General features: G+C 48.2%; 3 protein-coding genes, 1 long non-coding RNA gene and 1 pseudogene across 7 annotated transcripts; 3 read left to right on the forward strand and 2 right to left on the reverse strand.

The window, feature by feature from the left end:
- Positions 1-290: 290 nt before the first annotated feature.
- afap1 (actin filament associated protein 1) lies at positions 291-342874 on the reverse strand. 3 transcript variants are annotated; one of them, XM_072495955.1, is made up of 18 exons: positions 342630-342874; positions 210712-210840; positions 204407-204504; positions 176108-176219; positions 148955-149166; positions 137519-137698; positions 102485-102577; positions 90573-90660; positions 86815-86964; positions 86027-86238; positions 56506-56651; positions 53927-54044; positions 45462-45731; positions 22712-22826; positions 20611-20775; positions 16768-16961; positions 14380-14544; positions 291-5974 (listed from the first exon to the last, which is right to left on the reverse strand). In XM_072495955.1, exons 1-18 carry the CDS (start codon positions 342670-342672, stop codon positions 5948-5950), a joined length of 2517 nt encoding a protein of 838 aa, XP_072352056.1. In that variant the 5' UTR covers positions 342673-342874; the 3' UTR covers positions 291-5947. The 3 variants fall into 3 exon arrangements, with proteins under 3 accessions (XP_072352056.1, XP_072352057.1, XP_072352058.1); XM_072495956.1 differs by lacking the exon at positions 342630-342874 and adding an exon at positions 269665-269777; XM_072495957.1 differs by lacking the exon at positions 45462-45731 and having other exon boundaries at positions 342630-342873.
- LOC140408572 (uncharacterized) lies at positions 321100-346116 on the forward strand. Its single transcript, XR_011940144.1, has 3 exons — positions 321100-321175; positions 328685-328773; positions 342222-346116. It is a non-coding gene; the product is annotated as an uncharacterized lncRNA (long non-coding RNA).
- Positions 346117-402306: 56190 nt separating this feature from the next.
- On the reverse strand, positions 402307-915186 carry LOC140408573 (actin-binding LIM protein 2-like). The gene is made up of 20 exons (XM_072495958.1): positions 915034-915186; positions 874856-874999; positions 789545-789728; positions 751849-751964; positions 747507-747633; positions 738489-738582; positions 720531-720618; positions 713083-713141; positions 712355-712432; positions 709840-709986; positions 698232-698264; positions 661471-661588; positions 589416-589472; positions 544809-544891; positions 537842-537986; positions 536915-536973; positions 530457-530502; positions 530317-530324; positions 518592-518672; positions 402307-417116 (listed from the first exon to the last, which is right to left on the reverse strand). The coding sequence occupies exons 1-20, from the start codon at positions 915047-915049 to the stop codon at positions 417003-417005; spliced, it is 1797 nt and encodes a 598-aa protein (XP_072352059.1). The 5' UTR covers positions 915050-915186; the 3' UTR covers positions 402307-417002.
- On the forward strand, positions 778648-780665 carry LOC140409512 (importin subunit alpha-3 pseudogene; annotated as a pseudogene).
- A 57665-nt stretch (positions 915187-972851) lies between the features above and the next one.
- Positions 972852-1123137, forward strand: LOC140408574 (uncharacterized). 2 transcript variants are annotated; one of them, XM_072495961.1, is made up of 3 exons: positions 972852-972976; positions 1065813-1065960; positions 1117617-1123137. In XM_072495961.1, exon 3 carries the CDS (start codon positions 1118891-1118893, stop codon positions 1119845-1119847), a length of 957 nt encoding a protein of 318 aa, XP_072352062.1. In that variant the 5' UTR covers positions 972852-972976; positions 1065813-1065960; positions 1117617-1118890; the 3' UTR covers positions 1119848-1123137. The 2 variants fall into 2 exon arrangements, with proteins under 2 accessions (XP_072352062.1, XP_072352063.1); XM_072495962.1 differs by lacking the exon at positions 1065813-1065960 and having other exon boundaries at positions 972864-972976.
- Positions 1123138-1153433: the final 30296 nt, after the last annotated feature.

The raw sequence follows: 1153433 nt of genomic DNA on the forward strand, positions 1-1153433 counted from the left end.
ATTTAGTTGCACACATCACATCCTAGAGTATTCATTAACTATGGGCTCCAGGCGACACGGTGGTGCAGTGGTTAGCACTGCTGCCTCACACGCCGAGGACCTGGGTTAGATCCCAGTCCCCACTCCCCGTGTGGAGTTTGCACATTCTCCCTGTGTCTGCCTGGGACTCATCCCCACAACCCAAAGATGCACAGGATAGATGGATTGGCCATGCTAAATTGCCCCTTAATTGGAAAAAAAAAGATGGGTTCCATTCTGTGTCGGAAAAGCTATCACAAAAAGAATCCAAATTCTTTTATTCATTTTATTTTAATATACAATGTATTTTTGAATTGCATTAAAAAACTGGTATGATTTGGAATACACAAAAACATTAATTAACAGCTTACAGATACAGATAAAAGTAACAAAACACTAAGGTGCAGAAATAATAGGATATCATTTACAAGCTTGGTTTATACAAGATGTGTATTATTGTCACTTAATTTAGTTAAAAACAAAAAATCAGTAAGGTTACAGTCCAGCACTTGGCTATTCCTACATAGAAAACAGATGTTCTATTTACATCACAGTGAGGCTGTGATTCAAAACCTCTTGCATGTGTCATCAGCATAGTTTCATAAACGGTCTTATATACAGCATATTTAGTCACAGCAAAAAAGAAATTAGATTTGCCAAACATAAAATTCAATTCCACTCCTAAATATCAGCTAAATAAGAGCTAGAGTACAAGGAATGAATTGAGTCCAGATGTGGCATGCAATATTTCAGCTTAAATTCACACATTCTCTCCTTCATTCCTTAGTTTCTCATATAGTTTGATTTGGTTTTTTTCCCTTTAATTAGCTGCAGGCCTGCTGCCTGGTGACATGTGATGTAGTAAAGTGTCTTGTAGCATGATAAAATAGCAATCCATACAAAGAAGCCGAGACATCAAATATTGGCAAGCAATCTCACTGTGGGGCAAAAGGGGTGACTATGCTCACCCGGCGTTTCCAGTAAGATGCAGGATTCTCACTGCTTAACGCATGTGTGCAAAGAACAATGGAGTCCGGAAAACAACATCCTCAAGGATTTTGACAGATTCCCCCTGGTCTATGTAGCTCAATTGCACCAGGGGAAATAAACTTCAATCAAAAAGCTCTCACTTAAATATAATAGTTGCATTATCCTTGAAATGCAAGCACTGTTGTAAAAAATAATATATACAGGGGATAAGAGAATTCTGCACAAATTTACATTTGTGTTTTAAATAAACAATACAACGGCTGGATGTCCTTGGGAGGTTTCCTTTTTGGGGGTGGGGAGGTGGGAGGCCAAAACATTTGCTCTTCATTAGTTGTAATTCCTGAACCCATTTCACTTTCTGGAGTCAAGGACTTTGCACACATTGAATAAGCACCCACACATTAATGACCCAACTGGGAGGCCAACCTCGAGAAACGTGTCGAGGGCAGGGATATATCGGTCTGGCTGCAATGTAATGATTCCAGCGCAAAGAAGTTTATAAGAGGTAAATTAACTTTTTCCGGCCAGTTTTCGGACTGTAGACTGAGTGCTGAATTTGCACTCCAGACACACACAGCTTTGCCTGCTAAGTTCATGTAAGGAATTTGCATTATGAGGTTCTGCAGGCCATCAATTTGCCTGAATTCTGTTTGTTCCATACTGTGTGCCAGGTTTGCAAATTCATAAAATTATTCCTTTAAAATATATTCAAACTCTATGAGAGCCCAGTTCATGAAGAATAGAAGTGTGTAGCTTCGTCAGTCATCTTAGACAGCTTAGCAGAAACACAAAAATAACACTGCATCAAAATGAAAATAATTTACAAAAGCAGAACACATCTGGGTGTAGAATTAATAAAAGTTTATTGCATACATTTGCTGGGTATTTTTCTGGATAAAATAAAGTCAGAATTGCCCATTTACCTTTCTAAATTCTGATCTCAAGTCAGAGTAAGGTTTTCACTGATGGCTAGTTAATTTCAGAGGCAAAGACAAATAAATAGTAGCTGATGTTGACATAAATCCAGCACTGATTGTTCTGCTCATCAGGCAGCTAGCTAACAAGTTAATTAAACTAACTGATTGTGTGCGAACTTTGAAGAAAAATGACTTAGTGAGTTTGAAAATAAACTTTACCAACCAGCAACTATTTATGTAGAGGAGGAAGGCCCTCACAGATGCAACAAAGGCAGCAACAAGACAATGTGTCATCTGCAAAGTCTTTTTTAAAATTTAGAGTACCCAATCATTTTTTCTAATTAAGGGGCAATTTAGCATGGCCCATCCACCTACCCTGCACACCTTTGGGTTGTGGGGGCGAAACCCACACAAATACGGGGAGAATGTGCAAACTCCACATGGACAGTGACCCAGGGCCGGGATCGAACCTGGGTCTTCAGCTCCGTGAAAGTCAATGTCGTGTCCACTACTTGGAGTAACTGATTATAAAAGCTGCATGATTTAAAGAATGCAAATATGAGGCATGGATATTACTGTAAAGTAGTAGCACAAACATATTATGGGCATGAAGCCAAATAGTGGATTATTTTAGATGCAAATTTTCAGAGTACAGCAAGTAGAAATCAAGTCAAGTATATATTAATATTCCTTAATAGAAATACATCTCCTGGGTAAGAGACTTTTTTTAATGATTGGGGTGGAAAATAATTATGGCCCATTTTTAGGGTCATAACTGACCGCATGTAGTCATGGTTCAATAGAATGGGACTGGATATAATGTAATAATTACCGTGAGCTGCTAACTCTTCCGTGGGCCACTTGCTGCTTTTCTGGGCTCCAGTTTGGGCAGGCTACCTGACCAACAATGGCCTGTGAGTGATTATTGGTTTCTACAGTGGCCTCTCGTAATCCCTTTAAATTGGGCCACTACAGATCTGGAAAACCTAGACGCAGCTTGTGCAGTCTTTGGCTTTAAAGAATTTAACAAATAGGTCCTGAAACAGTTAAGAGAGCTTCATTTCAAGATTGAAATAAATGCCTGTGTGAATGGCCACCTGAAAAAGAGGGTCCTGACAAATGTAGCAGTGGTCCAGTTCACTAGCAGTATTTGAATGAGGTCACAAAGCCATAGGTGGTCCAGGCCTTTCAATGTTCCACCAGCCTTTACACCCCTTTCAAGCATAAACTGAGATCTGCCCTAACTGCCTCCTTGCTGCGAATGTAATGCATGTTTGCTTCATATGTTTAAAAAAAAACAAATGAGGAAATTAGCTCCAGTCTAGGAGGCATATTTTCAGAGCACTTTACATAAACAGCTAGGAACTGAAGCACCGATGGTGGCACATTCTTTCATTATTCACCTGTGGCACTTCTGGCAATTTGGAACAGAGCCATTCAGATTATAGAAATTTACTTGTTCATGTCTTTATACACAAGGTCTAGTTCTATTGCAATGCATCACAGCTTCGGTACAGATTTGTCTCTGATTTTCTACTAACAGACATGGCCCAAAATTAATGCTTATTGTTAACAGACTCGCAGATGAAAGTAAAAATGATAACATATGACAATGTTTTTGTTTCCCTGGAAGATGTTAATTGGCACTATTATTAAATAAACATTACATTACCAAATACATTTCTGCACCACATTTGTAGTCCACAACTACATAAATTGACGTTTTGTGGTTTGGCACTAAAGATCAAAAGTGAAATTTGTGTTGTATTTGACCATGGTCAGGAATATTTCAGAAATCTGGATATTAAATGGGGATTGAAGAGGAGCCAAGAAATGTTCTGCATAACCTTTGTCACATTAATGCCTCGCAGAGTCTCCATAATATTTTTGTGATGGAAATCAAGTCACTGAATCATGTTTGCATAAAAAGAGAACCCTAATCTTCAGCAATGCTATTTGGCAATTAGCAATTCAGCAGTGAAAAGATTGATGTTTAAAGCATTTTGAAAGAACATGTTCTTTCGTGTTACTTTAACCTTCTCGTCTGGTGCTATGCAATTGGTCTCTCCATCAACAAGACTGGTTACAATCAAAGCTTTCAGGAATGCCATACAAAATTGAAACCTCTAGTTAAACCTTTAAGTGGTTGAATGCATGTCGGGGAAAGGAATAGGACACATTGCTAGGGTTAGATTCAGTAATACTGTGTGGATCATAAACACCAGCGACCTGTTGGGCCGAATAGCCTGGTAAAATGCTGTAAAATATTACTTATTAGAAGATGAGGACAATGAATTGGCACAAATAACAGACAATATAAGGCATGGTAATTGGATGGAATTTCTTTTGACAAAATATATGTTCATTTTCTGGAACACATTTCCCATTGATCAATTATTTTGCCATATTTTGGGAATGTTGTTTCAGAGCTGCGATATATAATGTATTTTTACCATTATGATAATAACCATGGCAAGTGATTTGGTGGGACATCGCATCCCACTATAAATTCCACAAATTTTCTGTATTGCAACTTGTGTACAAGCTTTTTGGAGCCAGTGAAAATGTGCACTTCTGTCTCGATAAGACCAATAACAAATCACTTGCCCAAAAAAAACTTATATGATTCTGCTCTAAAGGAAAAATGCTGCAAATGGTGGACATCGGGAATAAAAATGGCAAATGTTGGAAACACTCAGCAGCTCGCTGACCCAAAATGTTAACTGTTTCTCTCGGGGAGAATGTTTCCTTTATTTTTAGTTCTTAATATGATGACAACTGAATAATTTTTGTAATAAATTGCTGATAAAAGTTTCTGAAATAAAAATAGTACCGCCAAGTAGCTCTCATTCCCATTGTTGAAATGCAGGATTAATCACCAATGCTGTACAGAAACACAAAACCTATCCGAAAACTATTTGTAGTTCACATTTTTTTGTTGTTTTCATATTTTACATTTAATTCTTCACCATTGCATTCATGGGAATCTTGGCAAATAATTTTTAAATATGGACTTACTTCAAATAAAATTACACAATTACATGTTCCTTGAAGTACAAAAGCACATTAACTATCTTACATCAACTATATATCAACTATATATCAAAAGTTGCCTGTGTATCAAAACCCTCTTCATCGTAGGCGAGATGAAGTTACTACTTTAGAAAATTGGTGGAATGAGACAAACTACAGTAAATGACAAGTACAATATCTTGAATCTGTGACCGAACACACATTTTTAAGAACCAAAATCAGCCTTGCATGGTAAATGCAAGCAGTGATTTTTATCCTTTAATGAACCAATACAAGATGGGCTCAATTTTAACTGTCTACATGAATGGGTTTTGACTTGAATTAGAATAAGGCCAAAATGTGTTGTAGGAAATCATACATTGTTCCTGGAAAACACTTCAATGTCTCATCTACCCGGGGTAACAATGAAATCGGGTGATAATTTTCAAAATTGGGCGGCTACTGCAGAAATGAATGGGGCCACGGTTGTATTGTGCAGCTTTTTCTTTGAGGGAGCACCATTCACAAACCACTTTTCTTTTAATATAATCATAACTTAAAAAGGCAATTTCTAATGCCTTTGTTGTAATAAATATATATGTTTCTCTTTGTACTAGGGGGGTGCTTAAATTGTCATTTGTTGTTTGATTTTTAAAAAGAATTGTGACATTTATCCACTAAAATGACATAACATTCTTGAATAAGCATCCAGTTTATAGTATCCACTCTGCAACACACTTAGCCAATCAACTATGGTTGGGGTGGGGGAGGGTGGTTTGGGAGTGGTGGGATGGGAGAAGGGTACAATTAAAATTGCTTTAGTTTTGATCCAGGACCATAAAGAGACACTTCAACATGGAATGGCTGCTAGCTTTCTGCAAGTTATTTGAGGACCATGCAGGCAGGCCTTGTAGTTTCTTGAACTGAAGGACTCAATAGCAGTGCTTCCAGTCTTGTACATATTGTTTAAGGAAATAAATATTGAATAAGGGAACTGTTCCTTTTTTTTTTTATGTTCCATTCTTTAGCTCCCATTCCTATAAAACAAAAGTGAAAAATGAGCACAACTATTAGATGTTTTCTATTCAAATAGAATCTAATAACTTTTTCAAATTGCCTATATTTTTTCCAAATCTCCTGATTTTTATTTCAATAAGAAAAATACCATATGAATGCTATTTGGCCATTGAGCTTACAACCGTGAATACTAGCTACGACCAATGTCCTCACTTATGTGGTTTTGGATTTTTCCAGCTCAAGGTTAAGGCTGGGTTAACTGAATATATGATGCAGCACCTCTAGCATGCTTGAAAGAAACAGGTGGCTATAAGGTATGGTTCTCAAAGGTCTCCATCATTGTGGGTGTCACAACATATATGGATCTGTTGTGGCTAATTGACAGGGATTTATTGCTATTAGTCAATAACTCCAATATTGTCTCTTGAGATCACAATGGTAGCAACTGAACTAGAAGGACCGTGATCTTTTCTCACTTTGTCATATCCATGTTCGTATGGTTAACAACAGGCAACGGTTTGAAGGAGTACACCATCCACATGATAAACATTTACAGTGCAAAGAGCCAAATGGCCCAAACCACCCACTCTTGGTTTGGAGTAGGAATTGCACATTGTAGATGTGGAAACTAATGAATGAGTTGAAGACAAAGAATAGGGGGATAAAAGGTACTGCCCCGAATTTTGTGGTAGTAATGACAGCAAAACTGCATTCACCATCATTATGTCTCTGAAACTTCCAGCAATTTCTGGAATTCACACAACTGCAGTAAAACACAGAGATCCACATGTTGCTGTCAGTAATGTTCTGCTCCATGTACAGGCTGTACTGTTGAAGTATCCACAGAATGTAATCAATTGGAAAATCACTGAACTGATATGAACATGCCCCTGAATGTTATTACCCTCACTGTGAAAAAACCTTGAATAAGTTACACCTTGCTGAATGAAGTGTAACAGGGCTTTAAATGGTGTACTATGTTTGTAATTACTGAAATTGTCGCTGCCTCCTAGAAAACTAATTTTATATTTGTAGAATGTCAAATCTTTCCATTATAACAGAAAATATACTATTTTGTAGGTTCCTCATATTTCAACTTTCAGCTCCAATCATTTAATTTTCCCTTTGGAAATTATATTAAAAAGTGAAAGATAATCAGTGCATTTAACTTACTAGTTAGCGGTCTGTGAGAATTCTTCAATTTGATTGGCTACTTAGCCTGTTTACTGACATCACCGTTGTTGAACATCTAGACTTGATGCAAGATACAAACAAACTGGGTGCTACTGGGCCGCTAGCTATCTGATGGCTGGCAGCTCTTGGAGGTGATGGAGCCAAAAGCCACAAATTCATACAACTAGCTGCCTGCTGACCATAACATCCAGCCGTGCCTTCTCCTGCCAGTGGAGGGGACTTCGTTCCTGATCTTTCGGCATCTGGGCAGGGCCGCTCCCTCCACTTATTTTAACCTAACCTGCCAGTGGGAAACTGACAGTAGAAAGTAAAATTGGATAGGTTGTAAAATGACTGGTCATGCTGATCCCATCAATTTGCCTCCTGCTGTGTTGAGGTTAAATTTACCCCCCCCCCCCCCCCCCCCTCCAACACAGCCCAATTTTACTTCCTTATGACCTTTGACTGTCGAACAGAAGGGAAACCATACTTTCTCACACAAATTAAAGGGGCTGATGGAACATTTTACTCAATAAAAGACACTGGTTACATAAGAAAGTATGGCACTCTGATGGCTATGCTGCCAAAGTAGCAACCCAATAGTCAGGAATTCAAATCCCAGCACAGGAAGTTGAGCACCAACTTCAATAAGACATAAGAGTGGAAGTAAGGCCATTCGGCCCATCGAGTCCACTCCACCATTCAATCATGGCTGATTTCAACTCCATTTACCCGCTCTCTCTCCATAGCCTTTAATTCCTCGAGAAATCAAGAATTTATCAACTTCTGTCTTAAAGACACTCAACGTCCTGGCCTCCACCACCCTCTGTGGCAATGAATTCCACAGACCCACCACTCTCTGGCTGAAGAAATTTCTCCTCATCTCTGTTCTAAAGTGACTCCCTTTTATTCTAAGGCTGTGCCCCCGGGTCCTAGTCGCCCCTGCTAATGGAAACAACTTCCCTACATCCACCCTATCTAAGCCATTCATTATCTTGCAAGTTTCTATTAGATCTCCCCTCAACCACCTAAACTCCAATGAATATAATCCCAGGATCCTCAGACGTTCATTGTATTCCTGGGATCATCCGTGTGAATCTCCGCTGGACCCGCTCCAGTGCCAGTATATCCTTCCCGAGGTGTGGGGCCCAAAATTGCTCACAGTATTCTAAATGGGGCCTAACTAATGCTTTATAAAGCTTCAGAAGTACATCCCTGCTTTTATATTCCAAGCCTCTTGAGATAAATGACAACATTGCATTTGCTTTCTTAATTACGGACTCAACCTGCAAGTTTACCTTTGAGAATCCTGGACTAGGACTCCCAAGTCCCTTTGCACTTCAACATTATGAATTTTGTCACCGTTTAGAAAATAGTCCATGCCTCTATTCTTTTTTCCAAAGTGCAAGACCTCGCACTTGCCCACGTTGAATTTCATCAGCTATTTCTTGGACCACTCTCCTAAACTGTCTAAATCTTTCTGCAGCCTCCCCACCTCCTCAATACTACCTGCCCCTCCACCTATCTTTGTATCATCGGCAAACTTAGCCAGAATGCCCCCAGTCCCGTCATCTAGATCGTTAATATATAAAGAGAACAGCTGTGGCCCCCAACACTGAACCCTGCGGGACACCACTCGTCACCGGTTGCCATTCCGAAAAAGAATCTTTTATCCCAACTCTCTGCCTTCTGCCTGACAGCCAATCGTCAATCCATGTTAGTACCTTGCCTCGAATACCATGGGCCCTTATTTTACTCAGCAGTCTCCCGTGAGGCACCTTATCAAAGGCCATTTGGAAGTCAAGATAGATAACATCCATTGTCTCTCCTTGGTCTAACCTATTTGTTATCTCTTCAAAGAACTCTAACAGGTTTGTCAGGCACGACCTCCCCTTACTAAATCCATGCTGACTTGTCCAAATCCGACCCTGCACTTCCAAGAATTTAGAAATCTCATCCTTAACAATGGATTCTAGAATCTTGCCAACAACCGAGGTTAGGCTAATTGGCCTATAATTTTCCATCTTTTTCCTCGTTCCCTTCTTGAACAGGGGGGTTACAACAGCGATTTTCCAATCCTCTGGGACTTTCCCTGACTCCAGTGACTTTTGAAAGATCATAACTAACGCCTCCACTATTTCTTCAGCTATCTCCTTTAGAACTCTAGGATGTAGCCCACCTGGGCCCGGAGATTTATCAATTTTTAGACCTCTTAGTTTCTCTAGCACTTTCTCCATGGTGATGGCTACCATATTCAACTTTGCCCCCTAACTCTCCTGAATTGTTGGGATATTACTCATGTCTTCTACTGTGAAGACTGACGCAAAGTACTTATTTAGTTCCTCAGCTATTTCCTCGTCTCCCATCACTAGATTACCAGCGTCATTTTGGAGCGGCCCAATGTCTACTTTTGCCTCCCGTTTTTAATGTATTTAAAGAAACTTTTACTATCATTCCTAATGTTACTGGCTAGCCTACCTTCATATTTGATCCTCTCTTTCCTTATTTCTCTCTTAGTTATCCTCGGTTTGTTTTGATGCATTCCCTAACTTCCTTTGTCAGCCATGGCTGCCTAATCCTCCCTCTGATAACCTTTCTTTTCTTTGGGATGTATCTCTGTACTGTGTCTTCAATTACTCCCAGAAACTCCTGCCATTGCTGTTCTACTGTCTTTCCCACTAGGCTCTGCTCCCAGTCGATTTTCGTCAGTTCCTCCCTCATGCCCCTGTAGTTACCTTTATTTAACTGTAACACCTTTACATCTGATTCTACCTTCTTTCTTTCAAATTGCAGATTGAATTATACCACATTATGATCACTGCCTCCTAAGTGTTCCCTTACTTTAAGATCTTTAATCAAGTCTGGCTCATTACATAACACTAAGTCCAGAATGGCCTGTTCCCTCGTGGACTCCATCACAAGCTGTTCCAAAAAGCCCTCCTGTAAACATTCAATGAATTCCCTTTCCTTGGGTCCACTGGCAGCATTATTTACCCAGTCCACCTGCATATTGAAGTCCCCCATGATCACTGTGACCTTGCCTTTCTGACATGCACTTTCTATTCCGTGGTGCATTTTGTGCCCCTGGTTCTGACCACTGTTAGGAGGCCTGTACATAACTCCCATTATGTTTTTTTTGCCTTTGTGGTACCTCAACTCTACCCACACAGACTCCACATCATCTGACCCTATGTCGTTTAGTGCTATTGATTTAATGTCATTCCTAATTAACAAGGCAACCCCACCCCCTCTGCCCACCTCTCTGTCTTTTCTATAGGTTGTGAATCCCTGGATGTTTAAATGCCAGTCCTGAACCCCCTGCAACCACGTCTCTGTGATGCCTACCACATCATACCTGCCAGTCACAATCTGGGCCACAAGCTCATCTACCTTGTTCCGTACACTGCGCGCATTTAAATATAGCACCTTTAATTCTCTATTGACCGTCTCTTTTTGTTTTCTTAGTGTGGTGAACCTTGGTTTACTGAGCCTTTCCATACACTGTGTCATATTTTGTGGGATGGGGACTATCGTAACCTCTCCTGAGTTCTGTCTTTTCGTGCTTTTTTGTATTCCTAAGCAGCTACGCTTCCCACTGATTACTTCACCTTCCCTCCCCAATCTCTAGTTTAAAGTCCTATTGACCACCCTATTTACTCTTTTCGCCAGAACACTGGTCCCAGCTCGGTTCAGGTGGAGACCATCCCAACAGTATAGGTCCCCCCTGTCCCAAAACTGATGCCAGTGTCCCATGAAAAGGAACCCCTCTTTCCCACACCACTCTTTCAGCCACGTGTTAACTTCCCTTATTCTTGCCTCCCTATGCCAATTTGCACGTGGCTCAGGCAGTAATCCGGAGATTATGACCCTTGAGGACCTGTTTTTTAAATTTGAATCCTAGCTCTTTAAAATCTCTAAACAGGTCCTCGTTCCTAGACATGTCTATGTTGTTGGTACCGACATGGACCACAACAACTGGATCCTCCCCCTCCCTCTCCCTCTCCAGTATCCTTTCAAGCCGGTCAGGGATGTCCCGCACCCTAGCACCGGGCAGGCAACATACCATGCGGGACTCTTTATCCTGATCACAAAGGATACTATCTATCCCCCTGATAATAGAATCCCCTACAACTTGCCCATTTACTCCCTCCCCTTGAATGGCCTGCTGAACCATGGTGCCTTGGTCAGCTGACTCATCCTTCCTGCAGCCATGTTCGCCATCCACACAGGGAGCAAGTGCCTCATACCTGTTGGACAGGGTCAAGGGCTGAGGCTCCCGTGTTCCTGACTGCAGGTTCCCTTTACCTGCCTGACTTGCAGTCACACCCTGCTGTCCCTGGCCACTGGCAGGATTTAAACTACTTACTCTGACAGGTGTGACTGCCTCCTGAAACACAGTGTCCAGGTCAGTGGGTAATAAGGTGGGTAATTTGTCAGCAGTAGCAAACAACCACAAAAGCTGTTGCGTTAGAAACACAGGAACAAGGGGAGGCCACTCAGCACCTCAAACCTCTTCTCCTGCTGTTCAATGTGATCTGTATCTGAACTCCATTCTGCTGCCTTGGCTCCATGTCCCTTAACACCCATGGCTCACAAAAATCCAATGATCTCAGAATTACATTTTTTAACTGAGCTTTTCGTGTAAGGGTTTATATACCTTTACTATCCCGTATGTGTAAAACTCCAACTTGTACATTAGAGTCTGATGGACAAAGGATTGGGCCTTCCCTGATTAGCCTAATATCTCACCGCGCCTAAATATAACTCTGGACAACTCATTGGCCTTGACTCTAACTTTCCATAACAGGCGGAGAGGATTAGTTAAAAACGAAACACCAGAGAATGCACCCCTGACCGAGGTGCCCGCCACCATTATTACAGCAACAGACTTCATAGCGTATGGTCATCCCATCTCGGAGAGGCAAGAAACTTTATACTATTTAAATTAGGCCCCCACTAGGCAGCTAGGAGCCTGCTTTAAATGTAATTTACCAGCTGGGTTTCCCTGGGCTCAGAAAACCCGTCAGAGAAAGATGGTGGGAAATGCTAGATAAAGCAGATTACTAACTTGTAAACCGCCTTTATGGGCTTGGAAGATCAATAAGTCCCGCCCCCCACTCCAGCCCTGTGAGGAAACACTCAGCATCTCTTCTGTCAATCGCCGCCTCGCATCACTGCTACCAAGCCTCCTGCCAGCCTCCAACACCGTTTCATCTGGAGGTCTAATCTAGAGCCTCGATCTCTACCATTTTTCGTCCCGATTGTCGGACTCCCACCCTCTGCCCCATATCCGACTGATAGAAATTGGCTTTTTTAGTGAGCTACAGGTAAAAGGTTTAATTGAGAACTCATTAAGAACAATTAACTGAAATCATATTAAGCATTAATTCAGTGCAACTATCGCTGGGAATTAATCAGATAAGACTCTGTATTTTCACATTTCACAAGGTGCTTGAGGTCTGCAAGGTCAGTGACTCAACTAGCTAAAGGACCCTATTGTTTGGTAAAAACTGGGCGGCTGCCCAGTACGGGCAGTTCCGTTTCTATAGAAACAGCCAGTCTATGTTGAGATGCAGATGTCGATAATTTGGGAAATTGGCAAGCGATGGTATGGGAAATTCACACCGATATATTTAAATACATATCTCTCTTAAATTGATGGACAGACACTTTGGCTGAATTGAGTGAATTATGAATTAGTTAAAGCCAATCACAGATGTAAAGAAGGCGAAACCTTAAGATAATAATCTTCTTAAGAATCACTTGGCTGGGGCTGAGTTTACCACAGGGGCTAAATAGCTGGCTTGTAATGCAGAACAATGTGGATTCAATTCCCGTACCGGCCTTCCCGAACAGGTGCCAGAATGTGGCGACTAGGGGCTTTTCACAATAACATCATCAAAGCCTACTTGTGACAATAAGCGATTATTATTATATTATTATAAAATCCATTCCGGAATCAATCTATCTCTTTCTGTAACCTATTTTCTTTGCTTGCTTTTGCTAAATCGCCATCTTTCTTTTGTTTAAATCACTCAGTCTTTTTATACTGTGTATTATGATTTGAAGAATTACCACGATTTATATTTTAAACTCAACCACTGTATTCGCTAAAGACAATCAATCTGACTAGCCTGCTAAAGGGCTAGTCGGAATTCTCTTAATGTTGTATTGAAAATAAAGTTACCAGTGGGCACCACAAGCTGACAAATAAAGTTCAACTGAGCTTTGCCAATAAGCACAGACTTGATCTCTTGATATTTGGGAACTAAGAAGGTATAACAGATATCCAGGGTTCCGAATAGACACAGAGATCCATCAACTGGCGCTGCGAGCAGCTGACTACACCAACTGGCGCTGCGAGCAGCCGACCATGCCAAAATATCTCCCATTGTCAGGGAAGGCTGGCTTTCCCACCAGGTCAGCCAGTCAATCTGGCCGATAGCTGTATGGGGAAATAGAGATGCTGTTAAAACAGTCAGGGCCTCTGTGCCACCCTGGCTTTCCATGTTTCTCTCCCACTATTACACTCCCACACCCTCCCCAGAGGCCATAATCCATTCAAGGCTATGAGCAATGACCATTAACTACTGCTTGTGCCCACAGCCCAAGAACAAATTTCCCTTTGCTAATAAAGTGTTGATCCTTCATTTCTGTGGGAAACATCTGTTGTAACTTTCGTGGTCACAATGGCTGAATATAATATAATATAAATCGCTTATTGTCACAAGTAGGCTTTAAATGAAGTTACTGTGAAAAGCCCCTAGTTGCCACATTCCGGCGCCTGTTCGAGGAGGCTGGCACGGGAATTGAACCGTGCTGCTGGCCTGCCTTGGTCTGCTTTAAAAGCCAGCTCAGACAAGCCTTTAGCAATTTCAGGGCTATTGTATTCTCCTTTATTCATCCCACACAGGATATATATATATGATGTGGACATTCACCCAAGGAAGGAGCAGTGCTCCGAAAGCTATTGATTCGAATCAAACCTGTTGGACTTTAACCTGGTGTTGTTAGACTTCTTACCAGGATATATATGCACATCAGGTCGCAGGCACTGAGTTGTTTTTTATGATGTGAGAGTAGTGTTTTCCCTTTAAACTAATACCAGTGATATAAGCAAAAGGCATGAGGCATCCCAGGCCCAGGCGAAAGCTTTCCTAATTGCTTGGGCAGCTGCTTACATTGCAGATATCTGCAACAATGAGCTTCTCTGAAATGAGGGGATGAGCAATGTTGAGTTAGTCTGGCGTACCTTGGCCTTCCTGCGCACGTGGCCACGACTTGGGGAAGAAACCATAGAAGGTGGTCTTCTCCCGAGAGCAGCTGCATTCACAGGCAATGATGATGGCTCAGTGTCACTTGTATCACAGCTGGAAGCTGGAGAATTGTCCAGGGTTCGATGCATAAACACGGGGGACTGAAAAGAACCATAAATAATGCAATGAATATTTCAAATTCAGGGGCCACCTCCACTCACTCTTCTGTGATACACACAAAATATTCTGCAAATCTCTGTGTTGAGGCACTTCAACAGAAATGTTAATATTTCCATTTGCCTTCTGTTAAATAGAAATAGAGTGCTGTGTTCTCTGATTTTGAGGCGATGTCCCCACGCCGGCGTGGGAACGGTGGCGTTTTATGACAGAACAAATGGGATAAAACGGCCACCGATCCTCCATTTGGCTGGGGACTAGCATCAAGGCAGCGTAGCTCTAGCTGCCGATAGGCCAGGAGAATTGCCGGATCCGTGGCCACGCATGTACACGGCAGCGGCCTGCAGCTATTGCGCTGTGCAACATGGCGGTGGCCGCTCGCGGACCCGGCCCCCATTTGGCCGACTTGTGTGCCCCGTACCACCCCCCAACAGTGCCCCCAGCCCCTGGCAAAGTCCCCCCTGCCTGAGGATCGGCCCTTCCCCGACTTTTCCGGCGCTGGACTGAGTCCGCAGCCGCCACACCGAGTTCCCGACGGATGAGACCACACGCGACCGACGCCTTCGGGAACTCGGCCGGTCGGGGGCGGAGCATGGGAGGGTTGGGCCTCAGGCAATGTCCTGAGGCCATCGATACGGCGCGCGGCGTACTCTCAGAGTGCACCCCTTTGGATGGGGGGGTGGGGGAAGCATCGCGAAAGCGGCACCACCCCCGATTCGGTCGTGAACGGGAATTCTCCGGCCGATTGTGAGTTCGGCATCGCCAACCGGAGAATCCTGCCCAGAATCTCTACAGTGCAGAAGGAGACCATTCGTTCCATCGAGTGCACGGACCCTCTGAAAGAAAGAGGCCCACTCCCCCATTCTATCCCCATAACCCCAACTAACCTGTACATCCTGGACACTGAGGGGCAATTTCCTCATGGCCAATCCATCTAGGGCAGCACGGTAGCATGGTGGTTAGCACAATTGCTTCACAGCTCCAGGGTCCCAGGTTCGATCCCGGCTTGGGTCACTATCTGTGCGGAGTCTGCACATCCTCCCCGTGTGTGCGTGGGTTTCCTCTGGGTGCTCCAGTTTCCTCCCACAGTCCAAAGATGTGCAGGTTAGGTGGATTGGCCATGCTAAATTTCCCTTAGTGTCCAAAATTGCCTTTAGTGTTGGGTGGGGTTACTGGGTTATGGGGATAGGGTGGAGGTGTGGGGTTGGGTAGGGTGCTCTTTCCAAGAGCCGGTGCAGACTCGATGGGCCGAATGGCCTCCTTCTGCACTGTAAATTCTATGATAAATTCTATGATCTAACCGGCACATCTTTGGACTGCGTGAGGAAACCGGAGCACTCGGAGGAAATCCACGTAGAAACAGGGAGAAAGCGCAAATTCCACACAGTCACCCAAGGGCGGAATTGAACCCGGGTCCAGAGTGCTGTGAGGCAACAATGCTAACCACTGTGCCACCATATCACCCCAAATCTATAAAAACATTTTGTTTAGATATTACGTGTACCGACAGTAGGGACCCATTCATTGTTTTACCACACATAACCCATGACCTCTACCGCCCAGAAGGACAAGGTCAGCAGATGCATGGGAACACCGCCACCTGCCAGTTTCCCTCAAAGTCATGTAGCATCCTGACATGGAACCAAGTCGCCATCCCTTCACGGTCGCTGGGACAAAATCCAGGAATTCCCTTCCTAACAGCACTATGGGTGTACCTACAACACATGGACTGCAACGGTTCAAGAAGGAACCTCACCATCACCTTCTCAAAGGCAATTAGGGATGAGTAATGAATGCTGGCCTTGCCAGTGATCCCCACATTCTGGGAATAAATACACACACACACATATAAATATACAAGTTGGAACTGTGAAAATTAAATACTTTCATTTCAGTTCTCTAGATTAATGTCTATTTCATGTATAAGTTCCTATTAAAGCTAACATAACAAGAAAGGATATAGTCCTGAACGTGCAATCCAAATACTACCATAGTAAATTTTGAAATTCAACATATTAAAATGTCACAGAGTGATTGGGATGTTTCCAAGAAAACCACTGACATTATGGCCAGTCGGGAATCCACTGCCAGATTTTATATACACTTAAAAAAACATGTGAGCCTTTTATGAACACCAGACAGGAAAAGATCCTTTTCTTCATCCAGCCTATCGCAAACCATTTTTGGTACATTGTGCATATGTTTACCTGTGGGCTGGAGGTTCTTGATGACTTTGGTTCTATTGTCAAGCCCAGTGTGGGTCCTCCAGCAAGTGCTTTCTTCAAGCTTTCATTCACTTCTGTCAGCTCCAATTCCAAGTTCACACGTTCAGTCTCTTTCACCTTGCACTCCTCCTCCAATTTCTTTAGCTTCGTCTCTAATGCGGCCTGAGACTTCTTGCCTATTATTTCATTTGAAAATAAAATGTAGAACGACATTGGGCCATTAATATGGGCAGGGCAGAAGCTGAACGACTGACTCACCTCATAACACTATCTAAATAATTCAGATCACTCCACATGACATTGAGACGTGAATGAGAGCATAGTTTGAGTGAAGGCCCAGTACAGCTATGACTCTAGCATCTACCCAACAATATGGAAAATTTCCATGGAAAACTTGCTCCGCAAACAAGAGGATAAACCTCAATCAGCCAATTACCACTCTAGCAGCCTCCCGCTAATCAACTGTCTTCAAGCAATTTGTGATTAGCTGTTAATAACAGGAAGCAGTCAACAGGTAACACCTACAGTCCAAAGATATACAGGTTAGGTGGAAAGGCCATGCTAAATTGCCCCTTAGTGTCCAAAAAGGTTAGCTGGGGTTACTGGGTTACAGGGTTTGGGTGGAGGCGTGAGATTATTAGAGTGCTCTTTCTAAGGGCCGGTGCAGACACGATGGGCTGAATGGCTTCATTCTGCACTGTAAATTCTATGATTCTACACACCAGAGATCTGATCAATGCTTGGTCTGGGTTCCACAAAAAACTTTCGGCTTTTGACCTTATCAAATATTTAATCCAAGAATGGTTTCAACATCCAAATGCCAGGGAAGAATCTGGCACCAAGTAGCTCTGGCAAAAATGAGGTCAATGAAAGTCAAAAAGAAAATCTGTCCTATGGCTTGAATCGTATCTAACTCGAAGGAAGATGGTTGATGTTTTAGTAAGGCAATCAATATTACTGTCTTCCCTTCATTATAAGGTCAGAAGTTGGAGCTGTTGTTGAGCCAGTGTTCAGCTCTATTTGCAACATTGCCGATAACCGAGACAATGTTAGCTTTCTTAAGAGCTCGATTAACATCCAGGCTCGATTTGTCAAGTAGCGGGTAATGGCTGTGCCACATAAATATCAGGCAATGATCATCTCAAACAAGAGAAAGACATGACTACTAAGGTATGTTCAGCTGCAAGTGCACTTCGATGACTCATGTTCAAGGGTCCTCCCTGAAGATAACTGTTCCAGATGTTTTCCTGCCTCACCATCCTCAATCTTGTCAGTTATCTCAATCGTTATTCTGAAGGTCTCCAGCCAACAGTGTTCCTGTTACTAACGAGTTATGAAGCATTCAGCAAAACCACACATACAGGGCATTCTTTAGGGCAGGATGTATGACAGGATATTACTAAACCATTTGGTAGTGAAATTGTAATCAAGAGAACTCCAATGGTCTGTCAATGAGGATGGCAGCTGAGTCATGAAGTTGATTGCAGCATAGTTCAATCACTGAACATGGGTTTCTTGGCTCAAGTGCGCAAGGTATCACCCTTGTCCTCACCCCACCTATATTTCATTAGATGTTTCTGGCAATAGTTATGATTGGGTGTTTGTTGCAATATAAATGGGTCATGGTAATTGCCAGGCAATTGAGTACAGATCCGTGTGATGATCAAACAACAGTTGTTCATTAATGGATGGAAAGCCCTTGCAATTCATGAAAGCATTAAAGTCAGGTGAAAAAGACAAAAGACCAATGGTGACTTGGATTCAGGGAAAATCCTGCTACTCAAGGGGCAGATTGGCCATGTGAGAAATTGGGAAGTTTCCCGAGGGCCTTTGTGAATGGTGCCATAATAAGGTATTATATCACATCTCTCCTTTATCCATTCAAATCTTTAATAAACCTGCATCCTTTTGAGGAACCAGTCTACTGCTGCTGATGCTTCAGGGAAAATAATGAAAGCATTTATTGTATCAAACATGATATCAGTTACTTGCTCAATGCAAACATGAACTTCAGACTGACTGATATTACTGAATTCTCATGGCAATCTGGAAATAAGGGAGATAAAGGCCTCACAGTTGCACTGATCTTGAGTAGAACAGATAGTGCAATATTAGTTGCGGCAGTCAGCTCCAAGTCCCCTTTCCACAAGCAATAAAAATCTAGCGGCTTCTCAGAGAGCTGCCGTCATATATTTTCTGTTGGAACGGTATGTATTCCTGTTTTATTTTCTCCCTCTCCAACTTCATCTCTGTTTGTTCCTTCCTCCTAATGTTGCTACTCGTCATCATCCTGCCAAAATGGAATTCTCAGAAAGACACATATGAAGAAATGATGGAAGATTTCCCTTGGCGGTTTAAAATGTTCTATAGCCACCAGAAGCACTTTGATGACACTGAAGTTCTATCTAATACATGCAAAACATTTCCCCAAACTTTCAACAGTCTTATTTGAGAGCAGTTGAGGATGGCTTTCAACGTTGTTGGGAACAGACACTGCCTAATTTTTGTGCCCTTAATTTGTGGGTGTGGGCAGCAATTGGCAGGAACACTGTAGGCAGTCTGAAATTGAATTGTGACTTGTAAATGTGCCATTTTAGTTTGATTGCTCTATATTAATGAAGCTGCTGCTCATTTACAGCAGGGGCTAGAGCTATCTAGCTTGAAAAATTGGAATGGCTGATAATGGAGTAATGCACTCTCTCACCCAGTGCCATTATTTTGTGACACTATGCACATATTGATACTTATTTATATTCTGTACTTGAATAGATACGCTTGGTGAAAGGCGGAATGCAAATACATTGAGGTTAGTGGTGGGAAGGGAAATTGTTGATGCTATGGTTGAGTTAATTTGGGGATGGGGTTGAAATTCAGTATGAGCTTCCACTTGTCTGCTCTAAGTGGATTTGTTGAAAGGCTTTTTGACAGGGTCAATTAACTGCAGGCGTGTCATGTGAGAGTACCTTTATAAATGTTTATAAATGGGTGTGTATTACTGCAGTGATGTCAGAGTGGGTGGAGCTGGGCTGTCTGTCAGCTTTTTACTTTTGTTTTAGGCTTTTTGCTGCAGGGTGTGTTTTAGTTTTGTTTTCAGTGTTGGAGCTGAAGCCAGACAGAGCAGGTGTACTGCTGTTCTCTCTGCCATCAAAAGACTATCTCTGGATCATTCGGTGAATCCAGAATTATAAATGTTCTCAGTAGTGAATGTAAACCTAATGTGCTTCTGTTAAAAGGTGTTTCTTTTGTCTTCTGGATGTTGTTTTGGAAGTTATTAAGGATTACTTAGTGTTGTATTCTTTGGGGGTTGTATTTGAATTGATGGTTGCTAAGATGTTCACTGTATGTTTTAAAAAGGTTAACTTGAGTGAATAAACATTGTTTTGCTTTAAAAAATACTTTTCCGTTTCTGCTGTACCACACCTGTAGAGTGGGCAGTGTGCTTCCCATACCACAATCTATTAAAGGTTGTGGGTCAGGTGAACTTCATGATACACTTTGGGGTTCTCTAAACCCTGGCCCATAACAGGCGGCACAGTGGCGCAGTGGTTAGCACTGCTGCCTCGCGGTGCTGAGGACGCGGGTTCGATCCTGGCCCCGGGTCACTGTCTGTGTGGAGTTTGCACATTCTCCCCGTGTCTGCGTGGGCCTCACCCCCACAACCCAAAAACGTGTGCAGGATAGGTGGATTGGCCACGCTAAATTGCCCCTTAATTGGAAAAATGCTTTTTTTAAACAATCAATTATTTGCACTTCAGAGTCTTAGAACGCAGAGCTTTGTAGCTGAGGTATATTATTTCTTAGAATTAAAAGATTTAAAATGCCTACCTGTACACGTTTCAATCGCTGCTTTCAGCTCCCTCCTGTCTTTTCTCAGCTGTGTCAGTCGGGTGCGTAGAATTTCTTTCTGCTTTTTCATCTCTTCCTCCTTGGACTGTAATCTTTTTGCATCAGCTTCCACACGGTTCTTGCCATACTTATATTGATCAGCATCTGTGAATTCATCCCAAAGCATTTTAATATCTCTTTCTTGAAGATGCAAAGCAGTGGTGCCAGAAACATCTCACCAAATGATACCGACTCCAATAACCTGCAAGCACTTAGAATACAAACGAGTCACTGGTCAAAGTCACTATCAAACACAAGTCACCTAGACACGAACATGTGTTTCATCTATATCATATGATTTTACAATAAAAAGAAATATGAAATGGTTATTGTGAGAGTAGAACATGGAAAAGTGAGTTTGGTCGGCCAAAACAGCAACAAAACTTTGACTTAAGCAATATCCCATGTCTCAAAAAATGCCCAACTATTGACACGGTGAATGAGAGGATAAATAAAGATCTGGACATTTGTAAGAAGCAATGTGCAAAATCATATGTATGTTATTTGATTTTGACCACACCTTAAAGATGTGGTACACACCATCAGACAAGCTGGCCCAGAACATGCTGGAAAAATAACAAATGAGTTTACGGCACACACCATTATTTATGTATGAAAAAAATACAGCAATTTATGGCAATGAAGAGATACACTGAGTTATTCTGAATTGTCAGCAACTTCCGGACAATTTACACTCCTCCGCTGTTTGCCTTGCAAAAACTGGAGATCACCATCAATTTCCCTGTCAGTGTCAAGAAGATTCTGTATCTCCCCTGTTAAAATCTCAGCAGAATGTTTGCGTTGCTATTTCATGATGTAAGGACCACGTTCAGTTTGTATTTTGCCAGGGGCACTCAGCTCCAGATCTCAATACAGCCTAAGTCCAAATATGGACAGAAGAGCTGCAGCGGGATTCTCCGACACCCTGCCGGGTCGGAGAATCCCCGGGCAGCGGCGCGAATCACACTCCGGCGCCAGGTTTTGTGGCGGGGGCGGGGTTTATGCAACCGCCGGTTGCCCCCCCCCCACCACACCCACCCCCCCCCAAACCCCCACCCACCCCCCCCCCCAAACCCCCCCCACCCCCACCCCCCCCCCCACCCCCCCCCCCCAGGCAATTCTCCAGGTCCCGATGGGCCGGGCGGCCATCCGTTTTTGGCCAGTCCCGCCGGCGTGGGTTAGACATGGTCCCACATGGCGGGACCTGGCAGGTAAGTCGGCTGGGGCGGCCCTCAAGGAGGCACGGGGGGGGGGGGGGGGGGGGGAGCGCGGTGGCCTGGCCCGGGATCGGGGCCCACCAATCTGCGGGCAGGCCTGTGCCGTGGGGGCACTCCTTCCACGATGTTCCGGACATGTTTCGCACTTGCGTATTTTTCCCATTGGCACCATAGAGAATTGGTAGTGGAAGATTTTGGTCAGGCCTTCATCTGCATCCCATTAGTTGGATGGAAATAAGTTTCACACTGGCCTCCAGCATGGCGGGCACCAGCAGATGATACTGCAGGAAATTAATGCTGGTGTGAAACCCATTTATGCACTCTTGCCAAACTCCACTGGGTCAGCTTATACATGAAGAATAAAAAGTTAAGCATGGTGCTAGATGGTTCCCCGTTGGCGATGGAAAGGTGGCCAGCAAGTGGTTGAGGTGGAGGATGTTGGGGAAAATATTTACTGCCAATATTATGGAAGAATTCAAAAGAAAGCTGCTAGTCATCAGGGGCGGGATTCTCCGGCCTCCCATTCGCGTGTTTCTTGGCGGCGGGAAGCGATGTGCCGTTCACTGGCAGCAGGATTCCATGCTCTCGCTGCTGTCAATGGGAATCCCCATTGATGCCATCCCACCCCGCCGGGAAACCAGCGGAGAATTCCAGCCCAGGCTCCAAGCAATGTGGAAATAAGCACAGTGATTAGCTCAAGTCTCCAGAACATTTGTAAACCATTGTCCTGCAGCACTTCTTTTAAAACAGGTAGCAACACTAACTTGCATGATTTCTATTTGGTTAGGCACAATAAGATCTTGTATAAAATCTGAAGGACTTACTTGAGGCAGTGCGTTTAACATTGGTGCTCGGATTTGCTTTTTTCACTTGACTGTTTCCAACCTTCTGCTTTGTGGTCATACCATTTACTATTGTTGGCATCTTCTTTCCTTTTGCCTAGTTTAGCAAGGAAATAAACATTTATTAATAAATATCCAACGATGTTCCCTCAGGTTTCCTTGTCTTTGATTTTGTTAAATTTAGCATTGCCAAAAATATACCCCAACTATCCATCAAAGTACAACACCCCTCTAACTGACTGAACTCATTATAAAGCAAGTGCAGCACTTTCAAAAACTAATAAGTGACGCCATGTTAATAGTCGAGTACAAGTTCCATCACTGAGATTCCATATTGGTCACCTTGCTGTGGGAGCGCGCTGACTGCACACCAGGAGATTCCCGATATGAAGTGCTGGGAAGGAGAGTGGAGGCAAAAATCTCATTCACTTCCCAGCTAGTGACTGGAGGAGCCCCATCAATGTTTGAGGCCTCAGAGCACATTTTTTTTTTTCATACTCGGACAGGGCAGCAGAGATTTTGGAAAACAGGAGAGAAGATGGAAAGATGCCCCCCACAAAAAAAAATATAAAATAAATCTGGAATAAAACATAAAACCCTAACTTCAGCAATGATGAACATGAAAGCATGTCCTAAAAATCCAACCGATTCAAGGATGTCCTTCAAGGAAGAAAAATCTGCCGTCCTTACATTCTTTGAATCTGGCCTTTGTGAAACTGGTTTCCCAATTAGGAAACTGAACATTCGAACATGGTTCACAAATTTGAGGTTCAAAATAATGACCATTTTCTTCCAGTACAGGTCTGTAGCAGGAACATTCTCTAACACCAGTGTGCAATCAGAAAATTAAACTGATGTGCAAACAGGGTACACAGGATCACTAAAACGTGATTGGTGGCCAAGTCGATATGTTGTCAAAAACTTGCGAAGGGTGCACACTCTCTGCCCTTAACCTCTAATATAAGTTCAACTGCTAATGGAGGGCTATCAACATGATGAAAGATGCTCTTTGGTCTGCCCAAAACTTGTTGTTCCTCCAGTTCAAAGAGCTGATGATGACCAAGTGTTGCAGACTGGCAGATTCCAGAGCCCAGTACTCTGTATAGATGGATGCACTAAAGCTTGGGGCAATTGCTGCAAAGGACGCACTGGGGAAAAGCCACAGTCCAAAGCCCTCCTGCCATAGTATAAGGGGGGACTGAAAACTTGCAAAACCCCTTAGGCTAGATGTCTGACATGGAATAAATACTGTAAATATGAGCTAACATTGTAAGTGCAGTGAGGCACCTCAGAGTGCGACACGTGTTGCAAAAAACTTATTTTGTTTCCACTTTACATAAAGTCAACTTTGAACTGCTATGGAATCTACTTCCATAAATTCTTCAAATAAAGAATATTTTTGGTTAAAAAACCTACTGCCACAATATTCAATCACACTTTTGCGTCAACATTTACTGCTATAAATAGTTTTGTAAACATTTCTCAAAGAATTGTTTATGTAAATTCACAATGTAGTTCAGTCTCTGACCACCAGGAGACTCTGGAACAAATTTCTGCAATCTTCCTGGAGACAACTACTTGCATTTACATAGCACTTTGAATGCAATAAATGTCTTGGAAAGCTTTACAAAACCGCAAATCCTGTATTTACATAGAACCTTTTTATCAGAAATGCTAGTTTCACGGAATGGAGAAAAGTGATAGGGTTGTGTTACATTCTGGTGCTTGGCCAGTCAGAATAAGTGCACAAGAGAACGTCTAGTTCGTGACTAGCTAAATATATATTGTTAAACAATAAAGTGGGTTAGATAGCCATGAGAAAATTATCAAAAACTATTATAAATTATCTGAAAGCGACTACATGGTAGCACAATGGTTAGCACTGTTGCGTCACAGCGCCAGAGTCCCAGGCTTGATTCCCGGCTTGGGTCACTGTCTGCGCGGAGTCTGCACGTTTTCTCTGTGTATGCATGGGTTTCCTCCAGGTGCTCCGGTTTCCTCCCACAAGTCCCGAAAGACGTGCTGTTAGGTGAATTGGACATTCTGAATTCTCCCTCTGTACCTGAATAAGCGCCTGAATGTGGTGACTAGGGGCTTTTCGCAGTAACTTCACTGCAGTGTTAATGTAAGCCTACTTGTGACAATAAAGATTATTACAAATGTGACTGTCCGCTATGAGGACCATCCCCAGACTCCCTGAGGTAACAGTGTCACATGGTTGTTCTCTACGGCCATCTGCTGGTTGGAGGTCGTATACTATTTACATGATAGCTTAAGCGCATCATCACAGGTTACAAACTGTCAGTTGGCACTGGCTACTCCCCTCGACCACATGAAATCACTTGAACACACACTACCCTGTTCAATAAGTTGCGGAGGAAAGCCGAGAGTGCGGACTTTTAAGGAGCACCTTCACGGTAACCAGGAGTGAATCCCTGGAAGCGGTTTTCTCCCAAGTATGGGCTGATCTCTGAGGTGAGAGTGATTAAAGACAAAGACGGGGACAAATTGCCCAATTATAATCTATGATGTGGAGATGCTGGCGTTGGACTGGGGTGAGCACAGTAAGAAGTCTTACAACACCAGGTTAAAGTCCAACAGATTTGTTTCAAATCACTAGCTTTCGGAGCACTGCTCCTTCCTCAGGTGAATGAAGAGGTAGATTCCAGAAACATATATATATATATATATATATAGACAAAGTCAAAGATGCAAGACAATGCTTTGAATGCGAGCATTTGCAGGTAATTAAGTCTTACAGATCCAGAGAGAGGGGTAATCCCAGGTTAAAGAGTTGTGAATTGTCTCATGCCAGGACAGTTGGTAGGATTTTGCAAGCCCAGCCAGATGGTGGGGGGGTGAATGTCAATTATAATCTAGGTATGCAAACAGATCTCCAACTCTCCCCTAAACAATAAAAAAAGCAACTGTAACTGAAATGGGAGGTTACATCTCAGAATAAGACTGTCACTGGTTATAGCAGCGGCGTCCTCCATAGCTGCTGCCTCCCGGCCCAGGGACTAGCCGTCTCCCGAGAATTCTATTGCCGAGAGCCTTAGGCGTTGCATCCCACGGATTTGGCTTCATTACTTTCAAAAACCCGGAGCACGCCAGGGATACACTGGAGGCGATGAACGGAAAATCCATTGCCAAGAAAAGGTCTGGAGGCGATGTAAATTTCACTTCAACACTTCAATTTAAACTTAAGTGTTGTTAACCAGTTTCTTCCTAACGACGCTGGTTTTTCACCCTTCACCACAACGATGGGCATTGTTGCACATTGCTCCTTGCATGTGATCAGTTCCAATTGAGGGAATTTTCTCTCCTCCATAAGTGCGTAACTCTATTCGCAGCGGGTGGTGACAACTTTTCATGATAAGAGTGGGTGGGATTCTCCGGTCTTGTCCGTGGCGGGGCCCGTTGCGAGCAGGAATGGAGAATTTGGCGTTGCAGCAAAAATTGGGAACCAGAAAATCCCAGCCGCGAATGAGGACAGAAGATTTCAGACAGTGGTTCAGGAAGTGCACTAAGAGATGCACCCATGTCGACCTCCATTTTACCAGAGCACTATCCAATGCTACTTGGACTACGAAGTTCTGCGTGTTTCTAATGAACATGCTTACGCTTCAGATCGTATGTATCGCAATGACCCATCACTAACCTGTTGCTGTAATGAGCGACTGCCTTTTCCTCCCCCCGGCCTTTTCTCCATTTACCTTCTTCCAACATGCCTTGGCAAGATTACACTTCTTGTTACAGCTGTAGCACCCTGCCTTCACAAACGGACAATTCTGTGCCCCACGGTGGCCAAAATACTGGTAGCAACATTACTGCTACTACCAACTGTTGTCGTTTGGAACTTCTGCTTCGTCAACTGCAGTAGATGACTGGCGATTGCTAATTCTGTCATCTCTCATGTCACGTTGCGCCAGGTCCATGGACAGTGCTGTTTGGCAAGCTATGTCGAAAGTAAACTTTGGCAATATCAAGTCCCTGCGAATGCACTCACTTTTTAAACCATGGACAAATCTGGGCCACAAAGACCTCTCCTGAAATTATCCAAATTTGCAATAAATGGACAGCTTTTTCAAAGCAAGGATAAACTCTCCAATGTCCTCACTGGGCAGCTGATTCCTTGTTCTAACCTGATAGCTTTCAGCAAAGTCCAATGGCCTGGTCAAACTTACACAAAATGTCCGTCAGCTGCATGTCTTTTGCCTTAGCAGGGGTGAGCCTGCTGCTGTCAAAAATATCACCCTTTCCTTTCCCCCGCAGCCTGATTAACATATCAGGATCTTTAGGATATTATTAGCAGTGAAAAACATATCTAGCTGCTTCACAGATGCACCAAAATTCTCTCGATCACAGCTGTCCTCCCCTGTTTCGGTCAATAATACCTGTTGATGCAGCCACCTTTGAAGGACAATTCACTAACCTGTTCAAACAGCCTTTTCTTGATGACAATATTTTTTAAGCCTACTTCTCGACAAAAAAAAAATCTCACATGTTCCTCTAATGGTTTGCTGGAAGCTTCTCCAACACAAATTTGTTCAGCTGGGGAAACCACAATTCAATTGTGCTGTCAGACTGTGATATCTTTGCAAAACCAAAACAGAGTGTGCAGCACGGTGTCCAGTGCCTAATCGAAAACCTATTTAATCTGGGCCGGAATTCCCCGGAGGTTTGCTGGCGTTGGGTTTCTCTGGTCCCGCCGGCAGCATGCCCCTGCCTGTGGGTTTCCCGGCGACATGGGATGACTTCAATGAGAATTCCCATTGGCGGCAACAGGAGCAGAGAATCCCACCTCCAGCAAACAGCGACGGCCTGCCGAGAAACACCCGGCTGGGAGGCCGGAGAATCCCTGGTTTGTTATATACTAATGTATCCAAATGGCCACAAGAGGGTGCCATTACACAACCCAATCGCAGCCAGCACCCCAGTAATTGCTGGAAACGGTTTCCAGTTGAGTTCTTGTGCTGCAAAGTCCTGTCTCTGCCCACTGACCCTGGTGGCTGTCCATCTGTCTGCTGCTGGTCCAGGACTCTTCATTCTTCTAACTAAATGAGGCCTTGCCGTTAAAATCAGCAGGGTCTCTAACCTTGCTGTGTTCATCATCTTCTCTGCTCATCTTTCCATTAAAGATTGGGCCGTAGGTTGATGACTAAATCGCAGACCTATAATTTTAGAGGCGATCATCTTGACACTGCACAAGAAGAGTAACGGCCAAATAGAATTTTAAGTCTAGCAAATTGGAGACTGGAGATGAATGGACCCAATGGCTGGAACAGGGAGCAGAGGATAAAGATGGGCATGACAATAAGTTTAATGGGGGTGGGAATGGAGATGGGGAGGGGGGAGGTGAAAGAGATTGGGGGGTGGAGAAGGGGTGAGGCTGACAGTGAGGGGCAATCCAAGAGGGAGAGGGAAGACAATAGCAGGAAAGTTGTTAGGAGAGAGGGGAGAGGGGAGGAAGAGCAAGAGGAAAAGGAGTGCTGAGATGGGGAAACTAGGATCAGCAAAGGTAGCACTGTTCAGGCATAGGACAACCAGCAACCATGGAAGACATGCACAGCTAATGTAGGGAGGGGCCGGTGGGCCGGATGGATGGGATGTACATTTAGGCAGTTACTGTGAAAGGGGAAATTAAGTGCAGTCGGAGTGGTCAGTGGGCTAAACAGCAGCCATTAGGGAGATGGGATTGGCAGGATGTGGGTGGTTTGGAATGGGAATGCAGTGTATTGAGGGAGTGTATTGTGGTGTGAGGTGGGCAGGGATGGTGGTGGTCAAAACCTTGGCTGAGTGGGAGAGGAAGGGCTTGTATTTATACTTACTTTGACTGGGGAGGGCCGTGTCCATCACTTAATGCACGGACTGTTTCTTAACTGCTCATATCCACCATCAGAAATCCAGTGCTTTCTGCATTGGCGTCAGTTTATTTTCTCGGTGTTGAGATGGAGGGGAGGGTTGTGGTCAGGAGTTTAATTTCCTTTAACACTAATGCCAAACCTTTCATCTGAAGGGCTGTCACTTGGACTTTCTGTACATTGTTCTGGTATCATTATGATTGCCTGGTAGTATTGGTAAAGCTAGCCTTGTTCTTGTATACTCTTGCACTGTGTGAGCAGAAAGCGACAAGACAAAATGTTTGGGACTGTCCTCAACACGTCAATGCAGATAATCAGCGGTTCAATGAAACCAACAGCTGTACATTGGCTCCCAGTCCTGTTTGACACCCCCCCCCCCCCCCCGGCGAGGTCTGCCATGAGGTCTAGACGTTGAAACAGTTTGATCATATTGAAGCCAACCCAGAAATGCCAAAAATGAAGACCGTTGGAATCTACTGAATACACGATTTGAATTACGCTAATCGTCCTGCAACGCTGCAAATGCTTTGATCAATGCAGGTTTTCACTAATATTGTTAACAAAGATCTGCTCTGACAAGAGCAGTGCCTCCAGGGTTTGATCTCACTCAAACAAAAATGGTCTACACTCAACAAGATCTGCACTCTTCATGCAAGGTCATCCCACCTCACCCTTAAATGGAATTTCAAGGAGAGCCCAGTATGCGACTGTCCAGGGCAGACTGTTGACCCCATTGTGAATGAATGCGGCCCACAAAAACATTGCCGGACAATTCAAAGCAATCCACCCAACAACATGGCTGCCCAACTTGGAGTTAGACGGGTGCGGCATGTGGTGCAGTGAATAGCACTGGGACTGTGGCGCTGAGGACCCGGGTTCGAATCCAGACTTGGGTCACTGTCCGTGTGGAGTTTGCACATTCTCCCCATGTCTGCGTGGGTTTCACCCCCACAATCCAAAGATGTGCAGGTTAGGTGGATTGACCACGCTAAATTGCCCCTTAATTGGAATATATATATATATATATATATAAAATATATAATTGGGTACTCTAAATTTATATTTAAAAAAACTTGGGGTTAGACTTGTAAAGCTGCAAGATGTCATACGCAAGATGAGGAAGAGGAGACTGGTAATGTATCAGGTCTGACTTTAACTCTGCACACCCAGCAGGGACAGGGCAGTTCTGGAATTAAAAGACCTTGCCACCGCATTCTTGCTGTGTCATATTTCTTGGGACTTCCAACTAGGCAGCCCAGATTCTTGCCAGAATCAGGTGGGAACCTCATTACCATCTACAAATCAGGCTCTATGACATAAATAGGATACCAATGCAAGTTTGCGTGAGAACTTGAGAGATGCAGCATGGGGTAATGGAAGGAAATTAACACAGGGGATTTATAAGACCATAAGACATAGTTGCAGAAGTAGGCTATTCAATCCATCAAATCTGCTTTGCTTTCAATAAGATCATGACTGGTCTGTTGTGATAATCCTCAACTCCACTTTCCCTCCTTATCCCCACAACCCTCGATTCTGTTGCTGATTAAAAATGTCTATCTCAACCTTGAACACACTTAATGACGCACCTCTACAGCCCTCTGCAGTAAAGAATTCCACCGGTTCACAACCCGCCGAGAGAAGAAGTTCCTCCTCATCTCTGGCTTAAATGGGCGACCCCTTACTTTGAGATTATGCCCTCTGGTCTCTCCCATAGGAGGAAACAACCTCTCAACATCTACCCTGTCAAGCTCCCTGAGAACCCTCTAAGTCTCAATAAGGTTGCCTCTCATGCTTCTAAACTGCAATGAGTACAGGTCCAACATATTCAACCCCTCCTCAAAAGAAAATCTCTCCATAGCCGGGATCAACCCAGTGAACCTTTTCTGGACTGCTTCCACTGCCAGTATATCTTTCCCTAGATAAAGGGACCAAAAGTGTTCACAGTATTTCAACATGAAGTTGTCCTCTTGCCAAACCTTTTTACATTTTTAATTTAAATAATAGATTTAACAGCCAGGGTGGGGTGTGATGTTGGGGAAAGTGGATGTGGGGCATTGTACAAGGTGGCTGTTTTTTGCCCCCAGGCAGCATGGAGGGCCTCAATGCCGACTCTGGCTTACAAGCGAGTGCTTGCCGGGTCCGGGCACCTAAAACGGCCCCAAGAGTGCTGGAACCTGGAGGCCCATTGGCAAATCCCAGTCAGCCCCTTTCCCACCTCCACAAAAACGGCCCGGAGACTGGAGGCAGAATGGAACTGGGAGACTGGCACACCAACTGACGAGGCTAATTTTCATCTCTACCCAACGTCGATCCTAGCCCTAAGCTGGGTGTGAAAGGTGAGCCCACCATTTCCCATTTCCGCAGGGTACTGCTCATTTTCACAAGGGAGTACATAGAACATACAGTACAGAAGGAGGCCATTCGGCCCATCAAGTCTGCACCGACCCATTTAAGCCCTCATTTCCACCCTATCCCCGTAACCCAATAACCCCTCCTAACCTTTTTGGACACGAAGGGCAATTTATCATGGCCAATCCACCTAACCTGCACGTCTCTGGACTGTGGGAGGAAACTGGAGCACCCGGAGGAAACCCATGCAGACACAAGGAGAACATGCAGACTCCACACAGACAGCGACCCAGCGGGGAATCGAACCTGTGACCCTGGCGCCGCGGTGAAGCCACAGTGCTATCCACTTGTGCTACCGTGTAGGCCGCACAACCTCCCTCATTACTGCAGACTTGCCCCATCTGTTTTATGGAGATTGCTTTCTAACCATGATACATGTCTGAGGTCTTTATTCTGGAATGTCTATTGCCTTTCCCAACAGGTTTGTTGCAGGTGGGATGATGATGAGGTTTCACAGAATATGAACAGAGACTCCTCTACCCATATTAGCATTGCTGAAATAAACTTCCCCAATGACTGAATTCAACTTGTAACCACAGAAGCCAAAGAATGTTTTGATTGGTAAGAGAAGACTGCTCACAGGTATTGAAGGTCAAATGTGTTTTTTTGGAAAGATCCAGTTTGACCACAGGACGCTTTGCCAGAAGTCGACAAGCATTCCCACAACTTTCCTCACAAGGGCATTTCTTCTTATAGTTTCTGCTGCTGATGTATGGCTTCCTCCCAGCTGCCCAACCGCACAAATACTGCTTGTGTGGCTTTGCTTTTTTTTGTCTGGACACTGTTATCAGGTCTGCCCGGCGCCTTGAGAAGCTGAAAGAAATGTATTCTCCCTCATCACCAGTGGTTTAACTCTCTGCTCACTGCAGTCTTTTTGATCAGCCAGACCGATGTAAAACTGGAAACACCAAGGTTCCACTTCCAGATGATGCAATTTACAGTGAACGCTTTCACATAAAGGCTGGAGGCTGTCGCGCATCACAATGAGATGATTGCCACAGTATATTTTGCAGCTCTGAATGGGTTTCTTTTGACTCTGTATCGAGGTAACACTGATATAATCCTGAGTCAGATACCACGCTCTCTGTCTGGCAGGAGAGTTCAGTAGCTGTACCTGAATTACTAATCATGTCAAAACAAATTGAGTACATCACCTGAAGTTACAGGGGCATGTTCAGCATTTTCTAATATGTGTGAAGGTCCACACCAGAGATGCTGGCCTCCTGGTGACCAGATTACATTGCCAAAATGTTTTTTTTTGCCAATGTTATTACACTGCTCGTATTAGCACTGGAAAAATGTATTTAGCATTGCTATATGGAGCAACACAATGCAGAGAAAATGGGCGGAGTTCTCCCATGTCCCCACCGGTGAGGAGGCTCACAAATCGGTTTAACTGCTGGCGTGAAATTCCAGCAGTATCTTCCACTGGTGTCTACCATGGCAAATCTGGAAAACTGCCAGTGGCCAACATGAATCAGATTAACATCCCGCTAATAAGATAAAAAATAGGAACAGAATTAGGTCACTTGGCCCATCGAGTCTGCTCCGCCGTTCGATCATGGCCGATCTCCTCTTGGCCTTAACTCCACCGTCCTGCCTGGTTTAGCACAGGGCTAAATAGCTGGCTTTTAAAGCAGACCAAAGCAGGCCAGTAGCACGGTTCAATTCCCATACCAGCCTCCCCGAACAGGTGCCGGAATGTGGCGACTCGGGGCTTTTCACAGTAACTTCATTTGAAGCCTACTTGTGACAATAAGCGATTTTCATTTCATTAATGAGATGCAGATGAAGGTCAGACCGGAATTTTTACCCATGCCCGATTCTCCGCGACACCAGAGGGAAAACACGGTGGTCTGGAACAACGTGGCGTGCAGAAGTCGGAACTTAGCTGAAGAATACCCGGGGCTGCCTCCGGAGTTGGGATGGAGGCCACCAATGACCCTGGACTTTGGAACACCACAGCAGTGGGTAGTGGCAGCAGCTATAGGCGAATCCTCCAGATTCAGTATCATCGAGGAAGTCCATCTTCCAGCTTCTGAGTGTTCCTGGAGATCCATCTTTTTCAGGAGGTTCATTGGCTTCCTTCAACAGTAGATCAATGATATTGGGCTGCTTTTCAATACAGCCCCCAGATATGATGGTGGAACGTGTGCAATCAAGCCCACGTCACCACGGTATACGGCATTAAACCCCGAGGTCAGGGCTGGAAGATGAGATGTGGTTTCCCGTTGGCGTCAGCAGCGAGAAAGATTCCAAGTCCACGCTCCCACCATGGGACCTAATCCCAGATGGGAGAATACCACCCAATGCCCTGTTGCAATACGATAGGGAGAGGCTGGGACAAATCACTAGAAAAATCTGTGATGCTAAACTAATATTAGAAAAAATATAATGCAGGGATATTGTTGAAGACTTATAGGTTACATTTTTTGTAATCATCTCTAATCTATGATCTTATCATGAATAATGCGCTCCCATTAGGGAGGGGAAAAGCACCACACTGGAACACTCTGCTGTATCTCCTGGTGGGTGACTCGGATTGGAGTCGGTCGAGTCCAAAAGCACGTCAGCTCCCAACCGTAATTGGCAAAGCCCAGAGAAACCTTTCAAAGTGAGGGACGTGAAGTGGAGAGAATTTAACTACAAGCAAAATCTTTTAAAATATTATAAAGGTTAATTTAGTTCAGCCATATTTAATTTGACTTTGAATTTTTTTTCGGGAATGATACCATTATTTAAATAATGTTATGCTTCTGGTAAAATGAAAGAGAAAGCAAAACAAAATTTCTTAAGGAACGTTACTGGATTTAATTAACCTAAATTATGTCATTATGTTGAAAAGAATGACCACATGAAAACATGCAATCATCTAGAGCTACAGATTTAAGAAATGTCACTGTTAAATATTGTCACAACATCTAGTCATGGAGGAATGCTACATTTGCAGCGTAAGATGGTGTTTTTCCTCTCCCTGGGATGTTGTCCTTTGACAGCATTGTGCTAGATGTAGCCACCATGATCTGACAAACTTACCCACTCTGCCAGCTAATTTAGACTCTTAACCGTCAAACGCCACTGGCCAGCAGCACATGTATCATGCAGATTCAGAATAGAATATTCTTTTCATGTTTCATGGATGCTAATGTCCGTGAATAAAACATGTGTGTGGGGCTTGGCCTTTGCCATGCATGACATTTCCACCAGTAAAGGGGCCGTTTTAACTCAAGGTGGGAATCGGCGGGGCGGGGCCTGACTAGGCGAACAGGCTGGTCTCCTAGAACATGCAGTCTGGACGGTTTCAACTTCCAGGTCTTATTTCCATGCTCCAGCTCTGGATCAGTGGGAGTGACGTCACCACTGGCAGGCGGCCTTCTAGGCTAGAGTTGATGAGCTGGAGTCTGAGCTTCAAACACTGAGGCACATCCGGGAGGGGGAGACTTACCTGGACACTGTGTTTCAGAAGGCAGTCACACCTGTCAGAGTAAGTAGTTCAAATCCAGCCAGTGGCCAGGGACAGCAGGGTGTGACTGCAAGTCAGGCAGGTAAAGGGAACCAGCAGTCAGGAACTCAGGAGCCTCAGCCCTTGACCCTGTTCAACAGGTATGAGGCACATGCTCCCTGTGTGGATGGCGAACAGGGCTGTAGGAAGGATGAGTCAGCTGACCAAGGCACCATGGTTCAGCAGGTCATTCAAGGGGAGGGAGTAAATAAGCAAGTTGTAGTTGTAGGGGATTCTATTATCAGAGGGATAGATAGTATCCTTTGTGAGCAGGATAAAGAGTCCCGCATGGTATGTTGCCTGCCCGGTGCTAGGGTGCGGGACATCTCTGACCGGCTTGAAAGGATACTGGAGAGGGAGGGGGAGGATCCAGTTGTTGTGGTCCATGTCGGTACCAACAACATAGGCAAGTCTAGAAAAGAGGACCTGTTTAGAGATTATAAAGAGCTAGGATTCAAATTAAAAAACAGGTCCTCAAGGGTCATAATCTCCGGATTACTGCCCGAGCCATGTGCAAATTGGCATAGGGAGGCAAGAATAAGGGAAGTTAACACGTGGCTGAAAGAGTGGTGTGGGAAAGAGGGGTTCCTTTTCATGGGACACTGGCATCAGTTTTGGGACAGGGGGGACCTATACCGTTGGGATGGTCTCCACCTGAACCGAGCTGGGACCAGTATTCTGGCGAAAAGAGTAAATAGGGTGGTCAATCGGACTTTAAACTAGAGATTGGGGGGGAAGGGAAAGTCAGGGAACAAAGAGGTGAAGTAATCAGTGGGAAGCGTAGCTGCTTAGGAACACAAAAAAGCCAGGACTCAGGAGAGGTTACGATAGTCCCCATCCCACAAAATATGACACTGTATGGAAAGGCTCAGTAAACCAAGGTCCACCACACTAAGAAAACAAAAAGGGACGGTCAATAGAGAATTAAAGGTGCTATATTTAAATGCGCGCAGTGTACGGAACAAGGTAGATGAGCTTGTGGACCAGATTATGACTGGCAGGTATGATGTGGTAGGCATCACAGAGACGTGGTTGCAGGGGGTTCAGGACTGGCATTTAAACATCCAGGGATTCACAACCTATCGAAAAGACAGAGAGGTGGGCAGAGGGGGCGGGGTTGCCTTGTTAATTAGGAATGAAATTAAATCAATAGCACTAAATGACATAGGGTCAGATGATGTGGCGTCTGTGTGGAGTTGAGGAACCGACGTCCGGGTGCGGCGATGACCAGCTGAGTCGCACGTTTCGGCAGCACCCGGTGAAACGGACTTTTGGGCTCTTGATAGGAGCCCCAACGGCAATTTGGACGGCTAAAAACACTGTGCGGTAAACCAGAAGGGAATCCCCCCTGGATACGGATGAAAAAAGGAGGAGAAAGTGGCCGGATTGCAGTGGATCCTTGAGAACAGCGGCAAGGAAGGCAAGCAAAAACCAAGGTGGCGTCGGAAGGTGGCAGTTTAACATGGGGCCCTGAACAACAAGAGTTCTTGAAATGCTGTGTGGGAGAGCTCAAAAAGGAAATGAAGAAAGAGCTGTTGGCCCCGATACTACAGGCGATCGAAGGGCTAAAGGAGGAACAAAAGACCCAGGAGCGGGAGCTTCGGGTCTTGAAGGCAAAGGCAGCCGAGAATGAGGACGACATACAGGGCCTGGTGGTGAAGACGGAGACGCATGAGGCACATCAGAAACGATGTGTGGAAAGGTTGGAGGCACTGGAGAACAACGCAAGGAGGAACAACCTGAGGATTCTTGGTCTTCCTGAAGGTGTGGAGGGAGCGGACGGCGGGGCATATGTGAGCACGATGCTGCACTCGTTAATGGGAGCGGAGGCCCCGGCGGGTCCGTTGGAGGTGGAGGGAGCATACCGAGGGATGGCGCGAGGACCGAGAGCAGGAGAAATTCCCAGAGCCATAGTGGTGAGATTCCTCCGTTTTAAGGATAGAGAAATGGTCCTTAGATGGGCAAAGAAAACTCGGAGCAGTAAATGGGAGAACGCGGTGATCCGCGTTTATCAAGACTGGAGTGCGGAGGTGGCGAGAAGGAGGGCGAGCTTTAATCGGGCCAAGGCGGTGCTTCATAAAAAGAAGATAAAATTTGGAATGCTGCAACCGGCAAGACTGTGGGTCACATATCGAGGGAGGCACCACTACTTTGAGACGGCGGATGAAGCGTGGACTTTTATTGTGGAAGAAAAACTGGAATGAGCGGGTTATTAAAAAGAACGTTTGAACAAAGTGGTGGGGCGCAAAGAGGGGGGTTTAAAAGGGGGGAAAGAGGAGTTTTATGTACTAATCCTGCGATGTGGTAACTTTTCTCTCTCCCACAGGTGGTGATGGGGGGAGGAGGGGAGGTGGAGGAGATGGGGCGTTGGCCATTGGGGGCGGGGCCAAGGGAGAAGCGCGGGCTTGGTTCCCGCGCTATGATAATCATGGCGGGAATAGAGAAGCAGGAAGGAGGGGGCGTCACACGGTGCGAGCCGAGGTCACGGGGGGAAGCCGAGGTCGGCCAGAGTTTGCTGACTTCTGGGAGCAACATGGGGGGAGTAATTACGCTAGCGGGGGATCTAGCGGGGGGGGTGGGAGGGGGGAATTACTGGGTTGCTGCTGCTGGGGAGAGGGGGGAGCTGGTATGGGAGAGGATGGGCGGGGGGGCACCGCCTGGGGGAGATACAGCTGCGTGGGAACCGGGTGAGGAGCTGGAAAAAGGTGATGGCTAATCGACAAGGCTGGGGGGTAGGAAGCCCCCCAACCCGGCGGATCACGTGGAACGTGAGAGGGCTGAACGGGCCGATAAAGAGGGCACGGGTACTCGCACACCTTAAGAAACTTAAGGCAGGTGTGGTTATGTTACAGGAACCCACCTGAAACTGATAGACCAGGTTAGGCTACGCAAAGGATGGGTGGGGCAGGTGTTCCATTCGGGGCTAGATGCAAAAAACAGGGGGGTGGCTATATTAGTGGGGAAGCGGGTAATGTTCGAGGCAAAGACTATAGTGGCGGATAACGGGGGCAGATACGTGATGGTGAGTGGCAAACTACAGGGGGAGACGGTGGTTTTGGTAAACGTATATGCCCCGAACTGGGATGATGCCAATTTTATGAGGCGGATGCTAGGACGCATTCCGGACCTAGAGATGGGAAAACTGATAATGGGGGGAGATTTTAATACGGTGTTGGAACCAGGGCTGGATAGGTCGAAGTCCAGGACTGGAAGGAGGCCGGCAGCAGCCAAGGTACTTAAAGATTTTATGGAGCAGATGGGAGGTGTAGACCCGTGGAGATTTAGCAGACCTAGGAGTAAGGAGTTCTCGTTTTTCTCCTATGTCCATAAAGTCTACACGCGAATAGACTTTTTTGTGCTGGGAAGGGCATTGATCCCGAAGGTGAGCGAAACGGAGTATACGGCTATAGCCATTTCGGACCACGCTCCACACTAGGTAGACTTGGAGATAGGGGAGGAAACAGGAGGGCGCCCACCCTGGAGAATGGACATGGGACTAATGGCAGATGAGGGGGTGTGTCTAAGGGTGAGGGGGTGCATTGAAAAGTACTTGGAACTCAATGATAATGGGGAGGGCCAGGTGGGAGTGGTCTGGGAGGCGTTGAAGGCGGTGGTTAGAGGGGAGCTGATATCAATAAGGGCACATAAAGGGAAGCAGGAGAGTAAGGAACGGGAGCGGTTGCTGCAAGAACTTTTGAGGGTGGACAGACAATATGCGGAAGCACCGGAGGAGGGACTGTACAGGGAAAGGCAAAGGCTACATGTAGAATTTGACTTGCTGACTACGGGCACTGCAGAGGCACAATGGAGGAAGGCACAGGGTGTACAGTACGAATATGGGGAGAAGGCGAGCAGGTTGCTGGCACACCAATTGAGGAAAAGGGGAGCAGTGAGGGAAATAGGGGGAGTGAGGGATGAGGAAGGAGAGATGGAGCGGGGAGCGGAGAGAGTGAATGGAGTGTTCAAGACATTTTATAAAAAATTATATGAAGCTCAACCCCCGGATGGGAGGGAGAGAATGATGGGCTTCTTGGATCGGCTGGAATTTCCCAAGGTGGAAGAGCAGGAAAGGGTGGGACTGGGAGCACAGATCGAGGTAGAAGAAGTGGTGAAAGGAATTAGGAGCATGCAGGCGGGAAAGGCCCCGGGACCGGATGGAATCCCAGTCGAATTCTATAGAAAATATGTGGACTTGCTCGCCCCGGTACTGACGAGGACCTTTAATGAGGCAAAGGAAAGGGGACAACTGCCCCCGACTATGTCTGAAGCAACGATATCGCTTCTCTTAAAGAAGGAAAAGGACCCGCTACAATGCGGGTCCTATAGACCTATTTCCCTCCTAAATGTAGATGCCAAGATCCTGGCCAAGGTAATGGCAATGAGAATAGAGGAATGTGTCCCGGGGGTGGTCCACGAGGACCAAACTGGGTTTGTGAAGGGGAGACAGCTGAACACGAATATACAGAGGTTGTTAGGGGTAATGATGATGGCCCCACCAGAGGGGGAAACGGAGATAGTAGTGGCGATGGATGCCGAGAAAGCATTTGATAGAGTGGAGTGGGATTATTTGTGGGAGGTGTTGAGGAGATTTAGTTTTGGAGAGGGGTATGTTAGATGGGTGCAGCTGTTGTATAGGGCCCCGATGGCGAGCGTGGTCACGAATGGACGGGGATCTGCATATTTTCGGCTCCATAGAGGGACAAGGCAGGGATGCCCTCTGTCCCCATTATTGTTTGCACTGGCGATTGAGCCCCTGGCGATAGCGTTGAGGGGTTCCAAAAAGTGGAGGGGAGTACTTAGAGGAGGGAAAGAACACCGGGTATCTTTGTATGCGGACGATTTGCTACTATACGTGGCAGACCCGGCGGAGGGGATGCCAGAAATAATGCGGATACTTGGGGAGTTTGGGGATTTTTCAGGGTATAAATTGAACATGGGGAAAAGTGAGTTGTTTGTGGTGCATCCAGGGGAGCAGAGTAGAGAAATAGAGGACCTACCGTTGAGGAAGGTAACAAGGGACTTTCGTTACCTGGGGATCCAGATAGCCAAGAATTGGGGCACATTGCATAGGTTAAATTTAACGCGGTTGGTGGAACAAATGGAGGAGGATTTCAAGAGATGGGATATGGTATCCCTGTCACTGGCAGGGAGGGTGCAGGCGGTTAAGATGGTGGTCCTCCCGAGATTCCTCTTTGTGTTTCAGTGCCTCCCGGTGGTGATCACGAAGGCTTTTTTTAAAAGGATTGAAAAGAGCATCATGGGTTTTGTGTGGGCCGGGAAGACCCTGAGAGTGAGGAAGGGATTCTTACAGCGTAGCAGGGATAGCGGGGGGCTGGCACTACCGAGCCTAAGTGAGTATTATTGGGCCGCTAATATTTCAATGGTGAGTAAGTGGATGGGAGAGGAGGAGGGAGCGGCGTGGAAGAGATTAGAGAGGGCGTCCTGTAGGGGGACTAGCCTACAGGCTATGGTGACAGCCCCATTGCCGTTCTCACCGAGGAACTACACCACAAGCCCGGTGGTGGTGGCTACACTGAAGATTTGGGGTCAGTGGAGACGGCATAGGGGAAAGACTGGAGCCTTGGGGGTCCCCGATAAGAAACAACCATAGGTTTGCCCCGGGGGGAATGGATGGGGGATATGGAATGTGGCAAAGAATAGGAATAACGCAACTGAAAGATCTGTTTGTGGATGGGAAGTTCGCGAGTCTGGGAGCGCTGACCGAGAAATATGGGTTGCCCCAAGGGAATGCATTCAGGTATATGCAACTGAGGGCTTTTGCGAGGCAACAGGTGAGGGAATTCCCGCAGCTCCCGACACAAGAGGTGCAGGACAGAGTGATCTCAAAGACATGGGTGGGGGATGGTAAGGTGTCAGATATATATAGGGAAATGAGGGACGAAGGGGAGACTATGGTAGATGAACTAAAAGGGAAATGGGAAGAAGAGCTGGGGGAGGAGATCGAGGAGGGGCTGTGGGCAGATGCCCTAAGCAGGGTAAACTGGTCGTCCTCGTGTGCCAGGCTAAGCCTGATTCAGTTAAAGGTATTACACAGGGCGCATATGACTGGAGCACGGCTCAGTAAATTTTTTGGGGTGGAGGATAGGTGTGCGAGGTGCTCGAGAAGCCCAGCGAATCATACCCATATGTTTTGGTCATGCCCGGCACTACAGGGGTTTTGGATGGGGGTGACAAAGGTGCTTTCAAAAGTTGTAGGGGTCCGGGTCGAACCAAGCTGGGGGTTGGCTATATTTGGGGTTGCACAAGAGCCGGGAGTGCAGGAGGCGAGAGAGGCCGATGTTTTGGCCTTTCCGTCCCTAGTAGCCCAGCGCAGGATATTGCTAATGTGGAAAGAAGCCAAGCCCCCGGGGGTGGAGACCTGGATAAATGACATGGCGGGGTTTATAAAGCTAGAGCGGATTAAGTTCGTCCTAAGGGGGTCGGCTCAAGGGTTCACCAGGCGGTGGCAACCGTTCGTCGAATACCTCGCAGAAAGATAGACGGAATGGAAAAAAGAAGGCAGCAGCAGCAGCCCAGGATGGGGGGGGGGGGGGGGGGGGGGGGGAGAGAGAGAGGAGGAGGAGGAACCAGAAGGACTCTCAGGGTTGTTAATATATACTGTATAATATATATAGGCCGTTGCTACAGATAATTATATATTGGACTGTTAAATTATATTTTTGGAGAGTGTTACTTGTGACCAGGCAGTTGCCAATTAGGGCTAGTTTTCATTTTTGTTATTTATTATTTATTCATTTTTTGTTTATAAAATAGGTCATTGTTATTTGTGTTGTTATAATATTGTGTAAAGGATGCACAATGTACTGTGTTGGTTGACCAAACATTTTCAATAAAATATTTATAAAAAAAAAGAGTTGAGGAACCACAAAGGCAAAAAAACCATAATGAGAGTTATGTACAGGCCTCCTAACAGTGGTCAGGACCACGAAATGCACCACGAAATAGAAAGTGCATGTCAGAAGGGCAAGGTCACAGTGATCATGGGGGACTTCAATATGCAGGTGGACTGGGTAAATAATGCTGCCAGTGGACCCAAGGAAAGTGAATTCATTGAATGTTTACAGGAGGGTTTTTTGGAACAGCTTGTGATGGAGCCCACGAGGGAACAGGCCATTCTGGACTTAGTGTTATGTAATGAGCCAGACTTGATTAAGATCTTAAAGTAAGGGAACACTTAGGAGGCAGTGATCATAATATGGTAGAATTCAATCTCCAATTTGAAAGAAAGAAGGTAGAATCAGATGTAAAGGTGTTGCAGTTAAATAAAGGTAACTACAGGGGCATGAGGGAGGAACTGACGAAAATCGACTGGGAGCAGAGCCTAGTGGGAAAGACAGTAGAACAGCAATGGCAGGAGTTTCTGGGAGTAATTGAGGTCACAGCACAGAGGTTCATCCCAAAGAAAAGAAAGGCTATCAGAGGGGGGATTAGGCAGCCATGGCTGACAAAGGAAGTTAGGGAATGCATCAAAGCAAAAGAGAAAGCCTATAATGTGGCAAAGAGTAGTGGGAAGTCAGAAGATTGGGAAGGCTACAAAAACAAACAGAGGATAACAAAGAGGGAAATAAGGAAAGAGAGGATCAATTATGAAGGTAGGCTAGTCAGTAACATTAGGAATGATAGTAAAAGTTTCTTTAAATACATTAAAAACAAACGGGAGGCAAAAGTAGACATTGGGCCGCTCCAAAATGACGTTGGTAATCTAGTGATGGGAGACAAGGAAATAGCTGAGGAACTAAATAAGTACTTAGCGTCAGTCTTCACAGTAGAAGACATGAGTAATAAACCAACAATTCAGGAGAGTCAGGGGGCAGAGTTGAATATGGTAGCCATCACAAAGGAGAAAGTGCTAGAGAAACTAAGAGGTCTAAAAATTGATAAATCTCCGGGCCCAGACGGGCTACTTCCTAGAGTTCTAAAGGAGATAGCTGAAGAAATAGTGGAGGCGTTAGTTATGATCTTTCAAAAGTCACTGGAGTCAGGGAAAGTCCCAGAGGATTGGAAAATCGCTGTTGTAACCCCCCTGTTCAAGAAGGGAACAAGGAAAAAGATGGAAAATTATAGGCCAATTAGCCTAACCTCGGTTGTTGGCAAGATTGTTAAGGATGAGATTTCTAAATTCTTGGAAGTGCAGGGTCGGATTAGGACAAGTCAGCATGGATTTAGTAAGGGGAGGTCGTGCCTGACAAACCTGTTAGAGTTCTTTGAAGAGATAACAAATAGGTTAGACCAAGGAGAGACAATGGATGTTATCTATCTTGACTTCCAAAAGGCCTTTGATAAGGTGCCTCACGGGAGACTGCTGAGTAAAATAAGGCCCATGGTATTCGAGGCAAGGTACTAACATGGATTGACGATTGGCTGTCAGGCAGAAGGCAGAGAGTTGGGATAAAAGGTTCTTTTTGGGAATGGCAACCGGTGACGAGTGGTGTCCCGCAGGGTTCAGTGTTGGGGCCACAGCTGTTCTCTTTATATATTAATGATCTAGATGACGGGTCTGGGGGCATTCTGGCTAAGTTTGCCGATGATACAAAGATAGGTGGAGGGGCAGGTAGTATGGAGGAGGTGGGGAGGCTGCAGAGAGATTTAGACAGTTTAGGAGAGTGGTCCAAGAAATGGCTGATGAAATTCAACGTGGGCAAGTGCGAGGTCTTGCACTTTGGAAAAAAGAATAGAGGCATGGACTATTTTCTAAACGGTGACAAAATTCATAATGCTGAAGTGCAAAGGGACTTGGGAGTCATAGTCCAGGATTCTCTAAAGGTAAACTTGCAGGTTGAGTCCGTAATTAAGAAAGCAAATGCAATGTTGTCATTTATCTCAAGAGGCTTGGAATATAAAAGCAGGGATGTACTTCTGAAGCTTTATAAAGCATTAGTTAGGCCCCATTTAGAATACTGTGAGCAATTTTGGGCCCCACACCTCAGGAAGGACATACTGGCACTGGAGCGGGTCTAGCGGAGATTCATACGGATGATCCCAGGAATGGTAGGCCTAACATACGATGAACGTCTGAGGATCCTGGGATTATATTCATTGGAGTTTAGGAGGTTGAGGGGAGATCTAATAGAAACTTACAAGATAATGAATGGCTTACATAGGGTGGACATAGGGAAGTTGTTTCCATTAGCAGGGGAGACTAGGACCCGGGGGCACAGCATTAGAATAAAAGGGAGTCACTTTAGAACAGAGATGAGGAGAAATTTCTTCAGCCAGAGAGTGGTGGGTCTGTGGAATTCATTGCCACAGAGGGTGGTGGAGGCCGGGACGTTGAGTGTCTTTAAGGCAGAAGTTGATAAATTCTTGATTTACCGAGAAATTAAGGGCTATGGAGAGAGAGCGGGTAAATGGAGTTGAAATCAGCCATGATTGAATGTTGGAGTGGACTCGATGGGCCGAACGGCCTTACTTCCACTCCTATGTCTTATGGTCTTATGGTTAGGATACTCCACATCTATACAAATGGGTACAGCATGCGTTGCAATGCTCCATCCATTGGCAGCTCCAAACTGCCTTAGGCACCTATGTCCACTAACGGGCCAAAGCTTGTGTATTATAAATAGGCTACAGCCTAAAATAAATGGGTGCCCACTCAGTCCAGAAGACGACTCCGGAAAAAATATTAGCAGGTGACTAGGAGTGGAAACAGGACATTCAATTTAGTCCCATGATTTTCACAGGCTTACCACCATGCTCCTGCCCAATGGAGGCCATAAAATTCAACTCGCGTGGGGGGCATGGTAGCACAGTGGTTAGAACAGCTGCTTCGCAGCTCCAGGGTCCCAGGTTCGATTCCCGGCTTGGGTCACTGTCTGTTCGGAGTTTGCACTTTCTCCCTGGGTCTGCGTGGGTTTCCTCCGGATGCTCCGGTTTCCTCCTACTGTCCAAAGATGTGCAGGTTAGGTGGATTGGCCATGATAAATTGCCCTTGGTGTCCAAAAAGGTTGGGTGGGGTTACTGGGTTACAGGGATGGGATGGAGGTGTGGGCTTAGGTAGGGTGCTCTTTCCAAGGGCCGGTGCAGACTCGATGGGCCGAATGGCCTCCTTCTGCACTGTAAATTCTATGGTTCTTTCAATGGGGGAGTCAGAGAAAACTGCTGCGGAAAATGAAAGAAGAGAAAACGGAGACAGTGACCCACAGTAAGACCTCAAATAAAGCAAAGTGGGCGGGGAGAGTTTATATAATAAGAATGATATGCATTGCATGACAATCTTAAAAAGGACAACGTCCCTGGGATTTATGACTTCCCATAAGGGTTGACAGAAAATCTTTATTGTCGAATGATGCCAGGCATTGTTGCAGTGTCGGTAAAAGTCCAGCAGGTGGCTATCTTTGCTTTACTTCTGCTTCAGACTAAAGTTCTGCAACAAATTGAATCAGTTTCCAATTCACAAGAAGACATATGGCAACATGCCGTGTAACTAGAGATTATTCATAGTTGCCTCATGTTGGAAACAGTACCATAAAATCCCAAGGGCAATGACGTTGAAATGATTTGAGCTGCCAATTCCTGAAAGAGCTACTAAAGTTCTGGAAAACTTTAAAATTAGGGTACACGATATACCGAGCTAATTTCTTAACATCTATAATACTAATAGATTGGGGAGATCTCCACTTGTCTTCTGTAAATTCAGTAGAAGAGCCAGCCCTGTAACTGCCAGATAACCAGCGTAATTGCCTTTTATGCTGCTTTCCAGGGATTCCTCAGCTCCTTAGTCCAAGTTGCAATAAACAATCAAAAGAACCTTCTCTGAAATTAACCTCCAAAGCTTTTAGTACAGGTAACAGAGCAATCAGGCAGAAAGTGCCTATTTAAAAAGTAGGGCGGTTAATACTTACTCTGCCTGGAAAAAGGGCACCGATTTGTTTTTGAAAATGTAAAAACATAAGAATGCCACATGTATCATATAATTGGTGGATTACAGAAGTACCTGTGGGGTTGTTTTGACTGCTCCCTTTTCTGCAGCAGGGATGTTAGTTTTATTAGTCAGAGACCGCGTGGAAGACAGAGGTGAAGAAGCGTGAGTTTTGTTATTCTTAGAGGACAGTTTCTCAGTGGAAAGCCTACTCTGGACCCCAAGTGGTTGCGATTTGCGAGCAATTGGTTTTGGTGGCGGAACGTTGTCATACAGGTCAGTGCTGTCAGCGTGAACTTCCTCATACCAGTGCGTATTAGCGTTAGTAGTGAAAACCTCTTGTTCCTGTGATATACAATATAGAACAAGCTTCAGCTGTTAGAAGCAATAACATGCAGATTAAATGCAATGTCTAACAAAGATATAGCAGTACTGTGAATATAGCCAAAGTACAGAGTACTAAAAGAACCAGACTCATGCATCTTATACCCTATTAGCATAATTCGTGAAACTACTTCTTGTTATTCATGAGGTGAAATTTAACTTTTTTTAATCAAAATAAGGTTTGAGCACACTTCCAGCTGTGCAATCAGTGTTGGAACTAATTTGCAACAACAGAATGGTAAAAACCTATCTGATTCAGTGCTGAGAAAACACCTGGGTAGTATTCAAATTTAGATCCATCAAACTCAGAGAATGTTTTTTTAGATGGTTTTAAATATATAGAGACCAGTGCACTGGGGAAGAATGTTTGTTCATTGCACAAATGTTAAAATAATATTTTCTCCTCCCGCCAGTAACAGCGCAAACTAGCAAATATATTTCAGAACCGCTGCACTAACAACACCCAATTTTCATAGGCAGTCAAAAATTGATTCTGAATGCTGATGTGCCATCTCCACGAATAACTGAAGCATAAAATGCTCGCGAGCTAATGGTGACATTGTCATCCACTGAGCTGCTTAAAATATCCCACAACTGTCAGTTCAATTCAGGTGGTTCACAGGGAGCCACTATACTATAAGGTTAAGGGATTTAAATTGCTCATAATGATTTCAGTATACAACTCCAAAGCCTTTCATGCTCTCGATTGTTGTACCAACTATTTTGTTCATCTTTATAATCACAAAATGGTTGTAGATTTTCCAGCGCATTCCCTTATTCACTTACCTACCCATATTAATGGAGTGTTGTCAATAACTAATTAGCGACTTCCGGTTGCGGCTATGCGGAGCTAAGCCGCACGATTCGGCAGCTCCCGCGATTACGGACTTTCGGGCTCGCTAGAGGAGCCCCAACGGAATTTTTTTTACAGACAACCCGTGGGGAAGAGAAGAGCGAGGTCCCCTACCGACTTTTATGGACCGGACCCGAATTGCAACGGCCAAAAAAGCGGCATTGGAGCAGCGGGAGAAGCGAGGGAAACAAAGCAAAATGGCGGCGGCCGGGGACAAAGAGGAGATGCAGGAATTCATCAAGCGCTGCTTTGAGGAGCTGCGTAAGGAGATGCTGGCGCCTATGCTGGCGGTAATTGAAGGACTAGGGATAACCCAGAAGGCCCATGAGGTGAAGATCCAGGAGGTCCAGAAAGAGTGAGTGAGAATGAGGACGAGCTCTTGGGCCTGGCGGTGAGAGTGGAGCGGCACAAGGCGCTACACAAGAAGTGGGCGGGAAGACTCAAAGACCTGGAGAACAAGTCGAGGAGAAATAATCTGAGGATCCTGGGTCTCCCAGAAGGAGTGGAGGGGGCCGATGCTGCGGCATACGCGGGCACGATGATCGGGGCGCTGATGGGCGCGGAGGCCCCTTCGAGGGCGCTGGAGCTGGATGGGGCGCACCGAGTGCTAGCGAGGAAGCCCAAGGCAACTGAGCCGCCAAGGGCGATGGTGGTGAGATTTCACCAGTTTACGGACAGAGAGAGGGTCCTGAAATTGGCCAAGAAGGAGAGGAGTAGCAAGTGGGGCAATGCGGAGATCCGAATATAGCCGGACTGGAGCACGGAGGTTGCCAAGTGGAGAGCGGGTTTCAACCGGGCCAAAGCGGTGCTGCATCGGAAAGGAGTGAAATTTGGAATGCTGCAGCCAGCGCGACTGTGGGTTACATACAAGGACCAACATTACGACTTTGAAACGCCTGAAGAGGCGTGGACCTTTATACAAGCTGAAAAGTTGGACTCTAACTGAGGGTCTGTGAGGGTGGGGGGTGGTTAAGGGGTGAAGTCTGATGGTTGTTGTATATAGGGGGAATCACGTGCAGGAAATGTTATATGGGCTGGGGGAGAGAGACTAGGCCGCGACAGGAGCTGCGCCAGAGGGGGCGGGGCAGGCTTTGGAAAGCGCGGGTTTTTTTTCCCCGCGCGCGAGAAGAAAGGCGGGAAGGGGAACAAAGGATTGATTGGGAGACTCCCACACGGGGGGGCGGGGTCAAAGGGTCGGCGGGGGAAGCCGGGGTCAGCAGGTGTCAGCTGACTTACGGGAGTGATATGGGGGGAGCAAAAAAGCTAGAGGGGGGGGGGGGAAAAAGGGTTGCTGCTGCACTGGCTGAAAGGGAATGGGACACAGAAGAGGTGGTCGGGACGGAGGTCCCCCGGTTGGGGGACTGGAGGGCGCGGGAGACGCGGACACGGGACTGGCCCAGAAAAGGAGATGGCTAGTCGGCGGTCTTGGTAAATGTATACGCCCCGAACTGGGATGATGCTGGATTCATGAAGCGCATGTTGGGGCGCATTCCGGACCTGGAGGTAGGAGGCCTGATAATGGGAGGGGACTTCAATACAGTGCTGGACCCAGCACTGGACCGCTCCAGATCAAGGACGGGAAAGAGGCCGGCGGTGGCCAAGGTGCTCAGGGGGTTTATGGATCAGATGGGGGGCGTGGACCCATGGAGGTTTGCAAGACCGCAGGCCAGGGAATTTTCTTTCTTCTCCCACATGCACAAAGCCTACTCCCGGATAGATTTCTTTGTTCTGGGCAGGGCGCTCATCCCGAGGGTGGAGGGGACGGAGTATTCAGCCATAGCCGTTTCGGACCACGCCCCGCACTGGGTGGAAATGGGGCTGGGAGAGGAGAGGGACCAACGACCGCTGTGGCGGCTGGATGTGGGACTGCTGGCAGATGAGGTGGTGAGTGGGAAGGTGAGGGGGTGTATCGAAAGGTACTTGGAGGCCAACGACAACGGGGAGGTGCGAGTGGGGTGGTATGGGAGGCGTTGAAGGCGGTGATCAGGGGACAGCTAATCTCCATCAGGGCTCATTCGGAGAAGACAGAGGGTATGGAAAGGGAGAGGTTAGTGGGGAAGATTTTGAGAGTGGACAGGAGATACGCAGAGGCCCCGAAGGAAAGATTACTTGGGGAAAGACGACGACTCCAGACGGAGTTTGACCTGTTGACCACGGAGAAGGCAGAGGCACAGTGGAGGAAGGCGCAGGGGGCGACCTACGAGTACGGGGAAAAGGCTAGTCGGATGCTGGCACACCAGCTCCATAAGAGGACGGCAGCGAGGGAAATAGGGGGAATAAAAGATGGAAGGGGAGCCACGGTTCGGAGTGTAACGAAAATAAACAAGGTATTCAAAGCCTTCTATGAAGAGCTGTACAGATCCCAGCCCCCAGGGGGTGGGGGGTGGGGGGGGTGGGGGGGTGGGGGGGGGAAAGAGGGGATGAGACAACTCCTAGACCAACTGAGGTTCCCGAGGGTGGAGGAGCAAGAAGTGGCTGGTTTGGGGGCACCAATCGGGTTGGAGGAGCTGAGCAAGGGTTTGGGGAGTATGCAGGCGGGGAAGGCCCCGGGGCCGGACGGGTTCCCGGTGGAGTTCTACAGAAAGTACGTAGATCTGTTGGCCCCGCTACTAGTGAGGACCTTTAACGAGGCAAGAGAGGAGGGGACCCTGCCCCCGACAATGTCGGAGGCGACAATTTCCTTGATTCTAAAGCGAGACAAGGACCCACTGCAATGTGGATCGTGCAGGCCGACCTTGCTCCTCAATGTGGACGCTAAGTTATTGGCAAAGGTGCTGGCCACGAGGATTGAGGATTGTGTCCCGGGGGTGATTCATGAGGACCAGACGGGATTCGTAAAGGGCAGGCAATTAAACACTAATGTGCGGCGGCTCTTAAACGTGATAATGATGCCATCGGAGGAGGGAGAGGCGGAGATAGTGGCAGCTATGGACGCGGAAAAGGCCTTTGACCGAGTAGAGTGGGAGTACCTCTGGGAGGCGCTGCGTAGGTTTGGGTTCGGGGGAGGGTTTATCAGCTGGGTTAAGCTCCTTTACAGAGCCCCGGTGGCGAGTGTAGTGACGAACCGGCGGAGGTCGGAGTACTTTCGGCTGTACCGAGGAACGAGGCAGGGGTGCCCCCTGTCCCCCTGTTGTTTGCATTGGCGATCGAACCCGTGGCCATATCACTGAGGGAGTCTAATAAATGGAGGGGGGTGGTCCGAGGGGGAGAAGAGCATCGGGTGTCGCTATACGCGGATGACCTGTTGCTGTATGTGGCGGACCCAATGGAGGGGATGGTGGAGGTCATGCAGACTCTTAGGGAGTTTGGGGAGTTCTCGGGCTATAAGCTCAATGTAGGGAAGAGTGAACTTTTTGTATTACAGGCAGGGGACCAAGAAAGAGGGATAGGGGACCTACCGCTGAGGAGGGCGGTGGGGAGTTTTTGGTATCTGGTGATCCAGATAGCCAGGAGCTGGGGGGCCCTACATAAACTGAATCTGACGAGGTTGGTGGACCAAATGGAGGAGGACTTCAAAAGATGGGACATGTTACCGTTCTCGCTGGCGGGTAGAGTGCAGTCGGTCAAAATGGTGGTCCTTCCGAGGTTTTTGTTTGTGTTTCAGTGCCTTCCCATCGTGATCACCAAGGGCTTTTTCAAGAGAGTAGGTAGGAGTATTATGGGGTTTGTGTGGGCGAATAAGACCCCGAGGGTAAGGAGAGGGTTCCTGGAACGCAGCATGGACAGAGGAGGGTTGGCACTGCCAAACCTAGGGAGCTACTACTGGGCAGCAAATGTGGCAATGATCCGCAAGTGGGTTATGGAGGGAGAGGGGGCGGCATGGAAGAGGATGGAGATGGCGTCCTGTAAAGGAACGAGCTTCGGGGCGTTGGTGACGGCGCCACTGCCGTTCTCGCCAGCAAAGTATACCACGAGCCCGGTGGTGGCGGCAACGTTAAGGATCTGGGGCCAGTGGAGACGGCACAGGGGTGCAGTGGGAGCCTCGGTGTGGTCCCCGATCAGGGTTAACCACCGGTTTGTCCCGGGGAAGATGGACGGGAGGTTCCAGGGCTGGCATCGGGTGGGGATTAGAAGAATGGGGGACCTGTTCATTGACGGGACATTTGCGAGCCTCGGGGCACTGGAGGAGAGGTTTGAGCTACCCCCGGGAAATGCATTTAGATATATGCAGGTGAGGGCTTTTGTGAGGCGGCAGGTCAGGGAATTCCCGTTGCTCCCGGCACAAGAAATTCAAGACAGGGTGATCTCGGGTGTATGGGTCGGGGAGGGCAAGGTTTCGGCAATACACCAAGAGATGAAAGAAGAGGGTGAAGCGTAAGCAGAAGAGTTGAAGGGTAAATGGGAGGAGGGGCTGGGGGAGGAGACTGAGGAAGGTTTGTGGGCTGATGCCCTGGGTAGGGTTAATTCCTCCTCCTCATGTGCCAGGCTCAGCCTGATGCAATTTAAGGTGGTTCACAGAGCGCACTTGACGGGGGCGAGGTCGAGTAGGTTCTTTGGGGTAGAGGACAGATACGGAAGGTGTTCAGGGAGTCCGGCGAACCATGTCCATATGTTTTGGTCATGCCCGGCACTGGAGGGGTTCTGGAGAGGGGTGGCGGGAGCAATATCTCAGGTGGTGAAAGTCCGGGTCAAGCCAAGCTGGGGGCTAGCGATATTTGGAGTAGTGGACGAGCCGGGAGTGCAGGAGGCGAAAGAGGCCGGCATTCTGGCCTTTGCGTCCCTAGTAGCCCGGCAAAGGATCTTGCTAATGTGGAAGGAGGCGAAGCCCCCCAGTGTGGAGGCCTGGATAAACGACATGGCTGGGTTCATAAAGCTGGAGAGGATCAAGTTTGCCTTGAGAGGGTCTGCGCAGGGGTTCTACAGGCAGTGGCAACCGTTCCTAGACTATCTCGCGGAGCGTTAGAGGAAGGTCGGTCAGCAGCAGCAGCAACCCTGGGGGGGGGGGGGGGGGGGAATGGGGGATTGCTTGGGGGGGATGGAGGAGCAGGAGATAACATGAAGGGTGGGGGAAACTGGCACGTGCGGGAGAGAGCCAGTGCATACAGCTATGTAAATATACCATTTTGCCATGTATATATCTTGCTCAGTGCGATTTTGTGTTATTTTGTTACGGGGGGGGGGGTTATTGTTTGTAAGGGGGGAAAAATTGTGTTGGTAAAAAACTTTAATATTAAAAAAAAACTAATTATCCTGTATTCATAATTAACCGATGTTGCTCTCTTAGATTATGGTGCAATTGAACTCTTTGTTGAGGTTAATAGCAAACTAGCTTTCACACACACAGGGAGGCTGTCTGCCATTGCAAAAATGGCCGCAGAGGTCCGAACCCAGAAGCCACACCTTAGCACCGACCCACCATACAGGGGATGAAAGGAGGCTGGTTTATTTTGCGCATCAGGGGTTCATTTGCACAGCAGGTTCATTTGTTGAATTGGAGCTGCCTTCAGTCAGATCCAATTTTGGCTAGTGGGCTGTCCAAAACATAACTCGTGCCTTTAGGCCTGTTAGCGGAGTTCTTTGAAAGGTACAATAGCCTTTGGGAGATGCACGGTACCCTCTGGATAGGTCCACGGTCACATTTTGGAAAGGTAGGTGCCCTTTAGGATTGTTTAAATAGATATAATGTGGATAAACCCAGTGGAACTATTAAACTCATTGGAGCTGTCACGAGAGTAGTGAAGGGCGCAATCAAGGAAGCTGTCAAGGCTCATTGGAATTGTCAACCTGTCAAGGCATTTAAATCTCCTGGCCTTTAAATTTAAAAAAACAGTCTGCTGGCTAAAAGGAAAAAATCAGTGCTTGCTATTTTATTCTATTTGTTGACATAAGCCGGAGGGTTACCATGATAGGATTTGTGTTGCATGACTGATTTAATTACATAGGATTATCAGAGGGGGAAGCCTTTCAGTCCACCATTTTATTGACTGCTCCAAGTGCTTAAAGTCCTTGATGGGCAGCTATGAAATACAAATGCTTGTTTTGATTAGTGATTAAGTAGTTGAAGGAATACTTTTTTAAAATAAATTTTTAGAGTACCCAATTATTTTTTCCAATTAAGGGCAATTTAGCGTGGCCAATCCACCTACTGCACATCTTTGGTGTGTGGGGGTGAGACCCATGCAGAGATGGGGAAATGGGCAAACTGCACACAGGCAGTGACCCGGGATCAAACCCAGGTCCTCGGTGTTGAGAGGCAGCAGTGCTAGCCACTGTGCCGCCAAGCAGTTGAATGTAGTGAATGTTTTTTTTTTTAAATCATTGAGAGTTGTTTTTAAAATAGTGAATTAAGCAATATATACTGAGAACTTTAAAAAATGTCCTTTCAGCATGGGTCCTGAAGCCTGCCCACGGTCGATACTGGATGAGGTGGCATGAACAGTGCAAGGGAAAAGGGTGGGGGGCATAGGTTGGCAAGAGTTAGCACTAAGTTGGCAAAGGGGCTATACATGGCCAGTGGGGTTCGTGGCTTCCAAATTGGGAGCAAAATTTAAGTTTATATTTTCTATTTGATTAAAAACGAAGATTAAAGTCAAACCTTCACTAAATTACCAACATTTCAGGGTTTTTAAAATTCTTTCACAAGATGTGGGTATCACTGGTTAAGCCAGCATTTATTGCCCATCTCGAACAGCTCTGAGAAGGTGGTAATGATCCCCCTTCTTAAACCGGTGCAGTCGATGTGATGTAGGGACACCCATGTGAAAGGAGTTCCAGGAAGACCCAGCGACAGTGACGGAATGGCACCACAGTTCCAAGTCAAGGTGGTGTGTGACTTGGAAGGAAACTTGCAGGTAGTTGTGTTCCCATGCATCTGCTGCCTTGGTTCTTCTAGGTAGTAGAGATCACAGGTTAGGAAGTTACCTTGGTGAGTTGCTGCAGTTTATCTTGTAGATGGTACACACTGCTCCCACTGTACGTCGTTGGTTGAGGGAGTGAATGTTGAAGGTGGTGGATGGGGTGTGGCAATCAAGCGGACTGTTTTGTCCTGGATGATATCGAGCTTCTGGAGTGTTGATGGAGCTGCACTCATCTAGGCAAGTGGAGAGTATTCCCTCACACTCCTGACTTGGTCTTGTAGATGGTGGAAGGACTTTGGTGAGTTACATAAATTGTTACATGAATCCTTGTATAAAGCCAATTACAAGATTTCTCCCACCACATTATTATAAACTCTGCTAGGTTAATGACAATCCCTTGAATCTAAGAAGAGAAAGGCTCAGCCACTAGGAACTGCTGTTTTCCAGTATCATTGTAATATTTTCTGATATTACTTTACAAAAGACTGCTAATTCAAATGACTTACTGTTCCATTTAGGCAAGGTACATCATCATAATGAAGTGAGACTCCACGAGGACATGCATATCCATTAGGCATGATGCCACCATATCTATTTGGAGATATTGACCGCCTGTGTAATAAACTGAAAAATAAAAATAAAGATTAACCAATGATGAATATTTATGCAAAGCATTTCTCTCAGAAAGAGCAGGAAAGTCTTTCTTATACCATCTGATAGTGAGACATCTAGTGTTGAATTGACTGAACTACTTTTACATACATTGATCATGTATATTGATATACAGAGATCACTACAGTAACTTCCACTTTAAATCCACTGGGAGCATAGCATGGAAGGTGGAACGTGGATATGTTGGATCTCAGCCTGTTTCCATATAGCCTTGGTCCAGGCACAAGCCAGAAGGCACAGGACATAGGGGGAACATAGTCAGGGAAGTGGGTTTCCTTGGACTGGAAACCTACCAGGTGCAGCACGGTAGCACAGTGGGTGGCACTGTTGTTTCACAGCGCTAAGGTCCTAGGTATGATTCCCGGCTTGGTTCACTGTCTGTGCGGAGTCTGCACGTTCTCCCTGTCTGTGCGTGGGTTTCCTCCGCGTGCTCCGGTTTCCTCCCACAAGTCCTGAAAGATGTGCTGTTAGGTAATTTGGACGTTCTAAATTCTCCCTCCGTGTGCCCGAACAGGTCCCTGAATATGGCAGCTATGGGCTTTTCACGGTAACTTCATTGCAGTGTTAATGTAAGCCTACCTGTGACAATAAAGATTATTATATTATAGTAACATATCTGGTAAAATAAGGTGTGTTTGTCTCTTAGCTGATGCAAGTGCGGTCTACCAAAGATTTGGGGTGGAAATTTCTGGCACCTCCCATTGGCGAGACCTTCCGTTCCCACCAAAAAGACCCCCCAGCGACGGGCGAGCCTAACAAAATGCCATAGATATTGGCAGGACGGGAAGATCCCACCGGCGGCCAATGGCAAGCTGCCCCGCTGCCAGATAACATGCCGGGGAATCTTTTCTAGTTTACAGCCTCTATAAACGAAGTGAATGGGTCAGACTCAAACATGTATCTGGGAAATGCCCTAGTACCACCTGTGCCAGAAATATTGGCTTTTTCTGACCCGTGGGCATTCAAGATGTATCCCCGTTGAGACGGGCACCGGCCATCAGTCAGGAAGTCAAAGATTCTCCTCCGATTGCTGGCCGGTGCAACTCAGCACTTAACACTGCAGGATCACTCTTACCCTGAGTAATGCAAAGTAATGTTTTGTCTGTTGGTGGTGAACATCTATTTGTCCCCCTGGTCTGTACTAAGTATGGCACTGAAGGGAGACAAGTGGCTTTCCTTCACTCTTCTACCAATGTTTCTGCGAACTGAGCTAGAAAGTAGGTGAAAGTAGCGTGGGATAATTCCCAATCCATATTTCCCTACTGCAGTGAGTCTTGGCTGCACTCCCAATGGCATTGTTAAACTGAGAACTCATTATGTGAGGAATCACAGATGGAAGCCAGCATCTGACTACACAGTGGATAGTATATTTTTGCTCCAGTGTGCAATATTGTACTGTTAAGATTAGTACATTTACACAGCTGATCCATCACTTGCTGCATGCAGTAATTCATTGTTATACATGTGCTGTACACTGTAAAGTCCAAAATCAGTAAAAATTCTAAATAAAATTCTGCTTTTGTTTGATCAGTTCAGTCTTAAATTCAAACAGTTGTTTGCTTTGCTGGTGGTTATTCTGTATTTTGTACTTGCGTATTAACAATAATTTATAACTAATGGATTGGAACGCTTACAAGATAGCTATAGAATCACAGCAGTGAAGAAGGCCAGTTGTCCAATGGCGTTTGTGCCAGCACTTTGTAATGGCAGTGTAGAGGGAGGCCATTCGACCCATTGCCTCTGCACCGACTCTCCGAATGAGCACGTACCAAGGCCCACTTCCCCGCCCTGTCCCTGTAATCTCACCTAACCTGAACATTTTTGGACTACGGTAGGAGCACCCAGAGGGAACACACCAGATACGGGGAGAACGTGCAAACTCCACACAGTCACCCAAGGCCAGAATCGAACCTGGGTTGCTGGTGCTGTGAGGCAGCTGTGCTAACCACTGTGCCACGTGCCGCCCATACCAGATTCTCCTTACTTATTGTTTCAATGCCCCTAAATTTCAAACACCTGTTACAGCACCCCTTAACCTGCTCTAGGGGGAAACAATCCCAGTTTCTCTAGTCTCTTCACAGAACTGAAGCCTTTCCACCCCTGGTATAATTCTAGTAAATTTCTGCCATACCCTCTCCAAGGGGGTCTCTTGAACTTGATGTTGAGCAGTACAAGGCTACTCTTTGGTTCAAGTACCTCATCCGCTCACCACCATTCTGTGCCATTAAATGCAATATTGACACAAATATTTCAAATAGATCCATCTATAACAGTGTCACAAAAAATCGGGAACCCATTGATTTGCATCAAAAAAATGTCCAAATTTACAAAATAAGGAATGATTAATTTCTGTTCCAATTCTTTTATATATTTTATCACAGGTCAATTTTCTATGGCTCAGATAAATTCTTACTTGAAGCACTGCTTTGCAGTCTGTATTACACTTGAAGTTGTTTCTACATCGATGTAATCATAGTGTAAGGCTGCTGGGTCTGTGGAAGAACCAGTTTCAGACAGTAAAACACCCAGCCATCTTCCCAGTTCCTCACCTGAAGAGGTCTGCAGAAACAAAATGTTGAACGCTTAGGGATAGCTTTTCAATACAAGCATGATCAATGTAAACCATTAGACTGTGCAAAAAAAAAATACATTTATAATTCTTATTTCTAGATCAATCTGAGAAGGCATTTAAATAATACCTCAAGAGTATTGTTTAGCATTTGCAGATTTTTAAATATACAGACATTTTGTAGTAGATTATCTATAGAAATGATTTTAAGTAAGTTTACAACTTCCAAATTTTAAACAAAGGACAAAAAAACACTTTGCCTTAATTATGTGATATTTAGGTTGACTGCATGGATCTAATTCTGTGGCAATAACTTGTAGACATTGCTATAAAATGGAAATAGCAATGGCAACATTTTTATATTGTGCCCTTAATGTACTGAAAAGTCCCAAGGCACTTCACAGGAGCACGATAAAACAAAGTGCGACAGCGAGCGACAGAAGGAGCTATTAGTTCAGTTGACCAAAAGGTTGATCAAAAGATAGGTTTTTTAAAATGTCTTAAAGGAGGAAAGTGAGAGAGAGAGGCAGAGAGGTACAGGGAGGGAGTTCCAGAGCTCGGGGCCTAGACAAAGTAGAGCAATTATGATTGGCAGCACGGTGACACCATAGTTAGCACGGCTGCCTCTCAGCAGCAGTGACCCAGGTTCGATTCTGGCCTCGGGTGACTATGTGGTGTTTGCATATTCTCCTTGTGTCTGCGAGGGTTTCCTCTGGGTACTCCTGTGTTCTCCCATTGTCCAAAGATGTGCAGGTTAGATGGATTGGCCATGTCAGATTGTCCCTTAGTGTCCAATGATATGCAGGTTAAGTGGGATTACGGGGATAGGACAGGGGATTCTGATAGAATCAGTGCAAAAGCAGGCCATTCGGCCCATCAGGCCTGCACCAACCCTCTGAAAGGGCATCCTACTTAGGCCCACGCCCCCACTCTATCCTCATAACCCCACCTAACCTGCACATCTTTGGACTGTGCAGGAAACGCACGCAGAGACGGGGAGAACATGTAGACTCCACACAGTCAGTCACCCGAGATCAGAATTGAACCTGGGCCCCTGGTGCTGTGAGGCAGCAATGATAACCACTGCGCCACCATGCTGCCCTATGGTTCTATGGAATGCACAAGGGGCCAGAATTGGAGGAGGACAGATATCTCGGAGGATTGAGGTTGGAGAGGATTACGGAGATAGGGACAGGCCATGGAGGGTTTTGAGAACATGGATGAAAATGCAAAATCAAGATGCTGTTTGATAAGGATCCAATGTAAGTCAGTGAACACAGGCGTGATAGGGGAACAGAATTTGACACAAGTTAAGACACAGACAGCAGGGTTTTTGATTACTTCAAATTTAGAGGGTAGAATGTGGGAAACCAGCCAGCAGTCCACTGGAATAATTGAGTCTAAACATAACAAAGGCATGGATGAGGATTTCAGCAACAGAAACTGAGACGGGGGCAAACTCAAGCGATGTTATGGCGGTCTAATAGGCAGTCTTAGAGATGGTGCGATTATGAGATGGATGCTTATCTTGGGTTTAAGATTGTGAACAGACATGGCTTAATCACAGACTGTTGGCAGGTTGGGGGATGGAGTCAGTATTTAACAAATGAGGCTTGGAGCATGGACCGAAAACAAATGCTTCAGTCCGAACATTTCTGCAGTACAATCAATGTTTTAAAAAAAGCACATCATATTGTGGGTTGGCTGGTTGGTTGGTTGGTTGGGGTGGGGGAATATGGTTTCAAGTTAAGAAAAATAACAGAGCAGAAACCAAATCATGGTATCAGAATTGAGAAGAGTTGACCGAAGAATTAATCGAAAAGATGGGCATGGAGAACTTTTTAAAAATTGGGGAGAGAATTAATGAGGTGGATGGATTAAGGGCGGGGGAAATTTAAGAATACTGTGCTTAAATCCAGAGCATCTGTGATCAATGGCAGGGGAAATTGTAGAGTGGATGCACAATTCAAGAATTCATAGAATTTACAGTGCAGAAGGAGGCAATTCGGGTCTGCACCAGCCCTTGGAAAGAGCACCCCACTTAAGCCCACGCCTCCACCCTATCCCTGCAACCCAGTAACCCCACCTAATCTTTTTGGACACTATGGGGCAATTTATCATGGCCAATCCATCTAATCTGCACATCTTTGGACTGTGGGAGGAAACCGGAGCACCCGGAGGAAACACACACAGACACAAGGAGAACGTGCAGACTCCGCACAGACAGTGACCCAAGCCGGGAATCGAAAATGGGACCCTGGCGCTGTGAAGCAACCGTGCTAACCACTGTGCTACCGTGCTGAAGAACCAAAGGGTAGGTCAGGAGGTGTCAGCATGGTAAAAGCTGCAGAGATAGGGAAGGGGAAAGGCCACAAATGGATTTAAAGACAGGAAGAAATACCGGGGGCAAATGTAGGTCAAAGAGGATGTGTAAGCAAGACACAGGCAGGTGTCAGGATATGGACAGCTGTGCTTTGAACAGCATTAGAGGCCCAGCGATGAGGACACTGAGGATGTTTTGTCCTGATGTGTCAATGGTTTGAGTAAGGATTTCAACAACAGTGGAAATGAGGTAGGGGCAAACATGGCAGGAAGTGAGCTTGTCGATGGTTTGCTTTGAGTTGAACAGGGTAATGGCTAAATCAACAACAGCAATGTCCTGAGAATTCAATCAGCGGAATGGAGTTTAGTAAGGGAATTAAAAGTGAGCGCTTTGGTCTTCCAGGTATCCAGTTGGAAAACAATGTTGACTCACATGTGACTTGATGCCAGATGGACAGTTTGAGAACATTTGAGTAAACAAGAGGCATGGCAGGGAGGCACAACTTGGCTATCTGGAAACTGACAGGAAGGTGAAGAGGAGAAGGTGGAGAAGTTAGGGAGGGCAAAAGGAGGTTGAGGAGACAGTTTATTATGGGGGAAAAAATGAATAATTGTTCTGGCATCCAGGAGAACCTTGAAGTTGCATGTGGATTTGGAGGGAAAAAGGGAGACGCAGCTTGATCAAGTTCTGACAGTGAATGCATATCAGTTGCACTTGCATTTGTAGTTCTTGGGTTTAAAGCATCATACTTGGAAACTGTCAGGAATGAAATTGTTTTTCTTTAAAAACATTTACAACATTATCCATGTTTTAATTTTATTGTTTGGTTCTGATACGATGCTGCATTCTTTGGCTGACAGGTTAAGGAGGTAAACTAACCTTTAACTGAACAGAAGAAGGGCAATCAATGATGAATCACTGGCTGATGTTTACTACCTGCTTTCTGATCAGCTTTCCAATCTCCCCTGTTACAGGAAACTATAGGGGTTAGTAAATTAACTCACTTCACTGTCCTTGAGGTGAGCTCGATAGAACCTGCTATGACCAGTCCCTTTTATTTGGGTATTTTGTAGATATATAGTCACAGATCCGCTTTCTGTTCCTTGACACAGATTGAAGAACTATGAATTATTGCAACACAACAGACTTTCCCAATTATGTATCCAAGATTTTAGCCCACGCAATCGCCACTGCTAGATTTGAGCACACAATCTAGGCTGACATTTCACTGCACCTCCTTCAAATGGAAGCACCTCCTGAATTTCAGTCTTCTGTTAGGGATATTTCTTACTTCTCTTTACAATGCTTCGAAATAATTTCATCCCAACTGTTCTTGTGCTTGAAGGCAACCACTTGGATTGGGGGGACTTTGTTCCAGTCTCCCACCACAAGATACCGGAAAAACTGGAGGTACTTCAGATTCGACTGCTGGGATTTTCCAGTTCCACCTCAGCGGGGCCTGCGAGACCAGATGGCCCTGGCGGCAGGCGGGGCTGGAAAACCCAGCCCTATGTCTTTACTGCTTGCCTTTAATTCACTTTACAAGCTTTAAGGTCATTACCGGTTAGGTTAGGTGTTTGCATTCTTTGATAACTTTTAGAGCATGTTTGTTAATTGTCCAACTTTGTTTTTAGCATAGGGACTTTTGCAAGAATTACCTACAGAAAACCTAGAAAACAGCAGCCATTTATTATAACTTCTACAATATCCTCACATTCTTGAATCCTTGCGAAAGCACCACCGAGGTCCGTTCCAGAAATTTTGTTTAGCTCTGTAACCATATGCCAAAGAAAGCATGGCACATGATATATTGCTTAATTCACCTCGGTCTCCAACTACAATCCTGCACGCACACGTTGTAAAGTAAATATATTTCAGTTGTTGTGAATAAAGAAGGGCCTATTCACTTGTGTTTGATCTCTGTGGTGCAGTTTGACATGTTGGTATTCACATGAACCATTACAGAGGAAACTAAACAAATTATGTGCAATGTGTTAAAATTTTAAGTTAAACTTGAACCAAAGGTCCATGGTTATAATTATATTTGGGAGTTACTGATCCAGTATCAGTAAACACTGAAAGCAGAGTTCTCCCTCAGGATGACGCGCACTCAGCTACCATCATCCTGAGAGTCGATGGGGCATACAACCCTGCCGATTCCGACAGGCCCGCTTGCCAAGTCACGCTCCATTGGGCTTTGCTTGGTAGGAGCAGGATGGAAGTCCCGCCGTGGAGAGCTGTCGGCTGATCCGATTGGCTGCAAGCTCGCCAGCCCATCCAGGCACAGCACTGCAGTGGCTGGAAGAGTTCCTGCAGCACAGTGCCTGAAATTAAAGTCTCATTAATCATGCAACTGGGTATTTTACGCTGTATTCTGTGGCGAGACAGACATTAGGACAGTAAGGTGGCACAGTGATTAGCACTGTTGCCTCACACCACGAGGGATCCGGGTTCAATTCTGTCCTTGGATGATTGTGTGGAGTTTAAATGTTCTCTTAGTGTGCTTCCTCCAGCTGTTTTGGTTTCCTTCCAGTCCAAAGATGTGCAGGTTAGGTAGGGCTATGGGGATAGGGCGGGGAAGTGAGCCTAGGTAGGGTGCTCTTTTAGTAGGTCGATGCGCTGAATGGCCTCCGTCTGCAGTGTGGGTATTCTATGGTCCTATGGTGGCATGTAGTCCGCCATATCCATATTGAAAAGGCGCCAACATCCTGAAAACTCCAGGGCAATCCTGAATCCATACAGTGCAGAAAGAGGTCTTTTGGTCCATCGACTGTGCACCGATTCTCCGAAAGAGCACCCTATGTCGGCCCACTCCCCCGTAACCCCACCTAACCTCCACATCTTTGGACACTAAGGGGCAATTTAGCACGGCCAATCCACCTAACCTTCAAACCGTTGGACTGTGGGAGGAAACCGGAGCACCTGGAGGAAACCCATGCAGGCACGGGGGAATGTGCAAACTCCACACAGACAGACACCCAAGACCGGAATCGAAGCCGGATCCCTGGCACTGTGATGCAGCAGTGTTAACCACTATACCGCAGTTGGAAGTGCTGGCAACCCTACTCACTGCTGAATGGTGCGGCAATAGACCTGGTCCATTATTTTCAAAGGATACACATTTGCAATCGTGACTTTTAACCAAGGGATGATACAGGTCAATAACAAGTCAGTGTGTCGCAGTTCAACGGCATACCAAACCAGTTATTAAACAAAACACACATACATACAAAAGAAGTTTATTGCAGTCCTACCAGATAATAACTAGCATATTCATGAGGACTTTGAGCTCTGGTAATGTGAATGTAAAGAACCATTGGGCTGGTTGTATAATGGGCAGCCAATCGGATATTGCCCATTTTACGTGTCCATCAGAATTGAAAATTTCAAGTTCGGGGGTACGGATAGGGATAGTGCAGTGGGGGATAGAGCATAGGGTGTCCTTATATGCCGATGACTTGTTATTATAAGTGTTGGAACCAAGTGCGTCAGTAGGGGAAATACCGGAGCTGCTTCGGGTGTTTGAGCCTTTCTCAGAGTACAAATGAAATCTAGACAAGAGTGAGTATATTGTGGTGCGTCGGCCAGGGGTGGGGGCTGCCAGTCCGGAAGGCAGGGACTCACTTTAGATACCTGGGGGTGCAGGTTGCTCGAGATTGGGGGGGGCTCCGTAGGTACAACATTTCCGATTTGGTGGGGATGGTGACAGCTGATCTGGCAAGGTGGGATGGTCTCCCTCTGTCACTGGCGGGTCGGGTACAGGTGGTTAAAATGAATGTGCTGCCGCGATTCCTGTTTATTTTTCAATGCCTGCTGATTTTCTTCCCAAAGGCAATTTTTAGAGAGATTGAAGGGATGATTACCTCGTTCATATGGGGAGGAAAGGTGGCCTGAATTGCTACCACAGAGAGGAAGGCAGGCAGGGAGTTTGGCTCTTCCAAACCTGATGTATTATTACTGGGCGGTGAGTGTGGAGAAGGTATGGAGCTGGGTCAGAGGTGTTGACTCCCAATGGGTCAGAATGGAGGAGAGTTTGGGTAAGGAGTCGGGATTGAAGGCACTAGCGACAGTGTCGCTCACGACGGCCCCGGGGAGATACTCAGGGAGTCCGGTAGTAATAGCTTTGTTGAGAAATTGGAGGCAATTTTGACAGCACTTCAGGTTGGGAGCAGGATCAAGGGAAATGCCAATTCGGGAGAACCATAGATTTAAACCAGCGAACTGGGATGGAAATGTTTGGAGATGGGAGGAGAAAAATTTGGACACTAAAAGATTGGTTTCTTGGGGGTCGTTTTGCGGGATTGAAGCAGCTGGGAGCAAAATATGGGCTGGAGCAGGGGGAAATATTTAGATACATGCAGGTTTGAGACTTTGCCAGAAAGGAGATACAGAGCTTCCCAGTAGAGCCGACTTCCACATTGCTGGAGGAGGTGCTGACGACAGGGGGACTGGAGAAGGGTGTAGTGTCGGCGGTTTACAGGGCAATTTTGGAGGAGGAGAAGGTGCCGCTAAAAGGGATCAAAGCAAAGTGGGAGGAAGAGTTGGGAGAAGGTATGGGGGAGGGGTTCTGGTGTGAGGTGCTCCGGAGGGTGAACGCCTCCACCTCGTGTGGGAGGTTGGGGCTGATACAGCTGAAGGTGGTACATAGAGTGCACCTTACAAGGGCGAGGATGAGCCGGCTCTTTGAGGGGGTAGAAGCTGTGTGTGAACTTTGCGGGAGGGGGCCCCGCAAACCACGTTCATATGTTTTGGTCCTGTCCAAAGATGTCCACCTCCTAGAAGGAGGTGTTCAGGGTAATCTCTAAAGTGGTGCACGTGAAACTGGACCCGGGCCCTCGGGAGACCATATTCGGGGTGTCGGATCAGCTGGGGTTGGAAACGGGTGCGGAGGCAGATGTTGTAGCCTTCGCCTCGTTGATTACCCGAAGGCGGATTCTGTTAGGATGGAGATTAACCTCTCCACCCCTCTTCCTGATTCCTTTTTGCCATTTGTTTATGTTAACATTCGGGCTAATGTCTGTGTTTTGGTGAGAGGATGGAATTGTTGTTATTGATATGGAGATTGACATTACATTCATTACTGTAGCTATCTGGGATGGCCACTTACAAAGGGAAACATGGCCACTTACAAGGGAAGTATGGCCACTTACAAAGAATCATGGGAAATATGGCCAATACAGGATCCAGACGAACTCAGAGCTTAAGTGTATATTTGCCACTAGATAACCAGACACTATCGAAACCCCAGTCAATTTGCATTCTAATGGCCCATTTCCCCAGAACAAGACTTGTACTCAGGTATCAGATACAGATACAGACTCATCGGCGCCACTCCCTTCACCCAGGAAGCCCAAACAGCCAAGGTGAATGACCGCTCAGGACACGCCCAGCTATCAAGGCACCCGCCCCTTTATTGGCTAAAATCGAAGGCAGTAATGGAAACCTGCCGAATTATTGGGTCCAAAGCTAAGGACCGCCCAAAAGAGTGCAAAACTCCCAAAGGATAAAAAGGGACACTGCCATGTGTTCAGTCTCTTTTAGCACCGGCGCACCGGCACTCTCTTGGCCCAGCCTACGCCTGATACCAACTGCAGCACCACGACCAAAAGCAAGTTCAAGATCAACGATCGCTACCAGATGGATGAGCCCAGCAGAAACAAAGTCACATCTCCAGACCAAGCCACGAAAGATCCAAACAAAGGCCTAATTCCTCTGCATAAAGCCAGGTGCCTGAAGTTAAGTACAGGTTGTTGTCGTGTTAGGTGTATTTTAGCTCATAGTGTTTTATGTTGCATGTCGAAGTAATTCTTGGTGCGTAAATAAACTAGTATTGAACTTGAACTAACTAACTGGTTGTTGGGTTTTTGATCGATATCCAGTTAAACCTTGTGGTGGTATCATCTGATACCTGGCGACTCTGAAAGCAATATCCTCATTAATAACTGTCAGATTAATATCTGAATAAAGTAGATACCCCAAACTTGGCAACATTATTGGCGACATTTGATGGGATTCGACCTAGAAGTGATTTTGTCACTCCGAGAGAACACACAAAACTTTGCATTAGAAACCCAATTGAGAAAAGTGAAAGAAACTGATGTGTTGGGTAAGCTGGGTCTGCGAGGACTGCGTTTACTGTAGCAGAAAGAGACAGGCTTGCAACACTTGAAGAAATGCAACTCTATTTTATTAAACTCTTAACTATTAAACATACTTTAACTGAGGGTTGACACAATGCTGAGTTGACTGGAGACCTGAGGCTAACCTGACCAGACTATCTTACTACCACATGGTGGATGTTCTAGTTGTTGCTCACAGGCTCTGACTGTCTCAGAGGCTGCATCCCCCGAGTGCGGGAAAACTAGTGCCCTCTGGTTTTATAGTGGCCGTGTCCTGTCTGGTGATTGGCTGCTGTGCTCTGTATGTTCATTGGTCATCCTTTGTGTCAATCAATGTCTGTCTGTGCACCATCATATACTTGTGTGTATATTATGACAGAAACCACAAGTGTAAGGCCCGTATCGATCAAATTTCCAAGCTTCGGAAGTGTGTTTTAACTTGCATCCGTACTAACAGGGATATAAGGTAACCTCGTTAGATTTTGTTGCGTAAAACTATCGGGAGTATTGTGAACCGGAAAATAGCTTAGGCCATACCCGCTGTTCGAATCGCCGCCCAATTCCCCCTGTCCCAAACTTACGGTAGAGAAACAGAGATTACGGTAGTAAAAGAGATACGAGTAGCAATGGCAGCAAAGGCAATGGAACGCCTAATTAATCTGCAGGAACCCGAGGTCGCAGCGACCAGTAGAGCAGAGCAGTGCCCCATTTGGGAAGAGGAATTGAGAAAGTACTTGAAGGGGAAAAGATGGCCCCTCTGGTTTTAGTTTTGTTCGAATGAAGAGTCAGGTCCAAGTAGTATAGGACAAACCTGGTATAACCTAACCGAGATACATAAAAAGAATGTAGGAAAAGTTCGTAAACCGATGGCAACCATGTCCTGTCCGGCACAATTGCGAGGCACAGAGGAGGTCGTGAGGATGCTCCTCAGACAGCTTGTAGAGAAAGAGAAGAGTGAGAGAAATTTTAGTGAATGTGAGAAAGTTAATGAGCAATTCCGAGAGCAGCTAGCAGCTAAAGACAAGGAGATGGCTGATGTCAAACGGGCACACCAATCTTGCATAGTTCACCGAAGCAGCTTTCAGACTCAATACGATAAGGCCTACCAAGATACACAACGCGCAGCTTTGGTAAGAGAAGAGACGGAACAGGTAGAACAGTTAAAGAAACAATGCGCAGATTTGAAGGCAGCTTTACGAGCACTCCATAGTTCCACAATGGAACAAAGGCAGAGTTCAGTAGACCACGCCAAATGTAGGCAACAAATATCAAGGTTACTGTCACTGCTCTCAGTGCACAATGGATTCAGAGACACCTTTGGACCGAATTTAGATCAGGAAAATGGCCCCGATTGGCAGGAACTCAATGAAACTGCCCATAGATATGTAGAAGACACTGAGAATCAGAATAGAGCCCCCCAGGCCCCGAAAAGAAAAGCACCCGCACCACCGACTGTACAGGCAGCACACAACCCCATGAATCCAGTCACCACGCAGCGCAAGTCACCGATTGACGATGAACCCGATTTCGTGTACACCACCCCACTAACCATCACACAATTGAGAGATGCGTGCGACAAAATAGAACCATTCCAACCCACCGCAGACCCACACCATTTCTTTGAGCGAGTAAGACAACAGACAGTTATGTACGGTCTGGACGAGGAAGTGGAGCTTATAGTAATGAGCCTTTACCCATTACCATTACCAGACCCACAGAATGTAGGAGGAGGAAGCCTTCAGGACATGAAAACAGCCATTTTAGACACAATTGGTTACAACAGAGGAGACCCCATAGAAGGTCTAAACCGTTGTAGACAAAAGAAGGGAGAGCACCCGACAGCATATGCAGGACGCCTTTGGATACACTTTAAAGCGGTCTTTGGGGATTTAGTCCGCGCGCACACATAGATAACAACACAACCAAATGGGCCCGCACTTTAGTCTCCCACGCCACAGAAGCAGGTCAAAAGGCTTGTGTAAATTACAACCCCGCAGACGCCACGCATAATGAAGTTTGGGTTTTAAAGCGACTCTCCAGAACTTGGGAACAATCCCTACATAGGAAGGCAGATCAGGAAAAGGCAGAGGTGAATATGCACCCAGTCAGGACTAATCAGGACCCAGCATGGGTAAATGAGGGCAGATATAAAGGACAGCGCCCCAGAGTACAGGCACCACGAGGTTGCTATAATTGTGGACACATGGGACATTATGCCCGCGAATGCAACACCCCCCCAAACCAGCACCGGAATCAGCAATCAAACGCCCCACCAAGGAACAATGTTAGGCCCATACATAGCATTAGCGCCCAATCAGATAATGCAGTGACCAATAGCACAGATTGACAGAGTTCGGACTCCCCACCTTGCGTCTGTGACACACTCTGGGACAAATCAGGAAGACCAGTAGTCACAGGCACAGTCCAGTAGAGTTCCTTTGGGACACAGGAGGATCCCGCACCACTTTAAACTCCTCCACAATGTTTCAGCATGACAAATGGCTCACCACAGACACCATCACTCTTAGTGGATTTACAGGACATCTACATTACAGGGATACATTAAGGCAAAAGTAAGAGGGTAGTTGTTATGGGGGACTTTCACTTTCCAAATATTGACTGGAAACGCTATAGTTCGAGTACTTTAGCTGAGTTTTTGTCCAATGTGTGCAGGAGGTTCCTGTCACAGTATGTAGATAGGCCAACGAGAGGCGAGGCCATATTGGATTTGGTACTGGATAATGAACCAGGCCAGGTGTTAAGATTTGGAGGCAGGTGAGCACTTTGGTGAAAGTGACCACAATTCGGTTACGTTTACTTTAGCGATGGAAAGGGGTAGGTATATACCGCAGGGCAAGAGTTATAGCTGGGGGAAAGGCAATTATGATGCGATTAGGCAAGACTTAGGGTGCATAGGATGGGGAAGGAAACTGCAGGGAATGGGCACAATTGAAGTGTGGAGCTTGTTCAAGGAACAGCTACTGCGTGTCCTTGATAAGTATGTACCTGTCAGGCAGGGAGGAAGTGGTCGAGCGAGGGAACTGTGGTTTACTAAAGTAGTTGAGTCACTTGTCAAGAGGAAGAAGGAGGCTTATGTAAAGATGAGACGCGAAGGTTCAGTTAGGGCACTTGAGAGTTACAAGTTAGCCAGGAAGGACCTAAAGAGAGAGCTAAGAAGAGCCAGGAGGGGGCATGAGAAGTCCTTGGTAGGATCAAGGAAAACCCTAAAGCTTTCCATAGGTATGTCAGGAATAAAAGAATGACTAGGGTAAGAGTAAGGCCAGTCAAGGACAGTAGTGGGAGGTTGTGCGTGGAGTCCGAGGAGATAGGAGAGGCGCTAAATGACTATTCTTCGTCAGTATTCACACAGGAAAAAGACAATGTTGTCGAGGAGAACACAGAGATACAGGCTACTAGACTAGACGGGATTGAGGTTCATAAGGAGGTGGTGTTAGCAATTCTGGAAAGTGTGAAAATAGATAAGTCCCCTGGGCCGGATGGGATTTATCCTAGGATTCTCTGGGAAGCTAGGGAGGAGATTGCAGAGCCTTTGGCTTTGACCTTTTATATCGTCATTGTCTACAGGAATAGTGCCAGAAGACTGGAGGAAAGCAAATGTTGTCCACTTGTTCAAGAAGGGGAGCAGAGACAACCCCGGTAACGATAGACCAGTGAGCCTTACTTCTGTTGTGGGAAAAGTCTTGGAAAGGATTATAAGAGATAGGATTTATAATCATCTAGAAAGGAATAATTTGATTAGGGATAGTCAGCATGGCTTTGTGAAGGGTAGGTCGTGCCTCACAAACCTTATTGAGTTCTTTGAGAAGGTGACCAAACAGGTGGACGAGGGTAAAGCAATTCTTGTGGTGTATATGGATTTCAGTAAAGTGTTTGATAAGGTTCCCCACGGTAGGCTATTGCAGAAAATACGGAGGCTTGGGATTGAGGGTGATTTAGCGGTTTGGATCAGAAATTAGCTAGCCGTAAGAAGACAGAGGGTGGTGCTTGATGGGAAATGTTCAGCCTGGAGTTCAGTTACTAGTGGTGCACCACAAGGATCTCTTTTGGGGCCACTGCTGTTTGTTATTTTTATAAATGACCTGGAGGAGGGCGTAGAAGGATAGGTGAGTAAATCTGCGGATGACACTAAAGCCGGTGGAGTTGTAGACAGTGCGGAAGGATGTTGCAGGTTACAGAGGGACATAGATAAGCTGCAGAGTTGGGCTGAGAAGTGGCAAATGGAGTTTAATGCAGAAAAATGTGAGGTGATTCATTTTGGAAGGAGTAACAGGAATACAGAGTACTGGGCTAATGGTAAGATTCTTGGTAGTGTGGCTGAGCAGAGAGATCTCGGTGTCCATGTACATAGATCCCTGAAAGTTGACACCCAGGTTGATAGAGTTGTTAAGAGGCGTATGGTGTGTTAGCTTTTATTGGTAGAGGGATTGAGTTTCGGAGCCATGAGGTCATGTTGCAGCTGTACAAAACTCTGGTGTGGCCGCATTTGGAGTATTGCGTGCAGTTCTGGTCGCCGCATTATAGGAAGGATGTGGAAGCATTGGAAAGGGCGCAGAGGAGATTTACCAGGCTGTTGCCTGGTATGGAGGTAAGATCTTATGAGGAAAGGCTGAGGGACTTGAGGCTGTGTTCATTAGAGAGAAGAAGGTTAAAGGTGACTTAATAGAGGCATACAAGATGATCAGAGGATTAGATATGGTGATCAGTGAGAGCCTTTTTCCTCGGATGGTGATGGCTAGCACGAGTGGACATAGCTGTATATTGAGGGGAGATAGATATAGGATAGATGTCAGAGGTAGGTTCTTTACTCAGAGGGTAGTAGGGGCGTGGAATGCCCTGCCTACAACAGTAGTGGACTCGCCAACATTAAGGGCATTTAAATGGTCATTGGATAAACATATGGATGATAATGGAATAGTGAAGAAATGAAGAAAGAGCTGTTGGCCCCAATACTACAGGCGATCGAAGGGCTAAAGGAGGAACAAAAGACCCAGGAGCGGGAGCTTCGGGTCGTGAAGGCAAAGGCAGCCGAGAATGAGGACGACATACAGGGCCTGGTGGTGAAGACGGAGATGCATGAGTCACATCAGAAACGATGTGTGGAAAGGTTGGAGGCACTGGAGAACAATGCAAGGAGGAACAACCTGAGGATTCTTGGTCTTCCTGAAGGTGCGGAGGGAGCGGACGTCGGGGCATATGTGAGCACGATGCTGCACTCGTTAATGGGAGCGGAGGTCCCGGCGGGTCCGTTGGAGGTGGAGGGAGCATACCGAGTGATGGCGTGAGGACCGAGAGCAGGAGAAATTCCCAGAGCCATAGTGGTGAGATTCCTCCGTTTTAAGGATAGAGAAATGGTCCTTAGATGGGCAAAGAAAACTCGGAGCAGTAAATGGGAGAACGCGGTGATCCGCGTTTATCAAGACTGGAGTGCGGAGGTGGCGAGAAGGAGGACGAGCTTTAATCGGGCCAAGGCGGTGCTTCATAAAAAGATGATAAAATTTGGAATGCTGCAACCGGCAAGACTGTGGGTCACATATCGAGGAAGGCACCACTACTTTGAGACGGCAGATGAAGCGTGGACTTTTATTGTGGAAGAAAAACTGGAATGAGCGGGTTATTAAAAAGAACGTTTGAACAAAGTGGTGGGGCGAATGTGGGGGGCGAAGAGGGGGGTTAAAAAGGGGGGAAAGAGGAGTTTTATGTACTAATCCTGCGATGTGGTAACTTTTCTCTCTTCCACAGGTGGTGATGGGGGGAGGAGGGGAGGTGGAGGAGATGGGGCGTTGGCCATTGGGGGCGGGGCCAAGGGAGAAGCACGGGCTTGGTTCCCGCGCTATGATAATCATGGCGGGAATAGAGAAGCAGGAAGGAGGGGGCGTCGCACGGTGCGAGCCGAGGTCACGGGGGGGAAGCCGAGGTCGGCCAGAGTTTGCTGACTTTTGGGAGCAACATGGGGGGAGTAATTACGCTAGCGGGGGATCTAGCGGGGGTGGGTGGGAGGGGGGAATTACTGGGTTGCTGCTGCTTGGGAGAGGGGGGAGCTGGTATGGGAGGGGATGGGCGGGGGGGCACCGCCTGGGGGAGATACAGCTGCGTGGGAACCGGGTGAGGAGCTGGAAAAAGGGGATGGCTAATCGACAAGGGGGGGGGGTAGGAAGCCCCCAAACCCGGCTGATCACGTGGAACGTGAGAGGGCTGAACGGGCCGATAAAGAGGGCATGGGTACTCGCACACCTTAAGAAACTTAAGGCAGATGTGGTTATGTTACAGGAAACGCACCTGAAACTGATAGACCAGGTTAGGCTACGCAAAGGATGGGTGGGGCAGGTGTTCCATTCAGGGCTAGATGCGAAAAACAGGGGGGTGGCTATGTTAGTGGGGAAGCGGGTAATGTTCGAGGCAAAGACGATAGTGGCGGATAACGGGGGCAGATACGTGATGGTGAGTGGCAAACTACAGGGGGAGACGGTGGTTTTGGTAAACGTATACGCCCCGAACTGGGATGATGCCAATTTTATGAGGCGGATGCTAGGACGCATTCCGGACCTAGAGATGGGAAAGCTGATAATGGGGGGAGATTTTAATACGGTGTTGGAACCAGGGTTGGATAGGTCGAAGTCCAGGACTGGAAGGAGGCCGGCAGCAGCCAAGGTACTTAAAGATTTTATGGAGCAGATGGGAGGCGTAGACCCGTGGAGATTTAGCAGACCTAGGAGTAAGGAGTTCTCGTTTTTCTCCTATGTCCATAAAGTCTACTCGCGAATAGACGTTTTTGTGCTGGGAAGGGCGTTGATCCCGAAGGTGAGGGGAACGGAGTATACGGCTATAGCCATTTCGGATCACGCTCCACACTGGGTGGACTTGGAGATAGGGGAGGAAACAGGAGGGCGCCCACCCTGGAGAATGGACATGGGACTAATGGCAGATGAGGGTGTGTGTCTAAGGGTGAGGGGGTGCATTGAAAAGTACTTGGAACTCAATGATAATGGGGAGGTCCAGGTGGGAGTGGTCTGGGAGGCGCTGAAGGCGGTGGTTAGAGGGGAGCTGATATCAATAAGGGCACATAAAGGGAAGCAGGAGAGTAAGGAACGGGAGCGGTTGCTGCAAGAACTTTTGAGGGTGGACAGACAATATGCGGAAGCACCGGAGGAGGGACTGTTACAGGGAAAGGCAAAGGCTACATGTAGAATTTGACTTGCTGACTACGGCACTGCAGAGGCACAATGGAGGAAGGCACAGGGTGTACAGTACGAATATGGGGAGAAGGCGAGCAGGTTGCTGGCACACCAATTGAGGAAAAGGGGAGCAGCGAGGGAAATAGGGGGAGTGAGGGATGAGGAAGGAGAGATGGAGCGGGGAGCGGAGAGAGTGAATGGAGTGTTCAAGACATTTTATAAAAAATTATATGAAGCTCAACCCCCGGATGGGAGGGAGAGAATGATGGGCTTTTTGGATCGGCTGGAATTTCCCAAGGTGGAAGAGCAGGAAAGGGTGGGACTGGGAGCACAGATCGAGGTAGAAGAAGTGGTGAAAGGAATTAGGAGTATGCAGGCGGGAAAGGCCCCGGGACCGGATGGATTCCCAGTCGAATTCTATAGAAAATATGTGGACTTGCTCGCCCCGGTATTGACGAGGACCTTTAATGAGGCAAAGGAAAGGGGACAACTGCCCCCGACTATGTCTGAAGCAACGATATCGCTTCTCTTAAAGAAGGAAAAGGACCCGCTACAATGCGGGTCCTATAGACCTTTTTCCCTCCTAAATGTAGATGCCAAGATCCTGGCCAAGGTAATGGCAATGAGAATAGAGGAATGTGTCCCGGGGGTGGTCCACGAGGACCAAACTGGGTTTGTGAAGGGGAGACAGCTGAACACGAATATACGGAGGCTGTTAGGGGTAATGATGATGCCCCCACCAGAGGGGGAAACGGAGATAGTAGTGGCGATGGATGCCGAGAAAGCATTTGATAGAGTGGAGTGGGATTATTTGTGGGAGGTGTTGAGGAGATTTGGTTTTGGAGAGGGGTATGTTAGATGGGTGCAGCTGTTGTATAGGGCCCCGATGGCGAGCGTGGTCACGAATGGACGGGGATCTGCATATTTTCGGCTCCATAGAGGGACAAGGCAGGGATGCCCTCTGTCCCCATTATTGTTTGCACTGGCGATTGAGCCCCTGGCGATAGCGTTGAGGGGTTCCAAGAAGTGGAGGGGAGTGCTTAGAGGAGGAGAAGAACACCGGGTATCTTTGTATGCGGACGATTTGTTACTATATGTGGCAGACCCGGCGGAGGGGATGCCAGAAATAATGTGGATACTTGGGGAGTTTGGGGATTTTTCAGGGTATAAATTGAACATGGGGAAAAGTGAGTTGTTTGTGGTGCATCCAGGGGAGCAGAGTAGAGAAATAGAGGACCTACCATTGAGGAAGGTAACAAGGGACTTTCGTTACCTGGGGATCCAGATAGCCAAGAATTGGGGCACATTGCATAGGTTAAATTTAACGCGGTTGGTGGAACAAATGGAGGAGGATTTTAAGAGATGGGATATGATATCCCTGTCATTGGCAGGGAGGGTGCAGGCGGTTAAGATGGTGGTCCTCCCGAGATTCCTCTTTGTGTTTCAGTGCCTCTCGGTGGTGATCACAAAGGCTTTTTTAAAAAGGATCGAAAAGAGCATCATGGGTTTTGTGTGGGCCGGGAAGACCCCGAGAGTGAGGAAGGGATTCTTACAGCGTAGCAGGGATGGGGGGGGGCTGGCACTACCGAGCCTAAGTGAGTACTATTGGGCCGCTAATATTTCAATGGTGAGTAAGTGGATGGGAGAGGAGGAGGGAGCGGCGTGGAAGAGGTTAGAGAGGGCGTCCTTTAGGGGGACTAGCCTACAGGCTATGGTGACAGCCCCATTGCCGTTCTCACCGAGGAACTACACCACAAGCCCGGTGGTGGTGGCTACACTGAAGATTTGGGGACAGTGGAGACGGCATAGGGGAAAGACTGGAGCCTTGGGGGGGGTCCCCGATAAGAAACAACCATAGGTTTGCCCCGGGGGGAATGGATGGGGGATATGGAATGTGGCAAAGAGCAGGAATAACGCAACTGAAAGATCTGTTTGTGGATGGGAAGTTCGCGAGTCTGGGAGCGCTGACCGAGAAATATGGGTTGCCCCAAGGGAATGCATTCAGGTATATGCAACTGAGGGCTTTTGCGAGGCAACAGGTGAGGGAATTCCCGCAGCTCCCGACACAAGAGGTGCAGGACAGAGTGATCTCAAAGACATGGGTGGGGGATGGTAAGGTGTCAGATATATATAGGGAAATGAGGGACGAAGGGGAGACTATGGTAGATGAACTAAAAGGGAAATGGGAAGAGGAGCTGGGGGAGGAGATCGAGGAGGGGCTGTGGGCAGATGCCCTAAGCAGGGTAAACTCGTCGTCCTCGTGTGCCAGGCTAAGCCTGATTCAGTTTAAGGTATTACACAGGGTGCATATGACTGGAGCACGGCTCAGTAAATTTTTTGGGGTGGAGGATAGGTGTGCGAGGTGCTCGAGAAGCCCAGCGAATCATACCCATATGTTTTGGTCATGCCCGGCACTACAGGGGTTTTGGATGGGGGTGACAAAGGTGCTTTCAAAAGTAGTGGGGGTCCGGGTCGAACCAAGCTGGGGGTTGGCTATATTTGGGGTTGCACAAGAGGCAAGCCCCCGGGGGTGGAGACCTGGATAAATGACATGGCAGGGTTTATAAAGCTAGAGCGGATGAAGTTCGTCCTAAGGGGGTCAGCTCAAGGGTTCACCAGGCGGTGGCAACCGTTCGTCGAATACCTCGCAGAAAGATAGACGGAATGGAAAAAAGAAGGCAGCAGCAGCAGCCCAGGATCGGGGGGGGGGGGGGGGGGGGGGGGGAGGAACCAGAAGGACTCTCAGGGTTGTTAATATATACAGTATAATATGTATAGGTCGTTGCTACAGATAATTATATATTGGACTGTTAAATTATATTTTTGGAGAGTGTTACTTGTGATAAGGCAGTTGCCAATTAGGGTTAGTTTTCATTTTTGTTATTTATTATTTATTCATTTTCTGTTTATAAAATAGGTCATTGTTATTTGTGTTGTTATAATATTGTGTAAAGGATGCACAATGTACTGTGTTGGTTGACCAAAAATTTTCAATAAAATATATTTTAAAAAAAGATAATTGAATAGTGTAGATGGGCTTTAGATTGGTTTCACAGGTCAGCGCAACAGCGAGGGCTGAAGGGCCTGTACTGCACTGTAATGTTCTATTCAAATCGGAAACATAAATACCAAGCACCCCGTTGTTTTAGCGGATTTGCCCCAAACAGCAGAGCACATTTTAGGGATCGACTTAATGAGCTCACACAACCTTTCCTTTGACCCTGTGAATAAGTGTGTTTGGAAAATGGCCAGAACAGCAAGAGCCCGCGCCACGCGCACAGTAGGAGACTACGAACACAGAATATGCTCAGTGGGAGATTATTGGTTTGATCCACAATCAATTACCACAAATAGGACAATTAGAGAGGTCCTAAGAAGTCATAAAACATCCTTCGCCCAGCACAAGCACAATGCGGAAAATTTCCAGGAACAGTCACCATTACAGGTCCCGAACCCAAGCCCCAGAAACAATATGGTTTCCCACAGCAAGCCGAGGGCGAGATTGCAAAAGTAATTCAAAGTTTGCTAGACCACGGCGTAATTCGGCCACGGCCCGTAGCCTCAACAAACAATGCCCCAATTTGGCCCGTAAGAAAACCAGACAGTTCATGGAGGCTAACCATAGATTAGAGAGAGCCCGATAAAGTAACTCCATTAGCTGGCTCCACCATTGCCACGAGTCCCGAAACAATGCTAAAGCAGGGAGTGCATGCTAAGTACTTTACTGTGCTGGACATTAGCAATGGCTTTTGGTCCATTCTTTCAGATAAGAATTGCCAATACAAATTCGCCTTCACGTTTCAAGGACAGCAATATACATGGACATGCCTTCCACAAGGTTTCCACAACTCCCCCTCCATTTTTCACCGACAATTGGGAAACGGATTAACCAAATCTTCCCAACCTGAATGCCTCATTCAGTATGTGGATGACTTGCTCCTACAAACGGACACAAAGGAAGAGCACGTTAAGCTTCTTTTCGAATTATTAGGTCTCCCACACTCAATTGGATGTAAAGTTAACCCGAAAAAAGTCCAGATCCTAAAAGAAAAGGTCCTTTACTTTGGCACCATTATCACACACGGAAAAAGAGAGATAGAACGGAAATGGATTGAATCGATAGTTAAATTGCCCTTGCCCCACAATGTCACTGCACTCCGGTCATTTTTAGGATTAGTTGGGTATTGTAGGAACCATTTAGATGGTTTTGCCACAAAGGCAGCCCCACTTTCCAAGCTCCTTAAAAAGAACGCCCCATGGGAATGGTTTCCTCAGCACACGGACGCCATTGATGCATTAAAACACGGCCTAGGTATAGCCCCCGCTTTGCAGATACCAGACCCACACTCTCCATACACCATAGAAGTAGGGACCACCGACCGAACCCTATCGGCCGTACTACTCCAAGAAAGACATGATCATTTAGGACCCGTAACCTATGCCTCACGAGTTTTGGATCTAGTGGAGCAAGGATTTTCAGCCTGCGAACGGCACTTGCTCGCAGTTTTTTGGGCAGTTCAATACTTCGCATATATCACAGGCTTCAACCCCGTAATGATTTTAACCGAGCATACCCCAACGCAACTACTGTTTGATGGTAGGTTAAAGGATGGTTCAGTCAGCCAGATCAGAGCAGCTCGCTGAACCCTGCTCCTACAAGGAAGGGACATCACAGTTAAATGGACAATGACCCACACATTTTTAGCAGATAATTTACAGTATGAAGGAACCTTACACGAGTGCCAGATCATTGCAGCCAAACACCACACAGGACCCTTTATTCCAAAATCGCTACACCCACGTGTAGGTAGTAAAGCACAGAATCCCCCGACCACGATAACTCTTTAAATATTTATGTAGATGGTTCCTCCACCATGGACAATGGAAAAAGAATAACAGGATGCGGTATTTATGTGGAAGATGCGCAGGCATTAGAGGAGATATTGCTAAAATTGCCAGGTCACTTAGGATCGCAGGCAGCCGAATTGGCAGCAATTGCATATATAGTGCAGCACCCAGATTCTTTCCCGACCCCCGCAGATATATATTCGGACAGCTTATATTCTGTAACAGTTTGACGGAATTCCTGCCCCTGTGGTAATCTAGAGGATTTATATCCGCTGACGGTAAACCCCTACCCTCAGCCCCATTATTGAAGGACATTCTTGAAACAGCTAAAGACCGCACATATGGCATAATAAAAGTCAGAAGCCATCGTCATTCGTCCCCACCCGGTAACGTAAAGGCAGGCGTGCCCTAGCAAAGGCAGGATCATGACACAGTCACTTTTCGCAAACCCCCCCCCCCCCCCCCGAGAGTGAGCCGATACACATAGTCCAGGTCTCACAGACAAATATCGAAGATTTAGCCCAGGCCCAAAAGGCAGACAACACTCTTGAGCAAGTTTTAAAAGGTAATTTCCCAACCCCTATGACCAATTCAAGGACACACTGACGGTACAGGACGGAATAATTTTAAAGAATGGAATTTATGTGGTTCCCACCCAGGACAGGAACCAGATAATTTGCCAAGTTCATGATGGACACGGACATCAGGGGATAGAAACCACCATTGTCCATAACACCTTTGTGCTGGTGGCCCGATTTAAAAGCAGACGCCACACCTTATATTGAAAATTGTTTAATTTGCGCATAAAATAATCCAGAAAGATACTCCAGGAAAGGTCAGTTAAGGCACACCCGACCTGTTAATGAACCATGGATGAATTTACAGCTTGATTATATTGGTCCCCTCCCCCCCTGCAGAAATGGTTTTAAATATGTGTTGGTGGTGATCGACATCTTCACAAAATGGGTGGAAGCATTTCCCTCCAGGACAAGCATGGCTAAGGCAATAGTCAAGATTTTAACCCAGCAGATATTTACACGATGGGGACTCCCCCGCAGTATTGAATCGGACCAACGTTCTCATTTTACAGGCAGAGTTATGCAGAATGTCCTGACAATTTTTGGCATAAAACAGAAGTTCCATATTATCATCCACAATCCAGCAGCATTGTGGAACGTATGAATCGGACCCTGAAAGCTACAATCAGGAAAATGGTGCAAAAGCACACCACCGCATGGAGCACGGTTCTCCCATTCACCCTTATGTTTATTAGGAACACGGTATCAAGTTCCACAGGATTCATCCCCCACACCCTCACAGTCACCGCCCTCACCCACGAAAAAGCAGTCCAACAGGTCACGGAAAATATTAAAGCAGCCCAGCTCGCTGCAGCTGTCCGACTAGGCGCTAGGAAAAAGCAGAGTAAGGCCTGCTTTGATAAAACAGTCCACCCAGTAGAGTATACAGTCGGTCAGCAAGTGATGCCTTCCCTATACAACCCAAGTTTATTCCTCTCCCCTAAATTTGCAGGACCCTACTCCATTTCAGATAAAGTGCGCTTCTCTGTATACAAAATAACGTACCCTAATGGAAAATCAGGTTGGTTCCATATCAACCAGCTTAAATGATGTGGAGATGCCGGCGTTGGACTGGGGTGAGCACAGTAAGAAGTCTTACAACACCAGGTTAAAGTCCAACTGGTTTGTTTCAAACACTAGCTCCTTCCTCAGGTAAATGAAGAGGTATGTTCCAGAAACATATATATAGACAAATTCAAAGATGCAAGACAATGCTTAGAATGCGAGCATTTGCAGTTAATTAAGTGTCTACAGATCCAGAGATAGAGGTAACCCCAGGTTAAAGAGGTGTGAATTGTCTCAAGCCAGGACAGTTGGTAGGCCGAGGGCAAAGAGTTTTCGTACTTCTCCCATGTGCATAGGGTCTACTCGCAGATTGATTTTTTTTTGTGGTGGGTAAGTCGTTGCTGGCGGAGGTGGTGGACTCGGGATATTTGGCAATCGTGGTCTCGGGCCACGCGCCGCATTGGGTGGACTTCCGAGTGCACCGGTGGGGGGGCTCGGCACCCGTAGTGGAGGTCGGATGTGGGACTGCTAGCAGAGGAGGAGGTGCGTGAGCAGGTGAGGGCCGCCATCCGGGAGTACGTGGAAGTAAATGACACAGGTAATGTCTCGGCCGCCATGTTATCGGAGGCTCTCAAGGCAGTGGTCCGGGGGACGTTTATTTCAATTCGGGCTCACAGGGAGAAGGAGGGGCAAGCAGAGATGACACGGTTGACGGACGAGATAATGCGGGTGGACAGAAGGCACGCGGAGGCCCCGGAGGTTGGATTGTTGAAGGAGAGGTCTGATAGCGGGGCTGGAAGCTCCCATTGGACTGGTGGAGGTGATGGAGGCAATGCAGGCAGGCAAGGCCCTGGGCCCAGACGGCTTCCCAGTTGAATTTTATACAAAGTTTGAACGAGTACTGGGTCCCCTGCTGGTGAGGGCATTTAATGAGGTGAGGGAGAAGGGTGAGCTCCCCCCCCCCGACGTTGTCACAGGCCTCAACATCTCCAATCCTGCAGAAAGATAAGGACCCAGAGTTGTGTGGGTCCTGTCATGATATGCAGACATGCAGATAATGATATACAGTCAGGCAGCTAATGAACACAGAGAATAGGACATGACCAATGCGCAGGCAGGACACTCAGGGGTGGTATCTCACTATAAAAGGCACGAGGCGCTCACACTCCGCCTCTTTCCACTGTTGAACATCTACAGAGTGAGTCAGGGTGTATTTACAGTATCACACCTCCTGCACGTGGCTAAGAGCTAGTCTGGTTCAGTCAGACAGAGTAACCACACTTAGGCTAGCAGAGAGTCGAACTCATAGAAAACTGTGCTAACTGTGCTATTGGTTCAATAAATCAGATTGAACTAACTTCAAGGTCTGGAGTATCTTTTGGTTAAAGCTGCATCCAGTTGCAGCCTGTGTTATCCCAGAATACATAACACGTCAGGTCCTACTGCCCAATATTACTATTGAATGTGGATGCCAAGTTGTTGGCTAGGATTCTGGCCTCACGGATTGAGAATTGTGTGCCGGAGATGATGGGGAGATCAGACAGAATTCGTAAAAGGGAGGAACATGTCGGCCAACATCAGGCGTCAGCTAAATATCATAATGATTCCCACGGAGGGACAGAATGTGGAGGTGGCGGTCACGATGGACGCAGAGAAGGCCTTTGATCGGGTAGAGTGGGAATATTTGTGGGAGGTATTGGGGCAGTTGGGGTTTGGGCAGGAGTTTGTGGATCAGATCCGATTGCTATACCAGGCGCCAGTGGAGAGTGTAAAAACGAAGCGAGTGAGCTCGGGGTACTTTAGGTTGCACCGGGGGACGAGGCAGGGATGCCCACTCTCCCCATTGCTTTCGCCTTGGTGATAGAGTCATTGATGATGGCACTTAGAGCGTCTATGGGTTGGAATGGGTTTGTGCGGGGTGGGGGGGGGGGGCAGTGGAGCATAGGGTGTCCCTATAAACACATGACCCATTATTGCGTATATCAGACCCACTGGAAAGCATAGGGGGTATTATGGACATTTTGGTGGAATATGGCCAGTTTCCAGGGTATAAATTAAACATGGCAAAGAGTGAGGTCTTCCCGACCAAGCGAGGGGACAGGAGAGAAGGTTGGGCGAGCTGCCATTTAAGGTAGTGGGGGCGTGTTTTAGGTATCTTGGCAACCAGGTGGCGCAGGGGTGGGAGCAATTGCACAAGTTGAATCTGGCTCGGTTGGTGGAGCAAATGAAGGGTGAATTTAGTAAGTGGATGTGCTCTGTTGTCATTGACGGGCGGTTGCAGTCTGTAAAGATGATTATGCTCCCGAGGGTTTGTCTGTATTCCAGAACTTCCCAGTTTTTCCAAGGCCTTTTTCAAGACAATTAACTTGTTGATATAGAGATTTTTGTGGGCGGGGAAGGCCCCTCGGATATAGTAGATGCTGTTGGAGCAGGGGTGAGGGGGCAGGTTGGCCTCGTCAAATCTCATGAATTATTATTGGATGGCGAATATAGCCATGGTAGGGAAGTGGGCAGTGGGGGAGGGGTCGGTATGGGAGTGGATGGAGGCAGGCTCGTGTAAGGGTACTAATTTGGGAGAGCTGTTGACGGCGCCTCTGCCATCCTCGCCGGTCAGGTACTCCACAAGTCCGGTAGCAGTGGCTGCCCTGAGGGAGTGGGGACAGTGGCGACAGCACTTGAGGCTTGAAGGGGCCCTGGTTTGGGCTCCGATCTGCGGGAATCATAGGTTTGCTCAGGGGGGACTGGACAGGGGGGGTTTCGGGGTTGACAGCGGGCAGGGATCGAGCGGTTTAGGGATTTATTTGTGGGGGGCAGCTTCCTGAGCTTGGAAGGACTGGTGGAGGAGTATGAGTTGCCCAGCGGCAACAGGTTCCGGTACTTACAGGTGCGCAACTACGTGAGTAAACAGGTCTTTTCCTGATCTGCCGCCCCCAGGGTTGCAGGACAACGTGCTGTTGAGAACAGAGGTTGGAGAGGGCAGGGTATCAGAGGTATATAAGAAATTGATGGACTGGGAAGCCGCCCCAATAGGAGTAGTTAAGCGAAAGTGGGAGGATCACCTGGGGGGTGAGCTGGAGGCTGGGTTATGGGAGGAGGCTCGGAGGAGGGTGAATGGGTCCTCTTCGTGTGCCAGGCTGAGTCTCATTCAATTTAAGGTAGCCCATAGGGCGCATATGACGGTGGCTAGAATGAGTAGGTTCTTTAAGGGGATGGGGGATAGGTGTGGACGGTGTGCTGTGGAGTCCGCGAATCATGTTCATAAGTTTTGGGCCTGCCCGAACTGGCAAGGATTTTGGCGGGGGTTCACTGATGTGATGTCAGAGGTACCTAGGGTGAAGGTGGCTCCGAGTCCAGAACTGGCAATGTTTGGGATGTCGGGAGATCCAGGAGTCCAGGGGGTGAGAGAGGCCGATGTTCTGGCCTTTGCTTCTCTGGCAGCCCGGAGACGGATCCTGTTGGGATGGAGGGAGTCGGATCTTCTGAAACCGGGGTATGCGAGCAACCTCGCGGATTTCCTCAGGTTGGAGAAAATTAAATTTGCCTTCAGGGGGTAGATGGAAGGGTTCGCCGGAGATGGAAACTGTTCATTGACTTCTTCCAGGACAGTTAAGTCAGCAGGGAGTGGGGGAGGGTAGTTTAAGGTTAACAAGTAAAAGGAGGGAGAAGAGGGTGGGGGTTATGGTAGGGAGGGCGGACTGCGGATGTTGGTTATGATATGATCTCATGTTTGTTATCTTTTGGTTATCTTTTTGATCTTGGTTGTGGCTGTGTTTGTTTATTTATAAATGCCTTAATAAAAATATTTTTTTTTATAACTGGATACAGCTGGCAAAATTCTTTGTGGGTAGCTTTTATGAAATAAACCTTTATTAATGAAAATAATATGTGATAGTAATATAACAAAAATAGAATTATTTCTATCTAGGTGTTGGCTACCAATAGTTAACTTTAAAACATATGGGGCTAAAGAATCCAGTCCATGTATTTTTACCATGATTGGACTGTGGTTAAATGAATTAACTTCTTTTTGTTTGATGCTTGCACCAAGCATCACTTTCTGATGTCCATGTGTACTATATAAACATTTCTTGGGATAAAACCACAAACCCAGTGACCAGAAGCTGAGACACGGTTAAAATAGTTACAGAGTTCATTTGTATTTATATTCACACTTGGAAGTCGGGAGATCCGAAACAGACAAAGCAGCAGCTCTGAGCACAAGCAGAAAGAGTTGCATTCCCTTAAATATGAAATTTTCTTCCAGCTTCAATGGCAAAATGGGAACTGTTGAGGCAGGTTTGCCTTTTGCCATTAGAAACAGAAGAGTAAACAGCACTTTTTTGTAAAGCTGCGTTGAATTGAATGAAACACCTTGGGCGGGATTCTCCACTCCCGCGCCGAAGTGGCCGCGCGTCGTGAACGCCGTCGAGGTTCACGACCGATTCAGGCCCTGACAATGGGCTAGGATCGGAGCCGCGTCATCTACACGCGCCAGGCCTTCCCGCCCGCGTAAAAGCGGCGCCGCATAGATGACGCGGCCGGCACCGCATAACGGGCGTCATCCGCGCATGCGTGGTTGCCGTCCTCTCTAAGTCCGCCCCGCAAGAAGATGTCTGACGGATCTTGCGGGGCCGCAGAAGGAAGGAGGTCCTCCTTCAAAGAGGACGGCCCGACGATCGGTGGGCACTGATCACTGGCCACCCCACATCTGAGGTACCCCCCGGTGCAGAATCCCCCCCCCCCCCCCCCCCCCAAGCGTTCACGCGCCGCTCACGACTGCAGTGACCAGGTGTGGACGGTGCCGGGGGGAACCCGCCGTTTTGGCCTGGCCACTCGGCCCATCCAGGCCTGAGAATAGCGGATGTGCCGGAGAATCGCCATTTTGGGTGTCTCCAGCGATTCTCCGGCCTGCGAAACTCGACCGGGCCGTTCCCGCCACTTGGGAGAATCGCAGGAGGGCGTCGGACCGGCGTCCCGGGAAATTTTGGCAGCCCAGGCGATTCTCCCAACCGGCGTGGGAGTGGAGAATCGCGCCCCATTTGTTTTCCCTGCACCCCGTCCTGACATTATCTTACCCTTATCAGTGTTACAATGCTCTTGGCTCATAGTCCTTTGATTAAAAATATCAATTCAAAAAGTTAAGTGTGTCACAGATCCACTAAAGCAATGATCTTATACCATTAACTTACATTATAATTCATCTGTGGATGCAACAGGATGCAGAAGAGGTTCATGCCCTCCTCTGTGAAGCCAACACTTCTAATGCTAAACACTGCAGTTGATACTGAACTCGCAATCTGACTGTTTTCCTTTTGCTATTTGTTTTTTTTGTTTAAAAATTGCTTCAGTCCTTTAATGCTCTTCCCTGCCCTAGCCCTGAACTCGCATCTTTCTCTAATTACTTACCTATTCTCTATCCTTTCAGGTTCTGCCCCTCTCTCCTCAGAATCTGCCGTCAGCACACACCTCCCAAAGTCAAATCTGTCCTTGCCAACTATTGTACCATCACCAAACTCCCTTTCCTCTCCAAAATCCTTGAACGTGTTGTTGTCTCCCAGATCTACTCCGATCTTTCCCAGAACTCTGTGTTTGAATCACTCCAATCAGGTTTAATCCCTTGCCACAGCTCTTACAAAGTTACAAACAGCATCCAACGTGACTGTGATAAAGGTCAACTTTCCCCCTTTGTCCTTCTCAGCCTGTCCGCAGCCTTTGAGACATCTGACCACAACATCCTCCTCCAAACCCTTCCCACTATCTGCTTTCACAAGGGTTCCATTCTTATCCATCTAACTGTAGCCAGAGAATCACTTGCAATGACCTCTCTTCCTGCACTCACATCATTAGCCCTGGTATCCCCCAAGGATCTTTCTTTGGCCCCTCCTATGTCTTTTCCACAAGCTACCCCTCAGTGACATAATCCGAAAGTACTGTGTCAGTTTGCACAGTTATGTAGATGAGACGGAGCTCTACCTCAATGCCACCTCTCCTGACTCCTCCACTAATGCTAAATTATCAGTCCGCTTATCCAACATCCAGCATTGGATGAGCAGAAATTTCTTCCAATTAAATACTGGAAAGACTAAAGCCATTGTTTTTGGTCCTCACTCCAAATTCCATTCCGTAACTACCGACTCCAACCCTCTCCCTGGCAACAGTCTGAGATTAGCTGGTCTGTTTGGAACCTTGTTGTCACATTTGATCCCAAGATGAGCATCCAAACTCATATGCCACCACAAAGACCGCCTATTTCTACCACCATAGCATCGCTCAACATTACCCCTTTCTCAGCTTAACTGCTGCTGAAACCCTCATCCATGCCTTCTTTACCTCTAAATTTGACTATTCTAACACACTCAGAGCTGCTCTCCCACATTCTACCCTCTGTAAACTCCAAAATGTTGCTGCCTTAACTTTCACCAAGTCCTGTTCAGTTATCGCCCATGCCTGCTGACTTATTTTGGCTCCTGTTCATTTTTAACAATCCTATCCTTGTTTTTCAAATCCTTCCTTGGCCTCACCTGCCCCTATCTCTGTAATCTCCTCAAACCCCACAACCCTTTGAGATATCTGGGCTCCTCTAATTCTGGCATTTTGTGCATTTCCAATTGTAATTGCTCCAGCATTGATTGCCATGTCTTCGGTGGCACAGTGCCAGGGACCCCAAGCTGAGGTAATAATAATATAATCGCTATTAGTGTTACACGTAGGCTTACATTAAGACTGCAATGACATTACTGTGAAAATCCCCTAGTCACCACACTCCGGCGCCTGTTCAGGTACACGAGAGAATTCAGAATGTCCAATTCACCTAACAAGCACGTCTTTCGGGACTATGTGGGAGGAAACCGGAGTGCCTGGAGGAAACCCAGAGAGACACGGGGAGAACGTGCAGACTCCGCACAGACAATGACTCAAGCCAGGAATCAAACCCGTGTCCCTGGCACTGTGAAGCAACGGTGCTAACCACTGTGCAATTGTGTCACCCATATTCCCTCCTTCAAATCCTCCGCCTCACTATCTCACTTTCCCGTTTCAGGACACTCCTTAAAATAACTTGACCCAATTTCTTCTTACTTAGCTCGGTGCCGTATTCTGTTTATAAAGCTCCTGAGAACCACCTTGGACTGTTTCATGATGTTTAAAAGTGCCTTGTAAATATAAGTTGTTGTAAAAACTTTATCTGCCAAGGACTTTCCTTAGCGTGTTTGACTATTATTGAAGTACAGATTTTGAAAAATGTGACACCAACATTTCCAATTCAATAATTGTAGTTCTTCGAATGTAGAAATACTGCACCTCTAAAACTGCCACTTCCTGTCCATTCCTAATCAAACGGAATGCCAGCGGGTGTTTGGAATCCAGTCCTGGAATGATTTCACATCCGCGCAGTGGAATAGAAGCCATGTGAATTTTCAGGTCAGTCCTTTCTTTGTGGAGGATCAGCTTGTTATCTTTCACTCTGCACCAGCGTTCCCTCCATCGATTGCTTGACAGCACATTCAGATAGCCTAGAAAGATGAGGGCAGGAGAGAGAATGCTTACCCCCGAGACACTTGCATCACAATCTCTGGTTCTCTCAGATAGAACTCTTATTTCCAAAGCTGTAACACCACAGATGAAAAGGAGCCTTATCAGCAAACTTTAAGTGTGGGCTTTCACTTTTACATTGCATAAATTGTTCATCGGTAACACTTATCCTAAAAGCATATAATTGGCACATGGCCAAGTCTACACCCTTGTTCTTTGTAAATCTGAAGTCTATTATGAATTATAGTGCAGTCACTATTGAGGCACAACTTTCCTCTGCCAATGTGGACAATTTATATTAATTGTTTTGATGAACATTCAGGGGTTGAATTTCTGTAGGGGTTTTCCCGATCATTTGCTGTAACTTTCATGCATGATCGGGGCAACCCAATGAGGATGGTTGATTGTTGCCAACAATTAGCTTTGAAATGTAAACAAAGTATACGTTTAATTTGTAAAAGTTAACTGAAATATTTAAAATAAAAAATGTGTTCGATATCTTTTTTGGAGCCCTGCAGCTAATAAGTGTTCTCTGCCAAAGACGTTACGAAACATACCACAGGTTGGGATGTCTTCTTCAGCAGAGGAGGTCTGTTCATCTGTTGATGGCTTCTTTTTCCCCAGACCAATGATCCTTGTGATTTTCTTTCCAGTGACCTTGCCCACTGCCCCTTTTGGCTCTGCCTTTGCATTTTTCTTCCCTTTTCCTGTTTGGTGAAGCAAATGCAGATGTCTCGATCAGGATATTATTGTCATGATAGTACATGTGGTTCACATTGCATGCTACAGGCTGTGCCAAACTATCTAATGTCTCTGTCACCACAACTTATAGGGTTGGTATTCTTCAGTTTGGACAGCTGTGTGTTCCACTCCATCTCACTTGCAGCAGTGCAGCGGGGTCATTAAAATGTTGGGTCCAAAGTCTTCATACTGTAATTAAATGGGTTAATTCATACGTTTGCAGATGGAGTGAGGTGGACGTTATCAATTCAGCTGCCGTGATCGAGAGAGACGTACAACAGTGGCTGATCCAATATTACCTGCACAACTCTGTGGCCAAGAGCCAAAATTATCCACAATAACTGCTTGATTTGAGCAAAGAAGTGCATATTCATAGAATCCCTACGGCAAGCACCAACCCTCCGAAAGAGCTCCCTACTTAGACCCACATCCCCGCCCTATCTCCATAACCCCACCGAACCTTTTGGACACTGAAGGGCAATTTAACATGGCCAATCCGCCTAACCTGCATATCTTTGAACTATGGGAGGAACCTGGAGCACCCGGAGGAAACCCAGACATGAGGAGAACATGCAAAACTCCATACACACAGTCACCCAAGGCTGGAATTGAACAAGAGTCCCTGGCACTGTGAGGCTGCAATGCTAACCACTGTGCTGCCCCAAGATTTCAAATGCAGGGTAATAGGGCTTATTCCAGATGTTTTACATTTTCTGTTGATTAAAGATTGAATTATCATATAATGCAGAACTGCTAGCACAATATCGTTGAAAATCTCTGATAATTATATCATGCAAATATTAACGATTTGCTGCTATTTCTGATCATGCAAATTGTTACAATTGTAATGAAATTCGAGAAATTAAATATAAATTAAATGCTGTCCTGAATGACCGGTATGAGGTTTCCCAGCCTCCTATCACCCCCAACTCTCAAAAGTTAATTTGTTTTCCAGTTAACAAGTTTCGTGGCCCAATTTTTAGGTAGTAGAAAAGGTCAAAAGAGACTTGTAATTAAAAGGCCTGTTTTCAGCCCCAAGGTGTCTAAGAGTCTTAATGGGTTGTCCTACTACCTTACACATCACCATGGAAAAAGGCCATTTCTAAGAATCTGGCCTCGCACTCTGCCTGATGATCTACACAACAAACTGTTCAGAAGGTGAATACAATTGAAGAATTATTTAAAGGCTTTTAATGGAGAATTTCTCAATCAACACTTGAACAGATAGTGATCATTTATTTCATTGCTATTTGGGGGATCTTGCTATATGCAATTTGGTTGCCCGGTTTCCTATACGCTAAAGATGATTTCAGGTCAAACATATGCAATTAACTATAAAGTGGTGAAATTGTGAAAGCTGCTACATAAATGTAAGCTTTTCCTTTATTTTACAATGTGCCGCTGATTTTCTACGATGTAAATCTTGTGCTGACATTTCATTGCAAACCGAAAACTACTAGGCTCGCAAAGACAAAAAGTAGTCTTTCCAACAGTTGGTCTTAGTGAGTCCTGGTAGTTTTACAATAGAATTGAAGCTGGTTGTCCCTATACATTGAGAATCCAGCAGCACCACAGTGGGTTTGTGCCTGTAATTTAATTCTGAGAAATGTTGCTGGGAAATGAGAATTGTAATCCAGAGTTCTTGAACAGTTTTCGTAGAACAGCAGTTGTTTGATTCAAATAATTTTACTCAATTGTCTTCAGTGGGAGCCTGATTGATGAGTACTGACAAAATAGTCTCCAGCATTATCGACCAGACTGATCAGCACAATGACATGTCACCTAAGCAACAAATTGCTTTCTGTGCATTGATGTACTGTACAATGCTTTCTTTCAGAAGTTGCTTTGTTTTACTTAAAAATCTGTTTGTAATTTAGTTGAAAACATTGGGTGGAATTTAATGGCCCAGTTAGAGCGGAATCCAGAGCCAGAGATGGGTGGGCAGGGTGGAGTAGGGTCGCCATCCTCCCTCCCTCCAATTAATTCCGGCGTAGAAAGGCTTGCTGGTGGCTTTCCCACCAGGAGATAAATTGAGGCGCTTAGGGGGCACCATCTCACTGCTACTGGTATTACTAGCAGCAGGCCAGGGCCTTGCCATCCAGGTAGCCCACAAAGCAGCCTGCAGCCTTCTGGGTGAGGTACCTATAGAACTCTATGCGTGCTTGGTTGAGAGCCTCTTGTGAGGCTTGGCTGAGAGCTTGGCTCAGAAAAGGGTTATGTGAGTGGAGTTTCTTTGGACAGCTAGAGACAACCATTAACTTCACTTGATTGACGGACGTCCGGTGGCGGCAATGGAGCGAGTTGTCGCACATTTGGTGGCTCCCACTCAAGGTTGATTTTGTTGGTCCTTCCCCACAGTTATGGGGTTTTTTTTGAGTACAAAAGGTGTGTGAATGCCCAGGGAAGGTAATAATCCTCTGGTGAGATCGGTGCATGGATCAGAGGACAAGAAGTGCCACAAAAAGACAGCAGCTAAAATATCTGGAACATCATGCTTATACCTGTAAAACAAGGCAAATGATACAAGATTTATAGTCCTCCCCACCCTGGCCAGCACTATTAATGGCAGCTACCTTTCATAATTGTGAAAACACCTGCCTCAAGAGAGCCACTCATTCACCTTTGACAAGAGCAGGCAAATAGGATTCTAGCCAATCCAAAAACAGGGGTAGAACTTCCTATATTCAAAGGAGATTTTTAAATCTTGTTACAATGTTGCTGATGAAATACAAAAAAAATTTTGTGATTTGAAATAATGCAAATCTATTTGGTCACAGCATGAATATTTGTGATATGCAATATGGGGATCAATTTTACAGCCCTCTTCTGGAGTTTATGAAGGTGGCGGGAGGGGGCATGTAATATTAAGCAATGGTCGGTCCGCCACCTTGGTGTCTAACCCCTCACCTGTTCCTCCCATATTACAGAGGCACAGGTAAGGCATCAACCAGTCGCTACTGCTATAATACGTGTGGTTGGTGAGGGTGAAAGGAAGACAACCAGCCCAGCAGGTTTCACTGCATGGGCTAAAGGTAAACAGGAAGGGGGGAGGGGGGGTACCTCTTTTGGTGGTCCCCTATGCCTATCGGGGGAAAGATGGTAATCCCCCTGCTCTTTGTGCCTCCCCACCAGGCCTCTGAATTTCAACCCCCTCTGATGTCATGAAAATGTGCCTGCCCATAATGCCCAAACTTACCTTAAGTCTTGGAGACATCTTCAGTGCTTCGCAATTAAGACCCCTTGTTGTCCCAGCAATTCCGGTACAAAGCTGGCAACCAATCAGAATTGGTGGTAGCTCTTGACGGCAGGACTTCTTATGCCTGATGGATGTAAGTCCCACTCTTAATTAATTAAAGCCACCCCCAAGATATTATCCCTGCGGAACAGCTGAATTTAAAGTTGTCGAGGTGCTGGCCAACCTATCAACTGGGAGGGGGAGAGGAATACCACCCACCCCAGTAACAACACAAAGATGTAAAGATAAAATTATACATGGTAAAGAGATGAGAAAGTGAATGGTAGCTTGACAGTGATTTTGACAGTGCTTGAAATACCATTATGTTCGTGGACTTACCATGGTCTTTACCATCTGTTGTACTAACATGAGTACCATTCTCCAAGTGTCCTTCACCATCTGAATTTGGCCTCTCTGAAGATAATTTCTGCAAGAGCAAGTCAGACATGACCAATCTTCCACTGCTGTTAATTCAACACATTCTCTACTGATTTCCTAGAATTAAATCTGTGGGAATGATTTCCTCTGGTGTTCACAGGACATTCAAAAGAGCTCATTAAAAAGATGGCAAAGGTCCAATTATATTTGGAACACAGAACTTCCATGAGTTGTCAGTTGACCTTGTAAGGGACAGCACCTCCATCAATCCCTTTCAGGGCTACTGAGGAGAGGTGGTGGTTCTCAGGGACAGAGTTGAGGATGGAAGCTCCCTGCTCCAGGAGTTCCCATTTCTCCGCTCAGTTATATGGTGCAGTACAGCAGGACTAAAGGCCGGCGGTTGAGTGCAATGCAAAATGTACAGTCAGACAATTGTGTGCTTTACAGAGGGAGGAGAGGTGGAAGAGGATGGGTGGAGGGGCCCGGGACAATGGAGACCTTCAAAGAAAAGTGTGGATTTTTAATATTTTTATTTATTGCAACCCACCTTGCTTGGAGCCCAAAAGAGTAAATTTGAAAGAGGAGCAATGAAAAAAGGGCAATTACTAAGGGCAATTTAGCATGGTCAATCCACTCAATCTGCACAATGTCCTCTCTCCCCATTGGCAAATAGAAGTTGAATTTACTAATGCCTGGTGCTTGAAAAGCATGGAAGTGTGCCCTGGTTACTTATGAACCTTGTGCAAATTAGATGGCATCCAAGAAAGAAATAGCGCCATCACAGCTCCTTTTTCAAAAATTGTTTATTATCTTCCCATGCTATGAACCGGGCCTGGATTCCCAAATGGGTCCACACCCAACAGTGACACAGCAGTTATGCATACTTCAGCTCAGCTTTCTGGCTGACACTGGTCCGCTGACTGGAATTCCATGTCCCTGGCCATATCCAATTCAATATCACTGACGCTGTCTGGAGCAGGAGAAAGCTCGACCCCTCACAAAGAAATGCCCAAGGGAAGGTCAAGATCTGGCATCCATTCTAATCCAGCCTTCTGCGCCACTCCAGCTGGAGTTAAAACGGGAGTGTACTGGAATGACTATTGTTCATCAGTCTCCCAGTACCCAAGTCACAGTTTTCTGTCTACTTATATGCAAAAACAATTCACAGTTATGTGCACAGGGCAGAGAATGAATGAAAATAGTTTATTTGAGCCCTGTTATCAGATATTTTGATTTGATACTTGTTATTCAAGGGTCAACACATACTTCAGTAATCTGTTCAACAGGATGTAATCCAATGAACGGAAATTCTGGCAGGATTTGAATCTAGTTTGATATCCTCCCCACCAGACATTCCTCTCTGGGTTCCAGGTGATAAAGACAAAAATTTACTCAGATGGACAAAAACAGTCCCAACATAATGTTCTGCGGATCCAACATACGAGTATCCCTGTATTAATCTACTCCCAGTGATAACTCTCTATTTATCAGATTGCAACCAGTTATCATCTATCCACTACGCCTTTTCTACTGCTATACATGCAGCATTGTATTGAATAATTCTGGAAAGCAAGGGATATAACATCTGCCGGATTAGCATCCAATATTTATTGTGTAGAAACTATGGTACAGAAAGAGGCCATTAGGCCCAATAGGTCACTGCTGGTAATTATTCTGCCGCCTCTCACCTTTTTTTATCTAACCCCATCAATATCTATTCATTTTTCTTGCCTCCATTTAAATGCTTCAAAGCTATTCACTTCACATTTCATTTAAAAAATAAATAAATATAGAGTACCCAATTATTTTTTTCACATTTAAGGGGCAATTTAGCATGGTCAATCCACCTACCCTCCATAGCTTTGAAGTTGTGGGGTGAGACCCACGCAGACATGGGGAGAATATGCAAACTCCACATGGATAGGCATTTCATTTTCTAACCACTCTCAGAGCAAAAAAATTTCTCCCGGATTCCCGATTGGACATAATTATGACTATCGGATATTTATGGTTGAAATATGAAAACTTTTCAAGATCTGACCAGGCCTGTTTCCAGTACTCCAGCTGTTGTCTATCCAAGGTTCTATGCAAGTTTATCATAACTTATCTCTGCTTTTCAATAACATTTTTCTTAAAAAACTGTGACATTGCTTCATTTAATATTTTTTAAATGGCCTTATTAACTTGTAATCCTTCTTTTAGTGATTTTTAGACACCCCGATGCCAGAAAAATAAGAGACGACACCTCCCCCCCACCAAGGAACTTCCCCAACACACGCCCCCCCCCCCCCCCCCCCCCCCCCCCCCAGCACTGCTCCCTGGCACTGCCCAAGTACTGGGTACTGCATGGGCACGATCCTCTCCTCCTGCCAGTTCCCCCTTTTTAAAAACCTATTGCAAATCCTGCTGGCGTGATATCACATGCCAGGGGGTGGGGAACCTTCCTACATCCGGGGGGGATGTTAGAGCGGGAGGCCCGCTAATTATATTAAATTGTATTCAAAGGGATTTCCGTCATTCCCGCATGGCAGGAATCCCGTTACGTCACTGGCAGGGACAATTGAGCGGGGAAATACCACCAACGTAAAAGCCACTTTGGAACTCGGCCTTGAATCTCTGTCTCCTCCACCATTCCCACCTGCCGAAAATCCTGAAGTCGTTCATTATACCATTTGCTTTGTCGGGCTACATCTGCCAGAATCGGAACGGGACGCGGCCAGTAGATGCCGGGAGAGGCCTCCCCTGGGCTTCATGACAGCCATTACACTTCACGCAATCAAACAAAATCTCGCGTGACGTCGCAATCAGGATCCCGCCCAAAATAGCAGGACCCAGTCTCGCATAGTCAAGTGGGTTTAAGAATCCACTTAACCGTGCTGATGCCGGATCTAACCAGCTCCCAGCATTTAGCAGCCTCCCCAGGAAGACTGTTCAGTACTGGTTGACACAAACGTGGACCAGGCGGAACAGCATTTGAGGGGGGGGGTCTCCCAGGCCATCGGAAGCACATGGGTGGTCGGGAACAGGGAAGGGGAGCCCCCTCGCGCACCCCGTGGCACCTGAGAACCTTGGCACTGCCAGGCTGCCACCTTGGCAATACCACCCTGGCACCAGTCATGGTGCCTGGTTGCCACTGCCAGGATGGCAGGAGCACTCTTCAGGGTGACAGGGTGGCACTGCTAAGGCTCAGGGCTTGAGGGGGTCATGCCCATGAAAGGAAGGATGGAGGGGAGAATGAAGAGTGGGGGAGGGGTGGGGGGGGCAGTGAAGGGTTGGTGTGGAGGGGCATCCAGAAGGGGGGGGGGGGATGATGGGTAGGGTACTGAAAGAGGGGCCCGAAAAAGAGGGGGACCTCAGAAACCCCCTGGCGGGATGTCCTCACTTGGGGGGGGGGGGGGGGGGGGGGGGGGAGTGGAGTAATGCCCATGTGTCTGGGGATGACTTGCCCATGGGTGGGGGTGTGGGGGATTCTCAAGCTCACTTAGAGATCTGCGCACCCTTACAAAATGGTGTCCCCAATGTCCGAGGAGCCAGTCTGGCCAGCCGGTTCAGCCCCACAGTGCTGAAATTTTTTAATTTTTAAATTATTTAGTGTGCCCAATTCATTTATTCCAATTAAGGGGCAATTTAGCGTGGCCAATCCACCTAACCTGCCTATTTTTGGGTTGTGGGGCGAACACATGCAAACACGGGGAGAATGTGCAAACTCCACACGGACAGTGACCCAGAGCCGGGATCAAACCTGGGACCTCGACGCTGTGAGACAGCAGTGCTAACCACTGCGCCACGTGCTGCCCTATGAAAAACATTTTTAAGGGCAGGATTTACCGGCTAACACCCCATGTTTTTCACCGGGATTGACAGACCTCGCCATTGTCAACAGAATTTTCTGGTGACTAACCCCTCGTCGCCGGGAAACCCGTGGGACTGGAATATCCCGCCGGCGTGAAAAGCCGGTAGACCATGGCCTAAGTGTGGGCTAGCCCAGAGAGAAACTCCCCAGGGCCTGAAAAAAGTGACTAAGTGTGTTCAGATAGTGGTGGTGAACTCCCAGCCAAACCTGCCTGAAATGAAACTTCGGGCTGGATTTTTCAGCCGCGCCCGTCGCAAGATGGCCACGAACTGGACGTAAAGGTCTGTTGACCTCGGGCGGGATTTTCTGGTCGCCGGGCAGGCGCAGCCGAGGATTCCCGCCCTTAGAAACTTTTCCGTTAAATCACGGCCACAGTGTGTGCATGCACTTTTTAGGTTCATTTCCCTACAGATCTGTGGGATATAAGGGACGGGATTCTCCGCCCCCCCCTGCCGGGTCACAGAATCGCCCGGGGCTGGGAGGGGTGGGAAAGAGAGCGTGAATCCCGCCCCGCCGCTGGCTGCTGAATTCTCCAACGCCGTTTTTTTGGCGGGGGCGGGATCGCGCCGCGCCGGTCGGGGGCCGTTGCCAGTGCCCCCCCCCGGTGATTCTCCGGTCCTCGGTGGGCCGAGCGGCTGCCCGTCTTCTGCCAGTTCCGCCGGCGTGGATTAGACCAGGTCCGTACCGGTGGGACCTGGCTCTGAGGGCAGCCTGCGGACTCCTCGGGGGGTGGGGGGGGGGCAAGGTGGCCTGGCCTGCAATCGGGGCCCACCAATCTGCGGGCGGGCCTGTGCCGCGGGGGCACTCTTTCCCTCTGTGCCGGCCTGTGTAAAGCTCCACCATGGCCAGCGCAGAGAAGAAACCCCCAGCGCATGCGCTGGAAACAGGCCAGCGGTTCTGCACATATGCTAGAACACGCTGGAGTCCCTGATGGTGACATCAGTCATTTGTGGTTGATTTGTTTGCTCTTCTTTGCTTCCTTGGTGCTCCTCTGCTGGAGCCATTTCCGGTACATTTGAATCATCTGTGATCTCTTTATGCTCCTCTTCAGGAGTTATTTCTGGTTCATTTGAATCACCTTTGGTTTCTTGGTGCTCCTCTTCTGGAGTCAAAATCTTCAAGATTTCAATTGACGTGGTCTCACTGGACCCAAGAGTAGTCCCACTCTGTGCTTCTGGACAGTCGAGCTGAGATCTGTCAGTCTTGCTGTGATCCTGCACACTCTGTCGAGTGTGATCACTTTGTCACTGTTTTTACATACAGTGGGTAGATATTCAATGTCTTCTTGTTGGTTACATGAGCTGGGTAGACTTTCATAATCTGCTGCTGGTTGCTCATATAAGGCAGATAGATCTTCACAGTCTTCCTCATGCACGGCTGTCGCTCCAGAGTCTTTAATTGCGTCCATTCTGGAGTCTGTTAACGAGCTCGCTGTGGAGGCTTGGATTACTCCCTCTGTGGAGTCGATTTGTGCTCTCTGCGTGGCGTCGCCTTCTTCTTGGGTATTGCTGTCATCCAATGTATCGACGATCTGCCATGGCATCATGGTATTGGATTCATCTACCATGAGTAGAGCCGTGTTGAGCTTTTCAACCATGTTGCTGATGCAATGATCATTAACTCCGAATAACTCATCCACATCTGAGCAGTAGTCTTCAATGGACAAATTATCTCTGTTTGTTTCGGATTTGTCATAGTGCTCTCTATGTCCAATGAAGAACTCATCTTCTGAGTAGTAATCGTCAATAAACAAATCTTTTGCTCTGGAATTGTCATTGTGCTCTCTCTCCCCTTTGGGTGTTGCAAACTGCTTGTTCCAGGATTCTGCTGAGGTAATCTTTAACTGTGGGTGGAGGCTCTGGCTTCATTCTGTCGTTCGAGGAAAAAAATTTGTGTTTTGTAGCTTTAAAATTCCTTTTTAAGTGGGCGTGGTCAGGGTTTCTGACATCATGATGCTCGTGACGTAAAGCATAGGAATCGAGTGCACATGCGCAATTCGACTTTCCTTTACTGTGCGCTCTTTTCGCATCTGCGCATGCGTGACTTCTCGAGCATGCGCGCAAGTGTATTTTGCCGTTTCTTTTCTTTTTGAGAAGTGCACATGTGTGTGTGCCACTTCCAGGTTCGCGTGTGCGGGACTGCCGGTGGAGGAGCGCCTTCTAGATGCCTAGGCCACCATTTTGAGGGATCCAACCTCGCGGTGGAGGCCTTGTTCCCGGTGAGTAAATTGTTCATACTGTGCTTCAGTAATTTCATGAGCAGAGCATTTTTGAATGGCCATTTCGAGGGTCAGGTTTCGTGTTTCAGGAGAGATGTTCTGAGTCCCTCATCAGAGATGCCACTGACAATTTGGTCTCTGATGAGGGAGTCACGGAGGTTTTCATAATTGCAGAATTGGGCCATCAGCTTTAAGTCAGTGACAAAACTGCTGAATGATTCTCCTGGTTTTTGCAGCCGCCTGGTGAATTTAAAGCGTTCAAATGTCTCATTAACCTCAGATTTGCAGTGGTTGTCAACTTTTTTTATAATTATGGCCAGTTTGTCCTTGTCCTCCCCTTCCGCATAAGTGAATGAATTATATATATCAATGGCCTGTTTCCCTGCCACAGATAAGTGGTTGGCAATTTTTTTAGAACCTGGCGCAGAGGTCATGTCCTTCATTTCCATAAATAGATTAAATTGTTGAAGGAATATTTTCCAATTATACTGGAAATTACCAGAGGTTCTGAGTTGCTGTGGTGCTGGAAGTGAGTCCATCTTACCGGTTTTTTCTTGCCCGAGAGGTCAGAGTGCTGCGAAGACTTCCGTGGTCGAATATCTATCCAAATGTTTTCTTCTCTTGTTGTCTCACCTTATCTAACTAGTTCTTTTAAAGCAAACACGCCTGGTACCATGTCTTGTTACTTGTGTGGTAGGTAACTCGTGCTACTCAATCCTTGGTTGACGGTGAGGTCTTCTGAATCTCGATGAAGAAGACTCGAACTCGTCCAGTAACAACAAAGGTTTATTGAGTAACTATAAGAACAAGTGCATGAGTTCTTTACTTTAACTTTGATACTAGTGATAAGGTTAACAAGAGCTAACTACAATAACTATACGTAACTCCACTAGCCATCTGAACTATTCTGATATTGTCCTGGTCACAGTGCACCCGAGAGAGAGACTGAGGGAGACACAATGTGGTTGCTTTTTATACCCCTGTTGGTCTGGCTCTCTAGTGATCATGTGGTGCTGCTGATTACACATTAACCCCTTGTGTACATGCAGGTACAGAGATCACTACCCCCGAAGGTGCGGAGGATTGTGCACCTTCCGGGCGGCCAGACGCCAGAGTGGTTCACACCACTCCTTGGCGCCGGTACGGCCCGCCCCGCCGGATACCGGAGAATCCCGGCCAAGAAGTCAGAAATGAGCTTTATTATTTCAGACTGCTCAGTCAAGTAGTCTAACACTTCCTTAGCTTTTGTACAACTATAACTAGACTCTATTTGTCTGGAATGTGCACAATTTGTTTTCTTTTCCATTCTTCTCAAGACACACCCGAAGTCGAGCCAACACTAACCTATGACTGGGATGAAGGAGATAATAAACATAGCACAAGAGAAAGAAATGCAGAAAGGGAAAGAACTATGTAAATAGGCAGAAACAAAAAAAAAAACACAAATCAAGGACTAAAATAATGGACAAAAACAAATATACATATACAGGACCAACTGAAAGAAAGAAAAATAGAGGATGTAGATTTTGTTCTCAAAAGTGGCAATTGATTGAAACTGCGGCCACTTTCACAGGCTTCGAGACTGCTGCTCAGAGAGAAGCAGAATAAAGGGGTATTAGAAGCTTAGGCCGACTAAAAAATACTCTAGTAATAATTCAGCAAGGTTTCTTGCATAAGATGGTACATTGTTAGGTGGGGACCAGATCTGACAATCTAGCTTCAGTGTTGTAGCCCCATCTTGATTCTTGCATTCCCATTTTGCCAAGCTGTGCCTATGGAGGGTGAAGCTCTGCTGAATTTACCCTCATACTTTTCATACCTAGCTCTGAATGGACGTGGACAGCATTTTTTGTTGCTAATTAGGACCTATTCTTTAGAATCTAAAATAAATAGATTACCCATCATTTGAATTTTGAATATGAAACCAATAAAAAATTAACAGCTGATTAATGGAAATCGGGAATTTATTAAGTACTTTCTGGTATCACACCCAAGACTACATATAAATTGTAGCCAGACTTGGAAAGTGGCATTAGAAAATATGCAGGTCAGCGTTGGGAGAGGGTATGGAGGAGGGGTTCTGGTGTGAGGGTGAACGCCTCCATCTTGTGTGTGAGGTTGGGATTGGTGCAGCTGAAGGTGGTATATAGGGCGCACCTTACAAGGGCAAGGATGAGCCAGCTCTTTGAGGGGGTAGAAAATGTGTGTGAACATTGCGGGGGGGAGGGGGGGCACTGCAAACCACTTTAATATGTTTTGGTCCTGTCCAAAGCTGGAGGATTACTGGAAGGAGGTTCTTAGGGTAATCTCTAAAGTGGTGCATGTGAAACTGGACCCGGGCCCTCGCAAGACCATATTCGGGGTGTCGGACCAGCCGGGATTGGAAACGTGCTGAGGCAGATGTTGTAGCCTTCGCCTCGTTGATCGCCCGAAGGCGGATCCTGTTGGAGAGGAGATCAACCAGTCCACCCTGTGCCCTGGCATTGCGGGGGGACCTGCGGGAATTCTTGCCGCTTGAGAGGGTAAAATTTGAACTAAAGGGAAGGATGGAGGGATTGTACAATTCATGGGAGTTATTCATTATACACGTTCAAAAATTTGATTACATCGAACATTGGGGGGGGGGGGTGGAGACGAGACGGACGACTGTATGTGTTAATGGTGATAATGGGTGATTCCCGATTCCTTTTTGTCATTTGTTTATGTTAACATGTGGGCTAATGTTTTTGATTTGATTTATTATTGTCACATGTATCAGTATACAGTGAAAAGTATTGTTTCTTGCATGCTATACAGACAATGCATACCATACATAGGGAAGGAAGGAGAGATTACAGAATGTAAAGTTACAGTCACAACTAGGATGTAGAGAAAAGATCAACTTAATACGAGGTAGGTCCATTCAAAAGTCTGATGGCAGCAGTGAAGAAGCTGTTCTTGAGTCGGTTGGTACGTGACCTCAAAATTTGGTATCTTTTTCCTGATGGAAGAAGGTGGAAGAGAGTATGTCCGGGGTGTGTGGGGTCCTTAATTATGCTGGTTGCCTTTCCGAGGCAGCGGGAATTATAGATAGAGTCAATGGATGGGAGGCTGGTTTGCGTGATGGACTGGGCTACATTCACGACCTTTTGTAGTTTCCTGCGGTCTTGGGCAGAGCAGGAACCATACCAAGTTATGATACAACCAGAAAGAATGCTTTCCATGGTGCATCTGTAAAAGTTGGTGAGAGTTGGAGCTGACATACCAAATTTGTTTAGTCTTCTGAGAAAGTAGAGTCATCGGTGGGCTTTCTTAACTAGAGTGTTGGCATGGGGGGACCTGGACAGGTTGTTGGCAATCTGGACATCTAAAAACTTGAAGCTCTCGACCCCTTCTACTTTGTTCCCACTGATGTAGATAGGGGCATGTTCTCCTCTACACTTCCTGAAGTGGAGGACAATCTCCTTTGTTTTGTTGACATTGAGGGAAAGATTATTATCGTCGCACTAGTTCACCAGATTCTCGATCTCATTCCTGTACTCTTGTCTCGTCATTGTTTGAAATCCGACCCACTACGGCGGTGTCGTCAGTAAATTTGAAAATTGAGTTGGAGGGGAATTTAGCCACACAGTCATAGGTGTATAAGGAGTATAGTAGGGGGCTGAGGACACAGCCTTGTGGGGCACCGGTGTTGAGGATGATTGTGGAGGACGTGTTGTTGCCTATCTTTACTGATTGTGGTCTGTGGGTTAGGAAGTTCAGGATCCAGTCGCAGATGGAGAAGCCGAGGCCCAAGCACAGTTTGGAGATGGGTTTCGTAGGAATAATAGTGTTAAAGACTGAACTGCGGTCAATAAATTGGAGTCTGACATAGGTGTCTTTGTTATCTAGGTATTCCAGTGTTGAGTGCAGGGCCAGGGAGATGGCATGTGCTGTGGACCTGTTGCAGCGATAGGGAACTGTCGTGGATCAAGGCAATCCGGGAGGCTGGAGTTGATTCGTGCCATGACTAACCTTTCGAAGCACTTCATAATGATGGATGTCAGAGTCACTGGACGATAATCATTAAGGCACGCTGCTTGGCTTTTCTTTGGTACAGGGATGGTCGGCTTCTTGAAGCAGATAGGGACCTCAGATTGTTGTAAAGATTTTGATTTGATTTGATTTATTGTCACATGTACCAAAGTACAGTGAAAAGTATTTTTCTGCGGCAGAGGAACATACACAGTACGTACAGAGTAGACACAATAATAATCAACAGAGAACATTGACAAATGGTACATTGACAGAACAATGATTGGTTACAGTGCGGAACAAGGGGGCAAACAAAGTAAATACATGAGCAAGAGCAGCATACAGGGAACAGATCAGTCCGAGGGGGAGTCGTTGAGGAGTCTTGCAGCTGTGGGGAAGAAGCTGTTCCTATGTCTGGATGTGCGAGTCTTCAGACTTCTGTACCTTCGGCCTGATGGAAGGGTCTGGAAGAAGGCAATGCCTGGGTGGGCGGGGTCTCTGATAATGCTGTCTGCCTCCCTGAGGCAGCGGGAGGTGTATGCAGAATCAATGTGGGGGTGGCAAGTTTGTGTGATGTGTTGGGCTGAGTTCACTACAGTCTGCAGTTTCATGCGATCTTGGACCGAGCAGTTGCCATATCAGGCTGTGATTCAGCCAGATAGGATACTTCTCTATCACACATCTGTCGAAGTTTGAGAGAGTCGATGCAGACATGCCAAATTTCATTAGCTTCCGTAGGAAGTAGAGACGTTGTTGAGCTTTCTTGACTTGCATCAACGCGAGTAGATCAGGACAGACTGTTGGTGATGGTGACCCCCAGGAACTTAAAGCTATCGACCATCTTCACTTCGGGCCATTGTTGCAGACGGGTGTGTGTGTGGTGCTGCGCTTCCTGAAGTCGATGATCAGTTCCTTGGTCTTTCCAACATTTAGAGAGAGGTTGTTTTCGGTACACCATGCAACCAAGTTATTTAACTCCCACCTCCAAGAGAGGTTGAAGATGTCTGCAAATACCCCTGCCAGCTGATCCACGCAAGACCTGAGTGCTTGTCCGGGTACCCCATCCGGGCCAGTGGCTTTCTGTGGGTTGACCTTCGAGAAGGCTGCTCTGACATCTGCAATGGTGACCTCAGATTCAAGTTCATCCGAGGCTTCCAGGGTGGAGGGCGTGCTCGCGCTGACCTCTTGCTCAAAGTGGGCATAGAATGCGTTGAGCTCATCAGGGAGGGGTGCGTTGGAACTGGTGATTTTACATGCCTTCATCTTGTAGCCTGTTATGTTTTGCAGACCTTGCCATAGTTGGCGGGGGTCTGTGTGGCTAGCTAGGGACTCGAGCTTGGTCCGGTACTGTCTTTTGGCATCTTTGATGAATTTCCTTAGACCTTATCTGGCTTTCTTATATAGATCAGGGTCGCCTGACTTAAACGCCTCAGACCTAGACTTCAGCAAGCAGTGGATATCCCTGTTCATCCAGGGTTTCCAGTTGGGAAACACGCGGATTTGCTTCTTTGACACACATCTTCTACACACTTACTAATCAAGTCAGTTACTGTAGTGGCGTACTCGTTCAGGCTGGTCGCAGAGTTTTGAAATACTGACCAGTCTACTGACTCTAATCAGTCCTGTAGGTGATCATCTGATTCCTCAGACCAACAGTTTGGGGTTTTGGTGGGAGGATAGGATCGTTGTTATTGATATGGGGATTGACATTGCATTCATTATTGATTATTGTTGGGTGTAATTGTGGGAGAAAATATGAAAAAGGAGAATAAAAATATTTTTAAAAAAAGAAAATATGCAGGTCATTACCTTTTCCAGTTCTGCCTTGTTCACAGGAAAAATTGTCATGGATCCATCTGCTTCGGTCGTTACATTGCAAAGTACAACAACATCTTTTATCACCTAAAAATGACGACAAGAAAAAATAAAATACATGATTGCATTGCAGTCGTAAATTCATAGTGCTCAATGTTCTGATATGAAATTAAGTGATGAAATACCACAATTGACTGGGCTGGTTTAGTTCAGTTAGCTGGACAGCTGGTTGTGGGCAGCACGGTAGCACAGTGATTAGCACAATTGCTTCACAGCTCCAGGGTCCCAGGTTCAATTCCCGGCTTGGGTCACTGCCTGTGCGGAGTCTGCACGTTCTCCCCGTGTGTGCGTGGGTTTCCTCCGGGTGCTCCGGTTTCCTCCCACAGTCCAAAGATATGCAGGTTAGGTGGATTGGCCATGATAAATTGCCCTCAAGTGTCCAAAATTGCCCTTAGTGTTGGGTGGGGTTACTGGGTTATGGTGATAGGGTGGAGGTGTGCGGTTGGGTAGGGTGCTCTTTCCAAGAGCCGGTGCAGACTTGATGGGCCGAATGGCCTCCTTCTGCACTGTGAATTCTCTGATCTATGATGCAGAGCACGCCGAGCAGCATGAGTTCAATTCCCGTACCGGCTGAGGTTATTCATGAAGGCCCTGCCTTCTCAACCTTGCACCTTGCCTGAGGCGTGGTGATCCTCAGGTTAAATCACCACCAGTCAACTCTCCCCCTCAAAGGGAAAAGCAGCCTATGGTCATCTGGGACTATGGCGACTTTACCTTACCTTTATCAACAATTGACTATTTGAGCTAAATCATGAGAGATTTTTGCGATACGATCCATATGAAAAAATAAAGGCTATACTCCTTAATAAATTTCCTGATCATGGTTTGTTTTAAAACAAGGCTGCTGAAAGTGTTCTATTTTTACCAGCATCTTCTGAAGCTACCCACTCTTCAATCAACTTTGGACCATTTAAACAAACACATCCTAAAGCTCTAGTGACTTACAGGTCAATTATAAATAGCTTTGTTATTTATATAATTTTTCAGTTTGGCAGACAGAAGGGGCGTTCTCCCTCAACTTGCCAATCAATGTTTTCTATAAAAACATCACTGAGTAGGTGCTTTATCATTAACATTTTAAATCACAATTCAGCAAGAGATTTTTTGGCACATATTACCTCAATGAAAGTTGCAAGTTCATTTGCGGAAAATAATTTGGCTGCTAACTTTTCAAATACATGCTCACCATGTGACTGCAGTACTCAGAGAGCCCCATGATATTCATTTCAAGCAATATTAAACCATTGTGGAGTACGTTTTAGAAATGCGTTTTTCTGGTACTAGATTTAGACATCAAAAAATCTAAGTGAGTATTTTTCTGCTATTGAACTTGAGAAATATGAATTTGATAGGAATGGCAAAAAATCTGCCAATCATTTCACACTTGTAGTAACGGTGGTTTCATGCTTCACTATCACCTAAATTGCCTGTTAATTGATAGGAATGTAACAGTTTTGTTCAGCCAGCGGCAGAATGTACAGAAAAGAACTTCAGTACTGGCTGCCAAATTTGAAGAGCCCAATTAATAGGCTGGAACACTGCTGCAATGCTTGATGCTAGTCTGGTGAAGGAGCAAAACAGACACACTGGGCAGAATTCTCCGTTTTTGAGACTAAGTGTTGATGCAGGGACTGAATCGGTTATGTTCTATGACCCCGAAAGTGACGCCGGTCCAGGAGCAATGAAAGATCTGTTACAGTGCTCGCACCAGCGCCACATGGAACTAGTGCAATTCCAATGCAAAATGGCATCCAAATCGCCGGGGTTGGGTTTGCAGTAGAGTGGCTGACAAGCTGCAGCCGCATATAAACACTCCACTCCCCCTACACACTCAGTCCAGCCAAGATGATTAAAAAATTTTATTTTATTTATTTATTTTTTTTAAAAAGAGTACCCAATTATTTTTTTCCAATTAAGGGGCAATTTACATGTCCAATCCACCTATCCTGCACATCCTCTTTTTGGGTTGTGGGGGTGAATCCCACGCAGCCACAGGGAGAATTCGCAAACTCCACATAGATAGTGACCCAGGGCCAGGATCAAACCTGCGTCCTCAGTGCTTTGAGGCAGCAGTGCTAACCACTGCGCCATCGTGCCACCCCTCAAGAAGATGGCAGCACAAAGAGCGGCCCCAAGATTCGCAGATGCGGGAGCTCGAAACCCTGCTGGATGCTATGGGGAAGTGGCAGGGCACCCTGTTTTCCAGGGTGGGAGGGAAGTTGCCACCCGCCGCCACAGACCGGGCCTGGGCGAAGGTGGCAGAGGCCGTGAGCGCCATGGGCCCTGCCACCAGGACCAGCTAGCAGTGCCGTAAAAAGCTGCACAACCTCCTCAGGATGGCCAGAGTGAGTAACCAGCACCATATCCCATCATCCCACACACCCGTATGCACCAGCAAACCCCCCCCCCACAGAGGGCGATCGAACCCCCCCCCCCCCCGGCAACCTGCTCGCACCCAACCCTGCACCACATGCCAACACCCATACTGTCTGCCATGGATAGGTGCCCTGCATACACAGGCCACTAGCTGCCTAACTCCTGTACTGCCCGCATCCAACTGCTTCACATTGTGCATTTTCTGTCTCCCACGACCCCCAGGAGAAGGCGGTGCACACCTGCAGAGGGAAAGGGGGCAGACAGGAGGGGACCCGCCAGACCTGAGGCCCCTTACCTTTGTGGAGCAGCGGACATTGGATCACCCAAACACCACCACTCCACCCACTCCAGCACCCCCACACCACCTCCCCAGCACGCCTCGCTCCATCTCCACCTACCCACCCCACCGCCCCTCCACCTTCCCACCCTAGCACCCCACCACCTCCACCATCCTCCCTCCACGTCCCCACCCCAGCACCTCACCAGCTCCACACCACCCCTTCACCAGCCCCAACCTAGCACCCCAACACCTCCACCTCTCCCACTCCAGGCCTGGGACACTCTGTGCGGGCGGTGGCCGGGGCACTTGACAGGGCGGCCCAGTCACAGGCAGTTATGTACTAGGGCCTCCTGGACATTGCTGCAGCATTCCAGAGCTTGGCCCAATCAGAACGGATCATGGCTGTGGGTGTCGACAGCATTTCCTGGGCGCTGGCTGACCTGGCACAGTCACAGAGGGACATGGCACGGTCCCAGAGGGAGGTGGCCCACTCTCTGTGTTCCATGGTCGCGAGTATTGAGATCCTGGTTGGGACGAGAGCTGGCCACCAAGACTGGCAGAGCCAGGTGGCACGAGAGCCCCCTGAGCTCGGTCCAGCTAGGGCACAAACCTGTAGAACCATGTTCACCTGTGCACAATAAACACCTTTTCACAAACATTTCAGCCGGCCTCTGTCAGACATGAAGGATGGGCTGGCTGCAGAAGGGGCCCCCAGGTCAGCCATTGCACATCACCCCAGTACCTGGCCCCACCCCCCTTCCTTCCAACCTCCCAAACCCAGACCCCATTCCCACCTCCACCACTCCAAGGGTTCGATGGGAGTGTGAGATGGAATGGTCAGCTCGCATGCAGGAATCACGTTGGAAAGTGCTACCATGGGCAGGAGTCATTATCTTCCTCCACCCCATGGACCAGGGCTCATATCCCAGTAGTGAGGCAGGTAGGAATCATGGAGCAGGTTGCAGGAAGGAGGAAATGAGATGGGGTGGTGGGCCGGGGGAGGAGTTGATGGTCTGGGGATATGGGGGTAGATATGGGATGTTCGTGCCGCTGTCGGCCAGGCCCCCTAATCGGTGAAACTGGAGGCAATTAGAGCAGAGGCCCTGGCGCACCTGTTATGCAACCTCCTCCTTGACGGACAAGGCCTGCCATTCATCCCCCCTTCTCAAACATGTCACCCTTCTGCTGCGCGGTGTTGTGGAGTACGCAGCAGGCCACCGCGATGTGGGAGATGCTCCTAGCGCTGTACTGGAGGGCCCCTCCAGAGTGGTCCAAGTACCTGAATCAAATCTTTAGGACGCTGATGCACCGCTCAATCATGACCCTGGGTGCGGCATGGGTGTCATTGTAGCGGGTTGCCACGCTGGTCTGTGGCTTCCAAATAGGCGTCATCAGTCACGATCTCAGTGGATAACCTCTGCCATCCAAGAGCCAACCCCTCACCTGGAGGATGCTCCTCAAATGCATCGGGAATTGTTGAGGGCGTCAGGATGAAGGCATAGTGCAGGCTGCCTGGGTATCAGATGCAGATGTGCATCTCGTGGTCATATACCAGCTGCACGTTCATGAGAGGAACCCCTTTCGGTTTGTGAAGGCCACCCCCTCATGCGTTGGTGCTCATAGGGAGTCATGCCTCCCGTCGATCGCACCCTGGACATGGGGCATCCCAGCAATGGCGGTGAACCCCGCTGCCCGGGCAACCTGGTGGGCCCAGTCCACATTGAAGTTAGATATATTGTGCTGACCGTGCATATCGGGCCTCGGTGATGGTGTGGATGTACCTGTGCACCAATGTCTGCGAGGTCCCAGACAGGTCCCCACTCGGCACCTGGAAGGACCCCATGGTGAAAACGTTCAAGACGATTGACACATTGCAGGCCGCAGCACCGGTGGTCTGTGTCTGGACACCCCATCCTGTGGGTTATCCCAACCGCACAGCCTATCATCCAGTCACCTCCCAGGACTCCCACCCAGCCCCCCCCCCTCCCAGCCCCCCCGCCCCCCCCCCTTGCCAGCCCCCCCGCCCGCCCCCCCCCGCCCCTGCCAGCACCCCCTGCCAGCCCCCCCCCGCCCCTGCCAGCACCCCCCCGCCCCTGCCAGCACCCCCTGCCAGCCCCCCCCCACCCCTGCCAGCACCCCCTGCCAGCACCCCCTGCCAGCCCCCCCCCCCCCCCAGCCAGTGGGGAGGTCTGGCAGCCCAAGGCTGCACTTTTGGAAGCATTCCTATTTCCTCTCTCTCACTCAGCAGACATAGAATCAGTTTCCTGATTTTAAATACCACAAGTGAATCTTGCCGTTGGTAATTCCTCCTGGCGAGGTAGAGCATCGCGGGAGGCCCGTAGAATACCAGGGTGGGCCAATGGCATTTACTGTACATATGGAGTAGAACGCATTCGCGCCACTGTCGAGGCACATGGCATTCCGTTGGGTGCCTGGCACCGGCCTAGATTTTCAGCTGACCGGTGATTCTCTGCCTAATTGTGCTTTGCGCTTCTGGTGTTGCTGGATGGAGAATTCCATCCACCATTTTTGGGTGCCCAAATGCAACAAAGGAAATAAGTGAAAAATGTCAAAGTTCCATACAAGGCTAATCTGGCAGGAAGTATGAAAAAAGTTACAAGATATTTTAAAGACCTCAGATGTAGGATTACAATGTTAGTACATGTCCTCACCAAAAGACAAAATTTATATGTAGGGCTGATACCCATTGGTTGTTACTGATTGCAAAGATTCCAAACTGTCAAAGGATTGGATTTGATTTACTGTCACGTGTACCGAGGTACAGTGAAAAGTATTGTGCTCCGTACAGTCCAGACAGATCGTTCCATACATGAAAAAAAACATAGGACATATGATAAATACACAATGTAAATACATCGACATTGGGTGAAACATGCGGAGTATATTACTACTCAGTAGAGAAGAAGTGTGAAGAAATCAGTTCAGTCCATAAGCGGGATTTTCAGAAGTGTGGTAACAGCGGGGAAGAAGCTGATTTTGAATTTGTTAGTGCGTGTTCTCAGAATTTTGTATTTCCTGCTCGATGGAAGGAGTTGGAAGAGACAATAGCCCTGGTGGGAGGGGTCTTTGATTCTGCTGTCCACTTTCCCAAGGCAGTGGGAGGTGTATACAATCAATGGTTGGGAAGTAGGTTCACGTGAAGGACTGGGCTGCGTTCACGACTCTGTAGTTCCTAACGGTCTTTCTCAACCAGATATATACGTAAGCTAAATTATCCATACTGACACAGGAAATTCATTCTTTAATCCCGACAGTAGTACATCCTTACTTTTTATGGCAAGTTGCACATCATAAGAAAGCAAGCACGGCACTGTGGTGAAATCTCCCAAGGGGAAAAAAATCTCTTCCTGAGAATCATAGAATAGAATCCTTACAGTGCAGAAGGCAGCCATTTGGCCAATTGTTTCTGCACCTAACCTGCACATCATTGGACTGTGGGAGGAAACCGGAGCACCCGGAGGAAGCCCACACAGACACGGGGAGAACATACAAATGCCACACAAAGTCACCTGAGTTTGGAATCGAACCCGGGTCCCTGGCACTGTGAGGCAGCACTGCTAATTACTGTGCCACGGTACCGTTCTAAAGAGGCAGCATGAATCAGCAGAGGTGCATTTGTAGACCATGAGCCTCATGGGATGAGTGAGAAACTCAGACAACTGAGTGCGATTTGCTATCTCAGGTCTTGATAGGCAGTCTAGCCCACCAGGCCGGCATATTCGAAATTGAAATATAGTAGCCATCTGGGATGGCCACTTCCCGATTGCAAAATGGACACTTTGCAAAGATTACAGAGAAAATGGGCAATACTGAGAAAACAAGCAGGTTCAGGGTTTGTCTGCATATTGGAGCCGCAGCTCCCAGACAAGACCAAAACTGCAAACCCATGAGCATACTAATGGCCCATCTCTGGGAACAAAAGCATAACATTTGAGTAATCGATACGAAGGCAGACACACCGGCGCCAGAGGAGACCAGAACAAAGCAGGCCACCTAGGACACGCCCAGCCATCAGGGCACCCACCCCTTTATTGGATGAAATCGATAGGAATGATCGAGAAACGGCCCAACTGATTGGGGCCAAGTTCAAGGCCCGCCCAAAAGCGCGCGAAGCCCCTTTTGGGTGTAAAAAGCATCCCCCAAGAGAGAATCGCTCTCTTGGCTCCGGATCTCACCAAGGAGAGACCTGCCCAACAGCTGAACCAGAACAAGGAAGTCCACGCTACCAGACAGACGACCTTAGTTGTTCCCCTTCACCACTTCGATCCCAGCAGCCTCAGAACCGAACAACGGCCATTGTTCCTCTGACTGAGGACTGACGAAGCGAAGTATAGGCTTTAGCATTAGTGATTGTTTAGTCTGTCGTATTTGTGCATGAGTATATTTAACTGTGTGTGTTAATAAATAAGCATTTGACTTTGAACTAACTAACTGGTGTATCGAGTCTTTGATCAGTATTCGGTTTGAACCTTGTGGTGGTATCGAAAGATACCTGGCGACTCTCGAGCGAAACGTAATTAGAATTAAGGAAGGCGACCATATTGACTGCCATAATCAGAGCCAAATAAAGAGAACACAATTAGCAACATTTACTGGCGACTCCACCGGGACTCGACCTAGAAGTGGCCTTGTCACTCAGAGAGAACCCAAATTTGAATTAGAATCCAATTGGAAACAGAAAAACCACAAGTGTAAGAACAATACTGATCAAACCTCCGAGATTTGGAAGTGTGTTAATGTGTACTAAAAGGGATATAAGGTAAAACTGAGAGATTTTGTTGCATACAACTGTCGAGAGTTTTGTAGGCCGGAAAATAGCATAAGCCGCACCCGTGTTTACATCACCACGTTATCACCCCCTGTTCCAAATTCAGTAGAGAACCCAGAGAAAGAGAGAAAATGGCAATGAAGGCAATGGAACACCTTATGAACCACCAGGAATTCGAGGTCGCAGCAACCAGTAGAGTAGGGCAGTGCCCCGTATGGGAAGAGGAAATCAGAAAGTACCTCAAAGGGAAAGGATGGCCCCTTTGGAGCGAATTCTGCACGAATGATGAAACAGGACCCGGGAGTATAGGACATACTTGGTAGGAGAACCTGTCAGAGATCCACAAGAAGAGCTTAGGGAAAGCTCGCAAGCCGATGGCAATCGTGTCCTGCTTGGCACAATTGCGAGGCACAGAGGAGGTCGTTAGGACGCTCCGTAGAGAGACAGAAATAGTGAGGGAGATGTGCGGGTTTGAGAAGGAGAATAAGGAGTGAAGAGAACAGTTAACAGCAAGGGACTGAAAGGTGGATGATGCCAAGTGGGCACACCAGTCTTGTCTCACCCATTTGAGTAGTTTTCAGACCCAGTACGATAAGGCCTACCAGGACATGCAACGTGCGGTCTTGGTAAGCCAAGAAACCGAGCAACAGGTAGAGAAATTGCAGAAACAGTGCAATGATTTAAAAGCAGCCCTACGAGCCCTCCACACTTCCACGACGGAACAAAGGCAGAGCTCAGTCGATCACACAAAGTGCCGGAAGCAAATTGCAATCTCTACTTTCTATCCAGAATGGGTTTCAAGTACGTTTGGACCCCAGTTAGACCAGGAAATCGGCCCTGATTGGCAGGAGTTAAATGAAACTGCCCAGAGATACGTACATGGAACGTGTACGCAAGAAAAACCCCAAAAGAGGAAAGCACCCCAACCCCCGACTGAACAGGCAGAACACCCCACCCATGAACCCTGTAACCACACACCGCAGGGCCGTAGCAGAAGGAAACGCAGATTTCCTATACACAACTCCATTAACCGTGACCCAATTACAGGACGCGTCTGGAAAGAGACCCAATTATGGGACGTGTGGAAAGATTACAACGTTCCTTCCAACATCAGACCCCCACCAGTTTTTCACTAGAGTTAAACAGCAGGCTACCATGTACGGCCTGGACGAAAAGGAGCAAGTGAAGCTCCCAGTCTTAAGCCTCGACGCTTCAGTCGTGGCAACCCTCCCCGACCCACAGAATGTAGGAGGAGGTATAGTCCAAGAAATGCACACAGCGATCCTGGATGCTATCGGCTATAACAGAGGAGACCCCGTAGAAGGCCTAAACAAGCGTAGGCAAAAGAAAACAGAGCACCCCACAGTGTTTGCTGGACATTTGTGGATACATTTCACAGCGGTTTTCGGAGAATTAGCATGCACCCATTTGTCCGCGGATAATATGGCCAAATGGACTCGAATCCTAGTCTCTCATGCGACAGAGGCAGGACATGCGACAGAGGCAGGACAGAGAGCTTGCGCAAATTACGACCCCTCAGACGAGGCCCACAATGAGAAATGGGTTTTGAAGAGATTGTCCCGCGCTTGGGAACAATCAGTTCAAGGCAAAACCGCATTTGCAAAACCTGAGGAAGAGCAGGCAGACATGAATCCAGTTAAGGTGCACCAGAACCCCGCATGGGTAAATGAGGGCAGGAACAGCCCACCACAACCAAAATTCTAGGAATGCTACAACTGTGGACAATTAGGACACTTTGCACGAGAGTGCAACACGCCCCAAAAGCAGCAGACAAACCAACAGACAGGCACCCTAAATAAGAACAGGGCAAAGCCAATCCACAGCGTTAGCGCCCGTTCAGAGAACATAGGCAAGAACGGCACCGACTGATGGTGTTTGGGCTCCCCAACTTGGGTCTGCGACACCCTTTGGGACAAGTCCGATAGACCGGTCATAGCAGGCAAAGTCCAGGGACACCCCGTAGAATTTCTTTGGGACACAGGAGGGTCCCGCACCACAGCCAATTCCTCCACGATGGTTCAGCGAGACAAGTGGCCCACAACGGACACCATCACACTCAGCGGTTTTACCGGTCATTTACAACAAGGACACATCACAGCCCCTGTAGCGATACAAATAGGGAGCATTCCGACTAAACAACCCATAGTTTTGGTCGTTCTACCCCAGACCACTGAACACATCCTAGGAATCGATTTTATGAGCTCCCACACCTCTCTTTTGATCCAGTTAATAAATGTGTATGGAGAATGGCAAAGGCAGCACGAGCCCCCGCCACGCTCACAGTTGGAGACTATGAAAACAGAATTAGCTCAGTACGAGTCTTCTGGTTCGACCCTCGAGCCATTAGTCAGGACAAACAGGTTAGGGAAGTCCTGCAGCAACACAAAGCAGCATTTGCACAGCACAAGCACGACTGTGGCAAGATAGCTGGCTTGGTGAACATTACAGGTCCCGACCCCAGACCCCAAAAGCAGTACGGTTTTCCCCAAGAGGCAGAGGGAGAAATCTCCAAAGTAATAGAGAGTCTGCTTGATCAAGGCGTACTCTGGTCAGTAGCCTCCACGAATAACGCACCAATTTGGCCCGTCAGGAAACCCGATGGATCATGGCGACTGACCATTGATTACCGGGAACTGAACAAAGTAACCCCAGTAGCAGCCCCCACCGTAGCCATGAGTCCCGAGACCATGCTCAAACAGGGACTCCAGTCAAAAAAAATTCCGGCTTTGGACATTAGCAACGGCTTTTGGTCCATTCCATTGGAAAAAGCGTGCCAGTACAAATTCGCCTTTACATTCCAGGGACAACAGGATACGTGGACGTGCCTTACACAAGGCTTCCACAACTCCTCCTCCATTTTCCACCGACAGCTGGCAAATGGACTAGCAAACTTTTCCCAACCCGACTGTCTGGTCCAGCATGTAGATGACTTGCTACTACAGACAGACACAAAGGGAGAGCACATTTCACTTCTCGCCGAACTCCTAGGACTCCTAAAACAGATTGGATGTAAAGTCAACCCCAAGAAGGCCCAGATTTTGCAGGAAAAAGTGATTTACTTGGGTACAGTAATCACTCATGGTAAATGCGAGATCGAGCAAAAGAGAATTGACTCGATCGTCAAATTGCCCCTTCCCCATAATATCGGAGCCCTCCGGTCATTTCTAGGACTGGTTGGCTACTGCCAAAACCATATTGACGGTTTTGCCACAAAAGCAGCACCCCTATCTGAACTTCTCAAGAAGCAGGCACCTTGGAAATGGCTTCCACAGCACACGGATGCCGTGGATGCTTTAAAGAAAGCACTCAACACATTACAGGTCCCAGATCCACTTTCCCCGAATGCAATCGAGGTTGCAAACACCGACCGAACCTTTTTGGCCGTGCTCCTCCAGGAACGCCATGACCAATTACGCCCCGTGGCCTCACGCGTGTTAGATCCTGTCGAGCAAGGATTTTCTGCCTGCGAAAGGCACCTGCTCGCAGTTTTTTGGGCAGTTGAGTACTTCGCCTACATTACAGGACTCAACCCCATCACCATCCTCACTGAACACACCCCAACACAGCTATTGTTAGACGGTCGACTTAAAGATGGCACAGTCAGCCAAATCCGCGCAGCCCGTTGGATCCTTCTTTTACAGGGACGGGACGTGACAGTTAAAAGAACCAAGACCCAAACTTTCCTAGCTGATAATTTGCAGTATGCAGGCACCCCAAATGAGCGTGAGATCATCGCCACAAAACACAACACAGGCCCATTTATACCCAAGTCTGCTCCCAGGAAAGCAGAAAATACACCCCAGAGACCCCAGCCCACAGACACGTGCGCACCCCTTAAGATTTGTGTGGAGGTTCCTCCACAGTTTTGAATGGAAAGAGAATCACCGGTTGCGGCATTTATGTAGAGGACGCGCAGGGACGCGCCCTAGATGAGATTTCATTAAAGTTGCCAGGACACTTGGGCTCGCAGGCAGCAGAACTGGCAGCCATAGCTTACATTGTTTATCACCCCGACTCGTTTCCGACCCCAGCAGACATATATTCGGACAGCTTGTATGTCTGCAATAGCTTAACGGAATTCCTACCCCTGTGGGAAACTAGAGGATTTGTTTCCGCAGACAGAAAGCCCCGACCCTCAGCCCCATTTCGACATATCCTAGAGACAGCTAAAAATAGGAAATATGGTATAATTAAGGTTCGCAGTCACCACCGTTCTTCCCCCCTGGTAACGTTAAAGCAGATGCCCTAGCGAAGGCAGGTTCCCGACATGGTTACTTTTGGAACCCCACCCCCCGCCCCCCCGAGAGCACCCCAGTACATGCGGTTCAGGTCTCACAGACCAACATTCAGGATCTAGCAAAGGCCCAAAAGGAAGATGAAAAACTCAGGGAAGTTTTAAAAGGAACCTTCCCAGCCCCGTACGACAAGTTTAAGAACGCAATCACCACACATGACGGTGTGATTTTGAAAGATGGTATTTATGTAGTTCCCAGCCAGGACAGGAACCAGATTATTTGTCAGTTCTATGACAATCATGGACACCAAGGCATTGAACCCACCCTGACCCACCTCAGACCTCTCTGCTGGTGGCCTGATTTAAAAGCCGATGTAACTCACTACATTGAAAATTGCTTGACCTGTGCCCAGAACAATCCGGACAGATATGCAAGAACGACTCAGCTTAGTCACACCCGCCCCGTTAATGGCCCCTGGATGAATTTGCAGATAGGTTACATAGGACCCCTACCCCCCTGCAGAAATGGTTTTAAGTATGTGTTGGTGGTCATCGACACCTTCACAAAATGGGTGGAAGCTTTTCCATCCAGAACGAATACGGCCAAGACAACAGCTAAAATCCAAACACAGCACATCTTCACAAGATGGGGCCTCCCACGCAGTATAGAGTCCGATCAAGGCTCCCATTTTACAGGACGAGTAATGAAAAACGTCCTCACAATTTTCAGAATTAGGCAGAAGTTTCACATAGCCTACCACCCCCAGTCAAGCGGCATTGTAGAGAGGATGAACAGAACTCTAAAAGCCACTCTCAGGGAAATGGTACAACAGAACAACAGCACCTGGGATTCAGTTCTCCCATTTGCTTTGATGTTCTTACAAAACACGGTATCCACGTCCACAGGCTACACCCCCCACACCCTCATGACCGGACGCCCTATGAAAGGGACAGAGTTTTTATTAGGACTGGATTTGGCCAGCCCCGCAGTCACCGTCCTCATGCATGAAAACGCTGTACAGCAGCTTATTGAGAATATAAAGGCAGCCTAACTCGCAGCAGCTGTAAGACCTGGGACCTGGAGGAAACAAAGCAAGGCTGGTTTCGATAAGAAGGTATACGCCACCGAGTTTGTAGTAGGGCAGCAAGTGACGCTTTCCCTATCCAATCCCAGTTCATTCCTTTCCCCCAAATTTTCCGGAACGTACTCCATTTCGGACAAAGTAAGCCCCTCGGTATACAAGATCACATATCCCAATGGCAAGTCTGCGTGGTTTCACATGAACCAGCTTAAGGCTTATGGCTCGCAGAACAACCATGCACACCACATCTCGCTTGCAGCAGCAGATGAGCACGCCCCACCCACAGATGATGCATTCCTACCCTCCCCCAGCCAGTCCAGCCCGTCCTCAAGACACATCTTCAACTCCACCCCCAGAGACATGACTCCGCCTCTCCCTTCCTTCAACCAGCAGTGACAGCGACAGTGATAGTGACAGCAATGACGACAGCCACAGCACACCACGTTATGATTACACCCCTGCACCAGGCCCCACTCCCAGTGAATCCGAGCAAGATTCCAGTGACCCCTTCGAGATCACGTACATCAAAGCCCCTGACCCAGACCCACCGTCCGACGATTGCGGAGTAAAACCTAGTGGCTCCAACCTCGACACACTATTCTGGTACCGAGATAAGTCGTTCAGGCTCAGCCGGAATGATGAGATGGACCCCAATTCGCCCCAAGCAGCTTTAGCCAAACTACTCCAGCCAAGAGTATGGCAGCCGGGAGAAGATGATGACCTAGAGTCTGACTCCCACCAAACGAATCCCTTTGCGACCCTGTTCGCTACTGAACAATGAGGTGTCCACATGATGGGGAAAAAATGGAACTGCTGGAGAGATACGGTGTCCTTTCTGATGGAACCTGCACCATGTTTGTTGTATGTTTGTTCATTTAATGTACATGTTAAATGTAGTTTGTGAATTTGAAAGTTTTCATGCCCCCCGCCACCACCCTTTTGACACCCAATGGCTGTTAGAGGAACTAGTTTGTCAACAGACAATCGTTGAGAGGAACTAGTTTGTCGGCAGACACCACCTATAGCTACTCTGCTGTTTCGATCACGAGAGGCAGCCCCCACGACGACCACATTCTTACCTGTTCTTGCCGGTCGCTCAGGCAGTGGAGAAACGGCACTGGTCCTGCCCTGCCTGAGGACCCCCCTCTGGTCAGCTACACTCGGGTAGAGCAGAAACGGCACTGGTCACCGTCCTACCCGGTGATTCCACCCATTTCTTACCCGCTGCGGCCCATACGCACCCTATTTTTGATCGTTAATTTCGAAATTCTGTTGTTTGTTTCTGGCGACCCTTAGGTTGCTTCCGTATGCTATTTACATCCTCAAACACTAGGATGGTAGATCGCACAGGCTGCGAGACAGCTCGCACTGTGTCAGTATTTTTCACGGATGTCTTGTCCAAAGATTTGGTTTAAAAAAAAAAAATGAGGGAGTCACAGATGGTGACCAATTATAATGGGTAATTGGCAACAAAGGACAGACAGACATACGAGATCTTAAGCAAGATAATAACAGTTATTATGCTTGTGTCCATAGAACTTCGGAACCTCAGGAGCCCCAGAGGAAGAAAGAGAAGACAGAAAAAAGGAAAGATGAAGCCAACCTTCACGCTTTACACCTGGATCTAGCGGGATCCCTTCAGTTGCGCGTGGGGGCTATCCCCCTGACCCGTACCACACAGGCCACAAATGATTTCCACCCCTGCCATACACTGAACCCCGAGATAGTTAACCCAGAGATAGTTACCCCAGAGACAGTTACTGACACCTCGACCTGGTATGACAAGTTTATAACCTGGTATTCACTATCTTTTTTAAAAAAATATATTTTATTGAAAATTTTTGGTCAACCAACACAGTACATTGTGCATCCTTTACACAATATCATAACAACACAAATAACAATGACCTATTTTATAAACAGAAAATGAATAAATAATAAATGACAAAAATGAAAACTAACCCTAATTGGCAACTGCCTATCACAAGTAACACTCTCCAAAAATATAATTTAACAGTCCAATATATAATTATCTGTCGCAACGACCTATACATATTATACAGTATATATCAACGACCCTGAGAGTCCTCTTCCGGTTCCTCCTCCCCGCCCCCCCTCCCCCCCCCCCCGATCCTGGGCTGCTGCTGCTGCCTTCTTTTTTCCATTCCATCTATCTTTCTGCGAGGTATTCGACGAACGGTTGCCACCGCCTGGTGAACCCTTGAGCCGACCCCCTTAGGACGAACTTAATCCGCTCTAGCTTTATAAACCCTGCCATGTCATTTTTCCAGGTCTCCACCCCCGGGGGCTTGGCTTCTTTCCACATTAGCAATATCCTACGCCGGGCTACTAGGGACGCAAAGGCCAAAACATCGGCCTCTCTCGCCTCCTGCACTCCCGGCTCTTGTGCAACCCCAAATATAGCCAACCCCCAGCTTGGTTCGACCCGGACCCCCACTACTTTTGAAAGCACCTTTGTCACCCCCATCCAAAACCCCTGTAGTGCCGGGCATGACCAAAACATATGGGTATGATTCGCTGGGCTTCTCGAGCACCTCGCACACCTATCCTCCATCCCCAAAAATTTACTGAGCCGTGCTCCAGTCATATGCGCCCTGTGTAATACCTTAAACTGAATCGGGCTTAGCCTGGCACACGAGGATGACGAGTTTACCCTGCTTAGGGCATCTGCCCACAGCCCCTCCTCGATCTCCTCCCCCAGCTCTTCTTCCCATTTCCCTTTTAGTTCATCTACCATAGTCTCCCCTTCGTCCCTCATTTCCCTATATATATCTGACACCTTACCATCCCCCACCCATGTCTTTCAGATCACTATGTCCTGCACCTCTTGTGTCGGGAGCTGCGGGAATTCCCTCACCGGTTGCCTCGCAAAAGCCCTCAGTTGCATATACCTGAATGCATTCCCTTGGGGCAACCCATATTACTCGGTCAGCGCTCCCAGACTCGCGAACTTCCCATCCACAAACAGATCTTTCAGTTGCGCTATTCCTGCTCTTTGCCACATTCCATATCCCCCATCCATTCCCCCCAGGGCAAACCTATGGTTGTTTCTTATCGGGGACCCCCCTCAAGGCTCCAGTCTTTCCCCTATGCCGTCTCCACTGACCCCAAATCTTCAGTGTAGCCACCACCACCGGGCTTGTGGTGTAGTTCCTCGGTGAGAACGGCAATGGGGCTGTCACCATAGCCTGTAGGCTAGTCCCCCTTCAGGACGCCCTCTCTAATCTCTTCCACGCCGCTCCCTCCTCCTCTCCCATCCACTTACTCACCATTGAAATATTAGCAGCCCAATAATACTCACTTAGGCTCGGTAGTGCCAGCCCCCCCCCCCTATCCCTGCTACGCTGTAAGAATCCCTTCCTCACTCTCGGGGTCTTCCCGGCCCACACAAAACCCATGATGCTCTTTTCGATCCTTTTAAAAAAAGCCTTCGTGATCACCACCGGGAGGCACTGAAACACAAAGAGGAATCTCGGGAGGACCACCATCTTAACCGCCTGCACCCTCCCTGCCAGTGACAGGGATACCATATCCCATCTCTTGAAATCCTCCTCCATTTGTTCCACCAACCGCGTTAAATTTAACCTATGCAATGTGCCCCAATTCTTGGCTATCTGGATCCCCAGGTAGCGAAAGTCCCTTGTTACCTTCCTCAACGGTAGGTCCTCTATTTCTCTACTCTGCTCCCCTGGATGCACCACAAACAACTCACTTTTCCCCATGTTCAATTTATACCCTGAAAAATCCCCAAACTCCCCAAGTATCCGCATTATTTCTGGCATCCCCTCCGCCGGGTCTGCCACATATAGTAACAAATCGTCCGCATACAAAGATACCCGGTGTTCTTCTCCTCCTCTAAGTACTCCCCTCCACTTCTTGGAACCCCTCAACGCTATCGCCAGGGGCTCAATCGCCAGTGCAAACAATAATGGGGACAGAGGGCATCCCTGCCTTGTCCCTCTATGGAGCCGAAAATATGCAGATCCCCGTCCATTCGGGACCACGCTCGCCATCGGGGCCCTATACAACAGCTGCACCCATCTAACATACCCCTCTCCAAAACCAAATCTCCTCAACACCTCCCACAAATAATCCCACTCCACTCTATCAAATGCTTTCTTTCTCGGCATCCATCGCCACTACTATCTCCATTTCCCCCTCTGGTGGGGGCATCATCATTACCCCTAACAGCCTCCGTATATTCGTGTTCAGCTGTCTCCCCTTCACAAACCCAGTTTGGTCCTCGTGGACCACCCCCGGGACACATTCCTCTATTCTCATTGCCATTACCTTGGCCAGGATCTTGGCATCTACATTTAGGAGGGAAATAGGTCTATAGGACCCGCATTGTAGCGGGTCCTTTTCCTTCTTTAAGAGAAGCGATATCGTTGCTTCAGACATAGTCGGGAGCAGTTGTCCCCTTTCCTTTGCCTCATTAAAGGTCCTCGTCAACACCGGGGCGAGCAAGTCTACATATTTTCTATAGAATTTGACTGGGAATCCATCCGGTCCCGGGGCCTTACCCGCCTGCATGCTCCTAATTCCTTTCACCACTTCTTCTACCTCGATCTGTGCTCCCAGTCCCACCCTTTCCTGCTCTTCCACCTTGGGAAATTCCAGCCGATCCAAAAAGCCCATCATTCTCTCCCTCCCATCCGGGGGTTGAGCTTCATATAATTTTTTATAAAATGTCTTGAACACTCCATTCACTCTCTCCGCTCCCCGCTCCATCTCTCCTTCCTCATCCCTCACTCCCCCTATTTCCCTCGCTGCTCCCCTTTTCCTCAATTGGTGTGCCAGCAACCTGCTCGCCTTCTCCCCATATTCGTACTGTACACCCTGTGCCTTCCTCCATTGTGCCTCTGCAGTGCCCGTAGTCAGCAAGTCAAATTCTACATGTAGCCTTTGCCTTTCCCTGTAACAGTCCCTCCTCCGGTGCTTCCGCATATTGTCTGTCCACCCTCAAAAGTTCTTGCAGCAACCGCTCCCGTTCCTTACTCTCCTGCTTCCCTTTATGTGCCCTTATTGATATCAGCTCCCCTCTAACCACCGCCTTCAGCGCCTCCCAGACCACTCCCACCTGGACCTCCCCATTATCATTGAGTTCCAAGTACTTTTCAATGCACCCCCTCACCCTTAGACACACCCCCTCATCTGCCATTAGTCCCATGTCCATTCTCCAGGGTGGGCGCCCTCCTGTTTCCTCCCCTATCTCCAAGTCCACCCAGTGTGGAGCGTGATCCGAAATGGCTATAGCCGTATACTCCGTTCCCCTCACCTTCGGGATCAACGCCCTTCCCAGCACAAAAAAGTCTATTCGCGAGTAGACTTTATGGACATAGGAGAAAAACGAGAACTCCTTACTCCTAGGTCTGCTAAATCTCCACGGGTCTACACCTCCCATCTGCTCCATAAAATCTTTAAGCACCTTGGCTGCTGCCGGCCTCCTTCCAGTCCTGGACTTCGACCTATCCAGCCCTGGTTCCAACACCGTATTAAAATCTCCCCCCATTATCAGCTTTCCCATCTCTAGGTCCGGAATGCGTCCTGTAACATAACCACATCTGCCTTAAGTTTCTTAAGGTGTGCAAGTACCCGTGCCCTCTTTATCGGCCCGTTCAGTCCTCTCACGTTCCACGTGATCAGCCGGGTTGGGGGGCTTCCTACCCCCCCCCCCCCCCCTTGTCGATTAGCCATCCCCTTTTTCCAGCTCCTCACCCGGTTCCCACGCAGCTGTATCACCCCCAGGCGGTGCCCCCCCCCCGCCCATCCCCTCCCATACCAGCTCCCCCCTCTCCCCAGCAGCAGCAACCCAGTAATTCCCCGCTAGATCCCCCGCTAGCGTAATTACTCCCCCCATGTTGCTCCCAGAAGTCAGCAAACTCTGGCCGACCTCGGCTTCCCCCCATGACCTCGGCTCGCACCGTGCGACGCCCCCTCCTTTCTGCTTCTCTATTCCCGCCATGATTATCATAGCGCGGGAACCAAGCCCGCGCTTCTCCCTTGGCCCCGCCCCCAATGGCCAACGCCCCATCTCCTCCACCTCCCCTCCTCCCCCCATCACCACCTGTGGAAGAGAGAAAAGTTACCACATCGCAGGATTAGTACATAAAACTCCTCTTTCCCCCCTTTTTAACCCCCCTCTTCGCCCCCCACATTCGCCCCACCACTCTGTTCAAACGTTCTTTTTAATAACCCGCTCATTCCAGTTTTTCTTCCACAATAAAAGTCCACGCTTCATCCGCCGTCTCAAAGTAGTGGTGCCTTCCTCGATATGTGACCCACAGTCTTGCCGGTTGCAGCATTCCAAATTTTATCTTCTTTTTATGAAGCACCGCCTTGGCCCGATTAAAGCTCGCCCTCCTTCTCGCCACCTCCGCACTCCAGTCTTGATTAACGCAGATCACCGCGTTCTCCCATTTACTGCTGCGAGTTTTCTTTGCCCATCTAAGGACCATTTCTCTATCTTTAAAACGGAGGAATCTCACCACTATGGCTCTGGGAATTTCTCCTGCTCTCGGTCCTCGCGCCATCACTCGGTATGCTCCCTCCACCTCCAACGGACCCGCCGGGGCCTCCGCTCCCATTAACGAGTGCAGCATCGTGCTCACATATGCCCCGACGTCCGCTCCCTCCGCACCTTCAGGAAGACCAAGAATCCTCAGGTTGTTCCTCCTTGCATTGTTCTCCAGTGCCTCCAACCTTTCCACACATCGTTTCTGATGTGCCTCATGCATCTCCGTCTTCACCACCAGGCCCTGTATGTCGTCCTCATTCTCGGCTGCCTTTGCCTTCACGACCCGAAGCTCCCGCTCCTGGGTCTTTTGTTCCTCCTTTAGCCCTTCGATCGCCTGTAGTATAGGGGCCAACAGCTCTTTCTTCATTTCCTTTTGAGCTCTTACACACAGTATTTCAAGAACTCTTGTTGTTCAGGGCCCCATGTTAAACTGCCACCTTCCGACGCCATCTTGGTTTTTGCTTGCCTTCCTTGCCGCTGTTCTAAAGGATCCACTGCAATCCGGCCACTTTCTCCTCCTTTTTTCATCCGTATCCAGGGGGGATTCCCTTCTGGTTTACCGCACAGTGTTTTTAGCCGTCAAAATTGCCGTTGGGGCTCCTATCAAGAGCCCAAAAGTCTGTTTCACCGGGAGCTGCCGAAACGTGTGACTCAGCTGGTCATCGCCGCACCCGGAAGTCCCCTGGTATTCACTATCTTACATAGTAGAATCACTCTTAGTACTGGCGATACCTGGCAGTGTCGTGCAGACACTTAGACTCAGAAAATGGCGAAGGAGAGCCTGCCGCTCTCGCACCCCGGTATACACGTTGAGGTCCCCTATTTTTGGACTTTGCCAAACCCTCCAACCACTTGAGTGAATTAAAGTGCATCCGTTTTCCTTTGTGTGTGTTTTGTTCAATAAAGAAATGTAAACCTCTGTGCTTGACTGCCAAGCCAGACACTTGTGTTGCTGCTATTTGTACAATTTAAAGTGTTGTAGATTATTTTTGATTGTTTGAGTGAGGATAGTTTATTGAGGATAGTTAGAGGTTCCAGTTTTTTATTTTGTAATACATGCCTGAATGTCAAAGCGCCCCGTAGAGTTTTATAATGATGTATGTATGGAAAATGATTTTAGGTAAAATTGCGTTTCATAGGATAGGCCAGTGTAGAGCCCGTGAAGTGCTTATGGGTGCTCCACTTGGTCAGAGAACGAAGATAATGCGGTAATGTGATCCTTCACGCTTCGCATTGAGGATCACAGAGGGAGTGTAGCCATCTGGGATGGCCACTTCCCGATTACAAAATGGACACTTTGCAAAGATTACAGGGAAAATGGACAATAATGAGAAAACAAGCAGGTTCAGGGTTTGTCTGTTTATTGGAGCCGCAGCTCCCAGACAAGACCAAAACTGCAAACCCATTAGCATACTAATAGCCCATCTCCGGGAACAAAAGAGTAACATTTGAGTAACCGATACTAAGGCAGACACCCCGGTGCCAGAGGAGGCTAGATCAAAGCAGGCCAACGGCCACCTAGGACATGCCCAGCCATCAGGGCACCCACCCCTTTCTTGGATGAAATCGATAGAAACGATCGAGAAACGGCCCAATTGATTGGGGCCAAGTTCAGGGGCCGCCCAAAAGCGCGGCCCCTTTTGGGTATAAGAAGGATCCCCCAAGAGAGAATCGCTCTCTTGGCTCTGGCTCTCACTGAGCAGAGACCTGCCCAACAGCTGCACCAGAACAAGTAAGTCCAAGGTCAACGCACGCTACCAGACAGACGACCTTAGCTGTTCCCCTTCACCACTTTGACCCCAGCAGCCTCAGAATCGAACAACAGCCTTTGTTCCTGTGACTGAGAGGGCGCCCAAAGCTAAGTATAGGCTTTAGCATTAGTGATAGTTTAGTCTGTAGTATTTGTGCACGAGTATATTTAACTGTGTGTGTAAATAAATAAGCATTTGACTCTGAACTAACTAACTGGTGTATTGAGTCTTTGATCAGTATTCGGTTTGAACATTGTGGTGGTATCGAAAGATACCTGGCGACTCTAGAGCGAAACGTAATTAGAATTAAGGAAGGCGACCATATTGACCGCCACATTCAGAGCCAAATAAAGGGAACACAAGTAGCAACAATACACAATGGTTTTCACCAGTTTATTGACTGAAACAGAACAATGTTTCATGGTGTTCTTTTTGGTGTCCTCGTCAAGCAAAATCGCAAGTGGGAAAGCCCCATCATGGTGGACTCTGAAAGATCCATACAAGTTCATGATTTCTCAATTTTAAATGGTTGTAAAATTGCACACAATATGTACACAAATGTTTGATGTCTGCTCCTGGCAGGCTTTAGGATTATGAAGTATGAAAGTAAACCATCAATTGTTGCACACCACATAATCATACATGTGCTCCATATATTGCATGGCAGTATCCATCTGCATTAATTGTCCACAATGCTTATGTTTTCAACACCTAACATTTTAATTACAACATGTAAATGGGCCATTTGGCCCAGTCATTCTATTTCAGCATTTATCAACCACCTGAGCAAATAGCTGCTCATCACCTACCATCTTCCCTCAGCCCATGAATCAGTACTCCTCCATGTTGACCACCAGTTGGAAGGAGTGCTGCAAATAGAAACGGCACAAACCAACACTGGATCGGCGGTTTAAATGTTCATCACCAAGGGTGGCTCAGTCACACCATTATTGCCCGAGATGGCCAACTCCTGAGGGAGATACCTGCCTGACTGAATCCACTGCAGGTGGTGGGAGAACCAACACAAGGAAAATCGTCAACTTGACCTTGACCTCACCAATCTAACTTTCATAGATGCATCTATCCATAACAGGATTGGTAGGAGTAACCATTACATTCCCCAGTCCTTGTGGAGCTGAAGTTGTGTCTTCACATTCAGGATACCCTCCATCGTGTTGTGTGGCTGTACCACTATGCTAAATGGGATGGATTCAAATCAGATATAGCAGCTCAGAACTGGACATCCAAGAGGTGCAGTGGACCATCAGCAACAGAGTTGCATTCCACCACCAGCTGTAACCTCATAGGCTTACCTATCCCTCACCCTATAATTACCTTCAAAGCAAGGGGCCAAACCTGGTTCAATGAGAAGTATAAGGGAGCAGCACCAAAAATAGATAAATACCTAAAAGAGAAATGTCAAATGGTGAAGGTACAACATGGGACTACATCACAGTAGCAGCATGACAGACCTTTCGGGGTTCCAAAGGATCGATCAAAGCTCTGCAATTGTGCCAAGCCCTGCTTTGAATGATGGTGGACAATTAAACAACTAACTGGAGGACAGGTGCTCCAAAATATCATCATCCTCAATGATGGAGGGGCCAGCATGCCAATGTAAATGACAAGTCTGAAGTGTTGGCTGTCATTTTCCTCCAGAGGTGCCAAGTATGTGATTCATCTCAGTCTTGTCATGAAGTTCCCAGTGTCATAGATGGCAGTCTTCACCCAATTTGATTTGCTCCATGTGATATCAAGAAATGGCTGGGTGCACTGGATACCATAATGGTTCAGGGCCCAAAAGCATCCCAGATGCAGTTTTGAAGACTTCTGCCCCATAACTAGTTGTACCTGAGCCAAGGTCTTCCAGTACATTTACAGCACTAGCATTCAATCAACAATGTGGAAAATTGCCCATGCAGTCCACAAAAAAAAAAGACAGATCCAATCTGGCCAATTACAGGCCCATCAGTCCACTCTCAATCATCAGTTTCAAAGTGATGGAAGGTGTCATTAGTAGTGCTAACAAGTGGCACTTACTCACTAATTAATAAGCTCACCAATGCTCAGTTTGGGTTCCACCAGGTCCACTTGTGGAATCCTGCAAATCCCACCCCTGCTCACCAGTGAAGTGGAGCAAATAGCACGACGTAAACCCAGGAAACTCGTTTTAATATATTAACATGTAATTAGCAAACATTCTTTCCAGACCTTCACCCTCGTGGAATATTCACCGGGCTGTTACAACTGGTCAACAAAAGCATGAAGCTGACGGCTTCATCTCCAAAGCGGATATCAGTGGTGAGTGGTCAGGCATCCATGATTCCCCAGTCTCTTCACTGCTCAGGGTGCACTGGAGAGGACATGGGGAATACAGAGAAGTTCAACTCAAGGATGGGGTTGCTAGGAAGCCTCATCTTCCATTCGACTTGGGGAACCCCTTGCTTTAAGGGGTTCTGGAGGCTGGCATGCAGGCATTTCTTTCTGTGTCATCCTTACCAGGCTTCAGAACAAACCACCGCTGAGTGAGTGCCCACCCTCACGGGGAGCTGGAAAGTGGGTGTCAGGAGGTGAATACTGAGGGTCACCACTGGGGGAAACTGTCAGGTAACTGAATGGTGTCCCATGAGAAGGCAGGCTGAAAGGGCAGAGTGGGTGAGTCAGGGATGGGTTGCATCTCTGCCTCATGAGTAATGAAGACTCTCTCACTTGGGGAAGCATAACTGAACTGTGCGTAGAACCCTGCGCACTCAGACAGCCAAGGGGTTGAGATCTATTGAATACCAATCGCACTTGTCTAAGAAGTTGATCTCTCAAGAATAATGGGTAGGGCTGTGAAATGGAAGAATGAGGGAGCCCTCTGATTGTCATGCTCAGTGCAGGCTTTATTCTAATCAGCTGTGCCTCGTTTGTCACATTCAATTGATTGGAATGTAATTTCACCCTTCATTGGCAATTCAGCAGGGACAATGAGATCTGCAAAGCTAAAGAGAACTGCCACTGAGAGGAGGTTGCAATTGGATCTGTTGCTAAACAGCCTTTCCCTGAGGAGAAGGACTTGGAAGGTCTTCTGTGGACTACAAGTGACTGTGTTGAGACGGTGGGGGGAGGTGAAGAGAAGACTTCATTTTTGGACCAAAGTTAGGCCCCTCCTTGGTTGAGGAATCTGTCTCCATATACCAAGTGACAGAAGGAATCAGCCACCACTGCACCACCTCCCCAACCCCATCTCCACCGACCTGGGGCATCCGCCATCTTGCGCCCTCACATCATCCACCCTCCGGTGTCTTTTTCCGCCACCCCCCCACGTCCCCCTCTCTTCCTTCTCATGAACAACACGGGTGGGAGTGCCATTTTTGTACTACCTACTCTCCCTGGCCATTACATACCATTATGTATAACTATAACAACAGCTAGGGTTGGGTGTAGCAGCACCTAGATGGCAACATTACCTTTGCCAGTAGCAGGGCCCTCCAGAATCATCTATGCGGGAGTGGCGGCTTTCCAGGCCCCCACTGCTCCTGCAGCCCAGTCATCGTTTAAATTAACATAGAAACTAGAAGTGAAGTACTACACCCACCTGCCATGCCAATAGAGGTTTGTATATAAAGATTATGGACGGGGTTGTCGCTCCCCTGGCCATTGTCATAGCCTCTAAAATATCACGGCTTCAAATGTCTTTTAGAAGGCCGGGCAGTGGTGCACACTCCCTGGAAAAGGGGCTCACGGTCAGCGGGATCTTATTGGCGGTGAACCTCTAGAGGCCACTGGCCAGAGAGAGATCCTCTCTAATGTCCATTCTCACTGAGCTCCTACCAACCCCCCCCCCCCACCTCCTCCTTCTGCTGGGGGAGAAAGAGTCCGGGGTGGAGCCGATCCCGCTTGGCATTAAGGAAGCCTCCCTCCGGCATATTTACTCCATTTGGCGATAGGTTTTTGTTCGCCTAGCCCAGGGGGAGTGTACGGAGGGAGGCTTCATCGTTACCCATGAAGGGGTCCGCAGATGATGTGTGGTATTATGCCTGCTGGGTGGGGGGAGGAAGAACTGCCCTGCATCCAAGGCCGCTGAACACACTCGGGTGGCTGCAGCTGGCACCACCGCACTGTTGCCCACTACCACTCCATCTCCTCCCCTGCAAGGGGGCGTGATGCCAGCAGCAAATAAGACCACCACTGCTGGTGAGGTGGGGGAGCAACATCTGTGTGGAAATAAGGTGCAGAAGAAGACAAAACACACTAAAGCGGCCGTTATTTCTCAACCGATCCCCAGACACCAGAATAAGCTGGCTTGGTAGGGAATGAGAATTCTCCCGTTCGCGCGTGATCCCAGGTCAGATGGTGCCTCGGAGCCTGAAACTGGACGTGGCATAGTTCTGGCATGAGATCCCTAGTCTGGCGGCGATGGGGCACATCACCCTGGCTGGTGAAAAAGACTAAATTAAGGGCCAAACCCCAGCGGGCAGAATATTGGAGTGAGGAGAGCGAGGGAGGTGAAACCCCTCCCATGGGTGTTTGCCCAACACCTGACTTGCCCTGCGCCACTCCCTGGAGGGTGATGAATCGCCCACCAACTGCCACCCACTGTGGCAATGGACTCAGACCAGGCTGGCGACTACCCAGAGGAGGATAGCTGCGTGGTGGGCCCTGGGAATGAAATGCAGTCCATTTGTAGGGAGGCAGTGGACTCACTAGTGCCCCCCACTGAGTCACCCCTCATTCTCCCTCCCTCCCCGGGAACTTGGGACTTTCTTTTAATAAACTGCAGTCGATTACTGGGGTGAATGAATCAGCGGGCAGGCGCCAAGAGCGTGCCGTGATTCTCATGGGGAGAAAAACCTTTCTTTTAAGGGCCATAAGATTCCGTGAGAAACCCTGCCGACCGAGTCCCCAGCACTGCCCAATGACACTTTTGCCATTTTTTTGTAAGATTCTGCCATCTATATGAGCTGTACATCATAGCAATTGGCCGATCAAATCAAACAGCATGTTCTTTTGGTTGTCTGTAACAGGCAGAATACAACCTGTACTTAACCAGGCCATGTTTGCAAAATCTACAAATAGATGCGATTCCGCAACTGGGTAGCACTTGCTGAACAATCCGGAGTGTGCTAATAGTCATACCAACAACCAATTTAAGAAAATCAGTTAAACTAATTACGTGGCTCATTTATGCTTCCTAGACGTGACATACATTCATACACGGGGACCTAGTCTCTGCAAACAAAAGGAATATATGAAGGGATATATAAACCTTGCACTTTATTTGAATTTCCCGGAGACTTGGGGAATCTATAGTTCCCTCTTGCTTTCCATGGCAATGCTTCAGCCAATCAGAGTCGACTTGCCAACCAATCACCATCCTTTTCTCTTGCAGTATGTATTTTTATTATTTGAAATTTGGCATTCCTGCATTTATCTTGATGAGTGCAAGACAAAAAACCTAAGCACCTTGTCTCAGTTTTCAGCAATATAAAATCGATACAGTCTTTCATCCAAATCCTGTGGATGTGCCTTGCCTGCTTCCCAATGTTCTCAGTAAAGAGGACGACCACCTTCCACTGTACACCCTCCATTCACTTGTGCCCATGTGATTAAGCTGTTGATAGAGTGGTTTAAAATGTTCAGATACTTAGTGCACAAAACCCTAGGCTATATATTACTTGTGTCTGTGGCTCGCCCTCCCCCTGGAAGCAAAGTCGGGAGAAGCCAATTAACTCCGCACCAGCCCGCCCCGCAGTCATAACATGCTAAATTGCCTGTCAGTGGGATTTCCACCCCTCACAGGCAAGGAAGTGTGACCTTCAAGAGCTACCAGCCTATCTAATTGGTCGGTAGCTCCATCAGACCCTGCAGCTTCAAAAACTAGGTCATGGAAGTTGCAGGGACTGCAACTCATCCCAAGAAGAAGCAGCCTTTTTTCATGTAGAATAAATTGTTGGTAATTTAATGTTGCTATTGTGCCGGGAGAGTTCAGCCAGTTTAGGGAGGGGTTTGAGGTAATGAGATTTTGGTAAACAGAGAGTGGGAACTATCTTTAGGGGACTGCCCCGGTATGCAAAGGGCAGCCTATGAAAAAAAGCACACCCCTTCCTTCCTATTCTTTTGAAAACAAATTAGCAACAATCAGCCTGCCCACACTTGTCTGACTGCCCACACCAAGTGTATTATGGTGAGCATCGCATCTTCAGGGCGAATTGGCTTTTTAACAAATTTAGTAACACTGCTGCCATCCTGCCGAGGTGAACTAAATCAGTATAGATTGGAATACAGACCCGGGAACGGACATGCATCTAGTTTCCTATAACCCCAGATACACCACTCGTTAATTGTCAATACAGCATACCACATGCAATGAAGATATCAAGGGAAAGACTTGTGGCTTCATCCTTTACAAACCTGAATGATAGCTGCAAAAATAAAGCTCAAAAAACAACCCTCTTCGGAAAACAATCCATATGATATTGTATGCAAAATAGAATATGATTAGATGGAACTTAAAAAAGTTAATTTAAGCTGACCTTGGACACAGTAACTAATTCTCAAATTCTGCATTGCGCACCTAATTTTGACATCCATACTTTTATCATAGAATTTACAGTGCAGAAGGAGGCCATTCGGCCCATCGAGTCTGCACCGGCAGCTCTTTGAAAGAGCACCCTACCCAAGGTCCACACCTCCGCCCTATCCCCATAACCCAGTAATCCCACCCAACACTAAGGGCAATTTTGGACACAAAGGGCAATTTATCATGGCCAATCCACCTAATCTGCACATCTTTGGACTGTGGGAGGAAACCGGAGCACCCGGAGGAAACCCACGCACACACGGGGAGGATGTGCAGACTCAGCATAGACAGTGACCCAAGCTGGAATTGAACCTGGGACCCTGGAGCTGTGAAGCAATTGTGCTAACCACAATGCTACCATGCTGCCCAATGATGTGTTGTGTACTATAGCCTAAGTCTGATGCAACATAGATTAAAAATGCTTCACGGAATAAAATTATCTGTTTAAAAAACTACGTTTGATGTTTTATTTCCATATTGTCATGACATTAATTTTCCACTGTACAAATCATTGTTATCCAAGAATGCCCATCAAGATAATAAAATTATAAAGCATATCACTTGACATTTCAACTATACAGAAAAATAAACTGGTAGTACTCATTCTTCAAATTACACTTGTCTTTCATCATACCATGGATCTCATACATACATTTGAATCATAAGAAAAACATTAATGATGCACATCCCTCTCATAGAAAATAAAATGACCAGCACAAAAAACAGGATTACCTGAAGCAAAAGTTGTCATTTTCAGCTCCTCTAGATACATCTTTTGTTTATTTTGTCTCCTTACTAGCCCTTCGTGACTTGTGTCATCATCCATTTTGTAATTTCATCTCTTCTGCATTCCACCCTGCAAAGGCCATGGGCCCCCACCAATATTCCGGAAATAGCACTGAATACTTATCCTCCAGAACTTGCCACACCCCTAGCCAAGCTATTTCAGTACAACTACAACACTGGCATCTACCCAGCAATGTGGAAAATTGCCCAGGTGTGTCCTGTAAACAAGAAACAGGACAAATCCAACCCAGCCCATTACCACTCTATCAGTCTACTCTCCATCATCAGCAAAGTGATGGAAGGAGTTATCAACACTGCTACCAAGCGACACTTACTCAGCAATAACCTGCTCAAGGGCGTTCAATTTGGGTTCCGCCCGGGTCACTCAACCCATGACCTCATTACAGCCTTGGTTCAAACACGGACAAAGGAGCTGAATGCCAGAGGTGAGATGTGAATGACTGCCCTTGACACCAAGGCAGCATTTGACCGGGTATGGCATCATAGAGCCCCTAGCTAAACTGGAGTCAATGGGAATCAGGGAATCAACTCTCTGCTGGTTGGAGTCATACCTGGCACAAAGAAGATGGTTGTGGTGGTTGTAACTCAATCATCTCAGTTCCACGACTCACTGCAAGAGTTCCTCTGGATAGTGTCCTTGGCCCACCAACTTCAGCTGCTTCATCAATGACCTCCCTTCCATCATAAGGTCAGAAGTGGGGATTATCCCAGGTGACTGCACAATTTTCAGCACCAATCGCGACTCTTCAGATAATGAAACAGTTCTTGTTCAAATGCAGCAAGACCTGGATAATACCCAGGCTTGGGCTGACAAGTAGCAAGTTACACAAGTGCCAGGCAATGACCATCTCCTACAAAAGAGCATCTTACCATCGCCCCTTGACATTACCATCGCTGAATCCCCCACAATCAACATCCTCGGGGTTACCATTAATCAGAAACTGAACTGGACTAGCCATATTAATACTGTAGCTACAAAAGCAGGTCAAAGGCTAGGAATCCTATGGCGAGTAACCACCTCCTGACTCCCCAAAGCCTGTCCGCCATCTACATGGCACAGGTCAGAAGTGTAATGGAATACTTTCCACTTGCCTGGATGAGTGCAGCTCCAGCAACACTTAAGAAGCTCAATATCATCCAGGACAAACCAGCCCACTTAATTGCTCCCCCTTCTACAAACATTCAATCCCTCAACCACCAACGAACAATGGCAGCCTTGAGTACCATCTACAAGATGCACTGCAGGAACTTGCTACGGTTTGCAGACACCTGGGATCCCCACCAACTTGACGTTCCCCTCTTCAGTCACCTACCACCCTGACTTGGAAATATATCACCGTTCCTTCACTGTCACTGGGTCAAATTCCTGGAACTCCCTCCCTAATAGCACTGTGGGAGTACCTACATCTCAGGGACTCCAGCGGTTCAAGAAAGCAGCTCACCATCACCTTCTGAAGGGCAACTAGGGATGGGCAATAAATGCTGGCCGAGCCAGTGACGTCATCCCATAAATGAATTAATTTTTTTATTTTTATTTTTTTTATATAAAAGTTCCCCATTGTAATTTCCTCTCCTCCTCCTTTCTCTGCTTCTGCACTTGTTTTGGAGGAATGACAAAATTGTGGCCGGGGTGGGGCGAGTGTATGGGACTTGAACTGAAGAAGGTTTCCTAAAAAAAAAGCAAGCTTTGCATTTATACGGTTTCTTTCCTGACTACTTAAATGTTCCAAATCACTTATCCAGGCAATTAAGTAATTTTGAAGTGTGATCATTGTTGTAATGAAGGAAACACAGCAGCCAATGTGATGTGCACATAGTTAATTCCCATAAACAACAATGGGATAATAACTAGATAACCTGTTTTGCTCATGCATTTTGAGGGATAAACATTGGCCAGGACACCAGTGATAGCTGTGCTGTTCTTCCTCAAAGTAATTCCATGGGATCTTTTATGTCCACTTGAAAGAGTCAGCACGGTGCTTATCTGAAAGGCAGCACCACTGACAGTGCATAGAATCATAGAATTTACAGTGCAGGAGGCCATCCGGCCCATTGAGTCTGCTTCGGCCCTTGGAAAGCGCGCCCTACCTAAGCCCACACCTCCACCCTATCCCCGTAACCCCACCCAACCTTTTTGGACACCTAAGGGCAATTTGGAATGGCCAATCCACCTAACCTCCACATCTTTGGACTGTGGGAGGAAACCCACACAGACACGGGGAGAACGTGCAGATTCCGCACAGATAGTGACCCAAGCCGGGAATCGAACCTGGGGTCCTGGAGCTGCGAAGCAACTGTGCTAACCACTGTGCTACCGTGCTGCCTGATTCCCCCAGCACTGCATTTGAGTGTCAGCCTTGATTGTTGTATTCAAGTCCTGGAGTAACCTTCAACCCACAACCTTCAGAAGTGAAAGAGGAACCAACTGAGCCAACCAACGGGTCACCGAGACAGGGATGGGAAAAGCTATGAAACGATATAAGGAGGAGAATTTTAAATTGGAGTTTTGCAGATCTGCAAGCATGCACAAGGTGATATAAACAAAACAGATTCTTCACGGAGGAGATTGCCCCTCATCGCAGTTCTGTGTTTCCAGCACAGAACCAGACTTGCTCATTCATGCTCAGGGGGGTATTGTGACTCTAACTGTCACGCATGATAGGAGGCAACACAAGGTTAGCTTGAGCTACTATATCAGGACTGAGAAAAAATAAAATCACATAATAGACTCTTAAAAGGGAAAAATATGGATCGTGCCTACTTTGGATCATTACCTATGGTATGCCGAGGAGACTGAATGAAGAATGATGTTTTGTTTAAGCGGTGCAATACAGTTGCTTCAACATCTTGAATTTAACACTGAAACAGCAGCTGCCACACAGACTGTGAAAACAGTGCAGTCCAGAGAGGGAAGAAAGCTGCTCTTTCTGAAACACTATTACAATCCAAGTTTGTATTTTAGGTCTGATAACTATACTTGAACTCCACACAAAGGCTTCCCACACAACTTTCTAATTACATTAAAGGCAGCCAAAATTCGGATGGTTACTTGAAGCAAAATACCCTGTAGGTCTGTGCACCTCATCATTATCGCTACAGCCCTGATGTCTTCTGGTGGCTGGACCAAACACCAGCTATTGTTGACTTTGTGCAAGGAGCGGTGAAATCCAATCTACCCAAACAGGCATTTAGTTTGGGCTGCTGAACTCATTTTACAGAGAAACTCTGCTTTTTGAAGCATAATGCTTGGTCTGAACAACTTGGTTTCCAGAATTTCAACACACAGTGACACATACATTCAATTATAAAATGCCTTGATGTAACTATCATTAAAGACAATTATGAAGAGAGGTGGAACAATGATGATTCAAGGGTTTGCATCCAGATTTTCATTTGTCACAGGCCAGCATTCATTTTTTGTCTCTGCAGAAACAAATGTTAAGCATGTGTGTCTGGGTTGTGGGGGGAAGGGGGATGTTGGGGCTGGAGACAGGAGTTACTGGGGAAAGGGGTTCAAGCTAAGGAAGCAGCGAGAACACAACATCCAAACTGGTTAAAAAAATTGATTGGCTGCCCTTACACAGGGCTCCATAATGCACAGAGATGGGGCAGGCGAGCACAGGAAGGACACCCATAGTGGAACTGTCTGCTTCATGCAAAATAGGTGTATTTCCTGTTGATCCAGCAAGTTCAGTGCAGAGGACACCTACAATCATAATCACATGTAACCACACGATTTTGTTCGGTGGATTTTTGAGGCAGTTTGCCTTTTTGAACCTGCAATAACAGAGAAAATTATAATTTGTGGAAATCCTATTAGTGACCGGAAATTGTATGAAAGCAGTAATACGAATCAACATGTCAGCAGAAGGAATGATCTGCATCCTTTCTTACTTTATAGCTTCAGCTTCTGTGCAATAGTACAGCATAGAAGGAGACTATTCAGCCCCTTCACTGGCTCTGATGAAGAGCAATCCAGTTCGGCCCACTTCCCCAATCTTGCCCCACATCCCTACAATGTTTTTCTCCCTTCAAGTATTTATCCAATTCCCCTTTGAAAATAACTCCTAAATGTATTTTAATCACCTATCGCGCAGTGCATTGCAAAGCTCATCTTGGATGTAACCTCAATGGAAAGCAGGCCGACTCGAATTTACTTTCTTTTCAGCCCAATGGCAAACTCTCCTTGGAATGAAATATTGGGCGCGATCTAACGAAAATGAGAGAGTTTCGAGCGGCACTCTGTTTTTTTTGGGTCCTTAGCGGGGAACGCCCCGCTGAGGCTGCACTCAGTTGCATTTCCTGCACCGAGGAGTTCCGCTCGTTCGTGCAGGAACAGATTGCGCCCTGATCTCACGACCACCCAACGTGATCCCTAGATCCTCCCAATGCCCCAACTCGCCTGTTGGAGAGTTCTCGACCCTTCCACACCCCACCTCATATGGCAGGGCACCCCCAGGCCCAATCCACGGAATGGGAAAATGTAACCCGGACACCTTGGCATTGCCAGCCTGGCACCCTGGCAGTGCCACAGTGCCCAGGTGCCATCCTGTCCAGGTTCCTACCACCAGGAGAACTCTTGATGGCCTGGGAGACCCATCCAACCGCCGTTCCCCATTTGTGGGGACCAGTATGAAACGGCACCCAGCTGGGTCTCCTCGGCGAGGTCGATCGATCTTGGCTGCTGGTTAGCTCTGGCATCGGCATTGTTAAGTGAGCAGTTAAGATCACTTAACTATGCAAGTCTGGATCCTGCCTATTTTGGGCGAGATCCAGATTGTGAAGTTTCACAAGATTTCGTTGGATCTCGCGGGGCGTAACGACCGTCGGGAATCCCGGAAGGGGCATCTCGCGGGATCTATTGGCCGTGTCCCATTGTAATTCCAGTGGGACGCGGCCAGTAAATCGCTCCTAATATTACTTACCTGGAAAAAGGCTTATATTCACATAGCCACGTGAACATGCAAGTTTGTTATCCAAGTTTGTGGTTCAGAACAAAACCAAAAGAATCATCTGGGGGAGTATTTAATGGGGCCTGTGAGAACAAGGAACATAGCAGCAGGGGCAATTTAATTAAGTGGAAGGCAGAACCTCAATTTCCCAGGTTGAGTTTGTGAGATAAAGTAGGTGGCAGCGTGTCAACAACGGAGCAACCAACATGTTGCCAGGTAGCAGGAACCTAGTGACCATTCACTTGCATACCAGGAATACTGATTAATTGGGAAGCACCCAAAATTAATTTGTATCTTCCAGATTATGTCAGTGACGTACAGAAACCCATGCCTCCTGTTTCCTGATAGCTCAAAGTGCAACAGGCGAGGTTTCCCAATATTTGGATCTGAGGTGAGGTTTTGACTTTGTCTAACCCAGCAGCACAGGAGGCAGGACCATGGGCAGATGGATGATTCAGTAGTGGAAAGGACAAGGCAGGATGGCGAATTGGGTCCTCAACTAGTTGCACTGCAGAGAGGATGGGGCTTGTGCTCAAGTCCTGAAGTGGTAGCACAGCAAGACACTGGGATGTTTGGGTCGCAGCGGGAGGAGGAGGTGTCTGAAGAGAGAAAAGGTTGTTGTGAGCTCAGTGGGCGAGACAGCTGGATCGTGACGCAGAACAAGGCAAGCAGCGCTGGTTCAAATCCCATACCCACTGAGGTTATTCATGAAGGTGCCACCTTCTCAACCTCGCACCTCACCACCTGGTGTGGTGATTCTCAGGTTAAATCACCCCCAGTCAGCTCTCCCGCTCAAAAGGGGAAAGCAGCTTATGGTCATCTGGGAACATGGCGAAGGTACCAACAGAGGAGGAGATGCAACACCTGGCCAATGACCATGGTTTCTTGCAATCTTGCTTGAAGATATGGATGGAGTCTACTTGCATACTAAGACAGAAGGCTCGACAATCTACCGTGACTGATGGCAAAGGTAAAAACATGTTGTATCCCGATCAGGGAAGTTCTCTCGACCAATAATGTTGGGCTAGTCACCCACATGATAATTCAACTACAGAGATTCAGAGACTATCTTTCCCACGTCTGTAAATTGTTCTCCCCGACTATAAGCGTTCAAGGAGGTTAGGAAAACCACCATGGAAACTTAGGCCAATATATCCAGCAGAACCGATCTCAAGCAGAAAAATAGAAAGGACTTAATAATGCTAATTTTCCTTTCGTGTTGCCACCTGTGCGAAGTAACTGAACTTTGAGCAAGTATACTCCAGTTAGCTCTGTTGGCGAGATGGCTAGTTTGTTGATCAGATTAATGCCAACAGCGCAACATTCGAGCTCCGTCTGAGGTAGCCTCAAGGCCTGACACCTCACTCCACCCGTGGTTTACCACGTTGTGGCTAACAATTGCCAAGGGCTTGCCTTCAGGCACAGAACTGAAGATGATTCTGCGTAAATTGCATGGATAGGGTGTCATTTGTATAAAGGCCATTTGGCATTCTGTGTATGAGAAAGTACTCTGCTTGAATTATCGTGAATAAAGGACTGGGAAATAATTACCCATACAAACAAACATTCCTACCTTTAGCCACTCCTCTGCTTGTTCCTTGCTTTGCACGGCCAGTACCAAAATGTCTGCTCCTTGCTGGGTGATTCGTAGTTCATGTTTTTTCCTTTTGCTGTCTTTAGGAACATAGGACACATTGTGGGCCGACAGCAATAACTCCATTTGAGGTTGATGATCCTTTGAACTTTTGTAGCACTAAAAAAAAGATTAAATCCTGAGTTCACAGAGTACCTCTCGTGAGTTATCTATATTCTACAAGTTTACCTGCAACTACTTATTTTTGAAGAGAACATAGTACTTGAACAGACATTTGTGTTATAGAAGGAACGTGCCTGTTTTGACTGAGAAGTTTATCACTTCTCTATTGAGCTAGGAGATGGAACATGGTGGATCAAGGCGGGGTTCTGTCCATGATGGGCACACCGTATAATTATCTGAATCAATACCACGCTGAAGAACTTTGCAGCTTCTCAGTAAGTCACAAAATAGAATTAGCAATGGTCAATGTGAGCTCCAGATCAGATCTCCTTTCATAAGGTTCAACCTTAGAGACAGTCCTCAAAATGACCTCTACTTATTTCAAATATGGGAAGATAAAGTAGGCTTCCAAACAATAGAATGGATGATGCACTATGTGTCGTAGGGTTAAAGTACATGAATCAGAAGCCTCCAGATACGCACTGAATTAGAATGGGTAACAGTCAAGGCTCCGCAATTTGCTTCAGAGTCCTTGGGTTAGGAAGGAATTATCAGCCGCAGTTTCCACTCCTGATTGTTAGTCAGTGAACTGTAGCTGGATGGTATGGGTATTAGGAACCAGGAGATGACACTTAAAAAGCAGCCACCGTTCACTGAACAAAATCACACATGCATTTGTGTGAGGTGCTCCAAGATTTAAAAAATATGTATTTTTATCCAGAAACGTTTTTCATTATAAGGTAAAACAAAATAACATTGCAAAATAAACCCACTCACATCTAACTCCCTACCCAACCCAACTACCACCCCCATCAACAAAGTTTAACAAAAAACAAACAACCCCCTAGCAACAGATAGTGATCAATTCCTTGAAAAAGTTGTTGAAAGGCTGTCACCTCGAGTAGATGCTTTCCACCGACCCCCTCACAGAATATTTAACCTTCTCAAGATACAAAAATTCCATCAGATCACTCAGCCAGGCCGAGGCACCGGGCGGTACTGGGGACCGCCACCCGAGTAGAACTCGCCTCCGGGCTATTGATGCTCGCCTTCACCCCTGTCTGCAGCGCTGGCAAGTCTGATGCACCACAAATGGCCACTAATGCGCACGGCTCCAGCTGAATACCGAGAATCCCTGACATGGTGCTGAAAAGGTAGACCCAGAACCTTTCAGGTTTAGGGCAAGACCAAAACATCTGCGTATGATTCGTCGGTCTCCTGGAACAACGATTGCACCTATCCTTCTCTCATGAAAAAAAACTCCCATCTGCACCATGGTCAAGCGTGCCCTTTGCACCACCTCGAACTGGATCAAGCTGAGCCTAACACACGAGCAGGTGGAGTTGACCCCAATCAAAAATCGGACCGTGTTCACCCGCCTACTTTTACTTTACTTCCTTCAACGAAGCCTGCTCCATCGACAGGCTCCAGCAATAGATATCCGAAATCCTGCCCTCACCCAACTTTGCCAGAGACGGGCCCTAGCCAAGAGTGAGGGCATTGGTGACAGGAGAAATTAAGGAATCTCCTTACACAAAAAGTTCCAACACGCAGGTACCTAAATACATTGGGAGGGATTCTCCATCCCGGGATGTCCGGAATGCCATCCCCCATGACAGAGAATCAGGCGTCGGGGCTGTCGCCAATCTAAACGCAGTGCTCTGACCCCCTGCTGACAGTGTGAATGAGGTCTACGCTACACGCCGGCGGGGGAAGTAAATAAATGGAAATGACCCATCTGCATCTATTTACTGGGCCTGCACACTATGCTCCGGCCTCCTGTGATTTTCCGTTCCCCGTGGCTGGGAATCACATGGGCACGGATTACTTGTAGTGTCAGCAATAGTGAACATGATGTGTGGGACCTCGCGGTGGGCCAAAGGGGCAATAGTTGCCCCCTTGGCAAATCATGGGGTCCATCACACCAGCGCCAAGCTCACTGGGCTAAATCGCTGGCTTTTAAAGCAGACCAAGGCAGGCCAGCAGCACGGTTCAATTCCCGTACCAGCCTACCCGAACAGGCGCTAGAATGTGGCGACTAGGGGCTTTTCACAGTAACTTCATTGAAGTCTACTCGTGACAATAAGCGATTTTCATTTCATTTTCATGTACGTGCATTCCAAGCACTAAGTGCGTGATTTCACTGCACCTACTCTCTTTGATGTAGTCAATGTTTACAAACATTGGGGTTTCACCACTTAGGCCACTGCAGGTGAAAGGATATGAATGGATCAAAGCTGCAGTTGGTTTTTACAAGCTGTCAAACACAGACCACTACACGAAAGCTATGAATAGCTTGCAGCTGATGGCTCTGTGGGAACCAGATGCAGGCTCAGCTGATCCCCTGCGAGGAATGGACACATGGAGCTGCAAGGGAAGTATTACAGCTATAATCCTTCCCATTTCCCCTCTCTGGACTGCTCTCCAGCTTCCAGGCAGGGGTCCCTTTTCTGGTGGTGTGGGGGTGGAGGGTCTTTGTGGGGGGGGGGGGAGGATGTGTGTGCGGGATGTCTCAGGGGCCAGTTGGGAGGTCCCCCTATTACAGAGGTCCCTGAGGGAGACTCCCCTCTCCCCCCAACCCACTACATGGGCCCATGGCGGCGGGGGGGGGGGGGGGGGGGGGGGGGGGGGGAGAAGAGATATTACCAGGGTCCTGGTTGGGGAACCATGTTGGGTCAGCTCCGTACTTGGACATCCCGATCTCCTAACCCCAATGCAACTCCCGAACCCACGCTAAGCCCTAACTCATCTTTCAGAGGGTTTTTGCCAGGGTGCAAGGCTGGCAGTGCCAGGGTGCCATCCTTCCCAGAGGGCAAGCACCTGGGGGCCTCAACACCTGGGAGACCCCCACAAGTGCCATTCCATCTGGGATCCTCACACTGTCTCACTCTAATATGCAGATTTGCCAGAAGTAATCCAGCCCACAATGAATGGGATTCACATTGTTAGGTCACGTTAGATCTCATGAGGCTAGGCGAGCCATGTAGATCCCAGAAGAGGGATATCCCGGCAGCTACCTCGCTGCTTTTCTGACACAAAGCAGCCTGCCAACCTCACCCAAATCTCAGCGAGAGTCATTGGACTGATTTTCGTTGCCCAATGCAAAGGAGACAGCTAACCAGAGGAGTTGCTGGACAACCCGTTTCATTTCCAGATCATGCCTCATGTCTATGAATCAAGAGAGCTGCCAGATTGAAATGCACTTACACACAATGTATCCATGATGTGGAGGTGCCAATGTTGGACTGGGGTGGGCACAGTAAGAAGTCTTACAACACCAGGTTAAAGTCCAATAGGTTTGTTTGGAATCATAAGAACATAAGAACTAGGAGCAGGAGTAGGCCATCTGGCCCCTCGAGCCTGCTCCACCATTCAATGAGATCATGGCTGATCTTTTGTGGACTCAGCTCCACTTTCCGGCACGAACACCATAACCCTTAATCCCTTTATTCTTCAAAAAACTATCTATCTTTATCTTAAAAACATTTAATGAAGGAGCCTCTACTGCTTCACTGGGCAAGGAATTCCATAGATTCACAACCCTTTGGGTGAAGAAGTTCCTCCTAAGCTCAGTCCTAAATCTACTTCCCCTTATTTTGAGGCTATGCCCCCTAGTTCTGCTTTCACCCGCCAGTGGAAACAACCTGCCCGCATCTATCCTATCTATTCCCTTCATAATCTTATATGTTTCTACAAGATCCCCCCTCATCCTTCTAAATTCCAACGAGTACAGTCCCAGTCGACTCAACCTCTCCTCGTAATCCAACCCCGTCAGCTCTGGGATTAACCTAGTGAATCTCCTCTGCACACCCTCCAGTGCCAGTACCTCCTTTCTCAAGTAAGGAGACCAAAACTGAACACAATACTCCAGGTGTGGCCTCACTAACACCTTACACTATTGCAGCATAACCTCCCTAGTCTTAAACTCCATCCCTCTAGCAATGAAGGACAAAATTCCATTTGCCTTCTTAATCACCTGTTGCACCTGAAAACCAACTTTTTGCGACTCATGCACTAGCACACCCAGGTCTCTCTGCACAGCAGCATGTTTTAATATTTTATCATTTAAATAATAATCCCTTTTGCTGTTATTCCTACCAAAATGGATAACCTCACATTTGTCAATATTGTATTCCATCTGCCAAACCCTAGCCCATTCATTTAGCCTATCCAAATCCCTCTGCAGACTTCCAGTATCCTCTGCACTTTTTGCTTTGCCACTTATCTTAGTGTCGTCTGCAAACTTGGACACATTGCCCTTGGTCCCCAACTCCAAATCATCGATGTAAATTGTGAACAGTTGTGGGCCCAACACTGATCCCTGAGGGACACCACTAGCTACTGATTTCCAACCAGAGAAACACCCATTAATCCCCACTCTTTGCTTTCTATTAATTAACCAATCCTCTATCCATGCTACTACTTTCACCTTAATGCCATGCATCTTTATCTTATGCAACAACCTTTTGTGTGGCACATTGTCAAAGGCTTTCTGGAAATCCAGATATACCACATCTACCGCACTGTTAATGTCCTCAAAAAATTCCACTAAATTAGTTAGGCACGACCTGCCCTTTATGAACCCATGCTGCGTCTGTCCAATGGGACAATTTCCATCCAGATGCCTTGCTATTTCTTCCTTGATGATAGATTACAGCATCTTCCCTACTACTGAAGTTAAGCTCACTGGCCTATAATTACCCGCTTTCTGCCTACCTCCTTTTTTAAACAGTGGTGTCACGTTTGCTAATTTCCAATCCGCCGGGACCACCCCAGAGTCTAGTGAATTTTGGTAAATTATCACGAGTGCATTTGCAATTTCCCTAGCCATCTCTTTTAGCACTCTGGGTTGCATTCCATCAGGTCCAGGAGACTTGTCTACCTTTAGCCCCATTAGCTTGCCCATCACTACCTCCTTGGTGATAACAATCCTCTCAAGGTCCTCACCTGTCATAGCCTCATTTCCATCAGTCACTGGCATGTTATTTGTGTCTTCCACTGTGAAGACCGACCCAAAAAACCTGTTCAGTTCCTCAGCCATTTTCTCATCTCCCATTACTAAATCTCCCTTCTCATCCTCTAAAGGACCAATATTTACCTTAGCCACTCTTTTTTGTTTTATGTATTTGTAGAAACTTTTACTATCTGTTTTTATATTCTGAGCAAGTTTACTCTCATAATCTATCTTACTCTTCTTTATAGCTTTTTTAGTAGCTTTCTGTTGCCCCCTAAAGATTTCCCAGTCCTCTAGTCTCCCACTGATCTTTGATACTTTGTATGTTTTTTCCTTCAATTTGATACTCTCCCTTATTTCCTTAGATATCCACGGTCGATTTTCCCTCTTTTTACCGCCCTTCCTTTTTGTTGGTATAAACCTTTGCTGAGCACTGTGAAAAATCACTTGGAAGGTTCTCCACTGTTTCTCAACTGTTTCACTATAAATAAAGTCTTTGCTCCCAGTCTACCTTAGCTAGTTCTTCTCTCATTCCATTGTAATCTCCTTTGTTTAAGCACAAAACACTAGTGCTTGATTTTACCTTCTCACCCTCCATCTGTATTTTAAATTCCACCATATTGTGATCGCTTCTTCCGAGAGGATCCCTAACTATGAGATCCTGAATCAATCCCGTCTCATTACACAGGACCAGATCTAGGACCGCTTGTTCCCTCGTAGGTTCCATTACATACTGTTCTAGGAAACTATCGCGGATACATTCTATAAACTCCTCCTCAAGGCTGCCTTGACCGACCTGGTTAAACTAATCGACATGTAGATTAAAATCCCCCATGATAACTGCTGTACCATTTCTACATGCATCTGTTATTTCTTTGTTTATTGCCTGCCCCACCATAATGTTCCTATTTGGTGGCCTATAGATTACTCCTATCAGTGACTTTTTCGCCTTACTATTCCTGATTTCCACCCAAATGGATTCAACCTTATCCTCCATAGTACCGATGTCATCCCTTACTGTTGCCCGGATGTCATCCTTAAATAACAGAGCTACACCACCTCCCTTACCATCCACTCTGTCCTTCCGAAAGGTTTGATACCCTCGGATATTTAACTCCCAGTCGTGACCATCCTTTAACCATGTTTCAGTAATGGCCACTAAATCATAGTCATTCACGCTGATTTGCGCCATCAACTCATTTACCTTATTCCGAATACTACGAGCATTCAGGTAAAGTACACGTATGTTGGCTTTTTTTACCTCCGTTCTGAATCTTAACACCTCGATCAGTAACCTCTCCTAAGTTATATTTCCTCTTAACCTTTCTCCTAATTTTCCTTGTCGTCGAACCCATATAGAACGGGCAGCACGGTAGAATTGTGGATAGCACAATTGCTTCACAGCTCCAGGGTCCCAGGTTCAATTCCGGGTCACTGTCTGTGCGGAGTCTGCACATCCTCCCCGTGTGTGCGTGGGTTTCCTCCGGGTGCTCCGGTTTCCTCCCACAGTCCAAAGATGTGCAGGTTAGGTGGATTGGCCATGATAAATTGCCCTTAGTGTCCAAAATTGCCCTTAGTGTTGGGTGGGATTCATGGGTTATGGGGATAGGGTGGAGGTGTTGACCTTGGGTAGGGTGCTCTTTCCAAGAGCCGGTGCAGACTCGATGGGCCGAATGGCCTCCTTCTGCACTGTAAATTCTATGATAGCTATGATATCTTCCTGTAACAACCTGCCGTGTCGCTTACCATTAATGTTTTCACTTCCCGTTTTATTTCTTTTAGTATTCCTGGTCCTATTCACTGAGCTCCCCTCAGTCACTGTACCTTGTACTGTCGCCCTTTTTGATTTTTGACTATGGCTTCTCTGCCTTACTTTCCCCCTTACTGCCTTTTATTTCTGTCCCTGTTTTACTACCTTCCAACTTCCTGCATCTGTTCCCATCCCCCTGCCACATTAGTTTAAACTCTCCCCAACAGCTCTAGCAAACACAGGACATATTTCCAGTCCTGCCCAGGTGCAGACCGTCCGGTTTGTACTGGTCCTACCTCCCCCAGAACCGGTTCCAATGTCCCAGGAATTTGAATCCCTCCCTCTTGCACCATCTCTCGAGCCACGTATTCATCCTCTCTATCTTGACATTCCTACTCTGACTAGCTCGTGGCCCTGGTAGCAATCCTGAGATTACTACCTTTTGAGGTCCTACTTTTTAGTTTAACTCCTTTCACTAGCTTTCGGTGTATACCTGGTGTTGTAAGACGTCACACAATTTATCAATTAGGCGGCAGTCAGCCATCTGCAGCAGCTTAAAAAGAAAATGCTGCTTTTTGGTGGCCAAAGCTGGAAAGGAATACTGAGGGACAAAGGAGGAGTTAGACCACAGCTTAGATTGCCAGATTCAGCCATGGAGATATTGGTCGAGTAAGCTCATGATCAGAGGGACAAAAACTTCGCCAGAAAGGTTGGTGGGCGGGCTTCTGGTGGCGACTGGTAGGAGAAGATTGCACATAGGTCGCTCCTGCAATGGCCTTTAGTTTTTGGCCTTTTTTTTTTTAAAAACTGGTTCCCGGGGATTTTGATTACCAAAAACCGGCCCATCATACGGCACAAGGAGTTTGTTGGTGGAAATATGTCGCTATCTATGAAGAAGGCTGGTGGCAAGAAGATTACAGGGGTAATCCTTCAACATAGTCAGAAAGACTACGAAGCTCAGCAGCAGGGAAGATGGTGGACCCGGCCTTGGGTGTGGCTGCTAATATCACGGTGGAAATGTTGACTGAGGTAATGGTGTAAGAGTTTGAAAAACAGTTTGCAGAGGATTTTGAGGAGCTGGGCAGGGTGATGATGGAAACCATTAAGTGGTCAATTGAGGAGGCACTTGGCCTGATTCAGAAGCTGGAAAAAGCCTCAAGAGGCAGTGAAGGAACATGGAGAGGTGCCGACAGGTGTGGAGGCGGCCTTGCCATGGCATGGTGATTGAATCATCTCTTTGGAAGCTGCGATGTTGTGGTGAAGGGGATAAACTAGACTTTGAGGGCAAAGGTAAATGACATGGAGAACAGGTCAAGGGATCATGAGGTTGCCAGAGGGGGTAGAGGGTCCGAAGCCGACTGACGTTTGCCAAGCTTTTTGGGGGGGGCGGTGGGGGCTGGAGCGATTGTCCTCGCCAGAGTTGGAACAAGCCCACCAAAGTACTCCTGTGGAAGCCTCGGGTGAATGAGCGTGGGCAGTGACTTTTGGATTCCACCGTTTCCAGGAGAAGGAGTGGGTTTTGCAATGAGTCAAAGTGAATCAGGTGGACTCAGGTGGGAAGCAAGCATCATCCAGATATAGCAAGTTGTCGGAACAGAATTGGCGATGCGGGGTGCGGCTTTTAATAAGACAAAGTCAGCGCAATTCAGGAGTGACGTTAGATCTGGAGTGCTGCACCCAGTGAGGCGGAGAGTGATGGAGGGAGGAGTAGGGATCTGACTGGGACAAAGGGCTTTGCTTTGTCTCATCTTGGGTAGGTCCGAGCCCCGGCCTGCTGGAGGCACAGTCTTTGTCTTCTAGCTTTAGGAACTGAATGTGTGCGGTATTAACACTTGGCCCAGGTTACAATGCAGAAAGATGTTAATGATTTCAACTGGAAAATCAATATAAAGACGTCCCACTGCATGTTTTCCACTATCAATCATTTCTGTCATCCCATATTTATTCATAACTCAGCAGAGACTTAACTGCTTCTCCTTTCTGTTTTCACTCATTCCTCAAAATAAGCCCTTTTTTTAATTGAATTGCTCCCTAAAGTTCTTGTACTGCACCCTAAAGTTATTGTCTTGCTACCTAAAGTTATTGTACTGCAGCCTAAAGTTATTGCACTACACCCTAAAGTACTGTTCCCTGAAGTTTTTGAACTGTACTGCTCCCGAAAGTTATTTTCCTCCTCTCCTTAGAAAAGTGTTAAATATTTTCTTGTATCACAGGTATACCATTGAGGTTTAGTCAACTTGATCAACATACTGCCCGCCATGGCTAGTGTTGGTGTCAAAGCAAACATTGGCAGAGACATTTGGGTTTATTTTCAATGGGCTGCAGGGTCAAGGTCTGGGGTGGGCAGGAATTAGAAATTGGGGTCCGCATGGTTATACCTCAGGGAAGTTTTCTGCTTTCAAAGGGTCAGTGGTTGGGGGGGGGGGGGGGGGGGGGGGAATTGGGAAATGTAGTCACCGCCAATTCACAACCCTTTGAGTTCATTAAGGAGCTCGTTAAGAAGCTTCTCATTTCTGGAATATTCAGATTTTATTCAGACATTGAGCCAGAATAATATTTTATTGACAGTATTGAGATGCGCTGGAAAGGGATTTGCACAAAACCTTATTATCCTTAGCTGGTTTCAACCTCCTGGCCTTCCAAAGGGATGCCTAATCTAATCAGCCAAACAGGAGCCACCCCCAACATGGCGGCATGTCATCATATCCCAGTACCTTTAATTGTGTGGCCTGTTAAATTTTAAAATCATGTTGCAAAAGTTAAGTAGCCTAATTTGGCAATTTAAATTTTAAAATAATTTTGCAAAAGTGGCACAAATGGGTGCCGGGTAGGGATACCTGGATGAATTCATCCAGGTTCCAAGTTCCCAACCCCTCAGTGAAAATTAGGCCCACTGCCTCAGTAACTTATGCAAGTTCTGCCCTGAAATTTATCATAGAATTTATAGTGCAGAAGGAGGTCATTCGGCCCATTGAGTCTGCACCTTGGAAAGAGCACCCTACCCAAGCCCACACCTCCACTCCATCCCCATAACCCAGCAACCCCACCCAACCTTTCTGGAAAGCAACGGCAATTTAGAATAGCTAATCCACCTAACCTGCACATACGCGGACGACCTGCTTTTGTATATTTCTGACCTTCCTTGTTACCACCGCAAAAAATTTAATCAAGTCAGACAGTTGATTGGTGTTCCGAAGTGGGGACCAAAGGCAAGCACTCAGTCTAGCCCACAAGTATTAATGCGGACTGCAGCACTGTAGCGCCACCCCGTGTGAGATCAGCACAGTGCATCTGGGATTTAGAATAGCCAATCCACCTATCTTGCACATCTTTGGACTGTGGGAGGAAACCGGAGGCAACCCACACAGACACGTGGAGAAAGCGCAAACTCCGCACAGACAGTGACCCAAGCCGGGAATCAAACTTGGGACCCTGGAGGGTTTCTCAGGCTTGAGAAGATCATGTTCACCCTGAGGGGATCGATGCTAGGGTTTGCCCGGAAATGGCAGCCGTTTATCAACTTCTTTGGGGAAAATTAAGCTGTTAGCAGAGAGCGGCGGTGTAAAAGGAAAGAGCGAGGCATGAAGTGGGAAATAGTTAATAGGAAAGGGGGAATGAGGAATTGTGTATGTAAGCCATGTTGGCTGGGTTTGGTTGTTGGTTGGGTGGATATTATTTACTTTGTTGTTTTTCCTCTTGAAAATTGTTAAAATTATATATGCCTTAATAAAAATATTTTTAAAAATAAAATAAAATGTCGTGCAGCTCCATCTTCATGCCATGTGGGATAGATTAAGAACAGATCTCACCCCTCACATATAGGCATTAGGGACCCATTAGCAGGAGCAGAATTGCATACCACCACAAGCAATAACCTCATGACCAGCATATCCTTTATTCCTCCATCACAATCAAGCTAAGTGATCAATTTTGGTTGGATAAGGAGCGTGGAACAGCATGCTGCAGCTAATCTACCTGCTAACGCGGCAAATTGTCTAGGCATGTCCTGTTCATAAAAAGCAAGACAAATCTGACTTGACCAATTACCGTCCTGTCAGCCTACTCCCAATCATCAGTAAAACGATGGAAGGAATTACTCACAGTGCTATCAACAAGAGACATTCAATTTGCACCCTCTCTTCTTGTTGAGATTTAAGAACCTAAAAGAGAGTGTGATGTGACCAGATCCCAAATTCATTCTGCTCATTACATGTACCACATAAGCCGTAAATCAATTTTAAAAAACAAATTAAAAACTCAAACCATGCTGAGGTGTCAGGTTTTGAGAATTGTGAATTTGTAGCAACGATCTTAAATCATTTAGATTTGATATTCAATGTTTATCACAAGACAGTATTATATCCAATTTTGTTTCAAATTTGTGTCCAATCATTAGCTGCACGAAAAGCTTTGTTTTTAATTTTCTTGCATGATATGTAAAAAAAAAAATGGCTGTTTTGAAGAAGTCTGGCCCATTCTTAAGCACCTGTGGTTCACAGCCTGGATCAACCATTCTCCCATTATCAGGCCAAAACGAAGAGGAGCATACCAATAATTTGTTATCTTTAATGACACAGAATTGTTTTGTCCACTGTCCAAAACGTTTCTTGCGCAGAAGAAAAGCACAGATCTTAGCATCTTTCACCAAATCCATTGACGCTTCCTCAGATGGCCACTGGTGTCTTAGTTTCTTCCCCTTCCCATCCTCATCATCTTCATCATAGGATTCATAGGAGCTACTCATGGCATCTGAATCATAATCTGCAAGAAAACATAATGCATGGAAACAATCAGTCAAATGTAATCTCATTATCAATACACCATACTTAAATTGATAGGTAAATGATTTCACTTTTCAACTATATTATTCCCCAAAAAAATCCAGCATCATTGCTTTCAGAATGCTGGTACGGTGGTTAGATCTTGAGGAATGTGGGGACTTATTTTCGGTGAACTGGAAGGGCAAATAATTAATGCAGAATCAGAGCACCTGGAACTGAATTAATAGTTATTTTAACATTCGTCTGAATTCACTATATTAAAGAAGGGGTGAAATTAATAATAATCTTTATTGTCACAAGTAGGCTTACATTAACACTGCAATGAAGTTACTGTGAAAAGCTCCTAGTCGCCATATTCTGATGCCTGTTCGGGTACACAGAGGGAGAATTCAGAATGTCCAATTCACCTAACAGCACGTCTTTCGGGGTCTGTGGGAGGAAACCGGAGGACCCGGAGGAAACCCACACAGACACAGGGAGAATGTGCAGACTCCACACAAACAGTGACCCAAGCCAGAAATTGCACCTGGGATCATGGTGCTGTGAAGCATCAGTGCTAACCACTGTGCTACCGTGCCACCCAAAGTTAGCAGGACCAGTCGTGTAATGGTTCTGTTACTGGGCTAGTGCTGTAGTAATATAGAATAGCAATATAGTGGTTCTGTTACTGGGCTAGCACGATAGCAGTATAGAAAGCAATATAGTGGATCTGTTACTGGGCTAGTACTGTAGTAGTATAGAACATCAGTATAGTGGATCTGTTGATCGGTTACTGGGCTAGTACAATAGTATAGAAAAGCAATATAATGGTTCTGTTAATGGGCTAGTACTACAATAGTAGGGGCTGGTTTAGCACAGTGGGCTAAAAAGCTGGCCCGTAGTGCAGAGCAAGGCCAACAGCACGGGTTCGATTCCCCTACCGGCCTCCCCGAACAGGCACCGGAATGTGGCGACGAGGGACTTTTCACAGTAACTTCATTGAAGCCTACTTGTGACAATAAGCAATTATTAGTATACAATAGCAATACAGTGGCTCTATTAATAGGCTAGTAATGTAGTAGTATAGAATAGCAATATAATGGTCCTGTTATTGGGCTAATACTATAGTAATATAGAATAGCAATATTGTGGTTCTGTTACTGGGCTAGTACTATAGCTGTATAGAATAGCAATATAATGGTTCTGTTAATGGGCTAGTACTATAGTAGTATAGAATAACAATATAGTGGATCTGTTAATGGGTTAGTAATATAGCAGTAAAGAAAAGCAATATAGTGGTTCTGTTACGGGTCTAGTAATCCAGAGGTCCTCACTAATGATCCGGTGATGCAAGTTTAGATCCCACCATGACAGCTGGAGAATATAAATTCACTGAATTAAATAAATCTGGAATAAAAATTAGAAATGGTGACCATGTAACCATTGGTATGTTTTCAAACCCCATCTAGCTCACTAATGCCCTTTAGGGAAGGAAATCTGCAATCATTACCAAGTTTGGCCTTTATGTGACTCCAGACCCTCATCAAACTGTGTAACTCTTAACTACCCAATGAAATGGTCCAGCAAGCCACTCGGTCATCTGTAAGATGACTCACCACCAGTACCTTCTTGGCGGCAATTAGAGATGGGTGATAAAATGCTGGCCTTGCTAGCTGTGCTCACATCCTGCAAATGAATTTTTAAAAATGTCTTTTGGACTTCTAATATGATCTATTGTCAAAATTGTGTACTTTGTCTTCTCATGAATTTCACCTAAATCATTATTTCTGCTGAGGAAAGCAACCAATAATAATTAAATATTTGAGAAGAGATAAAATCGGTTACTGGGCTAGTACTATAGTAGTATAGAATAGCAATATGTGGGATACAAACATGCTTAATATATTTGTCTTAAATTTCTCTGTGCAATTTTTGCCAAGTGTTGTCTCATTTCAAATAAATAGGTTAATATTTGGTATCTTGTGACCATAATCTCCATCACTTGAGGTAGATAAGTGTCATAATATCCACTCATGTATATAATGAGATGCAGACAGGCAGTGATTGACACACAGGATGACCAGTAAGCACACAACACAGTGCAGCCAATCACCAGACAGGACACTACCACTATAAAACCAGAGGGCAGTAGGTTTCCTGCTCTCTCGGGACCCAGCCACTGAGACAGTCAGAGTCCACAAGCTAGCAAGCACAAACACCATGCGGTAACTAGTAAGTCTGGTCAGGCTACTAAAAGGTCTCCAGTCAGTTCAGTATAGTGTCGACCCACAGCTGAATATGTATATCAGTTCTATTGTTGAATAAAACAGTGTTGGATCTTCTCCAGTGTTAGACGTCTGTTTCTAGCTTCCCTGCATCGAGTGCAGTCCACATCGAACCTACCTGCCGAACACATCATGGTACCAGAGTGATACTGATCTTGACAGACCTACCGCGAGTGAATCAGCATTGACCAGCAAGCAGCCATCCGGTGAAATGGAAAACATCCAGCCTCCTCCGCAGCTCCGGCAACCTCGGCGCCAATTGGAAAATCTTCAAGCAAAAGTTCCTCTTGTACATCGAGGCCTCTGACCTCGAAGCAGCATCGGACGCCAGGAAGATTGCACTATTTCTCTCCACCGCAGGGGACCACGCCATTCACATCTACAACTCCCTCATGTTCGCTGACGGCGAAGACAAAACGAAATTCAAAACAGTCCTGCTGAAGTTTGACAGCCACTGCGACATTGAGGTGAATGAGAGCTTTGAACGGTAGATTTTCCAGCAGAGGCTTCAGGGTAAGGATGAACCTTTTCAGTCCTTCGTGACCCATCTCCACATCCTAGCGCAGTCATGTAACTATGACTCGACGGCTGATTCCATGATCCAGGATCAGATCGTTTTCGGGGTCCACTCCAACACCCTTCGGCAGCAGCTCCTGAAAGTCAAACAGTTGACCCTCTCGGTCGCTATCGAGACATGCATTGTCCATGAGCATGCTAAGAATCATTACTCCCACATCAGGGCGGCAGAAAAGCTGGCCTCCCACGAGGCGGAACGGGTGCAGGCCATTGCAAAAATGCAGGGCCTGAGCATCGAGGAGAGTGGCTGTTTCGCACGCTTTTCCCGGGTCCCTGCGCATGCGCGCCACGACCGAGTGAACGACGAGCCCGACAACCCGACTGCGCAGGTGCGTACGTTGACCGACCGCACTGCGCATGCGCGATGGCGCATGGAACGCGCTGACGTCGGCGTCATGAAGTGTCCAAATTGTGGCTCCGCCCATTTAAAGCGGCAATGTCCGGCAAAAGCATGCCGGTGACTACAGTGTGCAAGCTTGGCCACTACGCAGCCCTTTGCAGATCTGCTCCACCGCTCAGCAGCCAGCGATCCCAGCTACGGCGCAGAAGTGTCCGCTCAGTACAACAAGGCATGTCAGATTCCGATCCCAACAGCCCAACAGATCCCGATGCTGAGTGCCTCAAGTCCCCATACCGGGTGGGCATCATAACTACACATGCGCTGCCTTCCACCACAACGGCGAAACGCCTCTCGATCCTGTGTGGATCCCGACGACGAGTGGTGTGCTGTCCTCACAGTTAACAAGGCTCGCATCCAATTTAAACTGGACACCGGCGCATCAGCGAACCTCATCTCAAAATCCGACCTCGGCACCATCCGCGCCAGACCAAGCATTCTTCCAGCGGCCTGCCAGCTCCTTGACTACAATGGCAATGCCATAGCTGCCAGTGGCTCCTGTCAACTAGGGGTATCCAACAATGCGATCAAGGCAACACTGCGGTTTGAAATCGTCGGGCCTGGCAGAGCGTCCCTGCTCGGTGCTCGAGCCTGCAAGCTCCTGAACCTGGTTCAGCGAGTCCACACCATGTCATCATCACCGGCGACGGCCTCGCCTGATGGTAACTTGCAAGCCGACATAGATGACATTATTACGCAGCACCACAGCGTATTCGATGGAATGGGCACGCTCCCATGCCGATATAAAATCCTGCTCAAGCCAAACGCCACACCTGTAATTCATGTACCACGCCAGGTGCCAGCACACCTCCAGTATCATCTGAAGAAGCAATTACAGGACCTCCAAGACCAGAGCATCATATCGAAGGTCACAGAGCCAACAGAGTGGGTCAGCTCCATGGTCTGCGGCAAGCCGTCAGGGGAGCTTCGCATTTGCATTGACCCTAAGGATCTAAACCGATGCAGGGTGTTTTAGCCACCTAAAATAGCTGATTTCCGATTAGAATGGTCAAACCCCGATCTAAAATGGCAAACGAAAGAGGCTGATGCGAAAATCAGCCAACAGGACTCAAACGGACAGCTGCAGGTAAAACAGTGTATTCGCCTCTGGGGAAGTCAGCCCAGACCGATACCTGCAGCCATCAACATCACAACAACCCAGCCATCTGCATATTAAGCAGCCACCCCAGGAACAATTGCTACACATTAGCAACATAAAGCCGATCCAGACCTGTCGGCACCAGCAGGGGCTGTGACAAAGGAAGGTAAACGGCCACCCCCCGATCAAGGAATCGCCCCATTATTGGAGCATATCGAACCAAGTGATTGGGACCAAGTCCAATCACTTGGAACCAGGTAGGAGGTCCGCCCCGAGAGGCGGACAGCCCCTGGGGACTATAAGAATAGGGGCCAAGTTCAGATCAACCCTTCTCTTCCTGCTCGCAACCTTCGAGACCCTTCGACAGCTGGCAAAAGTCTTACTCCAGCGATCACTACCAGATAGGCGCTCCTGACTATCGACTTGTACCAGCCTTTGAATCCCGCAGGCTCAGAACCAATTCGAAAGACCATTTGTTTCCCTGACCTGGTGGGCCGTTTCCAAAGTTAAGTATTGGCCTGTAGTGGTAGGTAGTAGTCTAGAAGTAGGATTATTGTATAAGTATTAATTGCTGTATGTAATAAATGAGCGTTGATTTAACTCTTACTAAGCGGTGCGTTGCATTATTAATCAATACTTGGACTTGAACCACGTAGCGGTATCAGAAAGATACCTGGCGACTCATGAGCAAAGGTGACAGAATAAGAATAAAGTAAATTAAGGCTAAAACGAGCAACATTTTGGCGACATCCTGATGGGACCCGATCTAGAAGTGGAAAACCACTCCGGGAGAACCCAAGAAATTTTGAATTAGAATCCAATTGGAAACAAAAAAACCACAAGTGTTCAAGCAGTTCTGATTAATAGTCATAGTTCGGAAGTGTGTGTATGCATGCGTAACTAACAGGGCTATAAGGTAAAACTGATAGATTTTTGTTGCGTCAAAACTGTCAGAAATCTGTATTTTCGGAAATTAGCGCAAGCTGTACCCGCATCTACGACACCACCTTAGCCCCCTGTTCCAAATGTAATCGAAGCAAGCGGATAGGAAAGATGGCCATGCAGGCAATGCAACGCCTCATGAACCCTGAGGAATTTGCGGTCGCAGCGGCCAGCAGCGGCCAGCAGTAGTAGAGTGGGACAGTGTCCCATTTGGGAAGAGGAAATCCGGAAATACCTCAAGGGCAAAGGATGGCCCATGTGGAATGATTTCTGCGATAATGAAGACTCAGGTCCCGGAAGTATAGGGCATACTTGGTGGGAGAACATGAGTGAGATCCATAAAAAGAACTTAGCAAAAGCTCGCAAGCCGATGGCAATTGTGTCCTGTCTGGCACAATTGCGAGGCACAGAGGAGGTCATCAAGACGCTCCGCAAAGAAGTAGAGGGCATACATCGTATGAGTAAAGTCGATGTATGCGAGGTTGAGAAAGAGAATCTGGAATTAAGGAGGAAATTAGCAGCAAAGGACGAAGAGGTGGCTGACGCCAAACGGGGTCACCAGTCTTGTCTGCCACATTTGAGTAGTTTCCAGTCCCAGTATGAAAAGGCTTATCAGGACACGCAGCGTGCAGTCCTGGTAAGGAAAGAAACAGAGAAGCAGGTGGAGACGCTACAGAAACAATGTAGTGATCTCAAGGCAGCCTTGAGAGCGCTCCACGCTGCAACCACAGAACAAAGACAGAGCACCATAGACCATGCAAAGTGCCGGAAGCAAATTGCAGACCTGCAATCACTGCTTTCTGTCCAGAAGGGATTTCAAGAAACCTTTGGGGAAAAATTAGACCAGGAAGATGGCCCTGATTGGGAAGAATTAAAGGAAACAGCGCAGAGATATGTTCAGGGAACATGTGCGCCGGGAAAGCCCCAAAGGAGAAAAGCACCCCCACCCCCCCACACAGCAGGTAGTTCAGGCTCCCATGAACCCTGTAACAACCCACCACACAGCCACATCGGACGAGGCGGAATTCCTATATTCCACCCCCCTCACAGTGACCCAATTACGGGACGCGTGTGCAAAAATCACACCGTTCCTCCCTGCTTCAGACCCACACCATTTCTTTGCCACCGTCAAACATCAGGCGGCCATGTACGGCCTGGATGAGAGAGAGCATGTAAAGCTCATGGTTCTAAGTTTGGGTCCATCAGTAGAAGCAGCCCTTCCCGACCCACAGAACGTAGGAGGAGGCACCCTTGCAGAAATGTATACCGCGATCCTGGATGCGATCGGGTATAACCGGGGTGACCCCGTAGATGGCCTAAACAAGTGTAGGCAGAAGAAGTCTGAGTACCCCACAGCGTTTGCAGGACGCCTGTGGATTCACTTCGAAGCCGTTTTTGGAGACGTAGACCGTGCCCATTTGTCCCCCAACAATATGGCCAAATGGACCCGCACCCTTATCTCCCATGCCACAGATGCAGGACAGAATGCCTGTAATAGTTATGATCCCTTGGAGGAGGCCCATAACGAGAAGTGGGTGGTTAAAAGATTGTCCTGCGTTTGGGAGCAGTCTGTTCACAATGAACCCGCCGCTAAAACCACCGAGGAAAAGCAAGCCGCCGCAGACATGCAGGCGGTAAAAGCCACACCTCACAACCCCGCCTGGGTGAATGAGGGAAAGAACAGCCCCCCACCCAAATCACAAGAATGTTACAACTGCGGACAGTTGGGACATTTTGCAAAAGAGTGCAATGGCCCCAGAAAGCCACAGAAAGCCCAACAAACAGGCACTCTGAGTAAGAAAAAGGCAGAGCCCATCCATAGCGTTAGCGCCCATTCGGATCAGACGGACTTGACCGAAACAGACTGATGGTGTACAGGCTACCCCAGTTGGGTCTGTGATACTCTTTGGGATAGGTCAGGATGACCCGTAGTCGCAGCAAAATGCGGGGACAGCCTATCGCGTTTCTTTGGGCCACAGGAGGGTCCCGCACCACCATAAATTCCTCCACCCTTTTTCAAAAGGACACGTGTCACACTACAGCCACTATCACCCTCAGCGGCTTTACAGGGCATTCGCAGCAGGCACACATCACAGCCCCTGTATCCATCCAAATCGGAACCATCACCACCAAGCACCCCGTAGTTTTAGTAGACCTGCCCCACACAGCAGAACACATCCTGGGGATTGATGTTATGAATTCCCACCACCTATCCTTCGATCCAGTCAACCAGTGTATCTGGAAGATGGCGAAATCCGCTAGAGCCCCCGCAACGCTCAACATAGGGGACTATATGAACAAAATTAGCGCAGTAGGCGAGTTTTGGTTCAACCCCACCACGCTTAGCACAGACAAGCAGGTTAGGGCAGTCCTGCAAAAGAACCGGGCAGCATTCGCAACCCACTGGCTCCGTACAAGTAACAGGACCGGACCCTAGACCCCAAAAACAGTACTGATTCCCCCTAGAAGCAGAGGGAGAAATCCTAAAAGTTATAGCGAGCTTATTAGAGCAGGGCGTACTAAGATCGGTAGCCTCTACTAATAATGTCCCGATATGGCCAGTAAGAAAGCCCGACGGATCAGCGCCTGACCATTGAGTATCGGGAACTCAATAAAGTCACCCCCGCAGCAGCCCCCACCGTAGCAACAAGTCCCGAGACCATGCTGAAGCAGGGACTCAATTCCCGCTATTTCACGGTTTTGGACATCAGTAATGGATTCTGGTCCATTCCATTGGCAAAGGCGTGCCAGTACAAATTTGCCTTCACTTTCAGAGCGCAGCAGTATACGTGGACATGCCTGCCACAAGGCTTCCACAACTCCCCCTCCATTTTCCACCGACAGCTGGCAAATGGACTAGCAAAATGTTCTCGCCCCGAATGTCTGGTACAGTATGTAGATGATCTACTACTGCAGACAGACACCAAGGAGGAGCACATTGAGCTTCTATCCGAACTCCTGGAATTATTACATTCCATTGGCTGTAAAGTCAACCCAAAAAAGGCCCAGATATTGGAAGAAAAAGTGGTATATTTGGGTACAATTACCACACACGGCAAACGCGAGATCGAGCATAAAAGAATTGACTCGATCGCTAAATTGCCCCTTCCCCAGAACGTTTCAGCCCTCCGGTCGTTTTTAGGACTGGTTGGCTACTGCCGAAACCACATTGACTGTTTCGCCAGCAAGGCAGCACCCCTCTCAGACCTCTTAAAGAAAGGAGCCCCCTGGGAGTGGCTTCCGCAGCATTCAGATGTGTAGAATCGTTAAAACAGGCACTCATAGCCGCCCCCGCACTACAAGTTCCAGACCCGCTTTTCCCTTACGCCATAGAGGTAGCAACCACAGACCACACCCTTTCAGCTGTGCTCCTGCAGGAATGGCATGACCAGTTAAGACCCGTAGCTTATGCTTCCCGACTTTTAGATGCTGTGTAGCAGGGATTTTCAGCCTGAGAGAGGGGCACCTGCTCGCAGTTTTCTGGGCAGTCCAGTACTTTTCCTATATTACCGGACTGAACCCAAATCACCATTCTGACCAAGCACACCCCCACCCAACTTTTACTGGACGGACGACTTAAGGACGGTACCGTCAGCCAAATACGCGCAGCTAGATGGACCCTTCTCTTGAAAGGACGGGATATCACAGTAAAACAGACAAAGACTCACACATACTTAGCGGACAATTTGCAGTACCCCGGAACCCCCCATGAATGTGAGATCATCTCTCCACACCATAACACAGGCCCCTTTATAGAAAATCCCCCCCCCCCCCCCCCCAGAAAGATAGGAAATTCATCTCAGAGCCCCCCGCACACGGACACGTGTGAACCCATTAAGATTTATGTGGATGGATCTTCCACAGTCTTAGATGGGCAACGCATAACAGGTTGCGGGATTTATGTTGGGCCCTCGAGGAAATAGCATTAAAACTCCCCGGGCACTTAGGCGCGCCGACAGCAGAGCTTGCGGCCATCGCGTACATAGTAGACCACCCAGCTTCCTTCCCCAGCCCAGCAGACATATACTCAGACAGCCTCTATGTCTGTAACAGCCTTACAGAATTTCTGCCCATGTGGGAAACAAGAGGATTTGTTTCCGCAGATGGGAAACCCCTCCCCTCAGCCCCATTACGCCGCCATATTTTAGATAAAGCCCAGAACAGGACTTTTGGCATCATAAAAGTCCGCAGCCACCATCGTTCTCCCCCCCTGAAAATGTGAAAGCCGACGCACTGGCTAAGGCAGGTTCCAGACATTGGTATTTTTGGAAACTCCCCCGAAAGCGCGCCAGTGAGTGCTGTCCAGGTCACACAGACTAGGATCGAGGATCTCGTAGAGGCCCAGAAGCAGGATAGCGCTCTCACAGAGATTGTGAAAGGGAAGTTTCCAGCCTCATACGAGTGGTTCAGAAATACCCTAACCACACATGACGGTGTGGTGTTAAAGGACACCCTTTATGTAGTTCCTGAGCAGGATAGGAACCAATTCATTTGTTTATTCCATGATGGTCATGGACACCAGGGAATCGATCCCACTACAGCCCACCTCAAACAGCTTTGTTGGTGGCCAAATCTCAAGGAAGATGTAAGTCATTACATTGAGAATTGCCTTATCTGTGCGCAGAACAACCCCGATAAATATGCCAAAAAGGCCCAACTCAGCCACACCCGACCCGTTAACGGCTCCTGGACTAACCTCCAGATTGATTTTATAGGTCCATTGCCCCTTGCAGGAATGGCTATAAATATGTTCTGGTGGTCATAGACACTTTTACAAAGTGGGTGGAAGCATTTCCAGCCCGCACCAACACCGCGAAAACCACAGCCAAGATCCTAACCCACCACATCTTTACAAGGTGGGGACTCCCCCGCAGTATTGAATCGGACCAAGGTTCTCACTTTACGGGACGTGTCATGCACAACGTCCTCACGATATTTGGCATCACCCAAAAATTCCACATTGCGTACCACCCACAGTCGAGTGGTATAGTGGAGCGCATGAATCGGACCCTAAAAACCACCCGCAGAAAAATGGTCCAGCAGAACAACACCACTTGGGACTCAGTCCTCCCTTTTGCGCTGATGTTTTTGCGTAACACTGTTTCCACCTCCACAGGTTACATCCCACACACTCTCATGACCGGACGCCCCATGAAAGGGACAGAATACTTGTTAGGTTTAGACCTGACCAGCCCTGAAGTAATGGCCCTCACCCACGAGAAAGCCGTGGAGCAATTAGTTGCTAATGTCAAAACGGCTCGGTTAGCAGCCGCAGTTAAATTGGGCACCAAAAAGAAACAGAGCAAGGCCTGTTTCGATAAGGCAGTGCATGAAACGGAGTATGATATAGGACAGCAAATGATGTTGTCGGTATATAACCCCAGCACATTCCTGTCTCCAAAATACTCGGGTCCGTACTCCATTTCGGATAAAGTCAGCCCATCAGTATACAAAATAAAATACCCAAATGGTAAGACTGCGTGGTTTCATATAAACCAGTTAAAGGCTTATGGAACACAGTCAAACCACGCCCACCATGTCATGCTTGACGCAGCAGACTACACCCCGCCTACAGCCAACGTAACCCGACCAACCCCCACCACGTCCAACCCAGCCACGGACTCGACCTCAACTCCACCCCCAAAATATACACTCCGCCCCGGTATGCACACAGACTGCAGCAGCAGAGACAGCGACTGCGACTGTGACGATAGCCACAGCACGCCTCCCTACTATCCCCATGCAACCGGACCCACACCCAGTGACTCCAACAACGATCCCAGTGATCCCTTCCTGATCACTTTTCTAAATAAATCCCACCACCGAACCACACAGACGACCCCGACTTTGTCCCCACACAACTCGACGCAACTCATTGGCACCGCGACAACTCCTACAGACTGGTCCACAACGACGAGAGCAACCCCAACTCACACAAAGCAGCCCTGTCAGCCCTAATTCACTCCAGAGTTTGGCACCCGGGAGAAGGGGACGACCTCGAGTCTGACTCCCAAACCGCCAACCCCTTTGCGACCCTGTTCGCAACAGAGAACTGAGGTGTCCACATGATGTTTCAAGGAAACGCTTGGGAGAAGTGGTGTCCTTCCTGATGGAACCTGCAGGATGTTTTATGTTGTTCGTACGTTTGTTTCGTGTTGTTCGTCCAACAGGAGAATTTTTTCCCAGCCGCTGGTTCAGCGGTATCAACTTATCTGCAGATACCTGGTCAAGAGACCACACGCTTGTTCAGTGAAACTAGCTTTTCAGCTGATACTTGTTCGGGTATCAGACGCCCGATCGTAACTGCTCTTCTGATTCAAGGATAGAATCACAATGGCAGCCCCACCACGATGACTACATTTTTACCCGTTCTTGTCGGTTGCTCAGGCAGAGGAGAAACGGCGTGAGACCCGCCCTGCCTGGGGACCCCCCCGTTGGTCAAACATGCTCGGGTAGGGGAGATACGGCATTGGTAGCCGTCCTACCCGGGGACTCCATCCAAATCTTACCCGTCGCGGCCCATACGCACCTCATTTGCCATTCTTTCATTTCAAAAGGTTTTTATTTGTTTAGGCGACCTTTAGGTTGCTGCCATCTGCTATTTACATCCAGGAACATTTGGATGGTAAATCAGCACAGGTCCGTCATTGGGAAGTGTGCCGTGTCCTAAAATTTGTTTTTGGAAAAAAAATGAGGGAGTCACACATAGTGACCAATTATAAGGGTATAATTGGCCCCAAAGGACAGACACACTAGCATACCGGATATTGACCCAAGATAGTTACAGATACGATGCTTGTTTTTACAGAACTCCAGAAGCTCCAGGACCGGAGAAAATACAAGAGAACACACAGAAAGAAAAGGAAAGAGGACAGCCATGAGTACCCCCTTCATCGTACTCAACATGATTTTTGAGGCCATTTGGTTGCGCGGGAACGTGAACCCCATTACTTCAAACCTCCCTGCCGTTAATGTTTCACTGCCCCGCAGTACCCAGAGCCCAGTCACCAGCGACACTGCATCTTCCTGGTGTGCCAGGTTCATAACCTGGTACTCCCTGTCCTACGTGATCGAAGCACTGTTAGCGTTGGCAATACTCTGCTGTGTAGTGCAGACTATGCGCCTACGTAAATGGAGGAGAGCGTACCGCGCTCGAACCCCGGTATATCGGATCAGATCCCCTATATTCGGTTACGACCAGACCCCCACGATTTATAATAAAAACAATAAAGAGCATTCATTTGCGTTATTACTGTAAATAAAGAGATGTACAAAACTTTTCATGAACAAAAAAAAAAATGTATGATCCTGAGCTTGACTGCCAAGCCAGGAAAAAGTATATGAAATGTTGTGATTGTTGTTGTATGTTTAGGAAGATAGGATAATGCAATGTTTAGCGAGTATAGTGTAATAAGGATAAAATTAGAGGTTCCAAGTTTGTTATTTTGTAATGCATGTCCCTGCCTGACAAAGCGTCCTTAGAATTGCTAGGTAAAATTTGTGCATAGCTAGGGTCAGAGCAGAGGCCATGTAGGAGGTGTCCCCCCCGGTCAGGGAATGGAAAGAACAAAATTTGTGATCCTTCACGCTTCCCGTTCGGATCACAAGGAGGGTATGTAGCCACCTAAAATGGCCGATTCCCGATTAGAATGGTCAAACCCCGATCTAAAATGGCAAACGAAAGAGGCTGATGCGAAAATCAGCCAACAGGACTCAAACGGACAGCTGCAGGTAAAACAGTGTATTCGCCTCTGGGGAAGTCAGCCCAGACCGATACCTGCAGCCATCAACATCACAAAAACCCAGCCATCTGCATATTAAGCAGCCATCCCCGGGAACAATTGCTACACATTAGCAACATAAAGCCGATCCAGACCTGTCGGCGCCAGCAGGGGCTGACACAAAGGAAGGTAAACGGCCACCCCCCGATCAAGGAATCGCCCCATTGTTGGAGCATATCGAACCAAGTGATTTCCGAGCGATCCCCGGGAACAATTGAAACATGTAAGGTGAATAAGGCCAAGCCAGACTCCTCGGCGCCAGCAGGAACCAAGACAAAGGAAGGCCAATGGACACTCAGGGACCGCCCAGCGATCAGGGAATGGCTCCAGTATTGGAGAAATCGATCCAAGTGATCGGAACGTAGTCCAATCACTTGGAACCAGACGGCGCGAAGCCCCTGGGGACTATAAAGTAGAGTCCCCGAGTTCAATTCGGTCTTCTTGGCAGGGTCACTCAGCAGCGCGAACCAACCCTTGACAGTGACCTGCCTAGCTGCCGCAACAACCAAGTAAGTCTCCAGTCGACGCTCGCTACGAGATAGGCGCTCCTAGCTACCAGTCCATACCAGCTTTTGAATCCTGCAGACTCAGAATCGAACAAAAGGCCATTTGTTCCCCTGACCTGGTGGGCCAGTTCCGAAGCCAAGTATAGGCCTTTTAGTGATAGAGATAGTCTAGTAAGTAGAATTTTATGCATGAGTAGTGATTGACTGTGTATAATAAATGTGTTTTGATTTGAATCTTACTAATCGGTGTGTTGAGTTATTGATCAGTACTTGAACTTGAACCTCGTGGTGGTATCATAAAGATACTTGGCGACTCTAGAGCAAAGGTTATAGAAACAGAGCAATTAAGTAAAGCCACAACAGGCAACGAATTAAGAGCCAACCAAAGTTAGCAACAACAGGCAACGGGAAGCTTGGTTAAAATGTAATAGTTGCCACATGGACTCCCTTGGGCTCAGGAAACCCAGCAGAGGGGAGGTGGGAATTGCCATCTGAGGAGGTAGTACCATTTTCAGCATTCCTTGTGAGCCAGGAGCAGCAGGAATGTTGTCGCTTGTCCCTCAAGTAAACCTTCAGCCTCCCTCCACCCCTCGCAGCTTTTCCATTTTAAAAAAATATTATTTTTTGGGATGCAAACATCATTGGCTCGGCCAGCATTTATTGCCCATCCCAAATTGCCCTGGAGATGGTCATGATGAGTCGCCTTCATGAACTGCTTAAGTCTCTGTGATGTACTAATCCCCATAGTGATGTTCAGGATGGAGTTCAAGGAATTTGACCCAGCAACGGTGAAGGAACGATGATATATTTCCAAATCAGGATGCTTTATGGCTTGCAGGGGAATTAGCAGGCGATGTTGTTCCTATGCATCTGCTGTCCTTGTTCTTGGAGATGGTAGAGGTTGTGGGGTTAGAAGCTGCAGTCGAAAGAGCTGTGTTGCTGCAGGACATCTTGTAGCTGGTACACTCAACCCTCCCATGATGGTCAGTTTCCTTCCTTGCACCACCACTCCCCCACTGAAGCCCCGATGTCTCCCTTCCTTCCACAATGGCCAACTTCCCTGAACCCCCTGCACCCTCCCCCAATCCCTGATCACTCAGTCCATTCTCCCTTTCCAATTACCTAACAGTACAAGACAATGCATTGGAATCGTAAAATGAGAAGCAACAATTGAAGGAAAAGGTGTGAAAGGAAAGTGGAATAATTTAAGACAAAAGGGGGAATTATAGCTGGCAGAGTTTAGGAACAGAATACAAGAGTAAAAACAGTTTAGCTTACTAACAAAGTTTTTAAAGGCATTAGAGAAAAAGAGAACAAGCAATTCTTAATAATATTCAGGAAAGTATCAAGATATGGAGATTTTTACAATTAGACTGAAGAATGGCATCTGCTCCACCCATCCCACTGGTCCTCCCTCTCTATGCCCAGCCTCCGCTCCGCCCATCCCACTGATGCTCCCTCCCCTGTCCAGCTTCCACTCCACCCATCCCACTGGTCCTCCCTCCCCTGTCCAGCTTCCACTCCACCCATCCCACTGGTCCTCTCTCCCCTGTCCAGCTTCCGCTCCACCCATCCCACTGACCCTCTCTCCCCTGTCCAGCTTCCGTTCCGCCCATCCCAATGGTCTCCCGTCCCTGTCCAGCCCCGGCTCCACGCATCCCACTGGTCCTCCCTCTCTATGCCCAGCCTCCGCTCCGCCCATCCCACTGGTCCTCTCTCCCCTGTCCAGCTTCCGCTCCACCCATCCCACTGACCCTCTCTCCCCTGTCCAGCTTCCGCTCCGCCCATCCCAATGGTCTCCCGTCCCTGACCAGCCCCGGCTCCACCCATCCCACTGGTCTGCCTCCCCTGTCCAGCTTCTGCTCCACCCATCCCACTGGCTCTCTCTCCTTTGTCCAGCTTCCGCGCTGCCCATCCCACTGGTCTGCCTCCCCTGTTCAGCTTCCGCGCTGCCCATCCCACTGGTCTGCCTCCCCTGTCCAGCTTCCGCTCTGCCCATCCCACTGGTCTGCCTCCCCTGTCCAGCTTCTGCCCAGCCTCCCTTGATCAGTCTTCGTACAGCTTGGCCAATCTCAATCAGGAGTCTGATATTTTTGAGTGGACCCAAAGAAGGCCAAAGCAGCATCTGCTCACTTCGAAGTCCTCGAAGAAGTCAACCTCGCCAGGTGCACGCCACTTATATGTGAACTTTCCAATTTCTGACTGGTGGGGAACTTAATTTGGAAATAGCAGTTAATTATCACGGACTAGCTTTCAATGCGCATGCATGACATGTTAATGCACGTGATGGGTTTCCTGACATTGCTCATTGGGATGGTCAACCTGCCTTTAAAGTCCAGAGAACTTTATTGCAAAAGTTCATCCCGTCGGCAGTAAACTGATTTTTGGCCTCTCACTGAATTAAGTTCCTCTGTCCACCAAGCTGCAGGAGCAACCGGAAGATTCCTGTCCATTTTTTATGTCTTTGCCTCCTTATAAAAGGTAACAGCCTCATATGGGAAGCCTATATCAGGGTGTACACAGGGTTGCCAAACTAGTGGCCGTCTGAGTAATGCCGATAGTGGGAAAGATAGGTGCCTTTGGTCCTTTAGTAATGGAATTTCCTACTGAACTCAAGTTCCTCAGGATTAATGCTGTTCCCGGTGGGTGCGTGTAGGAACTGGTGGGGGTAAGGTCCCCCATGGGTTTTTAGGATCATTGTCTAAACAGAAGCTTGTCTGTTGGAGCATCAGGCTTATCTCACTCCTCTACATTACTCTGGCAACCTGCTCCTGTTGGTTATAAAATTCACTCGGTGTGGGTTTACCATATGTGTCTGACTACAAGCTGTCCATTACAGAGGGATCCAGTCATTTATTGGCCCTGATTAGTGATCTCAGCCTCAGCTGTCAATCAACGCCACCCCCAGGCTAGGGCTAATCCAATGATCTGTGGCTTCGACTAGTGCACAAAACAGCTAATGATACACCCCTCATGGCTTCATTACATAGAAACATCCACCAATTACGAATGAAGGCAATTTCTGGCAGCATGGAATTGCAAATATTGGTCTCACAATGAGTACCCAATAACAATTCACAACTTCTGGCCTAGCCAGAGTTACCCACATCCTGTGAACAAATAAATGGAAAAACCCACTTCAGACAATTATTTGGTGAGTCATAGATAACTCACACAGTTTGCAGCCCTTTTCCAGACAATAAGTCTGTTCAGAACTGAAAGCTTTCTGCTCACAAGACACTTTTGTATGACTTTGGCTGTTAACCCTTTACCTGATGTTTCCAGCATTACTAAATATAATTTAAAACTAAATTAAAGTAAACAAGTGCATTTTGTCCAAGAAGCCAAACTGAGGTTACAGGTACTGTACTCAACCACGGCTGTTCGAATTGCACAGAGGATGGTTGGAATTCTCATTTTTTCTGTCTAAGTGTGGTGGTGGGTGGTTCCAGCGGCACCATTCCTGCTGGCCACAATGGTATGGACATGTGCGCGATTCCACTCTTGGAGCCTCATTAATTATATACAACGACTATCTTGCAGGGTCCTTCATATTAATTCTCTGTTTATTCCCTTATTTCTGCTTTCTTTTATTTTTTCTGTTATTATTTTGATGCGTAACGGACATGTCACTTTAAAAAAATATATTTCTTTATTCTCCTCCTTTTTCACATTTTCTCCCAAATTTACACCCACCAACAATAAACAATAATCAGTAACAAATATGTCAATCCCCATATCAATAACAATGATCCCATCCTCCCACCAAACCCCAAACATTAGCCCGCATGTTCACATAAACAAATAACAAAAAGGAATCAGGCATCACCCATAGTCACCATCAACACACACCGCCCCCCCCCCTCCCCCCAACTAATGTTCGATGTTATCCAGTTCTTGAAAGTGCATGATAAATAATGCCCATGAATTGTAGAACCCCTCCATCCTTCCCCTCAGTTCAAACTTAACCTTCTCAAGAGTCAAGAATTCCAACAGGACATGGCAAAGGTGTAGAGGCTGCTCTCCATCCCTCAGGATCCGCCTTCGGGCGATCAACGAGGCTAAGGCTACAACATCTGCCTCCGCACCCGTTTCCAACCCTGGCTGGTCCGACACCCCGAATATGGCCACCCGGGGGCCCGGGTCCAGTTTTACATGCACCACTTTAGAAATTACCCTAAAAACCTCCTTCCAGTAATCCTCTAGCTTTGGACAGGACCGAAACATATGAACGTGATATGAAAATTTCCATCCCACCTCCCTGGCTCAAATCTGTGGTTCCCCCGAATCGGCATTTCCCTTCATCCTGCCCCCAACCCGAAGTGTTGGCGAAACTGCCTCCAAATTCGCAATGAAGCTATTATTACCAGGCAGGACATGTCACTTTAAGGCAAGCAACTATATCTTTAATTCAAGCATGAGGAAGCAGACTGTATCTTTAATTCAAGCAGGAAGAATCCGGAAGGCCGAGCTAGTTTAAACTGGAGTTGTAGACGGGCCGGCATCAGTGACGTAAGGATGGGATGGGACTTGGTTTGATTGATTTGGCTGATGGCCAATGAATTGATCCAAAAGGCTGTGCTATGTCCATTAACAGGTGATGATTGGATTCTACTCCACAGGGATGTTTTTCAGAGTTCCAAGGTTAAGTTCGGTTTCAGTTTTGATTCTGGCTGCAAGAAAGAGACAAGACTCTGCTAACTTTAACGCTGCTAAAGATCCAGTTAACTCTCTCCAGAAGGCCACTATGAGGGATGATTCTCTCTCCAGAAAACCTTTGAGTACTATTTTGCTACAACTACAAGAGGCCTGAAAACAAACCATAAACTAAAAACACAGTTTGACAATAAATATGGTGCCTCTACATGGAAAGCTGTGAGTAATGCTTTTCTAACCGGCAGAATACCTGAATGAATGAATCTACAAAGATTATAACAGGCTGAAATACAAAAACTTTAATCTGCCAGCATGCTGCGAGGAAAGGTGTGCTGAACGAACCATAATCTGAAACAAAGACTCTTTCTTTTCTCCATTTATCATTTTTAACCCCTTTCCACCCCTCTGTGTTTGTCTGTCCTGTGTTGTGTCGAGGGTGGGTGGCAAGTTAAAGTGGGTATTAGGCATTAGCTTCTCGTTAATCAGTTGTATTCACTGCATATTTCACGATAGTTCTTGTTATAAATAAACAGTACTCATATTTAAATTTATAAACCTGGTGACTGTGATTATTGGATAGTCAGGAGCAGACTTGGTATTTTGATAAGAATTATTGGTTAGTTAACAATGTTGTGACTCCAGGGCACGTGGGGCTGGAACTGACCGCACACTAGCCCAGTGTGCCGTAACAATCTCTCAGAATCACCAGGCAGGTCGGAAGCTGAATTGTCTGCCCACCATCAGTTTGGAGGTTACGGTCCATATTTAAAACACCAGTGCAACGCACTCATATCACTCTCTCCAGACGACCCGTCATCAGGAGGCTGCTCAAGATGGCATCTGCCCAAAAGCAAAAGGCCACCTCCCTCAAGAAGAATGCAGCACTCTGTTTCAGTCATAGAACATAGTGCAGAAGGAGGCCATTCGGCCCATCGAATCTGCACCGACCCACTTAAGCCCTCACTTCCACCCTATCCCCGTAACCCAATAACCCCTCCTAACCTTTTTGGTCACTAAGGACAATTTATCATGGCCAATCCATCTAACCTGCACATCTTTGGACTGTGGGAGGAAACTGGAGCACCTGGAGGAAACCCACGCAGACACGGGTAGAATGTGCAAACTACACACAGTGACCCAGCGGGGAATCAAACCTGGGACTCTGGCGGTGTGAGGCCATAGTGCTAACCACTTATGCTACCATGTTGCCCTATGCCTGCCCAATCAGGCCCCTGTGCCTTGATCCAAGGTGTCCGGGTGCAGAGGCAACCTGGATGGCTACAGGAAACGCCCGAGCATCACCTCTCTGGCCTGTGGGGTCTGTCACCCAGGAGGTCAGTGCAGCTGGCAACTGCGTCCAAAGCGCCACACAATGCAGGAAGCGGGATGGATGATATTATCTGCTTCGCTAGGGTATGTCATCCTTCAACTCCCTCGAATATTAAGCTCCCATCATGCCATTATGTGCTCAAACGGTTAATCTCTTCACAAACCTCACGCATCAATTAGGGGGGGGGGGGGGGGGTTACATATCAACACTCATTCTCTGACAGACACTTTCACATCACCACCATCCCAACTGTCATGATGTTCACACTGCATCCTCTGGCTCTTCTGGGGAGGGCTCATCACACACAAGGGACATGCATTTAACCCAACCTCTGTTCCATCCCTCTGATCACATACCTTTCTTATATCTTCATACATGTCAAGCTGGCACACAACAAACGAGAGTGAGCCCAGGATGGGGAAAGGACGGCAGAGACCCTCGTCCCAACTGAATTCACACAGCTGCCACTTACCTTGCAAGGGAGGACAGGGATCGCACCTGTGTAAAAGGGGAGATTGCTTCTCCTAACAACCTGGTACAGATCACAGTGTAATCACTTCATCAAATCAAACAAAGTGAATCAAATGTACTCTGAAATAGCTTAAGCTCATCCACTAAAACTCTATTTTCTTTTTCGCAGGCGCCAGCAGATTGCAGCCAGCCAGCCAGCTGTGCAGCAACCTGAGCCCCCAGAGCACATCCGAGGATGAGCAGGCTCAAGAGGTTATGTCACATCAGTCACCTGCAGCCTCTGTTCGTGCAGTGACACACACCTCAGTGTGCATAGCTCTAGTTTGGACTCAGGGTTACTTTCTTTGTTTAAAAATAAATTTAGAGTACCCAATTTTATTTTATTTTCCAATTAAGGGGCAATTTAGCATGGCCAATCCACCTAACCTGCACATCTTTGAGCTGTGGGGGTGAAACCCATGCAGACACGGGAGAATGTGCAAACTCCACACGGACAGTGACCCAGGGCCAGGATTCAAACCCAGGTCCTCAGCGCCGCAGTCCCAGTGCTACCCACTGTGACACATGCCACCCCCGACTCAGGATTACTTTCTGGCGAAAGCCTTGCTGACACATCCCCGCAGCAGTTAGAGGTAGGAACAGCCCAGGTCTGCAGCATTCTGAGGCCTGCAGCACCCGCTCTGTGCCAGTCAGATGTTGAGCCTCTGGAAGCAGCTGCCAGCTCAACTGTGGAGATGCAGCGGCAGGCAGAGGGTCCAGGGTTACTGCACAGACGAGAGTGACAGATGAGAAGTCCATCTGCTTTCTGTCCGATGACACATGCACACACAATGAGCTCCTGTTGGACACCCCAGGGGCCTTCACGCAACACACTCCAAGGGTGTTTAGCCACTCGGAATCTCCTTTGCATGTGCCCAAACCCACCTCAGCAGCACGGACTGCAAAGGATGCTTCTGCCCCTGAGCACGAGACCTTTATCAGGCCTCAAGCCACCAGGGAACACCTGCCATCACAGGCATCTGGGCGTAGCAATCAGCAGGCTGCCTCCATCTCTGTTGCACCAAGGTGTAGCGGTAGGGTTAGGAATGTTTAAAATACTGCAGGCACTTTTGGCTCATGGGTGTGCTATAACTGTAGATGAATTGCAGTTATTGATATTCATTGGAAGGATGGGCGGCACGATGGCACAGTGGTCAGCACTGTTGCCTCACGGCACCGAGGTCCCAGGTTCAATGCCCTGGGTCATTGTCTGTATGAAGTTTGCACATTCTCCCAGTGTGTTGTAGCCACTTAAAATGGCCAACTCCCGATTCAAAATGGCCAATGGCAAAGGCTGATGGGAAAGTCAGCCAACAAAACAAAAACCAGCAGCTGCAGGTTGTCTGTGTATTTACCTCTGGAAAGGCCAGACAATATCGATACCAGCAACCATCAGCATAACAAAACAACAGCCATCTGCATACTAATGAGCAATCCCCGGGAACAACAAGCAACATTTAGACACACAAAACAAAACCAGACTCTTCGGCGCCAGCAGGAGCCTACACAAAAGGAGGTGAACGAGCACCTCAAGACCGCCCATCGATCAGGGAACCGCTCCAGCATTGGAGAAAATCAAACCAAGCGATTGGGACAAAGTCCAATCACTTGGGACCAGGTACAGGGTCCGCCCCGAAAGGTGGGAAGCCCCTGGGGACTATAAGAATTGAGCCCCAAGTTCAAATCACTCTCTTCTCTTCCTCTCCACCTCTTCACGCTCTTCGTCCTGCCCGGGTAACCCAGCAACAACGAACCAACATTGACCGTGACCGGAGCAGTGAAGATCGAATCGTAAGCTTAATTCAACGCTCGCTACGAGATAGGCGCTCCTCGCTACCAATCTGTACCAACTTCGAATCCCGCAGACTCAGAACCCGAACGAAAGGCCATGTGTTTCCCTGACCTGGTGGGCCAGTTCCAAGTTAAGTATAGGCCTGTTAGTTGTAGAAGTAGCTTAGACGTAGAATTTGTGCATGAGTAGCGATTACGGTGTATAATAAATGTGCTTTGATTTAAACCTTACTAATCGGTGTATTGGATTATTGATCATTACTCGGACTTGAACCACGTGGCGGTATCATAAAGATACCTGGCGACTCAAGAGCAAAGGTGACAAAACAGAGCAATTGAACAAAGGCAAAGTTAACAACAGTGTGTGTGGGTCTCACACCCACAACTCAAAGATGTGCAGGGTAGGTGGATCAACCATGCTAAATTGCCCCTTAATTGGAAAAAAATAATTGGATACTCAAAAATAAATTTAAATTTTTATTTTTTATAAAGATATTCATTGGAAGGTAATGTGAATGTTTTGGTCAACTGAAGGCACTGTGATTTTGTACTTTGAAATGCTCATATCTTAAGGTTTAGTCATCCTCCCACTCAGTGACATTGCCCCACTCTGAGATAATCATTCACATAATGCCAACCTCAATGCAACTAGTCTCCAGAACCATATGTGCCGTTAGGGAGACGTATGCTGGGAAAATTTTGAACCCTTATTCCACAAGGGACAGAAATGGTTGAGCACAGCTCATCAGTAATGAAACTCTAAAAGCATCTGGGTCTCCTCAGCGTTAGTGACCAAATACAGACATGCAACTCAAGAGCACCCTAGGCTGGTCCGCATCTTATTCGCGGCAGTGTTTGCATCATTAGATGGAGTTGAAAGTGTCAAGCCTCGTCTTGCATCTCTTATCGTCAGTCAGTGGACTTCAAGTTCACAACATGAGCGCATTAGCAGGCCACCGCTGACCAAAGCTAAGATCATGCCATGGTGAGTCATGAGATCAGAACACACAAGTATGAATGCAGGACTCGTTCTCTCAGCAATGGCTTGACTATCCCCAGAGATGACAGAGAATGGCTTGGCGGGATAGGGGAGATGTGCCCAGATGGCCTCCTTTACTCTTCTTGGAACCTGCCAGCTGTTACAGTTTCAATGGCATGCCTCCCATATCCTCCTTCCTCCATGGCATCTCGCAGTAATGCAGTCCATCAGCAGCCCCTGGGGCTTCCTGGACCTCAATACCTCGATCATCTGATCAGCTCTCTCCTCCTTCAGTTAATCCTCCAGCAAGAGCTCACACCATTGCATTAGGCAGTTTGTGAAGGGCACCACACATGGCGATCATGCTGGAAACCCTCTCCAGTATTGCAGAGAGCCACCTGAGCAGTCCAGGCATCTTAAGCGCATCTTCAGAAGTCCTATGGTCCACTCCATAAGGGAGCATGCAGAGCTGTGAGCAGTGTTGTACCTCTCCTCATCACGTGTTTGAGAACAGTGCGTCGGAATCATGAGCCAGTGTTTAAGTGGGTAGCCCTTATCCCCCAGAAACCATTCCTGCAGACATTCCAGCCCCTTGGAAATCCCAGGCATGTAGGCGTGACTGAGGATTTAGGAGTCATGACAACTCCAAGGATACTGTACGCACACATACAAGATGTGTTGCGATGGTCACACACTAGCTGCACGCTAATGGAATGGAAGCTGTTGCGGATTTTAAGTGTTAAGGGCTACTGCCATGGAGCCCGTATAATCACATGGGTGCAGTCTATTGCACGCTGCACACTTGGGAAGCCTGAGATCTATTGCACCCTGCACACTTGGGAAGCCCGAGATGTTTGCGAAGCTGGTGAATCTTTGAGCCTGGCTATCTTTGTCCTGAGCAAACTTGACATAATGATGGGCCTTCCTGTCAATGACATCGGTGATTTCCTTTATGTATCGATTGTGCTGCTGACTGAGAGATGCCGCACTGTTGATCCCTGGAATGATGTAATCAGGTAAAGTGACAATATTTAAAAGAATCTGGGCAAATTAAGTCCGTGGGCGGAAGATGAAATTTAATGTGTGTAAATGACTTCATTTATATTGAAACAGACATCTTAAAATATATCCATGAGGATGTCATTTATTTTCAAAAACTGTAGTTATTTTCAAAAAGATTTAGTTGTAATAAAAGTAATTTAATTTTTGCTTAGGGCACTGGTGAGGCTTATTTTTGGAGTTGTAGGGGCAATTGTAAAAATATGTTCACAGCACGGTGAAATAATGGTCAGCACTGCTGTCTCACAGTGCCAGGGACACGGCTTCAATTCCGGCCTTGGGTGACTGTTTATGTGGAGTTTGCACCGCTCTCCCCAGGTCTGCGTGGATTTCCTCTGCATGCTCCGGTTTCAACCCCCCCCCCAGTCCAAAGATGTGCAGATTAGGTGGATTGGCCATGCTCAATTGCTCCTTATGATCCAGGGATGTGTATCTGTGTGGAGTGCTGTTTCAGAGGGTCGGTGTAGACTCGATGGGCCGAATGGCATCCTTCTGCACTATAGGAATTCTATGATTCTATGACTAGAGAATGTTACAGTTCAGCAATCTGGATCGCTTTGATATAAAATAAATTGTTAGAATGCAGGTACAGCAAATGATTTGGAAGACAAATGGAATGTTGGCCTTTATTGCAAGAAGGATGGAGTAAAAAGTAGGTGCAAAAAAAAAAAAAAGTAGAAAACAGCACCCCACGAAAATGGAACACCCACTGCCCCCGCACCCTGAAAACAGGGGTAGAAAATCCTCCACCATGGCTTTTTCTTAACATGTAAGAACGAGGTGAGATTTAGCCTGTACTTGACTTCTTTGTAATACATTTCGCCAAAGGCGGCACAATTTTTTCTGAAACCTGCCTTCAGTAAGTTGAAATACTGGCAATCGCTTGTAACAAAATGCAAAGAACTCTTGCAGGAGGAGAGGAGTGGCAAAACATCAAAAGGCTATTGATAGTTAATTACTGCAAGTAACAGTTAGTGTTAGGGACTAGCCTACAATGAAAACCATGATAGAATGACTAAAATTTGCTATATTACAATTTTCCTGGTCTCTTTTTTGGATTACAATGATTCAGCATTTTTCCCATTCACAACTCCTCTGGATAAATCTTCTGTTTCTTGTTCCATTACCATCCCCTTTGCCTTGCAGTTTCATCTCTTTTATTGTTCAATCTCGTCTACCTTCCACTTGACCGCAAACTTTCCTTTTATTCTTTTCCTTCCCTCCTCCCTTTCCCTACCTTGGAGCCTCGTATTTCTCTAACTGATGAAAAGGCATTGAAATGAAATTTTGGGTGGAATTATATTCCCCACCCCCACCCGAGATGGATATGTGCAGGCTGGAAACCTCATCACCTTCCAACTACTACCAATTAAGTCTGAGGCAGGAAGGCCCGGAAACCAAATGAGGCTTTTATCCTCCTCCCGCTACTGATATACAACCAATGAACAGCAGGGATGCCTGTGGCTTGATGGAGGAGTCCCTTCCACTTGTGCAGTCCATGCCCAATGGAGAGATCCACTGGAGGTATGGATTGCTCATGGGTGAAGACCCCTGACCTCCCTGTCTGGCCCAGATGAATCTGTCTGCTGTGTGTTATTCCTGGAGTTCTGCTGCTGATTCCTTAATTTGCATGTATCTCATTCCCCTATCATCTCTCTCCTCGCTGAGCTATACTGACTCCCAGTTAAGCAATGTCTCGAATTCAAAATTGTCATCCTTGCTTTCAAACCTCACCAGGGCCTCACCCATCCTCATCTTTGTATTTTCCTGCAACCCCACAACTCACTGGGATATCTGTGTTCCTCTAATTCAGGCCTCTTGAGCATCAGCGATTTTAATCGCTCCACCGTGGGTGGGAGAGACATTCACTTGCCATGGCCCCAAGCTCTGGAATACCCACCCTACACAATACCTCTCCCTTTTAGGACCCCCCCCTTCAAAACCCAACTCTTTCTACCAAGCTTTTGGTCACCTGGCATAATGCGAATACTTCAGCGGACTTTTAGTTAAAGTCCACTAAAAGGCGCGTTTAGCGGGGTGTTTCTCAGCACTGCAGTTGCTATCCAATGGCACTTTGCCATTTTATTTTGGCCTCGAGGAGATTCTCATCCGCCGAGGCTGCATTTAAGGGGCCGCATTTACTAATATTATTTTTTAACAGTTTATGATGGCAACTAAATTTTGGAATTCCATTTACATTTTGAAATCACCTCTGTGTATCTTCCAATTTTTATAAAACTGTATGAAAGAATTTGTGTTCCATTTTTCCAAGCGGACATCATTAGTCAATACTCTCCATTTAGTGGATGTGGGGCTAGTGAATTTGGCATAATGCCAGATAATATCAGATCTATCAAATTGTTTATTTGTTGGGAAATTAAAAGATTTGTGATGGGGTTCTCTCTTCTTGAGCTGAAACCTTGTAAATACTAGCATTTCTGCAATATCATAGAAATTACAGTGCAGAAGGAGGCCATTCGGCCCATCGAGTCTGCACCGGCTCTTGGAAAGAGCACCCTACCCAAACACACACCTCCACTCTATCCCCATAACCCAGTAACCCCACCCAACACTAAGGGCAATTTTGGACACTAAGGGCAATTTATTATGGCCAATCCACCTAACCTGCACATCTTTGGACTGTGGGAGGAAACTGGAGCACCCGGAGGAAACCCACGCACACACGGGGAGGATGTGCAGACTCCGCACAGACAGTGACCCAAGCCGGAATCGAACCTGGGACCCTGGAGCTGTGAAGTAATTGTGCTATCCACAATTCTACCGTAGACTCAAAGGTTCTCTAAATAGGTTTGTGTACAATTGAAGCTGTTGTACATTCATCCATTTATACCTTGGTCTCCAACATTCATTTGTATACTTGTGGTGGAATATCACTGCACAATTTCTCTCAAAGTGTTCACAGAATTCATTTTTTCTTTAATATACAAATTCATTGAATTCTCAAAGGATTGAACAAAGCATTTAAGAAAGTAAGCATTTCTATTGACACCTCACAGTAATGGGCATTTACCTCGGGAAGTGATGTACTCTGGAGCTTTCCCTGGACTCAGTGGCACCGCTTCCTCATAGTAGCCTTCAGGCAAGGAAGAAGTTGGCAGGGGTGGCGGGCTGTTTTCTATTGGCTGAAGCACACAAAGCACTGTTATTAGGCTAACATGAACATGTTTCCATCAATCCCATGCCATTTGCTGAATATTGCAGAAATACCTTCCTATGGAATATAAAGTACAGGGGAAGCGGGCGTCTCAAAAATCACATTCATAATTATTGCTGAACCCTGTTCAACTGTCCTTGGATGAATGTCAAATATGCATCGCTTAAACCTGAATCAACAATTTTGACTAAAACCTCCAGAAAGAGACATGTCAATTCCTGTTCTCCCCATCTGCCAGCTGAATTTTTATCTTGAACCAATCGGGGGGAAAAAACAAGCAAAGGGAGAGAAAACAGGCAAGAATCTTAATTTTTTTAAAAAGGAAAACCTCGAAAATCAAAACATTAAAACATAGTTAATTCATCCAAGCTAATAAAGTGGGACAGGAGATGGGTCATGTATTTGATTAGACTACAACAGACATGTGAAAGAAGAAATTAAACTTTTAATTTTTTTAAAATTTCAGTTTAGTTAAATGAAAAAATAAATATGTATGTCTATTTTTGGATTTTGGCTTTATCCAAATCTATTACTTTACTTACACTCGATACATTATTCCAAGAGATATCAGGCAAGATACGCAAATCTGTTCAAAGACAGTCATCAATACGCCTGGGGAAGAGGTAATGGAGGGGGCTGAACAGGGCTGGAACAAAGGATGTTTCCTCGATCTCACAAAAAGGCAGGCATAACTAAAAGCATTATGGATTCTGATAGCAACACCATTTATTTGGAGAAAGTGAGTGGAGTCAAAGTTGTTCAATATGAGAATAGGTTCAGCAAGATGGAGGAGGGGGGTGGTGGTGGATGGTGACAGGTTGAACCTCCGTTCAAGGTGGAATTAGGGAATCCTCAGACCATCCTGATGGGAAATGGAGGTGTAGAGAGATCGGAATACAGTGAAAAGCAGACCACTAGGGCCAGGAAACTGGAAATTGTTAGGCACTGCTTCTCTGAAAGTAGTAAATATAGTTGGGAAGTGACTGGATAGGGGAAGAAAAACAAGAGTTGAAATCGGAAGAAATCAGTTCCGTGGGGCAGGACTGTTTGTAGATCTTGGGCTATATATCTGGGCACAAATATAAAGCAAACAGCAGGTCGCTCACTATATGTGGATAAATGCAAATGTGCATGGAAATACTTAAGTATATTCTTGGGACCGGTTACATTTTCTAGAAAATAACAACTTGCCTTTCATTACTGCTGCATTCTCATGTGACTTCTTAAAATTAGATAGTCTGTTTTACAGCCTCATTAGCAAACAAGCAACAGAAAGGGAAAGAAAAGCATTGACAATGCCAACCATGCACTTTGGGAAAACCATAAATTATTTCCTTAAATAACTTGCAGAGTTTAACCAATACCATTTGCAGTAGCGACAAAAATGTCCTGTTCAAAAACGTTCAGTGCCCTGTCTATCCTTAAAATAGTCTTTAATTATGTTTCTGTGCAAGAACTATGATCATAAGTTCTATCATCAGAAGTGCTATGATCAGAAGTGCATGGTCACCTCTTGCTACTTAGCCAAACTCACTTACACCTGTATATTTTAAAGTTAATTTTTCATTTTTTTGATGAAGCTGCAGCACTCATCACTGAGAACATACAACTTCTTTTATATCTGTACAGGTTGTCCTTTGCTCCCAGTCACCTATTTACAACTACAGCAAGGAGAAAATAGGGGAAATACTTACCTGTTGTTGACCCAGCCACCAGGTCACATGGCAGAGTGACTTGGTGGAGACACAGTTTGAATTGCTAAAACATCATGATGCCATTGCATAATCTGAGCCACCCTTTTGAAACAAATGACCCAACAACTTTTACTAAAAACAAGAATTAAATGGTCATTGTTGATAGTTATTGAAACATCTTGCTCTCAATCAGCAGTCAATTTTTTTGGGACAGCAGAGGCAACTGCTAAAATTCCTTCAGAATAGAGCCTGGCACAAGTTAATCTTTCAAAGATTTAATTTTGGGATTTAAAAAAAAAATCACTATCTAACTGTGTTAAATACTGGAGTATTTGGTATTTGGAAAATGACACTTCGGAACACTCCATAAACAAACGGAACTTTATTGTGGCGTGTTCTCTCTCATACCATCTGCCGCTCTGTTTCCCGTTCTACATTGCACTACATCACTCCCTTGCATACATTACTACAGCAGATTCTACATTGAGCTAAAGGGACAAATATATAACATTTCCTCCCCCGCTTAATTTAAACGTCTGCAAAACAAGTTCAACATGAACAATGGTCAATAGGTTAGTCATTACTAAATTCAGGTGGTCTGGAGGTCGCCACTCTTAGAACGGTTGACGGCGAACCTCTGGTGTTTTCATCTTCACACTGATATCAGTGGTAGTTGGTTTAACCAGCATTGACATGGGAACTGGAAGTTGCCTCTGCATCTGGACAGAGGAGGTGATGTTGACTTCCTCAGCAGTGTCTGGTGGTGTAGGGGCCACAGGAAAGTCCTGACTTGGTACAGCCGAACCGGAGTTCTCAACAAGCTCCAATTTTAGCGGATCTGTTTTTCCAGCCAGTAACTAACTGGTCTGCATGTCTCCTCCAGATAATGTCACCTGTCATCTGGACAGTATAAGAGACAGGTCCACTTTGCGCAAGGACTGCGGCAAGAACCCATTTCTCCCATGAGGAGTAATTCCAAGTCAAGACTCCTTGTCCTGGTGGTAAACTGTGCTTTGCTTTCATGCCGTTCCAATTGGGTTTGTTGTTGTTGCCACATAATCTCCTTGGTTTTTAGAGGTTTTAAAAGATAAAATGCAAAATGCAGCTGTCATTTCATCATGAATAATGCAGGACAGGTCTTGGTCGTGGCATGTGTGGTGCTCTGATATACCAGTGAGAATTTGAGGTGTTGGATAATAAAACCTTGTCCTTTGGTTGTTTTCAAAGAATGTTTCAGGGTTTGGATGATGCATTCTGCTAATCCATTAGTGGCAGGGTGATATGGCATGGATGTAGTGCGTTGAATGCCGTTTTCTTGTATGAAGTTCTAAAATTCCTGCGAGATGAATTGAGGTCCGTTGTTGCTCACCAGTTTTTCTGGAAATCAAAAGCGACTAAATGCTTCTCCCATATTCTTTTTTTATTTTTAAATAGACATTTTATTGAGGTATTTTTGGTATAGTAACAACAACAAAATAAACAAAATACATGAAACCATAAACATAGTGCAAAAGCCATTTACCTCTCATACAGGTCCCACCCTTATTGACCCCCGACTCTAATCTAAACTACGCCCCCCCCCCCTGACGATTAATTTCCCGCAAAGTCGATGAACGGTTGCCACATCCGGGTGAACCCTAACAGTGACCCTCTCTAGGCGAACTTGATTGTCTCCAAACAGAGAAAGCTAGCCAGGTCCGATAGCCAGGTCTCCGACTTTGGGGGCTTTGAGTCCCTCCATGCTAATAGTATCCGTCTCCGGGCTACCAGGGAAGCAAAGGCCAGAACGTCTGTCTCTTTCTCCTCCTGGATTCCCGGGTCTTCTGACACCCCGAAAATTGCCACCTCTGGACTCAGCGCCACCCTTGTTTTTAACACCATGGACATGACGTCCGCAAACCCCTGCCAAAATCCCCTAAGCTTTGGACATGTCCAAAACATGTGGACATGGTTCGCCGGTCCTCCCACACATTTCGCGCACCTGTCCGCCACCCCAAAGAATCTGCTCATCCGGGCCACTGTCATATGTGCCCGGTGAACAACCTTAAACTGCATCAGGCTTAGCCTGGCACATGTTGCGGACGTGTTGTCTCTACTCAACATGTCTGCCCATAGACCATCCTCTATCTCACCTCCCAGCTCCTCCTCCTTCTCCCATATTCTTAATGGTCTTCTCAGATGAGGTACATGTCATCATAGTGACCTCTGGCCATTTGGTGTGAATGTCAACAGTTATTATAAACATGTGTCTTTTGAAAGATCCTGCAAAATTCACATGCACATGTTGCCAAGCCCCTTCAGGTCACTCCCTAGGATTTAACTTTCTGCACGGAAAGAATATATTCAAGTTTTTTCTTCGATCTTAGCACCATGTCCAGGACACCAGGAAATGTTGCACTATTTCCTTCATGCGTTCCAGTCCGCAGCAGCCTTCATGTAGCTTCTCGAACATCCGTTTCCTCAATGGTGGCAGATTAATCACTCTGAGCTCATATAGAAGACACCCTGACTGAACTGGCAGCTCCATTCTCCTGGAGTAGTCGGGTTTCAGGCTGGGCGAGTCCTGAAGTGTTTCATTGTAAAACCATGTCCATCACCTCTGAGAGCATAGGGGCATTCTGAATGTGTAATGGCAATCTTGAAAGTCCATCTGCATTACTATGTAAACTAGACTGGCAATGGTGCAAGTATGTGCAAACAGGAGCAATCCCCATCTTTCCATCCTACTTGAGAATGATGGAATTCCTGTATGGTCCAAAATTGATAGTGATGGACGATGGTCTGTCAGCAACTCTCTTCCATACAGGAGTTGCTCTCAGCTTTGCTTACGGTTCAAGAAGCAAAAGTAATTCTTCATCCAATGGCATGATGTGGGAGACCACCACTACACCACAAGGAGATGCATTACAAACTAACTGTAAGGGTAAAGTTGAATCAAAGTGCATAAGTGCTTCCGATTTAAGAAGAAAAATCACACACAATCTGGCAAGATTTTCTGAACATCAACACAGACTAGATTATCCCTACTAATATTAGTTACACAGGACACAACATGGTTTATTAACTGTCAATAATTTCTACATCCAGAGAGCTTCTTTCTTGCAGAGCAAGATGTTAGCCGAGACAACTTAGAGAACAGCATCAATTTTGGCTATGTTATTTCTGGCGCACAAAACCTTTTCACGGTTTGCATTTTATCAAGTTCCTTTGGAAAGAATTGGTGCTATCCGTTTACTGAATTATGGAAAAGTAACTGACGGTGAAGCAGTCTTGGAGTGATAGTAGACAGAATGCTGAACTATCTCGCTAGATTGACACAATGTCAATTAAAGGACACTAGCCAAAAATATGTAATTTGCTGCTTGGGCCATACCCATCTTCACTTTAGGTCACAAGAATCTAAGAAATCTGGCCCCTTGAGCCTGCTCGGCAATTCAATAAGATCATAGCTGATCTGATCGTGATCTTGTCTCAACCCTCCTGCTTGCCCCCTATAACCTAGACTCCTTTTCAAATTAAAAACTTGTCTAATGTAGCCTTGAGTATATTAATTGCTCTGCGGGGGTAGAGAATTCCAAAGATTAATAGTCTGTGAATGAAGAAATTCCTCCTCATCTCTGTCTTAAATGAGAGACCCCTTCTTTGAACTCTGCCCCAGTTCTAGATTATTTAATGAGTCAGTTGGTCAACTGGGTCCGTTTGTACCACTCTTGCCTTTGAGTTACACAGTTGTGGACTCAAGTCCCACTCAAAGGCTTAAGCATAATAAATTCAGGTAAAAACTCACTGTGCAGTACTGAGGGAGTACTGCACAGTTGAAGGTGCTGTATTTCAGATGAGACGTTAAACAGAGCACCTGCTCTCTCAGGTAGACACAAAATACCCCATTGCACTTTTTAAATGGAAGGTCAGCAGAGCTATCCCCAATGACCTTGCCAATATTTATATATTCATAGAATCCCTACAGTGCGGAAGAAGGCCATTCAGCCCGAGTTTGCACCGACCCTCCGAAAGAGCACTCTACCTGAGCCCACTCTCCCGCCCTATTCCCGTAACCTAACCTGCACATCTTTGGACTGTGGGAGGAAATCGAAGCACCCAGAGGAAACTGCTGTGATGCAGCAGTTCTAACCTCTGTGCTACCCCAATCAACATTACAAAAGTAGGTTACCTGGTCATTATCACATTGCTGTTTTTGTAGGAAATTGCTGTGCATAAATTGACTGCTGTATTTCCCACAATACAGCAGTGACTACATTGGCTGTGAAGTGCTTTGAGGCATCAAGTGGTCATGAAAGGCACAAGGAAAATGTATGTCTTTCTTTCCTTTTCATAGAATTTACAGTACAGAAGGAGGCCATTCAGCCCACCGAGTCTGCACTGGCCCTTGGAAAGAGCACCTTACCTAAGCCCACACCTCCACCCTATCTCCGTAACACCACCTAACCATTTTGGACACTAAAGGCAATTTAGCATGGCCAATACACCTAACCTGCACATCTTTGGACTGTGGGAAGAAACTGGAGCACCTGGAGGAAACCCACACAGACACAGGGAGGACGTCCAGACTCCGCGCAGAGACTAAAAAAGTATACATTTGGAACTCCAGGTAATTCAAGACAGCACAATGGGAAGGGAAAGGAGGCTAAAAGGAATAAAGTATCAATGCAATGCAGATATCAGGATGAACTTCATCCAAAGGGTAAATAGCAAGTTAAAAAAGTAAAGTCACAGTAGTTCCAGATGACCATAGGCTGCTTTCCGCTGTGAGGGGGAAGAGCTGACTGGTGGTGATTTAATCTGGGGATCACCATGCCTCAGGCGAGGAGCAAGGTTGAGAAGGGGGGCCTTCATGAACAACCTCAGCCAGAACAAGATTTGAACTCACACTGTTGGCCTCGCTCTGTGTCACAAACCAGCTGTCTAACCAACTGAGCTAAACCAGTTTTGCTAGCACAAGTAAGTTAGCGGATGTAATATACAGGCAGATGATGGGAAACAGCACAGTGATTGGTACAGGGAGCCTTGCTAAACAAGACCTCAGATCAGGGAATTGACCGCAGAAGTCAGCATATCAAATTTCATTGTTTTTCATTCTCTGATTGCTGAAATATAGGGCGCGATCGAATAGCCATGCACCTGAAAAGCTGAGTACCATGGCACAGTATGGCCAATAGAAGCCGGGAGACCCTGTTCCCGGGATCTACTCGGCTCGCAACACCACGCAAGATGTTGCAATGTAAATCCCACCCATTGTAGGCGGGTTCACTTTTAGTCAAATATGCATATTAGAGCGGCACAGCTAGTCTCACTTTAATGTGCAGTTTCCCGAAGTATCCGAGGCATTCGGATCTATCTCCTTCACCATGGACACCTCGAGCAACACTGTTCAGTACTGGTTTCCACAAATGGGGACCAGACGGAATGGTACTTGTGGGGTCTCCCAGGGGATCGGAGGCTCCCAGGTGCATGCCCTTTGGGCAGGGTGGTACCCTGGCACTGCTGGTGCCAAGGTGCCCAAATGGCACTGCCAAAGTGACAAGCTGTCATTTTATATGTGGTAGTGATCGTGCCGGGGTACCCTGCACAGGTGTTGGGGGCTGGGGGGGGGGGGGTTCCGGGACCCTCTCATAATGCATTGGGAATTGGGGTGGGTCGGGATCGCTTTAGGGGCTCAAGAGATTTAAAAATGGAGCCCCGATCTCTCGCTACACTGAGGGGCTCTGGTGAGTGGAGCTCCTCAGTGCACAAAACGGGGCTATGTGCAGCCTCGGCCGAGACCCCTATCTAACCCGGGTGCCGTTTTATAGCGTTGTGTTTCTCGGTGCTGTGAGCGCTGGGAAACACACGGCTAATCGCGCTTGCTATGGGACTTTGTTCCCATTTCGTTAAATCTCGCCCAAAGCATATTTTAAAAGGTCGCATTTCAAGTAGTCAGTTGGTCTGAGTCAGCCTCTTAAGACATTCCTGGATGGAAATGTAAGAAATGTTGCTGCGGATTTTGGGATGATTACAATGAATTTGCTATTTACAGCAATGTCTGTACGTAAGAGATTATTATTTCCTGCATCTTGAGGTTAATGCTTTATTTCTCTTTACTCAGACACAGGCAGAGTCAGTTGAACTTGCAACTTGCGACCTTGCGCATGTTTTTAGGAGCTGAAAGCAGCACGTCCCAGTAGGCTGCAGGGTTATATGAATAGGCCATTGTATGATAAATTAGTGTGGTGCGCACTCAGCTGGAGGTCTTCTGAACTCTAAAGCTTAATCACGCTACAGCAATTTAAATGGTAAAATCTGCTTTACATTTGAAAATGTCTCGCTATCTTTCAGGAATTAAAAACATCTTTCCATAATCACGTTAGCAAATAAAATGAGAACAAAATGAAGACATACAATTTTCTTTAAAATCTCATTAATTCGTTGATAAACTTTAGTCAGGTGGATATGGATTGGTACAAAGCTCTTCATGAGAGTAATCAGGGTATCATCTGATGAATCAAAGGGGTGCTTCTGAAACAGACTGCAAAAAATCAGTTTTTAAACATTATGTTCGAGGACAGAAATGGAGTGGAAGTGATCTACATGGATCTTCAGAATGCTTTCGGCAAGGTACCACAGGGGACTAGTGGAGAAGATTAAGGGGTATGGAACATTTGGGGAAGCACATCAAATTAAAACAAAAAAAACTGGTTAAAAAGTGGAACTTAAGGAAAATGCCTCAGGTTGCTTGGAACTGAGTAGCGGTGTTCCATTGACTTTTGTTTGGGGTGGCTTTGGTTTACTTCTGTGTACATCATAATAAAATTCAGGATGCACTGGTGACTTATACTAGAATTCAATAACTTTACTGTTGCAGCATTGCGGGCAGTTTTAAGCATTAACGGTGCAATTTAGCTACCGCATTGCTCCCGACGTGGATCTGGGCACGCCGGTTAGATAGCGGGCAAGACCAAAATCGAGATTCGTGACGGCCGCGAATCAGTTTGCAATCTAACCAGGCTGCTCCGGGTTGGCTTCCCTGACGGTGCCTGTAGGACCCTGGGGGTCTCCATGGAATGGTGAAGCAGCTGGAAGGAGCTGAAGAGGCCTCTGCGTCATCCGGCCCTGGCGCCTCCCCATTGTCTGCACCATGATGTCAATGCCCTCAAGAGATGCTCATCAATGACTGGGCCATGCTCTGCAGTTGCTTGGCAATATCCACCTGCACCTGGGACATGACGTCAAGGCCCTGAGCCATGGTCATCCCAGACTGAACTATGCCTTGGGCACCCCCACTCAAGACGTGCTCCAGGCTTTCCACTGTGGTCACCATCCTAGCAGTGTTGGCTTGGTCCACACATTGTTGGCATCATCTCCCACACCCGTAGCCATTGGGACTCCTCCAATCGGCTATGCACTCACTGGAATATCGCTGAGATCCCCTCATGACAGTGTCCTATCACCTGCATGAGCTTTGGAATACCCTTTTCCAGAGGCCTGGCATCTGACTTGGACTCAGCTGTGTCCTGGGATCCAGCAGACCTCTGACTGTTCCTACCTCCACCTGTGTGGTGCTCACCAGATTGTGCCCCATAAGCCTATCTATTAATGTTGCCCACCAAGGTGTGTCTCTGCGCTGGTGGAAGGTGGGGATGATAGTCTCCTCGGAGTTTTCTTCCAAAGTTGCCTCTTGGGTGGCAGGCGGGGGGAAATGACTCCAGATCTCCCGGCCGCATGAGATGGTGATACTGCGAGACAATGGACATGTGGTCAGTGAGAGCGAAGGATCGTTTTGTCTGACTCACTTGAGACATGTCATGTGGGTGAAGAGGCAGTGGCTCCTCAGCTCTGCGGTGGAGATGAACCTCACTGTTGGTGACTGCTCTCTCCTCAGACAACCTGCAGTTTCCAGATCCCATTCCTCATAGGGGATGTGGACTCAAATCTCTGATATTTGGCCCTTAATTGGAAAAAATTAATTGGGTACTCTAATTGATTAAAAAATACAACTTTCAAGAAAGTTAAAAGCTCTCTCAGCTATGCTGCTGCCGGATCTAACCGGCACCTATCGGCCTCACCATGGAGACTCCAGCCGGGCGTCGTTCGTACTGCTCGCCACAAACAAGGACCAGGTGGAACGGCACAGATGGGGGTCTCCCAAGTGACCAGAGATCAGGAGGTTGGCCTCTGGCCAGGCTGGCACCTTGGTACTACTGGTGCCACCTGGGCACTGCAAGGCTGGCAGGGGCAGAGGCAAGGTGCCAAGTTGGCATTTTACCTGTGTCGGGGATCGTGTGTGGGTGTGCCCTGCCGGTACATGATGGGCTGTGGGGGGGCTCAAGGACCCCCTCCAAGAGGTGAGTTGGGGCTTTGAGGGGGTCCGGTGGTCGCATCACGGGATCGAGACAAGGCACCCCAATCTCTTCCTGCAGCGAAGAGCACTGTTCATCTCGCGGAGCTCCTCTGTGCAAGAAATGCTGAAGTGTGGCCTCAAGGAGGCCTCCCTGGGAACAACCCCACCAATACCACCTCGAATGTACTTTTTTCTGTTAAATTGCACTCTTTGGGCGGGTTTGGCAGGGTGTTTCCCACCTGCTTTTTGGGTGAGATCTAGACCTGGATTCACCAATATGTAGTAATTTCTTTAGGTTTTGGGGAGTTTCTCAGCGGTCTAGCCCACACTTGGCAATATTTTCAGCAATTGGGAGCTGAACTCACTGGCGAGACAGGCTCCTCAGAGATCCGCCGTCATTTTGGAAAAGCTGCCCCGATCTCTTAAGTGATGCCATGGAGTCGCTGATGGGCCACTCTTTTCAGGTTCACCCCCCCACCCTTCATACCTCCGTTCACCCCCACTCTCATGGGCGTGGCCCCCCTCAGGCCCCGATCCTTGGCAGTGCCAACCAGGCATCTGGGTACCCTGGCCAGGTTGGAACTGCCAAGGTGCCCGGGTGCGTTCCAGGGTACTGCCCTGGACGGTCCCCAACCACCTGGGGGCTCTAATGGCCTCCTAAACCATCGGTGTGACCATCACGCCTGGCCTCCGCTTGTGAAGACCAGTACTAATTGGCGTCTGGTTGAGGCCCTGCCGGTGTAGCCGGTGACACCTGGGTGCTGAGAATTCGGCCTCAACCTGACCGTGCATATTTAAAATGAATCTAATGGCTCATTATGAGTTATGGCGAGTGAGTGCAAGATCCAGATCACATCGGGATGGGTCACTGTCCATGTGGCGTTTGCACATTCTTCCTGTGTCTGCGTGGGTCTCAACACCACAATCCATAGATGTGCCACGCTAAATTGCCCCTTAATTGAAAAAAAAAGAATTGGGTACTCTAAATTAAAAAAAAAAAATTATGGGCACAATCCAATGACCGCGCTGCGCTCCCAGGATCTACCCAGCTCGCAATGACTCGTGAGATTCAATGCAATCCCGGGAGGTGTTGCTATGTAAATCCCACCCATGTGGGTGGGTTCACTTTTTGCCAAATCTACATATTAGAGTGAGACATTTAGTCTCACTCTAATGTGCAGATTCCCGAGGTACGTGAGGCTTTGGGATTCATCCCCTTCACCTCAAGAGACCTCGGGCAAGTGCCATTCAGCCCTGGTCCCTACAAATGGGGACCAGACGAAACAACACTTATGGGTGTCTCCCAGGGGATTGGAGGCCCAACAGTTGCATGTCCTTTTAGGTAGGATGGTGCCCTAGCACTGCTGGTGCCAGCCTGGCATCCTGAGTGTCACTTGTGTGTCACCCTAGCACTGCCAATGTGCCCAGGTGGCATTGGCAGCAGGCATGGGCACTGCCAGCTTGGCGCTGGCCTTTTTTTAATGCACATGTGATCCAGGCTGGGGATGCCCTGTGTGCTACACTGGGGAGTTCCAGCGAGCAGAGATCACCCATGTTCAAAAGGGGACCATGTGCGGCCCCAGTCGTGTTTTCCCTGTTGAGGCCCCTCATAAAACGCGATTCACATTGAATAGCCATGAGTTACTCGACACTGCGAGTACTGGGAAACATGCGGCTAAATGTGCTCACTGTTTGACTTTGTTCCCATTTGGCTGAATCAAACCCTATGTTAACACACGAGTAAATTAATCCATAATTCTCGCCTCTTGTGCATCCCAATTTCCTTCAACTACCTAGGTCCTAGGATAAGGAATTTACCCTGAATTCCTTCTAACTCTATACTACTCTAAATCTTTGATCGCCCTTTTGGTTATCTGTCATAACCTCTCGTTATATGGCTTGGTGCCAAATGTTGGCGGACAACCCTCATGTCAATCACCTTGGGGACATTTTCTTACATTAAAGGCACACTCCAGTACAAGAACTTGCTATTCTTGTTAGTGAGTTTGTTGATGGAAGGAAGATAAAGGTATATGGGAACATGCAGGAACACAGCTGCTCATGTGAAGGATAAACACCAACTTTGAGTGGTTGGGGAAGATAGTTTGTTCCATGTTGTAACTTGTGTGTGATTCTTTGTCATCCATGCTTCATGAGGTGGCCCAGTCAGGAAATATTGAAATGGCTCTCAACAGTGTCTTTAGTGACTGACAATTCCATGATTCATAAACGTAACCATCCAGTTGGCGAAGCAGGTGTCATAACACCTTGTGCTATAAGCTCATTGGAATATCAGACATTTTTTAAAAATATAAACAAATACACTTGAATCCCATTTAAGAAATGCGATTGAATGTGAACTTGATTTAACAATACTTAACACTTTCATTCTATGAATATCACGGACTGTAACAGAAAACTCTCTACTCACATGCTTAAATTTAATGCTCACAATAATATGTCCCATTTGTGTCTGTAAGTTGTTTAGTCAGTGCAACATAACATGTCTGAATTTGTAAAAAGAAAAATTAGATGGCAGAGAATTTTCTAAACTATCTTGCAATTAAAACAGGTCAGTCAAGCAAATGCACGAATGTGCTTCCCATTTCTCCAAGAGTCATCCAGAATATAGTGAGAGAGGAAATGAGACAAATGCTGCTTGTCTGACTCCGACCCATTGGTGTACTGAAGAATAATGGTGGTTAGCCTACACAGCTGGGCAGCGCAGCGCACACGGCCAATGTCAACACAGATGGATTCCATTTCAATCTCTACAGGGTGTTCTACTCAAAACATTATCAGACTGCTTACTATGCCAACATCCTCCCGAATTCTGAGCTTGCATAAAACTTAAATATTTCTGAAGTCACGGCCTTTGTTGTAGTATAAAGATACGAAAAGAATTACAAGGCTAAGATCAGAGCACACCATACTGTAAAAGAAAAAAATATTCTCCTTGCACTCATACTTTAACCCTCCACTAACTGTAATGGGAGTCACCATAATATTTGGCTGCAGCAGGTATGGTCCCAGTTCCAATCAACTACCCTCCCCCACCCCTTTTGTTTTACCTCCAATTAATCCCTTGGTTGGAGACACTGTCCATGCTGTTCTATGATGTTAATGACCGTTTAACTGATACTAGTAATTGTTCTTGGAGCATAGGCAGCATGGGTCATAAATTTATACCCATTGAAAAATAAAACCCCTGATGATAACAAACGTATCAATCTCATGTGCATGTTTGGCCCGATTTTAGGCATCTTGGGCAGCTGCATAAAACAAGTGCTTGGCCTCTTGCATTTGTTAGTGAGCCACCGAACACATATTTAAGGAGCACTCTAGGAAATTAGTCTCTGATGAGCGAATTAGGATTAGGAAGTGGGTCTGTGGCAGTGAATTCTTCAGGAGTTACTAAACAGCACCTGCCATAAGACAGGTCCGGGTTTATTCTAAATTTGAAATGAAATGAAAATCGCTTACTGTCACAAGTAGGCTTCAAATGAAGTTACTGTGAAAAGCCCCTATTCGCCACATTCCGGCGCCTGTTCGGGGAGGCTGTTACGGGAATTGAACCATGCCTCTGGCCTGCCTGGGTCTGCTTTCAAAGCCAGCGATTTAGCCCTGTGCTAAACAGCCCCGGTGTGGAGCCATGAGGGAGCAACAGTGCTTACCTATGTCGAGAGTCTCCCTATTGGCCCCCAAAGCTGCAGCTCCACCACTGTCCCACTGAAATGATCTTTGACGTCCCTATTAGGAGCGCAAGGGGTCCAATATTAATTTTGTTCAGGTGGGTGATCGGTCTGTTCATCTATATCACTGCCATCACACCTGAAACGGAGAACCAGTGGAATTTCTACCCCAAAGTGTAAACTTTATTTAACAAGTCAGGATTTTAACAAACAGGCCTTATCTTGTTCTCACTTTATTATGGAGTGCCAAAAGAGACTATCCTCATGAATGAGTCATTAAGCACTACAAGGTACCAGAATATTGGAAGTAGGTTAATGTAATACCCGTATTCAAAACAGATGATGTAACAAAAGAGGCAATTATAGCCCCTTTGGGCGTGACAAATTAATAATAAATTTGAGTATTTTCTATCCAATTACCTTATTAGCAGGGCACAACTTCGGGGAGCATAGTGGCTAGCACTGCTGCCCCACAGCACTGAGGTCCCAGGTTCGATCCCAGCTCTGGGTCACTGTCCGTGTGGAGTTTGCACATTCCCCCCCCACCCCCGTGTTTGTGTAGGTTTCGCCCCCACAACCCAAAGATTGCAGGATAGGTGGATTGGCCACGCTAAATTGCCCCTTAATTGGAAACAATGAATTGGGTACTCTAAATTTAAAAAAACAAGCAGAGCACAACGTCAGAAGAGGATAGAAGATTCTTCTAATATCATTGATTACTTTGCTGAAGTGACAGCCTAAAGTGGGCTGTTAAGCCCTATAATGTGGCACATCTCAACTTCTTTTGACCAAAGTCCACTGGAAAGACTTAATAAATCTCAGCTGTGGGAATGCAGGATATACCCCGGAAATAGATAAGAAACTGGGTGAAGGGTAGAAAATAACAAATACTCATGTGTAGAATTATGCAGTGTATCGGGGGGGAGGGGGGTAAATGAGATTACAGAGTGAGGTATCTCGGGCTTCCTATTCAGACCGGAATTACTACTTCCAATTTAAATGAAACTTGATACAAAGTGATCAAATGTGCAGATGTTAACAAATTAAATGAGCACTGGAATCAAAAGAGACAGTTCAGAAACTACCGAATGAGTTGGACAGGGTGGGAAAATGGCCGAAGTATGCAGACAAATCTTAATGTAAACAACTGTAAAGCATAGAAGAAAAAAATAGAAGACACACATCTTCACAACTGCTGTTGAAATAGCATCTATTTAACAAAGCTGGTAGGATGCTGAGCCACATAGCGAAAACAGCAGGATATAGTCGGCGAGATAATGATCTAACTTTATAGTGTTCCCGTCAGACCTTGAATAACACTGCTCAAGTTCTGGTCTCCAAAAAAGAATGAGGTGTTCAAATGCTGAAGGCAGGGTAGAAATGTGTCAAAAGGCTGATTGCTTGGGCTGGTGTCAGGACTCCGATGTCGGGTAACTTTCAGGGACCGGCTCTCCAGAGATTAAGTCCCCCTTTTTAAAGGACGCCCCAATCTGAACTATAAAAAATGCATCCACTGCTGCGCCTCCCCCCCCCCCCTCTCCCATGAATAAGGGGAAAAGGGGAAACCCCCACCCCCACCCATCCCACATCCCTCCACACGCATACGGCAGCCCCCCCCCCCCCATGGATACAGGAAACCCAACCTCACACATGCACAAGGATAGTTCACTCCATGGATTCAGGAAACACTCCACATAGAGCTACCCAGAGGGGCCCTTGGCACAGCTCCTCTTGCACCATGGAACTGACAGCTGGCACCCTGGTACTTCCCCCAGCTCTTCCCCTAGCATCCTGGCACTGCCCTGGCATTTCCCCGAACACATCCCCTTGGCAACCCAGCACTTCTCGTGACACCCTGGCACTGAAGTACTGCCCCCTGGATCCATGTGCCTGGAACGTCCCAGCCCTGCCACTTGGCACATTCCCTTGGCACTATCCTTTTGTACCTTGGCATTTCCCCCTGGGCAGCACTAGGGGGCAATGCTAGGTATCGGGGGAAATGGCATCTTACTCCCAGGCCATGTTCCTTTCCACCCGGGAGCTCCACTTACCCATAGAGCACCCGGCAGGTTCTCTTCACCTGACTCACAGTTTTCAAAACTAGTTTTAAACCTCGTTGAGGTAATGGATGAATTTCTACTGTCGGGGGAACCACACGGTGGGAATCCCCCCCCCCCAATCATTGGGTTGTGGGGGTGAGGCCATTGACTTACATCGATCTTCCATTTTCTAACGCCCCAAGTTTAACATAATTGGACGGAATTCTCCAGCCCCCCGCAACAGGTTTCCCTACGGCGGATGTAGCTCACCATCGGGCGCTGGCGGGATCTTCCAGTCCCGACGACGTCAGTGGCGATTTACATTCTTCGCCCATGTGGCAGGGGTTAAATTTCATGGGGCCAGGAGATCCTGTCAGCAAAAATGGCTGGAGAATTCCGCCCATCATCTGTGTGTTTATATTTTTTCATTATTCTGTCCCTCTATATCACTAATATCCTCCTTCATTATAACCACTACCATCCCCAAACCCTCTGTTCTGATTCTGACATCTTCAGAATTCCCACATTCTGTGGTCAATCATTGCTGGCTGTGACTTTTGCTGTCTGGACCTCAACCTCTGAAATTTCTGTCAGTCTCTCCATCTTGCTCTCTTCCTTCCAGGCCCTGACATTTGATTAGGATATTTGTAGTTTTTGTAATAATAACGATAACAGCAACATAAAACATGATACATAAAACATTTCCATCCCCAACAATGAAACAGTTGTCAGCAGAGGAGCTCCCCCCCTCCTTCCCCCCTAGTAACTGCACCAAAAACCCAACCCCCCCCCCCCCTATATCAAACGTATCACCTGCTCTTCTCTCTCTTTCTCCCGCCCCCCCGCCCACTGCGCTTCCGTGAGTTAGCTAACCTGGTAGCTCGCCATGGCGACATCCTATCTCCCCATTGCTCCCCCCCCCCCGGACATATATATTCAAAGGCTCACAGTCCCCAGTAAGCAAACAGCAGAAAAAATCCTCAAGCATCTTATCACAATGAAGACCAAAGAAAAAAAGGAAGGGGCAGACAAAACATTTTTTTTTTTTAAAAAATAACTTTGAGTACCCAATTATAATTTTTTTTCAACTAAGGGGCAATTTAGCGTGGCTAATCCACCTAACCTGCACATCTTTTGGGTTGTGGGGGTGAAACCCACGCAGAAACGGGGAGAATGTGCAAACTCCACACGGACAGTGACCCAGGGCCGGGATTTGAACCCGGGTCCTCAGCGCTGTAGTCGCAGTGCTATCCACTGCACCACCGTGTTGCCCTTAAGGGGGGGGACAAACAAAAATAACCCCTCGTTACAGAGAGCACTGCATATTCAAAACACAGGAGTAATTTTGACCAAATCGCCACTGCAATGCCCTGCCCCACGGTTCAGTGACCTTAATCCCCTGCTAGCCTTTTGTCCTTGATAAAGTTCAAAGCTTCGTCCGGTGTTTCAAAATAAAGTTCCTGGCCCTCAAACATGACCCAAAGACACGCTGGATGCAACATCCCGAACTTCACCCCCTTCTTGAAGCAGGCCAATTTTGCCCTGTTAATTCCGGCTTGCCTTCTGGCCAGTTTCACGCCCAGGTCCTGGTAGATGCGCAACTCAGTTCTCCCACACGCAGCTCCATACCTGCTTGGCCCACCGCAAAATCTGTTCCTTGACCAGGAACCGGTGCATTCGCACCACCATCGGCCTCGGCGGTTCATTCGCTCGCGACTTCCTTGCAAGAGCTCTATGCGCTCTGTCCACTTCCAAGTGCCGCATAGACGCCCATCTCCCATCAGCTTACTTGCCACATATAAACCCTCACTGCCCTCAGGGAGGCCGACGATCCTCAGGTTCTGTCTCCTGGACCTGTTCTCCAAGTCCTCCAACTTCTCCTGCAACCTTTTCTGGTGGTCCTTCATCAGCTCCACCTCGACCTCCAAAACGGTTAAATGGTCCTCTTGCTCGAACACCTTTTCCTCCACCTACTGAATCACCCGTCCGTGCGGTTCTAGATTCTGTTCCACCCAATCAATCGATGCTTTAATCGGGTCCAGCGTATCTTTCTTTAGCTTGGTGAAGCTCTCCTCAAAGAACTTCACCAGCTGTACCGTCGACCACTGTGCCACCCCACCAGGATCCTGCGATTCCGCCATGCTTTCCTGCGCTGCCGGCTCTGCACGCGTCTTTCTTGCTTGACTATGTCTCCTTACATGGCCACTTCTAGTCCACTGCTCCATACGCTGGTGGGGGATTTCTCCTCACTGTCTCGCTCTCCACTGATTTATCCAGTGAAATTCCGAAAAAACCAGGAGAAAAGGTCCAAAAATTTCATCACAAGCGGGAGCTACCAAATGTGTGACCTACTCCTCCATGGCCACCACTGGAAGTCGATTTGAACATACTTATTTGACCAAACCATCAGCCATTCCAACTAATATCTTTGACCGTTTTCCTTAAGTCTTGTGAACCCACATGGAATATCTTAACATATTAAAGACACTCTACAAATTGAGGTTGTTGGGTGCGATTCAGCGAATGCATTGCGCCCGGCGCGGATCAGCGCGCAGCAGGTGAATTGCGCACAAGCACCAATCCGGGTTCCATGCTGGGCGCCGGGCCGATTGCAATACACCAGACTCACTCCACCTGGCAAAGTCCATGTCTGCATATTTAAATGAGTCATTAAGCTCATTTAAATACATAGAAACCAGATTCATCAGGCGCCCAGGAATCAACAGCCACGCCTGCGAGACCTCGCCAGTGTGCCGTTTAGTATAGGGCTACACAAACATGGCACATACGTAACAGCACCTCGGCGGTGTGGGGGGGGGGGGGGGGGGTGAGGTTACGTAACCATAATAGTAGCATTACTGAAGCCAAAGTGAAGGCTTTAATGAGATCATACATGCTATGAACTTCATGCAGCAAGACTTTGCTTCAGAACTTCCAGAACGGGTTCCAACATACCCTGCGTGAATTTCTGTCAATTAAAATCAACTGATAGAGTAGCATTATGACCAGGTGACGAAGTGTGCACTGGCTCCCCTTTATTCAACCCCTCTGGCTTTTAAAAAATAATTTTCCTTCATCCTCAGGTGGGTCTCTAGCAGCAGAACCATGTTGGCTATCAAGCTCTTAAACTGCGAGAAAACCCTGGCTCGCTTCACTGGGTCCCCCAACCCTTGCACGTTCCACGTTATCAAATGAACCGAGGGTCTCACAGCCCCTCCCCTAACAGTGACACCATTACTCTTGGCCCCGCCCAGCCGGTGGGACCCAGCCCTACCCCTAATCGCCATCAGCCATCTACCCCACCCCCGCCTTTCCAGAAGTTCCCCAGCCATCGTCTAAACTCCTGCCCAATATCAAAATGAAACCCAACACAAAGGCCCCCCACACCCAGACCTTCCAAATCCCTAACACCATGATCCATCAAACCAAGAAGAAACAAATCCCAACAAATAATTTTTTAATAATCTTTATTGTCACAAGTAGGCTTACATTAACACTGCAATTAAGTTACTGTGAAAAGCCCCTAGTCGCCACATTCCGGCTGCTGTTCGGGTACACAGAGGGAGAATTCATAATGTCCAATTTACCGAACAGCAAGTCTTTCGGGACTTGTAGGAGGAAACCGTAGCACCCGGAAGCCCACGCAGACACGGGGAGAACGTAAAGACTCCGCACAGTGACCCAGGCCAGGGATCGAACCTGGGACCCTGGCGCTGTGAAGCCATAATGCTAACCACTATGCTACCATGCTGCCCATTACCACAAACTCCCCAAATCATCCCCTCCCAAATACCACCTGAAAGGAAAAAAGATAAAAACGAAGTCCAAACTCAATTCAGTCCTAGTCCTTCAGCCTCATCATAGAATTTACAGTGCAGGAGGAGGCCATACAGTCCATCGAGTCTGCACCGGCCCTTGAAAAGAACACCTTACCCAAGTCCACACCTCCACCCTATCCGCGTGACCTAGTAACCCCACCTAAACTTTTTGGACACTAAGGGAAATTTAGCGTGGCCAATTCACCTAACCTGTTCACCTCTGGACTGTGGGAGGAAACCGGAGCACCCGGAGGAAACCCACGCAGACACGAGTAGAACATGCAGACTCCACACAGACAGGGACCCAAGCCAGGAATCGAAGCTGGGACCCTGGAGCTGTGAAGCAACTGCTATTCACCTTATTAATCTGGTCTGGGCCACCATCAATTTCCCCGTACTATCCTGCACCTGGACAATTTCCCTCACCGCCGCCTCCCTCCGAAGTTGGCTTGCCTTCTCCCCATACTCATAAAATCACTCCCCTCACCCAACTCAGTTGGCGCACCGCCTTTCCTGTGGACAACCGATCAAAGCTAGCCTGTACCTCTCACCTTCTGTCCAAAAGTACAGGATACGCATCTGCCCCGTACATCCTGTCCACCTCCAACATCTCCTCTATCAGCCTTTGACGCTCATCCCTCACCTCTTTATCCACCTTGGCCTTAAACAATATCATCTCCCCCCTCTACCACCTTCATGGCCTCCCATAGCACTGTAGCCACCTAAAATGGCTGATTCCCGATTAGAATGGTCAAACCCCGATGTAAAATGGCAAACGAAAGAGGCTGATGGGAAAATCAGCCAACTGGACTCAAACGGACAGCTGCAGGTAAAAGTGTATTCGCCTCTGTGGAAGTCAGCCCAGACCGAATCCTGCAGCCATCAACATCACAACAACCCAGCCATCTGCATATTAAGCAGCCATCCCCAGGGACAATTGCTACACATTAGCAACATAAAGCCGATCCAGATCTTTCGGCGCCAGCAGGGGCTGTGACAAAGGAAGGTAGACGACCACCCCCCGATCAAGGAATCGCCCCATTATTGGAGCATATCGAACCAAGTGATTGGGACCAAGTCCAATCACTTGGAACCAGGTACGAGGTCCGCCCCGAGAGGCGGGAAGTCCCTGGGGACTATAAAAATAGGGGTCAAGTTCAGATCGACCCTTCTCTTCCTGCTCGCAACCTTCGAGACCCTTCGACAAAGAAAACCGTAAGTCTTACTCCAGCGATCACTACCAGATAGGCGCTCCTGACTATCGACTTGTGCCAGCCTTTGAATCCCGCAGGCTCAGAACCAATTCGAAAGACCATTCGTTTCCCTGACCTGGTGGGCCGTTTCCAAAGTTAAGTATTGGCCTTTAGTGGTAGGTAGTAGTCTAGAAGTAGGATTATTGTACAAGTATTTATTACTGTATATAATAAATGAGCGTTGATTTAATTCTTACTAAACGGTGTGTTGCATTATTAATCATTACTTGGACTTCAACCACGTGGCAGTATCAGAAAGATACCGGGCGACTCATGAGCAAAGGTGACAGAATAAGAATAAAGTAAACGAAGGCTAAAACGAGCAACATTTTGGCGACATCCTGACAGGACCCGCTCTAGAAGTGGAAAACCACTCCAGGAGAACCCAAGAAATTTTGAATTAGAATCCAATTGGAAACAGAAAACCACAAGTGTTCAAGCAGTTCGGATTAATAGTCACAATTCGGAAGTGTGTGTATGCATGCGTAACTAACAGGGCTATGCGGTAAAACTGATAGATTTTTGTTGCGTCAAAACTGTCGCAAGTCTGTATTTCGGAAATTAGCGCAAGCCGTACCCGCATCTACGACACCACCTTAGCCCCCTGTTCCAAATTTAATCAAAGCAAGCGGATAGGAAAGATGGCCATGCAGGCAATGCAATGCCTCATGAACCCCGAGGAATTTGCGGTCGCAGCGACCAGAGCAGTAGAGTGAGACTGTGTCCCATTTGGGAAGAGGAAATCCGGAAATACCTCAAGGGCAAAGGATGGCCCATGTGGAATGATTTCTGCGATAATGAAGACTCAGGTCCCGGAAGTATAGGGCATACTTGGTGGGAGAACTCAGCAAAAGCTCGCAAGCCGATGGCAATTGTGTCCTGTCTGGCACAATTGCGAGGCACAGAGGAGGTCATCAAGACGCTCCGCAAAGAAGTAGGCGGCATACATCGTATGAGTAATGTCGATGTATGAGGTTGAGAAAGAGAATCTGGAATTAAGGAGGAAATTAGCAGCAAAGGACGAAGAGGTGGCTGATGCCAAACGGGGTCACCAGTCTTGTCTGGCGCATTTGAGTAGTTTCCAGTCCCAGTATGAAAAGGCTCATCAGGACACGCAGCGTGCAGTCCTGGTAAGGAAAGAAACAGAGAAGCAGGTGGAGACGCTACAGAAACAATGTAGTGATCTCAAGGCAGCCTTGAGAGCGCTCCACGCTGCAACCACAGAACAAAGACAAAGACAGAGCACCATAGACCATGCAAAGTGCCGGAAGCAAATTGCAGACCTGCAATCACTGCTTTCTGTCCAGAAAGGATTTCAGGAAACCTTTGGGGAAAAATTAGACCAGGAAGATGGCCCTGATTGGGAAGAATTACAGGAAACAGCGCAGAGGTATGTTCAGGGAACATGTGCGCAGGGAAAGCCCCAAAGGAGAAAAGCACCCCCACCCCCCACACAGCAGGTAGTTCAGGCTCCCATGAACCCTGTAACAACCCACTGCACAGCCACATCGGACGAGGCGGAATTCCTATATTCCACCCCCCTCGCAGTGACCCAATTACGGGACGCGTATGCAAAAGTCACACCGTTCCTCCCCACTTCAGACCCACACCATTTCTTTGCCACCGTCAAACATCAGGCGACCATGTACGGCCTGGATGAGAGAGCATGTAAAGCTCATGGTTCTAAGTTTGGATCCATCGGTAGCAGCAGCCCTTCCCGACCCACAGAACGTAGGAGGAGGCACCCTTGCAGAAATGCATACCGCGATCCTGGATGCGATCGGGTATAACCGGAGTGACCCCGTAGATGGCCTCAATAAGTGTAGGCAGAAGAAGTCTGAGCACCCCACAGCGTTTTCAGGACGCCTGTGGATTCACTTCGAAGCCATTTTTGGAGACGTAGACTGTGCCCATTTGTCCCCAGACAATGTGGCCAAATGGACCCGCACCCTTATCTCCCATGCCACAGATGCAGGACAGAATGCCTGTAATAGTTATGATCCCTCGGAGGAGGCTCATAACGAGAAGTGGGTGGTTAAAAGATTGTCCCGCACTTGGAAGCAGTCTGTCCAGAGTAAACCCACAGCTAAAACCACCGAGGAAAAGCAAGCCGCCGCAGACATGCAGGCAGTAAAAGCAACACCTCAAAACCCCGCCTGGGTAAATGAGGGAAAGAACAACCCCCAACAAAGTCACAAGAATGTTACAACTGGAATGGACCGTACCAGCCTCCCCGAATAGGTGCCGGAATGTGGCGACTAGGGGCTTTTCACAGTAACTTCATTTGAAGCCTACTTGTGACAATAAGCGATTTTCATTTTTCATAAATTCCTCCACCCTTTTTCAAAAGGACACGTGGCCCACTACAGCCACTATCACCCTCAGCGGCTTTACAGGCCACTCGCAGCAGGGACACATCACAGCCCCTGTATCCATTCAAATCGGAACCATAACCATAAAACATCCCGTAGTTTTAGTAGACCTGCCCCACACAGCAGAACACATCCTGGGGATTGATTTTATGAATTCCTGACCACCTATCCTTCGATCCAGTCAACCAGTGTAGGGGACTACATGAACAAAATTAGCGCAGTAGGCGTGTTTTGGTTCAACCCCACCACGCTTAGCACGGACAAGCAGGTTAGGGCCGTCCTGCAAAAGAACAGGGCAGCATTCGTGACCCACAAGCACGACTGTGGATGGATGACTGGCTCCGTACAAGTAACAGGACCGGACCCTAGACCCCAAAACCAGTACGGATTCCCCCGAGAAGCAGAGGGAGAAATCCTAAAAGTTATAGAGAGCTTATTAGAGCAGGGCGTATTAAGATCGGTAGCCTCTACTAATAATGGCCCGATTTGGCCAGTAAGAAAGCCCGACGGATCATGGCGCCTGACCATTGATTATCGGGAACTCAATAAAGTCACCCCCGCAGCAGCCCCTACCGTAGCAACAAGTCCCGAGACCATGCTCAAGCAGGGACCGTCAGGTCCAAACTGACGGTTTTGGACATCAGTAATGGATTCTGGTCCATATAACCCCAGCACATTCCTGTCTTGTACCAAGTTCCAATCCCCTCCTCCTATTAGTTTGTGCAAATCCAAGTCCTGAATGGCCCCAAACACCTTCCTCACAAACCCTGCATCATCCCAGTTCAGGCCATACACACTTGCCAACGCCACCAACCTCCCCTCCAATGCCCCTGTTACTATCACATATCTACCCTCCTGGTCCACCACCACTTTCTCCATCATACACCTCACTCCCTTAGACCAAAACCGCTACGCCCCGCGCCCTGCTGTCGAACCCTCACTGAAATACTTGGCTTACCCAGTCCTTCCTGAGTCTCACCTGATCTTTCACCCTCAGGTGAATCTTTTGAAGCCTTTTAGGTGTGCAAACACCCACCACCTCTTCACTGGCTCCCCCACACCCCTCACGTTCCATGTAACTAATCTGACCAGGGGTTTCTCACCACATCCCCCCACCCACTTTCCGCAATTATTCCCCCCCCCCCCCACCCCCACTATCTGCCGTTATCATATCTCTGGTTATCAATGGACTATGTTTGTAAAACTTTTTTCAAAACCCATCTTGCTGTTACTATAGGGATCATTGTTTCTGTACAGTGGGCATGGAAGTGCCATAGTTGGTAAATGTGGCATGAGGGGCCAAGGGAAGTGGGTTGGAATATAACTTGGCATTGGGGCATAAGGGGACATAAGGTTGTTTGGGGGGTATAGCTGCTCATGGGGGCATGAGCATGGCTTGGTGGGAGTGGATATTCTGGTATAGTTTTCACTTTTGACATGGGCAATTCATTGGTGGTATTGGATTGGCCAATGGTTATGGAACCCACCTGATCTTTCAAACCACTGTCTTTTGACAGAAAGGACAAATCAGATTGAGTGTACAACATATAGCTGCTCCATGACCACCTGCTTTCTGCCCACAGCAAGGGTGATAATCCATGGTGATGATCGAGGTCTCGCCCACCAGCGGAGAGCTAGTAGGAGACCCCTCCCCCTGCTGCTCAGGCACTTAACTGGGAAGGGGCAGGCATTCCCTGGGATCAAGGACCTGGGGGAGGGGGGAAATTCACCTGCTGAGAACTGCCAGCCAATCAGACACCAGCTGCTCCACTGAAGGACAGCATCACCAGGGAGGTGACGGCTGCTGTCGATACAATACCCACTAGAGGTTTAGTATTATTGCTGATTCCCAGGCCATAGGTGAGTGATGGCAGCAGAGTTGCTGGGTGATGATTGTGGGGAAGGGAGAAGGGGGGGGGGTTGGCTGCAAGAGCCAACCAACCTCATAGTACCACCCAACCCAAACTTCCCAATGTTGGTCCCTTGATCAGGCACTGAGTGCCTTTGAGAGGGGGAGCCCCTGGAAGGCCAGAAGAAACGGGGCACAGGTTTGCCCGTCATGCTGCCCTTTTGGTAATTGCCCCGCCTGCCACTGGGTTAATACCAGCAGCGGTAGAATGAGGCCCTTTGGTTGGTATTAATCATCCATGGGCATTACCATCACAGACTTAATTGGTAGAGACAGGAAGATGGCAGGGTCTGCACTAGGCAACCTCTAGCCTGATGAAATGCCCCTCCCACCACCAAACTCACCACAGGAGAGGGCATTAAATTTCATCCCAAAAGTTTTAATTACCTCCAGTGCATCCAATGAAAAACTAGGCAAACTGCCCTCACAAGTTCATTTGCAATGTAAGGGTGAAATATGGCACAAATCTTTAATATTAGGTCAATAAAAAAATCTAATTTTGAACTGGCAAGCCAGAATTTGCCATCACAGAATTCTTAGCACCAAAAAAGTAATGTCGGGCGAGTAAAAATCTACAAACTATGTTTAAAATAACGGCTATACTTTCCTGTGAGTGAGGACAAGGGATGACTGCTGGAATCCAAATGTTAGTTTAGCCAGTGGTATTTTACACTGTTGACAATAGACTCCCTTTCATTTATTTCAGCAGTGCCAACTTTTAGCAGCCCAAAAGGATTCGCAAGCGTGTGTGTGATGTTGATCGTGATGACTTTGGAGTTGGTGGAACACTGCTGTTCCTTTGAAAGGTTGGTCAAAAATGCAGACTTACTTTTCACTGGTGGCACAGCAGCCCCGTCAGAATCCTGAACGCCAGCTCAGCATCTGCTCCACTCACCAGTTCCACATGTTGCAGAAGGTCCATCAACAGATATTAGACCCCTTTCATATGTTAATTGGCTGTCTAACAACTATTTTGAGTGGCTACCTGGGATGCCTAAAGTATTGGCCCTTCAAATTTGGTGGTGTTCCAAAAGTGGACACAATGCCTACCAGGGTCTGCTCCTTTGAGCTGCAGTTACCTGGTAGAAATTGGAGAATGTCAAAAATTGAAAGTGGCGTAACTTCTGCAACCTAGCCTCCATTGTTCGTGTCGGCCACCCCAGGACTAAATCCCATTATCAACATGATAGCATCAGGAAAATATTTTAACCTAAAACACCAGATTGCTGGCTGATGAAACCATTGGAAAACTCTTCTGGTGGATATACTACTCAATGAATAATCCAAACCCAGATGTTTTCAATTTATTGTGTCAGTAATGTGGAGTTTACTGTTTTAGCAATCTCAAAAGCACAGAGCAAGCGCTAGAAAAGAGTAATATTCAAAAGAAGGGATCAGTTTTTAATCCCAACAATGCAACACATGAAGCCATTCAGCTCATTGTAGTCCATGTCAGCTCTCCAGAGAGCAATCCAGTCTATCCCTGTAGGTCTGCAAGTTTATTTCTGTCAAGTGTCCACCCAATTTCCTTTGAAGTCATAGATCTCCATTTCCACCACCCTCACAGGTGACAAATTTCAAGTTGTTAGCACTCACTGGGTAAAAAGCTTCTTCCTCACATCCCCACCATGCATTTTGCCCAAATTAAGGGCATGATTCAATCGGAAGAAAGTAGAGTCCGGTTTCTAGTGCGTTGAGCGGGATGTTTCTCGGTGCCTCTATTCAATGGCGCTTTGCCGATTTTCTGGCTTTGGCGAGGAACACCCCGACTAGACCACAAATATATCATTTCCTGCAATGACTCATGGATCGGGGTGCCATTTTTAAAGGCAGCCACATTCTTTTGAACCCACCCCCCCCCCCCAGCAACCCCATCGCAGCCTCCGTCCCCCCCTCTACACCCAACTTATCTGGGGTCTTCGAGCCCCCCTCACCCCACCTCTTATGGGCAAGGTACCTGGGCCAGACCCTGGCATGGGCAACCTGGTACCCAGATACCTGGGCACAGCCAGCCTGGCAGGCACTCGAGCAATGTCCCTGCCAGCCTGCAGGGACACCTGGGCACCCTGGCAGCACACAGGCTGGCTGCCCCCGAGTGCCAGCGGGAGTGCCAAGGTGCCACCCTGCCCAACCTCCACCCACCCAGGGGTCTCTAATGGCCTGGGAGACCCCTCCACCTCAGGTGCCATTATCTGGCCCAGTTTGTGAAAAACAGTGCTAAACGGCACCCTGGCACAGTCTCACAGGCACGGTCATTTGGTCCTGGGCCCCGGAGAATCCGGCGCAGACATGAACCTATTAGCTCATTTAAATATACTAATCTGGATCTTGCCCAGCGATGAAGAGATCCAGGTCATGGTGTCTCGCGAGGTTCGGTTGAATCTCTCAAACCGTCTCGAGCATATGAAATCTCATGAGGCCTCTCGCAAGATTCAACGGCCTCATTGCGTCACCAAGCCCGGCATGACTGAACGGTAAATAATAATCATCTTTTATTGTCACAAGTAGGCTTACATTAACACGGCAATGAAGTTACTGTGAAAAGCCCCTAGTCGCCACATTCCGGCGCCAGTTCGGGTACACAGAGGGAGAATTCAGAATGTCCAAATTACCTAATAGCACGGCTTTCGGGACTTGTGGGAGGAAACCAGAGCACCCGGAGGAACCCCACACAGACACGGGGGGATCGTGCAGACTCCGCACAGACAGTAACCCAAGCCGGGATTCGAACTTGGGACCCTGGCGCTGTGAAGCCATATAGCTACCCACTGTGCTACCGTGCTTGTATCATCGCTTCTTGCACCATCATGTGGTGAATCGTTACCTGCCAGCAGTAAACCAAAAGAAAAATGGAGTGGTATTTTCCTGGATCTACCAGCAGTCTAGGAATTAATATGCAATAAAAATTACAAATGTGTAATAAGAGGTCAATAATTGTTACTTTATGGTTAGGATTTGCTCTTTGGATAAGCAGTTGGACAAAGCACTACTTTGTTCAAATTGGTTTTAGCCGTGATCACAGTAAGAATGGGGGACTACTCACATGCCATGGATGAGGGATCTCAGGTAGAGGGATCTGAGGTGGAGCAGGCATACTGCAGGATAAGTCATGCTTATGTGTCGAGTTTTTCATTTGAAAATCTGGAGTAAAAAAAAAGCAAATTAGCAGGAAAGAATGCAACATTTCTGCAAATTTGAATTAATTCAATCAATGCATATCTGATAAAAATGTGAAACAATATCAAAATATCATCAGCTGTACTTCAGCAATAGCAATCTTATGGTAGACATCGGTGACCTGAATCAGCTCTGCTAGGCGATTACCTACTAAAGATCTTGGGCAAAATGGCTATTTTTCAATATTTCCTGTAGTCCAGTATCACTTCTAAAGGTGACAGAATGGTTAAATGCAACCACTCTCCGTGGAAATAGATTCAGAAACATATTTAGATATTTTAATCTGAGATTGCAGAACAAATTTAAGGCATCTGTTTAAAAGTACTTAAATTGTTGATTGATCGACAAACAAGTGGGCGGCACGGTAGCACAGTGATTAGCACTGCTGCCTCACAGCGCCAGAGACCCGGGTTCAATTCCGGCCTCGGGTAACTGTCTGTTTGGAGTTTGCGCTTTCTCCCCGCCTGTGTGGGTTTCCTCCGGGTACTCCAGTTTCCTCCCACAGTCCAAAGATGTGCAGATTAGGTGGTTTGTCCACACTAAATTGCCCCTTACGTGTCCAAAAGGATAGTGGGCCTAGTAGGGTGTTCTTTCGGAGGGTCGGTGCCAACCTAATGGGCTGAATGGCCTCCTTCTGCACTGTAGGGATTCTATGATAATAGATCATCAATATATGATTCACAAACAAACACACAGAGAGAGATATGAATGAGACATAAGACAGTCCAGCAGGGAAACAGACAATGTACAAAATGACAATTCATAGAGCATACAGTGCAGAAGGAGGCCATTCGGCCCATCGAGTCTGCACTGACCCATTTAAGCCCTCAATTCCACAACATCCCCGTAACCCAATAGCCCTCCTAACCTTTTTGGACACTAAGGGTAATCCATCTAACCTGCAAGTCTTTGGACTGTGGGAGGAAACCGGAGCACCCGGAGGAAACCCACGTAGACACGGGGAGAACGTGCAGACTTCGCACAGACAATGACACAGCGGGGAATTGAACCTGGGACTCTGGCGCTGTGAAGCCACAGTGCTAACCCCTGTGCTACCATGTTGCCCTATTGCTTTCAGGTCAGAAAATTGCAAGGGCCCAATTAGCATTGACACATTTACCGCTTTGGAATACAACACAACTGGAAGAGGTTTGGCTCACAGACATGCAGTATGCAAGCCCACTGACACGGAGTGGACATGCCCTGGCACTCATCAGCCAAGTTACCATCTAATACTGTTTGGCTCCACTGCCTTGTGAATACCTGGGTAGAGTTGAAGGGTAAGAGAGTAAATCCTGATAGAAAATCTGCAGTGAGCCCAAAGGCAGACTAACGTGTCCATATGTCATTGTTGTGGCAAGTTGCAACCAAGCATTAGGAAATCATGAGTCATGGTCCAGCAATCTGGCAGTTGATACTGAAATCAACACATGCATTGCAAAAGTGCAGCTTTTGTTCGAAGCCGAGTAAGGGATTGCGAAATAACAGTAGCCAAACTGAGAACGTCAAATTGTAAGTATACCACATCTGTGACTTCAGCCCCCTCCTCTGTAGTGGTGAGACTTGGACAACATCAGCTAGGTAGGAGAAAAGGCTGAGCAGTTTCCACCTTCGCAGTCTCAGACATATCCTTGGCACCTCTTGGCTGGCTGGACAAGGTCAGTGACTCAGAATCTGGAGTGTTTTAATTCCATCAGCATACACTTGTTGCTGGGGCAGCACGGTGGTGCAGTGGTTAGCACTGCTGCCTAGGCACTGAGGACCCGGGTTTGATCCTGGCCCCGGGTCACTGTCTGTGCAAAGTTTGCACATTCTCCCCGTGCCTGCGTGGGTCTCACCCCCACAACCTAAAAATGTTCAGGTTAGGTGGATTGGCCACACTAAATTGCCCCTTAATTGGAAAAAAATAATTGGGTACTCCACAAATTTTTTTAAAAGCATACACTCGTTGCTAAGCCAATGACATCTGCGTTGGCTTGGCCATGTTAATTGAATGGAAATTGGCTGTATATTCAGCCTTCTGTATCATGAACTGGCCACTGAGTCACCCCCCCCCTGAATATCCATACCTCCACTACAAGGTCCCCTGCAAGCAAGATATGAACATAACAGACATTGACACTGACAACTGGGAGACAATAGCAGAGATAGAAACATAGAAAATATGAGGAGGAGGCCATTCATCCGTTCAAGGCTGCTCCGCCATTCATTATGATCATGGCTTATCATCCAACTCAATAGTCTGATTCGACCTTCCCCTGTAACTTCCCTCTTCATTCACCTGAGGAAGGAGCAGTGCTCCGAAAGCTAGTGATTCAAAACAAACCTGTTGGACTTTAACCTGGTGTCGTAAGACTCCTTACTGTAACTTCTGGTGGCTGACTGTTTGGAAGGGCATTGGAAGAGGCGGGCAGAAACCCGAAGCTCAGCTGGCTGAGAAAAAGGCTCCGATAAAATAGAGGCACCTGCTCAGCCCACGGTCTTCTTTTGCAACAAATGTGGCAGAGACTATCATGTCAGAGTGAAATTTCTGAGTCACACCAGGCGATGCTTAACATAGAGTTGATTGTGCAAACCATCATCTTCTGCCTCGATGTATCAACCCAAATCCAATATGCCCCAGAATCAAAATTTAAACAACTTGACCAATATTGGTATGGAAATTCCGGTCCACATGAGAAATAACTGCATCTGTGATAACAATAACAATAGGTCGTCTCATGCATATTCCAGGCCAATTTAGGTCAAACTAATGGTCAAGACCATTTTGTAGAACATCAAAGAGGGGACATTAATACTATGTCACCCAGTCTTTGATCCAAGGCAGATTACTATCCTGTGATTTTTTAATAAACCTCATTATAGATGCTTTATAGACGCACAAAATTCTTATGATTCACAAAAATAAAAGACTTCTGAGAATGTCTAACATTCAAATTCACTTGATAGATTAATTCTCTCAATTGTTTGACGTAAAGTCAAGTGATACTTTCAAAACTTGTTTGATGTGAGTTAGCACAGTGCCAATTCTTACCAACATTACTGTTTAACAGCGACATTTAGAATTTTAAGTGCTTGCAGGGCAATTGTCAGTCTTACAACATCAAACAGTGTGATTTGCTGTCTGAGAAACAGGAATTCCTGCATAGTCTACCCTATTTTTTTCAGATATTAATCCTTAGAAAGTTAGAAAGAATAAGTCATAGTGTCATAATGTTGAGCAAATCTGAAGACTTGCGAGTGCAATCCACCTGAATGGAACAGAGCCCCGCAGAGCGATTAGCCGGATGTTTCCTGGCACTTGACGAGGGTGGGAAGGCCATCGTTTTGAAATGGTGCCCCGATCTCGAAGTGAGCTTGCGGGTCCCCCACATAGATGGGCATTACCCCACACCCCACTATAGGGTTGCTGAGGGCCCTCCCCATTCCAGGCCTTCCCACCCCTTCACTCCCACAACCTTACAACATGCCCCTTCATACCCACCCTGCACCCCCCATATCCTTCATATGCCACCCCCTCCTTTCATGGACATAGCCCTCCTCAGGCCCTGGCCCTTGGCAGTGCCACCCTGGTACTGACACCCTGGCAGTGCTCCTGCTGGCTTTTCAGTGCCATTTGGGCACCTTAGCAGTGTCAGGTTGGCAGTGCCAAGGTGCCAGGCTGGCAGTGCCAAGATGTCCATATTCAAGAGGCACACCCTGCACTGTCCGCAACCACTCTAATGTGCCGAGAGATCCCCCGCAGGTGCATTTCCACTTGGTACACATTTGTGGCACCCGGCTAGGGAATCCCTGGGGTGGCCGTTATATGCCGGGAGGCTGGTAGATCCCGGGTGAGTATGCTAAAGTAGGCTTAAAACCTACTTAGGAGGCTCTATTTGGTCCCGACCTTTGTGGGTGGGACCCTGATCGCAGTGCCTCGCGATGCCTGGGTAGATCCCGCGAGGCGTACTGGCTGCTGGGAAGCTGCTGGGATTCCCCTGGCCAAGTCGTGCGGCCGGTAGATCGTTCCCATAGTTTCCCAAGTGGAGAATCCCGGTCTTAGTTTCCTGTCACTGAGCCAACCTTGTCAAATGCTTTATTAAAATCCATGTAGATAACATCCACTGCAGTATCCTCATCAATCCTCCTCGCTCCTTGCTCAAGAAATGTGATTAAATTAGCAAGACAAGGAGCGCAATCTTCCCAAAAGGGAACCAAGTCCCCTAACAAGCGCATTTAGCCTCGTGTTTCCCGGCACTCGCAGTGCCGAGAAACACATGGCTATTCAACGCTACTCGTGTTGAATAAGGAGCCTGAATGAGGAACGTGCAGCCATGGCCGCACATAGCCCCGATCTTTACATCGGGGAGCTCTGCTCGCCGGAACTGCCCGTTGTAGCGAGTGATCAGGATGCCATTTTTAAATGGCAGGAACAGTACAGGTCCCCGCCGGTCAGCTCTGCCACACATTTTTCATACTGGGTGAGGGGTCTGAGCTCCGGCATCTCTTCTCTGGTCTGGAATCTCACCCTTTGGTTGTGGGCTGTCTTGTCCTGCATAAAACAAATGGACAGATTGTGAGCAGGGCGGATTCCAAGGCAGATGATAAGGATACCTGGGGCTGGATTCTCCGCCGGTGCGATTTTCCGTTTTGCCGGCACTCGGTTTCCCGATGGCGCGGGGTTTCCCCACAATGGGAAACCTCATTGACCGGCTGGCGTAACATAGAATCCTGCTGATGGGTCAAGGCAGAAATGTGGCGGGGCGGGGCGGAGAATCCAGCCCCTGACTTCAGTGTATGCTGAGGGAACCGGTGTACGGCTGAGGATATGAGCTGCAAGGGGTGTGAGAAGAGATGAAGATGTCAATGTGTATGTGAGTGTCAGTGGTGGTGATCCGTATATTGGTAGATGTGTGAGATTGTCGTCAACAGTAACCCTCCAAATTCTTGATGGGTTTGTGAGAGTGAGAGTTGCGAGTGAGGGGAAGGTTAACGTACCCTGCTGGAGCACATGAGATCATTCATCCTCTTCCTACACTGGATGGCAGAGCTCCTCGGAGGAGTGTTGGCACTGACTGCCCTGACAATCTGCCCCCAAGTTGGCGTGGTGAGGTTAGTAGACTTCCTTCTGATATTATGGGGGTAAAGAATGTCCAAGCATTCCTCCACAGTGTCCAGAACTGCCCCCAATGCATTCTCGCTGACTTAGAGGCAGTCGGCTTCTTACCTTTGGAGGCCATCACTCGCCGCAAACAGCCCCGGGATGCAGAGAGCGAATGATGTACGCGTGTGTGGTTTAAACATGGCACCCAGAAAGGTGATCCAATGAGGTCATGGCGGGGCAGACAAATCCCAGCCCTGTCCGTCATGAGATATGACTTGCTTAAAGTCCATGTATATATAATTAACTGAAAGAAGAATGCCTCTCGGGATCAAGTACCCCATGAATAGAATTCCCACCCAGCCAGAGTTGTCAACTAATCGGACGGGCATCTGCTATGAACAGTGCTAGCTGCCAGCAATGCGCCCACCAGCGGCACAGGATCAGTGAGGTTTCCAGGTCACAGGTTAGTGAGCATGGGGATGGCTGAGAGAGGCGGCGCTGGCGTGGGGGAACAGTGGGGCCTTGAAAGAACGAGCCATGGGGTGTCTCACAGCTCATGCAAGGGCCTCAACTGACTTCAGAGCGAGAAAGCAAACCATAAGCCTTCCCATACTGGACTTAATTAGAGCAGAGGGAGGAAGGGACAGAGCATTAAAAGGGAAAATGAGCATTAAATTCTGCAATGTGGGACAAGGTGACAGGCTCACTCCAACTGGCTAGCATAAGGCCCGGGCCATTTCAGTAATACTTTTAACCAGTAGTTGACAACTAATTGTTACTCTGTGGTAATATTAGCTTTCTGAAATGCCCTAAATTGAATATACAGGGCTGAAGTTCTGATAGATCGGCTCCAAATCCAGAAGATACTTTACCCTCCCCAAAATAAAAACTGAGCATCCCACTATAATCAATTACCTTTTGAATTGCTGCCCCAGATCCTAACATCCCCCTCAAATATTGGCCCCACGCACACACATCCACCATCCTTGTGCCATTGGGAACAACCGGAATTTTGGGGCCCTCGGTGATTTGTTCAATTCTTCTGTAAGTAGAATGGATTAAAGGAGTATGGTTGTGTTACTTACTAGGCACTGCTTTGATCCTCCGCAAGATGTTGCAGACTGCAGTCTTTTTCTCTCTGGCCGAGGAGGTTAGATACTCATGATCAAGAAGTTCCAGAAATAGATGTAATTCCACAATCAACTCCTCCATCACTGAAAGAGCAAAAAGTGCAATGATCAGTCCACAATAATCCACTAACCATCACACAATGTAGGTGCAATTCTACAATCCAGCATTTCCTGTGAGGAAAGGCACTGTATAGTACTCATGAGGAAATTGAGGGTCAGCAGCTGAGTTTCTGTCCATTAATTATAATAAACGGAAAATAATATGTTGTGCACCTGTGATTCTCTGAAATAAATCCTGCTCCTTACTTGGATGCAGAATCACGTCTTGTGTACTGTATAGTATGGGAAAGCTGGAACTTTGTGATTTGTGAATTTATTTTAAATGCATGCAAACTATGACATTCCCGTATCGTTCAGTCACTAAAGTCTCAGCACCACATGCTGTTAAATCATTTGTTTTGGTCCCAGAAGACTGCTATTAATTTCTGTTTGTCTTGACAACCTTGCATGAACAAATCATACCAATAGAACAGAATGGCAAGGTTTACTTGATATAATACATCAGTATTCTCCCCAGATAATACACAAATCACTAAATCTGACACAAGATAAATTATTCATAATTCCCCCCTCCGGTAGAGAAACCACATAAAACATCCCCATTATACCTGTAGAATGAGCATCCTGTCAAATCTGTCACTTTTCCCACAAATTTTAAAATTTAAAATGTAATTTTACGGTTTGGTACGGTTCCTTTAGAAAGCTGAAATAGGCTGACAGTGGCAGGGGTGTAAATCAAATCACTTCTTGCCAAGCCCATCCCCTCGGTGCTTCAAGGTTGTGGCATGGCCACCTTCTTCATTTGCTGCAGAGTTCTAGACCTCCACTGCTAGCTTGCTCCTTGCTGCCGCTGCAGTAACCTCACAGCCAGCAAATTCCTGGAGTCTGCTTTCTTCCTTATCCAACAGCCTTCAGCGAATGGATAAGCATCAGATAGAATTGAGATGTAGAGTTTGCAAAAAGGGAGAAGCAAAAAAAAAAAAAAGGTCTTTATCTGTGGAAGAAAAATTGCAAGACCCTGGTGTTACGTGCTGGCACTCTATATCTTCCACCAAGATATCCCTTGTATCTAATTACACAGATTTCCAATTGCGTAAGGGATAAGATTATTTGAGTACTTGAGGCAGTTGTGTGGGAAACCTCCAAGCAGATGCTGCAGCTAATGGCTTCTTCTGTTATGGGTCAGGGTTTAGAGAACCCCAAAGTATATCATGGAGTTCACCTGACCCACAATTTTTAATAGATTGTGGTATGGGGAGCACACGGCCCACTCTACAGGTGTGGTCCAGCAGAAATCGAAAAGTATTTTTTAAAAAGCAAAACAATGTTTATTCTATGAACGCAAGTTAACCTTCTTAAAACATAGTGAACATCTTAGCAACCATTAATTCAAATACAACCCCCAAAGAATACAACACTAAGTAATCCTTAATAAATTCCCAAACAATATCCAGAAGACAAAATAAATACCTTTAAAACATTTATAATTCTGAATTCACCAAATGATCAACGGATACTCTTTTCATGGCAGAGAGAACAACAGTACACCTGCTTTGTCTGGCTTCAGCTCCAACACTGAAACGAAACCAAAAAAAAAACAGACACACCCAAGCTTTTCTCAAAGTGAAACTAAAAAGCAGAGCCAGAGCTCAGCTCCACCCACACTCTGACATCACTGCAGTAACATGAGCAGCCAAACATTTCTTAAAGTGACATTCTCATGACACTTCTAACCGTTACAGTTCAGGACCTCATTTGCACCTCGTCATCAGTAAGACCCATGCTGTTAAGCATTTTTACGTTGCCATGTTTCTTGTCATGGATCTGCCTTCTGGCCTCTTCCATGTCGGTGGTGCTTTGGTGTGAACACCCGAGCGAGTCAGATTCAGGATCGCACATGAAGGATCCATACCAGAGCAGTTGGAAATGATCGAGTAACCGGGAAAGCAATGATTCACCAAGTTTTGTACAGTCACATTTAAGATTAAAATCACTGCTGTTGGACGGCGAGTGATGAGTTGAAGAGTGACAGAAAAGGCTGAGGCAGGATATTTTATCCTGTTGTTTTCTCCTCTGTTTGGTTGGTTTTTACACTGGTTTCGATTTGGAGCTATTTTGCACAATTTCTGTCAACCCACATTCCACATTTGTGGCCAGATTGCAAGGAATGAAAATGCATCGAAAAATACCAATCAGGGAGATGAACCGATACACTCTCATTTCAAACTTGGAGTTGTTGGTTAATTGATAAATCTGTATTATAGTGTTCCATGATACCTCCATTCTTGAATATATTAAATGCTGTGGTACTGAATCTTGTGGACCAGCGAAACCCCAGTTTTGACCTCCAGTGGGGTTGCTACAACCAGTAATATTCCAGGAATAAACAGTACAAGAATCAACAGGAGTTGCTGTTCCTCGCTGCTGGAGTGAGGTGCTTGGATTCCAGGCAGGCACTATAGGGCTTGCTTATGAGGCCTCACCCCATCTGTTGTGTTTCTCTTGCGATTAAAAGACTCGTCATGAATCAGCATTCCAAAACTACCAACAAAGATTGGAAGATTGCGGCCACTAGCAGCCGACAGTGTAAGAAGATGTTGATGGTGGGGTGGAAACACAAATGCTTCACTTGCAGTTCTTCAAGTTAGTGTCAAAAGCGGAGTATATTTTAACCATGGGGAGGCATTGCTGTAACTCAATGGCTGGTACGTTAATCTTCAGAGAAGTTGCCTTTTTGGCGACTAGAATACTTCACTATCCGCAGATCACTTCAAATAATTAATTCACGCAGTTATCCAGATTTAAATTGTATTATATTTTGATCACCTGTACTGTTCGGTTATCATTGGTAAAAGGAAAGAGGAAGGCAAATGGGGCGAACAATATTGCCCCTTCGGAGGGCCTTGATGGCCCAAAAGCCTTTGTACTGTGCTTCTGCATTCTATGGTTCAAAGCAGGAGACTGAAGGTTTGGAAGAGAGAGGGGGCTGGAAGAGAGGAGAGCTGCAGCAAATCAGAATTGGAGAGGAAACAAGTCAAACTGAACCTGTAAGGAAAACCAGTTAATTAGATAAATAAATAAATGCAGATAACAGAAAAGGAATAAGAATGAAGTGAAAAAGGAGAAAGTGTGATGAAATGCAAATCAGTGAATGAGAGAGAGAGAGAAAGCAAACCAAAGGGAAGGACCAGTAGACCAGTAAAATAAAAAGATACGGGATTGCATAAAGATAATGAGAAAATGGGATAGGGAGAGAGAAAAAGAAAAGCGGAATCATTCAGGGGAGGAGAGAAAGAGAGAGGAATAAGGATAGAGAAACAGACGAGAGTGGATGGAGAAAGAGACAGAAAAGGGCAGGTTGGAGAAAGGGATTCTGAAGACAAAGATGCAAAAAAAGGAAGAGAGGCTGACAGAACAGGAGCAGAATACAGACTTAGATAGCCAACACACAAAGAGAAGATAAAGCGAAGAGACAGAAAGGGAGAAGCAGGGGGAAAAGAGACAAGGGACAGAATAAAAGGAATAGCAAGGAATGATGGTGAGAGAAACAGAAGAAGGAGCAAAGAACCACAAACACACAACATAAGGTAGTGTGCAATTAAAATGGAAGGTGAAAGAGAAAGTCAAGAATGAATAAGAGAATGGATGATGAGGGACACATTCAAAGGGAAAGAGGAGAAAAGGGCGCAATTCAACAGGAAAATTATAAAGTGTAATTCTGGGCGGGTTTGGCGGAGTATTTCTTGATGGCGGTGTTGGCAAGATCGTGGCCCGTATTCAACGGCACAGTGCCAGAAATGAGCCCCCACGAGCTTCTCGCCATTACTAGCTGTCTCGCCATCTGATTCTCCTGACTCGCGCCTCAGTGTCTAGCCACTAACAAGACGGAGCTGCTTTTAAACGCTCCCTCACCACTGACTCCCAGTCAATACACAAGCATTAGTGCCCTGGCTCAGGTCAATGCGGCTTTTGAAACATTTTATCGGGATATCTATAGATCAGAACCCCGGCAGAAAGTTAGGCCATGACATACATCTGGATGGTTTATCCATCCCAGTGGTGGAGAGGTGAGAAATGTTGGAATCCCCATTGGGCCCAGAGGAAATTAGGTAATGCATTGGGTTAATGCAGACGGGTAAAGTTCCAGTCCCTGATGACTTTCCCAATGAGTTTTATAGGAAGTTTGCAGAACAAATGGCCCCTCCAATTTCAAATATGTTCAACGACTCCTCGCCCTGGGGCTTGTTACACTTGCGCAGGCTTGTTACACTTGCGCAGGCCTCTATTTCCTCAATCCTTAAGAAAGATAAGGGCCCGGCAGAATGTGGGTCGTACTGACCAGTTTCGTTTTGATGCAGATGATAAGTTACTTGCAAAAGTGCTGGCACTGCAGCTGGAGACCTGTCCCCAGAGGGGATCTCGGAAGACCAGACAGGCTTCGTCAAGGGATGGCAATTATCGGCCAATGTACGTAGTTTATTAAATTTTGTCCTCTCCCTCTCTTTGGTGTCGAAGTGGAGGTGATTGTTTCCCTAGTCGCTGAAAAGGCATTTGATAGGGTGGAATGGGGGGGGGGGTATCTCTTCAAGCTTCTTGGGAGGTTTGGATTTGGACAAAAGTTTAATTTCCTGGATTTGTCTATTGTATTATATTAGGGCCACGACTGCTGGTGTTCAGACGAAGGCTTTTAATTTGGGCTACGATTAGAGGCATGAGGCAGGGATGGCCTTCATCTCCGCTACGTTTGCTCTGGCAATAGAATCGCTGGCCATAGCGTTCTGATATTCCAGTAAGTAGAGGGGATAAATTGGGGTGGGGTGGTGCATAGGGTGTCCTTGTACACGGATGATCTGCTTCTTTATATTACGATCCAGTATCCACTATGGATGAGATAATGAAGCTGCTTGGGAGCTTTGACTCCTTCTTTGGGTACAAGCTGAAATTGGATAAGAGCGAATACTTCCCAGTTAACAAATTCCTTTAAGGGTTCTAGCATTGGTGCATTAATAACTGCATCGCTGCTGTTCTGTCCGGCACGATTTTCCACAAATCCGGTAGTGATGTCCACCCTGAGAATCTGGAAGCAGTTCAGACAGCATTTTAATCTTGGTTCCATGTCCTTGCTCGCCCCCACCTGCAATAATCCCTATTTCTGCCAGCAGATTTGGACTCGACATTTAGAACATGGGAGGGGAAGGGTTTTGAAGAGGTTTGGGGACCTGTTCATGGAGGGAAGGTTTGTCAGATTTAAGGAGCTGTTGGAGAAATGTCAACTCCCTGGTTCCAATCTGTTTGGATACTTTCAGACTGTGACTTTTCGGGTAAGTTTCCCTCTTTCCCCTTGGCACCGTCCTCCTCCCTGTGGAAGAGGGTTTAGCATTGGCCAGGGTTCGTTGGGGGGATTCTTTTGTGCATATATGGCCAGATCCTATCAGTGGAGTCAGCCCCATTGAATGAGGTAAAGGTGAAATGGAGACATGGCGTACCCTGGAGTAGGCACTTGGGAGTTGAGAATAGTTTGTTTATTAAACGGTCAACATTAACCAAAATTTGAAAATCAACTACATAACATTCCACATATCACACTAACCATTAAATAACAAGGAAACATCACCGTTCCATATTGGTACCAGCACAAAGCTATATCAGCTCATTTTCACGAAGAAAATGGGGTATCATCCCTCGCAGGTTCCTCAACAGAAACGGAGGATAAACCTGAGAATGTGCTAGCATATCCAGGATTTTGTCATAGAAGTGATTTGTCTATCAATGTGCTACTTGTTCCACGTATCAGTGCCATTCTCCATCCAGGAGCTGCAGTTGTGCAGACCGTCCCACATGGCCCAATCTCACCGGAACCAAATCCTGGCATCCACTTATTCCACTGGCGCTCGAGGTGCATGCTTGAACTCCAGCTGTTTAACCCAGGGTGATGTGCCAGTTACATGCAGCATTCATCACACCAGCAACAAAGGCATCAGCAAACTGCAAAAGCATTTATTCAATGGTGTCATCAGGTGGCCCATTTGGATGAATGTCACGCACCAGGTCCCACGGTGTCTTCTTGCTTCAAACCGGATTGCCTTCTAGACTCATATGTCCCCTGATCCCGGTGTTCCAGGACCCAGGTGTCTTAAAAAAAAAAATGTCCTTCTTTCTGGCTACAGAAAATGAAGGAAATAGCAACAGCAACTTCAGCCTCCAGGCATTTGCAGCCACAAGCAGCATCAAACATAACCTGCAGCTGTGAAGTGCTCTCACAACTAACAAGGCTAATCCCTCATTTGTGATCGCCTTCAGCTGTGAAGCTAGAGGTTGCTCACAGTCAAAGGGTGTGACATTGAATTTCAGCATTGAAGGCACTGGCCTATCTAGGAAGTGTTTGGTGGGACAGACCAACTGCAGCTTGCCACCGTTAGGGGTCTCCACAACATTTAAAGATGGCTTGAAGGCCTCACAGATGCAAAGTCTCTCACCTCCCACCGCACCCCCCACAACCCAATGGCCCAGGGGCGATCCCTGACCTGGAATGCTTCAGCCCCCCCCCTGCCATGCCGAATGCCACCCGAGGGGTCCCCCATTCCCCCGAGCATTGGGCCTGCACCTCCGGTGTCCTTGAGCTGCATGCTGAAAAATGGAAATGGCTACTCACCTCCTCAGTTTCCCTCAGCAGCCATTGTGCCTGTTTCACGTTTTTAAAAAGGATCCAAAGGCGTGCAGGTTAGGTGGATAGGCCATGATAAATTGCCCTTAGTGACCAAAATGGTTAGGAGGGTTATTGGGTTACGGGGATAGGATGGAAGTGCGGGCTTAAGTGGGTCGGTGCAGACTTGATGGGCCAAATGGCCTCCTTCTGCACTGTATGTTCTACGATTACTAAACGATGCCCATGTGATTTTTCACTGGGGAGCCGGGTAATTCCTGGGAGGCTGCTGCATTCGACTTCAATCTCGATAATGAGATTCAAATGAATGCAAATGAGGGTTCATGAAATATTTGCCATTTTGGGGCAATTGGGAGGAGGTCAGGTGAATTGAAAACTGGTTTACACTTGGCGCGAATCTCAATTTTGTTTTTTACTGGGCACGCCCAGATCCGTGCCTGACGCAACGCGGTGGTTGAATCGCTCCCTATCTTTTAGATTAATCAATATTTTTTATTCTTTGTCATAAGGTTTTTTTTTGTGTAGAGTAGGTTTTTTTAAAATTCTAAAATTCTTGATTGCATGCGTTTCATTCTCAAGATAATGAGCTGGATTTTTTATGGCTACAAATTGGGTGATCTGCTCCTCTGTGCTTTTGTGACATGCCTGACATGGCATGTCAGGCCGGCAATCCAATGTCATCCCAAAATTTTCCGATTGTATGAAGGAAAACAGGCATCGAAATTCGAAGCCAGTCACCATTTTGAAAAAAACAATCGGCTATCGAGCTTAAAGAAGAAACTGACTGCTATTTTATATTGCCTGCCCACTCCATTTTTTGGTAGTCACACTGGAAAAACATGGAAAGTGATTTACACCAGGTATGAGGACGCTGTACAGAGGCGGATGAAGATGCCTGCAAATGGGACCATGGCTGCAGATACAACAGAGTCTGCTGCTGAATGTGGCTGTGTTTGGCTGTTAGTAGATTTTATTCCATCAGTGTTTTTAGGCCAACATTAGATACAAGGAGAGAGTGAGAGGGCAGGGGGCCTTTAAGTGGGCGGCTGTGACCAACTTCAGGTTCATGTCCTAGCCCCTCTCCCACCAGATGGCCCACCCAATAGGACATGGAGACCACCTTCCCAGCACTAATTCGCCGATCTATGCCTGATTCACAATACTATAAAAGGGCAGACATGGGAGCGAGTGAACCACACACTTCCGGTTCTGTCTCCTTCACCCCGCCGGAAACTAGAAAATCCAGCACATTGTAAGTAAACCACTAGGAAATTTGAGACATAAAAAGTAAAAATTATTTTTGTGCTAGAGCTCCTGGAAATGTTTTTCCCCCAATTAAGTGGCAATTTAGCGTGGCCAATTCACTTACGCTGCACATCTTTGGGTTGTGGGGACGAGATCCACGCAGACACGGGGAGAATGTGCAAACTCCACACGGACAGTGAACCGGGCTGGGATCGAACCTTGCAATTAAATGAAGTGTGACCATCACTTCTTTATCCTACTCTGAGCTGCAACACATTTTCCCAAGGGAATCTGAAAAAAAATTCACTCGTGAAATTGTTTCAGTACCACTGCATTGTGAATTTACCACTTTTATAGTGTGGCCTTTTTGGAACTGCACTGTGGTGCAGAATCATGAGTGATGTTCTGTAGATTGCTTGGAAACTTTTCACAAACCCCCCAGAAAACTATAATACGTTTATGGAAGATTAATTAACCAGGCCAGCCTCATTTTCCATTCACAAGCACTGATGTTATTTCTTCCTCATGATTGTGAATAATGACAACTCATTGTGAGAATAATTCATATTCTAAAGTTTAAACCTTATATCTACTAACTAAATTCAAGAGTTATGGAGTAACTGATTGCACTATCCAAACTCTGGGGAATTGGGGCAATAAAATATTTAGTAGTAAAAAACATTGGCTCCAACTGTCCTCTCCTGCTGTGCTTGCACAAATCTGCCCCGCACAGAGTGGCGTAATTTCCAATGCCCTGCCAAACTAATGTTTTCCCTGTCAGCAGTGTATTGGCGAAAAAAGAAACTCATTAAAACCCATCTGCATTTTCCTACTGCCTTTTTTAATCTTAACCTTGAGACGATCACAGTGATTTGGTTCTTGGAAGCACTGTCACAATAAAATATTGTTCACTTTTTATTTTAAAAATGCATAACATTTGATCTATACATTGGTGCTACACAAAGTTGTTGCACGCAACATTTTGATGAATTTCCACTAAAACAGTGTTGGCACAGTGATCCGGCACAGCAGTATTAATGATCAGGGTAGGAGGTGGCATCGTCACTGGAGTGGTAATCCAGACCCAGGGTAATGATCGGGGAACCTGGAGTCGAATCCCACCACAGCAGGTGATGGAATTTAAACTCAATAAAATATCTGGAATTAAAAGTCTAATAATGATGACCATGAAACCATTGTTGATTGTTGTTATAAACCCATCTGGTTCATTAATGCCATTTAAGGAGTTATAAACCCATCTGGTTCATTAATGCCATTTAAGGAAGGAAATCTGCCATCCTTACCTATGACTCCAGACCCACAGCAATGTGGTTGACTCTGAAATGGCCTACAAGCCACTCAGTTGTATTCAACTGCTACGAAAACACAAAGAAGGAATGAAACTGGACAAACCACCCGGCATAGAACCAGGCACCAGAAACAACAACAGCAAACCCAGCCCTGCCGACCCTGCAAAGTCCTCCATCCTAACTTCTGGGGGCTTGTACCAAAGTTGGGAGAGCGGTCTCACAGACGAGTAAAGCAACAGCCTGACATAGTCATACTCACAGAATCATACCTTACAGACAATGTCCCAGATACCACGCTCACCATTCCTGAGACAGGGAGATCCAGCACAAGTGGTATACAGTAAGGAGGGGGTTGCCCTGGGAGTCCTCAACATCAACTCTGGACCCCATCAAGTCTCATGGGCTTCAGGTTAAACATGAGCAAGGAAACCTCCTGCTGATTACCACAATCAGCTGTTGAATCAGTACTCCTCCATGTTGAACATCACTTGGAGGAAGCACCGAGTGTGGCAAGGGCACAGAATATGCTCTGGATGGGGGCAATGTCCATCACCAAGAGTGGCTCGGTAGTACCACCACAGACCAAGCTGGCCAGGTCCTAAAGGACATAGCTGCTAGACTGGGACTGCAGCAGGTGGTGAGGGAACAAACAAGAGAAAAACATACTTGACCTCATCCTCACCAATCTACCTGCTGCAGATTCTGTCCATGACAGTATCGGCAGGAGTGACCACCGCACCATCCTAGTGGAGACAAAGTTTCGTCTTCACATTGAGGATACCCTCCATCGTGTTCTGTGGCACTACCATTGTGTTAAATGGGGATAAACTTTGAACAGATCTAGCAACTCAAGATTGGGCATCCATGAGGCGCTGTGGGGCATCAGCAGCAGCAGCGTTGTATTCAACCACAATCTGCAACCTCATGGCCTGGCATATCCCCCACTCAACCATTACCATCAAGCCAGGGGGTGAACCTTGGTTCAATGAAGAGTGCAGGAGAGCTTGTGAGGAGCAACATTGAGCATACTGAAAAATGAGATGTCAACCTGGTGAAGCTACAACACAGGACTACTTGTGTGCCAAGCAGCAAGTAATTCCACAACAAACGCATCAGATCTAAGCACTGCAGTCCTGCCACAGCATCACAGATGTCAGTCTTCAACTAATACGATTCACTCCACCTAATATCAAGAAATGGCTGAATGCACGGGATACTGCAAAGGCTTTGGGCCTTGACAATATTCTGACAATAGTACTGAAGACTTGTGCTCCAGGACTTGCCACACCCCTAGCCAAGCTGTTCCAACAAGCTGCAACACTGGAATTCTCATAGCAATGTGGAAAATTTCCCAGGTGTGTACTGTACACAAGAAACAGGACAAATCCAACTCAGCCAATGACCGCCCTATCAGTCTACTCTCCAAGATCAGAAAAGTGATGGAAGGAGTCAGCAAAAGTGTTATCAAGCGACACTTACTCAGCAATAACCTGCTCACGGATGCTCAGTTTGGGTTCCGCTATGGTCACTCGGCTCCTAATCTCATTACAGCTTTGGTTCAAACATGGACAAAAGAGCTGGATGCCAGCGGTGAGGCGAGGGTGACTGCCCTCGACATCAAGGCAACATTTGATCAAGTATAGCATCAAGGAGCCCTAGCTAAACTGGAGTCAATGCGAATCAAGTGAGAAAATCTCCACTGGTTGGAGTCATACCTGGCACAAAGGAAGATGATTTTGGTGGTTAGAGATCAATCTCAGCTCCAGGACATCACTGCAGGCGTTCCTCAGGGTAGTGTCCGAGGCCCAATCATCTTCAGTTGCTTCATCACTGGCCTCCCTTCCATCACAAGGTCAGAAGTGGGAATGTTTGCGGATGACTGAACAATGTTCAGAACCATTCGCTACTCCTCAGATAACAAAGCAGTCCATATGTCCAAATGCAGCAAGACCTGCACAATATCCAGGCTTGGGCTGACAAGTAGCAAGTTGCATTCATACCACACAAGTGCCAGTCAATGACCTTCCCCTACAAGAGAGGATCTATCCACCACCCCTTGACATTCAATGGCATTGCCACCACTGAATCCCCCACAATCAACATCCTGGGGGTTACCATTGATCAGAAACTGAACTGGACTAGCCATATTAATGCAGCAGCTACCAGGGCAGGTCAAAGGCTAGGAACCCTACGGCAAGTAACCACCTCCCGACTCCCCAAAGCCATCGACAAGGAATAAGTCAGGAGTGTAATGGAATACTCTCCACTTGCCTGGATGAGTGCAATTCCAACAACACTCACAAAGCTCAACACCATTCAGGATGAAGCAGCCCGCTTGATTACTCCCCCCTTCCACAAACATTCGAACCCTCCATCACCAACGAACCTCCCCCTTCCACAAACATTCAAACTCCCCGCCGCCCCCCCCAAAAAAATGTAAATCCTGCCCAAAGGATCTGAGAGGGCGTAAAGCCTTGTGATGCGCTTTAGCTTTCTATGAAGTAACATGCTGCTTTCTACAGTTCTGTCTGAGGCAGCAAGTGTGTAAGGCTCAGCTAAGTGAAAAAGCAGTGAGTTTTCACTGTTCCTGCCTGGACTGATCTTCAGCTTCCTGGCAGGGATGACTGGGGGTGAGGTCTCCATGATATCCGGGGGGGGGGGGGGGGGGGGGGGTCTCTGATCTGAGCGGGAAAGGAGTTCTCTGATCTGGGCATAGGTCTCTGATATGGAGGAGGCTTCTGTTATGGTGGTGGGGGGGGCGGGGGGGTCTCTGATATGGCCACTGAACCTCTATCAGGCTGTCTGTTCTAAATGGTGGCCCGAACGTGGGATTTGGAACGGAATCCTGGGAATTCCCCGCCATGCATAAATTAGCATGGCAAGGGAGACTGAAGTCACTCCGGAGTCCCGCTCCTAGCATCGGTGCAGACCAGGAGCGACTCTACTCTGGCGGGAGAACTTAAGTCTCTCAAACAGAGATCCCTGCCCCGAATGTTGCTTCACAATCAACCCTCACTTTGCTGTCAACTGCATTCAAAACATAACATTTGTACTTGTAACCTTGAGTTGCATCAGGCTACATCCAATAAAAGCATTAAAAACTACAATTACAAATACTGCAGCGAAACAAACAGATTATGTGTTTTAAGAGATGTATTTTATTTTCATGGCCCAAATCAGATATGGGTCACATGGAAGAGAAGTTTATTTTGTTAGCTTGTTAAAACTCTGCATCTTCAACTAGTTTCTGTCGAAGGGTGGAATTGATGGGCTTGCTTTAGAATTGTCTAACTTGAACGAGTGTTGGGGCTAATTACATTCTTTTCATTTTATGGATCCATTAAAATGTTTTTGTGCCATGACTAATGAGAATTTTTTTTTTAAAATTTAATTTAGGAGTACCCAATTATTTTTTCCAATTGAGGGGCAATTTAGCGTGGCCAATCCACGTAACCTGCACATCTGTGTTGTGGAGGTGAAACCCACACAGACACGGGACGAACGTACAAACTCCACACGGACAGTGACCCAGGGCCGGGATTCGAACCCGGGTCCTCAGCGGCGTAGGCAGCAATGCTAACCGCTGTGCCACCCTGCTGCCCTACAAGTAATGAGAATGTCAGTTAGCTAGCCTGTTGTGTGCAGGAATACAACCCTGCTTGCACCACATGTTCCCTCTGCTCTCAACTGGACAGGGGAAACACAATGGGTGGGATTTTCCACGCATTCCACCGCAAAGGTGGCCCTCCATTGGCCGCCAGCAGGGTCTTTTGATCCCGCGGCTGTCAATGGGGTTTCCGGTTGAAGGGCAGGGGTGCGCCGCCGGCGTGAACTGTTGGAAAATTTCAGCCAATGAGTCATTATAAAATGCTCGTCTCCAAACTGTTTAAAACCTCATACATCACACTACAGCTTAGTTAGGAAAACAAAGTGAGTTCTTCTAATAAGTCAATGAGATTACCTCGTCAACATCTATGCCAGAGGTGGGCACCGGAGACCCACGTGAAGCCCATCTGGGTTCCGAGTGCGTCCCACAAGATATTTTGTTGAACACTGCCCATGTGCAGGTTTTCCACATTTTCATCTGCATAGTTTTTTTCCTACCGGTCTAATTGAAGCGATACATATGTAACGTGAGGGCAAGTGAAGTGAGGTGCATGCCGACAACACAACATTGACTGAGAGCCGTGCAGGCCCTCTGTTTCCAAAGCATAAATATTTATTTTGTTTTTACCATTTGAAATTGCTGACAGTTCTATTCATACATGAATTATTAAACATTTTCTATAACTCGTGATGAAATATTCGGCGTGTATTCATCTTATTCATGGGGTCATGGTTCGAGAACAGGCCCGATTTCAATCTTGCGGCCTACTGAGATGAAGGAGGGACACTTCTGCGGCCCACTCACTAGCCTAGGTTGTCTACCGCTGATCCAAGCTATACGACCAGGAATGTTCCAAATTTCATCCTTGACCCATACGGTGTTAAATGGTCTCAGTTTCAGTGATAGAGCCATTGCTATTTGCCTCAGAAACATGGCATTCGGGTTTGTGACGATTGAAATTCACAGGAGGAGACTGAGCAAATTAATTGTTTGGAAAAGAGCCAAAGAAAATGAAATCTTGAATTAAGAAAAAAAAGCAAGACAAAAGGATGCTCTTAATAGTTTACTCTGTTTTTACTATTCTGCCAACTAAAATGTGGGCTACCTGTCCCAAACACTGAGCCAGTCCACGAAACGAGAGAAGTGTAATCCTCTTGAATCAGCTGTGAACTGCAGTTAGGAACTACCTACCATGGTAATGAATCAACAAAGACAGATGTTGGCTCAGTAAAATAACCATAGAATTGAACATTGTAGAAAGAGGAAAGTTAATTTTACAAAGCAAGGACTACAGGGACAAGGGAAGAAAAGGCACACATGTGGGACTTGTGTTCCTTCCCTGTCTCTCATCCCAAGAAGTGCTTGGCACTCCATATGTGGGAATAGATGGCTGACAAAACCAGTCAACCCCTCGAGACCTCTCAATTCAGAAATAACCAGTGCCATCAAAAACCTTGAAGGCTGTTAATGAGAGTCTGCAGTCAGCCAACATATTTACTCTTTCCAAAGGAAATTGCTTAGTTGGAGCAACAGGGTACATCTGAAACAAATCAGAAACAGCAAAGGACAGTATTGTCCAATTTAAGCGGTCAACATTCACAAAATAGGTAACAGTAGAAAATGTTGCCATAATTTCATTCATGTTGAACATTTGTTGACCATTGGTTACAATACTGTAGGAGTCCAGTAAAATATTATAAAGATGATTTAGATGTAACTACCTGGCAAATAGTAATGAAGCATTTGTAACACTCCTTAGAAAATGTATGGAATTGGTAAAATGTATATTAATCTCCATTACTCTGTTGGAGTTGTTAATTTCTCAGTGACGATTTCACTCCCATACTCTGTCATGGCTTTCCTATCCTGGTCACTGATCGCAGGAGATCTTTAGCCAGGCTATGGGTCACAGGGATGTTGATAATTAAGATTGGGGATAGTTGCATTGCAAGATTTTCCTTAATTGATCCAGATGTGAAGCACTGCATAAAAATGCACTTAGATCAGTTAACTCAGTATGGGTCACGGATCAAATGTGGAACATTCCTGGTTTGCATAGATTAGATGCTGACTAGATAAACACATTGGCTCATGAGAAGAATTCACATTCTTTTTCTCATGTAGATGTGGTGTAATGGAAGATAAAGCAGCATGTTTTTACTTCATTGCACTTAATTGCTCTATTTCAGTTATTGGTTAGTGCATTAGCCCTGGGGTTCCATATTGTCACTGTTCCAATCATCGTCCTCCTTCAAATAAAAGAGGCATAGATGACTGCCTTGAAATGATGGCATTGAGAGAACTTTCAGGGAGGAAAATTAATCCACATGGTTATATTTTGGTGGTCACAGACCAGGTCCGCCATCAAATTATTAATAATCCCTTTTGAGTTAATGACACTTTGGTCTGCAGATCTACAAAATACCAGTGATCTCTCAGTGTAACTATTTGGAAATAGTTTTAAAAAAAGGTGAGGTTGTTGGCCCTGCTGAATAAGTGCAATTGTGACCTATCTGATCCATCTCAATGTTAGCCCCACTGAAGTCATCCTTATTTTATATTCTTTTGTGGGACATGAACATCACTGACAAGGCCAGCACTTGTATTACCCATCTCTAATTACCCTCGAGTCGATGGTGATTGTGGATATTGATGACCACTGACTCTGCAATGCCTGTGTGTGTGTATGTGTGTGGTTGTTTGCAGGTCAAGTTGGAGAGGATTGTGCAGCTCTGTGACTGCCTTCTTGTTAAAAATTCAATCTCGACAGCCATTGCTGGTTTGCTGTTCCTGTTCTTCTAAATGTGATGGGTGAAATCATGGAATGTCTAAATGGTACATCTGCAATTTTCACCTGCCGCTTTGTCATCCTCGTACAGTTACTCCTGTGTCAGGACTTCCCTGGCAGAGTCCCCATTGTACTTGACTCACTGTCACCAGAATCTCAGTATACCTATCCTGTAGAGTTGTAACAGGCGAGAATTTTAACGCTATAAACACATTTCATTGTGAAAACAGGAGAACAATGCATGAACTTAATGCTTTTCCCTTTATTAAGCAATTGCTCAACAAGCATATGACACAGTTTAGGCATAATAGAACAAAGCACATTACACAACAGTTTCAGGGCAGGCTGGAACCAGACGGGAATCGCAGGCTACAACTGAATTCCCACCTTGCTGGCCCATATTCATATTTCCATCCAGCATAGAGGTTTACATAGGGAACAATTTCAAGACTATGGGGGGGGGGGGGGGGGGGGAATCACCATCAGTGGGACGAGAAGATCCCACCAGCTGAAAGGACCGGAAAATTGGAATCTTTCAAGACATCTGGGCAGTATGGCTAATCACTCAAATATCCCAAAGCGTATGACTACCGGTTAGAAAACTTGGACCTGGACATTTACTGGGGTGAATTACATAATGTTAGCGGCTAGAGAATTGAGAATGGAGTTTTGGAAACCCTGAAGTCTTGGGACCTATTATATTTCCTGATACAGTCGGCCTGGTTGACAAGCTGGGCTTCCGATTGGGGACACAACATTTGAAGCAGATTGATCCAATTAATGAGCCTGATGGGGGTGGGGAATAATCCCAGGCTCCAGGTCTTTAAACCGGGGGGGGTGGGGGGGTGCGTCATACTAGAAGGGAAAGTGGGAGGCTAGGGAAAGCATGCCAGGCTCTTGCTGGCCCACCAGAGATGTTCTAAAAGATGCTTGACTTCACCCTGAAGCTGTCATTGCCATACTTCAGCTGTTGGGTTTCCTATGACTTGGGAAGCCCAGTCGGCCAGGGTAAACCTGCAAATCACTTTAAAATTAAATTACGGTCTTTAGCAGAGGCATGGAAAAAAACTGGCAAAGGAAGAAAAACATATCTTGTCAATCAAGATTAAGGCTCCTATTTGGAAGGTTGAAAAATACCTTGCAGCATCTTAAAAAATTAAATAGAACCCTTTAAGCCTCTTTATTTCCACCACACTAAAGGTTGCAGGTTTCCGGACTTAACAAAACAAAACAAAGTAAAATTCCTGAAGCAGCATTATTACTGGCACATAGTCAGGTGGCCTCCCCATTCTTCAACTAAATTCCTACAAACTTTTTTTGTAACCACTGAGTAATCAAAATAAACTGCAGGCTCCATATTTCTAATAATGCCATGTTTTAAACAGAGCCCTTGCTCAGTGTATGGGCCTCAGTAGAACTCAGAATAACCTCTGCAGCTAGTGATTTGCTTTTTAAAAAGTTGTCATGTTATTTTCAGGTTAGAAATCACCGACTATCGTATCTATTGAAAAGTTAAATCCCATTGGCGGAATGATTAGGTGCCAAGCATATGATCCCATAAAGCTGACTCAAGTGCATCTTTATTGGCCTACGGACAGGCTAGTTGTCCACTTGTGGGTGGTCTAGTGAGGTAACAGGAGTGGGAGGAAGAAAGCAACTTTGCAAAAGGTATGTTTTTACCATTACAGAAATGTACTTGACAGTTTCAAAAATTAGGGTTAAATCACCATTTTGCATTCATCTATTTTAACATTTCCCATTTATTCTACAGCAACATTTTGATATTGCTTTAATGAAATACAATAAGCGTCATCTTGAGGCTATACTCACCTTCCGCGGGATCAACGTCGAGTGCGGAAAATCTCATAAGAATCGGGAAACGCGATTCTTGCCAGAGAGATTACGCTTTCTGATTGTCCCGTCCCACCCACATTTGAATAAGTATTCCATCCCACCCACATTTGAATAAGTATTAATGCATTTCCGTCTCCTCCGCCCCCCGCCCCCCCCCCCCCCCCCCCCCCCACACAGCGTCAAATGATCCCCCTCACTAAATAATCACACCCTCGTTGACGTGATTTACAAAGGATTGGGCCAGGGGTGAGGCAGTCAAAGTTCTCTCTCTGGGGGGGGCGCAGAGGTAAGTATAGACCTCCAGGAGGGGGGGGGGTTAGAAGGACATGTAGTTGGCACAGGTTGGCGGAGGGACAGCGGACATTGAGGTGAGGGGGGGATGTCAGCGATGAATGTCAGGAAGGAGTCTTTTGCCGGTGATGAATGTTGGCGGGGGGAGACCGCGAGTCCTCCGCAGTGGCTGAGGGTCGTTAGACTGCAGCGTTGGCTGGGCGCCCTTCTTTAAAGATGGCGCACCAATCGGTTTGGAGCCGGTTTCTGGCTCTAAAGAGACTCCGCCCACCAGAATGCGCCGTAAACCATGCTCGCTCACTTAATTTTGGCAAAGAAGCTCAAGATTCCGTGAGAAAACTGATCTGTGCAGCTGGAGTATTCCACGCCGGTTTTCTGTGTGAACCTGATACTTTGCAAATTCTGGTAAGATTCCACCCAATATCTCAAGGCATGTCACTTAAGCAACCCGATCTAACAGTGATAGCAGTATGGGTGGGGGAGGGGGGTTGACTAAAAAAGGCTTTTCATGCGACAATTTGCAATAAAATCAAGAATCAGATTCTCCTACCCCGGGCTATTAACAACGTCCCAGAGCAATAACAGTCGAAGTCTGGTGATTGGCAGGGATCTGCACTAGGAAAGGCACTGGAAATGAGGCACAGCCGTGCAGAGAGGCACCATTCGTGGAATCTTTTGTACTGAAATCTCTGGGCCAGGATTTCCCAGCCCCGTCTGCCGCATGGTCCTTCCCACCAAGCCAAAAATCAATAGACTTTTGGCTGGCCCGCCACTTCCCTTCCCCCCCCGCAGTGGGTCCCACCACAGTAGGGCTGGAAAATCCGGATCCAGGTTAAATTTGAGCACAAGGGTTGTTGAAAGGTTAGAACAAAAGGCCGGCCTAGTTTATAGACTTTGGTCTGTTCCCCAGGACCATTGTGGATCCTCCAGTCAAATGTGGGATTCTGGAGTGTATTGGAAAATGAGGCAGGAATCTGGGCCAGGACATTACGGCCCCGCCACAGCATGTCTCCCACTGGCAGGTGTGGCGAGCCATTTAAATTGCCGTTGGATTCAGACCGTAATATTTCGCAAAGTGGGAGGGGCTGTAATATCCTGATCCTGGAAATGTTCATTATTTGCATTGCTGAACCTACTACATGTTCAGGCCAAGCTTCGCTGCATTGGGAAGGTGCTGAAAAACCTACAATGGCATAAAAGGGTCAACCAGCAACATGGATCTCCACACCCAAGGAAATGGGAGTTTCCCCAAGGGGAAAGGATCCCACAAATTGACTCTGATGCCTTCCAATGTCTACCCTCTAAACATAGGTGCAAGAGACCCCCATGGCACATCAAAGAAGTTCACCCGATATGCTGACTAATATTTATAACAATGTCAATGCCAGCAAAGACAGATTATCGGGTCGATTTTATAATAAAAGCAAAATACTGCAAATGCTGGAAATCTGAAATAAAAACAGAAAATGCTGCATCACTCAACAGGTCGGGCAGCATTTGTGACGAGAAATAGAGTTAACGTTTCAGATCAAAATGATTCTTCTACGCAACTGATACAACTACACAACATTCTTGTTTGAGAAGCCTTGCTGTGCAAGTTTTAACTTCTCTATTTCCCTACATTTGCAACAATGGTATTTCAAAAGATTTTTACAGGCCAGTGATTTGGGATGTCCTGGTATTGTAAGAAGCCCTGTATAACAACTCGTATTTATAAAGGACCTCTAATGTGGAAAACAACCAAGTTATACCACAAAGGGCGCAATTCTCCGGCCGCATTGTGCTATCGCTCGAGCGCAAGGTGGCCAGAGAATGTCGGAAGAAGCTTGCAGTGAGCCTCCTGACAGGCTCCGCAATTCTCCGAAGTCCCACGAGACTTCGGAGTCGGAACCAGGGTTCAAATGGGTGGGACTGAATGATGCTCGCGGAAGTAGGTCGTAAACCTATTTACGACCTACCTGCATGGAATCCCTCGATTCTTCGGCCTCCCCAGGGAGGCTGCAGCCGGGCACCGATCAGTGCTGATCCACACAAACTTGGACCAGGCAGAACCGCACTCGGGATGGGGGGGGTCTCCTGGGCCATCGGAGACCGCCGAGTGGTCAGGGTATGTGCAGGGTGGCTCCCTGGCCCTCCCCCTGAAACATGGGCACCATGGCACTGCCCAGCTGACACCTTGACATTGCCATCCTGGCACTGCCAAGCCAGCAAGAGCACTGCCAGGGTGGCTGCCAAGCCGCAAGAGCACTGCCAGGGTGGCAGTGCAAGGTACCCGAGTGCCAGGGTAACATTGTCAAGGACCAGGAGGTGAGGGGGCCACACCCATGAAATGAGGGTGGTGGGGAGGGGTTTGAAGGGTGGGGGAGTGCAGGGCAGGTAAGTAGGGGCTCTGGGAGGGGGGGGGGGAGGATGTGTGGGGGTCCTAGAAGGGAGGGGATGCAGTAAGGGGCTTGGGGAGGGGTTTAAAGAGAGGGGACCCCCAGGGACCCCATAGCGAAGGGTCCTTACTTGGGGGATGTGGGGTAATGTCCATGTGGGGGGTAGTAACATCGCCCATGAGTGGGGGTGCGGTGGATCCACAAATCCACAAGCTCACTTAGAGATCAGGGCACCCTTTCAAAATGGCGGCCCGAGTGAGTTCAGCTCCCCAGTGCTAGAAAAAATTCTAAGTGTGGACTAGACGGGTGCAAAACTCCTCAGGGCCTCCAAAAAATTACTAAGTGTCATTGAATGGCGGTAGGAAATCGCCGGCAGAGTCGACGGAAAACTCCCTGAAAAACCTGCCACAAATTACCTTAAATATTTTAGGAGAATCACACCCAGGCACCCAAAGTATGGCATCAAGCCACACACACAGTGATACAAGGACAGATGTTCAAAAGCTTGGTCAAAGTTGTAGGTTTTAAGGAGTGTCTTAAAGAAGGAAGGTAAACAAGGTGGTGCAGACATGTTTCCAGAAATTCCAGAGCTTAAGTCTTTGGAAACTGAAGGCACAGAGACCAAAGAGGAGCAATTAAAATCAGGAATACCCAAAAGGCCAGAATTTGAGGCGCGCTGATAACTCAAGATTGTGTGGCAGGAGGAGATTGTAGAGATAAGGAGGTGCAAGGCTGTGGGAGTTAAGTCATGGGCAGCAAAAATGGTGTTCCTGTAAAAATTGGTACAGATTTGAGAGGTGACAACGTGTCCAAGGGTTTGGGAAAGGCGAGAGAGGTTGGAAATTAGGTAATAGTTTGCAAGGGTGGTCGGATCAATGGTAGTTTTTAATGAGGAGAGGGGTGATGACAGCAGATCCAAAAAGGAGAGGGGGACAACACCTGAAGAAAGAAAACCTTACCATTATTAACTAATACGAGGCAAAATGTAATAGGAATAGGATCAAGGGAGCAGGAGGTGGATCTCAAGGACAAGATGAGCTCACGGAGAACATGAAGGGAGATAGAGAGAGGATCTGGAGAAAGATGCAAGTTCAGGAGTAGGGCAAGTGGGAACTTGAAAAAGGAGTTCAGCATTGTAGGTTAGCGGAATGGAGGATTGTGGACAAAGCAGCTCAATGAATGATCTCGATCTTCATGACAAGCCCTTGAGCTTCTCGCACTTACTGCAGAAGACGAAGGTGCAGAAAACAGGGAAACAACATTTAAGAAGTCAGATATATGCAGAAATGGAAGTTCTTTCTCCTGATGAGACAGAGGGGGTGCTATATTTGAAATCTTTCAGTGCTTCATGGTAACCGCTCAACAACCCTAAAGTAGCCGCATGGCTGTGCTCAAGTTGGCCCCAAAGTTAACAAGCATGTGCACCCGTGCAAAATATTTAAGTGGGCCACACACTTAAATAAATCATCCCCACAATTCAAAAAAGACTGGAGGAAACATTCATGAAGACTGGATTCAAATGTTTTCCGCACACTGGTGGAATGTGACCGTATATTTGAGTTGTTTTTGAAGTGAAGTGTTCCTATGGAGAAGAACAATACATTTGCTGACAATTGTTCAGAATTCTGTTTAGAAAGAAAACGATACCCAGCCAAAGATATTATCATAGTAACACATTGTTTTATTGTTACACATTTGTTTGACATTTTACAAACCATCAGTATTTAAACAAAGAACAACTCTTCTGGGTCCTTGCTTAACCTCAGTGAGCTCCCAGAGTACTGCAGTCCTAAAATCCCTGAGCATCCACAATCATAGGATCATATTTGGGAAGGGCTGGTTTTGTATTCTGCAATGTCTCAAAGGGGTAGGAACAGTATGTATTCACTGGGGAGTTAGAATAATGTTTGTTCTGCATTCAAAAACATTTATTTGGCCTTATACCACGTTTCAAAATAATCTACAGCATAACAGCTGACAAATATGGAATGCTTAAACTGTATCGCTCATCATTTGTTCACTGGCAACAAAAATCCAATGTTCTATAATGATTATTTGTTAATCTTGGATCTCTGTCACTGGTAAATAATGGCATTGGAATATTGTAAGTGCTAGGTACTTTCATATTTTATATAATATTTCAAAAGCTCCAATCATCATAGAATTTACAGTGCAGAAGGAGGCCATTTGGCCCATCGAGTCTGCACCGGCTCTTGGAAAGAGCACCCTACCCAAGGTCAACACCTCCACCCTATCCCCATAACCCAGTAACCCCACCCAACACTAAGGGCAATTTTGGACACTAAGGGCAATTTATCATGGCCAATCCACCTAACCTGCACATCTTTGGACTGTGGGAGGAAACCGGTGCACCCGGAGGAAACCCACGCACACACGGGGAGGATGTGCAGACTCAGCACAGACAGTGACCCAAGCCGGAATCGAACCTGGGACCCTGGAGCTGTGAAGCAATTGTGCTATCCACAATGCTACCGTGCTGCCCCAATCTTGACCTTTCTCTGACCTAGGTAGTTTATTTTCTGATTCAATACTAACTCCAGTGCAAACTTTAAAGGGACATTGTCATCACTGAAGGGTTGGAGGAGTAGAATTTCATTGGAGTTCATACACACACACACAAAGAATGTGAATCGCATTAATGATCATATCATGTGGAAAAAACTTTCTTTTTTTAAAAAAAAAGTTATTCCACAAGATTGCAATACAGTAAACAAGACATGAAATTTCACAACAATTGTTCTTCCAGTCTTTTTGTGGGTAAATGCAGTGTGGTGTAGTATTAAGAAATTCAGATCACAAGGTTCCAGGTTCTATTTTCCATCTCTGCTGAGTTAATAGAGTTCAGCTATTTCAACAATCGGCCTAATGCCACTGGATTAGAAAGACAGCAAAAAGCAGCAATGTTCCATCGTGTTTTTTCTCCCATGGTCCTGTCGGAAATTGCATCTATGTGCATTTATGAAATAAAAGGATGTCTGAATTTTGATGCTATCCACAGTTAAATAGCCAGGAATTGTTCATGGTTTGTGAACTCATGGAGAATGCCCATTTGAGAGTATTGCCATGGGATGAGCAAAACACTTGGGAGCATCTCCCAGCAGGAGTCTGTCTCTTCAGATAAGAGGTGCAAAAATATAAATTAACCAAAAATTAATATGATAACTCCAAAATGAATTGAGTTAGAATATAGAACATAGAAAAATACAGCACAGAACAGGCCCTTCGGCCCACGATGTTGTGCCGAACCTTTGTCCTAGATTAATCATAGATGATCATAGAATTTACAGTGCAGAAGGAGGCCACCCGGCCCATCGGGTCTGCACCGGCTCCTGGAAAGAACACCCTACCCAAGGTCAACACCACCACCCTATCCCCACAACCCAGCAACCCCACCCAACACTAAGGGCAATTTTGGACACTAAGGGCAATTTATCACGGCCAATCCACCTAACCTGCACATCTTTGGACTGTGGGAGGAAACCGGAGCACCCGGAGGAAACCCACGCAGACGCGGGGAGGATGTGCAGACTCCGCACAGACAGTGACCCAAGCCGGAATCGAACCTGGGACCCTGGAGCTGTGAAGCAATTGTGCTGCTATCCACAATGCTACCGTGCTGCCCTTAAAAACAAATTAATCTACACTATATAATTCTACCGTAATCCATGTACCTATCCAATAGATGCTTGAAGGTCCCTAATGTTTCTGACTCAACTACTTCCACAGGCAGTGCATTCCATGCCCCCACTACTCTCTGGGTAAAGAACCTACCTCTGACATCCCCCCTATATCTTCCACCATTCACCTTAAATGTATGTCCCCTTGTAATGGTTTGTTCCACCCGGGGAAAAAGTCTCTGACTGTCTACTCTATCTATTACCCTGATCATCTTATAAACCTCTATCAAGTCGCCCCTCATCCTTCTCCGTTCTAATGAGAAAAGACCTAGCACCCTCAACCTTTCCTCGTAAGACCTACTCTCCATTCCAGGCAACATCCTGGTAAATCTTCTTTGCACCTTTTCCAAAGCTTCCACATCCTTCCTAAAATGAGGCGACCAGAACTGTACACAGTACTCCAGATGTGGCCTTACCAAAGTTTTGTACAGCTGCATCATCATCTCACAGCTCTTAAATTCAATCCCTCTGTTAATGAACGCTAGCACACCATAGGCCTTCTTCACAGCTCTATCCACTTGAGTGGCAACTTTCAAAGATGTATGAACATAGACCCCAAGATCTCTCTGCTCCTCCACATTGCCAAGAACTCTACCGTTAACCCTGTATTCCGCATTCATATTTGTCCTTCCAAAATGGACAACCTCACACTTTTCAGGGTTAAACTCCATCTGCCACTTCTCAGCCCAGCTCTGCATCCTATCTATGTCTCTTTGCAGCCAACAGCCCTCCTCACTATCCACAACTCCACCAATCTTCGTATCGTCTGCAAATTTACTGAGCCACCCTTCAACTCCCTCATCCAAGTCATTAATGAAAATCACAAACAGCAGAGGACCCAGAACTGATCCCTGCGGTACGCCACTGGTAACTGGGCTCCAGGCTGAATATTTGCCATCCACCACCACTCTCTGACTTCTATCGGTTAGCCAGTTCGTTATCCAACTGGCCAAATTTTTGGACAGTTAGCGGTCTTATAGAATCATAGAATTTACAGTGCAGAAGGAGGCCACTCGGCCCATCAAGTCTGCACTGGCCCTTGAAATTAGCACCCCACTTAATCCCACACCCATAACCCAGTAATCCCACCAAGCCTTTTTGGATACTAAGGGCAATTTATCATGGCCAAACCACCTAACCTGCACATCTTTGGACTGTGGGAGGAAATCGGAGCACCCAGAGGAAACCCACGCAGACACGGGAAGAACATGCAGACTTCGCACAGACAGTGACCCAAGCCGGGAATCGAACCTGGGACCCTGGAGCTGTGAAGCAACGATGCTAACCAATGTGCTACCGTGCTGCCTGGTAGGAGTTTGCCCAAATATTATTTGAAAGGAAAAACAAAACTTTCCATGGTCAGAATTTCTTCCCAGGGGGCACTGCCAAGGGACCCCTCTGGGGAACTCCATTGGAGGGGGGAGGGTGTTGCCTTTATACCTGGGGGTGCACTCCCCTTAAGTGCAGGGTGTGTGGGGGGGGGGGGGGGTCGCCCTTATTCATGGAGAGGTTTTCCCTTGTGTGTGTGTAGGGGAGGAAACAATGCTTTTTTTCCCCCTCACAGATCGTAATGGCTTTTGCCAGCATTTATTTTGATGCTTTCCCCCTCACAGATCGGAGCGGCTTTTGCCAGCTTTATCAGGCCCGACCCCACCAGCATGACAGCATCACAGACGAGTGCATCACAGACGTCTGCAGCATTTTCTTGACTCCAAGTGCTGCATTATCTGACGAGAAAAGTCGGCTGTGCAGACTGAGGGCTACATGCCGGTTTTCTTGCCACAGCCAGTACTTAAATTAAATATCGGAAAATGTCACCTGGGATTTGTCGGCATTAGAGGCAGGACTTCCAAATCTGGGTCTTGCCTGCCATTTTTGATGCTCCATAGATCTCCACAATTCTGTGAAAATCTGCCCTATAGCTTCATTACATTCGTTTCGATGAAATATCAGTCAGCATGTCTGAAAAATCCATATACTCATTCCTTTGTACATGTGTTTTCAGAGAGAATGAGGTTCTTATTTCTGTGATTCTTGTTCTGAAAAAGTATGAAATCTAATAATCTAATCCATTATATTAAACAGCTCTCCTTGATGTGTGTGCTCGTTTATTTTGTCCATCAACTATTATAAACTTGGGCAAACACATTCCAACAGAAAAACCAATTCATGCATTACATACTCAGCCACAATAATATCCCGGAGAGAAAAATGTTTCCTTAACAGGATAAAAGGTCGAATGTTTTTCATAAGTCTCCACACTCCAGAATGTTCCTTTAATTTTTAAGCATTTAGCTGGGCATTTTCTTACAATTTGATATGCTTCATATGAACCTAGTCTTTAAATTTACCTTTAACAATACAAGTATGTGTGGAAGCATTACATTTATCTTAGCTTTACCATCCTGACTTCCCCAGCACTCTTGCTGCCAGCCTCCTCGCTTCCACTTGCTGACGAAAGATCATGGGCGAATTCTCCATTTCTGAGACTGTGTTGACGCCGATGCAGACTCGTGGACTTGCACGACTGTAAAACTGCCGCCAAACCTGGGTCAATTCAGCAACTGTGGAGGGGCTAGCACCGGCGCCACGTGGAACACAATTGATTCCAATGAAAACGGTGCCAGATTCACCCAGTCCACGATTGACACTCGGGAGGCTGACAAGCTGCAGCCGCATATACACATTACAATCCCCACACACACTCATCCCAGCCAACAAGGTGGTACTGGTTGTGCTGGAGCACGCCCATATAGCTGATCGGTTGGCTGGGGCCCACAGGCATCTAAGGGAGTGACCTGGGGGGGGATATCAATATGACCCGTGTTCACAGTGGGCAGTCAGTGCCATGTGCAGCTGCATGGCTGCCTTTCTGGCTGCAGCAATGGTGTTCCGTGCCCGTCCACCCCGACCCCACAACCCACCTCTTCTGGCCACCCCCTGCTACTCCCCCCAGCCCTGGCAGAAGCTCCCCAGCCAGCAGCACTACTGTCAGCAAACCGTGGCGATGTTGGACACTTTCTGTACCCCCCCCCCCCCCCCCTCTCTCCCTCAGCAGCAACGTCGCTGGTTTCACGATTTTTAAAAACACAAGTGAGCCGGGCCGTCAGAAACTCGGCCCATCGGAGGCAGAGAATAGTGGAGGCCCCGGAGAATACCGAGTCAAGCCCATTAATGACATGAAAGCGGTGACTATTGTACGGGCGTTTTGGACCGCATTGACGCCACTGTCGAGGTGACGGAGAATTAAGATTTGGCGTCAAGTCGGCGCGTGACGCGATTTTAGCAGCGGAACCAATTCTCCGCCCAATCGCATTTCGCGATTTCGGCGTCAGCCAATGAAGAATCCTGCCCCACCAGTCTGAAACATTGCGAGTAATTTTAATGGTCGCGAAAAGGTGGGCAAAGATGTGGGGTGAAACCACCGAAAAGTGCCATCTGTTTAGGAACTGGACATCAATCACCCTGCCCACTTCAATGGCTGGTCGGAGATGAGCCGAAAGCTACTGAATATTGTAACTATTTTCCCAACAGCTGAAAAGACCCAATTCGATCAGTTTTCAATCCAGCATTGTGGTTTTAACAGCCAGTGCACAGGTTACACAATCTTTCCGCACCTCGCCAGGGTATAGCTGGCAAGTACACTGGGGAGCGAGGGGAGGGGGAGTGGAAACATTGCTTACTGAAATTGGTGTGCTGGGAAAGCTCCATAGACTGAAATTGCTTTGTGGTTAACCATAATGAAAAACTGTGCCCAAGGATTACTTTCAACAGCTGAAATCACCGGTTTCAGAGTCAATTGCAACGTTTTGGAGTTACTTTCACATGGCTTCATCTTAACTTCCTTGCAGTTGGTCCTCATTACAGCATCGGAGCAATTGATGCAACACTCATCTGAACCTCTGCCAAACACCACCTGGAGCAGCCGTATTCTGCTCCAAAGGATATAGGGGTTGGATTCAGAGCTTTATCCCAAAGGGAGCCATACCACCAACACAGGATATACTGAACTTCCAACATTTCATGATAATAATAATAATAATCTTTACTAGTGTCACAAGTAGGCTTACATTAACACTGCAATGAAGTTACTGTGAAAACCCCTCGTCATCACACTCCGGCACCTGTTCGGGTACACAGGGGGAGAATTCAGAATATCCAATTCACCTAACAAGCCCCTCTTTCACGACTTGTGGGAGGAAACGGGAGCACCTGGAGGAAACCCACGCAGTCACGGAGGGAATGTGCAGACTCCGCACAGACAGTGATCCAAGTCGGGAATCGAAACCGGGTCCCCGGTGCTGTGAAGTAAAAGTTAACCACTGTGCTACCGTGCCGCCTCAGAGAACCAGCATCCCAGCAGGCTCTGGTTCTCACCGCAGGTCAAGAGGACCAGATGGCCATGCACTTCAGTCAGGGTCCCCACAGTCTCTTTTTTTCTAGAGATTTGCTGGAGACATCGCGCGACAATCGCCAGGCAGGAATGTTCCCTTCCAGTCGGGGAACACTTCAGCAGTCAAGGGCATTCAGCCTCTGATCTCCGGGTAAGCGTTCTCCAAGGTGGCCTTCAGGACGCGCGACGACACAGAATCGCCGAGCAGAAACTTACAGCCAAGTTCCGCACATATGAGTGCGGCCTCAACCGGGACCTGGGATTCATGTCGCATTACATTCATCCCCCACCATTTGGCCTGCAAAATCCTACCAATTGACCTGGCTTGATACAATTCACACCTCTTTAACCTGGGGTTACCCCATCTCTGGATCTGTAAAGATTTAATCACCTGCTAATGCTCGCATTCCAAGCATTGTCTGGCATCTTTGAATTTGTCTATATATGTTTCTGGAACATACCTCTTCATTTACCAGAGGAAGGAGCAGCGCTCCGAAAGCTAGTGATATCGAAACAAACCTGTTGGACTTTAACCTGGTGTTTGAAGACCTTTTACTGTGCTCACCCCAGTCCAACGCCGGCATCTCCACATCATGACAACACATCAGAGTTTAAGACTTGAAGATTCTGCCCATTCACTCTATTTTGCTCGCTCCAGATGCTGCCCAACTGGCTGAGTATTTGCTGCATTTCTGGTTTTTATACAGTTATTTGCATTGTCCATCACACTATCTTTGCTTTCATCGTCAAGCTCAAATGGCTGTTTGTATTCAGCTTTTGCTCCCCTAGAACACTATAATCTTCATTACATGGCTCTATTACTTTAGTACTTCACCCTACCTTAACTCTCAAATTCTTCCAGCTTGGTTGTACTTGCTGTTCTTCTTGACGGGTCACACCACTCCTCCGCCCCTCATTATTTAATCACCAGGGGCCTTTTTTAAAAAGTCCTTGTGCTCAACTCTTTGGAATTTCCTCCCTAAAATATCTCCATCTTGCCTACTCGAACCAATTCTAAAAACTCCACCCCCACCCCCTCCCCAACATACGTGCAAGCACTTATAATTTCAACTTCCATTTTCAGTTCTGCTCTATATTCATTTTTTCTCCCTTCACCCTTTAATGTAGTCTAAAATGCTTTCTGTTGTAGAACCCCTTCAGTATTTTTAAAGTTCATTAGCATGTCACCAACTTGAGACAGCATTATTACATTAGCAGCTATGAATTGCATCTGCCATTAAATTTTAAAAAAAAAAATTTAAATTTAGAGTACCCAATTCAGTTTTTCCAATTAAGGGGAAATTTAGCATGGCCAATCCACCTACTCTGCACATCTTTGGGTTGTGGAGGCGAAACCCACGCAAACACGGGGAGAATGTGCAAACTCCTCACAGACAGTGACCCAGAGCAGAGATCAAACCTGGGACCTTGACGCCATGAGACAGCAGTGCTAATCCCTGCGACACCTTGCTGCCTAGCACATGCCATATTCTGATTCAGATCTCCTGTCCAGAAATCCTACATTATGTAAGACTGTATTCATTTGCAATGCATCAATATGCTTCGATACTTCCAGACTAAACAGTACAATCATAATTAAGTCTAGAATTGGTGCATGTTTGAGAGGGGTAAAGCCTCAAGTAAGTGCAATACTATTCTATTGTTTACTCGAGTAACAAAATTACACGTTGTGGTATGTTCAAACATTTATTGATAACTTGAAGGTCACCGCAAGATGGCATGTTTTCCTGACACTACAAATTAAGCTGGAGCATGTGAAGTATTGATCTGTCTTCATGAAGCACTAGGCAGGACCCAGCCAATAAATAGATTTCAAAAACTCATTAAAACGTGTTTCTGCAAGACTTAACTGACAGACTGTCCGCGTTGAGCCACATTTCATCTGGTTGTGGGCAAAATGTTCCCCCCACTTGCTTGCCAGTTGGCAGGTCAATGGATTTTATGTGAAGTCACATTGATTTTGTTCTCGTGCTTACAAAAAAAAAGCCTATTGTTATTGAAAACGCCTGTTGTAGCAAATCAATTAATACTGAAGACTGGAAAACTCTTTACACCATATAAACCAATTATCAAATGTTTTTGGAGCTTGTTCTCTTTAATACTTTCCCATATGAAGATTAATTGCAAAATGTACTCTAAATTTCCCATTTTTACCCAATAAGAGGAAGACTGCTAATGATGTTCTCCTGCCATTAAAGTCCACTTTTTTTCTTATACCTTGAAGGCAAACCTGCATTTCAGACCCAATAAATATTCCTGACATCCCATTCATTTCAATCAACAGTCAATTGTTAGGTATCAAATGGTGAATTATCGTGCATGTGGAAGACCTATGTGACCAAAATGGAGTTAATATTCCATTGTACAATTATGGTACAGGCAGATACATTCCGCATCGCTTTTAGCAGCTTCATTAATAACATAAAAAGCAAGGTGCTACCATTTCAGCAAATGATTCAATCTGGTCACAATCGAACAGTTGATGTTCAATTTCGCTCCGTGAAGAATGAGTTTGCCTCAGCACAGTCCTCAATCCAGAATAAGGATGGGGCATTATGGTTGTAATACTCTGTACAGCCGAAAGTCAGCATGCACATTACACAGATTGAACAACATTGCAACATTGTTAGGATCAATGTTAAAAAAACAACAATAATAATAAATAATCTTTATTAGTGCCACAAGTAGGCTTACATTACCACTGCAAATGAAGTTCCTGTGAAAATCCCCTAGTCACCACATTCCGGCGCCTGTTTGGGTACACGGAGGGAGAATTCAGAATGTCCAACTTACCTAACAAGCACGTCTTCCGGGACATGTGGGAGGAAACCGGAGCGTCCAGAGGAAACCCACGCAGACACAGGGAGAACGTGCAGACTCCGCACAGGCAGTGACCCAAGCTGGGAATTGAACCCAGATCCCTGGCACTGTGAAGCAACAGTGCTAACCACTGTGATACCATGTCATCCTTAATAACTTCTGGAACTCTGTCTAAATCATTTTAGTCCTTAATTTGTAAATTTTGGCTCTGGTATTAATTGTTCTAATCTGGGGGAAACAGAGTAGGGGATGAGCAGTTTAAACGAGTGCACAAAGCTACCCCTCCCTCACTATCGTCATGCTCAGAATCCTCACTCTCTCGATCATGCCAGGACCCTCAACCTGATCGTGACACCACATCCCGCTAACTGCTGGGGACCACCCTTACGAGTCTCCGATTGCAATTTCTGCTGCTGTTTGTGCTCCCTCCTACTGACCAGCTCATCAGCTTGTCCAGTTGGTAGGTGGTGAAGTCCTGCTGTCAAGTGCAACAGGGCCTCCACATTCCTCTATTTTTTTCTCCCCACTCAACCATACTCTCCTACACCTTTACCATCAACCATTAATAACAAGGTCTTTATGCCTTGTTACTTGGACGTAAACAAATATAACGGCTGTAGAAGGGATTCTGTTGTGCCCCTGGTATCACACCTCCTCCCGCAGGTTTCCCTACAGTGTGGGGTGGCTTAAATGACAAATCTCATTGACAAGCGGCAGGAGTAGAGAATCCCGCTGACAGTGAACGGCGCTGCCGAGAAACACGCGGCTAGAGGACCGGAGAATCCAGCCCAACATCTCACTTTCAATTTAGAAAGTCACAACTTATAGCAAAGTAAGTCACAATTTTAATATGCTTTTGTCTAAATCACTATAAAGTTTAGGGCCATGATGTACCGACCTCGTCGTGCTGACTTGGAACATGGCGAGGCCATTAAATCTCGCAGGAGGCCTCTCGCGAGATCCAACAGCCTCATTATGCCTCGCAAGATCTTACACGACACCGCGAGAAATCACGATCTGGATCCCGCCCACGATGGATGGGATCCAGATTTGCAGATGTGCAGTTAGGCCGAGTTACCCAAGGTACGGGATCTGACACCCGTGCTCAGAGACACTGAGCGAGCGCCGTTTAGCACTGGTCTCCACCAACGTGGACCAGGCATACTGCCACTTTGGGGGAGGGGGCTGGGGGGGCCACTCAGGCACTTCCAGGTTGTCCAGGTGCCACTACCATGCTGGCAGGTGCACTGCTAGGTTGACAGTGCCCCAGTGGCATCTTGTCCATGCCGGGGATCGGGCCGGTGGTGCCTGCCCTTATGAGGTGGGGTGCAGGGGCTTGAGTACACCCTCTTGGTATGTTGTGGCATTGGAAGGGGGGGAGGTCCGATATTGGGCCACATTCCATAGTGCAGGAAATGGGACTAAGATTCCTCGCCGAGGCCCAGAATTGATGCGAGTCCCATTTAATAGTGGGGTCATTCTTGCCGTCGCCAGCACCAAGAAACACCCGGCTAAACACGCCTGAACAGGACCCATTCCACGTCTGTTAAATTGAGCCCGAGATCTCGGTTCTACACGGAATTATCTGTTGTCAGTTAACATGGAGGCAAGGACATGACATTTGACCACAATAAATGGAGCACTTTGAATGAATCAAAGTACAAAATATCTGAATTTCTATGTTCATGCTGATACAAATTGTACACTAATTGGGTGAATTGGTCTACAATAGGATTATCTTGTCCCACAAAGTTTGATGAAACTTGGTAGGAGTCAAATCCCTAATCTAGTGAGTGATTCATGAGGTGTACAAGATCCGTTGCCTCAAGACATCATTAATCTTAGGAGTGGGTCATCTTTTAGCTCAGGTGGTACTTTTGAAGCATTTTTAAAAATGATATATTTGCTTCAACAAAGCTCATTTCTGTAGTATTATTGATTATGAAATCCAGAGCATTCGTAGACAAGTAAATGCTCCATGCAAATCAGACTAATATTCTTGCCACCCTAGCAATTTATGATCTCCTGACGCTTTCTGACATGTCATCTTTGGATTGTTTTACAAATCTGTTGGAGGATTTGTACATGACTGGGAACCAACTCATCCCTGCTAATTTTTGCAGCAAATACACCTGACCCATTTGTGACTTCACATGCCAATTTTGGTTTTTTTGCACCAGGTCAGGTTTGTGTAGTTTGTGAGCCGCGTTGGAGTATTTGAGGACTGTCAGTGAGAAGACGGCCGGTTAGAAGGCTTGCCTCTTTTTCAATGCATTATCCAGCCTACAACAGCCCCTAACCTCGCAATCCATGCCCTCTCAGGTTTCCCATGCACCTCTATGCCCCAAGTATCCTCCATGTCCCTTCAGATCACCTATGCCACCCATATGCCCCCCATGTATCCTCCAATGCTACTTACCCAGGATGCACTATGTACAGTCCTCAGATTCCATGCAATAACAATGTAAGATATTCCACTTTCCTTGGGGGGGGGGGGTGGAGAAAGAACCTCACAATCTAATAAAAGCCATTGTTTCATTGAGAGTAAGGGAAAATGCATTCTGATATGTGAAGAAACCTTGTAATACCTGGAATTCTATTCGCTTGTCTCGACAAATCAGACACTACATCAATGGTACAATCTGTCATTACAATTTCTTGAAATTTTTAATTCATCCTCAGATGAATGCAACACCTGCTGTGCTGACACCATTAACACTAATTAACTGAGCATTGCTAATGGTCACAGCTCTATGAACAATATATTACTTTCTAGGAAGAAAAGAACAGAAGGTGCTTGTTTCAATTTCCACTCAAACTATTGTAATATGCTTTTAAGGAATATCAGTGTTACAGCATGAGAAGAGACGTGTGTTGTACGATTGAGTCTTAGTTTCACTTTTGCTTTTATGAGCACTCACATAGCAATGCTCCTTCAAACTTTCAGCCTTTGTACATCTGTACTCGTGTCCCTAGTCTAAATAAATGAACCCACAAACTGTTTACACAATCCCTTATGAGCGATTGGTGTTTATATCATTACAACAACATGACACAGAGTGCCCATTGGTGTAAGGTTAGATTTTTTCAAATGTCAAAAGCAGTTTTTTAAAAATCCATTTAAATCTGTTGAAAAGATGACAGCGTGGCTGATAGGACATTTTGTAACATTACATTGGAAAAGCACTGTAAGGGAACAAATACACACGTAGGGCCCAACTTACCTTTAAAGAGGTCAGGGGCGGGATTCTCCGACCCCCCGCCAGGTCGGAGAATCGCCAGGGGGCGGCGTGAATCCGCCCCCGCTGGCTGTCGAATTCTCCAGCGCCGGAGATTCAGCGGGGGCGGGAATCGCGCCGCGCCGGTCGCAGCGCCCCCCCCCCCCCCCCCCCCAGCGATTCTCCGAACCCGCGATGGGCCGAAGCCACGTTCATTCCATGCAGGTCCCGCCAGCGTAAATTGGACTAGGTCCCTTACTGGCGGGACCTGGTAGCGCGGGCGGGCTCCGGGTTCCTGGGGGGGGGGGGGGGGGGGGGGGGGGGGGGGCCACCGATCCGCGGGCAGGCCTGTGCCGTGGGGGCACTCCATTCGTCCGCGCAGGCCGTGTAAGCCTCCGCTATGGCTGGTGCGAAGGTGAACCCCCCCCCTGCACATGCGCGGGGTTGACGTCAGCAGCCGCTGATGCTCCCACGCATGCGCGGACCCGCGCCGGCCGGCAGAGTCCCTTCAGCCCCAGCTGGCGCGCCGCCAAAGGCCTTCCACGCTGGCCAGCCCCTGAAGGTGTGGAGGATTCCACACCTTTGGGGAGGTCCAACGCAAGAGTGGTTTATGCCACTCCGTCCCGCCGGGACCCACCACCCCGCCGGGTACGGGAGAATCCCGCCCCAGAATCACTGCATTAAAAACATCCACTTTATTATATAGCTCTTTTCACTTCCCTTTCCAAATATTCCGGACTTCTCAGTGGGCTTTCCATTTTCTTCATGAACTCTTAAACTTGGGTGCGCTTCAATTTTCATCCCCGATTTAAAATGGTGAATACGATCTCAGCGGGATCGGGTGTGCATTTTGCCACTAGGCATTCCCGACCCACAAAAAGGACAGAGGAAAATGGTGCAGGGTCGGGAATGTGGAGGAAAATCAGGTTTCCTTAAAATATATCTGAGTATGGCCATTTGCACACAAACCTCCACATCTAATCCAAGCTTCAGCACCAAGAAAAGACTCTCCAGCATGCACGGTTAGCCAAAGGTCTAGGTTAGCGAACAGAAATTCAAAATGCCTTGGTAGGCAAGCTTGCTGTTCAGAGAATTATTTTCTTGCACTTGCAAAAACAGCATGAAACAAAATTTAAAAAAAGAACAAAGACAGCATGCAGTGCATGAAATAGAGGAAACAAGAGGATGTAATAAGCTTGAAACACAGTATCTCCTTGAACCTTCTTCCCTGTGCTTTTGGATCAACATGTAAAACAGAAATCAGATGATTTAGGTGCCCTGTTGAACAGTGGTTACACTCTGAATGAACCAGAAGCTAACAAAAAGTACAAATAGAAAAGTATGTTCACCTAAGTTTCACTCAGAAGTGGCTGTTGGGATAAAAATCTAAAAATCAGGTGGCAGTTGTTCATCATTCAGCTGTCCACACCTCCTCTAGACACATCTTTTGTTTCTTTGCTTGTCCCATTGCCACTCATTTTGGCTTTGCACCACTGACTCTTTTAAATTTAAATATCTCCTGTTTTCCATCCTCTCAGACAATCCGGGCGGGATTCTCCCAGCCCCGCGCTAGGCCGAAGAATCGCTGTAACCGCGCCACGCGGAGAATCAGTGCCATTTGCGCCAGTCGAGGGCCGCTGTATGCGGCCGGGCCGCCAATTCTCCGGCCCGGGTGGGCCGAGCGGCCGTGTGGAAAAAGCAGAGTCCCACCGGCGGCATCCACACCTGGTCGCTGCCGGCGGGAATTCTGCGCGAAGGGTCGGGGGGTGGCCTATGGGGGGAAGGGGGGGTTCTGTCCCTGGGGGGGGGGGGGGGGCCCTCCGATGGGGTCTGGCCCACGATCGGGGCTCACCTATCGGCGGGCCGGCCTCCCCCCCCGCCGAGCCTACTTTGTTGCGTTTCCGGCCCCAGAACCCCCGCGCCATGTTGCGTCGGGGCTGGAGCGTTCCGTGAGTCTACCGCGCATGCGTTGGTTGGCGATTCGCCACTGCGCATGCGCGGGTTGGCATAGCCCCCAGTCCGCACCAGGATGTAAGGCTGGTGCAGCGTGAACTGCTCCAGCGCCGTGCCGGGCCCCTATGGGAGCCAGAATCACTACTGCCCCCGCCAGTTTCGCGCCGTCATGAAATGCGACGGCGTTCACAAAGGCGCGGACACTTAGTCCCGCGATCGGCGCCCTCCCTTTTGGTATTTATGCACTCTCCCCATTTTCATTTGCAGTTACTTTTTAAAAAAACTATTCCCAGTTCTGATAACGTTCAGCAACCACTCTGGTTTCTCTCTCCACAGATGCTGCCAGACCTGCAGAATTTTTTTTAAATTTCTGTTTTCCAATTTTACAAATACCACATAGGCCTATTTGGCAATTTCCTTTAACTACTAAACTTAACTTACGCCTTCACAACACTTCATTCCAGTCTTTGAAAACAGACAGATCACCACATCAGACCCAGCTGGAAATGAAAGATGTCAAGGATATTTATTTTAGAAATTATGAACAAGTAACAGAAATTATTAATTTTTGCGTGGCATGTACTCCCACTTTTCCATCATACATTCCAATGTCAACATTTGGTGAAAAATGACCATGTAAACCTCCCATGGAGGGATTCTGTCCTCGTGCACTAATGGATCTCAGTTCTATATCTCACAGTTCCTCAGTTTGCATTGCAGAGAACATGTTCCAAGAAACTTTACTTCTCTCCTTTACAAATTTCACTTCTCTCCTTTACAAATTTCATTGCATATTTCCATAACATACTTTGATTTTAGATTATATAGATTAGATTACAGCCAGAATGTATGACTTTAAGGTCACAACTAAATTACGTCTGAATGCCGTGATCTAATTTCCACCCCCTTCCCTCTCCTCACTGGAGGATAAAATTTAGCATTAATTTTCCATGTGCAAGACACAGGGGTTTGATTAATGTTAAGCCACGCTGCTCATATGCCTATGGACTGCTAACAGTTGATTGCAATCACAGGGCAATACGCCAACGGTAAATTCTGTTATTCTTATTTTATTCCAGTGGTGTGGCTATTATCTGTTTTTTTTTAAGAAAAAGAAAATCACGAACAGAAAATGCTGTAAACACTCAGCAACTAGAGGGGGGGGGGGGGGCACAGAGTCTCGTATGCGGTTGACCTGCTTGTGTATGTTTCAGATCCAATTGAGGGGATGGAAGAAATCATGGGAATTCAGCCGGTTTTCGGGGTACAAGCTTAATATGGGGAAGAGCGTGATGTTTGTGGTCCAGGCGAGGGGTCAGGAGTGGCGACTGGGGGAACTGCCGTTTCAAGTTATAGGGGACAGTTTCAGGTACCAAGGTATCCAAGTGGCGCGGGATTAGGACCGGCTACATAAATTGAACTTGGCCCGGTTGGTGGATCAGATGAAGGAGGATTTCCAGAGATGGGATGCGCGCCCGTGGTCTCTAGCGGGCACAGTCCAAACGGTGAAAATGACGGTCCTCCCGAGATTCGTGTTTGTATTTCAATGTCTCCCCATCTTCATTCTGCGGTCCTTTATTAAATAGGTCAATAAAGTTATAGCGGGCTTCATATGGGGGGGGGGGGGGGGGGGGGGGGGGGGAGTCCCCGCGAGTGAGGAGGGTAATGCTGGAGCAGAGTCCCGGTTTGGGGGGGGGGGGGGGGGCTGGCGCTGCCGAACTTTAGCAATTATTACTGGGCGGCTAATATAGCCATGATTGGGGGGGTCGGCATGGGTGCGTATGGAGCCGGCTTCTTGCATGGGCACATGTCTGGGGGCGCTGGTAACTGTATCTCTGCCATTCCTGCCGGCGGGATACTCCACCAGCCCCATGGTGGCGGGGCCTTGAGGGTCTGGGGCCAATGGAGGAGTCATGTGGGAGCATCGGTCTGGTCCCCAATCTGCGATAATCACCGGTTTGCCCTGGGGAGGATGGACAGGGGGTTCCGCATTTGGCGGAGAGCGGGAATTGAGAGAATGGGGGACTTGTTTATATAGAGGGGAGCTTTCAGAGTACGAGGGCGCTGGAGGAGAAATTTGCATTGGCGGGGGGAAACAAATTTCTATATCTGCAGGTGCAGGACTTTCTGCGTAGACAGGTATCAACCTTCCCACTCCTGCCGCTAAGGGGGATTCAGGACAGGGTGGTTTCTAGAGGGTGGGCAGGTGAGGGGAGCGTTTCTGACATTTATAAGGAGTGTCTGGGATCAGAGGAGATGCAGACCGAGAAGCTGAAGCGCAAGTGGGAGGAGCTGGGGAGAGGGATAGAGAAGGGCCTTTGGGCGGACGCGTTGAGTAGAGTCAACGCGACCGCAACTTGTGCCAGACTCAGCCGGATTCAATTCAAGGTTGTCCACCGGGCTCACATGACAGTGGCCCAGATGAGCAGATTCTTTGGGGTGGAAGATAGGTGCGCAAAATGTGTGGGAGGACCAGCGAACCATGTCCACATGTTCTGGGCATGTCCAAAGCTGAGATGATTTTGGCAGGGGTTTGCTGACATCATGTCCAAGGTATTAAAAACAAGGGTGGCAGTGAGTCCAGAGGTGGCGATTTTCGGGGTGTCGCAGAATCCGAGAATCCAGGAGGAGAAAGAGGCAGACGTTCTGGCCTTTGCTTCCCTGGTAGCCCGGAGGCGGATATTACTAGCATGGAGGGACTCAAGGCCCCCAAAGTTGGGGACCTGGCTATCGGACATGGCTGGCTTCCTCTGCCTGGAGAAAATTAAGTTTGCCATGAGAGGGTCATTGTTCGGGTTTGCCCTGAGGTGGCAACCATTCATCGACTTCTTCGCAGAGAATTAATCGTCAGCAGAAGGGGGGGGGGGGGGTTTAGGTTAAGCGTAGATTAGGGGGCTAATTAATGGTGGGACCTGTGGGGGAGGGAGGTGGTATTTGCACTATGTTTATATTTTTATGTACATTGTTTATATTGCTGCTGTTACAATGCCAAAACAAATACCTCAATAAAATGTTTATATAAAAAGAAACTATGAAGGAAGCAACAGTTAAAGTTTCAGCTCGATGACCTTTCACCAGAACGGAAATATGCTAGAGAGAAACAGCCTTTAAGCGAATACAGAACCAGTGTGTGTGGGGCCAGGGGGAGACAGGAAAAGATCAAAGTGAAAAATTTGATGTTAGGGTGGAGTGATAAAGAACTTCATTCCTGTCCTTTACTCTGTCACAAGCCTCTCCTTTTTGTTCTTTTCCTGCTCCCATCTCTACTCACCTTTCTATGGCACATTATATGGATAAAAGCTCTAACTTTTTACACTTCAATTGAAGGGCATTGACCTGATAAGTTTGTTTTGTTTCTCTCGCCACAGATGCTCCCACATCTGCTGAGTATTTCCAGTATTTTCTGCTTTAAATTCAGACTTCCAGCATCTGCAGTATTTTGCTTTTGTTTCAAAGATTACAAAAGCACCCGTTACACTTGACTGCTCCAGATGTGGTCCTCTGACCTCACTCAACCTGTCACAAGAAGCACAGCTCAAAATATACAGGTGCCCTTTTCCCCCCCCCAGTGCACACTTTGGGCAACTAGGAGACCTCGCAGGAGGCTTGGTCCACTTTGAAGGTGCAGCACTCATTAGCACCCAGCCAATGAGCTGTGGGCCTAACTGGAGTTTCCTGAAGCAGGCAGGCCCCTGTAAAATCAGGCCCAACAGCCTCCAGCTGAAGCCAGTTCCACAGGTCATCTCAGAAGGAGATCTGAATGGGGATCTTGTTTGGCATTGGCCCAAGTTGGTTCAGAGCTACAAGGAGCATCCTCTTTGTAATTAATCAATTGGACAAAGTAGCCTACTTGATTGGCACCACCTTAAGAGAGTTACTCCCTGCACTACCAATACGCAGTGGCTGCTGTATGTACCACCGACAGGGTGTACTGCAACACCGCACCAAGGTTCCCTTGACAGCACCTTCCAAAGTCGCCACCTCTATCACCAGAACAATGGCTGCAGCTTCATGCGATCACCAGCACCTGCAAGTTCCTCTCCCAAGCCATCTCGGCTTGGAACCAAATCACTGCCGTTTCACTATCGCTGGGTCAAAATCCTGGAACCCCCTTCCCTAACAGCACTATGGGTGTTTCTACAACATATGGGACTGCAGCGGTTCAGAAGGCAGCTCACCACCATCCACTACCCTCTCAAGAGCAATTATGGATGGGCAATAGATGAATCCATAGAATTCCTTCATTGCAGAAGGATGAAATTCGCCCATCGAGCCTGCACTAACCCTCTGAAAGAGCACTCTACCTAAAAACACTCCTCCGCTCGACCCCATAGCCCCGCGCATTGATCATGGCCAATCCATTTAACCTGCATATCTTTGGACTGTAGGAGGAAATAAGAGCGCCTGGAGGAAACGCACATAGACACGGGAAGAATGGGCAAAACTCCACACAAACAGTCATCCAAGGTCAGAATCAACCCTGGGGGGTGTTCCTGGTGCTGTGAGGCAGCCACGCTAACTACCATTCCGTCCACCGTGCTGGCCCAGCCAGCGATGTTCACATGCCATGAACAATTTTTTTTAAAATGTTTTTTTTAAAAAGGAGGCTCACTTACGATTAGATTGAAATGTGATAATGCGTGTGTGGTGCACCCTCCAACCAGGACTTTCCCAAAATGGCAATCTGGGTCACATGTAGAAGCCGTATTTGCATGCTGAAAGGGTCTGCTGCCTGTCTCAGGCTAGAGCTCCAACTGCCCACCAGTAAGCTATGGGATAGTTTGTCGCAACGATACTGATAGCAGGAACGTGGCTGTAAATAATTCTCTAGCATTAGGGGGGTGCTACTGTCCCATTTCCATTCGGCCTCAGTCTCCCCCATACTATTTCCTCCAGCTGACTATGAACAAGGCTATATGGGAAGTTTCACGAGTGGCTGCGTATTTACACCTTTTTATCTAACTGAAGTGTAAAATGAAAAAAGCCAACCCGAAAGAACTCAAGTAACCAATTGCAAATCATTTTTTTTAAATAATAGGGTTTATTTTCCTTGAATTTCTTACCACTGTGGAAGCCTAATTAATGTTGGCTGTTTCGTGGTAATCAAAACTTCTATTTTTTTTTCATTTTCAGGAGTTCCTTCCCTTGATATTCAAACGGACTTTGATTTGAACAGAACAGCTCACTTTTAGATCATGGAAAAATAGTTACTTGGATGTCCTGGATTTTGAGTGTCCCAACACTCAGGAGCCATATTTATATTTAATAACTGAAACTAATCACACACCATTATTTAACTCAACATTAGTTTACTGTGCGGTTAGTAATTGGCAAAAAATTGCAACATCATATTGGAACAAGGTTGGTACAGGAATCTGAATGATGTCACTTTTTAAACTGCTTAAATATTATACCTGGATTTAAAGAAACAGCCATTTAATTAAACTAGACAGTGTAGTAAGCAGTTTAAATCAACAGCTTGTAAATTTATGAAACCTGAACACTTAATAATGTCAATCTTGTCTTTGCATCAATGGAGTTGAAGAGTGAACAGGTAACCTACTCCAGGTCCCCCAGCAATGCTCCTGAATGGTTAGCCGCAAGCAGCTAAGTCCTGCCACTCAGCCAAAGGTTCGCAGCACATTTTCCCTTCATCTTATCAGCCAATTGTGTGGTGAGGATGGGAATTCCAGGATTTTGACCCAGTGACCACAAAGAATGGTGCTAAATTTCCAAGTCAGGATGATGTGTGGCTCGGAGGGGAACCTTCAGGTGGTGATGTACCCATGCATCTGCTGCCCTGATCTTTCTCAGTGGTAGAGGTCACGGGGTTGGAAAGTGCTGTCAAAGGTGATGTGTTGGGTACTCTGCTACACAGACGAACCAACACGGTTGCGAATGGTACAACTCAGTTTTATTACTAACATTTATTTACAGTGGTAAACTGGTTACTGAGGTTCGATCATAACCCTAGAATCTGTGGACCTATGCCTAATACGATCTTGGAGTGGCACTCAGCACATGGTGGAAGTCTGAGTGGCTTGCGGTGAGCTCTGTGCCCTGAGCTGTCTCCTGCTGGAATGCCCAGGAAGTGTTGTGTTCCCTGTTTTGTACTGTGTATGCTCTTGCCTGTGGTGTTGTGTGTGTGTTGATTGGTCCCTTGATCTGTCCATCAGTATGTATGTATGTTTGTACCATGATATTTACCTGAATATCATGACAGAAGGGGGGGGAGGAAGGCAGTGGGTAACAGTAATGTCACTGGACTAGTAATCCAGAAGCCCAGGCCAATGCTCTGGGGACGCAGGTTCAAATCTCACCATAGCAACTGGTAGAATTTAAATTCAATTAATCAATCTGGCTTTAAAAGCTAGTCTCAGTTATAGTGACTGTGAAACCATTGCCGATTGCCGAAAAGACCCATCTGGTTCACTAATGCACTTCAGAGAAGGAAATTGGGTGACATACCTGTGACTTCAGACCCCCAGCAATATGGCTGACTCTTAAAACGGCCAGGCAAGCCACTCAATTGCTTCAAACCGCTACAAAGTCTAACGACGTCCACGACCTTCATGGTAGATGTTTACAAGTCACTAAGCTCATTTACCCTGCTTCCATCTAACCAATCTCTTGCTGTCAGCTCCAAGAAGATAGCACAACTACTATCTTTTTTGTTTGCCAATGTTAACTTGCCCATTCCATCAGCGTCTAAAAATACTTGTGGCTCTTTAGCTTGGTATTTTCCTCTGTGGCGGCATACTTGAGCAAGGGTAATTATATCTTAAGAGTCCATTCAAGGAAATAATTAACAGACAAATGACATTGATACTGTCTATTTCTCATTCAAAATGTTGCAGATAAAGGTCTGAAACAAAAGTCCCTCATCAGAAACATTTACTGGAATGACAATCTACAGCACTTTCTGATATATGATGTGCTAACGTTTTGAATTAACAATGCCACAAGGTCAGAGAATCATAGATCTATTCAGATCTGCCAAATGTTTGAGACTGTGGTTAGTCTCAGATTGCATCAAATTATTAACTGCAATTAATGTTAGTAACATGGGCAGCACGGTAGCACAAGTGGATAGCACTGTGGCTTCACAGTGCCAGGGTCCCAGGTTCGATTCCCCGCTGGGTCACTGTCTGTGCGGAGTCTGCATGTTCTCCTCGTGTCTGCGTGGGTTTCCTCCGGGTGCTCTGGTTTCCTCCCACAGTCCAAAGACATGCAGCTTAGGTGGATTGGCCATGATAAATTGCCCTTAGTGGCAAAAAAAAAAGGTTAGGAGGGGTTATTGGGTTACAGGGATAGATAGGATAGAAGTGAGGGCTTAAGTGGGTCAGTGCAGACTCGATGGGCCGAATGGCCTCCTTCTACACTTTATGTTTTATGTATAAAACTTACCTAGTGAATTCATTAATGTCAGGACTGAATTACAATATATTGTAATGCGGTTTTTACAAATTATTTAACCTTAACCACAGAAGAACAGCTGCCACTCAAAAGTTTTATCAATGGAATCCAATACATCAATACATGCTCATCGCTGATTATATTAGCAACAGCTCCGCATCTATATCAATATCATAAAAATCAAATTTAGTTTGAGCCTGTGCTGCTTAAATCTATCAGCAACGCGTGAAAATCTGCACCCACACACCAAAATTATGGGGCGCGATTCTCCCAGCCCCGCGCTGGGCCGAAGAATCGCCGCCGCCACGCCGCTCCGACGCGCAATTCTCAGAGGTGCGTAGAATCGGTGCCATTTGCGCCGGCGCGTTTGGTGCGGCGCCAGTCGCGGGCCACTGTCCGCGGCCGGGCCGCCAATTCTCCAGTACGGTTGGGCCGAGCAGCCGTGCGGAAACGGCAGAGTCCCGCCGGCGCGTTTCAGCCCTGGTCGCTGCCGGCGGGAACTCTGCGCGAAGGGTCGGGGGGGCAGGCCTGTGGGGCGGGGAAAAGCGCTCTTCACGGGGGGGGGGGGGGCCTCCGATGGGGTCTGGCCCGCGATCGGGGCCCACCGATCGGCAGGCCGGCCCCTTCTCTCTCTTCCCCCCCCCCCCCCCCGGGCCTACTTCCCTGAGCGGCCCGCCCCTGAACCCCTATGCCATGTTGCGTTGGGGCCGGCGCGCTGAAGAAGTCCCCCGCACATGCACAGGTTGGCACGGTGCCCATTTGGCACCGGGAAGGGAGGCTAGAGAGACGTGAACTGCTCCACTGCCATGCTGGCCCCCTGTGGGGGGACAGAAACGCTACTGCCCGCGGCCGTTTTGCGCCGTCGTGAACACAGTCTCCATTTCAGAGAACCGCGCCCATGTTCAGTGTTCTTAATAATGCCCATAATTTCACAGATTCTTGACGAGCAATTCAATGACGAGCAATTCAATGACGAGCAATTCAATGACGAGCATTTCAATGACGAGCATTTCAATGACGAGCATTTCAATGACGAGCATTTCAATGACGAGCATTTCAATGACGAGCATTTCAATGCCAGATCCTGAAGTGCATTCCAAGCACTAAGTGCATTCCAATCACTCAAAGCTTGTGATTTCACTGCACTTACCTCTCTTTGCGCCAATGTTTACAAACATTGGGTTTCACAACTTAGATTACAGAAGGGTGAAGAGAGATGACTGGAACAGAGCTGCAGATGGTTTGTAGAAGCGGTCAATCACAGGCCACTGCTAGAAAGATATGAATGGCTTGCAGCTAATAGACTTGTGGCAACCAGACTCTGGTCAGAGCTGCTCTCCTTCTAGGAATGTACCCATGGTGCTGCAAGAGAAGTGTTACAGTTGTAATTCTTCTCACTGCCCCCGTCTGTACTGCTCTCTAGATTCCAGACAAGGGTCTCAATTCTGGGTCTCTAGGTAGGGGGTCCCTATGGGGGGGGGGGATATCCCCCTATTACAGGGGTCCCTGGGGAAAGAATATCCTATTACAGGGGTCCCTGGGGGAATCCTGGTAGAGGGGTGATGGGCAGGCAGTGCACTGTGGGGGGGGGGTAAATGGAGGCCTTGGTTGGGCTCAGATGCCAGCATGGCCCGGGCATAGGTGATTTCGCGGTGGACCTAGGTGTACCACCTTAGGGGGATTACTCCCTTGGCCCACCATACGGTCCACCACGTCCGGGCCACGCTGGTGGAGACCACAAGTGATCCATACCCACGTGATTCCCGGCCACGGGGACCAGAGAATCATGGAGAGCCGGAGCACAGGATGCCGGGCCTGCTAAATGGATGCAAATGTATCATTAAGACCTATTTGCATTCATTTATATCCCCCCCGCCGACACGCGATCATAGATCGTGTTCCCACTGCCAGTGGTGGGGCCAGAGCATCACTATTGGGTTCACATCCGGCATCGATCCCGATGTTGTCCTGGTGGTGATCTTTGTTGACTTCAGGATGGAAAGCATAGTGATCACAAAGACACTTGAAGTTCTTTTCATGAACTAAGCTAATTTTATTTACACTACTTGATTTAGAGTTCAACACTTATTCCTATGGTCAACAAAATATATTAATAAACTACACTCACTAATACTATCTAACTATTATGAACTACTATTCTAACTACAATAACATTATCTTATTAGCTCTACAATGCACTCTAGTCTCTCTCTAATCGACCCTCTCCATCTCACTCTCCCAGAAATCGAAGAGCCAGTGCAATCATAGTACTGCCCCTTAGCTCCCTCGAGTGGCTAGTTTTAACATAACATTAACTCTTCACATGCTGTACATTCGTATAATGCCACAGTCCCGACGTCCGATTCAGCTTTCCTGGTATGGAGAATCCCGCCTGATGTTTTTAATATGTAGAAATCTATCAATCTCAGTCTTGAACATACTCAATGACTGAGCTTCCAAAGCCCTGCGAGTCAGAGAATTCCAATCGATTCACCACCCTCTGACTGGAGAAATTTCTCTTAGTCTCAGTGTAAAATGGCCTGCCCCTTATTATGAGACTGTGTCCCCTAATTCTAGACCCCACCCCTTCCTCCCCTCACTCCGAAGCCAGAGGTAACATAATTCCTGCAAATACCCTGTTTTGCCCTGTAAGAATTTTGCATGTTTCTAAACTCCACAGAATAAAGATTAATCGTTCCTCATGGGACAATCGCCCACCCCAGGAATTAAATTAGTAAACCTTCAATACACTCTCTCTATGGTAAGTATGTATTTCCTTAGGCAAGGAGACTAAAACAGCATGCAATACTCCAGTTGCAGTCTCATTGAGGCTCTATATAACTGTAGCACAACGTCTTTATTCCTGTACTCAAATCCTCTATGCCTTCAACAAAAATATAACTTGACAAGTAATAATGAAAGGAACACTTTATTTCTTTGTTCTTCCTACATACCTTCAATCAACCTATCTGGTTTCATTGTTCTTTCTGTCCAGGTATTTCCTTCACTATCCATTAGCTTGACTTTGCTCTCTCCACATTTCTAACTGTGTCAATCCTGAACTTTGACTACTGTCAACGGCCTCATAGTGTGCATATATTTAAAAAAATTTAGATGTGCTCATTGATATTTCCAATTTTAAAAAAAATGAACATGGCTGAAATTGTGTCTATCTGTGATCTCAGAACAGAAGGAGCCACATGGCAGTTTCAGGAAACCTCACAGCTTGTTATCTATGAGGAGCCCTAACAACTCTCTGTGGACTGCACAGCTCAACTTCAAACAGAGCTATACAAAGGCCATCTTACTTCAATAATCCAGGCTGGCCCAAAGGAGATGGATCATCAACTAAGACAATACCCCACAACCTTTCTTTCAATTCCTAATGGCTGAGACATTTAACAGTCTTTGGAATCCAGACAAGTGATAACATTCTTTGTCAAAGATGGTAAAGAGGTGCAAGCCATGTGACATTGGCCTCTGGCTTGTGAAACAATAATATTGCTTTGTTGAACTTAAAAGCTCAGTCTGCGGTTACCATCTAATTAGCAGCCTCACAGACCAGGTGCTCTGCCCAGGTGAGAGACTGGGCCCCCATCGACTCTGCTTCTGCTGAGAATTCTTTACTATCATCTACAAGGCTGATTCATTTTTGCATGCCCATCTCATTGTGTGAAGTCAGCACCACTGGAAAAACGAATTATCCAGCATCGGATTTCAACCCACCGGCCTCAGTGAAAGAATATCTCATTGGACTCTGGAACCCTGCTGAAGTTGACCCCCAATGGCAAATTCCCCGGTGGCAAGAAATGCAAATGGCCATTGACTTTGCAGGACTGGAGATCCTGCCAATGGCCAGCCACCCCGCTGAAGGAAAACCTGTCACGGGGGTCCGGAAAATCCCAGCCAATATTTATTTTCTCTGTGGTCCCGGTTCTGTAAAGCCTTATTTTCCCTATCTCTCTCTTTACTGTCTGTCTAAGTGCGGAGGCGATATTGCAACCTCCATTTTGTGTTATGAGCCTGTGCGAAAATAAACTAACAGTTTGTCCTATCTTGAGTTTGCTGTGGGCTTAATAATAGGAATTTGGATCACACAAAAATTATGGGGTTGGGAAATCCGCCATTGCTTAAGAAGAGGAAAACAAATCAAAACACCTTTCTGTTTTACAGAGTAAGAAGTCTTACAACACCAGGTTAAAGTCCAACAGGTTTGTTTCGATATCACTAGCTTTTAGAGTGCTGCTCCTTCCTCAGGTGAATGAAGAGGCATGTTTTACAGAGGAGTGAGAGATAGGTAACCCAATGATTCCCAAATGTGCGTAAGTCCATTATACTGTTCTGGGACAAATGGGCCATTAAGTCCTTAGTGCTGGAGGTAACTTAAACCCATGCCCCCAACTTCCCCTGCCCAAGTCCTCCTTGATGGCCAAAGCTCTGATCAGTGAAGTGGGAGGAGGATATGGAGGGTTCACCTATGGTTGACCTTGTTTGAGGCCATGTCATGGTAGAAATTGTCCATGATCTACTAGTAGCAGGAATCAATTTCTTCCTCAAATACTGGCTGGCAGCAAAGTGTTAGCCAGCAAAAGAAAAGAGGCTGTTGTGTTATTCACCCTGGGGTAACACTGATTGCAGACGATGCAATTAACTGATCAAGTATACACCAAACGAAGACGTTGGTTCAATAAAAGATTTATTGAACTCTAGCAACAAAACACAGCTGCCTGTGGGTTGACTTTCTACTACCCCAAGTAAACTAAAGCTAACTATCTAGAGCAGGCTCTGATCCACGTGTTGGAGATGTTGAATGATTTGTACACCCTGACTATCACTATAGCTATCACCAGTGGAAAGAGGCAGAGTGCTGATGCCTCGTGTGTTTTATAGGTGTAAGTCCCCCTCTGTTGTTCTGTCTGGTGATTGGTCGTGTTCTGTTCTGTACATTGATTGGCTCACCTGGGTGTCTGTAGTCACTGCCTGCTTTTACCTCGATGTGCATGGGTGCATATTATGACATTCCCCCTTTTAAAAAAAAGTTGTCGGCTGCTTAAGAGCAGAAACGACATATTTACAAGAGTAACTATATACAAAAATCAGTGAGTGGATGGATATGTACATGTAAGGTGTCTAGCGTGCACAAACATATATATATATATATATATATTTATACAGGGAATTATTTATAAGTCCAATCGTTGAGGCTGTCAACGGATTCTCGTGGACCGCCTGAGAGGTGGAGATGATGGTGTCTTGACCAGTTGGCATGCAGCCAGGCTGGTGGCCTCATGGAGCGAGGTGTCCGGGTCGGGCAAAGTGACATCTAGGAAAGTGAGATCCGGTGTTGGGAATGCAAGTTTGCGTAGCGCCCTTTTGTTGGGCCTTACAATCGATCCATCCGCCTGTCGAACCACAACAGCAGGAGCTGACCAGCCGCCACCAGGCAACTGAATGCGAACAATATCCTTCGGAGAGAGGAGCGGCAGATCCGTAGCGTGAGCATCATATGTGATCTTTTGCCTGGTTCTGATCTGCTGCATCTTTTGCAACACTGGAAGGTGATCCAGGTCAGATACATGAATGGCCGGGACAGTCATCCGCAGGTTACGATTCATTAGGAGCTGAGCCGGAGATAACCCATTGGACAAAGGGGTGCCAAAAAGAGCGAGATTGAAGTCCGAAGCTGAGTCCGCAACCTTACAGAGCATTTGCTTCACGACGTGGACCCCTTTTTCGACCTTCCCATTAGATTGTGGGTAATGCGGGCTCGAGGTGATGAGCTGGAAGTGGTATTGCTTTGCAAAGTTGGACCATTCTTGACTGAAGTAACAGGGACCGTTGTCGCTCATGACTGTGAGCGGAATTCCATGCCTGGCGAATGCCTCTTTGCAGGCCCGTGTTACGGTCCAGGATGTTAGGTCCGATAGTTTCACTACCTCAGGGTAACTGGAGAAGTAATCAATTATCAGGACGTAGTCACGCCTGTTGAGGTGAAAGAGGTCCACAGCAACTTTAGACCACGGAGAGGTCACAAGCTCATGCTGGTGGAACGTCTCTTTGGGCTGAGCTGGCAGGAACTGCTGGCATGTCATGCAGTTGAGGACCATGTTTGAGATGTCCTCATTGATGCCGGGCCAATAGTCAGCTTGCCGGACCCTGCGCCTACACTTCCCAATGCCGAGGTGACCCTCGTGTATCTACGTGAGCACCAAGCTCTGGAGGCTGCGCGGGATGACTATGCAATCCAATTTCAGAAGGATCCTCTTGACAACAGTTAGGTCATCCTTTACATTATAGTATTGGGGGCATTGCCCTTTCTGCCAGCCATTCGTGAGGTGATGTATGACCCACTGCAGCAGAGGGTCCTTAGCGGTCTCCTCCTGAATGATGCAGAGTCGGTCGTCGGATGACAGGAGGGAGCTGGCACACAGTTTCACCTGCGCCTCGATGTCGTGCATGAAGTCTACCTGCTCACATGGTGAGGTGATGGCACAGGAAAGGGCATCCACGATGATTAGCTCCTTCCCAGGTGTGTAAACCAGTTTAAAATCATACCAGAGGAGCCGAAGGAGAATGCACTGGAGCTTGGGTGTCATGTCATTTAAGTCCTTGTGTATAATGTGCACCAGGGGTCAGTGGTCCGTCTCCACGGTAAGGGTCGGGAGACCATAGACATAATCGTGGATTTTCACGATGCCAGTGAACAGGCCCAGGCATTCTTTCTCAATTTGAGCATAGCGTTGCTCAGTGGGAGTCATGGCCCTGGACGCGTAGGACACTGGAGCCCAGGACAAGGTGTTGTCCTTCTGCAGGAACACCGCCCCAATGCCGTCCTGGCTGGCGTCTGTGGAGATCTTGGTCTCCCTTGCTGGGTCAAAGAAGGCTAGAACAGGAGCGGTGGTTAGCTTTGCTTTCAAATCAAGCCACTCTTCTTGATGTGCGGGCAGCCACTGGAAAGTGGCAGACTTTTTCACAAGGTGTCTGAGGGCCGTGGTGTGTGACACGAGATTGGGAATGAAATTCCCCAGAAAGTTCACCATCCCCAAGAAGCGGAGGACTGCCTTCTTGTCCTCTGGAGTCTTCATCGTGTCAATTGCCTGGACTTTGTCTGATCGCCCAGAAATTTAATTGACGACCTGCCAAAGGAGCATTTAGTTTTGTTGAGCTTCAGGCCGTTGGCATGTATGCGCCTGAAGACCTGCTGCAGACGGGCAGCATGTTCCTCCAGGGTCGTGGACCAGATGGTGACATCGTCAACATAGACCCGTACACCGTCAATGTTCTCGAGCATTTGCTCCATTATTCGATGAAAGATTTTGGAGGCCGACGCAATGCCAAATGGCATTCGGTTGCAGCAATATCTCCCGAAGGGAGTGTTGCATGTGCATAGCTTCCGGCTGGACTTGTCCAGCTGTATCTGCCAGAAGCTCTTCGATGCGTCCAGCTTTGTAAAATATTTGGCATGCGCCATTTCACTCGTCAGCTCCTCCTGCTTCGGGATCGGATAGTGTTCCCTCATAATGTTGCAGTTCAGATCCTTGGGATCGATGCAAATGCGCAGTTCTCCCGAGGGCTTCTTGACGCAGACCATCGAGCTGACCCAGTCAGTTGGTTCCGTCACCTTAGATATTATCCCTTGAACCTGGAGATCCTGCCGTTGCGCCTTCAGACGGTCTTTGAGGGGCGCCGGCACCCGGCGCGGCGCATGGATGACAGGCCTGAGCAGAATTTTATAGCGGTAGGGCAGCGTGCCCATCCCTGTGAACATATCCGGGTACTTCAGTAGGAGCTCCTCAATGTCGGCTTGCAGAGTGTTGTCAGCTGAGGACATGGCGTGTACACGCTGAACTAGCTGGAGGAGCTTGCATGCTCGGGCACCCAACAAAGAAGCCTTGCCGGGCTGGACGATCTCAAACCGCAAAGTGGCCTTGACGGCCCTGTTGGATACTTGCAGGTGACAGGACCCTAGCGCCGTGATGGCATTCCCATTGTAGTCGAGCAACTGGCAAACCGGTGGAAGAATGGTAGGTTGCTCCGGATGCGAGCCAGATCTGCTTTGGATATTAGATTGGCCGAAGCACCGGTGTCGAGCTTGAACCGGATGCTACAATTGTTGACCTGTACTGTGGCACGCCACTCGTCCGCAGAATCCACATTGAGGATGGGTGTGTGCGTTAGTGAAAGTGAGGAGGCATGGTTATGCATGGTGATGATGCCCACTTGATACGTGGACTCCAGGCAGTCATCCTCTGGATCGGTGATGGGATCCGGTTCCAAGTCCAGCAGCCCTTGCTGCACACTTCGAACTAGTTTTCGTTGGACCTGGTACCACTGGCCCCCTGTCGGGTGTGCAGATCTGCACAGAGCAGCATAATGGCCAAGCTCCTTGCAGTTGAGACATCGCTTGCCTCTCGCGGGGCATTGCCGCTTTAAATGGGCAGTGCCACAGTTGGGGCACATCATTACGTCGGCGTCGTGACATTCGGTGCATCGTCACGGCTGCGCAGTGCGGTCAGCCGCCGCTTGCACTTGCACAGAGTAGTCTTTGGCCGCTTCGTTTTCCCGACCGTGGTGCGCATGCGTGGGAGCCCTGGAAAAGCGCGCGAAATAGCTGCCTTCATCGATGCCCAGGCCCCTGATTCGGGCAATGGCCTGTGCACTTTCAGCCTCATGGGAGGAGAGTTGGTCCTGCTCTGCCGACTTCAGGCGGGAATAGCGATTTTTCGACAATTCGTGGACTTTGCATGTCTCGATAGCCACTGGCAAGGTCATTATTTTTAGGAGCTGCTCCCGCAGGGCGTCGGAGTGGACGCCAAACACAATCTGATCCCTGATGAGGGAGTCAGCGGTGTCTCCGTAGTTGCAGGATTGCACTAGAATGCGAACCTGAGTAAGAAAAGACTGAAAAGGCTCGTCCTTACCCTGAAGGCGCTGCTGGAATACATACCGCTCAAAGCTTTCGTTTGTCTCGACCTCGCAGTGACTGTCGAATTTTGCGAGGACAGTCTGGAACTTTGCCTTGTCCTCACCGTCGGAGAAAGTGAGCAAATTGAAGATTAGGATGACCTGGTCCCCTGCAGTAGACAACAGCAGGGTGATTTTTCGTGCATCGGAGGCACTTTCGAGGCCCAAGGCCTCAAGGTATAGGCTGAATTTTTGCTTGAAGGCCCGCCAGTTGGCACCATGGTTCCCGGAGATGCGGAGCTGCCTGGATCTTTTCCATGCCACAGGAAGGCAGTTGCTGATCTTCAGAGAATTTTCAACGGTAAATTACCGAGAGGCAGTAGCCACGTCTGGTATCATGTCGTGTTGTTCACCCTGGGGTAACACGGATTGCACACGATGCAATTAACTGATCAAGTATACACCAAACGAAGGCGTTGGTTCAATAAAAGATTGATTGAATTCTAGCAATAAAACACACAGCTGCCTGTGGGTTGACTCTCTACTACCCTAAGTAAACTAAAGCTAACTATCTAGACCAGGCTAGCTCTGATCCAAGTGTTGGAGGTGTTGAATGATTTGTACACCCTGACTATCACTATAGCTATCACCAGTGGAAAGAGGCAGAGTGCTGATGCCTTGTGTTTTTTATAGGTGTAAGTCCCCCTCTGGTGTCCTGTCTTGTGATTGGCTCACCTGGGTGTCTGTCACTGCCTGCTTTTACCTCATGATGTGCATGGGTGCATATTATGACAGAGGCCACCATCAGCCAGCAGACATCTGCTGGAGTGTGGAAGACTGGGGAAAGTTTAGAGTCCAAAAGGGTGATATAAAACACAATCATTGAGCGAGAGCTGCTTGAATGTAACAAGGCCAAAGTCTGGCCATTAAAGTTAAAAAAAGGCCCAGGAACGTCAATAGCATTTAAAATAAGACTCACCGAGTATCCTCTCTGTGAAGCCATGATGCTGCTAAGGCTGGTGCTCCCTTCTTTGGCCCAAATATGATTGTATGGGCCTAGTGGTCAGCTAACAAAGTGAACTTCTCACCAGACAAGTATTTGTGGAACTTAGTAACAGCTTTTATGATCTCTAATGTCTCTTTCTCAACTTGTAAGTAATTTTGCTCTGACTTTGTTAAGTGTTTGAGTGAAGCATATGCTACAGGCTTCTTCACATCTTTCATTACGAAATTTGAAGACTACACGACAGAACATCCCTTTGAATATTCTAAGTTCTTCTTTGTTCTCTGGTCTCTTTTTTTTCAAAAGTCCTCTCAACTTGATAGCTTACTAGGCCAGGCAAGGGCACTCACAAAACAGGCACAAACGGGATGCACTAGGGCGATAGGATTTGAATGCTCACCAATCTTGAGGTGATCAGGTCACCATATTTGCCCCATGATACAAAACAGATGTAAAGAATGAGCTGAAACTTTGCCCAGAGATGGATTGGGATTGAGGGACAAGACTAAAAGGTGAGCAATAGGGCACTGCATTGCAACAACAGCCCTGTCAAACAATACCTTTAGTAGCAGCAACTCATCCCTCCACAGCATCTAGTTGTGGTGCAGCAACTAAAATATTCCAACATGCTTTCACTTCTTTCAATGGGTGCCTTTTTAACCATGTACCTTCATGGAGCAAGGCTACAGGTTTTTAATATTTTCTACCTATTGTTTATCCTGTAACATTTTCTACTTACTTTTGGCATGGCCACCGTGTGTCAGTCTGGAGGTGCATCCTTCATTAAATAGGCTGCTGCAGGGTCTAGATGTCCATCTGATTAAAATCTCTCATCTGATGAACAACACCAATGAACAACTTTGCACGAGGGTGAAGAGTTCCTATTTGTATTATTGAGATATTTCTGAATGAAGTTGATGCACAAAGGATTTTGCTGTTGGCCTTTATTGAGGGATGCAACAAGGAAGCTCCATGAAGGGGAATCTGATGTGGAAATAGGAATGGAGGCCAGGATTCTCCACTCCCCGCCACCTTGATCGGGAACCCCGATCAGGAAGACAGTGGAGTGTCTGCTGAAAAACTGGATCGTGGCCTGGTGGCAAACCTGTCCCTAGTCTTCATTCCCGTGCCATCGCCCGTAGTGGGTTACCCATCCCGTGCCGGGGGGAAAATGCAATTTGCTGATCTGCATGCAATTAATGGGCGGGAAGTCTGTTATATTTCGGGATAAATAAACAGAATTCTCAGCAGCTGTGTCTGAACCATTAAGCCGTCAATCACAGGCTAGTGAAAGGTATTGCTCTGTGAAATTGATTCGATGCTTAGCATTTCAAAGGATCGTGGGGATTTGAAGCCTTTAAGTGTGGGCTTTTGAGGAAGCCTCTGACACTTGCAACAGGTGCAGTTTTAAAGGTTTTCACCCGAGGTAGCAGATGTTAGGAAAGAGTTCCTGCATTGCTTCTTCACTGGGCTGCCTGGAATGCTCTTAGATGGTCAGGCAGTGCAGTTCAGGCTGAGGAGGCCACTTCATAGTTAAATAACTCAGACCAGGAGGATGCTGTTGAGCAGAGGCCTGCCCGGGATCACCATGCCAAGGGTGACCTTCAGGTTGCTCACGGCTGGAAGCGGCTGTCCATACACGGGACCCCCGTCCTGGGGGAGGGTCCAGGGGCCAACCCCTCGCCGACAGCCCAAGCCCACCCAGCACCCTTGGGGGAGCCCCCTTCTGCAGCCTTGCAGCAGCAGAGGGTCACATTAGCTATGGAATAACCCCCTTGAACCCCCCCACAAGGTCCACTGTGCCAGGTTATGGTGTCACAGCCAGGGTGTAGGTGCCATGGTAGATGCAATGCGGGTTCTGAAGGGGGGGGGGGGGGGAAGCCTGAAGAGAGGTCAGGGCACCTTCATGTCTGCATGGTCTGGGGGTGGGGTGACCTCTTATTCCTGTGGTTTGGGAGGGGAGGGGGCAAGGATGAAGGGATGGTGGTACCCTCCATCATGTCAGCAGGGGAAGGAGGACCTGGTTGCTTGGATCGGGCACACTTAAAATGGACGCCCGATACTGGCACTTCAGAGAATCCCTATAATGCAGGAGGCCATTTGTCCCATCGAGTTTGCACCAACACTCTGAAAGAGCACCCTACCGAGGCCCACTCCCCACTCTATACCCATAACCCCACCTAACCTGCACATCTTTGGACACCAAGGGGTACATTTTGCATGGCCAATCCATTTAACCTGTACATCTTTGGACTGCAAGAGAAAACCGGAACACCCGGAGGAAACCCACGCAGACATACTGAGAAAGTGCAAACTTCACACTATCACCCAAGGCCAGAATTGAACCTGGATCCTTGGCACTGAGGCAACAGTGCTAGCCGCTGCACCACCCATCATAGAATCACTACAGTGCAGGAGGCCATTTGGCCCATCGAGTCTGCACTGACCCTCCAAAAGTGCACCCTACCTATGCTCATGTCCCCACCCCATCCCCGTATCCCAGCGTCCCCGCCTAACCTTTTGGACACCAAAGGGTAATTTAGAATGGCCAATCCACCTAAACTGCATTGGAGAACCCAGAGGAAACCCACACAGACACTGGGTGAATGTGAAACTCCACACAGTCACCCAAGGTCAGAATCTAACCCGGATCCCTGCACCAACCACTGTGCCATGTTGACCTAACTACTGTGCCACTCTAACCACTATGGCACCATGCCACCCTAACCACTGTGCTAGCATGCCACACTATCAGGACCAGTCACGATTCTCCGCTAATCCGGAACAGAGAATCCCAGCCAGTGACTCAATGTTGGGATAGGGTAGTTCATATTAAGTGAAGTGAAGCCTTACCATGTGATCCTTCTCAATCTGTCCAGTTGCATGTGATGGACGTGATCTCCTCCTCCCTTACCCCCTCCACCCTATGGTGTTTTTGGATCCTAGGAGTTTAGTAGGGTGGAGTTCTCGGAATTGGAAATTTGTGGAGGATGCAGCACACCACCTCAAATATGGAGACCCTCTCAAACCTGTACTGCAGAGTCCTTCCACCCCCCCCCCCCCCCCTCCACCCCGCCAATCCGGAGTGATCTAACCAGAGAAATCCTTGCTTTAGGCCCCCACTGCCTTGCTCCATGGTCTTGATGGTGGCTTGTTGAAGACGGTCTGACCTTGTGTGATGGGATGATGGAAGGTGGTCATGAACTGTGTTTGGAAGTAATATCTTTTCTTCAGCTGCCATCTTGGTGTGTGTGTTATAACTCACACGGAGGTCACGGGGTCTGGACCATTCGGTTCGTCGTGGCCTCACATGAATACGATCGCCCCTGATGAGGGGGCAGGGCTGAACCCTTAACGGGGAGCTCTGTGGCAATAAAAACCCTGGACTGGATTTTCCGTTGCACCGGCAGTGCACCCATGCCCGGGGATTTCCCAACAGTGGGGGCTGCCCACAATGGGAAATTCCATTGGCTGGCTGGATGGAGAATCCCGTCCTGTTATGGTGTATTAATCATTTTTGTTTGATATCCAATATTGTTTCCTTGTGATCGCTTGCCAGGATCCTACTGTGTGGGAGGCCAAAGGTACTAGGAATTGATGACCGTTGTAAGATGAAAGCATCTGGATTCTAATAGGATAGCAGGCATTCATCAAGATGAATTTCTTGGCATGGTCACACACCAACGGTACATTGACATAGTGATGTGCCTCGTGGTTGCAGTATTGCTCCTCATTGACATGGGAGCACCCCAGAGCCACATGCATGCAGTCAGTAGTGCCCTGCACCTTCGGAAATCCTGCTTTCATGGCAAACTCACAGGCTTTTTCATCCTGGTCTTCTCTTTTCAGGGAGAAAAGGGTGATATTTCCTCTCTAGCTGTGAAGTGCCTCTGTCAACTCCGATGCTGCTATGCACGATGAACTGCAGCAAGTTGCCAGCTCCCACCTGGAGGGAACGGATTGTGAAGAATACAAGATCAATGGTGATCTTCACAGCCACTGGGAGGTTGACTGTGCTCTGGTTTGAGGCTTCAGGTGCTTGTGAAAGAGGTTGCACAACTGTGTTACTTAGCACTTCCTCAGTAAAGCAAAGTCTCCTGGGGGATTGCTTCTGACTCATCTCAACTGGTGCTCCCTGAAGACACTCCATCCACCCCTTTCCTCCCCTCCTCAAAGATTTCCCTTCCCTTCCTTTCTTGCTCATGTAGCACTGCAGATGGGGCTGCAACAGTTGTCCCCATACCTATAAATGGCAATGTTATTCTCTGGCCAAATTTTCTGGTCCTTCCTGCCTGCGGGATCTTCTGGTCATGAAGGGGCAAGCCCCCGTGGCATATTCCCTAGCGACACAGGACAAGGGGCATGCAAAACCTCGTAGGCACCGGTGAGACCAGAAGATATCGCTGCCGGCCAATGGCAGACCAACTCCGCCACCAGAATACGCATCTCGGGGGGGGGGGGGGGAAGACGGACACTCACCCTCTTGTCTTAGCAGAAGTGATCAAACTCAAATAATTCAGCACAATACCTCCACCAACTTTGCCAGAGCACAAGTCAAAAAACACCGCAGCTGCAATTTGTTGAGTGGCTCTTTAAATAGCCCAGGCCCTACCTAACTGGTTTCCTAAAACTGGGTTCTTTCACTAAATGAATAAGGAAGGCATTCCCTGCACATTCCTTGGCTAATTTTAGCTTTCACAAACTGCATTTGTGAAGTTACGACCTCGCCCTTTCAACCTCTTCAGGTGTGCCAATGTGCACCACTCTAGTCAGCTCATCCCACATGGGTTACACAGGAAGCAACCTATTCGCCTCCCACGATTCAACTCTGCAAATTAACTTCTGTCTGTAACAGCTATTGCCAATTTATACAATACAACCAAAATATCAATTTAATATTCATTTAAATTGAATGAGTGTCAAATTTTCAATCTTACAAAGCTGCTGTTCAACAGTCTACCAAATGTGATGGTTGACGGGACTTATTTGCAGCCTATGAGAAAAATCTGGAGGAGACAAAGACTGCATTATTTTTGAATTATACCACTGCAGGTGAGTGAAACAAGATCCAGCCGTTTAAATGCTCCTTTGTGAAAACCGAACTAAGTCACCAACTTCAATTTCCATCATTCAAAACATTAAACTTAACATGATATTTTAACACTATTAACAAAATCTGAATGAAATTCTACAATTATCAAAACATTAAATTAAAATAACTTGAGTTCTAAACATCAATCCCAGACAATCGAAAGCAAATGTGATCATTTCAATTTACGGCTTACCTTATGGAGAAAAATAATGGGTTGGTGTACAGCTGGTACAAAATTGAAAGGTAAATGAAACTGCTGAGTAATTCACCTTCTGTAAGAACTGAAAGAACAGTGCTGCTATTCTCAAACACAGTGAAAAAGCAATAGCATATCCTGTCACTTTGGTAAAGGATTTCCCATGTTTTGAGCAATGAGCCACATGATCCTGATGTAACAGAGAGAGTCTTGTTTAATTGGCCTCGCAGTGCCTGGCCATTGTGCCCCTTTGTGTATCTCCTTGGGTGTATTACAGGAGTAATCCAGGTTTGGAATCACTGGCTCTGACTTTCTAATGACAGAAGAGCTTTAAGAGGGGTTTAAGGGCTGGTGCTGCAGAAAATCTGTGCTGAGGCAGGCCACAGCAGCTATCCAATTCTTGACTCCCAAGAGCAGATGGAGTCTTGCGCTTTTGTACCTCGAGAGACTTGATCACATATGCTAACTAAAAGATAATCAAACTATTATCTAAATTCAATGAACCGACAATATGTATGAAGCAGTATGCATTTCCCTAATTTAACATTTTTACTTGAATGCAGGTACTTTATTTGTGACTACTAAAGTCTTTCATGTTAATTTTTGAATTTTGGTTTCATATAATACTGGCACATTTTCTTATCTAGAGTCATAATTTACATAAAATGGTGCGAAGGTGCAGCTCATCAGGAAAATGAGATAATGAATATTTTCATTGCAAGTAATATCAGAGTGGTGGGTTTGTGGGAGATCAATTCAATCTGTATATTCACTAATTTATTTAATATAGGCTAATGATTGTGCTAAAATAGCTTATCACCACCATGTAAAAGGCATTTCTTTCAATCCGTCATCTAAGAATTTGGATGTGTGTACATAGCCTCCTTGTAATTTAGGAGGGATTCAATTGAATTTTTTTTAGCCTTAAACAAAATAAAAGGTCAGTTTATTACAAAGGCTACTGCTGAAAGCGACGGAGGTAAAATTGACAAGATCTTGCGGCTGTTCACGCAGGTGGGATCTTCCAGTCCCGCCGACAGCGCACTCATGCCACAGGTTTAGAGTGGATTCAATGCGAAATTCCATTGACAGCAGCAGAACCAACACTGGGCCACCTCCGGCTGCTGAGTAACATGCCGCGCAGACCAGAGACCAGAGAATCTCACCCATTATCTAAAATACAGATGCAAAGCTTACAATGCAAATAAAGGAAAAAGGTACAGAAAGATGAGGGGCGGAATCTACCGGTCACGTTGTGCCCGAAAAGTAGCGCAACACAATACAACACGACCGGTAGATGCCGGGCGATTCCACTCCCAGGATCTACTTGGCTCACCACACCACATGAGATCTAATGTGATCTCGTGAGATGCCGCAATGTGAATCCCGGCCATTGTGGGAGGAATCACTGTCTTAACAAATCTGCATATTAGAGAGTGAGACAACTAGTCTTGCTCTATTATGCGTTCCTGAGATCTAATCAAGGCGTGGGATCTAACTCCCTCACCTTGGGCCGTTCAATGCTGGTCTCCACAAATATATTAGTTCCGACAATGTGGCATCTGTATGGGTTGAGCCAAGAAACGGGGCAAAAAACGCTTGTGGATTTTTATATGGTCCCCCAAACTGTAGTGATTATGTTAGGAATGGCATTAAACAGGAGATTAGAGATGCATGCAGTAAAGGGATATCTGTAATTATGGATGACTTAAATCTGCATATAGATTGGACAAATCGAATTAGTAACAATACTGTAGAGGAGGAATTACTGGATTGTATACAGGATAGTTTTGTGGACCAATACAATGAGGAAGCAACTAGAGAACATGCCATCGGAGAATGGGTATTGTGTAATGAGAAAAGAACAATTAGCAATCTAGTTGTACGAGGCCCCTTGAAGATGAGCGGCCATAATATGATAGAATTCTTCATCACGGTTTCAGATGGTGGCCATGAGCTGAGCAGTCGTATGAAAGGTGGCTCTCTCTTGGGAACATGAGGGTGTCTTCAGGGTGCCAGACCTCTTTATGGGGAGAGGGACAGACACCCTAGCCTTTGTCTCCCTGATCTCCTGCTCAAGACTCCTGCACGGCTGGAGATCAGCAGCGCCACCTTAGGCCACGGACTGGCTGTCTGACTTAGCGGAATTCTTGAAATTGGAGAAAATAAAATTCACCATCAAGGGGTCAGAAGAAGGCTTCCACAATACATGCAGGCAATTCACCAACCTCCTCAAGGACCTATTTGTGACCCAGAACAGGGGGGGGGGGGGGGGGGGGGGGTAAGGAGAGAAATTATAACATTCAGGGCTCTCAGGGACAGGAAAGAAAGAGCGGCTAGGCAATGGCTGACCAACTCCATATTGCAGGTGGACCGGCAGTACTCCATGGCTCCGACCATAGAATTACTGGTGGAGAGGAGAAAACTACAAAAGAAATTTGATCTGCTTTCCAAGGGCAAAGTGGTGAACCAGCTCTGCCAGACATTGGGGACTTTATGAACATGGAGACAAGACCAGCTGTCTACTGGCACACTAGCTGAGAAAGCAGGCGGCCACGAGGGAGATAGCGCAGATAACAGAGAGGAATGGTAGACTAGTCACAGTGCCAAATAAGATCAACAAGGCCTTCGCAACTTTCTACTGGAGACTGTACACCGCAAGAGTCCCCACAGGGGGGATTAAACTGTTTATCGATCTGGACATACCAGCAGTGGGGGGGGGGGGGGGGGGGGAGGAGGAGAAGAGTCATGAAGAATATCAACTCTGTGCAGTCGGGGAAGGTACCAGGACCGAGATGGGTTCCCGTGAACTTCTATAAGATGTTTGCGGCAATACTGGCTCCGCACCTGCGGGAGATGTTCAGCCACTCGCTGTCGAAAGGGGCCTAATAATCTACATCTAGAGTACTTAAGGAAGTGACCCTAGAAAGAGTGGATGCATTGGTCTTCATCTTCCAAGATTCCATAGACTATGGAATAGTTCTTAACAGATTGGAGGGTAGCTAATGTAACCCCACTACTTAAAAAAGGCAGGTGGAGGGAATGCAGGTAATTGTAGATCAGTCAGCCTGATGTCAGTGCTAGGAAAATTCTGGAGCCTGTTATAAAAGACAGGGTGCGGGTGATTTTGAGCCCTCTATCTCCATCCGCTGACATTATTTACAACGGCTCTACACAAATGTGAACCTGGCAGCTTCACCTCCAAGGGGGATAGCAAAGGATATAGGGGGAAGGTAGAACCAGGCAATTGAGTTGGGGGATCAGCCTATTGAGTTCAATGATCAGCTATAATCAGAAGGAATCACAACGCAACCTATCCATGCCAAATATTTGGGCTCCTTTGTAAACCAGGGGGTATAATTTTTACATCACTTAAGAGATACTGAAACTGTTTGAATGATTTCCTTTGGCATGTCAGGTGAAATGTCAAGGGTGAATTATATAACTATAATTATTCTGAGGTTAACCAACCATTCAATTAGTAGCATTAGGCACCTCATAATAGACTATGCTCCAATAAATTAATACAACAATAATCTAACTCACAAGAGCATCTAGAGACAAACTATGATTTAAAATTATAATCGCAGTTGCTTTATATTAAGAAGATTGCCTTTTATTTCAGTGATCAAGAACAAGAAAATAAGTATTGCTGGAGTGGAGTGTCAATAGCCATTTTGTGTGGGAAAGCAATAGAGGTTGGCAGTGGCAGTTAATCCAAACCAATTTATAGTACCTTTGGATGATACTGGAATTATATTGTAATACTGACCAGGAAAGAATGGTTCATACAATACAAGAAGCTCAATGGAGTAATTTCCCCTCCCCACCCCGGTTTAGGTACAGAAGGGAATTAGCTGAAAACGCACAAAAGCTCTTTGAAGCACACCACCCAGAAATGGAGGAAAGCTGACAAACAGCTTCAAAGAAGCTGATAATGCCCTCTGAACACTGACTACTCAAAATAAACAATCTAAGCAAACATAAATGAAGGCTCATCACCAAGGGCATTTTATTAAAACAACAGAATAAGTTAATATTTTTAACTGGAATTTGAAGACGTTTGTGTTTTGAGATTATGTTTCCAAGAAAACTGAAACCTAAATCAGTCAGTGTATGATTTACAAGGGTAATTGCATTAGAAATGCAGTATATAACGTTGGAAATTGCAGACAGTAGCCCTGGAAGCACACAAAAAGGAGCAAGGCTTGTCTGGTGCATTAGATACTAGACTCGGCAGTAATGGGCTGGGGCAAAAAGTGTTAATGCCATCTGCTGACATCAGGCCACAAGCACAGACAGAGAAGCCATCAATGGTAACTGCCCGTCTGTCACCTTCACTGTAATACTTGCCAAACTAAGTGTGTGACTGTCTCCACATCACTTTGGCTCTAATATCTCCTTTCTCTCCACTGTTTCCCAACTCCTTTCTCTCCACTGTTTCCCAACTCACTTTCGTCAAATATGTCCCAAATCCATTGTCTTCTCCAGGGCCACATGATTAATGGGCTGACAGCCTTATCATCTCAACCTCTGACCCTAACCTACTGCTTAAAAAATAGTAGCGTTTATTACTGCTGACTCATTCCAAAAAGATTTAAAGGGGGTTTGTTGCTCCAGTAACTGATATGCGGGAGAAGAGATACCAAATAGTAATTAAAATGATACAATGAATCAGCATTTTTAAATGCCTCATGTAATCAAGGCCAGCCAGCACAGATTGGTTAAAGGCAAGTTCTGTTTGTCAAATTTAATAAGTTAAAAAATAAGTGACCAATTAGATAGTTAAGAGGGAATGCTCCAGATGCAGAGTATATGGATTTTGAGAATCCTACAATAGAATAACTTACAAGAGGCTTGTTTCATAAAAATGTGGGATAAGATCATAAGTAGTATCATGAACAGAGTTGTCTGATGGGCAGGAAACAAAGTAGGTAAATCAGCACTCCATAGAACCATAAAATTCCTAGTGCAGAACGAGGCCATTCAGCCCATCGAGTCTACACTGACCCTCTGAAAGAGTGCCCTACCTAGACCCAATTCCCCGCCCTATCCTTGTAACCCCAGAACCCCACCTAACTTGCACATCTTTGGACACTATGGGGCAATTTAGCATGGCCAATCCACCTAACCTGCACTTCTTTGGCCTGTGAAAGATGGTTCACAGACTTATCAGTGCTAACCATGTCAGAGACTACAGATGGAATACGTCTGCTGTTAAATATGACTGAAGAGCCAAAACAATTGAGTGGGAAGCAAGAGTTCCTACATAGTTGATGCACGATCAATTACCACTAAAGCAAGGTTGTAGTCCAACTGAAGGCTTTAATAAGCTAGATGTTTACCCCAGCAGCTCAGGTACAGAAAGAAGGCTGCTGAGGCGGCACGGGCTCTTATACCCCGCCTTGCAGGGCGGAGCTACCAAACAGCTTGACCAATAGAAAACATACAATATCTATCAATGGTGTTCCAGCATTAACAGGTACCGTAATACCTCTATACAGACTACCACAATAGTGAAGGGGAGTTGGAAAACCTGTGAGATTACACGTGTCACATTTGTGTGGGAAGTAATGCAAAATGGTTGTAACTATGTGAGGCGTATCTTTGTTGTATCAACTATTTAAAGTGAAACAACAGTTTATTTGAAATATTCTTCATCTGTTAATTAGCATTTCAATTACATTGGTTTTGTCACAGTGAAATATTGCCACATTTTCTCTGTTGGAATTGTGGGTATTCATTCTTTTAAAAGTTAGCGGTCTCTGCAGGGATCAGAACAGGAAACAATTCACTGAGCATGAGAGACTAGAAATTATCATATAATTGACAGTGCAGAAGGAGGCTATTCGGCCCATCGAGTCTGCACCAGCTCTTGGAAAAAGCACCCTACCCAAGGTCCACACTTCCACCCTATCCCCATAACCCAGTAACCCCACCCAACACTAAGGGTAAATTTGGATGCTAAGGGCAATTTATCACGGCCAATCCACCTAACCTGCCATCTTTGGACTGTTGGAGGAAACCGGAGCACCCGGAGAAAACCCATGCACACACGGGGAGGATGTGCAGACTCCACACAGAGAGTGACCCAAGCCGGAATCGAACCTGGGTCCCTGGAGCTGTGAAGCAATTGTGCTTTCCACAATGCTACCGTGCTGCCCTTATGAAATGTTATATCTCCAACTCATGAAAATAACCCAAGGAGTGGGGGTGGGGTGATGGGGGTGGAGAGGGGAGGGGGACTCACTGCCAGAAGGTCTGGATGTTAAATTTTGGAATCTGGAAAAAAGACCAAAGCAGTGCTTGTGGTTAAGCAAATGAATCATAAAAGGCAGACATTTCATGTTTAATTCTGGTCTGCCTGCAATCACGTCACCAAGAACGGATTTTTAAATTTTGTTCAAGATGTGGTCCCCAAATATAACAGGATACCCAAGCTGTTGAAAAAGAGATTGGTGATAACTTAATATTTTTTAGAAGCATCCATACCAAAATTAAAATTTAAAAAACAAGCTCAAGATAAAGATGAACATCAGGGGCGAAATTCTCCGGAAACAGCGCGATGTCCGCCGACTGGCACCCACAACGGCGCAAATCAGTCGGGCATTGCGCCGCCCCAAAGGTGCGGAATGCTCCGCATCTTTGGGGGCCGAGCCCCAACCTTGAGGGGCTAGGCCCGCGCCGGACTAATTTCCGCCCCGCCAGCTGGCGGAAAAGGCCTTTGGTGCCCCGCCAGCTGGCGCGGAAATGACATCTCCAGGCGGCGCATGCGCGGGAGCGTCAGCGGAGACCATGGCGAAGGCGGAAGGGATAGAGTGCCCGCACGGCACAGGCCTGCCCGCGGATCGGTGGGCCCCGATCGCGGGCCAGGCCACCGTGGGGGCACCCCCCGGGGCCAAATCGCCCCGCGCCCCCCCCCCCCCCCCAGGACCCCGGAGCCCACCCGCGCCGCCGGTAAGGTAGGTGGTTTCATCTACGCCGGCGGGACAGGCATTTTAGCGGCGGGACTTCGGCCCATCTGGGCCGGAGAATCGCGGGGGGTGGCCTGCCAACCGGCGCGGCGCGATTCCCGCCCCCGCCGAATATCCGGTGGAGGAGAATTCGGCAACCGGCGGGGGCGGGATTCACGCCAGCCCCCGGCGATTCTCCGACCCGGCAGGTGGTCGGAGAATCTCGCCCCAGAAGAGAGAAGATGGGTAGGCGTGAAATTGGTTTCAATAGCTGGATCTGGATCAGTGGTGTTTTGACACCTTTCTCTTTCACTCACTTTGACCTTGATGAAACTGAACAGATCTATGAATTTTGTAGAATCTAATTACTCTTATTTTAAAAGCTTACTGTTCATTGTGCACACACGGTCAACATATTTTGACAGATCCTTTAAGGATTGGTAAAATTGGGTGCTTTGATCTGATGGGCCATATAAAAAAAAAAATGTATATTATTACAAACATTTATCAAAACAGGTTGCAGCTCACAACATACTTCCCTGCAGTCTACTATACAGTCTGTACAAATTGTTCCCCCTTTTTTCATCTCCCCCCACCCCCGCAACGAACAGCCTCTCAAACACGGCCACAAATATTCCCCACCTTTTCTCAACCCCTCTGCAGAGCCCATTAACTCATACTTTATCTTCTCCAACCACAGGAAGTCGTACAAGTCATCCAGCAAAACCGCCACCCACAGTGGCGATGCTGACCGCCATTCCAGTAAAATTAACCGCCATGCAATCAGAGAGGCGAAGGCCACAACATCGGCCTTCCGCCTCTCCATGAGCTCCAGCTTCTCTGAAACCCCAAATATCGCCACCAAAGGGTCCAGGTCCACCTCCACTATCCAAGCTAAGACCACGAACACTCTGATGGTACATCTTCAAGGATGCCTAGATGATGGTATTTGTTTCTGCAGGATGCGACAGCTAGACAATCTTATTTGCATCTTGGTGGAATGTAGAATGTCCCTTTTTCTGATTTCTCACTTGAAACTATGTTCATTGCTCATGGAAATGAATTGATTCATTCAAGGAGTGCCCTGTTCGCAACAGACAAGGGTCAGACTGTACCAACCAGCCCATGCTTGAAAAACTCAAAACACAGAGCCCAACATTAGATGTGATTCCGCAACTAGACTCAATTTGCTAAATAATCCTCGGTGTGCTAAAAATTACACTGACAACCAATCTGCAATCATTGGTGAGGCTCGAAGAGGGTGCATTTGCCTGTCCTGGAAGCTACATATATTAATACACAAGGCTCTATTCATTGGAGACAGAAAGAACATGTACACACATTGCAAAGTCAGTGCGAGCCATTCACTGGTTCATTCCTCAGGGAAGTGCCTTGACTGGTCAGAGTCAAGCTGCCTGGTTTAAATTTTTAAACAATGCTTGGCTGTTAACTGTCAGTCTGCATTAACTGGCGAATCCCCCATGACAATGCCTCTACCAATCGGACTCCACTTGCCAAATAATAAGCACTCGCTCAGATAGTATGAAGTTGTTGTTTCTCCTGACATTGGTATTCTTGAGGTTATCCTAGTGAGTGCAAGACGAAAAGCTTCAACAAAATGTATTTTTTCAGCAATACTTATATTTTTCCTGTAAAGTGAACCCGAATTGTACGAATGATGGGAAAATATGCAGTCCAGATTCATATTACTAGGGTTGGGAGGTTACAAATCTGAAATTGAAACGATAGAATCATTTTCCACTGGAGCCAAAAAGAATGTATGAAAATTCTGGTTAAGGTCTTCATGATGATGATGAGGTTGTGGGTAAATAGTGATAGATTCTTTCCATATATGGTAAAAGCGCATATAGTTATATACAAGGAAAGCTGAGGTCAGCCAGAGTTAGCTGACTCCCGGAAGCAATCAAGCTAGAGGGGAATCTAGCGGGGGGGGGGGGGGGGGGGGATTAACTGGGTTGCTGCTGCTGAGGTGCTGAGGGTAAGGGGGAGCTGATACGAGACGAGTTGGTCGGGACGGGAGGGCGCCGTCTGGGGGACAGACGGGTGCGTGGGACCTGGGTGAGGAGCTGGCTTAAAAAAGGGGATGGCTAGTCGACGGGGGGGGGGGGGGGGGGTAAATGGCCCCCCAACCCGACTGATCACGTGGAATGTGAGAGGTTTAAATGGGCTGATTAAGAGGGCAAGGGTGTTTGCGCACTTAAAGAGACTGAAGGCGGACGTGGTTATGCTCCAGGAGACGCACCTGAAATTGGCGGATCAGGTTAGACTGAGGAAAGGATGGGTGGGGCAGGTATTCCACTCAGGGTTAGATGCAAAAAACAGAGGGGTGGCAATACTGGTGGGGAAACGGGTATCGTTCGAGGCTAAGACCATAGTGGTGGATAGTGGGGGCAGGTACGTGATGGAGAGTGGCAGATTGCAAGGGGAGGCGGTGGTGCTGGTGAACGTATACGCCCCGAACTGGGGTGACGCGGGATTCATGAAGCGAATGCTGGGACGTATCCCGGACCTGGAGGCGGGAAGCTTGGTAATGGGGGGGGGGGGGCGGATTTTAACACAGTGCTGGACCGGTCCAGATCCAGGACCGGGAGAAGGCCGGCAGCGGCCAAGGTGCTTAAGGGATTCATGGAGCAGATGGGAGGGGTAGATCCGTGGAGATTTGCTAGTCGGATGGGGAAAGAGTTTTCCTTCTTCTCCCACGTCCATAAAGTATATTCCCGGATAGACTTTTTTGTCTTGGGAAGGGCGCTGATCCCGAAAGTGGCAGGAACGGAGTACTCGGCTATAGCCATTTCAGATCACGCCCCACATTGGGTGGATCTGGATTTAGGAGAGGAAAAGGAGCAGCGCCCACTTTGGAGATTAGACATGGGATTACTGGCGGATGAGGGGGTATGCAGAAGGGTGAGGGGATGCATCGAAAGATACCTGGAGGTTAATGATGGTGGGGAGGTCCAGGTGGGGGTAGTATGGGAAGCGCTGAAGGCGGTGGTTAGAGGAGAGCTGATTTCCATTAGAGCCCACAAGGGGAAACAAGAGGGTAAAGAAAGAGAGAGATTGGTTGGGGAAATTCTGAGGGTGGATAGGCAGTATGCGGAGGCCCCGGATGAAGGGCTATACAAGGAAAGACGAAGACTACAGACGGAGTTTGACCTACTGACCACGGGAAAGGCGGAGACGCAGTGGAGGAAGGCACAGGGAATACAATATGAATATGGGGAAAAGGAGAGGCAGCTGCTGGCCCAACAACTTCGAAAGAGGGGGGCGGCGAGAGAGATCGGAGGAGTTAGGGATGAAACGGGAAAGATGGAGCAGAGAGCAGGGAAAGTGAACGAGGTGTTCAAGACGTTTTATGAGAGGTTGTACAAGTCCCAACCCCCGGACGGGAAAGAGGGAATGATACACTTTTTGGACCAGCTGGAGTTCCCGAGGGTGGAGGTGGCAGGTCTTGGGGCGCAGATTGAGGTGGAGGAGGTGATCAAAGGAATTGGGAATATGCAAGCAGGGAAGGCCCCGGGACCAGATGGGTTCCCGGTGAAATTTTACAGGAAGTATATGGACCTGCTGGCCCCGCTTCTGGCAAGAACCTTCAATGAGGCTAAGGAAAGGGGGACATTACCCCCGACAATGTCGGAGGCAACGATATCGTTAATTCTGAAATGAGACAAAGACCCGCTGCAGTGCGGGTCATACAGGCCCATCTCCCTCCTAAACGTAGATGCCAAGCTGCTGGCCAAAGTGATGGCGACAAGGATAGAGGAGTGCGTCCCAGGGGTGGTACATGACGACCAGACAGGGTTTGTTAAAGGGAGACAATTGAACGCCAATATACGAAGGTTACTGGGGATGATGATGATGCCCCCACCGGAGGGGGAGGCAGAGATAGTGGTGGCGATGGATGCAGAGAAGGCATTCAATAGAGTGGAGTGGGACTATTTGTGGGAGGTGCTGAAGAGATTTGGGTTCGGGGAGGAGTTCATTAGATGGGTTAGACTCCTGTACAGGGCCCCGGTGGCAAGCGTTGTTACAAATAGGCAAAGATCGGGTTACTTCCGATTACATAGGGGTACAAGACAGGGGTGCCCCCTGTCCCCGTTACTGTTCGCATTGGCAATTGAGCCATTGGCCATAGCGCTGAGGGACTCTAAGAAGTGGAGGGGGGTGCTTAGAGGGGGAGAGGAACATCCGAGTGTCACTGTATGCAGACGATTTACTGCTATATGTGGCGGACCCAGTAGAGGGGATGCCAGAGGTAATGCAGATACTCAGGGAGTTTGGAGAGTTCTCGGGATATAAATTAAATATGGGAAAGAGCGAACTTTTTGTGATGCACCCCGGGGAACAGGGCAGGGGGATAGATGCTCTGCCGCTGAGGAGAGTGACAGGAAAGTTTCAATACCTGGGGATTCAGGTGGCCAGGAACTGGGGAACCCTACACAAACTTAACCTGACACGACTGGTAGAGCAGATGGAGGAGGACTTTAGGAGGTGGGATATGGTGCCCCTGTAATTGGCGGGCAGAGTACAGGCGGTCAAGATGGTGGTCCTCCCGAGGTTTCTTTTCGTGTTTCAGTGCCTCCCTATCCTGATTACTGAGGCCCTTTTTTAAAAAATAGATAGGAGCATTACGAGCTTTGTGTGGGCGGGAAAGACCCCGAGGGTAAAGAGGGGGTTCCTGCAGCGCAGTAGTTACGAGGGGGATTGGCACTGCCGAGTCTGAGTGACTACCATTGGGCCGCTAATGTGTCGATGGTTTGTAAGTGGATGAGGGAAGAAGAAGGTGCGGCATGGAAAAGGCTGGCGATGGCTTCCTGTAAGGGAACAAGCCTGTAAGCGCTGGTGACGGCGCCGCTACCGTTCTCCCCGAAAAGGTACACCACAAACCCAGTGGTGGTGGCGACCTTGAAGATCTGGGGGCAATGGAGACGACACAGGGGAGTGACGGGTGCCTCGGTATGGTCCCGAGAAGGAATAACCACAGGTTCGTCCCGGGGAGGATAGATGGGAGATTTCAAAGTTGGCAGCGAGCAGGAATTAGGAAGCTGAAGGACCTGTTTGTGGACGGGATGTTTGCGAGTTTGGGAGCATTGGAAGAAAAATCTAAGTTGCCACCAGGGAATGCTTTCCGATATATGCAAGTGAGGGCATTTACGAGGCAACAGGTGAGGGAATTTCCGCAGCTCCCGACACAAGGGATCCAGGATAGAGTGATTTTGGGGGCATGGGTTGGAGAAGGTAAAGTGTCAGAAATATACAGGGAGATGAGAGACGAGGGGGAGACGATGGTAGAGGAGCTGAAGGGAAAATGGGAAGAGGAGCTGGGGGAAGAGATTGAGGAGGGGCTGTGGGCAGATGCCCGAAGCAGGGTAAATTCCTCGTCCTCATGTGCCAGGCTTAGCCTGATTCAATTTAAGGTTCTACACAGGGCGCATATGACGGGAGCAAGACTGAGCAGGTTTTTTGGGGTGGAGGATAGGTGTGGGAGGTGCTCGGGAAGCTCTGCGAACCACGCCCACATGTTCTGGTCGTGTCCGGCACTGCATGAGTTCTGGGAGGGTGTGGCAAGAGTGGTCTCAAAGGTGGTGGGGGTCTGGGTCAAACCAAGCTGGGGGTTAGTTATATTTGGGGTTGCAGAAGAACCGGGAGTGCAGGAGACAAAAGAGGCCGACGTTCTGGCCTTTGCGTCCCTAGTAGCCCGGTGAAGGATTCTACTCATGTGGAAAGAAGCGAAGCCCCCGGGCTTAGAGGCCTGGATAAACGACATGGCAGGGTTCATAAGACTGGAGCGAATAAAATATGCGTTAAGAGGATCGGCTCAGGGGTTCGCCAGGCGGTGGCAACCGTTCCTTGACTATCTGGCGGAACGATAATGGAAAAACAGAAAAGACAGCAGCAGCAACCGGGGGGGGGGGGGGGGGTGTATTATCCCATGTTTTTGTTTTTTGGCAGTTGTTGATATTTGCTTTTTGTTTATTTCTCCTTTTTTTTCATTTGTTGTTAGTTTAATACATTATTTAAATAATGTTTAATGCATATTCCTTTATTAAGTTGTAAAAACGGAAAATCTCGGTTTGAAAAATGTCAAAATATATTTCAAAAAAAAGTTATATACAAGGAAACCAACTATATGCCACATGTCTTTTTCTGTAAAGTGGGCGGCTCGGTGGCACAGTGGTTAGCACTGCAGCCGCACAGCACCAGAGGCCTGGATTTGATTCTGACCTGGGGCGTGTCTGTGTGGAGTAATCACAAATTGAACTAAATAAGGAGGTCAGGAGCAAAAAAAAAAAAAATCTGCATACAGGGGTGGGTGGTTTATAGGATTCACTGCCACAAACTGCTCTGAAAGCATGGTCCATAAATTATTTTCAAAGGGGATTAGATAGTTTCTTGAAAAAGATTATTGGAGGAAGGCAGCAGGACTGTGTGGAATTAGACCAGTTGGCTTGTGAAGATAAACATCAGTGCAGACATGAAGGCCTGAAATAACTTTCCAGGAAAGCAAAAGGGAGGTAAATTGGCAGAAAAAAGGAAGTTTTAAAAATTTAAACATAATGGTGATATTCAACACTGAGGAAATCCCAACTGTGCTAAAAATCTGAATAAATCAGTGAAACTGACAGCTGGTCCTCCTGACCATTTCCCATATGGAGAGTTCCCAATCTTCTATGTTATGCAGAGGAAGTGCTGACCGACTTTAAGGGGGAATATATGAAGGAACAAAAATGAATAAATAAATAATCAGAAAAAAGTCCAACTGCAAAGTTTAAGTGACCAGATCAACATGGCTTTCGCATCAAGACTGAGGAACAGTTTGTCTGTGTGTTTTCAATAATTTGTATTGCATTGCGTTCAGTGAAAGGGTAAAAATATGGACACTGCAAGCAGCGCAGTAGTTAGCACTGCTGCCTCACGACACTGAGGACCCGGGTTCGATCCCGGCCCCATATCACTGTTCATGTTCTTCCCGTGTCTCCGTGGGTCTCACCCCCACAACCCAAAGATGTGCGGGGAAGGTGAATTAGCCACACTAAATTGCCTCTTAATTGGGAAAGAAAAAGAATTGGGTACAGTAACAAAAAGACTGATCACTTTTTTTATTTCTTCATTTAATAATGTCTTTTGGCCGACAGCATCCATAATTATGCTAATTTCTAAAATGATTAATGCATTTTAAAATTCCTATTGCAATCTGTGTACCAATTTACGATAACCCTGAAGCAGAACACTTTTCACAGACACAGACAGTACTGGAGACATTCACTGGAACAGACGATAGGTCAGTAGGTCCCAGCTGGTGACGACACTCTCTGGTATTAGCCCACTGCTCTGGAAGCGGGCGGGGGGGGGGGGGGGGGGGTTGGGTGAGGCTTCATCATACCATGGTTTCTATCAACTCAGTGTTAGCAATCACTAGCTCAGCAACACACCCACCCACCTCCCCCCACTTTATCTGACCATCTGTTTCAGCTGCCCAACTGCAAGTTAAGCTGTTATTAGATACGGAGGGCGATGCTACATCTGCTCTTTCTTCTAAACAAGTAAGCCAACATTCTGCAGTAAAAGTTTGCAAACAAAGATTTAAAAAAATAACAGTTTTGCTTGATTCAAGTGAAAGAAGCAGTGTGTAAGGGATGCATGGAATTCAATCCAGTTGTAACTTTTCAATTTAATTAGATGAATATGGAAATCCATATAAACGATTAATCAACGTGCGGTCAGTACATTCCCGAAAGTGTATGACATACATGGGGCGGGATTCCCTATTCACCAGCAGTGTCCATGCCGTCGGAAACGCCGTCGCCGGAGCGGTACATGCCGCTCCAGCCTCCCACATGGCGCGTACTGTGCACCGCGCCAACCCGTGCATGCACGGTGGCCTCCCTCAACGTGCTGACCCCGACGCAACATGGCGCGGGAGTTCGGGGCCGGCGTGTAAGAAAATAGGCTCGGGGAGCGAGAGGCCGGCCCGCCGATCGGTGGGCCCCGATCGTGGGCCAGGCCCCATCGGAGCCGCCCCCCACCCCCCCCCCCCCCCACAGGCTGCCCCCCGACCCTGCGCGCAGAGTTCCCGCCGGCTGCGACCAGGTGTGGACGGCGCCAGTGGGACTCTGCCTTTTTAGAGCGGCCGCTCGGCCCATCCGGGCCGGAGAGTCGGCGGCCCGGCCGCGTAGAGCGGCCCGCGACCGGCGCCGCGCCGATTCTTCGCTGTGCGGATAATCGCATGCCGCGGTTGCAGGGATTCTCCGGTCCGGCGCGGGGCTGGGAGAATCCCGCCCATAGAATCCCTACAGTGCAGAAGGAGGCTTTTCGGTCCATCAAGTCTGCACTGGTCCTCTGAAAGAGCACTCTATCCAAGTCCAACCTCCTACCCTATCATTGTAATCCCACTAAGGGGCGATTTAGCAAGGTCAATCCACCTAATCTGCACAACTTTGGACTGGGGGAGGGTACCGGAGCACCCGGAGGAAACCCATGGAGACCCAGGAAGAATGTGCAAACTCCACACAGACACTCACCCAAGGTCAGAATCGAACCTGGGCCTCTGGTGCTGTGAGGCTGCAGTGCTAACCAATGTGCCGCCGAGCCACCCACTTTACAGAAAAAGACATGTGCATATAGTTGGTTCCATTATATAGAACTATTGCAGACTTCACAAATAAATATGCCTGTGTGACAAAAACTGCTAATATGCTATGATGTCATATGTTGCGTAAAAATTATGTGCACTTGCAAACATATACGGTTTCATTTTAGCCAACAATCCTGCGTGTTGTAATAGTCCAAGTATACGTATATTATCAGCATGTATTTGTAAATCTATTTTACATCTGAAGGCCAGAAAATAAAATCAACTTACATTTCAACATATACTAATACTTGCATTTAATAAATTCACAGACTTACAAGTCATGATGACTGTTCTCACAGCCCTGTCAGACCAGGTAAATGCTTTCGTCAAAACTATACTTTTTAGCGTGAAATATTTATCAAGCAGAAGACGTTATTGCAAAAGGTCTCTTTAAACAAAATAGTTCTCATACAGGAATGCAATCAAATGAGTGGCAGCAGGGAGATGGTTAATTACCATGCTGCTTCCCAATGCACAGGGCCATGAAGTTGGCTTAAATGGTCAAGCTTTGCAGCTGGCAGTGTCTGTAGGGATGGTTCCCGGCAGAAGAAATCCTGGTCAAGGAAAGGTTCTTAACTGGCCCGGTGGTGGTGGCGGCCCTCACACCGTACAGGACAGGGTGCTCTCGGGGGGGGGGGGAAAGAGAGAGAGAGTGGGGAAGATCTCGGAAACTTACCAGGTGATGCAGGAGGAGGAGGCCTCGGTGGTTGAGTTGAAAGGTAAATGGGAGGAGGAGTTGGGAGAGGAGATAGAGGAGGGGATGTGGGCAGATGCCCTAGGGAGGGTGAATTCTTCCTCTTCGTGCGCGAGGCTCAGCCTCATACAGTTTAAGGTGCTGCACAGGGCACACATGACCGGGACAAGGATGAGCAGGTTCTTTGGGGGCGAGGACAGGTGTGTTAGGTGCTCAGGGAGCCCAGCAAATCACACCCATATGTTCTGGGCATGCCCAAAGCTGGAGGAATTTTGGAAGGGCGTAGTGAGGACGGTGTCGAGGGTGGTAGGATCCAGGGTCAAACCGGGCTGGGGGCTCGCAATATTTGGGGTGGCAGAGGAGCCGGGAGTGCAGGAGGTGAAAGAGGCCGGAATTCTGGCCTTTGCGTCCCCGGTAGCCCGGCGAAGGATTCTTCTTCAGTGGAAGGATGCGAGGCCCCCAAGCGTGGAATCCTGGATCAGCGATATGGCAGGGTTCATTAAATTGGAGAGGGCGAAATTCACCTTGAGAGGGTCGGTACAAGGTCGATGGGCCCCGATCACGGGCCAGACCCCATCGGAGACCCCCCTCCCGGGTGAAGGAGCCCCCCCTCCCCCACCCCCCACTCCCACAGGCCGCCCCTCGACCCTGCGTGCAGAGTTCCCGCTGGCTGCGAGGTGTGGACGGCGCCAGCGGGACTCTGCCGTTTCCGCGCAGCCACTCGGCCCATCAAGGTCGGAGAATCGGCGGCCCGCGACTGCCGCCGCGCCAAACGTGCCGGCGCAAATGGCGGCGATTCTCTGCTCCTCGGACAATCGCGTGCCGGTGTCGGAGCGGCATGGCGCGGTTGCGGCGATTCGCCACACCGGCGCAGGGCCCGGAGTATCCCACCCAGAATGTCCAAATTACCTAACAGCATATATTTCGGGACTTGCGGGAGGAAACCGCCGCACCCGGAGGAAATCCAAGCAGACACGGGGAGAATGTGCAAACTCCACACAGACAGTCACCCAAGCCGGGGATTGAACCTGGGATCCTCGCACTGTGAAGCAACAGTGCTAACCATAGTGTCACCGTATGTCCCCAACTTGATATTAATGTCTCAACTGCTCTGTTTCCAACTGATTGGAGGGGGGAAAAGAGTTCAAAGCTTACCCCATTGAATGGTTTTGGATAATGGAGCCAGAGTCCAAATAACTCACTTCCAACTCTGGGCATTGTTTTGGCGGCATGGTAGCACAGTGGTTAGCACTGTTGCTTCTCCGTGCCAGTGACCAGGCTTGATTCCCGGCTTGGGTCACTGTCTGTGCAGAGTCTGCACGTTCTCCCATGTCTGCGTGGGTTTACTCCGGGTGCTCCGAGTTCCTCCCACAAGTCCCAAAAGACATGCTTGTTAGATGAATTGGGCATTCTTAATTCTCCCTCAGTGAACCCGAACAGGCGACCAGGGGATTTTCACATTGCAATGTTAATGTAAGCCTACTTGTGACACGAATAAAAGATTATTAAAAGATTATTTTTCTGAATCATCCTTTTACCTTTTATTATTTTTTTAAAAATTAAAATATTTTTTATTCTCTTTTTTCACATTTATCATCATATTTACAACAAATAATTAACAATAACAACAAATACAATGGCAATCCCCTAGCCAACAATCCCCTTATCCCACCCGCCCTCAAACAGCTCCCAACATGGAATACAAAAACACAAATGAAAAAGGAATACAAAAACACAAATGAAAAAGAATCATCATTAATTTATACATTCGAGACCCGCTAATGATCAATGTAATCCAATTTGTGAAAATGCATGATGAACAAGGTCCATGAGTTGTAGAACCTTTCCATCCTCCCCTTCAACTCGAACTTTACTGTCTCGAGTGTTAAAAACTCCAGCAGGTCCCCCTGCCACGCCGAGGCACAGGGCGGAGAAGCCGATTGCTCTCCCCCCCCCCAACAGAATCGCCTTCGGGCAATCAGTGAGGCGAAGGCCAAGACATCTGCCTCCATACCCGCTTCAACCCTGGCCGATCGGACACCCCGAATATAGCTTCTAGGGGACCTGACTGAAGCACAGAGGCACCACCCTTGAGATTATCCCAAGGACCTCCCAACAATACCCCTCCAGTTTTGGGCAGGACCAAAACATATTAACATGATTTTCACACGCCCCCCCGCCCCACCCCCCAAACAGCATTCACAAATTCTCCACCCGCTCAAAATGTCGGCTCATTCTTGCCCTTGCCTTATACACCACCTTCAATTGTAGTGAATCATCCTTTTATTGTGTAAATTCCTGCGCAGCGACACTAGAGAAGGGCAAGTTAAATTTACATTTAGATTTTGCCATTTTAATCACAATTGAACTCTACTCCTACTGTTTAAATGGCTCAGCACTGCAGTGTGCACACATGTTGGAGATAGGTGCAAAGAAGGTTACCAACTCTGAAACCCCAAACTTCCAGTCACCCGAGATTTTCATTAATCCATCTCGCTCTCACACTGACCTCGCTGTCCTCCACCTCCTGCACTGTTCCAGTGAAGCTCAACTTAAGCTCAATATGCAACACCTTTCCAGTAAGCATTTTAGTAACCCAGATGCAACATGGAGTTCAATAATTTCAGGCCATAGGGGGCAATTTTGAGCCCTCACTCTCCGTCCGTGAGAAAAGCGGCATGGACTCAAAGTCTGGAGAAGTCGGAAAATGTGATTCTCTCCAGCACGATTGGGATTTGCAATCTCTTCTCCTCCTCCTCCCCCCCCCCAATGGAATAGTACGAATCATGCCATGGGAGCCCAGGAACCTCATTTTAAATATCAGCAAGTCATTACTGAGCACTCACTCCAGACCTTCCCCCTTCAAGGAATATTCAGCTAGCATGACAGCACACCAGCGCCATTTACAACAACTCTACATAAATGTGAACCTGGCGGCCTCACCTCAAATAATTTTTTTTTCTGGGGGGGGGGGGGGGGGGGGGGGGGGGGGGGGGTCTATCTGAGGTGAGCGCTCAGGCAGCTATGAATCTCCAGTGTCTTCACTGCCCACTGTGCACTGGAGAGGACGTGGGGGGACACAGAGGATTTCAACTCGGAGCCGGGGCTGAGGGTCAGTCTCTTAATCTCGGGGGCAGGGGTCACTATCAGGCCCTACTTTACATTAATTTTGGGAAGGTCTTGCTTTAAGGGGCTCTGGAGGCTGGCATCTCTTCCTGTATCCTCCTTGCTGGGATTGCGCTCAATTCACCACTGAGGGAGTGCCCGGCCTTAGTGACAGCTGGAAAGTAGGTGGGAGGAGGTGAATACAGAGGGTCAGCACTGGGGAAAACGGTGAGGTTCCTGGGTGGGGTCCCATGAGAGGCTTGGCTGCAAGGACAGACTGGGTGACTCAGGAACGGGTTGCTTCCCATATGAAGACCTTCTCACTTGGGGAAGCACAAATGAACTGCGAGTATCATAGAATCATAGAATTTACAGTGCAGAAGGAGGTCATTCGGCCCATCGAGTCTGCACCGGCTCTTGGAACGAGCACCCTACCCAAGGTCAACAGCGCCACCCTATCCCCATAACCCAGTAACCCCACCCAACACTAAGGGCAATTTTTTGGACACTAAGGGCAATTTATCATGGCCAATCCACCTAACCCGCACATCTTTGGACTGTGGGAGGAAACCGGAGCACCCGGAGGAAACCCACGCACACACGGGGAGGATGTGCAGACTCCGCACAGACAGTGATCCAAGCCAGAATCGAACCTGGGACCCTGGAGCTGTGAAGCAATTGTGCTATCCACAAGGCTACCGTGCTGCCCCTGTAGTTCTGAAGAGCTTTCTAGAGCTACCGTGTAGAACCCTACACTAAGGCAGCACTCTGGGGACCAAGGGCTGAGCTCTATGGAATGGAATTTCATCTCCGCTTGTCTGGGAAGTTTGTCTGTCAGGAATTAGTGTATGGGCTTGTGAAATGCGACAAGAGGCAGTCATTTTCATGATATGCTACTTCAACCGATGTTGACAAGTCAATTGTGCCAATGAAATCTGAAGAGCTGAGGTTCACTGCCACTGATTGAAATCCAAAGCATTGAACTCCAATTCACATACACACAGGTACACTGATGTGAACCACAATACAGAGCTTCATGATGAAGTCTGTCATCACTTATCCCATTATAGGTCATGTTGGGAGTGTCTCGGAGATTCCCCATGCGAATGCAAACATGGGTCCATGCATCCACTCAACTACCCTGTCACCCAGGTGCTCATGACAGGTGGGCAGCCCACGAGGTGGCTGGGCGAGACATCACCTTGAAGATGCGGGTGAGTGGGTGCAGTGAGAGACTGGAAGTGGCAGACTTGCCCTGGCTGTGCGAAGGTCATTCATTACTGCTGCCCTGTCCTCTCCTAGAGTGAGCTGCCACTCACTAATGGAGCTACAGCCTCCCAGACGCGGGTGGCCACCTTGTGGGCCGGCCGCTTCCTAGAGTGCGGGTACGGGATGACCCGCTTCTGCTGCACTCCATCCAAAGGTTTGGTCAGGGTTCCCTCTGGGAATCTGGTTGCCATTCCTCTGGTGGATCTGGAAGAAGTGCTGGGGAGGCATTTAAATGGAACTTCCCACTGATTGCCGTGATTAAGTTTCCCTGGGCGAGTGAATCAGCGAGAGGCCACCAAGAGCGGCATGATTCACGGTAGGAAAATACTTTTGTTTCAGAGGCTCAAAGTTCCGTGAGAAATCCCGCCAGCTCTGTCTGCGTGTTACCCCAGCACCTGGTCTTTCTAGAAAGCTCTTCAGAACAAATAACAGTCTCTTAAAAAAAATTGTGGTTAGAAAGAACAGCTGCTCAACAGAGGAAGCACTTCAGAGTTGTTTTTTAAAAATTTAGAGTATCCATTTATTTATTTTTTTCCCAATTAAGGGGCAATTTAGCGTGGCCAATCCACCTAACCTGCACATCTTTGGGTTGTGGGGGTGAAACCCACGCAAACACAGGGAGAATGTGCAAACTCCACACGGACAGTGCACTTCAGAGTTAATGGACCCCTGTACAGCTATATAAATAAACAACAGTAAGCCTTCCTTTGAAACTGCCTGGATCTGTCAATCAAGAGGCTTTAAAAAGGCAATGGAGTCTGTGAAATTGAATGCAAGCAATGCAGTTCAAAGCTTTTAGGCATCTAGGTATATACACAGGCTTGAAAAAGATAAAAGGATAACGAAACGGACTATGAAAAGATCACTTCAAAGGTTTCCACCACATTAAACGGAAGACTTTTACCTTCATCTGACAGATCTTTCATTTTGATATATTGGAAGACTGTTTAAAGGGTTTAAGTCTACAACTGGGAAGATTAACTTTAGTCTCACATATCTTTTATTTTTACATGCTGACGGGCAGTTTAAAGGGTTTATGGCTACAGATGGCAAGACTTTCACTCTCTTTTCAGAGATCCTTCATCTTGACACACCAACAGGCATTTTAAAGGGTTTAAAAGCTGTACATCGGAATGACCCTCATCCCGGGAAAGACCCCCAACCTGAGCCCCTAAAGCCCAGCCCATGTCCTTTGACCCCCCCCACCTCCCATGAAGGACCCCCTCGGTACCATGGAGACAAGCCTAGGGAGGGTACACACCCCCGTTGGGAGTGCAGATTTCCAGGTCCCGGTTTCTTGGGGCTTGCACCAAATTATGGCCGCATGACTCTCGGATTGGGGGGGGGGGGGTGATAGAAGGCCATTGAATCGGGCTTCTAACGTGATAATTGCATTAAAACGAATGCAGATGAGGACTTTGCATGGTCTTTACCAGGACAGGATGGGAAACCCGTCAGGAACCGCAGAGTGGCCCGGGAGATTCGCAACGGGTTTGACACCCAATGCGAAACCCATTTTTTGCCCGACACCCAATTCTCTGGGCCATTGCAAATTCCGCCACTAGCTAGTGGACCCAGAGAATCCCCTCCCCACCCTTCTATGTCCCTACATTATCAGCAAAGCACTAAACAGAAGGGAATGTTTACTGGAAAGTAGTAGGCAAGGTGCTTCCAGTTTTCTGTCTGTTGATTATTTTAGATGACTTCAGATTGTGGCAGAGCACCCACTATTTTCTGATCCACATTGACTGTTGGGTTTTACCCTGTAGTCTTAATTCATCAGTCTTCAACACTTCTCCTGGAATTGCTTGTAAAGCTAAATTGTTTATCTTAAAAGCTTCCACATTATGGAACATTTTTATTCTTGTAATACATCTTCCTCGCTTCTTCCTGCAAGTTCCTATTTGTAGAGGGCTACACGGTGGTTAGCATTGCTGCCTAACGGCACCGAGGACCAGGTGGTCAGGTGGTCATTTGATTCCCATCAATGGTATACTAAATAGCTTCCCATGGCTGATGGTGGGAATGGCAATCTGCCGTTATCTCAACATGACGTCAGGATTACAAATTCCCCAGTCAGCATGGTGGCACAGTGAGTAGCACTGCTGCCTCACAGGGCGAGGTCCCAGGTTCGATCCTGGCTCTGGGTCACTGTGTGGAGTTTGCAAATTCTCCCAGTGTTTGCACCCCCCAACCCAAAGAAACTTTTAAAAATTGAGTACCCAATTATTTTTTCCAATTAAGGGGCAATTTAGCGTGGCCAATCCACCTATCCTGTATATGTTTGGGTTGTGGGGGTGAAACCCACGCAGACACAGGGAGAAAGTGCAAACTCCACACGGACAGTGACCCAGGGCCGTGATTCGAACCCGGGTCCTCAGCGCCGTAGGCAGCAATGCTAACCACTGTGCTGTCCCCCACAACCCAAAGATGTACAGGGTAGGTGGATTGGCCATGCTAAATTGCCCCTTAATTGGAAAAAAAAATTACAAATTCCTGTCCTCATTTCCCACCATTGAATTACTATTTTTTCTCCATTGCACAGTATTGTCGGCTCCCACCCGCTATGAACCCCACTACTGGTGGGTGTGGCCGATTTTGCTTGGAGTTTTAGAAGAGCTCAGGTTTATGGAAAATGCAAATTGGAGGCTGGCCAGGAGGGTACTGGAATATTTATCCGCCAAATCACACAGCTTGGAACTATATTGCCGTTCCTTCACTGTCGCTCACCATCCTGTGACTCACTTCTGAACAGCACTGTGGATACCAGATGGACTGCGGAGGTTCAAGAAAGCGGCTCATTACCACCTTCTCAAGAACAATTAGGGATGGGCAACCAATGCTGACTTTGCCACACCTCCATGAAAAAAATAATAAAAGCCAAAGCATGGATGAGTCTTTCAACAACAGAGGAGCTGAGGCATGGGTGGAGATTAACTGTTACAGAGGCGGATGCAGGCACTCCCGGTGCACCAAAGGCTCAAATACGACCTCCAGGTTGAAAGGGATGAATGACAGAGACTGGTCACAGTTGCAACCTGCTCATGTCTGAAGCAAAATCAGCACCACAGATAACAATTCAAATTAATTGTACAGTGTGATAAGCTCATCAATTTTCAGTGTTTGCTAAATTCTCCCACAACATCTTGTAACTTAGCTAGCATTTTCTTCAAACGTTAATTGAAATTTGAAACTCTTTCCCCCATAATGCTACTGTGGCGAAGTGAAAAACTGAGATTGTTGTTAGGTATGGGTATGAAATAGTATGGATCAAACGGCCAGTAAACGTGATTGAGAGGCAGAATTTAACTGAATGCAATAACTATTGTTGTTCTTCGGAATATGTGGTTTATCCAAAACCGAGAAAGACACCCAACAGCAAAGAGGCGATGATGGGATCAAAAGAGGCAATACTGCGTAATATTGCTGGGTGTCATCAGTGTATATGTAGTAGCTTACCTAATGTATATCAATCATGTTGTTAATAGTGAGTATGGGAGTGAGGAAGAAAGAGGGGTCACAGTTAGTTCCTGGTAAATTCTTTAAGGGCAATTCATTCTTTATGTTTAATCTAGACTTTGTTGCCCTACAAAGTTCTAGCATCTGAAATTGAAACAGCATGTTCTCATTTTTGCTGTCCAACTGTCCGAAGAAGTATTGATATAGAACAGCAAACTTCTGACAGGCAAGGACTAGGGATAGAAATGAGAGTTGACTGTTGGTAGACAAACATAAGAATTATTTAATGCGCTTCTGTAAACATAGAAAATGTTTGAAAATTGGAGAGAATGAGATTTTGGGATTATAGATGGCTTTCAGTTTCAACCGATTGAAACCTACTTAAGCCTCGAACTGTAATCTTAAATGTGTAAAGTAGAAGTAGGTTACTATTCTGTTTCAGACCTTCTCACACAGAAAAAAAACAAGTGATTTGATTCAGGATTTGGCCCATTACAGTACAGTTCTTTATTTTTCATTTTGGCCAGGCGGTTGGAGATAACATCAGCATGATTGGACTTCATCAAAAAACTGAGATTACATCGAGGGGACTCTCCAAACTCCCTTGACAAATTGTCTTCTGTTTCACCACCTCCTCCCCTATCCACCTGCTCTGGCTGCGTTCAAAACTTCCAAAGAGTTTGGCTAATCAGACTTGAAATTTGCCAGATCTAATTGTTAATCACTGTGAATTCTATCTGCTTCATGTGCTGCAGGGTCCAGAGTGCCTTTGGAGCCGTGGCACCATTGCTGACTTAACAATTTTGGCAAACAGGCAAGATTTATTATCTGGATTCACTCGTGGAAAAGCATGTGATTATACTGACAATCAAATGTTAACTATCCAAAGTGCCATAATTGTCCAAGTGCTGCAGAACCATACAATCAGTTTGAAAATCTGTGGACTAATATGTACAAGATTCAAGGCAAATTTGTCCAATTGATTTGATTTATTGTCACATGTACCGAAATACAGTGAAAAAGTATTTTTCTGCGGCCGAGGGAATTGTACACAGTAGACGAAAAGAATAATCAACAGAGAACATTGACAAAATGGTTACATCGACAAACAGTGATTAGTTACAGTGCAGAACAAGGAACCAAACAAAACAAATACATGAGCAAGAGCAGCATAGGGCGCCGTGAATGGTGTTCTTACAGGGAACAGGTCAGTCCGAGGGAGAGTCGTTGAGGAATCTTGTAAGCTGTGGGGAAGAAGCTGGTCCTATGTCTGGATAGCACAGTGGGCTAAACAGCTGGCTTATAAAGCAGAACAATGCCAGCAGCACAGGTTCAATTCCCGTACCAGCCTCCCCGAACAGGGTGCCGGAATGTGGCTTTTCAACAATAACTTAATTGAAGCCTACTTGTGACAATAGAGATTGTTGTTGTTATGTGCGGGTCTTTAGAATTCTGTACCTTCTGCCTGATGGAAGGGTCAGAAAGAATGGAAATGCCTGGGTGGGAGGGGTCTCTGATAATGCTGTCTGCCTTCCTGAGGCAGCGGGAGGTGTAGACAGAATCAATGGGAGGATGGCAAGCTTGTGTGATACGTTGGGCTGAGTTCACCACACTGCACTTTCATGCTATCTTGGAACCGAGCAGTTGCCATACTAGGCTGTGATGCAGCCGGTTAGGATGCTCTCTATAGCACATCTGTAGAAGTTTGAGAGAGTCGATGCAGACATGCCAAATTTCTTTAGCTTCCGTAGGAAGTGGAGACGTTGTTGGGCTTTTTTGACTGTTGCATCAACGTGAATGGACCAGGACAGACTGTTGGTGATGGTGACCCCCAGGAATTTAAAGCTATCGACCATCTCCCACTTCAGAGAGTCATTGATGCAGATGGGAATGTGTGTCGTGCTGTGCTTCCTGAAGTCGATGACCAGTTCCTTGGTCTTTCTGATCTTCCTCACAATGTATTGGGGATTCCTGAACAGTTCTCCAAGAAACGCAGCATACATTTGTAATCTGTACAACAGGGTGTTCCAAACTGGGTACCGCCTATTTTGCTGATATTCTCTCCCAATGTGGATCCGATACTCATTCCAAGCCTTCCTAACCCATGTACTCCCATGCTAATAAAGATATTGATAAGATCCCGGGATCTACCCAGCTTGCAACGTCTTGTGAGATCCAACGCAATCTCACAAGACATTGCGATGTAAATCATGCTGTGCTCGGCCTCAGTTGCGCTCTGCCCTGTTGAGGCCCCCTTATACAACACGAGTCGCGTTGAATAGCCATGTGTTTCTTGGCACAAGAGAACGCCAGGAAACACGCAGCTAAATGCGCTCACCATGGAACTTTGTTCCCATTTGGTTGAATCATGTCCAATTCCAGAGTTCTGTCCATTGAGTGTGGGTTGAGTGCCAGAGGGCTGGAGAATAGACAACAGAGCAGACATCTTGAAAAATGGAGACAATTTCAGGCAGCAGGTGCACTATCCAAAGTCCAAAAGGAGTCATTCTTTGGACATGCAGAATGGGAGCCAACCAATATCTTTCCCAGAGACCCCAGCAAGGGAGCAATGGAGGCTTCTTCACCCAGCTAAAGCTGTTGGCCGTTGCAGGGAAGGAAGAAGAGCCCTAATAGGGTTTTAAATTTATTTGACATGTCCTTATGAGGAGAGCGACACGCAGCACGGTAGCATTGTGGATAGCACAATTGCTTCACAGCTCCAGGGTCCCCAGGTTCGATTCCGGCTTGGGTCACTGTCTGTGCGGAGTCTGCACGTTCTCCCCATGGCTGCTTGGGTTTCCTCCGGGTGCTCCGGTTTCCTCCCACAGTCCAAAGATGTGCGGGTTAGGTGGATTGCCAATCTAAATTGCCCTCGTGTCCCAAAAAAGTTAGGTGGGCTACTGGGTATGGGGGATAGGGTGGAGGCGTAGGGTTTGCTTTCCAAGGGCCGGTGCAGACTCAATGGACTGAATGGCCTCCTTCAGCACTGTAAATTCTATGATTCTATGAACAAATTTTACCCAAGCCCTATGTGCCAAGGATTGTCGCTCATGGAGGTTAACTTTGAACTAGCCTATTTTTAAGAATGGAGCAGATGCCACCCCATGGTTTTCCAACTGTTTTGATCGGGAAGTCAGTAAGGTGGCATGCAAAAATCGGATGGCCCACCCTGTACTGTTCTGGGATGGGCCACCCGCTCACTGGATACGTCCCCGTCTTCTTCAACCTTTGTGCTCAATTGAGATTCAATAAAACTGTTGGGAGTTAGATGACCATTTAGAAGTCTCCTACCGTGCATTAACATCCCCAAGATTCCACAGAAGAGAGCCATTCTCCACCGAGGAACACTAACTTATAGCAGAAACACTGAAATGTTATTGAAATCCAGTCAGAACAGTTAAATGGAATTGCATAGTGTAGCTCAGAAATAGATTTTAGGGCCAAACTGTGCCTGTGTTTATGCTCCTCACCAACCTCCCTCCCACTCCCCACCCCTTTTCGACCTCTTTCAATCTAATCTAATCGTCTATCCCTTTCTGCTTTATATATATTGTCTGTTTGTCTGGCTTCCTTCTAAGCTATTCACTTTAATGGCTCATTTGAAGTAGCAACTTTCTAATAGCTCAGGTGGATAAAGGAGGTTCTTATGAACTTGCTGTTGGACTTATTGGTGACCATCTTATATTTATGCATGACTGGACAGGGATTTTTGTCACCCCCCAACCACATATCCATGGCAATTTCTATGGCTCGATCACTCAATTGCTGGAGAACCAGCCACATTTGGGAGCAGGGGGCAGAGGATCCCATTGGTGGAAAGGGCTGGAAAATCCTGCCCAGGGTAGTTGGTAATGCAGAGCTAAAATATGTCCATGATGGCATTTACAGTCTCTACCGCCGCAAACCACATCGTGCCCGGGGGGGGGGGGGGGGGGGGGGGGGCAGTCACAGAAAATCCCACCCATTATATCTGTCTCTGGACAGTTAGAGCCCTTAATACACCTTGTGTTGGACACAGTCCTTTCTCCAGAGGTTCTGCCAAAGTTCCAGTGGAGATCAGGAGAACCCCCGTGAAATTCAGCGACATAGTTATATGGAAATCAAGGCTTCTTTACAATTGAATGCATCACTTAACGTACTACAACAGCCATAAATCCTGCTACTCAAAGCTTGATGTGGGGGAGTGGAGGGCACTGTGACTGATATGGAACAAAACACCCTCATGCTTTATACAAAACAGCTGAGATTTGAGATTTCTGTAGCCCTGGAAATAAGCACAAGTTCATAACTCAGAATAAATGCAGTTGGAAAAGCGGCACACTTGGGGAGGAGAGGGGTGGGTTATTGGATTTGATTTGGACTCAACAGGTAATAGTTTTTAAAAGCTAGACGTGAAAATAAGTAGAAAGATTATAAAGTCGACTTCCTGCTTTTAAAAATTTACAATGGAAAAATGGAAACTGATTTTTAAACCAATAAGATAACTAATGAAGCTTAAAGCCTATCTACTAAAAAAAAAGATTCTCCATGGTCTTAATAATTCAGTGCTGCCAGCATCAGTTTTATGGTTTTAATTTTTTTTTCTCAAAATATTTGAAAACATCATCGCTTCCTACAGTTTTGGAAATGTTCCAGCTTACAGGGAAACTTTTTGGAATGGGTTGAAAGTAAATCCTGTTGAAGACAAAATTGCACCACTCACTTCACAACTGCAAATAACAACTTTGTCAGCCCTTTTTGAAAACAAACGCTTTTCTTCAACCCAAAAGGGGTGTAACCATGTAACCCTCCCGAGCACAGTTTCCTATGTGTTAATGACTATTGTAACAGCCTGACACGCCATTATTGTGGCATCCAATAGGTTTCAGGCTGGAATAGGAGACCGCCTGTTGACAGAGGCAATCAGGCAACAGCTAATAGTGGTTTGCTCTACCACTTCGAAAATGAGTAGCACATTCAAAAGACAAATGTTTTAATGATCCAAGAACAGGCCTGTTGCTACTTTTTGGTAATAACTGGCAAAAATTTACCATAAAACTCTTAATGCATTACTGTGATACCTGTTTCCCCAGCAGACAATACTGTCAGTCATTAAGCTTCATCTTCAATGGGTAGATTGCCTACTAATGGTCACTTGGCAGCGACAAAGCACCATAAGCCCACTATTCAATTTCTTCACACTACCACCCAGTGGTAAGAATCAGGCACCACAATAGCCATAGATTCTAATTCAGTCTAAACGTTTATTACGGAAGAACATGTTATATTGAATCAGAGACGAGATGGTCAACTTCAAACAAGTATTAATTTTGCTGAGACAATGTCATTGGAAAACTGGTAAGGTTGGGGCAGAAGAAAATGAACATAAAATTTCTAACAGTTTTCTTCAAAAGTTAATAGAACTTATCTAACTTGAGTATCTGATAAAATACAACTGGGGGGTGGGGGGAAACTTTAGTTGCTGAGCTAATACATGCTGTGCATTTTCACTTATTAATGGCACAGATCCAGCTCAAGGGATGAGATGTCAAAACAACTGTTGCTGTACTATTTTTGATCTCCCAATGTTTGCTAATACAAAACAGGCTTTTACCATAGACTAATATTCACTGCCCCTGCAAATCCAAACTACTTTGTTTAATTAGGTACTAACTGGCTCAAAACACCAAAACACAAACAACACATTTCCTTTTAACAAGGCCAGCAAGAATGATGTTCCTTTACAGAAGAGAAAATCAGACTTCTGGCTGATGGCTAACTAAATGCACAATGGAATTATCACTCTGGACATAGAGTCATAATCATACAGCGCAAAAAAGGTCCATTGCATCTACGCCGGTCAAAAACAACCACCTAACCATTCCAATTCCATTTTTCAGCACTTGGCCCGTAGCCGTGTATGCCCTGGGATCGCAAGTGCACATCTAAATACTTCTTAAATGTTATGAGGGTCTCTGCCCCCTCCACACTTTCAGGCAGCGAATTCCAGACTCCCACCACCCTCCATATAAAAAAAGGTTTTCCTCACATTCCCTCTAAACCTCCTGTCCCTTACTTCAAATCGATGCCTCCTGGTCACTGACCCGTCCACCAGGGGGGAATGTTTGTTCCTGTCTATGCCCCTCAATTTTATACATCTCAATCATGTCTCCCCTCAGTTTCCTCTGCTTTAAGGAATACAAGTCTATCCAATCTCTCTTCATAACATCCAGTGGCAGGTAAAGTTATGCTGAGTGGATCAAAAGCAATGAGCTCTCATCATTAATCACAAACTTCCACGAGTAAAGGGAAGAAGAATCGGATGACTATAAAACAGAGGAAATGACCATATAACCACAAAGCCTTGGGTTTTCATTAGAAGGAGCTAATAGATCTTACTTGCCAGCCATTAGAACTCTAGCACTTACAAATATTGGAGCTTGGCAGAGATTCTGAATCTAGATATAACAACCACTTTCTCCCTCTCCCTTCCCCCATTCCCAACTGTGGTCCAACAACAATAAAGTGCGGCCTTGATATTTTGACGGCTGTTAGCGTTAATTTCAAAATTTACCTTTCAGCGGTCAGGAATTTCAAATAATGACAACCGCTCTCGATTATCTGTCCTTAATTTTCTTCTTCAGTTTGCATTTTAAGCATATTGCCTCACTACGCTGGATAGGAGTTTCCGCACCCTCCGCGGCATGTTTTGCGGCAGCAGAGGCAGCCCGCCATTGACGGCGGCAAGGGCCTCCTGCTGTCAAAGGCACTCCCCATTGTTTGCACACTCCGCCACCAGGGAACCTGTAGCGGGATGATCACCATCGGCAGGAATTGCAGAAAGTCCCACCAATGACGTTCAGAATCAGGAGTGATCTGCACAGAGTAAATAGGGAGAACCTGTTCCCATTGGCAGATAGGTTGAGAACTAGAGGAACTAGTGATTGGTAAAACAGCCAAAGGTGATGTGAAGAAAAATTTTTGCTTAGGGTTGGGAATGCATTGCCTGAGAGTATGGTGGAGGCACATTCCATCTCAGCTTTTAGAAGGGCATTGTATAATTATCTGAAAAAGAAAACAATTGCACTGATGTCCACATCTGATGATGGTGCAGCAGTGAATGCAACAGTACGATGTACCAGATTTCCTCAATTAGCACCAGTTCAGTGATACCAATAAAAAAAGTGATCTGCTCCTTTGGCACATCTGACGTAAGGGACAGTCTGGCATAGTCAAGGTAGATCTTTATTTTTCCTCTTTGATTATGCTTCTCCAATACGACATATGAAGAGTGCAGAAGTGAAGACTTCTTCCACAAAATTCTGTAGACAATGAATTCTACACTGTGGCCTTGGGTGGGGTGGGGTTCCCTTCCACGGCACTAAAAACAGAGAGTTTGAGGTAAGGGTTGGAGGGATGTTTTAAGGCTTTTTAAAAAAAAAAACTCAGCATAAGTGCAAAAATACCATGGCAAACCTTCTGTGCAGTCCATCTTCACATCTGGTAGTCTCTGCACTCATTCCAAGTCACCCAGCCAGGCTCCCATAAAACTCCCACAACCCCATTTTGAAAATCCAAACGTCTGGGGCACATTCTCCTGGGTTGGATTTGCAGAGCTGGGTATTGTCCAGACTCTGCGCTCCTGGCCCAGGAGTAAATATTCAGGCCAAGGTCTGTGATAAAGTCCATAAGTTCTTCATATTTTATTGAGATAATTCTGAAATGTAGAGCATTTGTTGATTCAGTATTACTGCTACATTTAAAAAAGGAAAGAGCTCGCATTTATATAGCATCTATCATAATTTCAGAATGCACCAAAGCACTTCACAGCTACAGCAAAATGTTTAAATACTTTCAACCCGTGTAGTCAATGTTGTAATGTAAAAAACATTGCAAGATTTTAATAGCGTGACTGGATTTTACTTTATTACAGGTACCCATACTGAAGTCCCAGAAAGGGTTCCAGAACATAAAAATGTATTTTAATTATATGTTTCACGATGGCTTATAATAAAGTGACCATAGGACTTGACAATATTTCATGTTTAGAAATATTTGTACACTGTAATTTTTTCATTATTAAAGTGAAAAACAAGAAACTAAAATGTCCTCTTCAGTTTTGGTAGTGTGTAAAGGAAAGTATACTCGTGCACATTACCATTTCATTGCAGACGAAAAAGCAGAATGGTTAGCATAACCAGAATGAGCTGATTCAAACTTTCTTGGTGCATTAGATCCCTCACACTTGGGTGGCACAGTGGTTAGCACTGCTGCCTCATGGCACCAAGGACCTGGGTTCGATCGCGTCCCCGGTTCACTGTCCATGTAGAGTTTGCGCATTCTCCCAGTGTCCTGCTTGGGTCTCACCCCCACATTCCAAAGATGTGGAGGGTAGATGGATTGGCCACGCTAAATTGCCCCTTTATTGGATTTTTTTTTTTTAAATCCTCACACTTGCCCAAGTCAATCAGGCTTCATAACTGAGAATTGTTTTGAACCATTTTAATTGGGAAATTATTATATCAATTCCAATGAAAAAAAATGAAAAATGAAATGACAATCACTTATTGTCGTATGTAGGCTTCAAATGAAGTTACTGTGAAAAGCCCTGTGAAAATCTGAAGTATGAAAGAAATCAAAATAAAAACTCTGCAACTTCAGCACCCAGAGGACAACCATTCAAACACTCCAGATTATTTTCAAATAAATACGATTCACTATTTCTAAATCTATGGGCAGAATAATATGGGGGCACAAATGCCCTCCCCCCCCCCCCCCCCCCCCCCCACAGAAACCACATCAGAGTAGACCCGACATGCTCCTCCCCCACAGACCACATCAGAGTAGAGCAGACACGCTCCATGTCAACCCACCCAACAAAAATAAAAGACTGCAGGGCGGACCAATGAGGTTAGAGTGGGACTTCCGTACCTCACTGGGGTTGATGTCCTGTGCTTTGGAGCTGCCAGTCGATCTGATTGGCCAGCAAGGAAGGTGTCAGCGGCAGCTACCAGGAGTGTTGTTGATTACGGGAGCCCAAGGCTTAGGATCCCAGTACAGGTAAGGCCAGGAGAGTATGGGTACATGAGGGAGAGAGGCAGTGGGGATGGAGGTGGTGCTGGTAGAAGGGAAGGAGCAGTTAGAAAGGAATGGCCCAAGTGGTGACTGCCCCATGATCGACGAAGCTGAGCCCCCGAAGAGTGACCCCCTTTTCCTTCCCGCCATTTGAACACTTCCATGTCAAATCAAATCAGGTTTCCTGCTCCCATCCTGCTGTGCAGGACAAACATTATAAGCATGGGCAGCAGATGATCATAGACAATTGGCTTCATAACACACCTAATCGACTCGGAATTGCTCATTTAAATACAGTGAATGGGTTGCTGATTTTGGCACCCACTCGCCACCTCATATTATGGGGGTGAGGTCAGGGTGGGCAGGAAAGTGGTGGGATAGGTGTCAACCCCATTTTATGTACCCCTTCCCCACCCTTGGAAACTATATGTCCACCAGGGGCACGTAAAATATGTTTAATTCGAAGTCTAAATACAGACATCATAAATTTTAAACACGTTATGTAACTTGTTTGATTCTGTCAAGGATAAGTGCTGAAAACTGCATCTCTAAAAACCCACTGACAATGGGTTATTTTCAACTGCAGCCTCCCAAAACCCCAATTTAATATGCAACTGTTGTAATGTCGGTGTCAGCATACAGAAAAAAGGACACATTTAACTTCATTTCCATTTAGATATGCCTATGCTTTGTGTTGATAAGTTCAGACACCTGGTACAACCAAATTGCAGTTCATAAGACCATAAGTCTTAATAATCTTGTCATTACTTGGCCAAACATCTGTACGTTTTCATGGTAAAAGACAGATTCAACATTAAGTTATAGGCAGTAAAAAATAAGTTATCTATTCACTGATGAGCTCATAAGTTTCATTATATTCCCCCAGCTTCTACCGGCCATCTGTCTTGTCTCAGAGGGAACCTAAGCTTGACAAAGCAAAGAACATTGAATCCCGAACTCTGATAAAGTGAAAATATTACTAAAACAAGATTGAATTTCAGAAAGTAATTTTTTTTCCCTCTCTCGAAACAGTGCATGGTCTTCTGAAAAGCCTAGTTCTTTATTTCAGCATATCCTTAAATTACAAGAATAATTCCAGTTTTACTGACTGAGCAGTACCACTCAATCTAAAAAGCTGTGACAGGTGTGGTTGTAACACTCAGGGCTTTCTAGCCATTCATCGAGCAAAACTAGCTAAAAATGCGTTAAAATTAGTCTCTGAAGCCAATACTCAAAATTGAAAAATGGGGCGGTAGAATTGGCAGCATTGGGGCCGGCGTGGTCGGCGCAGCGCCGGTCGGGGGTTGCCCCCCCAAGATTCTCCGGCCCAGATGGGTTGAGCGGCCGAAAAAAAAACAGAGTCCCGCCGGCGCCGATCTAACATGCTCTGAGCCGGCGGGAGCTCAGTGTTGAATGGTCGGGGGGTGGCCTGGCCCGCGATCGGGACTCACCGCATGAGTGGTGTCTCCTTTCTTCCACGCCGGCACTCCTGCGCCATGTTGGGTCAGGGCCGGCGCGGACAAGGGAGACACGGCGCATGCGGTGGGACTGCGCATGCGCGGGTACGCGCTGGACCCACTGCGCATGCGCGCATCCCCGGCGCCCATTCTATGGCCGGATTAGCAGCTGGAGCGGCGTGAACCGCTCCAGCATCCTGCTGGCCCTCTGTAGGGGCCAGAATTGCTGATCCTGGGGCTGTGTTGACGCCGCCGAGAAATGCGACGGTGTTTCCGACAGCATCAACACTCAGCCTCAGGATCAGAGAATCCAGCCCATGGTTCCTAGATAAAAGGTGATCAATATGCTGATTTGGAGTTGCTCACCCCAGAAACAAATACTGATAATAAATAGCTCAGCTGGGCAATAGGATAAAACACCCCATACACTTGTATTGGAAAACCCTTTGACCTTTGCCTATGAACAAAGATATTTAAACAAGCAAGAGAAATACAGGAAGGAGAGCTATTGAATATGTTGCCCATACAGGTTCAATCATATTTGCAAATATTCAGGAGATTGCAGACAGAGGAGGCTCTGTATAGGACAGCCAGTCAAGAAGTATCGAAGATCTAATTATGTTCAAGTAAGATGATGCACAGAGTCGGCAGAGGGTAATAGATGAGATGTTGGAGGTAGATAGGAGTTATGCAGAGGATGGGGACCCAGCAAAGCTGGAAAAGAGGAAAGAACTACAGGCGAGTTTTGACCGACTATCTACCAGGAAAGCGGTGCACCAACTGAGACGAGCAAGGGGTGCAGTTTACGAACATGGAGATAAGGCGGCGAGGGAAGCAGCGGCAAGGGAAATTGTGCAGATGAGGGATAGGGCAGGGATGTTGGTGGTGGCTTTGGATCTGATTAACAAGGTTTCTGAGGAATTTTATGAGAGGTTGTACAAGTCAGAGCCACCTGGGGAGACCGTGAGATGCAGGAATTTCTAGATGGGTTGGAGTACCCGAGGTTAGGGGAGGGGGACAGGGCTACATTAGAAGGAGCAATAGTGGAGCAGGAGATAAAGGATGCGATTGGGAGGATGCAGTCGGGGAAGGTGGCAGGTGGAATATTATAAAAAATTCATGGATAAGCTGGCACCCCTGATGGTGGGGACGTTTGAAGAAGCGATAGGGATGGGGGTGTTGCCAAAAGATAAGGATCCGACGGAGTGTGGGTCGCATAGGCCCATATCATTTCTGAATGGGGACGCAAAGGTATTGGCGAAGGTACTGGTGGGTAGACTGGAGGAGTACCTCCCGAAGGTAATAGGTGAAGATCAGACAGGGTTCATGAGAGGGAGGCAGCTCTTTTCAAACGTTAGAAGGGTATTGAACGTCATTATGGCACCAGCAGAACGGAAGGAAACAGAGGTGGTTGTGGCATTGGACGCTGAGAAGGCGTTCGACCGAGTAGAATGGGGGTATTTGATGGTAGTTCTGGAGTGGTTTGGGATTGGACCAAGATTTGTGAACTGGGTAAAGCTACTATATAAGGAGCCGAGGGAGAATGTGCGCACAAACATCAGCTCTAGATACTTTTCTCTCCACCGTGGGACTAGGCAGGGTTATCCTATGTCCCCCCCTGCTGCTTGCACTCACGATTGGGCCGTTGGCCATCACATTAAGAAGTTCGGGGGTGGACATCCGGTGGCGGACAGGATGAAGTAGGTCGCAGGTCCGATCGCTCCGGCCGGTGATGGGCTAACGGACCTTTTTCTACCGGATTTTTCGGAACTTTGCGACCTGAATCGGTGGAGGAAACAACAGGGAAGAGGTTTTCCCCCACGGGGTATGGACGGCTGGACCAGAAGAAGTGGTCGAGTGAAGCGGCTAGGATCGAAGCGGGAGCAGCGAGGACAGCAGACCGGGCGGCAAAACATGGCGGACAGCAGGGATCAGAGAGTAGAAGCTCACTGGCCAAGGGTGCAGCAGATGGAGTTTTTTTAAGAACTGCTTCGCCGAATTGAAAAGAGACACGCTGGGCCCGATGAGAGCGGTGATGGACCAAATGGTCGAGACACAGGCGTTCCAGGAGAAGGCAATCATGGAGGTCGAGTCAAAGCTTTCCAGCCAGGAAGCCAGAGGGTTATGGGCCAAGTGCAGGCAACTGGGACTAGCTTAATGGTAAAAACTGGGCGGCATGGACTGGTTGGGCCGAAGGGCCTGTTTCCATGCTGTAAACTTCTATGATTCTATGATTCGAAGACATGATAACAGTGCTGGAGCACGAGGTGGAGGGACTGAACGCCCGCCAAAAGAGGATGCAGGAGCAGCTAGAGGAGCTGGGAAACAGAGCCAGAAGACAGAACCTAAGGATCGTTGTCCTTCCCGAAGGCAGTGAGGGATCGGACGCGGGAGCATACGCGTCAAATATGCTGGAGGCGTTGATGGGGCCGGGAGCCTTCCCTCGACCCCTGGAGCTGGATGGGGCGCAACCAAGGCAGGCGACCGACCGAGGGCCCTGGTGGTTCGCTTCCACCGGCTTTCAGACAAGGAACGTGTGCTGCGGTGGGCCAAGACGGAGCGGAGCAGCAGGTGGGGGAACTGTGAGGTGCGCATATACCAGGACCTGGGAGCAGAGCTGGCCAAGAGGCGTGCAGGGTTCATCGAGGTAAAGGCGGCCCTCTTTAAAAAGGTGAGGTTTGGAATGCTGTATCCTGCGAAGCTTTGGGTAATGTTCGATGAGCATCACTACTACTTTGAGCCGCCAGATCAGGTTTGGTCCTTTATTAAAGAGAAGAAACTGGACTTGAACTGAAGGACACTTAGTTTCCAGTGTTGTACAGTGGCGGCGGTTTATTAATCTAATTTGTCCTGATGAGGTTTGGACTTTATAAAGAGAAGAAACTGGACTTGAACTAAAGGACTTTTGGCTTCCAGAGATGTAATGTGGCGGCGGTTTGTTAATTTAATCTGTACTGTACTGCTCCATTCAAGAAGGTAATTAGTCTTGGCAGAGAATATGACTGGAGGGACAGTTGGAGGGCGCATTGTTTCGGGAGTTTGCATGGGGGGGGGCTGTGGTCAGTATCTTTCGGGCGGGGGAGGAGCGGGGCCCCCTATTCTGGGGGACTGGCTCTGGGCTGGTTAAGGGCTTATGTAAATGTCCTTTAGAGAGCAGCTGTCTGTTACTCACTAAGGAATGCAATAAGGTTAATGGGTCTTTTCTGTGTGGGGGGGGGGGGGGGGCGGCGAGTGGTCGGGTGGTAGTCAGACTGGCGCCAAGGGTGGAGGTCAGCGAGCCTAGCGTAGGTCCAGGGGGAGCACTAGGGAGCATAGGAGGAGGGGCGAGCTAGGGCCAAGCAGATGGCTGACCTTGGTGTTCAGGCTTTTGAGGCTGGGGGAAGGAGGGCTGCTGAGAGATAGGGTAGGGGAGGCACCAGTGGGCCAGTGGTGGGGACCAGGGATACCACGGACGGGGAAGTCGTTTGTCGACTTTTAGGGAGAAGTTTAGGATACCGGGCAGCAGCAGCACCCGGGTGGTGGTGGTGGTGGGGGGGGCACTTAATTTAGATGATCATATGTGGGCTGTGCAAACAGAGCTGACAGGGGGAAGTGCCTTATTATGTTTGTTTTTTCCCCCAGTTTGTTTTCACCATGTTAAGGTTCTTTGCTTATTGTCTTTTTTCTGTAAATGGTACGAATTTGTTTTAAATTTAAATTTTTTTTTAACGTTCGGGGATATGGAAAGGAATAGTGTGGGGGGGGGGTTGAAAGAGATAGAGCATAGGGTGTCCTTATATGTTGATGACTTGCTGTTATACGTGTCGGAACGAGTGTGTCGATAGGGGGAATATTGGAGCTGTTTCGGGTGTTTGGGTCTTTCTTGGGGTACAAACTAAATCTGAGTATTTTGTGGTGTCTCGGCTGGGGGTGGGGGCATGGACTCACTTTAGGTACCTGGGGGTGAAGGTACAACATTTCTAGTTTGGTGGTGAGAGTGAAAGCTGATCTGGCAAGGGTGGGATGCTCTCCCTCTGTCAGGGGGGGGGGGTCGGGTACAGGCGGTTAAAATTAATGTGTTGCCACGATTTCTGTTTATTTTCCAATGCCTGCCAATTTTCCTGCCAAAGGCCTTTTTCAGAGAGATTGAGGGAAGGATTACGTCATTCATATGGGGAGAGAAGGTGGCCAGAGTTAGAAAGGTGCTACTACAGAGGGGAAGGCAGGCAGGGGGGTTGGGTCTTCCGAACCTGATGTATTACTACTGGGTGGCGAATGTGGAGAAGGTGCGGAACTGGGTAAAAGGGGTTGATTCCCAGTGGGCCAGAATGGAGGAGAGTTTGTGCAGGGGGTCGGGATTGAAAGCACTAGCAACAGCGCCGCTCCCGATAGCCCCGGGGAAGTACTCAGGTTGTCCGGTAATAATAGCTTCATTGAGAATTTGGAGGCAGTTTCGCCAACACTTCGGGTTGGGGGCAGGGTCAAGGGAAATGCCGATTCGGGGGAACCACAGATTTGAGCCAGGGAGGTGGGATGGAAATTTTTGGAAATGGGAGGAGAAGGGGATTAAGACACTGAAAGATTTGTTTCTTAGGGGTTGGTTTGCAGGATTGAAGTTTAGATACATGCAGGTTTGAGATTTTGCCAGAAAGGAGATACAGAACTTCCCGGAGGAGCCAGCCTCCACATTGCTAGAGGAGGTGCTGACGACAGGGGGACTGGAGAAGGGGGTAGTGTCAGCGGTTTACGGAGCTATTTTGGAAGAGGAGAAGGCACCACTGGAAGGGATCAAAGCAAAGTGGGAGGAAGAGTTGGGAGAGGATATGGAGGAGGGGTTCTGGTGTGAGGCGCTCCGGAGAGTGAATGCCTCCACCTAGTGTGCGAGGTTGGGGCTGATACAGTCTACAGAGCACACTTCACGAGGGCGAGGATGAGACGATTCTTTGAAGGAGTAGAAGATGTGTGTGAACGTTGGGGGGGGGGGGGGGGGGGGGGGGGCTAATCACGTTCATATGTTTTGGTCCTGTCCAAAGCTAGAGGATTACTGGAAGGAGGTTTTTAGGGTAATTTCTAAAGTGGTGCGCGTGAAACTGGACCTGGGCCCCCGGAGGCCATATTCAGTGTGTCGGACCAGCCAGGATTGGAAACAGGTGCGGAGGCAGATGTTGTAGCCTTCGCCTCATTGATCACCCGAAGGCGGATCCTGATGGGTTGGAGAGCAACCTCTCCACCCTGTGCCCTGGCGTGGCGGGGGGGACCTGTTGGAATTCTTGACTCTTGACAAGGTTAAGTTTGAACTGAGGGGAAGGATAGAGGGGTTCTACAATTCATGGGCATTATTCATTATGCACTTTCAAGAACTGGATAACATCGAACATTAATTGGGGGTGGGTGGGTGGCGGTGTGTGTTAATGGTGGCTATGGGTGATTCCGGATTCCTTTTTGTCATTTGTTTATGTGAATTTGCGGGCGAATGTTTGGGGTTTGGTGGGAGAATGGGATCGTTGTTATTGATATGGGGATTGATATATTTGTTACTGATTAATGTTTATTGTTGGTGGGTGTAAATTTGGGAGAAAATGTGAAAAAGGGAGGAGAATAAAGAAATTTTTTAAAAGGATGATACAGAGTAGATTGGCTTAGTAGTGTGTTCATTACTTTCTTAATACTGGGTGGAAATTAGATTTACCAATTGAAATGAATTAATTTTATAAGTTCTATTGGTCTACTTGTTCATATTACTGTGAAATAACAATTTTAATAATTCATATCACTTCTTGTTTCACCAAGTGATAGCCTGGTCTGCCATTGGAAAGACTGAAGAAACACCGGAATGCAGGACAAGTAACTCATCCAAACCACAAAAAAATGTTGCTATTGTTACTTATGTTTTCGCAAATATAAGACGTGATTCAACGGGATAAAAACAGAGTCGTGTTTCGGGCACATTTAGCCGAGTCTTTCTCAGCGCCACAGGCTGCATTTTGGAGTTTCTTTGGCCTCGGCGGGGAACTCCACATCTAGGCCACACTTACAACATCATCTCCTGCACTGATGAGCTCAGTGCATCAGTGCAGGAAGATGACTCGTGGATCGGTCACCATTTCTATTTTGGCCCACCGCAGCGTCTGGGCACCCCCGCACCCCCCCCCCCCCCCCCCCTTCCCTACTGCACCCAACTTACCTCTTCCGTGTCGTCAAGCCCCCCCCCCCCCGGACCCCACCTCTTATGGGCAACCCACCCTGGGGCCGACCCCTGGCAAGGGCAAACTAGCATCCAGGTACCTTGGCACTGCCAACCTGGCACACTGGCACTGCCACTTGAGCATCCCGGCAGATTTGGAGAATTGTGTGAAGCCATCATTGGTGGTACTTCTCCACTGCTTGGAGGTGCTTTTGTAGATTCAAGGATTACGTCTGTTCAATAAACCATGACCTCACTCTCGGGTTTGACATCCTAGTCCTCAAATACTCTTTTCCTCAATCAGCTGAAGGCGGAGGTGGCATATGGAAGGGATAATGAATTTTCACGTCTGTGTTTCCCTCCGTTCAAAGGAGGCTCCCAAGATATGGGAAATGGTCCATATGATGCATAGTTAGTCTGTTTTACTTCTTTAGGTATATTATTCAATAAATGTATTAAAATAATAGTATTACTACATATAATTAAGTGATAAAACTTACATCATAATAATATAATTTCGGATATAGTGAAGATGAGCAACAAGGGGTTGAAATACCACCGCCCTTACTGTGCACTTCCATTGTAACTGCAGCAGAAGTACAATGGAAGGGCACAAGTTATGTTGGAACTGGAATATACAGAGATCATCCCATGGACACCCAAACAACTAGGAGTGCATCTCCGGAATCTGCCTACCAAGACGATACAGAGAATCCTGCCAGATTCAAGGCAGGTGCTAGTTCTGTCCCTCCACCCATAATCTACCTTCATATAATAAATTTTAAATGCTTTGCCTATTCGCAGATCATCCAGCCCATAGTTCAGGTTTGGACTCCCAGTACAATCAAGTGGTTGTCTATTTCCACAGGTGTCAATAGTCCCCTGTTGCAGGAATCCCAAGCCTTTGGAGTCCCTGCCCCAGATTCAACTGCTTTTGATGGACAGAGGTTCACCCCTTACAAAAATTACAGGAGTAGGATGCAACCTGGTACATCTCATTGTGTGCCTAATTTGTAGTCTGTCCTCCCACTTGAGAAATGGATAATGTTGGAAGAACATAGACTTTTGACCCCAATACTAACCCAAAATCTCTAGCAGACAAGCCCCAACTGAATTCTTCTCGTATCTATTAGTTAACTGCTGTAAAACTGTTGGCTAACCCCAATTCTTTGAGGCTAAAACTACTTTATTTGCATTCCGTATTAATGCTGACAAAGCAACGTTGCTATCTCTACTGTGGTATTAAGAGCTATGCAAAGCTGAAGTGCTGCCAAAAATGATTTAAATTTGGTTTTAAATTCTTCAGGCATCACGAATTAAAAGATTTCTCTGACCCATCATTGTGTATACAGTCAATTTGAGGAAAGATAGCTAAATAGTGCAACATGAGGGAAATGTGTGAAAATAAAAACACTGGCGCTGAAGAAAGAAATTATGGGACCCTGTAAAGCAAAATACAGTCATTCTTATCTTTTGCTGTGGAGCAAAAGCTTAGGAGCAGAAGTAGGCGATTTGGCCCATAGAGTCTGCTCTGCCATTAAATGAGATCATGACTGATCTGATATGATAAACGTCAATTCCATTTTTCTCCCTTATCCCCATAACCCTCAATTCCCTTACTGATTAAAAATCTGTAACTCAGCCTTGAACACTTATCGACCGAGCCTCTACAGCTCTCTGCGATAAAGAATACCATAGATCCACTACCATCTAAGAGAAGAAATTCTTGCTCATCTCGGTCTGGAATGGGTGACCCTTTACTCTGCAATTATGCCCTGTGGTCCTAGACTCTCCCACTGGGGGAACAACCTCTCAGCATCTACCCTGTCAAGCCCCCCCGAGAATCCTTTTTGTCTCAATAAGGTCGCCTCTCATTCTTCTAAACTCCAATGAATACAGGCCCAACCTACTCAACTTCTCCTCATAAGAAAATCCCTCCATCCCCGAGATCAACCTGGTGAACCTTCTCTGGACAGCCTCCAACACCAGTATATCTTTCCTTTGCTAAGGAGGTCAAAACTGTTCACAGTATTCCAGGTGTGATCTAACTAGTGCCTTGTATAGTTTTATTAAGTTTTCCCTGTTTTCATACTCCATTCCCTTTGAAATAAAGGCCAACATTCAATTTGCCTTCCCTAACACCTGCCGAACATGCATGCCAGTTTTGTGTGATTTATGCACGAGGATGCCCAAATCCCTTTATGCTTCAGCTTTCTGCAGTCTTTCTCCATTTAAATAATATTCAATCCTTTATTCTTCCTTCCCAAGACTATGGAGCTGTTGTAAAACTGTTGCTCATAATGCAACATAAGTACAGGTAGGTTACATTAGCACAACTGTTGCTGAAGTATTAGAAGATTCTAAAACAAATGCAAAAAAAGGGGTTACTTCACAACGTTGCATCTAAAGTTGCAGCCTGTTCATTCCATTTTCTATTTAGTTACCGTTTATATATCACCAATGTCTAGACTTTTGACCAAAACATATGATACAACTCGTCTTAATATCATTCCCTTTAATGTCATATGTTTCCTATCATCACGATTTTCGCATACAATTTCCAAAATTGTATATAAATCAAACACAATTGCCAGAAACTGAACAAACATAAACTTATACTTAACACCAGTGAATGTTTTGTGGCCTTGGAAAGTGTAGATGCTGTGGATATAACTCTTACCTACCAGTTCTCAGACTCTGCATTTCTCCCCCCAAAATTGTGAACACAATCAAGTTCTGTGCTATTTGGGCAGCATAGTGGCACAGTGGTTAGCACTGCAGCATCACAGCACCAGGAAACCGGGTTCAATCCTGACCTCGGGTGACTGGCTGTGTGGAGTTTGCATGTTCTCCCTGCGTGTATTTCCTCCAAGTACTTCGGTTTCCTCCCACAGTCCAAAGATGTGCAGGTTAGGTGGATTGGCCATGCTAAATTGTCCTTTAGTGTCCAACGGTTATGTAGGGTTGCAGGGATTGGGTGAATAGCTTCCTTCTGCACTGTAGGGATTCTGTAATTCTATGATTTATTGAGACAGTAGATTAAGGGAGCAGGAACTGGGTTCCAATCAACTTTCGAAACAGCTCAGCAGCAAAAGGCGAACTATTCACATGGTACAATATCACTAGAAGACAACATGGGGTGAAACGGTCTCGGACAGGGGCATAAAACAGATGGAATCACGTTTGCCGACCATTCTATAACCAGTCAGAAATGCAGTCTTATTGAAGTCATTAGAACTTAATATCAGAAGAGCATGTTTTGCATCCCCATCCATGTCCAATTTCATACCACAATATTTTCATTATGTTACTAGGGGAGAAATTATCTAATTGAACTGCAAGGTTTGTGGTGTTCTGTTTAAAGTTTTTCTGTCACAGTTATGACTATTCAATTAATTATCGAGTATTTGTTTTAGAACAGTGCCATTAAAAAAAAAGTTGTGTTCATTAGGTAAGTCAATGTTGACAAAATGAATACAATTATGTGGTTGTTCTATGGTTCAAGCAACTTATAAATAAATGGGGCAAAATTGATGTGCAAAACAGGTCAATTGGCAACTGTTTCTTTTAACCTGTGCCAGTTTTAAATTTTTTTGTTCCTTTTTCTTTCAGGGATGTGGGTGTTGCTAGCAAAACCAGTGTCTATTGCCCATCCCTAATTGCCCTCAGTGGCAGTTAAGAATTAACCACACTGCTGTGGATCTGCAGTCATCTGTAGGCCAGACAGGTAAGGAGATCTCCTCCCCTCAAGGACACTAGTGAACCAAATGGATTTTAATCCATTATTCCATGGTCATCATTAGACTTGTAATTCCAGATTTAATTGAATTCAAATTTTATCATTTGCCATGGGTGGTATTTGAACCTGGGTCTCCATGAGCAGTACCCTGGGTCTCTGGATTACTAGTCCAGTGACAATCCCACTACACCACCACCTTCCTAATTTCCCACTGACCTCAAAAATTAACCAAGTGAGAGTAGGAAATGAGTCTCCAGGAAGAGTGTGAACTCTTTTCTGTGAACTTCAGCGGAAAGACGGTCAAGTGTGGTGAAAAATCAGCTGCTGATTTAATGCAAGGCCATTGTGTGTATCTGGATTAGACACATTTCACCTGAAAGTAAAACTTTACACAATCAATGTAACTTCACTCGGGGCGGGGCAGGGGTTGAGGCACGGTAGAGCAGTGGTCAACACTGCTGCCTCATGGTGCCGAGGACCCAGGTTCGACCCCGGCCACTGTCCGTGTGGAGTTTGCACAGTCTCCCCGTGTCTATGTGGGTCAAACCCCCACAACCCAAAGATGTGCAGGTAGGTGGACTGGCCATGCTAAATTGCCCCGAAATGGAAACATTTATTTTTTTAAATGTATGACCCACTCATTATTGCACCAGCTTGAGTTTTTCCAGTTTCAACACCAACGTGTCAATTAATGATGAAGTATAGGAAACTCTGTACAGGAATTACTCAGAATGCTTAACCTCTTTCACATAGCGCCCTTCAAGCAATAACTTAAAATACTAATTGCTGTTGGATTTGAATTACAAATTCAGCAATGAGAACCATGCAGTCTCTGTTGTACTGCCGTTCTTTAGGAAAGCTCTATCGAAAGACATTAACTTTTTGAGAAGTGTTTTTTTCCCTCAGAACTTTACCTGTAGGTGGCAGCTCAAGCTTCCACAGGCACCAGCAGTCTCCCAAGTCTCCAATTTTTATGGTGACTCTAGAGAAGGGAGTGTTGAAAGGTTCGAGTGAGTATCATCATAATGGAGCTCAATCCGGTCTTCACCCAGCAGCCACACATGAGCACTTTTGATTGAGGGTCATTCAAAAACAGTCAATTGTGAATTGGTAACATGAGTCTGGTTTCACCAAAACAAGAGGTATCAGTAAGAACCTATGAGTGCTGGTGTAGGTTCAGATGCAAATTTATATGTGCGTAATAATACCATTTAAAAAGAAATTATTATTCATATTGCTGGGTGATAATGCTTGAAGAGGTGGTGAGGAAACAACAAATTGTTCCACTATATTAATATTCAAGGGCCAAATGTGACTCCTTAAGATTCTTCTGTGTTTATTAAGAATGGCTTGAATGTTGCAGTAAAAACTCAACTCGTGACTATTGTCATAATATGCACCCATGCACATCATGAGGTAAAAGCAGGCAGTGACAGACACCCAGGTGAGCTAATCAACATACAGAACAGAACACGACCAATCACCAGACAAAACACCATTGGGGGGCTTCCAATCTATAAAATACACGAGGCATCAGCACTCTGCTTCTTTCCACTGGTGACAACTGTAGTGACAGTCAAGGTGTACAAATCATTCAACACCTTCTACATGTGGATCAGAGCTAGCCTGGTCTAGATAGTTAATGTTAGTTTACTTAGAGTAGTAGAGAGTCAACCCACAGGCAGCGGTGTGCTTCATTACTGAAGTTCAATAAATCTTATTGAACCAACGCTTGTGTTTGGTGTATGCTTGATCATTTAACTGCATTGTGTTGCAGTCCGTGTTACCCCAGGGTGAATAACACAACATGGTACCAGGATTGGCTACTGCTTCTAAGTAATTTATCTTCGAAAATTCACTGACAATCAGCAACTGCCTTCCAGCAGCATGGAAAAGATCCAGGTACCTCCACAGCTCCAGATCTCTGGGAACCTTGGCGCCAACTGGCGGGTCTTCAAGCAGAAATTCAGTCTATACCTGGAGGCCTCGGGCCTCGAAAGTGCGTCCGATTCCCGAAAAATTGCACTGCTACTGTCGACTGCGGGGGACCAGGCCATCCAAATCTTCAATTCGCTTACTTTTGCCGACGGTGAGGACAAGACCAAGTTCCAGACCGTCTTAGCCAAATTCGACAGTCACTGTGCGGTCGAGACGAACGAACGCTTCGAGCATTATGTCTTCCAGCAGCACCTTCAGGGTAAGGATGAGCCTTTCCAGTCTTTTCTCACTCATCTGCGTATTCTAGTGCAATCCTGCAACTATGGTGACACCGCTGACTCCCTCATCAGGGATCAGATAGTGTTTGACGTCCACTCCGATGCCCTGCGGGAGCAGCTCCTAAAAATTAAAAATATGGCCCTGCCAGTGGCCATCGAGACCTGCAAAGTCCACGAACAGGCGAAAAGGTGCTATTCCCGCCTTAAGTTGGCAGAGCGGGACTAACTTGCCTCCCACGAGGCTGAAAGTGTACAGGCCATCTCCCGAATGCGGCGCCTGAACATCGATGAAGGTGGCCATTTACCGTGCTTTTCCAGGGGTCCCACGCATGCGCACCATGGTCGGGAGAACAAAGCGGCCAAAAACTACACTGCGCAGGTGCGAGCGGCGGCTGACTGCACTGCGCATGTGCGACGACGCACGAGCATCACAACGTTGACATGACGTGCCCCAACTGCGCACCGCCCATTTAAAGCGGCAATGCCCTGCAAGAGGCAGGTGATGTCTCAACTGCAAGAAGCTTGGCCATTATGCGGCTTTGTGCAGGTCTGCACTGATAGGGGCCAGCGATCCCAGTTCCAACGCAGACGCGTTCGAAGTGTGCAGCAAGGGCTGCTGGATTTGGAACCTGATCCAGTCACGGATCCAGAGGACGACTGCCCGGAGTCCCCATATCAAGTGGGCATCATCACCATGCATGACAAGGCCTCCTCGCATTCAGCAACACACACATCCATCCTCAATGTGGATTATGCGGACTCAGCTTCAGACTTCAATCTAGATCTTCTGGCGTACAGAGCAACCCCTCTGTCCAACGGTATGTCTCCGGCACAGCTCCTTATGAATCGTAAACTGCGGACGACTGTTCCGGCCATTCACATACCTGACCTGGATCACCTTCCAGTGCTGCAAAAGATGCAGATCAGAACCTGGCAAAAGCTGACATATGATGCTCATGCTACTGATCTGCCCGTGCTCTCTCCGAAGGACGCTGTTCGCGTCAAGTTGCCTGGTGGAGGCTGGTCAGCTCCAGCTGTTGTTGTTCGACAGGCTTCTCCCAGGTCGTTTGTGGTTCATATGGCTGATGGATCTATTGTCCAGCGCAACAGAAGGGCACTATGCAAACTTGCCTGCCCACCACCGGATCTCACGTTCCAAGATGTCGTTCTGCCTTACCCGGACACCTCGCTCTACGAGGCCACCAATCTGGCTGCATGCCAACCTGTCAAGACACCATCATCCCCGCCTCCACCTCCCAGGCGGTCCACAAGAATCCGACGACAGCCCCAACGACTGGACTTATAAATAGTTCCTTTGTAGGTATACTGTTATGTTTCTGCATGCTAGACACCTTGCATGTACATATCAATTCATTCACCAATTGCTGTTTATAGTTACTTCTGTAAATATGTCGTATATGCTCTAAGCAGCCGACAATTTTTTTTATAAAGGGGGGGGGGGGGATGTCATAATATGCACCCATGCACATCATGAGGTAAAAGCAGGCAGTGACAGACACCCAGGTGAGCCAATCAACATACAGAACAGAATACGACCAATCACCAAACAAAACACCATTGGGAGGCTTCCACTATAAAACACATGAGGCATCAGCACTCTGCCTCTTTCCACTGGTGACAACTGTAGTGACAGTCAGGGTGTACAAATCATTCAACACCTTCTACATGTGGATCAGAGCTAGCCTGGTCTAGATAGTTAATGTTAATTTACTTAGAGTAGTAGAGAGTCAACCCACAGGCAGCTGTGTGCTTCGTTACTGAAGTTCAATAAATCTAATTGAACCAATGTCTACGTATGGTGTATGCTTGGTTATTTAACTGCATTGTGTTGCAGTCCGTGTTACCCCAGGGTGAATAACAGGACAATTATATCGTGACTTAAACATAACAAAACATCCCAAGTTTCTTCACAAGAGTGTTGTAAACCAGGATTTGGCATGGAGTCTTGCAAAAATCTAGTTCCATATTTAATGCGGGACTCTCCGTCTCGCCAGTCCCATTTTCCGGCAAGGAACGGCCCCACTGGCAGCAGGATTCTCCATTTGCACATTGTGGCCCACTCCAAGCAGTCGGGAAATGAGGGGGCGTGGGGATGCTGCTGGCAGGGTGGAGGATCCCGCCGACAGAGAATCCCGCAGCATATGTTTTAGAATAGGACTTTTAGTTTTAGGATAAAACTTTTAGGTTAGTGGTGAAAGTCTTGAATGGAAGATAAATGAAAAAATGAAAAAAATTGATAAACAGCGCTATCATAAAGGCAAATCAAGCACACTTAGGTTTAATTAGTGCGTTTATTTTCCAAGGTCAAAGTTCATGGAAAAAAAAAAAAACTTATAGAGGGCAACTCTTTGGGTAGAGACCGTGTGTGAAATTTAGAGAGCTTGTTCACCATGGGTGTAAATCCTATTAAAGCCGCTAAATCTCACAAGAGGGCCTTAACAGATTTTGCACCGACCAAGATATTGGTTAGAGCTTTTATCTGCCCTCCACTGGTCATGTCCTTTGCATGAATTTTAATAAATTTAAATATACTTAAAATGGTTTATGCTATAACATCCAACCATATCAGCTCCACTTCCCCACCCCCTTACCAAGGCATGACATCATGGCAGCATAAAAGCCCTACTGATTTTCAAAAGCAAAAACCAGCCATGATGACCATGCCAGATGCACCCCAAGTTGCCACTGCCGGGCGGGCACTCTGGAAGCCCCTTTGGCAGGGGTTCCCATTATGTGTGTCGGTGTGGGGGTGCAATAGTTGTGGGGAGGAGAATGTTGTGCATTGAGTTGGGGGGGGGGGGGGGCAGAGACTGAAAGAGGCGTGGACGGTGCCAGTGACAGGGAGGGGGGCTGGTGACAGTGAGGAGCAGAGTGCCCCGATACCAGCAAGGGGGCTTGTGTGGAGTGCTTTCAGAGGGACGGTGCAGATTCAATGGGCTGAATGGCCTCCTTCTGCATGTAAGGGTTCTATGATTCTACGTTCATGGCCATTTTTAAGCAAGTCCAACTATGCAGAGGTTAGTTTTGCAATTTGCACGGTAAAGCAGCCTTATGTCCGAATATGGCAGAAAACAAACCTTGGATATGTTTTGAGGTGCTTCCTGTCCTTCCACCGCCCCCCACTCCACCCCCACCTCACTTCAGCTTCTCACCTCTTGCTCGTCTCTTTCTTGAGGCAAAAGACAAGCAACGGAGTTAAATCTATCCCTGAATAGTCTGAGAATTAGCAACATGTTTTTGTAGCAGTGTGGAACTTCAGCATGCTATACCATGGAGCGTAAGCCACATGAAGGACCTTGCATGTTTACTATTTGCAGATGAAGGAATGAATTAAAGACAGATTGACCCAACAACTGTAACAGCTGTTGAAACAGCCACATTCATGGGTGCGTGCATGGGAACAGGTTATATCCCAAAGTTTATTTTCAAAAGATTGTACAGGATAACCCCCAAAAAGGGGCAAGAGCAGAAAAACTGAATTCCTGCCAGCTGAGAGTATGATTGAGATATATAACATTATGAGTGCGCATACATGGAGTACACAAGAAGAAATGTTTCCCTTTGTGACGCATGATCAATTGCACAAAGACTAAAGTTGGGTACAACTGTGGCTTTATTCCAGTCAGATGCATGGCCTCCTGCTGCAGCTGGCGAAATGGCAGGGCACTGGAGGTCATGCATATTTATACAGTTCTCAGTGGGCGGAGCCAGCCAGCAGGAGCTACCGGCGAACCTGTACTGCAGGTCCCACCTTACATCTCCTATTACAGTGGTTCACCACACTTTGGTGGAGGGGTCAACGACCAGGGGGTATAGATTTAAGCTGAAGAGCAGGAGATTTAGAGAGGAAAAACGTTTCCACCCAGAGGGTGGTGAGAGTCTGGACTCACTGCCTGAAAAGGGTGATAGAGGCAGAGACCCTCATAACATTGAAGAAGTATTTAGATGTGCACTTGCAATCTCAGGGCATACAAGGCTATGGGCCAAGTGCTGGAAAATGGGATTATAATGGTGGTTGTTTTTGACTTGCGCAGACACGATGGGCCGAAGGCCTGTTTTGTGCTGTCGACCTCTGTATCAGAGGTCGGGGTAGCACGAGCCCAGAAAGCAGACCGCTATTTTACTATCCCTTAACAGAATCAAGTACTCTCCAACATTATTTCAATTCTAATTAATTAAAAAGAATGTTTCCCTATAATTTCTGCTCATTATGAACATTGAACACCTGATACTATTTTCTGAGATTTCAAGATGATTGCTATTAGTCATATCATTCGCTTCAAATACTTTGAAACCTTTGACACACTCGTGCACTAAGCCACCTCTGGAAATTGGTGTCTCATTTTCAGAGGCCATTAATTAATCTGAAAGCTCTACGACTTAATATTTGTCCAGTTTAACAAAATTAATGAAGACAATCAAATAAAGCGGACTTCATGATGACAGTAGGAATTTTTATTCAGATTTCTTTTCCCGCTTTGTTAAGACACCCCCGTGCCTCCAATGCTCTGTCTGGATAAAGTCTCTTTTTAAACTCAGACTGGGTAGTGAAGAATAGACTTTCATTCCCACATTCCCCATAACTTCCTTCCAGCCCTCAGTGAGAGGAAGACCCGCCCTCGAGAGTTACCAGCCAGTCAGATTGGTACTAGAGCTTGATAATGGGTGTTGCTGGAACTGCTTGAAGGAGCACGAAAGAGAGTGATGACAACTGCCACAAGAAAAGTAAGTCTTGGCTTTTAAGACAGCGAAGTGTGTGGGGGGGGGTTGGAGACTATGTTTTGGAGAGCAGGCGGCAAAAAGGGAGGGGAGGTTTTTTGGGCGAGTAGTTCCGATGCACATAAGGAATCCCCTCCGCCCCGGAGCACTGTAATCCTATAATGTAAAAGTAATAAATAAAGCAAACCCACATTTCATTCAACTCACTGAATCCTACAGCCCAATGCCGAATCCCAGCTTCAAGGAGGTGAGCTTCAGTCCTCTGGGAAAAGCACCAAAGCTGCCTGACTCCCACAATAAAAAACACATCATTACAGTCATAAATCATAGTAAACATGAACTCTCCCTCCCCCATTTAGTGCTGCTCTCGCTGGGTGGAATCGTATACATCTAAGACATGAGGATGAGTCAGGACCACATCCCAGGTCACAAACCCACTCTTCTGGTCAGGGTGTCCACCTACAGATCTTCCCGGAGATGCCCAATTAAAAGGCTACCTCTGCATTCACCATCCAATTAAAGATAGTGGTCGGTTCCCTGAGGGACACTAGGCTCAGGGGAACATGAAGGCACCACTTTCCTGAGGCACTCTCAAAAGAGATATTAAATTGAACAAAATAAACAGTAGCCACAGCTGCCAGGCCACCCTCCGAGGCCCACTGATGGCTGTGGCTCCAGTGGGTGGGTTAAACAGGAGGCCTTGTGGGACGGGGGAAACAAGCCAGTTGCTGGCAAGTCACCTCACTGAGCATTTAATTATGCAGATTAGCTACACATTGCAACCAGATGGGTAGACTCTGCTGGTGATAACCTGCCTTCAGGAAGATCACCGGAATCAGGAATACATCGGCCCACTGATCCAATGCTTACATTTCTAAACCACAGAATTCCTATAGTGCAGAGGAGGCCAATCAGCCCATCGGATCTGCACCGACCCCCTGAAAGAGCAACCAACCTTAGCCCACTCCCCCACCCTTTCCAAATTCCTCCCATTCCCACCTTTAAGCCTGCCCTCCTACAGGTCCAGGAAGATTTTACTCTGTCTCTCTCCCTCCGAGTTTGCAACGTGCTGCCTCTCGCTCTTTCCCACTTTTTCTTGTTCCCTCCCTTCCCAATTGGTGCTGCGCTTTCTCTCTTCCCCAGTTTGTGGTCCCCTCTCGGTTTCTACCCCTCTCTCATTTCATGTTGTTTGCCACCTCTCCCTTCTCCTCACTCTTTCAGTTTGTTGCTCTCCCTCAGTTTATTTTGCTCTCTCCTCCTCCCTCTTCCAATTATTACAGAAATATGAACAGAGATTGACCACATAGTTCCAACATTCACCAAAGCATGGCCGATGGTGGGCTTCAAGCGCTATTTACCTGCCTATTCCCCATATCCCTCGATTCCCTGGAGACCAAAAATCTGTCTAACTCAGCCGTAAGTACATTCAACACTGGAATATCCACCTCCCCTAGACTGTGGAGAATTCAAGAGATTCACAATCCTTTGAGTGATGAACTTTCTTCTCATCTCATTCCTATTTTTAAAAATAAACAATTTTATGGAGGTATTTTTGGCATTGTAAACAGTTACAGTGTACAATATTATGCAAATGTGTCGATGAATGGTTGCCACCTTCGGGCAAACCCCAATAAAGATCCTCTCAAGGCGAACTTCAATTTTTTCCAGACCAAGAAAGCTCGACAGGTCAGAGAGCCGTTCTTCGGTCTTCGGGGGCTTGGAGTCCCTCCATGCCTGCGGTATAAGTCACCGGGCTACCAGGGAAGCAAAGGCCAAGACGTCCGCAAATCCCTCCCAGTATCTCTTAAGTTTTGGACGTGCCCAAAACATGTGGTCGTGGTTCGCTGGTCCTCCCGCGCATCTAGCACACTTGTCTTCCACCCCCAAAAATTTGCTCATCCTGGCCATCGTCATGTGGGCCCGGTGTACGACCTTGAACTGAATCAGGCTGAGCCTAGCACATGTTGCAGTTGAATTTACTCTCCTCAGGGCTTCCGCCCATACCCCGTCCTCTATCTCCTCGCCAAGTTCCTCCTCCCACTTGAGCTTCAGTTCCTCTGTCTGGGACTCCTCACCTTTCACGAGTTCTTGGTAAATATCCAAGACTTTCCCCTCTACTACCTCTCCTCTAGAAACTATTCCATCCTGGATCCCATTTGGTGGGAGGCGTGGGAAGGATGGGACCTGTCTGCGTATGAAGTCACGCACTTGCAAGTACCTAAAGTCATTCCCCCTCACTAGTCCGAATTTATCCTCCAAGGCCCTCATGCTCGAGAAGCTCCCCTCCAAGAACATATCATCCATCCTCCTCACCCCCGCCCGCCGCCATGCTCGGAATCCACCGTCCATGTTCCCTGGAGCGAATCAGTGGCTGTCGCATAATGGAGACCAGACTGATGCTCCCACCTCACCGAAATGTTTCCTCTACTGGCCCCAGATCCGCAGGGCTGCCACCACTACTGGGCTGGTGGAGTACCTGGGCGGTGGGAGCGGTTGGGGAACCGTGACCAGGGCTGCCAGACTGGTGCCCCTGCACGAAGTCACCTCCACTCGCCCCCAAATAGACCCCATACCCACCATCCAACTCCTTACCAAGGCTATGTTGGCCGCCCAGTAGTAGTTGCCAAGATTCGGCAGCGCCGGCCCCCCTCGCTACGGTTCCTCTCCAGCATCGCTTTCATCACCAGTGGGGACTTCCCCACCCAGACAAAGCCCATAATAATCTTTTCTAGTGCTCAAAAGTTCCGAAAAGTCGGGAAACCAGGTCCAGAAATCCGGCTGGAGTGAGAGCCACCAAATGTGCGGCTCACTCCCTCATAGGCGCCACCGGAAGTCTTCTCATCTCATTCCTGAGAGAAAGTGGGTGCGATCTAATGGTCACACTGCGCCCGAAAAGCAGACTGACGCAGTGCAGCCAATAAAAGCTGGGAGACCCGCCCCGGGATCTAGGCGGCTCGCAACGTTTCACGAGATCTAACGCGATCTCGTGAGAAGTTGCAATGTAAATCCCGCCCATTGTGGGCGGAATCACTTTTTAGCAAATTTGCATGTTAGAGCGAGACAACTAGTCTCACTAACGTGCAAATTCTCCGAGGCACCCAAGACTTTGAGATTCAACCTCTTTGTCTCATAGACCTCGGGTAAGTGCTGTTCAGCACTGGTCCCTGTTGTGCTAGGCTTCTTCATGTAGCATAAGCTGCTTTCTTGATGTATGCTCTGACAAAGGAAGGTTCAGACTTTGAGATCGGTTTAACACATTTATTGAACAGTTAACAATTCTCCTACTTTGAATTCGACTCTCCTGCTAATCTTGCTGTAGTAACTCAGTCTAATTAACCAGTCTGCTCTAAGCCATGCGGTGGGTGTGATGCTTCTGATCTGCCCATTGGTCGTGTCCTATTCTGTGTTCATTGGCTGTATGTCTGCATGTCATGATGTCTCTGGTGATCCCTCTAGTGTTTACTTAGCCTTAGTGTATTTACATTAATCCCTTGTGTATTTACAGTGATGCATATCACCACATCCCCCCTTTTTTCATGTTACATATTTTCTGTACAGTGTTAAAGAAAATTGAACAAAATAGGTAGATAAGTGATGACATGTACAAATCATGATGACAGTGATGATTATACAATACCAAATAATATGTAAGAGTCCAAATTCATTAATTTATATGGTCGAGGGGCTTTCTTGCTTTGTTAATGAAGTGTCGATGTTGATGTTGTCATTTCCTTGTGAACGCAGTCAGTGTCCCTGTGCTTAAGGAACCAAGAAGTCATCAGGAGGTATTCAAATGGTCAAATCATTTCGTTGTCTGATTTGGACTCTTCTTTTCATGCTTGTGGTAGCGATGCAGTATGTCATGTGTGTTGTCCGGCCTGGACTGTTTCTTGTGATTGCGATATTGATGCAGTATGTCATCTGCCTTGGCAGCTGGTCTGCTCGTTTGTAGTGTAGCAAACGTGAATTTTTTGTAAGATGCGTTATCATGCCATCGTATGTCTGCACACTTGCCATTGTCTTGAGCTGTGCTGTCAGTGTCCTTCATGGGCAGAGTTGTACCATGTTGTTGTTGACATTGGTACACTTCTTGTTGTTGTAGGTTTCGTTGTTGTGTTTGTTGCGCTCAATTACCACACCGAGTGGAGAATTAGAGTCCTTCAAAGTTGCTTGTGTTAGTGCCCTTTGTGGCATCTGCTGTTTCATTGAGCGTGCCGTTTCTGCGCTCCCCATCTGGAGTCATGTCCGGTTCACAGGAATCATCATTGGCTTGTCGATGCTCCCCGTCTGGAGTCCTTTCTGGTTCACCCGAATCAGCTTTGGTTTCTTGACGCATCCCGTCCGGAGTCTTTCAGGTTCACTTTGAATCATCTGAGGTGTCACTTGAATCATCTGAGATGTCTTGATGCTCCCTGTCCGGAGTCAAAATGTTCAGGAATGCATTTTCTTGTGGAGAGGCTTGAGTGGATGTGGTTTGAATTAACGTGATGTCACTGGAGTCACTAGAAGCCTCACTTTGATTGTCGAGTGCCTCTGTACATCCTACTGAGATCTGTCAGTCTCGCTGAGATGTCGCACATCTTGTATGGGAATTGTGAAGCCTTTGTCACTTGTCGCACATACATTGGGTAGACCTTCAGTGTCTTCTTGTTGGTTAGATGAGCTGGGTAGACTGTCAGAGTCTTCTTCTGGTGGTTCAAATAATCTGGGTAGACGGTCAGTTTTTTTGAGACTGTCATAGTCGTCTTGCTGTGCACTTGAGCGTGGCAGACTTGCATCATCTGCTGCTGGTTGCTCAGATAAGGTTGCTAGATCCTCATGGTCTTGTTCATGCAAGGACTGCGCTCTGGAGTTTTGCATTGCTTCCATTGTGGAGTCAGTCATCGCTTTCTATGCGTAGTCGGGGACACTCCGCGGTGCATGGACCACTGTTCGTGGTGTGTGGACCACTGGTGTGGCGTCAGGAAGGTTCAGACTTTGAGATAGGTTTAACACATTTATATTGAACAGCTAACAATTCTCCTACCAGAGTTTGACTCTCCTGCTATAGTAACTCAGTCAACTAACCAGTCTGCTCTAAGCCATGCAGTGGGTGTGATGCTTCTGATCTGCCCCGGTCCTTCTCTCGGAGTGTCACCTGTGGAAAGAGAAAGAGCATGTGTGCCCTGTCCGTTTATATGGGTTGCCCCCTTGTGGTAGCGTCACCTCTAGGTGTCTTGACTGCCCATTGGTCGTGTGCTATTCTATGTGTTCATTAGCTGTATGTCATGATGTCTCTTGTACTCCCTCTAGTGTTTACTTAGTCTTAGTGTATTTACATTAACCCCTTGTGTATTTACAGTGATGCATATGACCACAGTCCCCACAAACAGAATGGCACTCGTGGGGTCTCCCATTGGATTGGAGGCCCCCAGCTGCATGCCCTTTGGGCAGGGTGATACCCTGGCACTGTTGGTGCCACCTGGGTGTCAGCCTGGGCACTGCCAAGGTGTCAAGCTGGCATTTGGTGTGCACTGGCAATTGGGCCTGGGGTGCCAGGGGATGGTTTAGCACAGAGCTGGCTTTTAAAGCAGACCAAGGCAGGCCAGCAACACCGTTCAATTCCCATACCAGCCTCCCCAAACAGGCGCCAGAATGTGGCGATTAGGGGCTTTTCACAGTAACTTCATTTGAAGCCTACTTGTGACAATAAGCGATTTTCATTTCATTTGCGGGTGTTGGGAGGGTGCGGGGGGACCTCCCATACTGCCTTCGGGCTTTTGGGGGTCTGGAGTCATGTTGGGGGCTTTGAAGATTGGGACGCCATTTAAAAATTTCTCAGTGTCTACCTTGTTATACCCCTTCAGAATCTAATATGTTTCTTGCATATGTCGCTCTATCTCCCTCCCTCTGTTTGTTTTGCTGTCACTCTCCCTCTTCTCACCAATTTCCTACTTTTAGGACTCGTGTTTCCAGGAGACACTTGTTGGCCCCGATGCCATTATTCTCACAACCGATAATGAGTTTCACCAGGATTCAGACAACCTGGTTTGATTGTAAGTCACAAGCACCAGAATTGTCCAAGAGTTAGGACAGCACGGTGGTTTCATAGAATTTACAGTGCAGAAGGAGGCCATTCGGCCCATCAAGTCTGCACCGGCTCTTGGAAAGAGCACCCTACCCAAGGTCAACACCGCCACCCTATCCCCATAACCCAGTAACCCCACCCAACACTAAGGGCAATTTTGGACACTAAGGGCAATTTATCATGGCCAATCCACCTAACCTGCACATCTTTAGACTGTGGGAGGAAACCGGAGCACCCGGAGGAAACCCACGCACACACGGGGATGATGTGCAGACTCCGCACAGACAGTGACCCAAGCCGGAATCGAACCTGGGATCCTGGAGCTGTGAAGCAATTGTGCTATCCACAAGGCTACCGTGCTGCCCCAAAGTGTAGTGGTTAGCATTGTTGCCTCACGACACCAACGCCCCAGGTTCGATCCTGGCTCTGGGTCACAGTCCACATGGAGTTTGCACATTAACCCTGAGTTTGCGTGGGTTTCGCCCCCATAACCCAAAAGATATGCAGGGTAGGTGGATTGGCCATGCTAAATTGGAAAAAATGAATTGGGTACACCCCAATTTAAAAAAAAAATGTTTTTAAATAGTTCAAGAGTGGAATTCAGTAGTGGTGATGGGGATCCCGCCAGTCAGTTGGAGAACTGGTGAGGATTCTGCATCGCATTTCAATGAAATGTTGGCACAACTACGAGCTAGGCACACACCTACCTGTACAGCATTGGGCCTCTGGTCAGATTAAGTGAAATCCCAGTCCTAAGAGCTGCAGGCTACAGCCATTAACAGACAAAGCCTTCACCAGGGATCATCGCAGGGATAGGATGGGGATTCCGGGGAGGGGGTTACTGACAGGGTCAGATGCAAGGGCATAAGGATGGCTTTCAGTGATGAACCCACCCTTACCCAATGCCTGGTCCCTTGATGCGACACTGAGATCCTGTGTACGAAGGTCTCCCCTGGTAGGCTGCTGGGTAGCTTTCTGGAAGCACAGTAAATGTGTGAGAGTCTTATTTAATCCCTGAGCCACCATTAAGTACCAGTGGGCTCCGTGATAATTGGAGTTAAGTGGCTCACCGAGAAGTCTAATGTCTTCTAGCCACTCACTCCAGGAGTTTTCCCACTGACAGGTGTCAGATATGGGATTCTCCAGGCCCTTTTGCCCATTACAGCAGACTCCACTAAATTCCATTCCACATGGTGCAAATGAGAAATATTAGGGCAATGTCTCTCGAGTTGACAGCAGCAAAGTTCGGGAGGCCAAGCGCTCATTTGGAAGGGCTGGGAACCCCAATTGTCACTCAATGCCAAAATTACCCTCTAACTGAGTCAGATGGCTGCCCATTTTTATCACAACCCTCAAATGAATTACTGATTTCTTGCCCCCTTATCCTGAGACACTGGCTCTGTGTTCTCGATTTGTGACACAAGTCAAGACAGCTGTTAATTCTATAGATCCGAGTGAAAACGGATTGAAATTACAACTCCGAATTACAATCTGAAACAAAAAGAAATCAGAGACAAGACTCAGAACACATCTGCCGGTAAGTGTGAATGGAATTTATTACTTTAGGAAAGAAACAAATTCATGCATAAATTTATGTCTCTAGGTACTGGAATTCTATGACAAGTTTTAATGACTGACATTCTATCCAGATTCTCCAGCTCCAATGATGCTGCCCGGAGGCTGAACAAATTAAATCGCAACACATTTCTGAAGCATCAGCTACTGCTTATCTTCCGCTCTAGTTAGGTGTAGACTCATTAAACAGTACAATAAAACCATGAAACAGCAGGCAATTACTTTGCTGGTTCTCTTTGTACAACAGCCGCCCGCCTCCTTCCTCCAATATGACCTGCCTGCAGCTATTAACAAATTGATCCAACATTGTTACTATTAGCCATAATGTAACAATGTAACTTCAAACTCAAACCATTACGTTTACTTTTGGGTTACACATCATTACAGACTCAGCAGGGAGATTTCAAGCTGGCCCAGACCCTGACAAGCTGGGAACCAGCCTGCTCTGAAAACTTAGCTGCCACGTTGGCTTGTGTCAGGTTCGCACTACAGCGGAAGCTGTATCTACATAGTTCAGACTGGCAGAACCTCACAGAAAAACAGCATGCCATTTACACTGTTCCTACAGCAGTTCTGCCAATCAGCAGGGGATTATGACAACCACTGATGAATGTTCAGGCTCAAGTAGAGGACAGGAATGGCATCATATACTGTCTAGTGGTACTTTGGAAGAACACCTACATGGGCAATGAGTGGAGGGAGGGTCAGGTTCTGCCATCTTTCTCACTCATTTTGACACTTTCTTTTACTTTTGTAAAACCTCCCCACATGTGCAGAAGGAGGTCATTTGGCCCATCAAGTCTACACCGACCCTCTGAAAGAGCACCCTACCTATTCCCACTTCCCCACCCTATCCCCTTAACCCCATCTAACCTGCAAATCTTTGGACTATGGGAGGGAGCCGGAGCACCCAAAGGAAACCCACACAGACACAGGGAGAACATGCAAACTCCACGCAAGACAGGAGAACATGCAAACTCCACACAAGACAGCCAACCACAGCCGGAATTGATCCTGGGTCTCTGCTGCTGCGAGGCAGCAGTGCTAACCAGTGTGCCGCCATGCTGCCCCACATTGCCTTTCTGCCAATTACCGCAGAGCTGCCTTCCTCCTCCTCTTCCAACGGAGCATAAAATGAAAATTAATTTACCTTTGTTTTCTGAATGAGGGAAGCTGCATCGCAGGCAAATGCAACCCACTTCTCCTAACCCTCACACCTATTTGTCCCAAAGCAGCTTCAGCCTCAAGAGGGTTTGGAGAGCCATCAAAAGATCCCACTTGACTATCACATGTAGATATGGCCAAATAGTTCTGTACACACCTTCTCCCCTTCCTACCATATCACCATCATTTACAAAAATCAACAGAATTTTCCACTGACAATTTAACTCACACTGTTCCCATTCAGGCAATCTCAAAATCACTCTCAAATCATGCAAAGGATGTTTACTTATGGGCAAGAACTTTAGTGCAAACCTAAATTTCATCAATAATAAGTGTGAACCTCCCCATTGTATACCTCCCTCATACCAATGTCGGAGGTGGTAATATTTAATCTTAATCTAGATACACGTGAATGATAAGTGGTACAGCGATGGCTGAAACTTGTGTGCCAGTATAACCCTCCTGCAATAAGGTGACATATACCTCATTGCAGCTAAATCCTAGAATGGGGAGCAGCTCAGTGGCACAGTGGTTAGCACTGCTGCCTCTCGGCGCCGAGATCCCAGGTTCAATCCTGGCTCTGGGTCACTGTCCATGTGGAGTTTGCACATTCTCCCAGTGTTTGCGTGGGTTTCACCCCCACAACCCAAAGATGTGCAGGCTAGGTGGATTGGCCACACTAAATTGCCCCTTAATTGGAAAAAATGAATTGGGTACTCAAATTTTTTTATTTTTTTAAATCCTAGAATGGACATGGTGCAGACCATGGGTGCAATTTTCTCAAAATTGCAGTGTTGGGTCAGGCACAAATAGCTGTGTGAAATCCACCAGCTTCACAAATGCCTTCTCTCACCTGATTTAAACAGCCCTCTGTGCAATTTCAAAGCCAGAATTTTGAAAGGGCTCCCCAATTTCAAAGTTACATTAAAAGGCACCCACTGCCCCCCACTCCCATCCAAAGGAAATTAGACACCTCCCCCCCAAACAAGCATCGGGGCGGATTCCTCTGCCCCCAACCCTCACAGGGATCGGGCCGGTCTCCTTTCCCCCAACCTCACACAAGGGAAACCCACCCCCCCCAATGGAGGTGGGTTACCCCTGTCAGAGCCCCTTTCGCACTACCCGTTCATGTGCTCTGTGTCACTGCCCCCTTGACACTGCCAGGGTGCAAGGAGGCACGGCCCAGCTTTGTCCCTCAACCCCCAGAATCTACAGATCCTCCACAACCCTGGCGTGATCATCACAACTGGTTTTGGCTTTTGAAAAGGAGTATTGATTCTTGCCCAGCGTGATGTCACGCCAACAGGATGGTGGACGCTACGGTCTCAAGCCCATTAATTATATAAACATTTATTCAAATCTATGGAAATCAGGTTCACATCCATGCTTGGGGCAGGTTAGGCGAATTGGCTTTGATAAAATTACCCTTAGTGTACAGGTGCAGATTAGGTGGAGTTAGGGGGAAATCAGGTGGGGGGGGGGGGGTGGAAATGGCTTTGGCCGAGGTTGGGTGCTCTTTCAAAATGGTCAGTGCAGACTTGATGGGCTGAATGGCCTCCTTCTGCACTGTAGGGATTATATTCTAGATTGCACTCTTACACTTTTTTGTGCAGCAACCTGTCCCTACACTCTTTCACATCTGCAAATAATTCAAAGGAGTGGTTGGAGGGCCTGTATACTTACATATACTAAGTCAATAGATAGATAGAGGTGGAGGGATAGAGGGAAAGTGAAAACTTTCCATAAAGTTGACATTAACAATCCTGTGCAGTGCCTTTGCATGTGAAAAGCTTGCTAATGAGGTCAGTGAGGCCCTGTGAGACACTTATCTGTACCTCAAATGACAGACTTCTCCAATCTGGTGCCCGAGGCCTCAATGACAGCAGTCTGGGGAAGCACAATCCGTTTCTAGTTTCTATTTCATGGGGACCTTTGCAACGAGTCTATCTCACTGGAGTTTCTACATACATCAGGGTAGTAAACGGTTTCACTGGCTCGGTGTGTCACTTGTGGTTTACTGTATGTCATGCCTCAGTGCTGGCACAAAAGACTTGATGCAGGACCCAAGAGATTTCAAACACTAGGTTCTTTAGCTGAGGGGGCAATGCCGCCAGGTCCTCCTGCCATCAATATCTTCCTCAACTTAAACCCCAAGCTGATGATAATCATTCATGCTTCTGTCACCCAGTCTACTCCCATGTGGCTCATTCCCAATTGGATGTTTATCTCTGGGCCGGCACTTGGGAACAAAAGAGTGAATGATGGAGCTCTGCAGTGTGTGCAGGGCTGGATGCACAAGGCCTGGTTCTCTCCCTTTTCCTCTGCTTCTTCGTGGGGCATGTCTATAGAAGGAAAAGAGGAGCACATAGAAGGTAATGCTGAGGGGCATAGTTCACATTATTTTCAGTCAAAGGGATGAGGGTTTCATGATCTGATGCAAGGTGTAAAGGGACAAGAAAGGAAGGTAGAATGTGGTGACCAATTTGCAGCTGGCACCTGAATTCCAGTTTCCCCATCTTCAACTTGCTCTGGAACCTCCTTTCCCAAAAGCTCAAATACCTTACCCTTAAAAGGGCTGAGAAGGTGGAGGCTAGGGATCAATCAGTGCTCGTCACTCTCCTCCTATTTTTATTAAGGGCTGTCCTCTCCTTGAAACTGAATGCAGAAAGAGAATAATTTCTATTTGCCAATAGGTGCAGCCAAAAGGCAAATAGAACACAGGCGATTCCACCTGCATGAATTGAAGAGTTACATACCACGTGTGACAGGTTCGAAAAATGTAAAGATGTGAATGAAGCCCAACAACAGTAACCCTGGTTGGGGGCAGGGAACAACATGGGTAGGGAGGAAAATGGTATGCAGGGAAAATGGCATGGGGAGAAAATGGCAGATGGCACGGGAAGAAGGTGTGGGATGATATAGGTGTATGAAATGGATATGGCTTGAGAGGGATGTCAGTCAGAAACATGATGGGAGATCACTGCTGCCTGTTCAGTGAATGTGCCAGCACAAAGAAAGCATATCCGGAGGAGGCTATGTCCTTTCATATATAGGCTGTCAGTTCTTTATAGTTTCCTTTGGCAGTTTGCAAGTGTCCTTGACATGAAAGGATGTGAAATATGTGGCAGGTTTGAGTTATTGCTATTTGTGAGCATTGTAATGGCTATTGGACTGCGTTATGGCCTCTGGAGAGAGGGTCCATCCATTTTACTAGAAGCAGTTTGATTATTTTCTTCTGACTCTCAGACACTGGTTGTCCTGTGCTTTCTCCCATCTCTTCTATGTACTCCCAGCATGAGGGGATTGAGAGGTGTCACCATCTTAATCTTCCGGAGATAGACATTCCAATCACTTATCAACATCCAAATTATGTAGCATGCTGCTTAATAGCTGGGCTGTGATCTGTATCTTATTTTTCAAAGAACTTAAATGGTATACCCATGAGACTTGGGTATTCTGAAATATCAGTTGGCAGAAAACTTGAGATATTGGGCTCGAGTTTTACTGATATCCTGATTCGGCAGACCCACAGCATATAAATGGTCCCACGTGTGTGATTTCCCACTCCAGGGAAGTGGGGCGGGATTGAATTGTGCCCACCGACTCCAGAAGCAGTTCAGATGTGGTCAAGGAGGTGGGTGAGTGCCAAGGTGAGCTGATTAGAAGGCCACCTTGGTTCTCTGGGACTTTGGTCCAGTAGTATTCAAGGCTGTTAAGCCCTCTGGCCCTCACATAGCCTTGCATCCCCACCACCCTGCATCCCCCCCCCCCCTCATGCCCATACACCCAGTATGCATGGTGTACAGAACCAATGAGCCATATAATAACAATGGCAAGTTTTAAAATGCTCATTTGGAAATTTGCTTTGAAAAAAGCTGCAGCTCTTATAACCTCATATAAAAGTGTTAAGTAAACACTGCCATTCATGCTTTAAATAACAGAAGCTGAACCTCAATTCTCACCTTTCAATTTTGCCCAAATAAACATATCAAAGAAATAACTTATTGTACCCTCAAAGATGTCAATCAATCAAAGTAACATATGACCATAAGACATAGAAGCAGAATTAGGCCATTTGGCCCATCGAGTCTGCTCTGCCATTCAATCATGGCTGATGGGGTTCTCATCCCCATTCTCCTGCCTCCTCCCCATAACCCCTTATTAAATCAAGAACGTATCTATCTCTGTCTTAAAGACACTCAGTGATTTGGCCTCCACAGCCTTCTGCGGCAAAGAGTTCCACAGATTCACCACCCTCTGGCTGAAGAAATTCCTCCTCATCTCAGTTTTAAAGGATCGTCCGTTCAGTACGAGACTGTGCCCTCGGGTTCTAGTTTTTCCTACTTGTGGAAACATCCTCTCCACGTCCACTCTATCTCGGCCTGTAAGTTTCAATAAAATCTCTCCCCCCTTCTAAACACCAATGAATACAGACCCAGAGTCGTCAAACACTCCTCCCATGACAAGCTCTTCATTCCAGGGATCATTCTTGTGAACTTCCTCTGGACCCTTTCCAAGACCAGCACATCCTTTAACAGCCTGTGTTAAAAGACCATTAGGGAATCTTGGAGCTCAGTCAAACATTCATAATAAGTCTACCTGGCAATCGTATCAATAAGAACTGATGGACAGACCTCCGTTTCTCTAGATGGCTTTATTATGAAATCTTGGCTGAGTTCCGAGACTTACCTGCAGGGAGTTATTCAATCATAAAGTCACAGAAACCCCACAATTTGGGTTTCCCCTGCTCTGTGGAGACTAGCTAATGTTGACGCAGGTCCATGGTGGGATAAAGGGGTGGTGATGGCAGAGGGGGATGCTGTTGTTGTAGGACTTCCAGGCTTTACCATTCTACAGAATCAATAATGTTCCCTCTCTATGCTTCCATTCTCTGGGAAACCATATCAGCTTCTACATCACATGCCTTTTATGACGCATGCATTTTCTTGGGGCGAGAACCCAGCACACATTTAAGAAAATCCTGAGGGCAGCATGGTGGCACAGTGGTTAGCATTGACGCCTCATGGCACTGAGGTCCCAGGTTCGATCCCGGCTCTGGGTCACTGTCAGTGTGGAGTTTGCACATTCTCCCCGTGTTTGCGTGCTTTTCGCCCCCACAACCCAAAGATGTGCAGGGTAGGTCGATTGACCATGCTAAATTGCCACTTAATTGAAAAATAAATTAGGTGCTCTAAATTTATATTTAAAAATAGAAAATCCTGTGAAGAGGACTGGCTAGCTTCATTTGTGTGTGCAGAATGATGTAAAGGGTTTTAAGGAGTGAATTCCAGATAATGGGACCAAGTGACTGAAGGCAGATCGCTGCCCATTGTGAGTAAAGAAAGAGGGAATGTTCTAGAAATTGGGGTCAGAGAAATTCTGAGAATTCAGGGGAGGTGATTGTGGGACTAAGGGAGGTAATGGTGAACTGCAGAGCAAATTTAAAGACCCGGATGAGAATGTTCGATTTCAGCATATGGGAAGCAGGAAACCAATGTAAGTCTGTGACAGTAAGTATGTCTTTGTGTGTGATGAGAGATGAACAGCAAATGTAAGATTAAGATGGAGTTTGTGGAGAGTGGAAAACGAGAGGCCAGCATGGAATTAATTAGGGATCTGGAAGTGATAAGAGCAGCATAAAAGCACAAGTGAGAAAAACACAAGTACATTTATGCTGTCCACCAAGAAAAACTTGGCAGCTGAAAATCCATTAAATAGCCTTTCAACTCCTATACTAGAAATATCAGGCAAACTGATTAAAAGATATCAACCAGTCAGCGCACTGTTCAGGGACGTGGAAATACGCGCATTGTAAAACAGGATAAAAATTAACCTGTGTATGCTAAAGAAAATGAAATGACAGCATCAACCATGTTCTGCATTGCTGCAGTGCTGAATTAAAGATAGAGATATAATTAGAGATTAGTTCAACATTTTCCTACCCCAACCAAATTGAATGCTTCTTTTTAAAATCAGTCTGCTCAGCTCGGAGTTCAGTTCCACGTAATAGACACACTTAATCTCAAGTCAGTGAGGTGTAGCACTTAAAAAGGCATTCAGAACTGGATCAATCTCTTTAAAGTGCAAAAAAGCAATTTCTGAAATAGGTATGTCCTAAAAATGATTGTGCACTGGATGAGAGAGGCAGGGGGAAAAAATGGTAACCATGCGCTTCTCTGAAGCAACGAGGTAAGAAACTTTCCACAAACTCTGTCCTCCCTGTACATGTTCCAATTATCCTCCCACTGATGACTGTGAGAATGAACCAAGCCACTCCCTCCAGGCAGACAGCCCATTAATCAACAGCAGATTCCTTTAACATTACTTGAACTTAAAACGTTATGACTGCACTCCCGCTACAGAATACTATTGGCTAGCATTTTTTCAAGCATTTTTATCCAATCAGATTTTTTTTGGGAAAAATCCGTTACAAAAATAAACCAGGAAATTATTTCACCCGCGATTCAACATCTACAGCAGGCTGGAAGAAATGGCCTCATCACAGCCGACAGCAGTACATGAGCAGGCTCTGTAACATTTGGTTTACAGATGGTCTTGACTTTGTAGTATAGTAGCACGAAGAAACATTTTGGACTGAATGTTACTGTAAAACAATTCAGAAATGTTAAGCCATGTTTCTTAACTTATTTAGTTTATTTCTAAAAATATATCAATTTTTAAAAATAGAAATACTACTTTATCCCCTCTTTTTGCTTCTTCTGCGCAATACACCAAGTTAGTGATCCAGTGGAACATATACAAGAGAAGTTCAAGTGAAGTAGCCCAAGGGTGCTCATACCCAGTTTTCTCAGCTCTCTAAATTGGATGGAATTTTCTGCTCTCACTGGAGGTGAACATGGAGGCGGGAAGGGCGTTTAATTAGACAGCATTAGGCATACCTAAACCCCACTGCCTACCCGTTTCCGCCAGAATTAAGTTATGGGTGGGACTGCCCGTCGGCCACTTAAGAAAGTCATCCTGCTACCACTGATATTACCCCCAGACATGCCTGTTCCAATGCAGCATGTATGGCAGCTAAAACTGCGCATCCAGCTCATCACCTCGTGGGGGGGAAATCCCTCGATCAAAAGCATTCAGTGACTGGTGGAGGGATTTAACATCGCCCCCCCCCTCCCCCTCAAAAAACCAAGTTAGCGTCGGTGAAGTTACTGCAAGAGGAAATCACAGGGATGCCTCCTTCAACCTGCCTCCTACAATTCTGTGCTGAACAAATGGTTCAAGAAATAGTTTCCCGTACAATAATCCTATCCACCCTGTTTTACTGAAAGCATTATTTTCAAAACATATACCCAATTTGAAAATAGCTGCCTCCATTACTTTTGAAAGAAAATCAAGCTTGATTACTCACATACTCACCACATTAGTTTCTTTTTCTCTTGGCTGATTCATTCACTTTTAGCCTTTTTAAAAAAACAATGGATTCCATCCTCAAGCACAAATGACTGTGCATTTTGCATGTTTTGAGCATAACTAATGCTGTATTTGCAATTCAGGAAGTGGTTCTGCACCTCTTAGTGATGTAGGAAGTGTCCCATATTTATTATGGATCAATTTCTCCAGTACCATGAGCACCTGTTTAAAACCCTTTATACTGCTGCTAGTTTGGGTTGGATTTCAGGAAACCAGTGTCTGTGAGCTAACTCCCTCAAATCCAGCTCATTTACCCTGGCAGCAGATTTACAGAGCCAATTTTCCTGGGTCTATGATTCTGCAACTGGATTTGTAGCTGCAACTGCAATCAGCAGACTTATTCCAGACCAGTCTCCTACAATCCAACCTAAACAAACACCACCACAAAAGCTGTTTTGATGTTGTAAACAGTATGTTTTGTCAAGGGTCACTGCCTTCCCAATAGAACAGCAGAGTGCCTGCTTCAGCTCCACTGCTCTCTACAGTTAAGAAAACTATTATGTGTATGTTGCCATTGGAGGCAATGCTGACAGCAGTAGTGTAGGTCAACAGCAACCTTGCTGTTGGAGTACACTAATTCCAACTGCACGAATGCCACAAGTGGTTTCAGCAACCCAGAGGAAAAAATGGTCAGCATTCCTTTTGTGGATAGCTTTCCGATGTTCCTTGCTGGAAATGTGAATGACTGGATAAGTTTCTACTTGGCTCTGATAATCTAGTCTGACAGTTTAGTGCAGTATGGAAAGAGAACCACACAGTCCACGATACTCTAAGATGAGATATTAAAAGCGAAGCCACAGCAGCTTTATCAAGATCCATCTCAGGAGTAAGTACTGTTGGAAATATTTGCAGTTTTCAATTCAATGTCAAAAAAACCTGTGCTAAGTATTAAATGCGTATGACAACATCTCTGAAGTTTTAAACAATAAGCAACAAACGACTGCTACGATTGCATAATATCCTCAGAATTGAGACATTTCTGAAGTAAAGGGTAAAGACAATAAGATTGCTATAGTTGCATGTATATTAAGGAGTACAGCTGAAATAAATGACTGCAAATTAAATCCCACAAGTCATTTATCATTTGGAATCTCCGCTCTACAGCTGTGTGATTTGGAATTAAGTAGCATTCTTTTTTAACCCACTTTACCTGCCTATCAATGGCAGGGACCTTTTGTTGGTTCAAGGATAAGGGTTATAGGGGCTCCACCACGTATGTCATTTAACATCCAGCCAACAAGCAATGCATTTTCCAAGGCAAGACTCATTGGTGTTCCAGCTTTCATACATTTAGCCTTTGTGACAACAAATTTTCTGGAACAAGTAAAGCTCCTATTTTATCCCAATTAGCAAAGCCAGGCGCCTCACAAGACAATCAGGGAATCCAGACTTCAAGTTGTATCTCACGATATAGTGTCTGAGGCCATCAGATTGTCCATTTGTAGGGAGGTTATCTATATTCTCTATCAGTGATTGGACAGATGTACAAGCCAAGAATGTGAAAGACTGGGATTCTAATTATAGATGCCAGACACAATAGTTGCAGTGACAGTAGTAAACATACAAGTCAGGAATAGTGCCAGTTATGCAGGACAGTGTAGTAAACATACAAGTCAGGAATAGTGCCAGTTATGCAGGACAGTGTAGTAAACATACAAGTCAGGAATAGTGCCAGTCATGCAGGACAGTGTAGTAAACATACAAGTCAGGAATAGTGCCAGTTGTGCAGGACACATTTCTTAAAGGTATGCAGAAGTCAAGAAACATTTAGGAACAAACAAATATAGGTGGCATGGTGGCACAATGGTTAGCACTAATTCCAGTCTATGTGGAGTTTGCACATTCTCCTCACGTCTACGTGAGTTTCTTTCAGGTGCTCCCACATCCTAAGATGTGCAGTTTAGGTGGGGTTGCCTGGATAGGGCGGGGGAGTGGGCCTAGGTGGAGTGCTCTTTCAGAGGGTCAGTGCAGACTCTATGGGTCGAATGGCCTCCTTCCGCACTGTAGGGATTCTATGGTTCTTCAAACCACTGTGATAGATGTGTGAATTGATATTATAATTAAATGCATTGTCAAATATATAACTATGTTCCAGTGCTGCCTCACGGCGCCGAGGTCCCAGGTTCGATCCTGGCTCTGGGTCACTGCCCGTGTGGAGTTTGCACATTCTCCCTATGTTTGCATGGGTTTCACCCCCACAACCCAAAGATGTGCAGGCTAGGTGGATTGGTCACGCTAAATTGCCCCTGGGAAAAAATTAATTGGGTACTCTAAATTTATTTTTAAATAAATACATTTCTCAAAAATGGTAGGTGCATACATAATGTTTGGAGCTGGTTGATTGGTACCATGCAGAGGGGGTTTAAGCAGCAAATGATCATTAACACCTTGGGAAGGCAAGTCAACTTACTGATGAAATCAAAATCGAAATAAAGAGCAGTTCCTGTTTTATTTCAGATATCCAGCACCTGCAGTATTTTGCTTCAACTTACTGACGAGATGATTCATGACAGCAGAGTTTATGCTGGGATGGTGCTGTTTTTCTTTTCCAGTCATTCCAAAATGTTTACTCTGCACTAACTTGCTGTGCTGACCCTCCTCAGGAAGATGGGTTTCACAGAGGGTGGTGATCTGGGCATTGTACTGAACCAACTCTCTACCAACAAGAGCAGTTGCTCGGAGGTCTGTCAGCTGTGGCGTTGTCCATGAGAGTGAGCACCAATGGTGACTTGTGTCACCTCTAGTTTCATTTTTGAGATTCACTTATGCCAGCATGGAGGATGTCCTGGCAGTCACAGCCTGCTGTAAAAGTATGTGAAGCAGACAAACATTTAGGGCACCTTTTTTAGCCCATCTCATTCTCGGGAGATGAGATGGTGGTCCTGAAAAGGGCTGCTCAGTTACTCGGAGTCTGCTGCATTACAACTGGTTCATTCCAGTGAAAACAACCCTATGGCCTGAGCCACAGGTTCTCAGCATCAGCTCCCAATGAATGACAGTCATGTGGTAACACCTGATGTTACCACAGGACTGATGACAGATAGTTCATGGAAGTGAGATGATAGAAAGGTGATGAACACTAATTGTGTATGAACTGGATTATAGTGAGGGAGAGTTACACGTCGTCAGCCTCACTCTCTTGTCCTGACCTATCTTGGTTCAGTGAATCCAGATGCTATAGGCAAGCAGGACATCCTTAGTTAACTCTTCATGTTCTTACGAGGCAGTTGGACCTTAGATTGGTCCCATCAATCACGTCTGCCAGGGTCAGTCTTCGAGTGCCTGGCAAGATAAATCCTTAAGTCGTTTGAGGGTAGGAGGCCTGATGGCTACCCTCGTCTAGTTTAGCCCACCCCTCTAAACAGTTTCCCAGGAGGTGTCACATACTAACAACTACTTGGAGCCACAGGCAAGAGCTGGGTGAAGGAGAGGACCGATACAGGATCAGCAACTCCAAACAATGCAGCAACCCCATCTGGGAGGGATCCAAACAAAAACAGAAAATGCTGGACAATCTCAGCAGACAAAGAGTAATCAAGACTCAAAATGTTAGCTCTATTCTCTCTCCACAGATGCTGTCAGACCTGCTGAGATTGTCCAGTATTTTCTGTTTTTGTTGCAGATTCCAGCATCTGCTTTTATTTCATGTGAGGGATCCAATCTTCCTTTACACCTTTTTTGTTTATTACTTATGTATTCACTTAATCATTTAAACAATGTACTATTTATCATTACATTTCTTATTTCATCTCGTGTCCATTCTAAAATAACTACAATATTCAGAAACATTCTTAACAGATGTATGCCAAGGAGAATGGCAAAATCCTTAAAATCATGATGTGCCATTGAATATCACATCTGTACAAAATCTTGTATGGAGCCTATATTGCAGATAAAGGAATTTTCTTAATGCATAATAAAAGATACATTACCAAGAATAAATAAATTATATCAGAAGCGCAAGAAAAATGTTGCCTCAATTCACCAAAGAAGCAACTACACTGCTTATCTTTCTTGTCCCTTGATGTATCACAGGCAGGGGATCAATCACTCTCTCCTAGGACGCAATTATCACAGAAGAATCACGTTTGTGCATTCCATCCAGCTATCTAGTTGCTTTCAGGAGAAACACTTCTTCAGCCATTCTTTCTCAAGAGTGAACCATTCATTAGCTAATGTTGAAAAATGCACACCACTCTTATAATAATGTAAACGGGTCCAAGCGTTCATATTGCCTTACACAAAAGATCGTTTCTTTAAAGATCAAAAAGTGATTACATTCATTAACATGCATCCATTAACTCGAAAGACAAAGGATGCTTGAATAAGGATATGTGTGATTGATTAGGGCAGATCTTGAATGACAATCGACACTTTCCCTGAGCAGAACGAAATACGACAGGGAATCTAAGCAGCGGTGTTTTAAAATTGCCCTCTGGGCAGGTGATTTCCTCTCTCCCCTGGGCAATTCCCTGCGTGTGGGTGTGTGTGTCCAGCATACACAATAAGCAATCCTGAGATTGGATCTGTACATCATTACCTTCCACACAATAAATCATGTGCAATCCCACCCTTTCGATGCTTTGTCTGGCTGCCTTACACCCAAATTACAGTGAGCAATTAATTTATTCTCTCTGGGTTGACTGATACATAATGTGGTTGAACGAGAGTTTGATATACTGTAATGTGAGGTGAAAAATAATTCTATACGAACCCTACATCAAAATTTGTTGCGGAGGTTACAGATCTATTTCATAGGTTCGGATTTGCAGCGTGGACCATGCAGTACCACTTACGTTTTTTTTCAACTTTCAGATATAGGCTTGAAATTGGAAAGGACGAACAAAATGGAAAGGCAACTGGAAGTGCCACAAATGTCAGCAGCAGTCAATTTTGTTCCCGTTTCGAAATCCTCCCTGGAATCTTTCTATCAGGAAAAAAAAATGTAAAGCGCGTTGAGCTAATAAAAGTCAAACTGCGCGGTTACAGCTCTCGCTTTGCCCCGAAACCATAATAATTGAAGTCAGATTTGGCCGAACCTTTCCCCCACACGTCTTTCTTTGCACGTACCGCAGGCGAACGAACCTTACTGCCGTTTTTTGAACTGACAGGATTGAACACGTTTGAATCTGTCAGTTAATGGGACCATCGGGCACAGTGCACAATTAAACTCTGATGATTCCCAGTCGAGTCCACCGCGGCGTGATGGACAATGAAGCCTACCTTTGATGCACGTTTCCATTTCCAGTTGATTTTTCTGTTCCATGGCTGGAGCAACACAGTTGCGGCTTACACCCAGTTGCAATGTGTGTCGAGTGGCTGGTTCCGCTGACTGCTCCTTGTCTCCGCACTCGCGCTCTCGCTCTGCAGCCCCCGACCCAGCTGTCAAGATCCCAGGGTGAGTGATAGCAGCTGCGACCCAATCACAAACATCGATTGATTTCAGATCGCCAATAGTAGTCGGACAAAGCCCAGAGCACCGGCGCAACAATGCAGGAGGCGGGGATTGACGGGGGTCCTGAACCAATCAGGGGCCAGACCAGGTCCGCCACCCCGCCCTCCCCTCCGCCCCCCGCCCCATCGAATCATCACATGAGAAAGGAAGCAGCACCATGGGGCGAAGGACCAAAGTGTGCAGTTCGCTATGTTGCAACGTTTGGTAACACATTAGGCACCTTTTTTCTTGTGCGTTGTGATTCATTGATATAAAGACTGGATAGTGGCCCCCGGGGGGATGTGAGGCCCGTGACCGGTACGAAAGCGAAATATTCGGGATAAAATAACTTGGTTGTGCAAATAAAAATGTGCTCACCCCAGTCCATCGCCGGCATCTCCACATCATAAATAAAAATGTGGCAGACAATACAAATAAGACCATAGAAAGACAATTAAAGAGAAAATGCTGGCAATACTTTGAGAAAATGGACAAAATATGTCGTTTTACGACCAGCAACATAGGATGCATAATCAATGAGGTATTGAATCTTTACCTGATCTTAATTAGGCCACAATAATAATATTTTACAATTGTGGGCATCCATTATAACAATGGGAAAGGTGCGATGTAGATTTACTAGAGTGGGTCCATTCTTACTTCTTCATAACATTGAACCCTCATTGACACAGGAATGACGTCTGAAAGTTATGAAGAAATAAGAAGTTAGACTTGTATCATTGGAGCAGATAAACATTTAAGTAATCACCTGATCCTGTCTTCAGGATTATGAAGGGTATGACTGGCTAAATGGTAGGCAGGCCACTTCCAGTGAACCATAACAAGAGGGCATAAATTTTAAAATGATCATGAAAATAATTGGGGCCAGGTTTGGAGCAAATCCTTCACAAAGAAGATAGTTGAAATGTGCAGTTCCTTTCTGCACAATCTTAGATATGTGCTTGAAAAAGGAATGGATGGGGTAGGGGGGGGGGGGCAAGATATTGGGATTAGATAATTTATGTGGGGAGAAACACCAATTTAGGCTTCATGAGCTGAATAGCCCAGGGAGTAAAATCTATCGACCTTTGATGACAGTGTAAATGTGAAGATCTGACTCCACATTTGGTCAGCTCATTTGGTCAATAATGACTGCAGTTGCCATGCCACCAGGAGCACTAATCCTTCAGAGCAAACCAAATCATCACTGGAAGCAACTCAAGACAAAAATGAAAGATTATCATAGATGCCGTAAAACTGGACCTCCAGTCTGAGGCCCAGATCGGCTGCAGGCTGTGCCAATATTCCTGAGCCCCATTCAGCTTATTGGTTCACTGCTCTTCCATCAGCCTGGGAGCACATGCTATAAGTTCTGTCCCTTTCTCTACCACTGTTAATTCTTAACACAGAACAGGTACCTGCAAATGAGTATAGATAGTTTCTAGTAAGTATAAATCAGCCACATTGGGAGCAAGACTGATAATCTTAAATTGACTGTTAGTATAATTCTTAACACACTCAGGATTATTCAGCAAATGCTGTCCAATCGTGGAATCATATCTAATGTTCTGCATTATGTTCTGAGTTTTGTTAGCACATGAGTGTGATACGGTCAGCATTCTGCCTATTGCGGACATCTGAAGGGACATGCTGTTTGATACAATTGCCCGGTCATTGGGATGTACGGTTCCTGGCACCATACCAACACTGAAATCCATTTAGCTCATTATCATTTGTGTGGTGGGGAGAACATCATGATGGCAGCATCCTGTAGGTGGAAACTACCACTTGTGCTATTACTGCATAGTAGCAGCATGAAACAGTTGCTCAAGGTTTTGAGATACCTTACCCTTCCTGGGTAATCTGAGGTAGACTGGACACTTTTAGCAGCCTTAGGCCAACTTATAATAATGCACGATATACAGCAAGCAATGACCTGACCAGGGTAGCCATTATCCTGCACAATAGCTTTGATGATGCCTGTTTTGGAAAACGTGCATCAGTTTTGGAGAACTGCTCAGGCCCAATTTATGACATTGCTGATGAGGTCAGTCTTATAGTGCATAGAGCTGTTGAAATCCCAACATGTACATTGATCAATGAAGGTAGGCTTGTGGTAGACAGTAGTAGAAAACACATTAGTGGTTCCACAACCAGCACATTGAGGAAAGTGCGTTCATTTGACTGCTCCATTTTAAACGTGAATTTGAGCGTAAGCATTAAGGTGTGCAGCTAAATTCTTACATAATAATAATAATCTTTATTAGTGTCGCAAGTAGGCTTAAATTCACACTGCAATGAAGTTACCGTGAAAATCCCCTAGTCGCCACACTCCAGCGCCTGTTTGGGTACACTGAGGGAGAATTCTGAATGTCCAATTCACCTAACAAGCGCACCTTTCAGGACCTGTAGGAGGAAACCGGAGCACCCGGAGGAAACCCATGCAGACACTGGGAGAACATGCAGACTCCACACAGACAGTGACCCAAGCCGGAATCGAACACGGGTTCCTGCTGCTGTGAGGCAGCAGTGCTTTTTAAAAATAAATTTAGAATACCCAATTATTATTATTTTTCCAATTAAGGGGCAATTTAACGTGGCCAATCCGCCTAACCTGCCCATCTTTGGGTTGCAGGGGTGAAACCCACGCAGACATGGGGAGAATGTGCAAACTCCACACGGACAGTGACCTAGGGCTGGGATTCAAAACAGGTCCTCAGCGTCGCAGTCACAGTGCTAACCACTGCCCCACATGCCACCCTGTGAGGCAGTAGTGCTAACCACTGTGCCACCGTGCTGCCCTGCAGATTCAAATTTTGGAAATATGCAAGGGGTAGGAGATTAGGGGTCATTCCATCAAAAACACGTTTATTGTGGAAACCAATGAAAACCTTAGCGAGAACTGGGCCTAGAGGGGTTCCCACAACAACACCATCTATTTGGGTATACTGGTGTCGTTAAAGCTGAATTCAACTGCTTGAGTTGCTAAGTTCATGAGTTCAATAAAAATGGTGGTGCGCCAGGATTGCCATGATATAGTGATGCAGCACAAATTACAGTTTGATGTGAAGTGCTTTAGCCAATTTTGTGCAATCACCTTGTAATACAGTATCTGAATCCCCCACTAGCATATTTAAAGATTTGTGCCAATCATGTTAACTTTATGCATAGTTCATTTGGACACAATTAACCTGTATTTTAATATTGCTTATTAAACGAGTTAGAAAAATAAATCAGTGGAGTCCATTTGCAAGCATCCAGCTTTTTGAAATCAGATCCCAGAAGTTTTTGTTTTTGTCATTATATTCAGAATATCCTCATTTAATGGCATTTCACTAAATGGAGGATAATGGTAAAATCTCCGCAAAACTCCAGAAACAGTCACCAGTCCATCACACAAACCTGCCTCCCATCCATTGACTCCATCTACACCTCCCGCTGCCTGGGGAAAGCGGGCAGCATAATCAAAGACCCCTCCCACCCGGCTTACTCACTCTTCCAACTTCTCCCATCGGGCAGGAGATACAGAAGTCTGAGAACACGCACAAACAGACTCAAAAACAGCTTCTTCCCCGCTGTTACCAGACTCCTAAACGGCCCTCTTATGGACTGACCTCATTAACACTACACCCCTGTGTGCTTCACCCGATGCCGGTGCTTATGTAGTTACATTGTGTACCTTGTGTTGCCCTATTATGTATTTTCTTTTATTTCCTTTTCTTTTCATGTACTTAATGATCTGCTGAGCTGCTCGCAGAAAAATACTTTTCACTGTACCCAGGTACACGTGACAGTAAACAAATCCAAATCCAATCCAATCCAAATAGCAGACTTAGTGTCAAAACAATGGGAAATGATACAACTTGGATAGTTCCCTAAGAAAACATCACCTGCTTTGGCTCATTAATATGATGTTGTTGACTTTTGACACCCATTTCAATAACAGCACTTTTTAAGACATTTTATTTTTGTTGGCCCCTATTTCCCATGTATTTTCTTCCCATGTGTCATGTGTTTTGTACAACATCCCAATCTCTAGTTGGAAGAATGAACAGTGTGACCTTAGCTTTGCTGATATTGTTTTATGGTCAGATTCAGGGTGGGGCTGTAAACACAGGTTGATGGATCTTTTATCCTCTTGAAGATTTCAGCCTCCAGAATTCAACACAAAGAAAATCAAATCAAATCACTTTAGTCCGATAGAGGACGTAAATTGCTCCAACATTCTGGCTTCCTGCCCTCCGAAAGTTGCTGCATTCTGTTAGAGAATGGTTGCGAGGATAGCAGTCACCCTTCAGTACTTCAACCAAATAACTGTGTCATGCGTGAGCCTAGAGAGTATACGTGTAAATTTAATGGGATTTCACACTATCAACAGGGTCTCCCACACAGCCAGCAAGGATCACAAAACTACAGGCATTCTGTTGGTAAGTTTGCTGGTAGGAGTCTGAGGACCCAGGGCGGCACGGCGGTGCAGTGATTAGCACTGCTGCCTCACCGCACCAACATCCCAGGTTCAACCTCGGCCCTGGGTCACCGTCCAAGTGGAGTTTGTACATTCTCCACGTGTCTGCATGGGTCTCACCCCCACAACCCAAAAGATGTGCAGGGTGGGTGGATTGGTCATGCTAAATTGGCCTTTAATTGGAAAAAAAAATTTGGATACTCTAAATTATAAAAGAAAAGGAGTCTGAGGACCTGCCAGCAATAAGACCATAAGACCATAAGACATAGGAGCGGAGGTAAGGCCATTCGGCCCATCGAGTCCACTCCACCATTCAATCATGGCTGATTTCAATCCATTTACCCGCTCTCTCTCCATAGCCCTTAATTCCTCGAGAAATCAAGAATTTATCAACTTCTGTCTGAAAGACACTCAACGTCCCGGCCTCCACCGCCCTCTGTGGCAATGAATTCCACAGACCCACCACTCTCTGGCTGAAGAAATTTCTCCTCATCTCTGTTCTAAAGTGACTCCCTTTTATTCTAAGGCTGTGCCCCCAGGTCCTAGTCTCCCCTGCTAATGGAAACAACTTCCCTACGTCCACCCTATCTAAGCCATTCATTATCTTGTAAGTTTCTATTAGATCTCCCCTCAACATCCTAAACTCCAATGAATATAATCCCAGGATCCTCAAACGTTCATCGTATGTTAGGCCTACCATTCCTGGGATCATCCGTGTGAATCTCCGCTGGACCCGCTCCAGTGCCAGTATGTCCTTCCTGAGGTGTGGGGCCCAAAATTGCTCACAGTATTCTAAATGGGGCCTAAATAATGCTTTATAAAGCTTCAGAAGTACATCCCTGCTTTTATATTCCAAGCCTCTTGAGATAAATGACAACATTGCATTTGCTTTCTTAATTACGGACTCAACCTGCAAGTTTACCTTTAGAGAATCCTGGACTAGGACTCCCAAGTCCCTTTGCACTTCAGCATTATGAATTTTGTCACCGTTTAGAAAATAGTCCATGCCTCTATTCTTTTTTCCAAAGTGCAAGACCTCGCACTTGCCCACGTTGAATTTCAACAGCCATTTCTTGGACCACTCTCCTAAACTGTCTAAATCTTTCTGCAGCCTCCCCACCTCCTCCATACTACCTGCCCCTCCACCTATCTTTGTATCATCGGCAAACTTAGCCAGAATGCCCCCAGTCCCGTCATCGAGATCGTTAATATATAAAGAGAACAGCTGTGGCCCCAACACTGAACCCTGCGGGACACCACTCGTCACCGGTTGCCATTCCGAAAAAGAACCTTTTATCCCAACTCTCTGCCTGACAGCCAATCATCAATCCATGTTAGTACCTTGCCTCGGATACCATGGGCCCTTATTTTACTCAGCAGTCTCCCGTGAGGCACCTTATCAAAGGCCTTTTGGAAGTCAAGATAGATAACATCCATTGGCTCTCCTTGGTCTAATCTATTTGTTATCTCTTCAAAGAACTCTAACAGGTTTGTCAGGCACGACCTCCCCTTACTAAATCCATGCTGACTTGTCCTAATCCGACCCTGCACTTCCAAGAATTTAGAAATCTCATCTTTAACAATGGATCTAGAATCTTGCCAACAACCGAGGTTAGGCTAATTGGCCTATAATTTTCCATCTTTTTCCTTGTTCCCTTCTTGAACAGGGGGGTTACAACAGCGATTTTCCAATCCTCTGGGACTTTCCCTGACTCCAGTGACTTTTGAAAGATCATAACTAACGCCTCCACTATTTCTTCAGCTATCTCCTTTCGAACTCTAGGATGTAGCCCATCTGGGCCCGGAGATTTATCAATTTTTAGACCTCTTGTTTCTCTAGCACTTTCTCCTTTGTGATGGCTACCATATTCAACTCTGACCCCTGACTCTCCTGAATTGTTGGGATATTATTCATGTCTTCTACTGTGAAGACTGATGCAAAATACTTATTTAGTTCCTCAGCTATTTCCTTGTCTCCCATCACTAGATTACCAGCGTCATTTTGGAGCGGCCCAATGTATACTTTTGCCTCCCGTTTGTTTTTAATGTATTTAAAGAAACTTTTACTATCATTCCTAATGTTACTGGCTAGCCTACCTTCATAATTGATCCTCTCTTTCCTTATTTCTCTCTTTGTTATCCTCTGTTTGTTTTTGTAGCCTTCCCAATCTTCTGACTTCCCACTACTCTTTGCCACATTATAGGCTTTCTCTTTTGCTTTGATGCATTCCCTAACTTCCTTTGTCAGCCATGGTTGCCTAATCCCCCCTCTGATAACCTTTCTTTTCTTTGGGATGAACCTCTGTACTGTGTCCTCAATTACTCCCAGAAACTCCTGCCATTGCTGTTCTACTGTCTTTCCCACTAGGCTCTGCTCCCAGTCGATTTTCGTCAGTTCCTCCCTCATGCCCCTGTAGTTACCTTTATTTAACTGCAACACCTTTACATCTGATTCTACCTTCTTTCTTTCAAATTGGAGATTGAATTCTACCATATTATGATCACTGCCTCCTAAGTGTTCCCTTACTTTAAGATCTTTAATCAAGTCTGGCTCATTACATAACACTAAGTCCAGAATGGCCTGTTCCCTCGTGGGCTCCATCACAAGCTGTTCCAAAAAGCCCTCCTGTAAACATTCAATGAATTCCCTTTCTTTGGGTCCACTGGCAGCATTATTTACCCAGTCCACCTGCATATTGAAGTCCCCCATGATCACTGTGACCTTGCCTTTCTGACATGCACTTTCTATTTCGTGGTGCATTTTGTGCCCCTGGTCCTGACCACTGTTAGGAGGCCTGCACATAACTCCCATTATGTTTTTTTTGCCTTTGTGGTTCCTCAACTCTACCCACACAGACTCCACATCATCTGACCCGATGTCGTTTAGTGCTATTGATTTAATTTCAACCCTAATTAACAAGGCAACCCCACCCCCTCTGCCCACCTCCCTGTCTTTTCAATAGGTTGTGAATCCCTGGATGTTTAACTGCCAGTCCTGAACCCCCTGCAACCACGTCTCTGTGATGGCTCCCACATCATACCTGCCAGTCACAATCTGGGCCACAAGCTCATCTACCTTGTTCAGTACACTGCGCGCATTTAAATATAGCACCTTTAATTCTCTGTTGACCGTCCCTTTTTGTTTTCTTAGTGTGGTGGACCTTAGTTTACTGAGCCTTTCCATACACTGTGTCATATTTTGTGGGATGGGGACTATCGTAACGTCTCCTGAGTTCTGTCTTTTCATGCGTTTTTGTATTCCTAAGCAGCTACGCTTCCCACTGATTACTTCACCTCTTGGTTCCCTGACTTTCTAGCTAATTTTACCTCAGTAGCAAATGACTAATGAACCAATGGGGGTAGTGGGGGGGGGGGGTTAATAGAGGAAGGCAATGGTGGGAGGATAGTGAGGTGGATGCACAGTGAAGCCTGATTGTGTAGAATCCGTAGAAACCATGCAGTGTAGAAAGAGGCCATTCAGCCCATCGGGTGTGCACTGACCCTCTGAAAGAGAACCCTTCCTAGACCCATTATGGCATCCTATCCCCGTAACCCCACCTAACCTGCACATCTTGGCCACATCTTTTGATTGTGGGAGGAAACCGGAGCACCTGGATGAAACCCATGTAGACACAGGAGAATGTGCAAACTCCACAAAGTCACCCTAGGCCGGAATTAAACGCAGTCCCTGGCACTGTGAAGCAACCACTGTGCCACCGTGCCAAATTAATCTTTCAAATCTGTGTTTTTGAGATGAATATTTGAACACCACATGGCACATGTATATGTTGCCAATGTCCCAGAGGGCCATAGACTGCTCCCCTTAGAGAGTTGACTGGTGGTGATTTAACCTGAGGGTCACCACACCTCAGGCGAGGAGTAAGGTTGAGAAGGTGGGGCCTTCATGGATAACCTCAGCTGGTACGGGAATTGAACCTGAGCTGTTGGGTGTCGCTCAGCTTCACGAACCAGACGTCCAGCCAACTGAGCTAACTGACTCTCATATTAATTGTATGAATTCAATAAGGACTTTCAGCAATAATCACTGTATGCAGCACTCCTTTTGGGGTGATGGGAGGGTGAAGTTGGCGAGGCAAATACAGGACGTCTGATTTTCATCTCCTTAGTTTAGGAGGGGGGGGGATTCGGTAGAGTGGGTTGGGGGGAGAGGGATGCATGGGGCTCCACAGGGAGGGCACGGTGTGGCTCCTAGCAATCCCCCCTTCCCAATGCCGAGACCCTCGACCAGGCGCTGAGTGCTTTTGATCGAGGAACTGAATATCGTACCCCCCACAACCTCAAGATCTGACAAGCAGGCCGCACAGTTGTAGCTGCCATGCACACCTCATGGGGGCAGACTTGCCTGCAGCTGGCCTAATACGAGCAGCAGTTGGATAACAAACTGGCTAACCGATAGAAGTCAGAGAGTGGTGGTGGATGGCAAACATTCAGCCTGGATCCCAGTTACCAGTGGCATACCGCAGGGATCAGTTCTGGGTCCTCTGCTGTTTGTGATTTTCATTAATGACTTGGATGAGGGAGTTGAAAGGTGGGTCAGTAAATTTGCAGACGATATGAAGATTGGTGGTGTTGTGGATAGTGAGGAGGGCTGTTGTCGGCTGCAAAGAGACATAGATAGGATGCAGAGCTGGGCTGAGAAGTGGCAGGTGGAGTTTAACCCTGAAAAGTGTGAGGTTGTCCATTTTGGAAGGGCAAATATGAATGCGGAATGCAGGGTTAACGGTAGGGTTCTTGGCAATGTGGAGGAGCAGAGAGATCTTGGGGTGTATGTTCATAGATCTTTGAAAGTTGCCACTTAAGTGGATAGAGCTGTGAAAAAGGCCTATGGTGTGTTAGCGTTCATTAGCAGAGGGATTGAATTTAAGAGCCGTGAGGTGATGATGCAGCTGTACAAAACCTTGTTAAGGCCACATTTGGAGTACTGTGTGCCGTTCTGGTCACCTCCTTTTAGGAAGGATGTGGAAGCTTTGGAAAAGGTGCAAAGGAGATTTACCAGGATGTTGCCTGGAATGGAGAGTAGGTCTTACGAGGAAAGGTTGAGGATGCTAGGCCTTTTCTCATTAGAACGGAGAAGGATGAGGGGCGACTTGATAGAGGTTTATAAGATGATTTTGTACTTTCTCAAAGTTATCATCAAAAATACAAACTTAAGCCCCATCACTCTGGTGTAGTTTGTATTATCGTTTGTATTTCCAGCTAAAACTTTTACATAAATCATTGAAAGTAACAATTGTTCTCTTCAGCCAGGTGTTTTCCACAATATCAATGTTTAAAGATGTTCAAGTCATAATGAAAATGAAAGAATTTGTTCATTATTGTTTGTAATATTTCTAGGAGCATTTTCACAGAAAGTGAGGCTGAATATTGAAAGATCACGGAAGTGGTGCATAAGCGCATTTCTGTAAGTTTGTTACAATCCCTTTAGAGATGGATAACTTTAAAAAAGAGATTAGAACTTTCAATTCCTAGCTGAACAAATGTCACGGCAAGATTTCACATTTTACAACTTTGACTGGAATGACTAAACAAAACACTATTGACGAATATTGGGTGGCACGGTGGGTGGCACGCTGGGTGGCACGCTGGGTGACGCAGTGGTTAGACGTGCTGCCTCATAGCACCAGGGACCCGGGTTCAATTCCAGCCTTGGGTGACTGAGTGAAGTTTGCACTTTCACCACGTGTCTGCATGGGTTTCCTCCAGGTGCTACAGTTTCCTCCTACAGTCTAAAGATGTGCAGGTAGGTGGATTGGCCATGATCGCCCCTTAGTTTCCAGGGATGTGCAGGTTAGGTGGGGTTATGGGCTTACCGGGTTAGGATGGGGGAGTGGGCCTAGGTGGGGTGCTCCTTCAGAGGGTCAGTGCAGACTTTTTAAAATATATTTTCAATATTTTATTGAAGCAATTGTAATTTTCACAGTTTAACACACTAACATTTCTTAAACAACCGCGTGGGCCGACACACACTAAACACCTAAAAGATCAAAAAACAGAAACAACGTCCCCTACTACCCCCGCCCTATTCCTTAATTACCCGTATACTCAGTTCCCTAACCTTATCTAACATTGCCATGTCTCCGTTTTCCTCCCCCCCCCCCCCTTTTCCCCTCCCCCCCCCCCTTACTGCTGATGTTCAATTGTCCTTGAAGAAACCGATGAACAGCTGCCACCTCTGGGCGAACCCCTGAGTTGATCCTCTCAAGGCGAACTTGATCTTTTTCAGACTGAGAAACCCCGCTATATCGCTGACCCACACTCCTGACTTCGGGGGCTCTGAGTCCCTCCATCCCAGCAACATCCGTCTCCGGGCCACCAGGGAGGAGAAGGCCGGGACATCGGCCTCCCTTCCCCCCTTGGCCCCCAGATCTTCTGATACCCCAAATATTGCCAGTTCTGGACTCGGGGATACCCTCCCTTCCAGGACTTCTGACATAACGTCCGCAAATCCCTGCCAGAATCCCCTCAATTTCGGACATGCCCAAAACATATGGTTCGCCGGGCTACCCCCACACCGGCCACATCTGTCCTCCACCTACTCAAAGAACCTGCTCATCTGGGCTGTCGTCTTGTGGGCCCTGTGGACCACCTTGAACTGGATCAAGCTAAGTCTGGCACACGACAAGGATGAATTGACTCTCTTCAAGGCTTTTTCCCACAGTTCAATTTCCAGCTCTTCTCCCAGCTTCTCCTCCACTTCTGCTTCACCTCTCTGATATGGGCCCATTCCCACTCCATCAACTCCTTGTATATCTCCAAAACCTTCCCCTCTCCAACCTGTGTTTTTGACATCACCTTGTCCAGTAGTCCCCTCAGGGGGGGAGGCGAGGAAAGCTTGGAACCTGCCTCCGTACAAAGTCCAGCACCCGAAGGTACCAAAACCCATTCCCACCCAGCAACTCAAACTCCTCCTCTAGTGCCTCCAAGGTCGGAAAGCCCTCCTGGATGAATAGGTCCCCAAAGCTCTCAATCCCTGCCATCTCTTAAAGCCCCCATCCAGCCCTCCGGGGCAAACCGGTGGTTGTCACAAATCGGTCACCACACTGACGGCTCCTCCAATCTCATGTGCTGCCTCCATTGCCTCCACATCCTTAGGGCTGCCACCACCACAGGGCTTGTAGAACACTGAGCCTGCGAGAACGGCAGAGGCGCTCTTTGTAAAGCCTCCAAACTCGCACCCTTGCGGGATGCTGCCTCCACTCGCTTCCAAACCGACACCTCCCCCACTACCCATTTCCTGACCATCGATATGTTGGCCGTCCAGTAATAGTTAATAAAGCTCGGGAAGGCCAAGCCCCGCGCTCCGCGACCCTGTTCAAGGAGTGCCTTCTTTACTCTCGGGGTTTTACCCATCCTCACAAAACCTGATATCGCCGCGTTCATTTTCCTGAAAAAAGTCTTTGGGACAAAATTCGGAAGACATTGAAAAAAGAAGAGCAGTCTCGGAAGGACTGTCATCTTTACCGTCTGAAGGGCAGCACGCTGGCACAGTGGGTTAGCACTGCGGCCTCATGGCGCTGAGGTCCCAGGTTCGATCTCGGCTCTGGGTCACTGTACGTATGGAGTTTATACATTCTCCCTGTGTTTGCGTGGGTTTTGCCCCCCCCATTACCCAACGATGTGCAGGGTAGGTGGATTGGCCACGCTAAATTGCTCCTTAATTGGAAAAATGAATTGGGTACTCTAAATTTATTTTTAAAAATCTTTACTGTCTGGATCCTCCCCGCCAGTGTCAGCGGGAGTGTGTCCCATCTGCGGATGTCCCTTTTCATTTGATCGACCGCTTTGCTCAGATTCAAAAAGCGCGGGAGCTGCGAGTCGGTGCAGAGATTTAAAAAGATCGCGGCCTAGTTTCGGGAGCCGTTCGGAGGAGGAGGAGCAGTCTCTGTCAGGGAGAGAACCTGAGAACATCTAAGACCCTCAGAAGGTAAGAAGGTAAGTAAGTGATTTTTACTCATTTTTACTTTTATTACCTTTTCAAATTGTGTGTGTGGGGGGGAAACTGAAGCCACATCACAGAAAAGCGGTGACCTGAGTGGCTGGTTGGGAATCTACACTAAATTAAAAAAATTAAGCATTGGTAACTAATTAAACATAATTACTTAATTATAATTTAGAGGGGTATCTAAGCCAGAGATCGGAGAGTACTATATTTAGCTTTCACATTTATAGTAGAAATCTAGTGCTAGGAAACAGTTAGTTAACAGTAACTTAAAAAAAAAATTTTTTTCAACTTTTAATTTACTAATTAATTGACGCAATGTCAGTTAGAGGGGTGCAGTGCTCTGACTGTGAGATGTGGCAGGTCCGGGAGGCTTCCAGCGTCCCGGATGGCTTCATCTGCAGAAAGTGCACCCAACTGGAGCTCCTCACAGACCGCATGGTTCGGCTGGAGCAGCAATTGGATGCACTTAGGAGCATGCAGGTGGCGGAAAGCATCATAGATCGCAGTTATATAAATGTGGTCACACCCAAGGTGCAGGCAGAGAAATGGGTGACCACCAGAAAGGGCAGGCAGTCAGTGCAGGAATCCCCTGTGGTTGTCCCCCTGTCGAACAGGTATACCCCTTTGGATACTGTCGGGGGGATAGCCTATCAGGGGAAAACAGCAGCAGCCAGAGCAGTGGCACCACGGCTGGCTCTGATGTTCAGAAGGGAGGGTCAAAGCGCAGAAGAGCAATAGTAATAGGGGACTCTATAGTCAGGGGCACAGATAGGCGCTTCTGTGGACGTGAAAGAGACTCCAGGATGGTATGTTGCCTCCCTGGTGCCAGGGTCCAGGATGTCTCCGAACGGGTAGAGGGCATCCTGAAGGGGGAGGGCAAACAGGCAGAGGTCGTTGTACATATTGGTACTAACGACATAGGCAGAAAGGGGCATGAGGTCCTGCAGCAGGAGTTCAGGGAGCTAGGCAGAAAGTTAAAAGACAGGACCTCTAGGGTTGTAATCTCGGGATTACTCCCTGTGCCACGTGCCAGTGAGGCTAGAAATAGGAAGATAGAGCAGCTAAACACGTGGCTAAACAGCTGGTGTAGGAGGGAGGGTTTCCATTATCTGGACCACTGGGAGCTCTTCCGGGGCAGGTGTGACCTATATAAGAAGGACGGGTTGCATCTAAACTGGAGAGGCATAAATATCCTGGCCGCGAGGTTTGCTAGTGTCACACGGGAGGGTTTAAACTAGTATGGCAGGGGGGTGGGCACGGGAGCAATTGGTCAGAAGGTGAGAGCATTGAGGGAGAACTAGGGAATAGGGACAGTGTGGCTCTGAGGCAGAGCAGACAGGGAGAAGTTGCTGAACACAGCGGGTCTGGTGGCCTGAAGTGCATATGTTTTAATGCAAGAAGTATTACGGGTAAGGCAGATGAACTTAGAGCTTGGATTAGTACTTGGAACTATGATGTTGTTGCCATTACAGAGACCTGTTGAGGGAAGGGCAGGATTGGCAGCTAAACGTTCCAGGATTTCGATGTTTCAGGTGGGATAGAGGGGGATGTAAAAGGGGTGGTGGAGTTGCGCTACTGGGTAGGGAGGATAACACAGCTGTACTACGGGAGGACACCTCAGACGGCAGTGAGGCTATATGGGTAGAGATCAGGAATAAGATGGGTGCAGTCACAATATTGGGGGTTTACTACAGGCCTCCCAACAGCCAGCGGGAGATAGAGGAGCAGATAGGTAGACAGATTTTGGAAAAGAGTAAAAACAACAGGGTTGTGGTGTTGGGAGACTTCAACTTCCCCAATATTGACTGGGACTCACTTAGTGCCAGGGGCTTAGACGGGACAGAGTTTGTAAGGAGCATCCAGGAGGGCTTCTTAAAACAATATGTAGACAGTCCAACTAGGGCGGTACTGGACCTGGTATTGGGGAATGAGCCCGGCCAGGTGGTAGAAGTTTCAGTAGGGGAGCATTTTGGGAACAGTGACCGCAATTCAGTAAGTTTTAAAGTGCTGGTGGACAAGGATAAGAGTGGTCCTAGGGTGAATGTGCTAAATTGGGGGAAGGCTAATTATAACAATATTAGGCGGGAACTGAAAAACCTAGATTGGGGGCGGATGTTTGAGGGCAAATCAACATCTGACATGTGGGAGGCTTTCAAGTGTCAGTTGAAAGGAATTCAGGACCGGCATGTTCCTGTGAGGAAGAAGAATAAATACGGCAATTTTCAGGAACCTTGGATAACGAGAGATATTGTAGGCCTCGTCAAAAAGAAAAAGGAGGCATTTGTCAGGGCTAAAAGGCTGGGAACAGACAAAGCCTGTGTGGAATATAAGGAAAGTAGGAAGGAACTTAAGCAAGGAGTCAGGAGGGCTAGAAGGGGTCACGAAAAGTCATTGGCAAATAGGGTTAAGGAAAATCCCAAGGCTTTTTACACGTACATAAAAAGCAAGAGGGTAGCCAGGGAAAGGGTTGGCCCACTGAAGGATAGGCAAGGGAACCTATGTGTGGAGCCAGAGGAAATGGACGAGGTGTTGGGTGTCTTAAAAAATATTAAGGTAGATAAGTCCCCACGGCCTGATGGGATCTACCCCAGAATACTGAAGGAGGCTGGAGAGGAAATTTCTGAGGCCTTGACAGAAATCTTTGGCTCCTCACTGGCTTCAGGTGATGTCCCGGAGGACTGGAGAATAGCCAATGTTGTTCCTCTGTTTAAGAAGGGTAGCAAGGATAATCCAGGGAACTACTGGCCAGTGAGCCTTACTTCAGTGGTAGGGAAATTACTGGAGAGAATTCTTCGAGACAGGATCTACTCCCATTTGGAAGCAAATGGACGTATTAGTGAGAGACAGCGTGGTTTTGTGAAGGGGAGGTCGTGTCTCACTAACTTGATAGAGTTTTTCGAGGAGGTCACAAAGATGATTGATGCAGGTAGGGCAGTGGATGTTGCCTATATGGACTTCAGTAAGGCCTTTGACAAGGTCCCTCATGGTAGACTACTACAAAATGTGAAGTCACACGGGATCAGGGGTGAACTGGCAAGGTGGATACAGAACTGGCTAGGTCATAGAAGGCAGAGAGTAGTAATGGAAGGATGCTTTTCTAATTGGAGGGCTGTGACCAGTGGTGTTCCGCAGGGATCAGTGCTGGGACCGTTGCTGTTTGTAGTATATATAAATGATTTGGAGGAAAATGTAACTGGTCTGATTAGTAAGTTTGCAGACAACACAAAGGTTGGTGGAATTGCAGATAGCGATGAGGACTGTCAGAGGATACAGCAGGATTTAGATTGTTTGGAGACTTGGGCGGAGAGATGGCAGATGGAGTTTAATCCGGACAAATGTGAGGTAATGCATTTTGGAAGGTCTAATGCAGGTAGGGAATATACAGTGAATGGTAGAACCCTCAAGAGTATTGAAAGTCAGAGAGATCTAGGAGTACAGGTCCACAGGTCACTGAAAGGGGCAGCACAGGTGAAGAAGGTAGTCAAGAAGACATACGGCATGCTTGCTTTCATTGGCCGGGGCATTGAGTATAAGAATTGGCAAGTCATGTTGCAGCTGTATAGAACCTTGGTTAGGCCACACTTGCAGTTTAGTATTCAATTCTGGTCGCCAGACTACCAGAAGGATGTGGAGGCTTTGGAGAGGGTGCAGAAGAGATTTACCAGAATGTTGCCTGGTATGGAGGGCATTAACTATGAGGAGCGGTTGAATAAACTCGGTTTGTTCTCACTGGAACGACGGAGGTTGAGGGGCGACCTGCTAGAAGTCTACAAAATTATGAGGGGCATAGACAGAGTGGATAGTCAGAGGCTTTTCCCCAGGGTAGAGTGGTCAATTACTAGGGGGCATAGGTTTAAGGTGAAAGGGGCAAGGTTTAGAGTAGATGTACGAGGCAAGTTTTTTACACAGAGGGTAGTGGGTGCCTGGAACTCGCTACCGGAGGAGGTGGTGGAAGCAGGGACGATAGTGACATTTAAGGGGCATCTTGACAAATACATGAATAGGATGGGAACAGAGGGATACGGACCCAGGAAGTGTAGAAGATTGTAGTTTAGTCGGGCAGCATGGTCGGCACGGGCTTGGAGGGCCGAATGGCCTGTTCCTGTGCTGTACATTTCTTTGTTCTTTGTTTTTGTTCTTATGAAGCTGCCCCCAATCCTTAGCCATTTGAATCCCGAGATATCTAAAACTCCTCTCATTCACTTTAAAAGGTGACTCCTTTCCTGCCCCCGTGCCTGGATCACGAACATCTCGCTCTTTCCCATATTTAACTTGCAGCCTGAAAATCGTCCAAATTCCCCTAGTATCCCCATGATTTCGACCATCCCCCCCCCCCCGGGTCTGTGACATAGAGCAGCAAGTCGCCAACAAGGGGAGAGACCCTGTGCTCCATACCCACTATCCCCCACCAGGCATTCGATGATCTAAGGGCCATTGCTAAGGGCTCTATGGCCAGGGCAAACAGTAATGGGGCGAGCGAGCATCCCTGCCTTGTCCCCCTACAGAGACTAAAGTATTCTGACCGGACTCGATTGGTTCATACATTTGCCACCGTAGCCTGATACAACAGTCGGACCCAATCCACATATCCCTGCCCGAACCCAAATCTGCCTAAAATATCCCATAGGTACTTCCACTCCACCTGGTCGAAAGCCTTCTCCGCATCCATGGCTACTACCGCCTCAATATCGCGCCCCTCCACTGGTATCATTATAACATTAAGAAGCTGTCTAATCTTGGACGTCAGGCCCAATTTACAAATCCCATCTGATCCTTCTCGATTACCTCTGGGACACAATCCTCTATTCGGGTGGCCAAGATCTTTGCCAGCAATTTAGCACCTGTATTCAAAAGGAAAATTGGCCTGTTCGATCCACAGCTCTCTGGGTCCTTGTCTCGCTTCAGGATGAGAGAGATTGATGCCTGTGATAGCGTTGGGGGGAATACTCCCAGCTCCTTGGACTCATTAAAAGCCTGGACCAGAAGTGGCCCCAGTCGCCCAGAAAACTTTTTATAACATTCCACTGTGAATCCATCAGGTCCCAGAGCCTTACCCGTCTATCACCTCCCCGAGCCCAATTGGACCCCCCAGGACTTCCACCAGCTCCTCATCTACCTTCAGGAACTCGAGCCTCTCCGGGAATTGATTCATACCCTCTTCCCCGATCGGTGGTTCCGACTCATATAGTTGACTATAGAATTCACGGAACACGTCGTTAATCGCCCCCGGGTCCATCACGACCTTCCCCCTCATATCCTTTATTTTCTCTCGCTGCCTCCTGCTTCCTCAGCTGATGTGCCATCATCCTGCTCGCTTTCACCCCATATTCATATATTGCCCCTTTTACCCTCCTTAGCTGTCCCTCCGCCTTACCTGTGGAAAGGAGCCCAACTTCCATTTGGAGTCTCTAACGCTCCTTGAGGAGCTCCTCATTCGGAGACTCCACATATCTCCTGTCCACCTGTAAGGGTTCTCCTACCAAACTGCCCAGCTCCGCCCGTTCAGTCTTCTCCCTATGAGCCCGAATCGAAATACATTCCCCTCTATTAACCGCCTTCAATGCCTCCCACACCACTCTCCTGTGTTGTTGTTCTTTATACACACCCCGAATGGCCTCCCTCACTCACTCACAGATCTTGTCGTCTGCTAACAACCCTGCATCTAATCTCCACTGCGGGCACTGGGACTTTCCTGTACTTACCCGCAGGTCTATCCAATGCGGCGCCCCCCTCTCCCCCCTTCTCCGTCTGGTCAGTGCAGAGTCGATGGGCCAAATGGCCTTCTTCTGCACTGGTTCTATTCTATGGCATGAAATTTAAAAAGAAATGCTATTTTCGTTTTGTGGGCAATATATGTTTTAAACTACAGAAAGTGGAACTGCATGGTGGTGCAGTGGTTGGCACTGCTGCCTCACAGTGTTGAGGCTCCGGGTTTGATCCCAGCCCCTCGTCACTATCTGTGTGGAGTTTGCCTGTCTCCATGTGGGTCTCACTCCCACAACCCAAAGATGTGAAGGTAGGTGGATTGGCCACGCTAAATTGCCCCTTAATTGGAAAAAGTTTTTTTTAAAAAAAATTTTAAGTTCCTATTTGTAGGTTTTCTAGTTCAAGATATTGCTCCACAATCCCTCAATTCAACAGAACCTTCCAAAATATCAGAACCTTTAATAAAGTTACAGAAAGTGACATTCTCTTGTATATTTAGCACCCGTTACACTGGACACAGAATTGCAGTAACTCCCAGCTTCCAATATCCCCATTTCACTGAGTAGTAACATTGGGTGACTGTCTCCAGATGCTTTCCTTAATTTTCAGTGTGTTTTTTAAATTCACCACCAGCAGTAAAAACTGTTCCGATAATTCCTCTTCCTCGTATCATGCCAGGGGCTCGCACCGGGGTCAGGTGGAACACAATCGATTCCAATGAGACCCTACCTTCCCAATGGTCGATGGCGAAGCTGGTGGGCTTCCTTAATGAGAAGTTCACCCAGCAAAGGAAGGAGAATTTGGAGGACCTGGCGGACCCGATGAAGGCGGGGATCGACTGCATGAAGACAAGGCTGGAGGCCCAGAGCCAGGCTATCCAGAAGGAGGAGCAGACGGTGGGGGAGCATGGGGAGCAGCTTGCCTCGATGTCAGCTGAGATGGGGATGATGCAGGATCAACAGAGGCGGCTGCAGGAAAAAGTGTAGGACCTGGAAAATTGGTCTAGCAGGCAAAATCTGAGGATGAAAAAAAAATAAAAATGATACATGATCGTGGGACTTCCGGAGGGCAGCGAGGGAATGGACGCCGGCGTGTATATTGCTCGAATGTTCGAGAAGCTGCTGGTAGAGGGGGCATTTGATCAGCCCTTGGAAGTGGACCGGCCACACAGGGCGCTGATGTGGAAGCCAGGGGAACGAGCTGCCGAGGGTGATGGTGGTGCGCCTGCACCAGATCCTGGACAAGGAGCGAGTTCTGAGGTGGGCCAGGCAGACGAGGCGCTGTACCTGAGAGGGTAACGAGCTGCGTGTATACCAGGACCTGGGTGCGGAATTGGCTAAGAGGAGAGGGGGCTTCAACAAAGTGAAGGCTGCCCTCTTTAAGAAGGGGGTGAAGTTTGGCATGAAGTACCCAGCGCACCTTTAGGTGACCTATCGGGAGATGTACTTCGGGACGCCTCAGGAGGCGATGGAATTTGTCCGGCACAATGAACTGGCAGGAGATGGAGGACACTGGACTTTGGAGGAGATGTTCCCTTTCTGTTCCTTTGGGTTTGTTTGGGTTATTTTTGTATTGTGTTTGCTGCCATTTCTCTGTGTTTGTTCTTGGTGGGAGATGGTGGGTTGCTCTTTTCTTTGTGTTGGGTGGGTGTTGTTAAGTTTGCACCGGAATAATGTTTGAGTGGCGAGAGTAGGATGCTAGACGCATGGGTGGGGGCTACCAGGCTAGCTGGGTGGGCTAGTTCACGGAACGCAGTGGGGGGTGAACGGATGGTAGATTTGTTGATGGGAGTTGAGGCTCTTATTTTGTAGTGGGGGGAGAGGGGGCAACTGCTGACAGGGGAGGGGTTTTGAAAATGTGGTTTGGGAGGGTCGAGGACGGTGGGCACCCGAGGGCGGGCCTGAGGAGGTGCAGGACGGGCTGGAGACTGGCCCAGGAGGGGCTGTGGTTGATCAGCAGGGGGGTGAGGGAGGCAGGGTGTCCCCAGACCAGGCTGATTACATGGAAGGGGGAGGGTTGAATGGTCCGGTAAAGAGGGCCCGTGTGTTCACACATTTAAAAAGTCTAAAGGCGGACGTAGCTCTGTTACAGGAGACACATCTGAAGATGGTGGATCAGACTAGATTGAGGAAAGGGTGGGTAGGGCAGGTAGTGCATTCGAGATTAGATTCTAAAATGCGGGGGGAAGGCAATTTGATTAATAAACGGGTGGCGTTCGAAGTGGGGAGTATGGTGGCTAACTCTGGGAGGGAGATATCTGATGGTGTGTGGGAAATTGGAGGGGATGCCGGTGGTGCTGGTGAATATTTATGCTCCGGACTGGGATGATATTGAGTTTATGAGGCGGGTGTTGTGGAAGATCCCCGATCTGGATTCGCATCGGTTGATATTTGGGGGGGGGGGGGGGGATATTAATACGCTTTTAGATTCAAGGTTGGACGGGTCAAGTTCAAGGTCGGGGAGGGTGTCGGGGGTAGTTAAGGAGCTGAGGAGGTTTATGGAGCACATGGAGGGGTAAATCCGTGGAGGTTCGGGAGGTCAAGGGAGAAGGAATTTTTGCTCTCCTCGCATCTGCACAGGGTGTACTCCCAAATTGACTTTTTTTTCTTAGATAGGACGGTTTTGCACACTGGGCTAAATAGCTGGCTTTTAAAGCAGACCAAGGCAGGCCAGCAGCACGGTTCAATTCCCGTACCAGCATCCCCGAACAGGCACCGGAATGTGGCGACTAGGGGCTTTTCACAGTAACTTCATTGAAGCCTACTTGTGACAATAAGCGATTTTCATTTTCATTTCATTTAATTTCATTGTTGGCGGGGGTGGTCAACGTGGAGTATTCAGCGATAGTGGTGTCGGATCATGCTCCGCATTGGGTGGACTTGTGGGTGAATAAGGGTGGGGGCCAGTGCCCACAATGGAGGCTGGATGTGGGGCTTTTGTCGGATGAGGCGGTGTGTGAGAGGGTAAGGGAGGCCATTCGGGGGAACGTGGAACTAAACGACACGGGAGGTTTTGTTGGCCACGTTGTGGGAAGCATTGAAGGCAGTGGTGAGAGGGGAGTTTATATCGATACGGGCACACAGGGAGAAGCGGAGCAGGTGGAGATGGAAAGGCCAGTGGAGGAGATTCGGCAGGTGGACAGGACGTATTCGGAAGCCCTGAAGATGGGGCTGTTGAAGGAACGGCAGAAGCTGCAGATGTTTGGATTGTTATCCACGGGGAAGGGGGTTAGGCAGCTGAGGAGGGTGACAGGGGCGGTTTATGAATATGGGGAGAAGGCGAGCAGGATGCTGGCGCAGCAATTGAAGAAACAGGAGGCAGCGAGGGAGATCGGGAAAGTGAAGAACAGGGCGGGGAATATGGTTTTGGACCGGGTGGGGGTGAATGGGGTGTTTGGGGATTTCTACAGTGGGCTGTATGAGTCATAACCCCCGGCCGGTGTAGAAGGGATGAGGCGGTTTTTGGAGGGGTTGGAGTTCCCGAGTGTGGAAGAGGAACTGGTGGAGGTGCTGGGTGCCCCCATTGGGTGGTAGAAGAGGTGGAGGGGCTGGAGGCGATGCAATCGGGCAAGGCCCTGGGCCCAGACGGATAGCCAGTGGAGTTTTACAAAACGTTCTCGGGGGTCCTGGGGCCCTTGTTGGTGAGGGCGTTTACCGAGGCGAGAGAGCGGGGTTGCTCCCCCCGACATTGTTGCAGGCCTTGATCTCCTTGATTTTGAAGCGGGATAAAGATCCGGAGCTGTATGGGCCGAAAAGGCCGATCTCACTGTTAAATGTGGATGCCAAGTTCTTGGCCAAGATCTTGGCCTCGAGAATTGAGGACAGTGGGCCAGTGGTGATAGGGGAGAACCAGACGGGGTTTGTGAAGGGGACACATCTGCCGACTAATATCAGGAGGTTGCTAAACGTGATGATACCCCTGAGGGACAAGAGGTGGAAGTGGTGGTCGCCATAGACACGGAGAAGGCCTTCGATTGGGTGGAGTGGGACTAATTGTGGGAGGTCCTGGGGTGGTTTGGGTTTGGGCATGGTGTTGTGGATTGGGTCTGGCTGCTGTTTCAGGCACCGGTGGCGAGTGTGCAGACAAACTGGGTGAACTCGGACTATTTTAGGCTGTGGGAGATGAGGCAGGGATGTCCACTGTACCCACGGCTTTTGCCCTGGCTATAGAGCCATTGGCGATGGCACTGAGAGCGTCGAGAGACAGGCAGGGGATAGTACGCGGGGCGCGGGGGTGTGGACCACAGGGTCTCGCTTTACGTGGACAATCTGTTACTGTATATATCTGACCCTTTGGATGGTATTGGGGGGATCGTGGGGATCTTAGAGGAATTGGCCGGTTGTCAGGGTATAAAGTGATCGTGCAGAAGAGCGAGGTCGTTCCGATCCAGGCGAGGGGGCAGGAGAAGAGACTGGAGGAGAAGTCGTTGAAGGTGGTGGTGTGTGTGTGTGTGTGTGGGGGGGGGGGAGAGTTTTCAATATTTGGCCATTCAGGTGGCACGGGGATGGGAGCAGCTGTATAAGTTAAATCTGGCGCGGTTGGTGGAGCAGATGAGGGGGGACTTTAGAAGGTGGGATTCGCTCCTGTTGTCACTGGCGGGAAGGGTTCAGACGGTGAAGATGACAGTTCTCCCGAGGTTCTTGTTTGTATTTCAGAGCCTCCCAATCTTCAATCCCAAGGCGTTTTTCAGGAAAGTGAATGCGGTGATCTCAGGGTTTGTGTGGGCAGTAAAACCCCGTGGGTGAAAAAGGTGCTGCTGGAGGTGGGGGACTGGCTCTCCTGAACTTTATAAATTACTACTGGACAGCGAATATAGCGATGGTCAGGAAATGGATAGTGGAGGAGTGGTCGGTGTGGGAGCGGGTGGAGGCAGCCTCAAGTAGAGGCACAAGTTTGGGGGCACTGCTTTCTCTCCAAGCATATTCTCCACTAGCCCAGTAGTGGTGGCGGCCCTGAGGGTGTGGGGACAGTGGCGACAGCACATGGGGCTGGAGGGGGCATTGGTGTGGACACCGATATGTGGCAACCACTGGTTTGCTCCGGGAGTGCTGGGTGGGGTTTCTCGGCGGTGGCAGTGGGCGGGGATCGAGCGGTTTGGGGATTTGTTTATAGACGGGGACTTTCCGTGCTTGGAAGAGCTGGAGGAGGAGTTTGAGTGGCCTGGTGGGAATGGGTTTCGCTACTTTCAGGTGAGGGACTTTGTGCGGAGGCAGGTATCGACTTTCCCGCACCTATCGCCCCAGGGACTACAGGACAAGGTAGTGACGAGAGTGGCAGTGGGGGAGGGGAAGGTATCGGAAATCTATAAAGAGCTTATGGATTGGGAGGGAGCCCCGATAAGGTGGTGAAGCGGAAGTGGGAGGAAGAGTTAGGTTGGGAGTTGGAGGCTGGGTTATGGGAGGATGCCCTGAGGCGAGTCAATGCGTCCTTGCCGTGTGCCAGGCTTTGTCTTATACAATTTAAGGTGGTCCACAGGGCACATATGACTGTGGCCCGGATGAGTAGGTTTTTAGAAGGGGTGGTGGATAGGTGTGGGCTATGTGCGGGTGGGCCTGCAAATCATGTCCATATGTTTTGGGTATGTCCAAAGCTTAGAGGATTCTGGCAGGGGTTTGCTGATGTCATGTCGGAGGTAATGAAGGTAAGGGTGGTTCCGGGTCCAGAGGTTGCAATTATTGGTGTGTCAGAAGACCCGGGAGTCCAGGGGGCGAGAGAAGCCGATGTCTTGGCCTTTGCCTCCCTGGTAGCCCGGAGACGGATCTTGTGAATATGGAGGGACCCGGAGCCCCCAAAGCCAGGGGTGTGGGTTAGTGACATGGCTGGGTTTCTCAGGCTTGAGAAGATCAAGTTTGCCCTGAGGGGATCAATGCTAGGGTTCGCCCAGAGGTTGCAGTCGTTTATCAACTTCTTTGTTAAAAATTAAGCTATCAGCAGTAGGGCGGGGAGGGGGGAGGCAACGTCCTTACAGGACTTTTTTAATAAGGACACAGGGAGTCCACACCGGGTAAAGTAAATAACTAGATTTATTTACAACACAGTGTATACAGAGCCTGGTAGCTCCCTACCGGGTTCCTCTCTCTAGTCAGTGCCTTACTGGCCGACCTTTTATACATTGGTTAGCTAGAGTACCCCCGCACCTAATGGGGGAGCTCGTACTCCGCAAGGACCACGGGGAAGATAATCATTCCCACCCCATAGGTCCCGTGCGGGATATTACAAAGTCCGAAGATTCCCTCGACGACCGATGAGGAGAGTTGGTGGAGGATGTTGGACACTCTTTGGCTCCGGCAAATCTTTATGTACCTGATGCGCCGGATAAGTCAGCATATATCTCACCGGTGAACGTCGTCTGCGGTAGTTACGCCATGGTGGGCAATCGGCTGGAGGCGGCTGAACTGTTGAATCGGCGCCTGAGATCTCAGATGTCTGCGCCTCCATTTCAAAGTCGGAAAATATAATTTTGGACATGCGGCGTTGAGAGAGACTGGAGGTGTCACGGTGGGCTGGTTTGGCATTGGAGCCAGAGGATCCAGGATAGGTTTCTTCTGATGAACCTCACAAGGGAGCAACATCCATGAGTAAATGTGTTCAAACTGCCGTCTCATTAGTTGCCCCCAGACTCTTGTTAGATACCTGCCCATAGCGGGGAAGCTTATAGCCGGCAAGGAGCACGGGGAAGACTAGCCATCCCATCCCGTAGGTCCCATGCGGGGTATTACATTCCTCCCCCTTCCAAAGCCCGAAGACACCCTCAACAAGCGATGAAATGGCAGAGGAGCAGGCGGAGCACGTCAGGGTACCTTCGCCTCCAGTAAGTCCTCATGGGGATGATGTGCTGGATCAGTCGGCGTATAATGCGCCGATGAACACCGCCAATGACAGGAATGACACGGTGAATGATCAACTATGGAGTCGGTGGCCGAGACCTCCATCTCAGAGTCGGATGACACAACATACAAGAAAAAAAACCTAACAACAACACAACCCACACAAGCCAAGAACATGTGTATGTGATTGGCCAAGCCCCTGAAACACTGCTCACATTTATCATCCACCTCCGGGAAAAAAAACCACTCATATTCGCCTTGGTCGGGTGTGCCCTAAATACTACTTTAAGCCCAACCTCGCACACGTGGATGTGGATTCATGCTGTGAAGGGCCTCACTCCACATCTCGTCATCTACTATGGGCCCCAGCTCCCCCTCCCACCTCGCGTTCACCCCATCCACGAGCCCTCTTCCTCTGACAGGATCCGCCCATAGATGCCAGATGAGTTACCCTCCTCCAACCCAGCAAGCGAAAGGATCCTTTCCATAAGAGACGTCGGCGGCACCTCGGGGAATGTCAGGAAGGTCTTCCGTGCAAAATTCCAAATGTGGAGATATCTAAATGAATTTTCCCGAGAACTCGTACTTCACCATCAATTCCTTGAAGCTGGCAAATCGCCCTTCCAAACACAGGTCTTTTAATCTCTCCAGCGCCTTCTCCCCCCACACCCCCAAACATTAAAAAAAAATACATTTAGAGTACCCAATTGTTATTTTTTTTTCCAATTAAGGGGCAATTTAGTGTGTCCAATCCACCTAACCTGCACATCTTTGGGTTGTGAGGGTGAAACCCATGCAGACATGGGGAGAATGTGCAAACTCCACACGGACATTGACCCAGAGCTGGGATTCGAAGCCGGGTCCTCAGCGCCACAGTCCCAGTGCTATCCACTGCGCCACATGCCACCCTCACATCCACAAACATGGCGTCCAGCCTCATTGTCTCCAACAGGTGGTTGGTACAAATAGGGGCCAACTTTGACAGAGACTCAAGCTTAAAATGTTGCAGGAACTGTCTCCATCCCCTTAAATTGAATACGACCACTGGACTCAAAGAACAACAAAGAACAAAGAAATGTACAGCACAGCAACAGGCCCTGCGGCCCTCCAAGCCCGTGCTGACCATGCTGCCCGACTAAACTACAATCTCCTACACTTCCTGGGTCCGCATCCTTCTATTCCCATCCTATTCATATATTTGTCAAGATGCCCCTTAAATGTCCCTATTGTCCCTGCTTCCACTACCTCCTCCAGTAGCGGGTTCCAGGTACCCACTACCCTCTGCGTAAAAAACTTGCCTCGTACATCTACTCTAAACCTTGCCCCTCTCACCTTAAACCTATGCCCCCTAGTAATTGACCCCTCTACCCTGGGGAAAAGCCTCTGACTATCCACTCTGTCTATGCCCCTCATAATTTTGTATACCTCTATCAGGTCTCCCCTCAACCTCCTTCGTTCCAGTGAGAACAAACCGAGTTTATTCAATCGCTCCTCATAGCTAATGCCCTCCATACCAGGCAACATTCTGGTAAATCTCTTCTGCACCCTCTCTAAAGCCTCCACATCCTTCTGGTAGTGTGGCGACCAGAATTGAACACTATACTCCAAGTGTGGCCTAACTAAGGTTCTATACAGCTGCAACATGACTTGCCAATTCTTATACTCAATGCCCCGGCCAATGAAGGCAAGCATGCCGTATGCCTTCTTGACTACCTTCTCCACCTGTGTTGCCCCTTTCAATGACCTGTGGACCTGTACTCCTAGATCTCTTTGACGTTCAATACTCTTGAGGGTTCTACCATTCACTGTATATTCCCTACCTGCATTAGACCTTCCAAAATGCATTACCTCACATTTGTCCGGATTAAACTCCATCTGCCATCTCTCCGCCCAAGTCTCCAGACAATCTAAATCCTGCTGTATCCTCCGACAGTCCTCATCGCTATCCGCAATTCCACCAACCTTTGTGTCGTCTGCAAACTTACTAATCAGACCAGTTACATTTTCCTCCAAATCATTTATATATACTACAAAGAGCAAAGGTCCCAGCACTGATCCCTGTGGCACACCACTGGTCACAGCCCTCCAATTAGAAAAGCATCCCTCCATTGCTACTCTCTGCCTTCTATGGCCTAGCCAGTTCTGTATCCACCTTGCCAGCTCACCCCTGATCCCGTGTGACTTCACCTTTTGTACTAGTCTACCATGAGGAACCTTGTCAAAGGCCTTACTGAAGTCCATATAGACAACATCTACTGCCCTACCTGCATCAATGATCTTAGTGACCTCCTCGAAAAACTCTATCAAGTTAGTGATCCACGACCTCCCCTTCACAAAACCGTGCTGCCTCTCACTAATACGTCCATTTGCTTCCAAATGGGAGTAGATCCTGTCAACCGGCCTGTAGTTCCCGGGATTATCCTTGCTACCCTTCTTAAACAGAGGAACAACATTGGCTATTCTCCAGTCCTCCGGGACATCCCCTGAAGACAGCGAGGATCCAAAGATTTCTGTCAAGGCCTCAGCAATTTCCTCTCCAGCCTCCTTCAGTATTCTGGGGTAGATCCCATCAGGCCCTGGGGACTTATCTACCTTAATATTTTTTAAGACACCCAACACCTCATCTTTTTGGATCACAATGTGACCCAGGCTATCTACACCCCCTTCTCCAGACTCAACATCTACCAATTCCTTCTCTTTGGTGAATACTGATGCAAAGTATTCATTTAGTACCTCGTCCATTTCCTCTGGCTCCACACATAGATTCCCTTGCCTATCCTTCAGTGGGCCAACCCTTTCCCTGGCTACCCTCTTGCTTTTTATGTACGTGTAAAAAGCCTTGGGATTTTCCTTAACCCTATTTGCCAATGACTTTTCGTGACCCCTTCTAGCCCTCCTGACTCCTTGCTTAAGTTCCTTCCTACTTTCCTTATATTCCACGCAGGCTTCGTCTGTTCCCAGCCTTTTAGCCCTGACAAATGCCTCCTTTTTCTTTTTGACGAGGCCTACAATATCACTCGTCATCCAAGGTTCCCGAAAATTGCCGTATTTATCTTTCTTCCTCACAGGAACATGCCGGTCCTGTATTCCTTTCAACTGCCACTTGAAAGCCTCCCACATGTCAGATGTTGATTTGCCCTCAAACATCCGCCCCCAATCTATGTTCTTCAGTTCCCGCCTAATATTGTTATAATTAGCCTTCCCCCAATTTAGCACATTCATCCTCGGACCACTCTTATCCTTGTCCACCAGTACTTTAAAACTTACTGAATTGTGGTCACTGTTACCGAAATGCTCCCCTACTGAAACATCTACCACCTGGCCGGGCTCATTCCCCAATACCAGGTCCAGTACCGCCCCTTCCCTAGTTGGACTGTCTACATATTGTTTTAAGAAGCCCTCCTGGATGCTCCTTACAAACTCCGCCCCGTCTAAGCCCCTGGCACTAAGTGAGTCCCAGTCAATATTGGGGAAGTTGAAGTCTCCCATCACCACAACCCTGTTGTTTCTACTCTTTTCCAAAATCTGTCTACCTATGTGCTCCTCTATCTCCCGCTGGCTGTTGGGAGGCTTGTAGTATACCCCCAACATTGTGACTGCACCCTTCTTATTCCTGATCTCTACCCATATAGCCTCACTGCCCTCTGAGGTGTCCTCTCGCAGTACAGCTGTGATATTCTCCCGAACAAGTAGCGCAACTCCACCTCCCCTTTTACATCCCCCTCTATCCCGCCTGAAACATCTAAATCCTGGAACATTTAGCGGCCAATCTTGCCCTTCCCTCAACCAGGTCTCTGTAATGGCAACAACATCATAGTTCCAAGTACTAATCCAAGCTCTAAGTTCATCTGCCTTACCCGTAATGCTCCTTGCATTAAAACATATGCACTTCAGGCCACCAGACCCGCTGTGTTCAGCAACTTCTCCCCGTCTGCTCTGCCTCAGAGCCACACTGTCCCTATTCCCTAGTTCTCCCTCAATGCTCTCACCTTCTGACCTATTGCTCCCGTGCCCACCCCCCTGCCATACTAGTTTAAACCCTCCCCTGTGACACTAGCAAACCTCGCGGCCAGGATATTTATGCCTCTCCGGTTTAGATGCAACCCGTCCTTCTTATACAGGTCACACCTGCCCCGGAAGAGCTCCCAGTGGTCCAGATAATATAAACCCTCCCTCCTACACCAGCTGTTTAGCCACGTGTTTATCTGCTCTATCTTCCTATTTCTAGCCTCACTGGCACGTGGCACAGGGAGTAATCCCGAGATTACAACCCTCGAGGTCCTGTCTTTTAACTTTCTGCCTAGCTCCCTGAACTCCTGCTGCAGGACCTCATGCCCCTTCCTGCCTATGTCGTTAGTACCAATATGTACAACGACCTCTGCCTGTTTGCCCTCCCCCTTCAGGATGCCCTCTACCCGTTCGGAGACATCCTGGACCCTGGCACCAGGGAGGCAACATACCATCCTGGAGTCTCTTTCACATCCACAGAAGCGCCTATCTGTGCCCCTGACTATAGAGTCCCCTATTACTATTACTCTTCTGCGCTTTGACCCTCCCTTCTGAACATCAGAGCCAGCCGTGGTGCTACTGCTCTGGCTGCTGCTGTTTTCCCCTGATAGGCTATCCACCCCGACAGTATCCAAAGGGGTATATCTGTTCGAGAGGGGGACAACCACAGGGGATTCCTGCACTGACTGCCTGCCCTTTCTGGTGGTCACCCATTTCTCTGCCTGCACCTTGGGTGTGACCACATTTACATAACTGTGATCTATGACGCTTTCCGCCACCTGCATGCTCCTAAGTGCATCCAATTGCTGCTCCAACCGAACCATGCGGTCTGTGAGGTGCTCCAGTTGGGTGCACTTTCTGCAGATGAAGCCATCCGGGACGCTGGAAGCCTCCCGGACCTGCCACATCTCACAGTCAGAGCACAGCACCCCTCTAACTGACATTGCGTCAATTAATTAAAATTAAAATTGAAATTTGTCTTTTTAAAAAAATATATTTTTAAAAAAATTTCAAAGTTACTGTCAACTATCTGTTTCCTAGCATTAGATTTCTACTAGAAATGCGATAGCTAACTATAGTACTCTCCGATCTCTGGCTTAGATATCCCTCTAAATTATAATTAAGTTACCAAATACTCAATTTTTTTTTTAATTTATGGTAAAATCCCAACCAGCCACTCTGGCCACAGCTTTTCTGTGATGTCACTTCAGTTTCCCCCCGACACACACAATTTGAAAAAAGGTATAAAAGTAAAAATAAGTAAAAATCACTTACTTACCTTCTGAATGTCTTAGATGTTCTCAGGTTCTCTCGCTGACAGAGACTGCTCCTCCACCTCCGAACCTTGACCTGCACAATGCTAATAATATAATAATAATATAATATGGCACTTACCTTACACCAATGGGTCTTATTATTAGGTTAGAGGAGGAGGGCGGGTGGGAGACACTATACGTGTAGTGTCTCGGGTTTCCTCTCCACCAGAATTTATTGGTTGGGGGTGGGGGGGGACTTCCCAGAGGTCCGCGGGTCGAACTTCCGGTTCCCGACTTATATAAAGACAAATAAAACAGAAAAGAAGAACAGACACGGGACCAGGTAAGGCTTTTTAAAGTAAGTACTCACCTCCCAGAGGGCCCCTGCGCACCGCTGCCGCCGAAATCCAAAGGACTGCTCCTGTAAAGGTAAGTGGTTTTAAAGTCGCTACTCACCTCCCAGAAGGCCCCTGCGCACCGCTGCCGCCGAAATCCAAAGGGCTTCTCCTGTAAAGATAAGTGGTTTTAAAGTCGCTACTCACTTCCCAGAGGGCCCCTGCGCACCGCTGCCGCCGAAATCCAAAGGGCTGCTCCTGTAAAGGTCAGTGGTTTTAAAGTCGCTACTCACCTCCCAGAGGGCCCCTGCGCACCGCTGCCGCCGAAATCCAAAGGGCTGCTCCTGTAAAGGTAAGTGGTTTCATAGTCGCTACTCACCTCCCAGAGGGCCCCTGCGCACCGCTGCCGCCGAAATCCAAAGGGCTGCTCCTGTAAAGGTAAGTGGTTTTAAAGTCGCTACTCACCTCCCAGAGGGCCCCTGCGCACCGCTGCCGCCGAAATCCAAAGGGCTGCTCCTGTAAAGGTAAGTGGTTTCAAAGTCGCTACTCACCTCCCAGAGGGCCCCTGCGCACCGCTGCCGCCGAAATCCAAATCTACCCATGTAAAAGATGCTATCAATCTGTTAACCCACCCAAAAAAGGATTTAGGGAGGAAAACAGGAAGACATTGAAAAAAAAAACACGGAAGAATATTCATTTTGATAGACTGGACCCTAGACTGAAGCTGTCACCAGTGCACCAAACCCAGACCCCTACATGACTTTGCCTTGACCTGCACCCAAGTGGCCCCCGGGTCACTACACCAACCCAGCACCATTTCCACCTTGGCCACCCAATAACAAAAAAGAAAATTAGTCAATGCCAGTCCCCCGACTGTCTGTCCCTCTGTAAAACTGTCCTACGAATTTGCGGAATCTTATCCACCCATGTAAAAGATGCTATCAATCTGTTAACCCACCCAAAAAAGGATTTAGGGAGGAAAACAGGAAGACATTGAAAAAAAAACACGGAAGAATATTCATTTTGATAGACTGGACCCTGCCTGCCATTGAGAAGGTTATCCCACCTTTGCAGATCAGACTTAACCTTCCTTGCCAGACTAGCGTAGTTCAATTTATGAAGTCGATCTCAATCCCAGGTCACCCGGACACCCAGATACTTGAAACTTGATTTGGCAAGGCGAAAGGGAAGCACTCCCAGGTTGGCTCCCCTCCCAGGGGGTCCACAGGAAAAACTCACTCTTTCCCAGATTCAACTTGTATCCTGAAAAAGAGCCCAAACTCTTCAGTAGCTACATTATATCACCCATAGTGGGGACTTGGTCTGTCACATAAAGCAGTAAATCGTCAGCGTATAGGGACATCCTAATTATCCACTTCCACTTTCTTGAAGTGCTCAAGATCATAGCCCCAGGTTCAATCGTAAATACGAATAGAATGGGGGACATCAAGCATCCTTGTCTCATTCCCCTGCCCAGTTTTTAAACAAAATATTTTTATTCTCCATTTTCACATTTTCTTCAGAATTTACACCCCACCAACAAACAGTAAACGGTAACAAATACAATGTCACTCCCCTTATTAACAACTACGCTCCCATCCTCTCACCACCCCCCAAACAACAGCCCACATGACAATATAAGCATCAAATAAGACAAAACCTCCCAAGGAGGAAAAAAATGGAAAAAAGAAAAAGGAATCAGGAATCGCCTATGGTCACCATTGACATATATAGTCCCCCCCCCCTAATGTTCAACGCCATCCAATCCCCGAAAGAATACCGTGAATGACACCCATGAATTATAGACACCCCCCCACCCGCCCTCCCAGACTCCTCCCCTCCTGCCCTCCCAGACTCCTCCCCTCCACTTCCTCTTGTAAACTCCTCCCTCCAATCCCGGTTCTTCCCCCAAATTTTCACCCCAGCTAGACTCACCGAAACCTGTTCTACCAGGCTCCAATGGCCTCAGCCCCTCCCCCCACCTCACTTCCGTTCACTGGCCGGCTTAAACCGGCCAACGTGGAGGCCCCGGCCCGGGTCTCCTTCCCCCTTGCCCGGTCCCAGGAAAACCAAGAAATCCCCTTTAGCACACAACCCCAACGTACACACCCAAACCCCAAAGTACCATCATTGCAAATGAAAGTCCCAACTCTTTCCTTGTCCAAATATACAGCGTCGACTCATTTAGTACATACACCAACACACAGTGAAATAATAAAGTTACATGAGGCTACATCGGTACAAGACCCGCTCTCAGTCCCATTTCTCAATTCTGCCAGAGTCCTTCTGCCTTCGCAAACTACCCCGCCGCTTCCACCGTCCCAAAATAAAAGTCCTCGGATTTGTAGGTCACCCTCAACTTAGCTGGATATACTATGCCGCACTGCAGCTTGCTGATGTACAGTGCCTTCTTCACCCGGCTGAAGGCAGCCCTCCTCCTCGCCAGCTCCACCGTAAAGTCCTGGTATATGCTAGAGCTTTTGGTTTTTGGCCCTTCGCATCCAGTTTTTGGGGAGAATTTGATATGGTTGTTTGTTGGAAAGTCTAAGGCAACCAAAGGATGTTGAAAATTAAGGAAAAAAATCAGGGGAATAAGAGGGCAAGCGAAAGTCCGGCGGTAAGTTTGGCGGGGAGTCCAGCGGGACGAAAGATGGCAGAAGCAGGCTCGCCGAGTGGACCGCGTCCATTACGGTAGATAAACTAGCCGAAGTGATGACGGGGGAGTTTGAGCGGCTATTTGCCAAGCACTTTGACAGGCATTGCAAGGAGCTGATGACCTCGACAAGGAATGGGTGGATGAGACTCTTGCCCCGATGAAGGAGGCTTTCACAAAGACATTGGCGGAGGTGCGGGAACAAGGAGAGGTGTTGAAGGGAGTGGAGGAGACTTTATCGCAGCACAGCGACCAGTTCACATCGATGCGTGAGGAGCTGCGGAGGGTGGTGGAGAGCTACAAAGGGTTGAGAGCCGAAGGGGAGGACCTGGAGAACAGGTCACAAAGGCAGAATCAAAGAATCGTGGGTGAGGAGCTGGAGGGCCGGAGGTCGATGGACTATTTTGCCGAGATGTTCACCAAGTTAATGGGGGAGAGAAGAATCCCTCCTTCTACGAGTCGGACGGGGCTAAACATTTGCTATGGCCGAAACCAAAGGTGAATGAGCCACCAACAGCTGTGATAGTCTGCTTCCACAACTATCAGGTGTAGGAAAAGGTGTGAGGTTGGACGAAGCTGAGTTGAGAGGTGAGGTGGGGAGGCGTGGCATTCAGATATACCAGGAACTCAGTGGAACTGGCGAGATGACAGGTGGCCTTTGGTCGGGCGAAGAAGGCATTCTATAAAAGCAATGTGAGGTGTGGGGTGGTCTATTCCGCAAAGCTGAGTGTCACACATAACTCCATGGACTTCTATTTTGAGATGCATAGAACCTTTGTTAGGCCACACTTGGAATATAGTGTTCAATTCTGGTCGCCACATTACCAGAAGGATGTGGAGGCTTTAGAGACGGTGCAGAAGAGATTTACCAGGATGGCCTGGTATGGAGGGCATTAGCTATGAGGAGAGGTTGAATAAACTCGGTTTGTTCTCACTGGAACAACGGAGGTTGAGGGGCAACTGATAGAGGTCTACAAAATTACGAGGGGCAGAAACAGGATGGATAGTCAGATACGTTTTCCCAGGGTAGAGGGGTCAATTACTAGGGGGCATAGGTTTAAGGTGCGAGGGGCAAGGTTTAGAGGAGATGTACGAGGCAAGTTTTTTACACAGAGGGTAGTGGGTGCCTGGAACCCGCTGCCGGAGGAGGTGGTGGAAGCAGGGACGATAGTGACGTTCAAGGGGCATCTTAACAACTACATGAAGATGATGGGAATAGAGGGATATGGACCCCGGAAGTGTAGAAGATTTTAGTTTTGACGGGCAGCATCGGGCAAACTTTGGTCCAAGGTAAAACCTCTTCTAAACTGTAAACAGGTACTTCCACTCTACCCTGTCAAATACCTTTCAACATCCAAAGATACAACTACCTCTGTATCAGGCCCCGCAGGAGGGGAGAGAAGTATATTTAACAGTCGTTGGATATTAGATGACAATTGCCTGCCCTTAACAAATCCTGTCTGATCTTCACCTATCACCCAAGGGAGACAGGGCTCTAACCCTCAGCGCTAACTCCATAGCCAATAACTTGGCATCAATATTCAGCAATGAAATAGGGCGGAACGACCCACATTGGAGAAGATCCTTATGCTTTATCAACAAAAGGGAAATTGATGCCTATTCTAGAGTCACCGGAAGGGAACCCAGAGTCAGAGAGTCCTTAAAGATGTCCACCTGCAACAGGACCAACTGTCTGGCAATCGTCTTATAAAACTCCAAGGAAACCCATCCTGCCCTGGGGACTTACCTGTTTGCATCTGACCTGTAGCCACCAAGACTTCCCCAGGACCTAACAGTGCCTCCAACTCTTTGCACTTCTCCTCCCCACCACAGGAAATTCTAAACACTGCAAAAATGCCGACATGTCCGACCCTCCCACTGGCGGACACCAGGTTATTGAGATGGAGTTTGTTACTACAACAGGTCATTTTTAAATCATTTATGTGGCTGAGAGAGAAGACACATTATCATGAGTTTAAAAGACACTATAGGGAACCTTATGAGTAAATACTTTGGGGTATATTTTACATTCATGCATGTTTTTTAATTTTTGTAATGTTCGATAAGGTAGAACTTATAAGAAATGGTTGAGAAATGAAATCATCTTTCAAATTATAGCGTTTCATTTGAGAAAAGAGGGAAGGTGTTAAGAGGTGGGGAAAATTAAAATTAAAAAGTGAAATTGGAATAAAATAAAATAAAATGGGGGAATTGATAAGGGTAGCTGTCTGAAGAGGGTTTTCATCTGAGAATTAATATACCAGTGAGAAAAGCAAGTGTTTACCTATGTGACTCGGGGAAAACAGTGGGGTATAGAAGATGTAACTTCGAAGTGATATGGGAATTGGCACTTCTCTGCTAAAAAGTCAGGTTCACAGAGTGGATAACATCAAAGGGAAAGAATGACTTATCCACAGCACAACAATTGGAGGAAAGGACACAATAGCAGCAGCTACCGTCACAGCCACACACAGCCGTGAATAACAGTCTCCCCGAAAAATAAGTTATTGCTAAAGGGGCAGCCAGTTAAAATCCAAAACTCGAGCCAAAAAGATTAAACCTTCACTGAAACTAAAGACGGTTTTCCCAAATGTGGACAAATAACCTGTGGTAATTATCTGCTGGATTTAGCTCACAGAGTTATATAATATTGGATGGTGTTTGGGAACAAGGGACATCTCAGAGTTCAGGCCACGTAGGTCATTGAGAACAAAGGGATAACTTCATGTAATACTGTATGTGTAGTTAAATGTACCGTTGTAGTGTAATGTCCTTCTCGTCATGTGTTTTTTTAAAGTTAATAAATATTCTTTATTAAGTGATCACAAAATAATTGGACTATTCGTCCCTGGTTTGCACATCTTTTCTCAAAATGTATCAAATTGAAAATATACACTACTAAGAACTAGTGTTCCAAATTACCCTTCTGGGTTTTGGGATACCCTCGCGTTTAACATCAGAAGGGTTCTTAACACTAACTTGACTGGGGACTTCCGGTGGTGACATGTCGGTGGAGGTCGTACATTGGATGGCTCCTGCTAGAGCTTTTGGTTTTTGGCCCTTCGCAGCAAGTTTTTGGGGAGAATTTGATATGGTTGTTTGTTGGAAAGTCTAAGGCAACCAAAGGATGTTGAAAATTAAGGAAAAGGATCAGGGGAATAAGAGGGCGAGCGAAAGTCCGGCGGTGAGTTTGGCGGGGAGGTCCAGCGGGAGGAAAGATGGCGGAAGCAGGCTCGCCGAGTGGACCGCGTCCATTACGGTAGATAAACTAGCCGAAGTGATGGCGGGGGAGTTTGAGCGGCTATTTGCCAAGCACTTTAACAGGCATTGCAAGGAGATGATGACCTCGCTCAAGGAATGGGTGGATGAGACTCTTGCCCCGATGAAGGAGGCTTTCACAAAGACATTGGTGGAGGTGCTGGAACAAGGAGAGGTGTTGAAGAGAGTGGAGGAGACTTTGTTGCAGCACAGTGACCAGTTCAACTCGATGGGTGAGGAGCTGCGGAGGGTGGTGGAGAGCTACAAAGGGTTGAGAGCCGAAGGGGAGGACCTGGAGAACAGGTCACAAAGGCAGAATCGAAGAATTGTGGGTGAGGAGCTGGAGGGCCGGAGGTCGATGGACTATTTTGCCGAGATGCTCACCAAGTTAATGGGGGAGGAGAAGAATCCCTCCTTCTACGAGTCGGACGGGGCTAACCATTTGCTATGGCCGAAACCAAAGGTGAATGAGCCACCAACAGCTGTGATAGTTTGCTTCCACAACTATCAGGTGTAGGAAAAGGTGTGGGGTTGGACGAAGCTGAGTTGAGAGGTGAGGTGGGGAGGCGTTGGCATTCAGATATACCAGGAACTCAGTGGAACTGGCGAGATGACAGGTGGCCTTTGGTCGGGCGAAGAAGGCATTCTATAAAAGCAATGTGAGGTGTGGGGTGGTCTATTCCGCAAAGCTGAGTGTCACACACAACTCCATGGACTTCTATTTTGAGATGAATAGTACCTTAATTAGGCCACACTTGGAGCATAGTGTTCAATTCTGGTCGCCACACTACCAGAAAGATGTGGAGGCTTTAGAGAAGGTGCAGAAGAGATTTACCAGGATGTTGCCTGGTATGGAGGGCATTAACTCTGAGGAGAGGTTGAATAAACTCGGTTTGTTCTCACTGGAACGACGGCGGTTGAGGGGCGACCTGATGGAGGTCTACAAAATTATGAGGGGCATAAACAGGGTGGATAGTCAGATACGTTTTCCCAGGGTAGAGGGGTCAATTACCAGGGGGTATAGGTTTAAGGTGCGAGTGGCAGGGTTTAGAGGAGATATATGGGGCAAGTTTTTTACACAGAGGGTAGTGGGTGCCTGGAACCCGCTGCCAGATGAGGTGGTGGAAGCAGGGACGATAGTGACGTTTAAGGGGCATCTTGACAAATACATGAATATGATGGGAATAGAGGGATACGGACCCCGGAAGTGTAGAAGATTTTAGTTTAGACGGGCAGCATGGTCGGCACAGGCTTGGAGGGCCGAAGGGCCTGTTCCTGTGCTGTACATTTCTTTCTTCTTTGCTCTTTGTATGGCGGAGGAGGCGAGGCGTTCGTGAAAGCTGAAGGACTGGAACCGAGATGAGTTTGGACTTTGGTTGTGTTCATCTTTTTCGATTCTTTTTTCTTCTTTCTCTTTTTTCTTTCTGTTTTTCTCTTTCTGCTTTTTAAAAGATATATATTTTTATTCAAATTTTTACATATTTTCAACAAAACAGAAAAAAGAAAAACAAAGAACACATAAATAAACATTTTACAACTACATCACAAATTCCCCCAATATACAAACCCCCCATTAAGCAATAATAAACACAGTAGTAAACACAAAGTACACCCCCCTCCCTCCTCACTCCCCCTCCCCCCCCTCCCCCCTCCCCCCGGGTTGCTGCTGCTGCTGACCACCTTCTAACGCTCCGCGAGAAAGTCTAGGAACGGTTGCCACCGCCTGAAGAATCCCTGCGCAGACCCTCTCAAGGCAAATTTTACCCTCTCCAATTTAATCAACCCTGCCATGTCGCTGACCCAGGCTTCCACGGTTTTTCTCCAGCGCCCCAAGGCTCGCAAACGTCCCATCTATAAACAGGTCCCCCATCCTTCTAATTCCTGCCCTGTGCCAGCTCAGGAACCCTCCATCCATTTTCCCCGGGACAAACCGATGGTTCTCCCGGATCGGGGACCAAACCAAAGCCTCTACCTCACCCCTGTGGCATCTCCACTGCCCCCAAATTTTCAAAGTCGCCGCCACCACCGGACACGTGGTGTACCTAGTCGGCGGGAGCGGGAGCGGTGCTGTCACCAGCGCTCTCAGACTCGTGCCCACACAGGACGTCATCTCCAGCCTCTTCCACTCCGCCTCCTCCCCCTCCATTACCCACTTGCGTATCATCGCCACATTGGCAGCCCAGTAGTACCCACACAGATTAGGTAACGCTAACCCTCCTCTGTCCCTACTCCGTTCCAGAAACACCCTTCTCACCCTCGGGGTCTTTTTCACCCACATGAATCCCATGATGCTCCTGCTGACCCGCTTAAAATAGGCCTTAGGGATCAGGAAGGGGAGGCACTGGAATACAAAAAGGAACCTCGGGAGCACCGTCATCTTCACCGACTATACCCTACCCGCCAGGGAGAGTGGCAGCATATCCACCTTTTAAACTCCTCCTCCGTCTGCTCCACCAGCCTCGTCAAGTTGAGCTTGTGTAGGGCCCCCCAGCTCCTGGCCACCTGGATCCTCAGGTACCTAAAACTCCTTTCCGCCCTCTTCAATGGAAGCTCATCTATCCCCCTTCCCTGGTCCCCTGGGTGTACCACGAAGAGCTCACTCTTCCCCACGTTGAGCTTATACCCGGAAAAGTCCTCAAATTCCTTGAGGATCTGCATCACCTCCGGCATCCCCCCCACGGGGTCAGCCACATACAGTAACAGGTCATCGGCATACAACGATACCCGGTGTTCCCCCCCCCCCCCCCCCCCCCCCCCCCCCGGACCAGCCCCCTCCAGTTCCTGGACTCCCTCAAAGCCATAGCCAAAGGCTCAATTGTCAATGCAAATAGCAAGCGGGATAGTGGGCACCCCTGCCTCGTCCCCCGGTCCCCGAAAGTATTCCGACCTCCTCCGATTCGTGGCCACACTCACCACCGGGGCTTCGAAAAGTAGCCTAACTCAACTAATGAACCCCTTCCCGAACCCAAACCTCCTCAACACTTCCCAAAGGTATCCCCACTCCACCCTATCGAAGGCCTTCTCCGCGTCCATCGCCGCCACTATCTCCGCTTCCCCCTCCACTACAGGCATCATGATTATGTTAAGGAGCCTCCGCACATTGGTATTCAGCTGCCTTCCCTCCACAAAACCAGCCTGGTCCTCGTGACTCACCCCCGGGACACAGACCTCAATTCTGGTAGCCAACACCTTCGCTAACAGCTTCGCGTCCACGTTGAGGAGCGAGATTGGCCTATACGACCCACACTGTAATGGGTTCTTGTCCCGCTTCAAGATAAGCGAGATCAGCGCCTTGGACATCGTCGGGGGGTAGGGCCTCCCCCTCCCTCGCCTCATTGAAAGTCCTCCCTAATAGAAGGCCCAGCAGGTCCATGTACTTCCGGTAAAATTCCACCAGGAACCCATCTGGCCCCGGTGCCTTCCCCGCCTGCATACTCCCCAGCCCCTTAGTCAGCTGCCCCAGCCCTACCGGTGCCCCAAGCCCAGCAACCTGCTCCTCCTCCACCCTCGGGAACCTCAGCCGATCCAAAAATCAATGCATCCCCCCCTCCTCCATCGGGGGCTCAGACCTATACAGCCCCTCATAAAAGTCTCTAAATACCCCATTTATTCCCACCGCATGGCGCACCGTGTTGCCCCCTTTATCCCTAACTCCACCAATCTCCCTCGCTGCCTTCCACTTCCAAAGCTGGTGTGCCAACCTCCGGCTAGCCTTCTCCCTGTACTCATACACCGCCCCTTGCGCTTTCCTCCAATGCACCTCTGCTTTCTTGGTGGTCAACAGGTCGAACTCGGCCTGGAGGCTTCGTCGCTCCTTGAGTAGTCCCTCCTCGGGGACCTCTGCATACCTCCTATCCACCCTTAAAATCTCCCCCACCAATCTCTCCCTCTCTCTCCTCTCCTTCTTCTCCTTGTGGGCCCTAGTGGAGATTCGCTCTCCCCTAATCACATCCTTCAGCACCTCCCAGACCACCCCCATCTGCACCTTCCCATTATCGTTAGCCTCTAGATAGCTTTCAATGCACCCCCGGATCCGCCCGCTCACCTCCTCTTCTGCCAGCCAGCCCACATCCAGGTGCCACAGCGGGCGCTGGTCCCTCTCCTCCCCCAGCTCCAGCTCCACCCAATACGGGGCATGGTCTAAGATGGGATTAGTGCCCTGCTCATAACGAACAAGTCTATCCTGGAGTAGGCTTTATGGACGTGGGAAAAAAAAGAAAATTCCCTGGCCCACGGCCTGACGATCCTCCATGGGTCCACTCCTCCCCTCTGGTCCATAAACCCCCTCAGTACCTTGGCCGCCACCGGCCTCTTACCCGTCCTGGACCTGGAGTGGTCCAATGCTGGATCCAGTACCGTCTTGAAGTCCCCCGCCCCATTATCAAGCTCCCTGCCTCCAGGTCCGGAATCTGGCCCAACATGTGCCGCATAAATCCGGCATCATCCCAATTCGGGGCATACACATTCACCAAGACCACCCGCACCCCCTGCAGCTTACCGCTCATTATCACATACCTACCTCCATTGTCTGCCACGATGTTCAGCGCCTCAGACGACACCCGCTTCCCCACCAAAATCACCACCCCCTCGATTCTTTGCGTCCAACCCCGAGTGGAGAACCTGCCCTACCCACCTCTTTCTCAGCCTCAAATGCGTCTCCTGGAGCATAACCACATCTGCCTTCAGTCCCTTCAGGTGTGCGAACACACGGGCCCTCTTGACCGGCCCTTTCAGGCCTCTCACATTCCAAGTTATCAGCCGGATCAGGGGGCTTCCCGCCCACCCTGCCAATTAGCCATCCCCTTTTCTAGGCCAGCCATGTGCCCGCGCCTCCCGCCCTCACCATTCCCCCCAGCGGCAGACCCCCACCCCGATTCTCTCTCTGAGCTCCATCTCCCCTTTGGCCAATGCAGCAGCAATCCTGTTCCCCCCACCCCCCCTCCCCCCACGCCCCCCAGGACAGAGTGTGGTAGTCCCGCCCCCCCCTTCCTGTCCATCAGCGGGCGCTCCTTCCCAGCACCGCCCTTCCCCCCCGGCCCTGCCACCTTCCCCAACATGGGAAAAAGCCCGCGCTTTCCATCAAACCGGCCCCGCCTGTGGTGATGTGCATCAATGTAAATGCATCTAGGCTAGCTGGACACTAATGGGAGCACCAGTGACATCACACACACACACTCAACCAATAGGTCAGTTAGATAGGACATGACCAATGGCCATTCACGATACACACAGAGGTGACACCACCACAGGAGGGCATTACACCAACCCATATATAAAGGACACCACACACATGATCTGCCTCTTTCCTGTGGAGACAGTCAGTGAGTAGAGACACAGGGTTGATTCAATATTACCCCCACCACGTGGATTGCAGCAACTGGTTAGTCAGTGTGGGTAGCTCAAGTAGGATTAGCAGTAGTGTCGAACCCGAGTAATAGATGTGTAAATAGTTTAATAAACGTGTTGAAGTTATCTACACCTTCCTTTGTCAAGTGCACCACAAGGAAGCCGCTTCTGTTGCACCTAAAACATAACAAATCATCGCCCTCTCTGGCGTAGCTCCCTTTTGCGCCTAATCCCAGCTTCCCCATCTCGGGCCTCCCGTCTCCCCGCCCCCCCAACTGGGCCCCGTCTTTCCAACCACCGACGTCCACACTCTCACAAAACCCCCACTTCGAACCATTTCACCCTACCCCACCCAGCACCCAAGGGAACAGAACAGAACATCCCCCAAAGCACAGTAATCCCCCTGCGACATCCCCTCACAACCGACCCTCAGTCCGTGTCCAATTTTTCGGCCTGGATAAAGGTCCGCGCCTCCTCCGGCGTCTCAAAGTAATGGTGCAGGTCCTTAAACGTGACTCACAGTCGCGCCGGCTGCAGCATCCCAAATTTCACCTCCTTCTGATGCAGAACCGCCTTAGCCCGATTGTACCCGCTCCTCTTCTTGGCCACCTTCGCGCTCCAGTCTTGGTATATACGGACCTCTGCATTCTCCCACCTGCTGCTCCGCTCCTTTTTTGCCCATCTTAGGACACACTCCCTGTCCACCAAGCGGTGGAAACGCACCAATACCGCCCGCGGTGACTCATTAGACTTGGGCCTCCTCGCCAACGGTGGGCCCCATCCAGCTCCAGGGGCCTCGGGAAGGCACCCGCGCCCATCAACGTGTTCAACATCGTGACCACGTATGCTCCAGCACCCGACCCCTCCACTCCCTCCGGGAGACCCAGAATCCGCAGCTTCTTCCTCCTCGACCGATTCTCCATGTCCTCGAACTTCTCCTGCCATTTCTTATGCAGCGCCTTGTGCGCCTCCACCTTCACCGCCAGGCCCAATATCTTGTCCTCATTCTCCGAGGCTTTCCGCCGCACCTCCCGGATCGCCGCCCCTTGGGCCTTCTGGGTCTCGACCAGCTTGTCGATCGAAGCCTTCATCGGCTCCAGCAGCTCTGCTTTCAATTCCGTGAAGCAGCGCTTGAGAAACTCCTGCTGCTCGTGCGACCACTGCGCCCACGCTGCCTGGTCTCCACCCGCCGCCATCTTGGTTTTCCTCCCTCGCACTTTTCGCTGCACCAAAATCACTTTTTTCACCGCTCCACTCCTGGTCCAATCGATACAGTGCCGGGGAAATCGTACTGTCACCTTCCCACACTGGGAACCGTCGAACAAATTCCGCTGGGACCCCTACAAAGAGCCCAAAAGTCCGTTTCTGGCAGGAGCTGCAGACGTGCGACATAGCTCAGCATAGCCGCAACCGGAAGTCTTTCTCTTTCTGCTTAAATTGCATTTGGGAAGAGATGGTTTGGGAAGGGATGGTTTGGGGCTTTGAAGTGATTGCTTGGGATTTGCTTCTTTTGGTTTTGAGGGATTATTGTTTTGTGAGTTTGGAAGGCTTGGGTCTGGGGTGTGTTGATGTAGGTGTTATCTTTGTGGGGGAAGGGGCCCTGGCAGGGGCCACCTCGCCAGCAAATGTAAGTTGGCTAGTGATGAGAGCAAGGTGGGGGGTGGGGCCACGGTCATTGGAACTTCTTTGGACAGGTTTCGATGGGTCTGGGAGATGTGAATGCTGGGGGATGGGGATGATACTGGGTGAGGTGGTGTCAAGAGGAAGTGGCTGGGGGGTTTCTGGGAAGGGGGGGAAGGGTAGAGGGCTGACAGTGACTAAGAGCATGGCTGGGGCCTGTGTGTTGGGCGGGACCAGGAGTAACGGTTATGACAGATGGGAGGGGTGAGGGGGGGTGAGAGACCCCTGGTCCGGGTGGTGACGGACAACGGTCTGGGGGACCAATGAAGCGAGCGAGAGTCTTCTCACATTTGAAGAGCTCGAAAGCCGACTTGGTGCTGCTGCAAGAGACCCACCTGAGGGTGAAGGACCAAGTGAGGCTCCGGAAGGGCTGGGTGAGTCAGGTATTCCACTCGGGCTTTGATAGTAGGGCCATGGGGTTAGCGATATTGGTCGGTGAGAGGGTGAGGTTTCAAATGGAGAAGGTGGTGGCCAATCAGGGAGTAGGTACATTATAGTAACGGGTGCTTTGGGGGGGGGGGAGATTGGTGCTGTCGGTTAGCGTATACGCCATGAATTCGGACAAAGTAGAAGAAGACGCTGGCTGCCATACCGAATTTGGATATGTACCGGTTAATGCTGGGGTGGGGGGCTTGAATACAGTGTTGGATCCGAAGGTGGATAGGTCCAAGCTGTGTTTGCTGACCCCCTCGGGGGTTGGGGGGGACAAAGGTGTTGGCTGTAGGTATGAGGGGGATGGGAGAGGCGGACCCATTGAGTTTTCTGCACCTGAGAGATAGGGGGCGGGATTCTCTCAGCCCGGGGCCGGGCCGGAGAATTTTCGTGACTGGCGCGAATTGCACCATGCAGCCCCGACACCGGGACGCAATTCTCCGCTCTGTGGAGAATCGGCGCCATTGGCGTCATCGCGGGCGGCACCGCGCTGGTCGGAGGCCGCTCTACGCGGCCCACCCGCCGATTCTCGGCCCGGGATGGGTCGAGCGGCCGTAACAGAAAACCCGAGTCCCGCCGGAGCCGTTCTATTCTGCTCCCAGCCGGCGGGACCTCGGCGTGGAAGGGTTCGGGGGTGGCCTGTGGGGGGGGGGGAGAGTGGGGATCGACCGCTGGGAGGCCTCCGTTGTGGCCTAGCCTGCGATTGGGGCCCACCGATTGGCGGGCCGGCCTCTCGGGCTTGGGGCCTCCTGTGGTCCGCGCCGGCCCCTTTAGCCCTATGCCATGTTGTGTCGGGGCTGGTGCGGAGAAGGGAGCCACTGCGCATGTATGCGTTGGCGCCGGTGCCACCGTGCATGCGCTCACACTGGGGCGCGCAGTTGACACCAGGATTAGCAGCTGGAGCGGCATGGGTCGCTCCAGTGCCGTGCTCACCCCCTGTAGGGGTCATAATTGCTGATCCTGAGGCCATGTTGACGCCGTCGAGAAACGCAACGGCGTTTCCGACGGCATCAACACTTTACCTCAGGATCAGAGAATCCCACCCAGGGAGTTCTTGTTCTTTTCACCGATACATAATATATATTTAAGGACTGATTTTTTTTGTTATGGGAAAGGTGCTGTTGGCCAGGGTGAGGAAGGCAAAATATTCTGCAATTGTTATCTCGGACCGTGCTCCACATCGAGTGGATGTGGTCTTAGAGAAGGGGCTGGCTCAGATACCTGCCTGTTGGCTATCCCAAATTTCTGTACCAAAATGGGGAAGGTGATTGAGGATTACATAGGGTTCAATAGGAATTGGAGAGGTTTCGACGTCAGTGGTGTGGGAAGCGTTGAAAGCAGTAGCAAGGGGCCAGGTCATCTTGTTTAAGGCTCAGGTGGACAGAGAGGCAAGAGAGGCGAGGCAGCGGCTGGTAGAGGAGATTTTGGAGGTGGATGGAAGGTATGTGGAGGATCTGATTCGAGATCTTCTGGTGAAGAAGAGGGAGCTACAGGTGAGATTTCACCTTGTGTCCACAGGAAAGGTGGTTTGGCAGTTGAGGCGGGCGAAGGGGGCCGTGTATTAGTATGGGGAGATAGCCAGCCGCTTGTTGGCGGGCCAGTTCTGCAGGCAGCCGGGCGGATGCGATAGAGATTGATCAGATCTGGAATGGGACAGGGGAGTTGGTGGTGGCACCGGAGCAGGTGAACAAGACATTTGAGGAGTTCTATAAGAATTTGTAGAAGTCAGAGCCTTTGGAGGGTGTACTGCAGCATCGGAACCGCATTTTCAGCAATCCGATGCACCGCTTAATAACAGCATGGGTGGTTGCATGGGCCTCATTATAACGGGTCTCCACCTCGGTGTCAGGCCTCCGCACAGCGTCATCAGCCATGACCTCAGTGGGTATCCCTTGTCTCCCACGAGGCAACCCGTCATCGTGGGCTGGTCCTCAAAGTCTATGGGAATCTCGGAGTTCTTTGGGTAGCAGGCACACCCGTACAGGATGCGGAGTTGGCGATCACACATAACCTGAACATTCAGGGAGTGGAATCTCTTCCTGTTAATATAGGGCACTCCCTGATGCCCCAGTGCTTGCAGGGTGACATGCTTGCCATTGTTTGCGCCCTGGACCTGGGGCATCCCAGCAATGGCAGAATACCCTGCAGCGCAGGCATCTTGGTGTGCCTGGTCCTTGCTTAAAGGTGAAATAATTGGAGGCCCAGGCATACAAAGCATCGCAACCTCCCGGATACACCTGTGGACTGCAGATTATGAAATGCCACACAGGACCCTGCTCGAGCCCTGGAATGGGTGGTGTCATAATATACACCAGATTATCATGGTGCAGACACACACACACACACTGATGGACATGCAGTGGGACCAATCAGCATACACAACACCGCAGCCAATCACCAGTGAGAGCACACGCACTATAAAAACAGGGGACAGGAGAGTTCCCGCTCTTTCTAGTATCAGCCAGCTCGGAGCACAGAGCTCACAGCCTGCAACACAGACATTCACCATGTGCTGAGTGCATCACCTGGTTAGGACGAGGCAAGAGTCAACAGTTAAAGTTGGTATTGCATTTACCCACAGTTCAAGTATGTTAATATAGTTAACCTTATAATAAAATAGAGTTGCACCACTTCCAGTGTTGGTGACCTGTTTGTGATCCAGAACACCCAACACATCAGGTGGCACAGTGGTTAGCACTGCTGCCTCATAGCACCAGGGACCCGGGGTCGATTCCAGCCTGGGGTGACTGCGTGGAGTTCGCACTTTCTCTCTGCGTCTGCGTGAGTTTCCTTCGGGTGCTCCGGTTTCTTCCCTTGGCCAAAGATGCGTAGGTTAGGTGGATTGGCCATGATAAAATTGCCCCTTAGTGTCCAAAGGTTAGGTGGGAATAGGGAGGGGAATTAGTCCTGGGTAGGATGCTCTGTTGGAGGTTCGGTGCAGACCCGATGGGATGAGTCACCTCCTTCTGCAGGGATTCCATGATTCTATGATCATCCAGGATAGCAGGGAACGATAGAAATGTGGTACCAAACTTTAAAGACCATGTTGAGGGCCCAGCATCAGGATTATCCGGCGTATTGGAATAAGGGGATTTGATTTGTACTAGTTGTAATTAGGGATGCATCTAATGAATCAACTAAATTCAATCCATTTGAATTTATTTAAGAGGACCACTTAAATTGATCAAGAAGAAATTGGTGAGTCATCGTCCTGAGAAGACATTGTTGGACTATGTGTCAAACTTTAGAGGAAGATTAACCAGGGCTGGTGAGTTGGCTAGAAAGTATTTAAAATTGTCACAGCATGCGATTAAAACAGGGGTGGAAAGGAAAGCAAAAATTCATAGATTTGTTAGTGGGGAGAAAGTATGTTGAACCATTAAAGGCAAGATTCAGTGGGTCTTATCAAATCCAAAGGAAATTAAGTGAGGTGAATTAATTGATAACACCAGATAGAAGGAAACTCACAGAGTGTGTCTTGTGTTTTGATATAGAAGGAAAGCAGGAAGATGTGTTAGTAGTTATAACTCAAGGAGAGGTGATAAATCCAGACGATTTTGAATTTGACATTCCTCAAATTAGATTGGACAATGAGTAAGTAATAAAAAAATTGGGATAAATTACTGAGTTACCTTCCAAAGGAAAATCAGAGTATCCTGAAATAGCTATTACAGTCTCATAGAGCTGTACGTGGGAACAAACTAGGAAGCACAAAAGTGATTTTTCATGATGTAGATGTAGAAAACTCTATTTCAATTAAGCAACATCCATATTGACTGAATCCATTAAACTTGGCATAGGTTCAAAAGGAGATTGAAAGAATGTCCAAGAATGATACAATAGAATCGTAGAATCCACAGGATCCCTACAGTGCAGAAGGAGACAATTTGACCCATCGAGTCTGTACCGGCTATGTCCTAGTGGGGATGTCGCTCCCACCCTTGCCTGCTCCATTGAATGAGTACTCTGAGAAATGCAGCATTGACATTTGGATCCATTATTCCTTTTGCCTTCTCTCAGAAATAAAACTTCGAAGACAATAATTATTTAAGGGTGCAGTAAGGGAAATTCTGGTTGAGAAAAATACAGAATTGCAAGCTCCCCCGCTTTGAGGACCGTGTTTGCATGGTGATGTTTAAAAATCATTCAAGGGGTGTGGGTTTCGCTGGCTAGGCCAGAATTCATTGCCCATCTCTAATTTTGCTTGAGAAGCTGATGCAGCCTTATTCCTGGGATACCAGGACACATACTGAGGTAAGCAACATTCCATTCCAGAAGTGTGACATCTGGAGCCCTCGGGGGGGGGGGGGGGGGGGGGTGCTATCAACGAAATAATTAAACTAAAGTAGCTCAGATTTCCATTCTTTGTTGTGGCATACAATAACATTTCAGTTGATCTTGGTCAATGGGTGGAAGCCGTTTGCCATTGATGAATGGCCTTAGTTGGGAACCCGTGAATGCCCTTCATTGATGGAATGGCAGATATGGTGCAGCTGTGCACTCTGCACTATTGCATTCAGTCTCCAAGGCTGCATCCCTCCATTATACTCTCATCAATGTTGAGACTTTGATGTGAAGGTGGTGTGTTCTGTCTATGCCTTTAACAACATTGAAGGAAATTATTGGCTTTTAGTGTCCTGGGCTGCAAGATCTCTCTCCTTTTTAACAGACCTGGATCCTGTCTACTGTAACGACACCAACAAGTGACTGCGCATCCCAAGAAGGGGGCCCATAGCCCAGATTAGCAGTCCTCCCATACTGCTTCATACCCCTCCCAGACAGGACCGATCTTATTTTGTTTTTTTGAATGCTATTGTTCTGGGTCCCGAGGGCTGTGGTTTTATACCTCGGCTTTAGGACGTTCACTCCCTCACTGTCCATGTGTCTCTGACGTACCTGAAGCCTCATGATGCAAAATTGAAACGCCTCCCCCCATGCCAAGCCCGTCACCTGCAAAGTGCCCATACCCACGTGGATCTCTATCCATCCAATCTGGAGACAGTGTGCACTGTTATATACAGAGATGAACCCCCCCATGACCACTTAACATGCCCCCGCCCATCCCATATTAGGTCCTCCTTATCTACAGGCTGCTGTTGCTTCCAGTCTCCATCATCATTCGCTCTGCAGCTAGTGCAGAGCCCCTGTCCATAAGACAGACTTGCAAACCAAGATGTGCTTTTTTCCTGTGGAGCACACAGTCCGTCCATGCCCCTCCCCGTAACTGGAGTACACCATGCTTCCAATGATTGCTCATGTTGCATGCCCTCTGGCTTCTTTCTCTGACTGTGAGGTATGCATAATAATAATCACTTATTGTCATAAGTAGGCTTTAATGAAGTTACTGTGAAAAACCCCTAGTCGCCACTATCCAACGCCTGTTCGGGGAGGCCGATACGGGAATTGAACCCGCGCTGCTGGCATTGTTCTGCATTGCAAGCCAACTGTTTAGCCCACTGTGCTAAACCAGCCCCATAGCCAGCATAGCCCCTGGACTGCATGTCATCTGTGAGTCCTTTCCATTTCGCAACTGGAACGCCTGCACTCTGTGACTCCTGTCTGCAAACCCCTGAACAAAAATAAAAACCTTCACATGGTTCCCCATTGCAATGAGAACTAGGACAACAGTACTACTCCCAAACCGCAGCAACTCCAACTTCTGAACCGTCATGTGAACTTTGACTCCTTGTTTGTCAGTGTTTCATGCATCCTTGTTAGGATCCAGCTTTCCACCCCTCATTCTTCCCTCTGCCTTTCACCATTTTTCATTCTCCTCCACTGCCTTTCTCCTCTGCCTTCCATTTTACCCCTTGCCCTCCAACTTTTGCACAGCCCTTCTTTCCCATTTCCACACCCGTTTGCCATTCCACCCCCTTCCCTTGCACAGCATTCCTTTCCCATTGCTCCATTTGTGTTTGCCATTCTCCCTGCTCATGCACAGCCTCCTTCCCTATTGGCTTCCTTGTCTTCATAAGCCCTATCTTCACCTTACAGTCCACTGCCAGTCAGACTTTGTGTCGGTTGAAGTGAAGGGTGCATGAGTCCCACCACACAGTACGGTCTATACAGACTATGTCGGGGTTTTTCCAAAGTGTGGGTCACGCCAGGAGGGCCGGGGAGCAATCAGTATTTCCCCATAGACTAAGAGTCATGGAATTCCTACAGTGCTGCATAATGAAGCCATTCAGACCATCGATTCTGCACCAGCACTCCAAAGGGGCACTCCACCAGGCCCAATCCCCTGCCCTATGCCCGTAACCCCACCTAACCTTTGGACACCTAAAGGGCAATTTATCAAGGCCAATCCAGCTAACCTGACACCTTTGGGCTATGGGAGGAAACCAGTGTACCCGGAGGGGAGACACACAGACACAGGGAGAATGAGCAACCTCCACACAGGCAGTCACCCAAGGTTGGAATCAAACCTTGGTCCCCAATGCTAACCATTATGCCACAGTGCCGCCCAGATGGGGATAGATGTCGCACCCTGAGCCAAATAACATATTAAACTGTTTCACAACAGCTGGTATTGGCAGGGATGTGTTCCCCACTGATGCAGTCTATTGTGGTGCATTGTCCATTAGAAAATGCAGCAGTGATTATTATCCAGCTGGACTTCCCTTATATTTTGTGTGAGAAAGGAGTCCAGTATTCACTGGAAAAACCTGATTCCTTTTACTTCTTCCTCTACTCCATCCTGCCAGTTAATTTGGGGTTGGTTGAAATTTCCCTTCATTATTATTTTCAGCTTGTTTTTCGCACCATCGATTTGCTGATGTATTTCTTCCTCCAACTCTCTTCAACTCTTTGGTGCAGTTGGATTGCTCCTTATATTTTATTTTAACCCCTTTGGATTCTGTATCTATCTTATTGCTAGTTACATTCTTTTTCTCGCTGACATTTATGTCATCTTTAAATAGGGCAGCGGCGCAGTGGTATTATCGTTAGACTGGTAATCCAGAGACCCAGAGCCATGCTCTGGGGACCCAGGTTCGAATCCCACCGTGGCAGATGGTGAAATTTGAATTCAATAAAAATCTGGAATTAAAAGTCGAAATGTGACCATGAAACCATTGTCGGAAAACCCCATCTGGTTCACTAATGTCCTTTAGGGAAGGAAATCTGTCGTCCTTACCTGGCCTTACCAACATGTGACTCCAGACCCACAGCAATGTGGTTGACTCTTAAATGCCCTCGGGGATGGCCAAGGTGCCCACATCCTATGAACGAATAGAAAAAAAGTATTCCTCCGATTTATTTCCTCCTCTTTCCTTCCCAAATGTGTTATATCCTACAATATTTAATTGTTAATGGTTCTGCCTTGTTTCAGTCATCGCTCTCATATCTGGATTCTCTACACAAGTTACAGGGCTGGCTTCTCCATTTGAGAGACAAAGTCCCCATACTGGCGTGAAAATGGTGGTGTTTTATGCCAGGAAAACTGGCGCAAAACACTGCGCTGATTTCCTATTTTGCTGGGGGCTGGCTAGCAGGGAGGCAACGTAGAGCTCCCAGCTCCAGCTGCCGATATGGCCCTGAGCATTTCCGGGTCCATTGTCGCGCATGCGCAAAGGCCGCGCTTCATGGCGGACTCAGCCCGCGGATCCGGACTGCAAAAATAGTACCCCATTTCAGCCGCTCACACGCCCCGGACCGCCCACCCACAGGGCCCCCAGCCCCGAATGAAGCCCCCACTGCCCGCGGATCGGCCCTCCCCCAACTGTGGCGGCACCGGACTGAGTCCGCAACCCACACTCAGTTCACGACGGGTGAGACCACACGTGTCCCATGCCGTCAGGAACTCGGCAGGTCGGGGACGGAGCATCGCGGGGCGGGCCTCAGGCAATAGCCTCAGGGCGTGGATATGTGGCGTAGTGTCCTCCTAGAGTATGCCGCTTTTCAGGGGGCGGAGCATTGCGATAGCGCCGCCGTCCCCGTTTTTAGCATCATCGGGGCTTCTTCACCCCCTCGCCGAACGCGATTTTGGTGTTGGGGAGCGGAGAATCCAGCCCATTGTCTCCAGTTCATACTCTTGTTTTGGACTTCATGCATTGTTGTTCCAAAAGTTTTTAGTTATAATCTCTATTTTTAGGGTGTCTTCTGGTGACTTCAGCTTAGAGCAAGACAAACGAAAAGTGGTTCCCTCCTGGGTCTTTGTTTTGATACTTTTTGCCTATGAGTGGGGGGGATTTTGATGAGCACACACTGGTTGGGAGGGGGTTAGAGAATTGTTCCATGACAGAATCATGTCGAAAAACTGGTCAAAGAAGCCCAACTTGATGGAAGCTCAGGGGGTAATAAATAAAAGTCACCATAGTCCCAAATTGACATCAGCCGTTTTCCCCTTTGAGAGGGAAACTGACTGGTGGTGATTTAACCTGAGGATCACCACAGCTCAGGGTGAGGGGCAAGGTTGAGAAGATGGCCCTTCATGAAAAACCTCAGGATGTGCAGGAATTCAACCCATGCTGTTGGCCTCTCTCTGCATCACAAACCAGCTGCCCAGTCAACTGAACTAAACCAGCCCCCAGGAGGGTAGCCCGCTGAAGAAAGTGAAGGAGGGAAGATCGACGCTATGCCCATTATTTTACACGCGTTGGGTGTAGTGATGGAGCCAGAGCTGGAGAAATTCGGCAAACAAATGAATCAGCAGTTTGAGTGGCAGGGCAAGGAGATAAAAGAATCCTTTAAGGCTACTGTTGAGAAGGTTCTGGGCCCGATTCAGGAGCAGTTGGTAAACGCCTTGAACGTGGTTAAGGCCCAGGTTGAGACTTTGAAGGGTGTGGACGAGGCCCTGTCGCAGCATGCGGATCACTTGCCTTGTTGGAGGCTGAGTTGCTGAGGTTGTCGGTGGAGGATCTGGAGAACAGGTCAAAATGATTAAACTGCAGGTTGGTGAGGTTGGAGGGCTTGAAGCCGACCCAGTACTTTTCAGAAATGTTTTCTGGGTTGGTGGGAGGGGATGAGGTGTTCGCCTCTCTGGAATTGGACAGAGCTCACTGGGTGCTCAGACAAAAGCTACGGCCGAATGAGCCGCCACGGGCGGTGACTGTCCCCTTTCATAACTACTAACGGAAGGAGCGGGTCTTGGAGTGGGCAAAGAAGATCCGGAATATCGACTGGTACAGGCACATGGTGCAGATATATCAGGACATTGGGACTGAACTGGTGAATAGGGAGAAGGCTGTTTTTTAGAGTAAAGGCATGCGATTCAGGGTGGTGTACGTGACGAGGTTGCAGGTCACCATGGATTTGAATAATCATTTTCTCAATACTGCAGAGCAGGCAGAAGCCGTCATCAGAGAGTAGTTGGGTCGCTGCGAGGTGGACTGTTTGGGACTCTGTGTATGACGGGGGAATGCTTATCTTCTGTACTTATGCCGTTGTAGGTTATGTGTTTTTGACCTTGTTTGGAGCGGGGGGGGCTTAATAAAGTTGAGGGGATAGTTTTATGTTTTGGAGGGGAAAGGGGCTTGTTAATGATGAAATGAAATGAAATGAAAATGAAATGAAAATGGTGGGGCTTGGACGTGTTGGTGGGGAGTTTGGTTCAGAAGGGGTAGGGTGGTTGTTTTTGAGGGGATATTGGAGAAGGTCTTTGGCTGGGGGCTCACTTTGCCAGCAATGAGGAGAAGGGAGGCGTGCGAATGGGAGTGGAGGGAGAGGCTGCGGTCTGTTGGGCCTGCTTGGGTGTGTTACAAAAGGGCCTAGCTCTTGGTTTGTGTTGTGGGAGAATGGGGGAAGGTTGGGACGCCAGGCAGCATGGCCCAGGGCGCAGGGTGAGAGCAGGGGGGGTAGGGGGGGGGTATGCTAATAGGGGCCAAGGTCTTTTCTTTGGCTCACCTTCAGGGTGAGGTAGACGGGCCTGGGAACCGGGAATTTGGGGAGGAATGTTAAACCACGATGCTGACTCGAGGGGGAGGGTGGTGAGAGACCCCGAACAAGGTTGGTCACCTGGAATGTGCAGGGCTTGGGGAGGGAGCGGTGAAGAGGGCAAGGCTGTTTTTCCATTTGAAAGGTTTGGGGGCCCATGTGGTGTCCCTGCAAGAGAGGCATCTTTGGGTGCGGGACCAGATCAAGTTGTGGAAGGCTTGGGTGAGTCAGGTTTTTCATGCACGGTTCGACAGTAGGGGGGAGTGGTGATTTTGATTAGTACGAGGATTCACTTTCGGTCAGTGATGATGGTGGGCTGGGAGGGCCATTATGTGATGGTTACAGGTACACTGGAGGGCAGGCAGTGGTATGAGTGAATGTGTATGCCCCGAATTGGGGCGATGTTAAGTTTATGGAATGGCTGTTGGCTGCTATTCCAGAGTTGGATATGCACCTGTTGATTTTAGGGGGGCATTTTAATTGTATTTTAAATCCAAAGTTAAACCGCTCCAGGCCAGGGTCGCTGCTTCTTTCAGGAATGGCGAAGTTGTTGGCTGCATTTATGGATGAGGAGGGAGTGGTGGATCCGTGGCAGTTTGTGAGCCCAGAGGGGTAAGGAATTTTCATTTTTTTCGCCAGCCCACAAGATATACTTAAGGATTGACTTCTTCGTTATGGGTAAGACTTCGCTCCCTTAGATAACAGGTGCAGAGTATTAGGCGATAGTCATCTCGGACCACGCGCCACATTCGGGGGTTTTGAAGCTGGAGGCGGGTCAGGTGCAGCATACGGGGTAGTGGTTGGATATGGGTTTGCTGGCTACCCTGCATATCCTTTTGGGTTGTGGGAGTGAGACCCACGCAACACGGGGAGAATGTGGAACCTCCACACAGACAGTGACCCGGGCCAGGATCGAACCTGGGTCTTCGGTGCTGTGAGGCAACAGTGCTAACCATTGCGCCACCGTGCCGCCCTATGTGACAGGGAGTGATAACGGGTTGGGCGCGCCCTCCACATCGTGGGAGGCTTGAAAGCCGATGATCAGTTTGGGGGGGAGGGGGGGCGTCATTTCGTACAAGGCTCATATGGATAGGGATACAGGGCAGGTGTGCCAGGAGTTGTTGGATGAGATCTTGGTGGTGGATAGAAGGTGCAAATGCATTTTCATCTGTTATCCACGGGCCAGGTAGTGTCAGCTGTAGTGGGCAAAGGGGGCGTATGCGAGAGGGCTACTTTCTTTTTGCCCATCAGTTGAGGTGTGGGAGCCCGGTGGGGGATTGGTGTCTACCCCAGAAAAGATCAATGCGGTGTTTTGGTCCTTCTATGAGGGGCTTTATAAGTCGGGGCCGCCGGAGGACAAACAAGGGATGTTGGGTTTTTAGAGGGGTTGGAGTTTCCTCAGGTTGAGGAGGAGTTGCGGGAAGGTTTGGAAGTGCCGTTGATGTTGGATGAGGTGCGTACGACTTTGGGGAAGTTCAGACAGGGAAGTCGCTGGGGCCAGATGGGTTCCCAGTAGGGTTTTATAAGAAGTTAGTGGATCAGTTGGTCTCATTGGTGTTGGGGATGTTTAATGATTCACGGCAAGGGGTTCCCTTCTGGAGATGTTGGGTCAGTCTTCTATCTCCCCCCTTCTAAAGAAGGATAAGGATCACACGGAGTGTGGATGCAAAATTCCGAGCGAAGGGTCTGGCATTAAGGTTGGAACCGTGTCTTCCAGAGGTTGTGGGAGAGGACCAGCAGGGCTTTATAAAGGGCAGGAAGCTATTGTCTAATGTGAGGCAGCTACTTAATGTGGTTCTGGCATCTGCGGTGGTGTCAGAGCCAGAGATAATTGTGTCGTTGGACGTGGAAAAGACCTTTGATAGGGTTGAATGGGGCTACTACATGTTTAGGGTTCTGGGAAAGTTTGGTGTCAAGGGTACAGCTGTTGTACATGGCATCGTAGGCTAGTGTGCAAACTAATACCATAGGTTCGGGGCCCTTTAGGGTGTATAGAACGGCGAGGCAAGGCTATCATATGTCTCCACTGTTGTTCGCGTTGGCGATTGAACCATCAGCAATTAATTGCCTTGAGGGCCACAAACAAGTAGAGAGGGATTGTGTGGGGGGGGGGGGGGGGGGGGGAGGAAGTAGAGCACAAGGTATCTTTATACACCAATGATCTATTGTTGTAAGGGATCCGGGGACAGTGATAGGTGATATAATGGTGCAGGACTGGGCGCTGCTTCGCAAGCTGAACTTCACTGGTTTGGCGAGTAGGGTGAGGGCGGATTTGCAGAGGTGGACAGCCTTCCATTGTCTCTGGCAGGCCAGGTGCAGTTGACTAAGATGAATATCTTGCCATGATTCGTGTTCTTACTTCTGGTCTTCCTGCCTTAAACGTTTTTCCGGGAGCTGGAGTGGCTTTATATGGGCGGGGCGACCGCCTCGGATTCGGAGGGGGGTCTTACAGAGGGAGAGGCAGGTGGCGGGGTTGGTGCTGCTGAGCCTGTTACTTTACTACTGGGCGGCCAATGCGGAGAAGGTGTTGGGTTGGTTCGGGGACCAGGATGTTGTCTGGGTAAGGATGGATCATGTAAGGAGTTGTGTCTGAAAGTGTTAGCGACGGTACTCTGCCATTTGCTCCAGCGAAATATTCGTCAAATCCAGTGGTCATCCCCATATTAAAGATATGGCAGCAGCATTTGAACCTGGAGGGGGGGGGGGGGGGGGGGGGGGTGTCAAGGTGGTCCCCTATCTGTGGGAATCATTTGTTTCAGCCGGGGAAATGAGGTGCCACTTTTGGGGGTTGGATACGTAAGGGCTGGAGTGGGTAAAGGATTTATTTTTGGAGGGTTAGATTGTTGACTGGGAGGAGTTGAAGGAGAGGGAAGACCTTGGTGGGGTGGATATGTTCAGTTGCGTGATTGGGTATGGCGATCTTTACCGACAGTCCCGTTGGCACCGGCCTACTTTGCTGGATAGGATTGTTCCGTGTGTGGGGTTGGAGGAGGGCAGCACGTCCGGAATATATGGGAGGAGCAGGTCTCAGTGGAGGTGGCGAAGGCTAGGTGGGAGACGGAGCTGGACCCCATTTTGGAGGAGGAGGTGTGAAGTGAGGCTCTGTGTAGGGTGAGCACCACGTCATCCTGTGTGAGGTTAAGTTTGATACAACTCAAGGTGGTGTTCAGAGCACATCTCACCAAGGCCAGAATGAGTTGTTTTTTCAAGGGGGTTGAGGATAGATGTGAGCGGTGCTCATGTCGGCCTGCGAACCATGAGCACGTGATCTGGTCCTGCCCCAAGTTGGTGGATTTTGGGTACCTTTTTTTTAAACACCATATTGGCAATTTTAAATGTGGATTTGGAGCCCTGCCCATTAGTTTCAATATTCGGGGTGTCTGGAATTGAGGACGGGTGTGATGGCGAATGCGTTGGCTTTTGCCTTCTTGCTGGCTCGATGTGGATCCTGCTGAGTTGGAGATAGGCGGCACCGCCCAGTGCGTGGCTGGCTGACTTGATGGAGTTTTTGCATCTCAAGAAGGTTAAGTTCACGATGAGTGGAGTGATTGACGGATTCTATCGCAGATGGCATCTGTTTATGTTACATTTTAAGGATCTAGTCACTGTTAGCAGTTGGGGGGGGGGGGGGGGGGGTGGGGAGTTATATTACGTTATAGTACTATCTCGTTACTCGTTTGCTTGCTTCCAGAATGGTCTGATGGTTGATGTTCAGTAAAACTATCAGTCCTTAAATTAAGCAAATACTGTTTATTGAATAACAAATTTAAATATCTATGAGTTTGTTCATTACAACTGAAGATTAGGTAAATAAGAATAAGTATATATAATGTTTAACTACACTGGCCAACTAAGCTATATCTCTAACACTATTCACTCGTCACTCCTGATACAAAGAGGCAGGAATCTCCTCTGAGTGTAGCTTATATACATAGATCTGGTGCTGCCATCTAGTGGTTGTCTAGCACTATATTACAGATGTTAATCCTTTACATACCAGCAGATATACAGATCACTACACTAGTGAGGGGGTGGGGAGGTTCGGATTGTTGGGAGGGTTTTTGTTTTTGGCTAGTAGGGTTTGTTGAGACTGTTGATACATGCTTTATCGTTGATGTTATTATGTTACTTTTGTGTAAAATGTTAAAAACTCAATAAAAATATGTAAAGAAAACAACAAAAAATCTGTTTTAAGTTGTTATTTTACATTTATGCTTTAAGTCTTTTTAATATTATCCACATTCCTTCCTTTAATTTGTGCTTTACTCTTCTGATTGCATTTTACCCACAAACATTGAGCGGAATTCTCTGTTTTGGAGAATAGGTGTTGATGCCAGGACTGATTTGTGGTTCGAGTTCCCGTTGGGGGTGCTATTCGGAGAGTAATTCAGGACATACTAATGAGCCAGCCTTTGCTGGCAAGAATTTTGAGTAATTCCAGGTCCAGCAGCTATTCTAACCTCTGGGGCCAGAATTACCGGCAAGGAGCCTGGTAGCTGGAGCTGTTTTTAAACGCTCCACTTACCACACATTCACTGCAGCCACCAAGATGGCTCAGAGAAGACCTGCCCCCAAGGTTGGGAATCTGAGATGGACCCACAGCTCCATGCCAGTGAGGAACGGAGACCCATCCACTTCCCGAGGGTGGGCCGTAGATTCAAATCTGCCCTGCTGAATAGCGCCTGGATGGTAGTGGTAGAGGCAGTCAGTGCTGCCAGTCTCACAAGGAGGAGACAGCTGGTGATCCAGAAGGGTGGGGTCACCGGTGAGTCCTCTGCCCTGAGACGGGCAGAGAACCAGGGAAGGGTTCCAAAGGCTGCATGCAGTTGTGCTCTGGTTGGGGTGAGCGCTGCTGATTCCCTGCTTCCTCTGCAATGGGGCAGCGCTTCTGAGGAGGGCCAACACCTGGTGGGCTCCTGATTGAGCTTGGCCCTTGGTGATACAGCTGGGGTATGAAGGTGTCCAGAAGGATGAATTGGGTGGACTCTCAGGTGATCAGAGGCCTTCTGAGCATTTAAAGGACACAGGCAGCACTCTGCAGTGTGAGCAGCCAGGAGACTGTAAGTAGCACCAAAGGGGGTGTTTTTAAGACAGACTGCGGCGGTCTGAGCCAGGCCACCTTGATCTCAAGGGGGACACCCCAACTCCATGGACATGGCACCAAGTCACTACCCGCTACTGCCCCCTGGCTCTGGCAGCCATTCCCCAGCAAGCCCAACAGTTTTCAATGGTTTCAGTGTTTCTTTAGCTCCCGCTCCCCCTCCGCAGCCATGACGCCCAGTCTATGTTTGCAAATACTTGCAGTAATCCACATTTTTGAGACCTCCGCTTGAGAGGGGCGGAGCATTGCAGAACGGCGGAGGATACTGTGTCCAACCCGTGAATCACGTTTAAATGCATGCAAATGCCAGTATTGCATGCTGCTACCAGCACGGGGCACAAACCTCATTATCGTCACCAGCGAGGGACTGGAGCATGGTGCCCGTATCAGTGCATGGCGTGGGTCTCGATTTTGGTTGGACGTCCGATTCTTCGCCCGATTGCGGTTCGTATTTGTGGAGTCGCGAGGCGGAGAATTTCGCCCATTGTAAATTTGCAAAAGAAACCATTATTTTATTTCCTTGCTCACTCACAGCCAACCACAGAAAGGACAGCTCAGCATGGTTGAGGAGTTAATGATTTATTAAATAACAAACAGGATACTTTAAGTAGTGTTCAAAAGAAGAAAACAAAACTGCAAAAATAAAATAAACCACAATACAGCTGGCGTACAATGCTACAAATATGTATATTAATTTAAATATGGTGATTCTGTGATCTGCTCCACCCAATGAGGAGTGGTGTTAACAAGTTGTGCATCTCAGGAAAACATGAGCTGTGGGTTTATGATTTCCTGAGTTGTTCTTCCTTCTCAGAATACTGCATCACAATATCACTCCTATACTTTCAGCAATAACAAAGCCAGTGACCAAACATACAATCATAATTAGATTCAAATAAAATAACAGCTGTATTGGACATATGCTCAAGGCATTATATGTATTTCATTACACCTGAAGCAAGGATTTGTAAATGTCAACACCATCACAGTTACTTTAAAGCACAGCCTTTCTCTCACAATATATCCTGGTTAGTGTGATTGCAGTTTATATATCACATACAGCGAAATTATCTGGTAACAAAGACGATCTATCACACACTGCTCTTATAAACAGGGCAACTAGGGAACACAGGGTGCATAAATGTTAATAGTTTTACAGTTAAACATTAATCTGAAGCTCTCCAGTTCATGTAGTCTTCTTGGCTAGTCAGTAGGATGGTCGGGAGTTTTTCAAATTAGTCTCTGCCATTTGAATGGTTCCATTACCATCATACTAATGTCTATGTACATATTTGAAGTCACAATACATAACAACAATAAACGGTGCACCCATTAATTTTACACATAGCAACAGTCAGTTTGCCAATAAACTGAATACCAACAAATTCAATGTTAAAAATAAAAGAAAAAGCATTGATTAATTGATACAAGTATGTAATGGCATGGGATGCCTAGAAGTGAAATGCTGCTTTCACCCATTTGTGCCCCGTTCCTGGAGAACCCTACTTGGCTGCTCAATTCCTCCATCCAAAAGCTGTGTTTGACTCAGTGACATTGCACTCACTTCCAAATTCATAGGGGATAAAACATTGTTACTAATTCAATGTCCTACATGCAGGCCTCCTATCCACACGGTAGTTTCTGAAAATATGTCTGGACTTTTTGGGGAAATATCATGAAAAATCTGATTTGGCATGGAAGAGAATATTGTGATACTTTTTTTGGTTTGTGATTGCATACAGCTTAGAAGTATATAAAGTGGGCCAGCAAAGAACTCCCTGGTGGACAAATTTAATTGACTGTATTCTAATATGACTTGTATTTTTCAAATATATCTTTTCCCCCTCATTTTCATTTAATTCCCTGATGGTAGCATAGAAGTTACGATTTATATTTGAATTGCTTTAACTAATTAGAACCGAGGTACATCTTTGAATAATTCTTCTTCAAAGCAAAATTAGCAAGTAATAAAAAATATATAAGGTTACAGGAAATTAAAGATCAGCTAGAAATACCTATTCGAAACCTGAAGAGGCATATCTTTGAGCAGATACTACTTAAATAGGAGGAGATGTTGGACGGGATTCTCTGTCCCGCCAGCCACGTTTTCCGGCACAGTGCGCCCCCGCAGGCAGGGAGATTCTCTGTTTCCGCAGTCGGCCAATGGGGTTTCCCACTGTGGACCACCCCACGCCATCGGGAAACGCGGGACAGCTGGCGGCAGGGCGGAGGATCCCGCCGACAGAGAATCCCGCACGTTATTTTTCTATGGACTGATTAGTCTTCACTGCACATGGTAGTTGACAAAAGTGCTCTAAAAAACCTCAAAGCCGTTAAGAAATTAGTGCTCATAAAGCTTTAATCATAGGGTGGGATATTATGGCCCCGCCTGCTGCCAGGATCATCATGGGTCAGTAATTTGAATGCAGTGTAATGAAAAAGTCTGCTTTACTTATTATCGAGTCCTCAAGCTGAGAAGAAATAACCACTTGTTTGTACAAGTGTGCTGACTAAATGAAGTATGGAGAACAAAACAAGAAAGAAAGGCAACGATCAGAAATTTTAGATTGCTTTAATTAATTTATGTTAAGCCTGACTGCTTTCAGGTACAATGGAAACCAAAATATTTTTAGGATCAAAGTATTCAGGGCTGGATCCTCCGTTCCTGAGGCTGTGCCGGCTCAAACGGAGAATTCGCGGAAGTTTCACGACATAAAATTGGCACAAACCCCTCACCGATTCCGGTACTGGTGAGGGGCTAGCACCAGCAGTGCATGAAACGGCCGCGGATCACAGCGAAAACTGCCAGAGAATCTCTGGGTCATGTTTGGTCCTAATCAGGTGGTGTTTCAAGTGGGAGGCCCTTTCCACTGCGGGGGCGGGGGGGGGAAGGGGAAGAGAAGGGGGCGCTATCCAATGGGCATAGAGTGCCTGAAGAGGAGGGCCAATGCCCTCCCAACCCATCACAGATGACCTTACCATGTGGAGTGGGCACCACTGGCCACAGGTAAAATAATTGACCACTTTAGGGGTCCAATTGGCCGATGGGCAGGTGGGATGACAATACCTCCCTGTCACTGGTAAAATCCACCTGAGGCGGGCAGGTGACATACACTTTGCCCCTTGTGTTGCTGATTTTACACTCCCCCCACCTGCTAGCCCGCTCCTAATAGGGAGGGCACAAAAATATCTGATCCAGTAAGTCAACTCTTACTAGATCACTATAAGTCACTCATGTTCTGTCACTGGTTTTAAAGTTGCAGTTGGTATAGCCCTGTGAAGAGATCATGGATAGAACCTCCTAAGGCTTCTCACCAGCTCCCAAACCTAATAAGCTGGATATCTTCATTAATGTTAATGGATGAAAAATAGTGGACAAAGCATTGTGATGCAGAGCGATGCCAACAGCGTGGGTTCAATTTCCATTCAAGACCCAGTTGGGCTCTATGGCGTAATCGGTTTGCGCGTTCAGCTGTTAACTGAAAGGTTGGTGGTTCGAGCCCATCCTTTGTGGGCAGCACGGTGGTAGCACTGTTGCTTCACAGCGCCAGAGTCCCAGGTTCGATTCCCGGCTTGGATCATTGTCTGTGCGGAATCTGCGCGTTCTCCCTGTGTCTGTATGGATTCTTAATTACCTAACAGAACTCTTGTATAATTTCTGGCAAACCTTAAATCAGTTGCAGGATTCTCTGTCTCTGAGACTAAAGTGTTGACGCCAATGCAGAATTTGTGGACTTGCATGACAGAGAAACTGATGCTACACCTGGACCGATTCCGCTACTATTGGGGGACTAGCACCGGTGCTGCGGGGAACACAATCGATTCCAATGAAATATGGTGCGGGATTTGCCGGGTCTGTGATTGACACTTGGGAGGTTGACAAGCTGCAGCCACATATATACATTGCAATCCCCACACACACCATCCCAGCCAACAAGAGGACAGTGGTTGTGCTGGAGCGCGCCGATACAGCTGATGCGTCGGCAGGGGCCAGAGGGCACCCGGGCGGTATCCTGGGAGGACACTTATACGACCCATGGCCCTAAGTTCAAGGTGGGCTGTTAGCAGTGTGTGCAGCTGCATGACTGCCTTGCCAACTGCGGCAATATGTTCCGTGTCCTTCCACCCTGACCCCACAGCCCACCTCCTGGACACCCCCCACTACTCCCCCAGTCCTGGCAGAAGCCTCCACTAGCGGCACAACTGTCAGCAAACTATGGCGATGTTGGACACCTTCCGTACCCCCCCTCTCTCCCTCAGCAGCCGCCATGCTGGTTTCACGATTTTTAAAAACACAAGTGAACCGCGCTGTCGGAAACTCAGCCCAGTGGAGGCGGAGAATTGCAGAGACCCCGGAAAATACCGGGTCGGGCCCGCTAATGATATACAAACAGTGACTACTGTACGTGCGTTCCGGAATGCATTGAAGCCGTCGAGGTGATGGAGAATTGTAATTTGGTGTCAAAACCAATCGCCTTTCCTGATTTCGGCGTCGGCCAACGGAGAATCCCACCCCAGAACTACAAGACTAGGTATAATGACCATCTAATTTAATTTGGAAAATGGGAAATTATAGGCTGGTTAGCTTGGCTTTGGTCATTGGTAAGATTTTAGAGTCCATTATTAAGGATGGCATTGCGGAGTACTTGGAAGTGCATGATAAAATAGGACTGAGTCAGCACGTCTTCGTCAAGGGGAGGTCATTCCTGGCAAATCTATTAGAATTCTTTGAGGAGGTAATGAGGAAGTTAGACATAGGAGAGCTAGTAGATGTGATCTATATGAAATTCCAGAAGGCTTTTGTCAAGGTGCCGTACGGGAGGCTGCTAAATAAGACAAGAGCCCATGGTGTAAGGGGCAAGGTATTGGCATGGGTAGAGCAGCGATCTAAGAGAACACATGACTTGCAGCTAGGTGTCAATGTGATGTTGGACCAAGCCATGTGCAGACCTAAGAGTGTCTTGTACCCTTTACGGTTTATTTGTAAATAGTTGTTGTATTTAATAGAGCCTACACATGATTATGAAGGCTTAATCAAATGTACCAAGATATAACCAACACCATACAATATATCAGTAGAAGGATAAAACTACTGTCCTCTACAGTACTCCCTATACACTCATGACTGTGTGGCAAGATTTAACTCCAACTCAATCTATAAATTTGCAGATGATACGACTGTGGTGGGTCGCATCTCAAACAACGATGAATCAGACTACAGAAGGGAGATAAATCACTGGTTGCATGGTGTACCGAAAACAACCTCTCTCTAACTGTCGGAAAGACCAAGGAACTGATCATCGACTTCAGGAAGTGTAGCCCCTCCCCCCCCCATCTGCATCAATGGCTCTGAAGTGGAGATGGTCGATAGCTTTAAGTTCCTGGGAGTCACCATCACCAACAGTCTGTCCTGGTCCACTCACGTTGATGCAACAGTCAAGAAAGCCCAATAACGTCTCTACTTCCTACGGAAGCTAAAGAAATTCGGCATATCTGAATCGACTCTCACAAACATCTACAGATGTGCCATAGAGAGCATCCTATCCGGCTGCATCACAGCTTGGTATGGCAACTGTTCGGCCAAGATCGCATGAAAGTGCAGTGTGGTGAACTCAGTCCAATACATCACACAAACTTGCCACCCTCACATTGATTCTGTCTACACCTCCCGCTGCCTCAGGAAGGCAGACAGCATTATCAGAGACCCCTCCCACCCAGGCTTTGCCTTGGTCCAGACCCTTCCATCAGGCAGAAGGTACAGAAGTCTGAAGACCTGCACATCCAGACACAGGAACAGCATCTTCCCCACAGCTACAAGACACCTTAACCACTCCCCTCGGACTGATCTGTTCCCTGTAAGAACACTATTCATGATGCCCTTTGCTGCTCTTGCTCACATATTTGCTTTGTTTGGCCCCTTGTTCCGCACTGCAACCAATCACTGTTTGTCGATGTGCCATTTGTCAATGTACTTTGTTGATGATTCTTTTTGCCTACTATGTACGTACTGTGCATGTTCCCTCGGCCGCAGAAAAATACTTTTCACTGTACATGTGACAATAAATCAAATCCAATCAAAACCCAGAATCTCACCAAAATGCATAGACTAACAAATACTGGAGACTGAGAAAAATTCAAGAAGTATTCTGGTCTGAAAAGGAGTTCCAGAAGTAGAGGCATAGAGGAAAAATCGCTAGGAAAATGCTCCAAAGAAAGTCGTGGAAGCTGAAGGCAGAGATTTAAAATTCCTTACTGCAACAGAAGAGAACACTCCATTGAATCTCCTTTGGAAGTTCAGCTTCAGAGTGTAGAGTTGGCAGAATTTGCAAGGGTGAACTAAATCTTTTAAAATCCCATGGCTATAGCAAGTGCTGACACATCTTTAAATTAACTCAATGCCAGAAATCCGGTTTGAAAGAAACCCATTGTTAAATCCCAATCCCCGAGTTGGAGCATGAACACATATCACCAAACTGAGTGCCATAACCAGAGTTGCAGTACCCACCAAAACCAGCAAGTGCCAGAATGTCCTTCGTGTCCAAGTAAACGGCGATGCTATCTTGAAATTCAGAAAGCTCTTCAAGCAGACCCTACACTTTATCCATTGATCAGAATTCCACATTTCCAAATCAATTCAGTCTAACTCAAGGCTCAGATCAATCACATAAATCGGGACTTTGGAGGAAAAGATCTTTAAGATGTAGCATCACTTCAGGTTTAAATAAATAGAACAAGAGAAATCATTCAACATTTATTTTAATCTAAGAAGCAACAAAATACTCGAAAGAGTTCAATTCAAGAAGAAATTCCAATTACCCAGGAGATAACCGTGACACTTCCAGTGGTGGGTGTAAAAGAGAGTGACCAGCAGTCCATACAGCCTCAGGCTCCATCCCTGATGATGGTATAGCAGGTCAACACTGTAACCACTATTCCGGACAGCAGAATGCAGAGCTGAGCGAACCACAAAACTTGTCATGGGAATGCTCTTCCTCAGCCAGAGACATTGCAATGACCCACATGATGGTGGAGAAAGCCAAAGAAGTGACAAGGAGATGAGCACAATGTTTGTCCACCCCACAAGACACGGGTTAGAGTAGCAACCACCAAACAACATGACAGCCGAACAGACCTCGAGCAGTTCAACATGAGGCAATGGAAGAAGAGCATGTAAAGGTACCCAGATGACAGCTCAACCTCCAAACCAATAGAAAGGACCAGTAACGACAGAGCCAATCACTCCTCCGAAGGCAGTGCGAACAAGACATTGAATTGTTTTAAAGTCTTCAGGCCACCTGAACCTTTCAATTCAGACTTTCAATGGGGAGAGTGGGTAGCGATAATGTAGTAATAAAACTGTAAGACGTGAACACTAAATATATTGGATAAAGACTGGCGGGGGTGAAGTATAGTATAAGGGCCTGGCATATATGGTGCTGGATTCTCCATTTCAGTGGCTAAGTGCCGGCTGAAATTGAGAATTTGTGGGCGCTTTACGATGCCAATATAGGTGCCGAACCCTCACCGATTCCAGGACCTGTGAGGGGCTAGCAGCAGCGCTGGGTGAAACTCTTGGTTCCTGCACTAAAAACGGCTGGAGAATGGCCGGGTCCCTGGCCGCGCATGCGCACAACAACTACCCACAGAGGTCGCGCTATACAACATGGCGCCGACCGTGCGCGGACCCGCCCCGCCCTCCGCGACCCCACCCACCAGTCCCTACAGCCCTCGCGGAAGCCGCCCCGGCCAGCGGCACAGATTCCGGCCGAGTGTGGCTGTGCTGGACACAGTTGGGTTGCTGACCGCTCAGACCACATGTCAACTGCGCAGTCGGGAACTCGGCCCAACGGGGGTGGAGCATCGCGAGAGGGCCTGCTGGTGACGAGCCAAACCCATTGCAACAGTGTGCGGTGCGGCGACACAATGACGCCATTTTGGAGGGGGCGGAGACTCCAAAACCAGCGCTGCCCCCGATTTGGCTGTCGGAATGGATTCTCAGCCCGATCGGTGATTACAATATCGACTTTGGGCAACGGAGAATCCCACCCATCAGGTTTATGTGGGACTGAGCTTTGTACTGTCTACACAATGATGTGAGAAACACATGACCTGCACCTCAGGGTCAGCCTGGTGTTGGACAGAGCCGCGTACAGGCCGAAGCTTAGAGTCAGATCCTTGCCCGAAACCTTTACTGTACAAATGTAAATACTTCTAGTAGTTAATGAAGACAGTTCACCGATGTATGACTATGAAGATTTCATCAAACACACTGAGATGTAACCAACACCCTTCAACATTCACCAGTCTAATTATGAAATACATGTTGGGGGGGGGGAGAAGAGTAATTGACATGTGAACTGCCAGTATGCACAAGGTGATGATCTGTCTAACCAGGGTTTCTTAAAGGCACTGCTGGTGGTCACTCTGCAAAAGACCCAGGCATTATTTTGGAGACGTGGGAGAGCTTTTTTCCACTCCACAAAAATACAGGGGCCTGCACACATCTATCTCCCTCAACCTTTTCAATGCTCCCCATTACACCGAGACCCACCCTGCTGGCTAACTCAGCAGAGGACCCGTCTGACTTCCCATCCTTCCACCAGCAAATTGGTGAGGGGCAGTGGAATGCTTATTTGATTTTTGCAGCTTGATGGCTTCTTTAAAAATAAGGCTCACTTTTGGCAGAAGCGGAAAATTCATTCCCTCCCAGATGAGGCTTAGACATAACTCCCCAGTATGTAGCCACATAAACAAAACACCTGTGCTCCATCCCACCCTCTTCATTGTCATTGGTTGAAAATCCACTGCAAATCTAAAGAAATAGTTTTAAAAAATGGGAGTTATTGATTAGTCAAAAGTATAAGGCTCAGGGGCGGCACGTGGCACAATGGTTAGCATTGCTGCCTATGGCGAGGAGGACCCAGCTTTGAATCCCAGCCAAGGGTCACTGCCCGTGTGGAGTTTGCACACTCTCTCCGTGTCTGCGTGGGTTACACCCCCACAACCCAAAGATGTGCAGGGTAGGTGGATTGGCCACGCTAAATTGCCCCTTAATTTGAAAAAAATAATTGGGTACTCTAAAATTTTTTTTTAAAAAAGTATAAGGCCCTGTCTAGATATTAGGAACATTTTTCAGGTCTTCAATTCCTACCTGTCAAAGTACACAACATTTTCTGCTCTACCAGTTGCAAAAGCAAGATTAACAAGTCATTATGGCATCTGTCAAACAGAATGTACAATAGATTGGGATCAGCTCGCCAGCTGGAAATCACTCTAGGTGAGGCCTTGGCAGGAAGAAACTCCCCAAGGCCAAATAAAACGGCAAAGTGCCGTTGGATAGCAGGGTGATTCTTGGAGCTGCGGCCGCCGAGAAACACCCCGCCAAACGCGCCTGAAAGCGGACTTCATTTTAAGTCCGCTGAATCGTGCCTGTCAACTCTGTTTCTCTCTCCACATTTCAAATATTCCCTCATTAACTAGACATCACAACAAAGGAAACTTATGACTGTGCCAGGGTGGGCAGAAATTCTTAAAACACTGACCAATTAACAGTGTTAAAAATCAAATAAGAACGGCACAGCATGCCAAACATTCAGAACACTGCTGTGCAATGGTAAGGTATGTAGGTGCCTGCGGCTTCAGTGCAGTGAGATCTTAGTGGTAGGACTTTCCCAATGGCTTCAGGACCTTAATGTGGGGACCAAATGGAGATCTGTAGCCCACACTTTCTGGCAGCGAGACCAGCAAGAGCAACTTTCCCGGAGGTGATCTCCTCATTGTCAACCTCCAATCTCGCTGTGCTATTAAAGATGGCTAAGTAGGTTCCAGATGCTGCCAGCCCAATCAAAGACTGACAGCACTGGAGCCTCGGCAGCCCCATTGGGAGAGATGAGTGATCTTTAGACAGGTAGGAAACCTCAAGGATGCCTCAACATGTAGATGCCCTCAGAGACATAAAGTTAAATTAATAGTGCAGAGCAGTGAAGATGGAAGACCCCGCAGAATGTGGTGGTGGACTGTGGGAGTGGCTTTTCCTTTTTCTGGACCATCAGATTGGCATGGAACCTCCAGCCTGATGAATCCCCAGCTTGCTGCAGAGTGGCCATTTCCATTGAGCTGGCAGCCTCCCCTAGCATCCGGGCAAGGGGAGCACTCCGCTGCTGGCAAAAAACCCGATAAAGAATCCCTACTTGGGCCCTTAAATATTTAAATCCCCCCCCCCCCCTTTGTGGACCAGGCAGCCGGTCCTGGCAGTAGGAATGTGCCATAGAGCTGTCCTGGTGCTACTGCACCTATACTGCTCTCCACCCCCATCACCCTCACCGCCAGCCTCCACCCCCACCATGTCCAAGCCTCCAACCCAATCACCATGAGACCAAGAAAATTCTGCCCTCAGTCTGTGCAATATAGAGCTACACCAAACAAAAACAGGGACAGATCTCTGCCACACCTATAGTTTCAAAGATATCCTGCCTATATAAATTAACAAATAAGCACCTGTGTTATGTGAATTAGAATAGGGGGTCTTCTCATAAGTAAAGCAAAGGAAGTATTGTTTTTTGAAATGAGTCAAAACTCTGCGGGCATTTGTGCAGCATGAGTACATTCCACAAAGTCATGCCAACCAGCAAATGATGCACGGAAAAGAAATACCATTGAAATTTGAAATAACAACTTGCAGTTTCCTTTTTAAATCCCAAGCAACGAAGGTGTATTTCAGTAACCTGCCTCCGGTCTCAGACGAGCAGTATGGCAGAAAAAATACTTTGACAGCGAAAGTGATTTGGAATGCTTGCTTCTATCTCTTGCCATTTAGGTAATTGAAACTGATAGGGGTTATCACTTTCCTTTAAAAGGCAGCTTTCACTGCCATTCAGAGGGAATTAAATCTTGTGGGAAGTGAAGGCCACACACGGCAGACCTTTACTCTCTTTAATTTGTCCAATTTGTAAATGGGAAATGAATTAAAATTTGCAAAATATTGTGTTGTGGGAAATCAGATTGTGTTTGTTACTTTTCCTAATAAGCTTACAGCTCAGTCATATAACATTTAAAATATTGACATACACCCATGGGTGTCATCTCCCAAAAGGTGTTATCATTGCAAAGGTACTGTTGTTTTGAGAAGTCACATCATAACTTTGAATGTTGGGCAGCACGGTGGCGCAGTGGGTTAGCTCTGCTGCCTCACGGCGCCAAGGTCCCAGGTTCGATCCCGGCTCTGGGTCACTGTCCGTGTGGAGTTTGCACATTCTCCCCATGTTTGCGTGGGTTTCGCCCCCACAACCCAAAGATGTGCAGGTTAGGTGGATTGAACATGCTAAATTGCCGCTTAATTGGAAAAAATGAATTGGGAACTCTAAATTTAAAAAAAAAAGAACTTTGAATGTTTTGTTTGGATATTTACTATTTTGTATTGTGCACTTTAATTCATGTGAAAGGCCGATTTTTGTTTCCAATAAAATAATGCACCGGACAATTGTTTCTTAGTTTAGTTGCATTGAGTAAATAAAGTATTGGCTGCACTGACAGGTACTTTTGCTCTGTTGAGAATTATTAGCTCTGAACTTTAAATAATTTCTATGAGGCATTGGAGGAGGAAACAGACTGCAGCAATTCATCAATCATCCTACCACACACTGCTTGCCATTAAACTTACAAAGTGCTGCTATTGTAAAGTAAACAGTTTCATTATTCTATAGTTTGCCAAAGTGGCTATCTACTGCATATTCAAACCAATTGTCTATTTTTCAGTGACAGCCAACAACCAACAACCAAATTATGGCAGATGAAAAACAGCTGAAAAATTACAAAGAATATATATTCCATTGTCTAAAATTTACTCCACTGCATTTTACACAACTTAATATACATAATGTGAAATACACCTTGCAATACATATGCTATTCATTGAAAATCTATAGTAAATTATTATATTAATATGCATTTTAGACATGTGGCAACCTGTGCTATAAGGATCCATTTTGGGCGGTTCTAAGCATACTTGCTAATGGTTTACTTTTTCAACATTAGAGAAGGCAAATTATGGGCATTAAAGTATAATTATAGCTCAGTGTGCTAGTACATCTGATTCATTACTAAACACCAAGAGCCAAGCATAACTTTTCATTGAAGCTGACACGAGTATTACGGGTTAGAGGAAAATAAATGTCTATCCATACATACACACAATGAGGTGAAAATGACAGATTTGATCTATAGTCATATCTAATGCCATCAAACATGTTATTCTGTATCTATCCTGAGCTACTGAAACCCTTGACTGTTTCTGGAGTGTATCTGTTCACACTTGCTCTTGACCTATTGACAGACGTTAAATAAAAATTCTCAGGTGCATGGATTGGAGTTTTGTTGCAATGAATCTATTTCTAATTAATTGGAAACTTCAAATATCTGAAACTTACGCAGTTCCTCAAAAATAGATCCTGTGCAAAACCAATTTCTTGTGGATCACACCAATAAAAGTTGGCAAAACCTTTTTTATAGACTTTTGTATACGTGCTCATCGGTGTTAATGCAAAAGGTTTATCTAAGAATTTGCACCTACTTGGATAAATAATCTTCTGTAAATTATTTTTTGAGGTGCTGCTAGATCATGAACGTAACAGCTTTGGAAAAAAAATATAGAAAAACTCAGGCACTGAAATTCAAAACAGTTACTCCATGACTAATGGCTCTGTGATCCTGGTTGGTGGTAAAATGTTTGCATTGTGTTTACAGTTTATGTTTCTTGCATTTGTTTTTTTTAGACAAAATAAAACACCAAAGCATAACTTATACACATGTATTGTGTTAGTGCCCTTTTTAATCTGCTCTGTAAATATAAATATTTCAAAACAGTTATAAAGGGGTAATTTTATGAGTTGCTAGCTCTTAATAGGCTGAACTTCATAGGCCGCATGCCTGAAGTTTCTGCTTGTGTTGTCGGTGGGCCAGCTCCCCGCACCAGCCCAAATTTGTAAAAATGGCCCCTCCCTCCCATGCACTGCAGAAGCAATCTTTACCTTCTTGTTGTCACCCTTAAGCGCCAAAACCTTTGCAGTGAAAGATGCAGTGATCACAAGGATTTAGAACAAATCCAATCTTCTCTGCACTGAACCATAGGCACGTAACAATTCTGATTTTTCACAGTAAACTTTCAGTGCTATTGTGATGCTCGCTGTATGCATTGATTTAAAGCAAAAATAATTTATAGACAAAATTCTCAGAATTTAAAAAAAGTTGAAGTATCCAAGCATTTCATAAATTTCTGGAAGGTTTGGGCCCACATATTCCTCATCACTGAATTAAAAACAAATTTTGGGTATCTTTTTTTGTTTAACAAGGTGAGGGGCATTTGAATTGAGCATTGGAATTATTTTCCATTTCGAACACCCAGTGTCAGCATTAAGCACTTCCAGGTCAAGTATAAGACTCCTCAATGCAGCCTTATCCTATTTCTTAAGAAAACAGACACAACGCCACTGTTTCCAAAACAAGAACTGTGGCTTCTCTTTATTAGGTTGGCAATTAGTGTCGGTTTTGGGATGTGGGCCTACACACAATGAGGAGAATCAATTAAGATGGGGGCAGTCAGCGGACTGTTAATAGCAACAATTTGCATTTATATATTATCTTTAAGGTAGTAAAATATCCCATGGTGCTTCACAGGAGGGTCATCAAACAAAATTTGACATAAAACCACGTGAGGAGATATTAACACAGGTGACCAAAGAAAGTGAGTCAAAACGGAAGAGAGGCAGGGAGGCCTGGAGGGGGCACAGCGACCAATGGGGGAGTGATTAAAATGGGGGGCTGCTAAACTGGAGAGGGCGGGTTAGTTTGGAGGGGCTGGGTCATGTCAGTGGGGAATGGCAGCTGGGATTGGAGGTTGGGGGGGCTGGGAGTGGGGAGATCAGAGATCGGGGTCTGGGCCAGCTTGGAGTGGTAATGGGGTAGTGCTTTACGTGTAAGCAACTTAGCTTTTTTGCTGCAAATGTTGCATAAGGTCTATTTCTGCAGTGAGTGCTGTCGCTGGCTGCCTCAGGGCGAACTAATGCTGGGACCTGAAGCAGGTGTTAGACCTCTTGTTTGCATATGCAAACTGTTTAATATCTGCTTCAGGCATGCAAGAACATTTCCTGTTTGTCCTTACCTGACACTCAGTTGGATAAGTGCATGCCTTTCTTGGCTGCTGCTTTGGGCACTTAGGAGGCCACATGGTGCATGAAATTACATTCTGATAGAGGAAGAAACACAAATGTTTTCCATTCTCAATGCTTCATTCAAAGTTAGATGACTATTCAATGATTATTTCAAATTAAATGCAGCAACCAACATCAGTAGAATTGGCGCGGATTCTGCAGCGGTTTACTGAAAAAATATAGATGGGATCTGAATGCCATCAGTCATTAGTTGCACAAATAGCATCGATAGTCCAATCTGAGGCTGATTATAAATAGAGCCTTACAACCAAGCAATGGTCAGCTAACATATGAACTACCACGGACATTACTTCATTTGGATGCTGTTTATTTAAATTTAGACTTTGCGAGTGGTGTGTGTTTACGAAAATGTTAGTGACGTTTTAATGGACACCATAATCTCAGCGGATGCACAAGGTGCTAGCATTTTGAGTATATGCTCGTGTATAATTGAATAAAGTGCAGTATTAGCTTTGCTTTTTCTCCTGCTTCCCATCAAGCAACTCTTCCACAGGTATCAGTGAGGAGAAGTACTGATACCCATATCCATTTCTGTAAACAATCTCAAACTTTCAATGCCAGCTTTCTTCCGACCAACCAATCAATTAGCAATAATCTCCTTCGGTACCAGAGTTGCTATTTAAGGACTTGGACCTTTTAGAAAGGTGTTAACAAATTATTGCCGGGTGGAAGATTTTAAAGCATTTTTCTGATCAGGATAAAATGCACTTTGGACATTGAACCCTTTCTCGCCCTCCTTTGATAAGCAGTCCTATTATTCTATAGTTTAACTAGACAGTTATTTCTTACGGGTTTTTGGCAAACAACAATCTAAGCTTAGAGCTTAATGGATATAATACTTTGCTTTTCATGCAAGATTAGCAGAAACACAACCTCTAGGCCTGCACACATTCTCAAAACTGTTCTCATAATTCATCTGGTGATGGAATAACATACAAGTTACTCAAGTTATGAGCACAGACTTTATGTTTTTCCTGGTAGGATTTTCATTGTCATGATGGACTTTCCCTTACGAAATTTATATATTTTACTGATTAAAAGAGCCGTGCTTTTTTCTTCATGTCATTTCTCTTCCAGAGTGCGAGCCGATTAAATTCTTCGATAGTCAAACCAAACACCCGATAGAATTCCTCTGGAGACAAGTGCCGCTGGAAAAGAAATAGATATTACTGTAACTCCGCCAAAAGGAGAAAAATATATTTCTTTACAATTATTAGAAGTGATAAACAATAAATGTAGAACGGTTATAACAATTAGAAATAAAACAGCAATTTTAATGTAAAAAGATCTGGTGGGGGCGAAATTCTCCCGAAACGGCGCGATGTCCGCCGACTGGCGCCCATAACGGCGCCAATCAGACGGGCATCGCGCCGCCCCAAAGGTGCGGAATGCTCAGCATCTTTGGGGGCCGAGCCCCAACATTGAGGGGCTAGGCCGACGCCGGAGGAATTTCCGCCCCGGCAGCTGGCGGAAATGGCCTTTGGTGCCCCGCCAGCTGGCGCGGAAATGACATCTCGGGGCGGCGCATGCGCGGGAGCGGCAGCGGCCGCTGACAGTTTCTCACGCATGCGCAGTGGAGGGAGTCTCTTCCGCCTCCGCCATGGTGGAGACCGTGGCGGAGGCGGAAGGGAAAGAGTGCCCCCACGGCACAGGCCCGCCTGCGGATCGGTGGGCCCCAATCGCGGGCCAGGCCACCGTGGGGGCACCCCCCGGGGCCAGATCGCACAGCGCCCCCCCAGGACCCAAGAGCCCGCCCACGCCGCCTTGTCCTGGTGGTCAAAAGGTGGTTTAATCCACGCCGGCGGGACAATCAATTTATCGGCGGGACTTCGGCCCATTCGGGCCGGAGAATCGAGCGGGGGGGCCCGCCAACTGGCGCGGCCCAATTCCCGCCCCCGACGAATATCCGGTACCGGAGACTTTGGCAACCGGCGGGGGCGGGATTCACGGCAGCCCCCGGCGATTCTCCAACCCGGCGGGGGGTCAGAGAATGACGCCCCTGATGAGACACCTTTGGCATTAACCTGTGTTAATCTCAGACATTAACTGATAGGCATGATCAGCAATTCTTACTTGGATATTGCTTTATATCTCTTAATATTTATCTTTAATCTCAAAATAGGTAATGGCCATAAGGGATGCGATCCAACGGCCACACTGCGCCCAAAGAGTAGCTTACCGTGGTGCAGCATGGCTGCTGAAAGCTGGCAGGCCCCGCTCCCAGGATCTACCCGGCTCACCACGCCTCGCTAGATTCAACACAATCTTGCGAGACGTCGCAAAGCGAATCCTGCCTACAATGGGGGCGGGATCAATTTTGGGCAAATCTGCGTATTAGAGCGAGGCAGTAAGCCTCACTCTATTGTGCAGATTCCCGAGGTACCTGAAGCTTTGGGATTCATCCCCTTCGCCTCGGAGATCCGGGCAAGCACTGTTTCGTACTGGTCCCCACAAATGGGGACCAGACAGAACGACAATCATGGGATCTCCAAGGAGATCGGAGGCCCTCAGCTGCATGCCCTTTGGGCAGGGTGGTGTCCTGGCACTGCTGGTGCCACCTAGGCATGCTGGTTGTGCCAATGGCGTCCCAAACTCTCATTACAATGGAGGGTTCCAGCCAGCGGAGGTCCCCACTGTACAAAACGGGACTATGTGCAGCCTCGGCCGTGCTTTCCGCGATCAGGCCCCTTATTCAACATGAGTCGCGTTGAATAGCCATGTGTTTCTCAGCACTGCGAGCACTGGGAAACGCGTGGCTAAACATGGCAGCTTGCTAGGGGACTTTGTTCCCTTTTGGGAGAATCGGGCCCAAGAAGTAAATAGTTTTAAACCCTTTCTGATTAACACTGCTCCTAAGAACTGCAGAAGAAAATAATCTCCCTCTTGTCTAAAATGCACCAGTGTTGTCACTGGATTTATCTACTACATTTTTACCGAAATGTTACAGGGGGAAAAAGCTCATATGCTTTTCTCTTGGGGATAATTTTCACCTTCATCATTTGGTCAGTGAACTAGCAAAGTCTCTGGTCCACTCTAGAACTGATTTAAAATTGTGGGCTGGTTCACTGATCAATAATCACATCCCCATAAGCAGCACACTGATTGCGAGGGCAGGGAACCTAGCAAAGTGGCTGCTACTTGAAGACATTCTGCTGCATTTGGAAGGAAAAGCTGCACTTGCATAGGATGGTGAGTGGGGAAAGTGAGTTGCTGAAGCCGCTGTGAATAGGATACATGAATAGGATGGGAATAGAGGGATACGGACCCAGGAAGTGTAGAAGATTGGAGTTTAGTCGGGCAGCATGGTCGGCACGGGCTTGGAGGGCCAAAGGGCCTGTTCCTGTGCTGTACATTTCTTTGTTCTTTGTGATGGTGCTCATAGAACAAATGAACAACAGGAAGGAGGACTCCTTTCCTTTGATGGGTGGTCAGGCAAATTAGTCAGCAGCAAGGAAAAGAGGTCGTAGAGTAAACCAGTATCACCAGCATTGTACCCACAACTTGGCAGTAGTGTAGGAAACAATGTAATAACTTAATAACAATTTAATAACTTCACCAGGATTGCCAAAGTAAGGTTCTTTCTCATTTCACTCTAACTCTCTGACCAGCTGACTTTGGTTCCAGCACACTATATCCTCCCTCTTCCTGATTCCTAAACATCTTCTTGGATCACAATAGGATGGATCAATGCCTCTCCTTCTGACCGTATTCAGGCACTCAAGGCACTTCCATTTGTGTCAGGGTGTGCATTGAGACAGCCCCGCACTGATTGCTCTGCTCTGGAGACTAAGGGCTGGATTCTTCCGCCCCGTCCCTGCAAGATCACCATGGACGGGACGCAGACCATGCAAAGGTCCATTGACCTCGGGCGGGAATTTCCGGTCACTGGGCAGGCACGGTTGGAGAATCCCGCCCTAAGGGTGAATTCTCCGCCAGCGACATTCTCCATTCCACCGGCAGCGCACCCCCGACCGCATGTTTCCCGGTGGTGGTGGCCACAATGGAAAATCCCATTGGCCAGTGGCGGAACGGAGAATCCCGCTGCCAGTGATGGCTCACCGCCGAGAAACTCTCGGCTGGGAAGAGGGAGAATTCACCCCTAAGTGCTGTTGCTGGTGTAGAATTGCGAGAACTGTGCATTCCCGCCAGGAGCACCGGCAAGGAATAATTCATGTCAGGCAAATGGGCCAGCACCCACTCCACATGCAACCCCACCCCTCCCTATTCCCAGCCCCATTGACGTCTGATTCGCTGGGGTCGGGAATCACGTTCAGAGCTCGACAAGCTGGAGCAACTTTTAAGTGCTCCACTCAGCACAGACTGTCATTCCAGCCAAGAAGATGGCTGTTAAAAGACCAGCTCTAAGAATCTTGGAGTCGGAGATTGACTGAATGCTGGATGCTATTGAGGAAAAGAGGGACACACTCTTCCCCAGGGTGGGGTGTAGACTGAAGCCTGCCATCTGAACAACACCTGGATGAGGTAGGAGAGGCTGTCAGTGCTGCCAGCTTCACCAAGAGGACTGGCACACAATGCCGTAAGAAGATGGATGACCTCCTTCGAGCAGCTCAGGTGAGTAACCACATCTGTGCACCTGGCATCACTCCCATCCCTCATTCATGACATCTTCCCCAATTCCCTAAAGGCCAAGAATACCCCACCGGCCTGCATCTCCCTTACAACCCACGCTCCACAATCTCCAACACATGTATTGTCCTCTTCGGGCAGGAGCCTTGCACGCACATGCCACCAGCTACAAAGATCATAAAATTCACATCCCAGCGTCTCTGTGTCTTTTCTGTGTCCCCAAGGATAAAGTGACCCATTATTGTCCGGAGAGCCAGAAGGCGGGAGTGGGCATCCTAGATATTCGGGTTCACACCAAGATGTCTTCCTCTTTGTTCTTGTGCTCTCCTCACTGTTGCATGCCAGATTCTGCATGAGGAATGGAAATAGGGGGCAAGATTCTCCATTGGGAGACAAGGGGCAGGATTCTCTGTTTCCCCGCGCTGATTTTGATCAGAGGTTGAAAATGAAGCTTGGGCTCTTGATGACCATCATCTGACCCAATTTCTGTTAATGGATGGGGTCCCACCTCTGGAAACGCAAGCTCCAGCCGGTTAATTTGAGGTTGCCCTGAATATGTGAAGAATTGGTGCACAACCAACAGTAAGTTGATGGTTCTGTTCTCAACGTGATTCACTTTGCGATATTCTCTCGGATTAAGTATGAATGAAGTGGTGGTGGAAATAAAATAATTCACTATGACTCCTCAAGTGTTTAAGTAAAAGCTATCTTAACCATAACATTCGGTGTGGAAGCTAATCAGAACAAAATGTATTTTTTGTCTCGTATTGATCGGAACTTAACAGGATTGGGGAGAAGCAGGACAAGGGGACTTCATTCTACGACGTAAAATTTTAATTACACAGATATTATGTAGAGGAATGGGGGAGGGGAGGTGAGTGTGCGAGGAAAGGGGTCGGGGAAGAAGAGAGTTTACTGGGGGCATAGCAGGATTCCAGGAGAGAAGCGGCACTGCGAGAGAACAGAGAATGCAGAGAGGTGGGGGGAGGGCATGAGGATGGTGGTGCTAGTATAGGGAGGGACCACAGGGGAGAGGAGGGAAGGGGTGGACAAGGGGGACCATGACGTTCCAAGGAAGAATACAGTAATTGTGGACAGTGGGCGGTGGAAAAGAGATTGGGCGCGACGCGCCATATGGGAGGATCGGCGTTTGCACCATTTTTTCCCGCGGTGCTGGTCCGACGGCAGCAGGCGTTCTCCGAGGAGCGGAGAATCGGCGCCATTTGCGCCAGCACGTTGCCGGTCGCGGGCCGCTGCCGGAGCCGGGCCGCCGATTCTCCAGCCTTGATGCGCCGAGCGGCCGTGCGGAAACGGCAGAGTCCCGCCTGCGCCGTTCACCCCTGCTCGCAGCCAGCGGGAACTCTGCGCGTTGGGTTGGGGGGCGGCCTGTGGGGCGGGGAAAAGCGCTCCTTCACCGGGAGGAGCCTCCGATGGGGTCTGGCCCGCGATCGGGGCCCACCGATCGGCGGGCCGGCCTCTCCAGCCCGGCCCTATTTTATTACGCGGCCGGCCCCTGAACCTCCACGCCATGTTGCGTCGGGGCCGGCGCGCTGAGGAAGTCCCCCGCACATTCATGGGTTGGCGCGGCCCAACTGCGCATGCGCGGGTTGGCGTGGCGCCCATTTGGCGCTGGGAAGGGAGGCTGGAGCGGCGTGAACCGCTCCAGTGCCGTGCTGGCCCCTTCGCTACTGCCTGCGCCAGTTTCGCACCGTCGTTGAACGCGATGGCGTTCACGACGGCGCGAACACACTGTCTTCATTTCAGAGAATCGTGCCCATTGCATCAGGAAGAAAAATCATGTTGAAGACTAATTGCAAGAATCTCAGGAAGGATGATCACAGGAGGGAAGAGAGGTCATACACCCTGAAGAAAGAGATTGTTCTCTTGCTGTGACCCACGTTTAAACCTTCCATTCAAACTTGTTCTCAGTAATGTAAATGTGCGAGCGATACACATCATGTTGGTTAGATAACAGAAAGGAAGGTAATTACATTTTTGGTATAATTTTGAGTCAAAAGCTATCACCAATCTTTCTTTATTAAGTACCGATCAAAACACAATCCGTATTCAGCATTATTCTGTTGTTAAGTAAATTCCCAGCTCAATCTCTTGCCTTTCTGATCTCTTTTTTTCAGCAACCAATAACATTTGCAAGGGAAACAGAATGTGTTGAACCATCAGCCGGATCCTGGAGATGGCACAAGGCTGATTGCATGATCTCTTTGCAACTCAGATCAGGATCATTATAGGTTCTCATTCTTCAGACACAAAAATGCTGCAATTTTTTTGGCTCTTAAGTAACAAAACACAGGGGCGGCGCGTGCCGGTGGCGCACTGCTGCCTCACAGTGCTGAGGATCTGGCTCCGATCCTGCCCCCGGGTCACTGTCCGTATGGAGTTTGCACATTCTCCCTGTGTCTGCGTGGGATTCACCCCCACAACCCAAAGTTATGCAGGGTAGGTGAATAGGCCACGCTAAAATTGGCTCTTAATTGGAAAAAAAAGAATTGGGTATTTTAAATTTCTAAAAAAGTAACAAAACTGGGTACATTTGATCACTGTTAAAAAGCATGGGCTGGATTCTCCGATCCCCAATGCCAAAATCGCAACCGGCAACGGGGCGGAGAATCGCCAAATCGGAGGCGGTGCCGCTTTAGCAATGCTCCGCCCCCTGAAAAGTGGCGTACTTGGAGAGTACGCCCCATGCCGTATCCACGGCCTCCGAGCGTTGGCTGAGGCCCGCCGTGCGATGCTCTGTCCCTGAACGGCCAAGTTCCCGAAAGCGTGGGTCACGTGTGGTCTCACCCATCGGGACCTCAGCGTGGTGGCTGCGGACTTCATCCAGCAATGCCACAGTCGGGAGAGGGGCAATCCGCGGCCAGGGGCGGACATATTTAGAGATTGGGGGCACTGTGGTGGGGGCACAAGCCGGCCAAAGGGGAGGACTATTTCGCGGGCTCGGTCCGCGAGCGGCAATGAATTGTCGCAGCATTGACAATGCACATACGAGATCATTGCTTCTCTCAACTTGCTCTGGAATTCTGCAACACTGATGTAGCTGCATGGTAAAAGCTGATTTGGTTATTCACTAGCAATACTATTTGAAACACTTTGTCAGAAGGAGATTAATTAATTACTTTTTGAGTATCTGTTGTTCAGGTCCACACTGTGATAAATAACCTCCATTCTCAATGCACCACTGGTGAACTCCATATCATGGAATCATATGGTCTTCATTTGACATCTGACTTTGCGACCTTGTTAAATTTTTCACAAAATGACTTGGAATAGATCACATAAGATTGTGGAATTTGCTTAATTTCATGTTTTATTATTTTAGGAAGTGTATAATGTGTCAATTTACAGTAATAAAGACTGAAGTAGTGCAGTCAGCCTTGATTAATGAATCTAATTTAAAATGAAAAGTGCAGTGACACTGCAAACTGCCTCAATCTGTCATAATATACACCAGTATATCATGGTGCAGACTGATGGACACACAGTGGGACCAATCAACATACACAACACCGCAGCCAATCACCAGTGAGAGCACACGCACTATAAAGACAGGGGACATCAGAGTTTCCGCTCATTCAAGTAGCAGCTAGCTAGGATCACAGAGCTTACAGCCTGCAACACAGACATTCACCATGTGCTGAGTGCATCAACTGGTTAGGACAAGGCAAAGGTCTGTAGTTAAAGCTGGTATCGTATTTATCCACAGTTCAAGTATGTTTAAATAGTTAACCTTTTAATAAAATAGTGTTGCACTACTTCAAGTGTTGGTGATCTGTATGTGATCCAGAACACCCAACACATCATGATACCAGGTGTGGTTGCATACTAGCACTTCTTAGACCTACCTGCAAGTGATCTGTCTTCCGCCAGCATTCCGTCATTCTGCAACATGGACATCAGCCCGCCGCCACCGCTCCGCATCGCCGGCAACCTCAGGGCCAACTGGAAGATTTTCAAACAGCGCTTCCAGCTCTACCTCGAAGCCATGGACAGGGAGGGCGCCTCGGACACCAGAGAGATTGCTCTTCTCCTCTCCACGGCCGGGGACCATGCCATCCATATTTTCAACTCTCTCACCTTTGCAGATGACGAAGACAAGACGAAGTTCAAGACGGTTCTCCTCAAATTTGACACTCACTGCAGCGTAGAGGTGAATGAAAGTTTCGAACGCTACGTGTTCCAGCAGCGTTTGCAGGGTAAGGACGAGCCTTTCCAATCCTTTTTAACGCACCTCCGCATCCTTGCGCAATCTTGCAGCTACGGGACCACCTCCGACTCCATGAAACGCGACCAGATCGTTTTTGGTGTTCAGTCGGACCCCCTACGTCAGCAGCTCCTCAAAGTAAAGCAACTCACCCTAGCGACCGCCATCGAGACCTGTGTCCTAGATGAAAATGCCACCAGTCGGTACTCCCATATACAAGCGGCTGAAACAGCGCGGCAAGGTCCCCACGAGGCGGAACGGGTCCAAGTGATTGAACACCTCCAGGCCCTCAGCCTGGATGAGGGCGGCCATTTTGCGCGCTTTGTGCAGACTCCCGCGCTTGTACGCATCAAACAAGGGGACAGTGACATGGAGGAACGTAATGCGCAGGCGCGCACCACACAGGACCGCACCGCGCATGTGCCGTGGCGCAGCGAACGTGCTGACGTCACGACGTGCGGCAACTGTGGCTCCGCCCATTTAAAGCGGCAATGCCCCGCAAAATCTCGCCAATGCCTACAATGTGGAAGACTTGGCCACTATGCTGCCTGCTGTCGAGCAGCTCAGCCTTCCAATTCATATTGCTTCAACTAGCCTCGCAGGCATGTTCGGGCAATTCAACCCACGGTCACAGAATCAGATTCCGACCTCCCACACAGCAGTGACACCGAGGACCCGAAGGCGCCTTTTCGAGTCGGTGTCATAACGATAAACAGGCTGTCCCCGAAGCAAAGACACCAGCTGCTGTCGGTATACAGCATCGATCCAGACGATGAGTGGTGTGCCACCCTAGCGGTCAACCGGTCCCAAATACGATTCCGCCTGGACACTGGTGCCTTCGCCAATCTCATGGCGTAGTCTGCTTTCCAAAGCCTTCGTGTCAAACCAACCATTCTCCCATCGGCCTGCCAGCTATTGGACTACAATGGCACCATCATTCCTGCTACCGGCTCATGCCAACTCGAAGTGACGCACAAGTCACGAAAAGCCATCCTTCCTTTCGAGATTGTGGGCTCCTCGAAGGACTCTCTGCTTGGCGCACAGGCGTGCAAATTGTTAAACCTCATTCAAAGAGTTCACGCTCTCTCTCCTGATGACACGTCTGCCTTCCAGGATGCTGACTTCAGGGCGCAACTCGACGCCATCATCGACCAGCACCGCGACGTCTTCAAAGGCATGGGCACGCTCCCATATACTTACAAGATCATACTCAAACAGAACGCCACGCCTGTGGTGCATGCACCTCGCAGAGTCCCAGCACCCCTCAAGGACCGCCTCAAGCACCAGCTGCAGGACCTCCAAGACCAAGGAGTGATCTCCAGAGTTACGGAACCAACCGACTGGGTCAGTTCCATGGTGTGCTTAAAGAAGCCTTCCGGCGAGCTCAGAATCTGCATTGATCCAAAGGATCTGAATCGCAACATAATGAGGGAGCATTACCCAATCCCCAAGCGCGAAGAGATCACATGCGAGATGGCTCGGGCCAAGCTCTTCACAAAACTTGGCGCCTCGAAAGGATTCTGGCAAATTCAACTAGGCAGATCCAGCAGGAAACTGTGTACCTTTAACACCACTTTTGGCAGATATTGTCACAACAGGATGCCGTTTGGGGTCATATCGGCGTCAGAAGTATTCCACAGGATCATGGAACAAATGATGGAAGGCATTGAAGGTGTTCGCGTCTATGTTGACGACATAATCATTTGGTCCACCACCCTGCAGGAGCATATCAGTCGCCTCCAGCGCGTGTTCAAACCCATACGGGAGCAGGGCCTATGCCTCAACAGAGCCAAATGCTCCTTCGGCCAGACGAAACTCAAGTTCCTAGGGGACCACATCTCCCAGTTGGGTGTGCGGCCGGATGCGGACAAGGTGGCTGCCATCACAGCCATGAAAAAGCCAGAGGACAAGAAGGCGGTCCTCCGATTTCTGGGCATTGTCAACTTCCTAGGGAAGTTCATCCCTAACCTCGCCTCTCATACCACAGCTCTCAGGAACCTGGTCAGGAAGACGACAGACTTCCAATGGCTTCCTGCCCACGAGAGCGAATGGACAGAACTTAAAACTAAACTTACCCCGGCCCCGGTATTGGCCTTTTTTGATCCAGCGAAAGAGACAAAAATTTCGACCGATGCCAGCCAATCTGGCATTGGGGCAGTGCTCCTGCAACGCGATGAGGCCTCATCATGGGCCTCCGTTGCATATGCGTCACGCGCCATGACCCCCACAGAACAGCGCTATGCGCAGATAGAAAAAGAGTGCCTGGGCCTGTTGACCGGTGTCGTCAAATTTCATGATTATGTGTACGGCCTTCCCCAATTCACCGTCAAGACCGACCACCGCCCGCTGGTCAATATGATACAAAAAGACTTGAACGACATGACGCCTCGCCTCCAGCGCATTCTGCTCAAACTCCGGCGATACGACTTTCAGCTCGTATACACCCCAGGCAAAGACCTGATCATAGCCGACGCTCTGTCCAGAGCAGTCAACACCCCGTGTGACCCAGCGGGATTAGTCTGCCAGGTTGACGCCCATGTGGCCTTCGTGGCCTCCAATCTACCGGCGACGGATGAACGCCTTGTCCAAATTCGCCGCGAGACTGCGGCTGACCCCCTGCTACAGCGTGTCATGCGCCACCTAACAGACGGGTGGCTCAAGGGCCAATGCCCGCAGTTCTACAACATCAGAGACGATCTGGCGGTAGTCGATGGTGTCCTCCTGAAGCTGGACCGTATTGTTGTCCCGCACAGCAGGCGCCAGCTCGTCTTGGAACAGCTACACGAGGGCCACCTTGGCGTGGAGAAGTGCCGCCGACGGGCCCGAGAGGCAGTGTACTGGCCCGGCATCAATGACATCGCCAACACAGTGCTCAATTGCCCCACCTGTCAGCGGTTCCAGCCAGCCCAACCACGTGAGACCCTACAGCCCCATGAGTTGGTCACGTCCCCTTGGTCCAAGGTCGGCATCGACCTGTTCCACTCGCTGGGCAGGGACTATGTTCTGATTGTAGACTATTTTTCAAACTACCCGGAGGTGGTACGTTTGCACGACATCACATCGTCTGCAGTCATCCGTGCCTGTAAGGACACCTCTGCTCGTCACGACATCCCACTCACTGTGATGTCGGACAATGGCCCCTGCTTCGCAAGCCAGGAATGGTCCAACTTTGCCAGGAGGTACAACTTTGTGCATGTGACATCCAGTCCCCTGTACCCCCAATCCAATGGCAAAGCGGAGAAGGGTGTCCACATAGTCAAACGGCTCCTCTTCAAGGCTGCCGATGCGGTATCCGACTTCTACCTCGCCCTGCTTGGCCTATCGCTCGGCCCCACTGTCCACTGGCCTGTCGCCAGCCCAGCTGCTCATGGGTCGCAGCCTGAGGACGATGGTGCCGTCCATTCACGTCCCAGTCCTCAACAACGTTCCGATCCTTTAACGAATGCAACTGTCTCGTGCACAGCACAAGGCGGCTCATGACGCCCGTGCAGCTGATCTCCCTGCTCTGGCTCCAGATGACAATGTCCGCATCCATCTTCCGGATGGTGGCTGGTCTGCAACTGCTGTGGTTCTTCGGCAGGTGGCTCCCCGCTCGTTCCTGGTTCGTCTATCGGATGGTTCCATTCTGCGCCGTAATCGGTGTGCCCTTCGTCTCGTTCCACGCTCGCTATGTGATCCTCCGCCAGTGCCAAGCCCTCCTGTTGTCCCTGACCTGGACTATGCAGAGATTCCGGTTACTCTGCATCCTCCTCACTCTGACACAGTCCAGGCCGCTCCTCAGCTGGTGGCTCCTGACCCACCCTTGAGGCGGTCAACCAGAATTCGTCGCCCACCTCAGAGACTTAATTTGTGAACTTTGCACTAATGGACTCTCTGGTGAAATGAAAATGAAATGAAAATCGCTTATTGTCACAAGTAGGCTTCAATGAAGTTACTGTGAAAAGCCTCTAGTCGCCACATTCCGGCACCTGTTCGGGGAGGCTGTTACGGGAATTGAACCGTGCTGCTAGCCTGCCTTGGTCTGCTTTCAAAGCCAGCGATTTAGCCCTGTGCTAAACAGCCCCTGTTCTGTTCTTCCGTTTAATCGTTCAAGTGGTTTGTATGTAGTGTTCATCTCGTTATTTGTGTGACACACAGTTTTCTTCTGCACCAGGCACCTTCCCATGTAAATAGCTTAGTTTTATGTACATAGTCCTGTAAATATTTTGCACACACGTAGTCAGGAACATTCACCACACACTATTTATTGTCACGCAGGCACATTTTTTTATATAAAAGGGGGGATGTCATAATATACACCAGTATATCATGGTGCAGACACACACTGATGGGCACACAGTGGGACCAATCAACATACACAACACCGCAGCCAATCACCAGTGAGAGCACATGCTCTATAAAGACAGGGGACATCAGAGTTCCCGCTCATTCGAGTAGCAGCTAGCTAGGAGCACAGAGCTCACAGCCTGCAACACAGACATTCACCATGTGCTGAGTGCATCAACTGGTTAGGACAAGGCAAAGGTCTTTAGTTAAAGCTGGTATCGTATTTACCCACAGTTCAAGTATGTTTAAATAGTGAACCTTTTAATAAAATAGTGTTCCACTACTTCAAGTGTTGGTGACCTGTATGTGATCCAGAACACCCAACACATCACAATCTATATATTAACTGTTCATAAAACCCATTCTTGGCAAAAAGTACACATATGAAGTTATATAAATTATATTCTTCCCTTCAGATTAGATTGTTCTTGAGGGTCATTGGCTGAGATCATGACTTGCATTTTATTTAATAATAATAATAATAATAATCTTTATTATTGTCACAAGTAGGCTTACATTAACACTGCAATGAAGTTACTGGGAAAATCCCCTAGACACCACATTCCGGCGCCTGTTCGGGTCCACTGAAGGAGAATTCAGAATGTCCAATTCACCCAACAGCACGTCTTTCGGGACTTGTGGGAGGAAACCGGAGCACTAGGATGAAACCCACGGAGACATGGGGAGAACGTGCAGACTAACCATGGACAGCGACCCAAGCCAGAAATTGAACCTGGGTCACTGGCGCTGTGAAGCAACAGTACTAACCACTGTGCCGCCCAGGCCATTTATGTATTCATGTAATAATAATGATAATAATTGCTTATTGTCACAAGTAGGCTTCAATGAAGTTACTGTGAAAAGCCCCTTGTCACCACATTCCGGCACCTGTTCGAGGAGGCCGGTACGGGAAATGAACCCGCGCTGCTGGCCTTGTTCTGCATTACAAGCCAGCTGTTTAGCCCACTGTGCTAAACCAGTGAGTGTGTGTTGAAAGTTGAATATTGTATTTATATATTCTTAAGGTATCAGCTACGGCTCAGTTGGAAGACTTTCAACGCTAAAACTGATTGCAGGGAAGAGATCACACAAAATAGATTATGGAGACCCACTCCAAGGACTTGAGCACATATTTCAGGCTGACAATTCAGTGCAGTAACTGAGGGAGTGCAGAAATGTCAGTGCTGCTGGCTTGCAGATGAGAGGCTGCCAGCTCAGGTAAATGGAAAGGATTCCATGGCAATATTTGAAAAAAATTCAGGGGACTTAAGAAAATAAGAACATAGAAGTGTAAGGTAGTAGGAGCAAGAGTAGGCCATTTGGCCCACTGATCCTGCTCCATCATTCAATAAGATCATGACTGATATGATTGCGGCCTTAACTCCAATCCCCTGCCTGCTCCCCATAACCCTCTCACCTTGATCAAAAATCTAAGTGTCCAGCTATAACCTCCTTAATAATAGATTCCAGCTTTTCCCCTATGACATATTTTAAGCTAACTGACCTGTAGTTTCCTGCTTTCTGTCTCCTTCCTTTCTTGAATAGATGAGTTACATTTGCTATTTTTCTAATCTAATGGGATCTTTCCACAATCTAGGGGAGTTTGAAAAATTAAAACCTATGAATGCATCTAGTGAGCCACTTATTTTAAGTCCCTTAGTCCATCAGGACCTGGGGACATGTCAGTTTTTAATTGCTAATAATGTTTGCAGCACCTTTTCCCTGTGATTGCAGTAAGTTTAAGTTCCTCCCTCCCTTTCACCTCTTGTTTCGCAGTTATTTCTGGGATGTTATTTGTCTTCTCTGCAGTGAAGACAGGCGCAATCTATCTATCAATTCATGAAAACATTTCCTTATTTTTCATTTCCTAGACTCACTCTCTGGTGGTCCAACACTCACATTAGTTACTCTTTCCCATTTGAAATACCTGGAGAAACTCTTGCTATTTGTGTTTATATTTCTAGCGAGCTTTTTCTCAGACTCTAATTTCTCCAACTGCTTGTTCTTTGGTAATTCTTTTCTGTTTTTTATATTCTGTGTAAACTCCTGACCTGTCACTGACCTTTATGGATTGTGTGCTTTTTCTTTCAATTTGTTATTATCTTTCACTTACTTAGTGAGCAATGGATATGTCCTTCCCCAAGAGTCTTTCTTTATCACTGGAATGTATCTTTTTTTAATATAAATTTAGAGTATCCAATTATTTTTTTCCAATTAAGGGGAAATTTAGCATGGCCAATCCACCTACCCTGCACATCTTTGGGTTGTGGGGGTGAGACCCACACAGACACAGGGAGAATGTGCAAACTCCACACGGACAGTGACCCAGGGCCGGGATCGAACCCGGGTTCTTAGTGCCGTGAGGCAGCAGTGCTAACCACTGTGCGACCATGCTGCTGCACTGGAATGTATCTTTGCTGAGTGTTATAAAATACTTCCTTAAACATCTGCCACTGCATCTCTACTGACCCATCCTTTAACATAATTTCCCAATTCACAGCTTTACCCTCATAATTGCTCTTATTTAAGTTTAAAACACAAGTTTTAGACCAACTCTTCTCTTCCTCAAACTGAGCGTGAAATTCAATCATATTATGATCATTGCTACTTAGAGCCACCTTTACTCTGAGGTCATTAATTAATCCTGTCTCATTGCACAGAACAATCCTAGAAAGCCTGCTCTCTGGTTGGCTCCAGAACTTGCTATTTTAAGAAACTGTCCCAGAAACACCAGTAACTCTCTTCCAGGCTATCTTTTCCAAGATGATTAATCCAATTTATGGGTGGGATTTTCCACGCTCCCCACAGAGGCGGCCGGCCATTAGCCGGTGGCAGGATCTTATGGTCCCACTGCTGTCAACAGGGATTCCCGCTCTATGCAGCCCCCACTGTCAGGAAACCCGCAGCAGGGGTTCGGCATTGGCGGGACCGGAAGATACTGCCAGTGAGAATGGCTGGAAACGTCCGGCCATTGTGTAGATTAAAATCGCCCATGACTATTGCTGCATCTTTCTCACGAGCCCCTATTATGCCTTCTTACATGCCCAGTCCTACAGTGTGGTTACTGTTTGGAGGTCCATTAACTATTCCCACAAGAGACTTCTTGGGTGCGGTTTAACTGGAAAAGAAATCCATGTCATGTTTTGGGGGCCTTTAGTGGGGTGTTTCTTGGCAGCTGCAATGCTGAGAAACACCGCACTATTTAAGGGAAATTTGTTGTGTATTTTGGCCTTGGGGGGTTTCTGACGACTTAGAATCATTAGCCATACCCCCACCCCCCCAACCTTGGGGAGGCCCCTGGGAACACCCGCTCACCCCTCCCACCCCCAACCTGGTAAGAACCCCCAGACCTGATGCCTGGCAGTATCAACTGGGCACCTGGAACACCCTGGCAGTGCCACCCGAACAGTGTCCCTGCCAGTGCTACCTGGGAATCCCGGCGGTATTGGATGGTATGGCTGAAGAATTGAAAAAGAGCTGAGTTACAGAAAGCTTCGCGGGCGGTATCACTATGTTCAGCATTGACATTGACCCCAAGACTTTGGCTTATCATTTCCAGAGTTAGCAGGTTACACTTTAAATTAGATGTCCGGTTGCTGCATATAGGTGGGGGTCGCATGTTTGGTGGCTCCTGCCAGGGTTGTCTTTTTTAGGCTCTTCACACCCAATTTTTTGGAAAGTTTTTATGTGAGAAGTTGTCGGTAGATCTGAAGCATTTCAAGGAAAAAACAGAAAAAAAAACCAAAGAGAAAGGGAGTGAGCTAAATTCCGCAGTCGAACGTGATGAGGAGTTCAGCGGGAGAAAAGATAGCGAGAGAGAGTTCACCGGGTGGGCCAATGCACATCACAGTGGTAAAGATGGCCGAAGTGATGGCCGGGGAGTTCGAGCGGCTGTTTTCAAAACACTTTGACAGACATCTTACAGAGATGATGACCTCGCTCAAGGAGTGGGTGCTTGGTACCCTTGCCCCGATGAAAGAGGCGTTGGCGAAGACTTTGATGGAGGTGCGAGAGCAAAGGGAGAAGATGAAGGGGGTGCAGGAGGCATTGTCGCGGCGACCAGTTCACCTCGATGGTTGAGGAGCTACGGAGAGTGGTGAAAAGCAGCCGAGGGCTGAGAGCCAAAGTGGAGGACCTGGAGAACAGGTCACACAGGCAGAACTTGAGGATCGTGGGTGTGCCTGAGGGGCTAGAGAGCCAGGGTCTTACAGGTTACTTTGCTGAGGTCTTCACAAAGTTGATGGAGGAGGAGTCCTCCCACTACGAATTGCATAGGGCCCACCAGTCACTCTGGTCGAAACCAAAAATGAATGAACCGCCGAGAGCTGTGATCTTCAGTTTTCACAATTATCAGGTAAAGGAGCAGGTGCTGAGGTGGGCGAAGCAGAAGTGGGAGGTGAAGTGGGACGACAATGGTACACGATATACCAGGATCTTACGGTGGAGCTCGCGAAGAGACGGGTGGCATTCTGTCGGATTAAGGTGACGTTGTATCAACGCAACCTGCGGTTTGGTGTGGTCTGCTTGACGAAGCTGAGGGTCACACATAATGACAGGGACTACTACTTCGAGACAGCAGTGAAGGCAGAGGTGTTTGTGAAGGCAAAAGGCCTAGTACTGGACTGAGTTTGGACTTTGACGGTTTTTGTTCGGGTATTTCCTGTATGTTGTTCTTTCTCTTTATGACTGTTGACCTTTAATTGTTTTGTGTAAGAGGTGTTTGGGTTGGGGATGATGGTTGGGATTTCTGGTTGGTTGGGTTTGGGGGCTTGTTGTATTGCAGGAAGTTGGGAGTTTGGAGGGGTTGGGTGTGGGAGCCTTTTGTGTTGGTGTGTTTTTTTTAATGTGGGGGAGGGGCTCTGGCACAGGCCAAAGCACTAGCAAATGCATTGTTGGCTAGTGAATGGGAGTGAGGTCGGGGGAAGGGCTGCAGTCGTTGGAACCTGTATGGGCAGATTTCGATGGGCCTGGGAGGTGTGAATGGTGGGGGGATGGGGACCATACTGGGTGAGGTGGTGTCGAGAGGAAGTGATTGGAGGGGTTCTGGGAATGGAGGGAGGGGTAGGGGTGATGGCTAGGGCTGGGTCTCGCCAGCTAGGCGGGGCCTGGGAGGATGGTCATGACAGATAGGGAAGGGGGGGGGGGGGAGAGGGCGGGGGGGGTTGAGTGGCCCCTGGTCAGAATGGCGACGTGGAACATGCATGGGTTTGGGGGACCGGTGAAAAGAGCGCAGGTATTATCACACTTAAAGGGCTTGAATGCAGGCATGATGCAGTTACAGGAGACCCATCTGAGGATGAAGAATCACATGAGGCTGAGGAAGGGCTGGGTGAGCCAAGTGTTTCCTTTGGGCTGTGACAGCAGGGTCCAGGGGGGGGGTTGTGATATTCGTGGGCAAACAAGTGAGATTTCAGATGGAGAAGGTGGCAGCGGGACCAGGGGACAGGTACGTGATAGTAACGGGTGTGTTGGTAGGTAGGCTGGTTAGCATATATGCCCCGAACTAGAATGACGCTTGAGAAGAAAATGTTGGCTGCCATTCCGGATTTGGATACTCACCTGTTGATATGGTGGGGGGGGGGGGGTATTGGAATACAGTATTGGAGGTCCCGGTCACGCTTGCTGGCCCCTTCAGGGAGGGGGGCTGCTGGTTGGGTTTATGATAGGAGGGCTGGACCCGTGGAGGAATTTACGTCCACGGGATAGGGAGTATTTGTTTTTTTCGCTGGTGCCTAAGGTGTACTCAAGGGTGGACGTTTTTGCAGTGGGGAAGATGCTGCTAGCTGGGGTGAGGAAGGCAGGGTATTCAGCGATCGTGATATCGGACCATGCATTGCACTGGGTGGATATGGTTTTAGAGAAAGGGCCAGGCCAGAGGCTGGCGTGGAGGTTAGATGTGGGTTTGATAGCAGACCCAAATTTTTTCACTAAAATGGGGAAGGTGATTGAGGAGTTTATGGGGTTTACCGGAATTGGGAGGTTTCGCCGTCGGTGGTCTGGGAGGCGTTGAAGGCGGTAGTGAGGGGTGAGGTCATTTCATTCAAGGCAAAGGTGGATAAGGAGACGCGGGAGGAGTGCCAGCAGCTGACAGAGGAGATTTTGGAGGTAGTTGGGAGTTATGCGGAGGATCTGGAACCGGGGCATTTGGTGAGGAGGAAGGAGGTGCAGGCAAAATTTGATCTATCCACAGGGAGGGCAGTTTGACAGCTGAGGCGAGTCATAGATTCATAGATTATCATAGAATTTACAGTGCAGAAGGAGGCCATTCAGCCCATCGAGTCTGCACCGGCTCTTGGAAAGAGCACCCCACCGAAGGTCAACACCTCCACCCTATCCCCATAACCCAGTAACCCCACCCAACACTAAGGGCAATTTTGGACACTAAGGGCAATTTTAGCAAGGCCAATCCACCTAACCTGCACATCTTTGGACTGTGGGAGGAAACCGGAGCACCCGGAGGAAACCCACGCACACACGGGGAGGATGTGCAGACTCCGCACAGACAGTGACCCAAGCCAGAATCGAACCTGGGACCCTGGAGCTGTGAAGCAATTGTGCTATCCACAATGCTACCGTGCTGCCTGCATCAGGGGTCGGGGTGCCGTTTGAGTATGGAGAGGTCAGTCGATTGTTGGCGGGTCAGTTCCGTCGGCAGGTGGCAGTGAGGGTGATTGTGTGGATTAGAATGGGATGGGTGGGTTGTTCGTGGCACCGGAACAGGTGACTAAGGAGTCTGAAGACTTTTATAGAGACTTGTACTGCCGGAGGATATGTCAGATATTAGGGAGGTCCTGGAGCAACTGGAGTGTCCAGAATGGGGGAGGAAGAGAGGGTAGAACTGGAAACATCAATCAGGGTGGAAGAAGTGCAGGCAACGATAGGGAAGATGCAGTGGGGTTCCCGGTGGAATTTAATAAAAAATTTATGGATAAGTTGGCTGATGGTAGAAATGTTTGAGGATGCGATGGTTAGAGGAATATTGCCGGATCCGATGGGGCAGACATCCATCTCACTATTACTTACAAAGGATAAGAATCCGGTAGAGTCGTACACGCCCATTTCTCTACTGAACGTAGATGCTAGGATATTGGCAAATGTGTTGGCATTGCGGTTGGAGGAGTGCCTCCTGAAGGTGGTTAGGGAGGATCAGACAGGGGCCATTACGGGCAGGCAGCTGTCATCGAATGTGCGGTGGCTGCTGAATGAGGTGCTTTCTCTGGCAGAGGGAGAGAGTTAGAGGTGCTGGTGGCATTAGATGCGGAGAAGGTGTTTGACAGGGTGGAGTGGAGCTATCGGTTTGCGGTGTTGGAGAAATTTGTGGCACGGGTGAAATTGTCGTACAAGGTTCCGACAGCATGTGTACGAATGAACAAAATGAATTCAGGGTACTTTCTACTATTTCGGGGAATGAGGCAGGGATGCCCTATGTCCCCCCAGCTGTTCATGCTGGCGACTGAGCCTATGACCATTGTGCTGAGGGGTTGTGACTTAAGGAAGGTGATAGTGGGGGCGTTGGTGAAGCATAGGGGTCTCTGTACGTGGACGATCTGCTATTGTACATCTCGGACCTGAGCTCTTTGGTGAGGGATGTAATGGGGTTGCTAAGGAGATTCGGGCGTTTTTGTGATTCAAATTGAATTTCGGAAAATGTGAATATTTTGTGGTGTCTTCTCCAGGTACAGAGGTGTGAGTGGGGTGGAGGGGGGGGGGTTGCCATTCCGGGTGGCGACAACTCATTTTAGGTATCTGGGGGTGCAGGAGGCACAGGGTTGGGCACGGCTTCTTCAGCTCAATTTCACAAGCTTGGTTGGGAGGGTGAAGGAGGACATGTTGCAGTGGGATAGTCTCCCCTTGTCGTTGGCAGGCCGGATGCAGGCAGTAAAGATGAACATTCTCCCACGTTTTTTGTTTCTGTTCAGTGTCTGCCAATCTTTTTACCATTTTTTAAGGGTGTGGATAGGCTGGTCTTGTCAATGTGTGAGCAGGGAAGTGGCGAGGATAAGGAAAGCGGTGCTCCAAAGGGGGCAGCAGTCGGGGGGCGGATTGGCCCTTCTGAACTTGCTATACTATTACTGGGCGGCAAATGTGGACAAGGTGCAGGGCTGGAGCAGGGAGATGGAGGCCGTATTGGTGCGGATGGAGGCAGGTTCCTGTCAGGGGTCAGGTTGCAGGCAGTGGCAATGGCGCCGCAGGGAAGTACTGAGGGAGTCCTGTGCTGTTCGCCATGCTGAAGACTTGGAGGCAATTCCAAGTTGAGTGTGAGCTCGAGGATGATGTCGATAAGAGGGAACCATGGGTTTGAGCCAGGGAGGATGGATGCAAGATTCCAGGGATGGGAGGAGAGGGGGGGGCGGGTGAAGGAGATGAAGGATTGTTTTTTTGAGGGGAGATTCACAAGCTTGGAGGAGTTGGGGATGAGGTTTGGGCTCCAACATGAGGAGGGCTTTGGATACATGCAGGTGTGGAACTTCGTGAGAAAGGTCTTTCCAAACTTTCCTGTGGCACCGTCCTGTTCATTGCTGGAGGAGGTGCTGTCAGTGATGGGGCTGGGTTTGATTTGGCGATTTACAGAAGGATCATGGAAGAGGATAAGCTGTCCATGGAAGGGATTGAGGCCAAGTGGGAGGAGGAGCTGGGGATGGCTTTGGAGGCAGGATTATGGTTTGAGGTGCTGCGGAGAGTTAATGCCTCAACCTCGTGCGCGAGGCTGGGGTTGATTCAATTAAAAGTGGTGCACAGGGTGCACTTAACGGCGACGAGGATGAGCCAGCTGTTTGAGGACCCCCCCCCCCCCCCCCCCCCCCCCCCCCCCCCCGGTGCCTTGACGTGGCTGGGGGATCTAATGAAGTTCCTACATTTGGAGAGGGTGGAATTTGCCCTGAGAAGTGCAGATGAGGGGTTCCACAAGAGATGGGGTTTGTTTACCTTACACTTTGAGGATCTGGTTGCTGTCAAGGGGTGGTTGGGGGGGCGTTGGGTTAGGTTTGGGTTTATTCTTCGTAAAAATGTTACAATCTTGAAAATTTGAATAAAAGTATGTTTTTAAAAATTACTAAGTAGAAGCTGCAGAAAACCTACTTCAAAATGAGGGAAAAATAACCGTCCATAGAAATCACAAATCACAATTTCTTTTGTTATGATTGATGTTGCTTCCAGCACCCACAATACTGCAAAGTTAGGCATTAACTATCCATTTCAGTAACTATTCCATTTCATTGTAATTAGAGGTTAGATGACATTTTAAGTCCAATACAGTGAGCCTCTGAATCCGGTGAGAATGAATTCCAATTAAAATCCTTTCAAATGAAATGTTCTAAAGTCTCGTGGTTACAATTATTAAATAATCTAAAGTGTCTAAAGTTCAGATGGTTGAAAACGTAGAATCAGGAATGTAAATAAGTGTGACTAATTAAAACAGATTGCTTAAATTACAGAAAGAACGACCCTGCATCAGATCAAATTCAACATCATAGTCACTAACATGTGATGTGACAACAGGGATTTAAGACAACAGCTGGAGATTATTTCATTTAGATTCAATGGGTTGGGCTTTCATTCCAGTGTTGGGACCCTGATGTCAGGAACATTTTGAAGCTCCAATCCCACTACACATCGTTCCTGGGCATCCAGCAATATCTAGTGGCCTGCAGAACCGTTCACCATCCCATTCGGAGCTGTAGGAACATTTAGTGGAGGAGGGATGTAGACATGTAGGCCTGGTATGAAAGGTAGCTGGCAGTCATGATTGTGGACACTGGCATCCTGGGTGAATGCAAATGCCAGAATGTAGCGGTGCAGCAATGCGGCATGCAGCTGTGGAAGGATGGCCCTGCAATTTGTTGATGCCTCCCTGGAGGTACTGTTAAAGGCAATGGCAGCACAGATGAGCATCCTGTTCCGGAGAGTGGCAGGAGGTGGCTAGACAGTCAGACAAAGCAGGCATGGATGGATTTCGCTGAAGAGATGAGCAGCCATGTTGTGATCAGCAGAATGTGGGTGCAGTGAAGGAACCACTTAAATAGCTTTCTGCGCTCTTACAAGGTTGACAGCAATGCTACACTGAGATGACAAGCATCCAGTTCTGAAGTCAGCACATACCTATGAGGAGAGGGTGCATAGTGCTCAGGACCAGCGATAGAAAATGTGCCCAGGTGCAGTGAGCAATGATTGCACCACAAGCATTTGTTGAGGAGGTGACACCAGAGCCACAGGAAATCACATGGACACCACAACCACTGGATACAGAGATGGAAGTACTATGGTCTTAATTCTCTCATTCTTGGCTTTGTAAGAAAAAAGAGCATACGGCACTCGAAAAAGGGGTATGTGATGGCCAGGAAGGCGGAGGTCCTTGAAATTGCCAGTGTGGCAGGAAGTTGGTGTGGGTGAGATGGATGTACTTTCGAGAGAAGTGAAAGCAAGTTAACAGTTTCAAGCGAAAGGATGGAAAGGGCCCTGTGGGGGGGGGGGGTGTCATCCTTGACATCATTCCTGCCTACCCCAACCCTTTAATATGTGCATACACATCCTCATTTGTGTAGTCCATGTCAATGGGCTTCTGCAGCTCTAGGTAAGCAGCCACTGAAGTGGAAGCTTTCTAGGGCCCATTATGAAACAGCAGTCTCAGCTATCGCTGTGCCATTGGTGCAATTTCAGGGCAGAAAGATGCATCTGAGGCATCACCATCACATCAATTAAGTGCACTGTCCACTCATGCTAGCTTAAAATGAGCAACACGAGATAAGCAGCATTTGTGTGAGCAGGAGAAGGCGATGGAATAAAATCAGATGTGGGCAGCCCCCCTTGAAGGATGGAAAGCAACTTCAGTCATGCTCAGCTGGGTGGAGGTGCAGAGCCTCTGGGTCTTTCTGGAAGCAATGGGAAATGTGTGCCCAAATGTAGGGGTTCCCTGACACACTGTAGACCCTTGGGCAGAGAATGAAGGGATCTATTTTCACGAGATCTGTTCTGCAATGACTCAGGCATGTGGATGCATGAGTTCCTCCAATAAACGAGTGACGAAGCTCATGGACAGCTGTGGTGAATGTATTCACCATAATGCATGACACTGTAACCATTGTATCCACCTAATGTAACCTTTGACCTGGAAGTGGTGATACGAGCTGCTTCCAGGTACTGTACTGTAACCCCGGTGGGCTCCGCCTCTGGCTCCGCCCTCACCGGGGCCATATACAACCTGGCCACCTGCGGGTGGCACTCATCTGCACAACCGACTCTGGCTAGGCAAGTTCTTGGTGAATTGAAGGCATATCAACTTATTAGTCGTAGACAGCACCATGGAAGCCGCTCTAAAGCTGGACAGGCTCGAACTCGACGCCCGCGCGTCCGAAGCCAAGGAAATATTTGAACATTGGCTTCGATACTTCGAGGCCTACATCGACTTCGCCACAACGGCTCCCTCGGAGACCCTCAAACTGCGACTCCTCCACGCTCGGGTGAGCCATCGAATCTCGGTAATGATTGAGAAAGCAGCCACGTACGAGGAGGCGGTCGCAACCCTCAAGGCGCACTTCGTGAAGCCCGTAAACAAGGTGTTCGCTAGACACCTCACTACTCGCCGTCAGCACGCCGGAGAATCGCTGGACGAGTATCTGGAAACCCTGACTCTACTCGCGAGGAACTGCAGCTATCGAGGTGTGACGGCGGAGGAGCATATGAACTCACAGATCCGGAACACCTACGTGACGGGGGTCCACTCGAACAGCACGGTAGCATTGTGGATAGCACAATTGTTTCACAGCTCCAGGGTCCCAGGTTCAATTCCGGTTTGGATCACTGTCTGTGCGGAGTTTGCACATCCTCCCCGTGTGTGCGTGGGTTTCCTCCGGGTGACCCGGGTTCCTCCCACAGTCCAAAGATGTGCAGGTTCGGTGGATTGGCCGTGATAAATTGCCCTTAGTGTCCAAAATTGCCCTTAGTGTTGGGTGGGGTTGCTGGGTTATGGGGATGGGGTGGGGGTGTTGACCTTGGGTGGGGTGCTCTTTCCAAGAGCCAGTGCAGACTTGATGGGCCGGGTGGCCTCCTTCTGCACTGTAAATTCTATGATAAATATCAGGCAGCGTCTGCTAGAAAACGGGACCTCCGGTCTGCGGGACACGGTAAAGCTAGCTACCTCAGTAGAGGTGGCCTACCAGAACCTCTGCGTGTTCCCCGCGGGCCCGACGAAACCCTCGTGGACACTATCGTCAAGGCCTACGTCGCAGGCCTACGCCGCGTGTCTGCCAGCCCAGCCCGGAGAACCGCAATGCTACTTCTGCGGCCAGGGCCAACACCCCCGGCAGCGTTGCCCAGACCTGCGGGACAAAGGGGCACTACGCGAGAGTCTGTCTGGGCCGACCGAAGGCCCAGAAATCTAAAAACGCACCAGGCCCGACCTATGGACTCACAGGCCCGAAAACCCCGCAATGTGGCTGCGTGCCTGCCCGGAATGCCCCCTCCAGATGCGTCATCGGCATCGTGCGAAATGTGGGGGACACCGACCGACACGTGCGACTCATGGGGACCGCCATCTTGGCTGCCGGCTCCGGCACCGACCGACACGTGCGACTCATGGGGACCGCCATCTTGGCTACCGGCTCCGGCACCGTCCGACACGTGCGACCCATGGGGGCCGCCACCTTGTGACTCCACCGACCACGCAGGCTACCCGCAGCTGGGCGCGGTGACCCTCGACCAGTCGCAGTCGAAACCGTTAAAGAACGCCATGATAGTCGTCCGGGTCAACGGGCACGAGACCCCCTGCCTCTTTGACTCCGGGAGCACGGAGAGCTTTGCCCACGCACAGTAAGGCGCTGCTCCCTCCACACCTACCCCGCCTCACGAACACTCGCCCTTGCCCCCGGGTCTCATTCGGTCCAGATCCGGGGGTACTGTATCGCCAATCTCGCGATGCAGGGGACGGAGTATACCCGCTTTAAGCTCTACGTCCTCCCCCACCTCTGCGCCCCCCTACTGCTCGGATTGGATTTTCAGTGTACTCACTGAAGCCAGACCCTATAGTTAGGCGGACCCTTGCCCCCCTCACAGTATGCAGCCTCGCGACCCTCAAGTTCTCCCTCCCCCTTCACTCTTTGCAAATCTCACTCCTGACTGTAAGCCAATTGCCACCAGGAGCAGGCGGTACAGTTCGCTAGACATGGTATTTATCAAGTCAGAGGTCCAACGACTGTTGAGTGAAGGGATCATAGAGGCCAGCATCAGCCCCTGGAGAGCGCAAGTGGTGGTCGTCCGGGCCGGGGAAAAGAACCGGATGGTTGTGGACTACAGCCAGACAATTAACCGGTTCACGCAACTGGATGCGTACCCCCTCCCCCGCATAGCGGAGATGGTCAACCAGATCGTGCAGTACCATATATTCTCTACGGTCGATCTGAAGTCGGCCCACCACCAGCTCCCAATCCGCCCGGAAGAGCGTCACTACACTGCCTTTGAAGCAGCCGGCCGACTCTTCCACTTCCTCAGAGTTCCCTTCGGCGTCACTAACGGGGTCTCGGTCTTTCAGAGAATGATGGACCGAATGGTGGACCAGTACGGTTTGCGGGCGACATACCCGTACCTGGGCAACGTGACCATCTGCGGCCATGATCAGCAGGACCATGACGTCAACCTTCAGAGGTTCCTCCAGGCCACCCAATCCCTCAATCTTACATACAACAAAGAAAAGTGTGTCTTCCGTACTACCCGACTGGCCATCCTCGGCTACGTCGTGGGGAACGGAGTCCTAGGGCCCGACCCCGACTGTATGCACCCCCTCACAGAACTACCCCCTCCCCACAGCCTCAAGGCCCTAAAACAATGCCTGGAGCTGGTCTCCTACTACGCCTACTGGGTCCCCAACTACGCGGACAAAGCCCGCCCACTTATTCAAACCACCAGTTTCCCGCTGACGGATGACGCTCGGCCTTCAGCCGCATCAAGGCTCACATCACCAAGGCCGCAATGCATGCGATGGACGAGTCCGTCCCCTTCCAGGTAGAGAGCGATGCGTCAGACGTCGCCCTGGCCGCCACCCTCAACCAGGTGAGCAGGCCAGTAGCATTCTTCCCTAGGACCCTCCACGCTTCCGAAATCCGACACTCATCGGTTGAGAAGGAAGCACAAGCCATAGTGGAAGCCGTGCGGCACTGGAGGCACTACCTAGCTGGTAGGAGGTTCACCCTCGTCACCGACCAGCGGTCGGTCGCCTTCATGTTCAACAACGCACAACGGGGCAAAATTTAAAATGACAGAATCCTGAGGTGGAGGCTCGAACTCTCCCTCTATAATTACGATATCAAGTACGCCTTGGGAAGCGCAACGTGCCCCCAGATGCCATGTCCCGCGGCACATGCGCCAGCGCGCAAGATGACCGACTTCGGGCTATCCACAATGACCTCTGTCACCTGGGGGTCACCCGGCTTACCCACTTCATTAAGGCCCGCAATGTGCCTTTCTCCACCGAGGAGGTGAAGGCAATGACCAGGGACTGCCAAGTCTGCGCAGAGTGCAAACTGCACTTCTACCGGCCAGACAAGGCCCGCCTGGTAAAGGCCTCCCGGCCCTTTGAACGCCCCTCCACCAACCGTAATATATATTTTCTCACCGTCATCGACGAGTACTCCCACTTCCCCTTTGCTGTGCCCTGCCCCAACATGACCTCGGCCACTGTAATAAAGGCACTGCACAGCATTTTCACACTGTTCGGTTTCCCTGCCTACATCCACAGCGACCGGGGTACATTGTTCATGAGTGATGAGCTACGCCAGTACCTGCTCGGCAAAGGTATCGCCTCGAGCAGGACTACAAGCTATAACCCGCAGGGAAACGGGCAGGTGGAGAGGGAGAACGCGATGGTATGGAAGGCCGTCCTTCTGACCCTCAGGTCTAGAAGTCTCCCAAACCCCCGCTGGCAGGAGGTCCTCCCCGACACCCTCCAGTCCATCAGATCACTCCTCTGCACAGCCACGAACGAGACCCCTCACAATCGTTTGTTTATCTTCCCCAGGAAGTCCATCTCCAGGGTCTCGCTTCCACCTTGGCTGTCAACTCCGGGACCTGTCCTTCTCCGGAGGCACATGAGGAGCCATATGACCGACCCGCTGGTCGAGAGGGTCCAGCTGCTCCACGCCAACCCCCAGTACGTCTACATCGCGCACCAGGACGGACGGCAAGGTACGGTCTCCCTACGAGACCTGGCACCAGCTGGTTTTCCTGCCAACGCGCCGCCCCCGCTACCCACCCCCGCTATCCACCCCCAGCGCCCCGTACGCCCCCCTGGGTCTCCTGTATTGTTCCGCGCAGACACTGCCACCACCCCGTCTACCCCCACACCCCAACCGTCTCCGACTCGCTGGACTGAGGCTCCAGCTGCAGACACAATGCCCCTGGAGTCACCACCTGCAACAACCGTGCCCGCCGCACTGCCAGAGCTGAGGAGGTCGAAGAGAACGATCCGGCCTCCAGTGAGACTGAATATGTAATGACCCCACGTCACCCCCGCTGGACTTGATTTTTTAACAGGGGGTGAATGTATTCACCATAATGCATGTCACTGTAACCATTGTATCCACCTAATGTAACCTTTGACCTGGAAGTGGTGATATGATCTGCTTCCAGGTACTGCACTGTAACCCCAGTGGGCTCCGCCTCTGGCTCCGCCCTCACCGGGGCAATATATAACGTGGCCACCTGCGGGGGGCACTCATCTGCACAACCGACTCTGGCTAGGCAAGGCAGGTTCACGACTAATAAAGCCTTATGTTCACTCGCTCTCTCGGCCTCTTGGTGAATTGAAGGTATATCAACAGCCATTCATAGAATCGTGCTGAGTGGATACAAGAATGTTGCACTTCTATGCACAGATTGCATGCCACATTTTGTAGCTTTGATCAGGCAGTTTCACTGAAGGTGCAAAGATGCAGGGCCAGGCAACCAGATGGCCCCCCAGCAGTTGATTCAGTTGGACACAAATGTGTGTTATGAAAGGGCTGGAGCAAGGAGGGATAATGTCAAGGGGACACCCCGTGTGGGAGAGGTGTTGTGCTGTCCTCAAGAGAAGCATGTCTGTATCAGTGCAGACTCCTTGAGATTCCCTGCCAGCTGGTCAAATGTTTGACACCTTAGCTGTATCTCTGGAAGGCCTTGGAGGTCAAGATCACCTTGCTAAATATGACTTCCTCCTCCGTAGGTGTGTGCTGGCAGCTTTTCCACATATTTCTCCTCAAGGTTCATACCCTGAGCGTCATGCTGCGGAGAGTGCAACAGATCACCACCATACAAGAAACCCTTGAGGGCGTATACTGGAAGGGAGTATCTGACTGGTTAAGGAACCAGAACAGCGTCTTCAGGAGTCTGAAGCTGGCTCTATGGTGGCCCATGTGCTGAGATCACAGAGGTTGTAGTGTTTCTGTGCCTCCATTTGCACCAGGGTTGTGTCCAGGTGTCAGCAGACATTTCTTCAATGGAAAATCCTTGTTCACCAGCAGCCATCCATTAGTCTCTCTGATGGCATTAACAGTTGTGGAACCTGCAATTTCCTCAGGATGTAGGCATCAAAGCACCTGCGAGGAAACCTTGCACTCAGTTGCAGAAAATGCTTGTGGCAATCACAGGCGAGCTGTATGTTAAGGAATAGAATGTCCTTTGATTGCTATATGCCCCTTGTTGCTTCAGTGGGCCTTGATGGGTGCAGTCGATCACACCTTGCATCAAGGGAACCCTGCATGGTTCCTCGGTCTGGAATCAGCCGTACATTATAGTCACAGATAATCATCAGGCAAGTCACAGATACTTTGCATGAGATGTCTTCAGAGACATCTCCTGCAAAGTATCTGTGACTTGCCTGATGATTATCTGTGACTATGATGTACGGCTGTTTGTGAGATGAATATGAGTATGTTGCTACCTTTTGAAATGATCCAGAGGCAAAAAAGTTCAAGGCCAATGTCACTTTCAAGGATACTGGCAGAGTATGTTCACGTGACTAGCAAGGCCGGAGGTGTTCCTCCATGTGGGCACACAAATCTGCAACCATCTACCTTGATTGACATTGCCTCCAGTGGCATTGCTGCTCCAACATGTCCAGGATGCTAAGTCTTTGATGTTACATCCTATGCTTAGCATTGTGCCTCTGTGCCCTCCCTGCCTTCTTCCTAATCCTATGTGATTCTATTGTTTGAGGGCATTAATGCACCAGCATGGCAATGTGGATAGCGGCACAAAGGTTGGGAACTGGGGACATTTTGTTGCTGGTGACTACATGTCTTCCATGCATTGTGGGGAAACAGAAAGGGTATCATCATGGCAGGCATTTTGGATGTGAGCGTTCCTTATAGGAAAGGTGTTGTACTGGACCAATGCAATCCAGGAAGTGCTGTTCTCAGGAGAAGCATGTCTGTATCAGTCCTGCAGCAGGCTCTCAATTGTTTGTCAACTACTTCAAACACACAGACGGGTTGCCACGATCACGAGAAGACTCCTCCACCAAAATCACAGGAAGAGGGAATGTTTCAAGAAACTGGCATGCCACTTGGCCCTGCAATTTCCCACCATGCATGCCTCCAAACCTGGCTCCACCTCAGGATGAAAATTCAGCCCAAGGACATTCCTAAGCTGAAATATATTTACATCAAAATATCTCAACTCTGTAATTTCCTTTCTCTTAACAAGTTCATACAAATGTTATCCCTGCAAAGTTGTGGTTATGTGCCATGTTGCAGATTAAAGCACAAAATTACACATACTACACAGTACTGTATAAATATTCTAAACATTAGTAATAAAGGACTATTTTTGTCTATTGCTTAGACAAAAATCTGGCTGTTTAAATTTAGAGCCAATTTAACACCTCCTATCCTGTCATGTGTTCCTTATTGATAATATTATCTCTGTAAATGCTGGCAGTGTTCTTTTGGGAATTAGCAGGCCAAGCCAGCACCTGGTTAAGTACAACACAGATTGATTCTGATACCAGAGAAGCAACTTGCACAGCTTGGGGCGGGGGTGGGTGGGCAATGTATGGTTCATAGCTGGCAGCTGCCAATTTATTCCATATCTTATTCAGACAGGCTACAAATAAATTGAAGAAGGAAATCTGACTGGCCATCGACATTTATATTTCTCTTTGGTTCAAGGACTATTTGAAAATGTATTGCGTACATCAAATTTTTCAATAACTTCATGTATTTTCAAATTATTCCAGATATTTTGTGATCCATTTATTTTTCTATGCAGTGTACTAATTTATCCCAATTAAAAATAACATTGAACAATGCCAATGTGAACATATTTAGCTAACAACAAAGCAAATGTTACAAATAGCATCTTTATTTCTAAGATCCAAATGACTGATTTGTCAAATATCATGCCATAATTGTGAGGTGGGGTGGGATCAATTTCAAGGTCAACTTTACTACCCATTAATACCAGATGTTATGTGGTCGTTGCAGAGTTATCACTTGCTACTGGTGCCGAGGAACTTGTGTAAAAAGTGGACATTTCATCTAAAATGTGGTGAGGGAGGGCGAGGGAGCCATTAACCCCTACCTATTCCTAAATGTGGGCATTAAATGTTGAGGTGCTTTAATGGCAGCTGGATTCAAGATTTAACTCTGTCCACAGAGTTAAATGCACTACATTATACACACACTATGGTCTGGAATTTGCAGTGGCAACGATGGCAAAATGATAAAGCATTTGCCATTATTACTCCTCTAAACCTGACAGCCACGTTGGGAGTCCGCACATGCACAGCATAATGCAGAAATCCAAACAATGTTTCGATGTTTGGCGCCTGTTCAGGTACACCAAAGAGAATGCAGAATGTTCAATTCACCTAACAGCATGTCTTTTGGAACCTGTGGGCGGAAACCCACGTACCTGGAGGAAACCCACGCAGACACGGGGAGAACATGCAGACTCGGCACTGTCAGTGAACCAAACCGGGAATCGGACCTGGGACCCAGGATCTGTGAAGCAACAGTGCTAAAAACTGTGCGATTGTGTCGCCTCTATGGGAGCGATTCCCCAGCCGCGTTGCGCTCACGTGAGAGCACAACGCGGCTGGAGAATACAGGGAGAGGCCTGCAGCAAGCCTCCCAACAGGTGGCTCCCTGGCCCTCTCGCTGGAACATGGGCACCTTTGCCGTGCCCAGCTAGCACCTTGGCACTGCCACCCTGGTACTGCCAGTGCCCGTATGGCACTGCCAAGCCAGCAGGAGTGCTGCCTGGGTGCCCAAATGCCAGGGTGGCACTGTCGGGGGTGAGGGGGGCCATGCCCATGAAACAAGGGTGCAGGGGGTGTTTGAAGGGTGGGGGAGTGCAGAGCAGATAGGTAGGGGCCTCTGGGAGTTTGAGGGGGGTGATGGGTGCAGGTTCTAGCAGGGAGGGAGTGCTGTAAGGGAGCTTGGGAGGCCCTGAAGAGGGGGACCCCATAGCGGGGTGTCCTGATTTGGGGTGTCTAGGGTAGTGTCCATGTGTGGGGGGTGTGGGGGACTTGGAGGTCAGGGCACCCTTTCATATTGGTGGCCTGATCTCAGCTCCCCAGTGCTAAAGAAAATTCTGAGTATGGGATAAACCGGTGAGAAACTCCTCAGGGCTCAAAAAAGTGACTAAATGTCATTGAATAGCGGTGGGGAACCCGCCGGCAGAGTCAGTGGGAAACTCCTTGAAAAGCCCGCCACAAATCTTTTGGTAGAATCGCGCTTTATGTTTCTTCAGAGGGTATGTTATTGCAGTCCCCCCTCCAACTGCAATCAATGGAAAATCTATGAATTGACATGAAATTCCACTCTGAGGCTGTCAGATTCACTGGAAAAAAACATCAAAAGGGTTAGAACTTGTTGAATGAGGTCTAACTCGATTTTTACAAGTCTGTATTTACTAGAGAATTACTGCCAATTTGAAATGTTTAAATTTTATGATATTTATGATATAAAGTTTATCATAATCCAATCATCATAATGTACTAATAATTTAGGGGCGGCATGGTGGCACAGTGGTTAGCACTGCTGCCTCACAGAGCCTGGGACCTGGGTTCAATTCCGGTCTTGGGTGACTATCTGTGTGGAGTTTGCACTTTCTCTCCGTGTCTGCATGAGTTTCCTTCCACAATCCAAAGATGTTCAGGTTAGATGGGGATAAGGCGGGGGAGTGGGCCTAGATAAGGCGTTATTTCAGAGGGTCAGTGCAGATTTCATAGGCCGAATGTCCTCCTTCTGCACTGTAGGAATTCCATGGTTCTATGGAACCTTGCTATTAACTGATATCACTGCTGCTGCATTTCAAGAGATCTCCTTGACTTGATGCTAAATTTAAACTGCTGTCAGGAAAATGCAAAGGGCACGCTAAAGAGACTTCTAAACCTTTGTGGGAAGCTTCTTCAATGTCAAAGATGAATACCGTTGCTCCATTGCTGACCACAAAATCCAGGCCAATATCAAACTATGGAATCATTCATTGCTTTTGCAGTGTTTATTAATTAAAAAGCCCTGATCTCAAATTTTCCACCCAATTTTGAAGTGGGAGGCACTGTTTACTGCTCAACCCTAACTGCCCTTGAGACGGTGGTGGTGAGTCACCTTGTTGAACCTACAGTGCTGTTAAGTAAGAGATTCTAGGATTTTGACTTGGCAATGATAAGGGAACAATGAGATATTTCCAAGTCAGGTTGATGTGTGACTTGGAGGTGATGGTGTGCTCACGCACTTGCTGGCCTAGCCTTTCTAAGTGGTTTGGAAGGTACTGTTGAAGGCTTGGCGACATGTTGCAATGCATCTTGTAAGCGGTACACACTGCTGTCATGACACAGGTGGTGGAGGGAGTGAAAGTTTTAGGTAGTGGATGGTGTATTGATCAAGCTTCTTAAGTGTTGTTAAGGGCACATGGTAGCATAGTGGTTAGCACTATGGCTTCACAACGCCAGGGTCCCAGGTTTGATTCCTGCTTGGGTCACTGTCTGTGTGGAGTCTACATGTTCTCCCCGTGTCTGCATGGCTTTCCTCCGGGTGCTCCGGTTTCCTCCCACAAGTTCCAAAAGACGTGTTGTTAGGTAATTTGGACATTCTGAATTCTCCCTCTGTGCACCTGAACAGGCGCCGGAATGTGGCGACTCAGGGCTTTTCACAGTAACTTCATTGCAGTGTTAATATAAACCTACTTGTGACAATAAAGATTATTATTATTATTGTTGGAGTTGCACTCATCAAGGCAAGCAGCGAGTATTCCATGACACTCCTGACCTGTGCCTTGTAGGTGGTTGAAAGGCTTTGGAAAGTCAGGAGGAGTTCCTTGCCAAAGAATACTCAGCCTCTGACCTGCTCTTGTCGCCATAGTATTTATATAGCTGGTCCAGTTAAGGTTCCAGTCAAAGGTGACTGCCAGGATTTTGATGGTGGAAAATTTGATGATAAAATATGGTTGAATACCAAGGAGAAGTGTTTAGACTCTCGTGTTGGAGCAGGTCATTGCCTGGTATATGTTTGGTGCGAATGTTACTTGCAACAAATGTTATTTGTGAAAATAGAAGATAACCTAAAGTCAATTTGGTGTGTGTACTGACTCTATCCCGAAAAAACTTTTACCCAAAGCATTTCAAAAATATCTGGGAATTCCCATTAATGGAAATGCCTAAACATTAATATACTGAAACAGTACAGTAACATACAATAGTTTAAATATATGGGTGAGTAGATATCATCATCACTGAAGTAGCTCAGCATAATGATGTAGTTTTTGGGCTATAATCAATGAGTCATAGACGGCAGAAAATACAGGCTTGCTGGGTTAATTTTAATAATATCTAAGGGGATAATAGAGCTCAAAAAACACTCTGGGATACAAGTATTCATATGTAATACATTCATGAATCCCCTGGGCTAACCTAATGGGTGAAATAGTTTACTGCTTCTGTTCAAATAACAGACAAGGGATTTCAAATGAAATGTTCACGTTAATATGCCAGACCATAATATCAGAGCAATAATCTTTAATTAACTGAACACTACGAACATTCTTCTAAGAGCGTTGACAATATGTCTGTTTAAAAATATTGCTAGGCTTGCAATTATGCTGTCAGCTTTAATTGTTTATGGTACGTATTAGTTTACAAATTCTGGGGTGGGGAAAAGGTTGACGGGCTTTAATTCAACATTAAATAGGTCGCTGCACTAGATGAAGAGAAATAATGTGCACTCGTTAGGGATAATAGAATCAAGTTTTACTTATAAAACCATCACTAGCCCCTCACATCTGTCAATCTATATCAATGACTTGAATGAAGGGACTGAATGTATGGTAGTTAAATTTGCTGATGACACCAGGATAATTAGGAAAGTAAGTTGTCAAGGGAAGGTAGTGAGACAGGTAAGTGAGTGAGTGAGCAAAGATTTGGCAGATGGGGAATAATGTGAGGAAATGTGAACTTGTCCATTTTGGCAGGAAAGATACAAAAGTAGTCTCCTATTTAAATGGAGTGAGATTGCAGACCTCAGTGGTACAGAGGGATCTGGGTATCCTGATATATGAACCACAAAAAGTTAACATGCAGATACAGCAAGTGATTAGGTAGGCAAATGTAATGTTGGGATTTATTGCAAGGGGAATGGAATACAAATGTAGGAAGGTTTGACTACAGCTGTCCAAGGCCTTGTGAGACCACATCTGGAATATAGTTTACAGCTTTGGTCACCTTATTTAAAAAAAATATAACTGTGTTGCAAGCAGTTCAGAGAAGGTTCACTCGACTTTTGGGATGAAGGGGTTATCTTGCGAAGAAAGATTCAACAGGTTGGGCTTATACCCATTAGGGTTTAGAAGAATGAGAGGTGACCTTGGGAGCGATTTAGCGGGGAAAAAACAGAGTCCCGGTTTGGGCACGTTTAGCGGGATGTTTCTTGCTGCCTGCAGTGCCGAGAATGAGCCCGCTATCAAACAGGACTCTTTTATTCTGGCCTCGGTGAGAACGCCCCCTCGAGGACGCATTTATTTCGCTTCCTGCACTGACGAGCCTAGCTCGTCAGTGCCAGAAGAGATCAGGGCACCACTTTTAAATGGCAACCCTGATTTCTCGAACCCCTGGTCGTGCCCCAAAGCTTATAGTGGTGTGGGTCACCCTGTGCTTCTGGGAGAGGGGGGGTCACTCGAATGCTTCTGGGAGAGGGGGGTTGCCCTGATGCTTCTGGTGGGGGGGGGATGGTCACCCCAATTCGTTTTGGGGTCCACCGGATATGTTGGGGTCTATTTCAAGCGCTGGTCGTGGTGCCCTTTTTAAGATGGTGCCCTGATTTTTGTGGAGTTGGCATTGCTGACTCTATCAAGTCCCGCTCTGCCACAGTGACGGCAAAAACCACACCCCTAATTTTGTTCGCACGGAGTACACTACAATCTTTTTTTTTTAAATAATATTTTATTGAAAATTTTTGGTCAACCAACACAGTACATTGTGCATCCTTTACACAACATTGTAACAATACAGATAATAATGACCTTTTTAAGTTTAAACAAAAACAACAACAAATAAATAAATATTAAATAACAAAAAAATAAAAACTAGCCCTAATTGGCAACTGCCTTGTCTCAGGCCACACACCCCCCCCATCCCCCCCCATCCCATCCCTCCACCCCCCCCCCCCCCCCCCCCCAAGTCCTGGGCCGCTGCTGCTGCCTTCTTTGTTCTCCCCTATCTATCTTTCCGCAAGATATTCGACGAACGGTTGCCACCGCCTAGTAAACCCTTGAGCCGACCCCCTTAGGACGAACTTAATCCGCTCTAACTTTATGAACCCCGCCATATCATTTATCCAGGTCTCCACCCCCGGGGGCTTGGCTTCTTTCCACATTAGCAATATTCTGCGCCGGGCTACTAGGGACGCAAAGGCCAAAACATCGGCCTCTTTCGCCTCCTGCACTCCCGGCTCTTGTGCAACCCCAAATATAGCCAACCCCCAGCTTGTATCGACCCGGACTCCTACTACTTTCGAAAGCACCTTTGTCACCCCCATCCAAAACCCCTGTAGTGCCGGGCATGACCAAAACATATGGGTATGATTCGCTGGGCTTCTCGAGCACCTCGCACACCTATCCTCCACCCCAAAAAATTTACTGAGCCGTGTTCCAGTCATATGTGCCCTGTGTAATACCTTAAACTGAATCAGGCTTAGCCTGGCGCACGAGGATGACGAGTTTACCCTGTTTAGGGCATCTGCCCACATCCCCTCCTCAATCTCCTCCCCTAGCTCTTCTTCCCATTTCCCTTTTAGTTCGTCCATCATAGTCTCCCCTTCGTCTCTCATTTCCCTATATATATCCGACACCTTACCGTCCTCCACCCATTTCTTTGAGATGACTTTGTCCTGCACCTCTTGTGTCGGGAGCTGCGGGAATTCCCTCACCTGCTGCCTCGCAAAAGCCCTCAATTGCATGTACCTGAATGCATTCCCTTGGGGCAACCCATATTTCTCGGTCAGCGCTCCCAGACTCGCAAACTTCCCATCCACAAATAGATCTTTCAATTGCGTTATACCTGCTCTTTGCCACATTCCATATCCCCCATCCATTCCCCCCGGGGCAAACCTATGGTTGTTTCTTATCGGGCACCCCCCCAGTGCTCCGGTCTTTCCCCTATGTCGTCTCCACTGTCCCCAAATCTTCAGTGTAGCTACCACCACCGGACTCGTGGTATAGTTCCTTGGTGAGAACGGCAATGGGGCTGTCACCATAGCCTGCAGGCTGGTCCCCCTACAGGACGCCCTCTCTAATCTCTTCCACGCCGCTCCTTCCTCCTCTCCCATCCACTTACTCACCATTGAAATATTAGCGGCCCAATAATACTCACTTAGGCTCGGTAGTGCCAGCCCCCCCCTATCCCTACTACGCTGTAAGAATCCCTTCCTCACTCTCGGAGTCTTCCCGGCCCAAACAAAACCCATGATACTCTTTTCTATCCTTTTGAAAAAAGCTTTCGTGATCACCACCGGGAGACACTGAAACACAAAGAGGAATCTCGGGAGGACCACCATCTTAACCGCCTGCACCCTCCCTGCCATTGACAATGCTACCATATCCCATCTCTTGAAATCTTCCTCCATCTGTTCCACCAACCGCGTCAAATTTAGCCTGTGCAATGTGCCCCAATTCTTAGCTATCTGGATCCCCAGGTAACGAAAGTCTCTTGTTACCTTCCTCAACGGTAGGTCTTCTATTTCTCTACTCTGCTCCCCTGGATGCACCACAAACAGCTCACTCTTCCCCATGTTCAATTTATACCCTGAAAAATCCCCAAACTCCCCAAGTATCCGCATTATTTCTGGCATCCCCTCCGCTGGATCCGCCACATATAGTAGCAGATCATCCGCATATAAAGATACCTGGTGTTCTTCTCCTCCCCTAAGTATTCCCCTCCATCCCTTGGAACCTCTCAGCGCTATCGCCAGGGGCTCAATCGCCAGTGCAAACAGTAATGGGGACAGAGGACATCCCTGCCTTGTCCCTCTATGGAGCCGAAAATATGCCGATCCCCGTCCATTCGTGACCACACTCGCCACTGGGGCCCTATACAACAGCTGCACCCATCTAACATACCCCTCTCCGAACCCAAATCTCCTCAACACCTCCCACAGATAATCCCACTCCACTCTATCAAATGCTTTCTCGGCATCCATCGCCACTACTATCTCCGTTTCACCCTCTGGTGGGGCCATCATCATTACCCCTAACAACCTCCGTATGTTCGTGTTCAGCTGTCTCCCCTTCACAAACCCAGTTTGGTCCTCATGAACCACCCCCGGGACACATTCCTCTATTCTCATTGCCATTACCTTGGCCAAGACCTTGGCATCTACATTGAGGAGGGAGATTGGTCTGTAGGACCCGCATTGTAGCGGATCCTTTTCCTTCTTTAAAAGAAGCGATATCGTTGCTTCTGACATAGTCGGGGGCAGTTGTCCCCTTTCCTTTGCCTCGTTGAAGGTCCTCGTCAGTAGCGGGGCGAGCAAGTCCAAATATTTTCTGTAAAATTCAACTGGGAATCCGTCCGGTCCCGGGGCCTTTCCCGTCTGCATGTTCCTAATTCCTTTCACCACTTCTTCTACCGTGATCTGTGCTCCCAATCCCATCCTTTCCTGCTCTTCCACCTTGGGAATTTCCAGCCGATCCAAAAACTCCATCATTCTCTCCCTCCCATCCGGGGGTTGAGCTTCATACAATTTTTTATAAAATGTCTTAAACACTTCATTCACTCTCTCCGCTCCCCGCTCCGTCTCTCCATCTTCGTCTCTCACCCCCCCTATTTCCCTCGCTGCTCCCCTTTTCCTCAATTGGTGTGCCAGCAATCTGCTCGCCTTCTCTCCATATTCATACTGTACACCCTGCGCCTTCCTCCATTGTGCCTCTGCAGTGCCTGTGGTCAGCAAGTCAAATTCCACATGCAGCCTTTGCCTTTCCCTATACAGTCCCTCCTCCGGTGCTTCCGCATACTGTCTGTCCACCCTCAAAAGTTCTTGCAACAACCGCTCCCGTTCCTTACTCTCCTGCTTCCCTTTATGTGTCCTTATTGATATCAGCTCCCCCCTAACCACCGCCTTCAACGCCTCCCAGACCACTCCCACCTGAACCTCCCCATTGTCATTGAGTTCCAAGTACTTTTCAATGCATCCCCTCACCCTTAAGCACACCCCCTCACCCGCCATTAGTCCCATGTCCATTCTCCAGGGTGGACGCCCTCTTGTTTCCTCCCCTATCTCCAAGTCTACCCAGTGTGGGGCATGATCCGAAATGGCTATAGCCGTATATTCCGTTCCCCTCACCCTCGGGATCAATGCCCTACCCAACACAAAAAAGTCTATGCGTGAATAGACTTTATGGACATAGGAGAAAAACGAGAACTCCTTACTCCTAGGTCTACTGAATCTCCACGGGTCCACCCCTCCCATCTGCTCCATAAAATCCTTAAGCACCTTGGCTGCTGCCGGCCTCCTACCAGTCCTGGACTTCGACCTATCCAGCCTTGGTTCCAACACCGTGTTAAAGTCTCCCCCCATTATCAGCTTTCCGGTCTCTAGGTCTGGGATGCGTCCTAGCATTCGCCTCATAAAATTGGCATCGTCCCAATTCGGGGCATACACGTTTACCAACACCACCATCTCTCCCTGTAATTTGCCACTCACCATCACGTATCTGCCCCCGTTATCCGCCACTATAGTCTTTGCCTCGAACATTACCCGCTTCCCCACTAATATAGCCACCCCCCTGTTTTTCGCATCCAGCCCCGAATGGAACACCTGCCCTACCCATCCTTTGCGCAACCTAACCTGATCTATCAGTTTCAGGTGCGTTTCCTGTAACATGACCACATCTGCTTTAAGTTTCTTAAGGTGTGCGAGTACTCGTGCCCTCTTTATCGGCCCGTTAAGCCCCCTCACGTTCCACGTGATCAGCCGAGTTGGGGGGCTTCCCACCCCCCCCCCTTGTCGGTTAGCCATCATCTTTTTCCAGCTTCTCGCCCAGTTCCCACGCAGCTGTATTTCTCCCAGACGGTGCCTCCCCGCCCATCCTTTCCCGTACCCACTCCCCCCTTTCCCCAGCAGCAGCAACCCAGTAATTCCCCCCTCCCCCCCCCCCCCCCCCCGCTAGACCCCCGCTAGCGTAATTACTCCCCCCATGTTGCTCCCAGAAGTCAGCAAACTCTGGCTGACCTCGGCTTCCCCCCGTGATCACGGCTCGCACCGTGCGGCGCCCCCTCCTTCCTGCTTCTCTATTCCCGCCATAATTATCATAGCGCGGGAACCAAGCCTCTCCCTCGGCCCCGCCTCCCATGGCCAACGCCCCATCTCCTCTTCCTCCCCACCTCCCCCCATCACCACCTGTGGGAGAAAGAAAAGTTACCATACCGCAGGATTAATCATACAATCCCTCTTCGCCCCCCCCCCCCCCCCCACTCGTCCCACCACTTTGTCCAAACGTTCATTTTCGTAGTCCAATCATTCCAATTTTTCTTCTACAATAAAAGTCCACGCTTCATCCGCCGTCTCAAAGTAGTGGTGCCTCCCTTGATATGTGACCCACAGTCTTGCCGGTTGCAGCATTCCAAACTTTATCTTTTTTTTGTGAAGTACCGCTTTGGCCCGATTAAAGCTCGCCCTCCTTCTCGCCACCTCCGCACTCCTTCTCGCCACCTCCGCACTCCAATCTTGATAGACGCGGATCACCGCGTTCTCCCATTTACTACACCGAGTTTTCTTCGCCCATCTAAGGACCATTTCTCTATCCTTAAAACGGAGGAATCTCACCACTATGGCTCTGGGAGCTTCTCCTGCTCTCGATCCTCGCACCATAACTCGGTATGCTCCCTCCACCTCCAACGGACCCGTCGGGGCCTCCACTCCCATTAACGAGTGCAGCATCGTGCTCACATATGCCCCGACGTCCGCCCCCTCCACACCTTCAGGAAGGCCAAGAATCCTCAAGTTGTTCCTCCTTGCGTTATTTTCCAGTGCCTCCAACCTCTCCACAGATCGTTTCTGGTGTGCCTCCTGTATCTCCGACTTCACCACCAGGCCCTGTATATCGTTTTCATTCTCTGCTGCTTTCGCCTTCACGACCCGAAGCTCCTGCTCCTGGGTCTTTTGTTCCTCCTTTAGCCCTTCGATCGCCTGTAGTATCGGGGCCAACAACTCTTTCTTCATTTCCTTTTTTATCTCCTCCACGCAGCGTTTCAAAAACTCTTGTTGTTCAGGGCCCCATATGAAACTGCCACCTTCCGACGCCATCTTGGTTTCTGCTGCAATCCGGCCACTTTCCTCTCCTTTTTCCATCCGTGCCCAGGGGGAACACCCTTCTGGTTTACCGCACGGTGTTTTCAGCCGTTAAAATTGCCGTTGGGGCTCCTATCAAGAGCCCAAAAGTCCGTTTCACAGGGAGCTGCCGAAACGTGCGACTCAGCTGGTCATCGCCGCACCCGGAAGTCAGTACACTACAATCTTGAGAGAAAACGGAGTTGAGCAGCTGGAGAGCTGCATGCCGGTTTTCCTGCCTCAGCCAGCACTCCACGCACTGAGGGGAAGATCAAAAGGGGGCGTAATAAGGTGGATAGCAGGAAAATATTTCCTCTTGTGGGGCGACTAAACTAGGGGATACAGTTTAAGAATAAGTTTAAGCCACCCTTTTAAGGTGGAGGTGAGCTGAATCTTTTTCTCTCAGAGGGTTGTTAGTCTGTGGAATTCTCTTCCTCAGTAGGCTAGGTCGTTGAATTTATTCAAGGTTAATTTAGATAGATTTTTGATACACAAGGGTGTCAAGGGTTAGGAGGGGCGGACAGTGAAGTGGAGTTGAGTTCACAACCAAATCAGCCATGATCTTACTGGATGCTGAAGCAGGCTCAAAAGGGCCGCAGGGTCTAATGCTGCTCCTAAGTCATATGTACCAATTTTCCCAGAAGACATTTATCTCTGTTTTTTATAGCTCCTTTGGGATGTCAAATATTGCCACTGTTTATGTAAAAGCTTGTGTGTATACGGTCCTCAAATTACAATTTAACCTTGACGGAAAAGCGCTATCAATGCTTCTTCACTCAAAGAAGACAATAGCTTGGTATCAATTATGGATTTGACATTTAATCAGTTGTAATCCATGGATCTTTAAATAATTATTACAGAGGACAAAATGAGAGAAGCATCAGCTGCCGAAGTGCCAATGCTATTTAGCCACAATAGCTCATGCCCAGTAGTATCTACAGTACTTACACTGAATAAATCTGCTTGATCATTGCAATATTTTTCCATTTGGATTCTATCTTTTTCAATCATTTTTAAAAATTTGGAGTACCCAATTCATTTTTTTCCTAATTAAGGGGCAATTTAGAGCGGTCAATCCACCTACCCTGCACATCTTTGGGTTGTGGGGGGAAACCCACACAAACACGGGGAGAAAGTACAAACTCCACACGAACAGTGACCCAGTACCATGATCGAACTTACGACCTCGGTGCCGTGAGACAGCAGTGCTAACCACTGCGCCACCGTGCTGCCCATATCCTTTTCAATAATGAAGATAACCAAACAATTTGCTTCACTTCTGCGAACCTGATTACTTCTTATTTTGACCATCACAGCACTAAAGAGAAGTCATACTAAAAATGTATGTTCTGCACTGGTGCAATGCTGGTGGTCTTTTTAAGTTTGGGATAACGCAGCATATTGAAAGTGTATAACAATGCTTAACACCTCAGAAAATCTGACCTGAGTATATTTGGTATTTACAAAGGGTTCCAAAATTTAAAACCACATTCTGTTTGCCAACCCCAAGACCCCTCAACTGAATGAGCACAAACAAATCACCAAGTTATGTAAAGTGAAGAATATACTGCTTTATCCCAAACTTGACAAGACCACCAGCATTGCACCAGTGTTACTTTTGTTTTCCCACTTTCATTTCAATATCTTATGGCAACCATGGTCTTTGTAAAATTGCCAAATTAATACTGATTAATGAGCATTTCTGACATCTGGACTACTCTTTACTTTTAGCTGGATTGCAATTTCCCATATTTTACATATGAGTCTCACAGTCTGTTATTTCTAAGTATGAGCTGACCCCCAAGTTTGAAGACATTAGGCGGAGCCAATTTAGAAGGACAAGCAAAGTAATAATATTTATTATACGTCAACCAAGGCTGAATTCTTACTTGGAGATGGGGAGGAGTGGGGGTGGAGAGGAGGGGGGGCACTCTAGGGCAGTGTTTTTCAAACTTTTTTTTCGGGGACCCATTTTTACCAACCGGCCTATCTTCGGGACCCACGCCGGCCGATCTTCGCGGCCCACGCCGGCCGACTTGCGCGACCCACCATTTTCCCTTAACTTGTTTGTTGCTGACAAAAATCGTGTTGGGTCCCTTTGGCCCCAATGGTCCCTATGGCCCCCCGAACTTGGAAAAAAAGAGGCTGCGACCATATAAAAAAATGCGCAATGCATGCCCGATCTTCAGTGCGCATGCGCACCGATGATCGGGCACGCATGCGCAGAGCGGCCGATTTAAAAAAATCTGTTCCTGGCCATTTTGAAGGCCGCTCACAGTCGGCATTATTAAAAGCTGGCTGCTGCGGTTGTTGCGTGCGGATTTGCGCGATCGGGAGCACTGCCACGGACAGCTTCGCGACCCTCCTGACACCCGCCCGCGACCCACCCACAGCTGCTCTAGGGGGCTGGACGGAGGTCAGAGAACCCACAAGAATGGATGTTCTTCAGGCCCTATGAAATATAAGAGGTTTTTGATGAACACATTTTCACTCTGATCCGTGCCACAACCAACCGAGTTCAGAGCAACTTCAGTTTCCTTCACTGTGCAAGGCCCATTTATTGTTCTGGGCGACCCTTCGAACATTGATGTACTCCTCTATATGTCCGCAGCTTATTGGAAGCCGGAGGGGGAAAATCAGAAGCTACTGGGATTGGAGGCCAGGCAGTGGGAGATCATAGCCAAAGGCTGAGGACCAGGAGTTGCAGAGATTAGAGGTGGTGGTGGTGGTTGGTAGCAGAGGTGGAGAGTGAAATCGGAGGCAGAGGGGGTTGGCGATCGCGGGGAGCGGTGAGAGTTCGGAGGCAGGGGTGTTGCTTCTGGGATGAGATGAGATGTCTCTCGGGGAAGGTTGTATGCCAAATGGGGCTGCTTGGAGGCTTCTTGAGGGAGATTGTAAGGGTCAGGGTGTCGTGGTGAAGCAGGCTCACTGAATGTATGAAGTGGGAAGGCACTTACCTCCTGGTCCAGGGGTCATCGCCTTTCTTTAGCTGCTGGGTTTACGGAGGTCTGGGAAACTCAGCCAGCGGAGATATATTTTGAAATTGGGAATCAATATAAGACTGACAGCCTCATGATAATACTTAATTTACTAACTCCCTTCCCATCTCCCTTCCACCCTTGGAGGAGGGGCTGGTTGTCCTTCCCTTGTGCTGTCTCCATTCAAACCAGAAGTGGAGGGGTTGTAGTCGATATTCAGGTCTTTAATACTTTAACCTCGCACATGATGTACACTCACCTGTTTTTGGGGTTACAATTTCTGGGTAGTTGTACACGAGTCTTAGTGAAAGAGTCTCAATCCTGTATTTTGATCCTATTTATATGAATACTGATTTTTTTTCTTCACCACTCTGAGATGGATTGAAACCCAGGTCCTCAAGCACAAATTGTTAACCTACACCAACCATTTTCCTTTCCTCATCCTTTAGTTTCTAATACGCTAAAGAATTGTAAATAGTTTGTTGGTTGAACAAACTGTTTAGTAGTATGTGCGTCTCCATAGAACATACAGTGCAGAAGGAGGCCATTCGGCCCATCGAGTCTGCACCGACCCACTTAGGCCCATAACCCAATAACCCCTCCGAACCTTTTTGGGCACTAAAGGCAATTTGGCATGGAGAATCCACCAACACTGCACATCTTTGGACTGTGGGAGGAAACCGGAGCGCCCAGAGGAAACCCACGCAGATACAAGGAGAACACGCAGACTCTGCACAGATAGTGACCCAGCGGGGAATCGAACCTGGGACCCTGGCGTGGGAAGCCACAGTGCTAGCCACTGGGCTACCGTGCTGACATGTGTTACTTCATATATTACATTAAAAATTATTGGAGTACTGGATGAAGTTTACTGCCTATATCTAAAACTGCTGCCCTCAACTATAATACAAACAATGCCAAAAATAAAAAAACATGGCAAGTGAAGACATTCTTTTAGAGGTCCTTTTTTTTCAGATAGTAACTGGTTTTCTGTGTAATTAAATCAGGACAGAATTGCTTTTGCATAATAGAAACAACATGACATGTTGATATAATTCTCGTGAACCACTGTCAGGGGTTTAAAAACATTATTTGTACAATTCCTGGCACTTCCCTTGAAGATTGGAATTTTTCAAGTATCAAAAGGAAATAGATTTGGATTCACAAAGAGAAACAAAGTCAGAGGGAAGTAGGTCAAAGGGCATAATTGTCTTTAACCAGGACTTAACCAAGTCTTATACTCAGAAATCTTGGCGTGTGGTATAATAAATATTAGCAGTTTGCCAAGCCCTCTGAAGTAACCCCTTGCCTACATTTCCAAATTCTCGGCTCAGCTTTCACTTATAAATAATCCACTGAATAATAAAATGTGCAACGCAGCACAAAAAATTAGCATGTTGTTTTCGTATTTTTTTCAAAATGTTTTTGAAAGTAATTCAATTTTCTATCCTCTTTAAGTTCCCTATTCTGGACCTTGACTGAGAGGGGTGATACTCTTCAGGTCTTCCACTATGTTATTCAAAGGGGAGCCAAGTGGCGGAAAAGATCAGTTAGATGTCCTTTCCCTGTCTTTTGGGAGGTTCTTTGCTATCGATTGCATGTTCCTAATTAGACCAAATGGTCTAATCAGATTCAGAGACATGGAGTAAGATATCTCCTGTGAAGCAATATTGTGAACACATTCTTTGCATGTCCAGCTACTACAGAGCAGAAATCAATGAAGTCAACAGACAGCTGAACAAAATTGAGCATAGGTCAGAGAAAGTCACGATAAAACGTCCATGTGTCGGAGGTAGTGAAGAGCTAACAGGTTGAACCCTATTCTGAAAGGTCGACGTTATGAGGGAGCACCTCCTTTGATAAAATGGATAATGGTATACCAAAGGTAATTTTGTCAAATTTAAACCTAAATTGCAAGAGTAGAACAAAGGGACACATGATCAAACATATGAAGAGGGCACTCAGTAGTGCATATGACTCTGCCATGCTTTGTTAACTCCATGTTATTACAATTATACAGCCCTTCCTTGTTGCTTTCCTCTGCCTAGTTGATGCTCTACCTACAAACGGAAAAAAGAAATATTTTTATTAAGAACATCTCCATCTCAATGAGGAGCCTTCAGGCCAATTCACATCCAGCAACCTGCTCTGAAAACCCTGCTCAGATTTTGACATCTGTGACAAATTCTACCATAACATTCGAGGCACTGGCGTAGTGGCATTTCACTGGACTAATAGTCCAGACGCTCAGGGTAATTCTAAAGAAAAGTAATTTCACCGTATTTCCTAATACTATTGGATCTGTTTTAAAAACTCCCGGGTAACTCCTGTGGTGTTAGCCAAAGAAACACAGGGAGTTATTCCAGTGCACTCTAGAGTTTCTGTTGAAAGGTCACAGGGCTGAAACATTGGGCAGGATTTTACAGGCCTCTGATAGGTCAGTAGCTGATGAGGGGGGGGTCTTCCTCTAGCAGAGTGACAGAAGATTTGTCTCATTATAACAAAATAACTGTTGGCTGAAAAATTAAAGTGGGATCAGCTGGCCAACCAGAAGCAGGCTCACCCATGAAATTTACATTGGGTGCAGGGATCATCAGCATAGCGTAATAACCCTCATGAGACCCATGGGGATGATCCGATTGATCTCCCCGAGGGGCTCTTGGAATACGAGCTTCTCCACTGAGGCCTAGCAGGTGGAGCTCATGAACAAAGTACTTAAAGCCGGCCAGGATTGGGACTGGCATGATCGGTAGTTCCGGCTTGGGCCTGTGTGCTGTAAGCCACATTGCGGCAGTTATTAGTTTGCCTAAATAAACCTTTGTTGTTTAACCTTCTTGGGACTCCTGAAGATATTATACTGGCGACGAGGAAAAACTACAGATGTGATTCTGGATGTCCGGAACCTGTTTGAATTTTTTTAGCACAAGAGCAAGGTCAGAAAAAGTTTTCAAATATCGTTTTTTGGGAAACTTGAGGCTTTTGATGCAGACGTAGAAGATTGGGCCCAAAATGCTAAACGGATGAGGTACTTATTTCAAGCGATGCCAATTATAGGAGACCACTGACAAAAGGCAATACTCTTGACCGCTTGTGGAGCCCCAACCTTTACTGTGATGAAACATTTTACCTACCCGCGGGCCCCAAATTTAAAGAACTTTGATGAACTGGTAGTACTTGTAGCAGACCATTACGACCCCAAACCGTCGTTGATAGTACAGAGGGACAGGTTCAACATGGCCGGGCAAACCCTGGGGGAGTTGGCCAAGGAATTCCTGATGTTCCTATGCAAGCTGGCTGAGCATTATGACTATGGGCCATCCCTTCCAGAGATGCTGCAGGACTGCCTCGTGTGTGGCATAAACAACACAATGACCCAACGCAAGTTGTTGGCAGAACCTTTTGGGACTTAAAAATGGCCATAGAATTATCCCTCTCGAGTGACAACGTAAAGAAGGGAGTGCAAGAACTCCACGGCTCCATGGATATGGAAGTAAATAGCATTGGCCGCACCCCCCCCCCCATTCTGGTGAGAAACACCCCTCAAGAGCAGAGCCTATGGGATGCAGTCGCCATCCTAGCAATGCCGTGGTCAGATCCATTGGCCAAGAGCCGCTGCAGCCCGGCGAGACATCTCTCCTGAGCTCCAGGGGGATGACTCACAACAATGCTGCACCTGTGGTCGCAGGAACCATGGGGACTGGGAATGCCAGAACTGCCAACGAGAGCATCGCCCTGGTCAGGGGATATGTCTACCCAGAGCCAGGGCTTCACACTTAGCACAACCCGAGGAGGACGGTTACATGCAACTAAATTGCGTTACAATACCAAAAGTAGTCCACATTAAGATCACCAACCCCAAGTAAATGGCCAGCCACGAGAGTTAGAAACAGACACAGGTGCTGCTGTCTCGGTCATTCGACAACAAACGTTCTGGCACGTCCGTACAGAGATCTAATACCTGGACATAAAGGACACTAAGGCACGATTGGTGACAGATACCGGAGAGTCACGGGCAGTGTGGTAGTCTATGTAGAGGTATTACGGTACCTGGTAATGCTGGAACACCATTGGTAGAGATTGTATGCTTCCTTTTGGTCAAGCTGTATGGTAGCTCCACCCTACAAGGCGGGGTATAAGAGCCTGTGCCGCCCCAGCAGCGTTCATTCTGTACCTGAGCTGCTGGGGGAAACATCTAGCTTATTAAAGCCTTCAGTTGGACTACAACCTCGCTTTAGTGGTCACTGATCGTGTATCAGGCAGCAACCAGTTCACCTGCCATTGCTAGTGGTTCAGACGCCCAGAACAAGTATGTTGGGCCACGGCTGGTTGCAGAGGCTCTGCCTAGATTGGCAACAGATTTTTAAAATAGGTACAGTCGAATTGTACAAGGTCCTGGGAAAATATCAGGAAGGTGGATTGGGAAAAATAAAGGGAACCATGGCCAACATTTATGTGAACCCAGAAGCCCAACTCAAGTATATTAGAGCCACACGGTTTCATATGTCCTGCTGTCGAAAGTGGATGATCTCAGGCGGCTGGAAAATTTGGGGATTATTCACCCATTTCAGCTCGCGGAGTGGGCATCACCAGTAGTCCCTGTGCTGAAGCCAGACAAGACCGTCCACCGGTGTGGCGATTATAAAATTACGGTGAACAGTGCCTCCTGGTTAAACGGGTACCTTATGCCGCATGCAGAGGACCTTTATGCAAAGTTTTCTGGGGGTCATTCTTTCTCCCAAGTTGTATATGAGACGCTCTTGGAGTAGAATGCAGTGTCCATGAAATATGTGACCATCAATACCCACAGAGGCTGCATGAATATACCAAGCTTCCATTTGAAGTTTCATCTGCCTGCGCGATCTTCCAGCGGGTTCTGGAGAGCATCCTTCAAGGGTTCTCAAGGGTGGCAGACTATTTAGACAACATCTGATTACCGGAGCCACTGAGAAGGAACACCTAGATAATTTAGAGGAAGTCCTCTGCTGTTTCTCTGAGATAGGCGTCCGCCTAAAAAGGGGCACGTGTGTCTTTCAGGGGAAAGAGGTCACATACCTGGGGTACCAGGTAGACAATGATGCTGTGCACGCAGTAGAGGAGAAGGTTTCAAGCTGTCAAGCAGGTCATACGCTAGAGAATACGGCAGAGTTATGGTCATTCCTAAGGCTCATAAGTATTATAGAAAATTCATTCCGAATCTGGCAACCATATTGGCACCAGTACATGCATTCCTAAAGAAACATCAGAAATGGACATGGTGGGCGCCATAAGAAGGGGCATTGCCAAAGTAAAATGGCAAATGTCATCCTCTAGGCTGCTAACACATAACGACCCTTTCAGACCGTTGCTAATCACGCGAGATGCCTCCCCGTATGGCACCGGGGTGGTGTTGTCTCATGGGTTGGACGACAGGTTGGAAAGGCCAATAGCCTATGCATCAAGAACCTTGGCTGACGCAGAGTGCAAGTACGCTCAGTTTGTAAAGGAAGGACTGGCTGTTATCTTCACAGTCAAAAGCTTTCATCAATAAGTTAATGAGTGGCACTTTGCAATCATCATGGACCACAAACTGTTATTCGGCCTTTTCAAGGAAGTCAAGGCGATACCAACGATAGCGGCGGCCAGGACTGCGGGTTTTCATAACTATGCAACAGGAGCTTAGTGTTGAAGATGGCATTCTCCTGTGAAGAGCCCGTGTACTGGTCCTGACGAAAAACAGGAAAGCCATACTGCAGGACCTGCACAACCGGGCGTGTCCAAAATGAAGATGTTCGCCTGAGTTTATGTGTGGTGGGCGGGGCTCAATGGTGACATCGCGAGGTTGGTGAAGCAGTGTACAGCATGCCAATGACATTAAAAGCTCCCGTTGTCAGCCTCACTTCACCACTGGGAGTGGCCAGGCCGGCCCTGGGTGTGGTTACATGCCGACTTTGCAGGGCCTTTCTTAGGGTCAATGTTTTTATTACTTGTCGATGCCCACTCAAAACAGGTGGACGTTTACCGGATACCGTACACCACAGAGGAGGCGGTTGCATTATAGTGGTATTGTCGCTGGACGAGTAATCCAGAGACCCAGGATAATGATCTGGGGATCCAGGTTCGAATCCCACCACGGCAGGTGATAGAATTTGAACGCAATAAAATATCTGGAATTAAAAGTCCAATGATGACCATGAAACCACTGTTGATTGTCATAAAAAGAAAAATATCTGGTTCCCCTGGTCCAGATCCACAGCAATGTGGTTGACTCTTAAATACCCTCTGAAATGGCCTAGCAAGCCACTCAGTTGTATTCAACCACAAAAACACAAAAAAGGAATGAAACCGGACGGACCACCTATCATTGAACAAGGCACCAGCAAACCCATCGCTGCCGACCCTGCAAAGTCCTCCTCACTAACATCTGGGGGCTTGTACCAAAGTTGGGAGAGCTGTCTCACAGACTAGTTAAGGAACAGCCTGATATAGTTATACTCACAGAATCATACCTTACAGACAATGTTCCAGATACCACGCTCACCATTCCTAGGTTTCACTGGCAGGACAGACCCAGCAGAGATGGTGGCACAGTGGTATACAGTCAGGAGGGAGTTGTCCTCGGAGTCCTCAATATCAACTCTGGACCCCATGAAGTCTCCGGGCTTCAGGTTAAACATGGGCAAGGAAACCACCTGCTAATTACCACATACCGGCCACCATCAGCTGATGAATCAGTACTCCCTCATGTTGAACACCACTTAAGAGGAAGCACTGAGGGTGGCAACGGCACAGAATATGCTCTGGGTGGGGGACATCAATGTCCATCACCAAGAGTGGCTTGGCAGTACCACCACAGACCAACCTGGCTGGGTCCTAAAGGACATAGCGGCTAGACTGGGACTGCAAATAGGCGGTGAGGGAACCAACAAGAGGGAAAAGCATACTTGACCTAATCCTCACCAATTTGCCTGCTGCAGATGCATCTGACCATGACAGTATTGGTAGAAGTGACCACCGCACAGTCCTAGTGGAGACAAAGTCCCATCTTCACACTGAGGATACCCTCCATCGTGTTGTGTGGCACTACCACCGTGCTAAATGGGGATAGACTTTGAACAGATCAAGACTGGGCATCCATGAGGCACTGTGGGCCACCAGCAGCAGCAGAATTGTACTCAACCACAATCTGCAACCTCATGGCCCAGCATATCCCCCACTCTACCATTACCACCAAGCCAGAACATCAACCTTGGTTCAATGAAGACTGCAGGAGAGCATGCCAGGAGCAACACCAGGTATTACAAATAATGAGGTGTCAACCTAGTGAAGCTATAACACAGGACTACTTACGTGCCAAACAGCATAAGCAGCAAGTAATAGACAGAGTAAGTGTAAGCGATTCCACAGCAAAAGCATCGGATCGAAGCAGTGCAGTCCTGCCACATCCAGTTGTGAATGATGGTGGACAATTAAACAACCCACTGGAGGAGGAGGCTCCACAAATATTGCCATCCTCAATGATGGAGGAGCACTGCGCAGATGTGCACAAGACAAGGCTGAGGCATTTGCAACAATCTTCAGCCAGACGTGCCAAGTGGATGATCCATCTTGGTCTCCTCTGGAGCATCACAGATGTCAGTCTTCAGCCAATCATTGAGGATGGGAATATTTGTGGAGCCTCCTCCTCCAGTGAGTTGTTTAATTGTCCATCACCATTCACAACTGGATGTGGCAGGACTGCACTGCTTCGATCTAATGCGATATCAAGAAACGGTTGAAGGTTGATACTGCAAAGGCTATGGGCCCTGACAATAGTACTGAAGACTTGTGTTCCAGAACTTGCCACATCCCTAACCAAGCTGTTCCAGTACAGCTACAACACTGGCATCTACACAGCAATGTGGAAAATTGCCCAGATGTGTCCTGTACACAAGAAACAGGACAAATCCAACCCAGTCAATTATCACCCTATCAGTCTATTCTCCATCATCAGCAGAGGGCAGTAGAGCGGAGCTGCTGATTGGCTGTTGCAAGGGAAATGTGCATACCTCCGTTGTGGTCACCCTAACTTGAAAGTGTACCTGAGCTAGAGACCCTAGCTGTTCGAGTGAAGACAAGCATCCAGCAGAGGGCAGTAGAACGGAGCTGCTGATTGGCTGTTGCAAGGGAAATCTGCATACCTCCATTGTGGTCACCCTAACTTGAAGGTGGTTTGTGGAGGAGCTGTTGTCAAGTGACACTTAAACCTGAAACACTTCTTCAGTGTTTCCCTCCCTACCCCCTCCTCTAACCAAAAAAAAACAACCGCTGTAAAGATCAAGAGGAAGGCTCAAGGTCAGGTAGAAGTAGAAAGAAGTTGAACCGTGACGCCACAGCCTGTAGGTAAGGGATTGGCTGGTGACTGGTAAGTAGTTTTTATTTTATTTTCCCTCAGGTGTTATCGTGCAGGGTGCAGAGGTTGCTGAGTGAGTGCTTGCTGAGAAGGGGAGTGAATAACAGGTAAGCTAATTCTTTCTTTTTCTTTTTTTATCTAGAGGGGATGGCAGGGAAGGTAGTGCAATGTTCCTCCTGCAGAATGTTTGAGGTGAGGGACGCTGACAGTGTCCCTGCTGATTTAATCTGTGGGAAGTGCACCCATCTCCAGCTCCTCAGAAACCGTGTTAGGGAACTGGAGCTGGAGCTGGAGGAACTTCGGATCATTCGGGAGGCAGAGGTGGTCATAGATAGAAGCTTCAGGGACGTAGTTACTCCGAAGAATAAAGATAGATGGGTGACGGTGAGAGGGGCTGGGAGTAAGCAGTCAGTACAGGGACCCCCTGTGGTCGTTCCCCTTAGTAACAAGTATACCGCTTTGGATACTGTTGGGGGGGGGGACTTACCAGGGGTAAGCCATGGGGTGCAGGCTCTCTGGCACAGAGTCTGTCCCTGTTTCTCAGAAGGGAAGGGGGGAAGAGGAGTAGAGCATTAGTCATTGGAGACTCCAGAGTTAGGGGGATAGATAGGAGATTCTGTGGGAACGAGAGAGACTCGCAGTTGGTGTGTTGCCTCCCAGGTGCCAGGGTGCGTGATGTCTCGGATCGTGTTTTCGGGATCCTTAAGGGGGAGGGGGAGCAGCCCCAAGTCGTGGTCCACAAAGGTACCAACGACATAGGTAGGAAAAGGGATAGGGATGTAAGGCAGGAATTCAGGGAGCTAGGGTGGAAACTTAGATCTCGGACAAACAGAGATATTATCTTTGGGTTGTTACCCGTGCCACGTGATAGCGAGACGAGGAATAGGGAAAGAGAGGAGTTGAACGCGCGGCTACAGGGATGGTACAGGAGGGAGGGTTTCAGATTTCTGGATAATTAGGGCTCGTTCTGGGGTCGGTGGGACCTCTACAAACGGGATGGTCTACACCTGGACCAGAGGGGTACCAATATCCTGGGGGGTAAATTTGCTAATGCTCTTCGGGAGGGTTTAAACTAGTTCAGCAGGGGCTTGGGAACCTGAATTGTAGCTCCAGTAAACAGGAGGTTGAGAGTAGTGAGGTCACGAGTAAGGTTTTAAAGTTGCAGGAGTGTACCGGCAGGCAGGAAGGTGGTTTAAAGTGTGTCTTCTTCAATGCCAGGAGCATCCGGAATAAGGTGGGTGAACATGCAGCATGGGTTGGTACCTGGGACTTCGATGTTGTGGCCATTTCGGAGACATGGATAGAGCAGGGACAGGAATGGTTGTTGCAGGTGCCGGGGTTTAGATATTTCAGTAAGCTCAGGGAAGGTGGTAAAAGAGGGGGAGGGGTGGCATTGTTAGTCAAGGACAGTATTACGGTGGCAGAAAGTACGTTTGATGAGGACTCGTCGATTGAGGTAGTATGGGCGGAGGTTAGAAACAGGAAAGGAGAAGTCACCCTGTTAGGGGTTTTCTATCGGCCTCCGAAAAGTTCCAGAGATGTAGAGGAAAGGATTGCAAAGATGATTCTGGATAGGAGCGAAAGCAACAGCGTAGTTGTTATGGGGGACTTTAACTTTCCAAATATTGACTGGAAATGCTATAGTTAGAGTACTTTAGATGGGTCCGTTTTTGTCCAATGTGTGCAGGATGGTTTCCTGACACAGTATGTAGATAGGCCAACGAGAGGCGAGGACGTATTGGATTTGGTACTGGGTAATGAACCAGGGCAGGTGTTAGATTTGGAGTAGGTGAGCACTTTGGTGATAGTGACCACAATTCGATTACGTTTACTTTAGTGATGGAAAGGGATAGGTATATACTGCAGGGCAAGAGTTATATCTGGGGGAAAGGCAATTATGATGCGATGAGGCAAGACTTAGGATGCATCAGATGGAGAGGAAAACTGCAGGGGATGGGCACAATGGAAATGTGGAGCTTGTTCAAGGAACAGCTACTGCCTGTCCTTGATAAGTATGTACCCGTCAGGCAGAGAGGAAGTGGTCGAGCAAGGGAACCGTGGTTTACTAAGGCAGTCAAAACACTTGTCAAGAGGAAGAAGGAGGCTTATGTAAAGATGAGACATGAAGGTTCAGCAAGGGTGCTCGAGAGTTACAGGTTAGCTAGGAAGGACCTAAAGAGAGAGCCAAGAAGAGCCAGGAGGGGACATGAGAAGTCTTTGGCAGGTAGGATCAAGGATAACCCTAAAGCTTTCTATAGATATGTCAGGAATAAAAGAATGATGAGGGTAAGAGTAGGGCCAGTCAAGGACAGTAGTGGAAAGTTGTGCTTGGAGTCCGAGGAGATAGGAGAGGTGCTAAATGAATATTTTTCGTCAGTATTCACACAGGAAAAAGACAGTGTTGTCGAGGAGAATACTGAGATTCAGGCTACTAGACTAGAAGGGCTTGAGGTTCATAAGGAGGAGGTGTTAACAATTCTGGAAAGTGTGAAAATAGATAAGTCCCCTGGGCCGGATGGGATTTATCGTAGGATTTTCTGGGAAGCTAGGGAGGAGATTGCTGAGCCTTTGGCTTTGATCTTTAAGTCACCTTTGTCAACAGGAATAGTGCCAGAAGACTGGAGGATAGCAAATGTTGTCCCCTTGTTCAAGAAGGGGAGTAGAGACAACTCCGGTAACTATAGACCAGTGAGCCTTACTTCTGTTGTGGGCAAAATCTTGGAAAGGTTTATAAGAGATAGGGTGTATAATCATCTGGAAAGGAATAATTTGATTAGACATAGTCAACATGGTTTCGTGAAGGGTAGGTCGTGCCTCACAAACCTTATTGAGTTCTTTGAGAAGGTGACCAAACAGGTGGATGAGGGTAAAGCAGTTGATGTGGTGTATATGGATTTCAGTAAAGTGTTTGATAAGGTTCCCTAAGGTAGGCTACTGCAGAAAATACGGAAGCATGGGATTCAGGGAGATTTAGCAGTTTGGATCAGAAATTGGCTAGCTGGAAGAAGACAAAGGGTGGTGGTTGATGGGAAGTGTTCAGACTGGAGTCCAGTTACTAGTGGTGTACCACAGGGATCTGTTTTGGGGCCACTGCTGTTTGTCATTTTTATAAATGACCTGGAGGAGGGTGTAGAAGGATGGGTAAATTTGCAGATGACACTAAAGTCGGTGGAGTTGTGGACAGTGCAGAAGGATGTTACAAGTTACAGAGGGACATAGATAAGCTGCAGTGCTGGGCTGAGAGGTGGCAAATGGAGTTTAATGCAGAAAAGTGTGAGGTGATTCATTTTGGAAGGAATAACAGAAGACAGAGTACTGGGCTAATGGTAAGATTCTTGGCAGTGTGGATGAGCAGAGAGATCTCGGTGTCCATGTACACAGATCCCTGAAAGTTGCCACTCAGGTTGAGAGGGTTGTTAAGAAGACGTACGGTGTGTTAGCTTTTATTGGTAAAGGGATTGAGTTTCGGAGCCATGAGGTCATGTTGCAGCTGTACAAAACTCTGATGCGGCCGCATTTGGAATATTGCGTGCAATTCTGGTCGCCGCATTATAGGAAGGATGTGGAAGCATTGGAAAGGGTGCAGAGGAGATTTACCAGAATGTTGCCTGGTATGGAGGGAAGATCTAATGAGGAAAGGCTGAGGGACTTGAGGCTGTTTTCATTAGAGAGAAGAAGGTTAAGAGGTGACTTAATTGAGGCATACAAGATGATCAGAGGATTGGATAGGGTGGACAGTGAGAGCCTTTTTCCTCGGATGGTGATGTCTAGCACGAGGGGACATAGATTTAAATTGAGGGGAGCTAGATATAGGACCGATGTCAGAGGTAGGTTCTTTACTCAACGAGTAGTAAGGGTGTGGAATGCCCTGCCTGCAACAGTAGTGGACTCGCCAACACGAAGGGTATTCAAATGGTCATTGGATAGACATATGGGCGATAAGGGAATAGTGTAGATGGGCTTTAGAGTGGTGTCACAGGTCGGCGCAACATCGAGGGCTGAAGGACCTGTACTGCGCTGTAATGTTCCATGTTCTATCATCAGCAAAGTGATGGAAGGAGTAATCAACAGCGCTATCTACAATAATCTGCTCACGGATGCTCAGTTTGGGTACTGCAAGGGTCACTCAGCTACTGGTCTGATTACAGTCTTGGTTCAAACATGGACAAAAGAGCTGAATTCCAGAGGTGAGGTAAGAGTGAGAGCCCTTGACATCAAGGGAGCATTTGACCGAGTATGGCATCAAGGATCCCTAGCTAAACTGGAGTCAATGGGAATCGGGGGAAAACTCTCCGCTGGTTGGAGTCATACCTGGCACAAAGGAAGATGGTTATGGTGGTCGGAGATCAATTAACTCAGCTCCAGGACATCACTGCAGGAGTCCTTCAGGATAGAGTCTGAGGCCCAACCATCTCCAACAGCTTCATCCATGACCTTCCTTCCATCATAAAGTCAAAAGTGGGGATGTTTACGGATGACTGCACAATGTTCAGCACCATTTGCGACTCCTCAGATAATGAAGTTGTCCATGTCCAAATGCAGCCAGACCTGGACAATTTTCAGGCTTGGGCTGACAAGTGGCAGGTTACATTTGCACCACACAAGTGCCAGGCAATGAGCATCTCCTACATAAGAGGATCTAACCATCGCCCCTTGACATTCAATAGCATTACCATCGCTGAATCCCCCCCACAATCAACAACCTGGGGGTTACCATTGATCAGAAACTGAACTGGACTAACCATATTAATACTGTAGCTACCAGGGCAGGTCAAAGGCTAGGAATCCTATGGCGAGTAACTCACCTTCTGACCCCCCCAAAGCCTGTCCACCGTCAACAAGGCACAAGTTAGGAGTGTAATGGAATACTCTCCACTTGCCTGGAGGAGGGCAGCTCCAACAACACTCATGAAACTCAACACCATCCAGGACAAAGAAGCCCGCTTGATTGCTCCTCCTTCCGCAAACATTCAAACCCTTCACCACCTACGAACAGTGGCAGCCGTGTGTACCATCTACAAGATGCACTGCAGTAACTCACCAAGGTTCCTTAGACAGCACCTTCCAAACCCAAGGCCACTACCATCTAGAAGGGCAAGAGCAACAGATACCTGGGAACCCCACCACCTGAAGTGTCCCCTCCAAGTCACTCACCACCCTGACTTGGAAATATATTACCGTTCCTTCACTGTCGCTGGGGCAAGATCCTGGAACTCCCTTCCTAACAGCACTGTGGGTGTACCTACACCTCAAGGACTGCAGCGATTCAAGAAGGCAACTCACCACCACCTTCAGAAGGGCAACTAGGGATGGGCAATAAATGCTGGCATAACCAGCGACGCCCAGATCTCGTAAAACGAAGTTTAATAAACTTCACGGACCACCATTAAGAAAATTATTTCAGTGACCATGGTATCCCAGAGGTCCTCATTACTGATAACGGCACCCCTTTCACCAGTGAGGAATTCTCAAAGTTCATGGAGGCGAATGGAGTGAAACTTGATTGCTTCATTTGGACCGCCCGATGCCACCCTTCTTCAAACGGCCTGGCTGAGTGGGCGATCCAGGCTTTTAAGAGAGGCTTAACGAAACAAGCAACAAGGTCAGTGGAGACAAAATTGGCATGTTTCCCGTTCAACTGTTGGACCACGCCACATATAATGCAAGGGATAGCACCGGCAGAATTACTGATGGCCGAAGACTATAAACCCGTCTAAGCCTAAAGTTTCCCAATCTTGGTGGGAAGGTGGAGAAGAAACAAAGAGCTGGATTCTCTGTAGGCAGGATCCTCCGTTTCACTCCTCCACGGATTTCCCGACAGTGTGGGGCTGCCCACAATCGTAAACCTGATTGACCGACTGCTAGGACGGAGAATCCCACTGCTAGCTGGGGTGCACCGCACCATAAGACGGGTGCGGCAGGACAGAGAATCCCACCAAAGATCTCCAGAAAACGTACCATGACCACCGGAAGCAGGACAAAGGGTTCAAGCCAGGGGACACCTTGCCCATAAATTTTATGGACTGTACTAGGGACTGTAATAGAAAAGACCATCTCTTATACAGTCAAAACTAAGGAGCAGATGGTATGCAAACACGTGGACCATCTCAAAGGCAGGGAGCCCACACCAGAGCCAGCCCCACCAGATGAATAAGTCCTTTGTCGCTCTTGCCCTGCATCCATGGGCCAATAAGCAACACTCCCTCAGGGCCAGGACACAGATATGTGCAAGATGGAGGATTTGGGGTCAGGGATAGAGACAGATGCACCCATAGTCTCGGGTGGCAGTCTAGCCACGGAGAGACCTCGTCAGGACCACCACAGACAGACGGTGTGAAAGTTATGCTCCCCGATGCATTACCCCCCCACCCACCGCCAGCCCCACAACTGCTGGAAACACATGTGGCCACCTAAAATGGCATCCAGCAAGGGATGCTGGGAAAAGTGGTCAGGTTCTCTGGACAAGCAGGCTGCAGAACAGATCAAGCAAAGTTGCAGCCCAGGATTTGCAGACTTCAAAAGATTTCACAGGTTGATGTGAATAACATAAGCAAATGGCCATCTCTAGATCATCCCAGGAACAATAGAACTGTCCTGTCATTCACACTTGTTTACCAGACACAATGGCACCTAAATTCCTTATTTGGAAAGCCTACATGCATCCAACACTTCCAGGCATGGCCACTGAGTGCCCCCCCAAAAAAATTGATGTGGCAGCCCCTGATTGGACTTGATCGATCAGGCTGATCGAGCCCTAATCAATTGATTGACAAATGACCCAGAGACCACCCACCAAGAGAGTCACGAAATTCAAACAGCATAAACGTTACTGCAGATTCATTCTCTCACTTGCAGCTGCAGCAACCAACAACGGTGACTTCCACCGGCCGACGAAGGAGACCATCCACGCTACCAACAGAATGAAGACCAGAGCCAGAAGAGAACCAGATTGATAACCAACTAACAGAGGCACAAGACCGGAACTGCCGATAACAGGCCTGTACCTGCCTAGCACTTGTCAGTCACTCCCAAGTTAAGATAAGATCTAGGAACTATTGGTGTATAGTGTAACCTATGATTGGGAGTGTGTGATTGACTAACCATAACTATTGTGTGCGTGTGAATAAATATTGTTCTGTTTTATACACTGAGTCTCATAGTCATTTGTCCACCCTATACGGTCAAGACACACTGTGGCTTAGACAGGCACAACATATAGCTGCGAGCAAAGCGGCGAAGGAGATCCCCTCCATCTCCAATGATAGAGGGACCTACGGACTTCGAAGGGGTGGATGGGGATGTAATAACCCTCAAGAGACACATGGGGAAGACCCAATTAATCTCCTTGTGGGGCCCATGGAATACCAGCTTCCCCGCTGAGAGGCGGAGGTCTAGCATTTGGATCTCGTGAACAAGGTACTTAAAAGCTAGCCAGGATTGGGACCGGCAAGATCGGTAGTCCCAGCTGGGACTTATGTTTGCCTAAATAACTCCTGAAGATAGTGTCATGATATCCATATTAACATATCATGGTGCAATCACACACACACACTGATGAACAGGTAGATGGACCAACCAACACACACACAACATCACAGCCAATCACCAGTGAGAACACACGCACTATAAAATAGGGAACACCACAGTTCCCGCTCATTCTACCAGGAGATAGCTCAGAGCACAGAGCTCACAGCGTGCCACTCAGACATAGACCATGTGCTGAGTGCCTCACTAAGATAGTGATAGGGCTGGGTCCACAGGTTAACTGGTGAATAACATCCACAGCCAGAAGTTAATAGTTATTATTGTACAGAATAACAAAACAGAGTTGTACCATCCACAACCGTGTTGGTTCGTTTGTGTATCAGAACACCCAACACGACATGATACCAGGACTGGAAACTCGCCAGCGACTGTGAGACCTACCTGCACCTCTTCAGAGATCCGCCATCCTGCGCCATGGACACCATCAGCCCGCCGCAGCCGCTCCAAATCGCTGGAAATCTCGGCGTCAACTGGAAACTGTTTAAACAGCGCTTCCAGCTCTTCCTAGAAGCCACAGACAGGGAGAATGCATCGGACACCAGGAAGATCGCCCTCCACCTCTCCACGGCGGTTCAACACGCCATCCACATCTACAACTCCCTGGCATTCGCGGAAGGCGAGGACAAGACGAAGTACAAGACGGTTCTTCGAAAATTTGAGGAACACTTCAGTGTGGAAGTTAATGAGAGCTTCGAGAGGTACCTCTTCCAGCAGTGCCTGCAGGGTAAGGATGAGCCTTTTCAATCTTATTTGACACACCTCCGTATCCTCATGCAGTCCTGCGGCTATGAGGCCACCTCCGACTCCATGATTCGGGATCAGATAATTTTTGGGGTCACCTCGGACACCCTACGCCAGCAGCTCCTCAAAATAAAGCGCCTCACCCTAGCCACCGCCATCGAAACCTGCGTCCTCCACGAAAACGCGACCACCCGGCACTCCCAATTCCAGGCGGCCGAATCGGCACGGCAGGGGTCCTACGCGGCCGAATCGGCATGGCAAGGGTCCTACGAGGCCGAGCGGGTCCAGTCGATTGAGTTCCTCCCAGCCCGCGGCCTGGACTAGGGCGGCCATTTGGCGCGCTTTGATGCCTCCCGCGATTGTACGCGCCAAAAGAGGAGACATCAACGCAGAGGGACGTGACGCGCAGGCGCGCTCTACGCAGGACCGAACTGTGCATGCGCGGTGGCGCAATGAACGCCATGACATCATGACGCGCGGCAACTGTGGATCCGCACACTTAAAGCGGCAATGCGCAGCCAAAACGCGACAATGCCTCCGCTGTGGCAGGATGGGCCACTACGCTGCCTGCTGTCGAGCAGCTCAACCTGCCAACTCTCCGCAATTCCGCCAGCCTCGCAGGGCGTGCGGGCCATTCAGCCCCCACACACCGAGTCATACCCTGATGACGTGCAGACCGGGAACCCTTCCGCGTTGCGGTAATAGACAGGAACCGGCTGTCCCCAAGTAGGACCCACCAGCCGATGCCAGTGCACAGCAATAATCCGGGCGATGAATGGTGTGCCACCCTAACGGTCAACCGATCACCAATCACATTCCGCTTAGACACTGGTGCCTCAGCCAATCTCATTGCATGGTTAGCCTTCCACACCTTGAAGGTCAAACCACCGATTCGGCCATCCCACTGTCAGCTGGTCGATTACAACGGGAACGTTATCCCAGCCATGGGGTCCTGCCAACTCGAGGTTGCACACAATTCATACACAGCCACACTGTCTTTTGAGATAGTTGGATCCTCGAAGGACTCTCTGTTAGGTGCACAGGCGTGCAAGATCCTCCACCTCGTTCAGCGGGTACACACTCTGTCTCCAGAAGGCACGTCCGATTTCCCGGATGCAGACTTTAGGGCGCAGCTCCACTCACTCCTTGCGCACAACCAGGAGGTTTTCGAGGGCATGGGCACACTGCCCTACACGTACAAAATACGGCTCAAACCGGACGCCACCCCATTCACGCACCTCGTAGGGTCACAGCACCATTCAAGGACCGCCTCAAGCAGCAGCTGCAGGACCAAGGAGTGCTTTCCCGGGTCACGGAGCCAATACCAAGGGTCAGCTCCATGGTGTGCGTCAAGAAGCTCTCCGGTGAGCTCCGGATCTGTATTGACCCAAAAGATTTGAATCACAACATCATGAAGGAACACTACCCCATACCCAAATGAGAAGAAATCACGAACGAGATAGCTCGGGCAAAAATATTCACCAAGCTTGATGCCTCAAAGGGCTTTTGGCAGATTCAGCTGGATCAGTCCAGCAGGAAGCTGTGCACTTTCAACACTCCCTTTGGCAGATACTGCTGCAATAGGATGCCGTTTGGCATCATCTCGGCATCCGAGGTGTTTCATCGCATCATGGAACAGATGATGGAGGGCATCGAAGGGGTGCGCGTCTATGTTGACGACGTCATCATCTGGTCCACCACACCACAGGAGCACATCAGTCGTCTCCAGCATGTCTTTGCACGGATACGAGATCACGGCCTGTGCCTCAACCGAGCCAAGTGTTCTTTTGGTCAAACTGAGCTAAAGTTTCTGGGGGACCACATATCCCGGTCAGGGGTGCGTCCGGATGTCGACAAAGTGGCAGCTATTGCAGCCATGCCGCAGCCGGCAGACAAGAAGGCAGTGCTATGCTTTCTCGGGATGGTCAACTTCCTGGGGAAGTTTATTCCCAACCTTGCCTCGCACACAACGGCTCTTCGCCACCTGGTCAAGAAGACTACGGAATTCCAGTGGCTGCCCGCACACCAGAAGGGATGGGAGGAGCTCAAGATCAAGCTCACCACCGCCCCGGTACTGGCGTTCTTCGACACTACTCGGGACACAAAGATCTCGACTGATGCCAGCCAGTCCGGCATTGGGGCAGTACTCCTGCAACGGGACGACACTGCATCATGGGCCCTGGTCGCCTATGCCTCGCGGGCCATGACCCCCACAGAACAGCGCTATGCGCAGATTGAAAAGGACTGCCTGGGTTTGTTAACCGGCATAGATAAATTCCACGACTATGTGTATGGTCTTCCGCAGTTCACTGTGGAGACCGACCATCGCCCCCTAGTCGGCATCATTCAGAAGGACCTCAACGAAATGACCCCTCGCCTCCAGCGCATTCTGCTCAAGCTCCGGAGGTATGACTTCCAACTTGTCTACACCCCGGGAAAGGACCTCATCAACGTGGATGCCCTGTCCAGAGCAGTGGGCACACCGCCCGAATCGGAGGGGTTCGTTTGTCAGGTTGACGCACAAATAGCCTTCACATCGGCCAAACTGCCGGCTACTGATGCACGTCTGGCCCACATTCACCGCGAGACTGCGGCTGACCCCCTTCTACAACGTGTGATGCGCCACATGACGGAAGGGTGGCTCAAGGGGCAGTGCCCACAATTCTACAATGTCCGGGACGACTTGGCTGTCATTGATGGTGTCCTCCTAAAGTTGGACCGGATTGTGATCCCACACAGCATGCACCGGCTTGTCCTCGAACAATTGCACGAAGGCCATCTCGGGGTTAAAAAGTGCAGGCGGATGGCCCGAGAAGCTGTGTACTGGCCGGGCATCAGCGACGACATCGCCAACATGGTGCTCAACTGCCCCAGCTGCCAAAGGTTTCAGCCGGCGCAACCCCCTAAGACACTTCAGCCCCATGAGTCGGTAACGTCCCCCTTGGCAAAGGTGGGTGTGGACCTCTTTCATGCGCTCGGTAGGGACTACGTCATTATAATTGACTATTTTTCCAATTATCCGGAGGTCATACACCTGCACGCCTTGACATCATCAGCTGTCATCAGAGCATGCAAAGAAACCTTCGCACACCATGGCATTCTGCTTACCGTCATGTCGGACAACGGGCTCTGTTTTGCGAGACAAGAATGGTCTTCTTTTACCGCTTCATACGGCTTCACACACGTGACGTCCAGCCCTTTGCATCCCCAATCGAATGGCAAGGTGGAAAAGGGCATCCATATCGTGAAGCGGCTCCTCTGCAAGGCTGCTGATGCCGGATCTGACTTCTGTTTAGCCCTGCTGGCCTATCGCTCAGCCCCACTGTCCACAGGCCTCTCGCCAGCCCAGCTGTTGATGGGTTGCACCCTCAGGATCACTGTGCCGTCCATTCATGTTCCTAAACCCGACCATGCTCCAGTACTGCAAAGGATGCGACAGCAGCGTGCTCAGCAGAAGGTGGCACATGATACATGGGCAACTGATCTTCCTGCCCTGGCGCCTGGAGACAACGTCCGCATACACCTACCAGAGGGTGGCTGGTCGGCAACCGCCGAGGTTCTCCGCCGTGTGGCTCCCTGCTCGTTCCTGGCTCACATGCCTGATGGCTCCATTCGCCGGCGTAATCGGCGGGCCCTTCGGCTGCTTCCTCGCTCGCTACGTGATCATGCACGGGTGCCACGCTCTCCTGTTGTCCCTGATGTCGACTTCATGGAGCTTAGAACATAGAACATAGAACAATACAGCGCAGTACAGGCCCTACAGCTTCCCGCCACTCTGCCTATTCCTCTCTCACCCGTGGCCAGGCCCCTTCCTCAGCCGGTGGATCCTGACCCACCTTCGAGGCGGTCAACCCAAATTCGTCGTCCACCTAATAGACTGAACTTATGAGCCTGTTTGCACATTGGACTCACTGACTTGTTGTACAATAATGTTTACGTGCTTCTTTCTTGTCGTTCCAGGAGTTCTCTTTCGATATTTGATGACTGCACTTGTTTTGTTTGTGGTACAACCTCGTTGCTCTGTTGCACCTGACACCTTCCTATGTATATAGTTTAGCCTCATGTACATGTTGTAAATATTGCACACACATACTCAGATGCACTCAGTACACACCAATATTTATTATCATGTAGGCACTTATCTTTGTGAAAACGGGGGGGTGTCATGATATCCATATTAACATATCATGGTGCAATCACACACACACACTGATAGACAGGTAGATGGACCAACCAACGCACACATCACAGCCAATCACCAGTGAGAACACACGCACTATAAAACAGGGAACACCACAGTTCCCGCTCATTCTTCCAGGAGATAGCTCAGAGCACAGAGCTTACAGCGCGCCACTCAGACATAGACCATGTGCTGAGTGCCTCACAAAGATAGTGCTAGGGCTGGGTCCACAGGTTAGCTGGTGAAGTACGAACCACAGCCAGAAGTTAATAGTTATTATTGTACAGAATAATAAAATAGAGTTGTACCATCCACAAACGTGTTGGTTCGTTTGTGTATCGGAACACCCAACACGACAGATAGTATTCAGCATATTAGGTAAGGTAAGGTAACGTTGCCATAGTCTCAGATGGCCATAGGTTGCTTTCCTCTTTGAGGGGGAGCGCTGACTGGTGGTGATGGAACCTGAGGATCACCACACCTCAGGTGAGGGACAAGGTTGAGGAGGCATGGCCTTCATCAATAACCTCAGCCAGTACGGGAATTGAACCAGCGCTGCTGGCATCACAATCCAGCTGTCTAGCCAAGTAAGCTAAATCGACCCCCAGAAGCCTCAATGTATATTAACTCTTGTCATGTGAGAGTACCATTAAGACATGGGTGTTTAAGAAATGAACCTTTAAGAAATGGAATTTTATCAGTGATGTCAGAGTATGGGTGGGGCTGGGCAGTCTGTCAGCTTTTTACTTTCGTTTTAGGCTGTTGGCTGCAGGGTGTATTTTAGTTTCGTTTTCAGAGCTGGGTAGCTGCAGTCACAGCCAGATGGTGTATTAGTCTCTCTGTAATCTAAAGACTGTAAATCGATCCTTTGGTAATTTAAAACTAATAACTGCTCTCAATAGTGAATTAAAACCTGATCTTTGTGTTTTAAAGGTGTTTTTTTAAAAGTCTTAGGGATGTTAAAATGAAAGCTTAAAGGATTACTTAGTGTTGTATTTTTTGGGGGTTGAATTTGAATAAATGGCTGCTAAGATGTTCACTATATGTTTTAAAAAGGTTAACTTGAGTTCATAGAATAAACATTGTTTTGCTCAAAAAATACTTTTCCATTTCTGCTTTACCACACCTGTAGAGTGGACAGTGTGCTCCCCATACCACAATCTATTAAAGGTTGTGGGTCAGGTGAACTCCATGATACACTTTGGGGTTCTCTAAACCCTGGTCCATAACAAATTGGGGCTTGAGGGGGATAAAAGTCTATCTATTGAACTGGCTTAGTGAACTTAAAGACAGTGAGGGGTGAGCATATCGTGGTTGCATTTCAGGTGTGGTATTTTAGTTTAAGTAGAGAGTGTGTTGTGGACAACGGCTCTTCCAGAGGCTCTGACATTTTTGGGTGTGGAGACGGTCACACGCAGTACCTTACGGACAGAGACTAAAAGCAGACTGATAGATTTGGAAAAAACATTGCAGTTAACATTACCTGACAAAATGCGAAATGAGGTAATTATGGCGGTAGCTGAGCCTTTAAAATTGCCTGAGATACAGTCTGCCTCATTAGAAATGGCAAAGATCCAGTTGCAGATTAAGAAACTTGAACATGAAAAAGAATTAAAGCAGCTTGAATATGCAATGAGAGAAAAAGAAAGAGAAAGGGAGATACAGATCGGGGAAAAAGAAAAGGGGAGAGAAGAAAGAAACAAAGAAAGAATAGCCCGAGCAGAACAAAAGGAAAGAGATAGCGAGGAAAGGGAAAAAGAGGGAGAGTTTGAACTTCAGAAAATGGCTATGAAACATAAGTCAGTTAAAATTGACTGACGTAAAGGGAAACGTACAGTTGGAGGATAGAGATGAGGATAGTGAGAAAGAACGTCATAGTCGAAGGCTTGGTGGGGATCTATTTAAATATGCCCAAGCATTGCTAAGGTTTGACGAGAAGGAAGTGGAAGCCTTTTTCATTTCATTTGAGAAGGTAGCTAAACAAATGAAATGGCCACAGGACATGTGGGTATTACTGATTCAAACAAAGCTGGTAGGTAGGGCTAGTGAAGTGTTTGCATCACTACCGGAGGAGGTATCTGTGACGTATGAGGAGGTGAAAAAAATCCATCTTAGGTGCATATGAACTAGTGCCTGACGCCTACAAAGGTTTAGAAATTTAAGGAAAGAATTTGGTCAAACATACATGGAGTTTGAAAGTCTCAGAGTAATTTTGATAGTGGATAAGGGCTTTGAAAATAGACCAAACGTATGAAGCTCTCAGAGCAATTATACTTTCGGAGGAGTTTAAAAATTCAATTCCTGATGTAGTGAGAACTCATGTGGAAGAGCAGAGGGTTAAAACTGCGAGGTTGGCAGCATTAATGGCAACTGATTGATTATGAATTAGTTCATAAATTGAGCTTGGTTTCCGACATCAGTTTCAGCCTGTGAAGGATAGAAACTGGGGACATGAGAAATACTCAAGTGGTAAAAGTAAAGGTGATCTGATAGGAGATAATAAGGAGAGTGTACCTCAGATTAAAAAAGAAACCCAGGAGGGGGGAAAAGAAATGAAAAGTTTCAAACGTTTCCACTGTAATAAACTAGGCCATGTAAAGTCACAGTGTTTGTGGTTGAAGAAAAGCACTGGGAAGGCTGATGTGGTAAAACCGGATAAGGCAGTGGGTTTGTTAGAGTGGTAAAGGAAAGCCCAAGTGAAGCGAAGGAGGTGCAAAAGATTGTACAGCCTGATCAAGAGGTGATTCTTAAAAAGGAGCCAGATTTCTTTAAAGAATTTACTTGTGTGGGTAAAGTTTACTCATGTGTATCAGGTGGAGCAGGTAAAGAAGTCACAATTTTAAGAGATACGGGAGCTAGTCAATCTTTAATGGTAAGAGATGAGGAATGATGTAGTTTGGGAAGAATATTGCCAGAAAAGGTGGTAATATGTGGAGTTCAGGGTGAGAGGAGTAGTGTTCCATTATATAAGGTAAGGTTGGAAAGTCTAGTGAAGAGTGGTGAAATGGTTGTAGGAGTAATAGAGAAACTACCTTGTCCAGGAATACAGTTTATCTTGGGTAATGATATAGCTGGATCGCAGGTGGGAGTGATGCCTACTGTGGTTGATAAGCCAGTTGAAATTCAGTCAACTGAAGTGTTGAAGGACGAATATCCTGGGATTTTTCCGGATTGTGTAGTAACAAGGTCGCAAAATCACAGGTTAAGACAAGAGGAGAAATTAAAGAGGTAAGATGAAGTTGAAGTGCAATTATCAGAAACAATTTTTGATCAGATGGTTGTAAAAGAACAAGAAAAAGTGGAGGATGAGGCAGATATTTTTAGTTCAGGAAAATTGGCGGAGTTACAACAGAAAGATGTAGAAATAAAACGGATATATCAGAAAGCATATACGGAAGAGGAATCTGAGAGTATACCAGAATGTTATTACCGTAAAAATGATGTCTTGATGAGAAAATGGAGACCTGTACATATGCAGGTGGATGAAAGGTCGGCAGAAGTTCATCAAGTAGTATTGCCGGTAGGGTATAGAAAGGAGGTGTTGCAAGTTGCACATGAGGTACCAGTGGGAGGTCATTTGGGAGTAAGGAAAACTCAAGCTAAAATCCAGAAACATTTTTATTGGCCTGGACTACATAAAGATGTAGTTAAATTTTGTCAATCATGTCACACATGTTAAGTGATAGGGAAACCTCAAGCAGTGATAAAACCAGCACCCTTAATACCCATTCCAGCATTTGAGGAACCTTTTACAAGGGTCCTAATCGATTGTGTAGGACCGCTTCCTCAAACAAAAAGTGGGAATCAATATCTTTTGACGATAATGGATGTGTCTACTAGGTTTCCAGAGGCCATTCCAGTATGTAATATTACAGCTAAAAGGATTGTGGAGGAGTTACTTAAATTCTTCACTAGATATGGACCGCCCACAGAAATACAATCGGATCAAGGAACAAATTTTACTTCAATGTTATTGAAAGAAGTTATGGATAGCTTAGGAATAAAACAATTTAAATCAACTGCGTACCATCCAGAATCGCAGCGAGCGTTAGAAAGGTGGCATCAGACATTAAAGACAATGTTGAGGGCGTATTGTCAAGATTATCCAGAGGATTGGGATAAAGGAATTCCATTCGTATTGTTTGCAATTAGGGATGCACCTAATGAATCTACCTAATTTAGTCCTTTTGAACTAATTTTTGGTCTTGAGGTAAGAGGACCACTTAAATTGATTTAGGAAAAATTGGTGGGTGAGAAATCAGAAATTACACTATTGGATTACGTGTCAAAGTTTAGGGAACGATTAAATAGTGCAGGTGAATTAGCTAGACAACATTTGAAAGTTGCACAAAATGTGATGAAACGGGTAGCGGACACGAAATCCAAAATTCGTAGTTTTGCCAGTGGGGATAAAGGTTTAGTGTTGTTACCAGTGGTAGGGGAGCCTTTAAAAGCTAGGTTTTGTGGACCGTATCAGATTGAAAGGAAATTAAGTGAGGTGAATTATGTGGTAAAACACCAGATAGATGGAAGACTCACCGAGTGTGTCATGTGAATATACTTAAAAGGTACTTTGAAAGGGAAGCAGAGAAAAAGGAGGTTTTAATGATTCTAACTCAAAGTGACGAACCAAATCCAGATGACTGTGAATTTGACCTCAAATTAAATTGGAAAATGTGGATGTTCTTAAAAATTGGGATGAATTGTTAAGTTACCTTCCAGAGGAAAAACAAACTGATCTGAAAGAGTTATTGATATCACATGGGCAAGTTTGTAGAGATAAATTGGGAAGTACTAAAATGGCTCTATCTGATGTAGATGTGGGAAATGCTCCTCCTATCAAACAATATCCATATAGACTTAATCCTTTAAAATTGGCACAGGTTAACAAAGATTGTGAGTATGCTTAAAAATGGCATAATTGAAGTGGGTTTCAGCCAATGGAGCTCACCCATAGTGATGGTACCTAAACCAGACAGTACCCAACAGAAAGGGGAATGCAGTTATCCTATGCCACGTTTGAGGGATTGCATTGAGAAATTGGGTAAATCTGCTTTTATTTTCAACTTCCAGACATGGAAAGAACATTTTAAACATCGTATGGAGTTCTTCGATTGACTTCAGGAGGCGGGTTTGGTGATGAACCTAGCCGAAAGTGAATTTGGAGAAGCCCGAATCACTTTCCTTGCGGAGTTTCCGTTATCCTCAAGACGAAGGAAAATAATGCAATTTCTTAGCATGAGTGGATTTGATCGAACAGCTGTGCAAAAGTTTTGAGGCGTGGTTACTCCACTGATGGAATAGCTGAAGAAAAGTAAAAAATTTCAATGGGCAGCGGACTTTCAACAGGCATTTGACTGCCTGAAAGCTGTGATCACCAAAGTTCCTGTATTGGAGAATTGCAAGGGACTCTGTGGTCAGATTGAACTAAATTATCTGATTCTGAAGAGAAATGCTGAGGAGTAGAGGAATGGATGAATCGTGCAGAGACTTTGTTCAAAGAGACTGTCAATTGAGAAGGATTTCGGTTGGAGGAAGAAGAACAATGAAAAATGGACTATATTAAATAAGACTCTCACACATTTACTGTGCTTCCAGAAAGCTACCCAGCAGCCTACCAGGGGAGACCTTCGTACACAGGATCTCAGTGTCGCATCAAGGGACCAGGCATTGGGTAAGGGTGGGTTCATCCTTATGCCATTGCATCTGACCCTGTCAGTAACCCCCTCCCCGGAATCCCCATCCTATTCCTGCGATGATCCCTGGTGAAGGCTTTGTCTGTTAATGGCTGTAGCCTGCAGCTCTTAGGACTGAGATTTCACTTAATCTGACCAGAGGCCCAATGCTGTACAGGTAGGTGTGTGCCTAGCTAGTAGTTGTGCCAACATTTAATTGAAATGCGATGCAGAATCCTCACCAGTTCTCCAACTGACGGGCGGGATCCCCATCACCACTACTGAATTCCACTCTTGAACAATTTTTTAAAACAATTTTTTAAATTGGGGTGTACCCAATTCATTTTTTCCAATTTAGCATGGCCAATCCACCTACCCTGCATATCTTTTGGGTTATGGGGGCGAAACCCATGCAAACTCAGGGTTAGTGTGCGGGCTCCATGTGGACTGTGGCCCAGAGCCGGGATCGAACCTGGGACGTTGGTGTCGTGAGGCAACAATACTAACCACTACACTTTGGGGCAGCACGGTAGCCTTGTGGATGGCACAATTGCTTCACGGCTCCGGGGTCCCGGGTTCGATTCCGGCTTGGGTCGCTGTCTGTGCGGAGTCTGCACATCTTCCCCGTGTGTGCGTGGGTTTCCTCCGGGTGCTCCGGTTTCCTCCCACGGTCCAAAGATGTGCAGGTTAGGTGGATTGGCCATGATAAATTGCCCTTAGTGTCCAAAATTGCCCTTAGTGTTGGGTGGGGTTACTGGGTTATGGGGATAGGGTGGCCGTGTTGACCTTGGGTAGGGTGCTCTTTCCAAGAGCCGGTGCAGACTCAATGGGCAGAATGGCCTCCTTCTGCACTGTAAATTCTATGAAATTCTATTAGACCTGTTTGCATGTGTTCTTTTTTAAAAATGAAAAGGTATATTTACTGTGTACATTTCTTAGTGGATGGTGCAAAAGTGAAAAATGAAACCATCTTGACGTTGATGGTTTATTTTTTTTTCTGGGGGAGGTGTCATGTGAGAGTACCTTTAAGACATGGATGTTTGAGCAATGTACCTTTAAGAAAACAGTGATGTCAGAGAGTGGGTGGAGCTGAGCGCAGGTCAGCCATTTTGCAGTTTAGTTTTGCAGTTTAGAGGAAAAGAGCTGGGTGTGTGTCTGTGTTTTGCAGTGAGCTGGATCTCTGCCATGAAAGACTATCTCTGGATCATTTGGGTGACTTAAACTGATAATAGCGAAGCCTTTAACCTGATGTGATTTTGTTTAAAGGTGTTAAGTCTCTGGAAGTTTGAAGGAACATTTTAAGGAATTATTTACTGTTGCAATATGTTCTGAGCTATCTTTGAAGTAAGGGGTGTTAAGAGATCCAATGTTTATTTAAGATGTTAAGTTGAGTTCATGGAATAAACATGGTTTTGTGTTTTAAAAACCCACGTGTCCATAATTGTAATCCCACACCTAGGGATGCCATGTGCTAGGAAAAGCAACAAATATATTAAAGGGAGAGGTTGGTTGAACTCCATGATACATTTTGGGGTTCTGAAAATGCCTCGCCCATAACAATATCACGTGGGCAAGTTTGTAGAGATAAATTGGGAAGTACTAAAATGGCTATGCATGATATAGATGTGGGAAATGCTGTTCCAATCAAACAACATCCATATAGACTTAACCCTTTAAAATTGGTACAGGTTAAGAAAGAGATTGAGAGTATGCTTAAAAATGGCATAATTGAAGTGGGCTGCAGGCAATGGAGCTCACCCACAGTGATGGTACCTAAACCAGACGGTACCCAATGGTTGTTTGTGGACTATAGAAAGTTTAATGCAGTTACAAGAACGGACTCTTATCCGATCCCACGTTTGGAGGATTGCATTGAGAAAGTCGTTTTATTTTTTTTTCTTGGGGGGGGGGGGGAGGAGTCATGTGAGAGTACCTTTAAGAAATGGGTGTTTAAGAAATGTACCTCTAAGAAATGGGTGTTTGTCAGTGATGTCAGAGTGTGGGTGGAGCTGGGCTGTCTGTCAGCTTTTTACTTTCGTTTTAGGCGGTAGGGTATGTTTTAGTTTCGTTTTCAGAACAGGGTCGCTGCAGTCACAGCCAGGAGGTGTATTAGTCTCTCTGTAATCTAAAGACTGTAAGTTGATCCTTTGGTGATTTAAAACTAATAACTGCTCTCAATAGTTAATTTATACCTGATCTTTGTGTTTTAAAGGTTTTTAAAAAAGTCTTATGGATGTTAAAAGGAAAGCTTAAAGGATTACTTAGTGTTGTATTCTTTGGGGGTTGTATTTGAATTGATGGTTGCTAAGATGTTCACGGTGTGTTTTAAAAAGGTTAACTTGAGTTAATAGAATAAACATTGTTTTGCTTAAAAAATACTTTTCCATTTCTGCTGTACCACACCTGTGGAGTGGGCTGTGTGCTCCCCATACCATAATCTATTAAAAGTTGTGGGTCAGGTGAACTCCATGATACACTTTGGGGTTCTCTAAACCCTGGCCCATAACACTCTACATATAACCAGCATATTAACTCGGTTTTTCTCCACAGACACTGCCAGATCTGCTTAGTATTTCCAGCATTTTCTATTTTTATTTTGTCTATCCCACAATTGAAACAGAGTAACAGGGCAGTAATCTAATTAGATCTTTGTGAACTCTGGTCTGCAGAAATTACCCACTTCATTTTCCTTTGTAACAATGATTCCAGTCACAAAAGTGATTCATTATACATGAAACAGCTTGAGACATGAGGATGTGAAAGATGCCATCTAAAAGCAAGTTTTCCTTTCTTCTTTCCGAAATAGCAGTTTTTCTTAATATATTGTACCAAAAGCGGAAAATTAAAATCAAATCAAAATGGCTGGACTAATCAGCTGCTGGATGTGGAGTAGGTATAAACATTTTGGAGGTTGATATTTCTACCATTTGTGAGCCACTGTTATCTGCATTTCATTGCTGTTGACTGACAAAGGTGAACCATATCACTTAGCTTTTAAATAGCTGTTATCTGACAGAATTTACTAACACCATCAATTAAACAAACATAATTATGTATGCCTCGTAACTGTTATTACAATAACAGAGATAACGCTGGGATTTAGTTTCACTGTTTTTAATGTGTTAATGTTGGTGGCCCCCAATTATTCTGCCATTATGAACTGTGTAGGGTAGTGTTACTAACTCTTTTGTCAAGAGCCACAATTTCATTATTTTCTGGGGTTATGAATACCTCATTATGTTCGCCAGAGAGTCTGTGCCTTTTGCTCCCTGCATAATGAGCTCTTGAGTTTAGGGTTGCCAACACACCTGGAATGGATGAGAGACTACCAGATTTGCTGTCAATCTCCTGGCGGCTATTAAAAGCAATCGAGGCGATTTTAAAATGATAATTCTGCGATTCCATTGCTTAATTAATAGTTTCTGGCCCTAGTCCATTCATGAACGGTGATGACAAGGCTCGCACTAGATGCACAGGTGCAGTGTGATGACAAAGAATGTAACGATGTGACCATGTACATGTATTGTGCTCACAAACATCACTGCTGCTGTTACCTACTTTTAGTCCCACCGGTCTGGGCTTCAGGTTGACATCGAGAGAGACAAAACAAAACTAAAAAGGAGCCAGGAGGTAAAAGAATACTTGATTAGGCGAAGGGGACTGTCTGAATTTTCAGCTGGTCCTGCCTATAAAATTCATACCACTAGTATCCAGCCACAAAGCTTTACATGCAGCTGAAATAAAGTCCCTGGACTTAAAAGGACAGGAGTTTCCTTTTGGGAGACGTTCTCCCACCAGAGGTGAATTGGCCCTAGTTTGCCTGGAACTAGAAACGGCGTGCAATTGTAATTCCCGCCCCTTGCCATGTTAATTAATGCATGATGGGGAGCTTGAGGGATTGAGTTTTGGCTATTGGACCGTCATTTTGAGCATGCGGCCCAATACCGAGGTCCAGCAGCTGACCCCCTCCCTCCCAAAACATAAATCCTGTCCCGGTCCCTGCTGACAAAAAGGGGCTTCCTCCCCCCTCTCCCACCATCACAGGAATTGTTGTGTCTCCCCCCTCCTCCCAACAGCACACATGCATACATGACCCCCAATATCAGAGACCCCCTCCATATCAGAGACCCATCCGACACCAGAGTCACCTACCTCCACACATCAGCCAGCCTCAGACAGGCGTGCAGAAAGCAGCACCTGTTACTTCACGGAAAGCTGAAACCGCATCACAAGGCTTTAAACACCCTCCAATCCATTTATCTGCACCGGTGTCACAAAGGGGTGAGTCAGACGGGCTGGTCACTGCCACAGTCTCCTTGGTGGAAGGCCCTGGGATGGGCACCACCGTTTTCTCCTCCTTTGCAGTACTCGTGGGCCCTGGGTAACTACTTAGCATGGAGGGGCAGTTGGAGTGAGCTCCAAAAGCCTCAATGTCAACTGCTGTTGCCAATCCTGGAGGCCTGCCTTTGTCTGAACTGTGGTGTGAACCCTTCGCAATGGTCCCCTGCGTCTGCACCATGATCTGGAGCCCCGCAGCAAAGATCCTCTGTATCAGGACCAAGCTCTCAAGACCCTCAGCCATGATCATCAGAGACTGAGCGACGCCTTGGACTTTGCCATTAGGCTCATTTAAATACCCGGACACCATATTCACCTGCCACCAGGGAGTCAATGGGCGTGGCTGCGAGACCTCAAATGAGCGCTGATTAACACTGGTTTCCACAATCATGGAGCAGGCACGGGGGGGGGGGGGGAAGAGATGGTCTCGCAGGCCATTAGAGACCTCCGGGTGGTCGGAGACAGGGCAGGGTAGTACCCTGGCACCTGGGCACTGGCAGGTTGGCACTGCCAGGGTGCCAGGCTCGCAATGCTAATGTGCCCAGGTGCCAGGTTGGCACTGACAGGTGCCAGGTTGGTATTGACAGGTGCCAGGACCGTCGGGGCCATGCCCATGAAATCGGGGTGGGGGGTGGGGAGGGCTGTATGAAGGGGCCAAAGAAAGGTTAGGGAGTGAAGGAGAGTGGCCTAAATGGGGGGTATTCTGAAAGGGGGTATCCTGAAAGGGGGAGGTGTAGAGTTTGGGGAAGCTGTTGAAAATTATGCCCTGATCTGTGAGGAGCCGGTCCTGCTGGCAAGCCCAGCTCCCCAGTGCCAGAAAACACCCAGAGTGTAGCCTTGACGGGGAGAAACTCCCCGAGGCCCAAAGAAACGACTAAGTGCCGTTGAATAGAGGTGTCAATCTTAGCACTGCAGAAACAGCCTGCCAAACGTAACGTGCCCGACACCAGACTGAAAAATCTTTCGGTCGAATTGCTTTTGAACAAAACCTTGGTAATGTTGCTTAAACGTGCATGTTATATTTTTGGCGAGTGAACTTAACTTTGGGCTCAGTAAACAGATGGTGTCAAACAAGATAATTATGATTGAACACCAGTTTGTTTCTTGTAAAAGTGATTACTTTGCCTGCTGAACTCAGTGACATTGAGTAAATTAATACCATCAGTCTCCCATTCATGATTTTTCTGGCTGCATGACATGTCAGCAAAGGGACAGCAAGCGGAACTGCCAGCTATTAATTGTCAAATACATTTCTGGCAATAAATAGCAGATTTTAAACATCAATATCTGCTTATCTCTTGGTAATCACTTGTACCAAATCTCCTTTAGTCCATGAAAAGGCATTTGATTGCAAACCAGTGAAAATCAAAGATGTAAAATATGCTGCATGTTCCAGAAATCACATGAAAGCTGTGACGCTAACCTTTCGTTGGGATTCATTTAGATCATTTATGTGTCAAACTCTGGTCAAAACGTAGCATTCAAAAACATGCACAAATGTATTTGGCTGATGCTTTGACAATACACCTAAACATTGTATGATTCACTTGGAAACGATTATCTTGTTTGGTCTTGGCGCAGAGGCTTTTGTGAATACTGCAGCGATGGAAAGAGATTTGAAATAAATTGAATAGAACAGTAACATGCCTGTCAGTACCCCACGTTCTCCCACAGGATGAGTTTCTGAATTCCGACTCATCATTCGGAAGTGCCAAGTAGAGGCCAAGTCATTCCCCACAGCAGGGTGAAAGTGGTGGATTCAGGAAGGGGCAGAAAATATTAAAATAAATTGCGCTCCAAAGAAAATAAAAATGTGAGTCGAATGGTGGTTAAACTGATGATATTATTAAGACAGAGCTCAGTTTCCAAATGTTTGAACTTGTTGATAACATATGGAAAAAATCTCTTACCAGATGTTGAGTGAGCCCTTCAACATTGTAAGCACATCCTTAGTAGGCCACACCTTGTTTTGGCCAGAAACTCTACACCCCACCCATGGAACAAAATTATATTATCAACCTACAGAAATCATGTTTCACATTATTAGAAATTGCTGTAGCAGACAATTTTATTCCTCCATACATTAGATTCAAACTGGATCAGGATCAACTTGACTCAAATGCGATGTCCTTGCTTTTACATTCCCTTCCTTATTGCACTGTGGGAGGACCTACACCAGATGGACTGCAACAGTTCAAGGCAGCGGCTCAAGGGCAATTAGGGGTGGTTAGCAAATGCTGGCTTTGCCAGCGAAATCAACATCCCATGATAGATTTTTTAAATATTCAAAGATGTCCATGTTTATTTAGTATTAGGAGTGCTATTAAATAGCAACAGATACAATTAGCTTTCCTTTTCCCAAAGATTGGGTATTACACTCTCATCAGCTGTTGATGACTCTGATGGGGATTCTGTTTCACAGTAAAGCCAGCTATGAGATTGAGAACTGGATTTGAATTCATTTCCATGTGGTGTGATTCAAGTGAATTTGAAAGTACCAGCTGCAACTGTAGGAACAATGAGGGCCAAGACCACACGTTTGCTCAGGGAAATGAATACATAATAATTGTTCTCTGCTGATTATAAGAGTCCGATGTGAAATTGGTTTGAGCAGATTCAACTCAATTCCTGTGGGCGTGGGCCCAAAGCACAAAACTAATGCTAATTACTTTGGCAATTGCACTTAGAGGAGCCACTAAGTAATAAGGGATGGAAAAGTAGCACATTAGCACAGTAGTAGCTGCTCTTCAATTTTCTTCACAACACATTGTTGTGGCTGAGTAGAGCTTGTTTTACTCTGCACTTAGCCATGTTATAACTGACTTCGAAAATATGTTTATCACACAGAATGTTTCTATGAGCATTAGAATCCCTCATCTAAATAAGCACAAAAATATACTCAAACAAGTTAGAATGGTTCAAAATTAATGTTACCACAACAACGTCCTTTGAGTTAGTTTTTGATCTTCCAATTCATCTCATCATCTGTCCCAATATATAGTTTAGTTGCTGACTAATATTGCTCAACAATGCCAAGATCACAACACTCTTACATTCATCAGTGTAATCCACCTTTACTGTCATCAACGGTGTTTTCATTGTATTGTGGCTATGCCGGCAATATTAACTACCCATGATGGCTGGGAGAGGGTTGCAATAAAGTTCTACCTTTAACTGTGGCAGAACCTCCTTGTCCCTGGTCTTGCCAGGTTTTCCAAGCACTGTCATGCTCCCCCATAAATAACTGCTCTTTTCTTTTTAACTTTGGTGCCATTCAAGGTGGTAATAGCCATTCATCTGATTTTCTAAATAAAAACCATTCAGACCAGCAGTGAGACTAATTTCATTTTGAAAAAACCCTTGAACGCACTTAAGGATTTGAAGTGTAAATTGTGGCTCCTTTTCTTATAGGCCAATAGGAGTGCAAAAATGTCCAGTTTTGTGGCATCCATAATTGCGGTTGGGCCATTTTTCAGAAATCTAGGTAGGCCGTCTAAAATTAGGCCAATTAGATCCTTCCGGAGGCTACTGAACGACCTATCACATGTTTAAGGACCCTGACCAGAAACTGGGGGGCTTGCTCTGCTTTGGTAAAGAATGCAAGCCAGCTAGTTGGAGACTACCAACAAGGAGGTAAATTACTTTTTATATTTGTGGAGCTGGGAAAACCAGGAATGTTCATCCTGGTTCCACAATGCTTCTGCCAGCAGTGGCCATGCACCTTCCAACCCGCCATTAATGTTTTCTCTCCCTTCTCAAGAGGGCCATTGCAATGGGGTGAGATACCTGTGAGGCAAGATAAGTGCCAGTAGCTCACCCTGAATATTTAGATACATTTAGAGGCTCGAGGACCAACTTTCTGCCTCTACCTTTAGGCGCAGTAATTGTTTTCCTGTGCCTATTTGGCATATTACACACAGCTAAAGGAAGTTCTAAGCTCTTGTCTTCCAGTTATCTGTAGGTTTATGTCGTCCACAAATAACAGGCACGATTGGACTAAATGGGAACAAAGTTCCATAGTGAGTACGTTTAGACACATGTTAGAAACACAAGGCTATAAAACACAACTCGTGTTTGATACGGGGCCTCAACATGGAATGCGCGGTCGAGGCCGCAAATAGCCCGGTTTTGTACACTGAGGAGCTCCACTCGCCGGAACTCCTCAGTGTAGCAAGAGATCGGGACGCCATTTCAAAGTGGCGTCCCGATCTCCAAGACCCCTGAAACGAACCCCCACAAGTCCCAACACACTATGGGAGGGTACAGCATGGGAGGGTGGAGGGTTCCCACCCCACTCCACCGCAACCCCCCCCCCCACCCCCCAACACCCCCTGCGTAGGGTGCGCAGAGCAACCCCGGCCTGAGCACATCCATGCAAAAAGCACCAGCCTGGCACGTTGGGAGAGCCCCAGGAGTGCCATTCCGTCTCGTCCCCATTTCTGGAGACCAGTGCTGAACGGCAAGGGCCCAAGGTCTACGAGTCAAAGGGCAGATAGATCCTACGCCTCGGGTACCTCTGAAATCTGCCCATTAAAGTGAGATTAGCTGTCTCGCTTTGATATGCAGATTTTCTAAACAGTGAGCCTGCCCACATCGCAACACCTCGCAAGATCGCGTTAGATCTCGTGAGGCGTTGTGAGCCGGGTAGATACCTCGAGTGTGATCTCCCGGCTTTTATTAGTCACGCTGTACCGCGGTGAGCTGCTTTTTTGATGCAGCGCGGCCATTAAATCGCGCCCCACATCTCAGTAATGTGATAGAAAGGAATGTAATATGTTTATAACAGTTAAGATTAAAAACAAAAATTGATGGAAATACTCAACAGGTCAGGCAGCATCTGTGGAGAGAGAAACAGAGTTAAAGGGCAGAATTTAAAGGAAAAATTAATTCGTGGCGGTTTTACAGGGAGTTTCTCTCCAGTTCTGCACACTTAGTCACTGGCTGCGATCCAATGGCCACGCTGCACCTGAAAAGCAGATTGCCACGGCACAGCGTGGCCGATAAAAGCCGGGGCTCTGTGCTGCCTCAGCCGCGCATTCACCATTGTTATTTACTTATTTAATGCGAGTGGCATTGTATAGTCATGCGTTTCTCGGCACTGTTAGTGCCGGGAAACACGCGGCTAAATGCACTCGCTGTGGCCTTTGTTCCCATTTAGTTGAATTGTGTCATTAGATAGCAGTGGGGAACCCTGAAACACCCGCCACAAATGAACTTGGAACTTTTTCCATTAAATGCCACCCTTAGAATTTCTTTCAGCAGTGGGGAGCTAAACTCGGAGATTGGGCCGTCATTTTGAAAGGGTGCCTCAATCTCTAAGTGAGCTTGTCGGTCCCCCACAGCATCCAGCCATGGGCAATGTCATGCTCCACACATATGGGGACTAACCACATCCACCCAAGTGTGGGCATCCCACTATGGGGTCCATGGGAGGGCCCCCCTCTTCAGGCGCACCCATGTCTCCTCACAGCGCCCCACCCTTCCAGGACCGCCACCTGTTACCCCCCAACCGCCCAGAAGCCCGTACGTACCTGCGAAGCACCCTGCACTCTTAAAAACCCCTTCCACCCTTCTTTCATGGGCATGGCCCCCCTCGGCCTTGACCCTTGGCAGAGCCACCTGGCACCCAGGCACCTTTGCGCTGTCACCCTGGCAATGTTCCTGCCAGCTTGGTAGTGCCACCCAGGCAGTGCCAGGATGGCAGTGCCAATGTGCCATTTGGGCTGTCCCAAGGTGCCAGTTTTCCATGGGGAGGGCCAGGGAGCCACCCTGCACTGTCCCTGACCACCAAGGGTCTCCAGTGGCTCGGAAGATCTCCCGGATACCCTTCTGCCTGATCCACATTTGTGAGGACAAGTACTTTAAAAATTAATTTAGAGTACTCAATTCATTTTTTTCAATTAAGGGGCAATTTAGTGTGGCCAATTCACCTAGCCTGCACATCTTTGGGTTGTGGGGGCGAAACCCACGCAAATACGGGAATGTGCAAACTCCACACGGACAGTGACCCAGAGCCGGGATTGAACTTGGGACCTCGTGAGATAGCAGTCCTACTCACTGCGCCACCATGCTGCACTGTGAGGACCACTGAATGGCGCCTGGCTGCATTCCCCTTGGGGAGGCTGGTAGATCCTGGGTAAGTTTTCCTAAGTAGGATTAAACCCTACGAAGGGTTCCCCAGTCTGGAGGAGCTAAGCGAGAGGATAAAGCTGCCGAGGGGGAGTGAGTTCAGGTATCTGCAGGTTAGGGACTTTGCGCGAAAGGTCTGGAGGGGGTTCCTTAGGTTGCTGGAAACACCCTGCTGGAGCGACTGCTGCTTCCAGATGTGGAAGGAGAAGGAAGAATTGGGGATATATACAAGTGGCTGGGGGAGCAGGGAGGCGAGCGGGTGGTGAAGATCAAAGAGAAATGGGAAGCGGAGTTGGGAGGGGAGATCAATTTGGGAGCATGAAATGAAGCATTACGTAGGGTAAACGGGACCTCCTCCTGTGCAAGGATGAGCCTGATACAGTTTAAGGTGGTACACAGGGTGCATATGACTCGGGCGAGAATGAGTGGGTTCTTCCAGGGGTTAGCAAATGAGTGTGAGAGGTGTGGGCGGGGGCCAGCGAATCACACGCACATGTTTTGGGGTTGCGGAAAATTGGGAAGATTCTGGACGGGCGTGTTCACGGTCTTAGCCAGGGTAGTGGAGGAGGAGGTGGACCCGGACCATTTGGTGGCGATATTTGGGGTTTCAGATAAGCTGGGGCTCATGAAGAGGAGGAAGGCCAATGTTGTGTCATAAGAACATAAGAACTAGGAGCAGGAGTAGGCCATCTGGCCCCTCGAGCCTGCTCCGCCATTCAATGAGATCATGGCTGATCTTTTGTGGACTCAACTCCACTTTCCAACCCGAACACCATAACCCTTAATCCCTTTATTCTTCAAAAAACTATCTATCTTTATCTTAAAAACATTGAATGAAGGAGCCTCTACTGCTTCACTGGGCAAGGAATTCCATAGATTCACAACCCTTTGGGTGAAGAAGTTCCTCCTAAACTCAGTCCTAAATCTACTTCCCCTTATTTTGAGGCTATGCCCCCTAGTTCTGCTTTCACCCGCCAGTGGAAACAACCTGCCCGCATCTATCCTATCTATTCCCTTCATAATCTTATATGTTTCTATAAGGTCCCCCCTCATCCTTCTAAATTCCAACGAGTACAGTCCCAGTCTACTCAACCTCTCCTCGTAATCCAACCCCTTCAGCTCTGGGATTAACCTAGTGAATCTCCTCTGCACACCCTCCAGTGCCAGTACGTCCTTTTTCAAGTAAGGAGACCAAAACTGAACACAATACTCCAGGTGTGGCCTCACTAACACCTTATACAATTGCAGCAGAACCTCCCTAGTCTTAAACTCCATCCCTCTAGCAATAAAGGACAAAATTCCATTTGCCTTCTTAATCACCTGTTGCACCTGAAAACCAACTTTTTACGACTCATGCACTAGCACACCCAGGTCTCTCTGCACAACAGCATGTTTTAATATTTTATTATTTAAATAATAATCCCTTTTGCTGTTATTCCTACCAAAATGGATACCCTCACATATGTCAACATTGTATTCCATCTGCCAGACCCTAGCCCATTCACTTAGCCTATCCAAATCCCTCTGCAGACTTCCAGTATCCTCTGCATATTTTGCTTTACCACTTATCTTAGTGTCGTCTGCAAACTTGGACACATTGCCCTTGGTCCCCAACTCCAAATCATCTATGTAAATTGTGAACAGTTGTGGGCCCAACACTGATCCCTGAGGGACACCACTAGCTACTGATTGCCAACCAGAGAAACACCCATTAATCCCCACTCTTTGCTTTCTATTAATTAACCAATCCTCTATCCATGCTACTACTTTCCCCTTAATGCCATGCATCTTTATCTTATGCAACAACCTTTTGTGTGGCACCTTGTCAAAGGCTTTCTGGAAATCCAGATATACCACATCCATTGGCTCCCCGTTATCTACCGCACTGTTAATGTCCTCAAAAAATTCCACTAAATTAGTTAGGCACGACCTGCCCTTTATGAACCCATGCTGCGTCTGCCCAATGGGACAATTTCCATCCAGATGCCTCGCTATTTCTTCACGGCGGGACCTGGCTGGTAGTCCGTCTACCGTAGTCCTCGGGGGAGGGGGGGGGCACTCGCGCCGGCCCACGGCGGCCCTTCGGCGCCAGTTCGCGCGCGCCAAACCCTCTGCCGCCGGCCTAGCGCCCGGAAGTGCGGATGATTCCGCAACTTCCGGGCGGCCCGACGCCGGAGTGGTTCGCGTCGCACTTGGCGCTGGCGTTGGTCCCGCCCAAGGTTTTGGCCAACAGTTTGGCGTCTACATTTAGTAGGGAGATTGGTCTGTAGGATCCGCATAGCTCTGGGTCCTTGTCCCGCTTCAGGATCAATGAAATAGTGGCCTGTGACATCCGCTAAAAGTCCAACATCCAGTCTCCAGTGCGGGTGTTGGCCACACTCCTTGCTCACCTGTAGGTCAACCCAGTGCGGGGCATGATCCGAGATCGTGATTGCTGAATCCCCAGTTTCCACTACCCCCGTCAATAAAGCCCTGTTCAGGATAAAAAAGTCAATCCGGGAGTACACTTTATGCACAGGTGAGTAGAAGGAGAACTCCTTCACTCTTATCCACCCCTCCCATTTGCTCCATAAACCCCTTTCGCTCCTTTGCCATTGCTGGCACACTGCCTGTCCTTGAGCTCGACCGGTCTCGCCCTGGGTCAATGACTGCGTTAAAGTACCCCCCCATGACCAACTTGTGCGTATCCAGGTCCGGGTTCTTCCCCCAACATCCTCTTTATGAACTCCACATCATCCCAATTTGGCGTGTACACGTTCACGAGTACCACTGGCAGCACCTCCAGCTTTCAACTAACCATAATGTAATGGCCTCCCCACATCTGCAACTATTCTTCCCGCCTCGAATGACACTCGCTTGTTAATCAGGATCCCGACCCCTCTAGTCTTAGAATCCAGCCCCGAGTGAAAAACCTGTCCGACCCATCCCTCCCTTGATCTAATCTGATCAGTTACTCTAAGGTGCGTCTCCTGTAACATTGCCACGTCTGCCTTCAGTCCCCTCAAATGAGAGAACACGCATGCCCTCCTAACCGGCCCATTTAGCCCTCTTACATTCCAAGTGATCAGCCTGGTTGGGGGGCTTCTCGCCACCCACCCCTCCCTCCGCCGATCAGCCATCACCTTTCTTGGGCCAGTCTCCAGTCCGCGCCCCACGCATCCGCAGGCCTGCCCCCAGGCAGCCTTCGCCCCCGACCTCCTTTTTGCCCACAGCAAAAGTCCCACACATTCCACCTCTTAAGGGCTCAGCACCCCCATGCCCAATCCTCGGCACGGGCAAAATGCCACATGTGCGTCTAGGCATTGCCAGACTGACAGTACCCCTCCCAGCCTGGCAATGCCTCCCAGGCACCCTGTCAGTGCGTGACTGGTACCCAGGAGGTACTGCCAGGGTGCCAGGCAGTCAGTGCCAAGATGCTCAGATAGCACCAGCAGTGTCAAGGTGCCACCCTGCCCAAAGGCCTTCGATCACCTGTGAGACCTCCTTAAGTGCCGTTCCACCAAGTCCCTGTTTGTGGCGACCAGTGCTAAACGGCCCGGTTGGGGTCTCCTCGTCGAGGCCGTTAGACCCCAGGGACTGGTAGCTCAGGCGGAGACATATTAAAGTGTGCAGTTAAATTTAGGTTGCACACATTGTGGCAGGATCCAGATCACAAGCTCCTATTAGACCTTGCGAGGCGTAACGAGCTGAGTAAATCTTGTAAGAGGCCTCTCACAAGATTTACCAGCCACATCACTTTCCGAGTCGGGTGCGACGCGGTTGTTAGATGGCGCCCACAGTTTATGGTGCATAAACATTGACTATAAAAGTGGCAAATTGTTTTCCCCTTTCTCTTCCTATTACTCATACACAATGTTACCATTGTGTCTTCAACAGAACTAGAGACAAGCTGCTTGAGTCCAGCATTTCATGTGTTTATGCTTATTCTGCTGCTGACTGCTGAAAGACTTGGGGGTGACATTGTTTGGATTTTGGAGCTCCCGAGGACCTGACCAAAGACTGTCCTATCTTTTTTTCTCTTTATTCTTCTTTGGGATGTGAATGTTGATGGCAAGGCCAGCATTTGTTGTTTGTCCTAATTATCCTTGATTTGTGTGGCTTGTTAGCCCATTTCAGAGTTAACCACAACATCTTTGTCAATCTCTACCTATCGCTGACCCTCTATCCAGCCCCCCTTCTCTACGCACCCCTGCGCCCCCCCCCCCCCCCCCCCCCCCCCGGACAACTGTATCAATTAGATTCTGTAGGCTTGGAGTCATTTGTATGCCAGACCAGGTAAGGGTATTAGTGAACCAGATAGATTTGTTACAACAATCAAAGATAGTTTCATGGTCACCATTACTGAGATTAACTTTTAATTCCAGATCGTATTACTTGAATTTTCATTTCACCAACTGCTGTGGTAGGATTTGAACCCATGTCCCCTGGGCAATAGCCGGACTTCTGGATTACTCATCCTGTGGGATTATCACAATGCTGCCATCTTCCCATATTCGATCCTGTGCAAAGGGGAAGGGATGGGAGTGCTTTGAGCAGAGTCACCATTTCCATACTCTCGTTTCTCCATCCCTTCTCATGGTCCCCTCTTCCAATATTCTGTTAGTCAAGAGCTGGAGAGAACTTTGCTGCACTTGAGGAGCTGTTGAAAGGCCAAGGTGGGGCTTTTCTTCATTCTGTTTAAGCCACCACAGGATATAATTCCTCAATATCCATCCCACTAAATCCATTGCCTTAAACATCTTAATTAGATCACCCCTCAACATTCTAAATTTACTGAAATTAAAAAAGAGTTAATGCAACCTGTCCTTATAATTGAACCCTTTAAGCCCTGGTCCCGTTATTGTGAATCTACTGCGTACTCTATCCCAATCTAATAGTCTAATGCATCATTCCTGAGTCAAGGCATCAAAAACCGAACACAGTAAGATTCTGTGCACGTTTGAACTTCGGAACGCTTACTGATGATCTTTGTACCTGTGTTCTTGGGTGGGAATCTCCGCCCGTTCACGGCAGCGGGAATCTCCGCCCGTTCACGGCAGCAGGGTAGCATGGCGGACTCGCAACGTAGACTCCGGCCCTCATTTATAGTCATTTTTGGGCATGGATACCTAAACATATTTGCCCTTTGTGGTATTATAAGGTATTACGGTACCTGATAGGCTAAAGCACCATTGGTGGAAACTGTATGCTTGCTATTGGTTAGAGTGTATGATAGCTCTGCCCTGATAGGCGGGGTATAAGAACCCGTGCCGCCCCAGCAGCCCTCATTCTGTACCTGAGCTGCTGGGGGAAACATCCAGCTTATTAAAGCCTTCAGTTGGACTACAACCTCACTTTAGTGTTCATTGATCGTGCATCAATTTAATAAGCTAGTTTTTTTTAAGAAGAAAGGATGGAGCTCCGAATCAAGCCGGGTGTCTGCAACTTAGCCCCCACGCGGCGAACTCAGCGGCAATCTTTAAGCACTGGCTGGCGTGCTTTAAAGGGTATCTCGAGACGGCCGAAAACGCACCCACGGGACAGCAGAAACTGCACGTCCTGCACTCAAGGGTGAGCCCGGAAATTTACACCCTCATCGAGGAAGCGGAAGACTTTGATGCAGCAATAGAGCTGCTAAAAGGACACTATATTCGCCTGGTAAACCAGGTCTACGCCCGGCACCTGCTTGCAACAAGGGGACAAACCCCTGGGGAATCGCTGGAGGAATTCTACCGTGCACTCCTGGTGTTGGGCAGAAGCTGCGGCTGCCCGCAGGTTTCGGCGAGCCAACACACGGAACTCTTAGTCCGGGACGCTTTCGTGGCAGGTATGCTATCGTCACAAATCCGCCAGCGCCTGTTAGAAAAGGACACCCTGGGCCTCAGGGAGGCATGGGCCCTTGCAGGCTCCCTGGACATGGCCTCCAGGAATGCCTGCGCTTACGTTCCCGACCGCGCGGCAGCCCCTGGGGCAACGTGGAACCCCTCCGTGGCCGACCCCGAGACTATCCCCATTCCTCCACAGGCCTGCGCTGCAAGGTGGCCTGGCAACCCCGAGGGGCCCCGCTGCTACTTTTGCGGGCAGGAAAAGCACCCCCGCCAGCGCTGCCCGGCCCGCGCATCCACCTGCAAGGGATGCGGCAAAAAGGGTCATTTTGTGGGGGTATGCCAGGCCCGAGAGGTGGCCGCGGTCTCCAGCGGCGAGTGCGGACCGCGACCACAGACTTCTCCACGGGCCCTGTGCGGCCGGCGGTCGCCGCCACCTCCATATCCCAGGGCCACGTGCGGACCCCGGGCGCCGCCATCATGTTCAGCGGACGTTGGAAGGATGTGCGACCAATGGGAGACACCATCTTGGATGAACCCCCAGGACCCCAGCTCGGCTGATTACACACTGCCCGATCAGAACTCTCAACTGCTGCGATTGGCCTCAGTGTCTCTGGATCAGTCTCGGCCTCGAACACTCTCAACCGCTACGACGACCGTATTCATCAACGGGCACGAGACGTCCTGCCTAATCGACTCTGGGAGCACGGAGAGCTTTATACACCCCGACATGGTAAGGTGCTGTTCTCTCCTCATCCACCCCGCTAATCAAAAAATCTCACTGGCCTCCGGTTTACACTCAGTGGAGATAAAGAGGTTTTGTGTAGCAAACCTCACAGTCCAGGGAAGGGAGTTCAAAAATTTCCCTCTCTACGTCCTTCCCCACCTCTGCGCGGCTACACTCCTGGGTTTAGACTTCCAGTGTAACCTTCAAAGTCTGACCTTCTAATTTGGCGGCCCTATACCCACCCTTACTGTCTGCGGCCTCGCGACCCTGAAGGTCGACACATCTTCCCTGTTTGCGAACCTCACCCCGGATTGCAAACCCGTCGCCACCAGGAGCAGACGCTACAGTGCCCAGGACCAGATCTTTATTAGGTCAGAGGTCCAAAGGCTACTGAGGGAAGGGATCATTGAATCCAGTAACAGCCCCTGGAGAGCTCAAGTAGGTGTGGTAAAGACCGGGGAGAAGCATAGGATGGTCATCAACTACAGTCAGACCATCAACAGGTTTACGCAGCTGGACGCGTACCCTCTCCCCCGCATATCCGACCTGGTAAACTGGATCGCGCATTATAAGGTCTTCTCCACGGTGGATCTCAAGTCCGCCTATCAGCAGCTCCCCTTCCGCACTAGTGACCGCAAATACACTGCCTTCGAGGCAGATGGGTGGCTCTATCACCTCTTAAGGGTTCCCTTCAGTGTCACTAACGGGGTCTCGGTCTTCCTGCGCGAGATGGACCGAATGGTTGACCGTTGCGGTTTACGGGCAACATTCCCGTATCTCGATAATGTCACCATCTGCGGCCACGACCAGCAGGACCACGACACCAACCTCCGAAAATTTCTCCAGACCACGAAAATCCTTAACCTTACATACAACAAGGATAAATGCATGTTTAGCACCGACCGTCTACCCATCCTCAGCTACGTAGTGCGAAATGGAGTTATAGGCCACGACCCTGAATGCATGCGCCCCCTTATGGATTTCCCCCTCCCTCACTGCTCCAAGGCCCTGAAACACTGCCTAGGGTTTTTCAGTTACTACGCTCAATGGGTCCCCATATACGCGGACAAGGCCCGTCCCCTGATTCAATCCACAGTTTTCCCCCTGTCGATAGAGGCCCGCCAGGCCTTCAGCCGCATTAAATCAAACGCCACGATGCACGCCATCGACGAGTCCCTCCCCTTCCAGGTCGAGAGCGATGCGTCCGACGTAGCTCTGACGGCCACCCTCAAGCGGGCAGACCCGTGGTCTTCTTCTCCCGTACCCTCCATGCTTCCGAAATCCGCCACTCCTCAGTCGAAAAGGAGGCCCAGGCCATAGTAGAAGCTGTGCGACATTGGAGGCATTACCTGGCCGGCAGGAGATTCACTCTCCTCACTGACCAACGGTTGGTTGCTTTCATGTTCAATAATGCACAGCGGGGCAAGATAAAAAACGATCAGATCTTGCGGTGGAGGATCAAACTCTCCACCTCCAACTACAAGATCTTGTATCGTCCCGGGAAGCTAAACGAGCCTCCTGACGCCCTGTCCCGCGGCACATGTGCCACAGCACAAGTGGACCGCCTCCGAGCCCTCCACGAGGACCTCTGCCACCCGGGGGTCACTCGTTTTTTCCATTTTGTCAAGACCCGCAACCTGCCCTACTCCATCGAGGAGGTCAGGACCGCCACCAGGAACTGCCAAATCTGCGCGGAGTGCAAACCGCACTTCTACCGGCCAGAGAAAGCGCACCTGATAAAGGCTTCCAGACCCTTTGAACGCCTCAGCATGGACTTCAAAAGCCCCTTCCCCTCCACCGACCGCAACACGTACTTCCTGAACGTGATTGACAAGTACTCCCGGTTCCCATTCGCCATCCCCTGCCCCGACATGACCGCAACCACCGTCATCAAGGCCCTCCATAGCATCTTTGCACTGTTCGGGTTCCCCGCTTACATACACAGTGATAGGGGGTCCTCCTTTATGAGTGACGAACTGCATCAATTCCTGCTCAGCAAGAGCATCGCCTTGAGCAGGACAACCAGTTACAACTCCCGGGGTAACGGACAGGTAGAGAGGGAGAATGGTCCAGGAACCTCCCAGTCTCCCACTGGCAAGAAGTCCTCCCGGGTGCCCTCCACTCCATCCGGTCATTGCTTTGTACGACCACCAACCAGACACCTCTTCTTGTCTTCCCTAGGAAGTCCTCCTCTGCGACCTCGCTCCCGACCTGGCTGGCAGCACCCGGACCCATCCTGCTCCGAAAACACGTGCGGCCGCACAAGTCGGACCCGTTGGTCGAGAGGGCCCATCTGCTCCATGCTAACCCCCAGTACGCCTACGTGGCGTACCGCGACGGCCGACAAGACACGGTCTCCCTACGGGACCTGGTGCCCACCGGAACCCCACGCACATTCCAGCCACCAGTCCCACCCTCCCCTCCACTGCAGCACCTTACAGGAGGATCGGTCCTTCCGCCGCCCCCGGCTAGGCCCCCACTCCCACCCACCGACACCCCCCGCAGGCACTCCCTTCCCAGGTCAGCCGTTTTCCCCACCAGCGCCGTCTAGGGGTGCCGAAGCTGCCATGGAGGTCGAAGCCACGCTCCTGGAGTCACAGACGCCCGAGCTTCCACCGGATTCACCACCGAGGCTCCGACGATCACAGAGGACGACCAGGGCCCCCGATCGACTGATTGCTTCACTTTAACTGTAATCTGTAAATATAAACCATCAAATGTACATAGCTACCAGACTTGTAAATAGTTTCTAAACACTGTATGGAGGTATTACGGTACCTCCATAACTAATTATACCATGTTGTTATGTTTTGTAGTTTCTGGCCACCACCCCTGCTGGACTCTTTTTGTTTTTAAACAGGGGGTGAATGTGGTATTATAGGTATTATGGTACCTGATAGGCTAAAGCACCATTGGTGGAAACTGTATGCTTGCTATTGGTTCGAGTGTATGATAGCTCCGCCCTGATAGGCAGGGTATAAGAACCCGTTCCGCCCCAGCAGCCTTCATTCTGTACCTGAGCTGCTGGGGGAAACATCCAGCTTATTAAAGCCTACAGTTGGACTACAACCTTGCTTTAGTGTTCATTGATCGTGCATCACCCTTCAACAACACTCACTTTCTCACCATCAAGAAAATATCCCGATTTATCTTTTTTGAATCCAAATCAACGACTGTATACTCCCCAAACACTGATCGCCACAATATTTTCAACTCAATAGGCAAAATTTACTGCCTTTCCCTGTGGTGAGTTTGGTGCCAGGAGGAGCATCTAAACAGGCGAGAGGGGAGTGGATGTGGGCCCCGTGGGAACCCCGCCGCCTTTGTCCTCCACCCTGATTAGGTCTGCGGCAGGAAGGCCCACTGACAGATTTCCCGCCCTACCACCAATTGAGGCTCTTAAGTGAGCAATTAATATTCATGTATTTTCATTTTCTGCTAATGACCTCTTGTACAGAAGTCTAGAAATGGATTCTAGAATCATTAAAGATTTTACTACAAGAAATTGGTATTTCATTTTTAAACTAATAAGAAAAGTTACATTTTGGATATTGTCAAGTCGCCCTCAGGAACAAAATAGTGGCTATTTTGCCAATCAAGTACAGTATGCAGTCAAACACCTAATTGGCACTGCACTGAAAGAATAATAGCTCACAGCTCAAGAGCTGCTGAGAGTGCCACCTGCTGATAAAAATCTATTGGACGGTCAGACTCCTCCACTATTAACGCAGGTTCTTAAAAATAAATATTTATTAAATTGGGCTGAGATAAGCACTGGAGAAAGAAGGATACTGTCTTGTGAGGTTGTATCTAACCCTTTATGATTTGATCCCAATTTCCATGAGTAGAGATCCAGTATTTGGTTTAAACAGAGAAATGTGACTGGGGAAAGGCAGAGAGGTTGAGAGATACATGCGGTTGAGCTCCCTGCCAACAGCTGCAGCTCTGCTGAGACCAGTAATGCCCGAGACTGGACATGGTGATAGGAAATTAGACTCACTTAATTCCTGCATTAACCCGAGAGCTGATGATGTCAACCAGCATTACATAAATGCAGAGTCAGATGACTAGAAAAGAGACTGTGCTTGCCTAAAGCTGCCGTTGCACTTAAAAAGATAGTTGCTCCAAAACGTATGCATAAATGAAGCAGTGCAAAAATGAGCTGAGTGATATGCAGAGCCATGGCTAATTAATTATGGTTTGAGAAGTCTTCAGGAGATATATAAGAACATTGTACAGAATCCGTCAGTAACCTCCCATTTGGCATCTTCCAATCTTAAGATTTTGTGCCATGTTAACTAAATTCAGATGATATCCTAGGAAAGCTTTCGAAGTTAACAAAATCAAATCACTTGGTCTGCACAAGGACACTGTCGAGTATGAAACAAAGTTTGATTGTTTTGATGTCTGAAATGCTGAAAAATAGTGAAACCAATGCATTATTACTAAAAGGTAATACATGGGGCAAGTCAAAAGCATTGCCCAGAATGCTATGCCCCTTCCCCAAGACGTGGGCTGGGAGGTGGTCATGGAGGTCTTAAAATTGGGTGATGTGGTGCCTGTTATCTTCCCATCTCCGTTGATGTTTACCAGTGGTGGGTCGTCTGCCAGCCCTTAGGTTCTTAAGTGGTCAATTAACAGTTATTTAAGGGCCTCTTCCCACAGTCTTTGATATCTTGTCAGTGGCGGATGGGCACTTCCTGGTGACTTCCCCGCAGGCTTGGGGAGTGGGGAACTCTCCCGATTGGGCAGCCTGTGGTGCACCCAACCCCACTCACCTTTACACTGAGCCTTTTCAATGATTGTCGATACGGGGCCTGTTGCAGATCCAGCAGTGGCCATCATTCCCAGTGGCTCTGCAGGACCTGAATGTTGCCAGCCCTCTGATTGCTACCACAGAGGAATGGAATCCATGACTGTAGGGAATTAATTGCCCCAACAATGTAAAATTGAGTCATGGTTTCCATCACCATCAGCAGAATATTCAAGGGCTTACTGAAGTTATAAGATATAACTTATGTGGTCCAGATATCCTTTCTGATTATACAGTTTCTGTTGCTTTCAATTTTCCTTTTCTCCAAAGCAGCATTTGTGAACTGACAAAATTAATTCTAATCTCTAACTAGTGATAAAAATGGAAATGTCACCCTGCTGGAATAGAGAGTGACATATATTTTCAGGGCAGAGTAGAGGGAATTTTACTCTGCACCTAACTATGGCTATCTTTAATTTTGGAGTGCTTCACAGTGACCCCGAGTACCATCATTCAGGATGTTGCTCAAAAATCCCAACAAAAATTTAATTGTAAAATAATATTATTGTAACTTTATGTAAATGAGAATAATTCCTGGTCTCTTCCTGCATCAAGTGGTGCACCAAGGCAAACTTTTGTATGATTCCATAGCTAATAATTCCTGGAACAAGTCACTAGTCTGTCACCTTAATGAGAATAAAGTAATTGTAAACTATTGAAAAATAAGAAATTAAGGGGAACGTTTTAAGCCCCCCAGGAAGAGTAAAAAACCAAGGGTCAATTACTTGCCTAAGTGCAAAGTAATAACTTGAAAGAAGCGATTGTACATACGTAGCCAAATGAATTGAAACAGAAGTAATTAAATACAGACAAACCTCTTCTGGTTTAACCATGGTGGGCAGGGGGCAGGAGAGTGACCTGCTGACGAGGGTGAGTTAGTAATCATAATTGTTAAACACAGAATTGTTACATCGCAGAAGGAAGCCACAGATTCTAGCAGTCATTTGGATTTAATGTCTCTGGATTGAGTTTTCCAGGGTTTGGGAAATGAAACAGCAGAAGTGTGGTGAGAATAACCAACGCAGCAGTTAAGTGCTGTTTCCACCTCCCAAAACTAACCTACCGTGATCTGCATCACTTCCTGCAATTACTGACACCTTCTGATCTCTATCTTTCTCCCTACTGCAATCTCTATCTATCTGCATAAAATATTGTCATGAGAATGTCACTTTAAGAAATGTTTGAATGCTCATGTTACTGCAGTGATGTCAGAGTGTGGGTGGAGCTGAGCTCTGGTTCTGCTTTTTAGTTTCACTTTGAGAAAAGCTTGGGTGTGTCTGTGTTTTTTTGGTTTCAGAGTTGGAGCTGGAGCCAGACAAAGCAGGTGTACTGTTGTTCTCTCTGCCATGAAAAGACCATCTCTTGATCATTTGGTGAACTCAGAATTATAACTGTTTTCAGTAGTGAATTTAAACCTGATGTGCTTCTGTTAAAAGGTGTTTTTTTAAGTCTTATGAATGTTAAAAGGAAAGTAAGGATTACTTAGTGTTGTATTCTTTGGGGCTTGTATTTGAATTAATGGTTGATAAGATGTTCACTGTATGTTTTAAAAAGGTTAACTTGAGTTCATAGAATAAACATTGTTTTGCTTTTGCACCTGTAGAGTGGGCCGTGTGCTGCCCATACCGCAATCTATTAAAAATTGTGGGTCAGGTGAACTCCATGATACACTTTGGGGTTCTCTAAACTCTGGCCCATAACAATATCAGATAAGCAACGATGTTCCAAGACAAGAAGACACAATTGCATAGAAATTTATGAGTTCACACACCCAACAACTATATTTAAAATATAGTGACTTATCCCAATACAAACTCATTTACCCAGAAAAGTAATCAATTTCGATCTTCAATGCAGTGGAAGATACTGTTACAGTGTCAGAAAAACTTGGCAAAGTCTTCCGAAGTTGGTGGCATGCTGGCACCGTGGTTAGCACTGCTGCCTCACAGCGCCAGGGACCCGGGTTCAATTCTGGCCTTGGGTGACTGTGTAGAGTTCGTACTTTCTCCCCGTGTCTGCATGGGTTTCCTCCGGGTGCTTCGGTTTCCTCCCACAGTCCAAAGATGTGCAGGTTAGGTGAGGTTAGGCTGGGTTGTGAGCCTTGGTAGGGTGCTCTTTCAGAGGGTCTCATTCTGCACTGCAGTGATTCTATAGTTCTAAATACTTTGCCTTATTTGGTAGCTGTCTTAAATTTTATTATGATAAAACTGTTTATCGCAGTAAAGAAGCAAAAGCTGTTGCAAGGACAATGGATACTGCAGGCTTTCCTTCCCAGCAGCTGGCCAGCCTCTCAGACCAGCTGGTTACTGGGTGGGAAACTACGAAAACTCTACTGAGATCCTCCCATTAAATTCAGCTGCACCTCTCTCTTTCCTATGATTGCACGATTATCGGCTGCTGATATTTTCTCCCTCTCTCCTTGTAATTATTCAGACTCTAATGTCTCAATGGGGTTTAGTTTTCCATTCAGAAGGCAAAAATAGATGGCAAAATGTTGAGAAAAATAAAGGTGCAATGAGGAGAATTAGTCAGAAGAGGGCACTGCAGGGAAGGAGCACCTCCTCAGAAACCAGGGAAAGTCAAAGGGAAATCAGGAACAACAGACCTCTCTAGCCTTAGATTGGACTTTCAAATCTGATGCACATCACTGTTCAAAGTAATGTACAGCTTCCTATGCATAAAGAGCGTCACTCCATACAGTTCTCTGATGTTGACAGATCTGAAAAATGTGGAGGGGCTTTATTGACTGGGTCAGGTTACGGTATTAGGCTCCGGTGGCAAGTGTGCGGACGAACAGGACAACTTCGGACTACTTTAGACTGCACCGGGGGACGAGACAGGGATGCTCCCTCTCCCCACTGTTGTTTGCGCTGGCTATAGAGCCGTTGGCAATCGCTTTGTCGCTCTGAGGGCTTCAAAGGACTGGAGGGGACTGGTCCGGGTGGGCGGGGGGTGGGGGGGGGGGGGGGGGTGAAGCACAGGGTTTCACTCTATGCGGATGATCTGCTTCTGTACGTTTAGGACCCAGTAGAGGGGATGGAGGAAATCATGAAGATTTTGGGGGAATTCGGCCGGTTTTCAGGGTATAAGCTAAACATGGATAAGAGCGAGATGTTTGTGGTTCAGGCGAGGGGACAGGAGGGGCGACTGGGGGAGCTGCCGTTTAGGTCAGTAGGGTGTAGTTTTAGGTATCTGGGCATCCAAGTGGCGCAGAAATGGGACCGGCTGCATAAATTGAATCTGGCCCGGCTAGTGGTCCAAAAAAAGGACGACGATTTCCGGAGATGGGACGCACTCCCGTTGTCCTCCCGAGGATCCTATTTGTATTTCAATGTCTCCCCATTTTTATTCCGCGGTCCTTTTTTAAGCGGGTCAACAGAGTGATCACGGGCTTTGTCTGGGCGGGCAAGACCCCGCGGGTAAGGAAGGCAATGCTCGAGCGGAGCCGGGGAGAAGGCGGGCTGGTGCTGACAAATTTTAGCAATTATTACTGGGCGGCTAACATAGCCATGATCTGGAAGTGGGTGGTGGGGACGGGGTCGGCGTGGGTGCGTATGGAGACGGCTTCTTGTTCGGGCACCAGTCTGGGGGCATTAGTAACTGTGCCTCTGCTGCTCCCGCCGGCGCGGTACTCCACCAGCCCTGTGGTGGTGGTGGCCCTGAGAGTTTGGGGCCAGTGGAAGCGGCATGTGGGAGCAGTGGGTGCATCGGTCTGGGCCCCAATTTGTGATTACCACCAGTTTGCCCTGGGGAGTATGGATGGGGGGTTCAGGGTATGGCGGAGAGCGGGGATTGAGAGGATGGGGGATGTGTTCGTAGAGGGGAGCTTTCCGAGTATGAGGGTGCTGGAGGAAAGGTTTGGGCTGGCGAGGGGAAACAAATTTAGATACTTGCAGATGTGGGACATCCTTCGTGAACAGGTGGCAACCTTCCCGCTCCTACCGCTGAGGGGGATTCAGGACAGGGTAATTTCCAGAGGGTGGGTAGGGGAGGGGAGCATTTATAAGGAGCTTATGGGGTTGGAGGAGACGCAGACCGAGGAGCTGACACGTAAGTGGGAGGAGGAGCTGGGAGGTGAGATAGAGAATAGTTTATGGACAGACGCGTTGAGTAGAGTCAACTCGTCTGCAACATGTGCCAGGCTCAGCCTGATACAATTTAAGGTTGTGCACCGGGCTCACATGACAGTGGCCCAGTTGAGCAGGTTCTTTGGGGTGGAGGACAGGTGTACAAAATGCACGGGAGGATTAGCGAACCATGCCCATATGTTTTGGGCATGTCCAAAGCTTCGGGGATTTTGGCAGGGGCTTGCGGACGTCATGTCCAAGGTTTTAAAAACAAGGGTGGCGCTGAGTCGAGAGGTGGTGATTTTTGGGGTGTCGGAAGATCCGGGAATCCAGGAGGAGAAAGAGGCAGATGTTCTCGCCTTTGCCTCCCTGGTAGCCCGGAGCCGGATACTATTGGCATGGAGGGACCCAAAGCCCCGAAGTCAGAGACCTGGCTATCGGACATGGCCAGCTTCCTCTGTATGGAGAAAATTAAGTTTGCCTTGAGAGGTTCACTGTTAGGGTTCATCCGCAGGTGGCAACCGTTCGTCGACTTCCTTGCGGAAAATTAATCGCCAGCGGGGGGTGGGGGGGTGTGGGAGTAGTTTAGGTTAGAGTAGGGGGGTAATAAGGTTGGGATCTGTACGAAAGATAAACGGGTTTTGCACTATGTTTATGGTTTCATGTATCTTGTTTATTTTGTTGTTGTTTCTATACCAAAAATCCCTCAACAAAATGTTTATTAAAAAAAAAGTCTGAGAAATGCTCCCAAAATAAACTAGGCAGAAATGATTGAGAGATTTGATGGACCTTACATGCTGAACAGATTAGAAGGTTCAAATAAGCAACTCCCAGGGAGACTGAATGAATACAGAACTAGAATTCTGTATTCTGTAGGGCAGCACGGTAGCATGGTGGTTAACACAATTGCTTCACAGCTCCAGGGTCCCAGGTTCGATTCCGGCTTGGGTCACTGTCTGTGTGGAGTCTGCACGTCCTACCCGTGTGTGCGTGGGTTTCCTCCGGGTGCTCCGGTTTCCTCCCACAGTCAAAGATGTGCAGGTTAGGTGGATTGGCCATGTCAAATTGCCCATAGTGTCTTAAATTGCCCTTAGTGTTGGGTGGGGTTACTGGGTTATGGGGATAGGGTGGAGGTGTTGACCTTGGGTGGGGTGCTCTTTCGAAGAGCCGGTGCAGACTCGATGGGCCGAATGGCCTCCTTCTGTACTGTAAATTCTATGATTCTATGAATTGGTAAGATTGTACAAGTGTCTATCCTTGTGGTCTAAAGGAACTCATTGGGGGCGATTCTCCGGCCCCGCTCATGTAGGCGCAATTTGCATTCTGGCCAAAGACTCTCACAAGAGGGCTATAATGCAATTTGTACCGGTGAGAACTCATTTTGAGACTACCCCCGCCCCCGGCTGGCGGGAGCGAACCACATTAGCATATTTAAATTCCAATTGAAATACCCAGAATCGGCGTTAAACTGAATTCACTCGGCTCCTGTAATTCTCACAGCCACTGGCGCAACGTGAGGCTGCCAGGAATCACCACTGGTCTCTGAAAGTGAAGACTAGATGTGATAACCATGGTGGGGGGCTTGAAGGTCATTGAAACCCCCTGTTGATCCGGCTGGAAAGAGCCCTGGTACTGCCCCCGACACTCTGATAGGGTCAACATAGCAGTTACCTAGGAGCACTACCTAGGAGCAGGGCCTGAAGGAAGAGGGGGCTGACCCCATTGGGGGCTGCTGATGACAGCGATTGGGTGTGGAGCTCTTTGGCGGCAATTGGTGGGGGTTTCTGTCGGGTTGTCTTAAGATTGGGTTGGCCCAGACCTGACGCCGCCTTTCGGTCCCGCACACCTTATTCATGGTGCAAATAAAAAAAATTCGAAGTGTGGGTAGATTGCCATCTGGATCACGCTGACCCACCTGGCAGGAAACGCAAAACGGGCAGGATTCTCCGAGTCGCAATTGCGCTGGGCGCCAGGCGGAGAATGGGTGTTGATGCTGAAATTCGACGCGACGCCGCTCCCGCGATTCTCCTGTCACCGGTGAATTGCCACCACGGTTTCGGAAAATCCCGCCCCATGTTTCCCGCCGGAGACCACACAAAGAAATATTTCGGGAGAATTGCGCCCTGTTTGCCTTTCGTGAAAAAAGCTACAGAGCCCTGATTTTAACCTGGAGTGGATTCAGAGCAGGTGAGATGCAGGGCAGGCGAGATGCTGGACGCAGGACAGACAGGAGTACCCGAGTGACCAGGTTCATTTTAACACCTGTGGTGGGATTCTCCGACCCCCCGCTGGGTCATAGAATCGGCGGGGGGGGGGGGGTGAATCCCGCCCCCGCCGGCTGCCGATTCTCCGGCGCCGGAGATTTGGCAGGGATCCCCCGGCGATTCTCCGGCCCGCGATGGGCTGACGTCCTGCCCGTTCTATGCAGGTCCCGCTGGCGTAAATTTGAGTTGGTCCCTTACCGGCGGGACCTGGCGGTGCGGACGGACTCTGGGGTTCTCGGGGGGGGGGGGGGGGTTGGGTGGGTGCGGGGCAATCTGGCCCCACGGTGGCTGGCCCGCAATCGGGGCCCACCGATCCGCGGGCGGGTGTGTGCCGTGGGGGGCACTCTATTCCTACGCGCCGGCCGTGTAAGCCTCCGCAATGGCCTGCGCGAAGGTGAACCCTCCCCCCCTGCGCATGCGCGGGGATGAAGTCAGCAGCCGCTGACGCTCCCGCGCCAGCCGGCGGAGTCCCTTCTGCCCCGGCTGACGCGGCGCCAAAGGCCTTCCACGCTGGCCGACGGGGCGCAAACCACTCCGGCCCTGGCCTAGCCCCTGAAGGTGCGGAGGATTCCGCACCTTTGGGGCGGCCCAACGCTGGAGTGGTTCCCGCCACTCTGTCCCGCTGAGACCCCCCGCCCCGCCGTGTATGGGAGAATCCCACCCCTGGAGTTTATTTCAACTGTCTGTCTGTCCTATCTCCCACCTGAAGCTGGTACAAACAGCAACAGAGTCAGTGGGCAGAATGATGAATTTGTGTAAGAGGCTTGTACTATTGGAGACCCAGCACAAGATGAGCATGTGGGGATTGGTGTGTGGATCTCTCCAAAGAGCTGCTGGAAGAAAGAATCCTCGGGAGGACCAGGAATGCCGATGGGGTCTGGAGTGCACTCTTGGACCCAAGGAATTTTAAAAAAAGAGAAGAAAGATATACTTACGTTGACTTCATCTGAAAACGTGGCTGCCTCCCACCATGGTCTATTGGCAGATTTTCCTCATCAGGTCACACACTTAACATTTTAATTTGGGCCCGCATCTCCCATATAGCAAGCGGTTCTTGTGTTGCTGGAATCCCAGTAATTAAATGGTGGGAAGGAGAACACTGTGGGATTCAATGATTTCAGTTGGCCACTATTTTAACCTCTCACATGCCCCATAGCGACTGAGTTAAAATTGAGGCTTCAGTCATTAACAAAGGCAGACAGCCGTTGCATATTACAAGTAGTAGGAAATCCAGCTCAACAAGAGTACTTGCTTAACTCTGGAAATTTGGTGAGTGACCAAATGTGGCACAGGGAGGGAATAAGTGCTGTCTTTTACAAAACAAGGAGGTCAAGCGAAGGAGCAAGAAACAGGAAAAGTGGAGTGCTGAAGTCTACAGGCATTAATTAGGTAAGCAGATGGGTGATTGGGTGGCGAGTTTTAAGGTTTTTTAAAACTCTGCAGGAAATAAGTACTGTATTAAACTAGTTAAACTACTTGATATAACTACAGTCATTGAGTACTTTAATTCATTAAATAATTCAATAAAACTGGTTTAAGAATGGCAGAGCAGGTTGTTTGTCTAGACTGCAAAATGTGGTAGCCTGTGGATGGCGAGACTGCCCCCAGCAAACATATCTGCAGATGTCTCCGTCTCAAAACTCTCCAGCCCAGTCATTGAGCTGGAGTGCGCGTTAGAGATATATAAGGCAGGATGTGGTATTTCTGGATAGTTTTACCCAGAATATAGTCACACCTCAGGGCAAAACCCAGATTCATGAGAGAGAGGGTGTTATCGATAGGGATCTGGGTAGCGGGATTTAGGAGAAGTTGAGAAAGAGGTCCCGCAGACAGGTGCGATGAGCTTTCTGCCTGTGAGGCCAAAGTGAATTACAGTATTGTGATATAATTCACAGTTATGATTCACTCGTGAACAGACACCCTCTCATGAAATTCCCCTTGTTATAGCGTGCACTTTGAACATGCTCAGACAGATCTAGACATTAATAGGATAATACAGGTTACTGAATAATTTTCTCTTCAGATAGATTTTCTTTTGTCCATTTAAAACACCCAATTACAGTTTCCTTGAGGCAAAACATAACAATTTGCTTCATGAGCTTGTCGTGACATAGCGCAAATATCTGATCCGCATTCTTGACGATCTCTATTATCAGCAACATCTGTCTGGGTTTGGCTAGACAATTTCTAATAATGTTTCTAATCATAATCTACCTGCTAATCTGTCCTTCCATTATGCATGACATTAATGCTAATTAAGTAGGAACATTCTGTTGATTGCTATAATTATTTGATTATCAAACCGAACATGATCAAAGGATGCACAAATTTTGCGCTCTTACATCAAGTGCTCATCTTAACTGTTGAAACACACACTACTCAGTGCTCCAACCTAACACACTGTGGACAGCACGGTAGCACAGTGGTTAGCACAGTTGCTTCACAGCTCCAGGATCCCAGGTTTGTTTCCCGGCTTGGGTCACTGTCTGTGTGGAGTCTGCACGTTCTCCCCGTGTCTGCGTGGGTTTCCTCCGGATGCTCCGGTTTCCTCCCACAATCCAAAGGTAGGTGGATTGATCATGCTAAATTGCCCTTGGTGTCCCAAAAAAGGTTAAGTGCGGTTACTGGGATAGGGTGGAGACGTGGGCTTGAGTAGGCTGCTCTTTCCAAGGGCCGGTGCAGACTCGATGGGCCGAATGGCCTCCTTCTGAACGATAAATTCTATGATTCTATGATTTTAACCGTGAAAATTTAAAGAAACTGAAAATTTGGGACATCTGAAATAAAATTTGTGGGAACACACAGGTTAGTGAATATCTGCGAGCTAAGTATAGGCTACTAACTTCTCAGAACAGATTTAATAAAGGGTCTCACCCAAAATGATAATCTATCTGTCTGCTTTAGATTCTGACATTTTTGTTTGCATTTTCAACATTCTTTTGATTTTTACCTCTCAAACTTTGGCAGTGAACTCCACACAAGATCAAACGTGAGGGAAAGATAGCTACATGACAAAAATTATAATTGTAAGGGGAGTGTCATGGAAATGCTTCGGTTCATCACGAGCATTCTTACCTCCAGTCTGGTCCTGTCCACATCCTTTGGTAGCTTGACACGAGCTTTCATTGTGACAGCCAACATTTCATACGGGTAAACCTGCAAAAAGTAAAAGTAACTCAATGGTAACTCAGTTGTATCTCATTTTTTTTTCATTTCTGATGCCAAGTTACTATCGTGGAAAATAGTAAACCTGGAAAAGATCATCCAGTCCACCTTCTTGCTTTTCAATTAACCTTACACCCCAATTAATTTCTCAACAAAAAATAGACATCAGCTTGATATTTTGAGAGATGTATCTAGTTTGTTTCCTAGTTTGTTCTGGTCAGTATTTTGTCAATATTTCTACAATTTCTCTGCTTATTTTGTAACCATGTTGCATGATTTTACAATTATCTACATTAAATTTTTGTCCCACCTTGCACTATAATCTAAACCCCTATGTATATGTTTGGGGAAATCTATATGTAACGTGAGGGGCGCGCGATTCACTCCAAAACTTTTTTGGGTGGGTTTGGCGGGTGTTTTCACCGGCATTTTGGGTGAGATCCAGACCTGGATTCACCAGCACTGAGTCATTTTTCGGGGCCTTGGGGAGTTTCTCCCCGGTCCATCCCACACTGACAAATATTTTCACAAATGTTTGGGGAGCTGAACTCACCAGCGGGAGCAGCTCCTCATCGATCGGGGCACCATTTTGAAAGGATGCCCCAATCTCCAAGTGAGCACTCCCCCCCCCCCCCAACCACCACGGACAATACCATCCCCCACGGACATGGATCTATGCCGAGTTAAGTGCTGTCAATTTCAACTTCAAAATCACTCAAGCGTGAAGGGGTGGTGGTGGTTGGAAGGCACTTAACTCTCTTTGAAGTGGACAACACTAACACCAAACCCATTCGAGTATTGCCCACTGTAATTGTTTCTCTGGCACCCAAATGTATATTTACCTCCCCAGTCTCCACCCCCCATCCCTCCCCCCCACAAACAGTTGCCTACTTATGTGTTGTAAATAATTTTGCCAGTTGTACAGAGTTGCTGCTGCTGAGCTGGTGCACAATACTCTACCAGTTATTCTATTTTTTATTATTACTTTTTTTGGGGGTATGTTTGGGTGTGCTCTTCTCTTCTATATATATATATTTCTTATTCAGTGTACATAACGGTAAATATACTATGTTCAAAACCCCAATAAAAAACATTTATATGAAAAAAAAAACTCTCTTTGAAGTGGTTGACGTTTCTAAACATTATGGTGAGAGCATTTCCGAGTTACACAACTGTGAAGGAAAATGAATGAGGCATGGCTGACAATTGTGTGTGTGTTAATCACAGCCTAGTAAGAGAAATGATTGAATGGCTTGCAATTCAAGGATCTGAGGGGTTTAAACACAGCTGACTGGTTTCTCTCTCCAGGAATTGACATGTGGAGTCAGAAGCTGTATTGCCAAGGTGTTAGAGCAGTCATTTTTTTCACTGTCCGTGTCTGGACTGCTCCCTAGCTTCCAGATGGGGGTCTCTTTTCTGGAGGGCTTACTGACAGGGGTCTCTTTTCTGGGGCGTCCCTTTATTTGGGGGTCTCTGGGAAGGTGCCTTTGCTTCGGGTGATTCGGGGGGGGGGGGAATTCCTTTATTTAGGGGGTCTCTGTGGGAGGTGGTGGGGGGCTCTGGTGGGGTTGGGTGGGCAGAAGGGTTTTGGGGGCAACCCACCTCAGGAGTTACCCCCTTACACACCGCGAGATCCACTACATCAAGGTGTCATGAGAATGTCGCTTTAAGAAATGTTTAGCTGCAGTCACAGCCAAGCGGTGTATGAATCTCTCTGTAATCTAAAGACTGTAAATCTATCCTGGTGATTTAAAACTAAGAACAGTAATGACTTTAACCTAATGTACTCCTGTTTAAAGGTTTGTTAAGTCTTTTGGGTGTAAAAGGACTGCATACAGATTACTTTGTGTTGTATTCTTTGGGGGTTATCTTTGAATTAATGGTTGCTAAGATATTCACGGTTTGTTTTAGAAAGGATAACTTGAACATAGAACATTACAGCGCAGTACAGGCCCTTCGGCCCTCAATGTTGCGCCGATCTGTGAAACCACTCTAAAGCCCATCTACACTATTCCCTTATAGTCCGTATGTCTATCCAATGACCATTTGAATGCCCTTAGTGTTGACGAGTCCACTACTGTTGCAGGCAGGGCATTCCACGCCCTTACTACTCTTTGAGTAAAGAACCTGCCTCTGACATCAGTCCTATATCTATCTCCCCTCAATTCAAAGCTATGTCCCCTCGTGCTAGACATCACCGTCCGAGGAAAAAGGCTCTCACTGTCCACCCTATCTAATCCTCTGATCATCTTGTATTCCTCAATTAAGTCACCTCTTAACCTTCATCTTTCTAACAAAAACAGCCTCAAGTCCCTCAGTCTTCCCTCATAAGATCTTCCCTCCATACCAGGCAACATTCTGGTAAATCTCCTCTGCACCCTTTCCAATGCTTTCACATCCTTCCTATAATGCGGCGACCAGAATTGCACGCAATACTCCAAATGTGGCTGCACCAGAGTTTTGTACAGCTGCAACATGACCTCATGGCTCGGAAACTCAATCCCTCTACCAATAAAAGCTAACACACCGTACGCCTTCTTAACAACCCTCTCAACCTGGGTGGCAACATTCAGGGATCTGTGTACATGGACACCGAGGTCTCTCTGCTCATCCACACTACAAAGAATTTTACCATTAGCCCAGTACTCTGTCTTCCTGTTATTCCTTCCAAAATGAATCACCTCACACTTTTGTGCATTAAACTCCATTTGCCACCTCGCAGCCCAGCGCTGCAGCTTATCTATGTCTTTCTGTAACTTCTAACAACCTTCCGCACTGTCCACAACTCCACCGACTTTACTGTCATCTGCAAATTTACTCACCCATCCTCACAATTTACTCACAAACAGCAGTGGCCCCAAAACAGATCCTTGAGGTACACCACTAGTAACTGGACTCCAGTCTGAACATTTCCCATCAAGCACCACCCTTTGTCTTCTTCCAGCTAGCCAATTTCTGATCCAAACTGCTAAATCACCCTGAATCCCATGCCTCCGTATTTTCTGCAGTAGCCTACCGTGCGGAACCTTATCAAACGTTTTACTGAAATCCATATACACCACATCAACTGCTTTACCTTCATCCACCTGTTTGGTCACCTTCTCAAAGAACTCAATAAGATTTGTGAGGCACGACCTACCCTTCACAAAACCGTGTTGACTATCTCTAATCAAATTATTCCATTCCAGATGATTATACATCCTATCTTGCATAAACCTTTCCAAGACTTTGCCCACAACAGAAGTAAGGCTCACTGGTCTATAGTTACCGGGGTTGGCTCTACTCCCCTTCTTGAACAAGGGGACTTCATTTACTTTACTCCAGTCTTCTGGCACTACTCCTGTAGACAAAGATGACTTAAAGATCAATGCCAAAGGCTCAGCAATCTCCCCCCTATCATCCCAGAGAATCCTAGGATAAATCCCATCCGGCCCAGGGGACTTATCTATTTTCACACTTTCCAGAATTGCTAACACCTCCTCCTTATGAACCTCAAGCCCTTCTAGTCTAGTAGCCGGAATCTCAGTATTCTCCTCGACAACATTGTCTTTTTCCTGTGTGAATACTGACAAAAACTATTCTTTTAGCACCTCTCCTATCTCCTCGGACTCCACGCACAACTTCCCACTACTGTCCTTGACTGGCCCAACTCTTACCCTAGTCATTCTTTTATTCCTGACATATCTATAGAAAGCTTTAGGGTTATCCTTGATCCTACCTGCCAAAGACTTCTCATGTCCCCTCCTGGCTCTTCTTAGCTCTTTCTTTAGGTCCTTCCTAGCTAACTTGTAACTCTCGAGCGCCCTAACTGAGCCTTCATGTCTCATCTTTACATAAGCCTCCATCTTCCTCTTGACAAGTGTTTCAACTGCTTTAGTAAACCACGGTTCCTTCGCTCGACCACTTCCTCCCTGCTTGACAGGTACATACATATCAAGGACAGGCAGTAGCTGTTCCTTGAACAAGCTCCACATTTCCATTGTGCCCATCCCCTGCAGTTTTCCTCTCCATCTGATGCATCCTAAGTCTTGCCTCATCGCATCATAATTGCCTTTCCCCCAGATATAACTCTTGCCCTGCAGTATATACCTATCCCTTTCCATCACTAAAGTAAACGTAATCGAATTGTGGTCACTATCACCAAAGTGCTCACCTACCTCCAAATCTAACACCTGTCCTGGTTCATTACCCAGTACCAAATCTAATATGGCCTCGCGTCTTCTTGGCCAATCTACATACTGTGTCAGCAAACCCTCCTGCACACATTGGACAAAACGGACCCATCTAAAGTACTCGAACTATAGCGTTTCCAGTCAATATTTGGAAAATTAAAGTCCCCCATAACAACTACCCTGTTGCTTTCGCTCCTATCCACAATCATCTTTGCAATCCTTTCCTCTACATCTTTGGAACTTTTTGGAGGCCTATAGAAAACCCCCAACAGGGTGAACTCTCCTTTCCTGTTTCTAACCGCAGCCCATACTACCTCAGTAGACGAGTCCTCATCAAACGTCCTTTCGGCCACCGTAATACTGTCCTTGGCTAACAATGCCACCCCTCCCCCTCTTTTACCACCTTCCCCGAGCTTACTGAAATATCTAAACCCGGCACCTGCAACAACCATTCCTGTCCCTGCTCTATCCATGTCTCCGAAATGGCCACAACATCGTCGTCCCAGGTACCAACCTCCTGTATACTGGAGCAAGTTCACCCACCTTATTCCGGATGCTCCTGGCATTGAAGAAGACACTTTAAACCACCTTCTTGCCTGCCGGTACATTCCTGCAACTTTGAAACCTTACTCATGACCTCACTACTCTCAACCTCCTGTATACTGGAGCTACAGTACTTGAGTTCATAGAATAAACATTGATTTGCTTTAAAAAATACTTTTTCATTTCTGCTGTACCACACCTGTAGAGTGGGCCATGTGCTCCCCATACCACAATCTATTAAAAGTTCTGGGTCAGGTAAACTCCATGATACACTTTGGGGTTCTCTAAACCCGGACCCATACAAATTGGGGGCTCGAGGGGATAAAAATCTACCTATTGGATTGGATTAGCACATGTAAAGACAGTGAGGGGTGAGCATATTGTGGTTGCTTTTCATGTGTGGTATTTTAGTTTAAGTGGGGAGTGTGTTGTGGACAATCGCTCTTTCAGAGGCTCTGAAGTTTTTGGGGGTGGAGACGGTCACACGCAGTACCTTATGGAGAGAGACTAAAAGCAGATTGTTAGATTTGGCAAAAACATTGCAGTTAACATTACTTGACAAAATGCAAAAAGATGAGGTAATTATGGCGGTGGCTAAGCATTTAAAGTTGCCTGAGATACAGTCTGACTCATTAGAAATGGCAAAGATCCTGTTGCAGATTAAGCAACTTGAACATGGAAAAGAATTAAAGCAGCTTGAATATGAAAGAGAGGAAAAAGAAAAAGACAGAGATTGAGAGGACAAAGAAAAGGAGAGAGATGAAAGGAGGAAAGAAAGAATAGCCTTAGCAGAACAAAAAGAAAAAGGGAGACACAGATCAGGGGAAAAGATAAAGAGAGAGAGTTTGAACTTCAGAAAAGGGCCATGAAACATGACAGTCAGTTAAAATTGGCAGACGTAAAGGGAAACATACAGTTGGATGATAGTGATGAGGATAGTGAGAATGAGCATCATAGTCGAAGGTGTGGTGGGTATCTATTTAAATATGTCCAAGCATTGCCAAGTTTTGACGAGAAGGAGGTAGAACCCTTTTTCATTTCATTGGAGAAGGTAGCTAAACAAATGAAATGGCCACAGGACATGTGGGTATTACTGATTCAAACAAAGCTGGTAGGTAGGGCTAGTGAAGTGTCTGCATCACTACCGGAGGAGGTATCTGGGACGTATGATGAGGTGAAAAAAATCCATCTTAGGTGCATATGAACTAGTGCCTGAAACTTACAGACAAAGGTTTAGAAATTTAAGGAAAGAATTTGGTCAAACATACATGGAGTTTGAAAGGCTCAAACAGAGTAATTTTGATAGGTGGATAAGGGCTTTGAAAATAGACCAAACGTATGAAACTCTCAGAGGAATTATACTTTTGGAGGAGTTTAAAAATTCAATTCCTGATGTAATGAGAACTCATGTGGAAGAGCAGAGGATTAAAACTGCGAGATTAGCAGCCGAAATGGCAGATGATTATGAATTAGTTCCTAAATCAAAGCTTGGTTTCCGACATCAGTTTCAGCCTTTGAGGGATAGAAACTGGGGATATGAGAAATACTCAAGTGGTAAAGGTAAACGTGATCTGATGGGAGGTAATAAGGAGAGTGTACCTCAGATTAAAAAAGAAATCCAGGAGGGTGGAAAAGAAATGAAAAGTTTCAAATGTTTTCACTGTAATAAACTAGGCCATGTAAAGTCACAGTGTTGGTGGTTGAAGAAAAGCACTGGGAAGGCTGATGTGGTAAAACAGAATAAGACAGTGGGGTTTGTTAGAGTGGTGAAGGAAAGCCCAAGGGAAGCGAAGGAGGTGCAAAAGATTGTACAGACTGTTCAAGAGGTGATTGATAAGAAGGTGCCAGATGTCTTTAAAGAATTTACTTGTGTGGGTAAAGTTTACTCGTGTATCAGGAGGAGCAGGTAAAGAAGTCACAATTTTAAGAGATACGGGAGCTAGTCAATCTTTAATGGTAAGAGGTGAGGAGTTATGTAGTTTGGGAAGAATGGTGCCAGAAAAGGTGGTAATATGTGGGATTCAGGTTGCGAGGAGGCGTGTCCAATTATATAAGGTAAGGTTGGAAAGTCCAATGAAGAGTGGTGAAGTGATAGTAGGAGTAATAGAGAAACTATCTTGTCCAGGAATACAGTTTATCTTGGGTAATGATATAGCTGGATCGCAAGTGGGAGTGATGCCTACTGTGGTTGATAAGCCAGTGGAAAATAAGACAACTGAAGCGTTGAAGGATGAATATCCTGGGATTTCTCTGGATTGTGTAGTAACAAGGTCGCAAAGTCACAGGTCAAGACAACAGGAGACATCATAGAGTGAAGATGAAGTTCAAGTGCAATTATCAGAAACGATTTTTGATTAGATGGTTGAAAAAGAACAAGAACAGGTGGAGGATGTGGCGGATATTTTTAGTTCAGGAAAATTGGCAGAGTTACAACAGAAATATGTAGAAATAAAACGGATGTGTCAGAAAGCATACACGGAAGAGGAATCTGAGTGTATACCAGAGTGTTATTACCGTAAAAGTGATGTATTGATGAGAAAATGGAAACCTTTACATATGCAGGGGAATGAAAAGTGGGCAGAAGTTCATCAAGTAGTATTGCCGGTAGGGTATAGAAAGGAGGTGTTGCGAGTTGCACATGAGGTACCAGTGGGAGATCATTCGGGGATAAGGAAAACGCAAGCTAAAATCCAGAAACATTTTTATTGGCCTGGACTACACACAGATGTAGTTAAATTTTGTCAATTATGTCACACATGTCAAGTGATAGGGAAACCTCAAGCAGTGATAAAACCCATTAATACCCATTCCAGCTTTTGAGGAACCTTTTACAAGGGTCCTAATTGATTGCTTAGGACTGCTTCCCAAAACAAAAAGTGGGAATCAATATCTTTTGACGATAATGGATGTGTCTACTAGGTTTCCAGAGGCCATTCCAGTACGTAATATTACAGCTAAACAGATTGTGGAGGAGTTACTTAAATTCTTTACCAGATATGGGCTACTCACAGAAATACAATCGGATCAAGGATCAAATTTTACCCCAAAGTATCAAAGAAGTTATGGACAGCTTAGGAATAAAACAATTTAAATCAACTGCGTACCATCCAGAATCGCAGGGAGCGTTAGAAAGGTGGAATCAGACATTAAAGACAATGTTGAGGGCTTATTGTCAAGATTATCCAGAGGATTGGGATAAAGGAATTCCATTCGTACTGTTTGGAATTCAGGATGCACCTAATGAGTCAACCAAATTTAGTCCTTTTGAACTAATTTTTGGTCAGGAGGTAAGAGGACCACTTAAATTGATTAAGGAAAAATTGGTGGGTGAGGAATTGGAAATTACATTATTGGATTACGTGTCAAATTTTAGGGAACACTTAAATAGAACAGTTGAATTGGCTAGACAATATTTGAAAGTTGCACAAAATGTGATGAACCGGGTAAGCGGACAAGAAATCTAAAGTTCGTAGTTTTGCCAGTGGGGATAACGTTTTAGTATTGTTACCAGTGGTAAGTGAGCCTTTAAAAGCTAGGTTTTGTGGACCTTATCAGATTGAAAGGAAATTAAGTGAGGTGAATTATGTGGTAAAAACACCAGATAGAAGGCTCACCGAGTGTGTCATGTGAATATGCTTAAAAGGTACTTTGAAAGGGAAGGATAGAAAAAGGAGGTTTTAATGATTCTAACTCAAAGTGACGAACCAAATCCAGATGACTGTGAATTTGACATACCTCAAATTAAATTGGAAAATGAGGATGTTGTTAAAAATTGGGATGAATTGTTGAGTTATCTTCCAGAGGAAATACGAACTGACCTGAAAGAGTTATTGATATCACCTGGGCAAGTGTGTGGAGATAAATTGGGAAGTACTAAAATAACTATACGTGATGTAGATGTGGGAAATGCTGTTCCAATCAAACAACATCCATATAGACTTAATCCTTTAAAATTGGCCCAGGTTAACAAAAAGATTGAGAGAATGCTTAAAAATGGCATAATTGAAGTGGGTTGTAGCCAATGGAGCTCACCCATAGTGATGGTACCTAAACCAGATGGTACCCAACGGTTGTGTGTGGACTATAGAAAGGTTAATGCAGTTACAAGAACGGACCCTTATCCTATTCCACATTTGGAGGATTGCATTGAGAAAGTGGGACAATCAGTTTTTATTTCCAAACTGGATTTACTTAAAGGTTACTGGCAGGTAACTTTATCCGACAGGGCAAAGGAGATTTCAGCTTTTGTGACTCCAGATGGTATATACCAATTCAAAGTTCTGCCATTTGGCATGAAAAACACCACAGCCACATTTCAACGGTAAACTAACACAGTTGTTTCAGGATTACCCAATTGTGCGGTATACATCGACGATCTGGTAATTTTCAGCCAGACATGGAAAGACCATTTAAAACATCTGATGGAGTTATTCGATTGACTTCAGGAGACGGGTTTGGTGATGAACCTAGCCAAAAGTGAATTTGGAAAAGCCCAAGTCACTTTCCTTGAGAAGTTTTCGATACCCTCGAGACGAAGGGAAATATTGCGATTTCTTGGCATGAGTGGATTTGATCGAACATTTGTGCAAAGGTTTTGTAGCGTGATTGCTCCAATGATGGACTTGAAGAAACGTTGAAAATTTCAATGGACAGCGGACTTTCGACAGGCATTTGACTGCCTGAAAGCTGTGATAACCAATGCTCCTGTGTTGGAGAATTACAAGGGACTCTGTGATCAGGTTGAACTAAAGTATCTGACTTTAAAGAGAAATGCCGAGGCGTAGAGCAATGGATGGATCGTGCAGTGACCTTCTTGTTCAAACAGACTATCAATCATGAAGGATTTCAGTTGGAGGAAGAAGAATGAAAAAAAAATGGACTATTATTATACCTGTTTGCGTGTGTTGTTTTTTTGCAATGATAAAGTATATTTACTGTGTGCATTTCTTAAAGGATGGTGAAAAGGTGAAAAATGAAAGCATCTTGAAGTTGATGGGTTTTTTTTTCTTGGGGCGAGGTGTCATGAGAAGGTCACTTTAAGAAATGTTTAGCTGCAGTCACAGCCAGACGGTGTATGAATCTCTCTGTAATCTAAATCGATCCTGGTGATTTAAAACTAAGAACAGTAATGACTTTAACCTAATGTGCTCCTGTTTAATGGTTTGTTAAGTCTTTTGGGCGTAAAAGGACAGCATACAGGTTACTTAGTGTTGTATTCTTTGTGGGTTATCTTTGAATTAATGGTTGCTAAGATATTCACTGTTTGTTTTAGAAAGGTTAACTTGAGTTCATTGAATAAACATTGTTTTGCTTTAAAAAATACTTTTTCATTTCTGCTGTACCACACCTGTAGAGTGGGCCGTGTGCTCCCCATACCACAATCTATTAAAAGTTATGGGTCAGGTGAACTCCATGATACACTTTGGGGTTCTCTAAACCCTGACCCATAACAATGGTGATGGTGTCCATACCTTTTGCAATCCTCATCCGTGTGATTCCCGGTCCCGGGAATCACGCGGGCCTAGAGAATAAGGTGCCCGGCCTGCTAAGCTGCTGCGTGGGCGCGAACCTCGATCCTGACGACAGAGGGGGGCCGGCATTTTTCGCGATTTCTCCCCGTCGCTGGATTCTCCGCCACATCGGGAACTCATTACCGGTGGCGAGCGGTGGAAAATCCAGCCCGGGAGCTATAGGTGAGGGCTCTGATTTTCTTTTTTATTCGTTCATGGGATGTGGGCATCGCTGGCTGGCCATCATTAATTGCCCATCCCTAATTGCCCTTTAGGGGCAGTTAAGAGTCAACCACATTGCTGTGAGTCTGAAGTCACATGTAGGCCAGACCAGGGAAGGACAGCATATTCCCTTCCCTAAAGGACATTAGTGAATCAGATTTTTTTTAACGACAATTGACAATATTTTTATTGAATTCAAATTTCACCACCTGCAATGATTCGAACACAGGTCCCCAGAGCATTACCAAGAGTTCATGGTTTCTAGTCCAGTGACAATATCATTACATCACCACTTGCCCTCACAGCATTTTGTATGGGAGGAAAGGTACCGGAATATGTAACCAGGTGAGGTCACTCAGATGGTTGAAGAGCGGAGGAATGGGATACAAATTGTCAGTGATCCAGGTTTCCATCAGACCCGAGGTATCAATGGCACCTCTCTAGAATGAGGTTACAAATGTGTCTTGTTTGCTAGGAAATGTAAGATTTTCACATTAACACTACAGGGAGGGAACATAGAATATACAGTGCAGAAGGAGGCCATTCGGCCCATCCAGTCTGCACCGACCCATTAAGCCCTCACTTCCACCTTATCCCCGTAACCCAATAACCCCATGTAACCTTTTGGACACTAAGGGTAATTTAGCATGTCCAATCCACCTAACCTGCATGTTAGGTAGAAGCCCAGCTAAGTGTTCAAAACGTTAGGGAATGGAAAGATTGTAGTAGGAAGATGGAGAGATTTACCTTCTGGAGAGTGAGATCAGCCAGTTGTGTATTGGGGAAAATAATCTTTTCTCATTGACAAATTGTTTCCTGTAACGAGGCAAGTAATTTTGTATATTCTCTCCCTTTATCTTTCCTATCAATGAACACTTGATAACCATTCATTAGAAACTGCAGGATGTCATCTTAAAAATAACTTTCACTCTGATGTTCTTTCTATCCATGTGGGAAGACACCACTTATCCTTTATATCTCTCTGATGGAATTGCTGAAATCAAGAGCTCATTGTGTGAGAATCATGACTTGGCTCCTGTTGTACCATTCTGTAGACCACTTTAGAAGCTTTTACTTTCAATACAGAAATGAATAAAACAGCAGGGAAGCAAAACTGAGACCTTAACCTGATCAGTTCCGGTTGGTGGGTAGAAACCAGGGACTTAAGATGAGAAAGCAACTTCTTACCTTGTATTCTGTAAAAACAAGAGTTCATTTCAGTGAGATTTGAGCAACAACTTTAGAGAATCAGAACAGATGACTGAAACTCAAAGTAGCTCCATTAGTAGAATTTTGATATTGATACGGTATTTGAAATGATTCCTCACCTCGCATTCCCCAGCTGGTATCATGATTTGATTCAAAGTCGGAAGTCTAAAGAGAGGAAATATCAAATATCTCAGAAACTTTCATAAATGTCAAAAGGTTGACAATTCCTTCTAACTTCTTTCACATTATGAACTTTATCAGTATTTTTTAAACAAAGATTTTTTTCTTAAATATCACTTTGTGTGATATTATTCATTAAGGTTAAGAATTTCAGATGCCTGAAACTGAGATTTTTTAAAGCACCAAGCTCCCTGAGGTTCCATGAAGAGTAACACTCCCTTTAGTCTGGCTCACCAACATACAATCTTTGTTAACGTTCCATTGTCATCAGCGATTTAGATAGTTTTAGATGTGGATTCTATGGGCTGGTGCAAATGTTGAATATAAATATTGAGCAGGTGGGTGGAGCAGGAAAGGCCAATCAGGAAGACCAGAAGACAATGGAGCAGAAGTAGGCCATTCGACCCATCGAGTCTGATTCACCATTCAATGAAATCATGACTGATCTCTTATGATAATCCTCAACTCCACTTTCCTGCCTTATTTCCATAAACCTTGATTCCGTTACTGATTAAAAATGTCTATCTCAGCTTTGAACATATTTAATGACCCAGCCTACAGCCCTCTGCAGTAAAGAATTCCACAGATTCACTACCCTCTAAAAGAAGAAATTCCTCTTTATCTCTGTCTTAAAGAGCGATCACTTACTCTTGAGATTATTCCCTCTGGTCTTAGACTCTCCCACAAAGTAAAAAAAACTTCTCAGCATCTACCCTGTCAAGCCCCCTGAGAATTCTATGTCTCAATAAGGTTGCCTCTCATTCTTCTAAACTCAAACGAGTACAGGCCCAACCTACTGAACTTCTCCTCATAAAAAAGTCCCTTCATACCCAGGATCAACCGAGTAAATCTTCTCTGGACTGCCTCCAATGCCAATATATATTTCCTTAAATGAATGGACCAAAACTGTTCATAGCATTCCAGGTATGGTCTAACTAACTAGTGCCTTGTATAGTTTCAGCAAGATTTCCATATTTTTATACTCCGTTCCCTTTGAAATAAAGGCCAACATTCCATTTGCCTTCCCTATTACTTGTTGAACATGCCTGCTCCTTTTTTGCGATTTATGCATGAGGATGCCCAAATCCCTCTGTGCTGCAGCTTTCTTCAGTGTTTCTTCATTTAAATAATATTCAGCATGTAATATTATCTACAGGCATATCACCACACCAGGCTGATGTCAAAGATCCTGATATTTTAACTCTGTTTCTTTTTCCTCAAATGTTGCCAAACACACTGAGCATTTCCAGCACATTTTATTTTTATTTCAGATTTCTACCATCCACAGAATTTTGATTCTGTGGCGGGGTAATTTATGTGAGTACACCATACTGTGTTTGCCTGTCCTCCTGTACCAATCTGGCAATAACCATGGGGACATATTTTCACAGGCCTCACTCGACAGAGAGAGTGGACAATATTGTATCATCTGCTAAAGCAGTTAACATACATCATTGCGCAGGCATAGCCAATGAGTCGATCTTCAAACTTGTCTCCAAAACTGTGGAATCTTGTAACTTGGTTCTACTCGTGGATAACTTGGGATTTCAAACTTCGCATGAAATTTTCGTTTTTTTTTGGCAAAGCGTTGTCTCAGGAACGAAATGCGGTGTGTACCCTTTCCCACCATATTTTCAAACACAGGGAAAAAAGTTCTGGAGGTGGGTCCCACACCATTCCGCAGGAATGTCGGCCTTCCCTGGTGTAACCAAACTAAAAATTGAAACAGAGATCTCTCCATGAACACAAAGACCCACACCCTCCCCTCACGGGCCCAGGGAACCACCCCTCTCCCCCATGGACACAGGGACGCCCCTACCACTGAGAAGGGGAACCCACCCCAACATGGACACAGGGAATTCCCCCCTCACAGACACAGGGGGCCCCGCCCTGATAGACACAGGGAACCCCCCCTCCCCCCTCCTCCCAACCCCCCCCTCACCCCGACACTGCCATAGTCCTTCCCCCCCAGGGGCTGAACCTACCTGTGCCCCCCCCCCCCCCTCCACCCACCCCACCCCCCCAGCGGGCTCTCTTCAATAGGTTGACGTTGGTCCAGACCTGTTGTAAACCTTGCCGATGTGGCGGGAAATCTGAATGTGGGGGGAAGCCCGCTAGCAATATTGAAATATATTCAAATGAAGTTCTCGACCTTCCCGGCATTAACTGCCCTGTTACCGGCAGGGCGTGGAGATGATCATGTTGCGAGATCTCGCCAGTGAGACTTTAGTTTAACAACTTTTGTGGGTTTTTGCGCTCGGCGCCGTTTGCACAAAAGGGGCGCAAAATCCTGGCCTCTGTCCCCCAAACAGATCATAACAATGGATAAATGTCTGATTGTTCTTCCAACAGATTGACCACTTGAGGGGATTTGCAATTTCTGGAATAGGTTTATGGAGGAGAATCCTTTTCAGTAGGAAGAGTTTTTGAATATGTCAGCTCAATTAGATTATTAGAAGTTCATTTTTTAAAATGCTCATTTCAAAGATATCCTGAAGTTTGCCGAGCGTGAATACTGGATTTGGCTATGGAGGATACATGGGGGATATGAGCAGTGGGATCGGGGTGACATCCAGGGCTGGGGTGTCCAGGCAAGAACTGCCATTGCCATGGCCTACAAAGCAGCCATCTTGCAGCACACCCCACTGACCGCCCATCGTGGCCCATAGTTGTGCAGAGCGCCACCGGCAGTATGGGTGCCCTAACCCTCCCAAGGCCACCTCCAAGGAGCCAAGAGACTGCCCTCCCAACCAGGCGGCACCCAGCTGCCAGGGCACCACATGGCCCACCCAAGGGGACTCCCACAGTTGATCCTATGGGAGGGCATAGGCCAGGGGCCGCAGAGCATACCGCTGGCATGTGTAGTGCCAGCCGCCAGTACCCTTGCCAGCAGGAACGGGTGCCGGTATCAGAGGACCCCTGGTACCAGGCACCGACGGGCCAGAATTGCGGTGCGGAGGGCGACATGTCTTGGAGACTGGCCGGGGTGGGGATGGGGGCATGCATAGCAGGGACTGCAGGGCAGGACAGGGCAACCGTGCAGTCTGATAGACCTGGTTGAGCATGGGGGTAACCGCCATGCTAACATGTCTGCCTTGAAATCCCTGCAGAGAATGGATTTCGGTTTTCAACCAGGAATGGTTGTCCTCTGCTTGGCTGCCGTAGCCCTGGCAGATGCCATTAGACTGTATGAGCAGGAGCTGCTCGGGGAAGACCCTGCAAGAGCGGGGTCCAGCCTGTGAGGATGGAGAGCTGGCCATCCAACAGGCCGAGGAGGAGGTGGGACGGAGGCACCGCATCAGGGCTCATATATGTACCAGCAGCGCCTGTCATTCGAGGACCTGCCGCATCATTGTGCACCTGGAACCACGGGGATATGGTGGAGGACACCAGCTCCCGATGGCCCTCAATGTGACAGTTATCCTAAAGTTCTACGCGACGGGGTCCTTCCAGGTGCCGACCTGTCTGGGATCTCAGAGCTGCATCTGCGCCGTAATGGAAGCCCAGTATGCGCGGGCAGTGCAATACATCAACCTGAATATGGACCGGGCCCGCCATCGCTGGGTTGCCCCAGGTCCAGAGGGTGATCGACAGGATGCATGTCTCCCTATGAGCGAAGCTGCATTAGGGGCCGGCTTCTGCATAAGGGGCTGGTTTGTGGTGACCTAGCGGGCCTAGTTTTGAGCCAAACAAAATTGGATATCCTAAGTTAAAGAACTGGACACTTTAAATTAAAATAGGGTCAGCTCCAGCAAACGGCCTGCTGGGAATTTGGACTTGGCCAAGTTTGAATACACAGAACTCAGATAGGCTGCCTGGACCTGTTAATCACCCTTCAAGAGATCATTGCACCATATTGATATACATCGGTCTATTGTCCAGTCTAGATTGTGCCGGACTCCTGGATGCCCCGGGTTCCCGCCGTTACCTTATTTGGACAGGGGTACGTGCAGGATGCACTATTGAAAATGGACACATGGGGCAGTCCCAGGTGTCCTGCAAAGAGGTCACCAACCCATTGGGTGCTGGTACCCCGTCCAGAGGACTCATTGGCAGGAGGCCAAGGGAAGTGGTAAAAGGGTGCAAAGAAAAATGGGATCAAAATAGACATTTGGGGCACATAGAGTGCGAAGACTTGATGTGGAAGGTGACCTTCACCATCCAAAAACTGACCAAAAGGGAAGGGAGGAAGAAGCTGCTAGCAAGACCCACCTTTGTGACGACAGACCAGAGGGGCTCAGGAATCGGACCCACCCTTCAACCAGACCATCTTTGTGGGTAGTATGACCAAATCTTGGGTGTTTCTTGGATATATTATACTTGGGTTAATTTATGGGTTAACTTTGTTAATAAAGATTGTTGAACTTGTATTTGTGTTTGTTCTTTGTTCTCCACACTATTAAAAGACACCTAGGTGAAATCTTTGAGTAAGTGAACTGGTCAAAAGTATCTGAATTGGTCAGATGCAACAGGTTCCACTTGATAACATGGAGTTGGTATGTGGCCACCAGTTGCTCATCATGCATGTCTTTGCCCGATACCAAGGCAGTGTGCACAACACTCGACGGTACCCGGCAGCTTTGAGGCGCATCCCCGGGTGAGGCGGTGGCTACTGGTCGACAGAAGTTATCCGCTGCAGTTGTGACTGATGACGTCTATCCAGAGGCCTCAGACTGAATGCAGAGAACTGCTACAACGATGTCCATGCCGTGAACAGTGCGTGATCGAGTGGTTCATTGGCGCCCTGAAGATGCGGTTCAGTTGCCTGGACCGCACTGGAGGGGCCCTCCAGTATAACGCTAGGAGTGTGTCCCACATCGTGATGACCTGCTGCGTCCTCCACAACAATGCACAGCAGAGGGGTGACATGCTGGAGGAGGAGGATGAATGCCAGGCCTCATCCGATGAGGTTGCAGAAGAGGGTCAGGTGAACAGGGCATGGAACTCAGGCAGCCACTGGATCCCTCACAACGTGTGTGCCTAATCCACCTTACACGGGATGCTCACATCGGCAGCAGGTTTACCGTCTAGTGGGCCTGGCCATCGGTGGCTGTACCATCCCATCCTACCCTACATAGCCACCCACCTCCCCGCACCCCCGCCCCCCCACCTTGTCCAATCACCCCTTCCCCTGTGCACCCTGCACAGTTTGTAAGAGGGAATGGGTTGTTGGGGGGGCTGCCACATGTGCCATTGGGACCGCAATCTATCAGGGGCTCACTTGGTTCCCCAATGCCAACCTCCGCCTCGCCAACCGCTTGCTCTCTGGGCCCACCGACCAGGTCCAACACCCTCTGCCCTGCGGCGGTCAGGCTCCCCGCCTCCTGTCTTCTCCCTCTCCCGGCGGTTGTGGGCCTGGGCCCCCTTCTCCTGGGTGGGCAGGGGTGGGGGGAGTCGGAACAGACAATGCACAGTGTGAGACACTCAGACACAGCCAGCACAGGGGGTCCGTGGCTAGTGGACTGTTTGTGCAGGGCACCTGGTGTGGTGGGCGGAATGGGTGGGATGTGCGTGGACTGCCGTTGGGTATTTATCGATCGCCCCCCAAGGGTGGGGGGGGGGGGGGGAGGAGCTAAGGGTGTGTGACAGGGGTTGGTGTCGGGGGCATGGTAGCGGTGAGTCACTCGGGCCACCCTGCGGAAGTTGTGCAACTTCTTCTTGCACTGCTGTCCGGTCCTGGCGGTGGGGCCCATAGTGTTCACGGCCTCCATCACCTGCACCCAAGCCTGGTTGATATCTGTGAGGTGCAGCCTCCTTCCCACCCCGGGGAACAAGGTGTCTCGCCTCTCATCCATGCCATCCTACAATATCTCCAGCTCCGCATCTGCGACCGCTCTTCGGGATGGCTCATCTTGGCTGGAGTGAGTGTGTGTCGGGTGTGGGGTGCTTAAATGCGGCTGAAGCCTATCAGGCTCTGCAGTGTCAATCCTGACCCCGGCAAATCAGACAGCGGTGTTGGTTGGAATTGCACTAGTTCCACGTGACGCCCGGTGGCAGCCCATTAACGTGTCCGCAATCGCTTTGGGACTGACACAGTTTTTGTCAATGTAGAACTCTCGTGATTCAGTCCCGGTGTCAGCACTTAGTCTCTCAAATGGAAAATCCTGGCCGGACTCTTCACTGAGGACCTTACATCAGCATATTGATCTTTAACGTTGAAAGAAATTGGCTAGTCTTTGATTTCCCTAGCCTGCACTTGCTCTCCCCACCACACCTTTCCCCCCCATGCACCCAACAACCAAAGGAGTATGTTCACCGGAACGTCTCTATTATGTATGGATCCAAGTTGGACTTAGCTCTGATTCAGACATTTCAAAGCTGGTTATATAATATGTGCATTATTCGAGTAACAAACCGTCATTTAAAAACAGAAATCTTCAACATAAACCTTGTTTACCTTGTGTGATCTATTTTTTCCATAACCTGGAAGGGAAGCCGATTTGGAGTGAGGAATTCCTGCAAAAAATTGTAATTTATTCAATTAGGACCTATCTAGGTTGTTAGATCAATTGAACAGAAAATTAAAGAGTATCCCCCACAGATATAAAATGCAATTTTAAATAATTTATTCACAGGGGCGTGGGCATCGCTGGGTGGGCCAGCATTTATTACCGATCAAATTTTCACAGTAACTTCATTGCAGTGTTAATGTAAGCCTTCTTGTGACACTAATAAAGATTATTATTATTCCCTTCAATTGAGTGGCTTATTCGGCATTTTCTGAGGACACTTCAGAGTCACCAACGTTGTTATGGATCAGGTAAGGATGGCATTAGTGATCCAGCCGGGTTTTTATGACAATCTTTTAATTTCAGGTTTTTATCAAATTCAAATTTCGCTATCTGCCATGATGGGATTCAAACTCGGGTCCCCAGAGCATTTTTTAAATAATTAATAATCTTTATTGTTACAAGTAGGCTTACATTAACACTGCAATGAAGTTACTGTGAAAAGCCCCTAGTCACCACATTCCCGGCGCCTGTTCGGGTACACTGAGGGAGAATTCAGAATGTCCAAATTACCCAACAGCACGTCTTTCGGGACTTGTGGGAGGAAACCGGTGCACCCGGAGGAAACCCACGCAGTCACAGGAGGAATGTGTAGACTCCTCACAGAGAGTGACCTGAGCCGGGAATCAAACCTGGGACCCTGGCGCTCCGATGCCACAGTGCTAACCACTGTGCTACCATGCCACCATTACCCTGGGTCTCAAGATTTCTAGTCCACTATGCCATTGCCTTGATTTCTAATTTAATGAATAAGGTGATAAGTCTGTCAAACAACAAAGTGGGAATTCAATTGTAAATGTGCAGAATGAACTTACTTGTCTGAAAGAGTGATTCACTGCTTGATCTTTGTAACAGCTCTCTATCAGCAGCAGGGCTCCGAGATGATGATTTAGGGTCCAGCTCAAGGGGGTCAGCCGAGGCATCCATCTCACCTTTCAGTATCAACCAGCTTGTCTTCACCTAGAAACGATTTCAAGTCAAAGATTTACTGGTGACAAGGAGACCAAAATGCAGATTTCCTTTTTTTAAACTGTTGCTGGAAAATGTCTGATGTCTTATGTAATAATTCTATGACTTCAGTCTAACTTACACATATCCACACTTAATAGTTTATCAGGAGGGGTCTTCCGGTGGTGGCTATGAAGTCACACATTTGGTGGCTCCCGCTCTGGTCAGACATTTGGACCTTACCCCCCGACTTTTTTCCGGTTTTAAGCTGTAGATTTGAAGGCTGAGGCAATTGGGCACCGTTTCCACGTATCGGCGGATGGAGAAAAGAACCAGAAATGCACGAAAAGGCAGAAATAGGAAGATAGGCAAGAGCTGTGCTGAAGGTGCAGCAGGAGACAGCAAGACCGAGGACCGGACCCCTGGTGTGTCGGCCCAGCGATCAACGGAGCAGTTGATGCAGGTCATCCAGACGGCTTTGCCAAGCAGAAGCGGGACTGCCTGGACCCGATTAAAGAATCAATCGATCGGCTGGAGCACAGATTGGACGCCCAGTATCGGGCGATCCAGAAGGTTGAAAAGGCGCTGGCTGAGCAGGAGGAGCATCAAACTGCGGTGGAGCTGGAGGTGGGGATGCTGCGGGACCTGCAGAAAAGGCTTCTGGAGAAGATGGAGGACCTAGAGAATAGGTCCCGACGGCCGAACTTAAGAATTGTCAGGCCCCAAGAGGGGTCTGAGGGAGCTGATGCTGGGGCATACGTAGCGGGTATGTTTGAAAAGCTGCTGGGGGAGGGGACATTCTCCCGACCCTTGGAGGTGGACAGGGCATAGAGAGCGCTTGCGAGGAAGCCGCGAAAGGGGGACCCTCCGAGGGCAATGCTGGTGAGATTCCACAGGTTCCTGGACAAGGAATGTATTCTTCAGTGGGCCAAGCGAATGAGGAGCTGTAAGTGGGACAACAGTATCCTGTGGGTGTACCAGGATCTGAGTGTGGAGGTGGCTAGGAAAAGGGCAGGCTTCAACCAAGTTAAGGTAATCTTCTTCAAGAAACAAGTGAAGTTTGGACTGCTGTATCCGGCTCATCTCTGGGTCACACATGAGGACCAGCATCATTATTTTGAGTCGCCCGAAGGCACATTGGACTTCGTGAAAAGAAAAGGACTGGTGGTGGACTGAGAACTCTTGAACTTTGTTGCAACTTGTTGGCTCATATTGGTTTAAAAAAAAAAAAATTCTCTTCTGTTTTTTGAGTTCTGTTTAAGAAGTGGGGCGGGGGGGGGGGAAAGTTTTTTAGTTTTCGGGCTTTCTTTTTGGTGAATGTTGGCAATGCCTTTTTCTTTGATGTGCACTTTTGTGGGGTGGAGACGTGCTTGTTTGGGTTTCGGTGTTTTTTTTCAGCTGGGTGATTGTGTGGGGATCGTTAGATGAGGGAAAAAGGATCAGTCTTTGTGTGAAGAACCATCTGCCATCAATCCTGGATTTTAAAAAAATATATATTTATTAAAGTTTTTTAACACAATTTTTCTCCCTTACAAACAATAACCCCCCCCCCCGTAACAAAAAAAAACGAGAAATCGCACAGAGCAAGATACATACATGGCAAAATGACATATTTACACAGCTTTGTACACTGGCCTTCACCCGTATGTTATCTCTTGCTCATCCACCCTCCCAGGCAGTCCCCCCCCCCCCCCCCCCCTCCCCAAGGACGTCCCCCCCCCCCCCCCCCCAAGGACGTTCCCCCCCCCCAGGACGTCCCCCCCCCCCCCCAAGGTTGCTGCTGCTGCTGACCGACCTTCCTCTAACGCTCCGCGAGATAGTCTAGGAACGGTTGCCACCGCCTGTAAAACCCCTGCGCAGACCCTCTCAAGGCGAACTTAATCCTCTCCAACTTTATGAACCCAGCCATATCATTTATCCAGGCCTCCAGGCTGGGGGGCTTCGCCTCCTTCCACATTAGCAAGATCCTTCGCGGGGCTACTAGGGACGCAAAGGCCAGAATGCCGGCCTCTTTCGCCTCCTGCACTCCCGGTTTGTCCACTACTCCAAATATTGCTAGCCCCCAGCTTGGCTTGACCCGGACTTTCACCACCTGAGATATTGCTCCCGCCACTCCTCTCCAGAACCCCTCCAGTGCCGGGAATGACCAAAACATATGGACATGGTTCGCCGGGCTCCCTGAGCACCTTCCACATCTGTCCTCTACCCCAAAGAACCTACTCAACCTCGCCCCCGTCAAGTGCGCTCTGTGGACCACCTTAAATTGTATCAGGCTGAGCCTGGCACACGAGGAGGAGGAATTAACCCTACCTAGGGCATCAGCCCACAAACCTTCCTCGATCTCCTCCCCCAGCTCCTCCTCCCATTTACCCTTCAACTCTTCTACCAGCGCTTCCCCCTCTTCTTTCAACTCCTGGTGTATTTCCGACACCTTGCCCTCCCCGACCCATACACCCGAGATCACCCTATCTTGAACTTCTTGTGCCGGGAGCAACGGGAATTCCCTCACCTGTCACCTCACAAAAGCCCTCACCTGCATATATCTAAAGGCATTTCCCGGGGGTAACTCGAACTTCTCCTCCAGTGCCCCTAGGCTCGCAAACGTCCCGTCGATGAACAGGTCCCCCATTCTTCCAATCCCTGCCCGATGCCAGCTCTGGAACCCCCCGTCCATCTTCCCCGGGACAAACCGGTGGTTACCCCTGATCAGGGACCACACCGAGGCTCCCATTGCACCCCGGTGCCATCTCCACTGGCCCCAGATCCTTAGCGTTGCGGCCACCACCGGGCTCGTGGTATACTTTGTCGGCGAGAGCGGCAGCGGTGCCGTCACCAACGCCCCCAGGCTCGTTCCTTTACAGGACGCCATCTCCATCCTCTTCCATGCCGCCCCCTCTCCCTCCATAACCCACTTGCGGATCATCGCCACATTTGCTGCCCAGTAGTAGCTCCCCAGGTTTGGCAGCGCCAACCCTCCTCGGTCCCTACTGCGTTCCAGGAACCCTCTCCTTACTCTCGGGGTCTTATTCGCCCACACAAACCCCATAATACTCCTGCCTACTCTCTTAAAAAAGGCCTTAGTGATCACGATGGGAAGGCACTGAAACACAAACAGAAACCTCGGAAGGACCACCATTTTGACCGACTGCACTCTACCTGCCAGCGAGAGCGGTAACATGTCCCATCTTTTGAAATCCTCCTCCATTTGCTCCACCAACCTCGTCAGATTCAGTTTATGTAGGGTCCCCCAACTCCTGGCTATCTGGATCCCCAGATACCGAAAGCTCCCCTCCGCCCTCCTCAGCGGTAGGTCCCCTATCCCTCTTTCTTGGTCCCCCACCTGGAATACAAAGAGCTCACTCTTCCCTACATTGAGCTTATAGCCCGAAAACTCCCCAAACTCCCTTAGAGTCTGCATGACCTCCACCATCCCCTCCATTGGATCCGCTACGTACAGCAACAGGTCATCCGCATATAGCGACACCCGATGCTCTTCTCCCCCTCGGACCACCCCCTTCCATTTATTAGACTCCCTCAATGACATGGCCAATGGTTCGATCGCCAATGCGAACAACAGGGGGGACAGGGGGCACCCCTGCCTCGTCCCTCGGTACAGTCGAAAGTACTCCGACCTCCGCCGGTTCATCACTACACTTGCCATCGGGGCTCTGTAAAGGAGCTTAACCCAATTGATAAACCCTACCCCGAACCCAAACCTGCGCAACACCTCCCAGAGGTACTCCCACTCTACTCGGTCAAAGGCCTTCTCCGCGTCCATAGCTGCCACTATCTCCGCCTCTCCCTCCTCCGATGGATTCATTATCACGTTTAAGAGCCTCCGCACATTTGTGTTTAGTTGCCTGTCTTTTACAAATCCCGTCTGGTCCTCGTGGATTACCCCCGGGACGCAGTCCTCGATCCTCGTGGCCAGCACTTTTGCCAGCAACTTTGCATCCACATTGAGGATCGAGATTGGCCTGTACGATCCACATTGCAGTGGGTCCTTGTCCCACTTTAGGATCAAAGAAATTGTCGCTTCCGACATTGTCGCGGGCAGGGTCCCCTCCTCTCTTGCCTCATTAAAGGTCCTCACCAGTAGCGGGGCCAACAGGTCTGCGTACTTCCTGTAGAACTCCACCGGGAATCCGTCCGGTCCCTTCCCCGCCTGCATGCTCCCCAAACCCTTGCTCAGCTCCTCCAGCCCAATTGGTGCCCCCAAACCAGCCACCTCTTGCTCCTCCACCCTCGGGAATCTCAGCTTATCTAGGAATCGTCTCATCCCCTCTTCCCCCGCTGGGGGCTGTGATCTGTGCAGCTCTTCATAAAAGGCCTTGAATACCTTGTTTATTTTCGTCGCACTCCGAACCGTGGCTCCCCTTCCATCTTTGACTCCCCCTATTTCCCTCTCTGCCATCCTCTTACGGAGCTGGTGTGCCAGCATCCGACTAGCCTTTTCCCCATACTCGTAGGTCGCCCCCTGCGCTTTCCTCTACTGTGCCTCCGCCTTCCCTGTGGTCAACAGATCAAACTCCGTCTGGAGCCGTCGTCTTTCCCCATCAATCCTGGATTAACCTTTCACGAGTTCAGATCTTGTCCTCTAGTTCTACTCTTCAAACTTAATTTAACGTCATTTTCTGGACTTACCTTTCCCTTCCCTTTGACTTTAATACTGGTGGTAGCCTTCTGATTCATAAGATGAAGGCTTGCACAGTGGTGATCAACATTGTGTTAAGCAGTGTTCAGGAGCCCCATGCTGGCATGGTAGTCTCTGACACAGCTGCTGCAGAGAGAGTGGCTGAGAAGGTGTATAATGTGTTGGTCTCTGTTTTCTCTGGGCCATCTTCTCAGCCAGCTGAGCTTTTGACTTGAGCTGCAAAGCTCAAATAGTGTCTCGCTATTCTCATTTTTCTTTCCCAGGCCATGATGTTCAAGGCAGGTGGGCCATGCCATGTGGTCTGCACCCATTTTGTGTTGAAACCTCCCTGCAGATAAAAGGTATTCTGACTCAGAGATACTGCTGACAGCAGTGTCAAATTCCTTGTAGAACTGGTCTTCTGCTTCTGCAATGGACCACAGCATTGGATACTCACGAGGTTAACTGGGTCTGTTTGAGTTGGGAGGTAGATGGAAAGAACATATTCTGAACCATTTGGGGGGGGGGGGGGGTTCTATCATCGAGAGTAGTGAGTTCCTTACAGTGAAACCTACACCTTCCTCACATTTTTCCTTTGAACATTTTCCCTGCCAGATGACAGCATAAAGCTTTATTTTCAGTGATCTGCTCTTGGCAGGTTTGGTTTCTTGTGGGAAGCAAGGATAACGTTCAAGTTCCACATCGATCCCGGGCTGTCTTGCGCGTGTTGTCGACCAGCTGAAAGTTGTCTGTCTGTCCCATGCACATGGAACTGATGTTCCAGTTTGTCAATCAAAGTGTTGGCATCTTCTTTCATTTTGTTTGTTTGCTTGGTCTGATTGCTTCCATCCACTAATTGAGCAAAGACTCTAAGCTCCAAGCATTCAATGAAGCAAACAGGACCGTGGCAGGTCAGCATCTTTCAAGCAGGGGGCAACTGACTTGAGGAGAGAGGTGGCTGACCAGTAGGATACAATGGTTCCTCCCATAATCGGAGACAGCCTATAACACCTGTTCTCTAAGCCAATCAAGCTGGTATAACTCCTAACTGCTTCCTTTGTTGTGTAAACGCCCTGCAGCGAAACTGGAGTGTCCTCTGCCGGGCGCAAGCCTAGGTAAAATTTATGGTGACCCTGATTGAAAATTGATCTTGTCCGCAGGGACATAATGTACAAATCTCCAGCTAAAAGGATAAGAAATGTACCCAACATCACTCTCATCCTAATGGGTACCTCTATACGCAGCTTCAGCAAGCTGTGCAAAATGCTTGGTACGCAAACATCAAGTGTCACTAAGTGTTCAGGTACTGTTGACCCTGGTGTTGTGCAGGGTGGGCCTGGGAATGTTGCTGAAGAGCTCTTCAATCAGATGGACAATTCTGTACCACTTGTCCCTCTGGAAACTTTTGTGTAGAAAAACACCTTCGACCACAAGTCCAGCAGACAGTGGTTCACACGTAATGTCTTTGAGGTCCTGTGGGAAAAGGAGATGATAGCTCCTGCCAGATGGTTCCCTGAGTAGACTCATTTGGCAGATTGAGTCATTGGCAGAACTTTCAAACCTGCACCAAGACTTAGCTTGGCAGCTGGAGGGAAGGGCCCTTCCTGTTAAGATTCTTCCTGGACACTTAAAGTCTCAACCCTCTGCATGCTGCGGTTAGAAAGAGACCGCTGCCCACCTCCTTATGGAATGTGCCTTTGCAAAGCAGGTTTGGAAGGAGATGCAGAGTTTTTTGTTGAGGTTCCTCCCAAGATCTCCCTGAAGCAAGGGTCTATGCTTTCCATTAAATTGTAGATATCAAATTGATCTCCCCACTATATTAGCAATAATGTTAATTCTTATTTAAATGGATTAGTCACGTAATTAGCAGAAAGAGCAATTTCAGACCAAAATATTAATTGTTCTTACAAAAACATATGATTTTCTCAGATCAGAATGTCCATAACAAAAGACTTAATAATATTTATGTGGTGTATTTATAGGGCCTTGGCCTCAGGCCATCTAGTCAATTAAGTAACTTTAAAGTATAGTCACAGTTGTAATGTAGGAAATGCGGCAGCCACGTTCCTATATACAGTAATGAGGAAATGTGCATTATTGTTTTTCAATTATGTTGATGGAAGGACTCCAAGAAGAATTATCCTGATCTTCTTTCAATAGTATCACACAACCTTTTATGTCCACCTGGTTTAATATCTTACCTTTTTGCCACCGTGATCAAAATAAATATGTCCTTCTTCATCATTGTCTTCACTCCAAAATCCTCTGCTTCGCCAATCACCTACTATAATATAATACGGTTAGTGTTAGCCTGGAAAATTGATAAGACTTCTAAATTCCATTTTTGAAACTGCTGACATGAAATATAAGTTCCCAAGGAGGTGTTGGTGTAGTGGTATTCAGTGGACTACTAATCCAGAGACTCAGGATAATGCTCTGGTGACCAGGGTTATCCTGTACTAGGTTTGAATCCCACCATGGCAGATGGTGAGATTAGAGTTCAATATTTTAAAAATCTGTAATTGCTGGTTACCGTCAACTGCTAGGGTGGAGGGAAGGGGAGGTTGGTTGGGGTAATGGGGGGGGGGGGGGGGGGTGGTTTGGGGTTTTGTGTTAGCTTTATTGTGCAATGTTATGTTTTATAAATGTTAAAATTTGAATAAAAATACTTTTTAAAAAATCTGTAATTAAGAGTCTAATGGTGACCATGTCGATCGTCATGAAAACCCACCAAGCTCACTAATGTCCTTTCAGGAAGGGAAATCTGCCACCCTTATCTGTTCTGGCCTACATGTGACTACAGACACACAGAAATGTGGTTAACTCTTAAATGCACTCTAAAATTATCTGGCAAGCCACTCAGCCCTCGAGTATTGTTGGAGCTGTACTCGTCCAGGCAAGGGGAGAATATTCCATCACACTTTTGACTTGTGGCGTGTAGATAATGGACATGCTTTGGCGAGTCAGGAGGTGAGTTACACGCTGCAGGATACCTAGCCTCTGACCTGCTCTGGTAGCCACAGTATTTATACGGCTAGTCCAGTTCAGGCTTCGGACAATGGTAACCCCACAGGATGTTGACACTAGGGGATCCAGCAATGGTAATGCCATTGAATGCCAAGGGGCGTAGTTAGATTCTCTCTTGTTGAAGAAGGTTGTTGCCTGGCACTATATGGCGGGAATGTTACTTGCTAGTTGACAGCCCAAGCCTGGGTATTGTCCAGCTATATTTAGATATGGACTGCTTCGGTATGTGAGAAGTCGTGAATGATGCTGAACATTGTGAAGTCATCTGTGAACATCCCCATTTCTGACCTTAAGATGGAAGGAAGACGAAATGAAAATCGCTTATTGTCACAAGTAGGCTTCAAATGAAGTTACTGTGAAAAGCCCCTAGTCGCCACATTCCGGCGCCTGTTCGGGGAGGCTGGTACAGGAATTGAACTGTGCTGCTGGCCTGTCTTGGTCTGCTTTAAAAGCCAGCAATTTAGCCCTGTGCTAAACCAGCCCGTGTGCCCTATTTTCTGTCGGATTTTGTTCCTTTGTACCAGCCCTCTCTTACACCACTATAGGGTCAATAGGGTTGAGTTTGCCGTCGTTGTTTCTGGTGTCTAGGCCGATGCTGGGTGTTCTGTCCAGTTTTGTTCCTTTTTATTAACTTTGTAGTGGTTTTATACATCGGAGTGGACTTTTAAGAGTCAACCATGCTTCCGTTGTTATGGAAGAGACCAGACCAGGTAAGGACAGCAGATTTACCACAATCAACAGTGGTTCATGGTCATCATTAGACTTTTAAATCCAGATTTTTATTGAATTCAAATCCCACCATCTCCCATGTTAGTATTTGAACCCAGGTTCCCACAGCATTACTGTTCTTCATGTTTCTCTTTACCCCAGTTATGGCAGATTGACCCTCTGAAGAAAAGGGCTTTGCAACATTACTGCTGATTAAAGTGCATTAATACTGTTAAGGATTTAAAAGACGCTTAAGGATTTGAAAAAAAATGTTGAATTAAGCATACCAGTGTTTATCTTGACATTGACATACATTTGTAAATGCGTTCATGTACAGAAAATGACTGCGACTTCATTCTTCTGTCGAAATAAGTGGATACTAACATAAATGGTTTTGAGATATGTGGCCAAGGCTGCATTAGTAATAGTCATATTGTGCAGTGTCTATATTTAACACTTTTAATTAGTAGGCTGCAATTTTAGTTGCATTTCTCACATTATTATTACAATGCTTTGTTTTTTACCTAATTATATATATTCTGAAGGAATAGCATTATACTTGTAGTATTGTTCCACTGCCTGTTAGCAGGAGTATGAGGCTAGAAGCCCCTCCTAATCCAACATCTACAGTTTCACTGTTCCAATTTATATTCTTTTGAATAAAACAAATGAACAATCAAAGGGAACAAATTGACAAAAGATCAAATCAACAAATTAAAAGGGTCGCCCCTTAAAGGTGACAAAAATCCAGACTCAGAAAGGAAACTTATAAACATTGAATCAAAATGTGCTCGTGTGTTCCTATTTATAGAAGCACAAATGAATCTTGAGTTAATGCCACCACCTGAGTATAATTAAAAGAAAATGAACAGGAAGCACGGAATAGCTGGTGAAAGAGTTTGTGCATGTTAGAGCTTTCTTTCTTGTATTAATTTTAAAACAAAGTGATGAGGTGATAAATATACCATAGTTTATTCAGTGCAGCCACACCCAGTTCCACGGAAATTCTATTAATTAGACTCAGAAAGTCCCAAAAGACCCTCCAAGCAGGCCTCCTCCTCATGTTATTAGGTCAAAAAATGCTTGCTAACAGCTGCCAATAGAGCAGGCATGGCTTGCTATTAGGCTTAGCCTGCTCATCCCATTTTGTTAAAATGCAGCCCAACTAAGATTCTTTCCTGAATTTTTATTAGCATGAAATATCTATATTAAATAAATGAATTACAGCCATAAAAATTACAATTGTGGTGTACCGAGTGTAAAAATACCTCTCTTACAGGACAGTGGGAGTATCTCCATCACATGAACTACAGCAGTTTAAGAAGGCAGCTCACCACCACATTCTCAAGGGCAATAAATGTTGGCTTCCCTCAAGGCCCCCCTTTTTACACTGGGCACCTTACCTCTAAGATCTACCCCCAGGGATTCTCCTCCCAGCCTCTTCATCAAGACCCCCAACCCCTCTCTCCTTACCACCACGCCTCTCAACCCCACCCCGAGTCCCAACTCACCTCTCTACCTTGAGACCCCTGCATGACCTAGTTCTAGATTCTGTGATTTAGAATCTGGGACTGCTAGTAGTCACCATCCTGGCTACTGCTTGTGCTGCTGAGACCACAGGGGTCGGAATCATTAATTTTACATCGGCAATTAACACTGGAATTTACAATGGCAATTGGAGTGAATTACCTTGGAATATCCTGATTCACTTATTCGCCAGCCTCTAACATTGCTTCTTTTGAAGACCAAAGCGCGCAAGCAATTTTGATATTTTGTGACAGTGGAAATTAGGTGATAATTAAGCTGCAGCTTGTTTTACGTCACTACCAAATTTTATTTAAATTAATTGGTATAAAATTTAATTAATTGCAATTAAAGTTACAAATTTACTAATGAAAAGTCAAGACTATGCCCTATGCTTGGTCTTAACTCTTACAACTTACCACTGGGTAAAAAAAAAAACTAGAATAACATTTAGGTTCCCATGATAAAAGCTGCCCGATTTTCCTTTCCAGTGAAATTAATAAAAACTTAGGTACAGTTTCTGTAACCAATTGACTAACCCACAACATCCATTTTATACTCTAGTGGTAAGTTTAAATTTATTACCCCCTGTTATATCTTGTTCCCAGAGGTTTGAATAATAATTACACGTTTTCAGACTTGAAATTCCAGAGCTTCAGTATCTTTGAATATCTCTGTTTGAGTATCTTTTTTACAGTTCTCCATGTGGCTGTTGGACTTTGGGCAGTATTTTCCCATCTAGTTCATGGTGGGTTTCGTGGCAGATGGTGCTGTAAATTTTGAAGTGAGGCCAAAAATGAGAAACCGGTCATCGGAAAAATTGTCCGCTCACCACTTTCATGATGGGTGGAAGGTGGGTCAGGGTCCCCGTTGAACCATGGCGGCGGGCCAATCTGCATGAATGACTAATTGATAAATGGTCATTAAAAACACTACTCGCCAGGATCACAAGCTTCTCCCGATTACGTGTAACGTCAACTGGAATTCAAGCCGGTCGGATACACGTTTGGACATAAGTCGTGGGCTCAGCTGACGGCCCTCACTTTGCTCATGATGGTGAGTGCAACATTCAGAGCTTATCGGCAAAACCAGTAATGCCACGTTGGTGAGGGTGTAGCCTTGCTCTCCTTACCGGATTCCTCCCTTGTTTGGAGAGTGTTCTCTGGAGGCTCAGGCAGCAGGATAGGAACCCCAGGCAGAAATCAGCACCACAACCGGAGAGGGGAATTGGAGAGTGGGGGAGAATTGGAGAGTGTGGGGGGGGGGGGGGGGGAGGGGGGGGGGGAATTGGAGAGCAGGGGGAATTGGAGAGTGGGGGGGGGGGGGAGAATTGGAGAGTGGGAGGGAATTGGAGAGTGGAAGGGAATTGGAGAGTGGAAGGGAATGAGGGAAGGAGAGATGGAGACAATGGACAAATGTGGGGTTCGAGGGAGAAAACGTTGGCAGGTGGGGTAGATGTGGGAGAGGGGAATGATGGCATGCAGGCAGAGAGGAGACCAAGAGTGGGGAAACTGGAGCCCAATATGAAATACAGGAACAGAGACATAGCAGGGGTGGAAAGGGGACAGAACTGTACAAATTGGAGGGGAAGCAGGCAGACCCAATAATATGAGGAGGGGTGTGTTAGCATGGCACACGTGGGGGCGGCTTGCACAAAGGCTCATGGATGTGGGGGAGGGGAGAGAAGTACACATGAGGAAGGGGTTGCATAGAGACCCGATGTGGTGGTGGTGGTGGGAGGGAAGAGGCACACCGTGTTGTCAGCAGTCAGGGGGAATATGACAGCAAAGAGAAAGGCAGCCATAGTTCCGGGTCTGAGGCCAAGCAGTCAGGCTATCATGGTAACATCAGACCTGGGGATTAGTGCATCTAGTAGTCAGAGTGAAGTCAGTCGTGGGGCTTTGTGGACCATGCTACAAGGCAGAGCATGGCATATACATTGTATTCCCTCTTCAAGGAGGGGCAATGGCTGTGTGCACAATTGGGAATGGGCACAGTTTAGTGTGGAGGACGTGGTCATGGTCCTGGTGTCGCTGGCCATGGACTTGTTTGGTACTGGGCTGCAGATGGGATAGTTAAAGTGAGGGGAGGCATCTGCAACTTGCGAGGGGGGGGGTAAATGAGATAATACAGAGGGGTATGTGAACCTCTCCTGGGTGGGGTGGCCGGTCTCTGTATGTGACCATGCCCACCACCTCGTGATGGGAAGGGGTGAGGTCCACAATGGGTACTGTAGAATCATAGAAAAGAATACTTACAGTGCAGAAGGCCATCGGGTTTGCACCGACCCTCCGAAAGAGCACCCCGCCCATGCCCATCCCCCCACCCATTTCCCATAACCCCATCTAATCTTTGGACACTATGGGGCAATATAGCATGGCCAATCCACCTAGCCTGCACATCTTTGAGCTGTGGGAGGAAACCGAAGCACCTGGAAGAATCCCCCGCAGCCACAAGGAGAAAGTGCACACAGTCACCCAAGGCCGGAATCGAACCTGGGTTCCAGGCACTGCTAACCACTGTGCCACCCCATTGGGACATTGATAATCATTGGTTCAGGTTGGAGGTTTGGAATAGCCACAATAATGACAAGTGGAACCAGGATTATTGGGGGAGGCTGGAGAAGAATAGGAGGCATCTCTATCTGCACACCATGGAATTCCAATAAGATTGGATGCACAATGCAGGCATAGAGGGAGGGTCAAAGCTGGTCTTGAAGTAAAAACTGAGCAGCATCTCATAAAGTCAACTTAATGGCACATTCAGAAATCAAAACTAGAAAAGAACCTGGCCGGGAGTGTTCCGAGTTGGTATGGAAGGAGCCCAGGGCTGCACTAGGGGCCCCATTTTCATGAGGCAATCTCAACCTGCTTGCATTCAAAACATCAAAATAAAGTTGGAGCTGAGAGAAAAGTGGAAGATCTCCTTGACAAGGTTCCATTGGAACCTTTGTCATTTCTAGCGTTGTAACAAAAGACTGTACGAATCATGGCTTCAATGTACGGCCACTCCATTTCAGAATTAACGCACAGGGGATGGGAAAAATGGGAATGCAGCCAACCATTAAGGTTACACAGGTGCTGAATATATGCCACATAATCAATGAAAGACTCTAATGGGCTTTCTCCAGCTGGCATGGACAATGACCCAAAGGACATCAAGTCACAACTTAAGTAAAATCAGTATTACAATTGGAAGGTTGAGTTTGATAATGTGGTACTTGTCATTAATGGCTCCAAATCTTTACCAACCTCTGTAGTATTGAGATGTTAACCGTCAGTGCTGGCATCTTGTTCTCCTCACTCTGCAAGTTTGTCTCTCAGTTACACGGCTGTATCAGCAACTAGGCTAATGGCAGAGACACAGCTTGAGGCCACCACAGTGACATGCTGTTACTGAGTTGGTGTTTGGCCATCTGTCCACTGATTTAATAATCTGTTATACCTCAGATTCCTCAGAGAGAAGAAGCAAGCAAGAATGTAGCCTGCGCTCAATGCTGCCTTCTTGATCATACTCATGAAATAGAGGAGGAGATAAAGGGCCCGGAGCCACCAGCGCAGCTTTGAGAGGAGACTTCACCTGAGGTTCATGGTCCAGGAAAGTCCAAGCAAGAACCAAAAGATAAGGAGGCTAGACCCGTACCATAGAGGGGACTCACTTGAACAAGGATCCACCAACGAAGTTTCAATATCTGCAGATGAATGAGAGTCAAAGCTGCACTCGTTTGTGCTTGTCCATAGAAATGGTGGATCACATCCACCACATTCTGCGAGAGGATTAATGCCCTGTGGAATGGGAGGACATTTCCTGCTTGTCGCCCTGAAGGTTACTGCCACACTTTGTCTGCAGTTTGTTCCAGGCTGTCATACATAAATGCATCAAGGATGAGACAGAGGCCTTCTACAGTAAGGGTCATCATTATGTGAAGTTCACTCTTGATAAGATAGTCAAGCTGCTAGATTTAATGGTTTTGCAGCTATCACAGGCTTCCCAAAAGTGCAGGGTGCAATTGACTGCACACATGTGGCTTGGCACCAGCCCCTGATGTTCAATAAATGGAAAGGATTCCACTCCATCAAGTTCAACAGATGCACAATCATCAGAAGCTCATAATGCACATTTGTGCCAGGTAGCCTGGGAGTTGCCATGACTCATACATCTTGAGTCACTTCCAAGTGCTTCATATATTCAAAGGGTCTCAATGAGTATCAGGCTAGTTGCTTGGGGAAAGGGAGTATCGCTCAAACGATAGCTCCTGACATCTGTGCATTAGCCTCCGAGTGCATCGTCCTCCGAGTGCCTCAGGGAAAAGTACAATGAAGCACACTGCCCCACATGATCCATAATCAAACCGACCATTGGCATCCTGAATATGCACTTCTGATATTTGGACCACTCAGGTGGGGCTCTGAACTACACTTCAGAGAAGGTCTACCGCATAGTTTTGGTCTGTTGCACCCTTCAAAAGAAATGCTCCATAGCTCGGAAATCTTGCCAGAGGAGAAGACTGAGTGGTCCATGGATGATAAAGAGTAGGAATGTCAGGACCCTGAAGAGGGAGATGAGGGCCTGTTTCCACATGATGATGCCATTGAAAAAGCACGTGATGGAAGACATGCAGGAGACATCTTGATAGCCACCAGACTCCAGGAGGAGTACGGTGTAGGCAACAGAAGAAGGCCACATTCTTCCTGTCTCTTAGTGTACTGAAAGGGATTTACAACCAGTCACATCAACAGCAAGTTCTACATTTGCACTTGTGCCTTCAAGTGTCATGATTCACCAGGCCATGACCTGTGAAAATGTCAACAGTGAACCCTGAGTGTGCACGTTCTGCAAAGTGAAAGTTGACACAACAGCGCAACGCTGTATCAAAGAACTTGATGCAGTTGTGGTCACCTTAATACAAAACTACAGCTGACAGTGAAATGAGCACTTGGTTGGGGATATCATCACCTCGTCCGATCTTGTGCGTGGCCATTACCACTTAGGAGGCACAATGGCAGCTATCCCTCACACAATGTTGGCTTGCAAACAATAAGGCTTACAAATTCATTTAGCTCACACTTCCAATAAAGGTTTTGACACATTTCCTTGTCATCACACAAGAGTCCGGGAATGGTCCTGAGTGTGCTTCTCGTCACAGGAATTCCAGGCTCATAAAGGGAGGTGATGACTAAGTGGGAGGATGGCTCACCCTCAATAAGAGGGCACATACATGAATATGCACAATGCCTTCAAATGGCCAAATTATTCTCATTGGAATCAGATGTATTTACAAAAGTCATATTTGCATTGTATGCTCAGAGATCAAATCAGTAGTCCTCACAGCACTGTAACAAGTTGGCTAAGGGAATGATTCTGATGCAACTGATGTTTAACTGTTCATGTATTTTGACCATTGACGTAGCTACTATGAAACTAAAATTGAACTAAACGCTTATTTTTTGTTCCACACATTAAAGGTTTATGTCATTTAGCATGTTTAGTTTTTTCAGTTAATACATTTATCATGTAGTCAGCTTCAATATTAATTTATTATAGCTAAGAAATAAAAATAATGTACATTCATAGCAGCTGTATTAACAAGGAAAGTGATTGGTAGGCTAATATTTTGGCCATGGCATTTCATCAGGACACTGACATTGAATTGTCACAGGAGTTCTCCCTTCCTCTATCCACAACTTCTACGGGACATCTATGGCATTGTCAGAGAAATGGCAGAAACAGCCGTTTCTTGCCATTTGCTCCGTTTCTCCTAGGGATATACCAAGGTTGCGGTAGGAGAGCAGCAGAAATTTAGTCATAGAGTTTGAAATTCACCATGTACAAATATAAAATGAGCAGTCTCATTTTGTTATGCATGCTACCCAATATCCGTTTCACTGCAGTCAATGGAACTGCAGAGAAAGTGGGAGCTGTCATGTGAGAGTACCTTTAAGAAATGGGTGTTTTTTATTGCAGTGATGTCAGAGTGTGGGTGGAGCTGGGCTGTCTGTCAGCTTTTAGTTTCACTTTGAGAAAAAGCTTGGGTGTGTCTGTGTTTTTTTGGTTCTGTTTCAGTGTTGGAGCTGGTAAATTCAGAGTTATAACTGTTCTCAGTAGTGAATTTAAACCTGATGTGCTTATGTTAAAAGGTTTTTTAAAGTCTTATAATGTTAAAAGGAAAGTAAGGATTACTTAGTGTTGTATTCTTTGGGGGTTGTATTTGAATTAATGGTTGCTAAGATGTTCACTGTATGTTTTAAAAAGATTAACTTGTGTTCATAGAATAAACATTGTTTTGCTTTAAAAAAATACTTCTCCATTTCTGCTGTACCACACCTGTAGAGTGGGCCGTGTGCTCCCCATACCACAATCTATTAAAAGTTGTTGGTCAGGTGAACTCCATGATACACTTTGGGGTTCTCTAAACCCTGGCCCATAACAAAGCTGTAGCAAGTGGTCGATCCAATGTCACTTGTTTTCCCTTATCGCCCAAGGTAACTGTCTACCCTACTGTGTTTTATTCATACTTTTCTAATAATTTATTTCTTTTTCAGATTTCCTACTTTTAACCTATTTTCATCATTTGTGTCTTTGTATATTTATCCGAAAATATTTCTCAACTTTTGCCATGTAAACACTGAAACATGAACGGCCTTGATATAGATTTGGCTGAGTCTTTAGTCTGTACGTGGTTTGTAAGAGAATTCTAGTGCCAGCAACTGGCCATAGGGGAGAAGTAATAATGCAATGCATCCATGCAAATCTTGATTGCTGAACAAGGTGTTATAGGTTAGAATTTCTTGGGGATTCTGCCAATCTTCTGATGGTGGAGGATCAATAAAAATCTCAATCCAACAGTGCAATGCGCAAGTCTGCCATTTCCCTGGAATTTCTGCTGAAGTTCTGATTAGAAATTGGGGCCTGAATCTTGTGTTCGTCGGGCGATCAGGCCAGTGCAATTCATGCCACACTTTTGTATGCCCAATTTGCAAACAGAGCTTCCTGCATTGCTTAACGTATCAAATATTTTATTCTTTCCAAAATTCTGGATCTTCATTTCTAAAGGACCAAACCTCTTCGAGAATAAGGTAATCAATTCCAGTGGGGTGATTACATGGAGTTAAAGTCGCTAAGGTGAGAACTGAAGAATTGAAAAATATTTTCGCCAGTCTGCAGGAGTTTCCATCAGGGGACTTAAATTTTACTGGGAGCATGGAAAATTCTGCTGGGTACCTCTGTATCTGAATTCCTAACATATTTCTGGCAGACAACCTCACTGCCAGCAATGCATAATTTGTCAAATTAGTACACAAGAGCTCTTAAAAATTAGACACAAAGTAAATTTGTGATCTTAGGAATATAAGATATAGGAGCTGGAATAGGCTAAATGGACTCTTGAGCCTGATCCATCATTTAATAAGATTGTGGTGGATCCATGACCTCAATTCCACATTTCCACTCAACAGAGAATACTCACACTTCCCATCATCCTACTGCCCTCTCGCTCCCATTCTTCACTGCCACCCTTCTCAAGTGCGGAGCACATCACATCACATGTGAGCAGAGGCAGCTGCTGGAGGCATAGACAAGTGCACAGTCCCTGTCAGAGGGTGTAGGACACCTCAGGCTCTGCTCAGCACAGGCAAGTGGGCTGCGGAGCTTCCCCAGCCGCAGGTAAAATCACAGCTGGTGTGGGCGAGGCAGGTAGCCAGCAGGCTTGGCACCACTGCCATGGTTTCCAATTTTATGGTGCCCTCTCCTGATGACCCGTCCCCAGGGATGGTAAAATTCTGGCCCGTCTGTAACCCCTGTGCTGCTGGCAAAGATCGGTTCCATGTTTTTAATGCCTTTTATATTAGCACAATTGGCTTCTCGTCAGATACATAGAGGTACCCCACTGGACTCACAAGCCACCCTGGAAAAAGCCAAAGGAAGGTGGCATCACATCAGGATCCAGATTGAACATCTCCTTCCAAGACCTCCAGTTGCCCCCAAATTCTCCTCCAAAGGCCTGAGAAAATTCTGCCCTTTGAGTCCTCTAAGTTTACGATCAATCATGATCTGATTTGTGGGTGTAAAAGGCCTTATCAAATTGGATAAAGTGAATAATGAGAAGAGAGAATCTCTGTTGTATTGTGCATCTTGAAGAGTGCGATCCTATTGATGGATGGAAAAGAATTTGAAAAAGGCACAAAATCATTTTGATGTAGAGGGGAAAAAGAGAGATTGACATTGTTGATCTGAGAAGACGAAAGAGAGGGGATGGAAACATTGTGTGGGGGGGGGGATCGGATTTTGTGCCCTGCATTTGGCATGAGCGCAAACAGCGATGTGCATGCAAAATCCCACTAAAGCTGGAAAACAAGAATCTCGCCGGCAAATCTTATTTTCTGATTTCCCGTCCCCCACCAACGATGTAACGGGGTTTCCACCCATTAAGGTCAAGAGCCTATTTTCAATACATTACCATCTCATTAACGGGCTTTCCCGTCCTAACAACCCCCACATTAGGAATTCAGGTTTCAATGACGTGACGCATGTCAGCGAGGTTTACAACAGGTTTTTAAATATGGGAACCAGGCGAAGGGAACCTACTTGAGGCGCCAAGGTAAGTATAGCTCCTGGAGGTAAATGGAAACGCCCAGGCACTGGGCACTTCCCCCTGGCACCCTGGCAATGCCTCTTGACCGGGGGGCAGTGCAGGGGGTGCCAGGGAGGCCCCTTCTGGGGAGCTGTATGGGGAGGGATTCCTGTGTGGGATGGAGGCCTGTATGCATGTGGGGTGGGGGCGGTGGTTTCTGTGTGTTTGAGGGGGCTCTCTCTTTTTTTGTTATCAGAGATCGGGGCATAAAGGGTGCCTCGATCTCGGGATACTTGACAATGTTGGCTTTTTCTAGCCCGGCCCCATCAGCAGGGTGGTGAGGGCCACGTTGCCATTTTTTGTACCAAATGCTGGATTATCTAGCAAGAAATGCCAGATGTGCAGCGGCGAACTGCATGCCGGTTTCCTCACCTGAGCCAGCATTCTGCAAAAATGATAAAACTCTGCCCATTATTATGACTCTAGTGCAAGTGAGAAGGTTGTTTTCTGCTGAGACTTGGCAGGTCTACATTATAAAATAGACTATTCTTGACATGAATACTACCATGGGTGATTTACAAGTACATACACAAGCTAGAGCAGTGACATAAACTTAGAACAAAACTCCCTGTAAACCATTATAAGTGAACATTTTGCAGCTGGATTTGAGTCAGTCTGTCATAGATAAAAACTGCTGTCATAACAGATTTGTCCAAACGGTCATCTTGATGATAACTAAAGCTGATATGTGTAATCTCTTGACACCACAAAATGTTAACAACAGAATAGTTCAAGAGGATAAAAATAAATTACAAAGTGAATTCTAATGGCAATCTATATGAAAAGAAACTTCCATTTTAAACGATGCTTAAAAACTAGGGGCACGATCTGACAGCTACCAGGCGCGAATCCGTACGAGCCGATTAGATCGCAGGGGAGGAACTGTGCCGGACGCGATTGGTTTCTGATCTAACCAGCCCGCTCCCGTTGGCGAGATCCGGATCTCACCGCAAGGTGGTGAGAAACTAATAATCACCAATTAAGGCCACTCTCCATCTCATTAACGGGAAGGACCCCTATCTAACAGCCTACCGTGATCCAACTGGCTCCCCAGAGAGCGGTCACGCAGGTGTCCTTTAGCACACCTATTTAAAAACGTGAAGGTAGCACAATGGTCGTCGTGGAGATGGGGGGAGGTGAGCAGCCATCTTCCAAATCGGACAAACAGCCCAGGGGCACCGGGTCTGCTGTCCCAGTTCTTGGGCGGAAGGGGGCTTGGCCGGGGGGAATGGCTGCCATTGGTGGGGGATTGCCGCTGGGCTGGGGCTGATGGACTTAGTGCATGGGGATCCAACATGCCATAACCCGGATCTTGTATACCCGCACCAGGGACAACTTCAGCTGCTGCCTGTCTGTGACACAGACAGAGCCCTGTCCGTGGTAATATGGTTCAGGTCACTTTAACTCCCACTAATTACAGCTGAAGACTTTTGCCAATAGGGAATTGGCAATGTTAGTTTTGTGAACACTCCATAGTGGATTCCCGTGGGTAGACGTGCCATGCCGCAGTCGTGTATAACTGCGTAGCATCCCAATCAGATTGTGAGGTCTGTACACTTTGCCTGAACACTGGAGGCATCAACATCACAGAGACAGCAGTGAACAGACAAATACCCAAGGGATGAGCCTCAGCACTGGGGACATCCTTGCGACCAGAGGTTGGGTGTGTGGATCGATAAGGGAACTTGCGCCCAGACAAATAATGTTCCCGGAGGGTGTCTGGAGGCCGCTGACGGCCCAAGGTCTACAGGCGTTGTGGGGATGTTCGAGGAGATGCCGGATAGCATGTGCCACAGGAGGCTCCACCTCAACAAAGGGATGGTGCACCATGCCCTTGCAGAATTGGCACCACATGGAGGAGGAGGATACCATCGGCTGTAAAGGTCACCGCAGCCCTGAACCTTTACGTCTCGGGTTCATTCCAGGAATCGAGCGGGGATTTGTGCGGTATATCCCAACCAACAGCCCACGAGTGCATCTGTGAAGTCACGGATCTCCGGTTTGCCTGGGCAGCTGGCGATATAAATTTTGATCCGGACCAGACCCATCGAGATGCCTGGGCAGCAGGATTCTCCGCCATCGCCAAGTCCCTCTGTGACTGGGCCACGCTCTGCAGCGCCTCGTCAATGTCCACCTGTGTCTGGGACACATTCCTCAGCGACTGGGACATGCTCTGGAGCATGTCAGCAGCACCCACCTGAGACTGGGACATGCTGCGTAGCCCCTTGGAAAGGTCCATCTGTGTCAGGGACACGTCCCCCAGCGACTGGGACATGCTGTCGAGGTCCTCAGCCATGGCCATCACTGACTGACCAACACCTTGGATACCACCACTCATGCTGCTGACATCGTGCTCCAAGTTTTGCACTGCAGTCGCCACCCTAGCAGTGTTCGCCTCAGTGTCACGCATTGCCAGCCCCATATTCTGTGCCCGTAGCCTTTGGGACCCTTCCAAATGACTGTGGACACGCTGGAATGTTGCTGACATCGCACGGCCGCACCTTAGCGTCTTCATCAGCCCTGGGATAACCTGTTCCAGAGGCTCAACATCAGACTAGGTCCCAGCTGTCTCCCTTGGATGTTCCTGCCTCCACCTGATGTGCAACAGCAACCGTGTGGTGCTCACCATATTGTGCCTCAGAAACCTGTCCACTACTTTCGCCTACTGAAGTGTGTGTCTCTGCGCTGGTGGAGGGTGGGGATGGTAGCTGTGATGCCTCAATGGTGGTATCCTCTGTGCTCTCCTCCGGCCTCGGGTGACTGTCTGTGTGGGGTTTGCACGTTCTCCCCGTGTCTGCGTGGGTTTCCTCCGGGTGCTCCGGTTTCCTCCCACAGTCCAAAGATGTGCAGGTTAGGTGGATTGGCCATGCTAAATTACCCTTAGTGTCCAAAAGGTTAGGTAGGGTTACGGGGATTGGGTGGAGACATGGGCTTAAAATAGGCTACTCTTTTCAAGGGCCGGTGCAGACTTGATAGGCCGAATGGCCTCCTTCTGCACTGTAAATTCTATGATTGTATGGTCTCTTGAAAGGTCGGGGGTGGTGGGGCCACCCAGGTTGGGCCGGCACCACCAGGTGGGGATCCTGTGGGAGAATGGACATATGGTCAGTGAGAGGGAAGGATCATTATGTCTAGCATGAACACACGTGACAGGTCATCTGGGTGGAGGCCAGTGGATACTCACCTCGGCGGTGCAGGCCAAGTTCCCCGTCAGTGACCGCTCAGTCCCTGGTCAACCCGTGACCTCCAGGGCCCTCGTAGAGGGGGGGGGGTAAAGATTCTGATGCCTGGCACCCTGCCGCCCCAACTAGGCCATTCCCGTCTATTATGGGCCAACCTTTCCTGGGGGGATAGAGAGGGGGCATTGTGAGCTGCACACTGGGTTAAGCGTGGGCACCGCTCCTGAGAATGGATGGGGTGTGCATGTGGGTGCCAGGGAGTGCTGGGATATAGAGGGTGGGGGAGCAGTGGTGCGATACTAACTGCAGGGACGTCGGTGGGGGGGCCGGGATGGCAGGCAAGACAGGTGCCATTGACCGATGCAAACTCACCCATGTGTCCCGGTGAAGGTCGTTGAGCTTCTTGCGGCACTAGGTGGCGGCCCTCCTGGTGATGCTCCCCGCGCTGATGGCCCCTACCAGGCAGCACTGGCTGACCTGTGGCTGATCCTCCGACCCCCTTGGGAGTACAAGGTACCCGCCGCGTCCAACAGTCTGGCGAGGTCGGCATCTCCGAATCGCTGGGCTAGTCTGCATGATGGCATGCGTGTTCTCTGGGGTTGGCGGGATCGGTTTAAGAGCTGCTCCCCCTCGTTAGGAGGGGAGCTGCCAGGCGCGGTCCAGGGGAATCAGCTGCGAGACAGTCAAGCCCATGGGGCAACATTACCGGCCCTAATTGAGATTAGATTCTGGTGGTGGTCTCGCCAGCACCCGGCAATTCTCGCTCGTTACCACACTTAGAAGCATTTCTCGCTCGAGAACACGCTTTAGGCTTGCTTGACCATGATAATTATTGCAAGCGAACAGTAGACGTGAAGTTAGTGGACAAACATTAATTTTAAAAATAATCTTTATTGCCACAAGTAGGCTTACATAAACACTGTAATGAAGTTACTGTGAAAAGCCCCGAGTCACTACATTCCGGCACCTGTTCAGGTACACGGAGAATTCAGAATGTCCAAATTACCTAACCGCACGTCTTTTGAGACTTGTGGGAGGAAACCGGAGCACTTGGAGGAAACCCAAGCAGACACAGGGAGAACATTCAGACTCCACACAGTGACTCAAAGCGGGCATCGAACCTGGGACCCTTGTGCTGTGAAGCAACAGTGCTACCCACTGTGCTACCGTGCCGTCCACAATTGTCCCCATTCACTTCTAGTAAGTTGAGATGTTACTAGCTTCTCCTGAAAAAGGAGCACGTTATAGGCACCTCCGTGTTACTGTCAGATTGAAAAAAGGCTTAAAAAAGTAACACTTAGTTTGTTGCAAAGACGAGTAAATTGATGAAGAAAAGCTAACTAAAACCATTCCACAAATGGTACATACCACCATAATGCAATATTGTGAGATTCTCAAAAGTAATAGTTGTAAATGGTTTTGACAGAGACCCAGTAATTGCAGTGACTTTTGTGAAATTGTTTAACATTTTCTATGAAAGACATGTTTTAGTATTTCACGGATCATAAAGTTCCCGGAGGCTATTCCTATCGTTTTAGGATAAATACAATAATTATGTAGCACTGGGTGATATGGACCAGAGTGATAAATTCCAGGTTAGATCACTTGTCTGTGCCAGGCGGTGGGAGTATTGATGGGGTATTACAATTGACCTCAACATTCCTGTGCTAGGGAGGTGAAAAGTAAAAACTAACCAGATTGTTAACTAGAAACACCATGGGGATAATTTAACGTTTGTTGCCGGGTTACAAAATGGGTGCAGACAAACCGGAAACCCGTTTGCACCTTGCCAAATGTTTTTTCCTCCTGGCAACATTTTTAAAGTAGCACCCGGACATGCACAAAGCGCGTCACGTCAGCAACATCAATGTGACAATGGCTGATACAAAACCCAGGAACATCAGCCTGACCTCAGCCTTAACCTTTACAACTGACCCCAAGAACATCAGCTTGACCTCAGCGTTTGCCTTGCAAGTATCTCAGATCAGATGGTGTGTCGGCCCATGGCTCAGTGATGCCTCCCTGCGGATTCACCTCCAAGCTGTCTGGGAATGGCGGAAGGTGTTCTTCCCAACCAAGGGCACAGGACACACATCTGTCTGAGCAAGGAAGCATGGACGGAAATTGCAAACAGGTTGGCAGCCATGAGGTCCACAGACGCACCGGGGTCTAATGCAGGAAAAAGGCCAACAACCTACTTTGCACTGCCAGGGGGAGTGCAACATGAGGGCAACCAGCAATGTGTCTCAGTGATGAGAGGGAGCGGCCAAGCAGTAAAATGCAGTAATTCTCAGCAGCATATGCATCATGAGTCCTGAATGCTATGTTGGCCAGAATTTGCAGGCCCATACTTCCATGGTTGACAAGTGGAATGAGAGTGCGAGTATGGACTGCCTATCTGGTTGGTCTCATAATCTGACAGAGAGATGCTTGCTGATATTGGGGTTAGGTGTCTATCAAGATGAGACTCATTATCCTCTTCTTCTGTCTGCAGGAGAAAATTACGCATAATGCCAAGGAATGGGCAAAGATGGACAGAGGAGTGCCCAACATTAGGTTTCAGCTTCATACCCTTCATACCCCCACCTCAATGAATTTTGGGTTTAATATGATGTGAACTCTTCTTACGCCACCTTCGTCTCCATGCTCACTTCTTCAGGCAGGAGTTCTCCCCGCCCCCGTTCAACAGATCCTTTCACCCGCCTCTAATATTCTCCCCCCACATGGAACTCTCCCTCCGGCCGCCTACCTATTCTTGACCTTTTCATTGAGAACTGTCGGTGTGACACTGACCGTCTCAATTTCTCTGCTCCTCTCACCCACTCTAACCTGTCTCCTTTCCAAATTTGCTGCATTCTCCACTCTCGGGTCCAACCCTAAATTTGTCATCAAACGCACCGACAAGGGCCGGGCTGTTCTTGTCTGGCGTACTGGCCTTTAACTTGCAGAGGCTGAGCGCCAACTCTCAGACACTTCTTCCTACCTCCCCCTGGATCATGACCCCACCATCGAGCATCAAGCCATTGTTTGCAGGACTGTCACTGACCTCATCTCCTTTGGGGTCTTCCCTCTGTTCCAATGATGCCACTTTCCAAAACGGTGCTGCTGACATGTCTTCATTATTCCTTAAAAGTGGTTTTCCACCCACTGTGGTTGACAGGGCTCTCAACCGTGTCTGACCCATCTGCTGCACCTCTGCTCTCACCCCAACCCTCCCTCCCGTAACCAGGAGAGGGTCCCCCTTGTCCTCACTTTTCACCCCACCAGCCTCCACATTCAAAGGATCATCCTCCACCTTTTACACCAACTCCAGCATGATGCCATTTCCAAACACATCTTCCCCTCACTCTCCCTGCATTCCACAAGGACCGTTCCCTCCAGACACCCTGGTCCACTCCTCCATCACCCTCAACACCTCACCCTCTTCCCACGGCACCTTCCCATGCAATTGCAGAAGGTATGATGCACGATCAATTGAACAAAGACTAGAGTTGGATACAACTTGCTTTAAGATGTGTGGCCCCCCACAGCAGCTGGTGAAATGGCTGCTGATTGGAGGACACGCATATTTATACTCCGCCTACTGGGCGGAGCCAGCAGGCAGGGACTACCGGCGAACCTGTAGTATAGGTCCTACCTTACATCACCGAATATAGGTGCAACAGTGGTTTACCACATTCACCCCCTCTTAAAATTGAGTCCGGCGGGGGTGGTGGAAAACTATATACAGCAATGAATCTATATTTACAGCATTTGAGCAGAACAAAAATGTCTTTTGAAGTCTGGCGGACCAGTTAGAGGTTTAACCGGTCTGGTGCCTTGATGGTCCGCTGGGAGCGATGTAGTGGTGGCGGCGATGTCAATGCTGGCCCGATGTTCGGTGACTCCGGGAGCATGCCGAAATCCTCTTCTTCCTCGGGCGTGGGCAGGGAAGGACGGATGGTCCTGGTGGGGTTAATGCTGGGAGCGCCGGGGAAGGGGAGGGTGGAGCCGGGCCGGAGGGGTGTATGTGTGTGGAACCTGCTGGTGCCAGGTCCCTGAGGGAGACAGTATCCTGGCGGCCATCGGGGTATGCCACGTAGGCATACTGGGGGTTTGCATGGAGCAATTGCACCCTCTCCACCAATGGGTCCGCCTTGTGGAGTCGGATGTGCCTACGGAGCAGGACTGGTCCTGGAGCTGCGAGCCAAGTCGGGAGCGACACCCCGGATGTGGACTTCCTGGGGAAGACAAAAAGATGTTCATGGGGTGTGTTGTTAGTGGCGGTGCACAGCAGTGACCGAATGGAGTGGAGTGCATCAGGGAGGACCTCCTGCCAGCGAGAGGCTGGGAGGTTCCTGGACCGTAGGGCCAGTTGGACGGCTCTCCATACCGTCCCGTTCTCCCTCTCTACCTGCTCGTTTTCCCGAGGGTTATAGCTGGTCGTCCTGCTGGAGGCGATACCCCTGCAGAGCAGGAACTGACGCAGCTTATCGCTCATGAATGAGGATCCCCTGTCACTGTGGATGTAGGTGGGGAAACCAAACAGAGCGAACATAGTGTTTAGGATTTGATGACGGTGGCAGACGTCATATCTGGCCATGGGATGGCGAAGGGGAATCTGGAGTACTCATCGACCACACTGAGAATATACGTGTTTCGGTTGGTGGAGGGGAAGGGCCCTTTGAAATCCACGCTGAGGCATTCAAAGGGGCAGGAGGCCTTCACCAGGTGCACACGGTCCGGCTGTTAGAAGTGCGGCTTGCACTCCGCACAGACCTGGCAGTCCCTGGTGATTGTCTGTACTTCCTCGATGGAGTAGGGCAGATTGCGAGCGTTGACAAAATGTTACAACCGTGTGACTCCCGGGTGACAAAGGCTGTCGTGCAGGGTCCGGAGTCAGTCTACTTGCTCGCTGGCACATGTACCTCGGGATAGGGTGTCTGGGGGCTCATTGAGTTTGCCGGGACGATACAAAATCTCGTAATTATAGGTGGAAAGCTCGATCCTCCACCTCAAGATTTTATCGTTTTTGATCTTGCCCCGCTGTGTGTTATTGAACATGAAGGCTACCAACCGTTGGTCAGTGAGGAGGGTGAATCTCCTGCCGGCCAGGTAATGCCTCCAATGCCGCACAGCCTCAACAATAGCTTGGCCTCTTTTTCGACGGATGAGTGCCGAATTTCTGAGGCATGAAGTGTGCGGGAGAAGAATGCCACGGGTCTGCCTGCCTGATTGAGGGTGGTGGCTCCGGTGACGTACGATGCGTCGCTCTCTTCTTGAAAGGGCAGTGTCTCGTCTACTGCTGGCATCCCGGCTTTGGCGATATCGGCTCTGATACGGGCGAAGGCCTGTTGTGCCGCGGCTGCCAGGGGAAAGTGTGTGGACTGTATGAGTGGGCAGGCCTTGTCCGCATAGTTTGGGACCCACAGGGCGTAGTATGAGAAGAACCCCAGGCAGCTTTTGAGGGCCTTGGGGCAGTGGGGAAGGGGGAGCTCCATGAGGGGGCGCATGCGGTCGGGATCGGGCCCCAAAACTCTGTTCTGGACCACATAGCCAAGTATGGCTGAGCGGGTCGTGCTAAACACGCACTTCTCCTTGTAGTAGGCGAGGTTGAGGAGAGTGGCGGTGTGGAGAAATTTGGCAAGGTTGGCATCGTGGTCCTGCTGATCATGGCCGCAGATGGTGACATTGTCTAGGTACGGGAAGGTGGCCCGCAAGCCGTACTGGTCGACCATTCGGTCCATCTCCCTTTGGAAGACCGAGACCCCGAAGGGAACCCTGAGGAAATGATAGAGACGACCGTCCCCCTCGAAAGCAGTGTATGAACGGTCCGATTTACGAATGGGGAGCTGGTGGTAGGCGGATTTGAGGTCTATCGTTGAGAAGACCCGGTACTGTGCAATCTGATTGACCATATCAGATATGCGTGGGAGGGGGTATGCGTCGAGCTGCGTGTACCGATTGATGGTCTGGCCGTAGTCCACGACCATTCTGTGTTTCTCCCCAGTTTTAACGACTACCACTTGGGCTCTCCAGGGGCTATTGCTGGCCTCGATGATGCCTTCCCGAAGCAGCCGCTGGGCCTCGGACCTGATGAAGGTCCTGTCCTGGGTGCTGTATCGTCTGCTCCTGGTGGCGACAGGTTGCAATCGGGGGTTAGATTTGCGAAGAGAGAAGGCGGATCGACCTTTAGGGTCGCGAGGCCGCACACAGTGAGGGGTGGTAGGGGCCCGCCAAATTTGAGGGTTAGGCTCTGGAGATTACACTGGAAGTCCAGGCTGAGGAGTAGAGCAGCGCATAGGTTAGGGAGGACGTAGAGGCAGAAGCCGCTGAATTCTACGCCCTGGACTGTGAGTGTGACCGTACAGTACCCCCGGATCGCGACGGAATGGGATCCGGAGGCCAGGGAGATTCTTTGGTTGGCGGGGTGCACCGTGAGGGAGCAGCGCCTTACTGTATCTGGGTGTATGAAGCTTTCGGTGCTCCCGGAGTCCAACAGGCAAGAGGTCACGTGGCCGTTGATTTTCATGCTGGTCGATGCGGTGGCCAGGTTGTGCGGACGAGACTGGTCGATCGTCACTGAGGCGAGTTGTGGTCGGTCGTCGCTGGCGTCGGATGATGGGGAGCCGGGGGCGCCCAGGTCCTGGAATGCTGTCGGTGTCCATGCCCCGTGGGGGAGACAAGATGACGGCGCCTGAAGATCCTGCGGGGGACAAAATGTCGGCGCACATGGGCCGCACGTGGACTGAGGGGGAGATGGCGGCACCCACTGGCCGCGTGTGGTCCGGGGAGATGAAGATGGTGGCGCCCATTGTGTGTAGACTAGGGGGGCGGGGGCGAAAGCGGCGACTGTGCGGGCCTGGAACACCGCGGCGAAGTTCCCCTGTTTGCCGCAAGCCTTGCAAAGGGCCGCATGGGCCGGGCAGCGTTGGAGAGGGTGTTTCTGCTGGCCGCAGAAGTAACATTGGGGACCCCCGGGGTGCGCGGGCTGGCGCGTGGCGCAGGCGTACTGGCTGGGTAAGGTCCCTGCTGGGGCGTCGTCTGTGGGGTCCACGAAGCGTAGGAGGGGTGGGCCACGCGGCTGGGGGGGTAGGCCTGAATGTTGCGCGAGGCGACCGTCATAGAACATAGAACGATACAGCGCAGTACAGGCCCTTTAGAGAGCGCTAGCTTCTTTGTCTCAGCTAGATCGAGCGTGGCCCCTTCGAACAGTCTTTGGCGTATGAGGTCCGACCCAATCCCCGTAACGAACGCGGGACGCATAAGGAGGTTCAAATGTTCAGTGGACGTAACGGCCTGACAGTCACAGTCCCGGACGAGTGGGATTAGGGCCCGCCAGAAGTCTTCTATGGACTCGCCAGGGAGTTGAGAGCGAGTGGCGAGTACGTGCCTGGCGAAGAGCGTATTCGTCTTCTGTGCGTAGTTTTGAGAAACGCCTTGGCGTCGGCGTAGTTTGGGGCGTCCTGGTTCAGCCAGGAAACATGTTGGAGCTCAACCTTGAGTACAGGATCTGTATCTTCTGAGCCTCCAGAACAGGGATGGTCGCTGAGTTGATATACGCCTCGAAGCAAGCTAGCCAGTGATTAAAGTCCTTTTTGATGTCGCTTGATTGTGGATCCAGCTGCAGGCGATCTGGCTTGATATGGAGGTCCATCTTTTATAAAATCTTAGAGCAATAAATTGATGCACAATCAATTGAACAAAGACTAGAGTTGGATACAACTGAGGCTTTATTGCTCAAAGATGTGTGGCCTCCTACAGCAGCTGGCAAAATGGCTGCTGAATGGAGGACACGCGTATTTATACTCCGCCTACTGGGCCGAGCCAGCAGGCAGTGACTACCGGCGAACCTATAGTACAGGCCCTACCTTACATCACCTAATAAAGGTGTAACAGTGGTTTACAACAAGGTGTAATACTGCCTCATTACCGCCTCCATGCTCACCATCCAAGGGCCTAAACACTTGTTTCAGGTGAAGCAATGCGTGCACCTCCTTCAATCTGGTCTACTGCATTTGCTGCTCCCACTGCGGTCTACTCTACATTGAAGGGTTTTATCTTTCCCCCTCCCACTTTTGGCATCCAAACCCGCAACCTTCTATATGCCTCTCCTCCCTGTCTCTATCCCCCCACTTTCCCCCACAATGGCCCTTGTAATGCACCATTACCTGTGCTGAGGCCATATACATGCAGCTGGTTGCTCCACTTGATCGATGCTCCACTTAGTCAAGGCTCCACTGGCTGCACAAGACTCCACAAGCAGCTTCTGGCCCCAATGCCTACTCCAAGGCTCCACTTGCAGCTCCAGGCATCCATCCAGGTAAATGCCTACTTGTACATGCCATGTTGGTCTGGCCATGTACTGGACTGGCATGAAACCCACTGGTGGGATGGTTGATTTGATGGAATGGGGAGGAATTCTGGTTGGGTGTCCATTTGAATCCTGACCATGAAGCTTCCTGACGGATTCTGGTGGAAATGGCAACCTGACATTATCCCACAATAACAGTTGGGACCGCAAATTCCCATCGCCATTTAATTACTGCCAGGAAACTGATTTTTCAGCCCCTACTTGCCACATACCCTGCTACTGGTGAGACTGAAAAATCCTGGCTATATTACTGGGTGGTTTATTCTCATATTCTATCTTTTCCCTTTTTAATCAACTTTTTGGTGGCCCTTTGCTGGTTTCTAAAAGTCTCACACCTCAGACTAGCAACACGTTGTCTTTTAATCTCCTCTTCTCTTCTTTTAAAAACATTTTAGAGTACCCAATTCTTTTTCCCCCAATTAAGCGTCAATTTAGCGTGGCCAATCCACCTACCCTGCACATCTTTGGGTTGTGGGGGTGAGATCCACGCCGACACGGGGACAATGTGCAAATGCCACACGGACAGTGACTCGGGGCGAGGATTGAACCCGGATCCTCAATGCCATGAGGCAGCAGTGCTAACCACGGGGCCACAGTGCCGCCTTAATCGAATAATATTCTTCACTTCCTGAGTGAACCACAGATGGGTCCTTCTTGCTGAGTTTTTGTTCCTCAATGGAATATATTTCTGCTAAACATTTCAAATTGTTTATTTAAATATTTCATACTGTTCATTTACCTACATACCTTTTAGTCCATTTATCCAATTAACCTTAGCCAGTCCTTCCCTCATACCTATGTAATTAGGTTTGCTTAAGTTGAAGATTTGTGTTTACGATTGGAATACGTCCATGTTTTAGAGAATTAACATCACACTTGCTGTTCAGAATGACGGATTTATGGACTTCCCTTATGCGTCTCCATGGCCCTGGTAACTGATCCTGAGGCCCCAACAGGCAGATCCACTTGTTCCAATGCATTCTTCCCATTATCCACGCCTGATGAGGAGTCCGATTCCTCTCTCTCTCTGAGGCGGAAAAGTCCTACCCCCTCTGTTGCATGAGGTTGTGCAGGACGCAGTAGACTACTATGACCTCGAGACCCTTTCAGTCACATATTGTAGTGTGCTGGCAGAATGGTCCAGGTAGTGGAAGATCCTTTTCAGAATTCCAATGGTCTACTCTATTGTAGCCCTTGTGGGATCATAGGAAGCATTATATTGCTCCTCGGCTGATTATCAAGGGTTTTTGACTGATGTCATTAGCCAGATGTTGAGTGAAAAGTCCATCTTTCAGAATCCATTCCTGTAGGTGTGTGGAGACCTTGAAGGTGCAGTACCTGAGAGTCACCAAGTGGGTATGAATTTTAAACGCACCCTGGGAATAAGCACACTCCTTGGGAATCTGTTTCCAGTGGTTGCGGAATTGCACATTTTTTGAGTGGAACCCTTTTGAAAGTTGCAGGCATGTCCCAGGGAGCCTTGATCACAAATGCGTGCAGTCGATAACCCTTTGCACCTGTGGGAAACCCGTGAAAGAACGGAGACCTACTGATTTTGTAGCCTAGCTCTCTGGCTGCTTACAGAAGTGCACAAATTCTCCTCCTCGTCTAAATAGCACACTAGTGATCTCTCTGATGCAGCATTGTGCAGCTGCCTGTGAGATCTGACTCATGTTCTCCTTGGAGCCCTGAAAGGAGCGGCTGACGAAGAATTCAATGTCGCAGTCACCTTTAATGCCACAGATGTTAGGTTAGGTTCCCTCCCAGTTCAAGGGCAGCAGGTCATCTCGAAGGCGAGTACACAGATCAATGACTGCCTTAAATAAAAGCAAAAGACTGTGGATGCTGGAAATCTAAAATAGAAACTGAAAGTGCTCTTCAAGTCATGTTCAACTTGAAATTTCAGCTCTGTTTCTCTCTGCACAGATGTTGTCAGACCAGCTAACTATTTCCAGCATCCCCTGTTTATTTTATTGACTGCCTTCCTGGACATCCACAGCCATCTTTGACATTGCCTCTCAGTCATCTGCAGATAGTTTAGGCACACATGATAGACTCTAGGACAGGTTAATGCTCATTGTCACATTGGTCCCAAGTGCCTCCATCCAGACTAACCTCAGCATTTGTTGTCACCCTTGTTTGCCTTCTGGTCCCTACTGCACCTATTCCAATGCCATTCTATCTCTGTATTGCTCCTCCTCCACCAAGGCGCCAGGAACGCTAGGTGGATGAGATCCATTTTGCTACCAGATAATGAACAGGGCGCAGAAGCCAAGCAAAGTTCTGTCCTCCACATTTGACCTGGCTCTGAAACAAATCTTACACTTACAGATAGATGCCGATCACCTTGGTCTTCTTTGACCTTTGTGTTTTCTGACCACAGCCTGATTTTGCTCACAATATTCCTTGATCACACTGACCGTCCCACTATCACCTTTAAACCTCCCTCGTTCACTCTCGACCCCTGGTAACCCTCTATCTTCCCCCGATCAGTGCCTCACCTGTTCCACACCAGCTCCAAATGGTAGTGTTCCCAATATGCCTCCAACTTAATTGCATAGGTAGCACTTAATTGCAAAATCTTGTGCTTTAATGGGCTGGATTTTATGGGGGTGTCAGGGATCACGCCTGCTGGCTGGAGAGTTGGCAAGAGACAGGCGTTGCCCACTCCAGGAAGGCCTGCCAGTATTAAGTGCCACTCAGACACTTATGCAGCCAGAGGCAGGCCTTTCCCCGAATCAAAGACCTTGAGGCCAGGTCCCGATATAATGGCAGCTATTGGAGGCCCAGGAGTGAGGAATGACCCAGATCACAGGTAATGTGGGGAGGGGTTTCACGGGATGGGAGTTGCAGGGAGAGGGTTTAAAGGGGAGTCAGCAGCATGGGCAGTGGAGTGGCTCTCAGCTGATTACACCCTTCCCGGTGTTGCGTCCTTCAGACAAAAACTGAGTGCCTTTGATCAAGGGAACCCCTCTTTGAAGTGACAAGGTGGCCAGACAGTTTTACCTGGCGTGTACGCCACACATTTACAAGCCCACCCACACTGGGATAATAAGAACATAAGAACTAGGAGCAGGAGTAGGCCATCTGGCCCCTCGGGCCTGCTCCACCATTCAATGAGATCATGGCTGATCTTTTGTGGACTCAGCTCCACTTTCTGGCCCGAACACCATAACCCTTAATCCCTTTATTCTTCAAAAAACTATCTATCTTTATCTTAAAAACATTTAATGAATGAGCCTCTACTGCTTCACTGGGCAAGGAATTCCATAGATTCACAACCCTTTGGGTGAAGAAGTTCCTCCTAAATCTACTTCCCCTTATTTTGAGGCTATGCCCCCTAGTTCTGCTTTCACCCGCCAGTGGAAACAACCTGCCCGCATCTATCCTATCTATTCCCTTCATAATCTTATATGTTTCTATAAGATCCCCCCTCATCCTTCTAAATTCCAACGAGTACAGTCCCAGTCTACTCAACCTCTCCTCGTAATCCAACCCCTTCAGCTCTGGGATTAACCTAGTGAATCTCCTCTGCACACCCTCCAGCGGTAATGGAATATAGTGCTGAAGTGGTCATTAATTGTTCACTTCAGGGTATTAACTGGCAGGGCGGGAAGTCCATTCATCTCTGACAAGAAGCCCGAAAGCACAGATTTGGCATAACTTGAAGCAAAGTCCTGTACGTAGGTATGATGAAATCCTACATCTAAAATAACTCAATCACTAATTCTTAGTACAAGTGTAGGTTCTCCTGTTGACTGTAGGTCCACACTGGAGACTGCTTGAAATACATTATAATTTACTGTAAATGCAACAAGCAAACACCTGTATGTCTCAAAACAGCTACAACTACTGTATCAATCGGAGTGGGGATCAGCCAACCATTCAAAAAGGGAGGTGCCCTCTAAAGAGCATCTGGACCTGTGTGAACTGCAAAAGGAACCAAATGTCTGTTGATCAATAAGGCTGAAGAACTATTAATAAGCGGTGCAGAGTTAGAATCAGGAAATGAGAACATAATAAATAGGAGTAGGAGACCATAAACCACATCAAGCCTGCTCTGCCATTCAATATGTTCATGGCTGATCTTTGGCTTCAACTCCATGTCAGTTGGAACAGTGTATTCAATGTAAAATCTGGTATAGAAAGCAATAAAAACGAGGGAACAAAGACTAAATTAAAATAAAGAGGAAAATGGTTTTAGTTAAGAAGCTAATGGAGTGAATACTCCACAATAATAAAAGTTAGTGCCAGAGAGTTGTTAGCAGTAATCAAGACTTATCATGGTATTAGTAGCATACTTCAGCTGGAATGGCAAAATCCGAAGGTTGGGATCTTTTGGCCTCTCTTGTGGCATGTTTGGAGATGAGAAGAATATTTAAATGGATGGGGCGGTGGTGTGACTGAATCCTGCCACTTTCCCACCTCCATCAGAAATAAGTCAGCGGTGGCACCTAGTTGGACATGCCACCCCACTGCCAATTGAGTTCTTAAGTGGGCAATTAATGACCACTTAAAGGCTTCATCCTGCTGGCACTGGTATTCATTCAGTGGTGCACTGCCATTTAAAACAGCTGCCAGCAACAGATTGACCAACAGCTCTTGGTAGGCGTGACTTCCATCCCGGAGTCCTTGATTTTAAAAAAAAATCATTCATGAAATGTGAGCAACGCTGGCAAGGCCAACATTTGTTTCCCATTCCCCCACCCCAAATTTACTGGGTGATTTCAGGCATGCTGGTGGCCAGTCAATTGCCTGAGTGGTACTTAATAATGGCGGGACTTCCTGGGGGAGGTAATGTGGATTTCTTGCTGCCTCCCCACTGTTGAGATCCCGTCACCTCCATAATATCAAGCCCTGCTGCTAAGCTTAGTCTGTATCTACAAAGTAAGTTCGGCAACTTCACACCATTCAATATATTTGAATGGGAGGTCAAGACGACAAGACGCAATTTTCGGAGGTTTTGGAGGAGCAGAGCATCTCGGACAGACACTTCTGGATTTTTGCAGTTAACTGATCATGTGTGGTTGCCAGAAATTAGTGTTCAATTTGGACATCCTCAATAAGCATCATAACTTGCTGATAATGAATTGGTTATTTCATGCTTGGTATTGACAAATTATGAAACAACAGGATAGCAGAAGGAGGCCATTCGGCCCATCGAGTCTGCACCGGCTCTTGGAAAGAGCACCCTACCCAAGGTCAATACCTCCACCCTATCCCCATAACCCAGTAACCCTACCCAACACTAAGGGCAATTTTGGACACTAAGGGCAATTTATCATGGTCAATCCACCTAACCTGCACACCTTTGGACTGTGGGAGGAAACCGGAGCACCCGGAGGAAACCCACGCACACACGGGGAGGATGTGCAGACTCCGCACAGACAATGACCCAAGCCGGAATCGAACCTGGGACCCTGGAGCTGTGACGCAATTGTGCTATCCACAATGCTACCGTGCTGTGCCTCAAAGTTCTTCCATGGAAATAAAAATGTTTCTGGATTTAAATGATCTATCATAATAAACACATAAGAATGTTAAATGTACTTTGATAATTAGCTGCTGTGAACAGGAACGTAATTACATAGACTAACAGTCATTAGTTTTTTGCATTTCTAATCATAGGAATTACTCTGTAGTGTGGGAGTAACTGTCTGGTTAATCTTTAAGCTCTTTTTGTTTAATAATTGCCAACAAATGATCACTATGCAGTTTGAAGAAATCAGTGATTGCCGACTGAGATTTCAACCAGAAGATTAAAACTAAATGGTCAGGGCTCAAAGCTAGATGATGGGGTAAAAATTGGTTATGGCCAATTGCAAGTGCATAATTATTTATTTGCATTCAACCAGAAAGCCTAAACTGGCTTTGCTTAATGCTCGCCAGTTTAGTGCACCATCTTGAAAAAGGCTAACGTAGGGCAGCACATGGCGCAGTGGTTAGCATTGCTGCATCACGGCGCCGAGGTCCCAGGTTCGATCCCGGCCCTGGGTCACTGTCTGTGTGGAGTTTGCACAGTCTCCCCGTGTTTGCGTGGGTTTCGCCCCCATACCCAAAGATGTGCAGGGTAGGTGGATTGGCCACACTAAATTGGCCCTTAATTGGAAAAATTAATTGGGTACTCAAAATTTATTTTTAAAAAAGAAAAAGGCTAACGTTAGGCTCCTTATTTACATCTGTACGGGGCCCAACACATATTTTGGGCAGCACCACCAGGCAGCTGTTGATACTAATACAGCCAATAGGTCAGAAGCAGGAAATTCCTCCCCACAGTTGGCATATTTTGTACCTTCTTACCCCTTTAAAACAAGCAAACTTAAGTCCAAAGCGGCTTTAATAGGACAAAAATCTCTTGTAAAGGAAATGGAGGCATAATTGAACTTGAACCAACGCCAGCAATTCTTGGATTATGAGGGAGTTAGGAAATAAGATGAAACAAAAAAGGTTGATGCATGCCAGGTGAATTTTTCAAGTAAGATCCAGAAAAACGTACAAAGTTGAGAAGGCAATAGCATAGGAACATAGGAATTAGGAGCAGAAGTAAGCAATTCCGCCCTTGGAGTCTGCTCCGCTGTTCAATCAGACCATGGCTTCTCAAATCCACCTCCCTACCTGTTCCCCATATCCCTTTAACCCATTTTTAAAATCAGAAATATATCTATCTCCTTCTTGAAACCATTTAATGATTCAGACTCCACCGCACTATGGGGCAGTGAGAAGTAGTTCCTGCAGTTCTAAGTGTGTAGATGAGGGTAGTTGATGTAGTTTACATGGATTTCAGCAAAGCATTTGACAAGGTTCCACGTGGAAGACTTATAAAGAAGGCAAATGCTATTGGGATACAGGGGAACTTGATAAAGGCGGATTCAAAGCTGGCTGAGCTGTAGGAAACATTGAGTGATGACAGACGACTGCTTTAGTGACTGGAAGCCAGTGTCCAGTGGTGTACCACAGGGATCTGTTTATTTATACAAATAACATAAATGACTATGTGGGGGGTAGCATCAGTAAGTTTGCGGATGACTCAAAAATAGGCCGGGTGCTTAACAGTGAGGCTGAGAGTCTTGGGTTACAGGAAGATATAGACGGGATGGTCAAATGGGCAGAAAAGTGGCAGATGGAATTTAATCCTGAAAAGTGTGAGGTGTTACACTTTGGAAGGAGCAGTTTGACAAGGAAATATTCAATAAATGGCGTCACACTGGGAAGTCCTGAGGAACAAAGAGATCTTGGCATCTTCATAAATAGGTCTCTGAAGGCAGAAGAGCAGGTTAATAGGGTGGTGAAAAAGGCATATGGTACACTTGCCTTTATCAATCGTGGCATAGATTACAAAAGCAAGGATGTCACGTTGGAGTTGTATAGAACATTGGTGAGGCCACAGCTGGAGCACTGTGTGCAGTTCTGGTTGCCACATTATAGGAAGAATGTGATTGCACAGGTGCAGAGGCGTTTCACCAGGGATGTTGCCTATGATGGAACATTTGTGGAGTACTGAGTGCCGTTCTGGTCGCCATATTATAGGGAGAATGTGATTGCACTGGAGCGGGTGCAGTGACATTTCACCAGGATGTTGCCTGTGATGGAACATTTGAGTTATGAAGAAAAGTTGGATCGGCTTGGGTTATTTTCGTTGGAGCAGAGAAGACTGAGGGGCGACTTGATCGAGGTGTACAAAATTATGAGGGGCATGAACAGGGTGGATAAGAAACAGCTGCTCCCCTTAGTTGAAGGGTTGGTTACGTGGGGACACAAATTCAAGGTGAGGGGTGGGAGGTTCAGGGGGGATTTGAGGAAAAACCTTTTTACCTCGAGGGTGGTGACGGTCTGGAAAGCACTGCCTGGGAGGCTGATTGAAGTGGGTTGCCTCACATCCTTTAAAAAGTACCTGGATGAACACTTGGCACGTCTTAACATTCGAGGCCCAAGTGCTGGCAAATGGGATTAGGATTGCAGATCAGGTGCCTTTCATGCGGCGGTGCAGACTCGATGGGCCCAAGGGCCTTTTCTGCACTGCATCCTTCTGTGATTCTGTAAATCTACCACCTCTCAACCAATATCCCTGACCTCTCATTCTAGATTTCCCCAAAACGGGAACATGTGGTCTATATTTACTTTATCAATCCCTTTTAGTATTATATATACCTCAATCAGATCTTCTCTCATAGTTTGAACTCCAGTGATTATAAACTGTTTAATCTCTCCTCATATGTCAACCTTGTGAACCTCCTCTGAACTGCCTCCAATGCCACCACATTCTGGACATAATACTCCAGATGGGAGTAACTCTTTACTTTTATACTCCAGTCCTTTTGCAATAAACGCTAAAATCCATTTAGCGCCCTTTTGAAGAGTCAATTGCACTAACTAGATTTAAAGTGGGACAGCAGACTTCAGAGGTAGATAAGATCATGAATCACAGGAACAGAATTAGGCCACTCAGCCCATCAAATCTGCTTCGCCATTCAAACCTACTGATATTTTTCTCATCCCCATTCTCCTGCTTTCTCCCCATAACCCTTGATCGCCTTATTAATCAAGAATCTATCTATCTCTGAAATGTTGGATATCATTTTAATACAGTCTATGAATTGAGAGTTAAAGCATTTGTGAAGAGCTTTTACAGCCGTTAAGCCATGGAAATCCGAAAGGGGTTGGTGTAAAATCCTGTACTGGTTAAAAGTGGAGTATAAGCTTTGTTTAAAAGTGTCTTTGGAAAACCTGATCTGGATTTCGGAATGCAAACCGCTGTGGGAAAACATAATTATGAGAGAACACTTTAAAGCGTGTTTTTGGGAGTGGAGTTTGGAAGCTCTCACATGACAATCTTCTGGGGGGATCTGAGGAGACATCCATAAACATTCACTTGGAGTTCAGAGTGGAGAGCGTATTTACCCACAGTCATCTTGTCTGCTTAAAAGGAACTTTGTGTCAATGAGACCATTGTAGATCAAGATGTACTTTGTAATCTATGTTAATCCTAAAACTGGTGTGTAATTGTTAAGCTAAGCGGGAAGAAAAGAGTATTGTAGCAAAATCCAATTTTATCCTGTTGTTAAAACTAATTCCCCATCCTGTGGCTTTGTTCCTTCACGTTATAAAAAAAAGTTAAAGTTACGCGGCAGAATTCTCCGTACTTGTTGACGCGGGGGCAGGATTCGTGGGCTTCTACGACAGCAAAACTGCCGTTGCAACTGGGCCGATTCAGCGACCATTGAGGGGCTAGCACCAGCACAACGTGGAACATAGTCAATTCCAATGGAAAATGGTGTCGGATTTGCTAGGTCGGGATTGACACTCGAGAGGCTGACAAGTTGCAGCTGCATATTAGCACTCAACTCCTCACACACACTCATCCCAGCCACAAATATGGCACTGGTTGTCCTGGAGGGCGGCCATCCCGCTGATGGGTCGACTGGGGCCAGAGGGCACCGAGGGGGGTGGCCTGGCTAACATCCATACGACCCATGGCACTAAGTTCACAGTGGGCAGTCGCGGCATATGCAGCTGCATGGCTGCCTGGAAGGCTGCGGCAATAGTGTTCACCCCAACCCCACAGCCCACCTTCTGGCCATCCCTGCTACTCCCCTGGCCCTGGCAGAAGCCCCGCACGGCCAGCAGCACAACTGTCAGCAAACTATGGCGATGTTGGACACTTTCCGTACCCCCTCTCTCTCCCTCATCAGCCACAGCACCTGTTTCATGATTTTTAAAATCACAAGTGAACCTCGCCGCCGGGAATTCGCTCCAGTGGAGGTGGGGAATCACGGCGGTCACAGAGAATACCGGGTCAGGCCCACTAATGATATGCAAACGGCATATTCTGTACGTGCGGAGTGGAACACATTGCCACCGCTGTTGAGGCCCTGTAGAATTGCGATTTGGCATGAAACAAGCGGCCATGCTTTCGGCATCAAAACCGATTCTCTGCCCAATCGCATTTCCCAACTTCAACGTTCGCCGACAGAGAATTCCTCCCACCGTCATTTGAGCCAGGGTTCTATTCCAGGATCTTCCCATCCAGTTATAACATCAACTAAGATCGTAACAAAGCAAAAACAAGAGCTAGACAGAAACATGCAAAGAAAAGTAAACAAAATACGGCCATTGATTACGGTCAGAAATTGTTTACTCAATGTTGAGTCAGGAAGGCTGTTATTTACCTAATCGAAAGTTGAGGTGCTGTTTCTTTAGCCTACGTTGAGCTTCACTGGTAGGCTGAGGACAGAGAGGTCAGTATGGGAATATGGTAGAGAAATAAAATAACAGGTAACCTGACGCTTGGGGTCTAGCTTGCAGACTGAATGGAGGTATTCTACAACCAGTCACCCAATTTATGTTTGGTCTCCCTAACGTAGAGCATACCACACTTAGTGCAGCAAATAACATTATACTAAATTGAAAGAAATACCAGGAAATTGCTGTTTCATCTGGAAGGAGTGTTTGTGGTGTAGGATGCTTGTTATCCTTTGAGCAAAACCAATTAACGGGGGATCTGATAGAAGTGAACAAGATTATGACAGGTTTAGATAAGGTACACAAAGAAAAGTTGTTCCTTTTACCTGATGGGACATGGACCCGAGGACAGAGATTTAAGGTGATACAGGATGATACAAAGGTGATACAAATGATACAGGAAGGTTGTGAGGGGAAAATGTCTTTACATAGCAAATGGTAATGAACTGGAATTTACTGCCCACAAGGGTGGTGGAAATTGGAGAGGCACTTGAGGGCAAAACCTTGCAAGGCTATGGTTGCAGAATGAGGGAATAGAACTGGATTGCTCGATAAGAGTGCTGGCATGGACTCAAAGGGCTGAAAGGCTTCCTCTGTGCAGTAGTGAGTCTATAATGGGGAGATATATGAAAATTATCTGTCTTGTAATGGCTTGCTTGGTTTTCTGTTCCATTAACCACAATGATAAAGAAAATGGGAAATGAAATTCATTACAGGTAGCTGATTTGTGTCCGCACTGAAGTGGAATTTCATCCAATTATCTCACATTCCTGCCATTGCTTGCGATTATGCCAAGATGATGACACAAGCACAATCTCACTGTTTCTACTCAACTACCTTCCCTTCACTGTGAGGCAAAAGGGGTACAACTGTGCCCAAACAATTTGCATTTATATGGGCCTTCTGACATCTTAAACTTCACAGAAACATAATCAGAGAAAAACTAATGTCTAGCCAAAGAAGGAGATGTTGGGAGAAATTACCAAAAACCTGGTTGAAGAGGTACATTTTAAGAAGTGTCTTAAAGGAGGGAGAGACACTCCTTAAAATGTCTCTTTAGGGACTTCCGGTGGTGGCTATGAAGGAGTAGGTCGCACATTTGGTGGCTCCCGCTCGGGTCGGACCTTTTCTCCTGATGTTGTATCGGACTTGATTTGGTAAATTGATGGTAGAGGCATTTGTGGAGTGGATTCCTACATCGGTGCATGGAGAGGAGAACTAGAAGTGCTCACAAAGGAAGAAACAGACGAACAGAGAAGACTTGGGCTGAAGTTGCAACGGGAGGAAATCCAGGCTTGTCGACCCAGCGGTCAACGGAGCAGCTGATGCAGTTTATTCAGGAGGGCTTCGCCAAGCAGAAGCAGGAATGTTTGGACCCGATTAAAGAATTGATTGCGCGGCTGGAAATTAGGTTGGATGCCCAAGATCGGGCGATCCAGAAAGTAGAGAAGGCGCTGGCTGAGCAGGAGGAACATCAAACTGCGGTGGAGTTGGAGGTGGGGATGCTGAGAGACCAGCAGAACAGGCTCCTAGAGAAGGTGGAGGACCTAGAGAATAGGTCCCGCCGGCAGAACTTGAGAATCGTCGGTCTCCCAGAGGGGTCCGAAAGAGCGGACACTGGGGCATACATACCGGGTATGCTCGAGAGGTTACTGGGGGATGGGACGTTCTCCCGACCCTTGGAGGTGGACAGGGCTCACAGAGCGCTCGCGAGGAAGCCACGAGTGGGGAATCCCCCGAGGGCAATGGTGGTGAGATTCCACAAGTACTTGGACAGGAAGTGTATTTTACGGTGGGCCAGGCAGACACGGAATTGTAAATAGGAGAAAAGCATCCTGTGGATCTATCAGGATCTGAGTGCGGAGGTGGCCAGGAGATAAAGGCGACCCTTTTTAAGAAAAAGGTGAAGTTTGGACTGCTGTATCCGGCCCGTCTCTGGTCACGTATGAGCAACATTTTTATTTTGAGTCGCCCGAGGAAGCGATGGACTTCACTAGAAGGAAAAGACTGGTGGCGGGACTAAGGACTTTGAATTTTGCTGCAGCGCTCACGTTAAAAAAGTTTCTTGTTTTTCTTTTTTTTGCGACGCTATTTGTAATGCCTTCTGTATTGTTTTGGGGCCTGTTGCAGAGCTAAGTGAGTTAAAGTTTACATTTGCACTGATGGGGGATGGAGGTGTGTTTGTTAGATGCTGGATCTTCTGTTTGATCTTTTCCTTGTTTATTGTGGGGGGTTTTCTTTTATTAGGGCAATTGTATTGGGAGTGCTTTTCTTTTGAATATGTGTCCGAGCCCCGGGGGGGGGGGGGGGGGGGGGGGGGACAATAGGTGGGAGAATGTCTGGCTCCATGGGCGGGGTTCACCAAGCTAGCTGGGGGTGCTTGCTCACGGAAACGCAGTGGGGGGTGAGCAGATTTTATGCTTGTTGAAGGGGTTGGTTTACATAGTGCTGTTACTAGGCGGGGAGGGGGGGAAAATGTTCTTCTGACGGGGAGGGATTTTTGCTGTGGGACAGAAAGAAGGTCGGGCGGAGGCTGCCTGGGGGCGGGCCAGCGGATGTGTGGGGCGCTGGCTGGAGACTGGCCCAAGAAAGGTGATGGCTGATCGGCGAAGGGGGGGGGGGGCGCAATAAGCCCCCCCAACTAGGCTAACCACATGGAATTTGAGAGGGTTAAATGGGCCGGTTAAGAGGGCATGCGTGTTCACGCATTTGAGAGGACTGAAGGCGGACGTGGTAATGCTACAGCAGACGCACCTTAGAGTAACTGATCAGGTCAGATTAAGGAAGGGATGGGTCGGACAGGTTTTTCATTTGGGGCTGGACTCGAAGACTAGAGGGGTCACGATCCTGATTAATAAGCGTGTGGTATTTGAGGCGGGAAGAATAGTTGCGGATGTGGGAGGCCGGTACATTATGGCCCGGTGGAAACTGGAGGGGTTGCAGGTGGTACTAGTAAATGTGTACCCGCCAAATTGGCATGATGTGGAATTTATAAAGAGGATGCTGGGGAGGATCCCGGACCTGGATTCACATAAATTGGTCATGGGAGGGGACTTTAACACAGTTATTGACCCTGGGTTAGACCGGTCGAGCTCAAGGACAGGCAGGGTGCCAGCAATGGCAAAGGAGCTAAAGGGGTTTATGGAGCAGATGGCCGGGGGGGGGGGGGGGAAACACGACCCATGGAGATTTGGACAGCCGAGAGTGAAGGAGTTCTCCTTCTATCCAGATGTGCATAAAGTGTACTCCCGGATTGATTTCTTTATTTTGATTAGGACTCTCCTGACGGGCATAGTGGACACTATTCGGCGATCACAATCTCAGATCACGCCCCGTACTGGGTTGACCTACAGGTTAGCAGGGAGAGTGGCCAGCGCCCGCACTGGAGGCTGGACGTGGGCTTTTGGCTGACGAAGAGGTGTGCAGGCTGCTGAGGAAATGTATTCAGAACTACCAGGAAGTCAACGACACAGATGAAGTTTTGGCGGCGGTGGTCTAGGAGGCATTGAAGGCGGTGGTTAGAGGGGAGCTGATCCCGGTACGGGTCCATAGGGAGAAGGCAGACAGAGCAGAGACGGATCGACTGATAAAGGAGATATTGCAGGTCGACAGGAGGTATGCGGAGACCCCAGAGGCAGGGCTTTTAAGGGAACGACGGAGGATACAGGCAGGGTTTGGCTTGTTAACTACAGGGAGGGCAGTGAGCAGCTGAGGAAGGCGAGGGGGGTGATCTATGAGCATGGGGAGAAGGCCAGCAGAATGCTTGAGCAGAAGCTTAGAAAGAGGGAGGCAGCCAGGGAGATAGGGAAAGTAAAGGACGGGAACCTGGTTGGAGACTCAGCAGGGATGAATAAGGCATTCAAGGAGTTTTACAGTAGGCTGTATGGGTTGGAACCCCCAGCAGGGCCAGAGGGGATGAGGCACTTTTTAGGGGGGCTGAATTTCCCGAAGGTGGACGGGTAGAAGGGCTGGGGGCCCCGATCAGTTTGGAAGAGATAGCAGAGGATCTGAAGGCCATGCAGTCAGGTAAAGCTCCGGGGCCGGACGGGTGCCCAGTGAGGTTTTATAAAAAGTTCTCTGGGATATTGGGGCCGCTGTTGATGAGGACATTCAATGAGGCAAGGGAGCATGGGGTGCTTCCAACGACGATGTCACAGGCCACAATCTCATGATCCTGATACGGGACAAGGACCCGGAGCAATGTGGGTCCTACAGGCCGAGATCCCGATTGAATGTGGACGCCAAACTGCTGGCCAAAATCTTGTCCTGTAGGATTGAAGACTGTGTTCCAGACATGATTGGGGAGGACCAGGCAGGGTTCGTTAAGGGTAGGCAGTTGGTGGCCAGTGTAAGAAAGTTGTTAAATGTGATCATGATGCCCCCAGAAGGTAGGGATGTGGAGGTAGTGGTCGCAATGGACGCAGAGAAGGCTTTTGATCGGGTGGAATGGGAATATCTGTGGGAAGTACTGGGACGCTTCGAATTTGGACTTTATTGACTAGGTCAGGTTGTTGTATCAGGCTGCATCGGGGGACGAGACAGGGATGCCCCCTCTCCTCACTGTTGTTCGCGTTAGCCAGAGAGCTGCTGGCAATTGCGCTGAGAGCCTCAAGGGGCTGACCCCGGGGGGGGGGGGGGGGAGGGCAGTGGAACACAGAGTCTCACTTTATGCAGACGACCTGCTCCAGTATGTATCGGACCCACTGGAGGGGATGGAAGAAATTATGAAGATTCTGGGGGAATTTGGCCGGTTTTCAGGGGTATAAACTAAATATGGGAAAAAGTGAGATGTTCGCGGTCCAGGCAAGGGGGCAGGAGAGGCGATTGGGGGAGCTGCCATTTAGGGTGGTGGGGGGAAGCTTTCGGTAACTAGGTATCCAGGTGGCATGGGAATGGGAACGGCTGCACAAGTTAAATTTGGCCCGACTAGTAGACCAAATGAAGGCCGATTTTCAGAGGTGGGACGCGCTCCCGTTGTCACTGGCTGGGAGGGTGCACACAGTGAAAATAACGGTCCTCCCGAGATTCCTGTTTGTGTTTCAGTGTCTCCCCATCTTTATTCCACGGTCCTTTTTTAAACGGGTCAATAAGGTAATCACTGGCTTTGTTTGGGCAGGTAAGACCCCACGAGTAAGAAAGGGGATGCTTGAGCGGAGCCAGGGTGGTGGGGGGGGGGGGGGGGTGGGGGGGGGGGCGTTGGCGCTGCTTAACTTTAACAATTATTATTGGGTGGTGAATATAGCCATGATCAGGAAGTGGGTGGTGGGGGGGTGGGTCGGTATGGGAGCGTGTTGAGGCGGCTTCATGCAAGGGCATCAGTTTGGGGGCATTGGTAACGGTGCCTCTGCCGTTCCCGCCGGCACGGTACGCCTCGTGGTGGTGGCGGCCCTGAGGGTCTGGGGGCAATGGAGGAGGCATGTGGGGGCGGAGGGAGCATCGGTCTGGTCTCCAATCTGTAATAATCACCGGTTCGCCCCGGGAAGGATGGATGGAGGGTTTCGGAGGTGGCAGAGAGCAGGGATTGAGAGGATGTGGGATATGTTTATAGAGGGGAGGTTTTCTAGACTGAGGGAGCTGGAGGAGAAATTTGGATTGGCGAGGGGAAATTAATTTAGGTACCTGCAGGCGCGGGACATCCTACGCAGGCAGGTCTCAACCTTCCCGCTCCTGCCACCAAGGGGGATACAGGACAGGGTAGTTTCTAGAGTGTGAGTGGGAGAAGGTAGGGTTTCTGACATTTACAAGGAACTCATAGGGTCAGAGTAGATGCAGACCGAGGAGTTGAAACGCAAGTGGGAAGAGGAGTTAGGAGAAGAGATAGAGGCTGGACTCTGGGCGGACGCGTTGAGTAGAGTCAACGCGTCCACAACATGTGCCAGGCATGGCCTGATACAATTTAAGGTCGTGCACTGGGCCCACATGACAGTGGCCCGGATGAGCAGGTTCTTCGGGGTAGAAGATAGGTGCGCAAGGTGTGCGGCGGGTCAGCGAACCAGGTCCATATGTTCTGGGCATGCCCGAAGCTCAGGAGATTCTGGCAGGGGTTTGCGGAGGTCATGTCCAAGGTGTTAAAAGCAAGGGTGGCACCTAGTCCAGAGGTGGCGATTTTCAGTGTGTCGGAATATCCGAGAATCCAGAGGGAGAAAGAGGCAGATCTTCTAGCCTTTGCTTCCCTGGTAGCCCGGAGATGGATTCTATTAGTTTGGAGGGACCCAAAGCCGCCGCCGACGGAGACCTGGCTAACTGACATGGCTAGCTTTCTCTGTCTGGAGAAAATCAAGTTCGCCTTGAGAGGGTCAATGTTAGGGTTCGCCCGGAGGTGGCAGCTGTTTGTTGACTTCTTTGCGGAAAATTAACCATCAGCAGAAGGGGGGGGGGGGGGCTTGGGGTTAGATTAGTTTAGAGTAGGGGGTTAGTACAGGTGGGACCTGTAACAGAGGGAGGCGGCTTTTGCACTATGTTTATAAATTCATGTCCATTGTTTATTTTGTTGCTGTAAAACCATAAATACCTCAATAAAATGTTTATTAAAAAAAAATGTCTCTTTAGAGCTTAGATGGCCACCAATGCTGAGGCAAAGTTTTTGGTGTCAGTGAATAGGTTGGGGTTGGAGGAATGCAGAGTACCTGAATGTTTACAAAGCTGGCAGACGTTACAGAGATAGAGAGAGGAATTGTCATGGAAAGATTTAAAAATGAAGATGAAAACATTTAAGCTGGGGACCGGACTGGAAGACAGTGTAAGTCACTCTTCACAAGGGTGATAGGTAAGTGAGACTTGGTGCAAGGTATAATATGGATAGGAGCCTTTTGAATTGCATACACACATACAAAATATTTCAACCGCAGAGAAAATTAAGACAAAGGTTTGCATCATTACCTATTAAAGAGAATTTTGCCCTTTGAAGAACATAAAAGAAGCGTGAAGAAAAGTCTAACCCGATCCTTACTATAGACCATATACATTATATAGTACCATAGACACCATCTTGCATTTAATCTCTTGGAATGTCTGAATAAATATACTGCGATTCCCAATAGTTATCAAATAAAATTCTGGAATATTGAACTGCCAAGCATCAGAGTATAAAGAGTGCAATTTCATTTCTCAGGTCACAAATAATGTGGTAATAATTTGGCAATCTAAATTCCAACATCAAGAAGTAAATAATGTCATGATGTCACATTTCTCAAGAGTATTGAAAGTCAAAGAGATCTAGGAGTACAGGTCCACAGGTCACTGAAAGGGGCAACACAGGTGGAGAAGGTAGTCAAGAAGGCATACGGCATGCTTGCCTTCATTGGCCGGGGCATTGAGTATAAGAATTGGCAAGTCATGTTGCAGCTGTATAGAACCTTAGTTAGGCCACACTTGGAGTATAGTGTTCAATTCTGGTCGCCACACTACCAGAAGGATGTGGAGGCTTTAGAGAGGGTGCAGAAGAGATTTACCAGAATGTTGCCTGGTATGGAGGGCATTAGCTATGAGGAGCAGTTGAATAAACTCGGTTTGTTCTCACTGGAACGAAGGAGGTTGAGGGGCGACCTGATAGAGGTCTACAAAATTATGAGGGGCATAGACAGAGTGGATAGTCAGAGGCTTTTCCCCGGGGTAGAGGCGTCAATTACTAGGGGGCATAGGTTTAAGGTGAGATGGGCAAGGTTTAGAGTAGATGTACGAGGCAAGTCTTTTTACACAGAGGGTAGTGGGTGCCTGGAATTCGCTACCGGAGGAGGTGGTGGAAGCAGGGACGATAGTGACATTTAAGGGGCATCTTGACAAATACATGAATAGGATTGGAATAGAGGGATACGGACCCAGGAAGTGTAGAAGATTGTAGTTTAGTCGGGCAGCATGGTCGGCACGGGCTTGGAGGGCCGAAGGGCCTGTTCCTGTGCTGTACATTTCTTTGTTCTTTGTTTGTATTAATAGAGAGTAGAATTATCCATAAAGGTTTACAGCCATGATGTTCCTTTAACATTCAAAACAATTCAAATGTCTGTTTCTGTACTAAATTTATCTTCAGATCACAAAATTTAGGTCAAATTGTTTAAAGATTTTCTTTGTTCAAATTGCTTTTCCTCGTATCAGCCTTCCATATTGGTTTGTGCTGTGCTGGTCAAGTCTGTGTTAAGAATCACCACAGTACGAAGTCTTACAACACCAGGTTAAAGTCCAACAGGTTTGTTTCGATGTCACTAGCTTTCGGAGCGCTGCTCCTTCCTCAGGTGAATGAAGAGGTCTGTTCCAGAAACACATATATAGACAAATTCAAAGATGCCAAACAATGCTTGGAATGCGAGCATTAGCAGGTGATTAAATCTTTACAGATCCAGAGATGGGGTAACCCCAGGTCAAAGAGGTGTGAATTGTACCAAGCCAGGACAGTTGGTAGGATTTCGCAGGCCAGATGGTGGGGGATGAATGTAATGCGACATGAATCCCAGGTCCCGGTTGAGGCCGCACTCATGTGTGCGGAACTTGGCTATAAGTTTCTGCTCGGCGATTCTGCGTTGTCGCGGGTCCTGAAGGCCGCCTTGGAGAACGCTTACCCGGAGATCAGAGGCTGAATGCTTCTGACACAGCATTCTGAATGCTTCTGACACAGCATTTAGCCTCTGATCTCCGGGTAAGCGTTCTCCAAGGCGGCCTTCAGGACCCGCGACAACGCAGAATCGCCGAGCAGAAACTTAAAGCCAAGTTCCGCACACATGAGTGCGGCCTCAACCGGGACCTGGGATTCATGTCGCATTACATTCATCCCCCACCATCTGGCCTGCGAAATCCTACCAACTGTCCTGGCTTGACACAATTCACACCTCTTTAACCTGGGGTTACCCCATCTCTGGATCTGTAAAGATTTAATCACCTGCTAATGCTCGCATTCCAAGCATTGTTTGGCATCTTTGAATTTGTCTATATATGTGTTTCTGGAACAGACCTCTTCATTCACCTGAGGAAGGAGCAGCGCTCCGAAAGCTAGTGACATCGAAACAAACCTGTTGGACTTTAACCTGGTGTTGTAAGACTTCGTACTGTGCTCACCCCAGTCCAACGCCGGCATCTCCACATTAAGAATCACCACACAGGTGTTGCTCAGGAGCCCCACTCCGGCATGTCAGTCTCTGCCGCATTTGCTGCACAGGGAAACAATGGGTTGAGAAGGTGCACAATTTGATGGTCGCTGTTCTCTTGGGGCCCTGTTCTTAGCCAGCTGAGCTTTTTGTTTCTGCTCACCTTTCCCAATGCCCTTCCAAACAGTCAGCCAACAGAGATTGTGACCTTCAGCGACTGCCTCCCAGTTGTCAGTGTCAATGTCCGCCATTCTCATATCTCACTTGCTGGTGTCACTGCAGCAGAGATATGGATGCCCAGGAGACTATGACCCAGTGACCAGTTCACTGTACAGAAGGAGAACGTGGCATGATCGCCGAGTTGGTGACCTTCTCCTGCTATGAGATGCAAAGTATATGTCTGAGACAGCAAAGGAAAAAACTATTCAGCCTTTTCTCTTGCCTACTATATGTTGTCCAGGTCTTATCTGGAGGAGTGAGCTGAGGACACAGGCTTGTTTGATCCATAGTTTGGTTTCCTCAGGCAGGTTGCTGTTTCACACTCTCTTAGTCAGCTTGGACATTACAGCTGCAGCTTTTTCAATGCTTGTGTCGATCTGAGCATCAAATTACAGATTGCCGGTGATTAGCAGTGGTTAGCACTGATGCCTCACAGCTCCAAGGACCTAGGTTCAATTCCGACCTCGGGTGACTGTCTGTGTGGAGCTTGCACTTTCTCCCCGGCTGCTCCGGTTTCCTCCCAAAGTTCAAAGATGTGCAGGTTAGGTGGATTGGCTATGTCCCTTAGTGTCCAAAAGGTTTGGTGGGGTTACGGGGGTGGTGTGGGGGCATTTGCCTAGGTAGAGTGCTCTTTCGGAGGATCTGTGCAGACTCGATGGGCCGAATGGCCTCCTTCTGCACTGTGGAGATTCTATGATTTGTGAAGTTATCATCAACCTTCAGCATAATTTGTCAATGCTGATAGATGACAGTCTGGCAACATTCTGGACATTTATCTTCCTGATGATGATGCAGCCAACATCTTTACAAGCATGAGAGAGACTGTCCATTTGTCCCTGAATGTATTAATTCATATGAGATGCTAGTGTGGAATCGTCAGTGTGGAACAATCACTGATGAGGACTTGGCGCACCTTTGTCTCGAGTGTCAGGTTAGCGAGGCTGAATAGCCTTTATAAATAGACACCCTCCATAGACCAGGGTCTAGGAGAGGGATGAGCACAAAATGCAAAACACCAGAGCCCATGTCCTAGGTGGGGCTCGTCTCAAGCAATAAGTTAACCCTTAGGGCGCGATTCAACAGAAAAAAAATCTATCTTCGGTTTTGGCAGTTTTTGGAAGGGTGTTTCTCGTCCCTGAAGTGCCAAGAAACATTACGCTATTCAATAGCACATTGCTATTTTTTTGGCATTGGCGGGCCCAGCAGAAAAGGCTTCTCGCAAATCGGAGCACCATTTTTGAAGGCTGCCTCAACCACCCCCCACCCCCCCCCCCACCCGCCCACTCTCAACCCCCCTTCTCCCACCAACCTCTCAGAGGCCCCCGGGAACACCCCCTCGCGCCCCCTCCCAGGCCCAATCCCTGGCAGTGTCAACCTGAATGTTGGGACGGCTGTGCAGGGAGCTGCAGGTGACACTTTAGTGCTGGCATGTTGAAATACTTCTGGTGCAGATGATAAAAGAATTTACTGTTCTATGAACAAGGAATGTGGTGTAACTCCAGCAATTTAAAAACTCAAACATGGCATCACCTAGCCATAATGTTTTAGTTTGTCTCCTCTTCTTTTGAACCATGGTGGACTCCTACATTATGATTAAGATACTTCTCTCCCTTCGGTTTTTCAATTTAAAAGCACACAAAATGAAAGTATAATCTGATTAGTATGAAGTACAAAGAGCTAAACTTCATTTTCCTCTTTTCAATTTAAGGGAAGTGGCACAATGAAAAGACACAGCTCTTAAACCAGGATAATCAAAAGCTAGATATTGGCAATTTAGTAGACAGTCTGTGGAACAATACCCTGGCAGTAGCATACCCTGCAGAGTGGTATTAAAACATGAAATGATTGAAGTGTACCATGCTGTCTGTAGACGGGGGGCTTTCTATAGATGTTGTCGGCTTTCCCATCAGTTTCTGAAGGAAAGAAAATAAAGAAAAGACAACTTAGCATCGAACTTACCATCAAAATCAAATGTTTCACCCAGGTTGTAGTTTATTGTATGTAAACCCAATAGTATACCAAATTACAGATCAGAAATTTTGGACAAATGTATATCATACATCAAGAAACTACAATGATCCGCCTGTGGTCTGGTTCAGGTTTTATAAGAATCAACGACAACTTAGATTCATATCATGCATTTAACATGATAAAACATAGCAAAGCAGTAACAAGAATGATATCCATGAAAAGATTCCCCTACTGAGCCACACAAGGAAAATATCAGGCCAGATCCCTAAAAGATTGATCAAACAGGTTTAAACAGCATAATAGTAATAATAATCGCTTATTGTCACAAGTAGACTTCAACAAAGTTACAGTGAAAAGCCCCTAGCATCTTAGAAAGTGGAGACAGGTGTTAAGAGGTTTAGAGAGGGAATTCCAAAGCTTAAGGCCATAGCAGCTGAAAGCACAGCTGCCAATGGTGGAGTGCTTAAAATCAAGGATGCAAAAAGGTGGAAATTGGAGGATTGCAGAGATTTTGAAGGTTTGCAGGGTTACAGGAGGTTACACAGAAAGGGTGTGTTGAGGCTAGGGAGAGTTTTCAACACAAGGATGGAAATTTTAAAACTGAAGGGCTCCTGGGTGCAGAACCAGTGAAGGTCAGCAAGCACAGGGGTGATGGATTTGTGAGATTTGGAAGAATTTAACACACGGAGCAGAGTTGTTGGCCGGCAGCTATTGAGCTTGGGACTTCCTTTCCACTTAATGGTGGAGGTCCCACTCTGGACTAGTTTAGCTCGTCGGTGGCACTTTATGGCTCAGGTGTGGTCTTCTGCCATGTGGGTCAGTTGCTGGCCAACCTTCCCGGGTGAGGAAGGAGGATAAATTCCAGCCCATTGTTATGATGGTAGAACTTCGAGTCATTCATGGAAATATTGGACTTTAAAAGTACTTGAGTTGTATATTTAAATAGTGGACATGAGACACCGAAGATGATTGCTGAATGCACAATTAGCTACCGACAGGAATGGCTACAGGGGGTCTTTACGGAACAACGGGACACTTTTCCAATGGGTCCAGGCAATTCAAAGTACTTGTTAAAAACATTGTACATATGTTCTGGTCCTGTCTGAAGTTGGGGACATTTTGGGGCACTTGATCAGCACCATGTCGACGATCTTGCACTTGGACTTGGAGCCCAGTTCCCTGGGGGCCATATTTGAGGAAGTGAACCAGCCGGAGCTGCAGACAGGGACATACATTTTAGCCTTCACTGGTTGGTCGCTGGTTGCTCGAAGGCTGGTTCTGTTGGGGTGCAGGTCACGTTCTGCGTCCAGTACTTCGGTCTGGTTGGGGGTCTTGATGGATTTCTTGTACTTTGAGAAAGCTAAGTTCACCTTGATGGGGGGCTATTGAAGGTTTTTATAAGAGCTGGTGCCCATTTATTCTTTACTTTAAAGTGTTGGTCACCATCAGCTGTTGAGGCGGGGCTATGTCTTGAGTACTTTATGGAACGGTTGAAGCGTGAGAGGGGGTTGTTTTGCTATCTTTCCTATTTTTTTGTTAAAAAATGAATAAAAATATTTTCACAAAAGCAAAAATTAATGTAAATGCATGTGCTTTACCATTTCACCTTACCGTTGTTTCAGTAGTTATGTTAAGACAACCGGATCAGACCCCAACTTTGTTAGGATACAGGACGAAAACCCCAAACAATTTGTCTATTTGCAAAACTGTGAGGAAAGGATACTTCACCCGAGGAGTATGAATCTGACCAATCGGTATTTTTTATGTTAAAACAAACTTTCATTTAAACACAGAATTAACCATATTAACATCAAAGAAAAAACAATCATCAGGTAAACAGTTCTTAAACAAAAGGAAAATCTTGAACTTACTATCTATACCTGTTACCAACTCTAATTAAGCAACCCAATGCAGTTCAAATGCCACTTATGAATAAAGTTAACAAAATAGGGGACTTTCTTAGTTGTGTAGAGACTTATGGAGAGACCCTATCACGAGCAGATCCAGTACGCTCTGTCTTGTCAAACTCAAATCCTATATCAAACTGCTGTCCAAATTAAAATATTCTAGTAGACTGCAAAACTATGGAAATAAGAAGTCTTACAACATCAAGTTGAAGTCCAACAGGTTTGTTTTGAATCACTAGCTTTCGGAGCGCTGTTCCTTCATCAGGTGAGTCACCTGATGAAGGAGCAGCGGTCCGAAAGCTAGTCATTGAAAACAAACCTATTGGATTTTAACCTGTTGCTGTAAGACTTCTTACCGTGCCCACCCCAGTCCAATGCTAGCATCTCCACATCAAACTATAAGCAGACCTGGCTTCTCCCATTAATTACATCATCTGTATCCCACTAACTTTAGGAAAGGAAATCTGCTGTCCTTACCTGGTTTGGCCTACATGTGACTCCAGACCCACAACTATGTGGTTGACTCTTAAATGCCCATCGCAATCACTCGACTGAGTGGAGGGCCCACATCCCATGAATTTTTTTAAAAATCATACACCAGAGTGCTGTTTCAGCACAGCATAAAGTTCAGTATCATTAATTCTCCCTGAATTTCTCACTAGTTTTTTGTCTATTTCGTCACCTTTCAGCCTCCTCGTACAGTGATGTACCATAAATAAAACGCTAACGTGTTGTGTATTTATCCAAACACTTGGTAGCTTAAGAAATTGAGATTATAATCAAATAGTTTCAAAATAGAATCCCAGAACAGCAATGCTAGTTATTCCCATATGTTTGCCTGAGTTAGTTGAACTGTATCAGGCATCAGATAACACATCAGGCTATTAAATTAGCTATTCTATGTAATGTCTAGTGTTGAGGATTGGGAGGAATGAAGGAAAATTATGGACCATTTCACCAATCAGAGAAAGGCAGGCTGTTCTGCAATCCAAAATGAGTGGTTTATAAGATATAAATTGATTTTTTTTTTAAAAAAGTAAATGAAATGTACACATTATTTTTTTTGTACTTTAGGCACATTTTATGGTAACAGATCTGGCTCAGGAACCATGTCAGCTATGATCTACTTTATTTTCACTTGCCTAGCTGATGTCATGTCTGTGTACCAGAACACACAAGTTCCTCAGACCTCGTGGGAAATGTTTAAAGTCTGCAGATGTAGATTGAAGTGATATCCACAAACCGTGAGACTGCACATTCAGCACAATGGATTGTGTTGGCTAAGAATAGAACAATTAATAATCTGAGAATGATTATAAAGTAATCATCTAATTGAGGAGTTCAAGTGAATTTACAAATCTTAAGAATGAATAACGAGGCATTCTAACACCTAAGCTTTGATATCTACACTGTTCTGAAGTCAGAGCAAGATATAGGATGCGATTTTCCGGACTCGTTCGCCACGAGTGGGTCCATAATGGCCGCTAAATCTCACGAGAGGCCAAAAACGGGATTCGGGCTGGCGAGAATTCCGAATGCGATCTTCTTGGGGTTCCCCGCTGAAGTAATCAGGTTCACACCCAGAAAGGGTGGGTTCCTGATTTGAAAGCTTTTGAATCCTTTGGAATGTAATTAAGGTGTCTAAAGTCAGATGTTTTGGTCTCACTGAATTTTTCCCGCTCACCAGCATGATGCCATGCAGGCACAAATTGCCACTGCTCGATAAACACGCAGACCAGGCTCCATGGAGGGAAGAAGGAGGTCAGTAATGCTCTCCACCTTGTATTGCGGTGTATGAGGGGAAAGAAACCCCTTGACAGCTATAGAGGGATGGAGTTTGAGCGGGTCGGGCTGGGGGTGAAGGGGGCAGGTCAGGGTATCCTCTGGGCTGGGGGCAGTGGTTGGTCTGTGTTGCTATTAAGTCTGCTGTGTGTCTGTTTAAAAACCCCTTTGCAGCCTTGAACAATTCTGCAGCCTGTCTGTTTTGAAAGCACTTCACAGCCCAGAGTGAGTGAAAAGATCTTTGTATACAGAGCATTTCAAAGGCCAGGGTGAATGTAAAGGTGCATTGTTTACACAGCTGCTGACTGCCCTCAGAGATTATGGGGCAACACTTTTTGTCTGTGGGGGGCGGGGGGTTAGGGTGTTGTGTGGTGGGGGTTGCCGCTGCTTGAGTCTGGCTTGTCCAACTAACTGGCCATCATTTGACCCTCACCAATGTCAGTTGCCCACAGTCTCACAGTTAAGATGAGGGGTTTAAACCGTGGTTGTCAAAGGATGAAGGTTGGATGCAGGGCAGTGGGAGAGATAATATCGAGCCTCGCAGCTGCGACCATCTGAATGTCCTGGAGGATCTAACAGCTCTCAAGGTTCACATGGGTGTTCATTTGCCCCAACACATGATGAACCCCATTACTGCTGATATTTAGGAAGTGAACAACCAGGCGGGGGAGGCAGTGGAGTAGTGGTATTGTCGCTGGACTACTAATTCAGAGACCCAGAGCCATGCTCTGGGGATCCGGGTTCAAACTCGCCATGGTAGATGGTGAAATTTGAATTCAATAAAAATCTGGAATTAAAAGTCTAAAGGTGATCATGAAACCATTGTCGATTGTCATGAAACCCCATCTGGTTCACTAATGTCCTTTAGGGAAGGAAACTGTTGTCCTTACCTGGTCTGGCTTACATGTGACTCTAGATCCACAGCAATATGGTTGATTCTTAAACACCCTCAGGGATGGGCAATAAATGCTGGTCCAGCCAGTGACTCCCACATTCCCTGAACAAATAAACAAAAAGTGAGCCCATAGGTGACTCTGAAGGGACGAGGGCAGTGACTGTAGTCAGTCAAGCAATGAAGAGTGATGGATAGTAGAGAACTGAGGTACACTGACTGCCCAAGATAGTGTAGGATAGGTCAACTTCCCACACCAGGAGGGCAAGAGGTGTTGCGAGGGGTTGAGGGTAACGGGATGGAGCACCTAACTGACCGTCTTTCTCCCTTCCCTTCCAGATAACCGATTTGTTTGAGAATGAAGCCAGGAGAGTTGGCTATTATTTTCATCACAGCGCTAGAGGCAGACAGACACCACCGACTTAGATACCCAACCCACGGAGGAGCTTGAGCCAGGCGAACAGGGGACCGCTGGGCAGACTCAAGGGCTGGTCACTCATCTTGTCGAAGAGGGGGCTTGACGGCATTGTAGAAGGGGACCTCAGGTTTATAGGATCTGCGTGTCCTTCTTGGAGCTGTCGCACAACATGTGAAGCAGGAGAGTCCACCTCAATGTATAGATAGTTTGGCACCTTTGCCACATCTGAGAATGCCTTGAGCCACGTGAAGGAGGAGAGCACCCACTCCCTGTGGCCATGAAGGTTACAGCAGCCTTGAACCTTTTTGCCACAGGATCATTCAGAGTTTGACCGGTGATCTATGTAGGATCTCAGAATCATCAGCCCCCATGTGCATCCAAGAGGTAATTGATGCTCTGATGCCCGGGCCTCTGAGTACATCAACTTTGACCTTGACCAGGCCCATCAAGATGACAGGGCAGCGGAATTTACTTCCATCGCTTGACTGCTGCAGGTCCAGGGAGCCATTGATTGGACACATGTGCCCTGAGAGCACTGTGGCATCAGAGATTGCCCATTCTCAATCACAAGTGGTTCCACTGTGACCACCACATGATCATTATGCATATCTGTGCATGCTTTCCTGGGAGTGTGCATGATAGCTTAATAATGGAGCACTCACATAGTCCCACAGCCTTTTAGGACCAACCCAGACCGTCAGATGGCTCTTGGGGGAAAAGGGATACCCGTTGAAGTCTTATCTAATGACGCCAGTGTGGAAGCCTGAGGCTGAAGCGGAATCCTAATTTCACCCGTGTCCAATCTTGCACTTATAACTCCTTAAACCTATGAGGCCAACCGCTATGTCCAAGTGGGTCCCAGGAAGCACAGCAGAGGTTGAGGCGGCCAGATGCCTTCCACACCCTGAAGCCTGAGATTCCATTGGTGGGTATCCCCTGGAGGGCCCGAATATCCCGGGGCTGAAGAAAGGGTGAATAACAAGGGGAGACAGGGGGCTCTCACCCTTGCAACTCGTGGGAGGTCATTCATCTTTTTGGGGACATTGAACCTTCGTCCTCCTGGTCATACTGTTGGCACTAATTCCTGCTGCCACTATCTCCCAGATGGGATTGATCACTTTGTTCGGGGGCCTGCTGCCATCGCATCCAACAGTATTGTCAGGGTCCCCTCCGAGAATCTTGGTTCAGGTCTGCCAGCAACCATTCTCCTGGCTTGACCGACAGTGAGTGCTGAGAATCCGTTTAAATGCAGCACCTCCTTGATTACAGTGCTCAGTGACCCCTGGGGTGAGCGAATCAGACACCTGGTGACTCATGTCTTTCATGTGGGGGAATACAAATTTTGACTAAGTGGCTCAAGATCCGGATTACGCCAACCCCATAGCACCAACCTTTGCGCCGAAAATGACACTTGCCCATTTTTTCAGAAAATTCCACCCAAAGTAGTTTGTAACCCACTTTCTTCCAGTATTTCTTTTGAAATTAGGCACTTGAGCGAGAAAACCCCCCCAAACTGGAAAATCACCAGAACAATTAAGTCAAGAAGCTTACATATAACAAAGTTACGATGGAAATACATTGAAAATTCAGTTTAAATGAAATGAAGCTTTTACATCATCTTTCTTTCTCCCCCACCTTTACTTACTTCTTCTAGTCTCAAGATTTGTTTTCCTTTCCTGGAGTGATTTTATGTTGTTGCTTATCTCTGGGCGGGATTCTCTGGCCGCACCTGCTTGGCGGCCGGAAATTCCCGCCCGAGGTCAATGGACCTTGACATGGTCCGCATCCCGCCCGGTCCTGCTGCAGGCGGGGCAGAAGAATCCAGCCCTCTATCTCCCTTATTGGCTAGAATTTTCCAGCCGTTGGGATTCTCTGTCACCGCCCGCAGCGCATCCCGGCCTGGGGGCTTCCCAAGGGCATGGGGTGTCTTCAATGGGAGATCCCATTGACAAGTGGCAGGAACAGAGATTCCCACCACCAGCGAATGGCGTGCCGCCAAGAAACAGGCAGCTGGGGTACCGGAGGTTCCCGCCCAATGTTTCACTCTATCTAGTTTCTTTCATATATTTTTTGCTTCTTTTGTCTTTCTTCTCGTCTTATTTGTTTTATCAGCTTCTTAATTAATTTTATCTTTTATTTTTTTATTTGTCTCCTCCACCTGTCACTCTCTTCATTGGCGCACCCTGATAAACCAGCATAATGTAACCCCGAGTGCCGCTTCTCCAACTGCAGTCCATATTGCAAAGAGGAACTATCAGCTCCACTGAGATTTTCAATTGTAAGCAAGGCCCACATTATAATGGAGTTTATCTGCTTGCGTGTATTGCTTGGTTCCTACTAGATACAGAAATCACTATAAATTTTGAATCTCTATTACTTATAATGTCCTGCTTTCTAATATAAGATTTTGCTGGCAACCTGAACAGCTACCGTTGGTGCTCTTCGAGTCTACATGTGAGAATGCTCCCAGAAAATGACTACCAGTGATGTAATTACTACACATCGCCAAAACATAATCTGCAGCTACGTTATCAGGAAACTTAAATCCAATATTGAGTCAAATGTTCCATTTGTTGGTACCGAAGAAATTAAAGAAAGCATGTTCTCTCCCTGAGTCAAGTGAGTTGACTCATTTCAAATCTACAAAGTTGGAAACAATCAACTAGAATGCTAGAACAACTCAATTACCTTGATATGATCAATTGAAAGAAATGTGTCAGTTTTAATTGTAAATTGATGCTCAGCTCAACTTTCATTCTGTTTAAACCTCAAAATACAATGATCTAAAACAGACACTGTCAAGCAATGTGCATCTGTTGAAAGTCTGCATTATATACAAATAGCCTGATACAAAGACACAGAAATGCTGCAAATACATCATCTGAAGGAAAGGATGGGTTAACTTGTTTGTGGGAGGAAAGTATGCAGACCTGGAAGAGCTTGAGTAGATGTACCAGTTACCAAAGGGGAATAGATTCCGGTATCTACAGGTTAGGGACATTGTTAGGAAGGCGGTGCCGACGTTTCTGACGCTGCCGTCTCTGGCGCTGCAGGATAAGCTTCTGTCCGAGAATGAAATTGAGGAGGGCAGGGTTGCAGACATGTATGGGGGCCGATAGAGAGGGAGTAAGCTCCATTGGAGGAGGTCAGGCGCAAATGGTGGGAGGAGTTGGGGGAGGGCGTTGGGATCTGGAGGGAGGCTCTGTGGAGGGTGACTGCGTCCTTTTTTATTAAAAAAAGTATTTTTATTAAGGTTTTGCAAAATTTTTCATAATAAAACAGTAGTAACAATAATAAAACAAACGAGAGTGAACATTAACATAATGCAAAAAGAGAATATACAATAACAATTAAATAGACATAACCCCACGTGACTCAGTCTTCCCACATCATCCCAATGAAGCACTCATTCCCCCCCACCTCCACCCACCCCCCCTACGGATTGCTGCTGCTGCTGACATTTTAATTTTCTCCGAGAAAGGCGATGATCGGCTGCCACCTCCGAGAGAACCCTAGCGTAGACCCTCTTAAGGCAAACTTTATTTTCTCGAGGCTGAGAAACGCAGCCATGTCGTTAATCCAAGTCTCTGCACTCGGGGGCTTTGAGTCCCTCCACATTAATAAAATCTGTCTCCGGGCTACTAGGAAGGCAAAGACCAAGACGCCGGCCTCTTTCGCCCCCTGAACTCCCGGGTCTTCTGACACTCCAAAGATCGCTCTCTCTGGACTCGGCACCACCCGTGTGTTAAGCACCTTGGACATTGCCCTCACGAACCATTGCCAGAACTCTATAAGCTCCGGGCATGCCCAAAACATGTGGACACGGTTTGCAGGGCTGCCCTTGCACCTCATACAACTGTCTTCTACCCCAAAAAACGTGCTCATTCTCGCTGCCATCATGTGTGCCCGATGGACCACCTTAAATTGAATTAGACTGAGCCTGGCACATGATGATGAGGAATTAACCCTGCCCAGGACCTCTGCCCACAGACCCGCTTCCAACTCCTCACCTAGCTCCTCCTCCCACCTACCCTTGAGCTCCTCCACCGGGGTTTCCTCCGCTTCCTGTAGTTCCTGGTAGATATCCGACACCTTCCACCTCCCCACCCAGGTGCCGGACACCACCCTGTCCTGCATCCTCAGTGGCGGCAGTGTCGGAAAGGCCACTACCTGTTTTTTCAGTAAGGCTCGTACTTGCAGATATTTAAAGGCGTTTTCTGGCGGCAGATTAAATTTGTCCTCTAGCGCCTTCAAACTGGTAAAGCCGGTGACTGCGTCCTTGTCGTGTGCTAGGCTAAACCTCATCCAATTTAATGTAGAGCAGACAGCCCACATGCCGGTGTCCAGTATGAGTCGTCGGGGGGGTGGGTGTGGGGGGGGGGATTTTTGCTGTGTTGACTAGACTTGGAGCTGCCAAAGGCGGGGGGGTATGGATGAACGATTTGGCTGGGTTCCTGCACTTGGAAACAATTAAGTTTGCTATTCCAGGGGTGGAGCAGGGGTTCATCTTGAGGTGGATGCTGTTTATCGACTTCTTTAAGGAGTATTGGTTGATTTATTGTCACATGTACCGAAATACAGTGTAAAGTATTTTCCACGGCCAAAGGAACGTACACAGTAGACAAAAAGAATAATCAACAGAGTACATCGACAAATAGTAGTCAGTGGCGGGGGAGGGGTTATTTTTTGTTTAGAGGGGGGGACGATAAATTGGACAAGGGAGGCAGGTATCCGGGTGGCAGTGAGATGAGTGAGGCTGTTGTTGGAGATGTGGGGGGTGGGGGGTTGTTACCTGTTGCCGTGGTGTTGGCTTTTGTATTTTTGTGATTATGTATATATTTGAAATGCCTTCAATAAAATGTTTTACATAAAAAATTAAATATTTTACCATTGGTCAGGCTGCAGGTGGGAAGAGCAGTCAAATAACCCCCATCCTAGGAAAGACCCCTGACTTGAGGCCCAGCACAAGGTCCCCTGACCCCACCTCCCATGAAGAATTACCCTGGAGGCAATTGTAGGAAGGGTACCGACCCCCTTGCCACCCCTCAGACTGCATGCCGTTAGGAACCCATTTTTAAATACTTGCAGCAAATCACGCCAAACCAATAATAGCATTCAAATGAATGCTGATGAACAGTTTGCATGTTCCCGCCAGCGTGGGGATTGGAACCCATTATGGTACGTGGGCGGGGCGGGAGAATCGTGATGGGTCTGACACCTGGCGTGAACCTCAGTTTTGGCCCAACGCAGGCTATCACAAATCCTGCGGCTAGTAGGCAGCCATGGATGATGCTGCCTAATGGTTTACAAAAATCCTGGTGATATCTATTTGGCTTTCTTTGCCGCGGCAAAGAAAGATGTCCACAAAGATATAGCAATCTCTGTGGAATGGCTTTCACTTGTCAATTTGAATATGGCACCGAGGGGCGGCACGGTGGCACAGTGGGTAGCACTGCTGCCTCACGGCGCCGCGAACCCAGGTTCGATTCTGGCCCAGGTCACTGTCCAGGTGGCTGTGTGGGTCTCACTCCCACAACCGAAAGATGTGCAAGATAGGTGGATTGTCCAGTAATTGGGAAAAAAATGATTTGGGTACTTTAAATTTAAAAGAAAAAGAGGATATGGTACCTCATCAGATGCCCAGCAACAGTGATGCCATCAAGCAAGGTAGGCAGCTAATCACACTGAAGAATTCTCACAGACAGCAAACCAGGATGTTAAAAGCACTAATTATCCTTCACTTTCTAAAATTATTCCAAAGAAAGCAAAATAATGATTGGGACATAAACATAGAAATAAGGTAGAAACTGAAATATCATAACAAACTTTAAAAAAAATATTCTTATATTAAAAAAAAATAAGAGTATGTATATTTTTCTATCAGAGTAGAGAAATTTAAATTAAAGTTTTTCATGGCCAGAGAAGGTGATCAGCATTAATTATCAACAGAGGGCGGAATTCTCCCATGGGGCACTAAGTCTTGTGGCAGGGATGGGGATGTTTCCCAGCTGCAGTCAGGGATTTACCGACATCTCGTACAGCAGGCCGGGCTGGATGGTGCGTGCCCTACTGTCACATTCATATGCCATATTGAAAAGGCGCCAGACATCCAAGTTACTGACAAGGCCCATTGCATGGGTGAACAATTGGGTGAATGTCACGATTAGAGAACTTCTGTAAAATAATCACTTTTACTTCAATAATATCTACTGTCTTCTTTCCACGTGGTTCTTAAGGCTTACTGATCGCACCCCTTCCCTTCATCTGTCTGTGGACACAACAATCCCTGGGATGAGGCATCTGCAAGGGTATGTGCCAGGGACCCTTGCGAGCCATGTGCAGGCACTGTCCTACGTGCTGAGCCTTTATCATTCAAAGTTGCATGTGCACTAGGGCCCTAGCATTCTAAATGCTACATGCTGGATTCCCTTTCAGTTGTCCAGGCGAGATGACTTGTATCTCCGCCCATCCACTAACTCAACTGCCATCCAGTATCTCGAGATCTCCACCACGAGGCTCTGCATAGTTACAACCAGATCAGTAATGGTGATAGTCACATTTTAGTTGAGCTCCCAGACCATTTCTTCTTCCCCAATCACCCACACCCTAGCCGCCATTACCATTGGCATCCTGGCATAAATTTCAGCATCCACGCTGTTACCCTTCAACCCTCTCCCTTCTCCTTCAACAATGTTCAGATCAATGTCCGCGTACCATTCCGCTCTAAGAATCCCAGCCCTTTACCATTGACTTGCCCTCCTCCTGCCTGCTCACTGGGTCCACACGTATCTCAGTGTCGCCACCTTCAACGTTCTTTCATTTGACATCGTCGTATCCTCACCCTCCCATTCTACTGGCTCCGTCTGCCCCTAGTAACCCTCACCGTTCCCTCATACCACACGACCCTCAGTTCGCAACCCAAGAATCCACAATTGACCCCAGACCCCTCTCTGAGCCCCTTCAATGATCTCCCTTTATACCTTGATACTCCCATGCCTCTCAGACATCCAATAACATCCTCTCCCCATCTGGAAAACACCATGGGCTTCCCACCCTCCCGCTCTGTTCCATTTATTGTCCTGCAAGATCCCTCTAACACCCTGCTCCCAGCACCCCTAACCACCCATGCCCCCCTCTAGAACTGAACATCCGCACCATCTCTTCATTCCTCACCTCCCCTTCTTTTAACATCTCCTCCCCCCCGCCTCATCAGATTCTCACTGCCGAACAATACCCCCTGCTGCTTTCCACCTGCAGCTGGATGATCCAATCTCATGGCAACATCCCTGAAAGAAGGTGAGTTCCCATGGCGAAGTTGCTGTGCTGAGAACAACCATCAGAGTGATTGAAGCTCCACCCACCCAGTATGCAGGTGGTGTTCCATGGTCTGATTGTTGTAGGCCTCCATCTTCTGCTCAGTTCTCCGCAAGCTGCCCAAGGCCTTCTTAAGTCCCAATTTTGCACGACCGTGGGTCCGGATGAGGTCCCATTCGTGGAATGCAAATCTGAATCATATCGACCCCTGGCAGGAATGGTCATCTGCCATGGCAGGCACTTGCGGAAGGTCCCGCTGTCATTTTATGCCGATGTGAAACCGATTGTTGGACCTCCCACTGAAGTCTCCCCCTTGCTCATCATTAAACCAGCTGAGAGGGGCATGGGAGAATTCCACCTTTAGTATCACCTTCAAAAGCCCAGTTAGACTTCACTAAACAAGATGTAATTTTTCATCGGTTTTAACAGTGAGGCTAGGAGTATAAACATAGAAGATCTGATTGTTTGCAGTCTGTGGGGACTTCCCACGAGCACCCTATGATGAAGTGTAGAATCACTGACAGCAACTTCTGGATTTCCATATTTGAGAGACTCCTGAAGTTGCTCTTATATTCAGAGGAGTAATGATGACAAAAAAAAGTTTTGCTGTCATTATTCTGGCAACATCCGGTCCAAGACCCATTTCATGTTCACAATAACAATATTGTACATTGCTTAATGCACACCTGCTGCATCCCTTTCACAGGTAATTTAATTGTGACCCTAAATAATTTATGTGAATTAATATCGACATTAAAATAATGATGATGAATTTTATGATAATATTGCCAACAGTAATCTCCACCATACCCTCAAAGTCAAAACAGATTTAATTTGAGGAACTAACGGGGGGTGATTTTGTGCCCACATTTGCCATCAGCGATAAAGGTGAAATGGGTACAAAATTCCACCCACATTCCAGCCAGCGCGATCTTGTTTCTTGATTCCCCCGCCCCTCGCTGGTGACATAACGAGCATCCCTCCGTTTTATTAAATTTCACTAAATTTAAATATGATGAAGAGGCTTCCTAGCCATATGATCCCCTCTCACTAAATATCCATAAACAGCTATTTGAGAACAAGCAGCAACCGATGAGATCGTGCCGGGGGCACCAAGGTAAGTCTTGTCCCCTGGGGTTAGAGGGATATGCCTGGCCACTGCCCCCGGCACAGGTTGGCACTGCCTGTCTGTGTCAACCTGGCAGTGCCAAACTGTTCCAGTGGCAGGGGAGGGCCCTCTGGGGAACCCAATTGGGGAAGGTTATTTGTGGTGGAGGGGGGGTGGGTGTCAAGTTCTTTAAAAGGGGAAGAGCAGGCAATAGCAGGAGCAACCTGACATTGAGGGGGGACCTGGCATTGAGGAAAAGGGGTGGATCTGGCTGTGAAGGGGGAGCACCAGCAATACTGCTGTGTTTTTGTGGAGGGGGCGGGGTAGAGCCATGTGCCATGATATCTTCATTGTTGGGAGGGGTGGGGGTGGTGGGGTGTGGTAGTATGTATTAGGGGTCATGTGGGACTGTGAAGCCGTGATGCTATTGGCTGACAGATCCCGGGTCCTGGTTGGCTGTTGACCCCTAGATCCGCCCTGAAGGCGGAGTATAAGAACCCGGGCTTCTCCCCGCCGCTCCAGTCTGTTGCTGAACTGCGGGGAACAAGTCACACTTAATAAAGCCTCATCGACTTCATCTCTATTCGTCTCTCTCGTAAGTCTTTGTGCGCTACAATTTATTAAGCGTGCTTAAAGGACTATGGAGCTCAGGATCGCCCCGGAATGCCTGCGGATCAGCCCCCACGCGGTGAACTCAGCAGCAGTTTTTAAACACTGGCAAGCTTGTTTCGAAGGCTACCTCCGAACGGCCCCCGGCCGGGTCACAGAAGACCAGAAACTGCAGGTCCTGCACTCAAGGGTAAGCCTGGAAATTTACCCTCTCATAGAAGACGCAGAGGATTTCTCGACGGCGCTCGCAGCACTAAAGAGCGTCTACGTTCGCCCAGTGAACCAGGTCTACGCACGCTACCAACTCGCAACGAGACGGCAAAGTCCCGGAGAATCGTTAGAGGAGTTCTACGCCGCGCTGCTAATTTTGGGACGGGGCTGCAGCTGCCCGCCGGTAAACGCGACTGAACACACGGACATGTTAATTCGCGATGCGTTTGTGGCAGGTATGAACTCTCCCCAAATCCGCCAAAGACTTTTAGAAAAAGAGTCGCTAGGACTCTCAGAGGCACGGGCCATCGCAGCTTCCCTAGATGTGGCCTCGCAAAACGCCCACGCCTACGGCCCCGACCGCGCGGCAGCCCCTTGGGCTCCGTGGACCCCCGTCGCGACAAACCCCCCCCTCCCTCACAGGCTTGCGCGGTTAAGACGCCAGATCATCCCAGGGGGGCCCGCTGCTATTTCTGCGGGCAGGCGAAACACCCCCGGCAGCGCTGCCCGGCCCGCGCAGCGATTTGCAAGAGCTGCGGCAAAAAGGGCCATTTCGCGGCTGTGTGCCGGTCCCGGGGGGTCGCCGCTGTCCCCGGAGAAGAAAGAGTCCAGCGCATCCCAAACGCTCCCCAATCCCCCCAGCGCCCCATGTGCGACCCACGGGCGCTGCCATTTTGGGTCCCGGCCACCACGAGGGGAGGATGGGCGCCGCCATCTTGTGACCCCCCAGCCATGTGCGATGCATGGGGACGGCCATTTTGTCCACCCCCGACCACGTGCGATCCGTGGGGGCGGCCATTTTGTCCACCCCCGGCCGCGTGCGATTCATGGACGCCGCCATCTTGGATGACAACAAAGGACCCCAGCATCGACGGCTCCACGGGGTCCGAAGAAGACGCTGAGACACTACGACCACATCTGGCCTCGGTGACGCTGGATCAAGCTCGGCCCCGGACGCTCCAGACGACGACAACAACGGTGCTGATCAACGGACACGAGACACCATGCCTGATCGACTCCGGGAGCACCGAAAGCTTCATCCACCCCGACACGGTAAGACGCTGTTTTTTGACCATCCGTCCCAGTACGCAAAAGATTTCCCTAGCTGCAGGATCCCACTCCGTAGAGATCAAAGGGTTCTGCATAGTGACCCTAATGGTGCAAGGGAGGGAGTTTAAAAACTACAGGCTGTACGTCCTTCCCCAACTCTGCGCGCCCACATTACTGGGATTAGATTTCCAGTGCAACCTGCAGAGCCTAACGTTTCAATTCGGCGGCCCAATACCCCCACTCACTATCTGCGGCCTCGCAACCCTCAAAGTTGAACCGCCATCCTTGTTTGCAAACCTCACCCCGGATTGCAAACCCGTCGCCACTAGGAGCAGACGGTACAGCGCCCAGGACCGGATATTTATTCGGTCCGAAGTCCAGCGGTTGCTGAAGGAAGGCATAATCCAGGCCAGCAATAGTCCCTGGAGAGCACAGGTGGTAGTAGTAAAGACCGGGGAGAAGCAAAGGATGGTCACAGACTATAGCCAGACCATCAACAGGTACACACAGCTAGATGCGTACCCTCTCCCCCGCATATCCGACATGGTGAATCGGATTGCCCAATATAAGGTTTTCTCCACCGTGGACCTCAAGTCCGCCTACCACCAGCTCCCCATCCGCCCAGGTGACCGCAACTACACAGCCTTCGAGGCAGACGGGCGTCTATACCACTTCCTAAGGGTCCCATTTGGCGTCACAAACGGGGTCTCGGTCTTCCAACGGGAGATGGACCGAATGGTTGATCAACACGGGTTGCAGGCCACGTTCCCGTATCTCGACAACGTAACCATCTGCGGCCACGATCAGCAGGACCACGACGCCAACCTCCAAAAATTACTCCAGACCACTAACGCCTTGAACCTCACACACAACGAGGAAAAGGGAGTGTTTAGCACAAACCGGCTGGCCATCCTGGGATACGTAGTACGCAATTGGATAATAGGCCCCGACCCCGAACGCATGCGCCCCCTCATGGAATTTCCCCTCCCCCACTGCTCCAAAGCCCTGAAACGCTGCCTGGGGTTCTTTTCATATTACGCCCAGTGGGTCCCCCAGTATGCAGACAAGGCCCGCCCACTAATACAGACTACTACCTTCCCCCTGTCGACAGAGGCTCGCCAGGCCTTCAGCCGCATCAAAGCGGACATCGCAAAGGCCACGATGCGCGCCATCGATGAGTCCCTCCCCTTCCAGGTCGAGAGCAACGCCTCCGATGTAGCTCTAGCGGCCACCCTTAACCAAGCGGGCAGACCCGTGGCCTTCTTCTCCCGAACCCTCCACGCCTCAGAAATCCGCCACTCCTCAGTGGAAAAGGAAGCCCAAGCCATAGTGGAAGCTGTGCGACATTGGAGGCATTACCTGGCCGGCAGGAGATTCACTCTCCTCACTGACCAACGGTCGGTAGCTTTCATGTTCGATAATGCACAGCGGGGCAAAATTAAAAATGACAAGATCTTAAGGTGGAGGATCGAGCTCTCCACCTTCAACTACGAGATCTTGTACCGTCCCGGAAAGCTGAACGAGCCGTCCGATGCCCTATCCCGCGGCACATGTGCCAACGCACAAATAGACCGTCTCCAAGCCCTCCACGAGGACCTCTGCCACCCGGGGGTCACTCGGTTCTACCATTTTATAAAGTCCCGCAACCTCCCCTACTCTGTGGAGGAGGTCCGTACAGTCACCAGGAACTGCCACATCTGCACAGAGTGCAAACCGCACTTTTTCAGGCCGAATAGAGCGCACCTGATCAAGGCCTCCCTCCCCTTTGAACGCCTCAGTTTGGATTTCAAAGGGCCCCTCCCCTCCACCGACCGCAACGCATACTTCCTGAACGTGGTGGACGAGTACTCCCGTTTCCCTTTCGCCATCCCCTGCCCCGACATGACAGCGGCCACAGTCATTAAAGCCCTTAGCAACATATTCACACTGTTCGGTTGCCCCGCATATATCCATAGTGACAGGGGGTCCTCCTTCATGAGTGACGAGTTGCGCCAGTTCCTGCTCAGCAAGGGTATAGCCTCGAGCAGGACGACCAGCTACAACCCCCAGGGGAACGGGCAAGTAGAGAGGGAGAACGGCACGGTCTGGAAGACCGTCCTACTGGCCCTACGGTCCAGGGATCTCCCAGTTTCACGGTGGCAGGAGGTCCTCCCGGACGCTCTCCACTCCATCCTGTCGCTGCTGTGTACCACCACTAACCAAACGCCTCATGAGCGCCTCCTTGTCTTCCCCAGGAAGTCCTCCTCCGGAACGTCGCTGCCGACCTGGCTGGCGGCCCCAGGACCCATCTTGCTCCGGAAACATGTGCGGGCGCACAAGTCGGACCCGTTGGTCGAGAGGGTTCACCTCCTCCACGCGAACCCACAGTACGCCTACGTGGCGTACCCCGGCGGCCGACAGGACACGGTCTCCCTGCGAGACCTTGCACCCGCCGGCAACACGCACACCCCCCCGACACCGATCACCCCCTCCCTGCCACCGGCGCACCCCGCGAACGCCCCCTTCCCGGGAGGATCGGTCCTCCTCCCGTGTCCGACCAGGAGTGAAACAGAAACAGACACCGAAAAGCTCCCGGAGACGACAACGCTGGAACAAGCACCTGCACCACCACCGGGGCTGAGGCGATCGACAAGGAAGACCAGACCGCCCGCTCGACTCGTGGCATCGGTGTAACACAAGAATGTTGTTGGACTGTAACGAAAATGTTCTTTTCCTCTTACGAATATTGTAAATAGTTCACAAACCCTGTACATAGCCCAGTGTAGGGCTAAGATTGTAATGACATGCCAAAAAAATGTTTTCCTCCCAGGACCAGCCTTGTAAACCCCTACCACCATGCGAACCACCACCCCGCCGGGTTCATTTTTAACAAGGGGTGAATGTGGTAGTATGTATTAGGGGTCATGTGGGACTGTGAAGCCGTGATGTCATTGGCTGACAGATCCCGGGTCCTGGTTGGCTGTTGACCCCTAGCTCCGCCCTTAAGGCGGAGTATAAGAACCCTGGCTTCTCCCCGCCGCTCCAGTCTGTTGCTGAACTGCGGGGAACAAGTCACGCTTAATAAAGCCTCATCGACTTCATCTCTATTCGTCTCTCTCATAAGTCATTGTGCGCTACATGGGGTTTCTCTTCAGTTCTGATTGGAGTGTTCTTTAAAGGTAGCACCACGATCTCTGTGGAACTGGCCTCAATGGCTCTATCAGGCCTCGCCCCACCAGACTGACAGAGTAAACCATGCCCCCAATTCTTTTTCTCACAGTGGCTCAAGATCTGGAGCGATACACTCTGGCTTTCAGTCAGAGCGTGACATTCTGAAAAATTAGGGGAAAATTCCCCCCACTGTGTATTTTTATAAAATATATACAGATATATTCCCATTCATATTTCCAAAATTTTAAGCACTGAACAAAGGTCCTCAATGTGGTTGCATCAATGGGCAGAATCTTATAAGAATTTAGCAAAGAGTTAGGCTCAGGCAGAGAACTGGCGTGTCATTCTCCAGTTGCAGACTTCTCACAAAATCTTGAACGACATTCTAAAAAAAAAAAAAATGAGTTGAGCATAGTTGACGGCATCACTTATCCAGGATGGGGCCTCAAATAGCCAGGAACCTGTTTCAAAGAGATCAGGGTGCCATCTTTACAGGGTGCCCTGATCAGCAATGCAGCCTAACGGCCCCCCCAACAGCCCTCATCACAGAGGTATCAGGGGCTTTCCACCCCACCCCCAACAATCCTCACCGGCAACCACCATCCCTTCGACATTCATCGCCGGTAACCCACTCGCAGTGCCCCCCCCCCCACAACATTACTCTTTGGCAACCTACACCGCGCCCCCCCCAAACAAAATTCTCGTCAGCATCCCTAAACTCTGTGTCCGCTCTCCCCCAACCCACAACAGGTCAATGTACACCCCCCCCCCAAAAGGGCTTGCCCCTAGCACTTCTTCCTGGCACAGATTGGCACTGCAAGGCCAGAACCGCCAGGTTGGCACTCCCAGGTTGACAACCCCAACATGTGCCATGGGGCAGTGCCTCGACACTGCCTGGGCATGTCTCTCTACTCTCCGGGGGCTATACCTACCTCTGCCCCCCAAAGGGAGCCCCTCGACTGCCTCATGCCTGGCCAAACCTGTTATAAACCTCGCCAGCATGATGTCACATCGGTGATGTACAAATACGAGGGGGGATAATCTGGTGGTGGGGGAGCGGGTGATGCTAATATCATATAGATGCATTAAAATTTACTAATAACACCCCCCGGGAAATGCCTTTAGATATATGCAGGTGAGGGCTTTTGTGAGGCGACAGGTGAGGGAATTCCCGTTGCTCCCGGCACAAGAAGTTCAAGATAGGGTGATTTCGGGTGTATGGGTCGGGGAGGACAAGGTGTCGGAAATACACCAGGAGTTGAAAGAAGAGGGGGAAGCGCTGGTAGAAGAGTTGAAGGGTAAATGGGAGGAGGAGCTGGGGGAGGAGATCGAGGAAGGTTTGTGGGCTGATGCCCTAGGTAGGGTTAATTCCTCCTCCTCATGTGCCAGGCTCAGCCTGATACAATTTAAGGTGGTCCACAGAGCGCACTTGACGGGGGCGAGGTTGAGTAGGTTCTTTGGGGTAGAGGACAGATGTGGAAGGTGCTCAGGGAGCCCGGCGAACCATGTCCATATGTTTTGGTCATGCCCGGCACTGGAGGGGTTCTGGAGAGGAGTGGCGGGAGCAATATCTCAGGTGGTGAAAGTCCGGGTCAAGCCAAGCTGGTGGCTAGCAATATTTGGAGTAGTGGACGAACCGGGAGTGCAGGAGGCGAAAGAGGCCGGCATTCTGGCCTTTGCGTCCCTAGTAGCCCGGCGAAGGATCTTGCTAATGTGGAAGGAGGCGAAGCCCCCCAGCCTGGAGAAATGATATGCCTGGGTTCATAAAGTTGGAGAGGATTAAGTTCGCCTTGAGAGGGTCTGCGCAGGGGTTCTACAGGCGGTGGCAACCGTTCCTAGACTATCTCGCAGAGCGTTAGAGGAAGGTCGGTCAGCAGCAGCAGCAACCTTGGGGGGGGGGGACGTCCTGGGGGGTGGGGGGGAAGGGGGGACTGCCTGGGAGGGTGGATGAGCAAGAGATAACATGAAGGGTTGGGTAAACTGGCACGTACGGGTGAGGGCCAGTGTACAAAGCTGTGGAAATATATCATTTCGCCATGTATATATCTTGCTCTGCGCGATTTCTCATTTTTTTTTGTTACGGGGGGGGGGTTATTGTTTGTAAGGGAGAAAAATTGTGTTAAAAAACTTTAATAAATATATTTTAAAATTTTTTTTTACTAATAACTGGGCGTGAATTTCATGACATCACCGGTGAAGGGCGGGGAAAATCGGGAAACTCATTCTCTCCGGCGAGAATCACGTTTCTCGATTCTCATGATATTTTATGCCTGCATGTGTCGATCCCGTGGACAGCAAGTGTGGCCTCAAGATCACATCCCGTGTCTTTCTGTGACCCCTGAATAAAAGGAGCTGCCTGACAATATTGGGGCAACTTGCACATCATTATCTCTGGGCAGCCACTAACAATCTGCTGTGGGCTGCACAGGTCAAGTTCAACGAGAGCTATATAAAGGGACAGCACGGTGGTGCAGTGGTTAGCACTGCTGCCTCACGGCGCCGAGGTCCCAGGTTCGACCCCGACTCTGGGTCACAGTCCATGAGAAGTTTGCACATTCTCCCCGTGTTCACGTGGGTTTCGCTCCCACAACCCAAAGATCTGCAGGCTAGGTGGATTGGCCACACTAAATTGCCCCTTATTTGGAAAAAATGAATTGGGTACTCTAAATTTACTGAAAAAAAAGAGCCATATAAAGCCTGTCTGCGTTTAATTATCCAGGCTAGCCACCAGGAGTCTGCTCACCTGCTGAGACAAAGGGCCCCACATCCTTCCTTTCAATTTTTAATGGTTGAGACATTTAACAATTTTGGGGGCCCAGGCAAGGGGTACACATTGTTTGTCAAAGACAGTGCAGAGAGGTCGGAACCATGTGACATATGCCTCTGGCTTGTGAAACCAGTTGTATTCCCTTGCTGAACTGTAACGCTTAGTTGGCTAATTATCATCTAACTGGTAGCCTCACAGAACAGGAGCTCTGCCCGGGTTGAACATCTGGTCCCATCTACATTGCTTCCGCTGGAAATTCTGCACCATCACCTGCAAGACTGAGTCATCTCTACATGCCTATCTCATTGTGTGAAGACACCATCAGAAAAGTGAATTATACAGCATCAGTTTCAAGCCCACCAACCTCCATGAAGGAATGCCTCATTGGACTTTGATTCTGGAAACAAATAATATTTCATTGCTCTGTGGTCTCCGCATTGTAAATCTTTCTTTTCTCTATCCCTCTCCTTACTGTCTTGAAGGTGAGGGGGATATTGCAATCCTTCTTTTCGCATTTTGAGTGTGTACAAATAAACTAACCCATGTGAGTTCATCCTATCCACGTGCTTGCTGTGGGATTATTAATAGAAAATTGGCTCACACTAAAATTGAGGGGTTGGGAAATGCGCCACCACTAAAAAAAAGAGGGAAATAAATCAGAAACACCTTTCTGTTTATGGACAGGTAATGAAAGGAGAAATTAACCCCTGTTTAAATTAGCCCCCCCCCCTTCTGTAACAACAGCATGACAGTGAGATTTTGCAGAACACAACATACTCTTGTATAAAAGCCAAAATTATAAAAAGAGGAAAGAAAGATTATGTAAAGACCAGCAAAGCACATGCAGTTCCTACCTGGTACATGGAAATGCCTAGGAGCCTGGACATAAGATTTGCTGTCTAGGTGCATGGATAAGCTGGGAGTGCTCCGGCGACTTTCACTGCCTCCAAAGAGAAAAAGCAAAGAAGGTAGAGAAAAGAAAGTGGGAAGCAGAGTAATAGTTATATGCTTAGTGGTAGAAGGATATAATGCCATAGTAAGATTCAATCAATTGGGTAAGAGGCCAGTACTTATAAAGCTATGGAGCAACATCCAGCTTGTCAGCTGAGTACATCCAGTATGCATAAACATCCTCCCAAAGAGGTTTAAATTTTGTTTTAGTTAGTTACCAGGAAAATGTTGTCTATGTTGTGCTAAGGCCCTCAGCATTGGAATTGATGTTAAAAGTCTTGCATTTACTCTTCAAGCCCCCTCTCCAAATATAATAGGAATGGAGTCATTGTCCATTCCTTTCTGAAAGAGTATTGTTACATTTCAGTACTAAAACTAAAAGTTTATCTATGGCATTATATAACACTGTACGAAGCAAAAATGCTTATTATTGCTAAATAATGCATTACATTTCAGGTTTTAGGTTGATTTTGTAATTGAGGAAATTCTGAGGTGCATTATCTATCAATAATTTGAATCCTTTTGATGTATTATTACATCAGTATTTGAAGCCAGGCTAAATGGCTACTGCAAACAGTCATAATAAATACTGAGAGTCTTGGACCATTTTCGGACAACTGGTTATAAGGCTTAATGCTCTGCTAAAGTTTGCCAAATTAAAGATTGCAAAGGTAGATATTAATAATACTTAAAACTAAATTCAAGTATTTGTACATCATTCACCAAAGTTTATGAAGTCTGAATATTTTAAAGCAATATAGTTGGGAAAAAGAAAGACATTGCAATCAACAGAGAGAGTGAAAGAAAAACAACTGCTTCCAAGTTCTGTGTGCAGTCGGAGAGACTGATCCTTCCCTTCTTTTTTGTGTTTCCAAAGAAAGATGTTTTATTTGACCATTTTACATATTTTACCAAACTGCATATACTGTGCGAAGAAAAAAGACATTGCACATAACCTATGTTCATTCTGTAGCAGATTTATTAGTAGTGCTTTGAATCAGAGATGAACAGTAACGATATCCAGAACTAAGGTGTCAGTGCACACATTCTGCCACAAGTTTCAAGCATGTGCAGAAAGTGATCTCTGTATGTTAATTGATTTAGGTAATAACCATGCTACACTACACTCCAAAAGGCCTATCTGAATGGCCAAATATGAGGTAATTGTGCATGATTTATTACAGAACATCTGCCAGAGGGAACAAAGGCCTATACTTATATAGTATGTATAATAATTCTTGTCATAAATATTCTTTAGAAAAATCTCATTAGAAATGTTACTAACACCAAAAGATCATTTGGCAACATTTTTTACCCTTTTCAGCTCACCTCAGTTGACTTGCTGATGGAACAATGTCCAAGTCAATGTAGTTATTTTGCTTCACGGCAGCCTCGCTAGTGACATTAGTTTAGTACTGCGTCATTAAAAAATAACTTTATTGAGTAGACTTTAAAGTGTCCTTGGAGTTTCTTTAACAAAAATGTTTTCATTTAAGAACACTTGCAGGTGCACATTTGGAGGGGATATAATGCTACATTAATTAGTTCTTTTGGGTGACTTTGTAGTTTTGAAAATACCCATTTACATTTTTAAATTTTATGTCTTCATGCTGTACTGTTTGCAAGATGAAAGAAGAGGGAACCATGCCCAAACTCCATCAGGAATTGCACAATTGAGAAATTTGTCAATTTGAGGCAGAAAATCATATTAAATAATTTTATTTACTGCCAATAATTGCTACAAATTTGGCTTTTACGTTTTTCTTTTGCATTGATATGGATTTTAAAACGTCATTTGCTCCATCAAGACACTCAATTTTCAGATATGCCTTTCAATTTAAGAAACAACCCAATATATCTCGCTGTATGAATCACTGTTAAGGGCTCGACAACTGAGAAACAAACAGTATAAGGAGTTTGATGTAAAATTGGAATCTCATCGTCTTTCGAGAATAAACAGTTTTAGATGGCAGGGATTTTCACTGTAATATATGTGAACTCTTTTAGGCAACAAATTATTATTTGGTTAATTCTTTATCATAAATCTTTCACTTAATTAGAAAATTGTTCTGAATAAACATTTATATAGTAGAAATGGTTAAATGTTCTAGTAACTCTATGGAGATTTGTTATTTGAAAACTTCCAATGGTTATACAATTTCATCCATCATGATCGTTACCTTTTAATCAAAATGGAAAGTGATGCCCACGTAGAAACTGATTAAACTTTGCTGATTGTACAAAGTTCCGAAAACCAGTGGCTATATAAACGTGTGCTAAATGAAATCCGAACGGGACAGGTGTTGATTGAAAATTCTTCACAGGACTTCCGGTTGCGGCTATGCTGAGCTAAGTTGCATGTTCGGTAGCTCCTGTCAGAAACGGACTTTTGGGCTCTTTTGAGGGGCCCCAGCAGCATTTGTTCGACGGTTCCCAGTGTGGGAAGGTGACAGTACGATTTCCCCGGCACTGTATGGATTGGAGCAGGAGTGGAGCGGTGAAAAAAGTAATTTTGGTGCAGCGAAAAGTGCGAGGGAGGAAAGCCAAGATGGCGGCGGATGGAGACCAGGCAGCGTGGGCGCAGTGGGCGCGAGAGCAGCAGGAGTTTCTCAAGCGCTTCTTCACGGAATTGAAAGCAGAGCTGCTGGAGCCGATGAAGGCTTCGGTCGACAAGCTAGTCAAGACCCAGAAGGCCCAAGGGGTGGCGATCCGGGCGGTGCGGCAGAAGGCCTTGGAGAATGAGGACGAGATATTGGGCCTGGTGGTGAAGGTGGAGGCGCACGAGGGGCTGCATAAGAAATGGCAGGAGAAGTTAGAGGACATGGAGAATCAGTCGAGGAGGAAGAAGCTGCGGATTCTGGGTCTCCCGGAGGGAGTGGAGGGGTCGGATGCTGGAGCATATGTGGTCACGATGCTGAACACGTTGATAGGCGCGGGTCACTTCCCGAGGCCCCTGGAGCTGGATGGGGCCCACCGAGTCCTGGCGAGGAGGCCCAAGTCTAACGAGCCGTCGCGGGCGGTATTGGTGCGGTTCCACCGCTTGGTGGACAGGGAGTGTGTCCTAAGATGGACAAAAAAGGAGCGGAACAGCAGGTGGGAGAATGCAGAGGTCCGTATATACCAGGACTGGAGCGCGGAGGTGGCCAAGAGGAGGGCCGGGAACAATCGGGCTAAGGGGGTTCTGCATCGGAAGGGGGTGAAATTCGGGATGCTGTAGCCGGCGCGACTGTGGTCGGGGGGGCATGTGTCGTTTAAGGATCGGCACCATTACTTTGAGACACCGGAGGAGGCATGGACCTTTATTCAGGCCGAAAAGTTGGACACGGACTGAGGGTCGGTTGTGAGGGGAGGTCACGGGGGGCTACTGTGGTTACTGTGCTTTGGAGAATGTTGGGGGATGTTCTGTTCTGTTCTGCATTGTTTCCTTGGGTGCTGGGTGGGGTAGGGTGAATTGGTTCGAAGGGGGGGTTTTGTGAGAGCGTGGGCGTCGGTGGTTGGAAGGACGGGGCCCCATTGGGGGGAGGGGAGATGGGAGGCCCGAGGTGGGGAGCTGGGATTAGGCCGCAAAAGGGAGATGCGCCAGAGAGGGTGGGGCCCCCTGATCTGGCTGATAACTTGGAATGTGAGAGGCCTGAATGGGCCGGTCAAGAGTGCCCGTGTGTTCGCGCACCTGAAGGGACTGAAGGCAGATGTGGTTATGCTCCAGGAGGCTTCCCGTACCAGCCTCCCCGAACAGGCGCTGGAATGTGGCGACTAGGGGCTTTTCACAGTAACTTCATTTGAAGCCTACTTGTGACAATAAGCAATTTTCATTTCATTTTTATTCATTTGAGGGTGGCAGATCAGGTTAGGCCGAGAAAGGGGTGGGTAGGGCAGATTTTCCACTCTGGGTCGGACGCAAAGAATCGAGGGGTGGCGATTTTGGTGGGGGAGCGGGTGTCGTTTGAGGCGCTGAACATCGCGGCAGATAATGGAGGTAGGTATGTGATCGTGAGTGGTAAGCTGCAGGGGGTGCGGGTGGTATTAGTGAATGTATATGCCCCGAATTGGGACGATGCCGGATTTATGCGGCGCATGTTAGGCCGGATTCCTGACCTGGAGGCAGGGAGCTTGATAATGGGGCGGGGGACTTCAAGACGGTACTGGATCCAGCATTGGACCGCTCCAGGTCCAGGACGGGTAAGAGGCCGGCGGCGGCCAAGGTGCTGAGGGGGTTTATGGACCAGATGGGAGGAGTGGACCCATGGAGGTTTGTCAGGCCGGGGGCCAGGGAATTTTCTTTTTTTTCTCACGTCCATAAAGCCTACTCCTGGATTGACTTCTTCGTTTTGAGCAGGGCACTAATCCCGAGGGTGGAGGGCACGGAGTATTCGGCCATAGCCATCTCAGACCATGCCCCGCATTGTGTGGAGCTGGAACTAGGGGAGGAGAGGGACCAGCGCCCGCTGTGGCGTCTGGATGTGGGCTTGCTGGCGGATGAGGAGGTGAGCGGGCGGATCCGGGGGTGTATTGAAAGCTATCTAGAGGCTAACGATAATGGGGAGGTGCAGGTGGGGGTGGTCTGGGAGGCGCTGAAGGCGGTGATTAGGGGAGAGCTAATCTCCACTAGGGCCCAGAAGGAGAAGAAGGAGAGGAGAGAGAGGGAGAGATTGGTGGGGGAGATTTTAAGGGTGGATAGGAGGTATGCAGAGGTCCCCGAGGAGGGACTACTCAAGGAGCGACGAAGCCACCAGGCCGAGTTCGACCTATTGACCACCAAGAAGGCAGAAGCGCAGTGGAGGAAAGCGCAAGGGGCGGTGTACGAGTACAGGGCGAAGGCTAGCCGGATGTTGGCACACCAGCTTCGGAAGCAGGAGTCAGCGAGGGAGATTGGGGGAGTTAGGGATAAAGGGGGGAACACGGTGCGGAGTGCGGTGGGAATAAATGGGGTATTTAGAGACTTTTATGAGGGGCTGTATAGGTCTGAGCCCCTGACGGTGGAGGGGGGGCATGTGTCGATTTTTGGATCGACTGAGGTTCCCGAGGGTGGAGGAGGAGCAGGTGGCAGGGCTGGAGGAGCTTACTAAGGGGCTGGGGAGTTTGCAGGCGGGGAAGGCACCGGGGCCAGATGGGTTCCCGGTGGAATTTTACCGGAAGTACATGGACATGCTTGGCCCTCTATTAGTGAGGACTTTCAATGAGGCGAGGGGTGGGGGGCCCTACCGCCGGCGATGTCCAGGGCGCTTATCTTGCTGATCTTGAAGCGGGACAAGGACCTATTACAGAGTGGGTCGTATAGGCCAATCTCTCTCCTCAACGTGGACGCGAAGCTGTTAGCGAAGGTGTTGGCTAACAGAATTGAGGACTGCGTCCCGGGGGTGATTCACGAGGACCAGACGGGTTTTGGGAAGGACGCTGAATACCAATGTGAGGAGGCTCCTTAACGTAATCATGTTGCCTACAGTGGAGGAGGAGGCGGAGATAGTGGTGGTGATGGACGCAGAGAAGGCCTTCGATAGGGTAGAGTGGGGGTACCTCTGGGAAGTGTTAAGGAGGTTTGGGTTCGGGGAGGGGTTCATTAGTTGGGTTAGGCTACTTTAGGAAGCCCCGGTGGCGAGTGTGACCACGGATCGGAGGAGGTCGGAAGACTTTCGGCTGTAACGGGGGACGAGGCAGGGGTGCCCCCTATCCCCCTTGCTATTTGCATTGGCAATTGAGCCGTTGGCTATGGCTCTAAGGGAGTAAGGGAGTCCAGGAACTGGAGGGAGCTGGTCCGGGGGGGGGGGGGGGGGGGGGGGGGGGGGGAGAGGAACAGCGGGTTTTGTTCTATGCCGATGACCTGTTACTGTTTGTGGCGGACCCAGTGGGGGGGATGCCGGAGGTGATGCGGATCGTCAGGGAGTTTGGGGACTTTTCCGGGTATAAGCTCAACGTGGGGAAGAGTGAGCTCTTCGTGGTACACCCAGGGGACCAGGGAAGGGGGATAGACGAGCTTCCACTGAAGAGGGCGGAAAGGAGTTTTCGATATCTGGGGATCCAGGTGGCCAGGAGCTGGGGGGCCCTACACAAGCTCAACTTGACGAGGCTGGTGGACCAGATGGAGGAGGAGTTTAAAAGGTGGATATGCTGCCACTCTCCTTGGCGGGTAGGGTACAGTGGGTGAAGATGACGGTGCTCCCGAGGTTCCTTTTTGTATTCCAGTGCCTCCCCACCCTGATCCATAAGGCCTTTTTTAAGCGGGTCAGTAGGAGCATCATGGGATTCGTGTGGGCGCAAAAGACCCCGAGGGTGAGAAGGGTGTTTCTGGAGCGGAGTAGGGACAGAAGAGGGTTAGCGTTACCTAATCTGTGTGGGTATTACTGGGCTGCCAATGTGGCGATGATACGCAATGGGTAATGGAGGGGGAGGCATGGAAGAGGCTGGAGATGGCGACCTGTGTGGGCACGAGTCTGGGAACACTGGTGACAGCACTGCTGCCGCTCCCGCCGACTAGGTACACCATGAGTCCGGTGGTGGTGGCGACTTTGAAAATTTGGGGGCAGTGGAGGCGCCACAGGGGTGAGGTAGAGGCTTCGGTTTGGTCCCCGATCCGGGAGAACCATCGGTTCGTCTCGGGGAAAATGGATGGAGGGTTCCTGAGCTGGCACAGGGCAGGAATTAGAAGGATGGGGGACCTGTTTTTAGATGGGACGTTTGCGAGCCTTGGGGCGCTGGAGGAAAAATTCGGGCTTCTCCCCGGAAATGCCTTCAGGTACATGCAGGTAAGGGCGTTTGTAAGACGGCAGGTGAGGGAGTTCACGCTGCTTCCAGCACTCAGGATCCAGGATAGGGTGCTCTTGGGGGTGTGGGTTGGAGAGGGCAGGGTCTCGGCGATCTATCAGGAGATGCAGGAGGAGGAGGAGACCTCGGTGGAAGAGCAAAAGGGTAAATGGGAGGAGGAGCTTGGGGAGGAGATAGATGAGGGTACGTGGGCGGACGCCCTGGGTGGGGGTAATTCTTCCTCCTCTTGCGCCAGGCTTAGCCTGATACAATTTAAGGTTCTTCACAGAGCGCATATGATAGGGGCGAGGCTGAGCAGGTTCTTTGGGGTGGAAGACAGGTGTGGGAGGTGCTCGGGGAGCCCAGTAAATCATACCCATATGTTCTGGGTGTGCCCGGTGCTGGATGGGTTCTGGAGGGGTATTGCGAGGACGATGTCTAAGGTGGTGAACACCCAGGTTAAGCCGAGCTGGGGGGTTAGCACTATTTGGGGTATCGGACGAGCTGTGAGTGCAGGAGGCGAAAGAGGCCGGTATTCTGGCCTTTGCGTCCCTGGTAGCCCGGCGGAGGATTCTGCTACAGTGGAAGGATGCGAGGCCCCCAAGCGTGGAAGCCTGGATCAGCGACATGGCAGGGTTCATTAAATTGGAGAGGGTAAAATTTGCCTTGAGAGGGTCTGTGCAAGGGTTCTTTAGGCGGTGGCAACCATTCCTAGGCTTTCTAACGGGCCGTTAGGAGGTGGTCAGCAGCAGCAGCAACCCAGAGGGGGTGGGGGTGGGGTGTACTTTGTGTTTTCTACTGTGTTTATTATTGCTTAATGGGGGGGTTTGTATATTGGGGGAATTTGTGATGTAGTTGTAAGTTGTTTATTTATGTGTTCTTTGTTTTTCTTTTTTCTGTAAGGGGGGGGGGGTTGTTGAAAATATGTAAAAATTTGAATAAAAATATTTCCAAAAAAAAAAAAAATTCTTCACAGAATCTGCCAATTATTTCTTTTCCAATTAAGGGGCAATTTAGCGTGGCCAATCTACCCACCCTGCACATCTTTGGGTTGCGAGGGTGAAACCCACGCAGACATGGGGAGAATGTGCAAACCCCACAGGGACAGTGACCCAGAGCCAGGATTCAAAACTGGGTCCCTAGTGCCGTAGGCAGCAGTGCTAACCACTGTGCCACCATGCCACCCTATCTTTAATATGTTCAATCAAAAACAAGGAAATGATGGTCAACCATTATCCCACCTGGAATAATGTGTTCAATTCTGGGCTCTATATTTTCAAAAGGGAGACAATGTCATAGAGAGGGTCCAGGGGAGATTTACCAGGATGGTGCCGGGGGGCAAGACTTGAATTATCTAGAGAGTCGAGAGAATCTGTTCTCCTTGGAGCAAAGGAGGCTAATGAAGGTTCAAAACTATGAGGGATTTTGATAGAGCAAATACCGAAGGGCTGAATTTTAAGAGGAGCATTAAGACCCTGATCTTGACGTAAAAGGGAGTTCTTGAGCCTGCATTTGCTGGCAGAGGAACCTACTTGGCATTTTTACCACAAGAAAATTCCCAATCGGTCATTTGTAGGCTGCTGCCCAATTACGGATGGTCTGTGGCTCCTGATGTTCTCGACCTGATCAGAAGACCAGAGGTCAGCTGATCATTGCTGATAAACAAAAGGGAGCTGGAGCCTCCAAGTGACGAGTAAAAAAAAAAAAATCATTGGGGTCGTGGTTACTATATCCTCTGCCTGCAGCCCAAGTTTGCACCATGCAGCCTTTCACTGTCACTCCCCCACACCCCCCATCCTGGACTGTGGCAGGGAGCCACCTCCATTTGACTGGCAGCTGCCCCACGTGGCGAGGTTGGAGGGGTTGCCTTGCCATCGACAAAATGTAAGTCCACAAGTACAGACGTATGTTGGTAAATTGCCAACAGCATCATAAAATGACCCCTAATTGAACCATTAATTATGTAAGTCGGTTGCCCGCCTCCTTTGGGTAAGCAGCTTCGCTGCATCTGGTCCTTCCATTGGTAAAATGGGCTGACAGCAGGACAACGTCAGGGGATCAATCCAACTCAACTCCCTGCGATTATACATGTCCCCACACCTCCCAGCCCACCTATTAGGGATTGGCAAAATCCCCAATTACCACTAGAAGAAGGGTTGGTAACCAGAGGAGTCAGACTTAAAATATTTGGCACAAAAAGTCAAAAAGAAAGAGATTATTTTACTCAATGAGTTGTTATGATCTGGAACCCACTGTCTGAAAGGGTGATGGAAGCAGATTTATTTGTACCTTGCAGATGGAAAAAAAGCCCCAGGGATATAATGATAATAATAATCACTTATTGTCACAAGTAGGCTTCAATGAAGTTACTGTGAAAAGCCCCTACTCGCCACATTTCGGGGCCTGTTCGGGGAGGCCGGTACGGGAATTAAACCCCCACTGCTGTCATTGTTCTGCATTACAAGCCAGCTATTTAGCCCACTGTGTTAAAAGAGGAGTGTGGGACTTATTGGATTTTTCTTTCAAAGAGTCAGCACAGGTACAACAGGCTGAGAGCCCCCTTCTGTGCTCTATGATTCATTCTCTCCCTCTCAACCTTCCTGCACCCGGATGATGCATATATACTTTTGTCTGTTTCTGTAGCTAATTCTTCCTGGAACAGGTCGCTAATCTGTCGCCAGGGGCTTCTAGCTTGAAGGGGATTACAACACATCAAGCATAGCCACACTCACACTGATGGAGGGGCAATTTGGCATGGCCAATCCACCTAACCTGCCCGCCTTTGGACATTGGGAGAAAATTGGAAGATCTTGTGAAAACCCACATAGGCACAGGGAGAACTTGCAAACTCTGCACAGACAAGCCCCAGGCTGGAATCGAACCCGGGTCTCTGGCGCTGTGAGGCAGTATTGCTAATCAGTGTGCCACCGTGCCGCCCTCCTCTATGAGTCTACAATGTCAAGACATAATCGTGGTTTAAAGTGCCATCAAAGCTTCATAGGTACTTTGAATCATTTTGCCATTTACCCATCAATGTTATTCAATGTCTTCCAATAAAGATGTATGGCAAGGAGTTTCCGGGTGCGGCGATGACCAGCTAAGTCGCACGTTTCGGCAGCTCCCGGTGAAACGGACTTTTGGGCTCTTGATAGGAGCCCCAACGGCAATTTTGACGGCTAAAAACACTGTGCGGTAAACCAGAAGGGAATCCCCCCTGGATACGGATGGAAAAAGGAGGAGAGAGTGGCCAGATTGCAGTGGATCCTTTAGAACAGCGGCAAGGAAGGCAAGCAAAAACCAAGATGGCGTCGGAAGGTGGCAGTTTAACATGGGGCCCTGAACAACAAGAGTTCTTGAAATGCTGTGTGGAAGAGCTCAAAAAGGAAATGAAGAAAGAGCTGTTGGCCCCGATACTACAGGCGATCGAAGGGCTAAAGGAGGAACAAAAGACCCAGGAGCGGGAGCTTCGGGTCGTGAAGGCAAAGGCAGCCGAGAATGAGGACGATATACAGGGCCTGGTGGTGAAGACGGAGACGCAGGAGGCACATCAGAAACGATGTGTGGAAAGGTTGGAGGCACTGGAAAACAACGCAAGGAGGAACAACCTGAGGATTCTTGGTCTTCCTGAAGGTGTGGAGGGAGCGGACGTCGGGGCATATGTGAGCACGATGCTGCACTCGTTAATGGGAGCGGAGGCCCCGGCGGGTCCGTTGGAGGTGGAGGGAGCATACCGAGTGATGGCGCGAGGACCGAGAGCAGGAGAAATTCCCAGAGCCATAGTGGTGAGATTCCTCCGTTTTAAGGATAGAGAAATGGTCCTTAGATGGGCGAAGAAAACTCGGAGCAGTAAATGGGAGAACGTGGTGATCCGCGTTTATCAAGACTGGAGTGCGGAGGTGGCGAGAAGGAGGGCGAGCTTTAATCGGGCCAAGGCGGTGCTTCATAAAAAGAAGATAAAATTTGGAATGCTGCAACCGGCAAGACTGTGGGTCACATATCGAGGGAGGCACCACTACTTTGAGACGGCGGATGAAGCGTGGACTTTTATTGTGGAAGAAAAACTGGAATGAGCGGGTTATTAAAAAGAACGTTCGAACAAAGTGGTGGGGCGAATGTGGGGGGCAAAGAGGGGTTTTATGTACTAATCCTGCGATGTGGTAACTTTTCTCTCTCCCACAGGTGGTGATGGGGGGAGGAGGGGAGGTGGAGGAGATGGGGCGTTGGCCATTGGGGGCGGGGCCAAGGGAGAAGCGCGGGCTTGGTTCCCGCGCTATGATAATCATGGCGGGAATAGAGAAGCAGGAAGGAGGGGGCGTCGCACGGTGCGAGCCAAGGTCACGGGGGGGAAGCCGAGGTCAGCCAGAGTTTGCTGACTTCTGGGAGCAACATGGGGGGAGTAATTACGCTAGCGGGGGATCTAGCGGGGGGGGGTGGGAGGGGGGAATTACTGGGTTGCTGCTGCTGGGGAGAGGGGGGAGCTGGTATGGGAGAGGATGGGCGGGGGGGCACCGCCTGGGGGAGATACAGCTGCGTGGGAACCGGGTGAGGAGCTGGAAAAAGGTGATGGCTAATCGACAAGGAGGGGGGGGTAGGAAGCCCCCCAACTCGGCTGATCACATGGAACGTGAGAGGGCTGAACGGGCCGATAAAGAGGGCACGGGTACTCGCACACGTTAAGAAACTTAAGGCAGATGTGGTTATGTTACAAGAAACGCACCTGAAACTGATAGACCAGGTTAGGCTACGCAAAGGATGGGTGGGGCAGGTGTTCCATTCGGGGCTAGATGCGAAAAACAGGGGGGTGGCTATATTAGTGGGGAAGCGGGTAATGTTCGAGGCAAAGACTATAGTGGCGGATAACGGGGGCAGATACGTGATGGTGAGTGGCAAACTACAGGGGGAGACGGTGGTTTTGGTAAACGTATATGCCCCGAACTGGGATGATGCCAATTTTATGAGGCGGATGCTAGGACGCATTCCGGACCTAGAGATGGGAAAGCTGATAATGGGGGGAGATTTTAATACGGTGTTGGAACCAGGGCTGGATAGGTCGAAGTCCAGGACTGGAAGGAGGCCGGCAGCAGCCAAGGTACTTAAAGATTTTATGGAGCAGATGGGAGGTGTAGACCCGTGGAGATTTAGCAGACCTAGGAGTAAGGAGTTCTCGTTTTTCTCCTATGTCCATAAAGTCTACTCGCGAATAGACTTTTTTGTGCTGGGAAGGGCATTGATCCCGAAGGTGAGGGGAACGGAGTATACGGCTATAGCCATTTCGGATCACGCTCCACACTGGGTGGACTTGGAGATAGGGGAGGAAACAGGAGGGCGCCCACCCTGGAGAATGGACATGGGACTAATGGCAGATGAGGGGGTGTGTCTAAGGGTGAGGGGGTGCATTGAAAAGTACTTGGAACTCAATGATAATGGGGAGGTCCAGGTGGGAGTGGTCTGGGAGGCGTTGAAGGCGGTGGTTAGAGGGGAGCTGATATCAATAAGGGCACATAAAGGGAAGCAGGAGAGTAAGGAACGGGAGCGGTTGCTGCAAGAACTTTTGAGGGTGGACAGACAATATGCGGAAGCACCGGAGGAGGGACTGTACAGGGAAAGGCAAAGGCTACATGTAGAATTTGACTTGCTGACCACAGGCACTGCAGAGGCACAATGGAGGAAGGCACAGGGTGTACAGTACGAATATGGGGAGAAGGCGAGCAGGTTGCTGGCACACCAATTGAGGAAAAGGGGAGCAGCGAGGGAAATAGGGGGAGTGAGGGATGAGGAAGGAGAGATGGAGCGGGGAGCGGAGAGAGTGAATGGAGTGTTCAAGACATTTTATAAAAAATTATATGAAGCTCAACCCCCGGATGGGAGGGAGAGAATGATGGGCTTCTTGGATCGGCTGGAATTTCCCAAGGTGGAAGAGCAGGAAAGGGTGGGACTAGGAGCACAGATCGAGGTAGAAGAAATGGTGAAAGGAATTAGGAGCATGCAGGTGGGAAAGGCCCCGGGACCGGATGGATTCCCAGTCGAATTCTATAGAAAATATGTGGACTTGCTCGCCCCGGTACTGACGAGGACCTTTAATGAGGCAAAGGAAAGGGGACAACTGCCCCCGACTATGTCTGAAGCAACGATATCGCTTCTCTTAAAGAAGGAAAAGGACCCGCGGGTCCTATAGACCTATTTCCCTCCTAAATGTAGATGCCAAGCTCCTGGCCAAGGTAATGGCAATGAGAATAGAGGAATGTGTCCCGGGGGTGGTCCACGAGGACCAAACTGGGTTTGTGAAGGGGAGACAGCTGAACACGAATATACGGAGGTTGTTAGGGGTAATGATGATGGCCCCACCAGAGGGAGAAACGGAGATAGTAGTGGCGATGGATGCCGAGAAAGCATTTGATAGAGTGGAGTGGGATTATTTGTGGGAGGTGTTGAGGAGATTTGGTTTTGGAGAGGGGTATGTTAGATGGGTGCAGCTGTTGTATAGGGCCCCAGTGGCGAGCGTGGTCACGAATGGACGGGGATCTGCATATTTTCGGCTCCATACAGGGACAAGGCAGGGATGCCCTCTGTCCCCATTATTGTTTGCACTGGCGATTGAGCCCCTGGCGATAGCGTTGAGGGGTTCCAAGAAGTGGAGGGGAGTACTTAGGGGAGGAGAAGAGCACCGGGTATCTTTGTATGCGGACGATTTGCTACTATACGTGGCGGACCCGGCGGAGGGGATGCCAGAAATAATGCGGATACTTGGGGAGTTTGGGGATTTTTCAGGGTATAAATTGAACATGGGGAAAAGTGAGTTGTTTGTGGTGCATCCAGGGGAGCAGAGTAGAGAAATAGAGGACCTACCGTTGAGGAAGGTAACAAGGGACTTTCGTTACCTGGGGATCCAGATAGCTAAGAATTGGGGCACATTACATAGGTTAAATTTAACGCGGTTGGTGGAACAAATGGAGGAGGATTTCAAGAGATGGGATATGGTATCCCTGTCAATGGCAGGGAGGGTGCAGGCGGTTAAGATGGTGGTCCTCCCGAGATTCCTCTTTGTGTTTCAGTGCCTCCCGGTGGTGATCACGAAGGCTTTTTTAAAAAGGATTGAAAAGAGCATCATGGGTTTTGTGTGGGCCGGGAAGACCCCGAGAGTGTGGAAGGGATTCTTACAGCGTAGCAGGGATAGGGGGGGGCTGGCACTACCGAGCCTAAGTGAGTATTATTGGGCCGCTAATATTTCAATGGTGAGTAAGTGGGTGGGAGAGGAGGAGGGAGCGGCGTGGAAGAGATTAGAGAGGGCGTCCTGTAGGGGGACTAGCCTACAGGCTATGGTGACAGCCCCATTGCCGTTCTCACCGAGGAACTACACCACAAGCCCGGTGGTGGTGGCTACACTGAAGATTTGGGGACAGTGGAGACGGCATAGGGGAAAGACTGGAGCCTTGGGGGGGTCCCCGATTAGAAACAACCATAGGTTTGCCCCGGGGGGAATGGATGGGGGATATGGAATGTGGCAAAGAGCAGGAATAACGCAACTGAAAGATCTGTTTGTGGATGGGAAGTTCGCGAGTCTGGGAGCGCTGACCGAGAAATATGGGTTGCCCCAAGGGAATGCATTCAGGTATATGCAACTGAGGGCTTCTGCGAGGCAACAGGTGAGGGAATTCCCGCAGCTCCTGACACAAGAGGTGCAGGACAGAGTGATCTCAAAGACATGGGTGGGGGATGGTAAGGTGTCAGATATATATAGGGAAATGAGGGACGAAGGGGAGACTATGGTAGATGAACTAAAAGGGAAATGGGAAGAAGAGCTGGGGGAGGAGATCGAGGAGGGGCTGTGGGCAGATGCCCTAAGCAGGGTAAACTCGTCGTCCTCGTGTGCCAGGCTAAGCCTGATTCAGTTTAAGGTATTACACAGGGCACATATGACTGGAGCACGGCTCAGTAAATTTTTTGGGGTGGAGGATAGGTGTGCGAGGTGCTCGAGAAGCCCAGCGAATCATACCCATATGTTTTGGTCATGCCCGGCACTACAGGGGTTTTGGATGGGGGTGACAAAGGTGCTTTCAAAAGTAGTCGGAGTCCGGGTCGAACCAAGCTGGGGGTTGGCTATATTTGGGGTTGCACAAGAGCCGGGAGTGCAGGAGGCGAGAGAGGCCGATGTTTTGGCCTTTGCGTCCCTAGTAGCCCGGCGCAGGATATTGCTAATGTGGAAAGAAGCCAAGCCCCCGGGGGTGGAGACCTGGATAAATGACATGGCGGGGTTTATAAAGCTAGAGCGGATTAAGTTCGTCCTAAGGGGGTCGGCTCAAGGGTTCACCAGGCGGTGGCAACCGTTCGTCGAATACCTCGCAGAAAGATAGACGGAATGGGAAAAAGAAGGCAGCAGCAGCAGCCCAGGATCGGGGGGGGGGGGGGGGGGGGGGGGGGGGGAGGAGGAACCAGAAGGACTCTCAGGGTTGTTAATTATACTGTATAGTATGTATAGGTCGTTGCTACAGATAATTATATATTGGACTGTTAAATTATATTTTTGGAGAGTGTTACTTGTGACAAGGCAGTTGCCAATTAGGGCTAGTTTTCATTTTTGTTATTTATTATTTATTCATTTTTTTTGTTTTTTTTTTGTTTATAAAATAGGTCATTGTTATTTGTGTTGTTATAATATGGTGTAAAGGATGCACAATGTACTGTGTTGGTTGACCAAAAATTTTCAATAAAATATTTAATAAAAAAAAAAAAAGATGTATGGCAAAAACAGAGTACTTACATTCGAACAAAACCATCTTTCCTTGGCAATTTAACATCCGGTGAGTTAACAAAGAATAAAATGATGCTGCTGAAGCTTAGAACTACACACACTGAAGCCATCTGACACTTAACTAAAGCTAGAAAATAATGCTGCAAATGGACTAGCAGGTATATCAAACAACCACCTAAGCTTTGGGATAACAATGGCAACACCAGACAGACAAAGACAATAAAGGCTGCCTTGATGTCAGCTATTAAAATATGGGAAAATAATGTTCTCATAATAGTATTCTGTAAGCAATCTGAAAAGAAAATGAAAAAGAACACAGTCATTGCATTCTTTATAGCATTACTGCATAATGGCAAATTGATCTTTTGATATGTGGCATTTCAATTTGGTTGAGGGATTATTTCATGGCATGTAAGCATAAATGATGGATGCACTGTTCAATTTAACTTTCCGATTTGAAGGATTTGCCAATGTCAAGGGAACTTTCATCTTACCTGCAGTGAATGTGCTATTAGTACACTTATTGGCTCCAACGTTCAACCCAAGATACATATCGGGACCCTGCAGAAGTCCTGACACACCAACCTCATAGGAGGGCATTTGATTTTCCAATAAGCAATTCCCAGACTCTAACTCTGAGTTAGAGTCAGAGACTTCGACAGTTCCGATTTAGTTACCTGGATAGTTACGCAAGAAATGTTCGACAGACAAATTCTAATCTTACTCCTGGGTAACTATACAACTGACCACCCCCCTCCCCAAATGACACACATTGACCCCTCTTCCCAACTCTTCACTCAACCTCCCAACAAACATATCATCTCATCACCCTGCTGAATCAACCTGACTCGCTCCACTACCTGACCAACCCCAGGCTATCCCCTTGACTCTCCTATCCACTGAGCTGCACACCTTACCCACCTGCCACCTGAACTACTTGCCACCATGTCCACCTTACACCCTACTGCCCTGCCCACGTACTATTCTGCCCCTACTCACTTGCAATCCTACCCACTTTCCACTCTATAATCATCGAGAGAGTCATGAACGCAGCCCAGTCCATCACATGAGCCCATCTTCCATCCATTGACTCTGTCTACACCTCCTGCTGCCTTGGGAAAGAGGGCAGCATAATCAAAGACCCCTCCCATCTGGGTTATTCTCTCTTCCACCCTCTTCCATTGGGCAGAAGTTACAAAAGTTTGAGAACATGTACATTAGATTCAAAAACAGCTTCTTCCCTGCTGTTACCAGACTCGTGAATGGCCCTCTTATGGACTGAACTGATCTTTCTACACATCGTCTCTACAGTTGTAGCACTATATTCCGTATGCATCACCCGATGTCCATGTATTTACACCATGTATTTATCGTTTGTTCTATGTTTTCATGTATGGAGCGATCTGCCTGGACTCTATGCAGAACAATACTTTTCACTGTAACTTGGTACACGTGACAATAAGTGTAAATCTAATTTAATATCTTACTAACTGCCACCCTACCCACTTGCTACTCTACCTGCCACCCTGCCCACCTGCCATCTCACCCATCCACCATTCACTCATGCACTGACGTACTGAGAATTTTGGGGGCCTTTAAACACTACCAGAATATGGCAGCTGGTGCAGTCTTTTTCACTGATTCTCTTTGCTGATGTCTCCACGAATTCCTGTGCTGAGGGACTTCTTCAGCATTGTGGACTGGAAGTTTGTCCAGAAGAATTGCGTCTAGATAACCGGGTAGCTTGTGTCTGTTCAGCATTGGGCACATCATTCCAACAGTGGCCAGACGATCTAGGCCATTAACATGTCTCTTAATCCTGGTGTTTCATAGATCTGAGCATTCAGTAGGTATGTTTTTGCAACGTTTTTCCTGTTTGCATATTCTGGCACTAATAACTTTCTTTTTGTTGCATATTGACACCATTGTAATACTCATGTGCCTTGTTGGTGCAGTACACTTGAAGCGTAGTGCAGTTTTACAGGTCTTGTACCATGCCACTTATAAAGATCACTGGTTTAAATTCCAGAACTTCTGTTTTGCTGGCACAGTACATTTGATATCAAAATCATCCAGGTTCCTGGGGAAAAAGAAATCGGGATACTGGCACCTATAAAGATGCATTACTGGCATTAACCTCCACAGAGTACCCACCAGTTGGATTGGTGATATTGTGCTCCAAAACACAACAAAAGCTTGAAAAGGATTCACTGGTTCCAAATGCATTTTTTTCGTTTTGGCTCTCAGTGGAAATTGTTGTGTTTCTGGGATTGATTATCAGAACGTTTTCAGGATTCGGGGCTGTTCAAAAGCCTCAACCACTGCCAAGGAACAGACTCTGGACAAACGGTGGCAGTGTTCATGCGCATAAGTGAAGAGATGCCGCTCTCCACATAGCTGGTGACAGAATTAGATATCGCACTGCCACCTGGCACACAACATTCACTCATACTGAATTGAAGTCACCCTTAATTGTAATGTCACTTTATGCACACTATAGGAGTTGAAGCCTTCTCCCACTTCAGATCTAATTCATGTCTTTCATCCCTTTTCAATTGTTAGGTTTGCACTGAGTGCTGAATTTGGTGCATTTTGAGTGCTATAGTAAGAGTTTGGTGACCGAGGGAGTTAGGTGAGGAGGGAGTAAGGTGCTGCTTTCATTTTGTTTCCGACATTTCCGCAAAGAGAGAGAAGAGAGCCAGGAGTTTACAGAAAGTGTAGCTGACTGGGAGCAGAGTCGGAGGGCGGAGATCTAGTTAGTCCACAGGGCAGCTATATTCTGTCAGGTAAGAGGGGATGGAGGCTAGGCCAGTTGCATGCTCCTCCTGTAGGATGTGGGTGGTGAGGGATACCACCGGTGTCCCCGCTGACTATACCTGCGGGAAGTGCACCCAACTTCAGCTCCTCAAAGACCGTGTTAGGGAACTGGAGCTGAAGATGGATGAACTTCAGATCATCCGGGAGGCAGAGGGGGTGATTGAGAAGAGTTACAGGGAGATAACCACACCCAAGGTACAGGACACGAATAGCTGGGTTACCGTCAGGGGAAAAAAAACAAACAGGCAGACAGTGCAGGGATCCCTCGTGGCCATTCCCCTTCAAAACAAGTATACCGTTTTGGATGCTGTTGGGGGGGATGACCTACCGGGGGAAGGTCCTAGCGGCCAGGTCTCTGGCACTGAGTCTGGCTCTGGGGCTCAGAAAGGAAGGGGGGAAGAATAGAAAAGCAATAGTTGTAGGAGATTCAATGGTTAGGGGAATAGATAGGAGATTCTGTGGTCGCGAGCGAGACTCCCGGAAGGTATGTTGCCTCCCGGGTGCCAGGGTCAGGGATGTCTCGGATCGTGTCTTCAGGATCCTTAAGGGGGAGGGCGAGCAGCCAGAAGTCGTGGTGCACATTGGTACCAACGACATAGGTAGGAAAAGGGGTGTGGAGGTAATAAACAAGTTTAGGGAGTGAGGCTGGAAGTTAAAAGCCAGGACAGACAGAGTTGTCATCTCTGGTTTGTTGCCGGTGCCACGTGATAGCGAGACTAGGAATAGGGAGAGAGTGCAGTTGAACACGTGGCTGCAGGAATGGTGTAGGAGGGAGGGCTTCAGGTATTTGGATAATTGGAGCGCATTCTGGGGAAGGTGGGACCTGTACAAGCAGGACGGGTTGCATCTGAACCAGAGGGGCACCAATATCCTGGGAGGGAGGTTTTCTAGTACTCTTCGGGAGGGTTTAAACTAATTTGGCAGGGGAATGGGAACCGGATTTGTAGTCCAGCAACTAAGGTAGCCGATATTCAGGACGCCAAAGCGTGTAGTGAGGCAGTGGGGAAGGGAACACTGACAAAGGAGAGTACTTGCAGGCACGGAGATGGGTTGAAGTGTGTATACTTCAACGCAAGAAGCATCAGGAATAAGGTGGGTGAACTTAAGGCATGGATCGGTACTTGGGACTACGATGTGGTGGCCATCACGGAAACTTGGATAGAAGAGGGGCAGAAGTGGTTGTTGGAGGTCCCTGGTTATAGATATTTCAATAAGATTAGGGAGGGGGGTATAAGAGGTGGGGGGGGGGTGGCATTGTTAATTAGAGATAGTATAACAGCTGCAGAAAGGCAGTTCGAGGAGTATCACCCTAATGAGGTAGTATGGGTTGAAGTCAGAAATAGGAAAGGAGCAGTCACCTTGTTAGGAGTTTTCTATAGGCCCCCCAATAGTAGCAGAGATGTGGAGGAACAGATTGGGAAACAGATTTTGGAAAGGTGCAGAAGTCACAGGGTAGTAGTCATGGGTGACTTTAACTTCCCAAATATTGAGTGGAAACTCTTTAGGTCAAATAGTTTGGATGGGGTGGTGTTTGTGCAGTGTGTCCAGGAAGCTTTTCTAACACAGTATGTAGATTGTCCGACCAGAGGAGGGGCAATATTGGATTTAGTACTTGGTAATGAACCAGGGCAAGTGATAGATTTGTTAGTGGGGGAGCATTTTGGAAATAGTGACCACAATTCTGTGACTTTCACTTTAGTAATGGAGAGGGATAGGTGCGTGCAACAGGGCAAGGTTTACAATTGGGCAAAGGGTAAATACAATGTTGTCAGACAAGAATTGAAGTGCATAAGTTGGGAACATAGGCTGTCAGGGAAGGACACAAGTGAAATGTGGAACTTGTTCAAGGAACAGGTACTACGTGTCCTTGATATGTATGTCCCTGTCAGGCAGGGAAGAGATGGTTGAGTGAGGGAACCATGGTTGACAAGAGAGGTTGAATGTCTTGTTAAGAGGAAAAAGGAGACTTATGTAAGGCTGAGGAAACAAGGTTCAGACAGGGCATTGGAGGGATACAAGATAGCCAGGAGGGAACTGAAGAAAGGGATTAGGAGAGCTAAGAGAGGGCATGAACAATCTTTGGCGGGTAGGATCAAGGAAAACCCCAAGGCCTTTTACACATATGTGAGAAATATGAGAATGACTAGAGCGAGGGTAGGTCCGATCAAGGATAGTAGCGGGAGATTGTGTATTGAGTCTGAAGAGATAGGAGAGGTCTTGAACGAGTACTTTTCTTCTGTATTTACAAATGAGAGGGGCGATATTGTTGGAGAGGACAGTGTGAAACAGACTGGTAAGCTCGAGGAAATACTTGTTAGGAAGGAAGATGTGTTGGGCATTTTGAAAAACTTGAGGATAGACAAGTCCCCCGGGCCTGATGGGATATATCCAAGGATTCTATGGGAAGCAAGAGATGAAATTGCAGAGCCGTTGGCAATGATCTTTTCGTCCTCACTGTCAACAGGGGTGGTACCAGGGGATTGGAGAGTGGCGAATGTCGTGCCCCTGTTCAAAAAAGGGACTAGGGATAACCCTGGGAATTACAGGCCAGTTAGTCTTACTTCGGTGGTAGGCAAAGTAATGGAAAGGGTACTGAAGGATAGGATTTCTGAGCATCTGGAAAGACACTGCTTGATTAGGGATAGTCAGCACGGATTTGTGAGGGGTAGGTCTTGCCTTACAAATCTTATTGAATTCTTTGAGGAGGTGACCAAGCATGTGGATGAAGGTAAAGCAGTGGATGTAGTGTACATGGATTTTAGTAAGGCATTTGATAAGGTTCCCCATGGTAGGCTTCTGCAGAAAGTAAGGAGGCATGGGATAATGGGAAATTTGGCCAGTTGGATAACAAACTGGCTAACCGATAGAAGTCAGAGAGTGGTGGTGGATGGCAAATATTCAGCCTGGATCCCAGTTACCAGTGGCGTACCGCAGGGATCAGTTCTGGGTCCTCTGCTGTTTGTGATTTTCATTAATGACTTGGATGAGGGAGTTGAAGGGTGGGTCAGTAAATTTGCAGACGATACGAAGATTGGTGGAGTTGTGGATAGTAAGGAGGGCTGTTGTCGGCTGCAAAGAGACATAGATAGGATGCAGAGCTGGGCTGAGAAGTGGCAGATGGAGTTTAACCCTGAAAAGTGTGAGGTTGTCCATTTTGGAAGGACAAATATGAATGCGGAAAACAGGGTTAACGGTAGAGTTCTTGGCAATGTGGAGGAGCAGAGAGATCTTGGGGTCTACGTTCATACATCTTTGAAAGTTGCCACTCAAGTGGATAGAGCTGTGAAGAAGGCCTATGGTGTGCTCGCGTTCGTTAACAAAGGGATTGAATTTAAGAGCCGTGAGGTGATGATGCAGCTGTACAAAACTTTGGTAAGGCCACATTTGGAGTACTGTGTACAGTTCTGGTCACCTCATTTTAGGAAGGATGTGGAAGCTTTGGAAAAGGTGCAAAGAAGATTTACCAGGATGTTACCTGGAATGGAGAGTAGGTCTTACGAGGAAAGGTTGAGGGTGCTAGGCCTTTTCTCATTAGAACGGAGAAGGATGAGGGGCGACTTGATAGAGGTTTATAAGATGATCAGGGGAATAGATAGAGTAGACAGTCAGAGACTTTTTCCCCGGGTGGAACAAACCATTACAAGGGGACATAAATTTAAGGTGAAAGGTGGAAGATATTTTCTATGTTCTATGTTATGGAGGAGCAGCAGTGGGAGGAGTCCTCAGAAGAGGGCAATCATTCTGAGGATGCGCATTCACATGACCCAAGCACACGCTCCATCAGTGTAGATAAAAACACCTCAGTGAGTGCTGCAATAGAAATAGTTAGGTTTTGACTGGTGAGGAACCATCACTTGTGAGCAGGATTTGGTGCTGGCAGGTACAGTTGGGGGAAGTGCCTGTTGGAGGACATAGGGCTCTCCAAATTCTGCTCAGCTGGAGGCAGAAGCTGAGCTTCAGCAGGCAATCCACTAAAAGGGGAATTGTGCACCAGCAACAGGGAATACTTAATGTTGCTGGCAGCATTTACAACAGCAGTGTGCACCTGTGGAGAGAAATTGAAATACACCATCTCAGGCATGAATGCCATGATGTCTGAAGCATTTGTGCTGATCCCTTCCTCTATGGAAAGAGTGGCCAACTGGATGGAGAATCGGGAACGTGCATGCTGTACCAGACCAATGGCCTGCAACTCTACGTTGCCACTTTGCACAGGATAGACGAAAAATCTTGCCTTGGTGGCTCAATGCCTCATTAAATGCAGCCGTGCTCTCCAGAGATTCCATAGCTCCTCCCTGCATCCCCCTCCTCCCCCCCGCACACCCACCCCCCCAAATTGACAGTACTCCTGCTTGACGACTAAATTTGCCCCTGCACAGGTGCAGACGGGGCAGTCTTTGGTGGAACCCACATGGCCACCCAGGGGAAGCCAACCAGGAGCATCTCATCGGTCAGAGCAGGGATACAAGTATCCTGCCTTCAGCTCAGCTAAGCCAAAGTGATTGCATCATGCAGGAGTATTAGAAAGCAGATGAAAAAGATTTATTAGTTGCACGAGGGAATTCACTTGGGTGTGTGCAGCAATGTTCACAGTGTAATGTTTCTGATTACTTCAATGAATCAAACACGATGGGGGCGATTTTGAGCCCACATTAGCTGTCAGTGTAAAGGGTGACGGGGACCCAAAATTACGTGAGTGTAAGGAAAAGAGGAAAAGAGATTCTCACCTGCGCGGTCTTGTTTCCCAATTTTTCCCGATGATGTAACGAGGTTCCCGCCCTTCAATTCAATAAATTTTAATACATTTACATATAATTATAGGGCTTCCCCGGAATATGTTCCCCCTCCCTTACAAATGTGAGGTAATGCATTTTGGAAGGTCTAATACAAATGTGAGGTAATGCATTTTGGAAGGTCTAATACAGGTAGGGAATATACAGTGAATGGTAGAACCGTCAAGAGTATTGACAGTCAGAGAGATCTAGGTGTACAGGTCCACAGGTCACTGAAAGGGCAACCCAGGTGGACAAGGTAGTCAAGAAGGCATATGGCATGCTTGCCTTCATTGGCCGGGGCACTGAGTATAAAAATTGGCAAGTCATGTTGCAGCTGTACAGAATCTTCGTTAGGCCACACTTGGAGTATAGTGTTCAATTCTGGTTGTCACACTACCAGAAGGATGTGGAGGCTTTAGAGAGAGTGCAGAAGAGGATTACCAGGATGTCGCCTGGTACGGAGGGCATTAGCTATGAGGAGAGGTTGAATAAACTCGGTTTGTTCTCATTGGAACGAAGAAGGTTGAGGGGCGACCTGATAGAGGTCTATAAAATTATGAGGGGCATAGACAGAGTGGATAGTCAGATACTTTTTCCCAGGGTAGAGGGGTCAATTACTAGGGGGCATAGGTTTAAGGTGCGAGGGGCAAGGTTTAGAGGAGAGGTACGAGGCAAGTTTTTTTTACACAGAGGGTAGTGGGTGCCTGGAACTCGCTACCGGAGGACGTGGTGGAAGCAGGGACGATAGTGAAAGGGGCATCTTGACAAATACATGAATAAGATGGGAATAGAGGGATACGGACCCCCGGAAGTGTAGAAGATTTTAGTTTAGACAGGTAGCATGGTCGGCGCAGACTTGGAGGGCTGAAGGGCCTGTTCCTGTGCTGTACCTTTCTTTGTTCTCACTGAATAGGTTCAGAAAAACCTGAAGCAGTCAAGGGTAACTCGCTGGGGGCACAAAGCTAAGTATAGTACCTGCGGGGAGAAAGACATGCCTCCCCCGGCAGTGCCCTCAGCCAACCTGGCAGTGCCAGGGTGGCACTGCCAGGGGTGGGCCCTCTGGGGAGTCCCTCTGGGGGGGGGGGGTCCCCTTATATGTGGTAGGGCGGGCCTATGCCTTGATGCTTATGCAGGATATGGGGCAGTGTGCTCTGATGCTTGTGGGGCGATCACCTCAATGCTTATGGGGTGTCCTCCGTGTCAGTGGAGGGGGGGAATATTTTTGTCGCAGATTGGGGTGCCATTTAGAGATAGCACCCCGATCTTGGTGAGGCCGCCGTTGCCGGCTCTATCAGGTCCCGTTCCACCACAGTGATGGTAAAAGCTACACCCCAGATTATTTTTGCAGAGTGCACTAAAATCTGGAGAGAAAACTCGGCTGTGCAGCTGAAGAGGTGCACGTCGGTTTTCCCACCTCTGCCAGCGCTCTGTGTACTGGGGAGAAGATTCCGACCTTTATCCGAGCTCCTTAACCTCCTGATATCTACTTTGCTGCATTCCAAATTCCATAAGGACAGTGTCCTTCAAGTCATTGGTAAACATGGAAAGGCTAAGAATGCAACAATAGCAATTTTAACTGTGAGAATATTGAGTGCTAAGGATTGGGAAGCAGAGGGTTTATTATGGCACTGCCATCACACACTCAAATTAGCTAAAATTGTGCTTATATGAGACTATTGCTGGCTTCTCTTACAGCCCACTGAGCACTGCAGGCACCGTGGCCACATCTGGCTCCTCAGAGCAAGTGGAAGATGCCAATTCATCTGCACTTTCTTCTTTCTCCAGCTCGATTTCATTCTGCAGCAAGATACTGTGGCAGACAGAGCAGACCACCTGGAGAACCTCGATGGTGCATACAGAAAGAAAACATCCCCATCCTCAACCTCTCGGTCTGCCTGAATTGCAACTTCGGAAAACCAATAGCTTGATCGAAGATCATCCTTGAGGCTATGTAACTTTTGTTGTACCTCGTCCCTTCATCATTGGCAGGCCTCCTCAGAGGAGTCATCGGCCAGTTCCTCAGAGAGTTATCCCTGTCTCAAAGAATCTACCCACTCTGTGTGGAGGTGCAAATACATGAGGAAGATGTGACTGTTGAGGAACAAATGAATCACACCAGATTCCAGGATATCTTGCAGAGCCATGCATGATCACCTTTCGATTGTCACCTTAAAGCAGAAAATTGAGGGATGGAATCACTTCCGATTGATGAGTCCAGACTGAGAGCAGTTGATAACTTCCTGTACCTGTCAATCCAGGCACTTCAGCAAATGTGAGAGCACTCTGTGTCTGACTGGCCTCATCGGTGTCAAATTAGACACAAGTGGCAGCTTTTGCAAACATAGCATCAGTCTCCTGGGATATGCACTTGTGGGCAGCAGTCTGAGATCCATGAGAAATCAGCAGCGGCTCCCTGGAAAGAGCCAGAAGCAACAAAATTCAGGATTGTGGTGATCTTATGGCCAGTTGCAACAAACATTTTGAACAGGCCTTATTACAGGAGGCTGCATATGTCTGAAAAGACTTGCTGTCAAAGCCTAAGCCTTTTGTGAAACTGTTGCGCTGTTATGTTGAGGAAACTAATCCTCTTTCTGTATACCATGTGCTGGGGGGAGGTATTGCTTCGAGCTGGAGCTCTACCCTTATGAAGCGCGATCCACCTGGCACACTGCACCCAGAAAGCAGCTGCCGTGGCACAATGTGGCCAGTAAATAATGGGAGACCCTGCTACCGGTACCTACCAGGCTCGCCGCACCTCGTAAAGTCACGCCTCTTGTGGGCAGCTCACTTTTTGGCAAATCTGCATATTAGAGCGACACTGCTAGTCTCACTTTAATGTGCAGTTCCCAGAGGTAACCAAGGCATTGGGATCTGCCCCCTTCACCTTGGAGTCCTCAGGTGAGCACCATTCAGTACTGGTCTCCAAAATCAGGGGCCAGATGGATCCGCACTGGTGGGTCTCCCAGGGGATTGGAGGCCCCCAGGTGCATGTCCTCTGGTCAGGGTGGTACCCTGGCACTGCTGATGTCACCCAGGCACCTCCAACTTGGCACCCTGGCAGTGCCACCTGGGTGCCAGCCTGACAGCGGCATTGCCAATGTGCCAAGCTTATATGTTTTGCACAGCGATCAAACAGGGGGTTCCTTGCATGGGTGTGGGGTGTAAGTGGGTGACTGGGGACCCCTTACAATGAGTTGGGGCTGAGGTGAGGTTCAGGGGTTGCGTCAGGGGCTTGGGATTTCGGGAAGCCTTATTTAAATGACGCCCCAATCTCTCCCTGCACTGAGGCGCTCCGGTGAGTGGGGCTCCTCTGTGCAGGAAATGGGACCAAGTGCAGCCTCAGCTACACGTTCCCTGCTGAGGTCCCATATCTAACCCGTTAGATCACATCTTGTTCGCTTTGTTCCCATTTGGTTCAATTGCGCCTATAGTCTCTATTCCGTGGAGTAGCATGTGACTTCAGGGAAGGCAGCGCTTGTTGTTGCTGATCCTGCTGTGCTCTTGCTGTTAGTGTGGTTCCTGATCCAGTTGCTGCTCCTGTTGTTCCTCAAAAGAAGTCCAGATTGCTGCATAATTGTTCCCATGCTGCAGTGAATGCTGACAGCAAGGAAGATCAGATCAAGGTGAGTAAAGTCCAACGTAGTTGACAAGGCTTTTCAAAAGTTAGAAATCATGTGTGAAGCAATGAAATGACACTCTGAGAACAAGTGCTATGAGCAAGCATTTCACATCGGCAGGACAGCAGCAGTACAATTTCAATATTTAAAGGTATTTGTGCCTGTCAGTTTCATTGAACAATGGGGGTGGGATTCCTCGGTCGCCGACGGTGAAATGGCGTTCGGCCAAAGAATCCCCTTTTGCCCAGAAATCAGGGGTGGCGCTGCAGCTTTTGTAATGCTCTTCCCCCTCAAAAATGGCGTACTTGAAGAGTACGCTGCACGACATCGGGACGGCCTCAGGACGATACCTGAGGCCCTCCCCCGATGTTCCGCCCCCGATGGGCCAAGTTCCCGACGGCATGGAACACTTGTCCTTTTTTTCTCGTGAACCCGGTGTGGCGGCTGCGGACTGAGTCCAGCACCGCCACAGATAAGGTGGGAGCCGTTCTGCGGGCAGGGGGGGCTTTGGCGGGGGCACTGGTGGGGGATGAGGCTGATTACAGGGGGGCAGTTTATGGCAGGCTGGGTCTGTGCGCGGCCAGCGGCATGTTGCATGGCGCGGCCGCTGCAGGCTGCTGCTGTGCGCATACGCGGCCATGGACCCAGCAATTCTCTGGCCGTATCCGCAGGTAAAGCCGGGGGCTTAACGCTGCGTGCTTGCTAGCCCCCTCACCAGAGGATCAGTGCAGCTTTGGCGCCATTGTTTCGGGCGTAAAATGTCACTGTTCGTACGCCGGCGACAGCACTTAGTCTTCAAATTGGAGAATCCAGCCCTGGGTCTCTGCGGTGTTTTCACCTTGCTGACTGGAGCGAGTTCCACAGAGCTCGGGAATTCTGTGCACCGGCTGTTAAAGCCAGTACACAATTAATTGACTATTTAAATATTTTAATTACTTACCGACAGCTCCAAGGGCATTTCCTACTTGCCTCCAAATGCAAAATCTGGAACTGGGCGGCATCATGTCAGGTTTCTTTCCCATTGACTTGTATTGGAACTCTAAACGTCTACCCCAGTTAATTGTGCAAAGTTTGCTTTGTCATTTGATTACTTCCACCCACTTTCCTATATTTATATTTTATTGTTTATGCTAAATATGACTCACTGCTACATCTGGTCATAATATTACCCTCAAGTAAAATGGATTGTGCAATGTTGCTCTGATGGTGTGCAAACCTCACACTATCATTGCTGCCCATGCAATTATAAAATCACGCCCAGCATCCTACAAATGTCTGCAGCAAATTAACCAGAAAAGGTTTTGACTGATCTTTTCTGCAGCCAATTTGAAAACCATTAACAACTGAAGTGAATTTTAATCACGGGAAAATCAGGTGTGTGGTAAACTTAGGAACTGATTTTTGTGCTTGATTTACTAATACGTCAAAGAATGTAGCCTCACAACACTTAGCTCAACACATTTAGAAAAAATATATTATGCCAGTTAGACTGCAAAGTTGGGCTGCAGCAATGACTTGAATTTACTTACAAACACTATTTTGTAAAGTTAAATGTGCATGGAAAAACAGCTGTGCAATGCAATACAACTTTGTTTTATCGAATAAATGTTGAATTGCATGTACTAAAAGAATATTATTATGTGAGGTTCAATAACAGCTATGTATATGATAATTCCTGAGAAAATATACTGACATCAAGTTTGCTGTACAAACATGCATACACCCCCTATCTCTTTGGATAGGCACAGTGGTACATCTTGACAAGCTCAGCACGTGCATCTTACCTTTAAAATAAGGAACATAGTTAGGTGTGAGAGTGGATGGAGGGCTGGAGTGAGTTGACAAGGAGCTGTAACTACCAGTATGCAGAGAATGAATACCAGCAGAGGTGAGCTCTGAGCAGAACAAAAAGGGTGCAAGTAAAGAGAGAAAATTGTTTAAATGTATTTGGTACTAACAGGTGGAAGTGAGATCGGTTTTATTTTTCCACCCACCTACATTATTTTCATCCTTTTCAATATTCTTCTGATACACACTATTCTTAGATAGTGGATCACAGTGAATAAATTGGTTCAACACTGGCAGCTACCAACACTTAACCCCAAAGAAAACCATCAGTGTGCCTAGACTCTCCCTCTATCATCCTTAAAAGAACATTAGAAACAGGAGCAGGAATACATTTCACCTCCATTTGATGTCTCCCCAGTGACTTTGGTTAACCTTGGGAATTGTAAAGAACTTGCATTTATATATATATATAGCAAATCATCACATCTTTCAATAACATTCCATGGCACTTTACAAGCAATTGATTACTTTAAGGTGCAGTCACTGGTATTTTGTGGCAATGGAATTGCTGTTTCCCCATTACCTGGTTCCACGAACAGAATATGGAAGGAATTAAAATTTGTTAACATTATACAGTGATAATTATTGCCGAAAGGAATGTTGACTGAGTTCCTTTAGTAAGTGTTGTATTGTAGAATCCTTAACATCACCTGAATAGAATGAGTAGACACGGTTTAAGATTAAAGTTTCATTCAAAAGACACACTTTCCCCAATTCAGAACTTAGTACTGCATTATGGTGCCAGCCTTAAACCCTCAAGTTGTAAAGTGTGGCTTGAAACCACAATCTTACTAAGGGTGGCAAGCTGAGACTGTGGGTGGATTTTCCCATGGGCTATGGGACCTTGATGTTGGGTCCAACTGGTTTGCCGAGCCCACAATTACGGACAGCTTGCCAACGGCATAACAGGCACCCTTCGAAATTGGACACCTTCATGCTCTCCATCCTGTTAAGGATGACAAGTGGGCTCTCGATGCTACTGATCAAATTAGAGGGATGGTAGCCCCTGGTGGGTGCTGCTGAGACAGGTTGGGGATCTCCACATGGAGGCATGACAAAGTTCTGATGGACAAAGCCATTGGGTTCTTTTGATTCTGGGGGAAACCCATCCGGATGCATTGATTGGTTGAGGGGTGAGGCCTTGCCTGGCCACAGCCCCCTCTTTGGGCATGGAACCTCCAGCTACAATGGCACCCCAGCTTGCAGCAGAGAGGCTGGCTCCATTGTGATGCTGGCCTTTGCAAGCTGAAGCAAGCCACTCCACTGTTGGTAAAATGTAGGCTCACAAAACTGAACAATATGACAATATGATGGACTATAAGATTCTCCTGTGATGGTAAGTATTTTTTGAATAAGCGAATTATTAACCAGATGTATCTTGCTTGTAATGGATATCAAAAAGAAAATTTGGATGCTAAGATTAGCTCTTATAATTCAACATTCTTTCTCAGGGTCTCTCATTTGTTAGACTCAATCGTGACCATTTTATTTCCATGAGACTTTGCAGCTTGAAGTAGCCAACAGTAAGCAAATCAGAAGACTTTCGACAAAGTCCTTCATAAGAGATTAATGTGTAGCATGGCATTAGAGGTAGTGTATCGAGATGGATAGAAAACTGCTTGGCAGACAAGAAACAGAGTAGGAATAAATGGGTCATTTCCCAATGACTAGTGGGGTACTGCAGGGATCAGTAGTAGGACCCCAGCTATTCAGTGTATATTAGAACAACGAACAAAAAAAAGTACAGCACTGAAACAGGCCCTTCAGCCCTCCAAGCCTGTGCCAATCATGATGCCCCAACTAACAATTATTTTGCTCTTACTCAGTCCGTGTCCCTCTATTTCCTCCCTATTCATGAATCCATCCAGATGCCTCTTAAATGTTGCTAATAAGACCATAAGACATAGGAGTGGAAGTAAGGCCATTCGGCCCATCGAGTCCACTCCACCATTCAATCATGGCTGATTTCAACTCCATTTACCCGCTCTCTCTCCATAGCCCTTAATTCCTCGAGAAATCAAGAATTTATCAACTTCTGTCTTAAAGACACTCAACGTCCCGGCCTCCACCGCCCTCTGTGGCAATGAATTCCACAGGCCCACCACTCTCTGGCTGAAGAAATTTCTCCTCATCTCTGTTCTAAAGTGACTCCCTTTTATTCTAAGGCTGTGCCCCCGGGTCCTAGTCTCCCCTGTTAATGGAAACAACTTCCCTACATCCACCCTATCTAAGCCATTCATTATCTTGTAAGTTTCTATTAGATCTCCCCTCAACCTCCTAAACTCCAATGAATATAATCCCAGGATCCTCAGACGTTCATCGTATGTTAGGCCTACCATTCCCGGGATCATCCGTGTGAATCTCCGCTGGACCCGCTCCAGTGCCAGTATGTCCTTCCTGAGGTGTGGGGCCCAAAATTGCTCACAGTATTCTAAATGGGGCCTAACTAATGCTTTATAAAGCTTCAGAAGTACATCCCTGCTTTTATATTCCAAGCCTCTTGAGATGAATGACAACATTGCATTTGCTTTCTTAATTACGGACTCAACCTGCAAGTTTACCTTTAGAGAATCCTGGACTAGGACTCCCAAGTCCCTTTGCACTTCAGCATTATGAATTTTGTCACCGTTTAGAAAATAGTCCACGCCTCTATTCTTTTTTCCAATGTGCCTGCTTCCACCACCTCCTATGGCAGCGCGTTCCAGGCTCCCACCACTCTGCATGAAAAACTTACCCAGCACACCTCCCTTAAACTTTCCCCTTCTCACCTGTGCCTCCTTGCAATTGACACTTCCATCTTGGAAAAAGCCTCTGACTGTCCACCCTGTCTATGCCTCTCATAATTTTGTAGACCTCTATCAGGTCTCCCTTCAGCCTCCGTCTTCCAAGTGAAAACAATCCTGGTTCATTCAACCTCCCCTCATAGCCAACAACCTTGAGACCAGGCAACATCCTGCACCCTCTCCAAAGCTGTGATGAGGGTGGTGGAGGGGGCAGTTTGGGTGTGTGTGAGGGGGGTGGGGGGGGAGGGGGGGTGATGGTGGTGACACATGTGCCATGAGGAACGGCAATTCAGTGGGGTCTGACTTGCTCGCCCGACGCTGACCTCTGCCTCGGTGACCGCCCTCTCCCTGGGCCCATCTATCAGGTACAGTGCCCTCAGCTCAGCTGCAGTAAGGGGACAGAGGACAGGTCCAGCAGTCCCCCTCTGTTTTTTCCCTTTCACGGCGGTTATAGCCTGACGTCTCGGGGAGGGGTGAAACAGAAAACGCCCAGTATCAAACAGTTTGACACGCATGTAGCATAGAGGATGGGTAGCTAGTGCCCACCATGGCCAGGGCACCCGCCCATGGCAGCTGGTAAGGGTGCAGGCAGGTGGTGCAGGGTGTGGGTTCGGACGCCACCCCCCTCCTCCCCGGGTAGGGCGGGGGGATGGGGTTACGGGTTTGTGGGTTGAGGGTGAGTGCCAGGGGCTCAGTGTTGCCTACTCATCCTGGCCGCCCTGAGGAGGTCGTGCAGGATTGAGCCTCTGTCCACGACGCTCACGGACTCTCCCGCGGTACAGGTTTGCCTGTCTCTCCTGTGTGTCCAGTAGGGTCTCCAGTTCCATGCTTGTGGAACACGGTGCCGCTCTCCTTGCTGCCATCTTGTTGGGAGTGGAGTGCTTATATGTGGCTGCAGCTTGTCAGCCTCTCGAGTGTCAATCCCTTCCCGGCAAATCGGACACTGTTTTCATTGGAATTGGTTGTGTTCCAGGCGATGCTGGTGCTAGCCCATTAACGGTTGATGAATTGCTTTGGGAACAATGCCAATTTTCCCATCGTTGAACACCACCAATTCAGTCACGGTGTCAACGATGAATTCCGCCGCCCATTTCTCCTTCTGGCCTTGCCTGTCAGTCCCCACAGCACACCTGGACACTCAAGACTTACCCCGAATATGTTTACACTTCACTTCACCCTCACAAATCTATCAATGCTATCAACATCATATTCACCTCTCACAACATACCTCCAGCTATCTGCCATATATTCACTGACATTCTGCCCTCTCTCTTGTAGGGTCAGATTGTTCACAACAGGCGGGAGAGGCAGATACTCAGCAGAGGACCACCAAAACTCCATCCCTGCTGCATTCTCAAGCAGATGATTTCTGGATCATGGGCACCAGCTGCCATGTGCACCTTCTTTACACATTTCTCATCCTTTTGCTGAAAGGTGCCATGAAATGGGAACTATAAATGGAGTGAATCGTCTGCCTTTTCCCCCCATTCCTTCACCCCCTTCCATTATAATTTGTACTATCTGATAGCTCACTCCCACAGTCTCATGCAGAAAGGTGAGAGGAGGAGAGAGAGCACTGAGGAAGGTGCATTGTCACTCAAGCCAATAATCACTGCCACCAACTTACATACTGGCATTGCATGGGCTTTATAATTGGTTTAGAGTCGGGATCTGCATGTGGTGGGCCACTGGATATGCGAGGGGTGCGCCCAGAACCTGGAGGATGATATACTAGTTTAGTTGCAGGTCATTCAGATGAGGATCTTGTTGGGCAGACTATAGATAAAGGCTGATGACAATGCACATCCACATGTTTGGTGCGATGGCAGGTCTGCCAGGCAATCCCTAATAACTGTGTAGTGATCTGTACATCTGTACATACATCTGCACATGCACCAGGGACTACAGACAGATGTAACAGCCACAGCATCACTAGAGGGCAGCATCAGAGATGGGTATAAAGGGTCCAGCCCAAGGGAGAATTTTCCTCTTTCAGAAGCACAGGGCTAGTGAGCAGCAGCAGACAGAGACAGCTCAGCACAGGCAGTTTACCTTAGCTTCACTGGTCATACCTCTTGACTGTATTATATCTAGTTAAGCTCTGGAAACAGAACAAACCCAGTGAATAACGCATTTGTGTTAACTGGATGTCTACAATCTTTATTCAGACTTAGAGAATAACATATGATACCAGGAGTGATTTCAGAAAGCTAGAGAGACACCAGCAAGAGAAGAAAATCTTAAACCGGATATTCGACTGTGGAAGACTTCGCAGCACATGGATCCTCAACGACTAACTGATTCGATGGAACTTGTTGGAACTCCATGGCAGCTGGAAACAACCAGTAATTTAAGTTATAACTGGAAAATGTTTGAGCAGCTGTTCCAAATATTTATCACAGCTAATGATTTAAGCACTGCTTCTGACGCAACAAAAATAGCCCTACTACTCTCAACAGGAGGGCATGAAGCTAGAGAAATCTATAATTGCTTTAATTACTTAGAAGGTGAGGAGAACACCAAAGTAGATGTTACACTCAGAAAATTTGCTGAACGCTGTAACAGTCAGTCCGGTGAGATGCTGGAAAGGTTTAACTCTTGTCAGAGAACAGAGGGCCCATCTCTGACTTTATTACAAATCTCAAGTTAATACCACAAGGCTGTGATTATGCTGATTTCAGAGACACTGTGATAATGCATCAATTAATTTCTGGACTATCTGATAAAAATTTGGGGGAAGAACTTTCACAAAATAAGTATCTAACTCTAGAAATCGTTATACAAAAATGCTTTGTTTATGAACAAAAACAAAATCAGTACTTTGAGTCTCTACAAACACAGAATAATCATTTAGAAAACAAAATCGGTAAAAATGGCGCGAACACTCACCACGGGGCGGAGGCAGGGTTGAATCGGAGAAAGACGGAGGTTCTGAGCGGCAGCCATCTTGAGAAAGGAGACTCACATGCTCAGTTGCGAAAAGAGGGCACAGTACAGGAAACTACCGTGCGCATGGGCAATCGAGTCCTATTTATGACGTCACGAGCGTCATGATGTCAGAGGACCAAGACCACGCCCACTTAAAAAGGAAATGCACAAAAGTGAACAAAAAGAAATTTAAAGCTGGAAAACCCAATTGTCTTGCCTCAAAAGACAGAACAATGCCCGAACTTACACCAGAAGTTGAAAATAACTTTCACAACACCCTGGAACAAGCAGTTAGCACCGCCCGAGAAGATGATATGGTCCTTGTAGACTACGACTCAGACAAAGATTTCATCTTGGGAGATGGCTACCCCAGTACCAAATCCGAACCGCAACTAGAGGTGTTGTACCGTGAAGACCCCGACGATGAGTTCTTCGGAATGGGGAATCTTCAGCCCAGCATATATGACATCCCGTCTCGTGAGTGCAGGATTATGCTGCGGCCTAACGCCAAGAAACAGAGAGTGGTCCACGCACCACAACGGGTCCCAGCCTCCACACAAGAAGATGATTTGTTCATTGAACATGAAGAGAATCATCACAACTGCGAAACAAAAAGCGATGATTTGTCCAGCGAACAATACACACAATACTGCTCAGACATGGCTGAGTTATTCAGAGATCCTGATCACAGCGTCAGCAACACGGTTGAAAAGCTCAATACGACTCTTCTCATGGTAGATGAATCCAATACCATGGTGCCATGGCATATCGTCGGTACATTGGATGACAGCAATACCCAAGACGAAGATGACGCCACACAGAGAGCACAGAACGACTCCGTTGAGAGCACAGATCGAATCTACAGCGAGAACACTGCATGACTCCACAAAGAGAGCGATGACAGACTCCACAGAGAGAGCGATGACAGACTCCACAGAGAAAGCGATGAAGGACTGCACAGGGAAAGCGATGAAGGACTCCACAAAGAGAACGATGCAAGCCTCCACAAAGAGAGTGATGCAAGCCTCCACAGACAGCTCGGTGACAGACTCAAAAATGGAAACAAGCAAATACTCCACAGCGAACGCCATGCATGTACTAGACCATGAAGATCTATCAAGCTTATTTGAGCCACCAGAAGACGACACTGAATGTCTATCCACTGTATGTAAGACAAGTGATGAAAAAAAAAAATCACAATTCCCATACAGGATGTGCAGGATCACAGCGAGACTGACATATCTCAGCTCGTCTGCACAGAAGCCCTCAATAATCAGAGGACGGCCACCCATGAGTCCAGAGAGACCACGTCAATAGAAATCTTGAAGATTTTGACTCCAGAAAAGGAGCACTACGACCCACAACAAAATGAAATCCTGAAGATTGTGACTCCAGAAAAGGAGCACAAAGAGATCACAGATGATTCAAATGAACCTGAAATGACTCCGAAAGAGGAGCACCAAGAAATCAATGAAAATCCAAGTGAACCTGAAATGATTCTAGAACGTGATGTGCCGCCTCTCATGTTGGTTCCTCAGGACACACCTTTCCACGAGGCCACCGATCTGCCAGTTCTTCTACCAACCTCTACATTGGAGGCAGTTCCGCCCCTTCAAGTGCAGGCGGCCCCTGATCCACCCTTGAGGCGGTCAACCAGAACTCGTCTCCCGCCAGAGACTGAATTTATAGACTGAATGTTGCATTACCTTGTGATCCGTTTACACATCTGTACATATTGCTTCGTCCTAATTTGTTATCTGCCCTCTATCTGCACGAGACACCTTCCTATGTGAATATGTTAACATACTTTGTATATAGTCAGGCTCCTGTACACACACACACTCACTATTTATTGACCCACACACATTTTTATTAAGAAAAAAAGGGAGGGGGGAAAGAGATGTCATAATATACACACAGGTATATGATGGTGCACAGACAGGCAGTGATTGACACACAGGATGACCAGTGAATACACAGAACACAGCAGCCAATCACCAGACAGGACACTACCACTATAAAGCCAGAGGGCACTAGTTTTCCCGCTCTCTTGGGATCCAGCCTCTGAGACAGTCAGAGCCCATGAGCAGCAACTAGAACATACACCATGTGGTAGTAAGATAGTCTGGTCAGGTTAGCCTCAGGTCTCCAGTCAAGTCAGCATAGTGTCAACCCACAATTAAAGTATGCATGATAGTTAAGAGTTCAATAAAATCAAGTTGCATTTCTTCAAGTGTGTTGCTCATTTTAGCCTTAGTTTAATTGCTTTTGTTCTGTCACCTTTGCTCATGAGTCGCCAGGTATCTTTCTGATACCGCCACGTGGTTCAAGTCCGAGTAATGATCAATAATCCAACACATCGCTGAGTAAGAATTAAATCAACGCTCATTTATTATATACAGCAATTAATACTTATACATTAATTCTACTTCTAAGCTACTTCCTACAACTAACAGGCCAATACTTAACTTTGGAAATGGCCCACCAGGTCAGGGAAACGAATGGCCTTTCATATGGGTTCTGAGCCTGCGGGATTCAAAGCTGGTACAGGTCGATAGTCAGGAGTGTCTATCTTGTAGCGATCGTTGGAGTAAGACTTACGATTCTAGCGGCTGTTGTAGAAGGTCAGCAGAAGGGTCTCGAAGGATGCGGAGAGGAGAAGAAGGGTGCAGCCGGGAGAAGAAGGGCGATTTGAACTTGGCCCCTATTCTTATAGTCCCCAGGGGCTTCCCGCCTCTCGAGGTGGACCTTGTACCTGGTTCCAAATGATTGGACTTGGTCCCAATCACTTGGTTCGATATTCTCCAATGCTGGAGCGATTCCTTGATCAAGGGGTGGTCGTTTACCTCTCTTTGTGTCAGCTCCTGCTGGCACCGAAAAGTCTGGGTCGGCTTTGTGTTACTAATTTGTAGCATATTGTTCCCGGGATTGCTACTTTATATGCAGATGGCTGGGGTGTTGTTATATTGATGGCTGCAGGTATCGATTCGGTCTGGCTTCCCCAGAGGCGAATACACTGTTTTACCTGCAGCTGTCTGTTTGAGTCCTGTTGGCTGATTTTCCCATCAGCCTCTTCCGTTCGCCATTTTAAATCTGGGTTTGGCCATTCTAATCGGGAGTTAGCCATTTTACATGGCTACAAGTGTTGGAAGCCTGTCTCTCTCACTGCTGCAGTAAGCGCAGTCCTCGCAGACCCGGCATACCCAACACATCATGGTACCAGTGAGTTATGCTCGTGTTTGACGGACCTACCTTGAGATAGTCTGCCTTTGACCAGCGATCAGCCACCCGGTAACATGGACAGCGTCCGCCCTCCCCCGCAGCTCCGCATCGCCGGCAACCTCGGTGCTAACTGGAAGATTTTCAAGCAGAAGTTCCAGCTGTATCTTGTCGCCACTGACCTGGAAACCGCATCGGATGCCAGGAAGATCGCTCTCTTCCTCCCTACAGCCGGGGACCATGCTATCCACATCTTAAATTCCCTCACCTTTGCTGAAAGCGAGGACAAGACAAAGTTGAAAACAGTCCTTCTGAAGTTCGACAGCCACTGTGACATCGAAGTCAACGAGAGCTTTGAACGCTATGTGTTCCAGCAGAGGCTGTAGGGTAAGGATGAACCTTTCCAGTCCTTCTTAACCCACCTCCGTATCCTCGCGCAGTCCTGCGCATGTGCGCAACGACCAAGGGGACGGCGAGGCCAACAATCGAACTGCGCAGGTGCGCACATCGTTCGACCACATTGCGCATGCGCGGTGGCGCACGGACCGTCTTGACGCCGTGACGTGCAACAACTGTGACTCCGCCCATTTAAAGCGGCAATGTCCCGCAAAATCTCGACACTGTCTCCAGTGTGGCAAGCTTGGCCACTACGCAGCCCTGTGCAGATCTTCTCAACTGCCCAATACACAGCGATCCCAGTCGCAGCACAGGAACGTCCGGTCATTACAGCAACCCGTTGCAGACTCCGACTCTGACATGGTTCCAGATTCCGACACTGAGGGCCTCACATCCCCATTCCGGGTGGGCATCATCACCAAGTATACGATGCCTTCAGCGAAGAAGGTGAAACAACTCCCAGTGCTGAGCATTGATCCGGACGACGAGTGGTGTGCCAACCTCACGGTCAACAAGGCTCGCATACGCTTCAGGCTGGACACCGGCGCTTCAGCAAACCTCATTTCAAAGTCTGACCTTGACACCATCCGCGTCAAGCCAAGCATTCTTCAACCGGCCTGCCAGCTCATCGACTACAATGGCAATGCCATTTCTGCCAGTGGCTCATGCCAGCTTGCGGTATCCCAACGTTTTTCAGAAGCAACCGTGTTTTGAAATTGTAGGAACCAACAGAGCTTCTCCGCTTGGTGCTCGGGCCTGCAAAATCCTGAATCTTGTGCAACGGGTTCACACCATGTTGTCCGCAGAGGCAACGACCTCGCCAGATGTCAACTTTCAAGCCCAATTAGATGACATCATAGCACAATACCGCAGCGTCTTCAAAGGTATGGGTACACAACCTTACCGATACAAGATACTGCTGAAGCCGAATACCACACCTGTGGTTCATGCACCGCGTCGGGTGCCGGCATCCCTCAAGGACCGCCTCAAGCAGCAACTGCAAAACCTCCAGGACCAGGGCGTCATTTCTAAGGTCACTGAACCCACGGACTGGGTTAGTTCCATGGTCTGTGTCAAAACACCGTCAGGGGAACTTCGCATTTGCATCGACCTTAAAGTTTTGAACAGTAACATCATGAGGGAACACTACCCTATACCTAAATGAGAAGAGCTCATCAGCGAAATGGCTCACGCCAAGCTTTTCACGAAGCTGGATGCCTCCAAGGGGTTTTGGCAAATACAGCTGGATGCGTCCAGTCGAACGTTGTGCACATTTAACACCCCGTTCGGTCGCTACTGTTACAACCGGATGCCCTTTGACATCATCCCCGCCTCGGAAGTGTTCCACCGCATAATGGAGCAATGATGGAGGGCATCGAGGGGGTGCGAGTGTACGTCGATGATATTATTATCTGGTCCACAACTCCTCAGGAGCACAATGATCGCCTCAAGCGGATGTTCCACAGGATCCACGAGCGTGGCCTCCGACTCAATAGGGCCAAATGGTCGTTCAGTCAAGCAGAAATAAAGTTCCTTGGCGACCATATTTTGCAGTTTGGTGTGCGGCCATGTGCAGACAAGGTGGCGGCGATCAACGCCATGAAGACCCCGGAGTATAAGAAGGCGGTCCTCCGCTTCCTAGGGATGGTCAATTTCCTTGGGAAGTTTATCCCCAACCTTGCATCACACACCACAGCTCTCCGCAATCTTGTCAAAAAAACTACGGACTTCCAGTGGCTCCCCACTCATGAGCAAGAGTGGCGTGAGCTCAGAGCAAAACTCACCAAGGCCCCGGTACTGGCATTTTTCGACTCCACCAAGGAGACCAAGATCTCCACCGATGCGAGCCAGGCTGGCATTGGGGCAGTACTCCTCCAGCGGGACGAATCCTCCTCCTGGGTCCCAGTCGCATATGCCTCTAGAGCCATGACGCCTAATGAGCAACGATACGCTCAGATTGAAAAAGAATGCCTGGGCCTCCTCACAGGGATTGACAAATTCCATGATTACGTGTATGGACTCCCCAAATTCACGGTCGAGACATCATCCAAAAAGACCTCAATGATATGTCGCCACGGCTACAACGTATCGTCCTCAAACTCCACCACTATGATTTTGATCTGGTCTACACCCCGGGCAAAGAGCTCATTGTGGCCAATGCACTCTCTAGATCCATCACCATGCCGTGTGAGCAGTTGGACTTTGTCTGTCAAATAGACGCTCATGTGAAGTGTTGTGCATCCAACTTTCCGGCCACTGATGAAAGGGTCGTGGAAATTCGTCAGGAGACAGCCAGGGATCCTTTACTCCAGCAGGTGATGCGACATCTCACGGAGGGTTGGCAAAAGGTGCAGTGCGCCCAGTTTTATAATATAAAGGATGATCTAGCGGTAGTGGACGGCATACTAATGAAGCTGGACAGGATAGTAGTCCCACAAAGCATGCGAGAGCTGGTCCTCGGCCAAAACCACGAGGGTCACCTGGGGGTCGAAAAGTGTCGCCATTGAGCCCGAGAGGCAGTATATTGGCCAGGCATCAGTCAGGATATCGCCAACACGGTCCTCAGTTGCCCAACATGTCAAGGGTTCCAGCCGGCTCAGCCCAGAGACTCTACAGCCGCATGAACTGGTGACCTCCCCATGGTCCAATATTGGTATTGACCTCTTTCATGCAAAGGGCCAAGACTATGTCCTCCTCGTGGGCTAATTTTCCAACTACCCCGAGGTGGTTAGACTGACTGACCTCACATCAGCAACGGTCATCAAGGCATGCAAAGAGACTTTTGCCCATCATGACATTCCACTTACAGTTATGACTGATAATGGCCCATGTTTCTTCAGCCAGGAGTGGACGGATTTTGCCCGGCGGTACAATTTCACGCACGTCACTTCAAGCCCCCACTACCCCCAGTCGAATGGGAAAGCAGAAAAGGGAGTCCACATTGTTAAAAGACTGTTGTGCAAAGCTGCTGACTCGGGTTCAGATTTTAACCTGGCACTGTTAGCCTATCGGGCGACTCCTTTTCCGCTGGCCTGTCCCCTGCACAGCTGCTGATGAACCGCACACTACGGATGACGATGCCGGCTATCCACATCCCAGAACTTGACAATTTTCCAGTCTTGCAGACAGTCTCGGGCCCAATGCAAGTCGGCGTATGACGCCCACGCCACAGATCTCCCTGCTCTGGCTCCTGCTGACCGAGTTCGTGTTCAGCTACCTAACGGTGGCTGGTCTGCCACGGCTGTGGTGATTAAGCAAGTGGCCCCGAGATCGTTCCTCGTTCGCATGCATGATGGCTCCTTTCTTCGGCGTAATAGGCAGGAACTGCGGCTACTTCCACACCCGCCACCTGAACGTGATGTGCCGCCTCTCATGCTGGTTCCTCAGGACACACCTTTCCACGAGGCCACCGATCTGCCAGTTCTTCTACCAACCTCTACATTGGAGGCAGTTCCGCCCGTTCAAGTGCAGGCGGCCCCTGATCCACCTTGAGGCGGTCAACCAGAACTCGTCGCCCGCCACAGAGACTGAATTTATAGACTGAATGTTGCATTACCTTGTGATCCGTTTACACATCTGTACATATTGCTTCGTCCTAATTTGTTATCTGCCCTCTATCTGCACTAGACACCTTCCTATGTGAATATGTTAACATACTTTGTATATAGTCAGGCTCCTGTACACACACACACACACACACACACACACACACACACACACTCACTATTTATTGACCCACACACATTTTTATTAAGAACCAGTGAACACACTGAACACAGCAGCCAATCACCAGACAGGACATGACCACTATAAAACCAGAGGGCACTAGTTTTCCCGCTCTCTTGGGATCCAGCCTCTGAGACAGTCAGAGCCCGTGAGCAGCAACTAGAACATACACCATGTGGTAGTAAGATAGTCTGGTCAGGTTAGCCTCAGGTCTCCAGTCAAGTCAGCATAGTGTCAACCCACAGTTAAAGTATGTATGATCGTTAAGAGTTCAATAAAATCAAGTTGCATTTCTTCAAGTGTTGGAAGCCTGTCTCTTTCACTGCTGCAGCAGACGCAGTCCTCGCAGACCCGGCATACCCAACACATCAGGCTCCTTTCCAAACCTACAACCATTATCAGGAACCTTATTTTTATGGCTTTAAATTCCCACCAGAAGCAAATGTTCCATTTTTGGTTTAAACTCCCCCGTTGAGTGGTATAGCACTGCGCAAGGCCATTTTGTTGCTGCTGTTTGAAAGAGCTATTCAATTATTTTCACTCCTCTTCTTCCCTCACATAGCCCTGCAAACCTTTAATTTTCAAGAGTTTATTTAATTTCCTTTTGAATGTTATGACTGAATCTGCCTCCACCACCTCTTCAGGTTGTGCCATCTAGTTCACAGTGACTCCCAGTGTAAAACAAAATTCTTCTAATCTCATCTCTGATTCTTCTGGCAATCATTTGAAATCAGTTTCCTCAGGATTAATAATCCACCTGCCAGTGGGAATAGTTTCTCCTTACTTATTATACCAGGGCCCTCCTTAATTTTTAGCACCCCTATTCAATCTTCTGTTCATCTTCTCTGACCTGAGGAAAACAATTGCAGTTTCTATGGGAGAAATTCCTAATAATGGGTGAGTCGAGGTGAGTAGGCAGATAAATTAATTGATTTTTGTTAGGCAGTGAATACAATCTGCCCACCTCCAGGTTAAACAGAGGTGCATTTGGATGTGTGCGAGTGATCCACTTGCTGCAGTCAGAAGCTTAATTAATTCAGTCAAATGGGTAGTTATCGTAGCAATTAACATCCTTATAAGATACTAATTACCTCTGTTTAAATTGAATACCACTGACCTTTAAATTTAACATCTCCAACAAAGGTTTGCTGAGAGTTGGAAAATACAGCAGCTGAACAGAGGTGATAATGGCTGGATGGAGTGAACTTTGTTAGCACTGATTGTAGGCCAAATGGACTAGAAGCGCTTCCCTTCAGCACCCCAAGATATCCAGTAAATTATCCCCCATCCTACCCCTCTCCATCAGCTGAACACACCCCATCCAATATCTCAACCCCAATGTCCAACCCACCTCCTGACCTCCAATGTCCAACTATCCTCGACCTCTATTGTCCAACCATTCCTCCCCAACTTCCTCTCATATCTGACTCAGCTCAGCTCCCTGAGTGCCTATTCTCCTGACAGCGTGCAGCCTCTTAATCTGGTATCCTATCATTAAATTCTGGGACACCTCTGTGGCAACTAAAATTCCAGATTTCTAGCTGTTCAATCTGAGAACGCCCCCCCCAATAATTGTTTCATGTCTCCCCTTGCATTTATTATCAGGGCTTGTGTGTTGTAGATATATATATAGATTATATATATCTATAATACGTATATGGAAAATCGATTTGTATACATGTACCTGAACCTTATCATCCCAAATGGCATCCCTGCTTCCATTATTGCAATCAGAGATATGGCCATCTCGGATTACTTGAATGTATCCCTTTCCATTCGTAACATCCTTCCTCATTCCAACCCCAGTGCTCTGCGTCTATCCCAGGCAACATTCTCCCCTCGAGCTGCACCAGACTCTGCACAACCTCACCATTCTTTTTTTAAAAATATATATTTTATTGAAATTTTTCAAACAGAAATGTTCCGTTTTTACAACTTAATAAAGGAATATACATTAAACGTTATTTAAATAATATATTAAACTAACAACAAATGAAAAAAGAGATAAACCAAAAAGCAAATATCAACAACTGGCAAAAAACAAAAACATGGAATAATACTCCCCCCCCCCCCCCCCGGGTTGCTGCTGTGTCTTTTCTGTTTTTCCATTATCGTTCCGCGAGATAGTCAAGGAACGGTTGCCACCGCCTGGTGAACCCCTGAGCCGATCCTCTTAATGCATATTTTATTCGTTCCAGTCTTATGAACCCTGCCATGTCGTTTATCCAGGCCTCCACACCCGGGGGCTTTGCTTCCTTCCACACAAGTAGAATACTTCGCCGGGCTACTAGGGACGCAAAGGCCAAGACGTCGGCCTCTTTCGCCTCCTGCACTCCCGGTTCTTCTGCAACCCCAAATATAGCTAACCCCCAGCCTGGTTTGACCCGGACCCCCACCACCTTTGAAATCACTCTTGCCACACCCTCCCAGAACTCATGCAGTGTCGGACACGACCAGAACATGTGAGTGTGGTTCGCCGGGCTTCCTGAGCATCTTCCACACCTATCCTCCACCCCGAAAAACCTGCTGTCTTGCTCCCGTCATATGCGCTCTGTGTAGAACCTTGAATCAGGCTAAGCCTGGCACACGAGGACGAAGAATTTACCCTACTTAGGGCATCTGCCCACAGCCCCTCCTCGATCTCTTCCCCCAGCTCCTCTTCCCATTTTCCCTTCAGCTCCTCTACCATCGCCTCCCCCTCGTCTCTCATCTCCCTGTATATTTCGGACACTTTACCTTCTCCAACCCATGCCCCCGAAATCACTCTATCCTGGATCCCTTGCGTCAGGAGCTGCGGAAATTCCCTCACCTGTTGCCTCGTAAATGCCCTCACTTGCATGTATCGGAAAGCATTTCCTGGTGGCAGCTTATATTTTTCTTCCAATGCTCCCAGACTCGCAAACGTCCCGTCTACAAACAGGTCCTTCAGCTTCCTAATTCCTGCTTGCTGCCAACATTGAAATCCCCCATCTATCCTCCCCGGGACGAACCTGTGGTTATTCCTTATCGGGGACCACACCGAGGCACCCGTCACTCCCGTGTGTCGTCTCCACTGCCCCCAGATCTTCAAGGTCGCCACCACCACTGGGTTTGTGGTGTACCTTTTCGGGGAGAACGTCAGCGGCGCCGTCGCCAGCGCTTTTAGACTCGTTCCCTTACAGGACGCCATCTCCAACTTTTTCCATGCCGCACCTTCTTCTTCCCTCATCCACTTACAGACCATCGACACATTAGCGGCCCAATAGTAGTCACTCAGACTCGGCAGTGCCAATCCCCCTCTGTAACTACTGCGCTGCAGGAACCCCCTCTTTACCCTCGGGGTCTTTCCCGCCCACACAAAGCCCATAATACTCCTGTCTATTTTTTTGAAAAAGGCCTTTGTAATCAGGATGGGGAGGCACTGAAACACGAAAAGAAACCTCGGGAGGACCACCATTTTAACCGCCTGTACTCTGCCCACCAATGACAGGGACACCATATCCCACCTCTTAAAGTCCTCCTCCATCTGCTCTACCAATCGCGTCAGGTTAAGTTTATGTAGGGTTCCCCAGCTCCTGGCCACCTGAATCCCCAGGTATCGAAAGTTCCTTGCCACTCTCCTCAGCGGCAGAGCATCTATCCCCCTGCCCTGTTCCCCGGGGTGCATCACAAAAAGCTCACTCTTTCCCATATTTAATTTGTATCCCGAGAACTCTCCAAACTCCCTGAGTATCTGCATTACCTCTGGCATCCCCTCTACCGGGTCCGCCACATATAGCAGTAAGTCATCTGCATATAGTGACACTCGATATTCCTCTCCCCCTCTAAGCAGCCCCCTCCACCTCTTAGAGTCCCTCAGCGCGATGGCCAATGATTCAATTGCCAACGCGAACAGTAACGGGGACAGGGGGCACCCTTGTCTTGTACCCCTATGTAATCGAAAGTATCCTGATCTTTGCCTGTTTGTAACGACGCTTGCCACCGGGGTCCTGTACAAGAGTCCAACCCATCTAATGAACCCCTCCCCGAACCCAAATCTCTTCAGCACCTCCCACAGATAGTCCCATTCCACCCTATCGAATGCCTTCTCTGCATCCATTGCCACCACTATCTCTGCCTCCCCCTCCGGTGGGGGCATCATCATCACCCCCAGCAGCCTTCGTACATTGGCATTCAATTGTCTCCCCTTTACAAACCCTGTCTGGTCGTCATGTACCACCCCTGGGACACAATCCTCTATCCTTGTCGCCATCACTTTGGCCAGCAGTTTGGCGTCTACGTTTAGGAGGGAGATGGGCCTGTATGACCCGCACTGCAGCGGGTCTTTGTCTCGTTTCAGAATTAACGATATCGTCGCCTCCGACATTGTCAGGGGTAATATCCCCCTTTCCTTAGCCTCATTAAAGGTTCTCGCCAAGAGCGGGGCCAGCAGGTCCATATACCTCCTATAAAATTCCACAGGGAACCCGTCTGGTCCCGGGGCCTTCCCTGCTTGCATGTTCCCTATTCCTTTGATCACCTCATCCACCTCAATCTGCGCCCCCAGACCTGCCACCTCCTGCCCCTCCACCCTCAGGAACTCTAGCTGATCCAAAACGTGTATCATTCCTTCTTTCCCCTCCGGGGGTTGGGACTTGTACAGCCTCTCATAAAATGTCTTGAACACCTCGTTCACATTCCCTATTCTCTGCTCCATCTTTCCCGTTTCGTCCCTAACTCCTCCGATCTCCCTCGCCGCTCCCCTCTTCCGAAGTTGTTGGGCCAGCAGCCGGCTCACCTTTTCCCCATATTCATACTGTATCCCCTGTGCCTTCCTCCACTGTGTCTCTGCCTCTCCCGTGGTCAGCAGGTCAAACTCCGTCTGTAATCTTAGTCTCTCCCTGTATAGCCCTTCGTCTGGGGCCTCTGCATACTTCTTATCCACCCTCAAAATTTCCCCCACTATCTCTCTCTTTCTTTACCCTCTTGTTTCCCCTTGTGGGCTCTGATGGAAATCAGCTCTTCTCTAACCACTGCCTTCAGTGCTTCCCATACTACCCCCACCTGGACCTCCCCATCGTCATTGACCTCCAGGTTTCTTTCGATACATCCCCTCACCCTTCCGCATACCCCCTCGTCCGCCAGTAGTCCCATGTCCAATCGCCAGAGTGGGCGCTGCTCCCTTTCCTCTCCCAGTTCCAGATCCACCCAATGCGGGACGTGGTCTGACACGGCTATAGCCGAGTACTCCGTTCCTGCCACCTTCGGGATCAGTGCCCTTCCCAAAACAAAAAAGTCCATCCGGGAGTATACCTTATGGACGTGGGAGAAAAAGGAAAACTCTTTACCCATCGGTCTGGCGAATCTCCACGGATCTACTCCCCCCATTTGTTCCATAAATCCCTTAAGCACCTTGGCCGCTGCCGGCCTCCTCCCGGTCCTGGATCTGGACCGGTCCAGCCCTGGGTCCAGCACTGTGTTGAAGTCCCCCCCCCCATTAACAAGTTTCCCACTTCCAGGTCCGGGATACGTCCCAGCATTCGCTTCATGAATCCTGCATCATCCCAGTTCGGGGCATATATGTTCACCAGCACAACCGCCTCACCCTGCAATCTGCCACTCACCATCACATATCTGCCCCCACTATCCACCACTATGGTCTTAGCTTCGAACGATACACGTTTCCCCACCAGTATTGCCACCCCTCTGTTCTTCGCGTCCAACCCTGAGTGGAATACCTGTCCCACCTATCCTTTCCTTAGTCTAACCTGATCCGCCAACTTCGGGTGCGTCTCCTGGAGCAAACTACATCAGCCTTCAGTCTCTTTAAGTGCGCAAACACCCTTGCCCTCTTAATCGGCCCATTTAAACCTCTCACATTTCACGTGATCAGCCGAATTGGGGGGCCATTTACCCCCCCCTCGTCGACTCGCCATCCCCTTTTTTAAGCCATCTCCTCACCCAGGTCTCATGCACCCGTCTGTCCCCCAGACGGCGCCCTCCCGTCCCGACCACCTCGTCTCGTATCAGCTCCCCCTTACCCTCAGCAGCAGCAACCCAGTTAATTCCCCCCCCCCCGCTAGATCCCCCTCTAGCTTGATTACTCCCCCCATATTGCTTCCGGAAGTCAGCTAACTCTGGCTGACCTCGTCTTCCCCCGTTCATTCTTTGACCTCCCTGCGTGTGAGGCTCCCTTCCTTCCTGCGCCCCTTTTCCCACTATAATTTCCATAGCGTGGGAAAATACCCGCGCTTTCCTCTCGGCCCCGCCCCTAATGGCGCAGTTCCCTCATTCCCCTTCCCTGTCCCCTTTTCCACCGGCGCCCACATTTCTTCGTGTCCCCCCCATCGGGGGGAGAAATCTTCCCCGTCCAACATTATTATACAGTAGCCCTCCCCTCTCCCCACTTTACATTTCTGTGCCACCACCTCGCTACCTCCCTCCAGACATCAATTTCTCAAGTCTAGTCCAATTTCTCATCCTGAATAAATGTCCATGCCTCCTCCGCCGTCTCGAAGTAGTGGTGTTTGCCCTGATGCGTGACCCACAGTCTCACTGGCTGCAGCATCCCAAATTTGACTTTCTTCCTATGGAGCACCGCCTTGGCCCGGTTGAAACTCGCCCTCCTTCTCACCACCTCCGCACTCCAGTCTTGATACACGCGTATCACCGCATTCTCCCATTTGCTACTCCGTGTCTTCTTAGCCCAGCTCAGGACCATCTCTCTGTCCCTGTAGCGATAGAACTTCACCACCATTGCTTTTGGTGTTTCCCCTGCCTTTGGTCTTCTCACGAGGACCCGGTACGCTCCCTCCACTTCCAGGAGGCCCGTTGGGGCCTCAGCTCCCATTAGAGTATGGAGCATCGTACTCACATACGCCCCATCATCAGCTCCCTCTGTTCCTTCGGGGAGACCTAAAATCCGTAAGTTCTTCCTCCTCGAGCTGTTCTCCAGGGCTTCCAGCCTTTCTATGCACCTCTTATGTAGTGCCTCGTGCGTCTCCGTTTTTACCACCAGGCCCTGTATCTCATCTTCGTTCTCGGCTGCCTTTGCCTTCACTCCACGGAGCCCCATCGCCTGGACCTTTTGTGTTTCCTTTAGTCCCTCGATTGCCAGTAACATCGGCGCCAGCACCTCTTTCTTGAGCTCCTCCACACATCGTCAGAGGAACTCCTGCTGTTCCGGGCCCCATACCATCTGGGCTTCCTCGGCCGCCATCTTGCTTCTCCCTTCTCTTCTCTGCCGCTGCTCCAAAGGATTCTCCGTAATCTGGCCGCTACTACCGCTCCTTTCCATCCACCCCCGGGGGGACTGCTTCCTTTGTCACCTCACAGTGGGTTTGGCCAAAACAAAGTTCCCGTTGGGGCTCCCGATAAGAGCCCAAAAGTCCGTTGAAACGGGAGGTGCCGAAAAGTGCGGCTTAGCAATGCATCGCCGCAACCGGAAGTCCCAACCTCACCATTCTATGTGGTGCTGAGCTGAGATTCCTGCACCATATCCTTCCCATCTGCAAGTCTGCTGACTTTCAACTCCATAATATAACCTGTCTCTGCACAAGACACATCCTATCTACTGCCAAAACCTTCATCTCCGGATTTGATTTTTCTGGTTGGCTTTCCATCAACCTCCTTTCATAAGTTTAAGCTCATCCAAAACAGCACCAAGACTCACTGTCCCACTGTTCACTGACCTACATTGACTTCCAGTCAATGAATGCCTTGATTAAAAATCTCCCTTTCTCTATTTCTATAACATTCTCCACTCGACAACTCCCTGAAAACTCAAATTCTGGCCTTTTGTGCATTCCTGATTTCCTTCAACTTACCTGTGGTGGTTATGTCTTTAATGTCTAGGTTCTAAGCTCTGGAATTCCTTCCTTAAACTTCTCTACATTCCCACCTCTCTATCCTCCTTTAAGAGAGTCCTTAAAACAGGTTGACCAATTTTCTGATCATTTGTTCTAATGCCTCCTTCTTTCATTTGGAGTTCCTTTTTTTCTGAATACACTCCTGTGAAGCACATTGGGATGTTTTACTACATTAAAGCCACTATATAAATGCAAGTTGTTGTTGCAATATTACTATCTGATAAACATTGAAATGGACATTTGAATAACATCAGCAAACTGTTCATAGTTCTTAAAAAAACAAATAGAAAGCCGAGTGCATTGTTGTGTTTTTGACTATCTACAGACGTTAGGAGACACTCTAATAAATGTAGTCATTACCTGGTCTATGGAAATGTTGAGGTGAGTGTGCCCACGTTGGGGTGTAACGCCCATAACCAAGAGACCCAAACGATCCAGGACTGGAGGCTCTGCGTTGTCTGGTTCCTTCCTGTTCATCCTGTAATACATAAAAAAGGACCTTGGTTATGTGCTGTTCAGTAGAAAAAAATACCTTGGTCACTGGATCAAAACAAGCAGTGGCTAAAGGATTAGTTTTGTTTTGGGCTGTTCAACTCTGATTATGCAAGTTTCAATGCATCTCTGAGGAAGGAGGCAAAGATTTACCCTCACCATCAGAGTGAAATTGAATCTATCAGTTTTATCTCAGAGTGTGCTAACTTTATTGCATAGTTCTCCCGCTGAATACTGGAAAGACGAAAGCCCAGCACAAACTCTATTCCTTAGCTATTAACTCTATTCTTCTCCTGGCAACTGTCTGATACTGAATAAAACTGGTTCCAACCTTGGTGTCATATTTGATACTGGCCACATACTCACACTATCACTTTAGTCTATCACCTCTTTAAAAAAAAAAAATTGTTTATTGTCACAAGTAGGCTTCAATGAAGTTACTGTGAAAAGCCCCTAGTCGCCACATTCCGGCGCCTGTTCGGGGAGGCTGTTACGGGAACATCAACATCATTTAACATCAACAGTCCCTGCCTCAGCTCATTTGCTGCTCAAACTCTCATTCGTGCCATTGTTATCTCTAGATTCAACTGTTCCAATGCACTCCTGACCTCCAATCTTCTACTCTCCATCCAAAACGCTGCCACCCATATACTAACTTGCAACAAATTTCATTCACCCATCGCACCTATGCTTGTGGATCTACATTAGCTTCTGGTTAAGTAGAGTATCAGTTTTATCATTCACGTGCTTGTTTTCAAATCTTTTAATGCCTCACACTTCTTATCACTTGAACCTCCTCCAGCCCTCTGGGAAGTGAGCCCTCCTCCAATTCTGGCCTCTTGTACATCCCAATTTTAATTTTTCCATCAATGATGGCTGTTCATTCTATGGGGAGGGAAGGTAGCCAGAGTTAGAAAGGTGCTGCTACAGAGGGGGAGGCAGGCATGGGGTTTGGGTCGCTCCTAATAGCCCCGGGGAAATACTCAGGGAGTCCGTTAAAATAGCTACATTGAGAGTTTGGAGGCAGTTTCACCAACACTTCGGGTTGGGGGCAGGGTCATGGGAAATGCCGATTCGGGGGAACCACAGATTTGAGCCAGGGAGGTGGGATGGAAATTTTCGGAAATGGGAGGAGAAGGGGATTAAGACACTTTAAAGATTTGTTTCTTAGAGGTCGGTTTGCAGGTCTGAAGGAGCTGGAAGCGAAGTATGGGCTGGAGCAGGGGGAAATGTTTAGATACATACAGGTTCTAGATTTTGCCAGAAAGATACAGAGCTTTCCGGTGGAGCCGGTCTCCACATTGCTGGAGGAGCTGCTGATGACAGGGAGACTGGAGAAGGGTGTAGTGTCAGCGGTTTATGGAGCTATTTTGGAAGAGGGCAAGGCACCACTGGAAGGGATCAAAGCAAAGTGGGAGGAAGAGTTGGGAGAGGATATGGAGGAGGGGTTCTGGTGTGAGGTGCTCCGGCGAGTAAATGCTTCCACCTCATGCGCGAGGTTGGGGCTGATACAGCTGAAGGTGGTGTACAGAGCACACCTCACGAGGGCGAGGATGAGCCGATTCTTTGAAGGAGTAGAAGATGTGTGTGAGCGTTGCATTGGTGGTGGTGGTGGGGTTAAGTTTGAACTGAGGGGAAGTATGGAGGGTTCTACAATTCATGGGCATTATTCATCATGCACTTTCAAGAACTGGATAACATCGAACATTAGTTGGGGGGGGGGTGGAAGGGTTGGGGGGGGGGGGGGGGCGGTGTGTGTTAATGGTGACTATAGGTGATTCCTGATTCCTTTTTGTCATTTGTTTATGTGAGCATGCGGGCTAGTATTTGGGGTTTGGTGGGAGGATGGGATCGTTGTTATTAATATGGGGATTGACATATTTGTTATTGATTATTGTTTATTGTTGGTGGGTGTAAATTTGGGAGAAAATGTTACGTTACGGAATTCCTTCCCTAAATCTCTCAACTTTCCTCCTTTAAGATGTTCCATCAAACTTGCCTTTTGACCATGTTTTTGATTGTCTGCCCGAACATCCCTTTATGTGGCTTGACATTACGTTTTATTTGAGCAGTGCTTCTATTTGTCTATATGGAACAAAGGATAATCAAAGAAGGTAGATACCATGCCAAAATTAGGATAGAGATAGCCAAAAGTAATTGTGAAGATGAAGAATGTGTTAACAACAAGACCACCCAAGTTTGTAGCAAGGGAAAAACTCACAAGATGCAGCATTCTCTCCACTTCCCTGTATGCCTCAGAAACTTGGACACTAAATAAAGGTCTGTGAAAGAAAATAGAGGCCTCTGCAAGGTGGATACTAAGACGCATGCTGAAAACTCCATATACAGATCAAAAGACAAATGAAAAGGTCCTTGAAATTGTAAGAACAAAAAGAACTCTAAAGTGATATCCAGAAAAAAAAATGTCATCATTTTGGCCATTTGATCAGAGCTGAAAAGCTACAGAAATCTCTTCCAGAGGAAAAAGTAGGGAAACAGAAAGAGGGGTCGACCTAGGCACAGCTGGGTGACTGGAGTCAGAGTGGTTTCAGAACAGATACAGTGGATGTGTGAGGATGGCGCAAGACAGACGAGCGTGACATATCTTACCAGAGGAACAGATCTGGTAGGAGTAGATACAAGCAGCAGCAGCAATGCTTCTCTGAAGCAATCTGGGACATTTTACTACCTTAAAGTTGACCTGTTGTTGTGGATTAGTTGATTGATTGATATTTATTGTCACATGTACCGAAGTACAGTGAAAAATATTTTTCTGCAACCAAGGGGACGTACACAATACGTACACAGTAGACAAAAGAATAATTGACAGAGTACATTGACAATAATGTACTATTGCTTCTGAGTCACAATGCTTTGGGTTTAAGCTTTGCACCAGAGATTTCAGCACCCAAGCCACACTGGCTTTCCAGTGCAATACTGAGGCACACAGTTCATGGAGTTTAAAATAACAATGCTGAGTAATGGAGTATCACTGAATGGTTACAGCACAGAAGGAGAGAATTTGGCCCATCATGCCTGAGCTGGCTCTTGAAGGAGTAACTCAGTGCCACTCCCTCTCCTTCTCCCTGTAGCCCCACACTTCCTTTCTTTTTAGATAATAATCCAATGCCTTCTTGAATGCCCCCATCACAGTTTCAGCCATTTCAGATCCGAACTACTCGTTGCCTTAAAAGGTTTTTCCTCATGTCACATTTGCTTCTTTTTCCAATGACCTAAAATCTGTGTCTTCTTGTTCTTGATCCATCCACAATGGAATTCTTTTTCCCTATCTACTCTATCCAGTGCCCACATGGCTTTGACTACCCCTGTCAAATCTCTCTGGAGCCATTCTTGTACATCTTTCCTGCGCTCTCTCTAATGCTTTCAGATCCTTTCTAAAATATGACCGGTATTCTCCGATCCCTCCCGCTGGGTCAGCGAATCCCCGGGAGGAGGCGGGAATCCCGCCCCGCCGCCGCCTGCCCTATTCTCCGGCGTCGTTTTTCGGGCGGCAACAGGATTCCCACAGCGGTCGGGGGCGGTTGACAGCAGCCCCTCCGGCGATTCTCCAGGCCCCGATGGGCAGAGTGGCTGTCCAGTTTTGGTCAGTCTCGCTGTTGTGAATTACTCACCTCACGCACGGCGGGACCTGGCAGGTAAGTGTGCGGGGCGGTCCTCGGGGGAAGCGCGGGGACGAGAACCCCTGCGCGTGCACGGAAATATGCCGGCCGGTCTGCGCATGCGCGGAAGTCGCCAGCCAGTCCGGCGTCCACCTAGCCCCTAAAAAGTCAGAGAATTCCTCACTTTCAGGGGCTGTTGACGCTGGAGTGGTTGCCGCTGGTTTTCCCATCGGCATGGGGACTTAGTCCCCAGAAGGGGAGATTCCCGCCTGTGGTTTCCAGAGCTGGAAGCAGTTCAGGCCAAAATATTGATTTACACAAGCTGAACATAACATTCTTGCTATTAGTACTCCATGTCCTATTAATAAAGCCTAAGATGCTGTCTGCATTAAGGCGGCATGTTAGCACAGTGGTTAGCACTGTTGCTTCACAGCGCTAGCATCCCAGGTTCGATTCCCAGCTTGGGTCACTGTCTGAGCAGACCCTGCACATTCTCCCCATGTCTGCATGGTTTCCTCCGGGTGCTCCGGTTTCCTCACCCAAGTCCCGAAATGTGTGTTGTTAGGTAATTTGGACATACTGAGTTCTCTTCAGTGTGCCCGAACTGACGACGGAGTGTGGCGACGAGGGGATTGTCACAGTAACTTCATTGTAAGCCTACTTGTGACACTAATAAAGATAATTATTATTGTTATGCTTTGTAACCACGCTTTCAACCGGACCTGCCACCTTCAATGATTTTGACACATATACATCGACGTCTCTCTGTTCCTGCACACCCTTTAGAATTGTACCCTTTAATTTATATTGTCTGGCTATGTTCATCCAACCAAAATGAATCACTTCAAACTTTTCTGCATTAAATTTTACCTGCCACTTGTCCACCCATTCCATTAACCTGTCTATGTCCTTTTGAAGTATTACAAATCTGCCTCATAGTTCACAATAATTCAAAGTTTTGTACCATCTGCAAGTTTTAAAATTATGCCCTGCACGCTAAGGTCTATGTTATGAATTTATATCAGTAGGAGCAGGTACCTAGCACTGACACCTGGGAACTCCACTATAAATTGGTGATTGTGTGGAGTTTGAACTTTCTCCCCTGTCTGCGTGGGTTTCCTCCGGGTGCTCCGGTTTCATCCCACAGTCCAAAGATGTGCAGGCTAGGTGCATTGGCCACGCTAAATTGCCCTTAGTATCCAAAAAGTTTAGGTGGCATTACTGGGTTACGGGGATGGGGTGGAGGCGTGGACTTAAGTGAAGTTGTCATGTGAGAGTACCTTTAAGAAATGGGTGTTTATAAATGGTTGTGTATATAAATATCTGTAGTGAGAGTACCTTTAAGAAATGGGTGTTTACTACTCCAGTGATGTCAGAGAGTGGGTGGAGCTGGGCTGTCTGTCAGCTTTTTACTTTCGTTTTAGGCTGTTTGCTGCAGGGTGTGTTTTAGTTTTGCCCTTAGTATCCAAAAAGTTGTTTTCAATGTTGGAGCTGAAGCCAGACTAAGCAGGTGTACTGCTGTTCTCTCTGCCATCAAAAGACCATCTCTTGATCATTGTGAATTCAGAATTATAAATGTTTTCAGTAGTGACTTTTTGTAAGTCTTCTGGATGTAAAAAGGACAGTGTAAGCATTACTTAGTGTTGTACTCTTTGGGGGTCATATTTGAATTAATGGTTGCAAAGATGTTCACTGTTTTAAAAAGGTTAACTTGAGTTCATAGAATAAACATTGTTTTACTTTAAAAAAATACTTTCCCATTTCTGCTGTACCACACCTGTAGAGTGGGCCGTGTGCTCCCCATACCACAATCAATTAAAAGTTGCGGGTCATGTGAACTATACACTTTAGGGTTCTCCAAACCATGGCCCATAACAAATTGGGAGCTCGAGGGGGATAAAAGTCGATCTATTGGATTGGCTTAGTGAACTTAAAGACAGTGAGGGGTGAGCATATTGTGGTTGCTTTTCAGGTGTGGTATTTCAGTTTAGGTAGGGAGTGTGTTGTGGACAATGGATCTTTCAGAGGCGCTGAGGTTTTTGAAGGTGGAGACGGTCACGCGCAGTACATTACGGACAGAGACTAAAAGCAGACTGTTCGATTTGGCAAAAACATTGCAGTTAACATTATCTGACAACATTCAAAAAGATGAGGTAATTATGGTGGTGGCTAAGCATTTGAAGTTGCCCGAGATACAGTCTGACTCATTAGAAATGGCAAACATCCAGTTGCAGATTAAGCAACTTGTACATGAAAAAGAATGAAAGCAGCTTGAATATGCAATGAGAGAAAAAGAAGGGGAGATGCATATCAGGGAAAAAGTAAAGGAGAAGAAACAAAGAAAGAGATAGAGAGGAAAAGGAAAGAGATAGAGAGGAAAGGGAAAAAGAGAGAGAGTTTGAACTTCAGTAAATGGCTATGAAACATAACATTCAGTTAAAATTGGCAGACGTAAAGGGAAACGTACAGTTGTAGGATAGTGATGAGGATAGTGAGAAAGAGCGTCATAGTTGAAGGCTTGGTGGGCATCTCTTTAAATATGACCAAGCATTGCCAAGGTTTGACGGGAAGGAGGTGGAAGCCTTTTTCATTTCATTTGAGAAGGTAGCTAAGCAAATGAAATGGCCACAGGACATGGGGGTATTACTGATTCAAACAAAGCTGGTAGGTAGGGCTAGTTTGCATCACTACTGGGACGTATGAGGAGCTGAAAAAATCCATCTTAGGTGCATATGAACTAGTGCCTGAAGCCTACAGAAAAAGGTTTAGAAATTTAAGGAAAGAATTTGGGTCAAACATACATGGAGTTTGAAAGGCTCAAATAGAGTAATTTTGATAGGTGGATAAGGGCTTTGAAAATAGACCAAACGTATGAAGCTCTTAGAGAAATTATGCTTTTGGAGGAGTTTAAAAATTCAATTCCTGATGTAGTGAGAACTCATGTGGAAGAGCAGAGAGTTAAAACTGCGAGATTAGCAGCAGAAATGGCAGATGATTATGAATTAGTTCATAAAACAAAACTTGGTTTACAACATCAGTTTCAGCCTGTGAGGGTTAGAAACTGGGGACATGAGAAATACTCAAGTGGTAAAGGTAAAGGTAATCTGATGGGAGATAATAAGGAGCGTGTACCTCAGATTAAAAAAGAAATCCAGGAGGGTGGAAGAGAAATTAAAAGTTGCAAATGCTTTCACTGCAATAAACTAGGCCATGTAAAGTCACAGTGTTGGTGGTTGAAGAAAAGCACTGGGTAAAACAGGATAAGACAGCGGGGTTTGTTAAAGTGGTAAAGGAAAGCCCAAGTGAAGCGAAGGTGGTGCAAAAGATTGTGCAGCCTGATCAAGAGGTGATTGGTAAGGAGGTGCCAGATGTCTGAAAAGAATTTACTTGTGTGGGTAAAGTTTACTCATGTGTATCAGGAGGAGCAGGTAAAGACGTCACAATTTTAAGATATACGGGAGCTGGTCAATCTTTAATGGTAAGAGATGAGGAGTTATGTAGTTTGGGAAGAATGTTGCCAGAAAAGGTGGTAATATGTGGAATTCAGGGTGAGAGGAGTAGTGTTCCATTATATAAGGTAAGGTTGGAAAGTCCAGTGAAGAGTGGTGAAGTGGTAGTAGGAGTAATAGAGAAACTATCTTGTCCAGGAATACAGTTTATCTTGGGTAATGATATAGCTGGATCGCAGGTGGGAGTGATGCCTACTGTGGTTGATAAGCCAGTGGAAAATCAGACAACTGAAGTGTTGAAGGACGAATATCCTGGGATTTTTCCAGATTGTGTAGTAACAAGGTCGCAAAGTCACAGGTTAAGACAAGAGGAGAAATCAAAGAGTGAAGATGAAGTTGAAGAGCAATTATCAGAAACGATTTTTGATCAGATGGTTGAAAAAGAACAAGAACAGATGGAGGATGAGGCGGATATTTTTAGTTCAGGAAAATTGGCGGAGTTACAACAGAAAGATGTAGAAATAAAACGGATGTATCGGAAAGCATACATGGAAGAGGAATCTGAGTCTATACCAGACTGTTATTACCGTAAAAGTAATGTTTTGATTAGAAAATGGAGACCTTTACATATGCAGGCGGCTGAAAAGTGGGCAGAAGTTCATCAAGTAGTATTGCCGGTAGGTTATAGAAAGGAGGTGTTGCGAGTTGCACATGAGGTATCAGTGGGAGGTCATTTGGGAATAAGGAAAACGCAGGCTAAAATACAAAAACATTTTTATTAGCCTGGACTACATAAGGATGTAGTTAAATGTTGTCAAGCATGTCACACATGTTAAGTGATAGGGAAACCTCAAGCAGTGATAAAACCAGCGCCCTTAATACCCATTCCAGCATTTGAGGAACCTTTTACAAGGGTCCTAATTGATTGTGTAGGACCGCTTCCTAAAACAAAATGTGGGAATCAATATCTTTTGACTATAATGGATGTATCTACTAGGTTTCCAGAGGCCATTCCAGTACGTAATATTACAGCTAAAAAGATTGTGGAGGAGTTATTTAAATTGTTTACTAGATATGGACTACCCACAGAAATACAATCGGATCAAGGATCAAATTTTACCTCAAGGTTATCCAAAGAAGTTATGGATAGTTTAGGAATAAAACAATTTAAATTAACTGCGTACCATCCAGAATTGCAGGGAGCGTTAGAAAGGTGGCATCAGGAATTAAAGACAATGTTGAAGGCTCATCGTAAAGATTATCCAGAGGATTGGGATAAAGGAATTCCATTCGTACCGTTTGCAATTAGGGAAGCACCACACGTAATGAGTCAACCAAATTCAGTCCTTTTGAACTAATTTTTGTTCATGAGGTAAGAGGACCACTTAAATTGATTAAGGAAAAATTGGTGAGTGAGAAATCGGAAATTACATTATTGGATTACGTGCCAAATTTTAGGGAACGATGAAATAGAGTAGGTGAATTGGCTGGACAACATTTAAAAGTTGCACAAAATGTAATGAATCGGGTAGCGGACAAGAAATCGTAGTTTTGCCATTGGAGATAAAGTTTTAGTGTTGTTACCAGTGGTTGGTGAACCTTTAAAAGCAAGGTTTTGTGGACCTTATTAGGTTGAAAGGAAATTAAGTGAGTTGATTTATGTGGTACAAACACCAGATAGAAGGAAGACTCACCGAGCATGTCATGTGAATATGCTTAAAAGGTACTTTGGAAGGGAAGGAGAGAAAAAGGTTTTAACGATTCTAACTCAAAGTGACAAACCAAATCCAGATGACTGTGAATTTGCCATACCTCAAATTAAATTGGAAAACGAGGATGTTCTTAAAAATTGGGATAGATTGTTGAGTTACCTTCCAGAGGAAAAACGAACGGACCTGAAAGAGTTATTGATATCACATGGGCATATTTGTGGAGATAAATTGGGAAGTACTAAAATGGCTATACATGATGTAGATGTGGGAAATGCTGTTCCAATCAAACAACATCCATACAGACTTAACCCTTTAAAATTGGCACAGGTTAACAAAGAGATTGAAAGGTTGCTTAAAAATGGCCTAATTGAAGTGGGTTGCAGCCAATGGAGCTCACCCATAATGATGGTACCAAAACCAGACAGTACCCAACGGTTGTGTGTGGCCTATAGAAAGGTTAATGCAGTTACAAGAACGGACTCTTATCCTATCCCACGTTTGGAGGATTGCATTGAGAAAGTGAGACAATCAGATTTTATTTCCAAACTGGATTTACTTAAAGGTTACTGGCAGGTGCCTTTATCCAAAAGGGTGAAGGAGATTTCACTTTTGTGACTCCAGATGGTATATACCAATTCAAAGTTATGCCATTTGGCATGAAAAACGGTTAACTAACAAAGTTGTTTCAGGATTACCCAATTGTACGGTATACATCGACGATCTGGTAATTTTCAGCCAGACCTGGAAAGAACATTTAAAACATCTGATGGAGTTATTCGATCGACTTCAGGTGGTGGGTTTGGTGATAAACCTAGCCAAAAGTGAATTTGGAAAAGCCCAAGTCACTTTCCTTTAGGAGTTTCCGATACCCTCAAGACGCAGGGAAATAATGTGATTTCTTGGCATGAGTGGATTTGATTGAACATTTGTGCAAATGTTTTGTAGCCTGATTGCTCCACTGATGGACTTGCTGAAGAAACTTCGAAAATTTCAGTGGACAGCGGACTTTCAACAGGCATTTGATGGCCTGAAAGCTGTGATAACCAATGCTCCTGTGTTGGAGAATTACAAGGGACTCGACGATCAGATTGAACTAAAGTATCTGACTTTAAAGAGAAATGCCGAGGTGTAGAGAAATGGACGGATCGTGCAAATACCTTCTTGTTCAAAGAGACTGCCAATCAAGAGGGATTTGAGTTGGAGGAAGAAGAACAAAACAATAATGGACTATATTATTATACCTGTTTGCGTGTATTGTGTTTTTTGAAACGAAAAAGTATATTTACTGTGTGCATTTCTTCAAGGATAGTGAAAAGGAGAAAAATGAAACCATCTTGAAATTGATGGGTTTTTATTTCTTGGCGGGAGGCGTCATGTAAGAGTATCTTTAAGAAATGGGTGTTAATAAATGGGTATGTGTATATATATATATGTGGTGAGAGTACCTTTAAGAAATGGGTATTTACTACTGCAGTGATGTCAGAAAGTGGGTGGAGCTGGGCTGTCTGTCAGCTTTTTACTTTCGTTTTAGGCTGTTTGCTGCAGGGTGTGCTTTAGTTTTCGTTTCAGTGTTGGAGCTAAAGCCAGACCAAGCAGGTGTACTGCTGTTCTCTCTGCCATCAAAAGACTATCTCTTGATCATTTGGTGAATTTAGAATTATAAATGTTTTCAGTAGTGACTTTAACCTGATGTACTTCTGTTAAAGGTTATGTTTTTGTAAGTCTTCTGGATGTAAAAAGGACAGTGTAAGTGCATTTACTTAGCGTTGTACACTTTGGGGGTTGTATTTGAATTAATGGTTGCAAAGATGTTCACTGTTTGTTTTAAAAAGGTAAACTTGAGTTCATAGAATAAACATTGTTTTGCCTTAAAAAAATATTTTTCCATTTCTGCTGTACCACACCTGTAGAGTGGGCCGTGTGCTGCCCATACCACAATCTATTAAAAGTTGTGGGTCAGGTGAACTCCATGATACACTTTGGGGTTCTCTAAACCCTGACCCATAACAGAGTGCTCTTTCCAAGGTCCGGTGCAGACTCGATGGGCCGATTAGCCTCCTTATGCACTGTAAATTCTATGATGATAAACCTTCGTCCATGTCCGAAAATCATCCATTAACCGCAACTCTGTTTTCTGTCACTCAGCAAATTTTGTATCTGTGTTGCTACTGTCTCTTTTATTCTAGAAGCTCTAGCTCAAGCCTGTGAGGAAATGCCTCTTGTGAGTCCACGTACAGGTAGCACATCAAGAGCATTACCCTCATCAATCCTCTCTGTTACCTCATCAAAGAACTAAAAAAAGTTAGTTCTACACAATTTGCCTTTCGCAGATTCATGTTATTTTTCCTGAACCAACCCGCATTTTCCCAAGTGCCTGTTAATTTTGTCCTGAATTATCGCTTCTACTGTTAAGAGCCCGGACCAGACCAAAACACTTGTTAGGATACCGGACAAGAACACCGAACAATATGGCTAAATATGTAAAACTGTGAGGAAAGGATACTTCACCCAAGGAGTGATGACTTTGACCAATAGGTATCTTCTTCGTTAAAACGAACTTTAAGGCGGCTTCCGGGTGCGGCAATGACCAGCTGAGTCGCACGTTTCGGCATCTCCCGTTGGAACGGACTTTTGGGCTCTTAATAGGAGCCCCAACGGCAATTTAAACGGCCAAAAACACTGTGCGGTAAACCAGAAGGGAATCCCCCCCGGACACGCATGGAAAAGGGAGAGGATAGCGGCCGGATTACGGAGGATCCTCTGGAGCAGCGCCAGGGAAGGGAAGCTCAAAGCAAAATGGCGTCGGAAGGTGGCTGTTTGTTGTGGGGCCCGGAGCAACAAGAGTTCCTGCGGCGCTGTGTGGAAGAGCTGAAGAAGGAGCTGAAGAAGGAAGTGTTGGCCCCGATATTACAGGCGATTGAAGGGCTAAAGGAGGAGCAGAGGACCCAAGAGCTGGAGCTTCGGGTCGTGAAGGCAAAGACTTCTGAAAACGAGGATGAAATACAGGGCCTGGTGGTGAAGGCAGAAATGCACGATGCACAGCACAAAAGGTGTGTGGAGAGGTTGGAAGCACTGGAGAATAACTCGAGGAGGAAGAATTTAAGAATCCTGGGTCTTCCCGAAGGTGCAGAAGGGGCGGACGTCGGGACATATGTGAGCACGATGCTTCACTCGCTAATGGGATCGGAGGCCCCGACGGGCCCCTTGGAGGTGGAGGGAGCCTATCGAGTTCTGGCGCGAAGACCAAAGGCTGGAGAAATACCTCGAGCTATAGTGGTGAGGTTTCTCCGCTACAATGACAGAGAGACAGTCCTCAGATGGGCGAAGAAAATTCGGAGCTGTAGGTGGGAGAACGCGGTGATCCTCGTATACCAGGATTGGAGTGCGGAGGTGGCGAGAAGGAGGGCAAGTTTCAATCGGGCTAAGGCGATGCTTCACAAAAAGAAGGTTCAATTTGGAATGTTGCAACCGGCGAGACTGTGGGTCACACACCAAGGGAAGCACCACTACTTTGAGACGGCAGAAGAGGCGTGGACATTCGTTGTGGACGAGAAGCTGGAATAGTCTGGCGAGAGAAAGAGCTTCTGGGACAAAGTGGTGGGGTGATTATGTGGGGCGAGGAAGGGGAAGGGGGGGGGGGAGATGATTTTTCAATTTGTTAATTCTGTGATCCTGTAACTTTTCTCTCTTCCCCATGTTGGGGGGGGGGGGGGGGGGGGGGAGGGGGGAGTATGAGGAACTGTGGGCGCCGGTGGGATGGAAAGGGGAAGGAGGAGAGCAATGCGCCATTAGGGGCGGGGCCGAGTGGGAAACGCGGGCTTTGTTCACGCGCTATGATAATTGTGGCGGGAACGGGGACGCAGGAAGGAGGGGGCCTCGCACAGTGGGGGCCGAGGACAAGGGGGGAAGCCGAGGTCAGCCAGAGTTCGCTGACTTTTGGGAGCAACATGGGCGGTGCAATTACGCTGGAGGGGGATCTAGCGGAGAGGGGAGGGGTTAACTGGGTTGCTGCTGCTAAGGAGAAGGGGGAGCTGTTATGGGATGGGGTGGTCGAGGCGGGAGGGCACCGTCGGTGGGATATACGGGTACGTGGGAACCGGGTGAGGAGCTGGGTTAAAAAAGGGGATGGCTAGTCGACAAGGGGGGGGGTAAAGAGCCCCCCAGCCCGGTTGATCACGTGGAACGTGAGAGGGCTGAACGGGCCGATTAAAAGGGCACGGGTACTCGCACACCTAAAGAAATTAAAGGCAGATGTGGTTATGTTGCAGGAGACGCACCTGAAACTGATAGACCAGGTCAGACTATGTAAAGGATGGGTGGGGCAGGTGTTTCATTCGGGTTTAGATGCGAAGAATAGGGAGGTGGCTATCTTAGTGGGGAAACGGGTACTGTTTGAGGCAAAGACCATAGTGGCGGATAGTGGGGGTAGATATGTGACGGTGAGTGGCAGATTGCAAGGGGAGGCGGTGGTTCTGGTGAACGTATACGCCCCGAACTGGGATGATGCAAATTTTATGAGGCGCATGTTGGGACGTATCCCAGACCTGGAGGCGGGAAAGTTGGTAATGGGAGGAGACTTCAATACGGTGCTTGATCCAGGGCTGGCCCGGCGAGGTCCAGGACCGGGATGAGGCCGGCAGCGGCCAGGGTGCTCAAGGACTTCATGGAGCAGATGGGAGGAGTAGATCCCTGGAGATTTAGTAAGCCTAGGAGTAAGGAGTTCTCATTTTTCTCCCATGTTCACAAAGTATACACACGGATAGACTTTTTTGTCTTGGGAAGGGCACTGATTCCGAAGGTGACAGGGACGGAGTATACGGCCATAGCCATTTCGGACCACGCTCCACATTGGGTAGACGTGGAGGTAGGAGAGGAAAAAGAACAGCACCCACTCTGAAGAATGGATATGGGCTTATTGGCGGATGAGGGGGTATGTCTAAGGGTGAGGGGGTGTATCGAAAGGTACTTGGAGCTTAATGACAACGGACAGGTTCAGGTGGGAGTGGTCTGGGAGGCTTTGAAGGCGGTGGTCAGAGGGGAACTGATATCCATAAGGGCACATAATGGGAAGCAAGAGAGTAAAGATAGGGAGCGATTGTTGAAAGAACTTCTGAGGGTGGACAGGCAATATGCAGAGGCACCGGAGGAGGGACTGTACAGGGAAAGACAAAGGTTACATGTGGAATTTGACCTGCTGACCACGGGTAAGGCAGAGGCACAGTGGAGGAGGGCACAGGGAGTACAGTATGAGTATGGAGAGAAGGCGAGTCGGCTACTGGCCCACCAATTGAGGAAGAGGGGAGCAGCGAGGGAGATAGGTGGGGTGAGAGATGAGGAGGGAGAGATGGAACGGGGAGCGGAGAGAGTGAACGGGGTGTTCAAGGCATTCTATGAGAGGTTATATAAGGCTGAGCCCTCGAAAGGGAAGGAGGGAATGATGTGTTTCCTGGATCAGCTGGAATTCCCGAAGGTGGAGGAGCAGAAGAGAGCGGGACTGGGAGCACAGATTGAGATGGAGGAGGTGGTAAAGGGGATTGGGAGCATGCAGGCGGGGAAGGCCCCGGGACCGGACGGATTCCCGGTGGAATTTTATAGGAAATATATGGACCTACTGGCCCCGCTTTTGACGAGAACCTTTAATGAGGCCAGGGAAAGGGGGAAGTTGCCCCCGACTATGTCGGAGGCGACGATATCGCTCCTTTTGAAGCAGGAAAAAGACCCGCTGCAGTGTGGGTCCTATAGGCCCATTTCCCTTTTATTTATTTTTTTTTAAATAATATTTTATTGAAAATTTTTGGTCAACCAACACAGTACATTGTGCATCCTTTACACAACATTGTAAAAATACAGATAATAATGACCTTTTTAAATTTAAACAAAAACAACAACAAATAAATAAATATTAAATAACAAAAAATAAAAACTAGCCCTAATTGGCAACTGCCTTGTCTCAGGCCCCCCCCCCCCCCCATCCCTCCCCATCCCTCCCCCCCCCCCCCCAAGTCCTGGGCCGCTGCTGCTGCCTTCTTTGTTCTCCCCTATCTATCTTTCCGCAAGATATTCGACGAACGGTTGCCACCGCCTAGTAAACCCTTGAGCCGACCCCCTTAGGACGAACTTAATCCGCTCTAACTTTATGAACCCCGCCATATCATTTATCCAGGTCTCCACCCCCGGGGGCTTGGCTTCTCTCCACATTAGCAATATTCTGCGCCGGGCTACTAGGGACGCAAAGGCCAAAACATCGGCCTCTTTCGCCTCCTGCACTCCCGGCTCTCGTGCAACCCCAAATATAGCCAACCCCCAGCTTGGTTCGACCCGGACTCCTACTACTTTCGAAAGCACCTTTGTCACCCCCATCCAAAACCCCTGTAGTGCCGGGCATGACCAAAACATATGGGTATGATTCGCTGGGCTTCTCGAGCACCTCGCACACCTATCCTCCACCCCAAAAAATTTACTGAGCCGTGTTCCAGTCATATGTGCCCTGTGTAATACCTTAAACTGAATCAGGCTTAGCCTGGCGCACGAGGACGACGAGTTTACCCTGTTTACGGCATCTGCCCACATCCCCTCCTCAATCTCCTCCCCTAGCTCTTCCTCCCATTTCCCTTTTAGTTCGTCCATCATAGTCTCCCCTTCGTCTCTCATTTCCCTATATATATCCGACACCTTACCGTCCCCCACCCATTTCTTTGAGATGACTCTGTCCTGCACCTCTTGTGTCGGGAGCTGCTGGAATTCCCTCACCTGTTGCCTCGCAAAAGCCCTCAATTGCATGTACCTGAATGCATTCCCTTGGGGCAACCCATATTTCTCGGTCAGCGCTCCCAGACTCGCAAACTTCCCATCCACAAATAGATCTTTCAATTGCGTTATACCTGCTCTTTGCCACATTCCATATCCCCCATCCATTCCCCCCGGGGCAAACCTATGGTTGTTTCTTATCGGGGACCCCCCCAGTGCTCCGGTCTTTCCCCTATGTCGTCTCCACTGTCCCCAAATCTTCAGTGTAGCTACCACCACCGGACTCGTGGTATAGTTCCTTGGTGAGAACGGCAATGGGGCTGTCACCATAGCCTGCAGGCTGGTCCCCCTACAGGACGCCCTCTCTAATCTCTTCCACGCCGCTCCTTCCTCCTCTCCCATCCACTTACTCACCATTGAAATATTAGCGGCCCAATAATACTCACTTAGGCTCGGTAGTGCCAGCCCCCCCCTATCCCTACTACGCTGTAAGAATCCCTTCCTCACTCTCGGAGTCTTCCCGGCCCAAACAAAACCCATGATACTCTTTTCTATCCTTTTGAAAAAAGCCTTCGTGATCACCACCGGGAGACACTGAAACACAAAGAGGAATCTCGGGAGGACCACCATCTTAACCGCCTGCACCCTCCCTGCCATTGACAATGCTACCATATCCCATCTCTTGAAATCTTCCTCCATCTGTTCCACCAACCGCGTCAAATTTAGCCTGTGCAATGTGCCCCAATTCTTAGCTATCTGGATCCCCAGGTAACGAAAGTCTCTTGTTACCTTCCTCAACGGTAGGTCTTCTATTTCTCTACTCTGCTCCCCTGGATGCACCACAAACAGCTCACTCTTCCCCATGTTCAATTTATACCCTGAAAAATCCCCAAACTCCCCAAGTGTCCGCATTATTTCTGGCATCCCCTCCGCTGGATCCGCCACATATAGTAGCAGATCATCCGCATATAAAGATACCCGGTGTTCTTCTCCTTCCCTAAGTATTCCCCTCCATCCCTTGGAACCTCTCAGCGCTATCGCCAGGGGCTCAATCGCCAGTGCAAACAGTAATGGGGACAGAGGACATCCCTGCCTTGTCCCTCTATGGAGCCGAAAATATGCCGATCCCCGTCCATTCGTGACCACACTCGCCACTGGGGCCCTATACAACAGCTGCACCCATCTAACATACCCCTCTCCGAACCCAAATCTCCTCAACACCTCCCACAGATAATCCCACTCCACTCTATCAAATGCTTTCTCGGCATCCATCGCCACTACTATCTCCGTTTCACCCTCTGGTGGGGCCATCATCATTACCCCTAACAACCTCCGTATGTTCGTGTTCAGCTGTCTCCCCTTCACAAACCCAGTTTGGTCCTCATGAACCACCCCCGGGACACATTCCTCTATTCTCATTGCCATTACCTTGGCCAAGACCTTGGCATCTACATTGAGGAGGGAGATTGGTCTGTAGGACCCGCATTGTAGCGGATCCTTTTCCTTCTTTAAAAGAAGCGATATCGTTGCTTCTGACATAGTCGGGGGCAGTTGTCCCCTTTCCTTTGCCTCGTTAAAGGTCCTCGTCAGTAGCGGGGCGAGCAAGTCCAAATATTTTCTGTAAAATTCAACTGGGAATCCGTCCGGTCCCGGGGCCTTTCCCGTCTGCATGTTCCTAATTCCTTTCACCACTTCTTCTACCGTGATCTGTGCTCCCAATCCCATCCTTTCCTGCTCTTCCACCTTGGGAATTTCCAGCCGATCCAAAAACTCCATCATTCTCTCCCTCCCATCCGGGGGTTGAGCTTCATACAATTTTTTATAAAATGCCTTAAACACTTCATTCACTCTCTCCGCTCCCCGCTCCGTCTCTCCATCTTCGTCTCTCACCCCCCCTATTTCCCTCGCTGCTCCCCTTTTCCTCAATTGGTGTGCCAGCAATCTGCTCGCCTTCTCTCCATATTCATACTGTACACCCTGCGCCTTCCTCCATTGTGCCTCTGCAGTGCCTGTGGTCAGCAAGTCAAATTCCACATGCAGCCTTTGCCTTTCCCTATACAGTCCCTCCTCCGGTGCTTCCGCATACTGTCTGTCCACCCTCAAAAGTTCTTGCAACAACCGCTCCCGTTCCTTACTCTCCTGCTTCCCTTTATGTGTCCTTATTGATATCAGCTCCCCCCTAACCACCGCCTTCAACGCCTCCCAGACCACTCCCACCTGAACCTCCCCATTGTCATTGAGTTCCAAGTACTTTTCAATGCATCCCCTCACCCTTAAGCACACCCCCTCATCCGCCATTAGTCCCATGTCCATTCTCCAGGGTGGACACCCTCTTGTTTCCTCCCCTATCTCCAAGTCTACCCAGTGTGGGGCATGATCCGAAATGGCTATAGCCGTATATTCCGTTCCCCTCACCCTCGGGATCAATGCCCTACCCAACACAAAAAAGTCTATGCGTGAATAGACTTTATGGACATAGGAGAAAAACGAGAACTCCTTACTCCTAGGTCTACTGAATCTCCACGGGTCCACCCCTCCCATCTGCTCCATAAAATCCTTAAGCACCTTGGCTGCTGCCGGCCTCCTACCAGTCCTGGACTTCGACCTATCCAGCCTTGGTTCCAACACCGTGTTAAAGTCTCCCCCCATTATCAGCTTTCCGGTCTCTAGGTCTGGGATGCGTCCTAGCATTCGCCTCATAAAATTGGCATCGTCCCAATTCGGCGCATACACATTTACCAACACCACCATCTCTCCCTGTAATTTGCCACTCACCATCACGTATCTGCCCCCGTTATCCGCCACTATAGTCTTTGCCTCGAACATTACCCGCTTCCCCACTAATATAGCCACCCCCCTGTTTTTCGCATCCAGCCCCGAATGGAACACCTGCCCTACCCATCCTTTGCGCAACCTAACCTGATCTATCAGTTTCAGGTGCGTTTCCTGTAACGTGACCACATCTGCTTTAAGTTTCTTAAGGTGTGCGAGTACTCGTGCCCTCTTTATCGGCCCGTTAAGCCCCCTCACGTTCCACGTGATCAGCCGAGTTGGGGGGCTTCCCACCCCCCCCCCCCCCTTGCCGGTTAGCCATCATCTTTTTCCAGCTTCTCGCCCAGTTCCCACGCAGCTGTATTTCTCCCAGACGGTGCCCCCCCGCCCATCCTTTCCCGTACCCACTCCCCCCTTTCCCCAGCAGCAGCAACCCAGTAATTCCCCCCCTCCCCCCCCCGCTAGACCCCCCGCTCGCGTAATTACTCCCCCCATGTTGCTCCCAGAAGTCAGCAAACTCTGGCTGACCTCGGCTTCCCCCCGTGATCACGGCTCGCCCCGTGCGGCGCCCCCTCCTTCCTGCTTCTCTATTCCCGCCATAATTATCATAGCGCGGGAACCAAGCCCGCGCCTCTCCCCCGGCCCCGCCTCCCATGGCCAACGCCCCATCTCCTCTCCCTCCCCACCTCCCCCCCATCACCACCTGTGGGAGAAAGAAAAGTTACCATACCGCAGGATTAATCATACAATCCCTCTTCGCCCCCCCCCCCCCACTCGTCCCACCACTTTGTCCAAACGTTCATTTTCGTAGTCCAATCATTCCAATTTTTCTTCAAAATAAAAGTCCACGCTTCATCCGCCGTCTCAAAGTAGTGGTGCCTCCCTTGATATGTGACCCACAGTCTTGCCGGTTGCAGCATTCCAAACTTTATCTTTTTTTTGTGAAGTACCGCTTTGGCCCGATTAAAGCTCGCCCTCCTTCTCGCCACCTCCGCACTCCAATCTTGATAGACGCGGATCACCGCGTTCTCCCATTTACTACACCGAGTTTTCTTCGCCCATCTAAGGACCATTTCTCTATCCTTAAAACGGAGAAATCTCACCACTATGGCTCTGGGAGCTTCTCCTGCTCTCGATCCTCGCACCATAACTCGGTATGCTCCCTCCACCTCCAACGGACCCGTCGGGGCCTCCACTCCCATTAACGAGTGCAGCATCGTGCTCACATATGCCCCGACGTCCGCCCCCTCCACACCTTCAGGAAGGCCAAGAATCCTCAAGTTGTTCCTCCTTGCGTTATTTTCCAGTGCCTCCAACCTCTCCACAGACCGTTTCTGGTGTGCCTCCTGTATCTCCGACTTCACCACCAGGCCCTGTATATCGTTTTCATTCTCTGCTGCTTTCGCCTTCACGACCCGAAGCTCCTGCTCCTGGGTCTTTTGTTCCTCTTTCAGCCCTTCAATCGCCTGTAATATCGGGGCCAACAACTCTTTCTTCATTTCTTTTTTTATCTCCTCCACGCAGCGTTTCAAAAACTCTTGTTGTTCAGGGCCCCATATGAAACTGCCACCTTCCGACGCCATCTTGGTTTCTGCTTGCCTTCCTTGCCGTTGTTCTAAAGGATCCGCTGCAATCCGGCCACTTTCCTCTCCTTTTTCCATCCGTGTCCAGGGGGAACACCCTTCTGGTTTACCGCACTGTGTTTTCAGCCGTTAAAATTGCCGTTGGGGCTCCTATCAAGAGCCCAAAAGTCCGTTTCACAGGGAGCTGCCGAAACGTGCGACTCAGCTGGTCATCGCCGCACCCGGAAGTCCCATTTCCCTTTTAAACGTAGATGCTAAGCTCCTGGCCAAGGTGATGGCGACGAGGATAGAGGACTGTGTCCCGGGGGTGGTCCACAAGGATCAAACTGGGTTCGTTAAGGGGAGACAGCTGAACACGAACATACGGAGGCTGCTAGGGGTGATGATGATGCCCCCGCCAGAGGGGGAGGCGGAGATAGTGGTGGCGATGGACGCCGAGAAAGCATTCGACAGAGTGGAGTGGGACTACCTATGGGAAGTGTTGAAGAGATTTGGTTTTGGAGAGGGGTTTATTGGATGGGTACAGCTGCTATATGGGGCCTTGGTGGCAAGTGTGGTCACGAACAGGCAGAGGTCTGACTACTTCCGTCTTTATAGAGGGACGAGGCAGGGGTGTCCCCTGTCTCCGTTACTGTTTGCATTGGCGATTGAGCCCCTGGCCATAGCACTGAGGGGCTCTAGGAAGTGGAGGGGAGTACTCATGGGGAGGAGAAGAACACCGGGTATCATTGTATGCAGATGATATATTGCTGTATGTTGCGGACCCAGTAGAGGGGATGCCTGAGATAATGCAGACACTCAGGGAGTTTGGGGAATTTTCGGGGTACAAATTGAATATGGGGAAGAGTGAGTTGTTTGTGGTGCATCCGGGGGAGCAGAGCAGGGGAATAGATGATTTACCGCTGAGGAAGGTAACAAGAGATTTCCGGTACTTAGGGATTCAGATAGCCAGGAGTTGGGGAACCTTACATAGGCTTAATTTAACACGATTGGTGGAACAGATGGAGGGGGATTTTAAGAGATGGGACATGGTGCCCCTGTCACTGGTGGGTAGGGTGCAGGCGGTCAAAATGGTAGCGCTCCCGAGATTCCTTTTTGTGTTTCAGTGCCTCCTGGTGATGGTCACGAAGGCTTTTTTCAAGAAAATCGAGAAAAGTGTCATGAGTTTTGTGTGGGCTGGGAAGACCCCGAGAGTGAGGAGGGGGTTCTTGCAGCGTAGCAGGGATAGGGGGGGACTGGTACTACCGAGCCTAAGTGAATACTATTGGGCCACCAATATCCCAATGGTGTGTAAGTGGATGGGAGAAGGGGAGGGAGCGGCGCGGAAGAGATTGGAGATGGCGTCCTGCAAAGAAACCAGCCTACAAGCACTGGCGACGGCGCCGTTGCCGTTCTCCCCGAAGAAATACACCACAAGTCCAGTGGTGGTGGCAACACTGAAAATTTGGGGGCAGTGGAGACGGCATAGGGGAAGGACGGGAGCCTCGGTGCCGTCCCCGATAAGAAATAATCATAGATTTGTCCCGGGGAGAATAGATGGGGGATTTGGAGCATGGCAGAGAGCTGGGATTGTGCAACTGAGAGATCTGTTCGTAGACGGGACGTTTGCGAGTCTGGGAGCGCTGACGGAAAAATACGGGTTGCCCCAAGGGAATGCATTTCGGTACATGCAACTGAGGGCTTTTGCGAGGCAACAGGTGAGGGAATTCCCGCAGCTCCCGACGCAGGAGATTTAAGATAGAGTGATCTCAGGGACATGGGTGGGGGATGGTAGGGTGTCAGATATATACAAGGAAATGAGAGATGAGGGGGAGAACATGGTGGATGAGCTGAAGGGAAAATGGGAAGAAGAGCTGGGGAAGGGATTGAGGAGGGGCTGTGGGCTGATGCCCTACGTAGGGTAAACTTGTCGTCCTCGTGCGCCAGGCTAAGCCTGATACAATTCAAGGTCTTGCACAGGGCGCATATGACCGGAGCAAGGCTTAGTAATTTTTTTGGCGTAGAGGATAGGTGTGCGAGATGTTCGAGAAGCCCAGCAAACCACACCCACATGTTTTGGTCATGCCCGGCACTGCAGGGGTTCTGGGTGGGGGTGGCAAAGGTGCCTTCGAAGGTGGTGGGGGTGCGGGTCGAGCCAGGCTGGGGGTTGGCTATATTTGGGGTTGCAGAAGAGCCGGGCGTGCAGGAGGCGAGAGAGGCTGATGTTTTGGCCTTTGCGTCCCTAGTAGCCCGGCGAAGGATATTGCTGATGTGGGAGGAAGCCAAACCCCCGGGCGTGGAGACCTGGATAAATGACATGGCAGGGTTTATAAAACTAGAACGGATAAAGTTTGCGCTAAGGGGTTCGGCTCAAGGGTTCACCAGGCGGTGGCAACCGTTCATTGACTACCTCGCAGAACGATAAAGGAAATGGGAAGGTAACAGCAGCAACCCAGGGTGGGGGGGGGGGGGGGGGGGCTCAGGTGGGACTTCAGGGGTGGTTTTGGTATAGATATTTGTACTTGGTTATGTATATTGGATTGTTTGATTTTATTATCTGGAGAGTTATTATTTTTGTTATGGCAGTTGCCATTTAATTTATATATTATTTATTTACTTGTTAAAACGGTCACTATTATTTATATTGTTTTATTGTTGAAAAAGGGAAAATCTTTGTATTGTTTTGTTTGGCCGAAAAATTGAATAAAATATATTTAAAAAAAATAAAAATAAAACAAACTTTAATTTAAAGACAGAATTAACCACATTATCAAAGGAAATAGCTTTACAATTATCAGTTAGGTAGTTCTTAAACAAAAGGAAAATCTGAAATGTACTATCTATACCGGTTATTAACTCCAATTAAGCAACCCAATAAAGTTCAAATATCATTTATAAATAAAGTAAACACACAGATTACTTGCTTAGTTGGGTGGACCTTTGAAGAGAGTTCCAGATTCAGTTTGATGAGATAACAGAGAGGGTTGATGAAGGTAAGAGCAGATTCAGTACACTTCTGCTCAACCTAGCAGCATTTGCCAAACCTGCTGTTCAACTTAAAATCCTTCTGTCTTGTCACACTCAAATCCTATGGCAAACTGCAAAACAAACCTACTGACAGACCTGGCTCCTCCCATTTATTACATCATCTGTATCCCACTAAGATTTTGCATGGCCTGCTTAGCTAGGACTAAACACCACTCCGCCATAGCTTCTCCAGCGAATTTCCAGTAATCATAACAATGTTCCATAAATCCTCTGTATGTAAATAAGTAAATGTTTAGAATCAATCATGACCTCACCTTTTAGGACTTCTTAATTACAACTTTAACAGGCACACGTCTGGATAGCTTAACTTAGGTTATTTGATAATATTACTACAAGAAATATATACCTTAAATATATACCAGGCTTTTATTAACATTACTGCCACAAATATAAAATATATAACAATTTCTATATTCATCACACTAGAACCTTCCCCACCATCAAATTTAAACAGACGCGTCTATTGTTACTGGTGGGCATCGTTCAGGAATCTTTGGAGTGGTAGACAGTGACAATCTTGAGTACAGTATTTATAAAGAGGTTTGTAATAGCATAACAAGATGGCTCTGGAAGCTGCTGAGGCTTTTCTCCATGTGGAGGACCTGCCTTTGATTTATTTGCAAGGCCTTTCAAAAGACAAGTCAATTGAATTGAAAAGTGAATTAAAAATAGATGTGTCGGCTAAAGTGAAGAAGGCAGAGATATATTGGTTGAGTGCTTGGGTCTGTTACAAACGCAGGAGAACCCACAAGCAAGTAGCCCAAATAATGTGGCATGAGAGGCATTTTCTGGTGGGTAAACCAAGGGTTGCAGTTCAAGCATGAAAGCGAATTTTAAAAAAAGGAAGAGAGTTGGAGATGTGGGGAAAATATAGGGCATTCCAAAGAACATTTGAAGTGACAAAATTGGAATTAGAGGAAAAAGCAAATGAGAGAGTTCCAGTTTACAGCGCTAGAAATGAAAAGAGAGTTGCCAGGCGCTAGAGCGGGGATCAACCCTGCAACAGAACCCAGTGGGGATACGCTTATGTTTAAGCAGGTCCTACCAAAATTTGAGGAAAAGGAAGTAGAGGCATTCTTCTTGGCATTTGAGAAAATAGCAACCCAAATGGAGCGGCTGAAGGAAAAGTGGACACTACCCATCCAAAGTAAACTGACAGGGCAGGCACAGGAAGTTTATGCTTCACTGTTAGAGGGGATGTTGAAGGATTATGACAAGGTGAAAAGGGCTATTCTATTTTCCTATGAATTAGTTCTGAAGGCATACAGGCAAAAGTTTCAGAATTTAAGGAAACAGATGGGATAGATATATATTGAAATTGAAAAGGTTAAATAGAACAATTTTAATAGGTGAATTCGAGCATTGGGACTTGAAACTACCTGCGAGGCTCTGAGAGAAATCATTCTCTTGGAAGAATTTAAGGATTCACTACCTTCTGTGATAAGAACACATATTGAAGGCCAAAGAGTTATAAGCAGCAATAATGGCTGATGATTATGAGCTGATCCATAAATTTAAACCTCTGTTCCATCATCCCCATAATTTTGAAAAGGATTGGAAGTGGGAGAGTGAAAGGCAGGCAGATAACCAAGGTAAGGAATGGATAGCTGGGAATACTCCAAGATCTTCTTCTCTGACTGGAAAAGAAGGTACTGAGGGTGGAGGTGAGACGCGAAGGCCAAAGTGTTACCATTGCAATAAAGTGGGGCAATTTATGGATCAGCTCATAATCATTCAGCATGTTGGAATTTGCGAGGAATGCCCAAGGGACTTTCTGGAGTTCAGAAGGAGGATTCGGAAATGGAACAAAAGTGGAGAATACTGCAGGGCAGACTATAGATCCAACTAGAACTAGGAAGGCCTGAGGTACACACTGCTGTGGGTGCAAGTTTGGCAAATGAGGTAGATGGGAGATATGCAGGGTTTTTGTCTAAGGGGAAGATCACCCCATTTTCATCAAACGATGTAGTCAAACCCAAAACTATTTTAAGGGACATAGGTGCTGCACAACTCTCTTACTGGAGGGGGATTTGGTTCGATGAAAGCTAAGGTGTCAGTGAATGGGGTAAGTGGAGATGATATCCCAGTTCCATTGTATAAAGTACAATTGGAGTATGATTCATTGGTTAGGTCCAGTAGTTGCCAGAGTGTTTAAGAAGTTACCAGTAGATGGAGTAGACTTACTTTTGGTGAATAATCGGCAGGAGTGAAGGTTGTAGCTTCACCCATGATTTCAGAGTCAAAGGGAAGATAAGGAGACAGGACAGATGCAGGAACAGTTTCCATATATTTGTCCTTCGTATGTGGTGACTATGGCAATGGCTAAATAAAGTTCATCAGAGATTAAAGTCACACCACAATCGGATGGAAGAATAGTTGAAACTATCCTTGAAGATGAGGATAATTCTGAGGAAGTGTTTCGTAGGACTTCATTAATTGAGGTCCAGAAGGCAGGTAATAGATAAACCACAACACAAAATTAAACCAGCATATTTAATACCCATACCAGGGTTTGAAGAACCATTTAGTTGGATATCGATAGATTGCATAGGACCGTTGCCTAAAACAAAGACATGTTTGGTTCACCATCTTCTCAAGGGCAAGTAGGGATGCATAATAAATGGCGGACTTGCCAGCGATGCCCACATCCCGTGAAAGATGCAAACCAAAATTCACCAATGGAACAAATATAAATATATTGTTCATCTCTGATGTATACGTGTATGTCACGGTAGACTAGGGGGAGTCTAAGGAGTAAACTTTAATTTTTACAAGTTGTCTGTGATTATTTATAGCAAACTTACATGTTACAATAAATCCCTATACAAATCATAGCAAAAACTAAGGCTTGACTATTTGAGTTATCAGCTTTATACTGGCTTCCTAATGTTGCTATGGGTGGTTAATGAGAATCCAAATCTTCAGTACATGACGCATGACAAAATAACAAATCCTATAGTGACATTTAATTCTGTCCTTCTACCTTTACATTCATATATGCAAGGAATGTGAATGTAATTGGGCACTTATTGCCCAATGTTCTTGACATTCTCCAACTATGACAATATAATACTGCTCAAGAAATGCATTTGTGTAACCAAAGATGCACTAATCCTTTTCTGTGTACTCTAACGTTCACAATTGATCAAAGAGGCACTTTTAAAGCATTCAACCAAGTTGTAATGTCAAAGAAAATAAATAGAGCACAAAAGTATGGACCAATAACGATTGCCATAGCACTTAATTTGCTGCCCTAGTTTCTAACCAACACAATTCAAGGATTTGCCCTTATTTTCAAGATGAAAACCTGCATCTCAAAGTGTAACCTTTTGTAATGATAGAAGCGGTGTCAAAAGTTCAACTGGTTATTTCTGTGCCTTATCCTGTATAATCTATACATACCGAAGCCAAAATTATTTGTTGGGTCATAGCTGACAATAGTATTCAGGACATTACAGTTGGATTGACAGAATTTCTTTTTACACCAGGAATGAAAATCTTGTGTTGTAAGGGAATCTGAAAGCATTACAGCTGTGGCAGAATTGCACTAAACTATGCTGTGAAATTCAGTTACACATTACACTTTGGAAAAATCCTCTTGGAATAATGTGGTGCTTTATGATTTCTCCTGTGCACCTTGAAATAATTCTTTGAGGTATATTTTCATTTTCACTTCTATTGGAGCAGATCACATGTCCCTTATAAAATCAGCCCACTTTCTATTCTGTTAATATCCTTCTATCTCTGTTCATGTCCTCCTATTTTTCCTTCTACAGAAAATCTTCAATCTGGTGAAAAACTACCTTTCAAGGAATAAATAATTGTGAGGTGTTTTTTGTTTTTGCTTCATAAAGCTCAACAACGAATTTGCAAGTGCACTTAGTAATACTTATACAGGGTGAATTTAAAATGACTTCACTTCTTAGGCTGAAGGTTATTGATATAAATCATTTTCTCCAGTACATGCAACTCAGAATTTCCTTGGATTGTCTGCGAGGCAACCATGAAAAGGATATCTTGACAATGATTTACTATGCATTGAAGAATGTACAGAATATCGGGCGAGACTTTTCCCAAAAATGGCAAGTGTCAGGTTCACAGAGAAACAGGAAGGTTTCCCAATGAGATCTCCCCAAACTTTGCACCTTTTGTGAAGGGGGTGTGTTTTGCGCTGTCACTGTCAGGAACTGGGCCTAAACACGTCGGCAAGCCCGGTCTCTCAGAGATTGAGGCGCCGTACCGAACTCAAAGTGAAATTAAAGACCCCCCATATTGATGGCATTTCCTCCTCTTCCCTCCCCCCTGTCGTGTTGGGTGTTCAGGTTCACAAACAAGCCAACAATGCTGGAAGTGGTGTAACGCTATTTTATTAACTGTTCAACTATGCTAACATACTGTAAACGTGGGTATAAGCAATACCAGCTTAACTGTGGACCCTTTCCTATCACTAGCTATGGTGAGGCACTCAGCACATGGTGAATGTCTGTGATGCAGGCTGTGAGCTCTGTGCTCTGAGCTGGCTGCTGCTAGAATGAGCAGGAACTCTCCTGTCCCCTGTCTTTATAGTGCTTGTGCTCTCACTGATGATTGGCTGTGGTGTTATGTATGCTGGTTGGTCCTACTGCATGTCCATCAGTGTGTGTATGTGATTGCACCATAATGTACTGATGTATATTATGACACCCCCCACACTCCCCAGATCGCTGGCCTGAGGGCATCAGGGTCTTCCCAATGGATCTCCCATCGGGCCCTGCACCTTGGCACTGCCCCCTGGTTGGCACTTCCACATCCCTGACCCCCAGGGGCTACAATGCCTCTGAACACCCCCCCCCCCCCCCCCACGGAATGGTCATCATGTCTGGTCTCCATTTGTGGAGACCAGTAGCGATTCCTGCTGGCGCCATGTCATGCCATCAGGTAGGAACATTGCATGTTCCCGGAAGATTCGGCGTTGAGCTGATTTTGAATATTTAAATCCATTTAAATAAACGTTAATCGGGTTCGCACCTTTGCTGGGCATGAACCTGATTAAGACTGCTGGGTGGGCTCGGGAAAATTGGGAACTGGTTGGTGCCCAGTGCAAATCCCCGTTTCAGGATTTTCACAACATAACAGGGTTTGCGCCTGGCGAAACGCATGAGAAAAGTCACTCTCATGGTATCTGAAGTAAAGTGATAAAGTAACCAATAAAAATCAGTGTCAATTACCTCTCATTGCTCTACATGGGTATGAGTGCCAATTATCTAACATTGGTCAAAAGCTAACTTATGCCTGGCTAAATAATTACTGTAAGTGTCGTTGATGAAAATTTAGCCAGCACCTTGTTTTAATCAGAACCAAAAGATGTGCTAATAATAAGGATAATTCAGAAATGGCACAATAGGCTGGAAAAGACACCCATGTTCACTCAAATAAATTGTCCACGAACTATCCAAGTATAAGGCAAAGGCATAAAGAACTTAATTTAACTTGCTTCTACATTTATCCCTTACCATGAATGCCTCATGTTAAGATTGTAACCCTGAAAATTAGTGTTAAGTGTCAAAGTGCGTGGACATCCGGTTGCGGCTATGCGGAGCTAGGTCGCACGTTAGAACATAGAACATTACAGCGCAGTACAGGCCCTTCGGCCCTCGATGTTGCGCTGACCTGTGAAACCACTCTAAAGCCCATCTACACAATTCCCTTATCGTCCATATGTCTATCCAATTACCATTTGAATGCCCTTAATGTTGGCGAGTCCACTACTGTTGCAGGCAGGGCATTCCACGCCCTTACTACTTTTGGCAGCTCCCGCTAGAAACGGACTTTTGGGCTCTTTTTAGAGCCCGTAACGGCGCTTGCTCGACGTTTCCCGGTGTGGGAAGGAGATAGCAACATTCCCCCAATAGTGTATGGCTTGGACCAGGAGTGGGGTGATCAAAAAAGTGGCAGTGAAGCATAAAAAGGTGCGAGGGAGGAAGACCAAGATGGCGGCGGGTGGAGACCAGGCAGCGTGGATGCAGTGGGTGTAGGAGCAGCAGGAGTTTCTTCAGCGCTGCTTTAGGGAGCTGAAAGCGGATCTGCTGGAGCCGATGAAGGCTACAATCGATAAGCTGCTGGAGACCCAGGTGGCCCAAGGGGCGGCGATCCGGGAGGTCCGGCAAAAGGTCTCTGAGAACGAAGATGAGATCCTAGGCCTAGCAGTGAAGGTGGAGGCGCACAAGGCGCTCCATTAAAAATGTCAGGAGAGGTTCGAGGAGATGGAGAACCGGTCGAGGTGAAAGTATCTGCGGATCCATTTGCGGATCCTGGGCCTCCCGGAGGGGCTGGAGGGGTCGGACTTGGGGGCCTACATGGTCACCATGCTGAATTCACTGATGGGAGCGGGGTCCTTCCAGGGGCCCCTGGAGATGGAGGGAGCCCACCGAGTGCTGGCGAGGAGGCCCAAGCCCAATGAACCGCCGCGGGCGGTGCGGTTCCACCGGTTTGCTGATCGGGAGTGCATACCAAGGTGGGCCAAGAAGGAGCGGAGCAGCAGGTGGGAGAGCGCGGAGGTCCGGATCTACCAAGATTGGAGCGCGGAGGTGGCGAAGATGAGGGCTGGGTACAATCGGGTGAAGGTGGTGCTGCACAGGAGGGGGGTGAAGTTCGGCATGCTGCAGCCGGCGCGTCTGTGGGTCATCCATAAGGACCGACATCATTATTTTGAGTATCCGGAGGAGGCGTGGGCCTTTGTTCAGGCCGAAACATTGGACTCGGACTGAGGGTCAGGGACGGGGGGTCGCGGTGGAGGGATGGTTGGGGATTGTTGTGTTGTATTTTGAGGGAGGGTTCTTTGTTGGTTCTTTGTTTTCGGGGGTTGGTTGGGCACTGACTTGGTTGGGTCCGCAGGGTGGGCTCGTGGAGGGGGTTAGGTAAACGGCTTCGGGGGTTGATGGCCAGCAGGGGGGGGATGGGGCCCGTGGGGGGGGTGAGGCCTGAGTTGGGGGTATAGGGACTGGGCCTGAAAAGGGAGCTGCACCAGAGGAGGCGGGGCCGGGCGAGTGGAAAACACGGGCTTTTTCCCGCGCTAAGGGCTGAAGGGGGTGGGGCCAGAGCTGGGAAGCGCAGGCTTTTTCCCGCGCTGGGAGTGGAAGGGGGAGGAGGAGAGCCTGCTGGTGGACAATGGGGGGGGGGTGAGGGGAAGTTCCACATGGGGGGGGGGGTCGAGGGAGTGGCGGGAGTGGTCGGGGTCAGGAGGAGTCGGCTGACTTACGGGAGTGCAATGGGGGGAGCAATGCAGCTAGGGGGGGCCTAGCTGGGGGGGTGGGGGAGGGAACCGGGTTGCTGCTGGAATGGCCAAGGGGGAGCTGGAGCCGGTAGCGGGGGTTGGGGTGGGGGTCTGCCGCTGTGGGGAACGGGTCGAGCGGGTTGGGGGGCGGGCACGTGGCTGGCCTAGGAAGGGATATGGCTAGTCGGCGGGAGAGGCAGCCCCCTGATCCGGCTGATAACCTGGAACGTAAGGGGGCTGAACGGGCTGGTCAAAAGGGCCCGGGTGTTCGCGCACCTGAAGGGGCTGAAGGCAGATGTGGCCATGCTTCAGGAGATGCACCTGAGGGTGGCGGATCTGGTAAGGTTGAGAAAGGGGTGGGTAGGCCAGGTGTTTCATTCGGGGCTGGATGCAAAAAATCGGGGGGGTGGCGATGTTGGTGGGGAAGAGAGTGTCGTTCGAGGTGTCGAGCATCGTGGCAGACAATGGCGGTAGGTATGTGATGGTAAGTGGTAAGCTGCACGGGGAGCGGGTGGTGTTGGTCAATGTATACGCCCCGAATTGGGACGATGGGGGTTTCATGCGGCATATGCTGGGCCGGATTCTGGACCTGGAGACAGAGGGCCTGATGATGGGGGGGGGGGGATTTCAATACGGTGCTGGACCCGGCGCTGGATCGCTCCAGGTCTAGGATGGGTGGGAGGCCGGCGGCGGCCAAGGTGCTGAGGGGGTTCATGGACCAGATGGGAGGGGTGGACCCATGGAGGTTTGCGAGGCCGGGGGCCAGGGAATTCTCATTCTTCTCCTATGTCCACAAGGCCTATTCCCGGATTGACTTCTTTGTTAGGAGTAGGGCGCTGATTCCGAGGGTGGAAGATACGTAGTACTTGGTGATAGCCATTTCCGATCACGCTCCACATTGGGTAGACCTCGAGCTGGGGGAGGAGAGGGACCAGCACCCACTGTGGTGCTTAGAGGTGGGGTTGTTGGCGGACGAGGTGGTGAGCGGGCGGGTCCGAGGGTGTATAGAGAGGTACCTGGAGGCTAATGACCATGGGGAGGTCCAAGTGGGGGTGGTCTGGGAGGCGCTGAAGGTGGTGGTCAGGGGAGAGCTGATCTCCATTAGGGCCCATAAGGAGAGGACGGAGAAGAGAGAGAGGGAGAGGCTGGTGGGGGAGATGGTGAGGGTGGACAGGAGGTACGCGGAGGTCCCAGAGGAGGGACCTTGGGGAGCGGCGCAGTGGAGCGGCGCAGGGGGGGCGGCGCAGTCTCCAGGCCGAATTCGATCTGTTGACCACCAGGAAGGCGAAGGCGCAGTGGAGGAAGGCGCAGGGGGCGGTATATGAATATGGAGAAAAGGCAAGCCGGATGCTGGCGCACCAGCTTCGGAAGCGAGAGGCAGCTAGGGAGATCGGGGGACTTAAGGATGGGGGAGGGAGCACGGTGCGAAGTGGGGTGGGTATCAATGGGGTCTTCAGGGACTTCTACGAGGAACTGTATTGGTCCGAGCCCCCACTGGAGGAGGGAGGGATGGGTAGCTTTCTGGACCGGTTGAGATTCCCGAGGGTGGAGGAGGGGCAGGTGGCGGGGCTGGGGCGTTGGTTGGGTTGGAGGAGCTGGTCAAAGGGGTAGGAAGCATGCAGGCGGGGAAGGCACCGGGGCCGGATGGGTTCCCAGTTGAATTTTATAAGAAGTATGCGGACCTGCTGGGCCCTCTGTTGGTAAGGATTTTTAACGAGGCAAGGGAAGGAGGGGCTTTGCCCCCGACGATGTCTCGGGCGCTGACCTCCATGATCCTGAAGCGGGACAAGGATCCCCTACAATGTGGGTCATACAGGCCGATCTCATTCCTAAATGTAGATGCAAAGTTGTTGGCGAAGATTTTAGCGACAAGGATAGAGGACTGTGTGCCGCAGGTCATTCACGAGGATCAGACGGGGTTCGTGAAAGGGAGACAGCTGAATACGAATGTACGGAGGCTCTTGAATGTTATAATGATGCCGGCGGTGGAAGGGGAGGCGGAGATAGTGGCGGCGATGGATGCGGAGAAGGCCTTTGATAGGGTAGAATGGGGGTAACTTGGTGGAGGTGCTGAAAAGGTTCGGGTTTGGGGAGGGGTTCGTCAGGTGGGTTAAGTTCCTGTATGAGGCCCCGTTGGCGAGTGTGACCACGAACAGAAGGAGATCAGAGTATTTTCGGTTACACCGGGGGACGAGGCAGGGGTGTCCCCTGTCCCCCCTGCTCTTTGCGCTAGCGATTGAGCCCCTAGCCATGGCGTTGAGGGAGTCGAGGAACTGGAGGGGGCTGGTGCGGGGTGGGGAGGAACATCGGGTGTCGCTCTATGGGGACGATTTGTTGTTATATGTGGCGGACCCGGGGCGGGGGGGGAATGTCGGAGGTAATGAGGATTCTCAGGGAGTTTGGAGATTTCTCCAGGTACAAGCTCAATATGGGGAAGAGCGAGTTGTTCGTTGTTCACCCAGGGGACCAGGGGAGGGGGATTGGTGAGCTCCCACTAAAAAGGGCGGAGAGGGGTTTCAGGTACCTGGGGGTCCAGGTGGCTAGGAGTTGGGTGGCCCTGCATAAGCTTAACTTCACAAGGCTGGTGGAGCAGATGGAGGAGGAGTTTAAGAGGTGGGATGTGCTGCCACTCTCCCTGGCGGGTAGGGTGCAGTCAGTTAAAATGACGGTGCTCCCCAGGTTTTTGTTCCTGTTCCAGTGCCTCCCCAGCCTGATCCCCAAGGCCTTCTTCAGGCGGGTTAACAGGAGCATTATGGGGTTTGTGTGGGCGCAGAAGACCCCGAGGGTGAGAAAGATGTTCCTGGAGCGGTGCAGGGATAGGGGGGGTTGGCGTTGCCTAACCTCTGTGGGTATTATTGGGCCGCCAACGTGGCGATGGTGCGTAAGTGGGTGATGGAGGGGGATGAGGCAGCATGGAAGATGCTGGAGATGGCGTCCTGTTTGGGGATCGAGCCTGGAGGCGGTGACGGCGCCGCTACCGCTTCCTCCAACGAGGTATACCACAAGCCCGGTGGTGGCGGCTACCCTCAAAATTTGGGGGCAATGGAGACGTCACAAGTGGGAGGTGGGGGCCTCGGTGTTGTCCCCGATACGGGGGAACCATCGATTTGTCCCGGGGAGAATGGACGGAGGGTTCCGGAGTTGGCACAGGGCAGGTTTGGAAGGATGGGGGACCTGTTTGTGGACTGGAAGTTCGCGAGCCTGGGTAAGGAGGAGAAGTTCGCCCCCCCCCCCGGGAACACCTTCAGATATATGCAGGTCACGGCGTTTGGCGTTTGTTAGGCGGCAGGTGGTGGAGTTCCCACTGTTGCCGCCACGCAGGGTCCAGGGAAGGGTGCTTTCGGGGTGTGGGTTGGAGAGGGGAGGATCTCGGCAACGTATCAGGTGATGCAGGAGGAGGAGGAGGCCTCGGTGGAGGAGCTAAAGGGTAAGTGTGAGGAGGAGTTGGGTGAGATCGACCGACGAGGGGACGTGGGCTGATGCCCTGGGGAGGGTGAATTCTTCCTCCTCTTGCGCGAGGCTCAGCCTCATACAATTTAATGTGCTGCACAGGGCACACATGACCGGGGCAAGAATGAGCCTGTTCTTTGGGAGTGAGGACAGATGAGTTAGGTACTCAGGGAGCCCAGCAAACCACACCCACATGTTCTGGGCATGCCCAGTGCTGGAGGACCTTTGGAAGGGTGTAGCGAGGACGGTGTGATGGATGGTAGATTCCAGGGTTGAGCCGGGCTGGGGGCTCGCAATATTTGGGGTTGCAGAGGAGCCGTGTGTGCAGGAGGCGAAAGAGGCCGGTATTCTGGCCTTTGCATCCCTGGTAGCCTGGCGTAGGATTCTTCTTCAGTGGAAGGATGCGAGGCCCCCAAGAGCGGAATCCTGGACCAACAATATGGCGTGGTTTATTAAATTGTAGAGGGTGAAATTTGCCTTGAGGGGATCGGTGCAAGGGTTCTTCAGGCGGTGGCAACCGCTCCTAGACTTCCTGGCAGAACGTTAGGAGATGGTCAGCAGCAGCAGCAACCCGGGGGGGGGGGGGGGTGAGGACTCGGGGGGGGGGGGGGAAGCTGGTTTGTTTCTCTTGATTGGGCGTGTATATTTGCTTTTGTGTTGATGATGGCTGTTAATTTATTATTTGTGTATACGGTGGGGGGTTTGTTCTTTTCTTTTTGTATTTTGTTGTTGATATTTTGTGAAAATTTGAATAAATTTTTTTTAAAATTTTTTTTAAAAGTGTCAAAGTGCACTCACTTCAAATCTCGTCTGTCAGCCACCCAGTGTCGGGAGCGCAGGGTGCACAAGATGCTCTGTAGCAGGGTGCGGGGCTCACTCGTGCCTGACACTGTGTCGCCCCTCACCCCCTCTGGAGGACTCCCGGAATCTGGCACATCATCATTGAAGGTTCTTTTATTTTTCTGCCTCCATAGATAATTCAGGCAGTGTCCTATTGGGCCCCCCTCCATCAACACCCTGACTCCCTCCCCCCCCCCCCCCCGCCCCCCCCCACCACCTTCCTTTCCCCTCCCTCCCCAGCATCCCCTTTCTTTCTCTTCTGTTGGTACAGAGGCGAGGGTATCTGGTGCCTGCAGCGCAAAGTTTAGTGCTTGTATCATTTGTTTTTTGTAGAAACGTGTTGTGAACTGTTTTAATAATCAGAGTATCCACCCCCCCCTCCCCGTACATTGGTACTGAGGGGAAGGTACCCTGTTTCTCCAACACAAAATTAGTGTTTGTACCGTTTGGCCTTGTATATATTTTTTACTGTTTTAATAAAAAGTAAAACACTTTTTGACACCGTTAAAGTTGGTGTGGACAGGGGGATCCCTTCATTTCTTTACCATCAAGGGCTTCTGTGTCACCAGGAGCACATTGGGTATATTCACCATTGCAGCAAAAATAGACATTCTGCCTGTAGAGTGAGGGGGAAAAGAGATGCTATTCCCATTGTTCTCTCAAAGGATCATGTGGTACTCCCTACAAAGAGAGCTACTTTTTGAAAAAATGGTACATAAAAAATTATGACCAAATCTTCAGGGATATTTGATCCCAAATTGAACACGTAGCTGGTTCCCACACCCATTGATAGCTTGGCCAGTGCACAAGTCATACCTCTGCTGACCACACATTAGGGGCTAATAAAGGTTTCCCTAAAAATTAACTTTATGCTGAAGATTGGTTAAAATACTTCCTCCATTGAGAGCTGAGGACAGTTTGGTTTCTCTTAAACTTGTTCAATTATAGTATTCCCAAGTAATCTTCGTTTTCCAAATAGTGCTATCACTTAGAACTAAACCAGAATGTTCAGAGATGAAGGGCGCGACCTAATGGCCGTGTTGTGCCGGGCGCGAATCCCTGCGAGCCGGTTCGATCGTGGGAGAGGCCGAAATCGGTAACCACGTTGGGCACCGATTGATTTCCGATCTATTTGGCCTGCTCCCGTTGGCAAGATCTGTATCCCGGCGCGGTGTGGCAAGAAACCAATAATCACCAATTAAGGCCAATCTCCATCCTGTCAATCGGAAGGACCCCCAATCTAACAACCTCCTGAGATCTAATCAGCTTCCCAGTAGTCAAGTGGGTGCCGTTTAGTGCATCTATTTAAAAATGTGAAGCTAGCGCAATGGCTGCTGTGGGGATCGAAGGAGGCGAGTAGCTATCTTTGGATTTGGGTAACCAGCCCGGGGGCACTGGGGCCGCTGTTCCAATGCTCGGAGTGTGGGGGAGCACCTGTGTGCACGGACCTGGTTGGGGGGTGGGGGGCACAGCCGAAAGCTATCGCTAATAGGGAATTGGCAATTCTAGTAATGTGAGCACTTCACAGCTCCCAAGCGGATCCCGATGGGTAGGCGTGTCATGTTGCAGGCGCGTGTTACTGCCTGGCATCCCAATCAGGCTGTGAGGTCTGGACACTGAACTCAGGAGGCAGCAGTCAATATTAAACACGCAATAGTTGGGCACAACACTGGGGACATCCCCAGGATGACCGGTTAGCTCTTGGGGGGGATAAGGGGTACCTGCTGAGGTCTAATGGCGCCATTACGGAGGCCGGAAACCGATGCGGAGAGCCGATATAATGAGGCCCATGTGACCACCCAGGCTGTCATTGAGCGGTGCAACAGATCAAGACCAAGGTCATGTGACCAGTGACTCCCATTTAAGGGGAGACACATCCAGCTATCTTCAGAAGAAGATTGAGAGGGTAATACGACATACGACAATGGTCAGTGCTAGGTGCAGATTCCAGAGGAGTAATAAGCAGACTCCGTGATAACGTGCTCTGTAACAGATTGCTGTCTTACCACGCGCGACTCAATAAAGACTGTGGTTTGGACAAGTCGAGATGTTTGGTGGATTCCTTCGTAAGGTATAGAAGACCAAACACAACATGAACGTGTTTCATTTCTCAGCAGTCACATTTTTCACTCTTATGAGCAAAAGAAAGGCACAAATAAGTGGAAGCTAATAGTTACCTCAGTTGATGTTGGGTACAGCAGTCGATGTGACTGGAAAGAGAAAAAATATACATTTTGTTAACTCTTATAAATATTGCTAGATCAAAGGTGAATGTGCATGATATGAGGAGGGATGCAATAATGTATCAGCAGTACATAGATGAACACAGCAGTTAAGTTTTGCCAAATAAAAATACAATTTTGCAGAATGGTTTGCATTGAAAGAAACAGGACACAGAATTTAGCTGGTATAAATTGCTCTGGGACCTAAAACAAGAGATACTCAAACAAACCCAGGAAATTAAAACAAAGATGGATGACTGAACCTCGTTCTGTAGAACTTGAAAGTAATACTCCAGGACAACCCTTGAGTATTCAAATCCTTTGGTATTTTCAAAACAAATATATTTATTTTCCAGGGAACAGTGTTCTTTTATTTACCATTGAGTAGGGTAAATTGAATTATCAGGCCATCATATTCCCAATGTTTTCAAGATAAATAAAATTTTCTCCCTCATCCATACATAACTGTGATCTTTTTAGACCGATGCACAGAAATATGGGTGTGAATTTTTCAGGTGGCGAGGTCTCCCTTCCTGTGCCATGATGTGGAGATGCCGGCGTTGGACTGTGGTGAGCACAGTGAGAAGTCTTACAACACCAGGTTCAAGTCCAACAGGTTTGTTTCGAGTCACTAGCTTTCGGAGTGCTGCTCCTTCCTCAGATGATTCACCTGAGGACTGTGATCCAAGGAGTCAGTTTGGAACACAACCCCGCTGACTCAGAGTTGCCCAATCACCAATTTCTGCCCGAATACGAGTCAGTGCTGCAGTGAACAGAAGAGGAAGTTCAGGAAGATGTCGGAGCCCAAGTCCAAGGAACGAACCCCATGGTAAGTTTCAAGGGTTCTTTGGATGAGGAGGGTAGGTAAGGCCTGGGGCCAGGAAAGAGTGTCGGGGAGAGGTCAGGGTGGGAAGGGAGGCCCAGAGCCTACCAGACCTCAACGGTGGAGGGGGTGGGGGGGGGGGAGAGAGAGAGAGAGGGAGAGAGAGAGAGGGAGAGAGAGAGAGAGAGAGAGAGAGAGAGAGAGAGGGAGGAGTTCCCCAAGTCAAAAGGGAGCTTTTAATGGAGGTGCCACATTTCCTCCCTGCCCTAAATCTAGGCCCAATTTCCATGCTTCCCCTGAAAGGTCAATCTTCTCGCCAGCCTAAAAACTGATGCTGGGTGAGAAATGGCCCATAAGTGCCAATAATGTTTTTGACTTAAGGACCTCAATTAGGGCAAAGGCAGGCTTCCCATCCGACGCCTTGCTTGCCTCAGTATAAAATCGCTGCACTGTTGGGCCAGGTGGGAACCGGGAGAATTTCACCCCCCTCTCCTCCCCAAGCCCTGCACCTAAAACCCTCTGGTAGGGGAGCATAAAATGCTGGCTATTGTGCTCCATCACCTAGCTTTCAGTAGGCATGACCACTCTATTGCTTGAATTAATGACATAGGATGGAAGGAGTTATAATGCCAGTAAATGAATATTATTGCTCTGATATTAACGACCTTTGCGACCCACGCCGGCCGACCTGCGCGACCCACCATTTTCTCTTACCTTGTTTGCTGCTGACAAAAATGGAGGAAATGGTTTTGGGTCCCTTGGTCCCAGTGGTCCCTTTGTCCCCTCGAACTTGAAAAAAAAAAGGCTGCGACCATATAAAAACAAATGCGGCCGCACTACGCATGCGCACCGATGATCGGGCACGCATGCGCAGTGCAGCCGAATTTTGTTTTTATCTGTTCCTGGCTATTTTGAAGGCCGCTCGCAGCCGGCATTATTAAAAGCCGGCTGCTGCAGCTGTTGCGTGCAGATTTGCACGATCGGAAGCGCCGCGACGGACGGCTCCACGACCCTCCCGCGACGCACCCGCGGGTCGCGCCCCTAAGTTTGACAATGCCTGCTATAAAAAGCACTTAACGGCTTGACTTGGCTGCTCCCATATTCATTTAGCTGCTGGGTTTTCCAACCAGCATTAAATTTAAATCAGATTCCCAACTACACTGTGGGAGCCTGATTTAAATATTATTCAGCACCCTGCTGTGTGAGAGTGGGGCATAGGCACATCACCCAGCTTGCCACCATAAAAATGTCACAGGGTGTATACAATGGGATTGGGGTCAAATTACCTTGGGGGCAATTCTCCGGACTCATTGTGCCCGGTGTAAATCCCGCTATCTCACGAGAATTGTGGGAAAGCCCCGAAATAGGCTTTGTGAAAACAGGCGCAAATCAGTTTCCTATTCTCCTGGCACGCTTCAACTGTCGTGATCAGGTTCTCATCCAGAAAGGAAGAGAAACTGATTATAGCTAATTTGTATTCATTTTAATCTCGAGGTGAGTACCCCTCGCCACTTCCCTCCTGGGAACACAAGGATACAGCAGCCACTGGCCAGATGTTTGGGGGGATTGAAGATTGGTGTGCTCGGGCTGGCTGGGGGAGTCCATGTCGGGGTTCTTCCCCAGGATGGGGGTCTCTTTTTGGGTCTGTGAAGTCTTGACCTGCTTTCTTTCATGTTCATGGAATCATAGAATTTACAGTACAGGAGGCCATTCGGCCCATCGAGTCTGCACCGGCTCTTGGAAAGAACACCCCACTTAAGCCCATACCTCCACCCTATCCCCATAAACCAGCAACCCCACCTAACCTAAGGGCAATTTAACATGGCCAATCCACCTAACCTGCACATCTTTGGACTGTGGGAGGAAGCACCCGGAACAAACCCACACAGACATGGGGAAAAGGTGCAGACTCCGAACTGACAGTGACCCAAGCCGGGAATCGAACCTGGAACCCAGAAGGTTTGAAGCATCTGTGCTAACCACTGTGCTACCGTGCTGCCCATACACCATAACAGGGCAAAGCACAGTTACAGCCTGCCTGTCCTAAAATCCTCTCTCAGAACAGAGTCATTCTGCAGCTTGTTTCTTGGAGAAACATTTCACCCCCCATGAAGTTTCAATAGGCTCTGCGGTTTCAATGTTGCAGTGTGGCTCCTTTTGTCCCTTTGTACTTGCTTGTTTACATTCCATTTCATACACCATTGACTTCTACGCGGGGTTGCCTGAGGAGAGAGGGCAATGACTGACAACGAGACTGTCCTGCGCCAGAGAAGTGAGGAGCCACTGCCCCTTCATCCAGATGACCTGTCTTAAGTGAGGTGTTGATGTCCCAGACAATTATCCTTCCCTTTCACTAAACCCATGTCCATTGTTTTGCAGGATCGCCATCTGATGAGGTCAGGCCATCCGGAGTCACTGCCTCCCCTCCACCCGAGGAGAACATCCGCAATGCATCATCGTTTTCAACTGCACCCACCACCAGCGCAGAGACACACACCTCGGTGGACATGAACAGACAGCTTCGGGGACACAATATGGTGAGCACCACACAGCTGCTAATGCAGATCAGGTGGAGGCTGGAACATCCAAGGGTGACAGCAGTCAGAGGTCTGCTGGATCCCAAGACTCAGCTGGGTCCCAGCCAGCATTCAAGCCTACGGACAAGGTTCTCCTGGAGCTGATACAGATGATAGGACACAGACGTGAAATTCAGGAGGGGGTGTCAGCGACATTTCAGTGAGTGCAAGGCCGATTGGAGGAGTCCCATAGCCTTCAGGTGCAGGGATGGTGCCGGCATTGCGTGACACCGAGGCAATACTGAGTGGCGACCGTACTGGAAAACCTGGAGCACGGTGTCTGAGCCATGAGTGGTGGTGCCCAATGCGTTGCTTAGTCTGTGATGATCAAGGCCGAGGACCTCAAATTCATGTCCCAGTTGCTGAGGGACTGTCTTCCATCCTCCAGCTTCACATTGGGTTCTTCCTCCAGTCTCTCGTGGTGGCCGTCCTCCTCAGACGTGTGTCAAATTGTGGAAGGCACAGCAGACCACCATAAACTGGGAGGCTCTCTGGGGGCTATGTTGTAGAGCCTTGCCAGAACGGTGCAGGCAGCGAAACTGCATTTTGAGCAGCCTGATGCACCGCTCAATGACAGAACAGGTGGCAGCACGGGACTCAATGTAATGCATCTCTGCCTTGGTCTCTGGCCTTCGCCCTGGCGTCATCAGCCACGTTCTCAGCAGGTACCCCTTGTTCCCCACGAGCCTACCAGTCATCCTGGGTGGTCGTGGAAGACAACGGGGATCTCCCAATTGCTCCAGGATATAGCTGTCATGCATGCTCCCAAGACAGTGTGCACACACGTGCATGCTCCTGAGGTGGTGGTTGCACAGGATCTGAACATTCAGGGTGAGGACCCCCTTCCTGTTAATACAGGGCACTCCTTGCTGCCCCAGTGCTTGTATGGCAACATGCGTGCCATCATTGGCTCCCTAGATGTGTGGCACCCCAGTAACCATGGGAAATATTGCAGCCCGGACATTTTGGTGGGCTTGGTCCAGGTCAAAGGTGATATAGTCAGATGCCTGGGTATACAGAGCATCCAAAACCTCTCGGACGCATCTGTGGGCTGATTGCGAAATGTCACATAGATCCCCGCTCGAGCCCCGGAATGCCTCAGTGACCTAAAAATTGAGGGCTGCAGTGACCTTCATGGCAACCGGAGTGCCATGTTCATGAGGGTGTGGCACAGGGGACGCACCGTCTCCCTGTTGAGATGCAGTCTTCTGTGGCATGTGCTGTCCGCTCGCAAATTCACTGATCATTGATCCCTTCTCATGAGATGAGGCTGTGTGGCCATCAGCTTTACCCATGGCAGGTCTTTGGCCTGCCCTTCTGGCCCTCTCCTCAGCCTGATGTGCGGTTGGGTCTTTTTTTAAAAATAGGTTTATCAATACATTTTTCATAATAATCAGAACAACGCAAATCAATCAAACAGAGAAATACAATAGAAGATAAAGGAAAAAAAAAGACACACACCTGATTAACTTAGATACAAACACTAACCGAGCCCCACCCCCCCAAAAAAATTGACCTAAACCCCCTAACAGCTGACAGTGACTAACTCCTTAAAAAAATAATTAAATGGTTGCCATCTGAGGTAGAACCTCTCCATCGACTCCCTAATGGTGAACTTGACCTTCTCCAAATGCAGAAATGACATTAGGTCACCCAGCCAAGCAGAGGCACTAGGTGGAGTGGGAGACCTTCACCCAAGCAAAATTCGCCTCTGGACTAACAATGAGGTAAAGGTAAACGACATCCACCTTCACCCCAGACTGTGTCACCGGCGGATCCAACACCCGGAATATGGCCTCCAACAGACACAGATCCAAAACTACACAGAATATCTCCGACATGGTATTAAAGAAAGAAGTCCAGAAGCCAATCAGCTTGGGACAGGACCAGATCATATGCATATGGTTAGCCACCCCACGAGAACAGCTCTCACAGTTATCCTCAACCCCAGGGAAGAATCCGCTCATCCTAGCTCTGGTCAAGTGCGTCCTATGCAAAACCTTGAACTGAATCAGACGCAGCCGAGCATATGAAGACTTGGAGTTAACCTTCTGAAGGGCCTCACTCCACACCTCACCACTACGAATGGGATCCAATTCACCCTCCATTTCACCCTCCCACCACTCAATGGAGCAGAATCTGTTGAAAGGATGTGATCATATATGTCCGAGATAGACCTCCTGTCAGGCCGAGCCAGAGACAGAATCTTTCTCATCAGAGAAGAAGGTGGTGCCAAAGGAAAGGAGGGAAAAGCTTTTAATGAAAAATCGGGAATTTGGAAATACCTAAAAAGACTGGAACTGGAATTTCTCAGCTAACTCCTTAAAACTCGCAAGCCTCTCCTCCACAAACAGGTCCTCAAACCTCTCGAGGCCCTTCCCTTCCTAAGATTTAAATGTCGAGTCCAAATCAGCTGGGAGGAAAAGATGATTATTCCATATGGGGGCTAGCAATGACAGGGAATGGAGCTTGGAATTCTGCCTAAACTGCTTCCAAATTCTCAGGGAAGAGACCAGAGACCACCACTGCATTTGAGGAAAAAGGTTAAGGTGCAGTTACTATTGCACAAAGACGAGAGGTAGTGCAGAAGCACGGTTCCATTTTTCCTCATATGGATTCGGGATCGCTAAATCATAACAATCTATTCTGAATATTCGCTGCCCAATAATAAAACAAAAAATTGGGAAGGGCCAAGCCCCCTGATTGTCTGTCCCTTCTGGGAGTCTTATCCGTCCAAATAAAATAAAATATCAATTTGTTGGCCTCAATAAAAAAGGATTTGGGGAAAAAAATGGAGAGACACTGAAAGACAAATAAAAATCTCAGGAACATATTCATTTTAATAGTCTGAACCCTCCTTGCCAAGGAATGAAATGAAAATGAAAATCGCTTATTGTCACAAGTAGGCTTCAATGAAGTTACTGTGAAAAGCCCCTAGTCGCCACATTCCGCGCCTGTTCGGGGAGGCTGTTACGGGAATTGAACCGTGCTGCTGGCCTGCCTTGGTCTGCTTTCAAAGCCAGCAATTTAGCCCTGTGCTAAACAGCCCCATTAGGGGGAGGTTGTTCCACCTCCACAAGTCTGCCTTAATACGACTAACCAGACTGGTGTAATTTAATTGATGAAGTGAGGCCCAGTTGTGGGCCACCCGAGTTCCAGATAACAAACGCTAGTCTTGGCAAGGCAAAATGGTAATATCCCTAGTTGAGCTCACCTCGCGGGGGGTTGACCAGGAAACATTCACTCTTGCCTAAGTTCGACTTGTATCCAGAGAAGGAGCCAAAAGTGCTATGCAACTTCATTATGTCGTCCATGGAGGATACAGGGTACGAAATATAGGTTGTCCGCGTAAAGGGACGCCCGATGCTCCACTCCTCCCCCTCAATACCCCTACACTTAACAGAAGACCTCAGCACTATAGCAAGCGGCTCTACTGCCAGCGCAAACAGGAGTAGGGACAGTGCCTCGTGGCCCTACTCAAAGGAAAATAATCAGAGTTCAGGGCATTTGTACAAACACTGGCAGCGGGGGCCTCATACAACAGATGAATCCAAGAAATAAACTTTTGCCCAGAACCAAATCTCCCAAGAATCTTTAATGACAATCGACAATGGCTTAATTGTCATCGTTAGACTGTTCATTATTTCCAGATTTTTATTGAATTCAAATTTCATCATCTGCAGGGGCGGGATTTGATCCTCGGTCCCGAGAGCATTACTCTGGGCCTCGGGTTTCATAGTCCAGTGACAATGCCACTACGCCACCACCTTCCCGTAACTGCCAGGAACTCCGGCGTTGGATCAAGCGAGTACTGGTGGAGTCCACCAACCTCTGCTGCTCCACCCTTGCTGACCTCACCAAATGCGCTCTATAGGAGAGAATTTCCCCCCTAATGACCACCTGAGGCCTTCTCACAGAATGGAAGGTGAAACTGACTCGGTTGTGTTAAATTTTATATAGTCCTCTCTGGCAGTGGATAAATGTTTCAATTCGCAAATAGTGTTGTGTAAAATCTCCCTGGTGGATGTTGGGTGGGGCCAGACTCTCACGACAAATCAAGAAGGCATGGTCAGAAATAACAATTGCTGAGTACTCAGCCGCCACCACTGAAGGGAGGAGAGATCTATCTGGAACAAAAAATATCAATCCGCAAACATACTTGATGGGACATGTGAAAAAAAACGAAAATTCTTTAGCACTTGGGTGCAAGAAATGCCAAGGATCTACCCCCATCTGTGTCATGAAAGACGACAAAGCCCTGGCCACCCCCAATGGGGCAAAAGGTTTAGGCTTGGAAAGATCCAAGCCAAGGTCCATTCAGGTCCCCATCTAAAATGAACTGATGCGAGTCTAAATTGGGGATGAGGGCAGCAGTGAATTAATTACATTTGTAGCGCCCCAATTGGGGACGTAAATGTTAACCATGCCAACCGGGTGCTCACCAAGGAGCCATAGACAATAACATATAGATTGTTATTGTCAGCTACAATCTTAAGAGGCCGAAAATTGAACCATTTTATTAATTAGAGTTGCCGCAGCTCTCGCCCCACCCATCCCTTGTGCAGCCTATGGGTCCCTTGCAAAACACCACATCGGAGTTCAAACTTAAGGTGAGCAAATGCCCTCTATCTTTTCACTGGGCCATTCAAACTCCTAACATTCCAGGTGACCGAACAAATTGGAGGCCTCCCCCACCTCAAACTATCAAACTCTACTAACTATTATATTACAATTCTAAGTTATTTAAGAGATACTACAAATATGACTATCCACTACAACAACTATCTCCAGACTCACTGAGGTAACAGTGTCACGTGATGGTTCTCTACTGCCACCTGCTAGTTGGAGGTCATACATATTACTATTTAATGATTGCTTATGCACATCACCACACCCTAGACCCGAAACCTCTGCTAACAACATTAGGGAGTGTGTGCTCAGCTGTCCTCTGCTCATCCAGATGATTACCCTTTGGCCACGAGAGGGTCTTCAGTGGTGAAGCCCTGTTCTTTACTGTTTGATTATTGGCAGCTGCCACTGTGGTGCCGACGTACCTCAATTACAGTACGCTGTTCAGGCATCAAAGGTTGAAGGCCATCTAATCATTCTCTCAGACAGGGCACCTGTCCCTTCAAGGAGGCAATTGAGAGTTCAGGAGCATGAAGTGTTATCACAACTAGGTCGAAGAGCTATCACATCAAGGCTAATCCTCCAACTGTGAAGCTGGAGGCTGCTCACAGTCGAAGGGAGTGAAATTGACTTTCATGAAAGAAGCTGCAGCAGGGCTCTCCTGGGAGAGTTTGGTAGGACAGACAGACTGTAACTGTGGTAGCCCTGTTTTGGGACCTTACAATATTTAAAGATGGCTTGAATGCTTCACAGATGCAAACCACCCCACCACGGCTCAGGGACAACACCCGACCTGGCCCTCCTGAACAACCCCAGCCACTCTGAAGTGTATGCAGGTAAATAGGAAGGCTACTCACCTCCTTACTTCCCTACAGAAGCTATTGCGCCAGCTTTTTGTTTTTGTAGAGGAATACTAAACAACGCCCACATGACTTCTCACTGGGAGGATTGGGTGACTCCCGGCAGGCTGCTGCATTTGACTTCTATCTCGCTAATCAGATTGAAATTGCATGCAAATTAGCCTTAATGAGCTTCTCGCCAGAATGGGCTGGGTGAATGGCAAAACGGATCGCGCCTGGCGTGAAATGGTTTTTGGCCATTCCCGCTATTCACCCGCTGCAATGGGATTGGCACCAGGCACTCCAGGATCGGTGCCAGGCGCAACAGGGTGGGAAAAACGTGCTCCTGCTGGGACTGAATAGCATGTGATCCACACTTCCTTTGGGGGTGCTATTCGGTAACTGAGTCAGGACATGCAAATGGACCAGCACTCTGCCGGTATGAATTGTGAGAATTTCCCAGCTCAGCGGGCGGTGTAACCGCCGGGGCCGGAATTAGCACCAAAGAGTCTGACAGCTGCAGCTGTTACTAATCACTCCACTTACCACACACGCACTGCAGCTACGAAAAAGGTTCATACAAGACCTGCCCCGGGTTCCGGACTCCGAGCTGAACCCACAGCCCCATGCCAGTGAGGAGAGGAGGGACACCCTCCTCCCCAGGATGAGCCGCAAACTCAAGCCTACCCTCCTGAACAGTGCCTGGGAGTTGGTGGCAGAGACAGTTAACATTGCCAGTCTCATCAGGAGGAGCCAACTGGTGAGCTTGAGGGGTGGGGGTCACTGATGAGGCCTCTGTCCTGAGAGGCCAGAGAACCAGGGAAGGCCACGGTGCAGATGTTCTCTGGTTGGGGTGAGCTCTGCTGATCCCCTGCTTCCTCTCCAGTGAGGCATCGCTTCTGAGGAGTGGCAACACTTGGTGGGCCCCTGATTGAGCTTGGCCACATCCACCCCCTTGATGATGCAGCTGGTATATGAGGGTGTCCAGAGGGGCAGCTTGGGTGGCCTCCCAGATGCTCTCTGAGCATTCAAAGGACACATGTAGCACTCAGCAGTGTGAGCAGCCAGGAGCCTGTACGGAGCACCAAAGTGGCGCACTTAAAACACATACTGCAGCAATGGCGGTCTGACCAGGCCACCCTTATCCAGAGGGGAACACCCTGAGTGCACTTGGCACAAAGTTATTCTCTGCTACTGCCCCCGACCTAGGCAGCCACCCCCACAGCAAGGCTGACATTATTTTAGGCTTTTTCAAAGTTTTATTAGCCTCCCGCTCCACTGCCATAGTGCCTAGACTCCGCTTGTAAATACTTGCACTAATCCGCGACTGCAGGACTTACACCAAGAGGAGAGGAGCATCGTGGAGGGGTGGAGCTTGAAGTGTCCAAGCTATGAACAATTTTAAATCCATACAAATGATGGTTTTGCATTGATCCGCTAGCACAGGGCGCAAACCTCATTATTGCCGCCAGCGAGGGACCGGATGGCGTCAAACTGGATTATTTTCCTTTTCGCGCAATTCTCCACCCGATTGCAATTCTCGTTTCTGGCGTCACAAGGCAGAGAATCCAGCCCGTCATGTTCAAACATTGTTTGCCATGGTTCTCACATACAAAATGTAAATTTCTCTACACCGTATTAAATTTTATAATTTTTGTATGCAAATTAAATATTATATATCCATGAACTGACCAAATATCTTTGCATAATTCTGCATTCATTTATTAAAAACACCTTTGGTTATTCCTTATTTAGAATAGAAAAGTTTCTTATTTTTGAAATATTCAGGTTTTGACAAATATCTATTTTTTAAAGTTGGTTTATTGATGGAGAAAAATAATCGCCCACTGTGAACAGAGAACATTTACAACAAATGAACTTTATCACACAACTTTGAAGCCACAGTGAAAGCAGGTACGCGAGTAGATACTGAACTCTTGCCCTGATTTCAGCTGATATGCCATTGCAGTTAGTCAACTTGCAACCACAATGGAAAAGTGCGAAAACAGCTTCAAATCTAAGTGCTTGCTTATGCAATATTTATACAAATACCGCACAGCACCTGGTGCAATACACAAGGACAATCTGTACCTGACGGTGTTACATAATAATTCAAAATGTCTGTAATACAGAATTCATTTTACGCAATTAGCACCAATTTTGGCCTGGATTTTTCTCTGGACAAGTAATGAAAAGGAATAGCACAGTAAGTTTAGCTACCTAACATTACACTATTGCTGGTTAACTCTCAGTGCAAAATGTTCGATTAATCACTGGTCAGACTTTGGTCAGATATATAACCAACATACAAAGTGGAGGCGAATTGCAAAACATGGTGGTTGAACATGTCAATCCCCACAAACGTCCATTTTGACATGGTGTTTATATTCCTTTGAAGAAGAGAGTAGCTGGTCCTTTGAGGAAAGACAGCAGATTAGAGGTGAATTTGTCCTTCCCTACTTTGATATATTAATATAAAACTTATGAGACAAACAGTTATCTCTGTTGTCCCCGATTATTTAATTTTGCTCATTCCATGATAAATCATTACTGGCACTTTAACTACCGGTGAGCATTATCATGAATTATTCTGCAAAATAAGTGGTGCAAGAATGTCCAGTATAAAAATCCATACCACATCTTTTAAATAATATTCAGATTCAAGGACTCTTGAGGACTGCTGAATTTTTCAGTACCTCCCCAAGGCTATGCCTATTGATAGTGGAGTAATTGATATACGGCGTATAGGAGATCATGTCAGGACGATCAATATTGTAAATGGCCTTAACTTTGGGAAGAGCGGCCAAATCCTTGTAGTCAAGAATCTCATCATCTAGCTTGGCCTAAGAGAGGAAGAACAAAAGAAGGATGCAAGAGATAATGAGCAGGGAACGAAGAAAACAGAGAAACAAAAGAAGACAACTATTTCAAATATTGGAGCACTGATTGATGTCTCAAAGGAAAACTAGTGTAAAAGAAAACTTGATTGAAATAAATAGCCAAGAGTCATTTGGGTATATATCACACAAATAACTATATATTTGACCATATAAATCATGGCCATGAATTTCCTAGGAGCTGCCCCTGCTCCATTGTTGTAACCTTGCTGAAAATCTTGTGGGAGCTTTTTTTATGCATGTAAACAGGATTTTTGAAGCACTTTTGGTTAGAGCAGCAGAAAGGGAAATCCAAGAAAAATCATGGCTCATGCATGAATATAAATATTGCAACACAGCTACGCCTTTCCATTTATTATAAAGGAGCAGCACATCCAGTTTAGGCAAGGCAAGAATTTCAACTCCTTTTGAAGACTATGCTTCTACCATCTAAAATGGTGCCAGAAGTTGTAGGTGTCACTTAAATTATAATATCAGTGTTAATTATTTTAATGGTCAATTTCTTCCATTAGTTATCAATATATCAGGGAAATTTGAATTATTTAATGCAATTTGTATTTAATTACAGATGGACACAAGAAAGCATACTGGGTTAAAACTTCTGCAGGGACTCCTTGATCTCCCACTAGAACTTAACTTTTTTGTGGACAATCAGAAGAACTCTGATGGAAATGAACATCAACTATGCATTACATACAATTTTAAACAAACCCTGTGACCTAAAATTACAGGAAAGCTAATGTATGGTTAATGAATTCATCTGAATGGATTTATCCTTTACTTCAGCAAAGGCATTGAAATAAGTGGGTTAGCATCACTGCCAAAATACATGGTATGTGGATTTAAGATAAATATATTAAGCTTTGCATATTAGTACCACATAGTGTAATTTCAGGGTTTATACATTTTCAAGTCAAAATGCGAGACCATTGAGTGCAACTAAACTTTAAAAAAATAATTAGGCTTCTACATTAGGGAAGAGATTTGTTCACGTAGCAATACGTTTAGGTTCTAACAGTGCAAAGCAACCTATGTTGCTTCACGGAGGAGGCAGCACCACAGAATGCTAGCTCCAAGGCCAAGGTGAGGCTTGTCCAGCCTACAGCACAGGGGCTGGACTATGCCTCCCAAAACCACTCAATGTGGCCCCAGCACCTCTGTTGATAATGCCAGTAAGACAGGCAAATGAAGTTGAAGATGCAACAAGGGACTTCTCTCCCAATCACAAATTGTTTCTCTCCCATGCTTGCTACTGATGGGCTCATTAGGGAGCCTATCAGAAGCAAATTGGAAGGAGAGGAAGAATCTCTGATTGGAGGAGCAGCCTCTTCGGGTACACAGAGGGAGAATTCAGTATGTCCCATTCACCTAACAGCACGTCTTTCGGGACTTGTGGGAGGAAACCGCAGCACCCGGTGGAAACCCACGCAGACACAGTGAGAACATGCAGACTCCGCACAGACAGTGACCCAAGCCAGGAATTGAACCTGGGACCCTGGTGCTGTGAAGCAACAGTGTTATCCACTGTGCGAATACTGGTCAAATTAGAATATTGCTTCTGGATGGTGACTTAGATTTCTGATAAGAGTCAAGAAATTCTGACTTGAAAACATTTCCGCCCTGAAGTTACGTTATTGATATAGATATACAAAGCACAATACATTTATCAGAAATCCACTTTCCATTAATAATGTTGATAGTAATCATTAAATAAACAAATTGAGCTCCATATTAGCATAATATTACGTGCTTAAGAAATTAAGCTCTTCGAAAAGTAGCATTTGTTGTTTCACTTTCTTCATACTTCTTTGCCCACCCCTTTGCACAGTATCGTGTCCTCCCCCCACCTCGTTCCCCCAACCCAAACTCACCCAGTCCAGGTTAGGTAGTCAGGTAGAGAATATTTGAGCTTAGAAACATCCCCAACGGATCATCTATTGTTACTTTTTGGATTGGCTCAATAGGAAATGTATTTGATTCTTACATATGGGGCTGTATATCGCTCATTTTCAAACCTCTGGCAACAACCCAAGCTAAGACTGTTGGGGATCTCCATGTAACAAACCATAGTGTTAACTATAAAAAAACACTTTGATTTGATCTCAAATCTTTTTATTGGGAGATAAACATTCCTGGCCTCTATGTACTTGGCTTATTTACCTTCCCATTTCTTATGCATTTAAACTTTCAAAATATTAATTTGTGTTAATTTAATAAGAATTTTGTAGCAGGGATATTTGAAAGTATTTAAGTAGGTTATGGCATTACTGGAGATGAGTATCGATTGTCTAAATGTACTGCTGAATAAACTTACATAGATAATACGGCTTGGGGACCCTGAAGTACTTGAGGCTGGAGCAGATGTGATGCTCTCAGAAGAAGTATGGGTGATCTAGAGGCAAAACAACAATATGTTACATAATTTCAACATTAAAATTATAAGCTATGCTCAATTCTCTAAATATCTGGAAAATATACACCCAAACATTTTTCATTTCAAGTTGTAGTTTCTTGACTTCCCACCGTATACATGTTAACATTCTGACTCCAATAATTCCTGAAGGTCTCAGGCTCCATGTAAATCTCAAGCCTTGATCTATTATTCTTTTATTCCAGAAGTCACACTGAATGGACAGAATTTTACCATATTTTGTCAGTGTCGGGTTGTGGTAGTACCAGGTATTGTGGTACCTGAGAGGCTGAAGCCCATTGGTTAGACCCATGAGTTGACCATTGGCTGTATTACATAGCTCCGCCCTGAAGGCGGGGTATAAGAGATCCTGCCCTAGAGTGTGTATTGGAAATGGTCACATATTACTTTAAAGGCATTATAGAAATATAAGTTGCTGAAATTTCATTTTAGGAACTATCAAATCAAACCTGCAATGTGGCAAAGCATAAATTCAGCAATAAAATAGTTCTACGAGAACCACCAAAGAGTAATGAATTATTAGAATTTGAACAATAATGGTTCCGTATGGCAAGTAGGTTGTTAACTCACATCATTTAGTTACAAATGGACTAATGCTTCTTTCTTCTTACCTTATGTTTTTCTTCAGCCCTGGCAGCCTGTTTACAGACTGGGTGCCAGATTAAAATGCCTGCAGCAAATTAAAAACAAATAATAAAAAGTAACGGTAAACATCAGAAAACTATTAGTAATTCTCCACTTAATTTAAATAAAGTAGATATTTTTGTTATTTATATCCAAATTCAATTCTCATTAACTTTTGTACAGTTTCCTTCACTCTGTACACCAACAGCATAAAAATATAATAGGGGAATTGAGGTATGAGAGAAAAGTATCAATAGTGCTATTACAACAAATTAAAATTAAGCATGAGGACTAGGACGAGTGCGTAATCAGGAATTTTGCCTGCTGTATAGATAGATTCAAGACAGTACAAAAGAAGGTGGTCTATTCAAAATGAGAGGATTACTGTGTATGAGCCAAAGTATGTGGTTAATTTTTTGGAATCTTGACCATTTGACATTTAGTGAGAAGTAGAAATAAATAAAATAATTTCTGATATAACAGAACTTAAATATTACTTTTACATATAATACCATGGGTATGGTGTTCTTTTTACCCAGAGTAAGGATTGTCACGCCCTCCCGACTGATTTGTCTTGGCCTTGCTGCTGCCTAAGATGTCAAATCGACAGGTCTCACAGCACCTGGGACAGTGGAGGAATGTTCGGATGATCCCACTGTTGATTCTGACGATGGTTTTGGCTTTGACGATTGGGTTGTCAAGGATCAGGCTTCCTTCCCGTTTTCATCCAGTCCCATCATACATGCATCCTCCATTCTGATCTCCTTTCTTTGCCAGTATGGCTATTTTCTGCTGTTTCTCTACCAATGATGGGTTTTTACAGGCTGAGGGTGCCAGCCCCATATCCAACCCTCTTCATTTTTCAACCAGGCTTGCGATTGGCTTTGGCAGAGACAGACATAGAGGAGGAGAAAGATGAATTTTATCACCAATTGCAGGATACGCTGGACGAGGTACCCGGCCACTGATTGGTGACCTAAACGCTAAGCTTGATGACAACCAATGAAGACTGAACAGTGTAATTGGCCTCAAGGATCAGAAAGTATGCTCAGCAGAAATACTGAGGGCTGGATTCTCTGATCGCCGACGCCAAAATCGCTTTTGGCGATCGGCCGGAGAATCCCCGTTTACGCCGGAATCGGGGGCGGCACCATTTCTGCAATGCTCCACACCCTCAAAAACGGTGTACTGGCATATGGACAGCCTCAGAACGTCACCAGAGGGCCTCTCCCGATGCTCCGTCCCCGATGGGCCGAGTCCCCGATGGCATGAGACAAGTGTGCTCACACCGTTCAGGGACCTCGCGTGGCGGCTGCGGACTGAGTCCAGCGCCTCCACAGTCAGGGGGGGGGGGGGGCATTCTGCTGTCGGGGGGGCTTCAGCGGGGGGTGGGGGGACTGGTATGAGGTGGTGCGGGGGTGGAGAGGCTGGTTACAGTGGGGAAGTTTTTGGCAGGCTGGGTCCGTGCGCGGCCGGCACCATGTTGCATGGCGCAGCCACCGCAGGCCACCGCCATGCGCATGAGCGGCCATGGACCGGGTCATTCTCCAGCCGTATCCGCAGGAAAAGCGCTGCACAGCTGCTAGCCCCCCACAGACAGAGGATCGGTGCGGGGCCAGCGCCGACTTTCTGGTCGTAAGACCAGACGGACCCGGCGGACATAGCCGCAGGATCGGGGAATCTAGCCCCAAGTGTCTGTTGCTGTTCTGCAATAGCAATGGGCTCAGCATTGCGAATACCTTCTTCAAACATAGGACATCCGTAAAACATATGGAGGTCTCCAGATGATAGCATCTTGAACAAAATTTATTATGTATGCATCAGCAGCAGGTGGGGGACATCCCGACAAGGTGACTAGGCTCTGTGAGGTGCTGATGTAGAATCTGATCATCACCCAGTGTTAGGCAAGATCCACCTGAAGGCAACAACTAGAGAATCTCAAAGGCCATTTGCTAAGGAGAAACTGAAGAAAAAGGACATCTCATGCAATTTCGAACTGTCCTCCCCAACAAATTCGAAGTACTACTGACATCGGCAATAGCGAGAAATAGTAGGAAATCTTTCAAAGTGGGACTAAGGAGAGTTCAAAAATCACCACTGAATTAAAGAGAGGAACCAACAAAGAATGATGGATCACTGACCCAACGTGGAAGATTTCTGGGGTAGAGGATCAGGTTGTGAGATGATCTTCATGCTCAGGAACATTGTAGAGCAGAGCAGGACCTAGAATATCAGATTTTGCTTGTTATCAACATCCTTGATTTTGAGAAAGCTTTCGATAGCAACGATCAGTAGTCACTTTGGTACATCACAAGACATTCAGGAACAGTATATTAACATTTTCAAAGCATTATACTGCTGCTGTATCCAGATCTGCATGGGCACCAAGGACTCCTTCATTGCATCTCCCCATTCCTTTTCCTCTTGGTTATCAATTTCATTGAAGAAGCCGATGGTGGGTGCAGACTTTAGCATCCCATGGCAACACTACTGGTTGATGGACCTGGATTTTATGTACAACATCAACTTGCTGGCTGAAGAATCACGTGTGGTCCAAGGCATGACAATGGATATTGATGGTAGCAGCACCAAGGTTGGCCTATGCATCAGCTGTAAGAAGACCAAGTGAATGATGACTGGGTGCAGTGAGGTCCTCCATCACCAATGAGCAACAGGACATTGAGGACGTAAACCACTTCATCTACCTAGGAAGCAAGGGAGCGTGAGGGAAGGATCGGTGTCCACACAAGTATCAGCAAAGCAGTATCAATCATCCAGTGGTTCTGCATGGTCTGGGAAATCAACACCATCAACATGGCCACGAAGCTCCGTCTTTACAGGTCCACAGTAGTACCAACCACAGTCTATGCAAGTGAGACATGGAAGAAAACAGCAAAGGCAACACCTGAGTTGAACATCTTTCACCAGCTCTGCCTATGTAAGATCCTGTACATCACATGAAAAGACAGCATCACCAACGAGGAAGTGCTATGGAGGATTGATCAGAGAGACCTTCAGGACATTGTGACAGAGAGATGACCGAAGCTGACAGGACATGTATTTCAGCCCCAGACGTATGCCACGCCAGAGTGCTAGTAGAATGGACACCATTATATAAAAGAAGAAGTTGGGCTGGCCGAAGACGACCTGGTGAAGTACATTTAAGGAGGACCTTCAAGAGCGGGACATTATTGTTCCCCAGGGGAATGTGTTAGGCCTATCCATCTTCAGTTGCTTCATCAATGACCTTCCTTCCATCAGAAGGTCAGAAGTGGGGACATTCGCTGCTGATTGCACAATGTTCAGCACCAATCACGACTCCTCAGATACTGAAGCACTCCATGTTAAAATGCAACAAAATCTGGACAATGTACAGGCTGAGAGTGACAAATGGAAAGTAACATTTGTGCCACAAAAATGTTAAGCAACGACCATCTCCTACAATAGCGAATCTAACCATCACCCCTTGACATTCTTTTTTTTTAGAAAATATTTTATTGAAGCATTTGTCATTTTCACAGTTTAACACATTAACATTTCTTAAACAACCGCGTGAGCCGACACACGCAAAAAAACTAAAAAAACAATGTCCCCTACTACCTCCGCCCTATTCCCTAATTACCCGTATAGTGAGTTCCCTGACCTTATCTAACACTGCCATGGCTGCTGTTTTCTTCCCCCCCTCCCCTTTCCCCCCCCCCTTTACTGCTGACGTTCAATTTTCTTTGAAGAAGTCGATGAACGGTTGCCATCTCTGGGCGAACCCTTGAATTGATCCTCTCAAGGCGAACTTTATTTTCTTCCAGGCTGAGAAACCCTGCCGTATCGCTGACCCACACACCTGACTTCGGGGGCTCCAAGTCCCTCCATCCCAGCAAAATTTGTGTCCAGGCCACCAGGGAGAAGAAGGCCAGGACATCGGCCTCCCTCCCCCACTAGGCCCCCGGATAATCCGATACCCCAAATATTGCCAGTTCTGGACTTGCAGGACCTCCCTTCCAGGACCTCTTACATTACATCCGCAAATCCCTGCCAGAATCCCCTCAACTTCGGACATGCCCAGAACATATGTACATGGTTAACCGGGTTACCCCCACACCGCCCACATCTGTCCTCTTCCTCGTCAAAGAACTTGCTCATCCAGGCTACCGTCATGTGAGCCTTCTGGACCACTTTGAACTGGATCAGGCTAAGTCTGGCACAGGACGAGGATGAATTGATTCTCTTCAAGGCTTTTTCCCACTTATCCATTTCCAGCTCTCTCCCCAGCTCCTCTTCCCACTTCCGCTTCACCTCCCTGATCATAGCCCCGTCCCACTCCATCAACTCTTTGCATATCTCCAAAATCCACCCCTCTCCAACCCCAGTTTTTGATATCACCTTATCCTGTAGTCCTCAGGGGGAGGCGAGGAAAGCTTGGAACCTGCCTTCATACAAAGTCTCGGACCTGAAGGTATCGAAACCCTTTCCCGCCCAGTAGCTCAAACTCCTCCTCTAGTGCCTTCAAGGTCGGAAAGCCCTCCTGGATAAATAAATCCCCAAATCTCTCGATCCCTGCCTGCTGCCACCTCCTGAAGCCCCCATCCAGCCTCCCCGGGACAAACCGGTGATTGTTACAAATCGGAGACCACACTGACTCCAATCCCATGTGCTGCCTCCATTGCCCCCACACCCTGAGGGCTGCCACCACCAAAGGGCTTGTAGAGTGCCAAGCCAGCAAGAAAGGCAGGGGCGTGGTTAGTAAAGCCTCCAAACTCGTACCCTTGCCGGATGTCGCTTCCACTCGCTCACCCCTTGACATTCAATGGCATTACCATCACTGAAACCCCACGATCAAAATCCTGGGGGTTACCATTGACCAGAAACTAAACTGGACTAGCCACATAAATACTGTGGCTACACGAGCAGGTCAGAGACTAAGAATCCTGCAACAAATAACTCACCTCCTGACTCCCCAAAGCCTGTCCACAATCTACAAGGCACAAGTGAGGAATATGATTGAAGACTCTCTGTTTGCCTAGATGAATGCAGCTCCAACAACACTAAGAAGTTTGAAACCATCCAGAACAGAGCAGCCCACTTGACTAGCATCTCTTCCACAAACAATCAATCCGTCCACCACTGATGCACAGTAGCAGCTGTCTGTAGCATCTACAAGATGTACTGCAGGAACTTACCAAGGCTCCTTATGCAGCACCTTCCAACCCCACTGCCAGCTGGAAGGACATAGGTAGCAGACACCTGGGAACATCACTACCTGCAAGTTCCCCTCCAAGCCACTCGTCATCCTGACTTGGAAACATATTGCCATTCCTTCACTGTCGCTGGGTCGAAATCCTGGAACTCCTTGTCTAACAGCACTGTGGGTGTACTTACACCACATGGACTGCAGCGGTTCAAGAAGGTAGCTTACCCCCGCATTCTCAAGGACAATTAGAAATGGGCAATGAGTGCTGGCTTAGCCAGCGAAGCCCACACGCTGTGAACAAATCTTTTAAAAACCCACTAGGCTGGAATGAAGCAGATTGCGATGGACCGAGGCCTGTGATGAAGTCTTGCTGCCCGTTGTCCTGCATCGGATCCAAGTAACTAGGTCTTAAGTTTAAGTATATCAGAAATATCATGACATGAGGGCCACAAAATTTGGATTTTTAACTCCTGTTTTTGCAGTGTTACAAGTGCCATTTGCCTCCGATGCTATTTTGGTGAGGATAAGACGAGCACAGCTCTGCAGAAGAGTTAGCGGATTTGAAACGTGAACTCTGTTTCTCTCTCCACTGATGCTTTCAGACTTGGGGTTTTCCAGCATTTTCTGTATTTATTATATCGAACACAGGCTCAGCATCAGGAAGGACCCTCCCAAAATCCATCATTGCTTCCACGATGCTTACTCAGCCTTCAGCCAACTGAAGATATTAATATTTGAGGACCAGGCTCTAAACTTTGCAGCAGTGATCCCTGCATTCCTGTATGCTTCGGAGACTTGGACAACCTACAGTAGGAACCTCAAAACACTGGAGAAGAACCATCAGTGGTGCCTCCTGAAGACCCTCCAAATTACAAGCAAGAAAGGTGGTTCCGCAGCAGAGTCCTCTCCCAAACCAACTTACCCAACACTGAGGCAATAATCACTCAAAACCAGTTCCACTGGACAGGACAGGTCAGTCAAAAGCTTGGCACCTGAAGACCGAAGCAACTTCTCAGTTCAGAACTCAATTATGCAGAAGACTTAGAGGTGGACTGCAGAAAGGGATATCCACAAAGCATCCCGGAAAAGGTCAAACAGGCGCACTGCATTATGGGTAACCTACCAAAATGGAGAAGGCGCATTTGGAAAGGCACCAAACATACTTGCCCATAACGTCCTGGTTCCTCAACGTCGCATTTTGGGGAAGTTCCCCAATGATGTGTTGGGGAATCCCTCTAGGGAGTTCTCACGTAAGGGTTGACCTGGCACTTGCCCAGAAGTGCTAACTTCCCCTGGACAATTGTGTGGGCTGGGATCCATCCCACAGAAGCAATTTAAATTGTTAATTTCGGATGTTTCTGCCAGTTTTACCCTGATACTTACTCTGAAAGTTACTCTGGAAGAGTTAGAAGGGTGAAAAATCACTTCTAACTCCAAACTATTTAAACACCCAGACTCAGCCATGCAAGGACACTCTGCGCACAAGCACACACACACATGACCTTCCAGGGGAACTATCATCACCACCACCCCCAGCTCATCCTCTTGTCCGACGTCAGCCTAAACGGGATAAAAAGCTATATGGGGTATAACTGGACTTCAGTGCCCTGGTTTTCCAAGTGCAAAATAGGTACAAAGAGATCAAATTTTGGGGGTTAACCTCCCAGTCAGAACAGATCCAAACCATATTAATTTGGGGATTACAGCAGCATATCTCATTGCTCTGCGAATTTGCTAATAAGGGGTTTAGTGTCTCTTTTAATTGGTTTACCCTGAATATGCAGGCCTACTGTGGTCTAACCAATGGTTCTTACAACACAAAAAGGTAAGAGCTTCTCACATTCCCACAATAAAATGCCTTCAATTTCCCAGACCTACCTGTCCAATTACACAGCAATGTTGCACACAAATTTGGAGTCCTTATTAAACCTAATATTTCAAAACTGCACTTTTCATTTGCAATGCTTTGAACAATATCTGTCTGTGCATTTCTTTCACTGAATAGTTTTAAATCGGGTTTGTTCAGTTACTCATCTGGCTATTTGCAATCAGCACTCCGACCACAATTTAGAGTGTATCCCGTTAATCTGGAGCTCTGCATGATCTCACAGCTCTATTATTGGACACGATATTTCTCATTATGGCAGGGGGCTAAAGTTTGAAGTTGCCCTGGGCAGTCTAGTTCCAACCTAAGTACAGTAAATAGCAGGCTGTGATGAGCTCTCAAATATCGGTTAGGTATGGTACCTTGCAGATACATTTCCTCCCCTTCTGCAAACATCTCTTCGCACCTGACGCATCGTGCACAATCCGGATGATAATGTTTTTCTCCTGCCTGAGAAACGGAAATACGGTAGAACAGCATCAATTCACACTATTGAAGTAATTGAGACTGGTCAAATTGTCAAACACTAATGTTCAGAACTACAATCAGCAGGAATTTTCTCAGGAGTTCTCGGATGTAAACGTGGTAAACAGTTTTTGTTGGCTTTCTGATCAGTCACCAGAACATGAGGAGGAGAATTCCACCATGACATCCCGGGATGGATTCTGCTCCAGAGAAGTGTGCCACCAGAGAAGAATCACTCCTGGTCTCCACTGGAGATAGGAACGGCATGCGGAGCGACTTCCTTTCTTTTCCATGCAGATTTATGCATGAAGGAGAGCTCATGGGACGCTGTTGGAATCCTAGTATCAGGCTGCCAGTTCTAGAGGTTCACAGGATTGGGGTTCACAGGATTAGTGTTGAGAATATGGGATTCACAGGATTGATGCTGGGAAAATGGGGTTCACAGGGTTAATATTGGGAGTATGGGGTTCACAGGATTGATGTTGGGAGTATGAGTTCACAGGATTGATGTTGGGAGTATGAGTTCACAGGATTGATGTTGGGAGTATGAGTTCACAGGATTGATGTTGGGAGTATGGGGTTCACAGGATTGATGTTGAGAGTATGAGTTCACAAGATTGATGTTGGGAGTATGGGGTTCACAGGATTGATGTTGAGAGTATGAGTTCACAGTATTGATGTTGGGAGTATGGGGCTCACAGGATTGATGTTGGGAGTATGAGTTCACAGGATTGATGTTGGGAGTATGGGGTTCACAGGATTGATGTTGGGAGTATGGGGTTCACAGGATTGATGTTGAGAGTATGAGTTCACAAGATTGATGTTGGGAGTAAGAGTTCACAAGATTGATGTTGGGAGTATGAGTTCACAGGATTGATGTTGGGAGAATGGGGCTCACAGGATTGATGTTGGGAGTATGGGGCTCACAGGATTGATGTTGGGAGTATGGGGTTCACAGGATTGATGTTGGGAGTATGGGGTTCACTGGATTGATGTTGGGAGTATGAGTTCACAGGATTGATGTTGGGAGTATGAGTTCACAGGATTGATGTTGGGAGTATGGGGCTCACAGGATTGAAGTTGGGAGTATGGGGCTCACAGGATTGATGTTGGGAGTATGGGGTTCACAGGATTGATGTTGGGAATAGGAGTTCACAGTATTGATGTTGGGAGTATGGGGTTCACAGGATTGACGTTGGGAATATGAGTTCACAGGATTGATGTTGGGAATATGAGTTCACAGGATTGATGTTGGGAGAATGGGGCTCACAGGTTTGATGTTGGGAATAGGAGTTCACAGGATTGATGTTAGGAGTATGGGGTTCACTGGATTGATGTTGGGAGTATGAGTTCACAGGATTGATGTTGGGAGAATGGGGCTCACAGGATTGATGTTGGGAGAATGGGGCTCACAGGATTGATGTTGGGAGTATGGGGTTCACAGGATTGATGTTGGGAGTATGGGGTTCACAGGATTGATGTTGGGAGTATGGGGTTCACAGGATTGATGTTGGGAGTATGGGGTTCACAGGATTGATGTTGGGAGTATGAGTTCACAGGATTGATGTTGGGAGAATGGTGTTCACAGGATTGGTGTTGGGAGTATGGGGTTCACAGGATTGATGTTGGGAGTATGGGGTTCACAGGATTGATGTTGAGAGTATGAGTTCACAGGATTGATGTTGGGAGAATGGGGCTCACAGGATTGATGTTGGGAGTATGGGGTTCACAGGATTGATGTTGGGAGTATGGGGTTCACAGGATTGATGTTGGGAGTATGGGGTTCACAGGATTGATGTTGGGAGTATGGGGTTCACAGGATTGATGTTGGGAGTATGAGTTCACAGGATTGATGTTGGGAGAATGGTGTTCACAGGATTGGTGTTGGGAGTATGGGGTTCACAGGATTGATGTTGGGAGTATGGGGTTCACAGGATTGATGTTGAGAGTATGAGTTCACAGGATTGATGTTGGGAGAATGGGGTTCACAGGATTGATGTTGGGAGTATGGGGTTCACAGGATTGATGTTGGGAGTATGGGGTTCACAGGATTGATGTTGGGAGTATGGGGTTCACAGGATTGATGTTGGGAGTATGGGGTTCACAGGATTGATGTTGGGAGTATGAGTTCACAGGATTGATGTTGGGAGAATGGTGTTCACAGGATTGGTGTTGGGAGTATGGGGTTCACAGGATTGATGTTGGGAGTATGGGGTTCACAGGATTGATGTTGGGAGTATGGGGCTCACAGGATTGATGTTGGAAATATGGGGTTCACAGGATTGATGTTGGGAGTATGAGTTCACAAGATTGATGTTGGGAGAATGGGGCTCACGGGATTGATGTTGGGAGTATGAGTTCACAGGATTGATGTTGGGAGAATGGGGCTCACAGGATTGATGTTGGGAGTATGGGGTTCACAGGATTGATGTTGGGAGAATGGGGCTCACAGGATTGATGTTGGGAGAATGGTGTTCACAGGATTGGTGTTGGGAGTATGGGGTTCACAGGATTGATGTTGGGAGTATGGGGTTCACAGGATTGATGTTGAGAGTATGAGTTCACAGGATTGATGTTGGGAGAATGGGGCTCACAGGATTGATGTTGGGAGTATGGGGTTCACAGGATTGATGTTGGGAGTATGGGGTTCACAGGATTGATGTTGGGAGTATGGGGTTCACAGGATTGATGTTGGGAGTATGGGGTTCACAGGATTGATGTTGGGAGTATGAGTTCACAGGATTGATGTTGGGAGAATGGTGTTCACAGGATTGGTGTTGGGAGTATGGGGTTCACAGGATTGATGTTGGGAGTATGGGGTTCACAGGATTGATGTTGAGAGTATGAGTTCACAGGATTGATGTTGGGAGAATGGGGTTCACAGGATTGATGTTGGGAGTATGGGGTTCACAGGATTGATGTTGGGAGTATGGGGTTCACAGGATTGATGTTGGGAGTATGGGGTTCACAGGATTGATGTTGGGAGTATGGGGTTCACAGGATTGATGTTGGGAGTATGAGTTCACAGGATTGATGTTGGGAGAATGGTGTTCACAGGATTGGTGTTGGGAGTATGGGGTTCACAGGATTGATGTTGGGAGTATGGGGTTCACAGGATTGATGTTGGGAGTATGGGGCTCACAGGATTGATGTTGGAAATATGGGGTTCACAGGATTGATGTTGGGAGTATGAGTTCACAAGATTGATGTTGGGAGAATGGGGCTCACGGGATTGATGTTGGGAGTATGAGTTCACAGGATTGATGTTGGGAGAATGGGGCTCACAGGATTGATGTTGGGAGTATGGGGTTCACAGGATTGATGTTGGGAGAATGGGGCTCACAGGATTGATGTTGGGAGAATGGGGCTCACAGGATTGATGTTGGGAGTATGGGGTTCACTGGATTGATGTTGGGAGTATGAGTTCACAGGATTGATGTTGGGAGTATGAGTTCACAGGATTGATGTTGGGAGAATGGGGCTCACAGGATTGATGTTGGGAGTATGAGTTCACAGGATTGATGTTGGGAGAATGGGGCTCACAGGATTGATGTTGGGAGTATGAGTTCACAGGATTGATGTTGGGAGAATGGGGCTCACAGGATTGATGTTGGGAGTATGAGTTCACAGGATTGATGTTGGGAGTATGGGGTTCACAGGATTGATGTTGGGAGAATGGGGCTCACAGGATTGATGTTGGGAGTATGGGGCTCACAGGATTGATGTTGGGAGTATGGGGTTCACAGGATTGATGTTGGGAGTATGGGGTTCACAGGATTGATGTTGGGAGAATGGGGTTCACAGGATTGATGTTGAGAGTATGAGTTCACAAGATTGATGTTGGGAGTATGAGTTCACAAGATTGATGTTGGGAGTATGGGGTTCACAGGATTGATGTTGGGAGAATGGGGCTCACAGGATTGATGTTGGGAGTATGGGGCTCACAGGATTGATGTTGGGAGTATGGGGTTCACAGGATTGATGTTGGGAGTATGGGGTTCACAGGATTGATGTTGGGAGAATGGTGTTCACAGGATTGATGTTGAGAGTATGAGTTCACAAGATTGATGTTGGGAGTATGGGTTCACAAGATTGATGTTGGGAGTATGAGTTCACAGGATTGATGTTGGGAGAATGGGGCTCACAGGATTGATGTTGGGAGTACGGGGCTCACAGGATTGATGTTGGGAGTATGGGGTTCACAGGATTGATGTTGGGAGTATGGGGTTCACAGGATTGATGTTGGGAGTATGAGTTCACAGGATTGATGTTGGGAGTATGGGGCTCACAGGATTGATGTTGGGAGTATGGGGCTCACAGGATTGATGTTGGGAGTATGGGGTACACAGGATTGATGTTGGGAGTATGGGGTTCACAGGATTGATGTTGGGAGTATGGGGTTCACTGGATTGATGTTGGGAGTATGAGTTCACAGGATTGATGTTGGGAGTATGAGTTCACAGGATTGATGTTGGGAGTATGGGGTTCACAGGATTGATGTTGGGAGAATGGGGCTCACAGGATTGATGTTGGGAGTATGGGGCTCACAGGATTGATGTTGGGAGTATGGGGTTCACAGGATTGATGTTGGGAGAATGGGGTTCACAGGATTGATGTTGGGAGAATGGGGCTCACAGGATTGATGTTGGGAGTATGGGGTTCACAGGATTGATGTTGGGAGAATGGGGTTCACAGGATTGATGTTGGGAGTATGGGGTTCACAGGATTGATGTTGGGAGTATGAGTTCACAGGATTGATGTTGAGAGTATGAGTTCACAGGATTGATGTTGGGAGTATGGGGTTCACAGGATTGATGTTGGGAGTATGGGGTTCACAGGATTGATGTTGGGAATAGGAGTTCACAGTATTGATGTTGGGAGTATGGGGTTCACAGGATTGACGTTGGGAATATGAGTTCACAGGATTGATGTTGGGAATATGAGTTCACAGGATTGATGTTGGGAGAATGGGGCTCACAGGATTGATGTTGGGAATAGGAGTTCACAGGATTGATGTTAGGAGTATGGGGTTCACTGGATTGATGTTGGGAGTATGAGTTCACAGGATTGATGTTGGGAGAATGGGGCTCACAGGATTGATGTTGGGAGAATGGGGCTCACAGGATTGATGTTGGGAGTATGGGGTTCACAGGATTGATGTTGGGAGTATGGGGTTCACAGGATTGATGTTGGGAGTATGGGGTTCACAGGATTGATGTTGGGAGTATGGGGTTCACAGGATTGATGTTGGGAGTATGAGTTCACAGGATTGATGTTGGGAGAATGGTGTTCACAGGATTGGTGTTGGGAGTATGGGGTTCACAGGATTGATGTTGGGAGTATGGGGTTCACAGGATTGATGTTGAGAGTATGAGTTCACAGGATTGATGTTGGGAGAATGGGGTTCACAGGATTGATGTTGGGAGTATGGGGTTCACAGGATTGATGTTGTGAGTATGGGGTTCACAGGATTGATGTTGGGAGTACGAGTTCACAGGATTGATGTTGGGAATATGGGGTTCACAGGATTGATGTTGGGAGTATGGGGTTCACAGGATTGATGTTGGGAGTATGGGGTTCACAGGATTGATGTTGGGAGTATGGGGTTCACAGGATTGATGTTGGGAGTATGAGTTCACAGGATTGATGTTGGGAGTATGAGTTCACAGGATTGATGTTGGGAGAATGGGGTTCACAGGATTGATGTTGGGAGTATGGCGTTCACAGGATTGATGTTGGGAGTACGAGTTCACAGGATTGATATTGGGAGAATGGGGTTCACAGGATTGATGTTGGGAGTATGAGTTCACAGGATTGATGTTGGGAGAATGGGGTTCACAGGATTGATGTTGGGAGTATGGGGTTCACAGGATTGATGTTGGGAGTATGGGGTTCACAGGATCGATGTTGGGAGTATGGGGTTCACAGGATTGATGTTGGGAGTATGAGTTCACAGGATTGATGTTGGGAGTATGGGGTTCACAGGATTGATGTTGGGAGAATGGGGTTCACAGGATTGATGTTGGGAGAATGGGGTTCACAGGATTGATGTTGGGAGTATGGGGTTCACAGGATTGATGTTGGGAGAATGGGGTTCACAGGATTGATGTTGGGAGTATGGGGTTCACAGGATTGATGTTGGGAGAATGGGGTTCACAGGATTGATGTTGAGAGTATGAGTTCACAAGATTGATGTTGGGAGTATGAGTTCACAAGATTGATGTTGGGAGTATGGGGTTCACAGGATTGATGTTGGGAGAATGGGGCTCACAGGATTGATGTTGGGAGTATGGGGCTCACAGGATTGATGTTGGGAGTATGGGGTTCACAGGATTGATGTTGGGAGTATGGGGTTCACAGGATTGATGTTGGGAGAATGGTGTTCACAGGATTGATGTTGAGAGTATGAGTTCACAAGATTGATGTTGGGAGTATGGGTTCACAAGATTGATGTTGGGAGTATGAGTTCACAGGATTGATGTTGGGAGAATGGGGCTCACAGGATTGATGTTGGGAGTACGGGGCTCACAGGATTGATGTTGGGAGTATGGGGTTCACAGGATTGATGTTGGGAGTATGGGGTTCACAGGATTGATGTTGGGAGTATGAGTTCACAGGATTGATGTTGGGAGTATGGGGCTCACAGGATTGATGTTGGGAGTATGGGGCTCACAGGATTGATGTTGGGAGTATGGGGTACACAGGATTGATGTTGGGAGTATGGGGTTCACAGGATTGATGTTGGGAGTATGGGGTTCACTGGATTGATGTTGGGAGTATGAGTTCACAGGATTGATGTTGGGAGTATGAGTTCACAGGATTGATGTTGGGAGTATGGGGTTCACAGGATTGATGTTGGGAGAATGGGGCTCACAGGATTGATGTTGGGAGTATGGGGCTCACAGGATTGATGTTGGGAGTATGGGGTTCACAGGATTGATGTTGGGAGAATGGGGTTCACAGGATTGATGTTGGGAGAATGGGGCTCACAGGATTGATGTTGGGAGTATGGGGTTCACAGGATTGATGTTGGGAGAATGGGGTTCACAGGATTGATGTTGGGAGTATGGGGTTCACAGGATTGATGTTGGGAGTATGAGTTCACAGGATTGATGTTGAGAGTATGAGTTCACAGGATTGATGTTGGGAGTATGGGGTTCACTGGATTGATGTTGGGAGTATTGGGTTCACAGGATTGATGTTGGGAGAATGGGGTTCACAGGATTGATGTTGGGAGTATGGGGTTCACAGGATTGATGTTGGGAGTATGGGGTTAACAGGATTGATGTTGGGAGTATGAGTTCACAGGATTGATGTTGGGAGTATGAGTTCACAGGATTGATGTTGGGAGTATGAGTTCACAGGATTGATGTTGAGAGTATGAGTTCACAGGATTGATGTTGGGAGTATGGGGTTCACAGGATTGATGTTGGGAGTATGAGTTCACAGGATTGATGTTGGGAGTATGAGTTCACAGGATTGATGTTGGGAGAATGGGGCTCACAGGATTGATGTTGGGAGAATGGGGCTCACAGGATTGATGTTGGGAGTATGGGGTTCACAGGATTGATGTTGGGAGTATGGGGTTCACAGGATTGATGTTGGGAGTATGCGGTTCACAGGATTGATGTTGGGAGTATGGGGTTCACAGGATTGATGTTGGGAGTATGGGGTTCACTAGATTGATGTTGGGAATATGAGTTCACAGGATTGATGTTGGGAGTATGAGTTCACAGGATTGATGTTGGGAGTATGGGGTTCACAGGATTGATGTTGGGAGAATGGGGCTCACAGGATTGATGTTGGGAGTATGGGGTTCACAGGATTGATGTTGGGAGTATGGGGTTCACAGGATTGATGTTGGGAGTATGGGGTTCACAGGATTGAAGTTGGGAGTATGGGGTTCACAGGATTGATGTTGGGAGTATGGGGTACACAGGATTGATGTTGGGAGTATGGGGTTCACTGGATTGATGTTGGGAATATGAGTTCACAGTATTGATGTTGGGAGTATGGGGTTCACAGGATTGATGTTGGGAGTATGGGGTTCACAGGATTGATGTTGGGAATAGGAGTTCACAGTATTGATGTTGGGAGTATGGGGTTCACAGGATTGACGTTGGGAATATGAGTTCACAGGATTGATGTTGGGAATATGAGTTCACAGGATTGATGTTGGGAGAATGGGGCTCACAGGATTGATGTTGGGAATAGGAGTTCACAGGATTGATGTTAGGAGTATGGGGTTCACTGGATTGATGTTGGGAGTATGAGTTCACAGGATTGATGTTGGGAGAATGGGGCTCACAGGATTGATGTTGGGAGAATGGGGCTCACAGGATTGATGTTGGGAGTATGGGGTTCACAGGATTGATGTTGGGAGTATGGGGTTCACAGGATTGATGTTGGGAGTATGGGGTTCACAGGATTGATGTTGGGAGTATGGGGTTCACAGGATTGATGTTGGGAGTATGAGTTCACAGGATTGATGTTGGGAGAATGGTGTTCACAGGATTGGTGTTGGGAGTATGGGGTTCACAGGATTGATGTTGGGAGTATGGGGTTCACAGGATTGATGTTGAGAGTATGAGTTCACAGGATTGATGTTGGGAGAATGGGGTTCACAGGATTGATGTTGGGAGTATGGGGTTCACAGGATTGATGTTGTGAGTATGGGGTTCACAGGATTGATGTTGGGAGTACGAGTTCACAGGATTGATGTTGGGAATATGGGGTTCACAGGATTGATGTTGGGAGTATGGGGTTCACAGGATTGATGTTGGGAGTATGGGGTTCACAGGATTGATGTTGGGAGTATGAGTTCACAGGATTGATGTTGGGAGTATGAGTTCACAGGATTGATGTTGGGAGAATGGGGTTCACAGGATTGATGTTGGGAGTATGGGGTTCACAGGATTGATGTTGGGAGTACGAGTTCACAGGATTGATATTGGGAGAATGGGGTTCACAGGATTGATGTTGGGAGTATGAGTTCACAGGATTGATGTTGGGAGAATGGGGTTCACAGGATTGATGTTGGGAGTATGGGGTTCACAGGATTGATGTTGGGAGTATGGGGTTCACAGGATCGATGTTGGGAGTATGGGGTTCACAGGATTGATGTTGGGAGTATGAGTTCACAGGATTGATGTTGGGAGTATGGGGTTCACAGGATTGATGTTGGGAGAATGGGGTTCACAGGATTGATGTTGGGAGAATGGGGTTCACAGGATTGATGTTGGGAGTATGGGGTTCACAGGATTGATGTTGGGAGAATGGGGTTCACAGGATTGATGTTGGGAGTATGGGGTTCACAGGATTGATGTTGGGAGTATGGGGTTCACAGGATTGATGTTGGGAGTATGAGTTCACAGGATTGATGTTGGGAATATGAGTTCACAGGATTGATGTTGGGAGAATGGGGTTAACAGGATTGATGTTGGGAGTATGAGTTCACAGGATTGATGTTGGGAGTATGGGGTTCACAGGATTGGTGTTGGGAGTATCGTGCTCACTGGATTGATGTTGGGAGTATGGGGTTCACAGGATTGATGTTGGGAGTATGAGTTCACAGGATTGATGTTGGGAGTATGGGGTTCACTGGATTGATGTTGGGAGTATGAGTTCACAGGATTGATGTTGGGAGTATGGGGTTCACAGGATTGATGTTGGGAGTATGAGTTCACAGGATTGATGTTGGGAGTATGAGGTTCACAGGATTGATGTTGGGAGTATGGGGTTCACAGGATTGATGTTGGGAGTATGGGGTTTACAGGATTGATGTTGGGAGTATGGGGTTCACAGGATTGATGTTGGGAGTATGGGGTTCACAGGATTGATGTTGGGAGTATGGGGTTCACAGGATTGGTGTTGGGAGTATGGGGTTCACAGGATTGATGTTGGGAGTATGGGGTTTACAGGATTGATGTTGGGAGTATGGGGTTCACAGGATTGATGTTGGGAGTATGGGGTTCACTGGATTGATGTTGGGAGTATGGGGTTCACAGGATCGATGTTGGGAGTATGGGGTTCACAGGATTGATGTTGGGAGAATGGGGTTCACAGGATTGATGTTGGGAGTATGAGTTCACAGGATTGATGTTGGGAGTATGAGTTCACAGGATTGATGTTGGGAGTATGGGGTTCACAGGATTGATGTTGGGAATATGAGTTCTCAGGATTGATGTTAGGAGTATAGGGTTCACTGGATTGATGTTGGGAGTATTAGTTCACAGGATTGATGTTGGGAGAATGGGGTTTACAGGATTGATGTTGGGAGAATGGGGTTCACAGGATTGATGTTGGGAATATGAGTTCACAGGATTGATGTTAGGAGTATGGGGTTCACTGGATTGATGTTGGGAGAATGAGTTCACAGGATTGATGTTGGGAATAGAAGTTCACAGGATTGATGTTGGGAGTATGAGTTCACAGGATTGATGTTGGGAGAATGGGGTTCACAGGATTGATGTTGGGAGTATGAGTTCACAGGTTGATGTTGGGAGAATGGGGTTCACAGGATTGATGTTGGGAGTATGGGGTTCACAGGATTGATGTTGGGAGTATGGGGTTCACAGGATCGATGTTGGGAGTATGGGGTTCACAGGATTGATGTTGGGAGTATGAGTTCACAGGATTGATGTTGGGAGTATGGGGTTCACAGGATTGATGTTGGGAGTATGAGTTCACAGGATTGATGTTGGGAGTATGAGGTTCACAGGATTGATGTTGGGAGTATGGGGTTCACAGGATTGATGTTGGGAGTATGGGGTTTACAGGATTGATGTTGGGAGTATGGGGTTCACAGGATTGATGTTGGGAGTATGGGGTTCACAGGATTGATGTTGGGAGTATGGGGTTCACAGGATTGGTGTTGGGAGTATGGGGTTCACAGGATTGATGTTGGGAGTATGGGGTTCACAGGATTGATGTTGGGAGTATGGGGTTTACAGGATTGATGTTGTGAGTATGGGGTTCACAGGATTGATGTTGGGAGTATGGGGTTCACTGGATTGATGTTGGGAGTATGAGTTCACAGGATCGATGTTGGGAGTATGGGGTTCACAGGATTGATGTTGGGAGAATGGGGTTCACAGGATTGATGTTGGGAGTATGAGTTCACAGGATTGATGTTGGGAGTATGGGGTTCACAGGATTGATGTTGGGAATATGAGTTCACAGGATTGATGTTAGGAGTATAGGGTTCACTGGATTGATGTTGGGAGTATTAGTTCACAGGATTGATGTTGGGAGAATGGGGTTTACAGGATTGATGTTGGGAGAATGGGGTTCACAGGATTGATGTTGGGAATATGAGTTCACAGGATTGATGTTAGGAGTATGGGGTTCACTGGATTGATGTTGGGAGTATTAGTTCACAGGATTGATGTTGGGAGTATTAGTTCACAGGATTGATGTTGGGAGTATGAGTTCACAGGATTGATGTTGGGAGTATGGGGTTCACAAGATTGATGTTGGGTGAATGGGGTTCACAGGATTGATGTTGGGAGAATGGGGTTCACAGGATTGATGTTGGGAGTATGGGGTTCACTGGATTGATGTTGGGAGTATGAGTTCACAGGATTGATGTTGGGAGAATGGGGCTCACAGGATTGATGTTGGGAGTATGGGGTTCACAGGATTGATGTTGGGAGTATGGGGTTCACAGGATTGATGTTGGGAGTATGGGGTTCACTGGATTGATGTTGGGAATATGAGTTCACAGTATTGATGTTGGGAGTATGGGGTTCACAGGATTGATGTTGGGAGTATGGGGTTCACAGGATTGATGTTGGGAGTATCGTGTTCACTGGATTGATGTTGGGAGTATGGGGTTCACAGGATTTATGTTGGGAGCATGGGGTTCACAGGATTGATGTTGGGAGTATGAGTTCACAGGATTGATGTTGGGAGTATGGGGTTCACAGGATTGATGTTGGGAATATGAGTTCACAGGATTGATGTTAGGAGTATAGGGTTCACTGGATTGATGTTGGGAGTATTAGTTCACAGGATTGATGTTGGGAGAATGGGGTTTACAGGATTGATGTTGGGAGAATGGGGTTCACAGGATTGATGTTGGGAATATGAGTTCACAGGATTGATGTTAGGAGTATGGGGTTCACTGGATTGATGTTGGGAGTATTAGTTCACAGGATTGATGTTGGGAGTATTAGTTCACAGGATTGATGTTGGGAGTATGAGTTCACAGGATTGATGTTGGGAGTATGGGGTTCACAAGATTGATGTTGGGTGAATGGGGTTCACAGGATTGATGTTGGGAGAATGGGGTTCACAGGATTGATGTTGGGAGTATGGGGTTCACTGGATTGATGTTGGGAGTATGAGTTCACAGGATTGATGTTGGGAGAATGGGGCTCACAGGATTGATGTTGGGAGTATGGGGTTCACAGGATTGATGTTGGGAGTATGGGGTTCACAGGATTGATGTTGGGAGTATGAGGTTCACTGGATTGATGTTGGGAATATGAGTTCACAGTATTGATGTTGGGAGTATGGGGTTCACAGGATTGATGTTGGGAGTATGGGGTTCACAGGATTGATGTTGGGAGTATCGTGTTCACTGGATTGATGTTGGGAGTATGGGGTTCACAGGATTTATGTTGGGAGCATGGGGTTCACAGGATTGATGTTGGGAGTATGAGTTCACAGGATTGATGTTGGGAGTATGGGGTTCACAGGATTGATGTTGGGAATATGAGTTCACAGGATTGATGTTAGGAGTATAGGGTTCACTGGATTGATGTTGGGAGTATTAGTTCACAGGATTGATGTTGGGAGAATGGGGTTTACAGGATTGATGTTGGGAGAATGGGGTTCACAGGATTGATGTTGGGAATATGAGTTCACAGGATTGATGTTAGGAGTATGGGGTTCACTGGATTGATGTTGGGAGTATTAGTTCACAGGATTGATGTTGGGAGTATTAGTTCACAGGATTGATGTTGGGAGTATGAGTTCACAGGATTGATGTTGGGAGTATGGGGTTCACAAGATTGATGTTGGGTGAATGGGGTTCACAGGATTGATGTTGGGAGAATGGGGTTCACAGGATTGATGTTGGGAGTATGGGGTTCACTGGATTGATGTTGGGAGTATGAGTTCACAGGATTGATGTTGGGAGAATGGGGCTCACAGGATTGATGTTGGGAGTATGGGGTTCACAGGATTGATGTTGGGAGTATGGGGTTCACAGGATTGATGTTGGGAGTATGGGGTTCACTGGATTGATGTTGGGAATATGAGTTCACAGTATTGATGTTGGGAGTATGGGGTTCACAGGATTGATGTTGGGAGTATGGGGTTCACAGGATTGATGTTGGGAGTATCGTGTTCACTGGATTGATGTTGGGAGTATGGGGTTCACAGGATTTATGTTGGGAGCATGGGGTTCACAGGATTGATGTTGGGAGTATGAGTTCACAGGATTGATGTTGGGAGTATGGGGTTCACAGGATTGATGTTGGGAGTATGGGGTTCACAGGATTGGTGTTGGGAGTATGGGGTTCACAGGATTGATGTTGGGAGTATGGGGTTCACAGGATTGATGTTGGGAGTATGGGGTTTACAGGATTGATGTTGTGAGTATGGGGTTCACAGGATTGATGTTGGGAGTATGGGGTTCACTGGATTGATGTTGGGAGTATGAGTTCACAGGATCGATGTTGGGAGTATGGGGTTCACAGGATTGATGTTGGGAGAATGGGGTTCACAGGATTGATGTTGGGAGTATGAGTTCACAGGATTGATGTTGGGAGTATGGGGTTCACAGGATTGATGTTGGGAATATGAGTTCACAGGATTGATGTTAGGAGTATAGGGTTCACTGGATTGATGTTGGGAGTATTAGTTCACAGGATTGATGTTGGGAGAATGGGGTTTACAGGATTGATGTTGGGAGAATGGGGTTCACAGGATTGATGTTGGGAATATGAGTTCACAGGATTGATGTTAGGAGTATGGGGTTCACTGGATTGATGTTGGGAGTATTAGTTCACAGGATTGATGTTGGGAGTATTAGTTCACAGGATTGATGTTGGGAGTATGAGTTCACAGGATTGATGTTGGGAGTATGGGGTTCACAGGATTGATGTTGGGAGTATGAGTTCACAGGATTGATGTTGGGAGTGTGGCGTTCATAGGATTGATGTTGGGAGTATGAGTTCACAGGATTTATGTTGGGAATAGGAGTTCACAGGATTGATGTTGGGAGTATGGGGTTCACAGGATTGATGTTGGGAGTATGGGGTTCAGTGGATTGATGTTGGGAGTATGAGTTCATAGGATTGATGTTGGGAGTATGGGGTTCACAGGATTGATATTGGGAGTATGGGGTTCACAGGATTGATGTTGGAGTATAATTTTGGGGAGAACCAGGCCTCGTTTAAACAGGGGGACTGTAGTTTTGCAATTGGAAACAGGAACTTTAAACTTTCTGCTTTACAACCAGTACTTGGGTTGGTGGCTGTGACAGAGAAAGCTAATTGGACATTGGAACATATCTAAAGGACAAAAAGTCAAAAAATGTTAATCTATCATTGTTGATGAATATTGTATTTGGCCTATTGGGCTAAATTGTATGTTCAGTGTTGTCAATGTTGAATTCTACAGTAACACCACTGAGTCAGTCTGGAAACTACAAAAGCAGGAATGACTTTATGCAAGCTCCTTTCCACTGAAGTTCCCTGTTTTACCAGTAGTGTCACTGTGAGACAGTCATAATGAAAATCAAGCCAACAAGCAGAAGCATAATTGCAGAAACAAAAACATATTGTGAAGTGGAGAAAGTTATTTGGCCTGGGATGACAGACCCTTTCATCGTTTGGTGCTGCTGCCTTTTTCTCCTGCACCTAATCTGCATCCAGTAAAAACTCTTGCCATTTAAATTATGTTTTTTTTTCTTTATCCTTTAATGGGATGTGACTGTGGATTTTGAGTCACATGAAGGCCAGACTAGGTAAGGAATGCAGATTTCCTACCCGTAGGAGATGAGCAGAAAACAAGCAATTGACAGTTTTGTGGTCACCATTATTGAGACAAGTTTTCATTTCCAGATTTATTAACTGAATTTAAATTCCACCAACTGCCATGGTGGAATTTAAGCTCTCACCCCAGGGCATTATCATAGAATCATAGAATCCCTACAGTGCAGAAGGCAGCCATTCGGCCCATCAAGACTGCACTGACCCTTCGAAAAACCACTCTACCTAGGCCCAATCCCCCACTTTATCCCTGTAACCCCACCCAACCTCTGGACATTTTAGGGGCAATTTAGCATGGCCAATCCATCTAACCTGCACATCTTTGAGCACCCGGTAAAACCCACACAGACACGAGGAGAATATGCAAACTCCACGCAGACAGTAATCCAAGGTCGGAATCGAACCCAGACCCTGGTGCTGTGTGGCCTCAGTGCTAACCTTTGCACCACCTTAATGTTGATGTTGGAGTACAGGGTTCACACGATTGATGTTGGGGTTTGGGGTTAGCCTGGCCTCTGGATTATTAGTCCAGTTACATTGTCACCATGGCACCATCCCACCACAACTAAAGCCATCTCCATCTCCCTCATTTCTGTCTGACAGAAAGTCCAGGCTTGCGCAGCTGGGTGATCTGCACTAAAGACTATCCTTCAGGAGGATAAGGTGCCAGGTGAATGGAGCGAGATCACCAATCACTTCAGGAAGAACATTGCAGCCCTTCTAAAGGCCCATTGACTCTGCTCCGCCATTCAATCATGGCTGATATTTTTCTCTTCCCCATTCTCCTGCCTTCTCCCCATAGTCACTGATCCCCTTATTAATCAAGAACCAAATAAGACCATAGGTGGAACAAGATTAATCATAAAAGTAGATATTTTATCTATGAAAATTACCTTGACATTTTGGGCTTGAATTTGGTGGCAAGATGTGGGGGTGATTGTCTGCCCCCTATTTTCAGCAGGCGGAGAGCCAGTGTCCCAAAATGGATGTCAGTCAATTTTCACATTGAGATCGTCCCCGTCCCCTCTCAATAACATAATGGGGTCCCCGCCATGAAAGGTCAGGAATCCCATTACCAATCATTTAAATGTCATTAACAGGGCTTCCGCACTGTATCACCCCCCACTTGAGTAATTCCCCCAACAATGTGATGTCAGGTTGGTGGGCAAAACGGGGACAAGAGACCCTACTGGAGTGCACAGGTAAGTACAGCCTCCAAGGGGGAGAGAGTCATACCCGGGCGGTACCCTGACACTTGGGGGTCACTTTTGTCAGATTGGGGTGCCCTTCTAACAGGGGCCGAGGTCACAGGTCGTTTAGGATGTTGTGAGACCCGCCTGCAGGAGTTTCTTTGACTATCTGTTAAAAAATATGGTGGGAAAAGCTGGCAGTGCAGTTAGCGGGCTACACACCACTTTTCCCGCCTGAGTTGACACATAGGGCAAAACTTTTCAATCCCTCCAGTCCTGGAACCAGATATTCATATCCGAGGTCAGCGGACATTTGACTGGTGTGTCATATTAACCGTCCCACCTGCAACAATTCCTTCAGTATGTGGGACAAGAAGCTTTAGGCCATAATTATAACAAGGGAAAATCCCACCCATTGGAATTGAGTAATACGGGCAGGACGGCATCCACCCTATTTTACTTGCCCCCCACCCAAAAACACACCCAGTTGGGGCATGTACAATACAATCCATAGACTTAGAGGAGATCTGGTCCAATTATTTTCAATTAAAGACAAAAAGAACATTCAAGTAAATCGTGCAATGGAGATAATAGGGGCCAGGTAGAACGAGAGGCCACACTTATAAATGGCCATCTGTTCATAGGGTGCAAATTTGCAAAGTTGGTGGGCCTGGGGGAAGAGTACGAGCTGCCCAGGGGGAACGGTTTTAGGTACCTGCAGGTCTGTGCCATCCTTTCCTGGGCTGCTGCCCCTGGGGTTGCAGGATAAGGTGCTGTCGAGGGACGAGTTAGGGGATGGGAAGGTGTCCGACGTCTACAAGGAATTGCTGGATTAGGAGGGGGAACTGATGGGGGATCTAAAGCGGAAGTGGGAAGAGGAGCCGGGAGGGGAGGTGGGGACCGGGACGTGGGCAGAGGTCCTGCGGAGGGTGAATGCGTCTTTGTCACGTGCGAGGTTAAGCCTCATTCAGTTTAAGGTAATACATAGGGTACATATGACGGTGGCAAGGATGAGTAGGTTTTTTGAGGAGGTGGAGGGCAGGTGTGGGCGGTGTGTGAGGGGAGGGGGGGGCCGTGAATCACCTCCACATATTCTGGGTGTATCCAAGGCTGACGGGGTTCTGGCAGGGGTTTGCAGACGTAATGTCTGAGGTGCTGGGGGTGGAGGTGGCCCCCAATTCAGAGGTGTCAATATTTGGGGTGTCGGAAGATCCGGGGGTCCAGGGGGTGACAGAGGCCGATGTTTTGCCTTTGCCTCCTTGATAGCCCGGAGACGGATTTTGCTCGGGTAGTGGGACTCGGAGCCGCCGAAAGCGGGAGTGTGGGTGAGCGAACTGGCGGAATTCCTGAAGCTGGAGAAGGTCAAGTTTGTCTTGAGGGGGTCGGCAGATGATTTCACGCAGAGGTGAAAGCCGTTTATTGATTTCTTTAAGGAGGTTTGTGGGATCAGCGGGGGAGGGGCGAATGGGGGGGTAAGGGGGTTAAAATGGGAAAGCCGGGACGGGAGAAGAAGACGGCGAATTAGGGGAGCAGGTGGGGGGGGGGGGGGGGGGTGGGTATCGGTTATTTATAATATTGTTTGGTGGTTCTTCTGCTTTTGTTTGTTTATATGAAAATGTCTTGAATAAGATAGTTTAAAAAAATGCACCATATAAATTCTTACCTCCAATACTCTGCCAGTAATGAATTTTGTGCAGCGCTCACATTTGATACCAAACTGAATGTGGTAATCAGCCTCACAGTAAGGAGCCCCATCCCTGCACGAGGGAGACTTGTATTAGTATAATTATAACATTACCATGCAGTTTCAAGATGGGCCTAACAGTACAGCATAACTTGCAAACAAAAATATTTTTGATATTAAGAACTAAGAGAATTCCTCAATAATCAGAGCAAGTGATTTGGTGTGATACAATTTCCTCCAACCATATAGCCTAGATCCTCCTGGTCGTCCATTTCTCTTCTGTAAATTTACTATAGGAAATACAAGTTGCTGTTTTTAGTCCTTTCTGGAACTCTTAAAGAAGTAAAAAACGTTCTTACTTTTCGTGAGACAAGTAGCAAAAAATAATTTGTTCTGATACAGATCTGCTAACACTGACAATGCTCTGCACCTTCTTTTAAATAGTAAACTGCCAAACCAGCACAGCAAATTGCAATACATGTGAGACATGTAAACATGCATAAAAAGCGTAGTCATATGCGGCACCAAATCACTAGCTCGGCAATCTCTTGTTAAACTTAAACTGTCCCCAACTTATTTTTGCTGAATAATGTCATGCATTTTACAAGACAGAAAGATAAAACCATTGGGCATTGCGAGAATTATCTACAACAGCACATAATCCAGGTAAAACATGCCATCTCTACTCTCAGCCTACATTGTACTAACACAATATACCAGCCCCAAATATGGCAGCCCCAAATATGGTCACTTTCATAGAAAATCTGCAATTGAGATTTAGAGTTGAATCAAGGGACTGCTGTTTTGCTGAATCAATATTATTGGTCAGTTTGCTTTCCATCACGTTTAGCACATGGGAAGGCTTCTGATGGTGTTCAAAGACCTCAGTATCAGCCGCAACTGTCTGTTGAAAGATCGATGCACAATATGTACTTGAATGACCAAATTTCCCTCACATTCTGGAGACACAGAAAGCAATAAAACTGACCCTAATGATAGCACTTACAATTTGAACTATGCTCAGCTGCTAAACCTGGAAAGTTAAGAGTAAGGTACTAAATTCAATGTCAGCACCAAAGCTGGGCAAACTTTTTTTTGTACTGCATCTCGCATTTCCAAACCAGTAGAACAGTCATAGTTTGACTTTAGAGCACTCGTTCATTGTCTTTGACAGGGAGCAATGGAAAAAGATGGACTGTCACTTTGAGCAGCATATCAATAAAGTACTAAAATTTGAACCTGACCTGTCACATCTTTGAATGCTGATGATGTCTTATTATCAGCATTTCAGCATGCAGCAGTCACTCTGTTTCTAATTATTTTCCAGTCTACAAAAGATTAATCCTAATGTGTGAAAGAGGGTACTTTGTTGACAATGTAACTTTAGAGGCTTCACTCAAAAAAAAGTTCAATCTAAGCTGCAAAATAATCAGCCTGACAGTTGATTTTTGTCTGTCATGTCACAATAGTAATCCAAGGATGTTTCTGTGAGAGACAAACTCTTCAGCATAATAAGGTCATTTCAGGTTCATTTCTCAACCAGCTAATTAAGACTCGTAACTAATTCAAATGTGCGATTTAGTCATCAATCATTAAGCTTTATATGATACAAATAAAATTACTGAGCACAATATACAGTATTTGGATATGTGCTATGTAATCTTAAATTCAAACTACATTGCACTGTGAGACAATGCAAGGAGTGGGGTCTGGTGGTAAAATTCAACTTGCCTTTGCGCTGCCACCTGTGCCCCTACCAAAGTTTAATTTTATCTCCAATATAATTTTGCTCCAAACTGACTCACTGCAAAACGTTGGTCCACAGCAATGAGGCACCAACACAAAATATACATTGGGCGTGACTTTCAGCGTCGTCAGAGAGATCGGCGCGCGGGTGCAAGATCTGGAGAGAATCGGGAAATTCAATTTTCTCCAGAGAGACTGCATTTCCCAATTTTCCTCCGGGGTCGCAAAGGTAAGTATAGGCCCTTGAGGGAGAGAGACATGCCCAGGCAGTGCCCTGGGAGGGCCCTCTTGGGTGCCCCATGGAGGAGGATTCCAGTTATGTGTGGTGCGGAGAGCAGGCAATGAGGGGAGAAACCTGATGATTGTCTGGTTGGGGGGGTGGGGGTTGTTTGGGGGTTGTTCACTTTCAGTTTTGATCGGGACGCCTTTTAAAGATGGTGCCCCGATCTCTGTGGAGCCAGGTGCCAGCTCTAAGTCCCCAAATCGCCTGAGTGATGATGTAAGCCACACAAACTTTCTGTTTGTTAAAGAGGTTTAATATCTGGAGAGAAAGCTGGTCATGCAACGGGGTGGTAGTCAGGGTGGCAATTCCAGCTGCTGGCTGTGCAGGTACCACAGCACTGTGGGTGTACCTGCATCACAGGGACTGCAGCGGGTCAAGTAGGCAGCTAGCTCACTACCACCTTCTCAAGGGCAATTGGGGATGGGCAATAAATGCTGGCCTAGTCAGCAGCACTAGGGCAGCATGGTAGCACAGTGGTTAGCACAGTTGCTTCACAGCTCCAGACTCACAGGTTCGATTCCCGGCTTGTGTCACTGTCTGTGCGGAGTCTGCACGTCCTCCCAGTGTCTGCGTGGGTTTCCTCCGGGTGCTCCGTTTTCCTCCCACAGTCCAAAGATGTGCAGGTTAGGTGAGTTGGCCATACTAAATTGCCCATAGGGTTCAAAAAAGGTTAGGTTGGGTTACTGGGTTAGAGTGGAGGTGCGGGCTTAGGTGAGTTGGTCTTCCCGGTGCGGACTCGATGGGCCAAATGGTCTCCTTCTGTACTGTAAATTCTATGTCTAGTCAGTGACACCCACATCCCATAAATGAATTTTTAAAAAGCTGCTGGTGCCATTTCTAATGGCAGCTAGTCCTGTCTGCAGAGTTTAAAGGCCCTTTCACTGTTTCTCGGACAGCAGTATAGTGAAGGACAGTAGAATTTCGCAAAATAGGTTCGGAGTTACTGAAGCACAGGTGCCGTGACGACGGCTGTGGCAGCCAAAGGCTGACAGTCGGAGGGCAGTTGGAGGATAGGCCTCTGGTGAAGACGGGCCTCTGATGTCGGCCACACTCAATCTGCTGGCATTGCAGCATTGAACAAGGGGGATTATGGCAGAGCTGCCTGAGGCATTGAGCAGGCATGCAGGGACAATGAAGGAGGCCATCCAAGTCAGGAGTACTGTCGTTGCTCAGGCAAGTGAGCGCATGGCTTCCTCTATGGAGAGGATAGTGGCCATCATGGAGGGCCATATCCAGCAGATCACTCAATGGTTATTTGGTGAGAGTGCAAACCCACTGACCATCACCAAGTCCATTAGCTTACTGCAGCAATAGCCAAATGGGAGCTGGATGGTGTGCCTGACCAGGTGCACCCCCATCTACGGAAAGCAGGGATATGCCATCATGCACCAAGAGATCAGAGCCACATCTGTAGCCTCCTTTGAAGGCGCTTCAAGGGTGGAAAGGAAATCCACTGGTCCGCCTGACAGATTTCTCAAAGCCTTGAGCAATTGCAGGATAACTGCCACATTCATCACAGGCCACAGAGCATGGAGATCAGCAACCTGGTTTAACCTCAGCTGCAGATGCCAGGGATGCACCTCATCACAGTATCAGGAAACGGATTAAGAAGAGCATTCATTCTGTATCGTTTATTGTTATAAAACCATAAATGCATTAATAAAATGTTTTTTTTTTTTTAAAAAGAGCACTTAGGACACACCAGGGTGACAAGGGTGTTTAAATCTTTGATGTAAGATAGATATTGCTGCCTGTTTATGATTAAACACTGTTTGAGCTTTTGTTCGTGCATCCTTTATTTAGTGAATGATTCTTTGTGAATGGTTTCTGGTAACCTTGGATCCCGATACATATGTGGAAGGTTACTGCTGGAATATGGATCTCTCCCTGCACTTAAGCAGAGCGAAAGCAGAGTCTGGGTTATGGCAAAGCGCAGCAGACAATGATGATCCGTGACACCATCACTGGTCATTCTGCAGAGCCTATCCTGGATGTGGACATTGCTGGTTAGGCCAACATTTATTGCCCATCCATAATTGCCTTTGATAGGTTGGTGGTCAGCTGCCTTCTTGAACCTTTGCAACTCCTGTGGTTTAGGGAGGGAGTTCCAGAATGTTGACCCAGTGACAGTAAAAGAACAACAAGATATTTCTAAGGATGGCGAATGACATGGAGGGGAACCTACAGGTGGTGATGGTTCCTTCTGTCATGGGAGTGTCCCTTTAAGAAATGTTTTTGTCTTATCACATGGCTTCAGTGATGTCATTGTGTGGGTGGAGCTGGGCTGTGGCTCTGAGTTTTACTTTCACTTTGGTTTGGGGCACTGAGTTTTTTGCTTTCATTTTCACATTTGGCTGCTGTACTCAGAAAGAGAAGTATCTTGGCTTGACTCTCTCAGTTTAAAAGGTCTTTCCAGATTACTTGATAACTTAGAAGAAATAATTGCTTTCTGGAAGGAATTCAAACCTGCTCTTTTGGAAAGAAAACAAGAGCATCCATACCAGGTCTTGAATGCTGTGTGCTGAGCCACACCTTTAAAAAGACGGTATTGGTTTATGGGATCTTGTTATTAAATTGGAACAGTTAAAGGGGAATTTATTAAGGGTGATACATAGATTACTGTAGCTGTGTGGGGAATTTATGTTTGTAGTTGATAAAAATGCTTAGTGTGTGTGTTTATAAAAATGTTAACTAAATTTGTAGAATAAAGCTTGTTTTTGATTTAAAGTGTTTCAGGCCTCTGTTGAATAACACCTGAAAGGCAGACCCTTGTGTTCATCGTAACCAAAACGATAAACAGTTGTAGGTCAGGTGAACTTCATGATATACTTTGGAGTTTTCTAAACCCTGGCCCATAACACTCGTGTCTGCTGCCCTTGCCCTTCTAGATGGGTTTGGAAGGTGCTGCATAAGGAACCTTGGTGAGCTCCTGCAGTGCATCTTGTAGATGGCGCACACAGCTGCCATTCTTCATTGGTGGTGGAGGGATCGAACGTTTGTGGAAGGGGTGCCAATCAGGTGGGCTGCTTTGTCCTGGATGCTGTCAAGCTTGAGTGTTGTTAGAGCTGCACTCATCCAGGCAAGTGGACAGTATTCCATCACGCTTCTGACTTGTGCCTTGTAGATGGTAGGCGGGATTTGGAGAGTCAGGAGGTGAGTCACTCACTGCAGAATTCCTAGCTGCTGACCTACTCATGTAGCCACAGTATTTATATGGCTAGTCTAGTTCAGTTTCTGGTCAATGGAACCCCCCAGGATGTTGATATGGGTGGCACGGTAGCATAGTGGTTAGCACTGCAGCTTCACAGCACCAGGGACCCGGGTTTGATTCCCGGCTTGGTCACTGCCTGTGCGGAGTCTGCACATTCTCCCCGTGTCTGCGTGCATTTCCTCCGGACGCTCCGGATTCCGCCACCAAGTCCCGCTTGTTAGGTGAACTGGACATTCTGAATTCTCCCTCGGTGTACCCGTACAAGCGCCGGAGTGTGGCGACCAGGGGATCTTCACAGGAACTTCATTGTAGTGTTAATTTTAGCCTACTTGTGACACTAATAAAGATTGAGATTATGATTATTGTATTGTCTGCTTTATAGTGGCCCTTGTGGAGCTGTGACTTGAATTGTGCTGTTCCTCTGCCTCAATACAAACATCTGACGAGTGAAGAGTGCAGACGATCAAGATGAAAGTACTGCCAAGGTTCCTCTTCCTGTTTAGATCCATCCCGATCTTCATCCCCAAGGCCTTTTTACAAAACGTAGACAGTCTAATTCCCCCCAGCCATGCTAAATACCACCTTCAAAAGATGGAGGCGGGACGGGGGCACACTGACGGTCGGGGACTTCTACGTAGGGCACAGACTGGCGACACTAGACGAACTGACGAGGAAGTGGAGGCTAGCAAAAGGACAGGAATTGATTCACCTCCAAATAAAGCACTTCCTCCGCAAAGAGTCAGTAGGGTACCCTGGGGCCCCAGAATGCACACTACTAGAGGACCTGATAGACACAAGAAGCGAGAAGGGGTGGCTATGTGGGAAAATATACGGACAGCTACTGGACATTTCCCGAACACCACTGGACAGGACCAGACAAAAATGGGAGGACGAACTGGGGACAGATATAGGATGGGGACTCGGGAGTGAAGCACTGAGCAGGGTGAACTCCACCTCCTCCTGCGCAAGGCTAAGCCTGATGTAGCTCAAAGTGGTGCACAGAGCGCACCTGACCAGAACTCGAATGAGCAGGTTCTTCCCGGAGGTGGAGGACAAATGTGAGCAGTGCCAGAGGGGCCTGGCCAACCACACCCACATGTTTCGGGCTTGCCCCAAGCTTGCTGGGTTCTGGACAGCCTTCTCCGAGGCAATGTCCAAGGTTGTGGGGGTGAGGGTGAAGCCAAGCCCAATAGTGGCAATCTTCAGCGTATCGGAGCTACACATGGGGAACGGGGCCACGCCCTCGCTTTTGCTTCCCTAATCGCACGCCGGAGAATCCTGCTCAGCTGGCGCTCGGCAGCACCACCCAAAGCTGCAGACTGGCTCGCTGACCTCTCGGAATTTCTCCACCTGGAGAAGAATAAGTACGCCATCCGAGGGTCAGAGGAAGGCTTCCTGGATACTTGGGGGCAGTTCGTTGGCCTGTTCCACAACCTGTTCGAGGCCAGCAACAAGGAATAAAAAGATGAAAAACCAAAGAACTGCGTAGTCTGGGGTGGGGGGAGAATGGAAACCACAAGAGAAGAGAAAGGATTCTGAAACCAATAGGGAGGGGGATATCTAGACCGATCCAGAGGGCAGCAAAATGTACGTACAGTTAGTTAAATGAAGGACAAAACAAACCGCTCTGTAAAATAAAGCAAATTAGCTCGGGCAAGAAAAATGTAATGTATATAAGCAACAACTGTTTATAAATATGAGAAAAGCCAATAAAAAGATTTTCACAAAAAAAATCTGACGAGTGTCATTACGTCCGGCGAGGGTAATCCCGTCACCAAAGGCTCTTGTAGCTGCAAATGTGGTTGGAATGAATCTGATACCTCGGAGTTCTGAAGCACTTATGCATCACGGCTGCAGCCTGAAATCAGGCACAGAACTGCAGAATTTGCTTTCTGTGATCACACACTAATTGAGCATTGATGGAACAGAATTCATTTCTGTTGGTGAATGATGAAGGCTGGTCCAACAGAGCTTTGATTGCCATGTGTGCAATTGATGACACCTTATACACGTGGAAAACCAGCTCCAAACCCCACTGATCTCTCAGCCTGGTATTCAGCATCTACGCACTCACCAACAGAGCATTGGTCAGCTCCTTAATGCAAAGGTGCTGCTGCTGCCTGGGATATCCCAAACGTGTCACTCGTGTTCTCTCCAGATCAGCATGAGTTTCCTCCTACAGTCCAAAGATGTTCAGGTTAGGTGGGGTTACGGGGATAGGGCGGTGGAATGGGCCTTGTTCGGGTGCTTCCTCAAGAGGGTTGGTGCAAATTCAATTGGATTAATGGCTTCCTTCTTCACTGTAGGGATTCTATGGTTCCATGGATCCTTAGAAGGAACCAGAAACGAGGTAACGTTGAGTACCATTGGCATAGGGTGGCCATCCAATCCCATCAAATGCAACTCGTCTTGCAACATGGCGTACAGCTTGGTGTCTCTGCCTGGAGATGTGAAGTCTTCCCCGGCACTGCCTCTCGGGCATCTGTCGGCAGTTATTTTGGGTCCTGAACATTCTGCGTCACATATTTAACGTTATTCGCCTCTTCTCTCCTGCCGTTCTGCCATGGCCTTGTAGTGTTTCCTGCCCAGCTGCTGATTGTACCTCTTGCTGCAGTTACAGTGCTGTCAATGGTGGTTCTGCGTCATGGTGTCTTGCTGTGTGCATTTCCTCTAGCGCTCGTGGGTGCCATAGCACTGGATGGGTGTATGATTCCCATCTTTATGACGAACTGTTTGCTGGCTGGTGGCCTAGTATCCTGCTGTGGGCCCTCAGCTCCTCAGACTGCACTGCAGTGAAAGGTAGATCAGCATTTCCACTGGAAATCAGAGACGGCGCTTGCAAATTGCCAGCTTTTCACGGGCGGGTTTCTGATGGCACATGATACCGGTGCATCTCCCGTTAAATTCGCAAGGCAGCCTAAAATTTGATTTAGAGCTTTGCAAATGTGACTATAACGCCCTTGTCAATGAGTGTAACGGCCTTCCTGCTGCTTTGGAGTGGAGTGGTCCTTCCCACTGTAGGCTTAATTCTATTTTCCCACTGTCAGGACTCTGATCAGAGTCATTCCATGCAATTCAGCGACCACGTCCGCCATGTTTCCTGCTCCAGCGAGCTTCATTAAATTCCACTCTGTGTGTGTAAAGCAGGCCTGAGATGTGCTGACAATCATTTTGTCATTGGAAATGTTTCATGTCTTCATGCACGAGACATTCTTCAATTCACCTATGCACTATAGGATAAATTGAACTTTGTCAGATTAACCTTTGCAGTATTTACGTTTACCTAGAATTTCTACCAATGTCCATCTGATTTCCTGCTTCAACCTTGACCGAAGATTGGCAGAACTCCTGTGGAAGGCACACAAATGTCCACGTATGCTGTTTCTACAGGGATTCCATCAATCTTCAAATTAAATGACAGTGGGAAGTTGGGAAAACCACATGCAAGTTCCCCACCATCTCTATGTCGACATCGAGAATTCCCGGTTTAAAACCAGAATGCAATTTGTGGTTACTCAGGACATGGAAGTAACTTTCAACTTCACTGTGAGGCAAAACGGGCAGTAACAAACTGGCCGCCTGGGATTCACCTGGGCCATTTTCCTTTCGACTGAGAGAAATGCAAAGGAAAATTGGATGACCAGGTGAGTAACCAGTGGCCAATCCGATAACCCCAGGTTGACCTTTCTGCACCAACCCAATCAAAACTGATATTTGACCCCATTGTTCCTGCATCCTTTAAACAAATTGTACTTACTTGCAGATGTACTCTGCAGACAGGGCTTTTCCACAGGTGTGACACTTAAAACAGCCCAGGTGCCACTGCTTGTCCAGAGCTACCAAGGATTGTCCATTTTTTATTTCCAGGCCACAGTCTCCACACTCTGCAAAAACATCAGGACTTGATGAGTTTATTGAATTCCTGGTTAAAGTATATCAGAACTTTATAAACCAAATATGCACACACACACATACGTAAAACAAACATTTCATGAATGAATACCAAAGCAATTTACCATATTAAAACACCATGGCATCATTTTCATGATTTAGCACAGCCAGTGCCCGGCTTTCCTCTTCCATCCATTGATCATTACTGGCGAAACATTCTTTTATTTGTGAATAATTGTTAACTACACAATATCTGAATCAGGTGGTTTGATCGCTCGCTTCTATAGGTCTCCACAGTACGTAGAAAACAAATGATAGCATTAAATAACTTGAGCATTTGACCAAGGAATTTTCTGGGCAAAGCCAATTCTTCCTTTGTTGATGTATTTACTTCAAATATTTGCATGCTTAAAATTATTCATCACCTCTTGATGGAAAATGCTACCTTTGCTCACTAACCTCTCAATGTTCAGTCCCACAATCTCTTCACCTGGAACGTCAACTGCATTTGATCAACTGAGTCTGGATTGAGAGTCTGTTGACATTTCCATCTATTTTTGGGCCTTGCTACGACAATCAAGCATTATTCCATTGAAGGTAGGCAAAAGCTTCCATGATCCTTTCAGGGTAGGCAGAATTTGGAGTTGAGGCCACAATCAGACCATCCATGATCTTGCTGAGCTGGCTCGAGGGGCCAAATGGCCTACCCCTGAGGTACAAACAGCAGTCCACTGGAAGGTCTATGAATTTTCAACTCCTCAGCCACTTTTCCATTTTGCTGATATGTGGATGGCTATTCTTTAATTTAAAGTCCAGGAGAAGAACCACCTGCTTTGTCACCGAAACGATGGGTCCAATCTCTCTCTCTCTCTCTCTCTCTCCGCCCCCCCCCCCCCCGCCCCGCCCCCCCGCCCCAGGTAACTCCCCACAGCAGTAGCCAACACTTACATTCATCTTTCTCTCCTATCGTCCTCTTGCACCAATGTCTCAGTCACTCTCTACAAATGTTGCACTTTGTTCTCTCCAGACAAACCATTACAAATACTCATACCTCTGTTTTCTCTTCTTGCAAAAGAGAGCACACAACTTGGCAAGAGGTTGACATCTGGGTGGTGGTAGGATGGGCAGGTGGCTGGTCTTCCAGTGGCAGGAACCTTGTTGCATTGGCAATGCATGTCCAGCCGCTCCACCAGGAAAGATGTCCGCAGTGACCTGCCTTGAGAGCCTGCACCCCCAGGGGCACTGGTGCACACACACATTGGAAGGGCTGACGCTCTGCCTGTGGACCCTGTTTGGGTGCATCGCCTCCTTTCATCTGTATCTCCATCCACCTCCTCTGAGCAAAAGCCAACAGGTGCTGTAGCTGGTGTTGCTCCTGCTACTGCTGACAAAGAGTCATCCAGACTCGATATGTTTGCTCCCTTCTCCCTCCACAGATGCTCTCAGACCTGCTGAGATTGTCCAGCATTTCCTATTTTTGTGTGGAACACACGAGTTAGGCCATATCTGGAGTACCGCGTGCAGTTCCAGTTACTGCACTATAGGAAAAATCTGATTGCACTAGTGAGGGTAAAGATGAGATTTATGAGGATGGTCAGATCTGAACTGGAGAATTTTTGTTATGAGGAAGGAATGGATAGGCTGTGGTTGTTTTCTTTGAAACAGAGGAGGCTAAGGGGAGAATTATGAGGTGCCTCAATAGAGTGTCAAGGAAGGCCTATTCTCCTTGGTTGAGGGATCCATAACCAGGAGGTGAGAGGTAGGAGATTCAAAGGGAATTCGAGGGAAGATTTATTTTCACCCAGAGGAACCTAGAACTCATTGCCTGAAAGGATGGTAGAGACAGAGACCCTCATCACATCTCAAAAGAACTTGGCTATGTACTTAAAATGTCAAAACCTACAAGGCTACAGGCCAAGAGATGGAAGGTGGGATTGGGCTGGATGATTACTTGTCAACCAATGTGCTTGTGATTGGCTCAATGGTAGCCTTCCATGCTTTTTATTTCTATGTGCTCTATGAAATGCCTGGACATCCCCTTGCAAAGCAGCACATTTCTACTTAATAAAACTTACTAACTTATCTAGCCACCTTCAGGGATCTCTGAACACGTGCGCCATGGTCCTTCTGATCCTCTTCACTTCTCAATATCCGTTTATTGTATATTCTCTTGCCTTATTAGTGTTTCCCTAATATACTACCTCGCACGTCTTCGACTTAACTCGATTTACCACAGCTCCGCCAACCTGACTAGCCCACTGATATCTTCCTGCAATCGACAACTTTCATCATCATAGAATCGTAATCTCTACAGTGCAGAAGGAGGCTATTTGGTCCATCGAATCTGCATTAACACTCTGAAAGGGCACCCTACCTAGAGCACTCTGCCGCCCCATCCCCATACCCCCACCTAACCTTTGGACACGAAGGGGCAATTTAGAATGGCCAATCCACCTAACCTGCACATCTTTGGACTGTGGGGGGAAACCAGAGCACCCGGAGGAAACCCACTCAGACACGGGGAAAAAGTACAAACTCCACACAGTCACCCTAGGCTGGAATCGAACCCAGGCCTCTGGCTCTGTGTGGCAGCAGTGCTAACCACTGTGCTAAAGTGGTTACTTCTTCATTATCACCCACACACCCAATTTGTGTATCGTCTGCACCTTCTTAATCATACCTCCTTTCAAGTCCAAATCATTCATTCCATGAAAAGCATGTGGCTTGGTACTGAGCCCACAAAACTCTACTGGAAAGAGCCTTGCAGTCACTAAAATACTGATCGACCATTACTCTTTGCTTCCAGCCTCGGAGTCAATTTTGGATCCAATGTGCCACATTGCCTTAGATCCCATGAGCTTTCATTTTCATCACCAGTCTGTCATTTGTACCTTTATCAAAAGTCTTGTTAAAATCAGAGGTAGACTCCATCAAATACACCCTCATTGATCCTCCTTGTTACCTCTTCACAATCATCAATCACAACCTTTCCTTAACAAATCCATGCTGACTATTTTGGATTAATCTGTGTCTTTCTCAGTAAGGATTATCATGGATCATCAAATAATTGAATTACTGAGACAATAGCAAGATCAAGGAGGTAGGATTTGAAATATTGTAATGTTATCAATTTCCATATGGTCAAAGAAATGTTCATAGTTAGTTAATGGCAAATATCAGTAATTCTCACAAATGACCTGTGACTTATAGTTAGATGTAGACTGGTCCTGTCATGTAAAACAGAGTGAGGCTAATCTTCACTTGTCATTTAAATCTAAGTTTGCTAGCATTTATCTATAATTTTGGGATCATCCATCCTTATCCAATGACAGATACTTGTCATTTAATTTGCACTGGCTCCTACTGCATCTCTCCCAGCATCCAGAAAATAATTATGTGATTTCCCCATATCAAAATTGATACTTATAATGTTAATTAAATTGCCTATTGGACTCCAGCGGGCCAAGGTGACTAAGTCATCTGGCATCTGCATTCATCAAAGGGATATGAGTGGTTCCATTATGGTATTTTGCAGAAATCTCAATATACCACTGCAATAATATAGCTGACTTATCTGTCCATCACAGTCCGACTACTTATATTGCTGTAGATGAGGAGAGACAGCGGCGTGGTGTTAACGTCACTGGACCAGCAATCCAGACGACCAGGCTAATACTCTGGGAACACGGGTTCAAATGCCACCACAGCAGCTAGAAGAATTTAAATTTAATTAATTAAAAGTTCAGAATTGAAAGTTAGTCTCAGTAATGGTGACCATGAAGCCATCATAAATTGCTTTAACAAACCCATCGGATTCATTAATTTCCTTAAGGGAAGGAAATCTGCCATTCCAACCTGGTCTGGCCTGTATGTGAATCCAGATCCACAGCAATGTGGTTGACTCTTAACTTCCCTCTGAAATGGCTTAGCAAACCACTCAACTTCAAGGGCAGTTAGCGATGGGTAAGAACTATCGGCTTTGCCACAGAGGCCCAAATCCCATGAAAGAATAAAGAAAAATAAATCTGAAATTTGCCAATGCAAGGGTCACCTCTATTTGTATTTTATTTATATTTAAATTATTTTCTTCAAGGATATATTATAAATTACCAATAAAAAGTCAATAACTGGACCTAAACTGATCTATGTTGAATAGCATTAAGTCATAACATAATTATGATGTCAATGTTCAGAGGTAACACACTTACTTCGAGGTGAATGTGCTGGCACATGTTTCGGGTTGGTGTTCAGAGACTGAGAGCACTTTTGGCAAACACATTCCTTCCCATTAAAAGTCACACGGTCTCCAGGAGGAAAGGGCTGGCTAAAGAATAAAACATCATGTGTTCAGTACAGCTTTACCACGATAAATTCAATTTAATTATCAACATGTATTACAATTCCCAAGATAACAGTCAATTACAAATCTCATCATTCAATCCGTAATAATTTTTCTGTTAAAAAATTGTTTTCCAAACAGGCCACCTTTTCATTTTGGAAGTTACCGTTGAAGATCCTGGGATTGGATCCTGTGCCATCTAATCTTATGGGACCAATGGACAAACTATTGAGAATGAACTGCAGGACAAACTTCTGCACCTGAATGGGGAAGCACCAGCTTGTACCATATTGACATCTAAAATTTCACTTGACTATAACAAAGAGTTACCGGCAGAACTATGAGGTCAAAAGGTAAACCTCGCCCACATTTTCACCTACCTCAATCTCCTACGATTCTGGCCCAAATTCAGAGGTAATCAAAGACATTACAGTGTTTACCATTCCCCTACACCCAAGTCAATGTTACCTACCAACATTCTTCTTTCAATTTTTCGATGTCAACATTCACAATGCGGCTCCAGCCTTTGACTACGAGGAGCTTTGCTAAGCAAGTTTCTAAAGTCTTTCATAACTGTAAACATCTTGTACATTAAAAAGTATATTCACCAAAAGTCTATATGCAGTTGGGCAATTTACTAATAATTGTAAACTGTCAGAGTCCCTGCCGAAAGGATCACCCTGCACAGACCACCCCCACACACACACAAATCCCCGCCCCCTCCCCAGAAACAGGACCCCTATCTGGAAGCTATAGAGCAGTCCAGACAGTGGCAGTGGGATGCATTAAAGCTGTAATACTTACCTTACAGCTCCATGTGTCAATTCATCCAAGGAGAGCAGCTGTGCCTGAGTCTGGTTACCACGGATCCATTATCTGCCAGTCATTCATAGCTTTCGAGTGGTGGTCTGTGACAGCTTGTAAAAACCAACTTCAGCTTTGATCCATTCATATTCCTTCACGCTTCAATGGTGAAATCCCAATGTTTGTAAACATTGAACACATCAAAGAGATGTAAGTGCATTCCAAGCACTAAGTGTAGTCTAATCACTCAAGTTTGTGATTTCACAGCACCTACCACCCTGTGGGGTGTCCCCCTATTATAGAGGTCCCTGTAGGGTTATCCCTATTACAGGGGTCCCTGTGGGGGGTTCCCCTATAAAGGGGTCCTCTGAGGATGGCTTGGGGGGACGTTGGTAGAAGAGGCATGGGCAAGCAGTGCATTGTTGGGGGACCTGTGGCCCTCGGTTAGTCTCTATCAGCGTGGCCCTGGTGTGGTGGACACGGTTGAGCGATCAGATTGCACTTAGCGATTAGAAAGCACGTATCTCACTTTGTTATGGTTGGCATTTGTAAACATTGGGGTTTAAGCGCTTACAGTCACTCACCCATGAAGGGAGATGAAGGAATCAAGGCTGCAGCTGTTTTGTGGAAACTGTTAATCACAGTCCACGGCAATAAATGAATGAATGGGTTGAAGCTAATGGATCTGAGGGGTTTAGACACAGGTCACAGCAGTTCTCTTTGCAGGAATGGACATGGCGTGTCCGGTAAATGTTATAACTGTAATTCTGTTTACTGCCACTGTCTGGACTATTCTCTAGGTTTCAGACAGGGGTCTTCTTTCTGGGAGGCCTGTGGGGGATCTGTCTATTTAGGGAGCTCCTTTGGGGGTCTCTCTATTTAGGTGGGCCCTGTGAGGGTCCCTGTATTTAAGGGATCCCTACGGGATGTCCCTCTAGTTAAGGGGTCTCTAGGGGGGTCCCTCTACTTGGGGGGATCTCTGTGGGGGTTCTTTAGTTAGAGGGTCTCTATGGGGGGGGGGGTTCTTATGTTAGGGAGTCTCTGGGGGTGATAACATAGAACATAGAACATAGAAAATACAGCACAGAACAGGCCCTTCGGCCCACGATGTTGTGCCGAACCTTTGTCCTAGATTAATCATAGATTATCATCGAACCCACAGCGCAGAAGGAGGCCACTCGGCCCCCCGAGTCTGCACTAGCCCCCGGAAAGAGCACCCCACCCAAACTCAACACCTCCACCCAACACCAAGGGCAATTTGGACATTAAGGGCAATTTATCATTGGCCAATTCACCTAACCTGCACATCTTTGGACTGTGGGAGGAAACCGGAGCACCCGGAGGAAACCCACGCAGACACGGGGAGGACGTGCAGACTCCGCACAGACAATGACCCAAGCCGGAATCGAACCTGAGACCATGGAGCTGTGAAGCAATTGTGCTATCCACAATGCTACCGTGCTGCCCTTAAGAACAAATAAATCTACACTATATCATTTTACCGTAATCCATGTACCTATCCAATAGCTGCTTGAAGGTCCCTAATGTTTCCGACTCAACTACTTCCACAGGCAGTGCATTCCATGCCCCCACTACTCTCTGGGTAAAGAACCTACCTCTGATATCCCTCCTATATCTTCCACCTTTCACCTTAAATTTATGTCCCCTTGTAATGGTGTGTTCCACCCGGGGAAAAAGTCTCTGACTGTCTACTCGATCTATTCCTCTGGTCATCTTATAAACCTCTATCAAGTCGCCCCTCATCCTTCTCCGCTCTAATGAGAAAAGGCCTAGCACCCTAAACCTTTCCTCGTAAGACTACTCTCCATTCCAGGCAACATCCTGGTAAATCTTCTTTGCACCTTTTCCAGAGCTTCCACATCCTTCCTAAAATGAGGCGACCAGAACTGTACACAGTACTCCAAATGTGGCCTTACCAAAGTTTTGTACAGCTGCATCATCACCTCACGGCTCTTAAATTCAATCCCTCTGTTAATGAACGCGAGCACACCATAGGCCTTCTTCACAGCTCTATCCACTTGAGTGGCAACTTTCAAAGATGTATGAACATAGACCCCAAGATCTCTCTGCTCCTCCACATTGCCAAGAACTCTATTAAGAGGGTGCCAGGGGGTATCTCCCTATTAAGGCGGTTGCTGGGGGTGTCTCAATATTAAGGGGGTCTCTTGGGAGGCTGGTACGGGAATTGAACCTGCGCTGGTCTTGTTTTGCATTACAAGCCAGCTGTTTAGCCCACTGTGCTAAACCAGCCCCTAATTGCCCCTGAACTGAGTGGTTTGCTCGGCCATTTCAGAGGGCAGTCAAGAGTCAAACACATTGCTGTGGGTCTGGGGTCATCGATAGGCCAGGCTAGGCAAGGGGAAAGATTTCCTTCCTTAAAGGATATTAGTGAATCAAAGGGTTTTTCGGACAATCAATGATAGTTTCATAGCCACCATTATGGAGAGTAGCTTTTAACTCCAGATTTTTAAATTGAATTTATATTCTACCAGCTGCCATGTTGGGATTTGAACCTATGTCACTGGAACATTAACCTTGGTATTGCCACTGCGCCACCGTCTCACCATGCTAGTGTTGTAGCGGTACTGGAACTGTTAAACTGGGAGTTCTGTTAATTTTGGAACACAGGTCTGCAGCATTACAGCCGGAATGTGGTCAGAGCCCACAGTCTTTTCCCTATCCAATATACCCAGACCTTTCTTGATCTCATGTGGAGTGAATTAAATTGGCTGAAAACTGGCATTTTGTTGGTGATGGTAGGGACCTTTGTCGGAAGTTGAGATGGACCATCCATTCTGGAGCTCTGGCTGCAAACAGTTCTGCCTTGTCTTTTGCACTCACATGCTGAGCACCTCAACATTAAGGATGGGGATGTTTGTGAAGCCTGCTGCTCTGGTTATTTGTTTAATTGTCCACTATAGCACAGGCATCATCTGGGGCTTAATCTCATCATATCAATGAGCCACATTGTACATTGTTGTTGGTACATTAAAAATGTAACAGGAAAAAGGCGTGTGACACTTACTGAAGTAAATATCAATTCCCTCTAATGCAGTACTGGGTCTGTGCACTAATTGGTATTCATTACTGGTAGCCAGCTATTACAGTCTGCCCATATTGGCTTCATCAATTACACTTGGAAAGGGCAATACATCTTCCTATTAAAACGGTTATGGGATTATACTTGAAACATGCAAAAGACATTGCAGTAATCTGCAACAAGGTCATCCTCTCTAGATTCTGTGCAATTGGTGTGCACACCAGATATTGTAATAAAGAAGTCTGCCATCTCTTTTTAGCTTTCCACTGATAAATAAATGATGAGATGTTATTATTTCGCTTCGTCATACAGCAGATGAATAAAAACTACAATGAAGTATTATGCAGTGCAGATAGAGGACAGCAAAATTGCGGCTATTTTTCTAACAAATTATTTGCAGAAAGAGGGATCCAGAGTGAAGAACTGTGTCTCCTCAGCATTGCTTAACAAGCTCTTATTAACAAAAATGATGCTGACATGATTACCCACTCAGTTCCACGTGAATCAGTTGCTCACAATTTACATTGGTATTCAGGCATTGAAAGTACAATTAAAAATTTTGCATTGGTGATCAGGAAATGCTAAAGAGGTTGGAGCACCGGCACCATGTGGAACACAGTTGATTCCAACGAGAAACGGTGCTGGATTCGTCGGATTTGCGATTGACACTCAGGAGGCTGACAAGCTGCAGCCGCATGTACACACTTCACTCCAAACACACCATCCCAGCCAACAAAATGGCAGTGAGAATAGTGGCACCCCGCTGTACGAACGCCGAGCTTGAGACCCTGCTGGACACTGTGGAGAATCATAGAATTTACAGTGCAGAAGGAGGCCATTCGGCCCATCGAGTCTGCACCGGCTCTTGGAAAGAGCTCCCTATGAATTCAACCTATTCCCGTAACCCAGTAACCCCACCTAACCCTTTTGGACACTAAGGGCAATTTAGCATGGCCAATCTACCTATCCTACACATCTTTGGACTGTGGGAGGAAACCGGAGCACCCGGAGGAAACCCACGCAGGCACAGGGAGAACGTGCAGACTCCACACAGACAGTGACCTGAGCCAGGAATCGAACCTGGGACCCTGGAGCTGTGAAGCAGCTGCCCTGAGAAGAGGTGGGCGACCCTGTACCCCGGCCCAGGAAGGAGGCTGCCAGCCGCCGACATTTGCCGTGCCTGGGCATAGGTGGCAGAGGTCATCTGTGCCATGAGCAACACCATCCGGACCGGCCAGCAGTGCAGGAAGAAACTCCACGACCACCTCAGGGTGGCCAGGGTGAGTAGGCACCAACCCTGTCACACATACCCATTGTCCCACTCTTCCCCTCCTCCCCCTCATCCCGCAGCGCAGCCAAACCCCCACCCTGCACCACATGCCGGCATCCATACCCACCGCCATGGCCGGGTGCCCTGGCCACTGAAGCCACCAGCAACCCAACCCGTGGGTTACCTACTTCCCATATAACGCGATCCTCTTGCAGAAGAAAACTTTATCAACTTCTGTTTTGAATATGTGCAAAAAAGAGTCTCCACAACCTCTGGAGTAGAACATTCCAAAGATTCAAAATCTTTTATGTGAAGAATCTTCTCACCTTAGGCTGAAATGTTTGGCCTGAGTCTGTACCACCATTTTCTAAATTTTCCAGTCAGCAGACATGACTTTTCAGTGTTTATCTGTCAGGCCGGCCTCTTCAGAATCTTATATGTTTCAATTAGATCACCTCTTATTCTTCTAATTCCGGAGTGGACAGCCCAATTTATTCAGCCTGTCATCATAGGACGACCATCTCATCCCAGAAACCAATCTGGTGAACCTCGGCTCTCCTGCTTTTATTATCTTTCCTTAGATTTGGAGACTAAAACTGCACACACTACCTCAGGTGTGGTCTCCCCAAAGCCTTGTATAATTGTATCAAGAATTCCTTATTATTTTACTCCAACCCTTTGCAATAAAGGCCAAACCGCCATTTGCCATCCTAATTTCTTGTGGCGCCAGCATGCTAACTTTGAGTACTTTGTACGTATATACCCAAGTCTCTCTGAACATCAACGTTTACAAGTTTTACACCTCTGAAAAATATTCCGTTTTTCTATTCTTATTACCAAAATGAATAACCTCACCCCCTCCCCAATATTTTCTTCCATCTGTCACTCGCTTAACCAGTCTCTAAGTATTTACAACCTCTTCCTCCTCAAGAGCTTACATTCCCAGCTAAGTTTCTATCATCAAGGCAGCACGGTGGCGCAGTGGTTAGCATTACTGCCTCACGGCACCGAGGTCCCTGGTTCGATCCCGACTCTGGGTCACTGTCCGTGTGGAGTTTGCACATTCTCCCCCCACAACCCAAAGATGTGTAGGCTAGGTCGATTGGCCATGCTAAATTGGCCCTTAATTGGAAAAATGAATTGGGTACCCTAAATTTATAAATTAAAAAAAAGTTTCTATCATCAACAAACTTAGATGTGTTACTCTCAGTCTCTTTGTCCAAGTCATTAATTGGAAATAGCTGAGACCCCAGGACTGATCCTTACGCAGTCAACTAGTCAGAGCCTGCCAGTTGGAAAATATCCAGTCTATCCCTACTCTTTACTTCCTGTCTGTTAGACAGTCATAGGAACACAAGAGCAGGAGTAGGCCATTTGGCCCCTTGAACCTGCTCCACCATTCATCTAGGCCATGGTTGATCTTCTACCTCAATGCCATTTTCCCGCACTATACCCCTATCCATTTATGTCCTTAATATCTAGAAATCCACCGATCTCTGTCTTGAACATGCTTAATGATTGAGCCTCCACAGCCCTCTGAAGTAGAGAATACCGAAGATTCACCACCCTCTGACTGAAGAAATTCCTCCTCGCCTCAGTCCGACGTGGCCCACCTCTTATTCTGAGACTGCGTCCCCTGGTTTTAGATGCCACAGCCAGGGGAAACTTATTTATTGCATCTACTCTGTTGAAAACTATAAGAACTTCGCATGCGTCAATGAGATCACATCTCATTCTTCCAAACTTTAGAGAACATCTAAGAGGCTGGTTTAGCACAGGGCTAAAGAGCTGGCTTTTAAAGCAGACCAAGGCAGGCCAGCAGTACGGTTCAATTCCCGTACCAGCCTCCCTGAACAGGCACCGGAATGTGGCGACTAGGGGCTTTTCACAGTAACTTCATTTGAAGCCTACTTGTGACAATAAGCGATTTTAATTTCATTTTCATTTCACATAGGCCCGATTCCTCAATCTCTCCTCCAAGGATAATCTGGCCATCCCAGGGATAAGTCTGGTGAACCTTTGTGTGCTCCCTCTATGGCAAGTACATCCTTCCGTTAGTAGGGCGACAAAAACGGTGCATAATACTCCTGCCGTGGTCTCACCAAGGCTCTATACATTTGTAGCAAGACTTCTTTACCCTTGTACTCAAATTGTTTTGCAATAAATGCCAACATGCCATTTGCCTTCTTATTGCTTGCTGAACCTGCATGTTAGCTTTTAGTGACTTCTGCACAAGGACACCAGGTCCCTTTGGACTTCAATACTTCCCAATCTCTCACCATTTAAGAAATGCTCTACATTTCTGTTTTTCCCACCAAAATTGATAACTTCACATTTTTTTCACATTATATTCCATCTGCCAAGTTGTTTCCCACTCACTTAGCCTGTCTAAATTTCCTTGAAGCTGCTTTGCATCTTCTTCACCATTCACAATCTCAGCCTCTGGCTGACACAGAGCCTGGAACCCATCCTCTCCACCATGGAGAGGCTGGATTATTGCATCCTGTGACCTGTGGAGCCCAACAGCTGAAGACTGAAGTTGCAGCTCCACTACTGTCATTGCATCTTCCATTCAGTGCCATACAACTTTCATGGAATGCCAAGTGCTGCTGGATCGGAGGTCCAGGCTGCTGCCACGATGCCTCTAGCCTCCTCACCTGAAAGGGACTTTTCTGGAGTGTCTCCGATGTCCAGATATCTCCTCCAACAGATCACTGGGCTAGCTCATAAAACACAAGGCACTGGCATGGCAGTCAGAGAGCAAGAGACTAATGGCCTCCATATGGGCAGCAGTGATAAGACTTTGACACATCTGTGTAATAAGGATTAAATTATCAAATTGAATTGGATGCAAGCTTAGTGATGAAAAAGTTTCACTTGTGTGTATTATTGGGATGAGTTGTGAATTTGGGGGTATGTTGTTAAGAAGTCTTAAAATTGGCATCTCTTTAAGTGCCAAATACTGTGATATGACTTTAAAAACAAGTACAGAGTGAAATGAAGGTATTGCTCGGAAAACATTGAGTTCCAAGGAATCTAGGTGAGCAGTGAGCAGTAAACGAAAGCCAAAAGTATAATGTTGTGTGTCCAGGAAGATGGCCTGAGGGCTAGAATGTTCAGAGGACTTCCTGTTAGAGATCCAAACGAAGGTCAGGTTGTTGTGGGAAAATTAGGAGTGCTCTTCTCATTGGTCAAGAGTTGCTCGTTGTGTTGATCCTTACACATACTTGGGCTAAATGTTGCAAAGCAAGATTGTGTAAAAACAGGGTGCTTCACAAAAGTATTTGCCAAGGATTAGCATTTGTCACAGGACACTTGCTGGGGGAAATTTGTCAGCAGAGAGAGAGTTAGGAGCAGGGCACTTGCTCGGAAGTTAGCATTCACGTTAAGACATTGCCAGTTGACGGGTATTTGCCATGAGTTGTGGGGTTGCTTGGTTGGTGAGTGATGTAACCTTCACAGGGCTGAGGACTGCTGTAAGAATCCAGTACAGTAAGTCCTCGCTTAACATCGACTCACTTCAAGTTGTTTCATTTTAACCTTGTTAATAAATTGGAGTCAGTACATCCTCTAAGCATTGCCAATTTCACTTTAACATTGTTTGTCAGACTTCCTCTTTTGAGGCATGCCTACTCACATAACCTTTCTTGCAGTGCTCCCATCTTCACCCTCAGTCCTGTTCCTCCCACCTACAGCCTTGCCTCTCCCTGTCTCCCCTCACCCCATCCTTTATGACTCCCAGCCCTGCTTCTTCACCCCCTTGTCGACTCCCCCTTTTTCGACTTACCCCATTACCACCACCCTCCCTTGCTTCCTGGCCTCTGTTCTTACCCAAGTCCTTGGTGCTTGTTCTTCAGTGGTTCCTGATGCCTGCTCCATCTAGTAACAGAAACTAGTCACTGCATGTAGCTGCTACCTGCACTGACCAACATCTGCCACTAAATGGATGATGTTTAGGAATGCAAGCTCAGCTTTAAGTGAGGACTTAGTGTATTAGAGATAAGTGGATCCAGTTGATGTGCCATCAATGAACACAAAACGAGTAGTGAACGTAACTGAGGCGTTAATAGACTAAACAGAAAGCCTCCAGGCCTCTGATCCCGAACTGGGTCAGAGGCGGAGACCAGCCACCTTTATACCGAGCCCGAGGGGAGGCGGAGCCATCGGGCAGTGGTTTACATTACATGTAATACAGTAGCCGTTTACCACAATACACATATGATATACTACAGTGGTTTACCACACGAGTAAAGACAGAGTTGCCACGGTTATAGTAATTGCTGTAATGTTCAATATCATCAAAAGACTGGACAGAGTAGATAGCGAGAAAGGATAAAGAAGGAGAAGGCACAAATTTAATGTGCTTTGCAAAAGAAGCAAATGTGATTATCATAGAATTTACAGTGCAGAAGGAGGCCATTCAGCCCATCGAGTCTGCACCGGCTCTTGGAAAGAGCACCCTACCCAAGGTCAACACCTCCCCCCTATCCCCATAACCCAGTAACCCCACCCAACACTAAGGGAAATTTTGGACACTAAGGGCAATTTATCATGGCCAATCCACCTAACCTGCACATCTTTGGACTGTGGGAGGAAACCGGAGCACCCTGAGGAAACCCACGCACACACGGGGAGGATGTGCAGACTCCGCACAGACAGTGACCCAAGCCGGAATCGAACCTGGGACCCTGGAGCTGTGAAGCAATTGTGCTATCCACAATGCTACCATGATGTGAGAAAGAACTATTTCACACAACGAGTGGTTTGGGTCTGGAATGCCCTGCCTAATAGTGTGGTGGAGGAAGGTTTAATTGAGGCATTCAAGAGGGCATTAGGTGATTATTTGAATAGAAACGATAATACTAATCTTTATTAATGTCACAAGTAGGCTTACATTAACACTGCAATGAAGTTACTGTGAAAAGTCCCTAGAACCACACTCTGGCTCCTGTTCGGGTACACTGAAGAGAATGCAGAATGTCCAATTCACCTAACAAGCACGTCTTGGGGTACGGGGAAAAGGCAGGGGAATGACACAAAGCCACAACGCTTGTTTGGTGAGCCTGTGCAGACACAATGGGGCAAATGGCCTCCTTCTGCACTGTAACAATTATGCAATTCTATGATTAAGAGAGAGTGAGAGAGAGAAGAAAAGAGAAAGAGTAGTCAGCAGGAAGCTACGAAGTGTGTAGCCTCAGCAGTTAAGGTAGACCGGGAAGCTGTGGGCTGGAAAAGGACCCACTCGAATTGAAGTCTTAAAGCTTCAAAGGGATTTGTATGTATGCTAGAGTTAAATTGGAGAAGCTAAAATATTGAAAATCATTGTTAGCCAATGGACCAGGTTCAAGGATCTAAGAACAGAAGATCTCAGAAGTCCTGGGATCCATAGGAAAGACAGGCCGACACATGCTGAATGAGTGTATCATGCCATGCCTCAGCTGATGCGATGTTAAGTATAAATTTTGTTGTCCACGAAACTTGGTTAGTTTTCATTCTAAGTTAGTGATTTTCCTTTTTCCCAATATGGTTATTCCTCGACAATAATATTCTTACTCTGTGGTTTAGTACAGAGTCTAAGTCATGCAGCAGCATTCCTGCTTTCTCCCAAGTCACTTCACCATTTTCCTTGTAATTGGCTGTCAACTAAGTGGCTCAGACTGCTCAAGCCCACACCAGCGCAGAGATACACACCTCAGTGGGCGGCATTAGTGAACAGGCTGCTGGGGCATAATCTGGTGACCACCACACAGTTGCTGGTGCACATCAGATGGAGGCAGGAACATCCAAGGAAGACAGCAGATGATCTTCTGCTGGATCCCAGGACAGAGCAGGATCACAACCAGATGCTGAGTGTCTGGATAAGGTTCTCCCAGGCTGATGCGGATGTTAGGACACCATGAGATTCAGAAGGGTGAGTAGGCGACATCCCAGCAACTGCAAGGCCGATTGGAGGAGTCCCAAAGACTGCATGCACAGGATATGATGCTGACACAAGAGTGGCACCGAAGACCACACTGCTAGGGGAGCAGTGGAAAACCTGGAGCACAAGGTCAGCATCTTGAACAGTGGCGTCCAAGGAATGGCTCAGTCTGTGATGACTATGGCTGAGGGCTTCGACATCATGTTCCAGTCGCTGTGGAACGTGTCCCAGACGCAGGTGGACATTGCCGAGGATCTCCAGATCAATGCCGAATCACAGCAGATCATGGATGAGGGCGTCAACACCATGGTGCAGACAATGTGGAGCCTCCGGGACGGGCAGCGCCAGATATATCAGAGGCCTCTGACGTTCACTCCAGTGCCTCTCTATTCCATGAAGTCTCCCAGGAACCTACAGGCTCTGTCAGGGAGGAGGAAGTGCTGGAGGCCAACCCGGGACCCCCTACCAAGGAGATTACAGGGATCTCCAGTTATTCCAAATCCTCCCCTCCTGACACCGGCACATCTCAAAGGCAGCGGGCAGAACAAGGTGGGATGGCAACACCAGGGACACTGGTAAATAAGCCAAGGCCCCTGGCTCCAGACCCTCCACAGGACATCTGCCAAGGGCATCAAAGGCCACGGTGTGGAAGTCAGCAGCTGCCTCCACCCCTGAGGTGCATCCTGGGGACGCACCCAAATGTTAAAGTAGACCACGAAAGATCAAGAGGAGTGAAGAGCACTGAGTGGATGCTGGTGAGGTCACGATCTGTCACTAGGGGGAAATGGATATCTGTCACAGTAAAATGTTCACTATTAGAACATGTCATACCTCATACATGTGAAGCCTCTGTCACATTTATCTTCACAAGGGGCCTGCCTACACCCCCCACCGGTTGCCCTCCGCTCCCCCCATCCCCATCCTCCAGAAAAGCCCCTGATGTAGACCTGTTCAGAGGATGGGTGTGAGCACACTGTCAGCAGGAAGACAGGAGTCAGACTTTAGCAGAAACTGAGGAGCGGCAGAGCCTTCCTCACAGCAAGTGATCATCACTCTCCTGCCTTGTATGGTGCCCTGCTGACATTGCTGGCACAGGCCCTGGAGTGATGTTACACAAACCTTTGGAGGAGGAAACAGGGGTGTTGGGGAAGGGGCGATGGAGAAGAGGCGATGTGAAAGGTTGCGGGTGGATTGGGGAGGGGAATGGGGAAATGAGGGGAGAAGGGTGATGGGGTGGGGAGAATGGGGAGAGGGAGGGAAATGGTGAGGGGGGGGACACGTTGAACTGACAGACACAGCCTCGTCCTAGGAGAATCTGATGAAGGCCTTCCTGGTCCTCCTTGAATGTCAGAGCCTTGCTGCTGCCTGTCCTCCATCCTCTGGCTCCTCTTCGGGCATGACCTCCAGCCTCTCTTGGACCGCCTCATCTTCCTCCTCAGATGAGATCGCATGTCCCTCTGCCTTCTGCTCCTCTTCCAGCATGTCACCCTGCTGCTTTGTCAGATTGTGGAGGGCACAGCAGACCACCACAAAGTGAGAGACCCTCTTGGGGGTGTACTGCAAGGCACCACCAGAGGGGTCCAGGCATTGGAACCGCATTTTTAGTAGTCCAATACACTGCTCAACGACAGCATGGGGTTGGGGGGGGGGGGGGGAACGGCACATGGGTCTCATTATAACCAGTCTCTGCCTGAATCACAGGCCTCCGCACTGGTGTCATCAGCCATGAGCTCAGCAGATATCCCTCATCTCCCATGAGCCAACACATCATCCTGAGTGCCCCAGGCAGTAGCTGTCATGCATGCTCCCAGGCTAGCAGGCAGGCACATGCATGCTCCCAGGCTAGCAGGCAGACACATGCATGCTCCCAGGCTAGCAGGCAGACACATGCATGCTCCCAGGCTAGCGGGCAGACACATGCATGCTCCCAGGCTAGCAGGCAGACACATGCATGCTCCCAGGCTAGCAGGCAGACACATGCATGCTTCCAGGCTAGCAGGCAGACACATGCATGCTCCCAGGCTAGCAGGCAGACACATGCATGCTCCCAGGCTAGCAGGCAGACACATGCATGCTCCCAGGCTAGCAGGCAGACACATGCATGCTCCCAGGCTAGCAGGCAGACACATGCATGCTCCCAGGCTAGCAGGCAGACACATGCATGCTCCCAGGCTAGCAGGCAGACACATGCATGCTCCCAGGCTAGCAGGCAGACACATGCATGATTCTGAGGCGATGCTCGCACACGATCTGAACATTCAGGGAGTAGAACCCCTTCCTGATAATATAGGGCACTCCTTGATGACCCAGTGCTCGCAGGGCGACATGCGTGCCATCGATCGCCCTCTGGACTTGGGACATCTCGGCGATGGCAACAAATCCTGAAACCTGGGTGACATAGTCTAATGCCCGGACATGCAGAGCATCCATCACCTTCCGAATATACCTGTGGCCGGATGACTGTGATATGCCACATAGATTCCTTCCCGAGTCCTGGAATGACCCAGTGGCATAAAGGTTTAGGGCTGCAGTGACCTTCCCGGCCACTGAGAGCAGGTGTTTTCCTCCTCCACAGCTGCCACACCGTCTCCCTGATGAGACACAGTCCTTGTGGCACATGGTATCCGTTGTTAGACATTTAGCTACTGTTGTATAAAGTGTCAAAGGTTTTGCTCCTTTTCACAAACACTTTTATTTCACTGTAACAGATTCTGCACAAAACTCTATCTTCACATCACCTGAGCCTCTCTACATATCAGTGTCAATTATTGGATACTTGACATAAATGAGACAACTAATTGGAATGTCTCTTCACCCATTACTTAACAGTCTCGGTGAAAACAAAATTACAAGAAACTCAAAAACACACATGCAATTTCCCCCTTCTCTTTTTTTTCATAGAAAAAAAAGTCACAGAAACAGGTGCCCTTCATTAACAATATCCAAAAGTTTCTGTGAACTAGCCCCTCTTTTTGTAAAACAGTCTGACAATTGATAGCTACTGTCGACCCATTTAATTTTTGTTATCTCCGCTCTGCCAACATCTGCTTCAAACTTGCAATGTCTATCCTTAACCTTTTATCATTGACACCTTTTGTAGAGTGCACATTTTCTCACAGGGATTTATTGTCAATGTGACAGTCAATAGGTATATAACCCAAATCCCCTAATCCCAAAATTTCTGTCATTATCTGAGATATAAAAAAGGCCATATCCACCGCCTCTACAAGGCTCAACGTCTCAGCAGCTAAAGTGCTTTTGACCACTCTCCTTATTTTCTTTGTTTCCCACACAGAGGGCAACATTTACCATGGTTCCCCAAAAGCAAAATTAGAAAACCCCATCACATAGATTTGCATAGGTCGCATCACTATAAACTATGCGTTTCAAGTGCTTAAGGTCACCTAAAACCGGGAACCTCAAAACATACTCCTGCATTTTTAGTTTGACCAACGCTTTATTTGCTCTCATTATGTCTTCCACTTTGGGATCATTCATTTTTGTACTCAACTCTAAGACATCAAAACTCATGTCCGGTCTAGTCTGTCGACCTAACCAATTCAGTTGCCCAATTAAACTTTGCAGTTGCTCTTTTTCCATCTTCAAAACCATTGCGTCTTTTTGTGAAACCCGGCCACGACTAATTGCTATTGGGCTGATGCTTTCCAAATAAGATTGCTGACGTAAAGTTGCCCCTAACGTAGTCTGTCCGATTTCCAGTCCAAAATATTTAAACGCACTGGAAGCATGACTTCCAACCCTGAATTCTTTCCTCAAACCAGAGATTATAATAGCTTTGAAATCATTTGTCCCACCCCACAAAAAATCATCGACATGCATCATAAAGATGCCAGAAAGATTTCCTTTATAGTGCCAGTAAAACATTGCCGGATCTGCTTGCAACTGGCAACAGCCTAACTTTAACAAAACTGACCTTACCGAAAAATACCAGACTCTAGATGCATCATTTAATCCATGTACACATTTGTTCAACTTCCAGAGTACCCCTTCTGTGTTAGCTGCTTCTTTAGGAGAACGGAGAAAAATGTCTCTCTGGAGCTGATGTCCCTGTAAAAAGGCAGCTTTTATATCTGTAGGTTTGCATTCCCATGCCTTTGTGGCTAATAGAGCCAAGAAGATCTTTAAAATAACCTTTCCTGCCATAGGTGTATCTGCCCTGAAATCCTGATCTTCTAAGTTTTCTTCAAATCCCCTTGCCACAAGCCTGGCCTTTGCCTTATAAGTTCCATCCAGAAGAACCTTTTCCGTGCAAATCCATCTGTGGGATAGACCACTTTATCCCCTATCTGGTACTTCTGTGTATACCCCAAATTCACTCCAACTACGCAGTTCTTGCTGTTTGGCATCTTTGATAACTTTTTCATCTAATTTATTGGAAGCCACCAAACTCTCACGTGCATGTGGGCTTCTACTCCTATTAGTATTCGTAGTCTTACGCATGTTCCAAGATCTTGATAAACTACGTCCGCTCTCCCACCTGGTATCTCGTTCTGTACTGCTACTGCTTGATCTTTCCCTTCTGCTGTGGGATGTCCTTTCAATAGTTCTTGACCTTTTCCTGCGGACCTGTTCACAATCCAATGTACTATCTGAACTGGCACTGCGTTTCTGTGCCCTCCATTTTTGAACTTGGTATTCCCAATCCATTTTATTGACACCCTCCCCTGAATGCTGTACATTCAACCAATGTTTATACTTTCCAGTGGCCTTCCCTGCTCTACTAATAATAGTTGCATCCTTACATTGACTGGACCCTTCAAGCAAGTATGTCACTTTTGTACCAACTTTTGGCAGTTGTCCTTTCGGAAAAATGGCCTGTTCTAAATCATCAGAAGTGTTGTGTTCCTCTGTAGAAACCCTGTCTATATCAGTTAACTGGTCCTCATAGTTCTGTAACATGTGCGTACCGGATGACTCTGGTTCCTCGTCATGTCTGTCTGTTCTGTCTAAATTTGAAAATTTGCAATCTGTACCCATTACCCTTGATGAATGTACTCTAACAGTTTGATTGACATGTTGCAAAATAATTGTTTTGCCATCTATGCCTATGATCTTCCCATGGCCTTTCCATTCATTAAAATTGTCTCTCTTATAATATACTATGTCTCCTTGCTGAAAAACGGTATTTGATGGCCGCACATTATGCCCTAAAGCTCTGCGAATTCTTTCAGAGACTTCTGCTTCCAAAAAAGTTTTTCTACTGCTATGGAATGCATTTAAATGCTCAGCAAAAGCATAGCTAATTGTAGTCCCTATCATGTGAGAGTACCTTTAAGAAATGGGTGTTTAAGAAATGTACCTTTAAGAAATGGGTATTTATCAGTGATGTCAGAGTGTGGGTGGAGCTGGGCTGTCTGTCAGATTTGTACTTTCGTTTAGGCTGTTTGCTGCAGGGTGTTTTCTCGTTTCGTTTTCAGAGCTGGATAGCTGCAGTCACAGCCAGAAGGTGTATGAATCTCTCTCTCTGTAATACAAAGACTGTAAATCGAACCGTTGGTGATTTAAAACTAATAATTGCTCTCAGTAGTGACTTTAACCTGATGTGCTTCTGTTTAAAGGTTTTTTAAAAAAAGTCTTCTGGATGTTAAAAGGACAGCTTACGGATTACTTAGTGTTGTATTCTTTGGGGGTTGTATTTGAATAAATGGTTGCTAAGATGTTCACTGTTTGTTTTAAAAAGGTTAACTTGAGTTAATAGAATAAACATTGTTTGCTTTAAAAAAATACTTTTTCCATTTCTGCTGTACCACACTTGTAGAGTGGGCCGTGAGCTCCCCATACCACAATCTATCAAAGGTTGTGGGTCAGGTGAACTCCATGATCCACTTTGGGGTTCTCTAAACCCTGGCCCATAATCCCAAGCTGGAGGCTGGTCATCTAAAATGGATAGAATTTTAGGATTTCTACCGAACATTAATTGATAGGGACTATAGCCCCCAACCATTTGCAATGAATTCTTTGCATGTACCGCCCATGCTGAAGCTAAACTTAGCTTTCAGTTTGGTCTATCTGCCAAAGTTTTCCCGCGCATGTCATCTATTACCGCATGGTTTCTTTCACACATACCATTACTAAATGGGCTTTCTGCAGCCGTATTCGTAACTATGGTATTCACGTTTTCACACATATCCCTAAACTCATCATTAGCATATTCTCCCCCATTGTCCTAAGGAATATTGATTTGATCCAGAATTACTCTCTTTTCTTTACTTCATACAATCGTTGATTGACTAAATCTGGTTGCTAAATCTACAAAATGTAAAATAAATATGTTATTGGCTTTATCCCAGATCTTAACGTGCATGGCCACAATGTTGTTTAAACCCCTGGCCAAAGGTAGGGTTACTATCGGTCGTGCTAGTGTCCTTCTGTACTTCCTACAAACTTCACAGCGATCATTCATCTGTTCGATCAGTTTATTATAGTTTTCATCCCTTACCCCTGCATCCTTTAATACATTTTTCAGCCTCCGAGGAGACGGATGCGCAAATTGCCTATGCAGTTTTAGTACAACAAGCCTTTTATCAGCTAAAGTCCCATTTTCAACTGCCATTAACACATCCTTAACAACTGTACTTGAAATATTATTTGTCAATAATAAAATACAATAGTGTCCCGACTGTGTAAATTGTAAGTCCACCGTCTTTCCAAAACTGTTGCCGTATCCTGTTCCATATCCAGTTTCATATTTACATAGACATAGAATTTACAATGCAGAAGGAGGCCATTCGGCCCATCGAGTCTGCACCGGCTCTTGGAAAGAGCACCCTACACAAGGTCAACACCTCCACCCTATCCCCAGTAACCCCACCCAACACGAAGGGCAATTTTGGACACTAAGGGCAATTTATCATGGCCAATCCACCTAACCTGCACATCTTTGGACTGTGGGAGGAAACCGGACCACCCAGAGGAAACTCACGCACACACGGGGAGGATGTGCAGACTCCGCACAGACAGTGACCCAAGCCGGAATCGAACCTGGGACCCTGGAGCTGTGAAGCAATTGTGCTATCCACAATGCTACCGTGCTGCCTTCTTCATCGACGGTCTGCTCAAAAGCAAAGGTATCTCACTTGATACAACATCCGTGCTAATGAAATGATTCACTCAGGGGCAATATTGCAAGGGATCACCACTCTTTTCAGTGACTTCAGAGTATTATCATCCCCAAACGTGAAACTTGTGGAACTTTCAAATTCCTTAACCTTGTTACAATTTTTAGCATTCAAGGAGTCCAGGTAACATTTTAACCAGTCAATTCCACACACAGTAGATGTGCAGCCACTGTCCAATACAGCACAATTGAAGGATTCTGCAACCAACACCCTCATTACCGACGTAAAACTGCTTGTTAATAGGACAATGTCTTCTTTCTGGTCACTATCTTTTTCCTCTTCTGACTCTTCCGTGTCATGTGTCATTTCAAACACTCTATTATAATGTGTTGGACAATTGAAAGCATAATGGTATTGAGAGTCACATCGAAAACATCGATTTATCATGCCCCATGCATTTCTGGGGTTCATCTTCCTATTGTAGGTTCTAACTGGGTTTCTGTCTTCATAATTTCCGGGTCCCGATCTCCTTCTATAGTCATGGAACCCGTTTGTAGCCATGCGATTTTGTCATCCTGTTAGTAATATATCTTCCATATTCTACTTTATTGCAGACTGACCTATTTGGGTCATCAGAGCCATCGGAATCGAATGTTTCCCCAGAAACTTTTTTAAAGCTTCTGTCATCTGATCGAATAAGGTATCCTTATCCGCAAACTGAACTCCTGTCAAAACCAGGAGCCTATCCATGTTGCTCACTCTAGCACAGTCAAGTAATTTAAAGGCTAACACAGACTGTGGAAATTCCAGGTTGTGTTTCTGCAGCCTTTTATATAGTCTGCCAAATTCCATTATCTAGTCTTCCATGGAGAATTCCTCTATTTTCCGGAACCTATCAAAATCTGACCATGCTTCATACGCACTTAACGAGTCATCCTTTTTATAAATCTTATCCATATAACGTAATAGAGTCTCCAGACCTTCTTCTGAGTCTAACACTTCCAATTCCAGCTCAGAAAACTCTTTGCTTCGGATTTGACTATCATAATGTAGAGAAAGAGCCAAAGCCATACCTTGTTTTCTCTTTCCCAAGGCAGTTAACTTAGTCCACATAACTACTGCATTTCTCCATTGGTCGTACGATTCCCTTTCAGAAAATAAGTGCGGGGGGGGGGGAAAGAGTCATATCCGACCATCTTTATCCTAGGTTCAGCCATATGTCTTTTTTTCTCTTCTCACTCACTCCTTCGTCTGGTCTGGAAAAGTTGTATCTTTCAACACTTCACATTTGCACAGCAACCATCCTCTGCTACCATTTGTTAGACGTTTAGCTACTGTTGTATAAAGAATCAAAGGTTCTGGTCCTTTTCACAAACACCTTTATTTCACTTTAACAGACTCTGCACAAAACTCTATCTTCACATCACCTGACACAAAGGCCACCTGAAGCCTCTTTACATATATGTGTCAATTATTGGATATTTAACATAAATGAGACAACTAATTGGAATGTCTCTTAATCCATTACTTAACATCCGTCAGCTCATTCAATGACCAGCGACACCTATACACCTTGGGCCATCGCTGGTCTCCCCTTCTAGGTGGACGGCCAGGTCTTCAGTGTGTGCGGCAGCCCCCTACACATGGGGTATCACCTCCAGCCTGTGTTGTCGCTGCTGCCTTCCACGGCGCTTACCTGCATCGGCTGCCACAAGCAGAGCATGGGTAGCCTCCGCAGGATCAACTTCAGCAAATATAGTTTTATCTGGATGGAATTGGAGAAGTAGACTGACAATCAGTTGGGGATCCCATCCCGGGACCTTCAAATCCCTCAAGGCTCCCCCACACTTATCTTTCCCGCCTTCTCTCAAGGTGCCATGCAGTGAGCTAGTTGTGCTGGCAAACCTTGCTCTGCACATTCGTTCCCGGCCACATCACAAGCTCCTGGACTCTAGGCCCCAGACATCTGCCTGAAACATTAGGAAGACAGTGTACAACTGCCCTCTGCACATTCAACAAACTTACCCTTTGACCATGAGAAAGTCCACAGTGGTGAAGCCCTGCTCTTTAGTGTTTGATTGTTGGTAGCTGCCTCTATGGTGCTGATGCTCCTCGAGTTCAGGCACAGTGTTCAGGCTTCAAAGGTTGCTGGACATGCAATTCACTAATCATCCTTTGAGGTATGGCACTTGTACCCTCGAGGAGGCACTTAAGAGTTGAGGAGTGTTAAGTGCTATCTCAACTAACAAAGTTCGCTCCTTATTTGAAATAGCCTTCAGTTGTGAAGCTCGAGGCTGCTCACAATCAAAGGGAGTGTTTGGTAGTACAGACAGGCGGTGGCTGTGATTGCCTCTGTTATGGATCTCCACAATATTTAAAGATGGCTTGAAGGCCTTGCAGAATCACAGCCTCTTAATCTTGTTGTTTTGTCTACTTGCTTACTAAACCAATCTATCTTGGTGCATTTTAAGAGTTTTCTGAGGTATTGAAATTTTGTGATAAAGTTATGTTGGATGGTTGATATTAAAAATACATTGTAGTGGGAAGCAGCAATCAGCAGAGTCTTCTAACTTGCTGATCAAGAAAACACCGATGCAATGGTGAACCTTTCAGTCTCTGTCCTTTGGCCTCTTAAAAGTAGTATCTATGTGCACATAGATACCCGAGGGCTCCAATGGTTCTCACTGACAGTGAAGACCTATGTTGTTCAATTATTCCGCTTTGTTACTCAGGAGTCATTAAATCTTTCTACCCTGTGGTATTAATGATAAAATTTAATCGCATTACACTCCTTGCATGAAATAATTATATTGAATAATATCGTGCACACATGCAGAAAAGTTGTCTTTTACATCTATAGAATGGAAAAGATCATGTGCAGTTTATCTGGGTTGAAAGTATTGAACTTTCACCCCACAAATATGAATTTATTGCACCGTGTCCATATGATGCAATGTGAAGAACATGTTAATGAGGGTTGAGGCAGTCACTGGAATCAGTGTCCTCGCCTGCACAGTATTATAAATAACTAATGAGGGGCAGCACCTTGGCACAGTGGGTTAGCCCTGTTGCCTCACGGCGCCGAGATCCCAGGTTCGATCCCGGCTGTGGGTCACTGTCTGTGTGGAGTTTGCACATTCTCCCCGTGTTTGCGAGGGTTTCGCCTCCACAACCCAAAGATGTGCAGGCTAGGTGGATTGGCCATGCTAAATTGCCCCTTAATTGGAAAAAACGAATTGGGTACACTAAATTTATTTTTTAAATAAATAAATAACTAATGGAATATTTTCCTGTCAAATGAACAATATTGTACAATACTATTAAAATAAAATTTATACTTTCTGGTTTGTTCAAAAGTCATGGTGCGATCACCTATAGGATGCAAACAAACTAACATTGTATTGTATCATAGCTGTAGTTGGCATTAATGACCCATGCTGCATATACAACAGACAACATTTGTAACCAAATGCCAAAATCGGCATAATCATTTTCCTGGGACCTTTCTGTGATTGTTTACTGAATTGATTGGTGAATCTTGGAAGGGACAAAATATCATATATAATTGAGGAGGTGGGTTAAAGTGCGGACGGGGTGGGGAGATGGGACCTGAAAACTGGAGAAGGAGTCAAGCCTATGATTTCTCCCCCTCGCCCTGGGTGATCTCTCCAGCCAATACTATCATGGGCTGATGCCTCTAATGAATGCCAGGACAAGTAGGTTTTCCCCTTTTGTTGGTTTCCTCAGCACCTGCTGCAGGTCCATCATGATGCTGTATCCTTCAGATCTCAGCCAGCTCAGTCAGTGGTGGTGCTATTGAACCACATCTGGTGATGGACATTGAAGTCACCCACGCAGAGTACATTCTGTATCCTTACCAGTCTCAGTGCTTCTTCCAAGTGGTGTTCAACATGAGGAATACTGGTTCCTCTGCTGAGGGAGGATGATGTGGTAATTAACAGGAGATTTCCTTGTTCATGTATGATCTGATGCCATGAAACTTCATGGGGTCCGGAGTCAATGTTGAGGACTGCCAGGGTAACTCTCTCCCGACTGTACATCACTGAGCACTGCCGCCACAAGCTCTACGGGTCTGACCTGCCGCTGGGGGCAGAGCATACCAGGGGACAGTGATGGAGTGTCTGAGGCACTGGGTGTAGAACAAAGAACAAAGACAATTACAGCACCTGAACAGGTCCTTCGGCCCTCCCAGCCAGATCCTTTATCTAAACCTGTCGCCTATTTTCCAAGGATCTACTTCCCTCTGTTGCCCGCCCATTCATATATCTGTCTAGATGCATCTTAAATGATGCTTTCGTGTCCGCCTCTACCACCTCCGCTGGCAAAGCGTTTCAGGCACCCACCACCCTCTGCGTAAAGAACTTTCCACGCACATCTCCCTTAAACTTTCCCCCTCTCACCTTGAAATCGTGACCCCTTGTAATTGATACCCCCACTCTTGGAAAAGCTTGTTGCTATCCACCCTGTCCATACCGCTCATAATTTTGTAGACCTCAATCAGGTCCCCCCTCAACCTCCGTCTTTCCAACGATAACAATCCTAACCTACTCAACCTTTCTTCATAGCTAGCACCCTCCATACCAGGCAACATCCTGGTGAACCTCCTCTGTACCCTCTCTAAAGCATCCACATCCTTTTGGTAATGTGGCGACCAGAACTGCACGCAGTATTCCAAATGTGGCCTAACCAAAGTCCTATACAACTGTAACATGACCTGCCAACTCTTGTACTCAATACCCCATCCGATGAAGGCAAGCATTCTGTCTGCCTTCTTGACCACTCTATCAACCTGCATTGCCACCTTCAGGGTACAATGGACCTGAACTCCCAGATCTCTCTGTACATCAATTTTCCCTCGGACTCTTCCATTGACCGTATAGTCCGCTCTTGAATTGGATCTTCCAAAATGCATCACCTCGCATTTGCCTGGATTGAACTCCATCTGCTATTTCTCTGCCCAACTCTCCAATTTATCTATATTTTGCTGTATTCCCTGACAGTCCCCCTCGCTATCTGCAACTCCACCAATCTTAGTATCATCTGCAAACTTGCTAATCAGACCACCTATACCTTCGTCCAGATCATTTATGTATATCACAAACAACAGTGGTCCGAGCACGGATCCCTGTGGAACACCACTAGTCACCTTTCTCCATTTTGAGACACACCCTTCCACCACTACTCTCTGTCTCCTGTTGCCCAGCCAGTTCTTTATCCATCTAGCTAGTACAGCCTGAATCCCATGCAACTTCACTTTTTCCATCAACCTGCCATGGGCAACTTTATCAAACGCCTTAGTGAAGTCCATGTATATGACATCTACAGCCCTTCCCTCATCAATTAACTTTGTCACTTCCTCAAATAATTCTATTAGGTTTGTAAGACATGACCTTCCCTGCACAAAACCTTGCTGCCTATCACTGATAAGTCTATTTTCTTCCAAATGTGAATAGATCCTATCCCTCAGTATCTTCTCCAACAGTTTGCCTACCACTGACGTCAAGCTCACAGGTCTATAATTCCCTGGATTATCCCTGCTACCCTTCTTAAACAAAGGGACAACATTAGCAATTCTCCACCCGTGCTCAAGGATGCTGCAAAGATATCTGTTAAGTCCCCAGCTATTTCGTCCCTCACTTCCCTCAGTAACCTGGGATAAATCCGATCCGGACCTGGGGACTTGTCCGCCTTAATGCCTTTTAGAATTGCCCAAAACTTCCCCCTTCCTTATGCCGTCTTGACCTCGAGTATTTAAACATCCATCCCTAACCTCAACATCCGTCATGTCCCTCTCCTTGGTGAATACCGATGCAAAGTACTCATTAAGAATCTCACCCATTTCCTCTGACTCCACACATAAATTCCCTCTTTTGTCTTTGAGTGGGCCAATCCTTTCTCTAGTTACCCTCTTGCTCGTTGTATATGAATAAAAGGCTTTGGGATTTTCCTTAACCCTGTTAGCCAAAGATATTTCATGACTCCTTTTAGCCCTCTTTATTGCGCGTTTGAGATTTGTCCTACTTTCCCGATATTCCTCCAAAGCTTCATCAGTTTTAAGTTGCCTAGATCTTATGTATGCTTCGTTTTTCATCTTAGCTAGTCTCACAATTCCACCCGTCATCCATGGTTCCCTAATCTTACTATTTCTATCCCTCATTTTCACAGGGACAGGTCTATCCTGCACTCTAATCAACCTTTCCTTAAAAGACTCCCACATTTCAAATGTTGATTTAAACAGCTGCTCCCAATCCACATTCCCTAGCTCCTGCCAAATTTTGTTATACTTGGCCTTTCCCCAATTTCGCACTCTTCCTTTAGGACCACTCTCGTCTTTGTCCGTGAGTATTCTAAAACTTACGGAATTGTGATCGCTATTCCCAAAGTAATCACCGACTGAAACTTCAACCACCTGGCCGGGATCATTCCCCAATACCAGGTCCAGTATGGCCCCTTCCTGAGTTGGAATATTTACATGCTGCTCTAAAAAAACTCTCCTGGATGCTCTTTGCAAATTCTGCTCCATCTACGCCTCCAACACTACATGAGTCCCATTCAATGTTGGGAAGTAAAAATCTCCCATCACAACCACCCTATTGCTCCTACATTTTTCTATAATCTGTCTACATATTTGTACCTCAACTTCACGCTCGCTTTTGGGAGGCCTGTAGTAAAGTCCCAACAATGTTACTGCACCCTTCCTATTTCTTCGCTCTATCCATATTGCCTCAGTGCTCGAATCCTCCATAGTGCCCTCCTTAATCACAGCTGTGATATCATCTCTGACCAGTAAAGCAACTCCTCCACCCCTTTTACCTCCCTCTCTATCCCTCCTGAAGCATCTATGCTCTGGGATATTTAGTCGCCAATCTTCCCCTTCCCTCAACCAAGTCTCAGTAATACCAATCACATAATATTCCCAGGTACTATTCCAAGCCCTAAGTTCATCTGCCTTACCTGCTACACTTTTCGCATTAAAACAAATGCACCTCAGACCACCTGTCCCTTCGTGTTCATCATCTTTTCCCTGTCTACTCTTCCCCTTAGTCACAATGAGTTTATTATCTAGGACCGTACTGGCTTTAGTTGCTGCCTCTTTACTGACCTCTAACTTCCTAATCTGGTTCCCATCCTCCTGCCACATTAATTTAAAACCTCCCCAATAGTGTTAGGACATTGGTTCCAGTCCTGCCCAGGTGTAGACCATCCAATTTGTAATGGTCCCACCGCCCCCAGAACCGGTTCCAATGTCCCAAAAATCTGAACCCCTCCCTCCTGCACTATCTCTCAAGCCATGTATTCATTCTGACTATTCTTGAATTTCTACTCGGACTGTCTCCTGGCACTGGTAGCAATGCTGAGATTACTACCTTTGAGGTCCTACTTTTTAAACTTATCTCCTAACTCCCTAAATTCTGATTGTAGGACCTCATCCCGTTTTTTTTACCTATATCGTTGGTGCTTATGTGCACCACGACAACTGGCTGTTCACCCTCCCCCTTCAGTAAGTCCTGCAGCTGATCTGAGGCATCCCTGACCCGTGCACCCGGGAGGCAACATACCATTTGGGAGTCTAGTTTTCAAGCACAGAAACGGCTGTCTGCTCCCCTTACGATTGGATCCCCTATGACTATAGCCCTGCCAGTCTTTTTCCCACCCTTCTGTGCAGCAGAGCCATCCACGGTACCATGAACCTGGCTACTACTACCTGACTGATGTTTTACAACAATTATTAGTTTCATGGTCACCAGTGCTGGGTCTAGATGTTAGCTCCACATTTATTACTTACCATGGTGGGATTTTAACCGGTTTCCCCCAGAACATTGACCTGGCCCTCTGGATTACTAATTCAGTAACATTACCACTGCACCACCATGCCCATTCTACAGTGCTTGATTGTTTCAGCATGAGAAGAGGCAGAGGACAAACTAAAAATGCAGCGGGGCCCAAAGGGTTAAATGTAACTCACACTGAAGGCTTTAACAGCTAAGTACTGGTGCCTAAGTTAATGGGAGGCAAGGCCTTTACTCGACCCTCTCCTCAACTTGCCGCTAGCAAGACCATCTCTAATACCATCTTGTACCAAAAGCCAGCTTCACCTGGAATTCCCGGGGCGATGATAAGGAAACTGAATAGGCGAAGAGAGAAATAGGCATTTAATCCAGCCCTGTTCTCCCTCCAACAGCATTTGGTGTGGCAGGGAAGTGGATTTCGGACAGGATATCAGAGGAAAAACTACTGCTCTGAGTCAACTGCCAATTTGGGTTTATAATGTAAACAATATGTCAACATAAACTTGCAAGGTGAGATGGCTGGTTGGGTTTTGCATAAATGCTGAAAAAACATTAGTCAAAGAGTATTAGCCAAATTCATTTACTAAAATCTCATTTGAATATTGAAATTTGATTGGTTGGGAGAGTTGATTTAGACCCTGTCATAATGCTGGCATGATGACACACTGCACTCAGTCATGGATAGTAAGTAAAGGGGAGCCCGGTGTGTAAACAGACACTGTGTTTTTGCAATCCTCTTAGTAATATGGTCTTAGAAAATTTGTAATTCAGAACTACTCCATTTAAAAGTTATAATGAGTGGTCCATTTCTGACCATAAAGGTGAGGAAACATTGGATAAGAGATCTTCAATCGCTGAATCGTTGACTTTCCTTTCAAACACAAGTCCTTCTTCCTCAGAAGCAAATGGATATGGCCGATACCAATAAGTTGGACAATCAAAGGATAAAGAGTTTCAAGAAAAAAGGGCGGGATCTGGAGACTGTGAGACGACAACAAAATGAGATCGTTGTTGAACTCAGAAAAATCAAAAGGGATGAACACTACTTAAAGCGAAGGAATGTATTAGTAGGAAATGAAGAGACTGATCCTGACGGTGAGGTCAAAGTGCATAATGTATCATTGGAAGAAATAGTAAAAAATGCAACTAATGAAAACCAAGAAATCCAGCTAAGAGGAGTGCAAGCTGCAAGAGAGCTGGTATCCAGTGATTATGCTCCTCCAATTGGTGACTTAGTCAACTCTGGCATTTTTCCAATTCTTATACACTGTCTCGAACAGGACCACAATCATCAACTGCAATTAGAAGCAGTGTGGGCTTTAGCAAACATTGCTTACGGTCCTTCAGAACACACAGACGCTGTGATTAAGTCAAATGCTGTTCCTCTCTTACTAAGGCTGCTTGGCTGTTTTCATCAGGATGTATGTGAACAAGCACTTCTGGCTTTAGGCAACATCATAGCTGACGGGTCTAAATGCAGAGATTATGTCATTCGTCTCGGAATTCTAAAGCCCGTGCTTTCTTTTGTCAATGCTTCAATCCCCATTACTTTCCTCCGTACTGTCACATGGGTCATTGTTAATCTCTGCCGCCAGAAAGACCCTCCCCTACCAAAGGAAACTGTTCAAGAGATCCTTCCAGCTCTGTGTGTTCTTGTTCACCACAAAGATGTTCATATCTTAATCGACACTGTTTTAGCCTTGTCCTACATAACAGATGCTGAAGATGAGCAGATCCAGGTCGTGATAGATTCAGGAATAGTTCCTAATCTGGTGCCTCTTTTTAGCCATCAGGAGGTCAATATTCAAACTGCATCATTGCGAGCTGTAGGAAATATTGTAACTGGTACTGATGAACAAGCACAAGTGGTCTTGAACTGTGGAGCCCTTTCTCATTTCCCAGCATTGCTAACTCATCCTAATACGAAAATCAACAAAGATGCTGTATGGTTTCTCTCCAATGTCACTGCTGGAAACCAGCAGCAAGAACAGGCAGTGATTTCTGCTAACCTTGTTCCTATGATTGTAAACCTCATGGAAAATGGAGATTACGCTACTCAGAAAGAAACTGCCTGGGTTATAGCCAATCTAGCCAATTGTGGCAGGAAAGAACAGATTGACTACTTGATTGAACAGAATGCAGTAGTTCCTTTCTGCAAACTGCTAACACTGCTGGACTCTCAGATAATTATTGTGGTGCTGGATGGGTTAAGTAACATCCTGAATACAGCAAATGATAAGGTAGAACTGGTAGCAAACTCAATTGAAGAATGTGGAGGTTTGCAAATGATTGAACAATTACAACTGCACGAAAACGAGGAGATATATAAACTGGCATATGACATCCTTGATCAGTTGACATCAGAGGAAGGTGAAGATGCTATTCTGGTGCCAGAAAAAATGGAAGATGCAAAACTTGGTTTCACTTCGAACACAAGCAGTCCAGAAAAGGAATTCCACATCTAAAGAGGTATACTTTCTGGAGTTAATGAAATGGAAGATTTGATCGATCCTGCTTTCTTCCATTGCTGCATCAAACTGAAGAGCTGTACTACAGATTCTGTTTGGCATACCTGAAAATCCCAAACTGAACTAGACTCCCACATACACACCATGGTTTCTTTTCAGGAATAAAACTCTGACCACCCGAGTTGTCCCTATGCATAAAGTTGAATGTTTATGTATGCAGGCCTAGTTACAAACCACAAGTCAACGAATAAAGTCCAGGAACCAGCAACAAAAGTTTGTCTATATTTATACCGAACAGATATTGGAGAATTTAGGCAGTTTAGTTAAACTATTCAAGGTAAGAAGTTACGAGAAAAATGGTTGGAAATACTAGTGGAAGAATGCCTAACCTAAGTGTGAAAAATTATTCAATCCCCTCCCCCACTTTTTGTCCAGTGATAATTCTGAGATAATGTCCCATGCTGATGCTGTACTCAGTGAGTAACTTGGCATCGAACATTGAACTTCTCTTTCATCTGTATGATTTTATTTCTCTTAATCCTTTAGAATCACCAATTTGTTTTTCCTCGGTTGTTTGCCCAGTTTAGAAACAAGAGCCTGGAAGTTCTGTGAAGGTTTTCTTTATCTCTCACAGATGGTGGGAGGTTGGCAGGAACAATTAAGAAATTTGTGTAAACATTTATGAATATTCCTAAGAGTAGCCTCTGTGCAATTTTGGGGCAAAGGTGTCAGAATCATCGTCCATAGATCTGCGTTTCGGCATGTATCTGCTCTCTGCAAGAGAGGTGAGAAAGCTAGATTTGTTATAGCAATGGCAATTCCAATGCTGAGAGCAAAAAATATACACGCAGACAAATACATGTTGGCACCTACAATACTTTCTGTTTTTTATAGTATAAAAAGTCATTAATCATAAATGATGCAATTGTTGTTCTTGTAATTCTCACTGATTCTGTTAGTCTTCAGTGTGTGAGAAGCTCATGTATGTAATTCTTTGTCACCAGGATTGGACAATAGCTTCCTTTGCTGCTTCCCCCTGACCCTTGTCATTGAGCTAAAGTTTCTTGCTTGCTGTCATCTTGATCTAGCACCTCTAGCTTCTCCATTTTCCTCCATGCCCTTTCTGATCACAGACTTGAAACCCACCATCTTACCCCCTTAGCCCTTTTCCCACTAAACTGTGACCATCCATCCTGTTCCTTGTAAATGAGCAACTTTCCTCAAGTACTTTCAGAACTGGTATCGCTTTATCTCAAGAAAACTATCCTTGACCCCACAGTGCTTGCAAACTATAAGGCCACCTTCAACCTACCTAACGTCTCCAACGTCCTCACCAGCTCTATCATTGGAATCTCCACCATTGGGTTTCTGTCTCTCCCACATTGAAATATCCCTTCCATTACTTTGAAATATCCCTAATCAAAACTGTAAATTACGGGCGCGTTCCACCGGTCATGTCGCGCCCCAATGGGAGCGCAATGCGGCTGGTAGATCCCAGGTGAAACCTCCCGTGGGTTTCTTGGCAGCCACAACGCCTCACTGGATCTACCCAAGTCCTGCGAGGAGTTGAGATCAGGAACCCGACCACAATGGACGGGACCAAGCCACACTCGCGTAAGTAGGCCTTAAACCTACTTTCGGCCTACTTACCTGGTATCTACCGGCATCCCAGGATCCACTGACCTCCCCAGGGAGGCCGCAGCCAGGCACCATTCAGTACTGGCCCACACAAACGTGGAACAGGCGGAACGGCACCCGGGGGATCTCCTAGGCCATCGGAGGCTCCTGGGTAGCCAGGGATAGGTCTGGATTCCCCCCTGACCCTCCCCCTGGAATGCGGGCACCTTGGTACTGCCCAGCTGGCAGTGCCATCCAGACACTGTCAAGGCACCAGGAGCATTGCCAGGGTGGCAGTGCAAGGGCCAGGGCTCGAGGGGCGCCATGCCATGAAGGGAGAGTGGAAGGAGGTATGATGGGTGGGGGGGGGGGTACAGAGCAGATTAGAAGGGGCCTCGAGAGGTTGGCGGGTGGGGGGAGGGGGGGGGGGGAGGGGGAGGGCCTGTAAGGGGGTGCACAGGGATCCCATAGTGGTGTCCTCACGAGTGGGTGTGGGATAGTGCCCAAATGGGTGGGGAGTGTGGGGGACCCACAAGCTCACTTGGAGACCATTTGTCATTTTTTGGAAGAATTGTGCCCTTGATCAAGTGTTCTTTTACAGCAAGTTGTGATCTAGAAAATGTGGTGGAAGCAGATTTAATGGTCACTCTCAAGACATTAGCCCGGAGGGGATGCTCACATTGGTACACCTATCCTGCCAGTGGATTTGGCAGAGACAATGCTAGGGTTTTCTCTCCAGGTACTATGAGGAGTCTGCTGTACATTGTCCATGTTTCTGATGCGTGCTGGAAGGTGAGAACCATGGCTGCTCTGTAGAACATGATGGTGCTGGACTTGAGGGGCTGGATTCTCCGTCCCGCTGTGCCAGATTTCTGGTTCAGCACGCCGGCAGGATGCTCCGTTTCGGTGGCTGGTCAATGGGGTTTCCCCTTGTGGGGCACCCCACGCTGTGGGGAAACCCCCTGGTGGAAGCAGATTTAATGGTCACTTTCAAGACATTTGCTGGGCTGCAGGGGAAGAGCATGGGAGTGGGATTAAACAGGATATATCTTGAAAAGAACTGGCGCGGTCATATTGAGCTGAATGACCTACTTCCAGGTGTCCTTCTGTGATTCCATATGAATTGTACTGAATTAGTCTATTAAGACAATCAAATACCTTCGAATTTTGAAACTCTCAGCCTTGTTTTCAAATTTTTGCTCCCTCTATCAGTAACCTCCTTCAGCCTCTGAAGTCTCCTCATTTCTCCAACTCTGGTTTGTTGGCATCCCTGACTTTAATCATTCCACTACCAGCAAGTGTGCTGTCCTGCTGCCAAGGCCCTAATTCCCTCCCTAGCTCTTTCTCCCTCCATTAAGGCACTTCTTAAAATCTAGCGCTTTTATCAGACAATTAGTTATCAGTCCTAAAGTCTACTTATGTGACCGGTGTCAGATTTTGTTTGATAACACTCGTGTGAAGTGCCTTGGGGAAATTCATCATATTAAGCACTATTATAAATGCAAGCTGTTATTGTTGGTAAACTTATTAAAGGTACAGGAATAGTAGTATACAATTAGGGAGGGGGGGGGGGGGAGGGGTAGCCATGGGAGTCATCCACATGAACTCTGGACACCATGTTGCCGCATTGTATCAAATCACATGGGCATAGAAATCTCCGGCTGATGACCTCTCTCAGTTGATGAATCAGTACTTCTCTATATTTAACACTACTAGGAGGAGGCATTGAGATAGCAAAGGCCCAGAGATTATATGTCCTCATGAATCTACTAATAGAAGATACATCTATCCATGTTAACATTTGCGAGAAGTGAAAACCTTATTGTTATTGTGGAGGTACAGTCCTGTCTTTGTACTCACAATATCCTCTTTTGCTTTGGTGACATTATCTCTGTGTTGAATGGAATAGACTCGGAATAGATCTAGCAGCTCAAAACTGGGTGTCTATGAGGTACTGTAGCAGCAGAATCTTTACATTATTGTAATTTGCAGCCTCATGGCCCAGCATATCCACCAATCTGCCACTGCCACAACACAGGGAGCCAACCCTAACTCTATTCAACTTCAGTCCACAGCAGAGCCTTTCATGGGCATTCTTTGAACCTGCCTCCCTTCCCATTCCCTAATGCAAACTGCTGGGAATTTGGTGCCTGCACCTCACTGGAAGTGTTGAAGTAAAACCCAAATACAAATTTAGTTCAGTCCTTTTCCCAGCAGGAACAGGCAGTTGGAGTAATTACTCCACAAACACTAGCTCTGCGCGCAAGCTCAATTTTCAACCACTATATCTTGACAAGCAGCAAGAAAGAAAATTATTTACTTGTTCCTGTGTGGACACACCTACCAAATAAGTGCAGTTGCTAGAGACTAGTTAAGCGCTGGAATATCCTGTCAGATGGGTGATCACTGGGTAGATTAACAAATGAACGGTTTATATTATAAATTTAGAGTACGAATTCATTTTTTCCAATTAAGGAGCAATTTTAGCGTGTCCAATCCACCTACCCTGCACATCTTTGGGTTGTGGGGACGAAGCCCACGCAAACACGGGGAGAATGTGCAAACTCCACACGGACAGTGACCCAGAGCCGAGATCAAACCTGGGACCTCGGCGCCGTGAGGCAGCAGTGCTAACCACTGCACCACCGTGCTGCCCTAAATGAACTGCTTATTAAAGTAAAACGAAATACAGAAAGTGAGATAAAAGCTATCGCGGGCTGGATTCTCCGTTCCTGAGACTAAGTGTTGACACCGGTGCAGGATTCATGGAGTTCCACGACAGCAAAACTGGCACCGCATCTGGATCAATTCTGCTGTTGTGGGGCTAGTACCGGCACCACATGGAACACAATCAATTCCAATGAGGAATGGTGCCGGATTCACCGGTTTCACGATTAACACTCAGGAGGCTAACAAGCCGCAGCCGCATATACACACTTCACACCCACACACACCATCCCAGCCAACAAGATGGCAGCATGACAGGCAGCTCGATGCTTCATCGATGTCAAGCTGGAGACTCTCCTGGACGCGGTGTAGGAGGTGGATGATCCTGTACCACGGCCCGGGAAGGTGGCTGCCAGCCGCCGCCATTTGCCATGTCAGAGCACAGGTTGCAGAAGCAGCCAGCGCCACCAGCAACACTGTCCGGACCGGCCAGCAGTGCCGGACAAAATTGCACAACCTCCTCAGGGCGATCAGGGTGAGTAGGCAACAGTGTGCCCCTGGCACTAACCCCCCCCCCCCACACAGAACCTGGAGGGTGGACGAACCCCAACCCTACACCACATGCCAGCCCCCATATTGACACCCAGATTTTGCCTTCTTCCAGACACTCCCAGCAGGCAGAAGATACAGATGCCTGACCCGCACATCCAAAAATAGGAATAGCTTCTTCCCCACAGCTACTAGACTCCTCAACGACTCTCACTCGGACTGAACTGTTCCCTGTAAGAACACTTCACAACGCCCTATGCTGCTCTTGCTAATGTATTTGCTTTGTTTGGCCCTTGTTCCGCACTGTAACCAATCACTATTTGTTGATGTACCATTTGTCAATGTACTCTGTCGATTATTCTTTTGTCTACTTTGTACGTACTGTTTACGTTCCCTTGGCCGCAGAAAAATACTTTTCACTGTACGTCGGTACGTGTGATAATAAATATCAATCAATCAATCAAAACCACTGAGCCCACCGGCAACCCAGCCCCTGGGCTGCATGCATTGGACTGTCTAACACTGTCGTTTTCCATTTAATAATAATATTAATAATAATTCCAGTCAGGTTGCCATAACCGCCAGGAGAAGACTAGAAATTGGGGTTGAACACAATTGGGGTTAAACAGAAATTCAAGCTATTTGCTCCTTTTTCAGAAGTTCGATTTGGGAACGTGGGCAAATCTTCTGCCTAGTCGCTCATATCATAAAGCACATCTAGCAAAGTTCCCAGGCTACTTCATTATTTATGCCCATGTGTGAACAGTTGAAAACTGGTCAGAGTTTTAAGGAGGCCCCAGGAGTTGCTTGAAGACCACATGAGTTTTTTTGACAAAATTGGACCTAACCTGTTTAATAATTGAATCTTTTCCTGGGTTCCTCTGGAAAAATGCCAGTCCAGCTGATGTTTCAGAACGGAAAGTATCTCCTGTCCTGTGTTTTGAGATCATCCCGACTTGTAATTTAAGATGTGGTCCAGGCCTCCGTGCTCACCAATATAGGATTATGCTAACACTCTGTTGCCAGCAAAACAGCCAGAGTAGAACTGTGGAACTTTTGACTGTATCATTCAATTTTCCACTTGAATTATTCATTCTCAGGACTTCAAAATCTGTGGAACTTTTTCACTTCATTCACCTTTTTACAGTATCTACAAATCAACATGTTTTAACAATCGAATTTCAGTGCCCTCCTAAATAATATCTTCTCCTCTACTCTGATGGTCAATCAGCCTGTTGGTCGAAGTATGTGCTTTCGTCATTCACCATGGTACCTTAAATGTTAAAAAATTGCAATGGGGCAAGCCAAAATAGTTTCTGATGTTACTTTGTCATTGGCAAGATCAGGGGCGTCATTCTCCGACCCCCCGCCGGGTCGGAGAATGGCCGTTGGCCGCCGTGAATCCCGCCCCCGCCCCTGCCGAAGTCTCCGCTCCCGGAGATTGGGCGGGGGCGGGAATCGGGCCGCGCCGGTTGGCGGGACCCCCCGCTGGATTCTCCGGCCCGGATGGGCCGAAGTCCCGCCCAGGAGTTGCCTGTCCCGCCGACGTAAATCAAACCTGGTATTTACCGGCGGGACCAGGCAGCGTGGACGGGCTCCGGGGTCCTGGGGGGGGGCGCGGGGTGATCTGACCCCGGGGGGTGCCCCCACGGTGGCCTGGCCCGCGATCGGGGCCCACCGATCCGTGGGCGGGCTTGTGCCGTGGGGGCACTCTTTCCCTTCCGCCTCCGCTACGGCCTCCACCATGGCGGAGGCGGAAGAGACTCTCCCCACTGCGCATGCGCGGGAAACTGACAGCGGCCGCTGACGCTCCCGCGCATGCGCTGGGAAACTGACAGCGGCCGCTGACGCTCCAGCGCATGTGCCGCATTTCCGCGCCAGCTGGCGGGGAAACAAACGCCATTTCCGCCAGCTGGCGGGGCGGAAATCCCTCCGGCGTCGGCCTAGCCCCTCAATGTTGGGGCTAGGCCGCCAAAGATGCGGAGCCTTCCGCACCTTTGGGCCGGCGCGATGCCCGTCTGATTGGCGCCGGCTTCGGCGCCAGTCGGCGGACATCCCGCCGTTGGGGGAGAATTTCGCCCCAGATCTGAACAAATATAAAGGCCAAATTCATGCTCCCGGTGGCTAGTGCTTACAGCGAGTACATGGTGAGAGTTTTGGGTGTAAAACTGATTTTCCAACCAGTCAATCAGAGGTAATTGAAAGCCGGACAGAAAACACATGAAACTGACAGTTGCTGTTATTTGGGGTAGAGATAAACCTGGACTAACGTAACTGGCATACCAAGAGGCAAGCCTCATCAATCCCATAATTTAATACATCTTTCAAGAATCCTAATTCAGGAAGTGATACTGCATTTAAACTTATGAATGCGACAAAAAGAATTCCGAGCAATAACAGTGTCTGGTTCCACCATAATGACAGCTACATTGTGTCTGGACATTTTGAATTGATGTAGAATGTGGAACATATCCGCAGTGGCTCTTGTACTTCTGTTGCAATAATGGAGGTCTGATACTCGACCCAGAACCAGTTACAGAAATTCACTTCCAACTCCACCTCCGTTCCTTTTGATGTTTTTTCTATTGCTAATCACCATGAGAAACCAATCTCTTCCATTTTCTTCTCTGACCACAGGGGGCAAGAAGAGGAAATTGGTCTGTACCTTAATATGAACGGGCCTCACTTCGATTGAAGACAATTACAAACCTGTTTATTATTTTATTACAGCTTGGCCAGTTCGAATGCAGACAATGGAGTTCACAGCCTTGAGTACACGGTTACATTACAGATGCTCGTTTGTTTCTTAGCAACCACAAAAACACAACAAAAGAAATTCTAAACAGTGAATCAAATAAGTCAGACAATTAGCAGAAGAGTATAGATTGACTATTGTTATCTGATGACGATGAAACTTGTGAGCTATATTTACGACAACAAAATTTTCAGTGACTACGTTTCCATGCCTGTGTAGAAAATCTAATATGATTATATTATGTATCTTGCATCTTATTGAGGCACATACAGGAATGGGACAACATTAAAATCAATGATTATACCATGAAATGTATGACCTAGAATAACACTACAAAACAGAACCTTACAATATCCTATTCGTTAATTTGTGATATTTATTTATGGATGTCACAAGATATTTATAATGGTTTGCGGAACTTCTGAGTAAGTTGTCATAGAGTCAGAGAATTTACAGTGCAGAAGGAAGCCACCCGGCCCATTGAGTCTGCACCGGCCCCTGGAAAGAGCACCCCACCCAAGCCCACACCTCCACCTCATCCCCTTAACCCAGTAACCCCACCTAACCTTTTTGTTTTGGACATTAAGGGCAATTGAGCATAGCCAATCCACCTAATGCACATCTTTGGACTGTGGGAGGCAACCTGAGCACCCAGAGGAAACCCACACAGACATGGGGAGAACATGCAGACTCTGCACAGACAGTGACCCAAGCCGGGAATTGAACCTGGGACCCAGGAGCTGCGAAGCAACAGTGCTAACAACTGTGCTACCATGCCGCCCGTTTAAAATCCACTAGCTGCCATGGTAGAATTTGAACCCATATCCCCAGAGCATCAGCTCTTAGTTCAGTAATGCTATCACTGCGCCACCATCCCCCCCATTCATGCCTTTCATGAATGCAAACTCGAATTGTAAACACACCATAATATTATAAAAATAAATGCAGTGGGTGTAAGGGCTTGATGCAAATCTAAGATTTCAATACCATACATGACCATAAAAGATTATAGCTGAGTGGTTCTGGCAGCCTTCAACCCCCCCTATGGTGCCAGTCTGTTGGGGCCAATGGAAGTAAGGCTAGGACCAGAGTTGAGGGGAGAGGTTGGATCAGAGTTCCTGGAGCTGTGGTCTTCCTCGTCATATAATGCACAATGGACACAGGAGAGTCTAGGTCTACTATCCATCAAGGAGGTGGAAAGATATCCAGGCAGCAAACATGGGTCAACCATGAGGGTACCAAGCAAACCCATACCACACCTCCTCTCCCCCCACTAACCCATTCTGGAGTCTTCAGACAGGCTTTTCAACCTCTTTGGTCAGGGTGCAATGGGGGAATCCCAGATATGGTCCTACCCAACAAAGACATTTAAAGTTGTGGAGACTTTCCCCGACTCCACAAGTTTCTGTAATCTTGCCAGATTTTTGAAGGAGCATGCGGGCATCTCAGTATTTATGCCAGATTGTACAACCAACATCTTTATGAGGTCTTGACAATTATAAACTGAACCTTTCTCCTGTAGGCCTTCACATTATCATCTTTCTGTAGGAATGTATTTTCTTACCTGCAAACAGCACAAACAAAGCACTTTGGATGGTAGGTTTTTCCCAGAGCTGAAACCACTTCACCCTCTATAAATTCATTACAGCTGAAGCAGCGGGTTCCATACAGGCTCTGATAGTCAGAAGTGCAGATGTATTCCCCTTGCCTCACAAAAAATCCTCCCTCGGCCAAGTCACATCCACATACTGGAACAAAAACATACATCAGAGATGAGCTTGAATCCACCAGTTTAAGACTATATTTAACACTATTCTGAGCTCTTATTTTTTCCAGTTGTAAAGTGTCACAGAAGGGCAGAACCATTCTGTGGTGTGAGAGATGGCTGGTACAAAGGAACAAAATCCTACAGAAAATAGGGCACACAGGGGCTGGTTTAGCACTGGGCTAAGTAGCTGGCTTTTAAAGCAGACCAAGGCAGGCCAGCAGCGCGGGTTCAATTCCCGTACCAGCCTCCCCGACCCAGGTGCCGGAATGTGGCGTCTTGGGGCTTTTCACAGTAACTTAATTTGAAGCCTACTTGTGACAATAAGCGATTTTCATTTCATTTCATTTCATTTGGCCTAATGGCTTATTCTCACCTGACATACTCGATACAACAGTCAGAAAAAGTGAGGCAACTGAAAACATGAATGGCTGCCATCGTACCTTCAACTTACAATATTAATATACAACGCGCCCCCAGAAATGTTTATTTTGTACTCTTAGGACAAAGAAATCAGTTGACACTGCTTCCAATTTAAAAAAAAATGTCATATCATTTGAAAATTAATTGCAATTTCTCATCCAATATGTACCCACAGAGATCAACAGTGACAAAATCTGCATCTGAGGCAAAAATGTCAGTCCCAATAAAGTCGATAAAAGTAAAAGTCAGAATCTTACTTTGTGGTAATAGGGATTATACCACTAGATACATATCCGCATAAAACAGGATTACAGCACGGAATAGATCATAATTTTTCTCTTTATTTTCACAATTACTAACCATAAACAAAGTATTAGCGCGATTCAATTAAATGGGAACAATGTCCCATAACAAGTGCGTTTAGCTGCATGTTTCCCTGTGTTCGCAGCGCCAAGAAATACATTGCTATCCAACGGCATTCGGGTTTAATAGAGGGCCTCAGCGGGGAATGAGGGCCAAGGCTGCACACAGCCCCATTTTCTGCACTGAGGAGCTCCGCTTGGCAGAACGCCCAGTGTAGCGGGAGATCAGGATGCCATTTCCGATCTCTGGAGCCCTTTACGTGACCCAAGATAACCCCTCAAGCCCCAACTCTCTATAAGGGCACTGGGCACCCCCACCCCCACACCCAAGAAGGACACCCAACCCAGGCCCAATCACCACCACATGAAAAATGCCAGCTTGGCACCTTGGCAGTACCAACCTGGTACCCAGCAATGCTCCTGCCAGCTGACAGTGCCACCTGGGTGCCAGGCTGGCAGTGACAGGTGCCCAGGTGGCATCAGCAGTGGCAGGGTACCACCATGCCCAATGGGCATGCATCTGGGGGCCTTCAATCCCCTGGGAGAACTTCAGGAGTACCATTCCACCTGGTCCCCATTCATGGACACCAGTACTAACAGTGCTCGCCCGAGGTCTCCAAGGCAAAGGAGATAGATCCCAACGCACTCATTATGGGACATTATTCCAATTTAGTTAAATCGTGCCAATATTTTGTTTATGTTTATTAATGAAACTGCATAATACAGGGGGAGTAGCTGCTTTGCGGCTCCTTGCCTTTCGGGTGCAGCGTGGCTGGTCGATCACACCCAAAATTCATTGTATCACAGGTTCTGATATATTAACATGTACTGCTAGAAACATCATCTTTATTGTTGAAACAGACAAAAATATGTTTTGCTTTTTGGTTATGAATAATTAAGGAAATAGCAAGGTTGCTTTTACAGTTCTCAGCAGAGGTTGTTGAAGAGAGGTAATGTCATAATGCCTGGGAAAAAATAGAAAAACAACTGGGAAGAGAAAGTGGTGAAACATCATGTAATAAATCGCTGTGTTACATATGCAAAACCTTGTCTCAAAGGCGGCAATGTAGAGTTAGTTCTTCTTTCTCAAATGGTGCGACATTTGTTTACGGAACAAAGAGCTTAATTGCTTTAGTCTCAAATTCTGCAACAAATTGGCAGGCTAGAGGAATTGGAACTTATGTTTTATTGCAAACAAGAACTTATATTTATATAGCACCTTTAACCTACAAAAGCATCTCAAGAAACTTCACACCAGAATTATAGAGCAAAATATGATTTTAAAAAGGTTAGAAAAGGAGGCAGGTTTTCAGAGTCTTAAAGGAAATAAGTGAGACTATCAAAGCAGAGAAGTGTATGGAGGGCATTTCAGGGCTTAGAGCTTATGCACTGAAGGTACAGTCACCAACGGAGGAGCAATTAAAATCAGGATCTCTCAGAAAGCCAGAATTAATGGGTTGGATATATCTTGAAAGGTGTGGGAGTGGAGGAGATGACAGAAATGGGTAGAAGCAAGGCTATGTTGGGATCTGAAAACAAGGGTGAGAATTATAAAAATCAAGAGGTTGCTTGACCGGAGCCAGGGTATGTAACAAGCACAATAGTTACAGACGAACAGGACTTAGGGTAGAATATTAAGTATGGTGAGCGTTGATTGGCAGTGGGCGGGACAACAGAAGGAAATCTGATTCGCCAACAGCTCTTGAACCCGGCCAGGCAAAGCACGGCAGAGGCCAGAAGTGGTACTCTGCCTCGGACTAAGTCCCAGGACGCCCAAAAGATAAATCCTGGGGGTGCTGGCGGGGACCTCCGCATCAGGGGGTGAGCTGGGGCTCAGGGGCTCGGAGCACCAACATCCTAGGGCTAAGATTAAATGTCACTTTCCCACCCCAACTGCACCCGCCAGTATAGAAATTGAGGCTGGGTGGGATAACGGTAGCAGAGTGGTTACCACTATGACCGCAGCACCAGGGTTCCAGGTTCGATTCCCGGCTTGGGTCACTGTCTGTGTGGAGTCTGCACGTTCTCCCTGTGTCTGCGTGGGTTTCCTCCAGGTGCTCCGGTTTCTTCCCACAAGCCCCGAAAGATCTGCTGGTTAGATAATTTGGACATTCCGAATTCTCCTCGGTGTACCCGAACAGGCGCCGGAGTGTGGCGACTAGGGGATTTTCATAGTAACTTCATTGCAGTGTTAATGTAAGCCTACTTGTGACAAAAAGATTATTATTAAAATAAAGTACATGGTACATCTAATTTTCGTTATGGCAGAGTTAAGCAGTTGCGCCTTTTCACCACATTACTCAGGGCGAACAGTTATCATACAATATTACAGCACAGAAAAATGACATTCAATCCATCAATTCTGTCCTGCTGTTTTTCTCCTCGAGCTATCAAGTTTAACTCAACTCTCTACCAATCTTAAATTGGCACCCCTTTATTTTGAGACTATGCCTTCTAGTTCTAGATTCTTATGAGAGGAACATCCTCTCAGCATTTACCCTATCAAGCCCATGAATAATCCTATATGTTTCAATGCGATCAACTCTCATGTTTCTAAATTCCAATAAGTAGAGTCCCAACCTGTTAAACCTTTGCTCATAAGACAATCCCTCCATACCAGGGATCATCCTAGTGAACCACTTCAAATGAAATAATAGCTTTCCTGAAATAAGGGGCCCAAAACTGCTCACAGTACTCTAGGTGTCTCACCAGTATCTTCCTTGTACAAATGCAGCATAATCCTCTACTCCAACCTCCTTGAAATAAGGGTAAATTTTCCATAAGCCTTTCTTTTTTTAAATAAATTTAGAGAAGCCAATTATTTTTCTTTTCCAATTAAGGGGCAATTTAGAGTGGCCAATCCACCTTCCCTGCACATCTTTGGGTTGCGGGGATGAAACCCACGCAGACACGGGGAGAATGTGTAAACTCCACATGGACACTGACCCAGGGCCGGGATTCGAACCCGGGTCCTCAGCGCCGCAGTCCCAGTGCTAACCACTGCGCCACATGCCGCCCTTCCATAAGCCTTCCTGATTATCTGCTGCACCTATGTGCTAATTTTCTGTGTTTCGTGAATAAGAACCCCTCAGTCCCTTTTTGTTGCAGATTTCTACAGCTTTTCTCAATTTAAATAATATTGTTCTTTTCTTCTCCCTTCCAAAATGAACAACTTAACATTTTCCCACATTATATTCCATTTGCCAACGTTTTGTCCAATTACTTAACCTATCAATATCTCTTTTGCAAACTGTTTATATCCCTCTCACAACTTGTCTTCCCACCTATTTTTGTGTCATTTCCAAATTAGGCTAGAGTACATTCACTTCCTCCCTCCAAGTCATTAGTATATATTGTAAACAGTTGCGGTCCCGGCACTGATGCTGTGGAACCCCACTGGTTGCAAGTCACCAACCTGAAAATGAACCCCTTATTCCCACTGGCCATTTCCTGCCCATTAGCTAATCCTCTATCCATGCCAATATACTACCTCCAACACCAAGGGTTCTTATCTTATGACTTAACTTTTTGTGAGGTACCTTGTCGAACACCTTCTGGAAGTCCAAATATAACCCATCTACTGGTTCCCCTCTATCGACTGGTTGAAACTTCCTCAAAAAACACTAATAACTCTAATAAATGATTTCCCTTTTATGTCGCCATGCTGACTCTGCTTGATTAGATTACGATTTTCCAATTGTGCTGCTATTATTTCCTTAATAATGGACTCCAAAATTTTTCCAACGATAGAGTTAGGCTAATTGGCCTATGGTTATCCGCTTTTTGCCTCCCTCCCTTTTTGAATACGGGTGTCAGATTGGTAGTTTTCTAATCCTCCGGTATGTGGGCAGCACGGTAGCACAAGTGGCTAGCACTGTGGCTTCACAGCGCTAGGGTCCCAGGTTCGATTCCCCGCTGGGTCACTGTGCGGAGTCTGCACGTTCTCCCCATGTCTGCGTGGGTTTCCTCCAGGTGCTCCGGTTTCCTCCCACAGTCCAAAGACATGCAGGTTAGGTGGATTGGCCATGCTAAATTGCCCTTAGTTTCCAAAACGGTTAGGAGGGGTTATTGGGTCACCGGGATAGGGTGGAAGTGAGGGCTTAAGTGGTTCGGTGCAGACCTGATGGGCCGAATGGCCTCCTTCTGCACTGTATGTTCTATGTTCTTTGTTCTACTTCTCCAGAATCCAAGGATATTTGGAAAATTACAACCAATGCATCCACTATCTCTGTAGCTACTTCTTTTAGGATCCTAAGATGCAAGCCAACTGGGCCGGTGGATTTATCTTCCATCAGCTCCATTAGCTTGTCGAATACTACTTCTCTAGTGATGGTGATGGTAGTGAATTACTCCGCCATATTCTTTAGTATTAATGGAATGTTGAAATTATCTTCCACCATAAAGACTGATGCAAAATATGTGTTTAACTCCTTTTTAATTTCCTTGTTCCCCATAACTATCTCTCCAGATTCATTTTCTGAGGACCCTATGTTCACTTCGGTCTCTCTTTCCTTTTTATATCTTTGAAGAAGCTCTTGTCAGATTTTATATTCCTTGCTGGTTTGCCCTCATAGTTCTCCAACTTCATTAGCTGCTTATTTCTCCTTTGCTGGATTCTGAATTTATCCCAGGTTTCAGGGCTATCAGTGACTTTTACATGATGGCACAGTAGTTAGCACTGCTGCCTCACAACGCCAGGGACCCAAGTTTGATTCGGTCCTTGGGTGAATATCTGTGTGGGGTTTGCTCGTTCTCCCCATGTCTGCGTGGGTTTCCACCAGGTGCTCCGGTTTCCTCCCACAGTCCAAAGATATGTAGGTTAGGTGGATTGGCCATGATAAATTGCCCCCGAGTGTTCAAGAGTTAGGTGGGGTTACGAGGATAGGGCAAGGTAATGAGCCGAGGTATGGTGCTCTTTCAGAGGGTCGCTGCAGACACGATGGGCCAAATAGCCTCCTTCTGCACTGTCGGGATTCTATGATTCTTAATACACTCCTTAACTTCCTTGGTTAGCCATGGTTGGTTTGTCCCTATCTTCCAATTTTTCTTCCTTACGGGGGTATATTTTTGCTGAAGGTCATGAATTACCTGCTTAAATGTCTGCCACTGCTTGTTTTCTGTTTTTTCTGCTAATCTATCTGCCCCGTTCACTTTAGTTAACTCTATCCTCATTTCATTGCAATTCCCTTTATTTAAGTTAAGCATGCTTGTTTTCAATCCAAGATTCACATTCTCAAACTGAATATTGAGTTCTATCATGTTATGATCACTACTTCCTTAAGATCACTACTTCCAAGGAGATCTTTTACTCTGAGGTCATTTATTTAACCTGCCTCATTACCCATTACCAGATCCAAAATAGCCTGTTCCCTGGTTGACTCTATGGCAGATTGCTCCGGGAAACTATCTCTCATGCAACTGATGAATTTGTTGTCATAGCTACCCTTTCCAACTTGATTAACCCAATTAACATGAAGATTAAAGCCACCCACAATCATTGCTCTATTCTTTTTACGTGTTCCTATTATTTATTGATTTATACCCTTTCCTGCAGCGTGGCTACTGTTTGGGGTCTATACACTACACCAACAATGTCTTCTTTGCCTTGATATTTTTTACCTCCACTCAAATGGACTCTGTCATCCGAATCCAGATTGTCTTTCACAACTGTCCTCACTTCATCTCTTATTAACAGTACTACTCCACCATCTTTTCCTTCCCTTCAATCTTTTTGAAAAGTCAAATATCCTTGAATATTAAGTTGCCAGTTTTTATCTCCTTGTAACCATGTCTCCGTAATGGCTACGAGATCATATCCATTGACCTCAATTTGCGCCGTCAGTTCGTCTACTTTATTCCGAATGCTTTGTGCATTAAGGCTTGCCTTTTTGCCATTTTTAATCATCCTAGCATTTCTTTGTACTGTGGCCCTATTTGCCTCCCGCACTTGATTATCTGGTCTACCATTTTTGCATTTTACTGTTCTTTCTTTTGTTTCTGTCCTTGTTTGTCGTTCCCTTGTCACCTTGTTAAGGTTCCCACCCAACTGCCATTTGCGTTTAAACCCTCCCGAACCACAGTAACAAATACTCGTCCTGGGACATCAGACCCAGTCCTGCCCAGGTGTAACCCACCTAGTTTTTGCTGGTCCCACCTCCCCGAGAACCAGTCCCACTGTCCCAAGAATCTGAAGCCCTCCCATCACACCATTTCTACAGCCACCTATTCATCCTTTCTATCCTGCTGTTTCTACTCTGACATGTACGTGGCACTGGTTGTATTCCTGAGATCACTAACTTGGATAGAAGAGGGGCAGAAATGGTTGTTGGAGGTCCCTGGTTATAGATGTTTCAATAAGATTAGGGAGGGTGGTAAAAGAGGTGGGGGGGGGGGGTGGCATTATTAATTAGAGATAGTATAACAGCTGCAGAAAGGCAGTTCGAGGAGTATCATCCTATTGAGGTAGTATGGGTTGAAGTCAGAAATAGGAAAGGAGCAGTCACCTTGTTAGGAGTTTTCTACAGGCCCCCCAATAGTAGCAGAGATGTGGAGGAACAGATTGGGAAACAGATTTTGGAAAGGTGCAGAAGTCACAGGGTAGTAGTCATGGGTGACTTTAACTTCCCAAATATTGAGTAGAAACTCTTTAGATCAAATAGTTTGGATGGGGTGGTGTTTGTGCAGTGTGTCCAGGAAGCTTTTCTAACACAGTATGTAGATTGTCCGACCAGAGGAGGGGCAATATTGGATTTAGTACTTGGTAATGAACCAGGGCAAGTGATAGATTTGTTAGTGGGGGAGCATTTTGGAGATAGTGACCACAATTCTGTGACTTTCACTTTAGTAATGGAGAGGGATAGGTGCGTGCAACAGGGCAAGGTTTACAATTGGGGGATGGGTAAATACGACGGTGTCAGACAAGAATTGAAGTGCATAAGTTGGGAACATAGGCTGGCAGGGAAGGACACAAGTGAAATGTGGAACTTGTTCAAGGAACAGGTGCTACGTGTCCTTGATATGTATGTCCCTGTCAGGCAGGGAAGAGATGGCCGAGTGAGGGAACCATGGTTGACAAGAGAGGTTGAATGTCTTGTTAAGAGGAAAAAGAAGACTTATGTAAGGCTGAGGAAACAAGGTTCAGACAGGGCATTGGAGGGATACAAGATAGCCAGGAGGGAACTGAAGAAAGGGATTAGGAGAGCTAAGAGAGGGCATGAACAATCTTTGGCGGGTAGGATCAAGGAAAACCCCAAGGCCTTTTACACATATGTGAGAAATATGAGAATGACTAGAGCGAGGGTAGGTCCGATCAAGGGCAGTAGCGGGAGATTGTGTATTGAGTCTGAAGAGATAGGAGAGGTCTTGAACGAGTACTTTTCTTCTGTATTTACAAATGAGAGGGGCCATATTGTTGGAGAGGTCAGTGTGAAACAGATTGGTAAGCTCGAGGAAATACTTGTTAGGAAGGAAGATGTGTTGGGCATTTTGAAAAACTTGAGGATAGACAAGTCCCCCGGGCCTGACGGGATATATCCAAGGATTCTATGGGAAGCAAGAGATGAAATTGCAGAGCCGTTGGCAATGATCTTTTCGTCCTCACTGTCAACAGGGGTGGTACCAGGGGATTGGAGAGTGGCGAATGTCGTGCCCCTGTTCAAAAAAGGGACTAGGGATAACCCTGGGAATTACAGGCCAGTTAGTCTTACTTCGGTGGCAGGCAAAGTAATGGAAAGGGTACTGAAGGATAGGATTTCTGAGCATCTGGAAAGACACTGCTTGATTAGGGATAGTCAGCACGGATTTGTGAGGGGTAGGTCTTGCCTTACAAGTCTTATTGAATTCTTTGAGGAGGTGACCAAGCATGTGGATGAAGGTAAAGCAGTGGATGTAGTGTACATGGATTTTAGTAAGGCATTTGATAAGGTTCCCCATGGTAGGCTTAGGCAGAAAGTAAGGAGGAATGGGATAGTGGGAAATTTGGTCAGTTGGATAACGAACTGGCTAACCGATCGAAGTCAGAGAGTGGTGGTGGATGGCAAATATTCAGCCTGGATCCAAGTTACCAGTGGCGTACCGCAGGGATCAGTTCTGGGTCCTCTGCTGTTTGTGATTTTCATTAATGACTTGGATGAGGGAGTTGAAGGGTGGGTCAGTAAATTTGCAGACGATATGAAGATTGGTGGAGTTGTGGATAGTAAGGAGGGCTGTTGTTGGCTGCAAAGAGACATAGATAGGATGCAGAGCTGGGCTGAGAAGTGGCAGATGGAGTTTAACCCTGAAAAGTGTGAGGTTGTCCATTTTGGAAGGACAAATAGGAATGCGGAATACAGGGTTAACGGTAGAGTTCTTGGCAATGTGGAGGAGCAGAGAGATCTTGGGGTCTATGTTCATACGTCTTTGAAAGTTGCCACTCAAGTGGATAGAGCTGTGAAGAAGGCCTATGGTGTGCTCGCGTTCATTAACAGAGGGATTGAATTTAAGAGCCGTGAGGTGATGATGCAGCTGTACAAAACTTTGGTAAGGCCACATTTGGAGTACTGTGTACAGTTCTGGTCGCCTCATTTTAGGAAGGATGTGGAAGCTTTGGAAAAGGTGCAAAGAAGATTTACCAGGATGTTGCCTGGAATGGAGAGTCGGTCTTACGAGGAAAGGTTGAGGGTGCTAGGTCTTTTCTCATTAGAACGGAGAAGGATGAGGGGCGACTTGATAGAGGTTTATAAGATGATCAGGGGAATAGATAGAGTAGACAGTCAGAGACTTTTTCCCCGGGTGGAACAAACCATTACAAGGGGACATAAATTTAAGGTGAAAGGTGGAAGATATAGGAGCGATATCAGAGGTAGGTTCTTTACCCAGAGAGTAGTGGGGGCATGGAATGCACTGCCTGTGGAAGTAGTTGAGTCGGAAACATTAGGGACCTTCAAGCAGCTATTGGATAGGTACATGGATTACGGTAAAATGATATAGTGTAGATTTATTTGTTCTTAAGGGCAGCACGGTAGCATTGTGGATAGCACAATTGCTTCACAGCTCCAGGGTCCCAGGTTCGATTCCGGCTTGGGTCACTGTCTGTGCGGAGTCTGCACGTCCTCCCCGTGTCTGCGTGGGTTTCCTCCGGGTGCTCCGGTTTCCTCCCACAGTCCAAAGATGTGCAGGTTAGGTGAATTGGCCAATGATAAATTGCCCTTAATGTCCAAAATTGCCCTTGGTGTTATGTGGAGGTGTTGAGTTTGGGTAGGGTGCTCTTTCCAAGAGCCGGTGCAGACTCAAAGGGCCGAATGGCCTCCTTCTGCACTGTAAATTCAATGATAATCTATGATTAATCTAGGACAAAGGTTCGGCACAACATCATGGGCCGAAGGGCCTGTTCTGTGCTGTATTTTCTATGTTCTATGTTCACTACCTTTGAAGTCCTACTTTTCAACTTTACTTCCTAACTTCTTATATTCTGCTTTTAGGACCTCATCCTTTTTTTAACCGATGTTGTTTCTACCAATGTGTGCCACAACATTGGCTGTTCACCCTCCCGCTCCAGAATACCCTGCAACTGCTCCGATTCATTCTTGACCCGAGCACCCGAGGGGCAACATACCATCGAAGAGACTCGTTTGTGGCCACAGAAATGTCTATCGATGTCCCTTACACTTGAATCCCCGAGAAATTATTGCATTTCCTCCTCTCTGCAGCAGAGCCAACCGTGATGCAATGAATTTGGCTGTTACTACTTTCCCCCGAGAGGCCATTCCCCTCAACAGTATCCAAATCGGTTTTGCAGGTGAATGACCACAGCAGATACCTGCACTGCTGGTTAAGTCCTCGTGCTCTGCTTGGTGGTCACCAATTCCCTCCCAGCCTGTGGAATCTGAGCCTGAGGAGTGACACCTTTGTATACTTGCTATTCACGATAGTCTCCGCCTTGCAAATGCTCCTCAGTGTCCCAGCCATTTCTCCAGCTCCGAAACCCGGGCTTCAGGAGCTGTAGCTGGAGATACTTCCTGCACACATGCTGGCCCCAGGCACTGGAAATGTTCCCTGCTTCCCACATGCAACATAAAGAGCACACAGCAGCTCAGTGCTCTCCTGGCATGACTTAGCTCTTCAAATTAACCCTTTGGAAGATGCTTAATATCAGATATCAATTGAGGGCACTTCTTTCCTGGTCTTTGTTCCTACAGAATATAGCCCTTATAAACTATAAACCACAAAAGACCTTACAAACTATAAGTGATAAAAGTAGTAAATACTTACCGACCTCTTCCATGCTCGTGCACTGAAAAGCCGCACTGGCAATTTGTGTCTAGTTGAAGCCACAGACTCCTAGATAAGTAGTGGAGGCAGAACCATGCTGGCGTGTTAGAATAGTTGAAGCCGCCCAGGTGGGTTACAGTCAGGAAAGTTGGTAACCGAAGCCACATACGTAGGTCAAATCCCTAAAAAGATACCACTTGTAAACAAGTTGATAGGAGCCATTGAGGCTCAAGAACAAACCGTGCAGAGACGCACAGGGATAGAATTCCATCAGGAAAAGAGGAGGGCCGTATCATGAACTTTGATTGGGGAACCGAGTGCTCCATCACGAGATGTATAGTAGAAAAACAGTCTTAGGTTGTAGTTGGTAGAACATAAGAGTGCAGAAGGAAGCCATTCGGCCCATCGAGTCTGCGGCGATCCACTTTAAGCTCTCACTTCCACCCTACCCCTGTAACCCAATAACCCTTCCTAACCTTTTTGGACACTAAGGGCAATTTAGCATGTCCAATCCACCTAACCTGCACATCTTTGGACTGTGGGAGGAAACCAGAGCACCTGGAGGAAACCCACACAGACACGGAGAGAATGTGCAGACTCCGCTCAGACAGTGACCCAGCGGGAAATCGAACCTGTGACCCTTGTGCTGTGAAGCCACCGTGCTAACCACTGTGCTACCATGCTGCCCACAGTAGCACAGCGGTATGGAGAGGAGCCATGCAGGCTCAAGAACAAACCATGCAGAGACGCACAGGGATAGAATTCCATCAGGAAAAGAGGAGGGCCGTATCATGAACTTTGATTGGGGAACCAAGTGCTCCATCATGAGATTTATAGAACAACAGTCTTAGGTTGTAGTTAAAAGTATGGGGTAGTTATTCAGTGAAGCAAGGAATAACAATGGCTTTGGCATATGTTAGAATGTGACTGATAGACAGTTTGACAAATGAGACTGGAATGAACGATATCCTGGAAGCTGTAGAAGAACGTGACGGAGATTATGAGCGTATCCTTGATGGGTATTTTTAAAGACTTTTTAAAGAGGTTCAGACCATTCTAGAGGACTATTAACCTAATGTTACTGATGCATTGAGCCATTGAGTGGTCAGTTGCATGCTTCAGAATAATATTAATGAATAGACACCTTTACATGTTTGGCAGTAGCAAGTCAGAGTCCAAGTAGTAGAGTCATACAGCACACAAACAGGCCCTTCGGCCCATCATGTCTATGGCGACCATCAAATACCAATCTATACTAATCCCATTTAGATGTGAATAAAATTGACATTTTATTGGCATAGCCTTCACATCTGCAGTTGGCATCTTAACAATGAATTTTCCAATGAGACTCACCCATGTTTTTTTTTAAATTTAGAGTACCCAATTCATTTTTTCCAATTAAGGGGCAATTTAGCGTGGCCAATTCACCTAGCCTGCACATTTTTGGGTTATGGGTGCAAAACCCATGCAAACACGGGGAGAATGTGCAAACTCCACATGGACAGCAACCCAGAGTCGGGATCGAACTTGGGACCTCGGTGCCGTGAGGCAGCAGTGCTAATCACTGCATTACCGTGCTGCCCCCTTCATTCCACCATTGTGAAGGAAACATGTCCTAGAATGCCACTGTGGGACAGCAAGGATGAAGGAGGTAGCCAGGGCTCGATAGTGAACTCAAGGATAAGGTTGGTATGTGTTTGGCTTGTGCAAAAGTTCCGAACCTGCTGCCACTAGCGCCATTACACCCATGAGAATGGCCAAAGGGTCTTGGCAAAGAATTCATATACATCATGCTGGACCATTCAAAGTATGAATGTTTTTCATTGTCGTCGACCTACACTACTTGCCTGAAGTTGCCATCACGAAGACACAAACAGTGACCCAGAGCTGGGATCGAACCTGGGACCTCGGTGCCGTGAGGCAGCAAGGCTAACCCACTGCACCACCGTGCTGCCCTCACCCATGTTTTTTGCTACATTCATGAATATGCAAACAACTAATTTATAAATATGTAACTTGTGTTTCTTCTCTTCTGTTCAATGATAAAATAAGGATGTTCGTTATAAGCAATAATGATTCATGAATGCAATATAATACTGACAATTTGTTTTTCAGTGAAAGTGCATGTCTGAATGTCATTATTGTGATACACTGTTGTGCAGAGTGAGCCCATGTGCTACATGCACTGTGGTACTGTGTGGTAGGTACTACCAGTCCACTTCCATAAACAGTCCGCACTGCTTGTAAAATGGCTAATTTGACATGTGGACAATTTAAAGGGCTGGTGCTATTATTATTGAACAGACTGCAGCAAATCACTCCAGTGGCAAGAAATGGAGTCCAAGAGCAGCGTCTTCTCCCAAGTCAATTCACCCAGCATTGAGGTGCTGATCACTCAAAACTAGATCCACTGGGGGGCACATATTCATTTGTATACCCGACATCAGACCCCTGAAGCAACTGCTCTAATCAGAACTCAGTCATGCCAGGAAAATCATGTCCTCAACATCCCTGAAGAGGTCAAACATACCCACCGACTCATCGGAGACCCTGACTTGTGACTGACCAAAATGGAGAAGGGTCATTTAGGAAGGCAGCAAACACATCGAGAGACTTCACCTGGAACTTGTAGAGGTGAAGTTGAGGCATTGGAGAGAGTGCACAATCCTCCAATATCCTATGTAGCCAACCCTTCGAGCATCACCTGCCCCACTTGTGGTAGAATCTGCAGATCACCCATAATGGAATATCTCTGAGATGTACAAGCAATGAAGAGATTCCTTTCACATAATTAGAGAATAAAATGTCTCATCACTGTGGCCTGCATGTTTTAAAAGTCTGCAGTTTTCCCTGCAAAACATCCTTCATACGTCCTTTGTGCAACATTTCAATAAAATCTATCTTATTCCTCTGAATTCTACCAGTATAATCTCAGCCCTCTTATTGCCAAGGGCCATAAAATGAAGTGAATAATTAAATGCAAAATCCAGGCAAAGACATTCTGACTTGAGAAACTTGCATTTAAATTACTTGCACCAAGTCAGATATCTTTTGAAAGAACGCCTGTGCTTTTTATTGTTCATTCTTTCATCAGGTGTGGGCACATTGGCCAAGACAGCATTTGCTGCCCATGCCTAGTTGCCTTGAACTTAACATCTCAGATGGAAGATAAGAGTCAACCACATTGCTGTGAGTCTGGAGTCACAAGTAGGCCAGACCAGGTAAATATGGCAAATTTCTTTCCCTAAAGAACATGAGAGAAGCAGATGGGTTTTTATGACAATCAATGACAGTTTCCTGGTCACCATTATTGACACTAGCTTTATATTCCAGATTTCAAATTTCACCAGCTGATGTGATGGGATTTGAACCTTTGTCCATCGACTAAAAGACAATGAAATAGAATGACCACACCATCCAAGACCTCATTGACAAGAAGAGGAATGTTCTCCGCACCTGGCAAAACGATATAATCAGAAAGGCAAAGCGGAAAGCTCATCAATCAGCCAAGGCGGAGATACAAAGAACTAGGGAAATCAAGAACGAATGGCAGGCTGGCAAAGGTAAGGAGTTGCAAATATTTGTTGACAAGCACGACACCTGGGGTTTCTTCAGTGCCAGCAAGGCAATCTATGGACCGACCACCCTAGGCCTCAAACCGGTGTAAAGATGGAAACCTCTTGAGAGACAAAGAAAACATTGGCCTTCAATGGAAAGGACACTTCAAAGAACTCCTAAACTGTGATACAACCATTAATGAGGAAATCCCCCAATTCCCCATCAAAGGTGTTCTTGGACTCCAACCAAGCATCGACAAGTCAAAGCCTCCATTAAGAACATGAAGAATGGAAAAGCCGCTGGAGTGGATAAGATTCCAGCAGAGATTTTGAAACTTGGAGAAGAAGAGTTCAACCAATGTTCATCAGCTCTTCCCGAAAATCCGGGACAGAGAAGAAATTCCTGCCAATGTCAGGGATGCCATCATCGCCACCATCTTTAAGAAACAGACTAAGCGGACAGTGGGAACTACCGAGGAATCTCCCTACCCCCAATCGCCCGGACAATTATCGCCTAAATCTTCATTAACTGCCTTCTTCCAGTCTCTGACGAAATCCTTCCAGAGAGCCAGTGTCGTGTCCGACCAAACCGTGGAACAGCGGACATGATTTTCCCTGTGCAGCAACTTCAAGAGAAATGCCAGGAGCAACAGCAACCACTCTGCATGGCCTTCATCGATCTAACAAAAGTTTTTGACAGTCATTCGGGAAGTGCTATGGAAGACCCTGTCAAAAGCCGGTTGCCCAGAGAAATTCCTCCAGAGAAACAACCTCCAACTCCTCCACGACATGATGTCACCGACAGTCCTCATCGACGGAAATAAGACAGAAATCTTCGAGGTCAAGACTGGAGTCAAGCAGAGATGTGTCATCACCCCGACCCTTTACTCCATTTTCATTCCCATCATCCTTCGCCTTATCGAGAACAAGCTTCCCAGTGGAGTGGACATTGTCTACAGGATGGACAACTGGTTGAAATCCAAGAGGAAAGAAAGCAGCGCTGACATCGCTTGTGGAACTTCAGTGTGCAGATGACATCTCCATCAACACTCTCTCAGAAGAGAATCTTCAAGTTATGCTTGACACTTTTGTGGAAGCATACCAAAGAATCGGTCTCAGCCTCAACCTCAAGAAAACTCAAGTCCTTTACCAACTGCTCCACGGCAAGATCTGGTCTCTCCCTCCATCAAGGTCAATGACGAAATCCTGCCAAACTTTGGACATTTCCCCTACCTGGGGAGCCATCTCCCATCTAAAGCTGACATTAATGCAGAGATCGTCCATCATATACAGAGGCGTCCATCGAGTGCCTCTTTTGAATGTCTAAGGGCGAGAGTCATTGAAGACCGCGACATCCATGCTGACACCATGATCCTTGTGTACAAGACAGTTATCCTCCTGATTCATCCATATGGCTGAGAAACGTGGACCATGTACAGATGCCACCTCAAGGCCCTGGAGAGGTGCCATCAACGCTGTCTGAGACGGTTTATCTGCATCAGCTGGGAAGGCAGGCATAATAACATCAGTCCTTGAAGGAACCAAGAGCACCAGCAGCGAGGCCATCATCACCCAAAACCAACTTTGCTGGGCTGGTCATGTGCTGAGAATGTCAGAGTCCCGACTGCCAAAACAAATGTTCTTTTCCCAGCTCATGGAAGGCCGTGGAACAATGAGGACAAATGAAGTACTTCAAAGACACACCGAGAGCTTACCTCAAGAAACAAATGCAACATAGATGTCAAGGCCTGCGAGAGCCTTGCTCAGAAGAGACCGCCTTGGAAAAACCTCCTGATTGAAGGGATAAAATTCTTCGAGGACACCCAATCGCAAGAGGAGGCCCCGTAACAGACACCCAATGGCAAGAGGAGGCCCCATAACAGACACCCATTGGCAAGAGAAGGCCCCGTAACAGACACCCAATGGTGTGAGAAGGCCCAGTAACAGAGGCCAGGAAAGGAATACCAACGATCTAGAGTCCAAGGACCAATTCCATCTCCTGAAAATATCTGCCAGGTGTGAGGTCGACGATGCTGCTCTAAGATAGGGCTCATCAGCTCTGCAAGGACCCACAGAATCCATGTTTCTTAAGTGGATAAGCATGCTTCTCAGCAAGTGATCTCTGAAGAAGAATGAGGCTTATGTCAACAAACACCTATTGAAATTACAAGCACAATTTCTTTTAAACTGAGAGACACACACAGCAAGCTGTTTTTCCCCCTAAATTTCCAGATTAGGGGATGTAAATAGCTTGCATCTTGACAATTCCATAGACCTTGGGGTCAAATTTGTGTCTACTGTTGAAAATCGTATGTCACATACTGTGGGAAACGAACCTCACTGCAGAAAACCTTGGGTCTGTCTTAACTTTGCAGAGTTCAAATGATCCTGCTAGGTTTGGATCTCCCAGATATGTGACTCACATCCCACCCCCTCTCATTTCCCCCGTTCAAAATAGGATGTCAGAAATGGGGCAGGACATCTGGTCCAAGGTTCCGATGGCATTTTGGCTAAGGTGCAGTCTCCATGGCTTTGTGAAAATGGAAGTACAAGTCTCTCCATCTCTCTCTCTTGTCCTTTAAGATTATTTCTAAAACTTACCTCTTTCACCTATCTTTAGATCAGCTGTCTTAAAATCATTTTATGTGATTCTTGTTAAATTTTGTTTTGTAGCACCTTGCGATGCTGAACTGTAGTAAATGCACCGCATAAATGTAAATTATTATTATTGTAAAGCAATCACATAATATTTTAATATCGGTTTGTTCCAAATTATTTGTAATCTAATCTTGTTGTTTAGATAATATTGAGAAACCAAGTGCTATCCTTGAGTTTCTGATAATGTTTGATCTCCTTATTAGATTATTGCTTTTCCATCACTATCCAATATCCATTATCACCTGTATATTGCAATCAGAAGACATACTGACAAAGAATGTGTCGAGGACAATTGTAAACAAAGAAACTGATTATTTTACATATATGAACAGACATAATATTTCCGATTCGTCATAATTTCAATCTATTTCATATTGTTCCTTGCAACATAGAAAATCATCTCACCCACTAGGTCCATTACACATTCATACACAGCTTCTGTGTTGTATGAATCTAGCTTGATTCTCTACACTGATGATGGTACACTGGTCTCTCATCGAGGAACTCAACTACAAAGACTCATGGAATGTCTCTCCCATAACTGTAACGTGTTCTCCCTTACTTTAAATGCCAAGAAAATCATGGTTATGGGACAAGGTATCCCATCTCTGCTCTGTTTACTCTAAATAACACCCTGCTGGAACTGGTTAGCAAATTCTGCTACATTGGGTCCACAGATATTGATACACACATATTTGGCTGACTCACAAGAGATACATGTGTCATGTGAGAGTACCTTTAAGAAATGGGTGTTTATAAATGGGTGTGTATATAAATATCTGTAGTGAGAGTGCCTTTAAGAAATGGGTGTTTACTACTCCAGTGATGTCAGAGAGTGGGTGGAGCTGGGCTGTCTGTCAGCTTTTTACTTTCGTTTTTGGGCTGTTTGCTGCAGGGTGTGTTTTAGTTTCGTTTTCAGTGTTGGAGCTGAAGCCAGACAGAGCAGGTGTACTGTTGATCTCTCTGCCATGAAAAGACTATCTCTTGATCATTTGGTGAATTCAGAATTATAAATGTTCTCAGTAGTGAATGTAAACCTAATGTGCTTCTATTTAAAGGTTTTTTTAAAATTCTTCTGGATGTTAAAAGGACAGCTTACGGATTACTTTGTGTTGTAGTCTTTGGGGATTGTATTTGAATTAATGGTTGCTAAGATGTTCACAGTATGTTTTTAAAAGGTTAACTTGAGTTCATAGAATAAACATTGTTTTGCTGTAAAAAATACTTTTCCATTTCTGCTGTACCACACCTGTAGATTGGGCCGTGTGCTCCTCTTACCACAATCTATTAAAAGTTCTGGGTCAGGTGAACTCCATGATACACTTTGGGGTTCTCTAAACCTTGGCCCATAACACATGGAATACCATCAAGTGCACTCGCTAGACCAAGATGGTGATTTCTGAGGCCTGTATTCTCAGCTCCTTGTTGCATGGCCTTCAAACTTTGTTGTCGAGAACGGGTGTTCAATATCTTTCATATTTGCTGCTTGCGGCGCATTCCAGAAAACTTGTGGTAGGTCCAAATCACAAGTGTGGGCAGTCCTCTCAAAGGTACATTTCCCAAGTATGTTGCCACTCCTTGAGCAGAGGCAACTTGGGTCGTTCACAGGATAGGAGATGGATGTATGGCATGTATGGTGCTGTAGACAGAGCCAAAAGATCACTAGGATGCCCAAAGCTCTGCTTCAAGGATGCTTGAAAGAGTGAAAGTTCCAAATCTTAATTTTCAACACGCAGAAGACGGTAGCTGACAACAAAGAAAAACGGCGCCATCACCTATGGGTCAACATGCGTCACCATGATCAGCGGCGATAGAGGCTCGGCAACAGGGACCAACACTGAAGAAACAACCCACAATAATACTTAATAACCATTTCAAATGCAGCAATTGTGACAAAATCTGCCTCTTATGGACTGGTTTGTTCAGCCCTCAGCTAAATTACACAATATGAAGTAGGCCATCCCTAGTGAATTTGATTTATTGCCGATCCATCATTAGGTGCAGATGGAGGGATGCTGATGAATGGATTTAATAAATGTGCGGCAATTGATAGAAATCATTCCAGAATCACTCCTCAGCTTAACAAGAAAAGTATCTTGAAATGTTGCAAACAGTGAGAGTTGAATATTCAATGAGTAATGACTGAAAACCATTTTATATATTGCATGAATACATTTCCCAGAATTCCTCATTGGCTTTCTGCCACTCAACGAATGAGTAAAATGGTGTTTCGTTAGTTGTCACTGAATGCTCTAATTTACTCTTTTAAAATAAACAACTGAAGGACGTGCATTAATCAGTGAAGATTTACATTTGAATTTTGCAAATAGCGGCAAACCAATGGCACTTACCACTGGACTCAGAGAAATCTACCCACAAAGGTCCAGCATGAATTCCCCTTTTCCTAATGTTAGTTTAAATCTAGTGCCAAATCAAGGTAATGTCCAGGCATGCAGCAGCCGAGATATCAGGATACAGGATAAGCAGTCAATCACATCCAAGCATTCTCACAGAAAACAAATCAAGAAGTTAAAAGCACTGAATCATGTCACTTTTAATATAAAGTTCCAGATACCTAAATTTATGATAAAGCTTGGATTAAGACAGAGGTTTCTAGAAGGATAAATAAAAATGTATTAAAAATCATAATGGAGCAAGTTGACACTCCACAAATACAAAATACCTTTTTGAGGCCAGTCAGGGTGTTTAGTAATAATTGTTACATTGGTACACGGTTTAAAACTCTTTCAAGGGTTCTTATAGTAAGACTACAGCATAAAAGTGTGAGTTTTTTGCTAATTCACCATTGCTTAGGAATTGTAGACTATGAGGAACCTCAAAAGTGCACACTCTGGAGAAGCATAGAACCAAAGACTGCAAGTTTTGAGTTCCATGTTACTCGATGCATGTACAGACTCCTGAGGTTGCTGTCAGTTGAAGTAATGAAACCTGACATTTTTGTCATCATAACTACTGCAAATTCTGGACCATAATGCCACTGATCTACTGCTGCACATCTTCAGTCTGCATCATATGGTAATAAAATTACATACTTTTTCCAGAATGCATCATGATAAATGATCCATCCATAAATTCTTCTTTTCCTACTTTGCTAAAAATGAAATCGGATATATGTGCAGTTTAATGTGTTACTACATATGCCTTGATAGATGATCGCAGTTCAAGGTAAATTAAACTAATTCAGCAGGAGTTCCCCAATGTTATAGCTGGGTATTTTTAATCATGACATCATTTACTGTAATATTAATATGATTTTTCCAATCTACTCCAGGTTAGTAATTTAAAACTGAATTGCACTGTCTGCTGTTCATGATGTAAAAAGAACCGTACAAAATAGCATACCTAATTTTAATTGAAAGAAAATGTTAGATAGTGCATTACAGTCATAAATATTCAGCAGCGCGACTTCCAGTGACATCATACAAGAGCAAGATGCACGAAAAGTGGCTCCGGGCAGGGTATTTGTTATAGATCCCTTTTACCCGTTTTTTCAGCGGATTTTGGTTTCCAAACCCGGTTAGATGATCTGGTGGACTTTTGCCTGACAGAGGCATGTTGCAAACGTTGACAAAGAAGCCTAATGCGAAGAAAGCTCAGGAGGGTAGACGTTGAAAGAACTTGAAGGAGGGAAGATGGCTGCCGTGCCCATTACATTAGACAGGCTAGCTGTGGTGATGGCGCAGGAGCTGGAAACATTTGTCAAACAGATGGATTGGCAGTTCGAGCAGCAGGGCATGGAGATAAAGGAATCATTTAAAGCCACTGTGGAAGAGGCTTTGGGCCCGATTCGCGAACAGCTTGTAAAGATCTGAAATGTGGTGAAAACGCAAGGGGAGACGTTGAAGGGCATTGAGGTGGCCTTGTTGCAGGATGAGGGGTGGTTTGCCTCACTGGAAGCGGAGTCGCTGCTTGTGGCGGAGAGGCAACAAAGGTCTGAGGTTAAAAGTGGAAGATCTTGAGAACAGGTCAAGGCAGTTGAACCTCAGGTTGGGGAGGCTGCAGGAGGGAGTGGAGGGCTTGAAGCCGACCGAGTATTTCTCGGAGGTGCTCTCTTGACTGGTGTGAGGGGATACATTGTTCTCCCCTCTGGAGTTGGCTAGAGTGCATCGGGTACTCCAGCAGAAGCCAAGGCCGAATGAGCCACCGCTGGCGGTGATTTTCACAGCTACCAAAGGAAGGAGAGGGTCTTAGAGTGGACGGAAAATATCCGGAATATTGACTGGGACGGGCACATAGTGCGGATATATCAGGACTTTGGGACTGAACTGGCGAAGAGATGAGTGGCCTTCAACAAAGCGAAGGCGGTATTTTATAGCAAGGTGTCCGATTCGGGATAATCTACCCGGCGTGACTGCGGGCAACAATGGACTAAAAGATTACTTCTTTGACATGGCGGAGCTGGCAGAGGCCTTCATCAGAGATAAGAAGCTGGGACCGGTCTGAGGAGGACTGTTAGGGACTCTGTCTATGAAGAGGGTGTTGGTGCACTGTACTTGGGCCTCTTTTTGTTATGTTTCTGTTCTGTTGGGGGTTTGGGTGGTAAGAACAGGGAGGATTGCTACGTTTCTTGGAGGAGAGAGAAGCTTGTTAATGCTGTTGGGATTTGGGCACGTTGGTTGGGGGGGGGGGGGGGGAGTGGGGTAGGAGGGATGGGATGGTTCTTGTTTTTGAGGGGGTATTAGAGGGGGACCCTCAGCGGGAGCCACCTCACTAATGGTAAGGATAGGGTGGCTAGCGAACGGGAGTGGAGTGGGTGAAGACCAGGTGGGAGGAGCAGCTGGGATCCATTTTGGAGGAGGATGTATGGAGTGAGTCCCTCCGCAGGTCGAATACTATGTCATCCTGTACGAGGTTGAGCTTGATCAGCTCAAGGTGATGTTTAAGGCGCAATTCACCAGGCCTGGATAAGTCAATATTTTGCGGGGGTTGAAGACAGGTGCGAGAAATGTTTGAGAGGGCTTGCAAACCACACGTCCTGGTCTGGTCCCAAACTGGTGGGTTTTTGGGGATCTTTCTTCGGCATCATATTGGCAATCCCGATGTTCTAACTACTGTGCTATCGTGCCGCTCTAAAGCATTCCAATAGTATATGTGCCCCACATACCTAATTTAATATTGCACATTGAAATTCATCATTGAATTGTCTTCTTCCAGAAAAGTAAAATATTATAAATAAACTCTTTAATATTCAGCATCACTATCTGTTACATGTTCCTTCAATTAGACTAGGCTTTCTGTAATTTGGGTGCTCGTTTATATCAAGAACTGTCACTCAGGATTATTGCATCTTGTTCCATGACATTTTCTCTCAACTCCTATACAGCTTGATTAGTGTACCATGGTTCAGTAGTTATGCCCTAACTGAACCTTTCTGTAGATTATGCTATTTGTTTGTCAGCCAGAATGATTTTAGTTACCATGTGCATTATTTTCTCAATATATTTTCTTGTGGGAACAACGTGGAATATGGTGAATTCAATGGTATCAACAATGACCTTCCATTTTGGGACCTGGGCTCATATAAAATGGAATCTAATAACATATTAGGAGACCAATTCAGCTCATCACATCTGTGTCAACTCCTTGAAAGAGGTGTCCCACTCCCTAGCTGGGACCCATTTTGGAGGAGGAGGTAAGAACTGAGTCCCTCCGCAGGGTGAATGCTACGTCATCCTGTACGGGGTTGAGCTTGATCCCACTCCCCAGCTTGAACTCCATAACCATACAACTTAGTTCTCTGCATTATTTGCTCTGCAATTGAAGGAACAGTAAGTTTAGTGTGTGTGTTTTGGGGGTTTCGGAAGAGTTAAGGGTTGGGTGAGAAGCATTGAGTGAATACTCAGGAATCCACCAGAAGAAATCCGTTTGCAACAGCGCAAGTCCCCAGTGAGAACCCTTTGTGTCAAGCCAGTGGTAACTCTTCATTGGTTTATGTGATATATATAAGATATTGCTGGGGTAAAGGAATATTGGGAATTTGAATCATCTTGTGTTTGTATTGAAATAGTTCCAACCTTTTTGTCTGCTGTTACATAGTTCACTTACATTGTTTTAATTTAATCTTTGTATTAAAAGTTTGTATTAAAAGTTCATCAGCAGACTCCTGTGAATTTTTTTGGGCAACTTTCCTCCACAGTTTTAAAAAAAAATGGTTAGGTTTTATCAAGCCAAGTTTCACTCTGGAATCTGATCTGTCCAGTATTAATAACAGCTGGGGCCCTAACAAAGTGGGGGCTCATCCAGAATCAAAAATCCTTGAATTTAAGTGGAATCTGTGAATGCATAAAGAAATAAGTATGTGGAGGTACTGGGCAAAGGAACCGGATTTGCTGTGACGTATATTACACTGGTTGGCGTTCAAAAATGGCTTTGGATGTTCCTAAGACTTTTCTGGGAGTAGAAAATGTGACAATAGATTAGTTGAAACCCTTGACTTAGACTACACTAAGAGAGTTAGCAGATCAATTTAATATAGAAATAAAAGCAGGATTTTGTAAGGATGATATGATTAAAGCAATTGCCCAGCATTTAGAATTAAAAGAGAAACCTGAAACTGGTGTATCACAACTAGAGTTAGCTAGAATTCAATTGCAAATGAAACAACTTGAAATAAAAAAGGAAAAACAAAACCTGAAAAAAGGAGGAAAAGGATAGCAGAAAATGATCAAAAGAAATGGAAATGAAAAAGTTCAATATAGAAAAGAAAAAGAAAGATTCAAAGAAATGGAAATGCAAAAGCTTGAACTTGAGTTTCAGAGAGAGAAAGAGGTCATGACAGCATGAACTGGCTGGAGAAAAGTTTAGATTAAAGAAAGAAAGGAGAGATAGTGGCTCAGAGGATGATTCTGATTCCACTGAGAATTTTACAGAGGATGGAGTTCAAAGATATTTCACCTCATTTGAAAAGATAGCTTTGAGGTTGAAGTGCCGAAGGATGCTTGGACCCTAATGTTACGAAATGCCCTGACATGTACAGCTATATGTGTGGACACTAGTCTCAAAGAAGAGTAATCTGTAGACTATGAAGTGGTTAAAAGGGCAATGTTCAATTCTTATGAGCTTGTCCCTGAAAGTTATCGATTAACTTCTAGGACTATAAGGACAAAGCCTAATCAGCCATTTGTTGAATTTGTGAGTGGAAAAGAAATGCGGGGTAATCAATGTTTTTTCTCATTAAAGCAGGAACAAACTATCATTAGCGTGAAGGAAATTATGATTACAGAAGAATTCCAAAATAGCATTTCAGTAACAATTAAGACATATTTAGATAGTCGTCAAGTATCAAAGATCGAAGAAGCGGCAGTTTTAGCTGTTTCCTATGGTGTCTCACACTGGCAGTGGTCAAATGAGAATCAACAGGGAAACTGGATGAATAGAAAGTCTGCTGATGAAAAAAGTACTAGTTCCAGAGAACAGAAGGAATTATTTTGACATAATAATGGAGAAGGGTTGGAACATACAAGTAATGGAAAGAAAATAGTATACTTCAATTGCAATAAAACTGGACATACTACAGCTAATTGTTGAAAATTAATTGGGAGCCCTATTGCAGTATTAGGGATGCCGAAAGAATCTTAATGAAAAATTAAATTGGGGAAGGAGACAAATGACAGAACAGTAACCACAGTGCAAGTACAAAGTGAAGACTCAGAATCTACCAAAGAGTGAAAATACATTCCTCAGTCTAGTCAAGTAAATTCAGAAAAACACATTGTAGAGGTTTTAAAGATTCTGTATGTAGACAAGAGGTATCCCTTTATTCTTCCAATCAAGGAGATTAACCAATAAAGATACTGGTGAGGAATTGAACTAAAGGAAAGAGCATTAGACTGGGATGACCAGTTAGAATAGTGCATTATGGACATTAATTTGGGTTGCAAGGAATGAACAAAGAGATGGGCAAAGCATGGTGAGAGGGGGACGGGTTGCTATCAGGACTGGCTCTTTGCACAAAGGATGCTACAAAGGATGCTGGGAGGCAGAGGCCCAGAGGAAGGAAAGGAATGAGTAATGAGCCTATCAGAATCAGTGGCAGTTAGATTATATGACCAGGTCAAGGAAAGGGCCTTTCGGAATCTTGTATTCGTGTATGTGGAACTTGGTACTGCATGAATGTATATGAGACCACATGTGTTGCCTCACTTTGTCTCACTCGCTCTGGGAGTTTCAAGAGACATGGGTCTCCTGCCTTCATCAGAGGGAGTGTAAGCTTGCAAGCTATTTGAAATAAACTAAAGGAATTTCTAAATCCGAACTCAGCTTTTGATTGAGACCAGACTGGACAGAAAGAACTCAATTTCTTCACTGGGGGCGATTTTGAGCCGGTACTAGCCGTCAGTAAGAAACTGGCAGGCTCGAAATCCGGAAAGAATCAAAAAATGCAATTCTCTCTGGATTGATTGGGAGTTGCGATTTTCACCCCACTCACCAATGGAGTAAAACCATGATGCGGTACCTCATTTTAATACATTAGCATGTCATTAGAGAGCACTCACTCCAGACCTTCTCTCCCCCCCCCCCATTAAATATTCCACAGGCACGCCAGCGTTCTTTACAACAGGTTGTAGCACAATCAATCACACGAGACGAGATGAGAAGGAGTCAATCGATGGCTTTATTACGCAGACTTGTTCCCCAGGAGAACAGTTACAGAATGCGGCTGCTGGGAGAACCCGGGCTCTTATACTCCACCTTACTGGGTGGAGCCAGTAGGCGGCCGATCCAATCGGGACCCAGCGTCTATCCACCAATAGCCTCTCAGCATCACAGGGTACCATAATGCCCCAAATGCATACCACTACATTCACCACTTGTATGGTGGTAGGGGTTAACAGAATCGGTACCTGGGATGCCACTAATACAGCAGCTATGCTCCGATATCAAACTACTAGCACTATTTACAATGCCGCTTTTACTGGGCAACTGAATTCTTTACAGAGGCATTTCTTGCTTTGTTATAATGATTCGATGAGTCGAATGGGTGCCCTGGTCGTCCTCCCCGGCGGTGATGCAGGCGCTGGCTCGGGCACCGTCGTCTCTGGGACGGTAGCGATGTCTCTTCCTGCTTCACTACCCCTAGGCAGGGCCGGGGGAAGGACCGATCCACCCGGGAAGGGGGCGGCTGTGGGGTGCGCCGGTGGGAGGGAGGGGCTGATTGGTGTTGGGGGTGTGTGTGTCGATCCAGCGGGGTCCAGGTCCCGTAGAGAGACCAGGTCCTGTCGGCCGTCGGGGTACGCCGGCGTACTGAGGGTTCGCGTGGAGGAGATGAACCCTCTCGACCAACGGGTCCGATTTGTGTACCCGCACATGTTTTCGGAGCAGGATGGGTCCTGGGGCTGCCAGCCAGGTCGGGAGTGACGCTCCGGAGGAGGACTTCCTAGGGACAAGGAGGCGTTCGTGAGGTGTTTGATTTGTTGTGGTACACAGCAACGACCGGATGGAGTGAAGGGCGTCCGGGAGGACTTCCTGCCAGTGGGGGACTGGGAGATTTCTGGACCGTAGGGCCAGCAGGACGGTCTTCCAGACCGTTCCATTCTCCCTCTCTACCTGGCCGTTACCCCGGGGGTTGTAACTGGTCGTCCGGCTCAATGCCTTTGCTGAGCAGGAATTGACGCAGTTCGTCACTCATGAAGAAGGACCCCCTATCGCTATGTATGTAGGCGGGGAAACCGAACAGTGTAAAGATGGTGCAGAGGGCTTTAATGACCGTGGCCACGGTCATGTCGGGGCAAGGGATGGCGAATGTGTAACGGGAGTACTCGTCAACCACGTTCAGGAAGTACGGTTGCGGTCGGTGGAGGGGAGGGCGCCTTTGAAGTCCAGACTGAGGCGTTCAAAGGGACGAGAAGCCTTTATCAGGTGCATTTTATCTGGCCTGTAGAGCTGCGGCTGGCAATCTGTGCAGATTTGGCAGTTCCTGGTGGCTGTTCTGACCTCCTCGATGGAGTAGGGCAGGTTGCGGGTCTTCACGAAGTGATAGAACCGAGTGACCCCCGGGTGGCAGAGGTCCTCGTGGAGGGTTCGGAGTCGGTCCACTTGTGCGTTGGCACATGTGCCGCGGGATAGGGCATCAGGAGGCTCGTTTAGCTTCCCGGGACGATACAAGATCTCATAGTTATAGGTGGAGAGTTCGATCCTCCACCGCAAGGTCTTGTCGTTCTTGATCTTGCCCCACTGTGCATTATCGAACATTAAGGCAACCGACCGTTAGTCAGTGAGGAGAGTGAATCCCCTGCTGGCCAGGTAATGCCTCAAATGTCGCACAGCTTCCATGGCCTGGGCCTCCTTTTCCACTGAAGAGTGGCGGATTTCTGTGGCGTGGAGGGTGCGTGAGAAAAAGGCCACGGGTCTGCCCGCTTGATTGAGGATGGCCGCCAGAGATACGTCAGACGCGTCGCTCTCGACTTGGAAGGGGAGGGACTCGTCGATGGCATGCATCATGGCCTTTGCGATATCTGCTTTGATGCGGCTGAAGGCCTGGTGGGCCTCTGTCGACAGGGGAAAGACAGTGGACTGAATTAGCGGATGGGCCTTGTCCGCGTAGTTGGGAACCCACTGGACGTACTAAGAGAAAAAGCCCAGGCAGCATTTCAGGGCCTTGGAGCAGTGAGGGAGGGGAACTCCATAAGGGGGCGCATGCGTTCCGGGTCTGGGCCTATAACTCTGTTTCGCACTACGTGGCCGAGGATGGCTAGTCGGTCGGTGCTAAACACGCATTTCTCCTGTTGTATCTGAGATTCAGGGCGTTTGCGGTCTGGAGGAATTTTCGGAGGTTGGCGTCGTGGTCCTGCTGGTCGTGGCCGCAGATAGTGACGTTATCGTGATACGGAAACGTGGCCTGCAAACCGTACCGGTCAACCATTTGGTCCATCTCCCGTTGGAAGACCGAGACCCCATTAGTGACGCCGAATGTAACCCTTAAAAAATGACAGAGCCGGAGGGGACGGAGTATTCGGCTATAGCCGTTTCAGACCATGCCCCGCACTGGGTGGAACTGGAGCTGGGAGAGGAGAGGGACCAACGCCCGCTGTGGCGGCTGGATGTGGGACTGCTGGCTGATGAGGTGGTGTGTGGGAAGGTGAGGGGGTGTATTGAAAGGTACTTGGAGGCCAACGACAACTGGGAGGTGCGAGTGGGGGTGGTATGGGAGGCGTTGAAGGCGGTGATCAGGGGAGAGCTGATCTCCATCAGGGCTCACAGGGAGAAGACAGACAGAGGGCATGGAAAGGGAGAGGTTAGTGGGGGAGATCTTGCGAGTGGACAGGAGATACGCAGAGGCCCCAGAGGAAAGATTACTTGGGGAAAGGCGACGGCTCCAGACGGAGTTTGACCTGCTGACCACGGGCAAGGCAGAGGCACAGTGGAGGAAGGCGCAGGGGGCGACCTACGAGTATGGTGAAAAGGCTAGCGGATATTGGCGCACCAGCTCCGTAAGAGGGAAATAGGGGGAATCAAAGATGGAAGGAGAGCCACGGTTCTAAGTGCAACGAAAATAAATAAAGTATTTAAGGCCTTCTAAGAAGAGCTGTATAGATCCCAGCCCCCAGGGGGGAAAGGGGGCATGAGACGATTCCTGGACCAACTGAGGTTCCCGAGGGTGGAGGAGCAAGAGGCAGTTGGTTTGGGGGCGCCAATTGGGTTGGAAATGTTGAGTAAGGGTTTGGGGAGCATGCAGGCGGGGAAGGCCCCGGGGCCGGACGGGTTCCCGGTGGAGTTCTATAGAAAATATGTGGACCTGCTGGCCCCGCTACTAGTGAGGACCTTTAACGAGGCAAGAGAGGAGGGAACCCTGCCCCAGACAATGTCGGAGGCGACAATCACCTTGATTCTAAAGCGAGACAAGGATCCACTGCAATGTGGATCGTACAGGCCGATTTCGCTCCTCAATGTGGATGCTAAGCTATTGGCAAAAGTATTGGCCACCAGGATTGAGGACTGTGTCCCGGGGGTGATTCATGAGGACCAAACGGGATTCGTAAAGGGCAGGCAGTTAAATACCAATGTGCGGCGGCTCTTAAACGTGATAATGATGACATCGGAGGAGGGAGAGGCGGAGATAGTGGCAGCTATGGACGCGGAAAAAGCCTTTGACCGAGTGGAGTGGGAGTACCTCTGGGAGGTATTGCGCAGGTTTGGGTTCGGGGGAGGGTTTATCAGATGGGTTAAGCTCCTTTACAGCGCCCCGGTGGCGAGTGTAGTGACGAACCGGCGGAGGTCGGAGTACTTTCGGCTGTACCGAGGGACGAGGCAGGGGTGCCCCCTGTCCCCCCTGTTGTTTGCATTGGCGATCGAACCCTTGGCCATATCACTTAGGGAGTCGAATAAATGGAGGGGGATAGTCCATGGGGGAGAAGAGCATCGGGTATCGCTCTACGCGGATGACCTGCTGCTATACGTGGCGGACCCAATGGAGGGGATGGTGGAGGTCATGCAGACTCTGAAGGAGTTTGGAGAGTTCTCGGGCTACAAGCTTAATGTAGGGAAGAGTGAGCTTTTTGTATTACAGGCAGGGGACCAAGAAAGAGAGATAGGGGACCTACCGCTGAGGAGGGCGGAGAGGAGTTTTCGGTATCTGGGGATCCAGATAGCCAGGAGTTGGGGGGCCCTACATAAACTGAATTTGACGAGGTTGGTGGAGCAAATGGAGGAGGATTTTAAAAGATGGGACATGCTCCCGCTCTCGCTGGCGGGTAGCGTGCAGTCGGTCAAAATGGTGGTCCTTCCGAGGTTTTTGTTTGTGTTTCAGTGCCTCCCCATCGTAATCACCAAGGGCTTTTTCAAGAGAGTAGGTAGGAGTATTATGGGGTTTGTGTGGGCAAATAAGACCCCGAGGGTTAGGAGAGCGTTCCTGGAACGTAATAGGGTCCTAGGAGTGTTGGCTTTGCGAAACCTAGGGAGCTACTACTGGGCAGCAAACGTGGCGATGATCCGCAAGTGGGTCACGGAGGGAGAGGGGGCGCCATGGAAGAGGATGGAGATGGCGTCCTGTAAAGGAACGAGCTTGGGGGCGTTGGTGACGGCACCGCTGCCGCTCCCGCCGACAAAATACACCACAAGCCCGGTGGTGGCGGCAACACTAAGGATCTGGGGCCAGTGGAGAAGGCACAGGGGTGCAACGGGAGCATCGGTGTGGTCCCCGATCAGGGGTAACCACCGGTTTGTCCCAGGGAAGATGGATGGGGGGTTCCAAGGCTGGCATCGGGCGGGGATTAGAAGAATGGGGGACCTGTTCATTGACGGGACATTTGCGAGCCTAGGGGCACTGAAGGAGAAGTTTGCGTTACCCCTGGGAAATGCCTTTAGATATATGCAGGTGAGGGCTTTTGTGAGGCGACAGGTGAGGGAATTTCCGTTGCTCCCGGCACAAGAAGTTCAAGATAGGATGATCTCGGGGGTATGGGTCGGGGAGGGCAAGGTGTCGGAACTACCACCTGAGCTCTCCAGGGACTATTGCTGGCCTGGATTATGCCTTCCCTCAGCAGCCGTTGGACTTCTGACCTGATAAAGGTTCGGTCCTGGGCGCTGTACCGTCAGCTCCTAGTGGCGACGGGTTTGCAATCCGGGGTGAGGTTCGCAAACAGGGAAGGCAGGTCGACCCTGAGGGTCGCGAGGCCGCAGATAGTGAGTGGGGGTATAGGGCCGCTGAATTGAAACGTTAAACTCTGGAGATTGCACTGGAAATCCAACCCCAGGAGTATGGCTGCGCAGAGGTGGGGAAGGATGTAAAGCCGATAGTTCTTGAACTCCCTCCCCTGCACCGTGAGGTTCGCGATGCAGAACCCTTTGATCTCTACAGAATGGGATCCTGCTGCCAGGAAAATCTTTTGATTACTCGGGTGGATCGGAAGGGAACAGCGTCTTACCGTATCGGGATGTATAAAACTCTCCGTGCTCCCAGAGTCTATCAGGCAGGGCGTCTCGTACCCGTTTATGAATACCGTCGTTGTTGCCTTTTGGAGCGTTCGGGGCCGTGACTGGTCCAGGGTCACCGAAGCCAGTCGCTGTTGCTGCATCAGTTTTCCTCAGGCCCCGTGGGGCCGTCCATCCCGGGGTCCTTAGCCGTCAGCCAAGATGGCGGCATCTACGGGTTGCACAGAGTCGAGGGTGGACAAGATGGCGCCGCCCATTGATCGCATGTGGCCGGAGGAGCACAAAATGGCGGTGCCCATCCCTCCCGCATGGGGTCCGGGACCCAAGATGGCGGAGCCCGGTGGCCGCACATGGATCGTTGGGGGGGTTGAGGTCCTGGTTCTCCCCCGGAGATTGCCCCCGGGCCTGGCACACTGCTACAAAGTGCCCCTTTTTGCCGCACCCTTTACAGATGGCTGAGCGAGCCGGGCAGCGCAGTCGGGGGTGTTTCGCTTGCCCACAAAAGTAGCAGCGGGACCCACCCGGGTGATCTGGCGCTCTGGCAGCACAGGCCTGCGGGGGAGCGGGGGGTTCGGTCACGGCGGGGGTCCATGGTGCCCAAGGGGCTGCCGTGCGGTCGGGGGCATAGGCATGGGCGTTCTGCGATGCCACATCGAACGAGGCAGCCAGGGCCCGTGCCTCCTGGAGGCCTAGTGAGTCTCTTTCCAGCAATCGCTGACGAATTTGGGACGAAAGCATACCTGTCACGAAACCATCCTGAATCAGTAGCTCCGTATGTTCATTAGCCGGAACCGGTGGGCAGTTGCAATTTCTCCCCAGTATTAGCAGCGCACTGTAGAATTCGTCCAGCGATTCCCCGGGGATTTGCCGTCTCGTCGCGAGCTGGTGGCATGCGCAAACCTGGTCGACGGGCCGAACATAGAGTCCTCTCAGCATGGCGAGCGCCGCCTGGTAATCGTCCGCGTCCTCTATGAGAGTGTAGATTTCCGGGCTCACCCTGGAATGCAGGATGAGCATTTTCTGGTCTTCTGTAGGTACGCAGGTGGCCGTTCGGAGGTATCCTTCAAAACACGCTAACTATTGTTTAAAAGTGGCCGCTGAATTTGCCACGTGGGGGCTGATTCGCAGACACTCCGGAGTGATTCGGAGCTCCATGTTCTTTAAAGTCTGCGTAATAAATTGTAGCACTATCAATCACTCACAAGACGAGATGAGAAGGAGTCAATCGATGGCTTTATTACGCAGACTTGTTCCCCAGTAGCACAGTTACAGAATGCGGCTGCTGGGAGAACCCGGGCTCTTATACTCCGCCTTACTGGGTGGTGCCAGTAGGCGGCTGATCCAATCGGGACCCGGCGTCTATCCACCAATAGCCTCTCGGCATCACAGGGTACCGTAATACCCCTAATGCATACCACCACACAGGTTACATGAAGGGGGATATTGGAGGTGAGCACTCAGTCAGTCATCAATCTTCAGGGTCTTCAATGCTCAGGTTGCACTGGAGAGGATGTGGAGGACACAGATAAGTTCAACTTGGGTTGAGGATCGGTTTCTCAATCTTGGGGGCAGGGGTTTCTAGCAGACCTTCTGTTCCTTCAATTTGGGATTCCCCTTGCTTTAAGAAGGTCTGGAAGCTGGCATTTGGGCAGCATTTCCTGTGTCCTTCTTGGTGGGCTTGTCCGAATCACCGTTAAGGAATGCCCATCTTTAGTGGGAGCTGGAAAGTGGATGTGTGGAGGTGAATGCAAAGGTTTTGCACTGGCGGTAACTGTGAGGTTCTTGGGTTGGGTTCCATGAGAGGCCAGGGTGCAAGAGCAGAGTGGGGACCTCAGGAATGGCTTGCATCATTCCTTTATCAGCAACGAAAATCCTCTCACTTGGGGAAGCACGACTGCATCATGTAGCGCCATTCATGAAGGGCAAGGGATTTCACTCCCTTAATGTCCAACTCGTGACCGTACAAAGCGCATATGCAGGGATGTGCGCATTTCCCAGGGAACATTTATGACAGTTATATCTTGGGGTGTTCGCAGACCCCTGATGTTTTTGAGGGACAGAAACGGCTGCAGTGTTGGATCCTTGGGAACAGGGGTATGCATTCAGGAGGTGAATGATGACACCAAAGTGAAGGTCACAAACTCTCGCTGAGACTCACTATAATGAGTCTAACGCATCAAGGTGCACGTTGGTCAAGCAGGTGAATCGACTGCTCAAGACGCGGTTCCGGTACCTGGGCCTGTCAGGTTGCCTTCCAATACAGCCCCCAGAGGGTGTCGCCGCATTATTGTGGTCTGCTGCACTCTCCACAACTTGACGCTGCAAAGGGCAGGCCAACTGGACCAGGAGGAGGGGGGGCAGCGCCACATGTGAGGAGTTCTCCCTTTGTGGGGAGTAACATCTCATCATAACGGTGGTGCCAGCAGTAGGTTTTTGCGATGGTGCCCAAGTTAATGGGTAGGGCCCTCAAGCCATTGGCCTGAATTTGCAGGAGAATGATGATGACTTGCATTAAGGACAGAGTGATTCTCCTCTCATCCTCAGCGAGATGTCTGACTTCTGTTTGACCGAGGGGTGAATGCATCCTTCCAATGAACCTGCTCATCAGGGAGTCTTGCGATGCTGGATGAACCCTAATCTGCTACAGCCACTTTGAGGTCAGTGGTCCTGGTGCATTCCTTCACCTAACCTCTGGGCTGGGTCAGTCTCTCTCAACTTTATCAGCCCATGGCATCCTCACACAGGGAAAGAGTGGCAGAAATAAGTGGCTGAGCCTTGGTGTGTGTGTGTGTGTGTGTGTGCATGTGTGTGCGGAGGGGGGGGGGGGGTGCCCTATCAGCTGCTGCGCATCTTTTCTGAGTCATCAGTGTAGGAGGTGGTAGAGACATTTCACTGCCAATCTCACAGTGCACAGGGATGGACCAGTGGAGGTGGAGGAAACAGATGCTACAGGAGGAGCATCCTAGATTGTTTCCTGATGTGTAGTGACTAGATCTCAGGCCATGAAATTAGACAGGAAGAGGAAATCTATCAGAAAGGGCGATGAAATAGAAATTCAGTTATCTAAAACTGTATTCGGGAACCTGACTAAAAAGGAATGTAAAGAAAATGAGCCTGACAGGTTTAGCCCACTTGCTGGAATAGAAATGTAACAGGCAGATCCGGAGTTGAGAAAACTGCATCTACCAGCCTACTCAGAGACCGAATCAGAACCAATACCCGAGTGTTATTATTTAAAAGACAAAGTACTCATGGAGTCCACTTCAAAAACCAGTAGATGAGGAGAGGATAGGTCCATCTGAGCACCACAACATTTTATGAGTGGCTCACAAAATTCCACAAAACAGGTCACACTTAGGTATTAGGGAGACACAGTCTAAAATAATGAAACATTTGTATTGGCCAAAATTGCACCAAGATGTTATCAAATTATGCAGGCTTGTCATACATGTCAGATAATGGGGAAACATAAGCCCCAATCACCAATTAAACTTGCACTTTTAATTCCAATACCTGTTTTTGAACAACTGTTTGCCAGGGTCTTAGTAGACGGTGTAGAACTCCTACCTGAAACTAGAAGTGGGAGCCAATGAGGTAAATGTTTTGATCCTGACTACCGTGGGAATCGTCGCAGGCAAGACAGACAACCTAACAGATTAAAGGGTGTGATGACCTCGGGCAGGAATTTCTGATCCCCGGGCAGCCCAATATCTTTTCACAATTATAGATATCTCAGCAAGATTTCCTGAGGTGGCGCCTTTGGGGGAAATTATGGTTAAATTGACAGTGGAAAAGTTAGTTCATATCCTTACAAGGTATGAATTACCCAAGGAAATACAATCGGATCATGGTTCAAATATTCAAAAGCAACTGTGAATAGTTTGGGAATAAAACAATTTAAATCTTCAGCTTATCATCTGCAGTCACAAAGAGAATTAGAAAGATGGTAACAAACTTTAAAGATCTTGACTAAAGCTTATTGTCAGAAATGTCCTAATGATTGGGAAAAAGGGAATTAAATATTTTCTGTTTGCCATTGGTGATGCTCCTAATGAAACAACAGGATTCAGTCCTTTTGAACTGATATCTGGGCATGAGATGTGAAGACCCCTTAAATTAGTTAAGGAAGCATTTGGAGGCTACACTATTGACCCCGGTGGCAACTTTCCGGGATAGATTAACCAAATTGTGTGAGTTCGCCAAAGAGCATTTGAAAATCGCACAATAAACAATAAAAGTTAGAGCAGATAAAAATGCTAAAGTTCATAATTTTATCACTGGAGACAAGGTATTATCATTATTATCTGTCTCTGGTGGACCATTAAAAGCAAGGGTCATTGGACCTGATCAAATCAGCACGGACCCGGGCTTGCCGCGTGAATGGCGGAATAGGGCAAAATTGAGATTTGCGCTGGGTACGAACCATTTTGCGATTCACCCGGCCCTCTCCCAACAGCGAGTTCCCAAAAATGGCAACAATATCATTAACCCTCATTTGCACTCAGTTCAATCTCATTAACGACACTGAAGTTGAATGCAGGTACCTCTCGGGAATTACCCGACTCATGGGGGCGGCGTTTAGTACTCCCTTTCAAAAACGGGTAGCTGGCGCAATGGCTGCTGGGGGGACGAGAGGAGGTGAATAGCTATTTCTATTTTCCGGCATGCAGCTTGGTCAGGGGGGTGAGGTGTTCCAGGTCGAGGATCATCCCTTAGCCGGGAGGGGGAGGTGGGGCAGTGAGGGGCTTTGCGTCTGTGAGGCCTTCAAGCCATCTTTAAATATTGTGGAGACCCTTAACAGGGGCAGCCACAGCTGCAGCCGCCTGTCTGTCCTACCAAAAACTTCACAGCTGAAGGCTATTTCAAATGAGCAATTAGCTCTGTTAGTTGTGAGAGCACTTCTCACTCCTCAACTCTCAAGTGCCATGCCTCAGAGGATAATTAGTGCATTGTATGCCCAGCAACCTTTGATATGTGAACAGTATTCCTGAACTCGAGGCGCATCAGCGCCATAAAGGCAGCTGGAAACAATCCAACAATAAAGAGTCGGGCTTCACCACTGTAGATCTTCTCGCAGCCAAAGGGTTAGTGTACAGATGAGCTGAGGGCAGCTGAGCATGGTCTCCCTGATGTTCCTGGCAGAGGTGCTCCGGATGTGGCCCGGGGGAGTGTGTGTGCAGAGCAAGGTTTGCCAACACAACTGCGTCGCTGGTTGACACGCGGAGAGATGTGATGACTGGGAAATTGGATCGAAGAAGTAGTGGGAAATTTAGGAGTTAACAGCCGGAGGGTAAAACTGCTAGCTCTGAGTCAGAGGTACAAGCCCACACTTGGCCTGAGTCACATTGTCCCATTCAGACTTAAATTTGGTAATGAGAATAAACATGACACCCCTGTTCAGCTCGGGTTATTTGCTCAAGATTCATTGTCCTCCGGGACACGCTTATCTGACCAGCCATTAGCCCATTACAGAGTCTGAAGGCCTCGAAGAAATGGAGACTGCAGTAGTCTCCGTGGTGGTAAGCCCCAGGTTGGCCTCCAGTGTTTCCTCCTCCCTGACAGTGCCGATAGGGCCTTGGGAGACTCCATGAGATGGAGCCTCTGAGTCATCTGGCGCTGCCACTCCTGGAGGCTCCCCACTGTTTGCGCCATGGTGTCGACGTCCTCAGCGATGCTCCTCGAGTGCTTTGGATTGACTCGGTAATGTTCACCTCCGTCTAGGACACGTCCCTCAGTGTCTGAGACATGATGTCGAGGCCCTCAGCCATGGCCGTCAGACTGATCCAAGTTAGACACCACCATTCAAGAGGCGGACCGGGCACTCCAGCTTTTCCACTGCGGTCGCCACCTTAGCAGTGTTGGACTCTGTACCACTCATTTCCGGCACCATCTCCTGTACCTGCAGCCTTTGGGACATTTCCAAACGGCCCTGCTGTCGCTGCAATGATACGGACACCCCCTTCTGAATTTCACGACTGTGTGCTATCATCTGCATCAGCTCTGGGAGAACTTTGTCCAGAGGCTCAGCATCTGGCTGGGACTGAGCGGTGTCCTGGGATACAGCAGACTGCCAACTGCTGTCTCCCTTGGGTGTCTCTGTCTCCACCTGATGCGCATCAGCAACTGTGTGGTGCTCACCAACATCTGCCCGTTACCACATCTGGCGAGTGCACGGTCAGTTCCAGCCCCACAGACCCTGGAGTACCAACAAAAGCGAATTAACCAATAATGTGTTTTCCTGATATCTTTTACCCTCAACAGCTCTAATGAGTTGCAGATACCAGATTTATAAGTAAAACATTAACAAATATTTTATTAAAAATAAGGAAAGATGATTATATATCAGGAGAAATAACAGGACAAGGATCTACCAATTTACCTATTCCCAAAACCCAGTCCCACCCTCCACCCAGACACACACAAGACAGACAGAAGGTAAGGGTAAAATAATATTAAAAAAACAGGGATTAAGGGAAGGCTTCAGATGAGTTTTCGCTGCTGCGGTTGCAGCCTCTGGGAGATAGATTTATGCAAAGAGGTTCAGGTTGACGCAATTAAATCCTTTGACCACCGGGTGGCGTTTTAGCCAAGAGTTCCAGGTCAGTGCAATCCTGCCCTTCCACCACCAGGTGGAGTTTTACCCAGGATTCAGGTTGACGCGCATCTGCCATTCTACCATCAGATGGAGCTGCCGCCTCCTTGAGATTTTACTGGGCTTTAAATTTGAGAGTTTGGAGGCCTTTTGTTTACCTGATTTCTGTGCAAAGATACCGGCGGTATTTTAAAGAATGCTCCCAGTTCAAGCTTTCCCGAGCCTTCCAGAGGGAGGATTAAAAGGTTACAGACGTGATGAGTGACTGTTTGTTTTTTTACTCCAGAAGCCTTCCACAAACTTGAGTGCTGTCTGCCTTCTCGCGAGGAGAGTCTTCACAGAACTGCTTGGAGGTTTTCAATATCATCTGGCCCAAAACGAGAGAAAGAGCAGCAGAGAGAGAGTGCCTTCCAGCTGCGACCTGGCTGAAACTTTGAGAACTGAAGACAAAATGGAGCTCTGCAGAAGACCCACCTTCTTTCCTGAAAGTTTCTGACTGGCTTCACCAATTACAGGCAACAATAGGAGCTGGCTGAGAATCCTACATACACCAGTTGGCTGCTTGCCAAGTCGATCAAATTGACATCACAGCTTCTGCCACAGAACCTAAAGGGACATCTTGGCCTGGTCCATCAGGACAGGAGAGTTCCAGTGTCCAAAGACATTAATGTAAATAGAAATTCCAAAGGGTGCAGTAATGTTGTAGCAGCTAACCAGAAGACTGTAAATCAAAGCAGGCAGCAGGGCAGGGATAAAAAGAGGGACCCAGGACAGACAAAAAGATTTTACAACAGTATTCCAACACCCCATAAATCTGTCCACTAATGTCACCCAATGACTCCTTATGGCCCGCCCTCATCAGATAGTGATCCTGCGAGACAATGGACATGTGGTCAGTGAGAGGGAAGGATCTTTTTGTCTGACATGAACAACTTACTTGAGACAGGTCACCTGGGTGGAGGGGCAGTGGATCCTCATCCCTCTGGCGCAGGTGACTGCTCTCTTTTCAGGCAACCCTACAATTTCCATGGCCCATTCTTCATAGTGGGGTGAGGACCCAAATCTCCAGGATTCCTCCCCCAGCTCCCCCGGTTTGGCCCTTTCCCATTTATTATAGGCTAACCTCTCCTGCGGGACAAAGAGAGGGTATTAAGAGCCACACGCTTGATGGGTCGGGGGGGGGGGTCAAGAGCAGGGGGCATGAGGACGATGTCGAGGGTGGTAGGTTCCAGGGTCAAGCCAGGCTGGGGGCTCGCAATATTTGGAGTGGCAGAGGAGCCAGTAGTGCAGGAGGCAAAAGAGGCCGGTATTCTGGCCTTTGCGTCCCTGGTAGCCCGGCGGAGGATTCTTCTTCAGTGGAAGGATGCGAGGCCCCCAATCGTGGAATCCTGGATCAACGATATGGCGTGGTTTATTAAATTGGAGAGGGTGAAATTTGCCTTAAGGGGATCGGTGCAAGGGTTCTTCAGGTGGTGGCAACCGTTCCTTGACTTCCTGGCTGAACGTTAGAAGATGGTCAGCAGCAACCCGGGGGGGGGTGGGGCGGTGCTCGGAGGGGTTGGTTCGTTTTTCTTTAGTGGGCGTGTATATTTGCTTTTGTGTTGACGATGGCTGTTTATTATTTATGTACAAAACTTTGGTACGGCCGCATTTATTGTTTTGCGTACAGTTCTGGTCACCTCATTATAGGAAGGACATGGAAGCTTTGGAACGGGTGCAGAGGAGATTTACCAGGATGTTGCCTGGTATGGAGGGACAATCTTATGAGGAAAGGCTGATGGACTTGAGGTTGTTTTCGTTAGAGAGAAGAAGGTTAAGAGGAGACTTAATAGAGGCATACAAAATGATCAGGGGGTTAGATAGGGTGGACAGTGAGAGCCTTCTCCCGCGGATGGAAATGGCTAGCACGAGGGGACATAGCCTTAAACTGAGGGGTAATAGATATAGGACAGAGGTCAGAGGTAGGTTCTTTATGCAAAGAGTGGTGAGGCCGTGGAATGCCCTACCTGCAACAGTAGTGAACTCGCCAACATTGAGGGCATTTAAAAGTTTATTGGATATGCATATGGATGATAATGGCATAGTGTAGGTTAGATGGCTTTTGTTTTTTTGACTTCCCATGTCGGTGCAACATCGTGGGCCGAAGGGCCTGTACTGCACTGTATCGTTCTATGTTCTATGTGTGGACGCCCTATCTGGATATGAAGGGGTTATGCTGGTAGGTGCCAGGGGGCTCTGAGGAACAAGCACAAAGATCGGATGTGGGGAGGTTGCGAGGTGTCAGCCAGTTGATTGGGCGGGGGGGGGGGGGGGGGGGGGGGGGGGGTTTGAGGGGTGGCCGGCGGAACGGATGCCAGGAGAGAGGTGGTAATGTAAACTTGCAGCTCGTTGGAGGCCGTTGGTCTTCTTCCGACATTGAACAGCGGTCCACCTCATCATGCTGCCCTCACAGACCATTGTCGCCAATGTCTCCCAGGCGGTCTTTCTGACCCTGCTGCTAGACCTCTGACCCCCTCGGATGAACAGCGTCGAGAAGCCTCGTGAGGTCTGCATCCCCAAACCGAGGAGCAGGTCTGTGCATTACTAATCTTGTGTGTTGACTGGGAGTGAGTGGCGAGGGAGCACTTAAAAGCAGCTCCCTTGTTAGCGGGTTCGGCAAATCAGACGGTGAGTAATGTCGAGAATCCCATGGGGGCTCAGTTTTTGCACAAAGTACCATTGAATATGAGTCGTAATCTCGCCAAAGCGGGCGTCGCGGAACACCCCGCCAAACGTGCCCAAAACTGGACTTTGAAATTTATCTGAGAATCAAGTCTTGCTCAGTTACAAAAAGCCAATTCGGTCATAAATTTGGCAAATAGTGAATTTACCAAAGTAACTTATTTGGTGAACACTTTGGGACAAGGCCAAGTAGCGCCAAGGAAGCAAAAATAAAGCCATTTTGGTCTTCCCAGTGACTCAGACAGAACTAGGGATTTTGCTATATAGCAATGAGGGGATTCATCAGATGTTTATTCCAAATTTCCTCACTGTAGTGGCTCCCCTCGTTAAAGGGAGGCAAGAAATTTGAGTGGACAAAGGAGTATCAAAGTGCCTTTGACAGTTTGAAAGCTGCACTGACTTTAGTCAGCACCTGTTTTAGAAGCACCAAGTTATGCTAAACCGTTAACTGGCAGTTCACGCTGGCAACATAGGTGTTGGTGCAGTTTTATTATCGGAGGATGAGATAGGGATTTAATGGCCAGTCCGCCTTGGAACTTGAGTTCTTGCCAGTAAAAGTATTCAAATGTGGAAAAAGGGACTTTAAGTTTGGTGTTGGCTCTGCAACATTGAGTTATACCTCTAATAATCCTTCAGAGACTATTATTTATCTGGACCATGATCCTCTCACCTTTTTAGCAAATTTTCACAAAAAGAATCTGAGGCTATTTCATGCTATGGCCATATAATTTGAAAATTATTCATGTGTGAGGAAGTGAAAATATCCAACCAGATACTTTATCAATGGTTCAAATGTGGAATTCATGATCAAAATGGACTTGTATAATGTTTCAGTATGGTGGGGAAAAATAGGTTACTAATGTTTTTAAAGAAATCAATTTGCTTTTGCTTCATTCTCTTATGCAATAATTTAACATTCAGTACTAGCCTAAATGGAATAAAACCTCCACATAAAACAGAAAAGATTTTAAGTCCGTTATTTGTTTTGCCGATTATGGGCATGGTTAGCATTGCTGCCTCACAGCTCCAGGGACCTGGTTTCAATTCCGATCTAGGGTGACTGTGTGGAGTTTTCACTTTCTCCCCGTATTTACCTATCATAGATTCATAGAATTTACAGTGCAGGAGGCCATTCAGCCCATCGGGTCTGCACCGGTCCTTGGAAAAAGCACCCTACCCAGGCCCACACCTCCACCCTATCCCCGTAACCCCATCAAATCTTTTTTGGACACTAAGGGAAATTTATCATAGCCAATCTACCTAACCTGCACATCTTTGGACTGTGGGAGGAAACCGGAGCACCCAGAGGAAACCCGCGCAGACACAGGGAGAACATGCAGACTCCGCACAGACAGTGACCCAGCGGGGACTCGAACCTGGGACCCTGGAGCTGTGAAGCAACTGTGCTAACCACTGTGCTACCATGCTGCCTTTACCTGGGTTTCCTCCAGGTTATCCGGAGGAAATTTAGCGAAGCTAAATTGCCCCTTAGTATCCAAAAGGTTAGGTGGGGTTACTGGGTGACAGGGATAGGGTGGGGGCTTGGGCTTAAGTAGGGTGCTCTTTCCAAGGGCCGATGCAGACTCGATGGGCTGAATGGCCTTATTCTGCACTGTAAATTCTAAGATTCTATGATTACCCTGAAGATCATTCTGACCTGGGGACCTGCTTTTGCATTATACTGCATGGTGAAGTAATAATATCATTGGCTCTTACTTCTGAATGAAAACGTTATTTTCTGCTGATTAAAGTTTTTGCTTACTGAGTTAGTATAGTTTGTTCTGTTACAGATAGATTTATTGGGAATTAGGTTAGTTACTTAGCATATATAGGAAATGCTTAAGTTCTCCAAGAACTGCACATAAATCACAGGCTGGGTGAAACTGCTTCATTTCTATGAAAATCTGTCACTTATTAGTGGTTATTCCTCTTTATACTGCCATAACATTCTGAAGGACTACAATTAACTACTTACTTACCGATTAACTAAATGATTTATCTCAAATTTGCAACGCAGTGTTTCTTTGGTATGCTGCAATGCAAGTCACTTATCATATTACTCAGGCTGATTTTCTACATGGTTATTTATACCATAACAGATGCCTCCAACCTCGTAAACAACAGGCTCCCCTATTGTAAGCTACTGATACTAGCCAATTGAAATTCCAGATCAATTCAGCACAGCAGCCCAAAGTAGCCTATTCCAAGTCAGATTATAACAATTCTGAAAACAGTTATATATAAATAATTTTACACTCTTTAGAATCATGTTACATCCATTCTCATGGCTTTCACACCTAAAGCTACAATTTTGTTAATCATGGACTGGATTTTATGCTGTCCTGCTGATGTGCTTGAAGGCTGGGGGTGCAAGGGGTTGTAAAATACAGCATGTGGCTTTGTGCGTGGGGGGAGGGGGGGGAGAAGACATTGGGCATCTAGTCTGCATGTGGCCTATTAAGGCCCTTGGATGGACAATTAATTGCCATACCAGCATCTCATCTCATCCTGCCACTATTTTACCCCTGGTGGCAGAGACACACGCCCAGCAGGTAGCCAGCTCTTAGTGTACAGGCTGCTGTTGAGCAAGGGGCATTTCTTTTTCATAGAATTTACAGTGCAGAAGGAGGCCATTCGTCCCATCAGGTCTGCACCGGCCCTTAGAAAGAACACCCTACTTAAGCCCACACATCCACCCTATCCCCGTAACCCAGTAACCCCACCTAACCCTTTTTTTTGGACACTAAGGGCAATTTAGCACGGTCAATCCACCTACCTTACACATCTTTGGACTCTGAGGGGAAACCGGAGCACCTGGAGGAAACCCACGCAGACACGGGGAGAACGTGCAGACTCTGCACAGACAATGACCCAAGCCGGGAATCGAGCCTGGGACCCTGGAGCTGTGAAGTCACAGTGATAACCACTGTGCTACCGTGCTGCCCATTCATCAGGCAAGAGCTTGTGAGGTGGATATCTCTCTAGCTTCCTGTTCCCACCGAGCAATTGGGCTTCCAGGGGCCAGCTTAGGCCCTTAAGTAGCCAACTAAGGACCTGTGGTGGTATGTATTAGGGGTAATACGGTACACCATGAATGCCGAGGAGCTATTGGAGGGATCTGATGCACCATGTTTGGCATCGGTGACCCTCGACCAGTCGCGGCCCCGGACGCTCCAGACGACAACGACCAAGGTGCTGGTGAACGGGCACGAGACGCCGTGTTTGATCGACTCGGGGAGCACGGAGAGTTTTATTCATCCGGACACGGTAAGACACTGTTCCCTTGTAATTCGGCCAAGCACCCAAAAGTTTAATCCTGGCCGCGGGGTCCCACTCCGTTGAAATCAAAGGGTTCTGCATCGCAAACTTAACGGTGCAGGGGAGCGAGTTCAAAAATTACCGGCTGTATCTCCTCCCCCATCTCTGCGCTCCCACTCTCCTGGGGTTGGACTTCCAATGCCACCTCCAGAGCTTAACATTTAATTTTGGCGGCCCTATACCCCCACTGACTATCTGCGGCCTCGCGACACTCAAGGTCGAACCGCCCTCCTTGTTTGCGAACCTCACCCCGGATTGCAAACCCGTCGCCACTAGGAGCAGACGGTACAGTACCCAGGACCGGATGTTTATCAGGTCCGAAGTCCAGCGGCTGCTGAAGGAAGGCATAATCCAGGCCAGCAATAGTCCCTGGAGAGCCCAGGTGGTAGTAGTGAAGACAGGGGAGAAGCAGAGGATGGTCGTAGACTACAGTCAGACCATCAACAGGTACACGCAGCTAGATGCGTACCCTCTTCCCCGCATATCCGACATGGTCAATCGGATTGCACAGTACAAGGTCTTCTCCACCGTGGACCTTAAGTCTGCCTACCACCAGCTCCCCATTCGCCCCGGTGACCGCAAGTACACTTCCTTCGAAGCAGACGGGCAGCTATACTACTTCTTAAGGGTTCCATTCGGCGTCACGAACGGAGTCTCGGTCTTCCAACGGGAGATGGACCGAATGGTTGACCAGCACGGTTTATGGGCCACGTTCCCGTACCTCGACAACGTCACCATCTGCGGCCACGACCAGCAGGACCACAACGCCAACCTCCGCAAATTCCTCCAGACCGCTAACGCCCTCGACCTCACCTACAACGAGGAAAAATGCGTGTCTAGCACCGACCGTCTAGCCATCTTGGGCTACGTAGTGCATAATGGAGTGATAGGCCCCGACCCTGAACGCATGCGCCCCCTCATGGAGTTCCCTCTTCCCCACTGTGCCAAAGCTCTGAAACGCTGCCTGGGCTTCTTTTCTTATTACGCCCAGTGGGTCCCCCAGTACGCAGACAAGGCCCGCCCACTAATCCAGTCTATTACTTTTCCCCTGTCGACAGAGGCCAGCCAGGCCTTCAGCCGCATCAAAGCAGATATCGCAAAGGCCACGATGCGCGCCATCGACGAGTCCCTCCCCTTCCAAGTCGAGAGCGACGCATCCGACATAGCTCTGGTGGCCACTCTCAACCAAGCGGGCAGACCCGTGGCCTTTTTCTCCCGGACCCTCCACGCTTCAGAAATTCGCCACTCCTCAGTAGAAAAGGAGGCCCAAGCCATAGTGGAAGCTGTGCGACATTGGAGGCATTACCTGGCCGGTAGGAGATTCACTCTCCTCACTGACCGTGGTCGGTAGCCTTCATGTTCGATAATGCACAGCGGGGCAAGATAAAGAACGACAAGATCCTGCGGTGGAGGATCGAACTCGAACTCTCCACTTACAACTATGAGGTCTTGTACCGTCCCGGAAAGCTGAACGAGCCGTCCGATGCCCTATCTCGCGGCACATGTGCCAACGCACAAGTGGGTCGTTTCCAAGCCCACCACGAGGACCTCTGTCACCCGGGGGTCACTAGCTTCTACCACTTTATAAAGGCCCGCAACCTCCCGTACTCCGTCGAGGAGGTCCGAACAGTCACCAGGAACTGCCAAATCTGCGCAGAATGCAAACCGCATTTTTTCAGGCCAGATAGAGCGCATCTGATAAAGGCTTCCCGTCCCTTTGAATGCCTCAGTCTGGATTTCAAAGGCCCCCTCCCCTCCACCGATCGCAACGCGTACTTTCTGAACATCGTTGACGAATACTCCCATTTCCCCTTCGCCATCCCCTGCCCCGACATGACTGCGGCCACGGTCATTAAAGCCCTCTGCACCATCTTTACCCTGTTCGGTTTCCCCGCCTACACCCATAGCGATAGGGTCCTCCTTCATGAATGGCGAGCTGCGTCAATTCTTGCTCAGCAAGGGCATAGCCTCGAGCAGGATGACCAGCTACAGCCCCCGGGGGAACGGGCAGGTAGAGAGGGAGAACGGAACGGTCTGGAAGACCGTCCTACTGGCCCTACGGTCTAGGAATCTCCCAACTTCCCGCTGGCAGGAAGTCCTCCCGGATGCCCTTCATTCTATCCGGTCCCTGCTGTGCACCACCATGAACCAAACGCCGCACGAGCGCCTCCTTGTCTTCCCTAGGAAGTCCGCTTCTGGAACGTCACTTCCGACCTGGCTGGCAGCCCCGGGACCCATCCTGCTCCGGAAACATGTGCGGGCGCACAAATCAGACCCACTGGTGGAAAAGGTACATCTACTCCACACCAACCCGCAGTACGCCTACGTGGCGTTCCCAGACGGCCGACAGGACACGGCCTCGCTGCGGGACCTGGCGCCCGCCGGAGCTCCCCACACCCCCCTAACACCAATCACCACCCCCTCACTCCCGCCGGTGCACCCCACAGCCACCACCTTCCCGAGGGGATCGGTTCTCCTCCCAGGCCCGCCCAGGAGTAAGGAAACAGGGAGGGACAGCGCGATGCTCCCAGAGTCGACCGGACCCGAGCCAGCACCATCACCACCACCACCACCACCACCCTGGCTGCGACGATCGGAGAGGGCGACCAGAGCACCATCTCGACTCATCGAGTCGACTTAAGATGTATATAATTCAGTGGCCTAGTAAAGCGGCATTGTTGTAAATAGTTTACGCTGCTAATCGGGTAAAATGTGAATAATTCAGTGGCCCAGTAAAAGCGGCATGGTTGTATATAGTTCAATGGTTAAGGCACCAATCCTGTAAACCCCTACCACCATACCACGCACCACCCCGCCGGGTTCCTTTTTAACAAGGGGAGAATGTGGTGGTATGTATTAGGGGTAATACGGTACACTATGAATGCCGAGGAGCTATTGGAGGACAGATGCTGGGTCCCGATTGGATCTGCCGCCTACTGGGCTCCACCCAGATAGACGGGGTATAAGAACCCGGTTTACTCCCCGCAGCTGCATTCTGTGACTGAGCTGCTGGGGAACAAGTCTGCTCAATAAAGCCTTGATTGAAGTTCTCTACGTCTCGCCTCGTGTGTGGTCGATGGTGCTACAGGACCTCATCACGGACTCACTATCCAGGGAAGCCACCCAGCAAATGCTGTCTGGTTTTCCAGCAGCTTAGCAGGGAAAGGGATCCCTCGTCCACAATACTCTGTGCCCAATCAAAGAAACTAGTACCTAGAAGAGGTGGGCTGCCAAAAGCCACCCTCCATCCTTGCGTCTGTCACGTCTTCCCCCCCCCCTTTGCCAGTGACTCCCAGTGGGTGCACGCTCACCTCTATTTAAGGATCCATCGTCGATCTCTCCTGTGGGCCTGAGCGTAATCCTGGCTATTGCCACCACTCCCAGTGGTGTTGCCAGGACTGGAGAGCTACTAGTTTCTGATGGGCCAGCAGTTCTCAGGGGTATGATTTTCACCCTACTGGCTGTGAGGCCCAATGATATCCAGGTAAGTGCCCGATTACCTTATAACTGTGTCAGGTCTCCTGGAGAACATCAACGTGGAGTTCCCACCGGTTCTCTGACTGGTGGGCAAGACCAACGTCCCACTTATACCCAATGTTTTCATAAAATAAAAAGTATGAGAATGTAAGCAATTTTAATATTCATCCTGCCATAGTTATTGATCTGCATCATTGCCTTGTATAATATATTGTCATGAGACTGTTTGAATGCACTTGGCTTGTAAAATTAGTCTAGGATTAAGAGGTATAGTTTAAAAATTAGAGACCCACCATTCAGGAGTGAAAGTCGGAAAAACACACAAAGGAGAGAGGTGTGGAATTCTCTTCAGCACATATCAATTGATGCTGGCCGATGCCCTTTAGAAAAATAAATCTGCTGTCCATACCTGGTCTGGCCTACATGTGATTCCAGATCTACAGAAAAGTGATTGACTCTTAACTGCCCCTTCAAAGACAATTAGGGATGGGCAATAAATGCTGGCCCAGCCAGCGAAGCCCACATGCCATGAACAATTTTTGTTTTTTTAAACCATTAGAAAATTCTGAAAAATCAAGAGCAACAAAAGAAAAACTGCATGCACAGTATTATGACACCTGGAATCACCAAATATTATAAACTATGCTACCCATGTCTAGGAAGCACAACAATATAACAGCAATCTTTGTGCTGTTCCACACATTGCACTCGTGCAACCACACTATTTCATATTCATTTGTGAAAGGATACAAAAAACATTCCTCCATATAATATTAACATAATCACATTTTCACAAGATAGATTTAGATGGAGAAAACCATTCTACCCACCTTAGCACAAAGATCAGATACAAATAGAATTTGTCCTTTAGCCCCTTGAATCTGTTCCTCCTTCCAATAAGATCATGCTGACCTGCGACCGAAGCCCATATCCCTTTATCCCATATCCCTTTATCCCATATCCTTAATAAATTTGGTTAACAAAAATCTAACAATCTCAGATTTAAAATTAACAATTGACGCAGATTCCCATTTGACGAAGGGAATTCCAAACTTCTACTATCCATTGTGTGTACAAATGTTTCTTAGTTTCACTCCTCAAAGGTGTTTTCAATTTGAAATTGTCATGCTCCCGCATCCTGGGCTAAAACAGAATTTACATAATACACACATTCCGCCACTACATAATTATGATGAAGTTTTCTGATTTTTTTCCCCCCTTTATTCTCTCACGGGAAGTGGGGGTCACTGGCAAACCTAGCATATATTGCCCCTCCCTAATTGCCCTTGAACTGAGTGCATTTCCAGAGGGCAGTTAAGAATCAACCAGTTAGGAATCTGAGGATCTGAAGCCACACATGGGCCAAGCAAGGGTTCCTTGCATTTCCTTATTTAAAGGACATTAGTGAACCAGATGGATTTTTACGACAATCAGTAATAGCTGTCATGGTCACCATTACTGAGACTAACTTTCACTTAAAAAAAAAAGTATTTTTATTAAGGTTTTGCAGAATTTTTCATTATAAAACAGTAGTAACAATGATAACAAAACAAACTAGAGTGAACATTAACATAGTGCAAAAAGAGAATATACAATAACAATTAAATAGACATTACCGCACGCGACTCACGTCTTCCCACCCCATCCCAATGGAGCACTCACCCCGACCCCCCCCCCCACCCCTGCGGATTGCTGCTGCTGACATTTTAATTTTCCCCGAGAAAGTCGACGAACGGCTGCCACTTCCGAGAGATCCCTAGCGTAGACCCTCGTAAGGCAAACTTTATTTTCTCGAGGCTGAGAAACCCAGCCATGTCGTTAACCCAAGTCTCTACACTCGGGCTTCGAGTCCCTCCACATTAATAAAATCCGTCTCCGGGCTACTAGGGAAGCAAAAGCCAAGATGCCGGCCTCTTTCGCCCCCTGAACTCCCGGGTCTTCTGACACTCCAAAGATCGCTATCTCTGGACTCGGCACCACCCGTGTGTTAAGCACCTTGGACATTACCCTCGTGAACCCTTGCCAGAACTCTCTAAGCTCCGGGCATGCCCAAAACATGTGGACATGGTTTGCAGGGCTGCCCTTGCACCCCATACAACTGTCTTCTACCCCAAAAAACTTGCTCATTCTCGCTGCCGTCATGTGTGCCCGGTGGACCACCTGAAATTGCATTAGGCTGAGCCAAGCTCATGATGAGGAGGAATTAACCCTGCCCAGGACCTCTGCCCACAGACCCGCTTCCAACTCCTCACCTAGCTCCTCCTCCACTTGCCCTTGAGCTCCTCCACCGGGGTTTCCTCCGCCTCCTGTAGTTCCTGGTAGATATCAGACACCTTCCCCTCCCCCACCCAGGTGCCGGAGACCACCCTGTCCTATATCCTCAGTGGCATCAGAAAGGCCACTACCTGTTTTTTCAGGAAGGCTCGTATTTGCAGATATTTAAAGGCGTTTCCTGGCAGCAGATTATATTTGTCCTCTAGCGCCTTCAAACTGGGAAAGCTTCCGTCTATGAACAGATCTCCCATCCTTCTGATGCCTGCCTTCTGCCAGCTCTGGAACCCACCTGAGACTAACTTTCACAACTGCCACAGTGGGATTTGACCACATGTCCCAGGTCCAAGGTTTCCAGTTACTAATCCAGTGACATTACCACTATGCCGCCACCTCCCCAATAATATTGGCCTATTGGAAATACTTCTCAGCTTCCAATATCTTCAGTGTTTGCAAAGTTCTTTTATTTTCTTATTTCATTTTTGATTGTTTTTTAAATCTAATTAAGGTTACATTTTTTGACTCTGTGTCTACTAATTTTCAGTTTACCTTTGACATTCATGTTCACAGTGTGCCTAATCAGTACTTCTCTTGCCAACTGCAGTAAGCTAGGTTTCTGTCAATTAGCTTTCTGTGAAACTGTAGGTTGTCATTTATCAATACTTGAAAATCTTTTAAAAAGATGCCCTGGCAATGTATTTTCTATACAAATCTGGGTACGGGAATTGCATTAATTGGGAATGGTTTACTGAAAACATATGTCCACTCTTGATTTTGTGTTTCTAAATCAGATTCAGTTAACATGACTGCAGTTGTTTCATCAACATTTCTGGATCCTGTGTATCAGAGTCTGGCACACACAGGGTTAATGTGGAACTGAGTACAGTACCACCCACACAGAGATGAGAAGGCACATGACCCAGATCCAGGGTCAGTGCGGTTTTGAGCAGAGACATAGTACGACCTAGACATAATAGTTCCATGGTGTAGCCTTTGCTGTATATATGTATATAGTTGCAAGTAGTTAATAAAGACTTGCGGTTTAACATACAGAAGACTACAAAGACTTCTTTAACAGACATGTTCTGTAACTAACACAATCCCAACACACTTCAGCCATGTTACTGTGACATTATCATATCCTAAGACATGAAAGATCATAAACTGGTTAAATTAAACCTTGCCTTTTTCTTATTTAATGGACCTTACTGAACCAAAAAATGGCTGCTACAGATCACATGATTCACAAATTGGCTATAGTTTTGAACCTTCCAACAATAGTTACGGGACAAAAACTCAACCCTTATCCTTGTGGAATCCCACACATCTCATTATTAGTCCACATTACAAGCAACAAAACCAGGGACTGGCAAAATGATCTTTCTTCCCCCGGCCTGGTCTTACGACAAAGGGAAATCTTAAACACGCCAGGCAGTGGCCATGGTGAGACAGGTTTGAATTTGATGCTGTGAAGTAATCAGTGAGTTAAAGCTGACACCTTTTAGGACATTCACCAGGATGTAGCCTGGGATGGAGAGTTTCAGCTATGAGGAGAGGCAGGATAGGCTTGGGTTGTTTTTCCTTGGAGCAGAGAAGGCTGAGGGGGGACCTGATTGAGGTGTACAAAATTGAGAGAGATTTAGATAGGGCAGATAGGAAGAAACTTTTTCTCTTAGCAGAGGGATCATTAATCAGGAGGCATATATTTAAGGTAAGGGGCAGGAGATTTAGAGGGGCTTTCAGGAACAGCTTTTTCACCCAGAGGGTGGTGAGAATCTGGAACTCGCTGTCTGAAAGGTTGAGAACCCTCACAACATTTAAGAAGCACTTGAAATTCCATAACATACAAAGCCACAGACTCGGTGCTGGAAATTATAGCCAAGTTCCGCACACATGAGTATGGCCTCAACCGGGACCTTGGATTCATGTCGCATTACATCTCCCCCCCCACCATCTGGCCTGGGCTTGCGAATCCTACCAATTGTCCTGGCTCGAGACAATTCACACCTCTTTAACCTGTGATTATCCCTCTCTCCAGCTGCTCCGTCTGGACCTGTAAAGACTTAATTACCTGCAAAGACTCACATTCAAAGTATCGTCTTGCATCTTTGACTTTGTCTATATATGTTTCTGGAACCCACCTCTTCATTCACCCGAGGAAGGAGCTGTGCACCAAAAGCTAGTGATTCAAAACAAATCTGTTGGACTTTAACCTGGTGTTGTAAGACTTCTTACTGGAAAATGGGGTTAGGATAGGTGCTTGATGACCAGTGCAAACATAATGGGCCATGTAGCCTCTTGCTGTCAAACTGGCCTTTCTTTTACACCACAACAACCCATTCAAATGTACTCATGTTCTATAAACATCCTTACTAAATTATCTCATATATTCATCTATTGATAGAATTTCTAGGCTCATTACCATATCAAACCCACAATTTAGATTCACAGTCGCTCTTCCCCTTGTTTTAATGACCACTCACATTTTTCCAACGGTTAAAGAAAATTACAAAGATATTACAATTTCTTGGGATTTCCTGACCCTATTTCAAAAAATTTAAACATCTCTGCTTCTAACACATGGCGGAAAAATAAAAGAGTACAGGTTTGTCTCTCTCCCTTGTCCGCAACAGACATTGCGGTGAAAGGGATTTCTGATTCATTATTATTTGGAACAATTTATCACCCAACCAGCAGTTTGCTGTGGTTCAAATATCTGTTTTGTCTTCAATGTTAATTTATTATAGATGGCAGTCTCTTAATTACTGCTGCTAGTAGATTAGTTAGATCAGGTTACTGAGATCAGCATTGTTGTGTTGATAATTGTAGCTAATTTCACTTGGGGAGAGCAACAACGAGGCACTTAGAACAGGAATTAGAAGATTTTAATGCAAACTTTAGCTTGCTAATTTTCAATACGACCTGAAGTGACTCATTATTAATCTGTTCTCCTCATCTATTACTGCATCTGCAATAGTTTTTAATCTGATTAAAAATATTCTGATGAAACTGAATATTAAAATTAAATATTTTTATCATGATTGTTGGATTATAAATGAGAATATTGCCCAATGTGGGAATAAACTATGCTAGCAGTCTCAGGTCTCGGATAAATTAGCAAATGGCTGGTTACGGTGTTCTACTATTCACGTTAAGTCCCTTGGAGGAGATCTTGGGGTGGCACGTGGCACAGTGGTTAGCACTGGGATTACGGCGCTGAGAACCTGGGTTCGAATCCTGGCTCTGGGTCACTGTCCGTGTGGAGTTTGCACATTATCCCCGTGTCTGCGTGGGTTTCACCCCCACAACCCAAAGATGTGCAGGTTAACTGGATTGGCCATGCTAAATTGACCCTTGATTGGAAAAAAAATAATAATTGGGTACTCTAAATTTATTTTTTTTAAAGTCCCTTGGAGTAACATTCTCTCTTCTAACTGCTAATCAGTGATGAGCTAGAAAGGTGGGGAGCGTACATATGCACATGTACTTCAAGTGAAATCAGTACTGTACTCATTTGTTATGCTCTCCTGTTTCAGGGTCAAACAGCTGCTCACATTCATCACCTGGGCCTGAACATGAGGAATGACCATTTGGACAAAGTATATAATGATGACGAGCACCCACTAACCCTAAACTGACTGAACATTTGTTCTTCAGTAATTTTACAAAGCTGTCAATGCAATTAAAAAAAAAAGAAAACGCAACAAATGCTGTACCAGATAAGACATATTTTTTCAAAAACATCTGATGGATAATGTCTCATGCTTCTGTTAAGTATCTATGAGAGAGCAGTTATGTTGCCTTAAATGCAGTACACAACCTAATATCATTATTGCTGCTTTGCATACTGGCAAGGGCAGTTCCAAGTTGAATGGAGAGCCAAAATTGGAAGTTATTCTAAAGGTATCCCTTGTATTAGAGAATGCAAGAATTAGTAAATTTTGTTATACAAGATGAAAATAGTTCAATGATAGCAAAAATCCAATCAAAAATTAATTTCAAAGCCTTCGTCACAGCATTTGTTGATGCAGGGAATAGGGTGCATCATCACGTCGGGAATGAAGTTCTGACTTCCTTTATGAAGTTTCCTTTTGATGTTATATTTTAGTTACAGTGCCCCCACTGGGGGCTATCGCCCCTGTCATTTTTGTTTAATTTATTGATTATTGTTTTATTCAAAAAGAGTATAAAAGAGGTCCCTTTCTGCTACCGCTGGGAACAGTGGAAATTGGGGTGCATCATTACCTCATGAAATGATATTTTAGTTTAGTTGCAGTGTCACCCCCTTTGGTTATTTTGTTTCACTGATCATGTGTTTTAGAAAGTATAAAAAGGGACCTCCGCAGCTATGTTCACAGCCAGGTGGTCCTGGAGAGGGAGAATGTGTGTCCACAGGTACACTAAGGGCCTTCCGTAGCAAACAAGTAGCTGGGGTGCATTATCATCCTTGGAGACACCATTTTGATTTAATTTGATAACTTCCCTTTGACGTTTTGTTTTGGTTACAATGCCCAGCCAGGAGCTGTCACCCCACCCACTGATTAATTTGTTTTATTGGTTGTTTGATTTTTAAAATTGATCTTCAAAAGAGACAAAGGGACCTCCACAGTTAGGTTTGCTACGCTTGAGGCCTTCTGCGGACGGTGGGCACTGCAGGGGTTGGCGTGTATTATCAGCCCCCGGAAGGACATTTTCGTTCGAATGACTAAACTTGCTTTTTTGTGACTGTGCCACTCCAAGGGATGTGATCCCCTGTCATTAGTTTATTATCTTTTGTTTTTTAATCAAAAGAGAATATAAATAGGGACATTTTAATTTATCACGTTTTAAAAAAGTTTTGTCTTTTTGTTACCATGCCCATTTAATGGGATTTCAACTAGTTAATGTTTTTATTTGTTTTATTGGATTTAAAAGAGCATATAAAAGGGGACCTCCTCAGCCTTGTTCATGACAAGGTGGCCCTGGAAAAGGAGCATACGGTGTCCACTTGTAAGCTTGAGGCTTTACAATACCAATAGGCACAGTGGGGGCTGGAGTACATCATTAGTCCCAGGAATGACATTTTAATTTGATTGACTAAGTTTCTTTTTGTCGATTTGATTTTTTGTTACAGTGCTCCACCAAAGGCTGTCACCCCTAATCGTTAGTTTAATTTATTGATGCTTGGTTTTAGTTCAAAAAATAATATAAAAAGCGACAGTGGTGTTCTGTCCTACCCTCTGGCCAAGGGGGGTGTCTCCAGAGGAGGGCTCGCTAACTGGGAGTCACCACCTTTTCCACTGAAGTTCTGGCGTGAAGGCAGTTGCATGTAGCAGTAGGCTAAGATGGTTCATGGACTCCCAAGCCGCATGTATTTTCTGTGGCCTTGGGCTGTCTGTGTCGCAGCGCTAGGATTTTCCGCTACCTTTTTTAGCAACTAGAGCAGAAAATCTCACAAGAGGCCCAAATCGTGCCACCTGTGACCTATCGGGTTTCCCGCCATGCAACGTCAGGAACCTCTTATACCGCTTCTCCGCATCAATCACCGCCCATGTTCAAAGGTGTGCCCATGGCGGTGTGATGTCACGGCGGCGTGAATCATGACATTCAGGGAGTAAATGAAGGACTGGTCACCAATGTGGTGACCAGCACGAGTCACTGGCCATCGGGAGACAGCTACCGAAGGTGAATAGGTAAAGGTTGAAACCCCGGAAGACAAAAGTTAACCGTCAACTCTCTCTCTTTACTTTTTCAGTGATTTGCAGTCGCTGACATCCCTTCCTGATGTTCCCGACATTGCCTTTGGGGATCTAGCACCTGCGGTATAACTGACTCCAGAGTATGTCATCTAATTGGACTCAGCAGATTTCTGACCTCCAGCAATCCTTAGTTCCCGCACCATGGGACATCTGTGCATCCACCTGCAGTGGATCAAAACATGAGCGCTCACCAGTTTGTAACCCCAAGGCTTCTCCAACACTAGGGCCCACCAAGGTGTGCATCTGCGCTGGTGTAGGGTGTGGGTGAAAGCTGTGGCGGTTCTTCAATCACCACTTCGGAGAAATCATCTTGGTTGGCGTTGGAGGTCTCTTGGAACTAGCTGATGGACTGCCTGGGCTGCTCCCCTAATGTGCTTCCGAGAGAAGGGAAATTTCATTAGTGCAAGGCCAGGGCCTCTACATACAGGAGACATGACTCCCATCAGTTCGGTGTCATGGATGATGGTATACTGGATCCTCACTTGATTTATCGTTGCCCACTTCACCGTCGGCATAGGAGTGGTCAACTTCCTCCCCAGCCAGCAGGAGGCCTATCTCCTCGAATTCAGAGAGGACTTGAAGCTCCGTGTGGGACCTCTCCCGCTTATGTGCCAGCAGGGGTGTAAGCAGGACGCATGCCAGGCATCCTTATCACCTGCACTGCCATGCGTCCTGCTTACAGGATGGTGAGTGGGAGCAGGAAGGTGATGAGGACACGACTCAGAGAGGAGATGAAGATGTGTGTGGGTGAGAAAGTGGTGGTATCCCTTGAGTTGGCAGGCGTGAGCTCCCTGTGGACGTGTGAGTGCGAGAGTGATGGGAAGAGTAACTGGCAGAACAGAGGAAATTGTTTATCCTTCTGCGGCACTGGATGTCTGTCCTCCTGTGCAGGGAGTCAGCGTTGACCATCGCCTCTCTTGCTGGGTTGGAGTCCCTGTGAGTTGTTCTCCTCCCTGTTGGAGGGCAGAGGATGTCATGCTGCTCTTCCACTGCATCCAGCAGTCTGTTGAGGGAGGTTTCCGAGAACCTGGGGCCAGACGTCCTTGCAGCCATGAACCAATAAGAAGTGGCTGGTGAGAGCTGGGGCGGCCTTTAAATGGAGCGCCCCCATGAGTAACAGGCTGAGGTGATGGTGGGGCAGCCTCTGATTCACCCATCATGGAGCCGGCATGAATCCAGTGGGGAAATCTTTATCCAAGTGGCTAAACAATAAGGCGTGGAAATCCACCATCGCCAAAAGCGGCCTAAATGCCGTTTATCCCGCCCAGCATCAGACTCTGCCAAATATAGGGAAGATTCTGCCGCATGTTTATGTAGGGTGTCGGAGGTTGCAGCCCATTTTCAGATTTTGTTGCACTTCAGACCCACACTCCCCAATGCGCGGGGACTGCTGGGTCTGGCCAAGGTGACCATTAACAGGTCCAGGCAGCGGGTGGCAGAGAGGGTCTTCAAACCCGACTGTCTGCCCCTCTCATGTGGCTCGGTTCGTGACTGGTTGGCCGTGGAAAATGAGGCCGTGGTGTCGACTGGTACATTCTAGTGTTCTAGCAAATAGGATAAATAGGTTGGTCACAAGGACTTTAAACTAGCAAGTTGGGGGGGGGGGGGGGAAGGGAAGGGTAAAGCTATGGACAGTATAATGGTTAATGGAGAGCAAGGCAGCAGGTTACGTGACAGGTTATTATGTAGAGATATGGGTTCAAAGACAAGGAAAATTAGGAGAAAGGGTAAGAAGAAAAATAATTTGCGAAAAGTTACTGATCAAGGTGTTAAGATTCATAACAAAGACATAAAAAACAGCATAAGTGTACTTTACCTGAATGCTCGTAGTATACAGAATAAGGTGAATGAGTTGATGGCGCAAATCATCGTGAATGACTATGATTTAGTGGCCATTACTGAAACATGGTTAAAAGATGGTCACGACTGGGAGTTAAATATCCAAGGGTATCAGACTATATGAAAGGATAGAATGGACGGTAAGGGCGGTGGTGTAGCTTTGTTGTTTAAGGATGGCATCCGGGCAATAGTAAGGGATGATATTGGTGCTATGGAGGACAAGGTTGAATCAATTTGGGTGGAAATCAGGAATAGTAAGGCGAAAAGGTCACTGATAGGAGTAGTCTCTAGGCCACCAAATAGTAACAGGATGGTAGGGCAGGCAAAAAGCAAAGAAATAACAGATGCATGTAGAAATAGTACAGCGGTTATCATGGGAGATTTTAATCTGCATGTCGATTGGTTTAACCAGGTTGGTAAAGGCAGCCTTGAGGAGGAGTTTATAGAATGTGTCCGGGATAATTTCCTGGAACAGTACATAATGGAATCTACAAGGGAACAAGCAGTCCTAGATCTGGTCCTGTGTAATGAGGCAGGATTGATTTATGATCTCATAGTTCGGTATCCTCTTGGAAGGAGCGACCACAATATGGTGGAATTTAAAATACAGTTGGAGGATGACAAGGTAAAATCAAACACTAGCGTTTTGTGCTTAAACAAAGGCGATTACAATGGGATGAGAGAAGAACTAGCTAAGGTAGACTGGGAGCAAAGACTTCATGGTGAAGCAGTTGAGGAACAGTGGAGAACCTTCCGAGCGATCTTTCATAGTGTTCAGGAAAGGTTCATACCGACAAAAAAGAAAAACGGTAGAAAGGGGAAAAATCGACCATGGATATCTAAGGAGGTGAGGGAGAGTATCAAATTGAAGGAAAAAACATACAAAGTGGCAAAAATTAGTGGGAGACTAGAGGACTGGGAAGTCTTTAGGGGACAACAGAAAGCTACTAAAAAAGCTATAAAGAGTAAGGTAGACTATGAAAGTAAACTTGCTCAGAACATAAAAGATAGTAAAAGCTTCTACAAATATATAAGACAAAAAAGAGTGGCTAAGGTAAATATTGGTCCTTTGGAAGATGAGAAGGGAGATTTAATAATAGGAGACGGGGAAATGGCTGAGGAGCTGAACAGGTTTTTTGGGTCAGTCTTCACAGTGGAAGACACAAATAACATGCCAGTGACTGATGGAAATGAAGATATGATAGGTGAGGACCTTGAGATGATTGTAATCACTAAGGAGGCAGTATTGGGCAAGCTAATGGGGATAAAGGTAGACAAGTCTCCTGGCCCTGATGGGATGCATCCCAGAGTGTTAAAAGAGATGGCTAGGGAAATTGTAAACGTACTAGTGATAATTTATCAAAATTCACTAGACTCTGGGGTAGTCCCAGAGGATTGGAAAGTAGCAAACGTGACACCACTGTTTAAAAAAGGAGGTCGGCAGAAAGCGAGTAATTATAGGCCGGTAAGCTTAACTTCGGTTGTAGGGAAAATGCTGGAATCTATCATTAAGGAGGAAATAGGGGGGCACCTGGAGGGAAATTGTCCCATTGGGCAGATGCAGCATGGGTTCATAAAGGGTAGGTTGTGTCTGACTAATTTGGTAGAATTTTTTGAGGACGTTACCAGTGCAGTAGATGACGGGGAACCAATGGATGTGGTATATCAGGATTTCCAGAAAGCTTTTGACAAGGTGCCACACAAAAGGTTGCTGCATAAACTAAAGATGCATGGCATTGAGGGTAAAGTGGTAGCAGGGGCTGTTTAGCACAGGGCTAAATCGCTGGCTTTGAAAGCAGACCAAGGCAGGCCAGCAGCATGGTTCGATTCCCGTAATAGCGTCCCCGAACAGGCGCTGGAATCTGGCGACTAGGGGCTTTTCACAGTAACTTCACTTGAAGCCTACTTGTGACAATAAGCGATTTTCATTTCATTTCATTTCATGGGTAGAGGATTGTTTAACTAACAGAAAGCAGAGAGTGGGGATAAATGGGTGTTTCTCTGGTTGGCAACCTGTAACTAGTGGGGTCCCTCAAGGATCAGTGTTGGGCCCGCAGTTGTTCACAATTTACATAGATGATTTGGAGTTGGGGACCAAGTGCAATGTGGCAAAGTTTGCAGACGACACTAAGATGAGTGGTAAAGCAAAAAGTGCAGAGGATACCGGAAGTCTGCAGAAGGATTTGGATAGGTTAGGTGAATGGGCTAGGGTCTGGCAGATGGAATTCAATGTTGCCAAGTGTGAGGCTATCTATTTTGGGAGGAATAACAGCAGAATGTATTATTATTTAAACGGTAAGATGTTAAAACATGCTGCTGTGCAGAGGGACCTGGGTGTGCTGGTGCACGAGTCGCAAAAAGTTAGTGTGCAGGTGCAACAGGTGATTAAGAAGGCTAATCGAGTTTTGTCTTTCATTGCTAGAGGGTTGGAGTTCAAGACTACGGAGGTTATGCTGCAATTGTATAAGGTGTTGGTGAGGCTACATCTGGAGTATTGTGTTCAGTTTTGGTCTCCTTACCCGAGAAAGGAGATATTGGCACTGGAGGGAGTGCAGAGGAGATTCACTAGGTTGATCCCAGATTTGAGGGGATTAGATTATGACGAGAGGTTGAGTAGACTGGGACTGTACTCATTGGAGTTTAGAAGGATGCGGGGGGATCTTATTGAAACATATAAAATTATGAAGGGAATAGATAGGATAGATGCGGGCAGGTTGTTTCCACTGGTCGGGGAAAGCAGAACTAGGAGGCATAGCCTCAAAATAAGGGGAAGTAGATTTAGGACCGAGTTTAGGAGGAACTTCTTCACCCAAAGGGTTGTGAATCTCTGGAATTCCTTGCCCAGTGAAGCAGTTGAGGCTCCTTCTTTAAAAGTTTTTAAGAAAACGCTAGATACCTTTCTAAAGAATAAAGGGATTCGGGGATAGGTGTACGGGCCGGAGAGTGGAGCTGAGTCCACAAAGATCAGCCATGATCTCATTGAATGGCGGAGCAGGCTCGAGGGGCCAGATGGCCTACTCCTGTTCCTAGTTCTTATGTTATGTTCTTATGAGGCTTTCCACAACCAGTGGGTACCGCGGGGACTGCAGTGCACAGGCAGCCACGGGAATATTATTTGTTTGAATAAGTTTCTTTGCCATTTTTGTTTTAGTTACAGTGTCCCATCAGGGACTGTCACCCCCTTCAGTTAGTTTATTTTATTAATCATTTGTTTTATTTTTAAAATGATATAAAAAGGGACCGGCCTTCCATGGCCTGTGAGCATCAGACAGGCTGAAATGCACTATCCCCCCCTCCCCTTGAAGTATTATTTTAGTTTAATTTTGATAAATTTGCATTGAAGTTTTTGCTTTTAGTTAACGCACCTTGAAGCGGTTGTCAATTGTTAACTTGCTTTATTTGATTTCTTGGCATACACAAAAGAGTATAAAAAGGGAAGGGTGGCCAGTGTGGACCAGCGGAGCTGGGTGCATCATCAGCACACAAATCAACATTTAGAGATTAGTTCCCTTTCAAGTATTGCTTTTGTTAAAGTGCACTTTAAGGGTGAGATACCCTCAATTACGACTCAGGAGAGAAGATTGATAATTTAAAGGTTTTAATTACCAGAGAACCAGACAGCTGCCGAGAAGCGTGCTCACTGCACGCTGCCTCCCGAACGTAACCTTATATACAGTTCCCAGGGGGCGGAGCCGGAGGCGGAGTCCCCCAGGGTTCCAAACCCGGTCTTAAAGGTACGCATTAAAGGTACATGTGTAAACAGTTATCATTCATCACAAAGGGGTTAATCATTTGATTATTTATCTATTTGTTTATTTGATTGCTCAAAAGAGTATAAAAAGGGACTGGTTGAGAGCGTCTTTTATCATTTCTGCCTCTCTTCCACAGTAATCTTTGTGCCCAGCTGTCCCTGGAGGGAGAGCAGGTGGTGTCCACCAGTATGCTCGAGGCCTTCCGAAGCAGAGGCTGGAGTGCATCATCGGCCTCAGTCTTTACATTTTTCTCTGAAGAAACTTGTGCCCTTTTTAACGTGCTTGATCATTATTTAATTTGTTTATTTGTCAATTGGTACTCAAGAGTATAGAAAGGGCTGCTGGGACACCTGGTTGATTAGTCGGTAGGAGGCAGCGATCTGTAATGCTGCATTTTGTGAATAAACTGAACAGCAAGAAAATAATCCATGTCTAGTTTCATAAGTGGATTGGATCCACTTAACAGACCTCTGCTCCAGACAGTCCCTGAGTGGTGGAGACTGGAGCTCTCAATCTGCATTCTGTGTTGACATTCTGAAAGGTACGCAGGTTGGGTGGGTGTCACCAGCCCACCCTCATTGTGTGGGTTGCAAGAGCCATTAAACCTGCCCCCATTGTCCACTACAAAGGATTCACTCTCCAGTCAGCTGGTATAAAAAGTTACATTCTTGGAAGCAGCGCAGCCCTATCACAGCCTGTCAGCCTGCAAGTCATAGAATCATAGGATTTACAGTGCAGAAGGAGGCCATTTGGCCTATTGAGTCTACACAGTCCCTTGAAAGAGCACCCTACTTAAATCTTCCATTACTTTGCATTATTCACTGCGAAGATTGGGAAGACACAAGCTGATGGTGACAGCATTTGTAGTACTGACCATTTACAGCTCCTGTACATATTGCAAGATGGACATTAACTACATATCTGTTGCACCCTTGATCTACTTGTCCTATCTCCGTTGAGGACAGCCAGTGCTGGAGAACAGGACATTCTTCTACTTTATACTTGAGGCACGATCAATTTGACTGGAGACGAAGTTGAATCCAAACTGAGGCTTTATTAGTATCAGATGTGTGGCCTCCCACAGCAGCTGACGAAATGGCTGCGAGCTGGAGGCCACGCATATTTATAACCCGGCTCCTGGGCGGAGCTAGCATGCAGGGGCCCCAGGTGAATCTGTAGTGCAGGTTCTACCGTACAACCTCTAATATCAGAACACAGTGGTTTACCATATTCACCGACTATTAAAATTGAGTCCGGCGGGGGTGGTGGATAACTAGATACAATGAACAATTTTTTATATTTACAGAGCAGTAAAAAAATGTCTCTGGTCATCCGGCGGGCCGGTCAGAGGTTCAGCCGGTCCGGCGCCTTGATGGTCCTTTGAGATTGACGAAGTGGAGACGACGATGTTGGTGCTGTCGTGGTCGAAGTTGACTCCGGGAGCGTGTCGAAATCCTCTTCATCAACGGGGGTGAGCAGGGGGAGGACAGACGGTCCTAGACGGGGGTGATGGGGGCGGCGGGGGAGGGGAGGGTGGCGCTGAGGGCGACGGGGGTGGTGTGGGGGTGGAACCTGCTGGTGCCAGGTCCCTGAGGGAGACGGTATCCTGGTGGCCATCATCCTGGCGGCCGTCAGGGAACGCCACGTAGGCGTACAGTGGGTTTGCGTGGACCAGGTGCACCCTTTCCACCAACGGATCTGCCTTGTGAGCCGCACATGTTTACGGAGAAGCACGGTTCCCGGAGCTGTGAGCCAAGTTGGGAGCGATACCCCGGATGTGGACTTCCTGGGGAAGGCAAAAAGACGTTCATGAGGTGTACTGTTAGTAACAGTGCAGAGTAATGAGCGAATGGAATGTAGTGCATCAGGGAGGACCTTTTGCCAGCGGGAGGCCGGGAGATTTCTGGACCGTAGGGCCAGCTGGACAGCCCTCCATACCGTCCCATTCTCCCTTTCTACCTGTCCGTTTCCCCGGGGGTTGTAGCTCGTCATTCTGCTGGAGGCGATACCCCTGCTGAGCAGAAACTGACGTAGCTCATCACTCATGGATGAGGATCCCCTGTCACTGTGGATGTAGGCGGGGAAGCCGAACAGAGTGAAGATAGAATTACGGGCTTTAATGACAGTGGCAGACGTCATTTCGGGGCATGGGATGGCGAAGGGAAACCGGGAGTATTCATCGATCACACTGAGGAAATATGTGTGTCGATTGGAGGAGGGGAGGGGGCCTTTGAAATCCACGCTGAGGCGTTCAAAGGGGTGGGAGGCCTTCACCAGGTGCGCGCGGTCCGGCCGGTAGAAGTGCGTCTTGCACTCTGCACTGACCTGGCAGACCTTGGTGATCGTTCTTACTTCCTCAACGGAGTCGGGCAAATTTTGTGCCTTAATGAAGTGGTACAACCGAGTGACCCCTGGGTGACAAAGGCTGTCGTGCAGAGCCCGGCGTCGGTCTACCTATGCGCTGGCACATGTACCTCAGGATAGGGCGTCTGGGGGCTCGTTGAGTTTGCCAGAGCGATACTTAATTTCATAATTATAGGTGGAGAGCTCGATTCTCCACCGCTAGATTTTATCATTTTTGATCTTGCCCCGCTGTGTGTTGCTGAACATGAAGGCGACCATCGTTGGTCAGTGAGGAGAGTGAATCTCCTGCCGGCCAGGTAATGCCTCAAATGTCGCACAGCCTCAACAATATCCGTCGAAAAGGAGGCCCAGGCTGAGTGCCGAATTTCGGAGGCATGGAGGGTGCGGGAAAAGAATGCCACGGGTCTGCCTGCCTGGTTGAGGGTGGTGGCAAGGGCGACGTCCGATGCGTCGCTTTCTACTTGGAACGGAAGTGTTTCGTCTACAGTGTGCATTCCAGCTTTGACAATATCAGCTCTGATCCGGGCGAAAGCCTGTTGGGCCTCGGCCGTCAGTGGGAAATGAGTGGACTGTATGAGTGGGCGGGCCTTGTCCGCATAGTTTGGGACCCACTGTGCGTAATATGAGAAGAACCCCAGGCAGCGATTGAGGGACTTGGGGCAGTGGGGGAGGGGGAGCTCCATGAGGGGGCGCATGCGGTCGGGATCGGGCCCCAGAACTCCGTTCTGGACTACGTAGCCGAGGATGGCTAAGCAGTTTGTACGGAACACACACTTCTCCTTGGTATATGTGAGGTTGAGGAGTGTGGCAGTGCGGAGAAATTTAGCAAGGTTGGCCTCGTGGTCCTGCTGATCACGGCCGTGTGGTCCTGCTGATCACGGCCGCAGATGGTCACATTGTCTAGATACGGAAACGTGGCCCGCAAGCCGTACCGGTCGACCATTCAGTCCATCTACCTTTGGAAGACCGAAACCCCATTGGTGATGCCGAAGGGGACCCTAAGGAAGTGATATAGCCGGCCGTCTGCCTCGAAGGCGGTGTATGGCCGGTCCAATTTATGGATGGGGAGCTGGTGGTAAGCAGATTTCAGGTCCACCGTTGAGAAGACCCGGTACTGTGCAATCTGGTTAACCATGTCAGATATGCGTGGGAGGGGGTATGCGTCGAGCTGCGTGTACCTGTTGATGGTCTGGCTGTAGTCCACGACCATTCGTTTTTTCTCCCCAGACTTAACCACTACCACTTGAGCTCTCTAGGGGCTGTTGCCGGCCTCGATGACTCCCACCCGAAGCAACAGCTGGACCTCGGACCCGATGAAGGCCTTATCCTGGGTGCTGTACCGTCTGCTACTGGTGGCGACGGGTTTGCAATCTGGAGTTAGATTGGCAAAGCGGGAAGGAGGATCGACTTTTGGGTCGCGAGGCCGCACATAGTGAGAGGTGGTAAGGGTCCGCCGAATTTAAGGGTCAGGCTCTGGAGATTGCACTGGAAGTCCAGGCCGAGGATAAGTGCAGCGCAGAGGTTAGGGGGGGGGGGGGGGGGGGAGTAGAGGCGGGGGACGTAGAGGCGAAAGCCGTGGAATTCTACGCCTTGGACTGTGAGCGTGACCATGCAGTACCCACGGATCGCTACGCGATGGGATCTGGAGGCCAGGGAGATACTTTGATTGGTAGGGTGTACCTTAAGGGAGCAGCGCCTTACCGTATTCGGGTGTACAAAGCTCTCACTGCTCCAGGAGTCCAGTAGGCAGGAGGTTACATGGCCGTTGACGTTAACGCTGGTGGATGCGTTGGTCAGAGTATGTGGTCAGGACTGGTCGATTGCCATGGATGCGAGCCGTGTTTGATCGTCGGGTAGTGAGGCGGCCGTTGAGTTGGGGTCCTGAAACGCCGTTGGTATCTATGTGCTGCGGAGTGGACAAGATGGCGGCGCCCGGAGGTCCTGGGGATTACAAAATGGAACGCACGATGCGGGGGTGGAGCAAGATGGTGGCGCCCATGAAACGCATGTGTTGTGCGGGGGAGAAGATGGCGGCGCCCATTGCTCGCACATGGCCTGGGGGGGGAAGAGGGAGGATAGCGGTGCCCATTGTCCGTGACCGGGGGGGGGGGGGGCGACAGCGGCCACTGAGCGGGCCTGGCACACCGCTGCAAAATGGCCCTTCTTCCCGCGGGCCTTACAAAGGGCAGCGCGGGCCGGGCAGCGTTGGCGGGGGTGTTTTTGCTGGCCGCAAAAATAGCATTGGGGCCCCCCGGAGATCAATGGCCGGTACGTAGCGCAGGCGTATTGGGTGGGTAGCCCCCCCCCCCCCCCCCCCTTGCTGGGGCGGCTGCCTGTGGGGCCCTTGAAGCGTAGGAGGTGTGGGCCGCGCGGTTGGGGGCGTAGGACTGGACATTGCGCAGGGCGAACGTCATGGAAAGCGCTAGTGTTTTAGTCTCTGCGAGGTCGCGAGTGGCCCCTTCTAGGAGCCGCTGCCTGATAACATCATACCCAATCCCAGTTACAAAAGCGTCCCGCATAAGGAGATGAGTTCTCCTTAGCTGTAACGTCCTGGCAGTCACAGTCTAGTGGGATCAGGGCCATCCAGAAGTCCTCGATTGACTCACCAGGTAGTTGAGTACGCGTTGCAAGCGCGTGTCTGGCGAAAAGCGTGTTCATCTTCTGCTCATAATTTTCTTTGAGTCGAGTCATGGCATCAGCGTAATTGGGCGCATCCTGGATCAGCGGGAAGACTTTGGAGCTGAGCCTGGAGTACAATATTTGAATCTTCTGAGTCTCTGGAACAGGGGTCGGCGCCGCGTTGATATATGCTTCAAAACAAGCTAGCCAGTGCTGAAAGTCCTTTCTGGCGTCGCTTGCGTGTGGATCCAGCTGCAGGCGATCTGGTTTAATCCAGAGGTCCATCTTCTGAATCTGATACTAATAAATTGAGGCACGATCAATTTGACTGGAGACAAAGTTGAATCCAAACTGAGGCTTTATTAGTATCAGATGTGTGTCCTCCGACAGCAGCTGACGAAATGGCTGCTAGCTGAAGGCCACACATATTTATAACCCGGCTCCTGGGTGGAGCTAGCATGCAGGGGCCCAGGTGAACCTGTAGTGCAGGTTCTACCGTACAACCTCTAATATCAGAACACAGTGGTTTACCTCAATACTCAATGTCAGGATCAAATGCTCTGGGGTCTGGCCCAGCATGGCTGCTTGATAGGCTGAATATGTGGCCAGAATTTTACGTGTTATTTTCGGGTGCACTTCTGATCCTAAGAAACATTAAATCACGTGTGTTGATGTCAGGCGCATATCCATAAGTCATTACACGCTCGTGTGATCAATGGCTGCGCACACCCAACAATTAATCAGCCAATTCAGGCATTTAAAAGGGCAACTAACTCAATGTTTACATTGCCCTTGGAATTTTTCGGTCGTGCACAGTCAGGCAGCCATCTTGGCTTTTTTCACTTTTCTCACCCAATGGCTGGATAAAAGGAGGCAGGAGCACTAACTGTGTAAATTGTTAGGAGTTCAGGTGAGATTTTTCCTTTGCTTTAGTATTGGGATTTCAGATCTTTTCCCCCAATTTCTTCTGCAGAATTTGCTTTGTTAGCCTGGTCTGAGACTCTTTTGTTTTGTCAACTATGTTGGAGCATTTCTGTCCAACGCAAACCTCAGTGTACCTTTCTATACACAAAAGGTGAGCATCAACATTTCCCACCCGTGGCAGGTACATGGATATGTGCCATTTAACACAATACATCTCACGTCCATGAGTGCCACAACTTATGCCCCCCCAGACATCTATGCTCAGTTCCATGCCAAGCTGGTATTCACCCTTGTGGAGCACAGAAGATCATTGAACCGTTTCCGGCACTGGATTCATGTGCAGGGCATTGCATCTTGCCTGCTCACTTGGACAGCCATCTGTGTCCAATCCTTCTTTGTCTGGTGGGGTGGTCTGAGTATTTCATGCTGGGCACTCATTGCCTCACAGCACGCAGGCAATTGTCGGAGAATCGTGGGGCAGAGCGCCCACCAGTTTTGGCATCCAGCCTGTCGTGCCACTCGGGTGCTGAGGTCATCACATCTGCCAAATTTCCTGCTCTCTCGTTGACAGTTCCATTAGGCTCCTACCAAACCCCTGGCAGCTACCCGAGATAATTACCCCCCCAAGGTCACCATTCAACCCGGCACGCACCATGCCAACAGCACTGCACCAATGTTCGGCTGCTTTTCATGCTGGCAGCCCTTAATTGGCTAGCCAGTGTGAAATTGGGTTGTCCCGATTTCAAGGGCGGAAGTGGACACCACGGCTGCTTCCGGGTCAGCTCATCACGCATTCCCAATGAGCACGAAATTCAAGCCCGTGTTCCGTGGCAATGTACCTGAATCCCAATCTCTGTGAGATCCCTCTACAGCATTGGGGATATTTCCAGCTTGTAGAATTTTCAACCTCAAACACAGATTCGAATAGCATGATAAATTTATTAGTCAAAACAACAAAACATTTTTAAAATGCAACTCTGATGGGAGTCATTATGGTACAATTGCTGTTTTGTTCCATTTATTAAGAGTAAAACCAAAGAATTGATTGCTGATTTCTATTGCATTTACAGATAAAATAAATACATTGAAGTAAACCACTGCCGAAGAATTCCCGGCTGAGACTAAAATTACCAATGTCACAAAAATTCTGCTGCAGCCTGAAATCCAAAGAAAATGGATTGCAACTGTTTAGACTCAAATCACTTGGGATATAGAACAGTTGTGAGAGAGCAGAATAAAGAAGCTTCTAAAGTGACTAAAGAGACTAACGAGCCAACAAGCCCACAAGCCCATCCACGCCCTTTGCTTTTTTAACACCCATAGTTAATAAATGTAATTATTTTTTAAAACTACTTTACACTTCTCAGTCTATGTTTTTAATTACAATTATATGCTTCTCGCCTCATTATCACCATTCCCGAGTATGTCCTATCTCATTGGCATGACAGACACAGCAGAGGCGGCGGAACAATGCTATACAGTTGGGAGAGAGTTGTCATGGGAGTACTCAACATCGACGTTGGACCCCATGACGTCTCATGGACAAGGAACCTCCTGCTGATGCCTATGTACTATCCACCATCAGCCGATGAATCAGTACTCCTCCATGTTGAACATCATTTGGAGGAAACACTGGGGGTGGCAAGGACACACAATATACTCTAGGTGGCTCAGTAGTACCATCACAGACCGAGCTGGCCGAGGACATAGCTATGAGACCGAGACTGCAGCAGGTGGTGAGGGAACCAACAAGAGGGGAATATATGCTTGATCTCATCCCCAACCTACCTGCTGCAGATGCATCTGTCCATGACAGTATCGGTAGAAGTGACCACCACACAGTCCTTGTGGAGACAAAGTCCCATCTTCACATTAAGGATACTCTCCATCGTCTGTGGCACTACCACAGTGCTAAATGGGATAAACTTCGAACAGATCTAGCAACTCAAGACTGGCACCCATGAGGCACTGTGGGCCATCTGCAGCAGAATTGTACTCAACCACAATTTGCAACCTCATGGCCCAGCATATCCCCCATTCTACCATTACCACCAAGCCAGGGAAACAACCATGGTTCAATGAAGAGTGCAGGAGGGCATATCAGGAGCAACTCCAGGCATATCTAAAAATGAGATGTCAACCTGGGGAAGCTTTAACACAGGACTACTTGTGTGCCAAACAGCATAAGCAGTAAATAATAGAGCTAATCGATTCCACAAGAAACTCCTCAAATCAAAGCTCTGCAGTCCTGCCACATCCAACCGTGAATGGTGGTGGACAATTAAACAGTTCACTGAAGGAGGAGGCTCCACAAATATCCCTATCTTCAGTTATGGAGGGGCCTCGCACATCTGTGCAAAAGGCAAGGCTGAAGCATTCGCAACTTCAACTTGGGGGGGTTTAAACTAATGCAGCAGGGGCATGGGAACCTGGATTGTAGCTTTAGGGTAAGGGAGAATGAGAGTATAGAGGTCAGGAGCTCAGATTTGACGTCGCAGGAGGGGGCCAGTGTTCAGGTAGGTGGTTTGAAGTGTGTCTACTTCAATGCCAGGAGTATACGAAATAAGGTAGGGGAACTGGCAACATGGGTTGGTACCTGGGACTTCGATGTTGTGGCCATTTTGGAGACATGGATAGAGCAGGGACAGGAATGGATGTTGCAGGTTCCGGGGTTTAGGTGTTTTAGTAAGCTCAGAGAAGGAGGCAAAAGAGGGGGAGGTGTGGCGCTGCTAGTCAAGAGCAGTATTACGGTGGCGGAGAGGATGCTAGATGGGGACTCTTCTTCAGAGGTAGTATTGGCTGAAGTTAGAAACATGAAAGGAGAGGTCACACTGTTGGGAGTCTTCTATAGGCCTCCAAATAGTTCTAGGGATGTAGAGGAAAGGATGGCGAGGATGATCCTGGAGAAGAGCGAAAGTAACAGGGTAGTTATTATGGGAGACTTTCACTTTCCAAATATTGACTGGAAAAGATATAGTTCGAGTACATTAGATGGGTCGTTTTTTGTACAGTGTGTACAGGAGGGTTTCCTGACACAGTTTGTTGACAGGCCAACAAGAGGCGAGGCCACATTGGATTTGGTTTTGGGTAATGAGCCAGGCCAGGTGTTGGATTTGAAGGTAGGTGAGCACTTTGGGGACAGTGACCACAATTCGGTGACGTTTACGTTAAGGATGAAAAGGGATAAGTATACACCGCAGGGCAAGAGTTATAGCTGGGGGAAGGGAAATTATGATGCCATTAGACGTGACTTGGGGGGGATAAGGTGGAGAAGTAGGCTGCAAGTGTTGGACACACTGGATAAGTGAAGCTTGTTCAAGGATCAGCTACTGCGTGTTCTTGATAAGTATGTACCGGTCAGGCAGGGAGGAAGGTGCCGAGCGAGGGAACCGTGGTTTACCAAAGAAGTGGAATCTCTTGTTAAGAGGAAGAAGGAGGCCTATGTGAAGATGAGGTGTGAAGTTTCAGTTGGGGCGATGGATAGTTACAAGGTAGCGAGGAAGGATCTAAAGAGAGAGCTAAGACGAGCAAGGAGGGGACATGAGAAGTATTTGGCAGGAAGGATCAAGGAAAACCCAAAAGCTTTCTATAGGTATGTCAGGAATAAGCGAATGACTAGGGAAAGAGTAGGACCAGTCAAGGACAGGGATGGGAAGTTGTGTGTAGAGTCTGAAGAGATAGGCGAGATACTAAATGAATATTTTTCGTCAGTATTCACTCAGGAAAAAGATAATGTTGTGGAGGAGAATGCTGAGCTCCAGGTAAATAGATTAGATGGCATTGAGGTACGTAGGGAAGAGGTGTTGGCAATTCCGGACAGGCTGAAAATAGATAAGTCCCCGGGACCTGATGGGATTTATCCTAGGATTCTCTGGGAGGCCAGGGAAGAGATTGCTGGACCATTGGGTTTGATTTTTATGTCATCATTGGATACAGGAATAGTGCCAGAGGACTGGAGGATAGCAAATGTGGTCCCTTTGTTCAAAAAGGGGAGCAGAGACAACCCCGGCAACTATAGACCGGTGAGCCTCACGTCTGTAGTGGGTAAAGTCTTGGAGGGGATTATAAGAGACAAGATTTATAATCATCTAGATAGGAATAATATGATCAGGGATAGTCAGCATGGCTTTGTGAAGGGTAGGTCATGCCTCACAAACCTTATCGAGTTCTTTGAGAAGGTGACTGAACAGGTAGACGAGGGTAGAGCAGTTGATGTGGTGTATATGGATTTCAGCAAAGCGTTTGATAAGGTTCCCCACGGTAGGCTATTGCAGAAAATACGGAGGCTGGGGATTGAGGGTGATTTAGAGATGTGGATCAGAAATTGGCTAGCTGAAAGAAGACAGAGGGTGGTGGTTGATGGGAAATGTTCAGAATGGAGTTCTGTCACAAGTGGAGTACCACAAGGATCTGTTCTGGGGCCGTTGCTGTTTGTCATTTTTATCAATGACCTAGAGGAAGGCGCAGAAGGGTGGGTGAGTAAATTTGCAGACAATACTAAAGTCGGTGGTGTTGTCGATAGTGTGGAAGGAAGTAGCAGGTTACAGAGGGATATAGATAAGCTGCAGTGCTGGGCTGAGAGGTGGCAACTGGAGTTTAATGTAGAGAAGTGTGAGGTGATTCACTTTGGAAGGAATAACAGGAATGCGGAATATTTGGCTAATGGAAAAGTTCTTGAAAGTGTGGATGAGCAGAGGGATCTAGGTGTCCATGTACATAGATCCCTGAAAGTTGCCACCCAGGTTGATAGAGTGGTGAAGAAGGCCTATGGAGTGTTGGCCTTTATTGGTAGAGGGATTGAGTTCCGGAGTCAGGAGGTTATGTTGCAGCTGTACAGAACTCTGGTACGGCCGCATTTGGAGTATTGCGTACAGTTCTGGTCACCGCATTATAGGAAGGACGTGGAGGCTTTGGAACGGGTGCAGAGGAGATTTACCAGGATGTTGCCTGGTATGGAGGGAAAATCTTATGAGGAAAGGCTGATGGACTTGAGGTTGTTTTCGTTAGAGAGAAGAAGGTTAAGAGGAGACTTAATAGAGGCATACAAAATGATCAGAGGGTTAGATAGGGTGGACAGTGAGAGCCTTCTCCCGCGGATGGAAATGGCTAGCACGAGGGGACATAGCCTTAAACTGAGGGATAATAGATATAGGACAGAGGTCAGGGGTAGGTTCTTTACGCAAAGAGTAGTGAGGCCGTGGAATGCCCTACCTGCTACAGTAGTGAACTCGCCAACATTGAGGGCATTTAAAAGTTTATTGGATAAACATATGGATGATAATGGTATAGTGTAGGTTAGATGGCTTTTGTTTCGGTGCAACATCGTGGGCCGAAGGGCCTGTACTGCGCTGTATTGTTCTATGTTCTATGTAACCATCTTCAACCAGAAGTGCCAACTGGATGATCCATCTCGGTCTCCTCCGGAGGGCCCCAGCATCACAGATATCAATCTTCACCCAATACGATTCACTCCACATGATATCAAGAAAGGGCTGAAGGCACTGGATACTACAATGGCTCTGGGCCCTGACAATCTCCCGGCAATACTACTGAAGGCTTGTGCCAAGCTGTTCCAGTACAGGTACAACACTGTCATCTATCCAGTAATGGTGGAAAATTGCCCAGGTGTGTCCTGCACACAAGAAACAGGACAAATCCAACTCAGCCAATTACTACCCTATCAATCTACTCTCCAGCATCAGCAAAATGATGGAAAGAGACAGCAACACTGCTATCAAGCAACACTCACTCAGCAATAACCTGCTCACGGACGCTCAGTTTGGGTTCCGCTATGGTCACTCAGCTCCTGGCCTCATCACAGCCTTGGTTCAAACATGGACAAAAGAGCTGAATGGCAGAGGTGAGATGAGAGTGACTGCCCTTGACACCACGGCAGTATTTGACCGAGTATGGCATCAAGTAGCCCTAGAAAAAGTGGAGTCAATGAGAATCAGGGGGGGAAACTCTTCGCTGGTTGGAGTCATATCTGGAACAAAGGAAGATGGCTGCGGTGGTTCTAGATCAATTATCTCAGCTCCAGGACATCACTGCAGGAGTTCCTCAGGGTAGTGTCCAAAGCCCAACCATCTTCAGCTGCTTCATCAATGACCTCCCATTCATCATAAGGTCAGAAGTGAGGATGATCGCAGATGACTGCACAATGTTCAGCACCATATGCGACTGCTGATTCCATGTCCAAATGCAGCAAGACCTGGACAATATCCAGGCTTAGGCTGACAAGTGGCAAGTTACATTTGTGCCACACAAGTGCCAGTCAATGACCATCTCCTACAGGAGTGGATCTAACCTTTGTCCCTCGACATTCGAATGGCATTGCCATAGCTGAATCCCCCACAATCAATATCCTGGGGGTTAGCATTGAGCGGAAACTGAACTGGACTAGCCATATTAGTCCTGTGGCTACCAGAGCAGTTCAAAGGCTAGGAATCCTGTGGTGAGTCATTCACCTCCTGACCCCCCCCCCCCCCCCCCCCAAGGCCTGTCCACCCGGCACAAGTCAGGGGTGTATGGAATATTCTCCACTTGCCTGGATCAGTGCAGCTCCGACAACACTGAAGTAGCTCAAAAACATCCAGGACAAAGCAGGCTGCTTGATCGTTCCCCCTGCCACAAAATTTCAAACCCTCCACCACCGCGAACAGTGGCAGCCATGTGTACCATCTGCAGTATCTCGCCAAGGTTCTTTAGGCAGCAACATCCAAACCCACGACCACTGCCATCTAGAAGCACGAGCAGCAGATACCTGGGAACCCTACCACCTGGAGGTTCCCCTCCAAATCACTCACTACCCCGACTTGGAAATATATCGCCGTTCCTTCACTGTCGCTGTGTCAAAATCATGGAACTCCCTCTCTAACAGCACAGTGGATGTACCTGCACCTCATGGATTGCAGCGGATCAAGAAGGCAACTCCCCACCAACTTCTGAAGAGCAACTAGGGATGGCCAATAAATGCTGACTTTTCCGACAACGCCAAAGTCCCATAAATGAATTTTTAAAAAATTACGGGATGTATTCTTGTAAACTGAAGATAGCATCAAGTAATATGATATTTTGTGAGCCAGTTTTAATGTTGCAATGCAGCTATGGCAATTCATCAAACATATTTTCCAGCAGCCCTGTGAAGTGTACATACTCTGAATTGTTTTATGATCTTCTAGCTGTCATTCTTTGGAAGGTTACCAAGAATGCTGGAATCACATTTTGTGCCACACCCAAGCATTGCAGGTCAGGATATTGCTGTGCGCAGTCAGTAAAGGATTGCTGCTCATGGAAAATATTCATTTCGTAAACTAATTTTCACCCACACTTTTAAGTTTAAATTGAAAATATGAATTTTCATTAGCGAAGAAGGAATATTAGCAACGAAAAGGTCATCCTGATCAAATGCAAATCTGATGCAATTTAATTTAATCCGTATTATTAACACCATTGCACCCAGACCCAACATCTTATAAAACCTGCATTATTGTTATTTGTTTTCTCACCACTATTCCCAAAACCTATAAAATCAGGCATAATTCAATAAGATTGGATTTGGATATAGTGCCCCAACAAATAGTCCATGAAACTAAATTAGTTTCATTGCGTTGTGGCAGCATTTGAAAAATCTCAATAGGAATCAATACCTTCAGGAAAGCAGGAAAGAAAACTGGAAACAAAATGCTGAAAATTGTTATGAATTAATGCAATATGCACTCAATGTCAATAGTTCAAGTTCAGGGGCAGCACGGCAGCGCAGTGGTTATCACTGGGACTACGGTGCTGAGGACCCGGGTTCGAATCCCGGCCCTGGGTCACTGTCCGTGTGGAGTTTGCACATTCTACCCATGTCTGTGTGGGTTTTACCCCCACAACCCAAAAGATGTGCTGGTTAGGTGGATTGGCCATGCTAAATTGCCCCTTAATTGGAAAAAAAATGATTGGTTACTCTAAATTTTTTTTAAATAGTTCAAGTTCAGGGGGGCAAGAATTTCCTGCAGCCCCACCCACCACCACCCCCAGGTCTGCCCCCAGGAGTCACCTTCGAGGCAGCGATGCGGTCCCCTGCTGCCTGAAGGAATGTGGAGGCTGACTGGAAATTCCCAGATAGACTCTGAATACAAGCCTTTATAAACCCTTAAGCAAGCCAATTAGCTATGTGCTGCTTGGAGGCAGGTACCCCTGTCACCAAACCCCCCCCCCCCCCCCCCCCCCCCCCCCCCGCGCCCAACATGCCACCCAGGAAAATGGCCCAGGGATGGGACGGAACAAGGGAAGCTGCATGAAGCCTAAAGGTCCAGCCCCAAAACTTCTCAAGGCTAACGCTCTCGTTCCTGATTAACTTTTGTCCTTTTGCTCTGTGCCAGTACAGTATAATGCAGGAGGTAGTAAACATCTGAATAATGCAAAACAAGGTATTTTTAGATACAACAGAGTAACAGGTGTTTATGCCAACACACAACCTATCATCCGTCAACAACAAAACAAAGCAGATTCAATCTCTTTGGAAGACAAAGTCTGGTAAAACCTTCATTCGCTAGTGGCTATATGTGGTTCTAAATTAAGAGTTGTTGAGCAAGAACTCAATGTCTTATTTGCATGTCAGGAAGTTGAGATAAAGGACAGAATCTTATGAACTTCCAGAACAGCAGGAAGATTTTCAGTTTAGGAAACAACTAACCGATTTGTGGATCTTGAGGTTTCTCTTTCCCAGAGAAATAGAATTATCATCCTGCCTCCATGTACCCTGACTAATCAGGGAGAGCAGACAGGATGACAACCTAAAGCAGTTATCAAGGGTCTCTATTTAAAGGTACCAATGCAGAACTCACAATAGGAGCAAACAATCCAGTGGGAAGAAGCAAACACCGACAGAATGGATGAAAGATGTGGAAAGGGTTCCCTGCTTCACAAACTTGTCCTTGCGGGTGATTAATGATGCAATGAAGACATGGAGAGGAGTTCTCTTCCTAGAGTATGGTGGAGAAGCGAGAGTGGAGTTACATCCTGGCCATCCTTTTGGCACTGGAGGAGGAAACTCTGGTAATCAGCAGAGTGGAAATAGTGCTGGTCATAGAGTCATAGACGTTTACAACATGAAAACAGGCCCTTCAGTCCAACTTGTCCATGCCACCCAGTTTTTAACACTAAGCTAGTCCCAATTGCCCAGAAACTTGGGTGGCACAGAGACTGGGTGAAAGCATTGTATACCATTGCATACCACTAGGCACTGACCTGTCACTCATGTTGAATTGCTGCAACCAATATATTAAATCCCCTGGTCAAGGTTGGACCATTTTCTCATTACCATGCAGCATCTCCCCGGGTGCATTGTCAGAGATACATTAGAGATGAAGTAGGGGGCAGTGCAGCCCTGAGGAGGACATCACTCTGAGGAAGCACTACCATATGATACCTCCACTATCACAAATACCCTCACCTCGGTGGGTCCAGCTATACATATAGAAATGGTGGCACCATGGAGAGGGGTACTTCACACCTAAGCAGGTGGTCGAGCAAAGGACAACTTTGGAGAATCCCCACTGGAGATCTGAGGATACCTTCAGCTATGTTATCTTGACACAGATACTGTGCCTCAGGAGTCATACACTAAGTCAGTGCATGTGGAACAGCAAAGGGAAATGTGCAGACATCTGTCAATTTACAGAGGCAGTGTAGTCTGTTGCACTGGTGATGGAGGAGTTCACCGTGGCCACGAGTGCCATCATATCTCAGGGTTTTAAATGCATGACCACCTCCTATAAAAGAGTGACAACCCTCATGAAGAGCCAGCGGGTGAACAAGTGGATGCAGGAATACATCAATGACCTCTACACTATGGTGGGGAATTTGCAAAGCATTGCCACATAGTCACCTTGTTGGTGAATACTACGTTCAAGGTCAGCCAAGTTCTCTCCCATTCTTGGCTAGCAGGAAAGTGCAGATGGTTCCCGAGAGTGCTGAAAGAGACAGGCATGAGGGCAATGGAGGATTTCCTCAAAGTGCCTCCAGGTAAGGGCCTGGGCCCTTGGTCCCTCTGACAGTGCCACATACACTGTGTCCTGTGCCAGCACAGATGCAACTGGTTCCGTTTTTGAGGGGGTCTTCACAGGCTCCACAAACCAAAGCACATCAGCCATGGGCATCACATGTGGCAGACGAGCAGGCTGCTTCGAGATCTGCTGAAGTCAGAGATAGCACCAAGCTAATGAAAATGAAATGAAAAATGAATGAAAATCGCTTATTGTCACAAGTAGGTTTCAAATGAAGTTACTGTGAAAAGCCCCTAATCGCCACATTCCGGCGCCTGTTCGGGGAGGCTGTTACGGGAATTGAACGGTGCTGCTGGCCTGCCTTGGTCTGTAAGAGGAATGTAAGGGGAAAGGGATTTATTTATGTTCTACTGCTGATTGACCATAGGCAGATGAATACAGGCGAGTGCCATTAGACCCATGGAGGCAATGTAAACTTCATAAAGGACTGAATTTTCCAGTTTGTTAAGACGAGAGCTGCAGAGCCAAGTTTACTCTCCAGGTATTCTGGCATTTTTTGCACGAAAGATCTGGAGGCGTGGTTCACGCCACCATGGTGGTGGGACAGGGCCTGATAGAGCCACCAACTGCGGCTCCAAAAAGATTGAGGCGCTGTTTGCAAAGGGTGCCCAAATCAGTCCTAAAAAACTCCTGCCCCTCCCCCACGGTTACAGGGAACCCCCTCCCACCTATGCACCGGGGGAAACCCACCCCACCCCACGGATAAGTGGAAACCTCCACCCAACAAACGCAGCTGGGCAACCATCCCCACACAAGTAGCAGGGCAAACCCCCTCCCCACGCAAGCACCAGGGCAACCCCCTTCCTCCACACACAAGGGGAAAACCACCATCATCCCCCCCGCAATGGAGCTCCCCTGAAGATCCTCCTTGGTACTGCTCCCTGGCACCCTCTCCAAGCGGCTAGACTTAGCTTTGCTCCCCAACGTATTCCCTTCGTCTGGTTCATGTTTTCAAAAGCGTTGTAAACCTCGCTAATGTGACGTCACGCCAGCAAGGGGGGAATTTCTAATGTGGGCTGTGGAGAAGGCAACTTCTACTCCTACGGTTGGATTGGCTGTTCCTGTAACAATGGCTACAGAGCTTGCAGGATTCTGCACATCCTCCTCAGAGGTCCAAGCAACTGCAGAATATGTAGCCCCCATGTGACCGGGAAGTCTCAGAGGCAATAAGGTGAGCTTACCGTGGTAGAATCCAAGGACTTGATAGAGGTTGCGCTACGTTGCTGCCCCCATGGGTGAATTTAGTGTGAAAAACCAGCTCCTTTCAGCACAAGCCTTTCACTGGGGCAGACCACAGCCTTACCAGTTTCATCCTTAATATTGATGATATCAGGTCAGTTTCACTCAACAGTGCCTTCCTGCTGTTATTACCATCCCAGACCAGACCCCAACATTGGCAAGGATACTTGAAAGAATGATTCACTCCAGGAGTGATTGCATGAAGAAATAGGGATTTGGTATTTTGAAAACAGAACTTTATTATGAATGCATTGCTAAACTCTTTAACTTCAAACCTGAAAAGAACAGCTTACAATAAGAAACATACAGCTCTCAATCCATCTTAAATTCAGCATGACATAGGCTTCACAGAACAGATTTGGCTACTGTTAGAACCCCTTCAGGTTTTGGTTGAATGTCTTCAAAAAGCTGGTTCACCTGGTGTGTTTCAGCTTCTTCCTTGTCCTCAGACAAGACTGTTCTGCTTTAAGTATTATAACACTTTTAATAACTATCCTACTGTGAGAGAAATCTGCCTTTACTTGTGGTCAAAACAAGGATTGCCAAATCAGGCTCCTCTCCAAAGCTTTCTCAAAAGTGCTTCATGGAACATGAATAGTTCAATGGACGACTGGGTGCCCCCCTCCAGGACATCGTCACCTCGCTGCAACCATGAAGATGGCCGATCACTCACTGTGGCACGGTAGCACAGTGGTTAGCACTGTTGCTTCACATCACGGGGTCCCAGGTCAAATTCCCGGCTTCGATCACTGTCTGTGTAGTCTGCAGGTTCTCCCTGTGTCTGCGTGGGTTTCCTTCAGGTGAACATAGAACATACAGTGCAGAAGGAGGCCATTAGGCCCATCGAGTCTGCACCGATCCACTTAAGCCCTCACTTCCATCCTATCCCCGTAACCCAATAATCCCTCCTAACCTTTTTGGTCACTAAGGACAATTTATCATGGCCAGTCCACCTAACCTTCACGTTGTTGGACTGTGGGAGGAAACCGGAGCACCCGGAGGAAACCCACGCAGACACGGGGAGAATGTGCAAACTCCGCACAGACAGTCACCCAGCGGGGAATCGAACCTGGGACCCTGGCGCTGTGAAGCCACAGTGCTATCCACTTGTGCTACTGTCCTCAGGTTTCCTCCCACATGTCCCAAAAGACATGCTGTTAGGTCATTTGGACATTCTGAATTCTCCCTCCGTGTACCCGAACAGGCACTGGAATGTGGCGACTAGAAGCTTTTCACAGTAACTTCATTGCAGTGCTCATGTAAGCCTACTTGTAACAATAAAGATTATTATTATAATCAGGCAGTTGGAGATGGGGAGTCCTAAAGTGCCTGTTGCCCAGTTAATGCACGAGGGTGGTGATGATGACTCACTTTGAGGAGAAGTCTGTGATTCTGCTAATGTCTGACTCCAATCTGTCTGATGCCAGCACGCTGACTCCACGGCTCAGTCTGAGCGGGGTTGAGCACTACATTCTACTGGCAGATTAGAGACGAGGGTTTAGGGTGCCCTGCCTCATGCCCGAGCCATGTCACTGCAAATGAAACAGTCGCAATGAGAAGCTCTCATCGTTCAGAGGGCATAGTCACCCAGTGAGAACAACTGTGTCCCAATGGTGAGATGTGCCATGCCATTAGGAATAAACATCAGATTCTGAGGCGTGTTATGGGCCAGGGTTTGGAGAAGTCCAAAGTGTATCATGGAGTTCACCTGACCCACAACTTTTAATAGATTGTGGGTACAGCAGAAATGGAAAAGTATTTTTTAAAGCAAAACAATGTTTATTCTATGACGTCAAGTTAACCTTTTTAAAACATCTTAGCAACCATCAATTCAAATATAACCCCCAAAAATACAACACTAAGTAATCCTCAAGTTGTCCTTTTAACATCCAGAAGACGTAAAATCACCAAAGGATCGGTTTACAGTCTTTAGAATACAGAGAGAGAGACTCGTACACCTTCTGGTTGTGACTGCAGCTATCCAGTTCTGAAACCGAAATTAAAACACACCCTGCAACAAACAGCCACAAACGAAAGTAAAATGATGACAGCCCAGCTCCACCCACACTTTGACATCACTGATAAACACCAATTTCTTAAAGGTACTCTCACATGACAGGCCTTAAAGTGGTGAGCAGCAATAATATTTAATGCAGTGACATTTCAAATGCATATCTGACAGTGTCCTGTCATACCCTCCCAGTATGTCTAGGTGTGTCCCCAGAATGCACATCTGAGGTTGAGGCGGTCGGCTGTCTTCCACACCCTGATGCCTGCGATGCCCGTGACGGACCTCCTCTGGAGGGCCGAGACCAAGAGTGTCCTGGCCTACTTTTGGGTGGCACTAGAGTTGTAACCACCCTGTTCTGTCTGATGTGCCTTAGGTGCGCTGGTCTCAGAAAGGGAGGAGTCAGATTTGCTGGGCAAAGAACCATGATTCAAATGTTAACAGGATATTCAGGTGCAATTGGAAACAGTTTGCAACCTCAACTTCTCTCTATAATTTTGAACAAAATATATTTACAAGCTATCGCCCCTCTGCCTTCTCACAGCTGTTCCAGTAAAATAAATATAATTACCAACTCTAATTAATCAACTGATTTCTCAAGCACTCCCACTCCTGAACTCTGCCTTTCACAAGCATAAACTAATCTAGAACTTTCAGTGCTGCGTCCGTTCTGGCACGAACTCCAACACACTCATTACACCCTTTCTCCATCTGTGGTTACACATTCTCAGAGCTCACAATTTATTCTGGTAACTCACTAAAATAAGCAATCAGGACAAACATGATTTATTTTAAAATTCATTACGGGCTGTGGGCATCGCTGGTTAGGGCAGCATTTATTGTCCATCCCTCGTTGTCCTTTAGAAGGTGGTGGTGAGCTGCCTTCTTGAACCGCTGCAGTTCTTGAGGTGTAGGTGCACCCACTGTGCTATTAGGAAGGGAGTTCCAGGATGTTGCCGCAGCAACAATGAAGGAATGGCGATACATTTTCAAGTCAGGGTGGTGAGTGACTTGGAGGGGAACCTCCAGGTGGTGGGGTTCCCAGGTATCTGCTGCTCTTGTCCTTCTCGATGGTAGTGATCGTGGGTTTGGAAGATTCTGTCTAAGGAACCTTGGTGAGTTACTGCAGTGCATCTTGTAGATGGTACACACAGCTGCCACTGTTCATCGGTGGTGGAGGGTTTGAATGTTTGTGGAAGGGGGTGGAATCAAGCTGGCTGCTTTGTCCTGGATGGTGTTGAGCTTCTTGAGTGTTGTTGGAGCTGCACTCATCCAGGCAAGTAGAAAGTATTCCATTACACTCCTGACTTGTGCCTTGTAGATGGTGGACGGGCTTTTGGGGAATCAGATGAGTCACTCGCCGTAGGATTCCGAGCCTTCGACCTGCCCTGGTAGCCACAATATTAATATGGCTAGTCTAGTACAGTTTCTGATCAGTGGTAACCCCAGGATGTTGATTGTGGGGGATTCAACAATGGCAATGCCATTGAATCTCAAGGAGCGATGGTTAGATCCTCTCTGGTAGGAGATAGTCATTGTCTGGCACTTGTGTGGCACAAATGTAACTTGCCACTTGTCAGTCCAAGCCTGGATATTGTCCAGGTCTTGCTGCATTTGGACATGGACTGCTTCATTACCTGAGGATAGATTGCAACACTGTATTGAAGAAGAGGATAGGTTCTGCACATTTCTACTTTATATTCGCTGTCAATATGATCCACCTCCTTAAAATCAATTTTACTATTAAAGCTATCCTCTTAAAAAGAAATAGAACCAAAATATGGCTTCAGCATCAACTTGTATTTACACAGCACGTTCACCATAACAAAACACCCCAAGGCACTCCACAGGGGTATTCTAAAACATCACGCCACATAAGAAGGTATCAAGTCAGGTGACCCAACGCTTGGCCAAAGCCAGGTTTTAAGGAGTGTGACTGGAGGAAAACAGGAGAGGGGCAGAGAGATTTACACAGGGAATTCTAGATCTTAGGTCTGTAGGCAGATGAAGGTGTGGCAACCAATGGTGGAGCCATTCAGATCGGGGATACTCAAAGCCAAAATTAGATGGGCGCAGATATCTCAGAGGGTTGTGGGGATTACAGAGATAGGGAGCAGGAGACCATGGAGGGATTCGAAAATAAGGATGTGCATTTTAAAAATGAGGCATAGTTTAACTGGACAACATGAGTCAGTAAGCAAAGGGATGATAGATAATTGGGACTTGGTAGGAGTTAGAATATGGAAAGCAGAAGTTTGGATGGTCACAAGTTTACAGACGGTAGCATATGGGAGGCCAGCCAGGAATACATTAGAACAGTCAGGTTTACAAGTACCAAAGGCACAAATGAAGGCTTCAGCAGCAAATGAGCTGTAGTAAGGGCATAACCAGGCAATGTTACAAGGTGGAAATTGCTGTTCTTTGCAATGGCACCAATCTATGATCTGAAGCTCCTCTTGGGTCAAAGGAGACTCGAAAGGCTGCCAACAGTTTGCTTTAGTCTCAGATATTTCGAGAGGGAGGGATAGATTGAGTAGTTCAGGAACAAAGTTTTCAACTGAGACTCAAAGAAACTTGGCTTTGGTCTCCCCAATATTTAATTGGAAGGAAATTCTGCTCATCCAGTACAGATGAACGGCCTGATAATTTAGCAATAGTAGAGGAGTCAAGAGAGGTGGTGGTGAGATAGAGCTGGGCATCTTCAGTGTACGTGTGAAAACTGACATGTTTGGATGACGTCACCGAGGGATTGTATGTATGCGAGAGATAGGACAAGGATCAAAGATAGATCCTTGGGCAACACTGGAGTTAACGGTATGAGAGCAAGAGGAGATGCCATGGCAAATGATATTCTGGTTGCGATTAAACAGATAAAAATAGAACAAGGTAAGAGCGGATCCATCCAGTTAACAACAGTGGAGAGGCACTGGAGGAGGATGGTGCGGTCAAATGTTTAAAGGGTCATGTACAGGTTGAGGAGGGAAGGTTTACCTTTGTCATTATAATATAGAATCTCATTGTGATTTTGATAAAGAGTCACTTTGGCACCCTGATGGAAGCAGAAACCTAATTGGAGGGATTCAAACATGGAGCCCTGGGAAAGATGGGGATGGATTCAGGAAGTGAGAACCTGTTACTAAAAAAATGCATAGAAAATAGAAGCAGGAGGAGGTCATTCAGCCCTTCAAGCCCGCTCCGCCATTCATTATGATCATGGCTGATCATAATGTTCAATACCCTGATCCCGCCTACCTCCCTTGATTCCTTTAGCCCCAAGAGCTATGTCTAAGTCCTTCTTGAAATTACACAATGTTTTCGCCTCACTTTGTGGTAGTGAATTCCACAGGTTCGCCTCTCTCTGGGTGAAGAAATTTCCCCTCACCTCAGTCATAAAAGCTTTGCCCCTTATCTTCAAACTATGACCCCTAGTTCTCGACTCCCCCACCATCGGGAACTTTCTTTCTGAATCTACCCTGTCCAATCCTGTTAGAATTTTATAAGTTTATATGAAATCGCCTCTCGCTCTTCTAAACTCGAATGAATATAATCCTAACCGACTTTGTCCCGCTATCCCAGAGATCAGCCTGGTAAATCTTCGCTGCACTCCCTCCGTAGCAAGAACATCCTTCCTCAGATAAGGACACCAAAACTGCACACGACATTCCAGTGTGGCATCACCAATGCCCCATACAATTGCAGCAAAACATCTCTATTCCTATACTCAAATCCTCTTGCTGTGAAGGCCAACATACCATTTGCCTTCTTTACTGCCTGCTGTACCCTCGTGCTTACTTTCAGCGACTGATGCACGAGGACACCAAGGTCTCGCTAAGTATCTACCCCTCTCAATTTACACCCATTCAAATAATAATCCGCCTTCCTATTTTTGCTACCAAAGCAGATAATCTCCAATTTATCCACATTATACTGCATCTGCCAAGCATATGCCCACTCACTCAGTCTGTCCAAATTCCACTGAAACATCTCTGCATCCTCCTCAGAGCTCACCCTCCAACACAACTTTGTATCATATGCAAAGTTGGAGATAATACATTTAGTTCCTTTGTCCAAATCATTAATATATAATGTGAACAATTGGGGTTGTAGCACAAATCCCTGGGGTACCTCACTAGTCATGGGCTGCCAATCAGAAAAGACCCATTTATTCCGGTCTGCTAACCAACTTTCTATCCATCTCAAGATACTAACCCCAATAACATGCACTTTTAACTTTACATAGTAATCTGCTATGCGAGACCTTGTCAAAAACCTTCTGAAAGTCTAAATAAACCACATCCACCAGTTCACCCTAGTTGACTCCACTAGTTCCATCTTCAAAGAATTCTAGGAGATTTGTCAAGGACTTGAGAGAAAGGGAAGGTTGGAGATGGGGTCGTAGTTCATAAAGTTAGTGAGGTCATGGGAATTTTTTCAGAACAGGATTGGTGACAGTAGAGTTAAAGGAGAGCAGGACAACATGTAAACTCTGAGGTACGATCACAATATTGGCTAGCATGGGGAGAGACCACAAGGGGGAAAGTGGGTGGTCAGCAGTTTCATGGGAATAGGCTAGAGAGAGCAGAAGGTGGATCTCATGGGCAAAAAAGATAGTGGAGAAACTAAAGAAAGCTGTGGGCTCAGGGAAGAATAGGGGTGAGCTTTAGAGGAAGTTTGGGCCAGTGAAAGGGAGGGTCATGGCAAAGGCAGTGGATCGGATGGTTTTGATCTTGATGACAAAAAAGTTCACATGAGCTTATTCTTCGAGCTGAATTGGAAGAGAGAGGGGAGGGATTTAAGAAGGCAGTTTGCAGGTGAGGAAGGAAGGACACGACAGTGCTCTAAGTGGTGCAGCCAGATCTGCCAGTGGCGGTGGAACCAGTTGTCTGCCATTTCCTTTCAAGTCATCAGCACAAATTGAACTGAATTTTTAAACTTCGTTAAGATAGAAAGGTTACAACAAATCAAAACTGACAAAATAACTGGTATTAAAACGATACCCAATATGAAAAGATACGCAATATGAAAATTCATTGAATCAAAGAAGAACAAAATTACCTTTACAAGTGAAACAATTGATGTGGAAGAACTTGTTCTGCACCCGCAAGGCCTCTCCTTTACAGGGCTTTCCACACTTGTGGCAAAGGACCCCAACACCAGATGGCTTCCCCAAGGGACTGTGCATAGCCAAGTGTGAGGACACTGGGAAAAAAAACAGAAAAACAAATTAGGCAACAGTTATTTTTCAATGCAGCCTAATGGAAGGGGCAGGTAAAGAGGCCATAGTCCCAGATGACCATCGGCTGCTTTCCCCTTTGAGGGGGAGAGCTGACTGGTGGTGATTCAACCTGAGGATGACCACACCTCAGGTAAGGAGCAAGGTTGAGAAGGCGGGTTGAGAAGAACCTTTGCTAATACAGGAATTGAACCCGTGCTGCTGGCCTTGCTCAGCATCGCGTGCCAGCTGTCCAGCAGGCAATGAGCCCATGATTCCTGTTTTTATTTCAAAGTTCAAAGTCTTCAGGGGAATAAATCAAGAACAATTATCAGACTGTCAGACAGGGAAGAGGCAAGAAGTAATAACCAATGACAAAACAAGCACTGTAACCTATTTTAGAAAATTACAAGCACACAAATAAATGTTCTGTTTTACATACATCACAACATACTTCTGAATACAGTACATTTTCCTAAAATAATTTCAATCATTATTATACCTTGAAAACCCCCCAAATATGGTCAAAATATAGGCCAGCATTCTTGGGCCGTTCGCTGGCTTCCGCTGGCAGCACAATCCCACCCATGGGTTTCCCGGCAGCATGGGGTGGCTTCAATGGGAATTCCCACTGGCAGCAGCGGGAACAGAGAATCCTGCTGCCAGCGAACGGCACGCCACCAAGAAACACGGCTGGGAGACCTTAGGCCATGCGCCCATAGTTTCACAAAGAGAGTCAGTATGAATTAGACTGCTTTTTAATTTAGTTCAGATAAAAAGAAAGCTTCAAATGCCTTTGTGGGGAAGATGGTCTTACTGGTGAGTTCATTGGCTTCATCTAGCATCCATCCATACTTTACAGGACTTTTCTCCTGTACAATTAAATACTTCAGACTAAAATAAGAACACTATGTCCCATTAGAGAGAGACTGTACAATCCATATTGTGGTAGATTCCTTGTTATTCAAACAAGTCTAGGCTGCAAATAATGTCATCGTCTTCTATGGTTCCACTTATGACTTAAAGAGTCTCATGCGGGATCAGCATGGACGCCATCCTGGACGCCCACAAATTTGGCAGTTCATCACACTAAACAAACACGAAGGAATTTGATTATAGTGGAGGTAGGATGTGTGTTGCTGACACCAGTCTCTCCTCTGCTTTTGCATGATCCCAGAGAATAGGAGTATCCAAGACATCCAGGTAGCTTGCCAGCTGGAATGGATGGCCAGCACAAAGGGTTTCTCGGTTTTCATCTTTTCCACCGACTACATTGATTGCCAATGTGTCAAATCTGCTAACGGTCCCAAATACTTGCAGGTGTCGCCTTCCAGGGCACAATGGTCTTGGTTTCACCCTTCTAACATCCCTCCCTCCACTGTGAGGTAGAGGTTACTGGAATTTATCACAAGGGATGGATAGGTCTTGAAATGAGAGGCTGTAGATCCAGAGAAGATATCCAATCAGATATCAATTTCCTTTTGCTCAAGAAAGCTAGAACAAGATGAGGGTCACCTCACAACCTTTGAACCACGGACAATCCATTTAAGGCAAAACAGAAACTCTACTTGATCAATTGCTTGGTTTCGAGACTATTAAGCTTATTGACAGATTTCTATGCACAAGTAAAAACATTCACCGAGATAATAGATACATGTTAAAGGTTTTTTTTCTCTCTAGATTTCTTAACAATGCCAAGCACTCTCAAATAATTTACCACATTGGATTTGATAGAAGTCAGAACTCCCACAGGTCACCAAGCATTGATAGGGGTTTCTCAGGACATTGGTAAATCAACTGAATGTTTAAACAACAATCTGCGAGCTTTATGACCACCTTACAAAGGTTATCATTAGATTCATTTAAAACTGACTTCAAACACTGTCGTGCGATTTGAATTTATATTATCTGGATTATTAGGCCAGGCCTCTGGATTACTACTCCAGTAACACATCCAATAATCACTTGGGAACATGGTGATCATGTTTCTCCTGCCGAACAATGCTTCAGCGATTTGCCTGTGCTCCTGAAAATTTACTGTTGTTGTTGATGTCTCTTGTGGTAGCTCAGAATGAGCAAGAGCTGCGATGACTTCAACCACCATTGACTGAAGGGCAACATTCCAGGTGATCGCAGAAATCGATCACTTCTACCCTGGTGAAATGCAGCCTGCGAAGTCAATTTTCAGTGGACCATTCTGATGAAAGTTCATCAACCAAAACATTGAGTTTGTCGCTCCACAGATGCTGCCTGACATGCTGAGTACTTGCAGCATTTTCTCTTTTAATTTCATTGGCCTTTCCTGGGTAGATGTATTTGGGTCAGCTTATGTGGCCACAATGGTACAAATGAGTCTGCCTTTGGCATAATTGAATCTGCCTCACATCCCTCTTTTCAGCATTAACATCTTGGAACTAATTAAGGAAGATATACCCCAAGGAACTTTCTTACACAGATTTTAAATTGTAGTAATCAAAAATCTTGTCACCACAAAGCAGAGGAACAAATTACAGAAACCCTTGATCCTGCATTCAGGAGGAAATGCAAAAAGAAAATCAGCTACCATCCACAGCCAGTAATGTTCCTGAGAAAAATCCAATTAATGTTAACAGTTACTTTCTGTCAGGCCAGAATGTGTGTGACCATCATTTATGCACTGTTAAAGGATATAGAGCCCTGGCTGAAAGAAAAATATGGGGATTATGCTATCATTCACATAATCTATTTTTAGTATAGAAATGAAATTCTCACACGATTTGTGCAAGTGCTTTAGGCTGGCCAGAAGGTTTTGCTTTGCATGAATTGGATGTGGATCGGCAAAAGACATTCCTCTCCTCCACTCATACATTCTACACCAGAGGACTAACACCTGTTAGCAGGACAATACAAAATAAAATTGCCTTCACGCCTTCCAATTTGAAGCTAGTCACTACTATGTTTCACTATTATAAGTCCATATTTGCCAGAACTGTTCCCTTATTTCCTTAATGATCATATGTCACCACAGAAAATTGGATACGTTGGAGGAATAAGGTTGGGAGCGATTTATCGCAAGCCTCGCTTTGGGCACATGTAGCAGGGTCCGGACATGCAAATAGGCCAGCACTCTGCCCACATGAATTGAGAGCAATTCCCATTGCTGCTGGTGTCTGAATCACTGGGGCCGGAATTCGCCCTGCAGAGCCTGACAAGCTGAAGCTGCTTATGACATTCCCGTCACCACACACTCTAATTCCAGCCAAGAAGATGTCTCCAAGGAGACTGGAGGGGGCATCCAAGACCTGTATGTGTAAATCGCTGTGGAGGAGAGGGTAATGCAGCTAGCGGATGAGACCGAGGAACGGGTAGTGGCTGACACAGAGCTCGACATGCAGCAAACGTGTGAGAGCCCAATGCAATGGTTATGTCCCTATAGCAAGTGAGCCACCCATCTCCCACAGGCTAGTCCATCCCAAGATCTCACTATGGCCGAGATTCTCTATGCCTCCGCACCAAAATTGCGTTCAGCGCGGGGGTTGAGAATGGGATCTCAGACCCATGATCGGCTCCGATGCCGGGACACGATCCTCCGGGGACTGTAGAATCGCGCCAGCTGCGTGCGCGTGGTCGACTCGGTGCTGGTCAGGGGTCATTGAAAGAGGCCCCCGCGGCGATGCTCCACGATCGACTGGCCGAGTTCCCGCCGAGGTTCCAACCTGGTTCCACCCGGCGGGAGCTCGGACCCGCGGCTGCACTGACCGTCCTGGTTGGGGGGGGGGGGGGGGGGATCAGATTCCGGAGGGGCCGTGACAACGGACAGGCCCGCAATCGGGGGCTAACGATCAGCGGGCGCGGGCGATCCGGGGGGGGTGGGGCCCTATCTTCTTCCACACCGGCCCACTGTGTGGCTCCACCATGTTGCGGGGGGGCCAGCGCGAAAAAGGAGCTGCGTGGCGCACGCCGGGGCCCTGCTATCCCTCTTGAAATCGGAGAATCACTCCAGACTTTTTTCAAAAAGTCTGGAGTGATTCGCACCAGTTTTCCGGCGGGCGTGGGGACATAGCCCCATTTTCGGAGAATCCGGGCCCATGCCTTTTGCCCTTTGTCTTGCAGGATCACCAACAGACAAGGCCGGACCATCCGGGGTCACTGACCACCAGCCACATCCCCAGCACACCTCAGAGCACCACTCCGGCGAATACACCGGGCTGAATTCTCCACCGTCTGGATGCTCCGTTTTGCCCGCATCCCGGGGGGGGGGGGGTTTCCCAACGACGTGGGGCTGCCCCACAATGGGAAACCCCATTGACTAGCTGGTGAAATGGAGCATCCCGACAGCGTGCTGAACCAGATATCCTGCGCGGCGGGACGGAGAATCCCGCCCACCATCTTCTTCTCATCACTGCAGTCACGTGCACCCTCCAACATCGAAAATATTATCATCTCAGTGCGGCATTTCAGTGAGTAGGCTCCTGGGTCACCTTTTGATCCGCATGCCACACATGCTGCAGCACATCTGATGGAGGTAGGGACTCCAGAGGGAGCAGGCGGTTTGAGGGCTGTCTGATCCCAGAGAACAGCTGTACTTCAGACAGGTGTCGCGTTTCTGGAAAGAATGAACCCATCAATGGTAGAGATGCAGACACAGAGCCCAGATTTACAGGAGGGAGTGTCGGCAACTTTACAATGCCTACAGGTGCAGCTGGAGGAGTCCAACCTACTTCAGGTGCAGGAAATTGTGTCGGCAACACGTGGTGCCCAGGCCAACACTGAATGCGAGGTGTCCACAGTGGAAGGCTGAGGGCAAGAAGTCAGGGCCATGGGTCAAGATGTCCAAGGCTTCGGTTGCACTGCACAGCTGATAGCTGAGGCTCTGAACAGGGGAGCCCAGTCACAGGTAGATGTGTACCAGGCCCACATGGGCATGGCTGTGGCACTCCAGAGCTTGATCCAGTCACCAACGATCATTGCAGAGGGCATCGAGAACATTGGCCAGGTGCTAACTGACCGTAGCCAGTCACAGAGGGACATGTCACAGGCACAGAGGGACATGACAGAGGCAGTGACGGACATGTTTCATTCTTTGAGGGACATATCCCAGTCTCAGTGCACCATGGCTGAGGGCATCGAGACCATGGCTTAGATAAGGGCAGGCCTCCAGAACTGGCAGCACCAGGTGATGGTGGAGCCTCCGGAGATCACTCCGGCCTCACCTCCGTCCCATGGAGGAGACCGGGGACCACTGAGCACGCTGAGAGAGGAGTAAGTGGTGAGGCTCATGCTGCCTCCTGCAGGGGAGGCAGCTGGAACAACTCAGCCCTTTCGAATTCCCCCCTCGTGACACTGGAGCATCTCATGGGTACCAGGCAGAACAGGGTGGCACATTGTCACCTGTGACACCCAAAAATCAGCCTGGCCCATCCAGCCCCAGGCTCTCCAGAGGACAGTAGCCAAGGGCATCACATGTCACAGGACGAGACACACAGCAGTCCGCCTCCACTTCTGATGTGCTGTCTGGGGTTACACTTAGAAGGGGGGGGGGAGGAGGAGGAGAATGTCAGGGGGTGGGATGTCAGGGGGCTGGTGGATGTGGCAGGGTGGGCCGCCATGACACATGAACGTCCCACATGGTGTCACTCTCAGAGAGATGGGCAGAGGGACAGAAGTATGAGGCTGCCTTGCATGATAGCTTACCAGGTGAGTGAGCCCTAACCATACATCATCCCTCAAAACCAAAGGATATATGGGCCTGTGAGATGGGTTGGCCAGTATACATGCAGGAGTCACCCAGACAGTCGGTGGAATGTGATCCTAAAGGCAGGAGTCAGACTTTGTCAGACAATGAGGAGCACAAGAGCTCATCGCACAGCGAGTCATCATCATCATCCTCCATCCCGTGGACAAGACCCACTGATACTGTCAACCCTAGGCCAACACTCTGTGGTGATGCTGGTAGGATCCTCGCGGGTGGGGCAGCTGAGGTAGTGGGCAGGAGCGAAGGACTGAGGGACAAGGAAGGTGGAGTGAAGGAATGCAGGATAGGGAAGGTGGAGTGAAGGACTGAAGGCCAAGAAAGGCAGGAGCGGTTATGAGGAGGGGATTTAATTTTGAAGTGGGGGAGGGGAGTGGAGGGAGAGGGAGGAGTGGGACAGGGCAGCAGAGCTGCCAGTGGCCAGGCCTCTTAGTTGGCAAAACAGGAGGTAATGAAGTTGTGCTGTGTGCGGTGGCCTTCGATGACTCGTTAGAACGCCTGCCCTGCCAACCCGGGCTCTGGATGCCTGGTTCATCCTGGACACCCTCAGATGAGGCTGGCTGTTCTTCCTCCTCCAGCATGTCACCCCTCTGCTGTGCAATGTTGTGCAAGACGCAACATGCCAGCACAATCCTCGAGACCCTCCTGGGGCTATATTGGAGAGCCCCATCAGAGGGGTCCAAGATTCAGAAGCACATCTTAAGGAAACCGATGCGCTGCGCAGTGATGCTCCTGGTTGCTGCATGGGCGTCGTTCTAATGGGTCACCGCATCCATGTCGGGGCTCGGGTCAAGTGTCATTAGCCATAACTTCAGCGTATAACCCTTTTCGCCCCTGTAGCTAACCCCTTACCCGAGGGAGCGCCCCAAAGGTGCCTTGAAGGTCACGTGAGCCACCAACCGGCTCCATGCTTAGAGGCTTGTGTGTGGGCAGGTCTTTCAGACAGGGGTGAGCAAGGAGAGTGTGCGTCTGCTGGGAGCCTAGCTGCAGTGTGATGTGAAGCCTGGGTGCGAGACACAGGTTGTGAGGGAGATTTGGTCAGGTTTCCTGGCTGGGGCCAGGATGGACGGGAGCAGAGACACTATTGTCAGGCAGGGCTTGGAGCCAGCTGGTGGTCCTGCGGAATGGGCTAGCTGATAGTATCACTGATGAGGCCTCTGCCCTGAGAGGGGCAGTATGTCAGGAAGAGTACCAAAGGCCACACGATGCAAGTGTCCTTTGTTTGGGGTGAGCTCTGCTATTCCCCTCCAGTGGGGCTGTGCTTCTGATGATGCAATGGGCAGTTCCAGAACCCGGTGTGTCACTGATTGAACTTGGCCACGCACAGCCCATTGATGATACCGCTGGGGTCTGAGATTTCCAGAGGGGCAGCCTGGGTGGGCTCCCAGATGACCAGGAGCTCTCTGAACATATATAGGACACAACGAGCAGTCAGCAGTGTGAACAGCCAGGAGCCTGTAAGTAGCACCTAAGGAGTACTTTTAAAGCACATGCAGTGGCAATGGCAGCCTGAGCCATGCTAACCCGATCCCGAGGGGGGGACGCCAAGTACATGGACTTGGATGGGCCAAATGTCCTACTTCTGCTCCTATGTCTTATGTTCCAAATTAAATTTCCCACATCCACACTGTTCTTCTGTTTCCGAAAGTTGGTATGGGTCAATCCATAATTCCAGGCTTCTCAACATTGCACCATTCCTGACTTAGCCTGCCAGGTGGCAAGCTTCAGTAACATTGGTGGCAACCCTTCCCTAGAACGGCAAGCACAAGCTTCCTCTTTCCACATGAACAATGCAAAACTGGCAACTTCGCTTCCATGAGGCACACAAATATGAACTCCTGTTGAAACTGCGAACCCAACTCAAATTCCTCAGTTTAAAAAAAAAAAAGTTTATTCAAGTTTTCCAACAAAATTTTTGACAATCCCCCCCCCCCCCCCTCCCAATAACAGGAGATAAAAGAAACGCAAACACAACAATTAACATTGTACAAAATAGACTTCCGGGTGCGGCGATGACCAGCTGAGTCGCACGTTTCGGCAGCTCCCGGTGGAACGGACTTTTGGGCTCTTGATAGGAGCCCCAACGGCAATTTTAACGGCTAAAAACACCGTGCAGTAAACCAGAAGGGTGTTCCCCCTGGACACGGATGGAAAAAGGAGAGGAGAGTGGCCGGATTGCAGCGGATCCTTTGGAACAACGGCAAGGAAGGCAAGCAAAAACCAAGATGGCGTCGGAAGGTGGCAGTTTCATATGGGGCCCTGAACAACAAGAGTTCTTGAAATGCTGCGTGGAGGAGATTAAAAAGGAAATGAAGAAAGAGTTGTTGGCCCCGATATTACAGGCGATCGAAGGGCTGAAAGAGGAACAAAAGACCCAGGAGCAGGAGCTTCGGGTCGTGAAGGCGAAAGCAGCTGAGAATGAGAACGATATACAGGGCCTGGTGGTGAAGTCGGAGATACAGGAGGCACACCAGAAACGATGTGTGGAAAGGTTGGAGGCACTGGAAAACAACGCAAGGAGGAACAACTTGAGGATTCTTGGCCTTCCTGAAGGTGTGGAGGGGGCGGACGTCGGGGCATATGTGAGCACGATGCTGCACTCGTTAATGGGAGCGGAGGCCCCGACGGGTCCGTTGGAGGTGGAGGGAGCATACCGAGTTATGGTGCGAGGATCGAGAGCAGGAGAAACTCCCAGAGCCATAGTGGTGAGATTCCTCCGTTTTAAGGATAGAGAAATGGTCCTTAGATGGGCGAAGAAAACTCGGTGCAGTAAATGGGAGAACGCGGTGATCCGCGTTTATCAAGATTGGAGTGCGGAGGTGGCGAGAAGGAGGGCGAGCTTTAATCGGGCCAAGGCGGTACTTCACAAAAGGAAGATAAAATTTGGAATGCTGCAACCGGCAAGATTGTGGGTCACATATCAAGGGAGGCACCACTACTTTGAGACGGCGGATGAAGCGTGGACTTTTATTGTAGAAGAAAAATTGGAATGAGTGGATTATGAAAAAGAACGTTTGGACAAAGTGGTGGGGCGAATGGGGGGGGGGGGGGCGAAGAGGGGTTTTATGTTCTAATCCTGTGGTATGGTAACTTTTCTTTCTCCCACAGGTGGTGATGGGGGGAGGTGGGGAGGGAGAGGAGATGGGGCGTTGGCCATGGGAGGCGGGGCCGAGGGAGAGGCGCGGGCTTGGTTCCCGCGCTATGATAATTATGGCGGGAATAGAGAAGCAGGAAGGAGGGGGCGTCGCACGGTGCGAGCCGTGGTCACGGGGGGAAGCCGAGGTCAGCCAGAGTTTGCTGACTTCTGGGAGCAACATGGGGGGAGTAATTACGCTAGCGGGGGGTCTAGCGGGGGGGGGGGGTGGGAGGGGGGAATTACTGGGTTGCTGCTGCTGGGGAAAGGGGGGAGTGGGTACGGGAGAGGATGGGCGGGGGGGGCACCGCCTGGGGGAGATACAGCTGCGTGGGAACTGGGTGAGAAGCTGGAAAAAGATGATGGCTAACCGGCAAGGGGGGGGGGTGGGAAGCCCCCCAACTCGGCTGATCACGTGGAACGTGAGAGGGCTTAACGGGCCGATAAAGAGGGCACGAGTACTCGCACACCTGAAGAAACTTAAAGCAGATGTGGTTATGTTACAGGAAACGCACCTGAAACTGATAGACCAGGTCAGGCTGCGCAAAGGATGGGTGGGGCAGGTGTTCCATTCGGGGCTGGATGCGAAAAACAGGGGGTGGCTATATTAGTGGGGAAGCGGGTAATGTTCGAGGCAAAGACTATAGTGGCGGATAACGGGGGCAGATACGTGATGGTGAGTGGCAAATTACAGGGAGAGATGATGGTTTTGGTAAACGTGTATGCCCCGAACTGGGACGATGCCAACTTTATGAGGCGAATGCTAGGACGCATCCCGGACCTAGAGACGGGAAAGCTGATAATGGGGGGAGACTTTAACACGGTGTTGGAACCAAGGCTGGATAGGTCGAAGTCCAGGACTGGTAGGAGGCCGGCAGCAGCCAAGGTGCTTAAGGATTTTATGGAGCAGATGGGAGGGGTGGACCCGTGGAGATTCAGTAGACCTAGGAGTAAGGAGTTCTCGTTTTTCTCCTATGTCCATAAAGTCTATTCGCGCATAGACTTTTTTGTGTTGGGTAGGGCATTGATCCCGAGGGTGAGGGGAACGGAATATACGGCTATAGCCATTTCGGATCATGCCCCACACTGGGTAGACTTGGAGATAGGGGAGGAAACAGGAGGGCGCCCACCCTGGAGAATGGACATGGGACTAATGGCGGATGAGGGGGTGTGCCTAAGGGTGAGGGGATGTATTGAAAAGTACTTGGAACTCAATGACAATGGGGAGGTTCAGGTGGGAGTGGTCTGGGAGGCGTTGAAGGCGGTGGTTAGGGGGGAGCTGATATCAATAAGGACACATAAAGGGAAGCAGGAGAGTAAGGAACGGGAGCGGTTGCTGCAAGAACTTTTGAGGGTGGACAGACAATATGCGGAAGCACCGGAGGAGGGACTGTACAGGGAAAGGCAAAGGCTGCATGTGGAATTTGACTTGCTGACTACAGGCACTGCAGAGGCACAATGGAGGAAGGCGCAGGGTGTACAGTATGAATATGGAGAGAAGGCGAGTAGATTGCTGGCACACCAATTGAGGAAAAGGGGAGCAGCGAGGGAAATAGGGGGAGTGAGGGACGAGGAAGGAGAGACGGAGCGGGGAGCGGAGAGAGTGAATGAAGTGTTCAAGACATTTTATAAAAAATTGTATGAAGCTCAACCCCCGGATGGGAGGGAGAGAATGATGGAGTTTTTGGATCGGCTGGAAATTCCCAAGGTGGAAGAGCAGGAAAGGGTGGGACTGGGAGCACAGATCACGGTAGAAGAAGTGGTGAAAGGAATTAGGAACATGCAGACGGGAAAGGCCCCGGGACCGGACGGATTCCCAGTTGAATTTTACAGAAAATATTTGGACTTGCTCGCCCCGCTACTGACGAGGACCTTAAACGAGGCAAACGAAAGGGGACAACTGCCCCCGACTATGTCTGAAGCAACGATATCGCTTCTCTTAAAGAAGGAAAAGGATCCGCTACAATGCGGGTCCTACAGACCAATTTCCCTCCTAAATGTGGATGCCAAGGTCCTGGCCAAGGTAATGGCAATGAGAATAGAGGAATGTGTCCCGGGGGTGGTTCATGAGGACCAAACTGGGTTTGTGAAGGGGAGACAGCTGAACACGAATATACGGAGGCTGTTAGGGGTAATGATGATGGCCCCACCAGAGGGTGAAACGGAGATAGTAGTGGCGATGGATGCCGAGAAAGCATTTGATAGAGTGGAATGGGATTATCTGTGGGAGGTGTTGAGGAGATTTGGTTTTGGAGAGGGGTATGTTAGATGGGTGCAGCTGTTGTATAGGGCCCCAGTGGCGAGTGTGGTCACGAATGGCCGGGGATCGGCATATTTTCGGCTCCATAGAGGGACAAGGCAGGGATGTCCTCTGTCCCCATTACTGTTTGCACTGGCGATTGAGCCCCTGGCGATAGCGCTGAGAGGTTCCAAGAGATGGAGGGGAATACTTAGGGGAGGAGAAGAACACCGGGTATCTTTATATGCGGATGATCTGCTACTATATGTGGCGGATCCGGCGGAGGGGATGCCAGAAATAATGCGGATACTTGGGGAGTTTGGGGATTTTTCAGGGTATAAATTGAACATGGGGAAGAGTGAGCTGTTTGTGGTACATCCAGGGGAGCAGAGTAGAGAAATAGAAGACCTACCGTTGAGGAAGGTAACAAGAGACTTTCGTTACCTGGGGATCCAGATAGCTAAGAATTGGGGCACATTGCACAGGCTAAATTTAACGCGGTTAGTGGAACAGATGGAGGAAGATTTCAAGAGATGGGATATGGTAGCACTGTCAATGGCAGGGAGGGTGCAGGCGGTTAAGATGGTGGTCCTCCCGAGATTCCTCTTTGTGTTTCAGTGCCTCCCGGTGGTGATCACGAAGGCTTTTTTTAAAAGGATAGAAAAGAGCATCATGGGTTTTGTTTGGGCCGGGAAGACTCCGAGAGTGAGGAAGGGATTCTTACAGCGTAGTAGGGATAGGGGGGGGCTGGCACTACCGAGCCTAAGTGAGTATTATTGGGCCGCTAATATTTCAATGGTGAGTAAGTGGATGGGAGAGGAGGAAGGAGCGGCGTGGAAGAGATTAGAGAGGGCGTCCTGTAGGGGGACCAGCCTGCAGGCTATGGTGACAGCCCCATTGCCGTTCTCACCGAGGAACTATACCACGAGTCCGGTGGTGGTAGCTACACTGAAGATTTGGGGACAGTGGAGACGACATAGGGGAAAGACCGGAGCATTGGGGGGGTCCCCGATAAGAAACAACCATAGGTTTGCCCCGGGGGGAATGGATGGGGGATATGGAATGTGGCAAAGAGCAGGAATAACGCAACTGAAAGATCTATTTGTGGACGGGAAGTTCGCGAGTCTGGGAGCGCTGACCGAGAAATATGGGTTGCCCCAAGGGAATGCATTCAGGTACATGCAATTGAGGGCTTTTGCGAGGCAACAGGTGAGGGAATTCCCGCAGCTCCCGACACAAGAGGTGCAGGACAGAGTCATCTCAAAGAAATGGGTGGGGGATGGTAAGGTGTCGGATATATATAGGGAAATGAGGGACGAAGGGGAGACTATGGTGGACGAACTAAAAGGGAAATGGGAAGAAGAGCTAGGGGAGGAGATCGAGGAGGGGCTGTGGGCAGATGCCCTAAACAGGGTAAACTCGTCGTCCTCGTGCGCCAGGCTAAGCCTGATTCAGTTTAAGGTATTACACAGGGCACATATGACTGGAACACGGCTCAGTAAATTTTTTGGGGTGGAGAATAGGTGTGCGAGGTGCTCGAGAAGCCCAGCGAATCATACCCATATGTTTTGGTCATGCCCGGCACTACAGGGGTTTTGGATGGGGGTGACAAAGGTGCTTTCGAAAGTAGTAGGAGTCCGGGTCGAACCAAGCTGGGGGTTGGCTATATTTGGGGTTGCACAAGAGCCGGGAGTGCAGGAGGCGAGAGAGGCCGATGTTTTGGCCTTTGCGTCCCTAGTAGCCCGGCGCAGGATATTGCTAATGTGGAAAGAAGCCAAGCCCCCGGGGGTGGAGACCTGGATAAATGACATGGCGGGGTTCATAAAGTTAAAGCGGCTTAAGTTCGTCCTAAGGGGGTCGGCTCAAGGGTTCACCAGGCGGTGGCAACCGTTCGTCGAATATCTTGCGGAAAGATAGATGGGGGAAAAAAGAAGGCAGCAGTAGCAGCCCAGGACTTGGGGGGGTGGGGGGGGGGGGGGGTGGCCTGAGACAAGGCAGTTGCCAATTAGGGCTAGTTTTTATTTTTGTTATTTAATATTTATTTATTTGTTGTTGTTTTTTTTTTTTTTTTTGTTTAAATAAAAAAGGTCATTATTATCTGTATTGTTATAATGTTGTGTAAAGGATGCACAATGTACTGTGTTGGTTGACCAAAAATTTTCAATAAAATATTTATTAAAAAAAAAACATTGTACAAAATATTTACATTGGGTTTCCCCATGTACAATAGCTCCCCCCATATGACATTTAATGGTACTCGTAGGGGAAGCCCCCCACCCCGCCCCCCAACAGAACCCCCCCCCCTTCCCACCCTAGGGTTGCTGCTGCTGCTGCTGACCTACTTCTAACGCTCCGCGAGATAGTCTAGGAACGGTTGCCACCGCCTGAAGAACCCCTGCACAGGATACCGGCCTCTTTCGCCTCCTGCACTCCCGGCTCATCCGTTACCCCAAATAATGCCAACCCCCAACTCGGCTTGACCTGGACTTTCACCACCTTGGACATAGTCCTCGCAAGACCCCTCCAAAACCCCTCCAATGCCGGGCACAACCAGAACATGTGGACGTGATTTGCCGGACTCCCTGAGCACCTCCCACACCTGTCCTCCACCCCAAAGAACCTACTCATCCTCGCCCCTGTCATATGCGCTCTGTGAACAACCTTGAATTGTATTAGGCTGAGCCTAGCGCAAGAGGAGGAAGAATTAACCCTACTCATGGCATCAGCCCACAGACCCTCATCTATCTCCTCCCCAAGCTCCTCCTCCTACTTGCCCTTTAGCTCCTCTCCCGCAGCCTCCTCCTCTTCTTTCAGCACCTGGTAGATCGCAGAGACCCTGCCCTCTCCGACCCATACACCCGAAATCACCCTGTCCTGGGTCCCCTGTGCCGGGAGCAGCGGGAATTCCCTCACCTGCCGTCTCACAAACGCCCTCACTTGCATATACCTAAAAGCATTCCCCGGGGGTTCCCCAAACTTCTCCTCCAGCACCCCCAGGCTCGCAAACGTCCCATCTATGAACAGGTCCCCCATCCATCCTTCCCGGGACGAACTGATGATTCTCCCGAATTGGGGACACAACCGAGGCTCCCACCTCGCCCCTGTGTCGCCTCCACTGTCCCCAGATCTTCAGCGTTGCCGCCACCACCGGACTCGTGGTGTACCTTGTCGTCGAGAGCGGCAGCGGTGCCGTCACCAGCACCCTCAGACTCGTGTCCACACAGGACGCCATCTCCAACCTCTTCCACGCTGCCCCCTCTCCCTCCATTACCCACTTACGGATCATCGCCACATTGGCTGCCCAATAGTATCCGCACAAATTCGGCAGAGCCAGCCCCCCCTGTCCCTACCCCGCTCCAGAAACACCCTCTTTACTCTCGGGATTTTGTTTGCCCACACAAAACCCATGATGCTCCTGCTTACCCATTTGAAAAAGGCCTTCGGAATCATAATGGGAAGGCACTGGAACACAAATAGAAACCTCGGGAGGACCACCATTTTAACCGACTGCACCCTGCCCGCCAGCGAGAGTGGCAGCACATCCCATCTTTTAAAATCCTCCTCCATCTGCTCCACCAACCGCGTCAAATTGAGTTTGTGCAGGGCCCCCCAACTCCCAGCCACCTGGATCCCCAAGTACCGAAAGCTCTTTTCCGCCCTTTTCAGCGGCAGGTCGTCTATCCCCCTTCTCTGGTCCCCTGGATGCACCACAAAGAGCTCACTTTTCCCTACATTCAATTCATACCCAGAGAAGTCCCCAAACTCCCCTCGGATCCGCATGACCTCCGCCATCCCCTCCACTGGGTCCGCCACACACAGCAACAGGTCGTCCGCATATAGCGACACCCGATGTTCCTCTCCCCCACGGACCAGTCTCCTCCATTTCCTGGACTCCCTTAGTGCCCTGGCCAAGAGCTCAATTGCCAGTGCAAACAGCAAGGGGGACAGGGAACACCCCTGCCTCGTCCCTCGGTACAGCCGAAAGTACTCCGACCTCCGCCGATTCGTAGCCACGCTTGCCACCGGGGCTCTATATAAAAATCTGGCCCAGCCGATAAACCCCTGCCCGAACCCAAACCTCCACAACACTTCCCAAAGATACTCCCACTCTACCCAGTCGAAAGCCTTCTCCGCGTCCATAGCTACCACTACCTCCGCTTCTCCCTCCACCGAGGGCATCATAATCACGTTGAGGAGCCTCCGCGCGTTGGTATTTAGCTGTCTGCCCTTTACGAACCCAGTCTGGTCCTCATCAATTACCCCCGGGACACAGTCCCCAATTCTCGTAGCCAGCACTTTTGCCATCATCTTAGCATCCATATGACTTCCAGGTCGCGGCGATGCGGAGCTAAGCCGCGCGAGTCGGCAGCTCCCGCAGAAACGGACTTTTGGGCCCGCTAACGGAGCCCCAACGGACCTTTAAAAAAAAAAACCCGTGGGGAAGAACGGAGGAAGTCCCCTACAGCCCTGCATGGACCGGACCCGCAGTGAAACGGCAAGGAAAGCGGCCCTGGAGAAGCGGGAGATGAAAGAAGAAAAAAACAAAATGGCGGCCCATGGACAGAGAGGAGATGAAAGAGTTCATCAAGTGCTGCTTCGAGGAGCTGCGTAAGGAGATGGTGGCGCCTATACTGGCAATGGTGGAAAAACTTGGAGCAACCCAGAAAGCCCAAGAGGTGAAGATTCAGGAGATCCAGGAAAAAGTGAGTGAGAACGGCGACGAGCTCGTGGGCCTGGCGGAGAGAGTGGAGCGGCACGAGGCGCTGCACAAGACGTGGGCGGGAAGACTCGAAGACCTGGAGAACAGATCAAGGAGAAATAACTTGAGGATCCTGGGTCTCCCAGAAGGAATGGTGGGGGCCGATGCCGCGGCATATGTGGGCACAATGATCGGGACGCTGATGGGTGTGGAGGCCCCCCTGAGATTGCTGGAGCTGGATGGGGCGCACCGAGTGCTAGCGAGGAAGCCCAAGGCAAAAGAGCCGCCAAGGGCGATGGTGGTGAGATTTCACCGGTTTACGGACAGAGAGAGGGTCCTGAAATGGGCCAAGAAGGAACGGAGCAGCAAGTGGGACAATGCGGAGATCAGAATATACCCGGACTGGAGCGCGGAGGTCACTAAGCGGAGAGCGGGTTTCAACCGGGCCAAAGCGGTGCTGCACCGGAAAGGGGTGAAATTTGGAATGCTGCAGCCAGCACGACTGTGGGTTACACATAATGGCCAACACCACTACTTCGAAACGCCCGAAGAGGCGTGGACCTTTATATTAGCTGAAAAATTGGACTCTAATTGAGGGTTTGTGTGGGAGGGGGGTGTTTGAGGGGTGAAGTATGATGTTTGTTGTACATAGGGGGTCAACCACGCGCAGGAAAGGATATATGGGCTGGAGAAGAGGGACAAGGCCATGACAGGAGCAGCGCCATGGGGGGCGGGGCAGGCTTTGGGAAGCGCGGGGTTTTTCCCGCGCGCGGCAAAAAAAAAAAAAAGGGCGGGAAGGGGACAAAGGAATGTACATTGATGGGGAGAGACTCACACGGGGGGGGTTAAAGGGATGACGGGGGAAGCCGGGGTCAGCAGGTGTCAGCTGACTTACGGGAGGGATATGGGGGGAGCAAAAAAGCTAGACGGGGATCTAGCGGGAGGGGGAGAGGAGGGAGGTGGGGAAGGGAGGAAGGGGGGGGGAAGGGGAGGGAGGTGGGGAAAGGGTTGCTGCTGCACTGGCCGAAAGAGAACGGGACACAGAAGAGGTGGCTGGGACGGGGGTCCCCCAGCTGGGGGACTGGAGAGTGAGGGAGACGACGCGGACAAGGGACTGGCCCAGAAAAGGAGATGGATAGTCGGCGGGGGGGTGAGAGTCCCTCCAATCCGGCTGATAACGTGGAACGTGAGGGGCCTGAATGGGCCGGTGAAGCGGGCTTGAGTGTTCAGGGACTGAAGGCAGATGTGGCAATGCTCCAAGAGACACACCTGAAGGTGGCGGACCAGGTCAGGTTAAGAAAGGGATGGATAGGACAGGTATTTCACTCGGGATTGGACGCAAAAAATAGAGGGGTGGCAATTCTAGTGGGAAAGCATGTGTCATTTGTGGCCAAGACTATCGTAGCGGATAATGGAGGGAGATATGTGATGGTGAGCGGTAGGTTGCAAGGGACGTGGGTGGTGTTGGCAAATGTATACGCCCCGAACTGGGATGATGCTGGATTCATGAAGCGCATGTTGGGGCGCATTCCAGACCTGGTGATAGGAGGACTAATAATGGGAGGGGACTTCAATACGGTGCTGGACCCAGCACTGGACCGCTCCAGATCAAGGACGGGAAGGAGGCCGGCGGCGGCCAAGGTACTTAGGGGGTTTATGGATCAGATGGGGGGAGTGGACCCATGGAGGTTTGCAAGACCGCAGGCCAGGGAATTTTCTTTTTTCTCCCACGTGCATAAGGCTTACTCCCGGATAGATTTCTTTGTTCTGGGCAGGGCGCTCATCCCGAGAGCGGAGGGGACGGAGTATTCGGCCATAGCCGTTTCGGACCATGCCCCGCACTGGGTGGAGCTGGAGCTGGGAGAGGAGAGGGACCAACGCCCGCTGTGGCGGCTGGATGTGGGACTGCTGGCCGATGAGGTGGTGTGTGGGAAGGTGAGGGGGTGTATCGAAAGGTACTTGGAGGCCAACGACAACGGGGAGGTGCGAGTGGGGGTGGTATGGGAGGCGATGAAGGTGATCAGGGGAGAGCTGATCTCCATCAGGGCTCATAGGGAGAAGATAGAGGGAATGGAAAGGGAGAGGTTAGTGGGGGAGATCTTGCGGGTGGGCAGGAGATACGCAGCGGCCCCGGAGGAAAGATTACTTGGTGAAAGGCGACGGCTCCAGACGGAGTTTGACCTGCTGACCACGGGCAAGGCAGAGGCACAGTGGAGGAAGGCGCAAGGGGCAACTTACGAGTACGGGGAAAAGGCTAGTTGGATGCTGGTGCACCAGCTCCGTAAGAGGGCGGCAGCGAGGGAAATAGGGGGAATCAAAGATGGAAGGGGAGCCACGGTACGAAGTGCAACGAAAATAAATAAGGTATTTAAGGACTTTTATGAAGAGCTGTACAGGTCCCAGCCCCCAGGGGGGGAAGGGGGGATGAGGCGATTCCTGGACCAGCTGGGGTTCCCGAGGGTGGAGGAGCAGGAGGCGGTTGGTTTGGGGGCACCAATTGGGCTGGAGGAGTTGAGTAAGGGTTTGGGGAGCATGCAGGCGGGGAAGGCCCCGGGGCCGGATGGGTTCCCGGTGGAATTCTACAGAAAATATGTGGACCTGCTGGCCCCGTTACTAGTGAGGACCTTCAACGAGGCAAGAGAGGAGGGAACCCTGCCCCAGACCAAATGGGATTTGTAAAGGGCAGGCAGTTAAATACCAATGTGCGGCGGCTCTTAAACGTGATAACGATGACATCGGAGGAGGGAGAGGCGGAGATAGTGGCAGCTATGGACGCGGAAAAAGCCTTTGACCGAGTAGAGTGGGAGTACCTCTGGGAGGTATTGCGCAGGTTTGGGTTCGGGCGAGGGTTTATTAGATGGGTTAAGCTCCTTTACAGTGCCCCGGTGGCGAGCGTAGTGACAAACCGGCGGAGGTCAGAGTACTTTCGGCTGTACCGAGGGACGAGACAGGGGTGCCCCCTGTCTCCCCTGTTGTTTGCATTGGCGATCGAACCCTTGGCCATATCACTTAGGGAGTCTCAGAAATGGAGGGGGATAGTCCGCGGGGGAGAGGAGCATCGGGTATCGCTATATGCGGATGACCTGCTGCTATACGTGGAGGGGATGGTGGAGGTCATGCAGACTCTGAAGGAGTTTGGAGAGTTTTTGGGCTACAAGCTTAAATGTAGAGAAGAGTGAGCTTTTTGTACTACAGGCAGGGGACCAAGAAAGAGGGATAGGGGACCTACCGCTGAGGAGGGCGGAGAGGAGTTTTCGGTATCTGGGGATCCAGATAGCCAGAAGTTGGGGGGCCCTACATAAATTGAATTTGACGACGGTGGTGGAGCAAATGGAGGAGGATTTTAAAAGATGGGACATGCTCCCGCTCTCGTTGGCGGATAGGGTGCAGTTGGTCAAAATGGTGGTCCTTCCGAGGTTTTTGTTCGTGTTTCAGTGCCTCCCCATCGTGATCACCAAGGGCTTTTTCAAGAGAGTAGGTAGGAGTATTATGGGGTATGTGTGGGCAAATAAGACACCGAGGGTTAGGAGAGGGTTCTTGGAACGCAGCAGGGACCGAGGAGGGCTGGCTTTGCCAAACCTAGAGAGTTACTACTGGGCAGCAAATGTGGCGATGATCCGTAAGTGGGTTATGGAGGGAGAGGGGGCGGCATGGAAGAGGATGGAGATGGCGTCCTGCAAAGGAACGAGCCTGGGGGCGTTGGTAACGGCACCGCTGCCGCTCTCGCCGACAAAATACACTACAAGCCCGGTGGTGGCGGCAACATTAAAGGTCTGGGGCCAGTGGAGAAGACACAGGGGTGCAATGGGAGCATCGGTGTGGTCCCCGATCAGGGGTAACCACCGGTTTGTCCCGGGGAAGATGGACGGGGGGTTCCAAGGCTGGCATCGGGCGGGGATAAGAAGAATGGGGGACCTGTTCATTGACGGGACATTTGCGAGTCTCGGGGCACTGGAGGAGAAATTTGAGTTAACCCCGGGAAATGAATTTAGATATATGCAGGTGAGGGCTTTTGTGAGGCGACAGGTGAGGGAATTTCCGTTGCTCCCGGCACAAGAAGTTCAAGATAGGGTGATCTCGGGGGTATGGGTCGGGGAGGGCAAGGTATCGGAAATATACCAAGAGATGAAAGAGGGGGAAGCACTAGTAGAAGAACTGAAAGGTAAATGGGAGGAGGAGCTGGGGGAGGAGATTGAGGAAGGGCTATGGGCCGACGCCCTGGGTAGGGTTAATACCTCTTCCTTGTGTGCCAGGCTCAGTCTGATACAATTTAAGGTGGTTCACAGAGCGCATTTGACGAGGGCGAGGCTGAGTAGGTTCTTTGGGGTAGAGGATAGATGTGAAAGATGTTCAGGGAGCCCGGCGAACCATGTCCATATGTTTTGGTCATGCCCGGCATTGGAGGGGTTCTGGAGAGGAAGTGGCGGGAGTAATATCCCAGGTGGTGAAAGTCCAGGTCAAGCCAAGCTGGGGGCCAGCAATATTTGGAGTAGTGGATGAGCCGGGAGTGCAGGAGGCGAAAGAGGCCGGAATTCTGGCCTTTGCGTCCCTAGTAGCCCGACGAAGGGTCTTGCCACTTGTGGAAGGAGGCGAAGCCCCCTAGCCTGGAGGCCTGGATTAATGACATGGCGGTGGTTCATAAAATTGGAGAGAATTAAGTTTGCTTTGAGAGGGTCTGCACAGGGGTTTTGCAGGCGGTGGCAACCGTTCTAGATTATCTTGTGGAGCGTTAGAAGAAGGTCGATCAGCAGCAGCAGCAACCCTTGGGGGGGGGGGGGGGGGGGGGGGGGGGGGAAACGAAGAGACTGTCTGAGGGGATGGATGAGCGGGAGATAGCATGGAGGGTGGGGGGGAAATGGTACGCGCGGCCAAGAGCCAGTGTATAAAGCTATGTAAATATACCATCTGCCTTGTATATATCTTGCTCAGGGAGAATTTGCGTTATTTTGTTACGGGGGGGGGGGGGGGGGGGTTATTGTTGTAAGGGGAAAAAATTGTGTTGTTAAAAAAACCTTAATAAAAATATTTTTAAAAAAAAACTTACCATCCACATTAAGGAGTGAGATCGGTCTATACGACCCACGCGGCAGTGGGTCCTTGTCCCGCTTCTGGATCAGAGAGATCAGAGCCCCAGACATTGCCGGGGGCAAGGTCCCCCCCTCCCTAGCCTCATTGAAAGTCCTCACTAGCAACGGGCCTAGCAGATCCGCATACTTCCTATAAAACTCGATCGGGAACCCGTCCGGCCCCGGGGCCTTCCCCGCCTGCATGCTCCCCAATCCTTTAATCAGCTCCTCCAGCCCTATTGGCACCCCTAAACCAGCCACCTGCTGCTCCTCCACCCTCGGAACCTCAGCTGATCCAAGAATCGTCGCATCCCCTCTTCCCCCGCTGGGGGCTCAGATCTGTACAAATCCCCATAAAAGTCCCGAAATACCTCATTTATTCTCACCGCACTCTGCACCGTATTCCCCCCTCTATCCTTAATTCCACCTATCTCCCTCGCTGCCTCCCTCTTACGAAGCTGGTGTGCCAGCATCCGACTCGCCTTCTCTCCATACTCATACATCTTTCCTCCAATGTGCCTCTGCTTTCCCTGTGGTCAACAGGTCGAACTCCGTCTGGAGATTCTGTCACTCCCTGAGTAGCCCCTCCTCGGGGGCCTCTGCATATCTCCTATCCACCCTTAAAATCTCCCGCACCAACCTCTCCCTCTCCCTCCCCTCTCTCTTCTCCCTATGGGCCCTAATGGAGATTAGCTCTCCCATAACCACCGCCTTCAGCGCCTCCCAGACTACCCCCACCTGCAGCTCCCCGTTGTCATTGGCCTCCAAATATCTTTCGATGCACCCCCGCACCCGCCCACACACCTTCTCCTCCGCCAACAGTCCCACATCCACGCGCCACAACGGGTGCTGGTCCCTCTCCTCCCCCAACTCCAGCTCCACCCAGTGCGGGGCGTGGTCTGAGATGGCTGTAGCACCGTAAATATGACGCGAGGCAGGTTGAGGTAATGTCAATTGAAGGCTTTATTAAGCAGAACTTTATCCCCAGCAGCGTGGTTACAGAATGCAGCTGCTGAGGGAAATGGAGGGAAAAGCTGGGTTCTTATTCCGGCATTTCTGGGTGGAGTCCAGTAGGTGGCAGATCCTATCAGGACCTGGCATCCCTCCACCAATAGCCTGTCGACACGTGGTGTACCGTATTACCCCTAATACATACCACCACAATGGTTATGGCCGAATACTCCGTTCCCTCCACTTTCGGGATTAGCGCCCTGATCAGAACATTAAAAACTATCCGGGAGTAGGCTCTATGGATGTGGGAAAAGAATGAAAATTCCCTGGCCTGGGGCCTGACAAACCTCCATGGGTCCACTCCACCCATCTGGTCCATAAATCCCCTAAGCACCTTGGCCGCAGCTGGCCTCTTACCCGTCCTGGACCGAGAGCGATCCAATGCTGGGTCCAGCACCGTGTTGAAATCCCCCCATTATCAAGCTTCCTATCTCCAGGTCCGGAATCCGACCCAGCATGCACTTCATAAATCCGGCATCATCCCAATTTGGAGCATATACATTTACCAGTACAACCCGCACCCCCTGCAGCCTACCGCTCACCATCACATATCGACCTCCTCTATCCACTTCAGTATTCATTGCCTCAAATGACACCCGCTCCCCCACTAGTATTGCAACCCCTCTGTTCTTCGCATCCAGTCCCGAATGGAACACCTGTCCTACCCATCCCTTTCTCGGCCTAACCAGATCTGCCACCTTCAAATGCGTCTCCTGAAGCATAACCACGTCTGCCTTCAGTCCCTTTAAGTGCGCGATCACCCGGGCCCTCTTGACCAGCCCGTTCAGGCCCCTTACATTCCAAGTTATCAGCCGGATTGGGGGGCTGCTCGCCCCCCCCACCCCCGACTAGCCATCTCCTTTTCTAGGCCAGTCACGTGCCCGCGCCTCCCGCACCCTCCAGTCCCCCAGACGGCGGACCCCGCCCCGACCACCTCTCCTACTTCCAGCTCCCCTTTGGCCAATGCAGCAGCAACCCTATCCCCTCCCCTCCCCCCGCTAGATCCACATCTAGCCCTTTTGCTCCCCCCATAACACTCCCGTAAGTCAGCTGACTCCTGCTGACCCCGGCCTCTCCCGCCATTCCATCAACCCCCTCCAGTGTGAGAATCCCCCCTCCCCCTCCCTGGCAGTCAATGTGCACCCCCCTGCCAGCACCACCCATCCCCCCTCCCCCGGGCCCCCCCACCCCGTCCTTCTCTAGCGCGGGAAAAAGCCCGCGCTTTCCTGAGCTGGCCCTGCCCCCTCTGGCGCAGCTCCTTTTGCGGCCTTACCCCAATTCCCCTCGCCGGGCCTCCACTCCCCCTCTCCCTTCGTGGGGGTCTGCCCCTCTAGCACCGACGCACACACTCTCCCACAGTCTCCCCATCAAGTCCCTTCACCCATCCCCGCCCAGTACCCCGACAAAAAGAACATTCCCCAAACGTAGCAAACACAGCAAACATCCCCTCACAGCAAACCCTCAATCTGAGTCCAACTTTTCACACCGTATGAAGCTCCATGCCTCATCAGGCGTTTCGAAGTAGTGGTGTCGATCCTGGAACGTGACCCACAGTCGCGCTGGCTGCAGCATACCGAACTTTACCCCCTTTCGATGGAGCACCGCCTTGGCCCGATTAAAACCAGCTCTTTTCTTAGCCACCTCTGCACTCCAGTCCTGGTAGATTTGGATCTCCGTATTCTCCCACCTACTGCTCCGCTCTTTCTTGGCCCATCTCAGGACACTCTCTCTGTCCATAAAGCGGTGAAAACTCACCACTACAGCCCTTGGCGGCTCATTGGCCTTAGGTCTCCTTGCTAGGACCCGGTGAGCCCCATCTAGCTCCAGAGGCCTCGGGAAGGCTCCCGCGCCCATCAGCGAATTGAGCATCGTGCTCACATATGCCCCAACATCGGGACCCTTCACTCCCTCAGGGAGACCCAGAATCCGAAGATTCTTCCTCCTCGACCTATTCTCCAGGTCCTCAAATCTTTCCGCCCACCTCTTGTGCAGCACCTCGTGCGCCTCCACCTTCACTGCCAGGCCCAAGATCTCGTCCTCGTTCTCCGAGGCTTTTTGCCTCACCTCTCGAATCGCCGCCCCTTGGGCCTTCTGGGTCTCCACTAGCTTCTCAATCGTCGCCTTAATTGGCGCCAGCATTTCGCTCTTCAGCTCCTCAAAGCAGAAACCCCTGCTGCTCCTGTGACCACTACGCCCATACTGCCTGGTCTCCACCAGCCGCCATCTTGTTTTTCCTCCCTCTCACTTTCCGCTGCTCCAAATCACTTTTTTCACCGCTCCACTCAAGGTCCAATCCATATACTGCCGGGGGGACCTTGCTGTCACCTTCTCACACTGAAAGCCGTCGAACAATTGCTGTTGGGACTCCTCTAGAGAGCCCAAAAGTCCCTTCTCGGCGGGAGCTGCCGAACGTGCGACCTACCTAGGCATAGCCGCAACCAGCCAAATTCCTCAGTTAACCATTAAGGACTGAGTCACCTTTTCACGTGGCTTCAGGAAGCAGTTCTCTGATGAAGCTAATTCATAGTCAGACTGTAATATACCAGACTATGGGCGCGATCCACCGGCTGTGTTGCGCTCTTGCTCGACCGCAGTGCAGCCGGTGAATGCCGGGAGAGGCCTCTCGTGGGCTTCCTGGATGTCTTCACGCCTCGTGGGATACACCCAAGTCCCGCAAGGCGTTGGAGTCAGAGTCCTGCCCACAAAAGGCGAGACCTAAACCAACTTTGGTGAGCTTACCCAGGATCCATCGGCCTCGCGAGATCTACCGGCCTACCCAACACGGCCGCAGCCGGGCGCCGTTCAGCACTAGTCTGCACAAATGAGCACCAGGCAGAACAGCACCTTGGGGGTCTCCTGGGTGGTCAAGGGTAGTGTAGAGTGGCTCCCTGACCCTCCCTCTGGGACGTGGGCACCTGGGCACTGCCAAGCTGGCAGGAGCACTGCTCGGGTGCAAGGGTGCCCAGATGCAACGGTGGCACTGCCAAGGGTCCAGGTCCGAGGGGGGCCATGGCCACGAAAGGAGAGTGAAGGGGGGGGGTTTGAAGGGTGTGGGTGTGCAGGACAGGTAAGTAGGGGCCTCTGGAAGGTTGGGGATGTGGAATGTCGGGTGGGGGTGTCGGGTGGGGGTCCTGGAAGGGGGGGCCCTGTAAGTGGGTATGGTGGGAGCCTGAAGAGGGGGGACTACCAGGGACCCCATAGCAGGGTGTCCTCACTTGAGGGTTTGTGAGGGATGACATTGTCCATGATCACTTCGAGATCGGGGTACCCTTTCAAAATGGCAGCCCGACCTCTAAGTTCAGCTCTCCAGTGCTGGGCTAAACCGGTGAGAAGCTCCCCAGGGCCCAAATAAGTGACTAAGTGTCATTAATAGCATTGGGGAACTCGCCAACAGAGCTGGCGAGAAACTCCATGAAAAACCCACCACAAATGAACTTAGAAATCTTTGGGGAGAATCGCACTATGAGTTACTATTTTTAATCAGCGACTGAAGAATACACCTTTCAGTACAGTACTGTGCTACAAGCTAAAATTATATTTCTTCCACAGCATCCTTTGTAACATAGACACTTAGATTTTTTTTTTTTATCTTAAAAAAAATTACAATAGCACTCAAAAAACACTGACATTCACATTTCCACAAATGGGTACATCCTGTGGCCAGAGCTCAGAAGCAGACATCACAATACATTTATTTTGGAGTTCTAATTTAAGCTGACAGCTTCTGAGGCTATGTGTTAATATCTCTTGAATTTATATGTAGCCATCCATACTGATTTGCAGTCAAACTACATGGATATCATTTCATAAGATTTAACAAAATGTTATTAATAATTGCAGGAACTTCCTTTGTTTGTCCTTTGTTTTGTCTTCTTACATCTACTACTGCTCCCAAGTATTGCCCTTTAGCTGGGAAGCCCGAACAGTTTAGCTCATTACATTTTGTACACTTGCTGCCAATACTGCTTCATGACTGAACAAGAGGAATTGTGTTCTTGCAGGGTGGGACTTCTCTTCTGTCATCTCCGCCCAACTCACTTAAGTGCTCTATGCTACAACTTTCTTTTCCTTCTAGCAGCTGGACAAGAACTCTTAATCCAAGAGAAAGCGATGGTATAAGAGTTAAAACAGTAAACAGAGCTAGGATGCTTTAACTACTTATGAGAAGCCCAATACACCACTTTCAAGTACTTAAAGTGCTACATAATTTTCAGCTCTATTTTCAGATGGAAATGTGCCACAGTAATATTCAGCAGAGTCCCCCACATTTATTTAAAATTCATTTACGGGATGTGGGCTTCGCTGGTTCGGCCAGCATTTATTACCCATCCCTAGTTGCCCTTCAGAAGATGGTGGTGAGTTACCTTCTTGAACCGCTGCAGTCCTCGAGTTGTAGGTCCATCCACTGTTGATATGCCATCAATCAAGACGGAGAACGCAGAGTGAATTAACTAACGCTTTAATTGACTTACAACAGAACTGGCAGTGTGCCCCAGAATGAGGCTGTGTGAAAGGTCGGCAGCCTATATACCCAGGTCCTAGGGGGAGGAGCCACGGGCAGAGCCAAAACCGTACAACATGTAATATCGTGGCAATCCTGTACAACACGTAATACTGTGGCAGCACAATACAACACAGTGGTTTCACCACAACTGTGCTGTTGGGAAGAGGGTTCCAGGATGTTGCCCCAGCGACAGTGAAGTAACAGTGATATATTTCCAAGCCAGGGTGGGAGTGACTTGGATAGGAACCTCTAGGTGGTGGGGTTCCCAGGTATCTGCTGCTCTTGTCTTTCTAGAGGTAGTGGTCCTGGGTTTGGGAGGTGTTGTCTAAGGAACCTTAGTGAGTTACTCAGTGCATCTTGTAAACGGTACACATGGCTGCCGCTGTTCATCGGTGGTAGAGGGTTTGAATGTTTTTTGTGAAAGGGATAACAATCAAGCGGGCTGCTGTGTCCTGGATGGTGTCGAGCTTCTTGAGTGCTGTTGGAGCTGCACTCATCCAGGCAAGTGGAGAGTATTCCATTACACTCCTGACTTGTGCCTTGTAGATGGTGGACAGGCTTTGGGGGGTCAGGATGAGAGTTGCTCGTCATAGGATTCCTAGCCTTTGACCTGGCCCGGTAGCCACAGTATTAATGTGGCTAGTCCAGTTAAGTTTCTGATCGATGGTAACCCCAGGATGTTGATTGTGGGGTATTCAGCGATGGTAATCCCATTGAATGTCAGTGGCAGTGGTTAGATCCTCTCTTGTCGGAGATGGTCATTGCCTGGCACTTGTGTGGCACGAACGTGACTTGCCACTAAGCCAAAGCCTGGATATTGTCCAGGTTTTGCTGCATTTGAACATGGAGCTTCATTATCTCAGGAGTTGCAAATGATGCTGAAGATTGTGCAGTCTTTTGCAAACAGCCCCCCTTCTGACCTTATGATGGAAGGGAGGTAATTGATGAAGCAGTTGAAGATGGTTGGTCCTAGGACACTACCCTGAGGAACTCCTGCAGTGATGTCCTGGAGCTGAGATGATTGACCTCCAACCACCACGACCATCTTCCTTTGTGCCAGGTATGACTCTAACCAGCAGAGAGTCTTCCCCTAAATTCCCATTGACTCCACTTCTAGGGCTCCTTGATGCCATACTCGGTCAAATGCTGCCTTGATGTCAAGGGCAGTCACTCTCACCTCTGGCATTCAGCTCTTTTGTCCATTGATGTGACCATCAATTCACGCGAGACAGAGAGTTGAAGTGAACAGTGGCTTTAATCGACTAGAACAGTGCCTGACTGCAACTACTCTGCAAGTGAGAGCCGCCTACAGGGCAGCTGCTCTTTATATCTCCCCTCAAGGGGGCAGAGCCCACAAGGGCACCAACATGATACATTCCGTGTAGTACAGTACAATGGTACAATGGTCCATAGGTGGAGCTCTCATGGGCAACAGCGTGATACAATGTAATACAGTGGTGAATGATTAGTGCAATACGTTCACCACACCCATTGTTGAACCAAGGCTGTAATGAAGTCAGGAGCTGAGTGACCCTGGCAAAACCCAAATTGAGCGTCCGTGAGCAGGTTATTGCTGAGTAAGTATCGCTTGGTAGCAGTATTTTAAAGATTTTTCATTAATAAGGGAATCGATTCGCATTATCCTCCAGATAGGCTGCAGTGCCGATAGCTTATCATATCTTTCACCTTACCATGTGTTATAAATGGAAATGTGCAGCTGTAGCCTGCCTGACCTGCAAAATGTTATCCCTCATGAGGTAGCAGCAACAGTACTCTGCTTCCAATTATCGTCAGCTCACCACTGGAAAACCTCCTGATATATGAACATAGAGTATAGAATAAATGTATTTTAATCAGAAAAAAAGCAAATCCATCAAGGTAAAAGGGCCAATTTTAACAGGGGTTGCAAGTTTATGGAGTTGGAGTCGAAGAGGATGGTAGACTATCTGGACATCTGCATCATGAAGCACAAGAGATCTTAACTGGTTACATGGATTGGTTTGCAGGAATGGATGAATTAAAGCAAGACCATTGTTTTAATGTTTTTATATTTCTAACAGGAAAAACAATAAGAATCCCAATTATTTTCAAGATCCTATTCTACATAAATTCTGTAATCTTGCTTTTGGAGCCACCATAAATACCCTAAAAAATCTTTGTTGTCTCATTTACAATTCATACTCTTATTGGTGAACACAGAACGTTTACTCTGTGCCTTGGTCTTGAGGTATCTATAACGGAATTGGATCCTAAATTCTGGGCGACCCCATCAGATGGTATTAAATGCAAAACCTCAAGTCTAGGCAAGGTTTTGGTCTTGCCAAAGACTTTGACAAAACTGCCCCCCCCCAGTTCTTAACACAGCCAACAGAATTTAAACAGGTACTACAAATAAGATGAGTTCCAGCAGAAACAGCATCGCCCCCAAGTAAAGAACAGGGGCGGGATTCTTCGGTTCCCCAGCCCCGTGTTCCTTAGTGGCTCGCCATTCGCTGGTGGTGGGATTCTCTCTCCCTGCCGCTTGTCAATGGAATTTCCCATTGAAGCCACTCCACGCCGCCGGGAAACCCACGGGTGGGAGTGCGCTGCCAGCGGGAAGAGAGAATTCCAGCAGCCTGAGAATTCCGGACCCGATTTCTAGAAGCAAGATAATAAATTTGTAAAGTTTTAGGGGTAATTTTCTCCTAAATCACCTGACTAGTTACCTGGATGAAAGATCATCCATCCAATGTAGAACCCCCCCCCCCACCCCGCAATATTTGGCCCAAGGATTTCAGATTACTGCCCACGTGGGGAAGATGGAAGGAATTTCCAAGAAGTGCTGCAAGGCAGACCCAGTAGTCCTGGGTACAGGTCAGGAATAAGAAGGCAAAGATAACAGTTTTTGTTGAACCATCCTGGGCATTAATAACAGCTTATCCTTTGCAGTGCTACCCTGAAAGGAAATAGCCCACAGCCCATAGGTACAGTCTAGGACAATCACAAGTTGCAATTTATACAAACTGAACTATGGTGAGATGGATAACTGGAACTCTTCTTAGAAGGAGCTCGACATGGAATTTCCACTCGCTAAATCTCATAGATGGGAAATATAGCTCAGGAAATCTCTGTAAACCTCATCATTCACATTCTATTTACACCAGCGATGATTTACTGAAGAATGTGCATGTGCCACATAAAGTTTCAAAATCAAGGCCTTGAAAACAGATTTAGGTTGCAGCCTGTATCCTTGAACAAACCAGTACCATGACAAAATGGGGGGGGGGGGATTTCCCACTCAATCTTCTGCTAACGGAGGCGGCCCGTCTGATGCTCTATCAATAACTCCAGAAGCGAGATTGGATGACAATTGAAGGCTTTATTGGACTAGATGTTTCCCCCAGCAGCGCAGGTACAGAATGCAGCTGCTAGGGAGACACAGGCTCTTATACGTCGCCTTACTGGGCGGAACCAGCAGGTAGGCTTCACCAATGATAGTGCTGTCTCAGGTACCTCCCACACCAATGGTCTTACAGCATCAACCTGGGTACCGTAATACCCCTAATACCGACTACCACATTCACCTCCTATTTAAAAAAAGAGAGTCCAGCGGGGGTAGTGGTCTTGTGTTATACAGTGGTAGAGGTTGAGGTTATGGTGGCACCCGGTATACATTAGTACAGTGTTTTGCCTCGTTACATGTCGCAACTATTTACAGTATTTATTTAACTTCAAAATGAAGCAATTAGTCGGTCGGGGGCCCTGGTCGTCCTCTGCGATCGTCACAGTTTCGGCGGTGATGCAGGCGTTGGCTCGGGCATCAGTGGCTCCGTAGCGTGGCTTCGGCTTCTTTAGTAGCTTCATCACCCCTAGATGGGACCAGAGGGAGAACCGATCCAGGGCCTTGGGCAGTGGGGGAGGGCAAACTCCATGAGGGGGCGCATGCATTCGGGATCTGGGACTATAACTCCATCATGCACTACGTAGGCGAGGATGGCTAGTCGGTCGGTGCTGAACACGCATTTGTCCTTGTAGGATAGATTAAGGATTTTTGCGGTATGGAGGAATATTCGGAGGTTGGTGTCGTAGTCCTGCTGGTCGTGGCCGCAGATGGTGACGTTATCGAGGTACGGAAACGTGGCCCGCAAACCGTACCGCTCAACCATTCGGTCCATCACCCGTTGGAAGACCAAGACTCCATTTGTGACACCGAAGGGAACCCTTAGGAAGTGGTAGAGCCGCCCATCTGCTTTGAATGCAGTGTATTTGTGGTCGCTAGGGCGGATGGGGAGCTGGTGGTAGGCGGAATTTAGATCCACCGTGGAATAGACCTTGTATCGTGCATTCTGATTGACCAGATCAGAAATGGGGGGGGGGGGGGGATTCTGATTGACCAGATCAGATATGGGGGGGGGGAGAAAGGGCTGCATATACCTGTTGATGGTCTGACTATAATCGATGACCATACTATCCTTCTCACCGGTCTTTACAACCACTACTTGAGCTCTCCAGGGACTGTTGCTAGCCTCAATAATAACTTCCTTCAGTAACCGCTGAACTTCCGACCTAATGAAGGTCCGGTCCTGGGCACTGTACCGTCTGCTCCTGGCGGCGACGGGTTTGCAATCCGGGGTGAGGTTCGCAAAAAGGGAAGGTGGATCGACCTTGAGGGTCGCGAGGCTGCAGACAGTGGGGGGGGGGGTATAGGGCTGCCGAATTTAAAAGTTAAACTCTGGAGGTTGCATTGGAAATCTAACTCTAGGAGCGTGGCAACGCAGAGGTGAGGGAGGATGTAGAGGCGGAAAGGTTTTAATTCCCTTCCCTGGAACGTGAGGTTCGCTACGCAGAACCCTTTGATCTCTACAGAGTGAGACCCGGAGGGCAGGGAGATTTTTTGATTAACTGGGTGGATGGGAAGAGAACAGCACCTTACCGTGTTGGGGTGTATGAAGCTCTCTGTGCTCCCGGAGTCGATCAGGCAGGATGTTTTGTGCCCATTGTTGAGCACGGTCGTCGTCGGGGTCGAGAGCGTTCGGGGCCGAGACTGGTCCAGGGTCACCGAGGCAAGTCGTGGCAAAAATTGGAGGTTTTCCTCGGGCGGTGTGCGGTCATCCGAGTCGGGGTCCTGAGACTCCAGCCAAGGTGGCGGCGCCCACTGGTCGTACATGGCTGGGGGTGTACAAGATGGCGGCACCCATCCATCGCACGTGGTCCCTGGGGAACAAGATGGCGGCGCCCGGGGCCAGCACGTGGCTCTGGAACAGGAAGATGGCGGCGCCCGCTGGCCGCAAGTGGCTCGTGGAGAGAGTTGGGGTGACGGTCGCGGTTCGCTCCCGGAGACCGCGGCGACCGCCGGGGCCTGGTATACCGCCACGAAATGGCCCTTTTTGCCGCACCCTTTGCAGGTGGAGGAGCGGGCTGGGCAGCGCTGCCGGGGGTGCTTGGCTCACCCGCATAAATAGCAGCGGAGCCCCCCGGGGTTGCCTGGTAGTCGCGCAGCACAAGCTTATGGGAGGATGGGGGATGCATCGGAGTCGGCCGCGGGGGATGTTCCACACTGTCCAAGGGGCCACCGCGCGATCGGGAGGCAACATCCAGGGAGCTAGCAAGGGCCCGTGCCTCCTCGGGGCCTAGTGTCTCTTTTTCTAGCAGCCGCTGGCGGATTTGGGAGGACAGCATACCTGCAACAAATGCGTCCCGGATCAAACGTTGTGTGTGGTCGCTGGCTGAAACTTGCGGGCAGTCACAGTTCCTACCTAACACCAAGAGCGCACGGTAGAATTCCTCCAGCGATTCCCTGGGGATTTGTCGCCTCGTCGCTAACAGATGTTGGGCGTAGACCTGGTTTACTGGGCGAATATAGTGTCCTTTCAGCAGGGTCATTGCAGCCTCGAAATCGCCCGCGTCCTTGATGAGTGTGTAGATATTGGGGCTCACCCTCGAGTGAAGAACTTGCATCTTCTGGTCCTCCGTGGGCGTAGTTGTGGCCGTCCTGAGGTACCCGTAGAAGCACGCCAGCCAGTGTTTAAAGTTGCTGCTGAGTTTGCCACTTGGGGGCTGATTGCAGACACTCCGGCTTGATTCGGAGCTCAATTCTTTAAAATCTAGTCCAATAAATTGATGCTCGGTCAATAACTCCAGAAGCGAGATTGGATGACAATTGAAGGCCTTATTGGACTAGATGTTTCCCCCAGCTGCGCAGGTACAGAATGCAGCTGCTAGGAAGACCTACAGGCTCTTATACTCCACCTTACTGGGCGGAACCAGCAGGCAGGCTTCACCAAAGATATTGCTGTCTCAGGTACCTCCCACACCAATGATCTTACAGCATCAACCTGGGTACCGTAATAGCCTTAATACTGACTACCACACCATCCTTGGGGATTTTCTGGTCCTGCCATGATCAACGAGGTTTCCCGTTGAATGCACCCCTCACCGGGAAAGCCGCGGCACTTCCCGCAGGACCAGATGATCCGACTGACGTGCAAAGCTGGAAAATTCCAGCGAATGGCTTTGTTTCCTGTGCAGGGCAGCAAGGTGGCACAGTGGTTAGCACTGCTGTCTCACGGCGCCGAGGTCCCAGGTTCGATCCCAGCTCTGGGTCACTATCCGTGTAGAGTTTGCACACTCTCCCCGTGTTTGCATGGGTTTCGCCCCTACAACCCAAAGATGTGCAGGTTAGGTGGATGTGCCACGCTAAATTGCCCCTTAATTGGAAAAAATGAATTGGAAACTAAATTTTTTAAAAATTATTACCAAGAGTATTTACAGTATTTCCCACTCTTATAGCGCAACACCCATAAAATTGGCGTTTGTGTCATATAGATTGGGATTCATTTTCAGACCATTTACTGTGAATGGGGAATTTGAAATATGGGGCGTGATCTAATGGAAACGTTTTTAAGTGTGGTAGCGAGAGGGATCAGCCGGGTGTTTCCCGACTGTCGACCTGGCGAGACCCTCACCGGTATCTAATGTTAATTATACCCAACGGGCTTCACGCTGAAAAAGACTGTCCTGCCAGTTGATTCGCTTGGACCGTGCTCGGCAGCTCCCCGCTAATGAGGGGGGGGGGGCAGCTCTTAAACCTATTCCGCGGAGCAAACCCTGGACAGCAAGCAGCCATGCCACCATGCAGACCAGATTCAGAGATGTCGACCTGGCCCAACTGTTGGACACGATGAAGTCCAGGCGGGATACCCTGTTCCACCGAGGGGGCAGGAGGACCAGCACCCAATGCGAAAGAAGCTCAACGATCTCTACTGGGCCGCACAGGCGAGTTAGCATCAGCCCCTTGGCACCAGTTGCACCAGCCACTCTGCCCTCTGACAGCCGTGCAGCTGGCACTGCATCCCATCCCTAGCACAATACCATGCCTGTGCCCCAGCATACCCTGGCACCCACCTGTACACCCCAGGCATGCCCAGTGGCCGTGCCCACACCTGTTCCCTGCCATAGCACCCCCCCACTGCGATGCTTGAAGCGTGCGGCTCATGATGCCCTCCCTCTGTCCCTGCAGGGGAAGTTGTCCCACAATAGATGAGAAAGGATCCATACAGGCGACAGGGTGTTGGACATCAGAGTCCTCACCCCATACAAGGAACAGGCCCCGGAGATCGCAGGGGTGGCCCCATTGCTGTGGCACAGCTCTGGGTGTTTGATTGGTGGTTGCTGCCCCTGTGGTTGTGTAGCGTCCAGTGTTCAGGCAAAATGTCCAGGCCTCTCAGTCTGATTGGGATGCTAGGCAGTAACACTCACCTGCAACATGGATTCTACCCAAGGGAATCCACTTGAGAGCTGTGAAATGCTCTCATTACTAACATTGCCAAATCCCTATTAGCGCTATCCTTCAACTGTGTGGCCAGCAGGGTCTGTGGGGGTTAAGGTGACTATCACCACATTACCATGGACGGGCTCTGTCCTGGGGTGTTGGCGGGACAGACAGGCAGAAGCTGAAGTCGTCATTATGGGCATACACGATCCGGGATGTGGCAATTGGACCCACGGGCACTGAGCCCAAGGTGACCCTCCCACCGATGGCGGGCAGCATCCCCAAAAGGGCTCGTTCCCTGCCTCCCTCCCGCCAGGGGCTCCCACAACCCCACCAGAGCACTCGGCCAGGAGCCCCAGTGTCCCCGGGCTGACTGCCTGTTTTCCAAGATGTCTACTTACCTCCTCCGATCCGCGCAGCAGCCATTTCGCCAGCTTCACGTTTTTAAATAGGTGCGCTAAAGGGCGCCCGCGTGACCATTCACTGGGGAACCGATTAAATTAAGGGAAGCTGTTAGATAGGGGGTCCTTCCCGTTAATGGGAAAGAGATCGGCCTTAATTGGTGATTATTGGTTTCATGTCACGCCGTGGATCTCGCCAACGGGAGCGGGCCAGTTAAACCGGAAACCAATTGCCTCCTGCTGCGGTACCCGATTTCAGACTCTCCGCGGCCTAACCGCTCGCTCGAATTTGCACCCAGCATGGCCGGTAGACCCCGCCCATGACCTGGTGCAAAATGTGTGAGACACCAATTGTAGCATGAGAAGATACTGGCAGCGAGTCAATAGCTGTGGTATCATGAAAGTAATCCCCTCTTGCTTTTATGGGCCAAACAGAATACCCATTAACATGCATGTACTAAAATTATTTTCATCCCCAGAATATACAGTGGCACTTTATGAGAGAAAGATATTCACTTCCTGACCACTCATTCAATCCTTGTACACCTTGGTTTATGGACAAACTTGACCTTAAATTAGAAAACTACACTATTTGCTAGACCATTGAAACTAGCCAACTATGTTTTCCTAAGATTAATGCAAAACCATATGGTAAGGCTATCAAAACACAATGGGCTGGATTCTCCATCGGCGGGATCCCCCGTTTTATCGGCAGCACCCTCACACCTGCGGATTTCCCGACGGCGTGGGGTTGGCGACAATGGGAAACCCCATTGGCCTGCTGCTGGGATGCAGAATTCTGCTGCCGACGGGGGCGTGCCTCACCGGAAAATGAGTGTGGCAGGATGCAGAATCCAACCCGATGCATTTCTCAGTGCAAGGATATAACATTTAGAAGTCTGTCTTTGGCACAATGGCTGAGTTGTTCTGGCCCCACCATGGCAGGATGAAGCCGGAAATTGTGTCAAGCCAGCGAAAAGACCATTGACCTCAGCGCCACTGGTACACGCCACCGCCGGGAGCAACCAGAATATCCCACCAAATGGCTTATTAATGTTTTATGGAAGCACCAAACTATATAGAAAATAAGTAAAATGTAGCATATCAGGTTTCAAGGTTTTCAGAAGAATATTTATAAAGAGAAATGTATAAAGACCATAAGAAATAGGGGCAGGAGTAGGCCATTTGATTCCTGAAGGCTGCTCCAGCATTCAGTAAGATCATGGCTGGTTTCATTATGGCCTTAATTCCATTTTATTGCCTGCCCTCCCTGCCGATCAGATATCTGTTAAATTCAGCATTGTTTATATTCAACTGCTCTCTTTGGTAGATAATTCCAAAGGCTATGAGCCTCAGAGAAAAAATTCCTCATCTCGGTCTTAAATGGGTATATCTTGGGCTGGATTCTCTGTCGGCTGATGCCGGAATTGGAAACATTATAGGGCGGAGAATCGTGTGTCAGCAAAAAATCAAGGACGGGGCCAGGGATGCGATGCAGAGGGCAGAGTGCCAGGGGAACGGGCGGGGGTGGGTGGGGGAGGTAGTGGGCGGAAGGGAAAATGCAGGGACAGGGGCAAAATGCCGTTGGACGTGGTTGGGCATGAGGGATGAGAGCACGCACCATGCAAAACATGTCAGCCGTTCACCCCTCGCAGGCAAACATCTCAGAATTCAAACAGAAATGGTTGCCATCTGCCTGGCCTGAGGGAGATGCAGTGAGGCTGTACGAACAGGAGCTGCTTGGGGAGGATCCTGCATCATCAAAGCTATCTTAGAGAAACAGGAGCCAACCGATGAGGATGGAGGGTCGGCCGCCCAACAGGCCGAGGAGGTGGTGGGGAGGAGGCTCCGCATAAGGCCTTGTGTGTACCGACAGTGCCGATCATTCGAGGACCTGCCAGACCGGGCATGCCATCAAAGACTCCAGCTGAGCAGGGGGACCATATGGCATATCAGCTGGATCATGGTGCACTTGGAACCGCTGGGGTATGGGGAAGACACCCGCTCCCAGAGGCCATCAGGATGAATTTTTTTGCACGTGGTCCTTCTAGGCGCCAACTGGGGATCTGTCAGATGTCTCGCAGACCTCGGTGCATAGGTGCGTTTGCGCCATCACAGAGGCCCTATATACCTGGTCAGCACAATATATTAGCTTCAATGTGGACCGAGCTCACCAGGCTACCCACCCTGCCAGTGGCACAAACATCCTATCCTGCCCACACAACACCCCCTACCCCAACCGATCACTCCTTCCCATGGTCACCCTTGAGTTGATGACAAAGAAAGCACCAATCTTTAGATTGAATCCAAACTAATTTATTGGATAACGATTAATTAAATAAAGTTTGCACACACCACTGAGCTATAACTAATAATAAAGTAAGGTTGAATCTGTCTAGCAGTAATTTATAATATAGTAATTACAAAGTATGTCCTTGTGTTAACTCTCTCTCTAAACTACTCCTTGTGCTGTGATCAATCTGTCTCCTCTGCTAACTCTCCACTAACTACCCAGCATTCCCTGAGGCATGATTTATATATAGAGAAATGGTGGTGCCCTCTAGTGTTTGAGTTACACTGATATGTAATAATTAACCCTTCACTGGCATACCTATATACATATCATTACAATTCCTATCTGCCTCACTATGGGGTGCGGGCCCTGGGTTGGAAGTAACAGTGGGTCTGGTCCATGGGATGGAGGACAACGACCAGCTCTGCGATGGGCTCTGGTGCTCCACATTGTTTGGATATGTCTGACTCCAGCCTACGGTAGCACTTTCTACTATCCACCAGGGTGATCCCTGCATTCCATCACACAATCCCACCAAACCATGGAGAGATGGGGGTGAGGCCGGGTATTAGAATGGTGAGTGGCGGCTGACCTGGGGGCCCTGGCCCGTGCGTACCTCCAAAGGCCGCACATCCTCCTCCCAGAGCCTACTCTGCAGCCAACCCATCCCTCATACCCTTCTGACAGAGGGTCGAGGCAGGTTGAATTGTTTGTGAACAGGTGAACATATTTCTGCAGGTTTGTGCCCTAGCCCCTAATGCTATCCTGTGCACTGCACCTGTGCCAACTTAACTAATGTCAAACTTTCTGGCCATACGGGCTCGAACACTACGCCTTGGTGGATCCCCAGGCGATACATCAGGGGTGGAAGCGGCCTGCTGCAATTCCCGCCCAGTGACTTGGTGCTCTTTGGTAACCGACCTCTGGAGTGGCTGGGCCTGTACAGGCCTGGCAATTTCTTGTGTGTCCCAGGTGGCGTGGTGCCACCCTGTTCTACCAGCTGCCCATCTGATGTGCCAAGGATGGGGGGGGGGGGGTGGGGGGGAGAGAAATATCTGAGGCGCTGTGGTGTTCCAGCACCTCCCCTGCGGGGGTCACAAGCTCGAGCCACATCACCTCCTCCTCCCTTGGGGTGCCCAATCGGGCTACTCCTTGGGATAGCAGTGCGGTCAGAGCGAGCGCTGGGGGCTCCCACACCACCCAACGCTGCCAGTCCTGGAGGCCCGCTCTCGTCTCGCCCACGGTCTCCGTGCTCACGGCCATGGAGCACAGGGACTAGGCCACCTCCTTCTGGGATTGTGCCATGTCCCTCTGTGACTGGCTCAAGTCAGCCAGCACCCGGGAAATGCCGTTGACGCCCACAGCCATGAGACGTTGTGACTGGCCCAGGTTCTGGAGCGCCGCTGTAATATCCAGGTGGCTCTGGTACATAGCTGCCTGTGATAGGGCAGCATTGTTATGCGCCTCATCCACCGCCCACAGAGTGCCCCAACCCCTCATGTAGTCCCTGGCTCTGTGCCTGCATCTCCAGCATCAATGGGACCACCTTTTCCAGAAGCCCGCCTCATCACCAAGAGATCCTGCCAGACACAAGACATGACGCAGTGTTGGATTGCGGGTTGGGGTGGTGGGAGGAAGGTGGCGTGCTGTGGAGGTGGTGTGGGGGTGGCAGGGTGGTGTCACGCATGCCATAGGGACACCGCAACTCAACGGGGGCTCACTCGGTCCCCCGATGCCGACCTCCGTCTCGGCGAATGCCCTCTCTCAGGGCCCATAACCCACCATGTTGGCTGAAACGGGTGCGTGCAGGGAGTGGAATGCTTATATGCAGCTGCAGCTTGTCAGACTCTCAAGTGCCAACCCCAGTGAATTGGACACCATTTTTTATTGGAATTGTTCCCGGTGCTAGTCCATTAACGGACCCCGAATTGTTCTGTGACCGGTGACGCTTCCGTGGTCATAGAACACCACCGATTCAGTCCCGGCATCAGCACGTAAGTCTCTGAAACGGAGATTCCGGCCCTTATTTTTAAACTGTGCACCCCTACAAGGGGAAACATCCTCTCAGCTTCTACATGGTGAAACCCCCTCAGAATCTTACATGTTTCAATGAGATCGCCTCTCATTCTTCTAACCTTCAATGAGTATAGGCCCAGGTTCCTCATTTTGACAGTACGTCCATCCCAGGAATCAGTCTAGCAAACATTCTCTGGACTATTTCCAACGCAAATAGATCCCTCAAGTATGGAGGCCAAAACTGTTTTCTTGATTAAAATAAAGCCATCATCTGCACAAAGATTACTATCCTCAAATACTTCATTCTATAAAACAAAATGATGGTAGATTATTGTAGAAACACAACATCTATGTCCTCTAGCTGCTTAAAGTGCTCATATTATAATATTGTTCATCGTAATTTCCACATGAAGATTTGAAAACGACTGCAAAGTTTTAATAAAATGTATCAGCTCAAACATTCAGTGATCGATCTACCTCGCCTAAAAACAGACGACAATCACAGAAAGCTGTTATCAAATTTGATTTCGAGAATTGATGTATCACGTTGAATGTACAATGCATTTCCTCATAATGTGCAACAAAATAAAACAAGCCATTTAAAGCACTTAACACACAACGCTTTTGTACAAACCACATAATCTCACAGCAGGAGCTGGAATTCCCACCAACTCCCAACCCCGCCCTGACCCCACCATACACCCCCATATGATACCCAACACCGGGGGGGGGGGGGGGGGGGGGGGGGGAATCTTACAGAAAATAAAATAAAACTGGCCCCACAAACTTTGACTATGTTATAAATGGTTTCATAAGCAGATGTATTTCAAGCAGATGTTTTTCACATGACTTGTGGTTCGTAACATTACATTTGAACCACCGTGAGTTATGTCCTTGCAGGACATTTTAGTCAATGACTTAGCTAACATATAACACCAGAGTCACTGAAATTTCCGGCCCTATTCAAAACGTAAAACAACAGGCCTTCAAACCATTTATGGGCATTTTGATCACAATACAGCCCTTACTGTATCAGTCAGCCAAAAATAGGGCTGAGCAAATGCAAATAAAACGTAATTAGATACACATACTGGTTATTCAGTAAAACAAGCTCTTCCTCTCACGTGAAAATATCTTGGGATCAATGTAGAAAACGTATGTACTACGCAGCGTTCTACCTGTTTCTTCAGGCATTGCAGCAGTTGGCTTTGATTCAGTCAGTCAGCTATATATTCACGGTTCCATTAAATGGGCCTCCAACCCATCCGGACATACGACCCATACTTCGGTGCCCACTAAATTACAGTGGGGGATTTGCTACAGCTGAGAAGTGAAACTCTGTTACTGGATATTCCTCCAGACAGTTTAAGAATGGCAGTCAGGGGGTCATGTGACTGCAGAAGCTCCCAGAGACAAACAGGCTGTGTTACTGCAGGCTGTTACTTATTATTAAAAATAGAATTTCCTCCACCATCTTGTTCCCATATAAATACAGGCATCTTGAGGGCATCTGACTGAAGTCCGCTCGAAGCATTCAAAGACTGTGACAAATGTTAATGATGGGTACAGGGGATATATTCAGTGCCATCAGGCAAGATTACAAGGCAGTCTAGGTAAAGACTGGACATTCATTTATTTAATCAACATTTATGTGTACAGTTCTAGATATTCCGAGTCACTCAGCAGAGTCAAATATGTGCTCTTGATTCGGGAGCAGAGTAAGGAAAATTCCCAACTCCGCAAACACAATCAGAGAAAAAGTGCCCCAAAAGTTCGGATTTTCATTCCGAAATGGGCAGGGCGAGGGGTGTTAACGAGAGTCAGGCATATTGCCCCCAGAAAGGGTTTGGAGGCTGCTGGGCTCCAACTGTAAAAATAAAATCAAATGCAACCGTCTAGCCCACTTCTCTTACACCCTCTCACCACCAACACACTCCCCATGCCCCAGCCCATCATACCCTCCATGACAACTTTTGTCCCCCCACCCACGCTTCATGGCCCCTTGTACCTCTCCTGCCAACTCATGCCAACCCATGACCCCCACTCATCCCCTTGGTCCTTTCTAACCCTATGTCAATTTAGAGCCAACTCCATGCCCCACCCAACTTCCATTGCCCTTACACCACCCCCCCGCCCCCCCCCATGTCAAATCACCCAGTATCTACTATTGGCAGACCTTAGGAGGCAACATTGGATGAAATAAATTAAAAGTTCTAAGTGTAAACTGCAGATTTTATTTATTGAAAAGTCGAATTGATAAAAATCAATTCAATATATTTAGATGACTTCAAATACTTAATCCCTTAAGAAAGCAAATATTTTATTCAATTACTTAATCCTTCATGAAAACACGCATTTGCATTCATAGTTCCATATCACAGGCTTGGAACTGTCAAACTGAATTTAAAAACTCCGCTGTGAAACTGGTGGGCTGTGGAATCAGTCATGCAGCATTAAGCCGATAATGATAATCTTCAGGCCTATGTCGATAGACAGCTAGTCAAAATGCAAGTAGTGATGTTTTTTCAACTGCCGAGTTTTAATTTCTAAAACTTTGAAGAGCTTGGGGATTTAAATATCTTGACAGTTTAGCAGTATCATTTTATACACATGTACCTTTAACGATCTCATAAGGCACCCCGCTTCTCCAAGTGGGCACCCTACCTCTCCAAACAGCTGTAGACCTTGTGCTCAAATGTCTAAAGCATACAAGTCTTGTTTTGGACATCCACTAACAAAAAGTGGATCAGTTTGAATGCAGCTACACTTTTACATGTGCAGCTGCCTCATGAACCATGGGTGTGCAAAATATGTGTTGCTACAATTCTCTTTGATTGAAATGGTGGGTGCCAGCTTAGAGTGTGGGAATTATGGAATCGGGGCTCTGGAGCCATTTTGGCTAATTCAGAGAACCCTCCCACCGCCCAAAAATCTGTGTCACAGTCTGCAGAAAGCTCCATGAAGCAGCAGAAATGGACTGTGCTGTGAAGCTACAATGGAAATGAGGAGCATTTGTCCTCCCAAAACATTTTGGCATTGTTCGTGATTCCACTTTCCAGCCTATTCCAAATACTGGAGTTGCCTTTGATATTCCCCAAAATGTTTTATGTATATTTATGCCTGTATTATCTAAGAACACCCATTGGGTAAAGGCAACATTAGGAGTGATAAGAAGCCAGCCGGCCTAGAAGCTGGCAACTTTGATTACGAGGGTCTAATTTTCCTATGCGAGGTGGGAATCGTGGTGGGGACTGAATCTGAGTCGCGTTTCTACCTCTTTCTCCAGGCTATAGGGTAGAATGAGGGTGTGTGGGAGAGAGTGGGAGTGAATGACGGGATGTGGATGTTTGAGAGACTGAGTGGTGGAGCGAGTGTGTGGAGGGATGTTCGACAGATTGGGTGAGTGTATGGAAGGCCAGTTTGAGAGTCAGAGATGAGTGCGAGTGATTGAGTGAGTGTATGCGGCTGAGTGTGAGTCTGCCTTATGCCCAATCTCAAGTCTTTTTCACTCACTCTCACCACCACACACAAACACATACACACGCATCCACTCACATGCTAGAACCTACATACACTGACCCTCTCACACTATGGTCATTTTTTTTTTGTTTCTCTTTGTTTAACTTAATAATTAATTGCTATGACATTGCTGTACTTTATTTCAGCAATTGTTTCTTTCCTTAAAACCTCAAAATTGTTTTTGAAATTCAGCTCATTGTTGTGCCAACCTGATCATTCTGAAATTTGGTTATCAGGTCATTGAGTGAGAAAAATATGCAAATGTGTACCCCCCCCCCCCCCCCCCCCCCCCCGCCCCCCCGCCTGAGGAAAAAGATTGGACAAGCTTGCTTTAGCACAATCCAACAATTTGAAAACAATTACCGATTTAGGGATCAGCAAATAGAAATTCTGCAATCTTGTATATAACCTGATAAATTTTATTATATATTCTTCCACCCTTCTAAATTTAGTAAAGTCTGACCATTCCTCAAATGCATTTAGCAGATCATCTTCTTTATAAATTTTATCTGTGAATTTTAAGCGTTTATCCAAACCTTCCACTGGGTCCAATGGATGAGCCTCGAGCTCTGAAAATATTTTGCACCCGATCCTATTTCTAATGGGCAGTGAAACGGTCAAGGCTAAACTTTGCTTTTTCTTTGGCAAGGACCTTACCTGTGCCCACATATCGACTACATTCTCCTATTAGGCATAAGGTTCAGCTTCACAAAACAACAGTGGAAAATCATACCCTGATAGTCTATACTTGATTTCAGCCATTCTTCTCCAAAATAACTCCAATTACAACGTTCCGCTTGAAAATAATTCTTAGTTTCCAATCTTCACCTTTAGGCCAACCATTCTCTGCTACCAACATTAATAGTAAGAAGTCTTGCAACACCAAATTAAAGTCCAATGGTTTTGTTTCGAATCACTAGCTTTCGGAGCACTGATCCTTCCTCAGATGAATGAAGAGGCAGGTTCCACAAACATATATAATAGACAAAGTCAAAAATGCAAGACGAGAATGGCTGCTCTGATCTTCCCTCCCCACACCACCCACAACCTCGGGGAGGCCCTAGGGACATGCTCTAAAACGCTCTCCATCTGATAAGGCCCCCTGGCCCGATCCCTAGCAGTGCCAAGATGTCAGAGAGATTGCTACAGTGCCACCCTGCCCTGTCCCCGACCACCCGTCTAACGGCCTGGGAGACCCCCCCCCCCCTTAGGTGTCATTACGACTGGTCCATGTTTGTGCAAACCAGTACTAAACAGCGCCCTGGCAAGGTCTCCCAGGTGTAGCTGTTATGCCCCGGACAACAGGAGAATCCCGCGAACACATATTTAAATGAACCGAATGGGTATTTTAATTATGCAGATCTGGATCATGCCCAGTGAGGGCGAGGTCTGGATTGTGAGGTTGCATGAGATTTCATTAAACCTTGAGAGATATATCGAGTGTCAAAAATCTCTTGCCTCTCATGGGATTCAATGGTCTCATCCCAATTTCATCAAAACTCAGGGCGCACTGTTTAATGTTCACATCCTCAAAGGTGACTTGCAAAGATTTTGTGCCTCTGTTTATAAGCATGCTATGAAGGGGCTGCAGCAGCCTATTCAATTTGGGGTTAAAAGTTTTCCAAACCACCTTGCTTCTGAAAGGCTGTTTTGATTTAGAAAGTCATAAAAGAAATGCAACTCACCTTATAATCTATATAGCTAAGTTCTTACAGCTGAAGACCTGATGAACTTAACCGACAACAAAACATGACATAACTTGATCTAGATGCAGGCACATTATGATTTCAGGATGGGGGGCTGGATTTGACATGGAATAATTTGACGCAGTAGGGCGAAAGTTGTTTTCTCAGGATTTAGTAAACTTGTTTTGGACACTGGAATCTGGTCGAGGCATCAGTACCTTGAATGAGGCCAACAGGAGAGAGGGGCTGCATTATATCCCGAGTGCTTTCCTGGCTTGCTTTACTTGCAGTCCCTGAATTCAATTTAGTAATTAATTACACAAAGGATTGGCATCTCACAGTTGTTTCCAGAATTCCAAAACAGAAGTAGAATCATGATCTGATTAACCAAATCCCATTGACCCCTTAGCCTCAGATATCTCCAATTTAATGTTCACAGGCAGCCTTTCGAGCTTTTCACATTTCATGATGTTCTGAAATTTCACACGGCTCTTACACAAAGTGATGTCACCGTTGACAAGAAGTCATTGTTGGAAACATGCATAGCTGTCTGAAATGGAGAAGATGTTTCTTTTCTTGTAATCAATGGTGGACTTGAAACCATGAGAAATACAGCAAGAAAAAATAATTAACTGATTCCTAATAGTTCGACAACATGAAATGTAAAAGGAAATGCTGCACTATTGTATGAAGTTTCCCTTGTGATGAAACAAGACTCAATGTGATTTTGATTGATAAAATTAAAAAAAATCTTAGCTATTTATTGCAGTTATTTGGTAAACCACTGTTGCACCTGTATTAGGTGATGTAAGGTAGGACCTGTACTACAGGTTCGCCGGTAGTCCCTGCCTGCTGGCTCCGCCCAGTAGGCGGAGTATAAATATGCGTGTCCCCCATTGAGCAGCCATTTCGCCAGCTGCTGTGGGAGGCCACACATCTTAGAGCAATAAAGCCTCAGTTATATCCAACTCTAGTCTTTGTTCAATTGATCGAGCCTCAATTTATTGCTCTAAGATTTTCTAAAAGATGGACCTCCGAATCAAACCAGATCGCCTGCAGCTGGATCCACAATCAAGCGACGCCAAAAAGGACTTTAATCACTAGCTAGCTTGCTTCAAGGCGTACATCAACTCAGCGACCACACCTGTTCCGGAGCTCAGAAGATACAGATCCTGTACTCAAGGTTGAGCTCCAACATGTTTCCGCTGATCCAGGTCGCCCCAAACTATGCCAACGCCATGGCGCTTCTCAAAGAAAACTACGCACAGAAAACGAACATGCTCTTCGCCAGGCATGTACTCGCCACTCGCTCTCAACTCCCTGGTGAATCCATAGAAGACTTCTGGCGGGCCCTAATCCCACTCACCCGGGACTGTGACTGTCAGGCCGTTACGGCCACCGAACATTCCAACCTTCTTATGCGGGATGCGTTCGTAACGGGGATTGGGTCGGACCTCATATGCCAAAGACTGTTGTTAGAAGGGGCCACGCTCGACCTAGCTGAAACAAAGCAGCTAGCGCTCTCCATGACAGTTGCCTCACGTAACATTCAGGCCTAACCCACCAGCCGCGCCGAAGCCCACCCCTCCTAACCCCTCGTGAACCCCACAGACGGCCGCCCCAGCGGGGGCCGTACCCAGCCAGTACGCCTCCACCACACGCCAGCCCGCGCAACCCAGGGGTCCCCGATGTTATTTCTGCGGCCAGTAGAAGCACCGTCGCCAACACTGCTCGGCCCACGCTGCCCTTTGCAAGGCTTGCGGCAAAAAGGGGCACTTCGTCGCGGTGTGCATGGCCCACGCAATTGCCGCTATCTCCCCCACCCCCCCTAGCCTACACACAATAGGCCAGTGGGCGCCGCCATCTTCACCTCCCCGTACCATGCGCGGCCAGTGGGCGCCGCCATCTTCACCTCACAGGGCCACATGTGGCCAGTGGGAGCAGCCACCTTCACCTCCCATGGCCAAGTGCGGCCAGTGGGCGCCGCCATCTTCTCCCCCTCAGTCCACGTGTGGCCCATGGGCACCGCCATCTTGTCCAACCCCCGCAACATGCAGCCCATGGGCGCCACCATTTTGTTCCCCGCAGGATCTTCAGGCGTCGCCATCTTGTCTCCCCCACGGGACATGGACACCGACAGCATTCCAGGACCTGGGCCCCCCAGACTACCCATCATCCGACGTCAGCGATGACCGACCACGACTCGCCTCAGTGACGATCGACCAGTCTCGTCCGCACAACCTGGCCACCGCATCAACCAGTGTGAAAATCAACGGCCACGTGACCTCTTGCCTGCTGGACTCCGGGAGCACTGAGAGCTTCATACACCCGGATACGGTAAGGCGCTGCTCCCTCGCGGTACACCCCGCCAACCAAAGAATTTCCCTGGCCTCCGGATCCCATTCTGCACGGTCACACTCACGGTCCAGGGCATAGAATTCAGGGGCTTACGCCTCTACGTCCTCCCTAACCTCTGCTCTGCCCTACTACTCGGACTGGACTTCCAGTGTAACTACCAGAGCCTAACCCTCAAATTCGGCGGGCCCCTACCACCCCTCATTGTGTGCGGCCTCGGGACCCTAAAGGTCAATCCGCCTTCCCTCTTCGCCAATCTAACTCCAGAATGCAAATCCGTCGCCACCAGGAGCAGACAATACAGCACCCAGGACAGGACCTTCATCAGGTCCGAGGTCCAGCGGCTGCTTCGGGAGGGCATTATTGAGGCCAGCAACAGCCCCTGGAGTGCCCAAGTGGTAGTCGTTAAAACTGAGGAGAAACACAAAGTAGTCGCGGACTACAGCCAGACCATCAATCGGCAAACGCAGCTCGCGCGTACCCCCTCCCACGCATATCTGATATGGTCAATCAGATTGCACAGTACCGGGTCTTCTCAATGGTAGACCTCAAATCCGCCTACCGCCAGCTCCCCATTCATAAATCAGACCGTCCGTACACCACTTTCGAGGCGGATGGTCGTCTCTATCACTTCCTCAGGGTTCCCTTCGGCGTCACTAATGGGATCTTGGTCTTCCAAAGGGAGATGGACCGAATGGTCGACCGGTACAGTTTGCGGGCCATCTTCCCGTACCGAGACAACGTCACCATCTGTGGCCATGACCACCAGGACCACAATGCCAACCTTGCCAAATTTCTCCACACCGCCACTCTCCTCAACATCACTTACAACAAGGAGAAGTGCGTGTTCAGCACGAACCGCTTAGCCATACTCGGCTATGTGGTCCAGAACGGCGCTCTGGGGCCCGATCCTGACCGCATGCGCCCCCTCATGGAGCTTACCCTCCCCCACTGCCCCAAGGCCCTCAAACGCTGCCTGGGGTTCTTCTCGTACTACGCCCAGTGGGTCCCAAACTATGCGGACAAGGCCCGCGCACTCATTCAGTCCACCCATTTTCCCCTGACGGCCGAGGCACAGCAGGCCTTGCACGTATCAGAGCCGATATCGCCAAGGCTGGGTTTCACGCAGTAGACGAGATACTGCCCTTTCAAATAGAGAGCAACGCATCGGACGTCGCCCTAGCCGCCACCCTCAATCAGGCAGGCAGACCCGTGGCATTCTTTTCCCGCACCTTCATGCCTCAGAAAATCAGCACTCATCTGTCGAAAAAGAGGCCCAAGATATCGTTGAAGCTGTGCGGCATTGGAAGCATTACCTGGCCAGCAGGAGATTCACTCTCCTCACTGACCAACGGTCGGTAGCCTTCATGTTCAATAACACACAGTGGGGCAAGATTAAAAACGATAAAATCTTGCGGTGGAGGATCGAGGTCTCCACCTATAATTACGAGATTTTGTCTCGCCCCAGCAAACTCAACGAGCCCCCAGACAAAGAACAACAAAGAACAAAGAAATGTACAGCACAGGAACAGGCCCTTCGGCCCTCCAAGCCCGTGCCGACCATACTGCCCGACTAAACTACAATCTTCTACACTTCCTGGGTCCGTATCCTTCTATTCCCATCCTATTCATATATTTGTCAAGATGCCCCTTAAATGTCCCTATCGTCCCTGCCTCCACTACCTCCTCCGGTAGTGAGTTCCAGGCACCCACTACCCTCTGCGTAAAAAACTTGCCTCGTACATCTACTCTAAACTTTGCCCCTCTCACCTTAAACCTATGCCCCCTAGTAATTGACCCCTCTACCCTGGGGAAAAGCCTCTGACTATCCACTCTGTCATGCCCCTCATAATTTTGTATACCTCTATCAGGTCGCCCCTCAACCTCCTTCGTTCCAGTGAGAACAAACCGAGTTTATTCAATCGCCCCTCATAGCTTATGCCCTCCATACCAGGCAACATTCTGGTAAATCTCTTCTGCACCCTCTCTAAAGCCTCCACATCCTTCTGGTAGTGTGGCGACCAGAATTGAACACTATACTCCAAGACGCCCTATCCCGAGGTACATGTGCCAGCGCAAAAGTAGACCGACTCCGAACCCTGCACGACAGCCTTTGCCACCCGGGAGTCACACGGTTGTACCATTTCATAAAAGGCCCGCAACCTGCTCTACTCCGTCGCGGAACTACGGACAATCACCAGGGACTGCCAGGTCTGTGCGGAGTGCAAGCCGCACTTCTACCGGCTGGACCGTGCGAGCTTGAAGGCCTCCCGCTCCTTTGAACACCTCAGCATGGATTTCAAAGGGCCCCTCCCCTCCACCGACCGAAACACGTATATTCTCAGTGCGGTCGAGGAGTACTCCAGATTCCCCTTCGCCATCCCATGCCCCGACATGACGTCTGCCACCGTCATCAAAGCCCTAAACACTATCTTCGCTCTGTTCGGTTTCCCCGCCTATATCCATGGTGACAGGGGATCCTCATTCATTAGCGATGAGCTGCATCAGTTCCTGCTCAGCAGGGGTATCACCTCCAGCAGGACGACCAGCTATAACCCTCGGGGAAACGGGCAGGTAGCGAGGGAGAACGGGATGGTATGGAGGGCCGTCCAACTGGCCCTACGGTCCAGGAACCTCCCAGCCTCTTGCTGGCAGGAAATCCTCCCTGATGCACTCCATTCAGTCACTGCTGTGCACCGCTACCAACAATACACCCCATGAACGTCTTTTTGCCTTTCCCAGGAAGTCCACATCTGGGATGTCGCTCCCGTCTTGGCTTGCAGCTCCAGGACCAGTCCTGCTCCATAGGCACGTCCGCCTCCACAAGGCAGACCCGTTGGTGGAAAGGGTGCAATTGCTCCATGCCAACCCCCAATATGCCTACATGGCGTACCCCGACGGCCGCCAAGATACTGTCTCCCTCAGGGACCTGGCACAAGCAGATTCCACACACACACCTCTCCGGCCTGGCGCCACCCTCCCCTCCCCCGGCGCTCCCAGCATTAAGCCCACCAGGGGCTGGTTTATCACACTGGGCTAAATCGCTGCTTTTAAAGCAGACCAAGGCAGGCCAGCAGCACGGTTCAATTCCCCTACCAGCCTCCCCGAAGAGGCGCCGGAATGTGGCGACTCGGGGCTTTTCACAGTAACTTAATTGAAGCCTACTTGTGACAAGAAGTGGTTCTCATTTCATTCATTTCACCAGGCCCATCCATCCTTCCACTGCCCACGCCCGAGGATGAAGAGGATTTTGGCACACTCCCGGAGTCACTGAACATCAGGCCAGCATCGACATCGCCGCCACCGCTACGTCGCTCCCAGCGGAACATCAAGGCACCAGACCGGTTAAATCTCTAACTGGCACCGGTCTTCAAAAGACATTTTTTTTCTGATGAAATACTTGTAAATATAAATTAATTGCTGTCTCTAGTTCTCCACCGCCCCCCCCCCCCCCCCCCCCCACCGCACTCAATTTTAACAGGGGGTGAATGTGGTAAACCACTGTTGCACCTGTATTAGGTGATATAACGTAGGATCTGTACTACAGGTTTGCCGGTAGTCCCTGCCTGCTGGCTCCGCCCAGTAGGCAGAGTATAAATATGCGTGTCCTCCATTCAGCAGCCATTTCGCCAGCTGCTGTGGGAGGTCACACATCTTAGAACAATAAAGCCTCAGTTGTATCCAACTCTAGTCTTTGTGCAATTGATCGTGCCTCAAGTCATAACGTCAGAAATATCAGAACTTTTGAATAACATATTCCTTTAGCTCTTTTTCTCTACAGTTTAGCAATTCACAACAACCCAATTAAAATAAAAGAAAATTAAAAAAAATTGAAAATACGAAAGAGGTTCATCTAAAGAAATAAGCTGTACTGTGGTCTGCAAAATCAGCCCTTTTATAATAGAAGATCCTGAATGTTGAACTACAAAATTACGCATAGTATGTTCTTTTTTCCAATCATTGTGTATTGCTACGAAATAAGAAATTGTAGCTTGGTAGCATCAATGTGTATAGTTCTTTTTTATTCATTCATGGAATGTGGGCCTCGCTGGCGAGGCCAGCGTTTATAGCTCATCTCTCAAAGCTCTTGTTGCCAAATAAGAAATTGTAGACTTGCAACATTTGTTATATTGCAGCCATTATCAACACAGATCTTAATGGATTCAAGGTTTAGTGCAAAAATGAACAGAAAGAAAATTGCATACCCTGTAATCTTGCCCAAATTCCCAATTTGCATTCTCAGAAGCACCAATTATAAAATCTCTGGATTTTTAGCCGAACATCTAACAGATCTCTATTCTTAAATAACACCCTAAGATCTTCACTCTCCACCTAAACCATTGGGAACATGGGACTTCAGACTAATGTCTCCTCTAAATGCTCTACTGAAATGATAACCTAAATTATATATTCAAGGAATAGAGAAATACTTTTTAACCATATCACAGGTGTGTCAGTAATATTTGATAAATATACGCACATTGCATGGTATATACCTGTTATATAACAATGCACTTACCAACTCATACTGTGAAATGTCATGCACGTTTTGCTGATTGAAAGTCATATTTTACATTCATAGATTTATTCTGAAAATCACTTTATATTTCTTTAAACACTTCTGCTCTTGTAAATAGAAATACATTTTTAAAAATTAATATTTTAGGAAGTCACAACTGTCGCTGAGTATATCTTTAAAACTTTCAAATTCCATCTTTTTCCAGACATTTCCAAATATGAAGCATCTTTATTTACAATGTATCATAGCTTTGCGATTTTGTTTCTTTTCACGTGATAGGTATGGGGTTTAAAATTGGCTTCTCTTTATGAAAATGATCCAGCTTCTTGTGATTTCATCACCACAGAATATGGATGTTGGCAGATAAAGAGCAACTTCTTGTGGATTTTATTTCTTTATATAAATAATAAATAATCTTTATTGTCACCAGTAGGCTTATATTAACACTGCAATGAAGTTACTGTGAAAATCCCCGTGTCGCCACACTCTGGCTCCTGGTCGGGTACGTTGAGGGAGAGTTCAGAATGTCCAATTCACCTAACAAGCACGTCTTTCGGGACTGGTGGGAGGAAATCGGAGCACCCGGAGTAAACCCACGCAGACATGGGGAGAACGTGCAGACTCTGCACAGACAGTGACCCAAGCCAGGAATCAACCCGGGTCCCTGGCGCTGTGAAGCAACAGTGCTAACCACTGTACCACCCAAATGTCTGACTGGCTGCTCTTTCTCAGTTTAAGGGTAAGTTTTAATGCAAATTTAAATCGGTTTGTCCCATCATCATGTTTTTAAAAAAAAAATTTTTTAATTAAAGTTCTCACAGAATATCAACAAAGTGTAAAACGAACCCAATAAAATTAAATACAAAACAAAACAACCCAGTGCCCTCCTCCCCTATACATAAATAATATATTAACACCCGCCGAAACACATAGCAAACATAGCAAATATATACACCCCCTCAGATCCCCCAGTATAGACAAACAAAAATCAAATAGAATCCCCCCCTCGGGTTGCTGCTGCTGACCATTGTCTACCGTTCTGCCAGGAAGTCCAAGAACGGTTGCCACCGTCTGAAGAACCCTTGCACCGATCCCCTTATGGCAAATTTCACCCTCTCCAATTTAATAAACCCTGCCATATCGTTGTTCCAGGATTCCATGCTTGGGGGCCTCGCATTCTTCACTGAAGAAGAATCCTTCGCCGGGCTACCAGGGACTCAAATGCCAGAATACCGGCCTCTTTCGCCTCCTGCACTCCCGGCTCCTCTGCAACCCCAAATATTGCGAGCCCCAGCCCGGTTTGACCCTGGATCCTACCACCCTCGTCACCGTCCTCGTTACGCCCTTCCAAAATTCCTCCAGCGCTGGGCATGCCCAGAACATATGGGTGTGGTTTGCTGGGCTCCCTGAGCACCTAACACACCTGTCCTCACCCCCAACAAACCGGCTCATCCTTGTCCCCGGTCATGTGTGCCCTGTGCAGCACCTTAAACTGTATGATGCTGAGCCTCGTGCACAAAGAGGAAGAGTTCACCCTCCCTAGGGCCCACGTCCCCTCCTCGATCTCCTCCCCCAACTCCTCCTCCCACTTACCTTTCAGCACCTCCACCGAGGCCTCCTCCTCCTCCTCCTGCATCACCTGGTATGTTGCCGAGATCTTCAACTCTCCAACTCACGCCCCCGAGAGTATCCTGTCCTGTGCCGTACGTGGCAGCAGCAGCGGGAATTCCACCACTTGCCGCCTGGCAAATTCCCTTACCTGTAGATACCGAAATGCATTTTCCGGGGGGAGTCCGTACTTCTCCTCCAGCTCACCCAGGCTCGCGAATTTCCCATCCACAAACAGGTCCCCCAACCTTCTTATCCCTGCCCTGTGCTACCCCGAAAACCCTCCATCTATTCTCCCTGAGACAAACCGGTGGTTCCCTCATATCGGGGGTCCACACCGAGGCCCCCACTTCCCCCCTGTGCCGCCTCCATTGCCCCCAAAGTTTGAGGGCAGCCGCCACCACCGGGCTCGTGGTATACCTCATTGGAGGGAGCAGCAGCGGCGCCGTTGCCAGCACCTCCAGACTCGTACCCTCACAAGACACCGTCTCCAGTCTCTTCCATGCCGCTCCCTCCCCCTCCATCATCCACTTGCATACCATCGCCGCATTGGCGGCCCAGTAGTACCCACAGAGGTTGGGCAGCGCCAGCGCCCCCCCCCCCTCATCCCTACTCCGCTCCAGGAACACCCATCTCACCCTCTAAGTCCTTCGCGCCCACACAAACCCCGTTATGCTCCTGTTGACCCGCCTAAAGGCGGCCTTCGGGAAAAGAATGGGGAGGCACTGGAACAGGAACAAAAACCTTGGGAGTACCGTCATCTTGACTGACTGCACCCTACCCGCCAGGGACAGCGGCACGCGTCCCACCTCTTAAACTCCTCCGCCATTTGCTCCACAGCCTCGTGAAATTAAGTCTATGCAGGGGGCCCCCCAGCTCCTGGCCACCTGGACCCCCAAATACCTGAAGCTCCTCTCCGCCCTTTTTAGTGGGAGCTCGCCAATCCCCCTCTCCTGGTTCCCTGGTGAACCACAAACAACTCGCTCTTCCCCATGTTGAGCTTGTACCCTGAGAAATCCCCGAACTACCTGAGGATCCTCATTACCTCCGGCATTCCCCCCACTGGGTCCGCCACATATAGCAGTAAGTCGTCCGCATAGAGCGACACCCTATGCTCCTCCCCACCCTGCACCAGCCCCCTCCAGTTCCTCGACTCCCTCAGTGCCATAGCCAGGGGTTCAATCGCCAGCGTGAAGGGGGACAAGGGACACCCCTGCCTCATCCCTCGATGCAACCAAAAGTACTCAGACCTCCTCTTGTTCGTGGCCACACTCGCCATCGGGACCTCGTACAACAGCCTAACCCACCTGACGAACCCCTCCGCAAACCCGAACCTCTTCAGCACCTCCGACAAGTACCTCCACTCTACCCTATCGAAGGCCTTCTCAGCGTCCATCGCCACCACTATCCCTGCCTTCCCCTCCCTCGCCGGCATCATAATAACATTCAGAAGTCTCCGCACATTCGCGTTCAACTGCCTCCCCTTCACGAACTCCGTCTGGTCTTTGTGGATGACCTGCGGCACACAATCCTCAATTCTCGTGGCGAACACCCTTCGCCAGCACCTGGGCATCTACATTTAACAATGAAATCGGCCTGTAAGACCCACACTGCAGTGGATCCATGTCCGCTTCAGGATCAAGGAGTTCAGTGCCCGGGACATCATTGGGGGCAACGCCCCCCCTCCCATTGAAGGTCCTATCCAGCAACAGGCCCAACAGGTCCACATACTATTTGTAAAATTCGACCGGGAAACCGTCCAGCCCTGGTGCCTTTCCCGGCTGCATGCTCCCGATCCCTTTGGCCAGCTCCTCCAACCCAATCGGGGCCCCTAATCCCGCAACCAGTCCCCTCCTCCACCTTCGGGAACTTCAGTTGGTCCAGGAAGCGGCCCATCCCTCCCTCCTCCAGTGGGGGCTCAGACCGATACAGTTCCTCAGAAAAGTCCCTGAAGATCCCATTGATGCCAACCCCACTCTGCAACCCTCCCCCCCCCCACCCCCCATACTTAACTCCCCCAATCTCCCTAGCTGCGTCCGCTTCCGAAGCTGATGCGCCAGCATCCGACTTGCCTTTTCCCCTTATTCATGAATCGCCTCCTGGGCCTTCCTCCACTGCGCCTCCGCCTTCCTGGTGGTCAACAGGTCGAATTCGGCCTGGAGGCTACGCCTCTCCTTCAACAATCCCTCCTCTGGCACCTCCGCATACCTCCTGTCGACCCTCACCATCTCCCCCCACCAGCCTCTCCCCACTGCTCTCTCCTCTCCTTGTGGGCCCTAATGGAGATCAGCTCTCCCCTAACCACCGCCTTCAGCGCCTCGCAGACCATCCCCACTCAGACCTCCCTGTTATCATTGGCCTCCAGGTATCTCTCTATACTTCTTCGGACCCGCTCGCTCACCTCCTCGTCCGACAACAGCCCCACCTCCAAGCGCCACAACAGGCCCTGGTGCCTCTCCTCCCCCAGCTCTAGGTCTACCCAATGCGGGGCGTGATCCGAAATGGTTATCGCCGAGTACTCAGTATCCTCTACTCTCGCAATCAGCGCCCTGCTCATAACAAAAAAGTCGATCCGGGAATAGGCCTTATGAACGTGCGAGAAGAATGAAAATTCCCTAGCCCCCGGCCTTGCAAATCTCCAAGGGTCCACCCCTCCCATCTGGTCCATAAACCCCCTCAGCACTTTAGCCGCCGCCGGCCTCCTACCCGTCCTAGACCTGGAGCGATCCAGTGCCGGGTCCAACACAGTGTTAAAGTCCCCCCCCCATTTTTCAGGCCCCCACTTCCAAGTCCGGGATCCGACCCAACATGCGCCGCACAAAACCCGCATCGTTCCAGTTCGGGGGGGTACACGTTGACCAGCACCACCCTTTCCCCTTGCAGCTTACCACTCACCATTACGTACCTGTCGCCATTGTCTGTCACAATGCTCGACGCCTCGAACGACACCCTCTCTCCACCAAGATCGCCACCCCCCTGATTTTTGGCATCCAGCCCCGAATGAAACACCTGGCCTACCCACCCCTTCCTCAATCTTACCTGGTCTGCCACCTTCAGGTGTGTCTCCTGGAGCATAACCACATCCACCTTCAGCCCCTTCAGGTGTGCGAACACCTGGGCCCGCTTAACCGGCCCGTTCAGCCCCCTTACGTTCCAGGTTATCAGCCAGATCAGGGGGCTACCCGCCCCCCCCCCCCCCCCCCCCCGTCGACTAGCCATAAACCCCTCCTCGGCCAGCCAAGCGCCCGCGCCCCATGCCCGGCCCGTTCCCCACGGCGGCAGACCCCCTTCCCAACCCCCTCTACTCGCTCCAGCTTCCCCTTGACCATACCAGCAGCAACCCGGTTCTCGGCCTGAACAAAGGCCCACGCCTCCTCCAGGGACTCAAAATAATGGTGCCGGTCCTTGTAGGTGACCCACAGACCCGCCCGGCTGCAGCGTGCCAAACTTCACCCCCTTCCTGTGCAGCACCACCTTCGCCCGGTTGTACCCGGCCCTCTTCTTCGCCACCTCTGCGCTCCAGTCCTGATATACTCGAACCTCCACATTCTCCCACCTGCTGCTCCACTCTTTCTTGCCCCACCTGAGTATGCACTCCCGATCAGCGAACCGATGAAACCGCACCAACACCGCCTGTGGCGGCTCGTTAGCCTTGGGCCTCCTCGCCAGCACTCTATGGGCCCCTTCCAGCTCCAGGGGCCCCTGGAAGGACCCCGCTCTCAGTGAGTTTAACATGGTGACCACATAGGCCCTCACGTCCGACCCCTCCAGTCCCTCCGGGAGGCCCAGGATCTGCAGATTCTTCTGCCTCGACCGATTTGCCATCTCCTCGAACCGTTCCTGCCATTTCTTGTGGAGCACCTCGTGCGCCTCCACCTTTACCGCTAGGCCCAAGATCTCGTCCTCGTTATCTGACATCTTTTGTCGGACCTCACGGATCGCCACCCCCTGGGCCGTCTGGGTCTCCAGCAGCTTATCAATAGAAGCCTCCATCGGCTCCAGCAGGTCCTCTTTGAGCTCCCTGAAGCAGCGCTGGATAACCTCCTGCTGCTCCTGCGCCCACTGCATCCACGTTTCCTGGTCCCCGCCCGCCGCCATCTTGCTCTTCTTCCCTCGCACTTTCTTTGGCTTCACCACTACTTTTTTTTAGTCGCCCCGCTCCTGGTCCAAGCCATACACTGTCGGGGGAATGTTGCAGTCTTCTTCCCACACCGGGAAATGTCGAAAAAATGCCGTTGGGGGCCCCGTTGGGGGCCCTGAAAAGAGCCCAAAAGTCCGTTCCAAGCGGGAGCTGCCGAACATGCGACTTAGCTCTGCATAACCGCAACCGGAAGTCGCCCCATCGTGTTTTTTAAGAAGCATTTCTATGTTTTTAAAGAATTTTTTCACAATATTATTAAAACAATTACATCTGTTAAAGCCATGAAATAGATGAAAGCAGTTCGTAGACAATCCAGCAACCATACAAATTTAATATTTACACTGTGATTACTGTTATGGTGTCTGTTCACTTGTCCTGTATTTAATAAATCTTACCAAAATTTAGTTTGAGCAATGGGCAAGCACAGTGTTTATTCTACTGCCTTCTGACATTAATAAAGATCACAGGAGAGCATGTAATATACGCAGGAAGCCAAAATAGAATAAAGAGGATTCTTTGATTGGCAATTCAGGCCATAAGAGAGCAAGGGTGAGGGAATGGGTTAACATACTGAACCTGAGTGTTGGCTGGATATGGTTTGTTGGGGTTGGGGGGGGGGGGGGGGGGGGGGGGGGGGGAGGGTGCTTTTGAAACTGTTAAAAATTACAACGCTTTAATAAAATATTTTTTTTAAACATACTGAACCTGAGAAAAGAATTTAAAGACTTAAAACTTAATAGTGACATGTAGAGACGACCAACTCTGATTTGCGATCATGTCCAACTGGCAAGGCCATTTTATTATATTCTGTACATGATTTAAAGTGATATGATATTGGTTTGATGCATTAGGTCTTGGAAAAGCGAACAAAAAGATTTACATGAAGGATAGATACTTTCTTTGTAAACTGCTATTTCAAAGAAATGGATATTAAATCATGTGCTTTATCATTTTGTCTAACTGATCCAACAGTCTGCAATCTTTTCCATCATTTTCGTTTGTTACTCAAAGAGAGTGTCAGGAAAGAAATACAGCAGCACTAGCAGAGGGCTTAAAAAAAACATCTGGTTCACTAATGTCCTTCAGGGAAGGAAATCTGCCATCCTTACCCAGTCTGGCCTATGCGTGACTCCAGATCCATACAGCGATGCGGTTGACAGTTGACTCTTAACTGCCCCCTAATGAAATGGCCTAGCAAGTCACTCAGTTCAAGGGCAATTAGGGATGGGCATCAAATGTTGGCCCAGCCAGCAACGTCCACATCCCAAGAATGAATTTTTAAAAAGTAAAAGTTTTTGAGGAAATCACTTTTAGTAGTGGTTGATGAAATCAGTGGTTCAAGGACATCAAAAGGAGATTTTTGATCCAAAATTTCAGGGAGAATTTGACATTGAACCTCACACGAGGTTACATCACAAGAATTATGGTATCACTAGGAATTTGAAATGCTGGATAATGAATTGGTCCTACTCCCACAGGCAAAAGACTGTAGTTAAGAGATGCGACTCAGCCTGGAGGCATACCATTATGGTGCCCCAGGAATCAGCACCTAGCCCATTACTATTCGCTGCCTTGACATAAACAGCGGTGTTGAGTATATGGTCAGTAAGTTCGCATTTAATACCAAAATCTGAGCAAGGATTTAAAAAGCAGAGAACTGCAATCAAATATTTCTTTTTAAATTGATGCAGTCGGGGAATAGACCGGACATCAGCAATTAGTGATTAGTTTCAATAAATGCAATGCAGGTTAATTTAGATAATAGATAATGCATGTTGACAGGGTGAAGTTAAAAACTCACCACTATTCTTAGAAGTCTCCCTATACCAAAAAAGGGTTGATATTCTAAATGGTGAACAGGGATTCTCACTCCCCGACTTCGATGCAGGCTTCAGTGGGTGCTATTCAGGTCAAACTATATTTTCAAGTTACCCCCGGTATAACCCATATCTTCACCGAAGATTTCATCTACTTATCACTTAGGAGCATCGATCCTGGGTCCCGCATTGCTATGTAAGTAAAGTAGACTTTGGAATAACCACTATTTCAGATTAAATGAAGTTATTTTATTATATTTTTTCTTTTAAAAGCTGCAAATAGTTTATTTCCAGAAAAGTAAAAAGATCTTGCTTCTGGATCCTTCTGGTTGGTTGAAGGGACCTTCAGGCCCACCTTGACAATCAATCTTCTTTAAAGTCTGGTCTTCTTTAGATGTATTCGCTGGTTAGCTCGGTTGCTGTGTCCTATCTTTCCCATGTACCGAGCTATGAGAGCTGACTCTGCTATCTCTGAGCTGACTCGGTCTACTCTTTAAATTCTAGTCTTCCTTAGATGTATTAGCTATTTTAGCTCGGCTGCTTTGCCCTGTCCCTTTCCCATGGCCGAGCTGACTGTAATCTGACTCTGAGCTGCTTGTTCCTTCTCTGCTTCTCCGCCTCTCTCCCTCTGAGTTCTGGTTCTGGCTGCTGTTCCCTTTCTTCGGGTTTATATATTTTTCGAACAGTTATCTAGTTTTTATGACTTTATTGTAAAGTAACTCTTATTTAACTTTGATTGTAAAAAGTATCTTTGATCTAAACTTTCTAATCCAACTAAGTATTCATTTTGACATGACTTCATCTCATAGATCTGATTACATTGTTTCCTTTGTGATGTTCAAAGTTCCTTTGTGATATTCAAAAATGCTTTGGTTTCAAGAGGTGTTACTTTTAATTCCTGTGATTTCTATAGTTTTATTTTCCAATTGTGTCCTCAGCTCATAATTTTGACTTTTTGATTTTGGCATTGAATTATGTTTCTTGTAGACTGATTTTTTAAAATTTACCTGGTATTAGCAAAATTTCACATCTAGAATTGTCACCAAATTAAACTGAACTTCATCCTTTCCTTTCCAGCTGCTTACTAAGATAGTTACTTTCAATGAAGGTGTGAGCCATTGTTTTTTACTTTCAAACAAAAATCCTGTTTGTCTTGTTTGCTAAGCCTGCTTGACCAAGGATATCTGCATTTTACAATCCTGCTCTTTGCAGCTGCTGTTAACCCTTTGTGGGATCTTTCCCTGTATCCTCTCATGTTTCTCTCAGACCAGATATTGCCAGACTTCCATGTTTCAAATGGCACATCTTTCCATATTTTCAATAACAAAGGACAACACAGAATACAAGTATCATTTGAAAGGAACTAGACGGAAAGTGCTTGGAAGGGAAAAGGATCGAGACCAGAATTTTATGCTCCCCCAGGGGGTTCTAAGGTGGGTTCTGAGGCAGGAGAGATCCATAAAATTGCATGGACGAGATTCCGTCTGTGATCCCACCCGCCCTGACCCAATTTCATGTTCGGACAGGCAGGGCCTCAGGCTGGAAATCTGCCCATTTCCCTTATTAAGGCCCTTTAGGAGTTATTTTATGGACACTTAAGCCACTTTGTGGCCACTTAAGGGCCATTGCTCAGCCAGTCTCAATTTCTAAGCTGGTGGGCATGGGTCAGAGCAAGGTAGGAACCTGAAAAATGAATGAATCACCAACTTGCGCCGGGGTGGTGGTGGGGGCTCAATCTGAAGATCCCTTCAGATTTGAGGTGTCCTCCGCTCCGGGACTGGGAATTCTGGCCCCTGCCCCCCACCCCTCAACGACAATATTACCCTCCTCCCAACCCCCAGAAAACCTCCTACCCCCCTCAACCCCCCCCCCCCCCCCCCCCCCCTCCCTGCCCCCACAGGACCCCCTGAATTTGTGTGGCCCCAGGACTTAGGCTCAGGTACAATGATGCAGTACCTCTTCTCGCCACTTCAATGCTGTGCCTGGATGGACTAGAGAGTTATCGGACAATCAGACTGGCCGACAGCTCTCCAGGGTGGGTCTTCTTTCCAAGGGTGGGCAGAAGTCCTGCCTACTGCCAACCAATGCTCAATTGAGCATGAAATTGCAATGGGCCTGTCAGAGTCGGTGGGGCCAGGTTACGCGCCGACCTGCAGGATGGCAAGCACTCCTGAAAATTTAGGTCTAGGTATTATTGAGCACTCACTGAAGGTTCAAGATCAATGTAGAGAAACTGTAGCTAAATCTCACAAACAGTTGAGTTGTATTAATTGAGCCTTTTCTTCTTCTTTTGCCTTCTCTCTTTTCACTTGGGTCTCCAAAATACTGGTTGGTGACGCTTCTCCATCTCTTCCTGTCAGTCAGTCATTCCTCGTTCCAATCCCACTGAATTTAAATGTCTTGCTGCCACATTCTTCCTCTTCTCCTCCTTCCTGGCACCGTCCATCACTTCCCTCAACACATTTCCTTTCCCTCGCTCTGCAGCAGATATCCACACCACTTCAATCTCCTTAGTCACTTTCTTTGATACTCCCAACATCTTATTAACCCCAGGTGCATTGGTTCCTGACCTTGTCCATCATCATCACTCCGCACATCCATTTCAGCATTCACATTCTATTTGTATCAAGTCATTGGCCCCTCTTCTTCCTGTTGTCCAGGTTTTGTTTTGCATTGTATTAAAAGGCCAGTCTCAAATCTTTCCTGCAGATTCCTCCTATCGGTTTGAGTGATACTTTTCTATCACATAACACTCCACCGCACCTCTTCCATTTACTCCAACCACCATTAATTTGTTACTTAATTTATATACTTCCGTCATCTGCAGGGTTAACCCCAGGCACTTGAAACTGTCTCCAAGTCTTCACCCATCATCGTTACACTTTCATTCTGATCATCTTCCTTATGTCAAACTACTTTGCATTAATTGAGCCTTTCAGTAAAAATCAAGGGACACTAATTTTGTTGGTGTAAGGTGTTTTGTGATGACACTCCAACCATCCTTGTGTGGCACAGGCTAGAAGAGATGCCCTAGCTGGTCATTTCCGGCCAGTCAGTTCTGTACATTTATTCCTCCACCAACTCAGAAGTGGCAACACAGGAGTGACAAATATCATGACTAGCAGGAGCACCACAAGGGTTTGCCAATAAATTTATCTCTTCAACTACGGACCAAAAAATAAATCAGATCTGGTTAAGACCCTAACCTAAATAGTTTAAACCTGACACTTTATTATTGTTTGTCTGGAAAATATTCCATTTAGATGCAGATTCATCCATTCAGAAATTATTTTTCTCTACCCAGAAGAGTATTACAGAAGGCACAAGACAGCAAGGACAAGTTGAGTTTTCTTCTGAAGGTACTACAGTGAAGTCAAAACCTGGACTTTCTGCTGCAAATGTCAAAATAAGGCCCGCAACCCCCTGGCCAGCATCGGATTTGGGGGTTACTCCCAAAGATGCACTGGGGAATCCCTCTTAGAGGTTCCCAAGCAAGGGTTTACTCGGCATTTGTCCAGAAGCGCTGATTTCCCCTGGACAATTCCGTTGGGCTGGGAACTATCCAACAAAGCGATTTAAATCGCTAACTTCGGATGGTTCTGCAAGTTTTACATTCATAATTACTCAAAGATTCAGTAGAAATGAAATCACTTCTAACTTCATTGTAACTATCTTAAAGACCCAGACCAAGCCCCCCAAGGGACACCCCCCCACACATTCCCAAAGCCCCAGGGACCTCCCTCTGCTCACAACCCCTCAGTCCGGCCGGATGACTCCCCACTAACCCGACAATGCACTCCCTGACCCAAACAGTCCGCAACCCTCCGCCCCCCATGACCTGCACCCTCCAATGTCTGACAACCCCCCAATAAATGAACCCCCCCACCCCCATGTACGAATACCCCCCAGATGTCCAAACCCCCAAGATGTCCAAAGACCTCCACCCCCTTGTTGAGACAGAACGAGACAGACACTTAAGAATTTAAGCGCGTGCAAGTTGATATGGAGTGGCAATCTGATGCTCCCTCTCTGAGGAAGCTATGGCCCAACTGGTTTTTGGTTAAACCAGTTGATTGCAAACACTGACTGTAGAAAATGGGATGCATAGTGTGCTTATTTGAATCCAGCTTGCTACTACAAATGAGACATTAAAAAGAAATGTCAAAACCTGAATTATGCAAAACAATTAATTTGGCTCGATGAAAAAAATCATGAGGTGGGTCAACTTCAGCAATGGTGTTAATTAAACAATAGTGAATTGCTAGTCCATTTTACACTGCACCATTTTTTCCCCAAGGAGTGTAAACTGGGCAAGCTGTAAAACAACCTGACTATTCTCTATTGCCTATTTTGTGCCAAAGTTAAATTTCTCTGCGAGGTCTGCTAATTAAACCAGTGAACAGCTGAATCATCTGTAATCCAAGTTTGTTCATTGTTCATTGAATTCACTGATTCTGCTGGGATAATAGTGGGGATGCTACAAATGACCTCAGATCTTAAATAAGGCGGAGGTTCCCCTTCCTGAATGCCATCCAGTAACTCCATCAAACCCATCTCCTTTACCCTATCAGTCAAATGTCCACTTAGCCCAATTCACCACAATCCTTATTGTGCTGTATAAATCTCTTTGTTTAATGTGAGTTGAATAGAAATGTGGCACGTGCAGGCGGCACATTAGCACAGTGGTTAGCACTGTTGCTTTACAGCGCCAGGGACCCAGGTTAGAATCCCAGTTTGGGTCACCGTCTGTGCAGAGTCTGCACGTTCTCCCGGTGTCTGCGTGGGTTTCCTTCGGGTGCTCCAGTTTCCTCCCACAATGCCCAAAAGACATGCTTGTTAGGTGAACTGGTCATTCTGAATTCTCCCTCGCTGTACCCGAACAGGCGCCGGAATATGGTGACTATGGGATTTTCACAGTAACTTCATTGCAATGTTAATGTAAGCCTACTTGTGACACTAATAAAGATTATTATTATATATCTTTCAGCGATTAAAATTAATCCATGTTAATTGTGCATGGAGAGGCCCTATTCCACTTTAAAAGGTCACCCAAGTCCAAATGTTAACTTGGAGAGACAGGCATGGAAGGGACCTCAGTCCTGACCTGACGTATTAGGATGAGGTCCTGGCCTTTTAGGCTCACAAGCCTCATTACTATATTCCAGGCTTAACTTGACCCCAGCAAGAATCGCGAAGCACCAATTGGCTGAGGTGGGTTATACATGGCAGAAATCTGTGGAAACAGTTCCCGGAAGTCGGCTAAGTGGGTTGGGGGTGGCTCCGAAAATTAGTGTTGTGCAGGTAGATAGGACAGCCCAGGGTAGGGGAGGCATTCCTGCTCTGCCTGGTCTACAGGGAAATGTTCAGAACATTAAAAATGTGTACTTACCTAGGCTTCTCCTAGCCCTGGAGCTTTCTCACACAAGCTTCCAAGTGCAATTAGTACTGTACAGGAATCATGCAGTCCCAAGGTTAAAGTAACATTGGTGTCGGAATGATGCAATCAGTCTGACTTTTCATGTTCATAGAGTAGGCCATTTGGCCCACAGAGTCTGCTCCGCCATTTAATAAACTCATGGCTGATCTGACTGGCTTCAACTCCACTTTCCTGCCTTCCCTCCAACTCACTTGCAATCAAAAATATGTCTGGACTAAAGTGCAGGAGCAGGAAGAACTTTCTATATGCACCTAATGGCTTGCATGCTTATTAAGTCAATATAATATGACAAATGTTTTCAATTTCAGGAATTGATGCTACTGCTCGTTAGCAGAACTCAACTAAATAATGAATGAATGTGTTAAAAATATGCTTTGTAAAACTACATGAAAAATACATCCACAGGACATGAGGAATGAAGATTGTATTACCTATTCAATATCCAGCATGCTGACTCATCAAGAAGAACTCAGTGCCTTTGAAAGTTACCAAGAGAAAATAAAATATAAGCTGCACAATACCTTTTCATTCCTTGTTCATGATCAGATGAATAAAAGTAATCCTACTGTTCACGTAGCAGAGTCCAGCCTCTAGTTCCAGATGTACTGCAACTAGAACATTGCCCAGCTTCAAATGAAAGTATCTCTGAAATGTCACAGCTTTTTAATATAAAAGTATCATTGAGAAAAGAATTTTAAAAAAACAAATGCTCACAATTTTATCTTGGTAATATTTGGCTGGATTTTATGCTGCCATGGCCCGGGGGGGGGGGGGGGGGGGCGCATCCCACAGTGAATGTAGCCACAGTAGAGGGACAGTCGGGTCAGGTGACCCCGTCAGTCACCCGTTACCTGGACCTGTTTATGGCAAGTTTGGCCAGGTCCAGGAGCAGGTTCATGAGGAGGATCTCCTCCCTCCCTGCCCCTCTTCGGAAAAGAACATTTGATTTGAGCTCATGACAGCACTGTCACAACAGAGCTCACAAACCTGTTGAACAAGATCTGGACTGTGGAGGATGTACCGGATGACTGGAGGTGAGGAGTAATCATCAAGCAAAAGAAAGGGAACCTCAGCAACTGCAGCAACTTGAAGGGCATAACATTGCTATCAGCACCTGGCAAGGTCTTCAGCATGGTGCTCCTCAAAATATTGTTTCCGGGTGGCAGATCATGTCAGGGCCTGAGATTTCAGGATAGCGAGCACTCAGCACGCGCCATCCAAAGAGTCAACTGGGGTGCAACCTACTGACTCAAATAGACACTTTGCCATTTCATGATCTTATGAGCGTTCGTTGGCAGCAGGCGGGACTACCGTCTGCACTTGGAAGGAGATCCAGCCTTGGAGATCTGCCAGCTCTCCAGCCCATCTAGGCACAGACAGTGGCCAGAAGAGGTACTGCAGTATCCTGCCAGAGACTAAACCCCAGGAACCGCAGTTATGGTAGGTACTAGGGTCACAGGGAGGGAAAGGTAGGGGATGACCTGGGTTGAGGGGGGAGGGGAGGGGGGGGGGGGGGGTGATCTTGCTGTCGAGAGGTAGGGGAGTATGTCTTCAGTCTAGGGCCTTGTCATGGAACCCCCACCACCACAACCTTTCCTGATGGAGATCAAGGGCAAGAGCTTTTCCCATCCTTAGTCATCAGACAATCGTCAGCCTAAAAATTGAGGCTGGTTTGGAAAAGGCCCTTAAGTGACCGTTGAGTGGCCCTTAAGGTCATTAGTAGGGGTATAGGTGGGCTTGCCATCTTATTTAGATTTACCTATTCTAATGCACTTCTGGCTGGTCTCCCATATTCTGTAAACTTGAGGTTTACAGTCCGTGTCTTAACTTGACCCAAATCTCTTTTCCCGATCACCCCTATGCTTGCTGACAGACATTGGCTCCTGTTCAAGCAACGTATGATTTTAAAATTCTCATTCTTGTTTTCAAAACTCTGACTGGCCTTACCGCTCCATATCTCTGTGATCTCCAATCCCACAACCTTTCGAGGTATCTGAGCTCATCAAATTCTGGCCTTTCTGTCCCGATTATAATTGTTTCACCTTTGCTGGCTGTGCCTTCAGTTGCCTAGTCCCAAGCTTTGGAATTCCCTCCCTACACTTCACTACTCTTTCCTCCTTTAAGACACTTTTCAGAACTTACCTATTTAGACCAAGCTTTTAGTCTTCTGACCTAATATCATGTTACGTACCTCAGTGTTATATTTTGTTTTACAATGAAGTACCTTACAATGGACGCGTGAAGTGTCTTGGAACACCTTATTACTCTTACTAAGACATTATTATAAAATACAGACAAAACTGTCATTCTCATTTTTAGTGAAAAATACGAACTCAAGCTTTAAAAAAAAACATCATCGTTGTCAAATGTTGAGCACTGCAACCAAATTAGGAGATGGAACTATTTGCTTTTAAATCTTCAAAGTAGGCCTTTTATCATCCCTTTTGATCTATTTTTAAAAAAATCAAACTATTCATTATTTAGTTAGTTATTTGTGTAGTCATTCAATTCTGTACTTTTCAATTTTAAACTTTAATAGAATGAAAAAGCCTCACCCTAAAAATAAAACAGATGCAAATGTTGCCTATTTATTTCAATGCCAGATAGAGATGCACTCTCATTAAAATGTTCGAATTGAGTATTTTCTTTCTCAGCAATTGGCCCATGTTGACTATGAACAGGAAATGATCTACCGTTCTAAACCCCATCCAGCTTAGGTGCTTAACTGTTTTGGCAGAAGCATTAGAACAGTGCTTCATTAGCTGATGCAGCACATCCATTTAGCTATCAAATCCAAACAGCTACTCACTTAGTAATCTATAGGCTGCAGCACTGGATGACATAATTTTCTGCTTACTGGGTTTTTATTAGTCCCCTGACGGACCGTCTCCCCGCCCTTCTGAAACACACTGTAATTCAGTAGAAAAAACAATGGATTCAGAGTTCCATTGCCACACTTGGCTCACTCTGCAGCTGATATTGTTTTGTAGCTGGTATTGCAAAACTGGCTCCACTTCTGAGTCACACTAACATTGTTCAAAACAAAGTACATTTATGCCTGGAAACTGTTGGTGCTGCTGTCTTCATATGGCGAACAGCTGTGCATGTAATAAATTATTGAACAATCTAAATTCTTTGGCCGAGGTGAATTATTTCTGAAAAATATGTTCCAGATTGTAGTCACCATTATTAATAAAGGGCTTTGTCCTTATTTTTTTTAAACAACTGATTGGTGTGATTCCTGTTTTCATATATTGCTGTTTGAGATAAATTTGCCCCAACTAATATCCTCCCCTCCTCTTCCTCTCCTTCAGGCACTGATTCCTTGCTTAGATATCACTTCCCGTCATGTTATTCAGTGATTGCCAGAAATCTATTCAATCAGACATGGAATCCCACCCAAACTTAGTCCAATCTTTATCTGAAATTCATACATATCAGGGTTCACTGGGTAGTGGACCAATTTTCTGGACAGGTGTGTCCATATCTAACCTAGGTTCACGGAGACCCGTTGTTGCGCCCCATACCTGGTTTAGATTAGTTAAATCAGCGCAGGCTGGGGGTCAAACATGGGACCTCCCCTGACTGAGCAACTCATTCCTCAACAAATTGAACCATCATATGGAACCCCTCTCATATCGATTACATGTAATCCATTTCACAAATCTTCTAATATGCACAATAATCAGGCCAAAGAAGAAAGTCTGCCCAAATAAGTTAGGTTTCGCTTTTATTATTCGATTCTGGGTGTAGAATTTCACCTGCACCACTGGGTTGATCACTGGCCTGTGGTAGATGCCTCTCATAGAAACCCTTTATCTTGGCTGTAGAAGATCAAACTGACAAAAAAAAAAAAAAAAAAAAAAAAAAAAAAAAAAAAAAAAAAAAAAAAAAAAGACACATTTTAATTTTAATTAATTGACGCAATGTCAGTTAGAGGGGTGCTGTGCTCTGACTGTGAGATGTGGCAGGTCCGGGAGGCTTCCAGCGTCCCGGATGGCTTCATCTGCAGAAAGTGCACCCAACTGCAGCTCCTCACAGACCGCATGGTTCGGTTGGAGCAGCAATTGGATGCACTTAGGAGCATGCAGGTGGCGGAAAGCGTCATAGATCGCAGTTATGTAAGTGTGGTCACACCCAAGGTGCAGGCAGAGAAATGGGTGACCACCAGAAAGGGCAGGCAGTCAGTGCAGGAATCCCCTGTGGTTGTCCCCCTCTCGAACAGATATACCCCTTTGGATACTGTCGGGGGGGGATAGCCTCTCAGGGGAAAACAGCAGCAGCCAGAGCAGTGGCACCACGGCTGGCTCTGATGTTCAGAAGGGAGGGTCAAAGCGCAGAAGAGTAATAGTTATAGGGGACTCTATAGTCAGGGGAACAGATAGGCGCTTCTGTGGACGTGAAAGAGACTCCAGGATGGTATGTTGCCTCCCTGGTGCCAGGGTCCAGGATGTCTCCGAACGGGTAGAGGGAATCCTGAAGGGGGAGGGCAAACAGGTAGAGGTCGTTGTACATATTGGTACTAACGACATAGGCAGGAAGGGGCATGAGGTCCTGCAGCAGGAGTTCAGGGAGCTAGGCAGAAAGTTAAAAGACAGGACCTCGAGGGTTGTAATCTCGGGATTACTCCCTGTGCCACGTGCCAGTGAGGCTAGAAATAGGAAGATAGAGCAGATAAACACGTGGCTAAACAGCTGGTGTAGGAGGGAGGGTTTCTGTTATCTGGACCACTGGGAGCTCTTCCGGGGCAGGTGTGACCTGTATAAGATGGACGGGTTGCATCTAAACCGGAGAGGCATAAATATCCTGGCCGCGAGATTTGCTAGTGTCACACGGGAGGGTTTAAACTAGTATGGCAGGGGGGTGGGCACGGGAGCAATAGGTCAGAAGGTGAGAGGGTTGAGGGAGAACTAGGGAATAGGGACAGTGTGGCTCTGAGGCAGAGCAGACGGGGAGAAGTTGCTGAACACAGCGGGTCTGGTGGCCTGAAGTGCATATGTTTTAATGCAAGGAGCATTACGGGTAAGGCAGATGAACTTAGAGCTTGGATTACTACTTGGAAATATGATGTTGTTGCCATTACAGAGACCTGGTTAAGGGAAGGGCAGGATTGGCAGCTAAACGTTCCAGGATTTAGATGTTTCAGGCGGGATAGAGGGGGATGTAAAAGGGGAGGCGGAGTTGCGCTACTTGTTCAGGAGAGTATCACAGCTATACAGCGAGAGGACACCTCAGAGGGCAGTGAGGCTATATGGGTAGAGATCAGGAATAAGAAGGGTGCAGTCACAATGTTGGGGGTATACTACAGGCCTCCCAACAGCCAGCGGGAGATAGAGGAGCAGATAGGTAGACAGATTTTGGAAAAGAGTAAAAACAACAGGGTTGTGGTGATGGGAGACTTCAACTTCCCCAATATTGACTGGGACTCACTTAGTGCCAGGGGCTTAGACGGAGCAGAGTTTGTAAGGAGCATCCAGGAGGGCTTCTTAAAACAATATGTAAACAGTCCAACTAGGGAAGAGGCGGTACTGGACCTGGTATTGGGGAATGAGCCCGGCCAGGTGGTAGATGTTTCAGTAGGGGAGCATTTCGGTAACAGTGACCACAATTCAGTAAGTTTTAAAGTACTGGTGGACAAGGATAAGAGTGGTCCGAGGATGAATGTGCTAAATTGGGGGAAGGCTAATTATAACAATATTAGGCGGGAACTGAAGAACATAGATTGGGGGCGGATGTTTGAGGGCAAATCAACATCTGACATGTGGGAGGCTTTCAAGTGTCAGTTGATAGGAATACAGGACAGGCATGTTCCTGTGAGGAAGAAAGATAAATACGGCAATTTTCGGGAACCTTGGATGACGAATGATATTGTAGGCCTCGTCAAAAAGAAAAAGGAGGCATTTGTCAGGGCTAAAAGGCTGGGAACAGACGAAGCCTGTGTGGCATATAAGGAAAGTAGGAAGGAACTTAAGCAGGGAGTCAGGAGGGCTAGAAGGGGTCATGAAAAGTCATTGGCAAATAGGGTTAAGGAAAATCCCAAGGCTTTTTACACTTACATAAAAAGCAAGAGGGTAGCCAGGGAAAGGGTTGGCCCACTGAAGGATAGGCAAGGGAATCTATGTGTGGAGCCAGAGGAAATGGGCGAGGTACTAAATGAATACTTTGCATCAGTATTCACCAAAGAGAAGGAATTGGTAGATGTTGAGTCTGGAGAAGGGGGTGTAGATAGCCTGGGTCACATTGTGATCCAAAAAGACGAGGTGTTGGGTGTCTTAAAAAATATTAAGGTAGATAAGTCCCCAGGGCCGGATGGGATCTACCCCAGAATACTGAAGGAGGCTGGAGAGGAAATTGCTGAGGCCTTGACAGAAATCTTTGGATCCTCGCTGTCTTCAGGGGATGTCCCGGAGGACTGGAGAATAGCCAATGTTGTTCCTCTGTTTAAGAAGGGTAGCAAGGATAATCCCGGGAACTACAGGCCGGTGAGCCTTACTTCAGTGGTAGGGAAATTACTGGAGAGAATTCTTCGAGACAGGATCTACTCCCATTTGGAAGCAAATGGACGTATTAGTGAGAGGCAGCACGGTTTTGTGAAGGGGAGGTCGTGTCTCACTAACTTGATAGAGTTTTTCGAGGAGGTCACTAAGATGATTGATGCAGGTAGGGCAGTGGATGTTGTCTATATGGACTTCAGTAAGGCCTTTGACAAGGTCCCTCATGGTAGACTAGTACAAAAGGTGAAGTCACACGGGATCAGGGGTGAACTGGCAAGGTGGATACAGAACTGGCTAGGCCATAGAAGGCAGAGGGTAGCAATGGAGGGATGCTTTTCTAATTGGAGGGCTGTGACCAGTGGTGTTCCACAGGGATCAGTGCTGGGACCTTTGCTCTTTGTAGTATATATAAATGATTTGGAGGAAAATGTAACTGGTCTGATTAGTAAGTTTGCAGACGACACAAAGGTTGGTGGAATTGCGGATAGCGATGAGGACTGTCTGAGGATACAGCAGGATTTAGATTGTCTGGAGACTTGGGCGGAGAGATGGCAGATGGAGTTTAACCTGGACAAATGTGAGGTAATGCATTTTGGAAGGGCTAATGCAGGTAGGGAATATACAGTGAATGGTAGAACCCTCAAGAGTATTGAAAGTCAAAGAGATCTAGGAGTACAGGTCCACAGATCACTGAAAGGGGCTACACAGGTGGAGAAGGTAGTCAAGAAGGCATACGGCATGCTTGCCTTCATTGGCCGGGGCATTGAGTATAAGAATTGGCAAGTCATGTTGCAGCTGTATAGAACCTTAGTTAGGCCACACTTGGAGTATAGTGTTCAATTCTGGTCGCCACACTACCAGAAGGATGTGGAGGCTTTAGAGAGGGTGCAGAAGAGATTTACCAGAATGTTGCCTGGTATGGAGGGCATAAGCTATGAGGAGCGATTGAATAAACTCGGTTTGTTCTCACTGGAACGAAGGAGGTTGAGGGGTGACCTGATAGAGGTATACAAAATTATGAGGGGCATAGACAGAGTGGATAGTCAGAGGCTTTTCCCCAGGGTAGAGGGGTCAATTACTAGGGGGCATAGGTTTAAGGTGAGAGGGGCAAAGTTTAGAGTAGATGTACGAGGCAAGTTTTTTACGCAGAGGGTAGTGGGTGCCTGGAACTCACTACCGGAGGAGGTAGTGGAGGCAGGGACGATAGGGACATTTAAGGGGCATCTTGACAAATATATGAATAGGATGGGAATAGAAGGATACGGACCCAGGAAGGGTAGAAGATTGTAGCTTAGTCGGGCAGTATGGTCGGCACGGGCTTGGAGGGCCGAAGGGCCTGTTCCTGTGCTGTACATTTCTTTGTTCTTTGTTCTTTGTTCTTTGACTCTGATTTTTGAAAGGATAAATAGTGTACCAATAACTTAGTATCCAATGCTGAAGCTCCCATGAGAATATCAGCTCTATTTGAGTGTCTTCCACAAGGTTGACTCACAAAAGGAGGTACCTAAAATTGGCAGCAAGATAAATGATGATTACATAGGATTGCACTAGAGCTATATGGCACAGAAACAGGCCATGCAGTCCGGCCAATCCATGTTGGTGCTTATGCTCCACTCGAGCCTCTTTCCAGCTTCCCTCACCTAAATTTACCATCATAACCATATATTCCCCCTTCCTCATATACTGGGTACCACTTGCCAACTAACCCCACCCACACCTTGATCTATAGGAAAGAGTGAGAACAGTTTCACAGAATCCCTACAATGCAGGTGGAGGCCATTCGGCCCACTGAGTCTGCACGACCTTCTGAAAGAGCACCCTATCTAGGCCCACTCCCCCCACCCTTATTCCTGTATCCCTACCTAATCTGCACATCTTTGGACTCTAAGGGACAATTTAGCATGGCCAATCCACCTAACCTGCACACCTTTGGGCCGTGGGAGGAAACTGGAGCATCCAGACAAAACCCATGCAGACACGGGGCGAACGTGCAAACTTCATACAGTCACCCAAAGCCGGAATTGAACCCGGGTCCCTCACGCTGTGAGGCAGCAGTGTTAATCACTATACCACTGGCATGTTTTGTAGTTTCCCTGACACCACATGAAAAATGTCACAGGGAGGAACTTTGCTGCCCCACCGCAGCAGGGGCCGAAATGGAAAATGCAGCAAGTAATTAAAAACGCTACTGACTTTGGCAGCACCCAAGATCCTGTCTGGAGGAGATGTAAAATTCCACCCATAATAATCTTGCCTCACAATATCAGATTTCCCAAGTAAAGTGTAACAAATTGGTTAACTGTGCAGTTAACCTATTGGAATAAAGAGAAATATTATATTTATAGACTGTTATTTATATCCCCAGGACGTCTGAAAACACTTCACAGAAGGGAATTAATTTTGACTGTAGTCTTTTGTTTTGTGGACAAGTGCAACAACTAATTTGCATTAGTCAGCACTCCCATGAACAACAAGTTCGTTAAGTTGCTTTTCCAGTACTGATTGAGAAATAAAAGTTGGCCAGGGCACTTGGAGAACTGCAGTCTTCATCATGCAAAGACTTAAGATCTTTTAAGTCCACTTAAACAGCAGAAAAAGCCTTCATTTCACAGCTTATCAGAAAGACTATACCAAAACTCCCCTCAGCAATCTAATGAAGGTCCAGTCTAAGAGTGTGATTGCACCAAATGGGAATGTGTCCCATAACGAGCACGTAGCTGCTTGTTTCCCGTCACTCACAGTGCCGAGAAACAACGACTATCTAACGCGTCTCCGGTTAGATACAGGGCCTCAGCGGGGAATGCGCATCAAAGGCCGCACTTGGTTGCGTTTCCTACACTGGAGACCTGCTCGCCAAAACTCCTCAGTGCAGGAGATAGCATTCCGATGTCTCAACCCCCAGACGCGAACCCCCCAAAGCTCCAACTCACCTATAAAGGAGGTCCCCGGAACCCAGGAGGTCCTCGGCAGCCCTTCCACCCCGCCCCTTCCCTCACATGCACAGGGCACCCCAAGGCCTGATTGCTGCCATGCACGAAATGCCAGTCTGGTGCACTGGCAGTGCCCCTGCCAGCTGGCTGTGCCATCTGGGCGTGCCATCTGGGCAGTGCCAGGCTTGCACCAGGTTACACTGCCATGATGCCAGGCTGGCATCAGCAGTGCCAGCCTGCCCAGAGGGCAAGCACCTGAGGGCCTCCGATCCTGGGAGACCCCCACAAGTGCCGAACATCTGGTCCCCGTTACTGGGTACTAGTTCTGAACTGCGCTTGCCTGAGGTCTCCAACGCCTTGGTTACCTCAGGGAACTGCACATTAGAGTGAGACTTACTACTTCGCTCTAATATGCAGATTTGCCAAAAAGTGATCCTGACCACAATGGTCGTATCGTGACATCTTGCGAAATCTGGTCAGATCTTGCGAGGCGTAGCAAGCCGGATAGATCCAGTGAGCTAGGGGTTCTAGCATTTACCGGCCTTCTTGTGCCGTGGAGTGCTGCTTTTCGGACCCTGCGTGGCTGGTAGATCGCATCCTAAATTACCGTAAACGCTCTCATCATGCACTAGGACATGAACCAATGAACTTCCAATTTAGAGGTGACAATATTACCACTAAGCCAAGCTAACATTAACTCCAGCTCCACTCAGCCTCAGCCCCAAATCTGTATCTTTTCCTGCTATCTCTCTTATCTCCACTCATATCCCCTCAAGTTCATCTAACATGAGGCCTATTATCTGCTTTTTCGATCCTATTCCCATTAACTGCTGACCACACAACTTCACTTCTGGACTCATGTTAGTTTATATCGTTCATGGGTTTCTTTCCTAAGGTTTCCTCCCTCTCGCTTTCAAATTTGCCATGACCATCCCTCTCCTCATGAAACAATCCTTGGCCCCTCTGTCCTTGTTAACTATCACCCATCTCCAACTTCCCTTTCCTCTTCATAATCCTTGGAAGTGTTGTCACCTCCCAAATCCATGCCCATCTTTCCTGGAACACCATATTTGAATCCCCCAATCAGGTTTCCACATCTGCCGGAGTACCAAAATAGATCTTATCAAAGTCGCAAACGTCATGTCATTTGGCAATAACAAAGGTAAACTATTCCTCCTCATCCTCTTAACACCCTCCAATGTCTCACGTAAGTTATCCGCCTTGTTGGACTGCATGCACTTGGTTCAATTATTTCCCACTGTGACAAATGGAGGCTTTTAGGAATATTGGAATCGAAGTGTTGGGCAATTTAAGGGTTTAAAAACCTGGGTGCTTGACCAAAATGGTCATTTTTTAAAATTAAGAATTCTGTTTTTCAAGGTACTTTAGGAGCCAGAAGATGAAATTGACCAAGAGGAATGTGTTTGTCAGTCTGGGCTAATAGACTGTGGAAGTGCAGGGCCCAGTATCGGCAGCCGGAGCTGCGAGGACTACTCCGGGGCCCCGCTAGTCCCCTGCAAATCGAAGAATCACCCTGGACTTTCTCCAGGTAAGTCCAGAGTGATTCGCGCGCGTTTTTTCGCTGGCGTGCAGACATACCACCCAATGTGCTTTCAGTCCCTGGAAAGTTGATTTTTTTTTCTGCTTGGGGAGGTGATGTCAGTGCTGGGCGGAGCTAAGAATGAGTGAGAGAGAAATTTTGAGAAGGCTCCTGAAGAGGTCTGATCTGGCTACCACAGAGTCCACAAGTAAATGCAGTTTTCTTTCCCAGTAGGATAGTTTTCAAAAGAGGAATAATATTTTAAAGCAGAGCAGTCTTGTCTGAAAACAAGGAAGAGGCTGAACCAACCCAGTTGAAGCAGTTATTTGAAGATATTCAGTCAGAGTCTGCAGGGGTCTATCTGGGGCCCAAATCTGTTCTGCAAAGCAAGTATTACTCTATGCCCTGCTGATTTTTAATCTGGATTGAGAGCTGTATGTTTCTTGTGTTGTTTAATGGGGAATTGAGTAGCAGTTTTAAGGGGTAATTGTAAGCTGTTCTTTATGGTTGTGAAGTTAAAGAGTTTAATATTATACTCATAATAAAGTTTGTTTTAAAATATCAAAGCCCTATTTTTTTCATGCAATCAGAACTCTTGCATGTTGGTGAATAAATGCACAAGTTTCAGAGATTTTGTATGAACATAAGAACTAGGAGCAGGAGTAGGCCATCTGGCCCCTCGAGCCTGCTCCACCATTCAATGTGATCATGGCTGATCTTTTGTGGACTCAGTTCCACTTTCCGGCCCGAACACCATAATCCTTAATCCCTTTATTCTTCAAAAAACTATCTATCTTTATCTTAAAAACATTGAATGAAGGAGCCTCTACTGCTTCACTGGGAAAGGAATTCCATAGATTCACAACCCTTTGGATGAAGAAGTTCCTCCTAAACTCAGTCCTAAATCTACTTCCCCTTATTTTGAGGCTATGCCCCCTAGTTTTGCTTTCACCCGTCAGTGGAAACAACCTGCCCGCATCTATCCTATCTATTCCCTTCATAATCTTATGTGTTTCTATAAGATCTCCCCCTCATCCTTCTAAATTCCAACGAGTACAGTCCCAGTCTACTCAACCTCTCCTCGTAATCAAACCCCTTCAGCTCTGGGATTAACCCAGTGAATCTCCTCTGCACACCCTCCAGTGCCAGTACGTCCTTTCTCAAGTAAGGAGACCAAAACTGAACACAATACTCCAGGTGTGGCCTCACTAACACCTTATACAATTGCAGCATAACCTCCCTAGTCTTAAACTCCATCCCTCTAGCAATGAAGGACACAATTCCATTTGCCTTCTTAATCACCTGTTGCACCTGTAAACCAACTTTTTGCGACTCATGCACTAGCACACCCAGGTCTCTCTGCACAGCAGCATGTTTTAATATTTTATCATTTAAATAATAATCCCTTTTGCTGTTATTCCTACCAAAATGGATAACCTCACATTTGTCAACATTGTATTCCATCTGCCAGACCCTAGCCCATTCACTTAGCCTATCCAAATCCCTCTGCAGACTTCCGGTATCCTCTGCACTTTTTGCTTTACCACTTATCTTAGTGTCGTCTGCAAACTTGGACACATTGCCCTTGGTCCCCAACTCCAAATCATCTATGTAAATTGTGAACAGTTGTGGGCCCAACACTGATCCCTGAGGGACACCACTAGCTACTAATTGCCAACCAGAGAAACACCCATTAATCCCCACTCTTTGCTTTCTATTAATTAACCAATGCTTGCAGAAACAATAGTCCTGTCAAGCAGAAGAAAAATTGTTCCTAAAAGTGTAAACTATAACTCTCTGGAGCTGCATTTTACTAGCACAGCTGAGGTCTGGGTTTGAAAGCAGGATGCAACTCCATTTAGGTGGGTAGCGAGGCCCAAAGAGGCTGATTCCCAGGGGTGGTCAATTAAGTGGGGTCTCCTTCCCGATTAAGGATTGTGGACTGTCCCCAAGAGCTGCCAGCCCAAGGGCCAGTGCTGAAGCTACACCTGCAGGACGAAGATACCTCAATGACTGGGTGGCTTCAGTGATAACCATTGACTTGGAAGGAGTACAGCAAGTAAAATTTGTAATTGCTTTAAAAGGTTAATGGAATCTGTAATTGTCATTAAGAATGTTCAGAAAGGACTTTTAAAGTGATCAATTGTAATAAGAAACACTGGTCCATCTGACCTAGTGACACTTGATCCAGAAGCAGTACTGATAGGAAGGAAGCCATGGGGCTGAGGTACAAAGAAAATCACAAGCAGAGGAGCTGGAGGGTGAAGATGATTGGTACACAGATGCATACACAAAGAAAAAGGAGAGAGGCAGAAAGAGGAACGCATCAAATTATTGTGAGAGGAAGCAGCAAAGTTTTCTCAGGAAGAGATAAAAGCAAATTACTGCAGATGCTGGAATCTGAAACCAAAAGAGAAAATGCTGGAAAATCTCAGGTGGTCTAGCAGCATCTGTAGGGAAAGAAAAGAGCTAACGTTTCGAATACAGATGATCCTTTGTCAAAGCTCAAAGCTTTTTCTCTTCTCCCAGGAAGAGGTCAGTTTTTTCTGTTTGGCATAGAGGAGAAAAAGCTCTTGGGGCAATGTGAAAGCTGGAAAGTTGTGTGAATAGCTTGGAGATGCTAAGGAGTTGGATATTTTCCCAGAATGACCAAAACACAAACCGGGGGGTGTTATTGGTCGTAAAGGGACTCTGCAATGCTACACTATCAGCACTATAATGACCCATGGAAAAGATAGTTCATCGAAATGTGTTTTTCTGATCATAACCCATAAAATTCACGGTGAAGGTTATTGTTGGTTGGGATTCCTGGACTAACCAGCATGAGTAAAAACAGCACAATGTGGAACTGTGAGGCTAAATCATACCACATTTGAGAGATAATTGAAGCGGGTGTGTGTGGTTCTGTAAGACGCATTTTTGTTGTATCAACTATTTAAAGTGAAATGTTACCTTTTTAAGTGAAATGTCACGCGTCCATCAATTCTTGCTTAATTTACATTGATTCTGATTCTTGTTAAAGTAAAAGTTAGAAAAAGTGAAATCTTGTTGGTAATTTTTTCACCGGATCACAGTGCTTAGCGCTGCTGCCTCGCAGCTCCAGGGACCCAGGTTCCATTCCAGCCTCAGGTGACTGTGTGGACTTTGTACGTTCTCCCAGTGTCTGCGGGGGTTTCCCCCGGGTGCTCCGGTTTTCTCCCAGTCCAGAGATGTGCAGGTTAGGTGGATTGGCCATGCTAAATTTCCCCTTAGTGTCCAAAAGATTAGGTGGGGTTACGGAAATAGGGTGGAAGCATGGGCTTAAGTAGGGTACTCTTGCCAAGGGTACTCTTGGTGCGCCGAATGGCCTCCTTCTGCACTATAAATTCTATGATTAAAAATCTGAAAATATATCAATACACCAATGGAAAGAACAAGCTTCAATGAGCTGAGTTGATGGAAAATCTGCGGTGTCCTTTATTCACAGCAAGAAGTTTTACAACACTAGGTTAAAGTCCAACAGGTTTGTTTGGAATCACTAGCTTTCGGAGCGCAGTTCCTTCATCAGGTGAGTGAATAGGTGGGTTCCACAAACACATATATAGACAAAGTCAATGATGCAAGATGATACTTTGAATGCGAGTCTTTGCAGGTAATTAAGTCTTTACAGGACCAGATGGTGCGACTGTAGAGTGGGATAATCACAGGTTAAAGAGGAGTGAATTGGCAGAGATAATAATAATGTGAGTAGCACAGATGCTTCTAAGGGTAATCTAGATAAACAAATAATGGAGAAAGGAATCAAAAGTTATGTTGATAAGAGTGAGCGGGCAGAAAGAGAGTCATGCAGTGCTTAAGGACGGGAGTGGATCGAATGGGCCAAATGGCCTGTATCAAGGCTACAGAACAATTTGCGTGGCTATAGAGAAAGAGCAGGGGAGCAGGACTAATCGGCTAGCTGTTTCACAGGATCGGCTCAAGCATGAAGGGCCAAATGGCCTCCAACTATGCTGCATGATTCTGTGAGTTTTTGATGTTAAAATGAAGCACGCATCCTAAAAATTATCAAATGGGTTCTTTATTGAAGTGGAATCAGTGATTTGATCATGAGAAAGAGCAGAATAATATCAAACTAGGTTTCATTATTTAACCTGTAACATTATAAATATAAATGAATGACATGTTCATAGCAAAATTAATTGACTTTTATTCTTCGATAGGTTAGCTGCCATGATGCAGAGAAAATGAAGCATTTTAAATATTTTGATTACAGCAGAGGAATGTGCTCAAACAAATGTTTGCTTCAATAGAATACCGGAACACAAACTCAAAGAACTCAACATATTATCCCAAAGGTTTGCTAATTAATAATCCTAAAATGTTTCAATATATAAATTTTAGTCCCTTATTCTGCAGTAAAACTCACAATTCACTGCCATACATGGAATCACTTTTATAATTTTCACTTAATTTGGCTGAAATTGATAGACCCATTTGTAGATACTTTCTGGAATATAAAGGGGAGGGTGGGAGGGCAGAGAGTTCTCCACTCCCTGCCACGAAGATCAGTAATCCCGATCGGGCAGAGAATCCCGCGGTTGGGCAAATTCGGGATTCACGGCAGGTGACAAACAGGTCACGAATCTACAATCCGTCCCACTGACCATAGTGGGTTTCCCAATGGCCCAGTCAGGCTTCCCGACCCAACACTGCAGGATCATGCAAATAGCACATTACAGCTATTTTACATGTCACTGCCGGGTGGGACACACCATTCACAAGCCGGTTGCAGCCAAGAGTCCCGCTGGTGTGATTTAGGGCAAGTATTCAGGAATATGGATCTGGCTGCTTGCAGTGCAAGGGGTAGCAAAGTGGTAAGTACCCTCCAAACAATAGCCATCAGAGTGCCAAGGAGAGTCCTTCGGGGACATGAAGGTCAGAGTGGGCTTGTGAAAGGCAGGAGAGACTCCGGTTAGGGTCTTCCCTGACATAGGGCTTGTTTGGCTGCTCTCCCAATCTTCAGCCCCCTTCATAATCACTCAGTATGCAAAAAATAAAGTTTGCCTATAATTCATTGAAACTGTTCTTATTTGTAGCCACAAACCATTTAAACAGTCAGTCAGTATGTAAAAGTTAACATTTTCCCTTTATAAAGTGAAAATATTCTCATCTGTACCCGCATGCCACTTAAACAGCCACTGAGTAGCTCATAAATACATATCCTTCATAATAAAGTGAAAGTGTTCTTATCTGTACCCCTAAACCCTTTAAAAGGCCTGTCAATATGCAAAGTTTAAAGGACTGTGAAACGGTGAAAGTTTTGCCTTTGAAGTGGTTTTCACACAGTCAATTTCATTGCCTTTTGAAGTCTCTTTGTTCTTCAGTGCTTCCTGGAAAGTGAGGGGCAGCCCCCATTGATGTTCTTTCCGTGAGAACAAAGAGGCAGACTCACAATTATTTGTGATTAGAGAAACTACTGCTATTCTGACTTAATGGATCCCTGCAGAGCTATAAAAATAAACAACCTGATTCTACCCTTTGAAGGTACAGTGAGCTATCAATCAAAAGCTTTTTGGAGACTATGAACTGTGAATTCCAATGTAAACAATCCAGTTCAAAGCACTCAGCCTCCTAACCATACACACTGACTTCTATACATCTTGGAGTAAAGTGCTTTCACTTCCTCTTTTTCTCAGCAGAAAGCACTTAACTGCTTTTGAGGTGGTCATGAGCTGTCAATCATAGCTAGATGTTTATTGCAGTTAGTTTCACAGCAGGGTACTTCAGGTCCATTAAAACATGAAAGGAAATGAAAATAATCAATTCAGACATCTGGCTGTCTGGAAGCGGTAAATTACAGGCTACTCAAAGATATCGGGCAGCGCAATACATCAACTGAATATGGAACGAGGCCACCAGGTTACCCGGGCAGCAGTATTTGCCACCATTGCCGGGATGCCCCAGGTCCAGAGTGTCCAGAGGGTGATCGACGGAATGCATGACCCCTACGAGCACCGCCGGATGAGGGGCTGCACTTCACTAACCAAAAGGGGCTCCACTCCATGAACGTGCAGCTTGTATGTGGCCACCAGCTGCACGTCATGCATGCCTGCACCCAATACCCTGGTAGCGTGCATGACGCCGTCCTCCTGGCACACATGACGGTTCCTGACGATTTTGAGAACCACTCCTGGGTGAGGGGTTGACTCGTGGATGACAGGAGTTATCCGCCTTGGCCCATGCCCACCTCCAATGCCTGCACCCAACACCAGTGGGCTCCCATCCCCACCTGGCACAACCCTCTGCTCTCAGCCCAGCCCTCACACCCTTCTGACAGACCCCGAGTCAGTTCGGACCATTGGTGAACAGGTGTTTATTGTGCTATTTACAGTTATTGTGCCCTAGCGCCTATCGCTAACCTATGTTCTGCACCCATGGCAACTTAATGGTGTCTACCTTTCTGACCTCACGGGCCATAACGCGCCATCTAGGTGGTCCCCCAGGCGATACATCAGGATTGACGCGGCCTGCAACAACCCTTGCCCTGTGACCCGAGTCCTCTTTGATGGTTGTACTCTGGAGCGACCAGGCTTGGATGTCTTCTGGCTGTCACGGGTGGCATGGTGCCACCCTGTTTTCCCGCTCGATAGATGGGGGAGGATTCAGGCATGCTGTGATATTCCGGCACCTGCTCTAGGGGCAGTGTGGGGGGAATGGTGGTGGGGTTCTGGACGCCCCCACTATTGGGAACAACCTTCTTGCATCTGTATACTTCAGTAAGAACTCTCATTTTTTTAAACTCCAAGGAGTAGAAGCCTAACCTGTTCAAACCTTCTTCATAAGAGAAGCACTTCATCCAAGGAATAAGTCTATTGAAATATAAAAAAATAATTTTTGGAATATATACATATGTTTAGTATCGTGTGACCTCTCTATTCCATTCCCTATTACCCTTTCATTATCAATGCAAACTCAGAACTACAGTTTTATAGACCATAGTACACTGTGAAGCTCTTTCTGTCACTTATTGTAGAAAATAGTTACTGTACAGCGGTCAAAGTACAAGATCAGCATCTTTGAAGATAACCCTATGGATGCTTACAGGTAGATATGTGATTAAATGGAACTCAGCTGTTTATTGGTGATGACAATCAGTCTCTCAAAAGGGCATTATGCCCCCACTGGACAGAGAGGAGATGAATGATTAAAATAACAGCTTAAAATAGTTCACTCTTTCAGCATTAGTAATATCTGTAATATTCATTGATGGTCACCCTCAGCTATTTAAGGAATAAAATGTCAATAAACTAGACTTCAAAGACGTTTGGACTTCAATGACTTTGATTTAAATAATGTATTCCACATGAAAACATCTTGTACAATGCCCTAACCATGGGGATATCAGTAATCATGGCAAATTGGAGTCTTGAACCAACAATCGACAATTGGAAAGCTCATTTCAGGGAACAAGACAGCATTTTGTTTATGTCAGCAAAGCCTTAATAATGGTACTATAAATTCAAACCTAAATAGCATGATTGAAGTCTGGCTATGAATCCTTCTAATTCTTTGCAGAACTATAATGGAGTTTAAACATAAAATTCATTATAAAGAACCTTCTCCACAAGGGTAACACTGAATAAACTCTTCAGTAATGCTATTAATGAAAGGATTATTCAAAAAACAAGTATCATGAAAATGTTGGGTGTATTTTTTCCAATAGATTGAGAAGTTTTACTCGGAACTAGTGTATTTGCTCACTGCCTTTTTCCCTTTCAACATGGCCAGTTTGGCCAATTTCCCAGGCAGCAGCAGATGCACTAAGGTCTGGATCTCCTGGGAGCTGATGATGCTGTGCTTGTTGTCAGGGGCCAGGCAGGAAGCCTCACCTGCGATGTGCTCAAAAATATCATTCCTGAACGAGATCATGATGCTCATTGCCTTGGAGATGCTGGTGTCAGGGTGAACCTGCTTCATCACTTTGTAGATGTAAACAGAATAACTTTCCTTCCTGGAAATTTCTGCTTCTTGCTGCCTTTAACTGGCGCTATCGTCTGGGATTTTTTAGTCTTTTTATTTTTTGAAACTGACACTTTCTTCTCACCAACCATGGTCACAACAAAGTGCAGACACACCGATTACATTGGAACTGCAATGCACTGCAGCAAATTCTTCAGGTGTAAGATTCTGTTCATAACTCTCTGAGTAGGTTTTCAATCTCAGCCGTGCCATGTCACTGAAGGCACTGAAGGAAGATCCAAAATTTCTCACAAAGACGACAATCATTCATGCATTCCTTTCATGCACCTCAAGATTACGAGTTACAGAATTGCAGTGGGGAAGCCTAGTAGCTGATTATGTAGTGGCAGACATATCTGGGCAGGTGGTTTGTTCACATCAAGATATTTAGGTTCAAGGTTAGAAATCCCTAATGGTAATTTTTTTCTAATACCAGTTTTAATTTGTTTACAGGCTATCTCAGTCATGCCTTGTTCTTTGGGCCTTTAAAAGAACTATATTGTCTTTAAAATGTGTTCTGCAATGATGAAAACAGTTCAAGTTATCTAATATCAGTTAGAGGGTGTTGTGTATTTGGTAATGACTATATTGTATGAAACTTACAATAAAAATTTCAAAAACCACTTATAAATTTTCCTATTCGAATTTCATTTCTCATGACATATTTGCAGAACAAATGAATTTAATTTCCAAGGGTGGTGCAATATTAATCATGGGGAGAGGTGGAGGAGATGTCACCTCAGGTAGGAAGAACATGGACAGACAATATAAAATGAAGGGTAAAATTCTAAAAGGGTGCAGAAGCAGAAGGACCTCGATGTATATGTGCAAAGATCATTGAAGGTGGCAGGACAGGTGAAGAGAGCAGTTAATAAAGCATACAGTATCCTGGACTTTATTAATAGGGACATAGAGTACAAGAGCAAGGAGATGATGCTGAACTTATGCAGGACACTAGTTAGACCTCAGCTGGAATATTGTGTACAGTTCTGGGAGCCATACTATAGGAAGGATGTGAACGCATTGGTGAGAGTGCAGAAGAGGTTTACAAGAATGGTTCCAGGGATGAGAAACGTCCAGTTATGAGGGTAGATTGGAGAGGCTGGGGCTGTTCCCCTTGGAGAAAAGAAGGCTGAGAGGAGATTTGAAAGAGATGTTCAAAATCAAGATGGTGCTGAATAAAGTAGATAGGGTAAAACTGTTCAGCCTCATAAAAGGATCATGAGCGAGAGGGCACAGATTTAAGGTGATTTGCAAAAGAAGCAAATGTGATGCGAGAAGAAACTTTTTCACACAACGAATAGCTGGGGTCTGGAATGCACTATCCGGAAGTGTGATGGAGACAGGTTTAATTGAGGCATTCAAGAGGGCATTAGATGATTATTTTAATAGAAACAATATGCAGGGGTACGGGGAAACGGCAAGGGAATGCCACTAAGCCAAAATGCTCGTTTGGAGAGCTGGTGCAGACACGATGGGCCAAATGGCCTCCTTCCGCACTGTAGCAATCTGTAATCCTGTGCATTATTTGACTTGTGCTGGTGTCAATATATATAAAGATATGATTTAAGTAATCATCCATTAACAGGATAATAGCAAAAGAGAACTAAAGGCTATAAAACAAAACAAAGGCTCATGGGATTGGGAGTAATATATTAGCATAGATTGAGGAATGGTGAACAGACAAAATGAAGTCAGAATAAACTGATATTCAAGCTGTAATGAGAGTAGTGGAGGGTTGGTTAGCTCAGTTGGCTACATGGCCATTATGTAGATCAGATTAATGCCAACAGCAAAGGGTTTGGTCCTTATTCCTGTTGAGGCAAACTCAAGGACTGACTTTACACAATACCCTTAGTAAAGACTGCAGCACTTTGCCAGGGTTTGGCAAATAATTGGCACAGAACTCAAGAAGAAGTAGACTTTAAGGAGAATGCACCAGTTGATGGTGGCTGACAGATAACTACCAAGCATTGTTTGAAATTTAATCCAGGCAGCTTGACCCCGATTGATCAAGGCATTGTCCTGGGGAATGAATCAGCGAATGGCTGTCACTTTTTATGTTTCGCAGAAGCACAGTGCAATGTATGTACATGTTCTTTCTGTTTGCAAAGAACACAGTTCTGTGTATTAATGGATGTAGTTTCCAGTACACGCAAATGCACAATACTGCAAGCCCGACTAACAATTTTAAATTGGTTGTCAGTGTAATTCTTAGTGTACTGAGGACTATTTAGCAAATGATGTCCAATTACAGAATCAAATCTCATGTTGGACACTCCGTTTTGAGTTTTGAAAACATGGGCTGGTTGGGTATGGTCTGTACACTGCCTATTCTGAACAGTGGCTGAGACTAAGGGGGCGATTCTCCCAGCCCCGCGCCGGGCCGGAGAATCGCCACAACTGCGCCACGACTCCCCGACGCCGGCGCGCGATTCTCCGAGGTGTGGAGAATCGGCGCCATTTGCGCCGGCGCGTTTGGTGCGGCGCCGGCCGTGGGTTGCTGGAATCGGTGGTGCCGCCGGTTCTCCGGACCGGATGGGCCGAGCGGCCACGCCGATACGACAGAGTCCCGCCGGCGCTGTTCACCCCTGGTCGCTACCTGCGGGAACGGTCGGGGGGGCGGTCTGTGGGGGGGGGGGGGGGGCTCCTTCACCGGGGGGGGGCCCTCCGATGGGATCTGGCCCGCGATCGGGGCCCAACGATCGGCGGGCCGGCCTCTTCCGCCCCCCCCCCGGCCTACTTTCTGGCACGGCCGGCCTCTGAACAATCGACTCTATATTGACTCAGGGCCAGCAGGCTAAAGACGTCCCCCGCGCATGCGCAGGATGGCGCGGCCCAACTGCACATGCGCAGGATGGAGCTGGCCCAACTGCACATGCGCGGGTTGGCGCAGTGCCCATTTGTCGCCGCGAAAGGAGGCTCCAGCGCCGGGCTGGCCCCATCGTACATGACCAGGTCCGATTCGCGCCGTCGTGAAACGTGATAGCGTTCACGATGGCGCGAACTCTTGGGCCTGATATTGGTGAATCGCCCCCATGGTGTTTGATTGATTCAGTCTTTGAGACGTACGGCTTACATTCCTAGCATCACACTGGCATTGAAAATCATGTATCACATTATCCATTTGTGCGATAGGCAAAATGTCTTTTAGGCTTGACAGAGCATCCTGTTAGTGGAGAATATCACTCATATTGTTACTGCATAGTAGCAGTGTGAAACAGCTAGCTTCACCTGGTCTTATATTTTTGAGATACTTTATCCTTCCTTTGATGCTGAAATAAGGTGCATCAACGGTATTCTGCAGGATAGGCCATTTCATGCTGTATAGCAGGCAAACTCTTGTATGAGCTTAAGGCTGTCACTCTTAGTCCTGAAAAGTGCCCAGTTTACTTCATATTACTCTGGAAGAGCAAGGTATCTCAAAGATTTGGGCAACATGTGAAGCTAGCTGATTTGAATTTTCAACAATGTTTGTCAGTTATATGTCATTCGCCATCAACTGTTGCATTCTCCATGGCACGCTTCTATCAATCAGCATTCTATTCACATACAGTATTAATTGTTATTTTCTCCTTTTACTAGTATTCTTGCAAAGTGTCCTGATGTGTTTAAAAGCTTTGACATGCCTCTTTTTACAGCAATATTTTAATGACTTAGACGAGGAGACTGGATGCAACGTGGGCGCAGTGGTCGCAGGAACAGCAGGAGTTTCTCCAGCGCTGCTTCACGGAATTGAAGGCAGAGCTGTTGGAGCCGATGAAGGCTTTGATAGACAAGCTGCTTGAGACCCAGAAGGCCCAAGGGGCGGCGATCCGGGAGGTGCGGCAAAAGGCCTCGGATAACGAGGACGAGATCTTGGGCCTGGCGGTGAAGGTAGAGGCGCACGAGGCGATGCATAAGAAATGGCAGGAGAAGTTCGAGGACATGGAGAACCGGTCGAGGAGGAAGAACCTGCGGATTCTGGGTCTCCCGGAGGGAGTGGAGGGGTCGGATGTTGAGCATACGTGGTCACGATGGTGCGGGGGCCTTCCCGAGGCCGCTGGAGCTGTAGGGGGCCCACCGAGTCCTGGCGAGGAGGCCCAAGCCCAACGAGCCGCTGCGGGCGGTGCTGGTGCGGTTCCACCGCTTCGTGGACAGGGAGTGTGTCCTAAGGTGGGCAAAGAAGGAGCAGAATAGCAGGTGGGAGAATGCAGAGGTCCTGATATACCAGGACTGGAGCGTGGAGGTGGCCAAGAGGAGGGCCGGGTACAATCGGGCTAAGGCAGCTCTGCATCGGAAGGGGGTGAAATTTGGAATGTTGCAGCCGGCGCGACTGTGGGTCACTTTCAAGGACTGCCAACACTACTTCGAGACACCAGAGGAGGCGTGGACCTTTATCCAGGCCGAAACGTTGGACGCGGATTTAGGGTCGGTTGCGAGGGGATGTCGGGATGAGATTGATGTGATTGTTGTGTTTTGGGGGGGAACGTTCTGTTCTGTTTGGTACTGGGTTTTTTTTTTGGGTGCTGGGTGGAGTAGGGTGAAATGGTTCATAGTGGGGGTTTGGTGAGAGTGTGGGCATCTGTGGTTGGAAGAGGCCCCATTGGGGGGGGGGGGGGGGGGGGGAGAGAGAAGGGAGGCCAGAGGTGGGGGAGATGGGATCAGGCCGCGAGAGGGAGCTGTGCCAAAGGGGGGCGGGGCCAGCTTGGTGGAAAGCACAGGCTTTTTCCCGCGCTAGGGAAGGAAGGGGGCGGGGTCAGGGGGGGGGTGGAGGGGTGGTGCTGGAGAGGAGAGCTCGCTGATGGACAGGAGGGGGGGCCGTGGGGGGGGGAAGATTCTCACACTGGGGGGGGGGTGGTCGATGGAGTGGCGGGAGCGGCCGGGGTCAGCAGGAGTCAGCTGACTTCCGGGAGTGCAATGGGGGGAGCAACGCAGCTAGGGGGGGACCTAGCTGGGGGGGGGGGACTGGGTTGCTGCTGCATTGGCCAAAGGGGAGCTGGAGCCTGTAGAGAGAGTCAGGGCGGGGGTCTGCCGCTGGGGGGAACGGAGAGTGCGAGAGGCACAGGCTTGGCTGGCCTAGAAAGGGAGATGGCTAATTGGGGGGGGGGGGGGGGGGGGGACCCCTGAACCGGCTGATAACTTGGAATGTGAGACGCCTGAACGGGCCCGGTCAAGAGGGCCCGTGTGTTCACGCACCTGGAGGGACTGAAGGCAGATCTAGTCATGCTCCAGGAGACGCATTTGAGGCTGGCAGATCAGGTTAGCAGATAATGGGGTAGGTAGGGCAGTTTTTCCATTCGGGGTTGGACGCAAAGAATCGAGGGGTGGCGATGTTGGTGGGGAAGCGGGTGTCATTTGAGGCACTGAGTATCGTGGCAGACATTGGAGGTAGGTATGTGATGGTGAGCAGTAAGCTACAGGGGGCGAGGGTGGTATTAGTGAATGAATATGCCCCGAATTGGGACGATGCCGGATTTATGCAGCGCATGTCGGGCCGGATTTCGGAGCACTGGGTGGAGCTCGAGCTAAGGGAGGAGAGGGACCAGCGCCCGCTGTGGTGTCTGGAGGTGGGTTTGCTGGCGGATGAGGTGGTGAGCGGGCGGATCCGGGGGTGCATTGAAAGATACCTAGAGGTTAACGATAATGGAGAGATGCAGGTAGGGGTGGTCTGGGAGGCGCTGAAGGTGGTGATTAGGGGAGAGCTAATCTCCACTCGGGCTCACAAGGAGGGGAAGGAGAGGAGAGAGAGGGAGAGGTTGGTGGGGGAGATTTTAAGGGTAGATAAGGAGGTATGCAGAGGTCCCCGAGGAGGGACTACTCAAGGAACGACGAAGCCTCCAGGCCAAGTTCGACATGTTGACTACCAAGGAGGCGGAGGTGCAGTGGAGGAAGGCGCAAGGGGCGGTGTATGAATACGGGGAGAAGGCTCGCCGGATACTGGCACATCAGTTTCGGAAGCAGGAGGCAGCGAGGGAGATTGGGGGAAGTTAGGAATAAAGGGGGGGACACGGTGCGGAGTGCAGTGGGAATAAATGGAGTATTTAGAGACTTCTATGAGGGGCTGTATAGGTCTGAGCCCCCGACGGAGGAGGGGGGGATCGTCGTTTTCTGGGCCGGCTGAGGTTCCCGAGTGTAGAGGAGGGAGGGGTAGGTGGCGGGGCTTGGGGCACCGGTAGGGTTGGAGGAGCTGACTAAGGGGCTGGGGAGTATGCAGGCAGGGAAGGCACCGGGGCCAGATGGATTCCTGGTGGAATTTTACAGGGAGTATATGGACCTGTTGGGCCCACTACTAGTAAGGACTTTCAATGAGGTGAGGGAGGGGGGCGAGGGGTCCTACCCCCGACAATGTCCAGGGCGCTGATCTCGCTGATCTTGAAGCGGGACAAGGACCTTTTACAGTGTGGGTCATATAGGCCAATCCCGCTCCTCAACGTGGATGTGAAGCTGTTAGTTACCGGAATTGAGGACTGTGTCAGGGGGGTGATCCACGAGGACCAGACGGGTTTCGTGAAGGGAAGGCAGCTAAACACCAATGTGCGGCGGCTTCTAAATGTAATCATGATGCCTGCAGTGGAGGGGGAAGCGGAGATAGTGGCGGCTATGGATACGGAGAAGGCCTTCGATAGGGTGGAGTGGAAGTACCTGTGGGAAGTGTTGAGGAGGTTCGGATTCGGGGAGGTGTTCGTTAGTTGGGTTAGGTTACTGTACGAAGCCCCGGTGGCGAGTGTGACCACAAATCGGAGGAGGTCGGAATACTTTCGGCTGTACCGGGGATCGAGGCAGGGGTGTCCCCTATATCCCCTGCTATTTGCGTTCGCAATTGAGCAGCCTTTGGCGATGGCTCTGAAGGAGTCCAGGAACTGGAGGGGGCTAGTGCGGGCGGGGGGAGGAACACCGGGTATCGCTGTATGCCGATGACCCCTGTTACTGTATGTGGCAGACCTGGTGGGAGGGATGCCGGAGGTGATGCGGATCCTCAGGGAGTTTGGAGACTTTTCCAGGTATAAGCTCAACATGGGGAAAAGTGAGCTATTCGTGGTACACCCAGGGGACTAGGGAAGGGGGATAGACGAGCTTCCACTGAAGAGGGCGGAAAGGAGTTTCTGGACCTAGGGATCCAGGTGGCCAGGAGCTGGGGGGCCCTACACAAGCTCAACTTGACAAGGCTGGTGGAGCAGATGGAGGAGGAGTTTAAAAGGTGGGATATGCTGCCACTCTCCCTGGCGGGTAGGGTATAGTCGGTGAAGATGACGGTGCTCCCGACGTTCCTTTTTATATTCCAGTGCCTCCCCATCCTGATTCCCCAAGGCCTTTTTTAAGCGGGTCAGCAGGAGCATCATGGGATTCGTGTGGGCGAAAAAGACCCCGAGGGTGACAAGGGTGTTTCTGGAACGGAGCAGGGACAGAGGAGGGCTAGTGTTGCCTAATCTGTGTGGGTACTACTGGGCTGCCAATGTGGCGATGATATGCAGGTGGGTAATGGTGGGGAAGGGGGCGGCATGGAAGAGGCTGGAGATGGCGTCCTGTGTGGGCACGAGCCTGAGAGCACTGGTGACGGCACCGCTGCCGCTCCCGCCGACAAGGTACACCACGGGTCCAGTGCTGGCGACGACCCTCAAAATTTGGGGGCAGTGGAGACGCCACAGGGGGGAGGCAGAGGCTTCGGTGTGGTCCCCTATCCGAGAGAACCATCGGTTTGTCCCGGGGAGAATGGATGGGGGGTTCCTGAGCTGGCACAGGGCAGGTATTAGAAGGATGGGGGACCTGTTTGTAGATGGGACGTTTGCAAGCCTTGGGGTGTTGGAGGAAAAATTTGTGCTCCCCCTGGAAATCCCTTCAGGTACATGCAGGTAAGGGCAGATGAGGGAATTCCCGCTGCTGCCAGCACGTAGGATCCAGGATAGGGTGCTCTCGGGGGTGTGGGTTGGAGAAGGCAAGGTCTTGGCGATCTACCAGGAGATGCAGGAGGAGGAGGAGGCCTCGGTGGAGGAGCTGAAAGTAAATGGGAGGAGGAGCTGAGGGAGGAGATAGACGAGGGTACGGGGATGGACGCCCTGGGTAGGGTAAATTCTTCCTCCAGGCTTAGTCTGATACAATTTCAGGTTCTGCACAGGGCGCACATGACTGGGGCAAGGCTGAGTCGTTTTTTTGGAGTAGAGGACAGGTGTGTGAGGTGTTCGGGGAGCCCAGCAAATCACGCCCACATGTTCTGGGCATGCCCAGCGCTGGATGGGTTCTGGAGGGGCGTTGCGAGGACGGTGTCTCAGGTGGTAAACACCCAGGTTAAGCCGAGTTGGGGGCTCGCACTATTTGGGGTATCGGACGAACTGGGAGTGCAGGAGGCGAAAGAGGCCGGTATTCTGGCCTTTGCGTCCCTGATAGCCCAGCGGAGGATTCTGCTACAGTGGAAGGAGGCGAGGCCCCCAAGCATGGAAGCCTGGATCAGCGACTTGGCAGGGTTCATTAAACTGGGAGAGGGTAAAATTTGCCTTAAGAGGATCTGTGCAAGGGTTCTTCAGGCGGTGGCAACCGTTCCTAGACTTTCTAGCGGAGCGTTAGGAGGTGGACAGCAGCAACCGTGGGGGGGGGTACTTTGTGTTTACTACTGTGTTTATTATCGTTTAATGGGGGGCTTGTATATTGGGGGAATACGTGACATAGCTATAAGATGTTTATTTATGTGTTCTTTGTTTTTTCTTATTTCTGTAAGGGGGGGTTTGGTTGAAAATATGTAAAAATATGAATAAAAATATATATTTTTTAAAGTATATTGAAGTTCAGATTGATCATTGATAACTAAGAAAATCAATAGTAGGGGAATGTGCAGGAAGGTGTAGCTGCAATCTTACTGAATGACAGAGCAGGCTCAACCACCCTATTCTACTCCTGCTTCTTTTTCTGATGTTCTTTTGTTATTTGGGATGAAGGCATCTAACAAGAATGTGGGAAATAAAATAATCAGTATGAAATAAAAAGGCCGCACAGACTGCTTTTATTCCACAATTTCAATGATTATTTTCACACTAGACAAGAGGTAAAACCTAAAGTATATTCAAGATATTGGGACTGTGGTAAGGATTGAGGAGAAGCAAGAAGAAATAACACTTCTATTTATCAGAATTTTGCTGAAGTTAATGAAGAGGCTACCTGAAGTGCCCTCACGTTAATGGGTTTGAGGCAGTCCTAAAGAGACAAATAACTAGAACCAATGAGGAGACTATTCGATCTGTATACCTGGTATTATTACAACCACTTTAGGCAAAATAAATTTTTGTTTCCATTTTTCTTCCTCACAAGACAGCTCCACAATTAGTGATCCTCTTAGTGATATTAACACTCCAGCCACCCAGCAAAGTATGTGGCACATGGGACTTGGATACTGCAGTTAAATTCACTGCCAGTTTATCCTGAAATATTGCTGAAATGAAGTAGACATGAAAACTGATCTCTGATCTTTCATACCAGTAATAACCCAGTTTACACAATCAAGCAGCGTCCATACTGTTCACTTTCCTTCATATCAGATTCATTTGTTGCATTGTACTCATGAAATCAGGTTACAACTTACCTGAACAAGTAAAATATGGTGCAAGATAGTGATGGACTAAATAAACTGTGTTGTTACTTCAAGTAATTTTTGTGTGTATATCCCTAGATACTTTTGATTCTTTATCCATTGACTCTTTTTATCCAAGTAATAGATGACTTCTTTATTCTTCCTACTAAAATGTAACACCTCACAATTATCAGGAAAGGCTGAACAAGCTGGACTATTTTCTGTAGAAGCGAGAAGGCCGAGAGTTGAACTGTGTGTTAGAAACAGCAAATGGCACATGACAGAGGCTGTTAAGATTATGAGGTGTTTGTTGCGGTTGATGTAGAGATGTTTCTGCTTATAGGGAAGACAAACATTAGGTGCCAGAAATATACGATAGTCACTAATAAATCTAACAGGCAATTCAGCAGAAACTTCTTTACCCAAAGAGTGGTAAGAATATGGAATTTGTTAGCACAGCGAATAGCACAAAGCATTTAAGGGGCAGTTAGCTAAGCACCTGAGGGAGAAAGAAATAGAAGGATATCCTGATGGGGTGAGACAAAGTGTCAGGGGAGGCTCAAGTAGAGCCGTGATCTTATTGAATGGTGGAACAAGAAGGGCCAACTTCTACTCTTATTTCTTGTGTCAAACTGGGCTGAATGGTCTGCTTCTGCGTCATAGACACCGTACCTTTCTGTGTGCGTGAGAACCATTGCTATGAGTCAGACCACTACATCCATCAGCTGTCATCTCTCTGGATGGATTCAAGGGATCAGGGAGATTTTTCTTAAATAAAAGGAAACCGTTCAGCCCATGATGTCAATGACATACCAGCTCCTGTACTGGGGCTACATACTCGAGAATGAATAGCATCTTTCATCACCTCAAGATGCCCAAAGCACTTTACAGCCAATTTGCACAGAGCAAGCTCTCACACAGCATTCCTACTTTGCAGAAAGAGGCCATTTGGCCCATCAAGTCTGCACCGACCCTGCAGAAGAACACTCTACCTGGGCCTATCCCGTAACCTTGCGCATCGATCATGGCCAGTCCACCTCACCTGCACATCCTTGGACACTAAGGGATAATTTAGCATGGCCAATCCACCTAACCTGTACATCTTTGGACAGTGGGAGTAAACTGGAGCACCCAGAGGAAACCCAGATATGGGAAGAGAATGCAAACTCCGCATAGTCACCCAAGATCGGAATCAAACCCAGGTCCCTGGCGCTATTAGGCAGCAGTACTGACATTTTTTCTATTTAAAAAAATTTAGAGTACCCAATTAAGGGGCAATTTAGTGTGGCCAATCCACCTACCCTGCATATCTTTGGGTTGTGGGGCCGAAACCCACGCAAGCATGGGGAGAATGTGCAAACTCCACACGGACAGTGACCCAGAGCCGGGATCAAACCTGGGACCTCGGTGCCGTGAGGCATCAGGGTCAACACACTGCCACCGTGCTGCCCTGCAGTACTGACACTTTAAAGGATTATTATAAATGAGTAATTTTTGAAAAATATTCAAAACTTTGTGAACATCAACATGTAATTCCCAGTCATTTTAATATTAATGTAAATATTATTTAAAGTAAAAAGGAGATTATGCCACACCCATTTTTGATTACACCTCTGAAGTGTCTTGAGATTTTTTTTACAATGAAGGATAACAACAACTCACTTATATAATGCCTTTAAAGTAATAAAACATCCCAAGGCAATTCGCAACAGCATTATAAAATAAAGCCAAGCCACGTAGGGAGAATTTAGAACAGATGACCAAAGCTTAGACATGGAGGTAGGTTTTAAGAAGCATCTTAAAGAAAGAGGAGCAGAGAGATGTAGGAAGGGAATTCCAGAGCCAAGGCCTAGGCAACTGAAGGCGCAAATTAAAATTGGGATACTTGAGAAGCCATAATTAGAGGAGTGCAGATATGAGGGAGGGTTGTGGGGCTGGAGGAGGTTACAAAAATAAGAAGGGGTGAGGCTATGGAGGGGTTAAAAGGAATAAAAAAATTAAAATCAAGACGTTGCTTGACGACAAGCAATTTGTTATTTTAGTCTATGCCTGCACGGCAGCATTGTGGATAGCACAATTACTTCACAGCTCCAGGGTCCCAGGTTCGATTCCGGCTTGGGTCACTGTCTGTGCGGAGTCTGCACATCCTCCCAGTGTGTGCGTGGGTTTCCTCCGGGTGTTCCGGATTCCTCCCACAGTCAAAAGATGTGCAGGTTAGGTGGATTGGCCGTGATAAATTGCCCTTAGTGTCCAAAATTGCCCTTAGTGCTGGGTGGGGTTACTGGGCTATGGGAGTAGGGTGGAGGTGGTTGACCTTGGGTCGGGAGCTCTTTCCAAGAGCCGGTGCAGACTCGATGGGCTGAATGGCCTCCTTCTGCACTGTAAATTCTATGATAATTCTATGATAATCCGTCCCCACCACAAACTCTAAATAAAATGTACTGAAATAAAAAACAGAAAAAGGCAAAAAAAATGGAAGTAAAACAATTGCATATAGATCTCTTTACCCAAGATTGTTTTGCATTAGGCTATAAAATGTATTAAAATATTGAAATTATACAAGGCATTAGAAGTTATAACATTTTAATGATTCTTAGCTAAAAGTCTCAAAAATATTTACTCCCACCCAGTTACCTTCAAAGAGATTGTAAAATATCCACCTGTTGTCATTTTACCTGGTGATATTGAACTTTACAATACAAATAAAACTTTTTCACTTGTACACAGAAAACATGAGATAATATGAAAGACAATATTCAACATACTGTTACAGGCATATATTTATTCACCAAAGACAGAACTCAAGTGAGAACCCAATTTTTTGTAAAGACCTGAAAATAATCACAAAAAGCATTTTGGGATTGAACAGTCTGCAAAGAGTTCTTCTGTACATTTTCTGATTTCTCTGGCCACAGATATAGACTCTGAAATGCTCTCTGTAGAACTTAACGTTTGGTTATATGGTCACTAAAGTTACACTGTCACTAGGATCTTTCTGCAGATTGCCCTGAACTTGGTATCAAAGGATGTTCCTTGCAACCAGGCATAGACTTGTGTTGCACCTTTAACATCAGGAGAAAGTGAAGGGTTTGAATCTCTATGTTCTGTTGCATTAACACAGCTAAGAATAAACTTACAAATTCTCTCAGCTCCAGTGAATTAACTGAGCACTTCCAAAAATAATACAAAGCCATTTTTTATGTTGTTCCTTGCCGTACGCAAAGTCAAAATGTCATGTTTGAGGTTTTCTCCCAGCTCCTGTTATACTATGCCTGGAGGCTTTGTTACCTAGATACACTGTTATTTTCATTTTTATATACCCTGTACATCTGAAACTGCTCCACATCAATATGAAAGTGGCAATTTCATCAAGCACTGTAGACTCTGAATATACAATCTCAATTGACAACCAAACTTAAAAAGTAGAGAAGTAAAGTTGCCTTTATGTAGTTCATTTTCAGCACAATTCATCCAGAATCATCCAAAACCGGTAGAAAAAAAAATCAAAGAATTTCAAATGCAAATTACAACCAGCGCAAATCAGGTTTACACAATCTTTTACACTGGTTTGAAAGATATAATTTGGATGCCAGCCCCTCCCATAAATTTGGCTATGCCCCAGATCAAATTAATCAGCATGGTACGTTTCTGTCAATGGTAACCACTTGCATCCTTATGAAGCTCCTCAAATTCAGTTTGTTTATCAGCGCAAAAGTTTTTAAATTTTAAAAAAATGTACTAAAAAATTGACTGGTATACAGCAGTAAAACCAATAAATAGTAATTTTTTTCAAGCCATTTCCAGTTATTTAAAATTAGGTTGGTCTTTGCATTGGACTGTGCATGCTTATTTTATCATAAAACCATTTCCAACTGTATTCATAAAGTGCACCAGATTACCATTCTCAAATACATTAAGGATATATTTTACTGCAAGGCGAAACAATATTTACCTATTATATGCTACCAGTTGCACTGGTTCATGGAAGATTTTACATTTGTGATCGTGCAAATAAGTGTGAACACAAACTTGAACATAAGTTAATTTCAGAAAAACAGTGCTTTTTCAAGCACAACTTGTGCCTAGATTATGGACTGTGTCCAAAACAGAAACTCCATCCCTCAGAATCTTTGCTTCTGAATCAACAATCCCCTTTCTGAGAGGCTTCTGGTTATTGATGCGCAAAGATGTCATGTAATGAATACACCATCTTTGTAACATCAGTATTAATTCTTAATGTGGTGTGAAAGGGAAGGATTAATTTAGAGACACATGTTAAAGCTGAACTCATGTTAGATGTGTCAACGTCTAAAACTAGTCACTGTGCGTATTGTATTGCTATGTTCCTATCTATATTTAGAATGAATCAAACTTTCACAGTGGTCTAGAGTGACACTCCAAGAATTACTAATATGCGTTTTAAAAGGGAAACAAGCTACAGACGGGGGTGGGGCCAAAGAGAGTGCAATGTAGCGCACACCACACAGAATTTTCGACGAGATGCTCCTGCTGTGATTTGCAATGGTCCTTCGCGAGACGGTAACACACAAAATGGGTCTTTTCTTTTTAAAGATAAAGTAAAACAGACCTGAATCTGCTTCAGTGCCCTGTGCACTGTAGTTACCTAAAGTACACCTCAGTATTTCCAGTAACTACATTGTAATTTCCCAGACAACCCAATCCAACCAATTTTCGGTTGCAAAACTGTAAAAAGATATGCCCCAGTTAATCACTTGTTTTTTCAAAATGTGGCTGCCTTAATAGTAGTTAAAACATTTATTATTTTTAATACTGTATTCCTGCCGTTAACGCCAATACAATTACAGTACAATTACATCTCTATTGAAAATAAACCTGCATTATCTGTCAAATACAAATCGCATCAGTAATTATATCTGATAAAGCAATTCTACTCACCGCTAGTACTCATTTCGATTCGATGAATTGAGACCCCAGACTCAACTTACTTCTAGTTTAGCCCTGCGGATAAGGGGTGTTGCTCACAGATCAACCTGTTACTCAATGCGCAAAAACAGCATGCGCATGTATCTTTTTTTTTCAAACACCGCCGTTTGCTAATTAAAACTGCTGGCACCAGTACGTATTTTTCCCCATTTTTTCCTGTGAATGAAATGCTACGGTTTCTCCCGGGTTTGGGTTTGTCGTGCTGAAGGAGCAGCCGGTGAGTGATGAAGAGAGTGTATGTGTGTGAGAGCCGCTGTCACTCAGTGGAATGCGGCTCTGGTCCTCGCGCGCTCTCCTCCCCGGGCTCTGTCCCTGAGCGCGAGCCGCAGACACCGCCGCAGCGCGAGCTCGGCGCGCTCCCTCCCTCCCGCGCGCGCTCCCTCTCTCTCTCTGCGCGCGCGCGCCCCCAACCCGGGCAACCCCGCGAAATTCAAACGCCCCGATGCCGCGCGTGATCTCGAGGGCTGACACGTCGGCTGCGGTTTGCGCCATTAGAGCCGCACGGCTCAGCTATCGGGCGCCATTACACAGACGGGGAGAGGAAGATGTTCGTTTGTACACATCTGTGTGCAGAAGTAAGTGCAGCGGCGCGCACACTACAGTGCATTCAAACAGCAGAGAAAACTGCGGACGCTGGAAATCTGAAACATTATATGCCCATATATCTGACTTTTATTTCATATGTTTGAATGGAAACTTGAATTGATTTCTAGTATGTGGTAGTCACCACTGTTGTATTATATTGTATATAGGTATTACGGTAAGGCCCCTGTACTAGGGGGGGGGGGGGGGTAGATCCCTGCCTGCTGGCTCCGCCTAATGTGTGTGCTCTCCGAACTGCAGCCATTTCGTAAGCTGCTGTAGGAGGCCGCACATCTCTGTGTAATAAAGCCTCGATTACGGTCTACTCTCGTCTCATCGTAATTGATTGTGCATCAATTTATTACACAGAGATTTTTCAGAGCTAGACCTCCGCATCAAGCCGGATCGCCTGCAGCTGCATCCTCAAGCAGACAACGCCAAAAATGACTTCCAACATTGGCTAGCTTGCTTTGAAGCATACATCGGGTCTGCGCCAGACCCAATCTCAGAAGCTCCAGATTCTGTACACGCGGCTGAGCTCCAACGTTTTTCCCCTCGTCCAGAACGCACCGACCAACGCAGAGGCCATGGCGCTACTGAAGGAGAATTATGCTCAGCAGACCAACAAGATCTACGCCAGGCACCACCTATCCACGCGGCACCAACTTCTGTGAGTCTGTGGAAGATTTCTGGTGTGCCCTGCTCGTCCTGGTGCGAGACTGACTGCCAGGCCGTTTCGGCCACTGAACATTCGAACCTGCAAATGAGAGACGCGTTCGTTACAGGCATAGGGTCTGACTACATCCGCCAGCGCCTTTTAGAAGGGGCCACGCTTGGCCTCGTGGCGACCAGAAAACTAGAGCTCTCGCGCACAGTCGCGTCATGCAACGTACAGGATTATGCGCCCGACCGCGCGCCCCCCCCCCCCCCCCGGTGCATCGTGGACCCCACCAGCGGCCACCACATTGTGGACCCCATCAGCGACCGCACTCAGCCAAGCCTGCGCTGCGCGGCAGCCAACCAACCACGGGGGACCCAAGTGCTACTTCTGCGGACAGACAAAACACCCGCGGCAGCGCTGCCCGGCGCGGAGCACGCTCTGTAAGGCCTGTGGCAAGGAGGGACATTTCACTGCAGTGTGCCAGGTCCGCTCAATCGCCGCTATTGTCCCGGCGCCTCCCACGTGTGGCCAGTGGGCACCGGCATCTTCCTCTCCTCAGACCACGTGTGGCCCGTGGGTGCCGCCATCTTGCTTGCCTCAGAACCAATGGGCACCGCCATCTCGCCTGCCCCAGGACACGTGCGGCCCGAGGGCGCCGGCATCTTGCCTGCCCCAGGACACGTGCGGCCCGTGGGCGCCGGCATCTTACTCGTCTCAGGACCCCTGCCCGTCGGGCACCTCATCGGGCCGCTCATCGCATGCAACCGCTGACGACCAGCCGCGTCTCGGTCACGCTCGACCAGTCTCGACAGCACAACATCGCGACTGCTTCGACAAAGGTGAAGGTCGACGGGCGCAAGACATCCTGCCTTCTGGACTCCGGGAGCACTGAGAGCTTCATCCACCCTGATATGGTAAGGTGCTGCTCCCTCGCGGTACACCCCGCTAATCAAAGAATCTCCCTGGCCTCCGGATCCCACTCCGTGGCAATCCGGGGGTACAGCATCACCGTCCAGAGCATAGAGTTCTGCTGCTTCCGGCTCTACGTCCTCCCCAACCTCTGCACTGCCTTGCTACTCGGCTTGGACTTCCAGTGCGACCTCCAGAGCCTAACCCTGAAATTTGGAGGGCCCCTACCACCCCTTACTGTGTGCGGCCTCGCGACCCTTAAGGTCGATCCGCCTTCCCTGTTTGCAAACCTCACCCCGGATTGCAAACCCGTCGCCACCAGGAGCAGAAGGGACAGCGTCCAAGACAGGACCTTCATCAGGTCTGAGGTCCACTGGCTGCTGCGGGAAGGTATCATCAAGGCCAGCAACAGCCCCTGGAGAGCCCAAGTGGTCGTGATGAAAGCCGGGGAGAAAAACAGGATGGGTGTTGACTACAGTCAGACCATCAATCGGTACATGCAGCTCGACGGGTACCCCCTCCCATGCATATCGGATATGGTCAATCAGATTGCACAGTACTGGGTCTTCTCGACAGTGGACCTGAAATCTGCTGCATGTACCATCAATCGGTACATGCAGCTCGACGGGTACCCCCTCCCATGCATATCGGATATGGTCAATCAGATTGCACAGTACTGGGTCTTCTCGACAGTGGACCTGAAATCTGCCTACCACCAGCTCCCCATTTGTAAGGCAGACTGCCCATACACTGCGTTTGAAGCAGACGGCCACCTTTACCATTTCCTTAGGGTTCCCTTCGGCGTCACCAACGGGGTCTCGGTCTTCCAATGGGAGATGGACCGAATGGTTGACCGGTACGGGCTGCGGGCCACTTTCCCGTACTTGGACAACATCACCATCTGCGGCCACGAACAGCAGGACCATGACGCTAACCTTTCCAAATTTCTCCACACCGCCACACTCCTCAACCTAACTTGCAACAAGGAGAAGTGTGTGTTCAGCACAAACCGATTAGCCATCCTCTGCTATGTGGTTCAGAACGGAATTCTAGGTCCCGACCCCGATCGCATGCGCCCCCTCATGGAACACCCACTCCCCCACTGCCCTAAGGCCCTCAAACAATGCCTGGGGTTCTTTTCGTATTACTCCCAGTGGGTCCCAAACTATGCGGACAAGGCTCGCCCACTCATTCATTCCAAAATCGGGCCACTCATCGCCTGCAACTGCCGATGACCACCCGTAGCTCGCCTCGGTCACGATTGACCAGTCTCGACCGCACAACCTCGCGACCGCTTCGACAAAGGTGAAGGTCAACGTGCCCGAGATATCCTGCCTTCTGGACTCCGGGAGCACCCTCCCCTCCCCTCCCCCGGCGCACCCCATTGCAGCCCCCGCTCCAGGACAATCCGTCCTCCCCTTGCTCCCACCCGGGGTTGAAGAGGATTTCGACACGCTCCCGGAGTCACCGAAGACCAAGCCGACGCCTGAGTCGCCACCAGCACTGTGGCGCTCTCAACGACAGATCAAGGTGCCCGATCGTCTAAATTTGTAACCTTCTCTGTATTTAAAAACCAATCTGTATGTATATAGTTTTCCACCACCCCCGCTGGACTCATTTTTAACAGGGGGTGAACGTGGTAGTCACCACTGTTGTATTATATTGTATATATGGGTATTACGATAAGGCCCCTGTACTACAGGTACGGGGGTAGATCCCTGCCTGCTGGCTCCACCCAGGAGGCGGAGTATAAATGTGTGTGCTCTCCATACAGCAGCCATTTCGTAAGCTGCTGAAGGAGGCCGCACATCTGTGTGTAATAAAGCCTCGATTACGTTCTACTCTCGTCTCGTCATAATTGATAGTGCATCATAGTACAGCTATGAAATTTGAGTTCAGTGTATGAGTTTCCAAGGAAAGCGTTCCCATCTGAACTAAGCAGCTAACCTATGCATGGTGCCACGGTGGTTAGCACGTTTGCCTTACCGCGCCAGGGACCCGGGTTTGATTCCAGCCTTGGGTGACTGTGTGGGTTTCCTCCGGGTGCTCCGGTTTCCTCCCACAGCCCAAAGGTGTGCAGGTTAGGTGAATTGGCCATGCTAGAAAATGGCCCCTTAGTGTCTGAGGATGTGCAAGTTAGGTAGATTGGCCATGATCAATGTGTGGGATTATGGGGATAGAGTGGCGGGGTGAGCCAAGGTAGAATTGATGGGCCGAATGGTCTCCTGCACTGTAGATTCTAAAAAGGCATACACTAAAAAGCTGCATGGGCAGCACAGTGGTTAGCGCAGTTGCTTCACAGCTCCAGGGTCCCAGGTTCGACTCCCGGCTTGGGTCACTGCCTGTGTGGAGTCTGTACGTTCTCCCCGTGTCTGCGTGGGTTTCCTCCGAGTGCTCCGGTTTCCTCCCACAGTCCAAAGATGTGCAGGTTAGGTGGATTGGCCATGCTAAATTGCCCTTGGAGTCCACAAAAAGGTTAGGCGGGGTTACTGGGTTACGGGAATAGGTTAGAAGTGTGGGCTTAAATGGGGTGCTCTTTCCAAGAGCCGGTGCAGACTCGATGGGCCGAAAGGCCTCCTTCTGCACTGTAAATTCTATGATTCTATGTATTAGATTGAAAGAAATAAAATAAAGTCTTGCATTTAGTAACACTTTTCATAAGCAGAGGACACCTCAAAGTGCTTTAAGCAATAAAACACTTTTAAAATGTAGTCACAGTTGTAATGTAGAAAATTGGACAGCCAGAATGTGTCCACCAAACTCCCACAAACAGCAATGTAAATAATGACAGGTTAGGTTTTGGATGTTGACTGATGATAAATATCGGCCAGGACGCCAGAGATAACTCACCTGCTCGTCTTCAAATTAGTGCCAGGGATCTTTCACATCCACCCAACCAAGTAGATGAAACCTCAGTTTAACGTCTCATCTGAAAGACAGCATCTCCAACAATGCAGCTCTCCATCAGTACTGTACTGAAGTGGCACGGGTGATTTTTGTGCTCAATCTGTGGAGGGGGAATTTGAACCCAGAACCTCATGATTCAGAGGTGAGAGCACTGAGCCACCAGTGATGCAGAATGATGGAATACTAAATCTGAGACTTGGGGGGGAAAAAAAAGAAAATTGGTCTTTTTGAGTGTAATCATATGTGGAGTTTCCAAAATTATGTTACATAGCAAATATCAAAACTCAAAATGCCACAAAGTGCTGGCACACAGTTTGAGTAAGGTATTATGCACCATTCTTTATTTGTATTTAGACTTCATAGAATCACAGATTTCTTGCAGTGCAGAAGGAGACAATTCAGCCATCATGTCTGCACTGGCTCTCTGAATATGCATTTCTTTCAGGGCTATTATCTTGCCTTCTCCCGGTAACCCTGCAATAGTTTCCTTTCAAATAATCACCTAATTCGCTCTTGAAAGCCTCAAATGAACCTGTCTCCAGTTCTGGTGACGTCATTACAGAAAGGATGTAGTTTTATTAGAGAGGGTACAGAGGAAATTCATGGAAAATTGCAGCTATGAGGAAATATTGGATAGGCTGGGATTGTTCTCCTTGGAACAGGCTGAGAGGAGATTTGATTGTGGTGTACAACATTGCGAGGGTCGTGGATAGAGTGAATGGGAAGGGCCTATTCACTTTAGCTGTGACTAGGGTCATAGATTTAAAGTGATTAGTAGAAAGAATAGAGGGCAGAGGCAGAGTAGCACAATGGTTAGCACTGTTGCTTCACAACACCCAGGGTCCCAGTTTCGCTTCCTAGTCTGGGTCACTGGCTGTGCAGAGTCTGCCCATTCTCCCGTGTCTACGTGGGTTTCCACCGGGCGCTCCGGTTTCCTCCCACAAGTCCATAAAGGCGTACTTGTTAAATGAATTGGACATTCTGAATTCTCCCTCTGTGTACCCGAACAGGCACCGGAGTGTGACAACGAGGGGCTTTTCACAGTAACTCCATTGCAGTGTTAATGTCAGCCTACGTGTGACAATAATAACGATTATTATTATTATTAGGAAAAGTCATTTCACCTGGAGGGTTGTGGGGGTCTGGAACTCACTGCCTGAATGGGAGGTAGAGGTGGAAATCCTCAACTCATTTAAAAGGTGTCTGGATAGGCACCTCAAGTGCTGTAACCTGCAGGGAGGACTGTGGACCATAGAAACATATAAACGTGGAGCAGGAGGAGGCCATTCAGCCCTTTGGGCCTGCTCCGCCAGTCATTATAATGGCTGTTCATCCATCTCCGATGCCTGTTCCTGCCTTCTCCCCATATCCCTTGATCCCTTTCAGCTTCGAACTGCTTCTTGAAAACATACAATGTTGTGGCCTTAGCTACATTCTGTGGTAGCAAAGTCCACAGGCTCACCACTCTGGGTGAAGAAATTTCTCCTCATCTCAGTCCTACATGGTCTACCTTGTATCCTCAGACTGTGACCCGTGGTTCTGGACTTCCCCACCATCAAGAACATCCTTCCTGCATCTACCATGTCTAGTCCTGTTAGAATTTTTTAGGTTTCTTTTAGATCCCCCCCCCCCTCATTCTTCTGAACTCCAATAAATATAATCCTAACCGACTGAATCTCTCCTCATACAATAGATTCTTGATTAACAAGGGGGTGAAAGATTATTGGGGGTAGGGAGGAATGTGAATAACAATCCGAGCAGCCATGATCTTATTGAATGACGCAGCAGGCTTGAGGGGACCAAGTGGCCTACTCCTCCTAATTTCTATGTCCTTGGGCGAGATTCTCCGACCCCCTGCCGGGTCGGAGAATCGCCAGGGGCTGGCGTGAATCCCGCCCCCGCCGGTTGCCGAATTCTCCGGCACTGGAGATTCGGCGGGGGCGGGAATCGCGCCGCGCCAATTGGCGGGCCCCCCCTCGCGATTCTCCGGCCCGGATGGGCCGAAGTCCCGCTGCTAGAATGCCTGTCCCGCTGACATGGATTAAACCACCTCTCTTACCGGCGAGACAAGGCAGCGCGGGTGGGCTCCAGGGTCCTGGGGGGGGCGCGGGGCGATCTGGCCCCGGGGGGTGCCCCCACGGTGGCCTGGCCCGCGATCGGGGCCCACCGATCCGCGGGCAGGCCTGTGCCGTGGGGGCACTCTTTGACCCCCTCCACTGCGCATGCGTGGGGATGCCGTGTGCGTCCGCTGATGCTCCCGCGCATGCGCCGCCCGGCAATGTTATTTCCGCGCCAGCTGGCGGGGCACCAAAGGCCTTTCCCGCCAGCTGGCGCGGGCCTAGCCTCTCAAGGTTAGGGCTCGGCCGCTCAAGATGCGGAGGATTCCGCACCTTTGGGGCAGCGCGATGCCGGACTAATTTGCGCCGTCTTTGGTGCCGGTCGGCGGACATCGCGCCGATTACGGCGAATTTCGCCCCTTATGTAAAACCCAAAATAATTTGTTGATTTACAATTGTTGTACCTCTTTCTGGGGGACATCAGAATTTGCAGAGATTAATGAAGCTTTGTAAATGAATTCCCCTTGAAGTATCAACTTGAAATTTGCAGTAATTTTATCAATTATTCTACAAAATGTAGAAATAGATAATGGTGATATTAAAAAGGTTTGGAAATCATAGTACATTTGTTGTTCACAGTTACATAATTTTTTTCTGACTTAGAAGTAGTAAAACTAGAAGAATAAATGGTATGGATTGAGTGACTTTTAATTAGAGTGTGCTATGCTTATTATTCACATCTATTGTGTTCAACATTAAGAAGATGATGAACATTAAGAAGAGCGGTGGTACATTGGACTAGGTAACATCCATTTTTGGGGCACAACAAAGCCCTTAAGCCTCCACGGTGCGTGCACACACTTCAAACAGGAAGTGTGTCAGACCCCTTATTTTGTAAGCATGCACAGACTTAACATCTGCAGGCAGCATGCAAAGTATGCAAATAATTATGTCAATTAGTGCATAATGCGGATTTGACACCAGCGCTGCATATTGGAACTCCACTTTCCAGCCTTGCCCTCCCTTAAACTCACAACCAACTTTTTAAACTTACTCTTACTAACTTTTATAGACGCACCATAGAAAGAATCCTGTCTGGCTGCATCACAGCCTGGTATGGCAACTGCTCGGCCCAAGACCGCAAGAAACTTCAGAGAGTCATGAATACTGCACAGTCAATCACACAGACCCGCCTCCCATCCATTGACTATCTACACCTCCCGCTGCCTGGGGAAAGCGGGCAGCATAATCAAAGACCCCTCCCACCCGGCTTACTCACTCTTCCAACTTCTCCCATCGGGCAGGAGATACAAAAGTCTGAGAACACGCACAGATTCAAAAACAGCTTCTTCCCCTCTGTTACTCGACTTCTAAATGACCCTTTTATGGACTGACCTGATTAATACTACACTCCTGTATGCTTCACTCCATGCAGGTGTCTATATTGTGTACCTTGTGTTGCCCTATTATATATTTTCTTGTCTTTCCATGTAGTAAATGATCTGTTTGAGCTGCTCGCAGAAAAATATTTTTCACTGTACCTCAGTACATGTGACAAACAAACAAACCTAGCTGAATACAATATTACTTGCAAAGAAAGATCACCACCCATGAATGCTGTTAAAAGGAATTTTCAGCTATTTACTGATGAAAAGTTGCTGATTTATTTCTTCCAGTTATTGTTGCAATTCTGTGAGCTCTGGCACTTTCTATCGATGGTCAAAAGAGTTCAATAGTTTACAGTGCTGAATTACATTTTTGCTTCAATTAAGGTTTCTGTAAGAACTGGATAACATCGAACATTAGTTGGGGCATGTGGGTGGGAGGGTTGGGGAGGGGAGCTGTGTGTGTTAATGGCGACTATGGGTGACCCCTAATTCCTTTTTGTCATTTGTTTGTGTGAACATGCGGGCTAACGTTTGGGGTTTGGTGGGAGGATGGGATCGTTGTTATTGATATGGGGGTTGACATATTTGTTACTGATTATTGTTTATTGTTGGTGGGTGTAAATTTGGGAGAAAATATGAAAAAGGAATTATTTTTTAAAAAATTAAGGTTTCTGTACAGATCAGTTGCTTCCACACAGGCATAGAATAGCTGGCCTTACCTCTTGCATTAAGCATCACATTGTCAATGAAGAGGGGCCGTGAAGAGCAGATTGTAGAGGGGCAGAAGGGCTCTCAATGGGGACTTTCGGTGCGGCGGCATGTAAAAGCCAGACGCACTTTAGGTGGCTCCCTTCCAGGTCCCGCTTTCTGCCCTTTTTTCAAGGAATTGTCCAGTTGGAGCAAACAAAAATGAATCGGGGGATGTCAAGGTCGGCGTTGAAGAGAGGCAGAGGAGGGAAATTACAAGCCCAAACAAGGATTCAACAAAGATGGTGGGGAAGCGGCTGTGCCCATTACTCTCGATATGATGGTGGGGGTGATGGCAAAAGAACTGGAGAAGTTCGGTGGGGAGATGGCCAGGAAATGAGGGTATCCTTTAAAGCTATGGTGGAGGAGGCTTTGGGCCCGGTCAAGAAGCAGCTGGGCAAGATGGCAGAATTGGTAGGCGAGCAGGCTGAGAAGTTGAAAAGCGTAGAGGCGGCCTTGTCTCAGCACAAGGACCGACCTCGCATTGTTGGAAGCCGAAATGGTGATTGTCGGCGACAGAAATAAGGGCCTCAAGATGAAACTTGATGATCTGGAGAACAGATCCAGGCGCATGAACCTGCGGCTGCTGGGTCCGCTGGAGGGGATCGAGGGCTCCAGGCCGACCGAATACTTCTCTGCGAAATTCTCTCAGCTGATAAGTGGTGATGAGTTGTTAGCTGCGCCAGAGCTGGACAGGGCGCACCGGGCCTTGGGGAAGAAGCCGTGATTGCACGAGTCACCGCGTGCACAGTTTCCAGAGGAAGGAGCGGGTCTGGAGTGGGCCAAGAAATACTGGAGCATTCACTGGGATGGTCAACATGGTAAGAATTTACCAAGACATCAACACTGAACTGGCGAGGTGACGGGCGGCCTTCAATAAGGTGGTCTTGCACAATCGAGGAATGCGCTTTGTGGTGGTGTACCCTGTAAAGTTGAGAGTCACGTTTGACTCAGGACTTTTATTTCAAAAGTCTGGAGCAGGCTGATGACTTCATCAGATATCTTGTACTGGCCACAGTTTGAGGGATGCAGGTGGGCTGTGGGTGGTTGGGGTTTTACTCTTCAGGTTCATGTTGAAAGGAGTTGGGTTGGCGTGAAGACTGTGATGGTTAGATCGGGGATGTTTCCTATGTTCTGTTTTCATGTTTACTCTTCTGTTTGGTTTAGTAGTTGTTGGGGGAAATATGGTGTTTCTTCCCTGAGCTTAGGGTTTTGTTTAATATGTGTGAGGATGAGGACCGGGGTGAGGGACAAGCTTGGGGCAGGAACAAAGGCAGTGGTTAAGGAATAGGTGGGAATTGAGCGGGGGGGGGGGGGTCAACTTGCCAGCGCTAGGAAGTAGGCCGGTTAAAGGAAATGAAGTCAAGTGGGGGAGTGGGGCTTAGATTAGGCTGAATGGGTCTAGTAGGTAGGCGGGGGTGGGGGGGGTTAGAGGAGATGGCAGGCTGCCTGCTGACTTGGGTGGGGGGAGGACTGACAGTGACCAGGAATGTTTCTTTGTTCCACCACTTGGGTGTGACGGGTCACCATCTTAGGTGGGCCAGTAGTCTGGGAATCATCGTTAATGATTGACTCATGGTTGTGGGGGTGGTGGTGAGAGGCCTCCAACAAGGGTAGTCACCTGGTTTGTGCAAGCCTGGGGCGTCCAGTCAGAAGAGAGGTTTTTGCTCATTTAAAGAGTCTGGAGTCAGTGATATTTCTCCAGGAGACCCATATAGAATCATAGAATCCCTACTGTGCAGAAGGTGGCCATTCGGCCCATCGAGTCTACACCGACCCACTGAAAGAGCACCCTACACAGGCCCAAACCCCACACTATCTCCGTAACTCCACCTAGAGCCAATTTGGCATAGCCCAATCCACCTAACCTGCACATGTGGGAGCTAGATCAGGCGTGGCTTCAGAAGGCTTGGGTGAGCCAAATTTTCCATTCAAGTTTCATAAGCAGGGCCCAAGGCGTGGCAATTCTAATTTGTTCAGAGAAGGTAACAGCAGACGCGGGCGGGAGGTATTTTGGGGGTATTAGAAAGGAAACCGGTGTGTTGGTGAATGTATTCGTCCCTAATTGGTACAAAAAATGTTCAAGAAACGGTTGCTGGCAGCGATACCAGATCAAGATGTCCATCAACATATTATGGGGGGGGGGAAGAACATGAGGCTGGATTCTCCGCAGACCTGTGCCAAAATTGCATTTGGCGCGGGGCGGAGAATTGACGTTTACGCCCGAATCGGGCCCGGCGCCGCTCCCGCGATTCACTGGTCCCCGGAGAATCGCTCGCGCGCGAATTACGCAGTGCGGTTGGGGGGCCATTGGCAGAGGCCTTCTAACCACGACTGGCCGGTCGGAGCTCTCGCGCGGCGGCTGCAGACTCAGTCCGCGGCCACCGGGGGGGGCCTAATGGGCGGCCGGGGCGGAGATCGGGCGGGGCAGATGGAGCAGTGCGGGGCAGATCGGTGGGACCTTGTTTGTTGGTCCAGGTCCGTCGCCATCGCGTTTGGCGCGGCCTCCGCCCTGTGCATGCGCGGACTCTGAACCGGAAGTGCGGGCCCCATATCCTCAGCCAATGCTGTATGAAGCTCCCCCCAGGTCCCTGCCAGCCCCTGCAGGTAGGTGAATTGTTCTTTATTTTCTTCAAGAAAGTCTGGAGTGAAACGCCAGCGTTTCTACGCCAGCATGAAGACATAGCCACATTTTTGGAGAATCCAGCCTATAAACTGCATGTAGAGCTGTGGTTGGATCGCTCCAGGTGAAGGTCACTGGTCCCAGGGGGTATGGCAAATGGGTTAATTGCATCTATGGAAGGGGGCAGACCCTTGGCAGTTCGGGCATCCAGGGGAGAAAGTGTTTTTGTTATTTATTTCAATACTTAATGTGTTTACCAGGATTGATTACTTTGTCGGGCGCCGGGCGCTGTTGGCAGGGGTGAAGAAGTCTGAGTACTTGGCAATGGTCATTTCTGACCGTACTCCACATTGGGTGGACCTGGAGTTGGAGGTAGGCCGGGGACGTAGCAAGGGGTTGAGGTTAGATGTATGTCTGTTGGCGGACCTGGGGCTCTGTGTAAGAATCTCGGGGGCTATCCAGGATTATATGATGAACAATGATATTGGGGAGGTCTCTCAATACTATGGAAGGCGCTGAAGGTAGTAATTACCTACTGCAATCACAACTTCAATTTCAAAGTAAGGACTGCATTGCCAGTTGCGATCAAAATAACTTTGGTTTTAATTTCTATGCATCTGCTTTCTTCAGGCTGGATGTTTACAGTGAACAGCTGTAGAAAGGAGGTCACTGAGACTGTGCAAAAAGCGACAACCTCATCTCCTTCCTTCATTCTAGAGAGAAGGAAGCAGGATGATTTGCCAGGACTGCAGGCTACCCCATGATGCACGGTCCTTTTCACTGCAAGCACATATTTTCTGTGCCTTATGCCAAATCTTCCATGTACCTGAACTTAAAGGGATTCCAGTCCTTCAACGTGCAAATGGTGTCAGCCCACCAGGCAGGTCAATACCAAGTACCTTGGCAACAATCATGATGCATTCATTCTCGGCAGTCCTCTGTGCCAGGTAGATTTCAACCATCAGAATAATCCACAGGGTGGTTACTGACTTCAAGGGTTATCTGCTGACAACATAGCTGATGATTCAGGTCCACAATCCACACACAGCTGCACTGTAGACGTACAACAAGAACCATTCTGCCATATTGAACTCTGGTAACCAAAACTAACAATTCTGCTGTCTTGACCTCTCTGGAAGAGGCTTGTTGTACTCTACTGAGCAGGACTCAAGATTTGTCATGGGCTGCTGCATGTAGTACAATGTTGCCATCATGAGGGACCAGTCCTTATCACCATCGATCCGACAAACTGAGCAGCAGAAACACAAGGAGTTGGAGGAAGAGAGACCACAATCTCAACAGTCCCTTTCTGCTCAGATGCCAAAGTAAAAACCAACACAAAATACATTTGTATTTTGTAAATTAGATAATTCCATAGGGCATGCAAAAATAAACTAATCATTGTTATGTTCCTTGTATTGTTTCCCAAGATAGCCAAAGTCACAGTGTTGACAAAGAACATAAAGTTATATGTTTAAATCAAAACTAGTTTATTTTACATGACTTAAATTGTTTGCACACTCAACTGAGTAACAATTAACAAAATAATAGTATTGAATCTATGATAAAGTAATTAATTATCTCTCCAATATATAACCTACACTCTAAACTCAACTTCACACTATCCTTCTACATCAACTTCTCCAACAGCTTCTTCCAGCATGCCTGGAGACGCAGCCTTTTATAAGACTACCCAGTGATGCCATCCAGTGTTGATATACATGAACATCATCTTGTTAACCCTTTTCTCTCCTTAGATTATACATACCATTTCAATCATACTGGTACATTACCTTTGTGCCTCTTCCGTTTGCCTTTGCCTGTTGTTATGCTCCCATGATGAAGCAATGCCATAACAGCAGTCTGAAATTGCTTGACAGCAAACAGAGCTTCCATTCCAGCAAACTGAGATTATAGGACTTCAGTCTGAGCTCCCACTGCAATACATTCTTTTTATTCATTTATAGGATGTGGGCATCACTGGTTAATACAACATTAATTGCCCACCCTTAGTTGCCCTTGACCTTGGGTGGCTGCTGCGTGTGCCATGTTTGAGAGGCTGGGGTCCAAGCTATGTGCAAAACGCTATTCCAATTTGGTGTCAGATTCTTTTGTGTTCCTTGAAACATTGGCTTTCCTAGTGCACCGTGCTTTTATGTGTGTACATCAATCAGCCTTCTTCCTTATCCCTGCCCATCAAAGTCATCATCTGGGTGTTCCTCAGCAGAATTCAGGGTGTTCCCTGTCTGCAGCGCACATGTGCCTGGTGCTCTGTTCAATCCCTAAATTATGTGCAGTGTCAATATCTGACTCGGTGACTGCGACTGTGAAATCACGTGACAGCCTGGCAGGTGGTAATATTTGGTATATCAAAGAAAAAATGGACAGTTGTATCGTGTTCTGGAGAGAGGACAAAGTAGGAGGTACATGCCTACACTATCTGCAGTTTGTAAATCAGAAGAGATTGTGAGATGAGGAAGAACTGGAACAAGAAAAGGAGAATTAGGCATTCTGTAACCTTCATTGGCTTCAATCCAGCTGGCCACAGCCTCAGCAACGGCTCTTCCAACAAAGACCAGGCCTCAGATTTTTGCCAGGACGAGACAGTCTCTGTCATGTTGAAAATCCTGCTTCGGTCATGGGAATAATCCTAGAAATAGCCGAACTGTCTATTCCTGCCCCCAAAACTGGCATTTCCTATTTTTGCGGGGACGGATTAGAGTTGGGCTGGAGTTTCTGCATGCGCAATTTGCAGAGGCAGTTGCCTCCTGAAGTGGGATTTTGGAAGGCCATGAGTGAAATCCAGAGTGTTGCTAATTAGAACAGGTAGGAGGAGGTCTGAATCTGATGGATTAGTTTGGATACCCAGCATATCTTTTGGATAGAGAAGGTGCCCTTTTGTTATAAGGTCCCATAATATCTTTAGGAGTTATAAGGCATCTTTTGGGATTGTGGGATTGTTAAAATTAAACATGACTATGCATTTACATGCACAAACTCATCGGAACTGTGCAGCTGCCAAGGAACTGTAAATGAAGTGCAGCTGTCATGCAAGTATCAAAGCTGTCAAGGAACTGCTCAAGAACACAAGGTGAATTGGCATGGAGCTGATAAGGGCAAAGAGTGAGACGCATGGGCTGGCATGTGTTCGCACTAGGTTCAAATCGGGGATATGAGAGCCCATGAGGGTGGGTATGAGGGGCCATGAGGAGTGGATATGGCTCATTGGTTCACATAGGTTGGCATGGATGGGGCATGGGGAGTCTGGGAGTGGGTGAGGAATGGAGGGCTTTCATTTATTTAAGCACAGTGCTGGGCACAGAGGAAGGCCCTCTGCCCAGTGTCTACATTAGTTCCTGGGTCACCTGACCCAAATTCTATTTCAGCCTGGACTGCCCACCTACCCATTCCCCCGGCCAAATATCCAACCTACAGAAGTACATTTCTAAATCTTGGGTTTCCGCAGCCAGGAAATCTCCCAACTCTGCGCACCCGATCTAGGATTGAACATCTGGGATTAGTAAAACAAGCCCTGGCCAAGGATAATGCTTTGTTTGCAAAATACATCATAGTTCAGAAATGTCGACTTCCGGTGGCGTTTGCGAGTGGGTCGGCTGCATTGAGAAGAGCTCGCACCGGTGGCCACTATTTGCGGCGCTTTTGGGGGTTCCCCCAATTCTTCGCTCATCCCCCCCCCGCCCCGATTATTGGCGGCCTTTGGGGCCGTCCCGGGTAGCAAGTGGGGCCGGTTTGAAAACAGTCGAGGAACCCCATGTGGGTGGGTGATGCTGAGGCGTCACGCCCAGCACGCGCGGAGCAGCGGGGGCGGAGCTAAACGGAGGCCGAGGCAGCAGCCCCGAAGCCAGGGCGCGTTGTAGGTGAGATGTCCCACATCGGATGGCTCCCGCCTAGAATGTGGTGAGAAGATTGAAGTCCAGTCCCAGGAAAATTCTGGAGGAATACAAAAAAGAGAAAGAAGTTTTAAAGAAATTTGGTGAAAGGTTTTTTTTCTCTCTTTTTTTGAAGGGAGGGATAACATTTTTTTTTGTTTTTTTCTATTAAAAAAATAAGAAGAAAAAAAGAATGAAGAAGGAAAGAAGGGTGGGAAAAAAAAGGAAAAATAATAAGCCGTTAAAGGATGTGAAGAGCAGCGTCGAAAAAGAGACGAAACGCGGGCTCGCCGTTGAATGAGAGGACGAGCAAAAGTTCTGACAAGATGGCGGATGCCGGACCGCATGGTGGGCTGCACTACTTACGGTGGAGAAGATGACTGAGGTGATGGCGGTGGAGTTGGAAAGGCAGTTTGCGAGGCACATGGAGGCTTTGAGGAAGGAGATGGCGGTCGCTTTGAAGTAATTGGTGGAGGAGGCAATCGCCCCGGTGAGGGTAGCTGTGGCAAAGACATTGGCTGAAGTGAGAGAGCAGGGCGAGAAGATGAAGGAAGTGGAGGAGGCCGTGTCGCAGCACAGCGACCAGTTCACCTCAATGGGTGACGAGCTGCGGAGGATGGTGGAGGTCAACAGAGGACTCCGAGCAAAGCTTGAAGACTTGGAGAACCGCTCGAGGTGGCACAATCTGAGAATTGTGGGCTTGCCCGAAGGGGCAGAGGGTCCAAGGCCAACAGAGTACTTCGCTAAGAAGTTGACTGAGCTGATGGGGGAGGGTGAGAACCCCTCCCGGTGCGAACTGGACCGAGCCCATCAGTCATTAAGGACGAAGCCCAAAGTGAATGAGCCACCAAGAGCAGTAATTATCTGCTTCCATAAGTACTGCATGAAGGAGAAGGTGTTAAGCTGGCCGAAGCAGAAGCGCGAGGTGCAGTGGGATGGTGCTGGAGTTCGGATCTACCAGGACCTGACTCTGGAGTTGGCAAAAAGACAAGCGGCGTATGGCGAGTGAAGGCGACACTGTACAAAACGGGAGTGCAATTTGGTATGGTATACCCGGCGAAGCTGAGGGTGATGTATGATGCCAAAGACTTTTATTTTGAGACAGCGGAGGTGGATGAGGCGTTCGTGAGGGCGGAAGGCTTAGAACATAGAACATTACAGCACAGTACAGGCCCTTCGGCCCTCAATGTTGCGCTGACCTGTGAAACCACTCTAAAGCCCATCTACACTATTCCCTTATCGTCCATATGTCTGTCCAAACACCATGTGAATGCCCTTAGTGTTGGCGAATCCATTACTGTTGCAGGCAGGGCATTCCACGCCCTTACTACTCTCTGAGTAAAGAACCTACCTCTGACATCTGTCTCATATCTATCTCCCCTCAATTTAAAGCTATGTCCCCTCGTGCTAGACATCACCATCCAAGGAAAAAGGCTCTCACTGTCCACCCTATCCAATCCTCTGATCATCTTGGATGCCTCAATTAAGTCACCTCTTAACCTTCTTCTCTCTAACGAAAACAGCCTCAAGTCCCTCAGCCTTTCCTCATAAGATCTTCCCTCCATACCAGGCAACATTCTGGTAAATCTCCTCTGCACCTTTTCCAATGCTTCCACATCCTTCCTATAATGCGGCGACCAGAATTGCAAGCAATACTCCAAATGCGACCGCACCAGAGTTTTGTACAGCTGCAACATGACCTCATGGCCCCGAAACTCAATCCCTCTACCAATAAAAGCTAACACACCGTACGCCTTCTTCACAACCCTCTCAACCTCGGTGGCAACTTTCAGGGATCTATGTAAATGGACACCAAGATCTCTCTGCTCATCCACACTGCCAAGAATGTTACCATTAGCCCAGTACTCTGTCGTCCTGTTATTCCTTCCAAAATGAATCACCTCACACTTTTCTGCATTAAACTCCATTTGCCACCTCTCAGCCCAGCGCTGCAGCTTATCTATGTCCCTCTGTAACTTGTAACATCCTTCCGCACTGTCCACAACTCCACCGACTTTAGTGTCATCTGCAAATTTACTCACCCATCCTTCTATGCCCTCCTCCAGGTCATTTATAAAAATGACGAACAGCAGTGGCCCCAAAACAAATCCTTATGGTACACCACTAGTAACTGGACTCCAGTCTGAACATTTCCCATCAACCACCACCCTTTGTCTTCTTCCAGCTAGCCAATTTCTGATCCAAACTGCTAAATCACCCTGAATCCCATGCCTCCGTATTTTCTGCAGTAGCCTACCGTGGGGAACCTTATCAAACGCTTTACTGAAATCCATATACACCACATCAACTGCTTTACCCTCATCCACCTGTTTGGTCACCTTCTCAAAGAACTCAATAAGGTTTGTGAGGCACGACCTACCCTTCACAAAACCGTGTTGACTATCTCTAATCAAATTATTCCTTTCCAGATGATTATACATCCTATCTCTTATAAACCTTTCCAAGATTTTGCCTACAACAGAAGTAAGGCTCACTGGTCTACAGTTACCGGGGTTGTCTCTACTCCCCTTCTTGAACAAGGGGACAACATTTGCTATCCTCCAGTCTTCTGGCACTATTCCTGTAGACAAAGATGACTTAAAGATCAAAGGCGCAGCAATCTCCTCCCTAGCTTCCCAGAGAATCCTAGGATAAATCCCATCCGGCCCAGGGGACTTATCTATTTTCACACTTTCCAGAATTGCTAACACCTCCTCCTTATGAACCTCAAGCCCTTCTAGTCTAGTAGCCTGAATCTCAGTATTCTCCTCGACAACATTGTCTTTTTCCTGTGTGAATACTGACAAAAAATATTCATTTAGCACCTCTCCTATCTCCTCGGACTCCAAGCACAACTTACCACTACTGTCCTTGACTGGCCCTACTCTTACCCTAGTCATTTGTTTATTCCTGACATTTCTATAGAAAGCTTTAGGGTTATCCTTGATCCTACCTGCCAAAGACTTCTCATGTCCCCTCCTGGCTCTTCTATGCTCTCTCTTTAGGTCCTTCCTAGCTAACTTGTAACTCTCGAGCACCCTAACTGAACCTTCATGTCTCATCTTTACATAAGCCGTCTCCTTCCTCTTGACAAGTGTTTTGACTGCTTTAGTAAACCACGGTTCCCTTGCTCGACCACTTCCCTGCTTGACAGGTACATACTTATCAAGGACACGCAGTAGCTGTTCCTTGAACAAGCTCCACATTTCCATTGTGCCCATCCCCTGCAGTTTTCCTCTCCATCCGATGCATCCTAAGTCTTGCCTCATTGAATCATAATTGCCTTTCCCTCAGATATAACTCTTGCCCTGCGGTATATACCTATCCCTTTCCATCACTAAAGTAAACTTAATCGAATTGTGGTCACTATCACCAAAGTGCTCACCTACCTCCAAATCTAACACCTGTCCTGGTTCATTACCCAGTACCAAATCCAATATGGCCTCGCCTCTCGTTGGCCTATCTTGGGACAGACGTGAGGGGCGGAGCTGGAAGAGAGACTGTGGACTGTAATTGGGGAGCTGGAAAATGTATAAATGCTATAACTTTCTTTTTACTGACGTGTATTGTAATTTACTTCTCTTCACATTGTTACAGAGTTCAAGTTATTGGTTGGGTTGATTGGCATTCTGTGTTGCGACGGTTATATCTTATTTTAGTGAATTGTATGGGTTAGATTGTTGTTTTTGTTTTTTCTTTCTCTGGGACTGGGTGGGAGGGTACGGTATATCTTGGCGGGGTGAGCCACCCGCGCTAGCTAACTAAAGTTGGCTAGTGGACGTAGGTGAGGTGAGAGGAGGGCTGCGGATATTGGAGCCTGGTTAGCAGGTTTCGATGGGCCTAGGAGGGCGGGGGGGGGGGCGGTAGGGATTGATGCTGGGAGATGTTTTTTCGAGAGGATATGTAGGGGGGTTGGGAGGGGGGAAGGGGTTCGATGTTAATAATGGATAGGGGTGGGTCAGGCTCATTGGGCACGGCCCGGTGGTTTGATGATGGTGGATAAGAAGAGTGGGGGGGGGGTGAGAGACCCCTAGTTAGGATAGCCACGTGGAACGTGAGGGTGTTAGGTGGTCCAGTCAAGAGGACAAGTGTGCTTGCGCATCTTAAAAGTTTGAAAGCCGAGGTAGCATTGCTACAGGAGACTCACTTGAGGGTGAAGGACCAGGTGAGACATAAAAAGGGCTGGGTTAGTGATGCACTATCAATTACCACAAAGACTGGAGTAGTGGAATAATCGAGGCTTTATTGAGCAAAGATGTTGTGCCTCCTGTAGCTGCCACCAGAATGGCTGCGGCTCCGGCGAGCGCACACATTTATACGCCGCCTACTTGGCGGAGCCAGCAGGCAGGGATTTACCCATGTACCTCTATTATATGTGTCTTACGATAATACATAAAATACTGCTCGTGGTGACTAGCACATTCACCCCCTGTTAAAAAAGAAAAGTCCGGGGGGGGGTGGAAAAAAGAAATACAAGTTCAGTCTGCGATCCTCTGCGATCGCCTCAGTCCTGGTGGTGATGTGGGCGCCAATTTGGTCACCTGTGACTCCGGGAGTGTGTTGTCCTCGTCTTCGTCACTCCTGAGTGGAACCAATGGGAGGACGGATCCTCCTGGGGCGGCGGCTGCGGTGAGGTTCGCTGGGGGGTGGGTGAGTGGCGCAGGGGTGGTTGAGGCAACCGGGAGGGGGGGGGATGTCAGGTCGGGGGCCGTGGGTGGGGATCCAGCGGATGCCAGGTCCCGGAAGGAGACTGTGTCCTCGCGCCCATCGGGGTGTGCCACGTAAGCGCACTGCAGGTTTGCATGTAGGAGGTGGACCCTTTTGACCAAAGGGTCTGACTTATGGGTCCGCACATGCTTGCGAAGGAGGACGGGTCCAGGAACTGTCAGCCATGTTGGGAGCGATACTCCGGAGGTGGACTTCCTGGGGAAGGCAAAGAGACGTTCATGAGGGGTCTCATTAGTCACGGTGCAGAGGAGCGATCAGATAGAGTGGAGCGCGTCGGGGAGGACCTCCTGCCAGCGGGAGACCGGGAGATGTTTAGACCGCAGGGCCAGCAGGACGGCCTTCCAGACCGTCCCGTTCTCCCTCTCCACCTGTCCGTTTCCCCGGGGGTTGTAGCTGGTCGTCCTGCTCGAGGCGATGCCCTTGCTTAGCAGGAACTGACGCAGCTCATCACTCATAAAAGAGGATCCCCGATCGCTGTGGATGTAGGTGGGGAAACCGAATAGTGTGAAGATGCTGTGTGATGCGACCACCAATTCATTCAAAGACACGAGGAGAAGTAAACCGTTTTAATCAGCTCAGAACAGTGCCTGCCTGCGACTGGTACAATACTGGGAATTGCCTGCAGGTCAGCTGCTCTTTATACTTCCTCTTTAGGGGAGGAGCCTTGGGCGGAGCCCGTACATGCCCCAAGATATCCCCCTGTGGGTGAAGCCACACAATGGCACATAAGTGGAGCCCACAGGGTTAACAACATAACACAACAGCAGAACATGATACAAATGCACTGGTGAATTATTAGCACTATACATTCACCCCCTGTTAAAAACTGAAGTCCGGCGGGGGTGACGGGCTCATAGGTTCAGCCTGTCCGGCGCACTGATCGTGCGCTGCGATCGATGAAGCACTGGTGTTGCAGCTGGTCCGGGTGGCTGTGGAAGTGGGTCCGGTGCGGGCACAGTCGTGGACTCTGGGAGCGGCTCTTCTGGAGCTTCATTCCTGTGGACCGGTGTGGTGGGTGGGAGGGAGCGCGGGAGCCATATACGGGTGGGGGGGTAGGTTGGACAGGATATAGTGTGGGGGCTGTGGTGGTGGCGGTGGAGCCTGCGGGCGCCAGGTCCCGGACAGAGACGGTATCTTGTCGGTCATCGGGATGTTCGACATAAGCATATTGTGGGTTGGAGTGTAGGAGCTGGACCCTCTCTACCAGGGGATCGGTCTTATGGCTCCGAAATTGTTTTCGGAGGTGGACTGGTTCCGGTGTCTTTGGCCAGGACGAAAGCGAGGCCCCTGAGGGAAATCAAACAAGCGATCATGAGGAATCTGGTTTGTGGCCGTGCAAAGGAGGGACCTGATAGAGTGGAGCGCATCGGGGAGGACCTCCTGCCAGTGAGAAGCTGGGAGATTCCTGGACCGCAGGGTCAGTAGGACGGTCTTCCAGACTGTCGCCTCGCGTTCTCCCTCGCCACCTGCCCGTTTCCCCTGGGGCTATAACTGGTCGTCCTGCTCGAGGTGATGCCCTTACTGAGTAGGTTCTGACGCAGTTCGTCGCTCATGAACGACGAGCCTCGGTCACTGTGGACATAACTGGGAAACCAAACAGGGTGAGGACACTATGCAGGGCTTTAATGACAGTGGTAGTGGTCATATCGGGCAGGGGATGGAAAATGGGAAGCGGGAGAACTCATCTATGATGTTGAGTAAGTATGTATTGCGGTTATTGGAGGGGAGGGGCCCTTTGAAATCGATACGGAGGCGTTCAAAGGGCCGGGATGCCTTTACCAGGTGGGCCTTATACGGTAGATAGAAGTGCGGTTTACACTCTGCACAGATTTGGCAGTCCCTGGTCATGGCTCTGACCTCGGTGGAGTAGGGTAGGTTGCGGGCCTTGATATAATGGGCGAGCCGGGTGACCCCCGGGTGGCAGAGGTCATCGTGGATAGGCCATAGTCGGTCATCTTGTGCGCTGGCGCATGTGCCGTGGGTCAGGGCATCTGGGGGCTCATTGAGCTTCCCAGGACATTATACTATATCGTAGTTATAGGTGGAGAGATCGATCCTCCACCTCAAGATCTTATCGTTCTTGATTTTGTCCCGCTGCATATTGTCGAATATGAAGGCTACCGATCGTTGGGCGGTGACGAGGGTAAATCTCCTACCAGCGAGGAAGTGCCTCCAGTGCTGCACAGCTTCCACGATGGCTTGGACTTCTTTTTCGACCGAGGAGTGTCGAATTTCAGAGTTGGTGAGGGTGCGTGAAAAGAACGCTACCTGCTTGGTTGAGGGTGGCGGCTAGAGCGACCTCCGATGCGTCGCTCTCCACCTGGAAGTGGGCGGACTCATCCACCGTGCGCATTGCGGCTTTGGCGATGTCCGCCTTGATGCAGCTGAAGGCCTGGCAGGCCTCAGTTGCCAGTGGCAAAATGGTGGCCTTAATTAGTGGGCGGGCTTTGTCCGCATACTGGGGGACCCACTGGGCGTAATAGGAGAAGAATCCAAGGCACCTCTTCAGGGCCTTGTGACAATGAGGGAGAGGAAGTTGCAGGAGGGGGCGCATACGATCAGGGTCGGGCCCTAGGACCCCGTTCTCCACGACGTAGCTGAGGATGGCTAGTCTGGTTGTGCAGAAAACGCATTTCTTCTCGTCGGTGAGGTTGAGCTTTTGGGCGGTTTGGAGAAATTGGTGGAGGTTGGCGTCGTGGTCCTGCTGATCATGGCCGCAGATGGTGACATTGTCCAAGTATGGAAATGTGGCCCGCAGCCTGTACTGGTCCACCATTCGGTCCATTGCTCTTTGGAACACCGAAACCCCATTCGTGACGCCAAAGGGGACCCGGAGGAAGTGGAAAAGGCGGCCATCTGCCTCAAAAGCCTTGCAGTGGCGGTCCTCTGGGCAGATTGGGAGCTGGTGGTATGCAGACTTCAGATCCACCGTGGAGAACACCCGGTAGTGTGCGATCTGATTTACCATGTCTGCAATCTGGGGAAAGGGGTACGCATCGAGTTGCATATGCCAATTAATGGTTTGGCTGTAATGAATTACCATCCGGAACTTTTCCCCGGTCTTGACGACCACCACCAGAGCTCTCCAGCGGCTATTGCTTGCCTCGATGACTCCCTCCCACAAGAGACGCTAGACCTCGGACCTAATGAATGTTCTGTCCTGCATGCTATACCGCCTGCTTCTGGTGGCGACTGGTTTACAGTTGGCGGTGATGTTTGTGAAGAGAGGGGGAGGGTCGACTTTTAGGGTCGCAAGGCTGCATATGGTGAGTGGGAGCTGGGGCCCCTCGAACTTCAGGGTTAGGCTCCTGAGGTTACATTGGAAGTCGAGTCCCAATAGGAGAGGAGCGCAGAGGTCTGGGAGCACATATAGTTTAAAATTGGCTTACTCAGCGCCCTGTATCGCTAGAGTTGCAGTAGTGCACCCTTGGATTTGCACCGAGTGAGACCCAGAGGCGAAGGAGATGGTTTGTTGCGTCGGGAAAATTAGGAGCGAGCAGCGTCTTACCATGTCCGGATAAATGACGCTCTCTGTGCAAATCTCGAAAAGGCAAGGCGTCTCGTGCCCGTTAACCCGGACGGCAATCATGGAGCTCCGGAGGTGCTTGGGTCGCGACTGGTCCAGGGTGACCGCGCTGAGTTGCGGGTAGCCGACGGCGTGATTGGAGGTGCTGGGGCGGCCCCGCGATGACTGTCCGTGTAGATCGTACGCGTCGAGTGGTGTGGCAGATGGCGGCCAAGATGGCGGCCCCCATGGATCGCACGTGGCCGGCCGCGTGGGGGATGATGGCCAAGATGGCGGCCCCCCGTGAGTCGCACGTGTTGTGAGGAGGCGGTGTCGGCAGACACGCTGCCACATTGCGGGGTCTGCGGGCCTGTGAGTCTGAGGATCAGGTCTGTGAGTTTGAGTTCTTAGACCTGGCCAGGCAGACCTTGGCGAAGTGTCCTTTTCGCCCGCAGCTGCTGCAGTTCGCATTGCGGTCCGGGCACTGCGGCCGGGGGTGTTGAAACTGGCCGCAAAAATAGCAGGGTAGGCCCCCATGATGGGCGGGTGGCTGCGCGGCACAGGCCTGGGGTAGTCTCTGGAGGGGGTCGCGTGGTCGGCAGGGAGCGCAGTAAGGCTCTGAAAAGCAACCTCCAGAGAGGTGGCTAACTTTACCGTGTCGTCCAGGTCCTGGGCCCCTTTTTTGAGCAGGCGCTGTCTCACCGGACTCCCGCCACGTAGACGTCTCGGACGGCGAGCTCCATGTGCTGAGTGGCCGTAACGGCATGGTAATTACAGTTGTGTGCGAGGGCTTTGAGGTCGCGTAGATAGTCATCTAGCGACTCCCCGGGGCGTGTCGCGTGTAGACCTCGTTCACAGGGTGTATGTAGAGGCGCTTGAGCAGAGTGAGGGCATCTGTATAGGAGGCGGCCTCGTCGAGCTGGACCGAAATGCGATGGCTCACCCGTGCGTGGAGGAGGCTCGGCTTCTGTTCATCAGTGATGGATGGCGTGGACAACGCAGCGAGGTAGGCCTTGAAGCATCGAAGCCAGTGCAAAAAAAATTCTTTCGCCTCTGCGGTCTCCGGATCGAGTTCCAGTCTGTCAGGTTTGAGGGCTGATTCCATAGTTGTATTTTTGCTGATTAAATTGATGCGACCATCAATTCACTCAAAGACACGAGGAGAAGTAAACCGCGGTTTTAATCAGCTTAGAACAGTGTCTGCCCGCGACTGGTACAATACTGGGAACTGCCTGCAGGTCGGCTGCTCTTTATACTTCCTCTTAAGGAGAGCAGCCATGGGCGGAGCCCGTACATGCCCCAACATTTCTCCCTGTGGGTGAAGCCACACAATGGCCCATAGGTTGTGCCCACAGGGTTAACAACATAATGCAACAGCAGAACATGACACAAATGCACTGGTGAATTATTAGCACTATCCATTCACCACACTGTGGAGGGCTTAAATGACCATGGCAGAAGTCATAACGGGGCATGGGATGGCAAAAGGGAACCGGGAGTACTCATCGACCAGGAAGTACGTGTTGCAGTCGGTGGAGGGAAGTCCATGCTGAGGCGCTCACGGGGGTGGGACGCCTTCACCAGGTGCACTCGATCTGGCCGGTAGAAGTGCGGCTTGCACTCCGCGTAGACCTAGCAGTCTCTGGTGACAGTCCTGACCTCCTCAATGGAGTAGGGCAGGTTGCGGGCCTTGATGAAATGGAAGAACCAGGTAACCTACGGGTGGCAGAGGTCATAGTGGAGAGCCCGGAGTCGGTCCACATGTATAGGGCGTCAGGCGGCTCGTTGAGCTTCCCCGGGCGATACAAAATCTCTTAATTATAGGTGGAGAGCTCGATCCTCCACGTCAAGATCTTGTAGTTTTTGATCTTGCCCCACTGTGTGTTATTGAACATGAAGGCAACCGACCGTTGGTCAGTGAGGGGAGTAAATCTCATGCCGGCCAGGTAATGCCTCCAATGTCGCACGGCTTCCACAATGGCTTGGGCCTCCTTTTCGACAGAGGAGTGCCGAATTTCGGTGGCATGGAGGGTGCGGGAAAAGAAGGCCTGCCTGCCTGATTGAGGGTGGCGGCCAGAGCTACGTCCGATGCATCGCTCTCGACCTGAAAGGGGAGGGACTTGTCGACCGTGTGCATCGTGGCCTTGGCGATATCTGCCTTGATGCGGTTGAAGGCCTGGTGGGCCTCAGCCGTCAGGGGAAAAACTGTAGACTGAATGAGTGGGCGGGCCTTGTCTGCATAATTAGGGACCCACTGGGCTTAGTCGGAGAAAAACCCCAGGCATCGTTTCTGGGCCTTGGGGCAGTGGGGGAGGGGGGAGTTCCATGAGGGGGCGCATGCGGTCGGGGTCGGGCCCTAGAACTCCATTTTCCACGACATAGCCAAGGATGGCTAAGCGGTTGGTGTGGAACACGCATTTCTCCTTATTGTACGTGAGGTTAAGGAGTTTGGCAGTCTGGAGGAATATTTGGAGGTTAGCATCGTGGTCCTCCTGATCGTGGCAGCAGATGGTGACGTTATCCAGGTACGGGAAGCTGGCCCGCAGTTCGTACCTGTCAACCATTCGGTCCTTCTCACGTTGGAAGACCGAGACCCCATTAGCGACGCCGAAGGGAACCCTAAGGAAGTGATGGAACGCAGTGTATTGGCGGTCCTCCGGACGGATGGGAGCTGGTGGTAGGCGGCCTTCAGGTCCAATGTGGAAAAGACCCGATACTGCACAATCTGATTGACCATGTCAGATATGCATGGGAGGGAGTACGCATCGAGCTGTGTGTACCGATTGATGGTCTGGCTGTAGTCAATGACCAATCTGTGCTTCTCCCCAGCCTTTACTACTACCACTTGAGCTCTCCAGGGGCTGTTGCTGGCCTCAATTACCCCTTCCCACAGAAGCCGTTGGACCTCTGACCTGATGAAGGTCCTGTCCTGGGCACTATACCGTCTGTTCCTGGTGGCAATGCGTTTGCAATCCAGGGTGAGGTTCGCAAACAAGGAAGGTGAATTGACCTTGAGGGTCGTGAGGCCGCATACGGTGAGGGGGAGTAGGGGTCCGCCGAATTTTAAGTTTAAGCTTTGGAGGTGGCACTGGAAGTCCAGGCCGAGTAACAGGGCAGCGCAGAGGTGGGGGAGGGCATAGAGCCGGAAGTTGCTAAACTCTACGCCTTGGATGGTGAGGGTCATGATGCAGTACCCCCGGATTTCCACGGAATGGGATCCGCAGGCCAGGGAGATTTTCGGCGTAACGTACCGTGAGGGAGCACCTTACCGTCGTGGGGTGGATGATGCTCTCTGTGTTCCCAGAGTCAAAAAGGCAGGTTGTCTCGTGCCCATCGATTTTCACCGTCGTTGCGGTCGTGAGGTTGCGGGGCCGGGACTGATCCATGATGATCGAGGCGAGCTGCGGCAGATGCTGGGAGGTCCCGGGCTGGTCAGCGGTGGTGGAGGTAGCGGCAGGCGATAAACGGTCAGACGAGCAGGGATCCTGAGGCGCCATCCAAAATGGCGCCAACGATGGCGGCGCCCACGGCGGGCGGCATCAAAGATGGCCTGCGGAGAAGAAGATGGCGGCACCCACGGGCCGCACATGGCTTGCGAGGAGGAAAATGGCGGCGCCCCTAGGTCGCACGTGGGGGGTGCAGGAATACCGGGCCTGGAAACAGCGGCGACCGACCGGGCCTGGCAAACAGAAACAAAGTGTCCCTTCTTTCCACATCCGTTGCAGGTTGTGCTCCGTGACGGGCAGCGCTACCGGGGGTGTTTGTTCTGCCCGCAAAAATAGCACTTGGGCCCCCCAGGTTTGGCTGGCTGCCGCGCGGCTCAGGCTTGCGGTGAGCTGGAGTCGGCAGCTGGTGGAGCCCACAAGGGTGCCGCGCGGTCGTGAGCGTACGACTGGACGTCATGGGAGGCCACTTCTAATGTGTTCGCGAGCTGCCTCGTTCCCGCAAGATCAAGCGTACCCCCTTCCAGTAGGCGCTTGCGGACGTACGCAGACCTCATGCCCGTAACGAAGGTGTCGCGGATTAAACGTTCTGTGTGCTGGACTGCCGAAACTGCCTGGCAGTCACAGCTCCTCCCCAGGATGTGCAGGGCACGCCAGAAATCATCCAGAGACTCACCGGGGAGTTGCTGTCTCGTGGACAGGAGGTGCCTAGTGTATAGTTGGTTGACTGGCTGAACGTAATGTCCCTTCAGGAGCTCCATCGCTTCGGAGTAAGTGGGCGCATCCCGGATGAGAGGAAAAATGTCAGGGCTCACCCGCGAATAAAGGACTTGGAGCTTCTGCGTGTCCGAGGGTCCCTCAGCGGATGTTCGGAGGTAGCTTTCAAAGCAGGCTAGCCAGTGGTCAAAAGCGGACATAGCTTTAGCTGTTTGAAAGCTCAGCTGCAGGAGATCAGGGTTGATGCGAAGATCCATCGTTTAAAAAATCTTTGCTCAATAAATTGATGCACTACCAATTACCACAAAGACGAGATTAGTGGAGTAATCGAATCTTTATTGAGCAAAGATGTTGTGCCTCCTGTAGCTGCCACCAGAATGGCTGCAGCACCGGTGAACACACACACTTGTACGCTGCCTCTGGGCGGAGCCAGCAGGCAGGGATTTACCCATGTACCTCTATTATTCGTGTCATACCGTAATACACATAATACTGCTATTGGTGACTACCACAGTTAGTCAGGTGTTTCACTCTGGATTTGACGGAAGGGCTCGAGGGGTAGCGGTAATGGTCAGCAAAAGAGTACGCTTCCAGATGGAGAAGGTGGTGGCAGATCAGGGGGGTAGATATGTGATTGTGACAGGGGCGCTGGAGGGGAGGTTAGTGGCGCTGTTAAGTGTATACGGTCCCAATTGGGACGATGTGGGATCCGCAAAGAGGGTGTTTGGGGCCATCCCCGACTTGGACACACACAAACTGATAGTGGGGGGGGACTGGAACTTGGCGCAGGAGCCAAGGTTGGACAGGTCACGGCCGCGCTCGCTGGTCCCATCAGGAAGGGTGAAGGCGTTGGCTGGGCTAATGGTGGAAATGGGAGGGGTGGACCCTTGGAGGTTTCTGCACCCGAGGGAACGGGAGTACACATTTTTCTCAGCAGTCCATAAGGTATACTCGCGGATCAACTTTTTTGTGGTGGGGAAGGCTTTGCTGGCTGGGGTTAAGGGGTCGGAATACTTGGCAATTGCAGTGTCAGATCATGCTCCGCATTGGGTGGATATGGTACTGGAGAAGTGGGTAGTGCAGAGGCCAGGGTGGAAATTCGATGTTGGACCTTTGAGGGACTAAGTGTTCTGTGACAAAATTGAAACGGTAATTAAGGAATATGTAGGTTTCAACTGTATGGGTGAGGTGTCGAAGGCAATTGTCTGGGAGGCGGTGAAGGCGGTGGTGAGGTGATTTTGTTTAAGGCCAGGGTGGGTGGACAAAGAAGAGAGGTTGGAGCGGCAGAGGGTAATAGATGAGATGTTGGAGGTAGATAGCTGTTATGCAGAAGATGGGGACCCAGCGAAGCTGGAAAAGAGGAAGGAACTACAGGTGAGCTTTGACTGGCTATCTACCAGGAAGGCGGTGCACAGTTTATGAACATGGAGATAAGGTTAGCAGGTCAGCTCCAGAGGGAAGCAGCGGCAAGGGAAATTGTTCAGGTGAGGGATAGGGCAGAGAAGTTGGTGGTGGCTCCGTATCTGATTAACAAGGTTTTTGAGGAATTTTATGAGAGGTTGTACAGGTCAGAGCCACCTGGGGGAGACCGCGAGATGCAGTATTTTCTAGATGGGTTGGAGTACCTGAGATTAGGGGAGGGGGACAGGGCTACATTAGAAGAAGCGATAGTGGAGCAGGAGATAAAGGATGCAATTGGGAGGATGCAGTCGGGGAAGGTGGCGGGGCCGGATGGGTTTCCAGTGGAATATTATAAAAAGTTCAAGGATAAGCTGGCACCCCTAATGGTGGGGATGTTTGAAGAGGCAATAGGGAAGGGGGTGTTGCCACAAACCTTGGGACAGGCATCGATTTCCCTGTTGCTAAAAAAAGATAAGGATCCGACGGAGTGTGGGTCGTATAGGCCCATATCGCTTCTGAATGTGGACGCAAAAGTATTGGTAGGTAGGCCGGAGGAGTGCCTCCCAAAGGTGATAGTTGAAGATCAGACGGGTTCGTGAGAGGGAGGCAGCTCTTTTCAAACGTTAGAAGGGTATTGAACGTCGTTATGGCACCAGCAGAGGGGAAGGAAACAGGTGGTTGTGGCACTGGACGCTGAGAAGGCGTTTGACCGGGTAGAATGGGGGTACTTGATGGCAGTTCTGGAGGGGTTTGGGATTGGATCAAGATTTGTGAACTGGGTAAAGCTACTATATAAGGAGCCGAGGGCGAGTGTCCGCACAAACAACATTAGCTCGAGATACTTTTCTCTCCACCGTGGGTAGGGAAAGGAATAGTGCGGGGGATACAGCACAGGGTGTTGTCATGTGAGGGTACCTTTAAGACATGGATGTTTAAGCAATGTACCTTTAAGAAAAGTGATGTCAGAGAGTGGGTGGGGCTGAGTTCAGTTCAGCCATTTTGCAGTTGGGTTTTGCAATTTAAAAAGTGCCTGGCTGGTTTTGTTGAGAGCAGTTTAAAAGTAGAAAGCCAGTTTGAGACAGCAGGTTGTGTGTGTTTCCAGAGAGTTTGCAGGAACAAAGCAAGGTGCTGGAGCTGAAGTCACCCAAGCTAATATATCTCTGCCATTCTACAGAAAATATATATATCCTTTAACCTGATGTGATTTTGTTTAAAGATGTTAAGTCTCTTGGAAGTTTGAAGGAACATTTTAAGGAATTATTTATTGTTGCAATATTTTCTGAGTTATCTTTGAAGTAAGGGGTGTTAAGAGATCCAATGTTAAGATGTTAAGTTGAGTTCATGGAATAAACAGTGTTTTATGTTTAAAAACCCATGTGTCCATAATTATAATATCACACCTGGGGAAAAAGTTGTGTGCTAGGAAAAGCAACAAATACATTAAAGGGTGAGGTTGGTTGAATTCCATGATACATTTTGGGGTTCTGAAAACCCCTCGCCCATAACAGTGTCCTTACATGCCGATGATTTCCTGTTATACGTGTCAGAATCGAGTGTGTCGATAGGGCAAATATTGGAGCTGCTTAAGAATGTTTGGGTCTTCTTCGGGGTACAAACTAAATCTAGACAAGAGTGAGTATTTTGTGGTATCTCGGTTGGGGGTGGGGGCAGGGGTGGGGGGGCTGCCGTTCCGTAGGGCAGGGACTCACTTTAGGTTTCTGGGGGTGCAGGTTGCCCGGGGGGGGGGGGGGTCTCCGCAGGGACAGCATTTCTAGTTTGGTGGGGAGAGTGAAAGCTGATCTGGCAAGGTGGGATGGTCTCCCTCTGTCACTGGCGGGTCGGGTACAGGCGGCTAAAATGAACGTGCTGCCGTGATTTCTGTTTATTTGTCAATGCCTGTCGATTTTCCTGCCAAAGTCTTTTTTCAGAGAGATTGAGGGAAGGATTACTTTGTTCATATGGGGAGGGAAGGTGGCCAGAGTTAGAAATGTGCTGCTACAGAGGGGAAAGCAGGCAGGGGGTTTGGGTCTTCCAACCTGATGTATTACTACTGGGCGGTGAATGTGGAGAAGGTGCGGAGCTGGGTCAGAGGGGTTGATTCCCAGTGGGTCAGAATGGAGGAGAGTTTGTGCAGGGGGTCGGGATTGAAAGCACTAGCAACAGCGCCGCTCCCGATAGCCCCGGGGAAGTACTCAGGTTGTCCGGTAATAATAGCTTCATTGAGAATTTGGAGGCAGTTTCGCCAACACTTCGGGTTGGGGGCAGGGTCAAGAGAAATGCCGATTCGGGGGAACCACAGATTTGAACCAGGGAGGTGGGATGGAAATGGGAGGAGAAGGGGATTAAGACACTAAAAGATTTGTTTCTTAGGAGTCTGTTTTTAGGGCTGAAGGAGCTGGAAGCGAAGTATGGGCTGGAGCAGGGGGAAATGTTCAGATACATGCAGGTTCGAGATATTGCCAGAAAGGAGATACAGAGCTTCCCGGTGGAGCCGTCCTCCACATTGCTGGAGGAGGTGCTGACGACAGGGGGACTGGAGAAGGGGGTAGTGTCAGCGGTTTACGGAGCTATTTTGGAAGAGGAGAAGGCACCACAAGAGAAGAGATAAAAGCAAAGTGGGAGGAAGTGTTGGGAGAGGATATGTAGGAAGGGTTCTGGTATGAGGTGCTCCGGAGAGTGAATGCCTCCACCTCGTGCGCGAGGTTGGGCCTGATACAGCTGAAGGTGGTGTACAGAGCACACGAGGGCGAGGATGAGCCGATTCTTTGAAGGTTTAGAAGATGCGTGTGAACGTTGCGGGGAGGGCCTCGCTAATCACATTCATATGTTTTGGTCCTGTCCAAAGCTAGAGGATTACTGGAAGGAGATTTTTAGGGTAATTTCTAAAGTGGTGCACGTGAAACTGGACCCAGGCCCCCGGGTGGCTGTAGCACCGTCAATATGACGCGAGGCAGGTTGAGGTAATGTCAATTGAAGGCTTTATTAAGCAGAACTTTATCCCCAGCAGCGTGGTTACAGAATACAACTGCTGAGGGAAATGGAGGGAAAAACTGGGTTCTCATACCGGCATTTCTGGGTGGAGTCCAGTAGGTGGCAGATCCTATCAGGACCTGGCATCCCTCCACCAATAGCCTGTCGACACGTGGTGTACCGTATTACCCCTAATACATACCACCACAGTGGCCATATTCGGGGTGTTGGACCAGCCAGGGTTGGAAACGGGCGCGGAGGCAGATGTTGTAGCCTTCGCCTCGTTGATCGCCCGAAGGCGATCCTGATGGGATGAAGAGCAACCTCTCCACCCTGTGCCCTGGCGTGGCGGGGGACTTGTTGGAATTCTTGACTCTTGAGAAGGTTAAGTTTGAACTGAGGGGAAGGATGGAGGGGTTCGACAATTCATGGGCATTATTCATCATGCACTTTCAAGAACTGGATAACATCGAACATTAGTTGGGGGGGGGGTGGGAGAGTTGGGGGGAGGGGGGCGGTGTGTGTTGATGGTGACTATAGGTGATTCCTGATTCCTTTTTGTCATTTGTTTATGTGAACTTGCGGGCTAATGTTTGGGGTTTGGTGGGAGGATGGGATCATTGTTATTGATATGGGGATTGACATATTTGTTACTGATTATTGTTTGTTGTTGGTGGGTGTAAATTTGGGAGAAAATGTGAAAAAGGAGGAGAATAAACAATATTTTTTTTACAATAGTTCAGAAATGTCAGCATTATAGTTGCTAAGCCAGTATGAAGTCCATCAATGCTTGTATTATGTAAAGTAAATTTAACACCTTTACCTATTTGTTAAAAAGTAGTTCTTATAAACAATTGTGTGCATCAGTTACTGATTTTGTTTGTCAGTCACAGTGGATGTTTTTGTTGATTGTTTCATTTTTAATATTAAAAAATAATAGCATACCTGTGTCAAATGAGCCTGAGGACCACTTAATGCATATTTTATCCTAGCCATCAAAGCCATAATGATATTTTGATAGCTACGTTACTTTATTATCATTGCATAGCTACCAAAGCTCCATTCCCTTCAGAACTATTTATTAAAACTTCATTTGTTTTGTGGAATGTTTTATGTTAGCAGGATTAATGCTGTACATTTTAAATACAGAAAGCAAGGTCAAACAAACTATGTGACAAAATCATGAGATGACTGGATGGTCGAATGGCAATAAGCTGGGCCTTGGTCTTCTCATCTTACAATTTCCACATTTTCACTTTCCTAAAATATGCCTTGCACATAAATGGACTTTGCTATATTGGCTGTAGAATGAGAAGCTCTTCTTTTTTGCTCACTTAAACCTTCATACTCAACTCAGTTGAATTTGCTGCAGAATCTATGACTAGGACTCTAACCTGAAATTGATTGCAAACTTCAGAAAATAGACTGTATTTTTGGAGATAAAATGGAGCAAGTACTTATAAAAATGTAATGAAGAAATTAAGTCAATGTAGAGACAGATATTAAGTATTTTATAATGAGAAGCAATATTTTCTATTGAACTGCAAAAAGAATTCCACAGTTTCATGTGAACCAGTAGAGAAAGATTAATCTTCAGAAGTTGCTAGTTTCATTTTAACAGGAGTGATTTAGTTAGTTACATGATAAATAAATGGTAACATTGGAATTTAACAGAATAAAATTTCACTATATTCTTAAAGTTTAAAAAAAAGTGCAGATACTGGAAATTTGAACAGAACAAATAAAATGCTGGAAATTTGTGCGAGGTCAGGCAACAGGAAAGAACAGACAAGTTAAAGTTCTATAAAAGGGTCATTTAGATCTGTAACGTTGGACTTCCGGTGGCTTCTGCTAGAGTTTTTGATTTTTGGACTTTTATGCTCGGTCTCGGGAGTAGTTTAATGCCTGGCCTCGGGAAGTTTGGATGAGTTAGTATGGGAAGTCATAAGGAGTTTGGGGAATGCCGAAGTCCCAGAAGAAAGGTCTTGGAAAGAAGGCGGCGAGTGAAAGTCCACCAGCGAGTGTTGCTGTGAGTCCAGCAGAAGGAAAGATGGCGGGGGCTGGTTCCATCACTTAACAACAGAAGAAACTCTGACCGAGGTAGTATTGGTGGAGTTTGAAAGGCTGTTTGCTAAATATTTGTAAGTGCTGCGTTGGGAGAAGACGGCTTCACTTAAAGAGTGGGTTGGCGAAGCGATTTCCCCGATAAAGGTGGCACTAACGAAGATATCAATCGAGGTACGGGAGCCAGGAGAGAAGTTCAAGGGGGAGGAGAAGGTATTGTTGCAACATAGCGACCAATTCCATAGACCTCGATGAGTGAAGAGCTGCGGAGGGTGATGGAGGTCAATAAAGGGGTTAGAGTCTAGGTGGAGGAGGTAAATCTGAGGATATGGGGTCTGCCCGAGGAGATGGAGGGCCCGAGGTCGACCGAGTACTTTGCAAAGGTGTTTGCCGAGTTGAAGGGAGTGTTTGAGGAGCTTTATAAGGGCTTGTACAAGTCCGAGCCACCAGAGGATGGGTGGGAGACGAACGAGCCTCTGGAGGAGGAGGTGTGGTGGTGGGGGGGGGGGGAGTTAGAATGCCTGAGGTTGGGTGAGGGGGAGCGGACAGGGCTGGAGGAGCCGATGGGGCTAGAGGAAGTGAAGGTAGCAATTGGGAAGATGCAGGCAGGGAAGGTGGCGGGCCGGAGGAATTCCTGGTTGAATTTTATAGAAGATTTAAGGATAAACTGGCGCTTCTGTTGGCGGAAATGTTTGGGGATGCAATGGATAGGGGAGTCTATCCAAAAACGATGGGGCATGCCTCTACTGCTTAAGAAGGGTAAGGACCTGGTGGAGTGTGGGCAGTATATCTCTGCTGAATGTGGACGCCAAGAGATTGACAAAGGTGCTAGCATTAAGGTTGGAGGTATGCCTAGCATTAAGGTTGGAGGTATGCCTTCCGAGGGTGATTGGGGAGGATCAGTCGGGGTTCGTCAAGGGCAGACAGTTGTCATCGAATGTGAGGAGGCTGTTGAATGTGGTGCTTTCTCCAGCAGAGGGAAGAATCTCAGAGGTGGTGGTGGCGCTAGATGCGAAGAAGGCGTTTGACCGGGTGGAGTGGAGGTATTTGATGGCGGTGCTGGAGAAATTTGGGATTAGGCTGAAGTTTGTGGCATGGGTGTAGTTCCTGGATAAGGAGTTGATGACGAGCGTGCGTACATAATATGAATTCAAGGTACTTTGCACTGCATTGGGGAACTGAGCAGGAGTGCCCTATATATCCCGCCCCCGTTCTGTTTGCATTGGCTATAGAGCCATTGCCCATTGCGCTGAGGAGCTCAGGGTTGTGAGGCGTGTGTGGAGAATAGGATGACTTGTTACATATTTCAGAGCCAGATTCTTTGGTGGAGGACATAATGAGCTTGCTACAGAGATTTGGGGCATTTTCTGGGTATAAGTTTAACTAGGGGAAAAGTGAGTACATTGTGATTTCTTCTCCAGGAGCAGGAGCTGGGGTGGGGGGCTGTCATTCTGTCTGGCAGCGTCTCACTTTAGGTATCTGGGGGTACAGGTGGCCCGAGATTGGGCAGGTCTGCGGAAGTTCAATTTCACTAGTTTGGTGGGGAGGGTGAAGGCTGATTTATTGAGGAGGGATAATCTTCCTTTGTTGTCAGCGGGCCGTAAAGATAAATATTTTGCCATGGTTCTTCGGCTGGGTACAGGCCGCAAAGATGAATATTTTACCGTGGTTCTTGTTTTTGTTTCAGTGCCTGCCGATATTCTTGCCTAAGGCATTTTTCAAGAGGGTAGATAGGCTGATCTCTTCATTTGTCTGGGCAGGGAAGTTGGTTGAAATTGCAGCGGGAGTGGCGGGGAGGGGGTTATGCGGTTAGGCCTCCCGAATTTAATGTACCATTACTAGGTGATGAATGCAGAGAAGGTTCAGGGATGGAATAGGGATGTGGGGGCTTTGTGGGAAAGGATGGAGGCAGATTCATGTAGGGGCTCTGGGTTGTGCGGACTGGCAACGCGCTGCTCCCAATGGCCCCAGGGAAGTACTCGTTGAGTCCGGTGGTGGTGCCCACTCTGAAGATTTGTAGGCAGTTTCAGCAGCATTTTAGGTTGGGAGCGGGGTCTTGGGGGAAATGCCGAACTGGGGAAATCATGGTTTTGAGCCAGGAAGGATAGATTCGAGGTTCTGGGAATGGAGGGCAGTTTTTCAGCACCATTTTGGGGCATGTTGATGTGGAGCCCAGTCCCCTAGAAGCCATATTGGATTGGATTGGATTTGTTTATTGTCACGTGTACCAAGGTACAGTGAAAAGTACTTCTCTGCGAGCAGCTCATCAGATCATTAAGTACATGGGAAGAAAAGGGAAAAAAAGAAAGTACATAATAGGGCAACACAAGGTACACAATGTAACTACATAAGAATCGACATTGGATGAAGCATACAGGGTGTAGTGTTAATGAGGTCAGAGGGTCATGTAGGAGTCTGGTAACAGGGGGAAGAAGCTGTTTTTGAGTCTGTTCGTGTTCTCAGACTTTTGTATCACCTGCCCGATGGAAGAAGTTGGAAGAGTGAGTAAGCTGGGTGGGCGGGGTCTTTGATTATGCTGCCCGCTTTCCCCAAGCAGCAGGAGGTGTAGATGAAGTCAATGGATGGGAGGCAGGTTTGTGTCATGGAGTGGGCGGTGTTCATCACTCTCTGAAGTTGCTTGCGGTCCTGGGCCGAGCAGTTGCCATACCAGGCTGCGATGCAACCAGATAGGATGCTTTGCTTTCTATGGTGCATCTGTAAAAGTTGGTAAGGGTTAATGTGGACATGCCAAATTTCCTGAGGAAGTATAGGTGCTGTTGTGCTTTCTTGGTGATAGCATTGACGTGGGTGGACCAGGACAGACTTTTGGAGATGTACTGTGGTGATATACATCACTGTAAGTACACAAAAGGTTAATGTACGTACACTACACCTAGCTAGACACTAGAGGGAGCACCAGAGACATGACACACAGGCAGTCAACCAATAGGTCAGTAAGATGGGACACGACCAATGGGCATTCAAGATACACACAGAGGTGACACTGCCACAGGAGTGCATTGCACCAATCCATATAAAAGGACACAGCCCACATGATCTTCCTCTTTCCAGTGGAGACACTCAGTGAGTATAGATACAGGGTTGATTGAACATCACACCCACCACGTGGATTGTAGCAGACTGGTTCATCAGTCTGAGTAGCTATAGCAGGATTAACAGTAGAATTGACTCCAAGTAGGAGAATCGTTAACAGTAATAAATGTGTTAAACCTATCTCCAAGTCTGAACCTTCCTTTGTCAGAGTGCACATCAAGGAAGCAGCTTATGCTACGTCAAGAGCATAACAAAACATTGTACCAGTGAGTAACTGTTTAAATCCATATAGTTACAACTCAGCAAACAGTGACAACCAGCAACAACACCCAGGCAAGATGATCGAGATTCCGGTTCCACAGCAGCTCAGGTGCCACGGCAATCTCAGTGCAAACTGGCGTGCATTCAGGCAAAGGTTTGTGATCTTCCTGGTAGCAGCCGACCTACAAGATGTGGCCAATGCTGAAAAGACAGAGCTTCTGCTCACCATCGCAGGTGCCAGAACAGAAGAAATCTTCAAAACATTCATGTTCTCCAAAGGGCAAAACAGGAGCGACTTCCAGGCAGTCCTGGACAAATTCAAACAATACAGCGAGGAAAACACGAACAAACCAACAGAAAACGGTAAGAGAGGCACCAATACTCACCACGAGGCCAAGGTACCGGAGCAACGAACGACAATTTTGATTGGTGGCCATCTTGGAAAAGGTACCGCACATGCGCAGTTGAGAGAAATGCGCAAAGTAAAGGAACAGCGATCTGCGCATGCGCAATCCATTCCTATGCTGTACGTCACAAGCGTCATGATGTCAAGAGGCCCCGGACCACGCCCACTTAAAGGGGAATTGTTCCCAAACAAGGGGGAAAAAATTTAAAGCCTCAAAACTAGATTCTTTCACCTGGAACGACAGCGCCATGCCTGAACTTCGACCAGTAGCTGAAAGTAACCTCGGCAGAACCCTGCAACAAGCAGTTATCACCGCCCAAAGAGATGATACAGTCCTTGAAGACTATGACTCAGACCTTGAATTCTTCTTTGGACATCGCGAGCCCAATGCCAGCTCCGACACAAAAGGTGATGATATGGTCCTAGAAGACTACGACTCAGACGAAAATGTCATCATTGGAGATGGCAATCCCAGGACCAAATCCGAACCGCAATGAGATGTGTTCTACAGTGAAGGATCCGATACAGCCGCGGATGTGTTATTTGGATTTGAGGATCTTCAGCCCAGCACATATGACATCCCGACTCGTGAGTGCAGGATTATGCTGCGGCCTGACGCCAAGAGATAGAGAGCGGTACAAGCCCACAGAGAGCGGCCTGCTGCCACACAGAGTGGTCCACGCACCGCGAAGAGTTCCCAACTCCACACAGAGAGTGGTCCATGCACCACAAAGGGTCCCAGCCTCCACTCAGAAAGTGATTAAAGACTCCACAGCGAGACAACTGCATGTCTCCACACAAGAAGTGACTCCAGTGACACAAGTCTCCACAGCGAGCTTGTGGACAGGCTCCACGACAGAAGCAATGCAAGACTCCACAGTGCAGTCCTTGCATGAACAAGATGTGACTCGAGTGACACAAGCTTCCACAGCGAGCTCGTGGACAGCCTCCATGATAGAAGCAACACAAGACTCCAAAGCGCAGTCCTTGCATGAATAAGACCAAGAGTGACTAGCGACCTCCTCTGAGCAACCAGCAGCAGACGATGCAAGTCTGCCACACTCGAGTGAACAACAGAAAGACTATGACAGTCTGCCATGCTCAAGTGTACAGCACACAGACTATGACAGTCTACCACGCTCCAGTGAACAAGAAGAAGACTCTGACAGTCTACCCAGCTCGTGTGAACGACAAGAACACACTGAGGCTCTGTATAGGTGACAAGTGACGACGGCATCCCACTTCCCATACCAGATGTGAAACGTGACAGACCTCAGCTAGAATGTACAGAGGCACTCGACAATCACAGTGAGACTACTGATGACTCGGGTGACACCACGTTACGTCAAACCTCATTCGCTCGAGCCTCTCCACAAGCAAATGCATTCCTGACTGTTTTGACTCCGGACGGGGATTATCAAGAAGCCAAAACTGACTCCGGTGAAACAGACCAGACTCCAGATGGGGAGCATCCACAAGCCAAAGCTGATTCAAGTAAGCCGGACATGACTCCAGACGGGGAGCGCCGCGAACTCACTGACGGCACACTCAAGAAAACAGCAGATGCCACAAAGCACGCTGACACGAGTCACTGTGTGAAGGACTCATATTATCCACAGAGTGTGGTCCTTGCGCGCAGCAAACACGACAACAAAACCAACCAACACAACAACAACATCAAAGACAATAACAAGAAGCGTACCAAAGGCAACAACGTCAACAACAAGCACAACAAAAACAATACCTATGGAACTACGACTGGTACGACATGGTACAACCATGCAAATAAGGGATGGTGTTACTGCTCAGCTCAGTACAATGTCATACCATGGCAGGACGATGCACCTTACCAAATCAGTCAATTAAGTGATTTGAACACTTGAACACCTCCTGATGACCAAACACCAGGACACTGACGGCGTTCACAAGGAAATGGCAACGTCACCATTGACACTTCTATACCAGACCATATATATTCATGAACTTTGGGCTCATAACTTTTATTTTGTATTGTCTTATCCTCAAAGTCATCACAACTATGATTTGGTCTTGTATAATATTGGATAGTCATCACAGTTATCATAACTTGTACATAGCATCACTTATCTACCTAGTTTGTTCAATTTTCTTTAACACTGTACAGAAAATATGTAACACTAAAAAAGGGGGGATGTAAGAACATAAGAACTAGGAGCAGGAGTAGGCCATCTGGCCCCTCGAGCCTGCTCCGCCATTCAATGAGATCATGGCTGATCTTTTTTGGACTCAGCTCCACTTTCCGGCCCGAACACCATAACCTTTAATCCCTTTATTCTTCAAAAATCTATCTATCTTTATCTTAAAAACATTTAATGAAGGAGCCTCTACTGCTTCACTGGGCAAGGAATTCCATAGATTCACAACCCTTTGGATGAAGAAGTTCCTCCTAAACTGAGTCCTAAATCTACTTCCCCTTATTTTGAGGCTCTGCCCCCTAGTTCTGCTTTCACCCACCAATGGAAACAACCTGCCCGCATCTATCCTATCTATTTCCTTCATAATTTTATATGTTTCTATAAGATCCCCCCCCCCCCCTCATCCTTCTAAATTCCAACGCGTACAGTCCCAGTCTACTCAACCTCTCATCGTAATCGAACCCCGTCAGCTCTGGGAATAACCTAGTGAATCTCCTCTGCACACCCCCCAGTGCCAGTACATCCTTTCTCAAGTAAGGAGACCAAAACTGAACACAATACTCCAGGTACGGCCTCATTAACACCTTATACAATTGCAGCATAACCTCCCTAGTCTTAAACTCCATCCCTCTAGCAATGAAGGACAAAATTCCATTCGCCTTCTTAATCACCTGTTGCACCTGTAGACCAACTTTTTGCGACTCATGCACTAGCACACCCAGGTCTCTGCACAGCAGCATGTTTTAATATTTTATCATTTAAATAATCCCTTTTGCTGTTATTCCTACCAAAATGGATAACCTCACATTTGTCAACATTGTATTCCATCTGCCAGACCCTAGCCCATTCACTTAGCCTATCCAAATCGCTCTGCAGACTTCCAGTATACTCTGCACTTTTTGCTTTACCACTCATCTTAGTGTTGTCTGCAAACTTGGACACATTGCCCTTGGTCATCAACTCCAAATCATCTATGTAAATTGTGAACAATTGTGGGCCCAACACTGATCCCTGAGGGACACCACTAGCTACTGATTGCAAACCAGAGAAACACCCATTAATCCCCACTCTTTGCTTTCTATTAATTAACCAATCCTCTATCCATGCTACTACTTTCCCCTTAATGCCAGGCATCTTTATCTTACGCAGCAACCTTTTGTGTGGCACCTTGTCAAAGGTTTTCTGGAAATCCAGATATACCACATCCATTGGCTCCCTGTTATCTACCGCACTGGTAATGTCCTCAAAAAATTCCACTAAATTAGTTAGGCACGACCTGCCCTTTATGAACCCATGCTGCGTCTGCCCAATGGGACAATTTCCAACCAGATGCCTTGCTATTTCTTCCTTGATGATAGATTCCAGCAATTACCCTTGGTTCAGAGTTAGCAAAAGAGGAGGAGTTTGAGATTCTTCGAATCTCACTCAGGGGTGCAATGACAGAAGGAGGCTTAACAGGCTTTAATTGTATGAAGGACATAAAGGATAAGGAAAATAAACCAGTTTTTAAAAAAAAGTAAAGAAATGATAGCAAACGAAATCCGGACATCCTGGAGAGGGCATTTTTGGAGTGTTCAAATGAAGATAGAAAGTACAAATTAAAGAATAGGGCCCTTGACCTGTTCATTTAATTTTTCAGATGGAAAAAATAAATAACAGACAAACCAGTTCACAAGAAGGAAGAGAACTACACTCGAGAAAATAATGTTTTAGACAGGATTGGGGGGAAACTAATGATACAATTGGCTACATATTTGAGGGAATTAAATGACAGAGCCCGGAGGAAAACTTTACGGGTTAGAAACAAATCAAAATGTCAAATTATTACTGAACAGTGAAACCTCCGGTCAGACATCTCTAATTGGACATCAGCTGATGGCTGATCTGAGGTTTACATGGGGTATGTACTATGTGGTGGAGTTATTAAGGGTCTCGGCAGACAGCAGCGACTGATGAGGAACCCCAATATGATAAATGATAGTTTAAGAATTTTTGTAGCTTGATGCCACGGTGGGAAAATTATTACCAATGCAGCAAACAATATTGCATTGAAGAGCTGTTATAGTTATTAAGGAAGAAATGTCATGTAAATTGTAGGGACTGTTATGTATGATAATGGGGGTAGGTGTGCCGTTCAAGAACTTGATCAGCATTTCTAAACTGTGTGAATGTTTTAACAGAGAGGGGGAATAGTGGTAGTTTAGTGTGTTTTCTTGATTTAACTGCATAGAACATCACAAATAATATTGATGTTGTTTACATGCCATATTTAGTATGTAATGACTATTGTCCCAAAACCATGAAGGGATGTGTCGATATTGTACTTTATATTTAGTATTGAAATTGTGATAACAGTTGCAAATATGTAAAGTTGTAACACACGGTCAATTTGTGTGGTTAGGTAATGAGTAATGTATTAAGATAATACTTAATTTTGTTTAACTGTGTATTTAACAATAAGGAGAATTTATTTGGAAAAAGTGACAGCTCGATGTGGTTTTGTGAAAACTGTGGGTATATTATATTGCAAATGTTGTAATGGAAAATATACACTTTCATGTTGTAAGGGAAATGATAACAGACGAAAGGGATTTGAAGGAAGTTTGTCAGAAAGATATTCTCTCATGTACACCAAGGGTTGGCAGACATACATGGTTCAGGACAATGTTAGACATTAATGTGAGGAAGTCAGGGATAGAGGCAGGATCAATTGAACCGTTTAAATTAATGAAGTAAGGGGTGGTACATGATATCATAATTTACCATTCCGATGAGAAACTAAAAGCAATTTGGATGACGGAAAAATGGGGCACTAGACCGCCAGTGATGGACAAAATACCTTTTTGGTTACTGATGGACTGAGTTGTGTGCTGTATCTAAGGTACATGAGGAAGCTTCTACGGTGCTGCTACCCCAAGGATGTAAAATGCTTTGGAGGTAGTGGAACACTGATATAGCTATTGTGTTACCTTCCTGAGCGGCTGCGGCAATGGTTCACAGTAATTGGACTCGAGGAAAGAACAACAAAAGACACTGGTCTGTGATATGGATACATTTACGAATTGATTTCGGTGCACAATTTAAAATTACAAAACATGTACATACAAATGAGAAAGATTGGGGATAAATGTTAGTCAGTACAATTAGATGGGGGGATAATTGACCAAAAGATATAGTTATGTTTCAAATGTCAAGACGGGGTGTAATTGAAAATATGGAAATATGTGTCATTTGAACCATGAAGGTCTGGCAATATCCGGTCTGAGAGAAACATTAGAGGATACAGGAAAAGACCCCACAAAGGGTTAACAGCAGCTGCCAGAGCAGGATTGTAAAATGCAGATAGCCTTGGTCAAGCAGGCTTAGCAAACAAGACAAACAGGATTTTGAATGAAGCCAAAAACAATGGCTCACACCTTCATTGAAAGTAACTATCTTAGTAAGCATCTGGAAAAGAAAGGATAAGGTTCAGTTGAATTTGGTGACAATTCTAGGTGTGAAAATTTGCTAATACCAGGTAAATTAAACAAAACTGGAGACTATCAGTCTACGAGAAACATAATTCAAAGCCAAAATCAAAGTCAAAATTATGAGCTGAGGACACAATTGGAAAATAAAACTATTGAAATGACAGGAACCAAACCAAAATTCACACCTCTATTGAAGTCAAAGCATTTTTGAATATCACAAAGGATACAATGTAATCAGACCTATGAAGTGAAGTCATGTTAAAATGGCTAACTCCCGATTTAGAATGGCTAACTCCCGATTTAAAATGGCGAACGGCAAAGGCTGATGGGAAAGTCAGCCAACCAGACACAAACGAGCAGCTGCAGGTTGAGTGTGTATTTACCTGTGGAAAGGCCAGACAAGATCGATACCGGCAACCAGCAGCATAACAAAACACCAGCCACCTGCATATTAATGAGCAACCCCGGGAACAATGAGCAACATTTAGAAACATAATGCCAAACCAGACTCTTTGGCGCCAGCAGAAGCCTACACAATGGGAGGTGAACGACCACCTCAGGACCACCCATCGATCAGGGAACCGCTCCAGCATTGGAGAAAATCGAACCAAGTGATTGGGACAAAGTCCAATCACTTGGAACCAGGTACAGGGTCCGCCCCGAAAGGCGGGAAGCCCCTGGGGACTATAAGAATCAAGCCCAAGTTCAAATCGGCCCTCTGCCCTCTGCCCTCTGCTTCTCTGCTTGACCGGGTCACTCAGCAACATGAACCAACCCTTGACAGTGACCGGTCCAGCCATCGCTGAAATCTAGTAAGTCTTACTTCAATGCTCGCTACAATGTACCAACTTCGAATCCCGCAGGCTCAGAACCCGAACGAAAGGCCATTCGTTTCCTGCTCTGGCCAGTTCCAAGTTAAGTGTTGGCCTGTTAGTCGTAGAAGTAGCTTAGACGTAGAATTTATACATGAGTAGTGATTGCTGTGTATAATAAATGTGCTTTGATTTAAATCTTACTAAGCGGTGTACTGGATTATTGATCATTACTCAGACTTGAACCACGTGGCGGTATCAGAAAGACACCTGACGACTCAACAGCAAAGGTGATAAAACAGAGCAATTAAACAAAGGCAAAAGTTAGCAACAAAAATGAATACTTAGTTGGATTAGAAAGTTTGAATCAAAGATACTTTTTACAATCAAAGTTAAATAAGAATTACTTTACAATAATGTCATAAAAACTTAATAACTGTTAGAAAAATATATAAACCCGAAGGGAACAGCAGCCAGAACCAGAACTCAGAGGGAGAGAGAGAGAAGCAGAGAAGGAGAAGCAGTTTAGAGTCAGATTACAGTCAGCTCAGCCATGGGAAAGAGACCGGGCAAAGCAGCCGAGCTAAAATAGCTAATACATCTAAGGAAGACTAGAATTTAAAGAGTAGGCAAATTCAGCTCAGAGACAGCCAGCAGAGTCAGCTCTCATAGCTCGGTACATGGGAAAGACAGGACACAGCAACCGAGCTAACCAGCAAATACATCTAAAGAAGACCAGACTTTAAAGTAGATTGATTGTCAAGTTGGGCCTGAAGGTCCCTTCAACCAACCAGAAGGATCCAGAAGCAAGATCTTTTTACTTTTCTGGAAATAAACTATTTGCAGCTTTTAAAAGAAAAAATACAATAATAAAATAACTTAATTTAACCTGAAATAGTGGTTATTCAAAGTCTACTTTACTTACTTAGCAATGCGGGACCCAGGATCGATGCTACTAAGTTGTAAGTAGATGAAATCTTTGGTGAAGGTATGGGTTATACCGGGGGATGACTTGAAAACATAGTTTCACCTGAATAGCACCCACTGAAGCTTGCATCGGAGTCGGGGAGTGAGAATCCCTGATCACCATTTAGAATGTCGGCCCTTTTTGGTATAGGGGGAATTCTAAGAATAGTGGTGAGTTTTCAAAAACAGACCCAAACCTTCTCAAAACATTGAAGTCCCGCCACTCTACCCGATCAAATGCCTTCTGCGCATCCATGGACACCACCGCCTCCGGTACCAGAGCTCTCGGCAGATTCATCACTACATTCATCATCCGTCTTATATTACTCGCGAGCTGCCTGCCCTTCACGAAGCCTGTTTGACCTTCTGCAACCACCCCCAGGGACTCAATCCTCCATCCTCCCCGCCAACAACTTAGCCAATACTTTCACATCCGTGTTCCATGGTGATATGGGTCTATACGAACCACATTCCACCGGATCCTTCCCTTTTTTGGGGATTAGTGTGATTACTGCCTGCGTTATCGTCTTTCCGGCAACTCCCTCTTCTCCAGTGCTTCATTAAACCCCCCAACAGATGTGGTGCCAGGTCCGCCGCAAATTCCTCACAAAATTACACCAGGTACCCATCCGGCCCAGGTGCCTTCCCCGACCTCATACCCCTGATACAATCCAGCACCTCCCTCAGCCCCAGGGGCTCCTCCAACGCCTGCCTCTTTGCTTCCTCCATCTGGGGAAATTCCAGCTCATCCAGAAACTGCCCCATGTCCCCCTCCTCTCCTCCTGGGTCGGCCTCATAAAATCCCTGGTAATACTCTCTAAATGCCTCATTTATCTTCCCTGGCGCCGCCATCACATCCCCAGCCACAGTCCATACCTTCAATATTTCCCTGGACGCAGCCTGCCTCCGCAGCTGGTGCATCAGCCTGCAGCTCGTCTTCCCCCCCATACTCGTTTTGCACCCCTCTTGCCCTACGCAGTTGCCTCACCACCGTCCCCGTTGTCAGCTGGTCAAATTGCCCCTGCAACTTTTTCCTCCTCGCCAATCCTTCCACGGAGGGCACCCTCGAATAATCCCTGTACACCTCCACTATCTCGCTCACTAGATGGTCATGTTCCGCCCTCCTTTCGTTATTTGCACGAACCGTAAACAAAATAATTTCTCCCCGGACCACTGCCTTCAGTGCTTCCAAAATAATGCACGCCGACACCTCCCCATTCTGATTCAACTCCACATACTCCTTAATCGGCGCCCGCACCTTATCACAAAAACCTCCATCCGCCAACAACCTCGAATCAAATCTCGACCCCGGCCTCTGCTCTCGTCCCACTCTAAACTGAATCTCCAGCCAGTTGGGCGCATGGTCCGAGATAACTATCCCCGCATACTCTGACCCCTCCACCCCAACCAAAATCTCCCAACTCACTACAAAGTAGTCAATCCTCGAATACACCTTCTAGATGTGAAAAGAAGTAATACTCCCTTCCCCCTGGGTTCTGAAAATGTCATGGCTCCACTATACCCATGCGCTCCATAAAAACCCCCAGCTCCCTTGCCATTTGTACCCGACCCATCGACCTGGGGCTCGATCAATCCACCCTCGGCTCCAGGACACAGTTAAAATCTCCTCCCGTGATCAACTGGTACGTGCCCAAATCCGGGATTGCTGCCAGCAACCTCCTCATAAGACCAACATCATCCCAATTTGGGGCATGCACATTTACCAACACTACCGGTGCCCCTTCCAATACCCCACTCACAATCACATACCTCCCTTAATTTCACATCAAACCCCGAGTGAAAAACCTGCCCGACCCACCCCTTCCTGAACCTAACCTGGGCCTTCACACGGAGGTGCGTCTCCCACAGAAAGACCGCCCCCGCTTTCAAGCTCCTGAGGTGCGTGAAATCCCGTGACATTTTAATCGGCACATTCAGTCCCGGGACGTTCCACGTTACCAACCTTACCGGAGGCTTGCCCCTCCAATCCCCTCTACCGTCCGAGATTTTCCCCGCTGAACTCCCGCCCCTTTAATTCCACTCCGTACCTAGCCCATTTCAGAAGGCCCCTTTCTCCGCCCTTGACCATGTCATCTCTCACCCCCTGCCACGTAGCAGAAACCTCCCCCCACTTTTACCCTTCCCCTTCTTGCCCCCTCACTTCCACTTCTTGCCCCCTCACTTCCACTTTCCCCCCCCCCACCCGGACTTCCATCTTGGCCTTCTCCCCCACCAGCCCACTTCCGTTCAGCAGCATAACCTGCTAGCAGGGCTGCCCCTGGCCAAAGGCACTTCCTGGTGACCTCCCCCACCCACTCCTCAGCTCAAGAAAGAAGGCTTCCTGCTGGCCTTACCTTCCCCCACCCAAACAAGGACTTCTCCTGAACTCCAGGCAGCCATCTCCAGAAGCAAACAAAGAAAGCTGTGATCTGATTGGTTGATAGCAAATCTGCCCCAAACTTTAAAAAAACACAGCTAAACTCGTAAACTTAAATTAAACGAATTAATTAATTAGAATGGCTGGTCAGGTGATGTGCTTGAGCTGCTTAATTTGGGAGCTGGCAGATCCCATTCCGAGCTGCAGTGACCACATCTGCAGTAAGTGTTGGCTGCTCGAAGAGCTCCGGCTCAGATTTGATGAGCTGGAGTCTGAGCTTCAAACACTGAGGCACACTGAGGGAGAGACTTACCTGGACACTGTGCTTCAGGAGGCAGTCACACCTGTCAGACTAAGTAGTTTAAATCCTGCCAGTGGCCAGGGACAGCAGGGTGTGACTGCAAGTCAGGCAGGTAAAGGGAACCAGCAGTCAGGAACTCGGGAGCCTCAGCCCTTGACCCTGTCCAACAGGTACGAAGCACTAGCTCCCTGTGTGGATGGCGAACAGGGCTGCAGGAAGGATGAGTCAGCTGACCAAGGCACCATGGTTCAGCAGGCCATTCAAGGGGAGGGAGTAAATAGGCAAGTTGTAGGGGATTCTATTATCAGGGGGATAGATAGTATCCTTTGTGAGCAGGATAAAGAGTCCCGCATGGTATGTTGCCTGCCCGGTGCTAGGATACGGAACATCTCTGACCGGCTTGAAAGGATACTGGAGAGGGAGGGGGAGGATCCAGTTGTTGTGGTCCATGTCGGTACCAACAACATAGGCAAGACTAGGAAAGAGGATCTGTTTAGAGATTATAAAGAGCTAGGATTCAAATTAAAAAACAGGTCCTCAAGGGTCATTATCTCTGGATTACTGCCCAAGCCACGTGCAAATTGGCATAGGGAGGCAAGAATAAGAGAAGTTAACACGTGGCTGAAAGAGTGGTGTGGGAAAGAGGGGTTCCTTTTCATGGGACACTGGCATCAGTTTTGGGACAGGGGGGACCTATACCGTTGGGACGGTCTCCATCTGAACCAAGCTGGGACCAGTGTTCTGGCGAAAAGAGCAAATATGGTGGTCAACAGGATTTTAAACTAGAGATGGGGGGGTGTAAGGGAAAGTCAGGGAACCAAGAGGTGAAGTAGTCAGTGGGAAGCGTAGCTGTTTAGGAATACAAAAAAGCACGAAAAGACAGAACTCAGGAGAGGTTACGATAGTCCCCCATCTCACAAAATGTGACACAGTGTATGGAAAGGCTCAGTAAACCAAGGTCCACCACACTAAGAAAACAAAAAGGGACGGTCAATAGAGAATTAAAGGTGCTATATTTAAATGCGCGCAGTGTACGGAACAAGGTAGATGAGCTTGTGGCCCAGATTGTGACTGGCAGGTATGATGTGGTAGGCATCACAGAGACGTGGTTGCAGGGGGTTCAGGACTGGCATTTAAACATCCAGGGATTCACAACCTATCGAAAAGACAGAGAGGTGGACAGAGGGGGCGGGGTTGCCTTGTTAATTAGGAATGAAATTAAATCAATAGCACTAAACGACATAGGGTCAGATGATGTGGAGTCTGTGTGGGTAGAGTTGAGGAACCACAAAGGCAAAAAAACCATAATGGGAGTTATGTACAGGCCTCCTAACAGTGGCCAGGACCAGGGGCACAAAATGCACCACAAAATAGAAAGGGCATGTCAGAAGGGCAAGGTCACAGTGATCATGGGGGACTTCAATATGCAGGTGGACTGGGTAAATAATGTTGCCATTGGACCCAAAGAATGGGAATTCATTGAATGTTTACAGGAGGGCTTTTTGGAACAGCTTGTGATGGAGCCCACGAGGGAACAGGCCATTCTGGACTTAGTGTTATGTAATGAGCCAGACTTGATAAAAGATCTTAAAGTAAGGGAATACTTAGGAGGCAGTGATCTTAATATGGTAGAATGCAGTCTGTAATTTGAAAGAAAGAAGGTAGAATCAGATGTAAAGGTGTTACAGTTAAATAAAGGTAACTACAGGGTCATGAGCGAGGATCTGACGAAAATCGACTGGGAGCAGAGCCTAGTGGGAAAGACAGTAGAACAGCAATGGCAGGAGTTTCTGGGAGTAATTGAGGACACAGTACAGAGGTTCATCCCAAAGAAAAGAAAGGTTATCAGAGGGGGGATTAGGCAGCCATGGCTGACAAAGGAAGTCAGGGAATGCATCAAAGCAAAAGAGAAAGCCTATAATGTGGCAAAGAGTAGTGGGAAGTCAGAAGATTGGGAAGGCTACAAAAACAAACAGAGGATAACAAAGAGAGAAATAAGGAAAGAGAGGATCAAATATGAAGGTAGGCTAGCCAGTAACATTAGGAATGATAGTAAAAGTTTCTTTAAATACATTAAAAACAAACAGGAGGCAAAAGTAGACATTGGGCCGCTCCAAAATGACGCTGGTAATCTAGTGATGGGAGACAAGGAAATAGCTGAGGAACTAAATAAGTACTTTGCGTCAGTCTTCACAGTAGAAGACATGAGTAATATCCCAACAATTCAGGAGAGTCAGGGGGCAGAGTTGAATATGGTAGCTATCACAAAGGAGAAAGTGCTAGAGAAAGTAAGAGGTCTAAAAATTGATAAATCTCCGGGCCCAGATGGGCTACATCCTAGAATTCTAAAGGAGATAGCTGAAGAAATAGTGGAGGCGTTAGTTATGATCTTTCAAAAGTCACTGGAGTCAGGGAAAGTCCCAGAGGATTGGAAAATCGCTGTTGTAACCCCCCTTTTGAAGAAGGGAACAAGAAAACAGATGGAAAATTATAGGCCAATTAGCCTAACCTCGGTTGTTGGCAAGATTCTAGAATCCATCGTTAAGGATGAGATTTCTAAATTCTTGGAAGTGCAGGGTCAGATTAGGACAAGTCAACATGGATTTAGTAAGGGGAGGTCGTGCCTGACAAACCTGTTAGAGTTCTTTGAAGAGATAACAAATAGGTTAGACCAAGGAGAGACAATGGATGTTATCTATCTTGACTTCCAAAAGGCCTTTGATAAGATGCCTCACCGGAGACTGCTGAGTAAAATAAGGGCCCATGGTATTCGAGGCAAGGTACTAACATGGATTGACGATTGGCTGTCAGGCAGAAGACAGAGAGTTGGGATAAAAGGTTCTTTTTCGGAATGGCAACCGGTGACGAGTGGTGTCCCGCAGGGTTCAGTGTTGGGGCCACAGCTGTTCTCTTTATATATTCACGATCTAGATGACGGGACTGGGGGCATTCTGGCTAAGTTTGCCGATGATACAAAGATAGGTGGAGGGGCAGGTAATATTGAGGAGGTGAGGAGGCTGCAGAACGATTTAGACAGTTTAGGAGAGTGGTCCAAGAAATGGCTGATGAAATTCAACGTGGGCAAGTGCGAGGTCTTGCACTTTGGAAAAAAGAATAGAGGCATGGACTATTTTCTAAACGGTGACAAAACTCATAATGCTGAAGTGCAAAGGGACTTGGGAGTCCTAGTCGAGGATTCTCTAAAGGTAAACTTGCAGGTTGAGTCCGTAATTAAGGAAGCAAATGCAATGTTGTCATTTATCTCAAGAGGCTTGGAATATAAAAGCAGGGATGTACTTCTAAAGCTTTATAAACCACTAGTTAGGCCCCATTTAGAATACTGTGAGCAATTTTGGGCCCCACACCTCAGGAAGGACATACTGGCACTGGAGCGGGTCCAGCGGAGATTCACACGGATGATCCCAGGAATGGTAGGCCTAACATATGATGAACGTCTGAGGATCCTGGGATTATATTCATTGGAGTTTAGGAGGTTGATGCGAGATCTAATAGAAACTTACAAGATAATGAATGGCTTAGATAGGGTGGACGTAGGGAAGTTGTTTCCATTAGCAGGGGAGACTAGGACCCAGGGGCACAGCCTTAGAATAAAAGGGAGTCACTTTAGAACAGAGATGAGGAGAAATTTCTTCAGCCAGAGAGTGGTGGGTCTGTGGAATTCATTGCCACAGAGGGTGGTGGAGGCCAGGACGTTGAGTGTCTTTAAGACAAAAGTTGATAAATTCTTGACTTCTCGAGGAATTAAGGGCTATGGAGAGAGAGCGGGTAAATAGAGTTGAAATCAGCCATGATTGAATGGTGAAGTGGACTCGATGGGTCGAATGGCCCTCCGCTCCTATGTCTTATGGTCTTAAATGTTAAACACATACAGTCCCATCAAACAGGAGGGGGGATGGGAACATCCATCTCCACAAACGTTTCGCCCCTCCAACTCCTCACATCTCAACATTGAACAGAACCCCTCCCCAAATAAAAAGGCGAAAATCCCCCAATCCCTACCCCCAGTTCAAATAATCTCCCGACCATTACAAAGTGCCAGCACCCCGGTTCCCAAGCATCGTCCGCTCAGTTCTCCCCCAGTTTATGCTCCATAATGAAGTCTTCGGCCACTTCTGGGGTCTCGGAATAATACTCGCAGCCTACGAATGTCACCCAGAATTTCACCGGGTAGAGCACCCCAAACCTGATCTTCTGCCGTTACAGCACCGCCTTGGCCTTTTTGAAACCTGTCCGCCGTTTTGCTAACTTGGCTCCGATGTCCTGATAAGTTTGGACGTTATTCCCCTCCCAGTCGCAGGTACGCTTCTCCCTGGCCCATCGCAGAATTTTCTCTTTCTCCACAAATTTGTGGAGTCTCATAATCACTGCCCGCGGCGGCTCCCCAGCTCTAGGCTTCTGCCTCAGGGACCTATGCGCGCGGTCCACTTCAGGCACCTTATCTCGCACCCATTCTGCCACCAGCCCCGCCAGCATCTTCAAGACGTACCTCGGGGCACTCACACCTTCCACTCCTTCAGGCAGGCCCACTAGTCGCAGGTTCTGCCTTCTCAAGGTATTCGCCTGATCCTCCACCTCTGCCCTCAATGTTTTGCACAGGTCCCCTAGGAGCCCCACCTCTGCCTCAAGCGTCACCACACGATCACTGTGGTCTGCGATCACTCCTTCGATCTCACAAATCTGTGACCCCTGCACCTCCAAACACCTCTCCACCCATTCTAGAGAACTCTTCAGGGGTACCACAGCTTCTGCAATGGCCTTTGCATGATCCTCACGCATTTCTTTCCTATGTTGATGGAATTCCTCCTTGATAAAAGCCATCAGTTCCTGTATCTGGGCCTTTCTAGCTTGCCCCTCCACCCGCCTGCATGTTGGACGAGACTGCGGCACAAGATTCTTTCAACTATCCAGCCTATTTTTCACTGTTTTCTGCCGGGTCTGGTGATCAGAAGACATACCACTCCAGGGGTAAACTACTCCTCTAACATTCACCTACGCCTTTTCATCAAAATTCCACCCGGTTCTGTGCGAAAAGAGCTCTTTTCTGTAACTTTAAGCAGGAGCAGCCCTGTATGTGACCATTCACTCCATGGTCACAACCGGATGTTGTGCCATCACCTTCTGGATTTGTGCTACATCAGCCAGTGACTGCGCCTCTGGGCTGGGCTACCTCCCCCTGTGTCTGTGCGACATCGGACATTGTTTAGGGCAATGCCGCCGGTGCCCCCAGACATGGCCCTCTGTGACTGGGTCACGCCCTGTTGTGCCACTGCAATGTCTAGGTGGCTCTGGTACATGGCTGCCTGTGACAGGACAGACCTGCCCAGGGCATCGGCCACCGCCTGCACAGGTTGCCCCAGGCCGTGGACAACTTGACCCATAGTCGAAACCTTTGCCTCCAAGCCACCAATGCAGACGCCACCCTTGCAGTGTTGGCCAGGGTGGCATACCTGTTTGGCATACCTGTTCGGCACCACCTCCTGCTCCTGCAGGCAGTTGGACTCCTCCAACTGCACCTGCTGGCACTGGATGGTTGCTGACAACCCGCCATGTAGCCCATGGCTCTGTGACTGCATCTCCACTATCGATGGGGCCGTCTGTTCCAAGAGCCTGAAACCCATCCGGACGGCAACTAATCCCTCAGGCCGGCCTGAGTTCCAACCATCCGCCCCCTCGGGGGTTCCTACCTCCGCCTGTACTACCGCAACATGTGTGGTGTGCACCAGATAGTGCCCCAGGAACCTCTTCATTAAAGTGCGCAACCGAGGTGAGTGTCTCTGGGATGGTGGAGGGTGTTGGAGACAGCTGTGTTGGAAAGTCGGTGTCTTCCCTGGAATCGAGCTCCGGATATGGGTCGAGGTCTCCTGTCGCTGTCCGTTTCCTCGTCCTCGCTGCTCTCTGTGGTAAACCACTGTTGTACCTCTATTAGATGATGTATGGTAGGACCTATAGTACATGTTCGTTAGTAGTCCCTGTCTGCTGGCTCCGCCCAGTCGGCGGAGGATAAATATGAGTGTGCTCCATGCTGCAACCATTTCGCCAGCTGCTGTGGGAGGCCACACATCTTAGAGCAATAAAGTCTCAGTTGTATCCAACTCAAGTCTTTGTGCAATTGATCGTGCATCAATTTATTGCTCTAGGATTTTCAAAAGATGGACCCCCGTATCAAACTGGATCGCCTGCAGCTGGATCTGCATTCAAGCAACGCCAAAAAGGACTTTCAACACTGGTTAGCTTGTTTCGAGGCATACATCAACTTGGCATCCACCCCTATCTCGGAGGCTCAGAAGATACAGATCCTGTACTCAAGGTTGAGCTCCAGCATCTTTCCGCTAATCCAGGACGCGCCGAACTATGCCGAAGCCATGACGCTTCTCAAGGAGAATTACGCTCAGAAGACGAACACACTGTTCGCCAGGCACGTACTCGCCACTCGATCTCATCTCCCTGGCGAGTCCATAGAAGACTTCTGGCGGGCCCTAATCCCACTCGTCCGGGACTGTGACTGTCAGGCCGTTACAGCCACTGAACACGTGTTTGTTCGGACCTCATATGCCAGCGTCTGTTAGAAGGGGCCACGCTTGACCTAGCAGAGACAAAGAAACTAGCGGTCTCCATGAAGGTCGCCTCGCGCAACGTTCAGGCCAACACCCGCAGCCGCGCGGCCCACCCCTCCGATGCATCGTGGACCCCACAGACTGCCGCCCCAGCGGGGGCCATACCCAGCCAGTACGCCTGCGCCACGCGCCAGCCAGCGAACCCCGGATGTCCCCGATGTTATTTTTGCGGCCAGCAGAAACTCCCCCGTCAATGCTGCCCGGGCCGCGCTGTCCTTTGTAAGGCTTGTGGCAAGAAGGGGCCAGGCCCGTGCAGTCACCGCTTTCGCCCCTGTTATAACCTGCCTACTTGCCATTGGCTGTGGACTAATGACTATCCCACAATCCTGTGGGAGTATGAGCTTCCCCAATGAGGGGGGCGGAGAAACCACTAGTAAACTCCTAGTATAAATAAAGCTGGCCAGTTCAGGAACCAGCAGGAAGGAGTATGTAGCAAGGGAAGTTACTGCTACTGTTATGTATATATGTTATAGTAAATAAATGTTATTACTTTGTATCCTTAAAACTCGTGCTGGATTCTTCGTGGCCCTTACAAAACTGGAGATGAAGATGGGATTCTTTTGTGGGGGACGCGTGTGATTGTCCCGGAAAAAGGCCAGGAACTGATACTAACAGACTTGCACAATGGGAATCCAGGCGTGACCAAAATGAAAATGTTGGCCCGGAGTTATGTCTGATGGCCAGGCCTCGACACCGACATTGAGAAGGTGGCCCAAAACTGCCTCATTTGCCAGGAGCATCAGAAGCTTCCGCCGGCCACGCCCCTACATCACTGGGAATGGCCAGGGCGGCCTTGGACACGCTTGCATGCAGATTTCGCAGGCCCTTTTCAAGGATCCATGTTCCTTCTACTAATTGACGCCCAGTCCAAATGGCTAGAGGTGCATAAGATGCAGGGGACAACCTCCTGCGCAACAATTGAAAAGATGCGTTTATCGTTTAGTACGCATGGCCTCCCCGAGGTGCTGGTCACGGATAACGGCACTCCATTCACGAGTGAGGAGTTTGCGAGGTTCACAAAGATGAACGGCATCCGCCATATCCGCACTGCCCCTTACCACCCGGCTTCAAATGGGTTGGCAGAAGCGCAGTGCAGACATTCAAAAGAGGCCTAAAGAAGCAGTCTTCCGGATCAATGGACACGAGACTGGCTCGCTTTTTGTTTACATACAGGACCACCCCCCATGCAGTGACTGGGGTAGCTCCTGCAGAACTCCTAATGGGCCGGAGACTTCGCACCCGCCTTCGTATGGTTTTCCCGGACATTGGCGCAAAAGTACGCCGCACACAAGAACGGCAGGGACAGGGATTTTCTCGGCATCGGCCGATTCGGCAGTTTGCGCCCAGTGTTCGTTCGGAATTGTGCTGGTGGTGCCCAATGGGTTCCTGGTGTAATCTTTCGCCAAACGGGCCCTATATCTTACCAAGTGCAAGCCCAGGGTCGTCTCCAGCGAAAACATGTAGACCACGTTCGGTCCAGAAGATCATCCCCTCAAAAGATTCCCCGCCCCCGGAGCTCATTTCAACAGCCGCAGAGACCAGAGACAAGGGAAGGTAGTCCTCACAATCTTCCACTGGTGCCTCACTCGAAGCCTGCGCAGGTCGTTACGGGACCGAATGGAGATAGAGACGCTGACATGACGGAGGCAGCAGACTCTGACTCCGAGATGGAGACACAGGATGCATCAGAGGGGGATTCATCGGGTCCACGGGCCGTGGATGTACAACCGTTGCGCCGTTCATCATGGAAGCGCCGGTCTCCGTCTCATTACACACCGCCTGATCCAGCGCCGCGTGCAAATGATGTCCGGCCTGCGGCCAAACGAGTCCGACGCCCTCCTTCGCCAGGGTCTTCGGTGGATTACTTGGACTTTGTGGGGGAGGGATGTTATAACCTGCCTACTTACCATTGGCTGGGGACTAATGACAATCCCACAATCCTGTGGGAGTATGAGCTTCCCCAATGAGGGGGGCAGAGAAACCACTAGTAAACTCCTAGTATAAATAAAGCTGGCCAGTTCAGGAACCAGCAGGAAGGAGTATGTAGCAAGGGAAGTTACTGCTACTGTTATGTATATACGTTATAGTAAATAAATGTTATTACTTTGTATCCTTAAAACTCGTGCTGGATTCTTCGTGGCCCTTACAAAAGCCCCCACCCCCTCGATTATGGACAATGGGCGCCACCATCTTCTCCCCCTCAGACCACGCGCGGCCAGTGGGCACCGCCATCTTCTCCCTCAGACCAAGCGCGGCCAGTGGGCGCCGCTATCTTCCCCTCCGAGCAACACGTGCGGCCCATGGGCGCTGTCATCTTGTTCACCCCCGCCACGTGCGGCCCATGGGCGCCGCCATTTTGTCCTCAAGATCTTCAATTGCCGCCATCTTGTCTCCCCCACGGCACATGGGCACCATCAGCGTCCAGGACCAGGGCCCCCTGGGCTCCCCATCATCCAACACCAGCGACGACCGACCACGACTCGCCTCAATGACCATCGACCAGTCTCGTACGCACAACCTGGCCATCGCATCGACCAGCGTTAAAGTCAACGGACACGTGACCTCTTGCCTGCTGGACTCCGGAAGCACCGAGAGCTTCATCCACCCGGATACGGTAAGGCATTGCTCCCTCGCGGTACACTACGCCAATCAAAAATCTCCCTGGCCTCCGGATCCCATTCCGTGGTGATCCGGGGGTACTGTACGGTCATTCCCACGGTCCAGGGAGTAGAATTCAGCAGCTTCCGCCTCTACGTCCTTTCTAACCTCTGCATTACCCTACTGCTAGGCCTGGAATTCCAGTGCAACCTCCAGAGCCTAACCCTGAAATTCGGCGGGACCCTACCACCCCTCACTGTGTGCGGCCTCGCAACCCTAAAGGTCAATCCGCCTCCCCTCTTCGCAAATCTAACCTCTGGTTGCAAACCCGTCGCCATCAGGAGCAGACGGTACAGCACCCAGGACAGGACCTTCATCAGGTCCGAGGTCCAGCGGCTGATTCGGGAAGGCATCATCGAGGCCAGTAACAGCCCCTGGAGAACCCAAGTGGTAGTAGTTAAAACTGGGGCGAAACACAGAATGGTCGTGGACTACAGCCAGACCATCAATCGGTATACACAGCTCGACGCGTACCCCCTCCCACGCATATCTGATATGGTCAATCAGATTGCACAGTACCGGGTCTTCTCAACTGTAGACCTCAAATCCGCTTACCACCAGCTCCCCATTTGTATATCGGACCGTCCATATACTGCCTTCGAGGCAGACGACCATCTCTATCACTTCCTCAGGGTTCCCTTCGGCGACACCAACGGGTCTCGGTCTTCCAAAGGGAGATGCCCGAATGGTCGACCAGTACTGTTTGCGGGCCACCTTTCTGTGCCTAGACAATATCACCATCTGATGCCATGATCAGCAGGACCACGATGCCAACCTTGCCAAATTTCTCCACACCGCCACTCTCCTAAACCTCACCTACAACAAGGAGAAGTGCGTGTTTAGCACGACCCGCTTAGCCAACCTCGGCTATTTGGTCCAGAACGGAGTTCTGGGGCCCGATCCCGACCACATGTGCCCCCTCATGGAGCTCCCCCTCCCCCACTGCCCCAAGGCCCTCAAACGCTGCCTGGTGTTCTTTTCGTACTATGCTCAGTGGCTCCCAAACTATGCGGACAAAGCCCGCGCACTCATACAGTCAACACATTTTCCCCTGACGGCTGAGGCCCAACAGGCCTTTGCCCGAATCAGAGCCGATATCGCCAAGGCCGGGATGCACGCAGTAGATGAGTCACTGCCCTTTCAAGTAGAGAGCGGCGCATCAGACGTCACCCGAGCCGCCACCCGCAATCAGGCAGGCAGACCCGTGACATTTTTTTCCCGCACTCTTCATGCCTCAGAAATGCGGCACTCGTCCGTCGAAAAAGAGGCCCAAGCTGTCGTTGAAGCTGTGCGGCATTGGAGGCATTACCTGGCCGGCACGAGATTCACTCTCCTCACTGACCAACAGTCAATAGCCTTCATTTCAATAACACACAGCGGGGCAAGGTCAAGAATGATAAGATCTTGAGGTGGAGGATCGAGCTCTCCACCTACAATTACGAGATTTTGTATCGCCCCGGTAAGCTCAACGAGCCCCCAGACGCCCTCTCCCAAGGGACTGCCAGGTCTGTGCGGAGTGCAAGCCGCACTGCCTCCCGCCCCTTTGAATGCCTCGGGGTGGATTTCAAAGGGCCCCTCCCCTCCACCGACCGTAACACGTATTTTCTCAGTGTGGTCAATGAGTACTCCAGATTCCCCTTCGCCATCCCATGCCCAGATACGATGTCTGCCACTGTCAACAAAGGCCCTCAACACAATCTTGGCTCTGTTCGGTTTCCCCGCCTACATCCACAGTGACAGGGGATCCTCTTTCATGAGTGATGAGCTGCATCAATTCCTGTTCATCAGGGGTATCGCCTCCAGCAGATCGACTAGAACCCCCGGGGAAATGGACAGAGAGGGAGAACGGGACGGTATGGAGGGCCGTCCAACTGGCCCTACGGTCATGGAGCCTCCCGGCCTCCCGCTGGCAGGGGTGTACCGTGAGGGAGCAGCGCCTTACCATATCGGGATGGATGAAGCTCTCAGTGCTCCCGGAGTCCAGAAGGCAGGATATCTTGTGCCCATCGACCTTCACTGTCGTCGACGCGGTCGCGAGGTTGTGCGGTCGGGATTGGTCGATTGTGATGGACGCCGGTCGCGGCTGGTTGGCGGCGGTCGCAGGCGATGAGCGGCCCGATAAGATGCCCGACGAGCAGGGGTCCTGAGGCGGGAAGATGGCGGCGCCCCCGGTCTGCACGTGTCCTGAGGCAGGCAATATGGCGGCGCCCACCTGCCGCACGTGTTGTGAAGTGAGCACAATGGAGAACAAGATGGCGGCGAACAAGATGGCGGCACCCACAGGCCGCACGTGGTGTGAGGGGAGCAAGATGGCGGCGACCGCGGATCGCACATGGGGGGTGCCGGAACAATAGTGGCAACCGAGCGGGTCTGGCACACCGCAGCAAAATGTCCTTTCTTGCCGCAGGCCTTGCACAGTGCGCTCCGTGCTGGGCAGCACTGCTGGGGGTGTTTTGCTTGTCCGCTGAAGTAGCAGCTGGGCCCCCGGGGTTGGTTGGCTGCCGCGCGGTGCAGGCCTGGGGCTGGCTGGGGAAGGTCGTTATTGGGGTCCACGGTGGGGTGTTCGCCGGCGGGGTCCATGATGCACAGGACGGGTGGGCCGTCTGGTCGGGGGCACACGCCTGTATATTGCGTGAGGCGACTGTGAGCAAGATCACTAGTTTCGGTCGAGGGTAGCCCCTTCTACGAGGCGCTGGCGGATGTAGGCCGACCCAATGCCCGTAACGAATGCGTCGCTAAGTAGCAGGTCAGAATGTTCAGCGGCTGAAATGGCCTGGCAATCGCAGTCTCTCACCAGGACGTGCAGGGCACGCCAGAAATCTTCCACAAACTCACCGGGGAGTTGATGCCGTGTAGACAGGAGAAGCCTGCCGTAGATTTTGTTGGTCTGTTGAGTGTAGTCCTCCTTCAGTATTTCCATGGCGTCAGCGTAGGTCGGTGCGTCCTGGATGAGGGGAAGGACTCATCCCCTCAGCCGCGTGTAAAGGATCTGGAGCCTCTGTGCCTCCGGGGTTGGGTCTGGTGCAGATCCAATGTATGCTTCAAAGCAAGCTAGCCAATGTGCGAAGGCCGACTTGGCATTGTCTGCTTGAGGGAGCAGCTGCAGGCGATCAGGCTTGATGCGGAGATCCATCGTTTTAAAATCTCTGCGTAATATATTGATGCACTATCAATTATGACGAGACGAGAGGAGAGAGTGATCGAGGCTTTATTACGCAGAGATGTGGATCCTCCCGCAGCTGCCGCCGAAATGGCAGCAGCTCGGAGAGCCCATACATTTATACTCTGCCCACTGGGCAGAGCCAGCAGGCAGGGATCTACCCCCGTACCTGTAGTACAGGGGCCTTACCATAATGCCCTCGTATCCAGTATACACAATACAACAGTGCTGACTACCACAGGGCTCGAACATTCGGAGCCACCCCATTGTTCGACTCCTTTCCCACCTGGCTGTCATGATGATCCTGTTTACCTTGATCTACCTCATCATCCTCATGGTCCAATTCCGTAGGTGGACAGCAGAGATCGCGGGGCGCCAGGACATTGGATTCATGTTTACTGCACGGCCACATTAATCCAGCCATACCAACGATCCCCGAGAACTGGTACTTGCTTTGCACTGAGTATCCAGGTTGTAGAACTGTAAATTCCTAAGGCGAGCCTGTTTACATTGATCTGCACCGTCTGTATGTCTGCAGTTTGTACCGTGTGGTGATATGCATCACTGTAAAGACACAAGGGGTTAATGTAAATACATGTAGACTAGCTAGACACTAGAGGGAGCACCAGAGACATGACACACAGACACTCAACCAGTTAGATAGGACACGACCAATGGGCATTCACGATACACACAGAGGTGACACAACCACAGGAGGGCATTACACCAACCCATATATAAAGGACACAACACACATGATCTTCCTCTTTCCAGTGGAGACAGTCAGTGAGTAGAGACACAGGGTTGATTAATATTACACCCACCACGTGGATTGCAGCAACTGGTTTGTCAGTCTGAGTAGCTTTAGAATGATTAACAGCAGTGACAAACCCGAGTAGGAGAAGTGTAAATAGTTTAATAAATGTGTTGAAGTTATCTCCATGTCTGAACCTTCCTTTGTCAAGTGCACCACAAGGAAGCTGCTTATACTACGACTAGAGCATAACAAGACAAGCGCCTCGAGCATACTCGTCACATATGCACCCACATCCAATCCCTCGCAGCCCTTGGGGAGGCCAACGATCCTCAAATCTGCCTCCTTGCTCTGTTCCCCAGCTCTTCAAACTGCTCCTGCATCCTCCTCTGGCGGGCGTTCAGCTCCTCCACCTCGTGCACCAGCTCCGTTACCGTGTCCGCCTAGCTGGAGGGCTTCACCTCGACCTCCCTGAGCGCCTTCTCTTGGACCACCTGTGTCTCTACCATTCGGTCCATTACCGATCTCATCGGGTCCAACATGTCCCTCTTCAGTTCGGCGAAGCAATTCCTTAAGAACTCCATCTGTTGCTCCCTTGGCCAATGAGCCTCCACTCCCTCGTCCCTGCCGTCCGCCATGCTTCGCTGCCCGGTCTGGGGTCCCCGCTGCTCCCGCTTCCATCCTTGCCGCTCCACTCGACCACTTGTGGTCCAGCTGTCCATACCCCGGGGGGGGGAAGCCTCTTCCCTATCGTCTCCTCCATCGATTCAGGTCGTCAGGTCCCAAAAAAGTCAGTTGATAAAGGTCCGTTTGCCCATCGCGGGCGGGAGCGATCCGACCCGCGACCTGCTTCCTCGAGGGCGCCACTGGAAGTCTCTTTTTCTCACAGATTTACTTATGTACATTACACCTGCACCTTAGGTTCTTTTTAAACTTGTTCTCAAGGCAAATTTTTAGGAAGAAGATATGGGGTTATACTTCACATGGAAACATTTCCCTGCTCCCCTCCCCCAAACTAAAAACTTAGCTGCCCTGCAGCAATAATACACGAGGAGCAGCCTTAGTTGATTTTTTATTTTTATAAATTTAGAATACTCAATTATTTTTTTCCAATTAAGGGCAATTTAGTGTGGCCTATTCACCTAACCTGCACATCTTTTGGGTTGTGGGGGTGAAACCCACACAGACACGGGAGGGAATGTGCAAACTCCACACAGACAGTGACCCGGGACCGAACCCGGGTCCTCAGTGCCGTAGGCAGCAGTGCTAACCACTGTGCCACCGTGCTTCCCAGCCTTAGTTGATTTAGAGTGGGACTTCCACGCCACATCTTGGAGGAAGTCCCACCATGAGATCTGTTGCCGGCAGCTCTGTAGTCCCAGAAGCACCAAGATCAAGTTATGGCTACTACTGGGAAATAGCCAGTCCTCAAGGGTGAGGAATCATGAACACTGCCTCAGAGGTAAGTCTGGTATTTGCATAAGCCTGTCAGGGAGACCCTAGCAAGGAGGTGAGAGTGGTGGATGCTGGGTTAGAGAGGTTGGGGGATTTTTAAAAGGGAGGGTCTGATCATGGGGTGGGGTCTGGCTCCATTGGGCACAGGAGGGCGCTAAGGGACAACCACCCCCTCCCCTTGCCTGAGTAGTGATTGATGCCAGGGCCAGGCTGTTTTGTTATGTTTCCTTTGTAACATAAGCGGCTTCCTTGTGTTGCATTTGTCAAGGAAGGTTGAGACGTGTAAATAACTTCAACTCATTTATTTACACTATGTACACTTTTATAACTTGAGTTCAACGCTACTGCTAATCCTATTGTAGCTACCTAAACTGACTAACCAGTTGCTGTCTTCCACGTGGTGGGTGTGATAATTAATCAACCCTGTGCCTCTCCTCACTGACTGTCTCCACTGGCCGAAGGGGCTGATCATGTGTGTGGTGTCCTTTATGTATGGGTCGGTGTAATGCCCCCCTGTGGTCGTGTCACCTCCTTGTGTATCGTGAATGTCCATTGGTCGCCTCCCATCTAAATTATCTATTGGTTGAGTGTGTGTGTGTGTGTGATGTTTCTGGTGCTCCCTCTAGTGTCTGTCTAGCTTACATGTATTTACAGTGATGCACATCACCACATCCTCCCCTTTTTATATGTTCATATTTTCTGTACATTTTAAGAAAAACTGAACAAAGAACAGGTAGAGAAGGTAAGGTATATGCAAGTCATGGGACCGGTGATTAAACAATAAGTCCAAATCATTCATGTGAGTCCATAAACCATCAAACATCATGGTCAAATGTCTCTCTTGGTTATGAACGCCATCAACAGGAACCAAGAAGTGGTCGAATCACTGCGCTGTCCGATTTGGAGTCTTTTTCTTTTTTTCTTTTTATGTTTGTGGTGGTGCTGTCGGATGGCATCTTGTAGCTGATAGGTCGTTGACATTGAAGAGGTACCATCAACAGTATCATTCGAGGTAATGGATGTGCCAGATGTTGAAGTCGGATGACACTGCATACTGGTTCTGGCCACATGCTGTGCTGGAAGGGTGATTCTGCTGAGAAGCGTTGAAGCATGTCGATTTGGAGACAGAATTGCTGCTCGCATCAATGTCTGGTGATGGTGTGAAACTAGAACCTTGCATCTGATAGGAATATGCTGTCTGGCCAGGCTGTGGTGCAGCAAATCCTGGGCAGTAACTAAGGCATCCAGTCTGTAGTGCAGATTGCGCTGGCGGTAGTCCTCCTTCGGTCTCAATTCCATTAGTGGGCAATCCGTAGTGCTGGCCTGTTTGAGAATATGCTGCATAGACTGCTGGCTGCTGCAGGCTTGACTACTGGGTTTGTCCAACATGAGCTGTCATTGGCCGCACTGTTGGTGTGGAACAAATGTGTGGACATAGGTGTGGTGAAAATTGGTGTATTCCTCTTGGACTGTAGCTGCTGCTTGTTATTGCTGACCCAGTGTGATTGTCACGTGATCCATCTCCTGTTGTTGTGGCATCTGCTGTCACCCTGAGCGTGCCATCACTGAGGTTGCGGCACTGCCTGTCTGGAGTAAAGTCTGGCTTACGTGAATCAGAGTCGGCGTTTGGTTGCTCCGCATCTGGAGTCTGGTCTGTTTTTTGTTGATGCTCCCCGTCTGGAGTCTTAGCAGGTTCACTGGAGTCAGCTGAGATTTCTTGAAGCTGCACGTCTGGAGTCGGAACATGCAGGAATGCATTGACTAGTGGAGAGGTTCGAGCAATTGAGGGTGGAAGTAGTGTGGTGTCACCGGAGTCACCAGTGGTCTCACAGTGATCGTCGAGTGCCTCTGTACGCACTAGCTGAGGTCTGTTACTTTGCACCTTTTGCATGGGAAGTGGGATGCTGTCGTCACTCGTTTCACATACCGTGGGTAGATCCTCAGTAGCTGCTTGCTGTTCACTAGGGTTGGGTAAGTTGTCAGAGTTTTCATCTGGTGGTGCAAACAATGTGGGTGGACTGTCATTGTCTTGCCGTTGTCCTTCATTTGGGCTTTTCTTCTTTGGAATTTTAAATCTTCCCCCAGACATTACAGAACCTTGTTCATTTCCCTCAATTTCTCCCATATGTAGGGCATCAAATGTTAGATCCAATGTTTCTTTCGTCATTGTACTAGTTTCCAAAGAACAGTCCGTTTCAATTTTCTTCTCAGTTACTTCATATGCATCCTTTTCTAATTTACATGCCTTCATAGTCTCTGGCTCTGATTTTGCTGGGACTGGCACAGTCACAGTCTCTCTTTTACTGTTCTCAATTGCCCACATTCTACTCCCCAGACATAAATGCTTAATCTCTGGAGTTAATGTGGTACAATGGATAATCGGGTCGACCTTATCTGCATCTTCACCATCACTGGAAAGCACAATTGGTTCACTTGAAACTGCTGCGGTTTTAAGTGCTTTATCTGGCTACTCGATGTCGGTGTCCTCAGGATTCTTGCTCCAATGTTCTGCTCATTTATCAGTGGAGTGTGCAGAGGTTCAATGCGATTAATATTCCCATCAGGGGTTGAAGAGTCATTACTGACTAACTGCTGGTCTCTGTAGTTGGGACTTTGCGGTTTTGTGTTGAAGGGAGACAGTTGTCCCTGCTGTAGATATGATTCAGGTTGTGTTATTTCCATTAAATGAGGATTAATGTCTTGTCCATTTTTTCGATCCGTACTAAAACAGTGGCAATTTCCAGTCTGCTCCTTGCAAGTTAGACATACAAGCAATTACTTTAGCAAGTCCTCAGCATCCTTCTGTGACTGTGCAGCATTATTAATATCTCTTCGGCTAGAATGATCCTGAAGGTCAGCGCATAATCCTTTTTTCTTCGGGCTTGGAAGAGGCGATTCCTTTGGCTTGTCTTCATTTGGGCTTGAACAGTCCAAAGTGCTGTGCCCTTCATTGTAGTATGATAGACCGTTATGGTCGTCCTGCTGTGCAGTGGAGCGTGGTAGACTGTTATAGCCTTCTTGCTGTTTACGTGAGCATGGCAGACTTGCATCGTCTGCCGCTAGTTGGTCAGAGGAGGTTGCTAGACCCTCATGGTCTTGTTCCTGCAAGGACTGCGCATCGGAGTCATGCGTTTCTGCAATTGTGGAGTCTGTCCACGAGCTTGCTGTGGAGTCTTGTGACACTGGAGTCATGTCTTGTTCCTGCAAGGACTGCGGTGTGGAGTCTTGCATGTCTTCTTTCGTAGAGTCGGGAACCCTGAGCGGGGGGTGGACCACGCTCTGTGTGGCAGCAGGCCGCTCTCTGTGGGTTTGTACCGCTTTCTGTCTCTTAATTTCAGGCTGCAGCATCGTCCTGCACTGATGAGTTGGGACGTAATATCTGCTGGGTTGAAGATCCTCAAATCCAAAAAATGAATCCGCATCTGCGTCTGATTCAATGCGGGGGTTGCCAATGTGCAACACGAAAGGTTCGTCCGGGTCGTAGTCGTCTAGGACCATGGAACTGTCATTGGGCTTGCGAGGTCCAGAAAAAATGTAAAGACCGGTATCGAAGTATTCGAGATCGGAATCATCAGTTTGTGCTTGTTGCAGGGTTCTTCGGAGGTTAAATTCATTTCCTGGTTCAATTTGAGGCATTGTGCTGTCATTCCAGGTGAAGGAAGGTTGTTTTACAGCTTTAAAAGATTTTTTCTTTGATTTGGGAAGTTTCCCCTTTAAATTGGATTTGGGACGTTTCCCCTTTAAATTGGTGCGGTCTGGGGCCTCTGACGTCATGACGCGCGTGACGTAGCACGTAGGAAGCGATTGCACATGCGCAGATCGCTGTTCCTTTACCGATGGCCGTTTTCTTGATTGCGCCTGCACGGCGTCTCGCGCATGCGCAAACGAACCTTCCGATTCTGCGCACTTCTCGTGCAACTGCGCTAGTGTAATCCCTTTAGCAAGAAGGCCGCCGACCTCGCCCCAACAAATCGCTCTCTGGTCCGGGATTTCGACCTCGGGGTGAGTACTAGCGCTTTTCTTACCTTTCCTTGCTGATTGGAGTGTGTTTTCCTCACAGTATTTGGCGAATTTGTCTAGGACTGCCTGGAAGTGGTACCTGTTTTGCCCCTTGGAGAACTTGAATTTTTAAAAGATTTCTTCTGCTCTTGCACCGGCGATGGTGAGGAGAAACTCTATTTTTTCATCATCGGCCAGGTCTTTAAGTTCGGCTGCCACCAGGACGAGTTCAAATGTTTGCCGGAATCGCTGTTTTTTCGCGGAGATCGCCGTGGCACTGGAGCGGCTGCGGAACCAGGAGGTTGTACATCTTGCCTGGGTATTGCTGGTTGTCACTGTACGCTGAGGTATGGCTATCTGGATTTAAGCAGTTCACTACTGGTACCATGTTTTGTTATGTTTCCTTTGTAACATAAGCGGCTTCCTTGTGTTGCATTTGTCAAGGAAGGTCGAGACGTGTAAATAACTTCAACTCATTTATTTACACTATGTACTTTTATAACTTGAGTTCGACACTACTGCTAATCCTATTGTAGCTACCTAAACTGACTAACCAGTTGCTGTCTTCCACGTGGTGGGTGTGATAATGAATCAACCCTGTGCCTCTCCTCACTGACTGTCTCCACTGGCCGAAGGGGCTGATCATGTGTGTGGTGTCCTTTATGTATGGGTTGGTGTAATGCCCCCCTGTGGTCGTGTCACCTCCTTGTGTATCGTGAATGTCCATTGGTCGCCTCCCATCTAACTTATCTATTGGTTGAGTGTGTGTGTGGGATGTTTCTGGTGCTCCCTCTAGTGTCTGTCTAGCTTACATGTATTTACAGTGATGCACATCACCACACAGGCTACCAGCCTTGCGTCTGTCTCTCCCTGCCACATATAAAATAGCAACAGAGTCAAAATGAGGCCCTTAAGTTGTGGTTAATTCGCCATTAAGTGGGCATTAATATTTTACAAATCCTCACCTTCAAATAGACTGGCCAGGGACCATAAAATAGCCTTTGCAGCTGTGATGGAGAAATAATTATGTTAAAAGTGTGAAAAAATATGAAATTAAAAATGCCTCAAATAGCACAGATTAATGAAAAAGCAGCTGAACATCATTTGAGAACCAACAGATTGCTTATGGTTTGTAGCCTAGCAAAGCTAACTCCTAATTCAAAGGATAACTTGGACAGCAATTTCATTGCGTCATCAGTACTCAACCCAAATGCCAGTATGTTTCATCCAGTTGCAGTATTTATCTGTCACGTTGTCTGCAATTATAAGTATTTATAAATAAATATGAATGGTCCGAATTTAATATTTCTTTGTCTCCCATATTTTAATTTTTTTAATTGACTATTAACTGAAATGCCACACAAGGTGTGATATTCATACAATTCTTGAATAAAATATCACTGAGATGTATAATTATGTATGTACATTAATATACTGCATAAATATCCATTCATAAATATCCATATATCATTTTTATGCTGAAAGTTTTCCTTTCATCTTTCTATATACACTTTTGCAGTAAAATCAGGTGAATTATTGTACCTTTTGAATTTTTAATAAAACATTTTCTACTGTAAACAATAACAATGTACAGTAAACAGTCTGCTTCATTAGCTATTGGCAGCCGAGTTAGGCAGCAGGGAGAAAGACCAATACATTGCTCTGAGGTTGCTGCCTTTTCTAAGATACAAGGTGCCACGTGTCACATTGAAGATGAACTGGGGACACCCTCCCACATATGTGAATAAGAAGAGATTCATGAATATGCAGATTGTTCTTGACACTGCTCATTGGATCATTCATGTCACTAACCAAGTATACAGGGAGCTCTCATGATGTCTCCATCCTCCAGCATTTGGCATGTCTTCCTCTCTTCAGGGAAGAAAAACTATTAAACAGATCACAACTGGGCTACAAGGCATGATCCTACTTCCATGACTGATCAGCCCATTCTAACTAACCTGAGCCCAAGCTCAGGAGCATGAGACCCATGCAGCTAATTGAGAGAATTACTGGTCTGCTGAGAGTGCTCTTTCAATGCCTGGACAGATCCGGTGGGTTTCTACAGTACACATCAGAGAGTGTGCCCAGATTTTTCATCTTTTGCTGTGCCTTTCAAAATGTTTTCATCAGAGCATACATATTGGCAATCACACACGGTGCAGGTGCCACTTCCTCCCAGGTGGCATAGTTCATATTCTTTGGCCAGAGTGATGAATTACAAGCCCAGAGGTCTTTGCCTGCCAGCTACAATTTTGTCTGCAAGGTCCTGGGCTCTTCTCTTATCTGGAACGCTTCTCTGCAGCCCTCTGCACACAGATGGCAATTCACTAATCATATTGCTGCCAAAATATAGTCATGATACTGATGAGAACTGCAGTGAGGTAATTTGAGAAAGAGAGGAAAAAACAAAGTAGTGATTGTAATACGAACATACACATTAGGCGCAGGAGAAAACCATTTGGCCCTTCGCATCTGCTCCGCCATTCAATAGGGTTGTGGCTGATCTGATTGTAACCTCAACCCTACCCCCTGCCCCCCCCCCCAAAAAAAAAAAACCCTTTCACCCCCATGTTAATCAAGAATCTATCTGGATGGCACAGCGGCTCAGTGGTAAGCACTGCTGCCTCACGGCGCCGAGTTCCGGGTTCGATCCCGGCCCCGGGTCACTGTCCTTGTGGAGGTTGCACGTTTTTCTCATGTCTGCGTGGGTCTCACCCCCATAACCCAAAGATGTGCAGCGTAGGTGGATTGGCCATGTTAAATTGCCCCTTAATTGGAAAAAAAAAGAATTCGGTACTCTAAATTTATTTTAAAAATCAGCTCTGCTTTGAAAATATGTAAAGGCTTTGCTTCCACCACCTTTTGAGGAAGAGAGTTCCCACTGAAAGATAGAAATTCTCCTCATATCAGTCTTAAATGAGACTCCTTGGGCAGGATTCTCTGAGACTCCGCGGCGAAATCGCGTTTGGCGCAGGAGGCGGAGAATGGCCGTCAACCCGGAAATTCGGACAGGCACCGCTCCCGCAATTCTCTGGTCCCCGGAGAATCGCTCGCGAACAGCGGGCCATTGACCGAGGGCGCCCCCCGCGATTCTCCGCGCGCAACTGCCTGAGTACCCGACAGCGCGGTTCTAACCAGCTATCAGCCTCGGGAAGGCCGGGTGGCGGCTGCGGACTCAGTCCACGGACGCCCTGGTGAGGCGGTGTTCACCGGTGGACGCCTCTTGGAAAGCGATCGGGCGGCACCGATCCGCGGGCGCCCGCGGTCTCAGGGGACCTACTTCGTCCATCACGGTGCGAGTCCGCCATGTCGCACGGGGCGACCGCTGCCGTGCGCATGCGCGGATCCCCGACCGGAAATGTTGGGCCCCGTATGCACAGCCAGAGCTGCGAGAACCACTCTGGGGCCATGCCAGCCCACTACAGGTAGGATAATCACTCAGGACTTTCTTAAGGATAGTCCAGAGTGAAATGCCAGCGTTTTTACGCTGGCGTGAGGACATAGCCCCATTATTGGAGAATCTAGCCCCTTATTTTTAAACTGTGACCCCTAGTTTTGAATTCTTCTTCAAGAGGAAATATCCTCTTCACATCCACCCTGTCAAGACCACTCAGGATCTTTTTGTTTTGGAAACTATTTTATTAATGCATTTTTATATTTAACAACAGTTTTCAAGAGGAACAAACAGAAAAAATAACACCCATCCAACCAACAACCAAATCCAGCCAACGTGGCTCATATACACAGTTCCCCTGTCCCCCTTCCCCACTGAGTGTTTCCCACCTCAACCATTCCCCCATGCCTCCCTCTGTCCCTTTACCCCCTCCCCCCCCTCCTTTATATCTGCTGACAGCTTAATCTTCCCCAAAGAAGTCGATAAACGGCTGCCACCTCCAGGCAAACCATAGCATTGATGCTCTCAGGGCGAACTTGATCTTCTCAAGCCTGAGAAACCCGACCATGTCACTGACCCATACCCCCATTTTGGGGGTTCCGAGTCCCTCCATGCCAATAAGCTGAGTCTCCGGACTACCAGGGAGGCAAAGGCCAAAACGTCAGCCTCTCACGCCCCCTGGACTCCCAGATCTTCCAACACACCAAAAATCATCACCTCTGGACTCTGAACGACCCATACCTTCAATACCATGGATATGACATCGGCAAATCCTTGCCAAAATCCCCAAAGCCTTCGGATATGCCCAAAACATATGGACATGATTTGCAGGCCTACCCACACCTATCCTCTACGCCTTCAGAGAATCTGCTCACATGGGCCACAGTCATATGAGCCCTGTGGACCCACCTTGAATTGTATCAGGCTAAGCCTGGCACATGACAAGAACGCGTTAACCCTACTCAGGGCACTTTCCCACAGTCATGCCTCTAATGGCTTGCCCGATTCTTCCTCCCAATTTCGTTTCACCTCCCCTATCGGGGTTCCCTCCTGTACCATGCGTTCTTTATAAATTCTCCTCCCCCACTCCCATTTTCAACACTATCTTGTCCTGTATCCCCTGGGACGGTAGGTGCAGAAAGGTCGAGACCTGCCTCCATACAAAGTCCCTCACCTTCAGGTAGCGGAACCCATTGCCCCCAAGCACGGAAAGCTGCCATCAATAAACAGGTCCCCAAACTGCTCCATACCCGCTCGCTTTCTGACATTCGGTAGGGCCAGCCCCCACTCCACTCCCGCGCCACCTGGATACCCAAATACCTAAAGCTCCCTCCCACCACCTTGAACGGCATCCAAGCTGCTGGTCAAGATCTTGCCTCCGAGTACCTCCTGTTCACCTGGAGAATCTCCCTCACTAATCTATCCATCTCTGCTCACTCCGCCTTCTCCCTGTATGCGCGTAACGGGGCAAACTCCCCTCCCACCACTGCCTTCAGCGCCTCTCATACTGTAGTTGCCGAGACCTCCCTCGTACCGTTTATCTCCACATACCTCCGAATGGCCTCCCTCACCCGCACACACACCCCCTCCTCCGCTATTAGTCCTACATCTAACCTCCAGTGCGGGCGCTGGCCCTCCTCCTTACTCACCCTTAAGTCCACCCAGTGTGGGGCATGGTCCAACACCACTATCACCGAGATTTCAACGTTCACCAGCCCTGCCAACAACGTCCTGTCTATAATGAAAAAGTCAGTTCGGGTGTACATGGGAAAAAAATAGGTACTCTTTCGCTCTCGGCCGCCATAACCGCCGACACCCTCCCTGTCCTCGAACTCGACCGATCCAACCTTGGATCCATAACCGTATTAAAGTCATCCCCCCACACCACCCCCCCCAACCCCCAGAATCAGCAGATTCAAGTCCAGATCCGGGATCTTTCCCAACACCCGCCTCATGAACTCTACATTATTCCAGTTTGGTGCATAAATGTTCACCAGCACCACCGGCATCCCCTCCAGCTTCCCACTCACCATAACGTAACTGCCCCTCCAAATCCGCCACTATACTTACCACTTGGAACGCCACCCGCTTATTAATCAAAATCGCCACCCCCCTTGTTTTGGAATCTAGCCCCGAATTTAATACCGCCCTACCCACCCATTCCTCAGCCTCGTCTGAATCATTGCCACGTCTGCCTTTAAGCTTTTCAGATGTGCGAACACACGGGTGCTCTTGACTAGCCCATTCAGCCCTCTTACATTCCATGTGATCAGCCTGGTCAGGGGGCACTCCCCACCCCCTCCCCCTCCCCCCTTTGCCAATAAACCATAGCCCTTCCTGGGCCAGTCTCCAGCCTGCGCCCACACCTCTTCAGGCCCGCACTCGGGCGCCAACCGTCATCGACCCTCACCATATCACCCTTCAGCAGTCCCTCCCCTGTCAACAGACATCTCCCCCCACCTTCCTCTCCCCCCACACCCCATAACAAAATAACAATCCTACCCCCATCCACACACTTACTACCTGCTAACCCCCCACTGCACTTCTGTGAGCTAGCCCACCCAGCTAGCCTGGTAGCCCCCATCCATGGTGCCCAGCATCCTATCCCCCCCCACTGCGTTGATCCCCCCCCCCCCCCCCCCCCCCCCCCCCCCCGCCTGACCATCCTCCCAGTGCAAACTTTATAATCACCACCAAACACAAAGAAAAGACCAACCCACCAGCCCCCATCAAAAACAAACCCAAAACAAATTAATGGCCCCAAGTACAGTGCAAAATTGGTTCATATGAACCGGAAGAAAAACAAAATACAAGATAGGAACATCCCATCCCGGGTTCAATGGCCTCAATCTCCTGCCAGTCCATTGTCTCTAATAAATTCCATCACCTCCTCTGGCGACCCAAAGTAGAGTTCCCGGCCTTCATACGTTACCCACAGATACACTGGGTATAACAAGCCGAGCTTCATCCCCTTCTTAAAGAGGGCCGTCTTCACCTTATTGAATCTCGCCCACCTTTTGGTCAGCTCTGCACCCAGGTCCTAATAGACACGCAGCTCGCTGACTTCCCAAGTACAGCGCCTCGCCTGCCTAGTCCACCTCAATATCTGTTCCTTATCCAGGAACCGGTGCAGTGGCACCACCATCGCCCTCGGCGGCCCATTTCCTTGCGGCTTCCTCAGAATGTCCCTGTGCGCCAGTCCACCTCCAAGGGCTGAGCAAACGCACCTTCACCCAGCAGCTTCTCAAACATTTGTGCGATCTATTGTCTGTGGTGGTATGTATTAGGGGTAATACAGTACACCATGAATGCCGAGGAGCTATTGGAGGACGGATGCTGGGTCCCGATTGGATCTGCCGTCTACTGGGCTCCACCCAGATAGGCGGGGTAGAAGAACCCGGTTTACTCCCCGCAGCTGCATTCTGTGACTGAGCTGCTGGGGAACAAGTCTGCTCAATAAAGCCTCGATTGAAGTTCTCTACGTCTCGCCTCGTGTGTGATCCATGGTGCTACATTGTCCAAGTCCTCCACCTTGTCCTGCAGCCTCCTCTATTGATCTCTCATCAACCACATATCCACAGCTATCTAGGAAAGCTGCTCCTCCTGCTCCACCACCGCCTCCTCCACCTTCTGGATCGCCTGGCCCTGGGCCTCTAACCTCATTTCCATGCGGTCGATCCCCGCCTTTATCGGGTCCACCACCCTGGCCAGGTCCTCAAAGTTCTTTTTCCTCTGCTGGGCAAACTTCCCATGGAGGAAGTTCACTAACTGATCTGTCGACCACTGGGGAGGCAGGCTTGGACTCTGACCCTCAGCCATCTCCCCAGGCAGGCTCCATACCAACTTCCGACCGCTGTTCTCTCCTTTTTTGATCACTTCTGGTCCACAAATCCATACACCGGTGGGATACTCTCTTCTTCCACTCCTCCTGTACTTTTTACAAACACTCAGCTCCGCCGTTAGCCGGGGAAAAGGTCCAAAAAGTCCACCACAAGGGGGAGGCACCAAATGTGCGAACACTCGCACCATGTCCACCACCAGAAGTCCACTCAGGATCTTAAAGGTTTCAATCAAGTCACCTCTTACAATGAATACAAGCTTAATCTGACCAACCTTCCCTCATAAAAACAACACACCCATTCCAGGTATTAGTCAGCAAACCTCTGAATTGTTTCTAATGCATTCACATATTTTGTAAATAAGGAGACCAATGCTGCATACAAAATTCCTGGTATGATCTTTTCAGTGCCCTGTATAACTGAAGCACATCCCTCTTTTTGTAATCAATTACCCTCACAAGAATCTATAACATTCTATTAGCTTTCCTAATTACTCTGTGTCTGCATATTAGCCTTTTATGATTCATGCACTCGGACACCCAAATCCCCCTGAATCTCAGAACTCTGCAATCTCTCACCATTTAGATAATGTTTATTTCTTATTCTTTCTGCCTAAATGGACAATTTCATGTTGTCCCACATTATATTCCATTTGCCAGATGTTTGCCCACTCACTTAATGTAATTATGTCCCTTTGTAGCCTCCTTTTATCCTCTTCACAACTTACTTTCCCACCTATCTTTGTGTCATTAATACCTTCAGTCCCTTCATTCCAGTCATTTATATAAACTAGAAAAAATTGAGGCCCCAGCACTGGCACACGATCTTTTACATTGTGTGAACCAGAACAAGACCCATTTATGCAAACTCTATTTTCTGTTAGGTAGCCAATCATCTTCTATTCATGTCAATATATTAGCCCTTACACCATGAGCTTTTGTTTTCCATCATAATCTTTGATGTGGCACCTTATTTAATGCCACCTGGAAATCTAAGTACAGTACATGCACTGGTCTCCCTTTACCCACAGAATGTGACTCCTTCAAAGAAGTGTTAGAGAGCTTTCTGTCAGCAATCGTCTCTGGATTGTCTCATTTCTCAGTTCTGGGCACCACACAAGAAGAATGTGAAGACATTAGAGAGGATACAGAAAAGATTCACAAGAATGGTTCTATTGGTGAGGAACTTCAGTTACATCATGGTTTCCTGAACTGTGTTCCATGGAACTCTACAGTTCGGTTGGGCCTCTCCAGGGGTTCCAAAGTTGGTTCGGCCATTTTAAATTCCAGCTTGACCAATCAAAGGTGGTTTTGTTTTTCTTTGTTGGCTACTGATAGGCGCACTCATTAGCCTATCAGCAGCCAATGAACTGAGAAGCTGACCTCTGATAGGACAAATTGAAAATACTAGCAAAGTCAGTAAAACTTTAATTTAAACTCACAGGCAAAGCTGATAGGTTGCATCCAAGGGGTGGGATAGGCCGGTGCCGCGAGAGTGAGGGAGGAGGGGGCCAGGCCGAGAAGGGTCACGGGGGCTGAACGAGATGGGGATCGAGGCTGGGACCATGGAAGGCAGAGGTAGGGGGACTTGGAAGTATCTATAGAATAAAATAACTTTTTAATTATGATAAATGTATACATATAAGACATAGAACTATCATTGTCTATATGGACTTCAGTAAGGCCTTTGACAAGGTCCCTCATGGTAGACTAGTACAAAAGGTGAAGTCACACGGGATCAGGGGTGAACTGGCAAGGTGGATACAGAACTGGCTAGGCCATAGAAGGCAGAGGGTAGCAATGGAGGGATGCTTTTCTAATTGGAGGGCTGTGACCAGTGGTGTTCCACAGGGATCAGTGCTGGGACCTTTGTAGTATATATAAATGATTTGGAGGAAAATGTAACTGGTCTGATTAGTAAGTTTGCAGACGACACAAAGGTTGGTGGAATTGCGGATAGCGATGAGGACTGTCTGAGGATACAGCAGGATTTAGATTGTCTGGAGACTTGAGCGGAGAGATGGCAGATGGAGTTTAATCCGGACAAATGTGACGTAATGCATTTTGGAAGGGCTAATGCAGGTAGGGAATATACAGTGAATGGTAGAACCCTCAAGAGTATTGAAAGTCAAAGAGATCTAGGAGTACAGGTCCACAGGTCATTGAAAGGGGCAACACAGGTGGAGAAGGTAGTCAAGAAGGCATACGGCATGCTTGCCTTCATTGGCCGGGGCATTGAGTATAAGAATTGGCAAGTCATGTTGCAGCTGTATAGAACCTTAGTTAGGCCACACTTGGAGTATAGTGTTCAATTCTGGTCGCCATACTACCAGAAGGATGTGGAGGCTTTAGAGAGGGTGCAGAAGAGATTTACCAGAATGTTGCCTGGTATGGAGGGCATAAGCTATGAGGAGCGATTGAATAAACTCGGTTTGTTCTCACTGGAACGAAGGAGGCTGAGGGGCGACCTGATAGAGGTATACAAAATTATGAGGGGCATAGACAGAGTGGATAGTCAGAGGCTTTTCCCCAGGGTAGAGGGGTCAATTACTAGGGGGCATAGGTTTAAGGTGAGAGGGGCAAGGTTTAGAGTAGATGTACGAGGCAAGTTTTTTACGCAGAGGGTAGTGGGTGCCTGGAACTCACTACCGGAGGAGGTAGTGGAAGCAGGGACGATAGGGACATTTAAGGGGCATCTTGACAAATATATGAATAGGATGGGAATAGAAGGATACGGACCCAGGAAGTGTAGAAGATTGTAGTTTAGTCGGGCAGTATGGTCGGCACGGGCTTGGAGGGCCGAAGGGCCTGTTCCTGTGCTGTACATTTCTTTGTTCTTTGTTTACGATTGTTTTTGTATGTTTGTACCGATTGCGCAATAATATTTTTTTGCGGTTTAATTCTTCAATATAATAAGAATGTTTGTTCGGGGTTCCTTCAGTATTCTTGGGAGGTCAAAAGGATTCCATAGCTGGAAAAGCTTGGGAAACCAAGAGTTATATGAATAGATTAGAGGAGCTAATGTTCTTTTTTGAAGAAAAGATTAAGAGGAGATTTGATAGAGGTATTCAAAATCTTGAGGAGTTGGGCCAAAGTAGGTAGTGAGAAATTGTTCTCTTTGGTGGAAGAATCGAGAACCAGAGGACATCAATTTAAGGTGATTAGCAAAAAAAAAAGGTAATTAAGGTGATTGGTAAAAGAAGCAACAGAGAAATTAGGAAATGTCCTAAAAGGGCAAACCCTAATCCTTAGGTTCGGACTCACCCACAAGAGGATATCCACCCACTGGATAATTAAGATAATGAGAGAGACTTCCGGTTGCGGCCATGCCTGAATAGGTCGCACGTTCGGCAGATCCCGCCGGGAACGGACTTTAGGGCTCTCTAGAGGGGCCCCAACGGCACTTGTTCAACGGCTTCCAGTGTGGGAAGGTGGCAGCAGGGTCCCCCCAACAGTATATGGATTGGACCAGGAGTGGAGCGGTGAAAAAAGAGATCTTGGAGCAGCGAAAAGTGAGAGGGAGAAAAAGCAAGATGGCGGCGGGTGGAGACCAAACAGCATGGGCACAGTGGTCGCAGGAGCAGCAGGAGTTTCTTAAACGCTGCTTTGAGGAGCTGAAGACAGAAATACTGGCCCCAATGAAAGCGGCGATTGATAAGCTAGTGGAGACCCAGAGGGCCCAGGGGGCGGCGATCCACGAGGTGCGGCAGAAAGCCTCGGAGAACGAGGATGAGATCTTGGGCCTGGTGGTGAAGGTGGAGGAACACGAGGCGCTGCATAAGAGGTGGGCGGAAAGATTTGAGGACCTGGAGAATAGGTCGAGAAGGAAGAATCTTCGGATTCTGGGTCTCCCTGAAGTTTTGAGGGGCCCGATACCGGGGCATATGTGAGCACGATGCTCAATTCGCTGATGGGCGCGGGAGCTTTCCCGAGGCCCCTGGAGCTAGATGGGGCTCATCGGTTCCTGGCAAGGAGACCCAAGGCCAACGAGCCGCCAAGGGCTGTAGTGGTGAGGTTTCACCGCTTTATGGATAGAGAGTGTGTCCTGAGATGGGCCAAGAAAGAGCGGAGCAGCAGGTGGGAGAACACGGCGATCCGAATCTACCAGGACTGGAGTGCAGAGGTGGCCAAGAAGAGAGCTGGCTTTTATCGGGCCAAGGCGGTGCTCCCTCGGAAGGGGGTGAAGCTCGGTATGCTGCAGCCAGCACGATTGTGGGTCACATTCCAAGATCGGCACCACTATTTCAAAACGCCTGATGAGGCTTGGAGCTTTATACAGACTGAAAAGTTGGACTCAAATTGAGGGTTTGTTGTTGTGGGGGGGATGTTTGCTGTATATATGGTTTTAACTACGTGGAGGGAATGTTCCCTTGGTTGGATGCTGGATGGAGATGGATGAAGGGATTCGATGGGGAGAGTGTGGGCGCCGGTGTTGGAGGGAGGGGAGGCACGGGGTTGGGGGAATTGAGATAAGGCCGCAAATGGAGCTGTGCCAGAGGGGGTGGGGCCGGCTCAGGAAAGCGCGGGCTTTTTCCCGCGCTAGGGAAGGATGGTGGTGGGGGTCGGAGGAGCGCAAACTGACTGTTAGGGAGGAGGGGGGATTCCCACACTGGGGGGTCGATGGGAATGCGGGAGAGGCCGGGGTCAGCAGGAGTCAGCTGACTTACGGGAGTGTTATGGGGGGAGAAAAAGAGCTAGATATGGATCTAGCGGAGGGAGGGGGGGTATAGGGTAGCTGCTGCATTGGCCAATGGGGAACTGAAAATAGGAAAGGTGGTCGGGGCGGGGGTCCGCCGTCTGGGGGACTGGAGGGTGCGGGAGGCGCGGGCACGTGACTGGCCTAGAAAAGGAGATGGCTAGTCGGCAGTGGGGGGGGGGGGGGGGAAGAGTGAGAAGCCCCCCAATCCGGCTGATAACTTGGAATGTGAGGGGCCTGGATGGGCCGTTTAAGAGGGCCCAAGTGTTCGCGCACTTAAATGGACTGAAGGCAGACGTGGTCATGCTTCAGGAGACACATTTGAAGGTGGCAGACCAGGTCAGGTTGAGAAAGGGATGGGTAGAACAGGTATTCCATTCGGGGCTGGATGCGAAGAACAGAGGGGTTGCAATACTGGTGGGGAAGCAGGTGTCGTTTGAGGCCAAGAATATTGTAGTGGATAATGGGGGTCGATATATGATGGTGAGTGGTAGGTTGCAGGGTGTGTGGGTGGTACTGGTAAACGTATACGCCCCGAACTGGGATGATGCCGGATTTATGAAGTGCATGCTGGGTCGGATTGCGGACCTGGAGGCAGGAAGCTTGATAATGGGGGGGGATTTCAACACGGTGCTGGATCCAGCATTAGATCGCTCCAGATCCAAGACGGGGAAGATGCCGGCTGCGGCCAAGGTGCTTAGGGGGTTTATGGACCAGATGGGAGGAGTGGATCCGTGGAGGTTTGCTAGGCCCCGGCCAGGGAATTCTCATTCTTTTCCCATGTACATAGAGCCTACTCCCGGATAGATTTTTTTGTTTTGAGTAGGGCGCTAATCCCGAAAGTGGAAGGAACGGAGTATTCGGCCATAGCCATCCCAGACCACGCCCCGCACTGGGTGGAGCTGGAGTTAGGAGAGGAGAGGGACCAGCGCTCGCTGTGGCGTCTTAATGTGGGATTACTGGTGGATGAGGGGGTGTGCGGGAGGGTGCGAGGGTGCATTGAGAGATACTTGGAGGCCAATGACAACGGAGAGGTGCAGGTGGGGGTAGTCTGGGAGGTGTTGAAGGCGGTGATCAGGGGAGAGTTAATCTCCATTAGGGCCCACAGGGAGAAGAGAGAGGGCAGGGAGAGGGAGAGGTTGGTGGGGGAGATCTTAAGGGTGGACAGGAGATATGCAGAGGCCCCCGAGGAGGGACTACTTAGGGAGCGGCGAAGCCTCCAGACAGAGTTCGACCTGTTGACCACAGGGAAAGCAAAGGCACATTGGAGGAAAGCGCAGGGGGCGATGTATGAGTATGGGGAAAAGGCGAGTCAGATGCTAGCACACCAGCTTCGTAAGAGGGAGGCAGCGAGAGAGATAGGTGGAGTTAACGATAGCGGGGGAACACGGTGCGGAGTGCGGTGAGAGAAAATGAGGTATTTAAGGACTTCTATGAGGAGCTGTACAGATCTGATCCCCCAGCGGAGGAAGAGGGGATGCGACGATTTTTGGATCAACTGAGGTTCCCGAGGGTGGAGGAGCAGGAGGTGACTGGTTTAGGGGCGCCAATTGGGTTGGAGGAGCTGGTTAAAGGATTGGGGAACATGCAGGCGGGGAAGGCCCTGGGGCCAGATGGGTTCCCGGTCGAGTTTTATAGGAAATATGTGGACCTGCTAGGCCCGTTGTTAGTGAGAACTTTCAATGAGGCAAGGGAGAGGGGGACCCTGCCCCCGACAATGTCCGGGGCGCTGATTTCGCTGATTCTGAAGCGGGAGAAGGACCCACTGCATTGTGGGTCGTATAGACCGATCTCGCTCCTCAATGTGGATGCTAAGTTGCTGGCAAAAGTGCTGGCTACATGAATTGAGGACTGTGTCCCTGGGGTGATTCATGAGGACCAGACGGGATTTGTAAAGGGCAGGCAGCTAAACACTAATGTGCGAAGGCTCCTCAACATGATTATGATGCCATCGGTGGAGGGAGAGGCGGAGGTAGTGACAGCTATGGACGCGGAGAAGGCCTTCGACCGGGTGGAGTGGGAGTATCTTTGGGAAGTGCTGCGGAGGTTTGGGCTCGGGGAGGGGTTTATCAGTTGGGCCAGGCTCCTATATAGAGCCCCGGTGGCGAGTGTGGCTACGAATTGGCGGAGGTCGGAGCACTTTCGGCTCTACCGAGTTTCGAGGCAGGGGTGCCCCCTGTCCCCCTTGTTGTTTGCATTGGCAATTGAGCCTTTGGCCATGGCACTAAGGGAGTCCAGGACATGGAGTGGGTTGGTCCGAGGGGGAGAGGAACATCGGGTGTCGCTGTATGCGGACGACCTGTTGCTGTATGTGGCAGATTCAGTGGAGGGGATGGTGGAGGTCATGCGGATCCTAAGGGAGTTTGGGGACTTCTCGGGCTATAAGCTCAACGTAGGGAAAAGTGAGCTCTTTATGGTGCATCCAGGGGACCAGGGAAGGGGGATCGACGACCTACCATTGAAGAGGGCGGACAGGAACTTTCGGTACTTGGGGATCCAGGTGGCTGGGAGCTGGGGGGCCCTGCAGAAGCTCAATTTGACGTGGCTGGTGGAGCAGATGGAGGAGAATTTCAAAAGATGAGATGTGCTGCCACTCTCGATAGCGGGCAGGGTACAGTCGGTTAAAATGATGGTACTCCCGTGGTTTCTCTTTGTGTTCCAGTGCCTTCCCATTGTGATTACCAAGGCCTTTTTTAAACGGATAGGTAGGAGCATCATGGGTTTTGTGTGGGCAAATAAGACCCCGAGGGTAAAGAGGGTGTTTCTGGAGCGTAGCAGGGTCAGGGGAGGGCTGGCGCTGCCACATCTGTGCGGCTACTATTGGGCAGCCAATGTGGCGATGATCCGTCAGTGGGTAATAGAGGGAGAGGGGGCGGCGTGGAAGAGGTTGGAGATGGCGTCCTGCAGGGGCACGAGCATGAGGGCGCTGGCGACGGCACCGCTGCCGCTCTCGCCGACAAGGTACACCACGAGGTGGTGGCGGCAACGTTGAAGATCTGGGGGCAGTGGAGACAGCATAGGGGCGAGATGGGAGCCTCGGTTTGGTCCCCGATTCAGGAGAACCATCGGTTCGTCCCGGGAAGGATGGATGGGGGGTTTCGGAGCTGGAATCGGGCAGGGCTCAGAAGAATGGGGGACCTGTTTATAGATAGGACGTTTGCGAGCCTAGGGGCGCTGGAGGAGAAGTTTGGATTATCCCTGGGAAATGCGTTCAGGTATATGCAAGTGAGGGCATTTGTGAGGCGGAAGGTGAGGGAATTCCCGTTGCTCCCGGCACAGAGGATTCAGGACAGGGTGATTTTGGGTGTAATGGGTCGGAGAAGGCAAGGTTTCGGCGATCTATCAAGAGATAAAAGAAGAGGAGGTTTCGGTAGAGGAGCTAAAGGGCAAGTGGGAGGAGGAGCTTGGGGAGGAGATTGATGAGGGTCTGTGGGCTGATGCCCTGAGTAGGGTTAATTGTTCCTCCTCATGCGCCAGACTCAGCCTAATACAATTCAAGGTTGTTCACAGAGCGCATATGACAGGGGCGAGGATGAGTAGGTTCTTTGGGGTGGAGGACAGGTGTGGGTGGTGCTCGGGAAGTCCAGCATATCAGGTCCACATGTTCTGGTCGTGCCCGGCACTGGAGGGGTTTTGGAGGGGTCTTGCGAGAACTATGTCCAAGGTGGTGAAAGTCCAGGTCAAGCCGAGTTGGGGGTTGGCATTATTTGGGGTAACGGACGAGCCGGGAGTGCAGGAGGTGAAAGAGGCCGGTATCCTGGCCTTTGCGTCCCTGGTAGCCCGGCGGAGGATCTTGTTATTATGGAAGGTCGCAAAACCCCCCAGTGTGGAAGCCTGGATAAATGACATGGCAGAGTTCATTAAGCTGGAGAGGATAAAGTTTGCCTTACGAGGGTCTGTGCAGGGGTTCTTCAGGCGGTGGCAACCGTTCCTAGACTATCTCGTGGAGCGCTAGGAGGAGGTCAGCAGCAGCAGCAACCCAGCGGGGGGGGGGGGGCTCTTTCGGGGGGGTATTTGGGCGGGTTGGGGGGGGGTTCCCAAAGGGTACTCTTGAATGTCATATGAGGGGGGTTAATATATGCGGGAGAAACCCAATGTATAAGTAGTTTATTATTTTTGATTGTGGTGTTTGTGTTCTTCTTTTTGTTCTGGGGGGGGGGCTTGTTTGTTAAAAAATTTTGTTGGAAAAATTTGAATAAACATTTTTTAAAAAAAATAAGAGAAAAAGCTTGGAGGACCATGTGGATAAGCCAAAGAAGTGGGACTAGATGAACTGCTCTGCAGAGAGCTGACATGAACATGATTTACGTGAATTGCATTTCATTCACGGCAGCGTCTCTGCAATCTACACTAATTGAACAACACTTATAATTGAACGACAATAATGAATTGGATAATACCTATGAACAGAGGGCAATGAGTAGGTCATGTAGAGATGAGAAAGCTGGCAACGGTCTAGAGAAGAGCCCCACCTTAATGAGCAAACATAGACAGACTCTGGTAATGTAATATTACCAAGGAATATTTTATGCCCCAATAATTAACAATCACTGGGATTTCATGCCCAGCTACTCACTTGCAAAATATTTCTTGCAATATTCAAAAAAATTCACAATTGTGCGTGAATTTGGCTTGCATATTTTCTGACCTTTGGAACATGATTTAGAAAAATCAACCAGCCAAATCCATATTTAGCCAGCAAAAACTTGGAATTTTTGTTCATGTGTATCCCTTCAGTACATAGATATTTATGAAATAACCACTGCCTCACAGCAGATGTGCAGAGAAATTTTGAGTTTTAATAAATTTGAAAACTATGACACTGTCTATTTACTACATTACAAATAAGAAAATGCAAGTTTTTGATTATTGATGTAGAACATATGTTCATGCCAGCAGCATAGATTCTTATCCTGGGCAGAGGCAACAGGTGCAATAGCCACAGGGGTAGGTGGTTAATAATAATTGAGCCTGAATGCATTCAGTTAGGACATTTCTGGAGGTAAATGCTTGCTATTGCATTATCCTCTATGCTGTCTTAAAATACAGACTTTAAGGTTCTTACATTTAATTTTTAAAAATCAGTAACATCAAAGTTGCCAACCACTCACATAGGTAGAAAGTGCTTCCAAAACCGAAGTAAAATATTATTAAGGTAAATTGTATTGTAGCAAGATAGCAGTCGAGTACGAGTAGATTTAAAATATCAAGTGCTGACTGCTAAAGCAAGTTTACTTGAAATCTAGAAGTGCTGCCAGGATGCAAGGCCCATTTTGAGACTTGGGCCTCATTACCAAGCCACCTCATGCTGGTCACTGGCTAGTGCAATTTTGGACCAACCACTGGTACAGAGGTAGGTTTCAGGCAGGTGAGGATGAGTTTGAGGCAAAACAAACCACATTATTCCTTTTGGGACTTGCTATCCCCGGCTCCACTAAAACAAATTTTAACTTTGCTAATATGAATAATAGCATATCAAGCCGTATTAAGTCTTTGAAAATATATTTTTAGTAAAGGCATTTTACATATTTACATGAAAATATCAGAAGACAAAACATCAACAAGAACAGAAAGCACAGCCCCCAAACATCCCCCAATACCAATAACCCAACTGACCCGGCCTTCCTAATTTTTCCCCCCCTGCCCCACCCCTCAATTCACCTTGAAAAAAAAATCAATGAACGGTTTCCATCTCCGGGTGAACGGTTTCCATCTCCAACCCCCACAAGACAAAACATGGCCTCCAAACGCAGGGATTCTACCAGGTCACTCACCCCATCCCCTCCTTCGGCGGCACTGAGTCCCACCAGCATAACAAGATCCATCTCTGAGCTATCAAGAAAGCAAAGGCCAATATGTCGGCCTCTCCCTCCAGCTGGACTCACGCATATTCCGACACACCGAATATCGCCACCTCCAGACTCAAGGCCACCCCCACACCCAGAATCTCGGGCATCACACCTGCCAGAACTCCCTCAACCACGGACAAGCCCAGAACATGTGAACATGATTCATGAGCCACCACCTATGCCTATTCTCCATCCCTGCAAAGAACTGCCTTATCCTCGCAACCGTCATGTGTGTCCTATGCATCACCTTAAACTGGATGAGGCTTAACCTCGCACACGACGAGGATGCATTCACCCTCCACAGGGGCTCTTTCCGACCCGCACCTCCCCACACAAATCCTCCTTCCACTTCCACTTAATCTCCTCCACCAGAGTGCCCCCCCTCTCCATTAACTCACTGTAGATGAATGACACCCTCCCCTCCCCAATATCTTCCTCCAACAACAGCTTGTCCTGCAACACCGGAGGCGGCAGCCCTGGGAAAGACGGCACCTCTCTCCCCATATAATCCCTCACCTGCAAGTACCTGAAACCATTCCCTTTGGGCAACTCATACATTTCCTCCAACTCCTCCAGACCTGCAAAAATGCCCCCTATAAACAAGTTCCTGAAATACTCTATCCCCACCTGCTGACACCCTCGGAACCTCGCATCCAGCCCCATCGGCACAAACTTGTGATTATCACATGCCCTCTAACCCGAAATGTTGCCTGCATTGGCTCTACACCCGGAATGCCGAAACCACCACTGGGCTCATGGAATACCGGACCAGCAAGAAGGGGCGCCAACAACAGTGCCCTCAGACTCGTCCCACTACACAACGCCACCTCCATCCACACCAAAACCCACCTCCACAGCCCATTTCCTCACCATTGTGATGTTCGCTGCCCAGTAATAATTCATCAAACTTGGTAAAGTCAGCCCCCCACTCCCCCTTTACTCCCTCTCAGAAAACACCCTCCTCACCCACAGGGTCTTTCCTGCCCACACAAACCCCGAAATTATCCCCTTTACCTTCTGATGCACGATCAATAACTACTACAACAAGGTTGTAGTACAACTGAAGGCTTTAATAAGCTAGAACTGTTCCCCAGCAGCTCAGGTACAGAATGAGGGCTACTGGGACGGCACGGGTTCTTATACCCCGCCTATCAGGGCGGAGTTACTATACTATACAGCCAATGGTAAACCCCTAGGTTTAACCAATGGTACTTCAGCCTCTCAGGTACCGTAATACCTGATAACACCACATTCACCCCCTGTTAAAAAGAGTCCGGCGGGGGTGGTGGCCAGTAACAACAAAATGTAACAACATGGTATGATCAGATATGAAGGTACCGGGGTACCTCCTTACAGCGAATATTTACAAGCATGGCGGGTATATACGTTCATTAAAATGAAGCAATCAGTCGGTTTGGTGCCCTGGTCGTCCTCTGGGATCGTCTGAGCCTCGGTGGTAATTCCGGTGGGGGCCCGGGCGTCTGAGACTCCGGGAGCGTGGTTTCGGCCTCCATGGCAGCTTAGTCACCCCTAGACGACGCTGGTGGGAAAAAGGGCTGACCTGGGAAGGGGGCGCCTGTCGGGGGCGTTGGTGGGTGGGGGGGCCTAGGCAGGGGCGGTGGGAGGACTGATCTTCCTGTAAGGTGCTGCGATGAAGGGGAGGGTGGGACTGGTGGCTGGGATGTATGTGGGATTCCGGCAGGCGCCAGGTCCTGTAGGGAGACCATATCTTGTCAGCCGTCAGGAAACGCCACGTAGATGTACTGGGGGTTAGCGTGCAGCAGATGGACTCTCTCGACCAACGGGTCTGACTTGTGCGCCCGCACGTGTTTTCGGAGCAGGATGGGTCCAGGTGCTGCCAGCCACGCTGGGAGCGAGGTCCCGGAGGAGGACTTCCTGGGGAAGACAAGGAGACATTCGTGAGGTGTCTGATTGGTGGTCATACAAAGCAGTGACCGGATGGCGTGGAGGGCCTCCGGGAGGACTTCCTGCCAGCGGGAGACTGGGAGGTTCCTGGACCATAGGGCCAGTAGAGCGGTCTTCCAGACCGTTTCGTTCTCCCTCTCTACCTGTCCGTTTCCCCGGGGGTTGTAACTGGTCGTCCTGCTCAAGGCGATGCCCTTGCTGAGCATGAATTGATGCAGTTCATCGCTCGTAAAGGAGCCCCAATTGTTCTCTCTTCGTTGTGGCACCTCGTCCGATGAGCCAAACGCCAATCCCACCAGAGTAGTATTCATGCACCTTTTGCCCTCAAACACCACACAATTCGAGGGGGGGAAGTATCCAAAAATTCTACCTCGAGCGGGAGCCACCAAATGTGCGACCACTCACTGCATGGCCACCACTGGAATTCAAAGCCATATAAAGTTGACCGTTGTTGCTGAAATGCAGTTTTAAATCCTTTGGAGGACTTCGCTTTGGTCACTCGACAAATGCAGTGTGTGATGCACAAGTACTGCAGAAGCTACATGAGTAAACTGCAAAGAAAGAAAATCAGTGTTGCGAAACTTCTTCATCACTTGACCTTTCTGTTAAAGGGTAGAATGTTTAACTTAGATTGTTCTAATTGTATTGGTTCTAGTACATGAACAGTACTTCCTGTGACTAAATTAAGCGCCATATTATATTGATTCTATGCTAGTGACCTTTCATTTTTAACTTATGCATATTTTCTAGAAATTCATAATTTATTACCCAACAGACCTCTTTTTGTTAAAAGGGAGGATGAACATGTCTGACGACTTACTTGGCTATCTTGTGCTTAGTTAATAGGCAGTATTTCTGACAGGTAAAATGTGGAAAGGATTATTATCCTTACAATGTTTGACACAGCTATCATGGGCTTGTAGTTTAAAATAGTTTGTGATAGCGTTATTTATTATTACAAGACTTCTCCCTGTTAGCTTGGCACGCAGTTTGAGAAAAGACTGGAGAAATCCAGAATGTTTATATAGATTGGGCTTGTTTCCACTGGAGTTTAGAAGTGTGAGGTGTGATTTAATTAAATTTTTTGAGAACTTGAATGGTCTTGACAAGGTGAATGATGAAAGGATGTTTCCTTTTATGGGTAAGTCCAGAACTAAGAAGCACGGTTTTAAAATTAGGGACCCCCTTTTAGGACAGGGATGAGAAGTTTTTCCTCTCAGAAGGTTGTGTGACTTTGGAACTCTATGCCTCAGACGTCCCTCAGAAGACAACCCGCGCATTCCAGGTATCAACCTAGTAAACTTCCTCTGAACCGCCTACAATGCTTCCTTAAGTAAGGAGACTAAAACTATACACAGTATTCAAGATGTGGTCTTACCAATGCCCTGTATAACTGAAGCATAACATCCTTACTTTTATGTTTTATTCCTCTTGTAATAAAGCACACATTCCAAAAGCCTCCAGGGCAGCACGGTAGCACATGTGACTAGCACTGTGGCTTCACAGCGCCAGAGTCCCAGGTTCGGTTCCCCGCTGGGTCACTGTTTGTGCGGAGTCTGCACGTTCTCCCCGCGTATACATGTGTTTTTCCTCCGGGTGCTCCGGTTTCCTCCCACAGTCCAAAGATGTGCAGGTTAGGTGGATTGACCATGCTAAATTGCCGTTAGTGTACAAAAAGGTTAGGAGGGGTTATTGGGTTACGGGGATCGGGTGGAAATTAGGGCTTAAGTGGGTCGGTACAGAATCGATGGGCCGAATGGCCTTCTTCTGCACTGTATGTTCGATTTAATTACTTTCTGTACCTGCATACTAACCTTTTGTGACTTATGCACAAGACACCTAGATCCCTCTGCACCTCGGAATTCTGCCATTGTTCTCTGTTTAAGTAACACTCTGCCTGCCGAAGTGAACAGCTTCATTATCCCACATTATCCTCCAGCTGCCAGAAGTTTTGCCCACTCACTCAACGTATCCATCTGTAACCTCCTTACATCCTCTTCACAACATACTTTCCTTCTTGTCTTTGCGTTATCTTCAAATTTGGCACCATGCCTTTATTTCCCTCATGCAAATCATTGATGTAAATTGTAAAACATTGAGGTGCCAGTACAGACCGCTGCATGACTCCATCTTGCTAATCAGAAAAAGAACCATTTTTGTATACTCTCTGTTTTCTGCCAGCCAACCAAACTTCTATCCATGTTAATATGTTACACCTGCACTCACCAATGTGACTTGGAAATATATCATCATTCTTTCACTGTCATTGGATCAAAATCATGAAACTCCTTCCCTAACAGCGCTATGGGTGTACCTACACCACATGGACTGCAGTGGTTCAGGAAGGTAGATCACTACCACCTTCTCAAGGGCAATTAGGGATGGGCAATAAATAATGGCCTAGCCGGTGAAGCCCATATCTCTTGAATGAATAATAAAAAAACATCATGAGCTTTCATTTTCCACATGAACCTTTGAAGGAATCATGAAAGGAAGCTCCAGACAAGACATTGTACTCAATTATATGAAATATTAAAGACAAATTTAGAACACTGCTTCCAATGAAACTGTGATTGAAGGAGAAAAAACAGATCCAACTATAGGAAACTTACACACTTTGGGCAGAATCTTGTGAATCTTGCCTTGCCTGCCAGCTGGAGAGATGGTGAGAGGTCTACTTTGGGAAAAGCCCACCAACCACAAGCAATCAGACAGTTGAGAGACCAGCAGCAGAGCTTTGTCTGGGGTCAGGATTCTAGGGGCAGATGTCCTGATTACCGAGTGCTGCTGACCAACCAGAGGCCAACAGCTCTTCAGAACAGCAATGTTACCGGGAAGGTGGTGGCTTCTGCCGGAACAACAGCCATCAGAAGCCCAGTTATGCAGAGTGACCCAGGCCACAGTGAAGTAATGGTTTCATGGGATGAGGTTCACAGGGTGCAGAAGTGTAGGGATGGTTGGCAGCAAGGACAGTGAGGTTGCTCACAATGGGACCCCATTTCCTGATGTTGGGTCCCTTGATCAGGCACTGATTGACTTTGAAAGGGGTACATCCCAACCTCTTGCCCCACCAGAAGATAACAAAGTACTCGCACAGGTTTACTTGTCAGGTTTGCAATGATGTCCGGCGATGGGGTCACCCTCCCACCCAATTACATGCCCTCCCCTTCTCCAAACCCACTATTAGAGAGAGCAGAACATTCTGCCCTTTCATATCTTTTGCACAAATCAGTGTTTCTTAACAGTTCTCTTGAATGGCAAGGCTCAGAACATACTGTTATATTTCCTTGTGCTGGATTCTGTCCAGTTTCTATTGATCCACCCTAATTTACCTTTTCAAATTTCTAACAATGCTCAATAAAATAACCCCTTAAGCTTCTATATTTCAGGAAATACAAGACTAGGTTATGCAATGAATCCACTTAACATAGAGCCTTGGAGCCCTGGTAACATTCTGGTGGCTCTGCACAGCAGTACTTTAAAAGGTCAATATGTGCATATAAAATGTTGGGCCCCAAACTATTCCACATGAATCCTGAATATGTTAAATTTCATCTAATTACCTTTGTGCAATGCCTCAAAAAATGATTGATTTTTATACAGGAGTGGAAAATTGTCATGTGGATTATCTTGGAGCTAGGGTCTAATAAAGTTTTCAAGTTTAGTTCAGCAATGGTTCTGTGAGTCTACACATTTGCTATCAATACGGTTAAACCTTGAGAAGGCAATGGAGCCAGAAATAATGTAGAACAACAGGAAGCTTAGTCTGGCTAGAGCTATAATATCCTGCTTTAATTGACTGAAAGAAAAAAACCCAGCCTGTGAACTAAAGAAGCACTGGAAAAAGAAAATGTATATCAAAGTAAACTGTTCCTCTTGGTACACTTTAAATTTTTGTTTCATATTTAATGCATACATACATAAGGGTATGTGATATTTTAAAACTCACAGTACTGTCAAGTACTTTAATTATGAAACTAGGTTGCCATCTACTGTGTCAGAGGAAAATGACAGTGCAGTGCTTTCTCAATGTATCGTCAGCATATGTGCCAACTTACAAAACTCAGATGTTGGTGAATGGCTTCAAAAAAACTGACTGTCCCCAAAAAAAGGTGATAAATCAAAACCCCCAGACCGCTGAAAAACATCCGAACAAAGACCAATAACAACTGTTTCATATCAACTGAATAAGTTAAATTATTTTTTCGGATCGGATTTCAGAATATTTATACGTGTTGCGCAATCACATTCTGAAATTCAGTTTGCTTTGTGAAAACTGAAATCTGTTGATCTGAAGTCTAGCATTCAAGAAGAAATAATTACAATGGGAGTGCAGTGAAACGTGAACTTGTCATGACTGAACCCACAGCTATTTTCAATATTTCGCAAGTTGTACAAAATTGGGAAAACAACAGCTAATGTAATTTTTGCAGTGATAGATCTAGAAATCTTTCATGTCAAAATTAACTCTGGTGGTGCCAAATATAATTTCACATGGAATTTGGGGATTTGTCCTTCTGAATTTGAAGTTCACTTTCTAGTTTTTGTTGTGTTCTGTGATTCATTCCTCGCCTGCTTTCAGGATCTGATGGGAACCATTTGCTCCACTCTCTTGTGCACTCATGACAACTGTGAACATGTATACAAGTGACATGGCTGCATTCACCGAACCTGGTAAAACCTTCTCCCAGGACAATATAACATAAGATGGTCAGCAAGAGAGCTAGAAGTGAGATGAGGAGAAACATCTTTACTCAGCGAGTTGTTGGGATTTGGATTGCACTGCCTGGGAGAGTGGGGGAGGTGGATTCCATCGAAGGTTTCAAAAGAGAACTGGATATATATTTGAAAATGATTAATTTAAAGGGCTACAGAGACAGGGCTTGAGACTGGGCCCAGCTGTATAGCTCTTTAAATGAAAAGAAAATTGCTTATTGTCACAAGTAGGCTTCAATGAAGTTACTGTGAAAAGCCCCTAGTCGCCACATTCCGGTGCCTGTTCGGGGAGGCTGGTACGGGAATTGAACCGTGCTGTTGGCCTGCTTGGTCTGCTTTCAAAGCCAGCGATTTAGCCCAGTGTGCTAAACCAGCCCCTTTTAGTAATGATAATAATTGCTTATTGACACAAGTAGGCTTCAATTAAGTTACTGTGAAAAGCCTCTTTTGGGTGCTAATGTGGATATGATGGGCCGAATGGCTTCCTTCTATGCTGTAAATAACAAAAATATTCAGCATCCTGCCGAGCCTCTCCATACAGAAAGCCAATGGTCAGAAGGTTTCAGATGACCAGGTAGTGGATCCCACAAAAAAGGAGTTATAATGAAGGTGTTGAAGGGAGTTAGGGGAATTGGAGTTTTGTCAATACATAAATATATCAAGTGTTTGACTCAATAGTTCAGCATTTCCTGTTGGTGATTTCAGCACTTCAGTGCTTTATGCATTAATAACATTACTCTGTCTTCGAGTTTATTGGTAGCTGGTAGATTTTATTTAATACATTGATGCTTTTTAAAATTTAATTTAATAATCTTTACCGGCACAAGTAGGCTTACATTAACACTGCAATGAAGTTACTTTGAAAAGCCCCGAGTCACCTCATTCCTGTTCGGGTACACAGAGGAAGAATTCAGAATATCCATGTTACCTAACTGCTAAACTAATAGATTAAGAGATGTCATATAAATTTGTTCAACTTTTGATTTAAAAAATAAACTTCATAACTGGGCCCAAGGATTCGGACAGGGACAAATTTTGGGAGTTACCATTATGCGTGCATAATTGAGGGAAGAATCGGTCGTGGTGCCAATGCCATGCTCCAGTGCCTCGAAAGCAGCATCAGTGCATTCTACTCCGCTGGACGGTAAATATCATTAGCAGGCCTGACCTGGTATTCTTTAGATGCTCGGCCTCTGCTGGGGTGAATTACCGATGACGAGATTCACTTGTGGTTTTACAAATCGGGTGCCGTGGCCAATGAGGGAGAAAGAGGAGGTAGGATATGCAGAGGCACGACCATGGGCTGCTGAACTGGCCAGCGGCTGGGGGGAGGAGAGCCTCTACCAAGCCCGGGGTGGGGGACGGGGGCGGTGACCAGGGGATGGGGCGTGGGGTCGATGTGACCCCCCACGGGACCGGGGTGTCCAGGCATTGACTGCCATTGCTGCGAGCTGCAAGGTAGCCATCTTGCTGCGCACCCCACTGATTGTCCATCATGGCACGTGGTTGTGCAGAGTGACACCAGTCTTATTGGTGCCCACATCTCACCGCCCCATGTCCCACCCTCCACCCCACCAACTCTTCCACAACTCCTCAAACGGCCGCCATCCACCGACGAGGAAGCACACGGCCCACTCAAGGACAATGTCTACAGTAGCCCCTGCAGGAAAGCGCTGGATGGGGGCCACGGGGTGTACCACTGGCATAATGGGCCAGCCACTGGTACCCTTGGCAGCAGGGCCGGGCACCAGGGTCCGAGCACCGATGGGGCCAGGGGTGTAAAGCGCAGAATGCCAGAGGTAACTGCCGGGGATGGGTGTGAGGATGGGGCAGAGGGGACATAAGGGGGCAGGTGGGCCTGGTTGGGCACGGGGTTATGCACCATGCTAACATGTCTGCCTTTCACCCCCTGCAGACAATGGACTTCGGATTTCAACCAGGAATGATGGCCTTCATCCTAGTCGCCGGAGCCCTGGGGGATGTACTGAGACTGTACGAGTCAGAGCTGCTCAAGGGAGACTCTGCAGCAGCGAAGCCTGCCCCAGGGGAACACGAGGCAGCTGGTAAGGATGGAGAGCCAGCCACCCAACAGGCTGAGGAGGTGGGAAGCAAGTGCCGCATGAGGCACCGTGTATACCGGCAGTGCCTGTCATTCGAGGACCTGCTGGACCGGACATGCCTTCAGAGGCTCCAGCTCAGCAGGGGGACAGTGCAACATATCTGCTAGATCATGGTGCACCTGGCACCATGGGGGTATGGGGGAGGACACCCGCTCGCAGTAGCCGCCAAGGTTGCGTTCACCCTGAACCTTTATGCCATGGGATCCTTCCAGGCACCAAGTGGGTGATGAATGTGATATAAAATAGTTACTTTAAAGATATTAGTTACTGTAATGTAGATATAGGCCGGTCTAATTCATGTTAGTTCACAGACAAAGGATTTCAGAGAGCATGGCAAAGGAGGGGGGGATGGGGTGTTTATAGTATGAGGAGAAAAGGATGCTGGGTAATAAGAGGCCAGGGGAAGGGATGAGAAGTGAGCCAATTATGATGCATGGCCAGGTCAGGAGGGGTATAGGATAACCTATGGGAATCGTGTATGTGAAGCTTGATGTCATTTGAATGTGTTGGTAGAGATTTCTTTGTTCTACAGAATCACTCGATTCTGGAGAGCCAGGAGGCAGCTTGCGTTCTGGGTTTTTGTGAAACGAGTCAGACTTGCAAGTCAAATAAAAATAACTAATGCTATGCCTACAAATCCATCTCGAGTTTTATTGAGGCCAGACTGAAGGGTAAAGAATTTATTATTTCTCATGGGGACCTATCAGGGATCTCACATTCTTCAGTGCACTGGTGCATCCGCGCCATCACGGAGGCCCTATAGGCCTGAATGGCACAATATATCAAATTCAATGTTGGCCAAGCCCACCAGGAGGCCTGGGCAGCGGGGTTCACCATCATCGCCGATGTGCCCTGGTCCAGGGGGTGATCGACGAGATGCACGTCGCCCTACGAGCATCAGCCCGTGACAGGCCGGTCTTCACAAACTAAAACGGGTTCCACTTGATGAATGTGCAGCTGGTATGTGACCATCAAATGCACATCATGCACGTTTGTGCCCGATACTCGGGCAGTGTGCACGATGCCTTCATCCTTGCACACTTGACAGTTCCTGACCACTTCAAGGCACATCCGCAGCTGAGGGGTTGGTTCCTGGGCGACAGTGGCTATCCACGGCGGTCGTGGCACATGAAGCCTAGCCGGAGGCCACAGACCAATCGGGAAACGTGCTACAATGGCGCCAATGCCGCGACCAGGGGCATGATCGAGCGGTGCTTTGGCATCCTGAAGATGAGGTTCAAATGCCTGGACCGTTCTGGATAGCGCTAGAAGAGTTTCCCACATTGTAGTGACCTACTGCGTCCTCCACAATATTACGCAGCAGAGGGGCGACATGCTGGAGGACACGGGGGAGAGCAACGAAAGGCAGGACATGGGGCCCAAGCAGGTATGGGATGCCGCGTTGGGCCGATGCGCATGCAACTCTCTAATCGCCACCAGGTTTACTGACTAGGGGGTGCCATGATATCCACATCAGCATATCATGGTGCAATCACACACACACTGATGGACAGGCAGTTGAACCAACCAGCACACACACAACATCGCAGCCAATCACCAGTGAGAGCACACGCACTATAAAACAGGGAACACCACAGTTCCCGCTCATTCTACCAGGAGATAGCTCAGAGCACAGAGCTCACAGCGTGCCACTCAGACATAGATCATGTGCTGAGTGCCTCACTAAGATAGTGATAGGGCTGGGTCCACAGGTTAGCTGGTGAAGCACGTACAAAAGCCAGCAGTTAGTTGTTACCGTTGTCAAGACAATAATACAGAGTTGTACCATCCACAGCTGTGTTGGATCATTTGTGCATCACAACACCCAACACGACATACCAGTAGTGGAAGCTAACCAGCGACTGTGAGACCTACCTGCACCCTTTCAGAAATCCGCCATCCTGCTCCATGGAAAACATCAGCCCACCGCAGCCGCTCCGAATCTCTGGTAATCTTGGCGTTAACTGGAAGCTGTTTAAACAGCGCTTCCAGCTCTTCCTAGAAGCCACAGACAGGGAGAATGCATCGGACACCAGGAAGATCGCCCTCCTCCTCTCCACGACGGGGCAACACGCCATCCACATCTATAACTCCCTGGCATTCGCGGAAGGCGAGGAAAAAACAAAATATAAGATGGTGCTTCTGAAGTTCGAGGAACACTTCTGCGTGGAAGTCAATGAGAGCTTCGAGAGGTACCTATTCCAGCAGCGCCTGCAGGGTAAGGATGAGCCTTCCAATCTTACTTGACACACCTCCGTATCCTCGCAGTCCTGCGGCTATGAGGCCACCTCCGACTCCATGATACGGGATCAGATAGTTTTTGGGGTCATCTCGGACACCCTACGCCAGCAGCTCCTTAAAATAAAGCGCCTCACCCTAGCGACTGCCATCGAGACCCGCGTCCTCCATGAGAACGCAACCAGCCGGTACTCCCAAATCCAGGCGGCCGAACCGGCACGCCACGGGTCCTACGAGGCGGAGCGGGTCCAGTCGATCGAATTCCTCCCGGCCCGCGGCCCGGACGAGGGTGGCCATTTTGTGCGCTGTACGAGGCCTTCCGCGCTTGTATGCGCCAAAAGAGGGGACGTTGACGCAGAGGGACGTGATGTGCAGGCACGCTCTACGCAGGACCGCACCGCGCATGCGCGGTGGCGCAACGAACGCCATGACGTCACGACGTGCGGCAACTGTGGCTCCGCCCACTTAAAGCGGCAATGTCCGGCCAAAGCACGACAGTGCCTCCGCTGTGGCAGGATGGGCCACTATGCTGCCTGCTGTCGAGCAGCTCAACCTGCCAACTCCCAACAATTCCGCCAGCCTTGCAGGGACGTGCGGGCGATTCAGCCTCCCTACACTGAGTCATATCCAGATAGCATGCAGACCAGCGATACCGAACACAGGGAGCCCTTCCGCGTTGCGGTAATCCACAAGAACCGGATGTCCCCAAGTCGGAACCACCAGCCGCTGCCAGTGCACAGCATTGATCCGGGCGATGAGTGGTGTGCCACCCTAACGGTCAACCGATCACATTCCGCCTGGACACTGGTGCCTCCGCAAATCTCCGAGCATGGTCAGCCTTCCAGACCTTGAAGGTTAAACCACCGATTCTGCCATCTCACTGTCAGCTGGTTGACTATAACGGAAACGTCATCCCGGCCACGGGGTCCTGCCAGCTTGATGTTACACACAACTCACACAAAGCCACATTATCATTTTAAATCGTAGGATCCTCGAAGGACTCTCTGTTAGGCGCACAGGCGTGCAAGATCCTCCACCTCGTTCAGCGGTACAAACTCTGTCTCCAGAAGGCACGTCCGATTTCCCGGATGCAGACTTTAGGGTGCAGCTCCACTCACTCCTCGCGCACAACCAGGAGGTTTTCGAGGGCATGGGCACACTGCCCTACACGTACAAAATATGGCTCAAACCGGACGCCACGCCGGTCATTCACGCACCTCGTAGGGTTCCAGCACCACTCAAGGACCGCCTCAAGCAGCAGCTGTAGGACCTGCAGGACCAAGGAGTGCTTTCCCGGGTCACGGAGCCAACGCCATGGGTCAGCTCCATGGTGTGCGTCAAGAAGCCCTCCGGCGAGCTCCGGATCTGTATCGACCCAAAAGATTTGAATCACAACATTATGAGGGAACACTGCCCCATACCCAAACGAGAAGAAATCACGAGCGACATGGCTCGGGCAAAAATATTCACCAAGCTTGATGCCTCAAAGGGCTTTTGGCAGATTCAATTGGATCAGCCCAGCAGGAAGCTGTGCACGTTCAATACTCCATTTGGCAGATACTGCTACAATTGGATTCCATTCGGCATCATCTCGGCCTCCGAGGTGTTCCATCGCATCATGGAACAGATGATGGAGGGCATCGAAGGGGTACACGTCTACGTAGACGACGTTATCATCTGGTCCACCACACCACAGGAGCACATCAGTCATCTCCAGCGTGTCTTTGCACGAATACGGGATCAGGGCCTGTGCCTCAACCGAGTTAAGTGCTCTTTTGGCCAGACTGAGCTAAAGTTTTTGGGGGACCAAATCTCCCGGTCGGGTGTGCGGCCGGATGCTGACAAAGTGGCAGCCATCGCAGCTATGCAGCAGCCAGCAGACAAGAAGGCAGTGCTGCGCTTTCTCGGGGTGGTCAACTTCCTGGGGAAGTTCATTCGTAACCTTGCTTCGCAGACAACTGCTCTTCGCCACCTGAATTCCAGAGGCTGCCCGCACACCAGAGTGAATGGGAGGAGCTCAAGGTAAAGCTCACCACCGCCCCGGAACTGGCGTTTTTCGATACCACACAGGAAACAAAGATCTCAACTGACGCCAGCCAGTCCGGCATTGGGGCGCTCCTGCAACGTGACGACGCCGCATCATGGGCCCCGGTCGCCTATGCGTCGCGGGCCATGACCCCCACAGAACAGCGCTATGCGCAGATTGAGAAGGAGTGCCTAGGCCTGTTGACTGGCATCGACAAGTTTCACGACTATGTATGTGGTCTTCGGCAGTTCACTGTGGAGACCGACCATCGCCCCCTGGTCAGCGTCCCCAGGTCAGCATCATTCAGAAGGACCTCAATGATATGACCCCTCGCCTCCAGCGCATTCTGCTCAAGCTCCGAAGGTACGACTTCCAACTTCTATACACCCCGGGGAAGGATATCATCATCGCAGATGCTCTGTCCAGGGCGGTCAACACACCGCCCGACTCGGCGGGGTTCGTTTGTCAGGTCGACACACAAGTAGCCTTCACATCGGTCAATCTGCCGGCTACTGATGCACTTCTGGCCCACATTCGCCGTGAGACTGCGGCTGACCCCCTTCTACAGCGTGTGATGCGCCACATGACGGAAGGGTGGCTCAAGGGGCAGTGCCCACAATTTTACAACGTCCGGGTCGACTTGGCCATCATTGATGGTGTCCTCTTGAAGTTGGACTGGATCGTGATCCCACACAGCATGCACCGGCTTGTCCTCGAACAACTGCACGAAGACCATCTTGGAGTTAAAAAGAGCAGGCGGAGGGCCCAAGAGGCTGTGTACTGGCCGGGCATCAGCGACGACATCGCCAACATGGTGCGTTGAGCACCATGCCCCACCTGCCAAAGGTTTCAGCCGGCGCAACCCCCTGAGACCCTTCAGCCCCATGAGTTGGTCACGTCCCCCTGGGCGAAGGTGGGCGTGGACCTCTTTCATGCACTCGGCAGGGACTACATTATACTGACTGACTACTTCTCAAGTTATCCAGAGGTCATACGCCTACACGACACGACGTCATCAGCTGTCATCCGGGCATGCAAAGAAACCTTTGCTCGCCATGGAATTCCGCTCACCGTCATGTCTGACAACGGGCCTTGCTTTGCGAGCCAAGAATGGTCTTCCTTTGCCACTTCATACAACTTCACACACGTGACGTCCAGTCCCTTGCATCCTCAGTCGAATGGCAAGGTGGAAAAGGGCGTCCACATTGTGAAGCAGCTCCTGTTGATGGGTCGCACCCTCAGGACCACTGTGCCATCCATTCATGTTCCTGACCTCGACCATGCTCCAGTATTGTGAAGGATGCAACAACAGCGTGCTCAGCAGAAGGTGGCACATAACGCTCGGGTGACTGATCTTCCTGCCCTGGCGCCTGGAGACAACGTCCGCATACACCTACCGGAGGGTGGCTGGTCGGCAACCGCCGAGGTTCTCCGCCACGTGGCTCCCCGCTCATTTCTGGTTCGTATGCCTGATGACTCCATTCGCCGCCGTAATCGGCAGGCCCTTCGTCTGGTTCCGCGCTCGCTACGAGATCATGCACCGGTGCCACGCCCTCCTGTTGTCCCTGATGTCGACTTTGTTGAGCTTCCTGCCACTCTGCCTCTTCCTCTCTCGACCGTGGCCAGATCCATTCCTCAGCCGGTGGATCCTGACCCACCCTTGAGGCGGTCAACCCGAATTTGTCGCCCACCTGAGAGACTTGACTTATGAGCCTGTTAGCGCATTGGCCTCACTGAATTGTTTTACAGTACTGTTAACGAGTTTCTTTTCTTGTCGTTCACTGTTCCAGAAGTTTTCTCTCGTCGTTTGCTGATTGCATTTGTTCTGTTATTGGTACAACCTCGTTCTGTTGCACCTGACACCTTCCTATGTATATAGTTCAGCCTCATGTACATGTTGTAAATATTGCACACACATACTCAGATGCACTCAGTACACATTTCTATTTATTAGCATGTAGGCACATATCCTTTGTGAAAGGGGGGATGTTGGATCATTTGTGCATTAGAACATCCAACACGACAGGGGGCCTGGTCATTGACACGGATATCACATCCCACTCCACCACTCCAACCCTCCTGGCCAGCCACCCCCTCCCATGAACACCCTCTCTGCACCCCACACCTTGTAACTCCCTCTGTGATCCGTACCTGCGGCAGGGAGGAAGGGGGGATGGAGGGGAAGTATGTGCGGGTCGGGGTGAGTGCCAGTGCTGCCTACTCACCCTGGCCACCCTGAGGAGGTTGTGCAGTTTCTTGCAGCACTAGAGTCTCGGCGTCTGACTGGAACCCTACTGAGTCCTGGGATCCAGTAGACCACCCACTGCTGTCTTCCTTGGATGTTCCTGCCTCCATCTGATGTGCATCAGCAACAGTGTGGTGCTCACCAAATTGTGTCCCAGAAGCCTGACCACTAATGTTGCCCACCGAGGTTTGGGTTCCGCCATTGTCATTCAGCTCCTGACCTCATTACAGCCTTGGTTCAAACATGGACAAAAGAGCTGAATACCAGAGGTGCAGTGAGAGTGACTGCCCTTGATATCAAGGCTGCATTTAACCAAATATGGCATCAAGGAGCCCTAGCTAAACTGGAGTTAACGGGAATCAGAGGGAAAACTCTCCGCTGGTTGGAGCCATACCTGGCACAAAGGAAGATGGTTGGAAGTCAATCATCTCAGCTCCAGGACATCACTGCAGGAGTTCCTCAGGGTAGTGTCCTAAGCCCAACCATCTTCAGCTGCTTCATCAATTACCTACCTCCATCATAAGGTCGGAAGTGGGGATGTTTGGAGATGACTGCACAATGCTCAGCACCATTCGCAACGCCTCAGATAATGAAGCAGTCCATGTCCAAATGCAGCAAGACCTGGACAATATCCAGGCTTGGGCTGACAAGTGGCAAGTTAAATTCACGCCACACCAGTGCCAGGCAATGACCATCTGCTACAAGAATGGATCTAACCATTGCCCCTTGACATTCAATGAAATTATCATCGCTGAATCCTCCACAATCAACATCCTGGACATTGCCATTGATCAGAAACTGAACTGGACTAGCCATATTTATACTATGGCTACCACATTCTGGAGGATAGATGCGAATGGTGCCCAGGAGGGCCCTCCCTCAACAGCGAGTTGTTGAACATCTCCCGCAGTTGCAGGGCCAGTGCTGCCACGGACCATTTGGAGAAGTTCATCGGGAACCCATCAGGGCCTGAGTGTGGAGCTACAAGCGAAGAGGAAAAAATAGCAAATGGAATTTGACCTGCTCTCCACTGGGAAAGCAGTGAGCCAGCTCTGCCGGACATGGAGAACCTTCTCTGAACATGGGGACAAGGCCAGCCACCTACTGGCACACAGTTGAGGAAACAGGCGACCACATGAGAGATAGTGCAGATCAGGGACAAGAAGGGAAAGGTGGTCAGTGCTCCGGGGAGATCAACGGAGCTTTTGCAACTTTCTACTGGGGACTGTACACCTCCCAGCCCCCAGAGGGGACTAGAATATGAAACAATTCTTGGACGGGCTGGACTTTCCAGCTGCGGTGGAGGAAAAGGGACAGGAACTGGAAGCACCGTTGGGTCTAGAGGAGGTCATGGAGTGCATCAACTCCAATCAATCCGAGAAGACACCGGGCCCTGATGGGTTCCCGATGAACTTCTCCAAATGGTCCGTGGCAGCACTGGCCCTGCAACTGCGGGAGATGTTCAACAACTCGCTGTTGAGGGAGGGCCCTGCTGGCACAGACCTTGATCTCAAAGATCCAAAAGAAAGAAAAAGACACAGCTCCTGAATACTGACGCTAAAGTCCCAGTGAAAGTTGTGGTGAGACGACTGCATAGTTGCTTGCCAGAGATGGTTGCGGAAGATCAGACCAGGTTTGTCAAGGGCAGGCAGATGGCGGCAAACATCAGGCATCTGCTGAACGTGGTCATGTCCCCATCTGGGGAAGAGACACCAGAGGTGATCATCTCCCTGGATGCAGAGAAGGCTTTTGACCGGGTGGAATGGAAGTATCTCATTGGAACAGTTTGGGTGTGGACCAATGTTCACCTCGTGGGTGAAATTGCTGTATAGCACTCCCATGGCGAGCGTACGGACTAATGCCATGAACTCAAATTAGTTCTGGCTGCACAGAAACGCAAGTTAGGGGTGACCGTTGACCCCGCTGCTGTTCACTCTGGCAATTGAGCTATTGCGCTCAGAGCAGCGAAAGGGTGGAGAGGCATTCAGATAGGAGACATGGAGCACAGAGTCTCTCTCTATGCAGGAGACCTGCTGTTCTCTACCTCAAACCCCCTAGCCAGCATGGAAAAGCTAATGGAACTCCTGAGTGAGTTTGGAGCCTTCTCAGAGTACAAATTAACCTGAGCAAGAGTGAAATCTTCTCAGTGAACCCCCAGGGGGGAGAAACAGAACTCGGAACGCTGCCATTCAAACTGTCCCAAACCAGGTTCAGATACCTGGGAATCCAGATAGCCCACAATTGGACCCGGCTCCACCAGTGGAACCTGTCCAACTTGGTGGAGGAGGTGAAGGGGGACCTGCAAAGGTGGGACTCACTCCCGCTCTCCTTAGCAGGGAGAGTGCAGGCAATAAAGATGAATGTCCTGCCAAGGTTCCTCTTGGTGTTTAGATCACTACCGATCATCATCTCCAAATCCTTCTTCACGAAGACAAACCCATCTCTGCCTTTGTGTGAGCAGGAAGGAACCCCAGGGTCTGTCGAACCTTCCTGCAGAGAGGGCGACACATGATGGTGTCAGGTGGATGTACCTTTAAGAAATGGGTGTTTATCAAATAGCAGTAGTGATGTCATTGTGTGGGTGGAGCTGAGCTCTGGCACTGCTTTTACTTTTGTTTTTGAACTGGCAGCTGCAGTGTGTTTGGTTTCATTTTCAGAGTTGGAGAGCTGTATTCAAAGCTAGCAGATATGTAACATGATCTTTCTCTCTACAAGCTAAAGGATGTCTTCAGCTCATTGATGATTTCAAAGTAATACCTTTTTCTGTAGAGAATTAAAACCTGCTGTCTTGATTTAACAAGGGTTTAACTTATGGATGTTGTTTGGGAAGTTATTAAGGGTTATCTATAGAGTATTGTATCTGTGGAGTTACGCGTGTTGGTAGTTGATAAACTGTTAACTGCGTTTATAAAATGTTAACTGGATTCATAGAATAAACATTGTTTTTGTTTTAAAATGCTTTTAGTTCTTTGTTGCATCGCACCTGTAAAGTGGGCCCTTGTGCTCCCCATAACAAAAATCTATTAAAAGTTGTGGGTCAGGTGAACTCCATAATATACTTTGGGGTTCTCTAAACCCTGGCCCATAATAATGGGCTGAGCACTTCCAAGCCTTTTATTCTACTACTGGGCAACAAATGTGGAAAGAGTGCAGGGCTGGCTGGGGGAGCTGGGGACGGAATGGGTGGAAATGGAACAGGCTTCCTTTGTTGGGACGCCCCGGCGGGCACTGGTCATCACCCCACTCCCATTCTCCCTGGCCAGGTACTTGGCAGCCAGGTGGTGGTTGCCTCACTGAGATCCTGGAACCAGCTTTGGCACCATTTCAAGCTAAAAGACAGGTCCGTCTCAGTTCCTGAGAACTGGGAGAAGGGAGGAACGGGCATTGAGGATCAGAGACTTGTACATAGATGGCAGAGTGCAAACCCTGGGGGAGCTAACAGAGAAGCTACAGCTCCCAAAAGGGAATGAGCCCCAGTACCTTCAGATACAGGACTTCCTCTGCAAGGAGGCCCCATTGTTCCCCCAGTTACCCAGACACACCCTGCTAGACAGACTGATATCGCAGGTCAAGTTGTGGGAGGGAAAGCACGCTGACATATACGGACGAATGCTAATAGGAGATAAGGGCCGCAGCGGACAAAATGAGAGAGAGGTCGGCGGAAGAACGAGGTCTCAAGCTAGGGGGAGGACTCTGGAACGAGACTTTGCACAGAATTAACTCCACCATCTCATGCGCAAGGCTGAGCCTGATGCAACAGAAGGTGGTACACACAACACACCTTACCAGGACATGAGCGGGTTCTTCCCGGATGTCAAGGGGATCCGGCCAACCACTCCCACATGTTCTGGTCCTATTGAAGGCTGATTAGATTCTGGACCACGTTCTCCAAGGCCATTTAGGGCAGCACGGTAGCATTGTGGATAGCACAATTGCTTCACAGCTCCAGGGTCCCAGGTTCGATTCCGGCTTGGGTCACTGTCTGTGCGGAGTTTGCACATCCTCCCCGTGTGTGCATAGGTTTCCTCCGGGTGCTCCGGTTTCCTCCCACAGTCCAAAGATGCGCAGGTTAGGTGGATTGGCCATGATAAATTGCCCTTAGCGTCCAAAATTGCACTTAGTGTTGTGTGGGGTTACTGGGTTATGGGGATAGGGTGGAGGTGTTGACCTTGGGTAGGGTGCTCTTTCCAAGAGCCGGTGCAGACTCGATGGGCCGAATGGCCTCCTTCTGCACTGTAAATTCTATGATGTCGGAGGTTGAGGTGGTTAAGGTGGAGCCTTGCCCATTAGTGGCGGTCTTCGGGTGTCAGAACTAACACTTTGAGATGAGGAGAGTCGACGCCCTGACTTTCACCTCCCTGATAGCCCGGTGATTGCTCCTACTTGAATGGAGATCGGCAGTACCGTCCAAAACCTCTGATTGACTGGCCGACTAGGCGCAATTCCTGAGGCTAGAAAAGATCAAATTTGACATCAGGGGGTCGGTCGGAGGAAGGGTTCCACTTCAGTGGAATCAGTTCGCTGCCATCAAAGACCTGTTTGTGACCAGGAGTGGGTGGGAAAGAAGCGGGGGGGAGGGGGAGAAAGATTGGGGGGCATCATTCACACTACAAAACAACAAATGGGTTGCACTACACCCGTGGCACAGATGTTCTTAAGCTGTATCACTGTTATGTTCTCCTGCAACTTGTTGAATAAAAATATATAAATAAAAAAAGACATCTCCGCCCCAGGGTGTAGCTGTCATGCATGCTCCCTGGATAGCGTGCAGGCACGTGCATTATACGGACGTGGTAGTTGCACATAATCTGAACATTCAGCGAGTGGAATCCCTTCCCGTTAATTAAGGGCACTCCTTGATGCCCTGGTACACCCAAGGAACATGTATGCCATCTATTTTCCCCTGGACCTGGGGCATCCCAGCAATAGCAGAGAATCCTGCAGCCTGGGCATCTTGGTGGGCGTGGTCCAACCAAAGGTGATGTATTTGGATGCCCACGCAGGCAGAGCATCCGTTACCCCCCCAGATGCACCTATGAGCTGTAGTTTGTGAAATGCCGCAGGAGGTCCACGCTCAAGCCATGGAATGAGCCGATTGCATAAAAGTTCAAGACTGCGGTGACCTTCACTGCCACTGGGAGCGTGTCCTCCTCCTCCACATGGTATCATGTCTGTGAAGGCGAGGCACAGCTGCCTCTTTGTTGAGATGGAGTCTCCTGTGGCACATGCTGTACGTCATCTCATTCAAAGACGAACGGTGCCAGTATACCTTGGACTGTTGCTGGCCTTCCCCTCCAGGTTCCTCCTCGGCCTGAAGTGTGGCCGGGTCTTCAGGATGTGCAGCGGCCCCTGCTCATGGGGTGCTGCTTCCTGCCTGCGTCGTCTCTGCTGCCGCTTTCTCCAGTGTCTGCCTGCCTCTGTTGCCACCAGCAACGTGTGGGCAACCTCTGCACGATCCACACCAGCAAACATTTTTCAATCTGGGAGCAATTGGAGAAGGAGAGAGACCCTGAAATCCTACAAGCCCCCCCACCTTTCCTGACTGTCCCACCTTCTCTCCAGTGAGCCAGTGTGCAGGCAAACGTTGCACTGCATACACCCCCCCAGCCACAGAAGGAGTCCCTCGACCCCAGACCTCTGCCTGGAAAATTAGGGAGACCATACTCATGTGCCCTGCCCTGATCCACACACTTACCCTTTGACCGCGAGAGGATCCCCAGTGCTGAAGCCCTGCTCTTTAGTGTTTGATTGCTGGTAGCTGCCTCTATGGTGCTGATGTTCCTAGACTTCAGGCACAGTGTTCAGGCTTCAAAGTTTCCTTGAGATGTTATGCACTAATCATCCTCTGAAGCAGAGCACATGTACCCTGGAGTAGGCACTTGAGAGTTGAGAATATTTTCTTTATTAAACAGTCAACAATAACAAAGGTTTGAAAATCAACTTTGTAACATTCCACATAGCTCACTAACCATTAAACATCAAGGAAACATCACGGTTTCATATCGGTACCAGTACAAAGCTATAGCGTCTCATTATGACAAAAGAAAAACACATGGCATCACCCATCATAGGTTCCTCAACAGAAATCGAGGATAAGCCTGAAAATGTGTTATCATTTCCAGAACTTTGTTGTAGAAACTATCTGTCCGTCAGTATGTTACTTGTTCCACGTATCAGTGCCATTCTCCGACCAGCTGTGTAGGTTCTCCCACTGGTCCAATCTCACTGGAACCAAATCCTGGCATCCAAATATTCCACTGGCGCTCAAGGTGCAATTGAGCATCCTAAGCTTCCAGCGTGTTTAACCAGCAGTGATGTGCCAGTTACATGCAGAACTCACCACACCAACAACAAAAGCATAAGCAATTTGCAAAAGCATTTCTTCAATGACATCATCAATTGGCCAATTTGGATCAATGTCATGCCCCAGGTCCCGCTGTGTCATGTTGCTTCAAGCCTGATTGCCTTCTGGACTCTTACATCCCCCTGAGCCCAGTGTTCCAGGACCCAGGTATCTTAGAAAACATAGTCCTTCAAACCAGCTACAGAAAAGGAAGGAAACAGCAACAGCAACCTCCAGGCATTTGCAGCCATCAGCAGGTGCAAACAGCAAACACAACCTCCAGCTGTGAAGTGCTCTCACAACTAACAAAGTTAATTCGTTATTTGCAGTATCCTCCATCTATGAAGCTAGAAGTTGCTCACAGTCAAAGAGAGTGAAATTATTTTTTCAGCATTGAAGTCGCAGTAGGACTCTGTCCTGGAAGTGTTTTGTGGGGCAGACAGGCTGCAGCTTGCCCCTGTTATGGGTCTCCATAATATTTAAACATAGCTTGAAGGCCTCACAGGCACAAAGCCCCCCACCCCCATCCCATCGGCCCAGGGGAGACCCCCAACCTGGAATGCTTCAGCCCCTGGACCAAGCTGAACCTCCTTGAGGCCCCCCTGCGTCCAGTGCCCTTGAGCTGCAGGCTAGAAAATGGAAATAACTGCTCACCTCCTCATTTCCCCATAGCAGCCTTTGACCCAGCTTCATTTTTATAAAGGAGTACTAAACGATGCCCATGTGGCCAGGAGTGCCTATCTCGTAGCGAGCAAGACTTACAGTTCTTACAGTTGTTGTAGAAGGTCAGCAGAAGAGTCTCCAAGGGTGCGGAGAGGAGAAGAAGGGTCGATTTGAACTTGGCCCCTATTTTTATAGTCCCCAAGGGCTTCCCGCTTCTCGGGGCAGACCTTGTACCTGGTTCCAAGTGATTGGACTTGGTCCCAATCACTTGGTTCGATATTCTCCAATGCTGGAGCGATTCCTTGATCGATGGGCGGTTTCGAGGTGGTCATTCACCTCTCTTTGTGTAAGCTCCTGCTGGCGCCAAAAAGTCTGGGTTGGCTTTGTGTGTCTAATTTGTAGCATATTGTTCCCGGGGATTGCTAATTAATATGCAGATGGCTGGTGTGTTGTTGTGTTGATGGCTGCAGGTATCGATTCTGTCTGGCCTCCCTAGAGGCGAATACACAGTTTTGCCTGCAGCTGCCTGTTTGAGTCCTGTTGGATGATTTTCCCATCAGCCTCTTCCGTTCGCCATTTTAAATCAGTGTTTGGCCATTCAAATCGGGAGTTAGCTATTTTAACCGGCTACATTCCCTCCTTGTGATCCTAACGCGAAGCGTGAAGGATCACATCATTATTGTTACTTTCCATTCCCTGACCCGTGGGAGACACCTCCTACATGGCCTCTGCACTGACCATAGCTATGCACAAAATTTTTTAAACTAACAATTCTAAGGGCGCTATGTCAGACAGGGACAGACATTACAAAACAACAAACTTGGAACCTCTAACTTATCCTTAGTATACTACACTCGCTAAACATTCCTTTATCCTACCTTCCTCAATCATACAACAAAATCACAGCATTTCATACAGTCTTTCCTGGCTTGGCAGTCAAGCTCAGGATCATACAATTTTTTTTTTCATGAAAACATTTTTTTACATCTCTTTATTTACAACAACAATAAACGCAAGTGAATGCACTTTATTATTTTATATTAGATTGCGGGGGTCGGGGGTCTGGTCGTAACCGAACATAGGGCATCTGATCCTATATACCGGGTTCGAGCGCGGTAGGCTCTCCTTCTCCATTTTCGTAGACGCATAGTCTGCACTACACAGCAGAGTATCGCCAACGCTAATAGTGTTTTGAGCACATAGGGCAGGGAGTACCAGGTTATGAACCTGGCACACCAAGAAGATGTACTGTCGCTGGTGACTGGGCTCTGGGTACTGCGGGGCAGTGAAACATTAACGGCTGGGGGGTTTGAAGTCATGGGGTTCGCGGTCACGCGCAACCAAAAGTTCATAAACAGTATGTTGATCCATATGACCGAAGTCCTCATGGCTGTTCTCTTTCCTTTCCTTTCTTTGTTTTCCCCGGTCCTGGAGCTTCTGAAGTTCTGTAGAAACAGGCATAGTGTCTGTAACTATCTTTGTTTAATATCTGGTATGCTAGTGTGTCTGTCCTTTGGTGCCAATTATTCCCTTTATAATTGGTCATTATGTGTGACTCCCTCATTTTTTTTCAAAAAACAAATTTTACGACACGGCACACTTCCCAATAATTAACCATGGCTGATTTACCATCCAAATGTTCCAGGATGTAAATAGCAGATGGCCGGCAACCTAAGGGTTATCTAAACAAACAAAACTTTTTGAAATGAAAAATGCCAAATGAGGTGCGTATGGGCTGCGACGGGTAAGATTTGGATGGAGTCCCCGGGTAGGACGGCTATCAATGCCGTATCTCCCCTACCCGAGCGTGATTGACCAGCGGGGGGGTTCCCAAGCAGGGTGGGTCTCAAGCCGTTTCTCCACTGCCTGAGCAACCGACAAGAACGGGCAAAAATGAAGTCATCGTGGTGGGGCTGCCGTAGTGGTTCTATCCTTCGAACCAGAAGGGCAGTTACAAGCGGGCGTCTGATACCCGAACAAGTATCAGCTGAAAAGCTAGTTCCTCTGAACAAGCGTGTGGCAACGGTGGGTCCCTGAGGGCAAGTCCTCAGAGGTTTCGGCCGAATGGGCGTGTGGCAGTGAGAAAAGTTCTCCTGTCGGACTAACAACATTTAACAAACTTACAAACAACATGAAACATTCTGCAGGTTCCATCAGAAAGGACAACACTTTTCCCAAGCGGTTCCTTTTAAAACATCACCTGGACACCTCAGTTCTCGGTAGCGAACAGGGTCGCAAAGGGGTTGGCGGTTTGGGAGTCGGACCCAAGGTCGTCCTCTTCTCCCGGGTGCCAAACTCTGGAGTGGATTAGGGCTGAAAGGGCTGCATGATGTGAGTTGGGGTCGCTCTCGTCATTGCGGACGAGTCGGTATGAGTTGTCACGGTGCCAGTAATTGGTGTCGAGTTGTGTGGGGACAAATTCGGGGTCGTCAGTGTGGTTCGGTGGTCGGTGGTGGGGTTTGTTCAGAAAAGTGATCAGGCAGGGATCACTTGGATCGAAGTCGGAGTCGCTGGGTGTGGGTCCGGTTGCATGGGGATAGTAGGGAGGCGTGCTGTGGTGTGTGTCTTTGTCCTTTTCACACTGATGTCCCGTCCCTGCTAGAGAAGGGTCCATCTGGCTGCTCTTATTTGGCTTACTGTACTGTCCTTGAGTCGTCCGTCCAGTAAAAGTTGGGTGGGGTGTGTTCGGTCAGAATTGTGATGGGGTTCAGTCCGGTAATATATGAAAAGTACTGGACTGCCCAGAAAACTGCGAGCAGGTGCCTCTCACAGGCTGAAAGTCCCTGCTCCACAGCATCTAAAAGTTGGGAGGCGTAAGCTACGGTTCTTAACTGGTCGTGCCGTTCCTGGAGGAGCACGGCTGAAAGGGTGCGGTCTGTGGTCGCTACCTCTATGGCGTAAGGGGAAAGCGAGTCTGGAACTTGTAGTGCGGGGGCGGCTATGAGTGCCTGTTTTTAAAAATATATATATTTATTAAAGTTTTTCAACACAATTTTTCTCCCTTACAAACAATAACCCCCCCCCCCCCCCGTAACAAAAAAAAACGAGAAATCACGCAGAGCAAGATATATACATGGCAAAATGAGATATTTACACAGCTTTGTACACTGGCCCTCCCCCGTACTTGCCAGTTTCCCCCACACTTCATGTTATCTCTTGCTCATCCACCCTCCCAGGCAGTCCCCTCTTTCCCCCCCCTCTCCCCCCCCCCCCTTCCCAGGACGTCCCCCCCCCACCCCCCAAGGTTGCTGCTGCTGCTGACCGACCTTCCTCTAGCGCTCCGCGAGATAGTCTAGGAACGGTTGCCACCGCCTGTAGAACCCCTGCGCAGACCCTCTCAAGGCGAACTTAATCCTCTCCAACTTTATGAACCCAGCCATATCATTTATCCAAGCCTCCAGGCTGGGGGGCTATGAGTGCCTGTTTTAAAGAGTCCACAGCATCCGTATGCTGAGGAAGTCATTCCCAAGGGGCTCCTTTCTTTAGGAGGTCTGAGAGGGGCGTTGCCTTGGTGCCGAAACCGTCAATGTGGTTTCGGCAGTAGCCAACCAGTCCTAAAAACGACCGGAGGACTGAAACGTTGTGGGGAAGGGGCAATTTAGCGATCGAGTCAATCCTTTTATGCTCGATCTCGCGTTTACCGTGCGTGATAATTGTTCCCAAAAACACCACCTTTTCTTCCAAAATCTGGGCCTTTTTGGGGTTGACTTTACAACCAATTGAATGTAATAGTTCCAGGAGTTCGGACAGAAGCTCAATGTGCTCTTCCTTGGTGTCTGTCTGCAGTAGTAGGTCGTCTACATACTGTACCAGACATTCGGGGCAAGAAAATTTGCTAAGCCATTTGCCAGCTGTCGGTGGAAAATGGAGGGGGAGTTGTGGAATCCTTGTGGCAGGCATGTCCACGTGTACTGCTGTGCTTTAAAGGTGAAGGCAAATTTGTACTGGCACGCCTTTGCCAATGGAATGGACCAGAATCCATTACTGATGTCCAAAACCGTGAAGTAGCGGGAATTGAGTCCCTGCTTGAGCATGGTCTCGGGACTTGTTGCTACGGTGGGGGCTGCTGCGGGGGTGACTTTGTTGAGTTGGGATCCTGCAGCTAGGGAAATCTTTTGCGTGCTTGGATGGATGGTCAGAAAACAGCGTCTTACCGTGTCTGGGTGAATAAAACTTTCAGTGCTCCCGGAGTCGATCAGGCATGGCGTCTCGTATCCGTTGACCAGCACCGTTGTTGTCGTCGTCTGGAGCGTCCGGGGCCGCGATTGATCCAGTGTCACCGAAGCCAGTCGTGGTAGTAGTGTCGCGGCGTCTTCTTCGGACCCCGTGGAGCCGTCGATGCTGGGGTCCTTTGTTGTCAACCAAGATGGTGGCGTCCATGAATCGCACACGGCCGGGGATGGACAAAATGGCCGCCCCCATGGATCGCACGTGGTCGGGGCTGGACAAAATGGCCGCCCCCATGAATCGCACGTGGCTGGGGTGTCACAAGATGGCGGCGCCCATCCTCCCCTCGTGGTGCCCGGGACCCAAAATGGCGGCACCCGCGGGTCGCACATGGGGCGCTGGGGGGGGGTTGGGGAGCGTTTGGGATGTGCTGGGCTCGTTCTTCTCCGGGGATTGCGGCGACCCCCCAGGACCGGCACACTGCCGCGTAATGGCCCTTCTTGCCGCAGCTTTTACAAATAGCTGCGCGGGCCGGGCAGCGCTGCCGGGGGTGTTTCGCTTGTCCGCAGAATTAGCAGCGGGCCCCTCCGGGATGGTCTGGCGCTTTAACCGCGCAAGCTTGCGAGGGGGGGGGTTGTCGCGACGGGGGTCCACGGAGCACAAGGGGCTGCCGCGTGGTCGGGGCCGTAGGCGCGGGCGTTTTGCGAGCCCACATCTAGGGAAGCTGCAAGGGCCCGTGCCTCTGAGAGTCCTAGCGACTCTCGTTCTAAAAGTCTTTGGCGGATTTGGGGAGAGTTCATACCTGCCACAAATACATCGCGAATTAGCATGTCCGTGTGTTCGATCGCGATCACCGGCGGGCAGCTGCAGCCCCGTCCCAAAATTAGCAGCGCGGCGTAGAATTCTTCTAGCGATTCTCCGGGACTTTGCCGTCTCGTTGCGAGTTGGTAGCGCGCGTAGACCTGGTTCACGGGGCGAACGTAGATGCTCTTCAGTAATGCGAGCGCCGTCGGGAAATCCTCTGCGTCTTTTATGAGAGGGTAAATTTCCGGGCTTACCCTCGAATGCAGGACCTGCATTTTCTGGTCTTCTGTGATCCGGCCGGGGGCAGTTCGGAGGTAGCCTTCAAAGCATGATTGCCAGTGTTTAAATACTGCTGCCGCGTTTGCTGCGTGGGGGCTGATCCGCAGGCATTCCAGGGCGATCCGGAGCTCCATAGTCTTTTAAGCTCGCTTAATAAATTGTAGCGCACAATGACTTACGAGAGAGACGAGAAGTGATGAAGTCGATTCAGGCTTTATTAAGCGAGACTTGTCCCCAGCAGCTCAGCAACAGAATGAAGCTGCGGGGAGAAGCTCGGGTTCTTATACTCTGCCTTCAGGGCGGAGCCAGGAGTCGGCAGCCAACCAGGAACCGGGATCTGTCAGCCAATAGCATCACGGCTTCACAGTCCCACATGACCCCTAATACATACCACCACACCGATAATCAATGGTCAGTCGCCATCATCCATCGGGCTTTCTCACTGGCCAAATCGGGGCATTATTAGTGGAGGCTACTGATCTAAGTACGCCCCGCTCTAATAAGCTCTATTACTTTTAAGATGTCTCCCTCTGCCTCTTGGGGAAATCCGTACTGTTTTTGGGGTCTAGGGTCAGGTCCTGTTACTTGTACGGAGCCAGTCATCCGTCCACAGTCGTGCTTGTGGGTCGCGAATGCTGCCCTGTTCTTTTGCAGGACTGCCCTAACCTGCTTGTCCGTGCTAAGCGTGGTCGGGTTGAACCAAAATCCGCCTACGGCGCTAATTTTGTTCATATATTCGCCTATGTTGAGCGTTGCGGGGGCTATTGCGGATTTCGCCATCTTACAGACACACTGGTTGACTGGATCGAATGATAGGTTGGGGGAATTCATGAAATCAATTCCCAGAATGTGTTCTGCTGTGTGGGGCAGGTCTACTAAAACCACGGGGTGTTTGGTGGTGATGGTTCCGATTTGAATGGGTACAGGGGCTGTGATGTGTCCCTGCTGTGAGTGGCCTGTAAAGCCGCTGAGGGTGATAGTGGCTGTAGTGGGCCACGTGCCCTTTTAAAATAGGGTGGAGGAATTTATGGTGGTGCGGGACCCTCCTGTGTCCCAGAGAAATTCGATAGGCTGTCCCCAAATTTTCGCTGCAAATACTGGTCGTCCTGACCTATCCCAAAGGGTGCCGCAGACCCAACTGGGGGAGCCCGTACACCCTCAGTCCGTTCCGGTCAGGTCCGTCTGATCCGAACGGGCGCTAACGCTATGGATGGGCTCTGTCTTTTTCTTACTCAGAGTGCCTGTCTGTTGAGCTCTCTGTGGCTTTTTAGGGGCATTGCACTCTTTTGCGAAATGTCCCAACTGTCCGCAGTTGTAACATTCTAGTGACTTGGGTGGGGGGCTGTTCTTTCCCTCATTTACCCATGTGGGGTTCTGGTGTGTTTTTACTGCCTGCATGTCTGCGGCGGCCTGTTTTCCTCGCTATTTTTGACGGTGGGTTTGCTCTGAACAGATTGCTCCCAAACGAGGGACAATCTTTTAACTACCTACTTCTCGTTATGGGCCTCCTCTGAGGGATCATAACTCGTACAGGCTTTCTGTCCTGCATCTGTGGCATGGGAGATAAGGGTGCGGGTCCATTTGGCCATTTTGTCTGGGGACAAATGGGCACGGTCTACGTCTCCGAAGACTGCTGCGAAGTGAATCCACAGGCGTCCAGCGAACGCTGTGGGATGCTCAGATTTATTCTGTCTACATTTATTGAGGCCATCTACGGGGTCACCCCAGTTATACCCGATCGCATCCAGGATCGCGGTATGCATTTCTGCAAGGGTGCCTCCTCCTACATTCTGTGGGTCAGGAAGGGCTGCTGCTACCGACGGATCTAAACTTAAAACCATGAGCTTTACATGCTCTCTCTCATCCAGGCCAAACATGTTCGCCTGATGTCTAACTGTGGCAAAGAAATGGTGGGGGTCTGAGGCGGGGAGGAACGGTGTGATCTTCTCGCACGCGTCCCGTAATTGGGTCCCTGTTAAGGGGGTGGAATATAGATATTCCGCATCGTCCGATGTGGCTGTGCGGTGGGTGGTTACAGGGTTCATTGGAGCCTGAACTATCTGCTGTGTGGGGAGTTGGGGTGCTTTTCTCTATTGGGGCTTTCCCTGCGCACATGTTCCCTGAACATATCTCTGCGCTGTTTCGTGTAACTCTTCCCAATCAGGGCCGTCTTCCTGGTCTAACTTTTCCCCAAAGGTTTCCTGAAAACCCTTTTGAACAGAAAGCAGTGATTGCAGCTCTGCAATCTGCTTCCGGCACTTTGCGTGATCTAAGGTGCTCTGTCTTTGTTCTGTGGTGTCAGCATGGAGTGCTCTTAAGGCTGCCTTGAGATCACTACACTGTTTTTGTAATATCTCTACCTGTTTTTCTGTCTCTTCTCTTACCAGGACTGCACGTTGCGTGTCCTGATAGGCCTTTTCATACTGCGACTGGAAACTGCTTAAATGCGCCAGACAAGACTGGTGAGCCCATTTGGCGTCAGCCGCCTCCCCATCCTTTGCTGCCAATTTCCTCCTTAATTCTAAATTCTCTTTTTCAACTTCGCTTACATCGACTTTACTCATCCGATGTATGCCCTCAACTTCTTTGCGGAGCGTCATAACGACCTCCTCTGTGCCTCGCAATTGTGCCAAGCAGGACACGATTGCCATCAGCTTGCGAGCTTTTCCCAAGCTCCTTTTGTGTATCTCGCTCAGGTTCTCCCACCAAGTATGCCCTATACTCCCGGGACCTGATTCCTCATTATTACAGAAATCATTCCACAGGGGCCATCCTTTGCCCTTGAGTTATTTCCGGATTTCCTCCTCCCAAATGGGACACTGTCCCACTCTACTGCTGCTGGTCGCTGCAACCGCAAATTCCACAGCATTCATGAGGCGCTGCATTGCCTGCATGGCCATCTTTCCTATCCGACTGCTTCTTCTAAATTTGGAACAGGGGGCTAAGGCGGTGTTCTAGATACGGGTACGGCTTTCGCTACTTTCCGAAAATACAGACTTCCGACAGTTTTGACGCTACAAAAATCTATCAGTTTTACCTTATAGCCCTGTTAGTTACGCATGCATACACACACTTCCGAATTATGGGTATTGATCAGAACTGCTTGAACACTTGTGGTTTTCTGTTTCCAATTGGGTTTCTAATTCAAATTTCTTGGGTTCTCCCGGAGTGGTTTTCCACTTCTAGATCGGGTCCCGTCAGGATGTCGCCAAACTGTTGTTCGTTTTAGCCTTAGTTTACTTGCTCTTGTTCTATCACCTTTGCTCTTGAGTCGCCAGGTATCTTTCTGATACCGCCACGTGGTTCAAGTCTGAGTAATGATCAATAATCCAACACACCGCTTAGTAAGAGTTCAATCAACGCACATTTATTATATACAGCAATCAATACTTATACATTAATTCCACTCCTAAGCTACTTCCTACAACTAACAGGCCAAAACTTAACTTTGGAAATGGCCCACCAGGTCAGGGAAACGAATGGCCTTTCGTATGGGTTCTGAGCCTGCAGGATTCAAAGCTGGTACAGGTCGATAGTCAGGAGTGCCTATCTCGTAGCGAGCGTTGGAGTAAGACTTACTATTTCTCGCGGCTGTTGCAGAGGGTCAGCAGAAGGGTCTCGAAGGGTGCGGAGAGGATGGAGAGAGGAAGAGGGGAGATTTGACCTTGGACTCTATTCTTATAGTCCCCAGGGGCTTCCCGCCTTTCGGGGCGGACCCTGTACCTGGTTCCAAGTGATTGGACTTGGTCCCAATCACTTGGTTCGATATTCTCCAATGCTGGAGCGATTCCTTGATCGATGGGCGGTTTCGGGGGATCATCCACCTCTCTTTGTGTAAGCTCCTGCTGGCGCCGAAAGGTCTGGGTTGGCTTTGTGTTTCTATTTGTAGCATACTGTTCCCGGGGATTGTTAATTAATATGCAGATGGCTGGTGTGTTGTTGTGTTGATGGCTGCAGGTATCGATTCTGTCTGGCTTCCCCAGAGGCGAATACACTGTTTTACCTGCGGCTGTCTGTTTGAGTCCTGTTGGCTGATTTTCCCATCAGCCTCTTCCGTTCGCCATTTAAAATCGGGGTTTGGCCATTCTAATCGGGAGTTAGCCATTTTACATGGCCACACCCCTCCTTGTGATCCTAACGCGAAGCGTGAAGGATCACATCATGATTGTTACTTTCCAATACCTGACCGGGGGGGGGGGCACCTTCTACATGGCCTCTGCACTGACCATAGCTATCCTCAAAAAATTCTAACTAACAATTCTAAGGGCGCTATGTCAGACAGGGACAGACATTACAAAACAACAAACTTGGAACCTCTAACTTATCCTTAATATACTACACTTGCTTAAACATTCCATTATCCTACCTTCCTCAATCATACAACAAAATCACAGCATTTCATACAGTCTTTCCTGGCTTGGCAGTCAAGCTCAGGATCATACAACTTTTTTGTTCATGAAAAAGTTTTTTACTTCTCTTTATTTACAACAACAATAAACGCAAGAGAATGCACTTTATTATTTTATAATAGATCGCGGGGGTCGGGGGTCTGGTCGTAGCCGAACATGGGGGCGGGATTCTCCACTCCTGCGCCGAAGTGGCCCCGATCCCGACCGATTCAGGCCCTGACAATGGGCTAGGATCGGGGCCGCGTCATCTACACGCAACAGGCCTTGTTGCCCGCGTAAAGGCGGCGCCGCATAGATGACGCGGCCGCCGCCACATAACTGGCGTCATCCGCGCATGCGTGGTTGTCGTCCTCTCTTTAAGTCCGCCCCGCAAGAAGATGGTGGACGGATCTTGCGGGGCCACGGAAGGAAGGAGGTCCTCCTTCAGAGAGGACGGCCCGACGATCGGTGGGCACTGATCGCGGGCCACCCCATATTTGAGGTACCCCCCCGGTGCAGGATCCCCCCTCGCCCCCCCGCAGGCCGCCCCCACAGCGTTCACGCACCGTTCACGACGGCAGCGATCAGGTGTGGACTGCGCCGGGGAGAACCCGCTGTTTTGGCCTGGCCGCTCAGCCCATCCGGGTCTGAGAATAGCGGGGGTTCCGGAGAATCGCCATTTTGGATGACTCTGTCGATTCTCCGGCCTGCGGCCCGCGTAACTCAACCGGGCCGTTCCCGCCGCTTGGGAGAATCGCGGGAGGGCGTCGGACCGGCGTCCTGGGAAATTATGGCGGCCCAGGCGATTCTCCCAACCGGCGCGGGAGTGGAGAATCTCGCCCAGGGGATCTGATCCCATATACCGGGGTTCGAGCGCGGTAGGCTCTCCTTCTCCATTTTCGTAGGCGCATAGCCTGCACTACACAGCAGAGTATCGCCAACGCTAGTATGTTTCGATCACATAGGACAGGGAGTACCAGACTATGAACCTGGCACACCAGGATGATGTGGTGTCACTGGTGACTGGGCCTGGGTACTACGGGGCAGTGAAACATTTACGGTTGGGGGGTTTGAAGTCATGGGTTCGCGGTCACGCGCAACCAAATGTCCATATACAGTATGTTGATCAATATGAAGGAAGTCCTGATGGCTGTTCTCTTTCCTTTTCTTTCTTTGTTTTCTCCGGTCCTGGAGCTTCTGGAGTTCTGTAGAAACAAGCATAGTGTCTGTAACTATCTTTGTTTAATATCTGGTATGCGAGTGTGTCTGTCCTTTGGTGCCAATTATTCCCTTTATAATTGGTCACGATGTGTGACTCTCTCATTTTTTTTTCAAAAAACATATTTTTAGGACACGGCACGCTTCCCAATAATAAACCAGTGCTGATTTACCATCCAAATGTTCCAGGATGTAAATAGCAGATGGCCGGCAACCTAAGGGTTACCTAAACAAACAACATTTTTTTGAAATGAAAATGCCAAATGAGGTGCGTATGGGCCGCGACAGGTAAGATTTGGATGGAGTCCCCGGGTAGGACGGCTACCCATGCCGTATCTTTCCTACCCGAGCGTAGTTGACCAGCGGGGGGTTCCCAGGCAGGGTGGGTCTCAAGCCGTTTCTCCACTGCCTGAGCAACCGACAAGAACGGGCAAAAATGTAGTCATCGTGGTGGGGCTGCCGTAGTGGTTCTATCCTTCGAACCAGAAGGGCAGTTACGAGCGGCCTTCTGATACCCAAACAAGTATCAGCTGAAAAGCTAGTTCCTCTGAACAAGCGTGTGGCAACGGTGGGTCACTGAGGGCAAGTCCTCAGAGGTTTTGGCCGAATTGGCATGTGGCAGTGAGAAAAATTCTCCTGTCGGACATACAACATGTAACAAACTTACAAAACAACATAAAACATTCTGCAGGTTCCATCAGAAAGGACAACACTTTTCCCAAGCGGTTCCTTTAAAACACCATCTGGACACCTCAGTTCTCGGTTGCGAACAGGGTCGCAAAGGGGTTGGCGGTTTAGGAGTCGGACCCAAGGTCGTCCTCTTCTCCCGGGTGCCAAACTCTGGAGTGGATTAGGGCTGAAAGGGCTGCATGGTGTGAGTTGGGGTTGCTCTCGTTGTTGCGGACGAGTCAGTATGAGTTGTCACAGTGCCAGTAACTGGTGTCGAGTTGTGTGGGGACAAAATCGGGGTCGTCAGTGTGGTTCGGTGGTCGGTGGTGGGGTTTGTTCAGAAAAGTGATCAGGAAGGGATCACTTGGATCGTAGTCGGAGTCGCTGGGTGTGGGTCCGGTTGCATGGGGATAGTAGGGAGGCGTGCTGTGGCTATCGTCCGAGTCACAGTCGCTGTCTCTGCTGCTGCAGTCTGTGGGCGTTCCGGGGCGGAGTGTATATTTTGGGGGTGGAGTCGAGGTCGAGTCCGTGGCTGGGCTGGACGTGGTGGGGATTGGTAGGGTGACTTTGGTTGTGGGCGGGGTGTGGTCTGCTGCGTCAAGCATGACATGGTGTGCGTGGTTTGACTGTGTTCCATAAACCTTTAACTGGTTTATATGAAACCATGCAGCCTTACCATTGGGGTACTTTATTTTGTAAACGGATGGGCTTACTTTGTCAGCAATGGAATACGGACCCGAGTATTTAGATGACAGGAATGTGCTGGGGTTATATACAGACAGCATCACTTGCTGTCCGATATCGTACTCAGTCGCATATACTGTTTTGTCGAAACAAGCCTTGCTCTGTTTCTTTCTGGTGCCCAATTTTACTGCGGCTGCTAACTGAGCCGTTTTAACATTTGCAACTAATTGCTCCACGGCTTTCTCGTGTGTGAGGGCCGTTACTTCGGGGCTGGTCAAGTCTAAACCTAACAAGTATTCTGTGCCTTTCATGGGGCGTCCGGTCATGAGAGTGTGTGGGGTGTAATCTGTGGATGTAGAAATAGTGTTACGCAAAAACATCAGCGCAAAAGGGAGGACTGAGTCCCAAGTGGTGTTGTTCTGCTGGACCATTTTTCTGCAGGTGGATTTTAGGGTCTGATTCATGCGCTCCACGATACCACTCGACTGTGGGCAGTATGCAATGTGGAATTTTTGGGTGATGCCAAATATTGTGAGGACGTTCTGCATGACACGTCTCGTAAAATGGGAACCTTGGTCGGATTCAATGCTGCGGGGGAGTCCCCATCTTGTAAAGATGTGGTGGGTTAGAATCTTGGCTGTGGTTTTTGCAGTGTTTGTGCGGGCTGGAAATGCTTCCACCCATTTTGTAAATGTGTCTATGACCACAAGTACATATTTATAGTCATTCCTGCAAGGGGGCAATGGACCTATAAAATCAATCTGGAGGTTAGTCCAGGGGCAATTAATTGGTCGAGTGTGGCTGAGTTGGGCCTTTTTGGCATATCTGTCGGGGTTATTCTGCGCACAGATAAGACAATTTTCTATGTAATGGCTTACATCTTCCTTAAAATTTGGCCACCAACAAAGCTGTTTGAGATGTGCTTTAGTGGGATCGATTCCCTGATGTCCATGACCGTCATGGAACAAAACAAATCAGTTGGTTCCTGTCCTATTCAGGAACCACATAAAGGGTGTCCTTTAACACCACACTGTCATGTGTGGTCAGTGTATTTCTAAACCTCTCGTAGGAGGCGGGATACTTCCCTCTTACAATCACCTTGAGATTGGTGTCCTGCTTCTGGGCCTCTACTAGATCCTCGATTCTAGTCTGTGTGACCTGAACTGCACTCACTGGCGCGCTTTCGGGGGGTTTCCAAAAATACCCATGTCTGGAACCTGCCTTAGCCAGTGCGTCGGCTTTGACATTTCTAGGTGGGGGAGGAACGATGGTGGCTGCGGACTTTGATGATGCCAAAAGTCCTGTTCTGGGCTTTTTCTAAAATATGGCGGAGCAATGGGGCTGAAGGGAGGGGTTTTCCGTCTGCGGAAACAAATCCTCTTGCTTCCCACAGGGGCAGAAATTCCGTAAGGCTGTTACAGACATAGAGGCTGTCCGGGTATATGTCTGCTGGGCTGGGGAAGGAATCTGGGTGCTCAAGTATGTATGCAATGGCCGCAAGCTCTGCTGCCTGCGCGCCTAAGTGTCCGGGTAGTTTCAACGATATTTCCTCGAGGGCGCGCCCGTGTGCGTCCTCGATATAGATCCCGCAACCTGTTATGCGCTTCCCATCCAAGACTGTGGAAGATCCATCCACATAAATCTTCATGGGCTCACACGTGTCCGTGTGCGGGGGGCTCTGAGTTGAATTATCTATCTTTCTGGGGGGGGGGTGTTTTAGCGATAAAGGGGCCTGTGTTGTGGTGTGGAGAGATAATCTCACATTCATGGGGGGTTCCGGGGTACTGTAAATTGTCGGCTAAGTAGGTGTGTGTCTTTGTCCTTTTCACAGTGATGTCCCGTCCCTGCAAGAGAAGGGTCCATCTGGCTGTTCTAATTTGGCTTACTGTACCATCCTTGAGTCGTCCATCCAGTAAAAGTTGGGTGGGGGTGTGTTCGGTCAGAATTGTGATGGGGTTCAGTCCGGTAATGTATGAAAAGTACTGAACTGCCCAGAAAACTGCGAGCAGGTGCCTCTCACAGGCTGAAAATCCTTGCTCCACAGCATCTAAAAGTCGGGAGGCGTAAGCTACGGACCTTAACTGGTCGTGCCGTTCCTGGAGGAGCACGGCTGAAAGGGTGCGGCCTGTGGTCGCTACCTCTATGGCGTAAGGGGAAAGCGGGTCTGGAACTTATAGCAGCCCCCGCACTACGAGTGCCTGTTTTAAAGAGTCCACAGCATCCGTATGCTGCGGAAGCCATGCTGCGGGGGTGACTTTGTTGAGTTCCCGATAATCAATGGTCAGTCGCCATGATCCATCGGGCTTTCTCACTGGCCAAATCGGGGCATTATTAGTGGAGGCTGCTGATCTAAGTACGCCCTGCTCTAATAAGCTCTCTATTACTTTTAAGATTTCTCCCTCTGCCTCTTGGGGAAATCCGTACTGTTTTGGGCGTCTAAAACCACGGGGTGCTTTGTGGTGATGGTGCCGATTTGAATGGGTACAGGGGCTGTGATGTGTCCCTGCTGTGAGTGGCCTGTAAAGCCGCTGAGGGTGATAGTGGCTGTAGTGGGCCACGTGTCCTTTTGAAACAGGGTGGAGGAATTTATGGTGGTGCAGGACCCTCCTGTGTCCCAGAGAAATTCGATAGGCTGTCCCCGAATTTTCGCTGCAACTACTGGTCGTCCTGACCTATCCCAAAGGGTGTCGCAGACCCAACTGGGGGAGCCCGTACACCGTCAGTCCGTTCCGGTCAAGTCCGTCTGATCCGAATGGGCACTAACGCTATGAATGGGCTCAGTCTTTTTCTTACTCAGAGTGCCCGTCTGCTGGGCTCTCTGTGCCTATTTAGGGGCATTGCACTCTTTTGCGAAATGTCCCAACTGTCCACAGTTGTAACACTCTAGTGACTTGGATGGGGGGCTGTTCTTTCCCTCATTTACCCATGCGGGGTTGTGGTGTGTTGTTTTTACTGCCTGCATATCTGCGCCGGCCTGCTTTTCCTCGCTATTTTTAACGGTGGGTTTGCTCTGAACAGATTGTTCCCAAACGCGGGACAATCTTTTAACTACCCACTTCTCGTTATGGACCTCCTCTGAGGGGTCATAACTCGTACAGGCTTTCTGTCCTGCATCTGTGGCATGGGAGATAAGGGTGCGGGTCCATTTGGCCATGTTGTCTGGGGACAAATGGGCACGGTCTACGTCTCCGGAAACTGCTGCGAAGTGAATCCACAGGCGTCCAGCGAATGCTGTGGGGTGCTCAGATTTCTTCTGCCTACATTTATTGAGGCCATCTACGGGGTCACCCCGGTTATACCCGATCGCATCCAGGATCGCGGTATGCATTTCTGCAACGGTGCCTCCTCCTACATTCTGTGGGTCGGGAAGGGCTGCTGCTACCGACGGATCTCAACTTTAAACCATGAGCTTTACATGCTCTCTCTCATCCAGGCCGGACATGTTCACCTGATGTCTAACTGTGGCAAAGAAATGGTGGGGGTCTGCGGCGGGGAGGAACGGTGTGATCTTCTCGCACGCGTCCCGTAATTGGGTCACTGTTAAGGGGGTGGAATATAGATATTCCGCATCGTCCGATGTGGCTGTGCGGTGGGTGGTTACAGGGTTCATTGGAGCCTGAACTATCTGCTGTGTGGGGAGTTGGGGTGCTTTTCTCTATTGGGGCTTTCCCTGCGCACATGTTCCCTGAACATATCTCTGCGCTGTTTCGTGTAACTCTTCCCAATCAGGGCCGTCTTCCTGGTCTAACTTTTCCCCAAAGGTTTCCTGAAAACCCTTTTGAACAGAAAGCAGTGATTGCAGCTCTGCAATCTGCTTCCGGCACTTTGCGTGATCTAAGGTGCTCTGTCTTTGTTCTGTGGTGTCAGCGTGGAGTGCTCTTAAGGCTGCCTTGAGATCACTACACTGTTTTTGTAATATCTCTACCTGTTTTTCTGTCTCTTCTCTTACCAGGACTGCACGTTGCGTGTCCTGATAGGCCTTTTCATACTGCGACTGGAAACTGCTTAAATGCGCCAGACAAGACTGGTGAGCCCATTTGGCGTCAGCCGCCTCCCCATCCTTTGCTGCCAATTTCCTCCTTAATTCTAAATTCTCTTTTTCAACTTCGCTTACATCGACTTTACTCATCCGATGTATGCCCTCAACTTCTTTGCGGAGCGTCATAACGACCTCCTCTGTGCCTCGCAATTGTGCCAAGCAGGACACGATTGCCATCAGCTTGCGAGCTTTTCCCAAGCTCCTTTTGTGTATCTCGCTCAGGTTCTCCCACCAAGTATGCCCTATACTCCCGGGACCTGATTCCTCATTATTACAGAAATCATTCCACAGGGGCCATCCTTTGCCCTTGAGTTATTTCCGGATTTCCTCCTCCCAAATGGGACACTGTCCCACTCTACTGCTGCTGGTCGCTGCAACCGCAAATTCCTCAGGGTTCATGAGGCGCTGCATTGCCTGCATGGCCATCTTTCCTATCCGACTGCTTCTTCTAAATTTGGAACAGGGGGCTAAGGCGTTGTTGTAAATGCGGGTACGGCTTTTGCTACTTTCCAAAAATACAGACTTCCGACAGTTTTGACGCAACAAAAATCTGTCAGTTTTACCTTATAGCCCTGTTAGTTACGCATGCATACACACACTTCCGAATTATGACTATTGATCAGAACTGCTTGGACACTTGTGGTTTTCTGTTTCCAATTGGGTTTCTAATTCAAATTTCTTGGGTTCTCCCAGAGTGGTTTTCCACTTATAGATCGGGTCCCATCAGGATGTCGCCAAAATGTTGCTCGTTTTAGCCTTATTTTACTTGCTCTTGTTCTATCATCTTTGCTCTTGAGTCGCCAGGTATCTTTCTGATACCGCCACGTGGTTCAAGTCCGAGTAATGATCAATAATCCAACACACCGCTTAGTAAGAGTTCAATCAAAGCACATTTATTATATACAGCAATCAATACTTATACATTAATTCCACTTCTAAGCTACTTCCTACAACTAACAGGCCAATACTTCACTTTGGAAATGGCCCACTAGGTCAGGGAAACGAATGGCCTTTCGTATGGGTTCTGAGCCTGCGGGATTCAAAGCTGGTACAGGTCGATAGTCAGGAGTGCCTATCTCGTAGCGAGCGTTGGAGTAAGACTTACTATTTCTCGTGGCTGTTGCAGAGGGTCAGCAGAAGGGTCTCGAAGGGTGCGGAGAGGATGGAGAGAGGAAGAGGGGAGATTTGACCTTGGACTCTATTCTTATAGTCCCCAGGGGCTTCCCGCCTTTCGGGGCGGACCCTGTACCTGGTTCCAAGTGATTGGACTTGGTCCCAATCACTTGGTTCGATATTCTCCAATGCTGGAGCGATTCCTTGATCGATGGGCGGTTTCGGGGGGGTCATCCACCTCTCTTTGTGTAAGCTCCTGCTGGCGCCGAAAGGTCTGGGTTGGCTTTGTGTTTCTAATTTGTAGCGTACTGTTCCCGGGGATTGCTAATTAATATGCAGATGGCTGGTGTGTTGTTGTGTTGATGGCTGCAGGTATCGATTCTGTCTGGCTTCCCCAGAGGCGAATACACTGTTTTACCTGCAGCTGTCTGTTTGAGTCCTGTTGGCTGATTTTCCCATCAGCCTCTTCTGTTCGCCATTTAAAATCGGGGTTTGGCCATCCTAATCGGGAGTTAGCCATTTTACATGGCTACAGACTGCACCACATCACACTGTGACTGTGCCAACACCTTCTGTATCGGTGCCACATCAGCCAGTGACTGCACCATCTCCCTCTGGGACTGGGCCAACTCCCTCTGTGTCAGTGCCACATCGGCCAGCCCCCGGGCATTGTCGCCGTCACCCTCAGCCTTGGTCTGCTGCAGCTAGGTTCTGCAGTGCCGCTGCAATGTCCAGGCGGCTCTGGGGCCTGGTAGCCTGTGACAGGGCAGCTGTGTTCTGGGCCTCGGCCACTACCTGCATAGATGCCCCAGGCATTGGACATCTTGATCCATGGTCGAAACCTTCGACCCCAAGGCCTCAACTGCAGACACCACCTGTGCCGTGTTGGCCTGGGTAGCATATATGGCTGTCACCACCCCCTGCCCCTGCAGACGGTTGGACACCTCCAACTGCACCTGTAGGCGCTGGATAGTTGCTGATAACCCCTCAAGTAGTAGACCATAGAACAGTTCAGCACAGAACAGGCCCTTCGGCCCTCGATGTTGTGCCGAGCATTGTCTAAAACCAAGATCAAGCTATCCCACTCCCTGTCATTCTGGTGTGCTCCATGTGCCTATCCAATAACCACTTGAAAGTTCCGAAAGTGTCCAACTCCACTATCACAGCAGACAGTTCATTCCACACCCTAACCACTCTCTGAGTAAAGAACCTACCTCGGATATCCCTCCTATATCTCCCACCCTGAATCTTATATTATGCCCCCTTGTAACAGCGACATCCACCTGAGGAAATAGTCTCTGAACGTCCACTCTATCTATCCCCCTCATCATCTTATAAACCTCTATTACGTCGCCTCTCATCCTCATCTCCAAAGAGAAAAGCACTAGCTCCCTCAACATTTCCTCGTAAGACCTATCTGCACTCTCTCCCTTTCCTCACCACACTAGCACGTGGCACCGGCAACAAACCAGAGATAACAACATGGTTTGTCCTGGCTCTCAGCTTCCACCCTAGCTCCCTAAATTCCTGTTTTAAATCCCCGTCCTTTCTCTTACCTATGTCGTTGGTACCGATGTGTACCACGACATGTGACTGTTCCCCCTCCCCCTTAAGGATTCTGAAAACACGGTCCGAGACGTCACGGACCTTGGCACCCGGGAGGCAACATGCCATTTGTGAGTCTCTTTCGCTGCCACAGAAGAGTCCCCAACTCAGTGTCTGCATCCCGAGTATCGATGGGGCCATCCGTTCCAGAAGCCTGAAACCCATTTGGACAGCAGCTAGCCCCTGGGTTGGCCCGTCCTCCGACTGTCTGCGCCCTCGGACATTCCTACCTCCACCTGTTGTACTGCCCCCTGGGCCCCATCACCCTCGCATCAACCCCACACCCAGCCATACCGGGCACCACATGCGACTCACCCAGGGCAACGCCCACTGTAGCCCCTACAGGGACACTGGATGGGTGCTGTGGAGTATATGGCTAGCAAGGGCAGTGCCAGCCAATGGTAGTCCTGGCAGCAGGGACGGGCACCATGGACAGAAGCCCCCTTGGTGTCGGGTACTGATAGGGCCAGGGTGCAGGGATGGGAGGAGGGACCTGCGGGAGCAGAGTGCTCAGTGCCAACCGGGGGCACCATGTAGCCCTTTGGACCTGGTTAGGCACGGGGGTATTCACCATGCTAACATGTCGGCCTTTCATCCCCTGCAGTCAATTGGCCGGATTCTCACGCCCGCCGCAAGAACGCCATGGGCATGCCGCGTACAATGGAGAACTCAATTGACCTTGGGCGGGATTCTCCGGTCACCGGGTGGATGCAGCCGATGAATCCTACCAAATGTATATTGGGCTACAAACAGCAATGGTGGCCTTGCTCTCAGTCGCTGCAGCCCTGGGGATGCCCAGCAGCTGTACGAGCTGGAGCTGCTCGAGGAGGAGGAGGAAGCTGCAGCAGCGGAACAGGAGGCAGCTGCCTAGGATGGAGAGCTTTCTGTCCAGCAGGCCGAGGAGGAGGAGATGTAAAGGAGGTGCCGCATGAGGCCTCATGTGTACTGGCTGCACCTGTCATTCGAGGACCTGCCGGACCGGGTGTGCCGCCGAAGACTCTGGCTGAGCAGGGGGACTATACGACCTATCTGCCAGATTATGGCGCATGTGGCACCGGGGGGATTGTGGGAGGACACCCATTCCCGGAGGCCGTCAAGGTGTCGGTCTCCCTGAATTTTTACACCACCTGGTCCTTCCAGACACCGAGTGGGGACCTCTCCAGGATCTGAGAGAGAGCCCGGTGCAAAGGTGCGTCCGTGCCATCATGGATGTCCCATATGCCCGGTCAGCACAAAATATCCATTGCAATGTGGACTGAGCTCACCAGGCTGCCCGAGCAGCGGGGTTCGTTGCCATCGCCGACATGACCCCAGTCAAGGCGGTGATCTACGCGACGCATGTCACCCTACGAGCACCTGCGATACAGGCCGCTCTACACAAACTTGATGAACGTGCAGCTGATATGTGACCATCAGCTGTGCGTCATGCGCGTCTGCGCCTGATACCCGGGCAGTGTGTACGACGCGTTCATCCTGGCACACTCAACAATTTACAGCGTCGAGGTGATGCCCCATTGGCTGGGTGGGGGGGTTGGCTTCTGGGCGATAGGGATTATCCTCTGCGATCGTGGCTGTTGACGCCTCTCCGAAGGCCACAGACCAACGCGGAGACCCACTACAAGTGGGTCCTTACTGCAAACCAGAGAGTGATCGGGCTGTGGTTCGGCCTCCTGAAGATGGAGTTCAGGTGCCTGGACCACTCTGGAGGGGCTGAGAGGGTCACCTGCATCATTGCGGCCTGCTGCAGCCTCCACAAGCGCGGCAGAGGGGTGACACGCTAAAAGAGGACGATCGGCAGTTCTCGTTCGAGGAGGATGCGGGGGAGGGTGTGGGTGGGCAGGACATGGGGTCCAGGCAATCACAGGAGGCCGTACAATATGTGCGCCAGGGCCAACGTGCACATGACGCTCTGATCACTTCCACGTTCACCGACCAGAGGCGGGGTGGGAATTCACTAGGAGCATGAACACCGCATTCGCCAACCCTCCTCTCTCCTGGCTACACCCACCCCCCCCCCCCCCCCCCTTCCGCCCCACCCTCCTGCAAACGGCTCCATGATATGTAATACATATCTGCGGTGTTACGGTAGTCTGGGCCCTGAGTTGGCGGGCCTGGTCCATGGGATGGAGGATGATGACGACCCGCCCTGCGATGAACTCTGGTGCTTTCCATCGTTTGTCAACCATGGTTGACAACTCCTGCCCATGGTAGCACTTTCCACCGTCCACCTGGGTTATCCCTGCATTGGAGCTCGTCGTTCCCATCTAATCCCTGGGGTGGCAGAGGTGGAGACGGTCCGGGGGGGGGAGGGGGAGGGGGATGGGGGGGAGCCCAGCCTACACACAACGGCCGCCCATTCCCTCCTCGCCCCCACACACCCTTGCTGGCCAGCCCAAAGCAACCAACCCCTCTCACCCATCTGACAGAGCACTGAGGCAGGTTGTAACAGTATGAACAGCTGTTTAATGTGAAAAGATGTATAGAGATAGTGCCCGAACTAAACTGTGCCCTGCGCTTGTGCCAACATAACTGGTGTCGAACTTTTTGGCCTTATGGGCCCTAACACTACGTCTCGGTGAATTCACAGATGGTAAAGCAGGAGTGGAGGAGGCCTTTTGCAATTCCCGCCCGTGACCTGGGTCCCCTGTAGACGGGACCTGTATGGGCCTGGCTGCTGTTCGGATGTCCAAGATGATGTTCTGCCGCCCTGTTCTGTCCGCTGCATACCAGATCCACCAGGAACAGAAGGGAGGGGGTCAAAGGTGCTGTACACCAGCCCTGCGGGAGTCACCGACATAGGCCCTGTAGCACACTAAGACTCCGTGAGACGAATAGAGTGAAGTCGATGAGGCTTTATTAAGCGTGTCTGTTCCCCCGCAGCTCGATAGTAAACTGGCCTGCGGGGGAAGACTCCGGCTTCTTATACTCCGCCTTCAGGGCGGAGCTAGAGGTCAACGGCCAACCAGGACCCGGGATCTGTCAGCCGATGACATTAGGGCTTCCAGTCCCACATGACCCCCAATACATACTACCACATTCACCCCTTGTCAAAAATGAACCCGGCGGGGTGATGCTTCGTATTGTGGTAAGGGTTTACAGGGCTGGTCCTGGGAGGAAAAAAAAACATTCACATGGCAATACATGTACAATTTTGTCCTGTTGCAACTATTTACAGAGAGTATAGGAAGAAAAGCAAAATGTTCTTGTGAAAGTCCATATTTAGTTTTAGATCGACACCACGAGTCGGTCGGGTGGTCTGGTCGTCCGTGTCGATCGCCTCGGCCCCGGTGGTGGTGGTGCTTGTACCGGTGTTGTCGCCTCCAGGAGCTTTACGGTTTCAGCTTGGGCTTTATTCTTGGTCGGTGCTGAGGGGAGGGGAACCGATCCTCCTGGGAAGGGGGCGGTCGCGGGGTGCGGCGGTGGCAGGAAGGTGTCGGGGGGGGGGTGCGTGTTGCCGGCGGGCGCCAGATCCCGCAGGGAGACCGTGTCCTGTCGGCTGTCGGGGTACTCCATGTAGGCGTACTGGGGGTTCGCGTGGAGGAGGTGAACCCTTTCGACCAACGGGTCCGCCTTATGTGCCCGCACATGCTTTCGGAGCAGGATGGGTCCTGGGGCCGCCAGCCAGGTCGGCAGCGACGTTCCAGAGGAGGACCTCCTAGGGAAAACAAGGAGACGCTCATGAGGCGTTTGATTAGTGCTCGTACATAATAACGACCGGATGGAGTGGAAAGCGTCCGGGTGGACCTCCTGCCACCGTGAAACTGGGAGGTCCCTGGACCATAGGGTCAGTAGGACGGCCTTCCAGACCGTGCCGTTCTCCCTCTCTACTTGCCCGTTCCCCCGGGGGTTGTAGCTGGTCGTCCTGCTTGAGGCTATGCCCTTGCTGAGCAGGAACCGGCGCAGCTCGTCACTCATGAAAGAGGACCCCCTGTCGCTGTGGACGTATGCGGGGTAACCGAACAGTGTGAAGATGCTGTTCAGGGCTTTAATGACTGGCCGCGGTCATGTCAGAACAGGGAATGGCAAAAGGGAAGCGGGAGTATTCGTCCACCACATTAAGAAAATATGCGTTGCGGTCGGTGGAGGGGAGCGGCCCTTTGAAATCGAGACTGAGACGTTCAAAGGGGCGGGAAGCCTTAATCAGGTGCGCTCCATCCGGCCTGAAAAAATGCGGCTTGCATTCCGCGCAGATGTGGCAGTCCCTTGTGACTGTACGGACCTCCTCTAAAGAGTATGGGAGATTGCGGGACTTGATGAAGTGGTAAAACCGAGTGACCCCCGGGTGGCAGAGGTCCTCGTGGAGGGTTTGGAGGCGGTTAATTTGTGCGTTGGCACATGTGCCGCGGGATAGGGCATCGGACGGCTCGTTCAGCATTCCGGGACGATACAAAATCTCATAGTTGAAGGTGGAGAGCTCGATCCTCCACCTTAAGATCTTGTCGTTTTTGATTTTGCCCCGCTGTGCATTATCGAACATGAAGGCTACCGAGCGTTGGTCAGTGAGGAGAGTGAATCTCCTGCCGGCCAGGTAATGCCTCCAATGTCGCACAGCTTCCACTATGGCTTGGGCTTCCTTTTATACTGAAGAGTGGCGGATTTCTGAGGCGTGGAGGGTCCTGGAGAAAAAGGCCACGGGTCTGCCCGCTTGGTTAAGGGTGGCCGCTAGAGCTACGTCGGAGGCGTCGCTCTCGACCTGGAAGGGGAGGGACTCATCGATGGCGCGCATCGTGGCCTTTGCGATATCCGCTTTAATGCGGCTGAAGGCCTGGCAAGCCTCTGTCGACAGAGGGAAGGTCGTGGTCTGTATTAGGGGGCGGGCCTTGTCTGCGTACTGGGGGACCCACTGGGTGTAGTGTGAAAAGAACCCCAGGCAGCGTTTCAGGGCTTTTGGGCAGTGCGGGAGGGGAAATTCCATGAGTGCGCGCATACGTTCGGGGTCGGGGCCTATTATCCCATTGCGCACTACGTAGCCCAGAATGGCTAGCCGATCGGTGCTAAAAACGCACTTGTCCTCGTTGTACGTGAGGTTCAAGGCGTTGGCGGTCTGGAGGAATTTTTGGAGGTTGGCGTCGTGGTCCTGCTGATCGTGGCCGCAGATGGTTACATTGTCGAGATACGGGAACGTGGCCCGCAACCCATGTTGATCAACCATTCGGTCCATCTCCCGTTGGAAGACTGAGACCCCGTTTGTGACGCCAAAAGGGACCCGTAGGAAATGGTATAATCGCCCGTCTGCCTCGAAGGCTGTGTACTTGCGGTCACTTGGGCGGATGGGGAGCTGATGGTAGGCGGACTTGAGGTCCACGGTGGAGAAGACTTTATATTGGGCAATCCGGTTGACCAATGCGGATATGCGGGGGAGAGGGTACGCGTCTAGTTGTGTGTACCTGTTGATGGTCTGGCTATAGTCAATGACCATCCTTTGTTTCTCCCCTGTCTTCACTACTACCACCTGCGCTCTCCAGGGACTATTACTGGCCTGGATTATGCCCTCCTTTAGTAGCCGCTGGACTTCGGACCGAATGAAGGTCCGGTCCTGGGCGCTGTACCGTCTGCTCCTAGTGGCGACGGGTTTGCAATCCGGGGTGAGGTTCGCAAACAAGGACGGGGGTTGCACCTTGAGGGTTGCGAGGCCGCAGATAGTGAGTGGGGGTATTGGGCCGCCGAATTTGAACGTAAGGCTCTGTAGTTTGCATTGGAAATCTAATCCCAGCAAGGTGGGGGCACAGAGTTGGGGAAGGACGTTTAGTTTGTAGTTTTTGAACTCCCTCCCCTGCACCGTTAGGGTAACTATGCAGAATCCCTGGATCTGTACGGAGTGGGATCCTGCAGCTAGGGAAATCTTTTGTGCGCTGGGATAGGTGGTCAAGGAACAGCGTCTTACCGTGTCGGGGTGTATAAAGCTCTCCGTGCTCCCGGAGTCGACTAGGCATGGCGTCTCGTGGCCGTTTATTAGCACCGTTGTCGTCGTCGTCTGGAGTGTCCGGGGCCGAGCTTGATCGAGCGTAATTGAAGCGAGACGTGGTTGTAGTAGTGGAGTGGGGTCCGTTGTTGCTGTCCACGATGGCGTCGGGGATGGACAAAATGGCCGCCCCCATACATCGCACGTGGCTGGGGGGTCACAAGATGGCGGCGGGGGTGGACAAAATGGCCGCCCCCACGCGTCGTACAGGTCTGGGGCGGTCCAAGATGGCGGCGCCCCTCCTCCCCTCGTGGTGGCCGGGACCCAAAATGGCGGCATCTGTGGGTCGCACATGGTGCGTTGGGGGGGCTGGTGAGCGCTAGGACCGCGAGCGCTAGGACCGCGTGGAGCTCCCTCACCGGGGACAGCGGTGGTCGGGGCCCAAGTAGGTGACGCCGGCGGGTCAGGCGTGGGGCGCGGGGTGGGGGTTAGGGGGGCGTTAGGGACGCGCAAAACTCCCTCCTCTCCGTGGAGAGTGTTGGCCGGGACCCAAAGCGGTAGCGCCGGCGGCGGGTCATACATGGGCTGCGGGGAGGGGGGTTGGGGAGCGTAAGCGGCGTGCAGGGCTCCCTGTTCTCCTGGGACCGCGGTGGTCGGGACCCAGAGCGGCTGCGCCTGCGGGTCGTACATGGCGTGCTGGGGGGGTTGGGGCGCGTAAACGGCTTGCAGGGCTCCCTGTTCTCCCGGGACAGCGGCGACCTCGCGGGACCGGCACACAACCGCATAATGGCCCTTTTTCCCGCAGCTCTTGCAGATAGCTGCGCGGGCCGGGCAGCGCTGTCGGGGGTGTTTCGCCTGGCCGCCGAAATAACAGCGGGCGCCCCCGGTGCGACTCGGCGTTTGGACTGCGCAAGCCTGTGGGGTGTCCGGGGGGGGGGGGTAGGGGGTTTGCCGCGACGGGTACGTACGGGGCCCAATGGGCTGCCGCGCGGTCGGGGCCGTAGGCGCGGGTATTACGCGCGGCCACGTCTAGGGAGGCTGCTAGGGCCCGTGCCTCTGAGAGTCCTAGCGACTCTTTTTCTAGAAGTCTTTGGCGGATTTGGGAGGATTGCATACCTGCCACAAAAGCATCGCGCATTAACATGTCCGTGTGTTCGTTTGCGTTCGCCGACAGGCAGCTGCAGGCTTGTCCCAAAATCAGCAGCGCGGCGCAGAATTTGTCCATCGATTCTCCGGGAGCTTGCCGTCTCGTCGCGAGCTGGTAGCGAGCGTAGATTTGGTTAACTGGGCGGACATGGAGACTTTTCAGTGCTGCGAACGCCGTCTGGAAATCCTCCGAGTCTTTGATGAGGGAGAAAATCTCCGTGCTCACCCTCGAGTGCAGGACCTGCAGTTTTTGGTCTTCTGAGACCCGGCCGGTGGTCGTTCTGAGGTAGGCCTCGAAGCAAGTCTGCCAGTGCTTGAAGGCTGCTGCCGCGTTCACTGCGTGGGGGCTGATCCTCAGGCATTCCGGAATGATCCTGAGCTCCATAGTCCTTTTTAGGCACGCTTAATAAATTATAGCGCACAAAGACTCCGTGAGACGAATAGAGTGAAGTCGATGAGGCTTTATTAAGCGTGTCTGTTCCCCTACAGCTCGATAGTAAACTGGCCTGCGGGGGAAGACTCTGGCTTCTTATACTCCGCCTTCAGGGCGGAGCTAGAGGTCAACGGCCAACCAGGACCCGGGATCTGTCAGCCAATAACATTAGGGCTTTCAGTCCCACATGACCCCCAATACATACTACCACAGGCCCCATCACCCCCTCCTCCCTCGGGGGGTCCGATGGTTCCCTACTACTCTATCGAAATGGGTGAGAGAGTAGCTATTCCCTGAGGCAACCCCACCACCTGGCTTCGCCTGTCCTGGAGGCCAGCTGTTGTCTTGGCCAGGGTCTGCATTATCGCAGCCATAAATTACAGGAAGCTGATGACCCGCTGTGACTGTTCCACGCTCAGGAATGCTTCTGCAATGTCCAGTGGCTGTGGGACTCGGTTGCCTTTGAGAGGGCAGCTCTGTCCGGGGTTTCGGCCACAATCTGTACAGAATGCCCCAGGCCTTGGACATGCTGATCCATCGCCAAAACCCTCACTCCCAAGGCCTCCCCGCAGTGTCCGGTGTTAGCCTGGGTGGCACGCATGGCCAGCACCACCTTCTGCTGCTGCACGCGGTTGGACTCCTCCAACTACGCCTGTAAGTGCTGGATGCTCGCTGACAATCCTTCATGTAGGCCCTGGTTCTATGACTAAATCTCCTCTAATAATGGGAGGTTCATTCCCGAAGCCCGAAACCCGTCAGGACAGCAGCTCGTCTCTGGGGCCGGCCTGCCCGCCCACCATCCGCCCCCTCAGGAGTTCCTACCTCCCCCTGATGTACCTGAGCAGCTGTGTGGTGCGCAGCGGAGAGTGTCTCAGGAGGCTCTCCACTAAAGTGCCCGACCGAGATGAGTGTCTCTGGGATGGTGGAGGGTGTTTGGTGACAGCTGTGACGAGAATCCAGTGTCACATCGGAATCGAACTCTGGGGCATCCTGGATTTCAGGCCAATGCGTGAACTCAATTTCAGTGTCGCCGTCGATGCTCGGCACATGGGGGTTTCTGATTGTGGCACTGGCACGGGCGGGGGCGGGGCACACCAGATGGACCGCTCCATCAACGGTAGATCCTGCAAGACACACGACAAAACACGTGATTAGACCGTGGGCCGGATTGGAGTGGGTGTGATGGGGATGAGGGTGGTGTAGGGGTGAGTGTGGGGGGGTGAGGGGGGTGTAGGGGTGAGGGTGGTGTAGGGGTGAGGGTGGGAGGTGAGGGTGGTGTATGGGTGAGGGTGGGGGGTGAGGGTGGTGTAGGGGTGAGGGTGGTGGGTGAGGGTGGTGTAGGGGTGAGGGTGGGAGGTGAGGGTGGTGTATGGGTGAGGGTGGGGGGTGAGGGTGGTGTAGGGGTGAGGATGGGGGGTGAGTGTGATGTAGGGGTGAGGGTGGGGGTGAGGGTTGTGGGTGTGGTTGGGGTGTTCGGGGTGACGTTGGGAGTGGATTGACACACGTGACACAACAACCACAACTCAGCGGGGCCTCACTTCCTCACACGTGGCCAATCTCCAGCCTGGTGCCTTCGCTTTCCTCAGGCCCACCAACCACATCCGGGCCTGCTGCTCTGCCGCGGTGCGGGGCTGCAGGCCCGGTGGTCCCCCTCCAAGAACCTTCTCCTGGGGGTGTGTGTGGTGGTAACAGAAAATGTACAATATCAGACAGTCCGACGCATGCAACCCAGGGGAGGGTAGCTAGTGGCTTCAGTGACCAACAAGGCACCCACCCATGGTGGCCGGTATGGGTGTCGGCATATGGTGCAGGGTGGAGATTCGGCCACCTTCCTGGTGGTGGTGGTGGGGGTGGGGGGGGGATGGGAACGTGTGTGTGTGTGGGACGGGAGTTTGTGCCAAGGGCACAGTCCTGCCTACCCACCGTGGCCGCCCTGAGGCGGTCATACAGTCTCGACGTTGCTGACGGCGCTTCCCGCCTCTGCAACCTGCGTCCTGGATGGTGAACGGCGACGGCTGGCAGCCTCCTTCCCGGCCTGGAGTACAGGATGTCCTGCCTCTCCTCCACGACATCCAGGAGGGTCTCAGGCTCGACGCTGGAAAAATGTGGGCCCGCTCTCCTTGCTGCCATCTTGTTGTCTGGGATAGTGGGTCTGGGGTTCAAAGTGCGTGTATGCGACTGCAGCTTGTCAGCCTCCGGAGTGTCTAGGTGGGTATTCAGGCATTGTATCAGTTGTGGAGGCGGCCTGCTGTGCATCCTGCCCTGTGAACTGGGCCCCCTTTGACAGCTGTTCTCTTGAGCAACTGGGCCAGACCAACTTCTGGCAGTCACAGGTGGTATGGTGCCACCCTGTTGTGATCGCTGCCCATTGGATGGGCCAAGGACAGATGGGTAGATTCAGAGGTGCTGCTGTGTTCCAGCACCTCCCCAGCATTAGGGACGGACACCGGCCCCATCACCTCCTCCACCCACGGGTTACTCGTTGTGATGGAGGCATGGATGTAATGAGCTCCGGGGGATTCGCCATCATCTTTCGCTGCCATTCCTGGAGACCCGCTCTCCTCTTGACCAGGTCTCAATTCTCATGGCCATGGAGCACAAGGACTGTGCCACGTCCCTTTGGACTGTGCCACGTCCCTTGTTACTGTGCCATGTCCCTCTAGGGCTGTGCCACATCACTCGATGACCGTGCCAGGTCCTGCTGTGACTGGCTCAGGACAGCCAGTGCCAGGCCAATGTTCTTGACGCCTGCAATGACATTTGTGACTGGGCCAAGCTCTGGAGCGCTGCAGCAATGTCCATGTGGCTCTGGTATATGGCAGCCTGTTATATGGCTGCTCTGTCCTGCACCTCAGCCACCACCGTGCACCAGGCATTGGACATTCTGACCCAGGGCCAAGATTCTCGCTCCCAAGGCCTCCACTGCGGGCGCCACCCGTTCAGTGTTGACATGGGTGGCATGCATTGTCGGCACTGCCACCTACTCCTGCAGGTGCTGGATGGCTGCTGACACCCCCTCATTTACTCTCTGACTCTGTACCTGCATCTCCAACATTGATGGGAACACTCTTTCCTGAAGCGCGAGACCTGTCTGGATGGCAGCTAGTCCTTGGGGTCGGGCCGTCCTCCAGCCTTCCGCTCTCGCTCGGGGGTGCCCACCACCAACTGATATACTGCAGCATGTGTGTAATGCACACCAGATAATGCTCCAGCGGCCTCTTCAATAAAGTGATTTGATTTGATTTGAGTTGATTTATTATTGTCCCATGTATTAGTATACAGTGAAAGGTATTGTTTCTTGCTGTACAGACAACACATACAGTACAGAGGGAAGAAAGGAGAGATTGCAGAATGTAATTGTTATAACCTGCCTACTTACCATTGGCTGGGGACTAATGACAATCCCACAATCCTGTGGGAGTATGAGCTTCCCCAATGAGGGGGGCGGAGAAACCATTAGTAAACTCCTAGTATAAATAAAGCTGGCCAGTTTAGGAACCGTCAGGAAGGAGTGTGCAGCAAGGGAAGTTGTTGCTGCTGTTATATATATATATGTTATTGTAAATAAATGTTGTTACTTTGTATCCTTAAAACTCGTGCTGGATTCTTCGTGGCCCTCACAAAAGTAATGTTACAGTCAGAGCGAGGGTGTAGAGAAAAGATCAACTTAATACGAGGTAGGTCATTCAAAACTCTGATGGCAGCCGGGAAGAAGTTGTTCTTGAGTCGGATGGTTTGTGACCTCATACTTTCGTCTCTTTTTCCTGCCGGAAAAAAGTGGAAGAGAGTATGTCCGGGGAGCCCAATCATTGGGGCAACGCATTGGGGGCTTACTTTGTTGTCCCATACTGACCTCTGTTTCTGCGACTGCCCGCCTTCCCACCCTGCCGACCAGATATATTGTCCTCTGCTCAGCAACAGTGAGGGCCTGAGCCCCGGCAGGCCCCCTCCGGCCTTCCCCTCCTTCTGCCGGTTGTGGCAGCACAAGAGTTCCGCAGCTAGTGGCCTGTGTGTACCCAGCCACGGTGGGCTGTTTGGACAGTGTTGCCATGTGGCGCAGGGTGGGGTACACACGGTCTGCTGACAGGTGGGGCTCGGGAGGGTGGAGCGAGGGCTGTGCGAGGGGCACAGAGCTGGTGACTCACGCTGTCTGGCCTGGGGAATTGCCCTTCCTCACCCAGCACTGCCCACTTGTCCACCTGGTGGGGTCTGCAAACGGGGGTGGGGGGTGAGAGAGGCGGTGCTGAGTGTGGGGTGGGGTGTGTGGGACAAGGGTGGTGCCAGAACTAGTTATTCATCTGGGCTGCTCCAAGGAGGTCATGCAGCTTATAACGGCACTGCTGTCCAGTCTTCCCAATAGGGCCCACGGCATCTGCCACGTCCATCCAGACCTGGTTGACTTCAGTGGGTGGCAGCCTCCTTCCCACTCATTGAAGTCAACCAGGTCTGGATGGACGTGGGTGTCCCACCTCTCTTCCATGGCATCCAGCAATAGCTCGAACTCTGTGTCTGTCGGGGCCTCTATCCATGGGCCATCACCTTGGCAGCAATGACAGTGTGTGGGGAGCAGAGCAATTATATGCAGCAGCAGCTTGCGAGGCTCTCGAATGCAGTTCCGACTCCAGTGAGTCACACAGCAACATGCATTGGAATTGCACTCACACCACGTAGTGTGAGTGCTGCCACATTAGCATGTCCTGAGTGACTCCGGCAGTCACGGCCCCATCAGGACCGTGGAACATTCCCCATTCAGTCCTGGTGTCTACACTTAGCCTCTCACAGAGAATTCTGCCCCTTGTTCTTGCTTCCTGACTTGATTCTCTAATTGAGGAATTGTGGGTCCCTGTGACATCACACTGTCGGGTATGATGCTATTTTGACAGAGTTCCGTTTAACTCGCTGTTGACAGAATGTTTACCATTGATTTGGTGTTCTACCTGCCAACTGCTCAGACGGAAAACGATTGCTAAGAGTCAACATTTTATCCAGGCACTCTGAACAATGATCGTGACTACGTGGATTGTATATTGTTGGGCAAGTGGAAAAATACACGGAGCAGGTTGTTCCGTTACCATCGAAAAGATTGATGAAGTGAAAACTGTCGGAAGTGAAGAAATTACCCCCGGTGAAGATCAGGCACAACGTGTCAACTGTCAAAATACTTCAGTTGCCGTTGTGTCTGTCCAGGAGCCTGAAGTTGGAACCGAACAGTCAGATGCTGAGGATGAAGAGGAGCTGAACCTCCAGGCCCTCGTGTCAGAGATCGAAGGTCAGCTGCTGTGGAGGAGGGCGATCCTGGTAACCAGCGTACAGAATGACCAGCAGGAGCTGGCAGTTTCCCTGGAGATCAGTGAAGGTGTGAGAGACTGTAACATGATTGAGTGGACAAGCAGCTCATCTGAACCAATGAATCAATCTCTTACTCCAGCTGTTAGTCTTGATGACATTGAATGCCAAATTGAAATGCAGGAAAATAGCGTCAATGGCAATAGTGATTCGGAAGACGAATCTACCGGTGAGGTCTCCTCTGTTGCCATCGATCATCACCCAGAGGACCAAACCTCACTGCTCAGCAACACTGAGGGAGCCGCTGTGGACAATACCCCAGCTGGAGCATTTGCAAATTTCACAGCTGATGAAGAAATGGAAAACATCGATGTAGAATCCTCATCGGACTCCGGGAGCATTGACTCAATCAGAGCTTCATGGTTGCCGTACCTGACCATGGGACATAGTGAGTACAAGCCAGTTCTCTCAGCTAGAAAACCATCTCTGAAACAATCTGTTGAGAGAATGCAGTCGTGGCTGGCTGACAAGACAGCTCAAGTGAAGAAGGGCCTGGAAAAACGTCAAGTCGCTTCAGACACCAGGAACATCGTTGAACGCTCGGCAGTGCGCATGACAAGCTGGAAGGCAGAAGTTCAAGAGAAGATCCGCAGGCGGCTGGGAAGAGGACCGTCGAATTAGACTCATCAGAGGCTCAGACTGGGATGGCGAAAAGACAAACAGGGAAGTTATCGTGAATTTACCTCTCTTCTTTTGAAGTACTTGTATAACTATTGTAAATTTATTCTATTTGCGGACTGTTGCCTGAGTATGGAATCTTGGCAGGTTTGGTGGGGTTTTTCCTGTTGGCTTTTTGTGTGAGACCCAGATTGGTATTCACCCAGACTTAATCATTTTTTTTTGGCCTTAGCGAGTTTCTCCCTGGAGTGCGGCGTCAAGATGGTGTGTGTGAAGAGTGAAGTGTGTATGTGCAGCTGCAACTTGTCAGCCTCCTAAGTGTCAATTGTGAATCCGGCGAGTCCGGCACCGTTTCTCATTAGAATCGATTGTGCACCATGTCGCGACGGTGCTAGCCCCTCAACTGTAGCGGAATCTGTCCAGGTGCCTTCTCCTGCGTGGTGCGGCAGGGGGAGGGGTGAGCACAAAAAACGATGTTGAACTCCCAGGATGATAAAGGAACTGAAGTGTAAGATGAAGCAGAAATAGGGTGACTAACGTCAGCTAAATAATCAGGTGAATGAAGAAAATTCAGAGGAATTGATAAAAGAAATAAGAAGGGTAAAGAAGAAACTGGCATCCAAATTCCCATGGAATCCAAACACCGTCAATGGGCATGTGAATAGGAAGAGATAGAGTAGAGCTGATTTGTAGCAAATAGGGGATTAATGCACGAGAAAGGACATGGCTGAGGTACTAAATGGGTGCTTTGCATTGGTCTTGAACAAGGAAGAAGATGCTGTCGAAGCCATAGTGGAAGAGGAGGCTCTTAAGTCACTAGATGAGCTCAAAATTGTTGGAGGAGATATTTGACAGACTGGTTGCACAAAAGTTGATAAATTACCAGGATGCACAAGCTATGATTTTCCAAAGTGCCTTGGATTTGGGAACCGTTCTATCAGATTGGAAGTTTGCAAACGGTAGACTGCTATTCAGGATGAGTAAACAGTGCTCTAGGAGGCCAGGCAGCCTAACATCATACAGACACATGGACACATGAATTAGGAGCAGCAGGAGGTCATTGCCTCCAGCTTGTTCCAACATTCAATAAGATCATGGCTGATCAGATTGTAACCATTTTCTGGAGGACAAAAGCTCACTTTGTTCACGCTTTTAGTTTTCAAATATCTGTCGAAGCTGATACTAAAGGTTTTTAGATTTCTGGCTAACTTTCTCTTTTCTTCTAATCTTTTCCTCTTTATTTTTGCCCTTAAAGGGCGCGATCTAATGGAATTTGTTCTAAATGTGTGAGTGAGTGGGAATTGGCAGGTGTTTTGTGATGGACAACCCAGCGGGACCCTCAACGGTACCTAACATTAATTAGGCCAATTAATGATGCCCCACGGGCTTCACGTCGCAACTGGCTGTCTACCAGCTGATTCGCCAGAAAGATTGGCACCCTGTGCCGCAAGGTGCTCAATAAACTCCATGGTCGCAGGGGTGATTTAGCATCCGCCCCCTGGCACTGATCCCACCTGCCACCCCGGCTGACCTCCTACCCCCCTCACAGCCCTGCAGTTTTCCCCGTACATCCCCCAAAGCATTACCGTCCCTGTGCCCCAACACACCCTCGTACCCACCTGTGCTCCCTACCCATCATCAGCAGCGGTGCCCGTACCTGTCCGCGCCCCAGCCTCCCGCATACCCTGCAGCCAGCGATGCATGAAGCGTGCAGCTTACAATGCCCTCTCTCTGTCGCTGCAGGAAAAGTTGGTCCATAACAGGTGGGAAAGGGCCCAGATGTTCAATGATCTTGTGGATTTAGTAAAGAACCATTACGACCCGAGGCTGTCCATAATCCTGCAGCATTACTGATTCAACACAGCTGGGAGGAACCCTGGGAAATCCAGAACAGAATTCCTGTCTAGATGAAGGAAACTGGCCAAATATTGCAAGTTTTCCCCACCCCTGACCAAGATGCTACATGATTCATGTGGGATCTATAATGTCACCATACAAAACAAATTGTTGACAGATCCCACCCTGGACCACAAAACGGCGAGAGAATTAATGTTATCCCTGGAGAACCATAAGAAAATGGCCAAGAACAGCAACGCATGATGGACACTAACATTCTCAGCTGGGAGGGGGGTGCGGAGGTACGGGGGGGGAGTTAACAACTCTCATCGAGAAAAGGCGGCAATCCCAGTGAAAGGTCTCATGTGCCTCACCCACCAACAACTCAGCATTCAACAAGGACATTCTGGCATCTCAAAAGACAGACGCAAATCCCTAGGGATTGGATTCTCCGAGTTTGAGACTAAATGCAGACGCCGGCTGGAATCAGTGGTGTTTTACAACAGGAAATACGGCACAACAGCTGCACAAATTCAGCAACTTGAAATGGGCTCGCATCATCGCTCCGTGGAACTCAACCGGTTCCATGTAAAACGGCGCCGTATTGGGCGGGTCCGTGATTGGCGCACATGAGGCTCACACGCCGCAGCTACACTTAAGCGATTCTTCCCCGACACACACCGTCTCAGCCAACAAGATGGGTAGGAGGACAGCAGTGCCACGGTTCAGGGATGCTGAGCTGGACACCCTCCTGGACGCCGTGGAGGAGAGGCGGGTGACCCTGTACCCCAGCCCGGGAGGAAGGAAGCCAGGCGCCGCCGTTCACCGTGACTAGGCGCAGGTGGCAGAGGCTGTCAGCGCAATGGGCAACAGCGCCCGGACTGGGCAGCAGTGCCAGAGAAACTCCACGACCTCCTCAGGTGCCCAGGGTGAGTTGGCAGCACTGTGCCCCTGGCACTAACAATCGCACCTCCACCCCCCCACAGGGGCACAGTGCTGTCTACTCACCCTGGGCACCCTGAGGAGGTCGTGGAGTTTCTCTGCCACCTGCGCCCAGGCATGATGAACGGCGGTGCCTGGCTGCGTTCCTCCCAGGCCAGTGTACAGGGTCATCCGCCTCTCCTCCACGGTGTCCAGGAGGATGTCCAGCTCAGCGTCCGTGAACCGTGACGCTGCTCTCCTTACAGCATTCTTGTTGGCTGGGACGGTGTGCGTGGCGAATGGATCGTTTTAGTGCGGCTGTGGCGCGTGAGCCTCATGTGCGGCAATCACGGACCCGGCAAATATGGCGCGTTTTGCATGGAACTGGTTGAGTTCCACGTGGCGATGGTGCGAGCCCATTTCGAGTTGCTGAATCGGTGCAGCTGTTGTGCCGTATTTCCTGTTGTGAAACACCACTGTTTCCACGCTGGCGTCTGCACTTGGGTTGAAAATCGGAAAATCCAGCCCCTGGGGTTTTGTGTCTGTCTTTTGAGATGCCAGAATGACCTTGCTGAATGTTGAGTTGATGGTGGGTGAGGCATGTGAGACCTTTCACTGGGAATTCTGGCTTTTCTCGATGAGGGTTGTTACCCCCACGAGCTGAGAATGTTAGTGTCCATCATGCCTTGGAGTTCTTGGCCTCTTTCTTGTAGTTCTCCAGGGATAGTGCTAATTCTCTCACTGTTTTGAAGTTTAGGGTGGGATCTTCCAACAATTTGTTTTGTATGGTGACATTGTAGATCCCACATGAATCATGTAGCATCTTGGTCAGGGGTGGGGCAAACTTGCAATATTTGGCCAGTTTCCTTCATCTGGGCAGGAATTCTGTCCTGGATTTCCCAGGATTCCTCCCAGCTGTGTTGAATCAGTAATGCTGGACTATTTGTTATGAGGATTATGGACAACTTAGAATCGTAATGTTTCTTTACTAAATCACAGCATGATAGACCATAGAATTTACAGTGCAGAAGGGGGCCATTCGGCCCATCGAGTCTGCGCCGGGCCTTGGAAAAAGCACCCTACTTAAGCCCACACCCTATCCCCATAACCCAGTCACGCCACCGGACCTTTTTGGACACTAAGGGCAATTTAGCATGGCCAATCTATCTAACCTGCATATCTTTGGACAGTGAGTGGAAACCGGAGCACCCGGAGGAAACCCACGCAGACACAGGAGGAATGTGCAGACTCAGCACAGACAGCAATCCAAGCCAGGAATCGAACCTGGGACCTTGGAGCTGTGAAGCAACTGTGCTGCCATGCTGCCCTCAAATCAAGATCATTGTATATCTGGGCCTTTTCCCGCCTGTTGTAGGCCAACTTTTCCTGTGGGCACAGAGAGAGGGCATAGTGAGCTGCACCCTTCATGCATCGCCGGCTGCGGGGTATGCGGGGGCTGGGCGCAGACAGGCATCGGCACCACTGCTGATGATGGGTAGGGTGCACAGGTGGGTGCTAGGGTGTGTTGGGGCACAGGTGTGGTTTTGTGCTGGGGGGTTTGCGGTGCCAACCGCAGGGCTGTGGGGGGGAATGGGGTCAGCCGGGGAGGAGTGCCAGGGGGCAGATGCTAAATCACCCCTGCGACCATGGAGTTTATTGAGCATCTTGCGGCACTGGGTGCCAATATTTCTGGCAAAATCAGCTGGTAGACAGTCAGTTGCGACGTGAAACCCGTGGGGCATCATTAATTGGCCTAATTAATGTTAGATACCGTTGAGGGTCCCACTGTGTCGTCCATCATGAAACACCTGCCAATTCCCGCTCACTCCCACATTTAGGTCGAATTCCATTAGATCGCTCACTTCAAAGGTGCAAATAAGGAGGAAAAGATTGGAAGAAAAGAGAATTAGCTAGAAATCTACAAAACTTCAGAATCAGCTTATACAGATATTTTAAAACTAAAACATGAACAAAATGAGCTTTTGTCCTCCAGAAAATGGTTACAATCCGATCAGTCATGATCTTATTGAATGGCGGAACAAGCTGGAGAGGCTCAATGCCCTCCTGCTACTCCTAATTCATGTGTCCATACGTCTGTATGATGTTAGGCTGCCTGGTTTCCTGGAGCACTGTTTACTCATCCTGAATAACAGTCTACCGTTTGCAAACTTCCAACCTGATAGGACGGTTCCCAAATCCAAGGAACTTTGGAAAATCATAGCTTGTGCATCCTGATAACTTATCAACTTTTGTACAACCAGTCCGTCAAATATCTCCTCCAACAATTTTGAGCTCATCTAGTGAATTAAGAGCCTCCTCTTCCACTGTGGCTTCGACAGCATCTTCTTCCTTGTTCAAGACTGCAAAGCACCAATTTAGTACCTCAGCCATGTCCTTTCTCATGCATTAATCCCCTATTTGATACAAATCAGCTCCACTCTTCCTATTCACAAGCCCACAGGCGGTCTTTGAATTCAATGGGAATTTGGCTGCCAGTTTCTTCTCATAAGTTCGCTTTACCCTTCTTATCTCTTTTGTCAATTCCTCTCTGAATTTTCTTCATTCAGCTTTTTTCTCACCTGATTATTTAGCTGACGTTAGTCACCCTATTTCTGCTTCATCTTACACTTCAGTTCCTTTATCATCCTGGGAGCACAATGAGTTGTCCTGCTTTTCCTTCTTGTACAAATAATAACTGTCGGTACCTGAATATTTCATTTCCAATTGGGACTGCAGTTCTGTTACAGTTTTGTTGCCAATAATTGGTTCAAATTATCCGGCATAGATTTATTCTCAATCCGCTGAAATTGGCCCCAAGTGTTTTTTTATTCTAGGTTGTTTATTATTCTTTTTTAGAGTTTATCTAATTCTTATATGTTCTTGTTTTTACTGTTCCCTGACTGTTGCGGAGACCAGCTGGAAGCATAAAGAGCGGCGAGAGCAGCGATCGCTGGATCAGCAGGGATGGATAACGGAGCGGTAGCAGCGAGCGTGAGACCAGCAGCGCGGATAAATGGCTGGTGACGGCAGCGAGATGGATACTAAGATCATCAGAGACCTGGTCCGATGCTTCAGAGCCCACCCATCACAATCTCCGAATGAAGACGCTCCACCTAAACGGACTGTTTACTCAAATTCAACTTGTGTTTCATCCAATATCTTAGTCTAGATATGGTTGTATGAACACTAATTTAAAATGTTTACTGATATAATATGCCTTTGTTCATAGACATACAATGTGTAAAATAGAAATCTTAATGTTATGTATTTAATTAAGTTTACTTTGTAATTAGGTTTACATTTTCTGTTTTTAATTAATTATTTAATTGATCAAACTTTTATTAGCCGTGTTGATATTAAATTTAATGTTTACAGATTTTACCCGGCAGGCCTCGTTGTGTTGTGATGATTGATGTGAATGTTTCTTCCAGCTCCAATCACAGACTCACAGAGAGAGAAAAATGAGAGAGTGAGAAAGAGAGGGAGAGAGAGAATGAGAGCGAGGGAGCAAGACTCAAGGCCTCAGGCCCTGTGAACAGTACACTCTGCTCACAGTCTGAATCACAGTGTCCACTCCCTCATGGCCTCTGTTTCAGTGCCCGCTCTGCTCAAAGTCTGGCCCAATGTCACTACTCCGCTCACAGACTTTGTGAATGCTCCGCTCACTGCCTCAGTCTCTGTCACCACTTGGTTCAGGGCCACGGCCTCTGTGGCTGCACTGCTCCCACCCCCCATCCCATTACAGAGCAACTTTGAAAAGCGCGGGAGCTGCGAGTCGGAGCGGAGATTTAAAAAGCGCGGGAGCTGCGAGTCAGGGCAGAGATTTAAAAAGCGTGGGAGCTGCGAATCTGAGCAGAGATTTAAAAAGCGCGAGAGCTGCGAGTCGGAGCAGAGATTTAAAAAGCACGGGAGCTGCGAGTCAGGGCAGAGATTTATAAAGCGCAGGAGCTGCGAGTCGGAGCAGAGATTTAAAAAGATCGCGGCCTAGTTTCGGGAGCCGTTCAGAGGAGGAGGAGCAGTCTCTGTGTGAGTATAAAAACCTAACGGTAACTCCCTGTTTTCCACTTTTTTTTCAAAAGTGACGTCAGAGGGAAGCTGTGATCTGATTGGTTGATCACAAATCTGCCCCAAATTTAAAAAAAACACAGCTAAACTCGTAAACTTAAATTAAACTAATTAATTAATTCGAGATGGTTGGTCAGGTGATGTGCTTGAGCTGCTTGATGTGGGAGCTGGCAGATCCCATTGCGAGCTGCAGCGACCACATCTGCAGTAAGTGTTGGCTGCTCGAAGAGCTCCGGCTCAGAGTTGATGAGCTGGAGTCTGAGCTTCACACACTGAGGCACTTCCGGGAGGGAGAGACTTACCTAGACACTGTGTTTCAGGAGGCAGTCACACCTGTCAGAGTAAGTAGTTTAAATCCTGCCAGTGGCCAGGGACAGCAGGGTGTGACTGCAAGTCAGGCAGGTAAAGGGAACCAGCAGTCAGGAACTCATGAGCCCCAGCCCTTGACCCTGTCCAACAGGCACGAGGCACTTGCTCCCTGTGTGGATGGCGAACAGGGCTGCAGGAATGATGAGTCAGCTGACCAAGGCACCATGGTTCAGCAGGCCATTCAAGGGGAGGGAGTAAATAGGCAAATTGTAGTTGTAGGGGATTCTATTATCAGAGGGATAGATAGTATCCTTTGTGAGCAGGATAAAGAGTCCCGCGTGGTATGTTGCCTGCCCGGTGCTAGGGTGCGGGACATCTCTAACCGGCTTGAAAGGATACTGGAGAGGGAGAGGGAGGATCCAGTTGTTGTGGTCCATGTCGGTACCAACAACATAGGCAAGTCTAGGAAAGAGGACCTGTTTAGAGATTATAAAGAGCTAGGATTCAAATTAAAAAACAGGTCCTCAAGGGTCATAATCTCCGGATTACTGCCCGAGCCACGTGCAAATTGGCATAGGGAGGCAAGAATAAGGGAAGTTAACACATGGCTGAAAGAGTGGTGTGGGAAAGTGGGGTTCCTTTTCATGGGACACTGGCATCAGTTTTGGGAGAGGGGGGACCTATACCGTTGGGATGGTCTCCACCTGAACCGAGCTGGGACCAGTGTTCTGGCGAAAAGAGTAAATAGGGTGGTCAATAGGACTTTAAACTAGAGATTGGGGGGGAAGGGAAAGTCAGGGAACCAAGAGGTGAAGTAATCAGTGGGAAGCGTAGCTGCTTAGGAATACGAAAAAGCACGAGAAGATTGAACTCAGGAGAGGTTACGATAGTCCCCATCACACAAAATATGACACAGTGTATGGAAAGGCTCAGTAAACCAAGGTCCACCACACTAAGAAAACGAAAAGGGTCAGTTAATAGAGAATTAAAGGTGCTATATTTAAATGCGCGCAGTGTACGGAACAAGGTAGATGAGCTTGTGGCCCAGATTGTGACTGGCAGGTATGATGTGGTAGCCATCACAGAGACGTGGTTGCAGGGGGTTCAGGACTGGCATTTAAACATCCAGGGATTCACAACCTATCGAAAAGACAGAGAGGTGGGCAGAGGGGGCGGGGTTGCCTTGTTCATTAGGAATGAAATTAATTGACCTGCCGGGAAAGGCAGAGGCACTGTGGAGGAAGGCACAGGGGATGCAATATGAGTATGGGGAAAAGGCGAGCCGGCAGTTGGCCCACCAACTTCGGAAGAGGGTGGCGGCGAGAGAGATCGGGGGAGTTAGGGACGAAATGGGAAATATGGAGCAGAGAGCAGGGAAAGTGAACGAGGTGTTCAAGACCTTTTATGAGAGGCTATATAAGTCCCAACCCCCGGGGGGAAAAGAAGGAATGTTACACTTTCTGGACCAGCTAAGGTTCCCGAAGGTGAAGGGGCAGGAGGTGGCAGGTCTGAGGGCGCCAATCGAGGTGGATGAGGTGATTAAAGGACTGGGGAACATGTAGGCAGGGAAGGCCCCGGGACCAGACGGGTTTCCGGTGGAATTTTACAGGAAGTATATGGATCTGTTGGCCCCCCTCTTGGCGAGAACCTTTAATGAGGCTAAGGAAAGGGGGATGCTACCCCCGACTATGTCGGAGATGACGATATCGCTAATCCTGAAACGAGATAAAGACCCGCTGCAATGCGGGTCATACAGGCCTATCTCACTCCTAAATGTAGATGCCAAACTGCTGGCAAAAGTAATGGCGACAAGGATAGAGGATTGCGTCCCAGGGGTGGTGCATGACGACCAGACAGGGTTTGTAAAGGGGAGACAACTGAATGTTAATGTACGAAGGTTGCTGGGGGTGATGTTGACGCCCCCACCGGAGGGGGAGGCAGAGATAGTGGTGGCGATGGATGCAGAGAAGGCATTCGATAGGGTGGAGTGGGACTATCTGTGGGAGGTGCTGAAGAGGTTTGGGTTCGGTGGGGGGTTTATTAGATGGGTCAGACTCTTATATGGGCCCCGGTGGCAAGCGTAGTCACAAACCGGCAAAGATCGGGGTATTTTTGGCTACATAGGGGTACAAGACAAGGGTGTCCCCTGTCCCCGCTACTGTTCGCGTTGGCAATTGAACCACTGGCCATTGTGCTGAGGGATTCTAAGAAGTGGAGGGGGGTGCTTAGAGGGGGAGAGGAGCACCGAGTGTCGCTCTACGCAGAAGATCTACTGATATACGTTGCGGACCCGGTAGAGGGGATGCCAGAAGTAATGCAGATACTTAGGGATTTTGGAGAGTTCTCGGGATACAAACTAAATATGAGGAAGAGCGAGCTTTTAGTAATGCACCCCGGGGAACAGGGAAGGGGGATAGATGCTCTGCCGTTGAGGAGAGTGGAAAGGAACCTCCGATACCTGGGGATCCAGGTGGCCAGGAACTGGGGAACCCTGCATAGACTTAACCTGACGCGGCTGGTGGAGCAGATGGAGGAGGACTTTAAGAGGTGGGATATGGTACCGCTATCGCTGGCGGGCAGAGTGCAGGCAGTTAAAATGGTGGTCCGCCCGAGGTTTCTTTTCGTGTTTCAGTGCCTCCCCATTCTGATCACAAAGGCCTTTTTTTAAAAAATAGACAGGAGCATTACGAGCTTTGTGTGGGCAGGAAAGACCCCGAGTGTAAAGAGGGGGTTCCTGCAGCGCAGTAGGGACAGAAGGGGGCTGGCGCTGCCAAGTTTGAGCGACTACTACTGGGCCGCCAATGTGTTGATGGTCTGTAAGTGGATGAGGGAGGAAGAGGGAGCAGCGGGGAAGAAGCTGGAGATGGCGTCCTGTAAGGGAACGAGCCTAAAAGCGCTGGTGACGGCGCCGCTGCCGTTCTCCCCGAAAAGATACACCACAAACCCAGTGGTGGTGGCAACCTTGAGGATCTGGGGGCAGTGGAGGCGACACAGGGAAGTGACGGGTGTCTCGGTATGGTCCCCGATAAGGAATAACCACAGGTTTGTCCCAGGCAGGATGGATGGGGGGGTTCCAGTGTTGGCAACGAGCAGGAATTAGGAAGCTGAGGGACCTGTTTATAGACGGAACGTTTGCAAGTCTGAGAGCGCTAGAAGAAAAATATAAGCTGCCCCCGGGGAACGCCTTCCGATATATGCAAGTGAGGGAACAGGTGAGGGAATTTCCGCAGCTCCCGACGCAGGGGATCCAAGATAGAGTGATTTCTGGGGTGTGGGTCGGAGAGGGCAAAGTGTCCGAAATATACCGGGAGATAAGGGACGAGGGGGAGGCGATAGAGGAGCTGAAGGGAAAATGGGAAGAAGAGCTGGGGGAAGAGATTGAGGAGGGGCTACGGGCTGATGCCCTAAGTAGGGTAAATTCCTCGTCCTCGTGTGCCAGGCTTAGCCTGATTCAATTTAAGGTTCTACATAGAGCACATATGACGGGAGCAAGACTGAGCAGGTTTTTCAGGGTGGAGGAGAGGTGTGGGAGGTGCTCGGGAAGCTCGGCGAACCACACACACATGTTCTGGTCGTGTCCGGCACTGCATGAGTTCTGAGGGGGCGTGGCAAGGGTAATTTCAAAGGTGGTGAAGGTCCGGGTCAAGCCAGGCTGGGGGTTAGCTATATTTGGGGTAGCGGAAGAGCCGGGAGTGCAGGAGGCGAAAGAGGCCGTTATTTTGGCCTTTGCGTCCCTAGTAGCCCGGCGTAGGATTCTACTCATGTGGAAGGAAGCGAAACCCCCCAGGCGTGGAGGCCTGGTTAAACGACATGGCAGGGTTCATAAGATTGGAACGAATAAAATTTGCGTTGAGAGGATCGGCTCAGGGGTTCTCCAGGCGGTGGCAACCGTTCCTTGACTCTCGCGGAACGATAATGAAAAGTTAGAAATGACAGCAGCAGCAACTCAGGAGGGGGGGGGGAGGGGGGAGCACTATTTTGTGTTTTTGCTATTTGTTTTTTTTTACTTGTTGTTGTTAGTTCACTATATTATTTAAATAATGTTATTTACCAGTTAATGTATAATCCCTTGTTGAGATGTAAAAACGGAAAAATTTTAATAAAAACTATTTTTTAAAAAAAAGGAATGAAATTAAATCAATAGCACGAAACGACATAGGGTCAGATGATGTGGAGTCTGTGTGGGTAGAGTTGAGGAACCACAAAGGCAAAAAACCCATAATGGGAGTTATGTACAGGCCTCCTAACAGTGGTCAGGACCAGGGGCACAAAATGCACCACGAAATAGAAAGGGCATGTCAGAAAGGCAAGGTCACAGTGATCATGGGGGACTTCAATATGCAGGTGGACTGGGTAAATAATGTTGCCAGTGGACCCAAAGAAAGGGAATTCATTGAATGTTTACAGGAGGGCTTTTTGGAACAGCTTGTGATCGAGCCCACAAGGAAACAGGCCATTCTGGACTTAGTGTTATTTAATGAGCCAGACTTGATAAAAGATCTTAAAGTAAGGCAACACTTAGGAGGCAGTGATCATAATATGGTAGAATTCAGTCTGCAATTTAAAAGAAAGAAGGTAGAATCAGATGTAAAGGTGTTACAGTTAAATAAAGGTAACTACAGGGGCATGAGGGAGGAACTGACGAAAATCGACTGGGAGCAGAGCCTAGTGGGAAAGACAGTAGAACAGCAATGGCAGGAGTTTCTGGGAGTAATTGAGGACACAGTACAGAGGTTCATCCCAAAGAAAAGAAAGGTTATCAGAGGGGGGATTAGGCAGCCATGGCTGACAAAGGAAGTCAGGGAATGCATCAAAGCAAAAGAGAAAGCCTATAATGTGGCAAAGAGTAGTGGGAAGTCAGAAGATTGGGAAGGCTACAAAAACAAACAGAGGATAACAAAGAGAAATAAGGAAGGAGAGGATCAAATATGAAGGTAGGCTAGCCAGTAACATTAGGAATGACAGTAAAAGTTTCTTTAAATACATTAAAAACAAACGGGAGGCAAAAGTAGACATTGGGCCACTCCAAAATGACGCTGATAATCTAGTGATAAGAACATAAGAACTAGAAGCAGGTGTAGGCCATCTGGCCCCTCGAGCCTGCTCCACCATTCAATGAGATCATGGCTGATCTTTTGTGGACTCAGCTCCACTTTCCAGCCCGAACACCATAACCCTTAATCCCTTTATTCTTCAAAAAACTATCTATCTTTATCTGAAAAACATTTAATGAAGGAGCCTCTACTGCTTCACTGTTCACTGGGCAAGGAATTCCATAGATTCACAACCCTTTGGGTGAAGAGGTTCCTCCTAAACTCAGTCCTAAATCTACTTCCCCTTATTTTGAGGCTATGCCCCCGAGTTCTGCTTTCAACCCGCCAGTGGAAACAACCTGCCCGCATCTATCCTATCTATTCCTTTCATAATTTTATATGTTTCTATAAGATCCCCCCTCATCCTTCTAAATTCCAACGAGTACAGTCCCAGTCTACTCAACCGCTCCTCGTAATTATGGGAGACAAGGAAATAGCTGAGGAACTAAATAAGTACTTTGCGGCAGTCTTCACAGTGGAAGACATGAGTAATATCCCAACAATTCAGGAGAGTCAGGGGGCAGAGTTGAATATGGTAGCCATCACAAAGGAGAAAGTGCTAGAGAAACTAAGGTCTAAAAATTGATAAATCTCAGGGCCCAGGTGGGCTACATCCTAGAGTTCTAAAGGAGATAGCTGAAGAAATAGTTAGTTATGATCTTTCAAAAGTCACTGGAGTCAGGGAAAGTCCCAGAGGACTGGAAAATCACTGTTGTAACCCCCCTGTTCAAGAAGGGAACAAGAAAAAAGATGGAAAATTATAGGCCAACTAGCCTAACCTCGGTTGTTGGCAAGATTCTAGAATCCATCGTTAAGGATGAGATTTCTAAATTCTTGGACGTGCAGGGTTGGATTAGGACAAGTCAGCATGGATTTAGTAAGGGGAGGTCATGCCTGACAAACCTGTTAGAGTTCTTTGAAGTGATAACAAATAGGTTAGACCAAGGAGAGCCAATGGATGTTATCTATCTTGACTTCCAAAAGGCCTTTGATAAGGTGCCTCACGGGAGACTGCTGAGTAAAATAAGGGCCCATGGTATTCAAGGCAAGGTACTAACATGGATTGACGATTGGTTGTCAGGCAGAAGGCAGAGAGTTGGGATAAAAGGTTCTTTTTCGGAATGGCAACTGGTGACGAGTGGTGCCCCGCAGGGTTCAGTGTTGGAGCCACAGCTGTTCTCTTTATATATTAACGATCTAGTTGACGGGACTGGGGGCATTCTGGCTAAGTTTGCCGATGATACACAGATAGGTGGAGGGGCAGGTAGTATTGAGGAGGTGGGGAGGCTGCAGAAAGATTTTGACAGTTTAGGAGAGTGGTCCAAGAAATGGCTGATGAAATTCAACGTGGGCAAGTGCGAGGTCTTGCACTTTGGAAAAAAGAATAGAGGCATGGACTATTTTCTAAATGGTGACAAAATTCATAATGCTGAGGTGCAAAGGGACTTGGGAGTCCTAGTCCAGGATTCTCTAAAGGTAAACTTGCATGCTGAGTCCGTACTTAAGAAAGCAAATGCAATGTTGTCATTTATCTCAAGAGGCTTGGAATATAAAAGCAGGGATGTACTTCTGAAGCTTTATAAAGCACTAGTTAGGCCCCATTTAGAATACTGTGAGCAATTTTGGGCCCCACACCACAGGAAGGACATACTGGCACTGGAGCGGGTCCAGCGGAGATTCACACGGATGATCCCAGGAATGGTAGACCTAACATACGATGAACGTCTGAGGATCCTGGGATTATATTCATTGGAGTTTAGGAGGTTGAGGGGAGATCTAATAGAAACTTACAAGATAATGAATGGCTTAGATAGGGTGGACGTAGGGAAGTTGTTTCCATTAGCAGGGGAGACTAGGACCTGGGGGCACAGCCTTAGAATAAAAGGGAGTCACCTTAGAACAGAGATGAGGAGAAATTTCTTCAGCCACAGAGGGCGGTGGAGGCCGGGACGTTTAGTGTCTTTAAGACAGAAGTTGATAAATTCTTGATTTCCCGAGGAATTAAGGGCTATGGAGTGAGAGCGGGTAAATGGAGTTGAAATCAGCCATGATTGAATGGTGGAGTGGACTCGATGGGCCGAATGGCCTTTCTTCTGCTCCTATGTCTTATGGTCTAACTCACGGCGTCGGCCTCTGTCACTACACTGTTAGGGGCCTTCACCTCTGGGACTTCACCACACTCAGCCTTAGTCTCTGAGAACATTCTTCTCTCAGCACTGCCTTCTCTGAGGCCATATAGGTTGAATGTAGAGGAACAGAAACGGGTGTGTATGGCATATATCAGGTGGTCCACACAATTGCGATTTAGCCTGAATATGGGAGGTTCAGAGCAGAAGATGGAACAGCAATAAGAGAGGATAAAAATACTGTGGGTGGAGACTGCCAGTTAGCAGATAAATGAATACAAAACACTTCAATTGGAATATAAAAAGTGACAAGATGGTAAAAGGAGGATGGGGCTGATTATGGAACTGAAAGGGGGTTTAGACATGAAGGGAGGCAGAATGTTACTGAATGAGTATCTGTCTTAACCACAGAACATCCAGGTCACAGTGAAATAGGAGCTAGTTGAGACACTGATGGGTTAAAAATTGGCAGTGACGTATTTGATAGGCTGACTTTACTTGAAATTGGGTCGTTACCAGAACCGGATGACACAGATTTCAGGATACAGGGTGGGATTCTCCATCAGCCGGTGCCAAAATCAGGAAAGCCGATTGGGCGGAGAATCGGTCCTGACGCCGAAATCGTGGCCAGGTTGGTTCACCCCAAATCGCAATTCTCCGGGGCCTCAACACCGGCGTAAATACATTCCACTCCGCACGTACAATAAACGCCATCGGCATATGATTAGAGGGCCTGAGCCGGTATTCTCGCGGTCTCCTCGATACTTCACCTCCGCCAGGGGAAACTCCCGACGGCGAGATTCCCGTGTGCTTTTACAAATTGGGAAACAGGCGCCATGGTGATGATTGGGAGAGAGAGGAGTTAGGAGATGGACAGGCGCGATCGTGGACTGCCGGTCCTGACACTCGCCAGGCTGGCTGGGGGGGGGATTCTGCCAGGTCTGAGGGGTTGGGGGTGCCATGGGTGGTGAGCAGGGGCCAGGCCGTGGGGCTGGAGGGACATCCCACGGGATCGAGGCGATGTGCAGGCATGGACCATCATAGCCACAGCCTGTAAGACAGCCATCTTGCTGCACACCTCACTGAACACCCAGCGTGGCCCATGGTTCTGCAAGGTGATACCGGCCGTATGGGTGCCCCATCCTCCCTCCACCCTACAGCTCCAGCCCTGGGGGATGCACTGAGGCTGTACGAGCTGGAGCTGTTTGAGGAGGAGGACCATGCAACAGTGGAGCCTGCACCTGAGGAACAGGAGGCAGCTGGTGAGGATGGAGAGCAGCTTCCCAAAAGGCCATGGAGGAGGTGGGAAGGAGGCACCGCATGAGGCCTCGTGTGTACCAGCAGCGCCTGTCATTCAAGTACCTACCGGACTGGGCGTGCCATCTATTACTCAAGCTGAGCAGGGAACCTTGTGACATATCTTCCAGATCATGGTACGCCTGACACCGCAGGGGAATTGGGGAGGGCACCCGCTCCCGGTGAACATTAAGGTGACGGTTGACCTGAACGTTTACACCATGGGGCCCTTCCAGGCGCCAAGTGGGGACCTATCCAGGTGCACAGGTGCATCTATGGCGTCACGGGGGCCCTATATTGGCGCGGCATGTAGCACAGTGGTTAGCACAGTTGCTTCACAGCTCCAGGGTCGCAGGTTCGATTCCTGGCTTCGGTCACTGTCTGTGTGGAGTCTGCATGTTCTCCCCATGTCTGCGTGGGTTTCCTCCGGGTCTCCGGTTTCCTCCCACAGTCCAAAAATGTGCAGGTTGGGTGGATTGGCCATGCTAAATTGCCCTTAGGTTAGATGGGTTGCTGGGTTATCGGGATAGGGGGAGGTGTGGGCTTAAGTACGGAGCTCTTTCCAAGAGCCAGTGCAGACTGGATGGGCCGAATAGCCTCCTTCTGCTCTGTAGATTCCATGATTCTCTGCCCGGTCATCATAACACATCAATTTCAATGCGGACCGAGCTCACCAGGATGCCTGGGCAGCAGGCTTCAATGCCATCATTGAGATGCCCCGGGAAGGGGCATGTCGCCCGATGGACACCTGCAGATAAAACGCCGGTCTTCACAAACCAACAGGGGTTCCCTTCGATGAACTTGTAGCTGGTGTGTGACCATGAAATGTACATCATGCACAGCTGTGCCCGATACCCGGGCAGTGCGCACGACGTCTTCATTCTGGCACACCCGGATATTTCCGGCCTCTTTGAGGTGCACGCCCGGTTGTGGCATTGGCTCCTGGATGACAGGGGTTATCTGTTGGGGTTGTGGCTGCTGACACCTATTCAGAGGCCATAGACTGACGTGGAGACCCGCTACAATGACTCCCATGCAGCGACCAAGGGCACGATTGAGCGGTGCTTCGGCCCCCTGAAGGTGCTGTTCAGAAACCTGGACCGCTCTGAAGGGCCCTCCAGCACAGCACTAGTAGAGTCTCCCACATCTTGGTGACTTGCTGTGTCCTCCAAAACATCGCGCAGCAGATGGGTGACATGCTGGAGGTGGAGGATGAATGTCAGTCCTGGTCCCGCGAGGAGAATGTGGAGGGCCAGGATGGGCAGGACGTGGGGCCCGGGCAGGCATGCGAGGCCGTATAATGTGTGCGCCTGGGTCAATGCGTACACAATGCTCTAATTGCCTCCAGGTTCACCGACCAGGGGGCCTTGCCAGCGACAGGGACATCCCATCCCACCCCCAGCGCCCCCTCTGCAGCCAGCTCAGCCATCCCTCAAACCTCTGTGCCAGAGCACCGAGGCAGGTTGTAGCACAGTGAACATGTGTATATTGTAAACATATATATTTATAGGTTAGTGCCCGAGCTCCTGTCGCTGTCTTATGTGCTGCACCCCGTGCCAATCTAACTGTTGTCTACCTTTCTGACCTTACGGGCCCGAACGCTACGTCTAGGTGGATCCCCAGCCGGTACAGCAGGACTGGAGGCGGCCTGCTGCGATTCACACCCTGTAACCTGGGTCCCCTTTGGAGGCTGTCTTCTGGGGCGATTTGGCCTGGATGGGCCCGACTGCTCCTGGGGTGTCACAGGTCATGTGGTGCCACACTGTTCTGTCCACTGCCCATGTGATGACCAGGGACAGGGGTGGGGGAGCCTAAGGCGCTGACGTGTTCGGCCCCTCTCCTGCGGGAGTCACGCACAGGCCCCATAACATCTTACACTCTCGGGTACCCGGTGGCCCCACCGGCTACACCATGGGACGGGGCTGTGAGCGGAGCTAACCATTGAGGATCCCCCACCACTTGGTGCTGCCAGTCCTGGAGGCCCGTTCTCATCTCGCCTCAGGTGTCCATATCGTGACCATGGAGCACAGGGAATGGACCAACTTCCTCGGGGACTGTGCCACATCACGCTGCGACTGTGCCACCACATTCCTCGGGGACTGTGACACATCACGCTGTGACTGTGCCACCACCTTCCACGGGGACTGTGCCACATCACGCTGTGACTGTGCCACCACCTTCCTCAGGGACTGTGCCACATCACGCTGCGACTGTGCCACCACCTTCCCCGGGGACTGTGCCACATCACGCTGTGACTGTCCCACGACCTTCCTCGGGGACTGTGCCACATCACACTGACTATGCCACAACCTTCCTCGGGGACTGTGCCACATCACACTGTGACTATGCCACAACCTTCCTCGGGGACTGTGCCACATCACGCTGTGACTGTGCCACCACCTTCCTCGCTGACTGTGCCCACATGATGCTGTCACTGTGCCACTACCTTCCTCGGGGACTGTGCACATCACCCTGTGACTGTGCCACCACCTTCCTCGGGGACTGTGCCTACATCACACTGTGACTGTGCCACCACCTTCCTCGGGGACTGTGCCACATCACGGTGTGACTGTGCTACCACCTTCCTCGGGACTGTGCCACATCATACTGTGACTGTGCCACCACCTTCCTCGGGGACTGTGCCACATCACGCTGTGACTGTGCCACCACATTCCCCGGGGACTGTGCCATATCACGCTGTGACTGTGCCACTACCTTCCCCGGGGACTGTGCCACATCCGCTGTGACGGTGCCACCACATTCCCCGGGGACTGTGCCACATCACGCTGTGACTGTGCCACTACCTTCCTCGGGGACTGCACCACATCGCGCTGTGACTGTGCCACTACCTTCCCCGGGGACTGTGCCACATCATGCTGTGACGGTGCCACCACATTCCCCGGGGACTGTGCCACATCACGCTGAGACTGTGCCACCACCTTCCTCGGGGACTGTGCCACATCACGCTGTGACTGTGCCACCACATTCCCCGGGGACTGTGCCATATCACGCTGTGACTGTGCCACTACCTTCCCCGGGGACTGTGCCACATCACGCAGTGACTGTGCCACCACATTCCCCGGGGACGGTGCCACATCATGCTGTGACTGGGCCACTACCTTCCTCGGGGACTGCACCACATCGCGCTGTGACTGTGCCACTACCTTCCCCGGGGCCTGTGCCACATCATGCTGTGACTGTGCCACCACCTTCCCCGGGGACTGTGCCACATCACGCTGTGACTGTGCCACTACCTTCCTCGGGGACTGCACCACATCACGCTGTGACTGTGCCACTACCTTCCCCGGGGACTGTGCCACATCACGCTGTGACTGTGCCACTACCTTCCCCGGGGACTGTGCCACATCATGCTGTGACTGTGCCACCACCTTCCCCGGGGATTGTGCCACATCGCGCTGTGACTGTGCCACCACCTTCCCCGGGGATTGTGCCACATCAGGCTGTGACTGTGCCACCACCTTCGCCGGGGACTGTGCCACATCACGCTGTGACTGTGCCACTACCTTCTTCGGGGACTGTGCCATATCACGCTGTGACTGTGCCACCACCTTCCCCGGGGACTGTGCCACATCACGCTGTGACTGTGCCACTACCTTCACCTAGGACTGTGCCACATCACGCTGTGACTGTGCCACCACCTTCCACGGGGACTGTGCCATATCACGCTGTGACTGTGCCACCACCTTCCCCAGGGACTGTGCCACATCACGCTGTGACTGTGCCACCACCTTCCTCGGGGACTGTGCCACATCACGCTGTGACTGTGCCACTACCTTCACCTAGGACTGCGCCACATCACGCTGTGACTGTGCCACTACCTTCCTCGGGGACTGTGCCATATCACGCTGTGACTGTGCCACCACCTTCCCCGGGGACTGTGCCACATCACGCTGTGACTGTGCCACTACCTTCTTCGGGGACTGTGCCAAGTCACGCTGTGACTGTGCCACCACCTTCCCCGACAACTGTGCCACATCACGCTGTGACTGTGCCACTACCTTCACCTAGGACTGTGCCACATCACGCTGTGACTGTGCCACCACCTTCCACGGGGACTGTGCCACATCACCCTGTGACTGTGCCACCTCCTACCTCGGGTACTGTGCCCACATCACCCTGTGACTGTGCTACCACCTTCCTCGGGGACTGTGCCACATCACGCTGTGACCGTGCCACCACCTTCCACGGGGACTGTGCCAAATCATGCTGTGACTGTGCAACCACCTTCCTCGGGGACTGTGCCACATCATGCTGTGACTGTGCCACCACCTTCCTCGGGAACTGTGCCCACATCACGTTCTGACTGTGCCACCACCTTCCCCGGGGACTGTGCCACATCGCACTGCGACTGTGCAACCACCTTCCCCGGGGACTGTGCCACATCACGCTGAGACTGTGCCACCACCTTCCTCGGGGACTGTGCCACATCACGCTGTGACTGTGCCACCACATTCCCCGGGGACTGTGCCATATCACGCTGTGACTGTGCCACTACCTTCCCCGGGGACTGTGCCACATCACGCTGTGACTGTGCCACCACATTCCCCGGGGACGGTGCCACATCATGCTGTGACTGGGCCACTACCTTCCTCGGGGACTGCACCACATCGCGCTGTGACTGTGCCACTACCTTCCCCGGGGCCTGTGCCACATCATGCTGTGACTGTGCCACCACCTTCCCCGGGGACTGTGCCACATCACGCTGTGACTGTGCCACTACCTTCCTCGGGGACTGCACCACATCACGCTGTGACTGTGCCACTACCTTCCCCGGGGACTGTGCCACATCACGCTGTGACTGTGCCACTACCTTCCCCGGGGACTGTGCCACATCATGCTGTGACTGTGCCACCACCTTCCCCGGGGATTGTGCCACATCGCGCTGTGACTGTGCCACCACCTTCCCCGGGGATTGTGCCACATCAGGCTGTGACTGTGCCACCACCTTCGCCGGGGACTGTGCCACATCACGCTGTGACTGTGCCACTACCTTCTTCGGGGACTGTGCCATATCACGCTGTGACTGTGCCACCACCTTCCCCGGGGACTGTGCCACATCACGCTGTGACTGTGCCACTACCTTCACCTAGGACTGTGCCACATCACGCTGTGACTGTGCCACCACCTTCCACGGGGACTGTGCCATATCACGCTGTCACTGTGCCACCACCTTCCCCAGGGACTGTGCCACATCACGCTGTGACTGTGCCACCACCTTCCTCGGGGACTGTGCCACATCACGCTGTGACTGTGCCACTACCTTCACCTAGGACTGCGCCACATCACGCTGTGACTGTGCCACTACCTTCCTCGGGGACTGTGCCATATCACGCTGTGACTGTGCCACCACCTTCCCCGGGGACTGTGCCACATCACGCTGTGACTGTGCCACTACCTTCTTCGGGGACTGTGCCAAGTCACGCTGTGACTGTGCCACCACCTTCCCCGACGAATGTGCCACATCACGCTGTGACTGTGCCACTACCTTCACCTAGGACTGTGCCACATCACGCTGTGACTGTGCCACCACCTTCCACGGGGACTGTGCCACATCACCCTGTGACTGTGCCACCTCCTACCTCGGGTACTGTGCCCACATCACCCTGTGACTGTGCTACCACCTTCCTCGGGGACTGTGCCACATCACGCTGTGACCGTGCCACCACCTTCCACGGGGACTGTGCCACATCATGCTGTGACTGTGCAACCACCTTCATCGGGGACTGTGCCACATCACGCTGCCACTGTGCAACCACCTTCCTCGGGGACTGTGCCACATCACGCTTCGACTGTGCCACTACCTTCCTCGGGGACTGTGCCACATCACGCTGTGACTGTGCCACTACCTTCCTCGGGGACTGTGCCACATCACGCTGTGACTGTGCTACCACCTTCCTCGGGGACTGTGCCACATCACCCTGTGACTGTGCCACCACCTTCCTCGGGGACTGTGCCCACATCACACTGTGACTGTGCCACCACCTTCCTCGGGGACTGTGCCAACATCACGCTGTGACTGTGCCACCACCTTCCCCGGGGACTGTGCCACATCACACTGCGACTGTGCAACCACCTTCCCCGGGGACTGTGCCACATCACGCTGAGACTGTGCCACCACCTTCCCCGGGGACTGTGCCACATCACGCTGTGACTGTGCCACTACCTTCCTCGGGGACTGTGCCACATCACGCTGTGACTGTGCCACCACCTTCCTCGGCGACTGTGCCACATCACGCTGTGACTGTGCCACCACCTTCCTCGGGGAATGTGCCACATCACGCTGTGACTGTGTCACCACCTTCCCCGGGGACTGTGCCACATCACGCTGTGACTGTGCCACCACCTTCCTCGGGGACTGTGCCACATCACGCTGTGACTGTGCAACCACCTTCCTCGGTGACTGTGCCACATCACGCTTCGACTGTGCCACTACCTTCCTCGGGGACTGTGCCACATCACGCTGTGACTGTGCCACTACCTTCCTCGGGGACTGTGCCACATCACGCTGTGACTGTGCTACCACCTTCCTCGGGGACTGTGCCACATCACCCTGTGACTGTGCCACCACCTTCCTCGGGGACTGTGCCCACATCACACTGTGACTGTGCCACTACCTTCACCTAGGACTGCGCCACATCACGCTGTGACTGTGCCACTACCTTCCTCGGGGACTGTGCCATATCACGCTGTGACTGTGCCACCGCCTTCCCCGGGGACTGTGACACATCACGCTGTGACTGTGCCACTACCTTCACCTAGGACTGTGCCACATCACGCTGTGACTGTGCCACTACCTTCACCTAGGACTGTGCCACATCACGCTGTGACTGTGCCACCACCTTCCACGGGGACTGTGCCATATCACGCTGTGACTGTGCCACCACCTTCCCCGGGGACTGTGCCACATCACGCTGTGACTGTGCCACTACCTTCACCTAGGACTGCGCCACATCACGCTGTGACTGTGCCACTACCTTCTTCGGGGACTGTGCCATATCACGCTGTGACTGTGCCACCACCTTCCCCGGGGACTGTGCCACATCACGCTGTGACTGTGCCACTACCTTCTTCGGGGACTGTGCCATATCACGCTGTGACTGTGCCACCACCTTCCCCGGTGACTGTGCCACATCACGCTGTGACTGCCACTACCTTCACCTAGGACTGTGCCACATCACGCTGTGACTGTGCCACCACCTTCCACGGGGACTGTGCCACATCACCCTGTGACTGTGCCACCTCCTTCCTCGGGTACTGTGCCCACATCACCCTGTGACTGTGCTACCACCTTCCTCGGGGACTGTGCCACATCACGCTGTGACTGTGCCACCACCTTCCACGGGGACTGTGCCACATCACCCTGTGACTGTGCCACCAACTTCCTCGGGTACTGTGCCCACATCACCCTGTGACTGTGCCACCACCTTCCACGGGGACTGTGCCTCATCACGCTGTGACTATGCAACCACCTTCCTCGGGGACTGTGCCACATCACGCTGTGACTGTGCAACCACCTTCCTCGGTGACTGTGCCACATCACGCTTCGACTGTGCCACTACCTTCCTCGGGGACTGTGCCACATCACGCTGTGACTGTGCCACTACCTTCCTCGGGGACTGTGCCACATCACGCTGTGACTGTGCTACCACCTTCCACGGGGACTGTGCCACATCACCCTGTGACTGTGCCACCACCTTCCTCGGGGACTGTGCCCACATCACACTGTGACTGTGCCACTACCTTCACCTAGGACTGCGCCACATCACGCTGTGACTGTGCCACTACCTTCCTCGGGGACTGTGCCATATCACGCTGTGACTGTGCCACCGCCTTCCCCGGGGACTGTGACACATCACGCTGTGACTGTGCCACTACCTTCACCTAGGACTGTGCCACATCACGCTGTGACTGTGCCACTACCTTCACCTAGGACTGTGCCACATCACGCTGTGACTGTGCCACCACCTTCCACGGGGACTGTGCCATATCACGCTGTGACTGTGCCACCACCTTCCCCGGGGACTGTGCCACATCACGCTGTGACTGTGCCACTACCTTCACCTAGGACTGTGCCACATCACGCTGTGACTGTGCCACCACCTTCCACGGGGACTGTGCCATATCACGCTGTGACTGTGCCACCACCTTCCCCGGGGACTGTGCCACATCACGCTGTGGCTGTGCCACCACCTTCCTCGGGGACTGTGCCACATCACGCTGTGACTGTGCCACTACCTTCACCTCGGACTGCGCCACATCACGCTGTGACTGTGCCACTACCTTCCTCGGGGACTGTGCCATATCACGCTGTGACTGTGCCACCACCTTCCCCGGGGACTGTGCCACATTACGCTGTGACTGTGCCACTACCTTCTTCGGGGACTGTGCCATATCACGCTGTGACTGTGCCACCACCTTCCCCGGGGACTGTGCCACATCACGCTGTGACAGTGACACAACATTCCTCGGGGACTGTGCCACATCACGCTGTGACTGTGCCACCACCTTCCACGGGGACTGTGCCACATCACCCTGTGACTGTGCCACCTCCTTCCTCGGGTACTGTGCCCACATCACCCTGTGACTGTGCTACCACCTTCCTCGGGGACTGTGCCACATCACGCTGTGACCGTGCCACCACCTTCCACGGGGACTGTGCCACATCATGCTGTGACTGTGCAACCACCTTCCTCGGGGACTGTGCCACATCACGCTGTCACTGTGCAACCACCTTCCTCGGTGACTGTGCCACATCACGCTTCGACTGTGCCACTACCTTCCTCGGGGACTGTGCCACATCACGCTGTGACTGTGCCAATACCTTCCTCGGGGACTGTGCGACATCACGCTGTGACTGTGCTACCACCTTCCTCGGGGACTGTGCCACATCACCCTGTGACTGTGCCACCACCTTCCTCGGGGACTGTGCCAACATCACGCTGTGACTGTGCCACCACCTTCCCCGGGGACTGTGCCACATCACAGTGCGACTGTGCAACCACCTTCCCCGGGGACTGTGCCACATCACGCTGAGACTGTGCCACCACCTTCCCCGGGGACTGTGCCACATCACGCTGTGACTGTGCCACTACCTTTTTTTAAAAAATGCATTGTATTACAAATTTGTATCAAGGCAGGTTACCGCAAGTAAACACCCCGGGAAACATACTTCCCAACAATAAACTATACAGTTTGTACAGATTTTTCTCCTTTTTCATCCCCCACATCCCCATCAACCCCCACCCCTCTCCCCACCCCCTCCTCCGCCCGCGACGAATAGCTCCTCAAACACGATCACATGCATCCCCGACCATTTCTCAAACTCACCTGCGCACCCCTTAACTCATACTTTATCTTCTCTAACCGCAGGAAGCCGTACAGGTCACCCAACCGTGCGGCTAACCCCGGTGGCAAATTTTGTAGGGAAATTCGCCGCCGTGCAATCAGAGAGGCGAAGGCCAAGACATCGGCCTTCCTCCTCTCCATGAGCTCCGGCTTCTCTGAAACCCCAAATATCGCCACCAGAATTTTCCCAATTTGTCGCATCCCCAAAACATGTGCGTGTGATTCGCTGGCCCCCGTCCACACCTCTCACACTCATCTGCTACCCCCTGAAAGAATCCACTCATTCATTTTTTATTTTTTATTTCATTCTCGCCCGAGTCATATGCACCCTGTGCACCACCTTAAACTGTGTCAGGCTCATCCTTGCACAAGAGGAGGTCCCATTTTCCTTCACAGTGCCTCATTCCATACACCCCAATTGATCTCCATTCCCAACTCCGCTTCCCATTTCTCCTTGATCTTCACCACCCACTCACCTCCCTGTTCCCCCAGCCACTTATCTATATCCCAAAATTTTCCCCCCCTTCCACATCCGGAAACAGCAGTCGCTCCAGAAAGGTGTATCCCGGCAACCTAGGGAACCCCTTCCAGACCTTTCATGCAAAGTCCCTAACCTGCAGATACCTGATCGCACTACCCCTCGGCAGCTCAACCCTCTCCCTGAGCTCCTGCAGACTGGCGAACCCTTCCTCCAAATGCAAATCCCTCACCTTGACCAGCCCCACTACCGTACACCTCCTATATACACTATCCATCCCCCCCAGCTCAAACCCATGATTCTCGCACAGAAGCGTTAGCACCGACATCCCTTCCACCTAAAATGCCTCCTCAGCTGATTCCATATCTTCACCGTGGACTGCATCACTGGTCTCCCTGAATACCTACTCGGAGCCATTGGCAATGCTACCATCACCATAGCCCTCAAACTAGACCCTTTACAAGATTCCTCCTCCATCCTAACCCACTCTACCTCTTCTCCTTCCCACCATCGCCGCACCTTATCCACATTCGCCGCCCAATAATAAGGAAGCAAGTTCGGCAACAACGCCAACCCTCCTTGCTGCCTCTGCCTCTGTAGCAGGGTCCTCCCCACCCTCGGCACCTTCCCCATCCATACAAAGTCTGAGATGATTGTGTCCATTTTCCGAGAAAAGGCTTTGGTATAAAGATCGGGAGAGCCTGAAAGATAAACAATAGCCTCGGCAGAATATTCATTTTCACCACGTGGACCCTCCCCGACAACGTTAAGTGCAGTGTATCCCACCTCTTAAGATCCTCCCTGGCCTCCTCCACCAGCTTCGTTAAGTTCCACTTATGGAGCCATGTCCATTCCCTCGCTACCTGAATCCCCAAATACCTAAACCTCTCTCTCGCAACCGTAAATGGCATCCCCCCTAAATTAGCCCGCTGTCCCAGCTCATTCACCGGGAATACCTCGCTTTTCCCTGCATTTAGCTTGTGCCCCACGAACCCTCCAAATCTCCCCTATTATCCTTCCGATACTCTCCAAAAGATCCGAAACATACAGCAAGAGGTCATCGGCAGAGAGCGACATCCGATGCTCCCTCTGTCTCTCATTATCCCCTGCCTCTCTGCCGATCCCCTGAGAGCCATCGCCAATGGCTCTAGGGCCAGCGCAAACTGCAACAGTGACAGTGGTCACCCCTGAATCATACCCCTGTGTAAGTCAAAGCTTCGTGAGCTCATATCATTCGTCCTCACCCTCGCTCTTGGCGCCACAAACAGCAACTGCACCCATGCCACAAATCTCGGCCCAGACCCAAACCTTCCCAAAACATTGAACAAGTACCGCCACTCCACCCGATCAAATGCCTTCTGCGCTTCCATGGACACCACCGCCTCCGGTACCAGAGCTCTCGACGGATTCATCACTACATTCAACATCCGGCTTATATTACTCGCGAGCTGCCTGCTCTTCACAAAGCCTGTTTGATCTTCTGCAACCACCCCCAGGGACACAAACCTACATCCTCCCCGCCAACAACTTAGCCAATACTTTCACATCCATGTTCAATAGTGATATGGGTCTATACGAACCACATTCCACTGGATCCATCACTTTTTGGGGGATTAGTGTGATTACTGCCTGGGAATACTCTCTAAATGCCACATTTATCTTCCCTGGCTCCGACACCACATCCCCAGCCCCAGTCCGTATCTTCAATATTTCCCTGGACGCAGCCTGCCTCCGCAGCTGGTGCGCCAGCATGCAGCTCGTCGTCTCCCCATACTCATTTGCACCCCTCTTGGCCTACGCAGTTGCCTCACCACCCTCCCCATTGTCAGCCTGTCAAACTGCCCCTGCAACTTTTTCCTCCTCGCCAATCCCTCCACGGAGAGCACCCTCGAATATTCCCTGTCCACCTCCACTATCTCGCTCACTAGACGGTCATGTTCCGCCCTCCTTTCCTTATTTGCACCAACTGTAAACAAAATAATTTCTCCCGGACCACTGCCTTCAGTGCTTCCCAAATAATGCCCGCCGACACCGCCCCATTCTGATTCAACTCCACATACTCCTTAATCGGCGCCCGCACCTTATCACAAAAACCCCCATCCGCCAACAACCTCGAATCAAATCTCCACCCCGGCCTCTGCTCTCGTCCCACTCTAAACTGAATCTCCAGCCAGTTGGGCGCATGGTCCGAGATACCTATCCCCGCATACTCTGACCCCTCCACCCCAACCAAAATCTCCCAACTCACTACAAAGTTATCAATCCTCGAATACACCTTATAGATGTGAAAAGAAGGAATACTCCCTTCCCCCTGGGTTCTGAAAATGCCATGGGTCCACCATACCCATCCTCTCCATAAACCCCCCCGCTCCCTTGCCATTCATACCCTACCCATCGACCTGGGGCTCGACCAATCCACCCTCGGCTCCAGGACACAGTTAAAATCTCCTCCTATGATCAACTAGGTACGTGGCCAAATCCGGGATTGCTGCCAGCAACCTCCTCATAAGACCCACATCATCCCAATTTGGGGCATGCACATTTACCAACACTACCGGTGCCCCTTCCAATACCCCACTCACAATCACATACCTCCCTCGATTTCAAATCAAACCCCGAGTAAAATACCTGCCCAACCCACCCCTTCCTGAACCTAACCTGGGCCTTCACACGGAGGTGCGTCTCCCACAGAAAGACCACCCCGCTTTCACGCTCCTGAGGTGTGTGAAATCCCGTGACCTTTTAATCGGCACATTCAGTCCCAGGACGTTCTACGTTTCCAACCTTACCGGAGGCTTGCCCCTCCAATCCCCTCTACCGTCCGAGATTTTCCCCACTGAACTCCCGCCCCTTTAATTGCACTCTGTACCTAGCCCATTTCAGATGGCCCCTTTCTCCGCCCTTGACCATGTCATCTCTCACCCCCTGCCACGTCGCAGAAACCTCCCCCACTTTTCCCCTTCCCCTTCCCCTTCTTGCCTCCTCACTTCCCCTTTCCCCCCTCACCTGGACTTCCATCTTGGCCTTCTCCCCCACCACCTCACCTCCGTTCACCAGCATAACCTGCTAGCGGGGCTGCCCCTGCCCAAAGGCACTTCCTGATAACCTCCCCCTTCCTCTCCCCACTCCTCAGCTCAAGAAAGAAGGCTTCCTGCTGGCCTTACCCTCCCCCACCCAAACAAGGACTTCTCCTGAACTCCCGGCAGCCATCTCCAAAAGCAAACAAACAAATGTTAAACACAAACAGTCCCATAAAACAGGAGGGGGGATGGGAACATCCATCTCCACATAAACTTTTCGCCCCTACAACTCCTTACATCTCAACATTGAACAGAACCCCTCCCCCCCCAAAAAAGGCGAAAATCCCCCAATCCCAACCTCCACTTCAAATATTCTCCCGACCATTACAAAGTGCCAGCACGCCGGTTCCCAAGCATCGTCCGCTCAGTTCTCCCCCAGTTTATGCTCCTTAATGAAGGCTTCGGCCAATTCTGGGGTCTCGAGATAATACTCCCAGCCTCCGAATGTCACCCAGAATTTCGCCGGGTAGCGCACCCCAAACCTGATCTTCCGCCGGTACAGCACCTCCTTGACCTTGTTGAAACCTGTCTGCCGTATTGCCAACTCGGCTCCGATGTCCTGATAAATTCGGACGTTATTCCCCTCCCAGTCGCAGGTACTCTTCTCCCTGGCCCATCGCAGAATTTTCTCCTTCTCCTCAAATTTGTGGAGTCTCACGATCACCGCCCGCGGCGGCTCCCCAGCTCTAGGCTTCTGCCTCAGGGACCTATGCGCTCGGTCCACTTCAGGCACCTTATCTCGCACCCCTTCTGCCACCCGTCCCGCCAGCATCTTCAAAACGTACCTGGGGGCACTCACACCTTCCACTCCTTCAGGCAGGCCCACTATTCGCAGGTTCTGCCTTCTCAAGGTATTCTCCTGCTCCTCCACCTTTGCCCGCAATGTTTTGCACAGGTCCCCGAGGAGCCCCACCTCTGCCTCCAGCGTCACCACACGATCACTGTGGTCTGCGATCACTCCTTCAATCTCATGAATCTGTGACCCCTGCACCTCCAAACACCTCTCCACCCATTCTAGAGAATTCTTCAGGGGTACAACGGCTTCTGCAATGGTCTTTGCATGATCCTCACGCATTTCTTTCCTCTGTTTATGGAATTCCTCCATGATAAAAGCCATCAGTTCCTGTATCTAGGCCTTTTCAGCTTGCCCCTCCCCCGCCTGCATGTTGGCAGAGACGGCAGCACAAGATTGTTTCAACTTTCCAGCCAAATCTTTCACTGTTTTCTGCCGGGTCTGGTGATCAGGAGACAAACCACTCCAGGGGTAAACTACTCCTCTAACATTCACCTACGCCTTTTCATCAAAATTCCACCCGGTTCTGTGTAAAAAACGTACCTCGGGGCACTCACACCTTCCACTCCTTCAGGCAGGCCCACTACTCGCAGGTTCTGCCTTCTCAAGGTATTCTCCTGCTCCTCCACATTTGACCGCAATGTTTTGCACAGGTCCCCTAGGAGCCCCACCTCTGCCTCCAGCGTCACCACACGATCACTGTGGTCTGCGATCACTCCTTCAATCTCATGAATCTGTGACCCCTGCTCCTCCAAACACCTCTCCAACCATATCACTCTTCCACCCGGTTCTGTGTAAAAAGAGCTCTTTTCTGTAACTTTAAGCAGGAGCAGCCCTGTTTGTGACCATTCACTCCATGGTCACAACCGGACATTGTGCCATCACCTTCTGGATCTGTGCTGCATCAGCCAGTGACTGCGCCTCTGGGCTGGGCTACCTCCCCCTGTGTCTGTGCGACATCGGACATCGTTTAGGGCAATGCCGCTGGTGCCCCCAGACATGGCCCTCTGTGACTGGGTCACGCCCTGTTGTGCCACTGCAATGTCTGGGTGGCTCTGGTACATGGCTGCCTGTGACAGGACAGACCTGCCCAGGGCACCGCCCACCGCCTGCACAGATTGCCCAAGGCCGCGGACAACTTGACCCATAGCTGAAACCTTTGCCTCCAAGCCACCAATGCAGACGCCACCCTTGCAGTGTTGGCCAGGGTGGCATACCTGTTTGGCACCACCTCCTGCTCCTGCAGGCAGTTGGACTCCTCCAACTGCCCCTGCCGGCACTGGATGGTTGCTGACAACCCGACATGTAGTCCCTGGTCTGTGACTGCATCTTCACTATCGATGGGGCCGTCCGTTCCAAGAGCCTGAAACCCATCCCTCGGCAGCTAGTCCCTCAGGTCGGCCTGAGTTCCAACCATCCGCCCCCTCGGGGGTTCCTACCTCTGCCTGTTCTACTGCAGCACATGTGTGGTGTGCACCAGATAGTGCCCCAGGAACCTCTTCATTAAAGTGCGCAACCGAGGTGAGTGTCTCTGGGATGGTGGAGGGTGTTGGAGACAGCTGTGTTGGAAAGTCGGTGTCTTCCCTGGAATCGAGCTCCGGATATGGGTCGAGGTCTCCTGTCGCTGTCCATTTCCTCGTCCTCGCTGCTCTCTGTGGTAAACCACTGTTGCACCTCTATTAGATGATGTATGATAGGACTTATACTACATGTTCATTAGTAGTCCCTGCCTGCTGGCTCTGTCCAGTAGGCGGAGTATAAATATGAGTGTCCTCCATGCTGCAGCCATTTTGTCAGCTGCTGTGGCAGGCCACACATCTTAGAGCAATAAAGTCTCAGTTGTATCCAACTCAAGTCTTTGTGCAATTGATCGTACAAACTGGGGAGAAACACAGAATGGTCGTGGACTACAGCCAGACCATCAATCGGTATACGCAGCTCGATGCGTACCCCTTCCCACACAGATCTGATATGGTCAATCAGATTGCACAGTACCGGGTCTTCTCAACTGTAGACCTCAAATCTGCCTACCACCAGCTCCCTATTTGTAAATCGGACCATCCATACACTGCCTTCGAGGAAGACGGCCGTCTCTATCACTTCCTCAGGGTTCCCTTCGGCGTCACCAATGGGGTCTCGGTCTTCCAAAGGGAGATGGACCGAATGGTCGACCAGTCTGGTTTGCGGGCCACCTTTCTGTACCTAGACAACGTCACCATCTGCGGCCATGATCAGCAGGACCACGATGCCAACTTTGCCAAATTTCTCCACACCGCCACTCTCCGAAACCTCACCTACAACAAGGAGAAGTGCGTGTTTAGCACAACCCGCTTAGCCATACTTGGCTATGTGGTCCAGAACGGAGTTCTGGGGCCCGATGCCGAACGCTTGCGCCCCCTCATGGAGCTCCCCCTCCCCCACTGCCCCAAGGCCCTCAAATGCTGCCTGGGGTTATTTTCGTACTACGCTCAGTGAGACCCAAACTATGCGGACAAGGTACGCCCACTCATACAGTCAATCCATTTTCCCCTGAAGGCCGAGGCACAACAGGCCTTCGCCCGTATCAGAGCCGATATCGCCAAGGCCGGGATGCACGCAGTAGACGAGACACTGCCCTTTCAAGTAGAGAGCGACGCATCAGACGTCGCCCGAGCCGCCACCCTCAACCAGGCAGGCAGACCCGTGGCATTTTTTTCCCGCACCCTTCATGCCTCAGAAATGCGGCACTCGTCCGTCTGTGTGGAGTGCAAGCCTCACTTCTACCAGACGGACCATGCGTGCTTGGTGAAGGCCTCCCGCCCCTTTGAACGCCTCAGCATGGATTTCAAAGGGCCCCTCCCTCCACCGACCGGAACACGTATTTTCTCAGTGTGGTCGATGAGTACTCCAGATTCCCCTTCGCCATCCCATGCCCCGGCATGACGTCTGCCACCGTCATCAAGGCCCTCAACACAATCTTCGCTCTGTTCGGTTTCCCCGCCTACATCCACAGTGACAGGGGATCTTCCTTTATGAATGATGAGATGCGTCAGTTCCTGCTCAGCAGAGGTATCGCCTCCAGCAGAATGACAAGCTACAACCCCCGGGGAAACAGACAGGTAGAGAGGGAGAATGGGACGGTATGGAGGGCCGTCCAACTGGCCCTACGGTCATGGAGCCTCCTGGCGTCCCGCTATCAGGCGGACCTCCTTGATGAACTACACTCCATTCGGTCACTACTGTGCACCGCCACGAACACCACACCCCATGAACGTCATTTTGCCTTCCCTAGGAAGTCCACATCTGGGGTGTGGCTCCTGACTTGGCTCGCAGCTCCAGGACCCGTCCTGCTCCGTAGGCACGTCCTTCTCCACAAGGCGGACCCGTTGGTGGAAAGGGTGCAATTGCTCCATGCAAACCCCCAGTATGCCTACGAGGCATACCCCAATGGCCGCCAGGATACTGTCTCCCTCAGGGACCTGGCACCAGCAGGTTCCACACACACACACCCCCCGGCGCCAATCTACCCTCCCCCAGCGCTCCCAACAGCAACCCTCCCGGGGCCATCCATTCTTCCCCTGCCCACGCCCGAGGATGAAGAGGATTTCGGCACGCTCCCGGAGGCACCGGACATCAGACCAGCATCGACATCCCCGCCACCACTACGTTGCTCCCAGCGGCACATAAAGGCCTCGGACCAGTTAAACCTCTAACTGGTCCACTGGACTTCAAAAGACATTTTTTTTTCTCTCTGTCAAAGATGTAAATGTATATGGGGAAAAAAAATCCATTTGTGGTATATAGTTCTCCACCACACCCGCCGGACTCAATTTTAACAGGGGGTGAATGTGGTAAACCACTGTTGCACCTCTATTAGGTGATGTATGGTAGGACCTGTGCTACAGGTTCGTTGATAGTCCCTGCCTGCTGGTCCCGCCCAGTAGGCGGAGTATAAGTATGCCATTTCGTCAGCTGCTGTGGGAGGCCACAAATCGTAGAGCAATAAAGCCTCAGTTGTATCCAACTCAAGTCTTTGTGCAATTGATCGTGCATCACTCTCCACTTGTGGTGCTAGTTCTGGCTGGGGACCGGGGGTGGGCGGCCAGAAGAGCCGCGCCATCACCATGAGCTGCTGCAAGTCGCAAGACAAGCTTCATGGTGGTGTGGGGGTGCTTGTGATGGAGAGGAGCTGTGGGGGGAGGTGTTGGGATAGTGGGGGGGGTGACACACGTGCCATGGGGAACCGCAGCTCAGCAGGGTCTCACTTCCTCGCTCGATGCCAACCTCCGCCTCGGCGACTGCCCTCTCTTCAGGTCCGAAGAAAGTTGGTAACTATTCATTTTTGGCCAAGATTGACACAAGTGCAAGTGTCAATCTTGACACGGTGCCCTCTGTTCCACTGCGATAGGGACCGCAGGTCTGGCTGTCCCCCTCCAGTTTCCCCCTTGCATGGCAATTATGAGCAGCCTTTTCCTGGGGGTGTGTGGATGGAAGAGAAAAGGAACAGTGTTCGACAGTCCAACAAATGCAGCCCAGGGGGTGGGTAGCTGGTGGCTTCAGTGGTCAGGTACCCGGCCATGCTGACCGATATGAGTGCTGGCATGTGGTGAAGGGTGGGGGTTCGGCCGCCCTCCGGGTTCAGGGGGTGGGCTTTCAGGTGTGTGGGATGGGGGTTGGCGCTAGGGGTACAGTGCTGCCCACTCACCCTGGCTACCCTGAGGAGGTTGTGCTGTTTGTTGCAGCACTGCTGGCCGGTCCTAGCGATGTTCTCCACCCCGTTCATGGCCTCTGCCACCTGCGTCCATGCACGGAGAACGGCGGTCGCTAGCAGCCTCCTTCCCACCCGAGGTACAGGGTGGTCCGTCTCTCATCCATGACATCTGGCAGGGTCTCTCTTGATCCACCCCCAGAAATCTCTATCTGGGAGAAACTTTGCGGGTGGTTGGGACACATTGGAACGTCTACAGTAAGAATAATCTTTTTCTCCTGTGTAACAGGATTCATCATTTACATAACATACCAGTGTATCGAGTGCATAAAACAACTATTCACAAAAGGCAAGGGCCCAACAGTCAGAATGATTCACACGAGCCCCACTGCACCACCATTAGATGAAATAGAACTGCAATATTATTGTTGAAGTGTTACTGATCAATCAATTATTTGACTGTATTATTAACATACTGCTAATGGATTAATACTGAATCAGTAGAATCAAATTTGATTAATTGTTATTTTATAATAATGATTCTTTAAGAATTATAATAATTTTTGCTGAAATGCTTGTAATGCAATGCTTGCCCACTCTATTGTTTAAAACTGCAATGAAATGAAAAAAATGAAATGAAAATCGCTTATTGTAGGCTTCAATGAAGTTATTGCAAAAAGCCGCTAGTCGCTACATTCCAGTGCCTGTTTGGGAAGGCTGGTACAGGAATTGAACTGTGCTGCTGGCCTGCCTTAGTCTGCTTTAAAAGCCAGCTATTTAGCCCAGTGTGCTAAATGACAATATGAATGAGTTTTTCTTTGCGCTTTTACCTATCCTATCGCATTTATTATATTGTTTATCTTATTGTGATAAAGCTCACTTGATCTTTCGTTTTACCAAAAGCATGGACTGATAGTAATCGACTATTTCCTGATAAATCTGATCGGTATACAAAGGCTATTTAGAGTAAATATTAAGCCCCAGTTTTAATGCCCATTTAAAATGAGGATTTCAGCACTCATAACCTCAGGTCATGAGACACACAGCTTCAACAGAGGCACACAAAGCCTGACACATGCCTAAACTAATTGGAGATAAAAGTAACATTTTCCATAAGCTAAGACAGTTTAACATTAAGAAATGAGCTGTACCAGTAATCAGATCAAGGACGAAGCAGGCACCATAGCAACATGAAGGCACCATTGTTCATAATGAGGATAAAGCAAAGTCAGCAGAAAGCCAGGAGAAACTAGCGTTGATAATAGCACAGAATCACATTCCATAACATACACAAATATTCAAACATGAAACATTCAGAACTTATGTTGCACATTAAGGATTGACAGCTATTGAATCAAATATGTTTGATTCTAACCCAAACCAATTAGGATGACAGAGAGGTGTAGATAGATGCCTAAAGTCTGATAAGATTCTCCTTAAACATGATGGTCCATACGTCCAACATTATCCAGGATCATTCTATACTTTGATCTAACTGTTCGCTATCCTTTTTATATTTTCACTTTTCCACTCTAATTCTTGAAGTAAATGCAAGCTGTTTTGCTGTAAGCAAGGAACCATTTCTGTATAATTTTGAAAGTTAAATTGTTTATAAGTTACTTCCCTTTTAGTCCATTTGCTAGACAGACTTTATTGAGAATAGATTGAAGTTTCTCTCAATTGTAATCAAATAGAGGCAATAAAGATTCTTGTTTGTATCCGGGAAGTTCAACTCCAATTTCTACTGAGTTTTACTGTTGCAAGACTTCACTAATTCCGCATGGTAGATCTCATCAGGAGGGGGTATGCACCATGATGAAACCTTGTCTACACTACCCCCTGCAGATCATAATGTATTGAGCATCATCCAGCCTTGTTGGCCGTCATGGTGGGGGCTGCTGCCCTGCACGAAGCCCTGTGGGAGCTGGAGCAGGGGCGTCACAGAGAGGGGGCGGCGGAGGCTGCAGCAGAGGAGCGGTCCGCAGAGCGGCAGATGGCAGCCGCTCAGGGCCGCCCACCTGACCGGCAGAGGAGGATGACCAAGACGGGGGGGAACCGCAGGATGAGGATGCCAATGAGTAGCAGGAGGAGGAGATGGGGAGAGCGGGGAGCAGGTGGTGGTGCCTGTAGCGCACAATGACTTACGAGAGAGACGAGTAGAGATGAAGTCGATGAGGCTTTATTAAGCGAGACTTGTCCCCAGCAGTTCAGCAACAGAATGGAGCGGTGGGGAGAAGCTCGGGTTCTTATACTCCGCCTTCAGGGCGGAGCCAGGAGTCAACAGCCAACTAGGACCCGGGATCTGTCAGCCAATAGCATCACGGCTTCACAGTCCCACATGACCCCTAATACATAATACCACATTCACACCTTGTTAAAAATGAACCCGGCGGGGTGGTGGTTTGCATGTTGGTAGGTGTTTACAAGGCTGGTCCTGGGAGGAAAATTTCGGGCATGTCATTACAGTTTTAGCCCTACACTGGACTGGGCTATGTACAAGGTTTGTGAAACTATTTACAATATTAGTAAGAAAAAATTTTTTTTTGTTACAGTCCAACAACATTCTTGGTGTCACGCCGATGCCACGAGTCGAGCGGGCGGTCTGGTCTTCCTCGTCGATCGCCTCAGCCCCAGTGGTGGTGCAGGTGCTTGTTCCGGCGTTGTCGTCTCCGGGAACGTTTCGGTGTTTGTTCCTGTTTCACTCCTGGGCGGACACGGGAGGAGGACTGATCCTCCCGGGAAGGGGGCGGTCACGGGGTGCGCTGGTGGCAGGGAGGGGATGATCGGTGTCGGGGGTGGTGTGTGTGTTGCCGGCGGGCGCCAGGTCTCGCAGGGAGACTGTGTCCTGTCGGCCGTGGGGGTACGCCACGTAGGCGTACTGCGGGTTCGCATGGAGGAGGTGAACCCTCTCGACCAACGGGTCCGACTTGTGCGCCCGCACATGTTTCTGGAGCAAGATGGGTCCTGGGGCCGCCAGCCAGGTCGGCAGCGACGTTCCAGAGGAGGACTTCCTGGGGAAGACAAGGAGGCGCTCATGAGACGTTTGGTTAGTGGTGGTACACAGCTGCGACCGGATGGAGTGGAGATCGTCCGGGAGGACCTCCTGCCACCGGGAAACTGGAAGATCCCTGGACCGTAAGGCCAGTAGGAAAGTCTTCCAGACCGTGCCGTTCTCCCTCTCTACTTGCCCGTTCCCCCAGGGGTTGTAGCTGGTCGTCCTGCTCAAGGCTATACCCTTGCTGAGCAGGAACTGGCGCAGCTCGTCACTCATGAAGGAGGACCCCCTGTCGCTATGGATATATGCGGGGCAACCAAACAGTGTGAATATGGTGCTAAGGGCTTTAATGACTGTGGCCGCTGTCATGTTGGGGCAGGGGATGGCGAAGGGTAAACGGGAGTACTCGTCCACCACATTCAGGAAGTATGTGTTGTGGTCGGTGGAGGGGAGGGGCCCTTTGAAATCCAGACTGAGGCGTTCAAAGGGGCAGGAAGCCTTGATCAGGTGCGCTCCATCCGGCCTGAAAAAGTGCGGATTGCACTCCGCGCAGATGTGGCAGTTCCTGGTGACTGTACGGACCTCCTCCACAGAGTAGGGGAGGTTGCGGGACTTTATAAAATGGTAGAACCAAGTGACCCCCGGGTGGCAGACGTCCTCGTGGAGGGCTTGGAGACGGTCTATTTGTGCGTTGGCACATGTGCCGCGGGATAGGGCATCGGACGGCTCGTTCAGCTTTCCGGGATGGGACAAGATCTCATAGTTGAAGGTGGAGAGCTCGATCCTCCACCTTAAGATCTTGTCATTTTTTATTTTGCCCCGCTGTGCATTATCGAACATGAAGGCTACCGACCGTTGGTCGGTGAGGAGAGTGAATCTCCTGCCGGCCAGGTAATGCCTCCAATGTCGCACAGCTTCCACTATGGCTTGGGCTTCCTTTTCCACTGAGGAGTGGCGGATTTCTGAGGCGTGGAGGGTTCGAGAGAAAAAGGCCACGGGTCTGCCCGCTTGGTTAAGGGTGGCCGCCAGAGCTACGTCGGAGGCGTCGCTCTCGACCTGGAAGGGGGGGGACTCGTCGATGGCGCGCATCGTGGCCTTTACGATATCCGCTTTGATGCGGCTGAAGGCTTGGCGAGCCTCTGTCGACAGGAGGAAGGTAGTGGTCTGTATTAGCGGGCGGGCCTTGTCGGCATACTGGGGGACCCACTGGGCGTAATATGAAAAGAACCCCAGGCAACGTTTCAGGGATTTGGAGCAGTGGAGGAGGGGAAATTCCATGAGGGGGCGCATGCGTTCGGGGTCGGGGCCTATTATCCCATTGCGCACTACGTACCCCAGGATGGCCAGCCGGTTTGTGCTAAAAACGCACTTTTCCCCGTTGTATGTGAGGTTCAAGGCGTTAGCGGTCTGGAGGAATTTTTGGAGATTGGCGTCGTGGTCCTGCTGATCGTGGCCGCAGATGGTTACGTTGTCGAGATACGGGAACGTGGCCTGCAACCCGTGCTGGTCAACCATTCGGTCCATCTCCCGTTGGAAGACCGAGACCCCGTTCGTGACACCAAATGGGACCCTTAGGAAGTGGTATAGACGCCCGTCTGCCTCGAAGGCTGTGTACTTTCGGTCACCTAGGCGGATGGGGAGCTGGTGGTAGGCGGACTTGAGGTCCACGGTGGAGAAAACCTTATACTGGGCAATCCGATTTACCATGTCGGATATGCGGGGGAGAGGGTACGCATCTAGCTGTGTGTACCTGTTGATGGTCTGGCTATAGTCTATGACCATCCTTTGCTTTTCCCCGGTCTTTACTACTACCACCTGGGCTCTCCAGGGACTATTGCTGGCCTGGATTATGCCTTCCTTCAGCAACCGCTGGACTTCAGACCGAATAAATTTCTGGTCCTGGGCGCTGTACCGTCTGCTCCTAGTGGCGACGGGTTTGCAATCCGGGGTGAGGTTTGCAAACAAGGACGGCGGTTCAACCTTGAGAGTTGCGAGGCCTCAGATAGTGAGTGGGGGTATTGGGCCGCCGAATTGAAATGTTAGGCTCTGCAGGTTACACTGGAAATCTAATCCCAGTCATGTGGGCGCGCAGAGTTGGGGAAGGACGTAGAGCCTGTAGTTTTTAAACTCCCTCCCTTCCACCGTTAGGTTCGCGATGCAGGACCCTTTGATCTCTACGGAGTGGGATCCTGCAGCTAGGGAAATCTTTTGCGTACTTGGATGGATGGTCAGAAAACAGCGTCTTACGTGAATGAAACTTTCGGTGCTCCCGGAATCGATCAGGCATGGTGTCTCGTGTCTGTTGATCAGCACCGTTGTTGTCGTCGTCTGGAGCGTCCGGGGCCGTGATTGATCCAGCGTCACCGAAGCCAGTCGTGGTCGTAATGTCTCGGCGTCTTCTTCGGACCCCGTGGAGCCGTCGATGCTGGGGTCCTTTGTTGTCATCCAAGATGGCGGCGTCCATGAATCGCACGCGGCCGGGGGTGGACAAAATGGCCACCCCCATGCATCGCACGTGGTCGGGGGTGGACAAAATGGCCGCCCCCATGAATCGCACATGGCTGGGGAGTCACAAGATGGCGGCGCCCATCCTCCCCTCGTGGTGGCCGGGACCCAAAATGGCGGAGCCCGCGGGTCGCACATGGGGCACTGGGGGGGTTGGGGAGCGTTTGGGATGCGCTGGGCTCGTTCTTCTCCGAGGATCGCGGCGACCCCCCGGGACCGGCACACAGCCACGTAATGGCCCTTCTTGCCGCAGCTTTTGCAAATAGCTGCGCGGGCCGGGCAGCGCTGCCGCGAGTGTTTCGCTTGCCCGCAGAAATAGCAGCGGGGCCCCCCCGGGATGATCTGGCGCTTTAACCGCGCAAGCCTGTGAGGGAGGGGGGGGTGGTTTGTCGCGACGGGGGTCCACGGAGCCCAAGGGGCTGCCGCACGGTCGGGGCCGTAGGCGCGGTCGTTTTGCGAGGCCACATCTAGGGACGCTGCAATGGCCCGTGCCTCTGAGAGTCCTAGCGACTCTTTTTCTAAAAGTCTTTGGCGGATTTGGGGAGAGTTCATACCTGCCACAAACGCATCGTGGATTAGCATGTCCGTGTGTTCAATCGCGTTCACTGGCGGGCAGCTGCAGCCCCGTCCCAAAATTAGCAGCGCGGCGTAGAATTCCTCTAACGATTCTCCGGGACTTTGCCGTCTCGTTGCGAGTTGGTAGCGTGCGTAGACCTGGTTCACGGGGCGAACGTAGATGCTCTTCACTGCTGCAAGCGCCGTCGGGAAATCCTCTGTGTCTTCTATGAGAGGGTAAATTTCCGGGCTTACCCTCGAATGCAGGACTTGCATTTTCTGGTCTTCTGTGATCCGGCCGGGCGCCGTTCGGAGGTAGCCTTCAAAACAAGTTTTCCAGTGTTTAAAAACTGCTGCCGAGTTCGCTGCGTGGGGGCTGATCCGCAGGCATTCCGGGGCGATCCGGAGCTCCATAGTCCTTTAAGCTCGCTTAATAAATTGTAGCGCACAATGACTTACGAGAGAGACGAGTAGAGATGAAGTCGATGAGGCTTTATTAAGCGAGACTTGTCCCCAGCAGTTCAGCAACAGAATGGAGCGGCGGGGAGAAGCTCGGGTTCTTATACTCCGCCTTCAGGGCGGAGCCAGGAGTCAACAGCCAACCAGGACCCGGGATCTGTCAGCCAATAGCATCACGGCTTCACAGTCCCACATGACCCCTAATACATACTACCACAGTGCCATGGAGGAACCTGATGAGGTCTCGTGTGTACAGGGGCCGCATGTCCTTCCAGAAACACCCAGACCGGGCATGCAGGAGGAGACTCCGGATGAGCCGGGAAACCATCGCCCATATCTGCCACATGATGTTACACCCGGCACTGCGTGGGGCTGGGGGTGTAAACCCTCTCCCGGTGGCCGTCAAGCTGAAGGTCGCCCTGAACATCTACGCAACGGGGTTGTTCCAGTCGCCGAGTGGGGACCTGTCCGGCATCTCCCAGGCATCGGTGCAGAGGTGCATCCGTGCAGCGATAGACACCCTGTATGACCTTGCGGACCAGTACATGCAGTTCTCTGTGGACCGTGCCCACCAAGATGCCCAGGCAGCAGCCTTCGCTGCCCGTCACCAGGATACCCATCGTACAAGGGGTGATTGATGGGGTACACATCGCCATGCGGCCACCACCGTATAACAGGCCGATGTTCATGAACAGGAAGGTGTACCACTCCATGAACGTTCAGATGGTCTCTGACCACCAGATGAAAATCCTGCAAGTCTGCACCCAGTACCCAGGAAGAGTGCATCACCCCTATATCCTGACGCAACCATTCATCCCCGGCATGTTCGAGGGACACCAACCCACCCCCCCCCCCCCCACTCCCCCCTCCACCCTCCGCTGTGGGGCTGGTTGCTGGGCGACAGGGGTTACCCATTGTGGTCGTGA

Source organism: Scyliorhinus torazame, chromosome 3 (genome assembly GCF_047496885.1).
Source record: "Scyliorhinus torazame isolate Kashiwa2021f chromosome 3, sScyTor2.1, whole genome shotgun sequence".
NCBI lineage: Eukaryota > Metazoa > Chordata > Chondrichthyes > Carcharhiniformes > Scyliorhinidae > Scyliorhinus > Scyliorhinus torazame.

What these genes read in the sequence shown, in the direction of transcription:
- afap1 (XM_072495955.1), bottom strand. Translation starts at nt 342,672, where the DNA reads ATGGAACAGAAAAATCAACTGGAAATGGAAACGTGCATCAAAG. An exon ending in TACCTTGCCTAAATGGAACA is followed by an intron (nt 45,732 to 53,926) that starts GTAAGTCATTTG and finishes TGTATATCACAG; the next exon opens with GAACAAGAGGTTTTCACTAC. An exon ending in ACGTGCGCAGGAAGGCCAAG is followed by an intron (nt 5,975 to 14,379) that starts GTACGCCAGACT and finishes TTTGTTTTATAG; the next exon opens with GAATGGGAGCTAAAGAATGG.
- LOC140408573 (XM_072495958.1), bottom strand. An exon ending in TTTGTTTGTGCTGTTTGCAG is followed by an intron (nt 751,965 to 789,544) that starts GTAAGAAAATAC and finishes TTTATTCTTTAG; the next exon opens with CCAGCCCTTTCCTCCTGGAG. An exon ending in ATAGGCATAGCCTTGGGGAG is followed by an intron (nt 698,265 to 709,839) that starts GTACTGAAAAAT and finishes TTCTCTTTCCAG; the next exon opens with TCACATCGACTGCTGTACCC.
- LOC140408574 (XM_072495961.1), top strand. Translation starts at nt 1,118,891, where the DNA reads ATGGTTGGTCAGGTGATGTGCTTGAGCTGCTTGATGTGGGAGCTGGCA.